The sequence below is a fragment of the Passer domesticus genome, chromosome 3, assembly GCF_036417665.1.
Source record: "Passer domesticus isolate bPasDom1 chromosome 3, bPasDom1.hap1, whole genome shotgun sequence".
In the NCBI taxonomy this organism is placed as follows: Eukaryota; Metazoa; Chordata; class Aves; order Passeriformes; family Passeridae; genus Passer; species Passer domesticus.
Genome location: NC_087476.1, coordinates 99,407,929 through 100,484,056, shown reverse-complemented (window position 1 = coordinate 100,484,056; position 1,076,128 = coordinate 99,407,929). Strand labels below are relative to the sequence as shown.

The 1,076,128-nt window shown below is 39.8% G+C and overlaps 8 protein-coding genes and 8 long non-coding RNA genes across 64 annotated transcripts; 7 read left to right on the top strand and 9 right to left on the bottom strand.

Moving 5' to 3' along the window:
* Positions 1 to 109,523: 109,523 nt before the first annotated feature.
* Positions 109,524 to 117,169, bottom strand: ZBTB18 (zinc finger and BTB domain containing 18). Of its 5 annotated transcripts, XM_064414686.1 has the most exons (3): positions 116,881 to 117,138; positions 115,470 to 115,553; positions 109,524 to 113,361 (listed from the first exon to the last, which is right to left on the bottom strand). In XM_064414686.1, exons 2-3 carry the CDS (start codon positions 115,480 to 115,482, stop codon positions 111,779 to 111,781), a joined length of 1,596 nt encoding a protein of 531 aa, XP_064270756.1. In that variant the 5' UTR covers positions 115,483 to 115,553; positions 116,881 to 117,138; the 3' UTR covers positions 109,524 to 111,778. The 5 variants fall into 5 exon arrangements, with proteins under 5 accessions (XP_064270756.1, XP_064270757.1, XP_064270755.1 ...); XM_064414687.1 differs by lacking the exon at positions 115,470 to 115,553 and having other exon boundaries at positions 116,881 to 117,169; XM_064414685.1 differs by lacking the exon at positions 116,881 to 117,138 and having other exon boundaries at positions 115,470 to 116,233.
* A 25,216-nt stretch (positions 117,170 to 142,385) lies between these two features.
* LOC135298210 (uncharacterized) lies at positions 142,386 to 144,858 on the bottom strand. The gene is made up of 3 exons (XR_010360223.1): positions 144,785 to 144,858; positions 143,734 to 143,789; positions 142,386 to 142,536 (listed from the first exon to the last, which is right to left on the bottom strand). It is a non-coding gene; the product is annotated as an uncharacterized LOC135298210 (long non-coding RNA).
* Positions 144,859 to 189,256: 44,398 nt separating this feature from the next.
* LOC135297284 (serine/arginine repetitive matrix protein 1-like) lies at positions 189,257 to 192,709 on the bottom strand. The gene is made up of 2 exons (XM_064414684.1): positions 192,175 to 192,709; positions 189,257 to 191,864 (listed from the first exon to the last, which is right to left on the bottom strand). Exons 1-2 carry the CDS (start codon positions 192,513 to 192,515, stop codon positions 191,678 to 191,680), a joined length of 528 nt encoding a protein of 175 aa, XP_064270754.1. The 5' UTR covers positions 192,516 to 192,709; the 3' UTR covers positions 189,257 to 191,677.
* On the top strand, positions 192,263 to 344,643 carry AKT3 (AKT serine/threonine kinase 3). Of its 4 annotated transcripts, none has more exons than XM_064414681.1 (14): positions 192,263 to 192,399; positions 204,742 to 204,896; positions 270,521 to 270,646; positions 282,568 to 282,679; positions 284,090 to 284,234; positions 290,730 to 290,861; positions 295,498 to 295,563; positions 297,185 to 297,253; positions 304,172 to 304,294; positions 306,092 to 306,220; positions 323,250 to 323,464; positions 326,119 to 326,206; positions 335,236 to 335,338; positions 337,296 to 344,643. In XM_064414681.1, exons 2-14 carry the CDS (start codon positions 204,851 to 204,853, stop codon positions 337,379 to 337,381), a joined length of 1,440 nt encoding a protein of 479 aa, XP_064270751.1. In that variant the 5' UTR covers positions 192,263 to 192,399; positions 204,742 to 204,850; the 3' UTR covers positions 337,382 to 344,643. The 4 variants fall into 4 exon arrangements, with proteins under 4 accessions (XP_064270751.1, XP_064270750.1, XP_064270752.1 ...); XM_064414680.1 differs by lacking the exon at positions 192,263 to 192,399 and adding an exon at positions 192,573 to 192,714; XM_064414682.1 differs by lacking the exon at positions 192,263 to 192,399 and adding an exon at positions 202,440 to 202,831.
* On the top strand, positions 223,256 to 227,509 carry LOC135298209 (uncharacterized). Its single transcript, XR_010360222.1, has 4 exons — positions 223,256 to 223,387; positions 224,488 to 224,545; positions 225,884 to 225,935; positions 226,523 to 227,509. It is a non-coding gene; the product is annotated as an uncharacterized LOC135298209 (long non-coding RNA).
* Positions 343,631 to 447,590, bottom strand: SDCCAG8 (SHH signaling and ciliogenesis regulator SDCCAG8). 11 transcript variants are annotated; one of them, XM_064414673.1, is made up of 19 exons: positions 447,491 to 447,590; positions 440,613 to 440,774; positions 440,423 to 440,505; positions 436,883 to 436,996; positions 436,354 to 436,479; positions 435,921 to 436,061; positions 434,503 to 434,567; positions 432,588 to 432,776; positions 430,368 to 430,506; positions 427,564 to 427,716; positions 425,210 to 425,344; positions 422,064 to 422,180; positions 410,166 to 410,308; positions 390,643 to 390,770; positions 388,441 to 388,549; positions 381,580 to 381,711; positions 350,004 to 350,130; positions 347,849 to 347,930; positions 343,631 to 343,972 (listed from the first exon to the last, which is right to left on the bottom strand). In XM_064414673.1, the coding sequence occupies exons 1-18, from the start codon at positions 447,498 to 447,500 to the stop codon at positions 347,865 to 347,867; spliced, it is 2,139 nt and encodes a 712-aa protein (XP_064270743.1). In that variant the 5' UTR covers positions 447,501 to 447,590; the 3' UTR covers positions 343,631 to 343,972; positions 347,849 to 347,864. The 11 variants fall into 11 exon arrangements, with proteins under 11 accessions (XP_064270743.1, XP_064270741.1, XP_064270744.1 ...); XM_064414671.1 differs by having other exon boundaries at positions 436,883 to 437,078; positions 440,613 to 440,726; positions 447,491 to 447,534; XM_064414674.1 differs by having other exon boundaries at positions 440,613 to 440,726; positions 447,491 to 447,534.
* Positions 447,382 to 539,875, top strand: CEP170 (centrosomal protein 170). Of its 12 annotated transcripts, none has more exons than XM_064414661.1 (20): positions 447,382 to 447,774; positions 471,948 to 472,093; positions 476,922 to 477,011; positions 480,852 to 480,933; positions 481,506 to 481,561; positions 481,671 to 481,833; positions 484,477 to 484,611; positions 492,563 to 493,039; positions 495,690 to 496,333; positions 509,265 to 509,414; positions 515,254 to 515,380; positions 518,215 to 520,023; positions 524,009 to 524,059; positions 525,794 to 525,920; positions 530,448 to 530,625; positions 532,060 to 532,227; positions 532,511 to 532,599; positions 533,692 to 533,785; positions 536,571 to 536,622; positions 537,508 to 539,875. In XM_064414661.1, the coding sequence occupies exons 2-20, from the start codon at positions 471,989 to 471,991 to the stop codon at positions 537,789 to 537,791; spliced, it is 4,881 nt and encodes a 1,626-aa protein (XP_064270731.1). In that variant the 5' UTR covers positions 447,382 to 447,774; positions 471,948 to 471,988; the 3' UTR covers positions 537,792 to 539,875. The 12 variants fall into 12 exon arrangements, with proteins under 12 accessions (XP_064270731.1, XP_064270730.1, XP_064270726.1 ...); XM_064414660.1 differs by having other exon boundaries at positions 525,686 to 525,920; positions 530,448 to 530,544; XM_064414656.1 differs by having other exon boundaries at positions 525,686 to 525,920; positions 530,448 to 530,595.
* A 7,800-nt stretch (positions 539,876 to 547,675) lies between these two features.
* On the top strand, positions 547,676 to 881,894 carry PLD5 (phospholipase D family member 5). 14 transcript variants are annotated; one of them, XM_064414640.1, is made up of 20 exons: positions 549,063 to 550,576; positions 571,841 to 571,985; positions 575,376 to 575,596; positions 584,006 to 584,416; positions 584,762 to 584,859; positions 609,984 to 610,099; positions 660,750 to 660,836; positions 671,819 to 673,017; positions 674,990 to 675,140; positions 675,662 to 675,750; positions 682,915 to 683,023; positions 773,567 to 773,703; positions 811,613 to 811,781; positions 819,767 to 819,881; positions 841,727 to 841,854; positions 860,565 to 860,762; positions 863,873 to 864,012; positions 865,728 to 865,893; positions 869,361 to 869,475; positions 870,749 to 881,894. In XM_064414640.1, exons 12-20 carry the CDS (start codon positions 773,651 to 773,653, stop codon positions 870,982 to 870,984), a joined length of 1,320 nt encoding a protein of 439 aa, XP_064270710.1. In that variant the 5' UTR covers positions 549,063 to 550,576; positions 571,841 to 571,985; positions 575,376 to 575,596; positions 584,006 to 584,416; positions 584,762 to 584,859; positions 609,984 to 610,099; positions 660,750 to 660,836; positions 671,819 to 673,017; positions 674,990 to 675,140; positions 675,662 to 675,750; positions 682,915 to 683,023; positions 773,567 to 773,650; the 3' UTR covers positions 870,985 to 881,894. The 14 variants fall into 14 exon arrangements, with proteins under 14 accessions (XP_064270711.1, XP_064270715.1, XP_064270712.1 ...); XM_064414641.1 differs by lacking the exons at positions 549,063 to 550,576; positions 571,841 to 571,985; positions 575,376 to 575,596 and adding an exon at positions 547,676 to 547,788; XM_064414642.1 differs by lacking the exons at positions 549,063 to 550,576; positions 571,841 to 571,985; positions 575,376 to 575,596; positions 584,006 to 584,416 and adding an exon at positions 547,713 to 547,788.
* LOC135298208 (uncharacterized) lies at positions 651,100 to 652,889 on the bottom strand. Its single transcript, XR_010360221.1, has 3 exons — positions 652,759 to 652,889; positions 652,053 to 652,110; positions 651,100 to 651,239 (listed from the first exon to the last, which is right to left on the bottom strand). It is a non-coding gene; the product is annotated as an uncharacterized LOC135298208 (long non-coding RNA).
* LOC135297279 (uncharacterized) lies at positions 723,212 to 725,851 on the top strand. Of its 2 annotated transcripts, XR_010359328.1 has the most exons (4): positions 723,212 to 723,341; positions 723,894 to 724,038; positions 724,376 to 724,489; positions 724,592 to 725,851. It is a non-coding gene; the product is annotated as an uncharacterized LOC135297279 (long non-coding RNA). The 2 variants fall into 2 exon arrangements; XR_010359327.1 differs by lacking the exon at positions 723,894 to 724,038 and having other exon boundaries at positions 723,221 to 723,341.
* On the bottom strand, positions 865,625 to 867,622 carry LOC135297280 (uncharacterized). The gene is made up of 3 exons (XR_010359329.1): positions 867,481 to 867,622; positions 866,092 to 866,219; positions 865,625 to 865,730 (listed from the first exon to the last, which is right to left on the bottom strand). It is a non-coding gene; the product is annotated as an uncharacterized LOC135297280 (long non-coding RNA).
* Positions 881,895 to 888,241: 6,347 nt separating the features above from the next.
* LOC135297278 (uncharacterized) lies at positions 888,242 to 894,182 on the bottom strand. Of its 2 annotated transcripts, XR_010359326.1 has the most exons (4): positions 894,031 to 894,182; positions 893,356 to 893,496; positions 889,463 to 889,580; positions 888,242 to 889,301 (listed from the first exon to the last, which is right to left on the bottom strand). It is a non-coding gene; the product is annotated as an uncharacterized LOC135297278 (long non-coding RNA). The 2 variants fall into 2 exon arrangements; XR_010359325.1 differs by lacking the exons at positions 888,242 to 889,301; positions 889,463 to 889,580 and adding an exon at positions 893,015 to 893,265.
* Positions 894,183 to 922,503: 28,321 nt separating this feature from the next.
* On the top strand, positions 922,504 to 941,000 carry RSPH9 (radial spoke head component 9). Of its 5 annotated transcripts, none has more exons than XM_064414633.1 (7): positions 922,504 to 922,767; positions 922,936 to 923,098; positions 923,780 to 923,909; positions 924,477 to 924,623; positions 938,828 to 938,852; positions 938,956 to 939,060; positions 939,174 to 940,729. In XM_064414633.1, the coding sequence occupies exons 1-7, from the start codon at positions 922,541 to 922,543 to the stop codon at positions 939,190 to 939,192; spliced, it is 816 nt and encodes a 271-aa protein (XP_064270703.1). In that variant the 5' UTR covers positions 922,504 to 922,540; the 3' UTR covers positions 939,193 to 940,729. The 5 variants fall into 5 exon arrangements, with proteins under 5 accessions (XP_064270703.1, XP_064270702.1, XP_064270700.1 ...); XM_064414632.1 differs by having other exon boundaries at positions 938,825 to 938,852; XM_064414630.1 differs by lacking the exons at positions 938,828 to 938,852; positions 938,956 to 939,060; positions 939,174 to 940,729 and adding an exon at positions 940,740 to 941,000 and having other exon boundaries at positions 922,505 to 922,767; positions 924,477 to 924,629.
* Positions 941,001 to 942,263: 1,263 nt separating this feature from the next.
* Positions 942,264 to 964,465, bottom strand: MRPS18A (mitochondrial ribosomal protein S18A). Its single transcript, XM_064414635.1, has 6 exons — positions 964,318 to 964,465; positions 964,114 to 964,145; positions 960,511 to 960,615; positions 952,501 to 952,624; positions 951,652 to 951,718; positions 942,264 to 943,066 (listed from the first exon to the last, which is right to left on the bottom strand). The coding sequence occupies exons 1-6, from the start codon at positions 964,415 to 964,417 to the stop codon at positions 942,922 to 942,924; spliced, it is 573 nt and encodes a 190-aa protein (XP_064270705.1). The 5' UTR covers positions 964,418 to 964,465; the 3' UTR covers positions 942,264 to 942,921.
* A 42,325-nt stretch (positions 964,466 to 1,006,790) lies between these two features.
* On the top strand, positions 1,006,791 to 1,020,042 carry LOC135297274 (uncharacterized). Its single transcript, XR_010359324.1, has 2 exons — positions 1,006,791 to 1,006,972; positions 1,012,966 to 1,020,042. It is a non-coding gene; the product is annotated as an uncharacterized LOC135297274 (long non-coding RNA).
* LOC135297273 (uncharacterized) lies at positions 1,017,243 to 1,029,166 on the bottom strand. 2 transcript variants are annotated; one of them, XR_010359322.1, is made up of 5 exons: positions 1,028,997 to 1,029,166; positions 1,024,476 to 1,024,630; positions 1,023,075 to 1,023,132; positions 1,022,087 to 1,022,217; positions 1,017,243 to 1,017,504 (listed from the first exon to the last, which is right to left on the bottom strand). It is a non-coding gene; the product is annotated as an uncharacterized LOC135297273 (long non-coding RNA). The 2 variants fall into 2 exon arrangements; XR_010359323.1 differs by lacking the exon at positions 1,023,075 to 1,023,132.
* Between the last annotated feature and the right edge of the window lie 46,962 nt (positions 1,029,167 to 1,076,128).

Sequence of the window (1,076,128 nt, the reverse complement as noted above, 5' to 3'; positions counted from 1 at the left end):
GAGACAGGAGGGTTGAAGGATAGAACTACTGATTTTTAAGGAACATTTTCTATTTAATTGCTTGCATGTGACAGTTACTGGGGTCTGAAAGTTGTGTAATGTGAGGAAAGAGTGAACACCACAGAATGCTAGAAAATTGGCAAATACAGTGAGAAACCTTTGTATCAGCATTGCATGCGAAGTTCATTCTTATCAGCATTGAAAAGCAAGCAACATTTTTTTTTTTCCTGGAGAAGATGAAGCTCTAGTTTTGCTGTCAGCCTTGCAGTTCAGGAGAGAACCATGCCATCCCTCCCTAGCTAAAGGACATCTTGAATTGAAAATATTTTCCTGGTTCCCAGATGGAGAGAAGGAGGGCTAGAACTGTGTGAAATGTAAATTCCAGTGTTTGTTTAGAAGGCAAAAGGTGACTTTTTTATAGGCAGTAGAGGGAATTGATGTTGCAATGTGAACAATAGGTAATAATTACTAAGTATTCTTGTTCCCTTATAGCTGTAGGAGGCACCAAGGCAATTTGTACTGTCAGTGAAACTACCAGCCAAAGACTGTGGGCCTAGCTGGTTCAAAAAGGGAATAAATAAATAAATGAGGGCACTTTTCCTTCTACAGTCAGTGAATAAATAAAACACATCTATGGAGCTGTGTTTCACTTCTGCCAAGCAGAGACCTTCAAGGTTTCAGTTTTTCCACTGGTGCAACCCCGCTGTACAAACTACCATTGTTTTTCAGTGAAGGAATTCATATTCCCAGATGCAGCAGTATTTCTGGGCAATACAGCAGTAGTCTAAAATGATACAAAGTATTTGTGCAGTATTTTGAAAGAAACAAAATAGAATTGCCTTGGATGCAATACTGATCTATATGATTTTGCTGTCTTTTAAATTCAGCTGAGATATTTCTTTGAGTTTTCCATTCAAGGGCAGGCCTGGAAAGTTGAGAACATTCTCCTACCAGTACTGGTCCAGGATATATGTGGTCTAGGATCTGTTGGTGCATTTACTGTTGGTATTTACTCTCATGACCTGGAACAAAGAATTTCTTAGTTTCAGGTGGTTAAACTTGGCATCTGTAAAGTGTTTTATGTTGTCCCTGCATGCTAGTTTTGCCGAAGTTTTCCATGAGTGAATTCTTAGACTGATGCACACTCTCCTGTTGTCAAAGAACGGTTACATTCAACCAAATTTCCTCCTCCAGTGCTACCTTTTCTCCCCCTTAATTCACTTGAACAGATGGGGAAATAGATGGGATGTTGTCACCAACCTGAGTATGGTGGGAACAAAATACTCTTAAGTTACAGGGATTTTTTCAAACTTCATGTTCAACTGTGGAAGCAAGAAGGAAGAAGAGAGCAGCAGCCTAATACTTCACCTTCAGCTCTGTGTCCAGCAGGAGCAAAGGTAAATGGCTTTGAAGACATACATAGCTTTTTATCTCTAGGTGAAAATCTGTCTTCTGCCTCCCCCCATATTCATTAGTCAAGAAAGGAATTGAACTAATTCTCAAAGGAATTGCCCCACTCATTGGAAAAAGGCTTTTTGTTATCTGTCACAGGCTAGTAATAAGCTGTGGTAAAAAGAAAAACCTTCATACTTTGACAAGTGTCTATTTCTGGGTCCCTTCCTCTGTGCTCTCTCTGAAGGCTCTTCAGTCACTGCCATGTAAGGGGAGAGGATGGCAGCATAGGATAGTAGCTGAAATTGATTCTCCTCCAAGTGTCCCCTCCTGCTAATGGGATGTTTACAGGAGGCACAGATACCTGTTAGACCAGACAAGGCTGATGACAGACAAGGTATTTTGATCTCACTCTGTTCTTGCTGCCACTGAAATATTTATGAGTCTCAATCTCCCAGGCTTGTGCTATACTGCAGCATTTAATAGCCCTTATGTCCCTACAGATTAGTGAGCCCCCTTCACTAACTAAATAAGGGAAAGTGGGGGATACTTCTGCTGCTTAGCCTTTCCATTTGTGTTCCACATGTAATTGGGTTTTGACATGCAGCTAATTGACAAAACCTTCAGATGAAGGGGCAATGTGATGTTGATGTCACTGTGCTTTCGTCTGCATCATGCTGGAAATCTGCTTTCTAATAAAAGATGATAGTTTCCTTTTGCGGTCATAGCCAGCTCTCTTACTGAAACATAATCAAAGGTGTGACTGGTTTAGAAAAAGTAAAGGGTAAAATAGCTTGGAAGGAAAGACAATGCAATCAGGTGAGTTTTTTCTCCTGCTCATACTGTTCGTAGTCTCTGAAACAGTGAAACTTAACAAACCTGGTGGTACAGCAATCAAACACATTTACTTTTGGTGTTTGACAGCTTTACATACTGAAGCTAAGGTACAGACTGCTGTGCATGCCTGTGTACACACAGCTGATGCATTATTGACTTAAAATTTTAGACCATTTTTTGTTGATCACAGTTTAACAATTCATTTGACATGTCATCTTTAAAGTACTTTGTAATAGATAAACATTGAAATATCTTCCATTCAGCTTTAGACAGATAACACTGTGATAAATCCCTTCACTGCCACTTTGGAACCACTAGTCAAGTGTATCAAAGCAATGTATTTTCGTGTACTCCATTAGATTTTTTCACTGATTAATCTATTTGTACATGTGTCGAGGTACTTACTCTTTAGCTCTTGTGATGCACACTGCTGAAATTACCAATACCAATTTGAGTAACTATTTTTACATAACAATTGCCCAAGTACAGATGGTTTTGTGGTTGACAGTTCTTGTGTGGTGGTTACAGAAGATGGTCTGGTTCTTACAGAAGGAACTGGGGTACCTGAGTGTTGGTAGTTGGCACGCCTTTGGGGGGCAACTCTTTTCTCCAGAACATGAAATGACTATTCACTTTTTTTCCCTGCATGCAGCTCAAGACTAGCTTGTTAATAGCAAAGCACACCTCCCTAGTTCATCTGCTGTGTCCCTCTGATAGGAAAACCAGCATGGATCACTCAGTTGTGCTGAGAAAAGGGCGAGTCATTGTCGCTTTGAATGAAGTGTGATTGCACCAGTCACTGGTGATCTTTTCTTGAGAGCTGAATTGTCAGTCAGGATGGAATGGTGTTTCAGCTTTGTGGTTTACTACAAAGCCAGTTGCAGTGTACTGAAAGGTCTGGGCAAAAAGCATAAATCATTCTGTAATCTCATGCTGACATATGGTATGTAAATACCATGATCCACCCAAAGGGTAGCCAGAATTATAAATGTACTTTCTAATCTCCTGCTGAAATGAGCACTCAGTATAATGCAGCTGTAATCTAATAGATATTAACAGCCTGAGAATGTACAGTAAGACCTTAATAATTCAGTATTGTTCAATTGGCTCCATCTGACTTGTAATTAGCCTGATAAGGGTTGTGCCTCTTGCAGTCGAGCAACTGACTGCATTAGTTCAGTATCAAAAGAATTGTCAAAGCCTTGACTACCCAATATAAATGGCCTACAACATTTTACTTCTTTTTTTCTCATCAAACACTTTGAAGTCAATGTGCAATACAACAAATTTTCATAGGGGAGAAGAAAAATCCAGATTTTTTTACAGCAATTTCCATTCTGGATTCTCAAATATATGATAAATTCAGGCTATGCAGCACTCCTGGTATGGTCAAAAACTTTTGAATGTAGCTTTGGTTTCCTCTGCCTGGGTTTTCCTGTTCCTTTTGTAGATCGAAGTAATAAAAAATTCACTAGAAGTTGTTGCAGTGTTGACCACAATAGGCATAAAAGAGGGAAGGCTTATTGCACGGGTCTCATGGGTTTACTTTGATGCACAAACTTACCCTGGAGCTCCTCTGGATGCATGTGACTTGTGGAGCCATCCTAGCTCCCATGACAGAAACCAGACTTCCTTTCCAGGATGAGCAGCTGAGCTGATGAAGCAAGCAAACAGAGGATAGTGAGGTGAAGGTACAAGCAGCAGACTAGAGAGCAAGAAGCCCACACAAGCTGTGGTGAAAGGAGGTTTTTTTGTATAACAGTAATGGAAAAGAAATATTTTTGTCCCAGTACAGAGCCTACAAATGAATAAATGAATAAGGGGATGATATTGATAACAAGGCAGAATCTTGCCTCTGTTGAAAATATGTGAGTTTATACAGATTAATGGGGGTTTTTTTTCATATAAGAAATAAAAGCTGGGCAGACTTTATTTTTTTTTCTCAAAAAAGTACTGCTCTGAAATGCTGAGAATATTCAATAGATTTTTTTAATGCAGCTGACAGCCTGACCCGTGCAAATACTGTGTGCTCCGTGGTTTAGGAGGCTGGTGGCAAAATTGGTGCAGAATCTGCTAAACTCCTGTAGCTTTTGCAGAGTGTAACATACCAAATTCCTACAAGCATTGGTGTGAAATATTTGGGTGTTTTGTTTGCTTGTGCTTTTGTTAAAGAGCTGCTGCTGAATCTAAAATAATTTGCTTATGCAGCTTGAATGTATTAATCTCCGTTTTGATAGCAAAATTCACTGTGGGATGGCATGCCTGTTAGGAATCCCCCAGGAAGAAAAGAAACAGTGTCTGCCTATAATAGTAAAGGTTCTACAAAAGGTTAAATTGTGCAGAGCTACGGGAGTTTCTAGAATGAGTTGCACATTATTAGTGGCAGGTCTTAGAGTAGAAACTACTGCAGGAACCAGTTGACTTATTTAAAGAGTATTTTATTTCAGGACAAAAATGTGCTGTTCTGTGACTCAAGGCAGAATTCCTTCACAGGCTGATTCATTATATCCATGGTCTGATATGGTCTGCTTGTCACAATTAAGTAATAATTTATTCTACCTCCTGAGGAGTGAAATTTGGCTGCTGTGTGTAAAACACTGACTCACCAGTATTTGGAAAACAAAGTAGATGTTTTCTGTGTTTTGTTGCCCATCAAAGTCAGTGAATTATGTTTTGGCTAGTCCGTGGCAACTACTTCACTGGAGTGTGAATTAATATTGCAGCTCCAGGAGTTTGATGTTAAAATTGGTTCTCACCAGAGATCTTAAGTAGGAGTATTGTTTTGAATAGTATCATGACACAACCATCTTAGAAACTCCTTGAACACATCCACAGTTCAATTTTTTTTTCTGAAACTAAGACCACTGCATCTTCCACTTAGTTGCAGAGCACGATATAAAAACTCCTTATCCAATCCAGTCTACAAAAGAATGTATTTTCATGCTTTAGATAATTTCAGTCAATCTTGGAAAATGTAGCTATACAACATACAAAAGTGACAACTCCAACACTCACACACAATATGAGCTGTTGAGAATCACTGTTATATTTACCAACATTTCCATATCCCTGTCAGCCAGTTCTGCACAACTGTTGTCCTCATCATAGTCAGCAGCACCAACAGAGATTCCTCTCCTCTCCCCAGCTCGTCCCCGGGGGTGATTCTTCTCCAGTTTTACCCTGGCGTGGCTTCAGCGGGAAGCATTCCTCATCCCTCATCTTTGGGAAGAGGGGGAGGTTGCATCTTCCTTCCTCCAGCTGGAATCATGTATTCAGGTTGCCAGCCCAGCTACCTGAGAGGATGCCAGTAGATTGTGTCTACTACAGAATCTACAAGGTTTCTTCCAAACTTTGGGTGGCTTGCCTGTCTCCTGGTGTACAATTCAAGGGCTCTCATTTCAGAATTTATCTTCCACCCTGGATATACATCCAGAAATAGTTTTTAAATTTTGTATTAGAATGCTTGGGTAACATCTTTCTCTTGTAACTTTGCACATAAAACTTTAGTTACAAGTCTCAAAAGCTTTTCAAACGTGCTGGATTAAAAAATCTCATGCTGTGAGCAAGAGTGGCTCCAGTCTTAGCAGGGAGCCCCACTGGGAAGAGAGGAACCAGAGGCAGAAGTTAAATACTTCATGTAGGGACCTGCAGGGAGCATGTGCAGTCAAGGGGAAGCACTATGTCCAAATGCCACAGCCATACAATTAAAATTGCAGGACCATCTGTAATCTACTTGTTTTGCTAAATAATAATAAAGCACTAAAAAATAGCCTAATCTTGGTTTTGAACTTCAAAGGATCTAACACACTGAAAGAGAATTCTTTTTCCAGGATGAAGTCTGTACTGCTTTTGAGAACCAAGGAAGGCCATTCCAGTAAAGCTTTTTAACTAGGTGGTATTTCTGCTTACAGACTGGGCGAAGACCAAGGCTGCAATGTGAGTTTCTTTCCTGGTCCATGCAGTAGGTTACAGACTTAGATAAATTATGGAATGAAGATCAGGAAAGGCAAATCTTGCAGTACAGTCATGTGTGCCTTGCTAAGCTTCTGGGAGCAAGACCCTCTGCCTCACTTGGCTTTGTGATTGTTCCTCTTTTCCTTACTGCTTTTCAAGGGGCAAGGGGAGCAGTCTCACAGGTGCCAGCCTAGTGAGTGCATTTTGGAATGCTGTTTGAGCCAAGTTACGAGCAATGCTGCAGTTGATTACATACACAACAAAATGGAGTGGTGTCTTGGGAGACTAAGAACTGGACAGGGGAGAGGATCTGTCAACAAATCGCTTGGAAACTTGTGCTCCTGCACACCTGAGCCACCATCCTGAGTGCTGCTGCACTTTGCTAAATTAGACTGCAGTACCTGCTGGTCCTCAGGTTGCATTCTCCTCAAGTTACTCCTAGATCTGAGTGTAGGAGCATCTCCTAACTGGTAAAGTTTAAAGAAAATCAAAGGGTGAGAAAATAAAAAAGATCTGACATGGCAGGGAGCCCAGGGTTGGTTCTTAAAGGGTAAATCTTTTTCTGATGTCTTACTGGACATACTCTTCAGGGCATCTTCCTAGCTGTAGACAGAAAGTAAAGCTTTCTTTAACCTTTCTGGAATTAGAAGCATTGGTGTAATTTGAGTCTGGATTTTTTTATGCACCCTTCTGTCATATGAGCTACGACCTACATCTCAGCACTGGAATAGGAGACCTCAGGAAAAACAAGGTGGGGCAGGGAAGAAGGAAGAGCTTTGCTTTCTTCTGAGACACAGAGTCCTAGAGCCAGGAGAGACCATGAGGCTGTGGGATAGGAGGAGGATTTCTGCCTTTAGTGACAGAGACCCTTACTGAGACCTCATGGCCCAGTGTTAAACTGCTCCAGTATTTCACCCTTGGAGAATCTCTCCTACCAGCCATTTAGATTTCTCCTCAGCCAGTTCAGACTTTGCTGTTCTGTGGGCTGTTTGCTATGGATAGAGAGGACAGGTGATTGCCCTTTTTTCCCTGCAGCACTCTTGAGTATTTGCTGTGTCCCAGTTTTTAACTCAGCCTAATCAATTCTCTGAGGCTCTGCTTGGAGGTCACTTTTAGAGATGTCCAAGGCGGTTTAGTTTATTTTTTTTTGTCCCTAGGGACCTGAAAATGGTCACAGTTTGTCCACTGATGTTTGCATGTGAGTGTAAGGGATGGATGACATCAAGTATCTTGTATCAGGCAATCTAATTATGGATTGTGGTATGATGTTTTCCAACTTTTCAATGTCATAGCTTTGCTGATTCATATTCCAGTCCATTTTACATTTGCTTTATTGATTTATATTTTTTTTTTTGCTTACACGTAGAAACTTGCCCATAGCCCTAGTGCATTGTGGCCTATTTTTCTCAGATAATTTCTCTAATTTGTTAAAATAATTTTGAACTCTTACCCTGCATTCTAATGTATTTTTAGCTCCTTTCAGCTTTACATCACCTGCACATTTGCTAAGGACATTCTTTTTACCATTGGTGACTTCACTGATTAAAAATTTGAATTGCATGAAACAGGACCCATTCACTGAGTTGCTTGTTTGAAAGTGAATCACTTCCTAGGTGTGATTTGTTTGTTGCCTGACCAATTCTGCACCAACTCCAAAGCAGTTTCATCTAACCACATTCCTTTGCTGGCTTATGAAAACATCCTACAAGTCTGAATATGTCACTATTTGAGCTGATACCAACAGTTTTGCCAATGCTGTCAAAAAAATATCCTGATCTTTGCTTTGTGGTTGCTGAGCATTGTGCCAAACCAGTTTGCTTTGCTCCTCTAGAGGTGGTGCTTACTGCTTCCCATGAGGGGAAAGGTTGGGTTTGCCTGTTGGAGGAAGAATTGGGAGGCAAATAAACAATATTTTCATTAATTTCTAGCTAATCATAGCTAACTACTAGGGTGATCTTAGATAATTGGCTGTAGTTAGATGATTTTTTTCTTTTTGTGTTCAAGCACTCTGAACATACTTGCTCAGTTGACCACAGTTCATTAATTAATATGGATGACAGCTCTGTGTACTGAATCACTAAAAAGAAATTCCAAAAGGGACATACATCTCCTTGGCACCAAGCAGCCTCCAGAGCAGGAAGGAATGGGGTCTCTTCACACCCACTGCTTTGTTCCCTCCAGGCTCTGGCCATTCCTGCGGGAGCCCAGTTCAGCCCTCATCCAGAAACAGGTGATGATGGTCAGATTCAGCCCTGGCATTTAGCAACCCTTCCTGGTTTCTCCTTTCAGACAAAATTATATCAACGTGGTAGTCTTGGTGCAGGTGGAGTCTTGTCCGTGGAAGGGCAGCCTGCCAGCTGTGGGGCTGCACAGGATATCAGAGCCAGGGACAGAGGGCACGTGCTCGAGCTGGCCCTGCACTCCGCGAGTTAGAAGAACAATTCTCAAATTCAGCACAGTCAATAAGGAAGAAAAATAGACACAGTAAATAAAGAAGTAGGCAGAGGGGGGTTTTTTGTAGTCATTCTTGGGGGCAGAGCTGGAATTTAAAAGGTTGTGACAGCACTCGTACTGACAGCCGTGGTCTGTGCCCAGCAGCAGGGAGATTCCAGGAATCCAACCCCTTTCCATTATCCTTTTCTTAAAGAAAGAAAAAGAATTGAGAAAATTTGCCTCTCCTGCCGACCTACCCGCCCTGCCCTGAAGTTTCCCAGCAGCGTTCTTGCATTGGATGTCAGGCTCAACACCTCCTTCCTCCGCAAGGGCTGTCCGGGGCCGGAGCCCATCGGAGCGGGCACCGCGGCACCTGAGCCCGGCCCGGCCCGGCCCGGCCCGGCCCGCAGACAAAGGCAGCCGCATCTGAGCCCTGCTCGGGCTGCGCTTGCCGGAAGAAACCTAACAATTCTTATTTACCAAATTGACAAAATCCTATCATTGCAATTAAGGGGATATGTAATTAACTGTGTCTTAATTACAGCAGCTGCCACTTCATCTGAATGCGGCAATTTGCGGAGAAACCGGGGGAGATGCTTTAAATTCGTGTGTGTAAACAGCGGGAGCGCAAACAGAGCGGCGTGCGCGGCTCCCGAGGGCGCGGTGCCGGTCCGGGGCACGGGCAGGGCAGGGGCTCCCCGGCTGCCAGCCTGCCTGGCCCTGCTGGCCTCTGGAAACCCTCGGCAGGCAGGCACAGAGCTCCAGGAAGCCCTGAAGCCGCAAACCCACCCCCGGGCTTGTACCCCGAGGTGCCGGGCTGAGCCCAGCGCCGCAATGCCCCCCGGCAGAGGAAGGCTTCGGGAGCCTCTCCTGACTCCCGGCCCCTGCGGGTGCTGAGTTTGCGCTTGGTCTCTGGCCCTGCACTTTGCTGGCTTCATCGCTGAGGGCCGGCAGCGGCACCTCTGCCAGCCTGTGTCCCCTCTGTCCCCGCTGGCTGCTCGGCCGGGCCGACCCCACCGGGCTCCGCAGGCCTGCGCCGTGTTTGAAAAGCCTCTGCACCCTTTGCTGCTGCAGCCTCCGTGGGTCACCTCCTGGGAGCTGCTCTGCGCTTCCAGCGTGGCAGAGTTTTCCCTGCTGAGGTACCCAGACGGTCAGAGGGGTTGGCAGCTTCACTCGGGTCTCACAAACCACTTGGGTTTTGCCACCTTTCCAGCCCACCTCAGTGGTTACCGGCTCCTGCTTCCTGCCTGTATCCAGAACTTGGTGACTGGCTGTGCTGGCTAGGGTGGTGAGCTGGGACAGAGTGGATGTGGGTTTGGATATGGTTTTCCATATGTGGAGACGCAGCATGGATTTCTCTGCACTTCCCAGGCAAGAGCCACAGGAGCTCAGGGGGTAGGAAGAGGGTGATGCCCTGCTGGAATCACTTCCCAGATGTGACTGCTCCTGGGGATCAGGAGGAGAGGCCATGTTATCCTTCCGTGCCTCAGTTTACTCCTGTCAGCACAGAGCATCTGTGCCTCAGGTACAGCTCACAAATACTGAGCTAAGCCCAGAAGAATTAATTGCTGAGCTACAGCTTGAAAAGAGCCTTCCTTGCACACCCCCCCACCACTGCTAATAAATGGGCTTGATGTGACAAAGGCTGAGGACTGCGCCTGTTCAAGCTGGCAGACATCATCGGGGCTTCATCATTCAGCTGCATTGGTTTGTCCTGTATATCTCACATGTGAAATACAGCTGCTCTCTCTGTGTGCTGTCAAGTCAGCACAGGAAGGATATCCTGCTTGGTGCTAGCAGCACTCCTCTGGTTTCCTAACTGAAACTTAAACTCTTTTCTTAGTGTTTCAGTAGTGGGCATCATCACAAAGACTGGATTGTTAACACATGTATCAAGAATTTGAAAACACAGGATGACATCCTGTCACTATTTAAATGATGGCACAACCTCCATGGCTGCTGGTGTAACCAGAATTTCAGTGGCTGGCACTACTCATCTCTCAGAAACTCTCTACACATCGCTATGGGGGCCTCTGTGCTGCAGCCAATGGCTCTTGGAGAAAAAGGCACAGTTAAATTTGTTAAAACTTGTCCATGTTAGTCTCTTAAAACACTTAGTCATTTTAGATTTCGATGCTGAAATCTACTAATGTTTGTGTCTCTGTGTTCTATGGGATGGAGCACATGCCCTGCACAGTGTTTACAATAGCAGTTACATTTGCATGGATACGCCGCCTTTGTTCCATCAATCTTCATGTTTTGCTGCCCACCTTTGGAAAGGTAAAAGAATATTTTCACTCAGTTATTTCCTTGGGACTTGTCTGTGGTGTAACAGGTTGTGACTTGGGTACAGCCTTAGCAGGAGAAGTTAAAAAAAAAAACCAGAAGAAAACAAAGCAGCCTTTCAATTTTTTTTAAAACAAAGGTGGAGTGCCTAGGCAGGAGTGATGTAATTTTCACAGTCGTAGACAACTTCAGCTTTCACTGATGTATTTTGTGGGCTCCAGTATGGGTGCCAGCAGTCTGGCTTTTGGTAACAGGGTTTGGAAATGCCACCCAATGTTATCCAAGTGACCTTAGCAATGATCACAAAAGTAATGCAGCAAACCAGAACCAGAAAAATATATTTTCTCCATGTTCTCTGTTTGATAAGTGCATGGTTTCATCCCACCCTGCTGACACTACCATCTTCATAAGATGCATAAATACTGTCAGCACAGGCACCTACTGAAGACTTCCCTCGACCCTGCCAGAGGCTAAGTGAATTATGTTCACTCTCCTGTGTGTCAACCTGGAGAGACAAACCTGTGGTTGGTCACACTTAGGCACTTCATATTTGAGTACCAGTCATGCTTAAAAAAAAAGTTAATAATGTTTTTTTTAGCATCAAGGTGCTTGACAACAGTGCATGTCCCATACCCAGGAAGTGGTGTGGCAACACTGCTGATCTGTGGAAGCCCTCCCTACCCCTGTCCCTGCTGCCTCAGTAGCTGAGATCCGTGGATCAGAGGGACTTGCTGGTTTTTGCTACTGCACCTGCCCCAACGCACAGCATCTCTGCTCCCCAAAGGCTGGTCTCTCTCTGCAGGAGGCAGGCAGGGGCTGCTGCCGCTATCAGATCACAGAGTGTGAACAAAGGACTGTGAGGAACTGGAATGAGATCACAAATCCATTTGATTTATTTGGGATTTGAGCCTAGGTCTTCTGGGTGAAAGTGAGTGCATTAACCCACTGTGGGAGTTAATTCCTTGCCTAGTCATTATTCAGGCATCATTAAAGTATGCATTGTGCTGGAGGTCAAATCAGATTACTCTAAAGAATTTGGAATGGGAAAAATGCTGGAGTTTTTTCATCAGCCTAAGTGTTTGGTTATCTCAGTGTTTAGCTATTTATATTGTGCCTGTCACTGTGGCATGTCACTCTATAAACAGAGGGATGCTACAAATCTCTTATTATTTTAATGCCATTAATGTTCCTCATCTGCGGAAAAAAATTAATTTCCCTCTGGAAGATAACAGAGTAAGTGAGTTAACACAAACAGTGGCTCTGGGAAAACTCAGGGGCTCACCCAGGCAGAACATCCCAGAGCTCTGCAGTGGGACAGTCACCCCGGCACACCTGGAGATGCTCTGGCTCCCCCCACAACGCCAGGGACAAGCACCCGCCACTGCAGGAAGGGCTGAGCTGAGCAGCAAAAGCGAAGGAGGGTGCCAGCCTGGCTCTGACCCCCCGAGAGGAAGAGGAGCAGCAGTGTGTGGCTCCCAGCTCTCGGGCAGGAGCGCAGCTTTGGCGCAGGGCTCTCCTCGGGAGGCGGGAGGTGGTGCCTCCTTCAAATCACACGCTCTGGCACCAGGGAGGAGAAGCAACACACGGGCTGGATCGAGGAGTGTTCTTTTCTTGGCGATTCCTAAAGATACAGCTTGGATCTTTGATCCAGATATGTAATCCAGACATATGCTGCCCTTATCACAGAACGGAAAGATGCTGGGATAGTGGCTCCCTGCTGGAGGGGGATCAGGGAGGCAGAAGCAAAAAAAGGGTGCAGAAGTCAGCTCCCACCCCAGAGAAACCTGCCTGGCTTTCTGGTTGTGGCAGCAAGGGGAAAGGACCCAGGAACTGGAAGCAACTTGAAAACCAGGTTGAACTGGTCTGTTACTGTAAAATAAGATGATGGTCCCCTTGGGGACACACAGTGGCTGGGAGGGAAGTCCAAACATTGGGACTATTTTAGTGCTGAGAGACATGGGCCATAGTCTCGGTGTCTGGCACACTTCTGTGAGGAGCAGAGGAAGGGTGAGAGCGCCAGCTGGCTGCATTGGGGATGACAGGAAAAGGATTCTTCTAAGGCTGAAAGAGGCTTCCATAAATTTGTATCTGTGGGGCTTTTCTTTAACCTTGTTTCATGTGGAAACAAGGCCAAGACAATCATCCTGTTAGTTCCCTCCACAGGAATCCCAAACTTTCTGCCCAGTTTGATGAAGGTGATGCTCTCAAAGATGTTCAGTCCCTGCAGCTTGGTTCCTTTGTCTGAATGGGTACCTGAGAAGAAAACAGAAACCCAGACCTGCAGGACCTCAGGAGCAGAGTTAGCAGGTGCCATGAAGGAAAGGAGATTTACAAGCACTGAAGCAGCAGATATCTGCCTTCTGCAGCACAAAATGGAGAAATTGCTGAAGGGAGCACATTAGACACGAGGTAACCCAGGAACAGGACATGCAGTTGCAGATCCAACCTGCAGAATCTCATCTGCCTAGCAGCATTTATTTGTAATTAGTTTCAAACTGAATCTGAAATTCCCATGAGTTTCTCCATTCAGGGACTGAAACGTGTTTGTGTACTTTGCAATTGACAGGATGGAGTTTAGGGGACATGAGGAGATGTCCTGAACTGCACTGAATGGCAGTGCCCAGTCAGCATGGGAGAGCAGGGTGGAAAGGTGTGCAAACCTGAAAGGAGGAGGCTTCTCCTGCCACCTTCACCTCTCTTCATGTGCAAGAGGCTCAGAGAGGCTGAAAATTCTCTTCAGGCACTTCCAGTCCCAGTGGCTATGAATCAGATACAGAGGTGAAACAGCATATATCCAAAATGTCTTGTTTCCTGGCCAGTAGCACTGGGAGAAGAATTCATTAAATGGCAGATGAGGACCCAAGCCATGTAATTCATATTTCAATCTAGCATGAATGAAGGCTTTGTTCATTAAAGGAGGGATACAAATTGCTGCTTCTCTTTCTAAATATCCTGGTGCAGGCCTTGACTTTGCCCTGCAGCAAGAGATTCTGGAAGCACACTGTAAGATCAGCTTGCTAAGGAGGAAATTACTTGGTGCATGGAGTCCCAGTGGTCAAAAGCACTTTGTGCCAGGTCAGGGATGGTCCTTCTCTTGCACGCTCTTGGATTTCAACCAAGGCAGATCTGTGCCCTCATTGGGAACAAGAACCATCTATCATCTGTGTATTTCTATATACTGAAACATGAAAACTGGGGACAAGTTTTAGTGCCAGCCATTCAGGTAGTGGGGCAATCTGGAAAAATGCCCCAATGGCTCCTTTTGCCTTCATCCTCATATATGAGGAGCCTGGATGAGTTCCTCATTGCCTACACCTTTACTGACCTGGCGGCCTTATAACTCCAGCACAACAGTTGCAGGATAATGGCTGGAGTCTCCAGACCTAGTAACTTCTTCCTTGTGGTATCTAATAGCATTTGGGACTGACCTTCCATAGGTGCTGGGACAGGAGGCTCGTGAGCCAATGTCCCTCTTTGGGGCAGGACCCCAACACACAAATACCTGCTGATCAGCACGGCTTTGTTCTTCCAGCAGCAAGGATCCATTTTGCAAGATAAACTGAGATGACTACACTCCTACATTGCTGGGCCTGCCTACTCCAGTCTGGCAGATTGGCAGGGGCCTGAATTTGGCAATAGTCAGCTTGTAGTGACTGTGGGAGGGTGGGAATGGGAGATGATGCCCCATCCTTCCATAGGGATGAGGCTGCCTGGGAGGGACCTAAATACACTTAGGAGAGTGACTGGGTGGACCAGTGGGTATGTGAAAACAGAAGCCTGCTGACAGTCTGCCCTGAACCACTGAACCATTGGACTGTTTTTGTTTTCAGTGTTGAAGAAATATTACAGAAATATTGCACTGGGGATTGGTAATTTAGCCCTTGAGGGAGCCCACTGAACACCTTGTTGGATGACCGTGATGTTTACTCTGGTTCTGCAGCGGTAGCAGTATCCTCTGATATCTTTTAAAAGACAACTGGGGCAGAAGTGATGCTCATGCTGTGAAATAGGTCAAACGTGATGCGACACCTTGTCTGTTTAGCTGTAATCCCCACCATTGCTCCTCAGCCTCCGTATTGATTATCTGGCGGGTTTAAAATGCTGCTGAAACCTCTGCCTGTCGCCTCATATCATTGCATCAAGGAGCAGGCATGGCCCTGTGTCCTTTCAGCTCAAAGGATCTAATTATTGTATCTCATTTCTGTAACCCAGGAGAAGAGAGAGGGCCATCTTAATGCACAGATGGCCTGAGATTTACGTCAGGAGCCATGGGATTAGGGACTGTCCCAGCAGAGAAAGCTCACTGGCCTTTCTTTTATTGAACTGTCTGCAAATGATGTGGAGTCAAAATCCCAGCCACCTGTGGCCATTAAACATCCAGTGGTGCTTTTTGCAGGACTAACACCCACGTCCTGAGCACATTCAAGCTGGGGGGTATGTGTGTGTGCAGGTGGAAATACACTCCAGCTTCCTAAATCCCACTTATTACATTGCAAGAAAGAGGTATTATCTCCTTCCTGCCCTGAGTTTTCCAATAATGTTACTAAACTGTAGGAAATCAACCAGTTTCTGCATGTTGTTCCAGAGCTGGGAATTTTTCCACTGCGAATTCAGAAGATCCAAACGTGTCATTCTGGTTTGTGAAGTGCCTGGGAATGGCGCTTACCACCTTGAGAAGAAATCCTTAGTTCAGCAGGCATTTTAATGAGGTTGTAAAATGTCCCAGAGTATGCTAAAAAAATATTAATGCATTTCTAGGTTTCACCTTAAATAATTTGATTCATATGAGAGACTAAAACATCCATGTAGAAGCTGAGCTGTTGGGGGAGGAGGCTTGGTTCTGACAATAGCAATGATGCAGCCGTGTCATGAGTAGGTGCTTCGTAGTACGGAGTGGAAATGTCTGGAAGAGATACCACACTCAGGCTTGTTCTTCCCCTAATTGCCTGACTTTTATTGAGGAATAGACAAAACGAGCACTTAAAATTAGACTCTGAGGGCTCTTGCTTAAATGAAGAGCGATGCTTGGGCTCACCCAGACGGTATCCGAGTACATGGCACTTGAATGGCTGAATACGTGGAGCACTCTCTTCCCTCTCTCTGTTTAATGAAAAACAAAACGGGGAGAGCCTGATTTTGTTTTTCAGGTTCATTGTGTTCATATTTTTTCCAGATTCTCACCAACTTGGTCTTAACTTCTCAGAAGCTACTTCAAACAGCAGACTTGGCACAATGGTATGCACAGGACTAACACTATATGAAACACAAAACTAAAGGGGGGGAAAAGACTCTTTCCCCCCCCTAAATGCTGTAAGTTTCTGCTTCTCTAATCTCCTGTTTTCTCTGGATTGTCAGATGAAATACTCAGAGCAGACATTGACTGGTTCTGGAAGCAGAGCGGGAGTGCATTGCCTGAAGGCTGAATTGAATTGTAACACAGCGTGATCTTGCCAGGATGGCTAGGTAAAGCATCCCACACAACACCCTCGTTTCTTGAACTTTTATCACTAAGAAATCATAATTTTGAAGCTGATGGGCATTTACATCCCAGGTGGCTGGCATCTCTTTGTGAATTTTTTATTTTACTTTGCTAGAATTACAAAGGTATCTCTTTGTGAATTTTTTATTTTACTTTGCTAGAATATCAAGAGCCTGGTCTGGAGCAATTTCATGCTTCTCAGGTAGGGCCAGACTCTGTAGAATCTGTATTGTTACAAGCTCAAAGCATCCACAGTGAAAGCTTCTGCCCTCTAATCTTTGTGTGCTCAAAGCATTTCTCATCCATCCCTGACCTCTGATCTTGTATCTCTGCCTTTTGCAGGCAGTCAGTTGTCCTCCCTGGCAAAGCCTTCCCTGTCTCTGTCTCCCAGTGACGTGGGGCTGATTCCCACAGCAGGGGATAGAAAGTCTTGTGTGTCTGTTTCCCTGCCCACTGCATCTGTCACCCTGCATGGGCGTTGTTGGGTCCCTGTGCTGGGAGCAGCACGGGCGTGGTTCATGCAACAGCACTTCCCACCTCTTCCATCTAGACCTACATTTAATAAATATCTTGCAAGCCTCTGAGTACTTTATAAAGAAGGCTGAATGTTTTTATCTTCCCTCTACAGCTCACACGCTTGCTAAAAGCCCCATCACATGAGGACCCAATTTTCTATTTTCCTGAACTGATGTCCTGGCCATGGCACCATGAGGCAGTCACCAGTTAGACCCCCATTTCTTCCACAGCAGGTCCCTGAAAGTGAGAAGATGTTCTCCATCCTGGGAGTACTTGCTGACCTATCCCTGAGGTCAGGGCATATAATTCCAACCCTGATTTCCTGGAACAAACCATCCATAAAAGCAGAAGTATCTGACAAATTTGGTCTGGCACAGGCTGTTCATTGCAAATCTTAATGCAAATAAGAGAAATGTCAGTGCTAAAAGAAAAAGAGTATTTAGGAAAAAAAATCTTGTGCTGTTTTGTGGCATTTGTGCACAAAATAATGAGGCCAAATATATCACCATTGGATTTGAGCCAGATAAGTTCATAACGTCTAATCCAGCTGGTGGATCATGACTCCCTTCATTATTTAAAGCAATGCTGTGGGAAAAGACACACAGCAAAGCTAACAAGATGGTGCTTGAGCTGCCATATTCCTGGCAGCCGAACAAATGCAGCGTGCGTTTTCTCACACCAGCAGGGAGAGGAAAGGAAAACGTGGAGCTAACAAGGAGCCCAGCATTCCCTCACGACGCAGGCTGAGCCTCACCCACTGCTATCTCCCCTGCAGTCTGGCTCTGTTCACCTCCAGTGATGGCATTTCCCTGCTCCTCCTTGACCACGGTGCTGGCCCTTGTGAGGTGCAGTGCTGCCCAGGCAGGAGCAGGCTGTGCTGGAGCAGAGTGGTCTCTCCAGCCTGTCCCTCCAATACCAGCAGACATGTGGCAAGCACCTGCCTTGCAATGCTTCCTCTGTGCCCACTGCTTGGCAGCACAAGGATGGAGCCACAGTTAGTAACTTTGCATGGATCAGCCCTTCAGTGACTTATTTTCTTCTCCTGATTCACCCAGTCTCCCACGCAAACTTTCTGGGTCATGTGTCGGTGTGGAGATCATGTCATGGCTGCATTCTCTGGTCTGCAGTACCCTCAGCCATCTCCTCCTCTCCTGGATTCCATGCCCCTCCTGCATTTGTCTCAGCCTATCCTCCCAGACTGGCAGTTTTTGGCACTGCTGATTTGGGAATGGTCTATAGCACAGGCTTGTCCCTGCACATGGTCCCTCTGCTTGCCTGCTGCTGGTCCTGAGGGGCCACCTGGCAGGAACTGGTGGGCGCTGCCTCAGGATGGTTGACAGGTCCCTGTCCCCAGAGAGCCTCCAGCAAGTTTCAGCCCCAGAAGGTGTCTTGCTGCCTTGTGTTTAAGATGATGTTTTTCAGGCCATGAGCACAGCTTCCACAGCAGGGAGGACACAAGGGCTCTGCATAACTCAGGACGTACTTGGCTCAGCGGCAGCCACGTGTGTGTGTCTGCATCGTTCTGTGTAATTGTGGGAAGCTTGCTCAGGATGCCATGGCATTGGCATGCACAATTCTGCTTCTCCTCCTCCTCCTCCTCCTCCTCCATACTTTGGTCTTTCAGCTCTTCTTTCCCTGTTTTGGAGGCAGCTTTCTGTGGAAAACAATAAAAGCTCACCCTTGCTTCATTGCTTATGATATATGACCACAAGAGCAAAGCATTTTTTAATTTTTCTAGATAAAATTTAAAAAGGTATCCCAGTCACAACATTTGTTTTCCTTTTGAGGTTCATTTTCCAGGAACATTGATTCTTGTCTTGGAAAGCTCATTGGGCATCTCAGAGGGCATGGCACTTGTCACTGTGGTCCTTAATTGATGCATCAATAGAGCTGCCATGTACCTTCAGCAACTCCCAAATATATGAGATATGCAGATATAAACAAAAGTTCAAGGCACAATGAAAAGTACAAAAATATGATTAAGTAACTTCCCTGCAAATCAATTTTCACCTGATTTTTTCCTCTTCTGTCTCAATTTGACAAACTCTGTCATCCATTCAGACTTCCAAGAAAAAACGCAGGGCAAGGCAGACATTACCTTGCATAGTGGAAAAACAGACCTCATTGTAGGTAATTTTCCCAGTTCTCTTTCACATAAAAAAAGGAATACAATATTGTTGTGTATTTGTACATCAGCATCTGAGTGGACTCAAACAAGAGGATACACAGAGCAGGAATCAGAAATAGCTTTATCGTAGAGCTGGATGTTTCAGCAGAGGAAGGACAAAAGAGGTAAAAGAGCTCATAAACACCCAGAAATAGGTGTGGTGATTTCACAGTGTACACTACAGCTGCTTGGGCATGACTTCCTTGGAGGGCAAACATTGCCTGCAGGCTGAGATCAGCAGGCAATCATTTTGGGCAAAGAGATTCTAGGCAAAGGGAACAGGGGCTGGGTCTGGGCTGTAGGGAGAATGGAAGGGGCAGAGATACGGAGTGGCAGAGCCCAGAGGCTCAGCATGCTGAACACCTGCCTGTGCACCAGCTCTGGCACTGCATTTGCTGCTGGTTCTGCAGCTCTGCTGGATATTTTGAGAAACCACTGGGGACTCTTGCCAGGCTGCTGCTTTCCTCAGGCTCCCAAATCTCAAGATGCACACACTTTGAGGTCCTTCAAGACAACCACCAAATCCCTTTGCTCACTTGTTCAGGAACCATCCATGGATATGTGGGTGCCCAACCACTGCTCCTGATCCTTGTCCAAGGCAGGGAAACCTCTGCAAAGAGCACCTGCACGTTTGCTCCCCAGGTCTTGTTTAAAAGCCCTTTCCCAGAAAAAGGGTGAGCACAGTAAATGCCTGCTTGCTCAGCCAAGAAGCAGCACCCCTCTGGGTGACACTCTCCCTGCCGACGTCTGTGAGTGCCACTTCCCTCTCTGCTTCCAGCCAGCGTGAAAAGCTGCCTCTGTCTTTCCTCATTACCATGTCCTCCCTCTATCTCCTCATTTCTGGAGCGAAGAAATGCAAAGCCTTGACCCTTCCTGACAAGTGCTGGCTGCTCGCTGGTGAAGGCTCAGTGGGAAGTGGTGTCAATTCCCCACACCAAGGCTGGCTGTGGCTGAGTGTTGGGCTGTGCTTTTGTAAAAGTGAGGTGCTTTTCCTGCATGGTGGGGTGATGAAGGTGCCAGAGAGAGGGAAAGGGATGGTTCCCACAGCATCACCTCAGCAGTTCGTGTGCATAGTTATACAAATGCAACTTTCTACTCTTTAAGGACACTTTTGGGTTTTCCTTGAGGGAAACCCATCAGGTTTTGCTCTTCTGCTGCTTTGCACATAGCCCTGTGGGCATGGGATGAGGCCAGGGAGGGGGATGCAGCAGGGAGCAGGGGCAGGGGCAGGCAAAGGGCCAGGGAAGACCACAAGCACCCAAGATGTTATTGAACTGCAGAGGGAAAAAGCCAAGAGGCCTCCAAACCTGTCCCCATACCAAAGTATATTTTATATTTATGTAAAATATTTATTTATAATATATATTTATTTGTACGTACACATTCAATAGTATGTTTTGTATTTTTGGACACGGGCTGAACGTTAAAAAGTTTTGCAAAGTGACAGCAGCTGCCCGAACACCAGCTCTCCTGCTGCCCCTGAAGAGAAAAGCACGGAAAGCACCCTGACAAAGCACCCTGCACCCTGAAAAGCACACAAGCTCGGGCATCCCTACGCCTTCCACGCCCCCGGGAAAGAGCTGGGTGCGGGGGTCAACCCAGGCTGCCCTTGCGCGAGTGGGGCTCGAAAGGTTCGGTTCTGTGAGAAAAGAAGAGAAGCCCTGGGCTCCCGACTGCCGTGCCAGACCCCTCGGGAGCGCTGGGCGCTGGCGGGGCTCGGCCAAGCCGGCCACACATCCCCGGGGGCTGCACTCACTGCTTGCTTCTGTCTGTCCTTTCCCGCCCGAGGCGAGGGAACAGCTGGAGGGGCGACCCCGCAGCCCGTCCCAGGGACGCGAGGGCTGCTCCCCGCCTCCCGGGGCACGGGGGCAGCGCGGCCGTGCCGTGCCGTGCCGTGCCGGGCCGTGCCGTGCCGTGCCGTGCCGTGCCGGGCCGTGCCGGGCGGGGCGGGCGGAGCGGCGCGGCCGCCAGGGGTCCCTCGCCGCTCACGGTTGCGGCGGCGGCGGCGGGACCGCGCCGGGCGGGAGCGGGCGGGGGCCGAGGGACGGCAGCGCCGGGGCCCCGCCGCCGCCTTCCCCTTCCCCGCCGCCCCCGGGGCAGAGCCTCCGCTCCGCCGCCCGCCGGTGCCCGGCGCCGCCCGCTCCGAGCGCTGCGCCCGGAGCCTCCGCCGGAGCGGGGCAGCGGGCACCGCGCGGAGGGAGCGGGGCTGAACGGGGCTCTCGGAGCGAGTCAGCGCCCCGGGCGTTAGCGCGCCTTGGTGGTTTTATTTCTTGTTCCTTTCTGCCGCGTTGTGCGGGTGATCCCGCCGGCGCGCCGTGCCGAGCGGGACGCCGGGCAGCGCGGCGGCCGTGCCGGGACGCGGGGCCCGCGGAGCGGCCGCACCGCCCCCGCTCCCGCTCCCGCTCCCGCTCCCGCTCCCGCTCCCGCTCCCGCTCCCGCCGGCCCCGGGCCCGCTCGGCCCTTTGTCAGCGCCGCGCCCCCCTGCCCGCGCTGCCCGGGGCTCGCAGCTCCCAAGGGAAAAAGAATTAAAGCCATGGCCGGATCAAAAGGGGGCTTCGGCGGGCGATTTTAGGGCTGCGACGAGACCAAACTGTAAAACCCGACTGAGAACTGAACCACAATCGAAAGTGCTGGAGGTGGAATTTTTTTTTTTTTTCCTTCCCGCAGAGACTCTGGGTTTTGTTTCAGAAACTTCATAGGCGTAGGAGCTGGCTGCAAAGGTTGAACCAGATCTATTCCAAGTTTTATCTGCCTCACAAAAGTCATTTTGGCAGCCAAGGAACCGACAAGACCTGAATCCAAAACCAAGCAGAAGTTCCCTGTTAGAAACTTTAGAGCAGGAAAATGTCTAGCACTTCAAAACAATGTAGGCTTTCATGTGAAGCTCTTTGCAAACTTACAAAACAGCAAGAAGTTCTTGGATAAAACCCTGTTTATTTGTGCTGCGCACCAACAGCAAGTCCAGGTTCGTGTCCCCAAGGTGAAGGGCCTGCAAGAGTGTGCAAAAATTGGCTCTAAATGCATAGTTGTGTATGGCTCCAACACAAAAAAGCTGTGACAAGCAACTGAATGAAGTAAATGCTTTTCCTACCAGAGTAGTGCAGCGAGTGCATCTGAGGCCATTCCTCTTCTCCTTCCTAGTTTGACATTTTCCTGGCCTCGTATGCTAATGGAAACCGTCCTAAACTAGCAGGTATCACCTGCCCCTGCAGGGAAGCAGCATCTCCCTCTCATAGTACTTGCCACAAGTGAAAATTTCTGGAAACAAGTGAGAAAGCTGAGTTACAAGGCTTTATCTTGCACATGTAACACTGCTGCTGAACGCGACACAGACCGTCGAGAATCTGAGCCTGTTACAAAACTGCCATCCAGCACAGAGGCGAGTTTCTTGAGCATCACAGTGTCCCCACATTGCCCTTCTGAGGTCCTCAACATGAGGTCTTCCTCCTGGTGAAGACTTCACAGATGGGGCAGCAATTGCTGGGGGAATAAATTGCAGCCAAGGAAAGTGGAATTAGGCATCGTGCAGCCAGGGCTTGTGTGTCACTGTTTCCCCTTGAAAAATTTACTCATTTTACTTGTGATTTGAATTGCAGCTGCAGTTTGAATTGCAGGACCCTCTGCGCTGTGCCATGCACAACTGCATAATTACAGGACGGCGTGTTCTCCACTTGATTGCGATCTGAGCAGGGTGCTTCCTCCCACCCCGCCAAAATGGCCCCCAGCCAGAGCCCATCAGCCTGCCTGGGGGAGGGAAACTGGCCCTGCTGGGACTGGAGGGCACAGTTCGCAGGGAGAAGAGCAGGAAGGAGTGCTCCCAGTTTGTGGAAAACTGAAAGGTATCGCAGAGAGCTGCAGAACCAAAAAGGCAGTTGGGTAATGCTGCAGAGAGCAGGAGTGGAAGGGGCTGGCTCTGTGTTGCCTCTGTGCAGCCTCACAGACTGAGGGTGTGTGGGAGCCGTCAGCAAGATGACTCTGGCTGTGTTGGGACATCAGGACTTTGGGGGGTGACACCTGGAAGCTATTAGGCTTCATGCAAACACTTCTCCAAGCTGCTCCAGGAAGACAGATGATAAAAAACAACATTAACCTTCAGCACACATACTCCATGACTGTCTGGACATGGCAGCTTTTAGAAGAGCATTCTTGAGCTTAACATCTTTTACCTGGGGAATCAAAACATCCTAATGCGTGACCTCATGGCGTGTGGGATAGCAGGGGGTTCGTGCAAGCAGGGGTCCCAGCTCTGTGCCCGAGCAAGTCACATTCCAGTGTTTTTTCTAATGATGTATTTACCTTCTTGTGTGTGCTGGGTGAATGCACTGAGACATTTTAATCAGCATTGTCAGGAGATGTTTCTTTTCTTGGCTTCAGAAGCCTTGTCTGCATCCTGTTTCACTGTCCAACTCTTCCTGTCTAATAGTTGTTATGCTACAGAATTTAGATTTGGAAGCAGGAAAACTGCATGGACAGATGACCCAGAAACTTTCTGGAAGCACGATCAAGGCAGACACATAACTTCTTTAATTACTTTTTATATTTAAGTGCTTTCCTCCTCTGCTTTATTTCTGGGTTCACGTCAACAGAGCTTTCTTCTTTATCTACTTCAAACATGATGTCTCCTACCAGGGCTGCTATTTTATTATTTTCCTGTAATACGCATCTGGAAGCATTGTAGATGCTTTCCTCTGTATTACAGTGCATGTGATTTGTTTTCTTGCTATCCAGCTGGATCATGCTTTTTTATAGATGAAGATTTACTGAAGTGAGAATCTTTTCTCCAATTAAATATTCTCAGTTTAAGAAATCATTCTCATTTTATGTGCAAAGGGATCTTGAAGCCCATCCAGGCAACACAAGGTAATTGATGTTTCCTCCTTTGCGAGGTGTTTTTTTCTCAAGTTGTTTATGTGGTATCAGGGAGAGCCCTGCGTAGGTTATTCATAAATAATGAGCTCACAGAAGTCTTGTCCCTCAGCTGAAGGGGAAATGGAGAGAGAGCAAACCCACAGCTCCTCCTGAGGCCAGGTGTCACCACCAACATCTGCCCCAAAGTACTGGCACTCACGATGGATTTGCCCTTTCCAGGAAAGGTCCTGGCTGTGGCGAGTCTGGACACACGTGGAGTGATGCTCTGACCACCGCAAAAGGCAGAGCTCAGTTTTAAGGTGAGAAATCCCTTTAGTGCAGCCATCTGGGGAAATGTCACAAATATATGGGTGCTGGAGCCACTCTGTATCATTTGACGATTTTCTTTGAGACCTCTACCTGGACAGCATGTGTTGTAGATGAAATGTCAACTCAATCATTCTTCAGTAAGGTGTTGTTGCATTTTTTTTTCCTAAAGATACATTTAAAGGGCAACTCATTTGCATAAGATTTTCATATCCTTGGTCTTAAAAAGGCTTAAGGAGCCAGGACTGTGATCTGAAATCTAATATTCTTACCTTTTGCAGTGGCAGAGGACAGGGGGAGTTGTCATTAAAAAATGATTTTGTTCTCTTTGTAAAGGAGAATTGTATAAACTGTGAAAGATATGGTTAAAACAGTAAATAGTGTTACAGTTTTGGATTTTTATTGCTTTACCCCAGGCATTTACTGTGGGTTCTCTATGTAAAATGTGATGGAATTATTGTGAAGATGTATTGTTTAAATATTAAACATTAATGTTCTTCTTTTGAAGGTGAAGCCAGTATTAAACTGTTAATTTTTCATTAAAGCACCTAAAGCCAAATTGTTTAAACTCTCAGTTTGCTGCCATCTTCATAATAGAAAACACCAAGTAAAAGACACACAGACGTGAAAATAAATAGGAGTGAAATGTGGGAGCCAGCTCCAGGCTTCCTCACAAGGTGGAGGGGAAGAGAGAAGCAGCAGGAGGAGAAGGAAGAAGAAAAGCAGCTCAGGGAAGAGAGGATGAGGGAGGAGAACATAAGAATCTACAGAGCAACAGCAAAAGGGCTTGTAAGTATGAAACACACAGTATGGGAAAGGGCTGATCCGTGGGAAGCAACTCCCACTTGGCAAAAGGCAGAAGGGGGTGTAGGGCTGGAGACAGGTCAGTGCTGGGGGATGGCACATGCCACTGCGGGATGGGGCCTTTCTGAGCCCCAGCCAGCCCCGCACAGCATTCCCAGCAGGAACTGAAGGCAGGGATACTTCACGGCCGAGTTTGGCCCCAGGTGCTTTATTTGATCTCGGTGTGACGTGAGAAGTGTGAGCCAGCTCCTGCTCGCCATTCCTAACATCAAGGGCTGCACCTGTAAAATTACATCCAGATGGGAGCGTGTGCCATCTCTGTTGTTTTGTGATCGCCAGCAAGAAAAATAACTTGCAGGAGGTGTTTGTGTGTGATCCTTTTGAGCATAAATGATTTTAAGCTGTGGTTGGCGGGTACGGTAGTGGCTGGGCAGGGAGATGGAGTAGGAAGCGCTGGATGAGGCTGCATTTGCCAAGCAAGGAGAAGGATTTTACAGTAATTGAGATGTGAAATGCTGAGAGTCTTGACAAGAGTTTTAGCTGTACAGATGGGTAAGGAAGGCCATATCTCAGAGATGTTATGCAGAAAGAATCTGCAAGCAGCAGAGAGGGAGTTTGGATGTGAGCCCGGGGGAGGCACCCACAGGAGTCGCTGCCCAGGTGACTCTGTGGAGAGGCAGTGAGGAGTGACGGATGGAAGCATGAATGGAGGGAGAGATGGAGGGGTGGGTGGGTGTCTGGGGGAAGGGATGGGGCTCTGCAGAGCTCTCAGGAACAGGGATCCATCTGCAAAAGGGTGAGGCAAAAGACGGGAAGCTGTGTTTTACCCTTGCTGTGTGCAAGCTGATTTCTGCTTGTCCACATAAAGATGAGACTTCAGATTTTCATCTGGATAGGAGACAAGTCTCCAGTAATGCACTAGAACTAGGAAAAAAAATATATTCATGGCTAACAAAGGATTAACACCTTCCCTTTTATCCACTGAGATTTCCAGTTATAAAGACCAAAAAGAAACACAACAATACTTAATATAAGCTATTTTATTAGAAATAATAGGGGAAGAAGACCCATATTTAACTTTGGTTATTAGACTCTTTTTTTTAAACACCACTTTTCTGTTGTTTTAACCAATCCAATTAACCCTGTTAGAAAAGTCCCATCCTATTTAATGAGGATAATATTGACAAGGACTTATAGACATGCTATAGAATGACTGCAAAATATGAGGGGCCCAGATACACGAAAGGCCTAAACTGAGCTGTTGGCACACGAGCACTGAAGGAAGCAGTGTGGTCAGGGATGCAGAGGCAGTGGGATATGGTCCAGCCAACTCACAAGGCAGCAAGCAAGCAAGCAAGCAGCATAGTGTTCCATTGGATTGTGCAGAGCAGCCCAAAAACCTTCATCACTGCTGCTGGTCATATTTTTCATGTGAATTATTTACGCTCTTTTCTGGAAGGGCAGTCTCTGTGTATTCCTATCCTTTACTCTGTCCTTCTCTTTCTCCTTGTTTTTCTTCCCTCTCTGCCTTATGTGACCAGCTCATTTGCAACGTTTCTGCTGCAATCCTGCCGAGATTCATTTTCACTTTTTTATTGAAAAATCAAAATCTTTGGAATTAAAAGCTCCCAATATTGAATTTTCAATACAGGTGAAAATTATGCTCTGCATGACAATGAGGAGAAGGATGCACTGAGCTGGGAACATGATGACGTAGGAACCAGTGAGTTCATGTTTGACCCACACAAGACAACTGGGGCAAGTATTTAAAGAAAAGCAAGAAAGCAAAAGGCATTTGGGAAGTGCAGCAGTGAACATGGGGGAAGGAACTTTTCCATTCAGGGCAGGGGTGGTAGGAGGAGGAATTTTCCTGCCTTTTGATTGCAAAGAAAAGCAGGAGCAGGATGCAGAATTTTTGGGTGGTGGCGGCTGAGTTTGTGGAAAAGCACTTGAGGATTCCCATCAGGGGAGAAGCAGGTTCTTAAGAGCTGCTCTGGCTGCTCCCATCTGTCCATTCCAGGGACCTCGTGCCTGCAAACGCCTCGCTGTGCCCCAGCGTGTGGTGAGCGATGGGAGGGCGGGTCATGGCAGTGAGGGGTGAACCCCTCTGTGAGGAAGGCGAGGGTGTTTTCTTTGTTAAATCTTCCACTGAACTGCTGCAGATCAGCAGCAACATCACCAGCTTCACTGGCACCCAGAATCCCTTTAATTACCATCCAGCCTCGCTCCAAGAGGGGTTAAGCAAGGCCACGGTGACACTGCCAGTACACGCTGTGACTGCTTGCCTGGCTCGCACCAAGTTATCCACATCTTGCACTTTTCTGGAGTATCCTCTTTTCTATGCTGGGCCCTTTGTAGCTGCCTGGACATGTGCCCAAGTGAGAGGTGCACATTCAGAGAGTGGCCACCCCGGGAGGCACATGCCAAGAGAGAGGCCTTGTGCATGCCAGGTGGTGGGTCAGAGACCCTCAGTGCAGTCACAAAAAACTTTTCCATCAAATCTCCAAGAGCCCACTACTGCTCAAGCACTGTTTCATTTCCTGCGAGTCTTTGAAGATGAGGAAAATCATGTAGGTCTCAGTTTCCAGTGAATGTGAGATTCCAAAATTAATTCAAAGCAGTGGTCTGCTTCTCCTGCGCTGCCCACCCTGAGTCCTGGGCCCACAGCTGGTCCTTGCAAAGTCAGGGGAAGTTTTGCTGCTGGCCTTGACTGTCCTGGGCATAAAGCAGGGCAAGGCAGAGAAAACAAAACACACAGTGAATCCCTGGAGTGCCTGAGCCATGCAAAGTGTTGGGTAGCTGCACCAGGGATCTCAGCCACATTATCTATTTGGGAAACCCTTGCTGACCTGGAAGGAGCCACCAGGAATGTTCCACGACACAGCCCCAGGCCCTGGAGGGAGCAGCCAGCACCCCCTGGCCCCATTTGGCTCGGCACCCTCGGGTCACAATAGCTGTGAGTCCTGCCCCGTGCAAGGAGACAACAGGAGGAAATCAATCTGGAGGCAAAGCACTGTTATAAAATTTCACTGTCGCTCCCTCCCTGCCACCAACCCCGTCTCCCTTCCCAGCTGGCCCCAGGGAAAGGAACTGGCAGCAGCACGTGAGAAGTGCTGCAGATGGATGGTGTGTCACGGGCACAGCTGGACAGATCTGGCACACAGGTGTCGGTGCGGTGCCTGCCAGCTGCCCAGCAGCCCCCAGATACTTGTGGCCGAGGGATTAAAGGGGAGAGGAGTCTCCCTCCTCACAGCGAGGGAAGCAGCCTTGCTGGGGGAGTTGTGGAAGGCAGCAAACCTTTCCCACCAAGATCCTCAGGGACAGATTACTCTGCCAGGGAGGGCATGGAGGGCCCGAGGGCTGGACATGGTGGCTGCTGCCTTGCAAACCAGGTGAGTGCTGGAAGCCCCACAGACACTGCTGAACTGGCATGGCCACAGCTGAGCATGACTGAGAGCAGGGGAAGCCTCTGCAGGTCCTCTCCTACAGTGCCTGTGGTGGAGATGGGCAGTCTGGGCACGGGAAGAGACCATCTCCTAAGTCAGGTGGCCCTGCTGCTCCCAGAGGGGTTCTCCACTGGATGCCATCTTGAGAGACGGAGAAATGAATAATGGAAATAAAAGTTGGCAGTTGGTTAAGTACCAGATAATCATGACCTCATTTTTTTGGTGCAAAAAGAAAAGTTAAAACCCAGTACTAATTAGGGACATTTGGTGCTTACATTGATAGAGATTATGGGCTGAATAACCTGGCAGAGAAAACAAGAAAAATGTTAATTGTTATTGCTGAAAGATATTTTCTTAAATGCCCAAATCCCTAAACTCAAAGGATTGAGAGGCTATGCCCAACCCAATTAGAAAGGAATAAAACTGAAGTTGTGTGTACATATTTCTAAAGAAATATGTTTATGAGGGTTATGTGTGAATTGTGCACATATATGCATATGAATGTTTGCACACACACATAAATGAAGATGGGAACCAGCTTATAAGGGACAAGGTGCTGTGGAGTCTTCCCTGAACACTGGATGTCAGCATGAGTGGCCTTCAGGAATGGCCAGCAGAAGAGCTGGGTGTCATGGTTTCCTTCCCACTTTAATGACTCCCACATTGATCATGATATGTCTGGGAATCTCAGTGTTTGTGTTACATGGACTTACATACATCAGCAGAAGAATGGGAAGTGGGTTGCAATGAATGTTGCCAAGAGGCAAAAAACAGCACAGAATTGGTAAAATAAAAAAGAATGGATCAAAATTATACAAAGTTATAGTTAAAGACAATTAATGTGGGGTTTTTAAAGCATATTAGTAGCACAGGCAATCTGAATAACACTGTATCACTCAATGGGAATTATAAACTGTCAATCAAACATTATACAAAAAGGGCTTTGCAACCAGTAAATATTCCTTTTGTGCATTTGGGAATGAACATACGCGATATTTGCATCCCAAGAAGATGACAATGATGAGGATGTCTGATTTTCCAGCTCCATGTTGGCTCCATCTCTGCAGGGCTCCAGGGTGCTGCAGAGCTCCACAGGGTGATGAGGGCTTTGGCCAAAGACCTCCCTGGCAGCTGCTGCTGTGATCACACAGTCTCCAGGCCTATTCACTGTGATGGCCTTCCACAGACATGCACTCCCCATCCTGCTTTGTGTATTTTGTCAAGCCAGGCTTGCACAGTCCTGCTGGAGGGGTCCCTGGTGACAGCAGAGGGTCTGTGCTTTGCGAGGCTGTCCATCCTGCTCCCCTCCACATCTTGCCTGGACAAAACCCACCAGAGCTTCCACAATGGGACAGATTTCCCTAGGCCAGCTGACCCCGCAGAAGGTGAGGCTGCCCTCACCAGCCTGGGGCTGCACATCATTTAGAGGCTGTCCTTTGAGAGCCTTTTTTACCATGAGTCATTGTATTCATGGGACTCCGAGTGCAGTGGGTTTTTTTTCAAGTGCAGCTTGTGTAATAAACAGTTACGACAGAGATTTCAATAGCTACAGACTCAACTTCAACCAACATCTGGGAGAATCTCTCAAGATGAAGTTTATTATCTGTTTTCTGCTCAAGACGATGCTCAATTGGCTTCCACTGAGTCAGCAAGCAAAAGCATATTTTTCTAGACTGGTCTAATTTGTAATTTTATTGGTTACTCCTTCTCTTTTTAAAGAGGCTGTTGGAGATTTTTGATTTATCATAAGCCATTAATGGAAATTCTAAGGGAACTTTTAAGTTTAGTTAGCTGCCTTCTAACCATTAGATGAAATTAACTTGCTTTATCTGAACTCCCTGCACCTTCTGCAGGATGGCCATGCTCTGTTGACAACCTGCATACTGTGGCCTTTCAGCCTGGATACACAGGAAGATTCTGAGCCAAGCACTTACACATTGTCTTTCCATCACTCTGCCCAGCCTGTGCTGTTCGTGTGTTATCCATTCCCATCACAGCACCTCCTGCACTTCAGAAAGTTTGGAGATGTATTGGACCAGATAGCCGGCAATTAAGGGTTCAACCAGGCTGTGTAGTGATAGTGCTTTGCCCTTCCTGAAGGATGCATACTGCCTTCCTTCAAAAGGGCTGTGTGACTCATTCAAATTTCTTTTGTTTGTTTTTCTTTATGAAGCAAGTCTTTTTAATCGCTAAGCCTCCCTTTCTGTCCCACTGGAAGCTGGACTAAGGCAAGTTACTACAGAGTTTAGGCTCAGAGGTGCTGTTCTGTTTAGGTCATAGATTTACTGCTGATTATCAAAGTGAAATAAGACAATAAAGAATCATTTTCTTGTCTTGCCTGGCCTCCCCAGAAAGAGCAGGACAGACATGGGTAGTCCAGGAATACTGACTCCCACAGTAAGTGCAAGCTGGGGACATTAAGCTGTGATCTTTGAAGTGACTCTGCAGAAAAGCAGGCAGGCTTTCCCAGTGTCGTGGTAAGAGCAGCAAGGTTGGAGGGAGACCCTGCAGTGGATATTTGGGGCAGGGGTTCCCTCACTGTCCTTGGCATCCCAGTGGAGGGGAGCCCTCTCTGCTCTGTCTGGGGACAGGGTGGAAGTTGGCACGCTGGCACCAGCACCCTGGCAGGCAGTGAGGTCAATCTCAGGCCACGTGTGCAGGGGTAAAGGGGTGCAGCATCACTTCATTTGCAGCACAGCTTCCCATTTTAGCAGCATGCTTTGCCCTGAAAAAGCTGATCTGCTTGGCCTGGAATCTGGTCCGAAGACAAAGCAATGCAAGCTCTCTATGGGGAGCTACTGTGGCACCATACTGGTATTTTTTGGTGCTGAATATGCTAAAAGCCCGGCCTGGATTACCAGCTTCAAACACACATCTGTCCCTTTGAAGTGAGACTTGACAGATAAGCTGCTGAACTGACCTGGAGGCCTATGACTGGCAGCCAGCTTCTTTAGGCTATAGAAGTCCAGTCTACTTTCACAGAAGTTAGCTTTTTCCACATCCTTTTCTTGAAGTGGGATGTGTGGAGTTTCTCCCATGGGTTTTGGGACACCTCTTCGTGGTTCTTTCTTAGGGATTGAGAGAAAGAGGAAGAAGTACCCCACAAAGAGAAGTGTGGTGAGATACATCAACCTCAATTTAATGTTTCTATTGCTAGATTTAATATAATTGTTTAATATAGTGCACTATACCATTTATGTTATACTACAGTTGCCTAGCTTTTATACTATGTAGTAAGTAATTCTAATTAAGATCTTTGGACTGTACATTTGTCTTGATAAATGACTCATCATTTATAAATACATCTGATTTGCCATCACTAAAACTTGTGGGGCAAAGTTATAAAGTTTAAACCATTGATAGTCTGAGGCTAAAATCAGATCTAGCTGTCCCTAAACTCTTCTCTCTGAGAATGAGTTTAGAAAGCAGGGAGGTCCTCTCAGCTCCTTGTGGCTTCTTTAAGTAAATTTTGTCTGGAGCTCCCACTCCACCTGTGACACCCATGGACTGTCTAAAACATTGGGACACATGCTAACAGGCAGGCCCATGGAGCACAGATGTGGCCAAAGCCACCGCTTCACGTGTAGCTGGGGAATTGTGGTGATGGTGCTAGAACAAAACAGATGCTTTGCTGAGGGGAGGTGGGGATCACATCAAATGGAAAAGGCAGATTTTACCCCTGCTAGGACAGAGAGGCTGAACTCATCTCCTGCCCTACCAGAGGGTAGGGAAGCCATCAATGCCTTGGAGCAGCCTCAAGCCAACTCCAACCCCCATGGTCAGATCAGCAGCACTCTGGTCTTAAAATTTTAAACATCTGTGGATGCAGGTGGGCACAGTCTGCTCTGAGATAATACCTCCTTTGCACAAGGAGTCCTTTCCTCTGTAAATCACTCACATGGGCTCTTTCCATCCTGCTCAAGGTCAAGGGCTTTGATGGCGCAGAGGGGTCACTTCTGTGGGGGCTCCTCCCCAGCTCCTGGAGCTGCAGTGATGTAGCCCAGATGTGGGCTGTCCCCATGCAAGGTTGGAGCTACTGTAGCACTGTGGCACCCATGGCAGGCCCTTTGCCTCCCTGTGTTGGGGTGACAGAAAGCCCACGCTTTCTTTCCCACTCCATAGGCAAGAGCCTGTTGTGCCTTGCACAAAGCACCAGGCTCAGACCATTCTGCAAGAATAAGCAGGAGGGCCAAGTGCCTTGGACCCTGTTTTGCTGTTGAATGAGTTTGGGATGCAGTGAGAGGTTGTTGCCTCCCTTCCCTCAGGAATTTCTTTGGGATGGCAGCCAGGGTGTGGGGACAGCATCCAGAACTTAGTTACTGCAGTTGCAAAATTCACACTTTGCAAAATGCAGTTCAATGCCAGTGTTGAATGGGGTTAAAAATGAAAACCTACACAATTACAGCAATTGCACAACCACGGCATTGGAGCCCCCACGGCTATGAAGGCTGAGCCCCAGGGAAGACTGGCCTCAGCTGTGGACTGGAGGCTGGGGGTGCTCCCTCTGTGGGTGGCTGGGAGCTGTGGTCCCCCTCACTCCTGCCCTGAGTGAGAGCTTTCCTGGGCCCTGACTGCCTCTGCCGAAGGGAAGGGGCAGCTGCCTCTTGTGCTTGAGCCAGGTGCAGGTGAAGAAGAGGAGAGGGGCCCAGGTGCTGTGGGGCCACCTGGTTGTGCAGAGCTTCTGACCTGCTCCTGTTGGGAATGCTGGGATGACACTCCTCACTGGCTGCATCCACTTTGACACTGCCCACGGGGCGGCTGGGCATAGGGCGTGACCTGTGTCTCCTATGAGCTCTCACCATGTAGGCAGGCTGTTTGGGGAGAAACTGCAAACTAAAGATGGCATGAGAAGTTAGGCTTCACTGTGCCATCCTTTCTTTCCCTAGTGAGAGAGTGAGCGCTGAGCTGCCCAGCTCTGGATCCAGGGGCAAGTGGATTTCCTGCTTGTTTGTAATGTCACTGCTATGTTGATAGGGGCAATTTGTTAGGGTTAATAAATAGGGCTTCTTCATGAAGCTTGCTGGGAAAGGGTTCTCTGCAGAGAGGACTCTCCCCTCCCTCCCCAGCTCTGAAGGGTGTCCCTGCTGGATCTGGGAGAGGCAGATACTAGGGGATTAGCGTGCGCTGGAAGGGCTGCAGCCGGAGGGAAGGCTTGGCACCGCCGCCTGGATGAGAGCTCGCAACAATGGCGAGCTGCAGCCTGCCAAATCTCAACACAGCAGGCAAGGCTAGGCTCAGCTCTAGCTAAACGGGAGCCGTGTAGGACCCTCCATTTTGGAAGAGCGCTAGCAAGGTCTGGCACTTGGAATTCTTGGCATCCACAAGTGTCTTCGCTCTTTCTTATCCCCTCCTGTTCCCAGTAGATTTTGCATCCTTTACAATGGATAAATTATACATGCAGAGTTTACTCTCCTACCCGAGCTTCGAGAATACCCCAGTGCCAGCCAAGGGAGCTGGTGCATGGGGGAATAGCCAGGAATGTTTAAAATAGTCTGGCCATGTGACTTTGAGGATTGGAAAAGGAAAAAAAAAAAAAGAAAGAAAAAAATCCTTTCCCCCAACACTTCAAATGCAAACCAACTTTTTTTTCATGGGAGAGAGTCATGAACTGGTGATCTGTGCGCCAGTCACGAGCCAGCAGCTCTGGTTTCCCTCCTGGATGCAGAAGTGGCTGTCTGGGCCCTGGGGCGAGGCGCTCGGAGCCAGAGCCTGCACGGTGGGTGGCTGGATCCAACCAGGGCCGAGGTGGAGGCGGCTGCCATAGGGAGAGCGGGAAGGTGGCAGAGCCTTCCTGTCCCTCCCACTTTGGCTGGCGCTGAATGATTAAAACTAAGGGCGGGTGTACCTGCACTTGTACATGCAGCTTGTTCTGTGTCAGCTCTTTGTAGGGAGAAAAACCAGCCATGAAAAGGGAGACTCAGGCGATATGGATCCCAGTTTGGACATGGAGCCATCTGGGAAAAGTGGGGTGCTCAGCCCCACATAATCCTCCCTGTTCAGCTGCCCACACACACCCTGTTCTTCTGTCTCTGCATCTCCCTGCCTGTGGTGGCACCCACTGCATCCATCTCCCTCTGACTGGTCACAGGAACACCCCCGTACCCCCAGGGATAGTGACAGGGAGAGTGTTCCCCAATATTCCAGCACTGCCTCATGCCCAGAGTTGACTGCTGCTGCTCACCCCACTGCTGGGGAGCAGAGGGGCAGCAGAATTAATGAAGATTTTAATGATGGCTACTGGCTTGTACTACAGGCATCTGAGTCTCATTTGAATTCAGGCAACTTTAAGCTCTTTTGGCAGTATAAAAGGGCCTGAAAGTGGATTCCAGTCACATGTGCATTTGCTTTTAGACTCCAGTGCAGTGCCAGCGTGATGTAAAGGGGCCTCCACGAGCCGGAGAATCAGGCCCTGCATATTTTACACTCTTTTATAGCTTACTGTGACTCTGCTTATCTCTAACAGTTAAAAAACGAGTGCCAATGGTCTACACGCTGGATACGTATCATGCAAAACCAAATATAGCACGGCTCAAGAACACTCTTTGCATAATGTACATATGTATTTCATTTATTTTTGTAAAAATTCTGCTTAAGCATATGGAAGGGAAGGAGTGATAACACTGCCTAGAGGCAGATATAATGTGGTCAGGCAATGTGCAAGCTTCCTCACACAGCTCGAGGAATGTGCCTGAGTTTGAAGTTGTTACATGAGTCCTGGACAATTCCTTAGCGGCGAGAAGCAAGTAGGTCATACAGATGACTTTGTGACAGGGGTCTTCATTCACATCAGATGGCAGAGATCCTCCAAATCCTCCTTCACCTGGGGCTTATGTTTTCTAACCCAGAACTATGGATGTGCAAGACTCTGGCTGAAAATAACCATGTAGATCCATATTTAGGAGCCTGCATGCATGAATTTTTCTTCAAACTTTTGGCTTGCCACATCAACGCTGTCCTACCAGTAATTCTACAAACCCTCTGGCTTATATTGCATAGCATAACCACAAATGCCAGTTGCAAAAAAAAAATTAAAAAAGAAAAGGTAAGCCAAGAAAAAAAAATAATTAACCATATTTAATAAAATTTAAAGCTCCTTGTCCTTCCCTGGCAGGGACAGCCAGACAGGACTGACTCCAATGTCTGGGCTCTTGCCAGTGCTCCAAACAAGAACTCTGCTTTGTTCATCCTAAAGTGTGCCTCTGTTCATGCTGCTTTTTCCTACTTTCCTTGTATGAAGACAAAATTATATTTTTAAAAATCAGAATGGCTTCTGCTTGGGGTAAACCACATGTCAGCTTTAACTTGGGCATTCATTATCTTTCAGCCACAGTGGGAGTCACTGGGGCCTGTCTGACACTGCATCACACATACCAGCTCCTGGACACTTGGCCAAGCCAGCTCTGGTTCTTCTGGGGCCCTTGGCCAAACCTGGTGGCCTTGCTGTGCTGAGGGGATCTCCCAGTCCTGCTGCAGCTCCCAGTAAGCAGGGAAGCTGGGAGCACTGAACTGGCCAGCATCTCACTTCCCATTGATAATCTCTCCTGGATTTACCCCTGGCTTTTACAGGTGCAAATGACAGGCAAACTAAATACTTTATCACTGGTTGGTGTTTGCAGATCCAGCAGTGTGTGAGGTACTTTGAAGCTGCCATGCAGAAGGCAGCTGCCTGTACTGGGGTGCACAAAATTTAAAGGCTGATCTTCCAAAGAGCTTGCACCTTGGGTGGGGAAGATTCTCAGTCATAAGCTTGATTTCATGTTTAAGTTCATTTTGTTCAGGAAAACACCAAAGCATGTATTTATCTGTAAGTGGATAATTTAGAGTAATTCTGGATAATTTAGCTCATCAAAAAGGGGTGCTTTGCTAAACAGGGGCTGTAAGAACACACATAAGCTAAACTGAAGTCAATGGGCTTTATTTCTGAGTATCATGACCTGGTGTCTGAAGCATTGGGATCAAGATCTAAAGGGCTTGATGGAGAAGGAAAGGATAAAGAAATAGAGATTACAGTGACATTAATGTGGTTACTCATGGACACAAGCAGGACATGCATTTTACCAATGGATTTGTGTAGATTTTGGCTAACAGGCTTTGTTTTAGGAATTGGGGGATACGTGGTCACAGAGTTTTCTTACTGGCTTGCAAACACTTTCTGCTGAGAGGCTGTTGTCCAGAAGGAATTAGACTGGTCTGAAGAGACAAGGTTGGAGCAGAGTTGTTTTAACAGGACAAAGCTATCAGGGTATGGACATAACAGAGGCAGTGACATCCAAGAAGATACCTTTTTCTGTCTCATGCTCTCCCTTTCTACTCTGAGCCAAAGCTTAATCTAATTTTTTTAACTGGTATAAAGTGGTTTGCTTAATATAGTCTTATGCAGCTGTAACTGAGAATAAAATTAGATCTTGGTGTGCTAATTGGGGCCCTGACCCAGAGGAGCAGTTAAACATACGCTTAGCATGAAGCAGGAGAGCCACTCCACCTGAGTCAGTAAGGGTACGCCTGAGCTTAGGGTTAAGCATCGTTTCAAGTATTTGGAGCACACAGTTCACAAGAGCTGGTTTCCAACCTCCTCCCATTTCTGCCTGGATACCTCAAAGGTCCAAACATTTTCATCTTAAAATAGTGAGTGTTTCACAGGGAACTATTATAATTTTCCTACCTTCCTTGGAGGAAAATTGCCCTCCAAATTAAGGGGTGAATTTCATTTTAGGAGAACTGCAAGACTAGAGACAAAGGCATCTCTCCTTTACTGACCTTCATTTTGCTAGCAGTGGGAGTTCCTGGTTGCTCCTTCGGTGGAGGAATTAGAAGGAGGTGTTTGTAGAAAAGTCTGTGGTTCACTGGCTTGCAGACTGCAGAAGACAGGAGGATTGGGTTTTAATTTAAACTATTAATTGGAGGGAAGCAATAAAACATATCAGATTTATTTGCCTACAAACCTCCAAAATGTCTTCTATTTTTAGAATTCTCAGCAAATGCTTTTCATGCAAATGTACACTCACGTATACATACGTATGTATATCTCTGTTATGTAAATCAACTCTTGATTTCTTATTCACTGTGTTAAGGAGCTTCAGAAAGGCTTTGGCATTTCTTTTACTGTGATGGGATTCTTATTTTTAAAGAAATAGTTAAACCTGCATACCATGAAGGTACTTTTAAAGCAGCCTGATTCTGATAGTTGGGTCTGATAGATCTGGGTGTGCCAGTGCCCTGAAGTACTTCCCTGAATACTGTCAAACATTTAATTGCTTGCTTAAAGCTGATGCTGAAGTATCTGGCTGAACTGAGTCTTTTCCATTGATCCAGGGTGTTTGCTCAGCACCTGGAGAGCCAGGCACTTGAGGTGGGACAGATGAAGTACAAGGAGTTGGCTCAACCTCCCTGGCCTGCCAAAAAAAACACGTATGAAGCCCATGGCGCCATGGAAAGCCTTTACCTGCAATGCAGGGTCACACTGAGTCTTGTGTCCTTGGTATGTCTGGTTCTCCACCCACCTGTCCAGTGATGGCACTGGGCAGGCAGATCTGGGTGTGTATCTCCTGGAATTAAAACTTCTATTCTTTAAGCCATCATGAGTCTCCATCCTGCTGGCAGTGACTCAGGAGTTGACTACCACAGACCCCTTCAGTGCAACACCACCTTTTATAAAGTCATCAAAATCCAGAGAGAAGCCAAGAATTCCTGAGGCTGGATTGCATTGCAGTGTGCCCAGTAAGCAAAGATGTACATTACATGTATGCCTAAAATGGAAACACGAGCTGGTGCTTGCTTCAAAGGCAGCAGCCAGCAAATTCTCTCTGGAGCCCAAATGCTCGTCCCAGCAGACAGCTCTACTGGCTGAGAACAAAGGTGAGAGGCAGGCCCCAGCCTGCAGGTGCTGCAGAGCAGCAGCCAGATCTGCTGCAGGATACCTGCAAATAAAGTGGTTGTATCCCCCCACATCTGTAAGAGGACTAAAACATTCAGCAATCAGAAAACATCTTGGCAAATATTTTTTTTTCCCCTGTAAGTAGAAGGATGTTTCCTAGTAGCAGCTTCTGCCTGTGCCCGCTGTCAGCTGCTTTGTGTGACTTCCCTTTTCACTTTAAGCTGTCTGTACCGAACACCAAAGGAAATGATGTGGGATTATTTTACATCCACGTTGTATATTCCATAAAAAAGGGAGCACCCTGCTGTGGCAAGCAATGGCTTCCGTACAGTGGCAATGCATAGAAAACAGACACTGACTTTGAAAAGTAAAACACTCCAGGGAGTCACTGCTCTCCCTGAGGAAATAACATTTATGGTGCACCAGCTCCATTTGTTCCAGGGATGTTTCTAACCTGTTGTCTGGATTTTAATGCAGTTCAGGCTGTCACATCACACCAAGTTATGAGATGCCTTTAGTGAAGAAGAACAATGGGCTCAAAGGATTGGGTTTTGTTGGCTGTAAATATTGTTTATTGATGAAGATTAATGAAGGAAGAGCCAGTGTGGAGCAAACAGGTAATGAAGGCAAAGCAGTGATGTCCGTTTGCCACTGATTGCCCCCCTAGGGCAGGAGGACCAACTGCCCCTCAGTCTTGATTTCCACTGGGGTCTCAGTGCTGAGCTCCAGCCAGAGAGGCGAAACCGAGCAATTTCCATATTGCCTGCATTCCCTGAATATTCATTCCTCTTACTCAAAAGGGAAAAGAAAAAAAATGAAGGTAAGAAGAAAGCAAGCCTCACATTTTCTGTGGCATCTCAAGCTGGGGGGAAAGGCCAAGATAAATGGATACTTTCAAGGTCATTAGCTTGTGGAGCTCACAGTTTGTATTGCCCTGCCAGATCCTGGCTTGGAGAGGTTATAAATGCTTTTCGTCTGGAGCAGGGAGCTCATTGTTGGAGTTTGGATCCTCTGCTTGGCTGACAGTGAAAAATCCAAACTCTGGTGGAGCAGGGCCCCCCTCTCTGCCCAGGAGGTCTTTTGTCTATTCATCTGTAGCAGAACACTCAGGGAATTAGATGTGAGTTTGAAGATACTGCAATGCCTCACCGCTATGGTTGCCACCACCAAAATGTTGCTGGGCAGCTGACCTTCCTGGCAGCCCACCAAGAGAGGAACAAGGTCAAGTGCTGCTTGCTCTCCAAGAAAATTACATCGAAATGATGTCCAGTCTGCTCCAGCCTCACCAGCCATCAGCCCCATGGTCTGTGGAGAAGAGACAGGGGAAGGGACAGAGTCAGATAACAAGGGTGTGGGGCAAAGCACCATCTGCTGGTTGCCTATTTTGGGGGTACCCTGAGCCAAAGCAGTGATGTGCCTTTTGCAGCTGCAGCAAGTGCAGCAGTGCAGCAGCTGAGCCCACCCGCTGACACGCAGGTGTCTTCTCCTCACTGCTGCTCCCAGGCCTGCCCAGAGGCACTGCTTTTGTTTGTCTGAGTAAATAACCCCTGCACCTGGCTCCCTTCCATATGCTCGGGGCCCCTGAGAGGTTTGGAGGGGCAGGGGCACAGCCACAGTGGCAGTGAAACCCAGCCTCTGAGGGGGAACTGGTGTCACTCTGCCTGGCCATCTACACCTCTCCTGCCTTTTCCCATTGCTTTGCCACCCCCCAGGGACGCAGTGTGGAAGGGTGTGTGCAAGGGCAGACATCCTTCAATCTCACTGCCCTGCCTTGAAGGCTGCTGCATTATGCTAGGTAATACTGGAGTTATTCCTTCAAAATCAGGTTTCTCCATTCTCCCAGGCGTGGACTGGGTTTGCTCAATGGATCAAGCTTCCCAAGCATCTCAGTCCCCACGGCTTCCAGGGGACTCATAAATGGTGCAAATAAATTGTTGTTTGGGGTCAATGCCACTAACTGAAATGGCTAGAAAACTCCAGCTATTTGGTGCACAGTCAGGCCAGATGTTTTATAGCCTCTGGTGGAATATCAGTAGAAATATTTCACACTGGTAAAGGTCAAAGATGGACTCTAAAATAAGCAGAGACAGAATTTTTGATGGCTCTCCAATTAGAGGAATATTTATAGGCAGATAATTTCTCCAGAACAAAAACTTCTCACTCAGAAACAAGAGAAGACTTTTAGCAGCAGCCTCTGAGAGCCACCCGGCCTCCCAGACCTCATGTTGGCACAGGGGATCTACAAGGATTTTGTTGTCTTCTTCCAGGCCATGAAAGCCCCTGATAGATGGAGTCAAGCCCCTCTGCCTCCTGACTGTGCACTGCTGAAGAAGCTCCCTTGGTGGTTAGCCACAGGGATTTCTGTTCATCAATTCCAGGTCTTGACGCTGAAGCAACGTTTGGCATCTCCATTGCTTTTCCTTCCCTTGCCCCACCAAGCCCATGGGTCTGGCTTGCCTGCTACCTGCACTGGTTGAGGAGCAGTGGGAGACGTTTTTCCAAGCCCTTTCTCTTCACTGCCTCCAAAAAAACTGCCTCGGCACAGGACAATAAAGATTTTTTTCCCACTTAGCTGCAGCAGGATCTGCAGGACAGATGGACTGAGCTGAGATTTAAGTGCCAGGTGCAAGTCCATTTTCCTACTGAATTTGTGCCCAAGATAATATTCAGTGGAAGTTTTAGTTTATATAAAGATCCATCCCCAAGCATATATAAACTAGAGTCTGAAATAATACAATTTGAAAGTAGGTAGGGCATGAATTAGCAGCACTCTTCCAAAGATATTTCTGAAATGGCACACAGAAATACTGAGAGCAGATGTTAGATTGCTTTTGGAGGACAAAAATGGGTCAGACCTTATAGCAGAGTTTCTAACCACCGTGTAGTCTCTGTTGTCCTATATTTCTCAGGATGAGAGTGAGGAACACTAACACTCCTGCTCCAGGTGTCCCAAACTGCTGGAACTGAGGAAATGCTGGTATGTGTGAGAGGAAGGTCTACCTTTCTGTCTGTCATCTTCAGAAAAATAAGCTCTCTCCACATCTGAATCAGGCAGAAGCAGAATGGTCAGCCTAGATGTTGCTGTCCTAGGAATGAGGGTCTGGGGAGCAGACAGATCCCAGGAAGCACGGGATGAAGCCCAAGCAGCTGCAAGTGCTCTGGCTGTGGTGTTACCCTGTGGCCAGGGGCTGGAAGGCAAGGAGGAAGACTCATGAGACCTGTTCTGCACCAGGATCTGGAGCACAGAGCTGGCAGCTGGGGCAGGAGCCATGCTGGGGCTGGAAACCAGGGACCAAAAGTGGCAGGTGTGCCTGCAGCCTGGGCAGGGCTGACCTTGGCTGAGGTGGAACGGATGGATAGCCACGAGGCACTGGCAGGACCTCCCTGACAGACAGACCAGCCTGAAACATGAGGCCTCTGGATGGGAGCCAAATAATTTGCCTTCACCTTGTCAGTGTCCTGGCATGACCTGGACACTGAACCACTTCAGGCTGATTTTAGTGGCTGGAGAGCCTGTGGCTCCTGGGACAAACAGCTTACCATCACCTTCACCTGTTTGGTTTTGCGAGCAGAAAGGCAGCAAACAATTCTGTGATTTTAGTGGTTTTTTTTTTTTAAGGTTTGGTCTTTTTTCAAGTTGTGATTTCCTGTTATTGAAGATCTTCCTGAAGAATTGCCTTCAAGTAATCTGATGCTTGTTGGAAAGGGAGGCTTCCCTGTGCAGCAGTGGTTAAAAGACAGAGTCATGTTCCCTGTGTATTGCTAAGGTCTGTATCACTCTGTACTGGCTGCAGGCAGCAGCAAGTCAGCACCTGTAGCAGCAGGAGAGTTACAGGAGGGGGGAAAAAGTAAGCACAGGCAGTGTACCTGTGATTCCTGCTAGCTGGTGCCCAGGATAGCAGAAAGCAGGCAGTGCCACTTTAACTCCGCTGAAAACACCAGCAAAAGTCCCCCTGCCTCCCTACACAGCCCAGGCTTTGGCTTCAGTATTCCTGTCACAAAAGCAACTGGGACAGGAGGGCTGTGCTTTGCAGGCATGGCAGAAATCCCAGATAAGGTCTATGAGAAAGGACACCCATTTCCCTGAGTGCCTGCAAGGCTGGGACAGGGCTGCGGGAATGGCCGGACCTGGCGGGGCTCTGCCAGGCTCTGGGGTCACAGCCCGATGGCTCCCGGCAGCGTTGCAGACTAGCAAGGACGAGCCTGAGGGACCAGCATCTCCAGAGCAACGAGGGGGACAATGGCAGGAACGCTCCCTGGCCCTCAGCAAGTAGACTGTAAGTCAAAACAGGCTATCACACCCAAAATCATGTCAGGGGATTTGTTAGTGCCAGGGGAAGGCTTACTGGGTTTCATCCTTTAAATATATGGACCTAAAATATCCTAGCAGGATACCAGTCAGAAAAATGCCAAAAACTAGCCAAAATCTTACCAAGGCATCCATTAATGCAAAATAATTCAGCCATTCAAAACCATTTGTTTTTCACATCAGTCCTTGATTAATAGGCACTTAAGTTTTTTTTTTTTGTTTGTTTGTTTGTTTTTTCTTCTGGGATTAGCTGTTTCACTTTGAAAGAAAACAAGCGCCTCAAAAGATAAATGGAGGTGACATGCTGCAAATGTTCAGCCAGCCTCCACTTTTTTTTTAAGGGCTTAGATAACTTCTGACCCTCCTTCTGGGTTTCAACCTGCCCAAGATGTGAAACAGGAACGTGGTGGGTGTGCAAGCTGGCAATGGGTCACAGCTGTGCTGGACTGCAGTGAGGGCATTGGCATAGCTGGGCTTTGGTGACTCAGAATGGAGCAGGAGGAGATTTTGGGTTTTCCCCTTATCCTAAGACAACATCCCAGAGAGGTGACACCAGGTTCTGAGGGGTCTGGTGGAACAAAGGTTGGATGTGCTGCCCAACAGCAGAGGAACAGAAATTAGACTTCATGAACTTGAACAAAAGACTAATTTCTGTGAGGAGAGAGGGGAGGGACAGAGAGAGGAACTGCAGACAATTAGTACTCTACAGGCTCTCACACAGTCATTAATGAGGGATAATATCCAATTAAGGAGGAGGATGGGAAATCTGGGGAATGCCTGTATATATTCCAGTAAATTGCTCATGGCTCCTCCCGATTCGCCTCCCCAACTCTGATGATTGTCTAAACAGGAAAGAAATGTTCAAGTGAAATATAGTTCATGGAAATATTTAGAGCCCACAGGTAGGTGGCTTGCTGCCCAGATGTCCTGGGAGCGCGTCTCTGCTCACATGCCTCATCAGAGATGCACACATTGAAGTGTGTGCGAGAGGGAGCCTAAAAGGTTCTGGCAATGATTTAACTCAATTAAAGTCTGTGGGAGGGTTCAGCTTCACATCATGAAGCAAACACAGGATGAGTAACTGATATAAAACTGAAAGGCACTTTACTTGTGTCTTTTGTCTTTAGGATGGCAGAAGAGGGATAATATTCCTCCACTGACATGGTAAGGCTGGAGCTGGGCAGACTATTGTAAAGCACTGTGAATTTTTTTTTGTTGTTGTTGTCAAAAAGGTCATCAACAGCAGAAATGCAGATTTCCTTCCAGCAGGAAGTATTTTTTTTAAAAAAGCCCAACTTTCTATCCATCTCAGCATTTCTTTAAATGGAACTGTTAGTCCTGTTGATGTGACCTAAATCAGCAATGTCCTGCATAAGAAAGAGAAATAACTCACAGTCCCCAGTGCCTCAGAAACACCTGACTAGATTGACAGAGTGAGAGGCTGTTTCCAGAGAGTCTCCCATAAAAATAGCTGGTAGTAGTTTTCAGAAGTTTGAATTGTCTGGGTTTGGGGGATTTTGTTGGGTCTTTGTAGGGTATGGGATTTTGGAATAATTTTATTTTTAAGGCAAACCCATCCAAACATTAATTGGGCCAGCAGTGTTTTAGCACCTCCCTTAAAGTGATTCCCAAAGTAGTCTGAGGAGTAAAGCTTAATTTATTTAAGTCTTTGCATGTGCTGAATAGGGTGAGAGCGGGAAGAACTCCTAAGACTTTTCCAGACCTTTGGACCTATTTTGAAAACAAGTGAGTTGCTTGTCTGCTCAAGCTTTATGACTAAATTCTCTCCCCAAGGTTACTGCAAGGAACAGAGACCTTAACACGTCTGCATTTGCAGATGGGTTCTGAACAGCATAAGCTTTGAAGAATGGGACTTCGCTTGCTCTTGCTGTCGCTCCTTTTCTCCATAAATATATATATACACACAATTATATATAAAATCCCTCTCAGCCCCATTGTATGCAATCAGTGGCTATTGCATCAGTGAGTGTTACAGATCCCATTTTTCCCAGGGCAGGGAGGGCCCTCAGTGTGCACAAAGGCACAATGCAGGGAAGATTAATATCAGCTTCTGCTTTGCCATTCCAAGCCCCTGCTAACTGTAAATAATATTCTAGCAAAGATCTTGATGCATCATGATCTATTGTGTTGCAGCGATGATGCTGCTTGTTATGTCTTTAGCAGTGATTTATCATCCTCTGCAATGACACAAATCATGGATGGCTCATGACACTCCAGGATGTATGATCTCTTAGTGGTGGCAGTGATGAATCCTGTGCTTAGATCATAACATTTTGAAACCTGGGATGTGGAGCTGATCCTTTGCTTTTACTTCTAGAAGCTACCTAAAGCAATGAAAACCTCTCTTTGTTAGCAATATGTCAAGTAACGCATCTCCCCTTTTCACAACATCTCGATACGGTTAATTCTGGCTAAGGCTCCAAGGGTTATCAGGCAACTCCGAATTACTCACTCCTTTTGCTTTTCCCCTACTACCTCCTAACCTTTAATGTCCTCCTCCTGCATTCTGGTCCCAGGGACATATTTTGAAATTCTGCTGCATGTATAATGAGTATAAAATGTTCCTCTAGGAGCTGGAGAAAGCTCAGATGTTTGGGTACAGTAGGCCCATTCCGACACAACAAGCCTACGCTCAAGCTGTGATCCCAACAGAGAAGAAAGCGTTTCAGGTCTGAGCTGCTCTCATCCAGTGAGCTACTGCCATATCAGCTCTGCTCCGAGGAAGTGGAAGTACTTGCTTTTATTTATTTTTATCCTGTGGCATCAAAACGCCCCTGGGTAAGAGAGGACAGAATGGGGAGGGGGCATGATGAAGGTTCTTACTCTTCACTGCTGGGTTCCTGCTCTGAGACAATGTGCATTTCTTTTAGGTAACATGTAGATTATTGTGAGAATACAGGTTTACTGGTTGGTAAAATAGACATGAATGTCAAAGGAGAAAAAAAAAAAAAAAAGAAGAGAAGAAGGAAAAAAAAAAAAGAAAAAAGAAAATTCCGAACAGATGACAGAAGGCCAAATGCTGCCCTTAGTGATGAGCACCTTAAGCACCTGACAAGCTGCTCTGGCTGTAGTAGAGGGGCCTGCAGGCTGCTTTCACCGTGGATACATCTGGAAAGGTGGGGTCTAGGATCACCCCAGCAGCCAACACTCCCCGCTGGGCTCAGACTGAAGTGAAGGGGCCCTTCCTGCCCTCGGCTCCTGTCGCTCTCCTCACCCCAGAAGCGACAAAGAAATCAGCACGCCAGCCCAGGAGAGCTGGGCCCGGCAGCTGGTCAGAGGGAAAGCCGGGGCTGCGGGGCAGCGATGCTGTCCGGCAGGCAGGGAGGTGCAGGAGCCCTGAGCCGCCGTTCTCCCTGGGGTGACGGTGCACAGCGGGGCTGTGTGCGCTCCCGGCACCCCGGTACCCAGGGAGAGCAGGGGCATCTGCTTTGAGGGCTGCAGGAAACTCCAGCAGGGCGGCTGAGGCACCCTGTGGCCCTCGGCTTCACTCTCAAAGCCTGGAGGCTCCAAGATGGCTCGTCACCACTGGATGGAGCAAAAGAGGTGGGCGAAGACAGCCGAGGAAGCCTCCCGGGATGCTGGGCTGGCTGGCTGCCTGCCCTGGCCGCGGCCCCGGCTCGGCTTCCAGGGAAGCTGTTAATAACTCGGAGCCTGCTCTCCCCTCTGCTCGCGGGGCCGGGGCCCCTCGGGTGCCCCCCGCCGCTCGCTGCCCGGCCTGCTGGCTCGCCAGCCCCGCTCCGCCACAGCTGCTGCCGCCGGCCGCCAGCTCTCCAGGTGCTCCACCGGCTGGAGACACCGCCACGGCCAAGAAGGCCTCGGCGGAGGGAGCAGCGCCGGCGCCCGGCATGCTCGCTGTGCCCAGGCTGCAGACCGTCTCAGGGAGGGCTGGGGAGCGGCTCCGCAGCCTGCACCACCGCCCCGCTCCTTGGGGTGCGGGAGCGGGCAGGGTGCTCCCTGAGCCCCGGGCACCACAGCCCCGTGCCCCGGGCCGGGCAGCTGGAGGAGCGCAGGGGAGCTCGTCGTGAAGGCCGCGTTTGACCGTGCAGGCGCAGCACCCAGGAAAGGTGTTTTCCTGTGGTTTCAGTGCAGTGCTGAAGCCTGGGGAGGCGAGTCCCGCTCTCCAAGCTGGGAAGGGCAGGTGCTGCAAAGGCGAGGGAGTGGGCGTAGGGACAGCACCCCAGAGCGAGGCCTGTGCACAGGATTTCGGGGCTCTGCCACTCTGTCTCTGCGGGGCAAAACCAACCTGATTGCTTCTTCAAAGCTGTAACATGGCATTTTGCTGGTGCACCATGTTGGGATCAAACCTCAGAGTGCTGACATTTTCTCCTGTTTCTTCCATCAAAGAAGTCGTAAGCTAGTCAATTAAAGTAAAACTCATTTCACAGGAGAACAGGGCCCTATTTAAGAAAGGAGCTTTTTTTTTTTTTTTTTTTTGGTAAAACTTAGCAAAACAAGAGCTGTAATTATCAGCCTGAGACAGCCAAGCATCATGGAAAATTTTACCTCAAATGGTGAATGTTCAGCCAAGTCAGAGTATAACAAAGGAAGATTTTAGAATAGAAAATCTCGGGCAATGCTGCTTACAGTCTTCAGTACTCATTAGTGCCTGTGTTTTCTGTAATGCTGTAATTCATTCTATAATACCATACCATGATTATGATACTGCTTCAGTAGGCAGTGCTGTCCCCTAAGAAGACAGTTATACTCAGCATGAAACAAGTGTGTCATAAGACTTTTTAGGCCACATACACAGGTATAAAATCATGTAGCAGCCTTTTAAACCAAAGCCTTTCTTATTACTAGTCTAAAAATTTATCTTGCTCCAGAAAAGGAAACATTTCCCAGTGGTGTGCAAAGGTGAGAGAAAGCATTTGAGATGCACCTTGTCATGGTAGCACATTTCTTCAGTTCCCAGTGTATAAACATGGATGGCAGTGAAATTTGTAACAGCTGGGATTCTACACATAAAATAAATTTATCACATATAATGCTCTGTAAATATAAATATGTATTTGGAACTTAGATGCACCATGAATAACCTTATATTTTTTAGTATGTAACACTTTACTATATATTTCTCACTGTCTTAAATTCTTTGTTGCAATAATCATATTTCCATACTTCATATTTCACCATATTTTTAACTTAACCTGTTGAAAATGTTGTAAGAAGGTTTGTGCATCTGTTGAATGTTTTTATTTAATGTGTTTTTTGAAAGTATGAATAATTGGATTTGATAAAGAATTAAAATTAGTTAGACTGAACCAAAACAGACAAGAATTTAAAAAATAGATCTAAAAGTGGAATGAATGAGGTAAAGAAAATGACACATCTTCCTAAGCTAAAACAATCACAATAAAAGGATTTCAATTAAAAATATTAATTAAAAGTAAGGGATGTAAAAGATGGGAAGACAGAATGGGAGAGAAGCGAGCCAGTATCACAGCAGCCAGAACAGTTTTGTTAACGTGGAGGACTCATGTTTAATATCCAATATTTTCCCATGCCCAGAAAAGATGTGAAGCTGCATCACAGCCCTGCTCAGACAACACCCCGATGTGGGAAATGTGAAACTCTACAGGTTTCACTGAAACTGAGTCTCCTTGTCCTCAGTGACAGCTCTATTGAATGAAGGGGGATCCCTTCTCCTTGATTTTGTAGGAAGCCTCCTCTTTTTTTAATAGGTGGCAGAATCTTTTGACTCTGCTAAACCAGCTAACAATCAAAATTATGGGACTAGTTTGTCTACCATGTTATGATGCATTTCTTTCAGCTGAAAGTCTCTGGCAAAAACGACTTGAATTTGTAAATATGTTTCAGCTGCCCTGAAACATCATTTGTGGAAGCACCTGCTATTTTCCAAAATATGATTTGATGATGATGATAAGAGTAATGATAACAGCTGTTATTGTTCAGGTAACTATGAGTATTTTGTTATTTCTTCTTTTACATCACTTCTATACTGCTTCATATTTCTTTGCCTATCTGCAGCATATTATTTTACATATATTTTCTTATTTATTTTGTTTCCTTTTCTGCACTGGAATTTTTGATGGTGCTCTCATGGGCTTATATATCCTCAGGTGCACAGCCACACAACTCATGACTTCTTTTTATATTGCCTGGGCCAAATCTACTCCAGTTTTCCTCAGGTGTGATGCCAATGAAATCAAGTTACATCAACAGACTTGTGCAACTAAAGAAAAAGCAGAGCCCTTATCAGTATAGTGCCTCAATATATCTTTTCTTTCATAATGTCTTTCTCATCACATATCTTTATTTACAGTTTCCTTTATTATTTCTCTACACCTCATTTTACAATCCTGGCTTCTTTACATTCAGTAGCCATCACTGTAGTCTATCTGATCTAGACAGCTGTGCCGAGACAGGGGATTTTGGAATATTACTGTAAAAAACTGGAAGCTTTTTGCCACACTTGTATTCATTTTAGTGGTTATCACTGTAACAGTTAACAAAAGACACAAAGACATCCATACCCAAAACAGCATATGAAGATTTAATTTTTTTTTTAAATGGCACATACATTTAAATAGCTCCTACTTTTCCCATTTGGCAAGGCCATTGTTGTGGCTAATGTATGTATTTCTGAAAACAATGATACATTTCCAGTAGTATCTTCCACAATTTTTTTTCAATGAGCAATAAAGGAGGTTGAGGTGGGATGTGTTTTATCCCACCACATTATATCATTCCTCTTTTTCCTCTTTGTTGGATGGCAATCAGGAACCCTCATGCCAAGCTTGGGAAGCAACAGCATCTGGTTCCTTGGCAGATTCTGCAGGCGGTCTTGTTGCCAGCCTTTAAGCTGTGTCTGGGTCTGCTGCATGGTTTGGCTGCAGATGGGCTCTCTGGGTTGCCTTGTGCTTATGGGTGCCAGTTTTGGCTTACCTTTGATTCTGAGGACTTTACTCATTTTTATTCATTTGTGAATAAGGACCCATCCAAATGCTTCATGAAACCAATATCAGAGTGTACCAATATTTAAAATGAAAAGGGAAGGAGGCTGTTTCCCTTCCCCCTCCCCTCCCCAGGATGAAACATTATAATAGCATCTGCAAATGGATCTGGATCTATCAGTATTTCCATTATAAATCAGAGGCTTAGAGCTTAGCCATGAATATTCCTCCCAAAATGAAATGCAATGCGGCCACTTGTATCAAAACAACACTGAACATTTTTTCAGACCATCTAGGCATTCCCACACTCACTTCCCCTTCCTTCCAGAGGGATAATTTTGAAGACACAACAGTCTTACATCAAGCATATGTCCAAAACCTCTGTATGGAGAAAAACCCCCACTTCTTGTTGTTTCTGGGTGCTGAGGTTCAATGTACAAGAGCAGTGGCTAGGCCTGAAAAAAAAAGCCTTGAAATCAGAGCTGGGTGGACACCAAGAGAGCTTTGGCTACAAACACAGCCCTCCTGCCTCTCTGACCCACAGATCCCTGAAGCCTGGGAGGGTGCAGTAGGAAAGTGATGTATCTGCCTCCTGTATTTGCTATCAGCTCCTGCCGTGACCCTGTCTGGCCACCCTTTGGCCTGGATTTGGGCACCCAAACACCCTCTTGGCAAGAGCTGCCTCTCCTGGAGAGTATGGGGGGCTAGCAGGGTGTGGGGAGGCTGTGCTCCCTAATCGGAGGTGTAAGGCTGTTGTCAGGGGGGAGCCAAGTGCCTCTGCCCAGCCAGGGAGTGCAGATACTGCTCAGCACAGATGGCCAGGGGGGTATGCCCAATTACCAAATTAAGCCTTCAAAACATGATGTGACTCCTAGCATTTTAGAAGGAGCCTTCCAGGACCCTGGACTTCAGTGCCTGTACCTCCACATGCAGAGGTGGTAGTCATCTTGGGATGAGTGCATTTGGGGCAGCTTGACTCTCTGGGGAAGCAACAATTCCATAGAGTGAGGGGATATGCAGGGACCAGCATCCCAGAGAAGTGGGTGGGATGGGGTTGGAGGGAGCAGGGGAGCTTGTTGGCACCCTATCAGAGTGTACATAGGTAATACAGGTGACAGTGCCTGGGGAAGAGAGCATTTTCCCCACCTACAACGGGGCCCTCTTGATGATGCCAGATACTGGGCGATGCTGGGTCACAGCTGTCCGTGCTGATTCCCAACATGACCTTGTTTCCCTGCTGAGTGCTTCGAAGCAAGCTCTGAGCAGCCAGCCAGGCACTGGGGACAATGCACAGCAAAACCTCTCTAATTACAACAGGATCCACAGGCAGAAGTTGCAGTATTGATAACAACAAAAGAAAATTAAAGTAAAAAAAAAAGCAACACTTTTCCAAAAGGATATTCCTATTTTTCTCTTTGCTATTTGCAGTGTAAAATATGAGTGCACAAAATTTTATGCCTATGAATATATGCTAAAGGAGTCATGTCAGTGACACATAGTGCTACACGAAATCCAGCTAAACGTAACACAGCATTCAAAGCAGCAGTGTTTCTGGTGTCCCTTGCTTCCATTTTTAAACCTGTCTTTTCTGTACTTAGGAAGAAGGATTCTTGCCTTTCCATGTTACCCTGCAGCCTATAGACAGTTTCTGCACATGATTTACAGCAGTCTTTCTTGTGAAGTCTCTTCCAAGATTCATCTTTTCACAATCCTTTGTAACAATTTTATGTTCTTGCAGTCTTTCTTAAATGGATCAAGGCAGAATGTAAAAAAGTTAAATCACAACAAAATTGTTACAGATTCTCTTTTGCAGGTTATTTGAAGAAGGGAAGTGATTCACCTTTAAAATGAGTGATACTCCCAGTCTGGTGAAAGGCTTAAGCATCTCTGCAGTTCCAAATATGGGAGGAAGCTACCTGCATTTGATGAAATAACTTACCTTTTAAATTAAAGTGCTTAATAAGTTTCAAATGTCAGGTCTCATTCTACCTACATGTAGGTCTTGCCCTTGTCTGAAGTTAATTTCTATTTTAGGCTGTTAAAAGCATGTATTACAGATCAAAATAATAACCAAATAATCAGTCTCCTTAATGGGAACCTCTCCCCTCTTCTGCATGAGTAGTAATAAAATTCTTAAGGAAATTGCCCACTAGCATTAAAAATACAAGCTAACATTTTCCCCAAGAAAGACTCCAACATGACCAAAGACAGAGGGTCCAAATAACAGAGCACGTTAAGTGCTGAAAAACAGGACAGGTGAATATTTGCTTAAATGCTATTTGAATTCTCATTCCTTGCTGTGTTTTCTGGGTGTTTCCTTAAGGAAGTGAGCGTTGACTATTGTCAGAGTGGTTGGTTGCTCTTTGTAATGTTCTTATTGACATAAAACCCACAAATGTTTATGTGTTTGTGGTATTTCCTTGTTTACTGTTCTCTTTGACAAGTTTTACTTACCCAGAGGGAAACAGACAAGGTACTGTGTGGTTTAGGTGATCAGCTCAGTACTGTGAGGAGTGAGTAGAAAATAGGAGACTGTCAACCCAAACAGTTCATAAATAAGGCACAGGATGAAAATCATGAGTCTAAACCATTGACAGCCAAAAGTAAAAATATACCAAAAGCTTAATGAATATGCTCAGTGCAATTCCAGCTTGTCCATCAATCATCCACCAACAGAAGTGCTACAACCATGGCAAATAATATTTAGACAATAGTATTACTATTGCTAGCTCTGTTGGGCAGGACTGCTGTCTCACAGAGGAGGGTCAGGCAGGCGTGTCCTGCCTTGACTTTAGAGCATATCAGAGATGCTCCACAGAGATGTGTGTCCACAGCCACCTCTCCCATCTCAGGTCTTTGCTATATAAGCAAAAAAGCAGAGGATTCAGTTATTGCTGCTGGTGGCTTGCTGTGGATCCAGGCACAGCGGCTGAGCAAGGCATCTTTATTGCTGTCTCACTGTCCAGTTTCTAGTGGGCCAAAGAGCACAGTACAAAAGCTGTCATCCCACTTGGCTCTCATTGCTTTCATTTTTGGAACCAGTAGCTGAGGCCAAGGGCTGAATGAGCACAGGGGATGAATCCTGCTTTGAAAGCTTGCAGATCAGAACTGAGCCATGTTGGAAGAGCAACATGAGATGCCTGCACACTTCTTTCTTGCATGCTCCTATTCTCTAGCTAACAAAGGAAATTATGATCCTGTAGGGCTAAGAGGACTCTTCTAACATTCTGGCATTCTTGCTAATGGTTTGAGAAAGTGGTCAGGTATAAAAACTGTACTCCAGGAAGAGGAACTTCTGGAGGAGATTGGTCTATCCATTTGATTTCTTGTCCATGGACAGTTTTTTGTTTGGAAAGATTTGCAGAAAACCCATGTCAGGTATTTTATTCTTTAGTTTGGCTTGCAAGCCATGCTTTGCTGTGCTTTGAAGACATCTATAGAGCATTTAAACCCCTCCTTACATTTATAGCCTATCTTATTCATTTCCCTTCTGTGGCATTTCACCTGCAAACTTAAGGCTCTTGCCATTTGCCGAGAAACATCCTCAACTCCTCCCTGGGCAACAACACATGCACACATGAGCAGCAGCTGCTCCTTTATGTGCCTGGAACAAGCAAAGCTTGGAAAGTCAGGAGAGCCGTGTAGTGCAGGCCGATGTATGCAGAACGGGGGTATTTGCTGCACAGCAAGCCAGCCATGTACACGTTGGCCCTGCAGAATGGCAGAAGCCCTACGTGCCTTCTACGCCTGCCCACTTTACTCTGCTCTCCAGCTAGGGCAAGGCAGCCCAGCACGTGTCAGGTCTCTGCTGTGCCCCTGGCCATCCTGCCTGAAGAAAGGAGGGAGGCAGGGCACAAATCCTCTGCTCTGGCCCTGGTTCCTGAAGCAGAGGAGCCACCAGCCAAGAGCACAAGTAAAACAATTGAAGTAAATCTTAAGGTTTCACTAGTTTGTTTGTGTTTTTTGTTGTTTTCTTTTCCCCTTTTCTACTGTGTAAGCTGTCTCTTGTTTTTGTTTTTCACAGGTTTGGCAAGCATTTTGCTTTTACAGCTCAAGCTTTGCCCAGTCACAGAACTGCATATAGGCTTTGCTTAGCTTTTGTCTTGCATATTAAACAAGAATTAGGAAATAAAAGAGATATTATTAGGGTTTGGACTTTCTGATTTTGGACTCAATAGGAGCTTTGTTCTGCACTTCTGGCAGAGGAGAGGGGAGAGCAGACTGCCTCCTGTTAACATTGTAACCCAGGGAGTTTGCTCTTGAACCCCAAACCAGGTATGTGCCGCCCATCTGACCTCTTCCACAACCCTGCTTTCAGTCCCTGGCAAGAAAAACCTTTCTGTTAGGTCCACAGAAGCAGGATAAGGTCCAGGATGTTTAAATCCTCAATACTTTCTGTTATTTCCTGACAATACCCAATTCATTGGTCCAACATTTGAATACACATCTTCCTCGCACCATTTCACAAAAGGCTTGGACCCCAAGAATAGAAGAAACCACTGCAATACAACAAGGACATATAAATATGAATGTCAAACTGCCCCGTCAATGAAATGCTTTAAAATGCAGGGAGTGCCATGGTGCAGTGGGCCACAGAAACACAATGAAATGATAATGAGGACAAACGGAGATGAAGACCACCCACCAGTAGTTTTATGACTGTGACTTGGAACGACAGTTCTCAGCGGGGCCATTGCCACTGGACGCCATTGTCATTTTTAGCACATGCTAAAGTAGCAATTGTGCACGGACATTTCAACTGTTGCCTCTGACAAACAGCAGCCAGACTATTTATGAACAGCTCCCAACCCCATTCTTGTGCGTTTGGCTGTGTCTGTAGGTAGGAGAGAGTGGAAGACTGCTACTTTGTTCTGACAGGTTTTCCCATAGTCACTGTCTGCTACTCCTTGCATATGCTTAATTTTCTGAGGATTTATGCTGGCCCCTTTCTAGACAGCTTTCCAGCATTAATCTTCCTTACCCAAGCTTTTACACCACTTATGCTGTAGTCTCCTTCATGCTGTATTGTGTTTGCCCTCCTTTCCTAGAGAAAAAAACAACATTCAGAATTAGGGTATCAGCGCAAACTTTTCTAGGGCTTGGTTGTGCATGTAAGACAAAACTTGGGTTTTGAAGGAATGAAGAAGACAAGGGAAAGACAAGGCATGAGTCTGTTCCTGATATGTTTGTTCACCCTGCCAGGGAGGTGCATGTGCTGGATCAGAGCACCTCCCAGGTGTCCTGGCGTAGGTTTCTGCCTCTCTATCCCCAAATGCTGCCACTCATTTTCTTGGCAACTCTCACCAACACCTCATCTCCAGCACAGGGCACAGGGGGTGCAAACAGGGTGCAGGAGAATTTTCTCCCACCCAACTTCCATGCCAGAAACAGTTTGGCTCAAGATTTAGGTAAGCAACAAGTCTTCAAAACAATGATCCAAATGCAAATCTTTTCTGTTTTGTAACTCTGCTAGAAAATTACCAAATCACATTCAAGAAATGCAGCCTTTTAGGTTTGTTCACTGTTTCATAAATATCTGTAGATTACACAGCACTCTACCAGATTGCCTTCAAATTTTATTGTATTAAGAAACTCATCCGAAAAGCAGTTGATATCTAATATATTCTTAATCCGTCACTCTTCAGATCCTGTCATAAAATGTGCAACTGAGAGAAGCTGTTCACATTACCACCATATCAGGTCATCACTCCCAAAGCGTTCATTATGGGATGTTGCTGAAAGGTGCCATCTTCACAGCCAAGATATGCCCAATTTATCCATTAGGCATTCCTTCAGTAGTCATTTAAAGTGAGCATGATTGGGTTTTTTTAACTGTATATGCCTTACCAAGAAGACAGCTATAGCATGGCTCAGAAAATAAGCACTCATGTTATTCTCGATGGGCTGTGCAGAAAAAAGTGTTTAATTTGCATGCACATGATGGTAGAGGAAGCTGACTCAGAACAAGCTGTTGGTGCTTCTCGATGGTCAGAATTGAGGGACTATAGGAACAGTGAGAGGTCTCCAGCACGGACCAGGGAACACTGTGTGTGTGGGTGTGGTTCTATGTGTTGTATAGCCCTTAAAAATGTGGAGTTATGTATTCATCCCTCAAGGAAGGGATGAAAAGAAAAGGAGCTAGAAAGGAAGCAGGGGAAGAGCAATCCACAGCATACAGAAATACATAACTGAAGGTGCATAGAGACAAAGCACAGCATCTCCAGCTTATTAACCACTCTGGGGAGCATTGCATATTGAGATCTGCTTTTATCTTACCAAAGCTTTGGGAGGAGGCCTGAGACACCTCACTGAGACACCTCACTGAGACACACCTTAGGTAAGTCACGAAGGCAATGGACAGATAGACTGGAGGTCAGCAATTTCATAAGACAGTTCAATAAGTCTCAGATAAGAGAGTTTCCTGGAGCTATCTATCACTTTCTGTCCAGCTTGAAAAGTGGAGTCCGTCACTGTCACACAGATATGCCTGCAGACAGGCAACTTCCCTGGGTCAGAAAGCTTCCTATCAAAATCTTCACAAGATGGAATCACAAAATACATAGTAGGAGCTGAGTGGAGCAAGAGCTCCTTGATCATATCATAGGCAGGTAGTGACTATGGTTCTGAAGGTGGGGTGTGCTCTGACTCTGTGATTCCTCTGCACATGTCCTGTGCTGGGCCAACAGCTCAGGACTGGCAGCAGAGCACTTGAGCCAGAAGACTGTCTGTGTAATCCAGACTTCTGCTTCCAGAAGTAAGAGAGCCAGAAAGGCCTGCACAATAGAGCTATAAGGACTGACTGTATGCCCAATGCAATCCCATCCCCTTAGGGATCAGAGGGGTCCCTGGACAGCAAATTTGTCTTCTGTCTGGGCACTTCATTCTTATCTCAGCTTTCCAATGAACAAGGTAGGAAGGTAGTGTCCAGTGATTCTCTGCCATGAACAAAATTCTAGTTTATAGATACTGGGTAGGAAACTCAGCCTTTCAGTGCAACACAACTGTCCAGCTATAAAGCCACTGGATCTACAATGTCTGTAGGAGTGATTGAGAATAGTACAGGAAACTATTCCCTTGAACTCACTCCTTGCACTATCCCATGACTTCTCTGAAATTTTAGTCAGTGAGTACTTCAGTTTGCAGTGGAAATCTGGTGCAGGTAAAGAGCAGTCATCTTTCATACCTCATGAGATGTTTGCTGTTGTGTAGAAACAAGGGTCACCTTACAGAAAGTTGAGCAGGATAGGCTTGGCAATATCCCTGACATTCTTTGCCAGGCATGAATCCTCAGATTGATGTTTCCAGACGTCAGAGACTCCACTTCCTTTTCAGCCTGGTTAGTTAAAAGCTTCTCTGTGGTGATAGCCCAAGTGGGATCTCAGAAACTCTCAAATATGCATCAAGACACCCAGCAAGACCTCATAGTGTGGGCTGTCAGGTTTCATAATTTGACAGATTTCCCAACTGAGGCACATGTTGGTGAAGTGGCATATCCAACATTGTGCAGGAAAATTTCTGGCAGAAAGGAAGTTAGCTTATAGTTCTCTGCTGTAACCTTCACTCCTTCCCCTTCATCCCTGCTCCCTGAATCCCCATTCTTCTTAATGCCTCAACACAGAGATTAAATAGGCCTTATGACAAAGAGGACACATGGTTGGAAAACACTCTATGTTTTAAATTCAGCATTGCTGTGAGAACAGGCAACAAGAAATGGGATTGCAAACAGTCAAGCAAGTTCACACATGTTAGTTATGTCCAAAGAGAGTTGCTCTCCTTTGTTGCAGTGTGCTTCACTCATCTGTGCAGCTGTGCATCTGGCCTTTTGTTTCTCCACCTATTCTCATAGGTGACTGTTGTAATGAGGAATGACAGAGACAGGGACCTGACAGGCAGAAATGTCCCGGACTGGGTGAAGCATGGGACTCACATGAATAAGACACTTCAAGCAAAGGAATCTGGAAAAGATATTCAAATATATACAAACCCATAAATACTACGAGCAATGTATTATGTCAGTTTTGCTTTCCAGCAGACCTCTGTATGCATTCAGCCTCACACTGGACTCTCTAGAAAATCTCTCCTGTTTATTCTGTCTGTGTTCAGATGCTGTGGTGGAGACTACACAGTTGCTCTGTTGAAGCACCTGATCACGAGTGTATAGCTGGTCCCTCCTCTGGACTGTGCCGAGCTTCTCCGACTGAGTCTAGCACAGCTTATTCACTGTGCCAAACACAGACCAAGTCACCTAGAGCAGCATTTGTCAAACTCTGCCTCTGATTTTTAAATGGTGGGTTTGGTACTTTGTAGGGGAGATTGATGCCTGGCTGCCAAGAAATGTTTATTCTTGTGTTCTTGCCTAATCATTGTCACAGATGATTCAGCAAGAGCAGAACTGCCACTCTGCCTGAAAAAAAAAAAAATCTGCTGGGGCTTGTTCTTGGTTCATTTTGGAGCAGAAATTAACAAAAATACATAAAAAGCCATCCTTGTGTTCCCAGAAGGTAGTTTTTTTGCATTTTGAGGAAGGAATATTGGGCTAAAATTAGAGAAACTTCACAGGTAGAAACATTATTAACATAATTAATGGCTTATGTAAACCAGGAAGAATGTTTTCTGGGGGATGTTTTGCTGTCTGCAAAAACCCAGAGACCTAATATTGTTTAGGCAATTTTCCCCTGTCATGAGGAGGTCAACAGCCATGTACCCTCTGTGTTGGACACTGTCAAGCCTTGTTTACTGCCATTAGAAGGTCCCAGGAGAAAGCTGGTGAGTTTTTGGCAGTTTGTGGCAGAACAGAGAGCTACAGCTGCAGAGCAGTTGTTGTCATAACACCTATTCATCATTATCCCTCCCATCATGAATCACCTACTGATAACCAACCTCTCTTTGTTTACATTTATCACATCTAGAAAGCCTGTGCTTGCTACCAGAAACCACATCTCTACCTGGGAAAACTGGCTGCTTTTGTGCCAGTATTTCTCCCCCAAACCCAGAAAATTCTCGAAATCTCCCTGCTGAGAGAACAGGGACAGCTTTTCAAATGTTTTGTTCACTTCCACTTAAAATTCAACCGGAGTATCTAAATTAGGAATGCTGCTACATTCCAGCTCAGAGAGCTGCAGTGCTCTGTTACAAAGAGGGGCTCCGTCTCCTCCTCGTCATCCAGAACCCTGTCTTTCTGGACAGGCTGGTCCATTTGCCTAGGTAGAAAACTCAGTAGGAGGCCCATGTTGTACCCTTCCTTCTGTGTCTGGTACAGCATGGAGCACCATGTCAGCGATGCACTAATACACAAGAATAATCAGCTCATCAAATCAGCTTCATTAGTTGGAGCTCAAGAGCACAGCTCTGCTGCCCAGCCCTGCAGACACGCAGCCTGCCTCACCACTCCATCTGCTGCAGCCGAGCAGGAGGGGTCTGCCCATTCGGCTGTTCACGCAGAAGTGCAAAAGCCCGGGACACTGGGGGTACTCTGAGCATGTGCCATGTTCCTGCCTGACACATGTCACCAGGGGACCAATGCTCCTCCCCTGTCTCTCATATGGAGACCAAATCCAGCTCCAGAGTGCCAGCAATCAAGCCGCTAGAGCGAGGTTTTAGGCCACTAATGATTTTCCTGGGTTTTGGGGGGAGGGGAGTGGAGTCTGGTCCAAGAGGTCTGCCTCCCATCCTTATTGCAACGTGGACTCCTGGAGGCCACTGCATGCTGCTGGTGGGTGGCTGGGCACTGGGGACCCTCTCTGTGTGACAGGAGAGGCGAGAGGTGGCAGTGCAGAGGCTGCTGGAAGGTGGCTCATCTCCACAGCAGGCTCAGGGCTCTGCGGTCCCTGTATGTCGCTAGCAGAGGAGCAGAGCATCAGCAGGTCACGAGTTTCACAGATTTGTTCACTGCTTGGAATTTCTGAGTGAGAGTATTTATGGATAGCTCTGGAGTTATTTTTACGGGAATGGCTCTGTAACTAAGCACTTCAGAAAAAAAAAATCAGGCCACCATGTAGATGAAAAGGCAGGTGAAGGGGGCTTCACTTGAGTGCATCCAGCTTGGAAAGGGATGGGTGTTAGCCCCTAGCAGGCCCTTGCTATGAAAACCCCTAGGGCTGGTTCTCTTCGCAAACGCTCTTCCTCAAACAATGATGAATAATAAACATGTGTGTAAATTTCTCTGTCTTTGGAATTGCCAAGGGTCTGTGCAGAAGTATCTGTTGCTTACACTGAAGTTCTCTCTCTCTTTCTCTCTGTGTATTTTTAGCATGGATGGAGATATAGTCTCAGAAAATGTAATGACATGTGACATGCAGGATTCATATGTATCTAGGCAGTATGGGAATGTACCATGTAGGAGGAGATGTAACATACTGCTTGGCTTCTAATACCCATTACTTAAGCACAATAAGGCGCCTTATGGAAGCAGATAAGGGGGCTCCCCATGGAGCCTAGCATTAGAAGACATATGTTTATCCCATACCTGTATTCTCTCTTTGCTTTATGTCATTACATTTAAGTTACTTCATGCAATATTGGCTGACGGTTTTTACAACTTGTCAGAAATGCTCTGGGCGTTCACCTTTAGAAAATGATCAGTTTTCAAAAGAAAACAACTATCAACTCTATTCCACCTTTCTCATGTCATTAACAAATATCTGCTAATGAGTCCAACCTGATACCAATGGCAAATCATCTAAAGTTCAAGAGAATTTCTCTGCTGATTTTAAGACAGTCAAAAGGCAATGTTCTGTCCTGGAGTTACCTCTTTAACTTTAACAGGATGAGACAGTGAAGTTTTGCCTTGTAAGTGGTTCAAACAAAATTGTTTGGTTTTTTTTTTCTTTCCAAAAAATAGCATGTTTAAGGAAGCATTTAATGTCCACAGTATCTCTGCCACTGAGAGGAAGTGTCTCAAACAGAAGGGATCAGCCTCTTGCCTCCCTTGTTTTCACATTGCAACCTAGTTTTAACAGGAGCTGTATCCTGCAAATGGATACAGAAAAGGACTGCTAAAGGATCTTAATATCATAGTTCAAAGAGAACTGCCTATTTTCCTAACTAAGGTTTGAATTGCATTGTAAAGATAGACACTGGAACGGTTGACAGCTTTAACAAGAAAACTGTGACTGCAATCCTAGTGCAAACCATACATCTTGTGGAATGCTCTGTACAGATGCCAAAAGGAGCTGAATGTTTAAAGCCTGAAGTTTTTTTATTAGTAGTTAATGGTGTATATTTAGCACTGAAAAGATCATTTGACTGCACATCAGTCTAACCAGATACATGAGTAAAAGGAAACTCAAAAACCCCACATTTGTGTGGGGTCTTTTTCGTCTGAAATTTTAGGAGGAAACAACCTACCAACTGCGAACTCTGCTGAACTAGATGGAAAGACTGCCATTGATTTCCATGGACTTTAGATCAACCAGAAGGAGGGAAAGCAAAATGCATGCTAGGATGTTTCCTTGGTTATTTGCCTGTCCTTTTAAATGCTATATGTGACATTTTAAAGTTCAGGTGTTAAAAAAGGAATGATAGCTTCATGAAGGGTTTGTCAGTGAACTGCAGAGTTTAGAAGGCTGTTAAAAATATGAATATAAATGTCTCTGTGCATATACACTACAGGGACAGAATTTAATTTAGCTGGAGCTGGTGGTACCTGACACTTTCTGCTATGAGAGCCTGTTTTCAGTTTTCTATAACTTTGCCAAGTTTTAACCATTCAGTGTCTACCTCACACTGAATATTTTGCATCTCTTGATTCCACCAGCAAGGTGATGAAAAGCTACCCAGTACTGCAGAACGGAGAAGGCAATCAGGGGATCTGGCCACAAGGGAGAGAAAGTAAGTGACAGCAGGAGAAGCATGCAAATGGACAAAGGAGGGGACAAAGTGAAGTGGAAGGTAAATCAGATGGGGGCAGCCAGACATAAGAGAGAGTGATGGGATGGGGTTAAGGGCTAAGCCAGCAGGAGAGGCAGCCTGGGAGAGAAACACAGGAAAGGTTGAGGAATAAAAGACCCCCAAAGCAATCTGAGCAGTAAATCCTTGAATCATGCATTCATCTTCTTTAGGTTTTTGGTTTTTTTTTTTCTTTTTCCCCCAGGCTAAAGAAAATGATTTATGCAGCACCAAGCATAAGGGGGCCCCATTCTCCACTGGCTGGTAAGCATTGCTGTGAGGAACACAACGGCAGCAACAGCAAAGGCAGGAGATGTCTGTTGTCATTTCAAAAGCCCTGAGAATGACTCACTGGTCAGACTGCTCCCAAGAAGAAGAGTTACTTACTGCAACTGTTTGCTTTCTTTTCCTGTTGAGATTGCAGTTTTATATTCATTTTCCAAGCACTAGGAAGAGGCTCTGGGACTACAAAAGTAGGCAGAAAAGCTGAGAAAGAGAGAGCAAGGGCAGAAAGTTATGAACAAAGGCATACAGTGAGGAGGGAGACAAAGCCCAGATGAGGAATGAGAGTAAATGAGGAGATGCAGAGAGGGGAAGAACCAAAAGACAAAAAGTCACATAACAAAATCTCTCAACATTTCTAACTCTTCCCCAATGTATGTGTATGATCTTTGTGCAAACATTTCTTTCCAGAGGTGCTTCATCTTCTGGGCACAGGAATGGATGCAGAGTCAGTAGGAAGGACAGCTGGAGAAGAAGATGATTAGACATTGGTATGTCAAAAGATGTTCTCTGGTACACCACATCAGTATAAATGCTTGAAGAAAGTCCCAGCTCCTGTGTTCTCTCTCACTTCTAGGTTTAAAGCTTGATGTCCAGAAAGGCAGCACACATTTCCTTGTCCTCTGACCCTGGGACCAGAAGCCAGCCCCACCTGAGGCAAGATTAAAGCTTCCCATGATCCCATGGCACATTGCACATAATTTCTGTGGAGTTGTTTACATGAGGTCCTGCTAACATGCACTCTCATTCTTGAGCAGCCTGTGCCTTTGTGTGTCCCTGATCCACGGATTAATGGTAAGATTATGCTTGTGGTAGCTGCCAGGCTGCACTGCTGCCGGGAGACTGTGTGTAGGCAAGGAGGTGTCCCTCTTGCTCCAACTGCATGTACCCATTGCAGGCATTTCTGTAAGGGAGGTTATTTTGGAAGTGCAAGGAATCACATGATTCCAGAACAAATGTCTCCAGGAGATGTTGCTCTTCCCACATCTCTTCCAAAGGGGAAAAAAAATAAGGAGAAGGTAGAGGGAGGCTTCCAGTCAGCCCCACTAGCCTTTTCAATTGAATTTTGTTAAGAAATGAAGCCTTCTCACAGCATTAATTTTGCACACAGGTTACACCAGGTTTTTGGGCATGCCCCTGTTCACAGCTGCCTGGCAAGGAATTTGGGAAAAAAAGAGAAACATGTGAAAATGCTACCCTGGACCTGACACTAAATGGGTTATTTGGAGTTTTGGCTAATCAGTTTCTGTGATGGATGTCACCCAGTCTTAATGACATTGTGCATGACACAGTATAGAAAAAAATTGTTTTGTTATATTTTTTCCTGTTTCACACATATCCCCTAAACATCTGATGGGTCTTGGAGTGTGAGGGTTTTTCAAATGGCTGCAGAAGCCTTTCTGAGGCTAATTTATCCCTGTGAATATTTGCTTCCTATAAATGTCCCCATCCCACTGAAGGATGCAATCATCTGTGGCAGTCAGGCTGATTTGCAGGACAGGACCCTAAGTGATGACCGAGAGGAGAACACAAGGATGCATGAGTGGAGTGTGGCAAGGGAGCCAAGGCAAGCCAAGCAGGCTGACTGCTGTGGTTTAAACACCCCCCAGTAGTGAAGAGGTTATGGCTTCTCCTGTTGTCTCATTCTTCCTTTCACAGACAGTCTGGTGACTACCACCACCACCACCTTGGGAAGTAAATAAGGTCCAAAACACCAGCAGAGGGAATCAGTAGTTTTTATTGACTAAAGTATGTGTTGCTTAAAAAAAGAAAAAAGAAAAAAAAAAGGCAAAAAAAAAGCTGTAGTCACACAGCTGTAGTCTGGTCTCCCACGTTTCAGCTGTTCCCTCTGTCCACAGGCAGAAGTAATGCGTCACTTTCTGAATTGTTTCTTTAAAGAAAAAACAACAACCCAAATCAGTTAATCAACAGCAGCAGTGCTGCCGACTGGGAACGGTGGGCTGTGCTCCAGCCAGGAGGCACAGCCCGGCCCCTAGGAACGGCCGCAGGTAGGAGCTGAGAAGCTCAGGGCTGTTCGGAGCACGGCAGCCGCGGAGGGAGGGTCTGTCCTGCCCAGCCAGCTCCCGGCTCAGGCTGCCCTGCTGCATTCGGGAGAGGCTCGGAGCCCGGCAAGTTCGAGCAGGCTGCGCAGCCCCGGCGCCACAGCCCGGCCACGGACGGGGCAGGAAAATGCTGCGTTCCCCGGCAAGACGCACAGGATTTCCTGCAGCGGGTCAAGAAAACATACCTTCCCATTGTCCCCGCCGTGTCACGGGGAGTCCTTGTGCTCCGCTGGGGACAATGTCAACTCCTACCCTGGCAACCAAGGAAAACAAGGACGGTTGTTTGGCATTTTACGCGAAGCTGCCGCCCGCCTCCCTCAGCAGACAGGCCTGGCACGGGCAGGGACGGCCGCCCTCATGGCCACTAATGAGCCTGCCTCCCTGGCCGTTGGTTGGCCCCGGAGGTGGAAAATCTGTGGCAACCCCGGGGAAAAAATCTCAGCTTAAGACAAACAACTGTTTGTGGGGGAGGCGGCGAGGAGCGGCCGCCATCCAGCCCTTCTGAGCCATCCAGCCCTTCCGAGCTGGGCTGGGCAGCCAGCGAGAGCCTGGGCAGTGTTTTGGCCGGGGCTGTGCCCAGAGCGGTGTCCAGTCGGGAAGGGCTGTCCCAGAGGCACAGGGCTGGCGCAGGAGGCCATGTCACACCCTGCAGCATGCCCGGAGTGGCCTCAGTGCCCGCTCCTCTACCAGCCCCGGTAAACTGCAGGGTGAGCTTCCTACTGCCCTGCCCTGGTGCTCAGTGTGTTCACTGTTACTCCTTTTGCCTGCTCTAAAAATCACTTTGTTCAAATACCAGCCACGGAGAGGAAACGGCAGTCTTATGTCCATGCAAAGCCCAGGACTCAGTCTTCTCATGGGCGCTGAACGCACAGAAACGCGAGGTGCCACGCTGGGCACCCGGGTGGTGGCACAGCCCTGGCCAGCACACGTGCCCTGGGCACTCCGAGTCCTGGCCCTGTCACTGCAGCCTGGCTCCTGGCCGCCTCCGAGCCCCGTGAACAGAGGTCAGGGAAGGCTCAACTTTGATACTGCTGGGCTGGCACAGCTCCAGGATTAAAGGCACTATTTGCTTCCTATAATGCCTTCATGAACCTGCGTTTGCTTTTTGTCATAACACCGAGCCAGCAAGTGCAGGATGAGACAGAGCGCCCTGGAAGGCAGTGACAAGGATTGTAATAAACTGAGCGTTTTATAGGAACTTAAAGGAAAGAAATTGCCACTCTGACCCTTTAAAATAAGGTAATCTTAAATACACATGGAAAACATGTAAATCAGCTTAGTGTTAACAGCAACATGACTACACACAACCCGGTATGTAGGACTTTACCTCTGGGCTCAAGACAGTATTTCAGTTTCTGTCAAAATACAGATTTTCCCTCTCTTTCCAAAAAGTCAGACTGTCCTGTGGTTCATTGCCCCCTAGAATTAGTTGTTTGACTAATACCAGTTATTTGCTTGGGTAAGGATTATTAATGAACTCCAGCATAACAGAAAGGTGAAAATACTTAAAATAAAGCCCTAGAGATAGAAGCACATATAAGCCAGTGTCCTAGGCTTCAGAAGTGCCCCTGCCACTAAGACAGGTGCAGACCCAAAGTGCCATGGAATAGAGCTGTGTCCCGAGCCAGTGTTACTCTTTGGCAAGATCCACAGAGGGTATCACATCGAAGGCTGACTGTTCAAAGAAGGAGAAAGACATATGTAAAGAGATTTTACTGTTAGATTAAAAAACCCCCCAACAGCTGAAAAGTGTTTGTCCAGGAAGGGGGAACATGTGTCTTTAAATTTATCATAGATAACTGGGCAGAGGGAATAGCAGCCAAGATTTCCTTGTCTGAAAGGCTGAAGCTAATACTGTCATCTGTGGTTAAGACCCATTTGTCAAACAGAGTATGCTGAGAATAAGGAAAATCAAGTCTGCCTTCCCTTTTTAATTTGACTTAATTAGCCATAATTCCCCTTACTGAAATAAAGGCATTTTCAATTGCAGGACACATTTCTGTGTCCCTACTTTTACTAACGCAAATACATAGCTCTGCATGCAGGGAAAGCAAAAGCCAGACAAATGTGCTGCAAAAACAAGATGCTCCACTACACTCACCTCCTTCCTTGGGAGAGGAGGACAGAACAAACAACACGTGGCAGATGTTAGCCACACAGTTCAGTGCCCTACTGGGAGGCATGCAGATACTATCGTGATACACAGGCCGGGAGAAGCTACATAGGGGAAAACAGGGCACTTGTTGTATGTGTGTCAGATTTGCCCCTCCATAGCTAGGAGGAGGCATGCACTCATAGCACGGCACAGAGTACATAATGCAATTATAATTGGGTGCAATATGTTCACAGCGCTTAAAAAAAACGCTGTCTTAAAAAACTGAGTGCCACGTTCAGATGGCTTAAATTCCCCAAGAGCCCCTGTGCCTACTGCTTCCTACTGGCTGCTTCTGGTCCTTCAGTGGTGCCCAGCCAAGAGGAAACTTCAGGGCACAGATGGAGTTCAGGCTAGACAGTCCATAACCTTCACTGGATCCCGCTGGCATCCTGTGGTGCGAAACCTGCATCCCAGAATTACTTGGAGCAGTTGTCCTCCCGAACCCGATGAGCACACTTGCTTAAAATAGGCACTTGCAAAGGTGTGGCAGGGCCAGCCTTAGGGCTCGCAGAATTGCTGAGGGGGACTGTGAGCCTCAGAATATCCTTGTAATTCATCTGTAATGTTAAACTTTAAATAACTGTCTTCCTCTTTCATTCCTTTCTACCTCGGCTAAGAAATGCGACACGCACTGTGTAAAGGGACTGTCACCAGCTGTTAATAAGAAAGCAGCTTTAGCTTCTCTCCGCTTCTCTTGTTCACACGTAGACAGTGTTGGAAATCAGTGAAAACGGGTGTAGCCCCTCTGCTACCGCCACCACCACCTCCCACAAAGAGAGCAAGTGAGAAAGGGAAGAGGAAAGGTTGAAGAAACGGGCTGACCTACTTAGGTACTGCGAAGGACGAGCATGCAGGCTCTGAGTGCTGGGATGGCTGCGCGCGTTTGTTCTGGGCACCTACTGTTACCCTGGCATTCCTCCAAACAAATGGCTTTACACCCAATTCCAAAACAGCTCCTTCCTCCTCCTCTTCAAAATATGCCCTCCCCACCGTGCATGCTCTCCCTGTGATCCTTGCTGCCTTGGTTTTAAAACGGCCGCTTCCCTGAGCAGGCAGCCAGCCCCTGTCTTCTCACCCACCTGTTAATACCTGGCCTCCTGTTTGTCACATGGCAGCTCTGGGCTCTGGACCAGGAACCCCCCCTTGCTCCTGTGCCGCAGCCACTGCTTCCGGCATGGGCCACCTGTCCCTCCTGTCTCAGCTGAGAAAGGACAGGACCTAACTGCAGGGTAGGTGGCTGTCAGCGAGCGGACCCGGCTTGCGAGGAGTGGTTTCCAGAAGCAGGAAGGAGAGAGGAGGCAGGTCTCCTTGCTCTCAGGAGCCCTGACTCAGACCCCTTCCCGTGTGTTGCATGCCGCCCCCTCTGCTCCGCTGGCTCTGAGCCCCTGAGTGGCATCACTCGAACCCTGCGAGTTAGCCAGCCTGAAAATTATACCCGCTGGGATCTGGCCAGTTTGCAAAGCCTAATATCAGTGATTGCAAGGTGGGATCAACACATTCAGGCAACTCAAAGATTGCATTATAAACCCTTTTGGATTTAGATGGCGAATGATCCTTTTGCTCTTCAGACAGTATTTCTGGCAATTCAGAGCAGTCACAATTGCTTGTCAGAACAACCAAAAGTGCTTCCCTGGCAGCACGGCATATCTTACTGAGAGACTGGAAGAACCTTCTTTGGTTTCTATATAAAACACACTTATGACTCATATAGGGCTCAGAAATTGTCTTAGTTAGAGATAAATGGGAAGATACACTGCAGATCTGGAGAATGATGCTTGAGTCACAAAGCTAGAACCGTGATCAGAAGGCAAAATTCCCCAAAGTTTGGGGTCTTAGGGAGACAAAAAGGGGTTTGTTTGCAACACGCAAACAAAAAATTTGACATTTCTTCTTTTTCTTTTCCTTCCCACTTTCTTACTGAATGTGTTCTGGAGTATTAGAGGTCTCGCAGTTCTTTTTGTCTACTCCTGCTACCACCCTGTCTTTCTTCACATCAGTGATGTCTCAGAAGCAATTAAAAGCAGTTCCACTGAGTTCCACAATGCCACATCAGCTTCAGTCCTTTACCAAAGAGTACAAAGAGTACCAAAGAGTGTAATGACATTATACAAACCACAGTGAAAGATCATTACTAGGGTGACAAAATCAACACTGAGAAATGAGAAAAAGCCACTACTAAGCTGGCTTGTGGAGTTGCAGTTTGACCCCTCTGTGCTTACACATGTTGCAGCAGTCTTCAATTACATGAGCATGATCCTGCACCGTTTGTCCCACAAACCCCTGCCTCATTCCAGCTCGTGGAGTGGGCGGTGCTCAATTAACAAGCAGCTGTTTATACTGGGTCTGTGCTCAGTGCAACACCCCATGCCTTGTTCACTGAACGCTGTTCAGACCCCCGTGAGATGGAGCAATTCAGTTTCCTGAAGGCTCTGCTATCCTATGAAGGCAGGCTGAGAGAGTTGGGTCTGCTCAGCCTGGAGAAGAGAAGGTCTAGCAGACCTTATAACATCCTTTCAGTACCTACAAGAAAGTTGGAGAGGAACTTTTTTACAAGGGCATGTAGTGATAGGACAAAGGAGAATGGCTTTAAACTGAAAGACAGTAGGTTTAGATCAGATATTAGGAAGAAAATCTTTACTCTGAGGGTAATGAGGCACTGAAACAAGTTGCCCTGAGAGATTGTGGATGCCCCCCACCTTGGAAGTGTTCAAGGCCAGGTTGGACAGGGCTTTGAGCAACATGGTCCAGTGGAAGGTGTCCCTGCCAATGGCAGAGGGGTTGGAACTAAGGGATCCTTAAGGTTCTTTCCAACCCAAGCCATTCTGTGATTCTAGTGTACTTACCAATGTTGTGTGAATAGGCTTCATTTCAATAACACCTTTTGGAGATGAGGAAGTGCAATTATTCCCATTTATAGATGGTGGATTACACAAGGGGATTAGAGGGTTCCAGTTCTTCAAGTGACCCCTGTGGGGTTCCTGGACTTTCTGTGCTTCACACACAGGCTCCCACCTGCATCTGAAAGCTTGGTACTTCTACACAAAAGACTGTAGTAGGCACTTTTATCATCTATTCACTGTGGAAAATTTGCTTTCAATGATTTGCCTTACATAATGTAGGATGTTCTGGAGCTTTCTGGGATTTCCTTCATATACAAATATTTGCCAAAAATAGTAGTGACAAAGAGATTCTCTCAGCAAAATTTTTAAACTCTTGCATTATAGTTTCCAAAACAGCTGTTTTTAAAATATTAATCTCTTTAGGAGTCATTTAATATACCCTTCAGTTATTTGTACATTGAAAAGACCTTTCATATCTTCATTTGATACTGATATGATGCTGTACTCTTCCAAAGTAGAATGAAAATATTAATTGTTTCTGCATTATTAACAAGGTTGGCATCCCCCCCTCTTCCCCAATAATAGGCTAATGCAAATTTCTTTAACTTTTACTATATTAAATAAACTATTCTTGACCTGATTCTGCTGTTTCCCCTGCTCTTTGAATCTACTTTGTTTTATTTTTTAATTTGGTAGGTTATAATGGTGCTTGTTTGGTGTCTCTTGCCCTTCCATTTGCATTTTTTTCCCCTAGGAGATTATTCCTCTCTATCTTGCAAACAGAGTGAGTTGTCAGGCAAATCTGCCTTCTTTTTCTTAATTGTGAATGCTTGACCACTTGACCATATAATGACCTCTGTATTCTTACACACCCTTCTTGGTGTCTTTGCAAATTTTTACTCCTAGCTTTCCTCACGTTTCTTATCACCCTGAGGTATTAGCCCTTCTCAAATGTCAAGCACACGTATTACTGGAGATACTGTCTCTGGTGTAGAGAGTGCATTCAGGTCATGAAAAATTTCCCTAAGCACCACCAACTTCCAGTCCATTAATCTGCCCACACCATAAGGAAGTCCAAACTGGAATTCCCTCATGCTGACTGCCATGTCTCTCATGCTGAGAAAGCCCCATTGGCAGTGCTCTCGTGAGAACACAGTTCTCCAAAATGGAATCCATTTGGATTCCCCATAAAAATACAGTTCTTTTCAGATGCTGTGAGAAAGTCACTAAGAAGTGCCCTTTGCTGATTGTTGGTTGGTCTGCACATTCCTCTTCATGCTTTGGCCTGTTTGGTCTCCTGTCCTCGAAAGATTTATGTCCCAATCTCTCTGCTCCCTATCCCTTCTAGGCTTTAAGTTTATTTAGCTCCTCACCTCACTAGATCCAGTCCCTCCCTGACAGCTTGCTGTGTGTTTTATGGTCTACACCTTTTTTCTCATACTGGCCAACAAGCCTGAGTTAAGCATTCCTGAGCTTTCTGTCCAGTTCTGATGCTCTTATCCACCTCCACTTTGGCCCTTTTAGTTCTTGTTCCCAGACCATCCTCTGTAATCACTTTACCAAATTTGTCTTCCTTCCCTGGTTGTGTTCTCCACTTCCATTGGTTTCACCATTTCTTAAGACCCAGCCTTCCTTGTGCCTCAGCAACACAGCTGATCCCAGTCTGTCTGCAGTTTGTCTCCAGTCCTGGCTCACTTCAGGACTCTGTTCCTTCCTGCCCCTGGCTCCTGCTCCCAGCCTACTTGTGCATCTAATCCCAGCCCTGGTTTTCTTGCTCTCCTGGCTCTCAAGGTCAACAGATCCCTTGTTTCAGTTTTTCCATCACTTTTGCCATGTTCATTCCACTTGCTATCTCGTCTGCAGTTGAAGCCTCCTACTTAAACAAAACCTTCCATGAGTGTCACTGAGGCAATAAATTAACTAAGCAAAAAGTGCTCAAGTTTTTGTCATTTGTAGTCCCAATTCCCCAGTTAACTGCATCAGAGACCTTGGCAGAGCCTCTGCCCACCCCTCTGGAAGCCAGTTGAGTGGTAACCTGATGAATGCTCATCCACCTACAAGAAGTTGCACATATTTGCCAGTCCACCAGCTTAAGGTGTTACATGGATAAAGTTCTGTACACTACAGATATGGCCCCTCTTCTCAGTGCTGGCTCTAACTCAGCCTAGAGGAGTTATTACAGGAGAAAACTGGCTTCTGTTCCTGTGCTACTGGCCTCAGACATGCTCTGCTGTTTCATGGAGAGGTACATGTTCAGCCTCTATTGTCTCTTGGAGATAACGATGAGATGGAACATGCACCATGACAGTGGCATTCTTGAGGTCTTTATCTGTTTAACATTTAGAGGGTATCCACTGAGCAGCTATGAAGTGAGATTTCTGGTTTTCTCTCAAAAGCATGTGGCCAAATTAGGTGGATTTTTCAGAAATGTGATACAAGGCATATCCTGAAGTCAAGGCCAAACCCCTGCCAGATTTCAAGCCTGCTTCAAAGCATGGGAATGGTGCAATGGTTCCAAGAAAAAGTTGCCAGAACATTTAAATTTGGGCAAAACAACATATTTTCCCAAACCTTGTTCTTGGAAAAGCCAAAGCTGACGGATCAGAAATTTTCCCAAAAAAATAAATCAATCAACCTGAACAGTATGGCAAATTTAACTTCGAATCATTAATGTTTGGCACAGCTGTAACATGCCAAACCCATGATTTTGTAATGCAAAGATGTGAGCAGTTTTTATAATAAAAAGGAGGCCAAAATCACTTGCAGTCATTATTATCCTCTCTTTAATTTTTAGTATGCTTCTGACTTCCACTGTTGTTTACAAGTTAAAGCAGATTTTCATGCATCCTAAAAGATCTTTTAAGGTCAACACTTCACATTAAAATATGCAAAAAAAAAAATTAGAAACTGTGCTTTTGCTTTCAAAAATAAAAATCAAAATTACAAAACAAAAAATAAGGCTGGGAATTTGCTGGTTTTTTTTATTCCACAAACACACCTCACAAATGTCAGATTTCTTTGCTGTGCAATCAATAAGTGAGGTGTAGAAAATCACTAAATATTTTTCATCCTGTTCTGAGTAAAAATACAAAAAGTGGCTTATTTTCATGGAAATGCATGGGAATGTCTCTTTGGCTCCAAAATTATTTGCCACATCCACACCAGCTAAAATTGTAAACATTTGAATATGGAAAAGTTCTGTGGGAATCAGTTTTGTACAGACAACTGAGGGTCCGTTACCACTCAAAAGTCTCTAGCTGAAAGTGTCCAGTTGCTAACATTAGATTCTGTCATCACTGATGACAGCATTACAACTGTGTGGCAGCATCTTTTCTTAAAGGATACACTATGTTATTGCTTGGTGCCTTGCTGCAGATACTGTTTAGCCAAAACTTCACTGACTTGAAAGTGCCTTTTTCTGTGCAGAGAACAGAATTTTTATTTCTGATTTACTAGCTGCAGTTTTTTTTTTTTGCTCTTGTCTCATTGACCTTGTTTCCTCAGTACAAAGTGTGGATTCAGGTGTCTTTTAGAAGTTGTGTCCTCTGTTTCCCCAAGACAGCAGAACCACTTCTTTCCCTTCACAAGACATCTGAGTTCCATTTATTAATGTAACTTACTAAATCCATTATTAAATAGTTTTATAATCAACATGAAATAATGTAGAAGTCATCTGTGGAAAATTGCAAAGTGTGGAAACGATGTCATCATATATTAGCAATGCTCAAAAATAAAATAAATAGCTCCACAGGGCTTTTCCAATATTTGTGGAGTGGCACACCTCCAAAGCACACTCAGAGAGGACAGGGTGCTTTTGGAAAGCTTATTTGCATGCACCCAGGCATGTAAGTGCACACAAACACACACACACACACACACACGTGGACTGCAGGCACAAAGCTATTCTATTTTGCTGGCTGGGAAGAAGTCAAGTGTTGGAGGACACTAGTCAGTGCTGCCTGCTGCCAGGATGAATAGGGTTTCTCTGTTTTTCTGTTCTGGGAGTGCACCACGATTGGGAAGAGCAGTCCTGCCCTGCCACTCCCCAGCAGGGCAAGAATGGGCAGGACTGGCATCCCCTGTGGAGAACAATGCACAGGAAGGGGCCACTGCGGGTTGTGCTCGCCTCCAGGAGGGGAGAGTGGCAGCTGGCATGAACCCCAGGCCAAAACTGGTTGGGGAGGACTTTAATCAAAGGATAATATTCACAAAAATTCGGAAAGCTGGGTATCATACCTAGCAGAGGCATCCCTACATTTTGAGGCACAGTGCTTACTAATGACAATCTCCATATTTAAATCTGGTGTGCCCTGCTCTCATTAAGCATATTAGACCTTCATGAGGAAGGTTGCTGTTGTAGCCAGCTTGTTACTCATTTTCTCTTTGTCCCTCTTAGCACAAGTAATGAGCATGCTGAGGCTCTGAAACAGATAGACAAAAGATGATAGCACTTCCTGAGATTCACATGGCACATAAATATTTAACATTTGATTTATGCTGTGTTGTTGGTATTCATCAATTGCTTTATTAAGACCTAGAAACTTTGAGAGAACTTTGTAGATGGGAGAAAGGAAAGTCATCCCTCTGATGCTAGAAATATGGAAGTGTCAGAGGTCTACATGTTGTGGGAAGAGGGAACTGCTCTGTTGTGTCTGATCACTGTGGAAACTGCTGCTTTGCTTTTGGGTTCACAGCCTGAGGGAACAGCAAGGACCTGCTCCTTTCAATAGGCAGATAGAGCTGTATTAAACCCCTCCACATAAAACTGTGTAGATCAGGAGTTGCGCTTCATTTTCCTCCCCCGTCCCCAATTTAGAGACAACATAGCTGTGAGGACATTGATGTGCCAGTGAAGGCAAGGGTGAGCTCAGTTGTGCATCATTTGCCAAATGCGTGAGAGTGTGTGTGTGCATGGGGCTGAGTCAGGGCGAGGGCATCTTCTGCCAGGTCCTGGGGGGACAGAGGAGAGAGACCAGCAAGACTGTAGCCCCAGAAACTTTGTGCTGGTTTTGTAGTCAGTAGCCACTGCACCAGTCATCTCTGCATATTTTAAAAATGACAGGCAGTTTGGGCATCTGCTTACATCAATATTCTGTAAATACAAGGATAAATTGGTAGCCCAAAACAGTGAGAAAGCTTTGCATAGGTTCTGTTTTGAATGCTATTTATTACACAGCATGATATACACAGCACTCTTATTCATGTCAGTGGGAGTTTTATGCAAACATGGAAAGCAGAATGTGGCTCAAAATTGTAACTTGATTTGCTGTAGACAGGCCTTTCTGCATGCAAAGCTGTGAAGGCAAGTTCTCCTGTTCACACAAAAAAGGTGCAAACCCAGTGCAATACAGAGTCTGTGGTAAAGTGCAGAAAGGTCCTGCTGCCTGGTGTGGTTTTACACCAAGTCTTCCATCACCAGGAATGAAGAGAAAAAGAGAAGGGAGCAATCCTGGGAAATATGCATATATTAAATATTTCCTTACAGCATTTGGTTATACTCAAATTTACAACTGATTGTTTTTAAGGAATAAGCGTACTTCTAGAGATGGGACATTATTATGGGGAGCTGGTAAAGTCTCTGTAGATAACAATGTACTTAAATTGCTGGGAAAAAAGCAGTATCTATCATCCTAGCATCATCTACGCTTAAATGACTGACCTTAATAATGATAGGCTTATGAATGTATAGATTTACTCTTTTGATAGAAATTTTGCTTTATTTTTAGAAAATGTGTTGAAAAGATCTGCCTTCCCCACAACAGGCAGGTTTAAAAAGTAAAGATTTTTTCCCCCCTCATACTTATGTAAGTTTTTCTTGCCCTAAGAGTTAGAAGTGTTCTTATAGAACAGGCATATCTTAAGGCATAGTGGCCTTAGCACTCTGATTTTGGGTGGTACTGTAGTGACACTGAAATTTTAAATTTCAGGGAAGTGTATACCTTAAGTATGCCTTAAAGTCACCAAATTTTATTGCATATTGAAACAAGTGGCCACAGGCTATGTGTAATTTGGAGTTCACAGATGAAGAAACACCACCCATGGGAAAATCCAGATGCTTTGACAATAGAGCATTATTACTGTGTAGCATTACAGCACTGATAAAGATCTGCCACTGAAGGCTTGGACATATTTATCACCCAGAACTCCTTCTGTGACTGTTACTGCCACAAATAAACTCCTGCAGAGCACATAAGCTTTTCACAGAACAGACTTTTTCCCCCTTATTTTTTTGCTTAGAATAAAGATGATCTCCCTTCACAAGCAAGATTTACCCAAGACCATTTTGAAGAAAATGTAGTGGAAGGAATCCCTAAAAAATTGTATATCAAAAGCTTAATTAACACACTTAGGCTGTAAATGCAGATATGTACTACAAGATAAAAAATAGTCTCCTATGTTGAGTCTATTTCATATTCAGTTTGGAAATTCTAAACTGAGACAAAGTTTTCAAGATATTTCAAAATATGCTTGAAAGATTTGGTCTTAGAGTTCTGTGAACCTTAACTGTGACCACTACAGATGGCAGAGTGCCCTGTGTATCACTACAGAGAGCAGTGTGCCCTGCATATCTACTGCTGAGGGCATTACTTAGTCATGGTGTCACAGCACATTATGATGGAGAAAACCCTTCTAAACACAGCAAACTGCCTCCTAGAGTTGCTAACATTCCATGTGTTTCATACATGGGCCCACTGGCTGGACAGCAGCTTTGCAGGAAAGGACCTGGGGCACCTGATGGATTCCCAGTTCAACAGTAGCGGGTCCCTGTGGCAGAGGTGGATGGCAGTATCCTGGGCTGCACTGGGAGGAGTGCTGCCATGAGCCTGGGAAAGTGATCCTTCCTCTCTTCAGTGCTGGTGAGACCTCAGCTGGAGTTGTGTGTCCAGGTCTGTGCTCCCCAGTGTAACAGAAAGATGGAGTTACCAAAGATGATGAAGTCAAGAGCCATAAAGATGATTAAGGGTCTGGAGAAAAAGCTGAAAAAGCTGTGACAGTTCAGTCCAGAGAAGAGACGGCTCAGAGGAAGTTCTCATCAATATATACAAATATGTGAGGGGAGGGTGTAAAGAAGATGGAGCCAGGCTATTTCCAGTGGTATCTAGTTACAAGACCATGAGAAATGGGCACAAAGTGGAACACAGGAGGTTTTATCTGAACATCAGGAACTTCTTTACTGTGCAGTTGACTGAGCACTGGCAGAGGTTCCCCAGAGAGGTGGTAGAATCTCCATCCTTGGAGATACTCAAAAACCAACTGGACGTGGTCCTGGGAAATTAGCTCTAGATGACCCTGCTTGAAAAGGGGGATTGGATAAGGTGATCTCCAGAGGTCCTTTCAACCTCACCCATATGGTGATTTTGTGATACTACTAAACATGTTAAGCAGGAAATCTAGCCTATTGACTAGAGGTGTCTTTTCCACAGAGTCCTTCCTCAGGTCTATCCAGAAACATCTGGGCAACAAAAAGCAACTTCTCTCTTGAATATGGTACCTTGCAATCAAAGCATTGACCTGGTTTTAACCTTTAAATAAGTACTGACCAAGCAGTCTAGCATTTGTAAACCTCCAAAGCAATTAGAAAGATTTTGGGCTTTCATAATTCAAAGAGTGTGTGTGCAGGCTACAAGGACACCTCTCGTAACACCCTTGATGGAATCAGCTTTGATCACAGAGATGTCTTTTATTATAGTAGAATATAGGGGGAAAGTTAGTGTGTGTAGGCTCATCCATTTTTAAAATTGTCTACTGCTTGCTTTTTTAAAACCTTTACTTTCCATTTCAGAATCTCGACTTGAAAAAAAAGTCCTAATTTAAAATGTCAGGATGTTTTTTTTTTTCTGTATTTGATTTGGTTTTGCTAATTCGTCTTCATTTTCTGACCAGAAATAACTAATTTAACTAGTACTGCTATTTATTTTAGTAACTGATTTAGAACTGGTACAACCTGGTGGGGCTGCTTGTGCCAACGGCATGACGGTTACGTCTGCAGCAGAAAACCTGGCATCATTGCTTGTCCTGAGGAGTAAGGAATCCAGTTTGGAAATCATAGCTTTTCTAACCTCCACCCACAAATCCAGCTTCGTGCACATGTTAAATCCTATCTGTTTGAGATATGACCTGGATGAGTGCCAGTCCTGTCCCTGCAGCACCATGTGTACCAGCAGTTCTGACCTGCAGAAGAATTTGCTGGGGAAGCATTGAGTCGCTGCTGAGAAGAGAGCAAGGGGAAACCAGGATGCAACGAGCATTCCAAGGATGGGGGAAAAGGGTCATGAGTGGGGCACTGTGAAGAGGGGAAGCTCCCTCTGTGCACAGGCCAAGATTTCACCTTTGCGTGCATGTGTCCTGTAAGTGATATTTGGTGCACGTAGCATTCCTCGTTCAAATCCCTCACTGAGGCAAGTCATTGCCAAAAAGACCGCCCCCCCCACCCCCCAGGAGACTTCAGTCCTTCCTCACATCATATATTAGCACCTCAGATCTCCTGCATTACTGCTCAGACTAAATGTGCATTTAAAAAGAAAGGAAAAAAAACCCCACACATTGCAATCTTCCTGTGAAAAAGAATTACAAACATGAGGATAACACCCCAGTCCCGGCTGTTGGGAAACAGTCTCTGTTTGGGGGGGTTTGCTAACTCGTCCTCTCCGTGGTGGCCAAGCCACCTCAGTGCACAGGCAGTGTAGCGTGTGGAGCCCACGGAGGAGCACGTCCCTTCTCCTGGGGTCGTCACTACCATAAACATCTCGTTAAATAGCTGCAGCAGTGGAGGTACATGGAGTGCTTGGTGACCCTCATAATTTCTCATTTCCTCCCTCAGATGAAATGGTCGGCAAGTTGTGCTTATGGTGGTAGTCTGAAAAATGTAGGAGCTCTTGGATGATCTCTGCAAGATGTGCTTTCACTTATCCATGTGCATCTCTTTGTTTCTGAATTTAAAATGTGGTACATCTGAGTGAAGAAAACTAGGTTTCTATGCAGGCTGCCTCTTTTCCAGCTCAGAAGTAAAAGATGTCAAAATATGCTTTTTGAACAAACCTGCTTGGAGGCAGAAGGCTTTCTCTATTGATCAGAAAAGCTCAGAGTGACCAAACTGAAGTGAAAATCTCAGAATGATGTGGAGGAGGGTATTATTATTTTTTGCAGATGGCATGTCTGAGCAGCATTTGGCTTTGGTTTCTGCACTAATGCAGCATATCCTTGCTGCCGGTAAATGCAGTCTACTAGACATGTGGGTGCTGCAAGATGTTCCTAAAGGCTCCCCAAGATCCTTGCACCCCTGTCTCACTTGTCACCTTTGGTCCCTTTCTCCATCTTCAGATCTGCAAGTGCCAAAGTTAATAGAAAATGTCAAAGGGAGAATGGAAGAAAATTTGAAAGCCTTTCTGTGGGAATGCTGAGCAGGAATCCCAGAAGTGTACAAAAGAATTTTTAGTCTGAGCCCCTGTGTCACTTAGGCACCACTGAAAGTTCTATCTGCAGCTTTCCTGACCAAGGGATGGTCCCTGGCAATGCAGTTGCTAGCTTAATTTTTTTTTTTTTTGAGGTATTTGTATGCCTTCCTCTCTTGAGGATTTCCCACTGCAAATATCTAGTGGTATGTGTAGCCCAGGGCATGTGAACAGAAAGAGCTCTGCATATTTTGTGGTTTTGTTGAGTGGCAGTGCAACCCAGGTGATGTAAGAGTGCCTCTAATTTCCAACTCTGGTACTTCTTTCTTGGAGAAACCACTAACCTTCACAGACCCATGGTTTTTGGTCTGCATGCTGACGATGGTGCTACGTACTTGTGGTCCTCTGTAAAGGGACCCCAGCAGAGTTGGGGAAAGTTTCAAAATCAGCAAACTTTTTCATCATCTTGGAGCTGCACAAAGAGGAGCAGAGAGTTTGTGGGTGCTCAGTATGTCTGTCACAGCTTGCTTTTCTCTCCAGATAGCAGCTATAGAGTACTGGAAGCTCAAATGACTCAGAAGGGGAAGGGGAACCTGTGAAGTCAATGCTACCAAACCCAACAACTAAGTGGTGAGGGAGAGACTCCCTCACTTTTGTGTCTGTGAGTAGGACAAAACATTCCTGGTGCCAGCCTGGAGCCAAGTAACCCACAGCAAGCTGTTCTGTGGGCAGTGCCAGCGACGAGTGAGCTGAAGTACTGCAGCCAGGTAAACAGCCACGCACGCTTCTCCACAGACCCAGACTGCTCATTTGGTTGCTGTCTAGACGGCACTGCCCTGGCACCTCCTACCCTGTGCCTTCTTGCCCTTCTTGCACACATTTGCTTGTGGGCTTCCCCATTGCACAGGTCTGCAGTGCTGCTCACCGCTTGCCTGCTGCCCATGTAGGCAGCCAGGCTTCCTTTGCCCCTGAGGACACCAGCTCAAACATCAGCTGGAGGGAGGAACTCGACATGAGGAGAGAAAATGAGCAGCTTCTTCAGACACCCCTTAAAGACAGTTTCAGCAGTTTTTATGTGCCGCCTGGTGAAATGCAAGTTAGCTGTTAGGTTGGCAAGGGAAACTTTTATGGACTGTTCACGCCCTTTGGGCACGACCCCGGCCCCGTGTCTAAGCTCTCTCACACATGTGGGAAGCAGAAGTGCTATAGCAGGCAGCACAGTCACACACGCCGAAGTGAGATGAGAACCAGGCTCGCCTTTTTAGTAGCCTCTAAATGCTGCTGTATCCAAATGAACCTTTTCATTGGATGGGTGTGCAGAAATCCGGGTGGCAAACACACAAAATTGACTCGTAAGGCAGAGGTTGAGCCATCACAGAGAAGAAATTATGTATTGGTGTAGGCGTCAGGCACCCCAAATATCCACTGGAAATGTTCTCTTGGAAAATGTGAGCTCTAAAATTCCAGGTCAGTGTCTTGTGGAAGGGACTTTTCCCCCCCTGCCCCGGCTGCGCCCCCCCCCACCTCCAGCTCAGCAGTTTCCATTTCATTTTTTGAATTATTAAAAGATCAAATGTTGGAATGCTGGATAGCCTGAATTCATTTGTCAGATCACGAAGTACTCATAACATTTCTCAGCCTTAATAACACATCTGCTCTTAAAATGTGGTCTCTTGATAATAGCTGGCTGAAAGTGTCTGAATTTAGGGATTATTTGAGACAACAGATTTCCTTCTATTTGGAATTGAATGAGGCATCTGCTCCCTCACCGTCAGCTTTGTGGGATATTCTCAAGGCAATCATAAAAGGGCAGATCATTTTGTACATTATGAGAAGGAAAAAAGACCTCTGTTGGCAATTACAAGACTTGGAAGGGTGAATTAGAGACCCGCAAAGGTACCACTTCATGTCTAAAAATTCTAGCTACTCCATCCATTCTCCTCTCTGTCTAGGGTGGGACACAGATTTATCTGATGAGTGGAGAGGGAGGGGGCAATTCTCCCATCAAAGGCAATGTTGGCAAAAAGGAAAGAGAAAGAAAATTAATCAGGAAAGGATATGCGCACTCCATCTTGGATAACTGACCCAACAACATATTAGAGAGATTAGGACTCAGGATGGAGAGCAAGGCATAGATCCCTTGGAGGATTAAAGGAAATTTTGCCAATATTTATGCCAGTTTGGTACATCAGAAAACCAGGACAAAAAAATGAATGCTTGCAAATTATTTAACACATATTCATCATCAGAATCTTCTCCCACATATAAGCGGAAGATGATTAATAAAGAAGTAAAAACAAAAGCAACTGGAGCTGAGAGAAGGCACTGCTTTGCACTTTGCAGGTATATAATTCATTTCTGGATGTGACACATGACAGGCAGGGCCCAGATGATGCCATTTGCAATGGTAGGACAGGATGTGTGCTCTGGACCACCTGTCCTGGCCAGCACACAGGTGAAGGCAGACAAAGAAGTAAGGCAGACAAATAAATATGTGCATAAATACACACAACTGCATACGTGTAGATCTGTATGTATCCATATATAGCGTATGTATATACTCACATGCGTGCCCACATCTATACATATAGATGTATAGATAAGTATATTTAGCTTTTTAGTCAAGTGACGCAAACTGCTGCAGCTGGAAATAACACTGTCTGCTCATGAAAAGACAGGCGTGTACTTAGACTTATTTATGTGGTAGAAAATGTGTTCAAGGGATGTGAGCTGCCTCAAAGCCTTTGTCAGAGGAGAGGGGAGCAACCTGTGAGACACCTTGGATGCATTTGCATCTGGGAATAATTATTTACTGTAAGACTGATCCAACACGCAATCCCTGGAGGAGGACCTCCTGCTGCAGGATGGGATTCCTGCAGGTGGGAAGGTGTGCCCTATGGCCTCACTGTGATGCACAGGAGTCCCCAGTGTGTGGTGGGGAAGACTTTTCTGGTTGTTGGGAAGAGAGCTGCTCTGTTTGACCTGAGATGGGCAGAAGAAGGCACCTGATGCTGGATGTTGGCATGCAGGCATATGTATGAAAGTATGTAGCCTGAGTTTGGAAAGACCACTGAACCTTAAGGGAGTTGTTAATTATTTTGTGTTTTCTAATACCTGTCTAGGGCCCAAAGACCAAGGTAGGAGCCTTTTGTGAAGGTCCTTTTCTGAAAATTATGACCCTTCATTTTGAATGACTGAAACCACAGAAAAAAGTCTAGGATCTCACAGCTCTTCAACTCTGCTTCAGCTCTGCACCAGTGCCATAGGCATTGCGAGTGCCTCTGTGAAGTGGGATGAGGCAGAGGATGGATTGTGCTTTGCCACCACAGAGAGTTTGGTACCTCGCACAGTGCAGTGTACATAGGACCACCACAGAGTGGGAGTGGCAGTGGCTGAGCTTTCTGCCCTGGGCAGGTGGCTTTGCTATTGGATCAGGGCAGGTATTTGGCTCACAGCTGACTCGGGGAGAAGGAGCAAATGCAAATGCTCTGCATAATACATAATATACCCACAGGTCAGTGAGCATCGCACGCCCTGCTCTGCGCTGCGCTGCCGACTAGGAGTCTGCTCTTGTTCTCAGCCCAAGAGACCTGCTCTTTAGCGAAAGCTGTGGGGGCTTATGCTGAGAAGGTCTGTGGTGCAATCGCCGGCCTTGGCGGGCACGCTTGGCAGCACCGACACCACCCCGAGCGGCTCGGAGCGCTCCGCAGCTGCCGGCGGGAGCCCGGCCAGGGGCCGGCGGTGGATCCCTGTGCAGGGCTCCCACCGGAGCTGGGCTTTCCTGCGCTAATCCTCGCGGTGAGGGCAGCCTCTCTAGCTACAGGGTTTTCATTCGGGGATGGCTTGGTTTCAAAGGCAGCTTTTTAGCACTTTGATCGAGGCTCACATCAATTCTTCATGTTTTATATTAGGTATTGCACTTTATATTACGAGAGGTGTTTGAAGTTTCTGATTTTCCCCTCGGCCACCTTTAAATCTAATTTCTAATACCTTAGCCACTCTAATGAAGTTCTCAGTAGTTTACATTGTTATTAAACCTCTGTTTGGGGAATATAGCTTTAATCCTCATTATGTACCAAATATAGGTATCGAATATTCATTGTGTAATTGCAATTAAAAAATATAACCCCCAAAGGATCTTTTATATTAATTTAAATTATCCTGCACTTATATTATGGTTTGAAATAACCTATACTGCTACATTGTCTTTATTGAAGACATTTCAATGTCTGTAGTTATACTTAGAACTCATCCTTTTTTCAGTTAAATCCTGTTCTATGGCACTGTAGTCATGTAGATATAGACTTACAGCAGTATTATATTGGAACCTTTTTTTTTTCACCCTCTTTGTATTTTAGAGAAACAGTTGAAATCACTAATTTTGCATTCAGTGTTAGCAAAAGTAGAGTAATTAATCCAGGCAGCTTTTTCATGCATTTGACAAAGCTTCATGTCACATGAGCTGTTTTCTCTTTATAAGCAGAGACAGATTCTTTACTCCTTGCAAGTATCAAGAAAGTCATCAAGATAAATCCCCAAATAACACATTGAAGGACTTTAAAATGCAAAATTTACCATTTACAACTTAAATATGAAAAAAAGCAATTTATAATCTTCTGCATATAGATAGCATGGTTTGGGATACATTTGCAGTGGATTTCAATAAAGTAAATCACTAGCAATTTACAAGATTATTCTTTTAAGCTAATGTTTGTAGATAATAATACAAACTTATCTTTAATGTATCTCTCTTGATTCTTACACTGAACATCCTTTACAAGAAAATAAAAAAGGGCTTTTGAAGTCTTTAGATGACAAATGTTATATTTACAGATGATGGTCTCTGTGTTTGAAAGCTGCGTTAACTGGCATCATCTCCAAGGGGAAAGATTCAGGTAGAGCCAAGCTTACTGCTGTGTAGCAGCTCAGTTAAAAAGAAGGGACTCCAGCTGTGGCCTCTGGGAGTCACTGCTTGGAGCAGACACAGCAAGACCCATCACTGGCTTGCAGTCTGCATAGATATGATTAAATATTTTTATTGTGGGAGAAAGCCTAAAAGGTCACATTTCTGCCTGCCACACAGCCCTTTTTGTTTTTACAGCCATAGTAAGTATTAAATGGAGAAGCTCTCAGGCCAAAATAGAATTAGCATTAAAAAAATTCTGAAATCCAGAGAAATTTGTTGAAAATCCGTATAATTCTGATGTCCACCCTCACTTTTTTTTTTTTGAACTGACAAACCCAAATGGGAGGGCCGGGGGCAAGTTTCATATTTGCTTCCCTGTTTTAAGCATGATCCCCAAACGTGAGGGATGGGAAAGGGGACAGGAATGAGAAGCTTTGGCACAGTGGAGGAACTGGTGCATTCCTCACTCTTTCTGTGTAATAGCCTGCTGCTTGTGGTCGCTCAGGAGAGGAAGGTATCCCAGCAGTGCCTCCAGAGAACACAAGCACTCAGGATGCTTAGATGTTGTGAGCTAATGGCTTTTGGAGGCTGAGTACTCTCCCCAAGAAGATATAACAGGGGGCTCTTTGGAGTGGCAGCTGCTACCAAAAATGGTGGGATTATTTGAACAACAGTGGGAGACACTTTCTTCTGTTGCAGTTGAAGGAAGCAGGAGAAGGAAGGAAAGTTAAAAGGAGTTCTGACATGAAAGCCATGTCCATGGCTCCTTGTTCCTTGTTCAGTGTAAGAATCAAAGACTGATGGCAGCAGTCCAGCTAAAAAGAAGTTTCAAGCCTCTTGTGATCCTCTGAACTTTCTGGACATCATCTGTGTTAGAACTGGGCCCTCCCAGTCTTGTGGTTGAACCTGTCACAGCACATGGACAGCAGGGACTCCACTCCAATGCTTCATGTCCAGGAAATCTTACTGCCCTTCCTGTTTCATCTCCTGTCTTTCTACTGTGTGCAGCCTGTGCATCACCTGTCCTTAACACACAACTTGATTCTGGCCACCCACACGGCAGCTGGAGCCAGGGCACTCCTCCTTTTCCTGGAGTCTTAGTAAGCAAAGCCAGGTGGTGCAGAGGAGTGAAACCCAACTGTTGCAGGTAGGATGAGGGCTATCAAGCTCCCCACCTGTGTGGTGATTCTCATCAAGATTACCAGGAAGGAAAGACATCAGTGCTGGATACTCTTGGCCCATTCCATTGCTGCCAGAGGACTGGGGGCAGCTTGCAGGTACAAGTAGCCCCTCTAACTGAGGATGGGGAGGAGGTTGTTGGCCTCTCTACTCTTTATGTGGATCAAGACTATAAGTGGCAATTCACACATCACTGTGATTGCAATGGGATTAGTCAAAGCTTTTGATAAGACGAGACTTCACCTTGCCTATGCCTCCCTGTCCTTCCACAGCCCTGACTGAAGATGGAACCACAGTGGTTCTGGTGCCAATGACCCCACATGACTAGCAATTTAATGTTGAGGTTGTCCCTGGGTGTTCTCTTGCCAGGCTGGTTTCTGTGGGCTCCCTGTCTGCAGGAGTTACTCCATGGAGGTTAGGCAGGGCTGGGTTTATGGCAACAGTCCTGAGCCATTTTTCCAGGGAGATCAGGGGTGTGGGAATGTTTTTCATTTCAAGCTTGGCATCACTTCCTCAGGGGCTGGGTCTCAGCCTTTAAGTAATAAGCACTGCAGGTTCACTGTCCAAAATTGTACCCACATTTCTTTTACCTGCAGTTATCTTATCTCCATCCCCATCACTGAATCCATGCATAGACAAGCATTGTTAGTACTGTAAGAATTAATCACATACTGTTTGAAAAAAAAAATTGACATTTGCATTTCAAAACTCTTACCAATTCTAAACATTTATTCTACAAAACTTGGAAAGATTGTAGTTCTGTTTCAAATTATTCCAGCACCGTGGGCATTGCCACAGAATGTAAAATTACAGAACATATGAGACTGAAACCTGACACCCGTTCTTCCCTGTTGTGAAGTGTCGTTGATGAAAAATACACTAGTTTGAAGAAAAAAAATTATGTAGGAGCATGACCTATTCCCAAAGCAGCCAGCCAAATTCACTCATGTTTCAGAGACATCTGCATATGCAAATAGAATAGGGGACACTTCTTCAAATACAATCAAATTGGTTTAAAATAGTAAGAAAACATGAAATATCTCCTACAGAATAATCTCCTGATGCTACTGCAAGGAAGTTTAAAGTGTTAGCAGAGGAAAGAAAGGACATGATACTGTTTGCAAATGTATATTTTCTGCAATCAAAACAACACAGAATTTAGTGAAATCAGTCTTTATTGCTATTAAAATTCTTCCTTTAAACATTTTTGCAACTAGACATTTTTAAGTTTTGTACTTAAAGAAATGACTTTTGCATGAAATGAATAATCTGCTCAGACATTTTAGTATTTTAAAATGATCTAGAAAAAATGGTGAGACATAGGTTGAAAGGAGCATTTATGTGGACGTGACATGAGTGAAACTGGAATTGAATATAAATACAATTGTATTAAATATAAGTATAAATATAAATATGCAATACATGTAATTAAATAATTCCCCTCATCTGTATATTTTCACATATATGTGTGTATGGTTTGCTGCACACACACACACACACACACACACACACACACACACACACATGCTGATGTATCTATGCAACGCTTTCATTTGAAGACTCCAAAATGCTTCAGAAAGCGGAGTATTGTGCTTAGCTGCTCTCCTTTTACAGATGGGGATGTTAAAGTGCAGAGAGGTTACATGTGCAAAGCACATTGCTTTCTTGGATGCAATAACCAGTAAATGAGTTCCCAGCAAGCAGAGGAACTGCCTCTGCCACCTTCAGCAAGCCACCTGTTGCTTTTGAATGGAGAATTAGCCATTTTGGTTCAAGCATTTCATCTTCCCATTCCAGCTGCTAGTTTTCACTCTACCTGAAGAAAGCAAAAGCCACAAAGAAGTTCTGACATGTTTCAAACAGAGTAGCCCATTCTTTAAAAAACAAGCCTAACCTCACATAGTACACACCATTAATTTCCTAGATCTGGGCCTGCTTCTCACCCATGCAGCATTTAATTCCCTTTCTTAATCTCTTCTTTATCCATAAGTAAGTAGGAGTGTTGTTTGAGTAAGGAATGAGCAAGAGCTGTAGGCTTTAGCCTTTGAGTTACAGAGATGAAATAGTTTACACTCACAATATGTTGTATTATTTGAAACAGGCAAATAATATTTTTCAGTGAAAATTATATTTAAAACATATGTCGACGATCATCCACATCTTTCACAAAATATTGCATGTTCCTGAAGGTCCTTATTTCACAAAGGTTGGACAATTTTCACTTGATTCCCTGAGCTGTTCATTTACTCTTCTTTTTCTGATTTGTTTTGCCTCTTGTTCTCTTTTATCAAATCACCTGGAGAGATAAAAATGAACTGTCCCATGTAGATGGCCAGTTCTGGAGCACACATGTAGCAAGAAGCCCTCCAAAATCCCAGGGCTGCAGAGGTGGCATTCCCTCCCACCCCAGCTTTTATACTGATCTGCTCAGTGGTCCACCAAGGAGTCCAATTTTAAGACATAAGTTTGCACATTCTCTGCCAGCAGTGTCTGGGAAACAGCAATAAAGGAAAATCTCTCCAGTACCCATATGGGCTGCCTTTGCTGTAGAACATGAAACCCTGGCAGACCCCCCCCCCCCCACCCCATCTTCTTCTTCCTCTTTCACACCAAAAATGCTCTTGGAGAAATTTAATTTTAACTGTTTCTTCATCACATTGTAAAGCAAGCATTGCTACAGATTTCTGTGATGGATGATCTACTGCTCACAGCAGTCCAGCTTCACTTCCCTCCCATTTGGGGAGGCTGGGGCAGAGCAGAGGCACACACTGAGGTCTGTGGTGGACCTTGAGGTCTGCTGAGGACCAAACAAAAGTCTCAGTTCCCCTGACCCCTATAGCCCTCGACCCTGTTCCTCTCTCTGGTGTTTGCTTCTAGGGGCTTCAACCTGAGCTGCTCACCCCATAGCCTCCTGTTAACCCCAGTCCTCCACCACTTTTTCTTCACTGCTGCCCATTCTTACTTTCCAGACTCCTTCTCCCAGTCAGCCCTGCTTCCTTCTGGCTCCCAGCCAACTGTCTTGAGCTGTGTCCACATCTGGGATGAACATGGTTGGGGCCTTGGAAATAAAGAACAGCCAGAGGGGCCTGCCTTATGGGTAAGTGGGAGAAAATCTTCCAAGGGCTGGGTGGTAGTGGGGTCAGGGGGAATAGAAAAGAGGTATGAACCTCATCTCAAATCTGATGGCAATCAGAAGGACCTTGATACTAGAGGTCAAGAATCAAACTGTGGCAAGATTAAGGTTTTAATAATTCTCACTCTCAGTATTTAAGGTGGTGGATCTGCAACAAATGCTGCATTAATTCCAAATCTATTTGTAAAACACTTTTGGTTTCATCCCCTTTATAATAGTTGCACTGGGATTTTGCTGAATAGTGTGCTCCTCAGTAGTGTCTGATTCAGAGCCAGATTTATAAAGACATTTAGGTGCTCCTTCCCACTGATTAAGGAAGTAAAAGCCTAAATTGGTTTAAAAATCTGCCCTTGAGAGCTGCCATGTGTGTTTGGGCACCCAGAGCACTTTAAGATTTATGGCATATAAAGAACCCAACGAAGATCAGAGAAATTCTTTGCCAAACACAAATGGCAATGAGACATACTTTGAACCATCAGCACTGCCTTTAATTTTCCTCTCTAAAGATCAGTGTCAATGAAGAATATACTGAGTCTGGGTGTGGGGGGCAGTTCTGCAAAATGGGTCTGATATTGCTGACATGAGACTAACTGTTGGCCCCAGCAGAAGCCAGACCAGATCTAAACAACTTACTCAGTGAGTGACACACTGCAGTGTGACTTATTTGACACAGATCTTCTCTGGTTTCCTTGGGCTCAGGGGAGAAGTGAAACCTCATGCCCACAGAGCAGCAGAGAGCTGGATTGCAGCTGGACTGCAAGCACTGTGTGCCAGTCAGTGTGCTCACCAGCACTTCTTCAGCTCTTGGCTGTAACTGGAAACTTGGGTTTCTCATGCCTAGATGGTAATGCCTGGCTCTCTGAGATACACCCATTTATCTATATCAAATGGGAAGGTGGAAACAAAAGATGCTTTAAAATACCTGAATGATTTTTTCTGTTTGATCTGATTAAACATATTATATTCTAAAAATATTAGAATATATTACAAGCAAAAAATGGCCTTTTCAGATGCATTCAATTTCTTTGAGTCCCTTAGGCTTACAAGAATAAATAAAACCTCTCTTATTGCTTCATAATATCAATAATACCCCTGAAATCATTCTGCACTTAATGAGCAATTTAAGAGCATTAAATGCTGTGAACAATCAATTTGCTGGGTATTATTGTGCTTCTGTTTATAAATGTCTAATTATATAGGTCAGACTTGCTTGTAGCCCATTACCTTTGGTAGCCAACTGCAGACCTCTGACTCAGCACAGTGAAAAACAATTCCTTTATAAACCTCTCCCAGAAACAACAGCAAGACCAGAGTACTCATACAACTCTAGCTTTTTTTGCTTTGCCACCAGCATGGGGCCCCCATTTGTGTCCCCACTGCCCCGTCCCTGTGCACAGCAGCCCCTCCACAGGCAGGTAATGAGGAAGGCAGAGCTGTGCTGGAGAGGGGAGCACCACACGCCTTGGCAAAGGTTTCCCATAAAGATCTGTCCTCTAGCTGCGGATGCAAACTCAAGCTGGTCGTGCACACAACTCCAGCATGCCGAGCCCACTACCCCTCGGCACAGCCAAATGTTTCAGCAGCTGCCCTTTTGTCCTGTTTCTTAAATAAACAAAGAACAGATACAAATTAATGACCTAAATTTATGGCAAAACACACTGCCTTCCCAGAGCAAATAGCCTTAAAAGAACAGATGTTAAAATAGCATTTTGTACTCAGAGAGAGAAAACGGCTACCGTGCAAATGGAAAAGCTCAGGATGTGTAGAAAAGAGAAGCTAAAGCATCTAATTGTGCCACGCCGCCTCCCGCTACACCACAAACCCTGTAACCTTCTGATGGTGCCTTGCACAGAATAATTATCTTCCCTGGGGCATTCCCTATCCCTTCTTGCCTCCTCTTACAATCCCAGTAAACTTTCTCCTTTTATTCCTTTATATTCCTTTTGGAGATGAAAAGAGCAAAATGATCATTTTGCCAGCACATTAAACAGCGACTGGCAATCCGGTGCTGTAATCCTCAATGTAATTTAGCCCAGAAGAATTGTGCTCCCGCAACGCACCATCTCAACAAACCATTCCTTTGAATTACCTCTTTGTTTTACCCCAAAGGGTGCATTCATCATGCAGGAGAGATTATTTCTCACTAATTTTTTTGCTGAGACTTATCTTGCCAATGCCTATATTTAAGCATTGTTAATGATATCCATGCACCAAAAAAAAAAAAGTAATTAAGATGGATAGAGGCTTTGCAGAGCGGGTAGTTATTTTGTTATTTATTTATTATTTTTGCACAAAAGCAGAGGGAGCACAATCATGCACAGGAGGTGAACGTGCCTTTCGGGCGGAAAGCAGGCTCTGCCATCCAGTGCCGGCAAAGGCAGGAGCAAGCGGCACCGGGTCATGGCGAGAGGAATTAGAAGGCATCTCTGTTTTCCTGCCCAGTAAGTGCATTCTGTTTATACTACACCACATTGTATTTCTAGTCTTACTCAACATTTTAATATACATTTTCTTGTCAGGCGTCTTGGCAATCGGGTACACGACTTGCAAGATGGACTGAGAATTCCACAGGTGGACTGATTAGTGGGTGGCATTTCTGAGCTCCAGCAAGCTGTTAGCATTATGTCTGTTTGCTTTAGGTACAGATGTGAAATGATTTGACAGTCAATCTCAAAGTGTGTGTGAGTACTTGGGCTTTTTTATGCTTTTTTTTTTTTTTTTCCCTTCTTGGTATGTCAAACTCTTCTTATAATACAATCCTCATCCGTCTGGTTGTCCATTGAAAAAGCATCCCCCCCGTACCCCCCTCCTGTAGCCAATCTGGATGAGTCATGCATTATTCAGGAGATATAATTTGTAAGTGTCAGAAGTGGCTTTGGTTTTTTTTCCTGTTCGCTCATTTGAGGACCACAGCTGTCACGACCAAGAGTCCTTGCCGGGCACGAGGGTTATCCCACCGCAAAGGCGAATCGTTTCCTTCGGGTAACTTGTCCGAATGCAAGTTCCCTTAACAAAGCCGTAGTCGTAAGCAAATGGTGTTTGACAAGTGGAATTTTCTGTTGACTTGCTCATTTCATTTCCTTCTTTTGGCAGAAACACTTGGAACTTGATTTTCTTGCAGTTACTATGAGCCCAGAATAATAACTCCTAAATCAACACTGAGGAGGTGGAAAGGTACAACAACACAAACACTCAGTAACAGTCAGGACAGCGACATGGAAATATGAGTTGACATGCAGAATAACCACAAGTGGTGCATAATTTATTGATTGCACCTTGTCATGGGAATGATGAGCTCTCAGCTAGAGGAATTATATTTTATATATTTCACAACTTTGGGGAAAAATATAAATATTATATATACAAACTGCATATACACTAACTAATGGATAGAGCAAGATTCCTATTTCCAGTTAGTGAAAAAATTATGTGCATCACAAGGCAATGTTTCTGGAGCTGGGTAAGCCCGGGAGAGGGGATGCAGGAGGGTGGTGAAGGGGGATACAGTTCTGTAGCATTACTTGGGTGTTCAGGTGGACATGGTAAAGGTTAGAGCCACTCCACTTCAATCTTAAATTTTCCTTAATGCTGGAAACCAGCTGTATTGTATTGGAAACACTAAGTTTAAAATTGCTTTAGATTTCAATACAGTATTTCAGTTGTGAAGTGTTATATACAGGAACTTGTAAGAAAAGTGCAGCATGAACCTGTGTGTGGAGACCAGCAAACTACCCTAGAAAAGCAGGGTAAAAGGTCTGAGAAATGTCTATTTCTTATCAACTTTCAAGCTTTCAACCAGGCAGGTACTCGAGCCTCCCTGGCTAGGTACAACCCAACGGCTCCTTTCTCCTCTGCACTTTCTATTTGTTTTCAGCACCAGGAAAGCTGCTTTGCTCCCAGGCTGGGGCTGCCCCCCTTTCAAAGCTGTTGCTGTTTCCTCCCTGTTTTACTCACTGGGTAAGCAGGGCACCAACTGAAGCAGACTGTTCCCAGTCTCTGGCAATCACACAGCCAGAAGAGGAGGCACAGACGCAGCACTGTTTGCTGAAGGACGGTGGCTCAGTCTCAGGGTGGGCAGTCCACAAGCACACACATGAGGACCAGTGGCTGCTCCACCAGCAGTACCGACTCGACTGAACGGTCGAAGCCCACAAATAAATGTTCACCCCACATAGGTTTCTTCCAACAGGTTAACCAACTGAAAAATCAGCTTCCACTACTTAAAATAAATTGATTTTTCCTCTATCTACATTGGAGAAAACTGTAAGTGCTTTGATTTCTGCTGATTACCTCCTACAGCACTTGAGTTACAACCCTGGAGTCAAAGCTTTCTCCAAGTAGAAAAGCTGTTTCTCCAAGTGCTTCTTTTTCAGTGCTATGAAGAAACATGTCAGAGGAGACATGGCATGCACTCCAAATGAGAAGCAGGGGCTCAGCTCAGTACTTGCTGGTATCAGCAACAGATTTGTCTATATCACCTTCTGCAGCTAGGAAAGTTGCTGCCGTGCATTTGCCATTTAAGTTGTGAGCTGGTTTCGTGCTGCTTAAGGAACAGCTTAAGTTGGAATAAAAGCAGCTTCATGGGAAGAAAGCAGTAACAAAGCCTTGGGTACCACAAAATCACAGCAGAAAGGTGTTCCTCAGTGTAGCTAAAACGAAAGAGCCTTCAGCAGAAAGCTGGTGGTCCTGCTCTAGAGAACAGCAGCTGCTGCCTGGGTGACATGCACCTTGGTTTAAATGTGCTCAGGGTCCACACAGACTGTGACACACATTTTGCTTTATTTTCTCCCTTCAGACCCAGAAATATGTTTATCACCCTGCTCCAGACAATATATATCTCACAATTTCCCATGATTTACAATTAAATCTTGTGTCACAAGTAGAAATAATTTCTGAACTGTTTATAATGCGAATGTGATGGAGAGCTATGACTAAATATCTCGTTTATTATTTTGCATTAGTCTTCTGACTTTTTATGAGGTCTCTCCATGTTAAAAATAGAGAGCGCTTCTGTTAAACATATATTTCGGGTGACCTTCTCAGAATAAGAAATTACCAGGCTGAATGCACCCAGATGTGAATCACAATGAGTTTGCAGAGGGCTGCAAGAACAAGCAAAGGGCAGCGTGCAGATGCCGCTGAGGGCTGCAGGGAGGGAAGCAGAGTGGGAGGACACAGCTCTCCCCCCTCTGCGGCCGCTTCAGAGGCACCCGACGAGCAGCCAGCAGCAGCTGACTCACCTCGGCGGCTGCCAGGGGTCTCTCTGGCAGAGATAAATTCCCTGTGAATTTAACCGGGTCTGCCTCCCTTAAAGCAGAATTATTGAGTTGCTGGGTAGGGAGGTGCATTGAGTGCGTCCCCAGGAAGGCAGGTAGAAGGCAGCAGGGCTTTGTTAAATGCCCAGGCTTCGCCCCGCTGAGCCCGTGGCGTCCCTGGCGTGTGGCTGGAGCCCAGCTCCCTCTGCTCAGCGCAGTTGTCTCTTGCTGTGCTGCTTATTCACACATCCCAGCTCGCTCCGTCTAGCTGCCTGGGTACCGATGCCAGGGAAGCTGAAACACCACAGGCTCTGCAAGCCCACCCAGACCATAGGCTCCAAAGTGCATACTGCTGCCTCTCCCTCTGAAATTAATATCTCAGTTCGCTAAATTAAAGCAAGCAGGGTTTCACCCAGGCATGTTGTGATCACACCTCCAACTTGCAATAAAGATTTACCATGTAAACTGCTAAGCAAGGTACAGTGCTCTCCCAGCAGGAGAAGACAATGTCTGCCTGCAAGGAAAAGGGTGGGAGAGCCAGGATGCAGAGCCCTTCTCCAAACAGCTCCAGGGCACCTGTCCACACCAGCACAGGAGACCTGGTACACAGAGAGGAGGCTACATGAAGAAAGATGTTTCTCACGTGAAGAGCACTAAAATTGGAGGCATAGAACAGGTTTTATAAAGAAGGCAGAAGCCACCACAGCTGAAGAAGGTGAGGCACGGAGATTGAGCACAGAGCAGGCCACTGCCAGGGCTGAGCCTTGACTTGCAAGCCCACTGCTGCAGAGGACAGTGTCCCAGTATATCCCAGCTAGTGGAGTATTTTAGGAATTTTGCGCATCTGTGCAGAGCTCAGTGTTTGCAGGTGGGTCATTTCTTCTGCCCAGCCCCTTGCTGTGCCTCTGCTGAGTGCTCTTCAGCGCAGCTTTGTCTGCACCCAACGCACTGCTGAAGCTGTTGGGTTTTTATTCTTTGCTTTTAAATCAGTAGACTTGTTACCATCTTTTAAAAGTGTGAATAGCTGCAACAGAAGCCATCAATTAGCACAAGCAAACAGGGCCAAAGTCCTTCCTTCCTCCTCCCCCACAGCATATTGTGAGGAGAGCTGTGCTCTTCTACTTGGGAGGCTGCTGGAGAGGCTCTGAAGTTGAGCGGTCCCAGTGCCGCCTTTGCATCTGCTCTAGGACGGACAGTACGCGCCGTGCGAGGGAGGCAGGATGGGCTTTCGGCACTGGCACCACGACAACGGGAGCGAGACCAGCTCAACAGCAGCAGCAAAGGAAGGCAATTTTTTTCCTCTTTCTGTTCCAGAGAGCCTTCCAGGGCTGAGGGAGGTTGCCAGAGGTTGCCTGGGTATTTTCAGTGCCATTCCCCCTTCCCAGTATTCAAGAAGCTACGGGGGGAAGCCCCTCCAGCAGCTTTGCTTAATTACTCTGATCTATGGAGAGGCTAGAAAAACCTCTCTGCTGAATAGTTTGCAAACTGGACCGTGCATGCCAGAAGATTTCTGTTGATTAGATGATGCAGAGTATTAATTAGAATATAGATTATATGCAGGGGCTTTACCATAAGTTTCCTGCCATTTGGTCTGGGCATGTACATTTCTTGCCACATTGCTTTTTCTCTCAGAAAAGCAGTCTCATGGAGCAAGCCTGGCTCCTAGCACAGTTCCCATCCAGAAAGGAGGAGGCTGATTGCATTCTTGGTTGTGAGTGAGAGTGCTGTTGTGTATCAGCCTCGTGAAGGATGCAAAAAATTACTATAACATTGACCAAACCCCGCGGAAATGCATAGCTTGTGGGTGAGCCCTACCCCGCCTGCCTGGCCCCTCAGCCAGTGCCACCATGCCACAGTCAAATGAGTCCCCAGCCAGTTTTCCAGAGATGGGAAGCACAGTCAAGTGGCCACCAATTTGAGTGCCAGCATACACTTGGCACGGGCTGCCCCGAGTGCCTTTTCAAGCCACACCAAATCCAACCTCCAGGGCAGGAGGGTTATTCCAGCCACTCATTACTTAGTGTTTGCTAGGCCCTGGGATTTGCTTTTCCAGTTCCCTTGGGCCACATTTGGAGTGGCTCTTCCCAAGTGCAGAAAGACATCTGGGATGCAGTAACTACTGAAAAAAATGCCGTAATTTTTCAGAGCACAGGGCATATCAATGACCTGTCTCACCTGCTGCTTGTGCTGACAGCCACCTTGAGAGCAAGGTACAAGAATTCCATTTGGGGCATTTTTGAGAAATATGTGGCTCACAGGGGACATTTTTTCCTAAGCTTTAGTTGGCTTACTTACTAAAGCATGATTTATAGGTTATTATCTATATAAATACTTTTTTTTTCTAGATTCTGTAACCTTTATATGCTCTTCCAAGAACAGGGACCCTGTGGCACAGTGGTATTACCTGTGCTTGGTGAAAATTTTCTAGTGCTTATGTGTCAGTAAATAGAAATGACAGTCTCATAGAGAGTGGACAGAAGCTCTGGCTTATCTCTGCTGTGCTATTCACTGCCTTATATACCTCTAATGTGCCCCTCTTCCTTATCCTATTTCTAAATTAAACAGTCATTCTGTTTTTTACATCTCTCATTATATATAGAGGTCTTTCCATATGTCTAACATTTGTTTGAGTCTCAATACATCAGACCATGTAACATGCTGATTCACAGAAATCTCACATTCTGTAATGACCCAGCCTTTGAAATCTGCCTGCATTTTAAAAAATCTGGATCAGATTTTGACTTATCAAATTTTATCTGACCACCTCTTAATCAGAGATTGCTAGGATTGCTTTCAAGTAAGGTTTGACCTCAAGCTTTCTCATTTGATTAAAACTCAAGTTTATTAAAACCAGCAACTTTGTTCAGCTCTTTAAAAGGAAGATCAACACTGACGCGTTTGCAACTTGGAAATGTCTTGCCATTTCCCTTGATCATAGCTCATTTAAAAGCAGGCAAACTGGCCACTGCCCCCTCCAAAATACCACCTTCATATCCAAGAGCTACTTTGCCTTCAAATGTTTCCCAAGCTGCTTCAGCCTCACAGACCTCACACTTCTTCAGTGCAAAGTAGTTGCCTTGTGGTGTTAGACGAGCCCTTGGTAGCCCCTTGCTGGATAGCATGGAAGATGTCAAGGTGGGCAGCTGTGGTGTCCCTGCTGGTACTGGGTCCATTGACTCCGTGTCCAGTGTAGTTGCAGGTAAGGCATTTCTGGTCCCCTGCACAAACACAGCTCTCTGGGAAACTGGCCATGCAAAATGGCATCTGTCTGGCTTGGTGTTTGCAACTCAAAAGCCATCTGGACCTGGTTCTGGGCAGATTGCTCTGGGGAGCCCTGCTTGAGCAGGGTGTTGGACCAGCTGAATTCCAGAGGCCCCCTCCAACTTCAACCCTTCTGCAATCTCTGACACCGTGATAACACATCAGCACCCCCTCCTTGGCTGGTCACAGCAACCTAAATCATCAACCAGCACTGTGGAGCCATGGGTGCTGCAGAGCCAGTGTGGGTCTGCAGTACAGGTTCCCTGCAGGGAGGAGAGCTGTGGCCTGTGTCCTGCTGTAGGCTCCAGGCTCTGCCCCAGCTGGAGCACCTCTGGCCCTTCAGAATTTCCTGCATGTCAGCACATCTGGGCCAGAAACAGCGCATCCGTCTCATCCTCAGCTGAAAATCAGCTATTGCTGAACGTGATGCATTTCAGAGTTACACACAGGTGAACAAGTTGAACTGCTGTAGGTGTAGCTTTGCCTGTGTCCACACATAATGCGGTGCCATGGTCAGACATTGATCGTACTGGGGCCACAGAGGCATTTCAGTGACACATTCCTGCTCAAGAGTGTCTCATTCAGGGTGTTGGAGTTGTAGAGGGCACTGACTCACAGGCCACTCCCATCTTTTTCATCGTGCAATTCATTGAAAAATGTTACATCTCACTATCTTTGCCTATAACATTAACTGTGAGGGATTGTTCCTTCCCTGCATGGAGGTCCCTGCACATTCATCACCCTCTGTTTGTTCTCTGTGATCCCAGTGTTCAGATCTGCATATGACAAAAAATATCCAAATCTAGGAGGTTTCCTATGTGCTATCTTCCAGCTACTCTACAGTGCAACCCACCTTGACTCCTTGCTGCTTTGATGTAAAATGTGCCTTGGATCATTCCATCCTCATTCCTCCTCAAGAACCTGTTGGTTCTTTTTACATTTCACACACCTGTGGATTTATTTCCCACTTGTCTTGGCCCAACATCCTACTCATACCCATTATTTCAGTCTTCCTCACACACCAGTTCTCCAGCCCCATCATAGAAACCCAGTTGCTCTTTTAGAAAAAAGAATCCTCCATTAACTGAAATAAATTACTTTCACTTTTACTGGCCACAGACTGCCACAGTAACTGGCTTAGGTTCATCTCTATGTTCAGACAACAGATTTGTATGGTATTGAAAGGTTTTGATCTCTTTTCTGGGGGGCTGATCACTGAGCTCTAACACAAAGCTCTGGTTCAACACCATTCCTTTACTGTTTTTAAACAGAGCTAGGACTAGAGACAGGACGGTGCAGTGCTTGGGACACCGAGAGGCAATGCAAGGGACTGTGCTGCAATCTCTTTTCTGGCACTGGCTTCCTGCAAGGCTTGGAATGATCACTTGATCTCTTTGGCTCTGAGTGCCCCAGCGAGGGCTCGCCAGCACAGTTCCACCCCCCAAACACAGTCACAGCCCACTGCAGCAGGCAGCGGCTTTTTCTCGGACACCCTTAAAAAACACCCTGCTTCCCGAGTGCAATGATCTAACCCAAGGCAGGAATGTTATATCCCTCTAAATGCAGCCCCCATTATGCTGCGATCAGCAGAGGTACCGTGACAAGGGACACAAACTATTCCAAACCTTTCCTGCTGCTGTGGCTTGCCAGGTTTGCACGGAGAAGTTTTGCTGGCGTAGCCTGGGCCAATGCATCTCCGAACCTTATGTACGGGGGACAATAGGCAATCCAGGCCTCACAGACTATTTAAGAATAAACTCCAGACTGTGAGCTGCTCAGACATCTTGGTTGTCGACTGCATATAGGTGCCATCCTAAAACTGTGAAACTGAATACCCTTAATTTAAAAATTCATGCCCAGATCTGTGCTTTGCCCTTCATCCTTGCATTTACAGAAGGCTAAATTGAGATCCCAGATTTTACATCCAAACGCCGAAATGTTCACAATTCAGGCTCCTGCGAAGGCTTACAGACAAGCACATTTTAGAACTGCATCGTGTAAACTGTTTATGTGCTGAAAGAAAGCCAGGGATTTTGCTAATGACAAAGAAATTGTTCTCTCCTCTGATAGCTGAAAGAATTCCTCTAATGACAATAAACCCCCTCTTTTGCAAATTTGCTTTGGGTAGATGGCAAGATTAAAGAACAACCAGCCCAGCTATGATTTTTCAGATTGCATAAGTACCTTAAAAAGATGTTCATTATCTAAAGTGACGCCTCTTCCCTAATTGCAATGCCACTATTATGTGAGATTAATTTTTTTTTTTTTCCCAAACCCTCGTAGACAGTAAAACCATGTTTTAGCCTCAGGAGTGAGCCTTGCTTGGAGAGGTAGTGCTTGCTAGCAGAGATGGGGGCAGGTGTGGGTCCCCCCCGACGGCTGCCTGAGCTGTGCTGCGAGGACCGCTCTGCTCCTGTCCTCACCTCACCCCGTCACATCCAATCTGCTGCCCCAAATCGCAAATGGGAATAAAAAGAAGTGCAAAACCCTCGACTGGGAGGCGGTTGCAGAAAAAGCTGAGGCTGACACTGAAAACCAACATCTCCGACAACTTGCACACACCAAGAAATATTTGTTTGTTTGCTTCGGCTCCCGCTCCTCCTGTTCATTCAGCCCCTGGTGTCGTGCCAGGGCCTGGCCACATGTCCCATCCCGGTGGGACAGGGCACCCCGCCGGAGGGGAGCAGCCGTGGCTCCTGCCAGGCGCTGCGATGGGTCACGGGCTGGGAAAAACCGGGAGCTTTGCCGTCACCGTGAGGAGTTCGGCACAAGGGAGGCTGACAGCATCCCTGCCCAGGCACCGCGGTAGGCAGAGCAGCAGCCTGCCTGCGCTGAGGCTTTTCTTCCTGTACGGATAAAGGTGGAGACAAAGCGTCTTTCATGCCCGGGTGCATCAGGCGGAATTATTGCCGGGGCCAAAAGGGCGCCCATCAAATCGCTGCGAGCGGGGTGCCCGCAGCAGCCCAGGGCCGCTCCCGTCTCCGGGGGCACTACACGGCACAGGCGAAGTTTGCACCGAGCCCCCGGCAGCGTTTGTGCCTGCCCTTCCCCAGGCCCCCGGCTGCCAGCACCACCAGAAAATCGGCTCTTGGGTGCCCCACAGCTCACCCACACTTGCAAGTGTGTCTCAGCGCACAAAAGGGGCTCTGCAACCCCCTCCTATCAGCTTTCAGAGAATCGGTGTTACTGGGGCAGTAATCTATTAAGGTTTCTGTTTCTCTTTGAAATACCAAAGTATAACATATGCATTCATACGTACACTTGAAATTGCTGGGAACTCTGTAAACCTTGTCATTTTAATCCTGTTAGATGGTTTATATTTAATTGGTTGCTAGTGAGATATGAAAATTTCACAGATCTCTTAAAGGAATGAATATTGTTAACCAGCTCATTTAGCAAGGGAGAGGGATACACGTCCGCTCACTAAACCAGCATTTCACAGCGCCGCACAGGTTCCAGTTACTGCAGGAGTCAGCTACCCCTCAAAAAAAAAAAAAAAAAGTTGAAAATTAATCCAAAGCTAAATCAGTGACATGATTGTATTCCCATTACATTCCACTTAAATGCATATGTTTACAATATCTTTTAATAATAATAATTATTAAACATAGTAAAATACTTCCAAACTTGGCTGATGGCATCGTTGTACTTCTAGTGGAAAAAAAATTATCTGAAGCCCTGTCAATATGCCACTTCCTCCTCCCCCATCTTTTAACAGAAGCAGCCTCCAGTGAAATAATCCAAGCTGTGTTCAAGAAGTTGGCAAGTGGGTCCAATTAAATGTGGTTTTAGTGTATTCTGGCATTTGCATATCTAGTTTGCCAAGAAGTAATGTTTTAGAAAAAAAAAAAACACACCATAAAAAAACCACACAAAAAACCCCTGCGTTGGTCCAGACAGAGAGTGGATGATGTGATGCATCAATGAACTTTGTCCCATGAATCACAGTGGTTTAAATGAATAAATAAATAAATAATTTTTGTCTCATCTATTGCCCCTTTTTGGCTAACAGGCTTTACAATAATCTGAATGTCCTGTAAAAGAAAACACACAGAGGGAATATTAGAAAATTAATGCAGCAGAAGAAAAACCAGCTTTAATATTTAGTGAGTCATTAAAAAACTTAAATCACAATGACCTTTATTTAACGGAAATATTTAATGCCTTAGCAGAGCCGTTCTCCAGATAAACAGTGATTAAATAAAGCAGTCCATCAAAACAGCGCCTGTTCTCCAGGACTCAGAACTGAGAAGTCAATCGTCGTTCGCGAACGATCGCTCACCGCTGCTGCGAGCGGCTCCTCGTTTTTTGTGGCTCCTTGTCCTCCCCTCACGAGAACAACTGCAATCACCTCCCTGGGACCCCAGCCCCTCTCTTCCCCTCTGTCGGTGGGTTATGTGCAGACCCCTGGGCGTGGGAGTTCCAACGTGCCAGTGCCCCCAGGCCACACCTTTGCCATCATTGTGGGATGCCATCGAGAGGCCACAGATGCAATCCCTCACCTTTTTCGTCGCTACAACCCAGAGAAAAACCTCAGCAGAGGAAGGATATTTGGAAAACAAAAACCCCACCCCAAACCCCTCACAAACCCTAATTCTCCACAAGGCTAAGCGTAAAATGATGTTTAATGTATACTGGCCATTCCTTTCACTCGTTTATTCCATAGCCAGGACAACCTTGCTACAAAGCAAGGAGAGTTAATTAATAAAACGAGGCAGCGTGGGGTTATATGGAATCTTTAAAGCCTTTATCAGTTTGCCAGTCCATTAGCGGGGCTGCATTCTCCGCAAACTCCCTGCTCCAATATGTGCAGCAGAGCAGTTAATTTCTTTTGGACTCAGTCTATGGCACCAAGCTGCTTTTTTTTTTTTTCCATCTTTATCCAAACAAACTATTAAATAATCAACAAATAAGAATATTTAACCCAAAATAATGAGAGGAATGATCGCTCGCCTAAAAACTATAAATTAAAGCTATCCAGTCACAAAAGAAAGTTGAGTCATCCATTAAGCAACAAAGGAGAAGGAAAAAATAGATCTCACTCGGATGTTTTTGTGGCATTGGTTGGCTTGCAAATGTGCCCAAGCCGAGGCCCCAGGAGGATGGACGGCTGGAGACTGAAATTGCTCCGAGACCATCATCAGGCAAGAGTTTCCAAAATATTAGAGTATGTCCCAAAAACCAAGTTAAGAAAAGGATGAAGGCCACTGTGTCCCTCACTCTGACCAAAGTGTAGGGTAGGACCCGTCATTTGGAGCTGGCTGTGGACAGGGAGCCTTCATCCAGGAGCAGCACACGGCCCGGAGAAACGCACTGTGTGGCTGTGATATGGCAAAGCCCAGGTGCACTGAGGGGTCAGGCCACCCTGCACTGGTCCCGCAGCATCCTCACCCTTCACCAAAAGGCTGGGGAGGGGGTGATGAAGGGACCTCCTTGCGTGGCTGCCACGCCATGGGGCCAGGAGTGCTTCCCTCTCCTTCCCCATGAGGAGAGCAACAGGGCCGTGACCTGCCAGCTGCCTGTCACTGCTGACCTCGCTGCCCTGTGTGGCTGCTGTGAGCTCAGGCAGCAGCACTTTCCAAGGGACTGCGATGGAAAGTAAACCCCAATTTTAGGAACAAACTCCCCTCCCTGTTCCCTCCTTCTCCTCACCACCCCCCACCAGTCGTGCGCAAGAGCTGTGTTTAAAAATGGGGGGGGGGGGGATTTTGCAGTGATTTCCAACCCCCCAGCTGTATTTCTCAGAGTAGTTTTCTTGTGGATGCTGTGCTAACAAGATGCTTGACAGGCACCAGGCTGCGCGCTCACAGCCGCGCTGCCGACTGCCGAAATTCACAGCCCGCTTCCACACGGCACAACGGGAGAAAGCCTCCTTCACGGCATGTGCCCGGGATGGTAAAACGGTCTCCCAGGGAAAATGAGGCTGGGGAGCTGGAAAGGAAATGGGGCAGTCGCAGGAGCGTGCACATAACCTGGAAAAATGCTACAGCTGAAGTCATTAGCCCTTCCTTATTTTTCTAAATAAATAGCATGGTAAGAAACCAGGGGTTGCAGCAAGTGCCCACTGAAGATCAGCAAGTACCTCAGAAGGATCTGTGATGGAACAAACACTTCCATAATTAGCTTAATTTCTGCCCAGAACCCAGGGATGAACTTCTATTTAACCATACTCCTCCGGTGTTCTCCAGAGGACTTGAAAATTGTTTTCTCTTAGCAACAAATAACTCTGGGAGAACGCGTTCAAATCGGATCTGCCGACAGCAGAAAGGCGCGGAGCCAAGCCTAACATCAGGCATCAAACATGGTGCACAAAGGGGCTGGAGAGGTAGCACAGAAGATGTGATGAAAACACTGAAATATCAAACCTTGCATCCAGCCTCAGGAAAAACATGACTTTCACTGATGACTTTCATTCTCTCTCTTTTTTTTTTTTTTTCATCCTTCTTCAATACATTCAGTGGCTTTGAATTAGCTACATCATTTTACCAGGCGACACTGGCCACAGACTTCCCACTCCCAATGCCTCATTCAGCAGGAGAGCAGGAGGAAGCCAGGGATCTCTGCTCCAGGGATGGGGTCTTGCACTGCCCCAACAATGAAACTTCAAGTGTGGGCTTCACAACCATGATTCTGACATCTGTAAAGTTATGAGGAGGAGATTTGTCTTTCTTTGTTCAAAGTTAAAAAAAAAAGAAGAAGCCTTTGAGATGAATTAAAAATGTTTCATCCTCCAGGACTGCACCAGGATTGAGGCTCCCAACCTTGCCGTGGTATATTGCTTCCTTCCTAAGAGCCAGAATAAAAAAAAAAAAAAAGGGAAAAAACCTCATAATGCTTTTGTCCTTAATAAGAATCAAAGTGGTGTAGAAAACACTCTTTATACCTCCCATTCCCATAGCCTGATTAATGTGCTCTGTCTTTCAACATGTGCTTTCCCTTAAACCTCATTTTTCTGTAATTTCCTTCATTCTTTTAACAATGTGCTTATCCCTCTTCTAAAAAAAAAAGAAAAAGCCATTCTTTACAGATGTTGCCTCTCTTCTCACCACAGTCCAAATCACAGGCTCATCCTCCTTCTTCTAAATAAAAGGAGATGAAGTTGTTTCAAAAGGTGAGCATTAATATTAAATTTTAGCAATACATGCTAAACGGATGTTTTTGTAAATAATTTTTCCTGCCCTCGACATATTCCTACCCTATTCTGGAAGTAACAATAGCTACTCAAAGTAGCCGGGTATTTCCAAAAGCGGAATTTTGCCTGCCATTAATGCAAGCAGTTTGGGGCTGAAAGGATCTGGCTCAGCTATGGACAGCTGTAGGACCTATCAAAGGCTCTTGATAAAAAAAAAATCCTAAACCACTAAATGGTCGTGCTTTCATGTGGGGGAGCCCTGAAACTGAAGAGCATCAACCTAAAATAGAAGGCTAACATTAGGACAGTGCTAGTCATCTACTCACTGTCTTGAAGGTGACTCATATGTAGCTCACAGTCAGGTAGGTCCCAAATCTTAACACCTCCGCTCGCCCTCAGGCTCACATTCCATGAAGAAGGTTTGGGAGACCAGACCCTCACATTTGTCATACTTCTTTTTAAATAGCATTGCAGTACCCAGGTATCCAGCTCCAGACCATCCAGCAGCATTCCTAGTTCAGAGTACAACACTTTAAAATCAGATTATACCATCAAGTACTTCTGAGAATTGCACATCCATGGGCCCAGGGCAGGCAGGGAGCGCTCCCATCTCCATTCTCTGCTGAGAAAGCGTGAGCACAGTTGCTTTAATGCCTTGTTTGAATCCACGTTATCCAGCGTCTTCCCAGAGGCAACGCTTCAGGCATTTTCGCTCCCTCCGGCAGAAGCGTGCCCACAAACCTGCTGGCGTTTGGGGATGAAGGCTCCGTTTGCCACAAGATGCTGACCCCTGGCCATCCTGCTGGCGGGAGCAGGGAACCGTCTGGCTCAGCCCCACAAACCACCCCAGTGTCTGCCTCCTGCCCTCACCCCGACACAACACCCCCAGGCTGCAAGGTGAACACGGCTCTGCTGTACTTTCTCTGCTCAGCAGGAATCCCACCTTTTCTTTCACACTGCAAACTTCATGTTATAGATTAGAGAGAATAATAGAGCACATTAAAATTAGCAGTCTTGAAGAAAAAAAAAGAAAAAGAAAAAAGCTCGATCTACTCTCATTTTTAACTACTGGCTACGGGCGTAAAAGGTTTCTTCACTGAGATTTTAAAATGCATGGGTTTCTCGATCCAAATTTAGCCAAAGAATAACAATTTTCCTGAGTGAAATACTGTTATACACCATTTGTTTCCTCACTTTTTTTAAAGTTTCGTTATTGTGAGACTTTTCCAGTCATTAATGAAAAATAAAATAATTTATGTTTATCACAATAAATTGGGCAAAACACAACTTCGGGTTCATCTTGTGCTTCAGGAGACTTTCCTGTTAAGTATTGAGTAGCAGTCTTGAGAAAACCTCAGAAGTATGTTGCAATGAGTTATCCAACACTTGCAGAGGTACATTGGTCTGTCTGTCAACAGGGACCCCAGTGTTCCTGTGCTCATTAAATTATATCCTCATAATTAATACAGAGATTAGCAACTCTTCATTTCTCCAAAAATTAAGAATTGCCTAGTTAGTCTCAGCTTGTTAAACCACAGATTTTTCTTAAAAGTCACTCAGTCATTTGAAAATAACGAAATACTGGTATTTATAGTGTTTTCAAGCTGTCATGTATTGAAGCCTGAAAATCATCTATGAACAGAAATCATATTTTGGATGTATGGTGCCAGTCAAACTACTTTAAAAAAGAGAGAATAAGCTACAGAAAATTAAGACCTGGTGGCTATAGCCTATGAAGACAGAATATATTTCATTAAGACTTTAACTATATTTTTTATCTTGGTATGAATTTCCAAAATTATCTCAACATGAATCCTCACTAAGTGTGAATACATGGCAAATGTAGTTGAAAATAAATTATATCTTGTATGATAAACCTCTATCAGTTTCAAGGAGTTTTATTTATAGATAAAGTACATTTTTAAAACGGTAAAAAAAAATTGTAAAATGTATATTGGGAACACATCCAAAAGTTTAAAAAAAGTAGCTTTAATGCTAAAATTGAAGACTATTTGACAAAAGCATAAAATACAGCATCGAGACTAGTTTTTATTTTCTTAATAGATATAAATAAAACTTAACAAAACTGTATTTTGGGAAGGTTGTGAAAGAAATATTTAAATCCCTATCTAGATTTACATCCAGATACAGTGTATACCATGCCGTGGAGCTGTTTTGAGACAGTTAAGCCTTTTAATATACCTCCTGTAGTACTGAGGCAGTAACATATTGCTTTACCAGTTAAATCCTTTCGGAAGTCATGATGTACATGTAACTTGCTCTTTAAATATTTTACTAATTTAAAGCTGGGTTTCATGCACTAGGTTGTTATGGCTGGGGATGTGCTGTGTAAATCCCTATCTGGCATGTTCTGGACGTGGCATAAAAAAATCCTTCTTGATGCTCAGATTAGCACTGATAACTGCAGGAATCACAAGCAAGGTTGCACAAGACCTCATTGTGTTGGCTGCTACGTATGAGCACTAAACATGTCTTCTAAAGATCTTTAAGGAATTACTCAGGCTATGATTTTGATGCACACCTAAATAAAAATTAGCAAGTTATTTTTAACTACTTCCTCACATGCACAAACATATGTTCATACACAATATGCATTTTAAAGCACAACAGAGTTTAAGAACGGTGCACATTAAAATGTCCTACAAAATATTCACCAGCTGTATTTTGCATTCAAACATTTACTTGTTTCCTGCAATCCCTAAAGTACACAATCACACATTAATTTCAGTTCCGAGGCTAGACTGCATACCTTCCTTCTCCTTTGCAGCCCCAAGCAAAACCTTGCTAAAGCCAGGCTGTAATGTCTCAAAAAGAAAAGAAAATTTGGCCCCCCGGTAACAGCTGTAGTACAGGAGAGGCACAAAGTCTGTCCCAGGGAGGGGACAGTTTTACACAGGATTGAGGACTTGTGTCCCCCTGCCACAAATTGTTGATGTTAAGGAGTTATCAAGAATGAAAGCTGTATCCATTCTGCAGAAGAGGATGGTGTATTAGTGGAACAACTGTCTTCTAAGGAAAACAAGCCTGAAAGCAAGAAACTGAATTAAAGCAAAATGAACCTGAGGATAATAAGCAGACAACTTAAACGAGTTCAGTTAGTGGGAAAAACTGAATAACCCAAGAAGGTCCCATGTAAGAGAAACACTCCAGCTCAAACATGGGTTATTTTTGAAAACAAGAAATATGTTTGTTTTTTTTTTTTTTGTTTTTTGCAAGCATCTCTGTAGCTGGAAACCTCTGCAGCATTTGCCATCCCTGCCAGAGTTCAGCCTGTAGCACCTTTGGCTTTCCTGCTGCCTGGCTGAGCAGAAGGCTCGCCCCTCTCCTGCTCCGGCAGCGCCGCGTAAGCTGCCGATAATTTGCACCAAGAGCATTTCACTTTGACAATTGATTGAAAGTAATACTTCCTTTTTTAGCCTATGAAAACAAAATGGATAACCTTTCTAAAAAGGACCATTTCTATTTGGTAAGACCCACTCACAAGTTCAGTTGAATTTTATCATGCTAGCAGGAGCTGCTGACTGTAGATTTCAAGAAGCAGGACTCTTCTGTCTGTCCACATTTGCCAGCAAAAGGGAACCTTTATCTTCAGTTCAAAAACACTCATACAAATAAAGCACCGACTCCTCTCTCACCACGTAGAAAATATTTTTTATGACCAAAATCACTACATTAATGACACAATTAAAATCTGAATGAAGAGTTACAAAATTTTCACAGGACTCCTGAAGTAGAATATTTTGGAAGAGCCCAAAAGATTTATGCATTGTTTCTTCCTCCCTTTAAAAATATAAAGACAATTCTGTTAAAATTCACATTTACTGTGCCAGTAAGAAAACCTTAATGCTTTGGTTAGCTTTCTTTAATAAAAGCCCATACTCTGGATATATTTCAGTTTGGAAATCACATGGACAAAGAGCGTTAATAATGTATAAGTTTGAGAATCTGGCCTCAGAGAATTATATGACAACATTTTAACATCAATTTTCTAATTTTGGGGTATTTTTGCAGGATTGAAACATATTTAACCTTCATTCCAAAGGAATTTGCATTGCTTCAAAGTGAGGGGAGGGAGCCGGTAGAAATTTTCTCCCCTTCCAAGTTTGCCTCAGCCACAAATTGCTGCACCATCGCTGATCATAAAACAGTGGGCTCAGAGTTTCATTTTTGAGTAGGCTAGAAAAATGTATTTTTGAAGTTTCTTATGCTTATTAGGAATCAATTAAAACGTTAGAGCATTTGATTATTGCAGGTTCAGCTGGGCGAGGCAGGAGGCATTCAGTCCACTGCCATATCACTTGCTCCATTATCTGTAGTAGGAAAGCAGAGTTATGCTGTCACAGGGAGAGAGAACAGCAGTGCCCGGCCCGAACAGGTGAACCAGCACAGGGCAAAAGGGAATCTGTAGCTTTGCAAATTAATTAAAAAATTTTGTTGAGGCTTCGAACAAGGCAGTGCAAGTTTTGAGGGAATATACTAGCTTCATTGAGGGTCAACAGAAGTACATGCAATTGTTTGGCACTCATTTTTACCCTAAGGCAGGAGAGCAGGAAAAACAATGAGGAGCCCTTCCCTTCCTTGGCCAGAAAGTTTTGTTTTAAACTCCTACCAAGTTTTTCAAATTGCACCTAATGCACACAGATCTCAGTAAGTAGATGGTCTGCAGAACGCTGTGCCTGGTTCAAAAGTCTCTGTCCCACCAAACGCCTAAGCTTCAGTTTAGAGGAAGCACTCATAACTAAAAGAATATTAAGCTGTTATGGGCAGTGATGCAGTGATTTAAAAAAACCCCAGCCAAATTATATATTTAGTATTTTCCCTGTGAGTCAGTCTAGGAGTACTCACATTTAAAAAGTGATGACTATCACTGGTCAGAGAAAGTTGTCTGAACCCGCGAAGTTTAGAGCGCAGCTTCCATTCCCGTGCCTGGCCTTCAACCATCATGGCAACACAAACGGTGAGGATTTTGTTACCACAATATCCTCAAGCCAAAGAAAATGCTTATTCATGCTCCATGATCTAGGGACTGTATTAAAAAAAAAAAAAAAAAAAAAGAGGAAAGAAGAAAAATGCTACAGCTATTTAGGTAAGTCAGTACATTAAATGCTGTGGAGAGAAGCAACACACGGGAGTATGTTTCATCTTTTCATTGAAGAAACAGTTTGACGGCCACAAGTGTGTGCTGCACACATACAAACCATCTCTAGATAAACCACAAAAGTATAAAGAATATTTTCAATTATTTGTGCCACTAACAGCTAATTTTTGTTTTCTGTTCCCTTCTGAAGAAGGACTCCTTCTAAGTCTAGTTTTATTTGGGAATCTACAATCCTTGAAAATCTTAATGTTGGAGAACAAATGGTGAATCTGCCTGGAGCCACAGCCAAAGCTCATCAGCTGCACAGATTTCAGCACTGCAATATTAGCTGTCTTTCAGTCTTGACGATACTTAAACCCATCTTAACTACACATAATATTGTACCTTCTGAAAGCCTACAGAAAAGGTCTGCTGCTAGAAAACAAGGAATTCTATGCAACCGGAGATGCTAATTGACAGAAGGAAATGTTTTCAAAATATCTCTAATAACACAAAAAACCCACACCACTAACACAGCAAAGGGTGATTGAAAATTGTCGTAAAGAATAAAACAGCAAAAAAGATAATTTTGGCTACATACAAATTACCGCTGATGCAGGAAGACAAGCAGAATAGCTTAGGCGCCGAGATTCACTTGGTCACTGCACGGCTTGAGTTGTACCTAGGCAGATGATAATTGTAATGAAATGTTTAAATTAAGGTATTTTTCCCCCATCAAAGTGGCCCTGCTGTCTCTGTTCCAGCCTCCTGATTTAGCCCTACTTTCGTATTCCCATTGGGCTCCACAGTGCTGGTCTCATTCCTAGGATAGAGCAGCCTCAAACAAGAATTCTGGGTATATCCTGCAACAAGCATCTAAACCAGGTCTTTTTCAAAGGTTTAGCTAAGCTTGTATATTTTTATTTTTAGAGAAACATATAGTCTGTAAGAGAAATACCCAGAAGATTTAGGATTATTTCCATTTTTCTCTGTAGTCCAGACAGCTTTGATGTGTTACCAGTACTTTGGACATTTTGACTGCCTACTGTAACACTGACAGCCAGTCAGCACCCGGCCAATGCTTCAGATTAAGTTGTTGCCTTCTGCTCTGCTGTTCTCATAGAGACTGATATATCAAGAAAGTGAGCCCAAGAGAGCTCCTTGGAGTGAAATTAAGCCGACAAAGGGAATTGTGTGCCTGCACAGATATTTGCATGGCAACAAAATTTCTGGAATTCAATAGACTGCTTCTGCAAAAGTCTTTGGGGAAGTAAAAAATAATTATTATTAAAAAATACCTCTATAGAATGATCAAGAGCTGCACACAGAGAAATGCTTTCAAAACACAAGCATTTAATTTTTTAAAATGTTAAGTGAGATGTAAATATGCATGGTAGCAACAAAGTGCCCAAAAGCATACTGAAAACATATTCCATACACAGTTAGCAATAGAAGTCTGTACAAAAGTAATAAAGTTACACAATATAAAAAATACTCCATAACTATAATTTAAAAGAGGGAAAAAAGACAAGGGAATTGATTTCTCAGTTCATATAATTTATTGCAGTTAGCACACAGTTTAAAAATTCACCAACACACCAATAGTACAAAACTAAACAGCATTATAAGTTATTCCCTCCTCAGGAAAATAAAACATACTATGATTGTCAAAGCTAGATGTCAGTCTAAGTTTTAGAACAAAAGAAGAATGTGAAACTAAGGAAAGGAAAAAGCAATCACTCACGAGGACCACAAAAAAATCCAAGAGAAAGTCCATTTTCCTCAGACACTGATTGTCTTTTCTAACTTAAGAAAAGAATGTAGTTTTAAACCTAGAAACTATTCAAGTAACTAAAGATAACGCTCCAAGGCCATTTTCACAGCTTTTTTTTTGTTTTAAATGCCATTACAGCCAAATTAACACACATTTGACCAAATATTTCCAAAACAGTCCAGCAATACACAATGGAGTTTTCCATTCAGTATCTTAAGCACAAAAATAGGCTATGTTTACAGTAGTTAAGGCGATCAAATTTTAAACAAAAGCAGAGAAAAAAAAAAAGGAAAAAAAAAAAAGGAAAAAACAGCAAACGTTTTCCATGCTACTCCCATAGACCTTATTTGTAAGTGCAAGACAGGAAAACAAACACTGTGCAAAATGCTTTTGACCTGCGTGTTGGTCATTAAAACCACACGTCAGGCTGCAGTCTCTGCTGCTTGGATACGCATAGTCCTTCCCCGGCCCCCCCGGCCCCCCCTGTCACTCAGGCCTGCCCAGGCCTTTCAGCCCGGGGCTTTTTTTGCTTTTTTTTTTCAGTCCACAGCCTCTTTTCAACGGGGGGGAAAAAAAAAAGAACGACCTATTGTGGTGGAGTGGTGCAGCAGGAATCCTACAAATGCTCATCTGGGGAAATGGACGCACCTCAGTTGGAGCTGGCGTGGGGTCTGTGCAATTAGAAGGGGTCTGGGGTTAGTAAATGCACACCGCACATGCAAATCTCGAAGCCTGGTTGTAAACATTCAATTTTTTTCTCCTTGTTAACGTAGCTAAATCGGCAACTCGTAGCTTAAGTTCTTCTCAACTTAAAGACAGTGGGAAAGTAAATTTAAATTAGATAAAATAAAAACAGTGCATTTCTCGTCTTTATAACACTGGCATTTTCAACGGTGTCAGGTTTTTTTCCTAAGGAAATTAAATAATTTTCAACTCACTCGTTAAAGTTATACAATGCAAACAAAGACAAAAATATACTGAAAATCATGCATTTCTGTAGCGTTAATATTTACTTTTCAAGACTCAACTAAGAGCATCAACACAACCTGCCAAGTTCTTTGATACCTCCCCCCGGCCCATGTAATCAATTACAGTATACAATAACAGTAATTCACATTTTTTAAACACACAGTTCATCACTGCTGAAGCTGCAATATCCTTTTTCATCCCAAGCAAACCTTCACGTAAGACAGAGTCCCAGTGATCCCAGTGTACTCTCAGGGTTTTTGTTTTATGTTTTTGTGTTGGTTTTTTTGTGTTTTTTTTTTTTTTTCCAGTGGGAACTGTCAGAAATCCAGAAGTTGCCATAATAAGTTTTAAGTCAACCGCTTGTTTAAAAATAGATAATCCAGCATTTCAGAAATTTTCCATTTGGGTCTAAAAGCATTCAGGTTTCCAACAGCTAGAAAGGACTCATGCAATTATAGAAATGTAAAGGAACTGACAAAATTGGGAGAGGATTTCTACATTCAGATTTTAAGAGGGAAAAAGATCAAGAGTTTAAAAGAACGCAGTGTTTTGGGGAGAATAAAGCCACGTCCAAATTTTTGAATTGGAGATTCCTTAGAAGTAAAGTATCCGCTGGCTTCTATTCCGAAAAGGGGGAAAAATACGCTCCGCAATTAGTTACTTTGTCGGATTACCTCTACAATTCATTTTTATTGGAGTGCTAAATTAGTGAAATATTCATGCTGCCTTAAAGTGCAAAAACAAGCTAATAGCCAAACTTTCAGTTCAAGGAAACAAGATTGCTTTTAGACTGTACCACAACTATATAGATTTATATATATATTATTTATATATATAAAAATTTTATTTCCAAAGTTCTTGTGAGCTATCTTCTAAGGTCCAGTCTCTGACAGTAGGTAAGCTCAGTGCTTCGCTTTTGACAGACAATGAGTTCACCAACTCACAGTGAAACTTCCGAATGTGTCTGTAAAGGTCTCCGGACTGTGTGAACCTGCGTTCACACCACTTACAAGCATGAGGCTTCTCCCGCGTGTGAACCACTGCGTGGCGGCTCAGGTTGTGGGAGTACTGGAAGCTCTTCCCACACTGGGTGCAAGTGTAGGGCTTTTCACCTGAATGAGTCCTCTCATGACGTTTCAAGGTGTACATGCAAGAAAAAGTCTTACCACACAACGAGCAGGTCGGGACATTGACATCGGTAGCAGGCTTGCTGCGGATCCCGTCCTGCTCTCGAAAGTGCGTGCTTAAATGAATTTGCAGGATGTGGGGGCTAGGAAAGACCTTGTTGCAGAGAGGACACATGAAAATTTGGCCAGCAGGGCTAAGTATGTTTGACACGTAAGGGAGCAAGCTGCTGTCCATGTTTCCTTCCACCTGGACTCTCTCATTCTCTGGAGTTATCATTTCATCATCGCTTGCCTTGTCCTCTCTATCTAGCTCCCTCAAGACCGAATCTTCCCTCATCGGAGCCAGGTGGGCCGGCTCGTACTGTACCCTGTTATTAGTGCTCACACTTTCTTTCACAGTGCTATGTTCCATATCATAGTCATTAGTGCCAACATCACTCTCATCACAGGAAGCCTCTTTTTCCACCTTCACCTGAACCAGGCTGTTTCTAAGCATGTCCTGCGAAGAGAAATAAGAACTGTTCAAATTTTCAACTCCTGAAAGGCTGGACTTGACAGACAGGTCCAGCACGCAGTCAACATCTGCTGAATCCCTCACGGAGGTGACAGACCTCTGGGACAAAGACTCTGTTGAGCTGCAGGGGCTGGCTACTGTTTTTCCAGCTGCTGCTGTGTGCGTCTCTGCCTCTCCGCCAGTCTGGGGAATGCCTGCTGAGTCTGAGGGCAATCTCATCCACATGTTCCCAGGCTCAGCCGCCAAGTCCCTTTTGCTAGGCAGGATGTTCAATTTTTCATCTTCTCCGTCATCTTCATCGCTGGGCAAGTCTCCTGGCATGTGGCTGCTGCCGTCGGAGAGGCTCTCCACTTTGTCTGAACAACTTGAGGCGTCTTCCTCCTTTTTTGTACTGTCTGCCTCCGTGGTTGCTTTCTCTTTCAGCTTCTTTTTGCAGACTTTGACAATGTCATACATGTGGAGATAACTGGCAGCTGCTAGCACGTCTTCAATGGGCAAGTCTTTGAACTGGAGCTTTCCTTCGTACATGAATTCAAGCAGGAGAGCGAAAGCTGGGGCTGTAACAATGTCGCTGTTCAGATGAACAATGTCCCTTTTGTCCAGCTGGTCCTTGTAAAAGAGGTGGAAATACATGCTGCATGAAGCCAGTACAGCTCTGTGCGCTCGGAACTGGGCATCTCCTACCAGAACAGTGCAATCACAAAGAAAACCCTGATGTCTCTGCTCACTCAGACACTGTAGCAAATGTCTACTGTGGTCAGGAAACTCCATACTGTCTTCATAACCTACAAGCAACAAAATTTTTAAAAATTAAATGTAGGTCAGAATCACAGAACTTATAAATCCAAGCAATTCCACTCTAAAAACCTGGTATCTGTATTGCCGAAATTCTGGTGCTGACACCACGCAAAGATTATTTAACACAAATGTACGATGGCAACTCTTTCCCCGACTGACCACTACAGTCATGATTTCCTTTCTGTGGTAAATAAGCCAGTCTATTGAGCGCATGGGTACATCTGCAATTTTTTTTTAAAGTATCACTGCTGTTCATAAAATCTGTTAAACAGTTTGGTTTTTTTTTTTAGAGAACTTCCTCCAGATTGAGTCCCTAGGAGGGCAAGCCCCCCCACCACCACAAAAAAAAAAAAAATTTTTTTTAAGCACAAAGTTTGAGAGATCACAGAAGCAGCAGAAAAAATGTACCAGATCATCTACCTTCTTTTTAAAGTCAAATTGTAGTAACAGGAGAGGTTCTCACATGAAAAAATATTAGTATACCCAAATCTGTATACCCAAGTCTAACGTTCATAAACTACAAAAATTATTTACATGTGTCAATTTATATCAACAGCAAAAATGGACATTTTTACAAATTTAGTTCATGTGGCTTTCTTCTCTGTAAGTACAGGTTTTTTTTAAGGTTTTAAACCTTTTCCACACTGTACAATAGAACATGAACATTTTTTGCCAACATGCAGAATATACAAAAGAAAGCTAACAACCAAAACGCCAACGAGCACCACTTCCCCAGTGCAGAAGGACAGAAATTTCCCTCCCCTCCCACACCAGGCAGAGTTTGCAGTACTAAGCTTTAAAAAAAAAAAAAAAGTCATTCAACCATTCAACGTGAGCGTGTGTCCACGTTTAGAAAGAGTATCCCAAGTACTGTTCTTACCCAAGTGTATTTTATTTGCCTTCCTTGATGATAAAGACAAAATAAACTTAAAAAGAAGTAAAGAAGTCAAAAATCAAATGGAAAGTAAAATCTTTTAAAAACCTATGTTAATCTATTCTTCTGTGATTGATAGCAATGGTCTCCCAAACCATCTAAGCAGATCGTGACTCTCCAGGCTGGCAGATATTATTGAAAAACCTTCATCCTTTGCAAACCAAGATGTACTAAAACTTACAACACAAGCCCTACTATATTCTGTAAAATACCATTGCTAGAGTAAACCATGAAGATTTACAATACAATCACTTTAAGTGCCCCACAGCCAACATCAATCCTAATCCTTAAGAGGGCTAAAAATAAAGATTGGAGGGCAGCTCACAAGGTAGCTGTGATCAAATTAGGAGGCTGAAAGGACAGAGAGGGACGAAGAAGGAAGCTTATAAACATCTGATCCAGCTGACTGTGGCCATATGGCAGCTGCTGCCCAGATAAAGAGATTAAGAATAGAGGAGTGCGATTACAGCTGTCTGGCCAATTCAGGCAGCTCAAATCTACAAGTTCTAAATTAGTCGCAAATACAAAAACTCCTTCAAATAATTATTGTTGCACTAAATAAAAGATTTCAAATGCTACATGCAAGGAAGAAAAGAGGAAACCAGTCAAGTCATTCTCCCGGGTACAAAAGTTTTTAAACACATAACTGATTTCTATCTTTCAGAAGCACTACAGCTGTATGCTACCACATTTCTGAGCTACTGGATATTTAACCATGTAACGAAAGACTTCCCTACAAACACATTTTAGCCAGGAAGGTCCTTTTGTAAAAACCCACACTCTTGTATATTTCATTAAAACCCCTGTAAAGTAATTTAAAAGATGCAAGACAAGAACATAAAGCAAAACTCTCTTTAGGCTTGCCACTAAATCCATTGCAGTTTTGGTCTCAGAAATTCAGGATGAACTTGCTCTCTCCTTCTTCCAAACCAAGACATTCCCACAATATGCATTAAAGTTAATGCTAACAATGTGCCCAAGAACTGATACTGTCCAACTGTAGTCCAAGCCTTTTGACTAAGTCCACTTATCTATTTAATACTCAATTTCATATATTACCTCTAAACTTGGTTAGAAAAGTAATGTGATTTTTTTTCTAAAATTCAATAAACAACACACCAAAACAGAAATATGCTGTATCTAATCTATTGCTACTCCTACCTTTAGTACACATAAACCTGATTAAGTCCTTTCCTCTGAGTCTTGCTGGCTCCAGGTCTGTTAGATCGGTGGAAAAAAAGCAGACTAGGAGAGACAGATGCAAAGTGGAGATGATGTTAGAGAGGAATGAGATACCTTCTCCACACACAGATCTGCACACACTAACTCCCTGTCTGTGTGTTAGAATAAAAGGCTGAGGGATGGCAGGCTGTCAGCTGCTCTGACATCATGTTCAGATGGAAATGCTACCTCCAGCTGTGCTCCTTTTAATGCCATATGCTACTCCTCTACACTCCTGCCACCAGCTTTTTCTTAGGAGAACTTTTCTCTTCTGTTAGTATAAACAAAATACTTCAAAGTCTCTTTTTTTCAAACTTTCTAACAGGGAGGAAAAAAAAAAAAAGAAAATCCTAAACATATGGGGCTTTACTGTATGTGCAGCATAGCAACACTTCTGCCTTAACTTGGAGGTCCGCTTTAAGCGCTGACAGCGTACCCCAGCCACGGGGTTACCCCAGAAAGCCACACCGGCTCGGGGCTTTACTGAGCCCAGGGGTTCATTTAAAAGCTGAAATTAACCGGACCTATTTACCACCTCACAGCTCCCCGCTCCGCCGCCGGTCCTTTCAGTTCCAGCGTTTAAGGCAGCGCAAGTGACACCGAGCACCAACTCCGGCTCCTTTCGAGCCGCCGAGCAGCTCCCCTGGCCGGGGCACTGCACTGCGAGCGCTCCGCTCGGCTCCCCCCCGGCTCCTGCCCGCGGGGGCCGGGGCTGCCCAGCTATGTGACCGCGGCGGCGCCGGGACGCGGGTCCCGGCCCCGCGGGCTCCGAGCGGCCCCCCCGCCCGAGCGGGAGCCCCGAGCCGCGCCGGCCCCCCCGGCGACACTCACGCGTGTCCCCAGCGGGGCGGGTCACCTGCCCGCCGCCGGGCGGGGACAGCCCGCCGCCCCCCGGGACGGACGGGACGGGACGGGACGGGCGGGGAGCCGGCGGCGCGCAGCAAGTTCCCGGCGGGCCCGGCCCCGCCAGCCCCGCCGGGCGGCGGCAACTTTTGGCCGGGGCTGTGCGTGTCCCCCCCGGCCCTTCGCTCCCGTCCGGGGCCCTGGTCCCGCGGGCAGCGCCGCCCCCGCCCGCGGCCGGGCCGTGGCCGGGCGCGCCGGCAGCCGCCCCGCGGGGAAGGAAGCAGCTGCCCGGCGCGCAGGAAAAGCCGCCCCCGGGTCACGGCGGCAACAAAAGAAAAGTAACCGGGAGCGCAGCCGGGGCGGCCGGTCCCACCGCCCGGGGAGCGCTGCCCCCGCCCCTCCGCCCACCCCCGGCCGGACCCGCCGCCAACTCCGCCCGCCCCGCGGGGCCGCAGCGGCCCCGGCCCCGGCGCGGCGGGTGTGTGGGGATGGGGGCAGCGGGACTCACACTGCGCGGCGGCCCGAAGTCCCCGCGCTCCCGCCGCCGCCCGCCGGCTCCTCTTCGCTCACTTGCCGCTCCGGGATCGCGCCTCGCCCCCCGCCCGCCCCCCGCGCCCGCTGGCCGCCGCCCCCCCCGGGCTCCCCCCTGCCGGCGGCTGAGGAGCGAGCGGGGCAGCCGGCGGAGCGAAGCGGGCCCCGCGCTCAGCGGCTCCCCATGGCACCGGCGGGGCGCGGGGGCGGGCGGGGGCCGGGGGCGGGCGGGGGCGCGGGGCGCTCGCGCGGCGGCGGCGGCGGCACAGCCGGGCCCGGCTGCGGCAGACAGATGTTCGCCCCCTCCCTCCCCGCTCCCCACTTCGGACTCCGCTCCCTGACTGACAGCGCGGCCCGCCCGCGCCGCCGCCGCCGCCAACCGCCGCGGCGCCCCGCCGCTGACTGACGGGCCGCGGCGGCCGCCGATTGGAGCGGGGCGGCCCGGGAAGGCCGGCGGCGCCGCCAATCGCGGCGCGCGGACGGGCAGCGGGGGCGTGACCCGGCGGGGAGCCGAGGCGGAAGGGGGCGGGGCCGCGCGCGGGCAGGGCGGGGCGAGCGGCGCGGGGCGGGGCCGGCGGGGCGGGGCGCGGCGGCGGCGCGGGGCATGGCGGGACGGCGGCAGGTGCGGCGCGGCCCGGGCCGGGCGGGAGCGGTGCCCGCGGTGCTCCCGCTCCATCGGGGGCTCCCGCTCCATCGGGGGCTCCCGCAGCCCCGTCCCGGGCCGGCGGCGTGGGAAGCATGCCGTAGAGTGCTGAGACCCTGCGGTCATTAGGGGCCGGAGCGTTATTGGTGTGCTGGGGATGTGTGTATGTGCGGTCCGTATTGCAGTGCTGTCTCACGATCCAAGAGGCGTCGTCTGCCCCTACTAAGAACACACAGGAAACTTTTTGCCAAAATTCACCAAGGGATCCGTATCTGAAAGAGAAGCTCGAGTTGCTGATGCTCGGTAACTTTGCAGAAGTTGAATGCAGGAGCATCTGGATTAGCATAAATCAAAAGGATGCTAATGCATGCTGCTGCAAGATGTACGGAAATAGAGTAGCTTTGCCCTGCCACATTTATGATTGGATAATTAGAAGTAAGCACCAGTGGGTAATTAGGTGATTCATATCATACCATTGTGTAAAACTCCTAAAGCAAAATCTCAGGGGTGTGCCCAGTTTGGCTGGGGCACTTTAGATGCAAGAATAAATATTTATGTTTGTAATTCTGTGGTTTGTGTCCTAGCCTCTCTCCTTGACTGGCACCAGCCAGCTGTGAGTCTATAGCAAGAGTGCAAGTGCCTTGGCTCCTCTCTTCCGAGGGAGAGCTCTGCCCTGGGCTCCCAGCTCAGCATTGAGCACTGTGGGTGCCTGCTGTGCTTCCCGCCGTGGTGGATAACTCCCAAGCAGGTTGGCACCGTTTGGGAAGTGCCCGTGCCCAGGTGTGTGCGCTGCTGGGCAGGCTGGAGCTGAGGGCAGCGAGCTCTCCAGCCAGACCCCGTCACCGTTCACAGGCAGATTGAGGCCAGCGGCTTTGGAGGGCACCACAGCTTAAGGGTAGGGCAGTGGAGGCCAGGCCTGAAGGGCTAAGGTCTTCCTTAGCAAGGACTAATCCAAGGAGATTTGGGTATTTCCCCATCTCCCCTTTGGTCTCAGGTGAAGAGGTAATGTAGGGAAGTATTTTAAAGAGAACGAGGATCAGAGACTTGGAGTTTAAAGAGAAAGAACTCAGTTATGTATTAATAACCAAAACTGATTGAGTAGCTATAAAAGCTGAAAACCATGTATTTCATCTCCAGTAATATGAAACTGTTACGAAGAAACAGACTGAATTCTAGCTGTGCCTAATTGCTTTGACAGCACTGCTCTGTATATAACACAGCAGCTAGCATCTAGGTGTCCATATGCTTCAAGCATTACATACATACGTGAAAATATAAAATATATATGTGCACAAAAGAAAACACTTTTCACTTCATCCTTCAGTGAACTGCTTGCTCACACTAGGTGTGGAATTTTAAAATTATTAACTTTCCGTCTCTTAGACGCTGATACAATGCCATCATTAAGAATTTGGGTATTTTTTGCACTGGCACCCTGTTCCCTATTTCATTATAGCTGGAACTTGATAAGATTTTGTCCTTGTCCAGGATACAGCAGCTAAGATGCTGACTCTTCATGTTTCCTGATTGTTTCCTCAGTGCTAATAATCACTTCATCTGAGAAAAATCAGTACTGTATTCCCTGCTGCCTGTCATTTCTTGAACATCTTCCCTAGAGCTACTAAACTGCTTTTTCTTTTGATTGCAAAAATAAGTGTTGAAAGTACTTTAACCGGAAATACTTCGGAAAATTGTTCTAAAGTTTAGTTTGTTTAGTTTTTTTTAATGTTAAATATACAAATAACTTATGCAGTTATATATATTTGAACTGTCAGTGACTGTGCCTGAAATGATTACATTAACTGTGTTGTCCTAGATCTCTGCACTTCATGCTGCCTCTTGCTTCCTCAAGTAAGCTATCTCACCAGCTGCTCCGGGTTGGTTAGTAAGACCTCAGTTTGTGAATATTTACTTATGCAAGTACAGCTTTACTGAGAGAGGTAATTTAGGCATTTTCATAATACAAAACTCTTTGAAAAATGAACCTGCTTGATGTGAAAAAAATTAAAGAATTTATTTGCTAAAGAGGACATTTAGCAAGTGGACTTTCTCACATCTGTCCAGACTTTTACAGGACCTGAAATGTAAAAATAAAAGTTAAATAAAATTTAATTTAATTTAATTTGTTTGTACTTTCTGTTAATTTATTATTTCCTCCTCATATACAAGAACTTGCCTCCTTATGTTTTAAGATGTACTGAGAAAAAAAATTTACTGTCCCTCATCTAGTATTTACAATGCTGACTTCTAATTAAATCAGGTTGCACTCTCTTTTCCATTCTGTCATTTGGTTGTATGACCTCCAGCAAATTGCTTTGTCTGTTTTGTGTAGCCTGGTTCATCTTGGGGCTACAGGTTATTTCTCACTACAGTTATAGTTAAGAGAATGGTCTGCAATTACCATTTATAGAGCTGTTATAATAAAACACGGGTTTTTTTAACGATTTCTAAATAGGAGATGGAGAGAAACAGAAAAAGTGAGTGTAGGTAACACTTTAAGATTAAAAATCTTTTTTGGCAGTGAGTAAGGCTTTATTGATTTAAACCTGGAACTGTTGACATTTGTCTGGTATTTTTTTTAATGTGAAAGGAACTCTAATTTTTTTAAAAGTACTTAGAGAGGTTTAAAGACTTAGCATTATGATAAATATAGAAACAAGATGATAGAGAGTGAATTAAGGAGAAAAACTTTCAGAGGGAAAACTTATGAATACCCAATAGTTCAGTTGATCCTCTATTAGAAAAAATAATATAAGACATACATTCCATTGGAAGGGATGATGAAACCTTGTTGTAAAGGGACATAAACATCTGGCAGTACACCTGGTATCTACACATATTTATAAATCACCTCAGGCATCCCAAGGTACTGTAAAGTACACACACAAGAAAATTGAACAAAGAACATTCATAAGCCAAGGAAAATAAAAAATTATCTCAATATAGCATGGAAAGAAATGAGTCTCATTTACTTCACGAGCACAGTTTGGAAAGACATGATGCAATTTTGCACTTCTTGCACCTTTTCACTTGCTGACTTTCATTTATATCCTCCAGGCAACAAGGAGGCCTGAAGGCCTTTGGCTCATCACCAACGCTGACGCTGCAGCGTGGAGCTACGGGAGCGCCTGCAGCTCGGGCAGAGCCTCCCGGCTTTTGCCTCTGATCTGAGAACATCGAGGTTTCCTGGCGTCCTTTCTAACACACTTTGTGTGGTGAATCTCCCCGTCTTGTTTGTTGCTGCTCAAGATTCATTAATACGTGGTGAGCTGCTCTGCAGATGCCAGCTTCGCCTGCTAGCCTTAGCAGTGTTGGTCACATTTGTTTCCAGAGCTTGAATGGAGCTGTGTGCTCTTGGAAACTCTTCTGAGCACAGTCCAGCAGAAGAGCCTGAGCTGACAAGGGTCAAAGTGCCTGTGTGACATTTGGATCCAGAGCAATAGATATAGGTGCTAACACAACACAGTTATACTGCAGAACCAGATGAAAATCCGGTCCTTAATACTTCTACTGACTGCAACACAGTTTGCTACATTTCCTTCAAACTGTAGAGTAGTGCTATACTAATTACTGTGCATTCCATTAATTTTTTTTTCAATGGCAAAAAAGAAATTGACAATGGAAACTGCTTATCTGCCACCAAATATCCCAAGTTTATGCCCTACAGGTTATTTCAAAATGTATACTGTCATCCTTTTGCATTGCTAATGTTTTCATTCATAGGACAATAAAAAGTGGTACCCTCTTGGTAAATTAAAACTCTCCCGGAAATTCTTGATAAATAGGACTGAAGACAAAGCAGAAAAAATATCTACAGTATTATGTATCCCAGAGAAGGAAAATTTAGGATTTATGATCATGGCACACTAAGGGGTTTTTTTTCTTTTTTTTTTTTTTTTTTTAACTGTAGTGTAACAATTGATGGCAGTCTGGTTTTCAGAAAAATTAAAAATTAAGTAGTTTTTGAGGCTTTCATCACACTTGAGGTTCAGCTGATGTCACTGTGGAACAGAGTTTTCTCTCTGGGGAACCAGTGCTGAGGAAGTGCCAAGATAATATAATACAGCATTTGCATGAATTGGCTAAATGTGCATGTTGTTGTGCCAGAGGCTGACTGGATCAGTAATTCTTATCTGTCTAACTATGCTGGATAAGCATCAGGATGTACTCATCTAAGAGCTTTTCTTACCATGTGGGCCAAAACCTCTTCTCTCATCTCAAATGCTCTCACATGTAGGAGAAGGAGTGCCCTGCACTGAGGTTTATCACCAAGGTGGCTTCTAACATTCACACTACAAACTGAGGACAGACACCACTGATAAACTTCCTTTGTGTCCAGATGTCTTTTTCTGGAACATAGGTTTGTCTAATTTTAAGCTACAGCTTCTGCTTCACGTGTGGATTATTAATGAGGGCAAGGATTTCTTCGTGATGTCCCAAAACAATTTCAAGGCTCTGCATAAAAATTTGATGGTAAAAGACGGAATTTGTCTTGTGGGTGAAGACATGAACTGGAATTGAGTTGGATTTGTTTGTTGACTGTTAATGATATGCACGCCATCACCGGAAGCAGAACTGAAATGTTTTCTCTCTAAAAATCTCTTCTTTTGGATACAAAGGCTTCAGATTTCCAACCTAGGAACACCTGGCTGCTGGAGTCCAGTCTCTCTCAACCACAACCAACCACAAACAGATGCTTGGTTCAGAACAGAACTACACCAGGAGCCGCTGTGTGCTCATGAGAACACGTAGGTATTATCCCAAAGATACACAACAAACACAAAACCTCAAGTTAAAACAGAAGAGAGACAAGTCGTGATACCCCAAAAGGAAGAGGATGGGAGCGGTGGTTGATTTGTGCTCTGAGCCCCTGCAGTGGCAGAGGTGTACTGGGTGGGACTGCTTAGAAGGCATCCAGATGTCTTCCTTTCACAGAACCTCCTGTGGTTCCTGCTGAGGCCGTGTGGGTGTGACTGGTTATTGTAGTTGGAGTAATTCTGAGAAAGTTAGAAGGTGTGAAGCCATTTCAGCTAGCGTGGTGGCTCACACCAGTTCTGTAGGTCTGCCTCGTTCAGAAGTTAATAAATAAAATGGGCACCTTAGTTTTACAAAACCATTGGTTTAATTTATGTCTCTTTATGTGCTGAGTGTAGGTGTATGCTTCTGTGTATATTTGTGGGGTGCCCCTTCTACAAGGACATGCTGTAGAAACAAAACTAGTAATAGCCGCTACACTATTGTTTCACTATATTTAAAGCAGACCTGAAAAATACAATGTTTAGCCAAAACTCTGTTAAATTTTCTGATGCTTTTTCTGTAATTTCTTTCCTATCATTACAGATTACAAAGACATTTATGCCTAAACAGAAGCTGTCTTCTTCCAATCAGCCTGCTCTTTCTGCTCAGTTCATTCACTAAATCATTTAATCACCCAAGGCCATATGTTACCATCTTGTGTAAAACGGGTGGAAGAGGAAAAAAAAATATGCAAAAATCTCTGCACAAGAGTGGGTGTCAGCATCCAGCATAGCTCCCACTAGGAAGCACAAAATATAAAATGTTATCACCAGTGAATGTGACTATGAAAATAAACCGAGACAGACAAAAGAAAGAGACAAGCCATTGCAAAGGTGAAAAAGACAGACTCTGAATATCAATTCTGGGTGGAAAAGTTATGGACTAAATGTTGCATGTTAGTCCATGTGCTCTTATTCTCAATATCCTGCCATTAATATAATGCTCTGCTGTAATTAACTTGAAAGCACATTAACTCTTGCTTACAGTCCCATTTTTCTCATGGCATGAGTAAGTCCCTGACCTGGTTCCATCTTTTTCTCGCTCTCTCTCTCTCTGTGTACTGGTGCACATTTTGTCCCAGGTATTTTTATGTGGAGTCTTGTGCTTTTGCCACTTGGCTTCAGCTGCTGTTCATTGTCACGATTCCTTTGCATGGCTTTCTCTCTTGGCACATTTGCTGGGTGACAGACCCTCAGCAAACACATGACTCCGAGCAAGTTGTGGGGTGTGTGCTCCTGTCAGGGAATGAGGAGGCTTGAAAGAAATTAGAGGTGGCAAATCTTTTCTTTTAAAAGCAAGGGGAATTTTGTTTTATAAAATGACCAGTTTCTTCATCTCTAGAGGAAGCTGTTATGTTTTTCCTTGCCTTTGAGCTTGTGACTGCTGCAGTTGGAGATGGGAGAGCAGCTGATCAGAAAGCTACTCCACATGTAAAGACTCACAGGACAGGAACATAAATTACAGACTTCAAAAGAAACTCGTTCTCTAAAACTGCACATACCAGTTTATCCTAAGACTATGAAAGCATAAAAGATTATATCTTCATTTACATGGTTTGCTGGTTTTTATTTGGCAGCTACAATAACAACAGGCTACAGTGAGCCCATAAAACAAAGTGAGAACAGCAGCTCATTTTTGTGGCAGAATGTAATGGCTATGGCTAAAGGGCTCGCATAATTCATCTTAAACCCTTATGCCTCTATTTATTGACTTTTAAATGAAAATTAAACTCTTAGAGCCATAAGGAGGCTTCTGGTATCTGAAACGGGATTTTGATGATGATATTTTTATCTGATCCTACCAGCTGAAAGCTGCCATCAGGAAGTGTTTGGTTGGGAAGCCCCATGGCTGGGCAGGGCTGGGTCTCCCCTCCCCAGCCTGCTCTTGGTGTAGCACCAAGGCCTTTGGAGGGCCAAGGTGGAGGGATTGACTGGCTGTACCTGGGAGTCTGACCTGAGAGGTGGCAACCATAGGTTGTGTTTTCATGATGGGAGGATGGTCACTGAGGCAACTGGCAAGACAATATTTACCATCATGACAGAGTGAAAAGATGAAGAAAACCTGAGGTATCTGATTTTCTGAATAGCAGCTTATGGTAATATTGGGTGTGATGCCTTTCCTGATACAAGAAGACAAAAGATTCAGCTAACCATTCTGTTAGGGCAGACAAAACATTTTTGCTTCCCAGAAGCTTTTAGAAGGTTATTTTGTTTGTTTCTCAGATTATTCTGTGATGTATCATTTCCCCCTCTTCTTTATTCTCCTGAAGATAGAGCAGACTCAGGAAGTGAATTGCTGCTTAGGGAAGTGTCCTGCCTCCAAGCTGACTTAGATAGTAGGACATATGGCATAAGTTATATTTGGACAGATGTGAACAAGTAGTCAGTAGATTTGATAAGATTCTTTATTTAAACTAACTTGCACAGTGTCACTGTTCTACCGTCTTTCTCTACTTCTTCAATCTGATCTTTTGCTGGTTTCAAGAATTTTAAATATACATTACAGCCAACTAGTCTGTAAGGCTTTAAATGCATTTAAGAGCATTCAGTCATGACAATAATGTCAGATTTTCTCCCCACTATGATTGGCAAATATCTGCTTTTCATGATAAAACAGTCACAGATGATACATTGTATAAGCTGCGAGCTCCAAGTGATTAATCAGACAGCCAAACTCAATGCAAATGATTCTCGTTGATTTGTTTAATTTGGCCACTAATGCTCCTGTTTCACTGGTGTGGAGTTGAGGCACAAAATAGTTCTGTAGATCCTAAGGGTAATATAGAAATAAAATCTAGAAAAAAATAGAATTGAATGAATTTCAGGAGGTCATGTAGTTAATCTCCCTGCCTGGAGCACTGTCAGAATCATCTGTATCTGTTTCTGGCTGATGCTGGTCCATCCTGTTTTTGGAAATCTCCAGTGGAGGAGACCCCACGACCCACTCAGGGAGTTGTTCCCACTTCCCCATTAGCCTTTCCAGAGATAATATTTTTTCTGGTGTCTCCTTGTATGTATTGTTCTAAGAAGCTTCTTGCTTCCATCCAACCCAGAGTGGTCATGCAGAAGAGTTTATTTCCTTTGCACATTAATAGCTCACCTGCTGGAGGCCAGCCATCCTACCTTGTCCAGCCTTGTGTTCCCTAGGTTAAACAGCCCTACATGTTCCTTTTGTAGGTCATGTTTCTCATGTTGTATTTATTATTTTTCAGCTTCTAGTTGGTCCGCATCCTTCGTGGCCATGCCCTAGCTATGGATCCTGTATTTGCACAATTTATTATTCCTTCCAAAGCAGAACATTCTGCTTTCATCCTATTTGCCATGCACCCAGCTCTTTTGTCCATTTTCCAGTATGCTGGGACCATTTTGAACGCTTCTTTCCTCCAGCGTGCTTACAGCTCATTCCAAGATGGTTCATCTGCAAATTTAAGAGTTGTATTTTTAAGCTGTTTATCTGTATCATTAATGAAAAAAAATGAATTGTATCAAATCTAGGTCAGCTATCTAGAGAACCAGACTCAATATAGCCCTTCAGTCTGGCAGTGAATTTTTGGTAATGATCCGTTGTGTGTGGCTTTTCAGCCACTCTTGCCACCACTGATTGGTTCTGGCTTGAGCATGTTCCCTGGTTTAGTCACAAGTGCACCAAGCAGGGCCAGGCAAACAGTCTGGCTGAAGGTGAGAGACAGTGCTGATTACCTCCCCTTCTTTCCAGACCTCTTAACCAGTTTCAGAGAGGAATTGGTTTTGTCTAACATGCTTCATTCATGATTAATCAATGTGAACTGACACTCATCTCCTTGTGGTTTTCTAGGTGGTTTTAATATGTTTAATTATTAAGTTTGGTAATTGGCCCATAATTCTGTTTTCATCCTCTTTTAAGGAAAAAATACCCCACTTGTCCTCCATAAGTTGTCAAAAATGGCTCCTACTGATCAGGATATTACTTCAACCAGCCCTGTGCCATCAAGAGGATGAAGGATAAGTAGAATAGAAACTAGGAAATTATGAGCACCTTATCAATGACTTAATAGAAACTCTTTGGTGGTGCAAAGGAGGGGTTGCAGTGCAGCCTTTTATCCCAACACATCACTTTCTCACCAGCCTGAGCAGAGCCCACTCCCTCACGTTAGCTCTTAAACCTCAGCTCTGCAAAATTAAACTTTCCTAGTGTGTTATAACTCTCAAAAGATAGCGTGGGTGGGTGAAAGATGCATTCCTCTAGGCTTGAAAATAGATGTAAGTGGATATTTGGCATAAAGCTAACAAAAGAAAAGCCATGGAAATGTATTAATTGCTACGAAAATGGGGTTTAACTGCCAGTGGTGGTTCAGCCCGTGGGTCGATAACTCGACCTAATGCTCACCTTTTAGGTACAGGCATGTGCTGCATAAGCATATGTGCCATTTTAATTTCCAACCCCACTTTTTAATGGTTAAAAGCTAATTAAAACATACAGTGGCATTTTGAATCAATATAGCGTATGGACTGCTGCAAATTCTCTCATCAGGCGTGTTGCCCTCAGGAAGCAACATTAACTTCAACAGCAAAATAGGGCTGTGAGCTCATTAATCATCACGCTCACAGACAGTCTGGGAGGCAGTGGCAGCAGCTCTGCATCTTTCTGGTGGTGAAGCTTAGATACAATGGTTAGACATGCGAAGTGTTGCACAAACATTAACCATTACAGCCAACTGTCTTTGAAATTGGCATTTATCCCCTCAGCTTTTCAGATTAAAAAGCAGAAATGGGACCATGAGGTGGATTTTTTTTTTCAGGCGGTGAATAAGTCAGGCTGCTATAAGAACTCAGCAACCTGGTGTCCTAACTCTAAGTCCTCTTATTTGCCTGTAACAAAAAAAGAACAAAAAAGAAAACCCCCAAACATGGTCCTCCATAGCTACTTACAAATATATGGGTAAGAAAAAAAGTAAGATAAAGGAGGAAAGTGGAAAGATAGTTGAGAAGAAAGAAAAGGAAAATGGGAGTCAGAGGTAAACCTAAGATTAGAAGAAATTAAGCAGTAAAGGGGAGGAAATTGCTTTATGTGTATAAATGTAGTCTTCAGTGCCTCTGAGAAGCTTTGAGATAACCTTCAGAGCTCTCTGCTTTTGTACAAGATGCCCACTGAAACTGAAAACATGTCCTTACAGCCCTGTGGCCCTGCTCTCCAGTCACATCAGCACTGGTGGGTGAGGTAGGGCTCACAAGAACAGAGCAGAAAAGGGTTCTCACAGACTCCTCTGTCCTAATCTTGCTGGTCAGCAAGCTGGTCAGTGGAAGCCACCTGAAGCAAAGGTTCACAGACTCTTTTGTGCTAAAACCTCCTAAGCTGAGGCAGGTTTGTCCTTACTGCAACCACTTTTGTGTAGAGTCTGATGGGCAACTTCGGAGACATACGGGTAACACTGGTAGTGTGACCCAGCACAGTGACTTGTACCTGGTTTTCCTGGGATGTGTTGAAGACCAGAAAGAACCTGAATGTTGGCTCTTAGCTTTGAATAGGATTGAGTCACACAAGTTCCAGCACAAACTCTCATTATTGGGACTTTGTGCTTAGAAGCATTCAAATTTTTCTTTCCATCGAGTTATTTTTTAATCTTTAGGGCTTTTTGCTGGGTGCGTACACTGTAAAAGAAGTGAGTCCCCTTCTGAGTCAGTATGGATTGAGGATGGACAGTGAAACTGAGGTCATAGCAGTGCTCTTCATTGTCCTCCTGCACTCCCTCCCTGTGGTCCATCAGACCCCTCTCCTGCCCTGTTCAGGAGGAGGAGGAGGAGAGCACTTTGTGCTGGCTCCCGCTGTGTGAGCTGGCCTGTGCGTGTAACTTCTTCTGGGGGCACCATGGTGTGATTGGGGACCCATCTTCATAAAATCTGGAGACAGCATGCAGAAGCATTAGTGATTGACGAGGACTGAAAAAGTGCCAGGGAAGAGAGAGGCTTCCAAATAAAGCGAAGTGCTAAAGGAGTGCAGGCTGCACATGTCTGACACTGCTGCTGCTTCACGGGGCAGGGGCGTTCCCTCTGGTCATGCAGGAGGAAATATCTGCACAGTCCACAGCACGGTGCAGCTTCTACTCCTCAGCTGCTGGCATCACACCCACCGTGTTCTCCTTCATCTCTGCCCCACACAGCTCCATCGGTCCCCCTTCCCTGCACACTGGAGTTTATTTTTGTGCCAGGCAGCCAGTTTCATACTTCCTACTTTCACCTCTAGAGCCACAGAGCTTCTAAGAGCCCTTGAGAGGTTTCTCCTTTTTTGAGGTGCTAGGGGCCTCACTTCCGTGGTCCTTTTTCTTTTTTAAGCAATTTTAAATCAGACCACGGAAGAAAGATCTCGGCAGAGAGGTGGGTGCAGAGCTAGGAAAGGGGGATGCCCGTGGGCACAGTGAATCAAAGGCTCCTTTCCTCAGACTGCTTCAACAGGTTATTGGCTTGTGCTGGGGGTCAGATGTGGCCTGAGGGCAGCTGCTCGAAGAGGTCTGTCCTGCTGTGGGGAGGCTTCAATATTAACCCTAAATTAAACTGAGCGGGTGTTCACAGGACCATCCAGGCAGGAGAGGAAAATAAGATAGTGTAACATAAGAGGGCACAGGAGAAGGATTTTGCTCTGTAATGGCAAATTACCCACTCAAAAATAACAAAAAAAAGGGAGGAAAAAATTAACGAATAAAGTCTGCACATTATTTTAAATCACAGAAGTGTCAAAAATGGTAATGCCTATATCAAGGCTGCCCTAATGTAGCTTTAATTTGCATGCCATTGGCATTGATTTGATGTGAATATTTACTCTCCTATTCAATTAAGAAAATCCATAACTGCCACCATATTTTAATGTTAATGTATTTTTACACAGCTCTGTGTTTACCTTATTTTCTCTTCTATAACATTAACACTTTTTTTTGTTAAAAATGTGTGAAAGATTAATTTGTAGAATGACGGGATATGTGGGTGTGTAGCACAGGCCAGATGGAAGGGGTGTAACATGACAGTTTTCTTCTGTGGCTTCGTTTTGTTTTTATTGTTGTAAGCGAGCAAAGTATAACTAAAATTATCATTTCTTCTCTGGGCAAAAAGAACTAAGTGGTAAGTTCCTCTTTTATTCCCCATGGCTCTCAGTGCTCCCCTGCAGCTGCAACCCTGATCAGAATGGCTGACAGGTTGATAAATATTTGTCTAAACTTCAGTTTATATATTTGAAAATCACAGTGATTTAAAGACGGGAATTTGTACTCAGACTCCATAATTCCACATCTATGGAATGGATCTGGATTCAAATTTATTCATAAACAAGGGCAATTTTGTCATACTTATTAGTCTTCTCTTGGCTGGTAGGGGTGAAAACAGGGCACCCTTAATACTGAAAAAAGAAAGAAAAAGGAAAAATAAATCTATCAAAGACAAAGCCTTTTTAATCTATAAAGCTATCCATTCAAGAAAGCTTTTTAATTGTTGAAAGAGGACTGTTCCAAGGCCAAATTCTAATTTACACATAAGTATTGTAGGAGTTTGGTATAGTAAATGTCCTTATTGAAGAATAAAGCAATTAGCACAGTAACTTGCTGTCATCTGGCACGTAAAGGCATTCCAAGAAAAAGTTAAGTGTTGAGGAAAGGAGAGAAATTCAGGACAGCATGTGGGAGAGGAATATGGAGGCTCCTTTTTATGCCACTCAGGAGAAAAGGAGGGGAGAGAAAACCCACTGCAGACTTAATCTGTTCCCTTACCTCATACGAATTGACCCAAGTTTCTTCCCTTCTTTCAAGGGAAGGGGGGGAAAAAATGCAGCCATACCTAAGGTCTTTCTTAGAGGCTAAAATCCTGAAACCATAAGCAATGGCTGTATGTTTTACATCCTGATCCACAAATGCTTATTCTGCCCTGTAAATTTGCCTGTGAACACACATGTGCTTCATGAGCTTTGCTGACTCTCCAGTCTTCTGTGTCAGTGCTACCCACTCTCTCATGTATGGGAAATCATCCCCTTAAAATGGTCATTCCTTTTTTTCCCCTCAGTATATCCACACAAATCTCCTGGCTCTGCTTTAGTGTCTTGCAAGTGCACCTGATGAAACATCTGCGTTCTTAACAGGCACCCAACACTCTCTTCTGTCTAAGAGACGCACCCCACCAAAAATGCTGCTTTGCTTGCACATCAGAAGACATTTTTGCTTGTCATTTTGACCTCTTTTGGCGTGGGTGCAGTTATATGTGTACCAGCGAAAGTGCCTATTCTCCTCCAGTTCTTTTGACTGACAAAAAGGAAGGTTTGCTGAGGTTTCAGACAAACAAGTTGTTTTGGTTTAGCAGTCATCACAGGTTTCAATCCAGAGCAGAAGTTTCTGAGAAGTAAAAAGTAGTGGAAATGGAGTATTATTGTTCAAATAATTTAACAATAATTCAGTTTGTTTTTCAACTATTTGAGTAATGAAATAGAGCTGTATTCAATCCTCCCAACCCTCTTACTGCAGATGGAGGATTACTCCATTTTGAGTGCTTTGTCCACTGTAAGTTGCTGGATCTTTGTTGGGTGATTTCATAAGTAAAAATAACAAGGAGTTTGTCAATTTTTCTGTGAAAATACTGCTTTCTGTTAGGGTCATAACACTAGTCTGGGGCTTGCTGAATCAAGAGTCCCTTTTCTTTTTTCTCTTACCCATATATCTTTTCAAACGTTAGCAGGTTTATGTCCTAAATTTAATTGACTGATAGGAGTTTTATACTTTTCTCTTTAGTATTTCCTCCAAAATTAAGCTTTCCAAGCCTGTTAGCAATTTTAACTTCTTCTCTGGCTTATGAGCTCTTTGCTGTTTAGCCTCAATTGTGTACATAGGGTTACAGGAACTTACTGCAGAGCCACCAGCAGTTTATCTGCTCTGTTCTGGGCTTGGTGTCACTGGGATGTTTTGCTCCTGTGTCACAATATGAAGTCATACCTAACACTGAGGAAGTAATGCAACTGCAAGAAACGGGTGCTTTCAGGCAAATGTGGGAGCAGACTGTGGTTGCTGGAGTTGCACATCGCCCTTTACACAACACCAGTTCAAAACTGGGTTTGTAGAGGTGCAGAGGCTTTTGGCCACTGTTTTTGCAGCTCCTCCCCAGAGCTGAGGGGTGAAGTGCAAAAGCATCTAGTGCTGTAGTCACCAGACTCCCAATAGGCAGGTAAGATTCACTCAAATGCAGTTTATATGGCTGCTCATGCTAGCCCTGTGTCTTGTGAGCCCAATCCATTCACATGCAGTGAGAAATGATCATCACAGCATCACAGAATGGCTTGGGTTGGAATGGGCCCTAAAGATCACCTGGCTCCAGTCACTCTGCCATGGACAGGGACACATGCACTAGACCAGGTTCCTTAGAGCCCATCCAACCTGGCCTTGAAGACTTCCTCTTAGGATGGAAGAGGTGAGCGTAGTGAATGCCAGCAGAGAGGAGCAAGTGAAGCCTCAGTTGGAGACAGGGAGAAAACCAGAGACTGAGAGGAGGTGGCAACCCACTGTGCTTGCACTTCCTCTACAAAGGTCCCTTGCTGCTTTGGGTGTGTGTCAGGAGCTGGTCAGTGTTACTTAAGTCCACACAGCAATGAGCAGTAGCAAGAATAACTATGAGGAAGCAAAGGCTGCCTCTTTCCAGACAACTCTGTGCATCCTGGCTCTGAAGGAGGTGCTGAGCTGCTTCCTCTGTGCCCACTGGCTTCCACCCACTGCTGAGGATACAGCAGGTGTTGGATGAGGAGATAACCAAGCAGGAACAAACCACATCAGCAGGCAGGAAGGTATGTTTGCCTGGGGAGACCTTTTGCAATTAAAACTAGGTAAAACAAGCAAAACCCCATAACAAACAAAAGCTTCCTCAGCCCAGGGGGGTTGACATTTTCCCTGTGTCCAGGCAGGGAGCCAAGCTGCCCCACAGACATTCTTCTCACATCTTCCCAGTCACTTTCACTTCACCCTCCTCCATCCCTTTGAGGAAGAAGAAAAGCTGGAGTTGACTCCCTGTTTAATAAAGCCATCTTATGCCATGCAATGCAGCATATGCTTTGCAGGTACACCTTATTCTTTCACTTGGCTGTTTTGGAGTAATAATTATTTTTAAAATAATTTTAAATATTTTAATATTTAATATGTTTAAAATAATTTTAAAAATTCTTTTTAATAGCACTTTTTTTGAGATACTCTAGCTTGGTTCCTATTTAAAGGGGTTTGAAACCTAGGTGGTGGGCCACAGGTTTAAAAACTAGCCCTGTCTACACTATTTATGTCAGTCATTGACTGCATAATTGTCTGACTTCATATGGATAAGTAGGTTTTAGTTATGGACTGATAATATTAACAAAAGGGATTGTCTTTTTCCTTCTTAAAAATTTCCAAGAAAACCCACATTTCATTGTCAAAAACTCATTGCTGGGTTGGGGTTTTTTTCTGAATTTGTTTTTGTTTTGGGTTTGTGTTTTTTCTTTTTTTTTTTTTTGAGATAAAGAGAAGAACCTGAAGTGAGAAATCTGTTTTCAAAGCTGTTAAGACAGTCACAGTGAGGCTTTGAGGATGAACAGGTACAGGGGGGATTCAGAAGAAAAAATATGCATTTTGTTGCTGTAAAAATATAAACAAACTCTGCCAAAAGCCGGAGTACTGGAGGAAAGCAAGCAGACTATCAAGCTGCATAACCTTATCCACTGCCATCTTCATACCTGATGTACTGGATTTAAATTCAGTACTGACAATATTGGTTACACAGCACATTTTCAAATGCTGACTTATTGGGTGGGGTATTTTTTCCCCTCATTTTTGTTTTGTATGTTTACTGCAGCTGCCACAGGGCTGTCCTTGCTCCATAGATGCACTGAGGATGCAGAGGGATGTCTGAATGCTGCCCTGCTCTGAGTCCTGAGGGTCGTGGAAAAGGGCACAATATGCCTGATCAGCCACAGCCTCGCCTGGGCCACTCTCAGGAGATGGGGCCACTTGCAGCCCCCAAGTACAGCAGGGCCCAGCTGCCCAAGTGGCACATTTACCTTTTTCTCTCTTTGTTTGCTCTCCTCAGACACTGGCACTGTCCTGGGCTTAGTCACCTGGCTCCAGGACAGGTGGGGACATCTTCCAGGTCCCCTGTATGACCAGGGGCTCATGTCCATCAGGGCAGCTCTTAGTGGAGAGGCTGGACTGTGGCCCAGAGCCAGGACAAAATGCTTGATTTTAGTACTTTGTGCATATTTGTGTGGTTGCTTTTCGTTGCTAGATTGTATTTTCTTGCTAACAAAAATTATTTTCGCCTTTTTTCCACTGGCTGGTCTTATTTTGTCTCCAGTCATCATAAAATGCTAGAAATACCATGATGCAGAGGTTTCTTGTGTGTCAGTCCTTACTAGCAGCCAGCTTTACAAGAAATTACATCCTTTTTCCAAGCACAAAAGTCAATTTGACTGATTTTAGCAAGAAGCTGAAAAAACATTGAGCACATCTCTAAAAATTATTCCTTGCCCCAACCCAATGAACAATCATTTCTCAAGGCTGAGCAATAGTGTCCTGCATTCAAGATATTCTCTGCCAAGAGTTTTGTTCTCCTGATGATGGACAAAGACCTCTGGGAACTGATCACAGCCAGAACTTTCCCAGTTTGCCAAGAACATGGGGCTACTAATAATTTCAGTGAAAGGAATAAACAAAGAGACTCTACTGAAATCAGCTCTAAAGAAACAGAGAATTTACCTCTGTTCCTTTATTAAAAAAACTGGAACATTGCTGTTTCTTTCTTCAAGACCTTACTCAGCCAGGGTGGGGACTGCAGCCTCACCCTGCCACCTGCCAGCCCTCACTGGGGTGGGAGCCAGGAAGCAAGACCTAGCCCAGCCACCTCACTTCTGGAGAAACAATGATTCCTGTCCTGCTGGACAGAGCTCATGTGGAATGTGATGATTTTTTTATGTGCTCCATAGAAGCTGACACTCTCAGACAGCATTCTCTGTGTTCAGACTGGGTTTTGTGGCACTGGCAGGATGAGCTGCAAGGAAATGACCTGGGAGGTACTCTGCTTCAATGTGTGCAAAGAGGAAGGGCATGATGGACAGCATTAAGTCTGCATTACCTGCCACCAGCTCACCAGGAAACCTGTGTGTTCTTCAGTGCCATGGGTGTTTCCCTGTAGGAACCTCAAGAAGAAAGATCCAGTCATGGGCTAGGACTCAGGATGTGGTTTAGGCTCTGCCCTCAGCAGACACCCTGTAGCATCCCTGACCTCGGTAAAAGAGGCTCCATTTACCAATGCTGTGCTCTGCAGAGCTGCTTGGGAGGTTCTCAGATCAGACAGCAATGAGCTCCACAGAAAAGCTTATAAATATATTTAATTTATGAACATTTACTGTACGCTGCACACTGAAATCTGCCAACACTAATCCAAAAGAATTACACATTTTAGACCTGAACATAACATACTGTATGCAGTAACTCACATCAGAGCAACCCATATGCTACTGTTAATGTGCCAACTGACACATGTTAAGCCACAAACATAAGAAAGGATTGGATTTCAACTGCATTTTTTGTATTTCAGTTATTCCTCGGGTCCATTATTTTTATTTACCATTATTTTCTCTCCTGTCTCCAGACAGACTGCTCTCCCTAACACATCTTCCACTGCCCTGCCAGATTTCCTGCTAGGTAGAGACTGCCCCAGAGACAAAGGGACTAACATAAGCACACAGGCCGGGAAGCACAGAAATAGCACCCCCCGCAATAATCTAGGTCACTTAATAGCCTACTTTCAGGGTTCTCGGTGAACCCTGTACCCACTCCTGCTAGGCAAAGAGAAACCCTGAGAAGAAGTGGGTGGATGAGTAGACAGCCAGCCATCCCAAGTGTCAGATCTGACTCCTCGGGAGAGATGCGTCGAGGATGCTCTGACAGAATGTGTCTGAGCTGGAGGCAAATGTTTCTGTATTACATTCATGACACAAGAGTTCTGCCACCTTGCAATATGTGCACGCTGTTGCTGCTTGATGGTAATAACTGGATTTTTCCAGGGAGTCGGTGAAAGCACCCCAATGCTGTTACAATAATTAGGTCTCAAGATTTCTTGAGCTAGGGTAATCCCCCAGAAATCAGTAAGTTTTACATAAGGCAAATCAGGAGCAACTGTGGGAGTCTTGGAGCACAAATGTGCCCCATGTAATAGGGGAGAATCTGCTTCTCACCTTCCAGGTTTGTCAAGGTGTGATACCAGCAATCAGAACGTACGACAAAGGACCAAACTGCCACCAGCTTCAGTTCTCCTCCCCAGCAAGCCAAACCCATAGATTTGCATGGGGTTAGTACCAAAAATTGTGTGAAGGATGCAATTTCATTATGTAAGCAGAAGGGTTTAAAATAGGAAAACCAAAAAGAAGACAAGAGCACATGTCATCATGCAGATTTAGACCACAAACTTTCAGTTACCTTATCAGATAAATACTACTTAGAGAAGCAACTAATGTATTTTATGTAGGGCAGCTACTGAAGAGGATCTGACAGAGAATTAAGTGACAGATTCCTCAAGTATTTGGCAACGCATCAATAACGTACTGGAGAAATCAGACTCCTGAGTATCTTCTTGATTAAAGGAAAGCAGCTGCTGGAATCTCAGAACTTGAAAAAGTGGCTAAATGTGACATGTGAGAAACCAGAATTTATCTCCCTGCTAGAGCTGACCTAGTGTGAATTGTGAAATGAAGGAAAGAATAGCTGGCCTGTGTTTAAGGTGGGAGGTGAGACCACACAGTAAAAATGTCTTCCAGTGCATGGGTAGAGAGACCGTGATGCACATAACCCCTGCCTTTACATCAACATATTCCTATGGATTATTTGCATCCTCTTCCTTTCTTTCTTTCTCTGTCCTTTCGGCCTGTGTGGGAAATGCTGTGTAACTCACAGCGGCATGTGCTGCGAAAGCTAATAATACCCTGGAGATGATGGAAATAGCATCCTTGAGGTAAGAGCTTGCACTTTAATTTCAGCACAGAGAAATCTTATGGGATTCCCTTATTCAGAGTTATATACCTCACTCCTTTCTAGAAACTTCAAAGTCTTTTATGTTAAAGAACCCTTTCATCATGTCCTCAGACTGGCTTAATTAAATTTAGGAGACTACTGCATTTTTATAAAATAAGCAGAAAACTGCCTGCCATTTAAGCGGAGTCCTATATATAATTTTATTTTTAATATTACTCCAACTTCTTTAATGTCAAAAATACAGATAAGATTTGGATGTGATTGCAGGGCCCAAACCCAAGGAGATTAGGCATGTTGATAGCCCTGCTTATGAAAGTCTGCAGGATCCAGGCATTTAGAGCAGTTACAAATATAAGACAGAGGGCTATCCATTAAGACTAATTTTAATTTGACAAAAATATCTCCCCAAATTTTCTAATCAGTAAAGAGGGGGGTACTCCCCTTAAACCTCTTTATTAGACCTGTTGTCCACAGCCCAGCTTGGGTTCCAGGACAGGACATCCCATCTTGCCATTTCCATAAGGGAAACGAAGCAGGGAATAGCTGCTGGGCAACGTAGATCTTGCAGAAGTATTTGGAATAGGCTGGCATGAATCCTCTCCACAGTATGTTCAACACAATGCCTGGTTTTTATGCCTAAAGTGTGTGTCTGGGGAGCTGGGACAGGAGTCACTACAAACAGGAAATGTTTGAAGTTCAGTAGTGTAAGTTCAGTGGTTGACAGAGGCTGTGATGGACATGACAAGAGCCGTGCTGTGTCAGATCAAGTGTCCATCTCAGTAAATACTCTGCACTGAGCAGTGACCAAAATTTGTTGTGGGAAGACTGTAAGAGCAAGAGAAGCAGGTAGTGAGACATCCCCCTGTAAAAGTCACCCAGCCTCCAGCAATTTGCAGCTCAATGATCTGAGCCAAAGGTGGTATCTTGGAGTCTTCAGTGGCTTTTTTTGCTCTAGGATTTCATCCAGTTTCTACTTAAGCCTGCATAAACTTTCAGCCTCCTGAGGCAGACCATCTCTAGCTAAACCACATGCTATGTGTCAAGGTGGAGAATCTTCTTTCATAAAATTTTGACCTGCCATGTAACACTGTAGTTTCATAAGAGACTTTAAACAATCCATCCATATTCACCCTGTTTATACCATTGTTTCTTTTTCTTCAGTCTTGTAATCTCCCTTTCTTTTCCAGGCAGAAGGGTCCTATTCTACTTTGTCGTTCCTGATATGAAGTGCATAAATCTACAAGTTAGATGAAAAATAAATTTTTTGTTCAAGGAATGCTAGAATGGGTATATGGACAGAAATGCTCAAGCACTACTAGGAGCACACAGGGAACCAAGAAAATTGTTAGGCATCAGCAGATGTGTTACTTCCAGCTCTAGCCTATGGATGTCCCAGGCTAAGGCATAGCTCTTACCTGAGTCCCTCTGGTAATTCTTTTGGTCTGTTCACATCCCTCCAGCATTTATTATAAAAGGTAAACCCTCATGTTTTCCACTCACCCTATTTTCCCTTCAGAGCTGTAGTAAACCGGGTAAGAAGAGACATCCTTCGTGCTCTAGTAGCTGTAATGGGAAACCCTTCCTTCTCCTAAACCACGGCTTCTTCCTGACTTCTTTTGTACAGGACATAAACTGGGAAATTTCTTGCAAATTACCCTGCCCCTCCCAAAGGCTTTAACTGGTCAGGGAAGAACTCTTGCTCTTACAGGAGGTTATTGTTAGGGCAGTGAATGTGAGTATAGTGCCTTTGAGTTCGCACACTTGCGCTGGTCTTGTGGCACTGCTTCCATCTGTGAGGAAGGCTGGGAGAGACAGGCACACCAGGACACTGCTGGCACATCTGTTTGCTTGGTTAGTACTCTCAGGGAAGATATAGCTGCTGGGAGGCTAGGTCTTTATGACAGAATCACAGAATCACTGAGATTGGTAAAGGACCCTTAAGATCAACGAGACCAAACAGCTCAGCACTGCCAGCTCCACCATTAAACCATGTCCCCAGATGCCATAGCTACACATATTTTAAACACCTCCAGGGATGGTGATCCAACCACTTCCCTGAGCAGCCCCTTCCAATGCATGACAGCCCTGGAGGACTCCTCCTGAAAGTGATGTTGGCTAGACAGTATCACAATCATTGCATACATGAATGTCATCATGATGCCTGAAACCCCATCCTGTCGTACCACTTTTTCAGCTTGCACTAAAATTAATAAAGAGAGAAGTATAATGACTGAATTTAAAGTCTTATCTTTGAAGTGGCTTTAAAGCTTAATGCTGCCTTATCACACTTGTGGGCATTACAGGTGGAGTAATGTGGGGACCAGCATACTGAAGTGCTAGTGTTTCCTTAAAAACAGATTGCATTCCTGGTAAACTTTCACTGCCCCATGTTATCTGGAACCGAAGTTGAATGAGCAAGTCAGAGATTTCACTTGCATGACTTGAAGCAGTAGAACTGAGATGTTCGCTCTTGTCCTCCCCCCATTCAAGTACAAATGCAGTCTTTGCAAAGCACTTCTTTCATTTAGCTATACCCAGTTGGTACTTGTTGCCAAATGGATTGTGGATTTGCCTCAGAGAAGATCACTCATGACTAATGAAATGGCAATTAGTTTATGCAACTTATTAGCATTAGTATTTATTTTACTTTACAATATTACCTAAAAGCATCTCCAAGATATTTAAACTGCAGCATTATCTGTTCAATGCTGTCTTTTAAATAAATAGTCCTACTAACTATAAAAAGCTGGCATTTGTACTGCATGCACCTATGTTATCATCGTCGCAAAGCAGATGCAGAATGTAAGGCGACTTGAACAATCAGCACTGTAATTTGCACAGTAACATTGTTTTAGATCTAATTAGTGCTTATGCAGATCCCTTACAAAAATGTGAAAACCGCACCAGGATGTAATTGTTAATGAATTTAGTGCAAAGCACATCTGCATAAATTCCATTTCAGCAAGAAAAAAACCCCAACCTCTAAGTTCAACTGCTATTTGCTCAAGAGCCAAAACACTGTGAATTGTGCCCACTATGTTTTAGCCTTGCTCTGCTGGCTTTGATATTTCAAATAAATACTACGAAGTTAAAGCCTCCAGCTGCAGACCAACCCATCTGTAGATGTTTGTTATATTTGGCAGTATTCAAAGATGATTTGCCTTCCTGCTGAAAAATAAAATAAAAAAAAGAGGTTCTCTCAGCAAAAAACCAAAATTGAAATACTTATCAGCCAAAAACTAAAGTTTAAAAATATTCTGTGTGGGTCAAGTGACAAAACTTTTGGAACAGCAGGCATGCATGTATACTGTGCCTATAGTTTGAACTCTGTACCTTGCTGCATGTGTATGCATAAGTCCATCTGTAGTAACTTCTTTCTAAACTGCAGAACATATCCATGGTAACAAGGAGTGCCACTAAAGGGTGCAGGTAATTGAGCTTAAACATCATGACACACCTACCTTAGAAACCGCTCATCTGACCTTCAAGAATAGCATCAAGATCTATTCCACCACCTTTGTTTCTTCAGAGATGCTTACTGAGGTTTAGGCAGGAGGGCTCTGGAGGTGGTCTTCCAACAAAGAGCTAGGCTCATGAGCTTTTTGCACCAGCATTAGAAATCTCACTCAGGAGTTTGAAGTTTGTCAGGAGTGAGTTTCAAGATGAGAATATTTTTTGCTGAGTCTTGGCTTTACGTGTGGCCTTTAAATACAAATATAACTCAAGGTGCACCTCCCAGGTACCAAGCCTTCAGTAAACTCTTGTATGGGCATTTTCATGGAAGCCTTAGATACATGGTTTTCCTTCCGAAATAGAGCAAGGATGATTTTTACAGGACCACAATTGTTCTGAAAGGCACTAGCCCGTAAGGAGGTTAGGAGAACATCAGAGCAGGAGTCAGGAACACCCAAAACAGCAACCCTGCCTGCCTTCCTGCCCTGGCCTACCAAAAAAGTATCTTCTTACAAGCTCAGGTCACTCAGAATGAGTGAGTGACCCAAATCAGAAGCTACAGTGTGTGATAGTGGTGAGGTCTTACATACCAGCACACTGATACCTATAGACACAACAGACACATACTTGGAAAATATTATGGATTTTTTTTTAATGTTGGTTTTTACTCCAAATATGACACTCATAGTTAGGCTCAGACCCTTTCCCCTTTGTTATCATTATCTGAAACACTTCATCTCTGTACTTTTTTTTTTTTTAAGTATAATTTTATTTTTACTTCCATGAAATTTGGCTGTGCCTTTTTTCTAAGAAGTCAGAATGGATTCATGAAAGAGGTGACAGAGCAATTCAGAGAGCTGTCTCTTACTTCAAGCCCTGTCAGAACCTTCCTATGGGTGATTAAATCAGGCAACAAATTTAACCTTCTGCACTTAATTCTCCATTTCTGAACAGGAGAAATGATAGCACCAGTTATGTCATTGAGGCATTCATGATGAATGACTGTGTTAAAAGATGCTGAGTCATTAGGATATCATCTGATGCAGCTACATAAAAATCTTAATGTAATCGAGATTCTTGCATTAAAATGGATAGCTTCACAAGTTAATAGATGAATCTAGTGAAAACCTCCACAAGATTGCTATCCATAAATTTGTTAAAAGGAGATTAGTAAGACAGATCCTGGCCAGCAGGCTTCAGGTTTCCTTTGGCCAGCAAGAACATGTCCTCAGTGCCCACAGCCCCTTAAATGTCCCACGGCAGTGGCAGCTGCCGTGTCAGCCCACAGAGCCTGAACCAGTGCTCCCAGGCTGCTGGCTGTGGGTGTTCATGGGTGCTGCAGCTTCCACAGCTCCAGGGAGCAACAGGAGAGGAACAAGAGAGGACCACAGCAGACCTACATGTGATGGAACTACAGGAGGACACCTAGCAGACAGTGAGGCCCCAGCAACACAGTGGCTTGGCTGCATTTCTCCATAAAGTTATGCACCATTTTTTAAACAAAACTCCTGTCTGAGCTCTGGACAAAGAGCTCAAAGAGAAGATCTCCTAGTGTGTGTTTTTCAGTTTGAACCAACAAACTACCATTTTAAACCATGCTTTCCATCTCCCCCTCTTTCCCCCTATTCTCTAGTAGAACTCAACATTTCTGTGACCAAAATGTCCCTTTCTATCAAGAGGTTACTAGTGAGGTTTTCAAAATTACAGGTTAGGTGGCACTGGTTTGTTTTGGGCTTCTTTTTGACATGATATTCACAAACATGGGGATTCACAGTCCCTTAGGGGACTGAGGGAAAGGGAAAGACTGGTAGACTAGAATGTGATTGATGGCAGAAGTGGAGATGAGGATGTTGAACAGAAGGAGGTGAGAGGGAGGTGTGGAGGACAGAGAGAACTAGGTGTCATTAAAAGGAAATGAGGAGACAAAGAAAAGAGTAGACACGTGTGAACTGCACAGTAAGCTTCCTTTCCAAGAGCTCAAATCTCAGCAGTTATTTTAGTTTTCTATTTTGTGAGGAAAACTGACACTACACAAAGATGAGGGACAGTAATTCATGGAATGCAACTGCTTTGTACCCAGTTATGGTAGCACTGAGTTTGGGTCATTAGGAAACAGTTTCCATTCAGAAAGTGGAAAAATAAATGTTGTGGACACCCAATATAAAATTTCTCTCATGGCTGCTAAAATTAATATTTTCTGGTTTTTTAATAGATCTTCAAGTAATTCGCAGTTGCCAGCATCCAAAGCTTTTTTTTACATGCTGAGAAATGAGAAGGCGCATTACTAGCTGGAGTAATGGGAGTCAGCAATGAAACCAGTTCCTCTTCTCATCTGCTTTCCCATCACTGGCCTGACCCTTGGACATGCCAACAGAAAGAGATTTACCCACTTAAGCAGCAATTAATGCAACTGTCTTTTGTTTGTTTGTTGGTTGTTTTTTGTTTGTTTGTTTGTTTTGTTGTGGTTTTTGTTGTTGTTGTTGTTTGGGTTTTTGCTTTGTTTTGCTTTTTATTTTTTCTTTTTTTTTTGTTTTGCTTTTGATTTTTTCTTTTTTTTGTTTGTTTTTTTGCTTTGAATATTTTTTTTAATGTGTCAGTCATTTTTATGTTTATGTTTCAGGCATTTCTCTATGATCTTCATCTGTTGCTGGAGATGATCATGTGTATCTGCCTTTTTTGAGAATTAGTCCTCCAAGCAGTTGCTCATGGAACTTGAACAGCCATGGGAACTGCAGCTTGCTGCTGGTTTGGACCTAGGAGAAGCCAAAATGGGAGTCCTGAGTAATCCCAGGAGAGGGAAAGTGTCTCCTCCATCAGCACATCGGCTGAAGCCTGGCATATGGGCAGGACAAGCAGACGTTTTCTCCCTTGCTCTGAGAGCCCTTTTCATGTAAACTGTGCAGAACAGAAAATTCAGCTGTTCCCTTTTCCCACAGGTTAGCATGGATAATAAAGACACGTCACTCTTTGCTTTCAGATATTTTTCTAAACTATTTTGATCCTTGAAACATTTATACTAACAAAGAAATTCCACTGCCTCCTTGTCTCCCTCCCTCCCACCCCCACCCCAATAACTTGCTCTGTCTTGAAACTCTGACTTGATTTTTGGCATATATTTGCATACATTAGAAACGGAGAGAGGATTAAAGTTTAAGAGGAAATTGTGGCTAGTGTGAAAGGGGAACAAAAGGACATCTGTGAAGTAGCCCACAACTGGCAAGGAAAGCTATTCCACCTCCAGCACCAGCTGCAGGGGAAGTGGTGCCCACTGCCCCAACAAGACTTTCTTTGTTTTGCTGCAAAAACTGGGAGTGGTGGCTTTTAAAGTGACACAATTTGAGGTGAGGAGCTTCCTTTTTCCCTGCTCTATTCTGATATCATATGGCAACAGATGTTTTCTAAGCAAATAATTTCTCCCAAGATTACTCCAACAAAATCTTCCAGATCCAGAGGGAGTACAGATTTATGGTGCTGGGTCTCTCTGCACCCACAGGCAGGCATGCAGGAGTTGCTGCTGTAAATTTCTCCAGAGCTCACTAGCCCTCCTAAACTTGCCACTTCCTCCCAAGGCAGAGGAGGACTTTTCCAGCACTGCTTGGTCCCACAGCAGCAGAAGAAGCTGGGGACTATGTGGAGGATGTGGCAGATGGGGGAAAGTGATGTGGGACAGGAAACAAGCTGGAGCTGAAGGGAAAGCTTGAGAGTAATAGAAGAGGAGGACAAAAAGATGCAAACGGGAAGAAAAAAATGTGTGCAAAACTGGCTTTCAGTAAGATAAGAGGGAACTGAGCTTCTGAGGAGGAGGAAAGTAAGAGAGGAAAGAGATGGGGAAACACAGTAATGTGAACATGATTCCACCCTGCTGGGGGAGACACTTTTCAATTCTGAAATGGTGGAAGCACTCTGGATGCATTAGAAATATCCTTTTAATACTCCAAAACCTTGCTTACCTTCTGCTCCCAGATCCCCTGAAAGGTGTAATGTGTTCATCCTCTTGCTGGGGACACTAAAGAGAGAGGTGTCTGGAATCAGACTGGTCAAATCTCTCTCCTAACATTTAGTTTTCTCAAGGGTTTAGAGCCCTGCAGACAGTCCTCCATAAATATTCCCTGAAAATATGGATTTTTTGCCATGAATCTGCAAGGTATTGATATCTGAATCTTATGTGTTTCCTTCTTGGGTGCACAAACTTGGACTGCTTGGCTCCATTTCCCCCTCTGCCTCAGCCACTTTGCTGTTCTCTTCTCCCATGCCTACATTCCTGCTTGGGGGCCACTGAAGACTGTAAGGTCAAAAGGAGTCCTGGGGTTTTTCCCCATGTGAGATTAATGTTCACATAGTGGTGACAACCTCCCTGTGTGTGCCGAGCCCACGCAGTTTGTATGCTGTGATGACTGTGTCCCAGACAGACTCATCCACACCACTTTTGTCAGGCTGGCAGAGTCCTCCCTGCTTTCCACCATCATTAAGCTTTAATTAAAACATAAAAGTGGCTCAAACCACCAGCTTTAAATGACTTTCATGAAAAAACCAATCAGCCAAACACCAAAATATCCTGCATGGGCTTTCTTTGGAACACATGAAACTAAAAGTCTCTGGGAATTCTCATGTGTGATTTGAATTTTCTGTAAATCACTCTGTTACTGCCAGGTCCCTTCTTTCCTTGTGTGCACTTGGATGATGATGAGGAGATCTAAGTTTACAGTATGCCCAGGAGTGGTAGAGCTGAGCTTTTTAAAAGGTTTGGGGTTTTTTGTTACTTAGTTTTTCAATTTGTTCCATTTAAAGAGGGTGGGATTTCTTCATAAAGATAAGAATTATGTTGGAAGTACTGACTAATACGAGTACTAACTGCTCAGCTCAAGGTCAGGTAGTTTTTAGATTACATGTAATAAGGAGACATGGGGAAGGTTTAGAAAAAAAACATAACTTTTGCACATGATTTTGAAGGGAAATTATTTAAATTTAAATTGTAAGTTAATTTTTGCAGTTGTTGGCAACCTGTCTTTAGTTGGATACATTTCTAATTGGGAAAGTCCTGATTCCTAGTCTGTGAGGTGAATATTGAGTGCTGAGTGCCACTGAGAGGTTTACATCTCTCCCTTGTGACATCATCAGTGTCCTCATAAGCTGCTACATGGAATCTTCTGATGAAACCTGACTAATAGCATGGATATAAAAAAACTTTTATAGTCATCCCTACTGGTAAAGCTTACCTGATAACATTAAAAAGGTGATCTTACTGTGAGCAGTCTGAAAAATAGCCTAGAATATGAAAGAAGACATCATCTTTTCTCCTGCCTCTCAGTAGATGAAATAAGCTGACTTTCTATTTTGGCCTCTTCTGGCTCCCATGTTTTTGTGGATACCACCAATCAGGCAGACCAAATCTCCTTGCTTCTCCCTGTGTTGGCTTCCAGGCACTGTGGAACAGGCTGTGTGTATTTCACAGTCAGAACTGGGCATCACATGTAGAGTTTGAGGGTTAGTGGTGCCATGGCTGATGCACAAAAGGGAAAACCACCTGGGTTCATGAAAGCTGTCACTCTTCAGAACCTGATCCTACAAAAACCAGGAAAAATATGTTCATTGCTAATATGGTAGCACAGCTATATCACCAAAAGAAACAGAACTCAAGTACAAGAGGGTGCCATTTTTTCCTAGCAGTTTCAAGGCAAAGCTGTCCTAAAAGATGGTATGGACAGCAGCCAAACAGTGCTGAACTGAGGGACTCATTCTGGAGTTCAGAGGAGACACTTGGTCTGAGAGGAGCTTCATCTCAGACTGGCTGGACCTGAGTCACAGAAGAACAAAGTGACTTGTAACAGAATAGCATCACATTAGCATAGCATAGCACAGCATAGCATAGCATAGCATAGCATAGAATAGCATAGCATAGCATAGCATAGCATAGCATAGCATAGAATAGAATAGAATAGAATAGAATAGAATAGAATAGAATAGAACAGAACATTTCCGTCAGAAAGGATCTACAACAATCATCCAGTCCAACTCCCTGGTCAATTCAGGGCAAGTGAATGAGTTGTTAATGTATTTTTAATTTTTTTTCTTATTTTCTTTTTTTTTTGTCACACACTTATATAGCTGTTAGATATTAGCACATTTTCTTCATCATGACACAAAGATTTTGCCTTTATGCTTACTGTCTGATTGGAAAAGGAGATAATAATAAAAATGAAAGTATACATTTCAAATTAAAAATATTGTAACTTTTTCTCTATTTTCACAAGAATGAGGTCTACAGTAAGCACATTTCCATGTGGCTGTTCACTGTTCCAGCATTTTTCTGTGACCTTTTTTGAAAGTACACAATCTAGTGCTGATTCAGGACAACATTTCGTGCCATGTCAGCCCATCATTGGCAGGAGAAAGAAAAGAAAGGATCCAACCCAGATGTTTCTCAGAATGTTCTGATAAACTCAAGATTTTAATGGCATTTGCTACAATAGAAAAATAATTAAAAGAGGGAGAGAAAAAGGCGAGTGGGAATGCTGGGCAGTCATGCAGAGGTGATCACTAAATGTCCTTTATGTACCCAATTTGTTCTTGATACTTAAGGACACTGTGGTGCTTGTACATGAACTGGAGCCACTTGTCACTAGAAAGGCTGCCAGGATTAAATCAGTAAGAAATTGTTTATTCAGCCTGTTCAAACAAAAAATGAATTGTTTTGATGAATGAGATTTTTTTTAATGAATTAGCACGTCATGCCAGTAGTTTTTAAATGTAAAGCACTGAGGCGGGTTTTTTCCTTTCATTCTGACATAACTGCCCTAAAATAACTGAAGTACCAAGGCTCCAACAGCGGCACATTACATTATGTATTGCAAAGGAAATAGTTGCCACTGTAGGAGACAAACACTACTTTAAAAATCCCAAACAAACAAAAAAAAATACCCCAAAACAAAACAAAACAAATCAGAGAAAAAAAACTCCTCCCCCTTCATGCGTATATTCTGTAGCAGCTTTGATAAAATTGTCTTCATTTTCTACAACAAAAACCATTCAGTGTTTCAGTTAAATGTGCTTTCAGTGATGATGGATATTTCTAAGTCTCTGTAGAAGGATTATATCCTTTGGGCAAAACTCTTCAGCATCTTTTGAGAGAGATCTTAGTAATGGTGATAATTTGCATGTATTGGACTAAGCACTAACCTTCCCTACAGTTTTCAGAAGGGAACTAACCTTCCCTTTGTGGAAAGCTGTGTGCCTCATCTGAAGTTGAGCTTACCAAAGTGGGGGTATGACAGCCACACATCCACCTTGCCAAGGGTCAGAAGTATCACCAGTCCTTGCTGGTTGCTTCTATCATCTGTGAGGGGTAAGTTAAACTACACTTTTTGAGTAACAAAACTCAAAATCATACATAGGTTCACTCACATATTGTCTATGTGAGTACAATATTTCAGCTTCAGTTATTACTTTTAAGAATGCAATGACTCATAATTATTACGTTGATACATTTCCCCTGTTAGAACTTCCATGTCATTGGCATAAACTAGTTTATGCACTGCTCACAATCAGGAATGTAAAGGTTCACCTTGGAAGAAATGTGTGGCATCAGCCAAGATGAGGTCATGCCCATTGAAACTGTGACTTTGTACCCATTCTGGCTGGAAGGGGCACAGTGTCTAGATAATCCCTCGGTTATAATTAGCAAATTAGACTTGCTCCATGCTCAAGGCAGAGAATCTGGCATCGAAGAGCTCCAAAAGCTTTTTCAACTCGTTCCAAATTGGCCACTGTGGTAACAGAATTAAGACAATAAGGGTGTTATATTTGGAAATGTTGCTAAAAATAAGTTACCTTATTTAAGGAGCACCTCCTCATCTGGTAACTTTTGGAAATAACTCTGGCTGAAGGAGGGGAGAATTCACTGATATACTTGGAAAACAAGTAGCCAAAATCTAAATGATGGTTCAGAAACCATGCTGCTAAGTCCATTATATTTCAAGGTCTTTCTTGACCCCTTGGTCTTAAGAATAAACATGAAAGAAATAAATTATATATATATAAGAAACAACAAATAGAGAAATATATACTGGTTGTCTCTCCTGCTGTGTTGATTCCATTCTGTTGAAGCTATTATTTGATGAAGCAGAACATTTACAACCTGCTTTGATCAAATGCCATGACGTGCAGGAGTGCTTCCAGAGTACCCAACTTCCTCATCTGGTTCCCTGAAGTAACATGCCCTTCCATAACTGGTGGCTGTTCCTGGAAAGGCCTTCCTGCATATTACTGCTCAACAGTCTTGTTAATTAAGACAGCAAACTGAATGTCCACATTTTAGCCATATTTAGAAAATCTCAGGAAATTTTGCATAATCTCCACACCTTGACAGATTTGTCCCTGTTAGCATTTGGATTACATTTCTTTGGTTAATCTTTAAAGACAGTAATAATTAATATATTCAGAGCTTTCACATGAGGACTTGGGTTTACCTTACAGTCTTCATGTGTTTGTTACATCTTGTGCCTACAGGCAGAGCAGATGGCCCAGTATTGATTTGACTTTACTGGTGGTGGAATGGGTACAGAAAAGGTTTAGAAAATATAACCAAACTCAGGATGCAAATCAGTTACAACACTGGTACAGGAACAATTCTCCAAACAGCAGCCCCAAAAGATGAACAGTACTCTTGTAAAGCTGTCCTCCTGCGTTCTTAAAACATTAAGGGCAAGAAAGTATTCTGACATAGGAATGAATAAATGGTAATGCTGACCTCCTGGTGTGCTGGTTTCTGGTACCCTGAGTCACTTGTAATAAGTGTGTGGTCAGTGAATTGGTCTCAGGGGAGTTATTCACAGAGAGAGTACTAATAGGAGGGAGGGGATCTGAAGGTTGTTGTGCAAGCAATGTGGTTTTGCCACCTAGATTATTCAGGTTTAGCAGTTCTTATCTGTCCCCACTGCATCCCCATCCCCATCTCTCTCAGTTTCTAACTGCTTGAAATTGAAGCTCATGGATTTGGCAAGGCATTAAGTCTGCTCCCTAGCACCTTCGTGACAACCATTTTCTTCCTTTGCCTGCAGCTGAGGCTACTTTTTATATATGGCCAATTTATGCTCCTTACCCCACTTTTTAAACAGAGAAGTATCTGTGCTCTTATCACAAAGACAGTTGGCCCATCCCTACCAGAACATCGCAGCCTTTAGTGAAACCTTTCTGAGCTTTATTTCCCTTATACACGGTACTATGCACGATGTTGGCCCTGCTGAAGTCAAACCCAGAGTGGTGGCACACCAAGAAAGGCCATGCACTGTGGCAGAGGAGACACAGGGTACCTACATAGTGGCCCTCAGTGAAGGAAGTTTTCCCGGCTGTCCTTGAGCTCACAGTGATAGGGCAAGCCTGAAAAGCAGCAGTCCGGAGAAAGCTACAAGACCCTGTACAAAATAATGTCCAGTTGTTCTATTTTCCATCGTACAACAATTAACATTCTCACCTTGATAGTGTTACACTGATAATGAATACTTGCTGTCATTCTTGTTTTTAATGACACTGCTCTCTTAAAGCTTTGGTAATGTACGTACACACACACATATCTGTCTCTTACAATAGTTTCTGCTAAGATTCCCCATCAGCTAAAAAATGTTAGAGCCACCACCAACTGTACCAATGAATCAAAATGTACAATGGGGTTTTTGCAGATTTTGGAGCACACCTTCATAAGTGATGTGAATAAGTAGCTGACAGCATTAGGGGCAGGGTAGGTGTAATTAAAAAAAGGGTCTTTTTGAGTGTCAAGTGAAGGTTGAAGAACCATATAAGTCTAGAGAAAAATAAGTAATTACTGAAAATTTTAACGACAAAAGGAAATAAGCAAAGCTGAGGAGCAGATGGGATGAGGAAAAGAGGAAGAAGGGGGTTATAATACTGCACTGTAATTTAATTCTTCTTCCCAAGAGTTGCACATCTTGTATTCTCTGTGAGCTGAACTTTGTGAGTGTCACCTAAAAATGTAACCCTTTCTCCCACCCCTTCCTTGTGTCATTTAAACAGCCAAACTAAAATCTTTCCCCTAACAGTTCTACTTCTGTTTGATCTAAAAACTCTACATTATTCTTAGGGTAATCCCTGGAGGAGTATTTAAAACAGCAGCAGCTTGGGGCAGTCTCCAAGAAGATGGAAGGAACCTTAGCATTTCCATTAAGCGGATACCTTGCCTCCTCACTGTTTTCCATTGTGGATTTTTCTGGATTTCATGCTGTGAATACTGGCTTTCATAACACTTCCTTACATGTATAACAAATATCAGTTTACCTTTGCATAAACCAATCTCATATAGACTGACTTATCGTCCACTTAGCTTTGTTTTACATTTTTTGACCCTCGGATTTCAGGTCTTCCTACTGACCTTGCTAAGGTGGTTTAAAGATGACTGGTAACATGCAGGGCTGACGAGGTATTGAGCAACAACTCTGCTTTCACGGCTTTGTCAAAGTGGAGTGACCAAGTAGAGTGAACTGCCTTTTACCAGGGAGCAGCCCCAGTTCAAGGTGACAGGGTTCAGCTCCTGTGAGCATTACCTCATTTCTTCCCATCTGTCCAACTACAGACAGAATACCTAATAATACCTAAAATAAATAATTCCTGAGTAACAAAACTCCATGTAGACAGAGGCATCCCTACAGACAGAAAAGGTTGGGGTGGAATGGAGGGGATGCCCACTTCTCTGCTCTTCTTCTTCTTCATCAGTGTGTTCTGAAGCCAGCGAGATTCCTCCAGCTTTGAACCAGTATATCTAAGAACCAAATCTGGTTCTGCACTTGGCAGAAGCACAGATACAGAAACATGATGCTCAGCCAGATCTGCAAATAAAGATCTGCTAGATTAAAGGGCAGATATACAGTAGATGTTTTGCTTTCCTGGTAGCCTGGAGAGAACCACCCAGACTTCTAACTTGTGTACGTATACTTTCAAAAGGGCAAAAATGTTGCTTTCATAAATTAATTTCACACACTTTGCAGAGATAAAAATAATCACTGTGACATTTTGTTTGTCTTCCTTTTTTCCTGTATGCAAGCAGCCAACTCTCAATTACTTACAGCCCTAAATTCGTTCCGCTCAATTGTGAAAAGCCCCCGCAATATTCAACAGGAGGAGAAGAATTCTGATCTGTGGAAAGTCATCATGTTTGCAGAGAAAGCAAATTTCCTCCTCTCCTGATATGCTGTATATATCAGCCAAAACAAGACTCTTATACCGAGTGCCAACTGGTATGAATTCCAACCATTTTATGTATTATATATTAATGTTATAAAAATATGCACCCCGATTTTTATAACAAGAGAATTTGTTATGGCAATATCTGACACCACTTCTGAACTGACGTAGATGTGACAGCCTAATAAAACTTGCCTGCCAGCATGATAGCATTGGTTGTGGATTCTGAATTGCCTCGACAATTCATGGGGTTCTGTACTGGCTTTTCTTCGGTAACAGCCATATCAGACTTGCTGAGCTTTTCTTTAGCTACTTACTACACTCTAAGCTCAACCAGGGCTAAAGAAGATTAAAGTTTGATTATGTTTCTTCTTATATATTACATGTAGCACAAACTGTGCAGACAGTAGTTTGGTTTTTTTGGGTTTTTTTTTTGCTGATGCCTGAGGTGTGACTGCTCTGGGTGCTTCAGCTGGTTCAGAGAAGACTCTTTCTTTTCTCTGTGAAATCTCATTGACATTTTCCTCCATGAGGGCAGATGTCCCATAGGAGACATCTTTTGTGGTTTCAGCATGTGATGAAGGAAAGCATTACATAAACTCAGTGAGGGCTCTGGAGATCCTGTGTGTGCATCTGTGGAATATACACAGACTCCAATGAAAATCTGGGATCAGCACACAGGTTTTTGTCAGGTTTGATGAATAGAGAGCCAGGGCAGTAGATGTGATCACCTGCAGTATCTGGGAAGGAAGCTCCTGTTCTGTGAAAGCAGGCAGGGACAACAGGAGAGCACAAGTGCCTCTTTGGTGCCATCCTTGCCTCCTGGTGTCTAAGTATGTAAGAACATAGCAGAAACTTTGGCTGATAAGGTATTTGAAGATATAAAATCACATGATTATGTATTTTTGCATGCTAATTCAGTGGGTCCTGCCTTATGGTGGTGCAAATCAAGACTGCTGCCTAGACAGTGGATGTAATTTTTTGTCCTGCGCCACAAAAAACTGATGCACCACCGGCATGACCAGAAGAATGAGACACTTGCATGATGAGTGGAGCCTTGTCCTTCCAGTCCCACAAATTGTATCTCCAAGACTGGCACACATAGTGGGTGGCTATGACAGAGGTAAGTTGGATGGTCGATTTATGTAATTACCAAAAGGTATCACAAAGCTAAATCCTACTGTCTCTGCTCGTAGTGAAAGCTGGTAGGAATAGCTCAGCTGGACAGGGAAAGTTTGCAGGGTCTCAGACTGCAGGAGCAAATTTTTCCTTGGGTCCACTGGAAGGGTCACAAATGCCTTTTAAATTTCCCGGTCAGCAGCAGCAGGGAGCCCTGAGTGCAGCAAGGCATCCCCGGGGCCGGGGCGACGCGGGCGGCCAGCTGCCGGCGGGGATTAGGAGGGTCTGCCCCTGCCAGGTGCGGCTGCCGTGCTCCTTAACCAAACATTTTTATGTGCTGATCGCCTCCCACGAAGGAGACAGCTGTTCCTTCTCCTTCTTCTCCAAATGCTTGCTTCCCTTTAACCTCTGGTTTCTTAAGCTGCCAGCTTCTGGGTCATGGTCCTGTGAAGTAGATAGCTGTCTCCTTGATTGGTCAATCTCATTGACTTCAAAGGGTAACCCTGCAAAAACTGGCCCAAAACACATTTTTTGTTAGCAAGCTTCTTCTTCTGGTTTTGCTTTTTCATTTTTCTCTTCCTTTCTGTTTCCTTCTTCCTTTTACTGCCCTCTCTCCTCTTGTCCTCCCTCGAAACAGGGTCGATTTCCAGCTGTTTTGTCTCAGAGCAGGGAAATCTTCCTTCTAGACTCTCCTGTTAGATTTGAGATCACCTGAGGGCCCCCTTTTTTTACCCTCTGCCTTCCAGAAAATCTACCATTTAATGCTGGTTACAAAATCATCACATCTGCAGGAAACGAGTGGTACCATTTTCTAATACTGACAGAGTGTGGAACTCATTTCCCCTTTAGCAGCATTCTTTCAGTATGGCAGTTAGTATTGTTAATAGTAACTGTGAAACACACGTTGCAGAAATATTTGACCCTGAATCAGCACCCCACTTTTAAGCTTGAATTGCTTAAAAGTGCATGAACACTTGAACACATAATTTACAAGCAACTCTGCAGCAGGATGGATTAAAAAATGCTTCAAGGAGATGATTCTAATAATTTACAGACTGACCGAACAACAGCTGCTTTTCAAGAAGCATTGCAGATGAAACAACAAAGAATAGAGAAACCTACTGGAAGGCAGTGAAGCCTGATGTGTAGTGCTTCAGTGCTGAGGTTTTGTGGCTGAAGAGCTGAATCAAACATAATTCAGCGATACCAGTGCCAGAAATCTCAATAAATTGTGCTTCATCCAAAATCCTGGTGTGCTGGGTACCAGAAAGTGAAGAAAACAATATCCCAGTGAGACAAAACAAGCATCATCAGTTTTTATTGTGATCTGCATTGCCATTTATACCAGCAAGAGCATTTTCTCATTGGAGAAGGTTCTTCTTCAGGGGCCAGGGAAGAGAGGCTGTGTAAACCCTGCCGAGGCTAATCAGCTGAGATGAAATACAGAGCTATGCCTGGTATCTGAAGAGAGTGAGAGAGTGCTGTAGATGGCTTTGCAGCTTCACAAGTTCGTATTCTTTGGCTACAAGTGAAAAGTGGAGGCTGGTCACATAAGTTTAAGATGACAAAGATGATCCAAAGCTGAGACAAAAATGAAGTTATTTTTCCTAAAGTGATTACATCTACTGTAGAGACATAGTTAAACCTCTGAAGAGCCTGGACATGCAGTTACTCTGGGTACATGGATAGATCCAATAGTAAAATTTCATATTTGGCTGGGAAAAGAAGGTCCAGTCTAGTGTGGAAAATATACTGTATGCTTCTTGAGTGTGCAAAGCCCAGTAAATCCCAAAGACAGAACCTGCAGAGACATTTGTCCTCTCTCAGCCACAAATGCATCAGAAAACCTGCGGCAGCCAAGAAAAAGCAGACAATGTAGTGAGATGACTCTCACCCAGCCCTATATATCATTGCTTATTTTATCTTCCAAGGCAAATGTACAGGTATTGGGATCTAGTCCAGGAAAGCACTTAGGGCTGTATTCTGATAGCATGCAGAAGAACAGTACTTTACTCAGCAAACAGCACCAGTGAAGACTTTGAGGCAAATTATGACATTAAATTTGCGCAGTGTAAAGGCACTGGCATTTGTTTCCTGGGCATTTGCGTAGTGCTAACTCCAGTGCTGCATCTCCCTGCTGCTGCAGGTTATTCACTTGTGCAGGTGCTCTGCTAATAGACCTGACCAGGGCAAGGAAAGAGGAGGCAGACCTGCCTCTGATTCCCCCTTGAAGAAAACAATCTGCAAGGGACCTCCAGAATTTGAAAATTTTCTGCAAAAACATGCTTGTCCTGTGGGTCAAGAGTGATCTTTGGGGCACAGGCTATTAATTCCAGCTATTTAATTCCATAAACTCTTTATAGAGGAATCCAGATATACCTCTGGATGAAAGTTCAAATAATCTTCATTAATTTTGGACCAAGAGAAGTGAGTCACCTTCCTCTTTCCAGGCTCCCAAGAAGATCTCCAGTATGCAGGTGAAACACCTTGATGAGTCTTCATTACCTGAGCAGCAGCTAATGTTGAAAATTTCCTGATTCAGAGCCCAAGGAGGGACTTCCATTGACCTAACTGAGGTTTGGATCAGAAACTGCAAGAACATGGTCCAGATCTGAATTTAATATATACATAAAACGCTGCAGAAAAAAACCCAAACCTTGGACTATTTCCTGGTATAGCAAAGAAGTTATACTGCTATATGAAATAGTGCACATCATTTCAGTGAGGAGAAATCAGGTTAAAGGATCATTTAGAAAGTTGGATTAGCTCCATCAACATAGGAATTGATTGAAGGTAAGGTATGGAATTGCAGCAAAAGCTAGTGCTACTCTGTTCATAAATGATCAGTCAGTGACTCTTACAGTGACTGTAGTGGCTCCCAGGCTCTGGACACTTCAAGGGTGGTAAATGAGCTCAGTACTCCATTTTATCCTGGGGGTTGGGCTTAGTATGGAAAAGGTCTGGGGAAGCAATAGAAGTAGTAAGATGACAATGAAGACGCAGGGCTATTTCAATGGTCTAATAAAAGCTATGACTGGGTTTTTTCATAAATTGGAAAGCCTGTCTCCCTGGCTGTTGAGGCAAGCAGGGTCAACCACTTGGCCAGGGCACACCATGGCTCCTTGGGGCTGCTATGCCCAGATTTCTGCTTTGCAGTGGTGCAGCAAAGACAAGAGCATGAGCGGGTATTGGTGTCCTGTCCAAGTGAGATGGGATACCCAGCCAGACCCAGAAATCTGGAAGTTTCCTCAGATTGTCTTCATAGGGCTACAAAACTCGTGCTCCAAGTTAGACAAGAGGTCTGTAGTAAGGCAGACTTCTTGATCCTAAACCAGTACCCAGACAATCAGCTTGACATGATACTGGGAGAGCATGCCAGGCACAGAGGGCAGAATCTGGATTGGCTGAAGGAAGCAACCGTCAAGGGTAATGCTGAGCAGACAAAGGGCCATTTACTAACTCAATTTCCAACCTGTAAATGCTGTCACAACAGCATGTGCTTTAATCATATTAGAAAAATTGCACTTCTGCTTCCAAAATCAATTTCATGGAGATGTTGCCTCCATAATATACAGGGCTAGATCCTCAATAAGGTAATCAGCAGAGTTGTGTTGACTTTGGAGAAGATGTAATGATTCATATTTGCTGGGGAGCTGATCTTCAATCACAAAATGTTGAGACAAGAGAAAACGTTGAGCTGCGATGACTGAGCAGCATCTTGACCATGATTAACAGGCTTATTTTCTGGGGAGTTGGGTGAAATATGGTCTTTGTGCAGAGAGGTGGCATCTGTCATAGACAGTAATTAAATCCCATGTGACCTTTATTTTGCAGGTTTAAATGGAATAAAAATGGTGCATAGAAGTTAATTTTATGAGTAAGATTTGGTATCTTTAGAACACGGTGGGCTCAAATCATGAATGTGTAAAGACTAAATAAAAATGAAACACCTATTGCAAGAGTAAAAGGTCTGGTCTTTCTGTATCATAAAGGGACACCTACTGCACATACAGAGCAGAGGGAAGAAAAGACGGCCATCATTACCTTTTTTCCATTAACAAATAGCTGCATTTTACTGTAGGTCTTGGCTAGGAGCAGGAAGCTCATCCCAAGGTGAAGAGAAATTTTCTTCAGGGTGCATCTGCTGGTGTAGAGAGAGGGGAATAGCTGCTGCCCTCTCTGCCCCCCCCCAGTTCCAGTTGCCACCCCAGCTGGGATATCACAGCCTGGCTGTGGTTCTCCAGGGACAGCAGTGAGCCAGCATGTGCAGCAACTGTTTGAAGGGGGGATTAAAGCACATCGTAAAAGTTTGCAGTCAGAAGCCAGAGAGGAATGTTTTCATGAGACATCCATAGGTTATGAAGCACTGGGTGTGCTGGCAGCTATTAAATAAAAGGCAGAGAGCAAAGCACTCACAAAACACAGGAAACCAAGTTTATTTCTTCTTGATAGGCCCAGCAAGCAGTGAGGCAGCAGCCCAGGTGAAATCCTCGTGTCCCTTCCCTCATGTCAAACATCCAGGTTGGTTCCTGCTGTAGGTCCACCATTCCTGGGTGACAGATAATGACAAGGCAGTGGTGGCTGACAGCTTTGAAGGGATGGCTGTGTGACCAGCTGCAGGAGTTGCTCCTGGTCCCCACTGGGAGCTGGTGTTAGTGCTGGCTGCATGGCCATATCCAGGAAACCAAGAGAGCTATTGTAGTAATATGGCTATTACTTGAACTTGGCTTGAAGGAAACAGAGCTGGTTTAAACTGCTAGGGTCAGCTCATCAGCTTGACAACTTAGAAAAGAAAATTTACTGTAGCTGTGCAGTATATTTATATAATATAAAGGACGTACTCCTGATTTTATGAACATTTATAGGCTGGGTTTTGTAGCAGTCTGTAGCTTAGACCAATAGCTGTCTGTGCTTGACATAAGGGTACAGGAAAATTGGGTCTTGATTTTAATATCACTGTTCCTTGTGCTATAGCTGGGAGTACAGCTAAGCAACACAGCTTTAACTCGCTCTGCTCCAAACTATTCCTTTTTTGTTTCATGAGGGTTTAGATTGTAGTCATCATTTCATAGAAAGTGTGTCTGACTAACTAGTGCTTTTGTACTATACAGCACAAGGTAGGGGAGCACATGACTAAACAGAGGACAAAGAATTGCTCAAAATGGCTGAGTACTAAAAACCTCTCCAACCGTGACAGTACGTACTCATTTGAGGTTTTTCAAGCTGTTAAATATTTTTAAGTTCAGTATTTTTATTGGTTTGTCCTGAGTCTTGTCTATTTTTTTAAAAATCCTCTTTCCTGTAAATTCTCTTTACTAAAAATACCGGCCAACGGTCTCTTTGTGCAGTGAAATCAGGTTGGTGAAAACTGATTTTGTACAAGCAGCATGATAAAAGGTGCATTCAGAAATATATCCAACAAGTAAGCTCTGCAGGGTGTAAGTCTTCTGAAAAGAGAAGCTGAATCCTCCAAGCCCTTCCACTGCAGGCTTGTGCTGCTATTGAAGACAGCCGTGAATAAGGTTTTGCAGGATCAGGCCCCAGAGTTCAGCAAAATTTGCTTCCTGCCTGCTCTCTATAGCATTTAACAGCTGAAATAAAAGAAGGAAATAATTTCTGTTTTAAATTCTTGGCAAGCAACTTCATCTTGTTGCTTATCTTTTCACGGGAATCAAAGGATACTGCCTTGTTACAGCTACTCGCAGAGCAGAGGCTTGAGGGAGAGCAAGGTATTTGCTTTCTCAGATGAAAATCAGACTCTAACTAGTGGTATTTCAATAATGTTTAACAAAGCTGCATTGCTAAAGAATAGGCAATATTGTGGTTTCTCAATTTTTTTCATTCTTTCCCTAAGTATGGTTCATTTTTCAGCCAAAGAATTAACTATTTCCATGGTGCTCACCCCGCGCCCTGCTCTTCCCAGTGGCTTCTGTCAAACTCATTGTGAAGCGTTGCACTTTTGGAAAATATAGCCCACCAATTTGGTGGTAAACAAGCCTTGGCTTTAAGACAAAGCTTGTTTTAATCTCCATGATCAGGCTACAGATCTGACCATGTTTTTTAACAAACCTCTTATGAAGAAATCCTATTCATGATTATTATCTATATGAGAATAAAAATGTCTAATTACCTTATATTAAATCTGTATTTATCAATTGTGGTTTTCTCTGGGAAATTATAATTTGCTGAAATGCTCCACATTCCAGGCTGTAACAGTTGGAGGTGGATGTCCTTAAGGATGGAAAAAAAGTTCTTTTTTAAATGGCACATTTACTAATTATAAAATGCTCTTATCTCTCTGCAGCCAAAGCCAAAATGAACATGTGCCTTGCACTAAGAAATCCCAGGATTGTCACAACTTGTGCCAGCTGTTGAGGTTATGACACCTGTGCCAGCATCGCCAGCTCTGCCCACTGTCATCTGTTCCAACTGTTCCATCTGCACTGTTTGTACCAATTCTCCCATTTCTGCATCTGTACCTTCTGCAGAAACGAGTCCAACAATGCCAGCTGTGTCATTGGTGCCAAATATGCCAGATGTTCTATTTGTCCACCCTGGGCCAAATCAATGTAGTTTTGTGCTCATTAGTTTTAGCTGGTAGATTCTATTTCACAATTTTTTGAGATGCACTTAGATCGAATCAATTCTAAATCACCACTACAACTGCTTTACATCTATCTCACCATAAACAGAACTTTGTTTGTCATCCAGTGTTTGGTCAAAATTATTTTAACCTTATTAAGTTGCATGTGATGATTTGAGCTCTGTCTTAATGGCGAGATTTTTTTTTTTTTTCTTGTAGAGGATGTAGCTGTGGAGAGATGAATAGAAAAAGATAAGGGTCATGGTGTCCAGGCTGTAAATAATTCCCATGGTTACAGTAAAAATTGTCCACACATTGATGTACTGACTGAGAAATCCCTGGTCCTGATCCCTTATTCCAGCACTGCAGATGAGGAGAAGATCATCTGATGCCAGTTTATTTGCACTGAGTACCTTAAGCTGTGAGAGGCAGAGGAAAATGAAGCCCTGGGTTTGTACTGACCACGGGCAGGTTTAACAAGGCCTGTGCTAAAGGTCTGTTCTCTTCATGGCTGTCCTGCTCAGGAGAGAGGGAGCCACTGTGCTGCCAACGCCCCCCTTACAACTACCCTGTGGCTGCACCCGGCCGCAATAGCTTTGCTGCTGGAAATTGTCACCTGTATTGATTTGGATGACAAGTGATCTGCCTTGTCTGTGCTTCACTAATTACATAATATTGGAAAGCCAAATTCGTGAGTCACTGCTTTTTCTGATTCACCGTTTACGCACAGGACCATCCCAGTTTGCATCCTTGGCCACATCCAGGAAGGTCACACTGTATCCATTGAAGGTGGTGGGGCTTTAGCGTGTGTCATACCCTCTGGAATTTAGCTCTTCGTGTCAGTAAAGAAAGTCAAAATTTGCTGCTGTCAGGTGCCTCAGAATAGAGCTAATTCCTGCATAAGCGAACCAGCCCAGGTTTTGCATCCCTGTCTAACACTGCTCAAAATAGCTTTCACAGTGAAGTGTATGTAGGACATCGCTGGTGTGCTGTGCTGGCCCGGGCTCTGCAGCTGCCTGGGCGCTCCCTCAGCACCAGTGACAATCCCAGACTCGATCCCTGCGGGTTTCGGCTCTGACCCCGTGGCACCGACAGGGGCTCCTGGCTGCTCCAGCCTGCAAGTTGCTGCTGAGGAGGATCCAGGCCCTGCCATCCCTTCCAGCCCTGCGTGGGTGGGAGCCATAGGGCCCGCGGGGCTGGACGTGTCGCCTGTGGTCCCATCCGTGTCCCCCCCATCCCCTGCCGTGGCAGAATTACTCATGCCCGCCACAGACAGCAGCGTGGCACCGGAGAGAAGCAGCTCTGCCGTGTGGGGAGCCAGAAAACAGGTTTGCATACACTCAGTCTGCCACTCCGAGGTACCGAGATGCGCGGAGCTGACAGCTCCTCGTCAAAGGAAGGTACAGATTAAAAAATAGCAAGTGAGTTAATTTAGGAAAAGGCACTGAGGATGAGGGAAAAGAGGCGTTTAATGGAGGGGAAGGCCGTAGGTGCAGAAGGAGTCTGGAAGTCCAGCAGAGCCTTGGGGATGTGCATGACAGGGATCTCTCCCTCTGGTAGGGGGAACCCGTGAGGAAGAGGATTCCAGTGAGGCTGCAGACCACTTTGATCCTGTCCTGCAGCTGTCACAACACATCTAAACTTAAAAAATCCTTGACCTTGAGAAGTTTGCTGTATGCAAAGGTTCCAAAGTGCAGTCCCATTTGATATGTTTGTCTCTTTCTCCCACAGGACTGAGAAACAGAGAGAAAACTGAGAGGCAAAAAAAAAAAAAAAAAAAAGAAATGGTTTTTTGTGTCTGGCTTGTGTAACTGAATTGGCAGTCAATGAGAGGGACAGATTTCTAATTAAGAAATAGCTCCTGTAGTTTCTCAGGCAAAACTCTGGCTGAAATCTGTGATTCATTACTTTAAAAATTCCTTGGATTTCCAAATTGTGCAGCTGGAAGACACCCCATGCCCCAGCCAGTGAGCTCTGCCACTGTGGTCAGCAGCCACCTGCCAGGCATTGTCCTTACTCATATGGCAAATGCCTTAAGTTGGGAAATGTTTATTTCTGTGGTGTTTGCAGCAGTAGGTCCCTGGTCTTCACTCTGCTGAATACAGGGCTTGAGATTAATAACAAATGATCCTTTCTTTGCTCCATCCACAGCACTGCTGGGAAGCAATGGATGGGCTACAGCTCACCCCTCTCTCCTTAGCAGGGCTTATGGAGGGGTCCTTGGAAAACATTTCTGAGGCTGCCTTCCTCAGCAGCTGAGCTGAAAACATTCAGTCCTGAGCGTCAAAAGGAACTAATTCTCCAAGGCGAGTTGGCTAGAAAATTTGGGGATTTTTTTCCTCTTTCTATCACACTTTCTTCTTCCTGCAGCTGTCCAGGAGATTTGCTTGTAGCTAGAAATTCCAACAGCTCATCTCCCACTGTGTTGGCCTGCTGCTGGATTTTGGGTGGTTCCTGCAGGTCCTGGATTTGTTATAGGGCAGTGGGCTGCATTTGGTGATCGCTGCTGTGTGCTGGCAGGAGCTGGGTAATCCCTTACTGGCTCCTGTGGCTGGAGCCACCGGCACAGGTGGTCCCAGCCAGCAGCACCATCCCCTGGCTCTGACACCTTCACTGGCCCCTGTCACCTGTGGGAACAGGGAAGGGCAATGAAGAGGACTCATCAGGCCCCCATTGTTTCCAGAATCCTGATGTGTCTTCCAGATTCTTTCCTTATTTCACTGTAAAAGAAGAAATTTTGGAGGCCAGGGACATGGAGAACCAGTCTTTCCTTTAAGAGAAAGCATTGTGGCAGAGTCCTGGGGTTATTCTCAGCCTTCAGTTTTGTCCTGAAGAGATTTATAATTTTTTTCCCTGAAGGCCGTTGCTTCCTCCCTTTTTAAGTTTTCTTGAATTACATGGATCTCCCCCTCCTTGTCCCAAGGAGCACAGCTGACCCTTTAATCACTGTTTGCCACCTAGTTAGCAAATGTAGGTCACTTTTATTTATATAAAATAAAATAAAATAAAATAAAATAAAATAAAATAAAATAAAATAAAATAAAATAAAATAAAATAAAATAAAATAAAATAAAATAAAACAATACAAGACTGGGAATGCAGAGCAACTCCCAGTTCGGTCTGTATGCTTAAAACAGAAAAAAAAACGTGGCTGAGAAGGCTGTGCGTTAAAACCTGGCATTGGGGAGCACTAGCTAATTAGAATTACTCACTTTGACCCTTACCACCACTACAAATAAGTCAGACATCAATGTACACACGTTCACATACCCCCAGATGACTGTGTCTTTACTACCTTTTTTGTAGGTAGCACAGGCCAGTTCCCATTAAAGTCCAACTCTTGAATTCATGGGGCATAAAGTACATTCAGGATACATGTTTTTAATAGTATTTTATAAATTTTAAAAAAGTTAGAAGTATGATGAATAGAAAATATTTTATTTTCCATTCTTTCAACAGGGACGGCTTGACTTAGAGGGAGGCTTTGCACACAGGGCAAAAGCAGTGTGTTCTATCTCAATTAGCTTCTCTGGCTGGCCTGATCTTGGGACTGGCCAAAGGTCAGAAACACACCTCATCCCACATCCACTCTTGGCAGCTCACCCTATGGAGAGAGATGCTTCATCAAGAGGCTCTCCTATTCTGGCTACCCCTACAGGGAAAAGCTTCAGTTAGCAGAATGCACCATAGTGGAAAATGAAATGTGTAGAAGAATTTTGTAGGATTCCTGTTCTTTCTCAGCCTTTTTGCACCTTTCTGGTTTCATCTGGATGATGGCAACAAAGACAGAGACATCCTCTTTAAAATCTTCCAGAAGAATTTCTAAAAAAAAATTAATTTCCACCGCAAACTCTGCATATGAACAGCCCAAAGGGTGTGACTGAAAAGGATCTTTTCTTGCAGCAGCAAACACCCAGGCATTCAAAAAGAATGAACCCACTTGAGTATTTTTAGGTTTTATTGCGTTCATTTAGTGAATGTCATTACTTGCAGCTTATAAAATGACAGCGAGCTTGTGTGAGCTCTCCTGATACTTTTTTGCATTATCCTGGTGGGCAACAGAAATAGGCAGGGGAGAGAGGAGTGAAGCAGCTGAAGGGTGCCAAAACCCAGTGAATATCTAGGCAGCAAAAAACGTTGAGGTGGTACTGAAAAATTTGCGGCGTTGAGCAGTGGTATTGGACCGCCTGTAGAAACTTTTTTAAAAATATGAGAATAGCCCATTTGTTGGGTTTAAAAAAAATACCAAATTTCACACTGGGATGCTATGAAGGGTGGAAATTTTCTTGAAAAATTGTCATTTTATACAACTCTAATTAGCAAACTGTTCATATAAACCCGCAAGCTGTGCAGCAGATTTCACTTCCAACATCTCTACAGACAAGACAGAATTTCACCTACTTATTTACTGATCATGTCGCAGCATCCTTTTCCTACTCACTGATGACTGTTCAGTGGCTTATGTAAAATGTGCTGGTGATTTCACAGCATTTCCATTGGACGAGTGTCCACGTGCTAAAGCAAATCACCATCACTGGCATGCTCCTGTTGGCAGTCTCGTTAGGCAGGAGCCAAGGAGCAAAAGATCAAATTATCTTTTCAACCCAAGACATGGTGCAACCAAAAGTAATTGTAAAATGTGGATGGCGCTGTTTGGGCACTGCACTTTCCCTCTTGGTATACCTATCAGTAGCATGAATATTTATGACTATACTTTGTCTTGTTACAGACAAAATAAGAGAAGCCCAAGGGGATTCAGTCAGTGCAAATAAAAGCAATGTTTGCAAGCATGAGTAAATCTCAGTCACAGTACTTGGCATTTTATGTCAAATACAGCTAAAGCGCAAAATTGCAAGAGATAGAAATGATTTCAGGACAGAACTGTTGTTGGGAGGTCACTGGAAAGAAGTGGAGCCTTGAGCGATGAGTCTTCCCTCTTTCAGGCCAAGGGTCAGGCAGGGTTGCTGTGTTTTGTATAGAGTCACTTGAGGATTCTTTATTTTAACTGAATCCCCTGTTTAATGAGGTGGTAAAATCACAAATACTGGTTGGATCTTTAATTCCTCTTACAGCCAAGTTGTAGCTTCTGCTAGTTTCTTATATGTTTAAAAATGCACCTACCTAAAATTTTTTCACTATGTTAAAAATGCTTCAAAATCACACTTGTTGTACACCATGGCAGAGGTCAATGAGGAAAGATAACACCTGATTAAAATCAAGTAAATTTATTTCATTCTTACTTTATTTGTAGCCCTTCAGTAATGAAAACCAAAAATATTGTGCAAGAAGGCTCATACTCTGCAAGCATCTGCTCAGTATTTGAAATGAAAGATTTGTCTTTCTCCTCTAATTATCTTATTTGATGTCATGAGGAACAAAAAACTCTGTCTATTCACTTAATTCTACCACTTTTGCCAGTACTTAGAGATAATATACTGGTAATTTGTATTTTCCTTTGCATTGCCCCAGTAGACAAAAGCCAAGCAAAATCTCTTTGTGCTCTTCACATGTGTCTGTAAACTTAAAGCATTCTTAGACATGGCTTCTTGGATTTCAAGAGGTAGCAAATATATAATGATATGACTGTTCATTTTTCCTATAGTCATTGTAACTTCCAGTTTAAACTACTCTGAAAAATAAAATTAAACCTATATTTGCTATATTTTATATCTTTCATGTTGTATTTATCTGTGCATGTCTTATTTATTTGTCTATGTGTATATACATTTATTTGTAGATTGTGTCCACCTCCAAGTAGTTTTTTTCAGATGCTCTATTTTCCGATCTTAGACTTTGGTATTTGCAATTTGTAGAAGGTTTATAAACCACTTTAAAGCTTTTATGGTGGATAGTTATAATTTGGCTTAAATATAGAACATGTACAAATCTAGGGTTTTTAAAATCTTTTTAAGTACTCAATAACTGCTAATCCAATAGCTTTTTTTTTGTTTAATATATACTTATGAGGGCTTGGATTTTCTAAGATGTGTAAGATATAGTCCCCCTCAGGACTCACCAGCTCCCTTTGGACAACCAATTTATTTTAAATCCCAAGTTTCTTTTAAATAGCAGTATAACTCAATTTATGAGCGTAACTCAAATAATGGGCATGACATGTCCTTTTAAACTCATAAACATTTATTTATTTTGCTATACTTTTCATTTATTGAAGCTGCTATAAACTGAAATAAAAAAACAATAAGTAAGTGTAAAACCAACGGTTCTCTTTGAAACATAATAGCTGCGGGTTTTCATTATTTAAAGCTCTGTGAAGCATGATCACAGGTGTATTGAATTCACAGTTCTTTTCTGGCATGGCTTTGAGTCTGTACTTTTATAAATTGGTGAGAAAAATTTTACTGTCTTTGCCAGATTATTAATCTGCCTTGCCTGGTTATTCCTCTTCCTTGCAAAGCACTACAGCTGTTTTGTGTGAAAATAAGGACTTGCATCCCCCTGGCTCACTTTTCTTTCTGTTTGACTTTACAATAAAGAGTCATAATGATGAACCAGTGACTCTTCAATCTTATCATCTTAGCAATGTAAAATTAGAAGTACAGATTCACTTCATAATGAAATAGAAAGAAATAATGGTTTGGGGAATGCTCTTCTCAAAGACAATTATTTTAGAAGCTATGTAACAGGCCAGCAGTACAAAAATTTAAATGTCTGTATTTGTTTTGACCCAGTGGTTTTTCACTCACATTTGTTTCTGTATAGTTCCTGTCAGCACTAAGGGGGTCCAGCTTGAGTAATGTTGATCGTGGTGTTTTGCTCTTTAACCTGTTGTCTGATACACTGTGGGGCTCTGGTACATGATATGGTGTTTGGTCAAGACTCCTCTCTCTTGCCATTGCTCATGGTGAGCTGCCTGGGTGCAAAGCCAAGGTGTCTTTTGGCAGGAAATCCCTTTGCAGTGAGAGCACTTTTATCTTCTCTGTTTCCAGTCATTCCGGGGTAAACGCCCAGGCCGGTACTCAGGGTGAGCAATGATTTTCTGACTTGATGGGATTTAAAAGGGAGGATGGAGCAGCACTTAGTGCACATTGCTGAATACAGTAACAGAGAAGAAAGAGACTATTTGCACATTAGATTTGCTGTCCTACTTGAGATGCTTAGTATCTCTAGACTTGTGCTGTCACTGATGCGGTGACATTATTTAGACATCCACTGAAGTCAAAGCTGAGAGAAGGTGATAATAGAGGAAAAGCGTGGTGGTGAGAGGAGAAGACTGCCAACATTTAAAGCACTAATTTGCAGACACATCTAAATTACTCCTTCTAACATATTTCAACAGTAGGGATGGGCATCTCTAAGGGCAGAAATATGAAATGAGTTTAAATCCTTCAGTCAGATATAAGTAAGGTAAGGTACATGGCAACACACATTCAGTGCTAGTGCTGGATCTTCTCCATTTAAGCAGAGAATTAAAGTTATGATTGCTTAATAAGGGCATAACCAGAGGCATTTATTGAATTCCTTAATCCATTCAAAGACATGCTTTTGTACAGATCTAGAGAAGAGACTTTATCTCTTGATTTAAATGTCGTCTTTGTAACGGCAAAACTCGTGAAAGATCAAGAAAAATTCTGACATCAAAACTATTCATCACCAAAGAAATTTCTAAAGGCTGAAACACCGAAGCTGTGTATAATTATGCACTGTCACAGAAAGCTATCCCAATGCAGAAGACCTGCACAAGTCAAATGCAGTTTAAAGTCCTTAATCGTTTTATCAGTGGGGTTGTCATGGTACATAGGACTCATGCTGTTCATCTTACACAGGGATGATTTTTTTATTGTAAATGAAAGAGATATTGGGTCAGAAGTACATATTTATGACTATATTTCATATGACATTTTTCAAAAAACACATAGATTTTGTTCTATTCTCATAATAAGTTTTAAAAATACTGCATTACTTCCTTCAGTTTTCCACTGTTTTTTAAAATATTTTTAATATGCAAGCACCAACTTTAATAAACTTGTAACATGAACAGCAATTAGAGGAAAACAAGTTGCAGCAACTCTTTGGAAGCCAGGCTGTCACATGATTTTTACAAGAGTTTCCTTGAAATGTTGCTTCAAAAATACCATTCTGCTTACTATGAGGTGACAGTGACATTGTCATTTACCAATAATCACGATCCTCTTTGAAGCTGAACATAAATGTTCACTAACATAAGATATATCCTTAATTCCTGTTGAATGCTCCTTCTTCCCTCACAGGGAAGAAGAACTGTTCAAAAACCTCAAATCAGAAGTGATATCTAATCGAATTGCCTTTGAGAAAAGGAGAGCCCGGGTGGTCTGGGATGGCAAGAAAGAAAATAAAGTAAAAGTATAGTATGGAGAAATGCTGGCAGAAGGTTTGGACCTTTAGGGGCTCAAAATATGACCAGGAAAGTTCACAGCTTGTCATCTGATGACAGGGTAAAGAGAATATGAAAGAGTCAAGGAAGGGCCATAAGAAATTGAGTTTCACAGGACTGACTGTATCAATGAACTGGAGGTATGTCCCCATTTCTACACAGGGAAATTGGAAGGGTCTTAGATTTAATGACATGATCACAGGTACCACGTTATTATTTATATAGAGGACAGCTTGGTTTATCATTTGACTTCCCTTTGCTGATATTCTGCTCCCACACCACTTGCTGTGGTGAAGACTGCCCCTCTGGTGCAAGGGATGGGTTGTCTGTAGCAGGAGATGTTACGAAGCACAGGTGCAGGAGAGGGGGTAATGACACAAGCCCTTCTTTTTTAGTAGCTCCAAGTTTGGAACAAATTTGCTAGAAATTTTCCAGATGCCTAATGCATATAATCTGTCTTTGCATAGCTCTGATAGAGGAAAAGTACTTTCACAGTTACATCCATGAAAACAATAGGTTTATGTAAAGTGCAGCAATTTCTTGACCTTGGTATTGATCATTTCCCTTACTGTCTGTGCTGTATGGTTTCAAGGAAAGCTGGCAGCAAGCAAATTAGACTATGATTTTCTTATGTCTGGTTTTTGTGGTGCTGCCTGGAGGCCAAACAGACCATACCCAAATCTAAAATACCTCAGCACCTCCCAGGCTGTGCCCACTTTACACTGAGGAAAACCTCATGCCTTGCTCTGCCATGGTTCTCTGTGCACAACCAGGCTCCATCAGCTAACCTGGAAGGAGGATGAGGTCTGCTGGAGGCAGAATTGGGTCCAGGGGCCTTCAGTCCACACCAGTGTCAGGTGCTGATCCTGAGTGTGCCTTTATTTTTGAGAGGATCCTTAGTCCAGTACTTCAGGCACAGTGTAGAAGCATCCAGTATTTTGTATCTTATATTAGTCATAAATCCTACATCCTGCAAGCCTGCACTAATGTTTCAGTGGCTTGTGCAGCCAGTGAGTGTTGGATGGCATTGCATTGGCCAGCAGGGCTTTCCTCAGGTTCAGATCAACTGGCATTCCGTGTTCCAGATTGCTCTCTACTCAGCTCCAGCTTTGAACACACAGGATGGATGGCAAAATTTTGGGGAATTCCAAGAATGTTCTCTATCTTTGAAAACAAGAGCTGAATGTTTTACACTGAGAGCCGAAAACAAATGATGTAGGCCACCTATAAACCCAACACCAACATAATCACCTCTAAACTGTGTCCTAAAGTGCCATATCCAGATTCTTCTTGAGCACTTCCAGGAATAGTGACTCCACCACCCTCCTGAGCAACTTGCTTCAATGCCTAACGATTCTTTCAGTGAAAAAAATAAAATTCTAATATCTAATCTGAACATCCCCTGGTGCAAATGAAGGCCATTTCCTCTTATTCTTTCACTTGAGACATGACAGAAGAGATCTACCTGCAGCTCATTACAACCTCCTTTGAGTAGCTTCATGAGCAGTGGTACAGTTCCTCCTTCCCAACTGTGATTATCTGAATTTTCAGCTACAACATGCCTTAAAATGCCACCACTGATTTCAGCAGAGTGGCACTGACTTCTGTTTGCTGAAGGTTTAACCCATTATAATCTCTTGGATAAACACGATTTATTGTAACAGGGGCTTGACCATCAAGGTCTCAAAAACTCATTTTCCTTCCTTTTTCCTAGGAACTTAAGTAGAAATCTTAAAGGGAAAACAAACATCCAGGATGGATCACTGAGTGTTTTGTGTGAGTAAATAGAGCTGTAAATAGAACTCAGGGTGATGGCAAGCTATCATACTGAGACATCTATTGTCTCTAAGGTCAAAGAATAATTTATCGAAGAAATATAGAACACCATGACTTGGTGTGCCAGTGATTAAAATGAGCACCGTCCACCATAAGAGAAACACCTGTTGCTGTACTTTCTCTGTATATTTAACAGTGTCTCTTTAAACTTCAGAGATTTATCTCCTCCCCTTTAATCAAGGAAATTACATGAATTTTTACCACTTCAGCCTGAGTGTTGCAGGCAGAAAAACCCCAGAGTGGAGTCCTCAGCACATTGGTAGGCTGGAGACATTGCCTCACATGACAGAAGGGTCTTAAAGGCCTAAAACAAAGAGATTTGGTGAACTTCCAGAAGGTGGTTGAGCCAGGAGAGGGATTGTCTGGGCCTTTGCTTGCAAGGGCCACTCCAGGCTGCTGTTCAGTGAGAGGCTTAGCAGGCAGCAGGTGTGGGATGCCTGGGGCTGCTGTGGTCAATGAAGCCTGGCAGGGGTTGTGAGGGTGCGTGATCATATTTTGAGCTTCTTCAAAGGAATGAAAGGAATGAACAGAGGTTACTGTAGTGCATTATCAACAGAATAACCCCCATTCTCCACTTAAAGTAATAATCCTCTCTTTGTGAGCACCAGTAATCTGCAGCCAGCATGCACAAAGTAATTCATAATTTGCTTTCAGTTCTGCACAACCTGCAGCAGCAAAACACAAACTATACCCAAAATAACTTGGCAAGCCATTTGCTTATGTGTAAAGCAACAGAAATGAGCAGGATTGCACTAAAAAACATTGTCAAGCCTGAACTTTGCTCAGTGAGCTTGTGGCAGTCTCATGGCATTGCATGAGTTTCTTACTTGTTAACAGATCCTACATATTTCTTTCTTCCTAAAACTTTGTTTTAGTATATTAAAATGGTATCCATGAGCTGTCACCAGAGGTAAACCATGTTGCATTTTCTTGGGCTAAATGTAAACTTGTAAATTACACTTTGCTGAGCCCCTCTAGTGAAGAATAAATTGAAGAGAATGAGGCTCGCAGTTTCAAGCTACTTGCGCAGAAGAAGTTGTATTGGAGCTTGTCAAAATTATGAACAATAATGTACAAAGTTGAAAGCTTGTACCACAAAGCAAAGGAGCAGCAATTTCTTTTGGCTTTTGATGAAAAAGTGGAAGTAAAAAACAACAATGGTTTTATGAATGTGTTAACAAGTAAACAGAAACAAGAAATTAATTGTTTTTAAAACCTTGAGAAAATCTTTAAAAAATAATTTAAAATCTGCTATTAACTCCCTAGTCTCATAAAAATTATTTTGGCGTTATCTTTCTTTTTTAATAGACAGTATTCTTGATTTTTCACCTCCATAAAATATGATGATCTGTAGTGTCTTATATTCCTAAATTCAGTACATTATTATAAATTGTTGGCTTGAAAGAACAGGAAAAACACAGTTGATACGTGAACTTAGAATTTCTCCAAATACACAACTATTAACAGCTGAAGACCAGAAATATTAGCCTTCTTACTAATGTGATGAGCAATGGCCATCTGTCTTCATGAAAGATTCCCAGCCAAAAATGATTACCTCAGTCCCAGTAAACTCTTGAACTTTTCAGCAGAGCAATAAAAGGCTTCATGAAGGGGGTACAGAGCAAAGGCCTAGACCCTCAAAGGTCTAGTTAGGTGGTTTAGGTGGTTTACTCTTATAGAAACTCCCTCTTTCATGAAAATATCTACTACAAAACACATGAAACAATATACATTTTATGATAGGAACATATACAATAAAAAAAAGTCTGTGGAACAATTTTCTGCAAATGCCTTGGAGAATCTAGTTCAACTTCTCTCATTTTAACTCCCTGAAATCTCAGTTACCCTATTAGCAGTTAAATTGGGCTTTCTCTGGCAGAAAACAGAAAATAAGAAAAAAACCCTCATAATAAATGTTTTTTTTTTTGAATTTGAAATGGATAATGTAAGTTGTATCAGAGCTAACTTGCTGCTTGTACATCTCTCACAATGCTGTGTCAATGTCTGCTGTCCAGAATGTTCTGACTGATACAGTGTGAAACAAACCCACAACCCTGAGACTAACAAGAAGGTATCTGTCAGTAAAACAAGTCTTTTATTGTAGTGGCAAGCAAAACCCCATCTCCACAATGTACTGACACAGGATGGATTGTGTGTATCTAAACTGTGCAGAATTACAGAACATGGTCATAAAATGGGGATAGCAAGATCAGTATCAGAAAATAATTGCAGCCAGATTAAGGCAAACATCTGCAGGTGGAAACACATGTGGATATTTGCATCCACACAATCCAAAGGAAACCTAAAAGCCCTACCCAGGATAATGGAACCTGCCACATGGATCCATTTCCTCCATAAAAACCATAAATTATTAGAAGTAGGTGTTGTATAATCCAAACAAGGCCAAAACAGTCATTACACTTCCAAAGGTAAGGACAGACCCTGTTATCCTTGAGAGAATAAACCAGCACAAGTGGACATGAGCTGTAAATCAGTACTGGCAGGGATGGAAAACAGGCTGACTTCAAATATTAAATAGCAGGAATTGCACGTAAAAAAATTGCAAGTTATTACTATTTGGGATATACATGGTATTTTTATATTCATAGATCCCAAAGTATTATAATGGATTAAACTTCCTCCTCTTGTTGTAACTAGAGTAAGTAGGGTGTAGAGGAATTGCAGTGACCTTGCTAACATTTGTCCCACAGTGCTCCCATAACTACCATCATGGGGAAAAAATCCTAAGGGCTGTATTTGATAAAGGTAGTAGGTACTGAACTTATAAAGGGAGAAACAAAGAAAACATTTTAAACTAAGGAAATTAGGGAAAAAAGAATGAAGACGGGAAATAAATAAGAAACGAGTGAATGGAAATGAAAAAGAAAATCTCTGAGATATTAAAAGGAGGGGGTTTGTAAAAGCCTGTAAATATAAACACTTTCACTGCAGATACACGGAGACTTTTATAGCACTTGTAATTTTTAATAGGGGTATCTTGGCATCAGGCTCCTGCCGTGGACACAGATTAAGAATCACCTGAGCTCTGTGCACAGGGCTGTGGCAGGAGGCCCCTCCGAGACTGGGCTGGAAGTCGCCCCATTAGCATCACCTTGAAAAGTGTCATCCTGAACGGTGAGGTGGGCCTTTCTGCTGACAAGGGTGCAATCAGCTGAATTGCTAAATAGTTTGGCTTCTAGATGAAAATCTTGCAAGTTAACCTGCATTAGGAGAATTTTCTCCCTCAATTTTTTTAATTGTTAAAAAATCTGTGAGCACAGAATTTTCTTATCAAGAAAAAGAGCACATTTTAAAGTCAGTATAAAAATTAGCAATTCTCAAGAAATTTTAAGCCAATGAAGAGAGTCTGGAAAAAAAATGTTTCTAATTATGAAAGTACAATGATGCACAGTAGTAGCTTTTTGCTCAGCAGTTCTTAGTTTCACACATCTGTTTGCATAAAATACAATGACTTTAGTGTTGTTTGCTTATGTTTGAATTACAGCAATGCCGTATCTCATCAATAGGTCAGTTTCCTCAGTTTTAGTGGATTATATATGTGCCAGTTCTTCAGAATTCTTCCTTTTGTGGCTTGATCTGAATCCTGCTGAAATACCTTCTTTTCATCCACTTTGTGTGATTTGGCTAAGACTTGTGAAGATTGTATGTGCACAGATATTTCTGAGAGCCTGAATTTTACATTTCAAACCCTGTGTGGAGTGAAAAGGACCTCATGCCCAATACCAAGGTGTCATGTTGATTTTTTATAGTTATATTATAGACAGTCTATTTTTGTAACTTATAAAGGAAGCAGAACACAAAAAAAATCAGAAAAAATGCGTAAAATTTTTGTAAGTTCATTCTTTGGATATTTATAATTGATTTCCCATAACAAGTTTTCTTTTATAACTTTTATTTCTTCATTTCTTCTGTATTTTTTCTCTATCTTACTGTATTTTTAAAGTTATTTTTCTCTTTGTTATTGTTTTCTTCAGCTATTGTGAAAATGAACAGTATAAGAGCATTAAGTAGTTAAGAAAGTGAAAAACATGGAAATAATCAAAGTCTCATACAGATTAAAGAGCCAATGAGAAGTGAGGAAAAAAAATCAGTGTTTAAAATACACATCATCAAAGCATAACAAATGCCTTTTTTATTCAAAAGGTGTGAAATTTATTTCCAAGTGGGACTACTCATTAAAAAATGGGACAGAGGACAAAATTGCTGAAAATGCTTAGATATGTATTTGAGCATCTGTGCATTTTGCACTGCTGCAAGCTAGCCCCTGAAAGCCATGGGAACTGGCCAGGTTCAGCCCAAAAGAGCATTCTTCACATTTCTGAAAGTTGTGATTGGCCAACAGGAATACATGTTTGCTGCTGCTCAGGCTGTGCTGCAGCAGTCCCAGAAGAGGGTTTGGATCAGGTGTCTTGAGCAGACCTCCTCCTAGATGGCAAACTTAGGAGATGTAAACATTTCTTCTGCATCTTAAGGGAAGGCAGAGCTGACAAATGAAAGAGAGTGTAGGTAACAACATCATTCACACAGCACATAGGCTCAACTTGCATCCCAGTTTTTACCTACTGGAAGGCATTTTTGTTTGTCATTGGATGACTTTTACAATGTTTGATAAGATTTCTTAAATTTTCCATCTGAGGAAGGGTTAAGACCACAGTGAACAAGTAACAGATTATGAGGACTTCAGTGTACCAATTCACAAGCTTTGTTAATCCAAGCATGCTTTTTATTTACCTTTTATGATAATTGTTTACAACTCGGCATGGTTATTTTGAAGGAGTATTTCTTGTACCAGCAAGGATGGTGTCAAAGTTCCTACTTTGCCTGAGGCTGTAGAACTTCTAGAGGTAATGTGGAGGAATTTCCAAGCAATATGAAGTATGTATGCCTAGGTGGGCTCCTTCAGGCCTTTTATATACCCGCTGACTCTTGGTATAAGAGTCTCACTGGAAACAAAATATTGAATAAGCCATTATAGCAGGGAAAAAATTGTCAGGATCTCTGACTTGATAACTCCTGCAAGAAAAAAAAAAGCAGAAAAAATAATCTAGGGGATTTCTAAGTCGTGTACCAATTACTGCATTGTGAGACTGACTCTTAGGTATGCCAGGACCACCAAGCAAACCAAGCACATCCCTCTCTTGGTGGAAGCTGTGGAAAACCGTATAGATGTGTTACTGTTGTTGCTTCAAATAAATAGGGTTTGAAGTATGGAATATTCTCCCCTGAAGAATGGAATATTTGAGAGGCAAATGGTCTGGATATTTGATTTATCTAATAAATGTATCTAACTAGATATGATATATTATTTATCTAATTATATTTATCTAATTGCAGCCATTCAAATTCTTTTCTTAAGGATAATGATTTACATGTGTCTGGATAGGAAAGGGTTGACACAATTCAAAGGGTGAGATATAGCAGCAGGAGGGTGATTTAGGGCAAAGGGAGGAGGATGAGGAGGGTCAATGGCTGAGGCACAGAACTGGTCACCAGGAGAGATGCCCTGCACCCCTCACCAATCTGGTTCTGCTATTCAGCAAGGTTGGAGCAAGTCTGGAGACAATGACCAAATTCAGGCTAAGGCCAGTGACTGCCAGGCAAGCCCTGGGCACTGGGGCAGGCTGGGTGAAGCCAGAGGAGAGTCAGATTGTCACTCTGGGTGTCTCTGGCTCCCTGGGGTGCAGGGCCAAGGGACTGCCTCCACCTCAGGGGAAGTGAACACTCTGCAGGGCTGTGCCTGTACTGGCAGATAAACATTCTACAGACAGTGTTTGTGAATGAAGGATGGTGCTCTTAATGCGCATCCCTACACAAGTGAATTGGAAGGGATGAGCTTTATTTGAGTAACGCTAAGAGCTGTGAGTCTTCAGACATAGGAAAAGCAGTGAATGTGAGTGTTTTTCACCTTCCTTATACTCAGGTATAAACAGGTAAGTTTAAAGAAACTTTAAACAGATACATATGAGTTATGAGATCCATTTGAAATTCATAAATGTTCACAGAGGAGTTTGTATTGAAATTCAGTTACATTAAAGGATGCCAGTCAAAAAGCAAGGTGTATATTAAAGGCAAAACTAAAGGTTTCCTTTCACAGATTAGCTTTAAAGGCATGCTGGGTTTCTCCCTCAACCTGTTTTTTTCTAAACTGAAGCTGAATGTGTCAGTTCCTTCTCAGTTTTCTGTTATAACTCCACAATAGGACTGTCATAAAACATACCTTATATTTTGTCAACAGCCGTAGGTGTAGGGCTTTATGAAGATTTCAGCTGCCCTGTTCTATCTATCCCCTGATAACTCAAATGTATCAGCATATCGATGTACATACATGCACATCATTTACATCATTTTGCACGCTGCTTTATACCCTGGGTCACTTTTGTGTAAGATTTTAAGGTTATTTTTAAAAACATACAAATGCATAATGTATATGTTAGCTGTGAAGCTGTTCATATTAATAAATAGGAGGGGTTTTTTTGTTCCAAACAGATAGAGAAGTACATACAGTAAAAGAAAATGTGTACAAATAAGTAGTGCACATTGAATTAACATAAAAGGTGAAGAAAAGAAATGCATAATGGGAAGGCCACAAGAGAAATCCATACATATTACACTGTGAAAGAAAGACTGATATTTAAACATTAAGAGAAACATGGGATAAAATCTGTGTACTTACTTTTGACTATGTTCCCTTGGATTAGAGGGAAATGGGAAGGGTGACATTTAAGACCAGTGGGTACTGACTAAGAGACTCATCTCATTACTTTGGGCAGAATAATAATAACTAACAGATAGACAATGAGATTGATACAGATAGATAGATTAACAGATAGATAATGAGGCAGAATATTAATAATGAACATATAGGCACAGAAGTTTCTTTAGGTATCTTTGCTTGTTTTTTTCTAGTACACCTTTAATTGAAAAATCATCACACAAAGAATTCCAAGTGTAGTTTCAGAGAACCAAAAGGCTCTCAGAGCCTCTACATTTGATGAATTTTGGATTCCAACAAATATACTTTTATTTCTTTTCCATGGGATGTAACTGACTTGAGTTTTGTGCTTTGTGAGGAATAGCAATAGTGCTTTTATAAATACATTCTTTCATCAGCTTACTATTTTAAGGTTAGCCTTATGTAATTTTAATTTAAGGTGGAAGTTGTGAAAATCCCCTAAGTTTGGTTGAAAGTAAGCAGACTTTTGTCTATCTTTTTTTTTTTTCTGATTGGTGATAATTCTTTCACCATAGTTCTGCAGTTCCATGTGTTTCTGAAGCATCCTCCTCTGATTAAGGTTAAGAGAAATAGCCTGAGGATCTTTAAATTTCATTATATTTATCATCCTTCAGAAAATTTTCTTACACGTAGTATCAGTGTATGATGCCAAACATCTACATACACATGTTTAAAGGCTGGACTCAAACCAGTGCAGAAAGTTGTAGTGAGTCATTGGCCAACTGATGATGAATCATCCCCCCAGCACCTGGGACTGATTCATCCTTCCAGCAGGCAGCTATTGGCCACTGCCTTTACAGACATAAACACTGTCTCATAGATAGCTGTTGTCTGCATTAGGATTTTTCTTGGCTTGTTACTGCAACCATTAATTGAACAGAAAAAAGATTGCTAAAAAAGATCAGTTCCAGTCTGAAAGTCTTACACCCCACTTTCTCTGTTCTTTGACTGTTCTTGTGTTCTTGGAGGACATATCCTAACACTTTCTCTTTCCAAGAGAAACACTTGAAAATTTTGTCACCAATTTCATGTGAGGTGCAGATGTTGTTTACAAGGCTCTAATCTATACAAGTTCCCAAGTCAGAGAGTATCCAGAACTGTATTTCAGATCATCAGCTTTATTACTTACAGCCTTCTTTGGACATTGATATTGGTTTCTCTCTGACTATAGTATCACATGACTGACAATTTCCCTGTTGTGACTTACTGATCTTTGCTTCATGGCCTTGGATCTCAAGCTTTCTGATAAAGCTGTTTGAACCTGGATTGATCTCTGATTCTGGTCTGCCCATGACCATGAGTTTATCATCCAGGTATTGGACAAAACCCAGACAATTTCCCACTATCTCAGGAAAAAACAAAAACCTAGGCATTCATGTGTAAATGTAAATGTCAGTAAAGTATCAGTAAAGGCATTATAGTTAAATTACTTTTACCTCAATAGAGAACAAAAAAACCCAAAAAACCAACCAACCAACCAACAAAAATAAAAGGTGGTTTGGGATTGTAATCTTCTAAGGTGACAGAAATCAAGTGAAAGAAACAGGCACTCATTCCAAGATGTGGGTCATGATGGTTTATCTGCTATAGCTGCAATTATTTAAATAAACACATTATTTACTGTTACAAAGTACAATGTCCACAAACCATAAAAATTTCTAAACACCACATTTTCAGAGTAACACCGATTCCTGGTTGTGTACAACTGCTTACTCCACTTCCCCTTTTATTTCTGCAGAAGAGCATCTATTTGCCATGAACCTTAAAGGGTGGTGTTCACATACCACAGGTACTGGTGCCATTTTAGGTGTCCCTGGTATGCTTGCCACTCTGGAAAGGTCAAGATCTTCTACAGGTTCCATCTGTACATCTACATCTACTTTAGAAACACTAATGGATCTTAAATGGTGCTAGAGTGCCAGATACCTAGAGACTACAAGTAGAGACATCCTTCATTCAGCTTACTATCAAATCAAGCTCCTTTACCTTTCTGCCGTAGAATGAATGCTGCTACTTCTCCCACTGTCAGCCTACTATCAGTCTGAAACAAGCAACAAACAGAAAAGTCTAGACTGCAGTGAATGTCTTCTGAAAATTTCCCTGTTGTTCATTTAGAAAAGTGGTTGTTGCAAGAGAATGAAAAGACAGACTGCTATGGATGTAATATAATGTGCATATACAAATACGGATGTCTTCTTGGCCATTTTTAAAATGAAGGCCAAATTAGTCCAGATCCGCCTCAACAGGTAAAGCTATTGCTTAATTTCTGCTGAATTTATTTTCTTTATTAAAGCAGAACATTCCTGTAAATTCTATCCAGTGATTTTATCAAAATAAGGTTTATCCATATTACTTTTGGACAAAATCACATCCAGAACCAAATCAAACTGAAAAACATCAATAAATTCGTACTAGGATAAAATTATTTTGAATTTCTTCAAACTGACCAAACAGGCAGAGCCAGCAAACAACCCAAAACATGCAGAACATGATTTCATATGCAATATTTTCAATGTAATTTAACAGTTTTTCTTTCAGAAGATGGATCTTGTAGTGTTTCAAGACTCCAGGCATTATTACCAATCTCATTAAGGCACAATCACTTTGCTGTTGTCTTCTTCTCCTAGTCTGGGGCTTTCTTTGATGCCTGTCCCTTTGAGCACATGGTGGAACCACGGGCGCTCTCCGAGGTCCTGAAACATGGGACTGGACTTGGGATCATTTTGTTGCTAATTTTAAGTATTCACATTTTAAATTAACATCTTCAATTAACTGTGGGTGAAAAAGACATTTATTTGAATTTATTTATTTAAATTCAAGACTAATAGAATCAGTCTTGGAAAAGAAAACTTATGTTTAAACACATAGTTGTATTTAGATCACATTTAGATGCTACAGAGTACAAATGAGAAAGCAAGCAAATTAGGGTTAGGCTACCTTGGATATGTAAATCATCATCCTCATCATTTAAAATACTTGGGAAGTATTTTTCATGGATGTTGAATTGCTGGAAAACAAAGCTGCTGAGATTTGCCAGGGAAGCTGAATAATGTAAACTTCTTGCTGAGCTCTGAGTTATCGGTACACTCATTATTAATAAATATTGTTGTTCTTTCTTTACAAATATGCTTCAGTATTTTTTATCTTGGTAGTGGCCTTTTTTACTCAGAAAAAATGTAACAGAAGAAATGTCATCAGCATTTGTTCAGAAAAGAGAGGCACTGCACTTATGTTCCATTCCCTTGTAGTACCAGCTATTTATATGAAAGAATGGTGTAGTGAACTATTTTCTTTTTGGATTTATTGTCTGAAGCTGTTGCATGACATAGGGATACCAGAGGTTGCTCATATATTTCTGTAAAACAGTTCTCAGCTGCCAAACTGATAATGTGAAAAAACAGTTCAAGCTTTGAAAAAACCATCCAAGTTACTCCACATAAAACGTGTATTTTCTGTAAATTATGGTGCTCTCTTTGTGGAAATATGCATCTAAACATGTAACCAGCTTGCAATCTTGCAGTCTTAATGGAGAATCTAAGAAATGAATGTTAACCTTGACTGAGCTATCTGTCTGTAATTCCATGCCACTCTCTGTACCACAGCTCAGGAGAAAAATGTCCATGTTGCTCAGAAAAGCTTACTCTGCTGGTCCACTGATGTCTTTTTCATGGTTAAATAAATGACATTCTTTTTAACCTACCTTTAATTTGAATTTTCTTGTCCACTAACCTAATTAAAATGAACAACATGGTATAAATTAAACTTGCACTATACAACTCCAGTGCCTCAAATTTCAGGGACAATTTATTAGTAAAGTCTTCCTACCACAAACCCTGAGAGGTAATTTATTTAGAATGCCTTCTTCAATTTTTACTGTGTTTTCGAAATTATATTAAGATCACATATGCACAGAGAAGGAATAGTTCTTGAACAAGTGAAAATCAAGACTATTGAAGACAATGCAGTATGTCAGCATTAAAATGTTGGGAAATATTTTAAATAACAAAATAATATGAAAATACTTCTAATGGAATTGTAGTTTAAGAAAGATATAACAAACAGACAGAAAACTCCCAAAATGGTGATAGAGTTGTCACAGAAAGGAATTATTTTACAGGAGAAAAAAATTACAAAAATTATTTATTCGAGTCTTTCTCATTTAATTACTGTTTTGGACACCTTATTCAAAAGACTGTATAAAGGAGGAATTAATTTAATCAACAAGAAATTCTGTAGGTGCTTCATCAAGAAGAGCAGTTAACACAGTAGAAAGACATTTCTGGACTGGAAGACACAAGAGTTCATTATGAAAGTAAGCATAATCAGGCCAAAGTGCAATTAAAAGAACATTCATTATAATTGGAAACACAGAAAGCAAAAATTACATGATTTTTGAAAAGCAGTGAAACAAACTTATACCATCTATTTAAAAAAAGACTTCCTAAATATAGAGTTTAAATTAAAATACTAATAATAACTACTTGCAGGCCTGCCTAAAGCAAGCACAGGATCTTGAAACTGAACCTTAAGAATATTCTTCTTATTGATTTTAGCTGTTCCAAAGAATTTTACTGCCCTTGTGAGTAGTTCTTGGGTCACCTTCTCTATGTGTTGACCGACTTCAGTGATCACTGACTTCAGTGATCTTTACAAGATCTTTATGAATTGGTACCACACTACAAATAAAAAGTAGTTTTGCAAATGTATGGAGGTTCAAAAAGCAGTGGGAGCTTCAAAAATGTGAAGAAAATAAAACCCTATGGTCCCTCTTTGGGGATATCTGTAGCTTCAGGAACATACCTCATGGAGAGGAAATTAATCCACCATTGAAAAAGAATTGGTCCCTCTCAGCCAGAGACTACTTTCCCAGTATTTTAGGAAAATTTAGAAAAGGGAGACTGGCAACCAGCAAGTTCATCAACCACTTAACTGTGAAAGGGAGATAAGCAATAAAAAATTGCAAAATCTCCACAGAGGTGTTGAAATTCTGTAGAAGATTTATTCATTTGATATGTCAATGAATCTCCTTCCTAGCTGATGGACTTAAGTAAAGACTTGGACTTTTTGTTTGAGAAATACTGCACACAGATTATGCTGAGATGATACAATTCAGTCTCCTGGGTAGCAGGGTAAAGATTTAAGTCAGTATTATTTGAAATTAATAAAACAAAGCTCAGGTGTTTGTACCTTTTTTTGTGCCAGCAGCAAGAGCCGTACCTGGATCTACTTGTTTTGTTGTTTTCTGAAGAAATCTCTTAGGTTATGACATATTTCCTTGTTTATAAAATAAACCAGATTTCTACTAGAAGATAAAAAGACACTGAATGTTACTCATAAAGCTTGTGCTGCTCTACTCCTAAGAAATTAAAAATAATGTTACCAGATGTTCTGTGTGGTCCCTTGTGCTGAAGCTGGGGAAACTTATGTTTACATTTCATTTACTGTGAGAAGTAAGATGCAGAGAAGACATTGTTATTTAAAGTATGAAATGGCACTCTGAAGAGCTCTGCTACTCCACTGCCCTCTAAAGTTGAGGGCAAAATTTCTCAGGTTTTAGCCAGGTTTCATAAGAGTATAAAGCTGTCTTATTCTGTCAGTGTATCTTCACCTTGCAATCCTTCCTAATAGCTTTTGAATTCATTATCCAATTCCTGTCAAATATTACAAGGATCAAGAAATCTCAAAAGAATTGTTTCTATAAATATTGTGAAAATCTATTGTTAGACAGCATGGAGAAACAAAAATAAAGCTTCTGCATCCTCCTCAGGGGAAAAAACCCAACACTTCAGTATTGAATATACTAATTATCTGTCCCATTCTGTTTCTGAGCTGAAAATATCAACTTTATAGTTTGCACAACCTCATCTAAAGATCCATTTAGTTCAAGTCTATAAAAATCTGCATTTTCCTGTGTACCTGTGCAAACATTGTTTATCATTCTCTCCAGTTTTCTGACTTACTTCCATTCAATTGCTGCAAGATTTGAATTTCTTTGGAGCACATTTATCAAACATTTGTGAAGCATCTCACACACAGTGGGAAAAACTGAAAGGGATTAAGAATAGAGGATTTATCATTTTTTCTGACCAAGAGTGACAGTGGTTTTTTGTTAGGATAGGGCACTTCTCTAAAAATCAACTTTTTTTCTTCACCCTAAAAGAAACAAGGGACATTTATTTTGGTTTGATGTAATCTAAGACACAAATCAAGATGGTGATTAGCACAGCACTAAAACATTCTTTCCTTCTATACCAGCAGAAAGATCAAATTATTCCATAAAAATTAAAGAAATTGCAGTGGAATTGACAAGTACAAGTAAGACAATATTCACCTTGGGTAAATTTAGACACCCAAACTTAATTTTTGAATTAAAAAGCAAATCTGCTGAGACCACCACAAAGTGAATGAAGACAGGCAGGTTCTCCTAGAAGGTGTTTCAGGGCAAGACACCATTAACAACACAGAAAAACTCAGGGAATTCAACTTCTAACTAATATCACAACTTCAACTTCTAAATGTGCAGTTGGAAGTTTAATCAAATGTGGAGATCTGAAATCTATTTTCATCTTATTCCCATGATTATCTGTAACCCTATAGCCAGGCTCAAGGTTTATTATAGTAATACTTACTTGCAACCCTTTCACAAAAAAACAAACTTGCAAGGACAGGGACAGTGAAAAAACAATGAATTTTCACCTGTACCCTATGCAAAACTAAGCCCAGGACTTTTGTAGAATTTGGAAAGCTTTCTAACTTTGTCACAACTGGAAAGTAGGAAATAAGAAACTGGTGGAGTGGCAGGCTGACTTGCCTGGAATTGATTTGCACACATAAAGGATAGTGAGGAATAAATAAACTGAAGACAACACAAAAGATAACAATTATATGAAGATAGGACAGTGCTAAGTATCAGTATTCTTCTGATTTAAGACGAGCATAATATTCTAAAGCAGCACTATACAGTAAAAACCATGAGTAATCTAAACATTTCTGTAGGATTTTAAACATTCTGATGAATCATTTATAATTAGCTATGATTAAAAAGTCACTGACAAATAGATAACCCAATGAAATACATGGGTTATCATGTATACATGAGTGCTTTCTCAACTCGTATTATCTTTCTTTTTTGTGTGTTAAAAAGTAAAAAGATTTTACTATAATTACAGTCCCATACCAATGATTCATAAGGAGATATTATATTTGGAGTGCCTACTGATAGCCATCCATATTGGCTAGTAAAAGGAATTAAATGTTTCATGTTCATTTGAAATTTCAGCTTAATGCCAAAAATGTTTTGGTTTTTTTGCAGATCAAAAAGGGACAAAAGTGAAAAGACTTCCAGAAATAAATGCTATGTAATAGAAAAATATCAACCATATGTGCATTTCAGATTTGTAGATCAAGTTACAAGGTTGGCAATCAGATTTCGACTCCCTAAATATTCTCAGAGTTCTAAATATAATCTTCTTCTGTTCTTCTCCCCCTGCCACTTCCTTCCCAAACTGTTGTGTAGCATTTCTATGTGCAGTAAAGCGACCTGTCTTGTACAATTTGGAGAACACTGGATTTGTTTTGTGAGTAACAGGACACTTATTCCTTGGGTACTGTCCTGTACTAGTGTAAAGCAAAGGGTAGAAGCATAGGTTCTTTTCTGGACTTGACATGTATTGAAGCAGTCTCAGCCTCTTGAATTTTCATTAAAATTTGTGATAAGTCAAGTAGATACATAAGGACAATTCTTCTGCTCATTTTCAGCATGGTAACTAAGTGAATCCCTGCACTTTCCTTATGCTCATCTGCCTTTCTGCTTGTCCTTTCTCTTCCACTAACTTTTTGTCCATATAGCCTCTTCCAAAAAAGTTTCAAGGAGACATGAAGATCTCAGAGAGAGCGAATTAATAAAATTCTCATTAAAACTTGTCATTGTGTGAAAGAGCTCTCTATTGTAAGGGTTTTCCATATGACAAAGTTTAAAATATTAACTGGAGCAATCACTGTGGTCTTGGGCATATAAGGAGAACCTAATGTATTCTTGAGAAGGTGAGATTTTAGGTATCTGCAAGACAGCTGGTGTCAAGAAGTGTAATGATGTGGAAATAGGGCAGAATTAATCAATAAAGAATCCCTCTTCTTCAGTTCCACTACTCATGGGACACCTTAATTTTTATTTGTACTTATCTATGCTTAACAGCCAACATTTGTCTCCAGTTCACAATACTGGGTTTCAAAGGCAGAAACCCAAACTGTTCACAAGCTTGGGGTTTGTGACCAGAAAAATCTTACTGTGATCATCAATCTGGACTACCAAGTTAATGCAGACCTCAAGATTTTCCTGATTTCTTTAGCAGGTGAGCTGAACAAGAATATTTAATTGTGGTCTAAAGTAGCAGAGAATCTAGCATTCATTGCTTAAATTATTCCAATTTAATAATATTACAGAATTTAATATTTCTTGTTGCTAAAGCTATGCTTACACTTTTAGTTTGTCAGCTCTGTTTTCATTCATCAGTTCTTCCAAAAGACATTTACCTTTATACGTTGAATTACCACATTACAGGGTAAAAATATTATTTTTTTCCTTTCTAAAAGAGATCAGACTCTTTCAATATAATCTTTTAATACAAAGCCAGATTTCAACAACATGTCATTAATTTTCAAATTCTTTAAAATTTTCTTGGAAGTTTTTAAATGCTGAGCTTTGCTTGGACATGGTATTCTGGTACTTGTTTGACTGATGTGGTAATAAACCACCTATTTAAAATTATTGAAATTAAAAATGCAATTTTACTAGCATTAATTCACCCTCAATTGCTTATTATGTTACTTTCATTTCAATTCATATGTCATGTAAACAAATATGTTGTATTCTCAGCAGCCTCAGTGTAGATACCCTGTTAAGGATATATTAAAACTATTTCAAAATTCCTTGCAGTTATTCTGGATAAAAATGTTACTTTTTGAAAAGAGCTGAAAACTGATTTTATGAAGATGGCATACTGACAGCTTACTAAAAGGTTCAGCCTTGAATCATCTGTAATAATAGCTTTTTCTTGGTTTACAAGATGGATAGATTATAGAACGAGGCAAGCTATGAATTCCTTACAATAGTAATAAGAATTCTTATCTGCTGTTCTGAAAGGAGAATTGCCAAGAGTTTTTAACATAACAAACAACCAATAATGTTTCTGACAGAAGGAAGAGTTACAGAGATAACATAAATATCTGCATTCTCACCAGTAAATCCAAACCCCTACCTGAAGGAAGATATCACAAAAGACATGCAAGCTCACAGGTAACAGAATAGGACACGAAAATCAGATGCAGAATTTCACAGCATCTCCTGTGTCAAAGCAAGACCATGTCAGAGGAGCTCCTTTTAAGCCATCATGAACCATCTGGAGAGACCTTCTCAGAGTCCACTCACAAATTTTGAAGTCCATCAATACTGGCATGGGTTACCCTTTCCAAGCAACACATGCATCTTCAAAATTTGTGCCTTAGCTTTAGCAAGTGGAGATTTTTTTCCCCCAAGTGTTTTTTTTTTTTCCTATTTTCTACTTTGTAAAATATTATTTCATTCTAATATTTTTTCTTGATTATTTTTTTTTCCATTTCCGTGCTATAAATTCTGTAATTCCTATTGAGGGGAGTTCTTCTGTTATCAAATTGGCATCAGTTTATAAAGCTGCTATAAAAATGAAATCTAAAATAAGTTAATTATTTGCCCACTGCCTAAATCTAATAGAAAGCCAGCTACTCTACAACACTGCATTTTAATAAATTTAATGAGAATTCATCATTTTAATGTTTAACTGAAATAAATTACTACATGAAATCCTGGCTGTTTAGAATAACAATGACTATAAAAACAACAAAGGAGATATTACAGTTTTTACATTTTGCATGATAATGGGCTTAAAAACAATTCAGGGGGAAAGGACAATTTTGCTACAAAAAATTAAACCCTTCCATTATTGTATGTATACCATTCTCACAGAAGTCAAGGACATAATCTTGACCCAAGAATGTCAACAGGAAGTCAGAGGATTAATTAACTAGGAAAACAAAAGCAATTCTTTTAAGAAGAAAATTTCAGAGATAGCAGTGTTAAGGATACCACTTAGGACATTTAGATAATTAACACTTTTTCTAGAAAATGCACAGCATTCTTGTTACAGAAATTAGAATCTTAACCACCATTTTGTAACATTTACCTAAAGTTTATTTTAAGAGAAGCTTTGTTTTTAACAATCATCTTAAATCCTAGTAAACTGAAGAATTAATTAGCAAGCACGGAGGATCAGCAAACTAATGCTTTAGTCTGTTAAACCATCTGCTCAGGAGCACCCTGTTCAAATCTTGGCATTAGGAGAGGATGGATGAATACTTTTGTCTCTTGCACTTAGTCACAACTTGCCATTCTTTGCTTATGCACATTTTTTTTTCTTTCAGCTCATGGTAAATAAAGTCATAAAGAGGTCAGTAATTGATCAGATTTCTGTTACCATGAAGTTTTGCATAACAGATTGCTAACAAATTTGGCTGAAAAACCTTACTGTAGCCATCCATCCCTCTTTTTTCATACCACATTCAATAGGTATGTAGGAAGGGACAGATTCAGCATTATCTTTTGTTTTCTTTGCCTAATACAAAGCAGACCTATATCCAATTAAATCAGGCAAAATGGTGTAAAGTAAGTGAAGTCTTCAAGGCAATCTGTCCTTCATTTCTGACGACTATTAATGAATGTTCCATTAATATTTTAATACCTCATTCTTTTTCATTATTAACAAGAACATACTTATCAGATCTGTGGAGGTCCTTGTTATTGCAACCCCAATCTGTCTTCATGTTCTAAACTTTCCTGCTAATTCTTTGATTTCATGTCACAGCTTTGTTTCCAGAAAATGCAGGTACATTGTGACACATAATGGATCAAGGGTGGTGTTTGGGAATGAGGGTAGCCCACAGTCTAGTCTAATGGAATACTTTTTTGTTGACACTGAAATGATTTCCTTGTACTTCAGCCACTCTTTTACAGATTGAAAAGATGGAGGGCTGTCAGCTCCAAACGAGGTGATTGATACAGTAGGGAAGCCGTCCAGCAAATCACACTGTGAAGTCTGCATGGTAGCAAGGGGCAGAGAAAAGTGCTCCAAGGAACACACTAAAAGAGGAAGGGGCTCTGCACCACACTAATCAATTTGCCAAAGACAGAGCAATGTTCCAAGTAAAGGCAAAGATCTGGACTAAACCTGGCAATAGATGGCTTCCTCTCCATCAACAGCCAGCTTTCTCCTCAACTGTTTCTTCCTGACTCTTTGGGCAGACGTGCTGCTGTGATCCTCTCAGGGCCACGTGGGGAAAAATGTTCCTAGTCACAAAACCTCTGAAGAGGAGACATTTGTTTAAAATTCTGTTCCTCTGTCCATTAAGCTTTGTGCTCCTTGATTTTGCTCACGCATTACAGACTTGATCCTCCTAACTAGCTTCAACTGCCATTTTCTCATTGACTTCAATTAAGTGAGACCAGGACACAGATAAGGTTCTGTATGAGAAATCACTGCATGGTAGTAATTGCAGAATTTTATTCAAAGACATATTTTATCTGTGTTGATGAAATTAAAATAGGATAGGAAAGAGGGAAGAAAAAGCTCAGGCGGAAGGGCTGGCATTTTAATTTTTCCAAGTTGCTTCTGTAGTAGATTGACCTCCCTCAGATAAATCTGTGCACCATGGAAACTATTTTCTCACTGAGAAAAAATTTCCAAGTTCGGCTGAATGCCTATACATCAAGTTAAGCGTATAGCTAAGCTGTGCAACTGTGTAATCTTACTGCCCTCTTCCCATCCTTCTCTCCTGTTGTTTGTTATCCTTACTGTCATATCTGGTTTCAAAGCAGGTTAAGGTCACTGGGGCAGGGCATGTGCCTTTCACACTGTTTGTAGACCTCCAGTGTGTGGGAGTATGGGAAAGAAGGGGAAGGAAAACACTTTTTAAAATCTTCAGAGGATAAATAATAAAGCAAGAATAACATGCTGCAAAATAAATGCAATCAACTGATATTTACACAGCATTATATCCAGTCTCTACTGTGTTCAGCATAATTACATTACTGCTAGCCATATATAGGTGGACAGAATGATTTTTTTATTGCTATCTTGCTTTACTGTGTATTCACAACAGCCTACAACCTGTAGGTCTACATTAATAATACTAGTATGAAAATACTATTAATAATCATAGTGGGATTATATATCTACATGAGTTCATAAGGGCTTAACTTCTGTAAGCACTGATGAACTGTGACCATCTGAGCAAAGGAGAACTTTCTGTATCCAGAAAATTTTGTGTAGGAGCCAAACAGCAACAAAAGCCAGCCCAGCCATCCACTGATATTGGAGCAGAAGCAGTTTCATGGAACTGGTGACTTGTGTAGCAAAACAGTGTGCAGACACAAAATCCAGAGTCCAGGTTGAGGGCTTTTTTCTCAACTGTTTTTATACGAAAAATAAATAAATTTCTCTCTAATTTTTTAACCTCATTGTGTCACAGGTATCTGGGGACATGGAATGGAATATTGCCCTCCAAGGCAGCTGCAGAAGCAGAAATAACAAAATTAAATAAATAAATGCCAAGAGACTACAGACAAAGAAGCAAGAGATTAAAGCAATAAAGTTACTCAGGAATGAATGCAACAGAAAGGGTAAATATATGAACTGTAAAATACAACTGACCACAAGTTCTGTTTCCCCCTCGTATCTAGCAGATTCCAACATCCGCTGCCAATATTTTTCCTACATGTCTTTTCTGAATTGTACAGCTTTACCATGAGTTCTTTCTTGTTCTTAGAAATTCAATTGCCGTGAGATGACTACAATGGCAGTGGTTAAAGTCCTGAAGTGTCTCAGTGCACACAGCAGCACAGAGAATGCAGAGTCAGAGCTCAACATAAACTGAACAGGTTCACCCCTTGAAGTAGCTGAACTTCGCTAATAGAGGCGTTTCAGGTTTTTAAGAGATACACACATAAGTGAAAAATAAGCCATAACGTTTGCAAGCAAGACTTTAACTGCACTATAAAGAAATGCATAACATATATTTTAAGCATAATTTTCCATAGAGTAAATTTCATTGCTCTCCTGTTAGTTTCCACTGACATTTGTGTGTGCTTTTCAAACAATAACAAGGCACAGTAATAGGGAGTTTAACACCAGAGATTGTAATTGGACCCATTGTCCATTTTTTATTCTTCTTATTTTTATGAAACTTCTACACTTCAAGTTGTTTCATTTGTCTTGATTTGTATTGTTTTGTTTTGTTTTTCTTTATGCATTCTTACATGGAAGCAAGCTTATTAGCTGACAAGAGAAACAAGAAACTAAATTAAACTGAAGGCAATGCTACCCGTAGAGGCAGAGAGAACTGATTCTGCAGGCAGAATCTTCTCTACTATTTAACTATTTGTTTTCGGGACGTAAATCTCTGTAATCTTAGTTCCTACCACTCTGCCACTGATAATAGTTAATATGAACATGTTAAGGGAAACAAGAGATACACCCTTTTTTGACTTGGAATGGACAGGTTTATATTGAGATTATCTGTAGGTTTTCCTTTTGGTTTCAGTTGAAATAATGATTACAAGTGATCATATAAAAGTTTATCAAGCTTCTTGATGGTGCCAGATAGATGACAATGGATGGGTTTTATTTGTTTGGTTTCAGGACTGTAATTGGAACATGTCACATCAGAGGCTCCCATTTTTTCCTGAAATTACATGCAGCCTTATTCTCCTTCTCATGTGAACTCAATACTTTCTTCATTAGCATATGCTGTTAATATGTTCATTAAATTCATGTCACATTGTAATTAATCTGAAAATTATGTCATTTCTGCAGAACCTACAACCTCATTATGTTCACAGTATGTACATCACAGCCATTTTATTTCTGAAAGAGGTATACCTCTGTTTGGTTATTAATCAAGGGGTCATTTCTGCCCAATTTACAGTGATTAACTCCTTACAAGAAATCATTTTGAAGCCTTGAGGTATGATACTAAGGAATAAAATTATTATATGTTCTATAGAGAGAAAAAATCATTGCACAGCAGCACTTATTTTTATACTATATTTAATAATCCACACAAAAAGTATCAGTTCAGATTCAGCACACTGAGGTCAATATATGAGGCTGAGCAGGATCAAAACCTTAAGAGTAACTAGAAACCATGAATTTCAAAAACAGAGTACTGATATTTGATTTATAAGGGGTAAGATAGTGAATCTGATTTCAAAGTCATACTGAATAAATTTTTTAACCTGTGAATAGTTGTCTGTATCTCATAGATATAACAAAATTTTGCTAATCAGGTTTTGCTGAAAAATATATGTTTAAGCTCCAGATCAACATGACAGAGTTCATCCTACTGTTTCATTTTCAACAATTAGTAACAAAATAAAAGTGCAGAAGACTAACTCTCCTTGTAGGTAAATGTTATTTTTTTTTCTTTGCATGGTGCAAGGGTTTTTTTTCTTTTTAAAAGTATATAAACGTAAATGTGCTTTTAGGTGATTTACACCAAGTATCTATAAATGTAAGCAAACTCACTGTTGTCATAAGGGAAGTATTTCATAGCTGCCTTTTGAAGATTTAGAGGCATCAATTAGGATGACCAACCATACACACATACTTTATTAATAAGAAATTTGCAGCTGTGAGTGGCAGGGATTAACAGAGAGCAGGAATAACCTGAGTGATACCAAATACCAGGACTTTCTGTGGGCCCGGATTTCACACTCAGCGTTTGGCACCTGAACAGTTGATTGGCAGTCTATCAGCTACTGCCCATGCAGATTTCATGCTGCCTTAGGTTCTGAGCCCTTCGGAGGAACTGCAGCAAACAGAAAGCAAGTTGCAAGACCTACACCTTCCGTTTTTCAGGAGCAGCATAGTAGCAATGATCAAAGGAGACATTAGGGACTAAACACATTTTAATAATTGATACTATGGTTCTCTGTGAATATTGATGGTTAATAAGATGCTCACTTTACTGAAGTGTTTCTGAGAAGGAGGAAGACCGAACGGTAAATTCTGGGAAAGGAAGTAATGCTTGGCAAGGTCCTTTTTAACTAATTTTTCAAAAAGATGCATTAATCAAATACAGTTGAAATTTTGTTTTTCTTCAGAGTTAGGGGGACATAGAGCTTAGGTTGTAGCCTGCTAGTGAGCACAGTGCAGAAAACAAACTTCATAGTTCTAAGAGGAAACTCAGCATATTTATGAATGGGATTATTAGTGTGGTTGCTTGCCGCAGCAGGGAAAGGATTCAGTGCCCCCGGAGGCAAATTTCCAGTCCTGTGCCAACTCATATGATTATTTAGATTCTCAAAAAATCTCTCTGAAGCCCTGTAGTGGTACAGATAATAGGAAGTCTGATGTTTCAAAGAGTTGTAAACGATGGCATATGAGAGGAAGAAAAACTTAGAAATTAAAGGTGAAATTCATGCTAGAGAAATATTTTTTCTTTTTAATGTAATTTCCATGAACGTACATTTTTTACAAAAAAATCTGCACTGATGAAACAGAGCAAATAGTTGTATTTCAAGCAATCCAAAATACCTATTTATCCTCTGCAGTAACAGGTTCTGACACAGGCCAGCGTGAACTGCGTTATAAATAGATGCATTTCTAAAGAAAATTAATTTGTGTGTATTACTGCACCCATAAACAATAGAAGACATCTTTACTGCACTAAACTCCTGCAAGCACCCACATACAGCCGCTTAGCCGTGGAACACAGCGTCGAGGGCACCGTAGCTATGAAGCCCAGGCACTGCTTGGGGTGCAGGACCAGGCTCGGCGGCGGCGGCGGGCGCACCAGGCCGGGCATCCCCGGCCTGCCAGCCCGGAGGCAGCTCCGCCGAGCCGGGAGAGCTCAGCACCCTGCAGCGCGGCTGCTCCGCTGTCACCGGCTCCGCTTGTGGCAACGGGAAGAGCCAGAGGCTCGGGAGCGCCGGTGCACGCTTTCTCTAGGCGTTTATTTACCCGGCGAAGCCTGCGGACAATTTAGCAACACTGAGGCTGGCGCATCCACTGAACACTTCAGCGAGGGATGAATTACGGCTTCCTGCGGCGTAACTGGTAGTTCTGTTCCTGGAGGAGTTTGCAGAGCCGAGGGGACCACTCCGGGTACCAGGGCCAGCTCGGGGCGGGGGGCTGTGTAACTGCAGGGTGCGAGAACAAAGGGAACTAACGCCGGGACGCGCACACGGGGCTGCCGAGGGGCCGCGATGCCGAAAGGAAGGACCCGGGCGCGGCGCGCCGCAGCGCCGGCAAACGCCGCTGCCCGCATCCATCCATCCTCCCGCTCCCAGCCGCGGCCCGGCGGCGGGACGGGACACGCCGCTCCGCTCGGCTCCCGCCCCTGCCTGCCAGCCGGGCGGGCGGGCTGCCTCGCCTCCCCCGTCCTCCCTCCTCCCTCCGCCGCTCCCTCCTCCTCCTCCTCCCTCGCTGCCGCCGCCCCCCCACCCTCACCTCAGCCGCCCCCCTCTGTCTGGCTCCCCCCGCGCTGTCTGGCGGCCCCCCCGTCCCCGCCGCGCTTCTCGCGAGAGCCGGGGATGCCGCCGCCGCCGCCGCCACCGCCGCGGAGGGGGAGACACTCGGGGGGAGCCGGTGACGTCGGGAGTTTTCCTGAAAGTCAATAACGAGCCCGGCGGAGGCGGCGGGAGGAGCCGAGAGCGGGGCCCGGGCGGCTCCGGGGTGAGTGCGCCGGGGGGGAGCCGCCGCCGCCGCCGCCCTCCTGACCCCGCGCATCGATGTTGCGGCCGCGCTGCCCGCCCGGGCGCCTCCCTGCGTAGCGGGGCGCGCAGCTCCATGTAGCCGCCGCCGCCAGCGCCCTGGGGCCGGAGCCGCCTCCTCCCGCCCCCGCGGAGACACCGGCCGCCAGGGACCGCCGAGCCCGGCGGGGGGACAGGGGAGGAGGCAGCGGCGCCCTCCCTCCCCTTCTCCCCCCCGAAGCCGCCGCCGCCGCCCTCGGGCTCCGCAGCAGCGCCCGCGGCGCCGCCGCCTCTGCAGGTACGGGGCGGGAGGGGCCGGGCGGCGGCGGGGGCGCTCGGGCGGCGGCGGGGGCGCTCGGGGAGGGGATGCGGGGCGGCGGCGCGGCGGGGCCGGGGCGGCGGGGAGCGCGGGGCGGGGGCGCCCGTGGCCTAGCGCCGGCGGCGGGGCGGGAGCGCGGCGGAGGGGCGGGGGTCGCCCCGCCGGGGTGCGGGGCCGGGGTGGGGAAGGGCGGGGCGGGGGCGTTTCGGCGGGGAGAGTTATGTAACGGGGGAGGGGGGGCGGCAGGGGCAGGGCAGGGCGCCCCGGGGGCGCGGGGCCGGCGGTTCCCACGCGGCGGCGGCCCCTCCCCGCCTCCCCTCCCCGCGTCCGTGCGGCGGGCGCCGGTGCCGGGACTAGCGCGGGATTTTATCCGCTGGGAACTTCTGTGCGCGCGCGCGGGTGCCCGCGCAGCGCCGCGCTAAGAATAGCTCCGCGCCCCGCGGGCCGCCGGTGGCAGCGCCTCGCGCAGGGGATGGGGATGATGATGATGATGCTGCCGCCGCCGCCGGCGGTTCTGGCTGCAAGTAAACAAACCGGCCCCCCCGCCCGCCCCGGCCATCATGGAGGCCGCGGCCCACATGCAAAAGTTGATGCGCAGCCCGCTGCCCCGGGCGGCCCGCGGCTGCCCCGGGCCGGGCCTGCGGCGGGGCTGCCCGGGCCGGGTCCCGGCAGGTGCTGCCGCGGGGCGGGGCAGGCCGGGCGGAGCCCCCGGCACGGTGCGAGCGGCCGGGGCTCCGCCTGGCAGGGGGTCAGCGCGGCGCCCCTCGGCAGCCCGATCGCAGCGCTATATATTGTAGTTTAAATGCAAATGATCGTGATGTAACGAGCGCTACCGGGCTTATAGGCTGCGGGGCTGCTTTGTATGGGCACCGCTTCTTAGTTTACTTCTGGATGGGAATCCAAGAGGCGTGAAATAGCCAGGACTGTTTCACGTTCTCCCATGATACGTTGATTAAACGTTAAAAAAAAGAGAAATCTTATTTTCCTGTGGGTGGAAAGGATAAACAATTTAATCTCTCTTGACCTTTATTCTAGTTTTGCTTTTTTCTTTAATTAGTTGACTGGCTCCTTGCATATATCTACATCATCTTGTAAATTTTATGAAAACGTGTCCCAGTTTCTGTTTAAGGGTTTTATTTCAAAAATTATGTGTCTGATACCTGCACTGCCAACTTTTTCAGTACTGAAGAAACATAGAGCAGTCTCTTCTGCAAATGTTTGTTTACATCTTACTAAAACTTTGCTAAACATGTTTCCCTGCATTTTGCACATAGAGGGCTTTACTTCTCAAGGCAAGAAGCATGCAGATAAGTAGACCTTAACTTATGACAAGTAACATTTTGAGCATGATCTCCTGCCAGCTTATAGGCAAGATCTGCTTGTTTACAGGAATACAGAAAGAGAGTACATGAGGTAGAAAAGGAAGCTTATTTTGGCTTTTAAAGTAAGTGTACTACTTAAGTTTCTAGGACTATATGGTTTTGATGTTTTGAATTTTTTTTAAATTTTAGTAGGAGCCTATAAGTGAACCCCAATATCTTTAATTGCATTGGATTACTAATTATAGTCCACGTGGATATATTTTGGTTGGATGAAACCAGTAAGTCAAGTTCAAATAAGGGCCAAAGAAAAACTTCAGAGATAAGATGCCTCTGTTTCCTAGAAGGCTACGTGTATTGTTTGAATAACTCTTTTTTTTTTTTCAGTCTGATGTGAGTGCATGGTGTGTGTGTAAACACAGATAATATTAACAAGACTGTCTTGTTTTAGACAGTTTATTCTGTGCTGCATTGCTCTGACTAGTTTTGAAAGGATTCAGTAATCTCCTTAGTTTCATAAATAGGTTCACAGGTAGTATTTCAGTATTCTACTCCCTCATTTGTTCTGCATTTTGGGGGCAGATCATGTGTTTTTGAGCAAAATGCTGCTATTCTAGTGGAGGTAGATGAGAATTCAGACAGGTACTACTTTTAACTTTGCCCCAGTTCAAGTTGATACAGTTATAAGGATTGGATAGCATTGATATGTAATGGAAATTGTTGACTGTTTGACATTAGAACAAATGCTTTGTGAAAGGAAAACACTCTGATGTGTTTTTTAAAGTTTGCCTCAAAACCGCTCACTAGAGCCTTGCAGTTGTTTGTAATCCAAGCTTCTGTGTGCCATACACTGACCACAAACCGTGTCTTGACTTCCTACTGCATTTTGCAACAGCATGTATCTGAAGTTTCTATTATAGCAAAATGATCCCTCAGAGTACTTGATATTTGCCTAACTCCTAGTGGTTGTGTGTTCTTTCACTTTCTGGGTGCAGGTTTTCCCAGTTTAAAGAGAACTTCTGAATAACAATTTCTATGCCCAAGAAGTATTATTTGCTGGATAACTTCGAAGTACTCACTAGTTTTGTAAATGATGAACCATTACTAAAGTGGATTGTGTTAAAATGCATTTGAAGCTTCCACGCTGTTCTGAGTATGAAAATGATACAGTTTCTTGTAACTGTGTGCTTACAGTTTCATTTTGTGCTGTTAATGCAACAGGTGATGTGGACTTGGCAACATGGTAGCCTAGCTTTCCTTCAGTTTTGAAACAGAGACCCAATATTAGGCAGCTTTCATGGCTTGGACATGCTGCTTACTGTAGTCCACACTGGAGGGTGAAAGAGCGTGGACATGCACTGACTGAACACTTCATGTGCCATACTTTCATTTTGACATGGATAATGCATAAATGAATTGATTTCCTGAAAGTAACACACTTGTGTGAAATTGTGTGAAAGTAACACACCATGCTATAGCTGCGTGTTTTGTAGGGGGTTTGGTCGTGTATGTAACAAAAGTCTTCTGTTCGCTTATTTCCAACTAATAAAATAAACATTCTGTTCAAAATGTGCAGTACTCCCCTTGTGAACTACAGTAGCCATTCAAAAAGAGGGAATAGTTAAATGTATGCATCTATGAGCTTTAAGTTAAAAGGTTGCTTTTATTTTCAGTATTTGTATGAACTTTACAACTTGCTTCTTCTTGAAGTACTGTCTTTTATAAGAAAAGATTGCCCACTTATGTGCCCTTTCAAATTATTCTGGAATATTAGATCAATTTGTGCTATCCAGGATTGTCATTCTGTTAGGATAGGCCCAATAAGAATACCATGGAAGAAGCAGAAAGTGCTTTCTAGCACAACATGTAGTTCAGGAAGTTTTGCATTGCTTGTGAGGAAAGGTGTGGTTTCAGTGAGAAAATTGCTTGCCGACCAATGTGTTTTCTTTTTGCTGTACGGAAGAGACTTCCCCAGGATCACAGGGTCTTCTTGGTAAATAAATGTGTTGCACAAGTTACTCTTCTTGGCAACAAGTTGTTGTGGTATAGAAAAGATTACTTTCTAAAGATAAGTTACACAATAGCTGGAAAAGCTGATTCAAGCTGTTTAGAAATTAAAGACTGAGAAACAACAACAAAAAACCCCAAAATAAACCCCAAAAGCCTCCCAAAATCCCAACCCAACCCAAAACCTACCAGCAAATACTAAAACATTGAATGTGAAAGTTAACTTTTTGGTTTGTTTTTTTTTCTTAGCATAAAAATTAATTTTTAAAGTTTTGGTTTATACATTTATCTTGGGTACTTTTATGAACAACATTCTGGACTCCTTATAAGAGTTTATAAGTGAAACTTGTTTAGGCAAATCACTAGTATGTACTAATAGAAAAACTGCAAAAAAAATTCAAGGGTAATAGTAGGTGATATTTGGTGTTTTATCCTTGTTCCATGGCTCTACATCAATAAGTATGGGCATTTATGATACATACCAAGGATTTAAAACAGATTGTTTTTTCCTTTATTATTTAAAGATGTTATTCAGATGTAGTAGGAAGATGTAGCAAAGTTAATAACTTCTAAAAAATTCCCCCAAAATTTAATAACATTAAATGTTACAGTCAAGGAGAGTAAGCATATTTGGCTTTTGTATGTGAAGGTGCTTACGTTTGCTCAATTTAAATGTTTATTTGATTTTTGATACTGTTTGTGACAACACTTATTATGCTTAGGATAAATAATATATGTTGAAGCCATCCTGACCAATCTTCTTCTTCCACATATTTCTATGTGAGTCTCTAAGTGTGAGTCATACTGATCAAAAATAGCATTAAGAACACATTGTTGCCCTGTGATTTTTTTTTTCCTCTGTAATATCCTGACTAAATAACTGTAGTGATTTTAAAATTCTCTTAAGAATGCAACTGGGACCTTAATATTTCATGTGCATGTCTGAATGACTTGACAGCATGGTTTGCCAAACTTCCCTGCATTGTCCACGTGACAAAGTTGTTTGAGTGTCTCCTCTGCAGGAGCAGAGATGAAGACCTTGCTTCAGCTTTAGGCCAATGAAGGTCTCTCCACTGCCTTTTTGTAGGTGTGGAATGTCAGTGCCCAACAGTCAACAGCTTCTTGTACAGCTAGTATAACACCTCAGAATTAATGCAGTGGTTGTTGGTTGAGTCTCAGCAATCCTGCAAAAAGTTTCTACTAACACACGTTTATTTTTTCTCCTAAGTATTCATTGTGTTTCTTGAGATATGTAATTGTTGCAGCTTGCCTCATGAGCTTTCATTGAAATTTTTATATCCTTCTCTAAATGTGTTGATACACTTTGAGACAGAGAATTAAGGTTGTACACATGAGTTTCATGTAACATTTTTCAAATAACATTTGCCAAAGACCTTCACCTAGTGAGCTCTGCAGCTGTGTGTAAGTTAGGGTTGTAGAGAACTCCTTCTGTCCTCGGGAAATCCAGGTCTCAGGTTGATGAGAATAATGCATTTTGAGTGTGAACAGGAAGAGCCAAAGGTTTTAGGTTAGAAGTTGATTATGTTCTAGTCATGTTGCAGTGTCAGGATTTGTCAGTAGCTTCAGCTCTGTAGAAAGGAATCACAAAGTTCATTCCTATTATAAGACAATTCAGAATTTAGACATAATAAATAAATGTAGACATAATAAATAAAACCGACTATGTAAAAGTTTAAAGGAAAGCTATTTGGTAGGCATGTCACTGGACTTTTCTCATCTTTTATATTAATAGTTTGAGAACACTTTTTTTTCTCAGTACTTTCTTGTTGCTCATGAGTAGTTTGTGTATTTCTGGTTTTTATTCAGTGGTGTGCTTGGTCTTTTATGGACAATACAGAGTTGAGCTGCATAAAAGTTACCATCACATAAATAATTTAATACATGAGTTTAATGAAACTTTGATTTGTCCCTCTTGAAAGGAATCTTTTAAAATTTCTGATAGAATAACTAGGGATTTCCAGATTTTTTTAACTTTTGAAAATTAGGCTAGGTTTTTTTTTCCTGAGTCTGCTAGACACAGAAAAGTAATTTTAGTTTGTTTTAAAAATCTGGAAGTTATGTTTATTTTTTTCTTCATTGTTTGAGTATTTTCTAAACTATATTTTTAAAGAGCAAAGGAACTTTGTCTATAAATGGCAAGGATTAGTATTCCTACATTAATCCATGGCAAATTAAACTTATTACATGTGTTTTGAAGGGTTGAGTGAAGTAACATTGTCATAGTTGTGATACTCAGCCTAGCTAATCCTTGATTTGACTTTCTCTGAGTCTCAAAAGTCTCCCAAGATCATTGCCTCAGTAACTTTTTTTATGCATAATTTTAGCCCTCCCTTCATCTTTTCTACTTGAAATGTATTATTTGGTTACATTTCAGATATGCACTCTAGTAAGTTTTATCTCTGCTTCTGTCTGCTTTTCAGTTATTGTTTTATGTGATTTGAGGGGGACAAAAAGGATGAAAAGCATTTTTGTCAATAAACACGAGGCAAAACAATGGGTTGTTAATGTTTCACATGGGATTCTAAAGAAACAATTTAGTTACATTTAGAAACTTCCTTTATACCTTGGTAAACAAAGGCAAGGGTGGCTTTGTTCACCTTGCTTTAATTATACCTTTGTCCCTTAAAATAACTTGCTTTGTCATTGTAATAGGAAATAAAATACAGAATGATGGTTTCTTTCCTGATAAACTTAATCAGAAGTTGCAGAATCTAAATAAAACATCTAACTTGTATGTTAATATTTCAGTGTGCCTGCATTCTCTTAACTAGCCTTATCTGAGCATATATTAGTTATGTAAAGCTTCTTGACATACTGAAAGTGAAAACAGAACACTGCAAATATTAAGTATACACATAAGCATGCATTAGAATGAGCTGTTTATGTTTTCCAAAGTATGTTGGTTTTTCTTACCATGAGGTGTAGGCAATGCCAGTTTCCTATTGTGTCCCTCATTATTCCAAATCAAAACTTACAAAGTAAAGTTGTTACAAGTAAATTTCTAATGCCAGTTTTCTTAAAGTTCATTGAGGCTTTAGAATGAAATGTAGTTTAAAGAGTCTTTGGCATGACTGTTGTGGAGATATCTTTGGATTTTTTTTTTTAGTTTTCAAAACTGTAATTTTTTTAAAAAAACCTGTCAACTTACAAAGTATTTAAGGTACCTTTCAGAATTTTAATAATATGTACATGAAGTTTACCATTTTATGAATTTAGGATCTATTTTCTTTAAATAATAAATTTTTGTTAATTTGTCTTGTCAAATCAGTTTCTGTTTTGTGTTGGTTTGATATTGTGGGGTTTTTTTTTGTATTTCTTTTTTCAATTTTTGATTGACATAATAAGTTGGACAAATATTATGTGCCTAGAGGTTCCTTTTTCCTCTGTCTACATTGTGATAGTATTTAAATGAGTCAGTATAACCAGAATTCCAGAATAGGTAGTTTATAAAAGCCTGTATAAATACTTCATACTTTTTAGATAAAGCACTCGCCTGAATGTGATTCTTCCATTAACAATATAGTTTCATTTAATTTAGCAAGTTTTGTAGCAATCTTTGTTCTGTCACATAGTCTTTTGCGTAGTTTTTGATGATGTGCAATATATCCTCTAATTGTTTGGCCAGCTTTGCTAGGGAAGGAGGATATGCATGTGTTTTTCATATAAATAAAGCCTGGGTTTCAGCTTCCATTCCTAAAGATAACTATGGTTTTAGTTTAGAGCCTTGACATTTTGAATTCCTTGCTCTGGGAGTGCAACCTGCTTTGGAAACAGCCTGCTCAGATGTTTGAGAGGAGTGAAACTCAAATTTGAGAACTCCCTAGTAGCTTGATCTGCTACAAAGAAGAAAAAAGCCCCCAAAGCAAGGAAACAAATGTGTGTGATGAAAGCCACTGAGAACTGCTTTTTTGGTAATGTGTGTATTGTGTGCATGCACAAAATAATTTAGTTACTTTTCTGAAAAATAAGGAGATAGAGGTGATGAAATTTGGCTCTGCTTACATGGGGGACCAAAGAATCTCCAAGTCAGACAAGGCGAATCAGAAAGGTTCACTTACTGCTCTTTTCTCCCCTATCATTTTACTAAACTTGTAAAAAGGGAAAATGGTAGTACTCATTATTTATTATAAGAACAAGGTTGGTTCACTGAGTTGGTAATGGTAGAAGTTATGGCGATCATTTCTGGAAGCACTGAACTTGATTCTCCTGGTATTCTGTCTTGTAACTTGAGTTGGTAAATGTGAGAGTTTCTGTTTTTTTCTCAGCTCCAAAATTGTTGAAAGTAGAAGCCTGTGTTTATGAAAGTTCTTACAACAGAGAACTGAATCATGCAATTTGTGCTGAATTTATGGGTGCTGTCTTCTTTACTCAGCTGTCTCTTGTCATGGGGAGAATGGGAAGATGCCCAGATTTCAAAGTAGTCTTGTCTGTTCTTATGACTCTCAACGATAATTCACTTGTATGTAGTGGTTGTTATGTGTAGACCTGAAACACAGTTTTCAGTTCTTCTGCTTGGAAGGGATTTTTCTCCTTTTCAGTATTCACCAGGTCTCTGTAGGTAGCTGACTGCTGTGATGGGCATGAGAGCCTCCTTTAATTTAAAAACAGGAGCTGGGGAAAAGCTGGCTTTCTCCTGAATGGTCCATTGCTCATTTTAGGTGTTGATCTTACAGTTCCCATATGGTACCATAATGAAGTAAGATGGTTCTTCTCTATATTGCTGATATTCTTAAAGTTCAAGATGAAAGTTGAGAAGGTGTTGGCTAGTTTTTACCACGGCTCAGGGAAACTATGAACCTTGGCACAGGGATCTAGAGCTCTGTTGGTTGTAGTAGTCTCTGGTTGATCTTTGGTCAGAAAGTTGCCTTTGAAACCTTTACAGCTAGGAGCTTAAAAGTATAATACTAGATAATTGTTTTATCTTACACTACAAAAGTGGTTTAATAACTTCCTTAAGAAAAAAGGAAAAGTTGTGCATTTTTAGTGAGATAAAACCCACCAGCAGATGTTTGCATAGAGTCATAGAATCATTTAGGCTGGAAAAGATCTTTCCAACTGCTAACCTAATACAGCCAAGTGTACCACTAAACCATGTCCCTAAATTCTTCACATCACCGATTGTAATGGAGTAAATTTTTACACCTGTGTCGTAAAGTATGCTGACAGTGGGTGCTTGTATGTATTGTGCATACACATGACTATCTGATACTGTCTGCAGAATGCACACAATATATTATTGAAAAATATCGTCCAAGTTTGATCAGATACAAAAAATGTGTGGGGGAAAAATTCTGATATGTTCTCTAGTTGCTAGAAAATATATAAGAAGAAGTCAAGTTCTTCCCTGTAGGCAGCAGCTGTAATACAAAACATTGTCAAATTCAGTTTTAACATATTTTTCTCCTGTTTCTGTGGGTTCATCCTATATAGCAGTAAGGTATACTGTAAAAATTACTGCATACCGGCTGCTGAAACTTCAAGTGCATTGGGAGAGTGGAGTTGATTGCTAACAAGTATTTAAATTCTATTCCAGATGTGCAGAGTAAACATTTCTGTAGCTTTTCTTGAGGTAGATAGATGAAATGCTGTTTTAGTGAGGGAGTTTGTGTTCTATGTGTTTTAGACAACTCCTTTACATCTATACACAATTCTTTATTACATCTTTAGAAAAGGCTTTTGTGTGACTATTTTTCACTATAAGGCCAGTTTTGGTCACAATAAGAAGTAATTATCAAAATTCTGCTCTTCTGGAGCATTGCTGAATGACTTCTAGAGTAAAGGAGTACAGCTTTTAGAAAGGCTCAAAGACATTTAATAAGGGATAATATTACAGATGCTTACAAGTGGCTTCTTGAAAGTGTAGTGTGCACATATAACCTTTATTTTCATTAGATTTTTAATGCTTTGATTTATCTCCTTCAGCTTCTTATGTAATTCAGTTTGACTTTTAATTACCCAGTAATGGAGTAATCAATACAACCATAGAACTGTTGGTAATTTTAAAGTTGTTTCTGGTAATACTGTGAAGCTAAACTGGGGATTGTGCAGTTAATTTTATAACCATATTTATGTGATTTTTGTATTTTGGAGATTTTGTTCAGATTTTAATAAAGCAGTACATGTGATGGGTGGGATGCAAGCCTACAGACATACACTTGAGTTTGTTTCAGGCACTGTCTGACATGTAAGTTGGTCATAGATCAGATTTTGATTGTGTAACACTAACTTATTTGTAATCAGTGAGTAAATAGGGAGCTTCAAGCATGAATTCATTCATAAATCATGGGCTGATGGATCAGTCTGTGGGCAGTCAAGATTATTGCTACTTAGTAAAGCATTTCTTATAGCTATGTCTTTATCAATAAGAATAAATCATTGCACTGTTCGCAAGTGCACACCAAAAATGGAAAGTACATTAAATTTGCCAAAAGGGTAAAATGTATTCCAGAATATGCAAGCCCAAGGTAAACACTGAGTGTTCCATTGCTTCTTGTGTCTTTATATCTGGGAAAAAAAAATAAATTAACTGTGATTACTTTCAAAGAGTGAAATGAAAGTCTTGTAGAAAACTGAACTTAAGTTGGGTATTTGGAAATTGACGTGCTTACACTTTCTTCCCAGAACAGCTGCTCTTAGGTCACAGTTGTTTGACACCCACCTCTGGGCTTTGTAAAGATTTATGTGTTTGTAATAAGAGCTGATGCTGTGCTGCAGTGATCCAGAACGGCGGAACAGCAGCCTGCTTTCAGGCACGTGTCTTAATCTGTCAGATCTCTTTTCATGCACAGCTGATAGACTTGCTTATCTCGTTTAAAGCATGCAAACAAAAGTTCTGAAAATGTCTGACCCAGAAATTAGCTCTCACATTAGTAAGGTGCAGGATGTGGAAATGCCTGCTTGGGTTATTTCTGCTGTACTGGCTTGCGTATAATATGATGCCTAAGCAGCTAATGTTAGATCAATTAACATCAGTAAAGCATTCTCATATCCTTCCAAAATAACATAACATTTTCTTTTAGCTCTTATGAAAGCTTAAACAGGGTGTGTTTCTATAGCCACAGGTGTGTGTTGTCCTGCTGCACAGCACAGGGTGTGATGCCAATGCCAAAGGTTGTGTGTCACCTGTGCAGGTCTCACTGCCATATCTGCCAGTGCCCTGGGGATGTCTCAGACACAGCAGTGAATATTACCTCAACTTAGCAGTATTAATGAGTTTAATATTGTGATTTTAACCTTTATGCAGCTGAAATACTGAGTGTTTTTGAAAAAAATAGTTTAGCAAAAGCAAGACTTAAATGAGCACACTAGAGTGTTTCTGTAAAATCGGGTTGTGCTGTATTTTTGTTGCATACCATCTGAAAAAATACTAATGCCAAGTTTTTAGAAGTAACTTTCCATCTAGCTGCTGTGTCATGCAAATACACATATTTCAAATGATAAATAAGAAATAACCTGTATGTCTGTAATGGTTCCATTTTTGGTTTGTACTTGATTGTGTTAAAAAAAAACAACCTGATTTCCCAGTGCTTTCTTCTTTCTTTTGTTGCACAGATTGCTTCTAGCCCAGTCATATATTTTTTTTTCCTGTCAATATTTGTTGGTCAGTCAACTAAATGGATAGATATGGGCTGCATTTGATAGCACTAAACTTGTCTGTGGCACAGAACTTTGTGCGCTCCTGTGTAGAGCTGTGGAAGGGTGTTCCTCCACCATCAAGAAATCCCATTTCTTGGCTTCCCACGCTTTTCTGGATGGGCATTATTTGAATACTTCTTTTTATTTTGGAGGTTGGAGGGGAAAGGCAGTTTGCTGGCAAAAGGAAACATCTCCTGGCCTCTGGCTTCTCTTCTTACTTAATCGTAGTGCTATTTATCTCCTCTTCACAGCTGTTAGGTACTTTGGTAGTGAGGTGGTTGTGGCTTCTGAGAGTGGTATGTCCTGTTCCAGGAGTAATTTCCCTTCTGTGCCCTGCAGGCTGAGGTTTGTGGGGAAAAGAGCACTCTTGTCACTGCCTGGCTTAAAGCTTTGAGAGAACATGCACTCCTTCTTTTTGTAAACTGGACATTTGGCTGTGTTTTTGGCCAATGTGTGCTTCTAAGAAGTTGTTTTTTCTGTTTGTGTACTTGGAGATGATGCTGTTTTTGAGAAACTCTTGTATGTTCAGGATTTGTATTGGCTATAATAAAATTATAGTGGAAGTGGCAAGAATGTAACTTTTCATTCCATTTTCTCACACCCTTAATATGTTTGTAGATAGCCATAATAGAGGGAGCCCTTGTCCATTGCATGGCTTCTGACAACTGTGGGAACAGGGAAAGCTCCTGCGTGTTCAGAGTTGGGTCTTTGAGGCAGGGCCAGCAGCCTTTCATTTAACAGCATCCTGTGCATTAGTACAAGAGAATTCTGGTGTGTGCCTTTTATAAAAAAGTGCCATATGACTTAAATTTTAACACATTCTGCTGCTTTTTAGTATTGTAGTGTTCATGGAAAATGTGCTCTAAGACTAGAAACATGATTGTGTTACACAGTTAATTAAAAATAAAGGCAGATTTTTAATATGAGCTCAGTCAGTGAAATACATCAACAAAGACTTTTTTGTTGGCTGTCAAGTGAGAAAAACAGAAAAGACTCAAATTCTTTCTCTAATATTTCCTTCTAGTCTGACTCATCAGTAGAAATTGTGAAGAGCTGCAGAAGAGAGGCCAAACAGACAAGCTGATAACTCAAAGAAATACTCTTTTGAGTTTGGGGTTCAGAGTGGAGTCATCATGAGCGATGTTACCATTGTGAAGGAAGGCTGGGTACAGAAGAGGGGTAAGTTCTACCTTTGCATGGAAAGTGTTTTCTGATGTCTCCTACACCACGTGCAATGGTGTTACATGGTTACACAGATGAATGTTCTTGATTTATCTTCTGGTCTGCAGCAAGCTAATCTGACCATTTGGTCAGATTCGGGCCTTTCTGGTATTGATATGTAACCCTGCACTGCCCCTGTTTGTGGGGGAGCTGGCAGTGCAGAGCAAGCTGGACTCAGCAATTCCCACTTCACCTTGGACGTTGTTGCTGCAGCTGCTGTTACCTGTGCACCAGGAGAAGTGCCTGTGGTGGCAGCTGGAAGAGGCAGTAATGGAGGTGTGCACTCAAAGGTTGCCTGGAGGCTGCTGCAGATGTGATACTTTGTGGGGAATTTCCTAGGTGCCAAAATCATTCAGTGTGGCTCAGCTTGTATTACAGATACCAGCAGTCCCAGTAAAATCAACATAATACTTGCATAATGCTCAGCATACACCTAATTACTTAGCAGACCTGGAAGCCATATGATTAAAGAATATGTTCCTCACTATAAGCCAGTATAAAGTATAATTTTCTGTTATATTTGAATTCCTGTGAATTCTTGAGGTGTCTCTTTAAAATGTTTCACCATGTGATTTGCAAATTTGGGGAGGTTGCTGTATGTTCAGCTTTGGATGTGAAACCTCTAGAAATATCTGGCATTCATATCATGTGACAAACTTTGGATGAAATCTTCTGTGCTTTGTGCTGCTCTGCTTTAGGTTGTAGTTGCACACATGATTATTTTCAAAAGAGTATAACCTCTCTCACAGAGAGGGGGTAATCTGGATTTTAGGGTGATTTATGCCATGAGTTTCTGTGATCCTAGCCCAGAACGATTAGACTGAAATAGTGAGAACAAAATTACCCTTTAATTTACAAAGAAATGCTTTGCTTCAATAGCAGTGTGTGAAGACAAAGATCATTATTAACTTTGTTATTGCAGATTGACATTAAATGTCAAGGAAGGCAAGATAATGAGAGAAAAAGTTTATTATTCTTTATTATTCCTGCATAAATTGTATTTCAGGATGCATTATGGGTATTGTAAATGAAAATGAGCTAAATCATGTTAAGCCGAAGTCCTACTTCCTATTTTGAAGTATATACCTGTATTTATAACAAACTATATTTTACATGACAGGAACTATTTAAAATTTTAAATTATTTTCCTTGTTGTTGATTACTCAATTTGGAGACCTGATTTTGTTTTTTGATTATTTAATATAAATTTCTTTCAAATGTCTTTGAATGGTTAGGATGCTCTAAATAATTTTCTTCTACATGACATCAGTTCCTTCAGGTAATTATGCTATCAACTCTGTGAGCACTGGATATGCATATATTAATTACTGGGATCCAGAAATGGACACTGAAATTCAATGTCTTACTTAATATTTGAAATTCTGAAATGTTTAAATAAAGGTTTTTCTTCTTACCCTGTTTTACTATCAATTAATTGAAGAAAAGCCCACCAAGCTGACATTTTGAGGTCAGTTTTGTTAGTAATTGTTTTCTTTTCCAATTAAAGACATTTCATGGCATGCATTTTTCCTTATAATGAATAACTTTGAATTTATGGGTTTTTTTCTTCTTGGTATACTTAACTGCGTAGGTTTTAGTTGAAATTTTAAAAATTGCATCTAATATTGTCCTTAATTTCCTTTGTCAGACTTGTTCTGGTTATTGGTGGGTTAAAGTGTTTCTGTTGTTTGTTTTTGAAAAAAAAAAAAAAAAAGGAAAAGCATGGTTGTGTTTCACAATGCTAAGAATTTCTAAGCATTTTATTCAATGGTCATACATTTCATGTAATTGGGACTTTGACCTTGCTCTGGAGCAAGAAAATCAAAGTTGCTAAGTGCATTTGTTAAATTTTGCCAAGAAAAAGTATCCAACTTTAATCTATATTCTGAGAATATGCTCAGAAAAGACTTATTTTGGCAGCTAAATATTCTCTGTCTGCGTAAAGAAGCATTGTGGGATTGGGTAAAGCTGTCTTGCTTCCACAAGCAATCATTCTGTTACAGTTTTAAAGTGAATTCTTTGAACATCAACCCTTGATACTCATTGGCTCAGTTCACAGGCTGGTTTTGGCAGGTTCAAGCCATGTTCACCTGGAGAAGGGTGAGTGTGGGATCTCTTCTCCCGCCAGACACTGAGTGAATTCCAGCCCCACTGACCAGTCCTTTGGACAGCTCCAAGCCCAAGTGTATGGTGCAGCATAAATTTCTGAGACTCCAGACTTAATTTATTTAGAAATAAAAGTTGTGAACCCTTCCTGCTGGGAACATAGGGGTTTGGGCTGCTTCAGTTGACTGATCTGTTTCTGTTGTGGTGAATTACTTGGTCATGTCACTATAGCCCTGGACCTCTTGAAATTGTCCCCTTCAGCAGTCAGTATGGTTTGTGATAAAAGCAAAGGGAAAAAAAAATCCAACTTCTTTTTGTGATTCACAGACCAGTCAGGAGTATAAGAGTGACTTGAAGGTATTGGGATGAAAAATGGTTTTGAGGAGCTATCTAATGAGATGGGCCATTACAAAGGCAAGTTAGGTGAACTCAATGTAGAAATGAGAGGGGAGGACTAAAAATAGAGCTGGGGATCGCTCTCTGAGTTGAGACTTTGCTAGAGAGAAGCTAGGGAAGACAGGGTATGTTAGGGCACTGTGAATGGCTGTGAAATGCAATGAAAAGATGTTTGCTTTATTATTATTCTTTGTGCTGTATCCATGTCAGTAATAGAGGGCTGAGGGCTGTATGTTTGTGAGGTTTTAAACCTCTGCTGTTGAGAACTGAAGAATCAGATGTGAGGCTACACAGCTTCAAAGACCTATTTTTCTGTGTCTGCTTAAATGAGGCACCCATTAGAGTATTCATGTTTTATTCAAAGTTAAGAAATGTCAGAATTAAGTTTTTTTGAGACTGATCATACTTGGGCTTTGAGTAGTCTTTGGGAGAAGCAGTTTCAGTGCGTTGGGAGTAGATGATACTGTGGAAGAGTAAGCTGTTGCATATGAAAGGTCAAACGAGCAGAGATGACAGGCTGCAGTGAGAACTTTGGACAACAGAAGACACAAGACCCAGGGAGAAGCAGTGCCTGAGAAGCTTGGGGAACCTTGGGTCCCAGGTGAAAGGAGACCCTGAAGCACAGAGACTTGGTGTGCCTGAACAAGTAACGCAGCCCAGCAAGAGCAGATTCAGAGTGAAGTAATTGCTGATGGGGACTGGATACCTATCTACACTTAGTGCATTTGTAAAGGGAAGTGGGTGCTAATTTGGCCTGGCTTCCGTCTGCTTCTGTGCCCCTTTGGCAGTGGTAGTGCTCCTGGAGAACATCGTGTGGCTTTTAGTTTCATCTGAAAGGGACCAGGTTTGTGCACTGTGGGACTGCTTCAAGCAGCAGATGAAAGTGCATTAACTAGGGTGGTGGGAGGATTTGCTGCACAAGCACTTTCCTTATCTGAACTAAAGTACTGATTCAGATCCCTGTGAGACATCAGACCCTGAACAAGTGGAGAGCCAGCAGAACAGTCTCCTTAGAGTGGAGTCTCTGCTCAGGCGAGAGAGGAGTGGGAATGTGTTTTGTAAGAATGGCTTTACTGTCTTAGATCCAGTGACAAGAACCAAGCAGCTCATGGCCTGTGTGCACGTGTGGCTGCAAAGATATTTGTGCAATTCACTGGCTCAGTGAGGATAATTTTCCTTTCTTTCAGTGTTCTCCAGTTATACCTGTAGCCAGATGAGGAGAGAGAGATACATTGTCTTCCTTTATGAATTTACTTTTTCCACGACACTGACATTTTTCCTTGTAATGCATACAGATGAAAGGGAAGCAGTTTTGATTAAGAACCTTAAATAGAGTGACCTGAACCTTGTTGCTGATACACAGAAATGAAATATTTGACATTATTGCAGTTAATATAAGCGCTCTGCAGTAATTGCTGAAATTACTTTTACATTTTGGATTTGCAGAGGACAGTGTTTTGCAGAGTATCTTTAAATTTTTGTAAAAGTTAGTATCCTTAATTTTACTTAACATGCTTTTACTGTGTTTACTAAATTAAATTTAATAATTTGCAGAGGGATATGTTTTTAATTTATCAGTTTGGAAACAGATGTTTATTTACATTATGAACATGCCTCATGTGATTAAGGCTGTATCATTACAAAAGTGAGTTTTACACATATAATTCATGTGGTATTTTTTCTTTAAAGCCAAAGTTTTCTGAATTGTAGGCTTGACCTTGTCTGTGGTCTATAATAGTCACAACAATTAGATTTAAGAATCTTTCATAACTATGCTTAATTGCAACCTAATTTCTTTATATATAACCTGTGCACAGAATTTCAATTAATTTAAACATATGAAAGGAGTTAAGAGTTTCTGTTACCATGTTATTGAAAGATCATTAGGGACAAAGGAAGAATTGACACAGATGCTAACTTTTTAAAGGACCCAGTTTTAAAATTAACATGTCAGCTAACTTTGTCTTTAATTGAAAGAGTAAGGTTTTGGTTTTGCTGAGGATATACCTAGTGTGTGAGGCACAACATGATGGCTAAATCATTGTTTAAAGACAAAGCAATATATTGTCAGATTAATTTACTGCTTGTGTTGCCACACTTGGATGCCTTCCTTACCTCTGCTGGGGCTTTGCTGTTCTGGCGTGGTGCGTTAGGTGACGCAGCTTGCTGTGCCAGTCTCCACATGGCTCACGTGGTACATGGACCAGCATTCCAATTTTGTAGAGAGGGAACCAAAGTCCAAAATTGTTGTGGCTTAACTGTAATAACTTAAGAAGTTTGATGTAATGAGATGGTGGTAAAAAAACAGATGTCATGAAGCTTTCCTGTAATGAGATTGTCCTGTGAATTTCAGTACCATTGCAATACTGTAATAAGATTTTTAACTCAATGTTATACTTTTTTTTTCCTTCTTTTTAAAAATATCTTTAATAACTTCTTAGTATCTAAAATTGAATTAGTGTTGGTATTTCTAAACTCATACAGTTCATAGAACGTGTTTGATTTACTGTGATGAGATTCACTCAACTCTGCTCTGTTTTCATTTTTGAAATTCAGGACATGATGCAGGTACCATGGGATTTTGAGAAATAACTGTGTGGAAAATATTTACTATTGTTATATCTTCTATCAAGAAGAATAAATAGTGTAATGGAATATCTATTGTTCCAAATAGTAATAGAATTGTTGTTTAAAGTACAAATTATTTATAGTCTTAGGGTAACATGTCTTCTCCCTCTTCCCTCTGGCTCAAATCCAGAAAAAGAGCTGTATTATTTCATGTAGTGGACATTGGGTTTTACAGTTGAACCAAGACCAAACAGATGTTAATTTTGGAAATACACTCTGGAGAATGAGTTCATGTCGTATGCTTGAGGTTTTATTTTTTTTCCTCCTTTGGTTTTGTTTGGGTTTTTCTTTTTGGTAGTTGTTTTTGTATTGGGGCATAAATGCCTTGATTGGAAAATTAATCTCAGAAGTTATGGTATTAATTGAGTGTTATTCGCAACCTGTCAGAAATCTTGTTTGCAGATTGTCTGAATTATTTGAGCAATTTAACACACCTCTAACAAAGACAAATTTAAATAGACTATGTTGAACATCTGCTACACAAAGTAGAAGAAATCTAAATTATTTTTTTTCTAATTGTCTTAGCAAATAGTAGTTTAAGGTTAAGTCTTGATTGATAACTTGAAACTAAATAATCCTTTCATATTGTAGTTGTTCTACTGTAATTCTAGCTAATTAATGCAAAATGTGAAGTTCCAACAAAATATATGAATTTAAAAGAAGCAGTTCCATGTGGACCAAAGGGAGGAAAAATGGCAGTGTGATGTTTCTTATATCCTTATATGGTAGCTAGATTTTTTTTTTTTTTTTAATTCCTAGATAGTTAAGAGATTGCTGTATCTTGCACTCAGTGTAGAAATGGATTTAGGTAAATCTGTAAAGTTGCTTGCAGTCAGCACTCTTCAGGGGTTTTTGTTTGTTTGTATGTTTTTGTTGTTATTGTTGGGTTTTTTGTTTTTGTTTGTTTGGGTGGTTTTTTTTTGTTTTTTTTTTTTGTTTTTTTTTTTCCCCCACATACACTAATGATGGATGTATTTGGATGCTATTTTCCTACAACTACTCCACTGGGAAAGGAGGCCTCTGAGCCCTTTCTCTGTCCCACTCACTTTGTAGTTGACTACCCAGATCTTCCTTTTGGAAAATTATAACCTTTTTATCCATACTTTTCCTTGAGGAAGATCAGAACCATATGAAAATCGTAAACTTGATGTAACTAGGATAAGGCGCTCTCTTTGATAAATAACTTTGTCCCAGATACTTTTTAGGTAGTGCATAGGTGAGTGTAATTTTTGCAGCTCTCCACCTTGTACTATGACTAGTTTCTGTTCTTAAAGGCAGCTTGCAATAGAAATTGAAGCATGAAATACAAAGTATTTTAAACAGCCTCAAGATTAGCCTTGTTGAATGCCACTTTAGATAAATGTGCATTGTTGATTATTTTAAAAATTTTTAATTGTTTTTGTTTTATTGTAACTACAATAGAGACTGTTATCAGTTTTTAAATGGTTGTACAGTTTTGATTCTCATCAGTAAAAATGAAGCTCTCATACGTGGAGCTGTATTGATGATAGTGGATGTAGATGATAGTGGCTAAAATTCTGTTTTTTTGTTTTCCCTGCAGTTGCTTGTAAGGCATGCTTATCACTTTGAGCATAAAACTTTTGCATATTCTGAGTTTTATGATAGAAAAGTGACTTTGCTATTCCTGACAGCAGCAGGTTGCTTGTTCCACAGGAAGATACCTGGGCAATGGGTGTTTTGGAGTATTCTGGACCCAGTGGCCTTACACCTTCTTGTATGTCTGTTCCATTTCCTTTGTATTGGATACTGCTTGGTTGCTCACATTCTGAAGGTTTTCTCCATTCATGCTGGTTTCTCTTAATCACACTACTTAGTTACCCATGAAGCAAGATTAAACATTTTCTGTTGCAGGGATTAGGGAAGCAAGACGTTAACAATTCATTGCCCTTTTCCTGCTCACAACCCTTTTGGCCTGGCAGTACTACTCGGCCAGCAAATGTCCAAGGGATGCTGTTGGGGAAGAATTTGAGAAACCATTTGGCAAATACATGTTTTCTGTTTATTAAAACCTCTACGTTTTACTTGGAGCTTAAATAGTCATGCTGTATAATACCTTTGGCATGCTGTAATACGTTACACTTGAAATTCCTTTGTGTTTGTCTTACTTTTAGATTTTTTTGTAAGGATAATATACTTTTGCAATATCTGAACTTCTGATACCATGTAAAAAATCATCCTCTCTCAATATGCCTGCCTGCCAGTCTCCAACAAATCTCCCAAGTCCTTGTGATTTATTTTATTTCAGAAGCAGTCTGTGTACCTGTTCTTCTCACCTCAGCTAGGTCAATCAGCTTATGCCTCTGTGAGAACCACTTCTTTAATGCTGCCCCTGCTGTAATCCTCAAAAACATTATTGAGGTCAGCAGCTGTGACTCGAAACTAGGTTCTGAAAAAATTTTAGGACTGGACTAAGAACTCAGAATTTTAGGGCATGAGACAAACGAGACTGCAGATTGAGATATTGAAAAGATTTTTTTTTTTTTTTTTCAATAAAGAAACTTTAGAGAGAAGACCAGGGAAGAAGGTTTCATAACCACTCAGTTATACTCAAGCTCTCTTGCTTGTCTTTTGTTTTCTGAGAGGAACTCTTGACCCTTTATGAGCATCTCTACAAATTGTAGACAAAGTGAGAAGCTTTTTTCCATTAAAACATGGAAAGGTGCTGGTAGTGAGTGGGTTTTATTCAATCTCCAAGTTCTTGAGAGCAGTTTAATCTAAATTGCAGGCAGAGTGTTGTTGCTTAGTTCCAACAGTACAGACCTTAATTTGCTCTGTGGGGAATTCCTGCTTCCAGGGTAGGCATCATAGAGGCAAATACATTGAGACATGCTGAAATTTTGGTTCAAGCTACAGGTGAATGTTCCCAGAGCTTTGGTTTGGATGCACTGTCATGTCTATTCCTGGGGACTTGAGAGCCTGTTGACAGTGGGAATGGGTGAGTGGTGGTCACAGTGTAAGCTGAAACTTGTAGTAGTTGTTAATTGGGAGATTGCTTCAGATACTCCTTATCTGCAATGTTGGTGTACCTCCAGACTAATTTTTTCCAGAGCTCTTTAATGCCATTTCTTACTGGTACTACTTACCCCGTCTCTCAGCTAGTCTATGTTGTTATTGGTTCCTTCCCTTGCAACTCGGGGCTTTGTTAGCTTACTTTATATAAACCTAAGTAAATTTCTTTGTAATCTGATTATTGCAACTCATGTCTCATTTACTGTAAATTCTTAGTTCACAGTTTGCTTTCTAACCAAGTGCTTTCTTAAAAACTGATAGGAAGATAGGAAATGAATGTGTAGATGCCAGAACACTGATAAGAAAACATATTGTCTTTTTCTAGATCTTAAGAAAATCATTTACACACTGATGGCTGTCTTGACTTCGGGAATAGTCTTCCCAAAAAATACTGATTTACAATAGGGTAGCATATTTACTGTGTAAAATGAGAAAGTTTCCAGTTTCATTAGTTGTTATCATTTTTGCATTGACATTCCAAATTGCGTAATCCTCAGTTATTTACATCTGAACAGTTGAAATGCAAAAAAAATTTACTGGGCACAGCTTCCTGATAGTCTTCTATCAACATTGCCACAATAAGAAAGTTACTGTAACCAGAGCAGTCTTCACAAACAGCTGCTAATTGGGCCGAGGTACTGAGAACCACACCACCAGCAAGAGATTTGAGGGCTACGGGATACAAATGCTCTGTGATTCTGGTTGTGATAAATTTATGGACAACCTAGTTCATAGTGAAGGAAGGCATGTAAGATGGTAAATGATATAAAGAACTGGGCCAATAGTACCTTAAATTTGGCACTCAGTGTTGTGGAAAACTGAATTTGTCCAAGTCACAGTTTCCCTCAGATAAAACTGAAATAGTATTGTTACTTCGCCTCAGAGACTTCCTGAATGTGAGTTTGTTTATCTTTGTGAAACTCCTAATCGCCTTACATTACAATATTCAGGCTTTTAAAAATATAATTTTATGTAATTGAAATAGAATTTTTGTATAGGAAGCAAAATCAATCTAATAACTGAAATTTAGTCTGAATGAGAAGAAGTGGATTTTTTTGTCTTTGTTTATCCTGACACATTGCAGAGGAAGAGGTAAAATCTGTTAGGTCATACAAAGAGACAACTTGTTAAAGAAAATGAAAAAATCTTAAGGTTAGTTCTTTCGTTAGGCATCTTCCAGAGAGACTGGAGGAAACCCTTGAACAACAATCCTTGGGAGAGTGTAATCTGTAGGAACATGACAGCATCTCTGCCTATGCTTGCACACTTTTGATCTCATGAAACTGCAGATGGATTAATGGTATAACTTTTGCACGCATAAAAATTCCTTCAAAGTAGTGTGATTCTATATAGCGTCTTTTTCTTTACTTTGAGGCTGGTATTCACTCTATTTTGAACTGTGTTGGCTTTTTTAATATCATGCCAGTTTATGCATGCTGACTAATACATTGGAAACTTTTCTGAATAACTTTATTCTTATCTTGAGAAACAGCAGCAGCTACTATATTTTAATTAGAAGCTTGCGAACTTGCCCCTGATGCTCTTCCATGTTTACTTGAAACTTAAGTGGAAGCTGTTGATGAAATGGGGGAAGTGTCATGTCCCCCCCCTAGCTTGGTTGTGTTGGCACTTGTGCTCATAATGGTGACATGGTGAATCATGCCAGGAAATTTATCTGGCTGAAAATGAATCTATTTTTATTGTCCTAGCTAACTTTCAGATGGATCATTTCCCTGCCCTGACTCACCGTGTAGCTGCACAAACAGCAGAGCTGGCAAACACAGCAATGGGAGAGCGGCCGCGTGGAGGGGCAGGACAGCTCCCTGCTAGGGGCAGCCCCACCTTTGCAAGAGGGAATTGGCTACACAACTGTGCCCAGAACTTATATTGTCACTACCACAGGACAATGGCACAACTAGTTTGTATTTCAAGGTGGTTTTCTTTGAAATTAATGTTTAGAAAAGGACCGTTGATTTATTCTGTGCTAGTCCTAAATGTGGTTGAATTAAAAAAATGCCACCAGGAGAGTTAGCTAATTCCTATTCTTGTGTGTTTATAGTTTTTAAACAAACAGAAACTTTTCACACAAGAGTGCCTTGGCTAATGTCTGGAACATTACGTGATTCCTTAATCTAAATAATAGAGTAGCTTTGTAATCCTCTTGGGTTAGTCAGACACTCTTCTGAGGTTAGTGAGTTGTTGGTTTCTAGGTATTAGTCCGGATTAAAATGATACTTGATGGTTTTCAGAGTTCAGAATATTCATAGTGTGTTGGTGGACAATCAGTGAAATTTCAGGTAATGTTAATTTGTGAGTCTTGAGTTTTCTTGTAGGTTTTCTGCTACATTAGGTTGAATTCTTATAAAGTAGATTTTGTCTGAATGTCATTCTTTGCAATGAGTACCCTGTTTCTGGGTTTGCTTGGTTATATAACAAAGTTTGGAGAAGGATCACGTTCTTTGATTTCAACTTACACACAGATATTTTAAATGGATTTTTGTTGTAAACATTGTCTTTAAAATCCCTTTGGATGGTTTTCAATCTGAGGATCTTTTCATTTCTAGCATGTGCATAGGATTTTATGTGGAGCTGCTGTTGGCACAGAGAGGCTTATGTAGAGATGATGAACATTTCCCTTTCCAGCTATCCTTGCTCCAGAGGTGACAGGGACTTGCTGCTATTTGCAGCTCTGTGAATAACCATGCTGATATTAGATGAAATAGAAAACTTTCTTGGCAAATGAAACAAACGAAGATTCAAAACCCCAAATGACACCAAACCAGCTGGTTTTAGGGATTCTTTCAAATACCTTGTGTTCCCCTACATCCTCTCCAGGATGAAGATTCAAGAAGTTAGCTGCAGATATTACTTAGTCTACAAATGGACAGCTGGGGAAACGGTTATAGCATGTTGTTTGTGGTGTATAATGGTTGTGTAATAGTTACTAATGTATTTGTCTGAGGTATGTTTTTGTGCCAGCTTCCTCTGTATCCATATAGTCATTAATAGATAATCACACATATGTTGAGTGCATTGGTGGTGAGGCTTAAAGAATCTGCTGTAGATAGGTAGCAATAATAATAACAATACCACCAATAATAGCATTAATACATTATTACTGTTTTTATTACTATAGTTATCCACTTCCTTCAATAATAAAAACTTGACCCACTGAAATAAGGTAACATTCCAAAAAGTTCTAACATTCATAGGTTTTTTGTGTCTTTTTGAGGAACATACTACAATAATTTAACTTATTCTTGCATAAGAATATAAAATCCAAATTTGTGTTGGTTTCTTGTAATGAATTTTCCTGTAAAAAAGGTAACAAGTTGGCACTCTAGACCAGAACAAAATAAATAGAGACAAAAAAGCTCTTTATTGGGAGGTGACATGAGTGCAGAAGCATCATTGTGTAGTCATCCAGAGTGTGTCTGACCTTTCCTTACAAAAGGAAAGTATCTCTATGAGTTTTGGTAGACAGAAAAAACCAGGTCATTGTATTCAGTGAAATAATTGTCACTGGTAAATTACCTCACAGTAAGCATTTGTATTTTTGTAGTAAACACAATCCTCCATTATAGCTTCAGCATATTAATAGCTTTTCCTTTCTCGCAATCCACTATATTCCTTAAAAGCCATCTGTGGTTCGTGAGCTGTTGATGTCAATATATTTGTAGCTTTAGCATAGAGGAAAGTTTTATATTGATTACATGCATGGTTTATGAAAAGGGTGGCTTACTATGATCTCTTGTCTTTTGCTAATTAACATATTTAAAAATGCTCTAAATAACTTGTCATCTTTAGACTTCCTAAAAATCTGCTTGTATTTCTTCACTTAGAGTGTGATATTTATTTTTTAATGCACAAAGCAAGAAATTAATCTATTTTAATCTTTCCTTGGCATAGAAAAATATTAGGAATTACTCTCTACTGAGAAATTCCGTGCATCATGATTTAACCAATGTCTGAGGAACAGAGTATTGCTGTTTAGAGCACACCCAATAGGAAGAGAATGGAGTTTGAAAATGTGCCATCTGAAACACAAAAGGTTTCAGTGTGCATAAAGCCTTGCAGAGATTTAGACTCGGGAAGATAGAACTCAATAAAGCACGTGAAGTTTACTTAAGTCCTCACTGTGAGAAAAGCAGTGTCTTTTTGTAAACCGTACCTGCATTTATGTTTCTTTTAAACTATGGAATGGTGTGAGCTGCTGTGGAGTCTGGGGTATCGAGCAGGTACCAAGAGCAGTGAAGATCAGGAGAACTTTCTCAGAGTCTGTTTTAAGGACAGTCTCCAAGGAAGTTGCCTTTTATGCTCATGCTGCACAGAGCAGCATTCTTTTTTCTGAAAGAAAAATGTGCATTGATGGTTTCAACTTCTGTTGTAATTATAGATTCTGTTCCTAGTTTGAAATTGTAAAAATGGAAGAATCGGTAATGTTTTGAAGATTTTTTTCTTTTGGTTCATACTGTAACTCTTACTGGATATTTCTGGCTTAAAAATCTGTCATTAGTTTTGCTACACATTTCCCTTGGCCACACTTGTTTTCTGGTCTTATTTGAAAGAGTCACTGGTAAATGCTACAATATTTGCAAGACTCTAAGCAGCTGATGAGCCTGTTGAGATTGGTAAAATGGGAAGGATACAGAGATTGGAGAAATTTAAAAGATGGGTTAGATGGGCTAGGAAAGTGGGCAAGTTTGGTATGGAAGTGAGGTGCCTGTATTGCTACATACAACATGAAGGAATTATAAAATGGAGAAAGTTTAATTTGGGGTAGGGTTTCAGAAAAAAATACTGAAAGCTTGCATTGCAGGGACTGGTAATTTTTAATTACTTAAGAAAGCATGAAGTGTCTGAAACAAACAAGAATTCCATGGTAATTGCAGTAATTTCTGTAATGCATCCTTGTCTTTCAGTGTTTAGAAGATAAAGTTAAAACCATTATTTTTTGTTTGTTTGGGGTTTTTTGGGTATTTGTTTATAATACTATTATATAATTATAAGGAAAAAATGCAGGCAAATAAAAATTTCCCCTGGAAACTCCCAGCTCAAAGTCTGCACTGGAAAGTAAAAGAGTACAAGAAAGGAATAAATTTATATGTCTTGGTAGTAAGGTGCCTGTCATCTGGGGATTTCAGTAAGGAGCTAGCATTACAAATTGGCAAGGCAACAGTTTCATTTACCAACTAAATAAGATACGGTCATAAAAATCCATGTTTTAAAGACCAGGGTGTGAAACTTCAACTCAGATTTTGCTTTCCATCACAACATATGGATGTGAAAGCTGGAAATCCAACAAAGGTACAGACATCTAAATGCCTTTGAAAGCAAATGCCTTAGAAAAATACTATGTATTAAATGGAATGAATTTATAACAGATGCCAAGATTCATTAGACAGCTCAAAAACCCCTTGGCTCTAAAGTTATCCAGAAAAGAAGATGGAATTATCATCTGGAACATATGTTAAGAATGAAGCCAGAGCATCTGTCATGGAAAACATGCCACTGGGCAGCTGGAGGAGCACACAAAAAGCACCAGCTGAAAGAGTCTCTCCACTGAATGACACCAAAGGTAAAAAAGTTGTGGGACATCACACTGGATGTGTGAGGAGTGTTTCAGAGCACACAAAAACTGCACAGGGCTTTTTGGCTCTTTATGGTGTTTTTTTTTTTTTTTTTTTTTTTTTTTTAGTATTATAAACTGAAGTTTTGGGTTGTTTTAATATTGCAGATAGCAAGGAGTGATTAAAAGTAGAAGGTCAGAAGTAAAAAGTACAGGTTATTAGGTAGAGTATTTAATTATAATGTATTCTAATTTGTTTTAGAATTTGTATATAATTTCAGCCCTGAAAAGAGAAAGAAGATTGTGTAATTAAGCAAATCTTCAAATGCATTCCTACTGATTAGCTTAATGTATAATAGAGCATTCAGGATTATTTCAATAAAAATCCAGGCTTATTTTATCCAAGTAGCCTACAGTTGATGACAGTACATGGATTACCTTTTCTCTGAGAGCACTTGCTCTTATATTTTTCTACTTTTTTCACTTCATAGGAGTTCTGGAATTTCCAAACCAGTGTCTCTTTGCAATATAGTGTTTTATAACTTGCCCTACTATGAGCCTAATGTTACAAAGGTTTGTGTTGGAAACAGCAGAATTTAAATTTTATGAAAGACTTTTAGATGAAATGGAAGCTTTCAAATCTGTTATCTCAATCTGTCTCTTGCTCACGTGTTATGCAAAACATTTTATTAAATATAACGATCCCAACAAAGTTTGTCCAAAGTAAGCATTCAGTAATGTCTTAGAATTGATAAATGGAATTGGTTTGTTATTTTCCCCTTGTGATATTTGACAGGGGAAAAAAATCTCCCAAACAGGGGTGTGGGTGGGTGTGTTAAGTTTTTTGGGTTTTTTTTGTTTGTTTTCTTGGTTTCTTGGGGAGTGTTCTTTTTTTTTGTTTTGTCTTGTTTTGTTTGTTTGTTTTTGTTAATTCAGGTTGTTTGTTTCCCCCCCCTCCCCCTCACTGAATCATCTCTCTGATCCCAGCCTAGCACATGGGAATGAGTGTATCCTGTGAGAAATTTGAACAGCTCACTCACCTTCTAGATGCATCTTGTGATTCTAAGTAGTGAGCTGAGACTGTTAGTTCCACTTAGCAGGATAACAAGTTTAGGCAAAATGAGTAACTCTTTAAACGTTTCCAAAGTTTATTGATAGCTGCAGCTTTTCTGCTTCTTCCTCTTACAGTAGGATGAGTGTTACGGTGATTATTTATTAATGCCTCATAAAGGAGAGAAAGGCTTTCAAATGCAGTTCAGCTGCACTTACAGTGTTAAGGAAACAAAATTTGGTTTTATTTTTGTTCTTATATATTTACAGATAGTATTTTTATCCCATTTACACATTTGGTGTTGATGGAGCTCAATTCAGATGCCTTCCTCTCATGCACTGGAGGTAAGGCATCTATCTTTAGTCTGTCCTGCAGAGCCTGCACAGTCACGATTTTCTATGTCGACAGATTCTGCATCTGATTTATGTGTAATTTATGTGTAATTAGGTCCAGGTAGGATTGTAGTTAAACCAAACAAATTTTGTCAGAAGTTGTCAAATTCAGAGCAGATTTCAGTTATGTTATATGAAAAAATTAATCCAGCACACTCCAGAATGTCTCTTCTCCTTTTGTTTCCATGGCCATTTGCACTTTTGTGTGCATGACAACTGAAATTTCTGTGTATCCAGATTGTAGTAATGTATTTCTGGTGGTATTGAAGGCAAACTTAGAAATAATGTCTCTGGCAATAAAATAAGTGAAAAGACATTGTGTAATATACTATTTCAAGTTATGTGTTGCCTAAAAGTTTGAAATGTAGTTGTCCTGTGCTCACTGCTAAAGATTTTTGCTCAAGAGTACATAACAATAAAAAATCTTCAAGAGCTAAAAATACAGGATTACTGTATTCTTTGACCTGTGGTCAGAGAGTTGGCAGGAGTTGCCTTGTATTGTTTGTTCAAGGTTTGTTTGAAGAGAACAATTATAGGATGATCATTAAAAATATTGACATATTTTTCAGGAGCAGAGGATTAAAAACACATCTTTAAGAAAGAGGTTTTTTAAGTATTAAGGTGGATTGCATTAAAGAAAGTAGGAACAAAAAGAAAACATTGTTTAAATCTTAATTTGAATTCCAGTTGTTAAGGAAGTGGTTGTTTGTTGAAATTGTGCATATTTCTGTGCACTTTCATTGTAGTGTTTTGATACAATACACTACCAAATCTAATTTAACATGGTCTCTTAAAAAAAGATAGGCAACCCCTCCATGTAGAAGATCTCCAGTAGGATGAGAGGAGTCCTTCCTTGGTGGATTTTTATCAAAGACTGTATGAAGACTTCATCCCCCCATTTTGATGCACAGTCAAAATCAATCTAGACATACAGGGTGATAGTTCATGACTAAGAGGGTTTACCAGGTTGATAGCCTTGAGTGAGTGATTCTCTGGTATTGAATTCTGGTTTGCACAGATGAGAGTATGTGGGTTCCCACAGTACAGCTCCGCTGAGTTTATGCCAGGTTTTTTGCTAAATTACTTCTGTAATAAAATTGGAATGTTTCAGTCTTTGTCTTTCTGCTGTGTAGGGTCAGCATGCCTGCGTTGTTTTGTCCTTGTCCCTGACTGAACTTTATTCCTTTCATAGCTGGTTTGAGATGTTGTTTTGGGAATTGCCTGTGAAGGAGGACTGGCATTTCCCTCCATTTTCCCTTTGGATGTGCTGCTGGGTGTAGTCACTCATGCTCCTCCCAGAAACAGTTTAAAGCAAAATAAAATTTCCCCTCGGACACACTTTTCTTAAAACCTAGGTAATAATTAATTTTATGATGTTTATAATATCTGATAAGGTGACTGTTATCAATGTTGTACCTATGATGACGAAAGTGTGCTTCCTGTGTATAAAAACTGTTTATTAAACAAATGGAGAGTTGCAGTGTAGATAGACTTAATAAGATAATGGAGAAATGTATCACTTTCTCATAAACCTCACTAAGTTGGGAGTCCTAGTACAGTTGTCCTTATGTTGTAAACTACCTACTAAAATAACTAGATAAGTGCAAAAATACTGGCCTGTGTTTCCAGCAAGGCTGCCAATTGAGATTGTGTGTTAATACATTTTTATTTGAATTAAAAATGTAACACTGGAAGAATTTTGAGTGTTAAAATTGTGTCCCCCCATTTTGATGTGGACTCAAAACCAGAATAAGTCCATGCATGGTCTTTGTCTTGGGCATTCTTGATAACTTCAATGACTATTAAATACAAAGTAGTCCTGCAACTTAAACTTTATTTGGACCAACTTTCTAACAACATGTAGTCTAAATTTCCCTGCTGATCGTTTTTTGTACTGCCATCTGTAGATGTGAAGCACAATTAATCACTGTCCTCCTTATGAGACTCGCATATTTTAAGATTATTATATTCTGCCTTCCTCTTACTCCCTACCATATTCTCTGTTCTAGGATAAGCCTTGTTATTTTTAGTGTACTTCAAATTTGGTATTTTTTTAAAAATAAAAAAAAAACCCTATACAGTCTGGTTATCTCAGGACCTTTAACAATTTAGTGTCCCCTCTCTTAATTTGTTAGTCCTCAAAATTTGTAAATTTCAGAGCTTTTATCTTTGCTGGATAAAAAGAATAAATTCTTATTTTAGTTCTTTTGTCCTTGATTTGTGTACAAAATTTTTGTTAATGCATAGCACAATGATATTTATCTCTTACGTTATTTGTCTTTTTGTAACATCATTGCATTGCTTGTTCTTCACAGATTTTTCTAAGACAATCCAATTCCTAAATCTGGACTATTGTAAAGAACTCTTGCTGTCTCGCCTCTCAATATGTGACTGACTTGTAACTGGATGATATTTTTTTTTAATCTTTAGAATGTTTATCTTGCTCTTTATTATTCTGTATCTGATTTGCTAAGAGCATCCTTATTCCAAAGGTGTTTTTATTAAGATGTACGGATCTGTTTTGTGGGAGTTTTATTTTTTGTTGGCAAATAGCTTTTTTTATTATACCCAAATAAATTATCTCTTCAGAGTGCCTGTGACTGTCAGCTCACCGATCAGCTAAAAACAGAATTCAGAGAGTGATAAGTGGAGAATTGTTCTTCAGTCATTTAATATGTTAGAAAAAAAAAATCTAAAGCTTTTAATGGGTGGTGATATCAGAGTGATCAAGGATATTTTGATTGTTCTGGGAAACTGGGTGAATAACCTTCATATACTTTTAAAAATCTGTTGATTTCCATCAACTGTCATAGTGTTATTTTAATCTTATGTTTTAATAACACATCCATTATATTTAAATTTCCCCATGACTTTTTTGTGCAAAGGATTTTTAGTTTGTTTGCTGTTGTATGTATTATAAAGAAAGCTGAAAATAGTACATGACTGTGGGTTTTTTAATATTTTAATATTTGTTTCTATTTTGGGTGTTTTAGTAATTGTTAGTCTTCTCCGAAGAGACAGAGGACCTTTTAAAATCAAAATAATTTATTTTTGTGATGTTTTATTCTCTGAGAAAATAAAATAATTTTCTGTTTGCATATGCAAAGCTTACTGTGATATTCTGAACTGTCACAGGTGGTGAAGGTACCCTGAGCAATGATCTACAAAATCTTTGAGCAGTGATCACGGCAGAAATCTTGCTTTGATAAAAGATTAGGTGGTCTTTACTTGTGACCCCTACTGTCTGTTGTGGGAGGATTACAAAGTCTCTTTAAAAGTGAGTCTGTGCTTAGGTGGGATGGTTATTTCTGTGCATTTGCTTCTCTTTGAGAAATTTGCTTTCTGGTTTGTGCTAGTGTTAATCTTGAAGAGAAAATATGATATGTATTCCATGTTTGTTTTTTCTTTGTGTGGGGATGTGTGTGGTTTTTCTGGGTTTGGTTTGGTTTGGGTTTTTTTGGTGTTGTTTTTCGTTTTTCTTATTCTTGCTTCCCTGTTCCCTCCCACATTTGTTAGCAAGAAGGGGCTCTCTGCTGTAGTAGGTTTGGGCGTGGAGTTGGTCCAGCAGAACTTTTCTGCTGCTGTGGTCTCCTTGGCCATTCCTTTTGTTCCAGCAGGTTAGAAGTGTGATTATATAGGAAATAAACTTCTGAAGCATTTCCCCCCTTCCCTTTCCCTTGTCTCTAGCAGAACAGACCATTGGTGTTCCTAAGCTGTGGGGTGCGAAAGGTTTCCTGCATATGTCCTGGTCATGCAGGAGATGCACCTTGTTTTTTTGGGAAACTTTCAGGCAGTCTTCTGGCTGACATCTCTGCCAGCTACCTCAGATTTTAGAGCTTGGGCAAGGTAATTCCTGGGAGAGCAGTCACACGTGACTGGCTTCTGTAGCACAGGAGTTCACCTTGCTCCATTTAGCAGCCAGCGACAGACAGACTGCAGCACCTGAGGCGACTGGAGAGGAGATAATCTTCTTACAACCCAGAACAAATCCCCCGGTGCAGGAGGATTCCTCCAGGTTCTGCCCTGTTACAAGGTGGGGATTTCCTGCAATGGGTAGGCTTTGCTCTGACAAGACACCTACATTAGCAGGAATTTGCACAGCAGTTGAGACCTAAATGCAGACATGTGGAGAGGTTTTTTTTTAAAAAAAAAAAAAAAAAAAGGTTTTCCCCATAAAGCAGTAATTTTTGACATTAAGTTCACAGCTTCAGACTTTGGGTATCTACAGAAATGTTTGGGATCCCAGCCCCCAAGCCAGACTAGTCAGGTTTAACTTGCTGATCACAGGTGCCCAATAGATGGGTGCCTAGGAACGTGCGGCCAGCAGTAAGCTCTGTGTCTGATAGATGTTCTGATTTCCCTTCTTGCTTCTCTCAGTCCCAGTCCCCAGCTTTGCCTGATCTCCATCACCTGGGACTTCAGACGGGATACATTGGTAAGCATGTACTTTTGAGGGCTTGGATTATTTTGGAGGTGGCAAGTGCCATGTAGTGCTAAACTGGAGATAAGAAACTTGGTATGGTTTTTCTAGGAAGTTACTGTACATTTCCATGTAGATTTCTACTTAAATTCAGTGCACTCTGTCTTGTGATACAGTTTTTGTTGTAGCATGGGATTTCACACTCCTTTTGTAGTTTTAGACTCACATTCCCTACTTATTAAGCAAATTGGGTGTTTTAATGTGGTCCTACAAGTGCTCATTAAAGCTATTTTTCCAACAGCTGATCATTATTTCTCCCTTTTTTTATTTTTTAAATTTCCTTTTTTTTTAAATTTGAGAAAGCTAGCCAGCAGAGATTTTATTTCATTTGTTCTGTGTAAAGTAGTAATTTCCTTTTCCATTCTTTGTTCTTACAGCCCTTAAACGCTTAGAAATTTGTTTTCAGTTGCTGCAAGTAGCCTAAAAAAGTTTCTGTCTGTTTTATTCTTACCTATGGATGCTGGATGCTTTGTTTATAGTGCCAGACACAATAAGGACTCCATCATCAGCTAATGCTTTTCCAGATGAGTCAAGTGTTTTGGGAGTGTGAATCAGCTTTGAGACCTATTTCTCAATTTTGAAGTCACTCATCTGAGAAGCATAAAACACAGGAAAGGAGAAGCAAGACTGCAAACTTTGCTAATAATGTATTTTTAAATTTTCATAAACTCACTTCAAAATCAAATTGTTTTTATTGAATATGAGTGTCCAGTGGCCCAGTTGGCATTGATTTCAGCAATCTAGATGATACTTCTCTTTAATTGTGTTTTGACTGCATGCTGCATAAATGGCTTTCCTGGATGAAAAGCCCTTACATGAACAGTCTTTTCACAGTTTAACGTTATAGATTTTTTTTTCTACAGAACATAAGCACACTGATATATGAACCACCACTGAAGTAGTGTAAAATGGTGATACTGGAGAAATCTGGAATCCTGACCTAATTCACTTTAACTTTGCGGTAGCAAATTTTTCCTTTTCTGCTTTTAGAACTCATTTTGATAGAAATAATTTCTTCAGAAAACATATACAGGAACATATACATTTTTTATTCCCTTCTACAAAGTAATATTTACTTAATGGCATATGAGGATTGTGTTTATGAATTAGTACACTTTCACAAAGTACAAATTAGAAATTAATTATATTTTCAAACATTCAGTTGTTTTATCATATCTGAAAGGTTCTTTGCAGTTTGATACAAATGTTGGCACTATGAATATGATCCTTGTATGGAGAAATATTTTCACAGTTAGGCTGTAGTACCTTAATTTTTTGCTTTGTTGCCATTAGATTTGGCTGACTTGAAACCTGTCGGAAGTGTGGTGATAGACACAGATAGGAGGTAAAATGCTTACTATTCTAGTTGTCGATATTTGGGGTGGAGAGGAGGGATCTGGGTAAAGACTTGTGAGTAAAAACATTTCAGGTTGCATCAAAATTGCAAGTTGTGCCTTATATTTCATTAAGGGAGTGGAAGGGAAACTGATAATAACTATTAAATACTTAATATATCTGTAATGATAAAAAAATTGCTAGTAAATACATTAAATCTGAAGCTCAGTTCATTACTGAGCTTCAGATTTAAAATGATGTTTCTAATACCAGACAGGAAATATGTTTAAATACCTGAGACCTCCCCTAGAAATTTGTAGTACTGTTGTATGTGAAACTGTGAGCATATCATAACATTTTCCATGTACAGGGAAAGACTGCATAGATAAAAGTCCCAAAGCCTGTAGCAGTTGAATCAGTGTGTGATGTTCTCAGTACTGTAATTGAATGCCTGTGTTCCACGGGAGGGTTTGCCTGCGAAGGTCTCCGGTGTCTGTGCCGAGCCCGGTGGAGATGGATTTGAATCACTGCCAGTGCATTTCTCTGGCGTGTTACAGCCTCACTTCTTACAGTGGTACTTTTGCCTTAAAATTACAGATTTCCAGATGATACAACACTGCATTTTAAATACACATTCTTTTGGAATTTGAGGGTGGAAGATAATAGCAGAAAACAGAACAAAGGCCTGGACCTCACAAACGAGCTCATCCTCTGCCTTCCACCTGGTGCTGGGTTCCTTGGGGCTTCTCGTGGATGAAGAGTCACGTAGCTCCCTTCATCTCAGCAGAGTTTTGCTTGAATTCAGTCCTTGTGATTTCCTGCTCAGAGAACTTTAAAAATGAGATAAATGTGGTAGATCAGGCATAGCTGTTTTCACCAGTCTTCTGCTGTTATTGAACCCAAATGAGTAAAATCTTCATTAGTAATGCATTTTGTGTTCTCTCTCTCTTTTTTTCCCTTCTCTCTCTAGTCACCAGGATGTTGAAACATCAGTACCAGAATTTTACATCCCTAAGGGTAGGGGTCCCTGTTTTTCTGAAGATACTGCCTCCCTGCTGAATGTATTAATTTTTTTGGAGTCTGTGATGTTTACACCTTGGAATGTCTCTTAACTGTTCAGGTGCTTGAGTAAAGAGTTATGGTCTGCCCTCAAATAATATGGAATTATGCTTATGTAGCTTACAAAATTACAAGGTTATGTAATTTTTCATGTGCATAATTCCTTTAATGTTAAAAAGGGAAATTTTAAAGTCTACTGTTCACATAATTGCAAACTCATAGAGTACAGAAGACAAAATCATAAAACATTTTTAAAAATGTGAAGAGGACAATTTATTGCTTACTTAGATGTGTGAAGGAATCTCATTGTATATTGGTGGTGTGTTTTCTAGAAATACTGTTACTCTAATTCAACCCACCTTGAGAACTGGTAAAAATCTTGATGTGAAACACACTTTTGCAGCAGAAGAGTGCAGGTGCAAAATGGAAAAGCAAGCATTTTTTCAAGTGGCATTGATTGTTTTCTGTGCAACATGTAGGAACACCAGAATATTTTTAGATGAAAAAGATTAAAAAATTATCCATTGCATTTGTGATAGCCTATATGTTTGGGTTAGTTATTTATCATTTGCAATATCCATAAAGCTATCTTAAGCATCCTAATTAGGTTTCAGCTTTTCAGAGGGAGGCTGGGAGGCTCTTGTGCAGTTGTGGCATGGTGGTGGGGTGTGTGCAGCACAGCTGCTTTCTGATGTCAGTCGCTATTTCAATTACACGAAAGTGGGAGAGGAAGAGCGTGAAAAAGGCAGACAGTTTTTAAGAAAAAAAAGTGTCATCAGTAAGCAAATTATTTTTGCCTGTTTTGTTTTGATTAGGATATGAACTAACAAATAAAGTCTGATTGCTACAAAAGAAATTACATCTGGAGAGTTTAACTGGGGCACTTTCAGAAACTTCTTGGTGAAATGTGTCTTTTTTTGCCCCCATGCTGAGAAAAGTCTGAATTGTCTTTGGCAAAAATCTTGGTAATGCACATAATTCACCTGGCTTGCAAGCAGAGCAGAATCCTTTCCTCTCAGTGCTCTCAGTTTGGATTTCAGTTTGTGCTGTGTTCAGGGACACTGGAAGAGTGATGGCTTTCCTGTGGAAAATGGGAGTAGCTACACGGATCCATGTGTAAGGTGCTAAGTTCTTGATGAGCAGGGTGAACATTCCTGGGTTTATTTCCTCCCTCTTTAGGCATCCCTTGGCTGTACTGATGATAGTATGGTATCCTTTGGGTTTTTCTTTGGGTTTTATTGAATTTTGTAGATACAAGTTGAAAGAAACACAAAAAATTTCTACTGATGTTTGATCTCAAAATTGTGAGGTGAAAATTGTTTCTTGAAAATCTTTCTTAGGATGAACTGACTTTGGGTACAACCACTCTGGAACATGAGTTGTGGAAGGGCAGGAAAAGTGAATACGTGGGCATTGGTAGTGAAGGAGTTTTCTGGATTTTGTTTGTTCTCTTTTCCAAAGCAAATCAGGGAATTGTGAAAATTTATATATTAAAAATGTGGTTAATTAAAATTATGAAATAGGTCTTTGGCCACTAAAAATCTGGACAATGTTTATTAATGGTTGTCGTAAGATCATGGATTTGGAAGTGGAATGATTGTTGCTAAAGAATACCAGAACAAATTTTGTGCTACTATTTAAAGGCTGGTTTGCTCGCTGACTTTGGTTTGTTTATTCATACACTTAGAGCAGTCTGAATCACAGTTGGTTTTCTATGGCTTTTTATTGCATCTCTGTTTGACTGACCTCAGAAAAAGGGAACTAGATGATGATGGTAAACATTAAAAGTTGCTTTAAAAATATATAGATATTACTAGCACACACCATTTCAGTTAAAAAATAAGTTTGTTAAGAGGATATATACACTTTTTTCAAGTAGCACAGCTATTTCTGTGTGTTATCTTCAAAGCACTCTTCAGGAAACAATAAATGCCTTTGTGAGGATTTCTTTTGAAGGTAGGTATGATTTCTATCTGAGTGTCATCTTCTTCAGAACATTCCTAAAGAGATCTGAATCAACACCTGCCCAATTGAGGGCAAGGAAGCAGCTTTTCTGTCTTTATACCTGTGCTCAAGTGTTTGGAGGCTGGTTATTAGAAAAAAATATTGTGAACTCCATTTTATATTTCAGGTAAAAGCACATAAAGGTGCATGGTTTTCAAACTTTTTTTTTCTTCTATATGGGAAACTTCATTTGCTTGCATCCTACATGTTGTGAAACATGTAGGATGAATACTTAAAAATTAGTAGTGCTGCCTGCAGATGGACCAGTTAGTTGAGGACAGTTCCCCTCAAAAAAAGAAAAATTACTTGGAATTATGAAATGGAATTGAGTGAGCTAAGGGGTGGGTGATATTGGTGGTTTGCTGCTTTTAGCAAGCTTGTCTAGACAGTATTTTTTTCTTTTAATTTTTAAATGTGATTTAAAAAAAATTATTTACAGCTGTACTAAAGAATTTTCACACAATAATTTTCTTTTTGTGTTGAACATATTTTCAATATTTACTTAAAAATAAATTTTCTACTCTCATGTTGCCTTGGAATGTTAGATGCTATAGAAATTATGTTTGAATTGGATCATGTTGTACTATAATTGGCCCATGATATTTTTTATACCAAACTATACAGAGGCAGATTTAACTAGAAATATTGCATAGTGACACATTGTACTTTAGAGTATAAACATTTATAGAGAAAAGTAGCAGATGATAGCAGAATTAAAGTTCAGCATCCTTTCCCCCCTTTCCCCACTCAAGTGTTTTTCTTTATAAAAATAACAAGGACTTTTTCTTCTCTTCTTTATTTGCCTTTCCTATTTCCTCCTTTCTTCCAATTAGTTTAAATTAGTTATGGTATCAATACACACAGTCAGGGTTTGTTAATCCAATTAATTTTTAAAAATTAATTTTTTGTGTATAATTTAAAAAAGGATGGGTTTATCCTAGGTTTTGGCTTAACCTTTATAATTGTTTAGTAAAATCTGTAGATAATCAAAGGAATAACTTAGGCATCTTCAGACTGTTGGAAAATGTATTCCATTTAATATTTCCTTATGTGTGTTCATGCATGTATAAACATGATTTATACTACCTATAATAAGTTGACAGTGATAGGTACCTTCCTCTGCGTTTTGAGGAGAAAATAATAAATTACTGAATTACTTGTTTTGCTGTTTATGGTGACACGTTATGTCATGCTACCTTTAGAAAAGGTTGGTTGAAATGTTGTTATTTCACCCTTTTTGTATTGGTTGTTCATTGAACCTTTAGTTGTTAATTCTCTGCAAAAATAATGGCTTTATAGTGTTGTAGGAAACAAGGAACTCTAAATACAAGCCTTCAGCAGTGATGCAACCCCTTTCTCTTCAAACGTTTGATTTTAGAGTGAAGTATAAATTTTCTTCAAGGACCTCTATACTGATGTACCTAATATTTTTAAGAATTGAGGAAGTATAGATTGCAAAATTAATTTTTTTTATTATTATTATTTTTTGTTGATACCAAGACTGAAACTTTAGTGTTTGGTGATAGAAACATTGAGAATGTTGATGTGCCTGTATTAAAACAACTTTATTTTTTCTTTCTTAGGTAGTGATTTATTGGGTAATTTTTTAGATTTAAGAAGTTGTTGGGATAAATTTTGCAGATTTTCTCTAGCTAACACAACAAAATAAGTCAGATTTGTGAATGACATCTACCCAGACTGTTATGGTTTGTTGTGAAGTAGGCTTGACCTTGTAGTTTACTCACTAAACCTGGCATTTTAGTGGGTACTGTTAGCTTAGGTTATATAACATTGTTTTTTGATGCCATATCCTTGCAACTTTCCCCTTATATTTTATGCAAATTGGCAATGACTCAATTCTCATCATGCCCATGTCAAGCTTAAACATATTTCTCACTGTTTTATTTGACCTGAGGTGACAACTGAAAGGTGAGCTCTTCTGTATTGATTCAGTATATTCAGATCAGCAGAGATCACTGATCTGCTCCAATTCTTTTTTGTAAATGGATCACACCATGTGGTTTTTTTTGTTGGAATTCATTCTCTTCAGGTTATTCCTCCTAATTAAGGTAACTGGTGTTTCTGGTGTGTCCATTCTTTGCTGTATAAATATTGTCTTCTTAGCATTTTTGTACTTGAAAAAGTAATATTAATTTAAAATTAATGGTCTTTTTTATTAATAACCACATATGCAAAAAAAAGGAACATCTGCCTTCCAAATGTTATTCAATGATTGTAATTAAAAGGTTAAATAAAAGCTGAGGCAAGCTTTGAATTTTGAAGCATTTGCAACAGCTAGTAGTCTGACTTACTGCAGACATTTTTGTCAAAGTTGAAAAAGTTAGAGCTAATTAATTTCTTGGGAGACATATGATGAAATTGTAGGTGTGATAACATATTTGAGTAACATATGGTCGTTATGGGGCACCTTTCTAATGACTGAGCACCAAGTTAAATATAGACTTTCCATTTTTTCACCACTTCTATTAGTGGTTCTTTGTTACTACAATTTAAACTCATCTTATTTTCTGTCGCATATGAAATAGAATTCTTTATATGTTCGTAGGAAATTTAGAAAATATTGCCACCACAGTGCTGCACCTTGGTGAAATTTACTGAGGAGGACAGTTCATCTGTGGCAGCCTTTTGATTTTTGTAGCATTAATTTTGACCTCTACTTGAAAAAATGTGAAACTTGCCTCAAAATGTTTAGATGTATGTCTCCAAAGTAGGACATAAAATATTTTTGAGAGATTGGTAGAAAATGTGTGTTGCTCCCCGTATGTGTAATATATTGAAATTTACTTTAATCAATTATTGTAATACATTATGTCATAAAAAGGAAGACAGAGGTGTTTTTGGAACACTTTCTGATTCAGTCTACATAGCCCTAATAAACTGTATTATGTTTCTTGAGAGGCAGTTTTGCTGTTCCTTAGGAGGCTGTAAATAAAAGTTGTCAGAGGGTAAACAAGTGTTGTATTTTGTAATTAAAGAAATCAGAAGTGTTACCTGGTTTTAAGTTTCATTTATTTATTATAATAATCTAGAGCAAATTTCAAGCTCTATTATTTCAGCGTCTACAAGCAGAATGAGAAATTCAGGACAGAATAATTTACTGGTGGCGACACATGAATGAAGAAGGAAATAAAAATGTTTCAGGTGAAAATGAGGAACAAAATGGAAGGAAAAAGGTGGGGTGGTTTTGGGCAAGGATGGGAAGTAATGGAGGCATGAGAAAGCTGCTGTTTGTGATGGGAGAAGATAAAGGATGCATATTGATGGAGGCTAAGTGGGAATTGTCTTCTGAGTTGAATAAGAATTGTTTTGCAAGTAATTTTTTCTTCTGTATTTCAGTATCAACTGACATGCAAGCTGTGGGTTGGCTTTTTCTTTCTTTTTTAATGAAAATGACAGTTAAGTTGATTCTAAAGGAACTTTATTGCTCATAAATTTTGCCTTGCTGGAGAGGATGCTGGATTATCACAGCATCTGACTTCAGAGTAGCTGCAGCTTCAGTGTCGAAGCTTTGTTATTCAGCCTTTCCTGTGGCTACAGAGCAAAGAAGGTGTTGAAGGATTTTAGCTCCTACTAGGAGCATGGTAGCAATTATTATTTGAATGTGGCCATCTATTTCTTACAGGAGAGTGAAAAAACTGTGCTGATACTTAGGGAAAATTTCATACTGCTGGGAAGGAGCAAATGGAAGGTTGTGTCTTGGAATCTGGGGTATTAGTGGAGAAAAGGAAAATGTCTGAGGAAGACAAGACTTCCTTGGTGCCGTGGATGTGCCCTGTTCACGCACCCAGCAGTATGCACAATGTCCTTTGGGCATTCCTTCCTACAGTGATTGCATTTCTCTTTTGGGTCATTTTTGTAAGAAGGAAGCTTTAATATGTATCTTGGTGTGTGGAGTTTTTTTTTTACTAACTAAAATGAACTTTGTGAATAAGTTCCTCTTTTGGTAGCAGGAAGTGATGAGTACCTGTTGACAGTACAGGTAGAGTGACGGGGTGGGGAGGCTGACATAACATTCATTCCGTTCACACTTAATGGTCAGTTTTGATATGCCTGATGTGCTGTGTACATGAGACAATTGTATGTTTTTATTTTAGCTGTTTCCTACAGGTGACATTTGTATGTTTTTATTTTAGCCTGTTTGCCTACAAGTAGGTGTGCTTAATTATGGAGTGCTCGTATCTGAAATCGTCAATATTATACTTCTGAGGCATGAATTGTGGGGCCAGATGTGATGAGATCAGGGCTTCAGCTATTCACATATTTCATTATTTATTGTTAAAAATCCCTGAAGCCCAGAATGGACTAGTGATCAGGGCAGAGGGTGAATGTTAAAAATCTAATTAAAAAAAAAGCATCTTGAGGCACATGATGAACTCTCACATCTAAGCATTTTTGGATGCTTTCATAGCCATCTGTAGAGGAAGGATCATTGATTATGCATCAGCCAGATAAAAGGGATCATTCTGATACATTGCTTTCTTCACCAGATATCATTTTACTGCAAAATACTATGGTATATTGATTGAATGATAAAACCAGGTTTTTTAATGGATGGCAATAAAATCATACTGTATAAAGAACACAATTTTATGCTACAGTAAAAGGTTGAGTTTCTCTTAGTGGTTACTGATAGGGGTATAAATCATAGGAGGAAGGAAAATATTGATGAATTAAATTTAAAATAAATCACCATCAGACCACCTCCCCGCTATTGGTGAGATTTTCTTCTGAGTTGAAGGACTATAAAAATAATATTGACAAACCACTTTCCTACTTAAACTTCGACTATTCAGTTGAGTATTGTTTAGTCTTAAGTTATGAAACTAATAATTAAAAAAAGAGGTGTACAGATTTGTTTGTTAAGATAGACAAATTTGCCTTCTGCATTTGTTTAGGAAGATAAAGTGTATTTTATTGAGAATGTACATCATACCAGTTAAATTCTATAACATGTGGAATGAGCATTAGCTTATGAAGACACCTGAAAGGTAGAGCTTCGTAGTTTCATATGGGAGATAAATACAACATAGAATAAATTCCTGTTCTGTTGCTGATCACTTTGTTAAAGGTATTAGATCACAGCATACACTTAATCTGCCTGATATGAGCCCCATAATGTTATTTTTAACGGGAATTCAGAAGAGCAGAAAGCAAGAAAGTATTATTATTAGTTTGTTTGTTTTCCTCTTTAAAACAGTCTTTCAGCTTTGAGTATTGAAATAATTCCAAGCATTCAAATGTTAAAATACCACATTTGGCATATGACATTTCTTATTGAGAAGCAGATCTGTGTTTGTAATTTTTCTGTGGTTTGGGGTTTTTCTTGGGGCTGGGGGTGAAATATGAATAATTTGCAAGCATTTTTTTCATTTTCAAGAAAAAAGGAATTTTTTATTCCAACTCTTTGTTACCCATTGAAAAAAATAAGCAATTGCACAAAATATGTAAGGGAAATTGCTCATTTTCTCTTTAGGTTTCCCTCAGCAGTCCAATACTATGAAAGATGCACTTATATATTTTTTAGTCTATATGAGCTGGGACTATTTCTCTCTTTACAGTTCTCAGTTTTTTGATACTGTGATTGAATACTGTTACTGCAGTTGCCATTGAGACTGGGGGTTTTCCTTGTGTCATTGTTGCTGTTGGATTTTTTGTTTCTTTGTTTGATTTTTATGGTGTGTTGTTTGTGGTTTTTTTTTTTCCTCTGGGGAGATCTCTAGACACAGAAATGCAAGAAAAATACAGTATGCCTACAGTTACTCTTTGAAATAGAAGGATGAATTAAAATGTAAGTAAATAAATCATGTAACAAGGAAAATTCATTGTCAAATGTATACACAGAATTAAGACTATTTAATATGCATATGCAGTAAACTTTCTGATAGGTAACTGTGTGTCAAAGTCCTTCAATTCAATGTATCTGCTGGAGAATTTGAATACACATTAAACATTATGAAGCAAAGTTGAGTCCAACTCTCAAATAAGAATAAAGGAAATACTGAGTATTTTTTGCTTACTATCAGGAGCAGAGTTCCCATGCTAATATGTATGTATCTGAAATTATACTTGTGTAGTCAGCTTTAGTTCTGGCATTTTTAAAACTTTTTGAATACTTTACTTGGTAACTACCTGGTCAGACTTTTAAAGGACTTTGCTTTGGATATGACTTCCTATTTAAAAGCCAGCTGAGAAGTAATTGTATTATGTGGAATTATCTGTCAGTTTGGGTTAGAACAGACATTTGCACTTGAAACATGTAACTGGTGTCTGTAAAAACCCCTTATCTGCCTTTCCTTCAAGATTCATGGTATCTTCTTTTGATTGTCCTGCTACTCTTCATTTGCATGTATGCAGTCCAAATCTGGTCCTCTTCTTTCTCTGTGTTTTCTCAGAAACTTGTGAGTCCCAGCTGTTACTCCATGCTTTCAGCTCATTCCTGAGACAATTTTGAATTTCTCTCAACTTCTAAATGTTCCAGCCATCCAAGTACCAAGTACCACTCTGGCCAGCTTGTTCTTTTTATCACCTGCCCCACTGCCTCATTCAGAATTCTGCCGTGCATTTGTCCTGGTGTGAATTATTCCATGTGCTTCCTTCATCTCTCTACTACCCAGACATCATTAAAGGCAATACTTGGTGTGCAAGGAAGAGCCCCTCTGCTCTCATTCTGTTGCAGAAAACTGATTGTCAGAAGGAGCAATTGCAGGAAATAACAATCAGTCTCTACATCAGGGGAGGGAAAGTAGCCTGTGTAACACACCTTTGGGGAACTGGGCTGCCATGCTCAACAAGTCTTATCTTAGCAGATGTGGAGTATATATATCTGTATATAAATATTAATATTAATAACGTCTGAATGTCTGTACCTACAGACATCTCTGACATCCAATGAATTCTCTGCGAAACAGCAAGTTCCAAGTCAAATTCCAGAGCCTAATGATTGTACATTTTTGACAGAAGATTTATTATGATGTCTTTATACAATAGCATGACCATGTAGCTTCCCCTAATTCCCTGAGAAATAACTGGCTTAACTTATTTCAACTTGTATTCAGCTTCAGATAAATTAGTGGAAAGGGTAGGTGATGTGGGAAGTGGCTCAGGCTGAGGTTACTGTTCAAGCAGGTGGTGTCAGCCACGCTTTGTGTGCTCCTTCATGTTTTGAATATGTCCTTCATGCTTTGAATATGGGGATGCTGCCCTTCTACAATTTCAGATTTTGTTCCAGAGATTGATAACTATTACATTGTGAAGAAGGAAGGTAAAAGGTTTGAACAATCTTGACATATTCTTCTCTGAAAAGTACAAGGTAATTTAAAGGAATTGATTTACGTGATAAGGAAAGGTTTCAAAATACAGACTTATAATTTAAGTGCATATAAGCTGAACATTAATATTCCATTTATTTGACAAAAACACAGTAGGTAAATCAATACAGAACTCAAACAGCTTTTAAAATGTAAATGTGTTTTAGAGTATCTGTAAAGTACATACACACAAATAATTATTTATTTTTTTGGAATAAAATTGCCTGAATTTTTATAGATCAAAGCCTTAAAATTGTTTAACACCAGGTGTAAGTTTTGAAAATTATTTCTAATATTAATTGTGCAAAGAAAATGCATAGTGGTAATTTCTTGATTGCTCCAGAAATCCAGACTTGTTGGTCTGTCAAAACAACAGTTTGGTGTGACTGTGTAGATAATCGGTGCACAGAGGAGTGTGTCCAGCATCTTGTTCAGCACTCTGGAAGTCTGCAGTCCAGATGACCAGAGAATGATGTTGACAGTCGATGACACTTGGGTTTTTTCTTTGCACAGGTGGTAAGAAAAGAGTTTGTACTCTTTGTCTTTGATGTCTGGCAAGGCTCTCTAGGTATGTGGTGGCAGAGTTGTTACTTCCTTTTCACAACAGGTTCTCTTAATGTAAGAAGTCTGAAAGAGTGTGATGTAATTTGCAAACTGCATTTTGAAGTGCATGTGGCTTGAGTGTGGCCAGCTCTTGCTGAAACAGTATGAAAGAGCTAAGATTCACACAGGAAAATTGCTTTTCTTCTCTCCATCCGGACTCGAAATCATGGTTACAGCGCTTGTGTCCAAAAGTTAAAATGCTCTGATTCTACTTTTTGAGAGGGTTTCCAAGGGTTTATAGTTCCACCTGTAGCTAGAGACCAGAGTTTGAGAAAGAATCTCTAAAATGTTTTGATTCGGAATAGAAGACTGCTGCCTAGAAGTATCATTCATGAGAAGCTGTTAGAAGCAAACAGAACCCATTTCACAATATCCATCTCCACAGCAGATCTCATGACAGTGCAAGTCCTGGAACATTCACCTAGGAGCTGATATTCACTTTGTTTGGTTTTGTCTACACAGGTGACCTGTTCTCCTGCAAATTAACAACAAACTAAGAATAGCACCAGTAGTTACTCTGATGCATGTCTTGTCTCTGATAGTGGCTAATATTTGATGTTAGAGAAGAGTGAGGAAAAAAAAAAGGAAAGATGTTAAGACCTTCTGCAGTTCTTCCCAGCTGGCTTTCCTCTTCATTAGCCAGGACAATTTTGTGTCATCATCGGCCTTGGCTTACTGTCCCTTACCTTCATTTACTGATCATCTCTGATATACTGGACCCAAGGGTAGGACACTGAAAGTTTCTAGTGATGACCTTCATTTTCATTGTGAAAACGGACTACTTACTCAGACATTTTATACCTGCTTTCTGACTGTTTAAAATTTGTTTTATTTATTTTTATTGTGAAGGTCATCCCTTTTGTCTGGTGGAGATTGAGGATTTTTATGTTAAGGACATTGTTCAGTGTTGTTTGGAAACCGAGGCAGTCTATATAAATTGGAATTCTTTTCTGATCTAAATGCTTGCTAACTCTTGAAAAAGAAACCTCAGATTTCTGAGATGTTATTTCCTTTTACAGAGGCTGTTTTGACAGTTTTTCCAAGCTTATTTGTCTGCCCACTAATTTTTTTCCAGAGAGTAGTTTATACTACTTTTCCTAATTCAAATGTCAAGTTTTTTGTTTTTCAGTTTTTCTAGATCTCCTTTGGAACACAAATAAGAATTTCTTTAAACCATATTAATATTGGAAGAGTGCAGAGGAAATCAGAATAGGTCAGAAAATTTGCTTAGGTAGCACTTCTTGAATTACCAGCACATCTAAAGAAATGCAAAGGTAGACCATCCTTTGTGAAGTACTAAAGGTTAGAAAGGATAGTGAAGAAAGCAGAGAGTATTTGCTTTGAAGGAGAGCTGTTACCTTTTACACTGCTTAACTCATTGGTCTTTTAGCAGGAAAAGACTTGATAAATCATTGATGTGATTTCTTGTATTAACATGTAAACGTAAAGAAGTTCATAGGCAGGATTTTCCAGCAGAGCCACTTGGGTGAAAATCCTCAAAAACATGATCAGACTTGTGTATCTGAAGTAATTAAAATCCTTTTAAAGTCAGAGTTGTCTGAAGAGGAGGCATGCATGGGTAGTGGCTGCTGTGGAAAGGTCAGAAGTTATTGAACTGGAGTGGTGATGATCAGCATGAGACATTTAAGGAATTTCTTGTGAAGTTGTGTAAGTTTTCACCTGGACTCAAAATCATGCAGTTGTTCAGCATGTTGAAACACATCTTTGGTCAATCTTTTTTTGTCAGAACTTCTCCTTTTTTACCCATTGTCATATGCAAAGTTCTTAGCAAAAGGTAGGGAATGTGATTCAGTTGTGAACCCAGCTTCTGTGCTTATACCTATGATATCTGTTGTGTCAAGGATAATCTCTTTCTTTGCAATTGCTTCTTACTGATTTCATGAGGTGGACTCCTTTGCATTGGAAGAAAATCTAGCACAGTGGCTTTTAATGTTGCAGAAAATTGTTCTACTAGGTCTCTTTATGTTTGTAGACTTGAATGAGCCTTGGGGGTTTGTTTTAGAGGCAATTCTTTAAATGTTGAAAGAACAGTATCTTTGTATTTACACAAAGTGAGTAAAAGGAAATTGAAAAATAGGATCAGGGGTAGAAACAAAATTACAGAATGACAAAGACTGGAGAAGAACTGAGGGAGAAAAAAAGGAGTTGGAGAAAATATGTTTTGTTTCTTAGTTCCTAAAAAGGTGAATCCAGATGAAATTACCTAGATAAGGTGGTTTACTTATATGATTTATGTTCCACATAGCAAACTGCTGCTCTGCTGTGCTCAATATATAAATATTCATCATAATAGGTATCCCAAATATATAAAAATCTGTTTGTTTTTTTTCCCCAAAGTAAAATGTGCTTTAACAGTGAGACTTTGTCCAACCTGCATGGCCTCTTTGTATTTCAGACATCAGCTGATACTCTGCTGGTTGACATCCTTTTGAAATTATGTGTTTGAACTGCTGCTGCGCAGTGCTGAGCACAATGATTTTGTCTGTTTGCGGATGTGGATGTTGTGGCCATGAATTCAAAGGGGTGTAAGTGATGTCAGTATGTAGGATAGTTGTGATGCTGCATGGACACTGGGAGAGAAGACAAAAGAGAGAAATCAAAGTAAGCAGTTAGTTTCATAATGTTATTTTTCTTAATAGTTTGCATTCAATATATTGCTTTTCCTGATGCTCACCAATAATCAGGAGGCTGATAAGATAAATTAGTAGTGCAGTTCTGGTCTAGCACAAAAGCTGCAGAGCTTTGAAAATACACTTTTCTTAAAACCATGGGGAATTCACCCCAGGACAAGAGCACTGGGGAACTGATTGCTTGAAATTGTGGAGGAAGCTTTGAATTTCTTCTTCAAGGAGTTTGCCTTCCAATGCTGTCAGTCAGTGATTTGTCCACTGACTGTGAACCTGAAGGTGTGTGTTGCTGTGGAAGGGTGTCAGGCATGTGCCTTTCAGCAGTACTGTGAGCATGGCTGAAGATTTTGAATATTCAGAGTAATAATCGGTGCAGGGTTTATTTATTTATTTATTTCCTCAGAAACTTGCTTCTGCTTTTTTTGAAGTTGTGAAATTAATCAGATAAAGGGTTATTTTCCCATGGTCATACAAGGCTGCCTTGATTATTTTGGAAGGTCATAATACGTATTTGGGGCAGAGAATGCCTCAATTTTATGTAATGGAAACTTGATGTTTTGGCCCTGAAGCACTGTTTATGTTAATGTTGATGCAATTTCTGTTACTGTTCTATGAGATCTGAGGGTTTTTTTTTTCAACACTGACTTAAGAAGCATTTTGCTTAGCACTTAGTTAAGAGGGAAGACTTCCACAAGACCTCAACAGCCTGTGAATGTGGAAGAGTGAACATGAGTTAAAGATGTGTCATATAAAAGCTAGAAGCTTCAGAGAGGAGCTCACTGATACGAGACGTGCATGCAGTGTTTTGTAGACATCTGTAGCAGAAGTGCTGGAATCCTGAGTTAAAAGCTGGGAGAAAGATTTGAGAATATTGTGTCTAAGTTTTGTGTAAGGATATATCTGTGCAATTCCTTTTCTGGTCAGAAATTAGGATTTACATTTTGAAATATGGGGAAAATTAAGATACTATAATGAAGAAGATGGACTGAAAAAAACCCCAAATTGATTAAATTGTTTCTGTATAAAGACAGCTCTATAACCTAGTTCTCATTTCAGAATTTTTAATGCAATTTTAAAAATACATCTATGTATTTATAAGTATCACACGGAATTTTGTTTTATCAATTACGTAAGTGTTACTCCATACCAGTTCTCCCTCTTGCTCACAGTAACATTCAGAATGAATGAATTACTGTAGGTAAAATAAAGGAAAAATGCAGCCTCCTCCTCAAGATTATATACCAAAAATATATCACAGTAAGTTCTTAATGTAGCTGTACAAGGAAGAGTTTGCAAGTTCAAACACATATCAGCAGCCTTTTTCAGTGGGAGATCTAGCCTTAATTTCAGTGAAAGTGTTCCTTTAAATATCTCTTTAATTTGTGGCATTATCTGACAAGTTAACAACCAATTTTGCATTTTTTAAATTAATTTTTGAACTGTAATGTCTAAAATTAAAATGCCTTGTAAAAATCAATATCCACACTCCAATTCTTCTTCATCTTATCTTACCCACTAATGTGGATTCTCTCTAGGCCTTCTTGGAAATGGTAGAGTGATACCTTGTGCAAAATTTAGTTGTCTTCATCATCCTGAAAAGCAAGGTATCATTTCCTTTGGGGGTTAATTAAAGATGCTCGTGTGTAAAAAATTCAGTGTTTAAACTGCAATTTCCCATGAGAAGAACTGAAGCTTAAAATGCCAATTACAATGGAAAGGTGGTAAAACAGGGAATGTAAATTATAGTTTATTAGATTAGATAATTGTCTCAGCTCATAGTTTTAGCTAAATATTTACAAAAAATCTGGCATTCACTGTAGAGCTCATAAGACAAAGATTTCACTGTTTACATGAAAAGCAATAGTAAGGAGGAAAATAACATTTGTGTAGCTACCAGATAATTGTCTCTGCCTCCAAAAGAAGAAACTATGTGAAAGAATGGAAAGGAAGTTACTCCTTCCTGATAAATCCTCATAGTGATAAATTAGAAATCCATTTCTATCTTAAAAGATCTCTTGAAAATGTCAAAAGAAAACTATTTCAAGGTGTTTATAACAAATCTAGGCAAACAGCATTTTGAGTGCATTTTGACCTTCACTGTTTCTCATGATTTGCAACAAAAAATACAAGCTTTGAGTAATATAGAATATAGGACTTCTTTGAACTGGGACTCATAGGAAAGCTGGAGAGTCAAATAGCTTAGAGCCTGTACAGTAGAGTTAGTATGCATATGCCAAACCAGAATTATTTTGTATTTCACTGTGAATTTTTGTTAATCTTGTTAATTGAATTTTGGATATTACAGAATCACAGAATTGTTAGGGACCTCTAGAGTTCATCCAGTCCAGCTCTCCAAGCCAAGGCAGGCTCACCTAGAGCAGGTTGCACAGGAGCATGCCCCAGTTGGTTTTGAGTATCTCCAGACAGGGACATTTCACCACCTCCCTGGGCAGACTGTTGTAGTGCTCTCAATGGCAGCCTCAGTGGCAGCAAGTTCTTCTTTGTACTGAGGTGGAATTCCTTGTGTTTTGGTCTATGGCCATTGCTCCTCGTCTTGTTGGTGGGCACCACTGAAAAGAGTCTGGCACCATCCTCTTGGCACCCATCTTTGGGATATTTATATGCATTAATGAGATCCTTCTCAGGCTTTTCTTCTCCAGACTGAATGAGCCCAGCTGTCCTCACAGGAGATGCTCCAGGCCCCACATTGTCTTTGTGGCATCCACTGGACCCTCTCCAGTAGCTCCTTGTCTTTCTTGTGCTGAGGAGCCCAGAAATGAGCACAGCATTCCAGAGGTGGCCTCACAATGGCTGAGTAGAGGGGCAGGATCATCTCCCTTGACCTGCTGGCCACCTGATGCACCCCAGGATGTTTATCTGATTGACTTCAAAGTACAAGTTGTTTAGTCTTCATCACTACCTGTCCACTAGGAGGTTGAATTTCACTGGTGATGCAGGGAATGAAAGTAAGACTTGAGAGCAAACTGAAATAAGACATGAATATTTTTATTTTTGCTTTAAATAAAGTGCAATTACAATTGTACATGAAATGGTCTTTGCCAAGTGTGACACTTAAAGGAAAGGACCATGTTGTTGGCTGTGTTTCTTAGTCTCTTAAGCACACAAAAGTAGCCCAGACAGTTTGCTGACCTCAGATGGACCTTTAAGTCTCTGACTTGTCAGACAAGAAGGGCAGCACTCTTAATTGGCATTCAGATCACAGGCAGGCACTGGGCTCAGCGCATAGCCAAGTACTGCTTTAGGATTTAGACAAAGCCACTCTGGCAAAACATCCCAGTTGTCAGGGTAGCTGGCTGTTTCCTAAAGAACTGTTACATAATGGAGAGACTGAGAAAAGCTTTAGGATGCAAATTTTTTTTAAAGTAAAAATTAAAAAAAAAAAGGGAATAAAGAAAGTGGCGGTAATTTGTGAAAAGAAACATCCCCCCTCTCCTCGGATGATCTCATTCATTGTTTCTTCCTTCTGTTTAACTTCTCAGGGTCATAAATGTAGTTTGCTGTTTAAAACCGTAATGATGTCACTGCAAAGGTATTTTGTGGAAGTGGGGAACGGAATTATCTGAAAGTATTTGGAAATCAACACTTAGAGATTTATTAGCCTTACTAGAGGTCAGCTATTTGCATTTCTTCTTCTTTGTGCTTAGTGTAATGTAAACTGGGAATTCAGCTATAGAGTGAGTGTTTACATTTGAGACATCCCGTGGAACAGAAGCGAACGTTGTGTTTATTGCTACAGCTGCCTTCTCCAGTGAAATCGTGATCTAAAGTCTCGCTGGTCCCAGGCCAGATTTCCAACCTGCCCCCTGTGCTGATCCCCTTCACAGTGCCAGGGTTTGACACTCCCTGGTACTGTTTCTCCCCGCAGCCTCCAGCATGACATCAGCTCCCAGGGCCACTCACAGCCCCTGCCCGTGCTGGGAACGGGAGGGAAGAGGAGGAACTGCTCTGTGTGCCGTGGGGCTGTGGCAGTGAGCACCACAAAGACAGAGGCTTAAAAAGGGTTGCTGTGGTTGGAGTGGTGCAGGGCACTCTGATCTCCATCACAATATGCTTACTTTGCCATGGGTGTTTGGTGTAAGCAAATTTCATATAGTCCACCTTAGCTGTAAATGTATTACGGTGTTTTAGTTATTACATGGCCCTGTTTAACAAAATACTTTTCAAAGTGTACTTATATAAAATATTTGGCAAGTAGTGCTCTCTTTGTTAAACAACAAAGCAGTTGATTGGAGTAGTCACCCAGTCCACTGAAGGAGGATTTCACAGAGTCTGTATGTTTTCTGTAAGCTTATGATCTTTTATGTTTTGGGGATTATTTTTTTCCAGGAAATTAGGAGGCATGTCACATATGGAGGCAGCCAGAGAACACAGCTTACAGCACATGTTCTTGTAGGGAGAATGTGTTCTTTCTAGAAGCTTGGTCTGTGAGGAAGGATGCTGTTAGGTGTTTCAGGGGTCTTTACAGAAACACTTAAATGTCACTAACTTAATTTCTTACCAAGACACTGAATTGCATTTGCTAGCTGGTCTGTAAACAACACCTTCCCCATTACAGCAAATAATTAAAAGGAGTGAAAGACAATGAAAGATCAGTTTGGGAACTCTGAACCAATGGTAATATCAATACAGAAGCAATAACCATGCACAAAACATGTTGGCAGTAGCCATAACTCAAATCTCCTGTGGTTATGAGGGCATGCCAAAGTAGCCTGCCACTATTCCTGTTCCTCTAGTGTTTCATGTGGTTTGTTGGTGCCCATGGGTAGGGTAGTTCACTGGTCCCGGTTGCCAGGGCTGTATGAACAGTTACAGCTTTAGTGGTCACCCTTATGCAGGCTTTGGTGCTCTGGAGTGTTTGATTTGAACACTGCATTGTCCACACCAGGTTGTTTCTGGCAGTGTTTTTAGTTGCTCCTTTGTTCACTGCTAGTTATTTCTGAACCTGGGGGTGTCTGACTGCTCCCGTTAGCTAGGTCTTTTAGCTTGCTCTGTCACCCAGTCCGTGAGCTGCAGCTCCTACCATAGCAGCCCTAAATGTCTGATTTTTGCAATAGACAATCATGTACACAGCCTGTACATGAGCCCTTGCCACAAAAGGGAGACTTTCTGAAAAAAGACTTTCCTATTCTTACCAACAATTAAATTCTGACCTCATTAAAACTTCTGGATAAAGTTTAGTCAACAAAGTTTACAGGCTATGACTGTAAACCATTCTCCAAATGAACTCCATTCATTTGGAGAATGTTGAATGCTATTAGATGCATTGTGCTTTCTTCAGCATACTGATAAATACCATAATTTCTCTGGCATTGTAAGTTAGTTCTCTTAAACAGGAGCACTTCAAAATAATATGAGAAATAGACACAAGGGCTGTGTAGGTGTGATTTTTTGGCTCATGCTAGTCACCTTTTCATTCCTGATGGATTACTCCTAGAATCCTGAAAGGAAGGGTTTATTGTCCCCTTCAGATTTCACCCTGCTTGCTTACATGAGCTTTTGTGGCTGGCTCTCCCTGCAGTTCCTCAGTCTTCCTGAGGAAATCCAGCAGTCAGATGTGACCTTCTCAGATCTAATGCATGTGTAACCACTATATACTCTTGTTCAGAGAGTGTAATCTTGAAATAATACTCTCGTATGATGCTTGTTAGTGATGTTAGCTGAGAACTTTAGCTTGATGCAAAAATATCTGTCTTTTTCATCTGTCCAACTCTTTCTAGGAAGATCTCAGCTTTCATCATCATACATGGAAAAAATGAAAAATCTGGATGCAACACTCATGGAAGAGGTTTTTTTAAGAGAAGAATGTAATGAAACAATAAACCAGAGAAAACTGTAGTATTGTAAGGCTAAGAATGATCTCCTGTTAAAATTATGTTTCTTTCTTTGGAACCCATGGTTGATTATTATTTTTATTTTTTCCTTGACTTAGCAATTTCAAAGCATTTGTTTAGAATGTTACCATATTGATCTCATATGCATGCTTAAATTTGTGTCCTCTATTTATTGAAGTAAATGTATACATAAACATGGATTTTCCAGGATGTTGATAGTTTGTAAACCTTTAATATTTTAACAAATAATGCACATTTCTTTGCAAATGCTGATAGTGACTTCTGTTACAGACTCTTCTTTAACTTTGTCTTATAACTTTACTTGAAACACAGGAACACTACAGGCTTGTGTAGGGAAATGGGAAACCAGGCTAACCTCCTCCTTATGTTGGAATTCAATACACTATTTCTCCTAATTAGTTGCCTTTGAGTCTCACAAAGAGTCTTAAACAAACAAACAAACAGAAAGCGGATGTGTCTGCATGTAACTTTGTGTGGTGATATGAATGAGTAGTGAACACCCTGACAGTCTTTGCTATTCAGCATATAGCTGAATTACTTGACAATAAAATAACGGAACCAGATTTGTCTCTCTGCTTGGAGCTGTTGAAGCATTTCACAGCTGTTTCTTCCCCCCTTGCAACCTCTTCTTGTAGTGACAGTAGAAGTTACTGTTCCCATCAGAAATTCTGTAACAAATTACTAACTCTTACCATGTTTTACTACAAAATCAGATTTAGCTTAAACTATTGCATACCAATTCATGTGATGAGATGGAGAGATTGGGATCCATTGAGATTAGCTAAGCTCATATCTGTCTCTCCCTAGGAGGGCAAAGAAGGGCCTGCTAAGTTCATGCAACCTTTACATGTGCATTTCAGCTACATCTTCTGGTGTAGGTGTGTACACCTAAGCAAGCAGTGTTGGTTCAGGGAATTAAACTGGCATAAAAGAGATACCCCTTACCAAAAAGATGTGTAACTGCTTTGATTTTACTGCAGGTGGGATGAATAGTGGTGTTGATGACATGCAGTGTTTGCATTTTTTTTAAGTGGCTGAGTGCTACTATAGTGTGAAATTTGATTTTGGATTATTACACAGTGAGAGCTAGGAACACAAATCACAAAGATGACCAATGCAAGACAATGTTAGAGCTATTAGTGTACATGAAAAGCTTAAAGTGACTGAATCTTGTGTTTCTTCATATTTGAATATGAAGAAACATATTTGAATATGAAAGAATAAACATATTTGAATGAAGAAACATATATTTGAATATACAGCCTGTATATACAATAATCCCTTTTTTGTTTTTATAACTTACCAGATTTGTCTGTTTGTTAAGAAAGAAGCAGCATAGAAAACAAATTGTTTGTGTCATTGTGAGGGTTGCTTGTACAATAGAAGTTGTTGGGCTCACTATGTACATCTTTGCCGTAAGAGCTCATACACTATAATGAGAGTACCTATTGGTTTGCTGTCCTCTGGGCTTTACAAAGGATGGTGTCTCTGGAAGAATCCCAAAAGTTAGCTTTTCCTGGAATGTTCTAGGCAATGCTTTCTGCCTTTTTAAAAAATTATTTAATTTTTTTTTATTTTGTAGTATTGCAACTCTTAATCTTTTTGGTCATTCTTTTGGCCTCTTAGGAAATAATTTCTATGAATACAGTGTGTATTGCTTGGCTGACCCAATACAATTGAAGAATTTTTATCATTTCCAGCTGAGCAGAAGCTGGTGGGAAGAAAGTAGTGGCAGTTAAGAATGTATAGAGCACTCTTAAACATCCAGACCCAGAAGTCTTCTGTTACAGATGGAAAAAGTATTATAAGGACCTCAGGTGCATTTTGATGTTAGTGGAGGATGTCAAATAAACTGGTCAAGAGTAGACTGTCTCCAGGTCTTGGAAAGGTGCTGTGCTTTAGATTTTCTTATGCTGTTCATAGATTTTCCTGCCTGTTTCATCAGCGATGAAGGAGTATCTTTCTTTCTGCTGCCTTTCCTTCTTTAGTACTGTAAACTGTAGCCCTTCCTCCCAGTAATGTTCTTACTCCCTTAGAAGTCCTAGTCTTAGCTTGTTGAGCTTTTCATTTGCAGGCAAAAAAAATCTTTCAGCAGGTGCTAAATGTGAAATTATTCAGTTCAGTGGTTAAAATCTGGCAAAGTACAAGGTAGGAGAGTTGGATTTTAGCTATCTGTAGGTGGCACTACCAGGCTTAGGAAATTAGTCCATTATGGTTTGACTTTGGACGAGGCCACTAGACTTGTTCATCTTGAACTCACCTATGGAAATCCATCACTGTGGTGGAATATTTGGAACTGCTGAAAACAAAGTTGTGTAGATGCCATGGAAGGCTGAGATAGGCTAGAAAAATGTTTAAACACATAATATTAATAAAATTTGAAAAGAAGTAGAGGTGCTTTGTATGTATTTTGTATTCATTAAACAGAAGGAAGCATGTTTTTAATTTTAAATAATAATAATTTTAAAAAAGCTTACTTGGAGCATATTAGAGTGAGTAGTTGTCTGCAAGCAACAATCTTTACTACCCATTGTCTGATAGGACTAGAAGTAAAATTCTTGCTATTAAAAATAAATATCTTGTGTTCCTAGGGACATTTCTGTAAAAAAGGGAAATCCTGAACATTGGAGGCTTGCTATTTTTATGGTACTATTTTGGTAATTGTCCTTGTTTTCCTATTCATGATGAGTGTTAGATGAGTGACCTGACAACTGTAGGGCTGTTAACTTATTTAATGCCAACATCGTCTTTTAACTGGTGGCACTTTAATGTATGAACTTAGCATAGGGCTTGCTGAACTGAGAGGATGGCAAACTTTGAGCAGGAGGCTAGAACCTTAGCTTCACTTTGGTTTACAGATTGCAGCCAACACAATACTGAACAGGTATAGGAAAAAAACCCACCAAAGTGTAGGAAAACAGCTAATTATAGTAATTGCAGCTGGTTTCAAAGTACTTCTAACAGTTTGTGCATAATGCTTACTTGAAAGCATCAAATGGGCGCTAGTTGTGAAATAGAACACCTGTTTGTTGTTGAGCATGTGTTTATGCAGATGATTTTTGTTGTCAAAGCACCTTGATGTAGAGTAGTCCTGTTTACATTTACATTCTCCCCAAAGGATTAACAGTGTTCTCTCAATAAATTTACAGTCTATTCTCCTCTCAAAGGCTGCTGTTTGGAGGGTGGTGTGAACAAGGCAACAAGTGCTTGCTAATCACTTGAATATACATAATTAGCGACAGTCTGGTGCACTGGAGTCTTTGTACAGCCACAGCAATACTGATTGGCAGCAGCAGATAACAATAGTCGTGGCAAGGTGGTATTTGTTGAATATTTGAAGGTGTTTTTCTTTTATATTTGCAGTAGGCATTTTGAGTTAATTACATCATTATTCTGGAACACACTTACTATGTTATTTTAATGTCAAAGTTAAAGACCAGTCATGTGGCCTGTTGTACACAAAGGAATAAGACCTCTAATAAATACTTTATTTTGTTTGAGACTAAGATGGTTTCTTCTTTTCTTCCTTCATAATTCTATGAGACTAAGATGGATTCATTTTTTTTCCTTCTAAGTTTTATATAACTCAAAGTCAAACTGGAAAGTATGACTGAAAATTTGGGAGATTAATGTATATGATGATACTCTTGTATTCAGCAGTGATTAGTTTTATAACTGGCTCTCTGACAGGTTCAGTACTTTGGAAAACAAACAAAATCATTGATGATAAAATTTATGGGTGACATAGACAGTAATTAATAAATAACATTGGGAAGATTATTTGGATTGCTTTTCATGTTTGTTATCTTCAAACAAAATATGTTTTAATATGGCTAAATGCTTAACATCAGTTTAACTAAAGGGAGAATACTACAACAAGTAGACTCTGAGCATCTAGAAAAACAGATGAGTCACTGTGTATTTGGCAAGGTTAATTTGTATGAAAGTCATCAAATTTCCTCTTATTGACAAGGTAGCAGTCTTTGTGTATAGGTTAGAGGCTTTGAATGTTGTGTCTTGGATTTATTCAGGCTTCTAATATTCTGTGAATTACATTTTCATAAGGAAAAAAGGATTCATGCATTAGATGAAACAAATGTGAGGTTTGTCTCTAAGAGCAAAACTGTTAGAAGACTGTTTTGGATAATTATTAAAGATTCCATATCAAAATAGAAGTAAATATGAAGCAGAATTTGTTAGGCTCTTTCCTGACTTCTGCCTAAACAGTACTTTCATTGACGTGGTGACTAATGGCAAAGAAAATGGTTCATAATATTTTGAGATGTCTCCAAAATGAAAAGGACTGCAGGTGTGCTGGAGGATGGGGTTGGAATTCTGAATGGTATTGCTAATGTGGAGATGTGGTTCTGTGAGGAGCTGGAAGCTGTTCAGGGGGATTAAGTTTGACATGCACTCTAGAATGATCTTTAAAAAGAAGTTAATGGAGTTCAATGAGTGGCTAGGTAAGAAGCTCTTTAGAAAAAAAGTCTGTTAGGTACCGTGGATGACAAACAGGGCATTAATTATATCTTGCTGTTGCGAAGAAGGCAAATCCATGAGTGCATGAACAGGGACAGAACCTGTAAGATGCATCTTTCTGCTCCATTGGGCACTTAAGGTCTTAGTTGTACAAATGCATCCATTTCTGGGTGCTGCAGTTCAAGATTACAAAGACTATTATACAGACATCAACAGTGAGAGAGATCAATGATTTGGGGACCTATGAGTATAGGTTGAATGAATTGCAATTACTGAGGTTAAATAAGAAAAGAGAAGTGATAATATGATGTGTCTTCATGTGCACACTGAGAAAATAAATTGTGGTTTTAAATTGTTGCAATGCAGTTTGAATTATAAACCGGGAAATCTTTTTTGAAGTAAGCACACCATGAGAAATAGCCAAGTGAATCGTACCAATGGCCCATCTGGCTCAGCATTCTGTCTGCTGTGGTGGCAGAGGATGTGCTGTTTAGAGAGAGCTTGCAAGTTTGGCCCATTTCTTGCTTCTTATTCCCCTTGTACTTTCCTAGTGTTCAGAATTGTTGCATTAGTAATGTTAGATGGCAAAGCTATGGATGTGTTTCACCAAGGACCCTGACTATTGCAATGTGGTGTTTGGTGAAGAGCACTTCTGCACTTTCCTGCTGCCTTCACAATTTTGTAAACTTCAACCTTTTCCTCTCCAAACTAAAGAGCTCTTGTCTTTTCATCCTATCTTAGAAAAGGTGGCTGTTCTAATGCCTGGATCACTTTGGTTCCTTTCTCTGTGATTTCTCATAATTCCACTACACTCTTCTTGAGATTTGGAGGCAAGACTGTGCAAGGTAATGAAGATGTGGGCACTGTTTTCTGGATCAGCGGAGCAAGATCCTGTCTCTTGCTCTCAGTATCCTTTCTGACATGCCCAATGTTTCATCAGGTTTTTTTTGACTGTTGTTTACATGCACTTACTATGTCATGGAGCAGTCAGTGATGAATCCAGGACTCAACTAAAGCATAATTTATGATTCTAAAGTAAACATTGTTAGGCATAGTTTGTATTGTTTCTTCCTAGATACATTACCTCACATTTATATATCCAATGTTAAGCTTTCATCTTTGCCCACTCAGTTTTGTGAGATTAAATCCTTCTGTTCTCCTAGCCATAGATGTGGCTATTGACTGTTGGGTACTGTGTAGTATCATGTGGAAGCTCTAAGATGTCTCAGGTCACACCTCAGTCCAGGTCACTGAGGAAGATGTCATATGGAAATCATGCCAACCTTGTCTGCTGGGGCACCTCCTGACTATTTCTTATGCTGACGTGTTTTATCATCTTTCATTTTCCTCCCTCTTTAGGTAGCTTTTCATGCTTCATACTGATGTTTTTCCCATAATCACTTTTTACTTTTCCGTTAAGACATTCAAGTGGACCTTGGCAGATGGGAAGGGGAGAGAGCTGGAAGGAAGAATTACTTTATTTTATTTCTTAGTTATGGCAGCCATTTTTTCTGGCCTCAATATTTTCATTAATATTCTGCTTCTTTGTAAGGTCTCTTGAGCTAGTTCTTTACCTTTTTAATAACTGTTTTTCTTATTTTTACCTATATTTTTCCTCTTAATGATGAATACTTGCATATCAGATTTAATTGGGCAGCTTTCTTCCACCCCAGTGCTAACCCCACTCATGAAGCTGGAAGAGGGAGAATCTTGAGAAGAAATATTATTTTAAAAACAATAATAGCTACAAGTAATAATAAAGCAGTTTTCATCCTGTTTGCAGATTCAGGGGGATCTGTGGACTACTTTGGAAGAGCATACAAAAGCTTACTGGATAAAAATGAACCAAATTGTTCAGAGTGTTGGACATAGCATTTCTTTTGATATTTAGGACACCGTGTTTCTGCTGGAAAATGGTAGAGTTTCATGAACTAAAAAAAATTGAAATCCATTGTATGAAATAAAATATTTGAGCTCTTAAATGCTTATAATTCCTGATAGCTCCTAGCCAAGTAATGCAGAAAATGGTTTCCTTGAAGCTTTTCAAGATGCATAGTAAGAACACTGAGAAGTAAATTAGCATAGGGAATGTGAATTCATGGTTCCATTCCAGTTTCTCTTTTAATATTTAATATTTAAATGAATATTTACATGCCAGAGAGAAGAAAATAGAGAAGAAAAATGGTAGTGTTTTCAGCATGGGAGAGGATGCCTCTAGAACTTGAGATTCTGAGAGCCTGTGTGGTTATTGAGGAATATGGGATTGCCTTGCTGTGAGAAAGAACCTCACTGCAGAAACATAAAGGAGCCCTTTTTTTTAGCAGCTGAAAAAGATCTATGGCTGAAAGTTGAATTCAGTTGTATTCAAAACCAAGATGAGGATGATTAAGAGAAATATTGAAAAATATTTAGAAGAATATTTTGATATCATCAAACCAGAGTGGATTTGGGTAGATAAGCATTAAAAAAAACAAATAGTTTTTTTGCGAGTACCTGCGTAATGGGAGAAAATTCTGTCACCTGTTTTTTTTTAAGAACTCCTGCTGAACTGATGAGATGTTCCTGTTCATCTTAAAATATATGATGCCATGAATAAAAATCATAAAATGTCCTATACAGATTTGCACATGAGATACTCAGATTAGCACTGAAATGTAAATTTGGTGAGAATTTGTCCAAGACTTGCTGAGAGTGTTATTTAAATGAAACAGTAAAAATCCAGTTGCTCTTTCCTGAAGTCCCTCCTGACATGCTATTTGAGAAACACTGCATCAGTATTAAAAGATAGAATTATCATAGTTTCTGGTGTGTTTCATGGTCTTTCTTAGCTGGGCACTGCTTTTGCCACCAGTTTGGCCCTTTCCTACAGAGTAATATGGAAAGTTAGAGCTGTCTTATTGACGTGGAGTGTCTGCATAGCTCAGTTGCTGTGGTTTTTTGTTTTCTCATTGTGTTGTTAAACCCATTAGATCCACATTTTTCAAAGTGAAGGTACTGATTCATGGTAATGAAGGAATTTCTTCATATTTTTTTTTCTGTATTAAGTAAATGGAGTTCTTTAAAGACACTGTAAAGGTACTTTCTGTAGTGTGCTTTGTGTTCTTGAGTTCAGAATACAAATGTTGTCTTTGTGGTGGCACAATTACAGATGTAGGGAGCTAAAGGTGTTGTGTATTTTTTTCCTGAAGTGATTAGTGTTACTATTTTTGCACTTTCACCTAAGGAGCAAACTTGCATGAAAGATGAAAAAGCAGGCAACAGGAGCATCCTTTTACAGAGAGAGGGGCAACAAGGTCTGCCTGGGTGTTTGTACAATCAGCAGTAGGAACAGACACAGCCCTCCCACTTGTTACTCACATAACCAGGTCCTTTGGGCAGATATCCATCCACTGTGTCATGGAGAGAGGGAAGTTTTGAAAACAGTATCTAAAGGATGATTTAATATTTATATCCAATCAGATCAAATGTTGCACTGCTGATGAAGGGGGAGGTTCAGGTAGACCCTGCCTGGGACACAGACCCCTTGATACCTTGTGATGAATTCAGAAAGAATATGATTTGCCAGCTGATGGTGTCAGTTTATCTGGTCTTGCAGGAAGCTGTTCTATTTCTGCCTTGCTCCACCTGCTCCATCCCCTGCTTTTTTTTTAACCTATTGGGCTAGTGAGCTGCTCAAGTGACAAATCAGACAAGGAAGACCACTGGGCAGCAGGACTGAAAGGAGGAGGAGGAGGAGGAAGAGTTTCTCCTCAGGTGGATCAGCTGAGGTGCTCTCACAGGAAGGAGTAGAAGGCTTAGACAAACTTCATTAGAGAAGCTCTTTCTTTGAGCTGGAGGTGCAGGCAGAACTCCCTTGTGTTTTTAAACTCTTTCACAGAAAGGGGTTTAAATTAAGGTAAATCCTTCCTTAGCCTCAGATATTGTCAGCAATTTAAATTTAAGGAATTATAGAGTGATTAAATTACTTTATCCTCCAGGTTTTAATAATGGCAAATCAGATATATTTATAAAAGATAAGCTATTTATTGTAACAAATGAACAGATAGAAGATCTTAATCAAAATTACTACACAGTATAAAAGCTAAAAAATACCAGTCAACTATAGTATAACATAAATGATGTAGTGCACTATATTAAAGAAATTATGTTATAGCAATTAACGCTAGTGAAAGAAACATTAAGTGGAGGTTTTGATGTATCTCACCACATTCCAGGCATGAGTACTTCTCTCTTTTTCTCTCAGTACCTGGGAAATAACTGTAGAGAGGTGTCCCAAACTCCACAGGAGAAACTCCAGACGTTTCAAGAAAGGGTTGTGGAAGAATCTAGCTTGTATGAAAGCAGACTGGACTTTTATAGCATAAAGAGGTTGACCTGCCAGTCATAGGCCTCCAGGTCAGTTCAGCAGCTTATCTGTCAAGTCTCACTTCAAAGGGACAGATGTGTGTTTGAAGCTGGTGAGCCAGGCCAGCCTTTTAGCATATTCAGCACCAAAAAATACCAGTATGGTGCCACAGTAGCTCCCCATAGAGAGCTTGCATTGCTTTGTCTTCGGACCAGATTCCAGGCCAAGCAGATCAGCTTTTTCAGGGCAAAGCATCCTTCTGCAGATTTAGGGGAAATTTCACCTGGAATACACTGAAGGGTTTTGTTGGAGCTAGGAGAATCTGAAAAATGAGGTTTGTTTCAGAATCTTGTAGTGGGCTGGAGTTTTTCTGTAGCTTACTGATCATTGATCCCTTGACACATGCCCTTCTTCTGCTGCTTACAAAAATGATAAGTACATTAGAGAACAGCCAGATCTCTGGGAAATGTTTCTCCCCTTAATCATGGACTGTCTGAAGAGAGGTTACTGTCTGTAAATGAATAATCGTATCACTAACTTTCAGTCATTTCCTATCAAACTGTTATCTGAATCTCTTATTCCCTACCAAGCTGTCACTGAAAACTCAATATTCTTAAATATTAAGACTAAATATGCCTAATGTACCTAAACTAAATAGTCAAGATATAAAATTTAACTGAATTAAACTGTAGACATTCAGAAGAAAAGGTTTTGTTAAAACTGTTTCAGCTGTGCTGCTGATGCCTGGCATTCTTGTGTGCACACTCAGTAAGCAGAAATGTGGAAGTCTCTTCGAGGAGATGAAAAATTTGTGTTGCTTCTCCTGCTGTGGAAGCTGTATTCCCTGGTGAACGTCAGCATGGAAAAATGCATCAGCATCATAAGGGGCGCTCATCTGCAGTACGACCCTCAAAGACAAAGCAGCGTTTTACCTCTCGGGATTAACAAACATGTGGCAGCTTTGGTACTGCTGGTTGGTAGTCAGGTGATAGACTGGCCATATGTCCTCATACCTCATTCTGGCATGAGGGGTTTTTTTTTTTTTTTCCCCTCTTTGAAATATGAAATAAAAGCATAGCTTTATTTGGTTGTTGTTTGTTCCAGTTCTTATGTCACAGACATGAAATTCTAAAAGATCTATTAAGAAGTTCTGTAACCAGGTTTTTATCACTCTTAAGTATTGGAAAGGACATAAAGAAATTATTATAGAATGTGGATGACTTGCATCCTAAGAAGCTTAGGCATCTAGTTAGGCTCCAAACAGAAAGATGGATGTTTAAGAGTTCTTTGGGCACCTACACAGCTCAGATCCCTTCCCATAGTAGAGCTTGGTCCTTCTGACAGCTCCATGCTCCAAAATTGCATAGGGAAAAAAGAGAGAAGGACAAGGTGTTCTTCAGACAATTAAAACTTCCATCTAGGTGATTAAGAGTCCCCATCTCTGTCTCTGAGGTTTGGACCAGTGATGTGAGGATTTGACAAAAGAAAGATAATTGTTTAACAGTGGTTTTTTTGCAGTGGGGAGAAATGGACGTATCAAAGGCTGGCTTCAAAGTATCATGATGTTAAAATATTGAATTTAAAAATAACTGCAAGCATGGAGAAGTTGTGTTTTCTGTGTTGTAGTACTTTATCACTGGCATTTCAGTACTCTCAGGAGATAATTTGTAGTTCATTTAAAGCAAATTAGAAAATATGAGTGTTACATCAGTGTAATGAAAACATCATTATTAAAGGCTGAAGGAAGCATAAAGTATGGATTTCTCCTCACTCTTACATGGTTATCCATTACAGATCAGGTCCTTGTATTTCAGCTATTTTGATTCTATCTAATTTGTTATTTTTAAGGAGAGTTTCAGCCATGATTCTTAAGGAATTCTCTAAGCCGTTAAAATTAAAGCAAAACACACGACTACCTTCAATAAATGCTTTAATTAAAATGGACATTTTTGAACCTTCTACAGACAATACCTGCTCAGATGTGACAGCATTTGTGACATCACCAGTACAGACTTGCACAAGGATTTTCAAGTCAGTGTTGTAAGTTTCCATTTCATTTTTGCTAATTAGAGAATTGTGCTGTTTATTTTCTAGAGGGAAAAAAGTCACTAAAAGCGTATCAGATTTGTTTACTTAATTCCATAGAAATGCAAATATATTTTTTTGAAAATTACAGTTCCTTATTGGTCCCTATTATTTTGGTGTCACAAATGTTAAATATTTGGTGCCAGTTAATTATTGTATGTATAATCAGAATTTCAGAAAAGCCAGATGTAGGAGGAGATTATCAGTGTTTTCTCATGTATGAAATTTCACTTCTGCATTGAATAAACTAATTGTAGAGTTTGCTGAGTAAGGTCATCCTATAAGTTGTTAGACCATTTTGGAGGCTAAGTCATTAAGCATTTTTCAGCAGTCAGATTAGGAAGAAATTTTATGCTAGTAGCACAGAAACCACAAGATTGGTCTGTTAGTGAAAAAAGAGTAACAAACTTCATCCTCAGCTTGGTGAGATAAATTTGTATGGTTTATCCAGGTCAGTCATCTTTCAGTTCCATCTTGTGGCTGGAATTTTGGGGGTCATATTTTATAGCTGTGTTTTAAAAGTTTCTAAAATGACTGAAAAGGATGCAAAAATTTTGTGCTAATAAAATGGCAGGGCTGAAAATTTTGCATTTTTGCTTCTCTTTCAAGCTTTCTTATAATTAAGAGGCTGGAAAAACTTGAAACAAAAGACTTCTTAACGCCTCATTTGCCTGAATATTTATTGCAATTGTAATGCAATAAAATAGTGCAAAATAAATCAATGTAAAACATGTTTATTAGAACTGAACTGTGTTATGGTTCTTTTGGGGGAGTTATGAACTGTTTTATTAAATTTAAGGCTGTGAAAGCTTTTAGAAATATATAGAATTCTGAGGTTATAAATGAATTGGGGATTTTTTTTTCTTCTTTAATTTTAATCTTAAATTTAAGAAACTACTGACCAAGTTGTTCTTATCTTCTTAGCAGTAGTGTTAGGATAGGACATATTTCACATCTAACTCAAAATTTCAATTTATATTGGGATCTCTAAGTTGCTAAGATTTTACAGTATTATGAAATTGTAGTAGCTATTTCAAAAATACATACAGAAGTATTGTATTTCTAGCTTTTCTAATTGTCCATTCTAAGTGATTTTTCAGTTATTTGTCAGAGTACAGAGATTTGTATAGTTTACACATTTTTAATTTATAATTTCTGTATATATGTGTAGAGTAAATGACAGACTATATTCTGACACATAGGTCAGGATATAATTTGGTTGTACAGAATGTGGAATTGTGTTAGGGAAGTTCATTTGTCAGAACCATCGTGGCCTCATCGCTTAGAGATGCAGTTGATCTTAGAAACTTGAATCACTTAAATCTGATTTTCTAGCTTGACTGGAAAACAAGAATTGCACTCACAAGGCAGAGCAGCAGTCTGATTAATTAGTAGTTAATCTTCCCTAAGTTCATGCTGAAGCCCCTTCTCCTTTGCATCGTTCTTGCCCCCAGCCAATTACTCCCATTTTTCCTTTGTGCTGATAGTGGCTGTACAGTGAGTGACCTGAAATTGTTTTGATCTGGTCCAAACCTTTTTTTGGGGGTGTGTGTGCTTTTTTTACACCTGTCTCAGCAGTGTGGGTGCAAGTGCTGATGTAGTGGAGAGGGACATGGGACACACTGCATGCTTCCTTTGCAGCTGCTCCTCCCTTCCCAAGTGGACTGCCCTGGTATTACTATTGTTACTGGATTTGAGGTGAACCAAAGTGGCCAAGGACTGGGACTTTCATTCACCATCAATACTCCTGGCTAGTACCTGATTTATGCTAGAGCAAAAGATGCATAGCAATTAAAGGAAGAACATGCCTGTGTTGAATGTTTACTCCAATTTCCTGATTGTGAGATTTTTGTTTTTTAAGAAAAAATGATCACACAAGTTTGGAAATGTATCACAGCATTCAAAGAGAGTTGGCTTTTCCTAAAGGTGCTGGTAGGGTTGGGTGCTGAATTGGTGGAAGAGTGGTGGCATTGCCATGGTGCAAACCACTGGTTTTGTGGTGAATTTATAGCATTCTAGGACTGGATACAGAATGTTTGAAAATCTTTTCCTGAACTCTTCTGAAAATGTGTTCCTGTTAAATGGCTAATACTCTGCTATTGGCCATTTGTGTTGTTAAACCCTTTTGTCGTAGTTCTTCCTTTGAAACTGAAGCTTAATCCAGTCTTTCTCTCCTCACTCTGCTTCTCTTGCCTCTCTCTAATGCTGGTTATTTCTCTGTATGTGTGTGTGTTTTATCTCTGAAGCTCTTCTGTTGTCTTGTAATTTTAAAAAAATGTAGTTCTCAAAACTGTAATTTATTTGTTTGCCTCGGAATAAGATTTACAGCGTTTGTAAAATTCTGTAATGTTACAAATGAGAATATTTTCCTTTCCTCTCAGTATTGCATACGTAAAAGAGGGTTATATTAATTGTTCTTTAGTGGTTAATCTAAAATTAAACAATGTGTGAGCATTTCAGGTTATTTCTGTAACTGTTTATTAGTTCAAGCAATTCTTCACTGTATTTCGTCTGGTGTTTCTCAGCTCACTGGCATAGAGTTGCCACTATGAAATTCTTTACATTCCTAATAAACTTGATAGTTTTACTGTCAGGTAGTGTATGCAGTGGTAACCCTAGATCATTGCATATATTGGCTGAAAGTGTTCCTAACAGAAAACTGTTGAGCTTCATGGATTGAAAATTGAACATTAGACTGTGTAATCCTACTTTGATCTCCTCATTTTACCCATTCACTTTCTCTGTTCTGTTCCACCACGTGGTTTTGGGTTTTTTTTTCCATTCACACGATTAATTTCTTTAAACTTATTAAAAGCTTTTCTTAAAAGATGAAATACATTGTGTCAGTCTCCATCCATTATATTTTCTTACATACTTAAAGATAGCCCATATGATGGGCATAATTTTTATACTCAAAAGCAGTGTTGTCTTGTTTATCTTATGTAAGTTTGTGTTATTGGTGTGATTAAAACTAGAATTTTAAAGAGTTTTCTTTGCCATTCAGCCAAGTGACTTGAAATTTTCAAGATTTTTTTAAACTTTTTTTTCTTTTTTTCCTTGGGGCTCTGGGTTATAATTCCCCATTTAGAATCCTTCAGTCGAACTGTTATCAGTGAAGGGATAGCTGTTTTCTGCCTGTAGCTTTCACCTCACTTACAATTTCCTAGTAACTGTGGATGTATTCTGCCTAGTTCTGGGACTCTTTAGTGCCTAACAGTCAGCTCCAATACCTCCTTTTTGATCTGGAGTGACTGGAAGTATTTTTGTGTTACCTGAAGTAGATTCTGTTGTTGTCTCCTGAGGTAAAAACCAATGGAAAGAAGACATTCTGGTTTTTTGCAAGTGTATTATGCTCAGCTGCAGACTTCATTTTCTGTCTGCTTAATTTTTCCCCAAATTTCCAACTCCTAATCTGTTCGAGTTTTTTTATTTCCTTTGCTTGGAAGTTTACTACATCTTATTTTCTGAAAGCAGCACTTTAAGATTGATTAATTTTATTATTTCACTACAGTTGTTTCTTTATGTAAAGAAACCTACATTTTCCCAGCTCCACTCAGCTGGTTCCCTATCTTGTGTGATTCCATGATGATTTGGTTGTAAGAATGGGGTGAAAAGCTCGAAGTATGTGCTAAGGAGCAAGCAAATCCTAAGGGCTGGATGGTATATTTTCCAAATTTTGCAGGTCCTTATGAATTAAGCATTTGGTTTATTAACAAAAATATTTCAAAGGATGATCCAGGAGGAAAATGGGGGTGGAGTAAAGGGAGTGCATTTGAAGTCTTTGTCTCCCTCCCGTGCCCTGTGTTGAAGTTCAGTTTCACCTTTAATTTACTGAGTAGTTGCTGTCCCAAATATGATGGAACTGAAATATTTTGTGATTAATCTTAAACAGTTCTTGGCTTAATTAAACGTTTCTTGACTTAATTCCTCTATACTGTGTGGATGAGAAGAAAAATACTTCCTGCTCATATGTTTTAGAGCTAACAGTATCAAGGAGTTTTAGTGTCAATAAATTACTTCTCTGAACTTTATCATGTGTGGTATTTAGCCACTTTGAGAGAAATAAAAAAAGTCCTTGAAGTGGACACTATTTAAATTCAGGGGCATGGGATTTTCCAATTAATTGGATTGCTATGGTAGGCCAATATATTAAGCACAGGCAGTTTTGCTGCTAATTACACACAACTTCTCTGGAGTATCGGATATTCAGATCCATTTTATGAATATGGTAGGGAGAATAACAACTGTAAAACAAAGCACTGTGCATGTAAGTGACTGTTAGCGTGTATTTCAGAAGGGATAAATGCTCACCATATGGTACAATTACTGTGTCCAAGTTTTCAAATTAGCTTCTCTCATCCTCCTTATTACTGTCTTTAAAAAGAGAGGAAAAAAACCCAACATGATTTATCTACTCTGCAGCAGAACTCTTGACGCAAAACAGCAGCCCAGTTCTGTCCAGTTTTTTTTTCCTAGCATAATAGAGGCTGTCGGACTTTTTTATACTAATTACTGTGTGAGCCTCAGATGAACCCCCTTCAATTCACAGGGCTTTGTTAAGGGAGGAGCTGTCAATGTGTCTGCCCGTTTGCAGCTGTGCTGTGGCTTTAGCTTGCTTAACATTATGCTGCTTTTTAGACTTGACAGAAGGGATTTTTTTTTTTTTTTTTATTAAGGCAAAGCAGCCTTGTAGCGAAATGGTTTAAGCAGCTGCATTGTGGGGAAGCACAAAGAAGTTATTATTGTGTCTGTTTAGGGGGGTTGGATGGAGGGGGGAGATATTCGGCTGCTGTTGATGCCGATTGTTGACTTGCCATCTGCCAGATAGGGAGAAGAAAAAAATGACAGCTCCAGCAGGGTGTTCAAGAGGTTGTTTGGAGAGACGCATAAACATGTGCAGATGTCGAACTGAATAATGGCAAGAACTTGAGACGGTTTATGATGCTGCTGTTGTGTGTGCATATACAGAATGAATGTATGTGGAGATTTGGTTAGGAGGAGGGTACATATTAATTATCATTGTCCCCCACCGCCTCCTTTACTTCTGTTAATTAGTTCAGGAGTTTAATATCTTCCCTCCCTCCGTTGTTTATTCCTAAAAAGAGCCTTTTCTTGCAACAGGGAAGAAAACTTCTGATTTCTCCATGTGGTGAGCTTAAAAAAAACCCAAAGCAACAACTTAACAAATTTGGTACTTGTGGACTTAGAAAGAGTAACGTAGTTATTTCAGTCTCAGACATTTGGGGGACAGGTGCTTTGCAAGTTCTTACATAGCTTTGTCTGTCTGCTGCAAGACTGGTACATTGCATACCCCTACTTCTGCATCCTGAGCTTTTCTTATGCAGAAAGTGCCAATTGGTGATTGTCTTGTATTATAGAGTATGCTAGGGGTTAGAATGAGATTAGCAACTAATTTTCTCTTTCGCTTGATCTTATTTTCAGTTTGTTCTCTGAAGGCAAGAAGCTGGTCAGGCATAACTTATATTTTCCTGTTTGACAGTTGCACATAAAATAAATTTGGATCGCTCCATAGGAATATAGTTTTCTTTTTTTCACTAAAATCCTTTATTATTTCTTGTTCAGTGATTATGGTGAGTTTCCAGGATACTGTGAAAGAAATGTGAGAAAGGATATAAGCATAGAGGGAAATTAAGTTAGCTCAGAAAGGCTAAATGAAAGCATTGTTATACAGGTGATCTCTTACTTAGAAGATAAAAGTGGAAACTTTAAAATAATGTATTTTCTTTTATATTACGTGACATTCAACATTCAGATATCTGCACTGAACTGAAAAATGGAAAAAGTGGTTGAGCTGCATTGGGGATGTGGATTGCAGACATGTCTTCATGTTATCAGTATGTATCAGGGGTTTTTGGTCATATACAGCATGACTTAAATATTATTGGAATGAACCTTTCCAGTGCTTTCCACCCAGCCCTTACCAAAAGTCAAGGAACTCCTTTTTATTATCGCTTCCATCTTAAATCTAATAAGCATCTGTAGGTCCTTGATAACAATAACTACTGATGGGAGCATTTGATGTGCCCTTCTGTCATCACTGTGGCAGAGTGGGAGATGTCACTTTTGGATTATGTCAGTTTTAACTGAAAATTCAGGTGTGGCTGCCTCCTGCCCAGATACTGATTTCTGCATCTGAGCCTAGACAGAGGTCACCACCACTGCAAATGGAGATTTGCTTTTTGCGTTTTTGTTGGGTTGTTGGTTCGTCTTCCCAGAATTGTGGGGTTTTATGTGTTCCATCACTACTGGTGGGAAGCTCAGTTACTCTGGGCAGTGCTGCAAGGCTGCATATCATGAAGCACTTCATGCGACCAAAGAGATCTCCTGATGTGTGCAGCAGTAATGGGGTGTTCCAGCTCAAGCACTTTGGGGAATGCTTGGGCTTATCTCATACTGATTTTTGCAAATGATAAGCCACAAAGGCTAAGCAGCAAAACAATAAGGCTGACTTCAGTGATGTGCCTTCAGGAAGAAATGTAGGTGAATGGTGTTGGTGCTGGCTTTTTGGCACCTAGCAAGGTTTGAGGCTAGCAGGAGCACAACTAGTGACAAGGAGAAAGTTCAGAGGAGCTACTTTAGAATTATTGCAATGTGCCAGTTTTAAAAGTGAGACAGTTTGCTTTGTGAAAACATGCTAGCAAGTGTACCAGTTTTAAGGGGCAAAAAGTCACATAATTTTTGACACTGCACATATCTGTTAATGAAACTCAGTTGAATGATAATGCTATTGTCAAACTTACCATATTCTTTTGCAAACAAAAGACAGTTGGAAATCTCTTGTGTAAACTGGTGTTAGCTGTTTTACAAGATGCTGTAAGTAGATAATATGAAGAAGATATTTAACTCAACTTGGCCACATTTAAAAAGCATTTGTATTTTAATTGTCTGACTTAATACATTTTTACCAAGTACATGAATTTAAATTCTGGCTGCTGTAACTGACTGACTTATTCACTGTAATTTATAGATTAATATTTATATACTTGTCCTAATGTTAAAATATTTTCAAAACCTGAAAAAGATCCTTTGGTCTACTAGCACTTAATAAAAAAAGCAGAAGAGAAAGTAGTATTTTTTCTGTTATACAAAGTACCATTTGATGCTGATAGTGCTATGTTAAAAATATATAAATATTAAAAAATATATATATTTAAAATATGTATTTATTTAGCTGAGAACATTAGCTATAAAAATATGTGAAACAATATTTAGAATGCTTGTATTTACACAAATACAGCTTAACACTATTAAAAATAAAAAACTGCTCTGAAAACCATTTAAATACTGCAGCATTTTTGGGCTTTTATCCTATATCGTCTTGTTCAAGAGAGATATTTAGAAAATGTGAGCAGCATTCCTAAATGTTTCCAGAATACAGACCTTGGTTTTCCATTCCTGAATAGCAAGCATATTTAGAAAATATTGATCACCTTTGTTGCTCAGAGATGCTGATGCAATACAGGACTCTGTTGTTCCAGACAGCATGTGCTAATAGCGACTGCTATTTAATTTATTTATTGTTCTAATTCTTATCCTTCAAGAATGAAGGGGAAGTGAGAGTGATGTTGAAACTGGCAAGTTTTTCTTCCTGCTGGCTCACAATGGGCATGGTAAAGGTCAATTCTCAATTTGTCAGGATGTCAGCTCACTCAGTATTTCTGGTATGATTTTTTAAAAGGACAAAATTGCATGCATATGAAAACGAACGTTTATTTTCCATGTGTTGCCAAAACACATTAGTAATTTTGAGTGGATATTGTAGTTGTCCAATTTCAAAACTGCATTTATGTGTGAATAATGGTGTGTCTGTCTCTCTGTTATTGAATACTTTCCTCTAGATATTTTTTCATGTTTTAGAGAAAAGATTATTAATGCAACAGGAAATCATTGAATAAATAGCAGGGGCTGAAGTGCTGCTGCATTTGTACAAGATAGGACAATGACTCACTCCACCAGTCATAATGAAAAAACCATGGTGGCTGGTGATGTGAATCCTAGAACCCTGGGATATATTTGTACGTTGCATTCACAGCCTGAGGGGAAGAAAACCCCCCAGTAAGAGCAGGGAGAATCTTTCCACTGGGGAGGTTGGTCCTCCCCATCTCTTCAGCTGCAGAGGTGCACCTGGAACCCTGGAGAGCTGCTCCGTGACTTCTCCCTGCCTGTGACTGCACCTCTGCTTGGAAGGAATCTGCTTTGCTAGGAGGAGCCCTTCTCCTTGGTCACTACTTAGAGCTGCTTCAGGAACAAAGAATCTCCTGTTTGCCAGCTCTTCAGTGCATCTGGGCTGGCATGGAGGACAGAGGGCTGTCCCTGCCTTCCTCCCCCCTTGCTCAGCTGAGGCACTTCTGGAGCTCACACCGAGGCTGCTCGCTGTATATTGTGCAGAATATTTACATCTGTGGGGTTTTCACTGGTTTTTGGCCAGATACCTGTAAATAGCTGCGCATAAATTGAGCAGTCTTCTATCTGAGCTGAATTATTGAGATGTTGTGGACAGCGAAAGGTTCTTGAACTTTCTCACCTAAACTTCCCAATTTGCAAGAAACTTAATGGAAGCCTAGCTGTGGTATAAGCTAATGGCCACATGTATCATGAAATGTTTCCTATTTCTCAGCTGGGACTGGAAAAATTCATTTGTCTAATTCAAGTACAAATGTGCTCAAAATGTCATTCAGCATTACTGGGAACCGTGGGAAAACAGTATAAATAAATAATCACCATCTCACAGTGTAAGAGAGAATCAGAAAGTGGTGGTACCAAATTCTGCTATTCTTTGAACTGCCAGCAAATATTTATGAGAGGGCATCTAATAAAATACCTTTTAAAATGCTAAGGCATGTTAGGAAAAAATCACAGTTTTATTTAAATTTTTACTATGCAATAAGATTTTGTAAAATACTTTGCTTAATATATTATTACATACTTACATTAGACCGAAGGACCTAAATTATGAGGATTGGGATATTTTTTAGTTATCTTAAACGTTCATATTTTACAAAAGCTTTGAACTGTGCTGCAAATTTCTTATAGTGAAATGAATAATAAGTAAATATTCTAAAAGAAGTGCTTGGCATTTACTTAGTGTCTACTGACTTAATCAAATAGTCTGCTGATGCTTCCAATCGTGTGTTAGGTAACACTGCCCTCAGAGGGCCAAGGTAAGGAAATTCAATCTCAAAACCACTGGCATTATTTCTGATCATTTTATTTGACCTGACATTAATTACAGTTGTTTCTTTTTTTTCTAAAAAAATGCATATAATTGTGTGATTTACTTTTATATAATGTTCTTAGATAAATTCAGTTTTTTTTCCCCCACTATTTATTAAATGTTATTGTAGGGAGTGTGATCTAACAAAAAAAAAGTGCCTTTCGAAAAAAAAAAAAGGGAGACAATGTTTGTGTGTTATTTCTATTAAGTCCATTTGAGTAAATTGGTGAAACAGATAAGAGGCAGAATTTTGATGTGTTCTCTTTTTGGAGGGTTTTTCCCCCTCCTCTTTTTTTTTTTCCCCTTAAATCTCACTTATGTCTGTGTGGCAGCTGTTGCTTCTTTTAAGGAAGCAAGTTTTTGAACTCAGGTTTCTGTTGCTTATCAGCACTGTATATTAAAGACATTTCCTTCACACCTCTGAAACCATTTACATATTGAAAACTGTAGATGTTTTGCCAAAGTGTTTTTTAAAAAATACATTTTAAAATAATAAGATTCATTTTAAATTACTGATTAATTTTTCAATAATTGCTAAATTTCCATGTGCTTAAGGATTACAAATGGTGAGACTAACAACAGCAACTGCCGAATCTGAGGTGAAATAAGTTTTTGAAGAGAGAGTTTGAGTTGTGAGGTAAAGTAAAAAAAATTGCAAACTTTTGGGTGATACATTTGTCTAACACAGATTTTTTTTTTTTACTACTCATACGATTTCTTAGAAAGCTCTCCTTTCTGAAGCTTCTCAACAGTAGGAAAACTACTAGCATTGCATCACTGGAATAAAGGTATTTTGTGAAATGTCCTGAAGGCAGGTTTCTTGTTACTAGCTGTCAAAGGCAAAAAAAGAAAAATCATTAAGGCTGCAGTACAGAGGCAAATAAAGAGGCAGCCACGAGGGTCATGTTCTAAACAAACCTTCATTAAGCACTCTTTGTTGCTGTTGTTAGCCAGTGTATTATTAAATACAACATTAATTAAAGAGTTGCATGTTATGAGGGTGCTTTTTGCATGAAGATCAGATTGAATTTTCATGTGTTTCATGAATATACTGCTGTCTTACTTAATCTTTTGGGTGTATGCTCTCAGTAGGTATTAAAAAAGCAGACCCCAACAGCATAAAATTTGTGTTTTGTTTGTATGTATTTATTGTCGGTATGTATCAGCAAGATGCATATTCTAGTGCTGCTTTCCTCAAGTAGCTTAAAAAACTTTGCCTAGAATTAAAATGATGTAGGAATTACTTGGCTTTTTTTGCTGCAGTAGTTGCAGTTAGAGACCTCTTCTTACTGTCTAATAAACAGATCCTAAAAGAATGTGGTTTTCAATTTAGAAGGGTGTAAATTTAGGCAAAACAATAATTTAACTTACATTAACTCAGTAGGAAGCAGAGTACAAACCGATTATTGCTCTATGGCAGATCCACTGCTTTTTTCAATACTGCAGCTCCGTTTTATTAAATTGTCAGGATATCTTGTGTTTTGGTTAGCCTGCCTGAACTTCTCTCTCACAGAATTACTTTTCACTTCATTTAAGGAATTCCCATGAGAATTTCCTCTAGTTTACTTGTGATGAGGTATTTAATAAACATACATTGTAAATATCTTTAAAGTGATTTAATATTGATTATACTGGGAAATACCCTTTTTTAAAATGCAGGGCTGTTAAGTTAGAAGACGTGGAAGTGTTTTTTCTTTTCAAATAACTCAGCTTTGCTTTAGCATTTTTGTGTGGTGAATTTATTTCAAGGGGTATCAGTAAGCATGTGTATTAAGAAGAATGGACTAAAGTGTTTTTCTATCTTTAGGCAGGTTATGTAAAAGGAATGCAGTTATGAGAGAGCACCTAGAGTGCATCTAGAGAGCCCTTAACCCACTTGAGCAGCCAAGTGAACTGTTCACTGATGCTACCATTTAGTCTTCAAAAGTGTTCACCCATTTGTTAATTAAATTACAAAATAAATATAGGGCAGATGATAAATATTCATATAGGCCTTGGAGAGGAATTAGAATATTGGTATTTTCAAGACAAAACCAAGGTTTTTGTGTGTGCGTGTTCGTATAGATGTTTTGAAAAAGTAGTCTGAGCATGACTCATGTTGGGAAACCACTTGGGAGAAACATTCTTCAAAGAAGTATGTCTGTGAAAGAAATAGATGGATCCTTACTTATGATGCCATAGTGTTTTACAATTGCTTTTATATTGCTTTTTCTGTGTCTTGCTCTAGTTTGTAGAGTGAAGACAGAGGTACAGCTATGCTCGTAGGTAAACTGGTACATACCTGTCCTATGATCAACTTTTATCCAGAGTTGCTAACTCTCTTCAGAGGAGCTTGAAAGTGCTGTTCTGCTCTTCTAATAGTTCTTCTCCAGGCATAGCATGAGCTGCATAACTCAGTAGGTGACTAATAATCTGTCCAGTTTTCTGATGAAGAGAATGTGTGTTTGGCTGCTCCTGGGTACTCAACCTGAAGTGTTGTCCTGAGCGTGAAGAGGGAGTAAGGATCAGAGGAGTGTGTGCTGGGTCTGTGAGGCCACCTGTTAGCATGGTCTCCTTTTCCAGCAGGTTTCATTCTGGAGAGTGTATGTAAGCAAACAAAGGCTGCCATTCTTCCCTGAGTGATTATTAAGTGTACTTATCCTATCAGCCCTGATCCCTAGAGCAGAATCTGCTTATCTCCCTCTCCAGTTTATTCCTTGCAGAAAGGAGGACTCTCTTTGAAACCTGAGCCCTAAAGCTGACCTGCTTTAGGTATGTTGATACTGTCTCCATGCTACCCTTGAATTCTTCAGCAGGTTTAGGTGCCTGCCTTCTAGGTAAGACTAAGATCTGGACAGATTGCAAACCCAGTAACAGGCACTTTCTCTCATTTTTACAATGAAATGATAAATAATTTCTTAGAAAAATACAGAAGATTCTCTTTTTCATCTCTTTAAGAAGGCAACCAGTGGGTTAATATTTTTAAAACTTATATTGAATGATCTGATACATAAGGGTTTGTTTTGGCTACAACTTTTGAGTCCATGCAGATTTCAGAAAATTTGTTGCAGAGCATATTTTAAATATTTTTAAAATATGACTCATTCCTTTACTTAGACCTGTGGTTATTTCATGTTCAAGTATTCAGCAAAACTTAATTTGTTGCTTTTCATGTAATGGTGATACAGTTTTTCACTGTTGTTGGTATTAAAGTTACACATTTGTTTTCCTACACTGCATTTGTGTTTCTTCTTCAGCTTACAAAGTATCTAGTACCTGTTTTGATTTGGTTTTTATTGCATGCTTTCATGTTAACTGGGATTTCCTGCTGTGAAATGAGCTCAGACTGGAAGTATCAGTAGGGATGTTCCAGGCGAACTACAACCAGAGGCCTGAGATAAAGCTCTGCATCAATCAACAGCTGCAAATGTTACTAGTGCTACATCTGCTCTATTCATTTAGTGGGGAAATTAAGTCACACTTGGACTTTTTCAATTCTTTCTACCTATGTGAAAATGTCTGTACAGCAAAGTCAAGCAAGTACCCTGCCATCTAGAAGCAGGACTGAATAGGATGAGTTTTGCTACATAAGCCAGCCTGAATAGTCCAGTGTTAATTGTTCTTTTCTCCATCCTGTATTCCATACTTGTCTTCTCTGCTTAAATACATGAAAATTGGACATGTTAGCAGCTGCTGTTGGATTTGTTAAGCAATAGGTATTGTCAAAATCCTTACAAGCTGTGCTCAAGTTCATCAAGGCCATGTCAGCAATTCCCATGTTGAACTTCAGTGACAATTAGTTGACTGCTGTCATGGAAAGTGAAGGTGCCATGAATGAATTTTTAGATTACTCTTTAATGGAGTAACCTCCATGTTAGATGGATATAAACCTCTTCCTGACTTTTGAATGGCCTAAAAGCTGTGTGGCTGTGGCTAAATGGTGCTGAGGTGGTAAGAGGCACTGCCAGGAGCAGTGCAGCCCCCAGGTTCATTCTGAGCATCTCACAAATGGTGAGCATCATCACAAATGACGTTGAAAATTTTGCATTGTTAATAAACTTTTTTTTTTCTGAAAACATTCACATGTATAATGGTGAAAGTAACTTTAAATAAAGCTTTAGTAATAGTTATTATTTACTCTGCAGAATTTATAGAAATCAAAGATGAGGGAAGTTGGGCAAATCTAAACTAACCTGTACTGAACTGAGTAATTGCACTCTAAAAATGAAATTGTGGCTGAATTCTGGTGTGACATTGTAATGTATAATAGTATTAAGGAAATTTTTTACCCTTAATAGCAAATAAGTGACATTAATTAAGGGGTTGTGTGTTCTGTATGTCTCTGATCCTGAATTCCTCACAGATTCAGAATGCAGAATCTTTTGTTCAGGCTGGGGTAGGGGAAAGGTGGCATGGTAGGTTTATTGGTGGACTTACCTCTTAGAAAGTAATTGGCTTCTACTTTTTCTTCTTTATTCCTTTTGCTTTCAGTTATATTTTTAAAGTATATTTTGTGTAGGTTACCCTCAATTTCCTGGTATTTTCTTGGTGTATGTTTTGAGAAAATGAATGACTTTTGGTTTGGGTCAGCAGGGTAATTGTTCTACCTTGTAGCAGTTTAGATTTCATTTGGTTATTAAAAGTCAAGCTGTAAAGTTTGTTTTTTTTTTCCCCTGAAAAAACTTATACAATAAGTTTTTTTTGTTTTTTTTTTTTTTTTAATATAATATTAGTATACCATACCTGTAGCTTCTTATTCCAGAGGCATTGTTGTACAGTCCAGGCTTACCATTGCAATTCAATTTTCCCTTCTTTTGGACAGAATAAAGTTTTCTCTGTAAATTGAAAACGTTTTGGTATAATTAATGTTTGGTGCTGATAATATGATATGTTTTTTAATATTCAAGTTTGGATTTTTTCTACAGTGTTAATGAACTTTTTTTTTCTTCTCCTTTAGGAGAATATATAAAAAACTGGCGGCCAAGATACTTCCTGCTGAAGACAGATGGCTCTTTCATAGGCTATAAGGAGAAGCCCCAGGATGTGGATCTGCCATATCCACTCAACAACTTTTCAGTGGCAAGTATGTATTTCCAGTATTTATTATTCTCTCAGCATATTGACAGATTATCTGCTACATATTGCTTCGTGTATAATTCAGAATTTATTGGTAACACTGCAAGTTTAGTGCCATGTGCCACACTAATGCACCACTAATCTTACATGCAGCTCTACAAGATGTATTTAGAGTAGCATGGAAGAACCATGCATTGGTTTCTAAATCTTTTTTGGTTGTCTAAGTTCTCATTTTTTGTGTGTGTATGTCTGACGTGTCTCTAAATAACAATGACATTTGACAAATGATTGCTGTAAGAAGAAAATTCCTGGAAAGTTTACCTTTATTTAGATCTCTGACCTCTTCTCTGTTTTTCATTAGTATCTCTGAATTCACTTGAAAACTCAAAATAATTAGAAAATTATCTAGACTTTCAAATGACACGAAATCATGCTAAGTTATTTTTCTCTTGGATAATCAGGTAATCAGCTCTCCAGCCTGGTTAATGAGTAATTTCAAGCAATCAGACAATTTGCATATATTAACAAAGCCACAAAGTGTATATCTGTTGGATAAAGTGAAGATTGCTCGTTTTCCAAGAACGTTTTTAAAAGACAAATTTGTAGGGTTTTTTGATCAGTCAGAGTGAGACTGGTGAGTGTTTCTGAACAGAAATTAAGGTATTTGAGGAGAAAATTAAGGGGGTAAAAAAATCTCTCTGAGTTGCAAATGCCACAGCTAGAAACCTTCAGAGGAACAGTAGAGAATTTATCATTTTTTTTTTTCAAAATTGTGTTAAATGTACTGCAATACAAAAAGTGGCAGAGTTTAGTTTTATGGAGGAGTATAGGAGCCACGACGAGTATTTGTACTTAGGGAAAGGGTTCCCTTCCTCTTCACTGCTGAAGATGGAACAAATACTACTGAGACTGAATTTTCCTATTTTCTTGATAAAATTATACTTGAGACTGACTCAGCCCTTGTGTATACAAAGTAATTTGTGCATTTTATTTGGTAAGAAAATAATCTTGTGCTCCAAGCCCATGTCTCATCTCACAGCTAGAAGAGGAAAACTTTGTGTATTCTGAATGCAATAGAAAATGATATTGATTGTGCAAACCATCTAATAGTAATAGAGGCTTGTTTTGCCTTGCTGGTATTCAGCATAAAAGCAGTGATGTCTTTAACTTCTTCATATGAGTAGAAATTGACTAAATCATAGGCCATTATTCATTCCTTAGTTATTGCATATTCTAGCTACTCTTTTTTTGCAGGTAATATTTTTCTAGATACTTTTTCCCTGGTTTGCAGCAGAACAACAATTTCTACAATTTTTTTCAGGGCTTTTTTATCCTGCTTTATCATTTTCATCATTGCATATTCTGTCTTCCCTTGCTGCAGCAACTAGAAGGGTGATACAAAAATTATTATAGCATAATTACCAGTGTGTTGGTACTGGTTTTGGTTGGGGTTTTTGTGGTTCCCAGAGGTTCTGTTATGTAATTCTGATATTAGAATGCTGCCCCTGAACTTTGCTGGATGGAAACTGAAAGATTTCACATTGTTTTCCAAAATGACACCATCACCACCTCCACCACACCCCCCACAAAAAAAAAAAAAAGCTTTCTGCAGCTAGCAAGTTTCATAGGTCTGATTCTTAGGTTGTGAAAGCTAAAGGAACAAGCATGCAATATTAATTGAAAAAATTCAGTTTTGATAAGCATGACTTTTTCTGGTTTTCTGACAGGAAAAGGTGTAATTTTATCAGAAATGTTGGCTGATCAGTGCAAGGATAGGGAGATGTAACACTCATCAAAAGAATATCATGAAATTAAGTGGAGTGCCTGTGTAGAATTCACAGGATGAAAAGCAAACCAGGATGGTATTGTGCTCTAAATTGCAAGGGACTGTAAGTTTTTTATCATCTATTTTATCTGTCTGAAGATGAGATCATCAGTAGGGCAAATAAACAAACAAAATTGCTGTATGAATGGATCACATCTCATGGGAAGTACCTGGTAAATGTCAAGAACTGGTCTCATGGCCTCTGATCCAAGAGTTCCTGAGCTGCTGCAGTAGGTTTGTGGCCACAAGCAGCGCAACATATTTTTCCTGTAATAGTGAAGTACGTTTTTCATAAATTACTAGCCAGGCAGATGGAGTGTGAGATCACTGTTAATACCATCTTGATTAGGTTGGCAGGGACTTAAAGATATGTCTTTACAGTCCTATCTTCATGTAATCTTTGTAGCTATCTGTAAAGTGAGAGTGTGGTCTCAGTCTACTTTTTGCTCTCCAAATGATAGACATCTTTGGCTCTTGCTTGCAATTTGTTATTTAAGCAGAAAAGGCCAAGGCTGTGGTATTATTTTCGTAGTACTGTTGGAGTTAAACATGGGAATGTTTGCACAGTTCTACTTTGTATGATACTTGTTGTGTAGTTTAAAAACTTTTGTAAGCAGCTCTCTCAAGCTAGTTACTTCCATCGTACAGATACTTTCCCACCAGTGTCCCCTGCTTTCCACTCCTGTGACATCAGCTTTACATTGCAAAAGTAAAGCTCTTTCCCAGGCATAGTATCATTTCCCCTAGTGTGGCTCCCTGATTCCTTCCAAGATAACTTTAAAGTTCCACACCTAAGCATTTCTCCTTCTTGGGTTTTTTGTCATCTGTGAACTCCATTGGGAATGAGGAGAAGGCTGGAGAGAATGAAGTTATTTTACAGACTGCTAAAAGTGCTTCCAGTGATAAATATGGCTTTGCTAATAGAGCCTTTCTCATTGAGGAATGTTTTCTCATAGAATGGAGTGTTCAGAGGCCTTTTTCTTGGGGTATTCTGGGAGGAAATATGGGGGGAAGGCATTTGGAAGTGTGTATGTAAACAGATGGACTCTACTTGGAGAGGGAGAGGCTGAGGCAGTACAGTCCATTGTGCTTCAGTCCATTGCCAGCCACCCAAAATGCAGGGGAACCATGGGGGCCTGAAATGGAGATGAGGGATCTCTCTTCTTTGGAGCACTAAAGATGAAACACTAAAGATGAGTGAAGGGTATGACAGAGTGGGGCTGGGTGGAGCTGAGCCCTGGGGAAGGACACAGGCTGGCCTTAGGTGTCCCGAATGGACATACTCTCCCAACTTTGGGTGCACAGGGAAGGAAGCCATGGGCACCCTGCACTGCATCTTGGAACTGCTGCAAGGTTGCAGGTTGAACAAATCAGCCAGATTTGGTGATACTGAATAGTGTGTAGGAATCACTGGCTCCTCTCCTGTGGAGCCAGCTTATTTTATACCTAACAAAACCACCTTCTTTTAAACGGGAGTTGTGAGAGCTGTGTGTTTGAAGTAGGCTGTTAGTCCCTTAGTGCTCATGCCTTGACACTGAGACTCACACAAAGCTCTGCTGTGGTATCTTACCGTGCACTTGAAGATAAACGAAGGCGGTGTAATTACATGGGTGGGAAGTTCATTGTGAAAACCTAAAACTGGGTGATACTGGTTTTCAGGGGTAAATTCAGAGGTGTGAGCTTACTGGAATTCTCTGGTTCAAAATCAGTTCAGCTCTTTTCAGGTAGAGAGGAGAAGTTGCAAGTAATCAAACTGCTGTAGCTTGTACAGATACTCTTGATTGACTGAGTCATGGTAACTGAGTGGGTGTGCATTCCTAGCCCACTTCAACTGCAAAATAAAATATGTTAATTTAAATTGCTTTTGCTTAGGCATTTATGCAGTCAGAACCAGTTTAAAAATAATTTTGGATTCAGTTGGTATGACTTCTCTGTACAGGCAAAGGCCTGGTAAAAATGTCCTGTCTTTTAAAAGGCCATTATGCTTCTTTGAGAACAAAACTAATACTCTGGGTAACAGGATGCATTTCCTCAATGCCTTCCCACCCCCTCAAAAAAATCCAACATGGCCTCATAATGCTGTTTTCAGCTAGCCCACTGCTGTATAAGTGGAATAAATGCTGCTTTATGTAAACCACTTTGGTCTTTGATTGTCATCATTATTTGGGAAAGGAGAGGGGGAAGAATTCTACTTCAGTTCTACTTGAGGAAGGTTTGTGACTTCACTGATTTAAAAAAAACCCAACTTCTCACATGCTCAGTGAGTGTGTAGGTAATCACACAGCACATTTGGGATAAAGTGTCTCTAAGAATTGGCCCTTTGCCTTCATTTTGATCTTTACATGGGGAATAATTGGGAAGAGCTGTATCCCTTCACAGTATCCTTTGAACCCTGGCCAAAAATGATGTCACCTGGAACTTTTTTCCTGTCTTGAAAGATAATGCTTTCTAAGCACTCTGGTACAGCTACCCTTTTTATTGTCCTTAAAAATAAAAACCAGTTTATTATTATATTATTACTATGAAAAGGTAACCTTTTATAAACTTTATTTTATTTTTATTTTCTCTGTGGCAGTGATTATCAAGAGCCTTGGTTATTCTAAATGGAAAATCTGTGCTACTATTCCCTAGTCTTAACTTTTCAGTGGACCAGAGACAAGATTTTTAGGATTTAAAAACCTTCAAAACAGGAAAATTGAAAAGTTTTGGGGGAATAATGTTAGGACTTAAAGAATTCTGAAGACATTCTTTAAAGAAATGAGTAGGGAAATATGTATATCTGTTATAAGTGAGATTAATTAATGTATCAAAATACTTCGGCATTAGACACAACCTTGTGTGCAACTCCAGAAATAACTTTTCAATGTGATTTCAGTCCATTCAAAAAAATTTGTTACAATACTGGGTTACATGAACCCAGAGATAAGCTATAACTGTACTTATAATTACAGTGTGAGTTTGATTCCAAAGTAATAGTAATAGAATTGAAAAAGTAATGTTCATTCAATATTGAAAAACTTGTGGAGAGAAAAAGTCAATGTATATGTTATATACTGCATTTGCAAATACATCTGTGGAAATTCAAACTCAAATCTATTCTGTATATGAAATATTTCCATCTCTGTTGGATGGAGAAATGTTTGGGAGCCTTTAAAATTGCTTTATGAATGCATTCTAGGTGGTATAGTTGGTATCCTGTCCTTTTGACTTAGAAGTTTGTAGCCAGGCCTGAAAGCTTTTATGCCAGTGTGGTATACCCAGCTGCTTAAATAAAACTGGGGTGTTTGCATGAAAGACAGAGAAGGATGAATAATTTTACTGTCTTCCATTGAAACAAAATAAAGCCCAGGCAAAACCAATGCAGAAATCTTCTATTTCCATTCTCCCTCTTTGTGTGAAGGGGCAAGTGACAAACTGGTTGTAGTGGCGCGAAGACATAGATGCTACTTTGGTACTTTTTAATGTATTGGAAATAAAAGACTTTGCAGCATGATTAGCTGCGCAAAGTTTGATCTTTTATGTCTTCAAGGAATATAATTAAGGAGATTTTTGTCATATTTTTTGTTTTATTATCAAAGCACATATAATTACTTGCCATGAGCCACGCCCCACAGAAGTGGGATTTTTACCCATACAGAACAAAAAGTCAGTCCCTGCTCCAAAATACTAAAATTCCAAATATAAAACAAGTGACAGCAGATGGATGCAAACAGATGGGGGGAGTATGAGAAAACTATGAGACAGTATTAGCCTGTAGTACAGGCAGTGGTCTCAGCACATCAACAACTAATCTATTGTCAAGGTTAGATTTTTATTCTCATCTCCCTTCTTTTCTTCCTCCCTCCTTCCCTCCCTCCTGATTTTAAAGGTGTGGTGAAGGCGAGTTTTAAGGAGGATGTTAAAGAGAACTAATATTACAAACAGAGAAATTAGAAATACTTTAGAGAACTGTTTATGAAATTGAAACAGTAAAGGGATGGGGGTGGCATTTTGATACTGAATAAAAAATGATAACAAGGATGAGAATAGGCTGTGGGGACAGCCTAATATTGAACAGCTACCTATATTTGATGTGGTAGAGCTGGGTAAGAAATGGGAAATGCCCAAAAAAGAATTATGTGATCAAGGGAACAATGGACAAAACTAATCTATTATGAACAGTTTTGGGAATAGCATTTTTAGGGTAAACCTGTATTTGTTTGGATAAAAGAAGAGATATTAAATTGTTCACTTAAATCTCTATGTGACCAAATTTAAGTTTAGGGTGATACTCCCCCTAGATAAGATGTAGTGAGAAGGAACAAAACCTTTTGGAAAGACTCAGAGAAGCAGATTTCCCTTTGGGAAACAAATGGGAGAATCAAAAGGGGACCAAGCTAAGGGTGTGTGTGGGTACACACATATGTTTGTTCCTATACGTAAAATTCATGGATTTTCATGTGTGTATGAGCAAAAATCTGTGTATCTGCCTCTGTGTTATGAAAATAATCTACTAGTTCTGCTAGTTGTCTACTATTTGTCTAACAAAAAAGGTCATCAGAGAAGTGTGGATTTCGAGTGCACAATGGCAGCAACAGAAAAAGGTGTTTTTAGAGGAGTGTGTTCATTACATTTTGATATGAGAAAGAAAAATTAGACTAGCAATTAAATGACAAAGGTTGGGACACCATTGTTTATCTTGTTTATCTCTTTATCTTGAAAGATCAAGAGAAAAATAAGAAATCAAGGTTAAATTATTATGCAGATAGATACATAGAGATACAGATCTGTGTAAAGACAACACTCTCCCTTTATGTTAAAAAGTGCAAACATTATAAATAATGCAAGCAGTGGCTTGATACTATTTTGTTAATACAATTTGATAATCACGGGAAGTTATCCTCTGTGCTAAAACTCAGTCTGTATTGTCTGTATTAGAAATAATTTCTCAGATATGCAACCTTCTGTTCATTTTTTAGTACAATTTTTTATGGCTGCTTGAATGTTTAGTATTCCTGTCTAGCCATATCAACACATTCTGCTGAAGTTGAAACCTTTCATATATGCAATAATAAAATGGTATTAGTGTTCTATTTTTTTTTAATGCTGAATGACTGCATTTAGGAGAAGAATGCTGGTGATTATACAGTTAAAGTTATAGAATTCAAACTTTAAACTTTTTAATAAAATCAGAACAGATGATCTGTGCTTTTTTTTTTTTTTTTTTTGGAACTGGCAGGTTTCAGGCCCTCTAATTGGCTTCCCAGCTTTGCAGAGTAATTACAGCTTCAAGCAAACTTTGTCATCTGTGGTTCAGAATGGTGTAAAGTAAACAGAACGTTTTGAAATACAGTTTGTAGTTAGAGTTGCTCAGGAGAGTTAACTAGCATAACTACTTAATTTAGACAGTAGCAGTTATTTGAAAAAGATAGTCTAGCATTTTAGAATTGTCAGGTTGGTTGTTGATATGAAGACAAAAGTTAACCTCTGGTATGTACCTGACTTTGTTTTGTTTTTTAAAAGGAAAATTTCAGTAATTGAGAAAGAACCATTGTATTTCTTTTTATTGTTTTGATTTAATTTTTTTTCCATTTTTGGTATACATCCAAAAATGGCCGAAGGAGTGCTATGCACTTGTTGGAACAGAGTTGTCATTCTCTGTTACTGTTTTGTATTTTGCTGCTTTGAACAAGTGTTCTCCCCCAAGGTATTTCCTCCCCTCTAATATTAAAGGAGAAGTTCTCATGACCGATGTTTCATCCCAGAAAGACAGAAAGCTTTAGGAATAAAATGTGTAATTCCAAGTTGTAGATGGCTAGAATACAAGAACACAAAGTTGAGTCTGTCTGTTTACTGGCTTACTCATCTTTTTGAATGATAATTTAGACTTCCAACTGTTTTGAGTTGAGATTCAGTCCTTTAATTACATATGTTTATGTATAGTAGCAAACTTGAAGACATTATGGTAGAATGTTCTCTACTCTTGGTAATGACCCAACTATCACTCGAGCATTCGGAGCCAGCTCTCGGTAGCCACTTTCGCTCTTTCTTCTGTGCTTTTGTATTTTCCAAACTATTCACTCAGTCTTAATCTACTGTGGTTTTTCCACTAATTAATAGAGAAATATTTTGGTAATTAGTAGTAACTGTGTATTACAGTACTTATTCATCTTAATAGATTTCTTTCCCCTAGTAGTAGGTGAAAGATATTCACAGACAAGTTTTTATTTATGTTGCAGTCAGAGCAGGAATACTGTTCATCCCATACCTTTGTATACAGCAGCACATGAAACATGTGGGGCTACTGAATATCAGCAGACTGAAGTTATTTTTACCTTCTTGAGAAGAATGGGTGATACATCTCTTTTGGGAATACACTGGTACTCCACTTCTTTCTGAAACCCTTTTTCCTTCATAAGGGATGGATATGAATGCATTCAATTTTAGCCTTCTATGAGAAAATCAAATATTTAGCCACTTGTAATAGAATATTACCAAAGCTAATTAAGTTTTGCTAAATTTTATTTTCCAATAATTTCCTCCAGTGGTAGTGAAATGGCATTTTTGGGGGTTATTTGTCTGGAGGTTTTTTTGTTTTCAGTAACAGTTTCAATTCTTAAGATTTTTTAGTACCTTTCATTGATTTAACTAATCATCTGTAATGAAAACAGAATAATATTTTTTGTAATAATGTTTTATTATTATTTATAATATTAATAAACATTTGTTCTTGTTAATAATGTGCATAATCACTTTGAGGGTTGACTGAAAAAATGCAATATAAGTAGTGAATTAGATACAGGTTTATTTAAAGTACATACCAATGTATATATTTATTATACTTTTATAGTATATTATATATATATGTCTACTATATACTATATACATTACATGTACTATACTATATATATTATATTTTATACATATATAGGTGAAAACCACATTATACATAGCATTTGGACATAAGCAGGTGTAATTCTATTAGTTCCATTTTTTTCATACATGAGTTGGAAAACTTAAATAATGCAATTTAAATGTGTGCATATTTGTGTATATATATATATACACACAATGTATGTATATATATACATACAATGTATATATATGTGTGTGTATATATATATATATATATACACAATGTATGTATATATATATAAAGAGAAAATAAATGGTAGAGTTCAAAATCTTCAGTTTCATCACAGGCATTGGAGAGGATGTGCTTTTTGATTGGTACAGATTTCTCTGCAGATTTGTCTCTGCACCTTTTTTCCTTCAGACTGTCCTAACACAGTCAGCTCATATTTCTCTCTGGCAGCTTTTTTCACCTTCCTTTCCCTAAACTAGGTTCTCTAGTTTGGCTATATTCTAGCTATCCCCATGCTTTTCTTTCTCATATAAGTTCCAGTCTTTTTCCTGTCCTATTGCCACTTTCCTCCCTTTATTCCCTAGTCTTTTGTTCATAACAGCTCTCCTGTAAATAACTTGCTGTATATCATATTTCTACATTGGATTTTGCCTCAGTGAGGTACTTTCTTTTTCATACTGGCTGAAGAAGAGGGTAAGGCATTATGAATATAAGTGAAATGCTTTCAATTTAGCATGTGGAGAGGCAGTAGATAGCTGTAGTCTCTGGATTATACTCAATGCCTTGACTTTCAATGATTTTATGCTTTAGTAATTGTTACTGTAATTTTTTACCCTCCTCCCACTGCACTCTTATCCCTCCCACATGTAGTGTGGCCAGATGCCTTACATTTTCACAGGAATACTAAAAGGATATCAAAGGTCTTGATTTGCCAAGTTTTAAGTCTCTTTTCCAAAAAAGCAGCATTTTCCAGCAGTGTGCAGCTTTAGGCAGACACCCAGTAAAGAAAATTTCAGCCTACATGATTGAAGTGTGATAGGATTAAAGATGAGAGGATGGTTTTGTCAAGAGTAAGATGAGATAATCTTAGAGCAGACAATGCTTCTAGTCTCTTCTGCTAGGAAGGTAACCCCACATGTTCCTTGGAACTTCAGCTGAGGAAGTTTAAAAAAAAGCCTGTTAACCCTCTCTTCACTGTCATTGTGATCACAGCTGGACTTCAACCATACCCCTGAACATGGGGATTTCTTTGACCTCATGAGTAATTGCACCACACTACAACCCTGGTTAGGTGCCCTAAGCAGCTCATCGTGCTTCTGTCTGCCTTGTTTCCCTTCCAGCTTTTGTGTTAAACTCTCTCTTCCTGTGTCCATCCTCCTGTAGATCTTTCTTCTACACGTTCAGGATGGTTCTCATTCCATCCAAGATCTAGCAGTGTTTGTGTAAGCAGTCAGGGTGAACTACTGTTTCTCTTTTTTAATTGAAATGTTTGTTAAATAGAATATCATCTCTGTTCCTGACAGTGAGCAGTCTGACTTACATAATAATTTATAGATGTATGGTGAACATATAAGTTTCTTCATCAAAGAATACACATGTGCACAGGACAATATTCACTCCTCTTTTATTTCTCATACCTGTGTCTGTCAGGCTTCTGAGGTGTTCTGCTAAGCTGCAGAAAAAAATACTATTGATAGACATATCCACTTCCACACTTCTTTGTTTTTTCAAATAAAAAAATTGCAGTAGATGATAGTTGAGGTTTCAGGATCCTGAATTTGTCAAGAGAAAATATGTCAAGCCAAAATAATTTATTTCTGTGAAAGGAAAGCATGCCTTGTTAAGTGGTACATGTCATATGACTTCTGTAAAGCGTTGACATTAACTGGAATAAAGAATAGTAAGCTGCATAAGTAAAAGGTGTGGGTCAACTGGTAGGTGGTAGCTATATCAAAAAGAAGTTACAGCAGATTGTAGGTGAACAGGAATTCATTTACCATATCATTATTGATTGATTTGTGAACCTGATGAATCATTTTAGATCACACGCACATATTTGATCTGGATCAGCTTTGAACAAGTGATAATATTCCAGACATGAGATGTGATGGTTTGTGTCTACGTTGTGGTAGCTGCAGGAAAACAAGTAACACTTTTGACAAAGTAACTTTAGCTTCTCAAAAATGTTTAAATGTATTTGCATGAATAAGGAGTTTTAGTTTGTTAGAGTTTTGCAGCTGCAATGTTTGGTGCAGCATCGTAGAACTTATACACCGAACCATTGCCTGAATTGCCAGTGTTGTGGTCTTGTCACGTAGGAGAGTAATTGGTGGTCTGCAATATGTCTGGAATTGTGGAACAAGGAAGTTGTTGGATCTGAAAGCACAACTGGTGAGGGACACATCTCTTGAACTGACTTAAACAAGACTGAAGAGAGATAAAGCACTGTTCAAATGTCTAAAAGGGACGGCTGCTGGAAAGATGAAGTAATTTAGTCAAAAGGACAAGAAATAGTATGCTGAAATTATAGGAACATTGCATTAAATCCTAGGAAAAATCTTACAGCAATAAAAATAGTTAATTTCTTTATAGTTGGAGAGAATAATTTGCTTACAGGGGTTTTGAAATTAGTACTTTCTGGGGATTTTAGAAAGAGTGTAGAGAAATACTTACAAGAAATAGCATAGGTAGATCTGATTCTGCCCTAGGACACAGAGAGAATTAGATTATTTCCTGGAGCAGCCCCACTGGTGGTGTGTGTGGGGTTGTTCTATATTTAATAATCAGACTAATTTAAACATCTGAATTTTCTTAGGCTATTTTATAATAAACCTTACCCTGAAGTGACAGTACTATCAGTAATTGTGACATGGTTACCATTGAAGGGAAAATGTCATATTCCTCCTGCTGGGTGCAGATGGAAAAATATGCCAGTGGCTACTGCTGTTTCCTTGGCATGCTATAGCAATCCAGGATCTAATACTCTTCCTAGCCTCATAACACAGACCAAGTTAGCAAATGGAGATGGCACTTTTTTATATGGACAATGATACAAGTTCGATCCATCTGCCTGCTTTCTTTTCCTGCTTTATTGTTACCTACTACCTGTAGTTGAATTGCTGTTCTGTATTTCCTTGTGTGCTGGATAGATCCTGAATGGGGATACACAAGCTGAATGAATTTCATCTAAGTGATTTTATTTGTTTTTCACGCATTAACTGGCAATGTATAAAAGAGGCAATGTCATGTATTTGTCTAGAATGTCAGCTAATGAAAACAGAGCGACCAAAGCCGAACACATTCATTATCAGATGTCTTCAGTGGACCACTGTCATAGAGAGGACGTTCCATGTAGACACTCCAGAGGAACGGTGAGGATTTTATACTTGTTTTCCTTTTCACAATCCTTGTGCAGAAGCCTCAGCAGAATCTCTGCTGGGCCTGCACAGCAATCAGCACTTGGAACTATGACATTCCGAGCAGTTAGTTAAAGATTTTTAAGTCAGCTTCTGTAAAATATTATCTGCGCTCATAACTAGAGTAAGAGTTGCCTGCGAGTAGGTGGGATGAGTGTGTTCAAATAAGCCAAAACTGTGTCATGATATGTCTCTGAAGTGTTAAATTTTGAACATTCAAAGCCTGGATTGAAATATTTCCAGCCTTGCTGTCTTACTCCTCCTAATGTGCTCCTTTCTTTTGGCACAGAATGCAGCATGCTTATTATAATTTCTTTTATGTTGGCTTATTGGTTTTTCTTGTTTCGGTAAACATTCACAAACACTTAAGAATTAACTTTTTTAATGCACCAAAAAGTTTTTTAATGCATGTAGGGAATATGGGATAACACACTCAAATTTTCCATACTCTGTCTATGATTAGATGCACTGAATCTTCCTGCTGCTGTCCTTTGAGACCAGTACTATCATCTGGCTATCATTTTTTGTATCAGTAAATAACCAACAACTTTGCTTTTTTGTTGTTTCACTTAGAGGTTTTTTTATTCTACCTTGTTACTGTGTCTCCACCCTGCCTTTTTTCTGTGCAGTGTAGTAGCTCACACTGCATTCAATAATAAATACCATGATAATATCCCATATCCCTTTCTGGCTGAGCAAAAGGCAGCAGGTAGCGTGCTTGGTGTGGGGCTGTGACCTCCACAAGGGCTGCCTGGTGTGTCTGTGCTGCTCTGCTGGCTCTGCTTGCCCCTCCACAGGAACCATCACCTGGGCATGCCCCTCAGTGCAGCCAGGGTTTTAGGATGCTCGTAGGAATTTAGTATCTCTGAGCACCTTTTTTGAGGGAAATTTATGAAAAAGCCTGTAAATTGAGTTTCAAGAGGAGACAGACAAAGACTTGAACATATGATATGGTTTAATAAATCATATTTTCTTTTCCGGTGAAAATTTCTTGAAGGCAGGGGGAATACAACTCTCTTAAAATAGCAAGTTATTATTATGAGATGCTATTGCATAAGAGATGACATCCTATGCTCACAGGTGTATTATACCTGGAACAAGTGTTTTCAAGTTTCCACCAGTAAAGTACTTACAGAATCAGAAGCTGCTAATTCTTGAAGTGATATAGTGGTCCTTTCTGGTCAACTTCACCCCCTTTAAGAAAATGCAGGCTTTAGAAGGAAATTTAAGTGATTGATTAATATGAGTCTTCTGCTGTGTAATATAAGAATTGAACAATGAAGCAATGTAGCATGTGAAAAACTTTATGAACTATGCAGTATATTTTATGAGTTTCTAATAGAGATGTTGGCTTGTTCATGATAGGGAAGAATGGACAGAAGCAATCCAGGCTGTAGCAGACAGACTTCAGAGGCAAGAAGAGGAGAGGATGAACTGTAGTCCAACTTCTCAGATAGACAATATAGGAGAAGAAGAGATGGATGCTTCAACAACCCATCATAAAAGAAAGGTAATGACCTTAAAAAAAAAATTTGAGAATGGTCTAGTTGGGTAAAGCAATATGCAGGGAGTAGTATTTCAACATAAATTTCAGTGTATTATAAGAACAAAGTACTTATTTATTTCAATAAAGCTGAAGTGCTCTAGTTTTTATTGGTTAAGCTGATATGGCAGCTTCTGAAAAACAAAGTTCAACCATTCAGGCACATGCTAACATTCTTCTTATTGTTTGACTATTATTTCATTCTTTTGTTTGTTTGCTATTTTAGAAGTATGGTAATAAAATATTTTCTTTAGACAAGTACTTTTGGCCCTTTTCTCATGCAAATAATACCCAGTACAAATTAGGTAATTTGCATGAGAAAAGCTAGCAGGATCTAGCTTTTAATGACCTTGGTTTTTTGCTAACTTGGGAAATAACTTTGCTTTAGTTTTCAATGAAGTAAGAAAAAACAGCATTTTGTTTTTCTGCTGTCTTTTACAGCTTTTGGTTTAAGTAGGAATATCAACATTGTTTGTTATAACATACTTGTGGTTGCATTTCCAGAGTGAACAGGTTAAACACAACCAAGAGCATGTTTTAAAGATCTGATACCACTCAAAGTTTACTGTGTGTCTCCATTTTGTCCTGTATGGATTACTCAAACTCATGTCCCTCATTTGCTATACGGAGTTGACATGACTCAAGAAATTCACCGAAATTGCATGAAAAAATAATAACCAGTTTACATAGGACTGATTTTACTTTTTCTAGCTAGAAGTGAAATCTGTAGAAAACTAAGTATAAATCTGCTGACAGAGCAAAACAGTCTTATGGCTCACATAACTGAATGCCTTTGAGTGATGAACAATACAAGAAATTGTGAACATTTCCCTATTTACTAATAGAGCATGTTTTGTTTGTTGTGCTACATGAAGCAAGAACTGTAGAAAAGTCAGAGCTGAGAGCTATACCCTTCAGAATATAAAAAGATATAAAAGGTAACTTTAGTTCTATCATGTCCTAATTTTTAAGAGCTTGAGTTTGCAGTCCAAACAGAGTTCTTTTATGCAGTTTCATTGTATGCAAATTTCTAACCTTTGTCTGCTATAGAAAAATGTAAAATTAATTATATAGAGCTGTAACAATACTCTGAATATGTATTGTCAGGCTGACTTTAAACCTTTATCCTGATGGCATGGATATTTAATGACTGTGCTCCAGGGTAAAATAGAAGTGGCAGCGAGACAGAGGCAGTGTTTAAGATGTATCAGCCTTGTGAGAGGCAGTGTGATTATGTGGAGGGGATTTGGGTCTGCTCTCTTAAAGATCTGAGCGCTGTTCCAAGCCTGTGTATCCTCTTAGTGGAGTACAAAACCACTGCATAACAACACTCATTTTCCAGGTGTCAAAATTAATGCTGTCTGATACAGGTAGTTTATCTGGAATGTGCTCTCCTTGTTCACAGTGCAGTGTGTTTTCCCATACAACAAAAAGAGTTATGGGAACAGGGGTGAGAGGATCAGTTTTGTTTCTGTCTTGCCACTTGTGCTTTAAGAAATGCTGAAATAATATGCTGGGACAGTGTATGGGCAGTGCTACGGAATATTTAATGGCTTTGGCAACCAAAAGCAAATATTTAATGGCTTTGGCAGCCAAAAGCAAACTCTACAAAACAAAGGTGAAACGAAGAATGTTGATATTCAACATTTAATAACAGAACAAAATAACAGAACTAGAAAAAAAAAGATAAATAAAAAGGTAATAAAGGAAAAAAAAAAAAATTAGAAACAATAGAGCTAAAACTCAGAATCCCACGGCAGATTTCTATCTGTTGGAAGATGTTAGTGGAAGATGCTCAGAAGTTTTTTTGAATAAAAAATACTAAGTGACCATTATGACAGGGCATTACCACTGCCTCCAACTTAATTGAAATTGTGAAAAACAGGTCTTTTAAAAAGTGGCTTTGTTTTGGAGAAATGTCTCTGAAAAGCTATTGTTTAAGCTTTCATAGTTGTTAATGTAATCAGAACCATTTCAGTTATAATGACTTAATGCATTTTTATTGATTTTTTTTTTTTTTTTTTGTAATGGATTTCTTTCCTTTCAGGGATTTTTACACAATGTGTCCTTTTTTGACAAAAGCTTGTTTTGTCACCTGATTTTACATCTAAGCCCAGTGAATTTTGCTTGTGCATGCACCAGATGGTATACATATGAGTAGAAGAGCATAATCAGATTAAGAGACAAGACAGAGAGGAGTTGGGCCTGTTCTTCTCTGAAAAGGTAGCGAAAAGGAAACAGCCTTTAGGATGTGCAACTTGATTTGAATAAACATGACAGCTACATCCCTGCTTAGATTAGCTGGAAGAACCAGAAGCACCTCTTCCCTAATTTTTTAAAATGATGTCAATGTGCAATTCAAGTTTTACACTTCACTACAATTTGTAATACTCAAAATTCTTAGCAAACTACTTTTATTTCTTGCTGTACTATTACTTCTTAGTAGAGATTTTCCATGATGAAATCAGATCAAAACTCCACATGATCTAATAATTGTGCACGTCAGGAATTAAAAAAAAAAAAAAGCTAAGTTTCTTTAGTAGGAATTTCTAACACCTACATTAGGGTGTATTTTTTTGAACAGATCATCCATAGGGGATGATGTGTTTAGATGGTCAACAGATATTTCCTTAGGGGAACAAAAAGGTTTTATAGAAAGCTGAACTTCATGTTTTTGTGGTTAGTGCAGTCTCCTGTGGCTTCATTGCTTTTTCTTTGTTTACAAATTTGATTTGCAGGATGCAGATGAATAAAGAACAGATTTTGCAGAGGAAGCCTAAAAGTAATGCAATGAAGAAAAATATTCAAGCCTTGGAGTACAGTAGAATTGAAAAACTAGGGAAAATAATGAAGGACAAAGACTCCAGTCTTACAGGAGCCTCCAAAGTTACCATCTTCCTTCAGGTTTAGGAAGTATTCCCATTTTTCCACCAGTTTTCAGTACACCCCTAGCTATGGCATCTGTGTTTTTATCTCCCAAGGTCTTGTGTTCTTTGGCAGACTTTTTGAGTTACCCTGCACTTCGTATCATCTCTAAGCCTTCTGCTAAGCTTCTAAGGAATGAGAGCATCAGGAGACTTTATTCTTAGAACTAACACTACTGCTATAATGTGCTGTTAAGCCATGGCTCAAAATCTTGCAAACCTATTACCTTTCTCTTATAAATATACATATATTTTTAACTTGTTTTCACTGAGCTTGCATCTAGATTCATGACTGCTTTGCTGAACATTATGTAAGCAAATTTTGGGCAAATCAGTCTTTGCAGTCTTTTTGGGCAAATTTGACTGACTTGCTGCCCTTAGCGTCAAATCCATGTCTGCGATCAGTTGAGCCAAGATCCTCCTTCTGTGTATGGGCAGCTTTGCTGACCTGGTTTTATTCAGACTCTGATGGTCACTCTCTAATTCCAGTATCTTAGAGAAAATCAGAAATGTTAGAGAAGTTACTCCTCAAAGGCTGCATGTGATCTCATAAATTTGTGACTGTTAAAGGCATAGGTTGTCACAGTCACTAGCTCGGTATTTTTTATCAATAAAGCTGTCAGCCGTTGTTTGTCAGGGAGCATGAGAGCTTATGACTGAATTACTCATTTTCTGCCTGAATTGTATTTTGAATGCATTTTTAATTTTTCATGGGTTTTTGTCAATATTCACTGCTTTTGCTCAAAAGCAATTGTTTTCTCCTTGATGGTTGTCACAGAACCATGGAGTAGATAACCTGACTTTCCAAAGTGCTGAACTGAAAATGATAATTGAGAAGTCTTACCTTTAGGTGATTGAAAACGAGGAGCCACACTCATTGTTGTGAACCAGCTTTACATACTACATTATGCACTGCAAATTATCACACATTAGAGTAGGTTTTGGAGAAGTTGACTCTGCAAGGATTTGTCTGTAGTAATTAACTTTACACTCAGTTGTGTAAAGTGAGTTTGCTTTAGGTAAAAGTTATACTGAGCCTTTGAAATCTCTGTTACTCATATTTCTTGCTGGGATAAATGCAGTTTTGTTCCTCCTGATGTGAGGTGGTTTGGGCAGCAAAGCAAGATTTGTCACTGCAAACTGTTTGTGTGAGCATCAAGATTAGTTTGCTTAGAAGCTACCAATCAGCAGTTAGATGAGAAAAAGATTTAATTCCTATTGATATAGCTAGAAAATTTATGTATGGGAAGCATCTTCTTAATGAAGCTTTGAAACACCCAGGTATCCAGGTTAAACGGAGTGTTGAAGAACTTTTGCATATTGGAAGTTGCAGGTTGAACACTTAAAATCTGCATTGATGTGGTTGATGGAACTTCAGTTTAACCTTGTATGTGAGCACATTGCAAACCGATTCTGAGTGAACAACTGCATAAATTACTTTCAGAGTTTGTCAACAGCAAATTCAGATCCACAATGATAGTATCATGCACTTGCGCTTAAAGGAATAAATAATTTCAGAAGGTAATTTTGCCCTTTTTTCTCTCACACAAGTGAATATATTTTGCTGCCGCTATGGTCGCACACCAGGGATGTGCCCAATGCCTCCACACCTGGAATGTGTGTGAAATAAGTAGGCAGTGTTAAGGGGTATTTCTGGTAGAAATAAGGAAAGTACTAATTTTCTTGGGAAAATACAAGTAGAAGTTTATCCAGAACAGCAGTATTCAACACAATTGCCTGAGGCCTTGACTAGTAATAGAAAGAGACACTGAGAAGATGAAAGATAAGGGATGATATTTTTCTCTCACAAAAAAGGATTAAGTACATTTAACTTATCAACACTGAGACTCAGAGTATAATTACTCTTTAAAAATGTTTTGAGGTGTGCTTTTCACAAAGGAAGAAAGGCCATTGATACTGCAGGACAGTGCTATAACAAGAATAGGTGAGTGTATTTCCTTTCAGAATTTGTAGCTGCTTTTCTCCAGTTGCAAAACTCGATGTTTTTGTGGCGCTGCAACCAAGCCACTAACACAGCACAATGAAAGATGTGCTGTAGAAGCACACAGTGATTGGCCAAGTAAATTCTGCTGTCAATTCAGGGCAGCCCTGTACAGTCACCGTGTTCTCAGTATTGTTCTGTTTTTTCTCTACATCCTCATCTTTGCATCTAATGCATAGACCATGGAGCTGATGCTTCTGAACTGGCTGTGAAATGAACTTGTAAGAGGATTATTGACTAAAACTTTGGGCTCCAGAAAGTGGCTATAGTGCTTTGAGATCTGAGATCATCTGGTCATACTCTTACCATGTGTGACATGCCAGTTGAGCTGATAAATCTACTAGACTCAATTTGTTTGTTGGTGGAACCAGCTCTTGGATGTACTGTGTTTAACCTGCAAAACTAGGGCAGTAACAGAGTCACAGGAAAGATGAAAACTTGCCACCTTCTCCTTTTCAGAGACAGATTGATTAGTGTAAATACCATGTAATTGTAATCTGTACTGAAATTTTTAAGAGTCTAATTCTAATGGAAAAGCTGCTGTAAAGTCTTACAGGTACAACATTTCAGTTAGGATTGTTTATGTTTCAAAAAAGCCACCAGTGCAGTGATTGGTGTTAGGCAAAACCTGTACACCATGTTTGTGTGTCCCTGGTAATGCAGGTGTTGATGAGCTTTCTTAAATGTGGTGCATTCTTGAAACTTTGCTTCAGGCTAAGGCTTTGTCCTGTGTGTGCTTTATAAAATAAAAGTGTGTGCAGTACTTGGATTTTGAGCTTTATATTAATACTACTGAATGATTTATCCTGGTGGTTTCATGATAGCAGCTAGCTGCCCTCTTTGCCTTGGTGAAAAGCAGCAAGAGCAGTGTTGTCTGGGCATTCAGCCCCTCCCCAAACTGGGAGAGGGAGGGGAAGCAGGATGAAACCCCCATAATCCAAGGGGAAAGATTCAGTGATCTGATCCATGCTGTAGTGTGTCCAGAAAGGGGCAACGGAGCTGGTGAAATGTCTAGGGCAGAGTCTTATGAGGAGCAGCTGAGGGAGCTGGGGATGTTTATCCTTGAGAAAAAGTCTCAGGGGGGACCTTATTGTTCTCTACTATTGCCTGAAGGGAGGGTATAGCAAGAGGAGGGGAATTGATCTCTTCTCCCAAGTAAGAAGTGATGGAATGAAAGAAAGTAGCTTCAAGTTACTCCAGGAGAGGTTTAGAGTGGATATTAGGAAAACTTTCTTCATTCAAAGAGTTGTCAAGCATTGAAAGAGGCTGTCCAAGGAAGTGGCAGAGTCACCATCCCTGTAGCTATTTAGAAGACATGTAGATGTGGCATTTAGGGACCTGGTTTAGTGTCAGACTTGGTAGTGTTGGGTTAACAGCAGGACTTGATCTTAAAGGTCTTTCTCAACATAAACAATTCTGTCACAGAATTGGGCCTATTTTTGTAAACTGTTCTTATTTTATTGGTAATAGGGTTTGGTTATATGTTGGAACTGGATAACCTAAGTCTTGCTAATCCTTGTTCTTTGTTCCTTATAGACAATGAATGATTTTGACTACTTAAAACTACTGGGCAAAGGCACATTTGGCAAAGTTATCCTGGTCCGAGAGAAGGCTAGTGGCAAATACTATGCTATGAAGATTTTGAAAAAAGAAGTAATTATTGCAAAGGTAAGAAAGATTACATTTTTAGTATTGGGTCATTTTAAAGAATGGAATAATAAATATTTAATACATAAAGTGTATTGATTTTTGAGGCTAAATTAGTTTGATAGAAATGTGTATCTTCAGAAAACAAGAATGCAAAAAAAAAATTATAACCATTTTGCATGCCTTTTCCCTATTTTATTATCTAGAATGTGCTAAAACACTGAGACAGTTTACTGGGCAGCAAGAAATGCAATCTGAGTTTATACAACAAAAAGTGCATTGTGGGGCATATTGGATACTTCACATTTTTTCTAAGTCAGTTGCAGGTTTATTCAGATAAACACATATAATTGAATGGGCCTGTGCTCTGTTCCTGCTATGTTGTATAAAATTGCTATTCATGGGGCTAACGATTCCCTTTTTTCAGTTTTTGAGAAATAGGAAAAGTCTGAAGCTGATGGCTGAAGTTGTGGTTTAATCACTTAAACTCGATTAGTGTCACTGGCTCTTGTGCCTGGTCATAATATCACTCAAGCTTAAATTTAGATCATCTACTCTGAGCTTTGTTTCTAGCAAATCTGAAGTTTTGATTCCCACTTCCTCAGAAGAAGTTGAAAACAAGAAACCTACATACACTTATCAACACGAGACACAATTAAAAATAATCCCAATTATTAAATGACATGTTTTGAGGGATGTGGGTCTGAGTGATATTTTTGAATGCTTGAGGCTAACAATATCAGTATCCATAAAAACTGAATGTGAATGTGAATCTATTTTACATAGATTAAATATTAAAATATCCTTCAGATTTGTATGATTTTCCTATTGACCTATGAAAACAGGGCTTACAGGGGTCTTGCAGTTTATGTTCATTATCTGCCACTCACTTTCTGATAGCTTTAGAATGTGTAGATCAGTTGCAATTAAATTTGGCAGAGGAGTGGAGGCCTCAAAGACAATTATATTTCCTTAAGTATCATTATAAGTAGCCCTGTTACAGCAGGAGAAACTTAAATGTGTGTCTTCAGCAGTGAAGAGACTGACCTATGAGTTCCACGTGCCCTCAGCAGCTGTCTTGTGTGCCCTGGCAGCCTGGTCAGCGTGTGCATGGTTTGGGCTAACAGCAGCAAAGATGCCCTTTTCTTCTTCAGAGTCAGGAGGTACAGGAAGAACAGAGGCTGTTGCTGCTGCACTCCCCTGGTTCTGCATGTGAAGGAGCCCTCAGTGGCCCTCCTTGTAAGACCTGGCAGCAATCTCTGGGTTTGCCCTGTGGGTCTCAGAGCCTGTCTGGTTGCTGTGTGCTGAGCCTCAGTCTCCAGCCTGACATCCTGGACCAGTGTTCTGCTCACCCCTGGCATCTGGGGATCCTCAGGAGGTCTTGTGAGCTCCTTTTCTGCAGCTGCTGGCTTGTATCCTTCCAGCCTTCAGAGGCCTTCAGCTTGTTTCTTTGTACCAATAACATACCAAACAGATTTTTAAATTTTAGGGTTTTTTAATTCCTTTGTTGCCTGCTACAATATCACTGACTTTTTAGAATTTGTTAAAAGCTGATTATTGGGAAACTTTGTCTGAGGTGAGCAAAAAAATCTTGTTCATAGAGGTATGTATAAAGGTAGAGAAATTTTGAAGAAATCAGAGATGGAACTGTTTAAGTTTGAATTTAGCCCAGTCAGGCTGTGAGCATGCTGTGGGGGTTTAATAGCATTTAGCTCTGGAGGTCAGTGCTAAGGATAGGGTCACTAGGTAGAATAGATCTGCAGTCCCAATTCAGCATGTAAGTGATATAATATACACTCTAGAATCACAGAATGGCTTTGGTTGGAAGGCACCTAAAAGATCATCTTGTTCCAATCCCCCTGCTGTGGGCAGGGACACATTCCACTAGACCAGATTGCAGAAAGCCCCATCCAGCCTGGCCTTGAACACCTTCAGGGATGGGAAATCGAGTTTCTCTGAGCAACCTGTTCCCAGTGTCTGACCACTCTCTCAGTAAAGAATTTCTCCTTAGCATTTAATCTAAATCTCTCTCCTTTTAGTTTGACTATTCCCTCTTGTCCTACTGCTACCTGCCAGTGCAAAAGAAGCCCTATAAAAGCCCTAAGCATAGTATGAAGCAGAAAAGTGATGCATTGACAGCTGTATAGCATCTGCCCAGTTTGGGCTAAATCTGTTTATCCTGTTTACATGGCATTAATACTACATTTACAAGAAATTACTACCAGTATTACAGACTCCTGAAGCAATTCCAGAAAAACTGGCCATTGCTAGCTTTTTATGCCATATATCTGGTGAACTACAGAGGTTTAAAAACAAATAGATAAACAAACCTTTTGTGCTTGTTTTTCTCCTTGAAGTGTGGTTTTTTTAGTGTTTCCCCCTGTATATTGTTGTAGTGTACTCAGTGTTGCACTATTCAGCTAAATGGCATCATAATTTGTTACCACTGACTATGTTGTTGTTGTTCAACTTCCTATTTTGACAATTTTTAAAGTCTAATTTCAAACTCCTGACATCTGTGTTTACTTTCCAGTTTAATAATACCTTATCTTCAGAGCATAGTCTGATAAGCATGTGTGTCGTACAGTAATATTATATTGGTATTATTTGTGGCAATAATAGCGTGTACTCTGACTAAATATATTTACTTCTGTGGGTTTCCAGTAGACGTTTGAGTCACACCAGGGTAGTTTTTAGTTCAGTGTAACATAAAGCTCAGTGGTTACTCAAGGCTACAGAAAATGGCTGCACCCTCCCAGTGGCTCCTGGGTGTTTCAGGCCTGGCCCCTGGCAGCCTGGGGTGGGGGATTCACAGCATGTGTTACATGCAGAATTGTATAAAATGGCTGTGTGTTCATTCTGTGAACCCCCTACGAGCTGGACTTTTGTCCCAAACCCTCAGGAGCTGCTCCTGTTGTAGCTCAGGGTGAGCCCTCTGCCCGCCGCCCGCGTCCCCTCACCCTGCCCAGCTGCGCTCCCTGCCCAGCCCAGCTGTGCTCTCTGCCCTGCCCTGCCCTGCCCAGCTGTGCTCCCTGCCCTGCCCAGCTGTGCTCCCTGCCCTGCCCAGATGTGCTCCCTGCCCTGCCCAGCTGCGCTCCCTGCCCTGCCCAGCTGTGCTCCCTGCCCTGCCCTGCCCAGCTGTGCTCCCTGCCCTGCCCAGCTGTGCTCTCTGCCCTGCCCAGCTGTGCTCCCTGCCCTGCCCAGCTGTGCTCTCTGCCCTGCCCTGCCCAGCTGCGCTCCCTGCCCTGCCCAGCTGTGCTCCCTGCCCTGCCCAGCTGCGCTCCCTGCCCTGCCCAGCTGTGCTCCCTGCCCTGCCCTGCCCAGCTGTGCTCCCTGCCCTGCCCAGCTGTGCTCCCTGCCCTGCCCAGCTGTGCTCCCTGCCCTGCCCTGCCCAGCTGCGCTCCCTGCCCTGCCCAGCTGTGCTCCCTGCCCTGCCCAGCTGCGCTCCCTGCCCTGCCCAGCTGTGCTCCCTGCCCTGCCCTGCCCAGCTGCACTCCCTGCCCTGCCCAGCTGCACTCCCTGCCCTGCCCAGCTGTGCTCCCTGCCCTGCCCTGCCCAGCTGCACTCCCTGCCCTGCCCAGCTGCGCTCCCTGCCCTGCCCAGCTGTGCTCCCTGCCCTGCCCTGCCCAGCTGCACTCCCTGCCCTGCCCAGCTGCGCTCCCTGCCCTGCCCAGCTGTGCTCTCTGCCCTGCCCTGCCCAGCTGTGCTCCCTGCCCTGCCCAGCTGTGCTCCCTGCCCTGCCCTGCCCAGCTGCGCTCCCTGCCCTGCCCAGCTGTGCTCTCTGCACAGCTGGTGCTGTCACAGCCGTGCCCTGGGGCCTCACTGGCACCCCAGGCTCCTTCTTTGCCCCCTACATGGTGCCCACCCTGGGGGTTGGTGAGAGGGCCCGTGGAGGGAACAGGGAGCAAACATGGATGAGCTTGCCAGGAAGCAAAGATCCACAGCAACTGCTCAGTGTCCTTGTCTCACTTTGGTACAGAGCTTGTTTTTATCTTTCCTGCTCAGGATCACAGACAGGAGAGTGTCACTGTCTTTCCCCAAAGTGCCTCTTTTCCAAACTGTGGCTGGAAATGAGTTGGGGGTTGTGTGGACATCTCCCATTGCCAAGGATGAGGCCAGTGTCCTTAGGGATGCTCAGCATGGTCAGAGGAGCACTGCTCACTGCTGGCTCCTAAGAACAGCTTGGGTGGATAAAAACAAAACCAAAAACAAACCAAGTGGAAGTTTAAAACCAGAAAACCTGACTTGACTTAACACTTGGCTAGATGAGACTGGGTTTTATATTTGCCTGTCACTTACTCCGTGTGTACATGTCTCGCACATTGATTTAGTCTCTCTGTAGATACATTGTTCAGGTGATTCATACCAGAGCTGTGAAGCTGTGATGACTATGTTTTTTAGCTATCAAATCCAATATTATAATTTCTTTCTTTGAATTGAGTGTAAAGACTTCATTTAAAAACAAGAAAATAAGAAAACCAAATAAAATATGTTAAATCAGATTTTTGTAAAATATTTCCTCAAAAATGTGGAAATTTATTCATTTTTCAAAACTGTACCATAGCTGTCTCTTTTTGAAAGCATTGACCTTTTCCTTATAATTAATTAAATAACAATTTTATACCTTAATTCAGACCTACTTCTCTTTATTTCACAGGATGAAGTGGCTCACACTCTTACAGAAAGCAGAGTATTGAAAAACACCAGACACCCTTTTTTAACAGTAAGTATTGGGAGCTAGTTTGAAGTACATTAGCAGGCAATATTTAACATCCATTACGAAAATATTTTACAAACTTTAAATTCTTTCTCATAATGATTTGTAAACAATCAGTAGCTATCTGGTGCTTATGATATCCTTTAGCAGGATAAAGAATAAGAATTAATTAAGAATTCAGAAATATTAAGAATTAATAATACTTAATGCAATTAAGAATTCAGAAATAAAATTTCTATTCAATTTGTAAAGCTTTACTGTACCGAAAATAAATTTAATTGTAGAAATGTGTAATTGTTGTGCAATTTTTTTGCAGTTTTTGTATATTAACACTTCCGAAATAAAAATTATCAATTTCACAGAAATGTATGCATTTTTTACTAAGCAAATGTAGTTAAAAATTCAATAAAATAATAAAAATAACTATTTCATTTGTTCAAAATAAGTAGCTTACAGAGGTGCAAAACAACCCCCACTACCTTTGTCTTCATATGGTTAATATTTAATAAAAGGGAAAGACTGAAAAGACGAAGATTTTGAGACTCATAGCAAATGGCAGTTAATTGATTTAACTTTACAGGTGACTTTCTTCTGTAGAAGCAATTCTGATTCCTCTTCTTTGAGAATATATTAAAAAATACTTCCCTATGTTTCAAAATATAATGAACATGCTTTCTGAGCCAGGGGATTTTTTTTTTTTTTGCTTTGAAATTTCAAAGTATAGTATGGAAGCTTTCCTATTTAGAAAAACTTAACTTTTTTTGGAAAGCAGAGGATTGCATTTACATTGGTGGGCCAAAATATCCTTGGAAATTCAGTAAATATGAAAGAGGTCCTGCAATGTTTCTTGAATTAGAGTATAATGGTAAGCAGGAGAAGGAGTACCTCCCATCAAAAAATGCAATGGTACTGCAGTTGTATCTTCTTATCTTTCTGTTACTCTTCAGCAAGTTTTGTATTGAGATATGCAGTTTAGTCACATGTAGTTCTACTGCATTTAATTTCTTTTAGACCAAGTCTTCATCTGGAGGTTTTCTGTACTATCATTGATAAGTCAACATTGATAAATCAAAATTTTTAATTAAGATTATAACATCTCTTGCAATTTTAAAATTATATGGAAATTAATATATTAATTTGGCACTTAGCATCCTTAACATTCCATAATATGAAACTAGAAAGTCCTTGCTTTTGAAATGAAAGCATGCTGGATGTTAAGATGACTTTTAAAATTTCATTTGGGAGAAATGAAAAAGAATATGATAATCTTTCTCTTCATGGGCACTGTGGAAGTGGACATCATAAGTGATTGGAATATTATCAGTGAATGGAAATAACTGGTACTGTGTGAAGTTGTGTGTTTTAGTACCCATTTAATACTTTCTTGTAATAAGCATGATGTTTTCATACCAGTGGACATGTAGCAAAGATGAAGAAACACTTGAAAGTTTTTGTGTTAATTCATCTCAAGCTCCAGATAAAAAGTTACACTTTTCATTAGTCATAAAGTTCTTGCCAAGATCAGAATTTTCTGCTTAAAAAGATAAAATTTTTTTACAGTTTAAGTGCAAGACATTGGGTTAATATAAGATGGTAATTGGTTTGATTTTGCTGTTTTCTTTGCAAGTCCTTGAAATATTCCTTCCAGACAAAGGATCGTTTGTGTTTTGTGATGGAGTATGTTAACGGAGGAGAGGTAAGTTTAAGAAAGATGTTCTGCACTTGTAACAGTAAGGCTGTCTTTGGATTACACTTTTAATGTTATATTTTTTCCTTGCCTTTGTGCTCTCTGGTATCATTAAAAAAAATGGAACCGTTTTATTTTTTTAAAAAAGTTGACATATTCTTATACTTTTCTGTCAAAACTAGTTCCTCTTCTGAAAAAATTAGCCTTCTGTATAGTGAGAGATAATTTAATGCTAGAGAAATAATTACATATACTTGCTTATTGTTCTTTTTATTTAAGCATATTATAGCATGTTCTGGCATGAAATAGTCATAATCCAGTGTAAACAAGCAAAACCAATGTTGATTAGGGTTACTTTTGTCCTAATACAAAATATGTGCTCTCGTTTCTGTAACTGTTACAAATATCTGTTGGAAATGAGTGGAGCATTCATGTTTTTCATTGCTTGTCTCCACTTCTCTTGCTGGGTACTCTGGAACTTTCAACTAAAGCACTGAACTTCTTAGAGTGTTATTAGCTTTGAAGCCATTGCTGTCCTCCAGCTGCTTACTAAAGAATGAAATATCAAAAATGATACCCAGCAAATGGAATTAGAGAACTGCAATCAAAGAAGAGGGCTTTTATCTGCCTTTTAGATGCTGTTTGCTATTCAGACTGTGTCTTGTTACAACATGAACTGAGGGATTTTCCTTATTTTTTCAACTATATGCTTCATGATAATGTTAAAGGACTAAGTGTTTCCACTAGGAGGTTTTTTTTTTAATTAAAAGATTCTTTCTTCATTCAGGAATTGCTGTGGCATGATATGTAATGTTTTGCATTATGTTTTAGCTGTCTTGTGCAATAAAACTGCTTGGCTATAATCCCAGTGCTTGCAGTCCATTGGATCCCAACTTGTCCTTGGCCATCCTCTACCAGCCATGCCTAAATATGGTGCTATAGGGTTCTCATATGGGAGGATGGCTTGTTTACCTCAATGTTTAAACCCAATTCTGCACATCACAGGTGTTGAACCAGACACAAAAATCTCCCTTGGCAGTAAAGGGATAACAGCCCTCTCTTGGACACTCAGCTGGCTTATTTGACATTGAATTTACATCACCAGTATTAAGTCAGTGCTGTCTGCAATGAATTTTAAGTATTGTCTTATAAGCTAGCTCATTCTTCATGGTTTTCCTCTGTGTAGCATCTTACTGCATTTCTGTAATCTCTGGGGAGACAGTTTGAAAGTTGAATTTAGCTATTTGTCTTTTTCCCATCATGTTTGAATGCAGAGCAGAGCCCACAGAAGATGTTTTCAACTCCTTTCTTATGATTGAGGCTGTATTTTGGTCAATTGTAGTTTGGTCAATGCATTTCTCTGCATTGGGTGGTGCAACCTGCAAGTGTCATGTGTTTGTGGGTGGCAGCCTGCCATTGCTCTGGGAATTGCAATTGCAATGTACTCGTGCCAGGATTGGGTTACTTTCTTCCAGTGCTGCTGTTTGTCAGTGTTGCTCGTGTACTTTGCTGATGGTTCTCTAATTCAATGAAGCTGACTCTGAAGTTTTGCCTCAGTGGGAAAAAATGGCCTTTTGGGAGCAGGCAGTATTCTTTGAGGGAACTCTCTTGATTTGCCCACGTGCTTCTCTTTCACTAGAGATCTGGAATCTTAAGTTGGACAAACTGTCTTTTTTAATAGGAAAATCTTTAATCTTACAAAATTTTCTTGTGCATTTCAGACTTTGGTCAATGTCTTCCAAAAAATATAGAGGATTTCATATTTGTAAAAATAGCCTTTCTATTAACTCAGAGTCACTGCAAGTAAGTTGCTCAAAGTTTAGCCAGCATTTTAGCTTATATGATAGACTTTTTCTTTTGCTGCTTCTATTTTCTGTTCTGTATTCCAAGGAAGTTACATTTCCCTATGTATTCTGAGTGTTGAAGGTGTTGAAATCTCATCTTTTAATTATGTCCTTCCAGTGGGAAATTGACTGTAGATGTGCCATGTTGCTTTTGATTCTCTTCAGTGCTGTTCTACCTTCAGTGTGGTTCTGTTTAAAATTCATTTAGATTACATATTTCTTTTTAGGTAACCTGTTGTGCCTGAATCAATTTGTTGGGAATTTTCATGGATCATGTCTTTCAGGAGTACTATTACCCAAACAGTTCTCCTCGTGAAGGAGTTCTTGAAGTTTGTATACATATTCTTGTCTCCTGCCCAGGTGAAAGCAAGAAAATGTCACCATTTAGGCTTCTGCCCTAGTACAGTAATAAAAACTGTGGTCAGTTGTAGGAGTCTTTGCTTCCAATTTCTATGGCTAGAAAGGAAAAAAGTCAAGGAAAGGGGCACAGAACTTCCTACTGGAGGAGTAGTTGTGTTAAATGACTGTAAGCAAGAATCTTTTATATCTATTAAAAATCTAGATGCACAGTGAGGTTTATATTCCTCTGCAATAGTAATAATTTTTCTTTGCCTTAACTTGCCTATGTAACTTCTAAGTTGGCTGGGCTTAGTTAATAAGAGAACATGTTACAATGCAAATGCAACTGCATCAGTTTTACTGGTCTGTATGTGTGTGCTGTTTTACAGTGTACAAAACATTACAGTCAAATCCTTTGGATTCCATCAAAAAACCCCAGCATATTTGTACTTTAATTTACTAAAGAAAATAATTTGAGGATTTTTTTTTCCAAACAGATTATTCAGATGGAGATACTGAATATGTTTTCCTTATACTGAGAAAGTTTTTCTGCTGCCGAATGCACAATCTTGAAATAATTGTTGTGGGCCAAAAGCTTAATTTTGTCTTCATTTGGTTTTCTTTTAGACTCCATGGGTGAAATGTTTACCAATGTCTATTGATCATGGCCTATGTTGCAGTGTATAGCTAGAGGGATGCATCTGCCGCTGTAATTACTTTTCAATACCTTTGTTGTACTGAAGGAATTATGTTAAAGTAGCATTAAGAAATTGAAATTACATTTTAAGAAAACAAATATTCATCTGGCTTGATGATGAAGCTGAGTTGACCAAATGGCTCTTTATTTTTGGGGAATACTTTTGGAGTCTATGTTTCCCAGTTTTTATTTCCAGTATTTTGCTATAAAGTTTGAAAATGTTTTAGAAATTGAATCTATTACATACATTACTCTCCAGAGTACCCTGATTCAGCTGACTAATAAGTTGATTAACTTCCTCACTCTGCATTTAAGGATAATTCCAAATTTTGTACTTTGTAACCAGTTTAATTGGTAATTGTGTGTATAATAAAATTAGACCCTAAAATTTGTTCAGATCCTTCTCCACAGAAGAATTCTGAATTTCTGTTCCTCTTGGCATTTTTGTTGCACAGCTCTTACTTCAATTTATTAGGCAGAAAAGAAGTAAATTGCTTGTTGTAATTGAAGTGCTATTACTGCCTAGAAAAAAAAAAAAGAAAAAGAGGATTTACAACCTACTTAACAAAACAAAAAAGTAAACAAGAGAATCTTTCTTAACCTTAAATTATTTTGATAGTCCATGATAAGAGTGCTATATTTCTTTGGGTATAGAATGTACCAAGAAGCAGAACAAAGTCTGAAACAATAAATCAATTATTTGAAATTTCAAGGTTGCTACTGCAAGTGCTTTGCAAAATCAACACTCAAATATAAAATGCAGAGCTGAACAAACTCAGTACACAACAGCAAGAGCCAGACATTCAACTTTCAACATGCTAAGTAGGTCACTAGTGTGTGTACAACTTTAACCTATCCATTGATAAAAGGTTGTGGCTTTTATATATTGGGCATGCTTGGATTTGCAGCTGAATATACTTCTATGTTTGATCTTTGTTTAAATTTTTCCATTAAATTTTTTTATTAGGAAAAACCCCATGACAGCATTGTTGTTCAGTTTTTAAAGGCATACCAGGAAATTTGTAGCTCCAGTCCTCACTGTAACAATAGCACCCTCGTGTATGCCATCAAAAATGTCATGTGCAAAATGGCTTTCTTTGTGCCAAAGCTATTTCTGTTGTAATTCCTGTGATTTTATGGCACATATTTAATAACTGTAAATCAAGAAATAGTGAAAATGTTGGAAACCTTTTTTTTAAACCTTGCATCACATTTCTTCTTTTCCTTCTTTGATTTAATAAATATAATCTTCCTTTTCTGACAATTGTAAATAGAACACAGTGGCAGAATTATTCTGAAATAGTGAACCAGCTAATTAATTAGCTGAAAATTATGCTGTAATCCCCCTGTAATCTCCCTACTTTCCCTATTATAATTTTAGAATCTGCTTAATATCTTTAGCATATATTTGAGTGTACGAATGTGCTTTAAATGTGCATTTTTATATCTAAATGTACATTCTTCATTCAAAACTAGCAAGTATGGTTTGGTGACAGCTCTGTTAGGTGCTATAATAATGTGAGGAAGAGTGACTGTGGTGTCACATATACATTAAAATAAGCTGATTCAGAAGCTCACAGTTTCTTTGACAAACACAACTGCTGTTAGTTGTTTCTAGCTGGTCATTTATCTTTGAAGTTGGTGTTTTTAATTAATACCAATAATCTTGTTGGAAATAAACACTAAAGAAGGTAATTTTTTTTGTATGTTAATTGTCAGGCAATGAACTTTTAGATTCAGATTTGGGACATTTTGAATGGAAACTAAAACAAAAATGTTGGTTACAAGTATCCTGAAGTTTGAGAGTTTTCTAAGGCTGCTGTTCAGCTACTGGATTAGTCTCCTTCAAACAGAAAATTGCAATAGTCCTTTGGAATAGATATGAAATGTAGGACTAACTGGGAGTTACAAATTTTCAGAGTGTGTTGATCTGTATTTTTAATTACTTTTAATCCACTGAAACAAAAAACACTCTTAAAAATGAGTAGCACTAGCTTATTATTTATGAGAGATTACAAAACAGACATAAAGGCATAAATTGTGTAAATTTTATATTTTACTTTATGTGAATGAAATTATACTTAGCAGTATTTGTTTTCTATTTAAATACTACAGAAATGTGTGGAAAGGACCACACAAATTGGGAGATATTCTTGTTCTTTTCCCAGTTTGGTAATGCCTGAGGCATTTCATGGAGTCAGACTTGGTTGCTTAGTGTGGGTGGGTCTTGTGATTGCTGTGACCACTGGGCAGCCATCAGTGCAGAGAGCAAGTCACTCAGAGAGGGCTCCTGCCCACCAGGGGTTGGTGCCTGAGCAGGGGAGCAACAGGAGCAACAGACACACCTGCAAAATAAAGATCCTCCTTGCCATGCAGGTTTGCCTTTTTTACACAGGGTGTCTTGAGCACTGGAAAAGAAGTTAAAAGGGGAATCCAGATACAATGAACAAAATTTTAAATATTTTCTTTAAATCATAGTGCAGTTTCTGTATCCTGGGAAGTCTCTGCTTATACAGATATATGCTGCCAAAAGGCTCAGTTTACTGGGAATTTTGTTTAGGCTGAGACAAAAGTGATTCACCTATCATGAATGACAGTTCTCAGGAAAGAAGTTGACTTCTAGTCCATAGCAGTGACTTTTTTGAAAAGTCACAGAATTGTCAAGGTTTGAAGCCACCTTGAAGATTATTTAGTCCAACCATCAACCAAGCACCACCAAAACCAACCTTAAACCCTATCCCCAAGTGCCACATCCAGAAGCCCCCCCACTGAAAATAGCTGCAGTAATTCCTACACTGTTCTGTGCCTTGTGGATAGTGTAGATTTTCTAAAGCCATAAAGTAGGATGTGATAAAGACAGATTAAGCACATCATTGGCTTTTTTTTCCTGGTTAGCTTTTGGGTAATTTTTAATCTACCTTGTCATTTCACAGTTCTCATCTACTTGATACTTTAAACAGTGAAAAAAAAAACCACCCAAGCCTGCATGCATAGCTGTTGTGGATTTCACTGTCTATGTTTAATTTATAAATGATAACATTTTTTATTTCTGTTTTGTTGATTGTTAGCTCCTGTGGTGAAGCCAAAAACGTTGTAACATGGCTGATCTGGTCTTATAGAGAATTCAGAAATATATACTCACTAATCTTTGTTTGAAGAATTATCCAAACTTGCTTTAAACAGTAATTAAAACTCACCACTTTAGAAAACATTTGAATTGAATAGCTAAAATGTGCTTTTTTAGATGTTGTTCCAGGTACTGAGGGTGATGTTTTAGCCATTAAGATACTGACAACCTTACAGAGATTTATCTTACACTTTTTCATTGCAGCTGAAATTACTGGCAATACATAATGACTATTATTTTTTGCTGAAAGACTTTCAAGTGCCTGCAAAGTGCTGTTACTTCAAAAGTATTAAAGAAGAGACAAAACACCCAAACCAGTGTTTACACTGTAGCAAAGAAATACTCTAAATACACAGATTTGTTTTTATAAGCCCTAAGCATTGTTGATTTGCTTTTTCTAGGGACTACTACTGCTAGCAGTGTGAATGTGTGCTTTGGAAAATGCCAGTTCCCTGCTCAGTCTGAGTCTATTGAAGAACTAAACCTTTTCCAGTTCAAAGAAAAGTTACTAAAGCAGTGAAAAACATGAGGCAGAACCAAAATCTGTACATTTTAGTGATATTTCTCAGTGGCTTAAAGCAAAAATCTGAGGAAGTAGCAGAGGGAGAAGTACAGAATGATGCTGTTGAGTACTTTTTCTTTTTTTTTTTTTCCTCTGGTAACTGAAGGTTAAATGAGTAGCAAGCAGAATGCCTTAAACAAGATTGGTATATTGATTAAAACGCTGATTTAACAGCTCGCTTTCTCCCTTTGGAAACCTGGAAAAGATAAGCCAGCTGCTGTCTAAGAGTGCTGAGTGTCCACTGAGAGTACACTATCTATCATCACAATATGGTGATGAGAGGTGTTTTATGTTTGTGTTAATTTCCCCCACTAAATCAGTAATTATTACAATCCTGTCCCTGCTGTTTACCCTGCAGCTGTTTTTCCATTTGTCGAGAGAGCGCGTGTTCTCAGAGGACCGCACACGCTTCTATGGTGCAGAAATTGTCTCTGCCCTGGACTATCTGCATTCTGGGAAGATTGTGTACCGTGATCTCAAGGTAAAAAAAGAAAGGAAAAAAAAGTAATCAAATTTTTGTTTTTGCAGAGACTACGGGGACAAACACAAAGTAATTATAAAGTTGCACTATTCAGAGTTAATAGGGAAAAAAAAAATCTGTGTTCAGTTTTAAGTTCTGTGTGTGCTGGAGGAAGTTGTTTGATATAGTAATCTCTAGATGGGTACATTCCCTGACTTTAATTTGATAATAAATTGAAACAGGGTACCGTACTAGCAACACTTGAAGGAGATTTAAACTTCTGATCCTCATTCTCCCACCCCCTGCCCTGTTACTCATAACTTAACTTAGATTTTAGCACAAATCTCAAATACAATTCTCAATGTCCTGAAACAAGGGAGATGGTGAATTGGGACAATGTGACTGCATTCTTTTTATCTCAGCAATGAGGTGTTTCTGTATGCACTGGAAACATTTAAAAAAATTCAGAATACTTCAACAGAAAAAGAATTTATTTCAGCATTGATTAAAAATTATTTTGTCTTTTGTGTTTTGGGAAAGCTGCCTTTTACTGGAATGTAGTTTGTTTTAGATTTGCCAGCATATACAGTTGCCAGGTACCCTGTTACACACTATGACCATGTTATATGGAAAAATAACCTCTGTTTTCAACAGGAATATTTTCTAACTTGCGTAGGAGGAACCTCTAAATTCCATGATGAGACAAATTTATTTCTGTGACAAGCCTTTAATTTAATGTACAGGAAATTGTGCTTTCCTGTTCTACATGCACAGTAGTGGAATTCATTCATGGAATCCTTTGTACAGAAACCCAGAAGAAGGAGGAATTGGTAGGCAAGTTCTGCTCAGGAAGGCAATCAGAAAAAAAAAAATACTGGGCTACCTGTTTGTAGCAGAATCTGTTGTAATAATGTGAAATGCTGTGAAATATAGAATTGTCTTGTCAAGGAATGATAGGTGATGGTTTTTTATTTACATTCTAAATTATAAAGAAAGAGGAGTTTGACATCATTAATCTTCTATTTTTCGTGTTGTCTCTTTGAATTTTCTTTGCAACACACTGAGACTCAACAGGAAATCTATACTTTTGATTGTGTTTCAGGCTTTATGCAGACTTAGAATGACAAGGCTATGATTGTTCTATATTGGTATTTTCACCACATGCCTTATAATTAGTTAAAAACCAAACCATTTTCTGTTGAGAAAAGTTGTTCAGACTGTTTTCCTTGGTTTCAGTTCTAGCTGTATTTTAAGTATAGCTAATTGAAACCCTTTGGGAAAGTGATATTAGCCATTATTCTGAATGCTTTCACATTTCAAAGCAAGGATCATATGTTTAAAAAGCATACAGAGGTATAAATTCACAATTTAAGAAGTGCCCTTTGCAAGTAGACAAGGAGGAATTTACCTCAGGGGTGTTTTTATCAGTAGCTGCCCTATCCCAAATTCTGTCTATTATTGAAAAGGTTCTGGAAGTTGGAGGTATTTTAAGCATTTATGGATACAGTCTGTTTCATGACAGTATAGAAAGTAAAAGGTATCTTGATCAGTGACTATCATGTTAGACCAAAGGAAACCTCTGAAGTCATTGACCTGAGATTTACTATTGTAAACTGTATTTAAGTATTAACTCATTATGTAACTTGTGTGGCAGTAAACACTGTTAAATGCTGTAATATTTCGATGCTGTATTTTTTTTAATTACAAAAGAATTACATTCTTTTGCAAGGAACAGCTCTTTTTTTACAAAATTGATGTAATACATCGATCTGTCCTGTTAAGAAATACTAAGGGAATATTTTTCTCCCCAACACACAGTTAGAAAATCTAATGTTGGATAAAGATGGACACATAAAAATTACAGATTTTGGACTTTGCAAAGAAGGAATCACAGATGCAGCAACTATGAAAACATTCTGTGGTACTCCAGAATACCTGGCACCTGAGGTATGATTTAGAATATTTTCTTATAATACTGTATAAAATGTTTCTTTTGCATTTAATTTTAGACTGACAGTCTGTCTGATTAATACTCTATAGCTGGTATTCAGAATGGAATGTGCTGCTATTCTTTGTGGTGATTGTATATATATTGATGTTCTGCTTTTCTTAGTGTTTAAAAAGGCCTCTAACGTGCATTTTCCTTCTTATGTTTGCCTTCCACTCTTAAAGTTTTTATCTTCCAATGATTTCTTCAAAAATAAGCTTCCATCTGTCTGTCACTTGGAACATATGATCCTGCTTAACTGAGCTGTATAACTAGCATTTATATAGCCTCAGTGGAGGCGAGGGGGAATAGGAAGGTACCGAGTTTGATGGGTTTTATCTGAATTCCCTGGTTACAGGGAGAGGGAGTTGAAATTTTAGATATTTCTGCTAAAAGCAGTTGAGTGTGTCAACCTCAAAACTGGTTGAGGTGGGCACCAAAACTGTCTGTTTCCTAGTTTGTGAGCAGAAGTGACTGCCACCCAGAGTATGCCACCCCATCTTTCCAGTTAGCTGGCACTCAGAGTGCCAGGCATCACCCTCCTTAAGGATTGATAAAAAGATGGACATCAAGACATTGCTTTGGTTCCTCTTGCAGGAACTTTGATTGGAGCTCTGGTTTGGCACTTGAGAATCTGTTGTGGAAGCTCAAGTCATCCAAGTGATCTGCTCCATTATTATTACTGCTGACAGCTCTGCCACTGGTGCCTGCTGAGAAAAGGCAAGGGAGGCACCACCAAGATTGTGTTTTGGCCCTGCCTGGCTTCAGTCAACAGTACTGATTGTGGTGCTCAGAAATGTCACTCTGCCTCTCCTCAGGGGCTGCCAAATACAACTCCAGCAGCGATATGAAAGACAGCCTATTTTTTACTTAATGCTAAGGATTCTGTGGATGCTGAATTAGCTCTTGTTTCCACTCTTGTCAGCATTCAAGATTTCTAATTGACACAGTGCATGCCTCATACTGAGATAACTTTCTAGTCAAGCCAAAAGGCTTTAAAAGGCCCTTCAGTCCTACCATTTCATTGAAGAAAGTTTTAAAGAGTTTTCAGAGGTATTTCCCACCTCTTGCAGCAACTCTGCACTACAATAAGTCTTGTTACTACGTATTGCCTTTGAAGAACAACCTGCCTTAATTTGAAGGGAGACACTGATTAGACACAGGTCTTCCTTCTCTTACTTTCAGCAGCACTGAACCCTGAATAGCAGCCACAAGCCTGGAGCCTGTTTCAACACACAATTTTGATTGCATTTTGTTTTTTAGTCTAAACCTTGAAATTAAGGAATGTCAAACAAACAGGTACACATCACCTTCTGGATAGTGCTGGCTGGCAATTAAGATTTTAGGATGGCTAGGTATGTGGCTATAAGTCAATATGATAGGTAGAGTTACTGAATCCATTTTGGATGATAGCAAGATATTTTGATATGTTCTTTCTCCAGCAGTAAAGGAAACATCAGTATTTTTAGGAGCCACTAACTTTCTCTTCATACATCTGGTACTATCATCCTTGACTCATTTGAAAACATGTTAGCTCTCTTTCATCAAACTTGGTTTTAGACACCCAGCACAAGTTACTTGATCCAGTTTGCTTTTCTGTTCTCTAGAAGCCCCACTTCTCTGATCTACCTCCCATTATGAGTGATTTTGGAGACCTGCCCTGTAAAAATGTGTCTTGAAGGAAATTGATTCTTCATTAACCTTGGGAACAAGGAAACTCATTCCCTTTTCCCTCAGAGATAAAGGGTTTTGAGCAAGGCAACCTAGACAGGTTATTGATATGGCATGAGAAGACTCAACACCTTTAGGAGGATAGCTGCTCACCTGAGACAATTGTACCTATTTTTGTCAGGGCAACTGACTGAAAAAGGGACCATCAAGAGCCTGGGTCCTCCAGTCTGTTTGTGAACATGCTTCACAGAACCAATGCTCAAAAATAACTTCTCTTTGCAGTTCAGGCCACAGAAATTATTTTCAGGTGCCAAAGATTTACTGCCTTGTGGCAAACTTCAGAGCATGAGAGCCTGATGTTACAACTGAGCTTTAATCTTGTTACCACACTGAATTCCTGCCTGTCTATCCCAAGACAAATGGCAGCATGTACTTATGTCTTGCCTGGTCATGGTGAGTTTAAAGGCAGATACCTTTCAGTCTTTCTTTAGTGGCAAGATATTCATTCTCCAGTTACATGGAGAAATCTATCCATCATCTGTCCTTTTAATAATATCTTTGCATCCTTTCTTTTTTGTCTGTGTCAGCTGTGATGGATGCATCCCTTCTTCAGGTTTTTAGCTCAGTTTCCCATGTACTTCCTGGCTGCTGATAGAGAGCACTAGAACAGTGACTTGTTTAACACACAGGGGCAGCCTGGGACTGCTGCCTACCACCCCAGGAACATTGCACTGATGGGAATCTATACCCAGCCTCAAAACTGACTTAATATTTCCTTTTGTAGTAATTGTGGTTTCAGTTCCAAACTTGGGTTCCCCAATGCCTTTTGCACCATTGCTTGACATATAGAGTCCTGCTCACTATTCCATCTTTTTGCAAAAAGTAGGTTGCAGATGCTTCCAACAGTAAGAGAGGAAAGTAGCTAAGATAGATTAAGGTATATTTCCTCCTTTCATGACAGCCTCTGATGTGAAGGTATCTTTGTGGATTGATACAGAATTATTACCCAGGGCAATTTCAGAATTACTCTTGATCAGTAAATAAGCCTACCTGTTGCTGCATTTTCCTCACAGACCTTCTGTTTCTGGGATCAAAATAGTCCTTCTGACCCTCTGTTGAAAAGACTTTTTCATCTCACATTGATGAGGCCTGACCTCTCATACAGGACCTGACACTGACTGTGTAGATAATTAGGCGATCCAGAAGAATGCTCCTGTCCATGCAGAGTTCAAATGGATGATGTGGCTCAGAAAAAAAAACCAACAAAACTGTAATGAACTTGCCAAGTTAGAGTCAATTTGCATCTGTGGAGTTAGAATTCTGGACCATCACTGATTTACCATTTGTGGAACCCATATGGAAGTTAATGAGTACCCTCACCACACACTGAGCTGCTCAGGGTATGCAGGGTTTCTGGCTAAGTGGTCCATAGGTGCATCCCCTTTCTATTCTCCTTTCCTAGCCCTTCTCTCTTATCCAACACCAGTTTTCTGTGGTCTAAAGAAAATTAAAATAGCATGGACTGTGTTCATCTTGCATCACTGTGTGCTGAGGATAAAATACAGTAGGGGTATGAACACATCCTCTAGGAAGAAAGTAGTTGCCACTGCCAAATAGCAAGGCTTATATTTGTTAGCAGTACAGATGTACATTTGTCACACTTATTGAAAAATGAGCAAGTAACTTTTTGTTTGTGAAATTATATAGTTTTTTGAGAATATTTTGGTTGTATAATAGTGAACTTACCCTTATCATCTGCTGTAGAACTAACCCAAGCCTAATTTTTCTGTGTATGTTTAAGTGTAGTGGTAATAATAAATAATTCTCTCAGCTGTGACATTCCCCATTTGAAAGGTATAAAATATGTTACAATTTCTCACTTTGCAGTTTTTCAGGACAAAGAGACTATTTCTTAAAAGTCTGTTTCTATTGTTATTCTTCAAGGTAAGCTGTCACATTAGGGATCATTGTGGTGTCAGAAAATATTCATAGATCCAATGAGAAAAAGATGAATTGTGATCCCATTTAGGTAATGCAGATGTATGCTTGATTTTTTTTTTCCCCAAACAATGCTTCTTTTGCTGTTTTGGAGTGCCAAAGACAGGACAGGACCACATGTCTTTTACAGGCAGTATCACTTGCTTAAAAAACAAAGAATAAAACTGATGAGAGTATTTGTAAATATACCTGTGAGTCTTTTAAAAGCAGTTTGGATTTTGATAGTTTTCAGTTGACTGTCAAGGATGAGACCTGCTAAGAAAGATACAGACTGGTACAGACTCTCTTTAACAGAACATTCAGGAAATGAAGCTACTTGGGCAGAGAAGTGAAATTTCTTTGGGGTCTGATAATTTACAAGGATGTTTCCTTGGATGAGGTAACAGTTTCTGGATCTCTGTATTTCAGTTCAAGTTCCTAGGACTAAGTGCATAGTCTTTGTTACAGGAGAGCAGTCAAATGTGGTACTAAGTTTTGGTGTCACGGGAGAGACAAGCTTTAAATACCAGAAATTACTTTTGAAGTTTTAAATCTTTTTGGTAACAGAAGTTGTTTGAACAAGTCTGGAAGGGACTTCATGGATGTCATTCAAATGACTCTTAAATGATGTAGGTGATTAATGATGTATAGGTCTATTCTAATAACAGGGAAAATGGAAGGATATAATTATATTTTATTGGCATAAAAATACAGATCAGGTGGATAAATATGTATAAAATGGTTCATATCTACAGATTAGATTAATGCATTCCTATAAGAACAGTTTCATTTTATTTTAAAAAAGCAAACTATTTCTATATAGTTTATGCAGTTACAGTCACTCAAGGGTATGTGACAATGAACAGGAAAGGAGCAGATTCATAGATTCATAGCCTTTACCCCTAGACAGAAGATGTGCATGTCCTGTAACTTATTTTAAAGTAAGACCAGTGAGGAGATTAATTATACAATGCTTATTTGGCCAGATTTTTTTATTTTAGTGATTGTTCTTCTAAAAATGGGAGTGAGAGAGATCATGTGTAATCAATTACTTCTATTTCCTGAGTTTTATCTCAGAGGAGTGAACGCTAGAACTCTTATCAAGAGGCAGCTGCTGTCTCTCCTCACACTGCACGTAATTTCTTACTTACAGCTGTTTCTCTTGGGAAAGATATGGCTTTGGTATGCTCTAGAACCTGGCCATCGAAGTTCTGTGGCTGAATTTCAGCAAGGGAAAGCAGGCATGCTTATAACAAGAAAACCCAAACTTTTCCATGTTTTCAGGAATTGAAGTGAATTTTCTAAGAGTGTTGTGTTATATACAGATTACAAGAAGCTGACAATAGAGTCAGGAAAAGCATTTTGTCACTTGTGCAGCTATACATTTATTTTTGTTCTTTTAACACCTGCTTGGATCGGATCAGGATATTTGCCAAAGGCAGTCTGATAATCTTTTGGAGTGAGACTACGATGATCTACCACATAACTTGTCTGATACAACTTGAAACTAAGTGCTGTGTGTGTGGGCAGAGAGGGAGCGACTGAAATGCACCGAGGCAGGCTGACAGGGGGGACGGGTGCTTCCAGGTTTTGCAGGCATCATGACAAAGCATTGTTCTTAACAGGGATTTTAATGCAGATAGGAGTTGCAATAACGGCAGTGTTAAAGAAGAGCTCCTTGAAGTGCTGAGAGAAGCAGGAAGGCACTTGTTTGCAAACAGGTTGATGAAAGCAGTCAGCACAGTGGGTAAACTGAGGCAGGCCAGTTGAGAGAGATCAGCTAAGGTGAGGGTGTTAAAACTTCAGCTCACTCTGCTACAGAGAAAATGAAGTTGCATGGGTAGTGCAGTTTAAACCTCTTTCCCCTCTTTCCCTTCTTTCACCTTTTTCCCTTTTTTTCCCTCTCCCCTTTTTCCCTTTTCTTATGGGGTGGAGAAAAGAATTTGAGCACACTGAAGGAGGATAGTAAGGGAAGCTAACAGGAGGGAAAGAAAATGAACGTAATGATGTCACAGGTAGAGTGATAGATCAGAAAACACAGATTAGAGATTAGAAATTTTGTAACGAGGAAAAATATTATTTTGGGCGGGAAAGAGAGTTTGGACTAAAGATGATTATGTTACTTTGTTTATCTTTCCTAAGTAGGAACTGATAAGGTGTGTTGCAGGGAGACACAAATGGCAGGAGGAATTGATGAGCAACTTGAAACTGAAGAGAAGTTTACTGAAGAGTTGTTTGGTTAGAAATGTAGAGGAACTGAAGGACAGAATAATTTTTGTCGTAACTTATGCAATTTCCTTTTAATCTCCTTATCTGTTAAATTTCATTTGAATTTGAAGATAATTGAGGCATCAAAGTAATGTGCTTTTTGAAGTTCTATGTAACTTTTTATAAATATGTGCCATTATTTTCCACCTCTAGAAGTAGTGGATGGAAAAGGGAATTTGTGATAATGGCATAAATTAAGAGAAGGCTGTTGTAAAGGTGTTGCAACATGGATATGCATTCACAAGGTTTTAAGACATGTGTGAACTCCTAAGACTTGAAGAAAAAGAGACAGTGGAAGAGAAGCTTTATGTTGAGCTCAGTTTCCCATTGTTCTCTAGAGGGCAAGTTCTCACTCATATTTTGTTACTGCTGGTAAGCACTAATGGAAGATTGATTGTTAGGGTTTATGTAGGGGAAGGGGCAGTTTTTGTTTTTTATTGTGCTTCTTTTTATTTTGTTCACTTTCTTTAATGTAAACTCCTTCTTTAGAGGAAGGATAATGAGACACACTACCAAATTGTCTGCATTGATAAAAACATACTGGTGTTCTGGTTCATATGGTTTTGTTGAAGACCTGATAGGCATGTAGTGGTGCTACTCTAAAAAAATTTAGAAGATTTCTGTATGAAATTCTTATAAAGTGAGGGCAATGCATTTTTAGAGGACTGGAGGTAAGTTTGTTTCTCCAGCTTTAGTCTTGTTTTGTTTTTTTCCTGCGAAAACTGTATTGGGAAGTGCATTTACAAGCAGAAATGCTTTGTCATAGCACGATAGAGTCCTGGAAACAGACACCTCTGTCATTGAGCTTTGTGCCGTGATGGCATTTCCCAATTACCCTTCAGCTAAAGCTGGAAGCAGTGTCTGCTGCATAGTTAAGGAATTGTATGTCTATGCATTTCTACCCTTGGCTTAGTGTCTTTGCTTCTCCAGTCATTTTCTGTGAGATTTCTTACACCCTTGTAAATATGAGAGTCCTTTATCCTTGTCCTGTGGTAGTTTGGAGAGAAGACTCAGGCTGTGCCTGTCCAGAAGTAGGCTGCTTGCAGCATCTTATCCTGTGCCTCAGGCAACATTGTGCAGACAGACTCAGTCAAGAGGGATGTGTGAACTCGTGTGGATATATTTCTGGGTTTTGTTCCTCCCTTTCAATACAATCTTTTTAGTGCTGAGCTAATTATGTAGTCTCAGTTTTACTGTTGAGTTAGAGTACCTGATCAACTTTCCAACTGTAAAACAGTTTGAAAATCAAATGTAGCTTACATGCAAGACCCAACAAAATTAGAAGTGTTAAGTACGTTTTGGCAGTTCACTTTTATTATGCCCAGTCCTCAAATGTACCAGCAGACAATCATCTGAATGTTAGTTATTTTTCACATGCTTATGTGATCACACAAAAAGTACATGCTAAAAAGAAGCAGATGGTGACAGATGGGGAAGGTTGAATAAGGTGGTTTTGGAAACCTAGAAAAATGCACTTCTGTAATAGTGTAAAAATAAAAATTCTTTGATCGCCAAGTTAGAATGAACAAAATAGAGTGCCCTCCCCACCACCCCCCTGAGAAAAAAACTCAATCCAAAACTTTACTGATAAAAAGAAATGGAACCTGTGAGTGTTCAATATATATTTAGCAGAGTATGTTGTATAGTGTTGTTTTGTCCAAGGATAGAACATTAATTTTTATCAGCCAGAGACTTAGAAAGGTGGTAGTTTTATTCTTTCTTTCTTTTAAAATGATGAATTCAAATCAATTGTGTTCCATGCTCAAAGAATGCTGTCAAAAAGGTCATTCTTTATAATAATACATTGGCAGTATTGCAGGTTATGATAATATTTTTCTTCTGATGTCACAAAAAGCTTTTAACCCACTTATTGTAATGGTAAATAAATTACATGTGTAATGAGGATATCTGTAGGACCAGAGCTAATTTGTAACAGGCAGCATTACCTCTTTCTCATGCAAGCAAATGTAAAGCTAAGTAAATAGAGAAGGTCAAATCAACAACAAAAAAATCATCTTTTGTGTGGACCCCATCTAAGGACGTGCCTTACTATGAGGGTTCAAGGTTTGCTTATTCATTTGCATTAATTTAATGAAATCTCAACATTTGTTCATATTAAAAAAATTCTTCTAAAAAATTTCAATGACGAGATCTATTTTATTCCATAAAGTAATAAAGTATCTAACCTGATGAATATTAATTGCCAAGTCTTCTACCAACACTGATGAGATAATTTTTTTTTTCTTTTTGTGTTTCAGTAGGTGTTTGTCTTAACTTACAGTATGAGGTGTTACTGTTTCCTGGTGGGGCAGAATGCTCTGCTTAAAAACCAAAAAGCCTCAACTTCTGATAACTTGTTCTGATTTTCTTGGAAGTATAGTTAGTTTGCTCAGTACCTGAACAGTGTAGTTATGCTGTTGTGTTTTGCTTAACTGATTTTTCTTTTGGCTTCAGAAGGATGGTTGAAATTTATTTTCTCTGTGTTTACCTAGATGCTTCATGCATAATCTGATTCTTAGCAAAGGCACAATAGAATTTGTTTTACCTGTGGAAGGGTGGTTTAGTGTTGGCTTGTGCTCTTGAACAGCTGTCTGTTGTGTATTTGGCAACATTTTGTTCCTGGGTGAGGACCAGTGAAGGGGGGGTGAGGAGGAATAGCATCTATGCCTGAAAATATTTTCCCTTCTGATTTATGGGAGATTCACAATATGGAATTTTCTCTCTACACTAGAGTTACAAGCCGCAGATTATTTTTTTTTTCATTGTGAGGAAATGAAAATGCAAGAAGTTGTTTTACCTTGAAGTGCTCGGAGCTCATGAAAATTCAAATTTGGTCTTTTTTTCGGTTTGGTTATCACTTATCATGTTTTAGTGTCCCACATTCTGTCATCTTATGATCCTAAGTCATCAAAAATTCTGGTGACTTGAATTTCAGCATTTTTCTCAGCTTGGTATTGCCAGTGGAAATGATGAAAGGTAGACAAGGCAGGGTATCCAGAGCAGAACATCATTTATTGGCACTAACTGTTACCAAGATCAAAACCTGGGGAGCATTTAGATGAGGGTAGGAAAGCACTGCTTTGTTACAAAGACAGAAGAATTGCTGCAACATCAGATAAATTAGCACAAAAATTAGACTTTCTCCTGGAAGCAGATAACCAATAATGTAATAAGAATTTGCATTTTCACACTACCTGAGTAATCTCACCAGTCACAACAATCAGTTGTTGTCCACATGCAGTATCAGACTTCTCAAGGGAAAAGATGTAAAAATATGCAAAAATAATGAAACAAACAGTAGTTCAACACTGCCTGTAAACAAACTTTTGTATTCAAGCCAGAACTTTAAAGCAGAGAGCAATTTTCTAATAAAATTCTTTTTTTGTAAAAAAAGTAAAGACTGTCTCAATAACATTGCTTAAAACTTAATTTTCATTTAATCAATAGAAACATTATATGCATCTCAGCAAAAGCCTTTAGTTTTTCTGAGAGTAATGAAGCATAAAGAGAAGCTGAACAAATGCTTTTTAACATCAGTAAATATTCAAAATAATTTCAGGAAGAAAGAGCAACTAGAAAGACGTATTACAGTATTATCATTATTTATTACTTCTTACATGTCTTGCATCCTATGGCAGTGTATGTTTTAGAGACTACTGCTAGTGCAGTGACAATTAATACAGATATGAGCTGGTCTGCAGAATGGCAGAGCAGGTAGAGTTGTGAGAGACAAATGCCATCTCTTTGTAGACTGAAATGATATTTTCCTTTATTTGCTGACCTCCTATGAAAGGTGTCTTTTGAGGGATCTTTTTAATATGATGTGGTTGTTTTCTGGGCTTTTTTTTTCCCCAGTGTTACCATTGGTTTCTTACAGCCCTTGTTAGAATATTTCTTTTCATGTGCAGTAACTTAACTACTCCTTTTCTTTTCTTTTCTTTTCTTTTCTTTTCTTTTCTTTTCTTTTCTTTTCTTTTCTTTTCTTTTCTTTTCTTTTCTTTTCTTTTCTTTTCTTTTCTTTTCTTTTCTTTTCTTTTCTTTTCTTTTCTTTTCTTTTCTTTTCTTTTCTTTTCTTTTTTTTTCTTTTTTCTTTTTTTTCTTTTTTTCTTTTCTTTTCGTTTGAATTCTACTGAAATCTGTCTCTTCTAGGAGGTTAAGTGCATTAAGGATTGCATGCTCTTTACCAACTAGGAAGCTTTGCTTAATTCACATTTATACCAGAATACACTATTTCTAATACAGCAAACAAACAAACAAACAAATTGGTTTGCTATGTCTTTTTTAGGGTTACATAACAAAAAGCTAGGTGAGATGGGCAAAATCTCAAATGGAAAAATGTAAGAGGAAGATAATTTACATTAGGGCAAGAAGTAAAAAAAGTGTAAGGGCAAGTAAAAAAAAATGTGCAAACTAGATACAAAATGGAGAAAAACTACCTGCAAAAATTAGAGCAGTGGAAAATCTCAGCTGTCTGTTTCCCAGGGTATCTATAACCTTGACATTTTGTCTTTTCAGCTGTGTATAATAAAACCAGTAAACATTCATTTAAGTGGTTTTTTTCACTATTGATGCAGCAACACTTCACTTTTCATACCAAGATACAGTTATAGTAATGGAATTGTGTAATTCTTGGTGAACAAACCCTTCTGCAGGATGGATTTTCATGCATGTGGGTAAAAGTCTGTGTCTATAAAGAACAGTACTTTACCTTTGTAATGGTAAATTGTAAAAAAAATGTAGATTGTAAACTTTCTCATTGTTTTAGCTGCTACCACAATTGATAGAAAGTTCCAGCAAAAACACTTTCTAACTTCTGTTGAAGAATATGTGGGTGAGTGCTTGTTAAGAGACCAACAACTAAAGCAATAAAAATGTGTGAAGGGTTACCAGGAATGCTTAAGGAACATACACTCCACCTGAACTGTAAGGTTAATTGAAAACAATTTTCCCCCCCTTAAATTAACAGTACATTGGTGTATCCAAGTTCTCAGTTTTCTTTCACAACATAGGTGTGCAGACAATTTGTTTGGATGTTTAAATATTTTCCCATCTGTTCTGTCAAAATTATTGATTAAGCAACAAGTTACTTGTAATGTCCTATCTAAAGGTCTGTATCTAATGGATTAGCAGAAGCATTAACAGGTCAAAAATGTAATGGCTTTTCTAGTAAGTTGCCTTGATTACTTAGCACAAAGTATGAGTTCAATGTTTTGATATTGTTCTTCTAGAGGTAAAACCCAATGCTGACTACTCTTTGTATGGGATTGACAGTGAATTTTACAAAGGCTGTCATGCTCAAGGTGACTGCTTGATTTGTCTGTGTTTGCAGAGTCCAGAAATTACAGCAACTAATTACCATTTAGAGGTGTGTGGGAAATACAGCTCTGGATGCTGTGAATTTCTTCTGTATAACCAAAAATCTTCCAGACACTGCTCCTCAGGGATGTTGTATTTCAAGAAAATGCAATAAAGACAGGATTAAGGGATTTTCTACATTGAGCTCAGTTTGTCTGAGGTAGTCACACCTGGCTCAGTGTTCTGTCATAGTGAAGTATAGGAGAATTCTAGTTTCCACCCAGGTCAAGTGGAAGTACATGACTGACTTACAATGGTCCTGGACTTCACCTGTTATACTGCTGGCTCACCTCCTAAAAAATTTATTTTCACAGAAGCTTGTAAAAGCATTGTGTATGTATCAACTTCTATTCGGCATTCAGCTGTCTGCTTCCTGTATCTCTGCCCCAAGCCCTTGTAAACAGGAGTTTGCAGATGTGTCTCAAGCTGTTGCTTCCAAAATAACTTTCACCTCTTAGCTACTGAAGCAATAAAGATAATAAAATATATATTTTCACTGGTTTTCACCATAAAATTAAATGGACATCAAATTCTATGGACTGTATGTGGCTCTTAAAAGAGTGAGATGAGTAAAGCAAAGGACCTGGAGATGTATTGGCTAATAAACCTAAAGATTAAAATCTACAGCCACTGGTGAAATAAAGGAAGAAGTCATTTCTGTGGGTTTTGTTTTCTAAGAAAGAGAAAACTTCCAGTGGTAGTAACAATCTTTTTTTCAAGTAAAAGACAGTGGGCTTCTCAGCATTGGGGAATAGATAAGATAATGCATTTTTTGGTCAATAAATGTTAATACAAGAGCATTTTTCATCATTGATCTGTAATTACTTGCAAAAAAAAAGAGAATTATTATGTGTAAGGGAAAAACATTATTGAATTACTGTGATCTTAGCAGTCCTGCAGTGTTTGTGTTGTCTTAATCATCACAAAGGTAAAGATTGGTCTGTGAACGGAATTGTTTATTTTGTACGTGGGCTTTACAGACTGCTCTGTGTACAAAGCACTGTCCCATTATATACTTGGTCACTGCCAGTAATACTCTCCAGAAACCCCAAGGTGTGCAGAGACAGTGGAATCACTACAGAATACTTTGTTTTCCCTTGTTTACTGCTCTCTCAGTAAACTGAAAAAAATTAAATTTGTATTGTGGTGTTTTGAGCACAATACAAATGAAAATTTAAAGGTAAAAGAAATAGCTCTCCCTTAGCTGAAGCACTAATGTTGTCCAAATCCTCTAAAAGATCCATAAAAACACTGAAGTACCTGCAAATGCCTGGCAGCAGATGCCTGGCTAATGTTTCTTGCTTGTTAGAAAGTGTGTGTGTTACTTAACCTTTTGCATATTTATATAAGAAGAGAACACACAAACTTCAGTGGCACCTCTGCAGCTGTTTTTAAAAGCACCTGTATAAACCCAGGCTGTGTCCTTGCACTGCAGGCATAGGTGTGAGATAGAGGAGCTACAATGCCTGTAAAAACTGTACTGGTTTCAGTGCAGCAATGAGTTTATGTCCTCTTTGGAACCCTGTTATACTGCTAGAGTGCTTTAGAGAAATGTGGCTTGGGAAGAGAAGCAGGGCCTCAATCTTCACCCTAAGTGAGCACAGCTGTTACAGCTGTCTGTGTGTGCAGGAAGAACTGGCAGAGGCAGTGCAACTTCTGTGTCAGTGTGACTTTGGGGCAGAGATTGGCAAGCAGCTCTTTCTGCAGCAATGCCACACCTGATGCTGCCCATGTTCTCACTTGTGCTACTGCAACTGTTCACATGGCAATTGAGTGGCTTGAGTCACAAAACTTGATTCAGGTGAAAAATAATTTAGGGTGAAAATTTTTTCCCCATTTTTTTTCTATGTCTGATGTAGTGTGTTGCATAGTTTTGACAAGGTAAGGGAAGCTGTGGTGAGAGAACAGAAACAAGAGCCTGGATTAGGCTGGCACTGCCTCTGAAAGAACCAGTTGTTGAATGAAGTAGAGCCCTGAAAACAAGTGGAATAAGATTTCCCCAAGTTGTAAAAAGGATGGTAGTTTTGAGTTTTATTTCCCATGATCTGTGGTATCATCCAGACTGAACTGCAGTCAGTCCACCTGCTTTGCTCAGTGATTGGAAGTCACTTGGGTACAGTGATCATGTCAGGGGTGGATGACTGTAAATGTTATCCACCCACTGATGTCACATTGTGCTGGAGCTCTTGTCTGCTAAGACCTCACCTAGATCTTGGCTTGGGTTTTGGCACTGTGTGTATGTGAAGAGGACAAAGGAAGGGAAAACATAAATTTGAATGATGTGACTATTTAATCTTATTTTGTGGAAGAAAACAAGTAAATGCATTTTTACTGTGTGGAAACACACCCAGCTTGAGTGTGTAGTCAGAGTAGGTGCTCTTTCTGAGCTCCTGAGTTCTGTGTGATCCTTGTGTTGTACTGCCAGGAAATATCAATTGCTTTAGAGCAGATACAGAGTGGTTGACCTTGCACCCTCCACAATGGTTTTGCTGGGCCTGCTGCGGGTTCTGCTGTGACCATGAAGGGATTGGGATGTTAGTGCAGGGCATTTGAGGGTCCCTGTAGCAAGGGACAAGCACTGGCTACTGGTGGAGGCAGCTCTTAAGGGCAGCACACAGAGTCCAAGATCAAACTTTCCACGGTGTCGGTGTCTGGCCGGGTGCTTAGAGTGGTACCCCACACGTACAAGGAGCTACTGGAGAGACAGGAGAGTCACTCCTCACAACCAAAGGAGGCTTTTCTAAAAGCAGGTATCTACTTCATGGTGGGCAAAAATTGACTTATTTGTAGGTACAAAGCCTGCAGCTACATGTCATGTTCATTTTAGCACTGAGTTGAAGCTTTCTTGACCTATGTTCAGTGTAATTAAAACCAAATCCCTCAAATCCAAGGGCTATTTGGAAAGGATTCTGTAATGCTAGGGCAGTGTGTACAGACATGTTCTCATGCCTGCCCTAACTGCATAGATTTGCTTGTAGGAGCTGCTGGACTCCAGCACTTCACTTCCGTTGATTTGACACAGTCTACAAATCCTGGAGATTCTAAACACCATGAAGATTTGAAATTACTTAAAGGAAATAATTGTGTACCTTCACTGTGAATGCATTGTGCATAATTTTATTACATTTATATTAAAATAAGTTGAGATGTATTTTGCTTTATTTACCCTATTTTCAGGCTGTTTTCCTTTTGCCTAAATGAAACCATTTTGATGGTCTTGCTTGTCTGGCTGGCTGTAAACCAGGTATTTAAACAAAAATAAAGAGTTGCCAGTTTTGCCAGCTGGGGATGAGAACCCGGCTGGTGATATGCGGGTTTGGGAGGCAGTTAATCCAGCTTTTATGCTTTTTTATGATTTTATGTAAAAAGAGGTTAAAAATCACATTTGGCTCTTTCTTTGTACCACTGCTTTGTTGCTGTTGTGGGAATGCAGCAAAAGGTTGTTCATACTTTTTATTATTATTAGGTAAAGTCCTGCATAAATTACCTAAAGCTGCAAATACAATTTGCTCCAGCTATTGGCCATGTGATTTGCCTGGTTCAGAGAAGGATATGTTTTATTTTCCTGTTGCCTTCTTTTATAAACCACACCTCAGCTTACTCATGAAAAGAATCTACCACTGTCTCACAATTTTTTGTGTTTTGCTAGCTTCCAAAGAAAAGACTAACTGTACAGATGAGAAAAACAGTAACAGTGCTAATAGCTATAGCAGAAAAATATATAATGCTTTTATTCTGTGGCAGAAGAAGTGGTGATTTAAAGAAAAGAGTCACAGATTTCATATACAGTTTTTCGGCAAATAGCTTGCAATATGCTCCAGCTCATAAAACATTTAATTAATTTTAAAATGCAAGAGTTATTTTAGTTAATTTTGTCATATGTACTTATTCAGATAATTTGTTGTATTTTACACTTTCCAAAATTTCACTCTCTATTTGGAAATATCAATGATGTAATGAGTCTGTTTGTTTTGGTACAGTTGTAAATCATATGTGTTAATGTGTTAATATTTATGATTTTTTAATCTTATATACACAAGAAGGATTTTTAATATACTTCTTCTCATCATGTTTCTGCTACTAATCCTTAAGGACAGTGTAAAGTAGCAGTAGGAATGCATTAATTATTGTGGGATTTCCAAAATTGCCATAGTGGATCAGGCTGCACGTTGCTTCTGCTAACAGCCATCCCAGGTACTTGAGAGCAGGCTTTGGGAGAGCAAGAGGAGAGGCAAATAAATGAGCTCAATACCCCTCTATTACCCATTTTAGACAATTGCAAGATAATCTACTTATGGATAAAGTTATTTCTGATCTTGTAGATGTTTCCTTATTCATTAAAGACTGAAAGATTTACTTTCACTACCAGGTATCTCAATGACTGTTCCTGTAAGTCTGCTTACACTTTGAATCTGGAGGAGCTCTTTGTGATGGTGATTGCATGTGCCTGTGTGTTGTAAAAAGTATTTTGTTTTCTGGGGATTAGTTTGTTGTTGGTTTGTTCTTTTTTTAAAAATCAGTCATAGGGTGCTGCCTTTCAGAATCTGCCTTCTGTGATACAGTAACATTTCTCTCTAAAGAATAATTTACATTCTTTACAAATGTATTTCTACTCTATTAGTTGCATTTCTTTGATTTTTCTGTTTATTATTGTTTTAAGATTTTTTGTTTTCTTGTTTTAAAGCTTTTTGATAGCTCTTCTGCAGAAAATATTGGCTGTTTGACAAACACAGTTGTAGTGCCTCCTGTTTTAAGATTTCTTGACTTCAGTTTCATCTTTTTTGTATGAAGAAGCATGATCTACTAGAAATTAATAGAAATTGGAATGATATATTCAGTAACCATCAATTTCCTTATTGCTTATAATTTCTATGGGTGAATGCTGCTATGTTGTCTCCATGTCTGCAAATTAATATGAAGGTGTGTTAAGGTCAAGACAGGCTGCTTAAATTTCTTATTCCAGTTCTCTGGCACTGCTGGGAGAAGGGCTGTGGAATAAGTTGTTTTCAGGTACATAACATTGGTGACATTATGTTAACAAATTGTATAAACTTGACCAGTTTCTGTGTTTATATAATGCCCTATAAGCATTGTTTCGTGGTAAACATAGTACTGTATAAACACTGCCATGTCTTTTTGCATTGGCACTGTTCAGCTGTTAGGACTATTTAATGGAATGAAATTAAACTGGTGGGAGAAAGGCAGGAGAAAGGAGAGAGGTTCTGATGTAAACAAAGATCATAGAGAAACTAAACTTGTCTTAATAAGATTAAGGTGGTTCTAAATTGGAGGCTTTAGACAGATGGGGTAAAAGAGCAGGGAAGTGACTGAGCAAACAGATGCTTCACACTTCTAACTGAGGCATTAGTGCCCATGTAGCACCTGTAGAGAGTGTCTCTTCCTAAAGCTGTGAATGGTATAAATGGCCTGGTAGAGGACATAGGCAAAGGGTAAAAAGAAGTCATGGTTGCTTGGAGCAAGTTATTATCAAATTTTAATTTTGCTTTTAGCAGTGCAGTGCCTGGTAAGCCTGGAATTTCACTGAGCTCAGGTGTGTGTGAGTCACTGCTGCACTTCTGAGTCAGGTTCTGAGTCCTTGTAGAATACTGTGAAAATAAAGTCTCAGAAACACATTCATACAGAGATGCATCAAACAGACTGAAATGGTGGTGTATGAAATAGTTTATATCTTAAAGATGCTTTTGGTTTCTGTCTCAGGTGTTAGAAGATAATGACTATGGCCGTGCAGTGGACTGGTGGGGATTAGGAGTTGTCATGTATGAAATGATGTGTGGAAGATTACCCTTCTACAACCAAGATCATGAGAAACTATTTGAACTGATATTAATGGAGGACATAAAATTTCCTCGAACTCTGTCTGCAGATGCAAAATCATTACTATCAGGTCTACTGATAAAGGATCCAAATAAACGGTAAGTGAAATTAATTGGCTATACAGGCATAATAAATGCTCTAATTGTGCTGGATAATGTAAAAATTGGTCTGTGGTGCCTGGTCTTCCTGGCTGAAAGAGCTGACAGTCACAGGACAGGGTTGTACATAGCCCTACAGGCTCAAATTTCCAATTTTTCAGTCCAGCAGCGATTTACAACATGAAATTAACCAGCAAAAGGAAGAAAACCTTGTGGAAGACAAACTTTTAAATCATTCACAGCAGACACAGGGATCTCTTCAGGTTAAGAATGTGCATTGGAACAAAGGGAAAGATCTCAATTGTTTTTCCCAGTATAACTTAACCCTGAGTTCACTGCAGTGTTCATGGGAACTGTAGCACTTGTTTCTGGTTATGGTGATGGCAGGAGAGGTGCATAGGCATAGGCAGGAGAGGCACATAAATAAATCACATATTGGACCATTAAACTAGTAATTTGTTAAAGAATACAACCGGAGTGAAATTTAAAGAGAGCAGTTTGAAAGCAAGTGTCATCCAGCTGCTGTCTGTGCCCTTTTGTGGTGGACAAACTGGGAGAGTTGCCCAGTTTCCAGTGGCTCCAGTACTGGGCCAGCAGTGTCCAGTCTTCCATGGCTCTAAAATCTCTGACTTTGTAAATCAGTGGGATTTGTCTGTAGGGATCTTTTTTCTCCCCCAATATCTTTGTCTTTCTTGTGAGACTCTTGGCATGTTTTTGGGGCAGCAGATTTTTTCTGCCTCTCTTCTCTAGTCCTCTTTCAGCCGCTGCTTGTTCTCAAGAAGTTTTGGGTAGTGAGCATTGCCTGCAGGCACTCAGGGCAGGACTGGGTGTGTTTCTCCAAGGGATTTGCCTGGATGCAGCCAAGTGCAGCAGGCAGGACAGAACAAGTGGTCAGCTTGTCTGCTCCAGCTCAACTTACTGTATACAGGAAAAGCAAACTGTGACCAGCCAGCCAAATACAGGCAGAGTAGAGTAAAACTGTGTTTCTGTAGCAACTCCTAATGCTTTTTAACCTCCAAACAATCTGACCCATCAAATATATTAACCTTTAGAATTGGAAAGATGCTTCCTTGTAATTAATCTTTGCAGACAGTAGTGTTTATTACAAACTTATATTTAGAAGCTTATTTCTATTCAAGTTATTGTGCTAGCTAATGCTAAATAGGGGAGGAACACTGAGATTAACACAACTCAGCCTTTTTGTGAGCAGCTAGAAGATATTGAGAGAAGTCTGGAGACTGAAGGCTAAACTGCCATGTTTTGCCAAGATGTAGAGAATTTTACAATGAGTAGTTGAGAAATAAGGAGGCATACAGCTTGAAAATTAGAATAACTTGACACTTAGTTATTGCAAGACTGACGTAGTAGTCCAGAATATTTTTGAAATTTGGCAGCAGGGTAATACCAAAACAGACTTTTTTCTTGGTTGTGGAAATTATTCCTCCGTACAATAAATGCTTTAGAAATGAATTTATCTTACTTAAATGCTTGCCTTTAGAATTTGTCTTTATATCTTCAGCAGTTCTTTTTAATGAAACACTGTTTTTGTCACTCTTCTTGTTAACATTTAGCATGTATGGTCTGCTTATTTAGTTAAGAGTAGCTTTTTCTCTGCTGCATCTTCCTTCTGTTAGGGCAGTAGGATCCCCAGTCTCAGGGAGAATTCAGATGAGAGCTGAGCAGTCCTGAAAGTCAATGTGCTGTTGAGAAGGACAGAGGTTCCCATCCCTGGATGTGGGGTTATTTCTCAACCAACAACAGCAGCTCATGGGAGCTCACTCAGCTTGTCAAGTCGAAGTGGACTTGCTAATGCAATAAAAAATGGCCAGTTCTCTCTTCTATTGTCATGCCAGGGTTAGTTTATCTCCAGGTTAGAGAGCTGATTCTGCTCACAGTCATCAAGTGGAATGATGCTGTAGAGACAAGTGAGAGAAGAGAGGTATGGGCAGGACACTCCTCTTTTGGCAGCAGTGACCACTTCTGTGAGCTCAGACCACCTGGGGCAAGTTCACCCAAAGCAGGTGAAATCCACTTCCTAAGATGATTTACCAGACAGAGTCTGGCTTTGGCAAGCTATGGGCCACAGTGAGTAGTGTGGTTATTTACAATGGCCTTTAAATAACCTTCTCAGCAGGCCTACAATTTATTAATTTATACTAATTGACTCAGATTGAGACTATTTTATGGTAATTGGTTAATTGTTACAGCACCCAGATGCAACAGCAGTGAACACTGTATAAAAATGATGCACAAGCCATTACTGATTCAGTGCCCGGCACGTCTTTGGCAAAATTTTATATCAGCATTAGTGGGTTGGTTTGAGTTTTTAATAGTGCCAGGACATTAGCTGAGCTTTCAGGCAAACTAAACTTAAGTATGTTTTTAAAATTAATGAATTACTAAAAAGGCTTGTCATGGACAGTGACAAACACTGTAGATGGAATAATCAAAAAGAACAAACTACAGGTACTTGCATTATCACGAATTCTCTCGAGATCACCAGAATTCATATTAAACAGGTGAAATTTTCGTATTAATTGGGTGAGAATTGTTCCCAGATAGTCAAAAAGAAATGGTCACTTTTCCAACCATAGCAATAACTTGATCTCCTTATAAAAGTTTAATATGTGGCTTTTTCCCCCCACTGTCTTTAGACTTGGTGGAGGCCCAGATGATGCCAAGGAAATCATGCGTCACAGTTTCTTTGCTGGAGTAAACTGGCAAGATGTATATGATAAAAAGGTATGTCTTTATATGGCATTGAATAATCTGGCTTCTGCAAGGTGGTTGCAATGACAGTCATAGACTGCTATTCTCTGGAGATAGTAATGCTTTTCTTTGCAACTTTTTGTGTTAATACAAATGAATAATTATTCTGAACAAGGTGTACTTACCTAATCTTTGTGTTTTCAGTAATAATTTGTCAGTTCACCAGAAGTAAATTTTGCAAACCAACCTAAACCTTTTGTTATGTAAATGTCCAAATTTTTTCCTTTTCTTTTTAATTCCTGGGCTTTCAAGAGAAAAGTATATGTATGACTCAAGATAATGTGAAAAATGAAATATAGTTTATCTTGAATTGTCATTTTATTTCTGCTTGCTAGTGAAAAGTTGTTTTATGAAAATGGAAATTAAGTGATTGTAAGGAACTCGGAGCAAAAGTCTACTTTATGATTGTTTGTGTATAAGTAGAAACCTTTTTCAAACTTAAAGAGATATCTAAGAAAATTAAAATAGTGTTAAATCACTAAACCAAAACAGCTTGTGGAGAAAGCAAGTGCTGGGAATTAAGATGGAAAACTTTTCTCCAAACCCAGTCCTGTTCCTGTATTGATCAACACTTTGAGAATGATTTTAGAAAATGAATTTATCTTACTTGGGAACGAAACTCAATTCAACTTTAGTTGTTTTATATACAGAAACTGATTTTATCTCAGTATTTCTGTAAGAATTTACTTGTTGCTATAAACCCTTTCTATTTTGATAAAGACTTTTCTTTTTTCCCCAACTGTTTTACATTGTTAATCTGCCAGTTGAGCTGCGTAATTTTAAAATATAGTTTTTTCTCCTTTTTTGTGCTTTGTTCAAATAAAAGGAAAATGGAAGACATACGACTGAGCAGAATATGTTTATGCTACAATGTCAATGATACAAACTGTCTTTTCAGTTGTTGTTGAACGGGAATTTTAAAAATGTGTGGTTGTTGGTGTGGTAACTTCTCTGACAAATACCGGAATTGAAATGAAAGCCTGTATATGATGATACAAAATATGGTACTCTGAAATTATTTGATACAAGTGTGATTTTTCCCTGGCAGTATCACAAGGTTTCAAGAAACTCTACAATAAATAATCAGAGCAAGTATATTAATCAGGTTACTTTATGAGCTCAACCACTGGTTGGTTATGTAAGGACATTGTAGAGAAGCACTGTGAGGATAAAATCTAAAAATATGAGCTGAGGACCCTTCTGGAGTAAAAGCAAAAACCCACTAAAATTAATAAGATTGCAACGTGCTAGGAGTGGGTGAAGAAAAAAACAACCTGTTACATTATTCTTGCACCCTTGAAAAACATTTCTTAATTATCTTGCATTCGAAATAGAACTTTCAATTCCACACTGTGTTCAGCATCTTATTTAGTTAAGAATATATAGATACTGCTAATTGCTTGTGCTTTGATTCATTCCAAATGAGCATGGCAAATGTGTTTCAGTCAAGATCTTTTTCTGAGCTATTAAAATAAAAGGAAGTATTTTTCAGATTAAAAAAAAATATATATAATCATATAAAAATATATAAATGCCAACACTTTGCTTTTATGCTCATGGAGTTGGATATGGCTTATTGGAGTATTATAACTACAGAAACTGAATTCATTCCTTGTTTACTGTGGACACTGTTGCTTTGAGAAACTAAATTTGCTGGTGAAATATCAACTGAATGTCCTAAGTTGAACAGTTCACTTCAAGGATCATAGGAATTGCTTTTGTGCAATGCACACAGTGTGTCCTTTATGGAAAAACAAGTCATGAAAATGACTTTTGACAGTGTGCTTTTCTGTTTAATTAAAAATACTTTTGTTCCTATTTGTTCCTTACAAAGCTGTTTGCCTGGTTGAAATATCCAGTTGTTCCTTCTGCACACACAGCCTTACACTCTGCAGACTTCAGAGCTGTGCTCTGAAATATAATCCTCAAACATAATAATAAGGTTAATGAACTTTCATCAAATATGTTCATTAGAATGCTTACATGAATATTTTTGAGATATTTTGGTATTCTAAAATAACTTGGCGAGTCAAATAAATTTGTTTTTTAAGTAGGTTTATGCTTGCTTCTGTTGCTGTTTGTTGTTTGATGTAGAGTCTTCAGCAGTAGGGTCACTTGATCAAATTGATAGTGGATATAATTATCTGCATAGTACAAATATTTCACAGTAATTTTGCCTGAGTTTTAAGCACCATGGCACTGTAATTTTCTGGCTGCATTTCAGGAGCGTGTTTCTGTTAGAAATGAAAGAACTGAAGTTCACTCTCAGAGTAATGGAAACCAAAAATTCATGTGTATTCTGAGTAGTTGCTGGGTGGCAGTTTTGTACATGTGCACACTGTGCTCCTGTGCCTCTAATTTTATCTTTTCACTAGGTTATCACTTTCCTGGTGTGATTAGAAACAGAATTACATATCTCTAAACTATTTCATGTGTTTCATGGGACAGACCACAACTCTGTCAGGTCAAATGGGTCCAAATGGTCAAATGGAATTATTAGGTTTCTATATTGCTAACTAGTTAATCTAATTTGGCACTACATAATGATGAAAAAATATTGTATGGCACACTGGAGCAGAGAAGGTCGTTGCCTTTAAATGAAAAATGTATAGTAGTTAGCATTTGTGATCTGATGTATTTATTTTTGGCAGAAAAATCATGAGGGCATATGAAAGAGAGCAGCCTCTGCCAGGTTCTTCCTGTGATCATCTCAGCCTTGATGAGTTTTTATCTCTCTGCCTGAGTATGAGAAATTGAATAGTTTGGCAAACTCGGAAGACTTCAAAAGCCCATGTACTAAATAAAATACTTGTTTTATTTTTAGGTAGAATCAGGAAGCTGTTAGAAATTTCTCTGTTTCTCATGTAAGAATTGCTTTGGCATATTTTTCTTTGGGTAGCAGACATACACTAAAGTTGTCACATATTCTGTTTAGGGTCTTTCACTGAACAAAAAGCACATGGGCATTATTTAAAAGGTCAAAATTTGAGTATGTGTTCAGGCTTGCAGCTTGAAGCACTCTGTAGCTTCATGGCAAAGGAGGTCCAGACCCTTTAGTCAAGCCTGGTTTTCCTTCTGCATATAATATGGATGAAAGATGAGGGAAACCATGTGGAAATTTAGGTTGAGATACATGTTCTGATTTGTGATAATACCTCTAATTGTCTCTGAAGAAAATTCGTAAGTGCCAGCAAAGGAATCTGTTGGTGCTGTGAAGGGAGCAGGGACAGGTGGCAGCAGTGGTTGAAGCAGGAGGCCTGGCTTTGATGCAGGAGGTGCTTTTGGAGGCGCCTATCCTGCTGTGAAGGCAGTGGCTTTCAGCAGGAAGTCTGAGAGCTGCAAGAAGCTGTTCCTCACCCTCCAGCTGTGGCTGCCTTGGTTTACTCAAGACACGAACCCAGCAAATGATGAAATCCCATGATCCAAGTCCTGGGTTTAGGCCTGGCAAAATCTGTAGTGTAACTATGGTCTAAAATGCACATTTAGGTACTTCTGTGCATCAGATTGTGAAGAGAAAGGGTGGGAGGTAAATAGGAAAGTACCACCATTTGGTTTTAGGTTGTTGCTATTTGAATCATACTATTTTCATACAATAGTCTGCACTGCCATAAAACCTGCAGAAGTTACCCTCTTTGGTTACTTTTGTGTTGTTGCCATTCGAAGTTGTAAAAAGATCAGACAAATCTAACCAGTCTGATACTTTCATTGTGTTTCCACTGATACCTTAAACTGTATGGGCAGACTTAGATGTTGATTGCCACCCTTTTCCCAGCTGCTTGAATTTGCAGGGAGGAAAGTATATAAAAGTGTGTCTGATTCTGAAATTTGTGTTGCTGAGGGTTTGTGGTTTCCCTCTGTCCATGGTAACAGCATTCTATCACTTAGGAAACAGTTTATCCATGGGTAAACCTCCCTGCTGAAGCCAGTTTTCCTGTGGACTTATGTCCTTCCACCACTGAAATTCCAGCTTCTCCTCCTCCCCCTGCCCAGGACCACCACATGCAGGGTCCATGGGATATTCCCAATTTCCAGCTGTGCTGTGGCTGCTGGCTGTGCAGCAAACTGCCTTTGGGGTCAGGTATGAGGAGGAACCAGTCCCTCCAGGAATGCTACTGACTGTCTTGGAGCTCAGCTCAAATTACCTTCTTTTCCCCAGGTAGAAACTCCAGTCTGGGGGGCATGGACAGATATCCCTTCTCCCATCTATTCAGCATAACTCAGCTGCAGTCTGTTGCTTGATGGGATTCTTACAGTAGTGGAATGCCTGAAGTGGTGTCAGTGGAGGTTTAGGGTGGATATTAGGAAAAGGTTCTGCACCCAGAAGGTGGTTGGGCACTGGAACAGCTTCCAGGGACATTGCTACAGCACCAGCCTGACAGAGCTCAGGAAATGTTTGGACTTTCAGGCACATGATGTGACTCTAGGGTATGGTGTGGTGCAGGGCTGGGACTTGTACATGATGATCTTTGTGGGTCCCTTCCAACTCAGCATATTCTGCAATTCTCTGAAAATTCCCTTTAAATTAAAAGGAGAAGAAAGATCAGACTGATGTTCTTAGCATCATGCTTTTCATTTGACAGATTGAGTGTATCATGGTTACTTTGAGGTAGATTCAGCCACTTCATATATAACTCTAAGTCAAGTGATTCTTGGTAGACTATCTTTGAGCAAGTGGTGTTACATATTTTCTCTCATACTGAAGTATTTAGGTAGTTGTTCACTAAGTGTGAGAAAGTTCAAGGTGTACAATCAAGCCTGTACGTTTCAGTGTACCTGCAACAGTCAAATACTGTGCCTGCCCCTTTCCTTCCTCAAGGAGATGGGTGTCAAATTTTCCAGGACTTGAACTGTGGAAAAACCGTGGTGTTTCTCACACACTGCTCTTGATGGATGCCAAATGGAAATGCCATTCACTGGAGATAATGAAGACGCTAAGAATTTGATATTGCTTCTGCTGTCATTTCTAACATCAAGCCTTTGAAATGGCCAGGGCAGATTCAACTTGACAGATGGATATGAAATTGGATTTTTGTCTTGAACACAAACTCTTAAAGTCACTTAACTCACACTGAGTTTAGGCTTTTATTTCTTTATTTGTACAGACACATGCATATCTATGCATATGTGTGTGTAATGCATAAAACCAGAAAATCTGTATTTCTGCTCCATAGAGTGGATTGTCAGGAGATGCAGTTCCCTGGTTGTAGCATTTTTCTGAAATGAGGCCACTAAAGAAAATTATCCCATACTAAAGTTTGGCAGCCAGGACAAAGAATTCTGCAATTCTCTTGCAGACTGACAAGGCCTGTGCTTAACAAAAGCTTATCTTACTCCTTTTGGACACAGGTTACTGGATGTGCCTTCTGGTGCTCACATCCCTCTTGGACTTCTGATTCCTCATGCCAGAAATGAGGAATAGCTATGGCAATAGCATGTGGATACTATTTTCTTGTGCACCAAATGTGAAATGTTGCTGGCTCTGGAGTGGCATCTTCATGTTGTGGTCATCAGAGCAGTTGTTGATGTTGGGTGTTTTAATCTTTATCATTAAACCTCAGCTTCAGTCTTCCTTGGGATGTATGTGGAAGCTTCTGGAGTGTCACTCTAAGTGTTTATCTCTGCAGCATTTGCACCTTGTCTTTCTAATGGTTTCAGCTGAAATTTGTGGACATTTTGCTTTCTTGTTTTTAAATGAAGTTTGACAACTAATGGACGACGGAGATACCCTTGCAGAAAGATGATTGGCAAGAATTTACTTGGGGAAGGGGAAGTGTGCCTTTGGTATCAGCTCAGGAGTCTGGAGTGGGGTGTCCACAAGACTTTAGCCCCATTTGGTTTGGTGTAGGTGAGGTAGAACTGATGGAATGGAGCAATCCCCAGTTCTCTGTCCACACAGCTGTGTGGGAGGTGGAGGTGATGCTGTGAGGGAAGGAGGCAAAGTGTATGGAAAGACTGAAGAAACCTTTCTGCTACTTCTGTTCTGCTGTATCTGTGCTTCTTAACCTCAGATGCTGCCTCCCCTTTTCCAAAGGTTTTAGGGGATGGTTGTGTACATAAAGGCACAGCCTGGATAAAACCCAGTGTATGCTGTTGTGGAGAGCCGCATGCTGGACAGTTTGGTTCTGCAGTCAGTGAAGTTTCCAAATACCTTTAACGTGCAGGATATGAAAGATACTGCTGTAAAATAGATGAATCCTAAAACACCATTGGCATAGATTTGCATCAGGTTCCTCCCTTTTAGTTACAGCCTGGAATTTCATGTCTTACACTTGTTTCACTTCCCCAGACAGTTGATCTTCTGCCATCACTGCAATTTTCATCAGCTGACTTATTGAGTGTTATTGATGCAGAGTTTTCTAGTAAGCCTAGCTGCTGAGCATTGAATCGGAGCACCAGCTTAATGAATTTTGTTGTAACAGGGCTTTTCATACCTGATTAAAATTATTGTAATTGTTCCTTAAGAGCCACTTAGTGCTGTGCTTCTCTTCATAAAATAATGTTTTCAAAGTATTTTCCATAACCATTACTATTTCAGGTACATGGAGAGAACAAGGGAATGATTTAAAGTCGTAGTGAGGCTTGTTCATCTCAGTGGATGAAAAAAAAAGTAACAAATCCCTGGATAAGCCAGTAGTTAGCCTGTAAGTTTTTGTCATCTAATGCATTTTGCTCTTCCTCTCCAGCAGCACTCCATACATATATGACTACCTATAATGATCTTACCTTGCCATACCTTTTGTGTTTCATTAACTACTTCAACCTGACTCACAGTTGTTATAGACAACTCTAGTGGGGGTTCACTCCTTCTCCTTGCAAAGCAGTTGTAGCATGAAAGGTCTCAGGTGTACTTCACAGCAGTAGTAGTTTGTTCTACTGGAAATGTGTGCTGCACCATTGAAAACACATTGCTTCTTGTCCTTGACTTGAGAAAAAAGAAAATATTTCCTTGGCTTGTATTTTCATTATTTTAAAATGAAAAGTTTTATTTTTCTATGAAATGTTATTTTCTGTTTCTGACCAGTAAAAAGCATTCCAATCAGTGAAGTAGTAAAATTGTTATAAGCTGGTTATCTTATAAATTTTTTTTCATACTGAATTTATTGCTGAGATCTGTGAAAGCATACTTTTAAAAGAATGTGATGGACACTTGGCCTTGACTAGAATGCATTACTTGGTTTCCTGTAATCTTGTGTAGGCTTGTTTGTTTGTTTTTTCCTGTGTGGTTTTTTTTTCTGTGTTTTTTTTGTTTTGGTTGGGTTTTTTTTCTTGTTTTTTTTTTTTGTTTGTTTGTTTTTCATTGGAGTTTTATGGAGTTTTTTGAAGGTTCTTTTCTCAGAAAGAAAAATGAGAATAAAATGGCAATGCAGGATGTTGCACTGGAATAAGTCTGTTATTAGGAATTGTGTGGCTGCGTTGCTGGAGAGATGTCCAGCTTTCGAAATCTGCTTAAATAGTGCAGAATTGTTTGGGATAGCCTGGCTGCACATAGGAATACTTTTTAAAACGTGAAGGAATCTGTGCAATAAAATAGAATACTTTATTTATAAACATTGAATGTAACTTGATTTATACCTGGAAAATTCTTCTGATGTTGTGTTGATATGTGTTAGGTCCTTAAGGATTTATTCTACAGTACCCTGAACTTTTACTTCGAAATATCTCTCTGCTGCTGTATGTTTTCCATACAGGACAATGTAAAGGAAAGCTGAGCTTAGTTTTGTAAAAGTATTAATCAGATTTATTGTACTCTGTTAAATCTATGAAGTGATAGATTTGGTTTTGCTTAATAACTGCTTGCACTGTTACTGAAGACCTGGATCAGATGAAATCAGTCTCAGTATGTACAGATCACCTCTGCATCTAGTGCATAGAACTTGGGAAAAGGAGGGAGGCAGTCAGCAGCAGTTCCTCCTTCTTTGCTGTAGGGCAAATGAGCAAGTAAATTGTTTGGTGTTGGTGTTCTGGAACTGAGGAGAGAGAGAACGTGAAACTGGTGAAAACCCCATGCAAGGTGATAATATCAGTGAGCCAGGATATAAGCTGTTGTATTGAAAGGAAAATCAATTACACTTATTCTCAGGGTGTGTTTTACATTGCATATGAGGAGAGAGCACCAAAGGGCTCTTAGGTACAAACAAGAACATTGTCACATCAGACACACACACACACACACACACACACACACACACAATTTGCAGTGTCATACATACAAAACTGCTGCACTGTTTTTGGACTGGCAGCATGCAGTGTGATATTCCATTCTCAGTGTGCCTTTTGTAAAAAGGCAAAAAAAGCGTAAAAATTGTAAAAGTGTAAAAATTGATTGGCAGTTCTTTTGGTAGAGAAGGTGGAGAGTGAAGCTGGTTCAAAAGAGGAGCAAGGGAGTCCTGCCTGCAGGCTGAGAGTGGCTACCAGTGATTTGCTGTTGGGAAATCCCACTCTGTGCTGTGAAAGCACTAGGCAGGTTTAGATACAGCAACTCCCTTAAGCCTGAACTGGCCTTTTTTCAAATGTAAAATTTATTTTCATATCATGTAATATGATAATGATAAGTTCACATGAAGGCCTTCCCACTGAAAATAAAACCTCCAAACGGTGCTCATTATGCTCTCTGTGTAGTCTTTTTCTTCTTAGCTGTTTACACCACCCAGTTGTGGTGAAGTATCTTGAGATGCCTTTGCCTGACAGCTACACGGGTAATTAAATTGGCCTGAAGGGTTTCTAGGTAATTATCTTTATGCAGCTCAATTTCTCTGCAAGTCATGTGAGAGTGATACTTGGAATTTAGCTTTCTTGTGCCATTGATTGGATTCTGAACTGGTATTTTTGGGATTGACTCAAATGGGTTTTATGTCTTACTGGAAGTTAGAGACTCAGCTGCCTCTCCACAGACCTACTTGTTTGATTTGGGGTGTAGTGAAAAAGAACTTGCTTGTTTTCCTGACAGTAATTTGGCTGCTTTGAGATTTAGTAATGTTGTATTTCTTCTTGCTGCCTTTCAGCTTGTACCTCCTTTTAAACCTCAAGTGACATCTGAGACAGACACCAGGTATTTTGATGAAGAATTTACAGCTCAGACTATTACAATAACACCGCCTGAAAAATGTAAGTCAGAAATGATGCATAAGCATGATGTAACAATAATGTTTCTAATAAAGTAGTGTGTCAGTGTGTTTGAATAGAAAAGCTGTTCTCAGTGTTACTAATGAAAGTCTTCATATGGAAGTGTGTGTAAGAGTAACTCTCGATGACAGCTTTATTTTGAAGATGAAATAATTACAAAGCTTAGACTATTAGATCATTCTGAGTTGGGTCTTGGGGGTATTTTTGGTGTGGGCATTTTTGTGTTGATTTTGTTTGGAGTTTTTTTTCCATTTGGTTATTGATTTGCGGGTTTGTTTGTTTTTAAATAAAGAAGGACACTGGCTTCAAGTGGTAGTCAGGGACCCAGTTCAGCAAAGTAATTAGAACATGGACAGTTCTTTAAGCATGTGGACAGTGCTGGTATTTTCAGTGGGCTGTTGTAACTTTAGTAAGATGGACACATTTTTAAATATTTCGAAGACAATGACTTGAAGAAAATCAATTACGTGAAAATTAAATATCCTATCAAGTCCTGTGCTTCAACAGAGCTCTTAAAGAAGGTGTTAATGTGGATGTAACCATGGCATTGGACTTTGCAAAGTTTCTTTATTGGAGTGAATGTGATTTCACCATGGTTTGTGTTTTTGTCATGTTGTGTTACACACAAGACTCATGATCTGATCAGCCTGGCCAGGGCTTTAGAGTTACTTATCAAGCCAGAGCAGTTAAAATCTTTCTCCTAAGTTCTTAAAGAATTTTCTTTTTAAATGGGGATATTTGAGGGTTTTGTTTATTTCTTTATATTGGAGGCTGAGAAAGGAGGATCACAAAAGTAAAGGCTTAGTTATGGTTGCTTAACCTTTCATAAAGCAATTTTATTTCCTCATGTTTTAGGACTCTCAGGTTAGCTGCAGTTTTCTGTTCATATATAGATCTAGAGTATGTTTTTGATTTTGCATTTTTAGTGTCTGAACATAATCACAGAAACATAGAGTGGTTTGAATTGGAAGTACCTTAAAGTTCATCTGCTTCCAATCCTCCTGCCTTGGGGCACCTTCCACTAGACCATGTTGCTCACAGTCCATAATTTAAGTGATTTTAAGTCTTTCTGCTGTGAAAAAAGAACCCTTTCTTCTCCTCTCTATCTTGATAAGAATTTGTCTTCGTAACTTGAACAAATTTTACTAATATTTGGATTAACTTGGGTTCTGTTGATTGGATATTAGATCAGGATTAACTCTGGTTTTTATGTGTAGAATATAGAACACAAAATTCTGAAAGGCTGCATGTAAATACATTGTTAAAATAACAGTCTCAGCAGGAGTCTTTAAGAATAAGCACTGTTAAAAAGCCATATGAGAATGTACATCCAAATTCTCAGAGTTAGGTAACATCTGGTGCCTTCTTTCCATTGGCACTGGAGGAATTATGTAAATAAAAATATTTATGAATTTGGCTTATTCTGTATTTCTTCTGATCCCAGTAAATACTATAAAAATAAATAGTTTACTAAAAATAATAGCTAAGAATTGAAACACATAGAACCTGTGTGAATTGTTAATTTTGTAGCTGTTTTTCCTTTTAATTCCATTTGAAATGGAGGAATATTTAAGTATATCTACACTAAGACTATAATTTCCTGAGCTCAGCTCAAGAAATGATGGAAACTGGCTGACTCAATTGGCACTCTGCTTCTGCACTGCCAGAGGCTGGGTGTGCTGGCATGTTTGGATTAGCCTACAAGGGGTAGTTGTGATTGAAGTTCTCAGGTGACAGTCAGAATAAAATGAACCAAAAAATCAACCTGAAATAAATAGTGACTTCTGGGCATGCAGTCCTTTCAGTGAGTATCGTCCTGCTGTGTGAACTAACTGAAGTCTTACTTAGCATTGAACCCCGAAAGATGTACTGCATATCAGGTGAAGAATAACATTTTATTGCAAATGTACTGATGTTTTGAACTTCTTCCTTAACACAGATGACGAGGATGGTATGGACTGCATGGACAATGAGAGGCGGCCGCATTTCCCCCAGTTTTCCTACTCTGCAAGTGGACGAGAGTAACTTTTTTGTTCTGCTGCTTCACTGTCATCTTAAGTTTATCAGTGAAAATGATTCCTGAACATCACCACCAGTACTAGATACTACTAAGATAGCAGGGGCACTTTCAGAGACCATTCCAAATTGAACAAGTTTCTTTCCCAAACCTACCTAAAATCCATTCTGGTTTTGCATGACATACGAGATTCTCTCTACTCCGCTCTCCTGCTGTTGCTGCTGCCCACAGCCTCAGTATAATAGCAACGTCAAGAAGTTACTAACAGTTTCTTTGAAGGTAAATGACTTGACTTCAGCATTGTACACTTTGTGAACAAGTAGTCATCTATTTTTCCTCACAGTGGAGGCTAAACAAAAGCCCTGTCGGTCCAGCTTATCTTCTTCCAGAAGATGAATCAAAATTGTAATTAGTCTAAACAGACTAGGCGATAACATTTTCTTGCATCTGTTTGTGCTGGTTAGAATGAGGAAACGTAGAGGTGGTGATGTACATATGCAAGGTTTCTGTTAGGCATATCATTACTTGAAGCAGGTCTCTGTCATTAACATCTGGCTGGAATTTGTTTGGGAAATGTTTGAGAGAAGGACTTAAATTGTTGATATATATAAATATATATATATATATATTATTTTTTAATTACTGTTGGATACTACAGAAGAAGCAGAAGGGCTGGGCTCACCCAGCCTGCCACTTAGAACTTCCAGGTTCATGTGCAATCATGGAGAATCGGACATTATACATGCAAGAAATGAAGGCATAAAAGCAGCAGTTGAAGTTGTTCAAGGGGTTTTATAATTTGCACCAGATAACATCTTTTTCATGCTTTTCTCTTTCATGATATGCATCACCTCTGATGGCTGAAGAATGTAGACAGGCATAATGGTATTGCTTTTCACCAAAATGTGTGCACCAAGGTAAACAGGTGTTTGCCTTACTTGTTTTTGATTTTGTGAATTAGCTTCCTCTCCAGGTGTTTAACTCCAATTTTTTTTTTTTTTTTGTTATACTGCGGTAGTATTTATTTTTAGAGATAAGGTTTGTATATGTCATGTTTGCAAATGCTGCTACATCTTAGAACAGGCTTATAGCAGTTAATTTTATAATATATGGAAGGACTGTACAAGCTGAAGGGAATAATGCACTTTTCTCCCATGTGGAAATTTTAACAAGGCTCTGAAATTGTACATACTGCTTAGAACCAGATTTTTGTGAATGAAATACTGTCTTTTAACAGTTTGGCTGTGGAGGTGGGGATTTCCAACCTCACGTGTCAAAAGGTTAAAAGTGAGCAGACAAAAAAGCTACATCTTGTGCTCCATTTAGGATAAACATAATCTAAGAGCCTGACAGCACAAGAGAAAATGTCTGTTCTATATGAAGGAATTGCATTTGAACAACAAGACCACAGTGATTACAAGAAAAGCACTTTATTTTAACAATTAAAATAGTAAATTTCTGGGATCAGCTGTTCTCAAGGAAGATTTGCCCTCAACCAAAAGAGTCCTGAAACCCAGGAGGTTATGTATAACCGTGGTACCTGATTGACTGAATTTCAAACATCACAACAAACGCTCCACTGGTAGGGAAACGTCTTTCCATTTCCGAAGATCTGTATCTAACAGAATATGTGCATAAACTTTAGCTTTGATCTTCAGCAATGATAATCTTAATAATAAACCCTTTGGTGCTAGGAGTGGGGGTGTGACGCGGCGCAGCGACAGAGCGCGCGCGCCCTTGCAGGCGACATCGGGAACCCCCGACTCCGTGGGATTATCATTGGAAGTATCTCTGCGTTCAGCTCTTGTTAGCTCCCACAAAGACTGTGATATTGCAGAGTATTCCTGGTTGCGTTGTGTGAGTGAGTAGATGAGTCTGAGAGATGTTCCTACACAGATGCCTTAGCCTCTTGATGTGGAAAGTTGAGTGCCCAAGCATGAAGCCCACTGCTGGCAGTGCATGTGCTGGGATGGTCAAGGGGTAGCTGGGCATTTTAGCAAGGCAGCTAAAGACGCAGAGTAATTTAGACAATTTTTCATGTTTCATGTTTTATCTTTAGTAATGGATGGATAATCAGTTAGAAATATATCATGATGTATACTCTAACTGCATAGGATTTCATTATGTCACCCTGTAACACTAAAGACGTGTAGATGTTGTCCCTGTGCGGAGAGAGAGGAGAGCAGCAAATGCGTTGCAGGTCTGCCCTGGACTGGTGGTGTAGAGCTGTCTATACTGACACAGTGAGTGAGTGACTGAAATAACCAAGTACTTAACAGACGGGCATTAATTAGTTCTCTGCAAAGGTCTTGTTCTCACAGACTGAAACTATGGTGATTCAAAATCTGTGTTACATGTCTGTGTTTTCTCCCCTATGTTTTCAGCTTGTAATAGCAATAAGTTTCTTGGCACAAGCCACCTCCAGCCAGTGGCCAACTGGCTGTGTGTGGCACTGTCCATCAGCTCCTCGTGTCAGTGACACCTTGTGCTTTTCTCTGCGTTGTGTGGCCACGTAGTGTGTGGTTTGCAGGAGGGGCCTGGCAGTGAACTATTTGTAAACCTTTTAAGACATCACTTTGCATTGTCTGGCTTCTGAAACGTCAGAGATCCAGTTTATGATGCAGAGTCAGCAGCCACCTTGTGCTGCCCAGGCCTAGGGGGATTCTGTCTTACCAGTGTTAGAAACAGATGACAGAGAAGTGGACAAGCAGTGCTGAGAGAAACTTTTGAAACTCTTCTTTTGCTGTCTGCGGTTGTGGTTGAATTTGGACAGGAGGTGGTGGCTGGTTGTCTTGGTGAGCCTTTTGAGCACAGTACATTTCAGACCTTTACTCCAGCTTGTACTGACTTCCATGACATACAGTATGCCCTCTTGTACTGCAGCCATCTCAGAGGAAATAGGTCAGTTCTGTTTGGATTTTGGCAGTTTTGCACACAGCTTCGCTTTCCACACTAATCCATCTTCCAGTACATTCCTGTTGCTTAAAGAACATTTATTCCAGTATTGTTTCACCTTTTTTTTCCATCTTTACTTGCGGCTTCTTAAAGCTGACTGTTCTTGCAGGGGCCATGTGCTTCTCCTAGAGTACAAAAGTAAGGTCATTCCTTACTAACTGCAGGGTCTATATATTACACCTCAATGTACACACTTTGCTGCTACTGTTTGTACTGTCTACAGTAGAATTTCCTTATCTTGCTCCTGGTAGTGCATTACAGGCAAGCATGAAATGTAAAGTATTTATTTAAATAAAAACCTCTAAATTGGTAATTGAATTACCTCCCTGTAGCTTTAGAGTTTGTGACATTTCTTGACCTTGCTAGTTCTTTCATTAGATCCATGCAAGATCTAGTCATATGGTTAAGGATATTAAGCAGACACGACTACGAACCCAAGAAACCGTATTACTGTTGGTCATACTTAAACTGTTTATTTCCTTAAGTATATGACCCACAAGGATGTGAAATAACTACAAGAAACTGTTTTTGTACACTGTACATCCTTAGTATTTTTACACGTATATGATAGGGATGCACATTATTTTCCTTCGTACAGACAGCTTAAATAAAGCACTATGTCAATCTGCTACTTCTGTGTTTTTTAATGCTAATTTGTTCTGGAGGATTGTAAATATATATATATATATGTTCAAGCTTGCCACAGAGGACGTATTTTTTTATATCTGCACATTACTATTAAATATCTTAGAGAATAAAATTCTTAAGTTGTCCTGTGTCAGAAAAAGAAAAATGGAAATGAGAAGGCTATATTGCAGATTACAAAAGATTTCTCAAGTTTTGGGTTAAATATTTACTTCATATTTTAAAGTAATTTTATATAGGTTAGATGTTTCAATCCTGAAATGCACAAAGAATTTACTTAATTTCTTCTTACAAGAAAATGTACATCATTATTTTTTTATCACTGTATATATAATGATCTGTGCATGTTTAGTTGCAAGTTTTATTTGCTGTGAAGTCCTAGTGATAACTGTAACTCGCTGTGACATATTTCAGATACTGGGTGAACAGTTTCAGCTTGTAAATGATTAAGTTACAGTATTGTCAAAAAAAAAGTTTTTATGACTAAGCAAAATGTATCTGTGCTTTGGACCGAGGCTGTTTCCATACAGGTGGTTCCTGTTAACTCTTTGAGATGTATGTCACTTATAAAAGTAAATTTGGGTTATACTTTTGAAGATATGCTCCTATCAGAACATCCACCATTTAACTGATTTTCAGCTGATGAAATTCTTGGCCTCATACCCCACAGCTAGACGATGTTTGGGGAAGGAGACAGAAGAAAGGGAAGGTGGGATTTGCAGGGCACTGCAGAATGGGACTCTTTGAAGCCCACGGGCTGGTCCGGGGCTGTTTGAACCAGCCAGTCTGGAGGGCTGAGTGTCCCTAAAGCAGTGGGTCTGACGGGTTTTCTGTTCTCTGATGTGAATGCTTCTCAGGAATAGAGGTGCTTCATCCAGGTCTCAGGTTATTTCCTTTCTTTTTTCCCTCCTTTTTTTTCCTCCCCCACCTTGTAATAGGAAAGAGCATCAGGGAAACAGCCATGGATTAGTTCAGTGATATCAGGATGTCAGTGACCAGGACAAAACTGCAGCAGTGACAGGACTCTCTGGTCAGGCTGCATCCCGTGTTGTGGAATCACGCTCTGTGTGCTGACCTGGATTTGATCATCGGGTCTGATACTTGTAGAATTTCTAAAACCAAGCTTATAGTGCTTAAGCAGAAGCAGGGGAAGGTGGGGAGGGAATATAAGACAGGTAGGCTTGGTGCTGTAATGACTTATTAATTGCTACAAGGTAGAGTAACTGCTGCAGGAGAAGTTATTCCTGGTGGACTCCTAGCAACACAATAATTGCACCTATGCCTGGGATGCGTATGAAAAACCTGCTATGAGCTATGTATACTGGCAGCCCAGGACCCTTTGTTGAAATCAGACTCGTACATGCACGTGGGTGGCTGGCAGTGGGGCCCTGCATGTGGCCACCAGAAGCTGCCTGGTAGGTGAGGCAAGTCCAGAAAGGTTGAGGGTCCCGGTGTGCTCCAGGGTCTCAGTGAAGCCTAAGTGTCAGGAATAGGTGCCCGAGTTGCTTTGCACATGTAGCCTATAGGCACTGTCTCCTATTAAAACACAGATTTATGCTGTGGAATAATAAAAAATAAAGTTTGCATTCCTACATTTATAAACGTATATTCTTAACTGTGTAACCATCTATAAAGTAGTGACACTTAAAAAGCTGTCAGCCTGACTACTGTGAAAAATCCTGAGTTTTGACTAGAGAGGGCTTTCCTTCAGCAGCCTTTCGTCTCCCTAAAGACCTGAGGCCTCTCTCAGCATGCTCAGTGCCATATCTGTGAAGCTGTTCAGGGAGGTGATCAGATGTGTTTGGCAGTTTTATATGGCAGGAAATTGAAATAGGGAGGAAAAATCACTTTGATGTTAGGGCTGTACCACTAATAATTCTTAAAATATAAGGGAAGGAAGGATTGTGTTCCACACCCAATGGTAATTTATTGCATGTGTTGTTACTATTATTTTTGTTATGTTTTCTGTGTTCATGCTGGCTGAAGTAGCTTTATTGCTGGGGAACTGTTCTTTGCGCTTTTTTCACCCCCTTTACCAACTACATTGAAAAAAATAGATGTAGAAAATTTTCTCTTGTGTGTGTAGCTTATCCTACACTAGATAGCAAAATATTCAGATAAATTCTTTCTAAAACAGTTGGGTATTTGAAAAGTAACCTTGAAAAACATGAGTGCACAGTTAACCAGAAAAAAAGCCCTCCACCTGTACCCTCCAAGTATTCTGAGTTCAATAATTTGAAGCCAAGTTCAGCTGGTGCCCTGAATATGTGCTGGTGCAAAAATCCAGTTTCACCACTTCCGTGTGGAGCCCGTCACCTCCTGTAATGGCTCCTCTGTAATAATCAAGGGCTCTTTTCTCTTAAAGGCCTTGTTCAGTGAATGTTTTAAAGGGGAACCTGACCCATAGAAATTCCTCCACATTCGGTGGACTATTTCTCGATCTTCTTACCCTTTTCTGATTAATAAGTAATTGTCAGGACTCACTTTTTATATAGAAGTGACAAATATCCTGTTGAATAAAGTTCCCAAGTATATACTGGTACTGAGTTTGTAAAAAGGAGGGCAGTGTACACGTGCAGCACTTGCAAATAGCCCCCTTCTCCTTCCTCCCCCTGCACATGCTTTCCCTTGAATTCAGAAGGACAGAACAAGGAACCTAGAGAACCTATTAGGTTTATTGATATTTCAGTCTGTAAATAATATAGACATGTATGTTCAATTATGAAAATAGATAAAAACATTTTATAAACATTGTACAAATTATTGACATCCACACCACATAATAGCTGTTAAAACTGGCTTGCAAGCCTGGTCTTTTCAGAAAAGTCTCAGCTGTCGTCCTAGAAAGTTTGGTAGGCTGGTAAGGCTTCAAAATATTTGTGATTCTGTAGTTAAAACCAAATAGAAACCAGCTGAAATTAGCTAGCAAGTGTGCCTGTTTGCTGCAGAGGTGTCTTTGGGTGAGCCTCAGACAAGTTTCAGCCAGGTGCAGAGCAGACCTGAAAGATAAAAGGAAGAGATGGGTAGTCTGTATAGCAGTGCCTGTGTTTCTCATTTGTGTCACGTCAGCCTGCAGGCAAGTTCTTAGAAGAGAAATAAAAACTGGTTAAGACTGCAGTAAGGCAGAGTAAACAAGTACAGTTTCAAAGCCTGCACTTCCTGTGGGCTTGCTGTCCTCACCTCTTTCTAAGCTCAGAAGTCTTACAGGTAGCAAGAACAAGAGATATCTGATTTCTGAAAAACAGGATCCCCATGAGCTTTTGACATGGCTCCTGTTTAGCAGTAAATAAGTAAGCTCTTGTTTTGGGGCACGTCTAAGATCCTGCCCCTTCTCCCTTCCAAGAAGAAGATGGCAGGGTTTTGCCGGAGGGTGTTTACTGTGCAGTGTCTGGGGTGGGCAGCTGTAGCAAAACAGGAAACTGTTGCCTTGGTGCCAGTAGGAAACCTCTGGTGGGAAGGCTAATTCGCAGTTTTGAAGCTCTTGCATAGCTGTTGTTTGTGCTTCCTTGGTAGCACTTAAGGACTGAATTGAGCAAGACATCAAACTATTGGAGCTGGGGGAGCTACCTCGAATTAAGCCACTGCAGTACTAAAAATTGAATTTAAGAGATGTACATGACCTCAGAAATAAAAATAAACTTTCTACTTTGGCTGGTTTTGCATTAGAAGACTGAAGGGTTTTGTTTTTTTTTCCTTCCCCCCTTGGGTTGGTTAGGCTGAATTAAAGAAAATTCATGAAGCTGCAGTTCATTAAAGAATGAAAAACAGTAACATGGTGGTTTTTTCCCCCAAAATACATACACCAACATCAACTGCTACAGTTGTGTTTGCAGCCAGTGGAAGGAACTATGGCAATGGAAAGCCTTGGGCCTTAAATGCCATGTCAGTGCCTGGGTACTGACAACCAGCAGAAACATACTCTGTGCTGCAGTGACCCTCAGCATTAGAGTATGGGCAGAAGCTTAAAAGGATCCCAAAACCTCAATTCCTGAAGAAGTTGAACTTCTGGACATTTCTGTTGTGGTTGTCCTTCCACACCACAATTGCCCAGTGCTAATGCTTTGTGAGATCAAGAACTTCAGCTTGATTGGTAAAGTGGGCAAATCTCCTGACTCAGCCTGGCCTGAACCTCTTCACAAAGCAAGCACCAATCCTGTCATAGTCCCTGTACCCCAAAGTCCCAGGGCCCAAGTATTAAAGCTGTCATTGAAGGTGTGCTGTTCTCTAACAAAATGGGCACAACTGTTACATTCAGGTAATTGGTAAACAAGTTGGTTACTGGACAGTCAGGACCTTTCCAGTCTTAGTTTCTCCTCAGCCCAAGAATATTTTGGTTTTCAGTGCACAGAACACTGCAGCACACAGTGCCCAGGTTCCTCTGGACACTCCCTCCTTACCTCAGTGGCATCTGCTTTAACGGGCTGGTTGGGTATTGGATGTACAAGTTGGAAGGGTTTGTAGGAGGGGAACCACAGATGCCTGACTGGTTTATTTTATTGCTGCCAGCTATACTGGGAGGAGGGAAGAGCAACTGACTTCCTGTTTGATTAGAAAGCACTCAGGTGGCTTCAGTGCCTCAATCCTCCACTGTATGGCTGTAAAACCCAAGGTGGAACTCCCAGGAGGGCCAGGCTCAACTCCTCAGCTGGTGCCCAGCTTTGTCCAGTAGCCAGACACGGGACAGGATGTACAGGACTCCCACAGCTGCAGATGCACAAACACTGAGGAGCTGAATACTTGAAGCCTCATGTCAGGGCAGTCAGACATCAAACAGAGGTCTATCTTTATCTCTTCCTGTCATGGTTTAACTTGCATCACTTCTGATTAAACTCCATCCAAGCAGAAGTGAAGATTTTCATCTGGTTAAAAAACCCCACAACATCATCCACCAACCTCATCTGTGGACTGTCACTGGCTGTTACAAACACCTGGCAGAGGCACCATCTTTGTGCAGTAAGACTACACTAAAACAAAAGCTCTCTCCTAATAACCAAAGCAATCTTCAGGTCTCCTAAGGTTGAGGGCCATGTAAGGATCAGCTTGAATCACTTTTGACAGCAGAGATGGATGACCTACCTGTTTGCTAGAAATAAGGCTCCCCCTTCTGTAATACGTAATAAAAAATAAAAAGCAAACAGGGCACTTGGGAACACTGCTGCATTAACCACTGGGACCTCACTGAAAATTCCTGCTGACACAAGAAAGGAAAGAAAACCCCTGCTTCAGAACAGCTGTGATTCTGACAGTGCCTCCTGCTGAGCGACTGGGAACACAGGCACGGGTGAGTGTACTTTAACTTCCTTTTAGAAGAAGGGTGATCAGCTCACAGACACGCTCACTGTGACAAAGACATCTGTAAGGAGGGAGGAGAGAGCTTTAGTGGCTCAGCCATACGGAGAGCACAGGGAGAGTGCAGCTTGCAGGAGGAGATCTTCATGGGGAAGTCAGAGCAGCAGCACAGGACGACAGCCCTCGCTGGAAGTAATCCTCAAGGTCCAAATCCTACCCGTCTGTGCTCTCCCTGGCTCAGCTGGCCAGCAACCCCTTCTGGCAGCCGGGGGCTGTGAGGGGATTATCCACCGGGACAAATACTTATTTCTGTCAGACTGATGGACACCAAGGCAGATCCTGCAAGAGAGAGGCATCCCAGCTCTCACAAATACACTCCTGCCTGGTGGGGGTTGCTGAGGTTTCCAGCAATCTCTGTTTAGATGTTTGTTTGCTTTCTGTGCACACTTACTTAGTATTCTGTATTTCATAGCTATGTAGGAGGGCAATTAAGTATCTCTTATCCTCCTGCCTTAGGTGAGTTCCACTATACTAGAGACTTTCAAAGGTAGAAATTCCAAACCTGAGTGTTCCAAAAACTTTCAAAATGAGAGGTGTAAATCGCATAATTAAAATTTGATTATCTTTACAAGGTCTTGAATATGCTCATGTAGCCTGTAAATGAATGCAGCTTTACAGCAGGATCAGGTACTTCTTTTATGATTTCTTTTCCTTAAAACCCTTGAATTTTCCTTACAGTATCAAATGAGTTTTCCAAGAAAAACAGGCTCTCAACACACCAGAATGTAGCTGAATTTAAAGACTTTTTTTTTCTTTCTGCTGTCTTTTCCCCCATACAACAAACATATAACACTAGAAATAAAAACTAGAGTGGAAGTAACCTGACTTTTGAAAACAAATCCTATCAAGGCTCAGGGCTTGTAAGGTTTGTTGAGTAGGGTCAGCTAGATTCAAGTAAATGATGCAATTTTAACTTCTTCAAACTTCAAAAGTTTAGTAACTCTTACAAGACAGTAGGAACACCTATAGCTATGTTGGACTACTGTAACATGGACAGCACTGCTCCAAATGTAAATATCTAGATAATGTTTCTTTCAATGTGACACTTAACTGTTATGATTTATTACAAAACCAATTGCAGCCTTTCTGAAGAGATTTTCCTCAGACAGAAAATAGTGGAAGCAACAAAACTAAGCATTCCAAATCAAAAGGCAAACACCTAGTGACAATCCAGACAAAAAGTACCTAGGTTAAATCTGAGATCTTCCAGAAGTTCCCACCTCACTAAGAGTTGTACATCCCCCTTTCCTTTCAACTTACATATTTAGGATTTTTTTTTTAATTCTTTTAGGTAAACTTGTCTTTGCTATTGAGTGCTTGTCCTTAATTTTTTAAATGCTTAAAGAGAAAAAATCAAAGCACAAAAAGCTTCAACAGTTTCAAACCCAAAAATGTTTCAAACACTTCCTTCCTTTTGTCTTTAAGTGTTTGCCAGATTCAACTCACATCTGCAAATAGTTTTAGTCGTGCTCTCCTTTCTTCTCCCCCCCACTCTATATATAGGATATAGAAAAAAAAATACCTACTTCTGCTCATTTCATTTTAGCCTTCCAGGTTTTTACTTCGTTCCATCTGTGTCCTGTTTGAGATCTGCATCCCATTTTTTCCCTGAAATATGCAACTGCACTTACTAGATGCTTATGTTTCAAGATACAAAGCACATTTAGGTTAGCGTATTTTACATCTTTAAAAGATTTGGTAATGGTTGATTGCTTCCATTGGCCCCCCCCCACCCCCCCCCCCCCACCAAAAGAACCTCCAAAAACTTGGTTAAGGATAAAGGACAACTGTTGCACAATACAGTAAAATGTGGTATATGAGGTCACTTTCCCCTTTGATCAACACTGCTATGCAATTGTTTGGTTTCAGTATTTCTATACTAACTACAGGCATCCTTCTGCAAAGAGCTTCCATTTATGGTGAACTGTTCTTCAGTTTCCTTAAAACAATTGTCTGATATTCCAAGCAGATCTTTTGGGCTGAATTCCAGTTCCCAGAGAACCACCATTGCTTTAAATATCTGCACATAGATTTTTAGGGCTCATTCTGTAATAATTTTTTCTATCATTCTTCTTTTCTGAGTGTTCTCAACTTAAAAAGTATCCTCTGGAGCACAATTAACTTGTAATGAACATAAAGAAGGCAGCTTTTGCCAGTCAAGTATTGATGGAAATTTAATATTTGAATTATTTTTTCCTCTTGTATGATTTTTGTACTTCTGCCCAACTCCATAAAAACAAAATCACTTCCAGATAAAATAGATTATCAATAACAAAATCCCTGTGGACCATGTAAAGGCTGTTCACATTACCAAGAGTGTTTTTCTTAAGGCAGAAATTTTAATTTATTTTGGGAACAACCACCTCCTTAACCTCTCTTATACAGAGAACACTATGGTTGCCCTAAAATTTGCCAGTAGTTACTACATGCTGATAACCTTACACTGTCATAAGCCACCGAGTTTGCCTACTAGAACAGGAAGTGCTGTAAAACCAAACACATGGACATGATTAGGGGCTTAACAAAGTATGGATTTTATTCTCCTAGGTTAAACATTTACGGACTTCTACAGATAAAAAGCCCACAAAAATAGCATGATTTAAGTACTTTCAAGTTCTAAGCCAATTCATGTTCTATGTACTGCTAGGTGTGCTACTAGACTAAATTTTCTAAACTGAATGTCCTTTGTTACCATGTTAAGAAAACTCCAGCTATCCTGGGCAAAGTCACAAGCCTGAAAGTTAGAAAGCATTGTAATTTGCTTTGTGGCTGAGTAAATAGACTAAATCAATGTTCAGTTTGATTATCTGATAAGTTTTACTGAAAACATCATTCTGTGCTTGTTAGTTCTCTTCCTTTATCTGAAAAAAAAGTGAAAGAAAGAAAAAGAAGAAACCCAGCCCCACAGTCTTCTCCCTTATTTCCAAAGCACTTACTGGCCAGAGAACAGTAGCCAAAACAAAAAAAAGCCAGAACAGCCCATAAAAAGCCACAGTTTCCTAGGGACCACTGGAAGCAACATTCAGAACTGCTGGAGAAGCAGTGCTGTGATTAGTGCTTAGGCAAGATTGATTGTATATTCACCATCTCACATTTGGGTGCATGAATCACAGAATATCTTGAGTTGAATGAGACCCATTGGGATCATCAAAGCTCAATTAGTGGCTCTGCACAGGACAATCCCAAGAGTCTCACCATGAGTGGTCACCGAGCAGCAAAAAAAAAAAAAAAAAAAAAAAAAAAAAAAAAAAAAAAAAAAAAAATCACTTGTAAAAATAGAAATAAAAAAATCATGAAGTGATAGAAGGACTTTAGTCTAACAAATGGCAGCAAAACCTCTAAGCAATTATCACTATCGAGTAACTGTTTAAACATTAATGATGTTAAAGAACATTTCCCTTTTCTCTGAAAAAGCAACACAAAAATCTTTAGACAAGAATCTAAGAACTGTCATTGAGAATAACTTCTGCTTTTGTATTGTCACTTCAAAACACTTTTTTTCATTTAGTTTTGATTTAAATGAGAGTCAGGTTCAGCTACCTTTCCAACTGCATGAATTTTTATTTTATTTTTTATAAGGTAATGTTGTGTTTAAAAGAACCACAGTAACAAAATCCAGCAGTTGAAATCAGACTGCTGCAGAATATTCCCCTCAGACTTTCTTTTCTTTTGGCACAGTACCTGTGTTCGCAGAAACTGCACCTCTTCTGTAAGCAGGTGCTTCTCTTTGAAGAGCTGATTCTGTTTGTTGAGCAACTCCACTAACTGCTGGGCAGTGGCCTGGCAGTGCTTGTCAAGCTGCTGTAACCTGGAAAAGAAATAGATAAAAGAGTTGCAGAGCATCTGAAGTTGGAGTTCATGGCAGAAGCTTTGATCTTTGCACTGGTAGTGGCAGCGCCCAGCGTTCAGGCTGGTGGTTGGGCTGAGACTAAAGTATTACTCCTAGGATGGGCATTAAATGTATTTTCACACTTTAAATTAGCACTTTAAAGGTTTGCACTTTTAATTTAGAAGCTTTATGAGGACATGACAGCAAATCTGCTTTGCTGTGACATCACTAAAGACTGGGGGAGTGCATCCCAACACCTGTAGCTAAGCAAGCTGCACACTCTGTAGCTGCTTCAGTCACTGTCTTCTTGAAACACATGCAGTAGCCCAGATAATAAAAGCAAATACCCAAATTCCCTGACAAACTGGACCTGAAGTGACAAAAACTTCTGTTTTCTGTCCACTGCTCTTTGCAAGCTGGTCAATGTCCAAAACTCATTACAGAACATAGCACTTATTTCAAGTAAGCTTAGTGTTAATTAAGCATGTCAACATAGATCCTTTAACAGTCTAACAGGGATTCCTGAGGAAAGATGTAAAGAGCCCATCATTCCAAAGGCCCTCCTCATCAGGGGCTGCAAAACAGAGGGAAAAAGCTGGCAGGTATCAGAAGAAACATGCAGAGGCTTTCTGCTTACACTGGAAGAACAAGTTCCTGAGTTGGGACAACAGTGCTCTAAGACAGGTCAACTGCACATTTATTTCTTTAATCACAAAAGCAGGTATCACTTTTTATTTCTCCAGTGACTGTTTATTACTTCTGGACTGAGATCCAGTCAGAAGTAATTTCTAACTAATGTGAATTTTACATCAGATCAATATTTTTTAGTAGATAATCACAGGTAGCCCATGCAAATTTCCAAAATATTACTGGACACAAGCCCTAGGGTGCTCTATTGCGAAGCTCTATGTAATCTCAAATAAACCGCTGTAAATGGAAAACTCTTTAATTAGGGAAATAATCAATTACACTTTTCTGCTTGTAACTTCACCACCCAGTGTTACATTTAGACTGTCTTCTTGAGCAGAGGGAGAAAGATGACACAGGTACTGAGCTGGGTTTGACCAGCAGGTCCCAACTTTACCTTTATCATCTGTATCTCCAGTGCTAGACTACAGGTTTAATAACATACTGATCTACAGCTCTGGGCCACAGTGGATGAAAAGGGTGCAGTTCTAGTCAGTGCAGATCTGGATCTGTGAATTCCCAAATTCTGTCTGCCAGTCTGCTCTCCCAAAACTGCTGCCAAGCTGGCCCTTGGTCCACACACTGGGACTCCCAGCCTGCTCTGCTGTGTTTAGCTCCTGAGGACAGGCTCTGGGCCCTCTCACAGTATCTGCTATTACGTGTGACATGTGCAGCACAGCCACACATTCCCATATGCATTGTATCTGGCCTGCCTGCTGATCTCGTAAATGATTCAAGATGAGAAATGAACAGCTCCACCCACATTCACTGTACTTCCCATATGTTACAACTGCACATCGATGCCTGCCATCATTTTTACAACTGGGTGACAGAACCTTCTGCACATTTTGCTAATACGAGTGAGGGAGGTTGCACGGTCGCCACGTTCACTTTGGCAACAGCACCTACCAGGCAAATGTACTGTGTCCTGAGCACCTGAGTGACCACTGTGTTCCTCCTGTCTAAATGAGATAATTTTTCCACCAAAGTGGCAAGATCTGTCCAGTTGGGATGGCATGCAGCTGCTCCCCCTTGGCCTGGCCGTGTTGGAGGACAGGGACTGACTCCATGCTCTGTCACCTTACTTCAAGGCACAAGGTGAAAATGTAGCTCTTGAACCATGTTATCATGTTTGGACTACGCACAGGACAGCCTGGCACATAGGAGAAAGCTCCCAGTCAGTAGTAATAACAATACCCTTCAAATAACTTCCAATTAACCATTTCAAACCAAAATCCCTATTTCTATTTGGAGGCAAGAAAGAGACAGTTCCATGAGATGACTGGTTCCACAGAAAGAGAACACAACCGGGGCATCACAAGCTGCAGTGAAAGCTTCAAGGTAAACATTTTGCTCTGATTCTCAGTACTTGGAACTCATAGGCAGCTTTATGTTAGAATGGCTCCAACCTACCTTGCTTTTTTCTGCAATTACAACATACAGAAGACTTCACATGGCAGTGAAATTTGGATCTGAGACTACACTATACCCCAGGCTGTCCAGAAATGAAGTGAAAAGTGATAGATAGGGTTTTGTTACATTTTGACAGCTATGGCTAGACAATCACTGCAAAGACCCTGCAGAAATGAGGTGAAACATCAAACACAAAGCAGAGCTTTGGCACCAAGGTGAATTCTACCTGCAGAATAAACTTCCATTGCATCCATCACCACAAAGCTATACTAGCACCCACCATGTTACACTTCCCTTCATTTGTGGCCTACAGATAAAAGCAAAAGCTGCTTTCTTTTCTATAACAGCACACAGCTAAACTGGGGGCACCCTGGACTCAGGCTGCAAGCTCCCTGCCCTGGGAGACTCAGACCCATTAATCCACAGGCAATCCACAATGAAGGTAAAAGATGACATAACCTGTCAGCCCTCCTCTGGGTTTTAATGTTGATTTGAAGGAAATCAATATGCAAGGATCTGTGGGCAGTGCCCATTCACCCTGCAGTGGGTATCAGTCAGTCCTTGACATAGTAGAGGCATTAAAAGGTTATTTACTCTTTCAGCATAGTCAGGTTACTGATGTAAAACGTTTTCACTTTACTCCACGGAGCTGGATTTGCTGAAATGGCGTGATTGGATTGCAGCAACCTGCAGCAGCTAAATCACCAAATCCAATAATCATGCTGCATTTACTGGCACACATCTTAATTAGGTTTTAATACAAGTAATCTGATAACTACTTCTGGCCAGCCAGAGCGGAGCTGTCAGTGCTGAAAGGGCTGTTGTTGAGCAGCTCGGCCAGCGCGCTGCCTCGGCTGCCTCCCCGCTGCCCCTGCTGAAGCCCCCATCTGCCAGTTGCCATGGTAACACAGGCCAGCCCATCACCCCAGCAGTGGGTGCCACAACCCTCAGGCACCCCATGGCAAGGGCGGGGGGATCAGCCACACAGGGACCACCAGCCACACAGGGGGGCCACCAGCACCAGGGCCACATCTCTGTGGGTGAGGGGGCGCTGGTCCTGGCTCCTGCTGCCCCCCAAAGTGACCAAACCCCAACACCATAAGCATATGTCACTGTGCAGCAAACTGCCTTTGAAATGCATTTGTCCTGTCAGGGCAAGAGTGTCAACTATGAGTTTCTAAGGTTGCTCCTGCATTGCTCCTTTGCCTGATGATCAGGAGTGGTTCCTGGTTCTGAGTGGGAAAACCAAAGACCATGTTGGAAACCCCTGCCATGCTGCAGAGATGCAGCTGAAGGGCGATCACTATGGTGAGTCTATGAATTCAGAAAGGCAGACAAACGGTAAATTAAACCCTGATGTTTCACTAGTGTCCTAAATTACTGTTTACTTAATATCTTGACCCATAGATCAGTGCCTTGAAACAACCTTAAGTGATGAGCATCTCAGAGAAGCCTCCACATGCTCCCAAAATTTAAACAGGAATATCTATACACACAACCTATTCTTTAACTGAACTGCATTCTCCCACCTGGCTTCAAAATCAAAATACTATGATGCACCTTTTACATGTTAATAAAAAAATTTAAAAAAAATAAGAGGAGAAACACACAGACCAAAAAGCCACCCTGTAACAGCGAGTAGGAACTAAAGGTAGTGATGAAGCCTCCTCCTTTTTGTCACGCTGGAAGTCCTGATTTCTAACAGGACACAGGGAGACAGTTCAGGGCATATTAAAAAAGTTTCCATGGAATCTCCCACCCTCTGGAATCCCTATCAGACTTCTGTTGCCACAAAAAGGACAAGACTGTCATTTGCTCAGGCGGAGCAGATCTATACCACTTCTAGATAAGCACTTGCCCATGCTACAGGCAGAACCAACTGATGTTAAGAGATGGTAACTAGAAGTTAATATCCCTTGCACAGTTTGGAATTGGACACCTAAGAAGCAAATGTCCACATTTCACCATGAACCCTTTGACCCAGATGGCTTTGCATCACTCAATCTTCTTCCTATTTATTTATTTTTATATCTATTGGATAATATTTAAATTTCCCTTTACTAAAGACACTGTCAGTTTTTCCACATACTTTTGAAGTATCTATAGCATATAATTTCTAATAAGATAACAATGTTTGCATGCCACAACAACACTTGCAAATAGGGTTTAATTAAAAGTTTACATAGGAGCTTCCCATTTGTTTCAGATGTCACCACTGACTATTAGAATATGTCCTCGCTTCCACAGCTGGCCCATCAGGTTAAACAAACAGATCATGTAGGAAACCTGAGCCTGGATCTATTCCTGGGCTTCTAACAGCTCATGTCTAACATGCTGAAGAGAACATTATCAGCCTGCTCTTCAGTAGGGGGGTGTAGCAGCTGGGCTTCGCTGCTGTGATGACCACTTTTGGCCCTACTGGGTTTTGACAGGAAGGAAGCAATGAAAGAGAGTGTACAGCAGGCTGGAAAAGATATGGGTGAAAGCTTCACTAATGTCTATTTGTATCCGAATCTCCTGACTAAAGATGAGGCTTTTCCTCCTTTAAAGGAATACAAAGTGGTAAGACCTTTGATAGGAATATGAACTCTGGATCAGGTTTGCTCTAGAGAAGAAATAGTTCAGGTTACTATTTTATACTTTTAGTTGACATGTATAAAGTAAAACAATTCTCTAGATCATCCAGCTAGTAATTTAGAATGCTGTAAAATACCATAGGGAGGAAAAAAAACCACCAAACAAACAAACAAAAAAAGAGGCTGGGCTCAAAGGAGACAATATTACAGGAATATATTGAATTGTATAGTCAGACTCTACATTTTTTTGTTTTTTTTTTAAAGATGTTCACCTCTCTGATTTTGTTATGTGCCAGACAGAACAGATTTTGCACAATTTCTCAGTCATAATGGTAGGAGACACATATCCCACTAATGTTTCAAAAGTGGTCTCCCCATGTTTATAAGATATGTATTTGTATTACTGAAAAAATTTTCCTCAGCTTGTGGCACTAGTTAGAACAATTTCTGTGGCTGGTTTACTTTTTATAAACATGTGCTTGATTTCCCCTACTGCTTACTCCAATTCCTCTTATTTTGTTTATTACCAGACAAACCTGAACCTGTACAAACTGCTAGCTGGTGTCCACATAAAGCAATCACTGCATTCAAGCTGGAGACACTGAGAATTTTTAATGCCCAATCTGAACTCTTTCCTTCACAAATACTTTGCCTTTAAAAAGAAATTCCCAGCATGAACCTCATCAGAAGCGACATGTAACAGACAGTACATGTGGTGTCTGGGCAGGCAGCAGAGAATTGAAAAACAAGTCTTCACTTTTTCTATCCCATGGCATGTGCAGAATGTACATGTGGCCCAAGCTGACATCAGGCATTTGAAGCAAAAAACCTGCTAAAAGCATCAGCTTCTGTTAATTCACTTTGTCAGATATTGTCTTAATTAAAAAAAAAAAAAAACAACCTACTGCTAGAAAGGGCAGTGCAGCTGAGCTACAACTGCTTCAGTTGTTCTGACAGTCACAATTGCAGGCGAACAGAACAGCTTTGGGTTCATCCCTGCTGTCCTCACTGAGCCCAAATCCTGGCTGCAACCAGCAAGGGCTGCAGGCACTGAAGTACTGAGCAGAAAGCTTCTGTTCATCTCTCTGCCTATCAGTACCTGTGTTTGAAAAGTAAAATGTTTCTCACTAGTGACCTTGCAGATGAGAGGCCAATAGTGCTGGATACAGTCCTTCTCATTTGGTTATCTGCAAGGAAGTCTTTCCAAGTTTAAGGATTACATATCACAGTCCTTCAAAACTTCTGAAGCACAACCCCAAGGCTGCTATACTGCATAGTTTGACTACTTTGAAAATAAACTCTAAAAATATCAAACACAAAGTGTTAAATATCTATGGAGGTGTCACTTGTTAGTTTTGTTGCTTTTCCCCCATTACCCTTATTTTTCACTCTAGAGGAGCCCCTCCTCATTTTCAAACAAATGATTTTGCCTTTAAGCTCTGACAGGCAACACACATTTGCTTATTTTTCCAGGTTCATGGAGGGTTATTGTGGTTTGCATAAATTACACTCCAACTAATGATAGTTGTAGGATTTGTACAGAGTTTAGTTTTATACTTGTGACACAGAAAAGGAGGAATATGACTTATATTGGTGACAATTTTTTCTATGCAGCACATTCAGATAGCTGTCTCATATACGAGGGCTCGTTGCTCTCCATCCGCACAGAGCAGACTGCTTCCATTTGAGAGCTTAGCCCAAGCTCGGCCTACTCCCCCTTCTATTACAGTTCTAATTTCCAAAGTTCCTCTTCCTAGGAAACAAAAGGGAAAATAGGGGCACCTACAGAGTAAGGATCTAAGGAATGGCTGCGAAGGAGGTCAAGGTGGGCAGAGGAGCCTAGGGTGTGCATGAGAGGTAAGAAAGATCAGTGCTCAAGATACGCATGGGTACACCCATGGGACCTGACGAGTGTTTGGCCTCTGTTTACGCTGGCTGCACAAGCAAGCTCCCACCTCAGAGGGAGCTGCTGCTGGCATGCAACACAGCACTCTGGAGCGGGGCTGTGCCACCTGGGGCCAGCCCCATCTCCCCATGTCCCCCAGTACACCCATAAACCAGTTCTGCTGAGACTGAAGGGAGTCACAGCATCAAAGAAACACCATGGCGGGTGCAACACAGAAGACTAAAGATAGGGAAAATGGTAAGGTAATTTTGCACTGGAAAGGGCTGAGAGTAAAGCAGTTTCATCCTGAGAAACCACAAGTTTTTTTAGAAAAATGAGAAGAGCTGAAGAATCTGACCAGTATTGTCAGCCCACCCTCATGAAGCTCAGCTCTTGTGAACAGAGAGTCCACTTGGTGTTTTGTTTTGGACTATATTTTAAAACTGCATATGAAGTTAGTGAAACCTGCAATTGCTTAGCAACACTGAAGGGAAGCATTTCACAGAAAATACGTCTTAAAAATGCATTAGTACATTATAGACAGTATTACACTCTCTGTAAGAGAGTGGCTATTTTGTAATTTATATGTGCATTAGTCCAACTGTGCTTTAATTTACTGCAAGGTGAACTTATTCATTGCTATGAAATAAGGGAATTTTATTGCTGTTTTAGAGGCAAATATCAGTACAGTTATCTTCAGGAAAACCATTAACCCCTCCACAATAAAGAATATGACTGCAACCAAGCAGTTTGGAGATGAGTATCAACACACCCAGATCACAGCTGGTGCAAAGGGTCAATTATGCCTTTCTGGTGAGAGCTGCTTAGCTTGTGGATGAGAATAGCAGCTCTAGAGTCCCTGCAATAGCAGCACAGGGCTGTCAGCAAAATGAGTTGACCACACAAAATGAGCACAAAGGTGGCTCCAGCCTGGCTCTCCCATGTCACAGCACATAAGTCAGCAGTCACTGGACCCTGCACTGACATCCCAGCTTGGTAAGATCACCAGCACCTTCCAGCAGAAGGATTCCTCCTGTCCCAGTTTTGCATGTGCACACACAGACTCTTCTGTTGCCACCATGTTTTAATTATAGTGAAAAATTCTAGCAAAACGATCAGCTTTTTCTTTGCTACAAATTGAGATAAATGTTAATAGCTTTCTTGACACATTTAATGTGACTATACGAGAAGAATACTTTTTCCCCTGGATTACAGCAAAAGGCCTTGCTTAGTTTTGCTAGGTAAATTATGTTTTTCTCATACTACTTCCCCATGTTCTCATCTTTCAGTGGTTAGCAGTGGTAACTTTTATGAACCAAACATTTAAACAAGCAAGCTTAGAAGTCTTGATATGCTTTCGGAAACTGAACATTCCCACATAAATGAAAATTAACTGCCTTAAATCACTAGTAGTAAATTAAGAAAACAAAACTGTGGCTCTTTGTTCAAAAACAAACCATGGGGTTTGTTCTTTTAAGTAGGGACAGAGAAGACAAACACATGCAATTTGAGAACAAGAGATCCACCTGCCATCAGTCAATTACTGTCTCTGTAGACATGGCAACCTCCAATACCGTTGCTGCAGCACAAACACATCATTACTTAAAATTTCTTATATGGGAAGCCCAGAGAAAATGCACATTTCTCTGTTGGGGAACTCACACATGAACATGGGGCACAAAGCAGTCGGGGTTTCTGACAGGCAGCAAAAGCTCAGCAGGTGCCCCAAGAGAGCCCGAGGTCCCTGCTGGGGCTCACTGGTCCGACTCTGCTCCTCCCCAGCAAGAGCCTTCCAGGGAGATGCTGGTGGTCTTGGCACCACTCCTGGTGGACAACTGTCCACCTCACACCTGGCTCAGCCTTGGCGGAGGCGAGGTAATGAACAGGCCGACAAAATGAACCCAAGCCTCCCTCCCGAGGGAGGCTACTTTTGATCAGTGTTGAGCAACATATGCAGGCTTGAGCAGGGGGGCATGCAGGCAGCTCAGGAAAAAGCGTGTGCTGCTGTAACTAAACTGCAGATTAAACTGAACACTGCTGTTTCCTAAGCTCCAGATAAGGAGCCTTCTGGAGAGTATGAAAAAAAATAAAGCAAAAAAAGAACGGTAATTGTAATTTTACTTTTAAATTATTGTGAATCTAGGCTGCACTAGAGCAGCATTTGTCCCAGTTTAAGACAGTGTATTTTTCAGCAGACTCTTATAGGGAAGATGCTTCTCTAGTTAATGGTTTGTTTCTAATGTCTCTGAAACCATAACATTACCTGCTCAGCAAGTATTTACCAACAAATGAATGTTTGGGTGTCTCTCACGTATCTCCTTACATAAAAATAATGATATTATGATCATAATGTACTTAAAATCTTTTCAAATAAAATAATCCCAATTATTGAACTTCTGTACTTCAGCATCAGGGTTTAATTTCCTTAGAAACAAATGTTATCAAGGAGAAAAAACTGCATTTGCAGGTCTACTAAGATTTCAGGCCTGATTTCATTGAAACATACAGAGGAATTTAGAGTTCTATTCTGTGACAGTAGAGAAATGCCTAAAATCAATTTCTGTTACAGATCTGGATACAATAGCTTTCATCCTGATCTAGAATAACTCCTATGAGCTGTAATGTGAACTACAGACTCCTGTAAAGCACACAAAACCCCATGAAATGCCCAATCCTCTGTTGCTAAAAACTAAAGGAGTTCTGCCTTTAATAGCAGCAGGCCCCTTGTTTGCATAAAGAGCACCTTGTCAAACAGAATACAAATGCCAAGCTGGTACATTATAGCCACAAGCACAATAGCCCCACTCTTTTTAACTAAGCAAATCCTAGAGAGAGCAGTTTTGCCCCAAAATCTTGGCATCAGATACAAATTCAGTGAACTGATGTCTCAAAGTGTTCACGAAAGATGCGGGAAATTTGCAGAGGGGCATGAGCTTTTCATTTTGAAGAGAAGGGAACTGCATGTTTTCATTATAAAAAATGAGAGTGTGAAAAAATCCTAAGCACACAATAGCTCTCTTTCAAGTATAAAGTTCAGAATTACATCTCCCAAGTTTCCTGTACGTTAAAAGAAGAGCACATAATAATGATCTAAAAATCCTTCACAAAAAACCAACAAGCAAGGATGAAGCAGTACTCGCCTGGGGGCCAATTGCCTCTCCAGCAGCGGTAAGGCTGTTACTAGGCTTGCAGTACCATTTGTTCCATTACACAATCTCCTGAAGCCTTTTACAGAGAGCTAAAACAACTGCCTGTACCAACACGACACATGGCTTTCCATCCCGACTCTTTGCTAATCCAGACGCTCCAACCATCTTTCTTTAAGATGCCATATGGTTGGCAGAAGCCTGTAGATCTAGCAGCACATCTGCTTGTATGTTACTTCTCCCCTCCAACTCCCCCCTCCACACCACAAAAGAGAGAGCAAATAATTATTTTACATGTAACCAATTAAACTGCATTTAAAGAGGACAGGGATTATTTAGCTCTAGATATTTTAAAAATATAGATTGTCGCAGAAGATCATTTGTCTCTCAGTGATTCGGGAAATACAGTGAAACAAAACAAAGAAATGAAAGGCACATGGGCAAAAATGATCCCTGCATTTGAATTATTTAAATGACTGCCATTCAGACCTTATGCCCGAAGATTTATTTCCCACATTAGTGTGCCACTGAAGAAGGGATTGAATTTGCTCTCTGTTTTTGTCAGAGGTGAATCCGACAAGCAGACTAGGAAACTGTAATACACCAAACCATGCTTTGTTAAGCAAGCAGAGTGAGTCTGTATGCTAATTACTCTGCAGGAATACACTGACACACTGATTTTTTAGGTGTGATGAGCAAAGATTATTCACACCATAAAAATCCTGGTTGCACTGGCATGCAGGCATCCAGGTTATCTCTTTAGAATCCAGACGCCAAGGAAGACAGGCTGCAAAAATAATTTTGTTTGTGATGAGTTATCATTTGTCCATTTATGACATAATGGACTATAACAGCAAAGAAAATATACACTTTGGAGCTTGAAATTAAAAAAAAAATAGAACCTAGAAATTATAAATAAATGTTCCTATAAAACTCCCACTGACCACTCTGTGATGAATAATCATCTTAGTTAATGAAGGGCAGGCAGAGATAGAAATATTAATTTAAGGACAGACTGCACAATTTTGCAGTTCTGTCTGCTGACCATTTGCAGGACCTTTTGTTCAGAAACACTATTTCCTCAAACTTTTCCTGCATCACTAAAATAAGAGATCAAAGAGATAAAAGATAACATTTCTACCTCAAATGCTGCTCACATGTATTGTTCATGCAGTTATCCGTGAGGCACTGTGGAGCATAGGGACATGCAGCACATGTGTCTGTTCTAGCAAGAACATCTTCTTTTCCAGAAGAACAGAAACTAAACATGTATTTGCTCCAAACAGTCTCCCTGCACCAAGTCTCCATTGCAATGTGCACAGAACGTTCTTTTGCCTTCACAAAAACAGTTTTCCCTACAATATGGGATTGCTTGTGTTCAACTACACAGTGAACAAATTGTTTTTCCCCTCAGCTATTTAGGAGTTAGAGTTCCTACACAAATGATGGCGTCCTATCCTCACAAAAAGAGTCGACCAGTGTTGAAGGTTTGGTTGAAACCAGCATTTTTGAGGACAATACTAGGTTTCCAAGCTGTTTGTTTAAGGCTAGTGTTTCCTTTCCCCTAGTACTCTCTGTCTCAAGGCTATTTAAAATTTCATCAACATTGCTTTGAACAGTTTTATACAAAACCAAAATTAAAAAGACACTTTCTCCACCAATAATTACATTTTTTCTTTCTTTTTCTCAAGAAAAAGATGACAGAAGTTCAAAACACACTTGTATTTCAAAATTTAAAATGTGGCAATGTATTCAATGACGTAGCAATTTAGCTCAGTTTAAATTTGATAAGGCTTGATTTTCCAGTTATAATAAAAAAGTCTATAAAGGGTATTTACAGTAACAAGAAATATTTATACTACAAATTAGGATTTCAGTTAGTTCTATGCACAATATTCAGAACTTAAAAACTATGAAATGAAGCCAAAATATATATAATAAAATCAACAAAACCCTTCTCCCGCCTCTTAGGTGAATCTCTTCAGACCTGCTATGTTTCACACATATTTCTGATCATTAGCCAATTTTCATTTCAGGTATTAATGCCCAGGCTTGGCCCACTTGCCCCAGTACAAGAGGACTGTGGGAGATGAAAAAGAAAATTATTTTCAATTGTCTGATTGCACATATTCACTTCCTTTATTTTCCTGGATGAGGAGTGTCTGTGTGCGTCCTTGCATTTTCCTGGAAGATTCTTAATAACAGTATTCCTTAGGGTTGAAAAATGGCTATTCTATCCACTGTGTTGATCTGGATAGCAAATCAATAACCAACACAGCAGGATGTCTCCTGAACATATCGGATCAAAACCAACTGTCTGTGACCACATCTGGTATGTCTGTGCACATCAGCTGTGTCTGAAGTTCCAGAGGAAGGTGTGCTTGGAGAGCTGTCCCACAGACTCCCTTGCCCCATTCCCAATCCCTCAGCAGCAGCATCCAGTGCTACCCTCCTTTCAGTAAGAGTCCATACAAACATCAGAAACAGAATTTCAGAAATAGAAAGCATGGCCAGCAGAAGTCCTTAGTACATGCGAAACATGCATTTGATTAGGCACTTCAGAATTGCAATTTACTTTTTGGGCAAGAAGTATGGTTTTAGATTAAGATACGAGAAAGAAAATTAACTTTGTATATGTGCTATGACTTCTTGTCCAAGAACAGGTGAATAAAGAAACCATGAGTCTTCACCAAGACTTGCTGTAAACTCAGTGCTGTAGAAATAATGAAAGTGCTGCACGTGTTCTTATTGCTTGCATGCTAAGAAATAAAAAAAAAGAAATATATAGTTTATTCTCTTGACAAGCAAGGGAAAATCATGAAGGTGCAGTGTATGTCAAAAGCTTCTCCCGTGAAGGCAGAGTGTAACAGAACAGCTACTTATCCATGGCCACCATTAATGGTTTCCAGTAGAAAGTGCCAATAGGTTCACTGGATTGCAGTCTGGAATGCTTAAGAAACAGGCTGGGTCTGATGAAGACTCTGCTGCCATATCTTATCAGATCTTTTTGAGTTTGTTTGGGAGGGCTTTTTGGAATGTGGGGCATAAAGTGAGGTTTTTTTAAAGTTTGTAAAGAAATGACAGTTCTTATTATATGGAATAATAATGATTATAAAAATAGGTTTAAAGCTTCCTGTATTCATGTCCTAGATATACCTGAAATGTTTGATATAATAATTGTAAATAATTCACCCAGTTTTATTGGGCACTTCATTTGTAAGTTGTAAAAGCAACAGAATTTCTACAGTGATTTGTAGAAATGACAGAACTCTTTTCCTCTTTTGAGACAAAGAGAAACGGGGAATTGAATGCAAAACCACTTCAATTTGAAAAGGACTACATGGGGAAGGGAGGATATTAGCAAGGGAATGGATTTCTTCATGAAATAACCACATGAACACCCTTAGACATCCATTATCAAAACAGAAAACATAGAATCACTACACTGCTTACATTACTTCATACTGGCATTTTCAATTTTGTGGCTCCTGTTTTAGTATCATTTCTAGTTCTTGATGGTGACTTCATGCATTTAATTTTAAGAATAAAATAAGAAAATCACTTTAAAGGGAAAATAAGATCAACCAGGTGTCTGAAAGACTTCAATTAGCATTTTGACAAATTTCATGGTATGCAAACTACTCTAATGTAATCAGTTTTTATTAATTTAACTCCTTGAATACAAGAAAGCAAATAAATTACAAAAATGTCCAAGACACTCTGCAGTACTTAAGTTCCAAATTTCTACAAGTGCCAGTTCTGGAAACATTTTTTTGGCTCTTAAACTTTGCCCTCCTCATCTCACACACACAGATCCTGGAAGTATTCAGCCTCCACACTGCAGTTTGTAACACACCAAGTGCACATAAACAATACATGCCCTGATGAATTATTTCTTATTCAATAATGACACGTATTTTACCATATACAACTATTGTGACCTATTACTGCAAGTTGCACTTGCCTTTATTTCTAGAGCTTTGTAGGGTTTTGATTTCTGAAATTTTACTTGCAATCTGATGTCTCTGCCACCACAGCATTGTTATAATCAAAATTAATAGGCCAAGACAGTCTTCTAAAATTAAATTCTGGTCTGAAAGGTACATTTGATCATTTGGGGATCTCTCTTCAGATGCTGACAGGGAGACAAGTGAGCGGATGTAGAGAGAATCTGGATATATGGTTCACATATGGGCCTAACAAGAGCAATCTCTTCATATAAAGACACTATTTCTCATGCTAGGTCTACCTTGTTTTCTAATCTCAGCTGAAAGGAATGTTGGAATCTGGGGCAGTTTTCTGCATCAGAGTCTGTTATTTAACTGTCTGCTGTCAGAATTATTGTGTTTTCACAGAACCTCTGTAGTTTGGGGTTGTTGTTTTACTGTATTTTGCGGGTGGATTGTTTAAGACTACCAATGCTACAGCCTCTTAGGAAATCTTATTCTTCTTGGTTATTTTTTCACCCAAAGCACCCTGAAATTCAGGCACCCTGACTAACAAAGGATTGTAAATTTTTGGGGTTTTTTTCAGTGTTATATTATAACTATGAGATTACCCCTGACTCAGGAAACCTGGTATTTGGTATTGCCAAGTACAGGATGTTTTTAAGCTCAAGTCCTTCATCTGAGTCTAGATCCAAAGATAGGAGTCCCAAGCACAATGCTACACTAGTTGTCATCTAGGGCTTCCTTTTGTACAGCACAGAATCCAGTATGTCAGCACAAGACACAAGTGCTGAGCAAGAAGAAGAAAACAAATCTCGGTTGCTAAGTTAGCCTATCACATAGTAAATATTTGTGTGAAGCCACACACCATATGACCCAAAGGCTCAGAAAGCTACAGCTAGGTTTAAAAAAAAAGAGAACAGGACAAAGGAAATCCAGTGCAAATATGCAGAAGGTAGGATGTGGACCATTGCTAATTATGGGGAAATCTTTTACTTTGATCAACATACAGCTGTACCTGAGGCACCGGAGGTATAAAACTTTGCTCAAACAGGTTTGGAATAAAAATGCCAACATTCATTGATGCTTATAGCTTGTAACAAACAATCATTTCACAGCTCTATCTTAGAAGATGTTAGACAAGATTAGTGCAGTACTAAATCCACAGAGCACACAGGTGCCCTGAATCCAGCAATGTCAGGATCTGTAGCACAGCATGGGTAAAATTGAAACACAATGCTTGGAGGAAAACAGCCATAGTTCCCAACAAAGTGCTGAGAAGTCTCTGTCAGCTGCCACAGCTCAAAGCATTCGTAGGATCGGGAAATTACCAGAACTCATGTTTAATGGATTTAAATAACTGAGTAAAACCAAACACAGCAGCACCTCCAAGCTGTGCAATCTCAAGCAACAACTTCAAGAAAAAAAGCACTGGAACACAGAACAGAACATGTGAATGTGTGAGGTATTGTGTAAGCTTACCTCAATTTAAGGGAAGTCCTCAAACAAGGAGGTTAAAGGCAAAAGTTGCCCCTTAAGGCTGTGAAATAATTTTGCAGCTAAGTCATTACAGCAACAAAGGGGCTTGAAGTCTTGCAGGTACCTGAAAGTCACAAAGTTCACAGACCGTTCTTCATTTAGTCCTCCATGACAAAAAAAAAAGAAAAATTCTTTTTAATTCAGGGTCCTAGTTAGGAAGATAATTGGAAAACATTCCAAATCATCACACTTGACAAAAAGAACCTATGTGTTTACACCCAGACTCTTTTGTAGCGTATTGTCAGGAGAAAACTAACTAAACTGAACAATGTACCCTACCTCACCTAGCCAGGGTCTGAACTTGATTCCAAGTTTTGAAGGAGTCCAAGCCTTTTGAGGGAACTCAGCCAGCAATTCAGGCAAAGATTTCTTCAAAGGAAAAAAGAGGCTTGATTTTTACCCCCTTTTTCTTTGTCCTCCTCTTTTCTTTTCAAATAAAAGCAACAGCTCCGATTTCTGAGCACAGTTTTGAAAGGAAGGGAGAAAACGCCATTACAAATAGCAAGAAAAGCTTTCAGTTTATGAATCTACTAATTCATCCATGAAATATCCAGGTTGCCTTCATCATAATTTCCAAAATGCCATATTATATAAGGTAACAATGGAATACTAGGTTGGTCTGTTTCCCATATTTTTAGTTGGCTCAGCTGGAAAGTGAATACAGGCTATTGCCCCAGGATGAGTGAATAATTTAACTCAAATGCAATTTTGCACAAAATTACTTTCACAACTGGAAAAAAAAAAAAAAAAAAAAAAAAAAGAAAAAATCGTGGCTAGTCAGACTCCTTGTTAAACATAAGAAATTGAGTTTCCTCTTCCCTTCCCAGCTAAACTAGTATAATTCACAAAGTTTACTTCACAGTGTTGGTGTTAAATCAGGGAGGTATAAATCTTGACAACAAAACACCAAGATTTTCTGTGCTAGAGAGGAAATTGCCCATACACAAAGTGTCAAGTACAAAACTTAGGCATCGCATCTCAGGCAGTTCTGCACTGTCCTGGTTGAAATCTCTGCTCAGGAGTAAAATTTATGCTGAAATAGATGCAAGACAAAATCCCCAAACTGTAGACCGATAATTTAGAAGAGGTCTGTTGCATGTGGAAATGGTTTTGATCTTCAGATCATAAACTCCTGGAGGCACAGATCTTCTTTAATTACATGACTACAAAGCACCATGTGTTTCCATTATGCTATTTAAATAATAGATTTAATTTGAATTTACATTTGTTGATGTAAACATTACTGACTGTAACATTACCCTGCAATCTGATGCAGAAAGTCACTGAAGTATTAGAAAAAAATTCCTTCCCAAAAAGATTACAAAGGAAAGAATCCCCAACTGTGCTATTTAAAAATATGAATAGAAATTAGCTAAATAGAACAGAATAAATTTTAGTAGAACAGAAATTTTAGGATGATATTTTCACACAAACAACACTAACATCTCAAGTAATTCTAATTTTTAATTCTGCTCCACTGTTATCTATTGTGTTTATGAGAGCAAATGAATTCAGATGCTTCCAGAAACCAAAGTTCCACTGATTATTAAAAGGAAAGAAAGTAGCATGGGAAGGATCACTCACTTATCTTGCAACACTGCTTTAACCAAAGTGCATCTGGGGGACTCTGCTAATGAATTTAACTATCAGGATGCTAATCAGTTATGTTTTTTACTGAAATTAATTTAACCTCTGTTTTTGCATAAATAGTCTCTGTTTTTTAAAACTTTGGGGCTGCTTCTGTACATTTGGGGCAAGCATTTTCCTTGCACTATTAATAGGAAAAAACACAAACCAAAACATCCTACCCAAAAACCAGAGCTCACTATCATGGTATAAAAAGGATTTTAGTTTTGTATAAATGACCTGCAAACACTTCTAACAGATGCTACAATTGTTAATTAAGAGAACCAAGGCTAAATGATGGAAAACACCTATGTACCATAAAGATGGTACTGGTCAGTTTATGCCATGATGCTATAAAAAAATACTTATGAATTGTTGAACTTGCAGATTATATCTAATCATAATATCATCATTAATTATAACAACATCTAAGTCAAAATTTGCCAAAACAGAGGCAGTTGAAAGTGGGAGCAGACTAGAGAAAAAGTAATAATGTTCTGTAGAGATTGTACTGGCTTTCAGTTCTGAATATATAACTCACAAGACAACTGAGCAGACAAGTAAATCGCATGAAAAATTTTTAACAAGCAGAAGATTTTGTTCACTCTGTACATCCACAAAATATATTTTTTCAGAAGATCCAGAAATCTTCAGAACTTTTCCAGAAAAGATTCCCTCCACATATACTGTTGGAATACCTAAAATTATATTCACCATAAGAAAAATATAAAATAGTAAAGGGAAAAGAATACAAAACACTGTAAGAATACTTTTTTGTATTTTGTCTTTGAAGTTTTTATCTTTTTCCATGTTACTTGTTGTTTGGTTTTTTTTTTGCCTGGTAGTATGTGAACCCTCTAAGCCACTCTCTTTTCCTTTTGTCCTTACACTAACCTGCAGAAGCAATGAATGTAAATATAAGGCCTTCTGTTTGATCTCAAAACTCAAACAGAAAAAAAAAAAAGTCCTGAATGTAAGTAAATAGATGATGGGCAGACAAAAACCAAATAAGTATTTAAGTGCTATGTTTGAAAAAAGACCCCTTATTAGATCCAGATCACCATAAACAGTCCCAGCAGTGGGGGAACACTCAACACTGTAGATGAAGGATCAACAGGAATTCACATAATCTTGGGGTTTTGATCACATCTCTAACAAATGCACGTACTTATGGCAAGGTACTTTGGAATGCAAAAATTTAATTTAACAAATATGAGAAAAGCATAATATTGACAACTTTCTTAATACTTTGCACATTGCAAAGACAGTCACTATAACTTGTTTTTCTCTTGATGTTGTTCACTTCTCCATCACCAAATCTCAGCTGTGCAACAACCGGGTAAAACTCTTTGTAACAATCAGATTTTCTTAACCTACTTGCAGTTTTCAAATCATGTTCAGAAAAAATTCAGTGAATCTATCAAAATTGTTATTCATGAGGGTAACAGGCCTCCCACTTCAACTTACAGCAAGCAGCTACCTTAATGATTTTAACAGGAACAGACCATTTCCAATATGTAACAGGTAAATCTCTCCTTTTGGAGAGTGGGAAAAAAATATCTGAAGTTTCTTGAAAAACTACTTTGGTAAACATATATGTTCCATCAGATCTATGCTATAAAAACTGGATGACCAGCCATAGACACTATTTTTAAAATATCAAATCAGATATTAATAGGACTTTAAGGAATTACCACAATATATTTACCATTAAAGCAATTCTTCTAAGACCTAGTAGCTGGCTGTTTACTGCAAAGCTTTGGTGACCTCAGAGAAGTCAATACAACAACTTTTTCAGTCAGAGGGCGAGGTGCCACTACATTTGATAGAGTCCTTGAAGAACTGGTCTTCCATTAAAAAGTAATGGAGCCCTTCATTTAAACCGACACATGAAGGTACCAGTTCTGGTGCAGTGGTGTCTTATCAGCTCCTGGATTAGTTACAGGAGTAACTATCAACATTCAGTCTCACAGATTATAACATCATTATTTATGCTTATATTATAGAACAAAACCAAAAATAGTATTTTGAAATCTTTGAATATTTCACTTCAGTGTCTGTAGAGAAATTCTTACATTCCCATTAACATGGAGGTATAATGCTTTGATCCTTGCCACAGACTATTGATTTTACACATATTTAAATGAAAACTACTGTGTGAGCTTTTGGTGTTGCAGTAGCTTTCTTAGTAACAATAAAAAAGACTTTGTTTCTTTTGATACAGTTTAAAAACAGTCCCGTAAATACAGAAGCAGCTAGTGACTTAATATCCTTTTTTGTCCTTTCTGTACCTCAGTACAGAACACTGAAATCAGTATTTCAGTAGTAGTGAATTCCAAAAAGCACTTTTCCTCAAAGGAACTTTATGCTCATAATATTTAGATCAATATTGAGATAATATTTAGATAATTTTATTGTCCACTACCATTAAGTTGATCATCCGCTTCTTTCTTTGTCAACAAGAGCATCTTCTAGGTTAGGACAAACATGGCTTTGTTCACCTTTGCCTAAGGCAACACAGATTTGGAAGCACAAGCCTTCAAGAATTAACTTCCACAGCACATGTAACTATCCCAAATACACATCAGGGGTAACCTAGAAACTACTTCCAAGATTCTCCTACAACAGACTTACAAGCACTTACCAGTCATAATCTTTCTCTAAGATGGACCACACAGAACACAGAGAAAAGAAAATATTTCCAGGAAGTAGTGATCAAAGCCCTTCTCCTCCTAGAGGTGTCATAGGACTTCTAACACCTCAGTAGAATACAGGATTTTTTTCAAAAGGGTTTTGCCTGAAAGACTCTCAAATATTGTAGATTGGACTGTATTCATTTTCTCTGAGTCAAGCAGACCTTATTGTCACTTGGATCTTCTCTTTCAGGAAACCTGGAATTTCAAACACAATCCTTGGACAACTGACCATCAATCCATTTTAGAACAACAAACTCAATGAAGATATCTGTACTCAGCTGTAATATATATTTTTCCATGTCAATCACAACTGCAAAGAGTAAGAGGTGCAATGACTGTTGCCTCATTGTGATTATTATGGTGTCCTTTTGTGTTCAGAGACAATGCCACATATAGAAATGGTGGATTTAATTTCCAAGTCGTATTATAATTATCTACTCCTTACAAAACGAGCAAAGAACTATGCCTTGGTCAGAGAGTTCAACAGGACACTATCACAAATAATTGCTTGCTATGATCTGCACCCAGCAATGTCAAGAGGTCAACAATTAAATTAATTCAGAATACACCGTGAACGTAAGAGTGACCCTATATTATATCTTCATTTTTTCCCTTTGATCATCCCTTTATTTGACTGCATTTCAGTAAATTATCCATGTAGTTTTTATTTTGACAGCTCTCTTTACAGCAGTAAAACAAAATGTGTGCATTGCAAATGGCAAAGATTCAAATTTCAGCTATGTTTATCCAAAATAGCACTGAACTGCTTCTGTACTTATGCTATACTGCCTACAGCCTTACGGAAGGGGAGACAGATGGGATGAATTTAGCAGGGAAACAGCTGTGGCTTGAAGAAGAGACAAGCAAAAGTTTTGCTATCAGGCTTCATTATGTATCAAGGTACCAGTAAAATGTGTATCCGTAAGGCAGCCAAAAAAGTGTTTTTCATTTGACTAGTGATAATTACCTTTTCTCAACAGCTGACAATGTTCTAAGCACCATTAAATAGGTATAATAATTAAGCAATAAGATAAGACAGGCAGTGCCTTGCTGGGGATTATTGCTTGCCTCGGGTGTGTTGTGAGGCACAAGGCTGAAGGGTGAGTGACTTCAGCCACCCGAGAAATGTAATAATCCCTCAGAAATGCACTGCCTAGAGTGTCTTCTTGCTATTAAAAATGGAAATTTAAAAAGGACAAAATGCTAGACACATTTCCTGTGGATTTTATTGACATGGGTTAACATTACAGGAAGTCAATGCAGAAACTCCATTACTGGCTAGCCTATGAAAGTCCTTTCCCAAGGACACATATGTCTCTGCTCAGCTTGTTCGTGCATTTTATTCATAATACTTATTTGAGAAGCACAAGTATTTGCATCATCTAACACATGCGTGACAAGGCACAAAAGATTGTAACAGCCTTCACAACAGTAAAAGTTAAAGTGTTCTTAAGTCATGTGCTCCCAAACATTTATTCTGTACAATTGTCTATGTTTGGTATAAATTCACAGACAATTTTTTTTTTTAGTTCTGAAATTGTGTATATCTATATACACACATATGTATTTTTTTAATGTACATATAAAAGGTCAGCCACTCAAATGATCAAAGCATTAAGGAAAAAAGCCAAACAAAACAACCCAAAACCCCCCAAAACCCTTTTCTGACTATATGCAAGTCACATAGCTAAAACTAAGGCTATATCTCTGGTAGTGTGGGAAGTGCTAGTGCAGCACTCAAAAAAATTACACCGCTTTACATAAGCCGAGAAAGTTTACTGTCATTTCAGCCGTGCCACTGAGACAACATTTTGAAACTGGAGACCTGAAACTATTTAGCAACCTTGACTTGAATCAAATCGGAATTCTAAAGGCCATTCAGGATTAGGCCCCAAGTAATGTGATATGTTTGGGACAAGGATCCACTTCTATTTGTATAACTGAAGGCAGAATCAGGGGCTCTGAGGCTAAAAAGAACTTTTAAAAAGTTTAAAATGTCTTTTCCCTTTTCTTCCCCTCCATACATGACTTTACAGTTCACAAAGAACAAGTTAAACAAACACATAATAATCTTATTATCCTTTTCCATTTCTTTCATATTTTCCCTCATCACTACTTTTACCCAGAACCAGCCTGAGAAGCCCTGCTGAGAAGCACACACAACACTGTCTGGAGTACCCTGAAATACAGATGCTAAGTAGGTCTTATCATACTGTCCTTCCTTTTAGACACTTCCATAATCTCTATTTCACTAAAACTTTTTCTAGTAGCAGTTGAGGGATAACATATTTAAGTCCATATTTCTAGAAGCTAGCCCAGTGCCTGTTGCTATTTGACTTCTACCAATTAGCACTATCACAAGGCATTTAATTTCTTGTAGGATGGCAATTTTTTTAGAGTGCACTCAGAATCTGATAATGAATATGACTGGAGCTCTGAAGGTTTAAGTCAGAAAAGAAATAGGCAAATAAAGTTCTATCTGTGTTTCATTTGACAAAAACACTGAAAAAAGTTGGTCCCTGGTCTCATAATGCATAAACTAAGCACTTAGTGAAAGATGGAAACAAACCGCATGATAAGAAAATATCACACCTTCAAGTGTAACATTGGCATGGAGCTAGTGGCACAAGACACATCAAGGCTAAACAGATTTTAGAACTAAAGGCTAAACAGATTTAAGAACAGGTTACATTTATATATGGAAAATGAGAGTATCCACAGTTAGATACTCTTCCAGAGGAACAGTATTGGATCCTGCAGAAGCAATCAAAACATTGAAGTTATTGGGAAAAAGCAGTCTTCCAGTAACCTTGCAAAACTCCATCACTTATGATATTAAAACATAAATTATCATTAGTTTGTGTCTCCCTCTCTTACAATAACCTTGAAAGGAGGCAGGTGAATAGATTTTGTTACAGAGCTGGTAAATTTTCATGACACACTTGCAAAGCTCTTTAAATGTTACTCATCTGTCTTCATTTTCAGTTCCCCACTATATCGGAACGGAGGGTTTTAAATAGCCTTTGTCTGAAAATCTCAGAATCATACACAGTGATCAAAACTAGAAAGAAATCTGCTACCACTTAAAGTAATTTGCCTCATGGGTTAATAGTTAAATTTTACTATAATTGTGCATTCACTGAAGGCTTAATAGGAAAACACCAATTACAGTCAAATATCCTGGCTAGGTATTTGCTGCTGAACTACTGCTTAGTGGTAGTGTCAGAGTGGTTATTTGAAAAGGGTTTGGGTGGGTTTTTTTGTTTGGTTGTTTTTTTATGATTTTTCTGACACATCACAAGAATATCACAAAAATACAGGACAGAAAATGAACTTTAAAAATGCAGATGGAAAACAATATGGAAGAAAGAAAAGAAGGTGATTATAACAGTCAGGGACTTCAAGTTAATTTTTTAGATGGTTAAAAACATTAAAACTTATTAAAGATTGTTAAATGTTTGGGAGGAACATGGATAGTTAGGGCTGTCCTCCAGAGTTTACACTACATTGGAAAGGCTATTACTCTTTTCGAAAGGTAGAAAACTTTATTCTGTAATTCTGGGTACATTTGAGCAGGTAACTTAAACAAACTCAAGCTAATTTGAATGAACAAGACAGATATACTTTTTGGTACTTTGTCTTGCCATTAAACAGCTATGTTTTTATGCTCAAGACAGCAAAGTAGCACATTGACCCAGCCTGCTCACTTCTTATTTCACGTCTCTGGGGAAAGTGGTGAGGAAGCTGGTCCATAACTACCACCTTGGACCAGAGGTGTTACTACCAGGCACTAAGGGCAAAGTGTTTCAAAGAAGATATACTGGTGGTGAAGGGATAAACTGGTGTATTAACACAATCATGTACGACCACCAGAAGCAACCCACATTCAAAATTAAAATTCTTGCAGGTCTGTAGCAAATATAGGAGAATAAAATGGGGTTCCCTGGAAAACAATGGGCGCATTTCTGTCCAGTTATGCACATCTTTTTCAGTGTCAGTTATGATCTGCATAGCGACAAGCATTTCTAGATCTTGCCGAATCAAGGAGAGTCTGGGCTGAGCTGTCAAAGACATCACCTTTATCCACCTCCATTTTAGAGGAATCAAGAATGCTTCGTTAATGCTAAATTAACATTTAAATTTGAAAACCAACAACTGTGCTGACAACAGAAAGTAACAAGAACAGCCTGGAACCTTATGTTGTGCTGTTTTATATCACACATATTTCAGGGCTTTTTACATTCCTAGTAGACAAGAACACAAGCTTACTATTAGTGAGCTGTAGGCTTTGACTCAGTTCATGATGGTATGAATATGAACTATCCTTCTTCTGTTTTGGAGAAAGCAGAATACATTAAAGTAGTAGGGCAGAAGATACTCTCAGAAGTGGACAATTACTAGACTCTTGCAGAGGGGGTGTAACCCAGAGAGTTGGTAGCTGTTGAACACAGAAACAAACAAACCTGGCTATTTTTCCACCTAGCTATTCTTTGAGACATGGAATGATACAACTTTCCCAGATATCATCTTCCAGTTCCTCAAACAATAAAATTGTGGTGGCCAGCAGTCTTGATGTGCAAAGTGAACAGAGACATTGTGACTTCCCCTCTACACCTTCTTCCTCATATTGACTGTATTGCTATGCAATTAAATCAAGTGCAGCATTAACCAATCCTTAAAGAAGGTAATTCAGATAATTATCAGCCCATTAACATGACATCAAATACAAAAGAAGGCTGCAACAAATTCAGAAATGAATGGACATGGAGAGGTAATTGGAACATGAGAAACTGAAACATAAGCTAGATCAAGCAGTTTTGATGACATGAACCCTAAACTCTTTGACAGTTCATTTTTTGATAAAGGAAATGCAATAAATCTTACCAACATTAACTTAAGCAAAACATTAAATATCATACCCATCAGCAATTGTTAACTAAGTTGTTGACAAGTATCTGACTAAAACAAAGAGCACAGCCAACAGGAACAATTGAAAGTAAAGAATTCTCAGAGAATTTCTTCACATTTAAACAGATTTTTGAATATTTTGAATTATGACTCAGCACAAAAAAAGGAGGAGTGGGCTGATAAATTTAAGAGATGTTATCAGCTTTGAGAAAGTCTGCGATACTGCACAGAAAGAAATAGATGACTCAGAAGATTGAAACAGCAGACATGGGATGAAAGTCTTACACTATATATTCAATGTGTTCTCAGTTCATAGTAAATGTCTCTGCTGAAAACTTGAATTTACTTGGGAGAAAGAGGTCCTGGATGCACTTCTTAGTGTAGCTGTCAAAAGGCAAACGTGACTGTAGGGTTCATCCGCCAATGAATTTCTAGTAAATATATCAATTCTATATATACAAATATATTTCAATGTCCCCATCCAAGACCCAAGACAGTTTTGACTGCCTATATTTAAAAAAGATCAACAATCAGGACACCAAGGTGATGAAGAGTTTATTGCAAAAAGAAGAACAAGGAGGAAGACTTTATCTATAAGGAGAGGCAGGACTGAATAGACACATCCATTGTCTACAATTATTTGCACTACCAGAGCAGATTCTTTTGAAGAACTGCTTGTCCTAATTTTGGCTCAAAGACTAGTAGGTACAAACAAAGCAGAGATTAATTCAGACCAAAAATAAGAAGGATCCCAATGAAAAGATTAGTGGAATAAGTTGTCCAAATTGGAACGGTGAGGCCTACAGAGGAGCTCAATACATTCTCGAAGAAATATATATGTGTATAAACTATATATATAGGTACATATATTTTAGATACACACACTTGGAAACAGATGAACACAGTACTCTGTGACCTAGAATACATTGTACAGAACATTATTAAGTTCCCTAAATATCTCTCTGGAAATTGGCTAGGATATTCCCCTCTGCTTCTTATTTGCTTCTTAAAGGTGAGAACTTACTTGTACACAATTTTGCAGCATTTTATGAAAATCCTGTATTTCACTCTTTGTATACTTCAATTTTTCTAACAACTACAAAAATTTTTGCTTTGTATGTTTACTGTTTAGGTAGTTGGGAGAATAAATCTTTAAAAACAGTGTTTGGGGTCTTATAAAGTTACACAACTTATTAACTACTTTGAATGGGAATATTATACATATAAAAGCATAAATAATAGATGTATTTATACCACACTATATATAGACACTGAGAAAGGGAAAAAATAGTTATAAAGAGATATAGTAAATAGACAAATGGTTAACAACCCAGGAATAGGGAGGGAGAGATTCTGAACATACAATTTCTATTCCAGAGAAATTGAACTGTGAGCAAACACCCCAGTATTAAACAAAAGCCAAATACACATTCAGACTCTTGCAGAATTTGCAACTTATATATGTGTGTAAGTGTATACACACTATCCATTAATTATTCCCTAGTAGCAGGTCTCTGGAATATACATTTCTCAATCTAAAATATGAGTCTATTAAATAGTAATAAAATAATTAAGTAATAGTGAAAACCCCAAGGTCTGGACAGAGCTGAGGGTTTTATCTGTCTGCACTGCAGTGCTGACATACGGTGACCACAAAGCTTTTTACAAACCCCTCGCATAAAGGGCTGCACAAACAATTATGTATCTCCAATTGCTACGGCCATCCTGCTACAGCAAAACCACGCCAAAGAGATGTGGGCGTGAGTGAAGATGCTCAGGAAAAAGTGCAGCACACTGCTCTTTAGACATTGAGACAGTGTGAGCATATCTACATCTTTAATATCAAAGGTTCTATGGACACTACCTACATTAATCTCTATTTTCAATTTAAAAATTAATGCACTTTAAACTAAAAAACTGCAATATAGTGCATTTTTAATCCATGATTGCATTGCTAAACAGATGATTGGTCTAATAAAATACAGAAACAATTACCTCACTGTCACTTTAAAAAAATATACTAATCTATCGGTAGAATAAGGAAGACAATGTATTTAACTGAGAATGAACTGGACTGGAAGAAAATAAAGGTCTTTCAGGTAATGACATAACCTAAATTCATCCATCCATCATTGTTTCTTGTAAGCACACATACACACAAAAAAGTACTTCAGTTTTAAGGAGAAAATGTAAAATTTCAAATGCAACTTGATTGCTCCAGTTAACAAGAAATAATTTTAATTAGTAGTTCTACTGAAGATTTGCCAAGAAATCCAAAATTTCTATTCAGTAGTGTAATAGTGACAGCAAACTAGCTATTGTGATTTTACATAGCAGATATTTGAAAATGCTGGTGTATTCTCTCTAGATATGTCTCAATTCCCACAGATAACGTGCTCTCTTAAGCATACATGATCTTGCATACAATACCACTTAGCAACAAAACAAACAAACAAAAAATTAATGGTGGAAAATAGCCTTTAAAATCCTTGTCAATCTGAGTATCACATTTTCACTTGAGTGGTGTCTTTAAAGGTCCGTTTTAGGTACCCTTCCAGATAAGCTTATCCATAAGAATCATACATTTGCCATAGGTAGAAAACAAATATAATTTGTCACATGTTGTGCTATACAGACATTTCTGCACAGTTGCTGCACCACACTAGAATGTCTGAAGGGGAAGACACCCCAGGTAGTTGGCTGCAGACACATATCAGCAACATGGCACATAGTTCCAATTTGACACATAGAGTCTTTATAAATCCAATGTCTATGAAGTCAAACAAATCTCCTTCTTATTTATAGTAACAGGCGAGAGCAGATCTCTGCCGTCTTGTTACACAGATGGTTGTAACATTTTTATAGTTAACTTACAACCACTGATGCCTAAGGAATAGACACACATCTGCCCCAAACTGCCAGTCCTGTAGGCTCTTCTTTTTAACTTTAGCTAGCAAAAATACAGTCAAAATACGTCAAACAGTGTCACCTCCAAAAAGCTACCACAACAAAAAGCCCCACACAGATTTGCATTAAATGTATTGTTATTATTAATGTTATACAGATTGGACATTGATCACACACATTACAGCAAAAATTACATTAATATGAACTGCAGCCACAAGATCTGAGAGAAAATTCATAGCCTCAAATTCCATATGCTGAACTTTAGAAAAACGTTTGGGAAGAAACTCATTGAGGCTTCTAAATTTATGTTTTATTAAAAAGAATTTAAAAGAGTCTTATATTTCATATAAACTACTGTCCAATTTTTTTTTTTCTTTAACTGTTTGATAAAAAGTAAAGGCATGTCTGGCTCATCTTGAAAAAAGGAAAGAAATTGCCTAGGATTTTCTTCTCCTGCTTGAAGATCTTCAGCAGTAAATGTACACAGAAAAGAGCTAAGCTATGTTTCATTAAATGCCTCCTATTATAGACACTGGCTGTCCACAGAAGCAATCCTCTAAATAGATGAGTTACAATCAAATACTTGTTTTACAAGAAGAACAGATGCAGAGAAGTAAAGCCATAATGGAACCTTGTAACTACAAGAGTTGTCAATTAAGTTCAGTGAAAGCTCGAACAACTCGATGAAATCCTGACCCATGGCAGCTTGGGCAAATAATACTTCTTCATATATATGTTCAAACAATAATAGATATAGGGAGGTTCTTGTCTTTTTCTTCTTCCTCTTCAAATTGGAAGAGAAAAGAGCTTGTGAGAAAGTGGATCTGCATTTACAGAACTGGTCTAACTGCAGAGGTGAAAATGCACACCTGAGAATTCAGTTTGAAAAGAGATTAAGGAAGGAATGAACCAACTTTATACATACAGTTGCCCAATTCAGTTGGCTTTGAATTTTCCTTCATGTGCAATCTATTCAAATTATGTGGAGTGAAGCACCAAAAAAAAAAAAAAACCAAACTAAAACCGAAACCTTTTAGGTTTGCTTCATATTCTTCTTATTGTTGGCTAGTTTCTACCTTTACAGCTGCCTTATAAGAAATTCTGTACTATCTGCTATCTCCTAATTTCTACCATGAACACAAATCTACAGAATGGGAATTTGAAGAATTTAATAAGACAGTTTGCTTTGAGGTAAAAAATTTATAAAAATGGACTCTGCAACATAACAGACAAGAATTTATGCAAGATTCATATTCATGAAGCTATACATGATGACCAACTCCACTTGGACTCATGTCACCTTAGCCCTGCAAATTGTACGTATTTCAATTAAAGTTTGCATCAGTAGCATGCAACAATTACATGATTTAGGATGGACATCTACTTCTTTTAATACCATATTTCACTGAGTAAAAAAACCAAAAGGGCTGGGTATTTCCCCTGCACTGCAAGGGCTGATTCCATATCCTGTTTAATGACTGGCACTTAAAGTAATCTCTTTCTTTGAAATTTGTTATTTAATTTTGGACTATGCTCATTTGCAGCACAAATTCAGGAATGCAACTATTATGAATGCCAAAACATTTTTGCTCCAAAAGAAATTCCGACTGATCATTTAGGTATTGTTTCTTCCACAAAATAGTTACATCAGGGACTTTCATGCTGTCCCTGGATAAAACAAGTATGGAAAATTATATCTTCTCAAACAAATATCATAATACCTCATTATTAAAATGCAAATGTTAGGTTCCAAGTTTAGCCAAAATCATTGCAATACAAGAATTTTTCTGAAGATCCAGAATAACAGCAGCTAGAAAATTGGGTCAGAATGCACTTTGTGGGACTGTGCTGCAAAATGACCACTGCTATTTGTAGCTGCATACAAAGGAGACACAAATGTGTTGAGAAGTAGACATCATCAACAGTATTTTCCTGAGATTATTAGTGTCTAAGTGATGGATGAAAATCTGAGGCAAAATACATATTATTATTTCTTTTTCTGCTTTTACTAAATAGTACTGTCAGATCTCTATTTTCAAAATCAGAGGAGAAAAATTACTATTTTTATTTAGTGAAAATCCTTCAACATAAATATACGCAACTGGGGGATTTATTTGTTGGAGTAGTTATTCCTTCTGCTTTCTTCACCTAGATTTGTAAACTTCATGACAAATTTACAGCATTTGGGAATTAATCCTGAAAATCTACTACAGTTTTCACAAACAAAATTAAAATGAGATTACACTGATTTTTTTTAAAGCAGTGTAGAGTATCAGCCTTGTCACTTATTAGTTGGAATTTAAATTCATAGAGTGCAAGATGACAATTAAAAATATGTTAAAAGAGCCATCTCTTAAAATGCTGGTAAAGTATATTGTTCATGTTTAGAACACCTAATAATCTCTGCCATATTTACATATTCTAAAATATTAAGTAAGACAAATGCTATTACTGCCCTGTTTTCTCTGTTGTCTGCAAAACAGCAGCAGAAGGTAAGGCATTGCCTGCAGCATGACCACTCTGCTTTCAAACCACTTTTGTGTTCTGGATTAATGCTTTCAGTCTTTTCTAGTGTATAATCATTGCTGCTGCAGCAGAGAATGAGCAACATTTTCCAGTAGATCTATCTTATTTATAAAAATAGATAGAAGAACGGTTACCATAAAAACTTGCAAAGCACTTTTAAATTTTACTAGATACTCATAATTCTACAGAAGAGCAGCTAAGAATAAAAAGAGGGGGAAATTTTTCTCCTGAAAGTAACCTCGAATTCTCAGTCCTGCATATGATAAGAATCCACCATAACTAAAGAAATCAAAAGGGAGTGAGATAAATGGAAAGATTGTGTGGTTACACAGATTAGGGACGCAGTTGCAGTGTTCTGAATTTCTTTGTTCTCTGAGCTATAAATGATGATGACAATCCAAGGTTACAGAAGAACAGGATGAGGTACAGACAGAAATCTGAAAGGGAAGAGGAAAGAAGTGGTTCTGGACAACTGAAAAGAGCACATGAAGTGCTTGCAAGAAAGAAAATTATAGACAGAGAATAAAGAGATGGCAGTAAAATAAAAAAAAAAATCAATACTTTAAAGAAAGGAGCATACAGGACTGGCTGCTTTAATACTTGCAAGCTCTGCTCCTCTCAGGTGGTCAAGGATGAAAAAAAGCAAAAAGAATTTTTCCCAGTAAGGGCTGCCTAGTCCAAATAAAGTTAAACTGCATTTTGCCTTTGACTACTGACAAGATGTAGCTTGGATGACTGGATTTGCAGAGTTACCTCTCAGCCTCCTCTTTACTTCATCCTCTACCTCCACAAGCATGTCAAACTCCCTCCAGTGCCTGTTACACTTAATGTGGAGTGGAAAGCAGAACAAGAAAGCATAGATGAACTTTCTGGAGCCAAAAGGAAAATACTCCACAGTGATCTTTGAGGAAGTCTAATCCATATCACAGCACAAGCCATTATCAGTCTGGATACTCTGGCCAGAACAGTCAATTGATATTGGTGAAAATATTTCACACTAGCCTTGCTGCAGCTGCTCCCAGCTCATCCTGAGGAAGTCACTGCTTCTCTGCAAGGCTAGTGGTGCCTGGAAATGGTCAGTACTTCTCTGGTTACTAGGATTTTCAGTAAGATTTGTCTGTTTATACAAGTTAAATGATGGTAAACCTCAAAAAATACAACTATTACATGGCATAATGGAACACACATCTGTACTCTACATTCACATCACTGAATAACCTCCTCTGTCCTTACTCCCCAGCTCCCCCCTCCCCTTTTTTTTTATAAATGGTAAGACTATTCATACAAGTTAGAGCAGAGAACAGCCGAAGCAGCCCACACACATATGTACTAGGTTTAAATTCTTTGGAAGACTATGTTGTTCAAGCTTTCCTTTTATTTATCCAAAATGGCACAAGCAAAATATGTTAAAAAAAAACCAACTTGACAGAATGGTTGGGGAGGGGGAAGGAGTGGTCATTTCATAAGGAAAGAATATTACTTTCACACAACCTCATGTCATTTTTATGTTTACACAACACGACTGGTACAGTTGAGCATATCACATACTGACAGATTAACAGGACCTCCTACCTTGACTTCATTCTCTCATGCATTCTCCCAAGCTGGATACATTGTTGGTCCAATTCATCATTCCGTTTCTGCATCTTCTCCAATCTGCCATGAAGATATTCTTTTTCCTGACTAAGCTGGTTGACTTCAGATCTACAGAAGTAAAACAAAGCGATGATGGATGTTGTCAGATTTCATCCTGCAGTGTGCCATCAATATGTGGCTTCAGCATTTATAAAATTTCATACATTTATATGTAATGCATAAACAAGCTATTACTAGAACTTACAGAAACAAAATGCTGTTTCAGATAATCTAAAGACAAAAGAATATGTTACTGGTGGTTATCTTCTAAATATGCCACTGGCAATCACTCAATTATAGGTTGGCTATGCTAATTTCAGCCTAATTTAAACAGGCATGCCATTTGGCATTATGCATCGATGTTAAATAAGATCAATAAATGTAAATTCATACTTGTTAAGCAAGAATTTGGCTAACATTTTGAAAATTATGAGCAAAAGCTAACATTTAGTTTAAAAAAACAGCTACTAAAACCTTGTTCAACCTTTACTCCGTTTTATAGGTTGAACTCTCAACAGTTCACAGGTTGAACTCTCAATAGTGGTACTGTTTTAGAAACTTTAGTAACCTCCTATGTCTAAAATAACATTGCACAGATTAAAAAGACATCAACAACAAAACCCCCATAAACCCCTCCCCCACAAAAAATACTCACACCCAGCCAAAAACCCAAAGCCTCACTAAGAGGAAAATTAACTAAACTTTCAAAAATAACGGACAAATCATACAGGGACACACTAATCTACATAAAACTCAGCACAGCCTTTAAGAATATTAGTCACTTCTAAGCAATTCTTATTCTTCACGGGTGAGCAGAGACACCAGATCCATGAATGACCTGGGACTGCTACTTGCTACATCTCTAACCATCAGCCCATGGAGAAACAGGCATGAGCTGTTTCTTAATATCAGGAAAAGACCTCAGATTAAATAGTGATAAAATATACATTATGCACTTGTACAATTTTAACTCTTTGGAAAAGGTTAATGAGAACATGTCAGAATCTGCTATACCATCAGAAAGTACGAATCAAAAGCAAGCAAATTTGATTTATGGCATCTGCCACTCCATATCTCAGGGTTAAAAAGCTTCAGATATATCTTTAAATCATGAACTTAAATATGCTGCAATTACAGCAGAAAGATACTTTACCTTCCTGGCTGTTACAGAATGCAACAACAACTGACATTCTGAAAAATACAACAAAGTGCAGGGAGGAAGGAATACTCCTCCTTCAAAAACATGTTACATTGACAAGTCAAATCTAGAAATGACAACATGATCTTTTCATGTTTAAATAGAGAACAATGCATGGTATCATCTGTGAATCTAAAAGAACTTAGCAAAGGAAACTTTGGACTGAGACTGTGTGTAATTTAATTTAGATTGAGAGTTACAGCTCTATTAAGGAAGATAAACACAAATACATCAGAATTGTGCTGATAGATTTGTACATCAAACTTCCATGCACAAGAGTTTCTTGGATGGGTACATAATAGTGGGCAGCATGTTATAGGAAGGTAGCAGAAACTGAATTTTTCCACCGACCATTTTACAGAAATACTAGTAACTTAAATGTCAGCATTAACAAAGCATTGCCAGCTGGACCAACTGTTATCACACAATGTGAATGCAGTCTGTACTTGATACTGATACTGTAAGAAAGACAACCAGCGGATAAAAGCAAAGGGTCACTGCAGAGCAGCTCAAAGAGACCTGACATGGGACCATATTCAATTCTACGTTCCCTTTTTGCCAGCAAAATTCAGCAACAGCATCTGCCATGTAGGAATACAGCAAATTATCACATTTGTTGGGTTTCCCAACTGGGAGATCCTGTTTTGTTTTTTTTTTTCTGTATTTATATGTGACTGTCTCATTCATGGAAACAGCAGAAGCAACTTTCAAGGTGACAAAATTCTCCAAGTTTTTACAAGGACTTATTCATCTCCATTACACTGGAAGGTGCCCAAAGTCTTTCTGGAAAGATCAAGTAATGCAAGTCAACCAAAATCAAAACACTACTGAAATCACAATTAATGAAACAAAAGTAAGTAATGAATTAATTAAAACCACAAGTATCATAATGTCCAGTCTCTAAAACAGAGCTCTAGATGCCTGATGCTTTGAAGCACATTATGAGTGTTGTCTTCTCCTAAAACATCTTTTGTAATTACAGGTAAAGACAGAAAAAAAAATTTCTAATTATGACTTTACTTACACAATGTCCCTTCCATGTAACTAAGAGTCTGACCACCAAGACTCAAATATTTAATGACACTAAAGTTTTGAAGGACAGCACATATGAAGGACAGAATGGTTAGGTTCATGTTAAAAGGTTCACGAGTGTTGGCATTAAAGAGAGAACACCAGTCCAATACAATATTGCCTACCAAGAGTGTTCCATCTTCACTTGTCAACTATTCCCTCTGCATCTTTAAACACACCTTTCATTCACCTCAGTTTCCAAATATTAAGACAGCTAATTCCATGTGATATTTTAGTAACTGCACTCATAGTTGGGTTAAAAACCCCAAACCCACCATAATTGTACTAAACCTGTTAACTGTACTGAATGCTATAGCATATTTATACAGGAGTAGGAATTCTACTCAGCCAGAGGCAGGACCAGTCCTGCGTAAATGCTTCTAAACCACTCTGCTCCCAAGGTATTATAGCAGGAAAAGAGAGGTGGGGAAGTGTCAAAGCACACACTGCTGAACTTCAGAGACAGTACACTCATAATGCCGGGGACAGAGGCAAATTAGAGAAATCTGTGCAGTAATCATTGTGTCTGATGGATCCTGCACAACTGAAGGACACAGCATGGATGTGCTGATGTTGCTCCACCAGAGCTACTCTGGTTCCAACAGTCTGAGCAATAAGCTGTGGTGGACTCAGTAGAAACTGAAGCATGCAGGCATTTGGAGTGCTGCCACTGGAGCTGAACTCAGCAGGAAGGGGCACTTCTGCAGACTCAGGCTGGCCCCACAAGTCAGGCTGTCACGGATCTGTGTGTGCTTCTGAGATCTGATACACTCAAATGACCTGTATGAAATCACTGTTATTTTGAAACTGCACAGAACAAAGCTACAACAACACATGAAAATGTAAAATGCATGCTTGTAATTGGATGCATAATAGATTTTGCCAAGTCTCATTTACTTGTTACTATATCAAATATAATTGATGGGGGCAGAAGCAACAACAGAAACAAAAACCCCTCTATACTTCAGGATCCATTTAACTACCTCAACTTCTATTTAAAAACCACTTTAAGGTTTTATCTACTATCTTTGCTGGAAGAGTCATGGAAAAAACCCCAATCAGGTTAGCCTCCAAACCATTTAAGTACTAAAGGAAAAAAAAAAAGATAAAAAGTTAAATAGTCAAAATTAAAAGTCAGACTCAGGATATCTTTAGGATGAGCTGATTTTTGAACACTAAAGTGGCAATGCTGCCCTTACTCCTCTGAACTAGCTTTTTCATTTCAGTGCTTTTTAAACATTGCCTTTTCCTGCTCTTGAAACCAATTGTGTACTTGCACAGAAATTAAACACACGCTCTAAAATATTTTCTGCTGATGCAGTATTGTTGCATCTAATTTTAATGACAGAATCTTCAGACAGACTGTTCCCCATCTTCATACAGCTACCTTCAACAAACATTTCACTCCTGGTATTGAATGCAATGACTGCAGTCAACCAAACATGCAGAAAAATAGTTCAGCCGGGTATGTGTTCTTTACTTCAATTAAACTCACACAGTTGGATGCCTACTGTTGCCAAACCAGTAATATAATTTATACATTATAGTCCAAACAGTAAAACTACACTAAAAGTCATTTAACAATATTTATAACACCATAAAATACAGTGTTAAAATATATGAACTGCAATATGTACCAAAATTATAAAATTTGTTTCTCATCATCAGTGATTAAAACCAGGATCATTGCTCTAGCTTCAATACTCACAACCCTGGTGACAGATTAGAATTCAAATCTTAATGATCAATTTACAATTAACAAGATAGAAGTGAAACAAATTAAACCAACCATTATATATAACGAGACCCAATGGACTCCCATTGTTCCCCTTAATTACAAAACGCAAATCACAAATACACAGTGGGTAGTGTTAAGCATTAATCTACAACCTAGAAACTCAGACAGTGACAATCAGAGGGAAAAAGGAACAAAACAAGACAGAAACAGAGAAGAAATCAACAGAGGACTATATTTTTAAACATGCCTATGCATACGAAAACCTTCACAGACACTATCTTGTTTCTGCACAGCTTGAGGGGTTTATAATTCGTCTGACATTGTCTTTCTGACACCTCTCTGTGTAGGGACTAGCTCAAAAAATGGTTCCAGCTTACATATAAACACAAAAACTTCAGTTTAGATTTCTCAGAAAACCTGAATTAAATATAAAAATATATATTTTTATATTTATTCAGATCATTCAACTGATACTGCAGAAATATGTCATTGTCACAGATAAATTTGAAATGTCTTTTATTACAAATGAGTACTTCCTATCAAACCAATAAAATTACTGTTGCATCTGTTATTAAAATAGCTCAAGTGTTCTACCAATTAAATAATGGTATTGGTATCACACAGTAATTTCTTAAGCCCATGGAAAATAAGGCACAAAGGTTCTAGAAGTACAGCAAGAAAATACACACCCAGATCCAAAATTATGGTAAGGTCAAAAATATAGAAAAAATGGAAAAGTATTTTCTGTGAAAAGAGGGCATGCTGTTGCTCTGTGATCTGCCTTTATTAATGTACAAAAGCACTAAGTTATAAAATCTTCCCCAAATTATTGGTTTTTTTCCAGAAGACAAAACTACAGTATTCTATCCCAGAATGTGGTTTTACACTGCATTCAGGGACAATGAGCTGAAGACTGCCATTCAGAGAGGTGCTCCTGAGGGATACCTGCCCATCATGTATTTAGAACTTGGCTAAAATAATTTCCTGCATCTGATCTCCTGATCACATCACTTTGTGAAGCATCTATATTAGTCTGTCGTTTTCCACCACCTCCAGTTCCACCTTGCTGTTCTCATTTTTACCTTCTATTTTTTTGTCTCTACCTATTTCTCTATCCCTGCAACTGAATGCAGCAGTTCCCACTCCAATGAAGGCAAGCTCAAGCTATTTTAGGACCACTTCTCAGAACCACATTCATGCATTCTTCCTTACAGTTTCTTGTGTAAAAAATACCACTTCCTGGAGATGCAAGAGGGCTCCTTTTCCCATTTTCAGGTCCTTGACATAGTCAGCTAATGCTGCTAGGTGGAGAAACACTTGGCAATCTCTAGTATTTATTTTCAGAGAATAATGTGTTTTCACAGTATGTTTTCTGTCTTTCCTTTATCCTTTACAGTTACTAGTCTGTGACTGTGAGCTCTAGCAACAAAGTCTGTGTGCTTTTTTATTGCTGGAATAATAATATGATTTGAATCCATTTAGATTTTGCATTACTTTAGCAGAAGAGCTCTGCTTTTTCAGAGGAAAAAATTTCTTTGCTTCTCTCTCAACTACCCCTTACAACACTTGCATGGAAATATTGCTTACAGTCCCTCAAGTTTCTCATTTCTTCCCCAAACACTCTGGATGGAATTCATCTCCCAACTTCAGCCACTTAACAGCTAGTCAACACTTTATATTCAGTGGGAAGTAGGATGGGCAGTGGAGGCAGTACCCATGGGAAATTAATATATTTTATATATTACAGACATTATTTATATTTATTACATACATGTGTGCATGTGTGTGTGTGTGTGTCTGTGATTGACTTAAATTCTCCTTTGACCATTCCTGGGAAGAGGGTACTCGGGTAAATGAGCTCTCTCCCTGAGTGAATTTTGTCTCTTCTACATTACCTCAAGAGGATGATTAAATCCACCCAGCAGAAAAATCCTGTCTTGAAAACCAATTTTATCTTTGCTGGGTGTTTTCCTTAATTTCCATCAGCCATCAGATGAATGCTAGCCTTAATTACCAAATTCACTTTGCATGTCATTTACAGAAGCTGCAGAATGCCAACTCTCCATTGAAGTCCAGTTTACCACTCTAAAATATGAACCCCAAAAAAAGTTTCAACAGATACTATTTTCATACTTAAAAATGTAAAATCAAATTATTTGCTGCTAAAGAACTACAAAATTCCTGTTTTCTTTAGAAGATAATTCTATCTTCCAGAACTTTTGAATAGATACCTCCATAGCTTTGTATATCTTTAAATTATTATTACTTCCAGGTGTTGCTCTCTTCCTCAGTTTTTAATGGCTTTGAACTTAGATCTGCTATTGGTTGATAAAAAGCAGCAGCAAAATCAGAGCATCAATGACAAGCAATTTTGATGACAATTATTTTATAGACAATATCCAGTGTGTAGTGTAGTACTGTGAAAAGAGTACTAGAGTAAATAAATAAAATTATAACAGTTTTGACATCATTGAATCTTTAGCATTTTTCATATAACTTCAGATAAACTTGAATTGTAGCTTTTTAAACAATTTTCTATCTTTCATATTAAGAATATGAACACAAGGAAGAAAATTCTATGCAATTTTTACATTGGAATTGTCCAAGAAATTTGAATTGTCAGAAACATAATCTTAAGGGACATATATTATACCAAATTCTTAAGGGGCATATATTACATTGATATGATATATAATACCCGAGACAAAATGAAAAATATTAAAATACAAATAAAAAGATAAAGAAACGTGTCCTAGTAATGAAAGAGTCAGGTTAACACAAACATACTAACCTGTATTTTTCTGACATTTGTTCCAACTTTTTTGCGAACACAAAACATTCATCCTTTAATTTTGCTATGAACGTATTCTGGGAGGTCAGCAATGAATCCAGTTCTTCTACTAGAAACCATAAAATTATGATACTATAAAATTACAATTATATAAATTTATAGATAACATAGAAACAATTTTATATATTCTTAATTTCTTTCTTCTAGTTCATTCTACTTTGAAATGTTTTTTAAACTTCAGCTACTTGGACATCATCACTTACCAAATTAAGGCTCTATGTCAGAATTAGCTGAAGTGTTAAAGAAATGTTGCCACCGAATCTGGTCTTGTAAGAGAAGAATCACTGTGAAGACTAGATATCTAATCTGGTGGGCTTGCTTTTTAGCTAGAAGTTCACTGACATTTCTAGGAGGAATAAAATTGGCAAGCCATGCTTTAGCAGACTTTTGCTTGCTCAACTGGTGCAGAGGATACACCAGCAACCCAAATGCTCACACTGTAGACTCATTTCAGTATCTCCTTAAAACAGCAGTTCTTTTATTTACTGTGTCCTGAGCTTACCATGAATAATGTAATTTTCTATTCTTAAATGAAAAGATTTAGACTTCCTGCCCAATGACAATTGAAATGAAACCATTTTCTAAAGTAATTTTCAGTTACTATCAGTTTGGACTACACCTAAACTCATGACCTAGAATCCAGATATCTTTATTCTTTCAGAAGGGAGATACTGCAAAATGATCTTTCTTGATTTCTGTTTTTAAAATCAGTGAAAGCATGACCACTCTTGCCCAAATTCCTTGTATGTGTGTAAGGTTATGATAAAAAAGGTTTTCTTCATACACATTATAAATGACTATAATTTTCAACTCCCTCTAATTCTACTAAAGATACATAAAATCAGACCCAGACATAATATTGTTTCATTTTTGTATACAGGGACAATTAATGCACCAGGAAGGTAAATTACATTTCTCTTGTGCAAAATCACACATGGTCATATGCAGATGTGCTGGCTAAAAGAGGAAAAAAATTATTCTGAGAGCTTCTTTTCTTCTCCTACAGTGTAGGCAGCAGCCATAATGTAGCTGTTTGCATTCCCTGAACACATGGAAAGGTTCTCTAGTACTGTGATAATACTAAAAAAAGGCAGAAAATTAAATAGCATGCCTACTACCTTATGTATTATCCAACACTCCTTATAATTAATATATGTTGTATAGTTTTCCTGAAAGTATTGCATGACTGGTGGGTAAATATGGTATTTTGTTAAACACATAAATATATCGTGTTCTTTAACAGCTGAAACTCCTCCTCCCTTCCATGCTTGTGGGTTACAGATTTCATCTCTCAAAAATGCCTTTTTTTTGTTTATTTATAATATGCACCTCTATTAATGTTGCTGGCATAGTACTTCATAATACAAAAAGCTCTTTTTTGTTTGTTTGGAAAACCCATTTTACTTCCAGATTAAAGTTAGATGTTATTGATGGGCTAAGTCAATGCAATGAAGTCTCCTATTATGAGAACCTGAAGTATGTAAGGGATTAAACATCTTTCTTCTAGACTGAGGATGTGGGGGAGGCACATGGTAATGCTAAAAATGTTTGAGGCTGCAAAGATTAAATAAAGGAACATATCAATTTGGAGCCAGTGAATTACATCCAGCTGCGACAGTGAATTAAGAACCGATTAATGGCTAAAGCTTTTCTCCAGTTTGGATGCCGAAGCAAACTCATTAAGCTTTTAGAGTAGCTATAATGTGTGTACTGTGGGAACTGTTCAATGCTATTCAGGAGACTTTAACTGTAAGCTCGGAGCATTTCCCGCAGAGCTTCTGATGCTATTTTCTTTATATAACATGTGTGCCTGAAAATCCAGCCAAAAACAAGCCCTTTGTTTTTCTACTTTGTTGTGGTCTCTCTCAGCTTTACGTTTCTTGAACACAGGTAAATAAACTCATAATCCAGATGGTGCAGCAGATGTGAGAGCAGCACTCTGAAATCAACAGACAGTGGGCAATACTTTCCATTTTCTCTTTTAAACGCTAACTAATATGTAATTCGGAATCTCCGGTGTAGTTAGCATCTGCTCCCTTCGGCCAGCCAAAGGTTACAGGTGTTCCTGATGTCATTTCACAGTAAGGCGTGGGCCTGGCTTGTGAGTGAGTGCCCAGGCTCTAATCTTTCCCTACCACCTACCAGTTTTCTCATGCTGGGCCTCCATTTGCTGCATCTTCTGTGTCAGCTCCTGCTCTCTTTGCTGGGCCTGAAGGGCTCGGGCCTTTGCTTCATTGCTAATGCTGTGCTGAATGTTCTCTTTCTCCAATCTACAAAAAAAAACCAAAGAGGAAATAAAGAAAAATAAAAATCATATAGTGAAGAGGATAAATTAAAAGGGCAAAGCAGAACATTCAAATAATAATAATAATAATAAAAAAAAATCTGGCCAAGCTTTTCACATTAAACACTCTCCTCCCACTTCAGGTTATAGAAACTGACCTTTCTCTTACAATGTCAAACATTCTCCAGTGACTAGCAGAAAATGGATAAAAAGTATGATCTATTTCCTGAGAGAAAATTGGCCCTGCAGACAAAAATAGGATTTTATTTTTAAAAATTTTAATCACGACCTCTTTTTTATAAGGAAGCTTACCAACATTCACCCTGAACTGCACATATTATTTGCATTTTCTTTTAAATGCTATTTGTTTAATTCTGCAATGAAGCTTAGGGACCTGACCCTGAGATGGACTGGTTCCCAGTGAATCAGCAGGAGATAAGTCAGTGGGAGCGATTGCCACAGTGCTCGTGATACAGCTACTCTGAAAGCTTAATGAGTTTTCTTGAGCAACCAAACAAGTTTTAACTATTAATTTATGTAAATAGGAGATGAATGCATCCATGACAATAGAGTAGACTGCTAGCACCACACAGGCCCAGCCCCTTGTGGTTCTGCTCACTGGGGGGTTGTACAGGAAGGTCTAAAGCCCAGTACTATTATTGAAGTATGCAGGCAAGAGAGCAATTTACTTGACCAGATACGCAAGATGGGGCAATCCACTCCTGAGGCAAAACAAATGCTAGACTACCACACTCCATTGAAGCATTTTATTTAATGTAAGCCAAGCAAAAAGAGCATGGAAAATAAAACCCCAAAAAGATATATGCATGTAAATTAGAAAAGATCCTGAACTGTAAATTCAGATCTAGACTTTCCCAAAGGTCGTGAATATTTATCTGGTGCACATTGGGATCCACATTTAAAACGTCAGTGAGTTCACACATACAAGGATTGATTTCTAGATTTCAAATTATGTGAGCGAACACCTTTCTACTGAAATGACATTTAAAAGCTTGGGATAGGCTTCAAAAAGTCTTATAAACATGTTTTATTCTAGGGATATTACCTATTTCAGAGGACTACAAAACAGAACACGGGCACAGATCATGTAAGGATAAAGCCACATCTCATGTGGTTGCTGCACTTAACCTTTGGATTGGTGCCTAATAACCCATCCGAGATATTGCAATATCTCAGCATGACACACACAATGTTAAATCTTCTCTCTCAAATTTACCCCAAAGCAATACAAATGGTGGGTCACATTACACTAATTCCTGGTCCTGATGTTTCAAGCCCTACCTTAGGCAAAACTCCCTTGGAAATCACAGGCAGTTTCTTCTGAGGGAAGACAGCAAATACGTTTAGATAGCAAAAATATTAGAGAGTTAAGGAAACAAAGCACATTTTTAAAGGAAATTTCATATATTGAATAGCACTTTATCACATCACTCTCAGAATTGCTTTGTAATCATATTGGGGCTATCATAAGGAGTGATGCTCCCATCATTTTTTCAGTGTAAGCTCCAAATATGGAAAGCATTACTAAGAATATTTTTCCCACATTTGTTGGAAACCAGTCTGTGCAAACCCCTTTATTTTACAAATGTTTTTTATCTTCAGAAAGTTGTTATAGCACTGGATTGCTAAAAAAACTAAAGGAAAAAGAAGCCACCAGCACCTCTCACATTCCTCTGATGCTTCCAGCTCAAGAAAGCGTCAGTAGCACAGTATTTTCTTGAATAGTTCTCATGTGAGATGGCTGTGTGCAGGTGGGTGCTGTGCAGTCATCTGGCACACAGCTGGCTGGCTGGCCTTCTGCTGGGGGTAACCTTCAGCGTGCAGCAAGCTGCACAGCTCAAGCTACCAAGGCAAACCTGCGAAGGTCCATTCCTCACTGTTAGGGCCCCCCAATGAACTCATGCTAACCAGCAAGTTCAATATAAATGGAGAATCTACTGCCCCCAAAAACACTCTCCTGTGTAGGGGACCCATCCAAAAAAAGCCACTCCCCTGTGTCACTTACTGCATAGAGCTCAGAAACCATGGATGTGTGGTGAGTGCCCTGCGGCTGAAGTGTGTATGGGGTGGTTGAAGATGAATTTATACAGTGGATAAAAGCTCAGTTGTAAAACTAGGACAACAGGTAATTCTTAACACAGAAGAGCAGCTTCTTAGGACTTAAAAGTTTGGAATTAAAACACATCCAATGCCACACAGAACAATATCTGAGGTGCTTAGAACAGCTCAGAAGCAAAAATATATCCTGGAGCCAAATCTGTCTAAACAGAGTGGCATGTCCTTTATCTACACCTTGACATGAACCCGCTCTCTAAGTTCAATCTCTCTGCCCTCCACATGAAAATTTCCCCAGCACATACAGGGAGAAAAAAAAAAGTATAAAACATGCAGAAGGCAGCCCAAGAGATTTTAGAATCTATTGGTAACCTTCCTGCTACAACCAACAAATACTGGAGGAGTTCTAGAAGCTCTGACATTGTCTATCCAATTGCAATTTCTTAAATCAATTCTTTCACAATTTAGAGTAAAAGAAAATCTATGGACTGTATATAGAAGGAAACAGTCCTTTGTCCCTCCAGCATTAGTGCAAAGACATCAGAGGCCTCCTTCTAAAAAAACTTCAGAATTTCTTATATTCACTAATAGAAAGCACAGAGACAATGAAAGGCACAGCTACGACTGACTAATTTTGATGACACAGGTAATATCTGAATCAGAAACAACAGCTAAAGATTAATTGTTTCAGAGCTTTTAAAAACTTAATCTATAGAGGTCAAATATAGGAGATGAGTGGTTAAAGTGCACCAGCCTGTTCTCTACTCAAATTCAAACACTAGCTCTATTAAGTGCAAAACACTGAACACACTAAAATGCACATGTGATTGGTCACAACACTGATCAGTTTTACCAAAGCAGACACGCTGAACTCATGAAGACTTCCCACTTTTCTGTGGGACAAAGTCAGAAGCAACCAAAGACTCAATTGTGGAGAAAGCTCAAGCTCTTCTTAAGCCTCATTCTGAAGCACAGGTTTTCCACAGTGATTTTAGTTCTAAACCCCTGTTTCAAGCCTGCATTGTCGCTGTCAAGTGCCATAGTTAACTCAATTAACTGGTTTGCATATCTCAATGAACTTGATATTGGCTTGTAGTGCATGAAAGTTATGCATTTCATATGTTCTTGACAAAACAAAAGGCACTGTGAACTGTAGCTTATAGCACAGGAAAAGAAAATTGCCATCTCTGGCAAACTTTAAAAAAAACCTTGCTGCAACTGAAAGTGAAAAATTCAAAGTGAAAATTCACTTTGATCTCAAAGCTAACATGAAGGTATGCTGACTGAATTTGAGCCATTAAACTTAATTTAAAAAACCCAAATAAAACCCCAAACCAAAATAATCCCCCAAATCAAAACACCTTTCTCATCACTAACAAAGAAAAATTGGATCACAGATCCATTTACAAGAGAAGTCCACTCTTTGCCAAAGGGTTTTGCAGTAAAGAAAAAGGAAGTATGTAAAGTGACATAAAAGTCATATTTGATATAACTAAAAGCTCATCTATTTTTGACTAGAATAAAACAGAACTTAGATTGATAAAAGTTTGCATTTCAGTACAGTAAAATAGTATGTATTTCACTACAGTTAAATGGTTTGGATTTCACTACATTTCAATAGTATGTATTTCTGAAGGAGTCTTTTCAGTTTGGTAACAGTATAAGTAAAAAAATTTAAAAAGCAGATTAATTCTTAATATAGAATTAGGCCTCTGACTGGAGGTTGCCAGTATTTCTTCTGGCAAAGCAACTACAATTTGAAGCAACCATGTTTCCTATATTGACTATTTGATTTTTCCATGAGATCAACATGTTGCATTTTTAAAAAAGCTAATGGTCCATTAGTAAGGACTAAGAACTTAATTGGACAAATTAAAATACTCTAGCAATTATCTCAGTTCAGTGATACACAAGAGGTTATTATACCATTATTTTTGACATCTTCATTTCATATTAATTACAAATTAATTATGATATCAAAATATAACTATAAAGCATTTTAGCTTTCCTATAGATTTGTTTTAACCTGAACTTCGTAAATCATTAAGGAGTAGCCAGCATTTAGTGTTCCAAATGCTTGAGCTATCCAAACTAACAAGACTTGTCTAAATGATGACCAGTCCTGGAACTCTGCACCCACACTCAGACTTGGGCAGCAGGAGGACCAGTCAAGCCTAACACTGATGCTTTTACCACATGCCTCAGTGGTCCAGAACAGACCTCATTCCTAGGTAAGATGTGGCCAGGTGGGCCAGCACTGTGAGCCACTGCACAACAAATTACCTCAGAAAAGAGAAAGGACTCAGCTGAAGGCTCCCGTAGCTCTTTCAGAGGAAATGAGCTTTCTCACCCAGTATTTTTGAAAATAAATGTATAGCAGAAGATTCTCTACCAAACTGGAAAAGTTCTGAGGAGTTACCCAAGTATTTTACTCCCAGTATCTTTAGTAAAACCTTGCATAAAGTCACTCAAATAAATTGAAACTCTTGAAAGACTACATGTATTAGAAGCCCTAAAGACCAAATAACTTTGGGTACAAAAATTTAGCAGTGTTTTATGCAGTCTACTTTGAAAACTTTCAACAATACAAGTCAAGTGGACTGTCCATTACTAGTAGCTTTCTGAATCACCTTCTCATAGGCTATTTTATCTTATTTCAGCTGCAAGTGTCAAAGGAAGAATGGAAAATTAGAGTATATCCTTGCTCTTCTCTCAGGCTATAGGAAGAGAAAAACACAACCAAACAAACCACACATTCATGATAAAAAGGAAAAAAAAGTATAAAAGCTGAAACAAGATGTCACAATACCTGAGTTATTCTCTAAGGGGACACATAAGAAAATTTTTTGCTATCTCTAACTTTATTACCAGACACTGTTCAAAACTCACAATGATAAAGGTCATAAGAGAAGGTATACAGAATAAGATCACACTTCAAAAACTTCTTTCCCCTGTATTTTTTATGTATCTTTGTATGTATGTCATACACAGAAGAACAAGGGCCCATTTTTTATTTTTTCAGGTTAGCAGACAAGTCTAAAGGCTGGCCTACAACCATGGAAAAAAAACCCCAATTTACCAAGAAGTCATGCTCCCCAGGAACAGTATTAAATAATTCTCTGTATTAATGTAAAACTTCTATAACTCCTTTCAGACCAGCCTTTCAATTTAACAGCTCTGCAGTACCCCATTCAGCTATTTACAAAAGAGAATGTGTTTACTGAGTTTTATCATATGCTATCCAATCTTAGTATTTTCAAACATTTAAGTAAGAAAATGCAACACAGTAAGACCTGTAATTCTGCAGGTAAACAGGCACATGTTGATTTTAAATGTAGCTGCGATTCAAAATTATTGCTTTCCACACCTTCTAAATTAACAGAATTCTAGAGCGTGCACCTTGCTCATATGTTTGGATCAACTCAGTAAGAAGGCTCAGGGTCACAAGATTTCTCCCTTTCCTTTAAATCAGGCTTCTAGGAACCTTTGTTTAGCACTGACTGTTTCGGTTTTCTTTTGAAAGGCCTATGAATTTTCACCTAACAGGACCTTGTTAATACCTGTGGTTGCTCTGAATGAGGACTTAGCTGGACAGTGTTTAATTGCTTCCTCTTATTAAACACTGTAGATTTTTTTTCCATCTGAATTTTTGTAATAAAGGTTTTGATTTTTTCAGTGCTTGTGTGGATTGGATTTTATGACTCTTGGTGCTTTTACAAGGCAAAAGAAAGGCATGAAATTAATGTTATTATGGCAAAAAAAAATATAAAACAGACATATGAGTTCATGCTTTCTCAAGAAATATGTAGAAGTATCTTTTAAAAGCATCATGATCAGGTCATTTCTTTAAACCTTTCCAAGGAGCTGAAAAATTGCCCTTCCTGTATCCCATTGAGGGAATTACCCACTGAGTTGCTCTTTTTGTCAGTTTCTGGGAGCTGACTGGATGCTGATTCTGGAGTTGGCTGCCAGGTCTTCTCAGCAGAAAGCTCAAGTTTCTGGAAACTGCCCCAGCCAGCACACTGTGTTTGGTGAGCTTCAGTAAAATCTATATTTGCATGGTCAAATTTTGAAGAAACCCAACTATTAAATTAATTGGTGGATTTGAAGGACTGCATCATTTCTCAGGATACATGTGGGCAATTCATGAGAACTGAGGCTCAAAAAAACATAATGAAACAAAAAAACCCTTAAATATTGTTTCTTGTATTATTTGAGAAATACAGAGTTTCCTAAAATAATGAAATGTCAGAGCTTTTTTCTCATAACAACGAGAAGCAATGAGAACCATGAGAAGCATTACAAGCAATTAGAAAAGTTATGTAAAGGTCAAGGGGAAAAAAATTCAGCATTCAAATTGATCCAGCTCTTTAAATATAGATCTAGGAAGTTAGAAGATGCTACAGAAATAACTTGAAAGTAGAAATTCATTTAAAGTATGTTAATGAAACCAAATGAAACTTCACTACCCTACTTGAGATGAAAGGCTGGAAAAAACAACTCTTCCAGTCTGCTACTACTATTTCAAAAAACCACTTCAAATAATAAGAAATACTTTTGGGGGGCAAAAAAAAGAAAATATTAAGCTCTGTACAGATTCCCAACCTCACCAAGAGACTAACTACAATTAATTGACAAATTAGCTTGAAACAATTTTCCCCAAAATGCAGGTAACTCATCACCTATATCCCCATTCCCAGAATTCAAGTAATGTCAACTTGTTATACTATTTTCTGTTTTTTTCTAAGAATTTAAATTTTGCTGGAACAGAAGTCAGTGCATATAACTTTCATGTACCCACTGATTTTTTTTCCATATCCCTCTATTTAGGTTGCAGTCACAATACTGAAACTGCTTTATAATGTCTGTATTTATTTCCACTTTATATAATAACAAGAAGTCTACAGAAACAATGAAACACTTCAGTCCAAAACTTCCACTTTGCCCTTTCAGCCATACTGAGGCACCAGGAGAAACTACATTAATGACTGCATGTGAAAAGAATTCCTACTCCTACTTGCCATACTTGAAATCTACTTAGAAATTATTTCAACTAACTGGAGATATTAGTGGGCATGAGACAGATGAAAATCTGTAGGACCATAGGAACAGACATACAGTAACACAGAGTGTTGCTCCTATGGAAGTTTCTATGAATTAAGGAACCTTAACACAGTTAAGTTCTACATCTCTACTTCTATCTGTGAGGTCAGTTAACAAAATGAAAAGACCGCATTTCTTACTTTACATTCAGCGTAACAGTAAGAATTTGCAAACACCTAGCCTATAGCATGATTTTATTCTTTTGGCATTATTGCCATCAAGATATATCCAGAAAACCACCAGTTCCTCAATAACTTCTCTTCAATATCAATAGTCCTCTGTATATCAAGTCACAACCAAATATTATCAATGGCTTCCCTCTATTTTGATGTTAGAGAAGAAAAAAGCACCTCTAACAGTAATTAGCATCTCATATTAGGTCAAATATACTGACATAGAATCACAATCTGAATTTTCTGTCACATTTATAAGCTTTGTCATCAAGATATGTAGCTTGTAAGTAAACGTCAATTCTCTCATGACTATTACCATCAGATTGTGAACTATTTGGCTCCTAAGTCCCTATAGAAACACACAATTAAATACAGCATGGGGAGAGGTGATCTTTGTGAAGTCTTAGTACATAGCCTGAGCACTTTCAATATTGCACACTTCTCTAGAATATTCTTTGTTCTACAAGCCACTTTTACAAATGACTGTATATTAAAATAATTGCTTAACATAGAAGATTTTTACATGTATGTGTTTTGCATACACAAATTTACACAAATTATTTTCCCTCTATTTAAAATAAAGGAGTCATTTTCTTGATTTATAGTGATTCTTGAATTTGGCACCAGCAGCCTCTTACAATGCAGCTTCAGGACCCATTTAAGGCAGACAATGTCAATATAACAGGTGTGGTCCTTCTTTTCATCCTCTTACAATGAGCACTCACACAACCCATTCTTCAAGAAATTATTATTTTTCCATCCGAATAACTCCTTGAATACTCTGATCACACAGGTGCCTGTCTTCCAGTGTCAGCAGAAGCAAGGCCCTTGCAAATGTGGCTAAACATAGCCATATATTGCCACTCTAGGGACTTGCTTTTCAGCAACTGCATAGGCTCAGACCAGGTTCAAATAACTGTGACTCTGTACTCCAAGGCTCAGCTTGTTAATACAGTAAATCCAACCATCAGGCTCCTACCATTGAATCAAAAAATGATGCAGCTAAATGATGCAGAGACCTGATCTGCTCTGAACTCACTCTGCCAATTTAAATTTGTTCAAAAACCCAATGTTTTTGGTACGTTAACTTTGTACCAGCAAGCTTTATGCTGAATCAGGTATCATCTGTCCTTCCTGCAGCTGGCATAAAGTCAGCATAAACACGGCGTTGCATGCTCTAGCTAATTAAAAAGGAAAGTGCCTGTGTGCTCACACCTGATCCGGATCAGCTCAGCACAGCTGAACGATCCAGTAGATCACAGATGCACTGTGAGCGACTGCTCAACACTTACCTGCATTTTTCACATGTTAGGTACAGACACAGACACACAACCTGCGCTTAATTTGCCACAGGCCCAATATGTGGAAGTTGATAATGATCCCCAACTATTGCTGAAATCAATAAGAAGTTGAAGAATGATTTTTTCCCTGCCTGCAAAGGACCAAGCCTCACAAGAACAGCTTGGGAAGAAGCAGAATCTTTTGACAGAACAAAGCATTTCTTCAGGATGACAATTTGAAAGACAATATTTGATTTTCAGGGAATTTGATCTAGGGTAAGCTAGATTTCTACCCCATCCTACAGCAAGCTACCACTTGCACATTCCAGCAAACTGACAGACTTATGACCAAAAGCAAAAAAGATGAGAAATACTGTGCTAACATTACACTGTACTTGACAATTGTCAATTTGCTCTAGATCTTACAAAAAGATCCTAATGAAAACAATGCTCATCTGCCCACAGGTCACAAGAGCTAGATACAAACAGGTGAGTTAAAAAAAAAAATCCAGCCTTACATGCCTTTTATTAATTTCTTCAGCTGTGGCATAATTTTTATATTATTCTGATTGTAACTGCCTGCAGTATTAGTAATAATGGACAGGCAGCATAACATTTGAAGTTTTTGGTGGTGGTTTTGTTAGGGTTTTTTTTTTTCCTTTTGGACAGGTTATAAATCTCTTCTTTATGCTGTCAAGAGTAAGGGAGAAACATATTTCAATAGCAACTTTAAAACGAAACTCACAAATTACTACCATTATGCTAAGTGCTAGATATCCCACTGTGCAGTTTTGCTTTGTGAATTTTTACCTTCTTCCATGCACACTTTTAGCCACTGATCGCACAGCCTTTCAGTGTTTTCTGCCTTTTCCTTTAAATAAACTGGCTCTGGCTCCTTCCATCTGGTTCCCCTTCCGTCAGCAACCCTGCACCTGTTCACACCTCCTCTCCTGTTGGATTCCACTGAACATTTCCTCCTCTGCCAGGGCTATTCTGGCACTTGCAACCTTTCTGTCATTCAATCCATCTGTCAGAAGTGAACTTTGTTTACCGCAAGCTTCTGCTTTCTTCTTCAAGAAGCAAAGCCCCTCAAGGTCATTGTCAAATGAACTGTCGGTGTAGATTTAAATCCACTTCTGCTAACCAGCAGCAGATGAAGTTCTTTACAGTCCTGTATTTGTGAAGATCAGTTTGGGGTATAGGAGAAATAGTAAGAAGCAAAAGAATAGCTTTTAATCATTATTTGTTAACTCCAACAACTAACGTGTTTTTCTTCAAATACATGAATCTGCTCCTTCTTGCTAGGGCTAGCACAATCTGAGAAAGACTTTGCAAGAGCTATGTGAAGAAGTGGAAAAGGCTAATAAAAATATTATAAATAAAATAATAAATGAAGACTTTTGACTCTGACTCTATGTAACAGAGATATTGACTAAAAATACAAAGAGAAAATGGGAACAATTGAATGAGTAAGTTTACAGTAAAATCTTAAAGAGGTCAAGAGCACTCATTTAAAATTATTTAATCTGCAGGTTTTTTTTTTTGCCCTACCTGCTGATGTTTCAAATGCAACACTATTTAAAGAAAAAAATCCATAATATTTTTTTTTCTTGTTTTCAAGGCTTCTAAAACACACATATGCAACTCTTTGTTAGAATACTGTCTTCCACATTGAGGCAAATTGTAAAGAGAGGCTGAAACTAAATTCTTATTGTTAGCAGGATACATTATTTTTAGCAATTCCTGTGTCCATATTTCTTTTTAGGAATAGACTCTAATAACCAAAAGTTCCTGAATTATTAACTAACCTCCTTGAGAGTCTCATTCTTCTAAAACAAGAAATACCTTCAATTTCACAGCACACCTTGGTATTCTTAAAAAAAAAAAAAAAAGATAACCTTTCACAAGATAAATACAATACCAAAAAAATAAAATACATATTTGAAGTTTTGTACGCAATTATAATAAACCACCCATTTTATTACCTCTTTACCAAAAATGAATTTAAAGTAAAGTTTTCTGGATCAAATCCAGGAAGTAATCCAATCTCATTAGCAGAATTGTATTTATACTTACATTAGGTCTGAATTTGACTTTAATGAAAATTGCATTGACAAATACTGCCTAAATTTAGCTGAATAAAAACTTAATACTGATCTATCACTTTTGTAGGGATTAGTCCCTGCATTTGCAAGGAAGTATTTTCTTATACTATGGTCTTCTTCCATGGGAAACCAGATACAGGTGAACAAATGCACTGGAAATAGAAGAGGAACCCTGGTACAAAAAGAGGATGCAGCAATGTCCCACCTGACTAGAGAGACTCTTTAATTCCCCAGTGATTTAAGTCCTGTAGAAGCCAACAAGGAGAAGCTAATCACGAAAAGTTGCTCCTATTTCTACAGAACTATAGTCTGACATGCAAACCACCAAACCCACAGGGGCAACCCAGAGCAGCACACTTATTAACCCTGCCAGGCTGCCAGCACAGGCAGGGCGAGGAGCTGAGCCCTGTCGAGCAGCCGGCAGCAGCTCATCTGCTCACTCAGGATGGGCATCTCCCGGCCCAGCCGCTCCCGACCAGCCACCGGCACCAGGGCGCTGCCCAAGGGCTGAGGAGCGAGGGCAGCCGGGCGGCCAAGCCTGCATGCCCAGGTGATTTGTTTTCCTTCCGCCCTCCATCCACCAGCCACTTGCTCCCAGCAGTGACAACCTACAGGCTGATGCTCTTCGACCTGAAGTTGGATAAAGTCTCCAGCTGACGACCTTTTGGGTTTTCTGTTGGATTTTTTTTCTAGGCAAGAACTTAAGGAGCAGAATTTTGCACAGCAAAGGAAAAACACCCACAAATCAACAACCGCTGTGACTGCACAAAACAAACAACTTTGAATATACTTCTGAAAGCACAAGACAGCTTTTAAAATTGTTGAAGTTCACAAATACCAAGTGCTGACACAAAAAGTGCATTTTAGCTTATTGTAAAGACAGGCTTTCGATGCACTTGAGAGAAAAGCCTTAGAACAAGTCAGAAATAATGATAAAAATCAGAACCATTTTTTCCAGTAGCAAATTCAGCAAAAAATCCAGCAGCCTTGAATACAAGTATCTGAAAGACTTCTTTGGTTCAAAAAAAAAAAAAAATCATTATCCTGTTGTCATTAGTCACAGAAATAAAAAACCTAATTTGAATGAGACCAAAGTAAATATTTGATACACACTCATAAACTTATTACTGTTAGTGCTGAATAATAACTGCTCAACACAAAGACCTTATAAAGATGTTTGTTTTCTACAGCAGTTAGTCTCTTCAGTGTTTCATCTGAATTCACCACTCGCTCCAAAGCGCTTTAAGTATTGTCACTGCTCCTGAACCACACTCTACATGCAGCAGCAATTTGGCTGCCTCAACAACCTGATGTGATCATTGATGTGACCAGTTGCAGTTTAAATGCCGTGAAAAAAAATTTAGATTAATCTAATACTAAAATCTGAACATTATTGTCTTTTTCTTAAGAAATATTTATTGTAGGAGAATAAATACAATTGTTAATCATGTTAAAATTAATAATAATTTATAAACACTTTAATGTTAAAAATTAACATATGATTTTGTATTTGTTCTTTACTCCTTTACTTACCTTTTCTTTCCTTCCCTGATAAAATTTATCAATGGTCTTTATATGTTTGTACAATCACTTAAATATGTTTAAAATATTAAATAGGATGATATTTAAATAATTGTGTGTTATCTTGACACAAAGTGTATCAGCTTAGAAAATTTTACAACGCCCTGCCAGAAGACGACAGAACCGATTTATTTCAAATCACTCAGTATCAGTCTTCATAAAGCAGCATATGGTCTTATCGTGGCAGGTAAAATATTTTACCTCCTATAATAACGCAGAACAGCTAATTTATCTACATGCTGTATAATCAGATAAACAATTTCAGCTGCACTATGAAAACCTGTAGGCAAGGGAGAAATTTATCCCCCACCACTTTATTGATTGTTCCACATATGCATTCATATGATTGTTAACAATAGAGGCTATTCTTTCTTCCACCTCCATCTTCAATTCCCTTAAAGCAAGCCCTTCTTTTCAGTAGTGAAAATATTTGCAGTTTCTACAGCTGCAGGACAAAGAGCTCCGATTTTCACAGAGTTGCTCAGGGGAAAAGGAAGGGGGAACAAAAAAAAAGCTCTGCAAGATTCAGTTGCAAGTAAAGCAGAGTGAATGACAACTTTCAAAGCTACCACAATCATTTACTAATGTGCTGCTATAGCAAATAAGTCTAATTTTTTTTGACAGCACCAAATTAGATTTATTGCAGAAACTGCTGCATAAATAGCATATGGCTATATTATATTACCTATTTCAAATCCCTGTAATGTTTCCTCCCCTCCCTGCTCAAAATGGATAATTGAGCCAAACTATAAACCTTCTGCAGACAAGATACACACAAGTTCAAAAAGCAGATGCAGGATATGTTGCTGGTTATTTGTTAAAATTTTCTGAAAAAGTATCACATATCCTGATCAAACAAACCCAGGTAGTAATAGGTAAGATCTCCCTTGCTACACTTCAGGATTTTATTTCCCCCTTTCCTCGATAAAATTTTGTTTTCATTTCTCTTTCAAGCTGACAGTCATCAACACGGGACATGACCTAGTAATCCTCTCACACATGACTACCTCTTACTTGCACAAGAAATCCTATTATCTTTACTTCTTACGCGAGTCAAATTATTCATGTGACTCAGGATCAGAAGGCTCGGACCTTCATTCATCCCTCTCAAGCTCTCATTTATGAGTAGGGAAGTGCAAAAATAAAACATCAGAAAACTGGTTCCATTCTTGGAGGGGCCCAGCCCAGTGGGAAAGTGCCGACCTACGGCTCTCCCGCCTTTCAAGGGAGCAAAGTTTCCTTGTCGGTTTCCCGGAGCAGTCCCCGGGCCCACGTGCTTTCGCATTCCTGTCCCTCGCCACACTCTCCGTTCGCTACACCGCTACGGCAAGGCACGAAACCACGCCACCTCAGCACAGGGCAGGGCCGAGAGCGTTTGTGAGGAAGGCGGGGGCGCGATGCGGCCGGCGGGACGCGCGGAGGCCGCCGAGGCCCGCGGAGCCGGCCCGGGCCCGGGCCCGTCCCCGCCCGCCTCCCAACTCCGCGCGGCCGCGGCGGCGCCGCAAAGACCTTGGAAGGTCTCGCGTGCGGCCGGCGGGCACACCACTGCACACATCGCGCACGGCTGCGGCTACCCCGCCGCTCGCCTGGCGGTGGTCAGTCCTCCCAGCTGCCCTATCCGTTACTGTCTGATTAGCTCTGCGAAGGAGCCCCTCCCCGGCCAGCTTTCCCCGCCATCTGTTCCACACGCGATGGCTGCCGCCCAGCAGCCTCGCGCTGCCCTCCTACCTGGCACCCGGCTCCCGGCCTTACCCCAAAGTGCTAACACAGGTTCTCGCTGCTGGCAGAGTCAGGATTTCATTACTACTACTTTGACAAGTGCAGGGTTGTTTGTAATTTCTCTTTTATCCTGATTTTGATTGTACAACCACCTCCCACTGATTCAGTTTGCTTCAGTTTTGTTGCTCACAGATTTTACTCTCCACATTAATCTCCCTCTGGCATGTTACTGCATCTGTTCCCTTTTTTATTATTAATTTTCAAATTCCCACCATTTTTGACAAAAAGGAGGTAATCTACACTCTGCTTCTGCCCATTTCATTTTCTTTAATTTGGAAGATAAGTATGAAAGCGTGCCAAAGAAGTTAATTCTCCGTTAACAGTTTATTTTCTGGCATCCTGATGCCTTTGTATATGAAAACCAGATAGAAATAAATGTTGACTGAATCACAACAACATAGTCACAACCATCCCTAAATTTAATGAAAAGTAAACATATGAAGCAGAATCTAAAAAGTTTATTAGTTAGAGTTGTTTTGTGTTATCACTCATCCCTGCATTTTAAAATAATGCTTTTGCATATTGATTTTTTTTTCCAAAAAAATTAGAAATCAATCACTGGTTACACCTCATTTCTGCTTCTTCCCCCCACACCCCCAATTCTAGTGTTATTGGTGCTTTCATCAGTCAGTCAGTCTGAGTAGATTAAGCCTATCTCAGTCATTTAATATTAGTAACAATGTTTCTCCAAAACTGCTTCTCAGCATAGATGAGGGACTCTGAGGTGCTAAAATTGTTAGAAAAGACATGGTATTAAGCATGTTGCTAACTAATAGATACTACCAGAAAAAAACCCACAATAAATACTAAGTATTGTGCAACTCCCTGGAAGGCTGTGTATAACCACCAGGAATTTTGTTTTATCATGTAATAATATAGCTTAAATAGGGAGAACAATGAATGAGGCAGGCTGCAAATTCTAACAAGGAGCACTGGTGATGACATACAGCTCAACACCAGAGCTTCAGACATTAAATAATGCCACATGAACCTGGGAGGGTGCTCTACTTATTGTACATGTAATAGAAATTAGTCTTAATGGAGTCACTGAAACCAGCAAGAAGCATCAATGCACAGTAGGATGACTATAGCACTGCTGAAACCCAACTGGCATGTTCTTATATGTGCTGCTTTCTAGAGATCATATCATTGTCAAAAAGAGGGAAGAAATATCACATAATGGGGGAAAAAGAATAATCAAGAAAAACAACACCCACTGACTCACTGTAATATAAACTTCAGTGCCTCAAGAGAGTGACACAGGGATTTAGAGCAGCTTGGTGGCTCACCTGAACGTGAAAACACATGTTCATTTAGTAATTCTGCCCTACCTACAAGATGACCTTGAGAAGTTCTTAGTGTTTCATATAAACAAACAATAACAAATTTTAAACTAAACTAAATCTGCTTCTATTCTAGTTAATTATATTCCCTATCAGATTTCAGATGACATTTCAGTCAAAAATATCTTGAGCCATCTATCTATCTACCTATCTCTTCCTCCCTGAGAAAATGCATGATGACATAATAAAATTTTAGTTTTGAAATTTGATGATTGCCTCACTTCTTAGGATTTAACTTGTTTAATGTACATGAACAGGAACTACATCTGACTGCAACTGAAAAAAATAATATCTCCAGATCTGGTTTGAAAGAAAAGGAGGAATGTTTTTTAATGATGACTTTGATACACAAGAATAGTGAAAATTTTTTTTACATTAGATGGCACACTAAGATCTGGACAAGTTGTTAACATTTTGCATCTTTTATATGATCTTTTCCATGAGCATATTGACATGATTTTTAATGCCTATTTTTCATTATCTAAGAAAAACAGACCTGTATGTTTTCTACCCTCTGAAGAAGGGCTTCAGGTAAGCTTAATTAACAAGACCTAACCTTGCCAAAGTAAGAGCAATTTGACTTAAGAACTAATTTCATAAGATTCTACTACTACAGTAACCTCAAAGCTGAAACTAGCGCAAAAGAAACCCCTAAGAAAACTTTAAACAATCATGGTCAGTCTCATAGCATGGTGACATCTGCAAAGTTACATGACTGACAAGCAAAACTACACAGTGGAAGTTCTGCATTTCCCCTGTCTTTTGAAGACATACAAATTAGAATTACTAACTAGATTCAATAGCAGAAAGTGCATGTTAATAGCAAGTATTTCTAAGCAACATATTGCTCCAGGAAGAAAGGTGACAGGAAAAGGCAATTTTAAACTCTGTGGCAATGGTTTAGAATAGCTAATTGTAACCTTTTTTTCTTTCTTTTTAACAAGTACATTTTGTTAACTTAGAAGCTGTTTAGTTGGTAATCAATCAACAGTGTCTGAAAACTAGGATACAGCAAAGAAGTGGGACTCCTGGAGAAGAGTGCTGTTGTGCAGAGTATTTTCTTTTCTCATTATGACACAGACTGCATGTTTTTTCTTATTGATTCCTTTCATATACATTTATCTCATTTTATACATTAAAATCCAAAGTTCTTGTATTCATTTATAATCATATTTATTTACAATATTGAAACTTAGAATCAGTGGATTAGTGAAGCTTTTCTCCTCAGTAATACAATAATTCATACAAAACAAAGAATTTTCTGTATCTTCTCAGCTACCTCTTATTTCTGCCAGAAGAGCACAGACAGGTCATGCAAGGCAACAGAAAGACTATCCACAATGGTGTAACAGCAGTACAGGCCTCCCTCAACTCCAGCGTTGTGAGAAGACTTGGAGTGAACCAGCTGGTCCTCTCCTGAAAAGAAGAGAATCAGCAAGACGAGGCCAAGGCCAGAATACCCTAGAGATGCACTAAATCAGTGCAATTTCTGCAGCAACCTCCCACAGGCAGGACTCTAGAGCTTAAAATCTGTTTTCCTTGGCAAGCGCCACAGTGAATGAGTCTACAACCCCCATAGGATTGCTATTACCCCTACCCTTCAAGTATTTTCTCTGACACAGTTGCCATTTGAGGTGAAGGGAATAAATGAAAGAAGGCAAACTGTAAGTGTAAACCATAATTTACATGCAACAACTATGGATGTACCAATCAATGAAAAACATACTGAGTTCAAAATGTAAAACTAATGCCACTAGAGACATGTGACATTTATACCTTTACTAGCACAGAAAACCTGTTTTGCCAGGAGGTGAGCTGAGAGGAAAAAAGAGTACAGTCCTAAGGGCAAGTGTCATTTCAGTAGGGGATGTTTCCCTCTGCAAGGCAGGGAAAACAGGTGACACTATGAGAACATTTCAAACCCTGCCCTACTAATTTGAGTTCAAGGGGAAAACAGGTAAATAGATCAGAAGCAATGAATCACTCATCTCTTTTTCCCCCTTCTTCTTCAAGCAACACCACCTATCATATTCTGCAAAAGCAGATAGACACTCTAAGTGTACAGAGAACACAAAAATGTACAGTGTTATAGAATTTGGGAATGTCAAGAAAAAAAATTGAACCTATTTCCCATGCCTCATCATATTCATTTTTCCAATAAATACACATCAGCATAGAAAACATTTCAATTCTTGTAAGGAGATGCCAAATATGAACACAGAGTAATACAAAAAAAACCCCAACCCAGCCCAAAAAAATAAAACCCAACCAACCAAATCCCCCAAACCCACAAAAAAACCCCGAACAACCAAGAAAACCCCAAGGAAATCAGAAGCTTGCAGAAGAGTGCCTGCACTAGGTCAAAGGAGCCATGGCAGTTCAGCATCTGTCTCAAAAAGCTTGTCTGTGAAATTGTATGAGAACAGGGCCAGCACAGAGCATTGTCTGCCCAAAATACTGTTCCCAGCCTCTAATGATTTGCATCCCAGAAACTTACCGAGTCAGAGACTGTACATCAAAAAGCTACCTGAATCATCTCTGTGTCAGGTATCCAGCTTTAATTACTTTGCTATGTAAAAGCAGGCAGTAGTTCTCATTTTTACATTTTGAGTATTTTCACCAAAAAAAAAAATTAAATTATAGATTCGCTAGTGAGATTTACTCCAAGATATCCAGAGCTTTATTGCATAAAATCAGCCTTTGCTAAAAGGAGTGTGGTAAAGCCATTTGGTTAGCTATCACAACAAATCATTATTAATAAAGTTCTGCTAAATCCAAACTTTAGATATCTTAACAACTCACCCAAAACTTTTTTCAAGTTCATTAACCTCTAGCATATTTTTTTCTCTAAATACAGGCTGTTAGAGTGGTACTTTCTTCCATCTGTTAAACAACCGTGCTCTGAATTACACAGAAATTTAGCTGAATAAAAAAATGATTCATTGAATTTAATAGTTTAGACAAGGCTCTATTTTATTTCCATTTACTCAATGGCAGAATTCTCACAAAGCCCAAAAAGTACAAGACTTGGATAAACACACAGACTTCTGTTAAGTGATAAAAATCTAAGCTTTTTTTCCCCCCTATGAAAAATTTAAACTAACTTAACTTTTTCCCTTAAGTACTGAGTGAAAGCTGCCAGATTTGTTTATTGATGTTCATTCTTGGGGGGAGCAGGGCAATGGAACAAAAAACCACACACACAACCAAAATCCTGCAAACAGTTGGACAATAGCATTTTCCAAGGCAAAAGGAAGAAAAAGTTCTGCAGTTACCCAAAATCAAGTTGCAATGAATAATGGCATGTCAGCCTTCTGGAGTTTTCTAGAAATGTGTAATGAATAGTACAGCAAAAGACATTGGGATCTATACCCAAGGATGGAATAGGCTCAAGGGAAGTCTTTCATTACACAATGTATTGTACTGTATCTTCACTGAGCAAGAGACTGAAACACCCTCCTCACATACTTGAGCTTACTTCGTCCAGAAAATTATGTTCATTTGTGTATTTGTATACATATTCCTGGTCATTCTGCTGAAGAAATTTCAGGTTATTAATCTAAGAACTCTTATGGTCAAAGGTGCTGCTCTAGACTACAATCTCAAACAACATTTCAAATACATTTGTCCTACTAAGCACAGCAACAGAAAAAAAAGGGTAGCTGCAGCCTACCTTGCTCTTCTTCCTGCCTAAAACCATGCCACCTCACCACCAGAACTGAACATTGCCTTTTCTACACATTACTAATTCACTTTTATAAATTATAGTTCATAACTCACTTTGTAGTTCAGAACTCACTTATTCAAATCTCCACTTCTAACACAACTGAGGGCTGCCCGTGTAGGCAATGACTGCAAGTATCTACAACTGTGGGGAAGCCTGTGGCAAAAAATTAGCAGAATGAAATTGGTACTACAGCATGTAATAGGATAAGGGGTACCTGGTGAGGTGCAGTTGGTGCTCAGATTTACTCAGCAGTTCTGTCAGTTTTAGGCACTCCTCTCTGGCTTCTGTCACATCCTCCTGGGCTTGTTCCAAACGCTGTTTGTTCCCATTGAGCTCTAATCCCAGTTTTTCTATTTTCTTAGAAAATTATAGAACCAAAGAAAGTGTGTTTAAGAAATAGATAGAGATACATTTTAAGACAAAAAAAAAAGTGATCAAAGCACCTGAAAATAATGCACACTTCTGTTTTTGAATCAAAGTAGTTACTTGATAAAAACTGCAAAACAAGCAAATTAAAGTAGTTGAAATTACATTCTTAAAAAAAGCCAAAATGTGTTTCATATTTAAATACTCTAATATACAGTCAATGTTATTGTGTTCATGCAGCTTAAGAGTTACAGGCATTCAAGTATTTTCCATTTTTGTCATGTGAAGGCTCCATATCTGTGGCTTGAATTCACTGCGCTAGAGAGCCAGAAAGGCAGTAGAACAGTGGCCATCTTCAGAAGCTGCTTGACATAGGATAGCTCTCGTGGTAATTAATTTATTTTTTATTTTTTAATGCCTATTACATAACCAGTGACAAGGGGGAATTTAGCTTTGTCAACTAATACTACACAGGAGAATAAAGGTAATTTTTTTATTTTACCATTATTGAAAAGAAGTATTTATGACTTCTCTCTGAACCCAAAACATACATCCTATTATGTACCAGACTTATGTTATTCAAATCATATTGCAAGCAAAATGTAAACATTTTTCATAGAAATTCTCAGAAACAATATATTTCTCTTCAAGTCCATATACAACATACAAGTACCTGTAGGAATATATCTGTAAAACAATACTATACTTTATTCTAGGGATGCTTTTAAGAAGGCCAGTGGAGTACAGAATAAACTGACAGTATAGCTTTATCATGTAGTAACTGTTCTGCACTAACTCCCTACATAAATATTTATTTGTCATTGGGCTGGAGGGAACTTGCATATTTTTCAGTCAACTAAACTGTGAGAGGTCATTTGTAGTACAGAATAACATTGTTCACATAAGGAGTTCATGCTGAATAGCTTTTATACTTTAAACCCATATCATAGCTTATTTGTTATGGTTTCCTCATGTACACAAGATGCAATATCTTCTTTAGTTAATGAAATTATTCATTCAAACATCCCACAAGAACAAATTAATATAACCCCACTCCAATACAAACATTTGAATCACCTTCATAACAACATTTTCTCTTTACCTCCCATAAAAGTGTTAATCTAAACTACTTACAGTTATGATGTCAGAGAAATACAATCTCTTCATCCAGAAAAACACCACCATTTCAAGAGTGTTGGGGTTTTTAAAATTTTGCCAATTACTTAACTGTACACTTTTTTCCCCTCAAAGAACACTCAACAAAGGTTCATGAAGGAAATTTTGATTAGAATTTAAATGTCACCTTGCTTTATCACATGCACCTCCTACCAAATTGTATTGGGAATTCCAAGTCCAAATGCAAAGATAGTAAAACTATCTAAAAAATTATTAATACTCATCCCTTCTAAAGAATATAACAACCTGTTACACTGACAGACTATTTTAAAATTAGGTGCTCTAAGATATTCAGTTACAAATGCTTTGCATTTCCACTTTTCAGACTTTTGTGTATTTTAAATAGAAGTCTCAGTGAGTTCTCTATTCTTCTTAACAGTACCAGTTCATAGGTGTTATTTCTCCATTCATAGTAAACAGGGACATGAACTCTTCACTGTACTCACAAGTTAAGGATAGGGAAGTTCTGAAACGTTGCTAAAATCTGCTTTAAAAGTGCATCCATTCAGCACACCTTTAAGCAAACCCAAACCACAAATTAGTCCAAAAGCATCAGCTAAGTACTCAAAAAAAGCACAACCACAGCTGGGAATATAAATACACTCTAGATCGTTCCTTCAGGGAAAAGTTTCAAGGAACAGATGGGCTTTACACCATTGCCTCGAGTTAAACAGGCTCAGTCAGGTTTTGACACAGACCCACAGAAGGAAGCAAATTCCAAGTGCAAGAACCTCTGGTGAAAATGTTTCCTTTCCATCAGCCAGATGTTGAACCTTCAGGGCTGAACTCAAGAACACATCCATAGATTTTAGTTGTCATGAAAGTGCAGGGGGAAATCCTCAGATAGGGAAGTGTCACTTCATGACAGGCTCTTTAAACATTCACAGGTGTCTTATAATTTCTATTATAAAATATCAAGAAAATAAAAATGTGGCTTGAAGAACAATTTTACTTGTGCTACTTTCATCAGTAATGGCAAAATGCAGTATCAATTCCTTTATACTCATGCACACATATGTTTGTGCATGTGTTTAGGTATATACAGACATACATAAACATCTTAAAATACCAATGTTTGGAGGTGTTTGCAGCATGGCCTATATTCTAGAATTCTGGTAATGACTATGGCAGAAACAGCAGACAACCTCAAGAGAAAGGGATGGCAGAAAAATGCTACCCAATAAAACATGTTAATAGCAACTCGGAAACAGCCAATCCAGGTATATTTAGGCTTATCAACTAAATTGTTCTTTTTGAAACACCAAAAAAAGTTCATTCCAAATAATTTGGTAGGAGCCACACACCACAGCACATTTACAGGCTGAAAACAAATCATACTCTCAACACTATGGCATAATTCAGTTTAAAACCTCAGGTAATTGTTTGAAACATGAACCCTCAGAATCTGAGACATGTTAATATAATAGAAATCTGCAGTTAACAATAATATTCTCACAAATACACTCTGTCCCGAATTCTGCAACATGTCCAGTCTAGTCCATCATTAGGTCATCACAATGTAATTGGGATTTAATCTACAGAGAAATTATAGAATCAATGAATCTTCTTCACTGTCTTTGCAGGGAACCTTATCAGCAGCTTTTTCCCCCAACTTTTACTCAGAGTAATTTTTGTGTTCCTTCAGTTACCATTTCTTCTGTCAGGAAGCTGTAAGTAGTTCTGTAGCTGCTATCCAGGCCACAGTGTAATCGTAGGGACAGAAACAGAAACAAACCACCAACTAAAGCATTTTGCTGACAGCTCTGTTTCTCATGCAGTGTTAGTTTCATCCCTCAGTGCCTATCACCTGTGATACAGCTTTTTACCACATGATCAGAAAGTTATTTCTTCAAGGTACTTAACTTTTCAATGTATGTGAGAGACAAGAGATGGAGCACAGAACTGCAAAAAGACAGATGACAATCTTGCATTTAAGAAAATCTGAAACAGATTTTCAGTATAACAAGGAACAGAATTATCATAATGTATACGTACAACAAGACTACATTAAGGTTAGAACAGGCAACTTCTGGTGCTTAACTCTGCAACTTTAATGTTCTTATTACTTCTGCACATAATTTCAAAAGTACTATTTAATATGTCTTCTTCTGCAGTTGCCCAAACTCCCAGGAATATCAACAGGCACTTTGCCATGGAAAGATGGCAGGCTAAACCTCAGTAAGAGAAACACCATTACTCACCATAAGCTGAAAGACACTAACACCATCCTGCATCCATATTCAGCTCAGTTACACAAAAGAAGTTTTACTTAAACAAAAATGAAGCATTAGTGAAGTACCACTGCAGTAAAATTTTATTCTAAATAAATTATTCTTTTTCCAGCATTACCATCAACCACCTTTTAAGTTTTCTACTTCGAAGCACATAGGACCATTTTGTATCTTTTCTTGAAACAATTAAGTGTTTCACTTCTCATTCATTAGTTTGTGATTTATTTAAAAATTATCTTCAGATTTTTATAATGCATTTTTAGGGGAACACACAAGAGATGTTCGTTCAGTGATGTAAGTGCAACTTTCTGGAAAACATAAAAGATGATTTCTCAAACACTGAATTAATCCTCAAATATCCTTTTCATAACCTGACACTATCTTCAAATAACAATACTTATGCATATTGCAAAAATGCACTTTTTAATTAACTAGACATCTCTATCTGTATAAAATCTGATTAAATGAAAAAAATTCATCACAACAAGTCAAATTAAAAATTAAAATAATTATTTCTTTTCACAAAAATGCTGATTCTATTGTATGCAAAAATACAACTTTAAATTTCAAACTAGCAGATGCTTTTCACAGAATTTTACATAACAGCAAACTGACAGAAAAGACAAATACTTTTTTTTTAACAAATTAGAATGATTAAGTGGTGATAAAAAAACTTTTACTCTGAAGAAAATGCAAGAAACAACTTTAGAAGACTTTTAACAAAATGAAAAATAAACTAAAACCAAATTAATTCTTAAGTGATTTATGACATTCACTGTTGTCCCAGTATGTTCACACTTCAGGTGAAAAAATACACAGTATAACCTGAAAAGAAAATTCTGCACTGACTATGTCATTGCCCAAATTCTGCAGTAAAATAATTCTGGAGAGTGAAATATTAATGTGAATTTACACTACAATTTTTTTTTTTTTGTTTCATACTTCATTTGCCACCATTACTAAAAGATTGAAGGGGCATAAAATAGAACTAAATATAGAAGAAAAAAATATAGAATAATAAAAAGTGAAATATAAATCACGGTGGTGGTTGGTATTTGAATGTACATCCTCAAAAGGCAATCAATAAAAATATAAAATAAAAATGCTATTTATAAAAAATGTACACACTTGAAATTAATACACTTTAAAACAGGCCATTATGTTCATAAGCTTAGCTTAATTTACTAAAGTAGTCTTCAAAGCAGAGAGACCAGTGATGATACTCAGGACCAAGTCTTTCAAAGAGGTGCTCCCAATATGGCCTTGCATGTACATTTAAAAATACTGTGTGTACCACTGACAGGAAATTTTTGCACTCTTTCACACTGATCTCCATCTATGTTGCCTTCCATACCTAATAATATACTAATTAATCAGGGACAGAACTAACTGGATTTCTTTTAATTTAAAAAAGCTCAACAAAACAAGACTGGTTTTGTAGAAAGATTTCAAGTGTTTTACTTGGATTACTATCAGGCCATATGCAGCAGGGCTCATTTGCAGTCATTTCTATCCTAATCCTTATATCAATCAAGCAACTTTAGGTTCAGAGTGGTCTCTAAACCTCAGACCTCCCAGGCATGGCCATCTGACATAGCATATTGCACCTGAAGAACTGTCCAACTTTGTAAAGAGAGTTAGGGCCATCACAAGGTTAACCCCCATCACATCCCAGCAATGGCTTTCTCCCTTTTGCACTCCATTTGAATTACTGCTGCTTCCCATTCAAATCTGAATGAGGACACAAAGCACTCATGAAAGCTACGTGTGGTTTCAAAGGGGAAACCTCCATTTTGGAAATAGATTATTATAAACTGTGAGTGCATACATACACAGGGCTTAAGGAGTTCACAAAGACCACCTCTTTCTAAGAAGCTAATTCACAAAAACACACAGGACTACTGCAAATTCTACAATTAATTTAGCCTAAAACAGGAATCTGAAAACCTTTCCTGACAGGAAGGGCAAGTAACCTGAGCAGAAACATGAGAAGTAGCCCCAAGAAACACACGTGAGAAGTTTTTTCTGTATGGCTGGTTCAAATCAATTGACCTATAAAGACCAGAGGGACAAGAAAGATATAGCCTACCTAGATAAGCAAAGCAGGCTGTGATGGCTATCACCCTAACCTGCTCTGGTGGGATTGTTGAATTCCTCAAAGACAAGTAGTTTTGTGACCCCTTTGCCACTTTTACTGCAAAGTGTGATGGCACCTGGCAGTGCCACACACTTTGTGTGCTCCACTAAAAGGCAGAGCCTCAAGACAAGAGCCATCACCTAAGCAAAGGCCATCAGCCACAAATGGTCTGCTTCCAAACTGATGGAGAATGAACAGAGACAGGACCCTGCAGTTTCCTAGGAAGAGCAGGGGTGCTGGAGGAATTTTATGGGAATAGCATGGAGGGTGGATACATTTAAAGGAACACACTTTAAATCTCACTGAAGCAAACTTGCTACCTGTGGTTGTTAGCTGGGGAAAGAAAAAAATCATGTTGCATAGTACAGATTTATGAGTACACACACACAATATTTAATTAAAAAATAATCTTTAAGGTCTGTTCCTGTGCAAACTCTTCAAGAGCAATATGGTCCCTGTGGATAAATACCCTGGGAAATGACAAAAGTGAATGGCTGAAACATATTATACAAGGATTCTACTGCATCATTTCCATGAAAATATTTGCTTTTAATTTGCCAAAATATCTGACCTGCAATACTATTTCAGGAAGAAAACTTCCAATCCCATAGAGATTACTACAGTCACATTTTAACAGAGACATTTCTGTACTACAGATTAGTCAGCAGCCACCAGCAGAGATAAGAAAGTGATTTTGTTCACAGTGGAACAAGATGATTTTTTGTTAATGGATTGCAAAGGTGCGAGATGGGGGACAATGAGGTAGTGCAAAATATATGGTTCACTTGCTGATAAAAAATTCAGAAAAGGAAGGATGCATGTAGAAAGAAGGAAGGGGAAGATTACACCTACTTCATTACTGGAAAACAGGAGAGAACAAAACCTGTTCCTTTTATTCTTTCAGACACTATTTAAGACTACTCATTGGTTCTTACTTCCTGGACAGCATTCAAGGAATAGCTGAAAAGAAAACCTATGCAATTACAACTGACAACTGATAGGGACTTTTACACTCTTTTTCTTGTGATTGTTGACACAATAACTATTAATAAAACAACAATATTTTCTAGTCAGAGAAGAAGAAAAAACCAACAGAAACCATGTATTTATTTAAGTATGTAAACCCGCTATATCAAGAGATGTGCAATTCTTTTCCTACTTTGAATAATTTATAATGCACATAAACAATTTTCTCTTTCCATATACTGTGGATACATCACTGTGGATGACAGAACACGGGTCAAGGTTACATGGGCCAAACTACACCTATGAACAATAAAATCCTGATCCTGTGTTATTAGTTTCTCTTAGCAGGATAGATGCTCAGGGGGAAGCAGACCTGTACAGAAAATGAAGACAAGTGAGTAAAGAAAAGTCTACCACTGGGAATCCTAGCCCCAAGGATGTTTCTTAAGGAAAGAGGATTTAATGAAGGCTGCTCATACCACTGATGAGGTATCCATTGAGGAATGGATGGCTGACAGAGAAAAGTTATGCCATAGCAGAGCAGCAGCAGCCATATTATAATTTTTTATATATATTGCAGGGTTGTAGGTCAATGTCTTCCTCAAAAATCTTGAGATGAGCTAATAAGTTCAGCTATAAAGAAAATAATTTAAGTTCCTCCTGAGCAGGCCAGAAAATTTGCAAGGCTTAAAGTACTGCCATTTTACTCCTTATTTACTCATTGTCAAATTAATGCATTGAATGCCCAAAACACAACATGATTAATTAGGAAGAGTTCAGTTACAGTAAAGGTTATCAAATTTCCTTAATGCTTTCTTTTCCAAAAGCAGTTTGGGTTTACTATTTTTAAGATCATTATAATCAAGGTCAGACCAGGTGAGAAAGCTTGAAACTCTTAGCATGAAATTATCTTCTGAATTTTGGGTTTTTTTCCCCCATCAAATATTGCTCAAGTATATGTTTACTGATTTAATAGAATTTCTTTTCAAAACAGAATTTCCAGAGCATCTTTATAACTAATGAGAAAACAGGATATCAGATATAGATATAGACTATTACAAGAATACACTAACACATCATCCTAACCCATCTTCACCAGTTATTAAAACTTGCAAGTTTCAAACATCTGGTGATATGCTGAATGTCACAGCTGTTGAAAACTCTAGTATTTTAAAGCCTGAGTCATGAAAGCTTGATATCTGTTTGTAAAAAGACATTTCAGTGAACCAGGGTCTTTAAAAGGTGTTACTGGTCTTGATTTGGATACTCTGAAGCATTTCCAGGATATATACCCAAATTCTTGGCCTGAACTATTTTTGATGAAGACAGAGTCAGTAATCTCTCCTCTTATAGCATCTAAATTAGGTTACTATAAATCATGGATTTATGACAAATGAGATAAACATTCCCAAAATACCCTTTGGCAAAGTGCTTTTGGACTGCAATTTTGCCAGATTTTTATTTGTCTGTAAAATTGTCAGTCTGTAATGTACAGAGGCATCATTTAGGTTCTGTCATACTGCACAAAAATACTTTGGTGTGTAGCTCTTCCTATTTGTATAGGTTATGCATGTCAGTGAGTCTTGACTTCTTTTTATTTGGACTTATGAACTGCAATGCAGGCAACTCTTAAAAATCTGTGGGTTTTAGTACAGTGTTTCTGGAGCAGAATTCTGGTTACAGAATTCTGTAATCCCCCTTCAAACTGTACCTGCCTAAATTTAAAGACTTTTTTACAGGTTAAGATTACTAGCTTGGATTTATTTCTACACAAAGTATTTATCTGATTCCACAAAACATGAAAAAACAAAATTGAAGAGCTGCAGTTTGTTACTGGAGTTGAATTTAACATGTCCTATTACTTTACTGCAAGAACACCACAACTCCCAGTGGAGCCATGCTACTGGTAAAAACTGTCTAATAAGGAGAATGCCCAAACTGACTGCAAAACCCAAGTGAAAAACTGTTTTCACTTCTACATGCTGAAGCTTGCAAGATTTTAAGCCAAATATAAATTATTTCAGACAAACACAAAGCAAGTTATTAAAAATTAACTTCATTTTTATTTTTATAAGGCAAAGAAGAAAAGAGCAAGTGATGTTAATCTGAGAAACAATTTCATAGTGTGTCAGAAGTATGATTTCTGTTAGAAATGCATGAATTACTCCATGCAGTGCTTACAAATTAACAAAAAAAGTATTATAAAAGTGAAGCCCCGCTGTGTCAAATATGCCACACAATTTTTGTTCTAATAACAGCAATTTAGGTTAGGGCGTGACTCTTCTCTGATATAGCTGTGCTAGTACAACCCCTAGTGTGGACACAGTTTACTGCCATGAAGGCATTATATTCATATAATCTATAAAGCTTATTCCTAAGCAGTAGAAGTATTAAGTAATGCACTGTTATTTCAGCACAGCTACATCCACAATGCGAGAGCTGGCTGAGAGAGAAAAAGAGAGGGCAGTAGGTTATGCTACTTTACAGCATATCAGGCCAGATGAACAGATGTGGGTTTTGTGTAGAGAAAGTGTGTACTACACATCTTTCCCCCCAGCTCCCTCCATAATCCTGATGTTAATCAGGATCATGATGGATGATATTACAAAACACTTATTCAATTTAAATGGTAACATTGATCATTGCTTCTTAATTATTAAGAAATATTAATGTAAAATGCTAATAACAGAGAGTTAAAACATATTGACACGTGGGTGTTAGTCCTAACCAAAAAATAAACACAGGGAAAAAGATACCAGGGTAAAAGGGAGTAAAACCAAAGATATATACACTCTTTAAGTTTCCTAAATGATACAAGTTCAATTTTGAATAAGATTTATAAATACTAGTTTATGATAAATACCAACCTGTATTTATTTGACATACAGATATATGTACAATTTAGGATCATCAGATACATCTGAGGCTTTCTGCCTATTTTGACACACCTGAATAATTTTAATGCTTTTTTAAAAGTCACTCCATGTAAACGAAAAAATATCTTCAAAACTGACATTTATCCACATCATAATTAAAAATGCATTATACATCAAGAAACAGTAAACTCACTCTCAATATGTTAAAAGGCAATCCAAAACATGACCCTTTGTTTTTAAAAGAGAAAAACCACATCATTTAATACAGAATAGCATGAAAATATTCCTACATTATTGTCTCTCTACTTAAAAAAAAAATAAATATGTATTTATTATGAACAGATGGTGGCCAAGGAAGCTATCAGCTCTGTCTCTTAGCCAGAAGGTCAGGTCATGGCTGAGAGACCAAAGAACAATTATTATTTGCTATTCAGTGCCACATAAGATAAAACATTTCAGGTTTTCTTTAAATACAAAGATAGATGCGATTGAACTGTTTTCATTTTTTTTAAAACAAAATAATTTGCAATAACTTATTAACATTTGTTAAAATTTGATTTAAAAATCCTCAGCCAACAGGCAACAACAGAACAAAACACTCTTCTTGGGTTGCCTTTAATGTGTTAAATAATCCTAGGACCTATACAGAACTTTTTTGGTTACTGGAGCCACAGCTATTAAACAGCTGCTAGATATTGAGTCTGAGAATTACAAAATTGTTTGTTTTCCTTTTTTTTGAGGAACCAATAATCATATTTGAACAATAGAATAACATAATTACTGAGTATCTAATCTTTATCTAATTATCTAATAATTTTTGCTGATAGGAACTATCCCTCACACAATTTCACTTTATATCAAATTATAAATCACCACATTTCAGTGTATTCAGCTCCGCACTGATTAAAATACCAGTATGTCATCACATGAGGTTAAAATATTTTGTTAAATTTTGTAATTTGCTCAAAAGGCAATCCTCAAGCAAGTTGGAGAACAGGATTTAAAATCCAAGATACTTCTTCAAGTATCTTATTAAACACATCCTGTTTTATTTGTATGCCAAGATTATGCCAACTCTTTTATCTGTGATATCTGTCAAGACACAGACGACAAGCCTGTTTTTTGTTTTTCAGTGTCCTTAGGCCTAAAGGATGCAGGAGTGAAAAAAAAATCAAACCTTGAAAAAAAGAACACTTTAAGACCTCTCTTCTTCTGCGCTGTATCATTTTCTATACATGTTGAAGGGTTATTTCACTTAATAAGCTCCTCCTTTGCATTTTACATATATTTTCATTATAACTTGAATTAATATTGCTTCCTGACTAAGCTTGTACTATTAAGTTAATAAACTTAGTCTCCTACATGCAGCTTTTGAGGAACTGGTAATTAAAAATTTAATTTTTGAAATACTTCATTTTACCCCTACATATATTCTTATACAGGGAATGATCTGTTCAGTTATTTAAAAGAAAAAGAATGGTTCAAAATGTGTTGGATAGGCTGTTCAAATTACAAAAGGCATATTAAAAATATCATCCTCATGTGCATCTTATAAATCTGTGTGTTCAGAAGAATCTTATGTGCAAATCACAACTTAAGAAGGAATACTCAAAGTTTGAAGTCCTAGAGAAAAATGCATAGAACCTCAAGAAAAAGGGCACTTCAAAAGATGCAGATTACACCTGTTCAAGCTGTTTGCCAAGTATGTTGCAGGTTACTCTAATATTCTTTCTTACTGCATGGGATGTTTTCTCACAGACTACCTGTAAGGCATATACTGTTTTTTGTATTAATATAAATCCCAGTTTTAGATAAGCAACAGCTAATGCCAAGTGGATTTTTTTCTATAGTTATTTTTTTCTAGAAGGCTACTTTTGTTTTGGTTTTGTTTTTTTAAACTTTTCTATGAATCCCAGCATTCAGTAACATTGAATGTTTAAAGAAATTGGAAGAGAAATTATTTTCATTTTTGGCATCATTAGGCTATGCTTAGAGCCTTTAATGTTCTGTTAGACTGCATGTATAGGTAATTATGTGTGGATTTATTTGTGAGAAAAGGTGTATAAACACATGTATACAGTACATAGAATTTAAGTAGCTGGCATGAATAATATGATAGAGTAATTCTATATGAAATCATGGAATGAGTGACGCGCAAAACTGAACATACCAGGGCTGAAAACAAGATTAAGATAACCAAGAGGTATTTATTTAGCAGTAAAAGCTGGCTTTTTGCCATTAATTTAAACCATTTAACAGTAATAAATGACCACTATTAGAAAAATGAATCATTCCAGCTTCTGAAAAAACCCTACTTAGGCAACTAATAACTGCAAAGTTATAGCAGTATTATCTCTTACCTGGTCCTTAATTTCAAGCTCCCTTATAGTTTTTGTTCTGTACTCTCTGAGCTCCTTTTCTGCCTCATCCTTCTTCATTTTGGTTTGATTCAACTGATAGCGCATTTCTCCACACACCTGTTAGATTACACAGACAACATGATCTGTTAGCTTGAAGAGTCCATAGACCAGCCTTTGCAATTAGGTCTTTTGGTGCCCTCTACAGGTCATTGAAACGCAACATATTTTTAATTTACAGATATTTTAGGTCTACAAATGGTAAATGTTTTTATACAGAAAGGTGGATCTGAATTCTATATATAGTCATAAACTTTGACATATGCACTACCTTCTAGATTCAAATATATTTGGATCAAGATTTTGCTAAGTATAAATGCTGATGTTATAAATATCTATCTCTACAGTTAAATGACAGTTGCTGGTTTTTATACTCTTCTCTCATTCTCTGTAAAATCCCAAGAAAGTCTATGTCAACACTTTCAAAACTTAGAAGTAAAGCATCTATCATGCTCCTAATTAAAGGTGCATTTTAACTTGCCAATTTTACACTATTGAGAAAGAAATTGTTTAAAAGTTAAGCCAATAATTTTCAAAGTTTGATTGGAGCATTACAAGCTTACTGCAAACTGAAGATCAATTCTTTAAAAAAACCAGTCTAATTTAAATAGATACATGGTCCAGAAGAAATGGATCAAAGCAACATTTCAGGAAATCACTTCTACACAGGACAATTATTCTCTGCTGTTGGAGTGTTTGTTATATTACCCCCTCAATCCTTTCCATCTGGCATCAACTTCAGAGGAAATGTGAAGGGGTTAGGAGAAAGTGAAAGAAATAAAAAAACCAAAACAAAACCACAAGATCACTAATCCCTTTCACATAACTTTACTGCTGTGCAGGGTTGTTATTCTTCCAATTTTCAATCTAAGCTGTCCCCTTTTTGTTCTTACCCTGTGCCATCACCTCCAATTTGTGCCTGTTCATTTCACCTTAATTAACCAACCAAATACATGCACATTCCTTAGTGAGAATGCAAATGTGTTTACTCATAACTTCCTCTTAGTCAACTTGCTTTCCAACTTACTTTCCTGCCTTGCTTATATTCTCCCAGCATTTGCTCCTTAAATGTACACCCTTTTAATTTGCTGTTACAATCCTCTGGGCTTCTAAAAACATTCTCACACATTCTACAATCCAAATTAATTTATGTTTTTCAGTTTTATACCTCTTCTCATTTTCACTTTTTTTTTTCCTCCTTAAAAAAAGGTAGGGAAAATGTAAATATGGATACTGCAAATGAAATCACTCTAGGAAAAAACTAAACCAACTGTTATAACTTTCAAGAAGTAGCATCACTTATAAATTCAAAGGACAACTTGTGAATTTAGCCATTTCAAATAACGCAAAGCAGCAAATCCTCTGAAGAATGGCAAAGTTCTAAAGCGTTCTTTAAACACTAAAACATTATATGCAAGTAAGAAAAAAATATGGAGATGCAACTGTATAGCTTGCAAACCCTCGATTTCTACCTCCTCCTTCCTTTGTCTGAAGGATGTAATAAAATGCAATATGTCACTTCCTCCAAATGAAATTTAAAAAATACAGCAAGCCTCGCTTTCAGCTCTCCACACACTGTACAAAGGGAATAACACAGAAGAATCAGCAGATGGTGCTGTCCTAATAATGGATTTTTAGTCTCCTCAAGAATGAAGGGAATAGAGCCTCACTCCATATTTTCTTTTCCTGACTTCTGGTGCATGAAGAAAAACAGTATTTTGGATAAAACTCAAAACTAAAGTATTGTTATTTGATGTTTTTAATAATGGCAAACTGAGTCTGGAAACAAGGAGTCAGATTCACAAGCAAAGATGTCACGTAGCCAATGAAAATGTCAGGGTGATGCACACAGTTGTGTCAGCTCCGTGGTTGGGAGCTTCCTCTAGGATTTTCAAGATTTCTCAGTTTAGTACAGGGACAGAAATTAAGTTTTCCAATCTCTCAGTACAGTGCAATTAATAGGCTATTGCAGGGTGACCACCTATTCATCTTTGTATTAACATGAACTGAAGCGGGGAATAGAACCACATAATCATCTCCAGAGAGGTAACTTCAAATTGGCAGGGTACAAAATTGTTCTTTTCAGACCAATGAATATTTGTATCTACTGCCTCTTTCACCACTTCCTCACCCCTGTAAATGGTGCTAGTGATTTGTGAACCCAGCCTGAGAGACCAAAAGTGTGTTTCAGAATTGGTAGATTAAACCACTCTGACGTTTTTAATACACTCATTTGTTTTTCAGTTAAAATTAAAATAAAGTTTTAAGTTGGGATGACTTTTTGCTGCGAATTTTCTGCCATACTTTTGCCTCTTTCTATCAGCCAGGGTGGCAGGGAAAGAGAGGAGCTGTTGAAAAACCTCTCCTGAAATCTCTAGAGGCCCAAGGAATAAATTGCTCCTTAAATCCTTGCAGTTAACAACTAGAGAGGTAGGATGGACCCTGGGATCTTTGGTAAGGAAAATAGACATTTCAAGAGACTGGAGCAAATATTTTTTTCTGTCTCATCTTATGACCCCCATTTAGGCTCTAATCGATTGAGAAATGTGCAAAAGAAAGTACCCAAGAGTGATAGACCTACACAAGATGCATGTCAAACTGTAATTGTTAACTAGAAATGTCTTTGTAAGAGCTGTACTATCAATAGTCCTGAATTAAGCAGTATACTACATAAAAACTCTAAAGGAAAGAACTTGAAAAACAGTGATTTGCAACAGCTCCCTTTACTGTAGCACTGCAAGTCCCACAGGTAGCAATTAAGGACACTGTTGAAGTCTATGCTGTCTCCCTCAGACCAAACTCAGTTCTTTACTGAAACACTGGAATAGTGTTTTAAAAACTGAACCTCATAGGCTGCAAAATGGAAAAGTTAGCTTCTGCATGACAAGGTAACTTGGAAATGGAAAAAGTTATTTTTTTACTGCTGCCATTGGGACAGTTGTAGTGCCTCTGGGATGTTGACATGAAGTCTGCAGTTACCACACATTCCTTACCAGAACAGGGGAAAATGGACAAGGTAAAAGTTCTCTTCTTTCAGGTCACAATGATAAGGAGAAACAATTTCAATGCTCCTTTATATATGTGCTTACCTTATTCATCTCCATTTCATGAGATGCAAGCTGGCATTGTGATTCTTCTAACTGGTTAACTAGAGAATTCTTTTCCCTTGTAATTCTCTCTATTTGAGCCTCCAAAACAGCCACATCCTTAGACAAAGCTGTCACCTGAAAATGTCCAAGAACACTGTAATGATGCAATTTGACCAACTACAGGTCAAACTCTTGTGGAACTTTCTCCTCAAAAGTAACTGTATGTAGACAAAATACACAACATTAAAAATGAAATAAAAAATCAAGCATGTACAATAAAAATATAGCCTATGTTATTAATGATATAACAGAATATGGATACATTACTTTATTAATGGGTTCACTATTTTAAATTTATTTATCATGCAGTAGTTTATTTGAAACTTTTCATCAACTGCACTAGTCTCCAGGACTTGTTAATATGGACAAGCAGCTGGCTACATTAGTTATGCAAGACCTTCTTATCACCTATTTAACACCTTCTTATCCATCCTTGTGTAGATTGATTCAAACCAAATCATGTTCCCCTAGCTAAAGAAATCTGTTGTTGCAAGCCCAGATCTTAAATTAATTTTCAAGTTCAGAAAACATTTCAACACTATAGATCAAAGCATACTGTTGTGCAAAACTCATATAGAATTAGCATATTCAAAATTCTAATATAATTCAGATGAAATTTTGCTGGATGATTAAAAAATGTAACAATAAAACAGAGACAGTGAACCTTCAGCTATTTAGCCCTGAAGCTTACTAATATAAGTGGAAATAATGGTGTCTGACAGTTCTAGGTTAACTTTCAGAAATTCAAAGCCAAACCTAGTGGATTATATATTCATAACTATTTTTCACTCCTTATACATCTGCATGATTTATCTATCATGCCAATTCTCTCCTTCAAATAAACCACTTCATAAAGTAAGCAATAAAATATTGAGATGAATCTTGACTTGATCCACAGTGTACCATTTCTACCACCTCATAAAAGTAGTTAATCATATGTATGTGTAAATCATTAAGATCATCATTTTCTACAAAGCCATCCCATCTCTTTAATTACCAGGCATGACATCATCATAGTGTCACTATGTGTTGTTTAATGTATATGCAGGATTTAAAAAAAAAATAGTACAACTACTTAAAAGTGGGAATTGGTTCTGTTAAAACACATTTCAGTGGGGGATGAAATACAAACTAATGTGATGACACAGAGTGAAATATTCTACCAAAAAAAAGTATGAAATGCTTGTCTAATAGGCCATATTTTGGAGTGAATATACTGCTTTAAATCAACTCTAACAAAACAACTTCATAAAAGGGATAACTTCTAATAGATAGGAAGGAGTCAAACAAGGAATTGCTTAATAATGTCTCCAGTGGAAGATTATTTTTTAAATTTCAGTTTCCCTGGCAACAGATCTCTGACAATCAGTTCGCATACTTAAAGATCACTTAGTCCCTATCACTGTGCTTAATATGTGGTTTTGTATCTGGAATTGGAGTCAAAGAAGGTTTTTTTTATACACACTTAAATGGTTTATTTTGCTCAGTTTCTGATCTCCAGATTTTTAGAAATAATACATACAACTTATAAAAGAGTCCCAGAAAATAAGAAAAAGTCTTCAATCAGGAGAGAAATTGACTCTGTTGTTTTCACACCTCCATCATAAATGGCTGAAGATGTTGCAGATCAAACAAGCACGAAAACCACTAATTCATGAAGTATTTGTCTCTCTACATTTCTTCCCATTTCAATCACCTTAGAAACGCCTCCTCTACCACAAGCATACTGCTGTTAGCTTGAGCTTTTCTCTGTAGACTCCACTGGGCAGAAAACCCTCATGTTCTATACTCAAATTACAGCAGCATCTAGAAGCCTAAAAAAGGTTATCAAGACTATCATGATGGTTGTGGCATAAACGATGAGACAGATTCTGTCTCGGAGAGTTTATAAACATTAGTAAAAGTGAGAAAAGAGATTCCAACACATTTCTGCAGGTGGGAAAATTAAACATATGATAAGATCACTTTGAAATTATGATATTGTAACATTAATGTATATATAAGATCAAAGTAGCAAAGAATCCTAAATTTGACACGTGCTAACTTCTGAATGCTTGCCATGGCAAACTAAATAATATTTTTTATAAAAAAGCTAGGTACAAACCTTGCGTCACATATTACTTAACCCTTTCTTAATCTGACACAGTGCTTTAAAAACATTATGAAAACTAAGTTAAATGGTAGAAGTGACCGAGCTCTCACACTCAAAACCAAAAAAAAAGACAAGTGAATGACGTTTGAAGAGGATGATACACTCAATTGTAATACACAAACGAGAAAGAACCAACTCATACCATTGCTGCCAAGTCTTCCCTTTCCTTCTTCATTTCTCGCCGCAGTGCTTCTTTCTCATCAGCCCTCTTATTTAGCTGGGCAGCCAACTCCTTTTCAAGATAATTCTTCTGTCGTTCCATCTCACTTTTCAGTTGCTCACAGTGGACTAGAGCCTAAAAAACCCCAATTTGCTGAAGTGAAAGAAACCTAAAATTTTTAAACAAACATGGTATTTATCTAATGACTTCAAATAAACCACTTTGCTATTAGAAATGTCTTTTTTTTTTAAATGCACTTATTTTTTTATGATGTTCATACATATCCTGCTGTGTTAACATCTAGACTATGACTAAGAAAATGAAAACAGATGTATGTGTTTGTAGGCTTGTATGTTTTACATGCCTTACTGTAACTGAGAAATTTAATTGCTTTTAGGAATCATGGCAAAGATGGGAGCATTTTTCTGTGTGATTTTTCCAAATAAGTAGCTGTTCTTCCAAAACTATGACTATTTGCCTTAGATTTAAAATTTGAAATTCCTGAATGCACATCACTAGAATCAGCCTCCAGTATTTGATTCCTTGCAAATACTGCAAATTCCTTGCAATACAAAGTAGTTACTGTCTAACTGAAGAACTGAAGGAAAAATTAATAAAATGTATGCGCTTCCACTTAGTCTCCTCCTAAAGTGAATTACTGAGTGCAGAATGCTAAGAAACCTGAAAACAGTCAGTAAAAATACAAAAAAAAGTTTTACAAATAAATTTCAGGTTTGTCAAAAATTAATTCTACTAAATACCTCATAAAGTACTGCTTAATTTCAGGTGCTAAAACACAGGGTTATAGATGGGTTTTCTATCAAAAAAGAAGAAACATAAGTTCAAGAACACTCTCAAAACACTGCCTTCACTATCTTCTAAAAATGCTGGGGAAAAAAGATATTTATCTATTTATGCTGCTATATTTCTGCCATGTATAGAACTTGAGTGTTATGTCAGTTTAAATCAGAAACACACTACTCCATTACAAGTAAATCCAAGTAATCCAAAGCACCCTGAAGGGAGCTTTGCTAGTCTATGAGTAAACTGGATTTAATTTCAACATTCCACTGATATCCAGCATATTCTGTTTCAAAGAAGCCGGAGTAACCTCCCTTAAGGAATTCTAACTTATTACCCTTTATTTTCAAATTAATTTTTTTAAACTGCTTATTTTTCTTTCACTCAAAGCCAATCCCCTGTGTTCAGTTTTTTAGGCTTTGGACTGCTCATGATGGGAGCCATGTTTTTTAGAGAATGCTCTAACAGTCTCCATTAGTGTTATTGCAATTCTGTGGGACCACCTTCAGGGTCCCTTTCCTATCACAAGTCTACCGTGGTGAGAGAATCCCTCTGTTATGGCATTGAATACTTTTCTGTAGGAAAAATCAACTTCAGCAAGCAATTGCCTGCATAAAACTGCTGTAGCTTAGTAGACATCTAAACCAATGCACTCTAGAAGAAAATAGAAAATAGTTGCATTTCAAGAAGAAATGTGTATTTTGTTAGCCCCATTGTTCTGACTACACATTGAGCAGTTCAAACAATTATTATTTTATGACATTTGTGTCAAAAATAAATTCCTGATTTTGCTTCAACTATGTAAACTTAAACATAACATATATCTCCTTCCTGCTCTATGCAACAAGCTAGAGGCCAAAAACTACAGAGACAACCAAAAAACAAAATGAAATGGTGGGTTTAAATTATAAACACCTGAGGTTAGACTTTGGGACAACAGGCTGATGAAATTGCAATTTGAAAGTTTGATGTGTTAATTCTCATTTTTATTACCTGGACTGTTCTATGGGATTCCATGCTAGTTATCAAGAAAAACAGCATTTAAAAGTAGAATAGGACTGGGGAAAAAAAAAAAAGGATGGTTTGTACTTACCAAGAGGTATACTGGTACTTGCAAAAAGGCAAATTTAATGCAGTATAAGTAAAATTTTTTTTCCTGTTCCTTCCTATTAAAATAGTTTTGGGGCATGAAAAAAACCCAGCCTACTATTCATCCTTGAAGACAAACGGGTAGCAGTTCAACACAACCCTACAAGCACACACTCTTCTCTTACAGCACTGGATAAATAACACAAATTTTATCACTAGAACAATTATATCAATCTTGTTTGCATTCAATTACAAAAACCAAATCAAAGCAACCCTCTCCCAATTCCACAGTAATTCACTAATAGTACAGTAGATGTCACTAACTATCAAGGAAATAATTTAGGTAAATATAGGTCGATTGTGTACAGAACTAGGGCTAACACAAGCATTAGATCAGAACTGGTTTTATCATTATTATTTACATAACATCAGAAGCTTAGACAAGCTTAACATTATAGACAAGACTTCTCATCTTCAAAGAGCTCTGATAGTCAATCAGTTCTTGCACTGTTCTCTTCTGAGGCAAAAAAGAACTGTTTGTAAACATTTTAACAATTCTTTCCAGAGTAGGTCAGAAGTGTGATGTCAAAATTATCCTCTTACATATTATGAATGTCTTTGAAAATTCTACAACTTAATTTATGTCACCTACCTGTGAAAGTACATCAATTAAAAAAAAGGCAGCACTCCTCTTAGTATTGATGAGAATTTAAGAACTTGAATACAGAATTCACATTACTGCTCAGAAACAGTCGCATGGTGCAGTTGTTTTAAATCTACATTATATTAAAATATGACAAAGGTCATGTTCATGCATTCTCCCATTAGTATGAAAACTAATTAACATTTGCATTAGATCTGAACACTAAAAAGCTCCAATTTCATGATTGATTTACCTTTGTTTTTTCAAAATTGGCCTCTTCTGCCATTTGCACAGCATGTTCAACTTGCTTGCAAGCATTAGATTCTCTTTGCTGCATCTCTTTTATGCTTTGTCTCACTGAAACAAGTGCATCCATCAAGTCATCTCTTTCTCTGCATATTAAAAAAAAAAACAACAACAAACAACCCAGATACTTCTATTTCTTTTGTAAGAGAAAAAGAGAAAATACCAAACAACAGGTATGCCAAATATAAAATACATACAGTTGAAAGGCTTAAGCAAAGTGGTAAGCAAAGTGGTAAGCAAAGTGGTAAGCAAAGGAAGACTAAAAGTCAAGAGTGAAAGACAGCATACTGCAAGCTTGGCAAATACTGAAAGTATTATTTGCTGGACAACCAGTCCTTCATTTGAGAAGGATGGACCATTAGAGAAACCGCCAGTAAAGAGAGCAGATCTCAAGTCATTAATGTACAGAAACTGAGCACATTCTGTTGACATAACAAAATGGAGATCCATGCAAATAATAAAATAAAGGTAATATGGAATTAAACTCTCAGTAAATGTAAAAGAGGGGAAAAATAATAAAAAGGAAGGGGTAGGTTCAACAAGTAATCATTAAGTATATCAAATGACAATTTTTAAATCCATTTGCTGCCAACTGGAACTAAGCCAAACAATAGGACACTTGGATTCTACAACTCTACACTAGGACAATAAAATCTGTACTAAATGGTAAAGCAGAGTTGGTAAAATTGTAATACTTAACTTCACCTTTTCATTATTGTGATATGTTAAAAGCTTTTAAATTAAGGTTTTTCTGTGGTTTAGGTGCAGCTGAAGATTCTATCTGAAAATTGTTGTGCTCTTAATGTTGTGTAAAATGGTAACACATTTTTTTTATTTGCCAGAGACCTCGCAGTCATACTTTGAAATTTCATTTCATTTTTGAATTGGATAAAGTTCCTTTGAAAATTCCTACTGAACACTTGTTTTTAATAAACTGCACTACAAGTAGAGGTAGCTTTTAGATTTTTTCAAACCTCCAAATGAAATAATGGTTTAAGATAAATAAAGAGGTCAATTAGAATTTTTATTTCAAGCTCACCATAATATAAGAGGACAAGAACGTACTGATTTACAGTTTGTTCATATTTTCCAACATCTGTGACAAAGAATTACTTTTGTTACAAAAGCAGATTTTGAAACATGACTTCTCAGCAATAGAGCTCAGCCAGAAAATTTTTGGACTTGCTAATAGAAAAAAATACATAAATCCTGGCAATAACCATCTAGTGCAGAGGGATAGCACCCACTTGACTGAGTTCATGTATGTTCTCTGCCCCTTCAGTCTCCCTGCTTCTAATTGACCCACTATTCCATCTCAGGCTCATTCTAATACTTCAGAAATTCTAAGAAGCTTCAGATATTGACAATAAATAGATGGCTGTTTAACAAACTTTGAGAAAGTTGCAGTATTCTATCATTATGAATAGCAAGTAGAAAGGGAGAGTTTTTTTGAAGATGAATTGACTGGCAGAATTTCTTTAAAAAAAGAATTTAATGTTGGGATCCCTGAATTATATATATCCAGCCTATATAGCTGTGATTTTAAAAAAATATTTAAATAAAAGCTATAATTTTTTTAAAAGGGCGCAACAAATAATTTCATTTATTTTTGTTCGATGGCACTTCTTTTCCCTGTCTTATTGTAGTCAGGGAGGATCGACTACAGGTGTTTGCGGTAGGAAATGCGTCCTACCCCAAGCACATGACCTATTGTTGATGTATCTAAAAAGTTCCTCATAGGTAAAGAGAATAAAGTGGAGCCAGAAAAAACTTCCAACTACATAATTATAATGCACTTTTGCAAGAAATAATAAATCAAAATGCATGGACTTACGCAATATTTGTGCTGACAGAATGAAGGACTAGTTTGTACGAAAAGTACAGGAAACAGACTGTAAATTGTCTCATTATCTGGACAGCCCAAGGTATCATAATTACATTATAACAACTAAAATTCTTTCCCATTTGACATAAGTAGCAAAGGTATTATAGATTTTCAAGTGGTTGGGACCTATATTCACTGATTTCAGCATTATGACTCCAGCTTGGGAGTATATTTTTCCAAAAATGCACATCTCTCTACTAATGTAACCCGAGACACTGAGACTTAAAGGGTTTAAGGCAAGCAGCCATACTTCCAACACAAATACACAGCCCCACTACCTACCTCGTCAGCCTCTCGATGGTCTGCACGTGGACATTACAGTGAGTCTGTGCAAGAATGGCCTCGTGCTGGGCACAGTTCAGGCACAGACCACCAACCTGGCTAGAACTTCTGGCTGCAAACAGTGACTTCTGGTGTTTCAGCCTTCCTTCCAAATCTTTGCATGTCTTCTCAGATTCTGAAAGGTCTTTTCTAGAAAGAAGAAATTTGTGAAATTAGATATTTCTACAAGTCATATTCATATACAATATACAACTACAAATATAAACTAAAAGAAATGTAAGAATCCCTGCAATGAACATTATTTTACACATTTTCAAGAGGCTAAGGAAGACTTTAACACAGAAATAACAGTTGAACTGCCCAATCGAAATTATTAATAGACAAAACAATACTGTGTTAATTTGTTTCTTCCCCCATATTATCAGACAATATTGAAGTTAAACAGAAAGTTATTAGATAAAGAACCTGTAGGCTTACATTTTGCATGAACAGAGGATAATATTAATTGTTTAAAAAAATCAGCTGTATAAATATTTCAGTACTCTAAAAATTTTCTGTTGCTTTTATTAATAACATCACTAACTTCATATGTATTCTCTACTCCCTAGACAAGAATCAGCACAGTCACTAAGATCCAGCAATATACACAACCTGAGGTCAAACACATGTGCAGAAAAACAGGCTAAGTTTTTTACTTGTCTCCAAAATTTTTACCAGGTGCTCTGAAGACTTTTCCCCAGAATTTCCAAGCATGTGTCAGACTGGGGAGATCGCAAGCAATAGGAATGTTAACATCAGGAAGTTCCAGACAAACGCACACTGTGCATATATAGATCAATTTGACAAATTGTGCAATGAATCCAAAGCTTTGGGTTTGTTATGCAGGCCATCTGGGCAGCACACACTCAGGAAGTCTGACACATTCTGGCTGCATCGGATTTACTGTGCACATGATATATACACTGCGTGCATTCTTATTTCCATCTGGAAAATCTTCTGTGCACTTTTTCCAATTTTAGTACTTGGTCTATTACATATAATCCACTATAACCTGAACAGAATTTGCGCTGCATATATCCTTAGACAGTCGTGGTGCAACAAATCTATTGTTGGACAGTTTTGGACAGAAATCAGCAAGTCCTGTGTACATTCACCCTTCAAGTTAAAAGGGAAGATAGTCCCACAGAAAGCCATATAATTTCTCACTTCAATAAGACTGAGTTTTGCAGAACTTCCTGTTTGCAAGATCATGCCTCTTAGGAGAAATCAGAGACTGAATAATGTACTTGAGGAACTTCTGAGACAACCCCCAACAATTATTTCTGGGTAAATAGAACACTTGAGACCAAGGGGAAAAAAAAATTGGATTATACAGCTGAAATTAAAGATCCTCCTTTACCTTCACTAAGACAACTGGCTTTGCATGTTGCAGGTTTTACCAATGCAGAGAGCATTCTTTTAACTTGTCTCCCTACCACTAACTCTTTTTACTCACAGAACAGGCTAGCATTTTCAAATACTTGAAACCACAATTTATTTAGGGAAAAACATAATTAAACAGTAGTAGAAAGTAGTTAATTATGGAAGCTGTCACACAAGTTAAAATTGTAATTTCTCTTTCTTCTTTGAGTGGTCTACCTTACATGACCTTTCTTAGGGGAAAGAGAATAAAAAAAGAGATGTTTCATATTGCTACTGTTTCTATAAACTAGAAATTTCAATTTCTATTGAAATTCTATTCAATTTTGCTACATCTATATTTGAGAAAACTTAATAGAAAACCAGTTTTCAGGGACACTATTAGAAGACACAACATTCACGCATTCTCTTATTTAAAGTCATATTAAGAGTGGTTCATGCTGTTATGCAGTGAAAATTTATTCAGGATTATTTTAAGAAAAAAAATTCACTTTACCTTAGAGACTGTATTTGAGCATCAAGGATATTGACTTTTTCTTGATAAAGAAGTTTTAGATTCTCCTTTAAAAAAGATGGGAGAAGATATGTCTTGCTTTCCTCATAACAGTCTTTACAAACAAACCTAGACTTTACCCACATTCTTTTCCCCTGAGGACATAAACCTGTTGAAATACTAGTGGCAGAGAAACTTAAATATTTCAATTTTCTGGAAGTCTAAAAAGTGAACAACCCTCCCATTTTTTTGTTTCTAAATAAGATTTTTTTGCCAGATCCTCATATGGTAAATTGTTTCAATTCCAACTGCATTCCTCAGCTATCTACAATGATGCACAGAAACTGATAATCATGTCTCAAGTTTGCTCTTGGTCTCCCACAGGTCAGCAGATATTAACACATAATTATTAAGAGCTTCAAGTACACAGGCTATTTATTTATAACATAGTGAGCTACTCTTCATACACATGGTGAAGAACTAGGTTTATGAATCAACCTCACCATGTTAAATACAATGGTGATAACAAACCAGATAAAGCACTACAAATTTAGCTCACTATGACACTTCATAGATTAACATGATTCTCCTGATTTAAATTTGGCAGATGAAGAAAAAAGCAATTACTGTAAAAAACTGCTTCCAAACAACTGCAGGCATTAGTGAACACTGAGGTCTTCAGCTCTAAAATAATAGTAAAAAAACCCCCCAAACTATATATTTCTATGAAAAAACCCTCAAATCCCATTTAATTAAAGCATTTAAGTATTGTATAAATTCCACAGTACACAAATGCACATGGATAAAATATATCAAAACTTGTCAATTAGCCAAGTTTTTTTTCCAAAAGATAGCAAAACTACTTCAGAGTAAAGGGAAAATTAATATCCTCTGAAACTAAAAATAAAGGAGGAGACAACATTATCTCTAAATTACAAGGACTGCTCTGTATCTCTAAAAGCACAAGGTGTGTAATTCATCTAAGGGAAAGCAGATTGCACAAAACTACTTTTGTACTTTACTGAGCCTGTACTGCTCCAGGAGCAGAACAACTCATTAGGAGAAGAGCTTGTGTGGAGGGCTACATAAATTACACCAGCTAGTTCCCACCTGCTTGGGTGCTGTGTTACTCCTAAGAATCTCCAAAGTACAGTGAAGCCATCATCTTTAAACAAGAACTATCTCTGGGAAGTCATCATCTGCAGATCTGCAGACAACCTGCCATCTGTGTCTAGCTGCACAATAATATTAATTAGGGTATAATGAGAAGATGAAGTTTAAGAGAATAAAATTTGAGTTCAGATTAAGGTTCAGTCAACTAAAACTTCTCCTGTGCCTGTTAAAAGCTAATCACAACTGGAACAACAACAACACTGAACAGTTTGCAAAGGTAGGACTCTGTGAAGAAAGGTAATACCAACCAGTTCTACAGGCCATGTGGCTTTGTCTCCAGAAGCTGCTGCAACAAAAGCCTGATCTTTGTTATGTGCCAGTGAGGAGGTGGCAGGCTGGTGTGTGCTACAGTCTTTACCACCTACTGGCCAGGATCTCTGAGTATTTGCCTAAAATGAAAGTATTAATTCTTCAGTTATGGTTATGCAGGCTGGTTTTTTTAAACAAATTTACTTAAGTATTGAATCTTTTAATCTTCAGTAGAATATAAGAACCAATAAAAAAGTTAATTAGGTTAGCAACCTATGATAATGATGTTACCCAAGGAAATCCATATTTACAAATTCTCATTAAATTTTGACTAAAATTCTGTTTGCAGACAACCATTTGTACACCCTTCCATAAAAATAATCTGGCCAGATCCTTGAGAACTGATTAAAGCAACAAAAAATAAAAACTTACTGAGGCATCAAGAAGAGTTTGCTCTCTCAACATGTATTCTGCAGTTAAGAATTTCAGCTTCTGATGGAGTTCCTCATTTTCAAGCAAAACTGTCTGTTCTTGATCTTTCACCTCACACAACTCCTCCTACAGGATGAAGGAATTGCATTTAAATGGTTCCTTAAGATGGCTATCAATATTGAAATGCATCTTAAGACCAAGAGCCTAGACTATAATTTTCAAATATTTTAAACCTTTTAGAGAGACTAAGAATTCAAAAAAGAGAGATTTTGTATTTCTGCATCTTAAATTGCTATAAATGTTCTTTAAAAAAAAGCTTATTTGTATTTGTCACAGGATATAAAAATGTCTTTAAAGATCCTTAAATACTAGATACCAGGACACAAGGTAAGGGATCTACTGAACTGCATTTGGCTAAATTTTGGTCATTACAACAATCAATCTCAAGTCTAAATGTAAGCTGCTTTTAATGCAGTTCTTCACATTTGGGGGACCAGGGTTTTAGTAGGTCAAATGAATTGTGTGATACCTTGTAAAACTTCACTTCTGCTTCCAAATGTTTAATGTACTGTGACTGATCGGTGATTATAGGAACAAGATCAAAAAAGGCTGGTAAGTCTTCGGGCACAGCTTCTGGGGGCTTCTGAAGGAAGTAAAGAACAACATGTGCTATGTTCTGATTTTCCATTATTGCTGTAAGGTCTTGCTTGCACACAGAATACAACCTACAGTTTAAATGCACACAGAGTTGTTAATGGAGTTGTCTCCATTAACATTAGTTTATACTTCTGAAGGAAAACAAGTATCTTTATCCATATCCCTATTTTTGAAACTCACACAATTCTAACACCTATGATTTTGGGTCACAAACATGCCTTTTTGTGCAAAAATATTCAATTATATATTTCCTAAATATAATTGAAGTCTAAAAGAGATCAAAGATTCAGAAACCTACATCCTTGTTTTTAAATATTACTTTTCAAATATTCACCATTCCAAAAAAAAGCAAAACCAAAAAACCCCAAACCAAACCTGAACAAAAACACCCACAAAACCAAATTTTAAAAAGGCAAACCAAGCTACCAATGGCAGTAACATCTACTAGTTATCTTATCTACAGGTTCTGCCAACAATGCATTAAAATTCCCTGTCCAATCCTTATAAAGGTATAATCCTTAAATCAGGATGAGATGAAAGTTTCTAGCAAGAAAAACCTTACAGTCCAATTATGCCAAATATAAGTATTGGCTGTTTTAAAGAGGGGGACACTCTTGAGATATCTGTAACCAGGACAGCAGAGACAAATGGAGGATATCCAGAATTATCTGAAGAAACATCTGTTTAGAGAAAGAATTCCAAATTTGCCACATATTCTGCCTAGCTCAGTAGACATAAGCCCCATGTTCTATTGACTCAGAATTCATCTTGATTTAAATTCTTAATCCTAACTACATCAGAAGTTAAACCAAAAAAAGGAACCACACTTGTTAAAGTATATATAATATAGCCTTGATAATATTTCTAAGTCGTCTGTGTCTCTGGCTCCTATTCATCCATTCCTCTTCTCTGAAAATGTAAGGAATACCTTGCAGCTGAGACCTCCAGCTGCCTCCCTGACAAGATTACACCACAGCAGTGTTAGAAAATGTGGAAAAACTCCGTTTCTATTCAAATTATTTTTCACTGAAAAACAGTTCTAATGTTTAAACTGAGAAACATCATTGTAATGTAAACAATACTGCCAACGAATTTTTCACTAAAAAGAAAATAACAGGTAGCATATTTTCTCAACACAAAAAGAACAGAGGACCTCTGCGACTTTTTTAAACTGTTTTAATAACATAAATGTTATAAATTAATTATAAATTGATTTGGGATTTTTAAATTAATGTTCTCACAATATAACATGTAACAGGGTGAAAGAACAGAGGTCGGGAGAGGCATGAATTTAAATCTGACTAAATATTAAAATCCGAACTGAAAGACACATCTGATCAATATGAATTACCAAACAATTATGCCTGAGTCTTGGAAATACTCTTCACACTAAAATACTTAATTCTGAAAAGGATTTATAAAATGTAAATGCTTAGCAGCTCTAGAAGCCAGCATTCAACATGGTGACAAACAGTTTTGCCAACATCACAAACAATTTGGCCCACCTTGTACTTTTCCAGAATGTCTCAAATCTCAAGCATCTAAACCACAGAATCAGAGAAACTCTGCCACCTTAAAAACTGGCAGGAGACAAGAGGAATCCATCACATATAAAAGTGTCAGGAACAGAGGTTGGATGCAGCTAGGTTAGCCAAAACCCAGCTTGAAGACCTGCAGTTGTTATATGAAGCAATCTTGCTGGGCCTTGACCTCAGGTGATGAAGTGTAGAGCAAAAGGAAAATTTCTGCCCAACCATCTGGGTGTAATCAAAGAAATGATTTAATAATTTGATGTCTATTGCAACTTTAATCTATGGGAAAGAAAAGGGAATTTTGTGGCAACAATATTATTTATATGTATGAAGTGTGATAAAGGTTACTAAAGTGTATAGTTTTTGTGAAATGTTACATTTAGCTATAGATCCAGCAGTCATTTACTATTCAGCAGTCATCAGGTATTTCAGCGTCACTCAAAGCAAAAGGTTAAGGTTACTCATAATCTAAGTTTGCTTTCCTTGACCTTTGGGAAATTGGATTCTTCTTATACAAGAAATGTTTCTGCAGTGTCCAGTAAATCACTGGACAGGCTCATATTTTATGAGGGCTTGGGCTTATTTTTGGTGTGTGTGCACTTTTGTAGTTCAACATTTTTTTGAGCTTTACACGTGGTCTGCCTTCAGAACACTTTCATATCCTCAAGCAGATGGAGGACAGCTGCAAAGGACAGTAAAGCCACACTTCACAGAATATCTCTCACTGGAAACTTCAAGAGGAAGAAATGGGGCAATGCTGTACCAATACAGTAAATTCCAATTTTTTTCTCTGTTTATTCCTCCATCCTTTGACTCACTCCCTGAAAGCACTACCCCAAATTTCTTAGATAAAAGTATTCAATTTCTAAATTCTCCACTCTACTAAAACTTCCCAATGTAAGTAGAAAAGTTCACCAAAGATGGAATAAAAGATTCTTTCCCTTCCTTCCAAGGCTAAATACAAACTGATACCAATTTATGTCATGCTAAAGTCATCCAATGGTCCATCAATGCCTTGAGCTACAAAACACTAACTCTTTCCTATGCCATTATGAGGCAAAATACCTGGCAGGCCAACCATACTAAACTCGTTGGTCTTAGAACACTCAAAAAAGTTAACTTTAAATAAAATTCCTTAACGTCAGGAGAGCAGAGCTATGCTCATTACACAGGCTGAAAGCAACACAGCAGGAATACAGGTTTTAGATTATTCTGCTGCTAACTTTGACAGCAAAGAGCTGCTTGTCTTGCTTAGTATAAACCAAAAATATTCAGTGTAAGCCATCAAAAGATAAAACTGCAACAGTGCCTTTGAATTATTTTTCTGTGGAGCTTCTAGCAACTCTCAGCTGCTCTGTAACTGAAGGGTGCATCACATGTACTGTGGTGCAGTTCTGCTTCAATGAAGCAGCGTCTGAGAAGCCCTTGTAAGGGAGTAATCAAACTTTGACAGAGACCACTGCATTTAGGCAGAGAACTATAAACCCTGTTTTTGCATGAACATCTCTAACTCTTTCAAGAAAAAGCATAGTTAAAGCATAAGAAGGGTATTGAGAATCCTTAAGGTACAGTCAAAGGGAAAAAGAGGCTGCTTTTTCAGAAATTTTTCCTTGTTTAGCCCAAGTGTTTTCAAAACAAAAAGGAATGGACAACCACACTACATGGTCAACAAAAAGAAGAGAAAAGTATAAACCTTGTATTATAGATTCCTTTTTCTTCCATTATGGTCATAAGGATACCAAGTTCTGGTCATAGCCTCAGGAAGCTCCCATATTTAAGATTGTTAAAATTATTCAATGTTTCTTTCGTCTCTTTATACCATAAAATCAACATGCATGCTGTTTATTCAAACAACACAAATGAAACCAGAAGAAACATACATGGAATGAATTCTTCCTTCTTGAGGGAGACTCTTCACTTTCCATTCTTTCTTGGTGTTGCAACAAAATTTTAAGTTGGTTAACTAGGAAGAGATAAAAACCATTATAACCAATATATAATTACTTTTGAAATTGAAACGAGTGTAATTCCTAACAATGTTTAAACCATTTCCTTTCAGAGCAATCTTACCTGCATGACTGTGCTGCAGTTCCTGGCTGGCTGCAGTCTCACAGTCATCATTGGCCGTGTCTGCATTGTCACTGCTTTCATCCACAGAGGACTGGTCAAATCCAGTGCCATCACCTGTTGCCAAGGCATGTTTCAGTTGAGAGATGCTTTCACTGGCACGTTCTAAAAAAACCCAACCACATCATTACCCACAATAAACAACATAAAAGAAAGGATTTACTGACTGATATTTTAAATGGGAAAAAACATGAGATAACTACAAGCATTCAGCATGTGTCTAGCTTGACTACTTGACCTAAACTCAGCCACTGGAAGCAATTACCCAATGCAAACAACCAAAAAAACCCTACCATATTTGCAAAATATTTACTAAATACTAATTTTTCAGAGAAGAGCTATACATAGCATCTTAGCCCCTCAATACATTAGGACACTGGAGCAGCACAAGTAATAATATACTTGACCCTAAAATATTTCCTAGCATATGCACCTTCCATACTTTTCAATGAACCTAAATCTCATGCTACATTTTCTCCAATATGCAGGATTGGAAACCAAAAAAAATGTTTTTGCATTTTAGTGATGCCACCACACATTATTACAAAGCAACATGTCACAAAATGAAACAAATACCTGAGTAAATGAAATAATAACTCAGCAAACCATAAAGCCACCATAAAACAGTTATTTAATAAACACCAGTGATTTCTGAACAGTGTGAAAAATAAATAACAACATACACTATTCTAGAAAAAAGACTAAAAAAACACAGCAGAAAACCTTTATCCACATAAATACAAATATTTTCAAGAGCTGACTTGCTGACAGATGATACAGTAAAGGTCTTATCTAATGTTCAATATATTTTTTCCTTATATTCCTTCCTTAATCTTTTATTTGATTCAGCTGACTTCACAAAAATAATAAGCATATTTCAAACAGTCAAAATTTAGTAAAACAAACCCAAATAACATTTACAAGGCAATGACTCAGAAAAAGAAGGGTTTAGGTCAAATATTTCACTTTTGGCATACTTAGGCTCTTCTCTTTCTTGAGCATTCCAGATGCTTTGAGGGCAGAAGAGCTAATTGAGAAATGACAGAAGTATCTCACTGATGCAATGGCTTAGATATTTAGCAAACTATGTTGCAACCATTTGTTGCCAAGAAGTGTTCAATGTCATATAAATTGTCATGTGGTGTGCCTTAATCTGGTAGCATTAAACTTCCTTCATTTCCCCATTTCCTGTGGCTGTCTGCCAGAGAACCCCAAAGCATCAGTATTTGCTCCCTAGCCAAGGGACAAACAACAAACCAAACCACACCAGAACCAACCAAGCCCATATCTATTGGTTTTCCCAGAACTTCTCTCTGTCTGTAGTATCACAGCTTCTGAACTCCAAGCTATTACTTCATCCACAAAGATAACAGAGATCTTACACTCTGTTCTCTCTTCCCATAACCATACAGGCCAGTAGTAGTGAAACACATTAAAGCCAATATCAATGGCACAATTATGCCAATTTTTTTTTACTACACTTTCCTGCCTCTGAAATAATGTCACCACATTCTGGAAAGTGTCAGCAAGTATCTGCTTAAATTTCTTAAAAGCTTGCCTATTTCCAAATTACGAATGTTGCTGTCATAGGCAAAACACTCTCCACTGGGAAATTGGAAATTAGGATGTCCCAGTGGTGTGGCTTTACATTCACCAGATACAAGAGATCCAACACTTCAGTAAGAGTGGAACTGGATGTTTAAAAGGAAATAAATACATTACAGTATTTTTTATTTCCAAAGTAAGGAACATAATTTTGGGCATTAGGATAAAAGACAATATACCAAGGAGCAGAAAGACTATGTTTGTTGTTTCTTACAATGTAAAAATATTCTTTTTAAATATGAAAGAAATTTAAAAAAAATGCTGTGGATGCAAACTACAGGACAACAAAAAACATCTGCTGAAAGACAACATGATTAATTTTTTAATGAATTCAGAAGCAATTAATTTTTAAGTCTCCCCAATTCAATCTGTTTGAGTTAAGCTACTCCTGTAATAGTACATTTTATAGAAACACGGCCTCAGTGAAAATATACTGCAAAACCTGCTCACATGCAGCACTGTAATCTGCATATCAAAATCAATCAGCACCTGTCTTTTCGATGTCTTAACACGACTCTACAAATAAAATCCAAACACGTATTCCTGTTCTATGCTAAAACATCATTGAAGTGCTATTTCCTATTGGAACAGCTGACGATATAATTGAATTTGGACTCATGTGGATTGAAACTTCAAAAAAACCCCCGACTTACTATTAAGCCCTTTGGTTTTCAGTGTTCAAAGGATCTGAGATGATTATGAAAAATGACAAGCTAGCACCCAAATATGATGGATCAAATTCAATACATTAAAAAAAAAAATCAGTGTAAGAACAATTTGCCATTGAAGTCAAAACAGGAAAAAAACCCAGAAGGCATTGAACCAGTTTAGCATTGCCTAAACAAGAGATGTTTTCTCAGGCACTGCACAGAACTCTTTAAAAAGAGTACTCCTTTAAATGAAAGCACCAAAGCTACCTCATTCATGAACTCGGAAATGCCATAGAAAATACTCTGGGAGCAAAAGAATAAATCATTCAAAACAACAGAATTGCCTGAAAGACATGGAAAATAACTCCAGCTGGTAGAATCATTAAGCAGCATAAATTGAAGAAAACAAATGGCAACTCTATGAAAAAGTTGTTATAAGTCTGTCACCCAAACCTAACAGTCCGGTTCTAATAATGTCAACAAGAAGATGAAGTTACTGGCTATAAATTCAACAAACAGCATCACTTGCTGATATCTGATCACTCTGCTGATATTCCCAATAAGCAAACAGCCTTAGAAAATTAGAGAAGGAATTACACTGATTCCTTAGGTCTTAAAAAAACCCAAAGCAAATCACTGTAGAATTTTTGTGAAACAGTAACTGACAAAAAAGACAATTAGACACACTAGTGAAAGCAAAAAGACAATGGCCTTTTAAAGAAAACTTTCCTGTCCAAAATTAGATCAACATTTGCTTCCATTGACAGCTAAAAATCTAAAATATTATACCATATATCTTTTCAGTCAAGTAACTACTGAAAAATATTGAAACTGAGGATTTGGTTATAGGGGTTTTTGTGTTTATCACACCTTGGAACTTTACTTCCCATTCTGACATCCAGCTGTTCTTTCTTGGCTGCCAAACACACGTATGTTAGTGTGGAAGTAACACACTACATGGCCATTTTGAGCCTAAAAGTATCCTACCATCACTACCTGTGCTGCTAGGATTTTACATGCAGCAATGAGCAATATCATTAGTCAGGCCTCAAAAGATCCCAAGGTGTGTGAAATGCTCAGCTGTTCCAAAATAACAAATCCTTCTGATTTGGTTTCTTGCTCTCTTTTTATATGAGAAATAGGTAGTTTTCAGCATTACTTTTACCAAGCTATGATCTTTAAAAGCACAGTGCAGCAGTCATTGTCACAAGTTCCCATACCTGTGGCTCTTTCTGCAGAGCATAAAGCATTTGCCTAAATTCTAGAAATCCTCACATGTGAAAACCTCATTGCCAAGTTCCTTGTGGCAGATTCGCCACCTTTAAAAGAACATTTTGTGCTCAGAATAATACCTAGAAACACCTGCCAAATAAAAATAAAAAGCCTAGACAAAAAAAACAAACATTACAAATGTAATTCTAAGCTGCTTCAGTGTGACAGCTACGTTGAAGTGATGGAAACTGGGTCACATACTCACTTTTCCTAAGATGTCTTTGACTTCCTATATCTCCTGGTTTATTTTTGGAGCCACATAAAACAGCCACAAAATGAAACTTTATTCAGAAAATACTTATCTTGTCATCTGTTTCTCTTAGGGTTTGCATCTCCATTCTCTGAAATTATGTAGGACACTGCACTCAGCAATGCAGTGGAATACAGAATGTCATTTCCACAAGACAGACTTGAGGAAGACAAGTGTATCAGGCTCAGTACCTAAAAAGGATGGTTTGCTCCTCCTTTTCTCCTGCTCTTATACTGTCCCAGGTCCAACAGTGAGCCAGTGCTCTTTACTCAAGAGGCAGAAGACTCAACACAAAAATATAAGCTAATAGTTCTTTGTTCAAGAAACCAGAAATATGCTAGAAACAAAGAACTGGACTCTAAATAGTCTTCTCAATTTACTGCTGTTAGTAGAAAAGGGGAAAGTCACAGGAAGGCATCACACTCTCCTCTCAGCAGTGGTGTAGTAGAAGGCCCATTGGACATTCACATTATGCCTGTCAATTTTCACTTATTAATATGAATACAGCAGCTCACCACTCATTCTCATTTACAAAATACCTCTACTCCCTTGAGAAGAATCTTTTATTAGAAATACTATCTCCTAAATTTTTTAATATAATTGAGACCATTTCAAATGAACCTTAAAGTTTATGCAGTAACCTAACAACCCCAACTGTACAAATACCACCCTCCTAACTCAATATGACACATAGCATTAAAGACTTCCATTACACAAGGTCAGGAAAAGCTACATTATAGAACCTTTGTTATTATCAAAGCCTCTCTGTTGAGCTCTAAGACCAGTTAGGTCTTCATCGGGTTTTTTTGGCCCAGCTTTCTGCCCTCTGGCCACCAGACTCAGTTTACTGAACACTCAAGCTTCCTGTCTTCTGAGGGATTTCCCTTTGCAACAAAGGACACTGCCCAGAAATAATCAGTTGCTCTTTGAGAACTTAAGTACTCTTCCATCAAACTGAGTAAGGCTGTCAAGTGATTCTTCTGGTATCCAGTATGGGTGGTAAGAACCTGTTGCCATGAGCTCAGCCTGCATCCAGATAATGTCAAGCACTACAGGCAGGTTATGAATGCTGTATTTCAAACACATCAAATAATGCCCAAAGCACGCCACCTAAAATTGCTGAACCCGAATGACAGGGTCATCCCAATGGGAAGAAAAATCTCCAGCTGTATAACTATATAAGAGAAGTAGGTAAAGCATTAGATTTGCAACCTTGAGAGTAATGATAACCTGTTTATCCTACGGTGAATTCTTAACACTGGTAGTAATGATGTGGAAAATGCTGTACAGCTAAAAGGAGTTAAAAATTGTACATCACTGAGAAATAAAGAGGTTCTTTGAGAAACACAATAGAACTTAGGCTATATTGCCCTGTATTGGGGCTGTTTGTGCATAACCATATTGATTTGAGACATGCGAAGCATAGTAATTGATTGACATGAGAAGCATCCCCAGATGTATGAAATCAAAACTACCTTGGCATTGTATGAAAAGAAAATTCTTGTTTCCAGGAATGTAATGGGGAAAGGCTCACCAGAAATTCAGATTATGAAATTATTTATCAAATATAACAGATCCAGTGTAAGGGGATCCCGTCAGAAAAAGATTAAATGAAAATAAGTTGTATGAAGAGAATACATGCACCCAACATATGCATTAGAAATGGTCAGCTCTAACAGTCTCACACACAGTTAAACAGCCCTGATATTTGTTATCCTAATTGTTCTGCAATAACGGTTAACTGCAAGTGTCAAGTAGCATTACCATGCTCATTTCATCTACAGGAAAAGTAAATAGAAATTATTCCTCAAAGCTCTATCTTGTGGAAAAAAAGAAATCTATCGCTAATGTAAGGAACTGATGCTCCTTTGAGAACAAAGTAAAAAAATATTTGCTGGGAATCAAGTATCAAGTAGCTATTTGAAAATATTTCCATTGCAAAAAAGAAGAAAGAAACAAGGATAAAACAATGTTGTTTCCTATGGCACAGGAAACATCCCAACAGGCCATGTGGGGGTGCTGTGCTAAGAACACAACTTTCCGCACCAGTAGGTTCCGGTACCCACAAACTATCCAGTGGCTTTCTTCAGAACTCTGACATTTACTTTGCCCAGCCAGAGACAGTCTGAAGGCTCGTAAGGCCAGGCTGACAGATTCAGGTGCTCTTTGCCGGGCTATACCCCACGCCTCTTGGACAAAGCGGCAGGTATGAACACACTCGATGAGAGGGGAAACAACCACTCTCATAGGAACCCATTTGTACCCTCATCTTTTACCACGACTGGAATCCGCTCTTCCAGGATGGCCAAAACCGCGCCCGAAGCAGCAGCGGTCCTGCCCGAGCCGGGTCTCGGTGGGACGGGCGCCTGCGATGGGCTGTGGGCGCAGCTTCCCCGCTGCTCCCGTCCCGGCCCGGCCGGGGGCTCCGCGGGGCGGGGGCAGCCGCATTCCCGGCGGGCGGCTGGGGCGGCCCGCCCTCACCCCGCGCCCGTGCCGCTCACCTCGGAGGCGCCTCTGGTACCGCTCCAGGGACTCCTCCAGGGCGCGCTCCCCGCGGGGCGCCCGCATCAGGACGCCGCTGGCTGCCGGGGAGCAGCCGGCGCTATCCCCCGGTACCGGGGGCTGCCCGCGGCGGGGCTGGGGGACAGTAGTCGCACCCGTTCTCCCTTCCCGCGTTGGGCTCTCGGAGGAGCCACCTGCGGGGATCCCTCCGGCTCCTGGTGGCCGACCGTTGCCGTCGGCCGCCGCAGCTGAGACTAGCAACGCCAGGAATCCGTCGCGCTTTCCGACGGCGGGAATGTCGCCGCCAGGACTACAAGTCCCGGCATGCACCGCGCCACCGGAGGCAGAGTCCCCTCCCACCGCCCACCCCCGGCAACCGGGAAAGGGTGGTCGCCGCAACTCATCTCCCCTTTGTTGTGGATCGCGGCCGCAGTCGCGCCTGCGCACAGCACAGCCCGTCCGCCTACGCCCACGGGCCGGCAGCGGGCTCAGCGCCGGTCCCGCCACGGCCGGGGCGGATCGGGGCGGGAAGCGCCGTTTACCTCCCGCCATCGCCCGCGCGGGGAGCGCCCGCAGCCCGGGGAACGCTATTGTCTGCGGGCGGCGCAGGCGCAGCGCGGCCCCGCCGCCGCTGGGCCCCGGCGCGTGCGCAGTGCGGCGCGGTGCCGCGGTGCCGTTAGCCGCCGCTATGTGCAGGGAATAACGCCGGGGCCGTTGCCAGAGGGACACCGAGCGCTCCGCCCTCGCTCCGCATCCCGCGGGATGCCGGCTCGCTGAGCACCCGCTAGCGACGGCCCCTCCCCGGCGCGCGAGCCTCCTCGGAGGGGTGAGTGAGGATGATGATGCTGCCGCCGCCGCCGCCCTGGGCTGCGGGTCGGGCGGGAGCCGCGGCGGGGAGCGGGGCCGCGGTCCGCCCGGTGCCTATTGTGTCAGGAGGTAGCCGCCCGCCGGGACCCGGGCGGGCTGCGGCCGGCCGAGGGGGAGGCAGCACGGTGTGGGCGCAGCCCGCTCCCCCTCCCCCGTCGGGCCCGTAGCTCACTCCGCGCCCCCGCCTCCCTTTCCCCCCGTCGGCGCGGGGCGATCGCCGGTGCCAGCGGGCATCGCCGCAGGCGGGACGCGGCCGGCATCCCACACCGGGCATTTGGTGCTGCTGGGTCCCGCTGCCCGCGTCTCCCTGGCCCTGTCCGCCCGCGGGGCGCCCCGGCACACCCACCCAGCCCGCCGGCCCCGGGGCTGCGCAGCCTCCCGCCCGCGGGCGGATTTCCGCGGTTCCAGCGGAGACGCTTCCAGAGGTTTATTTTTTTTTTTGGGTGACCTTCTTTCACTGGCTGCCCGGGGCTGGAGGCAGCGTGTTTCTCCGGATTTAAAAATCAGCGACGCCCTTCGTCTGGGATGCGGCGTTTACCCCATCTTAAAATAATGTCTTCTGTGAAAGGGTGATGGAGAAAATCTGCGGTTTCGCCTTTTCTCGTATTGCGTATTTCCACCCGACGAGTCAGGTCCCCTGCTTCCGAAAATACCCTCCCGATGGCGTGAGCTTTTCCTTTTTCGAGGCGCTTCCCGGGAAAAAAAAACATGAAATCAGGGTTTTTGTCCCCGGTGGCGAGGAGCAGCCCACTTTGTGCGCCCGCCGTGGGGACGAACGGGTTACTGCGCTAACAAAAACCCGATGGCGATTTTCGAGCCGAAAGCGGCGTCGCGGCGAGCGGAGGAAGCGGGCGGGGCGGGGGCGCTCGCCGGGCCCCCCCGAGCCCCGAGCCGGCGGGCACGGCCGAGCGCTGCCCGCCCGCCCTGCCTGCCGTGCCCGGAGCGCTTCTTCGGCATCAGCTCGCAATTAGCCCATCAGTGCTCGCGGCTTGATGGGGGAAATAAAGAGATGTAGATGGTATGCTGATGTGTTGTGTGTACATGAGGATTGCGTTGTTGTGACAAGAGATTAGATAGCATCCACTGATCTGCACTTGGAGGAAATTATTTTCTTCCCTGTGAAAGCAAAGGTACTCATAAAATATTTAAGTACTTTGAAAGAATAAAGCCTGTTCTAGCACTGCGATGATCATCTTTTCTCCTTTGGAATGCCATTCAAGGGTTTGTGACAGCGTTCTTGGCCTTGGGCTTGCATCTGCAAAATGATATGTGGGATGGGACAGTTTTTGTAAACTGAACAGAGACATGATTACATATGCTGTGATTTTCTATGATTAATTTCCTCTGGGAAATGCTTTCTGTCCAGATGCTGAGAAGTCTGTCTTGCTAAACTCTACTGATATGGAAGCTCTTCAGCTTTCAATTTTATTTAACGGGTGAAAAGTTAAACGTAAGCACTGCAAAGAATCTCCCTTCACTCTTTGACTGTCACTTTTTAAAATGCTTTTTCACCTTCATGTAAATGTTCTGTTCTTGTTGGCTTTTTTTTTTTCCCTTTGTCTGATGGAGGTTTGGAAGGCTGGCTGAATAGAGAGTGTAATGCAGCTGGGGATACAAGGAATTTTGTCAAAAACTCAAGAATCTTGATGTTATTTGGAATGGATCAGATTAAAATGCTTTCTTTAATTCTTTTGAAGAGAAACCTTCTGGCTTATAAATTGTTACCAAACTTTGGCATCACAGTGCATTGTTTGGGGAGTGGTTTTGACATATGACTATTGCCCATATCTAATCTGACTTTTGAAAAAAACAAGGGGTTACTTCTATCTTGAGTTTCATCTGCTGTAATGGACTTGACAAGCAAAATTTCTTTAAAATTCTATTGATAACATACAAGCCAGAAGAGCTGCAGGTTATGAAAATGAATTGCAAAAGTCTATGTTCAGTTGTCGGTGAGAGCTCGGAAGCTTCCTCCAATGCCTGGAACGAAACCCAAGGCATGAGAAGTTGCAGAAGTGGATTTTGCAGTACCATTTCCAGTTCTTGGCATTGCAGGGAGAAGGTATTTAATGTATATTGATACCATAGTATCTCCTTGATTCTCCTAACAGGACAGTTTCCATGTTAGCACTGCTTTTCTTAGCTTTGCAGGCAGAATGGAACTGAGATACAACAGATTGTTTTTACTTTAGCTAGAAAGCAAAGAAAAGCTGTGAAATTCTGGTTTTCCTTTAGAGAAATTCTGAACTGAGGCATCAGATATGGAATGCATGCATATAGTAGGTTTTCTACAAGTAATTCTCTCTGCTTCTAGCACTTGTGAGATTGTAAAAGAACACAGTGGCATTTCCCCCTGTTTGAAGAATATGCACAATGGAGTAAAAATTCTGTTGTGACCAAGAGACTGCAAATTGAGAACAGGAAGTTGTTTGTGACTGAGGGATGGAGCTTCAAGTCTGCTAGCTGGGAGCTGGGGTTGGATGTGTGTATCTCCTCTAAGGTGCACATCTTCACTGTGCTGATTGAGCCTGCAGGGACCTTTCATTGTCTCTTAGGTTTGTAGTGCTCTCACCAAAGGCCTGCGTGCCTTCCGTTCTGGTATTGATCCTTGCATGTATCCATGCATTTTCGAGGGACTGTTCTCCTGAAAGCAGCTTCCTTCAATGCTCAGTGCTAATGTTTCCTTGGATCACATGGGGCAGGTGTCATGGGGAAAGTAGTGTGTGATTAGGTGACTTAAACTGTAACAGAATGCATGCAAATAAGGGTGGCAAGAGAGTTTAAACGACTTCATGTATGTCGGTTGTACAGGTATACATTCATTAAAATAATTAAAAATACTAAAATAAATTGCAAATGCCTAAATCTGTATTGTAGTTTAGTTTCTCTGACTATACCACCAAAAAGCTGGGAGGCGGTTTTTATTCTACAGATGCATTTGTGAGTAGAGTGATCTTTTTAAATTATAATTGTGTTTGACCTTCAAAAAACCCTTCTATTTAAAATCAGTATATATAATTTTTTATCATATGTCAAAACCAGCTTGTCCTAGAGGTTTCAAATAAAAGCCACAATTATATTTTAGTAGATTGCTGGTGTAATTAGATTTCAGGTGGGGAGACCTGTGTTTGGGAATGTACTCAGTGCTGCAGCTCTCAATTTGAAGTGTGTCTTGCTGGCCCTTAGATTTAGGGGGAGAAGTAAGGGAGTGGGGTGGATATTGAAGAGATTGACTAGTTGTTCTCCTATCTTAATGGCTCTGCATGGAGTATTCCCAGCTACTCCCTTCTCTTTGGGTTTGGTACAGCATGGCTGCACTGCTTTGTTGCAGTGACTCTTGTAGTTTACGAAGTACATGAGAAGTTAATTCACTCCACTAACCCAGGAGAACACTATTTCTTTTCTTTTTGTTTTGCTCTTTTTTTTCCCCCCCTTCCTCCCTTGGATTAGCAAATTGAATTATCTTATTGTGTGGTCAGATGAGTGCCAGAGCAAGTACACAGAACGGGGTCAGCAGTGTCAAGTTAGGAAGAGGGGAATACTCATTTTTCCAGTAGCAAAGATACATTTCATCCACTTTACTGTCCTATATGGCTGTCTCCTGCACCGCTGCAGACTACTGTGGTCAGACAGGAGGTGGGTTATGTATTAATCCAAGAAAACAAAAAATGGAGGTACTGGGTTTGTTCTGTTAGTCTTTATTTGAGGTCCTTGATATGTACAATGTCCACAGCCACAGACTAAATATTAAGAACCTATCACTGGAAGAAAAGAAAAAAATCTCTGGAAAGTAAATGTTAAAAGAGGGAGGATGAGTAGTTCTGTTAAGCATTGTGGCCTTTGTACCAGGATAAGCAGAATTTTTGGTCCAGGCTAATGTTGGTATCTTCTCCTTTATGGAATTTAGGGATGTAAATTTTTGAGGATTTTCATAGTTTTGTCTCTCCTATTTACTAGTTTTGAAGTCTCTCGGTTTTGTGAATTGTAGGAAGGTTCTAGTAGGTAGGGGTTTTGAGGAAGGGTGGGTTTTAAAATTCAAAACAGAGATTAAAGCATAGTTTTTATTTTTATTCCTTGAATAGAATGTGATAAATTTTTCACATGTGAGCCCAGCAAAGCCCATCTTTGATTCTCCTCTTTTTCTCCTCTGATAAACTGTTAGTGAAGAAATGGACTTCTCCTTAGCTAGGTGCTTTACAGAGCTTTGGTGTCATCCCCTGGTGGGTCTAGTGGGCTGACTCAGATCCAACAACTGCAGGTCTCTTTCTGTCTTGCTGCTTTGGCTGGTTTTGCTGCTTTTATTGCAAGGTTTGGTGTTCTTGTAATAGAGTCCTCTGTTTGCTTATTTCCATTCTTTTGACCTGAAATGTTTTATATTCTGATCTAGTCAGTGAAACTTAAGAGGGTGTTGTCCTTGACAAATAGCTGAGTCTTCTGAAGTCCGTGTGGTGCGTTTTCCAGACCTCATTTTGTACTTCATTCCAAATAAAATTCTGGTTCTGCTCATTTTGTTTCTTTCCAGGAAGAACTGCAATTATTGAGCTTTTCAGAGACATAATAACAGAAGTGGTGCCACTCCCTGGCATTTCCAAGATGTTTCTTTGTGCATGGGGAATTTTGTTAGTCTTCAGCTGTGGTATATGAAAAACTTGTAATCAATCCATTAGCAAGTCATTATGGTCTGAAAGTAGTAATAGACTCAGTGCATTTAATCAGATGTACTTGCAACTTTTCCTTCAAAATTACATGCCCAAATAATTTTGTTGATGATCTTTCTATTCATTTGCAAATATTTGCCCATCTAAATATGCATTCTATTCTGTGTTCAAAACCAAAGCCTTTTCAATTTTGTCTTATTTGTCTTCTCAAAGTGTATTGTACTTAAGAATTAGGAAGAAAAATGCAGGAAGTTAGAGGGTAATGATACCTTTTCAGTTTTCTCATGAACATACTTCCTGCTTTTATTAATCCTACCTTCTCTCTTCTCTACCCTGTAACCTAGCTGATTATTTAGCCCTATGGAACTGGATCATCACAGGAATCTTGATGTCAGGAATTATTCTACTTAACTTCACGATGTAATTTACTAAACCAAAAACACTTAGGGGGTGATATTGTAGTTTTACTTCTCTCTTTTATTTTCCCTTTGAAGTCTTCCTAAAAATGGCCACATAGATGGACATTTGTTCTGATTTTAGCCATTGTCTTTTCTTCACGAATAGGTATAATCTGGTGCCAAGGGAGAGTTGAAAAAGGTGCAAGCAATATTTCTTGCTTTCCTCTGAGGCATTTCTAGCCTCCCATCTATTTTCTGCTTCAAACTTTTGAGTCAAGTGTAGTTTCTGTTAAGGATTGTTCCTTCCACTTGGTCTTCATTTCTTCAACTGAGTCTTGAAAAGACAATTCAGCAAAAATGACCTAATTTTTTATTCATGTTCAGCAATATATCAGCTTAATTAAATAATTAAAATCTTGGTTTTCTACAAGTTTTTTTTTTTTTTACTGCAAAAAAGCTGTCCCAGTTCTGTGAGGTTAATGATGATTACTTTTCTGGCCATTCATCTCTTCTTTCTTTAAGTGTTCATGTTTTCTTTTTATTGTACTTGGTTTCCAGAGGAGATAGTCAGGTAAAATAAGGGTGAAACCCTTTTTGTAGGAATGACTTTCCAAGGTGATTCACTAGTCAAAAACACAAGCTTGAATTTTAGCTTCAAGTTAACTGTGACACTGGCTATTACAAATATTATTTTTAATTTTAGGTAGAAATTAGTCAGGAAGCCTTTAAGGGGCCACTGAGAACCCAGAACTTGTTGTTTAGCTTTTGCATTAGCAAAAAATTTTGAAGAACGACAGCAACTTGTTGACAAAACAATTATGGAACCTGTGGGGTTTTTTTTCATGTTACAGGCAATATTAGCCTTGGTGGTGATCATTTTGTATTTGTTTTACTTTTACAGTTCTTGTTAATAAACATAATAAAAGGTCTTTTTCAAAAATTGGTTTTTTTTTTAAATGTTACTCAGTCATCATCCTCTCATAGTCATTTAAACATCATGCTGATTATTTTATTGGACCAGATTGGTGATAATTGGGTAGAGCCTTTATTTTGATGAAGTCATTGTAGAACGTTGAACAGCCTTAGTGAAATTAATTAGTTCTAAGCATGCCATAATTCCTGCATCTTTGTTTAGATAAGTGTTTTTAGTTTCAACTCTTAGCATTTTGATCACAAATTCTGTAGCATATTTTTAATGAATCAAATCTTAATTTATCAGCTTTTAAATTCACCTTGTGATCTATTTTTAGACAAGCTCCAGTCCTAGTATATTACAAGGAATCCTCTGCCTAATTATTTGTGGCTGAGTGTTTCTCTGAGAGGTGCAACTGCATGTCCAGTGTCAGTCCTAGAGATACGTGTTACGTAGCATATCAGAAAGAGGCAAGAACTCACCAAGATCTGAAACGAAGATTGGAAGCATATGAGTGTTTTTCATGTGAAAACAGATTCCTGATGGAGAGAATTGTCTCCAGTTGTTTTATGGGGAGCTTCAATGAGGCTTCTGATGAACATGCTTTTTATTTTGCTGGTTTTTTTCTTCTTCTGTAGATAGTACTGTGTGGCTTTGTTCTCTTCAGTTTTTGTCATAGTTGGAGAGCAGTAAGAAAGATAATGTTGCTGGCACAGAACTGGAATTAGTGAAAAGGAATACTTGGATATAGTCAGTAGGAGTATTATGAAAAAGAGTAATTATTTCAAAGAAGAACACTACCCAAAACCAAAGCAAAACTAGAAAAAAAGAACACCAAGAATGAACAATGGAAAAATACATACATTCACACAAAGAAATGTCAGGTTGAACTTAAGCTTGGACATAAATTGAGTCAATCACTTCAAGGCCCAGAAATGTTGCAAACTTTTTTAAAATTCTTTTTTATGTTTGACAATAACAATAGTTGAAATAAGGTAGCCATTGCAGAAAATGTGTCATTTTTTCTGTAATCATAGTTTGCCACTTGTGCCGAATCTTTATACCCTGTTTGTTTTGTGGGCTCGTTTTCTCATTCCAAATTTTATTTTTTGCTTCCTTGAGCATGGGTAAGTTTCTGTCTGCCCCAGATCTTAGTGCAGTCAGTGGATCTTCATGTGCTGCAGATTACATCTGTGTATGGCAGGATCTGTTTTTACACAGCAACACAGAGCCCAATATAATTATGTTGCATTATATTCTTTAGCTTGCTGTAGGAAGTTTATTGCTTATCATTAACCAATATTTTCTTTTTTCATTTTCCTGAAAGAAATATTACTTTTCCTAGTATTTGAAACTTCTAAATGACATGTAATTGTCTTGCATACTGGATGTGTAATTTTTCTACCATCCCTTAAGCAAACACACTTTGCTGTTCTCCATTTTTGTGGCCTGATTGCATTTTCTTTCGCATACTTTATTGGCAACTTCAGCTGTCAAAGTTAAATGTGTTAGGTGTTGTGCTGCTGAAGCTGCAAATAGCAACAATCACCTTCCCCCTTAGGGCAGGCTGATACTCCAGAGTCTGGTTTGTATGGAACTCTTGGAGGATTGTCATTGCACAGGATCTGTTTCAAAATGCTGCCTGGTTACTGGCTTTGAGGAGGTCACTGTTTGTTACAGAACAAGGAACTAAGTTATGCAGCCTTTCAATCACCTTTCAATACCTACATGTAGTTGAAGTGTTTTAAAGGCGTTTTTTATTCATCAGGGCTTGCAATCTAATTTGTTAAGTGAGAAATTTTTTTTCTGACAGAGTTTATGATGTTGCTTTTGGTCTTAAATTTTACTTACCTCATTTATGTATAACTCACAATAACTATTTTCAGTTGGTTTGGCTAATATGGCCGGGTATTTACTTGAATGTCCAACAAAATGAATTCCTTTTGATGTTGTTTGGACAGACTATAGCATATAGTAAAGTCTTTTGCAATGTGGCAGTAAAAATAAAGGCTGAACCATCAAGATGTGAGAGTGAACCAGGAAGTAATTAATTATTTGTTGTCCAGTTGAGGCAAATGGAAACCTTTAATTTCATTTAAAAGTATGAATATTATCAAACATACTACTTTTTTGCATGGTTAATGAAATTAATTCAAACAGCACTGTGGGACAACACAAGTTTAGAGACGTTAAGATTCTTGAGTTCTTGGATTTTGTGAGTCTTTCCCTTTGTGCAGTTTCATTCCAAAACCAAGAAAAGCATTAAGCCTTGCTATTTTTATCTATTGTGGTTTTTGAGGGACAATGCCATTGATCTTAAAAAAAATATTTAATAATGTCTATGTATTGTTTTATTTTTATAGTTATTTCCATAGGAATTCTTCCTTTCTATTTATGATACTTATTCACATCAGGGGTGTCTGATCTAAAACAGATTTAGAAGACCAACTGCATTAGTGCATCATGAGATGAGAGACTAAAGATTTGACCATTGGGTGTGTTATAAAACATGGTTGAGCAAGTGAAAAAAGAATAAATTACACACTGAAACATTTTACAAAGTATATAGTTTTAATCTGTAATGGATATGAAAACCTACTTTATATTTGAATAGAAATTATGGTGAAGCACTGGAACAGGTTGCCCAGGGAAGTAAGTGGTGGATGTCCCGTCCTTGGAGATGTTCAAGGCGAGGTGGGCCATGGCGGGGGGATTGGAACTTGATAATCTTTGAGGTCCCTTCCAAACCAAGCCATTCCGTGATTCTGTATTAATAGTTCTTACAGTTCCTGTAGATTTGTCTAAATAGAAGAAGTCCGGTGAGGCTTAGGGGGATTTGGTGGAATTTTTGTGTTCTTGTAGCAGCCTAAATGGAGCTTGCTACTGGCTGTCCTGGTCCTGCCCTGTTCTTGCCTTTTCTCCCGCTCTCACCTGCACAGCCTCACCCCTTTTGCTTTGGTCCCGCCCTGGTGTGTAGCTTCTGGGCACCATTCATTTGTTTATGGGAATGGAGAAGAGCACAAGAGTTATTCTGTGGCAAGCTGAACATTGAAATAGCCCAGCTCGGCTGCACAGGCACGTGTGGCCTGCAGCCAGGGCAAAGGGAGAAGCCCTGACTTTGTGGTTGGGGTGGGGCGAGAGGGCTGGGATCCTGGCAGCAGAGAAGTGGCTTGAGCTAATGTGGAACTGCAGCTTCTTCGCTTTAGCATTTATTTGGTGAGGCTTAAAACTGCCCCTTTGCTTGTCCACTGAATCTTCAGCACTAGGGTTGAAAATAAGTCAGTGCTGTAAAGTTCTGGACATGCAAGCAACTTATGACAGTGTATCTTAATCTGTATATTAGTCTTGCAGGTATATATTAATTAGATAGTATATATTAATTTTGCCTAGTAACTCCGATGGCAGATGCAGGGAACACAAGGTACTTCACACAAAGTAGGCTCCTTGAGATTTGCTGCAATACAAGTGTGCGTGTAGGAGCTGCTAATAAGGAAGAGGTGCCATACTATAAATTTCACATCCCATACTATTCCTATATTTATATCTTTACATTTAATTAAGCTACCTTCCCCATTTCAGCTAGGAAAACTTAGGCACAGGCTGCTTCCCTCTCATAAATTCTGCATATACTGGAATTTTACCAAATATTAAAAGCTGTGCAGAATCTGAAAATGTGTTTTCTTTCTCCCTGGCCAAATCTGCAAAAATATCTGAAAAGCATTTTGAAGTTGAGGATAAATTTTGAATAAAAATCAGTCTTTGTAGCTTTGTTGTTCGTAGAGGGTTTTTTATCTACTTAGAATGAAAATACAGATAATAAAGACTAATTGTTTTGTCATGATTATTCAGTGTTCTTTTATTTTTTCAGCTGCTTTTCTGTCTGCAAAAGATTGCAAGTTGTTAGTTACTGGTAAATTGTAGACCAGCTGTTTTCTAACTGTATAGTTCAACTTCTGTGGATGTATTGATGGACACACTTGGACCATTATTAATGAAACATCTCTTTAATCCATTATGGTGCTTGTGTGTTTATCTTGCAATGCCATGAGAATTCACTCACTTCGTTAAAAATGGTTATGTGCCTGGATGGGGTGGCCCTTAACCTGCTCATCTTGGGGACCAAGTACAGGGAATATTTGTATTTTTTCTCTCTGTCCCTCTAGCGTGCAATAGTACATGGCTTGTGCAGACAAGGCTAAAGGGAAAAGAAACCCCACTTCTGAAATTCTGGCATCGCTGGGGAAGCACTTTGCCTTTGATTTGAGGCAAAGCAATCCTATTAGGATAAAATAGAAAAACATATGCAGGAGAACAAGTAATGTCTGGTTTCTTAGGGATGTGTCCTGTATCCCAGAGTATACTGAATCTCAACATGCACAAGAGCTCACTCTTGTCATGTGGGGAATATAACTTGTTCTGTTTCCCACAGTGTGCTGTGGGGAAAATAACTTGAGTGGCAAATGGCCTTCAAAGGCAGTGAGAGCACAAAGGAGCCATGTGAGCACCAGTCACTCAGCAGCCTGCGAGGAGCTGGGAACTGTTGAATTTGTAGCACAGTGCTTCTAGTGGGACAACAGACTTGTTCTTTTGAACTTGTTCTGCTCAGCTCTCCATTTTCCTGAAACTTTTAAGATTACTTTTCCTTTGTAACTATGAAATCTCCAGCTCTCTGAAGCTTGCTGTTAGGCGGAATGATTGGTGGAAACAAAATATTTGCTTAAGCCTTACTTTCTCAGGTAACTAAAAATGGTTTCAGTAAGAGTTTTAATTGCTAACTGTGTGGTAGAAGGAGAATGCATTTTTAAAAAACCCTGATGCACAGTAACTTCCCCCTGAACATGAGGAGGAAATTCCTGACTGTGCAGGCACTTCACACTGGAACAGATTGCCTGGGGAGGTTATGGAATCTCCATCACTGAAGGTACTCAAGAACTGTCTGGACAAAATCCTGTGCCATGTGCTCTAGGATGACCCTGCTTGAGCAGGGAGGTTCGATGACCCACTCTAAGTCCTTCCAACCTTACCCATTCCAAGATTCTATGAAACATAGGATAATTTAAAGAATACAGGATGTGAATTGTTCCAGCCTTTGACAATGGAACTCATAATGATCTGTCTTAATCAACTTCTTATGCTCTTGTCCATATTTAGCTCCATCTTAAAATGTTGTAAAATATTTTTGGTTAACCAGAAGATTATTTCTCTACTGCAGCAGCATGGTCAGTGTTGCTTAACACAGCAGCTGAACTTAGCAGAGTTTGAAGTCTAATCTTTTTGTTGGAGACATAAAATGAGTAACTTCCATATAAGTGTGGGTAGTTCTTAAACTAATCAAAGTCTAAGCCTTCAAACTTGTTCACTAAAGTGCAAACAAAAAACATGACTTGATCCCTTTTCGTGGATGGGGTTACAGAACCACTTCCTCTTGTTTGGTTTGGTGCTTGGAGAAGTATGTGTAGTTTGGAGTTCTTCCCATTTAGCCTTCCCTTTCTTATCTCTTCCTTTTTTTTATTTTTATTTTTTAAGGCGAAAAGTTATTGAACTTACAATAGAAAATCTATATGGATTTCCTCCCATAGATTCCTCCAGATTTCTGTCCATTGAAAGGCATGTATTCATTTAATAGCCTTTAAAAATATTTATAGCATGATACTAATAAAAGCATTTTCCAGTGGTCTTCAAGTATTCTGAAATTAATCAGATTTTTGTTGTAGCATTTTGCAAAATATATGCTAGTGTACTGAATCAAGTTTAAATCCCCAGTCATTGTTAAACCAGCTTATAAAGTCCACATGAAAATACTCTGCTTACTTAGCAGTGAGGACTTCTGATTGTGATTTAGTTGAGGGGTTGTAATATACCTGCTCAAACAAGTTCTTGCATCGAAATGTTGAGCTCTATATGCACTCTGTGTATTAATTCTGAAAGTTTATTTTGATAATTCACTTTTAACTATTTAATCACATATAGTAAATAATAGATAGTAGAAGAAACAGAGTTAAGACTTACCGTGCTAGTAGCTGCATTCCTGTTTGTTGGCTGCACACAGGAAAGAAGTGAGTAGGCATCACAAGCAGATGTGGAATAGCTTCTCCATAGGGGAGCTATTTACATTTTAAAATCTTTGCAATAAGTAGAATGGATCATTAAAACCATGGCTACTCCTAGCATTTGTGCAAATGCGTTACCCTGCTTTCTGTCTTGCTGAATTTCTAATACTGTCATTTTGACAGCTATTTTTATGTGAACATACATTGAGAAAGTGTTTGTTACATTTGGTACCTTTCAGTTTCGTTTCATGGGAAGGTGAGAGATAGGAGGACACAAACATTAAAGAAATGCCCTATTCAAAACTGCAGGATTAGATTTCTCTTGGACTATTTGGCTTCTGATTAAAGAACCAAACAAATAATTAAAATATAAGGCATTTTAAGCCTTGTTCTACTCAGTTTTTATATGAATCTCCAGGAAGAGGACTTGCCATCAGGACAAGATCTAAAAATGAAATGTCATGTTTTTGTCTGATACTGAAAAATGCTGAAAAAAAAAATCTGATCTCTTTACATCAGAGTTACCATGCTAAGTTTTAAATAATTTTGATTTTAAGCTTGTCCTGATGTTAATTACTTCACAGAGTACCCATGGAGCTCAACATAATTATGGCACAGAATTATTTTTATGCTTTGTGCATGCACACACACTCTTAACTCTCTTCAGACAGTGAAGATTGCCTAGAGCAAACATCTCTTGCAACTTTAAGGCTAAAGTGTGAGCTTTTGCTTGCTTTGTAAAAGAAGTTCATCCAACTTTTTTTTTCTTTTTTCTTTTTTTTTTTTAATGTAGGACTTATGTTACTGATCTTGGAACAAACAACTCAGTGTATTTCCAAGAAAAATACATCTGTGGACTTGGCTGTGGAGGGTAATTGTAAAAAGCTCCAAAGCATTCCATAAGGAGAGGATAGAATGTATCAAATATTTTGTGTGGAACATGATGAATGTTTTTCATGTTACAGTGGAGGTGTGGTGAAGAATAAGAATTGAATGCCTTTTTGGGGTTATGTATCTGTATTACTATGAATGGTAATTCATAGAGATTGAAGATTGGTAACTTTGATATCAAGAATTGTCCTCCATCACTTCCTCTTTTAAGTTCTGTGTACTCATGCATTGTGTCAAGAAGTAAATGGGAATTGAAAGGAGAAAGGTAGATATTAAAACTACTTCAGTACATGCTTTTCTTTGAAAAGTAATCTCTATACCCACAAAATAAATAATTCCTAGTATGAAGGAAGAAAATAATTGCATTGCCTTGAATGTAATTTAATCTTACTAAGTATCTTGAGTCATAAGCTAAACCCCATATATTTCACAATTTTGGGGAAAGTGAAATCACCACCCTTGGGAGATTAAGAGGTCCAGTTTTATTTGCAAAATGCTGTTTGTTTTTTCAGTAGTGCTCAGGGCTGTGGTCAGTACTTGGCCAATGCAAATAAAACCACCTCATCACACACAGCCTACAAAATCACTTGAAATATGCCACAATGAAGGCACTTTGAATAGGAAGAGGACGACTTGACTGCTTCTTTTAAGATTGCATTCTGCCTGAATGCCATGCTTGATTTGTATTTGTTTATTTATTTATTTTCCTGTTTGGTAATCTCAACAATACTGTAGTGTGATACAGAATAGAGGGAAAGGAAGGATTTCTGTGGCTTTCATCACAGGGAACTTTTTCTCAAAGTTGATTTGGTTATGAATTCTTTGGATGGCTTGCCACAATAGCTTCTAAAGGCTACTTATCAGATGTACTGTTTTATTAGCATACTTGGCATGCTAATCTCTCCAGAGATGACCTCTTTTGACCATGTGAAATAGGGAATAAATTAAAAAATAATTTATTTCATGCAATTCCTTAATCTGAATGAGAGTGATGGACAATAAATAAACACTTGATTATTTAAACATAAATTAAGCTACTCTTACAAGCAGTTATTAGCCTTTATTTTAGCTGTTTATTGAAAGCAGTGTTTGGAAAGTATTGCTGTTCAGTGTGGGGAGGCTGCAGAGAAGTACATCAAGAAATGATTTTTTGTTTATGACTTTAAAGATTAGGAATGCAAAATGACCTGTTTCTTTAATAAATGCAAAATGTAATTATTGTCTGGTATCAAAGAATAAAACAGGAGAATTCTTTCAAGTTTTAACAAATTTAGCCTAGTAGCCAATAACAAAGTTTTAATGTTTAGATAGGATAGCTTAAAAGGAAAAATTCAATCTTCAGGTACTTCTCATTACTATAAGAATAATATATGTATTAAAAGGCTTATGATTGTTGTGTAAGACTGTATTCATGTACAATACCAGTCCTAAGCAGAGTTTTCTAATCAGGCTAAGGATTTGCTTGTTTGCCAGTATTCTCTGTAAAGATAACCCAGTGGTTTATTTTTTTGTCAGGTTGGTGTAGGACTTTGTTTCAGTCTGCTGTTCTTAATACCATTTGATCTCTTAGTTTCTACTAGGGATTGTGGTATGTTGTTTCTTTTCCCCCTTAATAGCTTCACAATTTATTTTTCTTTTGGGGGTAGTGACTTAGCCACTTCACCTTGCAGTTCCCTCTGGACCTGTATGTCTCTCATCAATGGACTTGTGCACCTTCAGGTTCTTAAGGTGGTCTTGACCCTGATCTCTTACAGTGAATGGTTTTTCATTCTCCCAGTCCCTGCCTTTGTCTTCTTTGACTTGGGTAGTGTGGATGGAGCTTTTGCTGGTGAACAGCAGGGCAAAAAAAGTGGTTGAGTGCCTCAGCCTTCTTCATATCCCAGGTAACTAGGTCACTCTTTTCCTTTTGGAGAGGGCTCACATTTTCTCTAGTATTTCTTTTTTCTTGACATATCCAAAGAAACTTCTTGTTGCGCTTGGCATCACTGGCCAGATTATTCTATGAGGGCACTAGCTTTCCTCATCTGGTCCGTGGCTGTTCATACAGTATTTCTGCCATGCTCCTTATCCTTGCTTCCATCCTCTATGGGCTTCTTTTTTGAGTGAGTTTGAGTTTGTCCAGAAGCTGCTTTTCATCTATGCAGGCCTCCTGGCAAATCTGCCCAACTTCCTCTCTGTGATGCATCTCTTCTGACCTCAGAAGATGTGATCCTTGAATATTGATGAGCTTTCTTGAACCCTTCTTTTTTCCAGGGCTATATCCTGCTCTAAGGAAGAGACTGAAGATCTCTGAAGAGGCTGAAGTCTGCTTTCCTCAAGTCCTTAGGGCAGCAAGCTTTCTGTCCACCCCCCTTAGTGCCCTAAGGTTCTTAAACTCTTCCATGGAACCAAGGCTGTCCTTGAGCTTCATATTCCCCACCAGCCTCTCTTTGTTGGTGAGAGCAAGGTCCACCAGCCCCTTTTCGTTGGCTCCTGTAGCACTTGCAGAATGAAGTTATGCTCAATGCGTTCCAGGAACCCTGCCGTGTTATCCGTCCAACAGATACTGGGGTGGTTGAAGTCCTCTATGGGGACCTGGATTTGTGAATGTGAGGACACTCCTGTCTGTCCATTGAGGGTGCCTCATCTGCTCAGTCTTACAGGTTGAATGAAGCAGACACCCACTATACACACCTTTTATCTTTTATCTTGTCCTCCTTTTAATCCTGATCCATAAGCTCTCAGTCAGCTCCTCATCCATCCCCAGGTGGAACTCCGTGCTGGTTACTGATATGAAGGGTGATACCCCTTCCTTTCTGCCTTTCCTATAATTCCTAAAGGTCCTGTATCTTTCCATTCTAACACTTCAGTAACAGAACACTACCACGTCTCTTTGATGCCTTCCTGGCAACTGTAGTTCAAAGGCCTCTTCACCAGCTTGGCAAACCCGTGTCCAAAGATACTCTTCCCCCTCTCTGACAGATAAACCCCAGCAGTGCCCCAGCAGATGAGGTTTTTTAAAGTCTGGTCTAAGTAGCCAAAGCTGTGTGGTACAGTCCTGTAATCATTTATTGATTCTCCAGATTCAATTGGCCCTTTCCAGCCCTTCCCTTTAACTGGGAAGATTGATGTGAAAACTGCCTGTGTTCCAGAGTGCTTTATCAGTGCTCTGTAATCCTTGGTACTCCTCTGGTCACTCCTTGCTGTATCACTGGTACCCACATGAAATAATAGCAGCAGGTAATTGTCACTGGACCAGATCTTTTTGCATACTGTGACACTCAAATGACTGATACCCATCAGGTAGGCCTTATGTTTCATACATTCCTTTGCAGCATTTGTATGTTGATACTGGTGTAATAGCAAAGGGCATGATCTCAGGATTCTTTTTTTTTTTTGGTCATTATTATATAAAAAAAGAGAGTAGGATAAGATCTTTAAGCCATTGTCCCTCAAAATCAAAACCCTAAAGCAACTTTGACTGCAGCTGCACTGTTGGCAGAAAAAGTCTATTTCAGTTGCTGTTCTTACAACCCTTCCTGTGTGTCACAGCAGTAAAATAGACATGGATCTAATTCTGACCTGGACCAGAGGAGAGGATGCTTGTCCAGTTCCCGAGCTGCAGCAATGTTACAGCACAGATTTGCTGCCTGACAGAGGGCAACAGCCCCCTGAGCTGCTTTCTTGTCCTTATTCCATCAGATGCATGGGGTGACCTGCAGGGCAAGAAGAGTATCTTAGTCCCTTCTGAAGAGATCTCAAACTCCTGAAATGCAGGAGGAAAATCTCTCTTTGTGCTTATTGATATTCACAGCTGGAAGGCTTTTTTTTTTTTTTTAATATGAGAAAGAACTACTTCTTCTCTGAAATGCTGCTGAGGTGTCTGCCACTTATCTGTGCTAGGTCCAGTCTGTCCCTGCAGCGGGACCAACTTAAAACTAATGCACCCCTACATGTCCCCTCCTGTTGCTCAGCTGTAAAGCTGAAGGTGTGGCTGCCTGTCTCTTCTCCCCCACTTCCCCCTTCTTCCCTGCCCCCTTTTCCTTTCCCTAGTCACAAACGGCTTGAGAAATAGGCTGCTGCTGCTTTATAGATTTTACAACTCTGTAACTCTTGTTGTTTTAGTCTTTTGTGGTAGGCAGTGTAGGTAATGTTCATATCTACCTATGTAGGATTGTACTAATTAAAGAAGTAAGAGGCATGACTGAGCTTGAGGTCCTGATGCATTTTTTTGTTTCTCATCTGTTGGTTATATCTATTTTTTTTTTCTTCTTAAGTTTGAAATAGCTTTTAGAAAAATCTTTTTTTATAATAGTGGATGTAGCAGATCTTCTCTGTCTACAAACAAAAGTTCTGGGGATTTTTCAGACATAAGATTCAAGGAGATTTATGTATTCTTATTTTGCTTTCTTTTCTCCTCTATCTCTGCAGAAGAACATCAACTACAAGACTGAAAGCATGTAGGGCAAAGAAGGTAAAAGAGAATGTATTGCAGAGTAGTAATTAAGAAGGTTTCTTTGCTCTCAGTATTTCTTTTGTGCTGTAAAATTTTGTCGTGGCTACAGCTTTTAGTCCATACTGGAAATTACATCTTTTTGGCATAGTGTAAGGCTTCAGTATGATTTTTTCATATGTTTTTCAAGAAATTGTGGCCAAATTCAAATTTTTGAGCTGAGGTAGAACAGGTCAAATATTCCAGAAGCAGAACACTCAAGGGTATCATTCCAAGCCCTGTCAGTTACATCTTAGTGATTTTAGGAGAGAAGACAACATCTTTTTATGAGATGTTTTGGTTTAGTGATAAGGGCAGTTATCCTAAGCACAGTCCTGTTCCCCATTTGAGCAGGGAAGTTAAATTGAATGAATAAGTGTCTTTTCTTTCACTTGAGTTACCTGTTTTCTTTCACATTACCTATTTGTATGCTTTCCATCCAGTTCCACTCTTGTCCAGTAATTTAATAAAATTTTAATGAACTTTATAACTAATACAATTTTTTTTTTTATATCAGAATGGCAACACTCTCATGTTCAGAGCTGTATGTAGTATTTGAGTGTTTCTAGAGGGATGTGTTCAGGTGAATTTTCTGGTCAGTGGAATATATGAAAATAATAATACTAGTTTGTTCAATTTCTGAAAAACTAGAAATTTTTGATCATTTTTCCTAAGTCTGTGAGCTCTCATTCTCATTTTGATGAAGAATTTCAATGGTTTAAAGCATAAATTACCTTATTTATGCTTCCTTTGCCTTCTATTTTAACAGCCTTTTAAAGGAATATTTTGATTAACCTTTATGGCCAACACTTGTGAAGTACGCTTGAGTGCACAAAAGGTCATAAACACTTGAAAAAATATTTTTATAGATCATTAGCCTAAGCCATTTAAATTTAGATGGGTATTTATTTATTTAAAGGTTTTGAGGAGCAACATTATGTACTAGCGTGGCATGACATATGGCTTCTGTAGATTGAATTCCAGCTCTTAACAGAAGGTTCTGCAGTCCTGCAGCTTTCCTACTTTTTTGTGTGAGTTTGCTGTTTTGGTTGAGTTTTTTCCTGCACAAGATACCCTCTTTGCTAACAAAAGCCCTTGGTGTACTGGCCCTGGGAACTGTTGGGAATAGTTTCAGTAAGGAGGCTGTTGTCTGTGCAGCCCTCTGTCTTCCTTTCTGGGATGCCAGCAACGTGAGCAGTGAAGGCAGCAGAGAATTATGAAAGCACCAAGGATAGTTTCATGACCAAATGTTTAGAAGCCGTCCTAGAGCATGACTTATTTTCATGTTTTTATAGTTCTTTGATGGCAGATGAACCCTTCCCTTTACTTTGGAAAAGTGGCCTTCATTTTCTAGCTGCCCTACGTGTGGCTTTAAGCTTACCTTGCTAAAGAAATAGATGTTCAGAGATGTAACAGAAATAAATGAGACCATCTGAATACCAGTATATTGTGTGAAACATACTTTAAAATGAAATGCTGATGAGTTTGGAACTTAAATATTCAAGACTAAGATATTTCAGTGTTAAAAAAAGCTCTCTACAGTTTCCCATTTACATGAAACGTTTTCTACAACTACTTGTGGAGATTTTACTGTAAGTGTTAATGAATTTCTCATGTGGTGGTGTTGAGCACGGTAGATGAAGTCAGGAGGAAGTTAATAATTCAGGAAAGGTTTTTAGTGATGTGCAGTAAATAAGGCACAGGCTAATCAAATGATGAGGAGAGGAAAAAGAACACTGATTAACTGACTGTTAAGCTCTTTGTTTTAACCTGAGTACGGTAGAGTCCTGATTAAAATATGTGGTGATGTAGTTAAAGGTTGTTTTCTAATGCATGTATGTAAGTAGGTTAATTATGATCGGAACACTTGGTGTGTTACACTACCCCACTTCAGAGGGTTTGACAGAGTAGACAATATTACTGTTCTGTTAACCACTTACAGCTTCCTAGGTTTAAATCAATTATCTTTATTGATTAGTTTTTAATATCAATTATATGGATACAATAATTTCTCAGGGTTGAAGTTACCTTCAGTTGGTCTTTTCTTTCTTTGGCATACATTTCTCCATTCAGCAGTCAAAATTAGAACTGCTGGCACTGGTATTTTTTATTACATTGTATAGTCAATAAAGGAGTCATGGGAGGCAGTTTTTCAGTGAGTGTTGTTTGCTGACAGCATTTCTCTGTGATTTGGTTACCAGCTTCAACTTCAGGTCTTCTGCAGTCATTACTGGCCCCATCACTGCTCTCATTTCTGATTTCTTCTTTGTCTTGGCTTATTTCTGACATTTACCTTTCTTGAGTCCTGATTCCAAAATCTGTCTAGGTCTGGTTCAAGTGTCGTGTCCTTGTGTGTTGGTGTTCTCTCCTGTATCTCTACCTCTCTTGTTTGTTTCAACACAGGATAAGTTGAAAGTACCAGGAAAAAGATGCCTTATTTTTGTTCTGACTGGTACTATAATACTAAAACAGCATGCTCCACAAACTTATTTTACTACCTCTGTGTAGACACATGTGTTGAGAGAATTTATCTGTGTCCTTGTTGAATGAATATATACATGAAGAAGGTTTACAAAAGCCTCTTGCTTGTCTATGTCCATTTGGATGGGTCTGTAAAGAGCAATAATACAAGGTACAAACTGATACTCAGGCCTTCTGCCACATTTCAATACCAATTTGCACATATAAGGTACAGCTAATATTTTCTTAAATTGACATAGAATATTCTGCTCTAACATTGTTTTAGAAATATTTTAGTCATTTCTTCTTCAGAAATATCCCCAAATTTACTAGGCAGTTGTAAAGGAAAACTTAATTTTAGCAAATAGTTAATTAGGCCAGTTGAGAAGATAAACTTAATTTTGACAAATACTTTAGCAGCTGGAAACAGGAACTTAAAAGAGCAAATAATGGGCAACAAAGGGCTTATGACTTTGTCAGTACTGTGTCTCAGCTTGGTGCAGGGCTTTTTTTAATGTTGTTTTAAAATATTCATAAGTAGAATTTGTTGTACGGTAATAGGATAATTGTATGCCATTAAAATTACACTATTCTCAGTCTTAATGTAGAGGACTGAAGTGCTTAAAAGTTGGAATTTCCTTAGTATATTAGATTAAATTTAAATTTTAAACATAGCTTTTTGTTTCTCTGTAGGATTGTTGTCTCAGTGTTTACTAACTTTAGTTGGAGCTGTTTTCAATTACAGGCAAGTACAAAAATGTAGACTGTAAAATGTTTAAATTTGAGATTATTAAGGATTTTTATTTGCAATAACATGACTGTATCAAAACTAATCTTGGCAGTGTCTATTTAGACATTTGAAATTGGTTACACCCATCTTTTGGCTGCATAATACAGTATCTTAGTTCTTAGGAGTGAAGCATATTTACAGGGTTGATGCAGCCAATTTCTCTGTTGCTGCATCATCTGTTTCAAATGACTTATTACCCACATGTTCATTCCAACACGCTGGTTATAGCCTTTTGAAAGTCGTAGTCCTTCACCATAAAATGCTATTTCTTCTGCAGACAAGGAAATATTTTGCAGCTGCCATAGATGTCGCAGCCACTGACTTGCAGGCATCAGGAATGACGCTTTGAATGATCAAATCTTGATGAACTGTCTGCTAGTTTGGTTAAAGACTATGACACAATATTGCCATTTTAGGAAATACTAAAAAAAACCAAAGGCTTCAATAAAGCATTTAAACTTCTTTTTTTCTAGGTAGAAGTATTTTTGGTAAATACTGCATCTGAAAAGTGTAGTCTGTACTGGAGTAGGACAGGTCCGTTTGGGACAATATCCTGTCATGCATAAGGAAAGGCTGTGTAAGGATGAGAGGTTTTTGGGTAGGACAGTGAAACCTCACTAGAGCATCCTCCCAGCCCCTCAAAATGCACAGTGCATGCACTTTCTGAGCTGTAAGTGGTGTCAGTGCATGTAACAGGATTGATAATAAGCATTCATGAAAGAAAAGAATTGCTTTTTGAACCCTGTGTAACCATAGCATTTCATTGGAAGAATTATAATGACCTAAATTTACACTCTGTAAAGAGCCACTTCTTGTGATGACTTTGCATGTGTCACATAGTAATTTAATTTTCTATAGAAAAGGCAGTGAAGTGTCTTTCATCCTTGTATTGTTTAGAACGCTACAGCCAGAGTACTTGAGACAGCAGTTTATTCAAAATATTGCAAGCTTTCATGAACTTTTTGGGGTGCAATGTAATTGTCCACATACTGTCTATATGACTAATAAGTGTGCAGTTCCATATCAAATTTTTTATGCACTTTTTTTATTCTGATATTTAGCAACTGTTGCTGCTGGATCCTCTTTTCACCAGTTTTGCTATGCAGATTGCAGCATAGCTCTGATCAAAGGCATTGGTTCATTCTGAAGAATACTTTAAAATAAAATATGTATCTAGGTTGATGGTTTCTTGCAGTTGAGATACCAACTGTTTCAAAAGAACAACATTATTAAGTTTGATAGAACTGGTGATGGACTTTTAACTACAAATGCGCTGCCAAGCTGTGTGGCAGTGATTGCTTTGTATAATGCTTTTTAAAAATTATTTCACATAGCTTAATTTAATCTGTTTGTTGTCATGCTTTATCATTTGTAGGAAGTTTGGAGTGCTGGTTTATTTTTCTCTAGCTCTAGTTGCTGACCTACTTGTCTGTTTTGTAAATAAAAATAGTTTTCCTATTTTGCAGTCAGTCTACCTGTGTAAACTGCAACATAGTTTTACTAACAAATTTTCAATTTTCAAATATTTTCTATATAATCTTGGAGACTTTCATATGAATTTCAAATTAGAGCAGGAAGGCCAAATGGTGCAAATGTAATTAGGATAAACAGATGGGATATTTTAGAAGGTAGTAAAATATAAACAGAATGAGGAGTTCTGATACTGAACAGCATGCTTGCTGTCAAACATCCAGTTAATTTACTTGTTAAAAGCTGGAATGTAGGCTGGCTGTTTGTGATACTTCCTTTTCCTCTCTTAAAGGGAACTAAAAAATGTCATTTGATTGACCCAGTTTATCTTATCATTTTAAAGTAGATTAAATTTAAAATAAAAATACTAATTTCCTTTAAAGGTGCTGAATAATCCATTTTAATTGTTTAAACATGTATTTAGTAACTACATCACATTAAGTTTTATTTCAGAAAGTTCTTATTGTAGATTTAATGTTTTTAGTTTCTAGGAATAGAATATGTTAGAGATGCTGTATTACTTCAGTTGAGTCAGATAACATTAAGTGGACATATGGTTCACTTGAGTGTGTTGTGGAATGATAATTCTATTTTAAGTGTTATTATAGAACACTGCTGCAATGCATATTTACTTTATTATTCAGTAGCTCTTTAGCACATTAAGTCATTCTAGATTCTTCCATGTGAATTGCATTACTTTTTTCAATTGGATTGGCAGCTCTGCTGGTACATTTTACCACCTTTTGACTGTTTTGTAAAAATCTGCTTTGTCATGTCACATGCTGTTTTGACTTAGTTATCTTTACATGTTTTACTAATTTGTGATATCTCCTTGATTGTAGTTTGACTGATGACATAGTGCTTGCATTGTCATTTTATTCAGTGTTTCCATTTTAACCCTCATTTTGAGGACCTCAGCTATTAGTATTATTCAAGAGTATGCTCAAGTCCACTACAGACTTATGTCTACTTAGAGCACATTTGCTAACTTTGTAGAAATTCACTAATTGACATATAAATAGAAGAGAAATGCCAGCTATTTGGTATTGAGAGAAAAGCTGGCTGGTTGCTTTTCATTTTCTTTAGCTTCCCTTTCAATGAATACAGTGTGGTTATGAATGAATGAATGAATGAAATAATTGCTTTGGCTTGCATTTTCTTTAAGAGAGATTTAGAATACTCTTAAAGCTTTTTTCAACTGTTAGCCATTGAATTGCTCTGAAGAGAAATTTAATCATATTTTTGTCCAGTTTCAAGTTAATCATATTGTGTGAAGAAGTTTTCTGTAAAAGATTTTATCCATTTTATGACATTTTAAATAGCTATGGGTTTTCTCTTCTGTTTTATTGAATATATTGGATCTTTTATTGATAAATAATGGTAAAGTTTTGTAGGAATGCTTCTTTTGGATTTCATACTTACAGATAACTTCTAATTTGTTCGTTTTGCTCTGCTTTGTTTGCAATACTAAATGCACACTGTTAAATTTCCAAAATAGATGTTTTATTGTGACAAACTGAGATTAAATAATATGCAGAAGTTCCATTAATTTAAAGCTCCTTTGATTTGGTGCTGTACAGAGGACTTGAGCTTAAAATCACGTGAGGTAGTTCTTTTTCACAGGAAAAGGTAATGACACACGTGCAGGTTACTTGCTGTATTTTGTGAATGTTTGCTGCACTGTTTGTTGGTTGTGATAGTGAAGCATTATTGTAGCAATTATCTTGATAATCAGTGGTCAAATGCTAAAAGCTTTCTGACAACTTGACATACAACTTTGGCATTAGCTAGCTGTTTGTTCCTTTTGCAGAGGGTTACCAATTAAATCTGCCTAGTTGCATGAAGCAGAGCTTGAGAGTATGCAAATCTGAAGCCTCTGGCTTCCTGTGATTGCTGGATTCAGTACATGCTATTGAGAATGCTGTATTTTCAGAGGCTTTTTGTATTCTGCTCACAGTGTTTGCTGAGCAGAAACTGTGGCTAAAAATAACTAAAATGAATTTCTCTGTCTCTCTTTCTTTCTCACTGCAGGATGACGTAGCTTTGCCAAGGATTTATCAGCTAAGCAGAAAATGAGCTTAACATCCTGGTTTTTGGTGAGCAGTGGAGGCACCCGACATAGGCTGCCACGAGAAATGATTTTTGTTGGAAGAGATGACTGTGAGCTGATGTTACAGGTAATTGCTTCAGCCTTCCATGTGCAGCTGCTCAAATCATGAACTTAATGCACCAGCTCCATGCATTCCTTTTGAAAAAGAAATTCCCCAGATGTTAGGGAGCAATTGTTTTGAAGAATCTTTTGTGTCCTTAGAAAAAAAAAAAGTTTCAATGTATTGCCGTTAATCATGCAATTAGTGCTTAAGTACAGAGAATCACATTTTCTTCGTATAAATCAAATGCAGAATGCCAGGATAGAAGATGAAATACATTTTGCAATATGACCAGTAAAGTAAGTAGACTGTGTTCCATAAAATGTGATAATGTTAAGAGAGCTGGATGCTTTTGAAAGGAGCCTTCTTTTTTTGGCAGCTTGTAATCTAATTTAGTCACATGATTTGATGTAATTCTATGCCTATGCCCTGATTGTGTTGTACAAAGGAAAATGAAATTTGTAGAGAAGAGTATTTCTCAGTCTCTAAGGAAGTTGAATGACTCAATTTAAATAGAATTGAAAATACACAAGTCTAAATAGTTTGATCCTTCAGTAACTTCCTCAACTTTGAGGATCTCACAGTGTGTAGCTGTGTTGTTATGGAGCCATATTGCTTGCACTTTGCCCTGTCAAATCTGTAGTCCTCTGACCTGCCTTCTCCTATATTTTTTTTAATGACTGATGGTAGTACTTTGGGAGTTTCTTCTTAAATTTTTGTTGTAGAGTGTAGAGCTCTTAAGAAGATTGAGCTTGAAAACTAATATTCTCAACCCTTTCTACCATTCAATAAAATATTTTGTTTTGGAGTTTTTGTTCCCAAAAGTCGTGTATGCAGCCATTATTGGCCAAATTAGAGTATTACTTGCAAATGAAGTGCTTAGAGATGTTATCCTACATTTATTACTCAGAATGTAGTAGCTCTAGTAAATTGCATTTGGCTCTCAGCCTCAGAAGGCATTCAGATGTTTTATTGGTGATATTAGAGTACTCTTAATTTCTCTTTAAAAACAGATAGGATGTTGTCTTGGTAATTTAGGTGGGAGGTATTTAAAAAACCCAAAGAAACAAGTACACAGATAAATCCACCAACATCCAAAACAACAACAAAATAAAAGCAACCAAAAATCCGCACCCCACTGGTTCCTGCCCAGTAGGTCATAATCCAAAAGTATTTTTATTTAACTAGTAACTTGTTTTAGAAGACTGTTGTCTGTAAATAAGGGAGCATCTCCTTTCTTCTCTGCTATGCCATCCATAGTAGATCAGTCCTTAGAGTGAAGCATTTATTCTTTTGTGTTACAGAATTTCACCTTCAAAGGTAGCTCCCTCTTTGGTTAATACTGTGAATAGATTTGAGTTATTTACAAATGTTATTTGTTGTGTATTTGCTTCAGAGTTAGTGAAAAAAATCAAGGGGCCTGAGGATTTCAAGAACATTCTTTTTAGCCTGCTGCTATGTTAGGTCTGCATGCCAGCATGACTGTGACACCACATAGTGCTGCAGGGGGAGGAACCCACCAAGAGAGAAGCTAATAATGTGTTCTTGTTCTGTGTGTATAGCTCTTTGTGCAAGACCTTCCTTTCCACTCTTGACAACTTGGTTGATCTCTTACTGCAAAGCATGTGGGCAATGCATGATAAAGAAAGCAGAATTTAATGCTTTTATTCATAATTGCTTGACAGAAAATATATTTTAAAGGCTTTAATGAAAATCATTTTGACTCATGCTTGATAGACCTCAGATCTCTACCTTTAAACAGTGTTGTTTTAAAAGGTTTAGTTCACATCTGGTAATACAAATCTGCCTTTTTTTGTAAATATGTTCAAACATTCTGTGAAGTCTTCCTGTTTAGCTAACTGTTCCATTGCCTCAGTCTGCTTGTGGATAAATACTATATTTCCCCCTTATTTCACCTTTATGGGTAGAAATCTTTTTGAATGTTGTTGGAGAAATCATCTCCAAGAAAAAAAATAAATCATTATTCACAATATCAGAATTATTTGCAAAGAAGAATGCATTTATTTTCTGTATTCTAAATATTTTCTTAGTAGTCTGGATTGAATTGGAGAATATCTATCTGAAATAACAAGAGTTACAAATTTATTTTAGCTGAGGATGGATTTTTCCTCTTCATATTCTTATGGCTTTACTGCAGTTATTCTGTGGTTCTTATTTCTGCAGACATGTATAAATCTTTGTACTGGATCTGGCTGGATGGTAGGGGTTTTTTTAATAGAAACCATTATGGTACTGCTTTGGATTTGTGGCCAGAGCACTGTTGATAACAGACCACTCTTTTGGCTGTTGCTGAGCAGTGTGTGTGCAGTTTGAAGGCATTCTCTCTCACTCTGCTCCTCCTACACACACTTGACTGGGGGAGTGCACAAAATGTGGAGAAGGGGCACAAACAAGGACAGCTGACCCAAACTGACCGAAGGGATATTCTGTGACAAATCATGTGCTGTGCTTGGCAATGAAATATGAGGGAGGGGATTTGGGGAAGATACCCACTGCTCAAAGACTGTCTGGGTACTGACTGCTTGTGGGAGGTGGGAAGTGATTGCCTTCTCATCATCTGATTTGTTTTACTTCTTCTTCCTTCTTCCTCTTTGCTGCTGAAACTTGACCCATGAGCTCTTTCCTTCTGCTCTTCCTGTTGTATCCCACATCCCGCTGGGGCAGCAGAGAGTGAGTGAGCAGCTGTGTAGTATTGAGCTGCCAGCCAGGGCGCCATAGTCTTACAAGAGGGAATTTTAAAAGCCCTTACATTTGAATGGAAAGCTGCAATAACAAAGCCAAAGGAAAAAAGGCATTCGAAAGACTTGCACAGTCTTTGCACCTGTAAAGATCAGCTGAAATTAATAAAAAGTCCAATTATATGTAAGTGATCTGAACCTGAGGAGAACTGTGATGTTCTGCACAATTTCAAGTGTTTCTGTAAAAGCCACAGAATTGAGTAATCATTCTTAGCATTTCAGATGATGTGACACAGTATCATGAAGCTTTGAGGATTTTTTAATGTCCTTTCTGTTTTAACTTATTTTTAATAGGATGTAGCACATGAAGATAATTTAAAAAAATAATAGTAATACGGTATGTATTTGAATAACAACATTGAGAAAAGTTCAAAATTTTTTTTCAATAGCTTGGGTAAAAATACAGCAATTCTTGGTGCAGTGTTCCTCTTGAGTGTGGAAAAATGTAATGTGTGTTTGATATTGTAGGCTCAGCAGAACATGCACATCAATGAATTTCATTGTATTGAGATTGTTTTCACTTAAAAGGTTACGAAGTTAGCAGAAAATGAACTGTGTTGCTGTGTCTTCATCTGCCATTAAAAGCACTTAGCTGATGTAGTGTATTAGTGCAGCTTATATTGGCAGGAAACTTGTTCATTTGTCTGTCTCCTCCTTATTCTCCACTTTGATATCCTGCCCCCTCCCATTATACCCCTCAGAAATGCAGAACAAAATAAAAAGTCTAAACAGAAAATAGTAAGTATATAGAGAAGAACACTAATCTCACTTCTTTGGGGAGAAAGCAAAGAGGTCATAAGATTAAATGGACAGGAAGAATGAGAAAGTAGATTGAAAATAAGGAAAATAATAGTAGCAAGTCTCAAGAAATGGAAAAGGAGTCAGGTGATAACTATGGGATTACAATAAGAGAAAACATTTCCTTTGGAGTACTGGTTGTGTGTTCTGATGCCTTGCACTGGCCAGTGCACTTGATAAGGCAAGACTCCTAGAACTGACAGACCACAAATGCTGGTACACAGAAGTCATTGAAGTCTGAGACAGAAATGTACCATTCTCTGTGCAGTACAGTCTTGAAAAATGAGTTGAGTAGCAAGGATAGAAGATGCAAACCTGAAATTAGGAGCTATGCTGGTGGAAGGAATTTGCTGCTATGCAGTCATGTTGTGACAGTGCACTAGCAGAATTAAGAGTAAACATAAGATCAAGTGGGGGCTGATGGAGAGGATGAGCTGTGGTCTCCATTCTCTTGGGAGCTCTTGAAGATGTCCAGGTGCTGACCATATGCATGCATGAAGGAGACACATCCAGCCCCACCTCCCTTGCTTGCCATCAGCACCTCAGGCTGCAAACACTTGGCTGTGTAAGAGTAAGGAGTAAGTGCTGAAAGAGGGACTTGGCTGTTAGGGAGCTGCTGCTCTTGGATGAAATAGTAGCCAGGATTGCTCCTCATCTGTGTGGTGAAATAAAGAATTCATGAAATAAATAAATGGATAGTGAAATGCTTAAGGAAGGACTGAGAAAGTCAGAACTGATGGGAATAGTAATTCAGGAACTGCTCAGACATTTAGTGAAGAGGCTTTAGCTAATTGGTTCAGGAAATTGAGATCAAGGAGAAACACTTGGAATGCTTGTATGCTATGGTAATTATCCCAAATGTGTGACAGGAAATGGTGTGTTTGAGAGAGAACAGCAACACCCTGGAATCATAGTCATGTATTGAAAGATGCATGTAATTAAGGGGGGAGAGAGAGTAAGAAATAAAGTGCAGATGATAATATTAGATTAAACATCAGTGATCCTAGAGTGGATTGAAAAAAACCCAAAAACCTTTGGATGAGATCTATCTGGATCTGACTTATCATATTTAGGGAAACATTAAGAAAATAATTCTTTTGAATTAAATTTAGGATTCTGCTATGGGTACCTGGAGTTGGGTTAGAGATTATCCTTTTCATATGTGGAACTATCTTTTCTATATAATTTGAATAAATGCACTATGTAGAAAGAAAATAATCACACTGTTCTAGGAAGTAGCCATAACTGCCTCATGTGGTTTTCAACTACCTTTTTTTATTTTCTTTAATATGTTTTAGTCACGGAGTGTGGACAAGCAACATGCTGTACTCAACTATGATGCCTCTACAGATGAACACCTGGTGAAGGATTTGGGCAGCTTGAATGGGGTAAGTTAACATCAGAAATAGATAGCTCCCCACAGGGTTCTATATCTTTCTTTTGGGATTTCTTCAAGCCATTATTGATTGTACATTAATACCTTTTTAATGCAAGTCTGGAAATTTGGGAACATTCGAAAGGAAAGTGTAGTCTTTGCAGGGGTTTTCCACTGCATGTTTTATAAAGGGCTGCTGTTAATTCCCGTGATAAGAGGGCTTTGGCAATAGGAAAAGCTCAGAACAATAAAAAGGAGTGTGTTATACTTACGTATTTCAGAATTTAAAAAAAAAAATAATCTTGACTGTAATGTCTAAAAGCCCTGACATATTTCAGTCTCTAAAATGTGCTATTATGATATGGATTTTATTTCATATGCTATTCCTTTTTCTTTTCTTATAGTAGAGAAAAGAATGTTAAACTGTATTTCCACTGTACATATGTGGGGAAAATAATTATGCAATAACCATTTTGTATGAAAATTGATTTAACTAATGCTGTATTTGCATTTAGTTTTTCAGAATAATTTTTATTGAAAATCTCTATGAATAATTTGTGTCACTCAGCAAACTAATACAGGAAAAATCCAAGTTATGGGAAATGTAAGGTTTCAGATGGCATGTTATGTTCTAAGGCTTTTCTAGGAAGTGCATATTCAGAATTGTAGCTAAGCATCACTTTTTATAAAAGTTTTTTAATATATAGCAAATTATTAAAAACAGTAACTTTGTCATCATTTTGTAGCCCTTTAGATACTTCTTTATGACATTTTTATTTGCACTTGTTATGGCTGTTATTTTGTAACTTTAAATGTTTGGCTCGGTGGTGAATAAAATCATGAGTTCATCTGTGACTGCCTATTTGAAAAATACTTAGAAAGCTACTGATAGTGAATAGTTTTGTCAAGTGCTTAAATAAATAGAAGATGAACTCTTCAAGTTACTGCCTTTTGATCTTGAGATGCATTTTGAAATAAAATTCTGTCACTGTCTCTATTAGCTTTCCTGTATTTTAAGGTAACTAACTCAGCCTTCCCAAGAGTCAGTCTCAACTCCACGTGAAACCATTGAAGGGCTATATCCTTTGAACAGTTGTAGACATACAAGGACTTTAGTCCTTAAATATTTAATATACCTCCGTATTTTCAAAGTCAGTGTACTGTTTCAAGGCAATGATCAAAAATAAGTTCAGCACATAGAATTTTTTTGCTGATACATTTGATTTTATTCCCTAGTTGTGTAACTCCTGTAGTCAATGGGCATACCTTCAGATTTTTGTTGCTATGTCACAAAACTGGAATTGAATAGAAATATATGTTAAAAGGTCTTCATTCAGCTCCTTTTTTTGTCTCTGATAAAGAGCTTTCAGTGATTTGCTTCACTTGATCTAATTCATTCTCAAGTTTGAGGTGAGGCTTCAGTTGCTTTAGAGCTGTTTACTCAGAGACATCAAAGGAACTCTTTCTTCCCACTGTTTTGGGGCAAGGAATATTAAGTCTCAGGAGTTCAGTCCTTTCTCTTTGTCTTTACAGCGTTTTTCTTACTATCACTTTCCCACTGTGCTTTTCTTTCATAACTCTGCTTACCTGGTTTCAGGTTAATGAAGAAAAAGCATTATTTTTGTAACACCATACTTAATTGTGTGGCAGAACAATGGCTCAGTACCATATGGTGAACTAGGTAATAATTCTTCTAGTCTAGCTGCTGTTTCCACTGAGAACAACACCTCCCTAGCAGCCAAGTGCCTCTTCTAGTGCTTTAGCAGCTTCTCCCCTGTCTTATTTTGCATACTTCATCAAAATATTTATTTTGCATCTCTCCAGTTGGTCCCATCTCTTTTGAGAACAGATACATACTTTTCTTAGTATAAAGGATAACTCCATTCCTGGTATAATGCACTTTAAACACACATGATAATTCAGAGTGTGAGGGGAGGTGGCTAATGGCAATATTTTGATTTTGAGTGTTATGAGTGTTATAATTTCACCAACTGAACTGTGATTGCACCTGATGCCCTAATGCCTGAATATTCTTATATGTATGGTTGATTCACACTCAGTTCGGTGAAAAGGTTACAGGAGTCTTTTTTGTGGACTTCTAAATCTAGAAGTCTTTATTCTGGATGTCTAGATTTGGAAAAAAAAGGCAAAAATAAATTTTAATTGGTTTTACATTAAGTAAAATTGTATTTCTGATAGTTTGTTGTGACTCATTCTGGACACTCCTGTTTTTATTTGTTTTTCCATACAAAAAAAAAGATGAAGGAATTTCTCTTTTCTGAAGCAAATCTGTGCAGTTGCTAGTATGTAATTAGTATTTCCCTAGTATCAGTATAATTCAACTGTACTTTCTCCTTTGACTTGTGAACTCTAAAACATACTAGAAGAAGTATTAGCAATCCATGGCCCTGATCAGTTACGTTCTTCTCAGGAATATTTACAGGATAGCAAAGTCCTTTCACACTGATGTTTCAGGACTGGATTCTGAAAAGCTTAGCAAACTTTATGAAGGCTTAAAGACAGTTGACTCTCACTATTTAAAGAATAAACTTTATAAATCACATGAATTGAATGATTTAAAGAGGCAAAGGATTTTTTATTTACATAGTAACTAGTTTTTTCAAGCTAGCTTTGTCTGGCATCCCAAAGCATGTGATGAGATTTTAAAGCTCTGGTGGCAGAGTAACTAAGACTTGGTTGTTTCATGCTGTCACTTCAGTCCTGAACGTGAGGCTGTCAGTAGACTGCACACACAGCCTTTGGAGTTCTCTGCTTTGGGCATGCTGTGCATGCACATGAATTTCAGAACTCTGACCTGGGAGGAAAAATTCATACATATGTGTAGATGTAGATGTCTGCAAGGTGGCCTAAATTCTGTTGGTTCACTGAAATTCAGAGTGCCTTGAGGATAGTCTTCACAGAGGTTTATGCCCTGAACTCTGAAAATGTTAAAGTGAAATAAATATGCCTGAAACATTACTGAAAGCTTCATGCTTACAAACCAGTGAATAGTTGTACCCTTTGTTCTTATTTCCCATGGAAGATATTTTCTACGAAGTAGGCAAACAGTTTTTAAAATAATGAAATAAACATTATTTTTCTTTAGGAAAAGAAAATTAAATTGATGATTCTCTTATTGTTTTGGGGAAGGGGATTGTTTCTCTCTAATCACAGTTCATTCAATACTAAATTCATGAGCAAAACAGTAATTTAAATATTTGGATTTTTGACTTATTTAATTATTCAAGTGTTTCCAACTTCAGAGTGCTTTTAAAACAACATATTTCAACTGTTTCTTTCTTTAGAAACATGTACATGTTGTAAAAGTTTTAAGTTAGAAGTGATCCTGTAGCATTGCAATATACTGAATTCTTACCACAGATTTTTTAGTGTTACTCAGATGCACAAACTTGGTCCGTGTTTTCTTAAGTCCTTTGACAATGATTAGAAATAAGCTGCCTCAGTCCTTTCATATCCAATGCTCATCACAAATGTGATGATAAATCAATTCTGGCAGTTAATTTGGATTGAAAAAAGCAAATTACAAGAAAAATAGTAAGTGGAGGTGCTAATTCAAGGGAACATTAATCAACACTTCCATGAATATTCCTAACAAGATTAAATGTGCAAGGAATTTTTCAAGTCCAGTGTGCAACTTGTTAATCAATGGTGTTTTACCTTCCTTTTAATATGGTTTGTTAAACAGCTGGCAATTTGAGCTTATAGTTTCCTTGTGAATCACCAGTAGAAAATTTGTGGTGCTGAAGACTTTCTTATAAAAGTAGAAAAATTATTTAATTTTGTTGATTTGGAATTTAATGATATTCCTTTCTGTCCTCATTTGTTTCTGCAGACATTTGTGAATGATGTGAGGATTCCAGAACAGACATACATCACTCTGAAGTTAGAAGATAAATTGAGATTTGGATATGATATCCTTGCCATAAAAATGTAGTGTTGGGATGCACTTTACTTGTTAGAAGTATGGTTGTTTTAAGTGTTCTCATTGCTACAGAAATGCCTATATTTGAGAAAATCTCAGGGTTTACAATATTCTACCTTGGTCTGAACTACTGATAAAATACATTTCATTGTCTCTCACTGCCAGAAACCTCAACTTTCAATTATTATTTAGAATATGATGTGTATCTTCTGTGTTGCTAAAAAGTACTACTTTTCTTTGAGGCAAATACACAAATATTTGTATCATATGCAGTTGTATACCAGCAGATAAGACAGCAATTAATTATTCAGCAAACTACTGAATGAAAAAAAATACTTGTATTATTAAAACTCTAAGGTATCTACTCAGTGTTCTGTTTACATATAGTAAATAACTTAATTTTCTTTGATGAATATGATAGTGCACAGTATCCTAACATGACATATTTTGAAAGTTGTCACCATTCTAGTGGCATAATAATAGGCTGCACAATTGTTGCTTTTCTGTAAAATTCTCTTGTGTATTCAGAGTTCTTTCAGTATTTTCCTTATAATTTCCTACATACTAATCTTTTTACTGTGGTCAGGGGAGAGATGAGAGTCCCTGAAGAAGCACTTAAGGTAACATTGAGCAGTTTCTGGATGTTTTTTGTCATTGTACAGTTATTATAACATAGAGAGGTTTTTTTTCCCACTCTTTGTGTTTTATTCTCTGTTTATTGTCATATAGCATGAAAAATTCTCAAGCCAACTCCAATTATCCCAAAAATCTTCAGAGGCAGAAGGATCGAAACAAAGCAGCTCCAAAAGTTCAGAATCCAAGGTAACAGATTCCACAGCTGAAGTGCACCACAAAACTACTGAAGCACTGAAATCTGAAGAAAAATCAGTGGGTAAGGTTCATTTTTTTGTTACAGAAGCACAAAAACTTGGAAAGGATGTAATTTCCTTCAGTAGGATGATTGTGAAATTCTGTAGACAGTAAAAATTTCACATATATATTTATTTAACCATAGTTTAGGTGTAAATAATATTTTTGGCAGTTAATTTCTACCTTTTTTACAGTAACATCCACATGGTAAGAAAATTTTTAAACAGAGATTTGATTAACATTTGTAAGATTTTTGCCTGTCTCTTTGCACAAGTCACAAACTTGTAGCATTTGTGGCAGGAAATTGTTATTTTTTGCAGTTTCAGTGAAAGTATTTGTTCAGAAACAATTTGTACTTTTTACCATTACCAAGTGCATTGTTTTTCGTTTGGTTGGTTTGGGGTTTTTTCCCTTTTTATTGGGCAGGAGTTCTGTTTGGTTTTTTTTGCAGTTCCTAGCATTCTTTGTTTGATGTGTCAGGATATAACCTCAGTGTTCTATTGTGGTTTAAAGATTTCTAGGCACTATAGTTTCAGGCTTGTTTCTACACCATCATTCATATTTATTTAATGTGTTACGGTGGCTCTGCTGTGGTTGACTTAAATTTGTGTAAGTTGTGCTGCCCCCGGTGTGGGAAGGATTTGGACCTGTTGGAGTGAGGCCAGAGGAGAGCCAGAAAGATGAGCAGAGGGCTGGAGCAGACAGGCTGCAAGATGGAGTTGCTCAGCCTAGAGAAGGAAAGGCTCCAGGGAGACCTCATAGCAGCCTTTCAGTACCTAAAGGGAGCTGGTGAAAAAAGAGGGAGAGCATATTTTACACAGGCAGTTAGTGATAAAAGACTAGGTCTGATGGCTTTAAACTGAGAGAGGAGAGATTTTGGTTAGATGTTAGGAAGACATTTTTTACTATGAGAGTAATCAGCCACTGGAACAGGGGATCCAGAGAGTTTGTGGATGTCCCATCCCTGGAGGTGTTCCAGGCTTTGAGCAAGCTGGTCTGGCAAAACTCGTGGCAGGTCCCTTCCAACCCAAACCATTCTCTGATGAACTTCAGCACAAGGCTTGCTGAAGTGTAGTAGATATAACCAAAAGAATGAGAAAGGGATCAGGTATTGTTGTTTCCTTAATATGGAACTGTCTAGGTCTGATTTCTAACCAAATCAATGCTCACCAGGTTTGTTTAGGTTTCATCTGTTCTTCCAGGAGACTCACTTCAAATAATTCTCTTCCCTACATACAGGATTCTGTGGTATACTGAATTAACCTGTTTGTTTTGTTGTCTAATCCAGCATCTTGTTAAAGGTACCTAAAGTAGCACAGTGGGGGAGTTTTATCCTCACCCTCTGTTTTTCATTTCACTCTTCCAAAAATAACAGTCAACAATAGGGATTTATATTTGAGTGCAACTCTCAGAAGCTTTTTAGGGATTGATTCTCTCTGTTGCCATATAAATGCACATCTGCTCATTATTGCTAATGCAGTGCACAGGAACAGAACTATGGGGTGGTTTGGGTTGGAACAGAGTTTAGACATTACTTAGGTTGCACCCCATTGCCATGGCCAGGGACACCTTTCACCAGACCAGGTTCCTCAAAGCCTCATCCAGCATGTCCTGGAACTCTTCAGGGATGGAGCATCCACAAATTCTCTGTGTAACCATCAAGTTTTTCTTAAAAAAATTTAATATTGACTATGGCTTAATGCTGTGTAAAAAGAAAGTACTTAAGGTCTTAAAATCATGTTGAAACCTTTGCATGGCTATGAAATCATCTTTGGAGTGCAAGTGTATAAAATACGGAAAAAATTTTGATATTCCTAATCAGAAAAGTAACAGACAAGGTTCTAAGATAGACTTTAACATATGATGTTTTATTATATAAGGACTCTTTAAAATACATTCAGAACATCTGTATGACACTAGAATACCTAAATCTGTAGGGTGAGGTATTCTTCCAAAAGATCAGATCAAACCTAACTCAGCCAATTCGTCATCAGGTTAGAAATCTCAATTATATCAATGTTTTTTTTCTTACTTAATTTTTGCATTTAAATATATTTAACATGTGTATAGCACTTTTAGTTGTACTAAACTAAACTTAGTTAAATAATTTAACTGATGCCTTTAAAAAAATCCAACCTGTAAAATTGATTGTGCTTAGTAATGTTTTACACACAAGGTAACTTTCAGCACTCTGTAGTAGCTGTCAGCAATTTGGAACCTTGGCAACATTGCAAAATTTGATCAGTTTTTCGTGCAGTGAGTTCAGATTTCATTGAAAGGTCAGTGTGGGTAAGAATGAGAATCTTCTGACAGAAATAGCAGCAAACAGCTTCTAGGAATGTTCTGCTGTCTTGATGACTTCCAACTGAAAGAAGAAATAATATTTACAGACATATCAGGGTAACAATAAGAGATGGTGGCTGCCTTTGATAAACATTTGTGCCAGAAGTTTTGATCAGGTCATTAGTAAGCTTTTATATTTAGAACCCAGATCAGTTGTCTGGCCTCCAAGTTTGTTGTGTATTTAGGCAAATGCATGCAACCATTTCACTTCAGCTTCCAGGAGAGATGATCCAAGCAAATTACTTTCTCTTCCTGTGATTTTAACCTGAATATCACAGCTAAACAGAAAAGTTATTTCCTCTGCTTTGGGCTGACTTTATAGATATTTCTGCCATGCCTCGTGGGACACCTTTGTACGGACAGCCAGCCTGGTGGGGTGAAGATGAAGCAGATGAAAAAGGTGGTTGTAAGCCAGATAGCAAGCATGAAGAAAAAATGCCTGAGACAGGGGCTTCAGGTAAGTGTTTTGTCGTATTTTTGTTATTTTTTTCCCTTTACTGAACTGCTTATATTCTGAAATGGGGAACTAAATGGATGTTTGGAAGTTGCACAGTTTGCATAAATAATAGCCTATTAAAAGGTGAGGTAGTTGAAGAATATATTTTTGTGAGAAACTATGTATTTAGAGAGATCAGTTTCACATATAATGTGTCAGTTTTCTAACATAAAACATAATTTTCTATCAGTAAGTATAGCAAATAACATTGCCTGAACCAGTGTGTCTTTTTTTTTTTTTCAGTTTTATCCATATCTGTCATTTTATATGCATAGGAGTATTTTACTGAAAAAATTTCTGAAAATTGTGGTTTTTATATTTGTGTGACTTTTAGCTATATAAGGTTATCTGTACTACCATTCTCTTCTGTAATTCAGTAAAGCTGTATTAGTGGGAATTGCATGTCATAGTTCTTGAAGTAAAGATTTGTGTAGTCTAAAGTTAAACTGGTAATGTTTATTCCCTTGTAATACAGACCTTTTTATTAGTTAGCTTGTCTAGACACAGTATGTATTGCCAGAACTTCAATCTCAGTACCTATAATTAGGCTTTTATATCTATCATCAGGCATATAAATAAAGTGACTGCTATTCTAATAAAGACAGTAACTTAAAACTTACTCAAGTTAGGACAAAATTCAACCATGTTTATTTAGCAGTTTAGGCGTTCATTTAAGGTCCAACAGTTTTAAGTTTGCAGTTTTTTAAAGTACATTAATTGAGGTCAGAATTTCTCTTTTCCTGTCATAGTACTTCCCTTGGTTAACATGAATCACATTTTGTAAGAGTTGGAGTGAAGTCTGAAAAAGTATAAATCAAACTAAATGAACATTTCAGTGTAGTGAAGACAATATCTTTGGAATTAACTTTTTACCATAGAGCTCTTTTTAATGAGCTCTTTCATATTATTTTAAAGTTGTCATCATTCAGGCAGTAGAGTAAGTCTATTAAGATTTAGACTATTATAAATTATATATTATAAAGAAACCAGATAAAAACATTTAAATTAGTTTTCCCTCATTAAATATAAGATTATTGAAAATTGATATGCTGAAGTCTGTGTTTTTGATGCAATGCCATGCCATCAACAAGGTGACACAAGATTTATATTTCGTGTAGTGTGCCTTTTTTTTTCATAATTTTAAGTTGCTTTTTCAGAAGCATCAAATTGCATCAAACGATTTACATGCTGTTGTATTTATTTTATCAAGAGATTTTTCAGCAAGTGATCAGTGCTTCTATCTTAGCTCCTGAGCTCCAAGAAAAACAAGATTCCAACTTTCACTCAAACTAATCATGGAGATGCCATCTGTTTCAGTAGTAGACAAAAATAAGTTTATTCTAGACTGAACTTCAGTAATGGGGGTATTTTTGACATGATTTGCTTGGTGAAGTCATCATAAGGTAAATGATGAATAGAGAAAATAGATTAGTATTTTCTAAATTATTTAAATTTTTTGTTTGTTTTCCATATATATACACTATACAAAAACTAAATTTAGGCCCAAAGCCTTCTTGGCAAATACACCATTTTGTCCGTTTTTAAAAGAAAATATTAGAAATCCCTTTTATTTGTGTTGTTGATTTTGTTTAGCCATGAATGTATCTCCTATGAATAGTATTGATCTAAGAAGAGTGTAAGAATAGCTTTTATTTCGTCAAACTGAAAGACTCAAAGATCTGCAGGAATGGAATTCAGTTTGAAAAAGTACAAACTAAACAAAAGCCTGTGTGAAAGGAAGACACTGCAGAGAAACCTGACATTTTTGCAAAACCATTTAATTTGTGAGGATGTGGAATTAAAATCCTGTGTGTACACAGATTATTTATTTATTGTGATCACCTAATCTTTGAGCAGACATTAATTGTATGTTCTGCTAGTCTGTTTTTTGAATATTGTAGATAATTTTTAGTAGTGTTGGCAGAGAGTCTGAGGAGACATATAAGAGTTGACATTTGCTTCTGTGGATACTTTGCAGTCTCAGAACACTGTGTCTGTGTAGATGTGTGCAAAACACACTCTGAATGTTTTCATGCAATTATAAAATCATAAGATTTTTGGGTCACTTAGGTTTTATAATATAAAATTAATATAATTTTAGAAAATCAATACAAATACACACATGTATGAAATAAAATTGGAAACTTCAGAAGATTATCATGCTTGGGTTTTTTAAAAATATAAGCAAGCTATTGAAGATGTTCAAGATTGGTGCAGCTAATTATTCTTCCGTGGGTAGATTGTATTATGTGTTTAAAACACTGATCTGGGACATGCTATTTTATATAAACTGCCTAAAAGTAAATACATTACAGGTGAATTCTTAAACTAAATCAAATTGGTAAGTCAGATAACATTTTAACAAAGTAATCCTATTAAATATCTGTGTCATGCTTTAATGATTTATTACATGATTGTTTACTGAATAGAAAAGAAGACTTGAATTCTAAGAGAGGAGGTAAGGTTTAATGAGGAGATTGAAGTGGGAGATTTATTTCTGTTAAGCCAACTATAGACAATTACTCTTTACAGTCTCAAGTTAATAAGATTATTTCAATGTTACTGCATTTCTATTACAACAGAAATTCACTAATGAAAATTATTTACAAACAGAGCAGAATAGCCTGGAAAACTTGGAAAAGAAGCATGCTTAAAACATTTTTCAGACATATGTAATGCTCTAATTCAATGATCCATAGATCTACTAGTCTGTATTAAAATGAGCAGTTGTGTGTACACCTCTGGCATGACTTTGTGCTGCAGCTGTTAAATGTCCATGTTATTGGCAGGTTTATTGGGTGTGTAATTATTATTACTGCCATATGTTACACTCTCACTTCCTGGGATAATGAAAACTGTGTTCTCTGCTGATCTTGCTTGTAGTTGTAGAATTTTATGTCATTAATGCCTTTACCAGAAATCTAAGAAAAGACAGAAATAAGTTTTTAAGAAGACTTCAGGAATCTGAAATAATTCTTTCCACTTGGCATGAATCTTAATTCCAGCATTGCATAAGAATATGTCAGATTAAACATTCCTTGCACTTCAGAAACAGTGTCATTTTCAGGTGAAGCAGGCTGACAGTTATTTGAGAAATACCAGTGTAATCAGTGTGTGTAAGAGTTTGCACACATTGTAACGTGTGATGCTTAACCAGCAGTATTAGCAGTTAAGTTCCTAGAAGTTTTGTTCTAGAATTTTGATGAGTTTTGTCATTAAATCTGTACAAGTGCTGCATATAAGGCTTGCTTTGCAAAGCTCTAGCAGCAAATGTGCACAGTATGTCATGCAGAGCTTACAGAACTCTGAAGACCCATCACAGCAATACATTTAAATAAGATTAGTTTTGTCCTTTTTTTTCACTTAAACTCCTTTAAAGCAGGTAGTTAAATTATTTATTATGAGAGATGGGGATTTATATACAGTTCTGGTTTGTATTTCTATTTTGAAATCATGAGACTGGTTATGAAAGCATTAAAGGACAAAAATCTTCATATGCAATACTAGGTGAATCAAATGTATTTCTTGAAATCTTGCCTTTAAATAAAAAATTAAAAGTTTACTTCAGCTGCAAAGCAAAAAACTCCCAAAAAATGAAAATGTAAGTGGGAAATAAAAAATAGGAATATGAAGAGAAAGAGGAGGGGAAAAAAAGAAATTCTGTTAAGTATTTGAAAACACAAAATTCAGCTTCTTTTATTACACATACCATTGCACAGTGCCAAATATAAAGCTAACATAAAAAATATTTTGGGATATTGTGTAAACATGGTATTTTGGCTGGAGTATACCTACTCCAAATAAATATATTGGTTCAGGTTTACAGAATATTATTACAGGAAGTGCTTTGTAAATTCCAGATCATTTTCTTTTGCAAGTTTTATTCTTAAAATTTATTTTTAAGGTGGAAAGAAAAGAGCATTACTAAAAATCTGAAGATTGTACAAAATATTATCTAAAATTTCCTGTCATTGCAGATGATAATATATTAATATACAGAGGCAGTTTTTTGCACATCTGAATAGCACCGACAACTACGATTTTTCTTGTCCAGGTTAGCAAGTAAATGTTAAAATTCTGACTACTTGTGTGTGTAACTTGAAAAATAAGACTTAAAAAAACTTAGCCCTAGAAAGTGTAATTGATTCTGCTAATGTCTCAAAGTGAATGTATGGTCATCTCTGAATAGAATAGAATAGAAATCACTGAGATTGGAAGATACATTCAAGATAATCCACCCAGCACTGTCACCCCTAAACCATCACCCAGTGCCCCATCCAGATGCCTCCTGCACAGCTCCGGGATGGTGACTACACCATATCCCTGGACAATCTATTCCAATGCCTGACCACCCTGACATTGAAAATAATTTTTTCCAGTGTCTAATCTGAATCTCCCTTGTCTCAATTTAAGGGCATTTCCTCTCTGGTCCTCTCGCTGCAGGCGCTGTAGAAGAAACCAGCCCCACCTCACTACAGCCTCCTTTCAGGTGGTTGTAGTGATGAGATCTCACCTGAGCTTCTCCTCCAGACTAAGCAAACCCAGCTCCTACAGTCATTCCTTACAAAACATGTACCCTAGTAAAGAATCTCTCTGAATCTCCCTTTGGTTAAGGCTGTGGTTTCCCAAATATTCCATCGTTTCCCTGCTAGCCTCTCCTAGACTCATTTCAATCATAGTGTCACTGCACCTGGGTGGCAGCTGCCAATTATTGCTTCCTGGCTTGCCTTGTAAAAACAGTTGCTCAGTTATCTTTTGTCACTCAGGACCTTTGAAGAGTAAGAACTCCCTTTTTGCAGATAATCCTGCTACTTTTTCTGCCCCTTTCCTTTTAGTCTTGCCAGTTATGAAATCCCTTCAGTGCCTGAAGAGATTGACGTTCACAACCTACCTGTGCCATTATTTTCCTGAAACTCACTTGCAATTGCTTTTCTTGCTATACATATACTATGCTTGCTCTGGTTTAAAAATTATAGAGCAGTGACAACTACTATCTTCAGTATTTGCTTGAAGGTTTTCTCTTAAAAGAGATTAGTGTCTGTATTTAGTCTGATATATAATTTCCTTCATTTTAGCAGATGAATTTTATAGTAGGATTTCAAAGGTAAGGCTGTTTTATAGATCACTTTTTGTAATATTTAGAAAGCTGTAAGGACTTGCATTTAGAGTCTGCGAGAAAAATATTGAAGGGTGGTTCAGATCTGTATTAATTTTTTGCTTCATCATTTACTATTTCTTATTCTAATCAATTCTGATTATTTAACTTCCCTAAAAATGTGCTTCTGTGTACTAAAAAAGTACTTCTGTAGTTTTAAACTGTGTTTTTAGAACACTTCTGTATTCTAAAAAATACTTCTGACTAAAAATAGGATTTTTGTGTAACTAAAATTAACTTGGAAATTTTTTATTTTTATAGTTTTTATAGTTTATCAAAATTTACTATTCAGTTGTAGTTCAGTTTCTTGCTTTTTTGATTAAACTCTGTCTTAATTTAGATTCAAACTATATGCTAGCATCTGCTTAATGAAAAATATTGGAATCAAATACTGTGCATATTATTATAGTATGAAGAGTTGATTTGAAATGTTAAATTTGGTGTAGAAAAGTTTCAAACATTTTTTTTATGAAGTCCTTCATCAATGCTGGCAAAGCAGTGTGAGAGATCCTCTCATTGCTGTACATCTGATGCAATTTGCTTACTGTCTTACTATTTTCAAAAGATGGTAATAAACCACATATTTCATAATTACTTAAAAATACTATGTTTCGTGTGACCAGCAGAATGCTCCTGCCTTGCCCAAAATTAGAAATATTTCTCAAAACAGTATTTGCCAGTTATCTTCTTTGAACAAGCGTTGAACACAATATCTGGCTTAATTATTGTCTGCAGGAATTGCATGATGTTGTCAACTTGAAGTTCTCAGCAGAACCATGTGGGGGAAAATGAGTTGTCTATGAATTGTCTGAGTGGTGGATTGCTCTCTCTTTTTCAATGACCATGTTTCAGTATTGTAAGAATCCAAGCTCTAGATTTGATCCTGCCAGAGCTTGGTCCATTCCAGCATGTTAGCTACATGAAACAAATGGAGAGTTTACCTAAAGTCTAAGACCTGCAAACTGTGGATTTTATTTATTTTTGTACATTTTCTATATGAGTAGAGAAGATTTTTAGTAACCTTTGCATCAGTGAAATAGATTCATTCTGTGATGTGTGTCTGCTGGGGTAAGTGTTTTCAGGAATCGTATTAAAAAGGCATTCCCAGGGAGAGGAGAAGTGAGATGCTGTTGTAGTACCTAAAAACTCCCTCACAGACATAAGGTAGCTGGTAGTGCAAAAAGCTGAAAAGCATTAGCTGGGGGATTCTTGGAATCCAGCAGCACAACAGAAAAACGTGTCTGAATTCTGGACATGTTTTGTGTTTGTAGTAGCTACTGGTAGAAAAAAAAATTAATACTGCTTTGTTACCTGCATTGGAGTAATTTTATCCAATGGATATCCAAACATTGCGATAATAAAGAATCTGTACTGTTCTTGTTTTCCTTCAGTGACTCTTTTTTTTTTTTTTTTAACGTTTCCAGGTATTATTCTTTCCCTTAGTGTATTTCTCTGTATCACACTACTTTTTTTTTTTTTTTAATTTTAACCCTTTCATAAATCCTCACAAGAGACATGTGTTTGTGAGGAGCAGCACAGGTGCATTATTCCATCCTGCATCCTTTACCCCTTAAATTCCTGACTTCAGTATAAATGGTTCTATTGCTGTCTTATTGCATAATAGTTTCCTACACAAATAACTTCCTCATCTGATGTAGGGTGGCTTTTTTCAGTACCTAATATCAATTAGTTGCAGTCTCAATTCTTTACTTGGCAACCTGAAATGATATCTTAAACATCTTAATGTGGTCCATGATAAATTGCTTCGGAACTATTCAGAATTCTTTTGCTGGAATCTAAGTTGCCATTGCTGCTAAGGTCTCCAGCTTCTGTTTCTTTTAGCACATCTCTGCACCAGGTATTTTTGGCTGACTTAGTAGTTCCTAAAATACAATCAGAAGGTTTGTTTTCTTAAAGGCATGTTGGTACATTTGCTGTGACCACAGGAAGCTTTAGCCTTCATTTAGGCCATATAGTGGAACTTGGAATTACTACCCTGTGCTTTTTATACTTTCTGCTTTTTTTAGCCAGTGAGGGCATGGCTTGCTAACCTTCAGCATGCTTCCAGCTATTGTTCCTTTTTCTGTTCATCTATATGCTATGGCAACAAGTAAAATAAGAAAATAAGAGGACATGACAATAGGATTTAGCTTGATTCTTTGGTTTTATTTTTTGTAGAAACATCAAGTGTTTGAATTCCAAAACACTTTCCAGTGCTTAGCAATGTTTAACTTTTCAAGCCAGAATTAATGTTTATCTTGCATTAATATGTGAATTGTTTTTCTGAAGAATTTGGCCAAACAAAATTATGCTTTCTATCCACTGAGGAGATGGAAGATCATTAGCACTTGTTTTGGGAGCACCCTGATTTGATGTTTTTTTCCAGTAGATTGGAATTGTGATTGTGATCATCTCAACAACTTTGCCATTGTGGTTTACCTGTTCTCCATTTTCAAGTAACTCATCTGACATTTACATCTTCTAAAAGTATTTTGCATGCACTTTGACAAATTCTAAATGAACTTTTTGCCACTTTAAACTTCTCACAGATGAAGTTCAAACTGCCTTCTCATTAATACATTTTATATATTATTCTGGAACTATTTTTCCAGAACTATAGTGCTCAATCTATTCCACAGTCTTACTGTTCATTCCAGAAATTACTCAAGTGGCCTTTACAGAATTTCAGAAACTTCTTGAAGAGCCTGAAATTCCCAAGTATTGTGAAATCTGTTTTTTTTTTATTTTTCCTAATAGGATGCAACACAGATGCCAAGAAATCTGAAGAGCAATCTGCATCTGCAAATGAAGAACTTTATCCTTTCTGCAGGGAGCCCAGTTATTTTGAAATCCCTACTAAAGAATGCCAGCAAGCTTCACAGGTGGCAGAGAGCACTATTCATGAAATTCCCACAAAAGATACCCAAAGCTCCCACGCAGCAGCTTCAGGGCACGCTTCCTTTACCATTGAATTTGATGACAACACTCCAGGAAAAGTAAAGATCAAAGATCATGTGACAAAATTCACGTCGGAGCAGCGTCACAAGTCAAAGAAACCTTCTTCCTCCGGCGGTCAGGACCTGCCGGGGCTCCAGACGGTGATGATGGCTGCTGAGAGCAAAGTGGCAGATTGGCTTGCGCAGAACAATCCTCCGAGAATGATATGGGAGCCAACGGAGGAGGACTCCAAAAGTATTAAGAGTGATGTTCCAGTGTACTTGAAGAGGCTGAAAGGTAAAGTGAATATTTGCAGCTATGCTTAGTTCTGAAAGCAGCGATTCCTGGCCAGCATGCAGAGGATCCCTGAGCCCGTGTGGAGTTCAGATCAAATCACAGATACTCCACATGGGTGCAAGGATCTCAGCTGGGAAATTTTGTTGCTGAATTAAGAGCATAAGAAACCAAATGCTGAATCACTTTACAATCAATATGCTAATTGGAGATGTTCTAGTGTTAATTGGAGATGTTCTAATGTGGCTGAAAACATCAGGTATTTAAACAATGATCTTGAAAAAGAAAAGGAAGAAACCCAAAATTTAGTTAAATTTTATATATCTCACTTTTTCTCATGAAGTACTTTAAAAACATGAATTACTTTTTAGACTCAAAGCTCTGAAGTTCATTTATTTATGCTTTTAGCAATAGCATAAATTTTCAATAGCATATCTTCTGTGATTATTTGTGTGTTCTAAGAAAATAATTTATGGCAAAGAATGCATCATATATTCATTCTGCTTATATGGATCATGTTTGGTGGAGTCAAGTTTGAGTCAGGAATCTGACATAAAGGAGGAACTTCAATTTTTATACTCAGCTTGTGGACTATTGTATTCAAATGAATGCTGCTGATGAATGGAGTTCCAGGTGATAATACATGTTAATTTATTGCAGACAGTTACATTTCAAATGAATTTAAATAAAATATAACACATGACAAGTGTACTTGCTCTTGAGTGTCACTTAACGGAATAGAGATGCAGATAGTTTTGATGTTCAGGTGAAGATTCCAGTACCATTCAAACTTTCATACTGAAAACTTCTGATGAACTTTTTCAAGTCTTTCTTATTTTCCACTTTTAATTTCAGCTGGTTAACCCTACAATTCTCATTTTCCTTGGCTCTGGAACATTATCATGTCTAGTTCATAAACCAGCTGGGACTGGGTACAACAGTCTGCCTTATTGATGAAAAGTCTGCTTTTTGAGGCTGATCCTTTCAAATTTAACTAAAAATAAAATTCTGAAAGCAGAATTAGATTAATGTGCCGTCATAAAGATAATGGTATATTATTTCTTCCAGTGTAAATCACATTCATGTAAACATATTATATTCATGAACATTCTTTAACATACTAGCTGTGACACTTTGATAAATACAAGGGGCTTTGTTTATAAACCTTTTCCTGACAGAAACTTCTCAAAGTCTGATTAATTTTCATCTGAAAGAGGTGTAAATTATGGGATGCATATGGCCATAATAACTATCTGAATTTTGTAATCTTCTTTGGCCTGTTTGTATTCTCATTCATTGGTTTTATTTTTAGATAGTAAATATACCTATGTGCTTTTAAAGTTTTTTTTTTTTGACTCAAAGCTTTTTTTCTCCTCAACTTTTTCTTATAGTATTCTGTACTGAAGTCCCACTGCTAATATTAGACTATATGACTTTCACTGTGATGTTGATACTGCTTTATTATTATTTGGAAATATATGAATCATCACAGAATTTTTGTAGGCACTATTTTAACAAGTAGAAAACAGGAATGTAAGTTGGGATTTCAGCTGTGGTTTCAGTGGTGTTAGTCTAATAAGTAAGATCAGCCGATGTGTAATTACTTACTCTTTAACTGAATAGTAGCTGCATATCCTATTTAAATGAGAAAACCTTAAAAAACCTATTGAGAATCAAAAATACAGAAATTGGACATTATATAAATATATTTAAAATATATATATATATATATATATATATAAAAGTAAATAAATATATATATATATATATAAGCAGAATTTGATCTAGAGGAGTTCAGAGAGGATGAGAGTGTTCCTTCCCAGGTACTGAGCTAACACTTAGGAACATTGATACTTTCATTGTACATGAGGTTACTCTGTGTTAAATACACTTACTATGTGTAAGTATCCAGCCTTTGTACATTTTCAGGTATCATTGCAAAGTACATCTTTAGTTGTATGTGTGATTTATGAAATATGTAATCCTTATTCATAGATCTCAGAGTAGTTCATGGAATGAATAAGTAATAACAACCATTTTACTTGCACACATCAGATGCTGAGCAGAGTGAATTATGGAAAAACTCATTGCTCTTCTTGGAAAGAGTAATAAAGAATTCAATCCAAGTTTAAGTAGACATTTCTCATGATAAACTGTTGTAAATGTGAGAGGAATCCAGCAATATGAACTGTGGCTCTCTTTCCACTGTCGGAAGGACTTTATTAAGGTTTTCTTTTTCCTCTTAACCCTGCCTGGAATGTGTCAGTAGTCATTTATAATGAACTGGCTCTGTAACAAAATTGATATAATTAAAAAACATACTATAGTACAGCTGGTAAAATACTGGCTTTTGTATGTCACTGATAAGTATTCACAGATGAGAATATTGGGGAAAGGATACTTCAAATGCACTGCTGTTACTGATCAGCTTTGAAAATGTTTCATTGTTTGACTTGTAGCAAGTTGATTGCATTTCCAGGAACTGTACCAAATTTGCAGAGCCAGGTACTGGAAGCTGTTGGAGTTTAAACAGAAATCCACTTTGAAATAATTTCCTTCCTAGTTTGCTGTTTGGCTTTTTTTGTGGATGTAATGTTGTGGTCTTTCTTTGTTTCACAGTGCTGTATCTTGTTTTGCTTTGCTTTGCTTGTAGGGAATAAGCATGATGATGGCACACAAAGTGATTCAGAAAATATTGGTGCACACCGGCACTACAGTAAACGGGCAGCACTGGAAGAGCACTTAAGGCACCATCATACAGAGCTGAAAAAGTCACACCAGAAAGTCCATTCCACAGAAAAGCAGCAAGAGCAAGCTGGTTTGAGTCAGACTGCCTTTATGATTGAGTTTTTTGATGAAGACCATCCTCGCAAGAGACGTTCTTACTCTTTTTCTCAGAATGTAGGAGCTCTATGCCCAGAATCTCCATCTCCAACATCTCATGCACGAGCTGAAAGAGTGAAACCTGCATCAGGAGAGAAAGTCCCTTCACCTGTGCAAGCTAGCTCCTCACATCACAGAGCAGTACATGGTGTTCATGCCAAACTTCTAAGCCAGAAATCAGAAGAATCCTCTGCTGCGTTGCCTGCCTTACAAGCTGCATTGTTAAGGAGTTCAGGAAGCCTTGGCCATAGGCCTAATCAGAACCAGGAGATGGACAAAAAGTTGAAGAGCCAACATATTTCTGCTGCTAGTGAAAAGGACAATGAGGATGACCAGAGTGACAAAGGTACTTACACTATTGAGTTGGAAAATCCCAATCCTGAAGAAGTGGAAGCCCGCAAAATGATTGACAAGGTGAGAAACCTGAAGTGCATTCTGATGTTACGAGTGTTATGGGATGTGTGGGCAGCTCTCTACCCCTTCAGTTCTGCTTATTGAAGCTACTGCAATAACACAAGTTTTTAAACCAGTCTATAATGTTGAAATATGAAATGTTATAAGAGTAGCAGCAGGCATTTGGCTAAACATTATTCCTTTTTGCATACTGCTGTTGTCTTAAAGTTTGGTAGTTTTAATGTGTTTCCAAAAGATTTCAGTACCAGGCACCAAAAATCATTTAACCATAAAAAATACCAGGCACCAAAAAATCATTTAACTGGTATTATGAGGGTGGGTCTTGTGGAAATACTCAATTGTTCTTGAAAGCCTATCATCTCTAGTTTTCATTACATAAATTGGTTCCATCCAAATTATCATATAGATATAGATTGCAAATTATTTCTATACTTATTTAAAAAGTATATTCCGTAACAATAACTTAAATTTCAGTGTCAGCTATAAAGAGTAAGTATGAAAATGCTTTGATTTTCCAAATGTGTTTATATGATAGCAATGCAAATTTCCTAGTTTGCTTATGGGTAACAATAGAAGTATCAATAACAATAAAAATTGTATTTGCAGTTTAAAAACTGTATTGAATAACTGTTCTTTGGATTCAACAGGAAGATATGGATAGCAAAAGCTATGTTTAATCATGTTACTTAACATGAATTGAAATAGATTTTTTTCTGGTTTTCTTGTGTTTTCCTAGGTAATCTGTCATGGTAGAATGCCTGCGTCTGATTCTAGGCTAGGGTTTTGCTAATTTAACAGTAAATTTATCACTTACTTGTTTTAGAATTATCTAAGGATTTATTTGCTTGTCTAAAACTTTCCAGAGCTGAACAAATACATTAATAATTTAGAATTAATTTTGGCCAGTGTTGAAAACTGTGTTTTGCATGACAAGCTAGCTTCACTTATTTGATTTTGTAAAAAAATCATGAAGTAGCGGGGAAAAGGGACATTTATTATAGATGGTTTCCTTCTAAAAAAGGTGTTTATGGAGCATTTGGAGACAGGGATTAAAGTAAAGGGTGTCACCTTCAATAAAACAATAAAGATAGTAGTTTCACCTCTTATGGATTCTGAAACGGAAGTTTTTGACTTCTTTGAATCAATGTTTAAAAAACAAATGGGAATGAAAAGCATTCCAAATGAAGCAAGTAAAAATGACAAATTTCTACATTTATTTTTAAATTCTAAAACTTCAACTAAATTGCATCAGAAAATTTGTAAGTCGATTTTTAGCTAAATATAGTAGTTCAACAGGATTTTTGGAAACTACACCAAGTAATGACTATTTTCTATTTGAAAGTAGATAATTTATGTACTTGATAAAAATGTTAATTCTGTCTAATATTTATAATCATAGAGTATGCTGAGTTGGAAGGGACCCATTAAGATCATTGAGTCAAACTCTCAGCCCTACACAGCGCATTCCAGGAATCACACCACGTGCCTGAGAGTGTTAATAAAACTTCAGCTTTTTTGTGGCCTTCAGTACCCATTCAGATTATCTAAAGTCAGTTTTTTGTTCGAAGCAAATCTCTCCTGTTACAGGAGATATTCAGGAACAGGAAGTGAGTGGAAGCCTTAAGAATGATAGTAAAGTACTGTTTAATAATCTTAGTGTTATATAAAAGCTTTTGGGTGTCATAAATTTCCCTTACTGCTAACTTTAAAGGTGTCACCACTAGGTATTAAAGATTTACTATGAAGCAAAGCAGAGATGTTTTTTCTTCAAGGTCTTCTGTATCATTTCACTTCGTATCTGTGTTGAAATCTTATGAACGCTATATTTTACACCCAGTTCAAAGAGCCCTGCTATGCAATTCTTATTTGATTTGATAATATGAAGTAGCATATTACTATTTTTATGAAGTGCAGAAAAACAGCCCATGAAGAAAATCTAAACCAAATGGAAGCCAAAATTTTGTCCTCCAGCTGAGCTCAGCTTTGCTTCCCTCCTATTATAAATTGCTAATGCTTTGGATAATCTTTGCCAAAGGGGGATAAGTGAGGTATAAGACAAGGACTTCGTTAGCCTGTTGACTCCTGTGCTTCTTTGTTGAGGATTTAAGAGAATTATTGGTATACATCTTAAGAATTATTTCTGTATAACCACTCTTTCATTGTTGGCAAGTCATTCCTTTTTCTGAGTAGTTACTATGCCTGCCCAATTGAGTAATTTAAGGGTGTCCCTTGAGTCCAAAGTTTAATTGAAATTCAAGAGTTTAATTTGCTAGGATTGGGATAAAAATGCACTACAAATAGCAAGGATCACTCTCTAAAGCATTTGCACAAATAATGCATTCTTCTGAGTAGCAATTTACATTAGAATGGTGCTAAAATCTGTGTGTGGTCTACCTGAAAAATTTTAAATGGAATAAAGTACTTCTGGATTTGGATATTTTCTCCCTTTTGTTGGAGGAAAGGATGAGAATGACCAAAATATCCAAAGATTATTCCCAAGTGTGACTCATTCTTAGCCTTTGCCTTAATTTTCTCTGAAAAAGAACATAAGAGCAAACCACAAATGCAAGAGTAGTATTAACTTGTAAAAAAATCAATATGAGATTATTAATGCTTCTTTACATTAAGAATCCAAGAGAAACATGCAGGAAGTCAAAGTTAAAATGCTCAGAAAAAAATAAATTAAAATACCCATGTCTCTGTGTAATTCTAAGAAAAGGGGAGTAAAAATCTTAATGTTGAGCTGTATTACTTCCTTCAAAACTAGTATTTTTGCTTAGTGTAGACTTTTGCTAAAGGGTCAAGGAAATAGTCTCAAGAAGAATAGATGCTTGTGTGAAATTATTTTTAAAAGTCAGAAACTATGCTGTCCTGCTTATTCAGCATCTTTATTTCATTTAGATTGCTAAGGATACAGTTCTTCCTCTGGTGCTCTTTCAGCCTCTAATTAAAAAATATTGTCACTATAGCAGAAAAGGAGTGGAATAGCAAATGACAGAACCTTTATTTCTCAACCATTTTAAAGCCTGACTTTTGAGAAGAAAATGTGAGAAAAATGTTTTATCAGAAAGAAAGAAAGAGGAAAACATTTCATAAGTAACAGACAAAAGCTTTTTAATTTTGATTCTTTTCCCTAACAGAGAGGGTAATCACATATCTGCAGTCATGACTGTCTTGGGGTGAATGTCTTCTACTTACCTAAAATGCAAGTTTTCAAGTACATTATCACCTGTGTCTTATACAACTTTCAAAGATTAAAAAAAAAAATTAAGATTAAGAAGTACAGTACATATGCACATAGTTGTCAATTGTAAATGTTAAAAGATGATGCAAGTTGAAATTTATGGTTGTGTCTTTATGTTCTTTATGAATAGAGAATACTTGAAAAATAACACTAAATTTTGCTTCCTAAAGTCCTTTCTGTAGTCAATCATATTTCTGCATCCAGGTGTTCAAGTGTCACTTAAATTCCTAGAGAAGTATGAATTTGTTAGTAGGCTAAGGTTTATAAAATAAATATATTAATAACATGAGAAGAAAAACAGATGATGGATCTCTTTTTATACTTGTAGAGCTCTTTTTAAAATTGCCACTGAGAGAAATTTTATCAACATGGTAAGAAAGCAAGCTGCTGTTGTATACCACAAGGCCCACCTTGAACATATGTGTCATAAAATATCCTCTACTCAAATAGCATCAGAAAGACACAACTTTTTCTAGCAGAATAATGGTCTCATTCTTGCAGCTAACAGCCTAGTACAAAATGAAAGAAATTCAGGATCTTGATTTAATTTAGAACATGTTTTCAGTGTTAAGTTTACCATACAAAATACAAGAGTAAATGGGGCACAGTTGTAGGATTTGTTTTTCCTCCACATCCAGCCTTTATGCTCTTTAGATTGATTCAATGCTTTCTTCTATTAACACTTAGCAATTGCTTTCTTTTTATCTCTGAGTTGTAAATTTTCTATCCATTTAATGTTTCTTAAATAAATCAATCTAATAGAACAAAGTTGTTCTCAGCAGTCATATCACATTAAAAAATCTTCATAGGCCACAGAAAAGGTAAGTCTGTCAGTGGATGAAAGAATTTTAAATGATGCTTCTGCAGTTCATCTTCCTTTTTTGTAGATATAAAGAGACCAAATTATCATGCTAATGACTTTCCTTTTTCAATAAAGCAAAGTACTGCCAGTAATAAATATTAATAAATGAATGTGCAAATAATTCTCCATGTGTTTGGAATATTAAATACTTTGGGGCTATTGCAGTAAATAAAAAGCGACTCAATGGGTTTTTTGCAAGTTCTTTGGGGGGTTTTCTTCAGGGCTCACTTTCTGTTTTGTTTTGTGTAGGGTTTTTCATTGTCTTTCTTCTTCAGCCAGTTTCATTATTTAAAATGAGGGTATTTAAAAATTGAAATATTTTGTAAAACTTACTATAGCAGATGTAAGCTCTTCTATACATGTGTGGGAAGGGATGGAATAGAACTGAGGCTATATGGGTGTTTCAAGTCCTGTCAGATAACCAGGAAATCCAGAACATTATAGCAGTTCATATGCATATGGAAACATTTGGCTGAAAATTTTCTTTGGTTCCCAAATTTTTTACTTGATTTATGTTATTTTCATTTACATTTCTTAAAAGATAATTGATTTTTTTCATCAGCAAAGTAAATTTAGATCGCAAATTCAACTGATTCATACGGATTCCAATTAGAAGACTTGAAAAAAATGTATCAAAATCAAGCCTCAATCCATCCTGACACCTTCAGAAAGACTTACTGTGACCATGTAATGCTTTTGTTTTCAGTGCAAGCTCCATATTCTAGATGTTTTAAAGTCTTTATTTATGTAGATAGACAGGCCCTAACCGTAATGATCTAGTTTTTAATGTGCAGTCTATCACCTTGAATTTTATTGGATTACATACTGTTCAATAAGTATACATAAAATCTTACTCTATTGACACAATCCTGAGAGAGAATCTTCTTTCCTCTTTAAAATTTTGGAATAGTAATTATGGAGGCAAAACAGTATCAGTGTTCACAGTAGACAGTGCATTTTCCAATTTTATTTTCTTGATCTTTCTGTTCATGATGATACTTATTTGTTTGGTTTGACTTCTTTTTTTTTTTCTTTTGAGAATGGATATGAATGGGAATCTATTCTGAAAGATGATTTTTATTAAATGAAATCTTCTTATTCTTTTTACTCCCAGGATATATCTGTTCATGCCACATTGTAATATTGGCTAATGTGTTTTTGAAGGAGTGTTTACTTTTGAATTATTTATTGTTGTGTCTTCAAGTGTTTATAAAGTTTGTATAGCGGATCTTGTCTTCTCTGTTGCAAACGTTAAAAATTTATCAATAACCTTGCAGATTGTTATTGTTATAATTCCTCTGGTTATGGAGTTAACATACATATTATGGACTGCACTCAGCAATTTTTTCAGTATTATAAATGAAAAATATACCTGGAAAGAATTGATGGGTAGGGAGTAAGTTAAGAGAAAAAAAATCTCAGTATATTTCAATGACTCTTTAAGGAACCAAGGTAGATGTATGTATTTTTAGAAAATCACTTTCAGGTCTCCTGTCCTTTCACACTCTCTGGGTTTAATTGCTTTTACCATTGCTTCAGCAGTTTCTTTGAGAGAAATGCCCTGAGCTCTAGAGTGTCTTGTTTGCAGAATGACTATTTTATGAGTACAGTGCTGAAAAAGCAGTAGACCACTTGAAGCCGGTCCAATCATCTGAGCTTATAAATTTTGTCGAGTTCAGAGGATGTTTGTAACCTTTGTTCTTCCAAGGAAAGGAGTTTTACAGCCTCTAAACTGTTGTTGCCTTTTTAATTTGGAATCCTAAAGAAAATTAATTCTTCACAGTAGCAAACAGGGACAAAAAGTGTATTCATGTAAATATGTAACTGCTGTCTGGTAAGAGGAAGCTCTTAGTCTTGGCATGTTGATCCTTTTCATTTGCTTATGTGGCTTTTTTTATACCACAGCATCTTGCATCTGATCCTATAACTTGGATATAGAGTTAAAATGACATAAAAAGCTTCTGTGAAAATCCATGGCTATTCATGAGACATTCCCTGCACAGAGCACAGACTGTTTGCCTGGGATGGCCCAGACAACTGCCAAGAACAAGCAAAAACTATTAAAATGAAACTCCTCAGAAGCAGCTTGGTTAAACACCATTCATGTAGTAACTAAACACAAAGTGAGCTGAGGCCTTGTACTCTTATCTCACTTTGTGAAAGATGAGAAAAAACGTTTGCCTTTTGTCTTTTCTCTGTGATCACTAACTGACTTTGAAGGACCAATTCACTGTGTATTATGAATGCCTGAACTACCTTCTGTGGAAAAATTGTCAGGAGCTCAGTCTGGGCACCAATTGCAGCCTTACCGAGATGATCTGCCGAGAAAATCTGAAGCCTCTTCCTTTTCCTTGCTCTCTGGAGTCCTCTTTTGCCATCAATCAGTCATATTCTGAGTGTGGTTTATTTACGCTTTCTTCATCCTTAGTACCCTCCAAACTGTGCTCAGATCCTGAAATCCTGCTTCTATTTCCAAAATCATACTTACTCCCTTTTTTTATGTATTTGATTTTTGCTGATCTGACTCTATCAGTTTGCAGCTCAGTTTCTGAAACATACTTTTGACTTCTGTGACAAACAAATATGCTTATCATCTTCCTTTCTCCTAAAAGGTTATGAAACACAATTGGTATCATAGTTTACATTCCCATCACTTTGCAATGACAAATACCTTATTTCAAATTAAATCATTTGTTCCTTGTTAATTTTGCCATGATCCTTCTTTAATGCCCTGTACAGTGTAGCCCCCTTTGCTCATTGCTCTGCTTTGATTTTGTTTTTTCTTAACTGGTCATCTTTGAATTCCCTTGTGTCTTTCTTGTCATTGGGTTTCATTCTGTTCCTTTTATACAGATTGCCTACACTGAAATTAATAGCATTCAAATAATGATATTTTTAAAATTTGTTTCTAGATTACGTCCCTGACAGTTGTTGGGATCTAAAAGAATAGCAAAAGAAATAATTTAAATAATTTATTGAAATAATTTTTATTTTCAAATACCATCATTAATGAATAGGAATTCTTAATATATATTTCTTGGTTTTCTGTTAATTGATGGTATGGTTAATTACTGTATATCCTTTTCATTAAGACTTCAGCAGTAAGATTAGTGGAGAAACTTTGTAAACTAAAAATTTTAAAACTAGATAAGATTCTTCAGAATTTCCCATTGTAATATACATAATTTGCTGTGAAACTGAGTGAACATATCTATTAGAAGGCTTGATTTACAGTTTTTTTTCCATTTATATCAGTATCCTAAATAATTATTTGGATGAGCAACTAGCTCTGTGGTCATTAAGTACTGAATAATTATGGTATTGTAGAACTGCAGTGTGATTTTCTTACACCATGAAACAGTTTAAAGGTAAAGCAAGTATGAAGTCCAGATATTATGAACTTGGAAAAGCATCTAAACGAGATACAACTGGGAAAAGTTTATTTTCTTAGTCAAGAGCTTTCAAGTTAATAAAAAGCACATAGGAAGAACATCAGGTAAGGTTTGTGGGTATGGAGGAGGGGGTTAGCAAACAATTGTCTTCCTTCTTATTCAGAAAAAAGATTCCTGTTGCCTTTTTTTTTTGCGACCAGTTTTATTTTTATTTCTTGGAAGTATTGCACCTACTGAGAAAGAAAATTGACTTCTATGATTTTAAAGAATCATCTTGATAGTTAATTCTAAAGTCATTATGTTCACCTCTAGTATAGTTCATCTGTGCTACAAAAAATATTAATTCATTTACTTTGGGACAGAAGGGAGAGTGAACAAGACCAATTCCTGATCAATAAAGCTAGATGTGTTAGAGCTGTGTTGCACCTGTGGTGATGAGCAGGTGAACTCTGAGTGATGAGCTGTTGTCACAGGGAAGTGCATATGACCTGCCAAAAAAGAGTACTCTGCTTTCTGCAAAATTATCCCTTGCCAGAGAGACCAGGGCGTGGTTCAGACTTGGTCCTGTAACTCACACTGTCTCTGAAAATATGCCAGTACCTTTTGCAAGATTTGCATCTTGCTTTTATTGTGTTAGATAGATGTTGTTATTTCTTGGATTGGGTTGGATAAAGAATTTTAACAATTGCTGGATAATATAGATAAAGTTGTATTCTCAGAATATTGGAAAAACTTGTTGCAGCTATAAAGTGATGAAATTATGAATATCCTCATTAGGTTACAGTTGGTTTGCCATTAGTTGGTCCAGATGTTCCTTCTGTATTTTTTCAGGGCAAGTTTGCCTTCCAGCAAGTAACAAGATAGTGCTTTTAGAGTTGCTATAGTTTTAGCCTGCTGTTTTGGCCCTTTGTTACTGCAGAATGTAAATGGATTATCATAGGGGATCTTTGGAGGACTTACTTCACTGCTTTGAAATGGAAAAATATGTAGTAGGAGCTCACCTTTTCCCTGCTGCTCTGAGATACCTGGGGCTTTCTCAAAACTTTGCACTAGGAAACCTGAGATGCTCAGTTATTATGTAAGATTGCTGTTATTATGGAGCATAGATTCACATAAGTTGGAAAGGACCTGAAAAGGAGATGTCTAGTCCAACCCCCTGCTCAAACATGCTTTGAGGTCTGCCAGGTTGCCCAGGACTTCATCCACTTAGGTCTTCATGCCCTACATGGGCAGAGACTAGGCAAGCTTGCTTGACTGTCCTCAGAGTGAAAAAACTTTTCTTCATACCCTGTCTCCTCATTACTCCTCATTCCCCAGACTCTCTCTCAAAAAAAAAAAAAAAAGAAAAATCAGAGTCTTGTGAAAGTCCCTGTTGTTGACATGAGTTGTCCCTTGTCCCCCTGCAGTGTAGCAGCACTGTGAAGAGCCTGGCTGTCATCTTGGTGCGCTCCCCATTGCACTTGGGGAGCTGCTGTTAGGCAACCCCAAAGCCTTCCCAGCTCCAGAGTGATCAAATCCAGCTTCCCCAGACTCTCCCCACAGGTGAAATGCTCTGGTCTTTGCCATCTTGGTGGCCCCTGCAGAGCTACCAAGTTAGACAATGTCTATCCTGTATCACCTGTTAATCCATTTGCTTAAGGGGCCAGCTGGAACCCAGGTTAGACAAAATTACCTCAAGAACATTTCATAGATGGGTCTTGACTTCCTACAGCATGTCTTCATTCCCATGCCGTTTAAAATGTCCTGATTCACAATGGAAATTGTTTCATGCTTCATAACAATAAAGTAGTTATTTTTAAACACCACCACCACAGTTTATACACAATGTTTGTGTCTGTTCTACATTACAGCCATGTGACAACCCTGCAAGAACATGAAATAGTGCAGATTGATGGCATGTCTAGATTTTTGTCTGTCAGTCAACTTCCATGGTTTCTGTGAAAATTTTCATCCTGGTTTTTGTTCTGTAACTTCATGAAACTTGAAACAACCAGGATGGAACAATGTAATCTTCCTGCAAAAATATAATTTCAGAAAAGTAAACAACTGGACAGAGCAGGGCAAAAAACTTTTAGCTTTCCAGAATGATTGCTTGTAGGAAGCAGGTATCTTAGAAATACCTTTCTCTGGTAGTTTCAGTTTTAAATTACACCTGTTAAAAATGCATTAGTATAATTGTTTTCTAATATTTCTAGGAATTGTTCTTTGTATTTATTTATTCTTTTTACATTACTCCTCATTCCCCAGATTCTCTCAAAAAAAAAAAAAAGAAGAAAGAAAAATCAGAGTGTTGTGAATGTCCCTGTTGTTTACAGTGCTATTTAAAAAGGGTAAATTAATTAGGAAACCTTTTTTGCATTGACAGCTGTGTGGTGGATATGTATGATTTGTGATGGTTAGTCACATACACAGAATACATAGGATTATTTTACCTCCTTTATCAAAAAGTCTTGCTTCTCATTTTTCAAACAGCCTGATGTGTCCAAATCTGTATAGTATCTGTATTGATTGAGGAACCTGGCTTCGTCCTTTTCTTCCCTGTAACACAGTTAATCAAAATGTATTTCAGAGTGGCTTCTGACAAATACAAGCTTTACAGAAAAGAAATTTCAGTCTTTTTGTCTAAATAGATGAGAGATGCAGCAATATGTGTCATCAGCATTTCCTTAGAATTCTCTTGGCTTTGTTATCTTTTAGACCTCCCTTAAATGACTTTGCACTCATGAAGGTATTTAAAGAACAGAAACCTCTAAAGAATTGGAAGCCTTGAAAAATGTAATCTAGTCTTTGTAGGAAGATACAAGTCTCTATCCATTCAGGTTTCAGTCACAACAGCCCACTGTTTGCACACATGCCATATTTTATCAGCCCAGAAAGTACAAATTGCATTTTCTAGATGGTAGAGAGATGATTTTCAGCAGAAACATTCAGGTTATTCCATGGCTGTTTCTGTTGAGGATATATTCTCATTATTTGATAAATGGAGTAAGTGGATTGATTAATCCTGAAATTCTGATATTGAAATTGCTTTTCTGCAGGTATATGACAGATCTGTAAGTAATGATCTACATTTTTATCAAATACTTGAGTTGTTTTATTTTGTGAATAGTTTTAGTACTTAAATTCTTAATTATGTGTTAGTAACAATATTTCAAAGGTTTTTTTTATATAGCACAAATCTGAAATTTAATCTTTGGGCTGCACGACACTTACGTGCATCTTTCCTTTCTTCCAAGAAGAGGAGCTTTGCAGTTGTATAGCAGTGGAACTTAGGGCAGACGCATGCACAAAACAAATATAGAATGACATTGTAGTACAAAAATATACTTTTATTGAAGAAAATGTTTTGCTCTTCTTTCCAATAATGCTGTCCCAAAATATTTTGCTTATCTGTTCTATAACCAGAATATCCCCAAATATTCTGCTTCTCCCCACTGTATAGAGAGAAAGAACATTAGGAGTGCTACTACTTGGGTCTTAGTGATATTCATATTACCTTTCACAGAAAAAATTAGGCAATATTCAAATTTCGTTTTGCAGTAATTTCAGTAATAGAAGAAGAATAACAAAATTTGATTGAACATGAGTTTCGTACTAGAAAAGGTAAGACTGAAAGAAGCGTTACTTCTGATAAAAGTGAAGAAATTTGACATGGTAAATGAATGTGCTGTCAGATAAAAGGAAGCAATTTATAGGCAGCAATTTGCTGCTGTAGTCCCAATTGGATATGGAAGTGTGGAATTCATATTTTCCTTCTGGTGCTTCTGTGATAATACCAGAATTTATTTTCATTTAAGAGTACATATAAAATTCTGTAATCAATGAAACTATGATGCACAAAGAAAAAAGTCTTTGCAGAATAGTGATATAGTCAAAGAAAGGTGTCAGTGGACGGTAACTGGTTTCTATCTTCAGAAACTGCTACAACTGTACAAATCAAAAGTATATCATGAAAGCAAAAATTTAAGTTTTAGCACTCTATTTCTATAAAAAGAAAACAAATGTTTTGTAAATACTGTTAAGCAACTTCTGATCCAGAGACTATAGAAATTATTTATGTGTAAATTGAAAATTTGGGGAGCGCTGCCTGAATTTTAAGATGTCAGGAAAGTAGGCTTTTCTCATGAGAGCAAAAAAACAAATCCAGTGCATCTGAGAAAATTTCCTCAGGTTTAAATGTAGTAATGCTGTAGCAAGGTCTTCCCTTACAGTTAGCACAAAGAGTTAAATAGCAGGGTGCTTAACTATTGTTTTTTCCTTTGTCTGCTTCTTGGAAGCTGACAACATTAGGCTTTGCGGCCATCTAGTGGTGAATCCATTTTGAAGACACTAACCTTGTTCAGAATTGTAATAAACCAGTCCTCTAACTTTGCTGTGCAAAACTGAATTACAGCACACTTTTGGAGAAAAAATAATTCTCTACACCTTTTCCTATTCTGCACTGGTAGTGTTTGTTACAGCAAAATAACATCTGTGAAGATGACAAAACAATTTTTGATGTTAACTGTTAATTTTTGGCAACCAGTTTTAATGTGAGAGTGTAATTTTATTCGGTATTTTTTAAATGTCTAAACCTTTAGTATTAATGTTGTGAATTTATTTCTTAGGCAGAAATTTGCAAATTTTATGTTACTAGATACAGATATTTTCTAAAATGTCTTTGATTATACATCAATTCTGAAAACAATTCATATTCCCTGGTTTCTGTGACTCATGAGAAATTTTACAAACACTATGGTTTTCTCCTGCTAAAGTTCTTATTATTAATTGCCTTAGTAGTGTTTTTCTAGTATTTTTTTTCTGTGCAATGTTTTTAAAATGTCATGGAAAAATAATTCTGGCTTAAGCAGAAGAGATTAATATAAGCATCATTAGGAAATGGAGTAGTAAAAGAACTATGCCAAGTCACATCTTGGATGAGATGAGTCTACATGATTCATGAGACCTGGTGGACTTCTAATATCTGCCAAGTCTAACAGCTGAAGTTTTGTTTGTATCAGAGAAATAATTCAATAAGCATAGTAATAGCAAATGCAAGAATTTGTATTTCTTATTCTCATTAGATAATAGTAAAAATCTGAAAATTTGGTGATTCTAGTTACTGGGTTTTTCCCTTAATTGTTAAAATGGGTTCTGCAATGATTTTGCTTTTATCTTTTGTTCCTTTCATAAAGTGTCATTTTTTCATATCTGACCATTACCACTAGCAATTCTTTGAATTTTCACAATGTTGACATAGACTTCCACTTTTTTTTTAATTGTTGAAGATTTTTTTCTATTAATCTGTAGATTGCACTAAGGTGACAGATAAGCATAATACAATAGAACCTATTTATACTCACTATCCAGCATGCCACCATCCATCCATTAACATTGAACATTGTATCAGGATGGTATTGGGTTAATGAATGTAATGGTTTGTTTCATTTTCAGGTATTTGGAGTGGATGGCAGCCAGGATTATAATAGGCCTGTTATCAACGAGAACCAGAAAGATTTAGTAAAAGATTGGGCTATAAATTCTGCTACAGTAGTGCTGGAAGAAAAAAGACCACTGAGTACAACTGGATTTCTTGACACAGAGGTAGAATTTAATTTTTGACGGTCTTCTTTTTTCTTCCACTAAAAGAGAGCACTAAGAACTGACCAGTAAGTGTTAAACAGGAAACAAAATCTTGCCTGGAAAAGATTTACTTGGATCTATAAGTATTTCATTTCTCCTAGGCCATATTGCATTATCAAAGCTTCTCTGTCTGAGACAGACATAATTCATTGCAGAGGTGTTTTAAAACTTGGCTACCTTTCTGTGTGCACTGACACCAGTGTATTGGAAATGTAGCAGAAGTTTCCTTGCCACAACATGGCTTTGCACACTGTATACGTCTTGTAAGTTCTTCAGCAGAACTGAGGCAAAACTGGTTATGTTTTATAGCCCAAAGCAAGTAAGGATATTAAAATTCAGAAACAAAATGTGTGCACTTAATAAATGATACAAAGTCATCTAGAAAAAAATGGTGGATAATACTTCTCAGATTTTTTCTCAGAAGCCAGAGGACTCAGGTTTTTACATTCGTGGTTTAAGTTGTCCAGCAAGGTGCCACTCATGACAAGTCACTTACGGTAGTTGATTCAGACACAGTATAACTTAATCAGTTGGTGGAAGATGAAACAGAGGAAAATGTCTGTCTTTATATATGACTTAGAATATGCATACAAACTAGATATTGATCATATTTCATATTAAAATCTTGGGAGGCATTCTGATATCATTGTTAAGGAGAAAGTAGCTTGAAATGTGTCTGGAACAGAACACAGAGCAGAGTCAACTGGCAACAGTAATGAAGCACATAACACTTAGGTCTACATCCCTTGGCAAGCTGTTTCTGATGTATGGTCCTGTAATTTAACAAACTCTATAGATAAGCAATTTTTTTGGAAGATATAAAGAGCTTAAAGTATTACTTAATGTGCCTGCCATGCAAATACATTGATTTTAGAATCTGTTTCTCATAGAGGTGTGTTTTCTCATGGTTGTATTTTAGCTACTGTGAAGCCTTGAGACCCTGAATATGTCACTGTGTCTAGATTAGTACCTTTGCCTAGTTTCTCTAAGCCACTCCAAGTGAAGTATTGCCACACAGCACAGGCATATCCCATGGAAGGTTTTTCACCTTGCTTCTTTGCACAAACCTATAACCATATTCTTTCTCTCTTTTTTTATGCCTTTTGCAGCACTCTGATCTTTTGTGTCTTGTCAGTTTTAAAGAGTATTGATATTTTTTCATTTTTATAATTCCATAAGCAGAAGAAGAATGTATGATTTATTTTATTAACATAATTGGTCTTTTCAGGTGTCAACTTCGCAAATAAAAGGTATTGTTTTTAGAAGACTGAGACTATTTCTGCAATCATACAGCAGATTTAAGAAACCTTCTGGCAGTGATGTAATGAAACACTTTGATTTAGGTGGAAATTACAAGAATTGTGCTGTTTTATCACTGTGACTGCTTTGCTGCATTAAAAGGTCTTTATATAGTGGGAGAGAATAGGTTATTAGCATAATTTAAAATATTACAAGGCAGGATGATAGGTGAAAAAATGAAAATTATTCAGTAAGTCAAGGAGCAAAACTGACATAAGCAATGTGGATAGGACAAGGATTAGTGTAAGAAGAGTTGAGGACAGATGAAAGTGGAAGAAAGCTTACTAGAGGAAGTTAAAAGTAGAAGTTGGTTGATAGATATGTAGAAGTAAAAAAGAAGCTAATTAGAAAATTACTGGTGTCTTTTATAGGGAAATAATGGGAAAACAACAATGAGGATAACTACTGAGAGAGGATTGTTACATTTAGAGTCTCATTACCAAAACTTGCACTCAGTTTAGTCAGTAGGAAAGAGGCAAATGTGTTTGATTTGTAAAGTATGTGGGTTATGTTCTCATATACAAACTTTTCTGCTTGTAGGTTTTGGAAGACTTACTGCATAACTGAGCTGCAGATCATAAGTTTATAAACCTTATTGATGATCTTGGCTAAATAGTCAGGTAACATCAGGGTAGCTCAGTGTTCCAGTTTTGCATCCACTCAGATTGCAGGTGGAACTTACTCCAGCCGTCCACCACAGTTATCTTGTACATGATTAGCAGAATGAGGTGAATTCAAAACATGATTGGCATAGAAAAAGCAAAGAATAAAAATCTAAGATATTTCTATTCCAGAAAACGGAAAAGATAGCCTGGGAAATTATAAAGATTTTGTAGAAATAGTTTACAGAATCACAGAATAGTTATGGTTGGAAGACTTCTGGAGACCATGTAGTCCAACCCTGCTGCCAAGGCAGGATAGGGTCATCTGGAGTCACTTCAGGGGTTGAAAGCTTATTCTGAACTTAAATATCTTAGCTTTACAGGGCTTTTGAAGTGTCATTAATAAAATGCTTAGAAATGCTTTTCTTGTTAAAGAAGTTTTCAGCTTTTTCTTTGATACAACAGTCTTTAAATACTTCGGAGGAGCGTGTGTCATAAATAAAATAAAATGCAGAGTGAGTGTCTTGACACAGTTGGACTGAGCATGAATAAAGTGGTTCTTGCCTTTTCAGTGATTACATATAGGCAATGAAAATATTAAATCCATCTATTTAAAATATTTAAATGTTTTTATTTTCTATATTATAAGCTGCCACTTGCCAACCAAGGTAAGTGTGATTAAAGGAGAAAAATTAAGTAAATAGAGAACAAAGAGAATATTATTGTTGTTGTTGTTATTATTTGTTCTTACCCTATGCGTTTGTTTAATAAAAATACTGCAGGCATCTGGGCTATAATCTATCCCTCCAACTTCCATTTAATTTTTAGTGGTCAGTTGTCTGTGCTAAACACAGTCCTTAAATAAGGGTCTATCTACATTGTGTTTAATATGCTTCAGTTTTTTGTTAGTTTGGGGTTTTGTTTGCTTGGTTGGGGTTTTTTAAAATAAGATTAAAGCTCAGTTAGAAACCTGGTTCTTCATCTGTGGGGTCATTAATGCCATTGATGTTTTGCTGTTTTGAATGTCTACTTTGTCTTTTCTACTGAAGATCTGATAAATAATTCTATTGACATTCTGAATATTGAATTTCATCCATGTAAATACTTGCTATATTCCTTCTTAAAAGTGGAGTATTAGAAGCTGTATTTCCAAATTACTCCAATTTTCTGTCCTGTAGAACAATCCATTTAGTTTGAAATTTGGTACTTACTTTTTGTTTGAGCTTAGATGCTATACTGAAATGTAGGCTGATGTATCACCAGTATCACAGGGCTGTGAAAAGGCAGAGGACCCTTGGACAGCCAGGAAATGCATTACCAGCAGAAAAGGGCAGTGTTATCTCCACGGCGAAGCTTCCCCTGTAATAATAGCACTACAGTTGTTAATATTGGTCAAGAAGGGTGAATACAAGTCTAAAGAAGATACAAAGTCTACTCAAATTGTTACAGGAATGGAGATTTACCTTACAAAAACAGATCAGTGCTGTTCAATTAGTCTGGCAAAGTAACAGCTGAGATGGATGCAATTGCTGGGTTTTCATGGTAAATGGAGTAACTGTAATAGAAGAGAAAAAATAACTGTTAAAGATAGGTGTCAGTGTTGTTCCAGAAATAACTTGAAGACATTGGCTGTAAATAAATCATGTATGGAAATCTGTAAAAAGATCATCACCCCAGAAGCATATGGTTCTGAAGCAGGCACAGTGACGAGGGAAGTACTGCTTTCAAGGCAGCAATCTATGAAAATATGAAATAATATGATTCTTACAACTTGAACTGTCTAGAGTTATGTGTCTGAAAAGACATTTAATTTTTTACTTAATTTTATTCACCTTGTTGAAATTTATTTAAAAAAAAAAAGTTAGTCTGCTCTGAAATGCCAAGAGCTGGACATGATTTCAGGTATAATGTCTGCACTGTGGGTTTTTTTCAGATGTGGAAGCTGAAGCCCTAAATCTTCAGGCTGAGTAATAAGTCCACAGAAATCCATTGTTACATTTTTGAAAGATTTCTTACTACTGTTAACTTTATATGTGAGATAAGCGTAAAAGAAAGCAGATTTAACATGAAGGTAAAAGGCTGCTATCTCATAGATAAACCCAGCTTTTCTGAAATACTAGGAAATTGCTTTTGGTGTTCAAGAGAAGATTTGGAGGATTGCATACTTGAGAGCCTGTAAGATGCCAATTGATATGGATTATAGGAATAACATTAGGATATCTGAAGGTGACTTTTTAGATACATGTTTTATAAACCTTACACCTTCTGGATGTGCTTAAACTACTATGAAAAGAAATGGCATATTTTTGTTGTTGTCATTTCTGTTTGTATACACTAGAACTCGCAAAGCACACCTTTATATTCACTGCTATGTAGAAACCATTTTTTGGCAGTGTAATTTCAAGAGAAAATAATCTATCATGTTGTTTTGCTGCAGTTAATCTGCAAAATCCTAGTGTGTTTCTCCATTGTGAAATAGAATTCAGATTTCTGACACATATCTGTATCTTGAAAATTGGTTAGGTGGTACAGAAGGAACTAGTTGAAATTTTCTGTTGCAAAGGTGATTGGGACATCTATCATGTTTGGATTTGGCTATAATTAGTTGTTTCATTAGGTAGAAGTTCACTGGTACAGACAGGAGAAGAAAGATGAGTGATAGGAAAGAAAAATGAGGTTTCAGTAGTTGTCAGTGCATAAATGCTGTGATTTTTTGGTAATGTTCTTACTAGCATCTCACACTGTCTGCAGAAATGCCCATAAATAACAAAAACATTGAATTGCCTTCCTTTGCTGTTGTTGGACTTTAATAACATTTTGATTTTGAAAAATTAATCCAAAATATGGTAATTTGTGTAATAGTTAAAAAAATTACCTGCTGCATCTCTGATTCATGATATTTTGGAACAGATTCATGATGTTGCACTCACTTGCATTAATCAGGAGAAATTCAAGATCGTAAATTCAAGCTTTTCGCATGTCTGAGTAACTTTTAACTTCAAAGTCTTTGTCATATAATAGGTGACATTGTTCACCATTCTAGTTCTGCTAAATAAATTTTATAGAACATATAGTGTTGTTTCTTGATAAAAGACTAGAATCCAAAAGTAGTCAAGGCATTAGGCAAAAAACAACATTTTGAATAGAAGTGTGAAGATTTGAAGGGCTGGTGATGTTTATTGGAGATGTAAGGAAGAGAGACTGTAAGATATTTGGTAGGACAGTAACATTGTACTATCATTAGAAATCAAGTGAAACCAAATTAATTTCCTTTCTGGTTTAGGTGCAAAATAAATGTAAAATACTGATGACATTGACTTCACTGTTACGCAGTAGGATGGTCTAAAACTAATCTTTGCTTCTTTTTTTGCTTAGGCCAAACAAATAATCTGAGCTTCCTTTCCTTTTCATCATAAGTTATTACACTTTCAGTCCTTTAGGTAGTCTTTCTGTAATGAAGTAATTACAATATTTCACCTGGACCAGAGGGTCTTCTAAACCGGTAAAATGTCACTTTCTTGTCTTCCTGAAGCACATTTTAAATTTTTTTAACGCACCCCCACACCCCATGTACTTTTTCTGCACTTCTGAGCTGAGGACTGAAATAACCTGATCTTAGAACTAGCACATGTTCTGATACATTTTATATAGGTTCTGGTGTTTAAAAGTTCACTGCACTAGGAATTGTAGTTTATTTGGTACTGATTCAGCAGCTGTATTGATTTTGTTTGTTTGCCATTCTAGAGGTGGGGACTCTAAAATTTATTGAGGTAAACTATTTTTTCAACTTCCTCCAGGAAAATAGTGTCTGACCTATCTATTCAGGAAAAGCCTGGAAAGATGGCATGCTTTTCATCAAAGAGTTATAATTTTTCTTCTGCTGTTTTTTTCTCTCTTAGGAAGGTTCTGCTAACCCTGGAAGTAAACGTTGGATATCGCAGTGGGCCAGTTTGGCTGCTAATCACACACGTCATGACCAAGATGACCTGAGATTGGAGTCCTCTGTGCCTGCTCCTTTAGAAAATGGTATTAAAAACTGTTCTTATTGTCATAATTTATCTTGAAAAACCTGTGAAAGGGAGAAAAGAATGATTATGTACTGTACTTAGTCAGCTTTTTTACTTCTAATGCCTCAATTTCACGTGAAATTCTTCTGTTTCATTCAGCAGAAACAGTGTAAAAACAAGCTCAGCAGTAGTGGTGTCTGCCTGGCAGTTGAGTGCCAGAATTACACTGAATGTTACTAAAGCAGGAGTGTTTATAAACTGTTTAATATTAGAGAAACTTTCACTTAAATACAGTTTGGGTAGCATAGTAATAGTATAGTATGCATAGTATATTTCCTTACATTTTTCTTAGTCTAAATTGGACTTCAGTGTAATGATTATTAAGCAATCCAACCTGAGAGACTTCAGCTGAAGCATAGCATCCTTCTTTATCTTGGAAATGCAGAAGACCTTTGATATTTCTTGAAAAACCCAGAAACTTTCTGTTCAGCAATGAACAACCTTATCTCCCTTCCTTGTGAGTGCCAGATGTTCAGGACATGTCTCTCCATAGTTCAGTTTTTCACATTTGTGATTTTGAAGTGGTTTACTCTTTAATATCCACTGTCTTGACTATAAACTTCTCTTCTGCTTTTTTCTTCCTGTAAATCTCATTTTAGAAGTTGTGATTATCTTTGGGAGAAGTTGTACAAAGAAGTTTTGCTTTTGATGTTGCATAATGCATATATCTGTACCAATGCAGGAAAAAATTCTTATCAGTGGCTGCTGCTTCTGTTGTAGCTTTTTGTTCCCTCATAAGCATTGAACTTTGCCTAGGATACTAAAAATCAAAGGAGATGGAAAGGGGAAAAATTAAATAATCTGATACACACACAGAATATTGGAAATCAAGAGCAAATTTTGCACTATTTGAAAGGATTGGGTGTGTACATACAGGACACTTAAAATCACTGCTATTGAGGCTGATCCTTTGGGTGCTTAATCAGGAGCTTTGGTGGTCTTTTGTTTTCTGTAGTGTTTTAAATGGTCACTTTTATGATCTTCTTTGGAGAGGTAAAGGCTTTTTTTACCACTATGAGAACTAAGATAAGAGATAAAGTGAAGCAACTACTGTGTAGTACATACCCATACTGCAAGAATTCTAAAATACTAAAAGGGGAAATAGAGCATTCATAGCACCAAAATACCAAAATAACAAAGGTGTAATAAAAATAAAATTAAGTAGGTACATCTAAAAACCAATTCAGAAAACATGTCTTCTTGACTTAGATGCCTATATCTTCTTCAGAAATCTTAGTATTTAAACTTCACATAACACATATTTAGCCAACTATGATGCTAAACAACTCCATGCCTTTTTTTTCACTAAAGGCTGATTGAAATTCACCAAGAAGCTAGTTACATGCTTATATATGTATAAAATATTTGATCTAGTAGGCATGTCTGAGAAAGGTCAATTTTCACAGATGGCAATCATATTGATTTTTATTAACCCTTCAATTTGTTTCATAATTTTCAAGAAAAAAAAAACAGTCCTGGAATTAGAAAACCTTGCTTAGATTACAGAGGTACTTACTGTTTCTCAAATCTATGTCTTAACATAGATTATAGGAAAAAAAAAACCTGTGAGTTCTTTTGCATTTTTCATCAAAGGTTTGACACTGCAAAGGGAAAGGATAGATTGAAGAGCATGAGTAGGAAGTAGCAGGTATACATACAGAATGATTGTTGGTCTTCAATTAATTGCTTAGAGGATTCTTTCAGAGAGAGAAACCCTATATTCCAGTTCTTACTCCTGGAGCAACCAATGTTGGTGACAAACCATGATAGGAAAGTCCCAACAGGGTATGCGGAGCAGTTGCTTATATATCTCTCCTGGCAAGAAAGGGAATTGACAGATGTGTGTTACTAAATGTGTCACATTATATTGCAACAGCAGACAAATGAACTGGAAAAATAATTTTTTCTATCTGAATATTCAAAGTCAGAAGAATTCATAGAGCAATTTATATCACCTTTGAGTAATAAAGGCTTTTTTCTGACAACACAAATGTTGTGTTTGTTGAATGGGCGAGGAGGGCACAGTCATCATCACTGTGGAAAAATAAATGTTGGTTACTAAAAAAGTTATTCCTTGCAACAGTCCATGGGATGGCCATGCTTTTCTGCCAAAGGAGCATTCATTCTGTGTGCACTGAGAATTCAGTGAAAGTGCTTTAGCACTAATGCTGCATTCTTTTGATGCTTTGTATACAAAGTGTTGTTGATTTTCCATATGTTTTTATACTACAGTGTCTTGTTTGGGATAAAAACATTACTTTTGCTTTCTCAGCGATAGTAATTTCTTTGTTCATGAGTGGGGCTTTTCAGTATTGCTGAGAAGTGTCTCCCAGCACTGCAGATTCTTGCCTGAGCGAGGCAAGGCCTCGCAGGGAGAGGCAGTAGTCTGTCCATGAGACGGACCTCAGGAACAGGCAGGTAGGGAGGAGGATCTTACTCTTTTTGGTAGTTTTGAAATCTGGTCCTAAAGGTGTTTAGGAATGCAAGATTTCCTTTCCACTTCCTGTTGTAATGGTGTGCTAATTGATATAACAGTGATTTCTTACCTATTTTGACCTACTGTGAGATCATAAAAACTTTGTATGATTCAGCTGGCTAAAAGAGTTCATTAAATGTTTTTTCTACATGTCTAAATATAACTGATCTTGTCGTCATAGAAGAGGAGGATGGACTGATGAGTTTTTCACTTTTGTTTTATGTTGTATTAGCCTTATGCAGTCTTAAACATTTAATCTTTCTATTTGCCTTGCTGTTGAATGTCTTCTCAAATATTTTTTTCTCTTTCATTTTTAGATACAGACATCAGTGAGTCTGGTATTTCTGTTAGAAGTGCTGGTTCAGCTACTTCTATGACCAGCCAAGGTGAGCGAAAGAGGAGGACACTTCCACAGCTTCCCATAGAAGAGAAAGTAAATGAAAGTTTAAAACCAAAAACTGTATCTCATCAGAGGTCAGAAATAGGTGAAAAGCAAGACACTGAACTTCAGGAGAAAGAAACTCCAGCTCGTGCTTCAGATGCTAAGTCAAGCAGAACAATGAATGGTCTTTCACCCAAAGCTACTGGAGAAAAAGTGTTTTCTTTTCCCAGCTCTTCTAGTAAAGAGAGGGTTGAAACTGGCAGAGAAATTTCTGTGGTGAAACAAGCTTTAGCAAAAATTCAGCAACAAGAAAGAAAGGAGCAAGGACACTGGACACCCTCAAAATTATCCTCTACAAAATCTGCTGCAAACCAGGTTGAGAAAGGTCGGGAGGAGATTGTTATGTCCCCCAAAACTTTGGATAATCAAGAAAATGCTCCTGGACATGTTACAGATAAATCAGAAATTAAATTGGCACAGATTGAGGGAAAAAGAAGAAAAAATGACGAAGTGATTAGAGGACAAAGTCCTAAAGTACTTGGAGGAGACAAAAAGGAATCTTCAAAACCCTTAGTGAGGCAAGGTAGCTTTACTATAGATAAGCCTAGCACAAATATACCTATAGAACTTATTCCTCACATTAATAAGCAGAGTGGTTCTGCTGCCCCTTTAGTATCTGCAAACAGGTTACGTGACAGAAGTGATTCAATGGACACTGATTCCAGTATAGATACAACACTCATTTTAAAAGACACAGAAGCTGTAATGGCTTTCCTTGAAGCTAAATTGCGTGAAGAAAATAAAACTGATGAAGGTCCCGATACACCTAGTTATAACAGAGATAATTCCATATCACCAGAATCAGATGTCGATACAGCCAGCACAATCAGTCTAGTTACTGGTGACACTGAAAGAAAATCCACACAGAAGCGGAAGAGCTTTACAAACTTATATAAAGATAGATGTTCCACTGGTTCCCCTTCAAAGGATGTTTTAAAATCTTCTACAAGTGCTAGAGAAAAGATTGAAAAGAAAACTAAGAGTCGATCTTCAGATGGTGGGTCTAGAGCTGAGGCTCGCAAAACTGTGCAATCCAGTGGAAGAATGAGGCAACCGTCAGTAGATTTAACAGATGATGACCAAACATCCAGTGTACCTCATTCTGCAATTTCCGATATCCTATCATCTGACCAGGAAACCTACTCTGGCAAATCACATGGAAGAGTTCCTTTTGCCTCAGCAGATGAACTTGTACATTCCAAGATGGAAGGAAAGTCAGCTAAATCAAAAACCTCTCCTGTTGGACTTGGGCAGTCCAGTAAATCTACCACTCTTCCAAGACCTCGTCCCACAAGGACTTCTCTCTTGCGCAGAGCGCGCCTTGGTGAAGTCTCAGACAGTGAGCTTGCTGATGCTGATAAGGCTTCAGTCGCTTCCGAAGTGTCCACTACAAGTTCTACGTCAAAACCTCCATCGGGGAGGAGAAACATTTCCAGAATAGACTTACTCGCTCAACCTCGCAGGAATCGGCTTGGCTCTCTATCGGCACGTAGCGATTCTGAAGCAACAATAACCAGGAGCACTGCCTCGTCGCGTACCCCAGAAGCAATCATCAGAAGTGGTTCAAGGCTGCTCTCAGGAGGAGATAGCGCTAAAGTTTCTGCTAGAACTCGAGCCAATAGCATTTCTCGACTTTCGGATTCAAAATCCAAATCCTTGGCTTCGGCTCATAATTCTCCCTCAGGTATGTGAGATTATTTGAAATAATTTTGTACAATACTAGATCTTTTTAACATGTGGATTTTTTAAAGAAATTGTTTAAGAAAGAGGTCTTATGAAACTGTTTAGTTTTAGTTGATGCAGTCTTTTTCTTTGAAGTATAGGCTTCCATGGCAGGTCTTGTGGAAGTTTCTCATTTAAAATCATAAAGCCAAGAAATTGTAATCCTTTAATTCTTTGGATATCTTTTCATCTTGAAACCAGTAAGACAGAACTGAATTGGGACAGTCAAATGCATCAACAATCATTTATTTCAGTGCAAAAAGAGACCCAAGATCTCTTGGGTCAAATTATGGTAGTTCAGAAGGTCAGCAATACTATTTAGTACATAGAAGATATAATACTTATTTATAAGGTAGGCTTGTAAATAGGCAATCAGAGATTTTTTAATAAGAATAATAACCTTGAAGTAACTAATTGAAAAACTATGTACTACCTAACTATATATCATAAAGGAATTTCTTTTGAAGGGTTTGCCTCATCTTGGATTATTTCATTGTATTCCAAATCATGGTGATTTATGATTTCATCATGATTTCCAGATCATGTTGATCTGTTTTTGGTGTGATGGTTACTCTACCTTGTCTTACATTTGGAAGGAAAAATCTGCACAGTCTATGAATTTTAACCTACTATTCTGTTAGAAGTTAACATAGCTTTCTTAATGCAAGCAGTGTGAAAGCTGATAGGTTTTTTCAACAGCAATATTAAATATATAAAAATAAAATCTGTTAATTTTTAAAAAGTGAATTTTCTTGTGAAATGAGTATTTAAAATAAATGTCAGCTTCCTTTTAGAATTGTCATGCTACCAGCTTTACCATATTTGCAGTCAATCCACAGTCTCGGAATGAAATTAATAGAGTAGCTTCCAGCGTTGTAGTGCACTGAAATTTTGCTACATCCCATTCGGTCTTGATACAAGCCACTGTGATAGTTAATTTCCCACATTCCTGCTGTCCTTCTGTTGCTTATATATCATAAGTGGACCATGTCAGAATTCATAGCATTGTATATTCCCCAGGTAGTTAGTTTTCCTGTGTCATTTATTGAGTTAATAGAAATTTCTGCTGAGATACATTGCTGAACTGTAGAGTCGACTCTGTGATTCTATGGCAGGTGGCTACAAAGGTACCCAAAAGAGGTGACGCTTCAAATAAAAATTCAGTCTTTCTTGTAAGATATAATTGGGAAAGCGGCATGTTTTCAATTTTAATCAAAATTTTGAATTGATGATGTAGCCTGAAAGATGGCAACTCTAGGGTAGGGAAGTGTCAGTTAAGACCCTTTATGAACCAGTGAATACTAGTTCACATTATGATAATGCTGATTTTTTAAAAAGTAAAGGCCAGATATTTTTTGTCACTTACCTGCTTTTGTTTTTCACAAAACTCTGAATTAATTTTGGGTTTTGTGTCCATGTGAAGTATTGCAGGCTTCCTAAACTTTTCCCAGGTTGCTGCATTGAAGTGGTTTGCTGCTGTTGTTAAGGGAAGCGAGTGTATCTTTCTCTTCTCACTCTATTAGTCTATCACGTTGTTGTCTTTGATAAAATGTTCATTTCCCCATGTCCCACAGTCAAAGTTTACTGTAGCTTGTATAAAACACTGTTTTCAAGAGAGAAAAGATGCCATCTTCTCATGGATACACCAACATAATAATCTAGGTCATTTTAAAAGACCATTGTTAGAAAAATATACAGTAGTAATAGCTTCTTTCTTATAAAACTGTATCAGTTAATATATATCAATGGAGAAACCTATCAATGTAAAGGCCAGAATCTGAAAGAAATTAATGAAGCAGTCAGATACTTTCAAAACAAAATCATCGCTAAATAAACTAATTAAGTTTTGTTGCTATATAAGTAAAATATATTATTACTGCTGTTTAGGATTTAGAGTTCGGAATTTGGTCTGTATCAGTAACATTATTGTATAATTTTTTTACTGATTTATTTAGATTATACTTCAGGAAAATCTGAATTGTTTTGAAAGTGGTGTAATTTTCTAGTGTGTTTAGGAGTATATGTCTTAATGCATCTCCAGCTACATATAGACCACTTTTAATTCCTCAATTTAATTTTGTTTCTAGAAAAGTCAACAATTAATTTTAGCACTTGTGGAAAGTACTAATGAAGTGCTTGACTAAAGCACCTCAACTGTTTGAATATGTTTTACTTCAGGCACATTTAATCAGGGGGTAACAAGAATGGATTTTCTTTTCTCCCTGGATGTAGAAAGACTGGAAAATGAATGATTTTTACCAGTATTGGGTTTGGGGTTTTGTTTCCTTTACCAGAGGACTAGCTGCTCTCAAAATGTTAAATGTGTTCCATGGGTTATCTCATCAGAGGTCAGTTAATACTACCACAATGAACATCAGTAAACATTGGCAGCCTCTTAAATCCAGCTCACAAAGAGAAAGTTATTTCCGCACTTTCCAAATCAATGTTCAGGCACATATACCTGTAAAAAGAGAGTAAGAATAAGATGTAGTTTCTTGGTATTTTTTATTGTCTTGTACTTCATGTGGATGAATTGCAACATGATAGGGTTAAAATTGTCAGAGCTAGCAGCAAGTCTGTAGTTTCAAGAATCATTTCTAATCCTTGATGCAGTGAAGTATTGGTTACTTTTAAGTGAAAGGGCAAACAGATAAATGGAACATTAGAGTGAGAACTGTTAGCATTGAAGTCATTACCAGAGTTTTTCTGTGGTAGGAAGCTTGATAACTGAGAACATTGTGAAGACACATGAAGCAAAATTAGTCACTTTCTAGGACAAACAGTGAAAGGTCTGATGAAGACACTGCATCATCAAACAGTAGAGTGTGATCAATAAAAACAGAGGAGACCAAAGACCTATTTTCACAGCAAGAGAGGGAAATTGAAGATGATGTTACAGAAGGAGCTGCATATCAGGAATACAAACGGCAGGATCAGATCTCGTGCAAAGCTGCAACTGTAACTTTAGGCATTGAGTCAGAGCAGAGAGACCCTGAGCAGCAAGCTGTGTTTGGCAGCTCTGCTGCCTGGCTGACCTCGCTGTCATTGCAGATAGCTGGCAGAGAGGTTGATCAAAGCTGCTGAGGTAACTGTGGGGGAAAAGAAATTGATAATGGAGAAAAAACAGCCCTTACTAAGTTAATTTTAGTAGTAGGAGCTTGGAAATAGATGCACCTTGAGAAGTCAATGCCTCAAGAAGAGTAGAATATATTCTAATTAGCATAAGGAATATATTCAATAAAATTTAGTCTCAGATCTTTGAAGTGAGAGTATGTTGTCCAAATCACCAAACTTGCTGGTTAATGGTTGTCAGGAAATTGTACTTCTCACAGAGTAGTTACTAAATTAGGTTTGAATGCTGATTATTTTAGCCAGGGTTTTTTAGGATTTTCAGGTTAGTGGTACTGATATTCACAGTCTTTGGTGTCTGAGATAGGCAACTGTACAACAACTTTCAGAAATGTACATAAACTCCAATGACATTTTGGGCCTGCATAATATACAGATAGTATTAAAACCATATATATGCAATGTATAGCTACCTCACTGGGAAACATGCTTGGATATGCTTGTAATGAATTTCATAACTTTGAGGTTTTTACCACTAGGCCTACAGTAATTTTGTCCTCATATTAAAGAGAAACACATTGATAATATGTAACACCCCAACATTTCGAGGCCTTAAAATTTAATGATCTTAAAAACAGGGATTTTATGATACTATGTAATGTTGCATATGTTTGTTATTGATGTCATTTCAGTTAGTATCTCTGAAATGTTTAAGCCTTTACAAAATTCAGTATTTTTGATTGAAATATAATCTTTTCCTAAAAACGTGTGGGTGGAAAAGAGGACCTAAGACTAATCTCATATTTTATTTAAGCAAATGCTTATAATCTGAATGTTTTAAATCGAATTAACATGATAAAACACTATTTTGTACACAGAGAAATCCAAGCTTCTCCCAGACCCAGACCCTGATGTTGAAACTTACAGTGGTAGAGTACTAGAAATCAAATCTGTTTCTGATATTTCACTTCTCATTCAGTTTTTAGTTTTTAAATATATTATTGCATATGCTCATTGTACAGTGCTGAGTTGCTGAACTATCTCACTTGAGAGATTTTAAGATTAATTTTATAATTATTTTGAAGACTATAATTTGAACTGGGACTAATAATTTAAAGAAAAATGGATGAAAAAATGTGGGCCCAACTCATAAATCTCTTTGGACTTTGGTCACACATTGCTTGCATGCTGTTGGTGGACAAATGTACTTTTTCTGCTCATGTTTTACTTCCCTAAGATCAAACAACTTTGAAACCTCCAAAAAGAGATCAGAAAGTGATTGCGGAGACATTGTTACTTTCTACAATAAAGTTAGAAAATTTTTTAAAATGGTAGAACTGGACACAATTTGAAACCCGCATTTAAACCTGAAAAAAATTGCACAAGCATACATTTGTTTTCAGCAATTGAAAATTCATTATTGGTGTGAGGGAAGGGATGTAAGCTTATACACCAATGTCATAGTCTACATACCATAATCTTTGCATAACACAAAAATTTCTTCCATTATTTTTTACTTAAATTCATATTGGTGTATACTTCATTTGTAATGTTTGTTTTTTAACGTATCAGGAGAAACTATTATTAATTCTTGCATTTTTTAATACTAAAAAACAATTTACATCATTTGGTTCTGTTGTTTTTCAATGACCAATAGGTGGTCACACACTTATTTCATTTTCTGCAGTAGTTACAGAGCCTCATGAATGTCAGTGAATTTGAGGTATTAAATCCCCTGCAACAATTTAGCAGGTTGTGGTGATGGGAATTTCTTTAAAGGTGGTATCTCTTCCTGCTGGAAATGTCTGAGGACAGCACATCTGAAATCCCTTTTCTAGACTTCAGTAATTCATAAGGGGATAAGAGCCTCCTACTTAGTTCCAGTTCTCCTGTACTCCAGGCTGTCCTCAGCAACATGGCTGTAAAATGCTTTATGTGCTGCATGTCAGAATATATATACTTCTTTCTCTGAGGCTGCTTTTCTTACGGATGTGCTGCAGATTTGCATAACTGAATATTAATTTTACATATTCTTTTTCTGTACTAAACTCATAGAATCATTAAGGTTGGAAAAGACCTACACATCATCTAGGAATTTTATGCTTTCCTTATGTAAGTGTACATTCCAGGCTTGGTGCCAGCTCCATCCCTCCTTCATATCTCTTCATTTTCTTTTTTGTGTATCACATAAACCTTGAATGGAATTTGGGAAAAAAATCTGCAGAAAAAGTGCAATCTGACTATATACTTAAATGTTAATGAATTGGGCCCTTGTTTTGTAATACAGTTTGTCTGAGCTCATATACTGGCTTTTACATCTTACTTTACTTATCACTCTACAAAGAGCATTAGTTTTATGTTTTTATTAATCAATATTTTTTATTTAACACAAATTCTGTAGCTTTCTTTTAAAGACGTAGTAAATAAACCTTTTTTGAGGTACCTGGGGATGGATAATAAATAGCCGTGTATTTTTGTGATGTTACTGAAATAATGCTGTTTTTTCTTATTAAAGATGCCATAATAATTCTTTTTTAATAATTAAACTAATTTAGTAAGTGCAAGATGGAGGCGCTTTCCTACAGATTATGCTTCCACCTCAGAAGATGAATTCGGATCAAACCGTAATTCCCCTAAACATGCCCGTCTGCGTACCTCTCCAGCCCTGAAAACCGCGCGACTGCAGAGCGCTGGGACAGCAGCTCAAAGCAGCAACACCTTCAAGCACAGGATAAAGGAGCAGGAAGACTACATTCGTGACTGGACTGCCCACCGGGAAGAGATAGCAAGGTGGGTTTGAAAGGAGTGCTCCTAAAATAACAGAGTTTGTACCCAGCCACTTGTACTGAGGCTCATAGAGGACAAAGAGAGCTGATGAATTTTCTCTATCACTCCTTACTGCTTTCCTTCACTAACTGAATGGGTTACTTAAAATTCTTCTTATGGGACTGGCAGACAGAACACTCACATCACCAGCACATCTCTTTTTAGTGGAAAATGATAGTAGCTTCTGATTTATGATAGCCAAATCCCAGAAGATGAACTTTCAGTTGCATTACTCGGACTTGTGGAGGTACTTTGTGTATATCCTGAGGCTGAAGGGTATGTGATTTCTTACTACCTTTACATATTGAGATAAAATTTCAGATCAATCACAGGTGACAGGGAGAGAAAAAAGCAAGCTTTGGAATGTGAGAGACCATGTTCTCATTTTTATTTTTGATTTATCAAGACATTATTTCGTGTTAGGTACTTTCTGATTTAAGTAGTGCATATTCACCAAAAAGGAATTTATTTTTTTTTTGTTACAAGTCCATGAGATTAGTATACCAATACCTCTGTTATTGCTGGCACTACTCTGCTTCAAGTGTACCAGGGAAAAAGTTAGTTGCGCATTCTGGTAACCAGTTATTGCCGTACCATGCAATACCCAGGCAGTGAAATCTTCAGAGAGCTTGCACAAGCATGTAAGTGTTATTTAATACTTAGAAGTCAGTGTTCAGGTTCCAAAGATTCTCACAGAACCTAATTGGGAAGCCTAAACAAGAAATAAGTTTTCCTTTTAAGATTAATTTTAATAGTGTGGAGTATTTTCTTACTACTGTGGGAGTGTTTTGCTTAGTGTGATTAATTATTTTTTGTTTCCTGATTTTGGTAATATTTTTCAACATTTGTTTTTCTGTTGTGATCTGTGCAAAAGGAAGATGTAGAGACCTAAGAGACACACAGAAGATACCTAAGGGAATCTCATAGTATCTGGACAAACAATGAAATGAAAATATTCTTCCTAGAACATCTCTTCATTTTCAGAAGTCTAAAGTTAGAGATGGTTATAGGAAGGACTGTGTGTATATGGGAAAAATAATTGATAGCCATAGCATATTAGTTTCTCCTGATAAATAGTACTGCTGAACCTCTACTTCAGTGAAACTTTTTGGTATGTTTTGTCCATCTAAGAGAGATTGACATAATTGATGATTCAGTCTAAATTCATTTGGTGTTTAGGCTAGCAGGTTTTTCCTCTCCCTTGGGATTCTTACCCTTTCCTACACTGATGTATTGGCTTTAAAATTTGTTTTAGGGCTGTGCTTCAGCTTTATTTTCAGTTGAAGTGCTGAGAGGCTCAAATCAGTACTGCCAAATTTTTAGGTTTATATAGAGATTTTATACAACTTGCATTAAATTACCTTATTTAAAGTAAAGAAAAGTAGCATTTAGCATCTGAGAAATTCCAGATTACTGTCATCTGTTGTCACTGCTTCCAATACCAGTTTTAGCCTCTGTTAAGAGCATTTGCTGTAGGTCACTAATTCATCCTTTCTGTGTCTCCATATCTTTGTAGTGATTCACATTTTTGCTCCCTGGCTTTAATTTTAACTTCTATCCTCCATAAGATACTTTTTGTCTCTGTTCCTATTTCCTTGCTAACCACAGGCTCTATTATTGCCTACCCTGTTTTTTTTTTTTTTCCATCCCAGCCATCAGTCCAGCCTCTGTGTTCAGGATCCCTTCAACTCTATTTAGAGTTTAAAAAAATTAAGATGGCTATATGCTCTCATTAAAATGAGTTAATTTATTTTTGCTGTTGTTGAGTAGCTGATTGTAAGGATAAGCCTTTCATAAAATACATGTGTAGCAGAAAGTAGTGTAGAAACTGTATAGCAAACATTTCATTGCATCTGTTACCATCATACTGTGTTTTAATAACTCCATGACTGACCCAGTTTGCACAATTTACAGATGTTAATAAAACTGAAAATTTGAAAGAGGTGTTTAGAGAAAGTTCCTGGAATAATTAAATTTGATTTGAAGCCACATTGATATGGAGGGAATTTACACCCTTTTAATAATGGGAACCTCACAAATATTTTATCTGAGGATGTTAAAGTATTGTTACAAAATCCACTGACTCAGTATAGGAAGTGAAACATAGTAGACTAAGCATAAAAATAGTCCAGTAGTTCAGCACTATTACAGATATCATAGAAGTATTCCTATTTCCTTGTGTTTTTTTCTAACACTGGGCATTCTTTCACTGCAGATGAATAAGAACTAGAGTTCCAGGCTTTTGAAAAAAGTGGTCATGCTCTCTCCATCCCAAGCCCTGTATTCTCACCTTATCCTATGTGTTGGAAACTGAGTCTGTTCCCTGTGTAGCTGCCTGAATCTGCTCACCAAGTGAATCTAAAGCAGTATTTCCTGGAGTGGGTTGGGGGATTTAGGGAATTTGAGGTTTATTAGTTTTGCCTCTGTGAACTGATTTGCCTTGTATGCTTGCTAGGTCTGATGCAGGAAGCAGTAGAGATCTGCAAGGCACCCTGCAGTTGTAGTAGAGTAAATAGGGTGCACCTAGAGCCTAAGTCTCTTGTCCCTGATTGCACAAAACATACTCCTTATACTTAAGCAAAAATTTCTGCTTCCGAAAGTTAATGTAGAATTACTTGAAAAGTTCATAAGTCAGGCTCAGCTTACAGCTGATTTCTAATAGTCTTTCTAATATTCTTTTTCACAGTGCTTCTCATTTACTGCTCTATATTGTTTCTATACAGGAATGTAATTGGGTACTGGACTATAGCTTACTTTCACATAGAAAATTATTCCAGATTTTGTTCACATGACTGATATTTGACTGTGGTAATTATCTGTTGCTTGCCATCTGCACTGTTAGAGTTGTTTGTCCTGATACTTCTAGGATTCATTTGAATTAATTTTTATATAGAGATCTGACACTTTATGCAATTTTGATTTCTTGGTAAGAACACAAATGAAGTGGTTGTGTCATGTTGAAGCATTGCTGATTTCTGTGAAGAGTTAAGTCTTCATTAGTTGATGCTACTTTTAGTTATGGTTTAGTTATGGTACATTTTTCTTCTGAAAAATTTTCTGAAAATTGAAATCCTGGTTTTATTTTCTTGACAACTACTCATTAAATACCAGAATTTGTCCCAGAAAATCAAATGTGAATAGTAGCAACTTCTCTATTTATGGAAAAAGTTAGATGATTGTATGACACAAAGGAAGTAGCTGTTTTAGTGTATCTACTTCTAAGAATATTAGACATTGAAGGGCATGCGTAAATTGCCACATATTTGTCTACAGTCTTCTTCCAGTTATGTAAGCTGCACAAAGTTGTACTTCCTTGTGGATTGCTGATGATCAGCCACAAAATCCAGTGTTGGAATTTGGCTGGAAATTTCTTTAGTTATGTTTGCCTTTCTAGTTGGAATTCTCTTTCACTTAGTCTTAAGCTATCTCTAGGCCAGTGGTATCCATTGTTTTTGACTTGAAGACATAATGAAAATTAAGAGCAGAAGGAACACCTTGAACAATCTCTCACTGTGGAGCCCAGGGTGTGTCACTGTCACGTGGCTGTGCACCTCCTTCCACTTGAGTGGTGGGTGCTGTGTGTCACCGAGTCCTCGGTGGCACAGAAGTGGCACTGTCAGCTCCTGTGCCTTCAGTGCTGTCAGGCAGAAGTGTGAAAGGGGATCACTTGGCAGTCTGCTCTTCTCTGTGATCCAAGCTGGAGGTTGAGGGTGCCATAGTTAATAATGGCTTTTAGCTTTTGCTTTGTGGAGGTTTTTGTTTTGTTCCCTTCTTCTTTTGGGGTGTCCTGGGGAGGAGTGGCACAAGCAGAGCCAGCCAGAGCAAAGCTGATTTTTTGATGCCGTGAATCAGAAGCAAATAAAAGGACTCTTTGGCTGAGAATTCAGCTGTATATTTGTAATGCTATCATATCCAGGGTTTTAAAGGTATGTTGTATTTTTGCCACTGAAAAATTTGTCTTGATTACATTTGGGGATTTAGGGTATTGATGTGGAATTTGAGACCCATAAGCAGCTTGATCTGAGCAAGGTATGGAGCTGCCAGAAAATCAGAAGTCGTGAAAACATTTTTTTCAGTTAGGCAAACTAAGGTACAAATTAAATGGTTTCTGAACATTTCAGATTTACTGCCATGTCAGACATACTGCCAGTTATACATCTGTGCAGTATTTTCAGCATATTTCCTATGCATCTTCTGTGTTGGATATACTGCACGTTGCACACATCTGCCTGAATCCTAGGAAGAAAACAAGGATATTTTGTCTTTTGAGATCACCTTTCACCTTCTTCCTCTAGAAAGGCATGCTATTAAAAGCTTCAGTCAAAATTTGCTTTTATGGTTCTACAAATAATCTTTCTGTTTAAAAAGGCATGCAGGTTTTCATAGCGCGGTTATCAGGAACTAGAACTTTCAACCTCAAAGGCTGCAGATTGGGCTCTACTGGCCCAAAGATATTTGTAGGAGTGAATGTAACACTCTCTTTATTATTAGGATCAGTCAAGATCTGGCTCTCATCGCACGGGAAATCAACGATGTAGCAGGAGAGATAGATTCAGTGACTTCATCAGGCACTGCCCCCAGTACCACAGTAAGCACTGCTGCCACCACCCCTGGCTCTGCCATAGACACTAGAGAAGAGGTAGGAGATCTTCATGGAGAAATGCATAAGGTTCTTCCTTTTCTTTATTTCTTTTGCTTTTAGCATTTTGCATAGCCTTTTTAGTTATTTCCACTCAAACCCTGTGCATGATCTCAACATTTTTTTTTAATTTGAAATTCCTTTACATTTCAACCAACAACCCAGAAGTCATTTTGTGAACACAGCTTGTCAAAAGGATGCATACTATCTGTCTGTCTCTTTTTTTCCACAAAACTTAGGATAAGATAGGTATTTGTTTTTTCTTGTCTGTAGCCTTAGATATACCATTGGATGGTATCTAAGTGCATTTAAAGATACTAGTGTGTATGCACAACTATATATAAATGTATATATTTAATTCTTTGCTTAGCTATTAAAAACAAAAAAGTCCCTCTTTTCACAGGTAACAAAAAACTTCCATCTTCTGAACACTGAAATACTTAGGTACCCATAAGTTAACTTCAGATTTTCTTTCTTAATAACATTGTCAAAAACTGCCTTGAAATAAGTTTGCTTTATGCTTCTAATAATTCCTATTTCCTTTGCCTACCTCTGGTGTGCTGTTCTAAGAATATATTGACTAACGTGTTCTAGTAACCATCATAGGTCTAATGCTGGTAAAGATGTTAATCTGAATTTAAATCATCACTTTCTACCATGTTACAGTTCACCATAATAATGTGTTGTAAATGTTTAATGCATTTTTTCTTCATAGTATTCCTTTCAAAATATGTTTTATTCATTTTTGTGTGCATAAATTTTGGTTAATACACGAGTTTACTGTGGTTAGTTTAATATTGTCTTTTTCTGTGGAAAAAAAGATATAAACAGCAATAAGAAATCTGTGAGCTGGGTACTCAGAAAAATTATAAATGCACTCACATAGATTTTGGGTTTAATTCTCCTAGACTGTGGCTAAACTTTAAAGATGTAAAATGCTCTTTTTATCAGATCCAATTCGACCACTCAAATTTTTTTTAATCATTAAATAATTATTTTCTTCTTCAAAAAATGCGATGCATTGTGTACATACTGCAGGTGGCAGTATCTCCTTTAGGTAGTGTAGGTCTTTCTGTAACACTATAACTTATTTGGAAAAAAAACCCCTAAATCTCAGAGTACTCTTCTCAATTCCACAGATATGTTCCATTAATCAAAGGAATTAATTATTCAGTACCAGTTTATAGGTAGCAATTATGTTACCTGTCCAGAAGCAAAATTTCAGTGGGGTAATCTAAATTTGCCATGTATGTCTAGTATTTAGGAAAAAAAACCCCAAATCTTGTTCATTTGTACAAGATATTTTTACATAAGAGATGCATCATTTTATACTATAGAAGACAACAGAATGATTATTATTTGATAAGCATCTTAGAAACTGTTTCAGGAGAAAAAACCCCAGTAATCTGATTATTGGATGTATCCAGTAGATTTCATGAACTTCATTTTTCTTTTATCCTGCAGTTGGTGGACCGAGTATTTGATGAAAGTCTCAATTTTAGAAAAATCCCTCCAATAGTGCATGCGAAAGCCCCGGAAGGGAATGGTCGGCCTAGTGATGCCAGACCTCAGCTGACAGAGGCCCTCGATCCCCCAACAATTACCCGCAGAAGGACTTGGAGCAGAGATGAAGTGAGCACACAACAGGATTCTCTCTAAGAATGTGTCAATTTTAAGCTTTTACAATTATCTCCCCACTTAATATTCTAGATATTATCCTGTCTCTCCTACCTCTAGCAGGTGGCATTAATATTTGAAAAAATATGTATTATTTTTTTGGCAAAATGTTCAAATATCATTGTATACGATACTATCTAAAACAAAAGTAAGATTTTTTTATAGTTAAAGATACCAAAATATATGGAGTTGTTACTATTAAACTAATAATACCTTTTTTATTAAAAACTTATTGCAGGTTATGGGGGACAGTTTGCTGTTGTCCTCAGTCTTCCAGTTTTCTCGCAAGATAAGACAATCCATAGACAAAACAGCTGGCAAAATCAGGTAGGTTGTTAAAAATTGCTGTTATTGCTGAAAAATGTCTGTTCCCATCAACATTCCCAGCAGTAAAAAAAGATAAATATAATATTCACAGAGGAAATGAATGTAGTAGAAACTTGTCTTTTAAAAAAGCACTGTTACCCATGGCATTTTTAGCATTCAGAAGGATTTGGAATGAATACTTTTTGCATTATTCCTTCTGTTTATTTCACTTTATGTGAAGAGAAGTGTCAGGAAAGTTTACATGGACAGAACAGCATCCAGCAGAGGAGCTCTTCCAACATAAGCTCTTCCAGATTTGCAATTCTGTGAAAAATCTACACAACCTCTGTGCAAGTCTTGTAAAACTTCCTTCCTTAAAAGTTAAGATTAAAATATTGCTGAACTCTAAAATTGGTCCCTGCAGGTTTGCCAAGTTTGTTTTAGAGATTTTGCATTTTAGGAAGAAAAAACAAATTGGACAGAGGAGAGCAGGGAAGCAATACATGAAAAATGAGCATCTGCCAGTATGCTTTGGGCTTTTACAAGTAGAAGTGACTTCTTTAAACATATGAGTAATACTCATAGTACTAGAACATATATATATATAAAATGTACATATTGAGACTTTTCAATGAAAACTTTTTCTATAAAATGCATTTTTAATATTTCCTAAAATGTTTTCTTTTTTATTAATATGAAATTCAAATGTAAAAGTTGAATTTCTTTGTCTTATATTTGGGTGTTTTTTATTATTGTAAAATGCAGTATTAATGGGGAATTTTCTCACTACAGTAAAATAGTTGGCTTTTTAGAAATGTGTCAGTGTTGAAGGAAAGAACCAGCTGTGTCTGTATATCTACCATAAGCAGTATTTAGCTACAGAACTGCCATCTTAATCTCAATAATAATGATTTTGCTGAAAAACTTGAAACCTGTATGCTTCCCTGAACATTTAAACAGTGTGGTTAGATACCATCAGGTTTCAGTTTATTATATTTTATTTTCACGTAGCACTCCTTATCCTGTTTTCCCTATCGAGTTTTCTCATCTTTCAGATTATTTTGTGGGGTTCTTTCCCTAGTTTAAACATACTATTGCATTTCTTTCTTCTAGAATATTATTTAAGGACAAAGACAGAAATTGGGAAGAAATTGAAAACAAGTTACGAGCTGAAAGTGAAGTTCCTATTGTGAAAACATCAAGCATGGTATGAATAGTTACCTTTCCTGGGACTGGTTATGCTGCTCATCTCATGGCTAAGTAATCAGTAGAGGAATGTGGTGTTTTCAGTGACATAAGGGCAAACATCTTAAAAAACCCTTATTTAGACACTAAGTATATTTCAAGAATAAACCTAATCTTCAGTAATGACTATTTTTTTTTATAATTACTAAGATTTACTGTCTTAGTAATTACTTTTTACTGTATCATTAAGAAACAAGTAATTGTTCAGGGGAAATTTTCAGATAAAAAATGCAGTAAAAGGGATTCAAACTATATATAGACCATCAGTATGTTTGTTAAACAAAAGGTAACAATTATTGTCTGGAATGTTAGATTGCTTTTGAATAAACTTGGTTTACAGTCTAAAAACTATTCTACCTACTAATCATTAATACTTAATATGTAATACTTAACACTAGTAATACTGATTATTTATATTTAGAGAAATTGTTGTGTTTTAATGTAAGTGATGAAAATAATCCATAGACACATTGCAATAAAAGGATTTTTCAGTGAAAAATAATCCTGTTGGTTTTGCCTGGAAGTGGTAACAATAGGTTGCCCACTAGCACTCCAGCTGTTTTATGTAATAGCCTAATTGCATAAATCAGCTCTGGTTTATGGCCTAATTCAGGCCATTTCAAGACCAGACTGTGTGACAGTGTGAGGGAACAGACCACATGTTGTGTCTCAGTCCACTTCTCCTCTGCTTCTAAACACAGAGCATAGGGTTTGAAAAACATTCTTGCATGAGACAGCAGGCACAGCCCAGCTACATTATCCATCTGCAGAGTCTGCTGTTAAAAATATCTGTTTAGAGAGGCAGGGTTTTTTGTGGGAGAGAAACCTGCTCAAATGTGAATACATTTCTTCTGGCGTTGAACAGGCTAGAACTTCTCTGCTAGCTCATTATCAGTTAGTAAACTCCTCCAGACTGATTTTTCCTGGAAGTATAAAAAACTTGGCCTGTAATTTTTGCAGAATGGTGTATTTATCAAAAGCAATCATTAGTAAATCAGTATTATAATTTAATAGATTTGCTGATAGTTTGTTAGGTTTTTTCAAAAAGTTAATGAAGTTTCTCTTGGAAGTTTCTAATTTTATAAATATTATAATACAAGGAGTTTCTCTTATCCCTCTCCAGAACAAGATCCAAATTTAGTGTTTTATATTCTAAATGCCCTAAATATGGGAGGTTAAGGTACTCTTAAAAAAGAAAAAGGTTTCTTGTACATTTATTCCTCAGTTCACCATTTTACTGAATTTTTTCCTATCTATTAAAGCATCTCACACTGATTGAAAGTTTATAGGTTGTTCAGTGTTTTTTTGTATATGCACTGATTTTTAAGTTTCTGCTTAGTTTTCAGAGCAATATGTTGTTCAAATGCAGTGCCTTTATTTACCACAGAATACTAAAAGTTAAGAAAGGACAGTTGTAAGTGATGTTTGTTTTGTCCTTGGAACATTTATGTCCAGCTCAGATGTGAAATCTGCTTAAAGATAATGACTGCATAAAGATAATCAATCTCTTTGCCACCCATGAAAATCACACTACTTAGTACAGAACAGCTTTCTGAAATGCATTAATGGTTTTCTGAAATCAGTGCCTTTGAAAATTCTCAGCTTTAGAATACCACTGACAGCTCTTCTCAGCAGCTGGGTTAACTCTATTCTTCCATGTAGGATCCTTCAATTGTAGGATTTACATATTTATACTAACATAAATATGCTAATTCTACCAGGGAAATTACTCAGGGAAGTGGTCGCAGCACTCAGCCTGCCAGAGTTCAAGGACCCTTGGGAAAATGCTCTCAGGCACTTGGTGTGATTCTTGGGGTGTCCTGTGCAGGGCCAGGAGTTGGACTCAATGATCCTTGTGGGTCCCTTCCAGCTCAGATTATTCTGTGATCCTGCAGCTTTAGATGTGGTACATTCAATGATTTCTGTGTTTCTGAGTGCATTGCTGTGGCTGTGTTAGCTAGTGCAGCACAGTGGAGCAAAATCTGAAAGGCAGAGTGCTGGGGCCCCAGCACTGGGGTGCTGTGCAGGGTCTCAAGGGACAGAACCTTGATGCAGACATCTCACTGTCTGACTCACATCTCTACAACATTATAAATGACTCTGTTCCATTTAATACTGAGTTTATCCTGTAACTTCTCTTTCAAGGTCTGCTGTTAATTTGCCTGTTCTCCACAGAGCTGTGGTGTCTGTGCTTGAGCAGAGGTGGCACAGGCAGATGAGCAAGGGTCAGAATGAGGCCGTGGGGATGGTAGCAGGCAGTCAGTGCAGAGGGCTCTGGCCTTCTGAGTGGGACATGGCTCTCCAGCACTGCCACCCATGGCTGGGCCACCACCAGCACAGATGTTCTTGATGGCAGGAAGGACAATCCAAATAGCATAATGCAGTTGGACAGGTTTGAGAGAGGGATTGTTCACTCCTGAGAGGTAGTTTAAATCTCTTTTTCCTTAATGGAAATTTCCTTTATTTTTCCATCATGGCCTTAAGCTGGGATAGGGAAGATTCAGATTAGATATTAGAAAAATATTTTCACTGTTAGAGTGGTCTCCTGAACAGGTCACCTAGGGGAGTGGTGGAGTTGCCATCCCTGGAGGTGTTTAGGAGGTACCTGGATCTGGCACTGGGTGGTGGTTTAGTGGTATAAGAGCTGTAGTGGCAGTGCTGCAGTAACAGCTGAACTTAAAAGCTTAAGGGTCTCTTCCGACTTTTTCCGATTCTATGATAATGAAACATGGTTGTTTATTTTCTAGGAAATATCATCAATCTTACAGGAACTGAAACGAGTTGAGAAGCAGCTGCAAGGTAAAAATCTTTTTTCACTTTTCTGTGGTTCCTTGCTTCAATTTTTTTAATAGATATCTATATGTGTGTATGTATAACATGAAAAAATTACTGTGATTTATCAAAATATATTCACAGTATCATTTATGTGCATTGTTATCATATAACTGCTGATACATTTGATAAACAAACATGGCTGTTTTTTTAAAAGCAGAAGAGTGGTCATATCTTTTTATATGGGATTAGTGGCCCATGCTTATCATCATTATGTTAGTTGTAAATTTCCTATATTTGTTATTTTTAGTATTCAGATCTAATCTGAGAGCAAATCGTGTTTTTGAAAATAATTTTTCAAGAGAAGTTATAAACCACCTTTAGAGACAAATCAGTAATAAATGTTAGTACATATTTGGAAATAAAAAGAGAAGTTCTGTTAAATGTGACACATATATAAATAGTATAAGAAAATGAAATGTTACTAGGTACTTCAGTTTGCCCTCACTGTGTGGATAAATGACTGCTCTTTTATACAAATTTCATTCAATCATGGAATCAGCATCGATGGCTATTTTCTGGGGGTGGGGTGGAACAAAGCATAATATAACAGTAACATCAGGGGGAAAAGCCACTTAAATGAAAACCATCCTTCTGTCCCTATAACCTAATTGTAGATGGTTTATCATCTGTTTCCTGTTTTAGTATATGTAACTGCTTTTGAACACATGTATCAGTTTACATCTGTGTTGGATACACCATTTCTTTGTCGTGGGCAGCACACATAAAAACTCACATCTGTCATCATAAAAATAAAAGTGTGAATAAGGATTTCCATATTTTTATAGTAACAGATAATTGGTTTTTTTATGGCTTTTTCCCTGTCCTTCTCATCTCTTCTTGACTGCTTAGCAATTAATGCCATGATTGACCCTGATGGTACCCTGGATGCTCTGAGCAACTTGGGATTCGCCAGCCCCATCTTACCAGCTCAGCCGAAGCCGAAGTCCAGCCCTGTTTCCCAAGGCCCCCGCCCGGCAGCACAGCCAAACTGCCAGCCCGAGGCCCGGGCTCGTCCTGCCGCCGGCCCTGTGGCAGCTGAATTGGAAAATGCTGAATCCGAGGCAGATTTCAGCATACATTTCAATAGGTTTAACCCAGATGGGGAAGAAGAAGATGCCACCCTGCGTGAGTGACATCTCAGTGTTTGATACAAAAACCTTTCATGTGGAATGTTTAGAAATCAAGGAAAACTTGTAATGTTTGTTTTTATAATTAAAAAAAAAAGGCTTGGTCAAGCAGCAGTTGTTTTATTAAACCAGTTTTCTTTAATTGTGATGCTTTGATTGTCACACAAATCTTTTTCAAATCATAAAGATATGCATAGATACCAATGTAGGAAAGCAGATTGTGGCAGGTTTGCCCTTTGTGGTTGTGTGCTTTGCAAAAGAATTATTATATCAGCAGTTTTCCCTTAATAGATTTATTTCTTTTCAAAAGCCATGTAAGCAGTCTAACATTTACTGAAAACCCCAAATCTCTTTGCCAAGCTGCTCTGATGAACAGACTTCCTCCTCTAAAGCTTGTACAGAACTGTTGAACAGTTATGTTTGATTCTGAATTAGATGATTTATATAGGAAACATTATCTTTGACTACAATGACACATTACTGCAAAAGTAAGACAGATTTCAGAAAGCATTCATTCTCATGTACTGGAAAATCTCAAACAGTTCTGTGGTTTATGTAACCTTGTTGCTGCGTAAATTGTCTTGGGGTTTACAAATAAGTTCACATATTATGTTTGCACTAAGATTTGCTGGGAGTGGTAGGTGAACATATCGATATCGTTGAACAGCAAGCAGTGTTTTGGTGTACATAGAAAACTGATAATACTGTCCTTGTATTATCATTACAGTGTTTTAATCCACTTTCTGAAAAGACTATTTGGCACTTTTTGATCTTCTTCAAAAGTCTTTTTGATGTTAATGAAAGTAGAAGTATTTCATATCTCATTTCTGTCCAAATCTTTGTTGAAACTAACTAGGAAATAAATTTGAACGTACAGCAATGTGGGACATCTTAAAGCATATTGAGGCAAATGGGCTCTCACCAATCCAAATGCAACGTAAACTTACAGAAGAAATTATTGTTTATTTGGAATGATCATGAGATGTAAAATTTTCTTTAGGGAACTTGGAAATAGAGTTGTCATGATTTGCTTGATCGATAGATGCACTCCCAAGCAAGTGATTTTATTTGTTTCTGTATATTTTCCTGTAGTCTTGCTAGTAAAGCTGTCCCTGTCTTACATATTTAAAAGGATTCTGGACAACGACTGCTAACATGGACATTTTGCTTATACCACTGAAAAGCAAGTCTATTTAAAGTTTCCTATATAAGCCTATTTTCCTTATCAGTTGTCCCAGTAACTTAACATTTGGAAATAATGAAAAAAATTAAAGTAAATTACTTTGTATTTCCAGAACACTGTAATTTGGAGGAATGTTTTTTCTGTTAAATGTAACTAATAGACTGGAATTTTCTTATGTTTGCATCAGTCTCTATATATTAAGGTTAAAGATACAGTTTTGCAGCTTTTATGAAATGGTCTTTAATATTTCAGCAATAATCCTATATGAGATTTGTTTTTAAAAAACCTACTTTCTGTACGCTTTTAAATTGTACAGGCTTTCAGAAATCAGTAAAAGTTGGACCAGTTAATAAAGATGCAAAAAGTTTTTTTGTAGAGATGTAAAAACAAAACCACTAATCTGTTGTATAATGGATTTCATATTTTCTTTAAAAAAAATTAAAAGCAAACAGTCTTCATGTATGACTCAATATGCTCTACTCCAGCTAACTGTGGGAGCCTGGATGACACTAGTTTACAGAGGCTACAGGAAAACTTCTTGAAGGTGTAGAAGGGCAAAAATAGATGGAAACTAGAGCTAAGTGTTGAAAACTGAGTGTACCAAACCACCACCATAATTCCTTCTTTTGTTTAATGCTTGGGAACATAATTTTTCTGCAGATTCAAGTGGAAAGTAGGAAATGGCTAGGAAGGATTAAAGGTGCAGGCTCTTCATACAAAATTCTGTTTGTGTTATTTCAGGCGTTTTTACCTTTATGTTGTGTAATAAGCATTTTGCATTACTATGTTATTATTTTGTATGGACATGTTCTCTTTATTTATTTTTGTTACATTTATTATGTATGTTATTTTGTTATATGCATTTACAACTCCATTTTTAAATAAAGTGTTTCTGGAACTTTACAAATGTGTGAATATATAATTGAGGAGCTGGGAAGTTCACACAATCTTTCTGCAGATTAACTCGCCTTTACTGAAATAGGAAATTACATTTTTTTCATAAATATCTTGTCTCCAGAAAAAGTTCTGTTACTGCCACCACTACGTCATTTATTCTGTGCTGACAGTATTGGCTCGCTTTCCCGTACTCAGGTTCTTTTCCACACTTCAATTGATTTTGTGTGCAAAGCTAGAGGCAAAAATAATCCAGTATGCCAGTCACTAAACAGTGGCTCTGTTTCCCTTTGTAGAATGAAAGTGAGTTTTAATGCACCTGCCAGCTGCAACAGTAGATGGTTATCAGACTGTTTTCCCTCTGTTTCACATACTGGAAAACTTTACTGAATATTCTGATTTGGCTCCACGCTGGTGCCTTTTTTTCTTCTGTCCCAGGTTTGACTTTATGCGTGCTTTTTCTGCAAGACATTAAATTGCCTTTTCTTAGCTGGCTTCATGCAGGAACAAAACCTTGAATTTAGTTAAAGCTCCAAGAATTTCTTCCCAGGTTAAGCATTTCGGTGTTGCTGAGCTTTGCTGTGACTCAGCATCAGCTGCTCTGGTCTTGCTTCTGTGTGTGTATTTTTGCTTTATATCCCAACCTGCTGGCATTAAGACAGCACTAGTGGCACACAGTAACATTCACTAGCCCTCAGCTCCGCAGGGGCAGGAGATTTCTACTGCTCTTCAGAGATGCCAGTTTGGTACAGTCAAAATTGTGACAAAGTTACAAGGGCTTTCCACTTTGACAGGACTTCTTCATTATCTGCTATCATTTCCTCACTTGTAACCAGCATCCCTCTGTCTTTCAGAGGGTAGAGGAATGCACTTCTGGGCTGTATTCTCATGTGCAGACTCCCTGATGTTTATGCAGAAATATAACTCTTCTCATACAGATTTTTATAGGACCAGTGTACTTGGAGCCAAGGTTTTACAGGGCTGTTACTCAGTAGTATTTAGGAAATCCAGCCAGATGGCTCAGTCGTGTGCTCCCTTCAGACAGCAGCAAGTGGTGCTGACACACCAGGACACAGGGAAAGCAGAATTCACTGGTGGCTCCTCCCCTGGCTACATGCACTGCTTGAATTCTACACCCAACAGCTCCTTGTAATGGCACTGACATCTAGCTGTAGCATACAGAAATAAACCTAAGGGCATAATTTGTGTGCCTGACCTGGTAACAGCAAGGTGGTGTTTCACTGCAGCATATACTTTGTACCAAAGCAACTGGTACTGCAATCTTAGAAGAGAACCCTGCCTCTTACCAAAAACTGACTTCCAGTCAATGCCTGTTGGAAGGCCTTTGAATTTTGAACTGGGAAGATTTTAAGCATAGGAAAGATCTACAATTACTGCTTCGGCATGGAGCCATGGAAAGCAAGGGTGTTCCTTCATGCAGGAATGCATGAAGCAGTCATGACATCGTAAAAGGAGGCCCCTTGCTGCCTGCCAAGGAGATTTTCTATCACCAAGTCTTTTGTATCTGAAAAGAATTACAAAGAAGAAGCTTGGCCACTCACCATGCAAGTTGCTTAGCTTCATCGTGGTGAATAATCAGAGTTTTTCAAGTGTGAGAATGTCACCTCTGAGTTCAAATAGAGCTAGATCTGTAAATGCTGACAGGGTTACAATCTTGGTAGTTCAACCATGATTGCCAAATATTAAAGACATCCAACAACGTGTGTCTTGGCAATATTGTCTAAGGACAGCTGCCTAGTGCTGAAGAGCATTTCCAGCTGCACTAGCTCAGTAATCTTTTAACAACAATTTTTGTTTTCAACTTGGTAAGCCTTAGCCTTAGCCAGTGCTGTTCCTGCCAGTGACAGCCAACAGAGCACTGGTTGGGGAACAAGGTATTTCCTTTCAGATTCTTTCCTCACTACTCACATATTTGGGGAGGAAAAATGCATTTAGCAAACAAGTGAGATAATGCATTCCTGGAAATTCTTCAAAACAGGACAAGAGAACTAGACGCCTACTGTCAAAGATCTTTGTGGTCTCTCCCTCCAATGAGACCACAGTTAACAGTGAAAACTAAACTCAGTGCTCGCCTTGTCTTGCTGGCAGTTTCATGAGCAGTTATTTTTTGAAACAGTTGTTACCTCTGGGGAGAGCTCTTAAAATTAGAGGGTGTTAGAAAATGCACTCCCTGAGGAGTCTGTATTAAAACATGTGTTTGTAGTAATTTAATACCCTTATGGCAATATAGGGCAACATTTTCAAGTAATACTTGCCAAAATTATTCAAACACGAAGGCCTTAGGGGGTAGAGTGAAGGGATATAGAGATTTGTTCATTTCAAGAGTAGTCCCTACATTTCCACATACCAGTAAACATATGCTTGCTAAGTTTGCTGCTCTTGTCTGTCAGTTCCTTAGGACTAGCATTTTTACACCTATTTCAGTAGATTACTAGATGTGTTGAGGCTTTATTTTATTATAGAATAGCTAAAAGTATCAGAAATCTAAAGATTTATATATATTTTTATAATTTTTTTAAAATAAAAAAATAACAGCTTAGAAGCAGTAGTAATTATCTTTGAACAAAACTGTGATCTTAAGAGAAAATTTTATTATTAAAATTACTTAATATTTTAAACAAAAATGGGCAACATGGGATTTCTAAGTTCTGTATGGAGACGTGGACCTGTGTGAAGCCAAGCACAATGAACAATGATTATATACAAACTTTAAAAACTTAGCAGGTGACTTCACATTTCATTTTCAGAATCACTTCTGGGGTAATGTGATTTATTAGTTGAGACAAATTCATTGAGGAAAGAAACCAGATGTGGATGTGAGTTGTGGTTTGGGTTATCCATGACTGATTTTGTTGAGAGATGAGGGAAATTACTGAGGATAATTCAGGAGGTTTTAAAAGTATTTAGAAATTAAATACCTTAATAAAGTTGTTAAAAAAATGTCATTAATAGTATTTCCCAATATAGCAACTGATTAGTAAGTGATCACGCAGGATATGATATTCTCAGCAGACATTACTGGATTAGGAGACTCAATGAAGAAGTTAAGCAAACTTTTAAAAAGAGCTTTTGAAAGAAATCAAATGACAGAGATGAACAGAAGTGAAGGGAAATGGGGCAGGAACACACTGTCCCCAGCCATGGCAGTAGGTGTCACACAACCATGCAGGTGGTTCAAGGCAGCTTTAGCACAAAGGAGAACTGTAAGATGCAGGAGGTTCATAAGAGTTTCCCTGCAAGAATGGTACTTCCAGAGCTGGTAAGAAACTGGGCAGGAAAACATCTTTCCTACTTCAAGATGTGCCTCAGGTGCAAGAGAGACTACAGCCCTGCTGCTCCTTGGCAGGGGATGGCAGCTGGAAGTACGTGGGAGTTACTGCTTGCATCAATCGTTTAATTTTTCACTCTGCAGAATAGCTGGAGATTATTTCTCAAATAAACTGACTGAACCAATAGACAGTGCTTTCCATACAATGAAATAAAACCCTCCAGACAAATTCATATCCTCTAGTTTTATGTTTTCCTGAAATCATTTTTGGACTTCACTGACAAAATTTCAGTAACTGACTAAAGATGCAGGTGTATAATATTGTAATCTCATTACCGCACACTCGGGTACTCAAGTGCTAACAAAAAATTTGCTGCACACTCGTGTTCATTCTTTTGTTTTCATACATGGAAGGAATATGCACAAACCAGGCTCCTCATGTGATTGTCAGTATGATGGGCAACTGAGCAGATGGTTGTTTGAAAAATCCACTTTTTAAAATGCAATTTATGCAGTATTCTGAACACCTAATAAGTTGCTTTCTTCCCCATACAAATCTGAGGTAAAAGTGTTGCTTTGCTAATTTCTTGAGTCGATTTCCTAAGTGTACAAGCTCCTCAAATTTAGATCCTCTTCAACACCTTTGCAAGTTTAAAAATGGTGTGTTATATTGAAAATCACATCTGAGGCTTCACTGAAGTTATTACTCCAGGGGCAGCAGAAGTTCAAGTACAAAATTGAAAACACAGCTTAGTGGCTTATCTCAGCCCTAGCATGAGCCCCAGGCACACAGACCTTTGGAGCCACATTTCAAGCTGCATGAGCAGTGTTTGCTGTTTGGTGCAACCAACATTTGTTGCTTGTAGTTTTGAGAATGTGTTTTTAGCCTTCCAAGCTGTTTGAGTATCTGTATTCCTAACTTTGGCCAATTTAAGTATTTTACCACAGAATCATAGAATAACAGAATGGCTTGCATTGGGAGGGACCTTAAAGATCTGGTTTCAATGGGCAGGGGATCTGCTACCAGACCAGGCTGCTCAAAGCCCCATCCAACCTGACCTTGAACACTTCCAGGGATGGGGCACTTACAGTCTCTCTGTGCAACTTGTTGCAGTACATCCCCACCATCACAGTAAAGATGTTTTTTCTGTTTAATCTTAAACTACTTCCTTCAGGTTGAAGCTGCTTCCCCTTGTCCTATCACCATAGGTCCTTGTAAAATGTCTCTCTCCATCTTTCTTGCAGTCTCACTTTAGGTACTGAAAGGCTGCTATGAGGTTACCCTGAAACCTACTCTCCTCCAGGGTGAACAATCCCAATTCTCTTAGCCTTTCCTTGTAGGAGAGTAAAAAGCATTTTCAGAGTTAAAAGTGACATGAATAAAGACATCCATCATTTCCCTTTTAATGGTGAAATGATTTGCTTTGGAAAATACATGGATTATGTCACTGGAAGAAAACTGTCCATTAAATTATGCACTTGTCCCTTAATGCTCCAGCAGTAAATTACAAGTTAAGCAGAGCTGGTCTTCATCAAGTCAGTGGAAAAGTTTATGCAGCCAGAGTTTTGTACTTGCTTAGTTGAGTGCAAACCCAGATCACTACATTTTGGTTTTCATTTGTATGCAGTTATGTAAAATTCAGAAATGCTGTCCCCAGCACAAGTGTTTTTAAATGAGTTGGTTATAAGTTTTAGCCTGACATTGTAAAAGCAATGATTTTAAAATTTGTAGGGAAAAATTAATCCTGACTGACATCAATGATTTCTTTTAATTGATATTTAAATTTGCCCAGATAAGGAAACACACTGGAACTTGTCTTACTGCTTAAAATGCAATGAGTGAAAAAATGGCAGGCATAGGATAGTAGAAAAAAAATCCATAGAATAATAGGTATGATTAAAAAGCGTATCTGACTGGAATTTCTAATTAAGGATTTTCTCCAGGGAGACATAGTGAAAAGCTTGATGCTAAATTAGTTTTGGAGAATCACTGCAGATCTATGAACTGGTCTTAGCACTTTCTGGAGCCTCCCAGATGGCCGTGCTGAGGACAAGCACAGATAATTTTACAAACATCAATATTCCTTGCAGCCTTTCACTGCAGGATTGAAGCCAAAGAAACAGTAACAAGATTTTACCTTCCAGTGGTACTTTTCTTCTGAAATCTTTCAAGCCCTGCCCAAACATTCATTCTGTTATGAAATTTATATGAGGAAATATTTCATCCTGGTCTTACAGATGCGAAAAGGGACTCAGAAAAATCTTGTTTCCTCCCTACAAAGTGCTGAGACAAGTCTTTGCCATCACCAAAATCTCGGTTAAGTGGCAAAACACAGCCTGGTGGTGCTAATAATGTGCCACTTGATCTGACAATGCCAATACTTAATATCAAAGTTATCCCCAACTTCTGAGTCGCTGTGACAGAGACAGAGACCTGTGTCTTTCCAGTCAGGTCAGTTTTGCTCACTTCCCTTTCCCCAGTGCACCTTGCTGGCATCTTTGGCGCTGCTGAGTGTGGGTACCTATCCCAGCGAGCTGCATTAGCTGGTCTTGGCAGCCTCCCCAGCAGCTGGTAGCAGCAGGAGGCTAATTTGGCATGTTGGGATAGCTGTCATACACGTAACCCTCAGTACTGTGCTGAGAATATCTCAGAAATATCTCTGAATTTCCACGTCTCCTGAAAATTCCTTTTTTCATGCTAATCCCTGTTTCTTTACAACACTGGATGCAATGATGTGTATCAGTTTTATTTAAATTCATATAGTCTGCCTGTGCTTGAAGTGTTCTAATTCTCCATGCAAATTGTCTTGGTTTATGTGCATATGTTTAAAAATATCTGATTGTTTTAATTCTCAAAATTTAATGGACTGACAGAGATCATATCAGCTTCTGCAGAGCTACTTTTGCAGCGCTGCAAAGCACTGATGTAGCCATTTATTTTTGTTTTCTAATGCATGGATTCCATTTCTAAATGTTTCCAGAAGGCAAGCGTGAAAGGCATCTACTCAAGTGTTTTTTGTTCAATTGTCCAAAAAGTATCAGCAGTATCTGAGAGATAGTCACAAAGCAGTTTCCCTGAAGGACACAGCTGCAGATCCCAGGTGTTTCTAGAGGCTTCTATAGAAACTCTAGAGGTCTAGATGCTCAGTTATTGAGTGTACATGTTTTCTTCTTATATGTTGAATGGCCTAGCTACATATCAGAAAAAAAGGAAAAATATGGTGATGTGCCTTGTTGAGCACATGGATATATCTGGAAGGAAAAAAAAAACAAAACTAAAGCCTCTAAATTTTGCTAGTTAAGCTGCCATTTTACCAAGCATTTAAGTGTTAGTTCTTGAGAAAGGCCACATGGCCCATTAGATCTGCCTTTCTTTGAGAAGTTTTCTAATTTCTTTGTCAGAGCTACCACTAAACTTTACAAAGTTAGTGTTTAAAGGATTGCAAGCTTGCATTTTCTCAGGGATCCGGAAAAGACAGAGCTAAGTGGATAATCCCACATTCTGTACAAGTTTTTTGGCAAAGGAGAAACTAGGGGTGGGAGAGACAGTGGTTATTTCAAGACAGTCAAGTTCTCCCTGGCCAATTCTGACTGGCATCCTGTGAGATAATTTCACCATGGGATACGCTAGATTTATCTTACTGATTTTCTCTCTGATAGAAAGCAGTGCACTGGCCTGACAGGTGGATAACAAAGACAAAGCAGTGCTGATGTTTGTAGCAGCAGAACTTCTAAGGAAAACTGATAGTCCAGCTGAACCAAGCTGCAACAAATAGTGCCCTGGACTCAAAAGCTTGTCAACGTACATTTCCATCAGGACCAGAAATTCCCCAAATACATAAAATGAAGGTGAATAAAAGTCCCATACAACTTTTTTTTTTTTTTTTTTTTTTTAAAGAGTTTAGGTTTCACAGAAAGAATGGAGGAAAATAAAGCTTTGATTGGACCAACCTCTATCAAATTTTCAGGGACACCTGCACATCAGCAACAACTTTCCCCATCTGGGTTTCAAAAACTAATCAGTCATACTGCAAAGAAATTCAAGGTGTCAGAGATTTCTCAGAAGTTGATTGTCTGAATGGAAAATCAGGCTGTCCAGAGGAGAGCCTCTCCTTACCCAGGAGGACTTGGGTAAGAGGCCGTGTTAAGATCTGAGTATTAAAAATTTTAGAGAGAGGCCTTTGCCTGAATTAAGGTGCAAACTGACCATGTGCCAAAGTCAGTGGTATAAATTTTAAATGGTGGTGGGGGGGGGGGGGGGGGGGCATAGCTAGGAGAGAGGGAGAAAGGGGAGGGAGAGAGAGTGGCAGAGACAGATTTTGTGGAAAATATCCCTACTCCATGGCTACCAATGATATCCCATTGATCGTCTTCTTCTGGTCTTCTTGGTGGTGAGGGTCCCACAAAATATAGAGTTCAGTGGGTTAACCTACACTCAGGCCAGGTGGGAATGAATGCCCAGATATCTTCCCTGGGGGAGAGAATGTGGTGCAAGTTTGACAGTCTCTTGTAAGAGACTCTGGATCAGTTCCATCGCTTGGGTCATGTGCAGCGCTCTGGGGCAAGACCTCAGCAATGAGTCTGGGAGCGCTTTGGGCGTCTTTGATGGATTATGACACCCCTCAGCTGCCTCTCACGTGAGTGTGGCCTTCCCGGGGTGGGGACAGGTTTACAACTGAGGCACTTTGTGTGAGGGAGGGTGGGTGTTCACTCCCTGTGAGCAGAGGCTGCCCACACACCGACACTCTCCTCCTGCCCGTGGTTGTGGGGCAGTGTGTGCAAAGCTGCCCTCAGCAGATGGATCTGTGGGCTTTGGCCTCCTCCAGCCCGAACCGAGACAGAGATGAATTTCAGCACAGCTGCTGGGTCTGGCTTTCTCATAGATATTTTCTTTTCCTACAGCCTTGTTTACTTCTCCCTAGACCTGAGATAATTGCATGGTAGTGTCACCTTTTCTGATCTCAAGTACCCTTAGGGGGCTCAACTCACAGCTCGAAGTTCCCCTCAGGAGGCCTGTTCAGGGAGGAGCGGCCTTCGGTGGTCACAGTTTCTTTGTACAGTTCTGCCATAATGGGCCAAAAGTCCTTCAAAGTAATGTTCAAGCCTTTAACCATAACATTTCCATCTCTCAGGGTGCACTGTCCTGGTTTTGGTTGGGTTTTGCTAACTCATTAATTGCCTAACTCGGGAACAGCGAGGCCGGCAGGAGCTGGCGCTGCCGCTCATCAGGGTATGGGCAGCGAGGGCAGCCAGAGCTGCTGGGGCTGGGTCACTGGTGGGAATGGGACAGCCCTTCCAGCCTTCCCAGGAGACACAAAAGGAGAGGGAAATGTCAGAGAGGGCTCTGGAAAGCAAGACTTCTTCTATGTCTAATACATAAGGTAAAAAGAGTCTGCTGATCTTGTTCATTACATTTTAAACACCTTTGAAGGCTTGAGTAAATGCTTACCCTGCCTCTTAGGATAAGTGAAACATAGATGGGATTGCTTGAAGCAACAAAAGAAATGCCTCAGGGGCTTTATGAAATCCCTCAAACTACTTCAAAAACATGTGAGAGGAAAGGGCCATTGCTACACTGAGATGCCAGAACCAGTCGGGTGTGCTAAAGCTTGAATGTTTAAGTGAATAGATCACTTGATCAAAATCAAGAAGAGCAGGGGAAGGGCTCAAACAGAGTTCTTTGCCCTGATGTACATACAATAAATACTAAGAAATGGAGAAACCAAATGCAATTTCTTGGGGTCAAAAATAGAAGAGAACTGGGAAGTTGAGATTTGATTTTTAACCCAATGCCCATCCCCTCAGCCCCCCCCCCCCACACACACACATTTACTGTTAAATAAAAGCCAGACTCTGAACTTTGGGCAACAAAGCTTATTAACTGAGCTGGTAGTGTGCTAACAATCAGTTGGAATGTAATTATGGGAAGTAATTAGAGAAAAATTAATGGAAAGGTACCTTCCATTAATCTTCAGAAATATTCCCTTTCTGAAGATTGCCTTTTATATGTAGTCCAGGCAAAAATAAATTTATTCCCCAAATTTGAAATCTTTCTGCATTTCAAAGTTTCTCAAATTTTTTTGAATTTGTTTTTTTAAGTGAAATTTTTATGTCAGAACTATAACTTGAATTATTCTGGCTAAACTTAAACATTTACTAGATTGTCATTTCTATATCTGAATCTGTCTTTGACTTTCTGAGAACCTGGATAACTGGAACATTTTTATCCCTTCCATGTCAGCACGTTGCTTACACATGTATAACAAAGAGAATAACTTTGACCATTGCTTATTTTTTGTGAGTACCTTTTATTTTGGCCTGCTGACAGATATTCAGGAGAAAATTGGGTGACGTATGAATGAACAGTTTCCAACTTTTACCACATGGAAAGACTTCTGTACAAACTATTACAAATGCAGATTGAAAATTGCCTGCTCACTTAGTGACATAACAGGCATGCTGTAGCATTTTTAGGGACAAAAGCTCCTATTGTAGCTCCCTCGACTGTCCTCATTCTCCAGCTGAGTTTGTGAAGATAACAGATGTGAAGAGATTTGGAGAGCCACCACCACTGCAGTGTTACACTAAAAGCCAGTGGGACCACCTCAACAGTGACATGTTTCTGGAACTGCTTGCATGATTGATAGTTTCTCATCACTTCCATGTGGTTTTGGCTGCCCTTGGTCTGGCCAGCAAGATTAAACACAGAGGAAATAAGTAGAATCTTCTATTATTTCCACCAGAAAATGGGATTATAGAAAGATCCTGTGCTTTGCAGAGAATTCAAGTCAAAATAAAGCTGAGAATCTGGCTATTGAATCCCTAATATTAACACTACAACTGAGCAAAGAAACTTTTCCACTGCCTACACAAAACTGGATTAGATTGATTGGTCTCTATCCCTCACAGGATTATTCAAAAAACTGTGGGTCATGCCTGGTTAACCATGTCATTCCAGCTCTGAATATCACTGTACTGAAAGGATTTTCAGCATATTGAGACCTGTTCAAAAACAACTTTATGGTCCTTTCAGTGCTCTCACAGTCTCATCACAGTGTCCATCCCTCTTGGGAGATCCATGTGCTTATCAGAGGATTTCCAAATTCCAAAACCCCTGCCATGAGCAGAGACATGTCTGCCCATGCTCTGCACTCTGCTGCTTTAGTTCCAAACACTCTTAATAATTTTGCAAAGAGGTGAGCACACACTGAGTACACAACATTACCCCTAAAGGCAGTAGAGGAGGAGAGCAATGTGCTGGGTGTGTGGAGCACAGTACCAGGAGCTAGTTCAGGTGCGGACACAGTTTCTCTGTAGAGGAGATACTTTCAAGAGGCAGATGGGAAGGAATATCAAGCAGCTGCTCTCTTATGCCAAAGCACAACAGCTGAAGGATGAGTGCACAGTGAAGTGCTGCATTGCAAGGTACGCCAGAAAATTTTCCTATTTTTATTACAATGAACTTAAAAGAGTTTGACTAGATTTTCACTGATAGCTGAATTTCTATCTTTCTCAGACTAATATATATTTTACCTAGGTCTACCACAATTAGTAATTCTTGTGTTTTATAATGGGAGGAACTCATGACTAAAAGCAAAATCTGTCTTAAAAGGTTCATAAGAACTTTTCTTGGCTGTTTATGTTGTTTAAAAACATATCTTAGACTAACGCAGATTAGTATTTTATTTTTGTTTTACTATCAAACAGCTTTCTGAAGAACAAAGCAGGATCATGTATTTCCATCTATTTTTTCTAATAGCATAGTCCAAGATAAATCCATTCGTATCCACAGACTAGGGGTGGGTTTAACTTAATTCTGCAGTCCTCAAATCCTGGATGCATCTGACAACTCCGTGGTGATCCCTGAGTTTTTCTGGGGCATCAGAAAAGTAGCTCCTCTTGTCAAGAATAAGCATCTTGGAATTGTTTAACAAGTAAAGAATTCTTGTATTCTGTACAATGAATCCTCTAAGTTCACTGCCTCTCAAATTTCAGTCAAATGATGACAGCTCAGAGTGTACTTGCCAGGCTGGCCTCTACATTTAAAGTAAAAATGAATGAATTGAACTATTTTTTGTTCCTAAATACACACTAAATACACAAATGACAGAGACATCTCAAGAGGTTGAACAACCCACTGGTCTTGATTGCATTCACAGAGAAACAGAACAGAAGCCACAAAGTGTGAGACCTCCTGAAGAAGGTCAGGAAAGGCCATTGGAGTGTCATGTTCATTAGACACCCCCTTCTGTATCTTCTATCACTTGACATGACAAAAAAAAGTCTAATTTTTTACTGTTCTGTTGTGAGTCTGAGAACAATTATGAGCATTCAGGGTTTTCCCTTTTGTCATCTGCTGTGTGAGCAAATCTTGTTATGGATTTGACCACCATGAGCCTCACTTATTTGACACATTTCATCTGTTTGTGGGTTATCTCTGTGTGATATATTTGCCAGCAGCTCAGGCTCTGTGCTTTCTTGCAATTTAATATCCCTTTTTCTCCCTGACTCTCTGGTTGTTGGCAGCTTCTCCAGTCAGTTACTTTTAAGAAATTCCACAACAAAACTCCTCAGGATAAGTATTTCTGCTTCTCAAACCATTTCCTCTCTCACAGCATCCATTACATTTGTACAGTCAGAGAAACACCATCCCATGGACAAACACACAAGAAGCAAAAGCAGTATTTCAGCTTGATGTGTTTATGCCTGTACTTATTCCCTAATTCTCTGTGTTTTCCAGGCGAAATCACATATCAGCTGAGCAGTGCAGCTAAATGCTTGTGTTGGGAAGCTAAGCCTTTTCTGCCAAATGCATTTGGTACTTATTGTGGTTTCCAGATTTTTCATGCTCTCAGTAGCATGTATAATTATTTACATCAAAAAGAAAATCAATGACCTGTAACTGAGCTTTCGAAAATTATAAGTTATCTTATTTGACTGCCTCCAGGAGTTTGAGTTACCTAAGCAGTGATGAAAAAAACAAGCTATTGGACAAGGAATGACCAAGCAGAATTAATTTAAATAAGCTTGAGATAGCTTTAATAAACTGCTATAGATAAGTGGTTTGTGCTATGTAATCTCAGGAGTGAAACACAGCAAGAGATTGTGCATCAACTGCTTAAATAATGATGTTATTGATATTGCAACTGCCAGATGCTTACAAGGGCTGAGCAACAAACTCTTTTTAGTTTCAGTGCAGCTGTGGGCAGCCAGCTCCTGTAAACAACCAGCTAGTGAGAGCTAAAGCAAGTCTGGCTCACTCAGGGAGGAATAGCTGTAGCAAAGGTCAGGTCTTGCCATGGGCAGGAGGAAGGCTGGCCAGCACGAACCAGGTCACATAACAAAACTCCTGGTGCTGCAGGTTGCCATGCTTTTGTGCACTCCAGAGAGGTGGAGGAGGGGAAATTTGAACTGGAAAGTCTTGACAGAAGTCTGCTGCAGGCAGGATACTTATTGTCCATGAAATGAGAAGGGAAAACATGTGAAGCAACAACATCTGAAAAGAAAGCACTAACACTGAAAGAAGCACCATCATTTACTATTGGCTTTTTGTCTCTGCTTCCACCATTTTCTTTTGAAGTGAAGATCCTGGTTTTTCTTTCACCTTTCAACTCATATAGATGGTCCTAGGTATGTGGTGGCCAGTCAGCAGGACTATCTGGTCTAATGGTCTGAGAATGAGAGATGCCATTTTATATGAGAAGAAGAGGATACTGGGTCAGTCTCCTAGTCTGGCTTTTCTTCACCTTGAAGGGAACCCCTTGCCCTTGAGAAATGAAACCAAGACAGTTACCTCTTTCTCTTATTTGCCACTTAATGTTATAATCTTGATAGTAGTGGCCTTTGATTTCTGCTATTCACATTTACACTTCAGAACAGTGTGACACAATGAAGTTCCACATCTGGTTTTGAGTGCTATGCTGTCATCCCCTACAGGGTACCTTTCTCATTGTCTCATCTGTCTCATAACATTTTCCTGAACTTGGAGAAAAGAATGTGATTAAAGTGGTTTGTAAGAAAGCTGTGGGGTTTTTTCATTATAACTCTTTAGACATTTTCCATCTCACAACTGAAGGATTCGATCTGCCTTTGTAACATTTACATTTCCCATGCACATCTGAGGAATGACACAGAGTCTAACGTGTCCTTTGGTCATTAGGGAGTAAAGCTTGAGGCCATGAGAAACAGCCCTTAGTATTTCAGAATTACCATGGTGTACAGTTAATGATATCAAATTAAAGTTCAAACTACAGCATGGCTTTTCTCAAGTGACATTAAAACCACCTCCTGATTTGTAGTGCAATATGCAGTAACCCCTGCTAAATTTCAACCCTCCTGTCTCAACTGCACAACAAAATACAGCAGTTCAGACACAGGCAATTAATGCTGAGGGAGACTGTGTAAATGGCTGACTTAAAAAATAACTGGTGTTTGGCTGCAAAAGTTGTGCATGCAAGGTGAATTGACAAAACATTACTTTGTTTTGTATTTAATCCTACTTCCCATATACACTGAATTTCTGCCAGTTTCTTCAGTTTGTGAAAATAAGGATTGATGTCTTAAGGAATGGGGAACCTCTCTCAAACCACTCTCATCTTTCATCCTGTTTCTTTTTTATGCTGTATATAGCTATTTGCTTTATCTTTATGAACTTTTTTCAATAATAGGAGGGATTCATAGTGAAAATCTTGCAACAGCTAGGTAATATTTTGCAAGAATCTTCTAGTAAGCGATTCCCTGCACCTATGCCAGTGAGCTTTGATGATCATTTGGAATGTGAGATAGGATTGCAAGCCATATATACATATGTATCTTTGGTACTAAGGAAGGAGCTAAGACTTCTGTCAGCTGTGAAAAGAAATTGAACATATCAAACTCATTTCACACATGACTGACATCTGGAGAATAAATGCATTTACCACATTTCTGCTGAGCACACTTTGGTGATTTAAAGCTTTAGATTTTTATTCCATAGGCATTTGAATTATGGCATATGTGGTTAAGAGAAAATGTGTGAAATCATGTCTAAAATCATTATTTCAACTATGATATGAAATCACCATTTTAGTTGTTTCAGATCCAAAGAACTTGGAATTTTCTCATTTTCTTGCTTCATTTTTTTGTTTTCCCTTTAACTCCTGTGCATCTCTGGAGGCTATGCTGTGGCTCAAAGCTGAAGTGCAAAGTGATTAGGAAGATTTGTATTATATTGATTTACCTTCTAGTACTTAAACCAAGGGTTCACAGTGCTGCATTTAGCTGTTTACCCTTCACTGACACTCACTCCATTACCAGGCATACAGGTAATAAGAACTGATGAAAATCAGATCAATTAGTGTAGAATGAGTGCCTGCACTATGCTCTCTCAAGCCAAAATGTTACCTGTGTCAGCCCACATCCACACTGAGGCTTTTCTAAACATTTGTAAGGTTATCCTGGCTATTTGCCATAGATGGACTCTGACAAGGGTTATTGGGATTCCTGGCACAGATACTTTGCTTCTCATGCTTCTCCATCATTCCCAGCCCAGCAAGAGGGAAAGCCTTAGAAAAGAAGTACAGATGCTCAGGTTTCCTGTTCCTATGCCACCTATTACTAATGTTCAGTAGCTATTTCTTCTAGAAAGTTCTCTGCCTCAGTTCCAAATAAGTCACTCTTCTGCTCACCCTCCACACATCACCAGGTAATAAACTGTGATGCTATTGTCTTGGGAAAGACTACACAGATAGACAAGATACATTAATACATGTACATTGATGGAAGGATTTCTATACTCACTTATCTTGCAACACAAACATGTCCAGAACTTAAACACTCATTGTAGCTAAAATGAAGGAGACAGCCCTCATTTTAGCTACAGTGTCCCCTCTGTCCCTGTCCCCTCCACTCTTCAGTACAGGCTATTTCTTCTCACCAAAGAGCTCAAAAAAAGCCAGCACACCAATCTTACACACATCAAATACACTAGCTCTGCTGCTGAGTGAACATCTGGGAGGTGCTGAAATCTCACATTGTTGAAGAAAATAGAAAAGAAAACAAACTAGGAAAGACTGTGGAGATTTTATGTCCTCACACTGATGTTTCTTCTCGTCTCCCCATCTCTCCTTTGTGCTCCTTCTTTCTTTAACAAACGCTACACCTGCCAGCTTGCCAATCAGTCAGTGTATGACACAAGCCATCCAGCTGTGTGGCAGATGGCTGAACTGTGCTTTGTCCTATATACATCCATGCAGAATTATTTATAAATACCAAACCTGATGCAGTGACTCAGCCTGGTTTTGTAATTGGCAGCTGGATAGTTCTGTGCTTTTTAAAACTGCAAAATTGCCTTGCTTGACTCAAATAGACATCAAAATTCTTAAAAATGGGTCTTGGATTTAAAAGATATTGAAGCTGCTGTTCATGTAGCACATGCTCTAAAACTCCAGTGTTGTCTTCTTCAGGGATTCTCAAATCCTGTGTGATTTAGTGGATCTAGGATCCTCCATGTATGATGTTTCGTCATCCTTACTAACGCACTTGCCCTGACTCACTTTAGCCATTATTATTATATTTTGCTGCCATTAGGGAGCTACCCCAAATCCATCAGAAATGCAAATAACTCCAAATGTTTTCATTGGACTCCAGCTGAACTCACTGGGGTGTCTGCTCATCCTTCTTTACAGCAGTGGTAGTCTCATAGGTTTGGGTAAGAGAAATCATGGGAGAGAACCTGAGTGGGATCTGACTAACCTCCTGCAGTCTGATCCAGGATGCCCTTGGTGTCTTGGGACACTTCTTGGAGTGCATTACTTCAGCTTGTGGAGCATTGTAAACTTAAGGACTACAAATCAAACCACAGCTTTATGGGAATGCAAATGTTACAACCATAATAACATAATGTTCCTACCTGAACCTATGCTATTGAAAAAGGTGTTTCCCAAAGGGAAACAGAAATAATTGATGCAAATCTGACCTTCTCTATTGTCTATCTGCATAAAAATGCATGGCAGGTTGTAAAGCTTTTCACTGTTATATCTGCTTCTTGCTGCAGTGATGTCTGAAATTCCTCTGCAGCTGTCCATTTTCACAGGTCAAATTCCTTTCCAGGAGAGATACCAACTATAATGAGGTATTTCCACCTGTATGATGCTCACATCAGGGTTAATAACTTGCTGTTATCACTCAGTTCCATTCTATTACACCTTGAGATGAGGTGAAGTAGATGAGAGGAGGAGGTTGGTCCATCATTGTGTCTGAGTCCCAGCAAAAGTCCTGGCTGACACCATGAACCCTGGCTGGCTGTCCTAGACTGTCCCAGAGCAGGAAGAGAGGATTTCATGCTGATCTGGACTTTCACAGCCCTACAAGAAATCATGGTATGACACATATTTGTTAAAGAGTGTGCTACCATGACCATTTCTACCTGTTTTTCTGCCATGGCTCTGGAGTAAGTGAATTTCTGTGGGCCTGTCTGTAAAGCTCTGCATTCTTTGACTGAAATATGTAGTCTGAAGTATTTGGACTAGAGACTGAGTCAATACAGTGCTCCAAGTCTTGCTTGGAAGAGAAAACTGGGCCCCTATAGACTATAAATATACTTCTATGTCTTCACTGCTAAACATCCTTCACCTAGAAACTTCAGCTCAGAAGATGAAACAGTATTTATTCTTTTATGGATGTTATACTCAAGAAAGCTTGTGAGAGAGCAGTTTTGCTTCTGAGCTACTGCTTGTTTAACTGCAGGCTTGGAACTGGTATCACTTGTCACCCCAAACAGCACTCTGCTCCTTGGGTTTTTTCAAGTTTGATGGTATCAACTGAGAAATGACAGCAAAAGACAGCACACAAACCCAGTTGCTCTGGCCCATGATGTTTTTCTTAGATACACACCAATTCATCAGGTTCATTTTTAAAGGCTACAGTTTATTTTTGTTTTAGAATTACTTGTGGATTTGCAAATTCTCTTGCTGGTTGTACTGGACACATGACTAAAAGGATAATGTGCTTTAAAAGATGTGTTTTTTGTGTATTCAAAAATTGGATTGTTGCAAAAACTGGTGTATTAAATAGAGTTGATTAGTATGTTGCCCTCTAACAAAAAAAATCCAAAAAACCAAAAAAAACCCCGAATAACAAAACCAAAATGCTATGTAGATCTATGGTGAAATTTTCAAAAAATGACAAAGCTAAGCTCATCCTGTAAAGTCGAGTCTTTGGATGCCAAAGTTAGAGGTAAAAAAAGTCACTGGTCACTTCAAAGTGACAGTAGAAACAATTTGCCTTTGTGGCAGTAGAAACAATGACAATGATCACTTCTTTATACATCTTTGCTTTAGATCATGATTTTGATATTAACTGAGATTTTGCCTAAATTGCCTAAAGAATTTATTCTTTAGGCAAAACAACACCTAGAAAGACAGCTTCATTTCTGCGATAGCGGACATTTCTATTACCAGCGCAGAATGGTAATTGTTTTTCTGTTGTTTCTCTAATTAATTGTTTCTTTTTTGAGTTTCTCAAGTACTTTCCAGCTTGGATCAGCTCTTCTGATCGTGTTCTTCTTTAGTAGCAGCTGAGTGAAAAACTTCAATTTCAAAAAGTTTGAATAGTGATGATCCTCTTATGATTGAGAACAACTGATTTCTTTTCTTGACTTTTATCCATGCTTAAGTGACTTTTAGTCAGTTCCTCTGTTGATAGACTGTTCAGTGTGGTATCATCCCAGTTCTGATCTACATGAGCTGTCATGTAGATATTTGATGATACTTACCTGGTACTGGTATGATCTGCCTCTCTCTCTTGCATTTACCACTAGAAACATCCAGTCAAGAATTCACGTGAGTCATTCATCTTTATTTAGACATTAATTAATTTGACAGATATCTATTTTTAAACACAAACACACACACACAAAGACGTTACATGGATGTGTATACATATATATGTTGACATGTATTTAACATAAACAGAACCCATATAAAACTACGTTGATCAATATTTTATTTAAAACAAAGGCCCATGCAAGTAATGATAATAAAAAAAAAAGCTAAATTAAACTCATGAACTTCTGTCAGCTTCCTGGTATCTTTTCACTGGCCTTCAGATAAGGTTTCAGTGCAGATGATGGTATTACTCTGCTGAATGATCACCTCTTGCTAATATTTAAATTAAGAACATTTTTCAGAATAAAATGTTAATCTCTCTTTCATCATCTGCTTTCCCTGCACCGATTTCCTGGCAATTGGGCATTTTCAAATATAAATGAACACCATTATAAACTAATCAAGATGTTCTAAGTGCAGACAGGAAAAGGAGAAGAGAAGGAAAGGACTAATATAAAATCATAAAGTCACAGAATCATAGAATGACTAAGGCTGGAAGGGACCTTAAAGATCATCTTGTTCCAATACTTCTGCCATGGGACCCCAGGGACAGCGTCCACCAAGCTTGCTTGCTCAAAGCCCCATCCAGCCTGACCTTGAACACTTCCAGGGATGGAACATGCATAACTTCTTTGGGCAACCTGTTCCAGTGCTTCACCTCTCTCATACTGAAGAATTTCTTCCTAATACCTAATTTAAATTTACCCTCCTTCATCTTAAGACCACTCTCCTGTCAGTACATGCCAATGCAAAAGTCTCTTTCCTATTCTCCTTTTGGACCCCTTTAGGTACTGGAAGGCTGCAGTAAGGTCTCCCTGGAGCCTTCTTTTCTCTAGGCTGGAAAATACCAATTCTCTCAGCCTTTCCTCATGTAAGAGGTGCTCCATCTCTCTAATTATTTTGCTGGTGCTTCTCTGGACTGCTCCATCAGTTCCATGTCCTCCCTGTGCTGAAAACCTCAGAGATGGGTGTAGCACTCCAGGTTGGATATCACCAGAGCAGAGTGGCAGAATCCTCTTCCTTGACCTGCTGGCCACACTGCTTTGGATGCAACCCAGGGTGTGGTTGGCTTTCTGGGCTGCAAGAATGCAACCTTCATCCTGCACATCTGACATACCCTCATGAATACCTGTGAGATTCATGGATGGCTATAAAGCAGGATTTTCGAAGGATGTGGGTATTTTACAGAACTTGAAAAGCTGTAAATAGGAGTTACAGAGTTTTCTGTTGCAGGCTAAACATTGTTTCAAAACAAACAAGTTTGTATGGAAATTCATGACTACAGAGTCCAAGTAAAATCTAGAAAACACAAACTTCTTCCAAGGAGAATTGGGCTCCTGTGACAGAAAGCAATGATTTCTAGTTCAGATAAAATGGTAGAATCTGGGTTTGGTTTTCAAAATTACCTGCATTGTCACTAGATGGCATATTGGTCTAAAGTTTCAGCTCATAGTTAGAGCAAATGGACAAACAGCAAGTTATAGGTGGGAATCAGCTAGTAATTACATACTTAATTGCTCTGTGTGTGCATGTGTGTGTGTACGCTTGCCAGTGTGTACAAATTCCACGTATGACATATAACATTAGAGTTGTGTGGATGCTTTTTCTTAGATTCTTTCTCTGTGCATAATAGAGTTACATTAGATACAGATACTTGATGTTTATGTACTGGTATTCAAGGCAGGGATAGGGAGAGAAAAACATCAAGATATGTGTCTGACTACCATCTGTATGTTTTTATCTGTTTTGTGCTTGAAGCAGACGAAGGTCAGGCCAGACTGTACAGTTTAGTGCCTCTTTGAATAAGCTTTTGTTATCTAGGACCTCATATTTAAAAGAACGTGAAATGTACCTTAGGAACACTACTCTTAAATGACTAAAAAAGTGGTCTGTGCAGAACAGATAGCAAGGATTTTAGTTTGCAGGTAGAGAGGGGTAGACTTCCTCCAATATCTCAGTAAGGTACTTTCAAATTTTATTTTAGATGTCTTTTCCTGAAATTTGAAAAAAGGCAATGAATCAGAGCCCAGAACACTCTTTTGTGTGTTGTGCTGTATATTTATTGTCTTTATTTTAAGCTATGAATAGCTGCCTCACATTCCTAACTACTGCCATTTCCCCATGCCCTGTCCCTTCTGCCATTCTTTATGACTAAACCATTTTCTGGCTGAGAAACTCACTGCAGCTTAGAGAAATGGGTAACTTGCACAAAAATTTCTGCAATGCACTGTGACTAGCAACATGCTTCAGAGATTTGTTTTCTCATTTGTGGGAAGCACCTCCTTTTTCAACAGTTTTCAGTGCATTCACTTTCTTTTCCAGGATTTTTATGCCTTCTTGAGGAAGACACATGCAGAGATTACCTTACATGTTCTCTTTTGCTCATGGCTATCTTGCCTTTTACCTGTTTTCTGCTGTTGTTTACCACATGAGTCTGGTATTTGTATACTGAGAAAGAGCTGTGTTTGGGGATTTCAAACTGCTAGGAACTTTGATTATCAGAAGTAATTTCAAGGTCTGAATTGAAGGCAGAATGCTAATATATATTAAAAACACAGAATTGAAGTCTATCTATGGAGTAGGTGTTGCATTTCTTTTATTAATAGCATAAGCACTCAATTTACCCTAACTTCTCATCTCACTGGAAAAAGCCAGGCGTGTTGAGAAGCTTACAGAAGTATAGAAATAATTTTTGTTCTTGGTAAAGCTGTTCTCTACTGGAGCAGGAAAATAATGGGAGACTCAGCACACCAGGTTAATTTTGAATTCTACTGTGCAGTAAAACTGATCTTGATCTTAGACAAATTAAGTGGCTTTCCATCCCTCCCCATTACTTTTATTCTGTATGTATTATGCATTTTTGTCCTGATATGTGGTACTGGACCTTTATAATAGCATATATTAAGTGGAAATTCAGATTCAGATAAAATCCAGGGAAAAAAGGTTATTAATTCAACAACTGTTCTTTTCCTTTCACATTACAGAAATTGATTTTGGTAAAAGACCTTTACAGTTGGTGAAGTTTTAAAATTAGAGGCTCATCTCTGCAGTTGGATTAATTCTTACCTTAATTCTGAAATATGACTTGATTTTACCAAGTCTGGGATAGTCTTGAATTTTTAACCTTCAGGAATTAGCTAACAGTTCTGCTGTGATCTTTGGCTAGGAACTAAAAGGACTGTCCCAGTTCTTGAAGCAGGGAAAAGCTGTAGGGATAGCCATCACTGGTAGTGTCTTTTTACCAGAGATTTTTTTAAAGATGGACTTAATCTTCCTGAGGGTGATTCTCTCATTTTGTATACTCATAAGAAAAGGAAAACAGATGGAGGTGACCACATGGTACAGATTGTGGTAAACAGAGGCGTGTGTCAATATTCCTTTTTTGGATCAGTGGAGAGTTTATCCTTTGTCCTCTGGAAGGAAAAGCCAAAGACGAATCTTGCTTTTCATCTTATCTGACCATGGGAAGGAGTCAAGATTTGGGTTTGTGTTTTACAGGCTGCTCCTACATGGGATGAAGAACATGTATGTCTTAGAAAAATGAGACTTCTTGTTTTGTTCAGCAGGATAAAATCAGCCAGAAAGAAAAGTAATTTGTGAGTAGCCTACAAGGAGCCCTGACAACATGGAGATAATCAGTCTTTTCAGGACTGTTCACCCATTTTTCGTATATTCCTCAAAATTCCTCTGAAGCCAGTGGAAGAGTTGGTCAAGGAATTTAGGATCAGATCTTAGCTCCCTTCTAAGAGACACTAATCTGATCCCTTTTCAGGAGTTTGAGAAATGGCATACTTATGATTTTGCTCTGATTAGTTATTGATAATAGATATTTTCACTCTGGTGAAATAATAAAAATCGACACCTTTATCATTAAAGAAAAATCATAGAAGATAATAAGAAGACCCAGACAGATGAAAATCACAGTGAAGAAAGATTCTGTGCACTAAAGGTTTAGGGGCTTCTTTAGCTTCTATAGGCAACTTAAAATACAGGCAACTTAAACCTTCCTCATAGGTGATAAATCATGTCAACCAAAATCCTTTCCAAAACTATTATTTTGGAATTAGCTATCAAATATATCAATAATTTCACTCCAGTATCTTTCATTACTGCAAAGTTAATGGAAAAAATATTGATTGCTAGTTCAAGCCATGCAAATTAACTTTGTGCTACAGTAACAGGCAGAGTTTAACAACCCGTGAGGAAGCACTTCACTGGTATGGACATTCCTGTTTCAGGTAACACAGCCACAGCGCTATCTTTCACACACTGTGTCATTCTACAGTGTAGGCTTTGTTGACAACATTCCTTATTTAATTTATGATCCATGAAATGATTGGACTGGTATGGACTATTTTCTATGAGGAAAACATTTGCTATCTCTGTCCCGAAGCTGTGACCCAAATGCCTCCAAGAAGGTTCAAACAGGGAGGAAAAGATGGCTTATTCTGATGCCAGACTTGCTTGATGCAACACTTTTGCTCATTCTCTTTGCTATCTGCAACTCATGGAAGCTCTGTGTGGCTTGGGCAGTAGCTTGTAACAAGGTGCTGCTGTAACTCATTTCTAGGCAGAAGCCCAGCTTAGTAAGTGCCCCATCACATGAGTCTGATGCATTTTATTATGTTTATTCCTTGATGGTTGCATCTGTATAAATTAGGAGCCCTGGAAACAAACCGACATTTCTTAGATTTTTAAGATGGTTTTCTAAAATCTTAATATCAGTCAAATCACCAAAAATATTTCCTTTTGTACCTAAAAAATTTTGTTTCCAACAAAATGAATTCAAATATGTTAGCTGAAGTTTAGACAAGGAGGAAAGTGAAATAATGGCCAATGCAGGGTTTTAGAATCATAAATGTTCTTCAGTTGCATCCACTACTTTTTCCCTAGTCCAATTCCTGGGGAAACTATAACTGTGAAATCATGTGAAATATGTTTTCCTGTTCCCTGTTACTTAGGAAAAAGCCCCATGCTAATATTCTGTATCAACATGCTTATCCCATGTAAACTGTCATATAAGCAATGAGGATCTTTTTTGCTTTTGAGGAATGCCCAGTGTCTGAGCTGTCATCTAGAGAGAAAAAACTTCAGCACAGGTCCACTAGCAGACCACCTACATGTCAACATAAGAAAGAAATCCTCAGAAGGCCAGTTCCAGTTTAACAATGGAGCATACTTATCACTTGATCCTCTTTTGAGCAAAACATCTACTTCATAATATCACATGGATTATGTGACATTTTAGGTGACAGTTGATTTAGAAACACAGCTGCTCAGGCAAATTTATCTGCTGCTGTTTGGCTGCAATATTAATTTTGTCTTTACTTTGAGCTGTTTATTACAAGTTGGTCATTAATCACAGATAATGACTGATACCCTGAAAGTTAATGCTTGAATGCATTCTTATAAAATTTAAAATTATTTCTGTTTTGAAGCGTATTCCACTGCTATGCAAGTTAAAATTAAACAAATGTTGTGATTCTGATATAAGGGTACTGTTGATATATGTCTAATTAACGTACTCCAGATGTCAGCATTATTAAAATCTGCCTGTGATCTGCATAATGGGTAATTTGTTACACCAAGCAAAATACCTGGTTTTCAGATAACCATATTTTAAAACACAAAACCGATATATTCTCATCCCAGAGCATAATGAATACCCCAGAAGAGTCATACTGTCAGTAAGATTCATTCCTCTGGGGAAAGTTAGTGGTGTTCTATCATTTACATCAAGAAATACCTGATTTGTGTTTCAACACTGTAAAGCCTGTCATTAACTCTCTCCTTGCTACCTGTAATCTTCCAAACACTTGTTTTTAACAAATATCACCACCAATAAAATATTCATGTTTCATAGCAGCAATAATTCATTACTCCTCACCAAATAAATGCAGTTAAACCATCAGCTGAAGGCTCTCATGCCCCTAGGGACACTTTAACGTAAGCTTTATTAGGATGTCTTGGTATATGTGCAGTGCTGTTTGGTGATATCGTGGCCATGTTTCAAGCCTCTAACAAGGCAACTCACATCAGGAGAGCACAGTGGAGGGATTGTCAGGCTGCCTCCTGCAGCATCTCTTTACAGACTGTCATGGTATAACCCATTTGCAGACACTGAATGCTCTGGGACATAACCGTGCTTGTCTTCTTTCTGCTGACAGTACTACAAGCTCCAGAGCTTCTGGAAGAATCTGGCTGATTATCTCTCAGCTATGAGAATATAAAAATACGATGAAAAGTAACTTTCAGATCTGTTCTCATGCCATAGACTTGGAAAAAAAAAACTAAATTAGCATAGTATATCTAAACTTGTCACACACAATGAGGAATAAACAAGGAACTTCAAAGAAAAGCGAGAGGAGTATCTTTAAATAGCTGACAGGTGGGTAAAGTAAACATCTGCTGATTAAATACTGAGGTCATTAATAAAAGAAGGTTCTTGAATTAGTCATCCCCTTTCTGTCTGTGGGATATTAAACAGTTGCAAAGCACAAACGTAGGCACAGCAACTGAGGATCAACTCTGAGTCAAGGTCCTCTCAACAGTGTGAGACACAGAGCATAACTGTACTCTTGCTCTTCCTCACAGTAGTTTTGTAGTGGTGCAACCCCATTGAAATTTTACCTTTCCTTGGTCCCAAACCAACAAGTTAATCTCACAAATGAAAATTAGGGGTCTGATGCTCTTCCTGTACAGAGTTGGCTCCTGATATTAGACTGGGTGTGGGATGGAGACATGCCCTGCTTTTAAGTAAAGTGAATTGATTCCAACTGTATTTCATGGAACTGTGGATTAAATAACATTCACCAAATCAGAAGGGAATTCAAATTCTTTAACACAAAGAGAACAATGAACATTTGCATATCAAAGGGATTAGTGTTCTTCTCTTTAAAAACAATAAATTTACTGCATGCATTGCTTCACCTATTCAAGCTAAGGAGACCAAAAACCTGGGAGCCACTATAGTTATCCCTCTGCAGAATTTATCTGTAAAATTGTATGAGGTGATTTTTCTCCTCAAAGTCACTTCTCACAGGAGCAACCTGGTTTTCACTTAAATTATGCCAATAATGTAGCAATGATGTTTCAGGCTCTGTACTGAGGCGTTTTCCACAAGGCTGAAGTACATGCCAGTCTCTCACTTCTGCACACATTCAGCTTGCAATAAGACAGTCCAGAAGATGAAAGTGACTGCCTCAAGGACAGACAACTCCAGTCCTTATTATCCCTACAGATTCTTGGTTCTGTGTCTTCTGACTACTTTGTCCCTCTTCTTACTGGAAGATGGATGCCATTTTAGAAAGCCTTATTCAGCATTAAAGCCCCATTTTTTTCCTACAGAGTACCAGCAAGGACCTGCTGATTTCTGGTGTCCAGGTAATACCCATTATAGAAAGCTAAGGCTGTGTTCCTATGCAGATAATTGCTCAGAAAGGGATACTTTGTCTCTGGTGAACAGAAGAGAATAGGCCAAGCACCATAATTTTGGCTTCAGTAACAAAACAATCCGTCTTCATAATGTAATCTCACTAAGCTGGGCTTTCATAGGTTTGGGTAACAGAGCCAAATGAACAATCATGAAAGACAAAAGACATTAGCCTGCAGTCCAACAAAGCCTCCTATTTGTGCAATTTGAAGATGTGATTGACAGCTCCCAGCATCTGATCTTCAGCAACAATTCCCAACTGGCCTACGGTGCATTAAGGCTGCTGCTACATTTATAAAGTAGCAGTACATTTAGTGCTTGTATTGTGTTTTTTCCAGTTTCTCTTACCATGGGGAGTGACCACCTTGGGGTGGGCAGTGCTGGAAATACAGTGTTGGGATAGAGATGCAGAATAATTAAGCCAAACACACCTGGCAAAACACAAAATTTCCCCTTCCACTGAATTCATTACTGATCTACCAGGAAATCCTTCTCTCTTTCTACCAAAGATGCCTTCATATTAATTTTTGAGTTACAAGTTGAAGCTTGTTTAGTGAATGAAGTACATTTATATGTCATCAAGATTTTCCTAAGTTACCATGTTCAGGCACATGTTCTCAGTGCTTGAAATGCAAGAAAGGGGAAGCCCCTGATCTGCAAAGTTTTTATTAAAATGTGCAGACACACACAAAAGCTCACACAATTTACATGAACCAATTAAAAGGCACACTGTGCCTCTAATAAGCAAGGTTGAAGATAAAATTAAATGATATTTTATTTGCTAAATGAATTGACCTTTACCAACACAATCTATAAAATCAATTTAGCATACTGTAACCCTTGCAGATTGGCAGTCCTTTCACACCAGGAGTCTAAAATAAGTGCAACAGGCATTTCAGTACCCAGTAACATATCATTAAAACATGTCCCAAGGCATTTCACAACCCATAAACAGTACAAGCATTAGCAATCAATTGCTCATTATAACCACCACATGGCCTAGATGTTATCTTGCACAGCATCTTAATTTTCCTTGACCCTAGCTCCATGTTTCTTGGGAGAGGCCCCTTATGTGAACTGGTGAAAAATTCCTTCAGCAGAGAACTTTAACATGCTAAATATTTCTTGTTAGTTTTGGAGACATGGTATCTTGGTGTGAACTTGTAGTTCTGTAATATTTAAATGTGTTTGTAATATTTAAATTTTGTGTTTCTGAATCAAGTGCCATATTTCCTTCAACCTCTCAAAGAGCACTAAGTGCTGAAAGCATATTTGAATTTCTTTGCAGTTGTATGGTTTGTAGATAGGCTTTTGCTAACAGGCGGGAAAGAAAAGAAAGTCACAAAACAAAGGCAATCAAAAGCAGCTCTATGATTGCTTCATCACTGACAAAATCAAAGAATATAAATGCCAGATGTTCTGACAATCCTGTGCTGCAACTTGGCAGTGCTCTGCAGCAATGTTCATGTGGTTTCCCAAATCCACAACACAGTATTCTTGATTGACAAGACTCTTGGCTTTTGTCTGAGCCCAAACTACATGCATCTGACTTATGCTACAGTGGGAAAGCTACTTAATCTGAAAACCATAATTAATTTCAGGTACATTCCTAAAATAAGAGTTGCCAGTTGGCAATAGCAATGTAACTCTTCATCCCTAATGATGAAAGAGCTGCTTGCCAGTGGTTCATTAGCTATGCAGCTGTAGTACAGTGTAGTGCTCTGGGAAAGCTATATCTCAGATGGCAAGAGAAATGCACATTTGTGTGCTGGGGTGCAAAAGGTCTTTTCCAGACCCCATGGCTTTGTCTCTGGTGCAAAACCAATCTGGGTTAAGACATGAGATTGAGTAAGGTATCATTTATCCTTCCCACTGTGTAGCTCCTGACATAATTTTGATTTGTGACAACTAGCATTCTCTGAGACAAAGCCTAGGAACAGTCCAGGGAAAAGCATGTGCCAGAGGTCATTTTCAATACATTATGTCAACAACACTGCTTTATATTTACTTTCTTTTTCCCTTCACTCTCCTTCAGCACTGCCCAGCAAGCTTTGTCAGATGCTCCTACCTCAGAGTGGCAGAAAGAGACAAATTTTGTCTCATCTTCCAAAAACACCTCTCTGAAGTGGGACAGCATGGCCTCTGAGAACTGAAAATTGAACTCCTCATAGAAGCCAGAGGTGAATGTTGGTCAGATATTAGTCAGTGTGAATGTAGCCCAAGCTGCTAGAATTCTGAGCCAATGAACCATTCACTGTCGTTTTATTTACAAGAATAGAGAATAGCCTTCCCATCTACTTTCTTGGAAGCAGCAGCTGCTCTTGGCCAAGCTCTGTCTACATGAGCGTGATTCTACTGTGCGGCAGTTGTTCAGTGAAAAGATAGATTGACAGGACAGAGACTAGCACATAATATTTTTCAGCAAAGAATTCTAATGACCACTGTGTCCATTTTGTTTCTATTTTCTAATATTATAGATTCTTCTTTTATTTTTCTGACTGATTACTCTCACAAACAGAAATATTAAGACTGTGTTTATGCAGACTATCACCAAAACACACCTGGTTTTGCCAAAGAAATATCTTCAGTGTATTAAGCCAAAAAAGCTACACACAGTAGACTAAAACAAATCTGGCTCTCAGGGTTGTTCAGGAGAAAAACTATGCATGCTCATTTCTTGAAAAGCACTATTCTGGGTTTTTCTGGGAAGGAGATTTTTTTTTTCAGAGCAGCCTATTTGGTACTGTATTTTAAATGGTTGACTAAAAACAGTATTTTAGCTATTGCTGAACATTTTTTATAAAGTGCCAAAGTCTTCTCTGTTTCTCACTTTGTGATCCCAGTGGAGAAGGCTAAAGGTGAACAAGAGGTTGGGAATGGACACAGCCCCAGGACAGCTGACCTAGACCATATAGTATCATGCTAAGCAGCAAAATGTAGTTATTTTTCCAAAATAACTATTTCTCAGTGACTATCTGGGCATTGGTGTGCTGGTGGTGAGTGATTGCTTTTGTATTACTTGGGTTGTTTTCTGTTTTAGTATTTTTTGTGTTTGTTTGCTTGGTTTTTTTTTCCCATTTCCTTTACTTATTACATTGCCCTTATCTTGACCTTTGTGGGTTTTGATCTCACTTCTGTCTTTTTTTATTGTCTCCCCCAGTCCTCTGGGGGAAGTTAAAAAGTGACTGGGTGGGGGCTTAGGGTCAGTGGGAATCAACTCACCACAGATATAATTATCTGTCAGTCTGTCCATCCCTTCAAACCATTCAGGTTTGAATCCTGACACCAGAAAATACCCACAGGCACAGAACAGAACAGGTGTTTGTGGCTTGGCTACACTACAAAAGACAGCAAGGATGAAAGAATAGCAGTTTGCCCTCTCTGAATTTGCAGACCACACACCTGAGTATGCAAACATTCGTTCCTGAAAATTGTGGTTCCATTTGGTGTTTGAGTTCAGAAATACCTACCTGCAAAAAGAAAACCTAGTCTGTATTAGTGAAAAGAATGCAGGTATAACAAGGTCATTTAGAGAGACAGAGGGTAAACTTACCATTCACAGTCTGCAAGAAGTGAACTCCACAGAGAACAGTCAACAACCTCTGCACACTCATAAAGCGAGATAGCTACAAAAATGCCAGGGAATGGAATTTTGTAACATATCCTGTGGCTGTTTTCCAGGTTGGACAAGTATTATGCTGTGAAAAATTACCCACATCTCAGTAAGGGACAGTCAGAGCTATTCTATGCTTACAAATATTGGCTTGTGGAATTGAAAATGATGAATTGCTTAAATTTGGTTCCACTCATTCTTAACCATACTTAATAGTGCTTTTAATCAAAGAAGCTTGTTATAAAAACTGTGTAAATTCAAGACAAAAAATCTTTAGAGAGTAGAAAAATTATTTATTAAAGAAAATTCTGGGCATAGTGCCAAAATCTATTAAACTGATCAATATCTTTTTGGGGGAAGTAACAGGGGATATAATTTTGTCATCCATACAAATGTTGGGAAGGCTGCCATGTTGATGACAGTAGAAAACATGAAAATATATAAGTGCTAGAACTTTCAGACCTCTAGACTGAAGTCAACAAAGTTACTCAGACTTACACTTCAAAAATGTTATTGGAATTTGATGCAATTCTACAAGACAGTATATGGAGAGAAAATATTTAATTTTTAGAGATATCAGATATTTCAGATTGTAGAGTTGAATTATCTTCCCCAGACTGAGGGACTTGTGTTCACCATACAGCCAACCAATATTTAGAAAACCATTTCTACCTTTACATGGGAAGCATTAAATATCACAAAATCATAAAAAGATTTCAAAATGCAAAATCTTCTATTTCTTCTTTGGTTTTCCAAAACCATGTATCTCATAGAAGGGTTAAAGTAAATCATGCTAGAGCAGTACCACAATTTAGAGTAAAATAATACAGCACTTTTTTCCCAGGTTTGCAGATAAGAGTTATAAATACTGAGTTTCCAAGTTCCAGAGTTTTTCTAATGCTGATAAGATTTCCCTCTGAGTGAATACTCCATTAATATCTTCCTTTACATGACTCTATACAAACAACTAAGGACATGAAGAAAAAGTGAGGGTGACAACACACAGCTGCATGTCACACAAAAAAGTACAAGCCAAACAAACAAAATAAACAAAAACAACAGACTTTGATTTTAGCTTTTACTTCCACCACAGATCTGATTCACCGAGAGGGTTTTGAGGGAAGGTAGTTTTGCCATCTCCAGCCATGTGTGCTGGCTGCTCCGTGGCATCCCGGGGAACTGGGAGCTGCAGGGGCTTCCTGGGCTGGCAGGGCAGGGCAGGAAGGCATGGCCAGCCAGAGCCTGTCCCACTGCTCCAGCAGGACAGCCTGGCTGGGCCTTCAGCTCATGGATGAGGGCAAAGCTCAGGTCTGGGGAAGGCAGTCAGTCGGAGACAGGCTCGGGGTGTTGACAGGGTCAGGATGAGGCTGGGTCAGGAAATCAATCCATGGGATATAGCCTGAATGAATGGGCTTCATGGCCAGCCACACACATGGCTTTAGGTGAGGAGATACGACGAAAGCCAATATACTGAGATCAATAGCTGTCATCCTATGGAGAGTGAAAGTACATGTCCCTACCAAGAGACTGTTTCTAATCAGTGTTTTAGCACCTGTATAGAAAATAAATTAAACTCATGGTTAACCTACAAATACAATTGGCATGAAGGACTGACATTAATTTGTTGGTCTTTATGAGCTTTGAAGTTGTCTGTGATACACAGTAGTGATAGGAAGAAATTAGATGCATTCACAGCTTGAGACACACACAAATGACATATTTCTATTTACAAGATGATAGCAAACAGATATATTTTAAGTAAGAATACATACTGATACATTTTCTATAGTAACTTGAAAATTTACATAAATCTACATTCTCATGTCTATGGTAGGCAAATTTAAAAATATTATTCAATAAGAACATTGTCATCTACTTCACCTTGCATTGAGGTAGACAAGTACAACTTTTAAAAGGTGATAGAATCATTTATGTTGGAAAAGACCTTTAAGATCATTAAGTGAAACTATAAACCTAACCCTGCCAAGTCCACCGCTAGACCATGTCCCTATGTGCCACATCTATATATCTTTTAAATGCCTCCAGAGACGGTGACTCAACCACTTCCCTGATGACATATTAAGTTTGTGAATTTATCACCAGCCTGTCTGTCAGTCCCAGCCACGCATGATGGATGCTGAAGGAAGCAAATGAGATGAAAAAATGGCAAGAATTTGGAGGAACTGTCACAACAGTGTCTGGTTTTGTTAAAGAACATTAATCAAGAGAGGTTGTAGTTGGGAATTAGAGCTTTTTATTTACTGACCATGGATTCAAGCATTTGGATTACCCATTTTGTGTGGTTATAGTTGCAGGATTCCTAGGCTAAGTAATTTGCTTTAAAAGATCTCACTTTCTAAAATGATAACCAAATTTACACTGAGGTTTTGAGATAGGTTGTTGACTTTTTACCTTTCTTTCTGGCTTTACTCAGATATATAGCCAAAGGCTAAATCAGTAATCTAATTCTTACTGAGACCCTTGATATTAGGTGGATTTAGCTGGACCACTTTAAATCAGTGTGATATTTACTTCATTCGTCTTATTTTACACAGATTTTGTCTAATTGTTTCATCGCTGTGGTTCTTTCTTTTGTTAACCTCAAAGGTATAATGCTGGATTACTGTAGCATTTTTAATAGGGCTGTTCACTGTTTTCTGCTCAAAAGAACTTCCTGTGCTTGTGTCATCTACAGTTCGAATGCCTGATGCCTCAAAAAACATTGTAAAAGACATAAACTTGCATGGTTCTACTGCAATATCATTTTTTGTTATCTGCAGCTTCTTCCACATTTGTTATACTAAAGAAATTTAGCATCTAAGGGATCATCTTATTAGCATTCAGCAAATCCTCATGACTATATTCTCCCCGAAGTCACGACCTGAGCATTGCTACAGCAATTGAAACAGAAACAAAAAAATACAGGTAAGTAGTAGTTTGAGACAAATTCATGAGAGGTTGCTGAAGTTTAAAGCTATGAACAATTTAGAGACACTAAATGTCAGGACTTTCACTGTATAATTAGGAATATTTTCATTCCGAAGGGGAAAAGAAAGTTGTAATTCAAAGCATACAGTCTGAAATATGTGCATTGAATTAGTAAGATGAGCCAAAGGGGCTCTCTGTGATAACTGAAAAAGCTATCTGCATATATTATGTTTCTGCTGCACAAAGTTCTTTTGCTGTGTGAGTCATCAGCCACTGGGAGGTCTTAAGAAGCAGTTTTTTTCTTGAGAGAATGGGCTGGAGAATTAGAGAAACATAAAACCTAATTAAATGTATTTGATGCTGTACTTAAGCAAGTTCCAGCATTCAACTAGACTTTACTGGATTGAAAGATACAGTTAGCTCAGAGATATGATGACATTTTCGCCCCATGTAAAGCAGAGAGTTCATCCCTTTTTTGGTAGCAGTTGAAAGTTCTCCATTGTAAGAAACATTTGCCACGTCTTAGTTATCCTTATGATTTATTTTCTCTAAATCTTCTGTTCTTTCTCTTCTACTCTTCTAGCTGTTAGAGCTAGACACATGATCCCAGTGGCATTAACACTGATACAAAAAGTAGTAATGTTTTAACCTACACAGTCAGAGCTCCAGGCTCTTACAGGGCTCTTTCCTTATTGGTCTGGGACAGTTTCACAGTGTGCTTATATTGATGTGACCATACAGTGCAGGACAGAGTCTTAAGAGATGACATACAGCCTCCTGTCTTGTAAGCAAAATGTCCCATACTTTCTTGCTGAGTGTGGGTTGTTGATTTGATTGTTTACTTTTTTTCCTCACTTATGGACTGTTTACCCATTAACTTGGTATGACATTTGTCAGTAATCTGTCCTATTAATTAGTATCTAGCTCTCCAATCTCACATATCTCTGTATATCTTATTAGTAGTTTTATGTGTTATTTTTTTGTTCAGATTGAGGGATGAAAACCTGAATGAATTAATTATAAATGCTATAAATGTATCCTGGCTTAAAAATAAAAGTTCTATAACAGTAATTTAAATTTCGTCAAAATTGTTTGGGTTTTCTAATTATTATTAAAATGTCACAAAGCAATTTGTTACATAATTTTTTTTTTAGAGTGGAGTGTGTGTATTTGCATCCCAAAATATAATGCCATTAAACAATTAAGTTAAAGAAAATATCCACTGTTTGCACCCATAATGCTTATCTGTTATGTCACTATCATATTTAATTCCTCACTTTTCAACTCTTTGCCAGCCATTCTAGTATCTTGGCCAAGACTGATATTTTCTAATAGGTGTTTTTAATATTGTCATAGCATAAATTTTCTTCTATTATCTAGAATTTTGCCAATGTTCCAAGAATTAACAAGCACCAGCATTAATGATTCAGAGCACTCATAATCAGATCACAAAATCACAGAAGAGCTGAGTTGGAAGGGACCTCTGCATTGTCCAATCCCTCTGCAAAGACACCAAGAGAAGTCTGCCCAGGACAGTGTCCAGACAGCTTTTGAGTATCTCCAAGGATGGAGATTCTACCACCTCTCTGGGCAACCTGTGCCAGTGCTCAAGCAAATGCACAGTAAAGTTCCTGATGTTCAGACAAAGCCTCCTGTGTTCCAGTTTGTGCCCACTGACTCTTGGTCTGTCACTGGATGCTACTAAGAGCCTGGATCCATATTCTCTATATCCTCCCTTCAGATATTTGATTCAGATATTTACATTGATTCTTCACAGTTTCTTCCTGAACTTTCTCTTTCCAGCCTTTCCTCATAGGAGAGGTTCCCCAGTCTCTTAACCATCTTCATTGGCCTCTACTTAATTTTCTTCCAGTAGCTCCATACTTCTGTTGTACTGGGAAGCACAGAATTGGACACAGCACTGCAGCTGTGGCCTCACCACTCCATAGTCAAGGATCACCTCCATCAGTCTGCTGGCAGTGCTCCTTCTAAAGTAACCCAGGATAAGTCTTCTTTGCCACAAGGGCATATTGCTGGCTTATGTTCCACTTGGAACACCAGCACCTGCAGGTCTTTTTCTGTAAAGCAGCTTCCCTCTACTGACTGCTGGAACTCACAGAATTCTCAGCTGGGCCATCAACCAGATAAGAGAAAAAAGACCCCCTACCTTTAGTACTTACAGTTGATTATTTGTCTGGATTATTTACTTATGGAATTAAAATTATTTCATTATTATTTAAAAGATACTTATATTGAAGTTCAAATATCACTAAAGCACATCTTTAAGTACCACATCTATACTCCTTTTAAATACCTTCAAGGATGGTGACTCAATTATTTCCTGGGCAGCGTGTTGCAATGCTTGATAACTCTTTCAGTGAAGAAATTTTTCCTAATCTAAAATTTTTTCCAATCTCAAACTCCCCTGACACATCTTGAGGTCGTAGTCTCTCATCCTGACACTTGTTAATTGGGAAAAGAGATCAACACCCATCTTGCCATAATGTCAGGTAGTTGTAGAGAACAGTACAATCTCCTCTGATTCTCCTTTTCACTAGATTAAACAATTCCAGCTCCCTCAGCTACTCCTCATAAGACTTGTACTCTAGACCATTTACCAGTTCTGATATTCTATACACTTAGTAATTGGGATAGCTAAAAATGTGTGGTGCCTATGAAATATTTGAATCTTTCCTCAATACGTATATTGAGGAAATGAATGTAGAAGAATGTAGTAAACAGAAAGTGCTTCTTTACTAACAGACATTTTCATTATGAAATCTCTCAAGGATCACATGTCTATTAGTCCCAGGCAACATCTATATGCTTCCAGTAAAGGAAATAGGTGACATGACCTTGAGCATCATCAGTAAGCAAATGTCTCCTTGCTGTTTCCTGTTTTAAGGCACATTTATACACACTGTCTTTATTGGCAAGGCTCATTGTTTGAAAAAGTCTGTCTTTGTAGGATAAATATTGCAAATACCTTATTGCAAATCTGAGCAAAAGAGAGGTGATAATGAAGCTTTTAGGGATCCATTTGGGAGAAGCTGCAATGTAGGCTGCTGTGGTTAAAAATCTACACCCACACTTTAGTAATTTAGATTTTTCACTTATGAGAGTCCCAGTAAATGCCTAAAACTCTGAGTAGTGGTGAGTAACACTTCCTGGGAATTCTTGTGGGCTAGGAGACTTACCTCACCTTGAAGTAATAACCTGAATTCAGTTATTCATGTCTTTGATACATCTTCTGAAGTGTAATGAGATTATAAATGAGCAAGAAACCTTAAGTACTCTGGAAAATTTTTCTTTTGCAGCATGATGCACTATTTATCTTCAGCAATACATCTTGCCACAAACTCTTCATATCTGCTGTTCATTTCACAGACTTTTCTCCAAGAGAAAAACCCAAGGTCAGATTCTTATCTTCAAGTGTTTGCTAACTAGAGAACAGGAAATCTGAGACATCTACTAGCAATGACATAAACAAGACTAAGTTTACTCCCTGATGCAATGCAGCTGTCTTCAAAAAGCTAACACATATTTTTTTTGTGCTCTGTGAGGAGTGATTTCCCCATGATTTTTGAAAGGACATTGTAATAAACCAGGTAAGTCTAAGATGAGCTGCTCATAACTAACTCCTGGAGCTGCCATATCTCACCTGTGCTGAGTTTTTAGCTTTCACTCATACCTCTATCAGCCTTACTGGGAACTTTCACTAGCGTGAAAGGACAATTAGGTGCATTGACATTCAAATCTCTTTCAAACCTTGCAACCTAATTATCAAAGGGAAAGTTGTGAGTCTCCACTTAAGAGTAATTGCTGCAACAGATCCAATTATGTTTTGCAAGGCAGAACTTATCTTACAAAAATCCTAAACTTGCCCTCTAGCTTGATTTTGGTGTCAATAGCAAGAATCAGAAATATACTAAATTTCTCTACCCAGTGTTGCTTTTAACACTGAGATGGTGTCAAATCCAAGCAGTCCATTTTCTTTGTTTTATTGTACTGTCATGTCCAATCTCTTTTGTTGTTTATCTTATTTTTGCTGAATGTGCTCATATTTATTCACAGTACCTAGAGACTTTAATTTAAGACCTGACATTGTCGGGCTTGTGATGTACAAACACACAGTAAAAGCTCTTGTCTCTCAAGGACTGCTATCTAACCTCTCACAACAGGCACAATATTTTTAAGGGAATGAAAGGCACAAGGTGTGGGCTCTCCAAAGTCATATAGGAGATTTGTGTGAGAGGTTGGAACAGAATTCAGTTTTGCAATGTCCCTGTTTTGTTTTCTATTCTCTGGATACATATGCCTCTCAACACAGGTCAAAAACTGAGAAGAGAAAATTTGTTTTTTTTACCATGATCTCAGTGGGTGTTGCTCTATGTCAAACACACAAATTCCATTTGCCCAAGGCAGAGTATCCATTATTCTTTTTATTTCAACTTAATAGTGGAAATGGACTAGAAATCTCTAGCAGGATATGGATCTTTTTTAAGTCTCATGCCTAAATTAACTAGAAAAATCTTGTTGCTTAGAACATTTTTGTTTTCCATTGCCCTGTAGAGTGGTTTTATTCCTTATATGTTCAGTTTTGATATCTTTGTTATCTTAGATGGAACATGTTTTGACTGAACACAATTTTTGAAGAAAATCTTTTAGATTTATTAACAGTATGGCTTTTATTAGCCTTTCCTGCTATGTACATCTGAATAATTTTTTTTGTCAGATACAATATTCTAAGTGCTAGACAGACTTATTCTTCATCCTTTCAATTCTGAAATAAAAGAAACCTAATTTAAGTCACTTATTCTGCTAATGGAAGAATAGTATATATAAACAGATCTAATAATTTGCTTGTTCCTTTGCAATAAATTAATATATAATGATCAAATTCTTACTGTCTGTTGCTGATAAAACATTTTTATATTCATTACTCACATAACCTCAATCACTGATAGGAAATAGATGATCTCTTTACAGTTGAAGTGTATCTTCACATTTCTTTGATTAAAAACTCTTATGATTATTATATAGAGTCTCCTATAAAACAAAGCAAAGTTCTAAGCAAATATTGCATCTCATTTCAGTAGATTAATTTCAACTGCTTATTATCATAAATGAAAAAAGTACAGATATTTGTAGAATCAAAGTCTCTGTATTTATCTTCTGAAAAACCCTTATTGAGAGAAATACATTTGTGTCCACTCAAAGTTTATACTGGATTTTTTTAACCTGACATCAGGAGCACAGTAGTATATTTTGCTCTTAAATATATGCATTAGCAACATGGAAATTGCCATAACAATTTCAAATATTTTGCTGCTAAACTGTGAAGCCTGTAACTTTCCTCAGTTACATTCTAATCTGTCTTATGTATTTCCCTTTTATTTGCATGAGGAGAAACAAATGTATGAAAATTAATGGCTTTCCCTGACTTTGGTGTTGCAGTCATTTTTCCATGTTGGTCTCTTAAACAGTACAGAAACTACTCAAACATTGTCTTCAATATGACTAATGTGCACAATCCTAAGCCTTATTATAATGTTTATAGTATCCAGGCCACAAGTCTCAAAGCTCCTGTTGATGGACAAGAAAAAGACATGCAGGAAGTCATTAATTTTTGGTTTGTTGGTTGTTTTTGTTTTTTTTTTTTCCTCAGTTCTTTCAGTGTTTTTATTAACTTGACTTGTTATTTAGAAAGCAAAGATCGTGAACATGGAAAATATTTGAGTATGGTACCTGATTTTCACACACAATTCAAACCAAAGACTTCAGTTGTTCTTCTAGAATTAAAAAACAGACTCCAATGTCTGGTGTAGTCTCTGGTCTAATCTTGTTCACTTGCAGAAAGTCATGTTTCTCTACACACAGTGTGAAACTGCTTATTTTAGAATCGACACATCTCTTGTATCCTCTACAACTTGGGTCTGTGCTCTCAATTAGTCACTCTTGCAACTGCTGCTTCTGGCTTTCTCCTTCAAGCTGCACAGGTTTCAATCAGTTACCCAGAACCTTTGCAAATGCAATCAGTACAGACTGATGCAAAGGTTCTTCCCTGCACTGGTTATGCAACTAATTGTATTTGGGTTTTAGTTCCCAAGAGTTAATATAAGCCATACTGGTTATGAAGCTAGAAAACTGTCTTTAGAAATTATGCTTGATCAAAACATGTTCTATCAAAGTGATAATGAAGGTGTCAAAACAAAATTTGTTTTTCTTGCTAGAGAATGGAACTGGATTGCTCCAGCTGAGCCAGAAAGTACTAACAGCAACCACCAGCTTCAGTGAGGCTTGTAACTCACTTTGGATCCCAAACCATACCTGTTCTCCTCCTCAGTCTTGCCAGAATTTTACAGGATAACTTACAAACATCACCCTGTCTGATCAATTCTCCATGGTACATTTCATTGAAAATCTACTAATATTTGTTAGACATACCACTACCAGTGCTATTAGTAAAGAAAGATGTGTACTGGCTTCTTTTAAGAGTAGGAGGGAGCATTTTTTGCATGTCCGCTAACTTCACACTTTTCTTGATGAGGAGAAGATATGAGTCCTGGCATTTGTCCCAACAGCTCACATATTAAAAAGCTGCAGGATGAAATGCATGAATATTCTTTGAAGAAGGGACTGAAGCTGAGGTCTTTCTCCTTTGATCAATTCTTCTAATCCTAAGACCTCACTAGCAAAGCCATATGCACTATGTTTTCCAAGCTGTACTTCAATTAGTTTTAAAAACCAGAGCAGTTTCACTAGCGGATATTGGTTGTCCCTACTGCAGAAATCCACATACTGTGATAGATGAAGTGCTTTGGAGAAGATTTGCCAGGAAGCCAGAGAAGAATTTCATTCTTGCTGCTAAGCTACTATAAAATCTGAGTGTTATTGCAGTCTTATTTTGTTGCTGTGTTCAGGAGACCCATTTCTGCCCAAAAGATCTGGTGGTACTTAAGTCTGGAAGCAAGATAATGGCTTCACACTTCATGCTCAGAGGCACTGTCATGTACCTTAGATTTAGGTACCTCAATAATGTAGAAATAACCCTTTTATGGCCTGAAATTGCAGTCTCTAAGCGTGAAAATCTAACTTTACCCAGATCTTGTATTCCTATGTGATACTGCCTTGAACTCCCCTGTACAGAGTATAAATATATCCTAGTTAAATGCTGTAGTATTCAGAATGATAGCATTTCAGTCTGATGATAGCACTTTGTTTTAACCTGAATTCCATCTGTAAGACAACCCAAGGAGCACATGATTCTTATAGCATGAGTTGAACAAGTAGTTGAAGGCTAAATGTTCTTTGAAAGAATGTTGGTTCTCCAGCAGTGGTAATTCTGTATCTGCAGGTACAGAATTGTCCAAGGCTGAGGTTTGGGGGCACTGAAGAATTTATGATTATGGCTGAATACTGCAAGATATAAAGATGCTGAAGCAAGCAGAGCAATTCTTTCCTGATTTATTCTGAGGATAAGGTTAAGGCTAGTCATTAAATCCTGCAAGATAGATAGGAAAATGATGAGAAATGGTACTGTGATTTCATGGGATAAAACTTTCTGTTCTGAGGTCAGACTTTGTCTAAGAGAGGACAAAATGGAATAAGGTAGAGTAAGGGTTACGCTGGAGAACCTACCAGATCCTCCAGAGCAAAGGTACAACCCAAATCTGAAAACCATGTTTACAGCTGGGTTTTGTATAAAGAGTTCACTTATGGATGGAAGTAGGAGGTAATGAAGCTTTCGGTTGATTGACAGGTCATGTAAAATCCCCATCCTTAAGATAAGGATTGCCAAAATATTGGCAAGAGTTTTTCTGTTTTATTGCAGACTGGATCAGCATATAGATTTAGTTGTGGTGTAGGGTGGACATTCACAACAGTAGAGACCAGAAAGGTTGATCTTCTGGTGGAATCTGAAAAACACCCACGTGCTGCAATGAGGCAGTAGGTTATAGAATAAGTAAATAATGGTCCTATCAGTGAGTCTATGAATATATGCATCCATTACAACTGTGGCCTAAATGAACCCACTCCTAACAAATTGTGATGCACATCACTGTACTTCTGCAGTCTCCATTTTGTTTCAGAAGATGCAACAACTGTTTTGCCCTTCACTGCTTGTTACTCAAATTCTAGCTGTTAACCCATCATCCATCTTAGCCTAGTATGCTGTATTTTTTCCAGAAATATCCATGAAAAGTTGCCCAGCCGGTATAAGCCCCCATCTTTGTTGTCTTTGTTCACCTAATAATAAACTGAATCTTTATCATCTTTCTAGTAATCCCAAGTGCAATCTAAACTTGACTTGAATGGCAGCTCAGAAACAGCAATAAGTTATGTGGCTATCCAGATTGTCATGTTCATTTGAGCTGTTCTTAGGATGAGAAACATCCTAAAGATAAACCCTTTGTTTCTTCAGGGTATCCTATGGAATGAAGGCTAGCTATGAATTATTGCTGCCAGTGCATGCACATGCTGGTACCATTCATCAGGTTAGCTTTCTGTTGCAGGATCCAAATCCCAAAATTTCCTACTGAGAACTTTTTGGGAATTAGTCTTAATTCTTTTGATAAGATACACTGTCCTGCTATTCAGGCCTTTCAGGAACCAGAACTAATGCAAGATCCTTGATCTGTTGTGTCTTATTATTTGTAGTCCTATACCTAGTCCTGGATTTGGCCAACATGCAGTGCACTGTAACAGCTTGCAGGTAATCAGAAGCTATTTGTTTACATAATTTTTCTTCCTGCTGTTGAAGGCCAACAAAAAAGCCGAACTCCCAATCCTGTTTACGTTGGAACCCTTGGGCCCTTGCAAATAAATCTCAGATATAACTCAGAATCTGGGAACGGTGCAATTCCTACTTATAAAGTTCATGCCAAAGCTACTACCATCTAGCATCCCAGGCTGTGGATCTCATAATCAATTTACCAGCAATTCAGTTTACCAGTGTGGGTGCTATTACTGTAAAGGTAGGATAGACTATGTTAGGTTCTGCTGAGAAAAGCCCAGATGCAGGAATCAGAAAAAAACTGACTGAAATCTTCCATCATTTATCTAGTATGGGAATCCATAATGCAGTGGCAGTCTTGGGACTTTTTGGGCCCAAATTCACTGCTTATATAGTATAGAATTGGAAGAAAACATTTGGCTTGAAATGGCTATAATTCTAGAAGTTTAACTTTCTTATTTTCTATAACTGATGCTTCTAAAAGTGGAAGCTGCTGCAAAATGGACTGCCCATGTTGAAACTCAAGAGGATGAGAAACATCACAGCTGAAAAGACTATAATAAAAAAGATTCAATAAAGTAGATAGGTGTGCACCAAATATATTATGAATTTCTTGCAAATGAAAATTGAATAAAAGCTAAAACGTGAAAGTACTGAGTGCCTGATTCATGATAACTCACATAGTTCTAAGAAAATCTGCTTATATCCTACTGATTAAATATTTAAATAAAACCAATATAAAATCTTAATATTACAGAAAAGTGATTCAACCTGTTCATCTATCTAATCAATGAAATCCAGCTTACAGGCAGCTGAGAATTCACATTTCTTTTTCAGTTTGTAATTTGTTTAATTTAGTTTTTCACTGGTCAACTCATCAACAGCTTATTTCTCAAACAGCAGACTTACCTCTTGTAATGTTTTTCACACGTGCTCCAGCTTGACAAACTGGGGGAATCTAGGTCAGACATATTTTATTTGCATTCAAATTAAATGAAAATCTGCAAATGTTTTGCTTTTATTTTTATGCTTTACCTGTAGTGGGTTTGTGCAGATATAAAAAAAAATAAAAATCCACCTACTCCAAGCATAAGTCCAGAACTTGCTGTTGCATAAAGTCTCATTGTTTTCCATTAAATATGTACAAGATATATTATTTTTCCCTGTAATTGCAAATAAAACAACTTGTTTAAGTAAACCTGCATCAGTCAGGTCAGTGTAGATCCCTTTTGTGTCAGGAAGAACAGATAGCCTGTGCAAAGCACATCTGTGGGGTGGGGGGTGTTAACTGCATTTGCAACATCAGAATAAAATACAGTAGCACCATTTGCATTGCTACTGCTGGAAATTGTGTTTATTTTGACTTAGGTATCTAGGTTTCAGAACCATGCTCACCTTTATTTTTACATGCTTGAACTAGTCTGTAGGCCCATCAGATAAAATCTAGTGGAAATATTAATTGATTCAAAATTTTCTAATTTTACATATAAAACAATAGGCTCTGAGCTAACCTTTGCTCTGAATGACGTCTAGGAATTATGTTAGAGGGTTCCAAGACAATGCCAGATTAATGCTCTTATCAATCAAAAGAGGAAATCAAACACTAGGAATTTTTAGTAATGTGTCTCTGACATTGTGTACATCCATAGTATGCCTGCATCTCTAATCCTGTAAGGCATTTCCCTCTTTCCCCCATCCCAGAAACAATGCAATAGCAAGATTTACAAAGGGCATCAGGAAAAACACATGGAAGACCTACCTATTTGAAATTACTAAATAAAACAATGGTAAAATTATGCCCAGCATGTCAACATTATATAATTATGTATCACTTGTGTACAAAACTAAGGACATGGAAATAAACATGTTTCCAAGCATGAAAGGTGACCTTTTGTGCAGTGGGTATCTGAGCTGTTGAGCTAGATGTTACTTTGGGTCTAATGGTCTGTGTGGAGGAATCCTCTGCAGGAGGATTGGCCAAATGCATTTATTAATGGTTACTACAGGGGTATATGTAATCCTTGTGCTGAAAGTGCCTGGAGAGTGTAGAAACTCTGTTGAGATGTAACATTTTGGTTTGTCTTGTCCTGCTGCTCCTGAGTTCCCTACTCTTGGTCTCTGCTGGCGTTAGGCTTGGGTTTGTGTAGGTACACAGCTTGTGGTAATTGGGAGCGGGGCTGTGGCTGAGCCTCATCCCCAGTGGGTACAGCTGTGAAAAGCAGATGAGCAGCGTTGAAGGAATGAGCCATGGAGTGCCCAGAGGCAATGAGCAATCACCAAATGGAACAGAGGGCACACAGGTGCAGTGCATGAACATGAGGGGTATAAAAGGCTGGGCTAAAGAATGAGAAGAGCAGCTGCTTGCAGCCTTCTGAGGTGGGGTGGTGTTTTTCTGTATGGGTTGTAGCCTTCTGAAAATGTATGCGGCTACTCTGTGTATTGTGGCCAACTAAACTGTGACATATGCTGTGACAGGTTTGGTCTGACTGTGTAGTTATGTAGTCATTCTCTGAACCAACTCAAAAAATACCTACTCATATCTATGTCTATCTATTTTATGGAGCTGTAGAGTTAATGCTTTTATTAAGTGTGTTTAGAAAATATCACAGAAGTGGTTAGGTGGACCAAATACAGGATGGTTCCTCAGGACTATATAAATGGAATTTTGATTGCTTGCACTTTATGAGGAAAAATCAAGTAAATAGTGAGTGTCTAGTCTATAGAAAACATGCCTTAGCTACCTGAAGTAATTTGAAGGTATCATAAGCTTGTGGCAGATGGTGAGTTAGGGAGAAGAAATGTTCTTATTTATTTTTGTTCACTGGTAGGCTTTTCTGTAGCTCTATCAATTTAGTAACAGTGTGACTCATATGAAAACTAATGAACATAACCTGTCAACAACCTTCTGGGGTGAGTGAGTACCATAATTCGAAATCTGCAGATCTCTGAGGTACATCTTTACCTTCTATTGCCTGGAGATACAGGCATGGATTCACAACTAGAAGCATGGGTTAATTTTTGTGTTCCCAGAGAGAAAAGGCATAGGTCATGATGTGGGGGTTTTGTGGACCTTGCAGGTGAGGCTGTCTTCCTTCAGCTGCACATACCTGCAAAAAATTGATCCAGTTTTGAGGTGATCTGGACTTTTCCTTTAGGCTAATGACCTAGCACAGGAAATTACAAGACAGAGAGCTATAGTCAGAGAAATTTTGTTATTGTTATTGCAAATATTTTTCATCACCATCCCCTTCCTGACTTCTACTTGGTCTTACTCTTACAGTCCTTTCCACCAGGAAGCTGATAATTTGAAACCCTCGTACACAGACTTGGAATTAGCTGCAGTTGGTGGGCTGCAGAGTGGATATGACATCCTGTGAAGGCAGAGCCTTGAGGCGTCAAACCATGACGTTCCATGTAAAGCTGGATGCAGCTTGGAGGAAGGACCATAGTGACCCCTGTGTCCTGAGACCTGCAAGCCCCAGAACCCCCTAAATGTTCCACTGAAGGAGGAAACAGCAGCCACTAAAGGTGCTGTTCCAGCTGCTCTTCTAGGCTCCACCTTTGCTTCCAGCTGCTCACTCCTACTGTTTGGGATGGAAGGACCATTGAGTGAGGTCAAGGACCACAAATGCCTCTGCAGAAGTGCTCCCTCTGCCGTGGGACAGGACATAAGGCAAATGGGCAGCCTGAGGTCTGAACCTTCTTTTGCTGCTGATACACATCAGCCATTGTTAGAAGTCTGATAAACTGAAAACATAGGTGGTGTGTTAATGCCTGCCCCATCCAGAGGGAAAGTTTTGTGACTGAGCTTGCAAATTGTGCCTAAGGACAGAAACTTAGTTCAAAATTGTTTTGGCTTCCTGTGAACTGTGTAGGGAAGGGAAAATGCATGTTAGAAACATTGACAATTCTTGATTACAACATATAAAAGACTAATACATTTGGCATAAATTGCTTTGGGAAAGCTGAACATCACTATATTTTAAATAAATTGCTATCAACTTCATTTTAAGCAAATCTTCTTTGTCTAAAATAGCATAAGGATGACCATATCATATGAAGAAAAACTGCAACCAGAAAGTCAATCTTACAGCCTTTGGATGAATAGCAAGACTGTCAAGAATATTGGAATATGTAAGTAGATTCTGATATATGACCTCACCTCTTATTTAATTCTAAAATATAAAAAGGCATGCCAGACAATAACAAATTTGTGACATGCAAGTTTTTTTAAAAAGCAAAAGCAAACATAGAGCTAATTTAAATATAATTATTACTTCATACATTGTAGTGTCCGTATATACAGTGCCCCCAGGACCTGAAGAGAACATGAAAATGGCAAAATGTCTGGTACCACCATGTATTAAATATGTGCAGTTGTGCATTGTCAAGTACCGAAGTATTAAGTTATTTTTGTACAAAGTACAAAACTAAACAACTAAATAAAATTTTAGAAGTAAAGTGTTTGGTAAGTTTAGACATGATTGATATGAAGATGTGGACTTCAATGTGATTGCTTTAAACATTTGCTTTTGTCATGGTGGAAAAAGAAAATATATGTTTTTACTAAATGTGAATTACCATATAGAGAGTTGTGGTTCACTGAGTGTACAAAAGCCTTTCTTTTCTCTTTTTTTTGCTGGTACAAAATCATGACTGATGTAAAAAAAACCACAAAGCATTCATTAGAGGGCTGCTTTTCATTTTACCTTAAAAGAAAAAAGAATGGGAAAGAACAATGTGAACGGAGACAGATGAAGACAGGCAGTGCAAGTAACCCTTGCCCAACAAAATATATTCAAATATATTGTTAAATTCTGCTGGTTAAAAAGTTGAAGAAAATTTGTTCTTCAAGAATTTACTAGTCAGATTTTTTTTATGTAAGTGCATGCTCATTTGTTACAGAAAAAAGACCTAAATGTTAAAGAAACATAATTACAGTAATTTTTCCCAATGATTCCTTTAACAATTCTCATGATTTATTATTTCAGAAGTGGGACTACTTTTATGTTGTTGTTCTCTTAAAATTTTTTCCTTGTTTGGGTAAAAAATAAACTATGTTGATGTTTGGTAGTGCCTGGTCAAGAACTGAACGGGAATAGATTTTTATTTATCTATTGACCCTTCAGATTTGCTACTTCATTAAGTGCAAGGCATTGCAGAGGAGTTATTCCTTTTCATTATCAATACTGTACTTTTATGTTAATATACAAGGGGCTCTTTTTATCATTTGCAAGAGGCATGCTCTATGGGTCTGGATGAAAGGGTGTGATTCCCTGACTGCACATATAGACCTTTTTTAAAATTCTAGTGGCAATAAAAATGCAGAAACGAAAAAGGAGGTAATTGAATAATGCATAATTTGCATTTAATCTGAGAATGAATCTGTATTTGTGATGGACAGAAGGTGTGGGTTTCGGCAGTCTAAAGATACAGTAGGTGTTTTGATGTTGCAGATCAAGCACAATGCTAGACTACTGGAAGGATATCATCTGAGTATCTGATACTTGCAGAGCACATGCTCCACCAAATGCAAATAAATTTACCTGTCATGATCCATTATTTTGATGCTGAAAGTAATCTGTCAGCTTTATCTGCTTTTCTACTCTCCTTCCTCTCTCATTTTTCTTCTTTTGCCACTTCACCTATCTGCCTTCTATTTTCTGACTTTTGTTCCTCTGTATGCCTGGTGTTACACATCACCTTGCACTTAGCATGTGAGAAATGAGTAGGACTTCTGTCCAGCATTAACACTTCTCCTTGCTTTAGCTTGGATAATTGTTGCTATTGGTCACATTGCATTCAGATTCCCTTACACTAATTGGAGGTTTTATTAACCATTGGAGCAACTGTTCTCTATGTAATGTTATAAACTAAGTGCCATGTCCTGGTTCCAAAGAAGTTGTCTATTGTATGTTGACTTTAGGACTGAAATAATTTGAAATATTTGCTATAAGATGTACAGTAGGTGGAATAGAAGTGGAATGTTGTATGTTTTTACAGCAGTTATTCCAAGCATAAATCAGAGGTCTAAGGACTAACAAAAGGAACAATGGGAGAAAAATATAGAAGCAGCAGACCAAAGGGGAGAGGACAGAAACAAAAATAACTGGGAAATTATTAATAAGATCTTTTGTCTAAGGAGAAAATGAGAGGAGAAGTAATTTCCTCTGCTTTGTATGTTCAACATCTAGGTGTCTAACTTGATCCTCTGTAAATAAGCTTGATGCTCAGAGAGTTAGTCAGTCTCTTAATATCTAATCCTTTTAAAGTGTCTGAATTTGGCTGGCCAAGAAACTCAGAAGAAAAAGAGTTATTTGAAAACACTAGAATCTTTATTTTGAGACTGAGAAAAGCAATACTAGTAGTCTGTGCTAATGAACAATACTGGCCATGCATGTAATTTTTCTCCAACTTAACCCATGATGTAACAGATCCATTAAAAAATGGAGTCACAGGTTTAAAACAGGCTTGGGTTATTGTAATTGCTTCCAGTCAAACCATACAGATAGAGATAGGCACTGTAATGAATTGAGCACAAATACCTTCTTTGTGTTAGAGTAAAGACATTTTACTGCCTTAGGCTTATAACAAGTATTTATTATTTGTCTCAGTCATATCTTCTCAGATCTTCTCCAACACCTATAGTAATGCCAGGTTGTACCAATGCTCCCTATTGCATTTTATGTGTGGATTTGTTCACTAGGTAAAAAAAGAACATGTACAAAGACTGTCAAAATTTGATTATGTGCCTAAAAAGCCAAATCTTATACAGCCAACAAGAGCAGCTCTCTGCTGACAAGGAACTGGGGGGGAAAAAAAAGCTAATTTATCCATACCTTTCATTCAGAAAAGTTCTTTCTAATCAGTCACTTTTTCTTCAATCAATTAAAAATTTTTTTAGAGTTTCTCAGAACTGCCTTCTGAAAACTTTGTCCTTCTGTTGAAAATTTAGCCCATGGATTAAAAGGTTACCTGCAAGAGGAAAGCAACAAAAATATCCCATTTAATAAATGAGTAGACTAAAACTAGATTCAGCATCATATTTCAGGGGAAAAATGTGGATTAGTTAGTTCTTAGTTGATGCAGTGTCTTACAAAATCCACAAAATTATTAAAAATAAATAATTCAAAAGCACCAGGAGACCTGCATTCATGTAAAAAGGCTTCTAAAGACTAAGAAGTGACACTACGTTCTGCTGCTGAAAAGACTCAGTAAATAAATAAAATGAAAATGAATTGTCAAAGATCTAGTTTGCTTTTGCTTCCTTAGAATATGAACATACCCAAAGAGAAAATCCATTGATGACCTCAACACAAAACATGGAAAGGCTGTCCGCTTATTTTTCATGTTGATTTTTCATACATTCTTTTCAAGTTTCTTTTATTTATTCTTTTATTGAGAAGAGGACATAGAGTATTGGTGTGTATGTTAACATTGTCATTACAGGTTTCATGAAAATAACATCACATCTTATTAATTTGTGACAGTATCAGCAGTGTCTGCACATGTCTGGTACCAAACAGCCTTTGAAGAAATCAATCACATAACCAGCCTTGTCCTTACTTGTACTGCCTGAGATGAGATGCTGGGCATAAGGCTTGGTTAGTGCTTGCCCTGTTTTGCTTTTTCTCTCCTTTTACTCATAGTCATGCAATTATGGTTGCAAATGAAATGAAAAGAGTTCTTTGGTTTCTTACACTTTTTTTTTTAAGAGCTTAATAAGATTCTAATGGGGTGTTAATAAAGTGCAGTTTAAAGAAATCCTCTATGAGAAGTATAGTATAATTCTCAGAGAGCTAAGATGTGCACATTGCTTATCAATAAGCAATTCCAACTGAGTCATTAAGCCTCCAAATTTGTGCCAATTTTTCTAATAGAATATTTAAAAATAGCAGTTCAGGAAGATATCTCTGCAGCATAGAGAATCCCCAGGCTGTCTCACGCTTTTGAATGTATTTCTCCCCACCATGCTTTTATGGCACAGTAAAAAAGGTATCTTGCTGCTGAGACCACTTTCAGAATCAGCAGCATAATTTAAGCTACTTTGAGATTGCTTGAGTTCCACTGGGGACAAAAGCAGCATGAACCTATTTGAGACAGAGTAGTTATGGATACTTCCCTTTTGCAATAACTTTGCTTCAGCTCGTGGGGTAAAGGAATGAAACACCATGTCTGCCAGCTTCATCGAGCCACAATCTTGTTTTAGTTCCATATTTCTACTGCAAAGGTAAATCTAATTCAGGGAAGACGTGGAAGAAAAAATTAGAGTGGTCAGAAAAAGAGGTCATTGATAGTTTCCTTACTCCCTTTAGATTCAGCTCTGATCTGGATCCATTTTCTTAAATGCAATTAGATAACAATATAAAAATTACATGATTGGCATGATACAAGTATGAAATGTGCCTTCCCCTAATTAAAAGAGAAAAAAGGGTTAATTTCATCTCTAGAAAATTAGGCATTTTAAACTGTCCAGAATATAATACATTAGGAAGTATAGGAAAGAGTGACGCCTCTAATTGTACAACAATATCGCCCACTAATAAATCAAAGCCTTTCTCAAGAGCAGTTCATTATTAATGCCATTTGCTTACAGATGAAAATGAAAAATGGTTGAAAAACCAATTAGGACATTGATTTTTCACCATTGAAAAAATCTGGAAAGTAAAGATATTGAATGAGATCACCATTTAAAGAATCATTTGATTCTGCTTGTTTCTCAAGAGTTTCATAGCATAGATTGAGCCCTCCTTCCCTAGCTCACTGAGTGATGGATTTTATTTCTTTTCTCTGTAGAGAGCCTCTATAGGTGAAACTCTTCAGTGTGTGCTATGTTGGGTTTTAAGCATGTGAATCTGTGATACTACGATGTGCCCCAAACTAAACATGTGTTTTCAGTATTTTGTTCATTTTTATCCTAAATATTTATCCCCTCTTGAGAACATATTTTAAGTACAGTTGCTGACCATTTGGTACAGGAAGTTGAGGTAATGTCTGAGTTCTCCCCCTGCCTCTCTTGCTCATGACAATTTTAGTTCTGCTTTGAGAAGGGTCTTCATGTAGAACTGTTGAATTCAAGGTAGTCTTTTAGCTATGACAAGCCTCCAAAATTTTGTGCAGTATAATAGAGAAGGATATTAACCAGATACCAAATGGAAAAAATGAGCCATATTGGATTAGTTTACTAGAAGGCAGAGTTAGACATGTAGACCTCAGATATCCTGCACCTCTTAAGTTTCTGAATCCTTTTCCTAGCAATGTAGATGTCAGGAGGGAGAGATCTGATGGCTAAATCAGAAGAGGAAAGATGGATCTTATATTCACAAAAAAATGTGTTTGTTTTTCTCTCCACTGAGGTCACACTGTTGACCCAGTCAAGTGCTTTCATTTTGCAAACTAGACAAGCAACATTAGACATGAGACCTGCATCCTTGCTCAGATCCATGCTTCTGTATCTCTATAAACAGGTAGCATAGAAATACACAAACTAATACCCAAACATGTAGATCCTGCCTTATTAAGCTCTTTGACCATATATTTTTATTAGAACTGAAAAAAATCTACCTATTCCTATACTCTCTGATAGGCATGTCAATGGGCATGTTGGATATCTGCAGACTCTCCTCAGTTCTTGAGCAAAACCTTTATTTGAAACTGTTTATTTATTATTTTGCCCAGTGTACATATTCTAGGGTAATTTTATTTATTTGTTGGCAGTGAAAACTGACATGAATATATAATTTCTAATGGAATCTGAGTTTTCTTATCTGTAACAGAAATAAAAAACTCCCAACAAATTATGAAGCATCACAGGGTGCTTCATAAAGGTATTTTATATTTATAGTTCAGCCTGAATGCTGGAGTTCAGTGAAGTTCATCCATGCATTCTTTCAAGAAGAAATTAACTCCTGTCTCTGTATTAGTAAAACTTAGTTTTAAAAACTGGTATTAACATTCCTGTGGCATGCCAAATCTAAACCATTTAAACTATTTATAGCTGTGAAACCTTAATATTGAGCTGTAATTTACCTGTAGTTATAGTAAATACTACTAGATAGTAGTACAATTATTACTATAAGAAAGCAAACATCTTTTGAAAACCAGAGCCATTCTTTGCGTAACATTGCACATGTCACAGAGCAGTCAAACTGACTGCTTGCATTCATATTTCTTAGCTTTGGTATTGTTTCTGGGATTGTTTTTTCTTTTTATGGTACTAGAAAAATGTTATAATTTTTGCATGGTTATTTTTCACTTGGAAAAACATGATCTTTCAGGCTATTTGTTTTTTTAAAAAAACCTGCCAAATTCTGTCCTCCAAAATGAGGAGAAGAATACAAATAGATTTTAGGCACAAATATCTATAAGAAATTGCATATGAGATCTGGTAGCAGATTGCAAGTAAAGCAGCAGGAGAAAGCAGGATATGTGAAACAAAGGGCTTTGTCTCAGAGGAATGTGTTGTGCATCGCTGAGGTTTGGGAGTGGCACTTAAGAAGCTTTAATGTCAGAGCACGCACATATGGTACCTGGCACATTAAAGGGAAGGTGAACTGCATTGCAGCCACCCTGAATCTGAAGATGAAATACTGCTTATTTTAAATGTAAGAAATTGAGCCACTGTTGGTCAGAAGATGAAATATATGGCTAAATGGGGGTTTCATCCATGATCAAAGGAGGAGGGATAAAAGAGGTGCAGTGCAGCTGTAGTATTTCAAGCAGGTATCTTAATACAGGAGCAAGTGCTGTACTGGGCAGGGCTTATGAGAGTGAAACAAGCACCTGTTCCTGCTGGTAATTTCCTGCTTAGACTATATTCAATGCAAAGTAGCTGAGAGATTACAGATGGTAAATGATGTAGTTTATGTGCAATGAGCTAGGCACAACACTGTTGTATCTATAGATAGGAGGAGCCTGATTTATTTAATGTGCCAGTGCAGCATTAGTGTGTTTGGAGAGCATTTCTCAGCATGAGACAGCAGCCAAACAGCTGTGCAAGAACAGTGCAGCTTAATAGGTGGAATCTTTTAGGAGACCAAATGGAAGTGATGATGCTGCAGGTTACTCTGATAGACAACAGCATACACTGTGACAGTAAGGCTGTGTGTAATGTGGAGTCCTTGGACATGTTTTCAGGGTAAAAATATTGTTCTGAAAGGAGCTATCTCCTCATTCTATGACTGCTGAGAGATCAGTATTGTACTATTGTCAGCTGCAGCTCTTTATGCCTGAGCTGGTGCCGACATTAAACAATATCCAAAAGACTGCAGTGTGCCATAGATAAATTTGAGATGTCAGGGAATATTTAATTTGTTTTATAACTTGCTTATTTGATTTTTCTTGTACCCACATATGACTATGCTTCTTAGCATTAACTATTCCAAGGTTTGTAGATGTAATTTACTTTTCCTTCTCTGTCTTCATTTCCTCCCTCCATTTTGGGCAAGACTTACAAGAAGACTTGCTTGTGCAAATGTGCAAGTTACAATGCAACCTTATTAACTTTTCCCAAATGACTGATTTGACCATGTCTGAGTCAGACTTAGTGAACTGATCAGGATGTTTTGAGATTCAGATTTCACACGGTAGTCCTCTACCTTGCTGCTGTGTTGGTGCAGTGTTAGGCATCAGTTCTGGGATTAGATCTATCATCCTCTAAACAGGAAACCTGAGTTTCAATCTGAACAATGCACTGTCTTTTGCAAAAGAAGTAGAGAGAAATTTCCTTGGGTTTTGTTACAGACTACCTAAGATAATTTTGGGAACTATTTTCCTTTGTGAGGTTTTAGTCCTGTTCCACTAGGTTTTTTTCAAGCTTTACAGTCATACTTGGCATATCTGATTATATCCTTTATTCTACAAACAAAAGGGTGCTCAGGATCACCAGTTAAACTCAGAACAATTATTTGAGAACCTGTATCTCAACTGACTTTATTTCCTTCTTACATATACTGTAATGCCTTATCCAAATTTGTGAGTGAGGTATTGTGCAGTGTTTAATCACCACCACAGTTACATGCAGAGCTTGCATTGTTAAGTGTTTTCTCATTGCCCCAGGGATATCTGGAAATGGAAAGATACAATATTGAACATATTGTCTTCTTTGGTTCTATTTTATTTTTGAAAGGACTTTGGCAAAGAAGAAATGATGTGATATCTAGAGCTTTGAGCAAAATGGTCAGCTAGCTCATTTAAAGAGGCAGTGTATGTGAAATCAATTTAGTGAGGCTGCATAATAAAGAAAGGTAGCTGCTTGGAATCCAAATGAATTTGCAGTCACAGGTGAAATCTGTTCTAAACGCCAAAGAAAGATGCATGTCCTAATATAGATTTTTTCTCTTCTCAGTTCAAACCACTCATTTACTTTTTCATTTACCTATTCTGAAGCTGATGAAGGTATAATCTACAGGTTTTTTAATCTTATTTGGTAATTGAAATAATACTTTAAAAATAGTAAATAATATATGTCAATGATCTCTTAAAGTGCTCCACAATAATACAAGCACTCTTGACAGTTTCAAAAACAGGAAATCTGATTTATATTTTCCTCAAATGATATCATGAGTTCGTATCTCCAGAAATCTCCTTTGGGTGCAGATTCCTTTCTAAAAGGATAGATGAGTCTTAAAAGAACTGAAATCTGTTGTTACCCCTCTTATTAACACCCCAGAATGTTGCACGTAGTCATGACAGAGAGTCAGCCACACAACTTCTCCATCCAGCTTATAAGTGCTTTTGCTGGACTTATCCCCATGCTGTGTTACTAAGCATCACTGTTTTCATACTGAATGTGAAGCAGCAGCTATATGATTTCTGGTGAATAACTTGCATTTTCAAAGCAAACTGACAGAAATGAGAGAAAAATCCTTATTACCTGTATACTGAAACAGTTCAGTAACTTTGCAAGCTTCAGGCCTTAATGCAGAGATAGTTGTTACTTTGGAAGACTTTTTTTCAGTCAGGAGAAAAAGGCAGTACATCCACATTCTGGTGAATTTGGGGTGTTTGATGCTGTTCTGTGCCAGAACTCCTGGTTTATGCTCAGGAGCTAGTCAGATAACTGGGAAACTTGGAAAGATTTTGTTCTTCATCTTGTACGAGATAAGTTGAGTTTCCAGAAATTACTTCATAAGTGGGTATTGCTGTGAAGTAGAAAAAGACCAGTAGACTAAAAGAGTTGATGTTGAGGACTTCATATTTGGAGTCACGTTCAGGGGTTTGTTCAGGTTAATTCTGCTCTAGTCCTGCCCAATGACATATCTTCCATTTCAGGTCTGTGTTTGGAAGTTCTAGTTTCAGTGCGATTCATATTTAATTGTAAAAACATTCCTTTAATGATTTATATTACAATATTCCATTCAGACCTATTAGAATTATTTTGCGAACATGAAATCAATTTTTAAAAAAAGTTTTGTATCATTGTTCTTAATTGTTTCCCACTGTTGGGACTACTTGTCTTCTAAAAAACAAAAGTAGAAATGCCTATATCGGTGTTTATACGTCAAAATAGTTACAAAGTCCATTGACTTTTCGAACAACGTTCAGATTTCCTGCTGAGTACAGTGTAAATGCATTTACCGCCACTTCTGACCATTCCAGTGTTTCATCAACCATTACAGAAACTCATGGCTGTGAAAGTGAGCTGAAAGTGAACTACTTGTCTTGGATGGTGAAAAACACAAGGAGAGACTTGCAAGTTGCTGTCATTAGGACAAATTCATGCTAATATCATACAAGTACTTTTTTTGTGTGTGGTAGGGCGAGGGAAACAACTTGCAAATGTGATTGCATTGTTCTTTTGAATATTGCACATCTGTATCAGTGTACCCAGGGGCACTGCTTGATATCTTGACAAGGTTGGTCTTTGCTAAGACAGTCCTGCACCTCCTCTGTCACTCCTGTATACTCTTGCAATTTCTTTATTTACAATGGCTCTTGCTTGATCCTGTGATGGGTTAGTTCATGCAGCTAACATCATCCTGAAACAACTTATTTTGTTTATATCATAAAAATAAGAAAATTTAGCTCTACATTAAGTCTCCAATTTTGGATGCATGCAACCTGAAGTGCTTCAACTATGTAGCTATCTTCTACCATATACTTTTGTATGATGAGTAGATTTTAAACACGCTGAAATACAGTTTGCTTCCTCAGCCATTTCAGAATTTATTATTTGCGCATTAGGTCATAACATTCTCACTTTTTCTTTTATTCGTTTTTTAAAAACTATGCTGGTTCTGGCTGGGTAGACTTAATTTTCTTCACAGTGGCTGGTATGGGGATATGTTTTGGATTTGTGCTGAAACAAGATTGATAATATAGAGATGCGTTTGTTATTGCTGAGCAGGGCTTACACAGGCTTCTGTAGTTGCTTGCAAAACTATTTTAAATCCAATATATAGCCATTTTATATAGAATGTAGAAGAAGAGAATGTGAGAAAAGAGCAAAATATAGTTTGAGCTAGGAAATTCAGCATTCTATTTCAGAGCTCTGCTCTGAAACTCTGGAATTGCTTTATATGAAGAGATTTTAATCAAAATCAAATTACTCTTGATGTTTTCCCTTGTGGATTTATTCTTCATTTCCACCTGGCAGATCTCTTGCAGCCTTGATTGATAGAGCTGAATTCTGAGCTATAATCCAGATGGAATCTCTAATTTTTATTCTCACTCTGCTGCCTTTTTCTCAGCTGTGCTATCTGGGGCATTTCTGCAGACAATTCCAACTTCAGAATGGAGTTCTGTTCAAGGAGAACATAGAATCGGAACTCCACCAAGTGATTGACCTGCTTTCTCCACACAGTTTCCATATATAAGGAGGCACCTTTTTCACCAGTTGTAGTGCTCTAACTAAACTTAGGTGGAAACTTTTTCTAGAGGGAAAACATTTACACTGTTTAGCTCTAACATTCCAACTTAGTAACGTAATCTGGCTTTCAAGATACACAACTCTTTCCATTGCATTTTATCAAAAAAATTAGGCTCCTGCAGACCAGTTGTCTTGAATGTATCTTAGGTACATTCTTCAAGAAGACAAAGGTAAGAATGTGTGAGTTCCTGTGGGCCGTTTTGCCCACCTCTTGTGGCCTACTCTGGTAACTGGAAATTTTTTGTGCTTTCTGTATTATCACCTTTAGATGTCAAATTACGTTTCTGTATTTCAGAACACTCTCTAGATTGAGTTATTATTAGAGCTTTCTTAAAAGTGTCAGAGGAGTTATATCACAATACTAGCTAATTGTGGGACTTTGATATGTGGAATGCATTCGTTTTCTTGTGCAGATTAGGGTTTCCTTTATTATCCAGTATTGCTTCTACATGTCCTTGAAATAGACTTTTCCTGTAGCGAGTCTAGGTGTTTCTTAAAGCATTTTCTGCCTCCTCCTACTCAGGCTGGCTTTGAGACTGAAACTTCATTTTGTTGTTTCCTACATCACAGAATGTTGGCATATAGTATTTAATATATTGCTTATTTTTTCTCATGTCTGTCAGTATCTCACACATGTATCTCAGTGCTTAATAAAGCAATGAGAATGAAAAGAGACAATTGCCATAATACAGAATTGGAACACGGAAGACCTCAGAAATAATAAAAAGTTATTCTGTTAATACCTTTTATGAAATTAAACTCACAATTTGTGACCTATTTCAGTCAAATCCTTTGGCTCTTTATTAAGCAGTTTATTAGTATTTCCATGAATACCACATGAATATGTTGGCTTGAAAAATATCAGAAATCAACATTATCTTTGAGGCAAAGTCAAAACCATTTAATGGACAAAAAACTTCGCTGAAGTAGGTTGTCGATGACCTCATGTATTCCTTGCTGCATGAGCCAAATGGATTCAGAAAGTGAATTTATAAGGAACTTCTTTAACAATGGAATAAGACTACATTTCCAGAAGTCAAATTTAGGTTTTGAAGAAAAAACAGAGATAGTAATCACACAAAGAAACAGGAGCATAGAAACATACTAAACAATTGTCCCCTTTCTATAGAGAGGCCACATAACACCAGACCAAATTTAAATGAATTAAATAGATTCAAATTACAAATATTTGCTTTTAACTTAAAAAATATTTTTATGCAAGGATCTCATGTGTGGGAAATAGGGTGGCAGTACTACAGTCAACTTATACTACATCTATAAATAAAATTTGAGTGAAAAAATTCAGTATCACCAAAGCAGCTATAAGTCAATCACATTTTATTAGCCAAAATAATCTGTTACTGGTAGTTCTACCATTTTTTCCTATTGTCTGGTGAAAAACAAAGTAAGCATATTTAAATGTGTACTCTTATTTTTCATTGCTGTCTCTTTTTTCCTGCTTTAAACATCTAAGGCATTTTTTCAGTTCTGAAATCTATGTATCTCTGTTGATTCCATGATTTCTGGATGAACTAAAATTTGAAAGGACCTTTGTACAAGCATGACACTTTCAAACTGATTTCATAATTGGCATTGTTTTTTGAGATTTTACTGATGTTGCTTTTAATTGGGCAGCTTCTCCTGAATACAAACTTGTCTCAATTTATTCTTAAGTGATAAAATAATCATGATGGAGTACAGTCTTTGAGGGGGTCATAGACCTTATAAGGTTTTTGCAGAAGGATTAGATTTTACAATATATTTGTCCTAGGAAGTAGTGGATAAACTTGAAATCCTTCAGCTCATGGAAGAACGGATTTGGCCCAGTGACAAACTGATAAAATTTCTCATAAAGTGTGCTAGACCTTGGTTAAAGTGGAGATTTTGCTGTGATTGTTTTTGTTGTGACTGTTAAAGTGAAATCAGGCGCTGATTCTGAACTTAATATGTACAAACAGGATGTGCTGTAAAGAGCCTGAAATCTCAGCCAGCTTCTTCTTCTAAGTTGACACACACAGATTTTTATTCTTACAAAGCCGTTTAATTTAAATAATTGGCCTTAGGAGGAGCTTAGAAGCAGGTCCAGAAGAAACACCTGCAAGTCTTCAGTCAGTGAACAGATGCTGCTGTATTATTGAGCTTGTACTTGGAATCAGAATCCTGTTCTGCCATTCTACCTCATTCTAGTCTTGGAATTTTCCTGCTGGTACTGCATACAATAGTATTGAATTTTCAGTGTTGCAGTGTCTTCTGGATGATAAAGTAATTAAAGGCATTGGTAAAGTAGCCTATGATATTTACTGTGCTGAAAGGTGCTGATGAAATTGCAAAAAAAAAAAGTTAAGAATAAAGATTTTTAATTGTATCAAAGCCCATGAAAATATTTTTAAGTAGCTATTTTCACTTAAACAAAATTTGAAAAGCAAAGATGTACAGAATACAGCCACATTCAGAATATCATTCTTCTGAGATGTGGTGGAATTTTTTGTGTTAGTCAAGTGTAGTGCAGGTCTTATACCTTCTATGTTAGAACCTTCTTTATTAGTTGTAGTTAGTGCAACCTGGAGGCAAGAGGACACTAAGATAAATGGTAGTTTTGCCTTTATCTCTGAATTATTGTGAACTCAAAACCTCTTTTCCCCTTTTTTCCAGCAATTAACAAGGCTGGCAGTACTATTTATCTAGTCTGTAGGTACTACTTGATTTGTTGAGTAATAGTGCACTATATCTGTACTACAGATGTGTCTGTGTGTGTAGAGTCATAATAACATGCAAAAAGCTTGTGAAGGAAGCACAGGGGACAGACTGGAACTTGCTCCCAGAAAAGCTTGGATGTAATTGGAGAGACTTTGCCCTCCATTCTGGTAGGCAGGGAAAGAAAAGCTGAGCAATGGCAGAGGGTAGAAAACATGAAAGCTGTTGTAGGCAGGATTCTTTTCCCAGATTACAGAAACTTTAGCCAGCTAAAGTTAATGACAGCTTGCTGGAAGGCAACCGGTGGAGCACACCACTCTGCAAGGAAGTGTTCTTCCATAAGAGAACAAATTATAAGAGAACATGTCTCGTTACAGTAAATTTCCATTTGAGTTCTCTTTGGCCCTTTGGCAAAATATTTTATTATCACAGCCCATCTCATGCAAGTGCTGAGTATTCTGGGATTTCTGAGTGAAAGCTGGTGTCAGTGTATTTGCATGATGTTGGTGATGATGCTGCTTCAATTTTAAAAATCCAGTATTTCACATGAACTTGGGTCAAGCCAGTATTTATGGTAGCCTGAGGAAAGGCATCAATAGGAAAGAAAATACTTCCTAGACATGCTTCAGTAATTTTCCTTTCTTTTACCTGTGCTGTGATTTGACAACACAGAGTTGACATGTCATTTAACATAGAATCATAACTGTGGTTTTTATTGTAGTATTGAGGGATGATCTGTTGTGTGTGTCCAGTATTAGTCACCCATTTGAGATAAAGTCCTAATATAAATGAAACGACTGCAGCAGCTCTGCTGCCAGAACATGAGACAAGAATACACACCATATATTCTTTTAAGAAAAAAAAAAGCTGTGATAGGACTCCTTTGTCCTTGACTCAAATCCCTCCAGAGTGTTTGACAAAGCATAGAAGGGGGGGGGGGTCCTGTCTTGGAGAAACTACCAACTTCTTAGGCTGAAAGGCACAGGGGACAAAAACAAAATGGGTAAAATGAGCAGTTTTGTTACTGCAGTTTTGTGAATGGGAGGATGGGGGATGGGGAGACTGAGGTGAATGTGGAACAAAAGTGAAGATTATTGGGATGCAAATGTGTAGTAATCACATATCCTCTGAACAGAGAGAGACCTAGCTCTCCCAGGATTTTCCTGGGAAGCTGTGAGAAAGCTCAGAGAAAGAATTAAAAGAATTATTATCTCAATCTCTACACCTGGCAGGCAATCTCTGCTTGTCAAAGATGTTTACAAGAAGAAGTTGCCCCTTCTTAACCAATAGGTGAGAGAAGATTCCTAAAGGCCAGTCAAGCCTTAAGTCCACCATTGTTTGTATAAGAACAGTAGATTTCTAATAAAAAAGTGCCTTTTGTTGATGATAGTCTCTGTATCACCTTTATCTGTCCCCAGTACCCTGTCAGTGATTCAAATGTAATGGATGTACTGTCAAGAAAGGAAGTACAGGCTAGAACTGGGTCAGTGAAACCTAAAGGCAGCCATATCCAGTCTGAGAATCCTGCTTCAGGCTGGTTCCTGTAGGATGCCTGATTGACCTGTTTTTAACTTGAATAGTTTCTTTTACTTCCTAAAATGTGTTACATTTTGATTCAGCTTTTTGAGGATACAAAGGGACTCTTTGTTTACAGTTATTTAAGCCTGCAGATTTTAAACCCATTTAAAGCTGATGACAAAGAGTTATAGATATTTCTGCTCCTGTCAAAGGGAAAGATACTCTCACATGGTTTCTTCTCTCTAATTGCACATTTCCACACATGCTTCTAAGTTTGTAGGGAAGTTTTTCTGCACAACTGACAGAGCTTACTTTCAACATGCATAAAAATGTAATAGGTTTTAAGGACACATGTTCTTTTGTACTTCTATAAACAAAAAGGCTATTATAATGGTAGCTTCAATTGTTCAGCTCACTAAGTATTGAATCAACAGTTGTTTTTTCAGCTTTGTGTAATTTTAAATATTCTTCTTGTAGTGGTTACTTTGCAATAGGTAATACAATTGAACAGCTGAAATCTGTAGCAGAAATTTTTATCCTCACAAGATATTACAGTTGTTGTATGCATGCAGTTTCAAATTGAGAAATGAAAACATTTTTGCTTTTCAGTTGAAATTGTAAAAAAAAAGCGCTTTTATCATTAGTGTTGGGTTCTCTGAAAATTAGAGCACAATCACAGACTATCCTGTGTTGGAAGGGACCCATAAGGATCATCCAAGTCCAACCCCTGGCCCTATGCAGGAGGAGTCATACCCCAAGAGTCATACCCTGTGCCTGAGATTGTTGTCCAAACACTTCTTGAAGTCTGCTGGGTTTGGTGCTGTGACCACTGGCCTGGGGAGCCTGTTCCAGTGCCCAACCAACCTATGGGTGACCAATCTTCTGATATCCAAGCTCCCCTGACTCAGCTCCTTATCATTCCCTCAGGTCCTGTCACTGGTCATGAGAGAGAAAAGCTCAGTGCCTGCTGCTCCTCTTCCCCTCACAAGGAAGTTGGGCATTATGATGAGGTCTCCCTGCAGCCTCCTCCAGGCTGAACAGACCAAGTGCCCTCAGCTGCCCCTTGTATGGCTGTTGAATGTTTGGCTTTGTTATACTGCTGAGACAGTGAACACTGTGTCTACAGCTATATGCTTTGATGCTGTTACCTAGAACAGAGCTCAGATTTGAGAGAAGGTTTTAAAATTTGCTTTTAATGGTTAAACACAGGGTTCCTGTGTATACCAGCCTCTTTAAATGAAATAACTTGTTCTATGAATATGGAAGTTATTCCCTTAAGGAAAAATTCCAAGTGTTTAAAATTTCAGTAATTTTAAAGACATTTTATTCTGATGGCAAACACCTCGTAGTAGTTATGAGGTAACAACATACTTTAGCTGAAATTTTTTATATGCACCTAATCAAAAACAAAACAGTTTCAGGCTGTACATTGGCTGTAACCTGGAGTTCCCATGTTAACATGTTTAAATTTGTACCCTTCTAGCTTCAAAGAAAGGATCAACAGTACTGGGGATTTCAGATTTAGAAATATAAAGTAAAACCTGGCAGTTTACATAGCAGACTTGGTCCTTGTCATGAAACAGCCCTGTAGATTGCTGTACAAGGTCAGTTTCCCTTCAGGGCCTTGGAACTGTTGTTTTCTTCCCATTTCTCAGGAGGCTCTCTGCACAGGACCTCACCAGACCTTTGTTCTTACTGTCAGTTTCCATTGCACAAATATTCCTTGCTCACTGCAGGAGATTTACAGACCATGCCAGCAGTCAATTTTCAAGTATGCTGATATTTGAGACTTCTGAAAGAATCACATTCAGAATAGTTTGAAAGCTGTAAAGAATTTAAACTATCTCTGCCTATTTCAATTTTCAGTTAGATAGATAGTTACAAATACTTCAGGTAACCTTGGTTTTTGAGGTTTTTTTTTTTAATGAGAGACCAGCACTATTCATTTGCCTCAAGAGGGTACCGAATGCAGAGCAGAAAAAAACCAAATCCTGAAACAACAGAGCCTTCACCTTCAAAAGAATATAACTATGTGGAATTTTACCAGCTGGTTTTGCAGCTGGCTATGAATTGCAGGCTGTTTGTTTGCTTCCAGCACAATGTCTCCAGTCAGTGAACAGAAACAGCAATCTTCTCTGGGGATTCTATATCCAAAACAGATTCAGAGTACTTGTTCAATGATGATTGAAGGCACAGATTTGTCTGCTGTCATCCGAGATGCGTGAAGAGTGCAAGCATTTCTGCACAGAGTATTCTTTGCACGTCTTGCTACTCTAATCTATTTTTTTAGAAAAATAGTTATATACAGTCATTGTTTTCCCTCTGAGAATTACTCTTTCAGTGTTGCCCTTCACTCAGTCCTTGGAAAATGTCTCCTATTCAGCAGCAGACTTCTACATGCAAAGCTTATTGGGAGTGTCCCTACAAAATATGTTTGAGAGTCTTGGACATGCTAATTGAGTGGAAAACCAGTTATCCATTAAGATCATATAAGTTACCATACTGAGAAAAATGTGAAACCTGCTGTGTATCAATATGTCACCCAGAATAGAAAGAATGCTCGTATTAAGGAATACCAATATTAAGGAATATTGTAGCAGTAAGAGAACTTTCCAGCAGGGGAGGGGGAGGAGGAAATGCTGCTGTTCTGTCAAGTTACTCTACATGCAGGCAGGCTCCTACTATGTGAATATAAAACTTAGTGACACTATTGTACGACAGTAGCAGAAAGAGGTATCCAACATATATGAAGTAATAACCCTGAATCAACCACCAACCAAAACCCCAAACATTAACAGTAGATTTAACAACAGCAAGAAAACTGAAAAGACCATCAGGCAAGCATGCTGTAACCATTGCAGTAACTTTAATGTGTCAGGGTATTGTCTTTTTTTGGGTACAAAGACTCCCTGGTTCCATTTCCTCCTCTAACTGTTCATTTGCAGAGTAAAATTGGTGCTGCCAACTACTTCTGCATTCACCTAAAACTGTACCACTTTGAAGACACATTGTAAAGGATTTTAAGCACATTGCTTAATCTGTTTTGGAAGTGAGATGAGATACTGCAGCTATCATCCTGCAGAGTCATATGGAGTAGCCTTGCTTCACCACTTGTTTTATCCATCTGGTGGTAGGTCACAAACGTGACCTCTCTTCAGTGTTAGAGCTGTTAGAGTATGCTTGGCTACAGCTGACATTCAAAAATTAACAAAAGGCAGCTATTTGATTTAAAAAAGCATGTTTTTTCCTATTGTTTCTTGTATAAAAGGAAAATATTTAAAATTGCAGTGGGAAACAAACAGTATCCCATGAGTTTCAGCAGTGATTCAGGACCAGAGCCTGTAATTTGGTGTCTCATTCTTGCTGATTTCCCACCTCCTTGATTCTGTTGGATGTAGGAGGTTAGTCTGTAGGAAGAAAAGATATTCAGAAGTACAAGAATCCTTATCTTAAATAAGCTAGGAATATTCTGCCTCATATTTTAGAAGTGTTCTTTAAAGTTATTTCTTGTATCTTCCTGCTACTAAATATCTGCTAGAAAAACTCAATCAAATGGAAGAGAAATATCTTCTACAAAAATAACATATTAACCCCTAGCAGTTTTGACAAGTGCTAGTGTAAGCAGGGATGGATTAGACATTTTCAGCACCGTAATAGACAGTGACTATCTCAGTTTTTTCAAAGCAGAATATAAACAATTGCCTTAATAACTGTTTTTCACTTTCTCAGTTGTCAAAGAGACACTTCAATATAAACTATGAGCCCATCAAAGAACTTATTTGCTTCTTTGTTTCAGGATTCAAAAATGTGTGTGATCAAGTGGATATACCAAAAATATTGTACAAATTTCTCATAGTTACCTTGATTTGAATAATGAACTTGAAAAAAAGAGTGGGAAAAAACCCAAACCCAAGTGAGATTTTTAGATCTGTTTTAAATGAGTCTGGGAAGAAGCTGCCTGCTCATCACCATTTAGAGTCATTATTATATATTTATAAATCGATCTTTTGATCTGTAGAAAGATTAATAATTTGATTATATAGATTATCAACCAAGTTTATAGTCAGTTCTTGTACAACGTTCATGCCAATACTTACGATATCTTTTTGAAAATAGTCTGCATTCTTAAACATTTAATGAAAAAAAATAGTACTTGGGGAAGTTAGCTTATTGCATTTGTCCTTCTAAAACTTATGCTCTCTGAAACCTACAAGTAAGGAGGCTAATAAAAAACAATTGTACTTTCTGATTTATTTTTCTTTTTAGTGAGAATGCTTGTCCTCTGGCGTTTGAACTGAGAAAAACTTATTTTCTGTAGGTCATTGGACAGGGAGAACCCATTGGCCTCCTGTTAAAAGCCTCCATATCTCATGACTAATCCTCTTAGCCATTCTGTCTAAGTTTATCTGCTGACAGCAGCCAGAAAAAAAACCAAAAACAGCTGGAGATCAGAATAGGTAATATTAATAGCAACAGAAGCATATGTGGTTTTGCTACATGTAAAGGAAACCTACTATAGAAAAAGGCTTGGCTAATCATTAGATTTTTCTGTGAATACCTGGAAGTAAAATCAAACTCCTTTAGTCCTGCTTAAGATAGATTTAATGCAAGATGCAACAGAAATACGGTGTGCTATGCCTAGAAGTGCTTAGGATGACATAGGAATCTAGGATTTGGAACACCACCAGTTAGTAATGGGAAGCTATGTGTGCATCTTGAGTTACACTCCTAATTCTCTTTGTGTTAGCTAAGCAAGTAATGAAATAATAGTGTTCCATGGCAAGCTGCCTCTCATATTTGTCTTAACTGTATTATATAATTAAATGAAATTTTACAGTAAATATTTCCATTCTGGGTAGCTACCCACAAGTCAGAAACACTTTTGTAAAAGGAGCATTTTAGTTAATTAGCCTTCTGTAGGTGAATCTGCTATCTCATGACTCCTGAATAATAAAATTTATGAGTAATGGAATGCATAAAATAATTATTATAATGGCTGTTTCTTTCAATAGATGTATAAATATGGGGTAATTAAGTGAAAAATTTACATGGATCATTATATAAAAATTAACTGTAATCTGGGGTGCAGTTGTTATTAATCTTTCACATATGTGAGTATGAGGGGATACATTTTTCTGTTAATTTAATTATGAGAATGAAATTCACTGGAAAGATTTCCAAAGGACTTTTATATTGATGTGAGGCTGTCTGTACCTAGATAGGCAAAATTGAATGACATGATATGTGGATGCTCATGCCACACAGCTATCATAGCAATGAAAGTCTAGTTAGGATTTGAAGAAATGAAGTAAATAGAACCTTAAATCACTCCATTTAACTGAGGTAATATTCTTTGAAGTGAGTTTGGGTAAGACTAGAAAAGACAGCCCACAGCAACTTTTGATGTTGTAAGGAGGGGTTTTCTTACTTTGTGAAGTTGCTTTATGAACCTTCAGACTCACTATGTAGAAAAATAACTAAAGCTTATGGCTAACCCACTAACTCAAGCTGAGGTCTCACACCAGAAAATTTGGTATCATGTCAATATCCACTGCATTGCTTCTTAAAACTGTGGAGGATTTTTTTCCTCCAGAGCTTAAAGTTGCCATAAGCCAGTGCTTGAAGCAGAGTTATTTTATTACAACTGGTGATAACAAGTAAACTACATAACCAGTCCAACAAAAGACTGGTGAGTTAAAAAGCCACACGTGAGCGTATTTATTCAATGATTAGGAAGAAAATGGAGCATAAATTATTCTTAAAGTCTGAGTGCCTGAAATGCATACTAAAGATAGTGTCACCTATCACATTTGTTGTTTACTTTTTAAGGTACTCTACCCTCTACTCACAGATCAGAATGACAAATGTAGAGCTGAGCATTCAGCTGGTGTGCCCTTGGTGCTTTTGTGCTAAAAGCCCACCCAACAACCATCTGAGTGCTTTTAGTGAAGCCATAGGGAAAATGCTGAGAAAAGATCTGTTATATTTGCAGCTCTCCACTGGTGAGAGAAATGTTGCTGTATCTCTACGGCACCTCAGTGTCTAGGAACAGCCATAGCAAGGAGCTGTGCCTAGGGCAGAGTATCCCACTATGAGAGGTTTGCTTCTGCTTCCCATTCACTATTATTTTGCTGTCTTTCACTGTAAGAGATTCTGCACTTTAGATCTGTAAGTAATTTAATACCCTTACTCAATGAAGAGAAAAAATGATTTTGCTGTATCTGCAGGATGTGTTCTGCAAAAAGATATAAATGCTACTGTAGCAGTCATTACCCTAAGGAGGTAGCAAAAATAGAGTAGATATGCTAGTTTATCTTGAAAGACCATTTAAAAATTAATTTGATATTCTAGCTAAAAGACTCATGCAGAGAAACTCTACTCCTTCCTTTGGGAGACTGCCTAAGAGGGCTGAACATTAGAAATCTGTTTCTGACATGAATGCTTAAATATTCTTTAGCTTATTTAATCCTTGTACTCCTAGACACATTTTTCTTTATGCCACACTGATAATTTTCCTCTTTTATATAATCTTCATAATAATTTTTAGAAATAGTCATTATGGTGCTTTTAATTATTCGTTTAATGTAAACATTCTTGGTTTTTTTGGTATTTTGTCATATCTAGGCTTCAGATTAGCAATCATTTCAGCTGTGTGTTGCTGAATTCCTTCTATTAAACAGTGTCATGTTCTTTTCATTCCCTATCTCCTCGCATTTTTCTATCTGCAGTTGTAAGAGATCCATAATAGCAAAAAACAAGGGACTTCTTATTGAGACTGGTTTCAGTATGAGATCAGAGTGTTCATATATTCTTGCCTGCTTGTGTCTAATTTGCTGTCAGCTTTGTCTGAAGACTCCTGCTGTATAACCTGTTTAATTCTTGCTGCATGGGGTTTTTTCCTCCCCTTTCAGTGTCAGGGTCTCAAATTATTTTCCTTGTAGTTGTGCTTGTGAGCATTTCCCAACTGTATTTTATTTTAAGAGTGCACATGAAGTAGCAATCTATGGCTTACAGAATGTGGATTCTATTTCTAGCTCTCCCACTGGCCTGCTGTGTGATGTGAGACCTGTGAGCCTATTTTCCTCTGTAAAACCAGAGTATGGTCCACCTTTCTCCTGGAATCATAGATCTCTGTTGACATTACAGGGAAAAAAAATGAAAACAAAGGGTTCACAGAATCAGAGTGCTATGGAAAATTCAACCGACTAAAACCAAGAAGTTAAAAAAGTAAGATTGAAACAGTTGCAAACTCGTATTTTTCTTATATTACTGTAAGAACTGATTTGAACTAACTAAACATTTTAATAATCCTACATTTTCTTCTCACTTTTCTAGATATTTAATGGCTTTTGTGAGCAAAAAAAAAAAATATAATCCTTTAACTAATCATATCTCTTAATTACTTTCTTGAGGTGTGTATTAAGCCTGTGAATAGTAGTCAATATTGTATACCTTTGACTTGATCCATATCTCCATAGATCAGACCTTTTTTTCAGAAAATTATTGCATTTTTTATTATTATTATATTCTTTATTAGCTAACATTCTACTAGATAAAAGTTCTAAAGCAAGTATAGGCAACAGCAGGTAGTAAACCCAGAAAACATGTGGTTTATTTTTTCTTCCTCTAGAGCTACTACAAAATGCCACTCTGAGTACTGGAGTCTGTTTAAGAATACAAACACCTTTAGTACTACACATTTATACCATTAAAAGTATTGCTTTAACACCTCCTCACTTAGATGGAAGGCTCCAATATGAAATCAGTTACACACACCCACTTTATATGACTGAGAAATCCCAGCATGATTTTTTTATTGTTGTCATTGATTTTATTTTCCTTCCTTAGCCAACTCCCTTGGAAGTCAGAACACAAATGCATACTGATATCACCTGAACCAGAGGCAGGCATAACCACTCAAAACTTAATTTCTTTAAGCCTTGGGAAGCTAGGGAACATATATGCATTCACTGGATAGAGGGCTACCATACACAGCATCATGAAGTGCACTGAGGCCTGCTATTCATGTTCACATAAACAAGACAGAAAACAGGCAAACAAAAACTCTTTGGTACATTTTTCTTTTAACCTCTATGAAATATTTGCTGATTTAACTTTCAATGGAGAAATTAAGACAGTAATCCTAATTTTTTGTCTGTTTTGGCATGGAGGCTCAAAGAAAAAAGAGCAAGTGGCTCTCCTAAGTATGTGCTTGGGCACATTGCTTTTGATTAAATTAGAAGTTAGTTCACACAGGTCAAGGCTTGTTTTGATGTCTGGAAAGGTCTTGACATTCCACTGATTATAAGGTTGTGCCAGATTACCTAAACTCTCATTTGGCTAAGTTTTGCTTTAGATTTTCTTTCCTTCTGAGCAATAATTGGTTTAAAAATTTTTTGGTCACATAAAGATTTAGCACTGCTGATGGACAGTGTTTTCAATTTGAATTGGTCACAGATATATCTAAAACAAGGTGATGCTTCACATCTCTGAAACAATAGTATTATTTCTGCAGTATGGTAAGAACTCCAAGTAGAGACAGAAAATTGCTACTTCAGCTGTGCTTATGTAACCCAAGAAATTTTAGAGCACCTTCTGCTCTTCTTTCAACAAGAAAGTGCTCACTTTTAAGTGTTCAGGTGTTTTAAAAATAAGGTCCTTTGTGTTGAGCAAAGTTACACAGAAAATTTGGGATAAAACAGCTTGCAGGCTAGTGCAGCAGTCACAGGACCATCCTTTCTTAAAATGTAAGACTGCAAAGGATCTGGGCTTTCAATGCAACCTTCCACAGCAGATTATCTCATTATGTAATCTCTTTCACAAAATGATTTGCCTTCATCTTGACACTGGTCACTTCTCTTCCCTTTCCAAGTTCCTCTCTCATTTCCACAGAACACCCGGGGTAGCAGATGTGCTCTGATCTCCTTTCTCTGATTGTTAGCACCATGCTGATTTGTGGTCTAGGTCTTAACTAATACCCATCTGAATTTTTTTCTTGTACACTTCATCCTAAAATTTTCTATATTGATCCTTGTTCTCTGTGAGTATACACAGATAATACGACAGCTAACCAAATTCCCAAGCCCTTTATACTTTTACTTATAGTGTAGAATTACAATTCCTTTGGTTTCAACTAATGAATTTCTTCTGGGCCACTTTTATTTAGATTTCATCTGCTTTGAATAAGGGTGAACAGAATTTTGCTATAATCTGCTTAAGACTGTACCTTACACCGTATACCATTCATACCTTAGGTCTTTAATGAAAACACCTTGCCAGAGACAGCCTGTGTCTCTGGCGCATCTTTTAAAAAGTTTCAACATATTTTTTGTGTGCAGCTCATGCTGTGGTTAGCTATGACAGCCAAATTTTTCTCCTTCACTCTCATTGCTGACTAACAAGTTCTTCAAGACAGGTGTATTTATTAATCCCGAATAATGAGATACTGTATGTATTACATATTTCCAGCTGTAATTGTACTTACAGTGCAGTATTTGTATTTGTTTAAGAAAGTTTGGGATTTGTTATATATTGAATGCTTAACCGTGATTAATTTTAAACTTGGTTCATTTCCTAGACTTTAGATTTTAGATTCCTAAATTGCAAGTGTATGAGCCCAATTATAAAACCCATATTTGGGATTTTCAGAATCCAAACATGTTTTGTACAGTCATTCCATGAAGTACAATTCTCCATTTCTGCCTGCTTAAAGATGATTAATGATAAGCACAGCACTGGGTCTCCTGGGTTGCATGTATTTATTGTAATGTAAATCATGATTTTTGGATTCTCCTCTTTTTTTTTTTTTCTTTTTTTTTTTGGTAAGGACAATTATATAAGGTAAAAAGGAGACTGTCAAAACTTTTAATCTAAATATCTGTTAAACAATACATTTAGAAGTCTATTGGGAATCTGGACTACTGTGTGCATTCATTTGTTCCTTATTTTATTGCCTTTTTAAATTCAATGTAATAGGTCTATTTTATTCATTCCCAAACAGAGAATCTAAGATGTTCATCCTGGGAGTAGGTAGAAAAACTAATAGAATAAAACATCTGCCATATCAGAAATCTGGGCTCTATTTCCAACTGCGCTAGAACAGACCTTGTCCAAACTCAGTGCTCCAAACACTCGTTACCTCATAATTGAAGGGGCTGTCTCTTGTCTACCATTTCAGATGAAGTCAGGAGATTTTGCTGAGAGATGGAAACAGAACCTATTAAATACTGGAAGAGATGACAGATATCAAGCAAACACATACTTCAACCAAGTACTAAGGATACTTTAACATATGTGAGTACAAAAAAAGCAGAAATGACAATATGTGTAAATTTTTTCTTGTATTTTTCCCTTCTATTCTTATTTATTTTAACAATGGTCTTGATTCCTTAGGCTCTTATACCTAATGGAGACATGGAGACATTCTCTAGAACTAAACACATTCTTAAGTACCTCACCAAACATTGCCTATGCACTTAGTAGATCTCATTTTCAACTTTGGCTGGGTTTTCAGTGTCAGTTTTGGATACCACATTCAGTGGCACACAGGAATGTTTTTGCCCTAGCCAGGGGGACTTCAGAAATTATGGAGTTCAATTGCATGGCACCCAGAATCCCCTGAGGATGCAGCAATGCTTCAGGTTCTTACAAATGTCTGAAGAGATCTGAAAAAGCAAAAGTGGTAAGAATCAGTGTCACCCTTCTAAAGACAAGCTGAACTGATATATGAAGAGGTTACACTTCTCTGTTCTACAGAATGAGGTAGAAACAGGCAGAAGAGCCTTTTCAATCATCAGGGCTGTAAGAAATATACCAGTAGTGTGTGTCATTTTCCTTTATAATAAAACTGATTTACTGAAAGAATTTTACAGTTAAATTTACAAGTGAAAATAGCAAATTTCTGCCTTTCAATGCTGCCTTCTATCATCTGCAGAATAACTGCTCATTACAGGATGTTCATTTGTATCTTAAAATTTTAAGGACAGTTAGGCAATAAAACAAGAGCCCAAGGGAAACTGCTGAACTATTCCTTTCTAGAACACATACACACTAACTAAAATTTAGTTAGGTTAAAGAAATCTGTTTTGGCAAAATAGGAAGAATGGTCTTCATTTTCTCAATAATTCTGTACATATGGCTGAGTGAGGATCATGACATCTTGTTTATGTGGTGTTTGATCTGATTTACAATAGCACAGAAATATTTAGGGTGCAAAGTGTTAGGGTTACATGGTGTAACTAATTTTTCATGGGTATGCAGCAGGTCGTACTCAATCTTTGATCAAGCAGCATGTGTGATCATAAAGTAACTCACTGAATCTCTTATTCAAGTTTCCCCAGTTGCTTATTTGCAGAAGAAGGAGGCTATTTATTGTGTACCAACTGTTACAGCAGTTACATGTTTATTGGAGTGGGCAGAGGGATTTAGAAAGCTGTAGCCCAATCATATTTTCTGTTAGTGCCATCTGGAGCTGCATGTGTTCTTCACCACATGGTGCAAGAGAAAAGGTAAGCATCCCTTCTTTGTCAGCATCCTGGCTGTATCCACTCTTTTTCAGTGGAGCAGTCTTTAACAGAAGCAAAGAAAGCACAAACCCCAGTAATAACAGCATAATGGAAGGCACAGAAAACTTTTTTGATTATGAAAGAGAGGTGAGGTGATGATCTCTATGACTTCTTCTGTTATACTCCATTTCTTATTACAAACACCACTCTGAAGCTTTTTAACCAGATCTTCCTTAAAGAGAAAATTTTGCAGTGTGAAATGCTCTGTTGTCTGTCTAAGTATGAAACACTGTGAAACTGTGATTCTGAAAGGATCTATGAATTCCGAAGGAACAAACCAGTCAGAGACCCCCCATATGCTCCAGTGTCAAATGACCTGATACACAGAGGTAGAGAAAATAAGAAGGAAATTATCTTGCTTCTGTGCATGGCTTTGGTGATAGAAAACTTCATCTGGTTCTCTTTTCCAAATTTGAATATGGATTTTTTTTTTTAAATAGAGTGGAATACAGTAATAAATCCTATGTGTTCTTAGGATCATAGAAATTGTTTCATAGTGAATTTCTACCTTTGTCTGCTTAGTTTATCAAAAGAAATAAATTTTCTGGATTTAGGCTTTGCAAGAACTTGTGCAGAGATAAAATAACAGGTGCAGGAGAGGTGGTCCAACACCATGTCAAAGCGAACAGCTAGAAGTTAGATTAAGCAGAAAATAAATGTACGTTTCAGCTAGGTGGATTTGATGATGGAATATAATTGTTCCTTCTTGATGTTAGGATATATATAACCCTAAAGGAAATAATAAGCTGAGGAGGAAGCAAATTTATACCATTTTTGCTACTTATGTATATGTATGACATAGGGCATCACGCTCAATATGTAAAGTTGAGGGAAGAAAGAGGAAGAGGGTGGCATTCACAGTGATGGTGTCTGTTTTCCCAAGTCACCTTCATGCCATGCCTTCTTCCTTGTTTTTCTTTGCTTGTGTGTGTGGCTTTTGCTGTCTCTGTTGAACTGTCTTTATCTCAACCCGTGAGGTCTCCAGATTTCACCCTTCCAATTCTCTCCCTAGTCCCATAGTGAGGACATGAGTGAATGGCTTCCTGTGGCTTGGTTGGTGTCTGGAGCTGAACCACAACAATAGTATAATTAAATATTGATCTTCTAGATCATAAAATATTATGTGGAATGTGGGAAACCACAAGATGAATAACAAGCTTGCCATACAATGACTGAAGTGTTCTACATCGAGTTACAGAATTGTCTTAGTACTTTTCATCTTAATTAGATGTTTCTGGTATATTTATTGTACAGTGTTTTCATCAGATCATAGATATCATCTCTATGATTGATCATCTATGTAACTTTAGATCTGGAATTTATGCCTTTAGTATAGCATATTCTAGATCCAGAAGAATATTTAAATAAAAATCTGAAATGTTACTTATCCATTGACGCTCTCTGTGATCTGTGGCACAGATACTTCAACTTTGAATGCGCAACATTTTGGAATTATCAAAAAATATGGTGACAGTAAAGGTCTTTCAGTGGCATAATTGGTGCCTAACAAGGAAATTATTCCCTACACCTTCATTAATAATACATTGAAAATCCTTATTAAAGAAAAAAATTGAAATAGGAAATAGTTCAAACTGGACCACTGAGACTGTGTTCATTATGGCTGCCAAATGACAGACTAATGCTGCTTATTCTGAGTGGTTTATGAAAACCTCTTTTAGAAGGATAGAGGGAAAAAAAAAGTGCAATAATTGTCATCTTTATCTATGATGGAGAGGCTCTTGTCCTTATGTGATTAACTAATGGACTGTCAGATAAACCTGAACTTACAAGAATCAGTTTAAATCAAAGTTTAAAAGATATCAGACTGAAGGGTATACCCAGGAAAGTTGTAGGAAAGCTGCAAAGGTGAAAATTTTCACTCTTCTACCAAAGTGTTCCTTGACACCAGCACATGTACTGGAATTTCTGACATTAACAGTGATTTTGTTTTATATTGTGTGGTGGACTAGGTGATGTTAGGGTAATGATTGGACTGAAGAATCTTAAAGGCCCTTTCCAGCCTTAACTCTGTGATTCTATTCTATAAATAAGATTTGTTCTTGTTATTTTTAATGTATTAACACCTTTCTTTTTCTTTTCTCTGCTTCAAATAATTGGCAAATCAACTTTGTAATTGCTATTGTACACATTGGTGTCCCGTTAGGAAAAGGTTTGTGAAACTGAAACAGAATGCACATTATGGAGATGCAGCAGCAGTATCTCAAAATCCTCTAGCTTTTGGATGAGATGATAAGCAATGTGGTGGCAAGTAAGCTCTTTGGTTATGCATTCCTGGATGTTCTGTTCTACTGAAATTAATCTTGATTTTACTTTAAAGTGTAAAAGGACACAGAATCTGTTTCCTTCAGCTCATTGCTTGAATTGTGCATTTTTAAGTTTCTCAGTAACAGATGTGCAATAGCAAGTGTGCTAAGCACATCTACTCTACTAGTACTGCTAGCACCGTAACTAAGCTATATTTAATTTGCAGTAAGGAATGATCTCAGACATCTTACTGTGTGGCTGAGACATATGTTTCAAGTGCATTTTGTTTATAAATATGCTTTGATAATGTGCCATCTACTTACAAGTGGTGATTACTGCTTACACTTTAAGCTATGATAGTCACAGCAACCGGAAGGGAAGAAGATGCAGAACACAGACTTAAAAAAAAAATAAAGTTTGATAGAGTGTTTTAAAAACTATTTGGGATGTTTTTTGACTAAAGGACACAAGGGTAGAATTATAACAGATTTATTTCAAGATCATGAGATGCCCCCTGCTACCACCATATGGGAATGATGGTATTTCTAGGAATTTTTTGAGGCGTTTATACATGGATGAAATATTAAACATGATTAACCAATAGTACACAGACATCCTTTAGTCCTCTCCAATCACATTTGCTTCCTGTGAAGTGTTCTTAGGCAACCTGGTGCAGTCTGACCTTCTGAGGTCCAGATGTTTCCCTTCACTTACCAAAAATAAGGAGTTGGGGTTTTCTTTGTCTGCTATGGGTTTCCTGCTTATCTCACTTCTCAGGTTTGCTATTCAGTTAAGCTCAGCAGTTAACTCTTTTGTCACATACATTATCTGAAACTTGCCCAGTGTTTCAGATAAGTAAGTTTATTTATGGGCTTGTAGGTTTCTTTAATTTTACAGAAGGGTCACAGGAAATATTTAAGAAAAATGAGTGAGTCTGTACATACCATTCTGTAGTGTACAATATGTGCGAGAAATTCCTAAAAAATATTTTTCATTTTTTGTGGATGGATAAATTGTACTTATTTGCAAACAACTATAAGTGAACCCATTTTTTGAAGGTATTCTTTACTAGCAAAAGGCAGTGTCTTGCACAAAGAGCTCCCTGAGCACATTATTCTGCTACCAGGTGGCAATCAATAGTAGTTTGGTCCAGCTGTGTGGTGTAGTATTCACAGTCTCTAAACTTCATACGTACAGAGATGTCCTTCTGCACAGGCAGCCCAGTGAATCTCAGATCACAGATCTGCTTTATCCCTGTGGGACTTTCACAGACAAATTTGAGGTTACATTTGCTGAGTTTCATTATTGCAGGAAAAATCCAAACCAACGTAGTGACTCTGCCATGCCATTAGAAGATGAAGAGGGAGTTTTTGTAGGTGGTAATCAGAATTTTTCAACCATCTCAGTAATTTCTTTTACTTGAAAGTTTCTATTACTGTTAACCAGATGTGGAAATACAGACCTATTGATATTCACATTCTATCAAAGGGTGAAATATTTAGCTAATCCTCCAGTATTTTTTGTATGAAAACTATACAGCAGATATGATTCTGTGTGAGTCTGGATAGACTGAACTGTGAGCAAAATTAGATTGAACAAATGATTGCAGTCAGAGACAGTCTGATTAGCAGGAACAAAGAACAGCTGTACTGCTTTAACTAACATCAGAACACAGAGCAAATAATTAAATATACTTTTTCCCTTGGCTATGCTTCCATGGGATTGCCTTTTTATTAAAAAACAAAAAAACAACCAAAAGCAAACAAAAAAACACCAACAAAAAACCCCAAAACAAAACAAAAAAACCCCAAACCTCTTTTTGTTCTTTTTTCAAAGTGATTTTATAAAGTGGTAAGATATACATATCATGCTTTCCATTTGTCAGTTTCTCAGTCTCTATCTCAGATCTTCTGAAATTGATGGAAAATTTATCCCAAATATAACAGTAGTGGATTTTTTAAAGAGACTTCAATTTTTAACATGTTATTAGGATAGGTTACTGGATAGAGGAAACCAGTAAGTGTATTCATGACAGAAAAATATACAGTATGAGGTGTTAACCTGGATTTTATAACAAAGCCCCTAGCCATAGAGATTTTTTAAATTTTTCTGCTACAAGGAGAGTTTCATTTGGATCTCGCTTATTTTGTTCTGACCTTTCCTTTTATTCTTCTTTGCTGACTGTATCTGTTAATCATACTGTCTTTGGAATATGCATGTTGCTGTCACCTCATTTTGCCAGGTGATACATTATGAAGTTTTATTATTGTCCCTTTAACATTGCTAAATTAACAGCAAACTCCCTTCTTCGGGACTGACTGCTTTCTGTAGTTTTTGTGGCTGTACTTTGTCTTCTTTTTGTTTTTTTGGGTTTTTTTTGTGTGAGTAGATCCTGAATTTATTATAAGATTTGAAGGACATATCTGTTCCAAATGTCATACACAGATGCCTCCTATGAACTTTGTCTCTTGTTATGCTAAGAGCATTAATGTAATCTAAGGAGCCATACTGATGATATTGATATTGCAGCATCTACTGTCCACCATTATTCTTCTGTTTGCTGTGATTAATTCTGCAGGCTTGCATATTGCTTGCTCAGTCAGGTGAAGTCTCTGCTGTTGTTGGTGGTTTTCTGGTTTAAGCAAATCTGTCGTAATTAGCACACACATCTGTCAGCAACATTTCCTTTGTTGTTGAGAAAACACATCATCTTCTAAAAGAATAAAAGGGTTCATTAGAAGCACTGTGCTTTGAAGTAATAATGCTCAATGATACATTCTGTTATGAACCATAACATTAAACAAAGCATAGTTGAAGATGCATATTTCTTGTGAAAATTTATAGCACCCCAAACACCACTTACAAATTTCTTGACCTGATTATTTGGCTGACTTTGTCATGGATGATCAATTTTTTTCTTCAAGAACATATCTTGCAATCAAGAAACAAAATCAGCAAAAATGCTGAATACTTCATTTTTTTTTCTAATTAGGAAACAGAGGAAAATTAAGATTTGTAAGGAAGGTGTATAAGCAGAATTTGTCTACCTCTGCTGCTGAGCTCAGTCAGCCTGCAGTATGAATGAGACAAAAAATGGATTCACAGATGCCTGTTATGCAAATTTAATCATAAACCCCTCTGATGGTCAGTTTGTGCTTTTCAGTATTTGAAGGTGGTTTTTGACAATGGTATTTTATAGATTCTTACCTATAGGTTATCCTCTTCCAACATCCTCCCTAATTTTTAACTGTGTATTCACAGATTTTATTTGGAATTCAATTCTCCATCAATAGAATTTGAAGGCACTTAGCATGATTTGCCATGCTGTTGTTGAGAGATAGGCAGTAAATGCAACAAACCTTTAGTACTACATTTTCTTCAGTTTCCACTGCTTTCAAATACAAAACCAAGACTTGCAGATGAAGTATTAAAGGTAGCTTTTTAATCCCTTTGGATAGTCTTGTAAACTGTGCAGATTACATTAGGTGAAAATTCATATTGGACATCTGAAATGTTTGTAGGATCAGAACAACAAATTGCCAGTCATGAATTTATTTGTAAAAACTAATTGCTTGCTTACCATGAGAGAGTAAGAAGAGAAATTGTCAAAAGGAATCATCTCTCTTTTACCCTCTCAGCTGGATAATTTTCTATAATGTTTGCTAAACAGAAGGAATATTCTTCAAACGCTGAGTTCCACTCAGAGTTTCCACTGAGACTCTGACCTCATTTATTCCCCTAGGACAGGAACAAGAGAGAGAACTGGGATGCTTCACCTTGAGAATAACACTTGTGCCTCTGGCATCAAAAGTCTAAGAATGGACTCAAAAGAACAGTAATCTCCCAAAAGGAAAGAAAAATGGGGAGAAATGTGTCCAAAATACACAACCTATGTATTAATTTAAGAGAACCTACATGCTGTTCTGAAAGCATCTTATGAAACTACTCTGACCTTCCTTCTGTGGGGATGTCAGAGTGAGAACAGCCATGTTAGTGTAACAGTGTTTCTCCTCCCAAGATGTGCTTTGTTTCAGTTTCTTTTTTTAATTTTAGGTAATGTCTTGTGATCTTCAAAAGATCAAATAGTGATTTCCTAACGCTCAGGGAAAAAAAGGTTGATGGTGTGGTGTACAAAACCAGTCCTTTTGTTGCATTCAGTTTTGTCATACAAGCTCAGTATGTTCATGCCTGTACCAAAGGTTGAGGTAGAATCCACCATTCTTGCTACTCATTCTCTTTTCAGTCCTATTGATTCATACAGGTACCTGCAATGATGAGTGTGAAGAAACAAATTTTAACAATGATTTTGACAGCAATGCCAACAATTTGTCGCTACTGTTTATCTGATCACATTGTTCTGTCCTACTGATACCATCTCTTGGGCAAATAGTTCTAGATAGGTTGCTAGAAATCAATAAGACTTATAAGGGAAGAATATGAACAAGAAGAGATATTCCTTGCCATTTCTTGTCTTTCAGCTCCAATTCTGCCTGTTAGAATTGCTCATCTCCAAATCCTGTTCAAAACAATGTTTGGTGGGTGTTCTTGCACATAACACTGTGAGAATAAGAGCAATTTTTTCTATTGGGGCACTTTCATTTGGTTAGAAAATAGGGGTTTTTTTCAGTACTCTGAACTGATGATTTGTTATTTAACCCCTAAGTACAACAGCAACAAACCCAAACGAACTAAATGACATTATTCTTATTTTTTAATGTAGGTGTGTACAAGTAGGGCACAGTGGAACATAAATGTTAGTGATTGCCATTACCAAGGTCTTACAAGGATCAGCAGACTGAGTTTTGTGAGTTTTTCCCCATGCTGAAGTTATCACCATCATTAGGTATAGTCAGGTCTTCTGGAAATTCCCTTGCTGTCCAGGTCTATTTTGAATTAAGGTTGTATACGATTTTTTTTTTATTCTTGCATATATTATTAATGCTGTTATTTATTTCTTCTTCTCTTGCTGTTTTTTGTGACTAAACAAGCCTTTCTCGTTGTGCTGGTTCCAGATTTGGAGGTAAAATGGAACAGATGGAATAAGCCAAAGGTCGGTGCAGCAGAAAATCACTGCTTCATGTTATGGTAGTGAATAAAAAGGTTTGTGGTTTATGGTTGACGCTTCTTGTGTGTTTTGTAGTAGCAAGGTTGTAGGAAACATGCTGTAATCTGTACAAGCTTTTGAGTCAGAGCTCATGGAAGTTGAGAGGAATCTTCCCAATGACTTAAATATTTTTGTAGGAAGCCTTACATTTAAGTTAGTCATTATGCAAATGTTTTACAAACATTTAACCTAACTTACATACGTAAACATATTTTTATCCCTAATTGTTCTTTTTACATCCACTGTCCTACAGGATAAGGAATGTATGTGCTCTGTTGCAAGAAACCCTTCTGTTACATTCAACTACTCCATAGAGTTGTACCAAGCAATGCATTATCCATAAATAAAATGCTGTGCACCTTTTAATTTAGTCACTACCAAAATTCCCAATGGACTTTTTTTTTGGTGAAGCATTATTTGTCTCTAATGTTTTTATGCCAGTATGCATTTTGTTTTAAAAGATTAGTATCTTGGTCTGAGGAAATAGCTCAGAACAGCTCAGCTGCACATAAAGTTAATCACAAAACTTTTCTTTAAGTTCCATTGTCAATTCATAACAGAGTTCAAGCTATCAATTAAAATTATTTTCATATGTGTACAGATGGTTATGAGAAGTTCCATACCTGTCTTTAGTGCACCTATTAATATTCCAGCATATAATTAGAACTCTGCTGTGTCTTGGAGCTGACAGAAGCTAGTCAACATACTTCTTGCATTCTGACATTTTCACCAGCTCTTAGAAAACATACTTATCTAATTATAAAAATACCAATTGTGTGCAGTTGCAGATATGAACATTAAGGGAAGGACTAGTGCAAACTACTTATTCCAGTTCTGTAATAATGAGCAGAAAGACTGGCTTGATTAATCAGTTCACTTGATTTCCTGAATTTGTTGTGTCTTCTGGTCTTTTGTTTTGGAGCAAACAGCAAGAAATAATGACAATTTTTCCTCTAAATGTTGCATTAGGATGTTTTAAAGGAGGCTAAACAATCCCAAATTTATTTAGTGTTTCATGCTTAAAAGAAAGCTGTGAAATCTAATAGCACTGCTTTGCCATTTATAGCCAAAGATGGTATATCAGGTTCAGGTATGTTAAGAGCTGCGCTTTTTCCCAACTTTTTTTCTTTTACTGAATTTGGTCACTGGTAAAGATATACTTGTTTTCCCCAGTTCTCTGGAATGAAAACAGTTATTTAAACTCTCCTATGCTCTTTGCAATTCAGGACTCAACAGCAAGTCTGAAACAAGGTTCTGCTGCTGCTCCAAAAAGCTTGGCCTGAGTCTCTCTTTGCAATCATTTAAAATTATTTGGAAGTGCTATGGAGTCAGAATGATAGCAATAGCACCTCACGTTGCAGTGGAAAACTACTCAACACACACATTTTAGATAAGGACTGAGGCAGTTTTTTTTATTAGATATCTAGTTAATGAAAGATCAGTGAACTGCATCTTCAGGATCAGAATTAGTAATGCAATAGATAAACCACAATTTAAAGTAATATTGTACAGGTACAATTTTCAAAACACCTTTCTATACTGAATCCTGGAAAGCTCTAACCCTGCCCCGTGTCAACCCCGCTGTCGTGCAGCTTCCCCTATTTACACGACTCCAGTTGGAGATGTTGGTATTCCAGCTTCCTGTGAACCTTAGTCACTTCCCACAATCCCTTGGCACAGGCATTGGTGAAAGCTCAGCACAGGTGCTCTTGTGTACCCCTGGCCTGTGTGTCTCTACCACTTCTACTCTGTAGCCTGCCCGTTATCTGAGAGCAGGCTGCTCACAGCACCCTGCGGCAATGATTCTGCCACACCCCGGTGGAGAGAACAATATAGATATTTTCTGACACAAAACCCAATTTTGACTTTGTTCATGTGTTGCAAACATTCGTGCTGCTTTTATAACTATCTACACTTACACTCTTACCTTGCCAGACATTGTTATCCAGCCCATATTACTGAAGAATTCTAGGACCGGACTCTACAGATTCACCCACAACTTGATTTGGAATATGTGGTAGGAATTTAATGTGTTGGCAGCTATAGAAGAACCTGCTGCTCAAATGTTTTTGTCAGAGCCCAATTGTAGGACCAAGGACACTATGTATTCAGTTGAGAATAAGGTTATATACCTGTTGGTTGCTAATTTTTTAACAACTCCAGTTGCACAATTTTGAGTGCATTCGCACTGGCACGTTCAGATTTCCTTTTGGGCTTGTTGCCCTCCTTCATTTTGTACCTTCTTCTGCTGATTTTATTGAGTTGTAATTCTGTTCCTACCAAGTCAGAAATCAGGTCACTGTACTACACAAAGGTGTTATTTCTAGCAGCATAATATACTTAGGACCATGCTGAGTTGTTAATCCTGCTGCTTACTTGTAGTCAGTGGTAATAGTGTCACATAACAAATCATTAGCATGAAACATTCTCAGAATTTTTCATCCAGATTTCAGCATCACCTGTCAATCTCAGGTGTCTCAAAAGTAGTTGAACATTTTACAGTCCAGTTACTTTTTCACCATCCTTATCCTAGGTGTGACATTTCTCTGTTGGAGTGATAATCTTGTTTGCATTTATCTCATTAGTAGTATATTGTACAAGCATTCATACCCACTTCTAGCCCTTGTAGTGCCTACAGGCACCTATTCATATTTTATTTCTTTCCTGTGAAGTATGCATAGTATAAAATGTCATGGTGCAGCTCTAAATCCTCCAACTCCTTTCAGTCTTCTGGATAATTTTAAACATGTCTTCTGTGTCTTATGCGGGTAATGGTGTACTCTTCCACGTGTTTTGTCCTATTATTTCTTATTTAGGGAAGTTTTATACTTATTGCTGTTTACTTCAGGTGGGAAGTTGTTATTTTTTATTACTTTTTATTTTAAAAAAGTTCTTTTGATTCTGTATTTTCCCTGGAGCTGGCAAAATCCAAGGTGGGCTCTTCAATCATCATGAACCACAGGCACTCTTCCTAGAAATTATGGAACTCAGTGCATGGTCTAGGATAAGTCACAAGAAGATGACATAACATGAGGCTTAGGGACTTGTCAAATAAAAGATCTTTTTTGTTCTAGGATAAAGGAGGCTTATCTTATACTGCTTTGTTGGATGATTTTAGAGTGCACCCTGACCTTTTCTGGCAGAAAAGTACATGGCAATTTTCTGTGAATTTGGCACCCAAACTTCTTATTGTTAAACTGACTCCTTGACCTGTAGCAACAGTGCAAACTACAGATTTACATGGCCACCTAGGAATCAGCCCATTCACTCTTGAAGATCTTTCTTGTGGAATTCTGATCTAATGACACATCTGTGTTAGGGTTGAGCTGCTTTCTTTTGGACTTCTCCATGAATGGAGAGAACAGTCTGAAATTCTGTAGCTGTGTTTAGGGAGGGTGAGAGGTTATAACATTGCTAGAACTGCCCTCCATCATATAATTGCAGAAGAACATGAATAATCTGAATCTCACATGGAATTGGATAAACACCAAGCATTCCTATCCTGATCAATGAGGTGAGTGCTACAAGACATGCAGAGTGATACAGGACTGCCTACATCTAGAGAAATGGCAGATTCCTTCAAAAATTCAAGAGACACTTCATTCCCTGACTTTACAATCCATGCTGTTAGGAAGAAGCATGTGATTGGTTCTGTAAAGAAAAGAGATGACCTAATCATTCAGGTGCCATATTTAATAAAAAATAATGGAGACTGGGAATGTAGATCTCAGCCATTCATCAAGTGTAAGCTAGAACCAATTTATAGATATGAATCTAGATATACAAATACATGGAAAAATTTTCCCATTCAGTTTTATCAACTAAAGTTTGTCAAAACCAGTAATTATGCAATAACCTAAACTTTGTAAGGAAAGGATACACTGTGGGGTTTTGTTGCTGCTGTTGTGTGTGGTGTGGACGTTTTTTTTGGTTGGTTGGTCTTTTTTTTTTTTCCTTTAGGTATGTGCTTTTACAATTGCTACCAAGCAGAATCCTTAAATGAATGCTTGAAAGAATAGAACTCTTGTATGTTCAGCTGTGGAGATGCTTACTGAGAGGGGAACAGTCCTGGCCCGTTCTTAGTCTTATCAGTAAGGTTGTTCATGCAATAAAACTGTCTCAGCTGTTTTATGTTTATACATAAAAACTGCCAGACAATATAATATTTGTCTGGAAGACTAGAACTATGAATGTGCAGAAAATTTTTATTGCTCTAGGAACATATGCATTTTAGAGTGGGAGTGATAGTTTTCTATCCCTCTAAGCCCCAAATGGATCTCTACAAGCTCAATTAAACTTCAGCAGAATTGCTGAAAAGATGCTTCCTCTTGACTTTGTTGAGATTTGGTTCATGTTCAAAGGATGAAATGGACATATATTTCAGTTTTACTGGAATTTCTGTTTATGGAGGGCAAATTGGGACTCCAAAAATACACTTAGTAAACATACATTTGTATGCCTGTGTTAATTGCAAAAATAAATATTTACTTAAGGTTGAATTTTCTATGTACTTATGTGGAATAAATCACACTGGAGAATAACATTTATTGCATGGAAGAATATTTTGCTTGATATATTTTGGAATGGAAAAGAAAAGCCAGTTCTCCTTCTTTTTCTCATGTATTTAAGAACTTGTTAAAATTGTTGTTCAAAGCCAATTTTTGTTGGCTGATGTTTCATGTTTGAACTTAAAGAAGAGATTAAGCTACTGTGAAGAGAAAAGTTGTGTATAGTATCACTAATGTACTTCATGGCATTCTAAAATTTTTCCATTTATTTATTTACATAAAAAAATGACAGAAAGAAAATCTCTTCAGTTATTAATCCAGCGCAGTAATGAGTGTTGTACCCGAAGGAGTGTTGGGCATTGGGAAGTTAAACTTGAAAGAAACTATATGGCCATTAATAGAGAAATCTGCCTGTAAAAGTGAACCAAAGTCAGGCTGACAGTGTGAATAAACAAAGGCAAACTGGATGCATATTATTCTATGCTTCATTCATTACTCTAGACAGTTCAATTACAATCTGAAAGACATATGGAGTAGTTACCGCAGTTGTTGTCCACTGACTTTGGAGATATATGCAAAATGCCTCTTTTGTTGATAAACATGCTTTGTTGATAAACCATCTTTAATACTTTAAGAATTTGGGTGAAAGTAATTTCACCACCTCCAGAAGAGAGACACCATACATATATCTGTACTTTCATTTGGTTCTTTATGTAATTATATCTCCTGGATATAAAATATAATTTCACTTGTCCAGCAAGATTAATGCTCTTAGTTTGTGGAAATATGATTTTTAATGCTTATATGCAAATGGAGAATTTGATTTCAAATATTCTTCTATCCTTTCGATAGTCCCTGTTTTTGAAATGCCCATACTTTAGTCTTAAGTTATAATTCGTCCAGAAAAGAGTAGATCTTCTCCGTTTTATGCATTTTGCATGAAATTCACTTTCAGATACATCAGAGCATTCCTGCTGTAGTGTCATCAACTTCTCTCCTTGCCAAGGCAGGGCTCTGCACTAGTTCTCCAGGAACTCAGCTTCTTGATGCTACTGATAGATTCAGTCAGGTCTCACCCAGGGTAGAGGGAATGTTTCTTTATGAAGGCTGCAAAGAGGCAGTGTTATACTCTTCACATTTCACCCTTGAGCCACAGTGACATCCCACTGCTTGGCCTGCTTCTCAGAAACACTCTAAGTTCCTGATCAGAAAACAATTCTTTTGCCTTGTCTTTTTCCTTCTCCACCCATGACCACATGATTCATTGTGCACCAAATAAAAAGTAATTCAGTGTTCTGCAGATAACTGCAGTTAGTGAAATTCCCCTTCGTCTTTACTGATAAAGGCAGGTTACATATATGGACTAAATAAATAATAAAAGAAAATTTATTTGGAACGTGGATTGTTCCGGGTTTTTTTTTTTTTTAATATAGACTAGTTTTTTGTCATGGTAGATCAATAATCCTATTTCCAGTTAGATCTAAAATCCTGAGAAAATTACAGTGACTGAAGTCAGAGAGTTGCTTTTAAATACAGAAAATGTCTGATAAAGGTTTAAAGAACTTCCATGATTAATAGGTGCATTTAGTATAAGAACTCATCTCTCAAAGTGAATTAGTCTGAAAAATGATGATGATGAAACAGTCTTCTCATATAACTATACTATTTTTGTAACAGCTTTAATTCCTTATTCACCAATAACTGTTCCAGAACTAAATACCCAACTAGCTCTTGGCAAATAAAAATGCATTAGCATTTGAAATTAATCTTAGATTAATTTAACACTGGAGAGTTATAACTAACTATACTATATGCATTGAGCATCTTGGTAGCTGGATTAGAGTGATCAGTATTCAGCTTCTGAGATAATCTCTTGGGTGTCTTGTTTCTCATAGAATATACCTTATTTTAATTTTGGAGTTGCACATATATTCTCATGAGGTTTCAATGCCTGAAAAGGCGCAATCTGAAAGAAACTTTGTCCACATCAGGCTATGGGAATGAATGGTGAATTGCAATAAACAGTTTTCTTTGTTTCTTGATTTTTAGTTTTTGCTAGGAATTTTCCTTTTCTTCTGTACCTTGTGAAACCAGGCCACTTTAAAGTAAAGTTTTATTTTAATAGTTTATCTTTTGACATGATTTTGACTTGTTTTCAATGAGACTGAGAGCCAGCTTTGTAGAGGTTATGGGTCTTGGAGGTACCAACAGACATTTTGCAGAACTAATGTCTAGTAGGACACTTGCAGCTCAAATCATCTATCTGCAATTTCAATGTTTCATGATTTTCTAAATAAGCTATGATTTATTCTCATTCTCCACAGAACGTAGTATGGGCAAGTCAATATGGTGGAAATCCACAGAGTTAGCTACCCTAAGTCTGTTGATAATTTTTGTGGGATGTTCAAGGACCATGAGTGACTGAAATCCTCAGTGAAGTAGTTGCATAATAATTTTATTATGTTTGGAATAATGGGCAGCTATTATCATTGTTAGGTTCATTTCAAAGAAGAGATCTCTTCCCTTGAGGCAGGTAGAAAATTAGATTTTATCTCAGCAGCAGGATTCAGCTTTTCTATCACAATGTTATGCTAATTTCAGTAGGTAAAAAAAAAATAAAAATTTGCAAAGCAGATCTTCAGAACATCTCTTTGTTTGAGTTCTTTTCCCTAGTGGACAATAGTTGCCATAGCTGACCTTTTAAAAACTAAAGGCAATCTATTTTGGGTTTTTTAATATTTTTCATGACAAATCTCTAGCTGAATATCTTTGTGTACATTATAAGCAAACAAAACAAAGTGTTCCTTACCTAGCTTAATTTATGATAGCTATTATTTGCTACTCTAAAATATGGTGTATCTTACACTGCTTTCATAATAGGTGCTCATATTCCATTAATTATGTTTTGTTTGTTTCAGGAAAATGTAAGAAATGGAGGTAAACTTAAACCTCAGACAGAAAAAGATTTATACGAAAAGAAATAGAAAAACAAATAACTCTTTCTGACTTTGCTGTAACATGTTTCTATCCTAATTCACAAATTGAAATAACAAGGATAATATTTCAGCCCTCTTAACATCATCATGAGAGGTAAATGTTGAAAATAAACAGGAAAAAATCAGTAATCTGTGACTGCACATTGTTAGTATTTCTGGGACACTAGGAAAAACACTTATTCCCTGAGATGTAGAAGATTTTAAAAGTAAAACTTTTAAGTCTCTAGGATATTTATCATGAGGATTTCTCCAGTCTTAATACAAGCTTTTTTTTTTTTTTAAACCGAAGATGTATTCTGAATTTTATATTGCAAAATACTTACCTGTAGTATATTTTTCATATACACGATTACAGAAGCCAATTTTTTTTTTTTTTCTGTTTTAACGTATCAGTTGTGTTGCAGCTCAAGTCCCAGGCTGAACTCTTACAAACTTGGATGAAAAATTTGGATACAAACCAAGACATAGAAGTTAGTGGCATTGATGAATTATTTGTTCCTTTCAGTGTTCTGTAGGCAGATATTCTCACTCATAAATCCTGAGAACCACTGCGGCCCTGACCATGAAACAGTTTTCTCATATTTGAGAGAAATGGAAAGAGTCTAGGATTGAGTAAAGTGACTCATTCTGCAAAGAAGAGTAGCCAGAAAGCCAGGAAGTGATGGGAAACCAGACCCCAACTTAGATTAGAATCCTGGTGTCTTTAATCTTTTCAATAGCACTTCTATTCTTCAGGTAAACAGTGCAGATGATAAGGCTCAGGTGCCAGAATTGCACATATGATATTCATTTCTACCATGTTTGCTTTGTCAATACTTCATTGGCTGAGGCCTGCACTTAAAAAGATTTGCTTCTTGGCGAACAATGGTAGGGTGAAGTACTTAAAATTCTGAAGTCACAGCACAGTCTTCTTTGTTTGAAGGCACATATCTAGAGAGTAGTTCATATTTTAAGAGAGCTTATGGGTATCTTCCTGATCTGAACTCTCACAGAGACAAAATTGTCTGTGGGGTGTTTTAGAGTCACCATGCTGCTTTGTAGCTTGCTCTCTGTTGATGAACAATGGATACATTTACCATCGGAATTTTTTTTCCCTAGCTGTTGGACAAGTATTGTGATATGGCTCTTTGTGCTCTGCTTGTCAGGGGTTCCTGACTTGTATTCTGGTCCTGAAGCAGGCCCCTAAGTGTGAGTGAATTCTGTGTTTTTTCTGATGGCATGAGGTCAGAAACAGCAGCTGTTTCTGTCATCTCTGGTTTCCCATGGATTTCCAAAAAAAACTTTCTCTCCTTCTTCAAATTAGTACCTGATTTTGTGATGATAGCATCTAGCGATAATTTATTTCTACCTTTGTACCCTTGACTACCCTGGACGTTCCCACTGACTGGAAAAAAGGAAACATAACTGCTGTTTTAAAAAAGTGAAATATGGAAGACCTGAGGAACTGCTGGTCAATTAGTTTCACCTCAGTGCCTTGAAAAATCAATGTCTTGATCATCCTAGAAGCTATGCAAAGACACATGGAAAATATGGAAGTGATTGGTGACAGTCAACATGACTTTGCTGTGGGCAAATAGTGCCTGACAAACTCTGTGGCCTTTTATGGTGGGGTTACAGCATCAGTAAGAAGGAAGAGTGACTAATGTTATCTGCCTGGGCTTGTGCAAAGCATGCGGGTGTCCTGTACAACATGCTTGTCTCTGAGATGCAAATGGATCACTGGGTGGATGAGGAATTGGCTGAATGGTTGCACTCAGAGTTGTGGTCAACAGTTTGATGCCTAAGTAAATAATAGTGATGGGTGGTGTTCCTTGGGGGCCAGTGCTGGGACCAGTACTGTTTAACATCTTTGTCAGCGACATGGACAGTGGATCAAGGGCACCTCTCAGCAAACTGGCCAGTGACATCCAGCTGTGTAGAGCAGTCAGCACACTGGAAGGAAGGAATGCCATCTACAGAGACTCTCACAGCTTGAGGGGTGGGTCTATGTGAACCTCCTATAGTTCAAAAAGGCCAAGTGCAAGGTCCTGCATCTCAGTCAGCACAAACACAGGCTGGGCAGAGAATGGATTGAGACTAGACCTGGAGTAAAGGACTTGGGGGTGTTGGTAGAGGAGAATCTCAATGTGACCCAAAAATGCATGCTCACAGCCCAGAAAGGCAACTGCATCCTGGGCTGCATCAAAAGTAGCAAAGCCAGCTGGTCAAGGGAGGGGATTCTCCACCTGTGCTCTGCTCTCATGAGATTCCATCTGGAGTATTTTGTTCTCTTCTGGAGCTCCCAATATAAGAAGGGTATTGTCCTGTTGTGGTGAGTTCAGAGGATGGGGCGTTGAGCAACCTGATCTAGTGGAAGGTGTCCCTGCCATGTCTGGGGATTTGGAACTAGATGGTCTTTAAGGTCCCTTACAACTCAGAACATTCTAGGATTCTATGTCTATTTTTGCAGCAAGGATAGAACTGCAGGTGTAAAAAATTACCTCTCTGAAAGACAGAATTGAAGAAAGAGTTGTCCCATGACTGGAATGAAATCCCTTCTGGGAAATGAAATTAAAAACCGTCTCATTAACTTCGGCCCAAGTTTAAAGATGTTACTTTGATATAGTCTTCTCTAAAGACAAGAAACTATCATATCTCTGGAGATAAATACTAACATTTCTAGCAAAGAATTTTCTTGCAAAGAATTCTCTAGCAAAATGCTATCACAGTGCTACAGTGTTAAATTTTCCCTAAAAAAGGTTTACTTTGTTACATGGTACCAGGGATTACAATGCACCCTAAATATGTACATTAGCAGATGCTGTATGAAATAGTATCTCTCTTTCCTTCTCTTTTCTTTCTTCTGAATTTCTCTTCCTGTCAGCAGATAAGTCTTGAAATCAGACCAGATGTGACATTCCTTGTTGGGCTTTTTTTCTGAACTTACTGATTCCAAGAATTTATTCACTCTTTTTTTTTTCCCTCCCTCTTATCATAGACTCAGTGGAAGTATTGGAAAGGAAATAAAAGAAATCCATACTGTAGGCCAAGGCAAGACTGAATTAATTGCTAATGTCTTGCCTTCAAAGGAAGCCAGATAAAAGCTATTTTCCTCATGATAGCGTGTTTTGAATTTGGATGTGAACCTTTCCACGTTTGTAGGAGCAAATACTTGCTTTTGCGAGGTCACTGTGTCGGCGTAGTCAGCTTGCCTGGAAGTGGCAGGCAGTGCAACCACAGTGTGAATGATGCTGAGGATTTTGTAGTCAGCTACTCTGATATGGGGTCCCTCTAAAAAGAGTCCATTTTGGGTTTTGCCCTTTTTTTGGTCTCAAGTGCAGTTCCAGATATGCTCCTAGCTGTCCATTGTGGGTTTGTTATGAGCACTATTATGCAATAGTGTTTCCCTTTGCTGCTAATATTTCTACACAGTTATATTGCCAGTTACCTCATGCATTACTGGCCGTTTGGTCACATAAAGTTTAAAGAGAAAATAAATGGCCAGAGAAAGTTTAAAGAGAATATAAGAACATTTCAGTTGTTACATTTAACAGTCAAGTCCAATAATTACTTCCAATTTTTTATATTTGACCAATCTTTTATTTGTAGGTATTTTTACAGGCTTCCTCAAATTCTCTTTGTTGTGAAATCTGTCCTTTTCTCCACTTTCTCACCGTAATTCTTTTCCTATAACACCTCTATTACCATGAATGTCCCTTGATTTTTTGTCAAACTTTTTCAGCCCAAAGTTTTTTGCTTATGTAAACTGGACCAAATATAAAATAAGTATTTTTGTAATACTGAACATTATTGTCATCTTTACAGCTCAGAATAAAATACTGGAAAAATGCTATAAGATTAACTACAGTTTATGAATTGCTACAAAAATTTGAGGGAAATTCCATCCCCTATCTTGAAGATAAGGACATAAGAATGGAGCTGTGTGTCTTGATTCACTGGAGTCATCAGTGTAAATTGTTAGTGGTCTACTAATTTCCAAAACTGGTGTAAACTTTATTCATTTTCTCAATAAGATTGTTTTTCAGTTTGAAATAACCAGTCAATTAAATTTAAAATCAATATGAATACAAAATATAACTGTACACTTTTGCCATTGTCAACACACAAATTTATCCTGCTTACATAAAGATAATTCATTATTTCTACTCAAATAGACTTTTCCATGTTATTAGTAGTAATATTAGGATTATAATGTTGTTTCAAATAGGAGATAAACAACTATATCCAGGGAACGAAAGAACTTATGATCAACTAATTCATTGATGGAATTTTTAGGCTATACAATGAGTCTGGCTACCTAAGTCATAAAGCTCGATTGTTCTACACTTCAGTGGTTTATAGTTGATAAAGTTCAGGCCTAAGATGAGTCTTAAAGTAGACTGAATTAAATAATTTTTTAATTATAGAGCTACATGTAACATACATATAGATTTGAATCTCCCTTAAACTGGCATGGGACATGTATAAAAAATTCCCTAATTTTGTATTGTTAGAGTCTAAATGTGTAAGAATATAGAGTCTACATAAAACATGCAAAAAAATGAAAGTGAGACCACATTATTATTATTCAGTTCTAAAGGTGGGGTGTGCTGATCTAAACTGATCTGCTCTCAAAGTCCATAGCAGAGCTGAGAACGAGAATTTCAGCTCTGGTTTGGTGTAGTTACTACACATGGCCATGATTTTATGTCATTATTCAACAGGAGAAAATACTTCTAGTATTCCAAACAACTTTATTGGGAGGATATGGGAGAAAGAAACCTTCATATTATTATCTTATAAACCTTTAGTGTGAACAAATGTTGGGGACAGTAGAAATAACAGTGTTTAGCCAGGAATAAAGGTAAAGTCTATCAGGAGTTATGCCATTGGAAAGAGTATTTTACTCTGCTAGGGCTCTGAAATTAGTAGAGGTAGATTAGTAATTGAAGAAATTAAAAAAAAAAAATTATGCATTCAATTTTTATATCCTTTTAATTACTTATAATGCAATTTCATGGATTTTCTTGGTTTTCCTGTTTCATTATCTGATATTTGATTAATCATTAAATGAAGTTTCTTTAATTTAAATTTTGCTTGGGGAAGGATAATGATGAAATTTTCTGTTTAAAATACAAAAACATTTTAAAATTCAAACAGATAATTATATAGCTTGGTTTTAAACTATCACATATTTCTGGCAATATGCAGACCATCCTGTATTGCAAGCCAAGGTTGAAATTAATTTGCAAAAGCAAATTAATCTGTTGGTTAAATTGCTTTATTATGATGGAATCTTTACATTTTACTGGCAATATTAGCACATTGCTTTCTATGGCTTACACTTTTGCTATTGTATATTTCACAAACACGAAGAAGCTCTTTTTCTGGGAACCTTGACCTTTTGGAGAGCTGGAAACTAATGCACTTTTTCTTTTTTTAACGCACCTGAAACTATAAAGAGCTTCTGGTACAATACTTTCTTTTGATTACATGGCTGATAAGGGGACTGGCCATACATTTTATTCTTGTACAGTGAGGTAGAAGATATAGTATAGATTTTCCTTGGACTTCATCCAGGAATTATTAAAAAGCTTTAGTGACTGTGATAATAATGAGAACCATATTACCATGTTTGCTGTATCTTTAAAAATTGAGATAATACATTTATTTTTCTAGCACAATTCAGATACTTTATTTAACTGTTAAAGAGTATGAACTGCAAATATTTTTGTTCTTTTTTATTCTCTGAATAGAAAAGCACTCCATGTATTACACCTCTGATTTATCTGAGGGGACAGATCTAAGTAATACATGTGAAAACAAAAACCCAGCACCCTCATAAACACATATCTGACCAATGTAGCCATCTAATTGGGTACTCTGCTGTTGTCAAATACGTGGTTTTTATCTTCTGCTTCAGCTTATCATCACTATGGAAAACACTTAGTTTCTCTAGGCACCTATCCAAATTCAGACTGCAACTGTGGAACGTGAGATAAAATGTTAGGTGTGCTTCTGGGCAGCTCTGAATATATATTCTGCTCTTAACACTGTAAATGTGCTAGGACCAAATTATTTTCTTTGGTCTCTAACAGAGACACTTATCTGTAATGTGTTTTGTGAAGGAAAATAGAAAACAAAGAGTCTTCGTTCATAAGATTTATCACTCTTATGTTTCTTTTTTTTTTTTTAATTTGTGGGCTAAACCAAATTGATTTGTTGAGAAGCTGTAATGTTAAATATGGCCCACAGTACAGAAAAATTATACTGTGTTTGATATATTGATAATTTCTGGTCATTTGAGGGATTATATCACAATCTTTGTGATGTTTGTGTCTTGTGGGCAGTATTTTATTGCTGGAAGAAGACATTACATAAACACAGTAATATTATTTATTGTTCATTGAGCCACAGAAGTTAGGGAAAGAAAATGACCTATTAGATCATGCAGTTTATCTCTCCACAAAGCAAAGGACATCTCTGCAAGTGCGACTTGATGACAGCCAGATATATAATAATGGCAAGAGTCCTATGACTCTTGCAAGAAAGGCAAATATGCAGTCTCAATTAATTTTTCTAAAGCATGCAAATTTTTACAAGTGGATGCACTGGATTGACCAATACAATCACATATATATGATCTCAAAAAGTATTACAAATGTTGAAATTTATCTTATTTTTGGCATCATTTCAAAACATACGATTTAATTTTATACTTAACTGATAACCAACTGAAGAGAAACTGATAAATCCTTCATCTGGAATGTGCTTTCCTGGGAAAAACTCAGAGCAGATAAGCAACAATTTTTGCTGTAAGGTCTGAACCAAAATCTATCTACTTTCCCTTAGTAATGAAGTTTATTCTCAGGAATGAGGATTATAAAAAGTATTAATCCATACTTCTAGTTTAAGATGCAACCAGTATTTATTGCAGGGGAATTGTGTACTCTTGTTAAATTTTCCATAAATAAATAAATAATTGCTTCTGTGCAATAGGCAAAATTAAAATGTTAACACAAGTCCTGATAGAAGAGGATAGATTTGCACTAATATAATCAGGATGGATGTCAGTCTTGAGAATATCTGAAAACTCTCCACAAAATGGTGATGACAAACAAAAAACATTTTTCAAGTATGATAATGGATAGCCCTCTGTCTTTCAGAAAGATATCTGCTACCCTTTTCCAAACTGTAGACACAGCAAGCCAGAGATGCTGCATTTGCCCTATTTTCAACAGGGAATAGGCTAGGTCAAAAATTACTAATTAAAGTGTGCTTAAGGGAGATTGTCATACAGAGGAAAAAAGCCCAAAATCTAAAAGACAGAAGTTTCAAAGTAATCATGTAGTGATGATACATGCAAGTAAAAATGCTTTGCTGTTTATAACTGCAAGAATATGTGTGTTCCTATCAGTAAGTGAATTCTGATATGAATAATACATTTTTCGGTCTGAACAGCCAAAGACATTATTTGTAAGATAATCCTGTCATGGCTTCTATTATTTATACTGACTTTTTCTGTTTATTTAGGGAATCACTCAAGAATTTCACTCATTTTGAATCATACCTTTATCTGTAAAAGAATTAGTTCATATTACTAGGACAGTATGCACAGTAAATTATGCCTCAGCATCTGTGGGGTTGACAGAATCATTACCTCATTAAGCACAATGCATAATTACTGCAGCACTTCTTGTGCTCTTACTTTATTATTGGATACTAACTAGAAGTAAGTAGCTACTATTAACTGTGATGTCAAAAATAAGATTTTCAGAAAATCATTTTCTTAAGAAATTATTATCTGCAATTTTTTCTCTTTATTTCTGTCTGATGCAAAAAAAAAAATGCACCTGACAATTTTTTCTTTGTTTCTTTTATGTTTTTTTCAAAATTGAAATTAAATATAAATAAACTATATTAAAAATTTCTGCTATATAAAAAACAATCTAATCAAATCTATGAGTTTAGCTAGGTCTTTTCCTTACTTATTTCTGAAGAAAGCTCCTAGCACAAGAGCAAGTGGGAGCATAACTGGGGTTTTGTATGCAGGATAAACTGGAAGCTCATACCTTGGCTGGGGTTTCTTCCATTAAGCTTAATGAATTGAATTTGAATAGCAGTCTTGAGAGTTCCCCCTGCTCATCTGTCAGCCTAAAACACATTTGTCAACTCCATCCAGGAGCTTGCAGCCTTCTTTGTCCAGCCATTGTTTTTCAACAGTAGCATACTTCTACCAAAGGATCGGGGTAAATAATACAAAATAAATGCTCCAAATTTTACTTGAAAAGTTATATTGAGCTGCTTCTCCTCCTCTCTCTCTCCCTCTCACAAAAATATATGACTGATACCTTCATCTATAGTTGGAATTTGAGAGACAGCATTAAATATTTGTTAAATTTTTTATGCAGAGGATTTTGAATTCTTAGAAAAGTTGAACCATTTCTAATGGGAGTTACACATTCCTTCACAATGAGAGGTTGTCTCCTTCTATAGATCTTATTTAAGATAGCAACTACAGAAACAATCTAATTCAATTAAATTGTTCTTCAGCAGAGCTTGAAGAAATCATCTTTCATGAAAAATTGTGATTTTTCCACCTTACTTTGGTAGAAATTAACTATAGGTTGTTAGGATTTGTAGGTTAATCATGCACAAACCCTAAAAAGTAGCAAGGTATGAAGTTTAAGTGTACCCAACCAACGGCAGTAGTTGGCTTGATATTCCTGAATTTGTACTAAGGAAGGATTGTAGTATCTGCTTTGAGATACTGTAGGGGAGAAAGAAAAGGTTACTTGATATTTACTGTCATGATCCTGTATTTTCGAAGGTTTTTCCACAATTCTGTTGCAACAATTGGTGGCTTGTACAGCTTGTGGCATGGACCCTTATATCACCTTGTCCTACTAATGCAACTGTTACAAAACTGCACTTAAAATAAAGATGAAAGGGAATATTCCATATGCACAAGGTGCTTGTTGTTGTCTTAGTCAGTTTGTAAATGTATGCATCTCTTGTTGTAGATCAGAAGGTAAATAACTCCTAATTTTAGCTGTGTTTCCCAGTGAGCCCCATAGGGAGGGAAAGCACAGAAAAAATTCTAGCGTGCATATATGAGTTTGCTTTATAGCACATCTGCCCTTGGTAGTTAACTGGGAAATGCACATATACTTAGCCTCATCCTTTATCACCCTTTAAAACCACTTGTTTGAAAAATCAGACATGGTCAGGAGCACCTAAATCAGACTCTAGCAAGGTGTTCACAAAACCCCTGTCTAGTGGTTGGGGAATCTTCTAATGTTTAGGCAACAGGCACCTCAATCTGTACCAGCAACCTGTAGTTTTGCTCTTGCAGGTTGCCCACTTGGACTGCCATCCTGGTGAATCGCTCATCAGGAAACTCCTGTGAAATTCTGGCATTAATCTCCCAGAGAGCTGCGGTTTTCAATCTTAATCTTGTTGTTTTAATGCCAGCTTTCAGATGTGTAATTTCCAGTCTAAACAAACAAACATGCAAAACTGGGCTGAGTCATTTGAAACAGAATCATGTTAACAACTACAATCAGCAGGGCTGAAACCTTTTCAGGCTGACAGCTGCTACTTTAGCTAATGAAGTATTAAGAACAACAGCTGGGTGTTGTCTTTCATGTAGAGTAGAGTGGGAAGTGGTATAGGACGTGCTTTGGCATGGTATCTGATTGTTGCAGGTCAGAATTAGAAAACTTTTGTTTAATGTAATTAAAGTACTGTGGCTGCACTTCACATAATTTGTTCAGATTTTATATGTTTTAGCTTCTTTATTTCCTAATTTTTGAGCCCAAATTTACTATTCCAACCCCAATATTCCATTCCACCTCCTTGGAAAAAACAATTTCCCCTTCTCAGCCACTAACTGTTGGTGCCAGTCTTTCTGTCTAGTAATCATCCTCCCAACATGGCATATATTTCTTAGATGTGACAGCTATAACCATCTTGAGGTGTGTTATACAGGTGACAGAATTCAACTTGTACTCTCCTCTCTAGAGAAAGAGCAAGAAATCTTCAGACGATAATTAAGAAAATGTAGTAATACTTGTAGATCTTGGACTGTACAAAGAATCTGTAGCAATTGTATTCCTAGATGGATCAGTATGTGTGATTAGGAGGGTCAAATTCTGGCTATAGGCCATATTTACGCTATTGCTTCTCAGTACACTGTTCTGTTCCTCATGCTTCTTTGATCTGAACAACTGAACAGATTCATTGCAATAAACCTTACAGGATAAGCATCCTTGCTGTTCTGCTGGTTCAACAACCTGGCCTGAAGTGAACTCTCAAGGGCAAGAAAAATCCTTATGTTTCTATAGGCTTGGCTCCAAACCCAACTGTTACAAGAACAAAGCTTCTTAGTTTAGTGAAAAATAGGCCTGTAGAAAACAGTAGGCTTGTCTATAAGTGCAATAATGATCTTTACTTCCCTGGGATCAGTGCAAGAAAACAAACCTAATTCATGCAAGCTAGAATTACTGGCAGGAGGCTTTAGATTAAAAACCATGATCAAGACAGCACTTTTTAGTAGGTAAGGCTTCCAGTACAACACAAATAAAAATATATCGAATATTCAAATAATTAAAACAATGAAAGGAAGATGAACTCTTAAAAATTTAATTGAAAATCTGTGCTGAAAGCACCTTAGCACATGTTCTGAGCATTATGTAAATCTAGTTGCCTAATTGCTGAATTTTTATGTGACTTAAAACTTGTGGGAGGCCCTATTTAAATACACACATAAATTTTTATTATCCTTGTAAGTGACAAGAACCTATGCAAAGCCATAGGAAGTAATAAATACACTACTGTATTACATTTCCCAATATGTATACACATATATCATCCAGGGATACGACCACAGCATGCCCTTCATGATTTTACTTCTAGCTACTGTCATAAATATTCCTGCTGGGTGCTAACAGCAGAGAAAGCTGAGCATGATTCATTGCATATTCCCAGTCACATAGGAATTTCCAAATTACAGCGGATCCAATTAGTATCTTAAAACCTCTGATGTATTTACTCCAGATACTGTAATCTCTGCACAGCTTTAAACACCAGCTGTGTTCTGTCAGCAGTGAAGCCTGTTGGTTGCAGGCTTTAAATGTATGAGGATATTTTGAGGTTTAGTAAAATGTTGTAACCATTTTGTGACATTTACTGCTAGTCTGTAGGTCTAAGACTTCACTGGCAATAAGCAATGCTCTATTATTGGTCCAGTCTTGGAGGAAATTATTTGGTTTCCTGAACAGTGCTTTCTTCTATAGTATTATGACTGTTTAAACAGGAAATGGCAAAATCAAATCCTAGAAGTCCGAGATCCTTGGGCAGAACAGTCTAAAGCTACTACCATAACGATGTTACTGGCTCTGGGATTTATGACTTCTATTACACAAATAAAACAGATATAACTTTTATAAATCTGTAAGAAGAATGTTGCCGTGGCACATCAGAAACAAAGATTTGGCTGAAAATATGAATCTTGTGTTAGCTTTATAGATCAAACTCCCAATTCCAAAAATTAAGACTGCACACGGAAATCACCCAGCCTCCAGCCCCAGAACCTGCACACAAGCAGTAGCAGAAGGACTCTCCTACCTGATGTCAGCTGTTGCATTGTGACAGGCAGTGCTTTCTATTGTCACACAGGAAAAACATGCTTACCTAAAATTCACTGCTGGTTTATGTGGAAAAAAGTGATCTTTAACTTATAGAAGGATGCATCAAATTTATCCCCAGGAGCCAGGGGATAAAGATGTTCCACCTGCTATTTTTTAGACTTCAGCGGTGGCACATTCTGCATAATTAACTCATGCAAGTCATCTCTGAAGGAAAATCTGCCTAACCCGTGTGTTTAATTATAACATCTGTAGTTCCTATGCAACACTGCTTCAGGAACTGGAATTTGAAATTAAGGTTTTTGTTTCCCTGTATTCTGCATCTGCATAAGAATGAATAGGCTTATACTAACACAAATAAATCTGCACTTATGTGCCTGTAGATGTTGGTCAGTAAAAAGACAGTAAGTCTTGCTTTACTGAGAATGATTTTGTAGCAGCACAGGACAGAAATGTTAAAGTTAGACAGGACTTCATATTTACCTGGATTATTTTTAGTTCTTGGAGAACTCTCTGATTTTAATATTGAAGAGAAAGAAACAATAGCATTAAGACTTTTCTTTCTATCTAGGAGAAATTAGGGTATTCTGTGATCGTGAACCAAGCAGAGAATGTGCCTCTCATATTTTAGCCAAGACCAAGAGGTGTGACAGATAAGGATATGTTTCAAATATTGACAGGAGAATATGCTGTCTTCTTTGCTGCTAGAAGTGGGAGCCTCTTCTTTCCTTGATTAAGAAAAAATTCCATTATTTTCAAGATTGATATTTTGCCATTGTGTTTATAGAGGACTGAAGTCTTGTTTAACAATGTTGCCATAATATATGCAGTGAAAAATAGCATAAATTTAGAAATGTATCACAGTATGAAAAATAACGAGAGAAAAATTGCCAATATCTTTACAGATTTATGCTGATATATGCCTGAAGAATTTAATTGTTTAAATAATACTGCCTTAGAAACAGTAGCAGGCTTACTTGAATATCCATAAGGAATTATATTTTTATTCATAGATTTGTTAGTTGGTAGATGTTAGTTGGCAAGGTATAAAATATTTTTTTCACACCAAAAGGATGATGTATTTTTCTTTAAAGTAAAAAAAGTTTAACAAAGAAATTGCTGCTGCATTTGTCTAATAGTACTGAAGTGTACAAGATGGGAAAAATACACACAACAAGGCTGATTCTTTCACTGTGTCACTTTTAATCTGAATACCTGCATTAAAATCAATATCAATAAGAATACTTGGCTTCAGGATGCCAGTATACCTTATTGTTTATATTCATTAAGTAAGGAAGAAATTAGGTAACCTTGCAAAAACCTTTGAAATGATGAAAAAATCTGTTTGATCATCACACTTAGTCTCCCTCTTCAGGAGGTTTTAGAGAAAATATACATTTATTTCAAACTAAGAAAAAAAAGGCAAAACATGAAAACTCTTTATTCATGACCACACTTCTTCCTCCATGACATTTAAGGATGAAGTTCTGCCTGCAAAATAGTTATATCTGTCTGCAGCTTCCACTTTCCTACTATACAGGTCGAGCAAATAATTCCATTCTTAGGATTATCAAGTTTTTCATTAGCATTTTCATTTTTTCTGGTTCTCATTCTATTTTGTTATGATACTTTCTCACTCTGTCCATTATATAAGCCTGGTTTTTATAGGCCTTGCTTTTAAACATCTTTGCTTGGTTTAGAGAAAAGTCTTACTACCAGTGATCACTTCACAGTCACCATATGGTGCAACACTCCAATACTTAAATTTTGGTTTTCTAAGTGAGGTTGCTTGTCAAATTCAGAGCTGACACAATGCCCTTGAATTGCACCTAGTATAAATATGGATCACTTGTTTCATCATTCAATATTAATATAGATACTCTTTAAAAATCTTAATGTATCTTATCACTTTTGGGTCATAGATATAAGATGTCTACATTTTTGTATACTTGGTTCAAGATATGTTCATTCTCATTCTCCAGTGACATTGAAATCTGAAACTCTAGTGAAAATCCAAAAGATTTCTGTCCATAGGAGTCTTAACCTGGATATTCTATAACTGCACTGCTAAATATCTTACAAGTTTTTGAAAGTTTGGATCCTAACATTCAGGTTTTCACTTGTGTTGAAAGTTTGGTACAAAGCGGTGGGCTCATAGTATAAGCAATGTAAGGAATAGGAGTCAACCTGGAACAAGTAAACCCTAAAACAATAGAAACTCTGCTCCTTGCTCTGTGTCACATTAAACTGACACAGAAAACATAATGGAAAAAGCTATCTAGGTCACTTAGGAGATATTTATTTGCCTACACCTGTAATTTCATTAGAATTCTGAAACCTCCAACTGAAGGTTACAAAGTTAGTCTATTATGGCAATTTGTTCTGAAGTAAAAAAAAAAAGACTTTGATGATAATAGTTTACCCTTAGCAGTCTGGTTTCTCTCTCAAGAAAGCCTTTAAGTTTTTTAGTTAAAAAAATAAGACAATGAAGATGATGTACATGAATGAAACAGCAAGAAAAAACAACCAATGGTTCCTTTGTTGCAGTATCAAGTGGAGGATCCATTAAACTACAGCTATTATTAGGTGACCATAGCTCCTCAGCCTCCTGGTATCGTTGAAGCAGAAAATTAAACATCTTAGCTGTATTTTGTTCTCATTCTGGCACCTAGAACTGTATCTGAGCATGGAATGTTTTCTCCATACTTTGTTTTGACAGCTTTCTGATCTGCTTAACAATCTGAGAGAGAAGGATTTATGCAGACCTTCTGGTGCTTACAGACTTAGAAGGAAATTTTCAAGATGTCTTTGGAATTTCCTACAAATATTTTAAAGAACAATGTTACAGGTACCTTCAAAGAGGAAAGCATTAATAAATCCTTAGATAGATAGATAGATAGATAGATAGATAGATAGATAGATAGATAGATAGATAGCTGTTAGTAGGAAAGATTATGTCAATTTGATTATGAGAGGGTATGTAGTTTTCACTACTCAGGTCAGCAAAATTGCTCAGAAATTTCTGCTGGTTGCTAAATAGTCTCAGTGTTTAAACACAACTAAGAGACTAAAATGGAAGGTATTTATATGAAATGTAAAAACTTTTAGTACAGGATATAAAGAAGCTGTATTCTAGATAGGCAAATACACTTTGGTACTCCACTTATTAGGAAAATCTTTCCATTGCAAAATCTTAGGTAAATTATAGGAATGTCTCTCTCTTTAAAAGCATAGACCAAACCCTTTCTGAACATCTCGTATGCTATGATTCTTTCCCTGCACCTTTCTGGTATTGGAAATCATTGCCAAAGCATATGTGCTTCTTAAAATGATAAATTTTGCCTTCAGGACCTTTCCACATAGGAACAAAGTAGAGTTGCTACTTCTTACTCTACTCCTTGGGAAGTATTAATGAAAATAATAAAACCAAAAGGTCTATGCCTTTAATACAAGTATTGTTTCAGGTATGTTTCATTGCTTCTTGGATATTATTTAACCTAGAATTATAAACTCTATTTCTAACTGGACATAACTGGTGAATGTGCCACTGCCTTGTCAACTCAGAAAGGTTATATCTTCAATCAAACAGCATGTATTGTAGGGTTATGTTACCCTAGCATAAGAAATCCTATTTGCACAGTACTTCCTTGGGTCTAGAGCATCAACTTGAGTCCGTGTTGAAAACAACTTTAAAAAATTTGGTTTAGATTTGAAAGTAACATGACAAATTAGTGCCATTATAAGTCACTAACAATATTTTAACTATCACAATTTACCATTAAGGCTCAAGTTATTTGTCTAGAGGTCCCAAAATGAACTTGGAGCATTTTCTGTAGCTGTTACATGTTGTCACAAAATTGTTCCTGTTCTTTCTGCAAGTACTGGAAATGAGATGACTTTTTGCTTTAGGATTAAATTCAGTCTGGATGAAAAATTACGGCCAGTTAGGTACTACTCAAGTTTTAGATTGTTCTACAGTCCTACCTGAAGTATGTAAGTCCAGATCTGTGATGTAAATATCCCAGCCATATATTCATGCTTAAAGGATGAATTTATCTTCAGGCAGAGGATTTATATAAGTAGGTATTGAGTCAAAAGAAAGGTTCAATCAGGTACCTGGTAAGCCAAATCTATAGTATGACTTCTGCTTGGATCAAAGGTGGGAGGAAGAAAAGTTTTTTTTCGCTACGTATTGTCAGAAATCAAGGACCTCATCTTTGCCTTTGGCCTATTTGAGACTTATCTATTTTAATTTGTGATGTTTTAGTCTTTACTGGAATGTGACCTGCATAACAGAAAGTGATGTTGCAGTAAGAGTTGTAACAGCTCTAGATCACGGCAAGACTGTCTGGGACTGGAACAGCAGCAAAGAGCAAATCAGAGTGGCTTTAGGCTAGTATAAACACATGGTTTTGAAAAAAAAAAGTAATAAGTTTACCTTTAAAAGCCTGCAAATTTGTGTGTCTTATTGACTGAAAAAACCTGACAAATTTGAACAGACAAATCCTGATTCTAGATATAGATGAATATCATCCCTGCATATATAATTTGTCTGGGGAAAGAAGTACCCTGCAGAGGAGAGTAGTAGTGTAGTTAACATGAATGGACAAAATCTTTATTTATGTGGGAGTTAGATTAATATCCAGAGCTTTAAGTTCACAGAAAATTCATTCCCATGATAAAATAACACTAAACATTTTCTTACAAAAATGTAACCGACTACTTTAAAATGTTTATGATAATGTTAGAGGAAATAGGAAGATTTCTTCAAAGTGTGATTCCAGGGAGGAAAATGAGATATTGAAACTAGAGCACATTCTTAGTACTAGAAAAACTAAGCATTAAATAGTCATGAGTACACTTCATGAGAGTTGGGGACAGCTTCCCAATAATGATTAGTGTAGTGGTAGAAAGCACTCAGTACTTCTAAGTGGTGTGTCATCACCTCATGAAAAACACTGCATGATGTAATTGCTTGTGAAAGCAGACCCTATGAACTTGGCAGTTCCCTCAAGCCCCAAGGCCATTTATACTTTCTTTTAACATTTGATCCTTTCTTCTAACATTTGATCCTTTCTTTTAAGTCGACATAATTTTTTAGAGAAGGTACCATGTATCACTCCATCATATTGTAGACTAATTAGAAGCAAAGGGAACACAGTATTAGGTATTGCCTCAGGTTGTGTTAGACAATGTGAAAATGCTCCATATTTTATTAATCAGCCATGTTTTGTCACAGTGTCTGTAGGAATGGATGAACAAGGTTTGCTATGATTAAACTTAATTTAATGCTGGATTATGGTAATCATCTCTTGCTATAGGACACGGAACAACACGACATGGACACACTGCTGCTCTCAAGGTAGAAAAAGGGAAGTTTATTTTCTGATTCTAACATTTATAGATTTCTAAAGGTGACAGTGGATTGGAGGGTGAAAGTTCCACCTCTCCAATGACACTGGACAAACCTATCAAATTTCTCCTCTTACATAAAAGAATGCAAAACAATAAGTTGTTTACAGAAAGTGTTTGAGAAAGTTTGCTATAAGAATACAAACATCAGAAGGCTTAGAAAATCTTTCAAAATCAGGGCAGCAATCATCCCACATTTGGGGAAACAGAATTTGTTTTATTAGCTGTGAATGTTGTTGCTACCTAGAGGAATATTTGCAGATTGTTTCAGTTTAGAAAGGCTGATGTTTTAGCTGTATAAAAGTTCATTCAGCTGAGGAACAAGGAATTACTGACTTTATTTATCCAATATGTTACAAGTTTTAAATATGTTATCAATACTGTATTCAAACACAAACTAAACATGAAAAAAAAAGTGATAGATTCTGAAGAATCTGGAAATAAGAGAAAAAAAACCCCCAGTATCTTATAAATTAGTCCTTCCGCTCTCAAAGTAAAAGAAATGGCTCGTATCTCCAAGAGCCAGCTTATTTGGTAAACCTCTATACATCACCAGGACTTGACAAAGGAATGGATTGGAATTTTCTGTCAGTACAGACTTAGTATTAAGTGACCAGAGAGGTCCTGCAGTACAGCAAAGCTCCTTGCTATTCTCCTCTTGTTTCAGTCTTCTGTTTTCTTACTCTCTTCAATGTTGCAGTGCAAAATTATTCAGCAGTTTGGCTGAGAATGAGAAAGAAACTTCACTGCATAATGACTAGTTTCACATAAACTACAACTTATCCCTGGGGCATTTTTTTCTAGAAAGCTGATTTTCCTTAATTTTCACAATATATACTCAGGCTTCAAATGAAGAATCTGCATCATTGACAATGAGAAGATACTATAGACGACAATTATGATTATTTTAAAAAGAATGTGCTTTCTGTTATATCATACAAAGCTCTAGCAAGCCTTTTGATCAACTTATCCAGTACTCTTGCCCAGTTCTGTGACAAAAATAATTTTTCTTTACTAGTTCTTCCAAATTGTAGTGACATTTGTCATTCTGTTCTTCTTCGTGCACTGTAAAGAGATAAAATAATGAAAGAACTTCTGTCTGTCAAATACACTTCTTCTATTCTCTGTTGATAAAAGTCCCAGTAATGCCAGTGAGATTTACACCTTGTGACGGTGGGAAGCAAGAAGACATTTTAATTCATATTTCCGTATTTAGCAGAGTATGGCTTAGAGGTCCTCATCTGCTTCCAGCTATGATAACTGAAGGGAGTGAGACTTAGTGAATTTAGTAAAAATTAAATAGATAATTATTGAAATGTTTTTAGAAACACTAACCTTATAAAAATTGTATAAAAGTTGAAGCCCTGGGGTGCCTGATAAATGTGTCAATAAGCCATCCGTGCTCCCTTCCTAAAGTGAATGGCTCAGTGAGCCCAATTTTGCCTTCTGAATAAAGCAGTCTGGTTTCCCGCTGTTGACACAAACGACCCCTTCTACTGTTGCACCCTTCTCTGTTGAGTCCACTATCTCTTACCAGTAGCTCCATCCCCTCCTGCAGTGAGGAGGAGATTATCCCATTCCGTCCATCTTAATGTTTCCCTGCGGGCCTGGAGCTAAGCATGCACTAGCTTGCTTTTCCCCAGCAAGTATAAAGCATTAATGGCAGATAAGTCACCCATCAGACATTTGCTCCATGCTCACTTTCATTTAGTTTCCCAATACCTTGAAAAGATAGATAGCACTCATCTGAAACAGGCTGGTAGGTGGAAAGGTTGACACAGTTGCTACTGCCTTTTCATCTTTTGGAGTATTATAGTAGTGGATTAGATGATATCAATCATATAATGTTATGTACAATATATGGTGTTTTCTATTTTATGCTTTGAAGTAGAAAACCCAGAAGGTCTGTTTTATAAGCTCAATGTACAGTCATATGTACATGGTACCTCATGAGAATAGTTGTTAGCAGTATGGAGATTTAATTAGCTGTGACATAAGAGCTTGGAAATATCTATTCTGGAAGCTATTGATTTTGTCTGAATTGTGCAACTTAGTTTTTAAAATTTACATAGATTTCTACAGCTGCACTGATTAAATTTTCCATTTGCATGACAAGGTTAGGTACTTCATAAAATGCATTTTATACTATGCAAGCAGCAAAATGAAGCATCTCTCTCTGTATGATTTTATTGTTAGATTCTTAAAGTCTTTATATGTAAAGGTACATCCTTCTTAGAGGCAAATTATTATACTGTAAATTGAATTCTTTTGGAAGTCCACTGGATGCTCACACTCTCACAATGCTATTTTAATGTGGGATACATTCATCAAATTCTAGTGACTTTAGATGGTGATATTGTGTTTTGTTTCCCCAGTGACCCAAATGGAGAGAAATAATTGTTTTAACATATAGGAGGTATTTTACTGGAAGACCTACTGCCTACTTTGCACAGCTTCTTGCACATTTACTCTCCTCGCATAAACATGAAAGCCCACAAAAGGTGTTGTGATTTAGGCAAGTGGTTACTGCTGACTAGACTCCTTCCCTAAGACATTCCAAGCAATGAGCAGCATGGATCTGTGCTAGCTCTGTGCAGGACTGGTGTCAGAGCTCTGCATGTTCCCCTGCTCCCAAGCAGAGATACCAAAATACCCTGGACACAATCAGATGCATCACAATGGGGTTGTTATTCCTGTTTCAGTACCAGTGTGGCTACAGCTGAGAGAATAGAGGAAGAGGTGGTAGGAGGAGGTCAGAAGCATAGTTGAGGAAATTGGGACAGAAATTCTGAGGCTTAGATAGACTCAGGAAGGATTGGTAGATTCCAGGGAGGGGGTCGGGGACTAGGCAGACCTGGATTCACCTGACAATATTTTGAGCGGAAGCTTGGCTATCAAAAGGATGAGAAACCCTGAATGAGGAAATCTAGGAGTGTGAAAAGATAAATCACGTACAGGCTAATTTTCCCTGTCAGTTTCTCCAGATATAAAATTATTACAGTAATTTTTAGGGATGTATAGGCACATTTAAAAGTGTGCATCAAATGTTTGTACATCCTATATTTCTTTAGAATATGCTTTCCAAAAGGAGATTGCTTATTTCCCTAATTTTTCCCCTACTGATGGGGAAACAGAACTGAATATTAATATTTATTTTTTAAAATAAAATTTGCAGCTAGCTAAGAATCTGGGCACCTCAGTTGTGTCATAAAATTGTTTGTCTATAAAACCAGATATGACATATCTCAGTGTTTGGAAGGCCTCTCTCTCCTGCATCACTTAAAGTATTCATTGAGATTTCCTTTAAATTATTCAGTGGGAAGAGACTTGTAGAACACTGATAATTATGGGGAGAATCAGCTATGAAAGGATTGCTCTAAAATGCATACTGCAGAATATATTTCTGTGCATCTGTGTGTGCCAGAACCCTCACCTGAGAAAAAACAAATTAATCCATATTTGCACTGAAGAAATTGCTTTCAGACCAAAGTAGTGGATTTATCAGGATTCACCCACCTCATCCAAATTCAGAGACCTCTACAAGAGTTCCTCCTCTATTCTTGTGCAGTTCTTAGAAGAAGAAAGCCTGGATAAATGATAGCCACAGAAAAGTGAAACCAGTGTGTAATGGGAGCTATAAAAAGCAGCTGATATCAGAACTTCTAAAACCTGCACCCAGTGAGGAGCTCACATTCAGAGTCCAGTCCTCCAGATGTTACTTTTCTGAGGGTGATCTGCATTACTTAAAAGTTCGTTAGGTAATTGTGAATGCTCAAACACATATTTTTATACAAGCTAACAGCAGACTGGCAGAAAATACATCTAATACAATAGTCATGGTAAATTACTGTAGCAGTTTAACATAGCCCATAGAGTTTTTTTCTATTCCAGTTTTAATGACCATATCTCACAGTGAAGCTAAAAATGCTCAAGGAAGTATGAAAGAAGGAGCAGCATGAGTGCAGTGGTAAAGGGAGGGCAGAATCCCCATCAAGGAAATTTTAACAAAAAGTCTAGTCTTGGACAAACTCAGAAAGACTAGTAGATGACAGAGGAAGGGACCAGGACAAAGCAGACCTGTATTCCTGAATCATGGGACAGTGGTGGTTTTTTCAGCCTCTTATCTGAGCTGAAACAGATAATTTTAATGCTTTAGGGGTTTGGTTATTCTTTTTCCTGAATAATGTCTTGCTACTTCTCTCTCCTATTTTTAGCTAAGCTCCTAACCAAGAAGATAAAGCTAATCAACCCACAGAATAAATATGGAATTCCTCTGAGTAAAATCCAAATTGTAGCACGAATTTAATTAATCTTTTTTTTTTTCTCTCTCGCTAATATTTGGTAACTAGCTAATCCAATATGATATTTAAAAATAAAGGCAGAGCATATAAACAAGCAGTGATGAAGAGTGTCATCCTATTCGACAAAGCGTGGTTAATCTGTATGGTCTTAAGACTCTTAGAGATTTCCAAACCAGATGATATGTTGGGAACAGTGCTTCTTTTGAATTGCCCAGTGGTGTTCACCTGTTCATTTCAGACCTAACTTAAAGGTTTTAGTGAGCCTTAAGTTCCAGCTGTTAGTTAGTTGTGGTGCTGCTTCATTTACAATGAATTGTGCAGTTCCTAGTTGTCCTCCTTATTGCTTGGGCAAACAGCATGGGATTCTGCAAATGAAAAACAGGGAATATGTAAAAAGAAAAAACAGCAATGAAAAGAATCATGCCTAGACACATGCAACTTCAGTGTTCAGGTTTTCATGGAGGCAAAACCCATCCCTTTGAATGGATGAGTGTGTGTATGTATGCTGTGGAGCTAGAGTTTTACTCCTGTAGCTAAGCTTGAACAGTGATCTCTTTGGAGATCAAGGTTCCCATCTTTTGTTACATGTGAAGAAAATAATGTGTTACTGCATAAAACTGCTGCAAACTTCACTTTCGCTTAGTATAATTTTGATTTTACAAGGAAGACTGTTCATTAGATTTACATTTCTTTTTAAAGTAGATTCTTGAAGAAACGTAACATATTTTGACAGGGCTTTTATTATTCCAATTTATTTCATTAGAAATATTCAGGCACCTTGAATCTTCTAAATAATTTACATTCAGTGGAGTAACTGTCTGTGTTGATAATTCCTGGTTGGGTTTTTTCCCCCCTAATTGCTGGTCTATTTTTACCAATATTCCTAACTAAAGGTACATTATGCAATGAAACAGATAACAATCTTTTTTCCACAGTTTTATTATTCTTTGAAGATCAAGCTTCAGTCAGCCATTTTATTGCTTAGCCATTGCTGTACTTCTCCCCTTGGTTAAATACCTTACATATGTATCAACTCAACTGAAGTGCTTAGAAGCACAAAAAATTCACAACCTTTCTCCCTTTGAGCCATGAGGTTGTTATGAGATATGGTGCAAGAAATAATGTTTGCAGTGTGCACTAGTGGACTGGCCAAATTAGCATGTATTTTGCATTTGATTCACTTGCTTAAAATCTATATTTCTATTTATTTCCAGAAGTTAATGTAGAAGGATTTGGAAATGCTTACACTGGGGGGATATTTACTCTAGGAAATATAGCTATTTTGGAGTGCCATTAAATATTTGCAAGAAAGTAGAGGAATGGCTGCTCCAACAGAAATTACTGTGAGGTGGAGTCAAACAGGCAAACAGTAAGTGGTCCAGTCAAGGCAATTTTTAAGTACTTGAGAAAAAAGGCCACACATGATTGAAACTTGACTTGGACTAGACTGACAGGACATTGGAGATATAGTTACAGAGTTATGAGACAGAATCAGATTGCACTGAAAATGTGAGACCATCTCAGGTCATCCTGGTTTTCACCATGCAGAGTATAGGCATGAAGTGGTGATGTAGAAACCTAAGGTGAAAATTGCATGACAGTCCAATCCCACCATAAAGATGCAGTCCTGAAAAAAAGTGGGTGGGAATTAGATACATAAGGGGAATACCTAGCTAGGAATTTCCAAGTATGATGAGAATTATTAAATGCACTCTTTAGGAGTTCTGTATAATTTTCATGTTTTTGTAGTACTAGTTTATGGTACCAGATGCTCCCTCAAATCATGTACCATTGACCATGTTGGAAAGCTTTGTAGAAGTTCATGGATTAAATACTAAAGTTTGGAACTTTGATATAAGTTGATTCCGTTTCTGTTCTCATACAGCAATGATCTTACTATTCAGAAATTTTTTTTTTACCTTATTTGTTCGTTAGTAAAGATAAAACCCTCTTAATTTAAAGCAGGGTTTTTTGATTGTGAAAGATGTCAAAGGTTTATAGATATTGATTAAGAAGTTAGGTTGTAAAAATAAGTAAAATGGTAGTAAATTTGTTGTAAGTTTTTTGACAATGATATACAAATGCATTTTAATGCATTAGTTAATATGGTTCAGAACTATTTACATTTCTATCCAGTTCAGACCAAATAAAACGCAAAGGGCAGAACTGAGTGCGCCTTGCTGTGTGTGATGGTTAAGAGTGAAGTAACTCCCCATGTTCTAGTAATCTGGTAAGACGAACAGGTATTAATTAGGCATTACAAATATATTGTTTTTTTTCTAAAGATATTCCTTATAAAACAGTTTGTGCCTGACTTTTCCACCAGTGGGAAGAGGCCAGCTCTGTCTTTTCTGCATTGTGACTTTAAGTAGATGAAGTGAGAATTAAAGCCTCTACATCTTTTTTGACTCAACAAAGAGTTTTCTCAACCTCTTTTCACAAGAACCATTTTATAGAATGCTGCTTTTTGTGAGAGAACCAGGGAAATTGTTTGGGGTTTTTTTGTACCTTACCAAATATCACTTGCAAGAGTTTTCTGCCTTTTTCAGATGGCTTTAGGTAAACCAGATGCAATGCCAATCAAGTGTCAGAGCAAGGTTTCATGAACACAGTCTCATGCATTTCTAGTTTATGTTTAAGCATACTTGTGATTTCTGTAGAAATTCAATTCTTGGTACCATGTGAAGTTATCTTGACAAAATCCATTATAACAACCTTCACCTGCATCCAAACTGAATCTCACTCTAAACCATGCCACCTCTGAGACAGCTAACAGAATATATCTTTAATCTATGACTTATTTTTGTTCTATTTAGTTACTGTGAACATGACTATGAGAAAGAGACCTTAAATTGTGCAAGTCATGATGCTTACTCCCCATACGTAAGAGAGTAAGAACAGAAATGGTGGCTGTATTTTTCTTTGAGTGGTAGATTTTCAGTGGAATTCAGGTTAGAAGAACTGGTCATGAGGCAGTGGTGTTTCATTACTACAGATATCTGGAGGCTCTCATCATCTTACAAGCATACAGAGAGAATTATTCTGTATTCTAAAATATTTTTATTTTGAAATTCAAAATAAATCATAGAATGGTTTGGATAGGAGGACCTTTAAAGGATGTGTAGTCCAACACCCCTGCAATGAGCAGGGTTTCTTCAATGGGAGTGGGCTGAGCATACAGCATGACCTTGGATGTTTCCAGAGATAGGGGCATCTACCACCACTGGGCAATCTGTTAGTGTTTCAATACCCACATTGTAAAAAACTTCTTCTTTATATCTTAGCTAAACCCACCCTCTTTTAGTTTTAGTTTTTACCTCTTGTCCTGTCTCCACAGACCTTGCTAAAAAGTCTGTCCCCACCTTTCTATAAGCTCACTTTATTTATTGAAAGGCTGCAATACAGTTTCCCTGAAGATTTATATATATCAGCATACAGAGCAGGGATCAATGGCACCTATTAGTCTCTAGCCTCACCAATTTCACAAAGAAGAATACAAGCATCATACCTGAGCCCTTGAGAATCCATGAAATGTAGTATTATGGGCTGCTGCACCTTAGTAAGTAAGAAGTTGTTTGGAAATCTTATTCACATGATGATGGATTGCCATTGCCTTCTTGCCATCTATGTAGGGTTTATTTTGTGAATTCCTTACCCTGTGATTTCAGGAGTAAGCAAATGACAGATGCACCAACGTTTCAATTGGATGTGTCATGATGAATTCTCCATCTGTCCATTGCTGCTCTAGTGAATTATGATTTTCTCTATAAATAATGGCTTTTGAAAAATAAAATACTTTAATTTCTCCCGCCTGTTACCTTACAAGCAAGTAGACAAATGTTTTAGAATATATCCTTAACAGAAGGTCATTTTAAGAACAGTGCTTTTGTTCCAGTAGCTGTACTTCAAGGGATGAAGAAATGTTCACTTTAGAGATTTGCGGCTTCACAATAACCTCAGGGTGCTTCAGGAACTTTAGCAGTTTTCTATTTTTTTTGCCTTAGAGGAGAATAATACCAAAGAGATTGTTCTAGAATCAGTTAGTGTTTTAATATGTCCAATTCACTTCATAAGTGTTGGCTATATATTTATCATTGCAAAAGTTAAAGATACTTAATCCAGTACTTCTTACTTGACATCTTTCTATGAATTTTGAGATGGCTAATGCTAAAAATGAAAGGCACAAGGGCTAAATCTAATTTGAGATATGCATCGTTTTCACTGATCTATTTATGTACATGGTCTTATATCTGGAGGGGTTTGATACATTAACACTCTCTTCTCAACTCAAGTCACAAAACAGACACACACTTTTGGATTTAATTCAATTACAAGAAGTCATATTTTCTGTGAAGAGCCAGATAAATTTTTCTAAAGGGATAGTGGCATTATAATGAGAAGTACTAGCATTTGCTATAGAGCACATTAATACCCACATCCTTGAAAGCCATTTGGTAAATGAAACTTACCAAGAAGTTGCAACTTCTTTGTTAGCTAGAGATCTGCTCACATGAAGAAGAATGCATTCTAGAAGAAAAATACAAAAAATTTAGCTAGAAAGTGTGCTAAAAAGTTAGCACAACTTGTTATATCTTGATGCCTAACTGAAGGCACCAAAATCCATGTTTGGGAGCTGAAATATAGAATCTAAATGTCAGAGGTGTGGTCTTATATGTAGGTAAATATGAAGGCAGGTGTTTGATTCCTATCTTAATGTTGTACATTTGAAAATTTCTTCCAACACCTGCAGTCAACTATTCAACCAGTTCTGTATGTGACACTGGATATTTTACTGCCAATAAAATCATGAAGGTCAGCCAAAATACAGGCTTGAGAAGTATCTACACAATTAATCATGGCAATTTACTTAATTCAGTTCTGCCTTATGCATTTAAGCACTTTGGGAAATTAATAGCTTTACTGATTAGTGTAATAGAAACTGAAAAAATAGGTGTCTATTTTATCTTTGATATGTCTCTGCTAACACTCATTATAGTGCTTAAAGTCTCTAGATATTTAAATGTTACAGCAGTAAATAGCCTTTTCTCACATGCATACTATTTTGCTTATGCTGTCTGCAAACAGTTATTGAGAATAAATTATGGAATTGAGATTAATTTCTATCAGATCATGTAATTGTATTAGGAAAATATGTTTATATATATATATATATACTCAGGAATTCTTGTCAGACACAATTCTATACAGATGTATTCTTCTAAAAGACAAGATGTTTGCAGGGTTCAAAAAATGCATGTTAACACTGTAAGAAAACTTCTTTCTCAATTAGGTGACCTCACATGCTTACTGCTTCAGTGCTGCAATCAGAGTGTTATCAGGAATTAATTAGATAAACAAGAGGTGTGACTATTACTTCTCAACCCCAAGCAAAAAGCTGACACACACTTGTGTTTAATTACCAGTCAGGTTGCACTTTTCAGGACTGCCATCCCTGTTGGTACATAACTCATCTTGCAGTTCCACCTGTGTTCAATTAGTTTTGACTGTCCTTGAAGGTTCCTGATACCAAAGCCTCCAGACTTGCAGGGATAAATCAGCTCCTAAAAACATTACCTTTCTGTGCTGAGTAATGCTTGGTTAATAGTGAAAAAGCAGACAGAGAACTGAAAAATCACTGTCTTGACTGTGAGAAGGGCAGTGACTGCCAATAAATATTAGCACTGTAACTCAACTTTAAGGTAATGTCTACAGTCTGTTCTTCAAAACAATAATTGATGAAAGCTGGTAATTTGTTTTTGGAAGAGTTTTGACTAGATGTACTTCCAAACTGAATTTCTTAGTTCATGGAATTTTCCTGTCTAAAGGTACATACAATTTCTGTACATTCTTTGGTGTCTTTTGCCTGATAAAAAGAAGGATATTTTTAAAATAAAGTAAGTTTAGGGAACTTTGATGCTGTTCTATAAAGGAGGAGAGTGATTGCATGGAATAAGTTATAATCCGCATTAGGACAAATTGAATGCTGAATACTAATGAAAAAGAAAGGTTGATTTTTATGTTCACTTAAACTTTTAGATTTTCTGAGATTTCAGAGAATAGCTTAGTAGCTCCTTATTGTTGAAAAATTGCATTTTAACAGTAGCTTGAATCTCTCAATTATTTGCTTGTAAGCACTGGTTGTTATTCTGCCTTTCTCACTCTTGAATATTCTAGTTTTTGGAGTTTTATTCCCTTTGTAGATTCCGTTCTATAGTTATGTCAGTTCTTACTAAAAATTGTATATACACTGACTGGACAACGTTGCGGTTGTAAGTCTGGAACAGGCTTCCAGTCAGTTTTTCACTAGTGCAAAGACACAAAACTACAGAAAACCATCCCAATGAATTGTAAACATGTGTAGTCATAGTGAAAAACTAACCTTTTAATGTTTTCCACAGTTAGCTTCTTTTGCCATTTTATCCACTGTTTGATAGTCTTGGATATTACTGTTTCCAAGTGTGCTTTTGAACACCCACATCTCAATATAAATTGGGCAGTTCCCACAGGCTTCTTCTCTACTCCTGATATCCACAGAAAGGAAAGGGGGCATGTAGGACTCATGGGGGTGTCAGCAAACCCGAAACAGGTGAAAGATATGGATCTTCACCTCACATGTCATGTTTGCTTCCCAAGGAAAAGCAACACATCCAGCTTGTTCTGTTGTTTTCTTGACAGATGGTACAAATACTATCAGCTGAAAACTGCTAGCCAATGTAGTATTTTGAAACTGGAGATTCCTTTTTCTGCCACACAGCTCCACTTCACAGTCAAGCTGGATCAATCTACTAATCTGAACCTAATAAAACTTCGGAAATGTAGTAGGTACTGTGAGGAAATGAAGCTAAATGTGGAAAGTCTTGGTTCAAAACCTAAGCAGCCATATGCTCCCTTATGACTGCAGGATCAAAGTAATAGTTTTGCAAAGTTTGCAAAATCAGCATAGAAACCTAAGAGGATCAGATATTGAGGACAATGCACTTCGCAAAAGTGAAGGCCCTGAATTGGCCAGTTTATGTTGTGATATCAACATGACAATTAGTGTCTGCTAAGGATGTTAGAGGGTGAATAGGATCAAGCACCTCTTTTAAAAGTAATATTTATGTGACTGAAGTGTTCCCTTTATAATCTATACTCCTTTTTACATAGCTCTACAATCTATCTTATCACCAATTAAAATATATTATTCTCATGTTTTATCCGCTCTGAAATAAAGCAGCATGACAAAACCTATGAATTTAATAATTTTATGAACTTACCTTCCTTCTTAAAATGTATGCACACACAACTTAGTATCAGGAGATCATACTGTGTCATCTTACTTTCAGTAGAACTTCTGTTTGGAATCATCAGGAAGAGTACTTAATTGCTGGTGGCATAATGTCACTCAGTAAAACTAGTAAAATATTAGACCTGCCCATGATATGTGAGCAGGATTAGTTATGTTAGTATTTGCAGTTATCAGATGTATTGTGGCAGGAATATTAACAATAAAACAGATTATTTGAATTTCACAAGTATATTTTGAAAAACAACTGTGAAATTGCTATCTCATGCCATGATTTTAAAACTTATAAAGTGCACTAATCTGACAAAAGCCAAGAACTGAGCCTGGGGTTTTGCAGTGTTATCACTGTATTCATGCTTTTGCTCTTTTTTTCTTCAAATAAGAAAGGTCTTTCTTGGAAATGTGAATAAGCAATATGTAGTTGTACATATGTGAACATATTTATTCATTGAATAATATAAATAAGATTGGAAGAGTATCAATATATTATCACACCAATCCTCACCAGCCTGCCATAATTCCTGAATTATTATACAACCATTTCCAAAATGATAGTGCTTCCTTCAGGCAACTGTTTAGCCCTTGGTTCTCCTACTGCAAGATGTTTTCTAACGTCTATTAGAAACATTTGCCATAATTCAAACGTTATTGTAAATCATATTCAGAGAACACTTGCAAAAGTTTTGTGCTTTTATTTTCTAAAATACTAAGTCTTTGATAATTTTTTAATATTTGCTCTTTTTTCTCTCCGTAGAACAAACAGATTCCATTTTCTTTGCACTATAGTTTGTAGATCATGTGGGGATGGTGTTTTATTCTCTGCAGTCTTTTCAGTTGTTGCATATCTTGTATGCATGACAATGGTTAGCAGTCAGCTTCATAACCCAGGTGGGGCTCTACCAGTACTGAGCAGAGTGAAGCAATTTCCTTAAGAGTGTTACCTGGTAATAGCTGTAAGCAATAATTTCTTTTTCATGGCATCACATTGCTGTTGATATTTGTTCAGTTTCTGCACTGCCTTATGCTTCACATCCTTTTTCAGGGGAATGCTGTTTATGTGGTTTTCCTTTTTCAGAACTTTTGGAATAACATTCAGCTGTATAGTGAAGGAGGAAATTGGTGGATTGTGTTACCTCAGTTCACAATGTATTTTAATTTCTGCATTGATAACATACGGAAGAAATACTTTACTGAAGGTTAGGGTTTCCATATCTTTGGATGTCTTTTGAGTATTGGCTTCTGACCTTCACTTCCTGTCCCTCTTTCTCCCCTCTTCTCAATGCTTGTTTTTTACTTTAAAGAATTTCTAGCAGTCTAGTTTTGACTGTAATACATAATTTTATTGCTGGAAATTTACCTTAAGGCCTCAGGCAGAACTTTAATAAAGAAGACTTTGAATTGACAGAAAAAAAGATGACTTTATACTCATAGAAAAGTTACTGTTTGTTTTAGTTATTTTCCCTGGGGAGGTTTCTAAACTACTGGCTGATATGGAAACTGTGGTGTCCTTAAAGGAGAGCAAAGCACTCTCAGGAAAGTGTTTGGATCAGAATATTCCTTACTGATTTACTCAAGGCAAACTCATGCAAACTGTAAATAAAATCAATTATGCCTTGCATACAGATCTAAATTAGCACTATATTTACTACCATTGCAAGTGCTGATTGTTCCTAAACTACAAATATTTTGGAAAAATAAGTATATATGATGTATGTTGGGAAGCAATAATTTAGCTGGAAAACATTGCAGGCTTTCTCTTGGTTTAATTAACTAGAAAAAAAAAAAAGGAAAAAAAAGTACATCTTTGAAATAAATCCAGATATGTCATGCTAAATTGTAATCAGCTGAGACAAATACTTCTGTGGTTCTGAATTTGCGAACAAGAAAACACATTTCATTTAGAATTTAAAAAGAAAAATAAATCACTTGCTACTGAGGAAAATAACATAGATTATATTATACACACAAACTATGCAAAATTAGATACAAAATCAAGTTTTTGTGAGTCAGGAATACTAGAGTACATATTGCCTGGCCTTGTGAACAGAGAACTTGATTTCCAAGCTTTATTCCAGAAAATTTCATGGCACTTTCATCTGTCTGACCTTGACACTTGTCTGACTTTGCTAATAGTGATACAATAGCTATATCTTAATATTCAGACTTAACAGAGAGTAGCAGGTCTTTCTACTTTCTGACTTGCTGATTTTCTTCCTTATCATGAAATTTCATAAGTCCACTTATGATTTCCTGAAATGGAGGCAGTAAGAATATTGATATCACAGTAAGAATATTGCATATCACTCTCTCCTGCAGTGACACCTGTTTACTTTTCCATCCCTGCTGGCACTGTTCTTTCCACTTTTAGACGTTATTAAGTCAGCACTCTGTACCAAACCATTTTGTGGACTGAACTGGCTCCTCTGCTTTACCTGGCAGATCTTCCCTGGTGTAAAGTTTAGACCAAAACAGTGTTTTTCAACTGAGCAGAGAGTGAGCTGAGAAGTTTTTATTGTCCCTTATTTAGTATGCTGCATATCTATTCCCAGCAAAGTGATGAGCTCTATGTAATTGAAGTGTGTTAGCTGAAGAAGATGTTGTCGGCTTGCTGAGAAGACTTTAGGGAACTCAGAACTGGAATAAATTCACTAGGAATGCATAAACAAGTACTGAAGGGAAGAAAAACCTATCAGATCTTCAAAAAACAAAAGTAAATCTTTAAGATTAATTTTGAATATGATTAATGGCTTTTTAACTTATGGTCTTCTAATGTTCAAAGTAATTTGGAAATAAGTTTTCAATTAATCTTTTTTCTTGATTGTTTCCTCCTTGAGGATGTGTTTTTTGTGCTCATGAGTCCTACATGTTCATAACAGTGCCTATATTGTGTGGCTGAGCAAACATACGTGGGCAGTCTTAAGGATGCCTTGTGATTTCCTTGACTGTCTAAAGAAAAATAGTTAGAAATTCCTATTGTACTATCATTACATTCCATAGTGCTGCTGTCTCCAAAGCACTGTCACCTGCACAGCAGGTATAAACCACTTTCTAGCAGCATCAAAAACAAGTGGAAGAATTACTAGATACAGAAATGTAATTTTCTTATCTCTAAAACTGATGGATGATGGCACAGATATATCCACAGCGTGGAGCAAGAAAATGTTACTTTCATATGGATCCATGATACTTCTCTATCAAGAGTATCCATTTCCTTTGTACTCATTGACCTGCAGATTTATTTGACATTATTCTATCTGTCTGATAGAGTTTCTGCTTGAAAATGTACAGACAAAATCACTCTGTTGGCATTCATTCTAGGAGCATTATTCTCTGTTATTAGTGTGTCAGGAATGCACTTTATAATTTGAATAGTACCATGAATAAAATGAACTTTAAAGTCACATAGACTTATGAAATTTCTGGTGACATTCTGAATATGAATTCTATATATATGTATGCTCATGTTATTAACTACTATTTGCTGATCTGTTTCATGTTTTTTCAGTTATTATGGTCTCCCCTTACAGTTTTTGTAATGAACTCAGAGCTACCCTGACTGATGCAGACATTGCAGATTTATTTAATAAGATTCCAAGCACTTCACTGGGATGAAGAGAGCTTTTGAGCCATAGATTGATATGTTCGCATGCCTCCATTTCACAAAAACTTGAAATCAGTGAGTGTCTGTGGTGGAACTCAGATGTATAACAAATGCATCACTTTTGAATTACTACTTCAAATTATTTCAGTACTGTTAATATGAAATTGCTGATATAAAATGTAAGACATTTTTAAAATAAATATATTTAGAATTATGTTAGAACATCAGTGAAAATTTTGGGTTCTGTTAAAGATATTTTCTTCCAGTCAGAGAGGCATTGCAAATGTTCTGAAGTGAAATTTGGATTAATCTCAGTTCTCCTAGCTTTTTCCAGGTCATCTTTTCTGTTCCCTAAGACTCTACCTTTTTTTATCTCTCATATTCTCATAGTGGTTTTGGCCCTATGGTAAATGTTTTCAGCAGTGGCCCTTTCCCAGAGACACATTATTGAAGTCCTGTCTTCCTTGAAGAACTTGGGAAATTTTATTACAGATTTTGATAGAGATTGGCTGTTATCTCTTCAACATTTATTGAAGGGATAAAAATTATGTCAAATTCAATATTACTAAATGCTACATAAATGTTAGATTTTACAGTGAAAGGATTATACATTGCTGCATTATTAATCAATTTTCAGAAGAGCGTGGGTATCTCATGGCTCCTGTTTGACTATTTTATTATAATTATTTCCTGTATCAGTAAATGTAACTACCTAACAATGTCTGCTTTCAATTATGGCAGGGAAATTTCTGAAGATTTTTAAAGTGAAATATTTTCTGAAATTTTCATATATGTGAGCAATATTGTTTATGCTAAGCTGCTGTTGTAAATGGGTGGACTAAGATGATTTTTGAAAGTATGCTTTCTTTCAAACATGCAGTTACCAACATCTTGTCACTATACCATCTGTCTAAATATTTTCAGAAACATGATTACAAATAGTTCCTATGTTACCTTTTTTGTTTGGCAAATGGCTGCAAGAAACAATGGCTGAATCGTACTGTCAGTTTTGCCATTTTTTACAGTGAGACAAGAATAGTAAGTTTCTCACAGGAAAAAAATCACTGAAAGACTTCTTCCCCAGTTCTTTTCCACAGCACGTGGTGTTTCTTTTGTAAATATCAACTTGAATGATATATACCCTGCCATTTGGAGATCTCGCTGGAGTGTGAATAACAATGATGATATACTCACTATAATGAATGAGCTGCTTGAAACAAGTGCAAGGTTTTACATCATAATATTGAACTTGGTTCAATTTCTTGTCCTCAGAAAGCCAGAAGTAATTGAAATGCTGTTTAGTTCTTTAATTACGTGGATTGGTGACAAACTCATTAATATTTAAGTGGACAATCTACAAATTCTAATGCACAGAATAAAAAATTTCCAGGCTAAATAGATTTAGGCTAGGAGTTTTGTCCTTAAAGCTGACTAAGTTAGATAGCACAATGCAACTTTTGAAGATATAAAATTAATTGATCATGGAAACAGGAAGGCCAAGGAATATGTTCTCTTAAGACCAAAACTCTCTTAAGAAATTTCTCTTAAGACCAAAACTGTTCTTTGGACATATGACATAATGCCTTTGCATTACTTAATTCATTACAATTAAAAGTGTGTTCATCTCATAGCATGAAACAGAATTTTTGTTCTACATTTTTAGTTGGTGCACTTTTTTCTGCTTTTCCTAACTTCCCCATTCAGGCTGACTATGGGGTTTGAGTGCTTTTGTGTTGGTTAGAGAGGAATCTCTTATTCCTTGTGTAAAAAATGTTACTATTTTCAAGTTAAAACCATCCTTTAAATATTAACAATATTAAATATTTTAAGATGAAAGGTAGCCCTATGATGAAGAACTATTTAAACTATGGTTTATGGTCTACTTGTCATAAAAAATTCTTTACCATTACAAATGTGTTCCTGTGTTATGAAGTAAAAACTATTCACCAAGGATTTCCCACCTACGTGCTGTTAATATTTTAAGTAAACCTTTTTTCTTAAAATACAGTTCCTTTTGAGTTTAATTTCATCTAGTGATTTTGAAAGTAATTTTATCTACAACCACTGGAAGCTCAATAATTTTGAAAATAATTTTATCAACAATCACTGACGGCCTCTCTGAGTATTTCTGTGACTATCTGTGAGGGATCCTCTTCTGTTATGTATTTTTAAGTTAGTAAGAGAGGGTCTTAATCTTCGGAAATAATAAGTCTTGCGTAAGAGAAACCATTTTTCATCCTGCTAAAACTGCATCTGTTTTCTTTTTGATGCGAGAAAAAGTATTCTGTGGAACAACTACCTGCAAAAGAAGAGCTACACGGAATGTTTAATGCAGCTGCTATAGAGAACTCACGCTGGAGAATAATAGTGAGTGAAATTAATCCTCTTTCAGTGTTTCCTGTACTGCAAAGTGTAAGTTGCAGCCATTTGGCTATTCTTTATTCATCATTGCATTAAACTGAGGAATAAATAATTAATGTGTTTTTCTCCTTAGCATGAAACAGGGTGATTACAAAGGGAAAAGGAACTCAAAGATGTAGAAAGATGATTTGAAATGCTAATGAATTTTGCAGAAATGATTTGTCAGGAAAAAAAGCAGTGTCACAGTAGATGCATATTGCTTGAAGAAAAATGCGAGGCTCTCAGTGAAAAGATCTTAAAAAGGACATGAAGAAAAGTGACGGAGTGGCACTGTACAGTCTTGTGTTTCTGTAGTTCCTAGAGAGATGGGCACAGATAATTCAGAAAAAATAGACCATATGACTCAGCTCACTTTTAGAAACCGATGGGGCTGGATTTTACTGCTACAAAAGCCAGTAACAACCATTGTGTAACAGACTAACACAGAATTTTGCTAACTCAAAGAACAAGATATTATAAAAAATTCTGTGTGACAGAAGTTGCTTATTTGATTATGCTCATATTATTTTAGATGATGCTGCACTGCAGCAACTGTATAAGACAAACACATTAAACATGTTTACAACATATATATAATGACAGGTGTATGTTCTCTCTGTCTCTCTCTCTATATATAGATACATACAGAGATATATATATATATATATATACACCCACCTGTGTATATCTACCTGTACATCATGATTGTCTATAGTGTTTCTTCAGTGAGCCAACTCTGTGGTTAAATGCTATGGTTTAACAGGCAAAAACTGAATTATGTTCTATGCCTATTGATGCTATTGCTAATGCATATTATTTTTTATTTTTTATTTAAATCTTGGTTGGTCAAATGATGGACATTGAGGTCATCAAGTGATAGATTTTCCATTGAAGTCGTTATTTTCATTTCAGCACCTCAGTGTAAACAGCTATATTTTTTTAAATTAGTATGACCCAATTTAAATTCCCTTTTAATAATAATATTAACCTATGAACAGAAGGGATCTGAGTTTATTTTCAGAATAAAACCATGTTTTTAATTTCATAGTAGGGTGGCATCAGTGCATTCAATGAAGAGTACATGGACTATTTTTTCTTTTTAAATCTATAGTAAATGTAAGCATATAAAAGTGTGAATAAATGCAAATGAACAGCACTACTGGAAATGTTTGGCTTTGTCCTAATAAACTGACTGAATTACAGAAAATACAAAATTTTTAGTTTCAGGTTGTTAGCCTATTCACTATCTCTTCTTAGTGGCTGATCAATTCTTCATCCTTCAGGTTATTTAGACTTGCCCAGTAGTCTTCACGTCTTGGAAGCAGAGCATTTGAAGCTGAACACTGTCAGTTATAGGCTGAATCAATATTTTATCAGCTCAGTAGATGTTCTTATGTATAAAAACATGTCAGAGGATGTTTTGTTTTCTAGAACACTGAGCGTTAGTGCAAAACCACAATTTTTTCCCCCAAAACTATTTTTAGATAAACTGTGCTTTGGATTTTGATGTAGTAAAAAATAAACTGAGCTTTATCCATGAAGCAATTTGTCTCTGACCCAGTTTTCATAGGAAATTAAATTAATTTTTCATGCTGAAATGACAGAGAGCTTGTGATTACATAGCTGTATGCATTTGTAGTACCTTTTGACCTTGCCTTTCATTAATGCAGCTATTTCACTTGTACTTTGACATTCAGAAACTCTGAAGTTATTCTAAATACTATTTAGAGACTTTCTTGGAAGGGACTTTGGAGGACATGATAAACCTGTGCTGTCAGAGCAGCTTTGGGACTTGTACACAGGAATTTTGAGTCCATTGGCAGGAATTCTACAACTTATTTGGGCAGCTGGGTACAGTGTTTAAGCAAACTCCTTTAGGGGAATTTTTTTCTTCTCTTTGGAATTTCCCTTTCTGCAGCTTGTGAGTGTTGCCTCTACTCCTTTTGCTATGCACTTTCAAGAAGACACTGGCCTTTTCCCATGTATTTTCTCTATAGCCATTTACTTGGTAATTGAAAACTATGATTTTATAGCTCTTTAACCTCCCTCAGACTGAACAGTTGCACTTCCCTTCACTTCTTCCCATATTTCATACCGACATGCACTTAAGCCCCTTAGCCACCAGGATACCGATCCACTGGATTCTTTCAGCTGTTTGCATTCAAGTTTTCCTCCCAAACCAAATGGTTCAAAATTTCTGGTAAAAAAATTAAGTTCACTGAGAAAAATACTTCTCACAACTGTCTTTTAAACAGGAAAACATTTCTAGGTTCACTTTAATTTTTTAGCTTTACCTGAAATATACATTGTCTCTGCAAAATTATGAATTATATTAATAATTTGTCATGGTTTTTGCATTTTGATTCCCTTTTGGACTTAAAAGCATGGTGCCTTTCCTTATTTTAGTTCATTAGCAGTAGGGAGGGGTCCCATGGAACTGAGGTTTGTGAGATAAAGCAATGTCAAACTGTCCTGTTACAGTGGTTGGGATTTCAAACACTGAGTTGCTGATAAGCAGCTCTGAATTTGTACCAGGTTGAATCAGGCTGCTTAACAAATGAATCTCTGTAGCTGGCAATTTATGATTTTGCTATACCAATATCACTTTATATTTTATATCTTCCACATTGAAGCAAATTTCTGTCACTCTTACTTTTTCCTATCAGAAACTGCTATAGCAAAACTTAGCCTAGTAAAGAGACCTCATTTCACCTTGCCTCAAAGCCCAGTGCTGCAATTAACAGTACAGAAATAGGTGTATAATAGAAAGGCAGTGATATAAAAAAGTGTACATTTGTCAGCAGATATAGTCAAAGACCTTCCTTATTCAGGGCCCACCTTCTAAGCATGTGAAAATTAACATCAAGGAGGCCACAATCCTTCTGTGTATCAACTTTTAAATTCCTTCTGCCATTTTTCTCATCTGGTATCAGTGCTTCTCTACAACCAAAGGTTGCTTGGAACAGTGCTTCCTTCTATGGGTAGAAAATGGTCACCACTTTCACACACTTCTCTTTTTTTGCTCTTTTTTAGGGTATCTGAAGACCTATAGATAGCAAGAAAAAAGCTATGTCTAATTTTTTAACAGTTCTCTTTCCAAACCTATGAGTGAGGCTGGAGTGAGTAACTGCAGAGACCCTCTGTGGTACTGCCAAGCTGTCCTCACCAGAGTTCCCACAGCCCACATATCTGCAGAGATTTCTCAAAGAGTCTTCACAAGCTTAGCTGTTACAGTGGCTGTTCCAATGGAAAGTTGCAGCCAACATCAAAAGATGGATTCCCAATGGGTTGGATCCCAGTAGGTGGAGTAGACCTCAGGGTTTTTCAGATGGGATCAGCTAAAGAATTTAGAGAATTTGAAGAAAGGATTGAGTAAGATTCAATTTCTACCTCATCTGTACATTGTTTCTATACATGAAAAAGGTAGTATGGAGCATTTTTTGTACTTGCTTCTGACGTTGAAAAGTCCTTCTTCTAGGACAGAATTTCCCCAGATGTGGGGTTTATAGGGAATATTCAATAAGCATGGTTGCATTACCTGCTAGAGCAATATTGGACTGTATGGAATTGTTTGACTGTCAGCTAGAAGTTTCTAGAGGGTAGGTTATGTTCACCTGTAGCATTAATGACTGCTTTTTTGGCAGACTCAGCAAAGGATGAAATATTTCTTAGGTATGGAACTTAACATGACATCTCATTCCTGCACAGAGCATCAGAGCATGGAGCTTACAGGAGAAATTTGTGTCATTGCTGTGTTTTCTCTCTCCCATGGATAAACAGCTTCAGCCCAAACCTGGTGGTTTTTGAACACAGCATTTCCCTGACAATAGGTGGTTAATGAAGAGGATATTGATAACTAAGCTCCCTGCTGTGAACTTAGAAGTACCTTTTGGAAGAAATCAGGCATGCCATTAGCTCAGAAAGTCTCAAAATATTTACAATAAGAAAAAGAACAAAAGGAAACAAACAATAAAAAGCATAAACTTAGTCCGCAGCATGAAAACCACATATAATTAGAGATAAATTTAGGGTTTTTTGTATTTTTCATTTTGCTACTTATTCACATTTCCACAAACTAATAGCATATGTGAAAAAGTCAGATTAAAGATAGTATGTGATCTATGTGGTTTAGATAGTCACTGCTTCTTTTTTCTTGTCTGTGACATCTGAAATGTTGCCTAAGTGTATTGATTCACTAGCTACATTGATTTCTTTTAATCAATCAATCAAATAATAATGCTGATAAAAATGATAGCTAATATGATAAATTCCTCACTTGCAGTGGATATTGTCAGTAGATTATTAAATTTCTTTGATTGTTACCTTTTTTTTTTTTTACTTTCCTTTGATTCTTACAGCCTGTTTTGAATTACATCACCTGAAGTGAAATACACATCTCTTGCTCAGACACCATCTCAAGGGTTGTTGACAATCCGTCCTTCAACACAGTAGCTATTGAGAAGGAATTCTTCACTCCTTAAATCAAACTCATCTCCTGGGAGATGAGAGATAACATAACATTTGTGTGTCAGAGGGAAAAAACCCACAGTTCAACAACCTCCAGTCTGTAAAAGTCTTTGCTCTCCTTTTGACAGCACAAAATTTGTGTATTGACTTACTGCTGTCCTGACAAGGCACTTGAAAATTATGTGTGGTTGTACTGTGGACCAAAGGTGCAAGAGATTAGCTACCAACTGCCCAGGTTTGATAAAAGAGAAACTGTCTTGAACCTGACCTCTGGTTCTCCTGAAAAAACATTCCTTCCTTATCACATTAAGCTAAAATGCAATGAAATTGATCTAAATGTGGGGGTTGACAAGCACACCTCAGATAAAAAGTAAGTAGCTATCAAAAACTTTCAGATCTGTTTGGAAGTAATGGCTCAGCTGGATTTTATTTTGTGTGAGGAGAGATTGCTACGCTCCTTTTCTTTGAACCAAGGTACCATGAGTCGTATTTATATCCCCTGCTGCATCAAATTAAGCAGAAACAAAGAAAATGTGCTCTACTTCATCAAACCTCTTTGTCTGCACTTTCTCTTCAAAACTTATCACTGTCATGTCCCCTGACAGCACACCTCACACTAACAGCACTTTATCAGATTTTTTAATACCATTCAAAGGAAAGCTGGATTTACTTAAAGGGGCCAATTTAAAATTGCCGATTTTAAAATTGATGTATTTCATTAATTTGTAAAATTGCTCTTTGTTACAAACAGTGTCTATTATTGTTTCATATGCTGTATGTTTTATTTTGGGTTTGCCAGATTCTTGCATCTTCTAAATGGTACTGGAGCCCACACAAGAAAGGACCCACACTCTTCCCACACTCTTGAAAGGGAAGATAGGGAAGTAGGCCCTTTTTAGAAAAGTGAGTACAGGAATATCTTCATGGTGAACTGAGAAAAAAGAGTATAGGCAGGAGTACAAAGGCTGAGGTAAAGAAGTAAATTAAGATACTGGGAGTAAATGAGTTGGGATCAAGGAACTTATAGTGAGAGAAAAGGGTAAAGACTAGAAGAAGAGAGAAAGAGTAACTGTAATAAGGATGAAGGTATAACTTTGGTCCCTGTCCTGCATATGTGGTGGGAATTATGGGGATGGGTTTTGTCCTTATAAGAGTATTTGAACCTCTCCAAGATCCACATAGAAATTGGGATCTGGGGATGTGTGGCCTTTAGGAAAATTTGAGCCTTTCCCTGTGCAGGGTAGCTATTGAAATTACCTTCACCATAATTAGGAGAATGGGTAGGCAAAAGGAATACTCAGCCTCATCTCTGTGTGCCCAGGAAGACAGTCAAACTCTAACGTGGCTCTCATGTCAAACCATTACAGTTTTCACAGGGGTTTTTTTGCACATCATAGAGGAGTAAGGTTTCCTGGTGCCACTGTACTTTCTCATAACTCTGACTGGCTGCTGTTTCCAGTGTGAAACAGCATGATATGAATTCTAAATTATTACTTTCTGTGAGTACGGCATATTCTTCCATTTGAATATATGCCAGAATATTGCTAAAATATAAAGCAAAATTTTAAGAAGGTAGAATTTTAAGGAAAGGATACTTAAGTAACCTGAATTTATTTTCCCTGTTAGCCAACTTCATTGTGCATTAACATTTCAGAGGTCCTGGTTTCCTCAGATGAGTCAAGTTGTTCAAAGCCTTGAAGAACAAAAGAGTAATTAGATTAGTCAGGTCTAAATATCAGTTGAGAAGAAAAGGTAGATAAATTGTCAATATAATAAAAGATTAAATTAATTGCTGACAAATCCATAATAATGCATGTTAGATGCTATTTGTAGGCACTGTTGAATTCTAAATGATGATATACTGAAGTATAAAGATGGGAATTATTGTTTCCAAATCACAACAGGCCTCTAGCCCTAGACCTTACTAAGGCAAAGATAAATATTATGAATGAAAGGGAAATAATCTTGACGTTAATTAATCAATAACTCTTTAATAAGTTGTACATGATTTCATTGGACTATTGTATGAAATTTTGATAAATAGACAAAATATAATAGAAGTTTCCTTTTTGCACTTGAATATACAAGGAATTCTTTAGAGTGGAAAAATTGCTAACAAATTAAATGTATTTTAGGAATTTAAAATAGACAACATTGTAAAACACTATTTCATAGATGGGAAGTGACATTTTTCATCATTTTAATGAACTTCAACAGTAAGGAAAATTAAACTTAAAGTAGGAAATAAGATTGGTTATGAGAAATGCATGATACTGCTGCATAGCATGTAGAAGTGAGAAGTGAGTAAATGGATATGGAAAAGAGCTGTGGCTTGGATTCCTTTTCAAGCTGCTGTCAGTTGGACATCACAGAGCACTGTTTTGGCACTAGTATTTTATGTTTCACTTGGTAATTTTCGAAGGAGCCTGAGACCAAGCTAGTATCTGACTTCATAGAAAATTCTAATAAGGAAGAGATGTCCTCAGCTGGGCAAGAACACAAACTCTGAGGCAGTCACTGAGAATCCTGACACATACACGTCAGTGCTGCAACAGTCAGTGGTGAGTCAGGGGAGCAGGTTGTAGAGGAGAGAGGAGTAGAAGCAGAGGCAGATAATCAATGGGGAAAACAACTAGAACAAACAGCCACAAATTTTTGTGGAAAATACAGCAAGTGTCATCTTCTTCTGGATGTGAGAAAGAGCCAATTTCGTGGTGCATGAACATACCTGCTTTGTTATAATGCCTTTCATGTACCCGGTATCATCGAACAGATAAATTCTTTCTGCCGTCCTTCACAAGTGCTCAAATTACTCCATAACAGTATAAAATCATGTATGAATTTTCCCCCTCCCAGTCTGAGTAGTTCTCAGAGAGAAAACAATTTCTAGTGGTGTATTGTCATTTGCCAAGGAAGGAATCAAAGATTAATTTTTGTACTATTGCTAAGTATGTGTTCCCCACTTTGCCCTTTCCTGTGTCACAACCCATCTTGTGCATTCCCTCATTTTTCAATCAGTTTGTGCTGCTTGCCTGTTACTGAGAGCTGCCCCTCAGTATCTTCTGCTTTTAATCTCTCCCATCCTTCCTTGTGTACTGTGGTCACTTCACCTCAGTTGTATATCTGCAAATCAAAGCAATTGGGTATGCCACCAAAACAAAAGGCCTGTTTTCATGCATGCACACAGCACTGTGAATGCCACAGAGAGCTCATGGCTCCCTCACCCTACAAGCACAGTTCTTAGGACTGCATTAGGTCACAGTTGATATAAAGAGATTAAATTCATGCTCAATATCACTCAATGGCCTTTCAAGAGCATCATACACATCAGCTGACTGAACCTTACTGCCCTACCAAAGCAGTTTAACTCTTCTGCTATAATAGAGGAACAAAACAGATTTGCTGCCAGCCACAGTACATCAGTAGCACAGCTGAGCTCAGAACTGTAATGTTTTATCAACAGCTGACTGTAACCACCAAGTTATATTCTCTCCTGTATGCAAGCCTAGACTCCAGGGCCTCAGCTGAGACCACACTCATCCAGCCTAAGCACAGATCCTGCACTACAGAAAAAGCTCCCTCCCTTTCCACATATTCACCACACTTTGCAAACATTAACTAATTAGTTAATCTGAGGTCCCACTTAGAAATGAGATACTTTTTTTTAGCATCTGATTTAAAGATAATTAATTAAGATACATTTTTGGCTTATTAAGCTCATCATAATAAGGACGTTATTTTGATTAGTCTAACACTGCACTCTCTCTCTTAATTTTTTTACTCTAAATTCATATCATGCTTGATGAAAGAGTAAAAATTGCTTATTGACAATTTCACAGTGAATAAGAACAGCAGGGGACAAGTTTACACTTATAAAAGCAATTGTGTTTTCCCATACTTTATCCAGATATCCAGAATGCTTTTGTTTGGTAGTAACTACAGAGGGCCACTTGTCCCCTTATTTACATCCAACACTGCATCCAGTTCAATGGAATTTCAAAGCCCTCTGGAACATTCTCTCTAGGAAGACAGTGTTTCTCTATATTTCTCTCCTCAAAAGCACAGAATTACATCACAAACAATACTTGAATGGAAACTCACAACAAATGTATCAATCCTCAGTTCTGGTGAGGAGAGAACAGCAAGGACAGACCTGCTTATCTGTTCCCAGAAAGCTTAAATCTTAGATGCTACTGAAAACCAAGCCCACTAAATGCCTATTTTTTAAATTTTTTTTTAGGTCCAGTTCAATTCACTGTCCATCAGGCTTTTACATTCCTGTACTACTGATACGATAAGGTACTCACTCTGACCTGCCTTAGAATAAACAATTAAAAAACCAAGTAAACAAGTAATGACCTCCAGAAAACAATAGAGTGCTAAAAGCAGATTTTTCAATGTTATCTTATTGACTAGTAAGGAAGAAAAAGATTTTTTGCAGCACATTTCTACTAGTCTGCATCTACATTTAAATAGACAACTTTTAAGTAAACTTTGACAAAACTTCTGATGTCAATAAATTAATTAACTTTCTCCTTTTTTCTCATTGCCTCTTGTAAGAATGGGTGCATTTTTTAAGTCATATGCTGTTTCTTGTTAGAAGGAAGTAATTAATGAGTGCCTGGGAGAATTTCTTTTCTTAAATGTAGCTCTTCACTTTTCAAAGTCCCAGACTTACCATTAGACTATCTTTATTATCAAGATTCATTTATAGAGCTAGAGTTTGGCTATCTCATCTTTTCTCTTCTAACTTCCTTTTTATTATTTTGTCCCCTCTGTGAAGACATAGAGCAGGAGCTAAGGCTTCCTTCCCTTTGCTACTGTTCTCCCCTCTTTCTTCACCTTCCTTCATATTTCTTTACATATTATTTGTCACCCTTTGAATGTGCAGTAAACTTCATCTACCGCTTATCCAGCAGGGTATTCAACATACATGCATCTTAGATGTGTAACTTGCACATATTCAAGCAAGACTTGCAAATACAGTTGCTGGAAGAGCTGTTACTATTAGCAGAACATTCAGAAAACAATCATTACGTCTTGGACTTTAAGGAAAACTTTCAAATTGTGATTAAAAGACAAGCCTAAGAATTGAAGCTCATAACTTTAATCCACAAAAAAAAAAATACAATGAGATCAAGACTTTAGGATTTCTCTTGTGCCAAACATCACTCCTACCTCATTGCTGCATAAGAGATAATTATTTCTTTTTCTGTATTCTCACAGGAGCTACTGAACTTCTCTCCTCCTCCCTTTGCTAACATATCACCCTATCTTACAACTACTAACTCCTACCTCTTCTTTTTTCAGGCTGATGACTGATGATAATTAAACTGAGACCAATTTTCATAAGCTGTTTGAAGTGTTTTGTTTCTGTTTTCTTACCTGAAAAATGTCTGTGCAAAAAAGCTTGCATATTTTTTCCATCTGTATCAACTGCTCTAAAAAAATACACTTTTCCATTCAAACTATGATCACCACATGTTTTCTACTAATGGGGAGGCTTTCACTGATTTTGGTAGCAATGAGATGACATTTTTTACCTTCATCTAGTTATGACCATATAAACCAGGACTGTTCAGTAGGATGCCAGCAACATTAATTCCACTTGGTCTCTCTTTTTCCATTAATACTTGGCATAACCTCTAATGATTTGTTTGCCATCTGATCAATGAGTAAGCTATCAGAATGCAAACTGGATGCCAGGTTGTAATAAACTGGGAAGTCCTGCAATACTCAGTGGATCTCAGAGAAAGACCATGACCTGAAAAAAGGAGAGATGCTTCATACCTTGTGGGCACAGTTACGAAGCAGCAGCATCCAGTCATTTCTGCTTTCAGGTGCAGAAAAAAGCCTCAAAGGAAATTGGGCTCCTGGAAAATTCAGCACTTCTTTCACCCATAGGTTACACATGTATGTGTAAGCATGAACGTAGCATGGACTAACTTGACAGAAGAATTGTTGAATGAAAGAATGAAATGTCTATCTTGAGATCAGTTTTAGCTTTGAGGAGCCATAAGTGTGAGATGGTATCATCATGGTGGATTAGATTATCTCTGTAAAGTACTGTGAGTCATGTGAGCTCATTCCATAGGAGAACAAATCATAAAAACAATAATAAAACATATCTATACAGTGAAATTAAAAAAAATCAGAATAATATCCCTGTCCCTAAATCTAATTTGTGTCCATGTGCCTATGCCTATGTTGCTTATGGCTGGTTTCTTCTACAGCAGGGAAGCTGTTTACCACATGGCTTACATGTTATCCTATAGCCCTAAAACACAATTACTTTTATGTTCAAAGTGCTTGAAATATTGTGAGGAATGTTCTACATTCCACCAAAATGTTTTCATCACCTGGCACTGACATTGTTTATGACAGGCCCTAGGATTCTTTGGTTGTAAAGGACAGGGTGGTAAACAATTTTACAGGGTGGGGAGAGCTGACAGTGTTGCAGTCTTATGATCACTCTTTTTCAGTTTAATCCCTGATGTGAATCATCCCCAGAAGAAGTGAGGGTGCTTTGGAGAAAACTGGTATGAACCATTCAGGCAAAGCCTGGGGGAGAAGGAACAACTGAACATTGCACTCAGCCAGGGGTCAAGCACTCAGGTTTGATTCTTTCATGTTACCATTACATACATCCTTGAGGTTTCACCGCTAAGCAATTTTTCAGACTAACACTTTTGAAAACAAAAGGTCACTGTGAAAAAAATCTATTATAGTAAGGTTTTGCAAAAGACGACAGGAAAAGGGCTGTATTAGAAGGAAAAAAGAAGAATATTTGGAGCACAGGAAAGAGAGCCCTATTCCTTTTGAAAAAGTGTAAATAGAAGGCAGGAGGAAGAGAGCCAAAAAGAGAGACAAAGGTAAAGAGAGGACAAGGCCAAATAGATTGTATAAGAGAGACTTGCAAATAAAAGCACAGAAGTCAGGAAACTGGGCAAAATTAATCAAGCTGGGAGCAAAGTGGAAGCTAGCTGTAAAAGGTCACAGCAAGGTGTGCTCATGGGATTGAATCAGGTTTTAAAGGAGGCAGGTGAGTCAACCTGCAAAAAAAGTTGAAGACAGCTTCAGGAAGATGAGAATTTAATCCACAGGAGAACTGGGATAGAGGGAAAGCAGCATGTAGAGGTAGCTCCGGTGTTATTTTTTTCATGACAATTAATAAAGGTATTTTAGGTAGGCAAAGTGAAAATGTTGGTAGTTAGCTGTAAGTAGCTATTGGCCTCATTTGGTCTCAGTACTAACCAGATGTACCTGCTACATATTCTGATGGCTTCCTTCCTCCTTAAAAATTTTACTTTGTCTATGGAGTTCAAGTAATAGATGATGTATGAGCTCAGGCACAGCTGCACAGGGCCTGCTCTCAGTAGGATCTCTCTTCAGGGAGTGCCTGAAACCCAAGCTGAGGCCACTGAAAGAGCAAGGGTAGACACAAATCTTTAATTTTAAGCATCAAGCTTCAAGCTGCAGATGAGCTCGTCAGAGTCCTCTAATTCAACCTGGAGATCTCCACCGCTTAGATATCTCTGCTGCTCCCCAGAACCAACATCTAATCAGTCCAGCTCACCCTGCAGAATTTGCTAACATCCTTGAAACTAGTCCAAAGCCTCGTATGACTGTTCAAGCAAATGGAAAGAAAACAAAGTTTCTACTAAAAAGAACTTCCAAGAAGGTGAGGGCAGCAGGATGGATGGATGACTCAGTGTAAACACACCACCCTCAGAAATAATGCTGAAATCCCGAGCTCATTGTAATCTTAGAGAAACACTGTTCAGCACAGGAAATTAACAGTGCAACAGAAGAGGTTTGGATTAGTCATTAAGTGGCTAGACAGATATATAACTTGATGACAATCTCCTCAGTCAGAGCACAAAACATATGGTCACTTCATTCTCTTTATTTCAACATGTCAATCACAATTGTGAAAGATCCCCATCTTCCACTCTTCTTCAAAATTAGTATTGGGAATAAGCATAGACACTGTGGGTTTTTTTGGTCATATAGGAGATCACCACCCCAATTCTATTATTACTTCTTCATTTTGAGGACTATTATTAAAACGTAAAAGGAAGGTGAACTAAGCTATGTATAAGGAGAGGACAGACATGTGGAAGTATTCCCAGGTAATAATAGGATTCACCCTGCCCACTCTATGACTGATACAATGCAAATATTGCATGTTTTGCTCCTCATATGCATTTGTCACACTAAATTGGATGACAGATCTGTTGCTATCTCACAATATACTCCAAACAGCCTTGTCTCCAACTCCTGTGTCAAGAGGCTGCATTCTTCATCACATCCTTTTTTTTAAAAATTAATTCAGCTATGTGTCCAACGACACATTGAAATTGAAGGAAATGGATTATTTTGGCAAGCAAGAGATAACATCTGGCTTGTTGCTGGTTGCATACAACTACAGGTATTAGCAAGAAGTGCAGTCCAATGAAAGCTGGTGTGTAGGGATAAGCAGTTGATGCAGGTGATGCAATGACCAGTGCTGGGGTGCATTGGAGGGCATCTTTCAGCTCAGATTCACACAGGAATTGTCTTGTACATAAAACAGCTGCTCTGTGGTGTGAACCAACCCATGATACATAGACCATGAAGAGGGGAGTTATTTCAAAAGCACACTCTTGAGCCAAACTCAGATGTGAATGTAAACAGGCCCAATGTGTGCTGAGTGACTTCACAATGCCAATGAATTTACAGGACACAAGAATAAATGTGAAAATAGGATATAGGTAATTGATGACAGGAAGAAGAGAGCAAGCAGTTGTAATTGAGACAAGGAAGCACAAAAATTCTTAAAGAGCAGATGTCTGATACATGATAGAAAACTTTGCCAATGGCAACAGTTATTCCTGTTCTTATACTGCTGTTATTTTTTTTCTTCTGAATCTTGTGAATATATATTGTAAGCAGAGAGGAGGATCTCTGAATCTATAACATACATTGAACCATTGCCTAGAATAAAAGAATCCATGCAGTGCTGGGATAAAAATTGTATCTGGTAAGATGCCAAAGAGGAAATGGTCTATATTCTCTTTTCAAACACTTTTGCACAACTGTGAATGCCTTGACTATGATGGAGTTTCTCCTGGCTTTCATTGTTTTAAGAAACAGAATATCCAAAATTGTCTTCATGTTAATGTCAACCAAATGAACACCTACTTTCTGTCTGTGTTTTTTTAGTTATGAGATATTCTAAAGCAACATCTTATTTTATTTATAGTATAAACAAACATTGTATGGAAAATTGATTTAATTTTTAAAATAATTTGAATGTGTTTCTGGCTTTTAAAATCAACTTTCCGAATTTAATAATGCACAGATTTTATGCAAAAACAAATTCTTCAGCCTACTTAGAATCTGAGAATGTAATTCATTAAGAAGGTGCCATATAGGCCAGAAGTAATTATTGGGAGTTAGCTAAAATATAATTTATTTATTTAAAATACCATTTATGACAGAAATCACAATCATTCATGGTTTCATTGAACTTTTCTATTGCTTAAGAATTTGTTTAACTCCCTTTACCATTTAATTTTACATGTGTCAAAATACTGAACACTTAGAGTTCTACACATAGATGACAATACCAGCTAAATTCAAATTGCTTTTTTTGGTGTATTCTCTTTCAGAGATTACAATCTTTCTTCTATATTTACATTACATACAGAGGGCACCCCAATCAATTGTGAAAATATATGGAATTTATACAAATTTTATGGCCAGAAGAAACAATTACACTGTTTTTATGACCAGAAGAAACAGTTGCACCACTATCCTTTGGTAAGCTATTTAATACAGAGGATATTACTTACTCATTGCCTTTTTAAATACCAAAGCACAATTTTGTGTGCTGCTGAGTAATACATAGTAGGAACATTAACAGTCAACTTTCCAGAGCTGTCGTGAAACCTCTTTTATGTAACTGTAATATAATTTTGCAATTTTAATTTATTTTTGCTTTGAAGAGCAAGTATCCATGTGACTGTACTTCATCTGAAGTCTTTAATGCCTGCTTTTAGGTAAAATATCACATAGGAGAGACAAAACTGTTCTTCCCAAGTACCTACTTTATTTGGTCATTCTTATTTCTCATCTTCATTAATCTGAGGTTAGAGTTTTTAACCAAATATATTGGTTACTTTTTGGTAATAAAAAAAACACACTAACTAGTATAAATAATGTTAAAATAAAATTTAATTCAATTTTATTGATGTCAACTTTTTATAATGAATTTCATTTCAATAGCATTGGTGATTTTCAGATTTCTTCTGAAAAAGATTTTTTTCTGGCTTGTTTGGCAGGTCAAAAATTCTTCGTATGAGATCAGTATTATGCCAGAAGAATTCTGACAGGACTGTGTTGAATTGGCAGGAGGCTGTAACAGTGTGCTGTAAGTTTTATTAATCTTCAATACCTTCTAAGAGTTTTCTAATATCAAAAGGCCCATTCTAGATTATTGAAATGAAAAGTTAGCTAATGTTTGTTAGAGGCAAGTAATCCTTCTGCAAGCTTTACTCTTCTGAGCAAACCTACAATGCTGTCTTTGCAATGCTCAGATTGAATTTTCTAAGCCATGAACTGCTGATGATTATCAGTACATTCAGGGTACTAGTAACAGTACTGCTGAATGGATAAGTTATTTAATATCCAAGACAATTCTCACAGAGAGGTCAAAAATCATCTTAATCAAGGTACTTTTCCCAGATATTAGAGAGAGCAGTAAAATGAACTGATAGGATAATTGAATCTTCTACATGTTTTAGCTAGCCTGATTACCTCTAAGTTAAAACCTAGCATTCTGTTGGTGTTGGCTTTTGAGCTGTTAGTTCATTTATTTCCCTTTATCACCCTTATTACTCAGCTCTGAGAATAAATTAATATTAGACATTCTCCATTAATAGGTGATAATTCCTTCTATTTAAGTCAGAATTCTTGCTTTTCTTTTTTGTTTATCTCACGTATGTGTAACTAAATACTCCAGATCTCCTGGCAGTAGCTTTCCCAGTTTTCCAGCAGATACTTTGGAATCCAGCTAAAGCAGCATTTTGTTTTATAGAGCAAAGCATAATGAGTGCACTTGAAGTCCAAAAGGTGACTTGGGTGCACAGTGGCTACATGGTGCTCTCTGCTGACTGAGAGCGTGGTATTGGAGCATGATGAGGCTGATGGAGCTCATTAACTGTCGTAGCAGAAATGTAATAAAACAAAAAATAATCTGCCCCAACAATAACAAGCACTCAGTTAAATGATAAAAACCTCAAATGCTCAGTGACTTGTTTTGTTCTTTATGTTAACTATTTTGACAGAATAGGTCAAAATAGTTAGGATAACTTAAGGTAGCAAATAAATCAATGCTTACCGTTTTTGAAAACTTGAGATCTACTGTTATTCTTAAACAAAACAACTTTCCAAATATTTTCCTGAGTAATAAATGTATAATTTTCAACATATAACATAGATCCATGTGTTCTGAGGAGCTTAGGCTTGCTTATAATTGCCTAGAATCACACTAGTAATATTGATGTGTTGACTTACCTATAAAATCGAATGAAATTATTTTCCAACAGTATTTGTATTATTGACTGTATTTTTTCACCATCAAATATGTACTACCCGTATGAAATAAAGATCATACATAGAAAAAATTCACCTATTTTTGACTAGATACTCTGGTTTCTTCTAGTTCCATCCTTCTGTAATTGCAAAGCAGGAGTCTCTTCTGCTTTTAGAGATAGAAGTTGCATGCACAGTGTCATCTGATACTCACTTTAGTTCTACTCAAAGTTTTTTCATTGGTTACATTTTTTTGCACCACCCATGATAAAAATTCTGCTCTCTTTGTAGTAAACTGATGATATAAAATTTCTAGGATTTCATTAATGTGGATGAATTATTAAAGCAAATTTAAGTGTGCGGAGTTTTTTACTTTTTTTCTCAAATATTTATAACCATATTTTACAAATACAGGGATTTACATTATACATGTTCATATTTGTGCAGTATTTAATATTTAAAAATCTAAACCTATCTGGACTACACATTTTATCACATATCTGGTGATTGTTCCCAACAGTGCTATCTCTCTTCACAGCAGATCATAAATTTGTGCAGTCATTGTGTTCCTCATCATTCTGTGGTGAAATAAATCTCTCTCTTGCATTACCCATCTTCTCCAAAAGTAAGAAAAGATCCACTGGGGAGCCAGAGAACTGCTTAAAGTATGACTCACACATAAAGATAGGTCAGTGTTTGGTCTGACTTTGGAGGAGAGTTAGAAAAGTGAAAGAGTTGGGAATTACACTTACTTTCATTTGCAGACGTCTGCTTTTAAAAAAATAAGAAATACTGATGTGAAACAGACTATCACTGTTTCAAGTTATTCCAGGAATTTTCAAATGAAAATAATTTTAGGATTTACTTTTATAGTAAAAATAAAAGCACAAAAGTAATGTACTCGGTCTTATAATTAATTAAATATGATTGGTCTATGTGTGCTCACATATTAGTATTTATATGCTTATATATATAACTGTGGAAAACTATAGAAAGGATATAATTAAGTGTTCATTTCGTAAGGTCAATATTGTTGTACTAGGGCATGTGGAGCAGGGGAAAATCAAAGACTGCTCAGATCAATTTTTTTACTTGGTTGAGTTTGACTCCTGCAATATGGTTTTGGTTAGCTGTGGGCTTGTTTCTGGATGATGATATTATGCTTTGACAGGCATCTTTAAAGACTGGACAGCACAAGTTAAATCCTTGATGCAAAGTATCTAAATTTGATGTTGGTTTTTCTGAAAATATGCCAAATAAATAATTATCCTTTATTTTTCCTGACTGCAAAGAATGTAATTCTAGGAAACTGGAAGTCTCAATCACTTCTTTGTGTCTTCAAGTTGTATTATTAGAAATTAATCATTGATTTGCAATGAAATACCACAGCTGTGGGCTTGGAATTTTTCCACATTCTTCTTTAGCTTTTATCTCCCATGGACAGAATTGTATTCTGCTCTGAAGACAGTGAAGAAATTCCTTAAGTGTTTCTTTGCCTTAGAAAATTAGTTAATTTTCTAGTTAGAAAATTAGAAAATTTCTAAGTTCCACTCATGAAGTAAATATTCTGAACTCTCTCTCAGCTTTCTGATTCAGCACCCTTTGCATGTCTTCACAATTTTTTGTCCTCTCTTCTGTATTTCAATGGTTCCACATTCAACATATTAATTTCTACATAATACATATTAATTTCTACATCAGATATATTAATGTGAACCCTAAACCATAAATTCTGAAGGAGCTCCAACCATTACTTATTTTGACTATTGAAAAGAAGTAATTTTGTGCTTAATGTTATCCAGCTTTACCTTCCAGTCTTTGAATACTCTTATTCTTTCATCTGCTAGGTTAATGATGTTTTTCAGAAATATAGTTATGCATTGCATAATCATGTCATATTTTGATTGAAAATGTCAAATGCTTAAAATCCCTCAGTGTCTCTGGTGCCTGCTGACTTTTTTATCCAGGTTTGCACTGCACTTCAAAACCTACTACTGGGTTGCAATTTATTTAGCATATCTTTATGTCCCACTTTACATAGTTTATGTCTCACTTTTTTTGTGAGACCAGGAAATCAAGATGCTTCCTTTTTTTTTCCTTTTGTCCTCTACAGCTTAAACTATACACAAACAAGCTCTAGTTCTGTCTGAGATAATTATTGGAGCACTGAATAACCAATTAAAACACATTCTCTATGAACACTGGTAAATATAAAGGAGATTGAGAGATTATATTATCACATAGTCCATGTCTTCACAGAGATTTAGGACATTTTTATTTCCTTAAAAATGAAAATAAAAGATAAAAAATATAATTTCAGATATGTGTGCAAGTTTTTCACATCTTACATGGTCTAAAAAACCAACTTTTTCATTGTTCTCCTTACATACACAGAGAAGCATCTTGTTTGGGTGAAGCATCATGATTATGGGTGATACAAAATAAACATTAAAGCAACCAAGATCATATATACATTAACTCTGGAGAGCATCATCTTTCAATGTTATGACATTTTAATGAATTACTTAAGATAATTGATGCAATTAAAACATTTCAGCTTGATCTTTTCTGTTCAAGTAATTTTCAGTTTAAAAATGCCTAATGCAATTATAATTTTTGATGAAGGGAAAATGTTGGATTCTGCCAGCACTTTGAGGTTAATCAGATGACCAAGCTTTCCTCAAAAGAGAAACACAAGTCTTGATAATTTTTTTAAACAGAAGGATTCTAGGCATTTTCTTCTACAGATCATAGAATCATGAAAACACAGAATGTCTTGTTTTGGAAGAGATCTTAAAGATCTTCTAATACCAAAACCCCTGCCATTGGTGCAGGCTGCTCAGATGCTACAAAGGAGTCAGAATTTCATTTATACCATGTTTCTATATTTTGGAAGCTGGGTGCAGATAAAATGCCTCTTCTCAGGCTTCTGTGAAATATGCTCAACCCTTTACATTATCAGGTCCTTTGATGCAATTAATTAGTCTCAAAGTCCTGTCTAATTTTTTTCTCTTTTGAGGATGTAAATACAGCCTGGTTTACATAAAATACTGCAACACGTAAAGATGTTGATATAAATGACAGAGATTAGTTTTATCCAAACTCCAAGGCTCTGTGTTTTTGGACTTTTTTTTATTAAATGTACATCTCATGTTTTAATTAACAGTATTGAACAACAAAACTGTTAATTGAAATATGTAAATTCCCACTGGTGCCAGAAAAGATGTGGTAGTCCTGTGAATTACATTGCTATGTTGTATTTTAAAAACAAAACACTAATATTCTGGTAAGTTTATTCTTTTCTTCACCATTCTAACAGTTATTTTTCACTGTGCAATTATGGTTTAATTACTTTTTAACACTTTAATCTATCAGTCCTTTGTAAGGGTTTGAATTTAGCATGGAGGAGGTACAGCTGTTTATACATTCATGGCCAGTTTCAGGGAGATCATTACTTTACAAGAATAGCCTCTAATCATCTCTAAGCACTAAGTTCTCCTGGGTGTGCATGGACTGCAGCTGCATTTTTAAATCCCTTGCTACACTTCTCAAGGAACTTGCAAGCAGCATTGCATTAGATTTTGCAAAAAATATTATTGTCCCTCAAATATTATAGTTACAGAATCTTTGGAAATTTTTACTCTAAAACTGTAGTTCTTCAATATAGATCAACAAGCCTTTCATGAAGAATAAGACTTTCAAACACTAAACTAGAACTGTAAGTGCTGAATAGCTTCTAACAGGTTTGTTGCCAAAATCCCCTTTGTTTCTACAAGAACAATGGGACAAATTTAGCCAGAGTATAGTCTAAACTTCACAAACTTCAGAATTCAGACATTTTACAGTAGGGTTGAATGTTGGTCAAAGTGGTATTTTGAGTACCTCTTCTAAGATGTTAGTTTCGAAAATGCAAAGAGAAAGTTGTGCTGAAGCTGTTCAAGCCCTACAGGAGTTTAAGCAGGATGAAATGGCAGGTTAGCAAAGTTCACAATATAAGCCACATCCTGGTTTCAGAAGTAAGCAGCACAAACTTCATTATGACACCTGAAGTTATGAAATTTGTAAAATATACATGAACGTTTTTTCAGCATTCAAAGTCAAAATAAAAACCTTAAAAACTAGAAGGATCTAGCTTTCTTGTCAGACATATTTTGTTTAAAATTTAGATTTATTTTATCCATATTTAGACATTTTTAACTATTGTCAATGTTTTTGTTTTAGCAAATTATGCCAATATTTTGGTGTTAAATACCTTGATAGACTAAAGATTGTAAAAAAAAACCAAGTTCCATGCTTAGAGTCAGCAAAAATCAAAGTCATTGCTTTTGCCATCTTTCTGTGCTCATTGATATTGCAAAGCTCAAGGAAAAGTAGGTGACAAAAAAACCCAACAAACTCTCAAAGTACCGACCTCCACACTGCAGTATGCACTTTTCTTTATGAATGTTTTATAGGGGAGATGTTCAGCAGCATGGCTGCTTCATTAGCCCTGGGTTGTGCAATCCCCAAGTATAAAGTTGGCCTCATTTTCATAGGTGCTTACAGCTCATTATCAAGTCTGTGTAATCTTACATTTGCTGTACTGCTCTGTAAATCAGGCCAGCATCTTTCAGTAGGGGTAGTAATTAAAAAGGAGACGTAATGTTCAACTTGTATGATAAATAAAACTGAATGTAAGTACAACTTATTTATCACACACAGTAGGGTATATTCATGTTGTTGAATGGTTCTAACAAGTGTTGACAAACCTAGTAAAAGAAAATTATATTCTGTAGAAAACTTAAGAAAAAATATATTCATGTATGTACACAAATACACATATATATCCTCTAGTCCCAGTGTAGACTCTGCCTGTTAATCCACCATCCCAGCATATTATCTTCTCTCTCTTTAACCATTTTCCTCCAAGTTTCTTCTCCATAGTCCACAGTCCCTGATAATTCCGTCTTTCTATTGTCCGTCTCTGATTTCCTTCCCCTAAATAAGACCTGCACCTCAAGTCCTTCAGCTACTTAAGGCCCATGATATCTCTACAGTCCTGTGGTGTGTACATCACCATTACTCCCTTTCTGTGTCTTGAAGTAAGGCATCCTCTGAGCTGCTTATATTCCTGCAGAAGCAACACTACTAGCTCTTCAAAAGATGTGGCCCAAAGCCACAGCTGCAATTTATCACTGTGTTCACAAACAGTTTTAGAATTTCCCTCCCTTACAATGACTCCAGTTCTCACGTCATCCTGGCAGAATATTTCTTAATCAGTGAAAGAAGCACTGACTGCAAGTTTGACTTACCCAGTCAATGAGATGTGGGTTATTAATGGGTGGGAGCTTGGTATGCAAAGTGGCTTCAGTTTTGCAGCCCTTCCTGCTCCTCAGGAAGTGCTTTGCTGCCACTTATCCACAGGGTTTTCATTGCCAGTGCCACCAGAAGAGGCACCATGGTGCCTGAGTGGATTGCGCTCCCCCTGCTTGGAGAGCTCTGGTATGATGGCAGTGAAGTAGCAGTAGTAGAAGTCACACTTTTATTTTCCACTTTCACAGACAAAAAGAGTGTGTCTTGCTTCTAAGTGTGCTGTTAGTGCTTCAGGAAATATTTCCTTCAGACAGATGAAGAGTTTGTTTGTAACTGCCATTATTCTATTTGTGTGTCATTTGCTTATGTAAAATCCTAATCGAGAAAAGCTCACATTATTTTAGAAACACTGATGAATTAAGAGTCATATGTATATATTTTGAGTACAGTCTTGTTTTTGAAGAGGCAGTTCTCTTAACAAGAAAATATTCTCATGATTTCTAGAGCATTATAAATAGTTGAAAAAAAGAAAAATATATCAGTGAACAATTTGATAATAATTATTGCCAAACAGGAGCCACCATAAGTTGCATTGATAAACAGTGACCTCTTATTTGTAAAATTTCTTTGAAAATGTTAGAAGTAAATTAAGTGTATAAGAAAAATAGGTAGCTTGCATTTATTCAAACTTTGATTTTATTTTGTTCAGTTTGCTGATGTCCCAGCTATGCAAGGAGATTCAAGCCAAAATTTAGAGATTCTGAGCTGAGACAGAAACTCTACAAGGAAAGGATGACACATTCTCTCCTAATGTCCAGGTCAGACACCTCTCTCCTTCTGGTTCTATTTTGTTCAACACCACAAGTGTCTGGGGGATCATCCAATTTCATAAATTACTGTGAAAAACTCTCTGCCTGCCATCTCAGCCAATGTCTCTAAGGATCTCTCTTGTTTCCAGGCAAAGCAATGTATAATCACAGCAGTTACAGATCTTTTATGAACTAGAATTTTCCTGTTGCATCCAAAAATTTGTCCAGTATCCCAGAGCCGAGTGTTCAGAGAGAACAAATGATCCTGCTGAGGGCTGGGCTCATAGGGGCCTCACAAAAGGAGGTGGCTTTGCCCACTTGACATTGCAAATTAAAGATTTACAAAATGAATCTGGATGTCTGTCTGAAGTGAATATGGAGTGGGGGCTACAGGCCCGGAAGGAGAAGGTGGGGAGAGTTTGGGGGTCAACTGTATCTGCTAAACTCTTTTTGCTGCCTGAAAACTAAACATGAATGGGGAAATAACAAAATAGTACACTTTTCAATACTTGAAAAGAAAGTTTAATTATTGGATGGCCTGGAGCTATGCATGAAGTTGCTACCTAAATTTAATAACCTAAATTAGAAGGTTAGTGTGGAATTCATTGCACCAACTTCTGGCATTTACAACATAAGATGAAGGCATATGCACTTAAGAAAGTAATTTGAGTCTTCTTTTTAAGGTCAATGGGAGAAGCACAAAGTGATTCATTAGACCTATTACAGACATGCAGTTTAAAGAAGATTTACTCCCTATTTTTCCCTCTGACCTTGATAAGAAACCTTAAGTGACCAGCACAACTCTTCAAATCTGCATTTGCTCAGACAAATCTCATTTTTAGGCTCCTTACATAGGCAACTTCCAGTAAAAGAAATGAAGGAGAAGCCATCTTTAAGTACTTTGAACTGTCATCTTGCTCAATACTGACCACAAAAGAAAACAAAAGAGAACTAGATTTAGCATTGCAGTTACATATTTATAAATCACACATCAACAATTCCTCTGCCCTCATTTTTCACTGTTTATTTTTGCCATTGGTGACACTCTGGGAAGTCAGAATATATTACATATTAATTAAGTTGGTTGAAGATGTAGATGCTGTTTACATTACTTTCAGCTAGAAAGGACAGGATTCAAAAATATTTTAAAAAATACACAAATTGGTAATGTGTCAAGCAGAATACAAGAAGCAGGAACTCTGGAGAGTTTAAACATTAACATAATTAAATATAGACTTTATTACAGGTATTAATAACTTTATTACAGGTATTAATAACTTTGAAAAGAGCAGAATGTACAGAATGGCACAAACTCCCTGTGTAACCTGTGCCATCTGCCTGTCTTTGAGGTCAGCTGAAGCTGAGCACAGCTGCCTTAGTAAGAAAAGCACAGGATTGGGGTTTTTTTGTAAGGATGCAAAGATTTAGGTAGAAAGGTACTCATTAGAATGTAATCTTGGTATTTAAGGATAGGTGAACTTTTAAAAGAAATTTCCTAATATGAGAGAAGTGGTTAGCTTCTCTTTATGTGAAAAGGAATTGTATAAGGAGTGGAAAAGTGAAATCTAAGCCTATGGTGAGTACAGCAGAAAATTCTTGTAAGCTTCTCTGCTTATATATATGAACATGTGCCCATGGCAAAGACACCAATTTCTGTGAATTTAGAGGTGCTCTAAAGGTCAAAGTCACCTCCTGAACTTGAACCTGTCAAAGGAGATAAAAGTTCTCCAATCCATAATGAGATTGAAACTTTGATGGATGCCTGTCCTTTGGGAATGGCTCACAGGAATCATGATTTTACAATGCTGTAGAATAATCTTTGTTGCTGTCAGACAAAGGGATGATAAAACAGGGTTATGCTCATATTTAGTGTATTTTCTTGATGCTTCGAATTGCCTTTGTGTACTACAGGCTGTAGCGTCATGCAGACTAAACAAGTTGCATAAATGAGAATATAAGGAAGGACAGAGTTTTCTCCTTATGAAAAGGTCTTTGGACTGAATCAGGCTAAATCTAGGTCAGTGCCTGAAAAGAATCTGTCAGCACTCCACATACTTCTAATAGTTATCAGCAGAAAGTGTAAAAGCTTGGCCTACAAAACCACAGCCCAGCTTCCAGCTGTGACCACAGTGAAAGCACTTAGAGGTTGAAGCTTTTTTTTTTTAATAGACCTATTTTGATCACATCCTCCAGATGGAGAATGTAATGTATGTGCTGCTTTTTCCTGAAGCTTGATCCAAAGTGTTTTTTAAGGATCCTTACACCTCAGCAGGTGGCTTTTGTGACTTGCCTCATCTGAACCGTTCACCTGTCCCTCAGCATTTTCAAGTGAGGAGATGGCTTGAACTGATGTAATTTCATAAATTAATTTCCAACTATCTCTGCTGTTCTCTATCCAAATTATAAAACAGATTATCAGACACTTTCTTTTATAACCATAGATCACGTTTACTGCAATTCTTATTTGTATAGAGATTTTTAGCCTAAATATACATATTTTAAAATATTAATTACAATTATGCAATATAATTAATTATCTATTTTTTTGTTTTCTTTTCAGAGGTAAGTATAAAACAAAAATCTTTAGAGCAGAAGTTGATTTCATCTTTTACTCACTCATAAATGTCCTGTTACCTGAGTTAGATTTTTCTGCTATTTATATTAATAATATTAATAGAATTCAAAGTCAGAGAAATATTTTAAATGTCTGTTTGAATTCTTAGATAATATTAATATTGAATTGCTGAGAGTCATTGTTACATCTGACCTTCAAAATCCTCATTTGAGTGAATCTTTCAGAAGGATATCAATCCAACTGAAGGTGATGAAGAATTCGTCATGTTCTGTGATATACACCCTCACTGTCTCACTACTAAATATGACATAATTTTTACAGTTTGAAGTCTGCTAACTTCTTTCACTTGCTGGTTCAAATTCTGTTTATCTCTAAAATCCCTTAATCCTTTTCTTGACATCATGACCTTGACACTTTTTAGGTGAGAGAGCAGTTGAGGGTAGCAAAAGGCCACTGAAATCTATTTGTATCTAACCGGTAATTTCATCCTAAGCATCCCTCTTTTGACTCCTGGTCTCAGTCTAAAATGAAGCTTCCTTCCCCTCATGTGAAAATAGTAACAGCAGTGTTTTTAAGTCACTGTTTTGGCTAATCCAACTTTCTGTTCCCTCCGGGTATTTATTTTTTAAGTTTTTTGACGCCATGGAAAATCATTAATCCCATTGCCATTTAATTGTTCTCATGGGACTAGACAAAATACAGATTGAAATTCATTCTCTGCCATGAAAATATTGTTTAATAGAATAAGACTAACAAAAATAGTGACAAATTCTCATGTGGGTGTACAACTATTCAAAATCAGATCCTAAAGTGCACACTACAGATCACTAATAATTTTTTACATCGAAACTCCATTCAAAAATAGTATCAAAGAATTTTCCATTTATGTTCACATACTCAGTGTGTGGGAGATGAAAGTTTATTTCAGTATTTTAAAGTATTTTAAGCCAGTCTGTTAAAAAAACACCAACCACACAAAATCAATACAAAACCCAAAAGAATAGCAATTATATTCTACTATTCAAAAAGGTTCCAGTTACACCACATGCACATTTCATCATTTGCTACAGGCCATATGATAGCAACTTTCTGTTTACTGTAATAACACAGAAGGCTGATAGTTTGCTGATGAGTGTTTGTCCAACTCCTAAATTCTTTGGGAAAACCCCATGAATATAGAAAGAAACTGCCTCATCTAAAATCCACTATTGTTGTACGTCTACATTTTTTCTCTTCTTTCTCACTAAGATCTTATGTACCATTTACATACACATACAAATTTCACATGTTCTTATTTTTTTAGCTAAAAGACTAATTCAAAGAAACAATTTTCAATGAAAATGGCACACCAATATGTGATTTTCAGAACTGCCTTCCAGTGTGTGACAAAAACAAGTTCATACATATATTTTATAATTTCTTTCTAGTTTTCTCTTCATAAAAGTAAATGCAACAGGGCTGCTACAGGATGGAAATAAAAGAAATTGTAGACACCAACCTGAAAAACAAGAGAGCCTCAGGCCCTAAGAGGGGAAGTGGTCTCACGATACAGTGTCAGATAGTACTCTGATTCTGTACCTGAACATAACCAAAACCAATAAGCCAATATGCATAATATATTTTGAGCATGTGCTAATGTAGTAATAAGAGAATCTTAATACTCAGCTTTCTACTTCCTGTCTCTGTTTTTCAACACTGCCTTCAAATTTACATCTGCTTCTACACTCTCTGGAGTACCCTTTTACACTTTGATTTTCCTTGTACTCTCTAAGAGCAATGAGAAGAAGAGAAGATGCTCTTTCAATTCTTTTTTTTTTTTGAAAAAGCTGCAGATATATACTTCATTTCTTCTTTTCAGCCTTCTGGCCATGCTCAAATTTGCAGCTGCAATATTGAATAGATCTCTTTTGAGGATTAGATACTACTGCTGAGGTGACTTCTCAGATTAAGCTGCCTCTTCCTTCCCTGACAACTTTGGTCTTTGAAATAAATTGTAATATTTGGGTTTGCTCCAGTTGACATTCCATTTGTGTTATCACATCCCAGATTACCACATACTCAGAAGTTATTGCTAGGAAGGGACTTGTGACTGATAAGAAATGAAACACACTGATTGTAAATGCAATTAATGCCAATATAACATTAAGGAGCAAAAGGATTTTTAAGTCCAGTTCTGGTGGTCATCTTAGAAGGGTATGCAAAGCAAATTCAGATTGTTAGCCATATAAAAGAGAGAGAAATACATTAATAAAATATATCTGTTGTCAGAGTTGACTGGATTATGTTGAGTCAGGATACTTCTACTTATTCTTATGTATGCTTACAAGATACTGGGCAAACAATCAAAATCTATTACTTATGGAGCATTTTTAATCATGGTAGAGAATATTTAATCAGTTTTAGGCAAGGAAAAATATATTAACAATACTCTGTAAGATATTTATTTATGATAGCAGCATAGATTTGCAGCTTAAATAACAGTGAATATATTTTTGCATCAATTCCAAAGTACTGACATGGATATGCTATGGATAAAAACTGATGTAATATGTTTTTGCCTTTATTTCTGAGACTAATTTTAACATTAACTTTAAATAGCATCAATCTGTTGGAACTCACATTGGTTGTTGTGATTAATATAAATTCTTTCAAGCCATTTCTCCTGACCTTAAGATCATAGAGCAATTCAAAGTAGCAATAAGAAATGTTTTTACTGGATTTGTGTTGTTTTACATGTTTCCTGAGTGAATCTTCAAAGAAGTCTAATGTTTTTATTTATTTTGCTGATAATAGTAGCAATCTCAAAGTCTGTATTATAACAAATGTGGTAAAAATTTGTTTGGCTACACAAGGACAAAGAACTACCCAGGAAGCTTGCAAGCTTTTTGCAAGTGCCAAAATTTCTCTCTCATCTATGAAGCCTGTTGGTTTTCCTGACTTTCTTTGACAAAACAGATTTCAGGAAGGCAGAGAATAATCTTGAATGATTTCTGCATTTATGCTCTGATGGTACCTGCAGTCCAGATTAAGCAATTAATTGACTTGAGAATTACTAAGCCCCTTATTTCCCTTGTGTAGAGGGAGGATATAGAGATTGTCTTGCATGAATGCAAAATCCACCCGATTACAGAATTTAACAAATTAGCAACTTCCACAGAAACAGCAAGAAACTTCCCATGTAATCCCCAATCAGATTCTATTATCTACCTTTTTGCTCTGTATGGCATTTCTAGATTGATGTGGCTGCTGGCATTAGTATAAACAGAAGCTTGGAATTTTTTCTGAATTTTCTCCATTATGACTTAATCCAGTATGATACAGAATTTGTATCTCTGCAGACTTTGGAAAGGTTACTAAGTTACTAAACAGAGATGAAACAGCAGCAAGGGGAGATGAATTGAAGGACCAGAACCCTGGTGTTTATTAATTTCTATTGTTTAAATTAGGTTTCGGGTACTGAAAGAGAGCTTTCTGTCCTAACTGTTGTGATGAATAAGTGCCAATGTTGTGGCTACCACTCATCACCAAGGAGAAAACCCAGCACTATCAGATAACAATTATATACTCTACCTTCTCTGGATAAAATTTTGAAATGCTTTTGAAAATGTATTTCACACTATTGCTGAAACGTCGGTGTCAGTCTCTTGCTGATGCTTTTGTATTCTACAGCTTGCATGCTTTCCCTGACAAGGGCACAGTTTTTCTCATGGTAGTGTTTTCCATTGTGTTGTCTGGTTTTGCAGCCAGCAGTAGAAAAGTTGGGCTGTTCTTAGTAAAGAGTGCAATTTAGGGCATTGATTTAGTACTGTCTTGTACAACTACAGTTCTTACAGGCTTGTTCTTACAAGCCAGAAAGCTTGTGATAATGCCCTAAGGCTTGACTGGTGATGAAAATAACATAAGGCTTTGGAAAAATGAAGGTAACATTACAATATGTACCGAGATGCTTTATAAACAAGGATGAGCCTCGGAACAGGAACACTGCTGTAATTGACCATACAGGACAGAAGTAGTGAGGAAACTGGCATGTTGCCTCAATGTTCTGGGCATGGTTTGTTTATTTGTTTTGCATTCATTTTTGTTGCTCAAAATAATAATCAGAACAGCAGTGTCAGAAAAAAAATCATGCATTGCTATTTTTGTTCAGTTGTAAACAAATTAGCTCTCCTGTAGCAAAAAATATAGAAGCATTTGCATACATAACTATCAGAAAAGAAGAAGAGAAAAAGTTTTCACTGGTAAAACCTCTCTTCACCTCATTGTTGTTGATTTCATTTTAAAAAATGAAAATCTGGTTTTGCATATTTTGAAACATGCTCTTTCCTCTTGGTCAAGAGAAACAAGGGGTTAATTTTACTGTGAAAGATATTTATGTGTTGATTGTGTCTAGCAGGCAAAGAACTTTAAGAAAGGCTAACAAAAAATGCATAGTTAAACGGCTCAGTTCAGCGTTTTATGTAAAATCTGTCCAAGTAAAAATGTGATATATCTTTAGAGTTTCCTTTTTTCCCTTCCTTTTTTTCTTAGATGTGAACCTAAAAATGTGATTCAGTACTGGTGGTGTTTCTGAGTGTCATAGAAACCCATAGACAATAAAACTGAGAATTGGTTTTCTGAAGCATCTATAAGGGTTGCTTTTCAGCTTATGTAGATACTGTGCTCTCAGGTATGCAAAGCCAATCAAGGAGAAATTAGTGAAAATACCATAGAATTATCCATGATCTTTACAATGTAGCACTTCTATGGACTTAGTGAAACCAACATGCTCTTTGAGCAAGTTTTTGTAAAGTTTCATAACAATCATTCATGGGAAAGGATAAAATATCTCGTATCTAGCTCCAGAGGTACATGGAAAATACTCTGAGCTTAATTTCTAATATACAAAAATTTATAAAGTAACAGTTCACTAAAGTGGAGCATCAATAACACGTGCAAGTTATTATATCATGTCATAAGAATTCCATTTTCTTCTCCTTTTTTGTTGTTAATTTCTCTTAAGTCTCACAAGCCAGCAATGACATCATGTTTATTACAAACTGGTGGTAGAGTGCAAGCCAGTAAATAAATTGTTAAAGAATCTCAGTGCTGTCAGCATCCTAAATTAACTACTATACCTCTTTAGCTACCTTTTTTTCATCCATCAGGAAAAATGCATAAAACCCCATTGAGATATGGTATACTATGCATGAAAGAAATATCAACAACACATTAATTGGCCTTTTAATTCAACCATGTTTATGAGGCTAGTATTACTCAATGTTGCACTTGAATGTAGCTTAGTAATATTGTTTCAGCTAGTTGGATATTGTGCTTTACCAGTCCCATATAGAACTGGAAAAACTAGAACCACCTTTGCAATTTACTTTTAGACAATCACTTCAGTTATGGGTTGGGTTGTTTGGATTTTTTTTACTGGGGAACTAAACTGTTATCCTTGCAATATTAACTACCATTCCAAAATACATATTGTGATGATGATGGAGGGGGAACATAAGGGGCATCAACTTTTCAGTGACACATGACCAGAATCATATGAGACAATGATAATGTGGAGGCTATGGACATGTCAGCAATCCCTGCCTCCATCACTTTTTCAGCACAACTTGTGTTAAGTGGGAGAAATATTTTAATTCTTTTTGTGGACTTAGAAATCATTGTGAGTTAGAATTATTTTTTGCCCATCATAAGAGGTGATGGAACAATTGCAGTTTTGATAGTTCCCTGAAAACCACTATTCTTTGGAAAATGTCAGGAAGAAAAAAAGGGGAGATTTAACTTTGTATGTTCCTTGTTGATTAATCTTGGGAGAGACAGATTTTTTTTTTGGTATCTGTCTTTGGAATTGTATGGATTAAATCAGGATGCTGCCCAGTGATTCAAAGAAAATATTCATATTCATATTCTTTCAGAAAATGACAAAATGTGGTTAGCAGAATGCAAAATAGTTCAGAAAATGTTCAGCTACCTTCAGTTTAAATGATGAATAGTTCTTTTGATTTTTATTGTGTATGATACTTTTTGATGATATAAAAAATAATTGACATTCAAAAATCACATCTTCAGAGACTTTGAAGATAATACAGAAAGGCAGTAAATACCTGTTTGTACCGATCTCCATAAAAATAGGATCATGCTTCATTCTGTATAGGAATTCTTTCTCTTGTGAACTGGGAGAGAATACTATTAATCAAATATGAGAAAAAAAGTCTGGTGTTTGATGCTAAATAAATTGTACAATTTTCTCCCATTTTTTTCCATCCAGCATAATGTATAGTCCTGTGAAATCTCAGTGAAAGAAGGTTAAGAAAATTTGGAGTTGAAATCTCAACTGCTCTGAGTTGTGGAAAACGTAATTTTCATTTTTATATCATGAACCAAGAGTAGACCCAGAAAAACAGACTGCTTAGGACTTAATAATTCCGACTAACATGCAATTTCCTGTTTGCATTTTAAAACTACCTAGGCATTTCTTGAAATATAGTGTAGTGTTCATAAGTCATTGATCATCAATACTAGTTATAAAGCACCTGTTTAAAGTAATTTTTGTGGAATTTATTAAGCATGAAAAGAATAAGATTTCTAACAGAAAGTTACTGAAGAAAACTGCAAAGACACATAATCACCATATTTATTTAATTTTACTTAAAAAATTCATTTTAAATATGTTTATAGAGATTTCATTTACTTCAGTACAGTAATGATCACTTAGAGCATTACAAGCTCTGACTGTTTAAGAAGTGTACAGAAGCTCAACTTCTGCGGAAAAACATTTCCCATTTCTGATTGTAAACAGAATGAAAATGAATGAAGAGAGAAAGGGGAAACTGTTGCCTTACTTTTCAAGTTTGTCAACAATCTATTGTTTCTGTAGAAAATTCTCACTTACTTTGAGCTTTTGCCTTCTTTTGTCCTGTGAAGCTATGTCCTACTTCCTCTTGTGAGTCTTCAGGTCACCAAAAGGCACCAAAAATGAGACAGGATCTTGGTATACAGTAAGACCAGTGTGTTAAAATTAATGGGATTCACAGAGAGGAAAAGTGCCACAGGCAGCAATGGGAATAAAAGGCCATTTGCTTTCCTTTTGCAGGAAGAAAAGCCCTGCAGCCTAAAAAATGTGCTGCTGCTGCTTTTCTTTATATCCTTTTTTTTTTTTTCTTTTTTTCTTTGTCCTTCTCCTCTGTGGGAGGCCAAGTGGACACAAGGTGGAATGTTGCTCCAAAGTACAGGAGTCATGCCGGGAGTTCAAGGAGAATTCTTAGTCCATAGTCGTGAGACCATCCATATTACTGCTTCGCACTGGGAGTAGGTAGAAAGGTAGACAGAACTACAGTATATAGATTTATTTTGAGACAAGCACACACTTCAGTGTCTGCTCCTATCCTCTAGGCTATTGATTAATCCACTCTGTTCATGTCTAGAAATACAGAAGAGTCCAATGAACACCTGCATTCTTACCCTCCCTTCTTTCCCCTCTTTCCCCTTCCCTTCCCTTGCCTTGCCTTGCCTTCCCTGCCCTGTTGTACAGAATTAACTGTACGATATGGAAGCATAGAAAATAACGAAGTTATTGCTGTCCCAGACAGCAGTTTGTATCAATATCCTAACTTCCAAGCTTTTCTGCCTGGTTTCTTCTCTATTTTCATGCTCTTTCTGTTTGCTTTTTCAATGTGTTGTTTTTCCTCTCTGATACCAAATGTCCAGCAATGCCAAGCAGAAGACTGGCAAATGTTTCAGCTTTTAAGGCAGGCTCTGTAACAAGCTATTAGCTGTTCTTACCCCACGATACAAAACTACAGAATCTATAGTTATGTACTGTAGCCACAAATATTGTAGCTGATTTCTAAGCCCTAATGATAAGCCAAGCCATGAATTACAAAAGTACCAGCATTGTTCCTCACTCCTAAAACAGTCTGAGAAATCACAAATCACCTCAGGAACTGCTGTCAATGGCCTAATTAGTACAAAAGCAAGCAACCAAAGTCTGTAAGGTTTCTGTAAGGAAAAAAACTCCTAGTATAACATTATTGACAAATTCAATAATTTAAAGAGAATGAAACATGATATATCCCCAAATGCAAAAATCGTTTGCAAAATTGATCTTTTGTATCTGCCTCCTGTTTCTCTAAAACCGTGAGGTGCAACTGGGTCACAATTTCAGAATTTCTTCTATAAACCTAGTTACTCCCCTCCCCCAAATATTCCACATGCAAAATTCTCTCTTCTTTGTAGAACATATTTTGAACTGGATTCTTTGCTTGGTTGTTCTTTTTTAACTGAATATTTTGAATAGCATTAGATGGTCTTCCAAATTACCATGGGTCAACCAGCTATTTGATGATAACCTCTTTAGGCTGAGTAATAAAGACATGACATGGCTATGGGATATGCTTGTATGAGATACTGTGGTCCCTGTAGTGTGTTCTGGGGATTAAGGACAAGCCTTTCCTTTTTTTTAAAATTAATTTTGAAATGTTTATATTTGAGTTTCAACAGTGCATAGTGAATGATGGTTCTAAATAAGAGGGCTGGGTAGAGCAGCTGTTCACAAGGTAAGGAGACTGCATTCTGCAGTTCAGGTTGAGTAGTTCTGCATTAGGTCTTGGTATTTCTGCATAGTTTGGCCTGAAGGTAATGGAGGATGTTCCAGATTTTCCTAATTTTTTAACTGGTACCAGGGTTATTTTACCTTGAATGTGAGCATCCTCTCTGCCAAAACTTACCCACATCAATGTTTCTTCTTTTGTTTGTGAAAATATCTGGAGGCACATCCCACTGCTCTTTCAGATGAGCTACATCAGATGTCTTTCCCAGCCAGTTATTTCAGTTCTTTAAAAGATATTTTTGGGAAGAACACTGGAGGAATATCAGCTCACAGTGAGTGTATCTTTGCTCATGAGCTGTATGTCAGGTGGCTAGTGTTTAGGGTACAAAGAGTAATTTTTACCTTTTTTATTATGCTTTTCTTGTTTCCATTTTGAACTGCTTTACACCTTGTATTACAAGAAGAAATTTTATGGGTTTACTGCTTTATTAGATTTGGAAGACACAGTTATTGCTATTAATAACCTAATTTTTGAAAAAACATTATGTAAAGAATTGTTCAAAATTGATTACCTTAACATATTAATAAATATTAACGTTTTCTTCTGTACATTGCTAGTAGAGAAAAGTGAATATAAAACTTTTACAGAATTTAGTTCTTTTTGAGATGATACTGCTAAAATGTATTAGAAGAATGTTGAAGGACATTTCAAAATCAGCTGTAAGTAGTGATATTCTTATCTTGAGTTGGGAATGCCTCATAGCGGACTAAAACCTTTAATTATAGTTTGAATAAAGAAACTCTGCTTAGGGAGATTGTTACATCACAGGCGCACCACTACATGCTAAACTGTTTTCCCCAGCCTCTCTGTTCACTCCTTAGTCCATTTTTCTCGGAATCCAGCTACCAGGTTCTATGATGTTGCTCAATTCTCTTCAGGCTAGTCCATCCTCTTTGTTTGCCATGCTCAGACTGGGCCTCCTGTCATTAACAGACTTGATGATGACTGCAGGCTCACTTCTGTTAAGACACACCCTCAAGGCAGGCAGCAAAGGAGGAAGTGCTGATCTCCTCACTCTGGTGACCAGCATTAAGACACAAAGAAATGGAATGAAGCTGCATCAGGGTAAATTCTAACTGGACATTGGAAAAATGTCTCACCCTCCCTGTGAGAGGGTGAATCACCAGCCTTCCCAGGGAAGTGGTGACAACATGAATCCTGCCAGGGTTCAAGGTGCAACTGGATGACTCTTAGCCATACTGTTTGCTTCTAGGTAGTCCTGCAAAGAGCAGGGATTTGGACTTGATGAACCTAATGGGTCCCTTCCAACTCAAGATATTCTAAGATTCTATATAATACTGAGATTAGTATATTGATTTTGACGTGGTGCTAGCCAGTCAGTACCACATTTGTCTAAAGTTAGAGTTACAGGGAAAGCTCTTGAAGAAGTAGCCATGGAACCAACAGAAGGAACTTATGTTTGATCAATACTTTGATGGATGTAGCATTTATGGGATAGCTTCAAAACGGTATGTACTGGATTGCAGAAAGACAAACCTGAGTCATCTCTAAAAGCAAACTCTTGTCTCTTGTGGTGAAAATCCCATGGCTGCCTTCATTCCTAGAAAGCCACTCCTAATTAACTCCCACTTTGCAGTTCCCATTATCAGAAATAATATTCCATTTCTAAACTTCCTTTTCTTTTTGAATGGACTCTTCTGTCTTTTATGCCTTGCTGTTAAGACAGAGGTTCAAGTAGAGAAAATTGTTGGGAAGAGGTTCCCAACCCCTCAGAAGAAATACAGAGAGAAGAAACCTGTGAAAACTCTGCTTGGTATGTGGCATTAAGGTATTCTTTACCAATATAGTTGCTTAGAATTTCATGTGAGCTCTGAGAAGTACATGATGAGCAAACTGTGTGAATGGGAAGTACAACATGGTCAGTTGTGGATGGATTTTTACAAGGAAGGAGGAAGCACATTCCTGGTACAAAATCAATCCCTTGTAAATTCTACTTCTCTACCAAAGCATGGAGGATATTAAAGCTCTTAAAAGAGGATCCCTTAAGTGGCCTTACTTTGATTTCTTATAACGTTTCAAGAATTTGAATTTGTAATTCTAGAACACCTGACAAATTTGGTTGATGGGTTTAAGCATTTATGTAACTGCTTCAGGTTTTTCAGCTTCTAACTTTCATTACATAAGGGTAATTAAATACTTTATAGAAGGGAAGTCGAGTACTGCAAATTAACTGGAAAACAAACAGCAACAAACCAGTATACCTACTAAATAATGAGATACCTTACACTGCATCAATTTTTTCTACCTTTTCCTCAGGACTGTCACAATTGCAAATGTTTTCTGCGTGAAAAAAGTCTTAGTGACGCATCTAGGGAGGATTATCTGAATCCTTCTTGTGCAGTATAAAAAGGGATCATATGCACCACAACAATTTTCATGAAAGGGTAATACATACTTCAACATTTAATAGCTGGAACACTTACAGTAATTTCCAGGCTTTACAGATGATCAAAATTCAACTTTAAAAAAAGTTCTAATTATTTTTAATTTCAAGTACCCTAGGGATTTTTTTTCTTTCTAGAGCAGAGTACACAAACTGTGGTGATTGCAGTCCATCCTTTGCCAGTTTTCCAACTTCACAGGGATTTTAATATTTCATTTCAAGATGATTTGGTTTAAGCTATCGAGAGTGTTTATGAGGGAAATGAACTCTTCCCTTAGAATACATTTCCTGTGGATTTTATTAGAATGAAACACATTTTGTACCAGAAGTCAACAAAGTTCAGCAGGAACATGTCTTACATGTGGCTGTGATAGGTTGGAGGTATGGCAATTCTGCCTGGCTCTGCATACAAGGGTCTAACCATAGGATACAATGGAGGAAGCATATCCATGATCCCTCACTCAGCTTTTGTCTTTCAGTAAAATCTCCCAGTGAGGGTACAGCAAAGTGAGAATGAGTTAAGAGTGTTTCTTTGAAGCTGTGGCTCTAAAGGCAAATGTATTGTGTCTATTTATGCTAGTCTGATCCCAGAAGTTCATGGAAAGTAAGACTATCCTATATCCCAAGGATCTCAGACAAATTCAGCCCCTTCCAAACCATAGTCATAAATGATTCAGCAAAGTGTTGGTCACTTTGATCACATCAGTACAACTGCATGATCAGTGCATATTCAGATGGATAGAATTAAGTATGAACCAAGAGATTTTATGCCCAGCTCCACCATGTCCCCTTTTGAATATGTTAAATGTAGCAGAAATATGTATATGAGGAAGAAAATTAGTTTTAGGGCACAGAAGAAGACATCATTCATCCTTCCCCATTTTTCTCAAATGTGACACACTATACACATATATGTTTCAATCTTCAAACCAACTACTGCTTCTTGAGGTGAAAAAGTTTTTCAGAGCCAGAATATTGGCAGCTTTGACTCATGTCCCCAGTAAAATCAAGAAGCAAAGCTGAGCCAGATGAGGAGATCTATTCCAATTAAAAACCTAGCCCATACTGTTGGTATTTGCATTTGTTGCCTCCTTTGAACTAATTTATTTTGGTAGAAAACCCCTCTAGCTGTACATCTTTTTGTGCTAGGAATCCACTTAATTTTTGTTGTCAAGGTAGATGCACTTTCCTGAGAAATTTTATTTTTGCATTGTATTGTTATAATCCACAAACTAGTACACATTGCTTGCTTTTTATCACCATCTTATTACAAGTAGGTTTTTTCCTGTTAGCACTTGGCACCAATAGTTATTCATTTCCACCTCCTTCAAATAACAGTTGACATATTCTGCATATTTGTTTTTCTGTACCTTAATTCTCCTTCACTCTGAGTTATTTTGTGAAATAGCATCAGGGTTGAAAAGTAATCAGGAGTTTGTAATGCAGCTGTCAACATCACATAATGAATTTGCCAAGTCCTGTTGAGGCTATACCTGTTTGACAACACATCTATGGTATTTTCAACACCCTTGCTGGTACTTATGTTAGTAAAGCCCTAGTAGAGAAACATACTGAAAACCTTTACTGCATAACCACTGGGCTGAAATTTCCTCTGTATTGTGTAATCATTAGCACAAAACTATGGTGCATTTTTTGGCTAAAGAGTGGAATGAATTCCAGGAGATCTTATCTCAATCTTTAGGTCTTTTACAGACTACTTAATAAATTTTGGCATGTCTTCTTTGTATCTCAGATTTTATCTGCTAAAATGGAATAACTGCTTCCTTTCTTTCTCTGATCTCTGACTTGTTTATTCAGACAGAAAGCTCAAGAGGCAGAGTGTATCACTTATATTATACCTATGCAAAACCTTGTACAAAGAATCCCAAGATCTCTGTCACAGCAAATGTGAATGAGACAGTGTCTGTGATTTTTTTATATTGTACCTGAGCCAGAATGTATGCTAGGCACTGATTAATAATAACCTTTAGAAAACTTGTCCTGAAATGTTAATCATATAGGCAATCTTCTGTGTCAGTCAAGCTTTATATAAAATACACTTATTTGTAAGGACATAATTCTCTGTAAGTCAAACCACTCTAAATCCAGGCTGCCACAGTCAATTCTTCTTCTCTCTTGCACCAACCACATGAGAACATCGTCCACCAAATCTGCTCTTCTGTGTGTAGCTGGTCTGATTCAAACACAACAACCCCAAATGCTGTCAGATCAGTTGGGCCATAGAACAAGGATAAGCTTGTAGTCAAAGAATATGTATCATATTACCTCATGGGTCTTTTATCTTATTTTAGGTGCTGTCACACCAATAAACATATTTCTGGTCACACAAGGAGGTCTGATGTCCGATGCAACACAACATAACTCTTGTGGGGGAAAAATGTCTTTTGTGACATAACTTTCTGCTTTCTCTCTGAAAAATATTTCAGTAAATAATGACCCTTTTACCTGTATTTCTATATAAGCCACCATCCAAATTCTTATAAACACTTCAGTGGAAAACGTTTTAAATCAACTGTATCTACAGTAGACAGGATGGCACAAATGCACATGAATAATTTTTTCTTCTAAATTTTATTGCAGTTAGAAAGCATGTTGTGTTAAAGTTTCTGATAGCGTAGCTTGCAGTTTGACATTATTTAGAAAGTTCAGAGCTAATTTCCAAAAGGCAATTATAATTTAGGCAATTTTCTTAAGTTCAGAGTAATGTCTTTAAAAATTAGGCAGAATATATTGAAAATTAAACTTCCGTGTTAAAAAAGTTAGGATTATTTGAAAGTATAATTTTTTTATGGTAGAAAAATATTTTGTAAGTAAAAAATGTCTTATATGTCTTTGGATAGTTCCTGTTTTAATACCTTTTGTGCTGAAAATTTTGTTGAGTAAATGCAAACATACACTGCAGAGCTACTCTGCTATTAAAAAAAAAGAAAAAGTCTTTGTGCCATTTTGTTCTTTTTGAAATACATTTCTTTCTTTGCACCATATTAATTCTTGTGAAAATATACTTACAGGACATTTCAGAGTCCTTATGTTAGAGCCTGTTCTTTCCTTACACTGCCCTACCAATCCATTCTCAAAAGAATATTCACTAATGTTTCCTTCTCTTTGTTTTACTTCCCCCATACCCTAATTGAAGTTTCTTTATTTTCTGTACATTCTTTTTTTTTGTTTGTTTGTTTATGTAGTAGCATTCAGGCATTGGGACAGACTGCTCAGGGAAGTGGCAGGATCACCATACCTGGAAGTATTCAAAAGGTGTATGGATGGGACACTTGGTGATATAGTTAATTGGTGAACAAAGTGTTAAAGGTTTGATTCAATTATCTTAGAGATCTTTTCTAGCCTTAATGATTCTATGATTCTAAGGTTGTTCCATTTTTTCTCTCCTGTTCCTCTCTATACCTCAAATTGTGCAGATGTAGAGAATATATCCCTTGTTATCAACAAAAAATTATGTATGTGTTGAAAATACAAGTGAAAAAGCATTCCTCTATCCCTGAACAATTGTTAAAGACATTGTCCTTTACAGCGTTTTTTGTCTGCTGACTGCCACTTCTCTGGAACAATTTCAACAACTCACTTCAGAGCAAGACTCCTCGAGAGCTCCGATCTTGTCAGAAGTCTGCTTATTGCACTTAGGTGCACCAACCAGATAAATTCAGCATGAAAAACCCAAGCTGAGATAGATGTGAACCTGCCCAGTAAACAGACAAAAAAAAAAAAAAAAAAAAAAAAGCCAGGACCCTTCACACAAATGTAAAGAGTCTCATTCTCACTGTAGGTGCACACCTATTATTTGCTGCAGATTTATTTTAAAGAAATGTGGGCCAAATTTTGCCCCTTGGTCACAGGTTCATTACACAATTATTTTTGTTTCATGACTCCGGTGGGGACATAGAGGTGGAATAGAGGACAGAATTTGGCCCAATTAGTAAGTATAACACTAATTAATATTATTTTAAGGTGCAAAATGAAATCTTGTCTGGACAAGATTATTGAGGCCCAGAACTGAAAGTGTTCTTCAGCAATGTTATGGATGGGTGGGGGGGAAGGGATGAAGAAGAGTGGAAAGGGCAAAGGCAGAATTTGGTTTGAGATGGAAGATATCATATATTATCTCACAATATCCCTGGTGAAAGCAAGAGTGTCCCAGTCCATCCTGGTATCCATGCAGCTCATGACAGATCCAAGGGACCAGTTTAGCACCCTCTTAGGTTAGATGCAGATGAAAGGAGGACACAGGAGAAACATTCTAGGCCTGGACTTCTAGGTGAAGTGGATATTTTGATGATACTTACAGAATAACATTTTGTTTCAAATGGAAGATGGACTAGTTGATGTCTCAGGTATTTTTTATTTGGTTTCTAAAGGAAACAAAGTTTATGTAATTATACTATCTGTCTGTCAATCCCAGACTGTATTCTGGGACATGCCTTATTTCAACCAAATCTGACAGACAAAGATGTCTCAAGACTAATGATGTTCCTAACCCATGTTTGTTCTGTGTTAGGGTTTGTTATGTTTGTGTGGTTGTTTTGTTTTTTTTTGGGGGGGGGGGGGTTGTGTTTTGTTTGGGGTTTGGGATCTTTTTGTTTGTTGCTGATTTTTGTTTATTTTGAATCAGAGATCATGAAAAGAAGAAAGAGTTTGAGGTTAAAACTTCATGCAAGAGACACAGAAGAGTTTGGTTAATAGTTGAATTCAGAAAGGGAGGACTAAAGCAGGGAACATTATCAGTACTGGATGATGTTTCCATGTTATTTCTGAGGTAGGTGTCTGATATGTTCATAACCTGAAATCTGAAGCACCTCCAACTCCAAAATTTCCCCTCAACTTTAGATTTGACCCTCCCATTTCATACTTCTGACTGCAATTCTTGTGCAAAAACTGAAGATACAGGTATAAAGGTTTCATATTGTGCTGCATAAGATTTGACAAAGAAACAATGCACAAATTATTTATAAATCTCCATGTAGCAGTCTAGCTTTTTTCTTATTTTTTTCCTACTGCACATCTAGTGACTTTTACTATTCTGACTTTGTGCTTGGCTCTGTAGGACATTGCGCTATAGGGGGAAAAAAATCTCTATTTTCTTTCTTTTATTTTCCCCTCTCCGGTCCTTCCCTATTGCAAAGCCATGTTTCAATGATTGGCAGCTGCTTCCAGGATGTAGTAGCAGATAGGCTTGGAGACATGGCCAGCATATCAGCATAGAGGAAACAGCCTGCTGCAATGGGTTTTTTCTTTGTAGGCTGATGAATTAGGGGAGCTAGGAAGGAGCTGGTGTTTTGGTAATTCTAAAAACTGTTTGAAAGACGATTAATTTAATCTGGAACAGGCCAGTGTTATTGGGAGGTTAAAAAGATCTGCCCATTTGAGTGTTTTGTCAATTCCTAGATGAGAAAGCAAGTTAGGCTGAGCTGGGTAGGCAGGTGACAGTTCCCTTCCCACCCGGCTGCCAGACCCAGCACTGCTTCTGGAGCTGGTGTAAGTCACAGTGCTCTGACTGGACAGCAGCTGAAACCTGCAAGGCAATTGCTGCCTGCTGTTTTGGTCAGGTGTGGTACATTCTAAAAAGTGGGTCAGTGCTTGTGTGCAGCCCAGCTCTGCATTAGAAATTAGTACTTTGTATGGAGGCTTTGAATCTATTACAGGTGCATGCATGCAAGTATTGCTATGCAACCAAAATAAAGTTTTGCTATAGGAGTTTTTATAGTTTTAGGTATATGTCATTTGCTGATAAAAGGTCTAAGGTTCTTGTACATATGTTGAATCGCTAGAACCCCTTCATTTAAAAAAATGTGTTTAGAAAGCTGGAGCACAGGGAGGAGGTCCTTTAAAACTTATCGAGATAAGATTTTTGGAAGAAATAGAAGCTGTCTTTTTAAAAAAAGTAAATCTGTTGAAGCCCTACCTACATGTTTCCACTTATATCCTAATTTTCTTTGTATTGGCCTGAGTTAACTCTGCCCCCTACAGCATTCATCCTGTTGGTATAGAAAATGGAAAATTCTGTAGATTGCTTTAAAGGAGTTCCTCTGAATCTTGATAAGATGGGCAGCGAATTGAAGAAAATTGTAGCCTGAACCATGGTAAGGTAAAATCATATAATGAATGATATGCATGACTTGCATCTATTGCTAATTATATAAGTGTGATGTTTGTAATTTCACTCATCCTTGCTGCTATAGTCATCTGGGTTTGGAAGCAAAGGGCCTTGACAGGAGCAGGTGTTTGGGTAATTCTGAAAATTGCGTAGAAGAGAAAGACAGCAGTTTAATCCAGCTCATACAGCCAACTGAAATTGCTTATCTACTACAGAACTGATTGAATTTTAATGAGTTGAATTATCTTTGAATTAAGTTGGTTGATATGCTTGTGGTTGTTTGAACAAAACTAGGGTGGGGTTTGCATAGATCTAACCTGGAAATAAACTGGAACACAAAATCTGGAAAACAGCTCTTTACTCTTTTCAAATTAGATTAATAACCATGTATTCACTAGGGACTGACATTGTATCCTTAGCTTATTACTTTGCCTGAGTAAAATTTTTATGAAAACACAATAATTTATAGTCATTAGATTACATTTTCCCACTAGAAATCTTTTCAGCTTGGGGTCAGCAAGCAAGAAAGGCTTAGCAAGCATAGCTTGTTCGCATGATTTTAACAGACTTTTTCCAGGCTTCTTTTTTTGCCTTTTCTCTCTCATTCCTAGTGAGAGTAGGACTGGGATAATAATAATGTTGGCAGTAGTAGTAGTAGAAAGCAGCACACCTACATGTCAAAGAGGGCGTTTGGAAAGAGAAGCAAACTCTCTCTTTATAGCCTAGAGGCTAAAAGCAACTTTAGGACTCCATTATCTGGCTGTCCTGGAAAGGCAGAAAGACGTTCCTCTGGCAGTGGAGAAGGTCTGCTGGTAGTTTAGCTAGGGAAGGTAGGATAAATTAACCCTAACCAACAGCTAACTAAAAAGCCTTAATGAAGTACATATGGGGGAATGAGACAATGCCTTGTACTCAAGTAAAGTGGCACATTGATTCTGTTACAGTATTTAGGGATGGGGAGCAAAGCAGGTGGCAACTGCAAAGTGACACTAACTTTTCTTTATGAATAGCTGCAAGCAGCAAAACCAAGAAAGATCAGAAGGATAAAGAAAAGGTTGAAGTGCTTCAGGTACTGCTAGAGAAATAATGTGAAAATTCTTGTGCAAAAGCAGCATAAAGCAGGCTCTCCTGATTTATAGCACATGCAGTTTTTCTAAGAACGCTATATTTATATGTATGTATATGTACACCTGTTGGGATATTATATATTTGAAGAAACACAGAGGCTCTTTTGTTTTCCCTTCTTTTCCTTTCTTCTGACTGAATGTATGCATTTATTCCAGTCCTTTGGGAATAGGTGCATGTATGAGCATATAGAATTCCTAAATGGGCGTCTGCAGCTCAAGATCAGTTCAGCAGATCTCTAATCAAGTTATTCTGTGTGAGCTTAAAGCTGCTGCAGCTGAGATGTGCCATACATTAAATCTCAGTGCCTTCCAGTGTGTCCTGCATGCAGCAGGATCACATAGGTCTCATTCTTGATCCAGGTGTTTTGAGGCTTTATTGACAATCCTGAAATACCTACATTTCCTAACTGAAGAAACTAGAAAGTTATTAGAAAGAAAACTACGAGTCCTTTATATTGGTGAGTTAAAAGTATATAATATTGATGGTTCTGGTTGTTAGCATTTTGTTACACTCGTTTTTGTAGTAGTATTTAGGAAAGGATTTTGAAATTGTGTTTCTAGTTTTAAAGGAAGATGCTGTAATTTATGTTCCTATCAAACCTCCGCTACTGTTCAGTTTATTTTTCCAGTATTTCACAAATATACTAGTATTATCTATTATAAATACCCATCATAACTCACGTATGAGTTATGATGTGAGTTTTGCCTTATCTTTACAATTTTGACAGGAAAAAAATAATTATCTGTCTGGTTTCTGGCCGTTATTTTACAGTAATAAACCTTAAATCCAATCATAAGGCTATTTTAAATTTGCCTTTTCATCAGATGGAAGTAGTGCTCACTGTAGATCAAGTGATTAGCCGAGGGCTTCTCTGTAATTTTCGCAGAAATTTGTCTGGTTGAACTTCTTTACCATTCAAAGGCTATTATCAGTTAACTGCATTCGAGTGTAGACCTGTAGTTCAGCATCCCTTTATCAGAATAGCGACATCAGTGTAGTTGTGTAGCAGGGGAAAAAAAAAAATCTGCAGATGCTGATGTATCAATCATACATACTCAGAGTCACCTATTTCCAAAGGACTGGAATATATACGAACACTTGCCTGATGACAAATATTGACCAGGAAACTGAAATGTTGTTCTGAGCTCCAGTAAATATTTCTTGATGCACAGTGTGAGAAAGTTTTCTTGTCTATGCCTAATATAGCTTTACAGAGTGTGTGGGCAATTAGCGAGGTGGCTTTTCATAGTGTGAAAAAGGAAAGTCCTTTTTTCTGCTGAAACACGTTTGAGCTAAATAGCAACACACATCAACTTCTACTAAAAGAGGTGGCAGCGGACTATAGAAACCACCCTAGAAGGTCTTTTTATTTTATGAGAGAAATCTTAGATGCAAGGGATCTACGAATGTGGACATCCCAGCGACCCTGTCCATCGGGACCACAGAAGAGGTTCGGTTCCTGAGGTCTGGTGCCGGCTGAGCCGCTGCGGCGGCGGGGGCTTCCAGGCGGGACTCGGAGCCGAGCCGGGGCTTTCTCCTCCTGGTCAGGCGAGGTGCGCTCGTGGCTGCCCCGGCGAAAGGGCCGGCAGCTCGGTCTGGCTACGCCCGAGAGAGCCGTGAGCCCCTGCCCAGGGAGGAGGGGACGCGGTGACGGCGAGGTGCTGCGGGAGAGAGAGGCGGGCGCGGTGCCCCGGCGGCCGCAGCCCCGCAGCCCCCGCCGGCCGCGGCGGGGCCGGGCGGCGTGAGGGGCACTGCCCACCCCGGGATGCGCTGGGCAGGGCAGCGGGCGGCGGCCCCGGCAGCTCCGCCGAGGGGAGATCGGACAAAGGCTTCCAGGAGAGGGAGTGGCAAGCGGCCGCCCAGCCCTCGGCGGGCTGCGGGCGGGTCGGTGCCGCCGGGACGAGGGCAGAGCAGACGAGACAACTTCCCCAGGGGTACGGGGGGCCCCAGGAGGGCGGCGGCGGCAGCTCCTGTCAAAAGGAAGGGGCTCTCCCGTGCCGCTGGCTGCTCCCCCGAAGGTGGCTGCGGGGAGGGGAGGCGGGGGAGGAGCCGGGCTCATCCCCAGGCGGGCGGCGGCCCCTCCACTGCGCCAACCTGCAGGCGGGCTGGAGGCGGCAGCCCCGCCCGGCCTCGGCTGCCGGGGCCGCGCCGCCCCTCGCCTCCGTCCCGGGCAGAGCCGCAGGCTGCCGCTTCCCGCTGCGTCGCTCCTGGACTGCAGCTTCCTGGCGGCCAGGGCAACAAGCAGCGGCATCTTGGAGCGTCTTCTTTCCCGAGTGCCCCTTCATCTCTCCCAGCCCGCTCCTCTCTCGTACCTGCAGCCTTCCTTTCTTTCTCTCTCCACTCCTACCTTATCTCTGCTTGTCTCCCCCTTCTCTTACCATTTTCTGGTTTTAAGGGATTTTTTGATTTCCTTTTCTTTCTTCTTCTCTCATTCTGTCCCTTTTTGGACCATCTTCGTTTAGTACCTCTTAATTTCTTGATTTCTTCTGATTTTTTTCCCTTGGACTTTGCCTTGTCATGTCAAGATGGAAGTCAGGCATGACTGGCTCTCCTCATCCCCCCATGAGGGCTTCGAGCAGATGAGGCTGAAGAGCAGACCCAGGGAGCCTTCCCCAAGCCTCACCAGAGTAGGTGCGAACTTCTACAGCACTGTCAAGCAGCAGGACTACAGTGCCAGTGTCTGGCTGAGGAGGAAAGACAAACTGGAGCACGTAAGCCAGCTTCTTTGTCCCCCCCACTTTTTTTTTTCTTTTTTTTTTTTCTTTTTTTTAATTTCTAGGTACTCTGTTAGGCTGTCAGCTGGGACTCCAGAAGAAAAGTGTTGCTCCAGTAGTTGGGCATGGCATTTCCCAAATGATAGAGAAAGGAGCTATTTAGAGGTCCCATAGTGGTCAGATCTGAGATAAATGGGATGTCAGTACTGTTCCAAACTACATGCAAGTCTCCTTCTAATTGGAAATATTTTTTAACATTCTTGGCTGATTCCTTCTTCTACTCCAGCAAATTCAGCACTGATGTGGGAGGAGAAAGATTGGGATGGTGCAGATGGAGGTTAGAACATTTATCTCATGGTGATTATAATGTAGTTCTAGAATAGCTAAAAGAACTGGTGGTTGGTTTTTTGTTTATTTGTTTTGTTTTTAATTTTAGATGTGATTTTCATCTTCCCCCTCCCCCATCTTTTCCTTCTCCGTGCATGGGACTTTGAACATGCTCTACCTATGTGGGGTACGGATTTCCTTCAAGACTTTTCTTGCTGCAGCAGTAGTACATGACTTAACTGTGTTTGAGGCCACAATAGGACTGATACTTTGGATAGCTCTAGTGAATATTTTATGAGAATTTAAGGTGCTTCAAAGTGTTCCTGTCTCAGATGATGTTTGAAAGCATTCTTCATGTTACTTGTAACAGCAAGGAAATGGATTGAGATGACCTGCATGCTATGTAAGTTTCCTGAATAGCTTATTAGGTGAAACCCATTGTTAGAGTGTACAGTACAATCAAGACAGGAAAGTAGCTGCATTTACAGGGATGCAAAAGAATGTGGATGGGCTTGCATAATGCAACAGTCTGCTGTTCTTTACATTAGTAATTTGCAATCACAGTCACATTGACTTCAAGAGGCACAGGAAAATATTTCTTCTGGTACAGCCACCTCAACTCTCTTTGAATAGAAATGGTCTGATAAGAAGGATAAATTGTCTTTATTACATGAAAATCCTAGATGGCATAGTAGAGTCCTTTAAAGAGGAAACCTGAAAGAAGGTTCTTTACCAAGTAGTTCATAGACTGTAACCCTCTCTTCCCCCTAACCTGCAGAGAGTATTTTATCCCTCTTAGTGAAATCTCAAACTTGAGTTGTTTATACTTCCAGGGAAATGACAAGAACTGATGATCTTTTGGAAAGATCACATTTCAAATGTTGAGGAAGGTACTGAATTCTGTCTGCCTTTTAACACAATTTTGTGATTCTTGGCACTGACAAGGCTTCTGTAGTAAGCTTGTGGTTGAAGTATTCTCCCATTGTCAATCAAGAATAAAGGTCAGTGCCTTGTCTTTGTACAGCTAAAACATCAAAAGCACAGAAATCTGAGCTGTGCCTTTTGTAACAGATTTTGCTACATGTTGATATCTGTGATCAAATTAATAATTATTAATTGCAGGGGGGATTAATCTGTCAACAGTTTGATATCTGGTAGCTGAATGGTCAGGTACCTGTATATTTAATCTTATCACAGTATTAGCAGGAAGAAAGAAAATAGCCTTTAACTTGCCTGAAGATTGAAAGTGCAAAACCTTTATTTTGTGAGTGGTTTTGTTGCATTTTTTTTAGTTGTTGTTGTTCCTGGGGGTTATTATTATTTTTATTAAGTCAGTATTTTGTCACAAGAGTAGTCCCTGCAGCATTTGTGTGAAAAGCTGTTTCTGTAATCTGTAATGCATGTTCTTCTGGGGGTTTCCCTCTCATTTGATCCAGTTATTTTTACTCCCACAGCCTATTTAAACAATGCAAAGAGAAACAAATTGGAGCACTGATATCGCTTGCTTCCAATAAAATATTTATTTAATTTACATTTATTGTGACTACCCCAAAGTACACTGATATGCTAACAGTAGATACATGAAAATACTTTTTTATTGTTTAAGGCAACTGTATTACTCATGAGTGTTTAACAGATAGGCTATTGCATGAATATAAATAAAATGTCTATTTAATTATAAATTATATTTTGCTTATACAGTTTTAGAGCAAGGTTGTTATTTTTTGTATTCAGATGAATTTTTGAGGGTTTTGAGTGTTCTCTTGCAAGAGAAGTTATTTCCTACACTCCACTCTTCCATTCCAGGAGACAAACCAATTACTTTGAGATGCATCATTTTGAATGGATAGTCTTTGACATATGATCGCTTATGGCCAATAATGAAGATATTCATATCCTCCATCCACCTCACAAAGTTTGCATGACATTTCATTACAGCTCCCTCTGAGATAATCATGTTACTTGAAACCTACAAAGAAAATCAAAATCCAGGAAGTGAGCATTCATGGAGGCACTGAATTTAAAAGTGTATAATCACAGACTTGATGCTGTACAATGACAGGTTAGGCAGAAGAGGGGTATATAGTGAGTGCAAGTCAAGGTACACATGAACAGATTTTGAAGTTTCATATGTACTCTTTCAGTATTGTGGAGAGGATTGAGTTTTGCTTCATTGAAACGATTTCTTAAATTGATTTCTGTTGTAACAGGGATGAAATTGGGCCAGCATCTTTTGTTCATTACTTACAGTAAGACCTTGTAGGCCACAGTAGGTATTTTATACTGACTTTTTGTCGAAGTGAATAGCCTAACTTAATCATGTGCAACACTTAGTAATCCACATCCAGTTCGATGAGTTAAAAAACATCTTCTGATGCCAATTTGTATCAAATTGTTTATGTAAAAAGATTCTCAAATATAGAAACAGTTTGTTTCTAGATCTGAAAACTGTAGCAAAGTTGTGGGGTTTGGTGTTTTGGTTTTTGGTTTGTTTTAGGCTTTTTCTTATACAGATGTCAAGTTAAGGACTGTGATAAAGAGGTTCAGGAGCATGGTAAAGAGGTTCAAAATTCAACTGTTTTATCTCTTCTGAAAGCACAGGACAAGTTCAGATGAACAAATATGATCTGGTTTCTTTAAAACTGATCAATATTTAATTATTGACTGACCACAGAGGAAGTAAAAATCTGTAACATCCTACTGGTGTCTTCCTAATTAATTGTTCAAATGGATCTTAATATAGTGTGGCTCATTGGCTTGCTGTTTTGTAGGGTTTTCTTTTTCCAAGTGGCAGCAACACAGCTTGTACTATAAAAGATTTGAACACAACCCACCTCTGTTCTTTTGTGAACTCAGATGCTGTATTTAAGATTAAGTGAATTTGTTGCAACCTGTTTGAAGGCCCAATGAGGAGTTTTTGCTGAAGTGAGGCCTCAGGGTACATGCATGCTGTACCCTGTGTGCTGAAGAGCCATTCTGTTAATGGAGGAATTTACAAGAGATGTGGGGAACTCCAACTGTAGATGTGGCCACAGTGATGTTTGCCTGAAATTCCTGCAGAGCTGAAATTGTTCTGATTCCATGTATTTGCTTCAACTAGTTCCTTGTGCTTCTTAGTGAAATTGTTTGCCTGGTATTGGAAGTGTTGGAGAGAAAACGGATTAGTGAAATATTCTTAAATTCTTCTTTGCATAGTATTTTTTTTTTTTAATTTGTTTGTTTCTTTCTCTTTGTCTGGAGCCTTTTAAAATTAATTGTGAATTCATTAAGAGTAAAAGGAGGCGGTAGGGATTGGGAAAAAGTAGCTAACGTGGTAAGCTTTGGCTGATAGGAGTTATTGGGTCTGGTTTAATTTGCAGCAGCTCTCCATCATGTCCCTGCATCCCACAGTAATGACAGTTATTGAATAGCTGCTTTCCTGGTACCTCAGCAAAGAATTCTAGAGAACTTAATTTTAGATAATAAAAGGTTCAAACTGGACAGATTTCTTTCTGAGGTACAAGAGAAATGCTTCAAGCATATATTTGTTTTTGACAAATACAGGTATTCATTCTTAAGGATGTAGTGATAGTCTTTCTCTAATAATGTCTAAATTTAATTAATTGCTTAATTATGCTAAAGGATTTTAAAAATTTTCTTTTAAGAAACTGGTTCAAAACTAACTTCTGGGGAGACCTGACATTAGGACAGTGTTATTTCCTGGCAATCCTCAGTCTGTTATTTTTGAAGAATCATAATTAGGAGAAGTTATTGACAATTACTGTATCATTTTTTTGGGTTTTTTTTAATTGAAGATCTGATCAGCAGCAAGGGCAATGTTGGATTTTCCAATTCTAAGTGCTCTTGCTGTTATTTGACCAGTTGATGTTGTTGCTCAGCACACTGTTATGCCTTTGACAGCATTGCTGCCCAGGGAGAAAAGTGGCCATGAGGTACAGGGATAGCAGTGTCACTTGGCAGCAGAGGCAGATAACTAATATGTAACTGTTAGGCTTAAGAGAGTTTACAAAAGTGCCTGACAAGCGTAGCCAGAATATTTCTCAGAGATGCATGAGCAAATAATAAATAAAATACAGCTTTAATTCACCTGTCATAATACCTTTATAAAAGTTGAAATTCCAAATCCCATTTTGCCAGTTCATTTTTATTATTCAAAAATTAGTAAGTCTGTTAGGCAGCTTTTGGTTTTCTCTTCTTTTCTTATGATATTGGAAATCCTTAACAAAAGCTTTGTTGGACAGTTTCCAAGTGCATTTCTGCTCTTACATTAAAATTAACACTAATGTTAAAAGTCAGAAGACAGATTTGTAATCTCTAGAAGGATGCAGAAGACATGATGTGCATAGCTATAATTTGCAATACCTAAACAAAGAAGGTGGACATAGTTTGATGTGACGCACAGCAGGAGTACAACCCAGTGAAGCCAAATCAGTTGCTGGACAGTGGCAATGGCTTCAGTTTAAGGAAGAATAATGCAAGGATATAAATCAGATTTCAAAAAACATTCCCATATTCCCAAAACGGCCCTAGTCTTGAAATAGATGCAAACACATGTCTTCCTTTGAGTTCAATGAGTTCATAGAATCACAGGCTATCCTGATGTGGAAATGATTCACAGGAATCATGTACAAGTCCAACTCCTGGTCCAGCACAGGGCACCCCAAGGTTCACACCAAGTACCTGAGAGCATTGTCCAAATGCTTCTAGAACGCTGTCAGGCTGGTGCTGTGACCACTTCCCTGGGAAGCCTGTTCCAGCCCAACCACCCTCTGGGAGAAGAGCCTTTATCTAATATCTAACCTAAACCTCCCCTGACACAACTTCCAGCCATTCCCTCAGGTCCTGTTGCTGGTCACCAGAGAAAAGAGCTTGCTCCTCTCTGTCATGAGGAAGTTGTAGATGACTGTGGGGTCTCCACTCAATCTTCTCCAGGCTGAACAATCCAAATGACCTCAGCCACTTCTTTTATGGCTTTCCCTCCAGGCTTTTCACCATGTTCATTCCCTCCTTTGACTCACTTTCGGAGCTTTATATCTTTCTTATATTGTGGCACCCAGAGCTGCACACAGCACTCGAGGTCAGGCTGCAGCAGAGCAGAGCAGGACAATCCCCTGCCTTCCCTGACAAGCGATGCTGTGCTTGGTGCAGTTGTCAGATCTTTTGCACTACGCAGGTATAAATAATTTGTCATCTGCAATAATGTTAGATACCAAAGTGCATGGCTTGTGCCATGTAGGAAGATACATAGATGGGGACAATTCAGAGGGTTCTACAGAGTTAGTTTCCAATATTTGAAGCTTTTTGATGGTGTGGTTGCAGATTATAATTTCAAATATCTGTCTAGTCCTGGAGATAGATATCTATATTTAGGTTTTGTCATTAAAACCAAAGGAACAAACTCAATTAAGTTAGAGGGATTTGGGCTTTTTCTCAGCAGGAGACTGGTATGTGGATTGCCTGCCTGGAGCAGTGGTACTTAGCATGAGTTGTGACTCTTGCTGAAGTAGTAGCATGCAGTTTGCTTCACTGCTGACAGACTGTGTGTGGAGGGGAATTTTTATGTTGAAATGCTGATTTCCTTGCAGGTGTCTTTCTTCAGGAATGTTTTGTAGACAAACATAATTAGAGAAAATAAATGTTCAGAAAAGTGGAAAAAGGGGACCAAAATAATTGAGTAGTGTTGGGAGATACTGAATAACATTTTAGAGCAAAAAAATATAAAATGCTTTCTTTTGAAAGTAGTATGGAGGATTTCAAATCCTGAGTAATTTATTACTGTAGTTGCCACACACAAAAGTAATTTTGTATTGCAAATCAGTGAAAATACAATACCTAATAGTTTGGTTTTTTTCTCTTTTTAGTCACAGTGGGTTAGCCTTGGTTTTCTGCCAGCTTCCCACCAAGCCACTCTCTCCCCCTCCTCAACAGGACAGGGGGAGAACATGAGATAAAAAATCTTGTAGCTAGAGATAAAGATGGAGAGATGACCAATTACTGTCACAGGCAAAACAGACTCAACTTGGGGAACATTAATTTCATCTCTTTCCAATTAAATATAGGATAGTGAGAAACAAGGACAAGACTAAAATCACCTTCTCTCCTCCCCCAATTTTTCCAGGCTCAGCTTCAGTCCTTTGTTCCTGAATCGTCGACCTCTTTCCCCTCAATGCCCCAAGCGGCGCAGGGTATTGGGAAATGGGGCCTGCAGTCAGTTCATAACACTCTGTCACTCTGTCTTCTTCTCCCTGATGTGGTGTGGGATCCCTGCCATGGGATATAGTCCCTCTCAAATGATTCCAATGTGGGTCCTCCACAGAAGCTGTAGCTCTTCAAAAGCTACCAGTATGGGTCCTCTCTATGGGGTGCACTCCAGGAATGGACTGCTCCAGCTTGGGCTGCACTTCCTGCTCCTTTGTGGGCTCTCCACAGGCTACAGCTTCCTTCAGAGTGCATCCACCTGCTCTGGCATGGGCTGCAGTGGATTGCTGCTCTACCTGCTCTGGTGTGGCTCTCCATGGGCTGCAGGGGGACAACCTGCTCTCTATGTGGGCAGCAGCAGAATCTCTGCTGCAGCACCTGGTGTGCCTCCTTGCTGTTCTCCTTCACTGACCTTGGTGTCTGCAGGGCTGTTTCTCTCACATTTTTCTTGCTCCTCTCCCATAGCTCCTGGACAGCAGGTTTTTTTATCTTTATATATGTTGTCAACAGAGGCACCAGCCTGTCCTGTTGGTGGGTCCAGCTTTGGCAAAGAGCAGGCTTGTCATGGAGCCAGCTGGAACTGGCAGTGGCCAGCATGGGGCAGCCAATGGTCTCACAGAGGCCACCTCTGCAGTGTCCCCTCGCCCCCCAATACCTAGCCATGTAAACCAAATACACTAATCCTAGGAGCAGCTCTTCTTTTTCTGGTATATGAGAAAATAATTCAACATTGTATTAATTTAACACATCAGTTCTGATGATTTCAACATCAGTCACTTTCAAAGTCCAAATCTCTAAAGCTAAATTTAAAATATTTGAGAGGCATATTCGCTGTAACATGCTTAATTTGTAGTGTCTGACTATGTTGTTGCACAGGAATACAAAATAAAGTTTCAAAGTTGCTCTTAAAATTAATTTCTATATGCATGTAGAAATTAATTTATAATTCAGTTCAGCCCATTCAAGACTTCTTAGAAATGAAGATTTCTGATTTCTGAAAAAAACCCATATATCTTAGTCTACAGTTCTTCCAGATATTAACTTCAGTGTATGTATAGGAAAGGTGCTTTCCCCTACTTTGCTTGTCCTAATGCTACCAGCATTAAGGAAAATCCAAATTAGTTTGTTGCTACTGTCATCATTTATTTTAACAGCATTTACCATCCTTGTTTAAGCATTTTAAAAAAGGAGCTGCAGAAACTTGCAACTTAATCTCCTTGTCTGTTACACAACCAAATACTCTGCAGTCTTCAGTGATTTGGTCTTGTAGCTGACCATTGACTGTAACACACCTAAGGGTAGTGGCAGTATTTATAACACTGGGAAGATTATGCTTCATGAATATCTCCTCACAGATGCTATCAGTTCACTGTCTGTGGATGATGCCCAAAGAAGCTACGTGCTATGATTGGTTATGTGTTTAGCTTAAGCCTTCTTCCATTCCTTAAGCAGGAATGCTAAAATACTGAAGGTAAAATAACTTTACCAGACTATCAAAAGGATGGAAACAACTGGCCAGCACATGCCAATGATTAATAAACCCTGCTTTATTGCTGTTCACAATGGGAAATCATAGACTCCTCATTGCTCCTGAAAAAGTCCTGTGCTGGCAGTAGACTCTCTAGATCTGTTTCCCCTGATGGAATGTTTTCTTGAGGCACAAGAGGTGGGTTTCTAACAGCCCACCTCTTGCTTTGCTTTTTTTGTAACACTATTTCAGGTCTGATTTCCATGCCTTTTTATAGTTTCATTACTGAGAGGAAAAAAAAAATAGGCACCCTGCTAATGTCTTACAAGGTCCATATATCCATATATACCAAATAGCTCCTTTGCTGTATTTCAGAGTCTGAAAAGAGGTTTCTTAAAATGAAATTTGGATGCAATTTTTAAAGATTTTGCACTCCTAGGTGACAGCTGGTAGAGTGAAAAAGTGTAACATTCATTTTCCCATGCAGTGACACTCCTCTGATGTCAGTAAGATTGTGTAGTCTGAATGGACAACCAAGTTCTTTTCAACTTGCCCCTCACAGTTTCTGGGAACAAAAGTAGATTGCCTGAGGATTTATCTCTGCTAGGCAATAAGTGTCTGCTGGGATCCATATTCCCAGAGCAGCCAAATCCAGCACGTGTGCTGCTGCTTGCTTGAGATCTGCCTGCCCACGTGGCAGAGGTGAGCTGGGTGTGTACCTAGGTGCTCCCTTGCCTGGTGGGGCTGCAGTTGATCCATTCATTGAGAAATGAGGACTCACAGATTCTGTGGTCATTTGTTTCAAGGGAAGGCAGTTAACCCACTGTCACCTCAAGTGACAAACTTCTTGCGGTTGCCTGTGGGCAGAGTGGCCACTCAGCTAAAGAAATGTGTGCAGAGAGAAGCTCAGAAATTCAGGAGGGGGAAGAGAGGAAATGAATGATACATTGGTGCCTCTTAAGTGAACTGATTTAATCAGAAAATATTTTTTATTAGATTAGAAACTTATTCCTAGGGTTTGTTTTAGTGCTTATCCATCAAAAGTTAGTTTAATTTTTTTTCTTAATAGGATTTTCTCCTCAGAATTCTTTAACTTTTATAAAGGCTTTCCAAATATAACATAGGATTTGAATATTTTTATAGGGATTTGTCTTCTTTTGTTTTGATCAATGCACTGTGAATTTGACTGTGTAGATAGCATCTAGCCCTGGACAAAGAAATATCAGAGTGGTATTTTTAGTAATACTACTTTGGCTTGTCTCTGAAGATGAAAAAAATTTCCCTATTTTTCCCCACTTTTGCGCAGCAGGTAAAATCCTCTATGTGCAGTATTTGTAGGTGAATTTTATTAATTTCTCATTTTAAAACCAAGATTTTGAGAGAGCTTCGTAAGTCTCATTTTTGGCTGCATGATGTCAACATAATCAGCAGCTTATTTTGTGACTGATAAAGTTGTTGCAGCTCATAAATACCAGTCATTCTATTTTTATTTTTGTTGCTATTCATGTATGTTTATTTACAGTTGTAATTAAATGTTTAATGGAATAAAAAAGCGCATTTATTTGAGAATTGCTGCTAATAAAACAAATAGGGATTTAGATAATTCCTGGCATTCTGATACATTAAATAGGCTGGATTTCCCCGAGGCATTTTTTAACTGTTTGGGGCAGTAATGTGGAGCAGTGACAAAATAGTGATACTGACCAGCTTAAAATTTGTGATCCTGTTGTTACTGCAGGAAAGGCATATGTACTTGGGGTTGTACTCTAACTTAGTTTTCTAAAAGCCAGTTTATGCTCTAAAAAGCCTGCTATAATGAGCAGATTTGTATTTGTTTTGAAACACAGGAATGTGTAATAGTCAATAAGGTCTTCAGCAGTTCCAGCCACAATAAACATGCCTTACTCTGCTTTTCATGTTACAGAAATTCTGCTGCTGTCCATTAACTTTCATGACTGTTCTTTTCTAGGCAGGGTTTTATTTTGTTAAGGGAATATGCTTTATGGGCTGAACAAACTTCAGGCGTTACCTCAGCTGAGGCTATTTGCTTCTGAGAATGGTGTTTAAGGTGACACTATTTCCTAAATGCAGCTTGTGCACTTCTGTTTGATTTTGTTCCAAAACCATGATCCATTGACTTCATTACTGTGTACTCAAGTTGCATATGAGCTCCTTGAGAGAAGACTGTAAAGACTACATCAGCTCGGCTGTCATGGATTTGGAGCTAAAAAACAAGTTCAGTATCTCATGCTAAGCAGCTGGAGGAAAAATCTGTCTTGGAATCTTCACTTTTTCTTGAGATTTAAGTCTCAGGATCATCAGGCTGATTGCTGTATAAATTATTTGAGAACACTTTGCAGTTACCACAGGGCCATCAGAAGAACAGAAGAATCCTAATAGAACAGAAGGGATGTAAAAACCAGAAATATCTATGTAAATATGAAAACAAATATAGATTTAAGCAAATTTTAAGGTGTTTCAGAAGGGAGAATATACAAGGAAGTCAGATGGGTACAGGGTGCATTTGAAACTGCAATTATGTGCCAAGAGTAATGAATGGATATCTTAAGACAACTCAGCAAAACAAAGCTACCTGTGAAATTATTTCTTTGTTCCCCAGTAGAATACTTCTGTACTTCTGTAGAAAGTGTAAGTGAAAAACAGTGCTGATCATGCTAAAAAGCAAATCAAACCTAAACTGGAATATAATTTCAGATTAATGATAGCAGGTATAATCTGTTTTCATGTTTTGTGTTAAGTAGAAATGTGCACCTACTTTAATGGGGGGGGGGGGGGGGGGGGGAAAGACAGATAACCAAAACACCCTGTTGACTCTTGTGAAAAATTAGGTGAGGAAATAGAAAAATGTCCATTGGAATGGCTACAATAAAGATGGGGACTCAGGTTCTGCTATTTCCCCATAGTTATTTGTTAGAAAGCACCCATGAACATCTAGGCTTGTATTCCTGGAATGTTAAAAAGAAACACAAGTGGTATGGGATCTTATAGAAATTATTGTGGCTTTCTGGCAGCTGCTGCCAGAAGTTGGCCTGTTTAGTCCCTTCCTGGGCTGTGATAAAATAGCCAGCATAGAAAAGGTTGGGAAGATGAGTGAAATGCACTAAGTTAGAGCTAATGCTCTGCTCTAGAGTGGGAATAGCTCTAACAGCCTTTGCAGTACAGTGGGTGGGGATTTCTGTCTTCTGAAACAGAAGCTGATGTGCATTTGTAACCCTGTGCTGCCCATTTGCGATTACCTTATGGAACAAAGTGTTTCAAAGGTTCCAAGCCAATGGGTTGGCAGAGAGTGCACTGTTTTCTTTCTTCCTCTGAATCAGTACATTTCATAACTTCTTCCTGCTTATTAAAGAATTATCTTAGGCCTGCAACTGTGTGTTTAGCCCTATATGCTCTAATACTGAAGGCAGCTTTCTACTTACTTTTGTGATCTTGGATGCCTTGTGGAAAAGTAGTTTCCCTGAGTTTTCAACAGGATACATAGTGCTAAATTCGGGTAGGATAGTGATACTCTTTGCATCATTTAGATGTGGCTTCAGTCATGGTTTGAAGTGTTTGCTAAACTGTACAAGTTCTCTCCATATCTTTTCTTGGAAAACCAGTGAGGTAGTGTGACATCTGACTTTTGCTATTGTCTAGGTAAAGAGTTGCTCTGAGTCATGCATGCAATCCTGTACATAAGTGCTACTTAAAACAATATGGGATGAAGTATATTCAATTCTGCTTCTCTGTTGGAACTGTGCTTTTTTGATCCTTGAGAAGATGCATCTTTTGAGTAACTCCTGTTACATCAAAAAAGACTACATATTTCCCCTGGTTAGTGCAATGGATGAGATGGTTATAAGAAAAGATGACTTGAAAATTAATTACTTAAAACATGCAGACACAAAGATCATTGATAAATGAAAGCCAAACAATTTTGAAATTATTTGCAATTTTAAACTATTTTTTGAGTGACTTATTTGTAGAATGTGAACCAAATCTATGATGCTGAAGACTGATTGGTGCTTATTTGGAATGTTGTGAGCATCAAAATACATCAATACACCAAATGCTGTTTTCAGGCTTTTACAGTGTAAACAATTTATTGTTTGAATAACAATTCCTTTGTGTCTAGTGTGAAACAAAACCCTTAAGTGTTTTGGACAAAGTTACCCTTTTGAACAATGCAATTTCCTTTGCCAGCGTGAGCTGCTGGCCCTGCAGACTTTTCTTTCAATTCCCCCTTGGGCTTGTGGCGGGCAGCTAACCCCTTCTGTGTTACTTTATCCCATTTTCTGCGATATTGTTCTCTTTAAGCCTTTTTGTCATGGCTTAGCTGCATCAGACTCCTGCTGTGGAAAGCTGGAATGTGCCACACTGTATTCTCTGGCTCTGTGTATATGATCTTAATGCACATCAGCCTAGATCAGTTTGTTTCTGCTACCATATGACCACTGAGACCTTAGTCTGCTGGAAATTTCAATTTTTAAAAAATACTTTTTTTTTCAGTTTATGCACTTTCTTCCTCTAGTGTGTGTCTGTGCTAGGGCTCTTTCAGGCATTCTGTTTGTCTTTAAATTACTGTTACTCATATCCATTTTTTACAAGACACTGTGTTGCACAACTGTTTCCATTTTTACTTCTCCAAGGTTGGGTTTACCTACCCAAGGCCCTTGGTTTTTATTTTTTTTCCTATTTATATAATCTCATTAATTCTTTCATGATGCTTATTTTTAAATTATTTTTCTTTATTCCCTTGTCCCCATGCTCTTGCTCTGTCATCTCAAACTCCTCTAACAAATCCAAAGCCTTGTTTTGATATTGCATGCCATATTCTGCAATGCACCTTGTGTGAAACACCCAGGGAAAATATGGTGAGCAAAATATATGTAGAATTTGCAAGAATGAACTTCTCTTACAATATTTATACATAATTTTTGTGCTGGCAGGGCAACACTTTCTGAAGTTCATAAGTGATTTAAACTCATAAATCCCAAATATGCACTTCTGAAAACCCTGAAGTTGCGAGGAAGATGGAAGTTTGAGTTGTGAGTGTGAGCTGGCTGACTGCCTTACAAGTGTGGTCTATGGATCTGGTAATATAAAGGGCAATGATTACCTGAAGAGCAATAAAACTTTTCACCACCAGTGTGACTTCATCGTGTCAGCCAACAGCATGTTCTTTCAGAACGTCTTTTCTTTTAAGTAAATAAGAAATCTGAATTTTTTTTTTTTTGCAGAGAAATACAAGCAATTGTACCATTGTGTCTTGAAAGGGATGAAAAAGCTGTTTCTTTTTCTTATGGAATCTGTTTTTCAAGTGATTGTACATTTATTTCTGTCTTTCAGGAACAGAAAACTGAGAATGCATCTTTTCAAGTTAGTTTGTGCAGGTAGTAAATAGGATTTTCTCTGATCAAGTGAGAAATTTGTAGCAGATGTAGAAATACCTGTTTATTATGGAAGTACCATGATATAGTAATACCTTCTGATTTACAGGCCACAGTACCTAAGACACACATGAAGTACTTGAAATTTTTGTATGTTTTAGCTCTCAGATTACCACTGTATGTTGTATTTTTGTTGTTTTGGGCTTTTTTAATATATTGCTTAATAAGGTGGGGTGAGCGGTGTAGTTTTTTTGAAAGGCTGCAAGATCCCTTCCTGTTTGGACTAAATCTGCTTGGTGTATTTGAGCTGATGCTCTCTATGATTTCTTTTTTGCTAAAAGTCTCTCCCTAATAGCTGTTTGCATTTTGGGTTTTTTAAATATGTGTTTCTCCAGTATTTGCAAGATTAAAAATATTTTTTGAGAACCTTTGGGAATACTTGTTGCTTTGTTTATTTACTTTATGATTCTGTGTGGCATCAGATGTTCTCGTTTTATTTCTGGGCATTATTAATTTTTGATAACATATCTGGCTAATTTATTCAGGCTCATAATGTGGAATTCCTGACTTGAGTAGAACAGCTTGATGAAGAACCAGTTACTGATGGGTGTTCAATTGTTCCCACCATGAAGGAAACACCTTCCCAAAACACCATTCTAGATAATAATTGCAAGTCTAATTTGAGATATGATGATGGCAATGTAGTCTGAAAACAACAAAACTGCTGGCAGTGCCCTCTCTTCTGTGAGTTACTTTGGTTTTACAGTAGCTTGTTCTAGCTCTACTTAATTAAATTTAATTTCTATATATGTGCATATCTTTAATTATTGAATATGATATTGTAACAGTTAGCTTTGTTTAGTTGTATTTATTGCAAATTTACTCTTCATTGTGTTGCTTTCTTCTTTTAAAAACAAAACAAAACCGATGGCTTGGCAGCAGAAGAGGGGTTCTCTTGTTATATTGTCCTGGCTGCTCTGCTGTGAAGGGAGAGATGAGTGTTTTTTTGAAAGCAACTGAGCCATGAGGCTCAGAGAAGCTTTTAAGGTGGAGGTGGGGCAGGCAGAGAGGGAGAGGAACAATGAAGCTTGAAAAAACCAAGGGAAACCATAGGCTGGAAGATTGCTGAAAGGAGCGGAGAACTTGCTTGTAGGAGTACACAGAAAAATGCTACTCCCAGCTCTCTTAGGGTTCTGGAGTAGAAAACATGATTGCTCAACTCAGCCTTTGAAAGTTTTGACTTGGATAGCCAAATCAGAGGAAAAGACCTGCTGTGCAAGATGAGAAGGCCAAAATCTGGATTTTTCCAGATTTTTCCATGCAGTAGATTTGAGTTCTGGATTCTGTTTTAGGTTAATACATTTGGGGAAGCAATTAGAAATAGAATTGTGTAGGTTTGGTTTTTGGTTTTTTTTTCTTCTTGCTGTTTGGTTTTGTCTGCTCTTTTGCTATACTCACGGTGGCAGACTCACTGATTTCCCCTGAAGGCTCTGCCTGAAACTCCACCATTAATCTCCACATACAAACTGGCCAAATATTGCAACAAGACAAGAACAGCAAAAGCAATTTTTGTGGTTGACTCCTTGGAATAGTGGGCTCTAAAAACATACATGGATGTTGATGTAGAGATTGATTTTCTTTTTTCAATGTATTAGTATAATGGACACTAGTATTTTCCTGAGACATGTGGAGTCATTGGTTCATTGAACCAACTTCTGTTGCATACTTTTAAGTGAAGGATATGGAAGCTACAGGAACCACCAAAAAAGGGGAATATTAAGTACTTAGAGTGAATAGGGGTCACTCTTACTTTCTACAAGCTGGGGATATTCTAATTGTGAGTTAATTTTATCAAAGTCATAATGCATTTGACAAGTTCTTTAGGATTTTCTGATGGTTTAAATTATTTATTTGCAGTTTTATGCGTATGACTGGACACAAATAATGCTGTCTTTGCCTTGCTCTCTATTTTTTTATATTTTCTGTTTGCAGAGAAGGCACATGAGTAATTTCTAGATGGCCATATGAACGCTTTAGACATGTCTTTGCAAATGTACATTTGCACAAACATTTCTGAAGTGAGGTCTTTTATCAGCCCTAAAAAGTTTGTATGTATGGATGTCACCTGAAAACAGAGGTAAAACATAATGGTGTCACCTGATTTATTTAAACATACTTATTCTGAGATACAGGGTTTTTGGTTTCTTGCTGTGGTCTTTATGTCAGGCAAGTTGTCATTTATTTATGTAAAGATTCAATCAGTTTTCATACCACTTTGCAGTGGTAAGTCTAATTTAATCCTACATTAAAAGTAGAATTTCTTCCTGAGGACTCTATAGCAAAGATTACGGAAATGAAATAGTAATTTTTTCCTTGTTATTGTCTACCATGTAGTCTGTAAGGTTGTTGTTCTACTTGAAGCATGTAGGGCGAACAATGCAGTCACTTCAGTCATGATTTTTTAAATGTCAATAACCCATTACATGCTATGACTAGTCTCCTTTTGTCATTTGAGTGACAACATTGTCTTTCTGAGAACTGAAATGCCTTCCTTTCTATGGTGTTTCATGAGGACTTAAACTTGATAAGGGAAACAGGAGTTGATGCTGATATTTCAGATAATCAGGAAGCGTTTATTTTCTTCCTTCCTCTCCTTTATGTTGTTGGACAGGAAGATATAAAGAGTACAGATAAGAACATCAGGCTGATGGGGGAAATGTGTTTTATGACCTAGAGTTGCGCCCAAATACAGTATCAATGCCACATATATCAATATGTGCATATGTCAATAGCAAGGGTTTCAATTCTTATATTGCTTTCACAAAGTTTGCATTTTAAATAAAATTAATTGTTGGTTGCAGATAAAAAGCATTGTAGTTCTTTCATTTCCTTTCAATCCCAAATTCCTGACTGTGTATGCATCCTAATGGACTAATTTCAGAGGGAGGGGAAGGTATTATTTAAAGTCCAACCTGTTTGCAAAAAGTTCTTCAACACTCTTAGGAAGCTGTGTTCTCCCCTCTGTAATAAGGTTTGAGGGAATAAAGGTGTGCATTTCAAATTGGCCTTTTCCTTTTATCTTGTCTTTAGGGATCTTAAACATAGGACTAGTTTATTTTCTTTCCTATTCCAGAGGCAGACTATCTTATTCTTGCAGACCTCAAGTTATCTACCACTTGAAAAACCTCTTCCTGAGATTTTTTAAAGTTTTGTTATCTGATTTAATTTGGTGTGCCTTTTAGAGTCTATGGTGTTGTTACACCGCTGCAACTTTTTATACTTGTTGGATTGTATGGGAGACTGCCAGAAGCCTTGCCAATGTCCAGCAATGCAATAAGATTGCTTTCCTTTTGGCCATGGAGTTCACAGTCATATCACACAGAGGGCATTCAGGTTAGTTGAATACAATTTGCTCTTGGTAAATCCAGGTGATGTCCACATCATCTTCCTCATTTGTTACCTTCCCTTTTCAAGTGTGAAAACTCTGGCCTCTCAGTCTGACCAATTCAGTCTGGCCAATTCCTGAGCTTGACTTCACTTTGAATGTGGGCAATGTTTGCTATTTCCAACTCTAATAAAGAAGTGGGTGTAATTCCTCCCCTGCACCTGCTCTTAAGTGCACCTGGCTATTATCTTTCTGAGATTACTCCCAAGGCAAGCTGCCTGCAGTTAGGCTGACTGTAACTTTGCTTGAGAGATTTCAGAACATTTTTGTGACTAATTCTTTTTGTAGTAGAGAAAAGAGTATCTAATAGTAGAAGTACTTATTTGAGAATCAAAATGCTGACCCAGTTTCCTCATATGCCAGAAGTTTCTTCTGTTGCAAAGTTAGCTTTGCTTAGCTTCCCTGAATTTACCAGGAAAATGGCTAGTCTTTGAAAGAGCGATGGAAATGAGCAGGGAAAGTATTACTCAATTTTCACTTCATTATGCTTTTATATTCAGTTTCTAGATTCAGTCTCTTGAAGTTGGCCTAGTGTAAAGAAATGTTTTGGGCATGGAATAAAATCTCAAGACAGTATCTCAGGACTACTCCTTTTAAAGATAGAGTGGAAACAAGTTTTGTGTTTGTCTTGTGACCATGGACAAGGTACCACACTCTTACTGCAACTTGTTTCTCTCTATATAATGGACTATTACCATTACTCAGCTTTCTATAAGGGTTCTGGGGATGTATCCAGTAAAGATGATAAAATATACACATAGACAAGTTGTAAAACATGTGAATAATTACCAGCTCACCACAATAGATGGTACATTGGAAATTTTAGATGCAATTCTAAGCATGTCTCCTCCGTGGGTTGATAGTGAAATGGGGTTGGCCACATTCCTTGTGTTGCTGCTGGTGATCTTGTGACCAACTTGCTGACTTTTATCAAAAGTTTAATTCATTTTCTTGCCAAATGGAATTGCTTACTTTTTTTCAGATGGGTGAAATGATGTAGCATTCATGTTGCTGAAGAGTGAGCAAATTTGATGAAAAGGAGGAAGCAGGAATGTGAGAATAGAAGAGGACCTGATCAAAAACCTCCCTTTTGATGGTTGGTTGAAATGCAAAGCAATTTGGCATCTTTAGAGATATGTTTGACTTCATCTTGGCCTCACACAGAGTATGCTTTTTGGTCTCTTTTTTTTTTTTTCAGAGTAGGAACCTGGATGGATGCCTGTGGCAGGCTGTTGCAGTACACAATGATATTTGAGGACAAATTACTTCAATTACTTGTTTGTTCCATGTCAATATGAACATTAGCCATTAAGCAGTTAGCTTTCATAAAGTGAAATTTGACTTACCCTAATCCAAAGCATAAAAGGTAAAATATTTCTCAAAGTGACAGGACTAGGTTATTTTTGTAGATGTGCCTACTGACTTTTGAGGTAGGGCTCTGATGTGCTTGGGACTTCTTGAATTTACAAGATGTGTCCTCACTGCATTGCAGGACTTGGGGCTAAGAGCAAATTGAAGCACATAATTATGTTCTGACAGGTGGAATCTTAAATGCTATCATAGTACATTTTAGCATTTTGCTAGGGCTCCTTCTTAGGCTTATTTATCTGAGCAAGGGCTTTTGTTTGGCTTCAGGGTAAAGGACAGTCTAGCTCTTAGTTTTGAAAGGCAATATTAATATGAACAATTCTTAATAACAGCTGCTTCAGAGAGCCTTAATATGATGTTATGCAAGTTTAAATTTCTTGTCTTCTAGCATACTGATTTAGCTATTGTTTCCTTTAAAGAAGGGTGAAACTTTGAGGCATGTGTTATTAGACTTTTTTGATTAAACTTGCATTGCTAGTACAAATTCATAATATTACTTACCAGTCACTTCATTTCCCACATAAAGTACTTCTTATCTGTCTCCTTTGAGGAGTGCACTTATTAAAACAGGCACACAGGACACACACGCTCCAATAACTTTGATAGCATTTATTAGTATTGCATATTCTGTGTGGCCATAGCTTCACACAGGTAGGACAGCTTATCTTCAAATACTTGGATAAACTGTGCAAGATGTCACTGGACACCTCTGATAAGTGTCCATTGTCTTTACATCTGCTTCTCTTCAGACATTTTTACAAACTGATAAATTCCCTTAACTGTCTTCTTCATAGCTCTTTGCTTGACTCTCTGCAGCAGCCCCATATTTCTGGGGAGCCCAGGATTGGACACAGCACTGCAGCTGTGGCCTCACCAGGGCTGAGGAGAGGGGGAAGGATCCCCTCTCTTGATCTGGCAGCAATGCTTCTGATGTAGCCCAGGATACTGGTGGTCCTGTTAGCCACAAGGGCATCTTGGTGTCTATCAGCATCCCCAGGGCCTCTTCTGCAAAGCAGCTTTCCAGCTGCCTGCCCCCAGCACATACTGACACAGGAACTCCTGAGGTTGTCCCTCTTCAGGCACTGGAATTTGCAGTTCCTTTTGTTGAACTTCTTGAGGTTCCTCCAGGCTGTCAGTGTTCCTCTGGATGGCAGCACAACCCTCCAGCATATCAGCCACTCCTCCCAGTTCTATATCACCTGCAGACTTGCTGAGGCATACTCTGCTCTGTTATCCACCACCACTCTCTGGGCCTGACCCTTCAGCCACTTTTCAGTCCTCACTGTCTGCTCATCCAGCCCATATTTAATCAGATTCCCTCTGAGAATCTTGCAGGAGACTGTGAAAGATCAAGCACCAAACCATGTTTACTCTTGAACAGATCTGTAAAATGGAAACAAATTACCAGCTCATTTAATTTTTCTCAAGTCATTGGAGCAATTTAAATCAACAGGTGGTCTTTAAGAGATAGTTTTTAAAATATTTAGTAAATTGTAACTTACATATCCAAACAATGTGGCACAGAAACCTATTAACTATTAAGCTGTTGCACTGATAAAAGATCCGTGCAACAGCTGATCAAACTCAACAAAAATACATGTAGTAGGTGTATTTTCTGAGAATATAAAGGTTGCTTTGCTGGGAAATGGAAAAGAAGAAAAATTGCATAATAAGATAATGTATATACTTTCTGTCAACTTTTACAGTCATGTATGTTTTATAATTGGATTGCTGGAAGCATGCCCATGAAATATGTCCCTCTTTTAAGTAAATCATAAAAAACAAGACTGAAAGGAAGATTGGCAGTCACAAAGTTCATGCTTATACCTCTGGAATACATTAGCTATAACTAAGTGTAATACTGAATGATGGATAAGATTATATTATATCATCAGTGTAAAGACTTAATCATCAAGTTAAAGACTTAAAATAGTAGTTTCCTGTAAAAAATATTTAGAACTTAGTATTCTTGCATTTTTGCCGGAGTTATGACTAATGTATCTAATCTTTTTCGTTACAGTTCATATAAAAATGGTGATATTTTGTTCTTTGCTTACAAAATTACCAAGTCCCTGTAGGTTATAATACATTTATTATTACTTTTTATGTTTGGTTTTATTGTTTTATCTTGAAATAAGCTGGAGATCTTCAGTTCAAAGAAACTGCTGCCTCTTGCACGCAAATGTAGCCTGCAGTATAATTGTATTAGGATTTTGAAATAAAGCAGGTGTGCAAATTGTTTCTCAGGAAATAAAGTAAGCTCATTCTTGCTGTTAATGTGTTTTTCTGCTACCTTGTCTTATATTCCAGTCTACCTGTGCCTGCTTATTTCTCTAGGACATAATCCAAAGCCATTGAAAACTGCTAATTCCAATGAACTTGAGATCAAGGCCTTAAAATTATCCATTTTAGACGCTTTGGGAAGAAATGTTGATGGCTTACATGGTGCTGATTACTGTGGAGCCCTTGTCTTGATGGCTTTAGGCTGTGTTTCATTTCCAAGTTTATATTCAGCACAGACACTGACTTGGTCTTTAATTTGTCATAGTTTGAAATGGAGTCCTTCTCTTTGTAAGTGTGTTGCATTACATTTATGGGTTGGGGCTTTGGTGGTGGTGTGCTTTTTGCATTTGTTTGTTGGTTTCTTTTCTTGCCATTTGAACATGAATGAGTAACCCTGTTCTTAAAGTATACCTTTCCCCCCTCTCTTAAAACACTTTAATAATAACAGCCACAGAAACACTTTAATAATAGCAGAAAGCCATGTTTTATGTGAGGCTGTTAACCAGAAGCCTGACATAATTACCATTTTTTCAGAAAATGAATGTTACCTTTATTTCATTTTAAAAAATGGTGCAAGTAGGGCATACAGTTTTCATTACTTTTACATGTCTATGAGTCTGTGTGCTAAAGCAAGCAAGTACTAGTTTGTGATTTTAAAAAATAAAATTTAAAAATATAACAAGATTACTTGTCCTGCCTGCCTAACACCAACCTTGAGCTCTTCAGGTGAGTTATAACCTGTTCACATTCTGCAGTGTTTGCCATCTGGAGTCCCAGTGTTTCCCGTTCCTATAGGTTTGGAGTACTGCAGCGTAGGGGGTCATAGTGCAGTAGGTGAGGGACTGTATAAATCAGGCAGTATTCAAAGAACCTTTATGGTGGCTGCACTCCTATTCTTCAGAGAGATAATTCTGTTTATTTATTTTTTCAGAAAACTGAATCATTCAGTCATTTTTTAGTAAGGTGGAATTTGAAAAAGCAGCTTGGTAAAAATGTATTGTTATCAATCAGCAATTGTAGTTTTTGTCTAAGTAAAAAAAGGTAGAGACTAGGTAAAAATGCATGAGTACAGTAATTCAAAGAATGATTGACTGTCTTGAGTTACAGGCTACAACAAATATGCTTTGCTTACAAAGTATATCAGACAACACGTGTTTTATGTTCATTCTTATCAAACTTCTATTACAGAAAGGGTGTTTTTTCACTTTGGTTGTTGGGATTTTTTTCATTGAAAAATAGTGATTTGATTTGTTGTACACCTCTGTGCAGGCACATATGCCAGTTAAAACAAAAAACAACCATTCTTGTCTCATTTGATAATGCTGTCAGACTACTTCAGGTTGCTGACTTCCTTATTTCCTATTTTTAAGGCTATATTTTCACTTTTTTTTTTGAATACCTGTTAAAGATACCTGTGCAGTAGCACAGAGTTTGACAGTTTTTTACATTGCTACAGATTTGTCCATGTTGTGGTAGATGTCCAAAGGATCATGTTACAAATAAAGGCAGAAAAGTATGAAAACCATGCCTTTATTTTGGATAGAAGGAGAACCTGAACAATTTCAGATGATTCACTTTATCTTCACATTAAGAAAAGCCCCATAGCTCAGGAGACTGTGATAGCCACTTAATATAATATTTAGTATGTATTCAGGGTTGGAAAATGTGAAGGTTACCATTGAAGCATCTGTCTATTCTGTGAAATTGTTTTCTGGTTTTTATTCAACTGCAAAAGTTGCTTTGGTTCGAACTGAGTAGTAAACCTGCATTTAACTCTACGAATTTGAAGATATGCAGACATCTATCATCAATTTTGCAGTTCTAGTAGCAGTGAAGATGGAGGGACTTGACTCTGGGTTACCTTTAGAACACATTCAGAGATTTGGACTGGCTTCACAGGTCATAGCAACAAAGTTGGACAGGTTCCATGCTCACTGTATGACACAATCTTAATTTATGAACGTATGTATCCTAATCTCACAGAAATTGAACTGTTTAAAAGCATGTAGAGAAAGTTGGAGGTCACCTTTATGTTTTTAACAGCACATTGTATAATGTGGATCAGTATTCTCTACCAAGATTAGGGCCTTTTATGCAGCATGCTGTGCAAACGCTGTGAGAGGCCTTGTCAGGAAGGCTGAGGAGGTGAAATAAAGGCAGGGAATGGCAATTTGTCTCAGTTTGTTTGGTTTGGATTTAAATTAGCTCTCTAACTCCTAGATTAATGTCCTAGCCACTATATTTCACTTTTGGGCTTGTCTTTCTTTATTGCGTCTGTAAGAAGAGGCACACTGCCCTCACTTTTCATCTGGCCCTGGCACTTGCACAGACTTATGTCTACAATCACAAATAGTACGAAGCAATATAAAATTCTAATTAAGGTACACTCATCATTTAGCTAGAAATAAACTCTTCAGGAAAACAAAGGGTGCATTTTTATAACATACATTACAATTTCAGCTCATGGGATTGAAGCTCTGGTCCTTGGATTGGGGAGGACATGGTTTTGGTTTTTTCCCACAGAAATAGATTCTGTTTTCTTCTTCGGTCAAGACTGAGTTAGCTGGAGATTCTCCTGTGTTCAGAGAGCTCAATAAAGTTTTGAAAGCAGCCTACTGAAAAGTGGGCAGAAGAGATTTCCAATGGGAATATGTTGAAGTATAACTTTCTTCCCTGAGAGACTGGTTTTCATGAAGTAATGAACTACCTTGTTTTGAGAGAAAGAGATAGAATATAAAACTGGTGTCAACAATTCCCTTCAGGTTATAAGAGATTAGAATATAATCCAAATGTAGTTAGTTTAATTGTAAAGATACAGCAAAGAAAAAAATCAAATATTTAGATCTGTGGGAAGAAATGTATAACTCAGACTAGTCTGATTTGTGGGTTTTAATAGTTCCTGTAACATGTGTTCATGCTGTGGCTTTTTCTCCAATTAGTGGTCAAATTATTTATAGCAGATTCAAAGGCTGATACTGTCTTAAGGAAATTCATATATACAGGAAGCTTTATTTTGTTGACTACATAAACATTACATGTAACTCTTGTAAATAATGAAAATTATTACATTTCCCTCTCTCCTGCCCAAAAAAGACTTACCAAGACAGGAAGTATTATATATATACTACAGAAGATTTTAATTAATTTTAAAATTAAGTCTGAGCATTGGATCTTTGAAGTTCTTTATTCAAGAAGATGCCTTTAGAGACAGGCTTTTCTCTGCTGTAAAACAATGTGTGCAGGAACCAGGTGCAATGTGGATGTGTTTCCAAGCATGTTTTTACTATTATGATGTCTGACTTGTTGGTTCTTCAACCCCTTGTGTGAGGTATTGTGTCTGTCCCATTGAAGCTTATCCAGTAGAAGCTGAAAAGACAACATGAAACAAATGTAATATAGAGAGCACTGCTGGATGCTACTTTAGTGTGCTGTTAAATTTAGTAGTCATAGTTTTTGCATGTCATCAGGGCAGAATCTTCCAATACTTTGGAAGTAGTGGTGGCATTGCTCTTGCAATGTGTGGCATTCTCTCTGTATATTTCTCAGTCCTTAGTTTTTCAAAGATTATTTTTGTTTTCCTGGCAGGTCACTCTCAATCTCACCACACCATATTTTCCAGCTGTGTAAACAATTGGAACATAGCAACAAGTAAAACACAGTAGAAACTCCTGAGACTGTATATGCCCTGTGGCAGGAAAGAATTCGGCCAGGAAGAATACCTAGGCCTTAATTACCTCTGGATGCCTTAAAATCATTAGATGATTAAGCTATTAATGAACTTAAGCTGTGCCTTTGGTTCAGCTTGACCAGTAATAAGTTCATTAAGTTACTCATCACCCGACATTAAATTTCAGCTACACTGCTAAAAAGTGGGTATTAATTTAAATTACTATAAATGCATATTATTCCTTTATTCCTCTGCCAGTACAGTGTAATGACTGTATGCACCAGGCACAGTATATTCTTGTTTTTGTATATTCTTTATTTGTCTCATGCTGCACTGCAAAATTTTTTTTACTTTGCTACTCAACCACTATTCCACGGTCCAGTCACTTCCTGCTAGCCTGAAAAGCATGGCCTTAGAAGCAGTGATCACTTTTCATCTGAAAGATACGTCCAGAGAAGTTAAGCAGCCTTGATTTTGGCTTTGGGTTTTTGCTGCCTTATTGATCACTTTTCTTTCTCACTTTTCTTTCCTAACTGAAGCTCTTATGTCATCCCACCAGCTGACTCCAGAGAAGCACTAGACACATTTCATTTGAGAAGTAAGCAATGCTTTGGCGACAAACAGCAAGTCTGAGAATGTTCACGTATTAAGTTATATCTGATTTAATAATTTATTTCTCTATAGAGTCTTTTGAGTTCAACACCAACTCATCTATGGTGGCTTCAGGCAGATTGCAGCATTCTCTCTTTGTTAAGACCTGTCTAACATGAAGTTCTGCATATTACCCAGATTGCTCTTTTTTTCTGGTTGCCTGTCCTGACAATCAGCTTTCTTACAAAATAGTTGTATTGTGTCCATCTGGGATGTAATTAATTTTTTTTCACAGTGCTGTGTGTTACTGTGTTTTGGATATATAGCTAAAACAGTGCTGATAATGTACTAATTGGCTATTGCTGAAGAGTGTTTGCACAGCACAGAGGTCTTTGTTTCTTCATCTCCCCTAAAAATCAGTAGGAAAGTAGGTGGGGAGGAGGCTGGCATGGGATACAGCTAAGACTGCTTACTTGGCAATAGAAACTGGGGGTAAAAGAAGGAGGGTGTGGGGGTGTGTGAGTGTTTTCCATGGTGGTTGTTGCTTGAACGGTGTCCACACTTGTGGGAGGTAGTGAGTGACTTCCAGTCACTTGCTGCTTTGGAGGTGGTGTGTCCCCTCTTTCCTTAACCTGTCAAGCTGTCTTTATTTGATCCACAAGTTGCCTTGCTTTGTTCTTCGTTTTGTCTCCTGTGTGCCACAGAGATGGGGGAAGTGAGCGAAGAGTGAAGAGTATGGGTGTTGATCTTGGGACCAGTGTCATCCCCCCACAATAGTTTATGTAAGCATAAACCATTTGCAGACCTGTGGTTGGAGCAGTCTTGCTCCCCAGGCGCCTGTCTCTTGTGACTGTTAGGCCAAGAGTATCTGTGTGTAAGCAGATGGTCACTCTTATTTGTGTGGGTCTGTACTTTGAAGCTCTTGGCTGTTAGACTGGCAGCTCGGTGCATCAGCCTCCAGAGTGAGATAACCTGTTCTTTCTCAGCAGCTTCTTTTGTTTTAAAAACATAGATTTACAGAGTTCATTGTAAGACTATTGACTTCATTTTTTCATAGGTCAGAGTCTCTTACCTCTCAGGACATGGAATAATCCATCTTGTGATCCTGTGTGAAATGGACAGGTTTTAAGCTGGGTCAAATGACTGAAAGAATTGGTCTGTTGATCTCAACTGTATTTGGTCTTAATTAGTTTAGGGTAAAGCCATAATAACTCACTGTTCCTCTATCTTTTAAGCCAGCGGTCCATCCCTTAAATGCTTTCTCCTTTTTTGCAACATGGATAATATTTTGGTGAAAGAATTTAGTTCAGAAGCTTGTGCAGTGTTCTTAGAATCTTTTCAAAGACCTTGCGACTAAAATCAGCTCTTCCCTATTCTTCCTTCTTGTATTCTTAGCACAAGTGGGCCAGATTGTCATCCACCGCTATGATCAGTTTTTCAAATGATCTGTCATTTCCAGAGCTTGTTTCTGTTCAGCTGTCTGGCTACTTGCTGTGTCTTTTCACAAAATGCTATCAGGTAAGGGGGATATTGAGCTTGCATATGTCTTTCAGCACTGTGCAGGTCCATTTTTTGCTCAGCCTGTGCTGGAGATGCATATTGTGTACACCTACACTTCTCAAGTTTTCACAAATCTGTAGCAGTCATTTGCCTGCTTGATTTCTTGCTCATGACTCTTCATTTGGAAGTGGGTTTAAATCAGCATCACCTGCTTCATAGTGTCTGGTACCTGAGCAAGTGCTGGTGCTGTTTCCATTTCTTTCTTAAGACTGGTTCCTTCCCTGAGAACCACTTATTCAGACTCACGTGTTGCTTTTCAAAGTAGGTTATATCTGTTACTGAGCTTTTTGCACTGGAATAGTTTGGCACTCTCCTGGCCCTGTTGCTTGGGATTTGCCATGTCTGACAGGCACTGTGTCACACAGGAATAGAATATGAGCCTTAGACATCCAGTTCCTTTCTGAGCATTTTCTCGTCCATGTGACTTTGCTGTAGTACTCTGCTGTGCCTCCCATTCCATCAGAAGTTTTCCAGAGCCATCCATCTCTAGCATGTGTGTCAGGCATTTGCTTTCTTGGGACAATTTTGGAGAGGTGCCATGGTCAAGGAAGTCCAACAGATATAGGTCACCTTTATCTATAGTAACCCTGAGGTCACAGAAAGCCCTGAAAATCTCCTTGGAGGCTAATCCATTTTCTCCACTTCTGTATTTGACTATTTTCAACTTAGTGGTAGCGCCTTTTCTCTTTCTGTCATTTCGTCCCTCTTCCACCAAAGTTTGAGACTGGCATTAGGCAGAGTATTGCAGCAGAATGAAATGTCTTTTATGATCCAGTAAAATCATATTAACTTTAATTTCACATGGAAACAAAAGGTAATTACATCAGCACAGCTAATGTTGTTACACGGGAGGCCAAATACTAATTGGCTATTTTTAGTGTCTGCATTACGTAGGCTCTTTCCATAAAACCGCTGCCTTATTAAGTACTCGCGACAGCGCGGTGTGGCGATGGCGATGGCGATGGCTGCTGCCCGGGCTGCGGGAGCGGCTCCGGTGCCGCCGGCGGCAGCGCGCCCGCGGTGCTGCACCGCCCCCCGGCGGCCGCGGGCCCGCGAGAGCGCGTCCGCTCCTCCGCTGCCCGCCCGCAATTCGGACGCGGCTCCTGCGGCCTTGGACGCTTGTAAGGGAAACGCTGTCCTGGCAAACTTATTTCTCTGTGACCGAGATGGATTGTTTGCTGAGTTACGCTGGTTGTACTCTCAGTATTTAAAGGCTGTGTCCGATCTTCACTGATGATGGGAAAAAAGCAAATTTTTGCTTCCTTTTGCGTAAAATAATAGGATCATGCTCTTTGTACTTGGCTTTTTTTGTAGAAATGTCTCTTGAGCTACTTTGTGATGGAAGGATTGCTGCAAACTTGCAAATTAGTGATTTCTGATTAGTGCTCAAAATACCATAAACTTCTTTAAATGGAACTCCTTCAACATCTGCTTTTGGCTTTAAAAGATCATTAGTGTGTGCTAATTTCAGTGGTTAGATCAAGAAATGCTGTGCTGCTCTGAGTAGTTTGGCTGCAGCCTGCAGAGAAACAGTAGCATCGCCTCTGTTGACACTGATGACAGAAAGTGGAAGCTGCTCAGAGCAGCTCTGCATCTTGCTCTGTGCCCCATGTCCCCCAGCCGTCTCCCTGGAGGGATGTGGCTCTTGGAGCCCACCTGGCTGCTCCAGGGGCAGGAGTGCTAGGAGACTGAGTCTCTGTGCAGCATTCTCAGGACCTGTGCAGAGACGGGGGTCTATTAACTCTGTTTTCCTTTATGAGATTTTGAGGGCAGGGATTCATGTGCATATGAGAGAAAGAGATCAATTCAGCTCTGTTTTGAAGCTGATACCTGTTTCTGCTGTTTAGGCAATACACAGGCCCAAATCTATATGAAACTTGAGCTGGGGTGGTGTGACCCCTCAGAACAGTGGCAGAAAGAGATTGTAATTATTGTTTCTTGTCCCTTGGAGATTTCCTTGGCCATTGAATCACTGTAAAAATAGAAAGACTTTTTCCAGGCAGCTGGACTCTGGGAGGCAGCACTCATATGTTTTTTCAGCTGCATCAGTTAGATTAGGAGGCTTTCTATTTCTCTGTCTCCTTTTTTGTCTTTTTTTTTTTTTTAATGCAATGTAAAATGTTATTTTACAACTGTTCTTACCTTTAACTCACACCTTCAGCTCCTCAAAAATAAAGGGAAAATATTTTTTTGAAACATGTAAGCATTGTTTGTGCTTGATGGCAATGACAGCTCATCATCCTCTGTGTATTGATACTGCTCATTTAAGTAGCTGCCACCTGCTCCAATTGTGATCTGTGAGCTGGCACATCATTTTAGGGCTGGGCAATGTTAAGCATCCAGGGCCATGTTTTAGTCTTTGGTTACTGCTTGAGCAGAGTTGAATTGGTAAGGAGCCTCTTCTGTTCTGTAGATGCTGTACCAATTTCATAAGATCTGAATGTATTCCTGCTGTGTGAGGTCCAAATCTCTACAAGCAGAATTTTGCATGAAAGTTTTCTTTCCTGCAAGGCCAGTTGAGCATCTTAATCTTTTTTCTGCTTCAGAACATTATTTGAAGTATTTGCGGCTGTGCTTTTATAGGTTCTCTTGAAGAGCAGGATTTTACCACTGGAAAGCTTCATTGATATTCATATATGAATTGTGAGCGAGTGATTTCAGGATGTAGCTTATATCTGAGATTTTGGTAAAGCTTGTTGCAAGATGAAATACTGCTGTGTTTGTGGAAGAGTAACAGACTAGGTTGGGATATCAGTCTTTGATTTTTAGTGTTGTTGGTTGTTTTTTGAGCTAGCTATTTATTTGTAGGTCTACCAAGTCTTGAAAATGGACCAGACTGAGATACTGTGAAGTTAGGCCCCTCTATGCACCCTACCCTGCCCCTGCCAACTCTTTTCTTCTGTCTTTCTGCTTTCTCTCTCTTTCTTTCCTACAACCTTTTTTCCTGCAAATCCTGTTGCTTTTCGATGTTGCTAATGAAACTGATAAACAATGAAGAGCTGATAATGGCATTTATCATTGTATCATTTGATTTTGGAGTTCTTGTTCTAGTTAGATTTTTGGAGACATGGAGAACGTTTGTGTTCGGTTGACTTTTTTAGCCCATAGAATTACAGCATTTTACCAATTTACACTCAGAGTGCACTTTGGACATATTTATTCACAGCAAAAAAAAGTCATCAAAGTCTTTTATTGATAAATTTCAGGTTTTGTCTAGCTGTCTTTGAAGTTTTGTATCTGTTTTGGTTTGCTGACTTTTAGAATTCCTGCAGACATAGATAGTCTTGTTTGTTTTCATTCTGTGATGCTAAATAATATTGCATGGTTTTTGTCTTATTACTTATCAAGCTGTGGTTTATTTTTATCTATTTACAACAAATTGTTTATAGATACTTTCATTATTTTTTACAACTTAAGGGGAGAGAAAATGCTTCATAACTCTAGGGACAATTTGGACAGACTTACAGAGTGCCCCAAGAGAGCCATAACTGTATGTCCCTGAGGCATTGTGGCATCTCAAGCAAATCCAAAACAACTCAACAATTATGCATTTTAATTTATGAGGATTTTTCATTTAATGAAAGACTGAATTTTTTAAAACTATTCTCTCCAGACAACAATCAAATGCCAAAATAAAAGAAATTCTATCAGGACAAAAATTCAGTTCTTTGATCAGTTGCTTTGTGTTTGGTACCAGTTAGTACAACCATTCAGTTGTTGCAGATTGAGGGCTGCAGTCTGAGTGATGACGTGTTGCAAAGAACACTTGTGAAATAACTTATATTGCCATATCTAACCTATTTTCATCACAAAAGATAGATTACTTTTAATCTAACTTAAGTTTTTTTCAGCTTTGTAATGTATTCCTTGATCATTTAGAGCATTCAAGGGCATCCTTATGTCATCTATATAAGTGTTTAAATTATGTGGCCTGCTAACCACATTTCTACAGGGACCTAAAGAATGTATCAGATGCCTTTGAGAGCTTTATTTTTATTTTTGAAATAGCCTCCAAAGCAAGGAGCTCATGTTGGCAGTTAATATGGTGAGAGGGGTGAAGTCTGGCAATAGGGTTGTAACCAGTCAGCAGGGATTAAAGTTTTAAGTGTTTTAACTCAAACTTGGGAAGGAGTTGGTTTCCTCATAAAAAGGAGAAATTCTGAACCTCTCTGGAAAATTTAAGCTCCCATTGCTTGTGAATCTTTCAAGAATTGAAGGGAGAGAAAAAAAATTAATCTTTAAGACTCATAGGTGTAGAAGTGGGAGTTCACATTGAAACTTTTGCAGTTATATCAGTACATAACTCTTTCCCTTGGTGGTGACTTCTTTTTCTGTGTTAGGAGTTCAAAGTAAATGGAAAAGGTGGCTTTGTTTTGAAGCAGGTGTGCTAATGCTGAAGTTAGTCGACTTGAATTTTTTTCTGCCTGTATAGGTGCATGACAGTATTTTTTCTGTATAGAAATATCTTTTAGTTGAATTCAGGAGGTGATATTTGTGCTTGAATTTGGGAGGTGCATGTTTTAATTGTGAGAAGACTGGCAGAATTCATTCTGAAATTTGTATGCATTCAATAATTAAATTTTGTCTGATGCAAAATTAAAATTTTTCATAAAAAATGGAAGTATTCTGACTTCATTGACTGAAAGGCAGAGTTGTTGCATGTGTGCATAGGGCCATGCTACCCTGTCCCATACACATTTTATGTAGAAACATGCAGGAGCACTAATTGGCTGCATGTATTCATCTGCATCTGATCTCTAACCCAGCAGATATCTTTGTGACCATAAGGGTTTCATAAATTTCAGGGATTACAGGAAAGGTTTGTGTAGACTCATAAGATGACTGAAAACTTTCTGATGGAAAAGTTTTCACTTCTGTGGCCAGATTGACTGCAATCAAATTGTTTCACAGAATTCCCTGTTGGGTCTCAGTGAGTTGTTTATGGACACTGCCCGAGTTCTGGTGTGGCACTGGACACTGACCAGTCCATGCATCTTCTGCTCCTTCCATGCTGCTGACACTGCTCAGGACAAGGTATCTGTAGACAGCTTTCTGGTCAAACAATGAAACTAGGGCTGTCTACTGATTTTCTTTGTCCTGTAACCTACCTTGTATACTGCTGTTCATTTTTCTTCCTGAAATTTTGTCTCTTGGTTTCGTAGAACCTGGTTTCCTTGTTTTTTTACCCTTCTATCTTCTTAATCAGCCTTTCAGTACCTCTTTCCACTTCATCTTGCTATTTTTCTTAGGGATTGGACTGTGGTCCTTTTATTTGCATCAGACAAGTTAATCTGTAAATACAAGTCAAATTCATCTTTGCCATGATGCCTTGCAAATGAATTTTTTTAGCTCTGGCTGAAGAAGAAGGGCCTGGAATAAAGAGAGCTTCTTGTGGCTGTTCAACTGGATGTCAACAGCTCAACATGGATAAAACAGGCCTCCTGCAGACTCCCCTCCTGCTGCTTCCTTGTCACTCTAGAAAACAACCTAATCTTGCCATGGTGTTCATAACACATGTCATTTATTACTTTGTTCTTTCTCTAAGTGCAGAAACTACACTGTCAGTGTTATTGATGATTAAATATTATTTTTAATGTATTTTCTTGAAGTAAGTTCATTGCTGTTTCAACAAACATTTGAATATTCCATCCAGCTCTTCTTCACCTATTAAACAGGCTTGCCAATTAGTCCAGCATCCTTTTCCTGGCATTCTTCAGGTCAGTCCTGCACTTTCATGCCCATTCAGATTCAGTGAAAATCATTATTGTTTCCTTTTCCAAATAGAATAGAAAAAACCCACAGACATCTCTTCTGAATTTATTTTCCCTCCTTGCACAGAACATGGTCTTTACTTTTCTAGACCTTTATAAACTCTCAGTTGTTGAAGAACCTTCACTCCATCCTCTTTCATTATTCATTAAAATTTCAGGCTCAGTTTTACACTCTCTTAGTACAATAATATGCTTTCTTCTTGAGAGCATCTCCAAGGTAGTCTCCATAGCCTTTTGATAATCCTTTCTTTAAAATGCCTTTATTGTGAGGCCCAAAAAGCTTGGGAATTATTCTAAGTACTTGTTAAACTACCCAGTAATCTGACTTGGTTTCCTTTGCCTCCCTCTTTATCACATCTTACTGTGAGGTGTTATTTGATAACACCATGGAGTCAGGACTGCCTACTTAGTTAGCTTTTGGGCTTGTGGGTTTTTGTGTTGTTTTTTTTTTTTTGTTTGTTTGTTTGCTTTGGTTTTGTTTGGACTTTTTCAAATTTTAATTTATTATACAAAACACAGAAGCATCCTGAGCTACCATTGAGAACATTAAGATGGGTATAATGTTAACTGAATAATTAATCATAGTAGTAGCATTGCAGGGAAATATGCTGTGAAATATGCTGTGTGAAATTTGTTCTTGAGAGGAGTGGCAGTAGAAGTGCCAGTTGATCGTTTCATCCCTTTGGAACTCACCACCTTATCTTTCCTAGGGAAAAAAGTGTTTAAAAAAAAAAGAAAGAAAAGCCAACAAAGAGCAACCACATTGCAAATAAAAGATGCTCTTAGCTAATCTGAAGGGGCATTTGGCTGCCTCACAAAAACACTGTGTATTTTGGCAGTTAGGAGCTTTGGCTTAGGAAGATCCATGTTTGGAATAACAGGGTGTGTTGCAAGTCAAAATTCAGGTATCTTGGCTGAGATGTATGCGTAATCTGGCACGATGCCTTTCTGCACTGTGCCTGGCTATAGCAAATGCCAAAGTCCCTTGTGAACAATATATGAATCTCATTTTAGGGGAAAAAAAAGAGAAGGAGGGAAAAGGGAGCCAGGATTTATTTTAATATTTAGTGGATATAAAAAAACAAGTATCAAGAAGCAAAACATTTCCATGAAGCATTCACTGTGGAAATTCTGCAACTTCTTGTTGCAAACCTCTTTATCACTTGGATTGGCTGATTTCCAGAGCATCAAGGCTAGGAATTGAGGGACTGAAATATAATCAGTGGTGATACATTTTAACCACATAAAACATTCTCTGCTTCCAAAGCCTCCAGTGTCTCTAGTAAGCAGTGCAACAGCAACAGCTCCTTGCTGCTGAACTCCAGAGACGTGGAAAATACTGGATCAGGATGGTAAGAAGCTCTTTACTTTTTCACCAGATCAAGGTTATTACTCTGTAAAAAATGTTTAAAATATGATGAAATTAGTAAGGGTCAGTATTTAAAACAAAAAACCCAGTATGTAGATGCAAAGGAAATATGATTTTTTTCTGCAAGAGAACAGCAATGCAAGTTGGTGACAAATATATCTGGCACTGAACATGTTGTGCAGCTTATATAAAATCTTTTAAAACTGGGAAAGATTGCTGATGAGTATTTGATGTAAATTGTAAGTCTGTCAACTTGGTTTATTTCAGAAGGACAGCTGTATGAGCTTTAAAAATCATTTTGGATTAATAATCTCTGACAAAGACTTTATGCATAAAAATATAAATAAACCTATGCAAATCACTCATGCAGGCTGTATGTTTATATGGTTTCTTTTGTAGGGGTTTTGGGGTTTTGTTTTTTATAAAGAAGCAGATCTGCTCAGTACATGTCTTTGACTATTAAAGAGCTATGAAGTTTTTATTTTTCTGGGTTTTCAATCCATGAAAACCTGTGATTTACATTGTTTCTCTAGTGCATTTATTTGGTGGGAAAAATAACCAGGGAAAAGTTTTTAGAATAATGATTGTATTATTTATACCAATTTAAATATTCTGATCTAAGCATTGAAACAGTAGAAGTAGAATATAAAGAACATAAATATGGGATCTAAATATAGTGTAAATTGATACCAGTGCTGTCAATGGTTTAAAAAAATGCCTGAGAATAGAATAAAAATATGCATATTAGCATTTTTCTACGTATTGAAGGATTGGAGGGAGCAAACATATCTTGGGAGTGTTTACTTCCAAGACTCATTGTCAAGACTGTTTTGTTGGGGTTTTTTGGGGGTTGGGGGTGGATGTTGACTGAAATAAACATCAAGCCCAGTCTCCTGTATGGAAACTCAGCTGTTCATTTTAGGGGCATACTAAGTCCAGGAATTTATTGATTAGTGCATTACAGTACATCATAGTGAAAGGTAAACAAATTACTAATAAGTCTGAAGAGCACTGAAATACATTTACTTGACAGTCCAGTTTGATGTGTAGGGAATTATTCTCTTTGTGATTCAAATGGAAGAGAAGATTTTTACCAGAATAACTACGAGAGTTTGAAAAGTGTACAGCAAATGTGAAACAACATTAGATTTATATTTTCTATCTTTGTTGTGTATTTTGTTCTTTCTCAGCAGTACAAAAATTAAAAAATCCTAAAACTATCACTAAATTCTTTCTGATCTTTTCCTTTTCTAAGTGGTTTCACTGAAATAAAGTCATTAAGCCAATCATGTTATCGTAGCCTATATGTTTCATGTTAGACATTGCACTTTGATGTGTTAAAAATTTATGGCTTTCCTCCTCAGAATGCAGAATAGATTGCAAAATCAATAATTGAATGGCAAGCAGGCTGTAAGGTTCTTGGAAAGATGTTTAGTGTGAATCTACATGTGGTGGTTGTTATTAATACTGGTTGTTGTTATTGTTAATATTATTATTGCTTTTTTTTGGACAAAAATCTCCTATGTTGAGTAACCATTAAACAGTATTGTTGTACTGAAGAGACTTGAATATATTGTTGTTTCTTGTCAGAGAAGACTGTGCCCATAGTTACTTCTATCTTGCATCTAAATTTTCTTACAGGAAAATGCTGGAGGCAAGAGTTCAGGCTTAATTTGCCTATTGTGATCACAGAACATAATTAATAACAAATGATGTTACATATATTTCCACTTTTGTGGTTTTCTAGTTCCTACATAAGTCAAATGCAGATTATGCTTCTGTACCAGCAAGTTAATAAAAACATTTCTTCTAGAAAAATAACATTCATGTACTGCCACATACTTGCTGTTAATAAAGTTTTAGCCAATGTAAACTTACATTGTGTCTTGCTTGACATGGATTAGTTGAGTAACTAAAGCAGTGACTTCACAAGGGATCTATTTCTTTCAATTTGGATGGCCTGGGCAAGGATCTTGCATAAGTTACTGAAGGAAAAAAAAGTAAAAAAAGAAAATAAACCTACACCACACACATCTCCCAAAGGTGTACCCTTAATAGTAGTCAGCAATGTAATAAATTACATTACTAGTTCAGAGGGAACAGCCTCTCACTTAAAATTTTTAGATGATATGATGTCTTGTAGAATGTAAATAGTAAATGGTCTTCAAAAAGCCCAAATTGCAAGCTGTCAAATGCATTAGATATCAGGTTTAATTATTCAAAGTGTTTTTTCTAGTTAGTCTAAAGAACAAAAGTAAAATTATAAATAATGTATTGGCTTTACCGGAAAAACTAAAAAGTTGTAGACATGACTATCACAGTGCTAAATTCTAACAAAGTATAATTAGTGAAAGAGATATGTTTGGTATGGCAAAGTTCATTTGCAGTGTCTTTCTGGTGCAGAATTTAAAAAAGCTTATTCAACAATTGGATGTATTATTCCTCCAGATGAATTTAGGCTAAACATTTTTTTTTCATTTCAGTAACTAAACTGCAGTCTGATAATCTGGTTGAAAATGTAATCCCTATTTAAAGAGGTATATTATAAATATGTAAGATGTGGACTTTATATGTAATATAAAATATGTTTAAGGAAAGGAAATATAGCTTTGCATCTGCTATGAACTTTATTCAAGACTTAATAATATTCTCAGATTTTGTTCTTTTATGTTATTCTGCCAGTTTTCTGCTAAAAAATAAGTTTGTTCATTCAGAAGTACTCATGCTGACAGTAGTCAGAAGGAATCTGCTGCAGTATAACTTTGTGCATGTGTTTGGTATTAACTACCATGTCCCAAGTAACTGTTGGCACAGTTTGGTTTAGGTTAAAAAACTGTATGTCAGGCTATTTACCATGCCAGTAAGTCTGGCATCCTTCTAGAGTGAAATACACTCTTGCATACTCCATAAATATTGTTTGTGAAAGATGAAAATAAACCATATTGAACTTTTATTGAAATATAATGTTGAAATATCTCCAGATATACCTATGTATTATCCCAGCATCCGTGTTTATGGGACATGAATACTTTCAGTGAATAAAATATATCAGCAGGCAAGGTTTATGCAAGAAGAGTATTTTTTTTGGTGATGGGGGATTATGTTTTTAAGCCATTTGCCTTTTGATTCTACAATCAACCTACTATGCAGATCAGGTTTTGCTCACTGAAATCCATCTTTTAAGCTGTGCCATTACACTGGTAGCATAACTTAAAATGAGTTGCTCTCAGGAAGTTATAAATTATTTGCTGTGTTTTGCATTATGTATTGGCATGCCTGCTGCATCTATGTTCAAGACAGGGTTTTATTCCTTCAGCCATGGGATATATGAAAAACTGTTTAAAATGGATGCTTTTAGCATTAGTCTGTCCTTTTGGCTTTGAGCTGGTTGTGCCATCAGAAATGAAATTGATGAAAATGAAGGCAGGGGAAAAGGTCATTCTGGTCTCTAGGTGAAATAATTGATGGGAGCAGCTTCCAGAGGAATACAGCTTTAGTGAGAAGGTGGCTGGATAATACATATTTTTCTGCATCTGCTTAATGTTTGCATTGTGGTGTTTGCAGTGTTTTGAAATATCAGGACAGAATTATGTTTCCCATATATCTTAGGACCCTCATAGCAACATGGTGTTTTGCCTCACATAATTGTTCTTGTACTTCATGACTATACTAAGAACACTGAAAACAATTAAGGTTGAGACTTACCATGGACCTTTTATGTAAAAGTCTAGAGAAGATAAAAAGGTACTGACAACTTTATACCCACCTGATACTGTACAGATGCAAGAAGAGCAAGTTATGGAGTTGTGCCCTGAAGGATATGTTTCCAGTGCTTGTGTAAGGAGTGTGCTCTAAGCAGAGCTGAGGATGGGTAATATGTAGTGGTGGGAGACATGGTGCAGTTTGGGTAGATTTTCTGGTTTGCTTCCCTGCACAGAGTGCTGATGAGAAGCTGTCATTTCTAAAGGAATTCTCTAGATGTTGTACTAGAGTTTTCAGTCTACTCTAAATCTGTTGTTATGAATATTTCATTTAGATGTTTTTCAGTGTTGTGGTGTGACCTGGGGATACACAGCCCATAGGCAGCGCTATTGTATCTTTTGATTATGAAGTTTCAGCTTGGAGGTGAGAGCTGTCTACTCCCCTGGCCCTGTGCTGGGGCACCACTTCACTCTTCTCACCAATATACACCTTGCATATCTGACTAGAGGTTTTGGATTCATTAAGATTTTTGGAACCCGCAGCAGAAGGTTGGTAATCTCTGGTGTTGATCCTCAGTCAGAGGTGGTAGATAAACCTGGTGGTGAAATCCTCAACACTTCTGACTCTATTACCATAATAGGGTCCTTTTTTTAATAGCCATGGCTTTAACTTCATAGTGCTAACTTTTTTAATAACTCAGAGAATTTGAGATCTTCTGTTGCAGCCTTTTTTCCCCTTATGTGATGTGGCTTTCATGACAGGACTTCTGTGATAATTTTCCCTGTCATAGGATAGGAGGGTGGTGCATGTGTTTTAGGCTACCAGACTAAAGGCTCTAGAGGCTGCTGACATGTTCTTCCTGTTAACTGGACATACACTTGTCTAGTAACAGGGAGAGCTCTGTCTTAGCCATATAATGGGGATTTATTTGGTCAGGTAATGACTAATACTACATAGTCATTTGGAAGAAATGGCAAGTAAGAAGATGTTATAAGACTACACCTCTGATTTAGCTTCTTTTCCTGTAAATACCTACTTTTAGCAGGTTTTGTTGTGGTTCTTCCTTTTCAGAAAGAAAAAAAATCTATCTAATGTGGTAGAGATTTTACCGGCAGTAATTCTAGATTAAGTTTTGAAAAAAAATATATACTTGATTTGGGACAAACATGCTGTCTGGGCCATTTGGTCTTCAGTAACTAAAGAGGTACTGCAGACCTCTAAATCATTCACATAAAAATGATCTTCCAAGAACTCAAACTGGCCTACAAAATTTATGTCAGAAAAAGAAATGAGTCTCATGTATTTTTTTCTTTTCATTGAAGAAATAGAAGGGACTAATTTTAGAGAGCACTTGATAACTTAAAAAAGGTCTTTTAAGTCAAATAAACTTTTAGATTCTCTTCTGACTAAACTTGTTGTATTCACTACTGTTAATTTTCTTATTTTTCTCTTTGAAGGATTGTCAAAAGTATTAGGCATGTTTAAAAAACTTTTTTTTTTGGTCCTGCTCCTCATTCCACTATTACAGAAGATCAATCACAAAATCAGCATTTGCATCTAATAATTCCTCTAGTATGGCACAGATAGAAGAAAAATGGTTTCCTTGTACATGCAAAACATGAAAAAGTGATTTCTATGTGAAGGATGAATACAGCACACTAGGGATGTTTTAGGCAGAATATGTGAAGGTCTCTAGAACATTTGTTTGCTGCAGAGATTGTAATGAAATGATGCTTGTAGCTGGCTGTTACCTCTTTGTGCACCAGGTCTGCTCGTGGACTGCATTTCCTCTGCCCATCAATGCTGCTGTGGTCCTGTAGTCAGCAAGTGGAGTTCCCTTTTCTCCAGCTGTGCTTTTTGTTTACAAGGTCATTCATGTATTCATCATCCAAAGCCAACTGCTTAGTTTGGTCTTCTAGGAAGTTGAAGAAGAGCTTGAAAGACTGAGTCCCAAAAGAGTTTTCTGTCTTAGTGATCCTGATGGGTTTGACAGGTTTGAGATTGACAGGTAATTGCCATGTTGCTAGGTTCCGAGAAAGGACCCAGTCATAATTCTGGGTTTAAGTGTGTTAAAACAAACCAGAAACTACTAGGAAACTTTTATTGTCGATATAGTTTTGTATGGTGTGGATTGAGAACACATGCTGTAGGGTGGCAGCAGTTTAATCTTTGGTTCTTGCACTTAACAGCATTTGTTGTGTGCCATAGAACAAACATGTTGAGTGTACTTTCCTTTTGAGGAAAATAAAAACAAAACACCTCCATGAGTTTAATATTTGTAACTTTCACCAAATGTGTATTTATGTATTTTACTTCGGATAGGAAGTAGTTCCACAGCCTAATAAGACACATTAATTTAGAGTGACTTGCTTGGCAAAACATAAACAGATTTAAGAGTGTACAACCATAAACATGAATCCTTCTATGGCATCATTTTCAGAACTCTTTGAAGTCATGGCAAATGCAAGACAAATGAATAAAACAGTTTTAATATAGTGCATCATAACACAGAACATGCAATTTATAAACTGTTATAGAAAGAAGTTTATTATACAATATTTTAAAATTTTATATAACTTTGTGAAACATTCGTTTTTGTAGCAGGTTTTGGGTTGTCAGCATATCACCAGTCCCCAAAATGCTACACCTCTTTTATAAATTTACTAATGGAGTTGGCTTCACTGTTGATTAAGTCTCTTTTTAGTAAAAAGAAATGTAAAAATATTTGTGGGAGAATCTAAAAGGTGAAAAAAGGCTAAAATACTTTAAATTCTTATTAATGTAGAGTGACCTTAATAGTTTTACTGGTTGTTTCAGCCTCATGGATTTTCTAGTCCAGGTTCATGGAAGTCATGCATTTGCTGTGGATCATTTTAATGCTCCAGTGAAAAATTCTCTCTGATCTGTGTCAGTGGGGGCAGGGAAGCACATAAAATATATGCTTCCAGTCAGTGATGAGAGAGTAGGAGGATTTTTCATGAACAATATAATTAAATTCATGCATGTAAAAGATACCTGCAAGATGCTGCTTGAGAAAGTACTTTATAGCAATAGATAATTATAGGGAAAAAATGCTTTCCTAGAATGATAGTACATAATACTAATTTATCAGTGGTATAAAGGTTTTCTAAGTAGTTTTTTTCCCATCTGTAACACAACTTTTTTTTTTTTTTCTAATAATCATTGTCTTCAGCAAAAGAATTTTTGATCAAAATTTTTGTTGAACATATTACACTGGAATTTTAATACAGCCCTAATATAGGCCACTGTTGTAAACATTTGTTTCATGGCTTAGAAGTGTTTTGCTCTTCCAGAAGTATGAGAACATGGAAATTCTCCACAGTCTAGATTTTCCTGTATGTTTAATACAGTTTTAATTACATGCATATTTGCCACTGCTGTGGATCATACCCATGTTTGTTTAAAGGTATCCAGAAGAGGTGACGATGTTAATTCACCTGCTGATAAATACTCTCCTACTTAGAAAGTAACTCAGCAGTGACTCAGACTTAAGAAATGAAAACAGAGTCAGTTGCTTAGGGCAAGTGCTCACTGCTGGACATGATGTGTTGAGAGGTTCCTGGGATTAATTGCATCCTAAGCCAACAAAAAAATGTGTTCAGTTCTCCTCCTCCTCCCCACTACTTCTTCATTTTCTGTGGGAAGAAAAAGGCTTCAGTAGATTTTAACTGTCTCCAAACAAAGCTGTAGGTAAGAGATGTAGGTAACCACAGTGTGTGTGGTAACATTTGTTTGTAAGAATGGGCATTCTCTGGACCTGGAAATTCTTGGTCAAAAATACATGTTGTGGGCTGTGCTCTTAGTATTGCCCAAAGAAATCCTTGTTGTGAGAAGCTGGAGTCTCCTGGGGGTGCTCTGTGATGCACTGACCCTCAGCTAGGAGCTCTGACAGGAGATGAGGGGCCAAGGCTGCCACTCTCTGCCCTGACCTCCTGGGCCCATGGCTGGGGCATCTTCACTGTGGAACATTTTGGTTCTAGGCGTGATTGAAGTGCTGTGGAGAGTATATGGTGAAAAGTAATTAGCACAGCAGTTAATCTTTGGGGAAGGTTCATTGAAAGATGTTACTTTGAGTCAGCATTAATTTCAAGGAGGAATCCTGACCAAAACGATGAAGCTCATTTTTTTCAGGAATTAAGAGGCCATCTCACCTTAAAAAAGTCAATGCTGTTAGTTTTAATGGTCAAAGTGAGACCCACAGCTGAATATGGCAAATTTGCAGAATCTCTTCTGTTTTCAGTAGTGACATGTATATTTTCTCCTGAGTCTCTGATCTCAGACAACGTTGTGTAAATGCAAATGTATTTTTTTAAAGTCAAAAGCACAATTTCTGAATGGACAGTGTAGTCTAAGGAAATAGATATAGCAGAAGACCATGCTTAGCTTAAGTTTTTTACTATCTTTAGGGCCTGGCACTCACTAGGCTGCAGTGAGAAGCATATTATTTTTTGTCATAAACACCCTTCTATGTTAAATTCTAAAATAGTTGTTTCCTGGAGGAGGTTTGGAATAGAAACTGATGTACCTGATAGTTAATTAAAATTCAGTGTTGTTTGTTCTTGCTTAAATTAGTGAAAAAACCCCAAACCTTGCAGGAAACACCACAGAGAATAACATTCTGACATTTCAAATTATTTTTAAAGATGAGAAATTCCCATGGCTCAATTCTTTGAAGAATTCAACATAATTCAAATTCTTCTTTGCCACCTGCCACTTTTTTTTTTCATTTTTTTCATTTTTAGCATGTGTATTTTCTCTCATAGAGAAATAAAGGGAATGAACACCTCATTTCCCTTTTTACACAGGTTTTTCTGAATCCTAGTTATTGAACTACTTGCACACATCACTTCTATTATAAGACTGTAAACCACCTGCACAAATGCATACCTAGCAGGAGACCAATTGTTTCATTAAGTTACATCAGAATCTGGCTGGTGTTGTTGTACAAACCAGAGAAAACCATGTGTAACTGGTTTTGTTTGTAATGCGAAGTTACTGATTAGCCAGCTAATATTTTCTTTCCCATGCTCACAGCCTCCCACACACAGAAAGATGCGAAAAACTAGTATAAAAATAAGGTTTTAAGCTATGACAATGAGATCTCCAGATGTCTGATTCCTTGGTTTAGAAAACTGCACAAGAGCTTATCTATTCTTGAAATAAAGATGATTTAGATAGTCCAAACCGTCTTTCACAATCTCCCATCTGCTAGGGTGTGCATTTCATTTTCATGTAAATAAAGTTTCTAAGTAATTCTTCAAATCCTTGCTGCACAGTTCATTACAGAGATCTCATGCTTGCTAATACTTACCGCCAGAAGGCAAAAGGTCTGATAAACTGTGTGGAGCACTCATTGGAGGCTTGCAAGGCAGGAACTCTCTCATGAAGAGGGGAATATTACAGTGAATTTATGTCCAGCATTAACCACTTCACCTGTATTATTTCCCTGTTGTCCCTTTCAAGAAATGCAGATACCTAGTGAGTGGGATGGTAAAGGAAATTTTCCAGGCTTCATTTTTGGATTTCTGCCATGAATTTCACTGCTAAGTCAGACAACTGGATTTTAGGCTGTCCTTTCATGTCATGTACTCTCTCACAGTGGACTGGATTCATACCTGTGTTTAGGTAGGCAGACCTCTAGTCTTAATGCTTAAATTGAGAGTCTTATATTGTGATCTTTGCTTTCACTTCAGTCTGACAGTTTATGAGACATGTTGGGAAATCAAGCTCTTTTTGTATTTTATACCAAAGTCAAAACTGGAGAAGAGGAAGACTCATACTGACTTACATTTCCAAAACTGGACTGATTTGCTCTACTTTGATAGAGGTGCAGTTAATCAAAACAGCTGCAACTCAGAACACCTGGATGTTGTGCAACTCTCAAATGTCTAAATGTAGATTTTAAGAATCTAATTTTAAGCAGGCAGATTTGATCAGTTTGCCCCATCGTTACCCAGGAAACCACTTAATTACTATGCCTTTGCTTCAGCCCTCTGCATGTAGCTTTTAAAACATTTTGTTATATTTTTTCTTTTCTTTTGTCTTAAGCTAGTGTTTGTAGAAAGGGCTGGCTTGACAGCTCTGGCAAATGAAATAGTCTGCCTGCCCACGGAATATATGCTCCCTAGACAGTGGCAGTCCAAAATTCCACATGCTGTTTTTTCAGTGTGCCACAACTTTTCTTGGGGGAGTGGAGACAGGAGGGAGGAAGTAGGGTCCTTTTGCATTCAGATCTTTGCCACCAAAATGTGCAAGTGTCGTCAGGAAAAATGTCCTCTATTTTCCTTCTAGCACAGAAAACAGGCAGCTCAAAAATGGATGAGCTCAAGCTTTGGAAAACCCATAAGTAGTCTGTAAGCTATCGTCAAGATCACAAATTCAATCCTGCTGTGTTGCAGTTAAGCACTGATGACAGATGATCTTGTGAACTGAACAGTTTTCCTTGCTCAGTGCCAAGACAAAAGGATTTTTTGAAGAGTTCTGAGTTCTGCTGAGCCTTCAACAAAAACTCCAGGAGTGATATTTGCATGGATGTGGGAAATAGAGGAATTTAAAATATTAAGACTGCATCTTCTTGTGTTTCCCTTTAAGAATGCTAATCTTAGCACGTACAGTTCATTACTTCAATTTGTCTTGGTGATGACTTTTTTTGAGATACATGTATTAGATGAACTATGATAGCTGCAAATCACCTAGTGTTCCTAGAAATATCACCCAAGAGACAGTCAGTCTTTTCAGCACAGGACTGTGTATTTGATTTCCAAGTGGTTTACAGGCCTCCTGGTTCATTTAGCTAGTAGCCTGAAAATCATGGAAGATCACTGAGAGAATCATATGGATGTTCTTAGTGATCAATGTGAATTCACAAATGTTTCAACAAAACTAGCAAGGCAGTACAAATTTAACATATCCATGACATCTTTCAATTTCAGAAATCTTTGCTCTGCTATGACTGAAAATGGAAATACAGGACCATTTACATCATCCAAAATAAAGCATCTGGCTTAAATAGCTACAATACTTCATAATCATGGTTGTTCTCTGTAGTTACACAAGAGGTTATCCAGGAATTTGTCAAGACCACCTCTACTCAAAGCAGCTGAAATGATTCAGTCCCGGCTCATGTTGCTGCCATGCCCCAGGCCATGCCACACCATCCTTTTGTCCAGTCAATGCCATCGCTTGTAATGAACTAATTCCAGGAGTTGCTTGCTTTTAAACTAACCATGAGGTCTGGACTTTTGAGGAGAAAGACATTGTCTGCTGCGAGGGAGAGTTTTGCAGACTTTGATTTGGCAAGGAATCTGCAATTGGGCTTGTAAAGGCGAAAGTATTGCTAAGCAGAAATGAAAATGACAGTATGTTAAGACTGTGAAAGCACAAAAGAAATGGAATTTACTCTCTGGTCATGAAAGTCACTTGGGGTACTTTCATTCTCTGAATGCTGTTTTGACTTAGAGAATAATTTCTCATAGCTTTTTGTGTCAGACTATGCTAGCAGTCTGAGAAACAGATGGAAATTCTAATGGTTTTCCTTCTGCAGACTGTAAAACAAAGATGCTTAAATTACTGGTGCTCTGAACTAATGAACCTTTTCAGCATCTAAGTCCAAGATTCATTGCTGCTTTTAATGTTACTTTGAGAAATTCATGGTTCATTTATATAACTCTAACTGTGCTATCAGCATTGGTCTCGTACATGCTGCTCTCCTTTAAATGAAGAGAAGTAGGGACAGTGCATAGGAGAAAATGGAACACATCTCACTCATCGTCTGGATTATATAATTCCTACCTGAAGAATGAATATTTTAGAAAGCAAACAGCATTATGTTTTGCTGTCTTGATGCCTACGTATTGTTCTTAAGTTTTAGAAAGCAGTAATCCGGAAAAGATCTACAGAATGAGTTTGCATTTGAAGGTATAAAGAATATGGTTCTGTTGTGGATATGTTAGAATGTAATTATAAATTAGAATTGATATCCTTCTTCATAACACTAACATTTTTCATTTTTCAAACCTAATAAACCCTTTTGTGTGTGTCTGTAACTAATTTGTTACTTTTCTCCTGTTTAAATAGCTTCATTTTTTACTGGCTCTCTGATTCTAAAATTGTGGCTAGATAAACTCTGAATTATTCACAGAATTGATGTAGATTGTATGTTTTTACTGCTGAGTGGTTTGTCTACTGTAAGTACCCCTCATATCTGAAATAGCAAGGAGGAGACTAGATTTAGAGCATGGGAGTGCTGAAAAAATGCAGAATAGTCTAGAATATCTTCTTTGCTTTGTTGAGATTGGCTTAAGAAATAGCCAGAAATTGCCCAGCTGCAAAGGATTGCCTGTATTTATTTCTTCTCTGTGTTGGTCAACCATCAGCAGATGCATTTTACGGAGCCATAAGATGGTGATGACAGTTTTCTTCTCTAGGCAGTTTATTAGTTGCTAATTCTGTTTAGTAGGAACTTGGATCAATTACAGCCTTGTCAGGTTTCCAGTGGGACTAGCAGACCTTTTTCATTCACTTTAATGATATTGACATAGTGAATTTTGTGCCAGTTCCATTAATTTCTGTGAAACTTGCTTTGCCCACTGACATTGAGTGTATGTTTTGTCCTATTTGCTGAGACATTTACAAGCCTTTCATAATTATACCAACTTAACGAGCTTGAAACATATCCTTTTAACTGTTCTTTCCCAGTAGAGATGAGTATCTCTTCCTTTTGTTGTAATCAGAATCTATTCAAAATGAGCAAAAACTGAGTTTGTGTTATAGGCAAAATAGAGATAATAGAGACTTCTCAGGTGGCTGTGGAGTACTGCCAAAATTAGTTAATCTTGTGTTATTATTTGGGAAAGAAGAGCAGGCCATATAGCCAAAGTACACAGTACCTTTGTGTGTGCAGTTATTGAGACTCATTTGCATTGCTGCTTGTGTTTATATGAAAGGTTTCTATAAATCACATAAACCCATAGATGTAAGAGCTCTTCTTATAGTGGACAAGTTCTACTTTTTCTAGATAAACCTAATTCTTAAAGTAGAAAGCAAGGAGAAAATCAGTCTGCTGTCTTTATGAATCTAATGTATTTGCTAGCTGGAAGCTGAGTTTTGGCACAGAACACGTGGCAGTGTGTGGCACTGGGGAGCTCCAAGGTCTTGTACAATAATAAAGAAAAAGTGTCCTCTGAAGGCTAGGACTAATACATTAGTAGCTGGATTTAGATTTCTTCTTTGATAGATACTATCAGCTGTTGTTTGCATTACATCAGACAGTGTTAACTCTAGTTTTATTTTTTAACATATGAGCCAGTTTGTTGAATGTTGGTGCTGTTTGTATGTAGTTGTAATTGCTGTTGTTTTTACTGAAGTCATAAACTTTAATGAACCCATATAACTTGTCATAAATTAAATACAAATGGTTTTAAATTTTGACAGATTTATGTAAAGGAGTTTCTCTGTCTTTCTTCTCTTCCTATGTCACAAATAAAATCTACTGATCAGCTCTAAGTTTTAATTTTTTATGCAAGTATTACTTCTCCTTTGTAATGGTGACTGGATAAAGCTGACAAGTTAATGTTCACTGTACTATGATGTGCAGGAAGAAAGTAATCTTGAAAATGTTCTTCAGAGTAGTTATGCTGGAGGGTAGGAGAAGGTATTTCCATGAAAGCCTCCTGGACAGTGAGACTTCAGGCTCACTAAAAGCTTAACACACTGATCCCTAATGACCCTCTGAAATTGTGAGAAATGCAAGACAATTCAGCTAAACATTTTTTACCATTTTTTGCAATCTTAGGGCATAGAAAGAGTGTGACTTCATTGATGTGTTTAAGGTAAATTAAATTGTATGGTCATTCTTCATGTAAAACCTTAGGGCAGCTTACATGTCATCACTCAGCAGTGAGATCTCTGGATCCCTAAAGCAGGAGCAGCTGAGGCCTCGCTGTCACCCATCACAGCCTGTGTGCAGTGCAGTACCTCTCCCTTGTGCCTGTCCTCTGGTGCAGATTTTGAGGGATCAATGCCTGCATTGCCTTGCTGTGGGAGGTGTAGGCTGCTTTGTGCAGTGGGCCCCACTGGCCAGAGTGCCACATGTGCCAGGGGCACCCCTGGGAAGGAGAGTCCAGCAGGAATGGGGCTGTTACTGGTGGGGGTCTGTCAGGGCAGGGCCTGATGACCAGGCCCCCTCTCACCAGCCCAGCCAGGGAGGAGGGGGCAGCTCCATGTTGTGCTGCAGGCAGCCCTGGCTCAGCAGTGCCAGGGCAGGGCAGGGCTGTAGGGAGCTGGAGCCCAGCCCTGTTGGGGCAAGGACTGCCATCTCTGGTAGCTGACATGGGCTCCTGGAATGTGGGCTGGTAGGAGGAGACGTGGGGTCTGGTTGGGACCTGTAATATTCTGTTACATTCTTTGAAGCTCTTGAATGCAAATTCTAGAAAATCCTGTGTTTGGATTTTTTGCCATAAGTGACTGTGTTACTAATACTGAGTGAGCAGTGTGTCTTACAACAATATTGCCCTGAAATACAGTCTTGGAGTGTTTAGCCAGAGTTGTTCTGCAGGAAAGGACTACCCAGGACCTCAAGAGTAGCTGTATTGTTCTGGCTAAACATCTGGCCAGCCTTGTATCCTATCTTTGACAAAACCCTGGCAAAGTGGGGAGAATATAGACCCAATAATGTAATTTCCAGTTTCTAGAGTTGGCATTTCTCTTTACTACCTCCCAGGGCTTTTCTTTCCATGAAAAAACCCAAAGATACTTTCAAATCTATGTAAGCTTCTCTCACCTGTGTGTCTCATGGCATAGTGTTCTACAGCTTAACAATGCCTTGAGTACCCTTTTTTTGTTTGTTCATTCAAGCTTGCCAACAAAATTAATTTAATGCCCTCTAATGTGTTTATTGGAAGAGACAGTGAATAACTGTTTCATAGTCATCCTTTCCATGCTGCTTATGAATTTGTAGTTCTGTCACATTCCTCTCTTAGTCATGTCTTTTTCCAAGCTGAAGATTACCAGTTTATTTAATCTTTCTTTATATAGAAACATTGTATGCTTTGATTGTCCTTTTTACCTATTTCTATACCTCTTCCAGTTGTTCTGTGGTTTTTGAAACGAGTGAACCAGAACTTTGTGACTTTCAGGGTTTAGGTCCACAAATGTGTAAAAATTCACAATGTGAAGAAATTTTCTTTGGTGTTCTGCTCCCTTTCTAGTAAATTCAGCTTGCCTTTTTTACCTCTAGACACTAAGTTGATGTTTCCATAAGTTTACATGCTAAATCTGTCATCTTGCTCATAGATGGTTATAGTTTAAAAATAATTTAGAGGCAAATAAAATCAGAAATGTTATGTGCGTTTTTCTGCACTATAAGTAGCATTCGATGCTGGACTGGTATTTTGGAATTAGGTGTCACTGCTGCATAGGTTTTTGTATATTATTATAGATGGAATAAGTTGTAAGAGTCATAAGAGCTGTAGTCATGGACTGGGACATGCTGAAACTATTGGAAGTTTCCAGGTGTTTATTGAAAATGACAATCTAAAATGGTAGATGGAAATTGCTTATGCTACTCCTCCTGTTTTGGCACTGTCCTGTATTCTTAGGGGACTTTGATGTTGTTTTCTGACACTTCTGACAGCAGTCAAAAAATTTTTGTAGAACATACTGAAGCCTTCCAGGCTATTTGAGTGAAAGTGTTGAGGCATGCTACAAAGCCTCAATGCATCTTTATTCTCCTGTGCAAATATATCTGTTCAGAGATGAGACAGGGAACTTGCTGGAATTGAGGGAGAATCAGTGAGTGGTAGCAAAAAGATAATAACATTGCAGAAGAAATAGCAAAATTTACTGTGATTGTTATATGAAAATATTGGAATTTATTCCTTGGTTGTGCCAGACACTTACAAAAGGATACCTTCTGAAGATATATTAATAGAGGTATACCAGACACAGATAAACAGGGGAAAATAGATAAAAGAAATTTGTGCATAGCTTCTTTGTGGAAGAATTCTTTGAATATCAGATGCACCATGACAGGATTTTTTTTTCCTTCATTATGCTCTATGCTCCAACATCAAGGCCATGGAGAGTGAGCATGGTTACAGTAGTTCCTGTGATAGTGCTGAAGCCCTCATCCTGGGCATCCTTGGGGATACAAGCATGTGGCTTTAGATCTTTTGCTAGATTTGCCTGAAAGTCAGTATATCATTTTCAGGGAAATTCAGCAACAAATATAAAGTAATATTTTTGTAGTGTTCATCTTTTCACTTTTCTAAAAGTAGTTCTTTAAATTTACTTGTCTTAACACTATAGTTAGTGATATGCATATAACAATCCAACTTTTGTCTTCCTTTTCTTTTCTCTTCAATCCCATACACCTGCCTCATTCTAATCCACAGAGCAATGTTCTGTCAGAGAGGCTGAAAAGGATGGGTTGTAACCTGTAATATTACATACGGGAACCACATTCTTAATTTCTCTGTGTGTACCTTGGAGAAATAAATAATAAAGATTTTTCAAATTTTTTTTCTTAGCATCACTGGTTGTTACAGACCCGCTACCTCCCATCTCAGTTTTAATCACCTCATAGAATAAGCCAAGATTACTGTTCAGAAAGATGGCCTTAAATGACTTCATTATTCTAAACTGCCTTTGGAATGCCATCATCCTAGTGAACATTAATTCACTTTGATGGCTTTTTGGTGTTGTCCTAAAGACATTCCAGCTCTTTGAATAATGATTAGGCAGGGCTCTTCTCTTCCCCTGTCTTACCACAGCAGAGTGGCTTGGTTTATCTACACATTAGGTGCCCTCCCTGAAGTAGCCCTATGAGCTTTATGACAGCTCAGCATAGAGGCTGGAGAGGAGACAGGGCTTGCTTTTCAGAAAGAGTGCCGTCCAAATAATTAGTTACATTTTTAAACAACTGTTGGACCACATGCTGTGTTCAGTCCTGTGATTAACTAAAGTAAGATGACTGCAACTTTTTCAAACTGTTTCTTGTTTTTGTATTTTTTTAAATTCTGTTGAATGTTTTTTTAACCTTCAGAAAGTTTCTTTTCTCTCTCAAACGTGTAGATCTTCATTGCAGTTGAGAAGGTTACCTGGGTGCTTTCTTTCAGCTTGTGATTCTTCAGAGTCTAACAGAGAACAGAGTACTGGAAAATTCTTGCATCAAGCCAAAAAACCTGAGATGCTTTTAGTCAAGTAATCATTTACAGTCTCTGAGCCCATTCTTACATAGCAAAGAGATAAATTGCCAATCTTGCCATCTACAAAGCAATTTGCACAGCTACAAAACATCAGAAAGGGAATATATTAATTTCTGCAGATATAGCAAATAGATGCAATGTCCTTGGAGGGATCTCTGGGTAAGCATGAGCATATTTATTGAATTTATAAATTGCTAGGTAATTTCCTTTAGTTTGAATTATTGTGGCTTTGATGGAAACTAATTATTTTTTCCCCTCATGTTTAATAAAATAGTTTATATACTTCACAGGCAGGACTGCTAAGCTTTATAATAACCTTTTGCAAACTAGTTCAGTTTATTAGTAATATGTAGTTGAGATAGCAAGCTTAGTTAGCTTCCAGTTTACCCTTTTTTAATGTAAGAATTGAGCTGAAAGCCATGCAAGAAGCAGATAGATCAGAATGGCATGTATTTAAATGTTTTCATCTTTACTAAATAACTGTATAGAAGTTGCAGCCATGAAGGAGCTAAGAAGAACAAGGGCTGAAATCTGTTCATGTTTATATTAGCACAAGTTTTGAAGAAAGTCCATGAACTTTGTAAGGTTATTATGGCAGTACCTATATGATAGCAGTACACAGTTGCAAACAGAAAAAGAAGTTACTGTAACATTTTATTGTTCAGGTTGTTCACTTAGTAACTCAGCAGCTGAGTGCAAAGCTAATGTTTAGAAATTGAACCGTGCAGTCCTAGCAGACAAAGGGAGTCGTTTTGCCATTTGGTGTTTCCCCAAGAGAAGCAAAGTTGTCATAAGAAAAACATATCTAGAACTTTTGCATGTTGTGGAAAGTTTCCTAAAGAGTATAGAGAAGAAAGGGACAAAGAAAACTATAAACCTGTTAAAAAGTCTTAGCAGCAAAGGAAAATGAAATTGCAGTCTATTCATGGTAATATGTCATAGGGTAAATATGTAATTGGGTAGTATCTAAATATTCCAGAAATATGAAATGCCAGATGCTTTGAAGCATCAATTAAATTTTGATCAAGTCTTTTGTATTCAAAGTATAAATCAAGCTGATGACTGTATGCCATATCTTTATATATTTAGTGTAATCTCAAAATGGGATCAAGAGGTTTGTCTAGCAGAGAGCCATGTCAAACAGAAGTGCTTGAGCTATGAGTGTGCCACCTGCCTGTACAGTATGAATGTGGCAAAATGAATGTGGTAGATCATAGCCACAATTTCATGTCCTTGGAAAAATCTGAATTTGAGCTCAGTGACATGGATGAGTTTTAGCTTGGGCATATATCTAATTGTACACTTAGGGCCATAGGGAAAACTGGAGTTTTCTTCAAGAAAACTGGAAAACTGTTCCTAGACAGGTAGAACAGACAGGAGAAAAGGCAAAGAATTTAAACAATGAATTGCATATTACCCCTGAAAAGGTTGTTTTGAATGAGTGACTTTTATGTGATCATAGTCTGCATTTTAATGCCCCTGAAAAAGAAAGGCCACAGTTTTATTATTTGAAGGAAATTTATCACATTTTTATAGTGTATTTATGGCTTTTGCAATATAAATCCAACTGTATTCTTTCTGAAGGTTGAGCTTAGCCTTGTTCCTTTTAAAGACAGTGGCAAAATTCTTATAACACACAGAGGCTTTTTCAAAGCCAATAGCAAATTCAATACAAAAGAAAGGTGGTAGCCAAGAAAGGCAGGAGCAGATGGGCAGTTTGCCATCAGTATAACAATGGGGAATGTGAGAAATGTCATAGATCATGGCTCATACTGTGAATTAAATCTGCCTTGGGGGAGTGCTAGCAAGCGTGGTGGCTGTTTAGTAGGTAAAGACAGCCTTTCAGAGCAACCCTCTCCCCAGTGACTCCTTACTGAATGCAACCAGTGTGGTGAGCTTAGAGCAAAGCAAGTGTCATTTTTAGTGATAGAATATTTTGGTGCATTTGTGGACATTTCTGTCTGTAATGCATGCACATGCACATTTTTAGGTCAGAGCTGCTACAAGATTTTGTCCTTTGCTTTATATTTAGAATACATGTTCCAAGCATCTCTGCTGTATGTTTGCAGAGTTAGGTTGTAATGAGGTCTGTGCATCTTCCCCATATCTCTCCATAGATAGAAGAAAAGGGAATTTTGACCCTAGATCATTAAGCTCTCTCTGTGAAATTTGTTTGGATGTAGTCTGGACTTCACTGATGACTTAAAAAAGCTATGGTAAGTGATCTGTAGCTGACCCCCTGAACTGTGTTAAATATTACTTCTTACTTGACTTTCATTGCAATTACAATTTTTTGATAAAAAAATAGTTGTGGGTTTCCACTGTAGCTCTTGATATTTGGCAAGGTTTCGGTGACCAAGAAAGTTTGGGAACTATTACATGCTTTTGATATACAATGACATTTTTCCAGAAATAAACACTGTAGGAAATATATGATATGTGTACACATACGTAAATGCCAGCAGATATCTGTTGATTTGCATGGCTACCAGGAGTTCAGTGCATGTCGGTCCACAAAATGAAACTTTTTTTAGTTTATGTTCCACGGCTCTCTGTGTAACTGTTTTTGTGGAAATCTCTTAATAGATTAATATGGGAATAAATTCCTATAATTAAAAAGTAATCTCTGCATAGACATGGACATGGAGTATCCATCAGCTGATAATATGAGCACATGTGGCCTTTCATATAGCTTCTGCCCCTGTTCAAATGTTGTCTATTATCTCAGAAAAAAAATAATAGTTTATTTTCAATGTGCTGTGGAAGAACCACATACCTAGTGTGTCTATACCACTGGAGATTTTATTATTTTTTATAAATAGCTAGGAAACTAAGAAAAGCAATTAGACTTACATTTCCTATACTGAGGGAATCTGGATGTGAAGAATTATGGGAATCACTGTTGTCTCAACAAGTGTGTACCAGGACACATGGTGACACAGAGTAATCTGGAAATGTTACCAGTTTATACTGAGTTTGCTATTTTTGAGAAGCAGAGTATCTATGTACATTGCTTAAAATTATACTTGTTAAAATATTACATATTCAGAAAACAAATATGGACCAAATTTTACTTGAATTTCATAGGTTATTTTAGCAGAATACACAGTAAACACTGTATTGATTTTTATTCATATGGAATATATTTAAGCTATAAGCAACATGTGCAAAAATTATTAGGACTAAGCATTTTTTTGTAAGTACAAGGTGCATGTGTTACACAGCTATTGCTTTCAGGAAATAATTTAAAATGCAAATTAATATGACAGTTTAAGATCTGCATATCTCCAAATATTTCCAAAATGCTAGGAATTTGTTTGCATTTTGCTGCTTTCTGAGAAGTGAGGAAACTTCCATATTTTGAGACCTCTTTGAACATTATTTTATGAACATTTCTGATAGTGTGGGAAAATAAATGCAGATGTCCGTGTAAATTTTATAGAACTTAGCAAATTGGATGCTTTCTTCAGTGAGAGCGTCTAATAAATTGTTGCTACTACTTCTAGATTGGGAATGAGTCTGTCACCCTGAGACTGAAATTTCACAGATAAATCTCTTCATCTTTCTCTGGGTGCTTTGCAGTGTTACGGCTTGATACTGTATTGAAAACTTAAGCTGCACTTTATATTTCATTTTAGAAAGGGCTTGTACGGTATTTTAAGACAAACCTGTGCCCATAACCATTTGCATCAGTTGATAGCCTGCCATAATAGGCTTTTGTTCCAAAAAATTTAGTTTCTTTTCCTCCTAATAAAGTATTCTTGAAGAAAGTCTGTTGTCAAAAAAAAAAAAAAAGGAGAGGGAAAAAAAATACCTGCACCAGAAAAACACTGGACTTCAGAGTAGGATGAAAGGTGATAATGGTTAGTGGCACTCTTTGGCATGCAGTCACTCTTTTCTGGAACTCTGTCTGGTCCATCATCATCTCTGTTGGTGAGGTGCAATACACCTCCTCTGCTTTCAGGAACATTGAATCTTCACTGAGGTATTTGTACCACCACCATGTCAAATTGCAGTGTTGCTGTTTTATATTCAAGGTTCATCTTCAACTCTCTCACTATTTTTACTTTTTTGGGATTCTCTGCTACAGAACTGAGAATAAAAAGACAGAATTTCACTGTACCTTCATTCCATGTTGTATTTTACAGAATAATTAAAATTCCAAATTGGCAATCATTAAAAAATCTGTAGTGATTGCCTACTTTAAAACAATAATAAAACTAGACACACATTCAGCTAGGCCAGAATGTTTTATGGTTTTCATGGAAACAGCCATGTCCCTGGACAGATATTTTAATTAATTTATTTTTAATCAGTAATGTATACTGGACATCGTATTTAATCTCTAAGATTGTCTTCCTATTGAACTGAGACTTTTGTGGTCATGGTTGCACACATAAATATGTGTATTCATGTGAATTTATAGTTTTCCTTCTGAATAGCTTCCAAATTCATAGGTTGACTTAAATGTTATGTAATACAAAGGAGGAGTCCTTCCATTTTCAAGTCAGATATCATGATATTTGAAAGTGAGATCAGGGAAAGATATTCTCTGCCACCTAGTAATGGGAAATGTTTATATAACTGGGCTCTGTTTTATCTAGATTTTTGATTATTTGACTGCAAAAACCATTGAAGGACAAATAGAAAATATAGGAAGCCAAGTTAACATTTTTTTATGTCTGCCCAGTCAGTTATAATATTGATAGATTGCCCTTATATATCTTGTTGAGAAGATTTCTATTTTTAAAAAATATTTTATTTATCCTATAAACAGACTAAGAAAATAAAAATAAATATTTTGTCTCAGTAGTAATAAGCCCAATTCAGTAGAATGCTATAGTAATATATTAAACAAAGAAAAGAGTAGGACAAAGACTTTTCCACAAAGGTAGCAAATGAGAAAAACAAGCTGTGAAATCAAACCTGACAAAATGCCGTAAATCAGGACACCTTGATATCTCAACACATCAGAAGGAGTCTGACCTTATTAATATGGAAATAAGGCAGCACAGGAAGGGCAAACAGCAGGGAGCATTGCTGCTGGTAGAAAAGGTATCTGGTAATTCCAGTGAGAGGTGAAAAGTTAATCAGAGTCCAGTAGTTTTCACTCTACTGCTGCAGGAACCTGGTTGCAGCTCTCTCTAGAAAAATAATCTCTTTGATCCTTCAAAACTAGGTCCTGCTGGTGCTGATTTTTTTTTCTCCCCTCAAGATATCCATTATCTTCTGCTGGTTCTGAAACCTGGTGTTGATGTTGTGCAGCTTTTGTCTGCACTGTATGAAGGCAGAAACGTGTGAGATGGCAGAATAGAGTGGGGGTGGTTAGCTGGCGTGAGACAATGGCAGCAATGAATTGTTTTTTGCTGTTTGGTGAAACAGGGAAAGGGGAAAGGATTAATATAGTTGAAATAGTGAAAAAAGAAAACCTCCAGGAACAACCTACTTTGCCCAGTTAACTTGATTATCTTACCTTTATCTCTTCCACTCATAACAGTGTGTGTTTACTCCACTAGAGTAGAAAAAATACTTCTACAACAATGAGGACAAATGGAACAAATAAGAGACTATGGTAGAGGGAAGTAGAAGATGGAGGTCTTAAATGCCTGCTGCTGTTTTTTTCTTGTCTTTGTTTCTCTTGGTGCTCTTTTTTGCTTGCTTGGTATATATTTGTGTGTGCTTATGAATTTATTGTATTTATAAATATTCAAATATTTGTTCATTACTTGTGATTCAGGGAAGCTGAAGTCAATATGGCAGTCCCATCTTTACTCATAATATTACATATTACTCAGCCAGTAAAGAATTTTCAGTCAAGTAGAATTACTTTAAATATAGTATGAACACTGTCATTTAATTCAAATACAGAATTCTGTAGGATAAAAACCATGGTACCTAAATTACCTCTTGAGTCTTTCACAGGAAAGAAACCATAGATCGGATACACTTAATCACTATAATTAACTAGTTTACCTTTATATCTCTGATTAGCTGCAGATCATAAGCCTCTGTTTTCCTTTATCTCTCTTTACAGTAGAATATAATTCCTATTGTGAATGTCACATTGGTTGTGCTCTCTGTGACAATGGAATTAACTTCTTGGCCAGATGGCAAATCTATTAGTTCAACATGTACTTGCAGTGTAATTAAAAATTCAGAATGAGCTAAAATTAAATGCTTTCTATATGAGATAATTTCTTTTCCTGAACTTGTGTTAATTTATGACAGAGTTAATAAAACTTTTTCTTTAAGTGTGTCTTGTCAGAATGAGTGAAAGCAAACTTTTAAAAAAATTAATTTGAAATATTCTCAATTTGCTGTTTACACTTTTGAAAGAGAAACCAGTAATTTGTGATTTATATGCCAAAATTTGTTAGTGTGTCCAGGTTCAGTTGCACCACCTGCCTTTGACTTACTGCTAAAGAATTATTGCTTTATAGGAACTTAATGTGATAATGCTGTAATTGATGGTAGATGCATTCTTAGCCTGTTCCAGTCACAGGATTAAATGCTAAAATCTCATTGCAAAGCTTTAATGTAATGTATTTTGCCCTGCTAATTTGGATAAGAAGACACATGCTCCAGGTAGAGTGATGAATTTGTAATTCTACAGAACTGCACTTGAGCTCAAATTTGTGTCTAACAGCCTCCCTGATGGAGTCTATGTGCCAGTAGCCACAACTTTTTATTTTTAGTCTTTTTTTTTTTTTTTGGTCTTGTCTCATTTTGAAAGTATCTTAGCAAAACAAAGCTGTATGCATGAAGCTTGAGCAGACTGTACATATGATCATTTAATGTGCCAAAAAGGACGTATGCAAATACTGTGAATAAACTTTCTTCATTGCTTTAAAATCGCACTTAGTTTCTCTTAAAGCTTTATTAGCAGCACTGTTATATAAAACACTTTTCTTGAAAGAAAGTGACTTGTAGTTGAAGCTGTGCTGTTGGCGTCTTGCATTACTTGAGTACATTACTAGAATTTTTTTCTATAGTTACTAATCATACAAAAGTAAATTATAGTCAATTTTGAGCATAACAGAGGCATTGCCATTTGTAAATTGGAGTATTGTAATGTAATGTAATTGTAATGTAAATTAGTGTAAATCAGTGTATTCATCTGTATAGAGTCTGGTCTGCCTTCATGCTGCTACTTCGCACTGCCTACTTCTAATTTGTCTTTGTGGCTTAGAGACAGATTTGTGTTGGATGTTTATGGTCATTATTACAAGTCTGTTTGTGTGTATAAATATACATATTTAAGAATATAGATATATACACAGACACACAGAGATTAATAACTGTTCTGCAACAAGAATGCTCACTGATTTCAGGAACCATGGCACACATTAGGGTAAGACATACACAGATATTTTGGTGCTTTTTGGATGTGTCAGTGATGTGGAGTGATCTGTCACAGACATGCTTCCACTGATACTGTTAGGTTTACTGTATTTTCTTTTAAAAAGGTCCTTAGCACATTCAAATTTATTTATCCTGTGCTCAGAAAATAGCTGCCCAACATTTTGCTGATCTCCTTTGTCAGGGAGTCTGAAAGTCTTTGATGTTGCAATGGTAGATACCATAGCTTGCCAGAGTACACCCTGTCCTCTGTTCCCAAATGCTTCCTGTCCTGTATTCAGCCTGTTAAAATATACTGAATATCTGGATGTTGCCATCTAAATAGACTGCCTTTAGTCTGGAATGTGCCTTAATAGCATGGCAGGGTTATCATTAAAATTTAGAACATTTATAGCTGTTATATATTGCTCCTTTAGGAGCCTTATCTGAAAACCTAAAGCGGTCTTAGTTATTGCATTCCTGCCTAGTTTGGTGCAGAATTCTGCTGCCAGAACAACATGTATTAAACTGATCCAGGGGAACAGGGATGAAATCCCTCTGGAGTCATTGTAGCCAATGGACACTTCTATGTTCTAGCTCACTTTTGTATTCAAAAGCAACCAGATGAAAATAAAAGCTGAAATAAAACTTGAAATAAAAGCATGACTTCAAGTACTTCAAATGTGGGATGTCCTCACTTTTTTGATGAGACATTTAAAATTACTCTGAAATATCTAAGAGGAAAAGTTTTGAGCCTGTTTAACCGGCAACTAAGAAAAAATTACAATTTTCCCCTTCTTTTTAACTTAAAACATTCAATTTAAATTTCATAAAAATATAATTAATCTTTAGATTAAAAATTGAACATATACAATAAACAATTAATTGCACAAGAGATTTAAGAAATTCTTGAGTCAGGGGTAGTACAAAAATGTGATTTTGATGAATGCAAGCAAAGTATGGAAAAGTGACTATTACTGTAGGCTTTTTTTTTTTTTTTTGCCTGTTGACGTTGAAAACAAAAGAATTTTTGGCTAGGGACAGATGCAATATGGCAAGTTACTGCAACTCCTTGTTTTATGTCCATGGAAGATTCTAATTTTTAGAGATTCTGATATTCCTGTCTAGTTTTTCGTCAGGAATTAAGACTTTCAGCATCAAAATTAAACTGAGTGTTGAAAGAAGTAGGCCTATAATTCAGAGTAGGGCTTTTTAACTGCTTGGTTTGCATGCTGTAGACTCCAGAAAGATACACAATGGGTGTGAAATTTCAAAGAGCATTTTCTGCTAGAAAATGGACTTCTACAGGCCAGCCTTTTTATCATCTGCTATATACCCCCCAGTCAGTTGTCCTCTGATGATTATAATTTATTTTAAATGGACTGTTCTGCAATATATTAATGGTTTGCTTCTTCACGTAGTTATTAATCTCATTCTTTCTCAAAATACTGTCTTATGGGATCCACATCTTGATGGCAAATAATAGACCAAATGTTTATTTGCTCAGTTATTAGTTGCTGTGTTTCACCTGAAGAGTTCAGTTTTTAATTGTGTTTGTGAAATAAAGTTGTACAGAGAAAGTCTGTCTGTAAAAGATGTAATATATTAAAGTACTGTATGTGGAACACAATTTTTTGGTGCTTTTTTTGTTTGATTTTGTCCTGGTGAAGTAATGGCTGTAATGCTAGCTGTGGTAGGAGTCTTTACTTAGAGGGTCCAGGTTTAAAGATGCACAGAGATATTGGAATATAGAAATCTTACTTGCACTGTTTTTTCATACTAATGAAGTATTAATATTCTTCTGAATTGACTGTTCAGGCCAGGTTCAGATTGTTCAATACCTTATTTATTTTTCTCTTTTCAGGAGACAATAGATTTGAGTAGAATGTTATTTTTAGGGTAGACAATGGCCTTTTTTTAATGTTGCCAAATTATAATACTGCCTTACATTATGCTGAAGGCTGAGTCGATATATCATGATGAGAAGTCAGGGCTCAATTTCGGGAAAATGGCACATGAACACTTAAAGGCTTTTCACCCCTTCTCTTATTCCAGTTTTGGTTGACAAATTGTATCAGAGGTTAGTTGGTTATGTGCTGGAAACCTTTTTTTCTTACAGACATCACGTTCTGAATGTTAATGTCTTTCTGCAGTATAGAACCCTGTGTGGAGGAGGTCCAGATAAGTAACCTCTGAAGTCTTAGATTTTTTCCAAAGTAGTTTATTGGTTTTCTATTTATAGCCTGTCCATGTGTTATGTGCCTGAGCTGTTGGATCAAAGGTTTGTTCAGAGAGCAGTGAAGCTAAAGCAGCTGCCTCGCTGAGTGTGTGCTCAGGGACCACAGCCCCCACCCAGGACAGGGATTCTTCCTGCCCCTGTTCCACAAGGCTGCTTGCTGCTGAGCCCCAGCTATGGGGGAAGGCAAAACTTTGGGCTGTCTTTCCCTTGGTAGAGGCATTTATTTGTGTCTTTCTCATTCAAGTCTGCCTGCATATGTATCTTCAAAAATTTCTGAGATAATTATATTGTTTTAATCCTTCAATATGAATCCGATTCAAAAGAAACTGGGCAGACAGGGAATCTGCTGGACAGTGTTATCTTCTTGTTTGTTTGGAAAACACATTAAAGGATGTGTTGTTTGAAGAATTAGTTGGTGATTCTCTTTTTTAAGTGGGTAACTATAGGACTAAATATTTACTGTTGACTCTGCTTTGGCATTCAGTCTTGAAAGGTAAACAAAATATGCCAACTTGAAGTAGAGGCTAAGGATTAGTTTTGCCTTGCATGCAGTTCAGGCATTATAGCAGGATATAGAAATTGAAGTCAATAGAATGTGACATGATGTGACATGATCAGGTTGTTCTCTGCTATAATTCTTGATTCCTTCTACAGAAAAATATAACTATTTAAGAATGTAGAAAATATATTCTGCAGCTCGCACTCACAGTGTGTCTAGTCCTGTACTGTGTGCCTACCAGTGGGCAATGGCATGTTTCCCATCATCTCTAGCAGAGGGCACATCCCAGCCTGTTTTCTCTAGCATCTGATGAGGATGTATTTTTGAAAGCTTTGTCTAATCTCTTTTTAAACCTCCTGCTGCTGTTTGCTTTCATGGCCTCCCGTGGCAACAAATTCCAGATGCTTAATATCATCTTCATAAAAAAGTACTTTATCTTTTTGAAACTTAATTCCTGAAGTTTGAATAAACATCCACTATTTCTGGAATTGTATTACTTGGTGGATAATTCTGCCTTCACTATACCTGATGTTCATGTGTAAATATTGTACCCTTTGGTCATATTTCTTCTTCTCTCCAAACTATGAACTCCTACCCTTTTTTGGCCTGTCTTCCTAAAACATCTGTTCCAGCCTGTTAATAATTTTGGTTATTCTTTTTCCTAGTGGTTTCTCAGTTCCTGTATATATGCAACTGCTTTATCCTACCTGCTTCTAGCTCTTTTCCTTCATTGAAATGTGTCATATTTTTGTTGACATACTCTCTAAAGAGTCAAGAAAATTTTAACCTTCTAACCTGGTCTTCAATTTGTACTGCTTTGGTTTCAATTGAAAACTTAATAAGCACTTTCCATTTCTATTCCAGAATTTAGATTGTTCATGGAGACATGAGCAAAACCAGATACAAAGCAGAATCCTCTGAATCCATTCTAAATGCAGAATCCATTCTAAAATGTCCTCCCATTTTTTCAATGAGCTTGATTTTTCAACCAGCTTTATACCTCTCCTGTGATAATCTGGAAATAGTTGCACTGATTTGTAAGAAAGTTTTTAATAAAGGTGAGTGTATACATTATTTTCAGCTTCTCCAGCAGGACAATAGGGCTTGTGACTAGGAAAGATAGAAATAAGACTTGATCAATGTGACTTTTGCATGACAAAGCTTCTTACCTGCTAGATATCTCTAGATATTTTCTAGAGACTGAAGATAGAATAACTATTGTTTCCCAACCTCTACTCTCTGATCAGCATTTTTTCCTGAATATGGGTAACACTTTTGCTTTTTCCAGACTTCTGATACTTCACTCAGGCTTGTGAGTTTTCAGAGGTGAGTCCTAAAGGTTATGTTAGTTTCAGCCACTACCTTAAATATCCAAGGATGAAACTAACTAGGCATAGCCAGTTTTAAAATATTTAATTTACCTTAGCAATCTGTTCCTTTTAAAGAGGATTTTAAGTGTTGATTGGCATTAATCATACTAGCTGGGAGAATCAAGGCTGAAATGAAGATTTTTAATGTGTGCAGATTCCAGATTAAGGGGAAATAGTATTTATAGTAATGTTAATAGTAATACTGTTAAAATGGTAATAATGTTATAGTAATCTTATTAATAGTAATAGTAATGTTTTTCTCTAATAAACGCACATGACCAAGGGTAATCAGGAATGATTGCTAATTCTTCAAGTCCAGTTCCTTGCTATCTTTGGCAGGTGTATTGCATCACCCCATAGAACCTGACTCATAAACACCTCTTTGAGGTCTGTCAAACAGTCATGGGTGTTGCAGATGAGTGCTTTTGTTGTTGCATTTTTGCTCACGTGTGTTGCAGGAAGGAGCAGACTAATGAAATGACCAAAGATGTGAAAGCCTGCCTCTTAGAGCCTGTATTAGTGTGGTGTATAAGTATTGCTTCTTCAGTCTGTAAATAGGTCTAAAAAAATGAAGCATAAGTTCAAAGCCATGATATGTTCTGTTATATAGTCAGTTTTATCAGTAGACGGAGCATTGCAATTTCATGGTTCCTTTTTTTGGGAGAAGACATTCTTGTACTGCATTGGAGGAAGAATAAATTCCTGATTAAAATCCCAGTCTCAAAGAAATGCCTGTTGTTTGTGAAGAAGCTGAAAGCTTCAGGAGCCAGTGTAGTGTTCTTAACAGCTTTTGAGCAACCTGTGTACAGTAAAGATGGAGACCTTTTTCTTGCTCTTATTCTCAATTCTGCATGGGTATCACAGGCTCTGATAAGCTTAATTGACATAGGCTATCCTTTCTCATAATAATAAACAACCAGGTCCTTCACAGATTAAACTTTAGTCTGAATAGTACTGTACTGAATAACCATTGTGCAGCTTTTGGCTTTTCTTCTCACTCTCTCCGTAGAGCTATAACAGCATGAAAAAATCCCTATGCTTTGTTTTAGAAATCAGTGTTTCAGTGGATTTATTTTAACTTCGGTATTGTTTAAGCTAGTTGAGTCAGGTGAAAGAAACACATTTTACTGACAGTATTTTTGATAGTCTTTGTTCCTGTAGGAGTTTTTTCCCAATCTTCCTTAAGCCCCGAACAAATTTTTCTTTCATGCAACAGAATTTCTGTCCATCAGTATAGTCAAACTTGTAGGGGGTCTGGACCCAGGCCTCTTAGCATCTATAGCAGCCTTTAAATATGTAAGAGAGAATGAAATGCTCTCTTCACTGTTTTCGATGAGTACAGGAACGAAAAAAAGGATTGTTGCAGCATAAGAGACTTAAGTTACGCATCAGTCAAGTGCTTAGATATGGGATGGGGTTGCCTGAAAAGACTACAGGATCTCTTTCAACTCTAGATTTTTTAGGACAGGCTAAATAAATATCTGTTGGAATTAATATTTGTACAAATTAATTATATATATGGACAGAGGGATGGCATAAGTTTTAGAGATCCCTATATTCTGTAATTAAGGGTTGAAGACTGAAGGCTTGAATGCTGGGTCATTTACTGGAGGAAGCAGAAGGATAGATGTCATAAGCTCAGAGGGATCCCAATTGCCAAGGGGATGTGCAACAAGACAGCATCAAACAGTCTGCCCAAGCCCACTGACACAGGGGTCTGAGGAGCAGCCTAGTGGGTCCCTTCTACTCTGTCAGTGGTGTGAGCACTTTGATTTTGGATTCTTTCATGATGCCTGCTATTCCTTGCGCATAGATGCACACAGAGGCATGCATGGATGGTATAATAGATCAGGGATATGGTCTACCCTCATCTGTTTCGATTAGAATAAGGTTATTTGAAAATGGTCAGCATTATGGCAAAGTGTGTGAAAATAAAGACTTATTACCGTTGCGAAAAGATAGGCTCAGAAGACTGATTTGATGCAAGTAGCTGTTTTTTATTCTTTCTTTTCTAGTATAAATATGAATTTTAGTATAAACAATTTCCAAACATTAATTTGTAATGTAGTATATGCAATGACAAACCCATCACTCAGCAGGAGTAAGTTCAACATGAACATGAACTGTGAAACTTTTTAAAATCTTCTTTACTCTCTTTACATTTTTTTTACTTGCTTTTACTTAACCCTTCAGACCTGTGGCTGAAAATGTAGAGTTAGGAGGATCACAAACATGGAATCTTTGCTTTATGTTATTTACTGTTTTGCACTGTCTTGAGTTCAAAGAAAAACTACTGTCATCACAGGGGTTTTTTTGAATTTTGATTTAAAAGGTTCCCTATGCTATTTGTAACCATACAGTTAAGCTGGTACTTAGGAAGAAGTGAGATAATTAATTCATTACACTTGTCAAAGACAACTGCATAATATAAAGGATCTGTGAAATAAGAGCAGTAAAATAGGTTTGTGTGGTTCTGTCTTTATTTTAGTGCTGGTAGAATAGCAGTGTTCTTACTAATGGTACTAAGCTTGTGCTGCTTGCAGTGAGCAGTACTCACAAAATGCAGATCTTGACAAGCTGTATCCATGAAAAGACAAGGATTTAAACTTCATACAATTTTCAGCTATGATACAGAAGTCAAGAAACCTTGAATACATTTCCCAAAATTATGTGGAATGGAAATTAAAGTTAGATTAGGAGGATCCATTCAGAATTATTTTGACTTCCCCTTTCCATAGTGCTTTACCATGAGCACCTAGAAATTGCTGCCGTACGTTTTCCTGGTATTTAACTTTAAGCATCTGTTGCAGATGCCCTTTTTCCCCCACACCCTCTCCTCCTTGTGATACCATGTTATTGTTGGTTCTCTGTAGGTTTTATATTGATTGGGCCTTCAAGCCTTAAGCAGGCTGAGAGGTTTCTAGAGGTGTGTTGTGACTTACAACACGGTGGCCACCTTTCAGTGAAACATCTCCTGCTGTCTCTGTGAGTACTGGCCAGCCTCGGAGGCTGATGCGGTCCCTGCTGGTCCACTACTCTCTGTGGTTTTTGTGCAGCTTGCATAGCAGTGTAACAAGATGGGAATTACTCCCTGGAGCAATAGCATGAAGTCTTTCTTTCACACAGTGTGGCAGCTAGGATGCTCGTGCTACAGATTTATCCAGAGTAACTCAAAATTAGTCCCAGTGTGTAGAATGGCGGCATTTAGCCTGATGTGGGAGGAAAAAGAGCCCTATGGTTGTGAGCCCTGCTGGGTCACATCCCCTGATCCTAGGGACTAGAAAACAAGCCCAGGCTCTTTTTGGTTTGCCGGTTATGGGAGTAGCTTTGCTGTCTTGCTGCCAAGACATACCTTCAGCATGTGGAGGAACCTGCATCAAAGAATTTCCGTGAATGCACTTGCAGTACTGCAGAAATCTGCATGAGACAATAGTCATCCTAACAGCAGTCTGAAGTGTCCTGGTGAAGAAATGGCATACAGCCGTGTCCCAGACCTGAATACCTGCTTTTCTTCGGCACTTCTTAGTTTTTCTTGCTAGTAGTATGAAGCAATGAGAGTGTTTAACAGCTTTCTCCTAAGTCCCACTGTGCAGCCTTAGTTCTGGACACCCAGGTGCAGTAATTTACAACTCTTTTCCAATGTTGCCATGATTCTACTTAGCAGCAGGAAAAAAAAACTTTCCAAATTTTCTTTCATGAGTTGGCTTTGTTATGGCTGAAGAACATTTTTTTATGCTGTATTCTGGTAAGATTTTAGTTTATATAATAGAAATACAGATTTAAATATATATTTGAAATGTATAAAAGTGTCTAATATGTATTCCATTTAAAACACGCTTATAAACTGAACCACACATTTGGTATTACTGTTAAAAGCTACATTGGTCACTAAATTTTGGATGAGTTTTTCCTGTTTGTCTGAAGAAGTTGTTTGCTGTGTTTTGTATTTTCACAGATTAAAATAAAATCTTTATATCTTATTTATTCTGAAATGAAACATGAGCATGTTTCTCCTAAGAAGTGCACTAGCTAGGAAGTATTGGAAATTTTATTTAAAATAAAAGTTAGACTTTTCTTTAGGTGTATGGGAAAATATTCTTACTACTCTGAAACTTACTGCCTCTTAAACAAAAATAAGGAACAATGGAAATATTGTGAAATTGGTTATCAGCTGCTAGTGTAATTTTTTTTTCTTTCCCTTACATTTTTCATGCTTTCCTGCTTTCCCATTCCTTTATGAGGCCTTTTCCTCCATGTGACATTTTAATTATGGAGCAATAATGAAAATTAAGAAAATTCCTATTGCAACAGAAATTAGACATTGATGTTTTTTATATATGGGTGTGGTCTTGTTTAAATTTACTTCAGTAGGAAAATGCACAGTATATTTGTTTGAACATTTGGTTTCAGAACAGAATGTACTTTATGTTTATGCAGCTATGTAAATTGCATGTCAAGAGACTGTCTTTAGGAGGTTTCACATTTATTTAGGGCGCTACCAGGTGCATCTGATTTATTACTGCAAGATTTCATAAGGTAGTGCTATGCCATGTTTTAATATTTAATCTGAGATGTGGAAGGCATTGCCTATTGTACTGAGCAACAGCCTCCCATTGTTTCCTTGAATCCCATTTATAATCTGTGAATTTGTGTTCATTATATTATAGATATTGTGCGGCAAGGACTTCTCAGAGTGTCTGAGTGGCTGTGACAGTCATAGTGACAACGTCAGGTACTTTTTGTAGCAATAGGAAAAAAAAGACTTTGCTCTTCAGTCTTCTTGCAACGACATGTTTTATTTCAACCAAACACAACAAAATTTTAAGTGCCATCCCGAGTGTGTACTTTACCTGTGAGCCGCAATCAGAAAATACGTAGTTAATGTAGGAGTCATTATTTTAATGCGTAATGCTTTCCTTGTGGTACAAACAGAAAGCAGTTTAAATTATGAATATTATTTGTGATATGAATTATTAAACAGTGTCTGAGAGATTTAAAATACATCTCAAGGTGATACATGAAGGACAGTTTTGAGAGTGTTTTCATCTTGAGGTGTGTTTCATGTTGACAGCTATTGCAGTAAGGTCTTCAGAGAAATTTAGATCTTATGTAAAAGTTTCAGAGTCACAAGTCGTTGACTAGAATGTGCTCATGCCATTAAAACTTTTTTTTAATCTTAATCTCTTTCAGTCCCAGCAAAGATGCATTGTGATCTTTGCACTGGTATGCTGCTTTGCAATTCTGGTTGCACTGATATTTTCGGCAGTGGATATTATGGGAGAAGATGAGGATGGACTCTCAGAAAAGAACTGTCAAAATAACTGTCGGTAAGAGGTAACAAACAAAACTTCTCTTTTGGGGTGGAAAGGAACATATGTGTGTTATATAAGGGCATGAAGTAATTGCCATGGTCCTTTGGTGTTATTGGGAAGAGCACCTAACAGGAAGAAATGGTTTCTCATTTTGGAGGTTAGTTAAACAAAGCACACTTTTTGAAGTTATTTTTTGTGGTGTGTTTTGAGCAAGACCCTTATGTTAGATCAATTATTTTGAAATCCTAAGCCAAAGCACATTAAGTTTCAGTAATTGAGTACTGAGGTGGATCACATAGTTCCCAATTCTTTCATGTCTATTTCTCATAAAGACTGCCTCTTTCTTTCTTTCCCCAGAAAGGTCAGTGATGCCTTTTGACCTAAGATTGCTGTCCCTTCTGTGTAGGAGGAGCTTTAGCTTTTTATTTCCTTCTTGATGCATTCCTGTTATAGACACAGTGGCTTACCTACGAACTGTAGAGGAAACTAGTGATATTATCAGAAAGATGAGTATTGACAGTGTTCAATTAAGATTTGCCTCAGACACCTGCCATGGCTGTGTATATCTCTTAACTTTTGGTCCTGTTAGTTTTAAGTAGGTGATTAGTTTTTTGGGCCTTTCATTTCCTGACTGTGAATTTCATTTTGCTGCTCCTCACTGTCAGCTTCCTCCATTAATCTTTTCATTAGTGATGACCGGTGCTTTTCCTGGGTCATCTTCTTGGCCTCTTCTGTCCACCAGGCTGATGTAAAAATCATTTGTAGGCTTCATTCCCAGTTGTATTTTGTTTGGGATTTTATCAAAACTTTTAATTTCATACAGAGCACCCTCTCTGATCCACTGTGTGAAAAAACCCATCATTGTTAAATAATTTCACAAAAAATCCATTTTAATCTTATCATGGAATTGCTGGACTGGAGGATGCCTCTGGGCATCCTCCAGTCCATGATCCCACTCAGAACAGTCAGCTCCAGCAGGTTGCTCAGGCATGTGCATAGTCATGCCCTGTGTAGGTAGCTTCAAGGATGGACTCCACAGCCTTTCTGGACAGCCTGTTCCAGTGTTTCTGCAGAAGCTGCCTTCCAGTGGTTGAGTATACATTGGGTAGGAGCTAATTGACATTTGCATTTCAGAATAATTTAGTGAAAGATTAATGTTTCTTTGAGCTTTTGATCCTTATTTCTGTTATTCTTTGTTCATTTTGTGTGAAGACTCTTTTGGGACAGTACCTTTTTGTAATATGCTGCACCTGTTAAATTGCAGACAGCACTAATTCAGAATCCAGAAAATTTTGTAATGTCTTTTTAATTATAATGGGGTTTTAAAATATTATTTGCATGCTGCTTAAGAAAGAAAAAAACAAACCAAGAGGATTCTTTAAATCTGTATCTCCTTCCAAATGGAATATACTTGCAGCATCAGGTAGCTTTGTCCTGAAACCAACTGTCCATCTGGCACTTCTCGCCATAATTGTTTTTAGGTTTGGTTTTGTTCACTTCATGGTACTCCTACAGGTCTGGGCAGGCTTCTGATATCTTCTCTGAATTTTCTAGAGTTCAGCCAGCTTTCTTTTCTCCATCAAAGTCTTAAGTGTCTTTTACTGTGAGGTGTTGCCTTCCAAATTTTAGAAGATACTGCATGTGTCACCTCTACACCCACTGTCTCCATGTGTGAATCCTTGACAGAACTAGGTCAGATCAGGGGAAAGTCTTTCTGCTCATTGGCTTCAGTGTGCACACACGACTTCAACACAGTCAGAAATTACTGCACCATGCTTCCTTTTAGTTGTATCAACTAATGGTTCCCATTCTGTTCTGGGTAGCTGTGTAGGCCTAGCCAAGGAAAGACTTCATCTTCTTCACTTTTTATTCTTCAAAGGAGAAAAAAATCAGAGTAGAAGTAATACATAGTACTAAGAAAAATGGGGATATTAATTTTTTTCCATGTCAGAGGTTGATTTCTTCTGTCTGTTTGTGTGGGTTACAGCAACCTGCCTTTCCAAAGAATGCTTACCTTTGCTTAGTGTTCTGTTGGTTCACATGTGTCAGTCTTGTCCCCTCCTGGATTGTGTTAGAGGAGCCTGAGACTAAATTCAGCACCTTGACTTTAAACATAAGAGTCAATTAAACTGCTCTGTGTTTACAGGGCTAAAAGTGAACCCAGACCCCAGCTCTATTTTAAGGTGCCTTTCATTGAGTGATTCAAAAGTGTGATCTAGCTACTAATGCCTGAACAAGAAGGCGCATAAATGCTGTGCGTATAAACTGCCGAAACCAGTTCTAATGACAGTATTCAAGTGCTGGAAGCTGCTACCTGCTAACATTGAGTCCTTCTCTCCACGATGAAACTGGAGTCTTTTATGTGTTAAATACATCACAGAGTTAGCTGAAGTATCACAAATCAATTGCTGCCAGTGGCATATATTTAGTACTTGGGCTAAGCACTTTTAAGAGTTTCTTACATTTCGGCTGTGTGAGTACTTTCCCTGACATTCAGGAAGAGGTGCTTACATTTTCAGGATGTGCTGAGACTGAATGGTAATAGATGATTTCTTAACTTTTTTTGTAATGAAATGTTTGTCAAATATAAGTTTATATGCATGAGCCTATAACTCTTTTTTTGGTTTTAACTGATTGAATTTGTGAAGAATGTTGATGAGAAAGGATGCTGTGGATTTGAGAAGAACTTTGATGATAGTTTTTAATGGCTCTTTTCTTTGGAAAATTTAATTTCCATGTTTTTTATTTTAAAGGAAAATACACTTGAAATAGAACTGTGATCTAAAAAAGTTCTCTGGCTAGAAAGTTTTGGAGCTTGTGTGAAAGAATAGAATTTTAAGAGAAAGAAAGAGAATGTAAAAAGACTTTTTAGAATCTAAATTTTTGCAAGTGGTGTTTTCCAGTAAAGCTTACATCTCTCTTTGTTATTGTGATTGGATTGTTCAGGAACACAAATGCAGCTCTTCTGATCTGCTTGTAATTCATCATGAGGCTCCTCTTCTATAAACCATTTCTTAAGCTCTTATTACATGGGGAATACTTACTGCATATGTTCCCAGAATGACCTTACTCTTTATTGATGTATTTATTTCTCTTGGGGGCTTTGTAACAAAAATAAGTCAGGGAATGGGAAATCAAGCTTTTTTGCATATCTTCTCTGATTGCTGGAGAGACTGATGCTACCCATCCTATTAAAAGGAATGTCAACTGATTGAAATTAAAGGAAAAAAAAGTAGCAGTGACTGTGAAAAGTTGAGGTTTTGCAGTTTGTGCTCGGTATGTGATGGAAATTATTCTCTTGAGACATCCACAGCAATGCTGTTCGGCAGCTCTGATGGATGAGACTGGTTAAGAGGATATGCTTAGCAGTCTGGGAATGTTGCCTGTCTTGCTGTGGGTCCATTAGACACTGAATCTATAAAATTAGATTATTGTAATTTGAAAATAGTACATTTTAATGGCTGATCTATTGTGAATAAATCTTGGCTAGCCTCTGATGTAACTCTGTGCAGTAAGACTTACTTAACTTTCTTGGATTTGACCGATAAACTCTAAAAACAGCAATTTGGGAAACTGAAGAAAGTACAACTATTAAGAGATTGTCTCTGCTACCCAAACTATTTGAACCAAGGTTGTTTTGATTTATTAATGGTAACTTGAGCTGTTCAAGGCTCAACATGAGCCTCTTCTCCTGCTTGTTGATGCTGATAGCCATGCTAGGGATCCTACAGAGTTTTCACAATGCCCTTAGTTATCCTTGTCTCACTGGCTTTTCCAATATCTGTTGAAGCAGTGGTAGCAGCTGGCATAGCTCCTACCTCTGGCTGTGGGTTTGGCCCTGTCTCTTGAGAGGGACTACAGAACAAGGAAAAAAGGGAAGCAATGGTGGCTACTTTCCATACTTACCAAGCTAAAGCTAAAACTGTTGTAATGATATTTTTTTTCAATATTGCCTTTCTCTGATGATAATTGGAAGGATTTTCTTGCTTTCTGTTTTTGTATGTTTTCATGGCAGATTCTGTCTTGCATTCTGTTCCAGTGATCCTCTTTTGATCATTTCCCTTCTCCTCGGAGTCATATATAATGAAGGCACTTGCTCTTTTGTGTTTGGATTTGTGTTGGAAGAATTTGCTGTTGTTTATGACAGGAGTGGCAAAGCCTATTTAGTTCACTTCTTGATTGTAGGGAGGCTTTAACCAGTGCTGCCCTATAACAAGTATGTGATAATACCTGAGCAATATTTGTGATTTCTTTAGATATTGCTTGGATTGTTTTGAATAAGGATTGATATCCTGGGGAGGAGCTGAATATTCCTGTTGACATGCAAAGCTTTAGAATTCAACAGTACCCTACAACACTGAATTTTAGAGATTAAATCTAGTTGTATACAATAATTACTTATATTGAACAATTACTGTGTGTTGCATGCATTGCTTTCAATTTCATTAGGTGATTATTCTCTGGTTGTGAAAAAGGGCCCACAATTGATTTTCTTCTGTTGCTTTATAAATCTTTCTTTCAACTACTCTGCTATTTCACTAAGTAGGGTTTTGCAGCACTGTTAAATAAGCATACTGCAGCACAGGCTTACATTCATTTACCTCGGAAGTGCTTTGCCCCTGGCTTATTGTGGAGGAGATTTTCTCTGTGCTGCGTGGGTTCTGAACATAGCAAGGTTTATATTGACTGGTTTCTATTTAATAAACAAAGTATGACAAGCATAATAGTTAAATGTCTAAACAGAACAAGATGCTCAGATTTTGAAAAGCCTGTTAAAGAGCAACTGAAGATTTCTATTTACAAAACAACTACTCCACTTGGCATAAAAATGCTTTCTGTCAACATGATGGACTAGAGGATCAAGTCTACCGTCAGTCAGTTTGCAGACACGGTGATTTGAGCAGGAGTGTTGATCTTCTGGAGGCTCTGCAGAGGAATCTGGAGAGTCTGGATCAATGGGCCAAGGCCAAAGGTATGAAGTTCACTAAGGCAAAGTGCTGGGTCCTGCCCTTGGGTCACAACAACCCCTTGCAGCACCACAGGCTGGGGCAGAGTGGCTGGAAAGCTGCCCAGCAGCAAAGGACCTGGGATTGACAGCAGCTGGACATGAGCCAGTGTCTGCCCAGGGGACCAGGAAGGCTGATGGCATCCTGGCCTGGACCAGCAGTAGTGTGGCCAGCAGGAGCAGGACAGGGACTGTCCCCCTGTACTCGGCAGTGGTGAGGCCTCACCCTGAATCCAGTACTCAGTTCTGGGCCCCTCACTGCAAGAAGGACATTGAGGTGCTGGATATTGTCCAGAGGAGGGCTACAGGGCTGGTGAAGGGTCTGGAGTACCAGCTCTTGTGAGGAATGGCTGGGGTTGCTTAGTGTGGAGAACAGGCGGCTCAGGGCTGACCTTACTGCTCTCTTCAACCACCTGAAACAGGCTGCAGCCAGGTGAGGGTCAGTCCCTTCTCCCACATGGCAAGTGGTAGAGGAAATGGCTTCGGGTTGTGTTAGGGGAGGTTCAGGTGGGATATTAAAAACTATTTAGTCACCGAGAAGGTTATGAAGCATTGAAACAAGTTGCTCAGGAAAGTGGGAGAATCATCATCCCTGCAGGTATCTAAAAGAGATATAAATACGGGGCTCAGGGCTATGGTTTAGTGGTGAATAGGGTTAACAGTGGTGCTGGGTTAATGGTTGGACTTTGTGATTTTCTTCTTGGTTTTGGGTGATACAGAGAATGAGCTATAAAACCTCCTAATTTTTCAGATGATTTCTATTTGAGGTAATTTTTATTTTTGCATCCAAAGAAGGAATACTCTTTCAATTGAAGTTTCTTGGCTGGGCACTGCAAAGGCCTGGTGTACCTCCTGCAAGTCCATTCAACATCTGAAGCTGGGGAGGGAAATAAAAAATTTAACTTGCACAAGAAATTCTACTTATTCTACCTTTTATTTTTTTATTTTTTGAAATGCATTTCAATGGAAAAGAGAGTGTATTAACAGTACAGTAGCTGTACTAGTAGCTGTACAGAGTACAATTTTTTTCCTGTGTTTCAGCACAAAATACAAAAAAAAGGATTTTTTTGTTTTGTTTTGTTTTGCATTTACTTTCAGCTATAGAGAATGTCTTCACAGATAAAAAATGAGTGACAAAACTCATGATCTGTGTAGGTCGTTTTCTGTCTGCATTACTCCCAGTAGATAGTTCATGGTTAATTACATTGTGTCAAATAGGTCTGGGCTTCCACTCATTTTATTCAAACATACAAACCTATTATTTTTCCTACTCTTTGTTCCATTAAATCAAATTATTTTCTGTGGAGTTTAGGGCAGAGAGCTTTAAAGTCTCCTTAAGGCAGATTTTCCTGCCATGATACGTGTTTTTTAGGATGTAAGACAGAGATTAACATGTTTTGTGTTCTTGAAGTTGCCTTTTAAAGTATGTGCTTATTTCTCCTTTTATGACTTACAATTTGTGAATTGATACCACAGAGAATGTTCCGAGCACATAGAAATCAAATTCCTATTACTTTAAGGTTCCTAGATAATGCAGGTGGGATAAAGGAGCAATTCATGTGTTAGAGTAGCCTATCTCCTGTGTAGTTTGCTGGAGCTTCTCTGTGATTAAATCTTTTTATTTTCTCTTTTTTTCCCTCTCTTTCTCCCTTCTCAGCTTAATTTGTTCTTTTCTCTTTTCACGTTAATGTCTTCAGAAGACTGAAATTATTTCATCCAAGCAGAACTCAAAGATTTCTGAGGTCATTTTCTATACCAGATTGTAAGGCTATACTAAACAGAGTTATTAAATCTAAAGTTACTGGTCATTCTCATGATCTTGAAAACCAATTTATGACATTTCAGAGAGGTTTTTATTCTGCCTGGTGAGAATAGCCACACAGCTTAATAAAGCTCCCTGTTAAATCGTTCTTCCTTTTGCTTGTGGGAAAGACATTAAAAGTAGCTAAAAATTGTAGTAGAGTCTGTCTGAATTCATGCTCCATTTCAGGGTGACTTGTTCGTTCAGCCAGAGCTGACTTTGCATCAGATCCTAGCAAGCACCTGTTCCAGTGACACCATTTATTTTTAATTGCTTCTCCACCCTCACAGCAGTATATGAAATATACTGCTTATATACTTATTATCCTGTCAGGTTACATTAGATGTATTGGGTTCTGCAGCTAATCCCAGGGCAGCACTGTGAGTGTCCTCTGGCCTACCGTGGTTTGATACTCCTCAGAAGTGTATGGTGCTGGATGGTTTTTGTGACGTGCCGAGTAGGTGGCTGAGCCTGCCTTTCTGAGCACCGGGGCAGTGCTGTGTTCAAGAGGAAGCAGGTGTGGTGCCTGCTGAAGCCCAAAGCCCTGTGCAGAGCTGGTGGGCCTGGGGGCCTTGAGCTGACTCTGCTGTTCAGCCACGAGCAGCTCACTTCGCTGTGGGGCCCTGAGGTTGCACCCCAAGGGCAGCGGCTCCTGGCGTTAGTGCCCTGCTGGGAGGCATCAGGGAGAGCTGGTGGTTGCTGGCTTTTCTCAAAGCTCTTTACATGTACAGGAAGACAGCATTTGGGGAAATGTTTGGGGTTTTTCTTTGTTGTTCTGAAGATTTTCTTCCTGGTTTATTTTCCTCTGAACACGTGGGTGAAATCCAGGTGAAGCCAGAGTCACCTCTCAGTAGTCTCTGATATGGTGTCCATATGTCCGTGGCTCTCTAGTTAGTCAGAGCATCGTTGTGAGTAACAGTTCAGATACAGATTGCTCTCGCATGCTGGGCAAGATGTCAATTGCCTGTGTTAATCAGGAAGGTGTGAGTTTTCTTTCTTTATTCAACCTACCCACATCCAATTGTCTTGACCAAGGGTAAAAAATGCACTGGAGTAATGTTTCATTAGCATTATTATTTTTTTAATTTTACATTTTAAGGTTTGTTTTTTTTCTTTTTTTCCCCATAATTAATTTGCTTCCTGCCAACCAGACTGAAAGCAAAAAAAAATACTAATGTGCAAAAGCAGCTTTGGCATGTGCCAGATGCAGATCAGTCATTTGTTCTCTATTTAATGACCAGTCCTTTCCAAATAAGATTATTTCAAAATTATTATACAGCTGAGAGTTCTTATGACTGACAGCATCACAATGTGGTGAGTTTAAAGCTGATTTCTTTACATACTAAGTGTTGAAATGGCTCTTCTGAGAACCATCAGTGATTTGCATGCCTTCTGACATGAGGGGGAGGATTCATCTTGCCTCAGACTAAACTTTTAATGGATATTTGATAGCACATTGGAAGCGTTGGCTTTGACTTTTTACTCTAGATCTGATTGTACCTCTTGGAATAAGTAGGTGACATTCATATGTATGACCACATATGGTATCTGATATCTTCTGCCAGTTTGGCAGGTATAGAGTTAATTGATTTTCAGTAATTTATCAAAACATTTCTTTAAAGAACCTGTTGGGGAAATAAAGTGATTTTTTAAAATTTTCTTTGTTGTAATTTATGGAATAGCTCCTCAAGTTAGCTGGGCTTGAATAAGAATAATTTTTAGAACTCTTCTACTGGCTCAGTATTGGAGAAAAATGCACTTTTACCAGTAGTTTAGTAAAATATGAACATGCATAAGCTTCAATACTGATCATGACACTTTAAGGCAAGATGAATGTGTCACCAGCATCAGGCAGGCAGCCGTGATTTGGATTTTGTTCAAACACTGTCAGAAACCCTAGTCCTTTTCTCAGCCAGTTTTGGATCACTTATATCAGCTTGGCAGTGCATGTTTTACAGTTCATTGCAGATGCTGGTGGAGCGTATGGTTCAATAAATGCACTAGAGGATACTTGAGGTGATGTATTTGGGCCAGTGGAGATGGAAGTGCTGGACTAGTGGAAGTGTCTCCTCAAAGATGCAGCCAGTGCCAGTGGGACAGTGACAGACTGCAAGAGCTGTCCCATCTGCTGTGTTTCATAAATGCATGTGAGACACCTCAAAGATATCCCCATACACCTTCCAGTTTTGGGCCAAGACAGGCTGCCAAAACTGGAGGCAGTCCATCACTACAGCAGCTTTGGGGAACGGTGTGGGAAAGCAGTAGAGATGTAACCTCTGTAGGACAACAGACAATCTATTATTTTCCCTAGTGGTACATCTCTTTGCACGTGAAAAGACTTCTTCAGGACTGACTAGAGAGGAGACAACAATGAATTTTTCAATTTGATCTTGAGAAGAGTCACGCAAATACCTAAAATGGGCAGCCAACTGATCCTGTGTCAGAGGTACTGCTCTGGCCAGGTACACATGGCAGAATTTCCAAAGAAAAATGTGCTTCTCATATTTGAGGGGGGTTTTATGTTTTCAGACCTTCTTTGAGAATCCAGATTTTGCTATTAAAATGTATTCCCATAGAGTAAATACCAATAAGTCAGTTAATGCTTTCTATCAAGACCTAAAGAGGTGTTTGGTTTAGTTTGTTGTTTTGTTTTTTTTTCCCCTTTGGTGTTCTTAAAACACTGCTTTATCAATCTAGATAGCTTGTGTCTGTTAAGGGAAGAGGTTCCTGACTTTGTTCATCTTGGCCAGAAATGTACCCATCAATTTTCCTTTATCCCCTGCCCTGGTTTTGACTTGAATGCAACAAGTTTATAAAGATGCATTTTTAATCAGATGCAATTCTAGATGGACCTAACTTAATCACCATTTAAAAAAAACCCTAAAAACAAAGAAACCACACAACCAAAACCAAAATTAAATAAACAACAAAAAAAGAGAAATACAAATAGATACCACATAAAGCCATCTGACAGTAGTTAAACCTGTCTTAGTACTCCTAAAGTGTCCTGGAACCTTTCCATAGATTCTTGCCTCTGTAATTTGAGCACTGCAGTGTCCTTTGGGAATGGATACCTTAGGTACTTTATTCTTTTCATCTGTGGATTTTTATTACTGTTCCTACCTTGACTATATCTGCTGAATTTGCAGTGCTGATTTCAAATAGTTGCTGACTACAGTTTTTACCTTCAATTTTCCTTTGCTGTTTTGCAAAGCAGTTTTGTTTGTTCTTGCTGGACAGGAAGGGCATTAATTAAGTTTAGGGTATTGTTGGATTGTGTAAATGCCAACATCATAGAATATAATTTAATTTCTATTCTGGATAAGAGAGCTCTTACCTAGAAAATTCTCATTCAATTATTAACACCATAAAATCATGCTTATTTATGAGGAAAAAGAATATTTTGATTCTTGATTGGTTTCTATGACCATAAGCTAACACATTTATCCATTCCAAGTCACACCAAGATAATCAAAGCCTTTTAGAAAGATGCATGGGCCAAAAGAAAAATAGTAGCAATCAAATTCCTGCTTCTTGTGTATTGATATGTGATTATTCAGTCCAAATTAATGTTGCTCTTTGCAGTTACAAAATATGTGTATGAGAAGATCAGAGGTTGTGTGGAAGGAAATAAAAAAGCAACATAAATTCCGTTATTTAAAAAAAAAGGCCTAGTTTTGTCTGTAATAATTTGGCATTTTCAAGCCTTATAAAAAGTTTAATATGAACATAGACACAAACTAAATGTAAAAATAAAATAAAAATATCTGGTTAACTAATTAATGTATATGAGAGGGACTATTTATACAATACTTTTTGTTCTTCTGAGAAGCTTTTTAAAGTTGTTATGTTAGGATATTTTAGTGTATTTTACAGGTGGGTGAACAGTGAATGGGCTTCTGCTTAAAAGAGCTAAATAGGCATAACAGCTGATGAGGGGCTCATGCGGCTGCTATATGGCTTTGTACAGGACTGACTAAATACCTCGGCTGTTGAATTTTACACAATTTAAAAGTCATGGTAATGGTATTTACCCAAGATGTAAACATGGTACAAACAAAGGAATGAGGCTGATATTTTTTCCAGTGACTGAACAGGTACCGAGTGAGCACTTACTGTTGTGCTGGGAAGTCTCTGCTCCTGGTTCCTGACTGATGCACATGCAGGGTGTTTCCTGAAGTGTGCAGCTGGGTTTCCTTAGCCATTTCAGGGGCAAGGGTGGCTTCACCTAAGGAGGGCAGCGTTGCTGTCCTCATTTCTGTCAGGAAGAAAGCTGCATGCCATGGACTGGGGGCAGAGCTTCCCCAGCTGCTGTTTGGGTGCATTGCCTGGAGTCAGGAAACAGGCACTTCATATGGGCCAAACTGCTGTATGTTATGTATTTGAAAGACTTTTTCTATAACATTTGTAGATAGTGAATGTTGAAAACAGCTAAAATTAAGAATTTATGAACAAATAAGATGTTGAGAAAACAAACTTGGTAGTACGAGGGATTTTTTTTTTTGTGTAGAAACTGAGGATATGTTAGAACTGTGGCATGAAAATGAAGATATTTAGAAGTATAGGAATAAAACTAGTCCAGCCTTTCTATATTCCTAGTAAGGGGTCAGCAATCTAACAGGCAAAAAGATATTAAATAAAATGGAAATTGGCTTGTCCTTTCTCAAAACTAAGGAGAAAGTGGGAGGAGTAAAATAGTGTGCTTAGTAACTAAAACCAATGTTTAAAAAAAGTTTCTGTTCTGATGGTGTCCTTGTCCTTTTAATGTCTAAAGATTAAACATGAACTTTTGAAAGATGCAGACAACACAGTTGTGTGGGTTTTTTGATAAGCATATCCTGGAGATCTTCAATTACAGTATGGTAGTGAACAGAGAAGACTAAATGATATAGTGCCTCTTGGTTAATGGTATATATGGCATTCTAGATAATAAACAGACATGACAGATAGATTTCTTATTCTAAGTCCAACAGAATTGGGTCACTGTTTTTTGGGGGTTTTTTTAGTAGAAGTTTTGCAAAATGTACCTTATCTTTTTTCATTTCAATTTACCTCAGATCTTCAGCATCCTCATGTTTTTGCAGTTTATCCTTCAATGTAGCACCTAGCTGTCTACAATGTGATAATGTGAGCTACAGATCTGCTTTTTACAGGGGTAAGGTTTTAATTTTTTTTAAGCCCTGAGTGATGTAGCACCTTGATGTTATGAAGACAGAGGCACTGTGGCTGTCGCATAGGCAGGATACTGGCAAGCCTGAATGCAGGGAATACTCTTCCTCTCATTAACATCAAACCTGAGAGGCAAGCTGGATTTCAAGAACTTTCATGTGAGTGTGGATGTTTTGAATAATGAATGGTGGTGTGTTAAATTGTTAATGCTTTATCTACAAACTCTGACTTGAAATAGTTCATCTTACTGCTTGTGTGTACTTCATTTTTCGTGACTTACACACTGATTAAATCTTGCATGCAAAAAAGATGTTTCCTTATTGCTTTCTTACTTCTTGAGCTTTTTAAAATTTATTTTTCTTCCCCTTGACAGACATCTGTAACTTGTTTTCCTTCTCTCCTTCTTTACCTTGTCACTTGGGTTTGGCTTTGTGAGATTCTGGTGGTGTGCTCGCCCTTCCCTTGGGCTTTTCATTACAGGCCTGTTTGTGGTCTTTCCCTATCCCCAGTGATTTAGAAAGTGGCATAAACTCCTTTCCTTGGAATGTTTCCAGACTCCCTCCCACACACATGCGTGTTCCCTGCCTAGATGAGCTATCTCGAGTCTATATTTGGAGATTGAGAGTGTCTGGAGGATAAATCTGTGTTGGCCACAGTGCTGCAAATACCAAACAAATTCACAGCTTTAAGTACTATGTTAAGACAAGAATTTGGCTAATTAGTTTTGGTGTAATTATTAGAAGACTATGTCATAAGATAGCTAATCCAGTGCATATGCCTATGTGATGCCAGTTTTAATAGACTTGAAATCAAAATATATCAGCTCTTTTTACACCTGAGAAGGATTCTATTTCGTGACAGCAATTAGTAGGATTTAATAAGGTGTACTGACTGAAACAAGACAGATTCTTCATGGGTTGGCCAAGGGATGTCTTTTGGGGTGAAATGTGTAGGATTAGTGTTTAACTAAGAGATGTTGGGGAGAAGATGTGCTGTTCTGCTTTAAGCAGAGGGAATTGTGTTTAACCTGCTACTCAGACTTGGATTCCTGAACTTAATTCACACTTTGAAATTGGGCAACCAGATGCTGGGTAACTCCCCTGTGGAATGGCAGCTCCTGGTACTGCGATACTCTTCTGGCTCAGCATGAAGCTCTTCCAGAGAGATTCCATGTGCTGATTAGTTCCTGGTATTGCTGCCACCTCTCACTCTGCCCCTCACTTGTACCTTTAAGTAATGTCCTTTGAAGAAGCACCCTTAAGTCAGCCACGCTGCTGTCCCCATCCCCAGGAGAAACTTGGGACCCTGTGGTTCTCTGATTTTGCTCTTACTTGCAGTAGTTACTGGGATCTGTGACTTAAACCCCATGTACTAGGTGCAGCTTATGGGAGTTTTTGTTTTATCATGAGTTCTTACAGAAAGTTGCTTATTTTGTTAAGAGCAAGGGGAAAAAAAAGTAAGGATTTTAATGTTCCTTGCTACACAGAACCCATGGATCAGGAAAGGCCTTTGTTTGGGTACACTCATTGGAAGTGAAAGGTGCTGTTTGAATTTTCTGTGGAGTGTGAAGACTGGTCAGGTCAGCTGGTTTCTCCTGCCTCAGCAGCCTCAGGCACTTGTCTTTCAGCAGTCTGCAATAAGAATCCGCTGACCAGCTCTCAATTCTCCCCACAGCTGCAAAACCCATTAAAATGTTGTAGTGCTGACAGGCAGAAATGCTGTAAAAATGCAAATTTTCTTGTGCTGAAGGGCAAGATGCCAAGAAATGCTTTTCAAAATGTTTCACTGCTGCATAAGGATTCAGGGTAGTTGATACAGCTGTAATGCTAAGTTTTAAGAACTGGGAGGGAAGCTTTTACCATTAGTAAGTTCAATTGTATTTTGGATTTTCAGTCACCTGAGGACTTTGGTGCCAAGGGTTTGCTTTATGTCCTTTTTTTTTCAGTTTTATTTTTAAAGAGAAAATAACGGGCTAAAAGGTGATGTTCTGCTCTGCTGGTGCACAAAGGAAGGACTGCTTCCTAGGCTCACAAATGGCACTGAGGTCATCTGCCTACATGCAGTACTTAGAAGCTCTGTAGAAGAGCCCAGGATAGAAGGGTCTGCTGTATTTCAGCAGAAAATTTAGCTACTTGTACCCACTGATGCTCTGTAGAGCAGCGGCCAAGTCAAATGCACACAGTGGTGCCCATGACTCAGTCAGTAGAGTACTGAGCCAAGGAAATTGTTTTTTCTTTAAAAGCAAGATGCTTTAACTAAGATAATTGTGTCTTCTGTTGCAAAAGAAAGTAGTGGTGAGTGCTTCGTGCAGATTTTAAAAAAGGCAGTAACAGAACAGAAAATTTAAAAATTATTTTTACTTCATCTCTCATCTGAAATAATCAACAGCTGTGTAACAGTTGACTATCAAGACTGTTTCAAAGGATGCGGTTTTCTTCCCTTAACCACGGTTTAAAAAAAGGGAGGAGTGATGTTGCTGCTTTTTCCCGCTGTGGTAATGTACTTTCTATTGAAACAATACAATAATTTCCTCCTCTGCTACTCCTCCTTTGGCATGAATGAGCTGTTCAGGCATAATGTGCATGATAAATTTTCTCTGAAGTGCAGTCATCTGCATTGATGTGCTGTATCTCTGTTGCTGTATTTATGTTGCTGAATTTTGTCTTAGCTCTCAGTTTTACATTAGATGATGCATAACAAGGACAGGTAGGATTTGGAAAGGGCTAGTTTGCAGTTCAGCAAATTACTTTTCTGAAGATTGTCACTACTCAAGTTACTAAGAAAAATCTGGGTCGCATAGAGCTGTCTGCAGTGTTCCATGCACAGTGTGGAAGTCCCATTGATGTGAGCAAAACATGAAGAAGGTAGAAAAAATTTTACCCTCCCACAGGGGAATGAAACTGAAAAATGCTAAGTGTGGGATGTTTAACACTGTTTGAGAACCTCAGTGGTGTTGGCACACGTGTACCCTGAAGGCGTGCACTAATTACAAAAGAGTAGGTTGGATTTTTTTGCTCTCAGCAACCCCAGACTTGCTTATTTCTTTGTAATCCTTTGGTAATCAAAGACCTATCAGCTAGATAATCTGTTGCTATACCAAACTTGTTTATCCTTAAGCTTATCTGAGAATCCATATTGCAAGATAGAGGAGTTATCAGTGGGTCTGACTGAAGCTTAATTAGCTGTCTTATGGTCTTATGGTATTAAAGTTACATGCATTATTGTCACCCTCATATATTTGTGTAGTATTTGTGTGTTGCAATAAAAAAAAAATTAAAAAATTCTTTTAAGTTTTCCCTATTTATATTGACCTAGTATGCTATTAGATAAATAACATGTGTTATTCTAAGAAAGTGTTAGTTGTAGATTCTTTACAAAAAAACTTAGGTTTTATTTGTTTCTATGGTATCTTTCATCTGGAAGTAGAATGGAACAGCTGTGCCTAGAGCCTTAACTCACAAATTCTGACTTTACTGTTTTTAGTTATAACCAAGATGAGTTTATTTAACAGAAAATACTAAAGATAATAAAAGCATTTAGTCAAATTCAAAGACTTATCTACAAACAACAAATAGTTTGCTTTTAATTTCTTTGGGAGGCACATATGTGCAGTGTTTAAACAGTAACAAAATCAGAGTAAACATCCATTTTCTAAATGCAGCCTTTTATTTGGAACTAATTTATTACATGTGGAAAGTAAATTGTCCTCATAACAATCTTTGTTGTTGTTGCATCTTCTCTTTTCCTCTCCTTTGCTCTCCAGATCCAGCTATCCATCATGATGATGGTATGTACCTTTTTTTCCCTTCTTCCAGGTTTCAGGTAATTCCATTCTTTGAACTCATTCTGTGCTAATAATATGACAATGAAGAGGGACATTTGTTTGATATATTCAAGCTTAATGTACTTCCTATGTGTCTTGCCATCTAGCGAGGCAAGAACGCTGATTGGCCTTTTATTAATAATGACTCTAATGTGGGATACTCTTCCTACAGATAAGTGACAAGTTAGGAATACAAAGTAGCTGGAGTTAGAGTGGAAAAACAACTAACCTTTGGTTATTGTTCCTCAGTCCCCAGGAAATATTCTGTGTTAGGCTTTGTTCAAGGTCAAAAGCAGTGGCAAAGCATTGAGCTCTCCTATCCATCTCTCTTTTTTTGTAATGAGCTGTGTTGTAAATATCATTGTACAGTTTAGTGCCAATGTTTTAGAAAGCTAATACTAGAAGGTCATCACACTCCATGCACAGTGGCCAGCCTTGAAATTGTGCAGAATACCTGATTGCATGAAATGTAGCTAAATAAAAATTACCCATCTCTGTATCAGAAAGAGAAAAAGATAAAGAAAGGACATTTGCTTATTTTCTGAGAAACAAATTCCTAGCAGGGATTTTTTTACTATTATAATTAGTAAAGACTCTTTTTTACTGTTACATTAGAAGGCTCTTTTCTGTTGTGTAAACAGCTTAAGTTATGTGTTCTAAAAGCAAAGCACTGCTCACCTCACTCTGGCTTGGTGTGATGTTGGACCTATACTGGTATTGGATGAAAGTAGTTAGGATAGTAATCAATGGGAGCAGAGCACTGAGACGGAGAAACTGAATTCTCTAGCACATTGCTAATGTGGCAGTCATGGTTGTTTGTGTCCCTCTTGAACCTTTAAATGTTACTGCCAGGCATTTTGCTTCTTTGGGAAACTGTGGTCACCTCTTTCCTAAAGTACTTCTCACACCTCCCCTCCGTCAGATCCATGGGTAGGAAAGGATCGGGACTGTAGGAAAACGTTCTGTGACCACTGCTCACACCAGCAATGAGTTGGGGAACCTTGTCTCCATCTCCACCCTTTGGGTGCTTATTTCTTGTCTCTGAGTCTCTCTGCTGGAGTATTGCTAATTACCTGACTCTGGAATTACCATGTTTCAATGCAGTAATTCCTGAGCTGGAAGTTGAAAACACTGCTGCAAGTCTGTACTGGAGTAAAGAGTTTCTGCTTGGTCTCTCATTTGAAGAGAGGGTCCTCATCACAAACTACTTCCAAATTAGTCTAAGACACCTGTGTTACCAAGTGTTTTCATTGTTTGAAGAGTTAATCTCTTAAATTTTAATTTTTCCCCCCGCATCCCCAAATTTACCTTATTTTAAATACTTAGCTGCTGCCTTTTTTTTTAATTAATATGGGAGTGAAATGAATATTTCTAATAACAGCATTTTCTCATTAAGACCAAAAATCAGTTTAATTTAGTATTTATTTAATATGAAAAGCATTTCTAGTAAATTCAGCACTACTTGGAAGTCTGTATTTTGGCATGGCACTAAAGTAGTGCAACAATAACACAAATTTTCCTATTTCATTGATTATTCAATAGGTTTTTAAAAAACACATCCCATTTGCAGTGAAAAAGAAACAATTTGAGATAATAAAAGATAAAGCATTTTCAAGCTGCTGAAACTTTACTCTGCATTTGAAGAGAACAGTGGGAAAAGTGATATTCATTACAGATGCCATTATTTGTGTATGACTACTAACTAGCAGCAAAAAGCTTCTGCTAATGCTTACCAGTATCTTGCTGAAAAATTGCAGTAATTTTCTTTTATTCATGTGTGTTCATGATTTTGTTTCTTCTTGTACTACAGTAAAGTCCAAACTCCAGGTAGTTAATAATTCAGCTGTTGAGGTTTTGGGGTTTATACATGAAGGTGCTTAGTGTATGTGATTTCTGGATTTGAGTCTTGATAGTTTTTGATAGAAAAATGTCTTCTGATGTCTTCTACCTACAACTTTTTTTTTTTTAAATTACATCCTCATGGAATGCTTGGGAGCAAAGGCACCAAAAAACCCTAAGTCAGTCAATCAAGTGCAGCTCAAGTAGTCTTGATGTCTCACCAACACAGAATTAAACTATAAGACTGATAAAAGGTCCCCATTTTAATTTGTACAGAGCTTGTTGTTTTGAGGGGTGGTATGGGGGAGGGAGATGTTCAGCATAGATTATTATGTCAGCAAGGCTCCTTAGTTTTTTTTGTTGATGAGGCTCTTGTGTTTGTCTGTTTTTTTGCAATAAACAACTATTGTTCTAATCCTCATTTTAGTTGCTTTTTGTCTTTTAGTTATTTGACTTGTAGTAGCAAGCTTGCAATGGCAGAACGTGTTTGCTTTTCATACAGTCCCACCCTCATGGGACAGTCTGTTTATGTGCTGAGGAGAAGACAACAATGCTTATTTTTGGCTTTCATATGCTTTGAAGCTGAAGTAATTTCTTTTTCATGAGATCGTTCTGTTATGGCTCAGTGATACACTTCATAACAACAGTGTAATTATAAGTTATGTGGCTATTGCTTCTTGGTTTTAGTAGATGAAATGACAAAATATAATAATGAGTAAATTTTTCATGTTCCCATATTTTAACAAAGATGGATTTACACTTAGTAATGTGATTCTCATGTATTCCAGTTCAGACTCTCTAGGGCTGAAAACTTACTAAAACTTCCCTTTATACTATGCAAGATACATTGTTATTTTAATTAACTAACATATTACTTCTTTGACCAAAGCTCTCGAAATTACAATTGCAATGCTGTTATTAAATACAGAATTAAAATTTAGCAATAATGAAGGAGCTAAGGAAGAACTGTCTGGAAGATATATAGATTTAATAAATGTAAAATAGTTTTATGAGCTTCAGTTAATACTGAAAACTACTTTTCCATATCAGGAGCAGGGGAATAATACATTAAAATGTAAAAACAAATTACATTTTAAAAATCAAACTAAAATGCTTTATAATTTTACATTTAATTTGCCACAAACACTACACCTGAATTCTGTTACTTAATTTTTTCTAGATTAAATGTAATTTTTTTAAAAATCAAATAATAACCGACAATATTTGGAATTAATTTGATTAAAATATATAAAATCCTTCTTTGGTCTCATGCATGAGGCCTACAGAAAATCTTGCTAAGCATACTATGTTTTCTTTGAAACAAAGACTAGAATTACTGAGATTTCTTTTACATAGCAAAATTATTTTTAAACTGTCTCTTCAGTATTATATTCTGCCATTCTCAGGTTTGGTAGTATTATACTATATTCTTAAGTTTTGTGTTTGATACAGCATAGATGCATTCTTCCTTTTTGGGGTATCATTAGAGGTTTATTTATTGGAATTTGAGCAAGTTTAGGGACATTCAGTGTCTGTGCTAAGCTGTGCTCAGCTGTGTCTGAAAGACACATCACTTTCATGCTACTGAAGACCATTTCTATTTTTTTTTTTTACTGGAGTCTATTTGCTACTGAAAGAGTACTGCATTTTTAAAAGTATTTTTTTGACAAAATGTGCCCTGCTGTGTCATGCTGTTCACAGTGCTACTTTCTTGAGTCTGCATCTGATATTCCTCTGCTTTCATTGCCACTGCAGAGTGGAGAGGACAGGAATAAGCCAAATCCATTTCCAAGTGTCAGCACCTAAAAGGTCGGTCCTAAACTTGAAAGCTTGAATGTACCATGGCAACTGGGAGAGCACCTCTGGCTTCTTATGCATTCTGCCTGTGGGGTTTTTTGAGGGGGTGGAAGGGTGTTGACAGTGTTTGCTTCAGATCTGTCTGTTTGCCCTTTTTGTTTTAGTAACCTCCATTGGAATTTGTAATTTTGTAGTTTTCATTGATCTTATTGAAAAGACATACTTACATGGTGACCTTTTTTTGAGTTTCATACTTACTTTAACTTTGTTCTTCCAGAGATCATAGTAGTTTCCCAAAGATTTAGTTATTTTCCAGACATGCAATTTATAGACTGATAGCTATTTTACTGTGTGTGTTTGTAAGGTGTTAAAAAAGCCCTTTCTGTTATAAGTAGGCTTGTGGTAAAAATTGTATTTTTCTGTTTGTATTTGAGCTTGTGGCAAATAAAACAGTGATTTTATTAATCTAGTTATTCTTTGAAGCCAGATAGAAGGAAAAAAATATAGAGAGTATAAAATAAGAATCATTTAAATTGTTTATATCTGTTCTCTAAGTGACAGTAATGATTGTGTTATAATCCAAGTGCATTTTTTGTCCAAGATAGATTTCCAGAATAAACTTTCAAAACCTGGATAATCAAATAAAGCAGTGAGAATGTGCCACCATAAACTTCTGAAACTGAGTTGGTGACTTAATCTGTATTTGAGATTCTGTCAGCCAAGACCTGAAGGATTAAGGAAAATTGGTAAAGGAAGTTGTGTTACAACATACTTGGGGAGAAAAGGCAAAACCATTATTTGGCAAAGACATGTAACTTTATATTGAAAGAATTATTTTATTAATGCTTTGTAAGGTAAATAAAATATTGAGAGGCATTCATCATAAAAATTGTGATGAATTGAGTCAGAGTACAACTAATGGGAGAGGACAAATAAGATAGAAACTGTCCAGACAAAGGAGTATTGTAAGTTATTTCTTTATCATCTCTGCAGTACTCAGAACATGGACAACCCTAATGACCTAAGACTTGGTCATGATACTTTAAAACAAGTCAGTGGAATTTTGTTATAAATTTCCCCAGGCACAAGAGTAAGTCCTGTCCCAAACAACTCTTTCAGCTAAATTAGAATATATTCTTTTCAGTATTGTTTTTGAAGTTTTTACTCCTGTGGCCAATAAGTTTTTCACCATTTGATAATGCCAGAATGAGACCAGACACTATGCTGTGGTGGGTTGGCCTTGGCCGGATTCCAAGTGTCTACCAAGGCTTCTATCACTCCTCTCCTCAGCCGGGTGGGGGAGAGAGAATGAGAATGTAACACTCAAGGGTGAAGATAAGGGCAGAGAGAGATCACCCACTGATTACTGTCATGACCAAAACTGACTCTACTTGGAGGAATCAGTTCAATTTATCACCAATCAAATCAAAGTAAGATAATGAGAAATAAACCCAAAGTTTAAGAACACCTTTCCCCCACCCCTCCCTTCTTCTCAGGCTCATCTTCACTCCCAGGTTCTCTACCTCCTTCTCCCCATTGGTACTGGAGGGTGGGAAGGGACTGTGGCCGCGTTATCTCTGCCGTTCATTCTTCCTCAAGGGGAGGACTCGTCACTCTCTTCCCCTGCTCCAGTGTGGGTCCCGTGGGGTCACAAATCCTGGCAGCAAATCTGCTCCAGCATGGACCTCCTCTTTCCACAGTTCACAGGTCCTGCAAGGAGCCTGCTCCACAGGGTAACAGCCTCCTTCAGGCACATCCACCTGCTTTTCCCTGAGGTCCTCCATGGGCTGCAGGTGGATCTCTGCTCCCTTGTGGATCCCCATGGGCTGCAGGGGGGACAGCTGCCTCGTCATGGGCTGCAAGGAAATCTCACCTGTGTCGTCTGGAGCATCTCTTCCCACTTTGTCTCCACTGACACTGGTGTCTGCAGAGCTGTTTGTCTCACATATTCTCACTCCTCTCCCCATTCTGCAATCACTCTTGCACAATAGTTTTTGCCCCCCTTCTTAACTGTTACCCTGGAGGTATTACCACCATTGCCTTGGCTAGTGTTGAGTCCATCTTGAAGCTTGCTGGCACTGGTTCCACATCCCAAACTGCACCTTGTGTACTGAAATGCAGATTTTGCAGAAATTAGGAGCTGAAGCCCAGAGTATAATCTCTGTGGTTTTTTTGTTTGTTTGTTTGGTTGGTTTGGTTTTGTTTTTTGGTTTTTGGGGGGTTTTTTTGGTTTGGTTTGGTTTTCTGTTTTGGGGTTGGTTTTTTTTTTGGGGGGGGGTTTAATCTATTAAAAAATTGCTCTAATAAAAAATGTACCCCAACCAGGCGAGGTTTCTTGTACTCTGTATTTCTAACACCGCTGCCTTTTAGCAGATGTCTCCATCTTGTCCTTCAGCAAAATTGGGTTTCACAATTAAAATATTCCTCTGGGTAGTTACTGATCTGGGAGATACGCTCAGATAAAACCAAGCAGAGCTCACACCACTGAGCTCATGACCCTACCAGGTGAGGATGTGTGCCTGTCTTTAGAGAGTGAGCAGTAGATGGAAAGCAGATGAGCTGAGCTGTAAGCTTTTCTTTGCATGTCCCCTTTTGGATGGGTGTCTTAATCACCATATCAGGGGTGTAGCCAGGTGTGTGTGTGTGTTGTGGGGTGTTTCGTGCTGTCTGTGGAAACTGTGGGTAGGAAATAAGGCAGAGTTCACAGGACCCGTAGAATGAGCAGCTGTGTAAAGAGCAAGTGTGTGATTTATTAAATTTTGTGTGTTATGTGTGTGGGCCCACTGATGAGGCTGCTCCTAAGTGGATCCTGTTCCTTACAGCAGCTATTACACAGCCTCAAATGGCTTTTTTTCTACAATGCTTTTGATTATCAATAACCATTTAAACTAGATTGTTAAAAGCATTCACTTGCAACTTTAATTCCTTGCAAACTGAACATTTGTAATCCTTCTACATACTAATTATTTAGTCCTTTTTTTTGTATGCATAAAATCATGAGGTGCATAAAATTGCTGGGCAAGAATTAACTAAAGTTTATTATTAATGAGATCAAACAGGCAGTTAATGGATTTGAAAAGTGAACCTCTACAGAATTCTTCATGTATATTTCCTGGAGGTTATTTGAAATGAATAAGTTGGATCTAAGTTCTGTTCCAAATGAAGTGTTAGGCATTTTGTTATTCACTTTAGGGAGCCTAGATTTTAATTTGTTTTGCTTCATCACAATCTACCATCTGCCTCCTCAGGTGAGGGACACATGAGAGATCTGTGAACAGTTTCCATAAACAGTTGGCTTGCACCTGGGAGGGCTGGAGGAAACCTATCGCTTTTGTGAGAAGTTTTTTCTTGCCAATGGACAAATAGGAGAGACAAAGAGGTGATATTGTGTTACCATTTTTCTTTCTCCCATCACCATTACTATAACGTTTTAGAGTCTCTTGTTCTCTGTGGTTTTGTCTCCATTTCTATCTTTGGAGCATCACTAAGGAGGGCTTTGTTTTGAAGGTGCTGTGCAGTTTATCAGTAATTTGTGTTATTCATTGGTAGTCACTGAGACCAAGGGACAGAGACATACTTGGAGATGTTTTTCCTGCCAAAGCATCTCCATTGACTGGTGTAGTTTGATTAAAGAGAGTCATCAAAATTCTTCCTTCAGGACAGATATTATTAAAACACTTATAATCAGTTATAGCTGAAGTAGCAGCTCACAGAAACAAACTCCCCTGCTCCTTCTCAGCCCTGAGTTTTCTCTGGATTTGGGAACAGAGATGTGAAGTCTTTCCAAAACATCTTCTTCCATAGTGGTAGACTGGGGAAGTAGCTCCAAAAGATTGTGTGATAAGGTGGTAGGCACCTAATCTGAATTGTAGGTTTTTTGTTGAGGCTCCAGGTGTTTTTACCAGTAAGGCCTATGAACAATAAATTAGTCCATTTGTAACCTATTGTTTTTGTCTGTCCTTTCATCTATCTTTTCTATCTTGACATAGTCCTAAATCCACCATTGTCTATGGTGTGCAATGTATTCTTGTCCAGGATATGTTAGATACTGTACAAAACCAGGAATGACACTATCTATACCTGACAGAACTTAGTCTTGAACTTGTGAGAATGTTGGATGCAATAACCTTTCATTATATCTCTAAAATATACAGCAGAGGAATTATAGTGAATTCCTCTGGTGGATACTTAATAGCTAGAGTGAATAGAGCTCCTGAGAAGATTGGCATGGAGCTAGGCAATTTGTACCTCAAAATGTTGAATTTTCATCAGATGTTTCTATTTTACAGTGGAAAAGTAAAATTTCAGCAATGTAGACTTGTCAATCTTTATTCTTTGAGTAAGCCTGGATAAATTGTTTACTGTAAGATAGTACAGCACATAGCTTATGAGAAGTATTAGAGACAGAATAAGAGAATGAGTGGTAGTTTAGTCTATATGGGTACTGCAGGCAGTCCTGATGAACTTGCCTTGAGTTGTGTTAAATGAGAAACTTTAGGTCCACAAAATACCAGAAATGGCAAAATTAAATAATACTGAGGGTTTTTTATAGGAAAAGGATTAGCCTGAGTAATGAGTAACCAATAAATGTGGAGGTTTTTTCTCTTTTTGAATCAAAGTAGGATGGTTTCATTTCTAATCACTTTGTATTAGGCAAAATAATAGGACATTTTATGTTCCTCTGATCTTGAACCTATTTTTATATACAGATTTCTAGTTGTGAATATCCAAATTAATTTATAAACACAAATGCTGGACTAGAGTATGTTGGGGAATATTTCTGCTTTACTACTTAGTGTTCCTATTGAAGTTCCTTTGGAAGAAGCTTTATTTTTGCTTTTATATATCAACCTTTCTTGTCTTACAGTTGGTTTTGTTCTGTAATAATTTAATTAATCATCTTCATACCTCTCATTTGCTATCACAAGTGAATTTTCTACATCCCATCTGTATTGCTTTAATTTACTGATTATAATTTGCTCATTATAATTTATGATTAAGTCAAGAAAAATTCTTTCATCTGTTGTGATGAAAGTCTGGTCTCTTTGGAATAGGTTACTTGAAATTTTATGCTTCCCCAGGTAGTGTTTTTAAGTTAACATATCTTCTGCTTTAAAAAAAAAAACTCCAGCCTGTAAATTTTACTTCACTGTTACACAATACTTTAATGCAGATGTTGGAAAGAGGGATAAAAATTCCCTTTATTTTGTATGAGGTAGGTAATCAGTAAAACACTGATTATAAGTGCTTTAATAATACAGACATGTATTTCCAGTGATAAGGTAATTACTTTAGCAAGGTAAGGTACATGTACTGATGTACTCTGAATCAGGCTGAGCAAACATTTTGGTGGGTGAGAAATTGCCACAAGGGAGGCCAGCAACGGTACTGTAACATCCTGAGCAGGGAACGTACAGCAGGATTTTTTGAGAATCAGTGATGCTCACTGTTGCATATAGGTGAAGCCTTATGAAATTATAAAATAAGGGCCTTGTTACCCTTGTCAAATCATAACTCAGGCCTGCTGCTTTGGCTAAGTAGAAGAGGACTCTGGGAAAGTGACTCAGCTGGGTTAGAGGTAGAAAAACAAGTTATATAACCATTATGTGTTCACATCATGGTATGTAGTAGTTGGTTGGATTCTATTTGTTATGTTTAAAGCTATGTAACTGATAAAGGCCTAACTGCTTTAAAAGGCCTGGTTTTTGCAATAAAGCAGCTCACCTTTGCACTGCCTGGGGACTGTGCATTGCTCTGTGTCATGCAGCTCACTATCAATACTATTTCATATTCTAATGAGTGTATTTTGTGGTCAATGATTAGGATGAGAAATATTGTGACTGACTGGAAGAATTTGGGAGTTCAGGAAAATATAGAAGGCAAGACATGGTCTTATGGTCTGGAGTTACAGAAAAATCACTTATTACTGCAAATCACAAAATTATTCATTTGTAGATGAAAAGCAAGAACAGAGATGAGAACAAGACATCTTACTTTATTATTGACACAGGTTCTTTGACTTTTCATATTGGATTGAAATGAAGAGCCTTACTCAGTTTCTTGGGTTGCTGGAAATTGCTGTAAAACATTAGCCTTTATCACACAATCTTGTTCTTAAATTTAAATTTTTCTCCATTGTTAGAGTGCTAAATATCAAAACAGGCACCCAGAGAGGATTGTGTAATCTCCATCCTTGCAGATACCAAAAACTTTACTAGACAAAGTGATGAACAACCTGTTCTAAGAGGACCTGCATTGAGCAGGAGGTTAGACTGAATGACCTCCAGGGGTTTCATCTAACCTGAATTATTTAATAATACTGTCTGCCATTTTGTTTGCTGGATTGCCAGTTGGAGCTCATTATTCTCTTCTGCAGTAGTATTCTTCCTTATAGTCCTGTGAGCTTTTTGTGTGCATTCTTTGAGGAGTGTTTGCCTTCCCTACAGTTCAGTATGACAGAGGTGATTCTGGCAGTCGTTAATCTCCTGTTAAGGATTAATTCTGGATCTTTTCAGCACAATTTCTTAGTGGTTTGGGGTTTTTTTCCTTCAGATTCCATCATGTAATTTCTTATTGCATGGACTGAGTTAACACCTCAAAATTGTTCTTCACAGATTTTCTGTATTTTTACCTTCTTTTTGTTGTCCTTGTTTAACAACATGTCTCCCGTTTCATATTTTGTAGAGTTTATCAATCCTGAAGTTCTGAGGTCAGTCTGATCTTTAATTAGATGAAAATAATAATAAACATTCTTAGAAGCAACTTGGAGAAAAAGCTACTTCACATGTCAGCTGTTTCATTGGAACATGTTGCTTCCAGTTTTCAAACTGGGTTGTAGAAAGATTTTTCTCTTATGCCTGTTACACATCTCAGTATCATCTGGCTTTTAGTTGGTTTACTTCTTTAGTCTTGGTATCTTTTTACTTTATTTTTCTCTTTGAGCTTTACAAATTACAGCAGTCATGCAGAAGCAGGAAATGACAATAGTAGGGAATGGCAGCTGACTGTAGAACTTCCTAAAGATACATCGCCCTACAGAGATCATTAGAATTAAATTTGAACAACAAATAATTTTTTTATGAAGGCAGAAAATAATTGAATGATCAAAAAATGCCCTTTCCTCGTGCTGATTATAGAAAAATACTTTATTCAAACTGTTGATTTGAAAATATATATTTTGGTTTCTCATGGGAATATAAGTACTTCTTTGGTTTACAGTTCAATTTTTGTCACTCCCAAGCAGTAGTCCCACTGAAATTTTACTAGATTTTTTATCTTTCTGCTGTTTAAGGGAAACAATTCCTTAGGGAAACTGTAATAAAAGTAGATAGCATTGCTTAGAGATAGATGCAACACTATTAATATCTGGCAAGAAAAGTGCCAAGTATTTAATGCCATTTTGAAAGGCATCAATGATTTTAATCTGGAATATTGTGTGTAACTGACCATGGGTAATCAAGAAAGTTGAACTCATGCTTAGTAGGAGAAGGTTCTAGAAGTGAAAAGTTGCTTTAATAAGAAAGATGCTAAAAACACTTGGCTGTGTGGGGTGAAAGCTAAAAAGAGAAATTATTGTCATCCATGAAAATAGCACAGGAGAGAGAAATTGCAGGGTGGGATCTCAGTTATTGAGGATGAAAGCTAGAGCAGGTAAAAGGATACGAAATGAGGCAGATTTCTGCCTAGGAAAGCAGCAAGATAAAAATATTCCAGTATGACAAGTGGTGGTAAAAACTCTTGCTTGTCCTATTGTCTTTTCCTCATCTGGATGCCAAGGTCATGGATTCAATCCCTACAGAGGACGTTCACTTAAAGAGTTGGACTTTATGATCCTTGTGGGCCCCTAACAACTCAGAATATTCTGTGAGTTTATGATAATTTAAGAATAAAAGCATATGAAACATTGCCTGAAGTAGCAAGGAGAGAGACTTGATCACTCAGGAAACATTCTCCATTTGAGTTTGGAATACCTACTTAACGTCCTACACACTGTCCACAGGTTCCATTTTTAAAGCTATATATCTGGTTTTGTATTTGCTGCAGCTAAAGGAAAGTTGTAGGAAACTTCCAAAGAGTTATCATTAGAAATAGTAATTAGAAGTCTTAGTTGTTACTACTGTGTTTCTTGTAATTTGGAAGCTGCCAAGTTATCTCCAAACCCCGTTAAAAAAAAAAAGCAAAACAAAACAAAGAAAAAGCCATACACAAAAACCTGTCACCCAAAACAGTAAGCAAGATTAGACTTGCATGAGGCATTTTATGTAAAGAATTGAATGATGACAATTTAGGTAGCAGTATTAAAAGTATGTTGCTGGGTAATGTTTATTGTCAGCAGAGTTTTTCAGGAGCCTGTGCTGCTTCTTTCTAGTGTAGGCACTCCTAGAAATTTGCCAAAATTTGATCCTACTTTGTCACTACTGCTTGAGTAACAAGAAGTGCCACTAATAGGAGCTTTCAGTCTACCTGGACAAATCAGATGTGGTGGAGAATCAGAATAGGATGCACAGATGTGTCCTGCAGATTTAATAACAGTATTATGTTTGCTCATTTGGAAGAAATTTATTGAGAGGAAGACTAACTAGATGGAACAAAACAAAAGAGGTCATCTAGGCTTTAATACATAAAACAGGGAGGCAAGGGGAGAAGGAGCCATGAGAGTGGTAGAGTTCAAAACAGGATGCATCTAGAGCAAAAGATGGTGGGGAAAAAAAAAGATGGCACATGGTTGGAGCAGGCTTCTTTGATGCAGAGAATGCTCAGGAAAAAAATACAAGAGTAAGCCTATTGTCTTCAGAAAACCCAATGATCCCTACAAAAGGACTTTGCTGATTCCATTCTGGCTTCCTCCCAGCAGTTCTTTTCTCAAGAGCAAGAAGAAGGAAAATCTCATAAGAATGAACAGTTCATTCAAAGGGATGCATTTTGAGCATTTACCAACAAAGTTTATTTTTCATAGTATAAAACATCATCACAGTAAAGGATAACCATGACAGAAATTGCCTTCGCTCCCTCTCACAAAGTGCTCCACAAGGAGCAGGAATGAATAAGCATCTGGGGACAAAAATGAGAGAATTGTTGAGAAATATGGGAGTTGAAGAATGAAATAGTCATAGAGAAGCCAGTTAAGCTACTTGAAGTTTGACAGAGCAGATTTGAGCTCCTGAAGTGCTGTTGTGACCCCAGATAAATTTCCGTCATATGCAAACGTTGATATGACATCCTTTGTCAGGGATGAATTTTTTTAATAAGATCAAAATGCAAGCTGTTTTCCCTCTGTTGTTTTTAAACACTATTGTGAAATCACAGTCTGAAAGGAAGTTATTCTGGCACGTGATAAGGTGCTGAAGAGTTTTGTAGCACGTTTTAGACATGATGAGGACAGGGGTGTATCACAGACAGATTTTAGAGCTTCTTGTCATGATTCGTCATAGCCTAACAATAGCCTAATGGAAGTGTCTTACAGAAAGCCCAAATATATATGAGGAACAGATGGCAGTTTCTGTTCTTAGTCTGTGTCCATTAAATAGATTTCACACATATCCCCAAGGCTTATATCTGTTGTGCATAAAGAGAGCCATGAGCAGAACACTGCAGCGTTTGACCTCTGTATTGTGCCTTCTTGTATGTGAAATTCAGCTACAGCATGCTCTGAAATGGATGATGATTAGTGTCTAGAGATACTATTGCTTTCTTTGACATAAAAGTGCCTTGATGTTTCATTTGAAAAAAAAATTGAGTAATTCAAACAGGAGATTGTGAAATAAGATTTACTTGAACCTTATGAATCTTTTTCTGATGAAAATATAGGCATTATTCCATTTTAAAAGGGCGCAAATCAAAGCTCTGACAGCAACCAAAGAATTGCATGAATCTAGAAATATGGTGTATACTGTCTTTCCTATTGATTTGATGAATTTTGAAAGGTCAGCTTCCATCAAAACATGGGGAAAGTGTGATGATGGCTGTGCCAGTTTGCTTCAAATAATGTATTTTTGACATTTTTTGCGGCCTTATCAAACATTCCACTTTCCATTATGATGTTTAGTAAATGTACTTACCTTTGTGCTGAACTTTTAGGTAAAATATGAAAGTTGTGGTATGCTTCAGCACTGATTACTGATTAAATAGCACAGTGGGGTTTCAAGAACTGCCAACACAGGCTGGATTTAGATAGTAATGATCAAATGCTCATCAGTTCCTGCAAGATTTCACCTGAAGTTAAATGATTAGGTACAACACTGAATGTGTCCTAAAATGGAAATCCATTCTGTGTCTTGGAGATTCAAATGTCATTGTCACTGTTGCAGCCCTACTTGTCACTATACCAAGTAGTTCTTCCCTCATGGAATAAGGCACTGCCTCTCATAGATGAATATGGGAAAGCTGGGACAATAAGGCATAGTGTTGGAATAGTGTAGTGGTTTTCCAGTCAGACCAGCCTTAACTAAGTCTGTGGTTAATCTGTTGTTAATTTCAGGTATTAAGTGATTTTATTCTTCATTAATTTATACACAGAATTGAAATTAAGATCAACACTACATCTCTATTATGTAGGTTTTAGCTTTATTATATTTTTACACTTATGTTTATTAAATGTAGCTATGCTTGTTTCTGGTTTGATGGGTTGGATGCTGAGCTTCATAATTTTCCTTAGCTGGTGTCAAAAAAATTCTATCCAAGTCATAAACAATGCAATATTTATAATTAGTCCATAAAATATTTATATGTTCTGGCATACTTGGTCTTTATCTGTTTGACCTGTATATATCTAAATAGTTACAGAAGGTATAAAAAAAGAGGATAAATTGTTGCGAGATTTGTATGTTCAGAACCTGTGAAAAAAACTTCTTTTACTGAATTGGTGAGAAATGCCAGACTGAAGTCTAGAAGACTAAACTCTGCATCCTGTCATCTCAGTAAATTAAAAGTCAATTCAGTAAACTAAAGATTTCTTTGGTTCTCTGCATTCTTATGATGATAATTCTACCAGTTAGAGATTTCAGAGTCTCAGCTGTTGATACTTTTAGTGATTACTAGTTCTCAGATTTATTTTGCTTGTATATGTAGACTTTAACAATCAGACAAGTTAATTTTCTTTTGAAATAATTTTAAAATATCTAATATATTTAGGTATTCTTAGACAGGAATGCTAGTGCTATGGTTCAGGCATAACAGAGCTAGAAACCTGAAGCAAAGCCACACAGTATTTTATTACTAAATGGTCTTTATATGTATTTTTTCAATGCCTTTCAATTAGATTCTGATTTTTTTTCTTCTTCTATGAGGTTTTTTTATTGAGTCCTAATGATGTCAAATAGTTTTATACAATGGAAACAACAGTCAATTTCGACATCCTTGTCTCAACGTTTATAGAGCAAAGGACAGTTGGTAAGGATTATTTTGGTATGCACCTGGATATGTGAAAGTGTAGGGAAAAGATCAGTATTGAGTGGATTGTTCTGCGTAATTCACAAGAAATCCTAAGTCTGCACAAACCACATGAAAAGTCCTAAGGCTGCTTATGGCTCTGTGCTCATCGTACTTTATTTATGTTTTTTTGAACTGAGGCAAGTATCAGTCATGTAAGTAAAATAAATGAAGATCTTTAATGTTTGCTATTAATTCTTTCTTGTGCTCCTTTTTTATTTGATATTTTATATGACTGCTATCTAGGTTCCAGTATTAAAATGATCTTGGCAGGCTAGATTGAATTTCCAACTAAGGTTCAGATTTGCTTTGACTCCAGGGAAATACTGTTCCCAGTAGGGTGAAGTGACATTGTGAAACATCTGGTCAATTCTTTCCCTCTTTTGCATGCAGTTTTGCCTTTGGGAACTGAAAGCTGCATCTGAAATGCAACTGTGAAAACTTCATTTTATCACCTAAAATGTGTTTAATTAGAAATCATTCACAGGTTTAAGCCTTGGATGGCTGGTGAATTTGTATAGTGGATCCTTCTTTTAAAACTTTTGTGCTTATGGTGTGTTACAACACAGCTACTGCGTTATTCTTCACAGACAGAGTTTATTATTGGTGCATTCTTCTGGAGATGATGGTATCAGAGGGGAGGGTATCATCCTTTTCACACATCCATGGGACAGTCCAAAGAGAAGAGGTATTCTGGGAGTGTTTCTAGTTATTTGTTCTATAGAGCTACAGAACTGAGACTGATCTTTAAGTGGTAAAACCCAATATTGTTCCACTGACATAAGTGCTGACTGAAAATCTTATTTTCTATATTGTACCAACCGAGAATGTGGGACATAAAATCTGCCATGATTAATGGATGTGCTGTGCATGTCCGCATGCTATATTTGTCTTCCAGACATCATGATGAGTGGGCACAAAAACAATTATGTGGGCCCAGCAGCAACAAAGTGATCTTCAAGTTGATTACAAACAACATAAAAAGGCCTAAGTGGTGAGGAGTTAAAATATGTTTTGAAAAAGAAGCTAAGTGCAAAGAAGAGGCAGCTTTAGAAGGGGAAAGGTATAAGTTCTAATTACAGGAATCAACTGATGTGCTTACCACTGGACTTCAGTAAATACTTAAAGTTGGCAGGGCTTTTTCTTCTCACTCTTGTGCCACAGACACTTTCTGCAGCTGCATGTTTAAAAGGATCAAGCCACTCACTTGACTGAAGAGGTCTGTGTCTTCTGAGTCCAGTCCTGTTTGTGGTGTAAAGTTCTGGGACCCTTTCTTATGTCAGGGTGCCCTGGTGCCATGCTAGCACATGTGAGCAGTGTGAGTGAGGAGTCACTGGCTGGCTTCTGTGATGGAGAGCAGAAACCCAGGACCGGTGTGCCCTCTTTGGCTTAAGGCAGCACAGCCTTTCCTTTTAAACATCACTCTAGTCTGCTCTACCACATACTTGGAAATGTTCAAATGAGACTTTGTACCTTGCCTGTCTGCAGAAAAATATATTTAATATCATAAACCTGAATTTATCCTCATTCACCACAGATCTAATTCGAAGAATAATCTTGAACCAAGCAGTCATCATCCCAAGATTTTGTCTCTGGACATCATGGTCTTCATGACTAAAATTCAAAAAGCAGACAAGTAAATGCCATGAAAGAGCTTTCATATTGTGCATGTACTCAGGCACTTGCACACAATCAAACACACACACAAACACACACATACACACACATGCCTCACCAGTTGAGACTGTGAGAGCACTGTTACAGAACTTGTGATATGTTCTCAGATGCTAATAGTCCAGGTGCTTTTGAGCTCACAGCCATTTGTAAATTCTATCTTAGCTGCTTTGCATTTCACTTTTAGCTCTTGTGTTCTGCCTTGAATTCCTTATAATGAGTCAAAAGTATTTTATTTAAAATTGAAAATCATAACATAAATATGTGATAGCACATTTTGTAACTTCTCATACTGGAAGAATTAGATGTAATTATCCAAATATACTGGATACCTTTATGCTTCCTTTCTTATCTCAAAGCAGACTTATTGCACTTGATCTTCCAAATCATTACCATTGTCTTTCAGTAGATTATCCAAATACAGTTGTGCTATACTTTTCCTATTTTTTTTAGGATATTTTCTCTGTGAACCCAGAAAACAGATTTTGTTTTCCATGTTTTTGAAGTTGTAACTGTACCCTGTCTAGAAGGGCATTTCTTAATCTCCTTCAGAATCAAGAGCTGGGGCTGTGATTCAGTTGAGAACTGAAGAGAAGTTTCTCTTGCCCAGGATGACAGCTAATGATTAGATCTGAGGGGGAAGAGTAGTAGAAGGGATGTAATGAAGAAGGATGTAAAGGGTTTGAAAGAGACTTGATGAAAGCCTTAATTGAAAGCACTGATCTGAGAAAGATGGTAGATTTGGAATAAACATTAAGACTGGCGTTATAAGTGGAACTGGAACTCTGTGAATAGATGTGGTCCTTCAGGCCAGGGGATGGTGATTCCAGGGCTTCTGGGTTAAGAAACAAAGAAAAAGGGGTCACAAGAGGGTATCTTTAAATAGGACCATAGTGTAGGGACAGAACTCACGTGCCTTTCGCAATTATCTTCTTTTTTTTTCTGTCCCTTGTCTGAAATAGAGCAGCCTTATGTCAAAGTCTTTGTTCATCTTTTGTTTCTTTATTGTCTCATACAAATCATTGCAGTGTTTTCTTACTAAGTTTCTTCCCTTTAATGGTGAGTAAATTCAGATGATGTAGAGATGCTTAAGTGCATATGATTTGAGTTTTCTTTAGTGGATGACTGTGGATTGAGATAAACCAAAGGGAATAATGTTCCAGAGTTTATTGTTTTAATATGGTGTGAACCATCAAAAAATATTCCTTTTATACTAGTAGAATTGTCAGAGCTACATTTTCTGACAGAGCTATAAATTTCTGCCAATAACCCCAGATTTTTTCAAGAGACAGACATATAGCATCTGCCTATTTTCCCTGTCCTAGCCCTCTCTGCTTTAATTAACCCATGTGCTAAATTAAGAAGCCCTGTTTCCTTCGGAGGAACAAATGGGTGTGACATCAGAAACGAACCTTCTTGCTTTCTGACCAAAGAACTGTCAAAGATGAACAAGAATCCTTAACTGCATACAGAATTCACTTGGAAATGCTAAATTCAAGTCATAGCTGAGGTCAGAAGAGTCTTATTATTGAGGTCATGGTCTATTCTGTGGTAGGCATTAAATACCATTCTATTGCCCCATTTCTGTAAGCTGAGAGGAGCTTGGATCTCACTCTGACCCTTGTCTCTGTGTCTAACTTCACAGAAATTGTGTAACACTACTTTTTCAGTCTTTGTGAGGTAGTTTTGAGGATACTCAGCTGTAAAACTGAAGACACAAGCCTATGTTGGCATTATCACATGAAATAGAGCACCAGGAAATCAGTGAGGGGACGAACACCTTCATTCAGCAGGTGTAAGGTTATCTGCTAATGATTTTGAGGATAGGAAAAATCTGTTTTAATCACCATGGTACAGTTGTGTTTTGCTTCGTTAATATGCCATTTTTGCAGAATAAATTATGTCACTATGTCTAACTTTCCTCAAAGTCTGTGAGTGACCTTCTCTCCTGGAAGTTTTTGTAATACCACATTTGAAGAACACTTCTTTGTGGGTCATACTGGAACAAAAATGAAAGCTAAATTTAGCTTATATTGATGGAATTGGAGCTTGCAAACTCAAATTTTTGCACAGGAGTTTTAATTAAACTCATCTTGACTAAGCACTGGAACTTTGCTATTGTGCCAAACAAAAAGGGAATATTATAAAGGCAAAATCACTTAGTATAAAAACTTGGGGCTTGGCTTTTTGTTGTACTTCTGAGCTTGGTGTTGGGTTTTAACACTGGAATTTTATGGCAGAATCAATTCATTATTAAAGAGAAATCTACTGGTGCTGTGACCACTTCCCTGTACTTGCTATTTGGTAAAATGGAAAAGTAGGAAAAATATTTCCAGATAGTGTCTGTTTTGAATAACACTTTTGTAAACTGGAATTTGGCTTCTACTGGACAACCAAACCCAAATTATACAATGGGATGAGCTGTGCAGTCATGTGTGTTATTCAGTGCTGGTCCCACAGCCTGGTGAATGCTGGGCAGATTTAGAAGTTGGGAGATGCTCTCCCCATGAACAGCAAGTTCATTCCAATAGTCGAGACAAATTTTCTTGGAAAGAGGCACCTTGTCCTTGGCAAGGGCCCTTTTTATTAGAGGTTGAGTTTCTTATTGTCCAATAAATTTCCCTTGCTACTTTCTTTGAAAAAGTAAAAGGTTTTAACCCATGACAAATGAGAAAGAGCCCATCTTTTGTGCATATCTTGATCATATGTGTAACAAAATGTACGTGAACAGCAATGACCCACAACTCTTCCTGCATTATAGCTTAATGCACAGCTAAATTAACTTGTATGTGTTTGGCTGGGTCAGGTCTGTCATCTCAAATATGATGAATTTTGGGTTTGGAGATACTGGAGATACACAAAAACCTGACTGGATAGTGTCCTGATCAACCTGCTGGCATTGGCCCTCCTTTAACAAGGAGGGTTGAGCTACATGACCTCCAGATCATCTTAGCCCTTCTGTGGCAGGGTTAGGTTTTTGGCAGCTCTCAACTTGCCAGAGAAAGAGACAGGAGAAGTGGAAATTAAGCTAATGTTTTCCAGTGAGACACAAGTACAGCCCATAGGAAACACTACTAAAAGCCATTGGAAGTGACTGTGGCAGATTCATTAGTGTCAGTTATTTTCTGGGCTCCTGTGTAATTGTTTTGCATGGGTTCCACTAGAAAACACTGTGTACGTCAGGCAATATTCTAATGTTGGGAAATTTTGGTCACTACTTGTTCAAGGAAGTGATGCGCACTTTTAAATTCTAGATAGATCAGAACTGCATTTGACATTATTCTATTTTTGAAAAATTATTTGGTATTAAGAATGTATTTGAAGCATATTCAGAATAACTCTTTACTGTATCTAGATGTGATTGAGTTGGGGATGGAAGATTTCAGAAAGAGGTCCATTCATTTCTGATCTTTTCAACTGGATTATGAGGGGGGTTTCATGTCCTTGTAGAGATCACTTTATCTTCTGAGCTTCAATTTTCTGCTCTTTGAAGGTGGCCATCCTACAACTCTCCATAAAAAGTTCTAAAACATGGGCATGCTAAGAACTGCAATATGATTTGTAATTTTAACTATTGAAAAAGAACAAAACTTTCAAGGGATCTAATCAAAGTTTTATGAAGTTCTGTAACAGGATTATTGGCAAAAGTAAGCCTAAACATCTGAATATTAGAGTAAAATAGTTTATTTTTAAATATTTTTAAAAGGGCTCTCATTTTTTAGAGCACTAGTTATTTCAGAAAGTTTGTAAACAAGGTAGGTAGAATGTTTTAGAATAAAATATACTTTAAAGACATTTAAAAATCTAGTTGTGTTTTTTACATTTTACAGCTTATTTGATGATTTCCATCTCCATTACTGCAATGCAGCCAAGTTAAATGTTAATAAATAGAATAGTGTGTTCAAAGGAAGTTGAGGAGAGTGTCATTGGTAATTGCAGCTTGGTGACATTGTTTGACAGATTTGGGGGAATAAGAGAACATGCAGAAGGACCTGTGCCTGTTCTGGTTTGAGTGGAGGGATTTTTTGCCAGGCCAGGAGATTGAGTGTGATAATGACCACGGGTTTACTTTATCACAATTCTTGTTGGGTTTTCTTAACATTGTTTAAGAGTACCAACCTTCAGTCTTTTAATGGGTTCTCTTTACAAACATGTTTGATATTCTGAAATAGCTCTAAAAGTTTCCATGTGAACCCTCTAGGATGAACTGAATTAATAGTATATACTGCACTAATCTGTTTTTCTAAGAGTCAAAACATGTACAAATCCCTTTTACCCTGGAATTTTGTAATAATGATTTACTTAAAGTTTACAAATTATATTCATATTACTGGAGTTGATAATTAACGCTATTGACAAGTACAAAACCAGTGTGGAAATGCTTGATGTACTTGTACATAGTAGAGGAGTGTTTTCCGAGTTCCTATTACAGCTTTCCTACATCTGGTTTGTATCATTCACAGTAGAAGTGGCAGATGCTGGAGGCATTTATATGAAAATTTATTCTCTTTACTTAAAGACATAATTGAAGAACTTGTTTGACTTTATTTCATTTTAAAATTCCTCTACTGAGCGTAGAAAGAAGCTTTACCTGCTGCAATTTAAGGAAATCTAGCAGTGAGGTGCTGAATGAAACACATCATTTCCCTGAAGCAGAGGAGCATGTTTTGAGCTGACAGTTTGCTACAAGGATTGTTTGGCTTCCTGGGTGTGATTGTATCCAAATGAATTTGTGTACTCTAATGTGAAAATGTTTTGAAAACTGTAGACAGTAAGATCAAAGAGCTTTCCAAAAAGAGCAAGAAACTAAAAGGTCATAACTATTTTTTTAATCACTGGGTCCCAGTTAGAGCCTTACACAGATACACAAAAGCAGAAAAATTGGGTAGCTTAGAGCAGTTGGAAAGGGAGAATTCATATTAAGAGACGTCAGTGTAATAAAATGTCAGGTGTAAAAGCAGACCTAAGAGAATGCCAGGGAGTGTGCATCTTGCCACATTCCTTAGAGAGAAGAAAACATATTAAGAGATGAGAGTGGCAAAGCAAGAGGAGATTGTTTCATTCTTCCCAGGCTCACCTTAAGGACTAGTTCCCACTTGCTGTGCTGTAAGAAATAACCTTTTCTCTGTGTAAGCTAATTTTGCAGAGCTTTGAAAGCTTGATTGGCTTTGCTGCATTAGCAGTAGGTCACTTCTGCACTTCATTGTTCTGGGAAGTGTGGAGCATGACCGTCAGATGCTTCAGAGTTACAGGGTGGCAAACTGCTGAGAGCCTCTGGGAGCAGATGTTCAACCCCAGGCCCAAAATCTGAAGTTCTTTACAATTTGGAGCCTTCTAATAAAGAAAAGTACTTTTGTTAAGTGGTTATTTTTTCCTTATCTATTCTCAGGGTTGCTCTCGTGGAAAATATTCCTGAAGGGATCAACTATTCAGACAGTGCACCATCCCATTTGTCTCTTTTCCAAGGCTGGATGAATTTGCTTAATATGGCTGAAAAGTCTGTTGACATAGTATCTTCCCAGTGGGACCTCAATCACAGTCATCCATCAGCATGCCAGGTATGTTCTAGCCTAATGAAAGAGTGGGACTTAACAGACTGTTCTTGTTGTCAAACTTAATTTTACAGAACTAAAACCCTTCCCTGCAGCAGAACTATTTGTTTGGGTAGTCTAAAAATAATTTTCTTTTGGGGATTTTCCTGCCAATACAAAAGTTTCTAAGAGCAGTGGTGTACTTGGACTAGGTAACGTTCAACATATACTTATAGCACTTCCATCTTAGGAAAGAAAGACATTGAGTAACCTTAAGAAAGCTGTCAAATTGTATCTATGTTACCACATCTACCTGTTTGGTAACATTCATAAATCTATACAATTATTTTTTATTTGGTGCTATTGATGAAATAAAAAGGCAAGCATTTGGATTCATTCTCCAGCCAAATAGATGGATAGAATTACACTTACAAAGAACAATATTGTATCAGATGATTCATAGCTTTTCAAAGTTAGTCTTGGGAGGGAGCAGTGTTCAAGATTTCTGCAATTAAAAACAGCATGAAAAATCAATCATAGTGAATAAGGCAGACATGCATTGCAGTGATGCTGTGCCAACAAACACTTCATTCTTGAGAGCAATCCTCTTAGAAATATGGTCAGGAAAGGTTTCCATTTAGCATCACTTGTGAAACTAAAATACCAAAGTAGGGATAGGCTGAGAGTATCTTCTCTTTTCCACTAGATAGATTGTTTGCTGAAAGGAGCCACTCAGCTGACATGAAATGGTGCTAAAATGACAGCCAGGTAGCTGTAAGGAATCGATTCTGTTATACTGTGGCATAAATCTTGGCTTTCCTTACTAGTTCTGTTGATGCGGTGCTGTAAAAAAATGCCTTTTGGTAGATGATAGGCAAATCCTGGTATTCTCACCAACTATATTCTGCTTCTTTTGAAATAGACTCTAGCCTAGTTGAGCAGCATACACTAAATTTTCTTCAGAAAAAGTTTGCTGTATGTCCATTTAAAATACTGAAAATATAAGGTGAGCAGATGAATAGAAAATGTAATGCAAATCCTACATTTTAGCATGTTTATAAATATTGGAATGTGGTTTGTGAATAAATTTATGTGGAATATCAAAATATTGACTTTTTCACAATGTAATTGTGTGCAGCTAAGCTTTATTTAAATTTATTGCCTAAGTAGCTTCAAACCCATGTACTGTCATTCAAGCACATGAATTCAAGGAGATAGGGCCTTAGATATTTCTAGGATGTGCATGAATTGATATGTGCATGAATCTTTCAAAAATATTTTGTCTGAAAAAAATTCAGCATGTCATTTGCTTCAAAACTGGCAGAGCCTAACAAATCCCAAACAGAGGATATAAAATAGCAAAATTGAAATTGGGATTCCAGTAGTTAAGCATCAAATCCATTCCCTTTTCCACATCCGCATTGCAAAGCACAAACTGTAAGATACCATTCAGCTTGGAAAGGAAGAAGAGACGTCTAAGAAGTGGATTTGGTCTTTTGTCTTCAAATGCACAGTTGAAGCCAGAAAAACGAAACATTTTTCATCATACTCTATACTAGCTATCTTTTTCTGCCTGCTAGTAGTCTTACAAAATGAGTAATTACTTATGTTTAAAAGCAATTAATATTCCAGTCATTTTCTCATTTGTACAGCAGCGTGGGCTGAACAGCTGATAGATCTTTCTGTCAAGCCTGTCTATTCATGCTAAAACACTATATTGTTACTGGCCAGTCTGATTGCTAAAAAATTGCCAAGAGGCAGTGTTTCTTAGCAAATTGCTGCCCCAGAAAATGTACACAAAGCTCACTCTGTGAAAGAGAAGGGAGAAAACTTGTATCATTACATCTGCTTTCTCCACTCCGTGAAGTGGAACTGAAATTTCAGAGAAGCTTCAATAACTATAATCTAGTAATTGTTTGAAGAATAAGTCCAGTGCCCTCAAGTCTTTACAATCTGAGTTTGAGGAAATTTGCCCCAGCATAGCAGAAGCATTATGAAAGGTAAGGGGATGAAATACAAAACTCCCAGGTAGTAGAGTGCTTAGTGGATGAGTTCTAGTTGTTTCTTGAAGGAGTCTTGTTTTTTAGAAATTAAGGACATAACCATTTTCCATATGGACCCACATCCTGCTACATAATTAGCAATTTCCATTTTATGAATATTCAAGTCGTATTGGAGAGCAAGGTTCTCCACAAAAGCACTTGAATAGACATGGGTTTTTGAAGGAGAAAAGCTAGAGTTGGCTAGATTTCTTTTTCACAGTTAGTTACAATGTTTAATTACATTCTCTATATATGTCTGGGTAGTCCCATGAGTAGATGCATGAGTACATGCGCACACACATATTGGCAAGATACATATTGAATAAAAATATAGCAGGAAATTCTGCAACTTTGTATGTACACATACATATATATGCCCAATATATATTGGGCATATATTGTCATCTGTATGGATATATATTGTCTGTCTTGTCCAAATGTGTATTGGACATACATAGGTATGTATACACTTGCATATATAAAATTGCAGAACTTGCTGCTGTATTTTTGTGTATTTTTGTTTGTGGGTACATTACCTGGTGTCCTTGACTCTTGCTTGTCTGTGTTTTGTTGTTACAAATCTAAATAAACATTCATTGCCAACTGAGCTGTCCAGGTCACAACAGCCATGCTCAGTCATCTGAGTTGATGAGTTTTGCTAAATTGGATTCCCTAAAGACAGACACATGATGAGACAGTGTTTCTGTTCTTCAACAGATAAAGCAGTCAAATAAACAAATATTTACTTGGCAAAATAGTGAGTTCTCTCTATGATGCTTGTCTCATTCAGAAAAAAATCCACATATTTTGGCGAGTTTATATTGTCATATGTGTGTTTTCAAATTGCAGGGTGATTGTCATGTAGCAGCATTGAGGTTTTAGTGAAATGTGAGCATGTGACTCTTCCTGTGGTAATCTATGTTTAGAGATAGTAGAGGAAAATGGAAATTTTTTTTTTTGAGGGTAGCTTTTGATTAATTTTCAGTGCAAAGAGAGAGGTGAATGCAAGTTCACAATTTTCGCAGTTAATTTCCTCTGGGTCATCTTATGTTTTGAAACTTTAATTTAGAATGACCTTTTAGATTTCCAGCAAGTCCTTCGCAAACTTCAGTTTGTTTTTCACAAATCAGAATCAATGCCATCATGACTTATTGGTATTGCCATGTGTATGACCCAGTTGGCCCTGGATGGATATTTGGATAAACATAAGATGATCAAAGGTAGATCTGCATCTGATTTTTTACAAGTATCGCATAAAAAATACATACTTCTGATTTTATTCACCAACCTACTATGCAACTCCCATATGGCTTGATGGGAGAAGTCCCATCCATCTGATGCTCATGTGAGGCAGCTGTCCAGCTTTGTAATCTCTGGTGAGATGCCATGAGTCACTCACACATGCATTGCCCAAGGAGCTTAAGTGATTTGTTTGGTAGAACAAATGTTAGTGCAAGAGCTTAAGTTTCCTTCCTTAAAAATTATTAAAAAATGCAAATAAATACAAAAAAGTATGTCTCCAAATCTAGCAGCTCCCAGTGGAAATTGGATAGGATCAGCTACAGAGGTCTACAAGCTTATCTTTACATAAACATCCCTCCTCTTCAGCTGGTGGCGTTTCCCTGGTGCTTACTGAGGCATAGAAAATAAATTCAGTGAAAGGAGGGTTTTTAAAACTAAAGCATACTTCTTTCTTTTGCATTAGCAGTTTGGTTAGAAGATTTGAGGAAAGCATTAAAGTTTCTTTGTTCTCTATTAAATACCAGCTTTAAAAGTTAGGATTTCTTGATTTATTTGCTCTATTGGTTTCTGCCAGCATGCTATGGTTTTTAGTAGTGTTTTAGAAATATACCCAGAGGCTTGATTATGGGAATACTTGGGGACAATAGTAGAAATATATACATAAAACCAGAAGAAAAGTCTATGAGATAACCAGGCTTTTTGTGTGGGATTAAAAAGATAAATGTTTTCTAAACTGCAGGAATTTATGTTACTGAAGAATCCAATAATGCAATTTGAGTCCTTCAGTAAATACAGCAGTTTGTATCTCCCCATTTTATTTCTAATGAGGAACCTATGGTGACAGAGACAAAAGAAGACAAGGGAAATCAGCCAGGGTACAGTCAGCCTGTCTAGAGTCTGCCAATAAATTGCTTTGGGGGAAATTTCAGGACCTTTTGGTATTGACAGCTTTGGGGTTATTTTAATTCACCAGTTTTCTGTGGCAGGTACAGTTCTAACTGATGTTTGAGATTTATGTTGGTTTAAAGCCATGTAAAAGTAAATGTAAAAGGAAATGTGTTCATGTGATAAATACTTACTACATTCTATTTTGTCACTTTTGGTGTTTTTCAAACAGGCCAGCAAAAAGTGTAAGGGAATATTTTATCAGGATAAGCAGATTTCTGGTAGTATTGTTTGTTAAAATGCAGATTTTGCTACAAGGTAGCCACAGTTTCATAGCACTTGGCTGCTCCTATTCTCAGTCCTCCAAAGCTGGGTTTATAGCAGTGCTTCTGATCATTGTCACGTAGTGGTGCAGCAGCCTGGTATTGTCTCACAAAGGGAATGTGGTCTGAATGACAGCATAAGGGTTTTTATTCAACAGAAGCATTTCAAATGTTCTGACAGCAGTAACAAAACATTTCAGACCTTCTGTCCCATCTTTTTTCCTTTTCATAGAACAAACCAGTAAAATTGCAAGTAAACATGTCAGAAAGTGTAGAAACTGAGTTTCAAATTAATATTAATGGAGAAGTAGTCTAGGTTCTTCAGCAGTGTGGGAAGAATTTCTAGTAACCCTATTTACTGGAGTATGTACTTGCTTTTAAAAGCAAGTTGTGAATTTTTCATAGTTTGGTTCATCAAGCTTAAGCCTTGGGGGTATGAATGCCTGCTGAGGGATGATGAAGTGACAGGTGAGACAAAGGGAATTCTTTCCAATTTTGTAACAGGTGGTGGTTTTTATGTACCTGTATAAACACAAATATCTGTGGCAAGTGCACTCCTGGTTTTAACCATCATACTTAGAGATGCTTTAAATGTTGAATCAATCTGAGGTTTTACCATTCATAAACATGATTGGAAAAAAAATGCCATAATTGAATAGCTTGTGGTGTCCCTGATGGGAAAACAGATGCATTTCCAGAGGAGATGGTTTCATTGGAATGCAGGGCTGCACTCCAAGCAATCTATGAACCCATAGGATGGGCTGTTCAGAAGGCAGCATGGTCTGTAGGAGACAGCTGTGTTGGTTACATCAGGGAAAACTCAGGAGGTGCTGCCAAATTCTTTTTTGTCCAAACTGCAATTAATACAGAAAGTCCAGGCTTGTTTATCAAAGCTTTTATAAATCATACATGAATATAGTCTCCTGTAGAAGTGACAATAATATCCAAAAATAACTACTGTAGTTCCCTATATTAAATTAGGAGCCATCCCCTAAAGCAATTTATTTTATCAGTTTTAGACATTAACTTTCTAAGCATTTCTTTGTCAGAACAGTTAACCCATTTATTTTGTATTGATAATAATAATAATATTCCACTGAATTTATGAATGCATTTTCCATATTTATTTCTGTATGCCAGAGTTTCCTGCTGTTCTAGACAAAATCAGTTTTTACAGATAACCTAAACAAAAACGGTGTTTATCTGTCTATCTACTAAATGGAATCAACACAGAGAACCTGAGTACCTTTTCTACTTACATGTATATTAGTTAATGTGCATAATGCAAAAATGAATTTCCAAGCTGACTTTTGCAAAGATGTAGCTAATGAAAACCAAAGGTGCTGGACCCATAGGAAGCATATCCAAAGGCTGGCTGAGCTCTGACATGCCGGAGCCTGATGCTTCAGGGTAGCTGGGGGATGGGGCAAAGCAAGGACTGGGAATTTAGCAGACAGCAGGACAGCCATGGCTGTTCCCAGATTTTATTGGAGTCCAGCAGTGCCATACAGTAGCACTTGCATGAGAAACCCTTTTGGAGGGAGCAGGGCATGCAGGAACACCAGTCAGTGCACTTCTGCTCCTCCAGAGTCATGCTGGAGCAGCTGCATGACTCTATATGGAGCATCCATCTCCTCCACACTCTTATCCATCTCATTAATTCTTAAATTCTCTAGCATCTGCTCTTCTTCTTAAAAAGACCAAACACAATCTCTGGTGTAATAATTAAGGATTTTTTTTTTAGCTTGATGAGGTATGTGAGGGAAAGCCACTCATTAAACTAGAAGAGCAACTCAGGACACTTGTGTGTGTGAGTTAAAATCGTGGATGGTATTTCTTACGTATGGAACCACCTAGTCACCTTGAGAAATGCTGAATCGGAGTAAAAGAAGCATTTGGAACTTCATGCAAGGAATTTTGTTTGTTTTCTGTTCTGTTAGCTATTCTTTAATGCTTTCGCTATGGCAGCATTGTGTTCACTGCGAGGTTCTTGTGAGCCCTGTGATGAGAAGGGAGCTGTACTATGGATTTGAGTGAGCAAGCAGGCATACATTGCAAAACTAAAACAAGCAGCAGTTCTGTTTCCATTGCAGCCTCTGGCACATTGGCAATTTTGAGAAAGCTATATTTTAGGGGGATGGTATTTTTATTTTGCCACATATATTCAAAACAAATGAATATTAAAAAATAGGTCTGTACTTCAAACAGGGGAAGCATTACTTTCTGTGACTATGTAATGCTTAAAGCCCAGCAAAGCTCAAAGTATCCATCTGTCTAGGCAATTACAGGGCAAATTTCTAGGCTTTCCACTCTCTGCTGCTAATGGGTTTTCAGAGTGTGGGGAGGGCCTTTGTCTGAGGTTTTGTTGGTCCATGCTGCATCATATTATATCAGCCTGAACTGTTATGGTTTGGTCATTTTTGTTGAATGGAAGGATCATTTTAAGATTCTTAATTTGTACGGAGAATTATGTAACATGTTCTGTGAAGAGCTTTATCTTCTACCTGTTTGTTTGAAAGTTGATGTGTAGATTTGCTTTTTTGTTTTAGGTTTACCCTGGGGCAAACAATGCATTGAATCTAAAGTGAACTGTGTAGGTGGGGCAGGCATTTTGTCAGGTGCATAAGCCCAAAATTTTTCTGTATTAGACTGCTGATTGAACGTGGTGTCTGCAGTACTAGGTTAGAATAGCACCAAGGAGGTGAGCTCTGGTTCTAAGTGTAGTAACAGCACAGGAGTTTATTCTTCACATGGTCTAGTTGGATGTTATTAAAACTTTTAATTTAATTTAAAATATTCAACCTAAAATTTAAACATTTACAATGCAATCAGAGGTTTTACTTCTTGTTTTCTTCTTGGATATGGAAAAACATGGTGAATAAATTTTTTGTTTTATATGAAATTTCTGGTTTGACATGTATCCAGCTCAGTATAACCTTCCTTTTCTTGTCCTGTGTTAGAAATAGGGTTTAAATAGTAAAAGTTTACAGCAGCATAAAAATTAAATGCTCATAAAATACCTATAGATAATTATTTTCCTTCTTGGAATAACTCATCTGAAGACAAGCATGCAACTACTTGGGAATGTTGTACAGTGTTGTACTGTGTTTAGAACCACTTGCAAAAATATCACTCAATACAGAAAAAAATGTAATAAACTGTTTTCCTTGAGCTTTTAATACTAAGTCAACAGACTGTGATTATTTGGAAGAAAGTTAATGTCAAAATGTGCTTATGCAGCATAAAACCCCTGGACACTTCATTTTCTGCCTAACACCTGTCACCTTGTCAATATTGCACATTCTGGGAAAAGTAAGAAACTTTACTGGCCTTCAAGAACAGTATTTCTCCAAGAAAATGAAATTGAGTTGCAAAGCTTTAGGGTAGGTTTAATCATATCTAGGAACATAGTGTTGTTTATAATTTTTTTTTGTTTTAACATGCTATTTTAATATGTTGATATGCAGTTTGATCAATTATGTGTCTAAAAGCTTCTGCTTTCCTTTAATGTCCTTCCCAGGGTCAACGTCTTTTTGAAAAACTGCTTGAACTGGCGTCTCGAAATATTGAGATAAAACTAGTGAGCGATAAACTGCCCATGGAATCAAAGGTATTAAACGACTTGAAAACAAAGGGTAAGACCAAGGTCTTTATGTCGTTCTGCCATTGTCTGCTGCGTGATGCTCCTGTTATTTAAAATGCAGACTTGGTTGGTGCATAAAATGCACGGTACTGGTATTGCACTATGACCTTCCCCACACTCTGAAATCCTTCAGCTTTCTCTGGTTCACAGATGTCAGAAGTCTGAAACTGTTACTGTAGCTGATGTTTGCAGTTTGCAAGCAAATAAAAAGGCAGTGTGTTAGAGAGGTGTTTAAATTCCCTGTGGTCATTTCAACATAACAACATAACCTGAGAGTCTGGGCTAATACCTTGTGGGACAAGATGCTCTTCCTCTTTTGAGTTGTAACAAAGTAAATTAATAAAACAACATGTGTATGGTACTGATGAAGCACTGGAAAATAGACCATTGGTCAGATTTAAACAGCTGACAAGGTTCTTTGTGCTATATATATTTCTTTGGTCTCTACTTTCCTAATTGTTATTTTGAGGCTCAAAAATCCCTGTCCAAAGAGGGATTGCACATTGGCACTACATGAATGAACTTGCTTTATGTAAAACTGTGTGGAAAAATAGTAAAGAGAATTCAAGAGTTGCTGAAAGAAATTAGTCTCTCTTAGGTGTTCCAGCAATCTCATACACATTTCTCCTCTTAGTTATCTATATCTGAGAAAAGCATGATTTTAAGGGTGAGATATACTTTTCAAAGATCAAAAACAACGTGTTTTGATGGTGATCATTTTTGACAAGGATACCTGTATGGATCACAAAGGAAACTCTAAAAAATTTAATTAGGCAAAGGAGTTGATCTGTGTAGTAGCAGCCTAACATAGCATGACTGTTCATGATGAAGAATAAAGGGCACCCTCTTCCCACAAAACTCAATCTATATTTGTTTAAATTCCTTGTAATCTCCTCTCTGCACAAGTAAAAGAATATTACTAATGGAAGTCCTTACCTCTGAGGGAAATCAGCTTTTAATCAAGATTGACATGTTATTTAAATTTAATAAACTTAAATTTAATTAAATAATTAATAACTATAGATCCTCATCATTTCATTACACTATCTATTCCAGGGATTTGATGATTTCTGCCACATAACCAAAAGAGATATTGATCCTTTGATAACCAGTAAGAATATATCAAATACTTTGTCATATATATGTGGAATGTCTTTTTCTGATGTGTTCAAAAGGAAACAGGTATTTTAATATCAATGTCAGTGAAATTATCTTTTGAAAAGTTGTTTCTTTTCCCTGTGATTCTAATATCCCAATTTCCTGTGAGTCAGAGAATAGGGGAGGTAGGCCTATGCATTCATATCAATGTACTGGCAGCAGATATTTTAAGTATCATTTATTAAAAATACCCAATACCAAAAGTAATCATGTTTCCAAAAAAATGAAGAGAAATTTTTAGCTAGAAAAGGACGAGAAATATTTTAACACTTCCTTCTATTTATGCAGGAATTAATCTAACCTGTGAGCTTAAAAAAAACTCCAGAACACAGGCTTTTACAATTTTACTAGCTTCAGTTTCCCTTATGCCTTTTTTATATTTCTGAGACAGGAAATCCTACAGTATTTAAATGAAATGATGAATATATTTGTGCTCTAAGCTACAAAGGATTGGAGAAAGTTGCTAGTAATTCTTGTGAGTTTTGTTGTCATCATTTTCAAACTCTGGAATTGTATATATCATTGTGTACTATTGGTCTTTCTCAAACATCAATATTACAACTAGATTTTCCTACTATGATTTTTTTTTTCTCATTCCATGTTATGTTCTTCTAATTTCTGCACTGATATTTTTTATTAGAATGTCTTGGTTATGGCAAGGTGATTGCCAGCTCTGTTGCAATTCCTTCACTCATTTAGGTTTGCTGTTTGTTTTTTATCTCCATGGAAGTTAGATAAATCTTTCTTTGGTTTTGCATTCCTGAAAATACATAAATTAGTTTTAATTCAGTCAGATTTAGTTGTCTTAATTTTATGTTGAAATGAGTAGACCTTGTATGAGCATTTTATGGTATGTCCTGTTTGTGTTAAATAGAAGCTAAGTGTGAGGCTAACTTAAAAACAAACCTAGATAACATTAATCTTTGCTATGCTGTCCTGGAAAAGCTATCTACTAAAATTATTAATCTTTTAGTTTGTGAGGGGCTGGCCACCTGCATCCTCTGAAATCCGTCAGAACTGATCATTGGAAGGGAATTGTGCATTATCACTTGGACTTATATCCATGAAGACAACTATTTTTTTTTTCTGCAACTGGTCAGATTTGTCTTTAAAATATTCCATGCACCCTTTTTAACACCCTTAACCCTTCTCTTGGTGAAGAAAGCAATAAACAAATCAGTGGCTCAACCAAGCTGTGAAGCATCTCAGGATGGAGAACCAGAATATATTTGTCCGAGCAGACCCAAACCCTGACTTGTGGTGTCAGTCTGAATTAGGCAGCAGAGAGACCAAGCACTACTCTGTGGTTCCTCACCTGATAAATGACTCTGATTAATCCTAAGCAGCAAACATGCTTGGCACCCAAGCCATGGGCAGTATGGACAGAAAGCACATACACAGCCAGTGGGACTCTGGGAATTTCATGCCTGTCTGAGTCTGCCTTCACCTTGCTAGGTGGGCATAGGTTTGGCTCTTCTTTCCAAGGCAGATTGTATGCACAAGTCAGACTGTCTCCAAGCTGTTCTACTAAATATGAGAGAGAATTGCTATTGCATGAAGAGGGTGGAAGAGTTTTGCCTTTCTTTTCAGCAGGCTGAGTGATCAGAACCCCTGGGCTGTGCCCTCATGTGGTGCAGACTGGTTCCTAGGGCTGGGACGAGGGATAATTTGGCTGTTGGCCATGGATATACCTGTTAATATATTGCCCAGGAACCTTAAGGGAATCTTCAGGTAGCATGCCCTGGCTGTTTTAAACAGCCTCAGCAAAGCAGAATCAGTTTAAACACATGGGATTGCTTGAAGAGCAGTACTTTGTCATCCATATGTTTTCATGCAGTTTTGGCTTTTTTTTGTACAAGGAACCCTGGTAGGCTCCTGTACTGCTGCATCCTCACACAGGTCTTGAGACTATTTCTGCCAGACAGATTATTTCAGCACATCTTTCCTTTTTCTGGACAGTCATGCATTGAGTCCCCTTGCCTCTTCTCCCCATTTCTGAAGAACTGTAGAAAGGTGGTTTTATAGATCTTTTCCACCACAACGGTGCATCTTACCTGGAGTCCTCTCCACACATCCTTCCTCTGCAGCAGCTGTCCCTATTGATTAATAGAGGAGAAGGTTGAAATCTGACTTCAAATGTGGACTGGTGGGGTAAGATAAATTACTTATGTGGAGGGGGAGCAGAACTGAACTGATGTGGAGTGAAATAAAATTCACAGTTGCAATGCTAGTGCAGACATCTGAGCTAGCTGTGAACCTGCAGGTTTGTCATCACTCCAGTAACTTTTTTTGCCCTGTCTATGCTATCCTGACTTACTTGAGGTAGCTGTAAAGCAGGGGAGCTTGATTACGGGAGTCCAGTGGCTGCAGTGTGAAACATGGATTGATTTATTGTGCTAACACATACCACACTGTGTCAGCTGTGGTGGCAGGATTCTCTGACTGCTGAGATAATGTACATTTGCCAATAATTGCTGGACTGTGGGAGTGTTATTTAGTTGCAAAACTAAGCATGAAAAAATAAGGAAATACTAATCCCATATCATATATTTACTATAGACTTTAATTATGTTATCAGATTCTGTATTTTGCACAGAATACCTGGCTGGTACTTGTTGTAATATTACCATATTAATCAGAGGGTTTTCCCTTATATTGAATGAGAATACATCAAACATTTAATGCTTAAGGCAACTGATGTTCATTCAGGGGATATTATTTCTGCTGGTAATGGCTAGAATCTTTTTTTATCTTCATATTTAATGTATGTTTCTAGGCTTTCTTCATTGCACATCTGCCAGATCCTGCACTGAATGCAGAATGATTAATTTCCTTGTAGGCCGTTCTGTGCAGTTTCTCACTGTGGTATCTGAGTGCTCTGCAAATACAGTATTAATGAATTTCTTTTTACAACATCCCTGTTACGTGAGGTTTCTTGCTTTTTCTATCTCTTGGGGATAGAAACCAGTGATTATTAATGGCAACACAGGCACCAGAAGCCAGATCTGAGCATTTGTTTTCTATAGTCACAACTGAATTTTAAAGAAGCATATTAGTAATTAAAAACAAATAATCACATGTAAGTTCTCCCAGCTCACGTTTTCAAAATTATTACTAGACAGACTATAAACTGTGATGATATTTTTATAGGACATATGTGTATCCATTCTATGCATATCTGTATACGACTCTTGGGAAAGGTAGGTTTGTCTTTAGACAAAATTTGGCTCATTGTGTAAACAAACATGTTCTTCTTTATCCTCTTTGTACAGTGACAGTAGCTTATTAATGCTTGTTTTCATGGTTATTGTTTTAGCCTTTCCTCAGCTGGGGCTCAGTCTACTAGACTGAAGCATTGCTTGTAACCCTCCCCCTCCTTTCCCATAATTATGTACCAGTCTTTGTTCATCAGTAACATTTGAATAGCACTGTCTCCAATTAGCAGGTTGTTGTATTATTTCTCACGTGTATGGAATCTAAATCCCTTCCTAACTGTTATCTTATTTTAGCTGATAGTGTTCATGCTTTTTAAGACATACCAATGGTTTTTCCTGCTTCAATTTGCATTGCTTTCTTTCATTTCTATTATTTTTTTCTCCTGTGCTCCTTTTTCATTAAGCATGTTTCATATATCTGCAGGGAATATTTTGTCTTTTTTTAGTGGTGGCAGATAAGAAAATAGTCTGTCCACGTCACAGTGTGATTTTAGTAAAATATATCCTCTATGTCAACTAATCACTTTTGTTTATTAGCAAGAAAACCAGAGAATAATAGGGAGTCATTGTCATAGGGCAGGATCCAATCATTAGATCACATGTGCAGCTGTTATTCACTGAGCAGGTCATGCACATTTGCCTAGGATGACAGTCTTTCCTCATCAGATACAACCAAAACAAAGAAATTTTTAAAAATTACATTGCAGTTGCAGGGTAAAAATAATATGAGTAGATGGTAAAGCTCTAGAACAGATAGTAAATAAGTAAATAAACGAGTAGATAGTAAAGCTTTAGAAATTTTTTTCTGCATTAAAATGTGCCCTTTAGATTACAAATACTAGCAGATACCATTCCATGACAAATTAAATCAGATTATATCTGGGCAGCTGCACGATCCCAGCTTCCTCTTTTGCTCTCCCCACCATATGTTGTCTTTGCCTTCTCTCCTGCACCAGTGATCATGTGGTGAGATGGGGCTGTTCAGGGGGCTGATTTGGCTGCTTTTTTTTTTTACACACTGCTTTTTTTTTAGGCTAGCTTAATTGTCATTTACATTAGATTTCTGCATTACTCAGTGTGTGATCTCAGAGGGTGGGGGAAACACAGAGAAAGGAAAGACGTAGCTGGGGTGGACAAGGGAGGAAGGACCATGGGAACCTGGGTGCAACGAGTTCAATCTGCCATGGCACCAGAAAGCTCAAGCTCATGTAATGTCAAGGGACCTTGAGAAGTTTGAGTGTTTCCTGTACTTTCCCGTACAGTCTGAACATAAGTGTAGCACAATGGAAAACAATAGTAAATATGGTTTCTGTAAATAATGAAATGTGTTTAATTCCATATTCTGTCTGCTTCTGTTGGCACACTTAAGCTGCTGTATAGTGTTAGAGCTGGGATGCTTGTGGGGTGTGAGTTTTTACTGCTGGCCACAATCATATTCTCTTTCCCTCTCTTCTGGTGGAGGAAGGGAATATATAAATTTTATCATACTGTAGAAGAACTGAAAGACATTTGTTACGTCATAGAAAAGATGGAGATCGTCTGGGAATATCAGAACATTTTTTTCTTATTTTTTGAACTAGAGCCTTTGTATCCTGCAAGCCCTAGGAATGTGAAATTGACCATTCTGGAGAAACTGATATTTTTTCTGGAAAAGATAAAGCTGTAAGACTAAGAGGGAACATTTCCTGATTAGTTTCCTTGGGCCTAAAACTGTTTGGGGTCTGGGTGACTGATGTTTTTTGACAGTCGTTGCTAGGGTAAATCATGATGACATAGATTAATATAAAGCCTAAAATAATTGGTTTCAGTATTATTAAAAAAAATTCAAAATATGGGGGCAGTGGTCTGTAAAGACATTGGACGAGAACTATCACTGACAATTTTAAGAATAAAATAGACAAGCCTCTGTGAGGAATGGCCTCATAGATCTGGTGCATGGGAACAGTCTAGATTGATTTCAAAGCTGAGTTTAATCATTCTGTAATGATTTGGAAGGAGAACATAAACATATGTGCTTAAGGACATTTATTTCAAGATAAGATGGAATTTTTTTTCAGTAAGAACAATCATTCACTAGAACAACCTTCCTCAGGGACATGGTAGAGTCTCCATCACTGGAGGTTTCCAAGATGTTGTTGCTGGACAGGGTGCTGAATAATCTCATATAGGCTCCCTTTTTCCACAAAAATGGGCCAGATGATCTTCTGAGGGCCCTTTTAACCTGGGATTTTCTGATTCTAATTAAGTCTCTAGTTCCTCTTCATGTGAAGATAATGTTTGGAATCAGTGTAAATACTCTGCAAAGACTAAGAAGAAAATACATTCCTTTCATATAATGAGAAGCTGGAATCCTGAAGGTGGATCTCGAAGAGATTTGTGCCTGTCCAGAGGGCCGGTTTTTTGCACAATGTACCATAAGAATAATATTATCTGAAGCATGTTCCATTGGAGTGTAAAGAGTGCTCTTGACACCTGATGTTCAGTGGATGGTTTTGCAAAAGGCATTGAATGGATCTGTAGCTCCATTGCTTTCTTCATGCATTTCCTAGGCTGGATTCTCCAAGAGTGTGTATGAGGGAAGGATGTTAAGATGGAGGAAGTTCTTGCAGCAGTACCAAAGCCAGACTGGCTTTTCCCTATGATTTTTCATGAAGAAGTGAGCAGGATTTTTTGAGGGGTGAGTCTTCCTGAAGAAAGCAAGTAATTTGGATCTGAATTTCACAGAGTTAAATAAAGGTGAATGTGAACAGAGAGCAAGAAATCTCTTCCATTCCTTTCAAATCATAAATATTAACATTTTTCTAAAACTCCAAGTCACACTTGAAAATACGAGAGTGTACAAAAGGCAGCTAATGAAAATTCCACTGACAACACCTTTGACATCTGATTTTAAAGTTCTTTTTTTTTTTTTGTTCAGTGTTTATTATTAATTTAGACAACTTGGGTACAACAAAATAGTAGATGCATAATTTGATTTATTTTTATTAGTTGCTATTGGAGAATGTTTCCTGATATTTTCTCAGAAACTTTAAGCCTGTGACAAGCAATCTTAGAGCCACTTACCAGATGGAAGATCTCATAACATTCTTTGCCTCTTAAAATGCATATGTAACTTTGACAGAGCTCTGTGCAGTGAGAATTACCAAGCTGAATTTCCAAAGTTAGCTGCATCCCATCTTAAAGGAAAGAAGCGGGTACTAGTTTTGCATCAGAGATTCAAGCATTCATACCTAACATCTAGGCAATACTAGCATGCAGAAACTAGGTTTGTTTTTGGAGAAACATCTTCCTGTTTAGGTACCTAAACTGTCTTACCTCAGTTTATGTTGCACAGTGTGCACCCATCTTAATCACAAGGGAATGTTCAGTGCTGGTTTTATGCCTAAATCACATGAGAACTCATATGAACTTATATGTTTCTTATTTGTTTCAGCAGGGGAGCTGGGTCCTGCAATGTAAAATAAGCCACATCCAACTTTATGAAACATGATTGAAAAGTGCAGGTGGGACTATTTTTGTTACATCCATGTCAAAAACCAAACATCTTCAACACAGAACATCAAGCTGAGTTGCAGAAGATGATGTTGAAAATCTTGCTCTGTCTGAAAGTTTCTAAACTGCCAGTTTTTACCTTATAGCTGTCTGCTTTACCAGGCGCCTGACAGAAAGCAAATCACTTAAGCTAGTGTTGAACATCTTAAACTTCTCAAAACTGAGCTTGCAATCACAAGGATTTAGGAAGAGCAGAAGGTGTTTCGTAGTGTTGCTCCCTTGGTCCTTCCTGTTGAGTTCTAACAGTTTGTAGAAAATCTTTGCATTTTTGCATGTTTGCATTTAAAGATGGCTGTAGTAGTCACACATTCTTTTGGGCAGAAGAAACCTGGCTTCCAGCCCCTACTCTGCTTCTGCCCCTTCTATTGCCTCCAGACATATTTTGAAAGAAATGTCTTACCCTTAATAGTAACAGAATTATTTTAAGGTTCTGATTGTAGGACAGAATTTTAAAACTTCATTGGAGAATCCATCCTTCTGTGCAATTCCAAGTGAGGAACTGGCATAAATAACATACTTTCCATCAGCATTGCCTGCTGCCTAGTTTGGATGTCTTTTAGTTCAAAAAATACAATAAACTAGTGATAATCCAATTTTTATTATAAGTTTTACAGGAAACTAGATGCCTAATCTGGGAATTAAACTTCCCCTGGATACACAAATATTCTCATTTTAGGGACCATAATAGTTCATAATGTGAACAGCTTGCTTTCTCTTGTGAGCCTGAAGCACACTAATTTTAAAAAAAATTTAGGCATAGCCTGACACAGAATTTTCTAGCAGGAAAGCATTATCAGTATGAGGCTGTCACATCCACAGCCAATAGAGGGAGAAAAAAACCCAAAACAGACTTCACAATAATTTAAATTCTGAAGGCAGCCAGGACCTTGGGTTGTACTGGCTTGTTTTGCAAAGAGGAAGGGGGAAAAGGTTCACTTAAGCCAAAAATTCTGTCTTTTAGAGCCAGATATGAAAGCAATAAATCCTGATTCTAAGCTCTACAGCTTCTGTGTGTAGACTTAGAAATGTGTACCTTTGTTGAGAGAAATGGCTGTGTACCCAAAGACAGTACCATTGGTAATGTGTACTTTGGCATTATGAAATACCAGTCGTGCTTTCCAGTATCTGTAGTCTCCATTTCAAAGATGCATAGGTAAATAATAATACGTTCATTTAAATAATTTAAATAATTTTCTTCATTAATCAAAGACAGACGTGTACTCTGACGTGTATTTTTTAGGGACAGATGTAATATGAGGCATATTTAAGATGTTAGGTGTTCAGTAGAAACAATATCATAATTCTTCTGCTTTGAAATTTGTAATTGAAAAGGGCTTTCATGGTAGAGGATCAGTATTTTTGTACATAATTTCAATTTGCAAATACTGCACTCAAGTCTGGTACTAAGGTGTGTGTATTCATGGATTTAGCAGCAGTGGGAATTTTTGTATTTAATAAGCTCCAGCACAACTATGAGCATTTGCAATCAGGACATCTTGTGAAGAGCCAAAGTGCTCTTGTCAGCTAGGACCTAGTAAGGTGCAACAGAGGAGCTTGTGCCACAGGGATCATCTTCAAATCTTGCTTGGTGGTTCACATGCTGGAATGGATTCTTCCCTTATGGCACTAGCTGCTTTGAATTGCTGACACTCTTTAGCACAGAGGAACCAATAACGGATGGCATTAGCAGAAATTAGTTGTGACATTTTTAAAACATATGGATAGCATGCAAGTTCCTACCTACAGCTACTGAAAGAGTTGGTAAGAGCTGCCAGGGCCATCTGAGCTCAGAAATCATTTGTTAAGTAGCTGTGCTCCCTTTGCAGAAATTTTGGCATCCCATGCTTTCTCTTGTATGCAATAACACTAACATTATCCTGAAAAGACATGAAGGCTAATGGTCCTAAAAGGCATCCAAGGAAAACAATTTAATTTTGGCTTGTCCATTAATGTGATTTTCACGTACTTAATGTTCACTGGAAGCCTGTTTTCTTAGAACTGTACCTTGGTCAGTCAAAACTGTTGCTGGTGTGATTTGGTGTATTTTTGATTGCTACTGTTTTGCAAGCAGGCTCCAGCCTTCTCAGCAGGGCTGAGAGCTTTGTCTCTTGTCCCTTGTTCAAGTTTTGTATGTGATCTAGACTGAAGTGTAACTTCAAACCTGGGCAGCTCTGAAAAGACCATCATCTGAAGTGACATGACAGGGACACTTGTATTATGTTCTTTTAGCTTCGTTGCTGCTAGCTCAATTTCTGCTTCAAACCCAATTAAATACTGTGTGCTCAGTTATATAAGAAGCATTAACAAATGCCCAAACCCAGCTGGCACTCTGACCAACACCACTTGGTTTTCATTTGATGAACACTTTGGAAAGGCTACTCAGCTTGGGTTATTGTGTACAGCACAACTGTAGTATAAAGTAAACCCATATAACCAAATCTTGCTGGTTTATACAACATTAGTTGCCAAGCCTGATCTTTCTAACAAGGATTTGCCACTGCAATACTGATCTTTCTGGTAATCTCCTATAGCAGTTTTCAAGTTAACCTTTGTTTCTGCAACACTTTGGTGTGTTATGAATTTTTACACAGCCTAATAGTTGGAAAGCAATTTACATTAAGATCCTTCTGAAGTTATTCAACTGGAAGCAAAGTTCTCAGAGTGATATCTCTGTGTTACTCTCCGTCTTTTCCATCTCTTTCTGTATGTCCTTATGGAGCAATTGTCTCTAATATTTACCCTTGAGAACATGTTTATCCTTGATAACAGAGTGATTTCAGCCCCTTTTCCATCCTTTGGACAAAATATTAACTTTCTACAGTGTGCAAGTGTTAGTAATTATGTAGTACTGAAATTGACAGTCATTTCGGTGACTCAAAGCAAAATAGATCCCTGCACTTGAAGCTTTTAATCTCAATAGTCTTGTTAGCATTAAAGTGATGGACAAAAGTGCCAGCAGTTATAGGACTACATAATAACTATACTAGGCTTCAAAATCACTACAAAAGAGCATTGTGATGATTGCAATGAGAAGCTTTCAAAAATAACAGTTCCTAAGCAAAGGACCACAGAGCAGCTGTTCTCAGCCATAAGACAAAGGATTGTAACCAAGTCCATTATTTGATATTTGGACTTAAAGTGCCTGTGCTGCCTTCTGGTCTTGCTTTCATAGAGGTCCCAGGAGTCAACTGCAAGCAGTCCAGTTCCACAGCCCCTGTCCTGTACACTACTGCCATCCCAACTGAACTGGTCCATCTGTGTCTCTTATTGTCTTCAAGCTAATTCTGTCTGTTGTGTGTAGTTTGGAGTAGAAAAAGAAGTCCTACAGACCTGGTTATGCACCAGTTCAAAATGTCACAGGGGCGGTAATATATCTATATTCCTGTCCTTCACAGGAAGTTGTTGATGTTTACACCGGAGAAATGAAACAATATTTGTGGTCTAGTCCCTATGTGGTGCTAAAATCCTCTGTGATTTCATTATGCAGTTACTTTTATTGGCTGTATTATTGTGTGTCCTTCACTCAGATAATAAGATAGAATCTGTGGAGTTGTGGCTTCCTTTGTTTTGCTTTCTACATTTCAAATAGGCTGTTTGGAAGAAAGCCAATCCATGTTAAAAATCTGCTAACTGACAAGCTATTGATCTGTATCCCCTAGGTATTTCCTTAAATCAACACATTTTCCCCCATAAACCTTTTGTTTTTTATCAGTCCACTGTTTGGAGTTTTCTGATTTTGACATCGGGGCATGTCCATTTTTTCTCTTTAAAATGCCTCAACTTAAATAAATGAATGAAGGATCAAGCCAGAATAATGAAGCTCTCAAAAATGCATTTTACAACTAGTTAAAACAATAGTAAATCAAGTGTGAGACTCTTCAGTCTGCTACAGCAGAGCTGCAATGTCTCCTGTACGTGCTTACTTTGATAAAAGAAGAGGCTGTAGAAGTGTCTTGTTCTTTCAAGAACCTAAGATTCATGGTAATAAAAAGCTCAGCTTCAGTTATTGTTTGGACTAAGAAAGCAAGAAAAAAATCTCTGATTTCTAAATTGCAATAACTGTCAGAAATCTATGTTTATTTTGGCATGTATATAATGAGTTAATACCTGTAGAAGTCCTAGCACATGTAAATAAAGTAAAATTAGGACCAATCTGGGTATCCCAAAGCCATGGTTAGCCTTAGAACTTGTAAGTAAATGTATATTTTCCTTTCCACAGATTGATTTGTAAAGGCTTGAAGAATATACCATACTGCTTATGTAGTCACAAAATAAAATATGTTCCTCAAGTAACTGGAGCGAGAGGGACTGAAAGAATAACTGGATGAATATATAATATAAATAAAACTATGTAAGAGTAGGCAAGGGCAAGAGTGAAATTATTAACTGAGTATGAAATGGAAGAGAGTGAAGGAGAGGAAGGATGAATGATGTTGGGGGGAAATAGTGGGGAAAGTGAGATAAGAGGGAGGAATGAATCAGATAAAACCATAGGTCAGAAACTGAAAACTGGGTAATTAATTTAGGAAAAGATCAGAACAGAATGTTGTCAAAAGGTGAAGCATGTTATTGGTGGACTTGTGACAACATGGAGAAAAAAATAATTGCCATTGAAATAGGAATGACCTGAAAAAAACGTAGAAAAGTCACAGGCTGACTCAGCAAGATAACAAGATAGAATCAAAGGAAGGAGGTGGGGAAATTTGCTTAGAGACAAGGTAGAAGTAGTGAAAGGAAATGTCTGTGCCACTGGCAGGCCCAGATTACTTCTGGCTGTGCATCTGCTCTTCTTGTGTGGCAACCACCAGGTCAGCTGGTGCTCTTGGCTTTTGGTAACCTGCAGATAATACTCTAGTATCGCAGAGGCTGCTCAGAGAATCATCTAATAAAAGTTCAGGGAAACAAATAGATTCTGTTATGAAGGTATTGTAAAAATTAAAAGCAGTAGCCACTCAAGGAGACAAACTCTGCCCTCAGCTCTTCGCCTGCCCTGCAGTTTCTCACCTTCCAGAACTGAGATTTATTTCTCCTTCTGGAGAAGGAAACTGGCAGAACCCAAAGCAGAGCTCCAGATGTCTGAGGAGCACATTTTGAGAATAATGCACAAGTGTTGTTACTGCTAGTCAGCATATTTAGAAGAGACTGTTGCCAATACTGATGATTTTAGAATATATAAATATCAGAATGAAATCATGTTGCTAAGTTAAAAAGAGAGATAGGGATAAATAGTTACTGCATTTTTCTTGGTAAAGATTTAGCCTTGTTCATTCATAAAAGGTTGTGATCCTAATTCCTCATACATTAGGATGAAAAAATGTCATTGAATTCTTGGATGTTTCATCCAAGAAGTATATAAATAAATATAGTGGTTCATAATGCTAATCCAAGTAAAGAAAAGTCTTCATGAGGAAGTGGGATAAGCAGTGTGCAAGTTTACTAATCTCTCTATTATATTTAAAATGGCTTTCTTTTATAGTAAAAACATATGCAATTATACTTAGGCAAAGAAAGAAAGCCAGAATCCAGCTTTAATAATGCTTTTACTGATTGTATTATAGTCTTCCTTTAAGTGGTAATATGCTTTGTCGCCTGAATCAACTAAGTAAGAAAATTACTTTTCCCAATCTCCAAAGCAATCGCTTTGATAGCTTTGTCTAGTAAATGAGCAGTCTACTCTCCAATAATGAAGGGCAAAAAAAGATGTGGATTTTTTTTTAATATTCTAGCAAACTTTGTTGTATATGAGTTCTCTTACAGGCTCTACTGAATCATCAGACTCTCAGAAAAGATTTGTACTAAGAAAATGCTATTTAAAGGAATGCTGAGTTCTGCTAAGGGGAAAGAATTGAACTGATCATCAATTCTCTCATTATTCAAAATTTTATTCAAAATTGTATATGACTTGATATGAAATACTTCAAAGAGCTCAAAAAGAAGTAAAATTGATATAAAAATACTGATATCAGAGTCAAGGCAGTAAAAATGAGGATTTTGCTCAGGTTTCCTACATCAAGCAGCAGCACGTGTTAGAAGAGGCAGAAGTGTTTGCTACTTTTGATAAAATTACTAGATGGAAAGGAAAAACTGTTTGGAGCTTTTTAAATTACACTAAATTCTTCTGCACAGGCTCAATTCAATTTTTTTAAAGACAGACTAAAATGGGAGACCTTAGCTTTGGCCCAAACAGTAGGAGATTCTTTAGCAAATACAGTACAGAAATCCCTGGCTTCAGAGGCCACATCTACATTGGAAAGTGTAGAGTTGAGCATGTCCTTTCTTGTCGTGTTCTATGTAGTGAGCTATACTGTTGGCTGCTGGCATTTTCTACTGGGTGGCACCAAATGCCTCTCAAGGGCTTGCTGATGCCCTGGATTTCCATCATGGGAGAGCAGAGTTCAGTAGTTATATGAGCTTATTCCTTCTTTGCAGTCTAAAATTCTGTGTGTAGGTTAAGTAAACACGTCCATGCATGATTTATCAGCTCTGAGGGTGGTGAGGCATTGGAAAAGGTTGTCCAGAGAAGCTGTTGATGCTCCGTCACTGGAACTGTTCAATGCCAGTTTGGATAGTTTGGATAGAGGTTTGAGCAACCTGGTCTTCCATCTGCTGGAAGGTGTCCCTGCCCATGGTAGAGGGTTTGGAGCTAGATGACCTTTGAGTTCTCTTCCAGCCCAAGCCACTGTATGATTCTATTCATGGGGAAGGTCAAGTGTTCTCCTGCTGTGTTTATTCTGCAGGTAAAGAAGGGAGTATATCTCTGTGGTATTATATTTGTGATGGACCACTGGCTGTTTGCTGGTGAATCAGAAGTTAGGTGTAGCTGGGTGGGTAAGTAATACAAAGAAATACTGTCAGACCTCTCTTTTGTCTGACCAGTGAGATGGAATGGGAAGAACTTTGGTTATATTTCTGGGATTTTTCTGCTGAGTAAATCAGCAGAAAAGGGCCCAGCAGGCAGCACAAAATTCACGTGGGGGAGAGCTGTAACTCTCCCACGCTGAACTCTAGCTACAGCTGAGTACTTAGCTGAGAAATCAGTGTTTTGATTACTTGGGCCAGCAACAAAGGCCAACATTTGATTTCTTCAAAGCCAGTGTATGGGTATATTTAGATAAATGTTACTTTGGGAACTAACTAGCTTCCAAGATGCAGTTGAAGTTAATTGCAAGAAATTAATTCTGACCTTTCCTTTGTTCTCAAAAATCTGCCATCCTGTATCCAGTCAGCAAACTCTGCACACATGGTCCCTGATGGGTCTTTTCTTGATTTTCTGTGTCACTGTGGACCCCTGTGTAAGCACGTGAAGAATGCCAACCCAAGCAAATGCTAGCGTTGCCTTCTTAGCTGCTTTGCACAAGACAAATGATTATGCAAGATAAAAGGCAAATGAATTCTGGAGCTTGCCACCTGAAATTACTGAGGCCTGATTTTGAGAAGAACAGAGACTGAGACTATGTGGGTGTACCTTTAAATGGCAGCAGTGCCATAAGCAGTTCCTGCATCTTGTTGCATTCAGCCATAGCTGCTCATTCGACACTTGCTCTGTGCCTTCAGCTGTGTTTGAAAAAATTGTTTACTGCCATGTGGTGAGCTGGACTAGTGAATTGTTCTACATTTGAAATAACATTTTTATTTATGTTTAACCTGCATCCAATTTCTGATCCAACTGATTCCCTGAAAAAGCTCCTTCAGCACAGCTGAGGAGGCAGTGGAGCGATGGAGAAGGGTTGCTGAAGATGAACTCTGTTCATGCTAGTATTTTCTGGGGTAATTGGTGTTGGCTTTTTGGGGTTGGGGTTTTTTTTCCCTTTTTTAACATGCAATTTGTAATTTTCTAATACTTTGGTTTCAGTTACAGAGCTGGGTTTTGTAATGCTCATTTGTCACTATATTCCTTTTTCTTCCTGCTCTTTCCTGTCCACATTCTCAGCTCTCGACTTCCACAGCTGTCTGGCTGGAGCAATTTCTGGGGCTGTACCACCTCACAGAAATTATTTCAACCCCCTGACTGAGTAAAAAAACAAAGCAAAAAACCAATGGTGAGTGTAGAGGATATTTGCTCCCCTGATCATCCAGGGCAGAGCCCATCAGCATGTTGCAGTCTGCTGGGGAGGGAAAGGAGCCAGGAAGAAGCTGGCACAGGGCCTGGAGAGGGGGCTGGGAAGTCAGACGGCAGCAATGGAGACCTCTCTTCTCACGTCCTCAGCTCCACAGGGAGATCCTTGACTGCAGCCTGTCTGCTTAGGAGAGCTCTCTTGTAGCAGCCTTCCTTCCAAGCTCCAGCCAGACAGGGACACGTGAGCTGGCTGGGGAGTGTGCCAGTGGAGATGAACAGCAGCAGCACACAAGAGGCAGAGTGACTGCGTGTTGTCCCTGAACCACCCACGCTGCAGCCCCGAGCTGAGCCCATCCACTGCAATTCCAGTGAGTGCTGCAGGCACCTCTGTCTTTCCAGACAGAGAGCAGAGGGGCTCACGGAGCTTTGGTCACAAATTCCTCTCCTGGGCTTTGATTTCCTCAAAATTATCTTTGTGTCAGAGACCTCAGATGCTGTAAAATAAGATAGTAAGCATTACATTAAATATTTGTGAAAAATACCTACATCAGAAACAGTCCGGCTTTCCTAAAGGCAGTTTTGAGAAGCTACATGTGCACACAGCTTATGGCTGATTGTACATTGGGAGTAAGTGTTTCTCATGCAGGTAGGATTGAGTCTAAGACAGGCCAGGATGGCATGAATGTAAATATTATTGCAAAAGCTTTCTGGAGATTACTTGGACTTGTGCTAGAATGTAACTTCTTTGAGTAATTATGATTTCATTTTTTGCATGTGTGACAGTTGAATATAGAGCTGCTAGAGAAAAGACAGTGAGGTTTTGATTCTAGGCTGCTTCTTTTTTAAATTACTCTGTCTTTACATTGATGAATAGCACATAATCTTAGAGTGACAGGATTCAGTCCTGGTGGTTTTAAAAAGGACAGGGGGATGTGTGTTAGAGAGAGAGAAGCAGAGGACAATGTAAACAAAACAGCTGATTCAAAGTTAAGGTATTACCATCAGAGATTTCCCTAAAAGTCCTTGAGTGTTCTCTTTTAAAATAAATCTGAATCATTAATCTTTCTGGGCCAGGCAGACTTTTAAATTGAATTTCAAATCCAATATTCCGTAAAGAGCACAGAAATAGTAAATAGTCTAGTTTGTCTTTTAATCATTCAGAGACTTAGTAAAAATAACTTTGTTTTCAACTTGTGCATTCTTCTGCTTTTGTACTTGTCCTCTTCTGAGTGATGGCAGGTCACACTAATGGGGCTTCTGGAAGAAGTCCATACTTTTTACAATCGGTTGAGAAAATTGCTGGGGAGATGATCCTCCACCTGGATTACTTGTGTCTACCCAAAATGAGACAGCTACTCCATCACTTGTGACCAATTGTATTGAAAACTCTGAACTTTGTCTCAGTAGAATAAAAATTATATTTATTCATGGGGGTACTTTGTGCTAAAGGTTATTATCAAAAGCTAATAAATGAAGTTAAAGCATATATTGTAAAATATAGACAAAGAGACATTTATATCTATACAGACTTACCAGATAACTCTGGCTCTCCTTTTACTCCTAAAGTTCTTCCCCTTATTTTTCTTTCTCTCTGATTTCAAAAACACTATAGTTAAAGTAAGAAAGTTGTGAAGACAGAAGACCAGTTTTAGGCATGGTACAAGCAAATGCAGCTTCTGTTTCTTGGGCGTTATGTTTGCTAACTCCAGAGTGAGTTTAGCTTGTAAGTGGTACTGCTGAAAACTGTGGCAAGCAGAATTTGCATGTTTGCTTTCAAGGCAGCTGTGATAATAGCAGCCTAAATAGTTGCTCTTTCTGGGTCTTCCTTACAAAAATTATTTACTACCTCCACCAGTGAGGGGATTTGGCATAATGATGTTGCCTCAGTACAAGCACAATATCCTAAGCTGCTCACAGGTGTTGGATCCAAGGCCTGAAGAAAGTGAAGGCTTCAAAAGAAGGTGCACCTTCTCCAGACTATTGCATAAACTTGATGTGGAGGCCAAGTGGCAGCCCTGACTTGTGAGTTCTGACCTCCTGCCGTCTCTCCCCCAGAGAAGAATCTCCCAGTTTGTGTAGCTGTCTGGTGACATTGCTTGAGCAGCAGGAAAATCCACAGCCACAACACAGCTGCGCCAGGATTGCGTCTGACACAGGTTTTCATGATAGTGTGATGAGCTCTTGATCAAAGGGTCCTGCTTAGAGTTTAGTGCTTTGCCTCAAATATGTAAAAGATGTCTAGCTTTAGGTTCATAAAATCATTAAATGGCTTGGGTAGAAAGGGACCTTAAAGGTCACCTAGTTCCAGCCCCACTGCCATGGGCAGGGAGAGCTTCCAGTAGACCAGGTTGCTTAGAGCCCCATTAAATGTGGTGTTGAGCACTTCCAGGGACAGCACATCCACAACTTCTCTAAGCAACCTGTTCCACTGCCTCACCACCCTCACAGTAAGGAATTTCCTCCTAATATCTAATTTAAACTTACCCTCTTTCAGTTTGAATTCATTCCCCTTTGTCCTCTGTGCTTTCCAACATGCCCTTGGAAAAAGTCCATCTCCATCCTCTTGTAGGCTCCCTTCAGGCACTGGAAGGCCACAGTTAGGTCACCATGAAGCGTTCTCTCTGGGCTGAATAATCTCAATTCTCTTCAAGTTCCTATTCTTGAAGTCAAGCTTGCCCTGTAGCTTTCAGACATTGTTAGTGAAGTATCAGAGAGCAGGGAGCTAGACCAAACAGGAGGCTGCAAGGCTAGAAATTGTAAATGACATTTGCTTGGCCATCCGTCTTCTTTGGGATTACTTTGGGAATTGGATTTTTTTTATTTTTTTTAGTGGATGAAAAGTCAATCTTTCTTGCAATATTACTGATACTTTCTGTGTTCTTCCTCTGTTATGAGACAAAGCTAGAGGCTAAGTTGCTGTCTGGCACTTCCAGGGGCTATGTTCACATCACATGCAGAAGGTCCAGGCTCTCAATGGCAGGGTCCCCTCTATGCATCCCAACTGCATCAGTCATCTACCTTATACAGTGTGAAAAAATTCCCCACCCAGAAGACAAAGTACTCAGATAAATGTCTGTTACTTACAACATGCTTTGATCCCTACAGTGTCTCTTTTTTTGTGGGCTTTTTTACTGCAGAAAATCTGTAACCTGTCCCAGCCCTTAAAATGTACAATTTTAGGGAACAGACAAATCCACTTGAGTTTTAAGTGACAGCACTGGTTTTCTCTAAGTTCTCATCCTGAATTTTAATCTCCAGTGAAACAAAACAGTTAGATTTATTTGGCATGTTTATTAGCAATCAAGCCTACAAATGTGCCCTTCTGGTTGAACTCAGTAGACTCACAGCTTCGTGTAATTGAGACTGCAGCATGACAGAGAGTTCTGTTATGGCTTCACATATTGATCCATCCAATTTAATTTCCTCATGGGACCTGAACCATGCTAGGGATGGTGGATCGTGTTGAAGGCTTGATAAGCCTGTTTTAACAAAGCATCTCAAGGGCTTCTGGAACAGAGGCAATTATCAATACTGATACACGTTTCCTTTCTTCAAAAGGTAAGGGCTCATTAATAGTCAGCTCAACAGCTGCTGTTTGCAACAAATGACTTTTTTATTAATTAACTTGGAGATCCTGCTTCCTCACCTGTTCACTTACTAGTTGGCTGTTTCCAAAAGGAGAAGAAATTGGGTTCCAGATTTTGATCTTACTGGTATATGTGATAGCAGTATCTTCTGCACTGCTATATTCACTATTTTGGTAATTGAAGCCTAGATTATATCTTAGAGTAATAGTCCCATCCCACTGCTTCTGCCCATGTCTGAACAACCCACGCCAACAAATTCTGGTGGCTTACAACTTTTGAATTTTGTCTTAAGTTACTGATGATGTCTGCTATTTTTAATGTTAGTATTACTGGTTAAATAGTCTCCTGTTACAGCTTTGGCACTCAGCATTTTTGTCTGTCGCTAATATTTCAAAAATGGTTTTAAATTGTCGTGTTTTTTAGACTCTCAGTTATGGGTAGGAAGCTTATTGTTACTTCCTATTGTTTTATCTTTACTATGCAAAAATCCTAACATTTCATTTATAACCTGTTTGGTGTAGGTGTGTTGTGGGTGTTAAATTCATACTGCTCTTTAATGCTGCAAATTGGATGTATGGAAAGAAAACATCATCAAGACAAACTGCTTTGTTAAACCTGATTTTAACCACAGTTTTTGGATCACTAGCTGGAAGTTTAGTGCCTTACAGAATGGTCATCCGTAGCTAATAGAAGTTGCTTTTGTTTTGTTTATTCACCAGGAAACAATTTAAACCATTTAATAGCTGCTGTAGTGTTTTCTGTTTTCTTTTCCATTTCACACTCATTTTCTCAATAATTAGCACAGTTCTGCTTGTTAATGCATGAATTGAAACTAGCAGCAATACATTGCAAGGAAATTGGAAAAATCTTTGTTTCTAAGCATAGATGAGTGTGGGTGAGTGAAACATACAAAAAAATTGGAAAGGTAGCTGGGTTTCACCAAATGCAATTGACCAATGAGCCAAAGTCTGTAATGTGCTCAAAATGTAATTTTGCATGTTTGCTGCATCATGGTAAGTGGCACCATTTCTTTCTCTTCTTTTCTTGATGTCTGAACTTTTAGAATAATTTTTCCAAGGAAAGTTGCTGTTTTCATAGTAATAAAGAAATATTTAGCACTGGTAGCTGTTGCCTAAAATTGCAAGTCAAATGTCTCTTAGGACATCAAAAATAGGAAATTTGATGAAAAGAGATACATTTAGTTCTCTGTCTATCCTGGAATTCTTTTAAAATTGTGAGTCATATTCAACCATTACTGGAGTTCATGGTACTGGAGGCCCCAAGAGTGTTTAATAGGAGGTGGCTGCTACTATCACTGTCCCCCAGGCTGCTGTTTACTGTCAGTTCTCTTCCCTGGTTAGTCATGACTGAAATGTGAAGATGAGTGGGTTATTGTAAAATGCCTTCAGCAATGATTAATTCAGATTAATCACCTAATTTTGCAAACACCGGAGCACTGAAAGAACAGTAATGGTGTAAGAAATCCCCTAAACTTACCCAATATTAAATATATTCTGGATTTAGTTCTGCAAACATACAGATGGGGCCAATTCAGACATTCCTAGTGATGCAATGGAGCCAACAAGGAGCTCCTTTGATTTCAGTGGCCTATAGTCATTAATAAAACTGTGCCATTCAGAGTGGTAGGTTGAATGTCACAGATTAGCAGGATTAATAGCAGTTTCAACATAATTTATTTAAGCCTTTGCTTACTTCCTTAATTCTCTACCCATGTTGCGCTTGTTGGGGTCTGTTACATGCCACAACCACTGCAGATACCTGCTCAAACCATTGCACAGGGCAGGAGGAGCAGAGCAGAGTCTGCTTTTGAGGCAGGGGTTTTAATTGTGTTCATATTTTAAAGGTCATTACTGCAATATGTGGTTTGTGCTATGGAATAGAAATTTAGAAATGAACTATTTTTAGGAACATACAGTGCTGGAAAAAAAAATATTATTTGATTCTAAAGTGGAAGGAAATTATCTAAACATTATAACACATGTGAATGTTCCCTATACTTGGGACATGCATTGCATAAATATTTCTTCATATAACTGAAATAAATGTTAATTAAAGTAATAAATATTGGGACAGTAGCAATAGTTTATCGCTGTTTTTCGCTGCTTTTAACCTTAATGGTATGTTTCATTATGCCTCTCACTAATTTTGGAAAGTGAGGCCGTGAAATGTGAAGTCATTTCCTCTTTTAATAATGTAAATTATCTCATATTAAGTAATGACATTTCTTATTTTATCCTTAAATCTCTAGGTGCTGAAGTGTTGTATATGAACATGTCAGCATATAATGAAGGTCGGCTTCAGTCATCGTTCTGGATTGTTGATAAGCAACACGTATACATTGGAAGTGCCAGCCTGGACTGGAGATCACTGGGACAGGTAATTTAATTGAAAATCTAATCCTATAACCTTTGTGTATAATGAAAAAAAAAAGTAAGGTGTTGAGGACACTTGGATAGCTCTGTTTTCTGATAGTTTGCTGGCAAAAGTGCTTGCATCAAAAGCTGTACAGCCACAGTTCTGATGACTCTTCTGTATTGGCAACAATGTACTACTATAAATTTTGCTTCCTTTCGTTATAACAGCTGTCTTCCATGGTTATGCTTAAATTTTTAATATTTGATTGTTTTTATTGATTTCTGTTATGATCATTGATTGCTCCAGTTTACTTATCAAAAAAAAAAAAAAGGGGGAGCAAACCCATTGGTAAACAAACCACTATGGAAACTCTATAGTAATATCATGGCCAAGTTGTAGTCCCTCTGATCTGCCATTTAAAAAAGCAAACACCAAATTTGGAAAGACTTCCAAAAGGATAGTGGGTATTATACTGGAATACCCACTGCCTTTGGAGAGGGTCAGATATGTGGGTACAGAATGTCAAACAGCATAATGCTTTTGAAGGCTGAATGTATTAGAGAGAACTCCGCATTTTTATTCCTCATAAACATGACAGTTGAAGCAGTGCTAAGAACTCTGTGCAGTATGTGACCATTTTGAGGAATTCGTCAGTAACACAGCTTATTTGCCTTTTTGTAGGTATGTGTGCCTTTTTTATTTCTGCAGCAGTCTCAGGATTATTAGTGGCTGTCATGTTCATTTTTGCTATATACCACTGTCTGTGTGAGGCTGCTTTCAGCCACACCTATGGAGTGAAACCTGTACTTTGAGATCTCAGTAACTGTAAAGCACAACAGAGAGGGAAGAGCAGCAGTCCTAGGTAGTTATTAGTTGCTATAAAAAAGCTTACTTTCTAAATATGAGCAGAATCTCAGAAACACAGGAATAATTTTGAACATGATGATGTTCTAATGATTTTGTAAAGAAGAATGTGTGTCTTGGTTGTGCTGAATAATAATATTTGTTTTCAGCTAAGACTGGAAGTCTGACTAAAAGCAAATTAGCCAATTTAGTACAGAAAGTGAATAAATGCATTTTTGTTCTTCTTACTATATTAATTTACTTAAAAGGTATGTTTACAAAGGAATCTGGAACAGTGGTAGAAAAAACAATGTTGTTAGAGAAAGTCTTGGAAAAGAGAATGTTGTATTTTCAGTCAATGCAAGAAAATACAGTTTGGGCTTTTGGACAGTTCACAGAATGTTTTTACATTATCTCTGCCTCATGAGCTAAACTCTTCTGTCATAATAAAATAGCTCTTCATAGGATTTATTTGGTTTATAAATAGTTTGTCTTTGAAGCCTCTTCTATTTGGGGGATTGAGTACCAGTGAAAATAATAAATGTGGGGAAAAGAAGCACATTTACCACACAGATTATTATTTATATATTGCTTATATATTTATGATTTTCATCACAGATTATACGATTCCATATAGGTTTGCTCTTCTCATGCTGAAGTAAATCTTAAATCTTGTAACATGCCTGTGTTAAACTTTCATGCCAGTTACTTGTAGGCCAGTGTTTCAAAAGTGATTCCTTGATGTTAATTTCATCACTCGTTTCTGTGTGCATTTGGACTTGTTTTAATCTTATTGTCATATAACAGTATATTTTTATATGTAGGTGTAAGATGAAACTCCAAAGATTATTTGTACAAAGCAAAAAGAAATCTCTCTGCGTTATGGAATAAGAGAATCTGCTTTCAGTTAGTTGAGAAATGTGTGCTGCAGTTCCAGAAGAGCCAAAGGAAATTAGATGCTTGGCTCCTGTTGATGCCAGATATGAGTGTCTGATTCCCTTATCCCAGAGCTGCAGGTTAATAAATCAGGGCAACTGTCAAAGACATCTGATATGCTGTCCTAAAATAATAATCTGTCTTGAACTTTTTTTTTCACATAAGAAGCAAAATAAGCAAAAAACTCTGTAATTTTATTTTGAGTCCTTTCCTCAAGCAAAATGCTTTGCACATGTGTGGGACCTAATCTTAAAACCCACTGTGCGCTGAGTCCTCGCTGGGGAAATGTATCTCCCACGGGTTCTCATTATCAGAGTCTCAGTATAGCTGCAAATGAGGGATCAGCTCCCTCTCCAGCTCCCTCTCCTTCTCCCTCTCCCTTTCCTCTGTTGTCCCTTTGCCTGATGCTAAAAACAACCAAAAAGACAAACCAAGTCTCTTTAGCATCAGTTATCTCTTAGGAGGCTAAATCTAAAGCTGAAACAATAATTTAACTTTTAACAGCTTCTTGGAAAACATCATCAGGACTTAAGTGCTTTGGGTTTGCAGTATTTGTGGAGAATTCTGTGTTTATAAGCTGGATACCAGAAATCAATCACATAGGAAGCTTATTTAGTTTTGTTGCCATTTTCTCGACTTGCCAGCACTGACAAGAAGCAATAAGAGTATTTTCTTAAAAGTAAATTTTCTACATCAAGGAGAGATTTTCATATGCTGCAGACATTACTTAAGAATGGCCTTTAAAGTTGCAGATAATCCTGTGCCTCTGCTGGCTAAGTTTTAATAGTTGCCAGAGTCTCAGCTTTGAAATTATGAGCAAGGCTAAGAGCACATCATTATTTTTCAAGTAAAACTGTTTTTCAGTTCAGTTGAAAGTTTATCAAGACTAGTAGTTCTGGCTGAAATCATCTATGCCAGCTATCTGCTTTAGTCTGAAATCAATCCCCACAGGGAAATGCTAAGTACTGTTTAGAGTTCCTGAAGGTAGGATTTTACAAAAATGGGATTTTCTTTGTTCATAGTGGAATATTTTGAATTTTTCTTTGTACAAGTCTAGATTTTTTGCGTCTTTTTCTATTGTTATCAAAATATCCAAATATTACCCAGTTACATAACCCATTGAAAATTGATGATTATAAACAACCAGAGTTTTGCCACTTTCTTAGATATAGTAAGCTCTGTAAGATTTTACCAGTGAAATCATCTAGCTTCTTGCTGATAAATTTATACACACTGAGAAACAACTAAAAAATGAGTCATTCAAACATGCCTAAGAGTTTGCATTGATTAATTATTCCTCTGGCTTGAACTAATAGAAATCAAGATGGCCATGGTGCTGTATTTTAGTTTCTAGTCCTTGACCCAGTAGCATATTATTACTTTTTAAAAGAAAATGGTTATATAAAAATGGTTATAATCCATCAGCTAACAAAAATTATCATATATTTGTTTTATTCCATGACTCCCTCCAATAATTCCAGCAAAGCTTGAAAATGCATTTATCTCCTTAATTCTATTAGGGAGCATGAAGTTTGTAATACATATGAACATTTCTGGAGCTTTTTATACTAGCAATATTTTTGGAAAAGTTTTATTCACACATGAATAATTGAATCCATTGGGCAAACAACTGTAATGGATTAGTTGAACCACTTCAGAAAAATGCATTTATGTGCAATATATAATCAGCTCTTGGAAAATACTGTTACTGAAAATTCCTGAAACTAGTAAAATTAATCCTGTTGTCTTCACTGGAAGTGAAATCAGGCTAATATTAGCTAGTCTTGTTGGCAAAAAAAATCGTTTAAATAATGAATATTACCAATACCAGGTAGCTGAGTGTATGTGTGAAGGGTAGTGATCAAATTCGAGCCTTCAAGGTCTCAAGTAGAAGCTTGCTGTTTGCTCCCTGGAATTGTGGAGTCTGACTGAAAACATCTGGCCTGAAGGGAAGTGGCTTGTCTGGGGTGCCAGGAGGAAGTGGTCTTGACACTAAGGAGGGAGACCCAAAGGGAGAAAGGTGAAGTTCCTGACTGGAGGAAAAGTCCTTAAAATGGGAGATATCCTGGAGATTAGAGAGCTGTGGGTGAGATGGAAGCTGGGGGATGCACCAAAACCGCTGGCTGGTGTTGCCCGAGACAGGTGAGCAGCCATGCAGCAGGGATGGACCCAACTTTCTGCTCAGCATCTGGGGCCAGCAGCCCCTTCCCTGCAGGAACATGCATGCAGGAACAAGATATGGATGGAAAGTGTGAAATATAATCAAGTAGTTGCAAAAGCTCCCATCGTGTTGATTCTTAAACAAACCCCAGTATCCAGATCCACCTTAGGTAGTCATTAGCTTTCTCTTGCCTGACATGTCTTAAAAGCATTATCTCAAAAGTTCCTGCTTAAATTTTGGCTCAGCTGATGTTGAGACAAAGTTCCTAAGCATGATTTTTTAATCTTAGCTGTGTAAAACTGCTTGCAGAGGATTTTTGTTCCTAAGATGCCTTTTAATCCCATGTATTTTCTGGATTGTTCATTCTTCTGATCGTTTAAATTCAGATAAATTTAAGCTAAATGGCTGCTAGACTTAATTTTTTTTAAGTACCAAAAACAATCAGGCTGTAAAAATCATAGGATAAATCACAGGATTTCTTTATCCTTTCAAAGGATAAAAAAACCCAACCAAACTGGGAAACATACTTCTTTAAGGACAAAAAAAAAAACCATGTGATCTTTTTCTCATTTCTCATTTAATTTTGTATCTCTTTTGGATTATTTGTGTGATTTGTTTCACCAGTATAAGACTTCAGAAAGGCATTTGATTTTACTTAATCTTAAAAATCCATCAGGATTTCCTTGTCAGTCAGTTTCCTCTCCATCGTCCTCTTACAAACTGCTAATTTTATCTACATAATTTAAGGCAACTGGGAAATTAGATAAACTGTCCCAACAGTTTTTGTCAGATTAGAAACAGAGAGTTTAATCTGAGGAGTTAGGCTTTTATTTGAGGCACCTAACATGGTAAATAAATACCCAAGGGGGCAAAAGTACTGTAGAAGGTGAGATGTGACAGTGTGTGAATGAGAAACTCTGTGAACTGTTTTTTCCTTATGGTTATTAGTATTTAAAACATACTTGTCACATTAGTATTGAGTCCTACAGCTCATGAAAGCTGTAACAATTATGAATTTCTCAGTTACATTTGAAGGGTAAAGGAATAAGTTGCCCAGTTCATTTATTCTGTTAATAATTCAGTTGAATCAACAGTCAAACTAGCTGAGATGGAGATCTATGAGATTTATTCAGAAAAAGATCTATTAAGCGTCTGTAGATACAGTAGATAAATTAAGTTTTGTCTTTTATGATAAATATGAATAATCAAGTGCATACTTACAGCAAAAGTATATTGGATTCTAAAATTTGTGAAATCAATAAGCCTATACTCACTAGGAAAACAAACAAAAAGGCAGGGGGAAAAAAGGGAGGGAGTAAACCCCAAACTTAGGTTGGTCAAAAGATAGACATTTTCTGTGTGTCCATTTTTAGTAAAAATTGATGAGCCAATATTTAATTTGTTTTCTTATGAGTCTGGTTTTTGAACTAAGCTGTAGGAAGGCTTGCAGCAGGATGTCTCCAAGCGTGCTTGGAATGTGTCTGCTTCTCTTGCCTGTTATTACCAGACAGGACAGAACTGGTTTGAGAAATAATGGTGTTTCAGTTGAGTTGTTCAGGCTGTCCTTCCTGAAACATAGAAAAAGGAGACAAAAGCCGTAGTCTAAATTAATCTGTACCATCTTTTCCTCTAATCTTTTGTGACAAAAAGACTGATAAAGCCCAAACTCTTTCCCATCCTACTCTGAAATGACAAAAGTTGGTAAATGATGGTATTTCAGGTATTAATAGCTGCATCTGAAGGGGCATGTTTAGAGCTATTTATATTTCTGGGAGTCTCAGAGGAGCAACCCTTTCATTGATTGTGGTGGGTAAAATCAATTGGAAGCAATCCACATGGTTCCTTACTCAAAACTCTCATCCCAGTTATAATGATGATACTCATAAGGAGGAGATATAGGTCAAAGGCCACACTTACCAGGGACAAAACTCACCTCAGAATTATCTCTTCTCTTGGTCTTCATTTCTGGAGATATGGATTCTAATAAAAAACTTACCCAAAATTTAAGAATCTCTGGAATGCTTCCAGGAGCAAATGCAACCTGTGTTTCTTTTTATGTATCTCTCCTAGGAAAGGGGAATGATGATTTCCTCAAATTATATCATCAAAGACTGTATTTTCTATTTATTTGTGAGGAAAATATTGCCCTCCAATAAAACCAATATGTAATAAATACTGGATTTCTATATATCTCAAAAATACATTATTATGATCTTATTTGTTTCCATCTTCCCCAAAATCTTGCCATAGCAGAGCCACCTCTCGAAACTGATCACTGAGACAAGATCTGCACATTTGCAATTTCTATTGATGATCTTTACAGAGCTCATAGAGCAAAAGCAGTCTATAATCAGTCAGTGGTTTCTCTGAATTTTATCTGAGTCTCTTGAAGTTATGTAATGGTGCATCTGGTCCTTTTGAGATAAGAAATTTTGTCTGACAGTACAATTGCATCTTTTCAGTCAAGCCGGTTATATTGAGACTTTCCATCTGATACCATGTTGTGCTAGTATGAATTACAGATTTGTCCCAAAGTGCACATTAGTTATTCCCATCTTCTTCTAATAATTTGCTTAATTTTCATACTATCCCAGTGGTGTTCAGTATCATATTGCTATTAGTAAACTGAACACAGTCTCAAGTGTCCTATAACATGAAACGAGGCTCTTTCAACTTCCTTGTCCACTGAGGTTCAATCAAGCTCAGATGGGTAAATACTAGGCTGAAAGTACAGGCAAGATAATACTGGTGTGTTCCATCTAAATTTGTATTTCTGGGTTAATAAATATCTTATAAGACAGAGAATATCTCTTCTAAAAAGTTTTGATGTGCTGTTATCCATGTGATTCAATCCTTAAAAAAAATCTTCATGGGTTTTCTGTCTATGCAATCATTTCCTCGGCTAGCTAATATTTTAAAGATAACAGAAAAGTGCAGCCCAGATCTTCAAGCATAGGTAAATGAGGTAATATGGGTAGAAAGCAGGCACAGGGAAATATTACAGAGCTGTATTGACAATTGCTTTTTTAGTCATTTTTTACTTACACTATTTATTACTTTTTTCTATTTCCTGCTGCATAGAAGTCTAGTTGTATTGTCAGAATTTTGCTATGGTGCTATTGCAGCTTGTCCTTCAAAGGACAAATTGAAAATACTTCTATTATTTTCACTAAGAACTTTTGGCTAGGGTTTTTATCTTTGACCAAATCTCAAGCACTTTAGTGGCTGATACATATCTCCCAAATTGCAGCTTTTCTGTTTTCTTTTCTCCTTTTCTTTTTTTTTTCTCCTTGTCCCCCAAAAGTTAGGGGACTGGGAGGAGATACTCTTGTAAATGTGCAGATCTTACAGCATGCATTTATCATGGTGAAAAGTTTGCATTTTTGGAAGTAGAATGTTTTGTTTGATTCTTTAACTGAGACAGGCTGCCTTTTCTTGGTTACATCCAATAAATCAGGACAGTCAGTGTTGCCCATTATGCTTACTCTGCTTGAAATTTATTACTTATGCAACCAGTATTTACAAATAAATATCAGTGAAGCAAAAGGACTGTTTGTCTCTTGCTCACCATTGCTGTGCACTGCTCAGAGAGGGCTGGTTAAAACTGGACAGGAATGTGGTAATGTGGCTGCTCCAGTTGCACTGTGTACGTGCTTCATTGCTGCCTGGTAGTGCCATTAGTTTCTCCTTACTGCTGTGGCCTTCTGGTTTTGTGATTTGCTGACTGAAAACAGCGTGGGATCTGTATCTTCACCTTGCAGTTGGAGCCAGAAAGTCCTCTCAGCTTGGCTGGTTACTCTAGGTGGTGATTCTCAGCTCTGAGGAACTCGGAAGTTATTCTGTTTGTCATACTTCTCCCACTGTTGTGCTCCGTTCTCACATGCACCAGTGAATAATTTGCATTATATGTCTGTATTTAATGTAGGAGAGGGCAAAATACATCAACAGCTTGTTGCATGTTTTTATTTGATTTCTGTTGACTGTAGGAATATGCTCATCACTGTTTTGACCTTTGAAATTACAGATCTTGTCTTTTTAATTTTTTGTCAATTTTTGCAGTTGCTCTGAAAGTTCTGTGAAACAGGTTTATCTACTGTTGAAATAATCAATAATAAATTGTAAATCAGTAAGTAATAAACCTTCAGAGCAAAATGATGGACTATTTGGTTTGAACAGATAAACTGATTTCCTTCCAGAGCAGCATGGCATATTCAGGTAGCTGGGTACCTGAATATTGCTGAATACCAGGTTTAGTGTGAGTAGATTTCAATTGGATTTTAGGAAGAAATTCTGCACTGTGAGGGTAGCGAGGCACTGCAACAAGTTAGCCCAGAGAAATTGTGACTACTCCATCCCTGGAAATGCTTAAGGACAAGTTGGATGGGGCCCTGAGCAATCTGGTCTAGTGAATGGCATCCCTGCCTATAGCAAGAGGGTCGGAACAAGATTATCATTATGGACATTTTCAATGCAAATCATTCTATGATTATATTTTCTTTTCATCTTTTTTTTTTGTGCTGTGGAAGTCCTGTGAACAGGTTTACCTGCTGTTGAAGTAATCAAGAATAGAGTGTAAATCAATAAATAATAAGCCTGCAAAACAAAATTATGGTATATCCATTTTAAATTCATAGATTGACTTCTTTCCAAAGCAGCATGGCATATTCAGGTAGTTGGATCTCCAAAACCCAAAGGAAAATAGAAGGTTCTTTCTCCAGTAAAACTAACCTCATAATCATTTGCTTGCCTTTTAATGCATACCATTACTATGTCTTAATTAAGAGTCATGGATATTACAAAGAGAGAGTGATTGATTCTGGTTTATTACTGGTCCCTCAGATACTTGATAAATAATAACAGTTTACTAGTATTATCAGACTTGAGAATTTTAGATGGGTTCTAAAAGTGTTTAAGGAACTGGAGGCATGCAGGAATTTGCTGCCAGAACACAAACTGTACACCACTGCACACAGGATAGAAAATCATCCATAAAAGAGCATGCAAAAAAAGGAGACAGCTTTTAAAACTTCTTCTGCTATCTCAAAGTAACTACTGGTGAATAGACAGCACTGGTGAGGTGTGCTTGCATGGGTCTATAGTCTAGGGATAAGGCACAGTAGCCTAAGAGTTAAGCTGTTGAAATTTATCAAAACTGTTTAGGAGGATCTCCCAGAAACTGCATCACAAATAGCTCACCTGGATGTTGTCTTGCCTCTAAAAAAAATAAAAATAAAAAAGACATTGGTCACAGAGACGAAAATTGTTTCTAGGCATATCTCTGCAGTGATCCACCCAGGGGTAGTCTGAAATAACCAGTAAACTTACATGGGTATAAAAAAGGCAGTAAATCCAGCATTTTCCCAAAAATTTGATTTATGTTTGGCTAAAAGAAAACTTGTTTGTTTAACCCAAGCTGAATCTCTGATGGGGGAGCTAATGCACCACAATCTATTCTGTCATCTTCACAAGAATTTGCTGGCAGCTAGTCTTGGTCAGCAATGTTAACAAATGTAGACAGATTTCTCTCAGAGGGATTTAGTTATTAGCATACCCCATCAGATCAATCTTGTTCAACTAAACAATTAAAATAACAACATTAAAATAATCATGAAAGTGTATTCCCAATATGTGATTCCACCCACGCACACGCACTTTGATATTGCACAGATGACAGTTCCCCCCTAGAAAAATGTCTTCATTCAGAACTGCTTCAACTCCAAAAGGTTCCCAGATGGAGCCCAGTCACCTTCTGCTTGAAAGTTTGAATCCTTTCATGGAAAACTGGATTTTGTATTGTCCTGTGAAAAAGACACACAGTAAATCAGGCTGAAATACCATGGCATAAATATCCATGAGTCAGGGTAAGGAAGGACAATAATTTCAGTCATTTAAAAAAAGACAAATGATTCTGCAGTTCAGAATAAATTCTCATCTTTCTATACCCATAAGTCATCAAGCAGAAAAAAAATAGGTTCTGACAAAGCATTCCTTCCATATGAATGTGCAGCACTAATGTCATCACTAACCTTTTCAGATTTTTATACTGTCGTCATAAGCATCAAGGCCTGGTTTAGAAGTCATCATGCAGTCACCTTTCTTAACTTTTCTAAGTAAACAGCAGTCATCAAAAGAGTGAAGTCATTGATGTTTCCCTGGAACTGTTCAGTGGAAAACTATTAATCCCTGCATGAGGGAGGTGCATTGGGCAGGCAGCCCCTGCAAACAGAATTGCTAAGTGTGTTTTCAGAGAACTGTGGAAGTCATAGGAATTGTGATACTGGACAGGCAACTTTTTCAAATCAGTAAGATGAATTCCTAGGCATTTCTTTCAAATGTAGTGCTAGAGCACCTCACAAGAAATAGCTGAGGAAACTCACCCTATTTAGCCTGGTGAAGAGATGATTGAGAGAGGATTTCATCAATGTCTATAAGTATCTCAAGGGAGGGTGTTGAGGATGGAGCCAGGTTCTGTGTGATGGTGCCAAGTAATAGGACAAGAGGCAATGGCCAGAAACTGATGCACAGGAAGCTCCACCTGAATATGAGGAAGAACTTTACTGTGTGGGTGTCTGTGCAGTGGAACAGATTGTCCAGAGAGGTTGTGGTGTCTCCATCACTGGAGGCGTTCAAGAACTGTCTGGGTGCTGTCCTATGCAATATGCTCTAGGATGACCCTCCCTGGTAGGAGGGAGGCTAGACCAGATAACCTCCAGTGGATCCTTCCAGCCTTACACAGTCTGTCCTTCTGTGTTCCCAATTGTACTGTTAGAGTCAGGAGGCAGAAATATGATGTATTAATTTAACTACCAGTTTTCTTCCTAAGGGCCTTTATCGGGATTGTATCTTTACAAGAGAAATTGCTTCCATGTTGAAGCAGCAGAAACCTCACAAATATCTAAGATGGTTACTCAAGAAAAAAGGACAGAGAGCACAGTGGATTTCTAAAATAGATTTTCATATTGACTAGCCATTGTTCTGGGGCTGCCTGTGTACTATTTGGCTAAATTGCCTTATGTATCTAAACTGCTTGGATTTCTAGCTTACCTCAAGGTCCTGTACACTGAATTTAATCAAGGCTTGGTCAAAAATTAATTGGTGCCTTTGGCCCTCTGCTTACACCAAGAAAATAGGTTTCTTATTCTGATCAGGTAGTCTGGCAAAGCTCAACAGTTACAGCAATAATTCATATGCAATGTCATTGTCCCGGTTTGTGTCCCCAGCATGCCTGCTACCAATCTCTATTCAGTTTGCAAAAGGAAAACCCACTGTGTGTGTCAGTAATGCTATAAATAATGCATCCAATTAGTCAACTACATGCTGTTGCATTTCCCTGAAGGCCATGGATCTGAAAGCCCCAAAGAAACTTTGTGCTTTGAGAGAAATGTTTGGACATAAATACTGCCCATACTCTGAGATGAGCCCTTTGCACTGTCCTCTCTCTGTTGCACAGCAGAAGACGTGTGCAGGCTGCCCTTTGCAGCATTGCATAGGATGAGAACAAATGCTAAGGGCTCCTGCTGTGATTTCCTGCTGCGTGAAGAGACTGCGAGATAAGGGCTGACAGGACAGGCTCTGGTGCAGGGAAGATGGGAAGAGGCTTCAGGGAGGTACACACATGTGCCTGGTGAAGGAGAGTCCAGCCCGTTTCAGAAGCTAGGAGGGTCTTTCACTTCACCTGTTAGTTTTCTTGTGGTTCTGCTGGAGAAGGGAATTTTTAATGTCATGTGAATGACACCAAGACTGAAATGTAATGCAGCTTGCCAGCAGTGAGATGGGAGCCCAACACAACACAATCCTTTTCTTTCCAGCCTGCACTTTTCTTTGACAAAAGGAACAAAATTGTTTCAAAAGAGAAACAGAATCAAATTAGAATTCACATTAATTAGATTTCCTGCAGTAAAACAAGAAATAAATCAAACATGATCTTGGAAAAATGTTTTCTTGCAGTTGCAAGTTTCCATTTCCCCTAAAGAAGACACTTGTGCCTGCTTTGAGGGGGTAATGAAACTATAAACTGAAAATTCGTTTGAAAATTATAAATTAAGCTGTGATTATGCCAAGTGATATTAATTATGCTGATAGATTATATGGCAACGAATTTTTAACTGATTCTGTTCTGCCTTCTGGCTTGCTCTGACAATTGTGTCAGGCTTGGTTTGTTAGTGAGCTTAAACAACAGCAGTAAAAAGCCCAAACTTGCATTCACAATTCTGTGGTAGGGTCTATGTAAACATCATCCCAGAGTGGTCCATGGTTTAAACAAACTATACTTGATTTTTTTCTGCAAACAAATTTATTTTTGCTGAGTTTTTCGTACCAATAGAACAGATGGCTGAAAAAGAAAAATCATGATGGGGCTTCTTTCTAATGTGATGAAGACACGGGGGATTTCTGCTTTTCTGCTTTGAATATGCATTGCTACCTCTTCATCACAAAATTCTTTTTAAACCACACCATTTTAAAACAAGCTCTCTTCTGCCTGGGTGCCTAACTTGCTTTGTGTCTCAGCAGCAATACTTTTCAGCAGAAATGAAATGCTAAGCCTATCTTTTTTTTCTCAGCATGATTTCCTTTAGATCAGGGTGCAATGAAAAATAATGGTGCAGCTGATGTGAAGTGGAAATTAGTAGAGCATCACAATGCAGTTTTGTATTCTTTGCCTATGGACCACTGAAAAAAAGAAGGGAATACAAAAATTAGCAGCTCATCAAAGATCTTCTCTGCCTTATCATAGCAGCTTTTTGTTATTAGGTAATATTAGTAAAAATAACATATGAAGTTCTAACTTCTTGGCACTTCTATTCTGCATGATCTACAGCTCCAAATCTATCAAATGTACTTTCTAAAGGTGAGAATTAAAGACTGGTGGACTGCTGGTGGCTGACAATTCAAATTTATCAGCCTCAGTGGTACAGTCAGTCCACTTACACCACTTCCTTTCCTTTGGTGAAAACTTGTCATGGTTTTATAGTGATATTCAGTGCAAATGCTGGGTATACTCTCTATCAAAGGCATCACCTTTTCTTGGTCACGTGCTAACATTTATTTCCAGCACAGTGGCTTGAGTGACAGTTTTCCATTTTCAGTGATGAGATTGAGTTCCTGGCTCAGGTTGAAATTTCATTTTTTTGTCAAGTGGGAGGGCTTTTTTTCTTGTTCATCAGAAATTCTACCTGGCAATTATTTTTAAATTACTTAAAACCTGCATGATAGAAAATTAACCTTTAGCCTTAGATGACAGAAATGTAAAACCTACAAAACTGTAGTACATAGGCCAGGCACAAGAGAGATCCAAGTGCAATATTCACAAGGTAATTAATTTGAGAATGGTTGAGAGCTGAATGTAAGATTTTAAAAATACCATTTATTCAATGAAATTGTCTTTAGAAAACAGGAAAGTTGCACAATTAAACAATGAAATAGGTAGTCTCAAAATTTAATCTGTTTGAATTCTGTAAGTAATATTCAAAAGCAATTTGTGGCTGTCAAAATAACAGGGAATTCAAGTAAAAGCATTTTTTGTCCCCTAGATGATTTCTGACATCCAAAGATGCTGTTAATTTAGATTTATTCACTTTCTGATACTTAAAGCTAGACAGAGTTTTATTAACTTCCTAGGAAAATAGTGCTTTCCCATTTGTATTAATGTTTTCTGGTTAGTATTTTCCAATATCAATGTAGCTCCCATATTCTTAGCAAAGGAAAAGTGGAACTTGGAGCAGAAGCAGGACTGTGCTGGATTTGAATTTCACTGAATTACTTTTGATTTTACCATAACAAAGTGTGAAGTCTCTGTACTGTATTACTAGCCAACCACAGAAGGAGGATTTTTGTCTCAGGAATGTAAGGGTAGGTTTCAGTGTCTAGTGAAGTGGTAGCTGAGGCACATCCTTTTGCTGTTTTGGTGGACTATAATACCTGCCGAGGTTTTGTGAGAGAGGTGCTAAGCAGTGCTACAGTCTTCTCAGCCCGTTCAGCATCAGGTTGCACATTTGGTTTACATCAAAACGAGGTCTGCCTGAATGGCGTGGTTACACCAAGTGCATTTATCAGCCTCTTCCAGCAAAGTGTGCTACAGCAGTCACAACAAACAACTCTGCACAGAAAAACACTTCTTACCTTTCTCAAATCTCCGACTCTCTCTCTGTTGATGGTCACCCCCACCAGAATGCCACACTCCTCCTGCACTGCCGAGGCCACCCCTCGGCTGTCACCTGTGCCTGGCATGCGATGGGCATGCACATCTGCTCAGCAGATATGTTGGGATATGTTGGTAAAGAGAGATAAAGAATAGCTGCACAGAGGCAGCCTTCAGTGGTGCTATGTATGATTGGGGAATATTCACTCAGTATTAAAGGATACCACATGAAAACATAAGGGAGGTCAGCAGTAAGGATCAGGCAAGCCTGATAATGAAAAAGAAAGTGTGTTTGGAGTGCTGGGTAACTGGATAATTAGAGGATATTTTATAAAAAGATTAGTGTAAATATCTGTGATTTGTCTTAAGCTGGTAATGAATATACTGTATATTACTTTCCTTTAGAAGCTATTGAAATTGTAGGTTTTAGTAATTGATTTACCAGTATGGAGTGCTTTTTGTTATTCCATTAGTTTACCTTGTTGTGATTCTGGCTTTGCTCAGCCATTTATTTAGAAACTGGTCATTAAAAAAAATCAGAGCCTCAAATGTACAATTAAATACATTTTCAAACACAGGCAAATGACAGATGCATACACTACCCTGTATACCAAAGGTCTACTTCAGTAAATTTTGTGTGCAACAGGCTCCCTGTAGTTAATCCAGAGTTTCTGTAGCACAGGCAATGGATTCCTGGCGTCTGCCAGTGGCCAGAGCTTTTGGGTAAGAGGCAATTCCTTCCTGTTGTTTACAGGATCAGGTTTGGGTGTGAACAACTGCTAAAAACTTTTTCTTTAAGCAAGGGGTTTTCTAAAGCTTCCTGCTACATTTGCCACAGCTCAGATATTGCAAGCTGTGAACCAGATTGTGTCGCTCTTATGTAGGTCAAATAGTACCTTGCCTACACAGCGGGGTTGTCTCTCAGAGTGTAGCTCAAGGTAAATATAAAATGAGCTGTCTCGTCTGCACAGTGCAGGGTAAGGACACATCGAACACCCTCTCTGGCCCCTGACCCAAACAGACCAAAAAAGTCCTGCTAACTGTTTCTCAAGGTAGGAATCTTACAGCGCTCTGTGTTCATAGCCTGCATTGTTCAGGTTCTTTTCCCATGTTTTTTCTTCCTTTTGCATAGGATGCCTATGAATGCACATGGAAAAAGTATAAGTAAAAATTCCTCTTTGTGAAATGCTGCTTTTTGTCCAATTTAGCAAGGAATTCCTCCTCTTGTCATAAAAAATTACTATTTTTCTATCTAGGCCATATTTATTATTTTTCATAGCTTAACTGAGTTCTGTAGTTAAAGTGTCATTGTACAGTGGGAGGAAACTACATTTCTTAAGCCAAGTATGATTATTCACTCTTCTGATGCTTTAAGAAAGCCCTTATTGGCAGGGAAGTCAAACAGTAATTTGGTAGTCTTTAATAGTTGCTCTACACAAATGTAAATGGCATGGGGAAAAACAAGGAAAACAAGCTCCCATATTTTTCATTCTTTGATTGGAGTTCTTAACAAAGAGGAGAAGAATCCTGCTCAAGAGAGGACACAAAATTCTCTGTACAGATAGCCATTTCTTTCCCCAGTCCCTGGCACATGCCCTGGAAATATCACTCACAAGCAACTGTACAACTTTACCTTCCAAAAACTTTTGTTCCATTTTGAGGTAATCAATTTGTGACTCCATATTTTCATTTCACTTTTATCTTCCTTAGTTTCATTAAGCTTTTGATTTTTTAAGATCTTCTTCACTTTAATTTTTAGTGACATTTTCATTACTGTATTAATTGCTCTTAAAACGCAGGATGAAGAAATACTTCCCTTGCCTGAAGAGCTTCTGCCCTGAAGGGTTTTACCTTAACAGATACCTCAAATGATGCTTAGCTGAAGATTTCCATGATGACAAGTCAGGGAGCAACACTCAGATTTTGATTCTTACAATATAGATGTTTTTTTTCTGCTTCTCCTCGGAGACTACAAAAAAAAAGTCTGTAATGACAGCAGCTCTCAAACAGAAGAGAAAGACTTTTTCCTTATCTAGATGTCATACCACTTCATACTAAATCTATCACTACCTGATTCCTGCTGCCCCCTATGCCTCCAGGATTATAAGGTTTCATGATTAATAGGAAGAAGAGCATTTTCTTCTCACCTCAGAGTATGGGAGTAGCTCAATGTAGAAGATGCTTCTGAAACAGGGTTTTGGGGTTTTTTTTGTCTCCAAACGTACTGGGGCTGTTACACAAGAAAGGAGACAGGTGGGGTTTTACTACAGACATGTATTGTTTGCATTTCAAGGGGATGTATCACACCTAAGCTGAGAGGGTCACAAAGTGACAGGCTGACATCGAAACCGGTTTCTTACGGAAAATTTGGTTTGCGCAAGAAGCATCAGAGTTGCTGTTTGCCCTCTGCCTGTAGCTTTGAATCTACTGTTCAGGTTGAGTTAAATTTGAACTTAAGCTTATAAAAGCTTAATGAAAACAGGCAGCAGAGGATATCTGTGTTTCACTAGCGAGGGAGAGGAGCCCTGCCTCTATCACGTATTAGGGAATCCCCGTGGGGAAAAGCTTCAGAAACAAGAAAAGCTTTGATCAGTTCTTTGAGAAGCCAACTGCAAGACGCAACACCTTGGGAAGGCAGCGTTCATTACTGCGCTGTAACCACATCTCTGGGTGGCTCCATGGCAGCCCCCGGTCTGAGCCTATTCCCTGCGGGCGGCCGCGCCCCAGCCCGGCATTCCCTCGGGAGCGGGTCCTGGGGAGGGGCTGGCGCCAAGGCGTGCCTAATGCTTCGCTTGGCACTCCGGCTAGCTGGTGATCTGTGAAAGTGGCGTTTAACAAAATCCATTAGTGCCCCTGGCTTCCTCCCTATCTCTACATGAGGAACCACTTAGGCAGAAGGGCAGTCTCTCGATTCTCAGGGAGGGGACTGCAGGCACTCCTGTTGCGAGGAGAGTTGCTCATGCAGATGCAATCCTGGCAGCTTCTGGTGTGCAATGAGGACCCTTTCATCTTTACTTTTAATAGAATGGATAAAGTGGAATGGTAATAATGGGACTGATAAATGAAAGGAAAAGTGTAACCACATAATTATGTCAGAATCAACTAACAGCCATGAAAAGCCGATTAAACCACATTATGCAGATAGATGTAACAGAGTACTATTAGCAAGTCCTCTGCAATAGCATGCCTGGCAATTAAGAGAGCTGTATTGGCAGCACACAGTGAAAACAGTGCTAATGTATAGTTAAAAATATTTGGAGACAAATAGTGCCCAGACTATGGGGACAGCCTAGAGCTGAATACAGGAGCATCCTCGAAGATACCAGCACCCAGGAGAAAAATTAAAGATGTTATTTCAATAGATTCTTCAGCTAGGATGTTGGTCATATTTATATTTAGCATAAAAATTAATTTACTGGCTTATCCAGAAATGAAAGGCTGCAGTGCAGTTTGGCTGCTTTTTCTAATTCTCTGCAAATTTCAGGTTGTGCAGGCTAACAGATTAAAGAAGCTTGCAGAAATATTCTGATTTAGGTAGCAATAATATTAGGTCTTCTTCCTGTGGTTACAACTATTCGGCAAATATTTAGGAACGAGATAGCTCAGTGTTGTGTATTCTTAGGGATGTGGTATTTCCAGGTCGGGGACATGAAGAATGTGTCACCCATAGAATTTCCTTCTCACTGGATTATTGTGTTCACCCACCACAGAGGGAGTCAAGGTTCAGTTCTGTCCTTCGCTTTCTCTCTGCCCACTCCTGTAGAGTGGCTCACATCTGCAGTCAGGGAGAATTGCACTGGAACAAGCTCTGAGATATCATCAGTGTGGGGTTCAGAGTTCCCACAGGCTTTACAGAAAGATACGCTTTTACCAGAAACTCGTCCGTGTAACTGTGGAGATCTCATCTAAGGGAATAGCATCAGTGGGAATATTTTGGAGTGAAAGGGTAAGCATGCTGGAGAGTTCATATCACCCTTGTTTTCTTCATCATGCCAGGCAGACATCGCAGAGAGTTTGCCTGCAAAAAAAAGCATGGATCCTTTAAATATTTATTGTACAAATGGTTTTCCAACAGATACATGCGGATTTTCTTCTTGCTTTGTTTTAGAAGATGGCTGAACTATTTTTAAATACAGGTAATGAGAGGTCAATAGCATCCAGACCCACACCAGTCCTTTTTTGAGCTGTTCTAAAGCAAAGGAAGGGGAGAGAATGAGCATGTGGTTACATTTTGATTACAAAAGCCAGACAATACATTTGAAATTGAAATTCTGTCAACAACTTAGCTACTGGGGGTGTAAAATTAATGAAATCTCTGCCAAGACAAGATTTATGATGATCAGGAGACATGCCTTTACCTAAATGAGAAGTGGGATTGTGCCTGTTGAAGGCTAAAGAAGTTAATTGTACTCTGCTGTCTGTATTTACTTGGACTATTTTTCCTCATAATTTATATGTGAGAATGTTGATGCTTGTTATGCTTACAGAGTACTTTCTGTGAGAGAAAAGTATCATTATCTCCCTTTTAACATATGAAGAAACTGACACCCAGAAAGCTGGGGCACCCGAGGTGAGGTTTTTGTGTTCTTGCTGCATACTTCCACAGATCCATCAAGGAAAATATCACTAATGATCCAACTTTTAATTTCACAGATGAAGGAACTTGGCGTCATCGTATACAACTGTAGCTGCCTGGTCCTGGATTTACAAAGGATATTTGCCCTGTATAGCTCATTAAGGTATAAGAATAAAATACCTCCGAGTTGGTCTAAGAGACTCTATGGAGTGTACGATACTCAAAATAAACTGACACTGCAGCTGAACGAGACAAAATCAGAAGCTTTTGTGTCGGTAAGTTCTGAAATGAGTTCCAGGGTGTGGTGGGGGAGGATAGAGAAGAAATGTACTTAACCCACAAGAGTTTTGAAAGACCCAGAAATTCGAAAAATCACAATTTTTATTTTTTGTTTAGTTCTGGTTTCTATGATATGCAGTTTGTCAGGACTTTAGATGCTGCAGGATTTCATTTGCGTATTATTCAATTTCCTTTTCTTTGCAATGTTCAACACTTTTCCAGTCATGTTCAGAAAACAATACAGAGACCCTTCAAATTAAATTATTTTATTTATACTAATAGATAGAATGTGAATGACTTGGGAGTAAATGAACAATTAATCAGACATAGAAAATAATACAGAATAAGCAGAGTTTGCATTTTTATCAATGTAATTTATAAGAATTCACCTTATTGCAAAGCATTTGTACTTCTGTACAAGATCATCTATTTCAACTTTATTTTTAAATGACATTTTAAAACTTCTAAAATCCAAGCAGTGATCCTCATGGAAGCACTGTTTGTGCATGTCTTTTTAATGGAAAGAAACTGAATCCTCCATCTCATCAGTGATGTAGCAAAACTGGAAAAAAGTACCCAGTGAGATAGAGATGATGGAAGATGTGGAGTGTCATTTATTTTAGTGGTAATTATGTGAGTGTAAACTGCCCCTTCAAAGTCAGGAATATAGATAAAGTTGCTGAGAGTAATTTTCCATTCTCTATAAAACAAGGGCAAAACCACCATTGCTTTATAGCCACTTTTTAGTTGTACAGCCACTGGCATCAGACAGTGCAGATGAGTGGTTATACAGGGCAGGGTTCCCCTTCACCTGCTGGGCACCAGTGGACAGACAGAAAACTATTTTGGAGTGAAAATGTGGAAGTGCCTAGGACAGCCAGAATAAATAGTGGTTTGAAAAAAATGAACACTTCCATTGATTCTGGAGAATCTTAAGGACTAGCTTGAATGAGAGACAGAGTTTTGGACAGTTTGCTAATGCACCGTGAAATGAAAACCTACTCCTTTCTAAGAAATCTGTAAGAAATGGAGAAATCCTGCTGAAAGTCGATCCTGGAGGGGAACACGGAATTGAAAGCTGGTTAAGGCCCAGTTTAAGGAATCTGGGATCCTAGGCAAAGGCAGATGGAGAGAGACTACCTTTTTTTTCAGTTTGCAGAGTGTTCCCTTCCTCTGTGACTTTTTCCTTTCCTGTAGGCATGGAAGCCTCTTCTCTTGGTATTTCACTTCAGAAAACAAAAGGAAGGACTCAGTAATACTCAGGAGCTCAGATCACTGAAGTCCACCTCCAAGAGCTACCTAAATTTGTATCCACAGCCACTTGGGACTTGCCCTCTTAAGTGCAGTCCTAGAGTTGCTTGGGACTGACTCGGTGGACCAAATGTTAATGCTGCTGTGTGTTCTCCAGCTAATGATCAGAAGGAGTTTCCCAGGAGCCAGGCAGTTCCCTTGCTGCCGTGGCAGTCCTGCCTGGGGCAGAGACAGGCTGCTGCCTCCCCGTTGGTTTGGGATAGCACACCCCAGGAGCAGAGGCATGGAAAGGTGCTGTTCCCAGCCAGAATAAAGGCCTGTTCCTCGTAGGTGAAGAGGAGGAACAGGTGGGTGCTTGATCAGAACAGCAAGTGCTACACAACACGGAGATGAGTCCTAAGCCAGTCCATGGCTGTGGGGCAGGGATCAGCTGTGCCACAGAGTAACAAGTGGAATGCCAAACCACAGTGCTACAGTTAGAGTTTTTTAATGAGATTTTTCTCCTAATTATCTTCAGGAAGTCTTTCACTTTCAGATGTTTGTATTGAACACATCTGAAGAAGGCAAATGCATGACAATTTCTTTCTTCAGCTGTTCTGTAACTTTAAAGGTCAAGAAAATAATACAAGTGTTAAGAATAACATCTCGGAGCAATTACCCCCAAAAAGTGTCAGATAATTGAAATAAATTATATTTAATATTTTAACTATATTTAAATCATTTTACCCTTTTTTCTTGAGTTGAAATTAATTTTTTGAAAACTTACTTCAATGTTTGTGCTATATAAAACAAACGTAATATACAGTCATTGAATTTTTTTGTTATACTTGGGAATCGTAGCTTAGTGTTGCTTAGCAACAAACTCATCTTCCAGACTGGCTGATAAAGTGTAAAAGGTTTTGGTTTTTTAGTGTTCAGGAGTGGATCTGGAATATTGGTCTTGAAATCTTGCTACAGTTAATTTTCTAGTATTTTCTGTACTTAGTTGTAGTAAATCCTTAAGAACACTGTCAGTAATTAGAAAACACTGTGACAGGCAGTGTACTGAAATTAAGGAAGACTAATAAAACCATTGGGATCTTTCCCTAAAGGAAAGATGCTCATCTGGATGTCAGCTGCAACCCAAGCAAGTGACAAAGGTGAGAAGGTGCTACAGTGGCAGAAAAGCACATGTTCCATCTGGGTTAAAGTGCCTTCAACAACCTCTGTCCCAGAAATGAAGTCAATGCAACTTGAAAGGGGGATTCACTTTTCTCTCCCTGCTTGTGCAGCAGAGTAGAAAGTCCTGGGCACATCTGCCACAGATGAGCAATTTCCACTGGCTTCACCTTGCCTCTGACACCCCCAGAAGATTGCAGAAAAGCTGCAACCTGGGCTTCTACCAGCTCTGTACTGGGAAATTCATACCTGAAGCTTTGTTTTAAAGATAAGTTTCTTGCAAAACTGCAGTGTCTCCCTGCAACTGATATAAAACACTTAATTCCTGCTACCAAGTGAAGGATCACGCTCATGTGGCAAGAACATATGAACACTCCATCTAACAGAAACCAGTTCTGGGGCTCTTTGGACCAAAATTCCCTGAAATATAACTTCAATTACAGCTTCTTTCATTACAGTAGATGTTTTGAAGTCTGTGTCTTTTGCATTTTACCAACAGTTACACCTAAATGTTGAGGCTTTTGAGGGCCAAGTAAGCAAGTAGCTTGCCTTTGTAGCTTTGAGTATTCTAGCAGGAGCAGGACAGCTGAAGTTAATAATCTCTGCTAAAATAATGGATACTACTTCTCATCTCAAGACTGAGGGGGAGAGAAAATAAATAGTTTTTAATGCCATATTTCAACTTTTCATTTCACAGAACTCACCCAAACTCTTCTGCCCCAAGGACCGAGTCCTGGATATCGAAGCTATCTACAGTGTTATTGACGATGCCAAACAGTTTGTGTACATTGCTGTCATGGACTACTTGCCCATTGTCATCGACACCAACGCTAAACGGTGAGTGTCCAGCTCCAGCTGGTTCCCATAATGCCAGCAGGGTCTGCTGGAGAAAATTAACTCACAGGAGGTTAGTTACTACTGTGCACCAGTTTCTTGGGGCCCAATTCTGCTCTTATTGAAATCAGTGAGAGTCCTACCATTGACTTAAATGGGAGCAGAATTGGGACCTAAGAGGACATTTCCAGTTCAGGGTCCTAAGCTTTGGATCTGCCTGTTGAAGGAGACCAGAAATTGTCTAGTCTGACCATCTGCATGGGACTGGAACCCAGGAATATAAGTCTGCTTACACATTAATCCTATTTCTTGCACTATTATATTGACTATTCTGAGCCCACAACTACTGGCATATTATGAGTATCATGCAGATATTCAACATGACAGTGTGTTAAGAGAGAAATAATGTGTATACTGTGTGGGAAATGTCATTATCTTACTGGCATACACATATAAATGAAAACTCCCAGTTCAGAATAGATTACATTTGAATGATTTCACAGTTTGGTTAACTGAGAGGTGATAAAACCAAACAAAACTACATAATGTTCAAACAGCCAGTTTGTATGGACCATTAAAAAGCATTCATGGGTCCAACACTGGAGCCAGAGTGCATCAAAACCATCCAGCTCAGGAGGCAACTATCCACTGGTCCCTCCTACTCTTGATAATGTTCACAATGAATTCAGAACCTAGCAAAGCCTGCTGTTCCATCTTTGCATTTTATTTGAACACAGTTAAGCCAAACTAAGCATGTGGTTGTGTACTCTTTTCTATTTAGAGCTGTTCTGTTCAAAATTTTCAAAAAATAATTATCATGTGACTGATACCAAGCATAAACTCTTTTAAGATTATGAGAGAGTTTTTCCAATAAATTCATTATGTACAGCCTCCATCACAGGGAAAGAATCATGGGCAGTGCTTTAGGAACCACAGTCTCATGTTATGTATGCTTCCTACTTCTCCTTTATCTTGGAAAGCATCTTAGTATGTAGAACCACTACAGTGTTGTATGTTATCTCCTATACTCCTCCTTACTTTATTCTCATGGTGGAAGCATTCAGAAATCTACTGGGTTAGGGACATGCAGGGAAGCACCTGTGTGAATTTGTCAGCATTTTTCCTTCATCATGGATTTGTGTTTGAGGCACTGCCCCAGCATCTCTACGTTGCCAGCTTCCAGTTTGTGCTTCTAAGTTATTTTCTGGCATGGTAGAGCTCGGGTTTCATTAGCCCTGGTGTTTTGATGTTGTTGGAATGTAGAAAACGTGCATTTTTCTTTGTTTAATTCTCCCTACCCTGCCCTGCTCCCACCAAATGTCAGGAATACAAAGCTAACTGTCAATTGTGAGAATAGCACCGTGGAAGCCACCATCCCACGGCAGAATTTCTGCACTCCTATCACATAGCATCCTCCATAAGCATCCCATCTCATCTGCTGCTCCTGAAGGACACAGGCACTCTGCACAGCAGCTCTGTTTCCCAAGGAGAAATCACAGAAGGCATTCCAGTGCCCAGGCTGTGCTGTCCCGGTGCTTAGGGGTTGAACAAGGGATGCCAGCCAGGGAGATGCGGTGTTCCAGTTCCCTGACCTGTGTCAGCAGGGAAATGCTCTGTGGCCATGTCTGGGCTGGCCAGCAGCGCCCTCTGGCAGCGGCTCTCCCAAATGTTTTAAAGTTTTAAAAGTTCTCTGCAAATGTTGTCTTCTTTCTCCACAGGTACTGGCCGTATTTAGATGGGAAGATAAGAGAAGCATTAGTTTTACGAAGTATTAAAGTACGACTTCTCATAAGTTTCTCGAGAGACACAGATCCCCTTACTTTTAACTTTGTTTCATCTCTGAAAGCTATTTGCACCGAAGTTCCAAGCTGTAGTTTGAAAGTTGTAAGTATAATCCATATTACTTTAAAATATATGATAATCCCCACCCCCCAAAAAAGAATCAAGAAAATAAAACAACTGAGAATTTTTTCTGTTATTATCAAAGTCTTTAAATTCAATTAAATATCAGGAAATGTAAAATATTGAACAAATAATTTACTCCTAGTACTAACAGAATTCGAAATTAAGACAGAAAAATACCTTGGTGCCAAAACGCAGTCAGTGCTGTGGACAGCCTGTGCAAAACACCTCATGTGGTCTCTCACAGTGAAGCCAACAGAGGGAACTGTAGCCACTGGTCATGTTCATACTGTGAGATAAGAGTCAATCTGAGAGAACAAAAATATGATTTAGTCTGCATTCACGTAACCTTACTGTTAAGATGTGTAAGCATCTACTTTTTCTTCAGTCAAGTGAAAATTACAAGAAAAAATAATGAAGATTTTACATTAAATTCAGGCTGCAAACTCAAAAATGTGAAGACCAGAAACACCACTCTGGGGCCACATTAGCCATGCATGAAAAGTACAGGAAAGTGAGAAATAACATACAAAAGTATTAGAGAACACAATGCATATTAAGTGCTATTTCCAGTGTGACACACTTGACTTTTATGAAATGAGGCACACTGGAAATCAGCCACCTTGGATCTTTGCCAGGGAGGAGGTTGTGGGTTTATTTGGCTTTGTTTTTGTTTTTTTTTTCAGGTAAAAGTTCTAAATAATCTGCTGAATTATTTTGATTTCCTAACTTGATAATCCTGTAAATCCTTCTGGCGGTTTGAAAATTGACAAAAATTCTAAAAAGGAAGTACTATTTCTTATACACACAATAAGTGGTATTATGCATATCTAGAAATAGGGCTTTTTGTTATAATATATGTTGTTATTATAAGTTTCCTCAGTAAAAAAGCAGCATAAAGTGTGGTTTTAAGTAAAAAAACCCCATACATAGCTGACTCTGTTTAAGACACTTCAATTTTAAATAACTTCTAGCTTTTTCCATATTTATCATCAAAATTCTATTTATATATTCAGTTGTTTTTTTTTTTTTGCAAAGTGGTACCTAATACTTATATCCATTGCCATCTATTTACAGCAGATAAAATCTTTTGTACAGAATTTATCTTGTCAAGAACTAAATGGTAAAAGGAAAAAAAAAACCTGCTCCTAAACATCTGTTCTAAATAGTTCAGGTAGAGTCTCTGCAGTTAAAAAATACAAAAAACAAAAACAACTTCAGGAAAAAAATGAGCTGCAGGGAGTTGTAAAGGTACAACACTAAGTCAGTTACCTCTGTGTGTGCATCACGTTTCCCAGTCTGGGTGAACCACTGCCTTAAATAAACCTTGTTATGGGTAATAGCCCAAGGGTCAGAGTTTGCTGTTATCAATTTGATTTTGGCTGACAGCAGTGCCATAGGCTCCATCTCAATTCTCTTTTAATTTAAAAAGCATGTCAGGTGAGCAACTGCTTTTTAAAGATGCATTTCTTCTGTATTCATCCATTACAGCCAGGATCAAAGTGAAACAAAACTATGTGTGTTTATGGAGGAGAAAGAATAGGTTAAAAAAGTAAAAAACTAAATTACCTTTTGAACTATTGAAAACATTCCTTTTCCCTCTTGGTTCTGCTTTGGCTGTGAGAAAACAATAAACTAACCTCAGTACAAAAAATACTGTCTTGCAGACATGTATGGTGTGTGTTTATATACAAATACACTGAAATTTTAAGAGAAACCTGTTACAAATTCTGATTGAAATTGCACTTAAGGTTGCTAGGCTGCCACAATACCTCCATATGGTCCTGACCAAAATGCCACACACACCTACAGCACATGACCTCCTATCCCCATGTTGTCCTGTTCTTTTGGGGATCCTACAAAGCATACTCAGTAACTTCTTATTTTTCATTCAGCTTTTGATCCTTGTGATATGCCTTGTCTTGATTGTTTTCCTTTATTTTTTTTCCTTATCCCTATGGAAAGACCAGTTTGGCTTAAAAGTTTGCAGTGAGTGCTAATGGCTGGCTGCAGCTGCAGGGTGCACTGGTTTGCCAGTGGCCATCCTGGAGGAGGAGATGCAGATGTAATTTCTCTGTTGGATGAGAATCTCCTCCTGGTTTCTCCTGACCAGGCTATTGCAAATTCTGGTATTGCCTAACTGCAAGTACAGAGTTAGGGCACTGCAACCCTGTTACACCTGGCATTTGCAGCCTCTCTGAGTCCTATTCACAGAAGCATTAATGATTACTGGTTTCAACTGAAACTGTTTTGAGAATGCAAACTCAATACAAGTACTCTGAAGAAAATGACCACTGGAAGAACTTGCACCTAGAAAGCTTTGTTTGAGAGCTAACTAAATGCTATAAGCTCACAGCCATAGGGCAAGGAGTAACCTGCATATCAAACTGCTGCTGAAGCAGGGAGCTCTGTCCTGTGCACAAGTGGTCATGAAATTAAAGCTTGAATCAGAAAGGGCAGACTCAAGGTGAAGAGCTCATCACTGTGCTTCTTGGGACCTTAATTTCTGTATTCCTTACATTTTGTGTACTTGACCCTGTAAATGTATCCTGTGTGTGCGAATGCCTGCTCTAACTCTGAAAGGAGCAGCAGGAAGGGGCCAGCTCTGCTGGGTGCAGTGCTGAACAGAGGAAGGTGTGTGCTTTGAAAGGGCCTGCGAAGTTATGACCTAGAACAAAATTGTCTCTAGACAACTGGAAAACACAAAGGAGTGGCAAGAAGCATCTATCTACAGCCAAGTTATTCTTGAGCATCCATGTGAATCTATTTTTGAGTTATGTAGGTGTATTCTTGCTCACTTTTGTCTGTTACTGATCAGACTAAGAGTGCATATAGCTCTAAATTTATAAACAGATAAACAACCAAATAAATAAATAAATCTTGCTCATACTTCACTCTCCAGGGTAAAGCATTTTCCTCTTGTTGCCTGGAAAATTTGATCTCTTTATACCAAATTCAATCCTGAGAAGCTTCTAAATTTCTGAAATCATAAGTTTCCTATTGGAAGCTATGCAATGTGTGATTGCAGAGGTATTAATTCAGCTGTTGTTGTGCCACTGATCCCAATCCTGAAGCAGACTTCAAACCCCAGTGTCCCTTGAAAAATGAGGAAATCAGTTTAAAAAAGTTCCTGGCTCTTACATGGAGAACAGATTTTTTTTTTTATTTATTTTACAGCCTTTACTACCTGGCACTGTATTGCTTTTAGCATGCAGTAGCCATATACTTTATATAGTTCAGAATGCCAAGGCAGGAGTATCATAAACTATGAGAATTTAATTAGAAATGCAATGTGCAGCATTTTATTAAAGGTAATACTTGGCAGTAAAAACTCAAGCTGTTCTCTAGTACCAACTAATTTTCAATAAAGATTAGAGAACAGACTGTATTTTTTCACTCTCTTGTAGAGCAATTCTCATTAACCTGTGTTTCTTTCTATTTCATGGCAGAAATTCTTTGACCTTGAGGAAGAGAGTGCCTGCTTTCTTAAAGAACATAAGAACACTTCCCTTCCCAAACTGAATCGTAACAAATACATGGTGACTGATGGAGCTGCGTATATTGGTAAGTAACCACACCTCAAGAAATTCTAGTTTGTATCCAAAAGCGTGAAATAACAACCTTTTGTAGAGGAGCAATCTGCAGCTGATATGTTCTTTAAGTGAAGATAATAGTTCATTTATTTGGGTCCCTGGATGATGACTGAACTTTCTGATCTAAAACCTGTTCTTCCCCTCTGAATCAGTTTCTCAAGACCAGCATTCTGCTTTCAGTATCCTAAAACAGACTGAAAGCACAAATACAACACAATTTATGAAGCAGGTATAATTATTAGCATATTCTCTGGTTCTGCAATCCAATGAAGGTGGAGTGTTCTCCTTTCCCCATGTTATTACTAGAGCTATGATCAATTCTGGCAAATACTGTACAGATGCTCTTCATCCTCATCATCCAAAGCCTTACTCCATTTATTATAATGGCATTTCAGACACCCTCCAAGTACATACCTAACTGGTATTTTGGATTAGAAGTGTATTAAAAGTGTACTTAACTAAAATTTCTGTGTGGCGCCTCATAAAAGTTTGGGATTTTTTACTTTTACTTGAAAGCATAGGAAAAATTGTCCCTTGTGACGAGGTTTCAGTTTACCATCCCTGATGACTTTAGAATTCGTAACATTTCCTGCTGAAGTAACAGCCTTGTTTGTCCAAGGCTGTGTTTTAAGTGTATAATTTAAAATACAGTTATAGTGAAATAAAGAAAAAAAGTAGCTGAAGCACTTGATTTACCTGCTTTCCATTAGTCCAATTAACCTTTTTGCCCTGATATCTCCAGGATTCAAAGTGCTTACTTGTTACCTTTGATTTCCACAAAGATTGTAATAACGGGCATAAACCAGTAAAGTCTATTTTTCTTTCCTCAAATAGTATCTATCAATAGGTGAGTTGTAAAATATCTATTGGTTTGGAACTTTGAATTGTTTATACAGAAAAAAAAAATCATTTTTAGCATTGAAAAGGCCAGTGAGGAAAGTAAATGGAGTAATAATGTAATAGATGTAGAAAGAAGAGCAAATTAGTTTTGAATAAATAGAAGAACCTCTGTTCACTTCTGAAGGCTTAGAGCTGTTAAAACTTCCAGAAACAATCTTCACTACGCATGGTATGTATTGGAGCTTTTTTTCCTGCTGCTATTAAAAAAACCCCTAACTTATTTCCATCTCTACATTGGGAAAATGGTAGTGTTTCGTTCTGGATTGCCTTGAAGGAGATTGGTTTTTATTTGGTTCTTTTTTTACTGCTAGAAACTCACTGTCTATTCCTGCCTTTGCTTGCAGGTAATTTTGATTGGGTAGGAAATGCTTTTACGCAGAATGCTGGAGCTGGCCTTGTTATCAACCAAGCAGACGCGGGGAACAGCACAAGCATCATTAAGCAACTCAAGGCTGTTTTTGAAAGGGACTGGTATTCACATTATGCCAAAAGTTTACAACCAACAAAAATCCCAAACTGCTTTAACCACAAACTCAATAAAGGAACTTCAAATAAGACTTCCATGAGCAATGTGAATTAGAAAGACTATTTTACCGTTTAGTATGGCAATGAAGAATTATGTTGGGGTGTAGCCTTCTTTCATATTTACAGACAAAAGACTTAAAGAAAAAGCAAAAAAAAAAAAAGAAGTTTGGTTTGGGGGGGTGTTTTTAGGAAAAAGCACACTTATATTAAATCTGTCTAACCTATATTCTCTATATGGATTATTTAAGACTTTCAAATTTGTTACTTCTGACACTGAATGTCATTTCCACTTCCATGTAAATTTTAATGTTCCACATTTAAATTTATCAGCAATTTATGAGCATGTGTCAATGTTTCTGTTTTAGGACTTTCCCCAATTGCCAACCTGGTTAGAGCAAACCATGAGGCAAAATGAAGATTTGAGCTATGAAATGGCATTCTAAGATCAGTTATTATTGACATACAGATAAATGGTAGGTTTACTGTAATAGAAAATGTAAAGGAGTTAGCAAAGTTTCACCCATAAAATAATTCCTTTTGAATAACTACTCTGTCATAAAAATACTTACTGCTTTTGAGCGTTTACTTTGAGTATCACTATTCCATGTCTTCTAAATAGCCTTAAAATACATTGGAGTTACAGGACTGGTAATTCTTTCATCTCCTAACAGTATGAGAAATTTTTGAGGGGTTGGGGTTGGCCTCATCAAGTTTGTCATATTCCTTAAAGCCTCTCAGATTTTTTGTCAAAGTACTGTGGATTCCTTTCAACAGAATAGTTATTTCTAATTACATGCATTTCATCTAACAGTGAAAATCTCTGGGTTAATAGCTAAAACCTAGAAATGGTTTTTTTATGTTTTTGTAATCTGAAGAAAATTTCTTCCCCAAGTTAAATATTTGTCACGTGTGAGTCAGCAGATATGTGATGACTCATTATTGAGCCAATGCACATCTCAAAATTAAATACTGCTTTTTAGAAAGGCCAAGGGTTATGAAAAATCATGCAATAATTGTTGTTAAATAATCATACAGTAATGTTGTTGATTTTTACACCTGAAGAATTTGATTTCCTAGCTTCTACTTTGAAAAGAAATAAAAATTGTGAAGTGACATTTTTTGTAAAAATATCATCCATATAGTTAAATACACCTGCATGGACAGAAAGTGATGCCTTCATTTAGACCACAGTTTTAGTTGGTGTCAAAAGTGTGCCTCTACAATCACAACTAAGTTGCACCAAGAAGCAACTGATCTATAAAAGTGTGAATTTGCTCTTTAAAGAAATGCACAGAAATGTTTGATGACAGATTTTTCTCCAGTCAGAGCTGTAATAGCAGAGTTTCATAATAAAAATGTTTCACTACTATGCCTCTGCTTCCATTGAAGAAACACAGCCATGAAAGCAAACTGCATTCTGTGTTTTGTTAAATATTCACAGAACTTTTTCCAAAATGATGACTTTTCTTCTCATCTCCTGAAGGCACACTTCAAAAGCAGAGGGCAAATAGAGAAAGAAACCCAACCACTTTCCAATGTATTAATCTTACAAAGAAGTTAAAATGCATCTTGACTTTCAAAACATATCTTACACTTATAAGGTGAAAAAATTCAAATTTATTTCCACAGTGACCACAGCTTAGGAAATTCTAATAAATTAACACATGCACAACTTCAGATTGTCTGCTAGAGATACCCCACAAGACTAATTATGACCCCAAAAGGCACACTTTTGACAAAGATTTTTTGTTTATTTTGCAATTGCAAAGATTTACATCTTCTCACTGAAAATGATAAATCAAAAAAGATTGTCAGATTTTACAGAAAATATTTTGCACAACTCCAATAGTCAATAACATTTTCTGATATTCAGATAAACACATGGCATGTATTAGTCTCACACACACATAGAACAGCATATAATCTGTTATACTGATAAGAAACAAGTTTTTTAAAAGAAAAAGGTTTCCTGTGTTGCTATGAGGAAAGATCTTTGTGAGTAGAAATTTCTGGATTTTCTTCCTTCTGTATTTAATTTAGAGTATGTATAGCATGTATGGGAGAGAGATTCTAAGAACTTAACTTACTTGTTGGGGATTTTTTGTTTTGTTTAAGAAATGAGTATTAGTCCAGATTAATTACTAATGAAAATTTCAGCTGAGTTGTACCACCAATAACTTTAGTCTTGTGAGTCAAAAACCCACAAAATGAACAAACAAAAAGCCCACCACATTTTTAAAAGCTGGTTGAGATAGTTGTACAGTTTCGAGGTCCCTATGGATAGGTGACCTTAAAGTTTGAGATAAACTTAATACCATGACCTTACATAAAACACAAAATAATTCATGCAAACAAAAAAACCCCACTGCCTGTTATATGTAGCACCTAATGGCAATAATACACAATAATCAATCAATGTAGGGGTTTTTTCCCCCTCTAGTATTATAGATACTGCATAATTTTAAATGACATCTTGTATAAAAATTGGAGGATCTGCGTGGAACACAAATTTGTCAGACGATAAATCTAAGTTGGGTTTACAAAGCAGGGTTTATTGATGAAATCAAACTGACCATTGACTGATTTAGTATAACAAATGAATGGTAAAATAGCTTTACTGGACAGATCCTAGGAAAATGCAGATCATGAATACTAACAAGGTCTGCTGGTTTGCAAATATTTTATTATTGGCTAGATAAACAGATTCTTGGTGCTTCAACAACCCCCCTCAAAGAGCAGATACATAAAAGTACTTTTTAAAAGTGGTAGTATATTTTTGTTTTATGAATGGAAGAATTTAGGTGGTTTTGAACAACTTTCAACTCAAAATACTGGCCAGCCATCCTATAAATGGAATGGCAGACTCAAATTCCATTTGGTATAAAGTATGGATCAATACTGTAATAACTGTTTAGAATGGCGTCAGCTCCAAAGTAGTACATAAGACCTTGACCTATTACATTAGCCAAAAGACAAAGTGCATCCCTGAACTTCAGCAAATAGGAAATTTAAAATACCAGATTATTTTTTGAAAACGTATAAGGGGATTATTGCCAATTCTTTGGCCTGGGCCAGCGCTGTTACTGTTTAACTAGATTTGTTAAAACAGCCTCAGTTTTGGCTTCAGATCCTTCTACCACTGTAATAAATGGGAAGCAAATCCATTACAGTGATTTCACACTAGTTTAGCTGGGATCAGAATCTAAACCAGTTTCCTCTTGCTTCCAATCTCCTGAGTAGCACCACTGCACAGGCTATTTCCTAATGTAACAGGGATTTGCATTCAGGGGTTTCTTACAGACCTCACAGGCATAACCCAAAAGATGCACTTTCTCTAGGCCCTTCTAACTGGCATTGGTAACTCTGTCATATTAAAGGCAATTTCCTAAACAGAACGGTTTTATTCTTAAAGAATATAGACTGTAATTGTTGTTTGCTGCAAACATTTACTAGTGCCTTATTCATACAAGTTTTTGTTTAACTGTTCCTCACATGAAGTCCTGCTAAAGATCCTGTACCTTGTAATGAGGCATAGAGCAAACTTCCTAAGTAAGAAGACATTGTGATGTTTACAGTTTAGTACCTAAAACTAGAGTCACAAAAAGACAAAAAGTGGCTGCAAGATGTTGGTCCAAACCACAAGCACATCTAAACTGGAGCATTTTTATCCAATCCCTGTTCAAGAACTAAATTTCACAATTTACTCCTGGCTTCTTTATCCAGTTATCTACAACACAGTTGAATTAGTCTGTCCTGCCAAGGTATAAAATCTGAATTCCCCCAACATCTGGCTGCTATCAAAACCATAATCACAGAAATTTCTGTAAGCACAGGTTGAAGCCCAAATGTCACACAGTGGCTACTTTCCAGATCTTGCATGTTAAGTCTCAAGTTGTTGTGGGCCAGCTACTTTTTCTGCCTGAAGCATGAACTAGTATCCACAGCTACTCTCACCTCTTGTTTGAAGACCAGAAAGGCATGGATTGTGTGGTACAGCACAATGGCTATAGCTGTACCCTAACAGGAAAATATTTAGGCTTTACCCAATGTAGGGCCAGGTATTCCTCCCAGAAAATCCAGGCTGTGCTGGTGGTTCAGAAGAGAGCTTGAGAAACAAGTAGAAATGCTTCCAAATGCTATTTTTAACACCTACCCATTATTTGCTATACTACCAGCTGCCTAAATTCTACTACTTTGTTGAGATTTGCACACATAAAAGCTGAACAAATAAGTTCTGTTATCTGCCAGTTAACCCTAATCTAAGAAAAAATACAGAAAATTTATAGGGGTTTTTTGTGACTTTAGCATGTACTTACTGGAAAGAGTGATTAGAGTGCACTCTCATCAAGATGGTAAAGACATCAGCTGGCTCTTCCAGTTCTTCAGTCTGAAGTTCTAAATATCCCTGTCTCAGATGGTTATACACTTGACTCCTGAGAATGGCCTCATGGAGTACACTAAGTTATCTTCAAACCTTTCTGGTCTTCAAAATTAACTCATCATTGTAATACAAATATACTGACTAAATGTTTAGTATGTTTCCTGATGGTAATTTCTGGTGCTGTGTTTTTCTTCCACTCTTACCCTTTCTCTCTCTGCAGCTAAAATATATTCATGGTTTTTCAGTCATCATTATTCAAATGCAATCTGTATAAAGAAACCAGAATGAATCCTTGGTGTGTTTAAAATTCACAATGATGCCTCCCGAGTTAAAGGTACCACTTCTGACACTGCTCCACTTCTAACACTGCAAGGTATAGCAGCTCAACTGATACTGTAGGAGATTGCTTTTCTTAGCTGTAGTTTTTCACTTTAATTACTGCTGGATGTTATTTATTAATTTCTCAGTATTGAATCAGGTTGCTCTTGGATCATCACTTTGCACAAATGCCTTAGAAGCTTGCCAAACTAGCATGTAAAAGAGACCTCATTCAAAATAGTTTAGACAAGAAAAAAAGAACTCATGTGCTTTACACTCTGAAGGGTGCTGAAGTCAATGGATAAACTCTGGTCCTATAATAAAGTGGAGCTTTCTATTGTACCTCCGGTTTAGATTAATCCTGCATGGGCTTCCAGGAAAGTCTGTGAGAATTGTTTGTTTGAATTACCTTGTGATCAGGAATTTACAGAGAATCTGAAAATAATCCAGCTGTATTGAGTGGTTCAACACAGCAACAGAACTGGGTTCTCATGAAAACACATTTATATTCCATATCCATACAATTCAAACTGCATTAACATGCTAATGTCATGTTTTCCCTACAGTTCAAAAACATGTAGGACAAAAATCAAGCTACAGCAGCCTATTTCTGAAAACGTTATTAAAAACAGATTTTAAGAGCTTAATTCAACTCTGGCTGCAAATTATTCTGCTATACTAATGTAGTCAGCTCTATTTTGTTCACAACAAATTCTACGCTGAGATTTTACAGGAAGACTCAGTAACTTTTTAACTCTATAAAATAAGCATGATCATTCTCCCTTTAAGAACTGAAAGAAGGTTGATGGCCAATTCAGGCTACAGAACATAACAAAATATAATAAAATGGCTGGCAACTGCAGTATTCCAGAGGATAATTTTGTGTTATTTTGTGTTGCATGGCCACAACCATGAACAATATGAATTACATGTATCACAGTGGTGTTGCGTGAACACATGGTGGACATTGAATATCATACAGTAAAATCCATCCCTCTTGTAACAGCATAAAATGTAGAAAGATAGAGAGGAAGGGGCAAAAAGAGCCAGAGGCAAACTAACTTGGATCAGCTTGAGTTAATGGACTGGATGCTGACACAAAAGCTCTGGATTGCATTTTTATTTTGTTCCTTTCTCTGCAAAATCCTGTGTTTCTTATGCATCCTCCTTGCTTATCTTGATACGAGTGAAATCCCATGATTGTTTTCAGAATGAGGAAAGAACCTTTAACAACCACGAACTTATGCTGAATGGAAAGAAATCAGCACAAATAAAAGTCCATTGATTTCTCTTTAGCAGGTACCAAGTAGTAAAGCACTATTTGAAATGGGACTCCTCCTTGGACATTAGAAATTTCTAGTACAATATAAGCAAAAAATTGACAACATAGAAGGCACCTGCAAATTTCACATCGCACGCAGCATTTGCTTGTGGTTTGCTTGTTCTCTCAATGTACAAGTACAGTCATCAGACAGATACCATTCTGAACTATGGATAAACTGGTGAAAACTAAGCACAAGTATCAGGCGATCCAACTTGACACACTCAAATGAGGAAAAAGAATCCTCCCAGAAGAGCTAACTGTATAAAGTTTATAAGTCGCTTAGAAGCTAGAATTGTTTTCAAATGTAACTTTGAGGGACTTAATGTGGGTTTTAATGGGGAAGGAATCTTTATGTTAAAGATTAAAAGCATGCACTGTTATATGTAGTGTCTAAGCAAAACAGCATATAAAATGTAAAATGAGAAGCTCTTCAAATGGAAGTATGTAGACTAACTTTTTATGGACTGACCTGCTAACAAGTATTTTCTAGTAGATTTCAGTCTAGTAGATCTCAATGTTAAATTACTTCACAATAATCTCTTAAATTACTCTGCAAGTATTCCTTATTTGTGTTTTTTCAAGTTACACTGTACCTGTATTCAGTGTTTTACTTGAAACTTGACAAAAAAGCAGGATGCTTCTGGAAGTGATAGCTGTTTCTTTCTAAAGTTCAGAGGACTTCCTCTCTTCTAACTTGTCTCTTATTGTCTCTTACTTCTTCAGCAAGCCAGTCCAGACATTTGTCATGGCCTGAGTAGCAAAGAAAATGAAGTGTTTTTAGACAGCTGCTGTTTATGAAAACTGCTGGCTGTTCAACATGTTCTTGCCCTTTGAGAGATCCCTCACCTAATGAGATACTAGAAGTGTAATAAAGGGGGCCAAGCATATAATTCCAGGTGCCTCACATAATTCTTCACCTCGAAAGACACATATGCAGAATCTGGGATAAGAGATGGAAGGTGTGGGTGGGGAGAATGCTTGGCTGGCTTTAAATGAGGTAGATGGTCTTCTGATGACATAAATACCTCTTCTGGTGAGCTTGCTTTATTCTAGAATAAACCATTCTTTACCACACAGCCAGATTTGCAATGACTGAAATGTGTGGCTAACTTTAGCATGAAAAGGTGAAAGGTCAAATGCCCCTCATCTTTATGAATTGAACTAATTTCTTTACTATGTGAGAGGTAGAAGAAGCAGGTAACATTTGCTCTTCTGAGGGAACAGGCCAGGTTGCTACTAGAAATAGAGCTGATAAGGTTTCTAAAACAAGCAAAGATCTTACACATCTGACTTCTATTAATTCTCACGAGATGGTGCTTCTCTGTGGGAACTTGGGGCTCACAGCTTTTGTACCAATTTCTTTGTGGCAAACTGTCAGACTTCTCAGGAGAGCTCCTTTTCCTCCTTCTCACTATGCTCAAGACAGTTGTGACATCTACTTTTAACAATCTCCAGATTCTTCAAAGACATTTCTAAACTAGGCTATAAGAATTTTCCTTGTGAAAAGGAAAAATGAAGGGCAGGTTCAGTGAGGAATCCAAAGAACCTAGTACAAATATTAAAATACATAAGAATCAGGATCAAAACCACAAGGCATTCTCATTTTTGCCAGCAAATGAGACTTGGGAGGGTAAATGAAAGGCAAATGCAGTACGTCAGATTAATAGGACTGGAATTTATAAACCAAAATTCTTACTTCTATGGACAGTCCCCACATCTGAACTGCTGCTCTCAGTATGCAGAAATGCAGTGAAGAATCAGAGAACTGCTTTGATGTCCTGTATAAAGGTTTCAGCATTCAAAGTCTTATGTCCATTTCTCAGTGTATACAGCTTAGAAGGTAGGCTAAAAAATGGGATTCTGTGTATATTTATATAGATCTTACTGCCAAATAATCATTGAAAACCAGTCACTTCTCACAGCAGTTGTGTCTTCAGATGTCACCACAGAGATCTTATGGAACACGTCTGGAGAAAGAAAAGCAACATCTGTGGCAGCAAGTAAGCCAACCAAAAAAAGCTGCAAGCCCATTTCCAAGTGCTAGTTGATACAATAAAAGCATTCAAGTACCCCCATCCAGATCAGATTCCAAATGTCCTTGTATCAGATTCCAAATGCAGACTTGAGGCTCCTCACACACATACACTCAGAGACATATCCTCAAAGGAAAAATTAGTATCTTTGCTAGAAGAGCTTGGAACATCTCTAGCACAATTACTTGTTCCACTGCTGTCCTACTCTTAAATAAGGCTGACAGGAAATAGTACAGCTTTCTGGAAAGGGCCACATATCCTTTACTAGAAAATGCAAATATGCACACAAAGAGACTCAGAATAATGAGCTACCAAAGTGGACTCCTGGCTGCACACAGAGGGACATCAGTGTCACCATTTCTGATAGCACACACCAAAGCCATCTACTCACCTTGTCATTCCCACACTGCATGTGGGCCAAAGCTCACTTTAAAAAAAAAAAAACAAAGGGCAGTGTTTCTCTCTGAATGAAACATTCCGGAGAGGATTATACCGTTTTTTTCTTTTTATTTTAATAGAGAGAATAGCAATCACTGCCCCACTTTTCTTCCCTTTCCACACTCCACTTTGCAAATTAGCAAATGTTTCCACCATCTCTGCCTCATCTGTATTTTTCTTTTCCAAGCTATTTCCTGAATGCTCTTTCTGAATCCCTTGCTGCTCTTTGTACATGAGGATGAATTCCTGCAACTTACATTGTTGGTGCTGTAACATCCTACACGGTTACTTCCACTAGCTTTACCTGAAGTGCTCAGAAGAAGGAAGTGCCTGCACACACTGTTTAAAGATACACAAATTACTATGTACAAAGACGAGGGGAAGTCAGGGCAAAAGCAGAATGCAGGCACTACTGGAAAAATACCTGGACAGGGAAAGGGTCTAAAGTCATACTCTTCAGTCCAATTCCGCCTTGGCACACTCAAAACCTGTATCAGGATCTAGAGCTCGATTTTGCAAACCTTGCACAACTAACACAAGCCTTGCCTCCAGGTATTCTGTTTGCTGTTGGCCTGGAGTCACACTCCAGGTTAACCTGCCAAGCTAGGCAATAGCATAAGCGAGTCAAAACCACAGACAACTTCAAGCCACGTGACCTCACCTTTATCCTCCAGATGGCATTTGGCCACGGAGGGGGTCTAACCTGGGTACTTGTCATCTGGTGACAGTTAAGATGATCCAAGCTCACCATCATATATAGCACCACCACATTCAAAAGAGCAAATGAAGAAAGATATCTCTCTGCAAATGTATTTTAAATCTCTGAGTGTGACTTTAGCACTGCATTGTATTTTCCAACACAATCTAAAAGTATCAGGAGTCCTGTGTAGAGTTTGCAGAGCAAAAAGGATGTGTACTATATGTTTCCTACTATACCTCTTCTGATGGAATAAATATCAAATAGAAAAATCAGTCTAAACTTATTTTGAAAACTGCATGGCCAGCTTATGCAGTAGCTAGATATGTGGCAAGGTTACAGCATTACTCTCTAAGGAGAATACAATTAATATGCGTATATATTTTGTTCAATTCAAGCACTGTGTAGTCTCCAAGTTCTGCTATGAGAAGTATGGATCACTTCTCGTTATCCTTCCTATTCCAAACCACAGTATTTATCACAGATGTGTACAATGCAGCGGCATAGCTTAGGCCTGTTATATAGGTCAGTATCTGCAATGCACATGAGAACATAGTTTGCCACTGCAAAGGAGAGTGGCTGCAAAATCTATTTTGGATAATCCAATTTATATTTGAGGAAATCAATGTGTGGTCATTTCTAGAACTGTGAATATAAGGCAACTGCTGCATGCTTGTATATTTGATAAGTTTTATTATACTATATCCTTATATGAATGCCTATGCAGTGTAAATGCTTTAATATAAGATACTTAATGTTTTTTTTACACATTATTTTATAAACAATGTTACATTTTACTGCATGTTTATTCATCTTTTTGTGTTGGTACAATGTGCAAGCTGCAAGACACATGATTTTAATAACTTGCACAGCAGCTATTCAAATCCATTATAAAAACATGTTCTTATGTAAAGACTTAATTTGGCAAGAAATGTGCTTCCTTTAGACAATGGGCTTGGTTCACAGCAATACCTGCGTACTTAACATTTATTTATTAAAAAAAAAAAAATACAACATTATCCCTGAATCCATAAATGGGACCATTGAGTCTGCTGCGAACCACTGTGTTGGTATGCTTTTGTACCTTTGAAAATGTAAATCTGCATTTACTAGGAAAACAGATGACCTGTCCTGATTGCAAGGTGTAATTGAAAAAATCCAATCCTGAGCAGCCACTGTCTTTGGTGCTGCAGGATGACAATGTAGCAATCTTTTTTTTTCCTTTAAACAATACTTAAAGTTCATACTCATGACCTTAATTTAGATAGTTCATGTTACTTGATTGTGAACTGGGCCCACTGTTTACAGTATTACTATTCATAACCAAAGTTCAATGCAATTAACAAAATTGATCTAATTCATTTGCTTGGAAGAAAAAAGAGAAGAGGCTGCTTTTGCTGATGTTTTGGAGAGCTGGCTTGATACAGAGTGTTGCTTCTGTACCAATGCATTTTAAATGTAAGGAAATCACTGGCTGAAAGACTGATGGCTAAGACAGCATTGTCAGTGGTAATATACTGCTGGAAACTAAGTTACCAATGACATAACATAAATCAAGGTAGTAATTAATTAATTTAAAGATATGTAAATACTGATTTTAATGCTGCAGCATCATAGAGATCATTTTTCACTGCTTTGATATCCAAGGATTCCTAGTACTACACAAACGTATTTTATCTGCTCCATTTTTTAGGTTCGGTACTTTCATTCAAAGCAAAGTAACTCCCATTTCTTTGTACTGCACTGAAATAAAGAATCTTGTTTCAGTACATAATGCTTTTTTTATTCTCTCTGGTCTGTTTCTATGAGCACAAAATCTGACATATTAGCCCCTTCTGTCCAGCTCCCAGTCCTCTGTACAGCCCACCCCAAAGGCAGACCAGGTAACACGGACAGACCACCTGGTGCCTCCATGCAGGGCTCTGCAGAGCCTGAGCAGCGCTGGCATTGCTGCCAGACCACTGGGACTTCTGCAACAGAATCTTCTTTCCTAGTAGATTTGCATTAAAGTTCTGGTTGGAATCTGGGAAAGCAGGCACTACCCTGGATTTCTCATTTCTCAGGAGACACACGGAGTCATTGTGATTTTCTGTTGCCGGGACTGCTGTCACATTCTGTTAAGACTACAGGAGTGCTAACCAAATGAACATAAATTCCCCTCTGATTTGCATGTGAAAAGCTGCTACCAGGTTTAGAATTTACCAAATTCTAAATAATTCGCTCTATGGAGACTCATGTTCCAAGTAGTTTGGAAATGAGAACACTCAGCAGCAAACAACACTCAAACAAAAAGGTGAAGACTGATAGAGGATGGGAGGAAGCTGGATTTCCCAAGATAAACACAGGCCTCAGTAGCATGTGCTTTTGTAAGAGCTGTTTTATGTTGCAACAGGAAGGCAGATTTTGACCGCACAGGTCCCAGTGGGGTGACCAAGAGCTGCTGCCCTGTGACCCACAGAGTTTCAAATACAGCACCTGAACAGATTTCAGGTGCAGCAGGAGTGGTGAGGGCAGAACAAGGAGAAGGAATCAATTCCCAGAAGAGAAGCTTTACCTCAATTCCCAAACTACTTATATCCCGACTTGTTGGGGTTTTTTGACAATATCAGAGCACCTCACATTTTGTCTGCTTTTTGCACGACAGTTATTCTACTTGATTATTATTTTAGCACCCATTTTCATTAAAAATGAAGTATATGCTTAACAAAAATATGCATTTAGGAACTCAATATTTTTTTCCACAGATGCAGCTTCACAACAATCATATGAAGCAGGAAACAAAATATTAGTCCTGTTTACAGACAATTAGCAACTATAATTGCTTACTGTGCACTGTATCACTACAATTAGCCTGCAAAATACACAAAATTTACATTCAGCTGCTGACATCTATTTTCATGTTAAATTTCCTTTCCAAATATACATTTTCTCTGGAAATATGATTTGAAATGTTCAAATACATTCCATAAGAAGACAAAAAAATTTGAATCCCAGTAGCTGAAAAGAAATCAGCTGCAACGTCACAGCTACAGTGCAGGCCACTGCCACTGGACTGATTCACAGAGAAGGAAGGGATTTTATCCTACTCCCTGCCTTTGACCACAACAGGATTTGTGCTCCTGTGGAATGAGATGATCATGGTGAAATGATCAGGGTGGGTCCCCTCTCCATTCAGAATCACATGCACAAGAATAGAAAGGCCACCTTTCAAGTAAAGCAGACAATCCTTCTTTACAATACTATAATGTTTTTCTTAGGATACATCCTTTTCAGACTTGATATCCACCTCCAAGTTAGCACATACATTTTATCAATTAAAGTAGGGACTGATCCTGAAGATGTTGACATCTCCAAGAACTTCACAGTTTCCTACAAAAAAAAAGCCCTCCCCACCCCTGATTCTTTTTTGAGTACCAATACTCATTTCTCATGGAGTGCCACAGGTATTCAAGCAATGCTGCATGGAAAGCACCCAGCAAGTGGCAGCACCTGTACCCAGTAGGAACAACACCAAATCAGCTGTGCTATGCTCTTGGACTTGGCTAAGCCCTTTGGTACCAAGTGACAAAAAGTAGAAAAGCCATTTTCTTTCACATATGGGTTTCTTAGCAGTACTGCCATGGTTTAACCCCAGCCAGGAGCCAGGCCCCACCCAGCCCCTCACTCACTCCCCCACCAGTGGGGCCAGGGAGAGAATGGGAAGGGTAAAAGCTGGAGAACTCATGGATTGAGATAAAGAGAGTTTAATAGGGAAAGAAAAAGCCACACACACAGGCAAAGCAAGACAGGGAATTAATTCACCAGTTCCCATGGGCAGGCTGGTGTTCAGTCATCCCCAGGAGAGCAGGGCCCCATCACAGGTGCCAGTCACTTGGGAAGGCAAATTCCTTCACTGCAAATGTCCCCCTGCTTCCCTCCTCCTTCCCCCCAATTTACATCCTGAGCTGGAATATCCTTTTGGTCAGCTGGGGTCACCAGTCCCAGTTGTGTCTCCTCCCAACATCCCATGCACACCCAAATTCCTTGCCAGCCATGGCAGCACAGAAAGCAGAAAAAGCCTCAGCTCTGTGTAAGCTCTGCTCAACAATAACAAAAACATCTCTATGTTTTCAGCCCTGTGTTCAGCACAAATCCAAAACACAGCTCCTGGGAAGAAAATTAACCCTACCCCAGGCACAACCAGCACAAGCATGCTCTCTAAAGTAGCTGAAGTGCATAACACATTATTAGTGTGCTGAGACAGACTGTCCAGGTTAAATAACTCCTGAACATCCTATACTACTTGTCCCAGCACAAAACTCCAGCCCACTTAGAGAATTCTGCTAAATGTAACCCAGGTTTTGGAAATGTATTATAGACAGAAGAAAAATATTCAGAACAGGTGTTTGGCTCACTGCAAGAAATCTTGCAAATCACTTCATTCCTGTTGTCCCACAACCAATGGTGGAAAAGTGTCATCAAAATGCACAGGAAGTTTGAAATCAGAGGGCAGAGAAATCACTGAACAGCAATAACCCACTTTTCAGGCTCCCATGTCTCAGTTTTTATCTCTGAACCAAGTCCTGTTTTGAGACAGAGAAGGGATGTCTTTCTTCAAGCCTTGCACAGCCTTCTGCAGCCTGCAGTTTTAAACTCATTCATGATGCTAGAGAACACAAAAATGAAAGCACAAATCATGGCTCGGTACCAAAGAGTCATGTTCCAGTCCCTACCCTGTATCCTTTTTATGGATATAGCCACTAATGAACCAATATGGCAGTAAGCCCTTAGGTAGATTTTACTGGTGGTGTAACATAATATTCCCAAAGACTATGTTCAGCCTGCCAACAGCATGCCAACACATCCCCAAGCTCCCAGAAAGGTCATGTCTTCTATAGCAGAACCAGCTCAGTAAGCTCTGTTTTGAAGGCTTATTTAAAACCAAAGGATCAGCACAATCATTTTTGTTCATATTGATACAGAGTTTAGAGAGTTGAAAATACCGAGAAGCACTGGGATGGCCCTTTCAAAATGGGCCCTGGTTGTATTAGATTCACAGCAAATACTTTACAGATAACCAAAGCAGCAAAGTCTACATCCAGTGGTTTTCAGACCAGAAATACTCTCCTGAACCTGTGGCATCAGCTAAAAAAAAAAAAAAAAAAAAGGCAATATAGGCCTTTTTCATATAGGCAATGAAAATAGCATCCCAAGCTGTGCCTACCATCCTGGAAAGCTTGGTCCCCAGCTCTAAGTATCAAATTCTCAGCAGAATAATCTTTCAAAAATACCATGTTTTCAATCACCTGACTTGGAGAAAAAAGTTGTTCTAACTCAACACAGTGGATTCACCCATGTCATGGGACACCCAAAATAGACAGAGTGCTGCAGCCTGACCTCCTTAGGTCTGTACTCAGTGCTTGCAAGGAAATGGTGCAGAAGAGTCAAAGTCTGTACCTCATCACTGATCCATACTCTAACCTAAGTATACAGCAAAAGTCAGTTTTCACACTGAAGGGTGAAATTTATCTCAAGGCCTCCCATTTTTTGCTGTTACAATGCCTTGTCAGAATTAATGCCTGCACAATGGTTATGGTGTATGTGTGATGGAGGGAGCTACTGGACATGCAACCTTCCTTCTGGTGACTTGATAAAAGTCACTCACACACGTAAAAACCCTGCAGGTTACAGGGCAAGAAACATATTACACTGTAGTGAATGAGTAATCCAAGAAAATAAACTGAATTCTACACTGCACCATAGGTGCAAGGGGGATGGCAGGATAAGAAACAGGAAAGTGGGAAGTGTAACAAAATCCAAGGAAAAAGTTGAAAAACACTTCTAGGTATTCACTCTGCCATGAGGTTTCAGTCCCAACATGCTTGGAATCCTAAATCTTCTCCAGGTGTGAAAGCTCCTTAACTAAAACATTTTGTGGAACAAGCCAAGTAAGAAACAGGCATCCCTAGACAACTACTTTTCAAGTATAATCTTACATGCAATACAACAAAAGATAAAGTGGAGACTTAAAATTTTGATAAGGATATAACCCTTTGAAGATTTTGGCTTATCTACCTTTAAGGAGGCAAATGAAAAGTTCAGAACAGCTGCTAAATAGTATGTTTTACAGGAAAATGTTTTCAAATTATCTGTTTTTCCTGTGAACTTTAGGTTAAAATACCTTAGAATAATCTAAAAATAAAAGAACAAGGAACCAAATGGTAAGATTATGATCTTTAGTACTCAAAGTCTGTATTGTCAGGAATTCACATTGCTGCCTTTGGCACACAGTGGCCAGACACATCACATTAATGATAAATGCCAGGACTAGAAGTTCAAACAAATTGGAACTTGTTCCATTGCCATTTCTATAAGGAGGAAACAGAAAAGTTTATTCATATATCCTATAAAACTGCTTATTTGCAATTCCACTGAGTTTTGTTAGCCTGTTTTGCATTTCATTAGGTTAATAACATGGGAGAGGGGTTTACTATCATTATGGATTCTGGAATGTCTGCAGGAATTGAATATAAATTATATTAACAGCAAAGAAATTAATGAGAGAATCAGGAGCTCCAATCTGGAAGTGAGAAGCATTAATGTAAGCTACTACCCAAGTGATGCCTCTTGGTCTTCTGCCCACCTGGTTCTCTGCACCTGCTGTACACAAAAGTCTCCTTTAGAATAAAGCAGATTCTGTAACAAAACCAGTACTCTGAAGAAGAAAGTGCACAGATTCATCCTGACATAAGTCAGCATTCCCACAGGACCCGTATTAGTTTACAAGCAATGAAGGAAATTCTCTGCAAGGACCAGAAAGGTTTCACTTGCCAGAGTCAGGTATCACAGTTCAGTTTTGGATGGGTGCTCAAGAGTCCCCAGGTATGGTGGCAAAGGGCCCCAGGGGATCTGACTGCAGCCTGGCCAGTGGCCATTAGACCAGTTTGTGGTGCTGGATGCTCAGAGCCCCATCAGGCACATTTCTCTACAGGCAGAGGCCAGAAAATGCAGTCGGTAATGGCCTCTTCCAGAGGCAGAACCTTGTCCTCCTGCAGCAAAGGTGTCTGGTAGCAATTTGAAACAATTTATGTACTCCACATAAGCTTAATATCCCTCTCTTTATCTCCATTTGTGATATTTTCCTCAAAACTGCATGCAGGCTTCCTGACTCCACAGGCAATGTGCCCATAATTAGGCCTGTCTGATTTCATAGCTAGAAATCTGGGGCAAAAGAAACCATTTTAACATTTTAGCCTTACTCTGAGGTCAAGCCAAAGATCTTTGGAGAGCCTGTTGATCAAACTCAAGTCCCAGTTGCCCAATGACCTAAACACTGTGCACAGTAACTGCAAGCCCCAGTGAGACTGTGTATCATCCTGCTGGATTAGGAATTCTTTGCTCTTAAGAGTAACACTTGAGAGATTACCAAAGATTGGTTCTTTCATAGCTCAAAGAAACAGCAGCTTGCATGAGGAATTTGTATGTTGGTCTGCCATCACTAGAGTACTCAGTGACAAAAGTCTGAATAAATTCACTGCACATCCTTTAATTTATCTGGGTTATGGTAGGTCATAAAAAGCATGAGATTAAATCCCAGTCAAAAAATTACTACACCTTAGAGTACCAGTCATTAAAGGTGTGAGTGTAATTAGACAGAGGGAAACAGAGAGCAGGGTTTTACTGCTCATTTAGTCTCTGTCAAGAATACTTTGAGAAACTGTTTCTTCATTGAAATAACAAAAAGAAATGTTTGCACACTGTGAAAAGGGAATTATAAAATGGTATTATAAAATTGTAGAAAAATAAACAACTTTTGTTGTAGCAGCAGTGTGTGTAAAGAATTTCTAAGATGTCATGGCTGATAGTGACAGCTTTCTCTGGCATGCTGAAGTATTCAGGTACTTCCAGATGGCACAAAGATATTCTTAGGCATTTTTATTTGCCCTGGAACTAGATAAAGTGTTTTATCTCATTTCAATCTCTCCTCAACTTACCACAGCAGGGGATACCACTTTTCTGCCAGGTGTCCTAGACTTGTACATAGCTAGTAAAGCTCTTTTCCTTAAATTTGCTGGTGTTCGCAGATGAGCAATCCTACAGGTAACCAAAATTACTTTGTACTTACAGCATCATGGATGATGAGCAGACAAAGTGCAAAGCCAATAAATCTATGAAGTATAAATGACCTAATGTACCATGAAGTTCTTAACAGGTCTTTTTCTTGCCTCCGTGGCAGAGAACCACCTCACTTCTCACCAGAGCTTCAATTCAAATCCTACAAGATCTGCTAAGATACTTTCAGTTTCCAAACACACATTGTCCTGCTCCAATGCTTTCTCTCCCTGTAACAACAATGGAGAATTATGGGGAATTGATAAAAAAACCCTGCCAATTTGAGAAGGATTTCCTTCCCTGTCACAAGCTGGCAACATGTATTTTAATATTGCTTTGCTTTACACAAGGTCCAATCTTAAGCAAAGAAAAACATCTATTTGTCAGCATTGCATGCTGCTTTTCAGCTCACAACCCAGCACACCTCCACTGGCCTGCCTTAGGGGCTAGGGCCAGCATCAAAATGAACAATGTTAGTAAGTGCTGTTCCTCAACATTTTAAAACTCTTAGCTCCTGAGACAAAGAGAAGTACCAATAAAGACACAAAGGTGTGCTCTGACTCAAGATGTTTTCTAATTACAATTGCCACATAAGGGCACCAGACAGAATGTGCTTACAAATGAGAAAGGTCTGGAAGTCAGTTCATGTAGCATCATTCTCCTGAGCCTTTGTATGTCTCCTTGAAAGGGTGTTACTATTTCATTTGACTACAAACCCATTTAAAAACCAAATAAATCTTTAGAAGAGGGACCACACACAAAAGTCACAGCCCATGCTGGCATCCCACCATGCGTGGGTGCTGAAAGGGGGGCAGGTGAGTCCAGCAGCTTCTCAGGTATTTCCTGTCAAAAAATGCAGGTATAGTAGTTCGACAGAAGAAGAAGTAGTTCTCAAGCCAAATGAAAAACAAGGCAGGTGCCACCCTTCTGCCAAGCTGAAAAATGGCCCTCACAGCAGAGGCGTTGCGTGGAAAATGAATGATTCTCCCAGCACAGTTATTTGCTGTGCAGAAGAGCAGCCCATGCAGTTCACTGGCCTGGGTACACATCACTGTGACAAAGAAATCCATGCTGTGGGAAAGCTTGGTATCTGAAATGTAAAGAAAAGAGAAACCTACATAAAGGTGATCTTCCAAATGGCAGCAGTGCTTTCTGCTTGATGTCACGAGGGCCACGGTCACATTGCTCCTGTGCTCCTTCCGTGCCCAGGGGGGAACAGAGAGCAGGGCATGGTCACTTTGCCTTTCATACCTGAGTCTCTTGCAGTCTGGAGCTGCTGCCAGTCCTCTTGGAGAGGGACAGAATACTGTCATTTTTTGTGGAATAGGTTCCTTTGTTTCTGGCGAAGATATATTCATATTTCATTTCTCTGGGAATGAACAAAGACAGTTTCTCTGCAGGGTTTTAATTTTAGATCTTTTCAGTCCCCAGACTTGCTCAGGCTATTGCTCTGGGCAACAAACTAGTCTATTGAAAAGCGTACAATGAAAATCTGGCATTGGTGAGGTCTGTTACAACAAGCAGGAGGCTCTGGAGAAATTTAACAAACATGAACAAAGCACAGGAAAAACACTGAAGGGAAAAAATCCTTTGCTGGCCAAGCTGACACCATATGTCATTTGCCCTTAAAAACCTGTGGCCTGTGCAGACCTGAAGCCACAGGGGATAACATCACAGTAAGTCTGGAAGGCAATTCAATAAGTTATCTAGGGCATTCTTCTCCTTGGTAGTATTTAAAGTCCCTTTAAATCGCATGTGCCAGGTCAGCACTCACTACCCCTTCCTTTACCACAGCAGTGACCAAACAAGTCCCTGTTTATTCACACCCCTCAGTCTTGATTGAGACAATCTGAAAGATTGAAGAGAGACTGGAGTGAATTTGTTTCATTAAGTAATTGCAGAAAGTTCAAACCGAGTTTGCAAACCCCTTTAATGATGCTAATCACCTTCTTATTTCTGTCTGTGTTTACTTGTTTTGCTTATCATTTAAATGCACAGAGTGCCTTGCCCCTAGGTGAAGTTCAAGCCTGCACAGAGCATGCCTTAAACCAAAGAATGAGGCTGCAAAAATGATGAATCCTCACACATTGCTACTAACTAGGTGCAACCTTGCTGTGCATTCACTGCAGCTCTCTGGGGACAGTTAGAGGATAAGGGGCTCAGTGCCAGCTTTACTCTATGCAAGAAACTTCATGAAGCTAGATGCCCTTTCTGCTATCCAAAGAAGGAAGCCCAGAAGTCCTGAATGTTTTCCTTTCATGTATATGTTTTGTCCTGCCTTGAAAATAGCTAAGAGTTAGGGTATTTACAGAACTAACTTCAGATTGTGCCATTTTTAAATTTCAGAGCAAGATCACTCCAACTGACTGAGCTGACTCATATTTCATCGGCCTCAAGCATCTGAAATGGCTTTTCTATCTGGAATGTATGCATGTCCTACAAGGGGCAAAACAAAGGCTCCTGCCATTATGCAATTTTGGGTTGGAGTTAACACATTAAAAAGAAGAAAGCTGTCCATGAGATATAAGAGTTTTCCCTTGGCAGCAGATCTTTTCACTTAACCTTTTCTGCCTTTGTGCAGTGCTTCTGTTCACACACATGCAGGGAGACCCACAGATGGTCACAGTGCTGCTGTGATACAGACCATAGCCAGCAGAAAAATTAGCTCTCAGAGAGTGTTCACTGCAAACCTGTGCTGTGTTTTGTGTAACTCTCTGCAAATGACCCTTAATAGTCATGGAAATTAGTTCCATTTGGCATGAATCACAGAAGCTGCCAAGTGAGGGCCTCTAAAATGGGCCTGTTAGGAAAGAGAAATGCTGAGCTCTTGTACTCTTTTTTTAGCATTCATGAAGTGGGACAGCTGCTGTTTAACAGTTAACTGGAGGAAATAAATGCCAAAAGTCATAGATACTGCAGGTAAGGAAGGCTACCTGCCCTGTATCTGAGCAATTTCCATATCAGACCAGAACCACAATCAAAGGTTGGTATTTTTTGTAAACTATCTCTTAGTGACAGCTATCAGGTATGGCCATTACTACAAAGGTAGGAAATGCATCACATTAAAATCCTCAAAAGTTGTCGCTGAGAATTCCCAGCCAGGCATAGTAGTACTAAGGAAGCATGTTGTGTGCCATTTCAGATCCAATATAATCACCATGGCTGGAACCTCTGGAGTGAGAGCCCCTAAAGCATATGTGACATGCAGCTCATAATCCCCTACCATGCATTTCAAGGCCACAGGAAGCTTCTGCTGCAGTGGACAAACACTGCACCTTGCTGCTTTCACTGCAAATAGCTCTGAGTGCCGCTGGGGATTGCCTCCCTCACCTCCCTGGCAAATAATGAACAGAGAGCTGATTCATCAGATATCAGCTCACAAACCCTGCTACAGCTGAGAGGCAGGAGCTGTGATTTAAATCCTTGTGGGCCAGGGCAAGAACGAGAGCCAGATCTCAGCTGCTTATGCCCTGAACATCAGGGTCCTGGAGGCTCCATGTGCACATGGTGTGATCTGAGCATCCTTTCTAGATCAAACCTCTGAGGAGGAAGAGCACCTAGTTTGAGATGTTTGTAGGTGTGCAGTAATGACTAAGCTACTCCTCTCTAACAGACTCAGGCAGCTGAGGCAACAGGTTGCCTGAAACCATGCCTCCTCAGTAAAAAAAAAAATAAAAATAAAAAAAAATTTAAAAAAATTGAAAAATACAACAACATCTGCATTCAGAGGATTTTCTTCCAAGTGTGTTGTCATCAAACAAAATATATATATGAAGAAACCTCTCATGGGAACAGCTTGGGAAAGTTCCCAGTTCCTCATCTGTCCTCAGGTTACATGGCAGTTTTGTGTTAGGATAGGATTTGAACTCAGAGGAGTCTGGCATTAGCATCTTACACTTCTAATCATATAAGTGACCTCAACCCAACCAGCAAATGTGTATCACAAACCAACACGCTTCTGGGATCATACCTTTGGGAATTGTGGTGAGTAGGAAATCCTACCTGCTAGTCAGAACATCAATTTCATAGACAAGTCTATCCTATCACTGTCTATCCACTGCAGGAATGACAAATGCACTATTTAATGCACCCTGGACTTACACATGACACAGCAGTGAACCCAGAAAGTCTCAATTGCTCTTTAATGATACCACATCTTTGGTTTTCATCCCAGAGGGAAAAGCTTACAGCAGCAATAGCCAGTCTGAATGTAGCACAGGATGTATATACACTGTCATACTCCATGGCAATGTGTGAGGCAGTAAGGAATGAAAAATCTCCAAAACCTGCTTCTATTAAACCATATGTAGTAGCTAACTGCAAATGTAATCTCATTCAGTCTGTGCTGACATGGTGTGAGGCTGCAGGTGTTTTCTAGCTCTGCTGGACTTGCATCCCAAGTTCATTTGCACTGCCTCCTCTGCCAGAGCGAGGTCCAGAAGATGGCATTGTGTTACAAGGAAACATTACCCTGGTGCCAGTCGCCTTCCCCTCTGCTCTACAAGTTCAGAGGGGAAATCTCTTGGCTTGGGCATATCCCTGGCTGCTTCTTGCTCCCATTGTTTTGCCAAGCCTAGCATCGAGTTATGACATTTCAGCTGAATGTAAATACAGAGGAACAAATGCAGAAAAAGAGATAAGAAAGTTTTATGTGACGTTCACCTTCATTCTTTTAGCTCTGTTTCAAAATTGCTTCATGTCAGCCCCAGCACAGTATACAACAGGCTGATAATAACTGTTGTCTCTCTTGATATTCTGTAGTGTTTTCTAAGAGCCAAACATTAAGCAAGAGTAAATTCAATGCTGAAATGCCTCTGAATTCAAATGCCATTGAGACATAAAAGTTTAATCACAGGCAGGTACAGCAGCCCCTCAGAACTGGTGCAACTGCTAGCACTGGTACTCAGTTCATCCTCATCTGCCCTTGCCTCCATTTCACCAATTCCCTGCTGATCCAACTCTTGTTTGTCTTCAGGACTTCTGCATGGCTGGCTTTCTTCCTAACACTAGAAACCATCTCATGCAGATGGAGCAAAATGCTGCTGTGATTCAAGCTGCAGAGGTTACATCAGCTCAGTCCATGCTCCTGCCTGCTGCTGAGCCACACTGAGCTGGTGTGCCCAAGCACAAGCAGCTGGACTTACCATGATGAAAACCTGGTGGTAACTCCTGTGACCCAGCAGTTGTGCAGCACCACACAAAGACACAAGGGTCTGCCATGTGAGATATAATTCCCTCATCTTTATTACACAGCTGGTACCATGAAGGGTCAAACTCCCTAAGGACTGTAAAATCAGTGAGTAGAATGCTTCAACAAAGGATAGGACTAAACAGAATAATTTAAAAAGGAAGATATTTCAGTATAATCAATCTGCTCAACTGTGAAGATGCATGGAAGCAATGAGATCAGGTTAGTTCTCACTCACTAGATAGAGCTTCCTCAGCATCTACTTTGCTTAGTACCCTGCTAGGTTGCTGTAAGGCCCCCCAAAAATTTGCCCAATAAGGCACTCAAAAAGGCTTACATTTATGTATGTGCTCTGAGTTAGATGCACGGGAGAAATACTGACACCATCTTCTCAAGAGGTCAAAACAGCAAAAAACTTTACTGGCAACTTTAGAAAATCAGAGAACTTCAGCAAAAGGTTTAGAGAAGCATTCAATCAACATAAAACATTTCACAAAATATTAACGTAGTCCATTTAACTTAGTGAACTACAAGCCTGTCTGATTTTAAATTACTGAAAACTCGAAAAAGAAGGAATTAGAAGAAGAAAGAGAAAGATAGAAACACTATAGAAAAGAACAAGTATAGCTACCACTCCTAGTCCCAGCAGTGTTCAGCTCAGAGAAATTCCAAGAGAAGGTAGGGCCAAGACTGGTGCTTGCCTCACACCTCAGTTTCAGTGCCCTTTGGCTTTCCTGGGCTGTTCCCGCAGGTGGGACTTGCTGTCACCTGGCCATGCTGGGGCTAGGTGGGAGCTCCAGAGGCAGGTGAGGAGCATTGCCCGAGTGTGCCAGGGATTGGCAGCCACCAGAGCAAGGCCCCACCTGCCCCTTCCCTCACACCCACCCACCTGAGATGTTTTGAGCCAGCAATCTCCTCCAGCTGCATGCCCTGCTGAATTAATGCCTCAAGTTCAGATGCTTATCTGATACATATTAAAACCAATAATTGTAAAATGCTAAACAATCATAAGAACATAGTTGAATTTACAGTAGAAGGAAATATGAATTTTAAAATTCAGTCATGAGAGAAATTAACAAATTAACAAACTTTGAATTAACTGCTGCTTTTCCAGTGGTTATATTCTCCTAGGAACAGCTCACTTAACTTAGCACTACAGACTTGATTTTGTAGAAAGAAGACATACACGCTTGCATTACTTGCATGTCCATCACACAATTCTACTGCATTTTTTAGCTTTCCTAAATATTAAAGAATACAGTGAATTTTGCTTCCATAACTGAAGAAGTTCTACTACTTAACTTACAAAAAGAAATGTAATAAAGATGAGTTCAGTGACCCTCTGCTCAGGGTCATGAAAATTAAACTTTCAGAGTCCTTTTATCTAGCAAAAATAAATGAATTGAAAAATAAAATTATATTTCCTCCTCATGTGGGCTGTACCTTCTGCATTTATGATGCATACATCAAGATGTAATCACATAATTCAAAGACTTTAATCAGAAATAATTAGAAATAATTATATCAATTGTTGGCAAGTTATTTGAATAATTGATTGCACATATAGGAGTGAGGACTTCTATAGAAGCAGATTGTAAATCAAACTTTTTCTTTTGCTTTATCTGATGAGTGGGTGGGTTAGGTTTTCACTCCTAGTTTTATGGATTTTTGCTACATTTGGGTACATTTTTCATCTTCAATGTCTGTGACATGCAGTGTCACTGAAGTATTTCCTAACTGATTAGCAAGTTCCCAAATCAATGTGAAAAAGACAGAGAGAAGGTTAATATCAAAACCTTCTCTCCCTTTTCCAGGCTGTGAGCAGGTAAGAAACACAACCTTCCAGTTTGCAGCCTGCTTACCAGAAAGACAGTCACAGTAATTCAGTAGAGAAAACCCCGCTATTTCTATCCTCTCCCTTCTCCTCAAAGCAATTTTTTGGCAAAGTCATAAGGTCATGAGTGATTACAAGGGTACAGTTACCACATGCTGCAGGGGAGGAGAGTTGCACCAAGCTTACAAAGGTTGTAACAAAGTGGTTTTCAAAAATCCTCAACAATTCCCTGACATGGCCCCTTTTCTGATATATGACAGATTGGACTGAGCTTTGAGTAGCACCAAAGGACAAAATTCAGTGTTCCAGGATTTAAGAGGCAATGCTAAAGGAAGGGTATTAGTTAAAGGAATATGCAGCAGCTGAGAGGTAACAGAAGTTCTGGTACAGTGCAGGGACAAGCCACTTTCTTTGAGAAGGAATTGTGTACAGATCATTTTGTCCCACAATACATTCCTCCCTCCTACATACACACACACACTTGTACATGATTTGAACACCTGGCACCCAAACCACTACAGTCCTTTTTGGCAGTAGAATTTGGAGCAGTGTGTGGTTTGGTGTGGTGGTGCTGTGCATTGCAAGACCACAGGTGATGCTCTTCGGAGTCCCAGCCATTCCTCCTCAGCTGCCAGACCCTGGCCAGGAGTCCATGGCTACAGAAAGACAGCCAGGCATGGAGGAGGCTCCCCAGAGGGCTGGCCAGGCATCCCCTGGGGCAACTCCACAGCAGAGTGAGGCTGTGAGGGGTGGCAGGGCTCTGCAACAGGCTGCCAAGGGAGGTCAGGGGGCTCTCCCTCTCTGGAGATGTTTAGAACCCACCTGGATGATTCTCTAATCCTACCAGATTGCCTTGCCTTGCCTTGTGGGGCCAGCACAGGTGTGCCCAGGGTTCATTACTCACCTCTGCCACAGGGCTTGGCTTTGCCCTCACTCCTGACCAGTTGTTGCTGCACTTCCAGCCTGGCACCTGCACTCTGGCTCTTATGGCAACTAAACCTCACTGCTTTGTTCCATTCCCCCAGCCCACACCAGCTGGAGAGGCTGGGATTTGACCCCAAACCACGGACCTGAGGAAGGGTTCTGGCCCTGCATGGCCCTGTGGGCAGCGCTGAGGGGTGGGAGCTGCCAGGGAAGCAGGGGGTGTTACACAGCAGGGCCTGGTGCCAGCAGGAAATCCACCGAGAAATCCCTGCTGGTTGGGAGGGCCCTGTGCTTTTCCACTGTTGGAGACTGGGGATATCCAGGAATTTGCCACCATGGGCATGGCCTCTTCTCAAATTGTTCTTGAGCTTCCCTTCTGGCCACTGACAGAGGCAGGGACTGGGCTAGAAGGACCCATTTCATGTGATACATTTGCATCCAATACAAGGAAGCTTGAAACATGAACTTTAGCAATTTTGGTGGGTTCTCTTAGGACACTTTGCTGTCTCCATCTATGGAGAAGATAGGGCAATGGTGGGTCTCAGTCATAAAAATTAAATTGTGAGACTGCTTCAGATGGAAAAGATTTCTGTCCATGAACTCTAAGTAATAGGGAAATCTGTGTTGCCTTATTCCTAAGTCTGAGGTTCTGCTTTGCAGTCAGTGAGTTTTAAGGTGAAAGAAGAAAAATTGATTTATTACCGGGTTTTGGTTTTTTGGTTTTTTAAAGTGTGTAAATAAGGACATTTTAAGGCACGTAAATATAGTAATTCTTTTTTGCAGTTGAATTGGGACCTTGAGATCCATGACACAAGTGGTTGTCTCTCAAACTTGAGGACTGACAAAATTACACAATCAAGGCCACTGCTGTACATTAAGATGTGCACTGTAAGGTACAATTCAATACATTTATCATCAGTATGGCTTGTTGCTATTTACCATCCATAAAATCTTGGAATTGAGACTTTTGGGTTTTTCCAGTGCTGGTAAACAAGCTTGGTCTACTGGTGTTTGTGCATGGTAAAGAGTTAGGACTGAAGACATTATTCATTTTCAACCACATGATGATAAAGCTAAACATACTGGCATAAAATATATTAAAAAATAAGTAGCTTAAAATTGTGAAGTATTTTTTGAAGGTTTAAAATATTGTGCTGATAATCCTGTCCCCAAAATTCTGAGAAAAATTGCAGCCAGGAAAATGGAATTGTTGCAATGTCTTTGCTGTGCTTCAGTCGAGGAATAGTTGCCTTTTACTGCAGAGGACAGGATTCCTATCAGTGTGCAATGCCTGAAGTGGAGTCCCATCATCAGTGAGCTCTGTGATGATTAGGTCTTGTACTGTGAGTTCACATGCAGCCACTGTGCCATCCAAAAGAGCCATCAGCAAGAAAAGTTTGCAAATCCTTCACCTGGTTGAAGTTCAACTTATTGCTACATTATAGCTATTTTTGATCATGGCTACTCTTTGGACTACTTAGCTTTAACATTGTATTTCCCAAACAAAATTCAGCACTCTTGAGGCTTCTTGGAAGATGGTATCCCCGACTGCAGAGGTACTGAAGTTAGAAGACTTAGAGAATTATTAGCAACTAGAGGAAAGAATTACAGCCCATGTGGAAGGCAGCTGAGGACCCTGCAAGGTGCCAAGGTACAACAGGCTGTGATGTTTCCAGGGGACCACAGCAAAATTCTTACATTCATACAAGACCATTACAAAATTCTTACTCATCACCAGGAAAAAGCATAAAGGCTGGGGGAAGAAGGTCTGGCCTAAACATCTTAGAGTGAAATTATCTGTACAAGGAATGTGTGAAAAGAGCCAAAAGAGCTAGTTCATGCTGCAGAGAAAAGATACAGGTTGCTGCTCTCTCTCTCTAAAAGATTCTGAGAATCAGAAGACATTTTACTTCACATTTAAGGGATCACACTAAGGCCATTAATGCCCTGGGGCTAAAAGGCAACAAACTGATATTGATAAATGTGAAATAGCTGAGACATCAGGATCCCGTCTACGTACATGCAAGGAATGTGCAGGAATTTTGTGGGAGCTCTGGTGGACAAGGTCCTGGAAAAAATCCTGCTCTGGGATGCTGCTGCAGATTCTCTCGTGGAAAACAAGATTTTATTTCCCTCTCTCTTACAACCTCTAGTGGCCAAAATGCACAAATCCAGGCAAAAACTACTTGCTGGAGTCAGCAAGGCTGCCTTCTACTGGATTTGATTCATGTGACATAAGTGGAAAGGGGAATCCCACAGGAAAGGAACTGCACAAATGTCTCAGAGCATCTCCCTGTACTGGAGCAGGACTCCTTAGCGAAATATGTCTCAGCAAATATGTTTTTAAAAAGCCTCCTAGGAGCACTATGGGAAAGTTTTCTGCCTCTGTCACACTGCTGTGATTTCCTGGTGTAGCTGCTCTTCTGGAATGGGAAGACCCCCAACAATAACAAGAAAAAGAACAAAATAACCAGGAGAGAGAATAATATTTGATATACTGTATCTTATTATTGCAGCTCCATCTAAACTTTCAGTTGCTCAGTTGTTGCCATCCTGTAGTCTCTTTCCAACTGGTGTAATTTTATAAGGGGATTTAATATGTTTCCATTGCACAAGTCACATACTAACAGAGAGCTTGTTTCCTATGTTTTTGTATCACTCTTGTCACTGATCTGCAGGATCACCCCTGCAGCAATGACAAAAAATGTGCACATGGAACTGCATAAAGTATTTTTTCAGCTGGTTTAGCAGCTGGATATGAGCAGGAAGAGCCAAACACAACATAACCTGCCAGGTCTCCCAGGACCATTCACTGCTGCTGGAAAAAGCACTCAAAGGTCAAGCAGGAGTTCTGCAAAATGCTGGGTGCTCACTAGTGGGAGAGAGGAGTTCATAGTATACATAATTACTTTTTTTCTTTCTCTATTCATGCACTTTCTTTTTTTTTACTTTTCTTCTTTCTCATTTCCAGTTGCATATAATCATAATCCATAAAGCTCCATAAATACTATTAATACCAAAACCTGAGACAGAAGAAGGAAAGCTGGTTGTTTCTGGTTATGAAATGAGCTCAAAAACACGGGTAAGAGTGGACCACAAAAGCTTCAAGCACAGCTCTTTTATAACCTGAGATGCTGTTGCAACTCAGAAATTATTATTTTGACCTTTGAAGTCATTGCAATGCCCCCACCGCATGTTATGGCCCTGGCTGCAACGTGGTGGTCTTCATCTTACAGCTTGAACACTTGGCTGCATAATTTTCTTGTTTTATGCACAAAATCAAGTTCTCTGTCTTAAGTGACCAGGGAGCAGATGGTGCTTAGAACAGGGGACGTTTATGAATAGCAGAGATGAGCTCATCTTCTGAGTGGCCACTACCAGTGTCTGAAAATTTAAGATCACTCCTCTGCACCTCCAGGCTTCTGCAACCCTGCTTGCCTCATGATTTCACTCTGAACTTCACCTTCTTCCTTTGCTTTTAAGGAAGGTCCTTAAGGCTGACAAGGCTTTCCTTTGCTTCACTGGATGTTTGTTCCCACAGTCCAGAGATTCTGAATGATGCATTTCCCTGCATAACTTCTGAAGGGGAATGGTCCCCAAGGTCCAGTGAGTCCAAGCTGGGACTGTCCATACTCCCACAGAACTCTTCTCAATTGGTATTGTATGAAAAAGCCCTGCCCAGAAATGGAACTGCATGGGAAAAATCAGAGAGCTTAGCACATGTTGCTGTGTCCTGGGGATTAAGGAATAGCCCCAAGCACATCACCATACTGTCAATGGACGAGAAAAGTGTTCCCCCTCCTTGTAAGGTCACAGGACATTCAGCTGGTTCGTGGGAGACTTGTTTTGCACCCAAGTCTACTCCAGTGCTGAATGGCAGGCTCTGTCCTCAGCCTCAGTGATCACACCCTCAGAGGAAACACTGAGCTCCTAAGCACTTCCAAGCTGTTAATTCCTGAATCTTATTAACAAGAGCCAGCTCAAACATCTGAGAGCAGATTGCAGCAATGCCTCGCTCCTGTCTCCACCAGCAGCCAGCCCACGAGGCCTCTGTGTTTCTCCACGGTGTTTTACATAAAACTCAGGCTGCAGGAGCAATGGGCAACTCTCAATGGATAATCTCTCTCACTCCCTCCTCCCCTTCACAAATGTTCTTTTCTTGCCTAGAAAGTTCTCGTAATTTCTACAGGTACCTTCCCTCCAACAGTTTCTCTCCCGTCCTCTGTTCTGCACTGCAAGTTGAATAGAAGTTAATGTTTTCCCAGCTGGGAACGGCCCCTTCTCTGCATCCCTTATTGTCACGAGACCTCACAAATGTTTCACTGCTACCTCCAGGACTGGCCCCTTCTGTTGCTAATTAGGGGAGCCCAGAGGTTCCCCCAGGCACTTCCCAGTGAAACCGAGCCCATTAAATGAATGGGAGGCAACATCTCTGGGGGTGGGGAGCCGAGTTACACAACAGCTGTTTGGAAACAGCGTTCTGTTACGTGTGCTGGACTTAGAGACGTGGCATCATTAAAAACAAAGGCAACTTTCAAGTCCAAAGCAGTGTATTTAGGTCAGTGATACTGCAGGGATAATCTCAGGGGTATTGGTGATGGGAGGCGGGCAGCAGGCGCCGGGAGCGCAGGCTCAGAGCCGGGTGTGCAGAACGCCATGGTCCCAGCTGTGCAGGCAGCCATCACTGACAGCCGGGTGCGCAGCTCCTTCCTGTGCTCTGGGACACGGCTCCTGCTGCTCGGCACACAAAGAGTGCTAATCCTGGAGCATAGGGGGAGGCAGAACCCCCTTGGGCCTGGACACATTGCTGGCATTTTGGGAAGTGTGATGGAGGCTTGCGAGCTTGTGCACCGGCTAACCCTGGTGCACAGCAGCCTGGACACAAGGAATTGCTTAAATAGAAGGAAACTCCATCCTTAGAGAAACAAATTTAAACCCTAGGCAGTTTTGCCATTTTTATTATCTTACTGTCTTAGCAGGGCACAGTGCAACCCCTGCAACCATTGCTCCAAGCCATCTAAAAGTACCATCTTGCAAAGAAAGCAAAAATCATTAAAACACATAATGCAACTGGTCAAATGCACTTGAAGGAAGGGCTAATCCTAAGATCTGTGCAACAGTATAGCTATACATTTCTTATGGAAAAGAATATCCTGGGTGATTTTTCATTATTGTGACAGAAGTATTGGTGGCAGAAACAAAGGCCGTGTCTTCGACAAAGGGTTGCTGATCAATCAGTATGTATAGGGGGTCTATACTCAATCATTTATATAATTTACAAAATAAAATCCAAAAAAGCAATTATCATATTTGGCTGAGTCAAAAAGAAGCAGCAGAGAATGACTGCCACCCTTCTAAAAGGGAATTACTGCTGCTGAGGATCATTTAATAGTAACTGTTATCACTGGCCAGATCCCAAGTTCCTTTTCTCCATCCTGATCCTGGCAAACTCCAGGTGTGGCTTTTGGTGAGCATCAGTGGGATTTGTGGGATGTGAGGGATAGGTGCATTGCAGAAGAGAGGCAGGTTCTCCGTCCTGTTGCTGTGCCATAGCTCCTCATAGGCAGCTCCCAAAACTAGCCCTTACAAAGAAGGGCTTCGGAGAGGAAAGGAGATTTAAGCATGGTTTTGCAGAGGTATCAGCTGAGCATTAGGCACCCACAGAGCTCCCAAAATTGGTTTGGGAGGCAGTCAAGAGGCTGCTGGAGCGTGAGCTCCCTTTGCAGGCATGAGGAAATGCACAAGAGAAGATGTGTGTTTTGAGAAGTCGGTCTCATGATCTGTTCATTTCAATGGAAATTTTGGAGACTTTTCTGCTCTGGTTCTGTGCATTATTTCCTCCCCTTTTGGGAACTGCACTAGCTATCTGGAAATGCTTCTGTGGTCTTCTTTCTGAGTAATTATTTATTCTCTCTGTGGTAGCCCTGCTGCCCATTATTAGTTGTTATGCCAACATTGTATAACAACAACAACAACAGTAATCTGAAGAAACCCTTCAGGTCCAGAGGCATTAAGAAAATGAAGACTGAGTCAGCTGAACTTCTAACATAAGGATATGATTTTCCTTTTTCATTAAAAACAGCTAGTCTTGAAAACCAGGCATGTTTGAGTATAATGTAATAACAGCACTGCAGATATCTCACCTAAAGAAAATAGCACTATGGATCCTGAGGCCTATATGAGGACCCAAAATATAGCTGGGAAAATAGGTAGGGATTGTTTTTTAATGTATCTGTCTGTGTTTTTTAATGTACCTTTTTATTGTATTACTGAATAGAGTTAACAAGACCCAATCAACAAGTCCGTAAGCATATTTTTTCCCCCTTCATCTTTTCAGCATTCCTGCAAAGACTTAGCTAAGTCAAATCCCAGCATAAATAACTGGCCCTTCCAAAAAGGTACAAGGATAAAGCCCTTTGCAAGTGGCTCTTAAGAAAACTTGGCAACAACGGCTTGCAGGATGAATCCTTGCCAAAGATTAATAATCAGTTCCACAAGGAGCAGAACTAATGAAGCCTCATTTTCTACATGTATTTGCAAAATGCAGCTACTATTTGCAAACACAAAGACTTTTGTATTTTGCAAGTACAAACACAAAAACTTTGTGACAGAGTTGTTCTAAGACTTTGTTCTCTCTAGATGTGTATATAAAATTCCCTCTGCACCTCCCAAAACCATCAGTTTTCATGAAACATGTAGAAACATCTTTCAGAACTATTTTTGAAATCTCTGCTTGCTGAAGTTGTTGAAATTGGCAAACAGATCAAGACATTGCTAGGAGGACACACCTATAGACACACCAAGTTATTGTACAAGCATTGGTTCTGTGGGAAGTAAGGAACTAAAGTGAGGTTGTGAAAGAAAGAACAGAAGAAAGCATCCATTTCTCAGCACTTAGGGATTGATGGGATTTGCAAGACAGCTCTCATGATCAGGGCTGAGACACAGTAGCCAAGAGTGATCCAGTTCCTTTGGCTTCAAAGGCAAAATCTTTGGTGCCATTAGGGAGATTAAAGTTACTTTTGTGCCATATCCAAAGGATGAAGTGTTCAGTGAGGTGACCAAATCTATGTAATATAGGAATGATTGGTAAAACCTTCCCTAGGCTCTAGTAAATGCCACTCCTTTTAAACCAAGTGAGAGTTTTGGCATTTGCATTCAGTGGGAATGAACCAAAAGTTAGATAAGTGGGACAAAGTGATGGCAGATGGACGTTTCTGTGTGCCAGTATAAGTTAAGGGAAGCTGGAAAATTGTATTTCAGTTACCTAATATTTAAACGAAAAAATTGGGAGTTAGAGCTGATGTGCAGCAAAAGTTCTGGGCACCTCTGTGGAGAACAGTGCAGTGTGGAGAGAGGATGCTCAGTGCACAGCAAGATAAAACCAGAGCAGATTGTCAACTATTAATGAGTCAGGAATGTATACACTACCATAAGAACCTCTAAACAAATCAGCTGTGTTGAAATCAGTGATAGGCATGATCACTTCCCTAACAAAGGGGCAGAGAGGAATTGAAAAGGCTGGGAAAAAAATAATCAATACCATAATCAATGAGACAGTGGAGGCTGTGATGGGGGAAGAGAATGAGTGAGAATTATGGTTTAGCTTTGTGAAGAAATGGGTCAGGGAAGAGACAGCATGATTAGTTTCTAATTAGACTTTTAGCAAAGTCTCTTGTCACCTTCTGACACCTTCCATGACTTTATGTGAATTATAATCTAGGAATTACACAACACCTGGTGTAATAATGAAAGGAAATCTGATGTGATGATAAATAGAGCTTTGCGACAAAAAGAATTACTGAAAAGTCTCACCAAGACCAGAAGCTGTAGTGATAAAATTAGTATTAATAAAGCTATTGATGGTGAAAGTCTCTCAATTCTTGTGCCTCTTGTCTTAGGGTTCCCTTTCAGCTTTGTGTAGCTCACCAAAGCTGAGCTTCTTCCTGATGCTCTTTAAGCACAGCAACATCCACATTAGAAAATACATTTAAAATGCAGAGAACTGGATGAGGATCAGAAAAAGCCAGTGTAGTCCTGGTTTCTTTGCAAAGGCACCACTTCAGAGCACGGAGTTACCCTTTCCACAGATCCTGTGCTGTTACAAATCTGCCCTGAAATAGCAAAGGTTTTTTTTCAGGCTGCATTTTCTCTCTGGAGTAACCACCTGAGGGCAACATCACACACACAATGGGACATGCAGGGCTCCTGTGGCTGGAATATTGCACTCATTGGAACACTGGTCTCATTTTGAGGAATCCCATTTACCAGAAAAATCATGACAAATGAGAAGCAGATAAAAAAACAGCAACAAAGATGATTAGGAGGCTGGAGATCCTATGCAGAAAAACATTCCAAAAGCAAAATCTAGTTTGCCTAAGTCTAGTTTGATTAGTAGCAGAATCCTGGCCTCCAAGTATCTGGAGAGTGATGAGAAATTATCCAGCACACTATAGGAAGAGAGAACTGACTAATTGGTGGCAACAAAGCAAGGAAAATATGTGTGGTTTTTCTCTTGTACTTTGCCTTCATGTGAGATACGAGGCTGTGAATGGGAGGTATTCATATTCTGCTTCTCTAATGAAAGATCAAGGCTCTGTCAGAGTAAGCACAGCATGGGCCAGGAATAGCAAATCTTGGTCAAGAGGAGCAGCTCATAGTACACTTGACTGTCAGGAGGTGACGAGTGGGTAAAGCCAGGCTGTGACATAGTTCAGGGGGTTGCTTCTAGGCAACACTGATTTCACACGAGGGCTGCTTTTCCACTTTCCAGTGTTTGAGCCCTTGGTTGGAGCAGTCCGTGGGACACATCACCATTTGCTCTGACTCTGGAGAATTATTTTTCTGGTGAGGAGGGAAGCCGAGTTCCCTTCATGGATTTGGGATTCATTATCTTAAAAGTGTAGAGATATAAAATATTCATGGTGATCTGAGGCCACTGGAGAGCCCTGGAAAGCCTGTCTGGTGTGCAGAATGGCACATTATACCAGGACTTTGTGGAGGGATCCACAAGATATTCCTTTTTAAAGTGCAGTTAGAGAAGAGAATGGTGCACTGGCAGACTCATCTAACTCCAAGTAGTCCGGATGTCAACAGCAGTCAAGCTGCAGCAGTGTGGTCTAACAAGCTTGCTCAAGCCCCTGACTGGACTTGACAGGCCTCCCTGGACGTCTGTCTTGCTGTTACTTCATCCCTGTTGGAGTTTATATGCAGTTGCTATGCTGCAATTAAACACTGATGCTGGAGTAGGCATGCATTGTGTGTGACAGAGACTGAAAATTGGGGAAGCAAAGCAAACTTAAGTAACTAAATTGCCTCCAAACACAAAGAAATAGAAGACAGCAATGCCTCCTTCCCTTCTTAGACCCACATTTAAGAAAGGAAATCCTAATTCTTCTAACAGTACCATTATGGGCCTGAACTATATAAATGATCACAGGTCTTAAAAAAAAAAAGAAAAATAGAGGGAAAATCTATTGTCTTCTCTCAGAGAGATTATTTGCCAACAAAGCTAACCAAACACCTTTCCTACAGTCTGAAGCAATATTTTTTTCCCCTGAGATTGAGAAGTCAACACTCAAATACATCAGCCTGTATCTCAGATCCTGGAGGCACTAATGCACCATCTCTAGTACAGCATTATCCCCACAGTCCACTGTTTACAGGTTTCTGTTAAAGATTAATAATCAAAGAACAAACAGCTTTTGTTTTGACTCTAATACTGATTCAAGCCTTCTGTTTAAGCAAAAGCAAATCAAGTGAGGGTTCACTTGTTCTGAGAACCACTGATTCCCAGGAAAGAAGACAGATTTCTCTTTATGTCCTTTGGATAGCTGGTGTGGGCAGCTCTGTGCACAAAAGGCTTTCATACCTCCATGGCACAGGAGCCAGGACACAGAGCTAGTAAGTTCATATGACATGTCCCTAACCTGCACAGTCAGAAGCAATTGTTAGGAAAAAAAAAAAGGCAAAATTATTTTCCAATAGAGAGTACTAACCCATGTCCTTTCTGGTAAGTTAAAGCCCCATCTGTTCTTTATCAGCATCCTCTGCAGGTTCCCAAACTGGCTATCTCTCAGGGGAGAATGAGAAGCAGGAAGGAGCAACCAGTACTGAAGTGCTCATTGCTCTGTGTTTGTTTCTCCTAGTCTTACATTCTATTCTTGCAAAGCAACATCCAAAGGGTGTCTGGCATCCAAGTACCTGATCTGTGCAGAGACATGGAGTAGGAAATACAAGCTGTTCTGTTATGGAAGACATGGCAGAGGTCTCCCTAGATGGAGGGGAAGTCACTGCTAAGAGACTCTTGTTTTTCCTGGCAGTTCCTTCTGGCTTTGCAGGGTCCTAGCCCATAGGCTGTTTTCCTGGGAGGAGCAATCAGAGAGGTTCACTTGATGTCATCATATCCTGTTTTCACTGGCTTCTGGAAAATGAAGATATCATGAGCATGAAAGAAAAATCCAAGGGTTGAGCCCTTGAACACCACCCATGGAACAACAATAGCTACCATAACTGTGTGTGCTCCCCAGCCATCACAGCCTCCCTGCTGTGCAGATCCCATGGGAAGAGGCATGAGGAAGTCCAGCATCCTCTGCCCAGCACAGAGATGGGGACAGGAAAAGGTGCCCAAATATCCACTGGTGCATCATCAACAGGTCACAGCCACCACTGGCTCCTGCCTCTTGGATGTGTGAGCAGGTGTCATGGTTCAACTTCATGTAGGTAAGAAACCTTGTGGGTTGAGATGAAGGCAGTTTAATAGGGAAAGAAAAAGCCACACCCACACGCAAAAAAAACCAAGGAACTTATTCACTGTTTCCCATGGGCAGGCAGGTGCTCAGCCATCCCCAGGAAAGCAGGGCTCCATGTGCACAGTGGTGCCTTGGGAAGGTGAAACACAGCAACTCCAAATGTCCCCACTTCCTCCTTCTTCCCCCAGCTTTATACACTGAGCACGATGCTGCATGGTGGGGAATGCCCCTTTGGTCAGTTGGGGTCAGCTGTCCTGGCTGTGTCCCCATCCAACTTTGTGTGCACCCCCAGCCCCTGCTGGTGTCAGGGGGTTGAGGATCAGGAAGGACCTCGATGCTGTGCAAGCCCTCAGCAATAAAGAAAACATCCCAGTGTTATCAACACTGTTTCCATCACAAATCCAAAACACAGCCCCATACTAGTTACTATGAAGAAAATCAACTGTATTCCTGCCAAAACCAGCACAGCAGGGCAAGCAGCTCAGCTTTCCATGTCTTTTCTTGCTCCCTTTCCCCTTCTGACTTCAAGAGGAGAACACATCCACCCAAGCAGACATGCTGGGCTGAGTGATGTTGGTTTGGAAAATTTGGAAGCCAGCAATTCCCTCTGCTTCAGTCCTCATGCTTTATTTATCATTCCTTGCCCTGAGTTTTGGGACTATAGATCCAGCCAGTTTTGTCTTAGAGCTGGACATGGAAAAAGGTCATTTCACAATCCATTGGAGCTGGTCTAGGTTACTACCCTCCAATATCTGTCCCACTGTGTATTCCTGACATCCCTTTACCATCTGAACTGCCCTTCCACATGTGATACTGCCATCACTACTACTCCTGACTGCAATGTGCACTCATGCAGAAGCTGGTGCCTCACTACTTCAGCTAAGTTCAGTGCTGTGTATGTTTCTCTTGGTGGTGATTTCCTGGATAACAAACATTTGTAAGGATCCCACCCCTCATGTTTCAAAAGGCTCAGAGGTGGAAGGTGATTTGTATTATCCTTATGCTTCCCAACCTGGAGGAGTTGCAGGCACACCACCAAACACCAAGGCAGAAGGAAATTATCTGGAATTTCATATATTGCTTGGAGAGAAAAAGTCTCCCCTCCTAAAGTGTGTTTAAACCCTTTGTTCCACAAGCCATCACCCTCCAGGCTGCTGCCCTGGATGCTGCTTTGCGAGTTCCTTCAGGAAGGGGTTAAATGGAGAAATATGCCACAGAGTATCTGTGACCACTCTTCTCATCAAAAAACCATCTTTAGCTCCATTACCAGGGCCCCAGTAAACTTCCTGAAGCAATAGTGGAAGCTGAGAAAGTACAAGGCCTTTGTGGAAAATGAAAATGTACTGTTAGTACATTTTTTTCCCTTCCCATTCTTCCTAAAGCAACGGAGTGTGTTCAGTGGCACCCACATGAGGTGAAAAGCACCAGTGGCTCCAGGCGAGTGGACCCTGCAGGTGCTCTCCTTGCAGACACGGGGTAACAGAGTGTGCATGAAAGGAAGCCCTGAACACTGTCCTGACTTGCACCCCTTGTAATCAAAACAACTGGAAGCAGTGACATGAAGGGGAACCAACTTTCATGGTTCAGCCTCTTCCCGATGGGGTCTGGTGAGCCCTGGGAATCCTGCCAAGCCCAGGGGGCAGGAGGAGCTGGGCCATCAGAAACACGCTGGAGGCTGTAGCCTGCACCACCTCCTAACACATGCCAGCCTCTGAGCTCTGGCAGCACTGCCTGCCTGAAGAACCACCATCCAGGACAGTGGCTGGGGATGTGCCAGAGCATGCAACTAATTATGCACAAAGAACAACACCAAAACATAAAGGAACATAACTGATTAAAGGGGAACAGATGTTGGCTGATCTTGTCCACTCTGCTCCTGGGAGGCAGCCCAGTGCAGCTGCTGGCTGCCCCAGGCTCTGCTAGATCAGGACAGCAGGGCTGGGATCCTTGCAGCTTTGAATTGCTCCTTGAATGACAGTACTGAGTGTAGCCCTGCTGGTGCCCTTTTCTGGTATGGCAGCTCGTTTCACATCCTTTTTGTGAAAATGCATTTAAATGATCCCCCACCATCACTGTGGGATGCTGTGCCCCACTGAGGTGAAATGCCAAACCCATCATGGCAAAGGAAATCTGAGACTCTGGGTCACTAGTCCCATGCCACGTTAAACCAGGCATGAAGCAAAGCGTGGCATTAAAAAAGCCAGAAAATGCTACTGACACTGCTTGTCTGTATACACAGTTCTGCTGCCAAGACTCCTATTTCTCACTTAATGCATGAACTATTACTCCCCATTTTTGTATCATTTTCTCCTGTCTTCCTTTCATTGTTCATAGCTTTTCTTTCAATACTTGATCTATCGCTGCCTCCCTTATTTTACACTGTGCTCTTTCCATTCAGTGGTGAACTTGGCAGTGCTGGTTAACAGTTGGTCTCAGTAATCTTAGAGGTCTTTCCAACATAAATGATTCTATGATTCTATATAATGTCTTGACTCCCTGTCCTCATATCCTCCTTGCCGACTCTCATGTTTCCTAAATCCTCAGAGAAATGCTGCCACCAACACTGACATCTCTGAGGAATTTCTGAAGGTGTCTCAGCCAAATCTGGAAAACCTACTGTGCCATCTTGTCACTTAAACTGTACAAAAAGGCCCAGTTTTCAGTCATTTAAATTTCTTTCTCTATGGTCCTGATGGAGAAGGATGAAAAAAACCCTAACCTAGAAGAATCTCAAACTGAACAGTTTATCCTTTTCAGAATATTCTCCCTCAGTGTGTCTAAGCCTTTTCTACTGTTTAGTAATCCCTCCCTTCTGCCAGTCCCCACCACTGGGAGCTATTGTCCAGCTAATGCAGAGCAGACCCTGCCAGTAAGCTCCAGCCAAATTCAAACCATTAGTTGTAATGTGTCTACCACTAAAGTATCTGCAAATAGCTGTGAAATCCCAGAGAATTAAGCCTGAACATTAAACTTCAGAACCTGGCCTCTTGGTTTTTTTTTTGCATGTAATGGCTCACTCAAACACATCTGATAACTGAGGAACTGCAGCTGTAACTGTGCAGCAGAGCTCAGTGCCTTCCAGGCCCTGACAGCATCTTCCCCACAAGTGTGTCCTGCATCCCACCTTCCCTGTTCCCATTAGAAACAGGAGACGGGGTCAACCTTGGTGGTGCACCTCTTGCACTGTCATTTGCCCCCCAGTACTGCACTCACAGGGCTCTGCTGAAAGCCCAGTGACACAGCTACAGCTCTGAGGTGGCACTCTGCCTTCCCCATGAGAGCACCTTAACAGCTCACCAGGTACCCCTGCTCACAGCTGGGCCTTCCCCAGCACCCAACACCTCCAACAGCACCTTTCCTGTGTCCCTCCTGATACAGCATCAGAAGCTACCTGATCCTTGAAAAAAAGAACATCTTTCTCAGCAGGTGTCCTGAGCCCCCCAGGAAGTGTTTGCTGTTCTCTGTTTGCAGATCTCTTCCCATTTATCAGGCCAGCCTGGTCACTCATCACCTCTTGATGTTAATGCTGGAAGATAGGGCCACTGAGTGCAAGAGTGGCAAAGCTGTCATGCTCCAGCTGGGCAAAAGTGGAGCCTCACTCAGTAAATATTGACATGTCCGCAAGCAAACAGAAAGCAGCTTTCAGCAAGCAGCTCTCAGGCTCTCTGAGCTGATGCTGGACCAGAGATGCCTGATGCTTTGTGGTTATGAGCTGCTGTTTACAGAGGACAGGATACAGGAATGGATGTCCAGCAGCTGTGATGACAGTGGCAAATTGATGGACTCACAGGAGCCACCAGCTGCATGCCCACTGCCCACCTGCAACACAACAAGTGGCTGCAACCACTTCAGCTTCTGGAAAAACAAGCTGCCTTTTCCAACCCTCAGCAACTTCCAGACAGGCTTTCTTCATGAGGATATTCGAGACAGTCTTCATTAAAAAATAGGTAGCTCAAACCAGATTTTTGTTCCAAGAATTTAGTTCCCCCACTTTTCTGCCCTAAAACACTGCCATTGGTATTTAGGTGATTGCACATTCTGTAAATTGTCAGATTTAGGCAAGTCACAGGTGCAAGAGAGTATAATCTGAGTCCTTCTCATGGATCTATAGAATTGAGTAGCCGGTCATTAGTAGCATTAGCTCTTACCCCTTACAAAAACTACAATTTAATCTGCATCCTAAACTGGGAGGGTTATGCTCCCATTCAGACTATTGCCTGGTAGCCATATCACCACATTCCCTGCACAGGTGGAGCAGAGCCCTTATTTAAAGAAGAGATGGGATTGCAAGCAAAGGCTAGTGATGGATTGGGTTCATTTCCTGACCCACCCTCTCTATGACTTTGAGCAAGTTATTTGATCTCTTAATGCTCTAGTTCCCATACATGAAAAGGAAGTGATAATGCTTTCTTCTCTCCAAGGCTTTTTTAAAAATCCTCTTAGACTGAAAGAATTTTTTACTTTTTTTTTTTTGTGCTTCTGTGTTTTCTGTTTGTTTGTATTCCTGGAACAATTAGATTCTGATACACAGCACAAGTTCCCTAGTACAGCAGTAAATGCAAATAATTGTCTGTTCTCATTTGGAGTCTGTGGGCACCATGAACAGCCAATAAACAAATGGATGACGCAGATCCTTAACTGACGCTGTATGGATCTTAGATACAGGACTAAGGAGTGGAACAGTAAGTTCACAAGTAAATTCCAGAAGTCACCATGCATTTAATTCCTTTCAGCTTTCATGAATGTGCAAGTTAATTCTTCACACTACTTTTCCACTCCCTGGTTTGTTCCTACTACCTGCTGCTTGCCCGTGGAGCAACAACAGCTAATCCCCAGCTCCTTTCCCCTGCATGAAATAAACACTCCAGGCAGTGCTCTGGGGAGAGGGCAGGTGTCTGCCATGGAGCACATCTCTTCTCTTCTTCCTCCCATTAATCACTTCTAAATCAAGCTGACAATTTCTTAGAGGAAGGATGTTGTCTGTGTGAGGCATCAAGCACAGTGTATCTATAGCACTGCCATATGCTTGACAGGCCATTGGTGTGGCAGAGTTTCTCATTTAGTAATTACCTAGAATGTGTCAGTCACACAAAGTTTTCTGCCAGATAGCTCCTTCACTGAGCCAGGTGTTGGGTGACAACAAGTACCAAAAGCATGGAAGAGGTGGGTGGAAACCATAGCCTAAGGACAGTGGAAGGGAGACCAAGGGTTTGGTGCAGGACTGGATGTCTCACTGCTACAACAGCTGCAGCCCCAAGCAGGGCCAGAGGGCACCTAAGTTCTGCTTCATCAGCACTGCTCTTCTGCTCCAAACCTCAGCTTAGACAAAGAAACTTTTGGTAGCAAATCATTTCAGCTGTCCCTCTCCTTTGGTCATCCCTGCTCTGTGGGGCCTCTGCAGAGCCCTATAAGGAAACCCACAGCTCCAGGCTGGGGTCAGTTCTTTCGCCAAGATCACTGAAGATCACATCAAAGTCAGTGCCAAAACTTCTGTGTGCCTCCAGGCCTGGCAAGCCCAACAGTACAAATGAATTGCAGCGAACAAACATTACAAAGCATATTTCTGGAGAACCATGGGAAGGACAGAGAGAGAAGAGAAAAACACAGCAAAGGATGAACAGAAAAAGAAAGGGACATAGCAGACACAAAATGGACCTATGGGTTAATAGAAGCACAAACTGGTGATATTGACTTTTGTCAAATATTCATTGAAGAATGGTTTGCACAATCACAGCCAGAGGCAACATTAACAGCCGGCACTGACACACTGCTGGCAAGCTGCATTCTTCTTCTAAAAGCCACCCATCCCTACCACTGCAGAAGTATCAGCCGAGCTGTCAGTATATGCAATGCAGAAAATTATTCCAGGAATGTTTTCCCTACAAACTGCTTCCATTATACACAGGTAGAGAAAATACACCAGATGCCACCTATGCATTGAAGACAAAATGCACAATCCTGTTATTTAGTCACTGGTCTCTCCCCTCAACACCGTAAAAAGTGGGTCTGGACTGCACCTTTGCCTTCAGAAGAAGATGAGCAGTAAATAATTTATTTGGAGGCTTTTTCTGGCACAGACAGATGTGTATAGACAGAGAAGGGAAACACTGCTTGTGGAAAGGTCAGCAGATACTGATTATGAGCAGGGGAATGTTCTCACAGGAAACACTGAAGACTGTGCAGAAGTAAACATACCTCCAGTGTGGAGTGGTGTGGCGTGGTGATCCAGCTGAGTCCCCCTCTGGGGACTAGCTTCCCAAGGATGATGCACAAGGCCCTTGGGGTATTTACACAGCCTGTTTTCTAAAGACCAGCTGCCACTCAGCACAGTTTATCTTCTTTTCCTGATTATTCAATCTGTGTTTTCTTTGCTCCTTCTGGCTGCCTCCTCCTCCAGTTCCTGGAACTGTGAGCAGCTGAGGCCTCAGTAGCACCTGTGTGTGCGCCAGGCACGGCAGCTGCCGCATCCACGGATGTGCAGTCTGTCCACCACACACATTTCCACGCCACAGGGCAACAGGCTACTTTCAGATTCTTCCCATGCAGATTTGTTTCTAACTCAGAAACTTTGGAGTGTGAAAACTCTTAGCTTCTGGTACGTCTGCATTTTGTGTTTCTTTCAGTGAGGAGGGCTTCCAAAAAGACCCATCCTCTTGTTGCTACCAAAATTAGGAGAGGAGGGGCATTTCCAGCTTGTGACAAGCCTGGCTGAACTCTAGCAGAGGCAGAGAATGTAAAAAGCGAGGATCTCACTGGATCCTTGCATTTGGGTTCCTCAAATGCTCCAAACTCCAAGAACCTTTCAACAGAAAGAGCATTTGAAGCAAACACAGTTCTGGTGCTCCTACAGAGGGTCAAAGCCCCTCTTCTGCTGGCAAAGGCTTGTGTGTCCATGTCTGACAGATCTCCCTGCAGGGACACAAATGTCTAAGCTCAGATATTTGTTGCAGTCTCCGTTTTGGCCTGGAGGAGCTCTGATTTGCACAGCATTTCCAAACACACAAAGATTAAGGAGGAGGCCAAGTTGAACGGCTGGCATCCCTTCAACATAGTTCTCAGCTAGAATTTTGCTTATTTCTTGCAACAAGGTTCAGAGTGATGCACTCTTCTCTGTGGAACAAAGAGGGCACTGTGTACCAAGCTTTTGCTGGACAAATCAGTTCAGTGAAATTCCCATTTGCTGTTTGCCTGCTCCTAGGCTGCTCAAAAGGCCTGCTGTCTCCAGTACCTCCACTATTTTTTGATCCAACAACTGTAACAATAAAAGACGTCAAAAAGTTACCCATAGAACACAATTCACATCTGGTTTTGAACACAGTACCTGAGAGAGAGATAATTTTGCATTCACTCCAGATCTTTTCTAGCCATAACCTTGCAAAGAAAAAAATCCTTATAAAATATGATTTTAAAAGGAGTTTTAAAAAGCACTTACTAAATAAACAAACAAACAAAAGCTTCCCTTGCTACCTTCAGGTTGTATTAGCATTAAATTTTCTGTTTAAAAACAGTGGAGGGGAAGAGAAATAGTAATGTTACTTACTATTCATGATTGTTCAGACTACCCAGGGAGATGTTGTTTAAACTAAACAAAAAGAGATTTCTTTCATTCTGCCTTCTCCCAAACCACTTCCTATAGGGTAGGAATGACTGCTTGATGTTCCTACTACTGAGGAAGCAGGGGGCTGCTCTGGTGGGTGCAAAGCCTGTGAATATTTACCAGGTAGGATTTCTACAACATACAAGGGAGTTCATCATCAGCCAAGGTTACTTCTGGCTTAAGCAATCAGTTCAATGGACTTTAGTATTGTTATACAATTGTAACCAGAAGTCCTCTGGGAGTTTGAACCATGCTGTTGTGCTCTCACAAGTAATTTGTGAGGAATCTCTCCCCTTAGGAGTCTGCTTTAGTCAGTAATGGGAGACAGCTGTGAGTTTTCTTTGGGAGAGAGGATCTCTCAGAGGCCAGAGCCCAGGCCTTGCTCTAATCATCTCCCATGATGTTATCTTACAGCTTCTCTTCAGAACAAGTAGACACCTCAAAACCACTTTTAACTTTCTCATCAAGTTCATACTGTAGGTTTGTAATTTTGTTTCTCCATATGAAACATTGACCACAGCTGCTTTACTGCTCTTTCTGCAACTGCAGTTCCATTGACTCCACATTTGCACTTCCAGATGAGATGCTGATCCAGCAAAATCAATGAAAGCTTTGACATTGACTTCTGCTGGACCCAGGCTTCAACCAATAGTCTCTGGCTGTTGTTAAACCTGTATTTTGACCTACTCCTGATTTCAGGTTTTTTTCACAGCACTATTCTTCCAACCAGTCAGCAATGCACACGTCTAACACCATACCTGAGATCCTATTTCTCTTTACATCCAGTAGATGATGTTGAGAAAATGGCTGCAGCGTGGTCAAATGAAAAGGAAAGTTCAGTTGGTTTTGTATTTTAAAACTGATTAAGCATGTGCACACAGAGACCCACTCTGAAGTCCTAGAACTAGACAGATTGGTAAAAATTGACCCTAACAGCCCTCTCCCAAAACAATTATACCTTAGCTCATCCCTACTGGTAATGGTAGCTATAAAACAAAGAATGCTTGAGGACACCTCGTGGTGGTTGTCTGGGAAAGGAAATTTGGTTCAAAAGCACTACCACAGTCCCAGTCTGCAGGTCTCAGGTGCTCAGAAGCTGGCAACAGCCCATCCCACAGCGATTCTACCATGCCAGGTCAAGCTTTGCAATGTGTTTTTATTAGTCTGAGGTGAACTGTGTGAAATTCTGAGGCAGTCTAAACCAGGAGTCCACCACACCACCCACCCTCCTGCCCTCAATCCATTTTCTTTCCAATGGAAAGCTGGAAGCATGGGAGGGAGGAGAGGGAAGAGAGGGCAGACAGTTACACACCCGGGCTGCATCCTGACAAACAAGCACATGTGACTGCAGTGCACATCTGGGCCTCCAAGCTGGAAAACAGCCCCAGGCCTCACAGTTCAGATGCACCTCTACGCCTCTCAAGTTGTTTTAAGCAGGAAATTGCCCTGTGGCTGGCTATGAAGCCCAAATGACTGGCTGTGAGAGACCCACACCATCTTTCATGGGCATGCTCTGTGCTGCTGCATGGGCAAACTCACGGGGGGGACTTGGGCATGTGGCTTTTCTTATTGTCATACAGAAACTTCCTTGGCTCAGATCTGCAATGACCTCCAGACCTTGCTGGACAAGGTCACTCTGCTGCAGGAAATTCTGAGGTAGGGGCCGGTGGAAGCAAAGGCAAATGTAACAGTTAGTGCAGGAAAGCAAGCTGGTACTTATTACTGTGACACCACTTGTAATCCCATACAGACTAAAGGCCAGACTGGGAGGAGGATTCATTCTGCAAGGTGCCCAGCAAACCCAGAGTGACCTCCAGCCTTGCAGCTGTGAGCTGCGCTCAGGTAAAGGAAAACCTCCAAAGCTGCAGCATTTACTTGTTCACTTTTTTGGTTTTGCTATCAATTGTTTAAAGATCAAAGAACTGGAAAATAGATGAAGCCAAGAAAGGCAGGAGTCTGAAAAGAATGTGGCTCAGGCCTACAAATTATGATTTTATAGAGTAGATCAGATTTTGGGAGTGATGCCGACAATGACAAACAACTCTAGACAAGAAGGAGACAGGTAGGAAATAAATTTTAGGGGATTAGGACTCTGGATCAGGTTATTAAGAAGAGTCTTCAGGCATGCCCATGACATCAAAGATTGCATTCTCTCTTTAGACCAAATAGAAGCCTCTATGCAGACAAGAAGGAAAAATACCAGAGCTCTGTAAATAAAGAAACGTCAATAAAGGTTCAGTTGTTAAAAAAATTTCCCAATGCAGAGAACAAAATACTTTTTACATGGTGGTATATTACTTCTTTCAGTGACAACCCTATCCTCTCAGTTTAAAATTATTACTTAGCTTTTCAATAATAGCTATGTTGGAGGCACATATCCATTTAACATTTGGAATTTTTCACATGTAATTCCCTTACGAATGGGAAATGTGTGTTTAAGATTACTAAATGAATAGACACAAATTCTGCCCTTTGAAAATTTGATGTAAAGTATCTGCCCTAATATAGATTTACACTTGTAGTTAAATCGGAGTAAATGAGAATAAATTTTGGCCTCATGATATTCAGCACAGTGGTAGGAATGCAACACAAGAAAGGGTTACTTTCTAACTGCTTGCAGGATTTAAAGCAGATAAATAAATAATAAAATAAGCCTCTGTTTCTGAAAGGAGATATTCAGTCTACCCAAAGCACCATCCAAGTCATTAAAGGATTCCCAGGTGCCAGCATTTGGAAAGGGTATTATCTATTCAAACAGTTTAGGCAGAGGTCTCTGCTGCTCTCTCTCCTGGGTCATCTCAGATTTCCTCAATCTCTGCCCAGAGCTGAGTTGAGGCAGGAAAGAAAAGCTGGAAATTTCAGAGGAGTAACATTTTCTCCTGAATTAGACAGAACATATTTTTCAGTCTTGCAGTAAAAATGAGGAAACCCTTCCTTTGTTAGTGCAGCTGCAAGGCTGCCTGGGTGAGGGCCACACACTGCATGTGAAGGAACAGCCTCTGCAGCAGATGACGTGCAAAGAACCCTCTTTTCCTTCCCTTTTTCTGACATAATTTACCTGGCTCATCTCTATTACTGGGAATAGAAACCACATAAAAATGTCAGCACAATGCAACTGGGTTTTTGAAACAAAGTAATTCAGCAGCAGGTGGAAGAGTGAATCAACACAAAGGCAAAAGCCTTGCTGAGGAGATGGCTAAGCTTTGATGGCAAGAGTCAGCGCCCCAAAGATGGGGATGCAAACACCTCTCTGGATGTTTGAGGCTTGGAGGACACAGACAGTTATCTGAAGCTGCACACCCCACCTGAGCTAGTCTTAGGCTCCTGTACATTTTTAAAGGTTAAAAGACATAAGCAGGTGCCTCAGACTGAGTAGAAATTTCTTATTGGGAGGTATTTTCTGAGGGAAAAAAACCTGTTGAAAATGGCAATCACTATAGAAAGTGACACTGAGAAAAGGCCAGTGATCTCCGACTATCTGGCAAAGAGAGACACCCAGATGTCTCCAACAGGAATAAGCTCTGCCTGGATAAAAACCAAGACTGCTACAAGAAGAGTATTTTCTGGAAACCTTATCTTTAGTTAATGAGATCTGCCCAATCAATCGTTCTGATCCCAGAGCTCCCTGCATGCACTTCCTTACTTCTGCTCTGGGCTCTCAGGTGCTAGGCCAGAAACACCCATCCCATCATCAGCTTGCCACATGCATCAGGCATCACCTGAGTCTTCATTGCTTTTTTTGCTTAAACACTTTAGAAGGATTCTGCCTGGAACTACCTGAAAGCTTCAGACTTGTTGAGCTCTCTTCCAAGGACAAGTTGATTAAACCTTGTTACACCAAGACTGTAGTTACTGCTGGCTGCTGATTCATTACACTCCATGATGTGCAGTCTTGGTCATGGCTCTGAAAAGCCTAAATCAGTCAGATCCCTGCATTGTAAGGCATGCTCTTCTACCATTTTGATGTAGCAACTGCAGCTGGTAGAGTTGAGTGTCAGCCCTAAAAATTGAATTTACAAAGACCAGGGAATGTCATCAGCAGGTTGCTTCCAGGGAATCGCCAAGACAATTTAGCAGTATTCCATGCACAGCCCATCCTTGCAGGATGTGTGAAAACCCCTCTATTAGTTATTTGTAAATATATTAAATCCTAATGCCAAGACACTAAAATGATAGGTTGGATAATACCCATACTAATGTGGATAACACCTATACCAATGCATTAAATCCTCCTGAAGCCTAACCACAGTCAGAACTACACTGACAAAGCAATTTCTCCCTGTGCTGTTCTGTCTTTCCCAGGATTCCTCAACAGCACCTTCCTGCTCAGACTGTCAGCAGTCCGACTGGCAGCATGGTATGTGCAAAGTCACAGTGCTACATCTCACCCCTCTGGGTACCTGAAAAACAACCAAGACAGACATGTGTGCTCAGCTGTCACCTAGAAGCATCACAGCAACTCGAGTGATGCCCAGGCAGGATGATGTAATCAGCACATTGGTATTTCTTACCCCAGTAAACTCTCCCTGCCCTCTGTGCCAAGAGCAGTCAGTATGATAGATGCCGTTAGGGGAGTGATGAAAAGCAGGAAACAAACCTTAAAGACATAGAAAATTTCATGTCACAAAATGACAAAGCTCTTTGGCTCTCATGCTTGTCTTTTCCTGAGTAAGACAGGATAACCACTTTTTTTGGGCATATTGCCTGCCCAGGATTATGCCAAAGAGAATCTCCAGGGAATGCTTGTGACAGTCATCCTGCAGATTTTCTCTGTATCTCAGCACAGCTGCTCCCATCCTGACCTACTAGCCAAATTTCTTGCTGAGTTGTTACTGAGAGCTACTGCAGGCATTCCAGAAGTGGAGGAGTCCAGTTCATGGCACACACACTGTATTTTCACTCCCTCCTCTCTGTGTCTCCCATGACTGCACACAGCTAGCTCAGGTCCCACTAATGGAGAAAATGGCACTGGTCCTGGATAATCCAAAAGACCCACACTTTTTTCCTTTGAACAGTGTGCAGTCAAAATATTTCCAGCATTTTTCCCTGTTTAGTACAATCTCCAAGACAGAGGAAAGTGTCTGTACTATATCAGGTAGGGACACTCCTGATCCCTTCTGTTGCTGTTAAACCATCACTTGGCTCCAGTTCCTTACTTTTTATGCTCAGCATAGCTCAAGGCTTCACTTTGCAGTTCTTGAAGTTTGTTCAGCTGTTTGTTATCCACAGTCTCCTCCTCTTCTGACAAGCAGCCATCTATCTTTCTTCCTTATTGAGAAAAACCCCATACTTTTCTCTCTTGCTTACTATTTTTTACTATCCTTAGCAGTAATGACTTACAAGCAGGAAAATTATTCAAAGCTGAAATGTTTATGAAGTCAGAGACAGTCTGAACTTTTGAGATGATTTCAAGGAAAATGAGATTCTATATTCAACACACCTGGGAGGAATAACCCGTATCCATTTTTCTGCTGCATCAGAACCAACAGCAGATTTGTCCCCAGAACACAAAAAAGCAGGTGATGCATAGCACTATACCTTGTGATCAGTGTCAGCCCAATGGATGCCCAGGACAGTGCAAGACTTGTCCTGCAAGGGGGTTTTGAGGACAGCCTTATTAATTTGTACCAGCAGAAACAGAAGTGACATAGCTATTTTTTCTTTCTTTGGAGATGAGGTATACTAAAGGACATGTAGGAAGATGAGTTCACTTCACTACATCACTAAAAGTGTTTTCACATGTTTTGTGGAAGGTGTGCAAGCATCCAGGAGCCACTGTGCACACAGCAGCAGCTCACGTGTATTTCAAGGTACTCAGTTCTGTAAGCTTTGCTACCTTGCCTGGGATGAGTGGAAGGGAGCCTGAGACTGTTTTCTCTACTGAAAGGATGCCAGCTCTAAAGGATGGAGCTGGGAGAAGCACAAGCTGCTTGGCACACAGGTATGTGCATGTTCTGTGCCAAGGCAGGAGAACTCAGTCCTCTGATGGGAGCTGCTGGACTGTGGACCTTCCCTTGCTGAAGCAGGTGTCTCAGAAATGCCACCTAGCCAGCTTCCAGCTGAATGATGCCTGATGCCTCTCTTCTCTCCTGTCTGCCCGGTGCTGAGAAGCTCCTTGTTTCAGTCCGGGATGGCAAGGAATGGGAGAAACTGCTTTCGAACTGTTTAATAACAATGATGGTAACCTTTGACCTTACTGAATAGCAGTGCTTTTGACCTTTCATTTGTTAAATAATGCAACCACTTACTTCCCGATCCTTATCAGTGTTTAGTAATTGGGGTCAAGACAAAGGGGAGCAGAGTTACCCACCACACTTTACTGAACCAGGAAGAATTTCCTTAAGCTACAGATATTCTTTTTGATAATCTTCAGTCAGGGCAGGCAAAGACTAGAGACTAGGTGGCTTGGAAGATCCATAACAGGCTAAAGAGCCTCTCAGCTGTTAGCATCTGGTTTGAATCCAGCTGTGGTTGACAGTGGCAGAAATTCATTAGGATCTTGGGTTGCCTCTCTGACTCATGTGAAATGAATCTGGCTTGCAGTTCTGCTGTTCACTGGACAATCATAGCCCTAACATAAAATACTAACAATACTCCTAGAGAAATCAGTGATTAAATGAGTCTACAAAGCCTGGAAATTCCTATTTCACTGAACAAATCAGGCACAGGCAGGTGGCAGCGTGGACAAAAAGTCTGCAATCACTCCTGTGTGTCCTGCCTGATTCCCGTCAAAGAGAAGGTGGCTAATCTTCAGGAATCTGAGTTGCCTTTTGTACAGGGTAAGTAAAGCTAATGGGTCAGCTTGTGTGCTGTACAGCCCATTAAACATCTCACTTGACAAAAAATCAGGTGACAACTGTTACAGGCAGCGGTCCCAGAATCAGTGTTTTCCTTAGAAGTGAACAGGAAATGGATTAAAAAGAAAGAATTTATGACTTTACAATGGATTTAAATGTAAGTGCATGCACGTATTTATTTATATAACACACATATATAAAGGCTTAAATTTCCTGAAGACGTCAAACAGAAATTCTATTTGTCTAAGCAGCTGCAGAATCTCATTACTTATTTATTGTATTTTGTGTTAAGCTAGACGGCAAGATTTTTAGGGCAGGAGCTGTTTCCTGGATGTCTGTGATTCAGCAAAATAAGCTGCCAAAGAGCAATCCAAATGCTGTAATTTATAAATAACCCGTATATTTATAGAGGTACATGAGCTAGATAAGATCAAAGAATCATGGAATGTTAAGGATTGGAACGGACCTTAAAGCTCACCTAGTCCCAACACCCTCTCCTATGGGCAAGGGCACCTCCCACGAGACCAGGTTGCTCAAGGCCTTACCCAACCTTTTCCAATACTGCCAGGGGTGGGGGATCCACAGCCTCCCTGGGCAACCTGGTCCAGTGTCTCACCATGCTCACAGTAAAGAATTTCTTCCTAATATCTAACCCAAATTTCCTTTCTCTCCATTTGTACCTGACAGCCCTTATCCTATCACTACAGTTCCAGATGAAGAGTCCCTCTCTGGCTTCCCTGTTGGTAGTGGAAGGTTGCTATGAAGTCTCCATAAAACCTTCTCCTAGCTGAAGAGTCCAAACTTTCTCAGCCTTTTTCGGGGAGGTGCTTCAGTCCTCTTATAAATTTCGTGGCCCTCCTCAGGATGTGTAAGAGTGACATTGTAACCAGTCAAGCTGGTTGACTGAGTCAGTGAGCTTCAGAAGGGGCTTTTTTCCCTGTTTTCCGTGTAAGAAATAAAGCAAATGGAGCCCTTTGTGGCATGCCGGTGAAGGCGCAATGCCACTGTATGCCCGCCTGCGTTTTGGACTTGGCCTTGGATTTAGGCCTCGTGAAAGTGAGGAAGCCGGCGCAGGCAGACACCCGCAGCCGCACCCGCACCGAGCTGCGGTGTCCCGCCGGGGTGGGCCGAGCACGGCCCCTCCGGCGCCGCCCGCCGCGTCTGTCGCTGCTGCGGCGGAAGCGCGGCCTGACCCCGCCGGGCGGGCGGGCCGCGGTCTCCCGGCAACGCGGAGCGCGATGGAGGCGCTGTCGGTGCCCGCGGCGCTGGCGCTGGTGGCCGGCGGCGGCGCGGGGCTCAGCCCGGAGCTGCGGGCGGCGCTGGGCGCCTCGCTGCCGCTGGTGCAGCGCGACTACCGCTTCGAGCGGGTCTGGTTCTGGGGCTGCATCCAGGGCGTGCGCGGCTCCTACTACATCGCCCAGGGGCTGGGCCCCGACCGCGCCGCGCCCCGCAGCCGCCTGTACAGGTGCCCGGGGAGCAGGGACCCGCCGGGCCGCTCTGGGGCTGTGCGAGTCGGGGGTGCTGTCCGGATCTGGGGAGGGAGTCTCAGGGAATTCCCTCGGGGGCCTGGCGAAGGTGCCTCGAGCGCTGTTCTTTACCGGGCTGGGCCCTGAGTCGCGCTTGTCGTTGGCAGCTTGAACTGCTTGGACTGGAGCCTCCTGACGCCAGCCACCCAGGAGATGCTTGCACTGGCTGAGCAGGTGAAGGGCCGCTTTCAGGGGGATCCTTCTTTTGAGTACAGCTTGGCTGAGATAAACCCAGAAGCTGCTGCAAGACTGGTTGAAAGTGGTAAGGAGGTAAATACAGCAAAACGTTTTTGAACTCTACATTTGTGCCCCTCACGTTGCACAGGTGGTGGCTTCTCCCCGCTTGTAATGAGCAGCATGAGCGTGTGGTCAGGCAGAGGATACACAATTGGTTAGAGCACAAGGCTTGTAACACCAAGGTTGCAGTTTCAATCACTGTATGGGCTGTTCACTTAAGAGTTGAGTTTGATGATCCTTATAGGTCCCATCCAACTCAGAACATTCTGTAACTCTGTCTGTAATTCCTCGCTGTCATTGTGTAGCAAGAGCTGCTTGATTGAATTCTTACTTCAGTTTTTGCTGGAGTTCAACAGGCCTCAGAAATAGTAAATATGCTTTATTATGCACAACTGGTACAGATCCTCACTGTGGTTTCTGAAGTTTTAATAGTAACTTCAGGCAGCATTCTTTGTAAATGAATATGTAAGTCATAAGTACATGAATTGAGAGGGAGGAAAGAATAGATGAAGGGATGGATAGTTAGATCTCTGGTAAGTCTAAACTGTCTGCTCCTAACCATGTTTTCTCTCCTATGTTATGAAATGTCTTTTGAGGTCCTCTTAGTGCCATTGGACTCCAAGATGATAAGTCCATTGTGTCACCTCAAGTTTGTTTTCAGAAATGAAAACAAGGAAAGCCCTGCCTTTAAAACTTCCCTGTTTTTCTTTAAAGCCTGTGATCAAGGAGGAGGCCCGCCTCATAGCTACGATAGAGCACATAGACAGAGCAGTTGGTGTCGTCCCCCGGGGGGCATTTGTGAAGACTCCTCTTGGGTCTGTGCATGAAAACAGACTCTTTGAAGGTAAATTCTGATTGTCTTTATCAGGGTCAACTGTACTTTGATCGTAAAGGCTGTAAATTAGGATGACTTTCTCTAACTGATGTTTTGATTTCAGTTGTTTTTTTTTCCCCCTTGAATAAGATGCACAGGGAGGAGAGAATCCAGTGCCACTAATGTTCAGGTGTATGATTCAACTCTGGAAGGTGGGAAAAGAGTCATTAACAGTTCTGAGTCATTAAACTGAGTAATTTGTCTGTAGAAACTGTAGTTTATGGCAGTTTTAAACAATTGCAGAAGTAGTGAATTGTCCATTTAGATATAGGATATGGCCAAATGGGCACAGAAGGTTGTCCTCCAGTCGGTACCCATTGGTTATCTGGGGCTGCAGTCAGTGTGGTCTCCAATGCACAGCAGCAGGGAGTGCTGACACCTGTTTCTCACAAGGCTTCTGTGGACTCTATTGGAGAAAGATTGTGATTCTGTTCTGGGCTGTGGGCATTAGAGAAACAATGTTATACTCAACAGTATAATGAATGTTACCCTAGTTCATTCATGTATGTAGTAATGTTCACCAACGGCTGTTCACAGGTCTGTCTTTGGTGGAGGCAAAAAAGTTAAGTTCCTATTTCCATTTCACTGAGCCTGCTAACCTGAAGAATAAAACCCTGATGGAAAAGGCTGACCTGGACCCATCCACCGACTTTCTAGATTCTCTGGAGCATGATATCCCACGAGGTAAAGGTAGCAAAATCAACAGATGCAATGAGAGGGAAGGCAATAGGAAAGTTTGAGTAGCCTTGGAAACACTGAGGGGACTGGTGTGGGTTACTGTAGAGGTGGTATGAGAAACTTCTGTGGCTCGGTAAAGGAACTTTATCCTTTACTAAATATTGTAGTTACTTCCTGTTTTAAGCAATTCTAAATGCTTAAAATGGAAATAGGTAAGTGTACTACCAGGCCTGTCACATCCTCTCAGCAGGTCTGGTCACATTCTGCCTCAGTGCCATATTACCTCCTGACTTCTGTAAAGCCTGTGGCAACTGGTGACCCTATTGGGAGAGATAACTCCCTCAGTGATAGAGAGAATTTATGTCGTTTGAAGTATTTCACACCTCTTGATCCACCCAGTATTTCTCTTCTTTATCTAAATGGGCTCTCATTAACACCAAGCTGATATCTCCAAGAGGCTGAATTCAAATGTCCCTTGGATAAACTTTGTTGGAATAGTCTGCACTGTGGCAGGATTGTACACCGTGAAAGGAGAAAAAAATACAGGCATACTGGATTGTATCTTCAGTTTACATTTCTTCTTATGGACAACTGCAAATATATTTAAAGTCTCTTCCAAGGATCCCTCTAGCAAGATATTTCTCTAAAGAGATGGGAGTGGCTTCTTATTTGTTTCTATCTGGTTTTACTGATTTGCTGCAATTTTTTGGATTGGACCAAGTGTTTTCATGTCCTCTGTCTAGGGAGATTCCAGGGAAACAATTCAAACTTAGATTTTTTATTTTATTCCCATCAAGGACTAGTAGGATAGGATACTAGGTGACCTGTGTCAGATGGAATTGAATGGATGGACAGTGAACTGCCAGTGTTGAAAATAGCTTTTAAGATTCTCTCTCTCTTCTTTCCTCTCTCTTCTTACCCTCTCCTCCTGATCATCCCTTAGGCAAAAAAAGAACTGGGAATGTGAGCTCCTGCCTGAATTCTGAACATTTTTGACAGAGCATAAACCACTAAAATCTAAACCACTCTTCAACTTACTGGGAGTGTCCTTATGCAGTCATTTTCCAGAGGTGTAGTCTGGACAGACTGCACATTTTTACATACACTGGCTCATCGAGGTGGCCCTTTTGATTCAAAGCAGAATTGCAAGAGGGATTAGATGCTAGATAGCTCCTAAAGAAATTTAGCTGCAGTTTTGTATGGTAGTTCAGGTTTTGTTACTGTTTGCCTTCCCACTGCTCTCCCCTCTTTTTTCCTCCCTCCCTCATGGTGGGGAGACACACCTTGTGTTAGACATAAAGATGGTGGTTTTGTTAAAATCTTCAAATCAAATTCTATTGTAGCTGTATTTTACCTGGTAGCAGATAGAAAGTGGGGCTCAACTGTGCCACTGTCATGATTGTGTTCCTGTGGCAGATTGATGTCTGTGCAAGCAGGACCCTTTAGCCCCTTCCCAGGTGGATGTTGCTGTTAGTGTAGATTTCAGTATCCTTAAAAAGTTGCTTCTGAAAGACTACCTGAGTTAAAGTGCAGCTGAGTGCTTCTTAATGCAAGGGAAGAGTCTTCATGGTGCCTGTGCAGCTCTGCCTGCTCTGTCCTGAATTTGGAGATGAGGTGAAGGAGGTGGGGGAGGTAAGACAGGAATTGGTTACAGGATCAGCAAGGCATGTAGCCTCTCTAATTGTATTCTATCACATGCAGATAGGAGCTCTGACATTAAAGAAAGATCAACCCAGCCTCCTTTAACAAGCATTCAGTTTGCCTAAAAGTACTGGTTGCTAGTGAAAATGTGGGGGGTGTGGGGGGGAATCCAGGACAGATACAGGGTTTCTGCTGATTTTATCAGCATGGCTTTGCCAGATTCACTCCTGGTTGTGAGATACTCAAACTCTGGTTCTCAGATTACTTTCCTTGAGCTCTGGTGGTGCATGTTGGTCCTGACAGGGAAGAAAAAGTAGACAGTGCTTTTTCTATTTACTGACATATTGTTCATAGTTCTGTCAAATCCCCTCATTTTGACCTGAAGTTTTTCTTGCCTTTCTTGGTTAGAGCCTGTCTTGAACAGTTATTGTCAGAGTAGAAGCAGGAATTCTCAAATTTATTGAATCTAGAACTCTGATTGAAGCTAGAATTTTCTCTTTTCTCAATAAATACATAAGAAGTGATTTGGAGGTAAGTGACATTGGAGTGATGATGCTCCCAGCCTGCCTTGGCTAAATTCCCCTAGCATCTTAAAAGACCTAAAGAACAGAACTGAGAGAGATTAAGGGCTGATTTTAACCTGTCTAAAAGTAACAACTCTGTTAGAATAGTTTTCTCTATTAATTGGAGACTTAGCATTTGTGATGGCTGTCAAGGGGGTAACTGTCATAAGATATATGGTGTGTCATTATAGGAGAGCAGAGGTGTCTTACAGAATGGAAAGCTGGAGGCAGAGAGAACATTTTATATGACAGCTGAGAGGTGGGAAGAAAGGAAGTTAAAACTGGGTTGAATAAAGGCAACAATGGTAAAAGCAGGCTTCAGTGCAAAACTGGAAAACCTGGAGTTTTGTAACAAAGCTGACTGCCATTATTATCTTTACCAGTGATATCTGTGGTATTTGCAGGTTCCAGATTCTGTCTGTGTGTCTATCAGGTTATCTGTGCACTTTAAAAGTTCAGAATATGTTGCTGCTCCTCCTTTAATAATTCTGTCTGTTTTTCTCTTGGTATCTCAGCTCCCACAGACAAGTGACTGACTTAGCATTTTTTTTAAAAAATGCATTTTTAAAATGCATCTAGAGAAAAGTGGGAAATGAGAACCTTGTCTCGACAGCATGAACATGGAGGGGTTGAGATACAGATCTCCTGTCACCACAGTATCAGATCATGTAATGCTTCATCCTGATCCAAATGGCCAGCTGGCCAGAACGTTGCATGCTGGGATCTGTAGGTTTTGCTGGCCATATGTCTGCATTAAAGATAAGCTTGTTTGCTCTAGTCTAAGCAGACAATCTGCTCAACTTTATGCACAATTAGATGTGGCCTTTCAGCTGCTGGCACATTGCCAGCGTTGTCCTTTCTGCTGCATGGAGTTTGGAACCCTGGACGTAGTATTTCAGGAACTAGGGCTGTGGCAGTTTTACATCTGCTTGTAGATAATGGAATGGCAAAGCAAATAGCAGTAATTCCTAGCATGCCTACAGCATTTTCACTTGATGACTTAATGTTGTGAAGATATGAAATAATAGACACATTTCAGGCACTGATAATAATGGGGGAAGTGAAAATGGAGGGGCAAGGTTGATTTCACTGTGACCCTGGTATCAGATCAGACTGTGCCCCATTCTGCAAGGATAAAGAAAGGGGATGAGTGAAAGCCTGAGGTAGGAGTGTAGAATGGAAAGCTTGGAAGGAAGTGAGACAAGGGATAGAGAATTCAGGTCTTTGGAACTTTCAAACTGCAATTCAGAAAAGCAATAACTTGACTCTGAGGGTTTGTTACAGATTACTGAATCAGATCACTTTGATATGGAGATAAGAGACACCAACAAAACACTGCTAAAAACTGATGTAGGTGGGGAGGTATGTCTAGATAGGAAAAGATATGAGTGGAAATAGGACTTCTATGAGAAGACTTCTTCAAAAGTCATGACCCCCAGTCAGTAAATAGCTGCTTTTGGTTGAAAACCTACCACAGTTCACTTGTAGATTAAGAGTAGAAATTAGAATTAAAAAAAAAAAAAAAAAATAAAAGGAAATGCAGAAGGTTTGGAATGATTAATGATTGATACAAATTGGAATTTATAATGAGTAGAGAATGACAAAGGGAGTCAGAATAACTGGAGTAGTCTGTGACAACGTTTTTTTTAAACTATATTGAGAAGAAAAGAAAGCATAGTAAAGGTGTTGGAAACTGTCAGTAAATGGTGATGGTAAAAAGGCTGAAGAGCTCGATTTTTTTCCTGTTTTCTTTTTGGAAAGAATATTGTCTTTGCTTCAAGCAAAGACAATAAAGTACGGTTTCAGACAGTTTTCAGACTGTTTGCTAAGGGAGGGTAGAGTTAAACAACATTTACTGTGGATCAAAAACATTGAAATGGCAGAGTCAGATCAGTTACTTCTGAAATCATTATCTCAGGAGACTTGTGGCATAATAATCTTTAATAAATCCTGGCATTGCAGAATTATTCCTCTAAATTTAATCTTCCTCAGCAGCTGTGATTCAGAATTCAGTGAATTTGTGTATTTCTGGGAGAGGTCAGAAAGAGACCAGTGCCAATATGTATATCCTTCAACTTATTTATGAATGATCTAAAGTAAAGGGCTGGTGGAGAGACAAATAATGACAAGGCAGGATTGATACAGAGATCGGCAAAACTGGGCTTACTTAAATACAGTACATTTTGGTGTACATACCTGCAAAGCCAAATGAGGAAAGTAAGTCAGACTTTAGGAATTGTATTCTAGAAACTGTGGCTCTGAAAGGAAATCCAGGCACAACCCACTGAACATCAGCTCCCAGGCTGATCCTATGTCTTAAAAGGGTAACTTGATCTGCAGACACATAAACAAGGGCATAGCAACTAGGAACAGGGGGGTGACTTTACTTTTGCATATAGTGTTAGTGGAATCATAACTGGATTACTGCACATTGGAAGACTGGAGAGTTGCAGAAAAGACTCACAAAATTATTCAAGGGCTGGTGAGAGACATAAACAGTTCAATCTGTTTATCTTGAAGAAAAGCCTGTGAGAATGGTTGTATTACACTGTGTAAATACTCCGTGGAGTTTAAGTATTAGGTACTGAAGATCTATTTATTATAGCAGAGAAAGGCATAACAGGAATCAGCAGCTAAAAATTATATCCAGAACTAAAATGAAAATGTGATACAATTTCTAAGAGGGAAAAGATCACCAGTTAGCAAGGTTAATGGATGAGCCTATGTCTCTTGGTATCTTAACATCATGCTGGATGTCTTCCTGGGAATTGTGTTTCAGTCAAATGCAAATACAAGTTGATAGTCCCAGATATGCATAAGTGACTTCAGTTTAATGGGCAGTGGTATGTAGGAGTCCAGATTCCTGGTATGCCTGGCCATAAACTTGATGGCAGCCATGGAGGGTGATGTTCAGCTTGGACTTCTTCATTGTCAGTAACACAAAGGTGACAGTGGGTTCCAAGTGCAAGTCAGCTCATTTCAGCTGGCATTGCTTTCTGAACTATGATATGTGAGGGCTCTAAAGGGGGCTGAGGAGATTCCTGACTTACTGCCATTGTGGATCTTTATTGCTGGGAGAGATTTTATAGCATCAGTCCAGATGGGTATACAGTGGCAGGGTGAATCAGCGAGTCTTGTCTACTTGCCATTTCAAGATGAAGGTAGGGTAGAAGAAGTGCCTAGACAGAAGATCATTCCAGCTCCTTTACCATTTGACTGTGGAGAAAGTGACAGCCACTTGAATTGTAGCTTTTTCTTCACCCAAAAGTGCAGTGGTTTTGGAGCACTCCTTATACAGCATTACAGACAAAGGGATTTGTGGCCATTTCTTTGGCTGAAAACTTTGAGCATGAGTTTTTCTGTAAGCTTGCTGAACAGTAGCCTCGGTTAGAACACTAACCTCCTGTCATCTGAGGTTCATTAGCATGGTCTTTATCGGTTTAGCAAAAGCTGGTGCCTAATGGGTCCTTGAAGATGGAGGGGCTGCATTTCTAAGTGGAAGATAGTTTCCGTGGCTGCTCTCCAGGGCCATTTTGGTAGCCCCATCATGGCTGTCCCAAAAGTCAGGGTGCAGGAAGGAACAAGGCCAGGAGGCATGACCCTGCTTTATCTCCATACATTAACACAGCTAATTAACTTGCTTTCGATCCCACTCCCCCCTCCCTCCTCCCTTTAAGGCGATTAATCCCCTATCAGCCTCGGTCTCCAGCCATTTGAAGAGTCTGTGTCTGCAGAGGTATTTACAGCCCCCAGCCAGCCACCAGAGGCAAGGGCCCTTTATCAGGGCTCTAAGACAAATGGCTGCCTATCTCCCTAGTGGCCTTGCAAAATCCAGGGAAGTGCTATGCTGTGCTGGCCGCCTACTTTCACCCAGCCTCCCTTCTCCACTAACATTTCACAGATGTGACCTGAGCCCTCCCCTTTCATTGCTTAACAATAAGCAGCACCTCCCCAGCTCTGTGAAAGCCGAGAGCAAGAGCACTTTACTCCTTAGCCTGCCAAGAGCCACACGGGGACAAGGCTTTTCAAGCTGTCTCACTGAAATCCAAACTAAAAGACTCATAATAAATGAGAGGGCAGTACTTGATGTTTGCAAGGATAAAAAGAGGTAGCGAAAATGTAGACTAAAATACCTACCATGGCTCATAGCTGTCCTCATTCCTCATTAGGAGATGTGAACATTAGACTTGGTGAATGTGTGAAACTGAGCTACAGAATGCCATGGAGTTACCTGACATTAATACAAGTAGTTTCGACAAACAAGCTTTAAAATACGATGTTAGAGAAGGAGAAAACCAAGTAAGTGTTTATCACAACAGTAGGATTTCTGATCTGAAAATCGAACCCAGTAGCTAGATTAGTGGATTGGTAGTAAAAGCATTGGTATCTGAATTTCTCTGTTCCAACTGAAGTCGGCCATCCCTAAAATAATTCCAGGATGACTCTAGCTGCTGCCTTCCAGCAGGGTGCACTATGGTGCCAGCATTGTCAGTGCTGAGCACAGAAAAGGAAACCACGAAAAAGTAAAATGAGAAAGAAAATCACCAAGAGCAGTATCAAATCAAGGAAAAGATATGTCCTGAGTTTCCAGACTGTGTGTGGCATTCTGGCCTCCTGAACTGTAGGTATAGCAAAGATGTTCTCTGCCTTTCAAGCTTAGCCAATTTCTGAAATGGTCACTAAGCTTTTCAATGGCTTTCTCAGCATCCTTAGAGAGCGCATGCATGTGAATGGACGTACACAATATATAAGCATGTCCCCTACATTCTTCAAAAGTAGGGTCACTCTTAATTTTTACCAGTGATGTGTAGTGGCTGCTAAGGCCATTCCTGCAGTGACCCAAGAAAGTTGCCTGTGAGCAAGACAAGATGCTGTCCCTCCTAGGAGCTGGGGTGCTGCCAGCTCAGGAGTTCAAGATCAGACTGAACCTCTCTTGTGGCAGCACGGCAGGAGGACTCCTGGGCCAGCTAGTATTAGAGCTTCTGACAGGCTGATCATGGTCTGCTTTGATTCCTGGAAAGGAGCCTGTTTTCCTTGGGCTTTGTGTCTATGGGTAATAAAGCAGCATATTCACTGCTTTTGGGTCCTGGGTCTATATCACCTCAGGGCTTTGTTTAGTCAGACCTTGGATGAGTTTATACTGGAGCAGGGCTGCCCATCAGCTGAAAGCTGTGGTGGAGTCCTTCACCCTCCAGACTGCTTTAGGGAAAGAATGAGGACAGAAGCAGAGTTTTCACAGTAACTTTCCAGGGTTGAAAAGGGTTTTTTTTAAAAGTTTTTTTTTCTCCTCAGTGAAAGAAATCATGACCCACCCTGTCCTCATTTAAGCTCCTGGTTCCTTGGATATAATAAGGAGATTAATTTCTTGCTAAAATGATGGGAAATGCTGGTAAAGCCTTATAGAACCAGAAGCTGCAGGTTTATCACCACATCACTCTGCCTTGGCCTAATCTTTTCTCTAGGAAATTATGAAAAATTACTTGTGGGAGAAATCCTAGGACAGTTAGTGTGTCACTGAAGTCAGAACAAGGTCAGCTTTTGCTAGGAGTGATCTGTTTCTGAAGGGGCTCCAAGGAGTGGCAGCTCCTGCTTGTGCAGTCATTGGCATTGGTGCCAGCCCTGCATATAGCTTTGCTTTGTTGTTTGCTGCCCATTTGGCCACAGGGCTTTTGAAAGGAAGAAGACAGTTAGCATCATCTTGGTTTACTGTACACAAGTATGATATGGACTGAAAATCTGCATGCTGAAGGGGTGTGTGGGAGTGTGTAAAGGGAAAAGGACAAGGGACAGTTCATCTTTGGGTATATTTGTACAGCAGTTATGCTGAGCAGAAATAGCTAGGCTATCACAGGCATTAAAAGATGCTTAGCCTTTAGTGTTCAGATTTAGCACTGCACTGTGCTATGTTGAAATGCTCAGTGTGACATTATTCTCAGAAACTGGTAAACTCTTCGGGTAATTTGGTCCAGAATTCGTATCTAGTTTAGTACAAAAACATCAACAGTTTATAATCCGTGCCATCTGTTCCTCATCCCAAGCTCTTTTAACTAGCCTTGCTAATTTGATGATGAGGTAAGAACTACAACTGGGGGACTGACAGGGCTTGTGGACTTGCCCCTCCTGCAGGAGAGTGAACTGGATGTGCTCTAAGCATTTGGTGGGTTTTGAATCCCAGCATCGACTCCTTTGTGTTTTCTCAGAATTCAGAGATCAATGTGAGGTTCTTTGCCCCTAATCCAGCCCCTGTTCATCATTATCACCTCCTCAAAGTGGCCAGTGCTTTGTTACCAGGAGAGGAAAAATCTTACAAGGTGGCCATAATCTCCTCTGAGAGTCAGACAGATATTCTCCCGTGGGTAAGAAAGTGACAGTGACCAAAAGCTCTAGGGGAAGCAGGCTAGAACAAAGCTGCCCATTGCATCCTTTCATCAAACTGTTAATCTTTCTTTCAAAGACATCACATTTGTTTGGTGACAAAAGCCCCAAAGAAGCTGAATTGAGCCTGAAATCCTGTAGCAAGATTTAGAGGAAGCGTCTTTCATTCCGAGCAGGGAGGGGCGAGAGACTCCTTTTTCTTCCCACCAGCCAATGGGCTCAGAGAAACCCACGAAGGTGACGGATTAATGCAGGGGCTCCCCAGGTAGATGCTACGTGACTCCTGGCACGCTCCAAAAACGTTTCCACAGCGACCAGCTGAACAAGAAATATGGAGTGTGATGAGACCCAGCATAAACTTGTGCTTTGGAAGGAGGTGATTTGCCACTCTGAAAGATTTCTAAATTTACTACAGAAAACCCAAGATTCAGTGATCTGTACTGTAGTTGTCAGAATACAAATAGGATGGATTTAATCAGTTTTTCCTACTCCTTATAAGTTTTGATTGTATATGGTCTTGCCGTTTCCTCTAGTGCACAGCCCTATTCCAAGCCTTTATTCTAATCCTTTTTGTGCAGTCTACATCTTTCTCTTAATTAGAATCTTTTTGGTATATTTTGTTTTGTTTTGTTTTGTTTTATCAGGTGGATTTAGGACTAAAGGGCAAACTAACAGGGCTATAAGGAAGGCTCTAATTTGATATGTATTACTTCAGTGCTAGCTTTTTCAGTCCTTCCCATCCTCTGGTGCTCATTTATTTCTGTGTATTGTCCCTTCTTTTGTGTTGGCATTGCTGGCTGTGCAGCTGGAAAAATAATGTTATTTCTCTCTAGTATATTTTTCAGCCAGACTATTTCCCCTACCTGACTCACTAAGCAGTAAATAAACACTTTTATGGTCTCTGTGATGGAAGAATGATGAGGGTGAGAGTAAGGGTTTGAGGGCAGAGACTGCTTCAAATGGATTAAGCAGCACTGTTGTCAGAAGTCTAAACATGGCCTGAATTTCATTTTTACTTGGAGGTACCTGAATACCATGTATCTGGGACAGCACTGCAATCTCTGGGTGTTCCTTGTTAGCAGGAAGCAGGTTCTTCATGTGTAAATGGAAGGCCTGGGCCTGTCAAAGCAGAGCCATCCCCAGAGGGAGAAGATAAGCCTCTAAAGTATGACCATTTTACTTTGGGTTTTGGGCATGGTGGTACATGTGTGTCAAGGACATGGCAGGCATTAGGACCATGCAAGAGCCGCTTGGCAGCATCTGACTGTAAGCTGTGCTTTCTTGGCTCTGGAGGCTTTTAAAAATAGTACTGAACCTGCAACCAGTCTGTGTTTTTGTTTAATTATTATTAAATAGTTATATGGGGAATTGGAAATATTGACAGCAGTGTTAACATATGGGGTGCAGGTGGTGTGTCAAGCAAATGGAAGAGATTTAGTTTGCAGCCAGTAAGTGGCATGAAGGAGTTTGGGCCCCACATAGGACTGTTTGGATGTGTCCTTATGGCTGGTAGGCTGTGTGTGAAATGTCTGTGTGGCACAATTTATTGAGAGCCAAAGCACGGTGACCTTTCCTCACAGCTGCTCTGGTTTGCAATTTGTCTTTGTTCCCTACAGACAACAAATTAGAAGTAGGAAGCTCTTCCCCGTGTAGGATTTTCTGTTGGAGGGAAATGGCAGCTAAATCCCACGGGTGTAGTGAGGCTTTGTCAGCTCTAAGTGCTTGGGGTCATGCAGCCAAGCAGCGGCTGCTTTTGCAGAGGGAAATGGTTATGTTGCCCCTCTCGGGGTGTTAATATTTGTCCTGTGACTCCATACTTCACTCTCATTCAGGACTAACTGCAGCAAGAGATGTTGTAACCTGCTCTTGTGGCAGCATAATGTGTTAATGGTAAGTGCAACCATGCTGTGGCTGCTTTTCCCTTGAGACATTTTCTCCTTTGAAGAAGAATTGATAATGTCACTTTTATGACCCTATGTGAGCTTTTGCAATGTGGAGCCTCTCTATCAGGCTGTCTAGCTCTTAAAGCTGTTTCTTCTCAAGCTTGCCCTGAAATGAGGCACTGCTGAATCACCTCCAAAGCAGCAGTGTTATGAGAGGTCATCCTGCAAGTGGACCAGTTACAGCAGGAAAGTTCTTCCCTCTTGGAAGGGTTTTGTTTAAAAGCTCATGTCTCACGCACCCTATTGCTTCTGTGGATTACAAGATTCAGCTCATAGCTGAGGCAGACATGGGGGATGAGACAGGGATTTCTATTGGCGACTGGAAAGGAAGAAGAAGCTGAGAAGGAGGTTGACTTTTGAAATTCAGCCCTGGTGTTCTGGCAGCTGTTGAAGGGCCATAAAAAGGCAGTGGTTTAACATGGGGTGAGCATCAGGATCTTCAAAGGACTTTCTTGTTTGGGAAAGATGTAAGGAACTCCTCAGAATTCCTGCCTGTGTTTGGAGGGGTGGAGGCTGCAGCCTGATCCAAAGAGGGAATAGGAAGCTCCAGATCTTCATCCAGCGGATACTTTTCCCATGCTCTTTCCTCCCACACAGCAGCTCCCTCCCTTCCCTTCTGGAGCAGCAACAGGCAATAGTTTCAGCACAGAAAGCCTGCTTGGCTTTCTTAAGTTTGCTGGGTGCAGCTTAAATATTAACTTGCTCTTTTAAGAAATGTATTTTGAACTTTGGGAACCTCACCAGAGCAGTGTACTGGTAGGAATCTCTTGCGTGAGAGCAATGACCAGTTCCCTGCACCTTAGTGAATTTACATGATGTGTGCAGTTAACTCTGCTGCCTGATTTAGAGACAGCACACATGGAGATGCAAGTTAAAATTGGTATTTAAGTCTAGGAAATCCAACCTTAACTTGCTGTCTCTTAGTTTTAGTTGTATTCTCTCCAATGAAAATAATAATATTTTAAAGTCTTTTTTCTTGACAACTTTTATCTAGGAATCTTGGTGTACCTTACAGACTGATGCTTTGAGCTTCCCAGTCTCTCAGTTAGAGACATCTTGTCTGACACAGGGACTGCCATGGAATATTCTCAGCCAGTGATGGAAAGGATTTGGACCCACCAGCCCAATTCTACATTTTTACAGTAATACAGATCTGAAACTATTTATGTGATGGCTTTACCCCAACAACCATCTGTAATAGCACAGAAGTTTAAAAAAGAAGAGAGAAAAAAAAAAAAGGATTAAAGTAGCCTTTAATTTTCATAGTTCTCACTTCTTTTTATATTGCATTATTAAGTGCATTTCTAAGTCTTTCTCTTAAGGAAGAAAAGGTGGCATATTGGCATATTTGTTTTAAGCTATTATTGCCTACTGTCCATTAGTTACTGTTTAAAGTACTTCTAGAGTGATTTACGACATCAGTATTTCAAACTCCGGCAAGAAAGGTGGGCCTCCCAAAAAAAAAGCATATTGTTTGAGTATAGTGAGGTTTGAGCTGTGATAGCAGACAACCCAAGTATCTTGTATCTTTCTGGGAGAACAACTTTCTCCATGTCTCACAAGTTCAAATTTTGTTTTATGAGGCATTTCCTCAAATACAGCTGATGTGATGAGGTGTGGGGAAAAAAAAAAAAGATAATGGGTTCTAATTTTTTCCCTTTATAAAAAATTCCAAAGAACCCAGAGAGGTTCCAGAACTTTAATGTAATCACTTCTTAGAAGATACACCAGTGATGTGTATCAAATGCAGTTTCTGAATGGGTTTTGTGTGTTGCAAAAGTCAAGTCTGGAAAAGAATGTTGAAAAAAAATCACCTTTGATGATTAGGTTAGAAAAATGTCTCTAGGGATCCAGTTAGAAGGTGGAAGGTGACACTGTTGCTACTCTTTGGCTCTGCAGAATAAAGAACAGCTCTAGGATTAATCATCATTCTGGCTGAAAACAGGATGCCAGTGAAAATGACATTACAGTTCCAGACAGCTTCTTGTAATTTTTTCCTGTTCTCAACCTATGTTGTGCTGGTCCAGATGGGATTGCCCTTATGTAACCTGCTTGTTTTTGTACAGGCCCTCATTTCACAGGAAGGCTTATGCAGCATCAGCAAAAGTTTACTGTTCATATTTGTGTAGAACTATATACAGAATGAAGGGCTAGAGTTGGAAAATATATTAATATTCCCCAAAGGTCTCACATTTATGAAATGACAAATTTGAGCTCTTTGAGAGTTGTCAGCTTGGACAGGCAATAAGGAAATGAAGAAACTGCACATCACAGCCTTCAGAGATGTAGTGTGAAAGTGAATGGAGCCATTTTCAATTGCATCTGTCCATTTCTGCCAGGCGTGAAGGTGCATGGGAAGTTCCTTTGATCAGCGGAGTTAACTGCTCTGCTGAGATTGATAAACCTGTGTGTCACTGGGTAAATGTTCTGAGGAGATCATGGATCCATGTACTCTATTGCCCCAGAGCGCAGATATGAGAATTTAATTATGCTGAACTTGATTTACTCTACCTCCTCTGTGAATTTATCCAACAAAAAGATGTCTAAATCCAGATATAGTTCCTAAGAACATTGAAAACCCTGTTTTCCCTCTTACCTTTCCCAGTTGTCATGCTCCAGGCATTTCTTTTTGTTCTGTGTAAATGGTTTGGGGCAGAGGGTTCATCTGTGTAGGTGAACATATATAAACAAGCTATCACACGTACCCAGGTTGTTAGCTGCTTCCAGTACACTGAGAGGTATTAACAAATTAGATAATCCCTAAAGGTTTTCACCACCCAGCAAGGCAAGGCATAGTCCTATTCTTGACAGACTTGCTTCTCAGAGAACTGGTCCTAAATCAAAGACAATGAGAGTTCCTCATTGCATTATCTTTTCGTCAGAGAAACTTTATGAAAGTTTATGGCGTCATCATCCCCTTCCCCACAAACCAGTGTGTAAAGCTGCAGCAAGTACCACCAGTATTTGGAGGAAGACTTGTAGGTCATTTATACAAATTCAAGCTGACGAACTATGTGCTGGGAGCAGTCATTCAAAGGAGAAATTAAGAGTTACTTGTCACTATTACATTCAGATCTAGTTGCCTGCTACTTGTTGATCAATGCTCCTATACATGGTCATGCTACTATCACTAGCAAATGCTGGAAACTTTTAGAGACAAAGTTCAAGAAACTGAAAGCTTGTCCTTTGACAGCAAATGGCTGTAGCTTCAGTCACCACATGATCTGCCTTGTAGCAAAGGGTTCCTCATCAAGGTTTCCATGATATCCAAGTGATGGAATTTCTTAAGAACATGCAGATCCTCTCAGTCAGGATTTGCAATCCCAGTGGCTGAACCATAATAGGCATTTTTACTCCAGGTATGAAAAAGATCCGGGCCAGTTTGTGTCCATATGAGTGGCACTAGAGAGACTGAATGGGAGATTGGGGTTGCATTGTGTGTGAAACCACTGCTTATGAAGATATTAGCTCATGTTGGACCTAGGACTTGTGTAAAGAATGTCACAGTGCAAGGAAGGTGAAAAGATGGCACACACCTGTATTGACTGTCTGATATTAAGTAGTCCTCTGCTTTACTGCAACCCCAGTTGTTTGTATTTAGTGGAAATGTGGAGTAGAGTGAGTCAGAAGTTCTCCAAAGCAGAAATCTCCTGACTGTGAATGTCTGTTTTGTACTTCTGTCCAGCAGCTCGAGTCAGTCTGTCAGAAAGGAGGTAGGTATTCTTGCTGTTCACTGAGTTCCACATTTGCACATGACTGAAGAGGATAATTTGAAAGGTAGCAGATCAGAGATGACACAAGACTTGCATATTATAGTGTAACAAACATGTGGAACTTGCTACTGAAAGCGGCAGAGGAAACAGTGGTGTCCAAGAAACTTTTGAGAAGTACAGAAATACAAAGTGAGGAGTTAGGAAACAGGTGAGCAGCACAATTCAACACACCTGTTTTACAGGGTTTTGAATTGTATTGTTCCTTTCTGATTCTGTAGCCACCACATTAACATTTCCCCTCAACTTCCCTCCTTCCCTCAGCTACTATAGTTTGCCATGAACTGCACGTGAGACAACACCTACTGCAAGGGAGCACGCAAGAGCCCAAGGCTGCACGGATGCAGATTGCCCAGCTAGCTGCTGCTTTGTGGCTGCCAGGCAGGCCTGACAGCCTGTGCTTCCTTGCACCTGCTGGTAGACCACAGCTCCAGGAGCTGCAGTCAGCCCTTGGGCCACATCCCAGGGAGACCTGCTGTAGGAACCTGGGGTGTTAAAGCCCTTCAGCTCTTTGTCAGATGTGACTAAAATTGGCCAAGAGTCACGAGTGAGTGGGAGCGGGAGGACACGCAGCTGACAGCAATCACAGAAGCCCTTCCCCAGGCTAACCGTGACATGAGTAAGCATGAATCATAGCATAAATTGATGAGTCTAAAATTAATGAGCCTAAAATTATCTACAAAGATGAGTACTGCCTAAATAGCCCAACACATTATGTGCTTTCTGCTTATTCTGGAATTGGCAGATTTTGGCTTTGGGTACAGATAGGCTGACTGCTTGACTCTAGGCCAATGGTAGCCTGACAGTTCCAACCGCAGTTTTTTAATTTGGACCTACTCCTGTTTTTTTTAGATGGAGATTCAGGAAGACCCTTCTTCCCTATATTGTAGCCTCTAGGTATTACTGCTTTGGTGCTGAAGCTGGTATTTTCTTCTCCTGGCAGGTCCTTGCCCTCCAGCACTGAATCCAAGCTGATGCTTCAGCCTCCTCCCTCTGGCACAATTCCCAAGCTGTCATGTCAGATGCAAAATAAATACTCAGAGGCTCTGAGCTCCTTGTATCCAGAAGAAACTGCATTTTCACACTGGCTCTGAACCTCTTCTGTGGAGCCAAAACAAAATTAATGTGGAAACTAATCCCTTTGCCCCTACCACGCACATCCTCTTCAACGGTGGAGCCAAGAAAGACTGAAGAGAATTAGCCTTTTCCATATATTTCTCAGATAGGAAATACCCTGCTTTTCATTTTCTCATTTTTTTTCCAGTTGCTGAGAGAAACCAGTCTTCTCTGAAGGAGGAAAGCACCTTCTTTCTATTCCCACTACTAATGCTAGAAGTTTATTTTAAGGACAAATTTCATTCCTATGCAGGATTGCTATAGCTCATCTTGGCTCTCTATAGCTATTGGCTACACCAAGTAGGTGGCAGAACTTGTTGGAGTAACTGCTGCCCACTCAGACAGAGCCAAGAATAGCTGCAGCCTCTCCTGGGGATCAGCTATACCAGTCTGGAGCTTGAGGGTCCCTTCCTGTGACGCATATGACATTACCACCACAGCCATGGGAATATGCTACTATGTGAACCCAGACAGACATCTGGAAACCAGGGCAGCCTGCAGTGCTGAACTGACAAAAGGAAAACAGGGCATCAAGGTTTATGTTCTCCCCGACTTTCCTCCTTTCAGGTGTCACAAACTCCACTGCAGCCTTGCACACTGTTAACTGGTCAGGCAGAACCCCTGGCAGCCCTTCTCTCAGCATAGGTTAACTTGCTGCAGGAGCACTGCCTCTTTCTTTTTTCTAGTGATTCACTTGCACATCTTCTCACACAGGCTCCTGGAGTATCCAGGTGGAGAAGGGAGGCACTGTGGTGGTGCTGCGGAGCCTGCTGTGGCTGGGACTGACATTCTACCACGTCCCTATGACCAAGCAATTCGGCTACGTCTACTTTGGCACTGGTGAGAAGAATCTTGATCTGCCCTTCATGCTGTGACTCTTCTGTCTGGGAGAAGGATTCAAGAACTAGAAAAGATCTACATTTTATACTTAGGAAATTTTGTTTACTGCTTGTTCTAATAAAAATGTGAAACCTCTGCACTTTGAGCAGGATTTTTCTGTGCCTGGATGCTGGCCCTAATTCTTTTCCTAGGACTTCACTGTATGCAATCCTCCCTGAACTCCAGATGGAATTCAGAGAATCACAGAATATTCTGAGTTGGAAGGGACCCACAAGGCTTGTCAAGTCCAGCTCCTAAGTGAATGGCCCATATGGGGGTTGAACACAACCTTGGCGTTATTAGCACCAAGCTCTCCCTGTAATGTGTCACTGTGGATCTTTTAGATAGTAACAAATGGCATTTTCTTCCCTGACAGGCAAGCTCCAGGTCAGAAATCAAACCTAGGCCATCTGTGTGATTACAAAAGGACCTTGCTAAGAACTAATTTGGAAACATGAATGAATGCCTGCTGTCATCTATGAATGACAAACTCAGAGGGAGTCAGGGCAGAAAGCAGATGTATACTGTAAGAGATCTGTATTAAACCCTGAACTCTAAAAAAGCATACTGAAGAGAGTATTTTGCTTTTCAGATGTTAAGATTTCATCATAATTAGAGGGGTCTTTCCAGCTCATGTCACTAAAATGTAGGAAAAAAATAGCTGTAGGCATCACCTGGTCTTGAAAAATATGCTTTTTTAGGTTCATCTCAAGACAATGGTTTAATCCAGTGACCCTTCCTTTAGCAAGGCTCATTGAGCAGAGCTACCTGGGCTAGAAGACAGAGTAACTTCTGTATGTATGAGAATAAAGAAAAATATTTTCCTTTCTGAAGTGCTGTAGCTTTCAAAGCTTTATAAAACACATACAGTCAGCCAGAGATTTTATCTCAGTATGGTTAATGAAGTCTTGGCTCTGTCTCCCAAAGCAAAAGGTCTTGGCCAGCTCAAGGGGCTGAATTTAGGGCTTTTGTTTCACAAAATAAGGCTAAAAAGAACCATTTAAATATAATTTGATTTCCTGGATAATACAGGTTTATCCTTACCTTTTGTTCCTGTCCATGCTGATGGTATTAGCAGATTATTCCAATAAAAGCAATATAAGGTTAATTGGCATAGTAGTACATAAAAATTTTCTATTGATTTTTAGCCCCCAGATAAATACCAAAGAAATTGAGCCAAAACAATAATGACCATGATAAATTTAATGAGCCTTTCATACCAGGCCTGTAATTAGCAATGGTCAGTAGGTGGAAGATCTGTATGTGTACTACACAGGGAGAGAAATGGTGCCACCTTTTAGTTACAGGATAGATAATCAGTTCCAAACTATCCCAAGAAGCAACCATATCACTGACATGGAAGATTTAGGAAGAATTTATTTGCCAGGGGAAAAAAGAACCAGGCGGTCACCAAGGATGTCAACACTGTGTATTTACCAGATTCAGGAGTGAAGAAGAAGCCAGGAATTCTTAAGGGGACATGTAAGACACACACCTGGTTGCCACTGCCACAGGTGTTCTGCTGAAAATGATGGATAGTACAGATAATAATAATAAAAAAATAATTTCAGTAGTCAGTAACAATTTCTGTTACTGCTGAGAAAATCCAGTGCTGCAGAGAAATTTTTCTTCCATCTGTGTCACACGTACAAAAGCCCAAATGAGGCAGATCTGTGTTGAAACACACATTAATGGGGACACACCACTCACTGCTAGGAAGAGAAGGAAACATCCTTTTCCAAACCTGTTTGTGGAACATAAAGAAACAAAAGCCTACAGATCCTTTCTGGCTTTGAGGTAGAAGTCTTTGACCCTTGCTTTCCTCCAATCATCCTGCACACTGAACTTTTCTTTGATGGCTCTTGTATTCTCCTAGAGAAAAAGATCACAGCTGGACACAATATAGAGTACTAAAGATAATGTTGGAATAAGAAAATTTGAGATATTGACAAACTTGAAAAAAACCCCAGCAGAACAGTGGACAACATGTGCTTACTGACTATGCTAGTTCTGGCCACTAGTGGTTTAAACAGAGAGGCTTTTGTGTATATTTGATATTATCCTTCAGCAAAGGGTGTCCGACTGGAAAGGGCTTTTTGCACCACTTAGGGCCCCTTGTCCAAATGGGCTTTGCAGATCTGACGGGCCAGCGGGTCAGGTACCTGTCAAAACAACAAAAACACATTTCAGTTTGAGACTGATCACGGGGAAAATGTTCCAGCTGAAGCAGAAGCAAGGCACTATAGCCTTTGCCTCCTTAACATGCCTCTTTATAAAAGGAGTAACCATGAGCAGAGCTCCCTCAATTCAGAAGGGACCATTGGAAAGGAATTTTTGTTTGTTTTGGAATTTCTAAGCTCATCTCTCTACTGAACCCACCGGCACCTGCTTGACTTCCAGTTTCACAAAACAAATCAGGTGTAGTCTCCAGGCTCCTGGCAAGTTGTCCACCTGCAGCTAAACTGGAGTGCCAAATCCCTTCATTGCAACCAAGTCCAAGACTGAATGCATCTAGCCTCTAGGGGAGTGTTATTTCAACAGCTGGTCTCAATAAGGTAAACTAATTACAAAGGCTAAATTCTGTGAGAAAGCTTCTAAAAATGAATAAATTTACTTTGAGGGGATAATTAGTTATTACTTCTGCATGCACTGGGTTTCTGGCCTAGTCTCGTATTTTTACGTCCATATTTGCTCCAGTGTTCTCTGTACAGCACTATTACAGCTTGCTAGTGCAGGAAGTCAGCACCAACAGTGTAAGAGGTATTAAAATGGAATTATCATCACAACTACAAATCTCTGTGAAGAGCAGTGTCTGGCAAATATCCTCTGCTTTTTACCATTTGAAGTTTTAAACTTGGCTTTGCAAACAGGCAGGGGATTTCAGATCCAGAATCAGTTACTGGAAATCTTACCCTGTGGCTGGGTGGCCTGGAGTTTTGTTAGGCTTTAAATCTTTTGCTACCAGTAGAGAGGGGAATAGAGGTCCTTAGAGAAAGAGGAGTCTTTTCAGACAATAAAGATCCAAAGTAAAACCTTAGCATAATCTGCACAAACAATGCTCCAACAAATTAGAATTTGGAACAGACTGATAAACTTTGTCCAGCGATGTTTGCACGCCTCTGTTGAGTAATCCCATGGTCTTAATGTAACCTCACTCGCTCATCCTCCCCACAAAAAGCTTTGTTACCTTTTATTTGCATCGTGCAAATTTGAGATATTAAGAACTTTGGACAGAGACATTTGTTTGAAGGCATTTGGCACATTCCTGAGAACTATAAAGAAAGCCTGCTATGCCAGGCAGCTACAGACTGCAGAACAGCAGCCCATTTAGCACTTTTCTTACTCAGTACTCCCTAACAGCACAAACTGAAAAATGAATCGCATGTGGAGCTTTCTGCCTTTGAAATCAAGCCACTTTTAAAATGCTTTGCTTTGAGGAGTTTATGACAGTTAAAACACCTAGAAGCACCAGCAGAAGGGGTCTGGGTGACGACACATAGCAAGATGCAGCCACTTGTTTTCCTATACGTGCATTAAACTCATCCCTTCTGACCTGTAGTGCTATGCTAGTGCATTAGTGGAATCCCTTACATAACAGCATTGGGACAGGAAGTAGGAGAGACTTTCCTGTCTCTAATTTCACATGCAAGGGGAGTTCAGAGAGACCAAAGGGAGGCCCCCAGTTTGGAATCTGGCAAAGGACCATGCATGGCAAGGCAGCTCCTTTGAGAGAAGCTGTAGAGGTATTAGATGAGCACATGGGCTAGGTCCTCCTCCTTTTCATATTCCCCTTGCTGCAAGGGGGGTGCTGTAGCATAAATTTTGGTATTGCAAGACTACACTTACAGAAAAGGAGGGAAAAAATCCCAAATTGTTTTAATGCATCAGTGTGCCAAGTGCAATTCTGGTCACGTGTCCACACAATTACGGGAAAGTGCTCCTGTGATAATAAATGATCTCACTGGGAGAGTAGTGAATGTGTGAATGTGAGATACACATCAATGCCGTATGCAGGTTTAGACAGACAGTGGCTTTTTAAGAAATCCCTCTGTTTCTGTGTGGGGGCTGGAAGTGCACACCCCAATTCTGCATAGGAAGGAGGATTTAGTAATGGCCTGATTTTAAAGCTTTTGTTATTTCTCTTTTGAGCAGGTCTAATCCAGCCCTCTGGTCCAGGCTTTTGGCTTCCTTTGGGGACTGCAGGCTGGGGCTTTTCATTGTTAGCTGAAACAGACATTTGGACGCTTTCCCTTCCTGGAGCACATTTGCTTTTAGGGCTTTTAATACTTGCTTTGTCCCAAACTCAAACTTGTCCTATTTTGTTTGCTGCCTCTTTTTTTTTTTTTTTTTTTTTTTACCTTGATTCAGCAGTGCAAAAGCCTGATGCCTGGGAGCAGTCAGTCTACAAAGTTCCTTCTCCTCTTTGACTAACTCCATTTCCTACAGATTTCACAGATTTGGTTGGTTTTTTGGGGTTTTTTTTTGTGAGTAAAAACAATCCACAAAACTCACAGAGGAGAGCTTCAAAGCTCAGCACACAGGACTTTCCTACAAAGTCTGCCATCCCTGTAAGGTAGGGTACACCCTTTTCTCACCAAGTGCCCCTACTTTTCATTGAATCAAATAAGATTTGTCTTGGGGAGTTTTTATGATCACCTACAAACACACACTGGCAGAGTGTTTGAATTTTCTCGAGTAGCTGAAGGTTGTCAAGACAGACTCTTCAGGTGGAGAACAAACATGGCTGGTCTGCAGTGTCCTCACCTGTCACTTCAGCATGCAGAGCTCCCACTCTAGGCTAAGGGGACATAACTGCCAGTCTTGGGAATTGTGACTCACCTCAGGGCTCTGCTTGCCCCCTTAGCTATGGCAGGGTCCTGTGCAAGAACAAGAATTCCTAGACTCCAAGTGCACAAATGAGTAATTTACGCAAAAGAACCATGATAGGAACCCTGCTGGGATTTCCTTGATGGGAAATGGCAAGATACAATCAGGATGAAAACAACTGTGGTTAATTCACCTGCAGTCATTGTAATAGCCTAAAATCTCTGTAGCATGTGGAAGTCTGTTTTCATGGATTCTATTCAGTGGACAAGCCTTCCCACTTGGAGGCTGCCACTTTAGACCTAGGAGTAGGCACAAGGCTTTCATGTGCAGGGTAAGGGAAATGGGAAAACCACATACACAGCTCAAGCAAAGGCCATGCTGGTACAATTCAAGTCTGAACTTCTGAACCCTCACTGAATTTTTTCAATATGGCTTTTGTTTGGATTAAGAGCAGAAGGCAGAGGGCTACAGACTGCAGGAAGCACTCGATCAAAGTGCTGGCGAGACTGCCTCCTCCCTGCCACATCCCTTCCCATGACACCTCTTGGCTTTGCTCACCTGCAGCCCCTCTGGCTCTTTGCTTTTGAATACACATGCTATGCACAACACAGTTCCCATGCAGATGAGAGGAACCACATGCTGCTGGAGTGAAATGCTGATAGCAGAGAAACCAGATTCTGCTCCCAGGGACGAGAGATGTCCACAGAGCCTGAGAACTTTGTAATTCATGAGGAATTTGTAGGGAGCCTGCCTCTTGCTTAACACAGAACAACTCCTCCAATTCAGGTGATGGAGGTGGATACTATCTGTGCCAAGTTATGCTCTTCCAGTAGGAAGCTGGAAATGGAGTGGCAGCTGAGCACTCAAAATCAGGTACTCCATAATCTTACAGCACCTCTTGCTGACAGACCCCAGAGTCAGGGAACCTGTGATATCCCCTAGTCCTTTTGGATAGGGAACAACTTCATAGTGTTATGTTTTAACCAATACTTTGGAACTGCCAGAAGAACATGAGTGCTATACTCATATTAAAAGAGCATCTAGATGCTGGCTTGAATTCAGGGACTGTTCTGTGGACTGTTAGTCCACATTTTCCATGCAAAAACTTCCATGCTGAAAACTGCTGAGCTCTTCAGATTTCCATTACTAAAAGGAAGATGTTTGACCTACAGCTGAGCTTGACTGTTTCCCAAATGATTCTGGTGTGTGGTGGCCTGCACATACATGACTCTGGAGTATGGGAACAGTCTCTCACCCTACACAGCGCTGGTGAAATCACTTAGAACTTCCTCAGCTTCACAAGCTAGTGAAAATATTTTGTTGCTGCAGCACTTAACTGGAACATGCCAGGCTGGAGCATGAGCAAATGCAGAAAGTTTTGAAAGGGAGAATACAGGCTGAGGATGAGGGAACAATCCTTGGCTGCATGACAAATTTGCTTGTGGAACGATCCCCTGGAAAGAGTGAAAGCCCCAGACTGGGCCAAACATGAGGAAAATGAACTGCAGGGAGTAATTCTGCATTGACAGGGTAAGCTTCATTTGTTTCCAATGTCCAACTTCTGCAGACAAATGATACGTAAGAGAAGGTGAGGACATGAGACTCAAGAGTTCATGGATGATGTGGGTTACTCCCATGGCTATTTCTTCAAAAGAACCATAGCTAGTAAAGCAGTTAAGTGGTAACATTCATGAACTATCACTGTCAAAAACAAATCAGGCAGAAAGCAAAAGAACTGAATTTCAAGAAATGAGAAATAACATGGCAAGTCTCACCTGGACAGTGTTCCAACTGCAGGGGATAGAAGAGGGAGATTTGAAATGGTCCCCAGTTGAATTCTGACCACAAGGTGTTCTTATATATCTCCTACCACGCTCAGCTTAACTGACCACAAAGCTTAGCATTTCACTTTCATCTCATGCCTTCTTCTGCAGTTCCCAATCTCCTCCTCTGTGTTACATTACATCACGGATGAATGTTCCATACTATGCTAGACAGCTGTATAACCAAGTACAAGGCAGGATTTGCAGGTCAGATATTCTCAAAGCATTCTGCTCTTCTTGAATTCCAGTAGTGGAAACAGGATAAGCAGATGGAGTGGGTAGAGGAAGGCCAGCTGCCAAATGACCCAGCGCAAAGCAGGGAAATCCTTATCTCTTTGCAGAGAAATCTGGGGCATGTGGAAGGGAATGTCCAAAGTTCGTACAACTGAGATAGTACAACCAGTTCAGAAAACAGAGCAGGAATTCTGCTTTTTGGAAAAAAATCCTTCAATAAGCACTAGAAGAGCACCTTCCTGAGAGGCAGAGGGGTTCTGCATGATAAATCCACACTTCACAACACTAAATCAGTGGCATGTCAGCACCCCTGACCCTTGTTAAAACAAGGCAGTTTGCTGATAGTTCCATATGGTGGCATGATACCTTTTAATCCTAGCTAGGTGCTAGCCAGTGCATGCCAGACTCTTTGGATTTGAAGCAGACTCACTTTAATCAGGGTGACAGTGACATGGGCCAAACATTCTGGCCAAGACAGCCACAACTGCAGTAAAAATATAGCTGAGGAACAGCTTTTTTTTTTTTTTAGTTCTTTCAAAAGTATACATTAATGCAGCTCCTCAGCTCTTTATATATTTCCTTAGTACATTTGCCCAGGAGCTGTAGAGTTCTATGTAGCTGGCCTGTACATTGTCTAAGGGACACATCAGCTTTTCATCAGGCTCATTTATCCTTCTTTTGGCAACAAATGAAGCTGCTCTCAAAAAATAATGACACAGCCTCGGAAGAAGCCTGGCCACAGGGAGCACCAACTAGAACTTTGTAAGACAGGAAAAAAATGAGAGGGATTGCTCATCCAAATGAAGTAATCTGCCAGACTTCAGCCAGGCCAGAGTTGCTGCTCCAAGTCCACACGCAGTAATTCAATGCTCAGGTCTGTATCATGGCAGAGGCACTGGGCTCTGAGTTCCAACTGACACTGAAGTGATGAATCTCCTTCAGTCTCAGGTGGTGTGAGTGGAATCAGTCCCTAAGGCTATCTTGGGCTTTAGTCCTGTCATTCTAGCAGCTGATGGTGTAGTACGTCAAGAGTTCTACCAGAGCAAAACATTCTTCAGCTCCCTGTAAGATGACAGGCAGCTCCCAGACACTACAAATTCCCGCAGAAGTGTGTCAGGTAGTATCTGGAGTACACAGTGACTTCTGAGAAGCCCTTCCTTTACAAAAGTAAAAACTTCCTCCATTCAGAGCAAAGAGAGACATCAGATTGCTTACATTACCTGTGCTTCTGTCTTGGAAAAGCTTTAACAAGGGGCTCGAACACATTATGGGGCATCTCAGCTTCTCCCTTTTGACATTCCCAGGGCCATAGCAGCAGTGCAGAAAGGCACTACTACCTCTCATCTAAGCAGAGTGGTAAAGATGGCTAGAACAGCCAATACAGCGATCTCAAAAAGAGATGAAGCTCAAAGATTTGGAAAATACATCACTTAACTGTGTAATGCACTGCCTGCTATAACAGATCCTTTAGATCCTGTTCATCTCTTCTTGAACTGGCACTTAAAAATCCAGTAGACATAAACACAATGAAGGAACAAGCTAAAACAGGTGAATAGCCCTGATATTACATGTTTAGAGGATGATGCAGACATGTTCTGATGGCGTTGAACAAGGCAGCTTGTTTGACTCCAAAGTTCAAGCCACTTCTGTCCCTTTTCTCCCCTGTCACTTCACTTGCATTTGGCAGCACCACAGATTGAGTGCTTCCCAAGTTACTGCAGACTTACAGGAAGCTTTGGAAACAAGTACAGAGGCAAAGACAAGGTAAGCTTGGACAAGTCATTTATGTGGGAAACTTGTGATAAGAGCTCTGGCTTCATTCCCAAAATAAGTACCAGCTAAATGACTTCAGTCATTCAGCATGTGGGTGCACTTCAGGCTACAGGAAGGAAGCAATTTGTAACTCCTGCCTTATGCCATGCCAGCTACTGCTCCACAGAGCAACGAGGGAAGTACGGGTAGGGGCTCTCAAGGTCAAAATTCATACAGAATGGCCAAGATTTGCAAGGCTCCACCACACAGAGCTCTCCCCTTCCAAGAGGCCGATAAGACAGTATCATGAGGGACCAGGAGAACACTCCTGAAGTACTCCTGCGCTTTATCCTAGCTCTTGGGACTCATTTGTATAGTGTCAGCCCCACCACCAAAACTTTCAATCCCATTTCTTGATCTTATTCTCTTGTCTCCACTCAGACCTCAAAGTCTGCCTACTTCAATGCTACTCCACATCGTCAGCAAACAGCTCTGCACTCTTTTTCTAAACTGCTTCCACTGGGCCTGCTACATTCCCTCTTTGGGTAATGTAGGGAGGAGCTAGCAATGCAATAATCTCCAATTTAATTAATTTAGAGGTGCAGCATACCTACTTGCATGCAGAATGTATCCGGAGTTATTCATTCTTTGTTCTTACTAAAGATCTATAGAACAATTTGTAAGAGTCAGGGCATCAGATCTGGAGTCCTGGTGTGATTCCAGCAAGACACTGAATATGCCATTTCCAGTCTCAACCTGCTACTCAGCGTTGCAATGTGAATGCTAACAAGATAATATGCTCCACCCCACAGCTGCTAGATAAGACACAGATACTAAAGAATCCTCAAAACTTGTAAAACAGAAGGAAGAAGTTATTACAGTTGAAGTATCTGATGGCTACAGGGCTGCATCAAACATAGAGTCCTCTAATCTGACCCTCACTGATACTCATTATGCAGCCTGCCAGCATTTCCAGGAGCCTCTCTCAAATCTCCACTGTAGAGTCAGACCTGAAATGCAGGAGTCTCCAGCCATCCTCAGCCTTGCAGTCTAAGCTCTCCCAGCGACAGCCCCATGGCCTCTGGTAACCCCACGGTTTGCTAATGCGAGGCTCCTACACGCTCTGACATCCCCATGGAAACAAAGTGTGAGGTTATAAACAGGGGATTAGCACCTCCAAGCGCCCAGCACAGAGCAGGAGGTGGCTGCAGGCTTTCCCTTTGCCCACCAAAGGCCAGGGGCCATTCAGGTTGGGGAGGGGGAAGAGCAGGCAGAGGGCAAATCACTGACTGGAGGAAATTGAGATAGGGTGGAAGGTAACAGGCCTGTGATGGGCCCCTGCTGGCTGCTCAGCCTGCCCTCCTCACTGCTGGTATCACTGCCTGGGCACCCTCCTGCTGTTGGGGGCTAAAACGGCTAAGAGAGAAGGGACTGCTTAGCCTGGAGAAAAGAAGGTTCAGTGAGGTCTTACCAATGTTTGTAAGTACCTGAAGGGAGGGTGTAAAGAAGAGAGAGGCAGGCTCTCCTCTGTCACTGGTGCTCAGTGATAGGACAAGAGGCAGTGGGACAAATTAAAAAAGAAATTCTGTCTGAATATAAGAAACACTATCTTGTATGAGGCTGGTTCTCTGGAACAAGCTGCCCTCAGAAGAATTGGGGGAAGGTCTATCCTTGGATATACTCAAAACCTGGCTGGACATAGCTCTGAGTAAGCTGCTCCAGGTGACTCTGCTTAAGCAGGGAACTTGGACTAGATGATCTTCAGAGGCCTCTTCCAACCTCAGCTATCTGTGGTGCTGTGACTCCATCTGTGGCATCCTCCTGTGACTGCCTTACTGATAATTAGTGATGAGGAGGTGAGCACATCTGAGGAAGGGCAGGCAGACTCTAACATGTGTGGCAGTTTTAATCTTGTGTGAATAAATGGTTAATAGGAGATATGACTTGTCCTTAAATTCTGCCAAAGGAATATCGTGACAGATCTCCAAAGTGCCGAGTACTCTTTATGAACCCTGCTGCCTGAGGCATTTCTCACCCAGTTGTAAGCAACTGCTTTTCCCGTTTCAATTTATTCCTGAATAAGAGAAATGTGGAAAGACAAGACTATTCACCTGTTCAGCTTGGGTTTCTTGGGAACATGCCCTTCAGGAAGTGGAGGCCTGTGGTTTGGCAACAAACCTGAAACAGAAAAAGATGTGAGAATATTCTGTGGTGTCTCTGGTTCTACTGCATTCAGAATTCACATTACACCTCATAAGCCAGGCAACAGCACAACAAAAGCTCAAATATATTAGAAAGGGTATTTTATCTTCAGTCACTACTGAACCTTCACCCCAGCCAAAGAAGCTGGGAAATTGTCCTGGGTATAGGGAGGAAATGTACACCAAAGACACTGTCACTTGGGCTCATCACAGAGGCTTTTACAGAGGACACAGGGCACTGGTAACAGATTCCATCTCCAGGATGGAAAATCTGACTATTAAAATTTTCAGTCCATTTAACTTGGATACAACTCAGGTACCAGGCATAAAGATCAGCACAATACTCTTGACTGTGTCAACCTGGGTCCCACTCCCAGGGAAAAGTAAAAAAGTCATCACATGGCAGATGGCAGAGTTGCACATTACTAATGGAGTAGGTCAAGCTTAGGTAAATCAAGTAATTTCAGAAGCAGGTGTTTAATCATTAGTAACTGGAGACTGAGCCACTTCCTAGATCTTTCTGCAACGTTTGTCTCAACAGGGATAAATGTCGGCTGTCAAGGCAGGACTCAGGACACAGAGAAAGCAGAACAAGTAGACTCTGTTCCATCACCCTGTCCCAGCACTTGGGCTGTAACAATTTTGCTGGGTGACCAGACAACGTCATCTCACTGAGCCATACCAACTGGGCAGGAGACCCCTCTCCAGGAGTTCAGTAGGTATCCTACAGTCAGGGTTATCTCTGGCAGAGTTACGTACCTGCACGGTGAGCCATTTGCACACAGACAGCAATCTTCTTGTGCTCCTCCAAGCAGAGGCCTGTGACCCTTCGTGGTAGCATCCCTCCATCTGAACGGATAAACTGACTCAGCAGCAAGACATCCTGAGGGAGAGAGAAGGGCAAAACCATCAGCTACCTTAAGTGCTGTGACTGCAGGTGTTGGGCTGAGCCTTGCGTTGTGTACAGAACTCAAAACAATGTAAAACAAACAATTATTCCTCCCTACGCATTTTGTCTGAAGCTTGGCAGCAAGTGGCTTTTGCTTGCTGTCAGTGCCTGCCAGTTTAGCTTAGTAAGGTCACTCAGATGGTTTGAGTCTTCCCCTGACTTCACTAGTGTAAACACATGATGTCAGCTGCAATCCCTGCTCCTTCACTGTTTCACTACTTGCTCCAAGATTCTTGCTAAGATAATGTGTCCTAGGTACTCAAAATTACACAAGACCTACAGATGGATATTGTTTACACAACTTGAAATGCCATCACAGCTGTTGTCCTAAAGTTCACAGATATGTTAGATCACCTCTGACTCCTTCCTTGTTCCCTCAGAGCAGGACTGTTCTCTGCTATCTACTCCTCAAACTTTTATCTAGTTTCCCATGTTGGAGCTTCCCTCAGGTCTCTCCAGAGGGGTGGAGGGCAGGGAAATAGTCCAAGATGTTGCATGAAGAAACTTTATGTAAGAAAATAATACATTCTGATGAGAAAGGACTAATAGGATAGTCCTTCAACTGTGCGTGCGTTAGGTGGGCTGTGAAAGTCATGGTGGACAAAAGGAGCACTTGAAGCATGCTGAGGGCTTGTCTGTGATTCAAGAACAATTTAGACTACGCTGCTGTTGACCTTTATAATTAAAAACCCTAGAAATGTAAAGCAGTCTTTTTAATAAAAACAAAATTAAAGGGATCTCTAGGATCAGATAGTATCACAGGGCTGGAATGACAAATTTTTAAACACAGCAGCAGCAGCTGTTGCACAAGTGTCCCATTAACTGTACACAGTACAACAGCCCAGGATTCAGATCCACGCTCTCCATTTCCACACACACCACCAGTGCAAAGATACCCCTCAGGCCAATATAAGCAGGCATTATTGACATCCTGACATCAACATAAGTTGGCCCAAATGGCCTCCAGAGACTTCCCACTTGTTTTTTCCCCTTCAACAGACTTGCTGGTTGCGAGTTTACTTCTCCACGGCTGTTGTATGTTCCTAGCTGAGGCAGCAGGACCATGCAGAGGCTGCCTACAGGCTGAGGGATCAGCCAGCAAACATCTGGGCAGAGTGAGTTCCAACAAGGCATGGCAGAACTTTGCACCCCTCAGCCAGGGCAACAGGCAAGAAAAAAGAGTAATAGTTGCTTTTCATGTTGGGTGATACTGACTGCCAGTTCACAAATTTACAGACCCACTCCTAACCCCCCACCCTTGCAGTTCTACAAAGAGCTCCCTGGAGCATTCTTACCTTCATTTACTGACCTTGCAAAAGCAAATAATCATGAGTGAATATAAAGTGAGTATTCAGAAATCTAGCTAACTGGGAATTATTCACCCACCCCACTGCACAAGACCAGCTCAGCTGTCAAGGGGGCTGCTGGAATTTAGAACGCCCTTCTGGTAATGATGGATTCTGACAGATGCTGTCATAGAATCAGGTTTGGGTTCCAAGGGACCTTAAAATCATTGAGTTCATGCCCTTCCCTTGCCCTGCTGGGCACTCTTTGTTCAATGCACCTCAGAATAGAATTGGGTTTCTAGCTTGTGAGTGCATATCGCTGGGTCATGTCTAGCCTCTCATCCACCAGCACCTTCAAGTCATTCCCAGGGCTGCTCTCCATCTGTTTATTCCCCACCTGTCTCAATACCGGGGGCTGCACTGACCCAGGTGCAGCACTTTGCACATGTTCTTGTTAAACTGCATGAAATTCCCACAGGCCCACTTCTTGAACTTGTCCAGGTTCCTCTGGATGGCATCCCACCCCTCCGTTGTGACATCTGCAAACCTGATGAAGGTGCACCCAATCCCTTTGTCTATGTCATTAATGGAGGTACTAAATGGAACTGGTCCCAGTAAGGACCCCTGAGGTACACCACCTGTCACTGACATCTATCAGACTGAGCAGTTGACCACTGCTCTCTGGATGTGACTATCCAACCAATGCCTTATGCACCTAACAGTCCAGCCATTGACTCTATCTCCTGCCAATTTAGAAAGAATGATATTGTGGGGACCATGTCAAAGGCTTTACAGAAGTCCAGATAAAGGGCTTCAGATGCCCTTCCCTTGTTCACTGATGGAGTCACTCCATCACTGAAGGCCACTGGGTTGGTCAGGCAGGACTTGCCCTTGGTGAAGCCTTGGCTGTATCAAATCTTCTCCTTGTCATCCATGTGCCTTAGCACAGCTTCTAGAGGGACATTCCATAATCTTCCTACGCACAGAGGTGAGGCTGATAGGTCAGTTCAGTTCTCAGGTTCCTCCTTTCTACCCTTGTTAAAAATGGATTCCAGTCACCTGGGACAAAATGCTGGTTACAAGTGTTAGAGACAAAATGTTGAGGGTTTTTATTTGTTTGGGGGTTTTGTGGTTTGTTTTTGTCCTTCCCACCCCCCTTCAAGACCATCCTCACTAATACAATCATGACACGCAGTTTCCCTCTTCCTATAATTGGCTTGCTTTCTGTATCCACCTGTCTACAGTGAACACGTTCAGACTGATTTTCAGATCCAGCTCCTTTGAAAACATGGCATGTCACGTAGGCCCACTGATATTTAGACACTTGCTATAATATCTCATTGATACAGAATTACTTATCAGGGACCCTACACAAAGACGTTGTATCCAAGAACAAGAAAAGCCCAGCTGAGCAACTAGCAGTGGGCTCCTGGGAGGCCATCCATGGTTAAAGGGAAGCAGAATATCCCTCAGCCCAGCTAAACATGGCCCTGCCAAGGAGAATAGTAACCAGGGCATCACATGGTGCCAGCTGCACTAGTAGAAACTGGAGGGAGGCCAACCAAAATGTCCAAGGACACTGACTTTTGATCACTCCTAAAATACACTGGATTGGATTCAGAAAACCAGAGCAGGACTCCATCCCCCTTTTCTGTCTTCTTTAGCTGTCTGGATCTTCAAATCACCAACAGTTCAATCTGCCATTTAGCACATACCACTTCCCTAAGTGAAAAAAGGACTGTGCAGCTCTAAGTGCCTAAAAAGAGAAAAACTTGCAAGACTACGCTACTAGCCTGCTGCATTACTCTGTGGAGAAGAGGAAGAAGAGAGCTGATGGCAAATTTGAGGCAGTTTCAGTCTTTGCAGCCATGAAAGCCTAAGTAGGCCACACTTGTGAAGGGTGTGTGTGTGGTCCAAGTGATTTCTCATATTACCACCACACCTCATGGAGTCATAGGCTTGTTAGCAAGTGTTTCCATGCAAAGGGGGTGGTGGGAAGCAAATAGATATAATATTTTTCTTCTCCCTGTGGGAAAAAGAAAAAATCAAGAGAATCTGTTCTCTGTTATCATCTCTGATCAACAGTGTCACCAACTGACCAACACCCTGGTGTGGCAGTCATTTCTTGACTGAAATCATCAGTCATGTCCCAGCTGCTACAGCTCCAAATCACAGTCACGCTGCTTGGCTTAAAATGCTGCACACTTGACCAAAGGTTTGTCCATTTCTGAAGATTCCCCACAGTTAACAGGCCAGGTGCCTCTCCCAGAGTATTCACACAGATGTATCTTACCACTGGGACAAAGCAGACAGGTACAGCCAACTTCATAGGGCAGCTGTGGAGGGAAGTGAACAAGTACATGGAGCGGTCAAATTAAAAAATATGTCTGGCAAGTTCTCATGGTGCCGTCATGTTCCATGAAATTCACATTTTGTGCTAGTGGACAGCCAAGTCTGTAACCACTGATTTGCTTTAATCACTGGACAGCTCCCTTGAGGCTGGACCCAGATTCCCACCCCTGTAATCTGCAGCATTTGATGAAAACAACTTGGACTGAATTAATCTAGGGCTAATAGGCAAAGCCTGCAGTTTGATTTCCCCTAACTGTTGCCAAAGCAAGATGACATATTTACTGCCTACTCAAACTAATGATGTTTGAAGTGGCTAAGGGGGGGAAAACGAAAAAACAAGTTTAGCCTCCACTCCTAAAAGGGCTGGACAAACTTGGTAGATGGGGCACTATGTACCACGTATTCTTGTGAATAGATGGTAACCAAAATGCAGAGGCACCTGCACTTCAGTGTCTGCAGACACTTGGAAAAGCAGGATCCTTGACTGACATGTGATTCATTAAAACTTTCATTTACCACAAGAACAGTTCTATCTGTGCAGCCAAATTACTACTAGGCTGTATCAGACAGGTCTGCCAGTCATTATTTCCAGTTATACAAGAGTATAGTTTTTCCTTTCTCCCTCACTCCTGGGAGTTGTACACCATTCTCCACGCATTTTGTAAAAGAATTTCAGGTTTCAATCCAGCTGCATTATTAGAATAACCAAAATGATTTTTTTATCTCCGATGGATATGAAAAAAAATCAACTGAGATCTCAGTTTCACTGGACAGACAGACACATGCAGACCACAAACTGTAGGAATTTATATATTAAGCTCTGTTATCCTGAGCCACAGCAGAGGATCAGGATTGAACTGGGAAAGACAACTGCAGCCCTCTACACCACAGCTGAGGCAGGTTGGAATCATGACCTGCTAGTGCTCACAATGCCTGTTCAATTGATTAATGACTTAGGAGACACTGGTCCCCCAGTTCTCTGACAGCCAGAGTAACTCATTATGCCACTACTTTAGACTGTGCTAGCTGCACATGACAAAAGGAAAGTCCTGTGAGGTCATATTACTCAACTCCCTCAGGGGCTAATTCAACACTTCCCTTTTCATAGTGCCTCATTCAGTCCAATTACAAGCGTCCCAAGCAAAAAAGCTCACACTTTCCTTTCTGTGCAACAGACTGATCTCAGCTTATCAATCTCAAAGAAAACACCATCTATTCCAATCTTTCACCAAGCTCATCTTATAGGTTATGCTGTATGAGCTAGGCTATATCTTTAACAAAAATAGCTGCTCTCAATTTACAGATATTTAGGACAATTAACCATCACTGACAAAAATGTCCCACTGTTTAATTGCCCACAGAGTTAAATGCCTGCACTTCACTACTTAAGCATCTCAAGATTCTGTTGCTCACCACAGCTGCAGCAGAGAATAAAATAGCAAAAAGTACTTCAGTGCAGAAAAGGAAGATTTTTATTCACCTTTTTATTCACTTTAATGCAGAAAAGGGAGATTTTAACACTTGAAAATCCTGAAAATATGCAACTAGTACAAAACATTCAAAAACATAAAGGACAAGTAGAGAAGTGGTCTATTCCAGAATTAAAATCTCTCCTAGTTCTAAATCAGCCCCACAGAGGGATGCTTCCAAATATGAGGTAAGAAATGTCTGCAATTTCAAAATACCAGTTCACAGTGCTCTCTTTAGCTCTTTGTCCAGAAGGAGCACTGGATATATACACACTAGATGCACATGCATTCAAAATCTGTGTGACAGCCGAGATGGACACATTCATAGATTGTCTCTCAGGACCACAATTTCTTAGAAATTATCTTAGCAATTATTCTCAAGACTGGCTGCAGAATCTCTCTTCACATTTACTTTTCTCTTGCCTCCTTAATGCACAGAAGTCAGGATCTAAGAATCAAAGTGAAGTGTGGAAGAAAACTCATAACTTAGTTCACCCTACAAACACATGTAAAACTCATGTTTCACACTGTCTGGTGTGACCAATTTCTAATCCTGGAACTCAGACTCTACAGAATCACATTGTCAAAATGTCTTTGGTTCTTGATGGCATTATCTCTCCAGATACTCAGTGGAGTCTTCTACCACACATGGCAGCAGGAACTGAATTTATGTAAGTCTACACATAAGTTTTCAAGATGTAATCCACTGCTATAACTTATTTCATCCCTGAACATCACTTTATAGTTTCTCAAGGGTTGTTAATGTGTGACTCATGGAATGCTTTCTGTAAATCTCTAGAATTACTGAGTTTAATGATGCTGTTTACTTCTTGCATTTATAAGTCACATAAAATGATATGAACCTTAAAAAAGTATTTTCCAGAGTAAGTACTAAGTTGTTTTTCATCATTAACAATTCAGCAACCATGAAAAAAAATTACAAGGAATATCTGCATTCGAACATGGGCAACACAAAACAGACATGATCCAGTTTCGTAGCTTAGCTATTTGTCATTTCACCTAATTTATTATGATCTGCAAACTCACTGTATATCCAGGTTTCCCACATTGTTGAGAAACCAAGCCAGGAAACATTAGATACTCCCCTGCCCCCAACTTATTTCACTGTTGAATATTGCACCCAGCCTGAATAAGAATCACTGACAACAGTAGATTCTAAATGCCTCCATTTCTGCAACACAGGCTTTGAAAGACACTAAACATATTTCATTTACACCTCACATCTGTTGCTTCACCTGTCTGGAGTAACTGAAAGTATTTTGTCTGATACTATTGCCATATTCATTATTCAGGAGTCTTAATTAGTCCTATCCAACAGGTTATTTGCTTTTACTCCTAGCTGACACCTTTTGTTTGAAATTTGCAATGATTTATTTACCAATCAGCAATCATCAGCATCATTCTCCTTCCTCTCCTATCTACTTAGTATGTCACTTGCAGTTTTCAAATCATTTGGTGATTCCCTAGGATTTTTTTATGCTTTAAAAAATCCTGTGAGTGAAGTAATGTATTTGTTAGCTAATTCCTTCAAGACCTTGAGGCAACATGCAATACAGCCCTGCTGGTCTGTACCTAATTCAATGCTTAAGTTATTTCTGTATTTGTTTTTTCCTGTTGTTTTACATTTGCTGATTGCCATCAATATACAGATATTAAAACATAATTTTTCCTTTGCTTGTGTGCACTAGGACTACACACAAGCAGCACAGTCATTTTGCAACCAAAGTGGTTTTCGGTCCCCTTCTCCTCTCAATAATGGACTTTCTCACAAACATTTCTTTTTCTCCAACATATTTGTAACCCCCTCTCTAATCCTATTGACATTAGCTTATTCTGAGTTTTCTGTTGCCTTATCTTAGTAACAGCATGTTCCTGTCTGTTTTTCTTCTTTTCTAATTCCAGTGATGGGTTTTGAGCACGCAAGGGGGGAACTTAGTCCTTTTGTAAACTCTGTTTGAGTGACCTCTTGTAAAGTTGCATTCTGCATCTGCTATATCATGCTTCTTATTCTGAAGTGTTCGTGACTGTTGTGCTTTTGTTTTAAAGCACTACAAGATTTCCTTCCCACATTCTAAGTTTAGTGTTGTTAGTTATCCTCTCATTAGTTAACAAACTTCTCATTAGTTATTAAACTTCTCATTATTTGCTACAATTTGCTTGAATAAAACCTGTTTTTTCTCTTGTAGGTAAGTAAAAATGTAAGCTCCTTCATACTCATGAAGAGTTTTAAAAGCTGTATGAAACAGTTACTAACTTAGTGAACAATGACAAATAAGAAATTGTAGTGCTTGAAGTCATATAAGTGACCTAGTCAAGTTCTTCTGGCTTCTCTGGAGCTAGGCCTGCATCCACTGACTAAATGCTACATCCCACTTTGATTCTCTGGGAAGTGCAATGGTGAAAGGCAGCTGGGCACAGAAGAGCTATACAGCCTTTTCAGATCAGATGGCCACATGAGTGATTCCAAATCTCCTATTTGATACAAGCTCATCCTTTTACCCAGAACACCGTCAGGCAAGGCAATCAATTACTGTGTAGGAGGCTCTTGCTGCACCCAAGAGAAGCAGAGCTGGAGTTAAGCATCTTTACTACACATAGGAAAAAAAAAGGGGGGCAGTTTGTGGGGTACGTAGATCTGAGAGCAATACTTGTCTAATGATGAGGGCTGGGGGAACCCCCTCATTAAACTTACCACATAATCATACTTATGCTTCAGGTTCCAGCGACAGATGGGACACTGGCCAGAGGGGTTTGGAGGAGGTGGTGCTTCAGCTTCCTCTATAATTCTCCCTTCAATCTAGGAAACAATTCAGAGTATGTGATGATCAGGCACAGCTTACAGCTCTACCTGCACCCGTGACTCAAGGAATACTTTTCATCAAGTCCACAGTACACTGAACAGTTCTGTGAGGATGTAAGGTGAACAGTACCTGCATCATTCAACTTACTTTTACAGAGATATAACGAGCTCTTTGATATGCTTATGCCACAGACTATGGGGAGAAGGAAAAATTCAATGGGCATAGAAAACCCTTTGGCAAATTCTTGTGCATGTTTTTCTAAATGTAAACTAGCTGACAGTCAGTGTGCATTTCTCATATTCACCCGAATTCCACTGTTTGCAGTACTCTTTTGAACCACCATGCCTTGAAAGTGTAGAGGCCCTTTAGCCAAAAGCTTTAAAATAATTTTTGTTCTGGAAGTATGAGAATGTCACAGAATAGTAGATGCATGTTATAGCTGAAAATATATAGGGGCTTGCTGGATTATAAATCAGCAGAAGGGAAAATGCTGAGAAAAATTTAAATTTAAGAAAGGATAGTTAGGAAATGTCTGTGGGGCTTGTAGATTTATTTTATAATACTTATATTTTATCCCATTTAATTCTTTGAACAATTCTTCTACGAGATTATAAAATTATATTTTGTACATCTCTATAAAGTGGTGGCATCTAATACTCAAATTTTCCCACAAGTAACATGCAAAGAGATGTACGAGGTGTGTAAAGGAAGAACTTGACAAATTTGTTTCCTAATCATAAATGTGTTAAAAATACAAAGTCTATCTGCATGTGCACGTGTCTTTTTTTTTTCCTTTTTTGAGAACTTACTAATGGAAACAAGAGCTATTTCAAATTGCACCCAAATGAAGAGACAATAAAACTAAGCTATTTTTTCCTCCAAGATATTTTGGAGTTTCCTCTGGTCAAATTAAGATTAAAAGCCAATTATGAACTCCAACTGTCAGCCTCAAAGAGTGCAAGCACCAGAGTTTGAAAAGAAAACCTGGGCGGAATGAAGATTACTTTTAAGAAAACTTCAGGTTCTGTGACTGCAAACCTGGGAAGAGAAAAGCATGACCTTTCCTGTAAGTGTGCACTGCCAAGTGGCATCCAGCTGAACTCAAAGAACTATATCATATGCCAGATTTTTGTCTTTCTGATGATAAAACAGAAACAGGTAAGTTACTTGTAGTTAAAGCATCTCAGTACCTCACAGAGAATTGTGAATTTTTAAGTAAGATTCCTCCCCGCACAAGTACAACAGCCAATTTTACAAAAACACATACTTAACTATGAATATAAGATGTAGGCCAGTATCCAATTTTCTATTAATCAGTAACGTTATTTTCAGGGAAGCCGGTGTATTTAGTCTTGATTCTTGCCAGTCTGGCTTCAGAGTGTACTAGAACTGTAATTCCATCTTGGAAATGAAGGAAGATTCAGAATACTACATCAATATCAATTTTTCTTGAGATAAATTTCAGTGTACAAGTTTTGGCAATTACTTCCCAACTGCTGAGCACCTCTATAGTGTTAATTCACTCAGTTGCTATTTTTCTATTAAACATCTGAAACAGAGTGTAGGGGCTCTACATTCTCAGTATGCTGATGAAATCTGTATTTCTCTGTGATTTATTAACTGGTTCACATCACACACTTCCTTCAATACTGATTAAAAATAAGGACACAGAAAGATGAGTAGGGAAATATGGATTCAGGGAAGACTGATGTAGAATTGGTAGGATAAATGGAGTGACCAATGGATACACTGAGAAACATATCAGCCCTTTGGTTTGCCAATTTACACCATCTTGGACAACACTTCTCTCATCTAGGGGCACTGATGGATTCCAGACTGATGCTAGTATATTACAGCAAATACATTCAGATCTCCAGGAAGAGTTATTTTCATAAAGGGCTCTGCTAATTTAATGCTTACTTTTTCTACTTCAAGCCTCAGTTAATGTTTTGGACTTTTGAGAATATAATTTTCATCCCCTTTGAAAATGATTGAGTGCAAAATACAGCAATCCACTGAGTGTGTTTTGTTGGTGTGCACACTCCCCTCTTGTTTTGGTTAAAACAACCTCAGGTCACACATGCAAGCTCTTCTCTTCAGGTTTCTGGGCAAAGATTAGTACTTTGGCACTTGAAGGAAAGAAATAGATACTTTCCATCACACCTAATGTCACACCTTATTTTTTTTTGAGAGTCTTATAACATCTGGCTAAGTGCCATATATTTTAGATATGTAATATATCAAATAGAGTAACTAACCTGCTGCATGCAGGTTTCAGACATGACAATGTCTGCTAGCACAAATACAACAAAAGTTTAAACAAAATATATTTCTGACAAAAATACTTAAAGAGTTTCAAAGGCATAAACAAGCAGGTTTTTTCTGTTTCATTAGTAAGCAAAATGGTCCATCCCCTTCTTATTATTTAGTATATATAGATTAACATTTAAGTGCACTCTCTTCTAGCTATTCCCAAATTCCTTCTTAACTCTCATCTTATATATATATATATATATATATGTATAAATTAAAGTATCTGTGTTATCTCTCTCCAGACAAGGCATATAGTGCTACTGTCATATGCAATGTGAGCAGAATAATGCAATCTCCTTTCCCCTTCAGTAATTTCAGTGCTTCTAAAAAATGACAATTCTCTTGATAAAAGTATAGTACATTAAATGGTGCTAACTATGTAAAGCTCTAATTCTACTGCTTTAATCTTTTCCTTCCTGCCTTAAACTGTAGCTAAGAAGATGCTCTTCTTCACCAGTTACTTCAGACCTTCTGTTTCATTTTCAGGAGCAGTTTTCCTTTAGTATTTAAGGTCTTCCTTTGAAAACACCCCTTTCACTTTTTTTTTTTTTTTTTTTTTTTTTTTTTTTTTTTTTTTTTTTACTGTGTGTGTTACAAGATGGAAGCTTTGTATCACCTGAAGTCAGCATGGCACACACTGCAGATAACAAACAGAACACAGATCAAAGGCACGGTGTGTGTGGCATGTAGGCAGCACAGACACGTCCTGCAATGCCACATTGCACTGCCAGCGCAGGATGAAGTGACAAAGGCAGTGGCAATCCTCCCTAGTGCCTGTCCACGCTCAAGATGATGCCAAATGGCACCAGTTTAGGAAACAAAACCATCTAAGACTGGCCTCTAGTGTTTTAGATCCTGAATGCCTCTGGTCAGGGATTCCGACTTTAGCCGGGCTGCAGCGAGGGGTTTGGGGCTCACGAGTGGCTCTGACTGCAGGCACCTGTCACCAGCAGCAGGGTGATGATCCTGTCTCCTTCAGCAGCCAAACCCTCCACTGCTTACCTGCTCTCGCAGCAAATCCCTGCCCTGGCTCTGCATTCACACCCTGAGAGGTCTTTCAAGCAGAAAAACGTTCCCTTTTTTCCTTTACTTGCCGGGTAGGGCAAGGACACACACATGGCTGAAGGAAGGAGAAACCATGGCAGCAGCAGCTACCGAGGAAAAGAGGTGCAGGGACTTACTGTGGTCGTGTTGCCTTCAGTCACCTCCACGACTGCAAAGGAAAAAAAGAGACGGGAAGCCACAATGAGACCCATGCAGCATGAAAGAAGTAGCACTTGGCGGGGGCGGGAGGAGAGGGCAAATTACAGTGACCGCAACCATCTCTCAAGGACAGCGGGGAGGCAGGGGGGCGCGGGGCCGTGCAGAGCCCCCTGCGGACTCACCCTGGCGGAGGGCTCGGGCCGGGGGCGCGGCCCAGCCGCTCCCCAGCAGCCCGGAGAAGATCCGCCGCAGGCCCCCGCGCAGCAGGCTGGGCGCCGCCATCTTGCCGCGGCCGGCGCTGCCGTCACGCCGCTTCCGCCGGGGGGGGCGGCGCTGCCGCCGCCATTTCGGGGCACGTCCCGCCCGCCCCGGCGCCCGCCGGGCAGAGCCGGGGCGGAGAGCGGGAGTGTTTTACCATGTCCAGCGTGTTCTTGGCCGTGTGGTCCTCCTCATTGTTTTCTTTTGTTTATTTAAGTTTATTGTGGGCTTGGGTTTTCCCGTTTTTTTCCCCCCATTGTTTGTTTGTTTGGTTGGGTTTTTTGTTTGGGGGCTTGGATTTTCTGGCGGTCGTATCAGCTTGGGATCACAGCATCAGAGATTCAGCTAGGTTGGAAAAGACCTCTGAGGTGATCGAGTCCAGCCCGTGCCTGAACGCCACCATGGGCGCTGGACACCGGCAGTGCCACATCCAGTCTTTCCTTGAACGCCTCCGGGGATGGTGACTCCACCACCTCCCCGGGTAGCACATTCCAGTGTCCGATCATCCTTTCTGTAGAGGAATTCCTCGAGCTGTCCAACCTGAACCTCCCCTGCGCAGCCTGCGGTTGTGTCCTCTTGTCCTGGCACTGGTGGCTGGGGGAAAGAGGCCGATCCCCGCCTGGATATGACCTGGGAGTTGTGGAGAGCGATAAAGTCATCCCTGAGCCTCCTCTTCTCCAGCCCAAACACCCTCAGCTCCCTCAGCCATTCCTTATGGTGCTCCAGACCCTTCACCAGCCCCTTGTCTGGCCAGGCTCCAGCCCCTCAATGTCCTTCTTGCAGTGAGGGGCCGAGAAGTGGGCACAGCTCTCGAGGTGTGGCCTCACCAGTACAGGGGGACAATCCCTGCCCTGGTCCTGCTGGCCACACCATTGCTCATCCAGGCCAGGGTGCCATCAGCCACCTTGGCCCCCTTGGCACAGGCTGGCTCACGGTTAGGAGGATGGAGGTTTATCTAGTGGTAGCGATGCCTTTGTGTTGTGGAAGCCTGAGCTACACTCCTGCCACAGCTCCTGAGTCTCCTAGCTCTCCGGTGAGGGAAGGCTGGGAGGTGGTTTTACTGCAACTATATGGCTCCTCTGTTTGGATGGGCTCTGGAGTGCCTTCCGCATCAAGGAGGGTTTCAGGCCAGCTGTGGGATTTGGGGAAGGGGTTTGTTTCAAATCACCATTATCACATCTGTATGTTCTAGGGATCCTGAGGTTCATGCCTGTTCCTGCAGTGTTTTGTGCATTTCAGCAGGTGACAATTTGAAGCAGTGTGTTGCCTGGCTGTAAGTCTTGTAAACAGTCAGTCTAGTTTAAGCACTTTCCATTTTAGTTTGAATATCACTTGTCTTTGACAGTTTGAAGGCTGCTGAGAGATCACTTTTCCCGTCAGCTTTCTTAGCATACCTCATTGCTTGACTTCTCACACCTGCCTTTGGTGCAAGGTAGCCTAGAGGTGCTTGCTCATACTCACATAGTCCACTGGGATTTCAGATACCAACAAACAATTCGTCTTAGATGGTAATGCTGCATCTTCGTGAAGAGCGTACTTGAGTTGAACTGTACTTGAGAGCAAAGGTCATTCATGGAGTTTCTCCAAGTGCTTGTTTGTTTTCTGTCATTTCAACTCTTTTAAAAAAATCCAGAAAGTGAAAACTAACAGAGTAAATTAAAATCACTTGTGAGTCATGCACACTGATGGACATTCGTGCTATTCTGTTTCATCAGTGGTCAACAGTGCTCATCCAAGATGTTCTGTATGTTTTTCTGAGATTGTATCTAAAATGTGGTGCAAAATGTAAAGTGCAACATAAATGTAAAATTTATTGTAAAATATAATTTGATCTTCCTGTTACAGGAGGTCCTTCCATTTCCTTCGTCTTGTGTGTTACACTTCTTGTTACAGTCTACTTTGCAAATCTCTTTCAGTTGCAGGTCTAAGCTCTCAATTCTGGGACTTTCCAAAGAAGTGGGAATGAAGGCAGGGCTTCTGTCCAGACTCATGTGCTTTATGCCAAGCAGTGAAAGCAGGGCCGTCCCATTTATTCAGAGAACAAATTGAGTAAGAATACTTGCCGGAAGAGAGCTCTTCCTCTCTCGCAGCTTTATGCTATATAATGATTTCTAGAATCAGGGTGATCTTCAACTTGTCCAAAAGCTTAAACATAAGAGCCAAACAAAATATTTACTGCCATCCAGTCTGGGAATTATTTCCTTATGAGGAGAAGGAACATCGCTGGGCACAGTGGTGTAGTGAAGTCACAATTTATGAGTTGGTTGTTGTTATTTTTTCTTTATAAAGTGAGTTTTATCCTAGGGGAAGAAACAACCTAACAGAAGAGTTTATTCAATGGCTTAAAATAAATGCAGTTACTTCTGTCGACTTTGTTGCCTTTTGTGATTGGGGAAAACTTAATTTATGGGATGGAAATCAACAGTTAATAAGCACAGTGCTGGCTCACCATGGTAAAGTTATGTAGGCAGAGGATTAGAGGCTGTTAAAAAATTTCTCCATGTCATGGGACTTTTGAAGCAGATACTTAAGCAGTAGTGTGGCTTTTGGTCAAACAGAAAAAGACCAGCGATATGGTGGTAGTTCAAATGCAGTAAGTACTCCACTTGCTTGCCTCACCTTCAATCAAATGCTGTCTCTAAAAGAGTTTTAGTGACAAATAATTTAATGCAAAGAAGGAAGATCATTGCATTTTTAAAAACCTGCATGCTTGGGTTGAGCGATTTGTCTCTTCTCCTGAGAATTATTTTTTTTTTGTCTTGTGAATATTTCTACAACTGTTAGCAGTGCAGACCATCGAGTCCCAAGGAGAAAAACAAAGCATGTGCCAATTTGAGTTGAAGCCCATAATCTTTTTCCAAATTTGGAAATTTGACATATTTCTGATTTCTTGCAGATAATTTTTGAATGTGTTTATTTCATCAAGCCCTTGCGTTCAGAGAAGAAAAAATATAGCCCTGAATACGATGTCCCCGTACATGAGAGAAAATAAAGTGATTTTCTTTCTGTAAGCTGGTTCAGATGTAGTCTGTGATTTGTCAGCACTGTGGTGGGTCATCCAGTTTAGCAAGAACTGGACGTTTCCAAGGAGCAGAATAGGATGTCACTGGCAGTTGAAGAATTTGTCCTTTTCCTTTTGAATAAAAATTAAACCTGTGCTCCCAAATGTGGATCTGCTCAGGAGCAAGGAAGTACTGTATTTTAGTTGAGAAAACTAACTGCTCACAGCCTCCAGAGATTTTATGGGACCGTTCTCGAAGAAATTGTGTTCTCTTGTTTGAACTGCTTTGGGATTACATATTGTCTATGGTCTGTAAGGCTTCATTTTTCTTTTCATACTAATTTGTGTTCTGTTCTTGTCTGATGATGGACTATGTTTTGTTATTTTTCTTGTTTCTTGTAATGTATTAGTGTATCTGCTTCCATCTACAAAGGAACTTTTCTGGTCCTGTGAGCCTTTTCTGGTCCACTGGACATTAATGGATGACACATATATTTGCTCCAGAGCCTTACCCATGCAAATAGCTTCTGAAGGCTGAGGCTGTTCCAACCAAACATGATTAAAAGTCATAGGAATCAAGATGGAAAAAGCTATTAGGTCAAGTAGTTCCCACACGCACCCCCAGGACCAGTGCAGGTTTGTTTCCAATGGTACATTCTTGGTGCTTTCCAGAAGGGGTCAGTGCAGGTCAGCGCTCACTTTGCATCCAACAGCCCTTCCCCCTTCTTGAAAAATTAGGAAACCTGAATCTGGTTGCAAGTAGGTTGCAAAATGTCTAGCATTTATGTTAAAGTCTATAACTTGATGGTGGGTGATCAAAAGCCAAAGAAATGTGTTCAAATCCAACAATTGATCATCCAGGATTTTAAATCAGGAAAATTAGTAAGCTCTTCCAAATTACTTGTTAGGTATGTACATACATTAGATGTTACAGATCCTAAGAACCATTCTGGGGATGCTTGGCTGTAATGAGAGTGACACAGACGCACAGGCTTATCTTGGTGAGTTGTCCATACTTAGAAACTACATATTACTACAATATTTTATACATAGACAAAAGCCTGGATAATTCAAAATTCTGGTCATAAAAGACAAACGTGATGAAAACTCTCATAAGTCTAAATAAGGGAAGAGAATAAACATCATCCTGCACCACAATACAGTTCATCCTACTCAACCACGGAGATACAGGAATGTTCTTGAAGTTTGTCTAGTCTCACAATTGTCCTTGAAGATTGTCCAGTGCCCTTTTGGGCATGGAGGCTCCTGAAGGGTTCATCACACGTGAATCAGCTGTCTCATCAAGAGTGGCCAGATCTCATCAGCAGGAAAGGCTGGCCCATTCCACACCACAACAGTGTACCCCAAACACCTGTTTCCATGAAGAAGTGACAGCTAGCTTCTCAAACTGACTTTAGATGGTGGAGGAGAATGATATTGGGACAAAAATTAATAGTTGGAAGTGTGAAGGGAGATGAAAAGGTGGCTGGAGGTGGTAAGAAGGAAATGCTGCAAAGAGAGCAGAGAGAGATGGCACTGGGATAGAAGAACGAGTGACTCACTTGAATATAACTTGTTTATATTTTTAAGGTTTTCTTATTTTCCCAGTGGATATGGCTATTTTTCAAAGTAAAATAACCAAGGAATAATTTCATTACGTTTCCTTCCAAGATTTCAAGCTAAGTGTAAACAAGAAAAATCCACTGGGAAAATTAATCCGACTTCCTTTTGCGAGAGCATTTCAGTTCTGTTTCTCCCCCCACCACACTCCTTATACTTTTGCGCTGCTACTGTTAAACCCAGTATCTGTGGCATTGCTGACACCAGCTAAAATACCTCAGTGATGGCATTTATTAGAGGAAGAAGACTTTAGGATCACTCAAAATTACTTCTGATATAGAAATGATAAGTTCTGAGCTTCTCAGTGCTTAAAAAATACTGATGACTTTTGATGCTTTGGGATTGTTCCATACAGGCAAGTTAAAATGTTGGAAAACAACTGAACCACTTGCACTGGATTTGATCTCTGGCAATTAATATTTGGGCTTCATGGAAGAATCATAAGGAACAAAAGCTCTGTAACAATACCATGGCAATCAGACCGGCAAACTTCCAAAAGCTTTAATTTTTCCAGATGTTAAGTGCCTTAATTTTCCAACCCAGGTAAAGGAGGGACTTCAGAAAAACAGGCAATAAAAAACTATTAAATTTGTAATGGTTGGCTAGCATAAAGACCACTTCATTGCTGAGTGTTCAGATACCAATGTTCTGAAACACAAGCAGTCTTAATTTTCATTAAATTAAATCAGAGGCTTTATCTACGACATAAATCAAGATACATTTTATAAGTTTTAAAATACATTTGTATGTTTTTATAATAAAAATATTGCTTCCTCAGATGTTTCCAGGCTGCACTGTAACAAATGCTGCATCTGCCTTCTACAACAAACATGCTTGTAAATGGCCAGGGTGAGCAGGAGGAGAGCGGACTCCTCTGGTTCGTTCACATTAGGAGAGCACTGGGGTGGTCTTGCACTGGGGAGTCATGGAAGCCTGAAGACAGCTGTTGGTGTCAGTGTTCTGTGCTGTTGGCTGCAGCACGTAGAGCCTTGACTCAGTTTCTCTCTTGTTGCCACCAAAGCTTGAGATTTATTGGAGAGGCCTTGGCATAACATGCTTTGTGAAAAGAGTAGGGGCTATGTCATAAGGATGAACTTTTCAATCCTCTTCTTGCTCATCTTCCCATATTTCACTCCATGACATTGGAGCAGGGGAAGCCCGTGCTGTGCTCTGATGTTGGACCATGATGGGACGTGATGGGGAGATCTCCAGCAGGGTTTTACTCTTATGGCTCCTCCAGCCAGATGGCTTCAATCTACTGACCAATTCTCTGTGCTTTGTGTGAGGTCTGTATGCAATTTAAATGGAGCCTGTTCTCAGCTAGTTTTGCCTTTTCCTTGTCCCCCTCCCCCACATGCACATATATTCCCAACTGACCCCTTTCATGCTTCCCTCTTTCTTTAGCCATTCGGGGAAATTATGCTGGCACCATATTACAAATATATCAGCTGGATTCGCCTCAAAGTCCTTTACTTTTGGAGATTTTCAGTCATCTAACTCCTCCAAGTATTTCTGAGAAGCGTGCTCTCTTAGCCAACTGTGCTGTTGATATAGTTCTCAGAATGGTATTTCTTTGTGATGCTGCTGTTTTTCAGCTGGATAGGAACTTTAAAACATGGCACTTCTTATGTACGCCTATATGTGCTACTACTCTGAGTCTCAGCAGATTTGTCTAATCCACAGAGAACGCTTATCTGAATCTTGATTTACCTTTTCATTCTGTAACTCTGGAAAGAATGCATTTGCTTTCTAAGTTTTTGGTCTTTTGTTTTGTTTTGTTTTTTGATTTTAAAAAAATTTCTGGTATTGTTCAACATGAAAAGCCTCAAATATCACAACAAATAAAAGCAGGGAATGCTCTTCTCAATGCATTTTTAACACTTAGCATCAGAATTGCAGTGAGTAGTAAACAATAGGGGACAGTCTTATTAGACAGTCTTTTAAAGAGAAGACAATAGAAGAGTGATAACAGTGCAAGACAGTAGGACATCTCTGTTTTGTTTTGTTTCACTCATCATCAAGCTTGCTTCCTGGACTGGTATGTTGAAAGAAAGGTTATATGAGCTGAAGTGATTATTAGTGGTCCATTAAAATCAGTTTTACTTCATCTCTAGCTGTACGTGCTTTCTGCTTTGCAATCTGTTGCATTGCATTTTTAGTGAATTCTTTACTTTTATTAATCATCAACTTGGAAGAGACCTGGAGGCTGCTGGAAAACTGTAGTGATGTCCTCCTTGCCATCAGGTGAAAATGCAATACGATCTTGCATTTCCCTTCATCTTCTAGAGTGGATGGCTGGATGCCTGACCTGTTTAGAGACAGACAAGGGAAAAGAGAATTTCCGAAAGAGTCCTTTTATGACACTTTCCAAATCTCTTAATACATTGGACTGTAGGATCTACATAGGTCATGTTGTGCAGCTCAAAAAGCTGTTCCACTGCTGAGGATTACCAAAGTGTATTGCAGTGCTTTTCATTTAATGTCTGTCAGTTTGTTTTTGGGAAAAACATTCTGTGCCTGTTTGTGTGAGTGATAATGACAAACAATTCCCATTTTGACATCCAATACATGGAAATAAAATCCCCTCCTGGCCCCAAAGATACTTGTTTCTGGTACCCTGCAGATCTAGTATATAAACTAGGAATTTTGTTTGTGTGTGTCTGTGTGTGTGTGTGTTTTTCCCCAAACAACAAAACAAAACTATTAACTGAAATCTCACTGAGTGCATCAGAGAAGAATATGAGTTTGGCATGCAGAAAGAAAGCTGAGGCAGTGCTCGGCAAAGATGAAAGTGAGACACTGATGGCCATAGTTTAATTGGGTTTTCATAAAACATGCTGTTCTTCACAATTTGGCTAGCGCTTGATAGTTTATTTTTATGAGTCTGGCAAGACAATCAAACCATTTGCTTTGCAACTGGAAAAATGAACCAGAGATATATTCAGAAGAGCACTAGGACTCTTTGTCTCTTGTATTACGAAGAAGCAATTCAGCAGCAAGGGAATGAGAGCCTCCTGCAAACACACAAGCACAGTTTAGCAGTAAATCAGCTCAGCTGCACTCCTGACCACGTGATATTCTGTAGTTGCCACTGGGGGGAATTCTGCTCATCTCCAGACAAGATAGCCACTTGAGTTTAATATTTATTTCCGTTTTTACAGATGTGCTGTCCAGTGATGGATGGGGTGTGTTAACCTTCTACTTTTTCACACCTGGTCCACACTTGTTTGGGATCTCATTCTCTGTCCTACTGGGCAGCAGCTCTTGAACTTTGTTGGATCCTGGATCTCAGGCCAGTGGAGGGTGATGAACAGCTTTGAAACTCTTGGCCAGAAGGCTTTTTGTTTTTAAAGTCAGAGAGGTTGGTATGTTTTGTTTTGTTCTTGACTGAATATTCATTCTCCTGACAAAAACATTTCACAAAAAGCTGTTTCCATTTGACAGCTCTTTGGCAGTACGTGTGAAATAAGTTGTGGTTTTTGTAGTCCAGTTCCTAGTGAGCGAGAATATCCCTTTCTCTAAAAGACCTTGTCATTGACTGTTTAATCAAAAAAGTTGTGGACTAAATGTCACTCAGAGTCTAAACTCACTAGGGAGCATAGAAGTTGATTCTCCAGCACACTGTGAAGAATCTTGTCTTGCCTGTGCAGCTCCTTTTGAGTTTAGAAGGGGATTTTGGTCTCCAGGGCTGTGGATTCAATAGCATGAAATTCAATACCAAAATTTTAAAACAAAAACCAAATAGTATTGTTTTGAATCCTTTTATAGCATATTTTTTTCATTTGCACTGCGTGAGCTTTAAATATTACTGTGTGAGCACTAGCCAAATTTAGGTTGACTAAAACTAGAGAGGAGTTCAGAGAGACCCATCTAAAGTTACTGAAGAGAAGGCTCCATGGCAAAGAAGTTCCCTGTAGAATGCCAGGAGACAGTGCATGGTTTGAGAGAAAACTCATTTGTTCAGACATCTTGAATTGCTCTAATTTAATTCTATTAGTTTAGGAAAAGACCTGAGTAGCGCTACTCAGTGCACTTATAGTATTACTGTTTACTTGGTTGGGCAGCGTGTGAATGGCAAGTATGTGGAGAATCACTGTAGTTATTAACAACATAATTGAAAGCCAGAATAAACATGATGTTTCAGGCTTTTAAGCTTATGTCAATTCAAATTCAGATGGTAGACAGGCTACTAAGTGGATTTTAAACCCTCCCCTCTCCAGTCTGGTAGCTTTTTCAGGAAGAAAAATGCTGAACTATGGAGACATTCGGGCTGATACAGCAGAGGGACTCACATGTACCACATCTGCTGGTTTCTGTCTGTATGGACTAAAGAAGGTGGTGCAGTGGGACTGAAGTGCATGGAAGGAGCTGTGCTGTGAATGAGGGACGTTTGAGGGAAGAGAGGGAGGAGGAAAGAGAGACATGAGGGAAGAACAGTTGGGATGTCATAAGCAAAGGCCCAGGAGTGCAGCAGAGATGGGTTGTGGGATCCCAGAGCTGAGCTGTGATTGATTTTTGAGTAGACCAGCATGTCACTGCCACACTGGCTGTGGATCAAGGCTACAACACAACTACTGGGGAATATATTGTGGTCCCAGGGCTGAAACAGCAGGGAGAGCTGCGGGTCAGCAGAGATTTTGTGGGGACATCAGGGAAGAACAGAGAGAGGAGGGGAGTTGCTAGTCAGGAGTGAGAGATATTAGCAGAGCTCAGTATTTGGACTAACTGGTTACTGATGAGGTGCTTTCTTCTTCCTTGGATGCCATTATGTGTCAGTTTTTCCTGGTTTTTGGGGTTTTATTGTAATTTTCCTTTAAGAATCTAAATCTCCTTGAGCAGCAGGTGATCTTAAGTATATTATAGAGGAGTAAGCTTGGGAAAGTTTTGTTAAAAGAGAATGGGTTACAAAAACAACCATCTCTGCATGGCTTGAACCTGTCAGCGTGACGCTGCCGACGCTGCAGCTGGAGGGGAACGCGACAGGCTCCACAGCCCTGAAACAGAGCAGCCCACACAGCCTGCAGATGTTATGGGCCCGACGTGGGTTTGGGGGAGGTGTGCCTGCTTTGCCAGGTGGGCCATGCATGGAAGTCAGATGCTTAAGTAGCTGTAAGCCTGTAATTAAAGCAATAATTTTGAATCACAGTTCTGCCAAGAGTTTGAGAGGGGTGAGGAAAGCGCCTGAAAGTCCTGTTGGTCTCATCTACAAAGTACAGCATTCTTTTGAGTGTCTGGTTTGGGCCTAATCTTTTGACCCCTTGCTAGATGAAGGAACTCTTTGTAATGATGGTTCTCGCTGCAAATGGCTGCAGCATGCAGTTGTGCTAGTGTCCAGCCCTGAGGCAATCAAATAAAGCCTAGTAGGAAGGTGGCCAGAGGCTGGGAAGGTTTGTGTCTCTCTGGCATGGCCTGCTGGTCTGCCCAGGATGTCTTGGTGTCTGGTCAAATGCAGTAGCCCTAGAGTAGGGGTTACTGTGAACATTTTCATCCAGACAAATTGACTCTGTTTGTTCCTGTTGGCTTTGTTCCTCTCTCCTCTGTGTTCCAGAAAGGGAGAATTTACCCTCTGCGAATGCAAGGCTTACACACAATTTTCCTGGAGCTCAGTCAGTCAGCCAAATCAGCAGGAGCTTTTGGAAATGACAGGAGCCAACTGAGGTCAGTTTTGATCTGGTGGGAACTTTACTAAACCAGTATTGGTTAGGAGTCAGTTTCATTAGACCAAATCAGTAGGAACTGCAGAGAGCTGGTGGAAAAGGTGTAATTCCTGAGGAGCTCTTGGATGAAAATCACCTCCTAGATGGAGGAGTCAGGGCCATGCCCAGTTATTTGCTTCTAGGAGTGTCTTTATTCTTGACCAGCTGAGCTAGACTAGTCTCTTCAGGATTCTTTTTTCAGCTTTCCTCATTGTATACTAAGACCCTTTCCAAACAGGCAGCAATGGCTGTACAGCTGTTGTGTAAGGAGCATCAGAAGTTACTGTGCCCTTTGTGGGTGTCCAGAGGCCAGGCTGAAACCTTCTCTGCTCTCAGCTGCTGTCTCAGTCCCACTGTGTAGTCATCACTCTGGTTGTGTGGAGGCTTCTCTTGATCTTCAGGGATAGTGCAGGAGACTCTTTGCTCTCACTGTCCTCAGAGCTTTCCATTGGGAGAGGAGGTGTCATAGCCTGGCATGACATGCCAATGTAGGTATTGTTATCCTGTGGAATATTCAGCAAGCCATGTCTCTAGCCTTGCAGCACGGTGTGTAAGCATGCCCTGGAGTCTGTTTGTTGAGGTAGCTCATCCTTTCTCCCAGGATTATTTTGTGTTCTGTTTTCCGGATTGTTACAATCTAATGATGGCACAAATTTTCTCAGGGTGCTTCTAGGCTGTCCTGCTTCTCATGCCTCATTGATCCATGTTCTTAGGTGACTATATGGGGACACAGACCACCTGGCCTCAATTCTCTGCTTTTCTACACACTTTCTGTGACCTTGAAAAGTCATCAGGTGATTTTTCCAGCATGTTTTTCTTCTGAGCAGTTAAGGGACACATTTTTAGAAGTCAAAGTCAAACTCCAGGAGAATAGCAAGAATAAACTTTTGCATTCATGAAGAAGAGAATATCTACAAAAGTGTGGTTTTAGTGGAGGAATAATAAGTTAATTACTCTGTGATCAGAAGCATAACAACATTGGCTGAGCAACCTAGGGGGAATATGATCTTCATGTCTAGAAGCTGGACTGGGCATTATTTACTGCCTTCTTTTCCCAGCCTTGGGCCGTTTCCTTGTTTATCCAGTGACAAAAATTAGGACAGTATAGGGTTGCATCAGTTTGGAGATATCTGCATGAGAGGTTTTGCTGGCACAGTTACATCAGCAGCCCTCTGGCTGAATGACCTTTGAAGTGCAGGACAAGCCTTAGTCTTTTGAGTTCGTCAGGGACTTAATTATAATTGGGACATAAGTGTGCCCTCTCTCCTGTAGGTCTGTATAAAGATGAACACATTAAAATTAAGAGTTGCACAAACTGTAGCTGAAGGGACCATTGAAAAACTTGGATAGGTGCAGCATCATTTAACCAAGACTTCATAAAATGTACGATTCATAAGATGACTTGAAACGTGCACTTGATAAGTGGAAGTAAAAACAGGCAGAAGGTGGAAAGGTAGATCAGTAAAAATATTTCCCTAATTATAAATATACTTTGCTATGCTACTAAGACACTTATGTTTGTATAAAAAGAAGGAGAATGTAAAACAGAAGAGCATGAAGGTGATCTTTTTACTTCTGGCTACTCACCTGGCTTTCACATTGTTTTGGTTGTTGTCTTGTCTCTCAACCAGTAAAATCGTTGAATTGGGGATTATCAAGGGACAAGTGTGTATAATGACACTTTACTGCAAATTTGAGGCCTTTCAGCTAATCTTTATTAGTCTGTGCTACAGAGCTAGTAGTTCTGAGACTTAGTAAGCAATTAGGTTTCTTCCAAAATAAAATTGTGAAATGGATCCAGCTTTATGCTTGAAAGCTACTGCTGGAGGAAGTTCTGTGACCTGATCCATTTCTCCACAGACCAGACTCTGTTATAGGAGTTTTTTACAGCATGGTCTGTGTAAAAGCACCTCTTTCTCATTAGCCTAAAAACTCATGGTCCAATTGACGTACCACTTTTGGCTTCAGGGAAAGGGCCTGATCCCACTGGTTCAAAAAAACCCCCACCATTCCTTATGGCTGCTTCCTAAAGTCAGCATTTCACATCAGTGCATACTTGGCTTTTATATTTTCAAAGTTTTTTTGTTTTTTGTTTGTTTTTTTTTTCCCAGATACTTGGGAACAGGAGGTTCAGAATGTTTGGTGATGCAAGAGCAGGGTGATGCCAGGGGCTGTATTGCTGGCAGCATAAACACCCTTGATGTATAAGCTGCTGCCAAATGAAGTTCTTAGAAAGCCGCAGAAAGACTATCTGGAAAATCAACAAAGGTGTAACATGCAAATTAGCCACCTTCCTTTTTGTAGCTCTCAAAACAAATCCTTCTTGTGCAAGATGGTTTGGGCATTTTAGGGAGTGGTAAGTGAACCACACCTCTTCTTCCAAATTGTTCTCACTGACCCACCACTAGGCCTTAATTCTGCCAAGCAAAAGTCTTTTAAAGTTCAATGTCAACAGACAAGTGTTGTCTGTTCTCTGTAGGGACACCATGTATCTGAGTGATCTAAAAATAAAATTCAGTGTTGAGAACAAGAAAATCTGTGTTCTTTATAGGGACCCAAGTTACACGGAGTAAGTGAAATACAAAAATTATTAATTTGGTCCAATAATTAATTGCTGGTAGCATTTGAGGACGGTTTTCAGGAAAGACCAGTGTTAATTCTTGGTTTCCTGAACTGATATAATAGAACTGTCTGTCCACTTACCTGCCTACCTCTGCTGGACATGCATGAGATTATGGTGAAGAATACAAACCTGAGTTAGATTCTTTTCATGTCAGATATGCCATGGACAGATGACTGGGGGAGATCAGGAGGCCAAATGCAACTTTCTTGTCATATGGGACAATCACAGTGTGAGTGTGCTATGGGCAGTTCTCTCTTATACTACTGATAGTTAAATTCCATGGATTCTTATTCTGATGAAAAATCATGTAATAAAACAGAATCTGTGAAGACTTCTGCCCTGTTAAAGCATCTCTTCACTGTCCCTTTACACTCAGAGTCCTGACAATATGCATTGAGTTATGCAGAACGCCAGGGATGGAAAAAGACTGATGAGTGGTATGTACTTTCCAGGCAATTTATCCCAGCCCAGAAGTCTTTCCATCACACCTCACTCCCTATGTTTTTATAAATGGCAGTGAGGATCTGGACTGTAGCATAGAAGTCATGTTACTTTCTGTTGGTTTTTCTATCAGTATACATTGTACACTGAATTGTGACATAAACTGCAAATGTTCTGTAAAGGGCTTTTTTGCCCTTCAATACAAAGATTTCAGTCTGTGCCCCAGTACAGCTCTGCCTCTCTCTTTTAATGGGAGGCCTCAACACGGGGAAACACATCCTAAGAAAGCAGAACAACAGGGTGGGAATTAGTCGGGTGCAGTGGAGAGCGGCTCGATACTAATGGCCAAATAGGCTCTGACAGCCTCACACCAACGAGCCACTCTCTTCTATGGGGAGTTTACGAGGCCTTGGCTTGTGTGGCCACCTCCACTTATGAATTAAAATTAAAACCAGATTGATGCCCCCCTCCCAACAGCAGCTGCCTGTTTTTTTGCATAAATCATGCTCCCCGGCCCCTCTCCAGGGGAGCTCCATAAAATAAATGGATTCATTACATGCGGATTTCCTTTTCCTTCTTCTCTGGAGAAACAAAGAGCCTATTAGACACAATATGGAAATGCACATACGCATGCACACACGTGCAGACAACATGAAAATGTGCACGTGCACATGCACTGTAGAAGCTCCCTCCCATCTCCCTACATGGGCAGCATAAAAAACATGGGCAAAATCCCTTCTCCTTTATGTGCACAGCTCTGCCGAACACACAAGCCTGTATTCATTCATTCAGATCTGCAGCTTGAATTCTAAACTAACAAGGACAGGAAAGCCCAGGGCAAGTTGCCTCCTCCCAAAAGGTGAAGGACTGCGAGTAAGCTGAGTGGGGCTTGCTTCCTTTTGCCAAATCCTCCCCCCGTGCCCAGGAGCTGTGTTTTTACCAAGAGCATAAGGGCTCCGTCCTTCGCGGAGCAAGGCTTGCAACAGGCTGCACTCATGGGATACCGTAACCACAGAAGCTGGGAGGCTGCCAGCTCTCCCTCCAGCTGAAATAGAGGAGGATGCTTTGTGGCTGAGAAAAGGGAGAGGGATGGAGGTAAGGAAATGGCTGGGAGCCCTTCATTCCTCTCATCTCCAGGTGGCGGCAATACTGGCACAGAAAAGAGCTGGAAAACACACCTTTCCTGGAAAGCTGTGCCTGCGTGCAGCAGCCACAGATGCAATCTCACACACCTGGTACCGGGGTGAGGGAGGCACTGGAAACCCCTTGCTGAGCAGGTTACACGAATTTAGGAGATGTGTGCATTCACTTCCAAGATGCTGCTGTAAGATGTTGGCCCCAGGACAAGATTGTAGTATGTGGGCATGTTCACACTGTATGCTAAACCTGGGTTGGAGCCTGAGCTTGAGCATTAAATTGTTTCCTGTGCAAATTATGAATGCCCTAATCCCAGGTCCAACTCCAGTCAGAAAGCCTTTGGGGTTCCAAAAGCCCATCCCCAAAAGCGTGCTGTGCTATAGAAACAAGACCCGATTTACAACAGCAGTGGAAAACTGGTTATAACCTTTACCAGCTCTTTACCTCTGCTAATCTGACAGGGGAACCAGGAATGGAGGGGAGGAGAAAGAGGAGAGCTGCTTTTGCTGCCTGGCCAGGGGATGCTGTGCCCTGAGACAAGGGAGAGAGACACAGAGCTGAGCTGGATGCAGACACAACATTTGCTGGGACATTTGCTGGGACAAAGCTCAGGGCCACACTGAAGACATTACTAGTGTTTGACCTGGACTGAGTTTTGATGTTCAAGGGAACATCAGTCTCTCTCTTTTATCCAGAATACATACTGCTGTGGGGCAGTTTTTAGCCTTTTTAGGAAGCAGCGGTATAAATTTAGAATGGCAAATGGCATAGCAGCAGGCTGAAGGCAATAGAGACCCATTCAAATAGAAGGCTGGGGAGAGCAATGTTTCCAGCAGAAGGAGTTCAGATGCATGATCCAAGACCTGAATCTCTCAAATCATAAATGTCTCAGTGGTGTAAGAAGATACTGGTGCTTTTCTCAGGCCTTCAGTATTGGGCTTTTGGGTTACAGTAGGGCTCTGTTGCTAGCTTTTCCCGGCAGCTATAAGGAGTAGGAACTTTTCCTTATATGATGTAAGTTTTCACATAATTGAGTGAGTCTGAGAGCTGGAGCTTTAAGAAAAACAGTGACTTCAGCAAGATGTCTGATGAAATCTAGGAAGTCAGCAGCATGGGGGGAGGCAGACACTGGAGAGCAGGGCTTCTGAAGAACTGCTGAGCTGCTCTGTAACTGAGAGAAGTTAGAAAGAACTGAGATATGAGGGAGCTTACAGCAGGGTACATTGCCTTAAATTCATTTTAAGCTGGAGTGCAAAAATTTGTGATAACTGTAAAATAATGAACTTTGATAAAAGAATAAATGCAACATGTTATTTGTTTGCCTTGGTTTCTGAGCCTTACAGTTGCCTTTAAATAGCATTTTTTTCGTTTTTGTGCACAGTGAAGACTATGAGAAACTTTCTTGTATAGAAAATATGTTGCATTAGTATCACAATTTTCCATTTTCCTCACTCACAGACTAGAAACTTGTCTTATGCAGATAATGTGTTTCTCACCTAATCATCTGTCAGCAGGTTCTGGAGCTTTAAGGAAAAATGGGAACAGTATAATGAGATCCATGATCCATCACAAACACTGGCAATGCTACTTCAAATGTCTTCATTTCCTTGGTGTCTTGCAAGGACTTTGTATACACAAATATGGAGATTGCAATCTTGACCCTGAAACACTGGAACCTTGAAATGGTCAAACTGGGTGAACACCAAAATCCATTTATTTCCAGATCCTGTCACTGGTTATCTGATGCTTTCTCTGATGCCTTTGCCAGATGCTTCAGGGGAAAGTGCAAGAACATTGCAGTAGGCAGATGTAACATAATCTGTTCAACACTTAACATCACTTTCTCGTTGTTCTTTGTTGAGATGGGATTGGGACTGGGAGGATAAATTTTAGCATATTTTACAAAAATGTTGTTAGCTATCATTAGTGTGCTTTTTTGTTTCCTCTCATTCACATCATTATCCAATCTTTTTGTAAGGTTTGCTAATTCTTGTCTTCCGCATCTTCTTGTGTTTAAAATGGCTGGTTAGTCCAGATGAGTGAAGGAAATCAGTTACTTTGATGAAGTTTGGGCTGGTCGCTTCCTCATCTAATTGAGTATCTGTTTGCCCTTGTGTGTCCAAGGACAGCAGCAACACCCAGTTGCCTTTCTGTCTGTGAGTAGTTTGTACACTTTCATCAGGATGCCTTCTTGTTGCAAGAATAAATGGTGCTGGGGATTTGTGCCAGGGAATCTCTTTGCTCAAGTCTGCCATGTAATTTGCTTGCTTTCTTTTACAAACTCTGCTTCCCCTCAGAGTTTTTCTCTCCCTAGTTGTGTTACCCTATAGCTGAGCACTCAGGTTGGACTGAGACAGCCTCTGATGCTTCCTGCTGGGACCTTTTGCATCAACATCTGGTCCTCCTTAGTCTGTAAGCTCTGAGGCAGGGATGAGTTTCTGTTTTTGTGTCTCTGCCTGCACACCGTGATTTCCACTGGAGTCCCTCTGTTCTGCTGCAGTGCACACAGCAATTAGTAACAACTCACACCTAAATAAACCCTACTCTGCAGTTCACAGGGTTAAGTTGCAAGCTCCTTCTTTGTGACCTGATGTCCAGGCTGGGTAGTGGGGCTCATCCCTGGAGTACAAGGAGGCCAGTGTTTTGGAAGGGATGCACGATGCTCCTGATTATTTTTGGGAAAACAGAGGGCATGCTATTCTCTCTAGAAACTATCCTGCCTCTGGTCTCCCTCCTTTACCCCTTATCTCCAAGGAAACTTGTATGCAAATAGGGTCAAAAGCTCAAAGATGTGACACAGACTGAATATTCAAATGAGCAAAGAGGAAGAATAGAGGCAGGGGATCAATCCATAGCCCTTCTCTGACAGTCACCCTTCTTTCTTACACTTGGAAGGCACTTGCTGCCAATTCTGGAACCAATACCTCCCCTGTGAATGGAAAATCCAGCTGGAGATGTGCCTGTGATATCTGACACTTGTAATTCATGGTATGTTGGTTGGTTCTGCAAATTGGATTGGGAGCACAAACATCCCCTCATGACTTGCCATTCACGTGTGGAATTCAGCAGTCACACCGTGTGTGGGCTCCTTGGAGAGGAGAAACCTTCCCAAGCACCTGTGGTGAGGGCAATGGGTGGGAGGGGTGATCTGAGCAAAAGGGCAGGTGAGGGTTGATAACTTGCAGACTTGCTCAGGTCCTGGAGCTGGTGAGGATTTGGAGGTGAGGAGCTGAGCAGCTAGCAAAGGAGACAGTCTGATGGAAGGAGGATTGAAGATTTTGTCAGTGCTTGTGTAGGAATTTTTTGTCTTCCTTCTCACTGCAGTCTGCCTCTAGAATCTGGAACTGCAGCTGCCACCACAGTTCAGCCTGGGCCTCTTCTTGAAGAATAACTTGTGGCTTTGATCAACCATAGCCGTGTGCCTCCATCCCTGCCTGCTCCCTGAGCATGAAATTCAGCTGTTCAGACAAGCTTGGCTGGAGAGGGACATGGGCGCTGCTGCTGTGACAGCCCTGCCAGAGCCAGCACTTGCTCTCAGGACAAAGAGAAAGATGCTGGCTGGCCCAATTGCCTCTAGTGTTCAGCTTCAGTATATCAACTCTGTTGCCCAGACAAATCCCCACATAGGAGGAAAGGGCCAAAGGAGCCTTGGGGACATCAGTGTCCTGGTTCTTAAGGGAGACTGGGATGGTTTGTAGGGTGTGACAGAGACAAAAATGACCAAGGCAGCTGGAGGTGACCATGCTGTTTCTGCCAGCCTCTGTCTTCTAAGCCTGGCCTACTGAAGGCAGCAGAAGGCTCCTCTTGTGTGTATGCCATGTCTTGGCAATTTACCTGTGTGTAGTCATTCCTCCCTCAGCAGCTGGGGTGTGCAACAATAAAATCTGTCTGCATTTCAGACAGGGCTGTTTTCAGGTTCATCTATCCCTGTCCCAGCTGGTGATCCCTGGAGAAGAAGGATATAGTAATGATGGGATGTTTACAGTCTATGAAGGTCTTTCCCGCCCTTCACACCCATCACGTATACTATGCCGTGGCACATTGGAAACCACTTCAGGTTGGATTCTTTGGGCTGCAGTGATACTTGAGTGCTACTCAAATTATTGAAGGCCTGAAACCTCAAAATTTAGTGCTCTTACTGGCTCAGCCCACATCCAGACACAAAGCCACATCTATCCTCTGGTTTGCAGACAGGATGTTTTTTTCTCAGTAGTTTGAAGGTAGACTTAGGTCTGGCAGCCTGCACAGCCTATTAAAAAACAGCCTTATAAAATATGAGCTAGGAAGCAAAACTCAGCGCTGTAAGAGAAAGAGGAGGAAACCACCAATTAGGAACAGCTCCCGAGGGGATGTTTTCTTAGGAGCCAAGAGGCACTTTGCCAACAGGGCTTTTGGAATGGCATGGGGCTGGCTGGGGAGGGTAGAGCCAGGGGGTACCTGCCTTGAACAGAGCTTTACTGCACTCAGGAGGGCTGGTCCTGCAGCCCAGGAGCCACTGCCCCTGAAGCAAAGCAGCAAGGGATTGCACCTTGGCTGGGCAAGTACTAGCACCCAGGAGTGGGGAGGAAAAGCAGGAGGAACACCAGGAAGGTACAGCCCTTCTTAGCCTATGGCAACCAACTAGCAATGAGGAATTCCTTCTGCCAGAAAGCAGCTTTGCCAAGGTGCAGCTGGGAGCAGCTTTCAAAGCTCTCGTGATAGCCAAACTTCCCACACAATGGCAAACACATGCCTGACCACAGGGCGCCTGCAGGCAGGCAGAGGCTCTGTGGCCCTACAGTGAACAGAGAGGTCTCCTCACGAAAAATAAACCCACAGCTGATGCCCAGCTCCAGAGGAGGCCTCTTACACCACCAGGTATAGGTTGGTAGAGGCAAAGGACACGAGGTCTGAGCTTTGTAGTCAGTGCATTCTTCTGGTGGTTTGGTAAATGCTGGGGATTACTGTTAATGTCTTGGCCTGCAGGGCTGTGGTGGCTGTGGGAGTCAGGGTTGTTGTCTGTTGGTGGTGTCAGAGCATGGTTGGCTCTGGGGGCTGCACTCGCTGCACTTGTGTTGAGACACCAAGGGCTGAACAACCAGGATGTGGCTTGTGGACCGTGTGCTTTCTCATGGAGAGGAGTGGGTGTGCAGTGTGCTTTTATTTGCTCCAGTCTATCTTGTTCTTCAGTTTTTGTGGAGATGACAGCTGATTACCAGCTTAGGAACCTGCTTAGGCAATGGGGTCTGGGGGATGATGAAGTAAAATACTTGCTTGGGGCCACTGGGTGCTGCCTACAGGGACTGTCCATGGCCTGTGAGAAGAAGGGCCTCCGATGGGAAGCCTGAAGCACCTGAAATCCCGTCTGCTTTTTGGGGTGCTAGTGGAAGCCTTTCAGGAGATTTAGGCCCTATTGTTTTCTCAGCAATGAAGTGAAACAGTTTTTAATATCTGTGGTCATCATTCACTACCCTGTAGGAGTTCCGCACTTTGCTTCAACTCTTTTAACAATTGGTTATGTGCTTTGAGAGCAGCTCAGCCGTCCTTACTAATCCCCTGAGTGATGCATGAGCAGGGCTTCAGGTCAGACCTGCCAGGCACGGGTCACTGCAGTGGCCACCCAGAGCATTGTGGGCAATGTGGCACAAAGTATTTTGAAGATGCTGTGTGAGAGTGTTTAAATATTTGCTTGGATTGAAGCAGGGACTGAGATCTCAATCTTTAGTGTCCCAGACATTTTTCCCATCCTGCAAGTTTCTGTGTGGAAGTGGTCTCCCTCTTCCCAAGGAGCTGTTTCATGTTATGTAAGAGATTCACTATTCATTAGGTGAGGGATTTGAGTACTGGCCTCATCCTGGCAGAGGAACCACAGCAGCGTAATGAATCAGTCTCTCTGGTCCATTTGATGCAGACTGTGAATCTGGGTCTCCTGCATCCTTCTTGCAGACCCAGCCTTGACCCATGTGATCTGTCAGCCTTGATAAATTTCCACAAAGTTGTTAATGTCCAGTAAATTGATTTTTTTTCAATTAAAAATTGGCAAGAAAACTTGCTGAGAAATATCAGGTAAGATGCAGTCCAGACACATCAGTCTCCCACACAGAAAAGAATCTGTACCAGAAATCATCCTGCACCAGATGAATCTCATAGAGAAAATATGCGCTGCAAAGTTACTTAGTAAGCCTTTTGCCTACTACTACACACGCAAGTGAAATAAAAAACCCCAACAAAATGGATCTTTAGTTTGACACACCAGGTAACAGAAATCAGGCTGTGTAATATTTTCTGCCTGACTACCCTTATCTAATATGAACAGCATGGTGAAAAGGGAAACAAGAAATTGATAGAATTTAGAAATATGTCTTCTGAGTCACTGTGGAGTGAACAGGAAGTCCTGATGATTCAAGATTTGGCACTTTCCCTTGCTGAACCCAATGGCACATCCTAGGAGAAACTAGGGTGTAGGAAGTGCAATCTTTTGGCTGGAATAATAGACCTGTAATCTTCCTCTTCATCAGTAATGACTCCAGTGGTATTTTTCATAAGAAAATAAAGCCCTGTTCATAGTATCCTGACTAAGACTGTGTGTGTAAGTCTTCATCATCTCACTTTCCAAAATGTCATGAAATCTCTCCTCATTTCAAGCATATCTTGCTCTGTGATAATCTGCACATAGATCAATTTGTTGGTCTATTGGAGGAGCTAGTTATTTTGCTCATTACAACAGATTATGTTTATCTTCTTTATTTTGTTACATATAACTTTCATTTTGCTCTCTTTTTCAGGTGTTGAGGCGCAGAGCCACTCTCATTGGCTATTTGTAGACAACACCATTGTTTGGTGTGTGTATTTTGTTCCAGATAAAGTCAAATCTGTGCTCATTTTAACTTTCTTTTGGAAAGCAACATTACTGAGAGAAAGAGTCTTGTGGCCTCTTGTCTGCTTAATGGATTCTATGGACCAATGTGGGATGTGATAATGTTAATTTATAATGGCAACCCTTATTCTTTCTCTGCTGTTCATTTTTTGAGCAGTGCTCTGCTATTGTACTTATCCAGCTGTCTCTCCTCCTGCCTCTTTCTCCTTCTCCTCTTTTCCCTTTCTTCTCTACTCATCCCACTTGCCTACTGTCCAGGTACCTTTGGGGAAGCACAGATGTGTGTACATCCGAAATCCTGCTGTGAGTTGTTGGTAGTATTCCAGCAGTGGTGAAAACCTTATATTTCATAGCCAACTTAACAAAAAGAATGGGCTCTGCATGGATGACTCATTTCATTTCCCTTTGCCTATAGCAGAATCAGCTGAAGAATTTCCAGTTTGTTGCTCCTTTAGCCAGGCTGTCTTGCTGTACGTGTGTTGAAATTGCATACGTAGCAGCAGTCACAGTTATTGCACTGGTGAGCTAAAGAGGGCACTTGAGGCTTTTGAGCAGCAAAGATGGACTCCTGAGGAAGAACTAACGTGGAAAGCATGCTGACCATCCCCAGGCTGCTGGCTGGTCTGGGCCTCATCCCCATTGCCTCTGCCAAGCCCGCCCATAGCAATGATGTCAGTGAGTCGCTCTGTGGGGTTCTGGAGAGCAGTGAAATGCACCCAGTGAAGTCAGTGATGACATTTCCAGTCCTGGGGGTTACACAACCATGGGTTGCCCCTGTGCATGTTCTGTTGGATGCAGATCTGGCAGCAGGACCCCTCAGTTCCTTGAATACAACTCGCTATATCTGGGAACAGAGCCAAGGGGAATGAGGGAGACTTCAACTGGTGTCAATCCCAGCTCCATCTCTGCTTAGCAACACAGGTTTTTATAAAATACATTGTCCATGGCTTTGAAATCTCTGCTTATTTTTTTGCTGCAAGAAGAGGCCCATGTGGGAGCTGAGGCCACCCCTAGGACCACTGAGTCACTGTGGTCAAGAAAGTTTTGGAAATGCTAAATCTATCAGGCACTGAGCACTAGCAGCCATCTCCAGGTGCTGCTCCTCGTGGCTGAACAGCAGTGATTGCCATGGGTCCTGCAGCAAGAAGGACAGCAAGTCTCTGCTCATCTTCCTAAGCAGTCTGCTGCATTCTGGCTGCATCTGCTGCAGTGTGTAAATGCCAGATGGAAGAGACTTTAAGATCAGACAAATATTTGAGGAGAAAAAACCCCTTTATATTAGAGATAATGTTACTGTACTTTCAGTCTGGGTCAAAAACTCTTTGTCCACTCTTCTAGGATGGAAGTTCTGTACCTCAGATCCTGTTGGTGTCAAAGTGGACATGAGCTGAGGAGCCTGTGTCCATGTTTTGAAGGGGTCATGTATATGGACAAAGTTAGTGCCAGTTTTTGCTTTATCTCTAGGTGCCTCCACAGCCCTTGCAGGGTTCCATGGGTGGAACAGAAGCTCTTCCAAATACTAATGCCAAACAACCAGAGCAGGACTCCAGAGCTTCCCTTCCACCATTAGGAGATGAATTGACCTAAGAAGTGAAGCAGGACTGCTGAAATCATGTCCTAGCAGCAGGAAGGGTTGAGGTTGGCCAGGAGAGAGGATAAGGAGCCAGGATTCCTAGGCTACAGCCTAGGAAGCTTTACCCTTAATGAACAGTCTTTTTCTGCTTGTGGTGGCAGAGAACTTATGTTGGGACTGATCAGTATTATGGACAAGCCACCCAAAAGCTTTGTTTGCCTTTGATTCTTGTCTGGGTTCCTTCAGCTTTCGTCTGATGCCAGATCCGGTCCCACTCCTTTCCCTTTGAAATGGTTTTCCATTACTGGTGTAAAGGAGAAAAAAAATGACTCAATCATCTCGCTGAGTAAACAGTTCCCACTCCATCCTCTGAAAACAAAAGCTGAAGATTGATTTTCCTCAGGACCCACGGCAGATGAATCAAAAGGCTAGGCTTTTTGTGTGTGTGTCTGAGTGGGCTGACAAGAACAAGAGCCAAATGGGTATGGCAGAAATGGCATCAGGAGGTGGCACCTCTGTGCACTGAGAAAGCACCATGTGCTGGATGGGAACACAGCAGGAGGAGGGCCACTTCCAGCTCCTGGCCTCCAGATAGTTCAGCTGTCGAGGTGGAGGCTTTACAAAACAGCAAGGGAGCAAGGGTGAGCAACAAGCCAAGAGCATGAGTGTGCAAGAAAGACATTTCACCTCTGGCAGCAGGCCAAAGGAGCAGTCACTGCAGCCCTTGGAGACATGCTTGCACACACATGCTGGCTTGCACAAACACTCGCTCACACACACTACCACTAACAGCACAGGGAGGCTGCTCCCAGAGGCCAGCCCTGCTTCACACTGGTCCCTGTTAATGACCAACATCTGGTGAGGTAGCTGGGGTGGAGAGACAGCTGGGGCCCGGCGAGCCCTTTCGCTGGCAGGGAGTGAAGGGGAGGGCTGAGGGCTGGCTTGGGTGGGCTTCTCTTCTCTAAAAGCAGCCTGCAAACACTCACTTCTGCTTCCTCTGTGGAGAACAGAGGTTGAGCAGCTCTCTACTTTCATGTTTTGTGTGTTCAAGAGCTGCTGAAAGACAATCATGTGAAACCCCCAAACCAAGTGTCCCTAGCTGTGCCAAGCCATAATAGCCAGGGCAAGTTTTGCCAGGCCAGCCTGATTTTACCTGGTTTTAGCTTTGATGCACAGCACAGGAACAGATATCCTCAAAATATCCTTTTAGGAAGGATGAAATTCTTTTTCAAAATGAATGTGGTCTGTTTACAGATTTGGGTTTCTCTGACCTTACTGTTGGCAAAACTGGGAGGAGGCAGCATCTATCCCATGGCCCTGCAGCAGCCCTCCCCACAAAAAAGCAGTGGTGTTTTGGCAGCCAGGGGAGGATCCTTCGCTGGTGTGAGCTGGTGGGTGATGGTGATACTGCCAATGGGTCTGTGGGTTTGCCCTGCTGCTGCCTGTCCCGTGCCTTGTGTTTTCCCCAAGGTCTGACATTAACTGAGGTGGAGTAGGCAATGTACTGGTAGAGAGATATAGGAAAACTTTGCATTTTTTAAACTACAGCCATTCTTCATCTAGAAGGATTCCCCAGCCAAGCTGGGCGGTGGCCCCCTCCCTGCTCCTTAGCAGCTGCACCCCATCTCTCTCCTGGAATTTATCTGCAGGGGCCCAGTCTGCTCACACCTTGCCTAGTCTGGAGAATCCAAATCCTCCCCACCAGAGCTCCAGGCAGCAGAAACCCTCCCCCGTGTGTCAGCCTGCCTGAGAATGGACTGCAGCTTCCCCAAGACAGCACTTAGCAAACATACCAAAGGCTTTCTGGGCATCAGAGAGGTGATATTATCCAGCTCTGCTCTTATCATTGCCTCCTTCTTGGGAGTACAGGAGGGCTGTCAGAGGTGGGGAGAGAGAGATGGAGGGGATGGAAAGGCAAAGGGAAGAGAAAAGGTCTTCTAGGAGCAAATTTTGGGGGATTTCATCTCTACCTGTCCAGCATGGGACTCCTGAGGAATGAGGTCTCATATCCTGTAACTGAGCTTGCACTGGCTACACCTGCCCTGCCTGACATGCCACTGAACTGAGGCTCTGGGGAGAATGATGGGGGCACTTGGGACTGGGAATGGTGCACCCTGGGGACACGCACCACAGGATCTGGTGCTGGGCCTTGGGAGCTGAGCCTCACCAGCATCCTTCCCCCTCTCATCATCTCACCAATATTCACGGTGCCTGTAAGGCACTGGTTGGTAAGGGCTAAAATGAACACCAGAGTATCTTTTGGCCCAGCAATGTCCTCAAATTGGAAGTCTCTCCAACCTGGGGTCAACAAGGCCAGACTATGCCCTTGATCTGTGGCTTCCAGGTTGAGTGTGGGACCACAGAGGAAGGCTGAGGTTAGAGTTTGGCCACATATCTAATTACTCCCCCAGATGTGTGTACGCATGTCACAACATTACCAGACACAATCTGCACGTCCCCAGTTGCTCACCAGTGAGTCACGACAGACTGGAAAAATACAATCCCAGTCTGATGCTGCGACAGATCCGTGAGTGCTCTCTAGTAATACGTGAGTAGTGTATGTGAGCAGCCAGTCAGGACAGTCAGCATCTGACGTTGCTGGCTTGAAGAGTAGGATGTTTACTGTACGGCTATGTTGAGCTCAACAGGGAATGACTCAGGGCAGATCTCCAAGACATGCTTGAGGCTTTTTGGGGATGATGGTCATGAAGTTCTGAGGACACCAGCTTGACCTCTCTCCCCTTCCCTTCAAGCCCATCACACAAGCATTGGGCAATCAAAGCCCTAAATCACAGGTATTGAGGAAACAAGGGAAGTGCTGTTTTATCATGAGACGTTTCTGCTAAGAGGGAAGGAATTCATCCTGGTGGGTGTTTGGGGAGAAGCGCTTTCTGGGGTTTGACCTGTCTGGGGCACTGTGATGAGCTTGTGGGTGAGTTGGTGATCAGGAAAAAAGCAATGTCTCTCCACTGTCCTCCCTCCTAACTGGATATTCCTATGGAGTGGCATCCAAACACAAAGTCCTGCTGAGTGGGATTCTCCACAGAGGACCAGCCAGCTCCTGTCTCAACCCCTGCTGAGAGGGGTCACCAGCTCCTTGCTCAGAGTTAGAGGAACAGCCAATACAGCACACAGTCTGGCAATTTCTTTCACCTCAGGAGGCACTGGATGTTGCCAGTGCTGCCAGCTGTGCACAGCTGGGTTACAGATGTGCTATTGTGGGGCACACCCACAACATGCCCATGTCTTTGGTGGTGGGATTGGGAGAGAGCCCACAATTATTTGAAGTGCAGACAAGAAACTGAATATTCCTGGGCTCTGTGGCCTTTTCTTCAAAGGCCCATCTGTGGAAGGAGCCAGTGCTGACCCAGACATGGGATCAGCAGGAGTTTTCTTTAAGCCTTTACATGTCACCCCTTTGCACTTGCATACTTAAGGGCTTAGGAGTTGGACAGCAAGGGGAGGATGGTCTGTTCTCCTGACGAGTTGAACTTGGAGGACTAGAGAGGCAGAGCCTCTACCTGGTGAAGGCATGGATCCCAGCCGTGACCAGCTGGAGGGAAACTGTTCTATAGCCTGTGGCATTTATATGGAGTACTTAAGAGGCTGCAGAGTGTTGCTGGGGTACAGTGCTGTGACTGAGGTGGCTGCACCACTGTTCTCTCCCTTTGGCCTTCCCAGCAGAAGAGACAAGGTAGGACTTCAGTGAAGAGAAAGGGAAGGGAGCTAGGTGGACATTCTGACAAACCTTTGGTGGCACTGAGCTGCCATGCATTTGGGGCAATGAGGAGGAGTTGGTGCTGCTCTGTGTCCCATTGATATGGACTATTCTAACCCTCTGGCTCTGCATCTCTGACCAGCTTGACCACAAGTGCCAACTGTTTGCCTTCAACCAGCATATCCTACCAGCCCCTACTTCTTGCCACTGATTCCCATTTCTTATTTTTTGGATCCATCCACTGCCAAAAGCAGGTCATAGAATAATAGAATTATAGAGTCACAGAATGGTTTGGGTTGGAAGGAACCTTAAAGATTATCTAGTTCCAACCCCACTGCCATGGGCAGGGACACCTTGCTCAGAGCTCCATCCAGCCTGGCCTTGGACACTTCCGGGGATGGGATGCTGAGTCTGTGTGAGCTGCATTAAATCCAGAGGGAGTGAGCACCTCAGTATCAGGCCTAGAACAGACCTCCAGCTGGAAAGCACTGCAAACCAGACCCACATGATCAGTTTGGCATCTAAACTGCTTTTGAAAATAACTTGCTTCTCTCTGAGGTGGAGCTCTGTGGTATCTCATCTGCTCAGGTCTGCTGCTGGAGGACAAGTCTGGGTCTCTCCATTTGTTTCAGACAAATGATGGAAGACAAAATAATATAGGAAAGATTCTGAAGCTGACACAGAGTTCAGAGAAAGCTTAGAAGTACCTGGGTCCAAGAGTTGGCATCAAACTCAAAAACCCTACATGAAAGAGATCTTCCTGGGTCAGCTCCTGACTCTGCAGTTTTGGGTAAGGGCTTTCTATGACTTGACATGATGCTGAAGTGCTGAGCACTGGGCTGATGGCTCAAGGGTGAATTTTAGTATAGTCTCAATTTGTCAAGTGACTAGTGTAAAATGTCTCTCTTCCTCAAGGTTATGACACCTCATCTTGTGAGGCTGCAGTCACAATTTGAGGTTTGGTGGTTGTATAAGCCAATAGCAAGAATAAGCCCCCTGAGTGAGACCCAAATAGCTGCTGATGGGTATCCAGGGACTGACCTGACTGGTGTGCTTTGTCCTTTGATATCCTCACCACATGGACAGGGTGAGAAAAGAGGAACCTGGGAAATGGGAGAGAGGGGGGAAAAGGTCACTGGAAGCAGGGAGGCTTAGCTAGCCTGGCATTGGGGTGAACGAATAGCATCATGGATTATCCCTTAGCGGAAGTGAACAGAAGCTTGCAATGCTCAAATGTCTTCCTCCCACCATGGTGCCTCAGACTCGGAGCCAGAGGATGTGCTAGGACTGTTTCTAGCTTGGTTGTCTGCATCATGGATGAGTGTCCAGGTGCGTGACTGGGTAGGGGTGGATCAGGTTGCTGTGCCAGAGCAGTTGGTTTAATGCTCTCTCCACTGGCATTAGGTTGTTGCAGAGTCAAGGCGGCGTGTCAGGCTCTGGGAGCTTTGGTGAGACCACTTGTGGGGGCAGGGGGCTGCGTTTAACCCTGCGAGTGGCCAAGCGTGCTAAGAGGCTGCAGTCTGTGGAGACAGCCCAATTTCCAACTCCGAAACTGACTGCGGTTTTCTGCCAGCACGAATAGGACTGTGCATGCACGGGAAGGAAGGAAGGAGGAGGGAACTGCACGATGCTGTTCCTTACGCCTCCTAAGCGAAGGATGAGGCAGGCGGAGGTTCCCCCGCGTCTGTGACGCTGGCGCGTTCCCAGCCGAGGCTGACGCCGGGCTGGCGAAGCTGCTGCGGGTCGCGGGGTGTCTGCGCGCCGCTCCCGGGGCACGCAGCAGAGCCAGCCTCCGTCGGCGCTCGCACGTAAGCTGTCCCTGCGGCCACCTGCCTCTGAGTCACAGCGCTCGGGTCCTGGCCGAGAGCAGGGGGATTTCCCAGCGCCCAGCTCAAGGGTTTGCGTGCGGAGAAGCCTCCTCGCAGGCAGCTGGAAATCGTCTCCAAAGACACATTCCTGGACAAAGCCAGAGCTGAGAATGTCGCTGAGTGGGTGGAAGTCCCTGAGGACTTTGCTGTGTTTTATGGGTTCTGTCCCTGCAGTGAGCACAGGGACAGAAGGCGCTGGCCTTGCTGCCACCCCCTGGTGTGGTGCCTTTTCCCCCAGAGCATCCTTACATTTCCTGCAGCTCAAAGTATCTCCAAAGCCATCCGCCGCACGGAATGGACACAGTTACCTAGCTGAGTGGGGGCTTGAAAAAACCCTGGGTTGCTGGGGCTCTGTGGGGCTCTGGCACCCTGACAGTGGCCAGTGGAACCCCTCTGATAGGGGTTTGCTCTCGGTGTGGGCTGCAGGATAGCAGAGTGAGTGCAGGACAGCTTTGCTTGTTGTTCCCTGGCTTCCTGCCCACTCCTTCCAGTGCTGGGTACTCTCTTCCAGAGTTTCCCAGGGGAGAAACTGCTTTCATAGTTCATGTGCTTCCATAGCATGTAGCTGATGTGGGAGATGCCAGGGTTGCAGATAAGACATCGTGGCAGCAGGGACCTGTCTGAATGTGATTGTCTTGCTGTTTGAGTGGAGGGTGCCCACCGCATCCCCTGAGGTGCTTTTCACTCACTGCCTGTGGAAGAAAAGAATATTTTAGCATTAGGCAGGCATGGATGCCAAACAAGCAGCCAGCAAAAGCACAAATATTTGGCTACCCCAACACATCTGTTTAGAAGCAACTCAACCCCAATTTTAAACAAAATGGGAAAGAAAATACATTAATTGAAGCCATGTCCTTAGGAACGCAATCCCTTGGCGGGGGTCCAGCAATGGCAGCCTTGTTGGGAGATCATGTGTCACACAGCCAAGACAATCACCCCAGTTCTGTTGTGAGCCCCTTGTGCTGCTTTTGGGTGCCCTGCAGAAACTAAGGGAAGCTTACCTGGCTGTGTGAACACGTGGCACTCTTGCAGGAGTACATATTCTGGAAACATCACACCTCTTCATTGCCCTCCCCACAGCAGCATCTTGTTTCTTGGGAAGGACTCACTGTCAGGGGGAGCTGCTCCTGTTCTGCTTCATCTTTTGAGGGAAGGATCCAATCCTGGGAGATCCTAAAAAAAGATCAGCTATTTTCCCAGAAGCCCCTCACTTCGTGTGTGGGACTTGGATTATTAGATTGGGAACAGCTGATCCAAAGTCTGTTGACAAATCCATGAAGAGTCAGTGAAGCTTAGACACTACTCTCCTGATAGCCTCCTTTGGTTGACCCCAGACCTTGTTAATCTCCCAGAGGCAAGCCTGCAAAAACAGCTTAAGATGGGAAACTGGTGTGTGGAATGAAAAAGGGATATTCCTAAGCTTCTCATCTGCTTCTCTAGTCAGCTCTGCAGCCCTTCCTGAGCTCGGTGGTGTTGCAGGTATCTGGGATATTTAGACTGAGCTCACAGGTGAGGAATGCCTGCACTGTAGTTGCAGGCATGTGTCCAACCCCACTGCTAGAATGGTGTCTGCTATGTTACCCAGTGGCTCATGTGGCTCACAACACCGGTGTCCTTCTCCCCATCTCCTCCTTTACAGCAGAGGCAGCACAACCTGCCCAGCTGTCCCAGTTTGGCATATGGAGGTCTGTGGGAACTTCTGGAGGATGGCCAGGCCCCCAGACCATTGCAGTAGGGGCCTCTCCTCCCTCTCAGAGCAGAACAAAACACATGAGCTCAGGGGCTGCTGGGGAAGGAGGCCGGAGAAGCCCAATGTAGGGATAGGGAAGGAGCCAGCTGCACCACAGCCCATGGGATGCCCATACTGCAGCACTCAGCATTGGGTGAAGTCCTGAGGGATAGGCCCTGGCTTCCCAGCAGGGCTGTCCCAAAGACCCATTGGATGCCCCTTAGGCGGTGATGTTTGGTGATATCATTGGGTCTGTCCAGTTGTCAGCTAGGGTTTCATTCCTATGGGCTCCCTGTCCATGCTGGAATTGGCCATGCTCTGACATGGAGAAAGGCAATGGTTAACAGCTGTGCCATCATTATTCTTACACAACCTCCTCCGTAGTACGCAGCCAGCCTCCGGGATGTAACAAGTACTAATGTTGTCCTGGGCAGAAGCGATGGGGGCAGGGAGTGCCTCAGAGGAAACCCTTGGCTCGTGTCAATCAGCACAACTTTTTATTTTACAGATCACGCTGCAGAGCGCTTCCAAGTATGAACAAACCTAAATGAAGACAGCTGGCAGAGGCTCTTGTCATCTAATTCCTTCCAGATGTGTGGTCATATGCTGCATTTTCTGACTAATGACATCCCAGAGGAAAGCCCCGGGGATGCAGCAGCAATGGGGCGGGTGAGGGGCACGCCAGGAACCTGTTGGTGGGCCGGCAGCACTGACTCCCCAGGAGCTGCTGCCTGGAGACCCTGGGGAGGGGCCCTCTTCTCTCCCCTTCTTGCCCTCAAGATCAGCAGGGCTCAGTGGGTAGCACAGGGCTGCTTCTGCCACGCTTGGGCACACAGGCAGCTCTCCGCAAGTGGGTAAAGCAACATAATCCAAGAACTGTATCCAGCAGAGATAGCCACTTTATGACCTGGAAGCAAAAAAACCTCCACACGTGGTATGGTTGTGCTGGAGCAAATTAGTGATGTTTTCTGATAATGAATTGAGGTTGAAGCGTTTATGCTTCTTCCTGCTTGCGAGCCCATTCAGATCTCCCTGCAGGATGCCTCTGTCTGCCACAGAGATGTCTGAGAAATCAGTCTGGGTGGGAAGATTTGTAAATCCTGCTGCCTTCCTCTGAAATAGCTGCCCTGCATGTTCCTATTTTATGCTCATGCACAGCCTGGATCATATTAGAGATGTGCACAGTCTCCAGTGGGTTTAGTTTCCTCACACCCCTCTGGGGGAAACACTGCTAGTTTGATGACCTGGGGCTTGGGAGATGCTCAGTGGCTTGGAGATGGGTCAGGCACTGTGGGGGATGAGCCCTTCTGACCACAGGTGGGAGATCACGTCTTCCTAGAATACTGCCTCCTTCACACTGTCTCTCAGAAACTGCAGCCCCCCCGGGGCCAGGCTTGCTGCTTAGGAAGAGGAATCGTTTTGGATCTACCCGTGGTCCCTGTGCTCCCCTCTTCCTCTCCACACCTTTGCAATTAACCTCTGAACTCTGGCTAATCCCAGGATTAGCACTTCATGGACTATTGGTTATGTCTTCCACCACCCCTTCTGTGTCCTGACATCCCTGACAAACTTGCAGGGGGGTCCGGAAAGCCAGGTTGCCCCTGAGAAGGGAGGAGGTTTGTAATGAATGCACCATGTCAGGAGCCTGAAGGGTGATGAGAGATAATCCGGGAGAGTCACCTGTGACTGATAATGATCTCCTGAAGCCTGGGACCAGGGTGGAGGGGTACAAAGAGCCTGAGGGGCTGTGGCAGCCACTTCAGCCTCCCTACCTTGGCCCCTTCTGCCAGGCAGAGTGGACTGCAGAGGAAAGGAAAATCCTGGTGGGCTTTCAGTGAAGGTGTAAATATCTCCTCTGGCTGCAGGCAGGCCACAGGCAAAGGAGTATTTTGTGGCTTTTGGTGCAGAGTCTCCTCCTGGACCTACTTATGCATGTGTTTTCCCTTGTGAGGATGTCCTTGGGCAAAGGGAGAATTTGCTCCTGGGGTTTATTCAATATCAGTGCTTGAGATGCACTCCAGGTCTGTGGGTAAGCTTTCTGCTCCCTCTCAGCTCTCCCCTGCCTTGCTTATGCCTCCTTGGGGGTACTTCACAGCTCCCAGATGACTGATTTTCAAGGAGAGCCCCAGAGAGATTCTCATTTAACCTAACAGAGGCAGTGAAGTGACCTCTGTCACTTCTCCCTCAAGATGAAAACTCCCAGCCGTGATGAAGTATTAGGCAGTACAGTCAATTTAGCCATGAGAGCTGCTTTTTATGTCCAAGACATCCAGCTGTGTAATGGACCACACGGTGGAAATAACAGAGGTAGAAAGGGACTCATGCTGGGTTTGGCCCAAAGGAAAACAGAGACTGCAGGGGAAAGCCTCATAGATAGTGGTCAAGACATACTGAAGGGACCCTGGTGCCTCTTTCCCTTATCTGAGGGGCTTGTCTCAGGGTTTTCAGTGCCTGCTAACTCCTTGCCCTAAGTGCCTGTGCTCTCTCCTTCTCCTGTAACTCCATGACTTTCTCCAGGACTCTGGGCCAGGGGAGAGGTGTGACCCCGGATGATGGAGCAATTCCTTGCCACACTGGCAAGGTGCTGCGGGCTGAGCCTGGTAAATGCAGCCTGGAGGGGAGAAGATTCTTGGAAAAGTACCTGGATTTGCAGCAGCGTGGGCTGCAGGTTTCCTTTCTCCCTGGAGCAGAGGAGCAGCACTTTCTTCTGCTTCCACTGTGCCCCAAGGACAGAAAGGAGAGGGGAGCTGCTCCCTGGAGGCTGCCTGGGGAACAAGAGGTCGGCATGAGCTGGCATTTGGTAACACCTCTTGTTACATGCTGGGAGTGGGACTGAGGGCAGGTGCAGACATGCACAAGAGGAAATGGGCAATGAGCTCATGTCCCTGCCATAACATCATATGCTGTGTGTGTACAGGATGTTTGGTTTCCTATCAATCCCATCCAGAGATAGTTGGGACAGGAGATTCTGAGTCCATGGAACCTTATACCCAGGAAGGGCCTGGCTGCTCCCTGTTTGAATGGGTTTCAGTCATGCTTTGGCTCTCAGCTGGAGAATGAACTCGACGGAAATTGGTGGTACTTTCCCATCTTCTCACTCTTCCTAGCAGTGGTGGTGCAAGGAATACCAAGGAAGGAATTTAGGAAATACAGTTACAAGGTGCAAGTGTCTCGGAGGACGGCCAAACCTGCCCCATCTGATTTCTGTGACATTAAGAGGAGTGTACTCCAGGTGTGCACCCTGAGCCTGCGAGCAATACTTTGTTTGTAAACACTTGTTAAAAAAAAAACAACAAAAACCCAAAAACCAACAAACACCCCCCCCCAAAAAAAAAAAGAAAACCAAAAAAACCAAAAACCAAACCATTAAAAAATGAGAGGCTTTTGAGATTATCTTGGTCTTGCCACACCAGGTGCTGGAAGAGCTCTGGCTGCCCACAGAGCAGGACTTGGGTAAGCCTCAGGCATGCCACTGGGGATTCCCTGGCTTCAGTGGGGAAAACTTCTGGGAAGAAGCACCACCAGCTTCTGTGAAATGCTTTCATTCATTGCTGTCCAGGCGGGAACTGATCCTGGCAAAAAGTGGCGAGGGGATGTGTTTCATTCCCAGCAGGGGCTGGTTTTGATCAGAAATGATCTGGCACTGGACCTCGGCACAACTGATAACTGCAACCTGCTGTCCTGAGCACAGCTTGGCCCTGAGGAGGTTCGCTTGTGTTTGCATTTGGAAAGGCCTCCCATGCTCTCAGCTGCTCACAGTTGAACGGCTTCCAAGGCGGCTTACTTTTTCCTCTTTTTATCGCCATTATTATTTTTTAATAAAGTTCTCTGATTAGCTTCTGAGGCTTCGTGGTAAAGTGGCCTCAGATTTAATTTCCTCTCCTTGGCTACTCGCAGTGGTTTCCAAGCCAGCTCAGCACTGCTGTGAACTGAGACTAAGTGTGGTGGCTCCCAGCAGGCTGAGAGGAAGCCCAGGACAGTGACTCTGTCCTGATGCCACAGCGCTCTTTGGGAGATACCAGATGGGCCATGGGGTGAGGGAGAGCAACAGTGCAGGGGTGGAGTGTGGTGTGGGAAGTGCTGGTGTGGGATAGCCACCCAAGTTCATCTCCTTGACTTCATTCACCTCTGCATCTGCTGAAGGACTTTCCTCCACTCCTCAGAAAGCACTGTTTATTAATATCAACTGTGTTATTAGTAACAGTAATTAAAACATCGGCAGTAATACCAATGCACAGTGTTTGTAGCTATTTGCAGAACTGAGGACAGAAGGAACCAAGTCTGCAAAGAGAGGAGACTGCAGATACCATCAGCTCTTATCTTTTTACCAACTTCTCTGTCTTTTGCCCCTCTCCAAAGCCAAGAAAAAGCTTTTCCTGCTCTCCTTTAGGTGCTGGGGCTGCAGAAGGCCAGAGGTGTGGGGCCCCACAGCGAAGGCAGGTGGATTGTGGAAGCTCAGGCTGGGTTGCTCTTGAGTCCTGGCTTGGCAAACACCACAGTGACAAACAAAGCTGACCTGGGAGAGCACTTCCAGCATTCCTGGGACAATTTGCTCACTGCAGGAGGACAGGACAAGTTCAAGGCTCATTTCCCCAGAGTGCAAACTGAGTGCAGTAGAAACAGTGGCGTGAATGGATCAGAGAAGTGGAGAGGCATGAGGACAAGAAGTTTTGAGTTCCTTACTGACAAGCCTGAGGAAATCTCACTCATAGCCACTGGCAGACAGAGGGGACATCCTGGTTTAGGGTGAGCAACAGACAAGGAACTGAAAGAACAGGCATGCTCCTGGTCTCGTTGCCCTGTTGGGGCACACAGAGCATGGCTACATCCCTGCTGGCATTTTCCTTTGCACAGTGGTGAGGCAGAGGCAAGACAGGAAGGGAACATACCTTTACTGGAAAATATCAGGTATTAGGATTGAGTGCTGTAGTGACTGAGCTTCCCAGAGAGGGGGCCACTGATACTTGGAGGCACCACAGGGCTCTCATGTTTATGAACTTTAGTGATCAGCAAGCTCTTTGCAAACCTGCACTGCATGCAAACTGCTCTGGCCACCTGTTCTCTACTGGCTGTTAATTCTCACTAATTCACTTGCCTAGAGCCTGAAGGCTCCTACATACTCCTGATTACTGGGAGTCTGTGTGGAGGATGGAGATGCTTGCATCCTCATTCACCTTTTCCCCCTCTCTTCCTCTTCCTTCCCTACTGGAGTCCTTTGCTCTTTGGCTGTGTTTCTCCCTTACTGCAGCACCTCACCTCCCTGCCCAGCTTTGGTCTTTGGCTGGCCTGAGGGAAAGGCCATCCACTGCTAGGTTATATTGCTTTGTTTGCCTTCATTTCCTCAGGACCTTCTCTCCCAAGCTGACGTGCTGAAGATAATATATCTCTCCCTCCCTTTGCCTCACTTGCCTTTCCCCTTTACTGCATGTGTTTCTCTCTGTCTCCATTCCTGTGACCGAACCTTGGCAGGAAATTCAGATATGCTCAGTCATTAAAGTGACCAAGGAAAGGCCAGATCACAGCCTGAAGCAGCAGAGGGAGGGGAAATGGGCTCTCAGCTGATCCCCATCACTTCCACATCAGCTGGAAATGGGATCCCTCCTCCCTGTGCTAGCAACAGCCCCTGGCTGACCCCAGGAAAATGGCAATGCTGGCCTACCTGAGTGGGAAGTGGAATCTGCTGGGAAAAAAAGCATCTCCTTGATGCTCCTTGCCCTGACTTTGGGTTGGAAGATGAACAAGTGCTTTGGGTAGTCCCTGGGAGAGGGGATAACCAGGAAGTCCTGTCTAGGAGTTCAGGGGCAGATCCCTTGAGCTGTGCTCTGGAACCAGTGCACTGGTGTTGGGTGGTGGTGCTTGGGTCTGCGTGTGCATTGCTGCTGTGTTTGTGTGTGCCTGTTCACACAGTGGGATGCTGCTGAGGCCAAGCTGTGTGTACTCATCAGGTGTGCTTTCCATGGGCAGAGATTTTGTCTTTCCTTACAGCTCCATCATTCTCTATCTCTGTGCTGCATGGGCAGCTCTGACCCCCAAGATGACAGGACAGGAGGCAAAACAGGGAGCAATTTGCTGTAGCCAGTGCATGGCCTCAGACAAGGGAGCACTGTGGCCTGCCTAGTAGCTTGAAAAGGAAATAAGGGCAGTGCAATAGTGGAATAAATGTTGCAAGGAGATGTAGAGAGACTCTGGTGTGTCACAGCTTTCAGTTTCAGGTGAATGGGGCACAGGCTGAAATACAAAGGGGCCAAACTCCAGGCAGATAAAAGGGATGATTATGCAACCCGTGCAACCAGTGAAGAATTAAGCTCAGAACACATTAAATATTTTTAATGATCAAGAAGAGCATTAGCCAATTGCTTTATAAAGTGCCCCAGGTGGTGCTGTTTAGCCACTCGAGCCAGGATCTGGAGAGGCTTTGGCCAGGGTCAGGTTCTCAGGGCTGAGTGCCCAGCTGTGGCAATGGTAGATAGGTAGACACATGCAATCAGGAGAAAACCCAGAGAGGGCAAGGGGTGCTGTGGGGAGCAGAGGTTATGTTTTGCTGAAGCTGATGCTCTATGACCCTGCTACTGTTTTCCATTTGGGCCGGGAGGCAGGACACTATGATAGATGAGACCTCCTGTTTCTGTTTGGCAACAAGCAGGATAACAATCAGTGATGGCGTCTGGCATGGCAAAAGAGTGGTTTGTGGTAGCTGGCTGGACCATGCCTTCTTCAGCTTCACTTCACTTGGTGCAGCTCTGGTGGCATTCTTATGGCATGAAGTCACTGGATCTGGATGTGCAACAGCTCTGGGCAAGGCTGGCTTTGATGTGCTGTGGTTTTATTCTTGCAGCTTCCCCAAGAGATGTCTTTCAGACAACATCCCAGCTTCCCCACAGGACAGTGCAAATGCCAGACATCATTAGGTCTAGAGCAGATGTAAGGAGAAGCCACAGCTATTCCCTGCTAACATTGCCCTGTCTCGGGCTTGGTGGGAGTGAGGTGATGTGAGCAACCTGTCCAGAGCAGGTTGGGAGTTCCTAGTTGAATAAGGCAGATCTTGGAAATGACAGGAACTGGCAATCTTCATAAGCCATCCTGCTTTTTCTCTAAACACATGGATGCAGGCCAGACCATATGAGGTTGGCTCGTCAATATTCACGGTGTAGAAGTGCCTTGTGGGTTCTGCTAAGAGATCTCTCGTGTCCCCCACGTGGGATCTTGGTCAGCTTCAGCTCCCTCATGGAGTTCAGCCTACCACCAGCACGCTTTAAGGGAAGCCAGACTAGAGCACTAGCTGAGATGGCCCTTGGAAGTCACTGTCTCCCGAGCGGAAAGGAGCTTTATGAGCATTACTGGAAGCTGCTGTGGCTGAGTTACCAGAAATAAACCACTTCAATTTGGGGCTAAGAGCTCTCAGACCACTGAATTTCCCACTCTGGTAGCTGGGCCACCTTCCTAGTGCTTTTGCTTCTCAGCAGGGAGATATTCTGTAAATGCCACCCACTGCTGTTGCTGATTTGGGTGGGTGGCAATGAGGCAGGAAGACAAAGGTGGGTTCCTTCTTGCCGAAGGCTCCTGTTAACATGGATTATTTTCTTTCTTTTTTTTTTTTTTTCTCTTTTCTGGGAAACGAGTTTTAAAAGAAGTAGCAATAATAGCTCAGTTTCATTCACAGGCAATTGCAGGGCTGGGGGCAGCAGGCAGCTGGAAAGAGATGCTCTGCCCACAGTCCAGGAGCAGAGGATGTGTCCTTGGGGAGGCACAGATGCCTCGAATGGAGACTTTACACACATGGGGGTGGCAGGATAAGTGGCCCTTAGCCAACGCATCCCTGCTAGTCTCCTGCCTGTCTTTGATTTTAAATAAACTGCAAACATGACGCACAAGCTATGCGTTAACCTGCTTCCCATCAGGAAGCATGGGGGCTGATGCCTACACAGCCCTCAACAGATGAGATTTTTTTTCCCATCACCCCATGAAAAGGGGGCAGGGACTTGTCAGCCTTGGGTCCTGAAGGGGAGACTGAGGCAAGGAGGGGTTTGCCTGCTGCATGCGTGGGAGGGAGACCTGAGCCCAATGTTTAATCCCAAATTCATGTTTTCTCTTCTGGGAGAATATCTGGTGAAGAGGCAAAAGCCGAGAACAACAGGGATGTGCAAAGATTCTGTGTGGCTCAGGGCAAAAGTTGTGACTGGTACCACCTCTGTGTGAGGATGGAGCATCATCTGACAGTTCAGGTCTCCTGATAATTTCCCTTGCTGAGCCTTTGGGCTTTGTGAAGACAAAGAGCCTGCCAGCAGATCCTCTTGGCTAGTGCTGCAAGTTGCCGTCTCCACCAGGATCCTTCTTCAAGAGTTTTTTGGTGGAGTGTGGCAAGAGCCCTCTGGGGCTGAGGCTGGTGCCCTTTTAGCAGCATGTTCTCCCTGCTGCACTGTGAACAGCCAGCTCTGCCTGCAACATGGTCAGTGCACCAAATCTACCAACTTGGCCAATATCCTAAATCCAGATAACACAGTTGATTGCCAGGCAGTGCCTGGTTTTCTGCCCTGGAGTCAGGGAGAAAGAATGTGGGTGGCTCTGCGTGCTGAGGCTATCTATGCCATGGTAGTGGTTAGCCCTTCTTGGTGCTGATTTCCAGCCTCCCTGGGGGCTGGGAACCAGCAGGAACCCTTCCCCATGGTCGCATGTGGCCTGAGCTTGGATGCACGGGGCTATAATCTACATTGAGGCAGTCCAGTCCAGCTCTGCTGTGGGTGAGGGTGATGTTGGAGGGTATTACTGTGCCCCATTGTGTCTCATGCTTGGTATAACGTCGGGCAGCTCATTGTATGCATGGTGCTGCCTTACACTGTCATGTCACCCTGCAGAGCTGGGATTGCAGGCCACAGCCCAAAGTCTGCCAGACCATGTTCTCTGGCACAGGACCTGCTCCTTCTTATATCCCCTCTATTCTGAAGCCCTCAGAGGCCTGTGAGGAGCAGGTCGCAGACTCTGCAAACCGTTCCTGCTCTTTGCTATTCCCAAATTTTTCCTTGTGCTATGACTAGCAGTGTCTTCAGTGCATGATCAAAAGCCTGGTTTTCTCCATTGCCTGAAAAGGGCAATCCTTGTCACATGGTGGGCATGGCTATGGATGTCAGGATGGAGGTGGACTTCTTCCCACAGAGCAACGGAGCGGCCCTGCAAGGATGAATTTCCCTACCCTTGATCCAGTAGAAATCATCAGATGTTTTACCTACAACCCAAAATACCCTGAGAGAGACCCAGTTATCTCTCAGCAGAGGACGTAGCAACTTGTTGAAGGGGCACTATCCACTTAAAAATGCACTTCTCTCGCAGTTCTTTCCATCCCTTTGCTGAGCTGGGAAGTTCTGAAGAGCGGAGGAAAACGCTCATGCTCGGCTCCTGGCTGGGTCATGCGGTGCATGTGTCAGCACTTTGGGTGCAATCAGTCTTCCTTTGGTCAGTGAGTTTCTTCCGTTGTTTGGGTGGGCTTGCACAAACTTTGGGGGAGAGCGAAAACTTTTTTAGAAAGTGGAATATATGACTGTGAAACCACAAGAGTGTCAGAGGGTCTCTGGCGTGGGTAGGAGAGCCTAAATGGCTCCTGGATTTCAGGATGTTAGTCACCATCACTATCACTTTCCTGGCCTACTACTCCCTGCTACCCACCTTTTGTCAGCATCCTAATTCTCCATGAATCATGTAGGATTTTGGGAAGACCATTCTTTCCTCACCATCTGTACAATTCATAGTGCCTCATGGCTGCTACCGTGACATAAAAAAATGTTAGTAAAATAACCACAACACACTCATTTTGGAAACATATGAGAATTCAAATTGACAGTTTCCCTCTATACTTAGGAGTAAAACCACAGGTCCTGGAAAAGCTCCAGCTGGTATGAGGCTTAGCACGCATAAGCATCCAGGAATATTTGAGGTATGATACAGGGCAAAACTTTCCTACTGTCAGGCTGGTTAATGAAGAGGCAAACAATCTAAGGGTACAATGGGAGATGCTCCCTCTGATATTTCAGAGGGGCTTAGACTAGTTATCTCTCAGATAGTGCTGGTGATACCTGAGCAGGATCACTTTCATGCCTACACCTCTATAATCTATCCTACTTTCTCTCCTAGAAGACAAAGTCCTCTGTGATGGCTTGGGAGCATTCTGATGGGTTAAGCTGAGCCTAAGGAAGGGATTGCATCTATCTGTGGCCATCCTCTGGGAGAGATATGCCATGTCAGTGACTGAAAGGGCTCCCTGGGGGAGGGCTGCTGAACATAAAATAGGAGAGCAAGGTAAAAGTGAGAAAAATGTTGCTGAATTTTTGGTGCCATTGTATGCTGCAGGACAATATCAACCCCAGGTGCTGTGTCTGGTATGGAAAGGCACCGAGCCCAATTACACCTGGGCATGATGGAAAAGACACTGGACTGAGCTCCATGCCTGTGCATCCCATTACTTGGGTAGGTGTATCCAACATCTTACCAGGAGTCTGCGGTCAAAGAATCTGGTCTGGCATCCCAGACACCACTATGCTTCCAAAAGAAAACTACCTACTTAATGGTTTGTTTTTTGTTTTTTGTTGTTTATTTAAGACGCCAGGGGAAGGCATCTTAAACAAAAATCATGTACAGTACAAAAGCAAAGAGGGTTAGTCATTCATAGAACCACTGGATAAGCATCAGGATGCAGTGAGTGCTACAAATCTGTGACTCCTGTGACGATTAATCAGACACAAGGAGTAACAGTCCCTCAAGGATTCTTAGTTATGAAAGCAGTTTCTGTCTCAGGAAGTCCTGAGCTACAATCAGCCTGGAAGAGCATGCAGAGGTAATATCACTGTTGGCCTGCTCTTCTCTTCTTCTCCCTCAGGCATCTATCAGCCAGTATTGGAGACAGAGCACTTGGCTAGATTGATGCTCACTTTGACTCAGCACAGCTGTGCTTGTTCCTTATGTGTGGAACCACAGGGAGGCTGCTGTTGCACATAGAGTTTTGCCCATGACTCTCCCTGTCACATCAGATCATAAATATTTTGTAAGGGAAAGCTTCACAGAGCCAAAATGTCATCCTCTTCCCTTTTCCCTGTGAAAAAATGCATTGCCTTACATTCCCAGGCTGTGGATCTGTGCTGTCTCTGATCACTGATGCCAGGGTGTGTGCCTTGTCTGCTGTCTCTGAGGGCACCCAGACACGGAGTTTCATGGGGCTGGGTGAGATCTCGTCCTTTCGTGCAACAGTGTTTAGACATTTAGACCCTATCTCCACACAGTGGGAAGTGTGCCAAGAGAGGGGTGACCTCCAGGAGGTCAGAAGTGAGAGGACAGATGGCCCTTTGGTATCTTTAGCTGAGCACTGTATGATCTGTGCGCTGCAAATTCCCTTGGGAAGAAACAGCACAGAGCCCTGCCGGGAAAGGAGCTGGAGAGTGCATGCACAGGGCTGTGGGAAACCTTCTGGGTGCTGTGAGGGAGCTGGTGTTCACACCTTGTGAGGGATGAGGGGATTGCTGAAGTGAGGTCTGTGTTGCTTTGAGATTTGGTGAGAGGCACAGCTGATGCCAGCTCCCAGGCACTGCTGTGCAAAATCCAGGTGGCACAGGAAGATGTCTCCCACCTTGGTGCTGCTGTATGTACCAAGGCTGAGGAGCTTTCCAGAGAAGTCTGTCAGGGAGATGTGGGGCTTGGTGTGGAGAGGCAGGCACAATCCCTTGGTCTGGGATGCTGCCTTGGATAAACCCTCCCGAGTGGCTCAAGCCCTGCACACGGTGTGCTGGTCTGCTGGCAGATGGCCCCTGTCTAAGACTCCTGGAGGAACCTCTGCTTGTGGAAAGATTTGCAGGGCTCCTCCTGCTCCTTCCCTCCCTTTTGCCTGGTGCTCTCCATTGGGATCTGTGGCTGACACAGAGGATTTTTTGTTATGCTGTTTTCCTTTTTCCTCTCTGAAGGGCGGAAGAGGCCAGGATGGAGACGAGCAGCCCCGCTTTCACACCAGAAAAGATGGCTGCTTAAGGGGGAAGAGAGAGCCAGGCGCCAGCGGGTGGGGCACAGCCATGGGCCAGGCCCCGAGCAGGAAGCCGGGGCACCCCCTGCCATATTTGCACAGGGCTGAGGACTGCCCCCGTGCCCCCTGTTCCCAATCCCGTCCCCCTGTGACCCGCTCCCACCAAATGGCTGCCCCCCCGGCCCCGGCAGGGCTCTCCACACAACGGAGGGGCTGTGTGACCTGCCTGCTCCCAACTTGGTTGCTATAGGAAAGGGAAGAGGCTGGAGAGAATGTGTGGGGCCTATTCACACCCCCAGCCCCGATTCACGGTGCCCCTGAGGTAATGTTTGCCCGGCTCGCCGTGATCTTGCCTGATAAAGGGGCCTCCTAAAAGTCAGGGGGGACACACCAGACCAAAGAGTCTGGGAGAAATATTTGCCTTGAATGCCAGTAACATGTGGAAATGGGGAGGTTGAGTGGGGAGGGGGGGATGATAAGAAAGGACCCTTTGAAAAAGAAGGAGGTGGGGAAAAATGCATGCCTGGCTGGCCCCACAGGCTTGCCGCCTCTGCAGAGTGCAGCCATGCATGGGAATATTGGGGTTCCTCTTCACTGCAGCCAAATGGTGACGTTGCACAGGTACATGTGTATGAACACTTACAGTGATGATGTGACCTGTATCCAGGGTGGTTTTCTCCTGACACCAGGGATCCAAAAGAAGCAGCAGCTCTGCAGCAGCAGCAGGGGCTATACATCTTTCCAAAACCCACCTTTGTTACTTTCTGTTCAGCCATCTCACCCTGAATGCTCTCATGATTCGAGTTATTACTGTTAGTATAATATTTCTGCTTTTGTGCAGTCAGAATGTCCTGTGGGCCCATCTTTTTGTAGGTTGTAATAGTTTTGTTTCAGAAAAGCCCTTTGGCTGCATGTGAAACCTGGGAAAAAAAACCAAAATTCCCAATGCCTAAAAACAAGCAAAACATAACTCCAGTGATTGTGTAAATGTTTTTCTGTGCAGATTAAGAACAGGAATTTTGTTGCAGGGTAGGCAGTGACCACCTCTTAAATTTTGATAGCTGATTTCAGCAAATGTCCTGTTTGTATACTTGATATACTTAATTGATCTGATCAAAGCAATGAGATGAGTATGTCACTGCTGTCGGGGTACTTTGTGATGAAGACTGCATTCAAAATGCATTTTCAACATTGCTGATGAGGCTCAGAGGTTTCCTCTCTGGGACAGTGTTATCTCTGCTCCAAAGGAGGCGTGAGGAGGGCGGTGGGAACATCTGGACCCTGAGACACAGAGAAGCAAACCAATCTGGGGGAAGGTGCATGGCAAGGGACTGGTCAAAGCATTTGTTCAGAGGACTTTGTCTTAAATCAGCTGTAGTTGCTTGGCTGGGACGCTCAGTATCAGTGGGCATGGCTGGGTGGAAAGCTCTTCCCAGTGTGTCACTGGGGTCAAAAGGAAACAAAAACGGGAGTGGGGTGAAAGAGGGAAAAAAAGAAAAAACAGCAAATATTATAGTGGCATTTTCTCATGGGAAGGGAATATAGTCTCCAGCTCTGGTAAAAAAGAAACAGGGGGGTTGGGGCACTGCTCCTGAAAAAGGCTGGGAGCCTGGGAAAAGCACTTCTATGAGAGAAGGAAAAGATGAGGGTGATTTAGGATAAGAAATGTTGTCGTTGGCTTTGACTAGAGGGAGAGCAGGTCTGTTCCTCCTTTTAAGTGGCAGCTATCATTGTAAGAAGAAAACAGACTCCAAACAGACCATGAATATTGTTTATATAAACCTCTGCTTATACTGAGAAAGGGGCACCTAGAAATGGGTTTCTCAGCCTTTTCCTGTTTCAAGGAGTAAGCCCTCACTTTGAGAAAAGAGAAAAAAAAAGCCCTTGTGTGTGAGGGAAAAATAAAAGGAGCATCAAAATGCTTGACTGATGACTGGGAAGAGAAATGGTGTTCAGAGAGGTGACTTCTGGCCCTCTAAGGATAGCACTGGGAGAGAAGCAGAAAGAAGCAACATTGCTTTTATTTGTGATTAAATAACACTTTGGCGGCCTCACCCCCCTCCCTTGGCAGCCTTTCTGCAGACAGCAGCCTACCAGCTGGGGAGCACTGCCTCTCCAGCACTGGGCATACACAGCACAGCAAACAGGGAATCTGGGACTTACTGCAAGCTTTGTATTTCATTTCAGCAGCTTGATTGGGGTCTTGCCATAGGGTCAGTTGCTGTTAATCCTGTATTTGTATTTAGCAGATACACCTCTTGCTCTTTTTTTTTAATAGAATTCCCCTGGAGAAAGCTGTCATGGGTAATGGAGGCTGCATCTCACAGAGTTTAACTTTCATTTATCTGCAGAAGAAACAAGACTTATAATACTTTTGCTGCTGCTTAAGCTTAAAATCTCCCCTTCCCCCTATCTTAGGTTAAATATCATATCCATCAAAGGATGTTTTTACTTTTGGATGAAAGTTTTTCTTTAAAGCCTGTGTTGCAAGTGACCTGGTGAGGCTGAGCACAGTTTCTGAGCCCTCTGAGAGCTCCCATGGCTAGTGAGGATTAAAGGAACTAGGTCAGATTTCTAAACTATAGCATACACGATGCTGCTGTTCCAGCTGGACTATCTATAAAAGCTGGAAAAGAAAATCAGAGTCCTGGAAAGGTTTTCTTGGATGTGCACTTCCCAGAACTCCCCCAAAAAGTCATCCAACTGTGCAGGCAGGAGTGCAAAAACTTCAGAAGGTTTTTCCTAAATCAACCCAGCCAGCTGAAATCCACAGGAAGGCTTGTGGGAATTCTGCTAATGAGATGACAGATAATGCAAGCAAAAAATGGAAGAAAAAGCATTTTTCTACATGTTGTCACTTCCAGCTTTATTTAATGTGAACTAGTTCATAAATAATTGTGTTCCTCCTTCAGCCTTAAGTATAGGTAGGAGGACTTCATCACCAGTTCTTTCTGGGGTGGGACAGAAAGCTGTCCATGTGTACTGCAGAATGGCTTGGGATGTGCAAGGAAAAATAAGTTTTCAGCCCACTAAAACTCCCTCAGGGAAAGAGAGGGGTAGAACAGAGGGGCATGCTGTGGTCCATGGTCCATTGACCAGGCAGAGGAACTGTGCTGTCCATCTCATTAACTTTTTTGATCTCTGGCTTCTGTGAAAAGGGTGCTGGCCGCTCCAGCCAGGTTGGATCCTGGCCAAAACAACATCCTGAATCTGTGGCAAGTGCTCTGGGATCAGACCACATGTGATGAGTACCCCAGACTTCTGCTACATTGGGAAGAGACTATTGTCATGACCCCTGCTGCGCCCTGGGAAAGTCACTCGGCCATGGCTCACAGGAAGGAGAAAGCTGGCTTTTCCTGGATCCAGGATTTCCTCCTTCCCCCTTCTCCTCTCTCATGTGCTGCACCCACATCTTACTCCACTCCTGGCGTGCCAAGATCAAAAAGCAACATGGAAACGTTGTGTGGGCTGCCAGTGTTCCTGTGCCAACAAGAGGACTAGTGCACGGCTGTCTTGTCCCCAGTGACACAGGTGGCCTTGCTTCTGCCCCGTGGTGCCACTGCTGCCGCATGGCGCCGGCCTGCAAAGCTGCCCGCGGGACTGGGCAGCCCTGGCATGCACCGAGCTCGGCTGAGCAGACTTCCCCAGTGTGGGAAATTTCTAAAGAAGCAGCTTCCTTTAAACCACATTTTCATTTAACTCGTCTAAATATACTTCAGTTTCAAAACACACACTTAAAAATAACTTACAGAAATATTTATATGGACACTGAAAGGAACTTTCCAGCTTTGGGGATTCAGCCTGCAGCCCACTGCAAGAGCCCACAACTGCCTTCCTGCTCAGTCACTCTTTGCTTGTTATTGAGCCTCTTGTTTTGGGAGTGTTTGAGTCTCTTTTTCCTTAAGTTATCTTGCTTCACTCCACCCTGCCTCAGGGACTAAGAGGGTTTTGCTTCAGTGAGGTCAAGGCTGATATTGCAGGATAGTTTTTCTCTCAGTCACAATCATCATAACTCTCTCGATGGTACAAGTTTTGTTTCAGACCTGGAAAATTCAGCTCATCCTGTGGTGGGGCACAGCACGTATTTGGGAACTCCCTCTGTCATCACCTTGCCCCTCTCTATGCTCTTCATTCATTTGCCTGTCTCAGTTCATGTCTTGCTTGGAGCAGATCTCAGCTTTTGGCAAACGTATGTCAGCCTTGCACACTGGGCTTAAAGATGGGATTTGGAATCTTCTTGGTGGTTTTGCAACCCAAATGCAATAGTAAGGGTAATAACAAAACCTTCTCCCTAGTGGTTTTCACCATCCTTTATTCAGTGCTGTCAATATTTTCTTCAGTGACACTGTTAGTTATCTGGGGGTGTACCAATCACTTCCCCTTGTCTGTGTGGACAATCCCCTTTGCTAAAGAAAGGCTAGGCTCTTACTAAAGCATCACAATTAGGTCAAGTCCACAAGTCCATACTATACATCATGTGGGAGAGAAGCAGTTGGGACAAAGGTTGTCTGATAAGGATGTGTTGTGTCATTTGTCTGCGTGTCCTGGCTTTTCAAAAGACATCCCCGTAGCCCAGGAATGTCTTATAGGGGGTTTTAAATGTCTCAGTTTTTCATTTCACCAGGTTTTATTTTTAGATCATGATACAATGTTTGTTCAGTACATATTGCGGCACTGGTAAGAATCTGTCCTGTGTTTATCAGGAACAAACAGCCCAGAGGAAGGTGTGCTCGCTATGATGAAGAGTATTTGAATTATAAGAGAGGTCAGATGACTGCAAAATTCTGAATTTGTATGATCATTCAGTCCTATTTGGTGCTGCAGAAGTAATTGATCTTGAAATGTTTGATTACTGAAAAAGTTCTGCTACAATAAACATTTGTGTTGTTGTAGATGAGGTAATTTGCATAGGAAAAAGCACAAACCAAATCTAGTCCTGCAGTATCTTTTATGGGAATAACTTGTGACACTTTATTGTGTCACTACCAATAAGTTTCTGGTTTCTATTTTCAGAGTGAGGTTCAGCACCCTACTGGTTTGTTAACAATTTTGCCTCTCTCTCTCCCTCCATGTTTCCTTTTATATGTAAAGGTTGGAGAGGGGTTTGTGAGTGAATGTGCTTCAGTGTTTCTCATCAAACTGTAGTCTAAAACTTCATACAAGGCAGTGGGAACAGACTCTAAGTCACCAATTAAATGCAACTAGCTCTGAAATGTCACACAACATCCATTTAAAACAATCCAAACTCCAGGCTTGGATTAAGATCCAGGCATTCCTAAAAACACAGGATTAAACTGAAAGCTCAGATTTCCTTTAAAACAGAAAGCTTCCTGCTCTCTGCCTGCATAGGCAAGATCAAACCCCTGATCTAAAGAGAAGCAAAGCAACACCTCCTTCTGGGGTCCCAAAACCCCAAGGGTGCTGTTCAGAGCTGCAGTTTTCCTGGCAGCAAAAATGGCCAGAGGTTTCTGTCCCCTGTGCTGAGGTTGACTGTGCCTTTGGCTGTGCTACTGCTGTCATCTGCAAGCTGGATCACAGAGAGCGTTACAAAGGAGCACAAAGCTTGCTTTGATTTTAGAAGCCTTTTTTTTTTCTTTAGCCCAAACTGTTTCAATGAATGAGCAGTCTCTGTGGTCATGTACATTGATGTAGTGACACCACAGGTGATGAGGGAAAAGGGGAAGGACACATTGCTGTGCAGAGTCCAGAACATCAGGCTAGGGCAGGAGCTTCCTAAGCAACTTTGCTGCTGAGGAGAACTTGTCATCAATATGTCCCTGAGAAGGCAGAACATTGCAGCATGGATTCAGGAGCAAGCAGCCAGGCTTAGGAAAGGCCAGAAACTTTTAAATCTGCTTTGTTTTTGGAGAAAAAGGGATCAAGACTCAGACCCTGAGAATGCAGCTCTGAAAAGGGTGAGCTGTTCTGCTCGTTAGGGTGTCCTTTCCAAGGCTCATCTATAGCAGACAGAAGCAGGCACTTGTCATGGCCTCTCATGGTCACAGTTGCTCAGGGCATCTTTTGCATCCTCCACAAGAGGGTCCCTTCCATAGCATAGTGTGATGGCCACACTAGTGGCAGGATGGGGGAGGCCTGTGGTGGGACCCCACGAACCACCAGTCAACTTGGAGCAGGACACCATGGCCTCATGGAGCCTGCTGTCTCAAAGTGTCACTCCCTGACCCCATATCATTTTCTGGGGAGATCACAACTTAAACTTGGTATGCCCAGGGACGACAGAAGGATGTTGTCATGAGGATTGGGGCCAGTTTTCTTTCCAGAGGTGTTAAGGGTGTTGCATTCTGTCTACATCAGGTGTGAGAGCAAAGATATCTCTGGAGGAAGCAATCCCCAGGGACTGCAGTGTGGAAGCTCTGGAGAGCCTTGTCGCATGTGGACCAGCTCCCACCACATTCTGATGAACCAAGGCCAACTAGCACACCAATTTCAGACCAAGCCAGCAGAGGTCACAGTAGGTCCAACAAATTCTCCATGCCCTTGTCCAGCTCAGTGTGCCCTCAGAGTTCACCATTGACTGACTGGTATTAAACCCTCATCCTACTCAACAGGCTGAGCAAACCTGACAAAGCCAGGTTTTGGCTGCAGAGTACCTTCCTGGAGGGAGCAAATAGCTGCAGGAGACTTGGGCTGTGGCTTGGTTGTAACTTTCTTCCCCAGTGTGTGCTCCTGTTGCAGCTAGTGTGCAATATCTTGGTGTTAAAATCAGTCATGAGGGTGTGGACGTGTTCTCCTCCTGTCATTGCACAGAGGAAAATCACAAGACGTGCCAGCCTGTCAGGCTCCTTTATATTCCCAGACCTCTCACCTTCATACTCCCTGTGCCAAATTCATGCCCAGGCTGGAGGGTGTTCCTGCTACATGAAGGTGATCTGGTCTGCAGGGAAGCTGGGTCCACGTCTTCTTGTGCTGTGTTACCACCTTACCAGCAGCTGCTCTAGGAGTCTCCTGAGCATCTCCATGCCACAATCTGGGTGGATCCCTGTTGCATTGGGCTTTCCTGTGGTCTTCCACAAGAGCTGGGATGATCCCCGTGAAGATACATGTACTGCAGGGGCAGGTAGGGTTGCAAACAACCAGTCCATGTCCCTGCTCAACTACAGCTCCAAAAGGAAAATGCAGGCATGGCAAATGCAAGACCAAATGTATAGTTTTGTATACAGAGACACTGGGGATTTCCTCCTCCATTTCTAGCAACATCATCTTGGGCAGAGAAGAAGCAGAAGTAAAAAACTATTTTTTAAAAAGTAAATATAGGAGCCATGAAGGTCTGTATGCCTTTGCTGATGTCAAGATCTGCACAGGATCAGGGTCTGGTTAACTGAGGTCTCCCACAGTCTACTGGACCACACACGAGGACACCTTTCTTGCTGAAGACTTTACTGGTACAATGCCTTGGTGGCTTCAGAACCCACCATGGCTATGCCATGTGGCATTTCCCGATGGCGAAAATGCCCACGTTCTGCTATGGAAGGCGTGAGATAGCTGTGGCTGGTGAGCTGGCGAAGCGAAGCCTTATTCCTGTAGGTCTCTGCCACTGGAGGGGGACAGAGCACCTCGCTCAGGGGTAGGTGCCCCTACACCCCTCCCAGAAGAGATCCTCCCATGCTGCAGGGCTCTCATCCAGTTCATCCTGGTGGATGGGCCGCTGCTTGCAATGCCGCGCCCTGGAGTGGGTCATCGCGGGATTGCGCTTTTAGCAGAGGAGGGGCGCCGTTTGGCAAGAAGGCAGCATTTCACACAATAGCAGTGAATCCACTGAACATTGCTGAGCCTGCCAACATGGGTGGCCCAGCACATCCAGGGAGGGGTGTTGAGCAGGGGCTCTCTGGAGATAAATGCAAACTTCCTTTGAACTTCAAGTATGCTCCTGGTGGTCTGTGATTTCCAACTGCTTTCTTGTCACCTTTGGCCCTTGAAGAGCCATTCACCATCTTTCCCATTAGTCCATGGCTTGAATTGCTAGAGCAGGGCAGTGCTGCTGCTGTGCCCTATCCTTGGCTGATCTGCAGATGCATTCTGCAGATCCTGGAAGCAATGCTTAGAGCAGCAGCTACATCGGCTGGGTTCAGTGCTGGGCTGGGCTGACCAAGACCACCTGCAAGAGGTGCCACACTAATACACCATGGTGAGGTGGGTCCTGGGCTCTGAAATGGCAAATTTTGCCTGGTAGAGCTTCCCATGGAGCAGTGCATTGAGAGGATCTCACCAAAAAGACATGGTCTCAGTTTTGGTCAAGAGGAGGCCACCTGGACAGCTCATGCCTTGCTCACCTACTGGGCTCTAGTGCTGCTGTTGTGCCAAATACCACAGAGAACTGGGTGGCAACTCCCCTTGCACATTTTGGAAGGGTGTGGTGACCTGGGAGAGGCTTTCCCACACTGGGGTACCCTGAGGAGCAGACACCTCTCTCCTGACCAGCTTGCTGTGGCCGATGAGACCTGATCGATGAATGAAGGTGGCACGCTGCCATCAGGCTGCATTGTGCAACAGTGCGTGATGCAACTGAACTTTACATAACCTGATGCAACACTTAGAGCTGGAGTTTAAAGCTGCAGGTCCTGGGTCATTACTGGTGGATGTACCTCCCTGGTGTATACATGCATGAGGTCACCCAGTGTGTGGACAGTAGCACTGCTCCAGGCAGCTCCAGCTTTACTCTTGGGCTTGAAATTGCTTCAATCAACCAGCCAACCAACCATGGCTCCATGGAATCCATGAGGAAAACTAGACCAAGGGCAGAGGCAAGATCCACATTTATTGCAGACAGCAACTGTGGAAATGTCATCCATGCCGCTCAGCTTGTGCTCTCCATTCCTATCTGTGGCTCATTCCAGCCCAAAACATCTTTGCACACTCCTGCCCTTCAGCCTTTCCTGGTCCAGCCGTGGACCCCAGCTCTGCCTGTGTGCTGCAGCCTCCCAATGCCTGTGATAGCACAGTCCTCCTTTGCAGGCCCTCTCCCCCAGATACTTCTGAACAGCTTCCTCTTTTTGTGTGAAATCATGGCTTGGAGCTCCATGCTTTGTTAGACAGGCTGCCTTGAACTGAGCAGAGCTGATGCTTAGCCTGGTGCTTTTGGAAAGGTGGGAGTATTCCTCTCCTGAGGCAGGACACCAATGCTCTGCAAAACATGTAAGATAATTGCCTTAAAGAAAATTGGCTTAAACCTGACTTTCACTTTGTCCATACTGAGCTTCAGGCCAAAGTAATTTCTCATCTTTTCTTTGACATTTATCATATTTAAGTTAAAAGAAAACAGAGAGGAGTTACTGGCCTGTTGTTTTCTGTACAGCAATGAGAGTTTGCAGCTGTTCTGAGGTCTGTCGTGTGCGTGGTGTGTGAACAAGGCAGGGGGAGCAGGAACACGTCAAAGAGGAAGAAAAATCCCCACCAAATAAGCAGTCATGGCATTTAAATTCCTCTCTGAAACAGAGGAATCCTGTAATGCCCCTAATGACTGTTGCATGAGTCCAGCCTAGGTAGCATAACTGCATTAGCTTCCTTGGGCTTTTCTCTCTTCCTCTGCCCTCCCAGCCAGTCCCCGCTGAGTGATGTGGTTCTCATGCAGGCAAGAGAATGAAGCGGAGCCTGGGAAGAACCCAGTATTCTTTTTGTGTGAGGATCAGGCTAGCACAACTCCAAGTATCACCTGGCTTTCCCTTCCCCCCCTTAAAGGAAGCTAATCCTGGGCATCACCAGCTCTGCCAAGTTTACATGGAAAATACCACTAGCAGGACCAGCAACTCCTTCTGAAACTGGACTGGGAGGGGACAAGCTGGTATCCCCTTTCTGATGTGACTCTGCACCTGTGACTCATTGACATCTCAGTACCTTTCCAACAATGCTGTTGTGCCTGTAGTCAGTGCTTGGGTGCCTGGTGAAACTTCTTTCTTTTCAGCATTTTTTTGCCAGGCCCCAATGATGTAACACCCCAGGTGAATTGCCACAGCCCTGCCAGGATATGCTGTGGTGCCAGAAGGAAGGTGTGAAAAATGCCTTTCCCTTCCCGGGTGCCTGGTGTATTGATGCACTGTCCCCCCAGTTCTCTCTTTTCCCGAAGATGCATGGGCCCCCTTTCTCTGCTCCTAATTGTGCCCTCCACAGCTGATGCACATCAGACATTTTCTTGCCTGGGCATGAGCAGAGACAGTGCCTGAAGAGTAAACAAGCACCTCTGTTTATCATGAGGCACCTCTGCCTGGCACCTGTAGTGCCACAAGAGATCCCCCATGGCATAGGGAGGAATTACAGAGCATTCACTCGTAGCCATCCTGGCAGCTAACTGCTGCATTTGCAGTGCCTTACAGGAAGGCTGAGTCCCCATGGCTGCTGCATGGTGATGGTTTCTTTACCTCAGCTTCCCTATCAGCAAAGTGGGAAACAAAGGCACCACATTGTCCCTTATGGAGAAGAGAGAAGAAAAGAGGTCAGAAGCCTGAAGCTGTGAGCAGAGACGTGTGTTGGCAATGGTGTGAGCTATTTGTGTGCTGCGGTGAGGCCTCGGCACCGCTGACCACGTACATACAACAGCCTGGGTGTTTGAACTCCACCCCGGGAGGATTCACTGGTATGAGAGCAGCACCTGACATGGAGATCACCAGGTGCCCAAGATCAGTTCACAGATATTCTGGGAGAATATGTAATCAAACCTGTTCTTTACATCCCTAAACTAAACAGCCTCCAGGAAGCAAATAAATGGTTAAGAAGGCAGGCCAAAATGCTGAAGGAGAAAGCAACATTTACTCCATACTCGTGGCCAAGTTGTAGTGGGAGAGACTGCTGTGTATACTCACTAAGCGCTGATCCGTGACCATGTGGCTCTTTGTATTATGTCTAAGAAGGAAAGAAAAACAAGAAATGGTGACCAGAGTGGGATTATAATCCAGGAATACAGTGGCTGCTAAAAAGCTCAAGAGGAAACCACAGAATAGTGGCTTCTGTTAAACCAGTGGGTGAAATAGTTGCCTAGATGATGGGAATTATCTCAAATCCTCTCTCCATAAAGGCACTTGTGATGGTCTTGTGTTTAGGCTCCTGAAAAATGCAATTTAAAAAAAATAAAGAAAAAGGAAAATTAAACAATTTCTAAATGTGTGGGGAGGTGGGGAAGTGGGATGTTTAAGGAAATTACTAGTGTATTGCCAGTTTGGAGAGAGTTTACATACTGTGTCAAGGGAGCAGTTAGTGTGTGGTATGTAAAATGAAGCAATACAAAAACGGTTATTAACTGAGGCTGATTTGGCCTTAAAATGTGCTCTAGGAACTGCTGTGTCAAAGGATACAGCTACTCCAGAAGACAGGGAGTTGCAACAGCATCAAACAGCCTGAAACAAAACTTTTTTTGTTCCCTTTTTGGGGGACAGTCTCCCCTTGGAGGTGAAAGTCCTTAAGGGGAGTATCAATATTGAAAAAATTAATGAGAGAAAGCTTTGTTGAAAGAAAAACATTATTTTAATTCCACTGTGCTTCTGAGAACCCATCTGTGGGACAACCTGTGTAGAGGCAAAATGACAACGTGGGCAGGACCAGGGATCCTCTCCTCTCCCTCTGCTAAGGGAGGATGTCAGTGAGGATGGAGTTTTCCCTTTTGTGGTGGTTCCCTAGTTGCTGTGAACAAATTTGGATATTCTTGGCCTAGGTTTGACTAAGCAAAACTTATCAAGCCTATGGGAATGCTGGCTGATGGTAAAAAACCCCTGTGAATAACACACACAAGGTTTTATTCCAGCACAACAGGCCAACTCTAGGATAGTTTCCACACCCATGTTCTGATGGAGGGTCTTGGCCCTGCTATTGCAGAACATTTTTAACTTCAGAGCAATGCAGGCAGAGATTATTGGAAATGACAACAAGGGGTGTCTGCAGAGGTACTTGTGAGGCTGTCAAGAATGGCTGTGGAGCAAATAAGGGAAAAGTGATTATTCCAGAGTCTCAGCCATATGCTGTGGGTCTTGTAGATTATATTCATAAATCACACTGAGGCATGAGACTATCCTCAAGGCACCTCAACTACAAGATATGTCACAATTATCTTCCTTTCTGGGCAGAGGCAGTTATTACCAATGGGTCTTGCCCAACACATCAACACTATTACACTCCCTAAATAGACCAGTGCACAAAGGACAGAAGTAATGTTGATCCACATGATGTGCCAAGGCTCCAGATGAAGCAAACAACTTTGCATTTACAGAAAATGAAACTGCCTGCAGAATTAGCTTGCAGCACATCGCCATGTGCCTGAAACACTGATGCTGAAAGCCAGACATCAGGGTAAAATACTCAAAAGAGCCACACTTGGGGCTCGCTGGCATCTGTCTGTAGTGCTGTGCTCACACCCAGAGAAAAGACCCATGGGTCATCTTGGGAGGTCAGCGGTTTAACCACAGCTTATCTCAAGAGGAAACAATTTACTCCGGTTGTGAATGCTGAATACTGGCTTCAGTGTTAGCAGGAACAGCCTGGTTAGGAAGAAGGAAGGTTTTCTGGGGTATTTCCTGCTTGTGTGGTGTGGCAGGAATGCCTAGTGACTGGTACCACGAGCACCTGGAGAGCGGCAGGTATCTTAACACAATGTGAAAGAGAGAACATGCCGAGGGGACGGAGACATCTGATGATGAAAAGATGAGGAGATGGGCTTAGCACGCAGCCTCTTTGAGCCTTCTTGGCTGGGAAGAGAGTACTGAAATACACATCCAGGTTGCCTAACGTATGGCACCAGAGCACTTACTGTAATAAATCTCAGGTCTACTGTACTCCAAGAATTACATGATGGCCCTCTGGGAATGATAGCTATGAAAGCCCTGGCTGGAAATTTGGTTCAGTGGCCAGACACTGATACACAAATAGGAGGAATGGCAAAACAATGTTAAGGGTATTAATAAAGCTAGTTGGGAAATTTTCCATCAGAATAATTCTCCAATGGAAAATGCCATTTTCACTAACTCAGCAGTTTCTGTAACAAAATTGCAGATTTCCATTGGGAAAATCAAACTGAAGTATCCTTGGCTCTTTTTTTGCAAGAAGAAAATATAATTGCCAAGAGCATTGTAGGCAGGGACTAACAGAAATTTTCTTTCTGTGCAGATCTCAGACAGTCAGCCTTCCCTTCAGGTCCAGAAATCAGAGATGCAGCTGAGCAGTCAGAGATCCAAGAAGGCTGGGAGATGGGAAGTCACCCCCTTAGGTTTTGATAGCTCACCTGCTCCAGAAAGAAAATATATCCCTACCAGATGGACAGCCAGGAGGCCAGAAATTTTCATGGTTCTTGTAAAGCTTAATCTTTGCGGAACTCTAATGAAGACAGGGTTTTTGATTTTTCAGTTTAGTATTTTCCTTAAAAAGAAACTCAGCTACTCTTGTTTTCTTTCTTGCTGGAAGGGATTGCTATTTCCCATCGAACTCCGGGTATCAGCAAACACTACGCCTGCTTAGATATATTCTTCTTTGTATTCTCAGGAATGGCCAGCTGCTCTAGGAAAGCAAACTTAGAAATGGGCCATTTATGGGACATATGTTTTTGATTGCAGGAAATGCGCCTCATAAATGGCCCGAAGTGCTGCATATGAAAGCTACTAATTTAACACAGACTGGGAAAGTGTTAAGATTAGTATTTTCATGGTCAGGAATTCCTACTTGCATTGTAAGTGATGAAGGGTCACTTTTTTGATGTTCAAAAAGTTGTGTGCTTTTATCTTACAAAATAGTATCAGCCCTGTCAAATAAGGTTCTTGCTATCCTGCCATAAGAGGAGCAGTGGGAAGATTTGTTCAAACATCCGATTCAGTGATCCAAACCAGAAGTCTGGATAAAGTGAACTTACAATAAAAAAATATGAATTCTCTTTTAGCCTAGAAAGAGCATGTTAATACAGATCTCAACTACAGTCATCCATGGTCTTGGAACACAGATTTTTCTTGCTGGGACTTGCTAGCTCCTGATTTCCAGGGGGGGCGTTTGTTTGGTGATAGGATCAAATGGCCCCATATAGTCATGCATGAGTCTGCTGCATTCAGATTGAGAAGAAAAAAAATCTGTGCAAGAGGTAACTGTGAAAGCTCAGAGAAATTTTAAGCAAATTATTTGATGACCTTCTTCTCTGTTTTATCAGGTGGAAATGGCATTGGGAGCCTTGGAATTAGAAAAATGAGTAGTTGAATTATGCCTTCTTATCAAAAATAATAATTGTCAGCTTTATGGAAATGTTTGTGGTAATGGATGCTGAAGTAGGTCAGCTGGCAATTATTCAGGTAGCAACAGTTGGGACATGAAAAATCTTGGAAAGACTGAGACCATTTTTAACATGCCTGTAAATGCTTTTAGACATCTGATTTAAGGCTTCTTAAAAGAACATTTAGGAACATCAGCTGGAATCTCCTGGTAATTAAGTTTCCTGATTGGTAAAGTGGAAATGCCTTTTTTGCAAGGATGTAACATTTAATTGGTCCTTGTCATGAAGGACATCAGAGTTCTCTGGAATTCCCAATGGAGGTGTTCTGTGATGCAGATAAATGTTTGCTTCGTTCTTGTTCTACCGTATTTGTGTATTGTTTTATGGGGTTTTTTTTAAGTTCTTTTTCACTCTGGAGCACCTTGGCAGTCAGAATTCAAGAAGGAATGATTCTACATGTCCTTCAAGCAGGACATGTAGAAAAGACCCAATGACTTGGTGCTCCTCTGCAGAGCCTGGTAGCAAGGTCAGCTTCTCCAGTGCTGCTCCTATGTCTTCGTGGCAATGTTTGTCCTGCTTTATGGCATTGTTTCAGAACTCCCAGAACCTCTGTCTTTTGTTGTAATTTGGGATCTCCTTCAGCAGCTGGCCATAGCATGATGGTAATGACATTCAAAAAGTATCCCAAAGGAGCATGCTAGAGCTTGCTTTTTCTCACTGACTTTCAGTTTTCCTCTGTCCTGCTGCAATGCTCACAGTCTTGCTCCCCTCGGCCTGAGCTGCAGGAAAGCTTTTATCCATCAGGGCCAAACAATCCTTCATCCACCTCTCACCTCACTGAGCTTTCACCTTTTGCAAGTTCCCCTCAGACCCAGCTGTGGATAGATTAATCACATTTCCATCAGATAAAGACCAGCAGAGGCGTCACAGATGAGGCTGGGCTTGACTTCCTGGTGCGGGGTCAGCTAGTGTATGATCTCACCTCACACTCCAAAACACACCACTCTCCATCAGCTTCCTTTCTTTTGTTAGCAGACAGTAGTAGGACAGTGCTGGGTTAATGGTTTGCCTTGGTGACCTTTAAGGTCCTTTTCAGTCTGAGTGATTCTATGATTCTGTGACTTCTGGTGGTGGGTCACAGGCCTGAGTAAGTATAGCTGTTCCCTCTCAAGGGAGAAGGCCCCAGGGTGTCCAAGGAGGGATCATTTACACAAACTCAGAGGGCCCTGAGGACTTTGGTACAAGTACCTGCTACATCCAGTGCAATGCAGCCATCCTTGGCAGCAAATCCAAGGGAATTTACTTGCATAAATGTAGAGTGATACACTTGTATGTATTTCTGAGTCATGTCCTGTCGGTACTTCCCGCAGCAGTTACATCTGTGGGTTAGATAAATAGAAAAAAAAAATGGAAGCAGTGAAAAATGGAGTTTCATAGAAATCTCAAGGACCAAGACCTTAAAATAATACAAGTTCAAAAAATGGTCTTAATACAATACATAGATCAAATGCCTCTCACCCTTCTCCATGGCTCTTCTACATCTTAACTAGAAAAGCATAGGCACTTTGGGGAGTTCTGGCTCTTTTCCTGGGATGTGCTATAGGGCATGCTCTGTCTATGGAAAAAGCAATGTCTTACTTTTTGTCCCTCTTCCCATTCCTCATGATCTTGATCTTACTTGGGGATGGCAGCTGATGCTTAAGACTTAGGACAGCTGCATAATTCATGGGCAGGACTGCTGAGTTTATGGAGGGGATCGGATATCAGAATAACGGGGTTCTGGACCGGAGGGATTAAGCTTGCAATATTGAGATTTGGATGTTCCAGTTGGTGATATTGCCAAAAGGGACACGAAAAGTGATCTCATTTCAGTTTGGTGCAGCGCACTAATTAATTCTGGGGAATATACACAATTCTGCTAAATTAATCCTTATCTCAAGTTCCCATATAAACCCACTAACAAACTTTTTCCCCCCTTTTGATTCACTTAGAAAGCATGATGAAAAGAAATTTAAAAAGTATTTGTTTGGTTTTTTTTCCCCTTTGATGCACAAGTTACTGGCTTCTGCTAGATGTAAGATGTTGTGGGGTATCTTGGTGGTTTTAGTGGCACACAGAAACACCTCCAAGACCTGCCTGACATGTCTAATGCATGTGTTCAAGCTTTAAGGAAGGGGGAATGGGGATCAGAAAAGTATTTCCATCCAAATCAGATTGGCCAGAACAAATTTTCAACCTTCTGTAAAGCGTGGCATAGTCTGCTTCCCTTAGCCAGCAGGCAATGTTCTTGTGAACTGCAGAAGAGAAAAATGACACATTTAGTTATGTGAGTGATGGAGAAAATGGAGATGAATGTCCTTGATCTCTCTAGATCAGCTTGTAGTTGCCCACACTGGGACTGATGGCGGTGGTGGTCCTAACCAATCTAATAGTACTGTAGATGGCAAATAACTGCCTGCCTCTTCCTTGCCTGGTGTTTAAAGGATGCCTTGTGCTTTGCTTTCAAAGTTACCTGCATTGTATGCAAACATTTTGATCCCTCCACTATACAGAAATTCAAATATAATAGAAGTTCAGTATACAGCATCATCCCAGTTTCCTCCAGAAGCAATGCCTCTGGGTTTTGCACTTTGTGTCTCATCTGCTATGGGACACGCTCCCACCTCTGGGCCTGTGACAGCAGAAGTGATTAGCTCCCACATTCTGGGAGGGGACCCTGCCCATGTCAGTCACTGCTAACCCCGCAGCAGCACAGCCAACATGACATTGCCCTCAGCAAGGTGAAGGGTTTCCCTTCTGGGAAATGTTTTGGAAAGCGGCAGTGTCTCTGTCATGGCAGGCACAGCTCCTCCCTGGCCTCTCGCTAAAACAAGCCATTGTCCATGTGCCTATGAATCACCCCAAGCACACTCAGAAACACAAAGGTGTTGTGTCATGTGAATTGAGGGGTGCAAGAAGGGAAACGGGGGTTTCAAGGACTGTGGAAGTGGTCAGGAGCAAGATGGCTAATTATGGAGGCCTTGTCTGTGCAGAGTGCTCTATCACTGCACAGACCAGCTACACGGGGCATGCACTGAGGATTTCAGCAGTAATCCTCACCACAGGCCAGCATCTGCAGCATTCCCCTCTGCTCCCTGTGGAGGAAGTGGGAAGGATGGTTGGCAGGATCCACACAGCTGCCTCATGCCTCCTCCAGTTTGTCTCTGCACTCCCACTGTAGCTTTGTGCTGCCCCTTGAAGAAGTATCTTTATGGCTAAGTCACCCAGTGACCCCTAAGCTTGTGCATTAATTGCAGGTTTTTGTGATGTGAGGCTGCTTATGGGAGCCCTCATTTGAAGGACCTCCATGCTCCTTTGTTTTCTGTGTCAGAGAAACCTTGATATTTGAGCAATGGCTTGTGGCTGGGATGACTGCTGGTATGAACTAGAAAACCCTCCCCCTCTGTCTGTGAGGTTCTAGATCTTGCCCCTGCTCACAGCACATTTTATGGATGGAGCTTGTTTACCTTTTGATGCAACAAAGTTCCCCACCGTCTGCTCCCATGTAGGTTTATACAGTGGTTACTTCAAGACTGAAGCTCTTGGTAACTGTGCCAGGTTGAGAACACAGCTCAGGTAGGGTTTGCCTGCTTCTTACCTCATGCTAGCAAAATCCAAACGAGGATGAAGACAGAATTTTTCAATAGTGGAGGCAGCTCTTTGCTGGAGCACTCTGTTGTGGATGATAGCAGCTTCTTTATTTCTTGATGTCTTTGGATTGAAACTGGATGACCTTCTGGAAGGTATGCATGACTGGATGCAAATACTTGGGATCAGTAAAGGAAGAATTGAGATTCAATTTCACAGCTAGCTTTACATACGAGGTGCCAATCTGTTTTGGCCTGAACACACAAGTCTGGGCTTTGGCCCCATCTAAATACAACAGCATGTGGTGCTTTGGAGAGAGCTACTCTTTGCTCGGGCTGAGAAGTGATGACCATGCAGCAGCTCCTCAGACAGAAGGGATTTGCTCCGACGTAGGGTGAATGTTCATACTGGCTGCTGTGGGGACACGGCCAGCCTGGGGTACAGCTGAGCTGCACTTTGTTGTGTGGCTAAGAGGTGAGGTTGGCAGCATCTGCCTGTTCCAGTAACCCCACTAAACAGGCTGCTGCCATATCCTCCCAGGCTCTTCCTTAAATCTCTTTTGGAGCCCAGGTCTATAACAAGATGTGGCTTTTTGTGCAGGGATTCCCATGCAATACCAGCTCTGACAGCTGGGCAACAGCTGGTTGCAGATGATTGCCAGCATTAATAAAAGAGGCTATGTGATGGATTCCCTTCTGTAGGGGTAACTAAACAAACAGAGCTCGAGGAAACCTGGCCTTCTCCAGGAGCAAATGCGGCACAAAAACTCTTCTTGTTCTGACAGGCCAGCAGCGGGTCCTTCTCCACTGCGATTTGCAGCTAATCCCATGTACAACAGCTTCAGAAACTGATCTGGTGAGAGCAGCCCCTCTCTGCTTCCTTCACCAGCCTGCTAGTTGTAAGGGAAACATACATGTTGAAGAGCAGGATGATTCCTTTGTGGCCTCCTAAATGATTTTGCAGTGCCTTTGGGGGAACATGGGCAAACTGTGGCAAAGCTCCCATACATTATATACTTGTAGGCAGAGGTATGTGGATGTAGGGGATGGGAAAGATTGCCCAGGCCTCTCAGGATGATCTCAGATGTATGGTGATAACTTAAAAGGATCATGGGAGGGGCAACAGGGCACAGTTTCCACTTTTCTGCATCTGTGGGCAGTGCAATCCTCATACTGACTTCCAGCAGGGCCCTGTGCTCTTGAGGAAAATGTTTCCCATCTCCCTGGGACCAAGGTCTCCCTTGAACAGGCAGTTCCCACTGCTGTGGGGTCTGAAGGACAGCCTCCCTAAATGCACCAGTCACCCTCTCTTGAAAGGCAGGCCCCTTCTTGGCAGCTGCTGAGCCGCCTCAGCATGTGCCACTGTGCTACGGAGTCTTGTGGGTAAACTTAAGGCTACTGAGTATCTACAAGGCGGGAGGATCCTCTGTGGTCTGCCTTTTAAGCCCCCTTTCTTCATTCTTCCTGGGTCCCCTCCTCTTTGCTCTGGGTTTCCCTGATCCCTCACAGCCTCGGCAGGGCAGTGGAGGCTGGAGCTGGGCAGGGGGTTGAGAGGCAGATGGGAGTTGGCGGCTTCACTCTGCTGGAGTGAGGGAGGGCAAGTCACTGACCTCCCAGCAGGAGTGACACAGGAAACCTATAATTACATGCTTGTGACAGCAATGCTGGATCTTGTTAATCACGCTGCTGCCATGTCAGAGATGCTGCCTCTTGGGATTAAGGAAAACAAACAAGCTCAAGCAGCACTGGCAACAGTGGTGACTCTGTCCAGTGATTACCCAGCACCTCCCAGTGCAGTCCCCCCACAGCACTGGCTAGCCCAGCTGTGGGGAGAGTGTCATGGGAGACGAAGGCTCAGCAAACAACTTGTCCCAGTAGAGCCTAATGGATCCATCACTTGCAGTGGCAGATTGGAGTCCTCTCCCTTTTTCAGCAGCTCTCTAAACACATGACACCTTCACCTCCCCCTGGAAATCAGCCCACCTTTTTCCCCCTCTGTGTTTTGTAGGAGTAGGCTGGAGCACAAAGGAGATTTACACAGAGCCCTGCAGGGAGTCAGTGGTAAAAGTGGGCTTTAAGTGCGGCAATGCTGCTTCCACACCCTGTTTCCTCGACCCTTGCTCTGCTGCTCCAATGCTGCCTCTCAGCCCTTCTCCTCCTCTTTGGAGGGAAGCCCTGGTGTTCTGCCCTGCAGTAACCCTGTCCACTATGCTGGCTACTTTTTTTTTTATTTTTTTTTATTTTTTTTTGGTGATTGCTAAATATCTCCACTTTTGCAGTATGAACTTTGCTTGAGCAGTTTCCTGTCCTCATGAAGTGACTCCACCTCAGATCCCATCCCCACCTATTGGAAAAAGTCTTGGCAAAAACAGTCAGGGAATACAAGGTCTGAGCTAGTTCTCTCCTCCTTCATAAAGGTCTCTGCCTGGGGCAGCCCTAATGGCAGTCCCAAGGTGGAGAAGACACTGCTGCCTTACTCAGCTTTACCAGGTTGTGTTGTAATGGGCAAACTCATCCCACGTCCTTGTGAGGTCTCCTGTGCCCCAATAGCCAGAATCCGGAAAAGGGCATTGACACAGGACAGGACTTGCCTCAGGCCAGCATGGGAAACAGAGGGACTTGGGATAAGCAGGTCCTTGTTGCATCCCCAGAGAATGAGGGGAGCGAGCCTCAGACTGGGGGCTGCAGGCTTCAGCCAGCCCCTAATCCAGTGTGCAGCTGAGAGGATCAAGAGATAGAAAGGTTGCTCCCTGTAAATCCTTTTGAAGTCTGTTCCAACTGTTTTGCTGGGAACTTGCTGGCCTGTGTGCCAGAGGGGATGCTAAGCTGAGAAGCCATGAGGAGCAGGGGTGTGTGTCCCCTGTGGGGCCTTGGGCCCTGAAAAACCACCCACTTGCTCCAGGGCCCACTGCTGCCTGAGTGCCCCAACCTCAGCAACAAATGATGATGCTGGGGGGTGTGAAAACATCAGGATTGGTGAAGCCCCTCTGCTGTAACCCTGCAGGCCAACTGAGAGAGGGCAGGAGGGTTGCCAAGTGCCAGGACAGCACAGCTGAGGAGATGGCTGGTGTGGGAGCAGCTGGGTGGGCATGGCTCCAGCTCTGACCCTCTGTGGCTGCGGGTTGCAGGATGGCTTGCCGCTGGCTCTGCCTTTACATAAACACACTTTGCTTCTCTTGACTTTTCTCTTAATGAATTCCTCCTCTACCGGCTGTTGTTTTTGGCCTCCAGCTGATACTGTGGTTTTCCTTCTCCACACGTGATAAAAACACTCCTCACCCACTGCTTCCTCCAGGTGATGGACACCTGTAGCTGGCCTCCTGTCCCCATATGGGTCAGGGTTAGTGGCACCAGGACACTAAGTCATCGCCACACATGTACACTTGCTTTCTGGACTCTGCAGAACACAACATGACAATGTGTGGTTGTGTGAAAGGGGTCTGAATAAAGGAGCCAATGCTCCCTGAAGCAGAGGGGGACATTGGGGATGCAGGAGAGGGAAGTGAGATGGAAGCACTAGGCTTGCTGTGCGTCTGGACCCTTCCCAAGCAGCATGGGCCACAGAGCTGGAGCAGTGCTGCATTTTCCAGCAAGGAAGAGGTGACCAGAGAGCAGCCACTCTGCCTACTGTCTCTTAAATTTGCCAACTTGAAATGGACAACAAACTAATTAAGTAAAAATATCAGTAAAATATTTGTATTTAACAGCCTTTCCCCTCGTTCCCCACTTCCAACCACTTACCCTTAAAATTCCTCTTGGGACATGACTCTAAGCTTTTCTCTGAAACCACCAAGACTAGAAACTACCTGTCTTTTCTAGGCAAATCCTGAAAATTTTCTTCCCTCAATGAAAGCAGGGAAAACCCACATTATCACAAAACCTATCCTAATTTGTATGCCTCTGCCCCCTGACCACTCTCCTCTCCCTGTTGCATGGGGCAGGCCCCTCTTCGGATCTGTCCTTCGCAGCTGGTATCTGTCCCTGCTCCTGAGGCCAGTGCTCCCAAATCGTGGCCCGGCACTGTGCGGCTGTTGACCTCCGCCAGCGCTGCCCACAGCACCCCGTCTCCCTGGCCCATCTCCCCAGACTGCGTTTTTTATCCTCCCTCCTTTTCCATAAATATGTAAAACACACAATCCTGCTCCCTCTTCTCCCTGTGCTTTCTTCTCCTACAACTCAGCTCCCTTTGTCCTTCTTTCAGTGAGTTTCCCACAAAGGCAGGTTTTGCAGTCTCAGAGCAGATGCAGCAGAAATGCTGTGCATGAAGGAGCAGCGCTAACGGCTGCTAAATGGTATCACCCTCGAGAGACTCCCCTGAGATGGAGCAAGCAGACATAAGGTACAGCTTCTATTCCTGAAGGCACAGAGTAATTTTCCTGACTGGGTGACACTAAACACCTTGTTTAAAAATAGAGAGAGGAACCTGAATGAACAGGCACAGTGGATGTGAGGTAACAAAGGTAAAACTCCACTGTACCAGACACTGGGCACAGACAAAGGGCCACACCTGTGGTTTCACTAAACCATCTCACCTGATCTGGCACTGCTGGTTAGTGACTGATGATGGCAAATTCCAGTCCTGCAAATCCTACCAGGAATCCCTTCCTGCACATATCAGCAGTGCCCTTTGATCTGCCTGTGGACAGTGGCCAGGGCTCCTGGGCAACCCCTGCTTTCCCTCACGCCCTACAGCTGCCCATGCTGCAGGAGGGCTGCAAGAACTTATTGGTATGGGGTCTTCTGCAAGAGGAGCTTGGGCTTGGCGTTGACCTTGTCCCATTTATCTGAGTTATGTAAGATCTTCCCGTATGGGTTGCTGGCTACGTGACACCTAGCTATTTAGGCCAATGTATTCTGTGACAAATGTGACAGTCGGTTTGGGGGAGGGAAGTGGGTAGGCTGGCTTGTGCTGTCTCAGGCAGGAAGGGAAACAGCTGGACACCGTGAAGCAGGGTCACTCCTCAGCTGACACAAATTTCCCTGTCCTGCTGCCTGTGGGAGATGCCCAGTTTCAGCTGAGCTCAGCAGTTCTGCACCCAGGGCCTCTTTTCAGAACAAGAGATATGCTAATAAATCACCATGTTCCTTTTTGACCATCCTGTTCAGGGCAGGAGGGGAGAGAATATGAGAGGGTAACTCAGGGATCTGGGTCCTTTGCCTCTCCTTTGTGGGTTTTGAGTTGGGCTATTTCCTTGTGGTTCATTCAGAGATAGCACAGTTCTTGCTGGAACTTCAGTTTGCATTTAGGCCAAAAAGCAGGAGCTACTCCCTGGGCTTTGGGATACAAATTCCTGGCAGCTTTGGAGGCATGAGCTTGGGATGGGGTTGGAAGCAGATGGGAAACTGTAGCATATGGTTAGCACTGGGCTTGTTGGAATAAGAGCAGCATGAGGAGCTTGCAGGCACAGAGAGCTGTAGATCACAGTAGTGCTGCCACTGGCTTGCCTACAGAAACTGGTATTGGACTTCATCTATGTCCTTCTTGCTTGTCTTCCCCATCAAGGAGGTGTTCATCCCCCTTCTGGGCACTGTAATAGAAAAAAAAATTCCCAGACAAGTCAAGGGCTCTTCTGCCTCTCCCTGTTTTATGCTGAGGGTGCTTTGTGTGTGACTGTTCAGCACTTCCAGCAATGCAGTGGGTGACTTCCACGCAGAATGTCCTAGACTGTTGTGATCATGCTGTACTCAAACTTCAGAGGTGCTGGCAGACTTCCAGTTCTGGTTGAAGTGCAATGCACACCTTCTCTTCCCATCAAACAGCAGCAAAAATATTTGTTTGAGGAAGGCAAATGGAGAAAGCACCAATGACAGCAGGTATTAGTTGGCAACAAACTGAACCCCTTACAGGTGCCTGCAAATAGTGCCATGGCTGTGGTCTGGCATTGTTCCTGCCACCATTGTGCTTCATGACCGTGGGCATATTATTCTGTCAGGGGTCACAGCTGTGACCCCCAGTGCTGCAAGTACAGGAAGCCAGGGTGTGTGAGGTGCCATGCCTCTGCTACCAACCTGGGGAGCACTTTGGGGGATACAGGAAGCTTTCTGATAAGCGCAGATGCTGTGATAGCAGTAGATGGGATGGCTTCTAGAAGACCACTTATATTCTTAAGTGGTAGTATACATCTGGCTGATTTTGTCACCTCCCATAAAGCACTGTCTTCTGGGTACACCTCATCCAAGACATTGCTTTGAGGTTACCAAACATTGAGGGTCTCTGGCTTTCTTGGCTACCAGTGGGCAAACAGTCAATCTTGCACTCCCCAACCTGCCCATGCTTCATGTCCCTGTTGCAGTCATCTGCAAGTCCAATGCATGTGGGACAACTGACCAGATCACACAGAATTACACAGTTTTTAATGTCGGAAGGGACCTCTGGAGATCATCCAGTCCAACCCCCGGCCAAGGCAGAGGAATGAGTCCAGGTGGATTTTGAATGTCTTCACAGAGGAGGACCCCACAACCTTCCTGAGCAGCCTGTTCCAGCCTCCCACCTTCAATGGAAAAAATATTTATGTTGAGGTGGAACTTCTTGTGTTGTAGTTTATGGCTCCTCATCCTGTCGCTGGGCACCACTGAAAAGAGTCAGGCACCACCCTCTTGGCGCCCTCCTTTGAGAGGTTTAAATGCATTAATGAGATTCACTCTCAGTGTTCTCCAGACTGAACAGGCTCAGCTCCTGCAGTCTCTCCTCATAAGAGATGCTCCAGACTTCTCATCCTCTTTCTGGCCTCCAGTAGCTCCTTGTCTTTCTTGTGTTGAGGAGCCCAGAACTGGACACAGTATTCCAGAGGTGGCCTCACCAGGGTTGAATCATCTCCTCCAACCTGCTGGCCACTCTTCCCAATGCTCCCCGAGACACCATTGCCCCTCCTGGCCATAAGAGCACTGCTGGCTCATGGACAACTTGTCATCCACCAGGAACCCCAGATGCTTCTCCACAGAGCTGCTCTCCAGTAGGTCAGTGCCCAGTCTGTGCAAAAACTTGGGGTTTTCCTCCCCACGTGCAGCACCCTGCACTTGCCCTTATTGAATCTCACCCGGTTTCTCTCTGGCCAATTCTTCAGGCTATTGAGATCCTGCTGAGTGGCAGCAGAGCCTTCTGTTATATCAGCCACTCCCTCAGATCCTGGCCACTGCACAGAACATCCTTTGAGCACAAGAATTTCAGCCTGAATGGGCTAGAAGGGCTCACATCACTGTGAGGTGTTGGTGGATGTTCCTCCTGCATGGGATTTTTCTGCAAAGGGAGCTTGCTGCACTTTAAGAGTTTCTGTTCCATAACTTGGCATTAGTTTGGAGCTAGGTCTTCAACATCACTGTTTCTCCTTACCATCCCTGGGACAGCCCTTTACCCTGAGACAGTTTTGGTTAAGACAGGACCATGTCAGCCTTTCTGTTTTTAAATGGTGAAGTGCTCAGGGGAAGCCTATATGAAGCAGGAGATGTGATACTGTAAGAAGTTAATTTGTTAACATAACTTGAATTTGCATCAGTGTTACCTTTTTTTATACCTTGAAGCCTTCGATCTTCAAAGCTGCCTGTCAAACACCTTTCATCAGGATCAAATTATTGATTTGGAATTTGCCTCTGGACAGAATGAGAACCACTCCCAAATACCACTCGTCCAGAGTACACTCTGTGGCAGTGACACTGCTATTGAGGCTTTGTACAGGGTCTCTCACCTGTGATTCCCTGAAAGGATGTGCATGCCTCCTTCCTTGCTTTGCCTCCATGGCCCCCCTACAGCAAGTGTCCCTGGGAATTATTTTTGCCTCTCCTGGGCTTGCTGCTTGTAGGAGATGAGGAAGGAGCCTCCAAGCACCCCGTGATCAGGGCAGGCTGGGGCTTGCTGGCAGCACTTAAACAGGATCTCCTCGATCATCCAATTCATCTATGCCACAACTATATGCTGTTATTAGGTGATTATGTTTCACTATCTTCATTGTGTAATTGTTCATATGCTCATAAGCAATGTAAATAGCCTCTAATGAGTTGGTAAGTTAATCATTCAGTAATGACCTTGAATGTCAGGAACTGTTTGCACAGAAAAGCAGCTACTTTAAAGTTTTTTTTTTTAATGTGTGGCAAAACCAGCTAACATCTTTGTTCCTTCTTTTTCCTAACACTCTGCAAGCTATTCTGCTGATAAGGTATTTGAGTTGTGTGGATTTGCTCATCAATTATTCCATAAAATTTGGCTGCCCTATTTCACACTATTGATTATATTTTTAAAAAGCAAAAACAAAAGAAAAAAAAAACAAACGAAATCTATATCAAGTTTCTCTTCTTTTTCCTTATTTTAAAATTTTATTTTAGTGTTGATAGTCATGAATGGATCCTTGGCCCTATTCTTCCCTGACTTTGCTATTTTTGAAAGTGTTTTTCAGGGCAAATATTTAGGCCAAAGTCTGACTTAGGCAGGAGATGCTTTGCATGTAACAGCAAGGATTTCAAAGGGGCTGTGACAAAAAAAATCCTGAAATCAGTTTGATTTTTTCCTCCCCACATTTCCTGCACTTTTAAAAACAAATTTCCAGTCCAAAGAGTCATCAATAAAAGCTTGGGAGTATGAAGTCTGAACGCTTAAATGCTCTGTTGCCAATATAAAACTACAGCTTACCATGTTGGATTTAAATTTTTTTATTTTTAAACAAAGCTCGTGATTTTTTTTTAAATCTGATTTGTGAGTATGGGTGTCTGGAATTGTCATTACTGTGTTAGAATGATACTTTACTATCTTTCTGCTGTGTTTTTTAATCATGGAAGCTTCCTTTTGTGGTTGATATTCCAGACCCCTCCACCAGCTTCCCCCTCCAGCACTGCTCATGTCCTTGGCCTCTGGCATTTCCTCTCATAACACTGGAAAAGGAGCATTTGAGCACTTCTCAGAGCCTCAGCTTCCAACCATAGCCATGCTACCACTTCTGTGTAAAATCGACTGTGCAATTCTTTTCCAGATACATTCACGAATTGCTGATGCACATCCTTGTATTTTTGGACATATTTGTGTATTTCTGGAGTGAGACTGCCATAGTAGATAACCAGAGGAAAGCAGTTCTGTTTGGGAACAACTTCCAAAGCTTTCTAATTAGCTCTCAGTCTATGTTGGGACAAAGCCACAATATTTCAGCTATTCTGGCAGAGAGTGTGTTGTGTCAAATTTCTATTTTTTGTGTGTGAAATGTGCTTTTCAGACTGAAACTTACATTTTTCAGAGTTGAAATATGAGGGGTGCATGCTAGTGTTTGTACCTAGGGAGAAATGCCCAGATTCAAGTCTCTGCCCAATCTCATTTTGAGCAAAATATCTATCCCTGATCATGCACAACCAGCTATGGGACGGAGCCTGATCCAGTGTTCCCTCTGGCACTGACTGCTGGGAGTCTGCAGCTTCTTTCTGCCCCCACCAAGCAAAAAGTGTGTATTCACAGGGGAGGAACAGCTGTGCCATGTCACACCAAGGGCTCTCGGAGCCCAGCAGCCTGTCTCCAGCAGTGGCTGATAACACATGCAAAGAGCATTACTTGAAGGCAAATATATAGCAATACATCTCCCAAATGTCCCCCTGTGTCCCACAATTTGTAATTTGGTGGGACTTTCTGAGGCAGACCTAGTATCTTTGTTGCATTTTTTGTTCTTTTTCAACACATTATTTTTTGCTGGTTTTAAACCCTATCAACTTGTAGTATCCACAGCATCCTGTGGCAAGGACTTCCACAGTCTCACTACCTGTTGTGTGAACAGACACATCCTACTGTGTGCTTTGCTTGCTGCTTTCATTTTATGCCCCTGGTACTTGAAATGCTCTTTTACAATTTCCTTGGATGAATTTTCATTGGGGCCTTTCCTGTTGTGCTTTCGGTTGCAAAGAAATGCACTGCAGTATATTCTCACTGTAAGGAATGGAAGGATGTGTCTGTCCTCAGCAGGCAGAGGTGTGACTATGTCTCTCTTATGTGCCTTCTAGGCTGTTTCACAAAAGTCTGTGAGCAGGATGCAGCTCTTAGAGGTCGTAGGGCTTGTTTTGGTTTTTTCTGAAGAGTGTGACTAAAAATGTTTGGAGCCTCTACATGTGCTGGGGTAATTCTCTATTTCTGCACATTGATTTGCTATGTCTTCCATGTAGGCAGGAGAGCCCAGCAAAAGCCTATTCTCAGTAGGTGGCATTTTGCATTAAGACATCTTCTGCCAACAAAGCCTCTCCAGACACAGGCCCTGAGATTGCAATGGATATGATCTAGGACAGCACACATACATATGCTTAACCTTAATCCACACATGCTCAAGTGCCTTTTGAAAAGAGCTTTGCTCCACATTTGTTCCTAGATATCTGTTAAAAGACCAACAAAATCCAACTGCTGAGTTGCTACTATACATTCCCCTCCTTGGGCAGCAAAGCCAGCATGTATATTGCTTTTGGGTGTCCTCCACATGGCTGCTGACACCTAAGGCAAGAGTTGCTGGGATGATAACCAGCTTTATTAGCTGTTTTATATAAGCAACAGGCACCCTGTGTGGTGTCAGGTCTTGCCTGAGCTGCTCCACACTCATCCATCTTCTGGCCTTCTGCAGCAGGACTTCACAGTATCCCCCCCAGAAGATGCTCCTTGTCAGTCCCAAAAGGCACTCCGTGTTGCCGCATAAAGATGGTTGTAGCTCCCCATTGGCATATCACCGCACTGGGACGTGCTGGGGGTGGTGTGTTTTGGCAGCAGAGGACCAGAGCCATTCCTAGAATGCCAGTGATGCCTTGCTGTGAGTTGCTTGGCCCTACCTGGTGCTGTTTGCGTAATAGAAACTGTCTGTCTGTTATCACATCGGAGATATGAAGCTGTGATTATGAAAGTTGCAACAATGCGCAGCCTCCACACTCGGGTGCATTAGGCACACGGCATTTGTTCCTGTTCCCGTGCTGGGGACACACGGCCCTTACGAAATTCTAGTACACTGATCCATGAGATGCTCTGCCAGGGAGTGAGCTGTGCCTGCTTGTGCCTTGTGTCTGGAGCTCTGCAAAGCTGTAATGCAGTGCAGACTGGCACATCTTGCTGCTCTGGGCTCTTATAAAGGTGTGTAATAAATATAATGCATGGGGTATTGTTTTTTATGGCATCTGATGCACAGAGACATCCATGTCTGTGTCCCATCATGGCACTGACTTACCCTGCTTCTGTCACTAATGTGTTTCTTGTGACTCAGGCAAGTGAGAGGTTATTCACAACTTAATGCCTACCAGTGTTCCCGGCAGCTTAATTCCCTTGCAAAATTTTCCACTCCTTATGTGAAGCAGTTAAAATGGAAAGGGAGAGATGGCAGCACTCTCTGGGATAGGGAGCCAGCACAGCTCACTGATTTTGAAGCCTGCTGAGAGGTAAGGAGCCAACCAGAGCTGATTTTTCCCATTGCTTCTTGCTGTGGATGTTTTCCATCTGCTGCTGGGGGTGAGCTGCAGATAAGTGGGACTTTGGCAAGGGATAGGGCAGGAAGTGTGTATTGCACAGAGGACTTGACTAAGTGAAGGGGTTTGGAGTTGGCAGCTAGGGCCAGCTTGGTGAGATCTTGGCTAAGTTTCTGGTTCCACGTGGACCTGAGGAGTCATGACTGCAATCAAGTGAGTAACATTCCCAACCATGTATCTGGGGCACTTCAACCCTGGTCATGTTGTTAAGCAGCCCATGAGTTTATGATTGATTATTTGTCATTTCAAGTGATACATTTATGTCTTGCCTACAGATGAACTCTCAGAAGTTTGTTATTTACAAATCCCCAGTGCTTCACAATCAAAGTAAATGTAATTTTCTTTATCACCTCATTTATTGTCTTGGGTGTTGAATATCATGTATCTCATCTCACCTCTTGTTGCTGTCTTGGAGGATAAGCCTCACATTTGGAAGGAGGTATCTTCTAGAAACAGGGTTTCCCACAAAAAGCTAGCATTTTCTAGATTGCTAGATGCTATTCTTGAGGAGGTTCCCACAGTAAAATCCTTGGCTGGGGCAGAGTGTCAGAGCACAGCCAAAGTGAATTCCGACTTCCATTCAAGCGGAAACCTTCAAAGTATTTGGGCCTTTCTAAACAGGAGTATTCAATTCTTCCTTATTAAATCAGCAAGACAAGAGAATGCCTTGTGTGTTCTCCATGGGGATTCAGCCTCCTCTTGGCCTATTGTCTAAACTTGTATCAGCGACCTTTTAAAAGAGCAGCTGAAATCCAGTCAGACACAATTAATAGACACTTTGCTTATACTTGACAGACATGCAAGGTAAGAATGAGGATGTTAGCATGCCAGCCATGCGAATGAGAATGTTGTTACGCTAAAGTACTCTTGGCTGGTTCTAGTGGTGTCCTAAACCAAAGGACAAACCACAGCACAAACCCCCAGAAATGTTCTAATGTTTCATGAATGTTTTGAACACCTCCATCTCACAGGGGCTCCCATGCTCAGCACCACCACACAAGCCAAGTGGCAGATGTATACACAAAATCTTCTTCAGCAGGTAAGGGCTGTCAGTTGCTGAGTACTGGCACGCAGTGGTCCCTGGAGTGAGCCTCACCTGGCTGCATGGAATGTGTTGGACAGGCTTGTCTGTGTGGCACATGCCACTTATTGAGAGCAGTTTCCTATGTCCCATGCACATTGCCAGTACCAATGACCGTACCAAACACTTCCAAACATTTTCAAAATTATTTCTTTAAATGTATCAATTCCCACACCTTTTATTGGGTTCTTTATAGATGTGAATATTATACATATATATATATATATATATATATATATATATATATATATGTACTTACATATTAGGCATCTATTACATGTTGATGTAATCTTTTTGGATTTCAGTAAAGCTTTTTATCCCATCTCTCGTGGGATGCTTCTGGACAAAATGTCCAGCACACAACTAGATAAAAACATCATGTAATGGGTGAGCAACTGGTTCATGGGTTGGGCACAAAGAGTTACAGGGAATGGGCTGGCATCCAGCTGGAGACCTGGCACTAGTGGGTTCTGCAGGGCTCTATTTTAGACCCCATGCTCTTCAACAACTTCAAAAACAACTTGGACACAGGACTGGAAGGGATACTAAGCAGTTTGCAGACAGTACAAAACTGGGAGGAGCTGTTGACTCTCTTGAAGTCAGAGAGGCCCTGCAGAGAGATCTCAAGAAATGAGAGGGCTGGGCAATCACCAACCATGTGTAGTTCAACAAGGGAAAGTGCTGCATTCTGCACCTGGAATGGGTAAACCCTGGATGTAGGGACAGACTGGGAAATGAGATGCTGGAAAGCAGTGGCACAGAAAGGAACCTGGGGCTCCTGGTTGAGAGCAAGCTGAAGATGAGTCAGCGGTGCCCTGGCAGCCAGGGTAAGCATATCCTGGGAGCATCAGGCACAGCATTGCTGGCCAGAGCAGGCTGGGGATTGTCCAGCTCTGCTCTGCACTGACACAGCCTCAACTTCAATACTGTATGCAGTTTTGGATGACACAATATAAAAAGGAAATTAAGGTATTAGAGAATTTCCAAAAGAGGGCAACCAAGATGCTGAAGATCCTTGAGTGGAAGCTGTATTAAGAGCAGCTGAGGTCACTTGGTCTGTTCAGCCTGGAGAAAAATGAGGGGAGACTCCATTGCAGTTATAGCTTTCTCATGAGGGGAAGAGGAGGGGCAGGCACTGATCTCTTCTCTATGGTAGCCAGTGACAGGACGTGAGGAAATGGCTTGAAGTTGTGTCAGGAGAGGTTTAGGCTAAATATTAGGAAAAGGTTCTTCACCCAAAGCGGTTGGCCAAGGAACAGACTCCCCAGGGAAGTAAGTGGTCACAGCACCAGCCTGACAGAGTTCAAGAAGCAATTGGACAATACTCTGAGGCATACGGTGTGATTCTTGGGGCTGTCCTGGGCAGTGCCAGGAGTTGGCTTCTTAATTGGTCACTTCCAATTAGGAATATTCTGTTATACTTATTTCCTTGCAAATATTTTTCCAGGAATGAAGAGCTGCCAAGTGTGTGCTATTATTGTGTGCTATTAGTGTTGTACTGCCCTGTTGGTCAAGTTCATGGCCCCATGCTGGAAATGCTGGTCACTTCTTCACTGATGGCAGCCTCCTTCTCGAAGTGAAGGCACTTTATATAAAGCCGATGGACAAACTCTGAGAGAGAAAATACAAAAAGCAGTTGTTTCTCTAAGATAATGTGGAAGGTCCTAGAAAGAGCTGGGAAAGGGACTCAGATTTCCTGGCCCTCAGATCAGAGATTGATAAAGTTGTCTCTCCAAGTGATGCACCAAAATCTCCAGAGTTAACTTTCAACTTGGACTTGAAAAGCTTCAATAACGGCCCTTCAAAACAAATATTTGGCAGACAATTTCCATAATGCTTTATTTTGGGAACATTTTGATCCTCTTGTGGGCTGCCAGCAAAGCAGATGCAAGGTGGAGTTTTTGATTCATTCAGTCATGAGAGACTGAGTAGTCTGGTTCAGTAAGGATGGGCCAGGTCTCTCTGTCAGGGGTTAGGAGTGCTGGATGAAGGACATAACTTTTACTGAAAGCTGTCACAAAAGAAGAAAGTCTGGTATTCAGGTATTTTAAAAGCCCATTTTCCAAAGGAAACAATGCTTCTTTGGCTGTCCATCCTCCCTTTTCCCAGTAGCTTTGTAACATGTCAGTCAGCTTCAATCACATCTGAAAGAGCAGTAGAAGTTTCAAAACTAGTAATGTTGTAGCTGTCAGAATAGGTGAAATTATAGAAACTAGTGATTTCTGAAGGAAAGAGAGGGAGATCCCAACCATTAGACATCAGCTGGCCACACCGTCACCACATGTGAACACCACTTGCCTGCTGGCAGGTATCTAGCTCTAGGTTATGCACACTGCTATTGTCCCTTGCATGTTGTGGGACAAGAATTAATGCAGCAGGTGAGTAGAACATGTCTGGGGACAAAGGACATCCTTTTTTCACCAGGAACACCAGGCTTTGCTAGCCCTGTAGCTCAAAGGGCAAGTTATTTCTTTTACGTGTGGGCTGAGTAATCTTGGAATTTTGCCGTGAGCCTGAGAGTCCCAGCCTCCTGCAGGAGCCAGTGCCAGTACCCAGGGCCAGCTCCAAGGTATGCTGTGCGTCTCACACATGTTCCTCCCTCCACTGTTCGATGGTGGTCTCAGCCTGTCAGGACACCGTTGTCAGCAGTGGCCAAAGTGGACATGAGCATGTGAGAAAGACAGCTGGGAAGACAGCAAAAGTCTACCAGGAGAGTAAATGAATGATGGCCTCAACCACACAAATAATAACTGGCTATTTGAAATACCAACTGAAAGGAAAACAGGTTGGGCAAGCTTCTGGGAGCACTTGGGCCAACTATACATTGCTTAGGGCATGCTGAGCACACCACACACTGTCATTAAGTAAGCACTGGCCACTGGTGTGGTGGGAGAAGCCCTCAGTGCCAGGATGTTCACATCCAGCCCTTCTCACCACAGGAGCTGTCAGGCACCACTAAGTGAGGACACCCAAGGACTTTCTAGGCTAGAGTTACGTGACTGTGTGTCTGAGCCACAGGGACTTGTCAGACTGGCCTGGCTACTAGTCCATGAGAGTCTGGGAGTCTGGCTATTAATTTTGGGGACTGGGATCAGATCCATGGTTGAAAGCAGAAGCTCTCTACGATGAAGTGACTGCACCCTGGGGCTGACTTGTGCATGGCCTTTGCGCTCTTTGTGTTATCTGATAGTTCAGATAAAAGCCCAATTCCCCTTTAAACTTTTAAGCACTTTATAAATTATCAGAGAATTTAAATCTGTCTTTTCATGAGATAAGGGGCCTTCTAAGCCCCAAACTCTAATTGAATGGCTTTGGTTGTTTTGTTTTAAGCCCCTCTTTGGAGGAAAGCTGGTTCGTCATCCTGAGAAATTCCTTCCAATGTGATCTCAGCTGGAGTAGGGTTCAAATGGGCTGTTGGGGATAGGCTCAAGCAAATACTCTGGTTGGTTTGTGCTCATAGAGGAGAGCATATAAAAGGGATAGAGCAAACAGTGGATATGGATTTATCTACCTCTACACTCCTCTGCTTTAGCAAGGGCATGGAAACTGCACAAGCCTGCTGGAGAATCAGCTGTTGCTGGCCCTACTGTCCAATCTGCCCAGAAATGTTTGCATCTCTGATTAAATTGATCCATACCTATTAATTTATCTAACTGCTTTTGAATATTATGTTTCTGCCTTGAGTATTCACCGTTCTCCAAAAGGACACAAACATCAGACAGGAGAGACTGACCTCAGGAAACCAGTCCAGAGTTTGTCAGTATGTGGAAATATCTGCACCATCCAAAGGATTTGGTCATGACAAGGACAGAAGGACCCCATGGCACCTGTGCATCCATTCAGAGCTGCTGGTATTTCAAGCAGACTTTCACAGAGCTGTTCGTGAGTGAGCTGATGCTTGGGGGCCATCTGTGGAAACTTTCTGATGGATAGTTTCATAGAACAAACAGCAGAGATTGAAAGAGAGAGGAGGAGTCAGAAGAGGAGATCTGAAACAGGGCAAGATGCAGCAGGAAGAAAGTATTCTGCAAGGAATTACATGGTGGGGACTCGGTAAAGAATACCTGTTGTCCCCCAGGCTTTAGGGAAGGCTCTTCTGGTCCTGTGAGTGACCAAGACATGGACCCAGAACAGCAGGGAATCTGAATCATTTATTCAAAAGAAACTACCTAGTTTTGTACACTTTTTCAAGGCACAGTATTACCTTATATGGTAATTCTCACTACGTGACCCATGTTGCCACATCAGCAACAGGTGTTCTACATGTCCTTCTGTGGAGTGATCCTGCACTGTTCACCCACCTGTCAGCTGCTGGCAGGTTCCTCTACTGTAGGGGTCTGCTGTGTGATACCTCCTCCCCTTAGGGTCTGGCAGAGACAAGCCCCTCTGTGCTGCCATGTGCTCCTTTGTGTTGCCATGTGCTTCTGCAGGCACATCCCATTGCCCAGCTCTATCCCATCTCTTCCCACATGGTCCCACCTCTGTCGTCCTCAGAAATCTCTCCATGCTTTCTACACAGTCATCCAGATTTACAACATCTGCTGCAACAAAGTGTGGTCCCTGTGATGGAAGCTCTCAGCACTCATGGAAGGCTGAGGATGAGCGTGTGTTGGGATAACAATTTGTAATCCCTGCAGAGAAGCTGGACAGCTTGCACAGTGCAAGACCTCTGTTGCAGGGAGCTCTCAGTCCTATGCCCTTTCTGGTGGGGAGACATAGACCCAGAATAGCAGCCAACAAAAGACAAAGGGATGAAGTGCTGGGTGGTGCTAGCAATAAGTCAGGCTAGCAAGAAGCAGTCCATGCTGGGGATCTTACATGGCACAGCAAGGAATTTTCACTCTGAATTCAAACTCTGTTAGAACAACAGAGGATAAAATCATTAAGATGTCCCAAAGCCATCCCAGTGGCATGCAGAACGTGACACATGTCCTCCAGCATGCTCTGTGTCCTCAGGAAAACTAGTGAAGGACCAAAACACCCCTGCACCATGAAAGAACTTGCATTGCTATCAACGTGGCTAGACATAGCAATGGGTAAATACTTAGCAGAACAAGGAAGAAGTGTACACAAAAGTCTTGGCAAAAATTAAAGGGTGCAGCATTTCTATAAGGTGACAATGTATGTTGTTATTATTATCTGCATGTGACATTTGCTACTCCAGCTCACTGTCATGGTCAGAGCAGGATGAAAGGAGCCAAAACACTTGGGCTCCTCTCATAACTCTGCATATGGTTTACTTGTTGCCTATGGGTAATTCACCTCATATTCATTGTCTGTTTTCTACTCTGCAAAAGGAAAATTAATAATAATTATTGAATCTCTGGTCTGTTGGGAGGTGAAACTGATATAAAATGCTCAGCGGTCCTGCTATGAAAAGTACTATGTACGTCAATGCTGTGGTTTACTCTGCTTTCTGGACTGCTGATCTGAAAGCTCCATCTGGAAATCTGGACCTCCAAATACCCTAAAAGATGTAGCTCAGTAGCTCTTGTTGGAAAGGGCCACGACTTTCCTTCAGTCAGTTTTCCTCTCTGGAACTCTTCTTGGAGCAGACATCTGTGAGCTGTGCTCCCCACTGTGCAACATCTATCCAAAAGCATAATGCCTGAGAAAGGAGGCTTCAAAATTTCCCCCCAGTTCCTCCCCTGGAGGCAGGGTAAAAGAATCAGAGGTCTAAGTCTCAGAGTCAGGATCAACACTGCTTCGGACTAGCTCAGAAACTACAGAGATGAAAGAGTCTATGTAGCAATAGAGGTTAAAAATATTGTCAAAGTCCTCCAGTGAGGAAGTGGTGGAATTAAGGTTTTCTTTGCATCTAGGATTTAACTTCCTGGACATAAGGAGATCGGATACTACAGAAATACTATCAAGTTACATTTTTCCTCTCTGTTTTTTTCTGATTTACATTGGTTTTAGGATTGCTGAACATGAATTTGTCATCTCTAGGGAAGGAAAGTAGAGGTGTTTATGACACACAATCTTGGTTATGGCAGAAATCAAAAGGTGTGTCAAGTGAATGAAGTTAGGGTAGACCTGGCAAGTATTTTCAGTTTGGAATTGGTAATGTTTGGAAATTGGGACTGGAAGATTCAGCAAGATTTTACAAGGCAAATGTTTATGTACTTCATAGAAAGTAACATTTCCATCAACATGCCACACCCCACATACACTGACAGAGAGACATGCAGATGTTCTGGTCTAGGACCAGTTTGGTTTGATGCTTGAGAGTTCCATGTGGACATACAGCACACTCATTTGGGGCAGAAACTTTGCAGCAATGGAGCCACCAACTCTGCCAAATCTGTTCTACACGAGTATCGAGCTCATAACTGGATCAAAATTCAGCAATATTTTTCTTGGGGACAGCAGAGAGATATTCTTGGCACCTAGGCACTTCTCTTGCCTAATTTCAAGTTCTCGCTTTAAACTGCAAATTCTCAGTTAACAAGTTTTAAGTGTTGATTTTTTTTAGCATGGACAAAAGAACCCCTTTTCCTTCTGGTAGTCTGAGAATGGTCAAAATCCCTAAATGTGCGTGGGTCTTTTTTGTTGGGTTGTTTTCCTTTTTTTCTCCTCTTTTTTCTTGTAACAGGCTAAGGCAAATGCCTGGCCTGGAAAATGTCAGCCCAAGTGGCGAAAGAGAAAAGTTACAAGAAATTGAAACCAGAACTGGGAGAGACAAGTAAAATAGGTGCTAGTTCTTACATTCTCTAGGACAGAGCAGACCAGCTCAGAGCAAGACACAGTCATCACTGCTGGGTCCTGGGGAAAACCTTTGGCTGCTCCCCTTGCTGAAGACCTGTTTTCTGTCTCTGCTACAACATTGCCTGCATATCTCAATATTCACAGCTCCTTGCATGGCCAGTAACTTCAGGACTGCTGTTCCCTGGCAGGCCCTGGTGTAGACCCAGGGCTTTTTTACCATCTCGATGGAGTGCTTTTTCTTCCCACTCCTTTACTGAGTGAGCCTGGTCCCAGAGTGGGAAGCAGGGTGTTTCCCCCTGGTGCTGCATAAAACTAGCAGCCAGCTCTGGGTGATGGGCTGGTTTCTTTTTGCCAATCTCATCTCATTGGGAAGGGCCAGAGATGAGGCCTGAGGGAAGCTGTTATTCATTCCGTCCACAGCTTTTTTAATGAGACCATTCCCATTGTCTACGAGTGCTGGGTAGGAGAGCAGATCTGCATTGGAGGCTGTGCTTGGGCCCAGGATGAGAGGCTGTGTGTGTGCCTCTGCACTCTGGGGCTGGTAAGAGGGTTGGGTGTTACAATCTGGGGTACAGACCAGTGGTGCACTCTCATCTGGCCAGCTCTGAGCACTGAATAGCAGCAATGTTTATGCATGAGATTAAATGTTGCCACCCACCTCATTGCTGCCAGGAGGTGGGGAGTGGGCGGTGGGGCTGGGGCCTCCCCAGGGATGCAGTCTGGCAGCCATGGAGAGTGCAGAAGACAGGCCATTGCCTCTGTATTTCTGGGCAAGCAGCTCCTGTGGAGCAAGTTATTAAGTAACAGCTATGACTGCTGCTGACTGGTGTCAAAAAGGCTGATGTTCACGTCCACTTCAGAGTGATGTAGCAAGTCAGCAGAGCAGCAGGAAGCAGCTGGCAGGCAGGTGAGCATCTCTGTGCATTGTGATAAATGCATCACAGTTGCTTTTCCACCTAAGGCACCCCAGCACCAGGATGGCCAGATGTGTATAAATCCGTGAGAGAGCAGACCCTGAAATGCCAGTGGTGCCTGTGAGGGTGATAGCCCCTCTCTGCATTGGCAGTGTGCCACACATACTTCCTGGCATAGCACCAGGCTTTCACCTGCATGGTGCCCTGTCAGCAGTTCATCCATGTGCAGCCCTGACTTGGGCAATGTTACATCTGACAAGACAGAAGGGATACAAAGAGGGCCTCTGCTGTTTTCTGTCCAGCTGGATCTTGCATTCCCAACTCTCTTGTTTCCCCCTTGCTCTCAGTTCAGATGATACCCTTAGCTAGTTATAATACCTGTGTGGCAGTGTCCGGCATGAAACAGACACATACGTGCTTCCTTCTGACACATGCAGCAAAACCAGTATAAGGTGAAAAGAGTTTTGAATGAGAGAGCCTGATCTCATGGATCCTTTCCAGCCCTAGGAAGCACTTCCCTTTGGAGAGGTGTTTATAGTATTGCAAGGTCCAGGGGGTTATTACTGAGTGGGCAAATGAAAGATCAGAAGTCTCAACTCAGCATGCATGTGGATGTCCATACAGTGGATGTGCGTGTTCCCAGGCTGTCTTTTCTCTCTGTACACTTCCTTTTATACCCAGTCCTATTTACCAGCTCTGCACCTCTCTTTTTTTGTCAAGTCTTTCTCTTTGGACACTGATGGATATTTTTCGTTCCACTTCCACCCTCTCATCTCCACCACACCATCTGTACTCTCTAGCAACAAGAAGAAAACCTGTGTCCATCCTTCCTGATCCTCCTGATCCCCTCTTGGCACATAGACTCATCGCCCCCGCACTGCATACAAAACCCTCTGTCTCCCACACCACTCCCACTGAACAGCCCCTGCTTTCCTCTCCTAACCCCGTGCCACTTCCCAGGCATGCACACAGCCTTCCCTCCTCAGAGGCAATTAGAAAGTGGGCCAGAAGTCATGGATGTGTTTCAAAACCACTTGGTAACTCCTGGATCCTTTGAAGTATAGCAGGAGCTCCCAAGAGAGTCAGGTCTTTCTATTCTCATTAGGATTACATGCTTTCAGGCCAAACTTAGCACACAGTTAGCAGGCTGTCCAGAATGCTTGTCAGAATTGGGAGTTTGGAAGCAGAGTAAGACCTTAAAAAAAATAAAATATATATATATAAAAAAAATTTAAAAAGCAGCCTAGAGTGAATAACCCAGAGACTCTGCTTCTGACAGCTAATGTTACTGTATAGCTTTGCTATGGCAGGCTTTGCCATCTTGCTTATCACAGGCTCCTCTCCTCGTCACAGGAGCCAAACTGGATGGAGTAGTATAGTACTACTATAACTCCATTCCTTCCAGCCTGGGGTCTTCACAGTTTGCTCTGGCAGTGGTTTTTAGTTGGGCAGTCATGCATAAGTAGAGTCAGGGGATTTTTCTGATCCTTTTTCCTTCTGACACCCTATACCCTCCATCATACAGATGTGACTCTCCCTCTGTTTTTTGGTGGTGGGGTCCTTGACCCTGTATGTCCTATTCTAGGTTGCAAAGTGAATTAGTATGTGGCTCTCCTTGTTCTTGGCTTCCACTGACCACTGAGGAAAACTGCAGCCCCTTGATTTCTAGCCTGAGTGGCTTAGTTGGATATTGTTATAAGGGTCAAAATAATAAAATGAGACGAGGAGAACTAGAGAAGAAGATCCCTGCTCCCTGAGGTAATCTTGGAAGAGGTCAGTCCAGGTTTGGCTGTCAACCGTAAGCGCTTTTAGTCAGGCTGAGACAGCACACACTGTTCTACGTGCTCATCTGCATTGATCAGCTCCACGATTTCATGCTAGGAGGCAGTTGCACACCTTGAGGAGAGCCCAGCCTTCCCCATCCAACCTGGCTTGCAGCATGGAAAAGTCTCCAGCAACTGTTCCACTGCCGGCGTATGGGAGGAGGCGCAGGCGTGTGTATTTTGGAGAGGGAGAAGCATGGTGCCTCGGGGGCCGAGGAGCGTGCCCATGGCACAGACACCCTCCTCCATGAGCGGCACCAGGAGCGGGCACGTTGTGCACGCAACCACCAAAGCTGCCGCTGGGCGCAGGGCGGGATCACACCCAAAACTTCTTTGTTTTTGCAACACAAAGGTGGAGACGGAGCGTCAGGGAAGGGGAAGTCCTACTTGTTCTTCCCTCCCGGTGAGGCCTCCTGCATCCACACCGCTGCGTGTCTGGGGCTGCCGGCAGCGGCAGCACTGCGGGCCAGATTTTCAGCACCGCTTCTGCTGCCCCTCGGGGGATGGGATTCATTATTGCCCTCAGTGAGAGTCGAGCACTATTAAAAATGCAGCTATTTCAGGCTAAGCTGGCCTTCATTTTGTCAGTCTCACAATGAAATTGATACAAGCAGAGGTAGGGGGTGCTTTTTGAAAGCAACATTCCTATACTAGGAAGGATACCCACTGAAGGATGCACCAGTAATGAAATGTTAGTGCTAACTCATCCCAAACTGCCCAAGTGGCAAGGACAGCAGTTATTTAGGGCTGAGGATGTGTGTTCAATCCTGGGAGCCCACCAGGTTCCCCTGATGTCTTACCAGGTGCCAGCACCCAGAGACCAGTGTACAAAGTGCTTGGGAGCGCTGCAATGCAGGCAGGAGGCTTTTTTGAGCATATCCAACACACCTGAGTTTCCCACCTAACTGAAGTGAGCTGTAGGGGCAGACTGGGGCGTGAAGGGGGCTGTGAGCAGGGGGCAACATAGCCTGGATGTCCAGGAGGATGTGGGGAGGGGGCACTCTGAGCAGCTTGCTCTTGCTGCTGGAGGTGTTGGCAGTGGTTCTGGTCCCAGCCTGTGGAAACGGGCAAACCCCTCCTGGCAAGTGAGCTCCGTGCTAAAGAGAGGCACGGATGAGCACTTGCCTCAGTCGAGATGTGTGCATGAGAAGTGCCAGGCAAATGCGAACTTGTCCTCCTCTGCCAGGCAGTTACAGTGTATATCATCATGATCCTTTGCAAACAGGGGTGCAGCAGGATCGTGGGCAGAGCGCTCAGATCTAAGGGCTCATGCCAAACTCAGCAGATAAGTATCTGAATGAGGAATCATCCAGATGAGGAACCCTGCAACAGGAGAGCAGAAGAGTAGGAAGGAGACAGCATGCTTATGGATGCCTGTCCTGAGGAGCTTGCTTCCCTGTCAAGTCTGGGAGCAAAACCTTGATGTGTTTGACACAGGAAGTTTCACCAGTTTTTGACAGCACTACTTGAATATGAGGAAAACGTTTTCTGCTCTCTGCAAAGGTCAGGGAGTGATGCTTCTGGCTGTCAACGCTGTGCTGTCTCTGGTTGAGACCAGGCAGGGAAGTATGAGTGGCTGAGAGCAGCTGGGCTGAGAAAACAGAGGAGCCAGGTCTACTCTGGGCCTCAGCACAGTGCAGAAGACAGGTCTTCTCCCCTTCCCACCCCCGCCTCCTTTCTCTGATGAGCAGAACACTGGGAACCAGCATAAATCCTGAGTCAGCCCTGCCTTGATCTCCATGTGCACTCCACATCTCTTGTGACTTTGTCAACACAGCCGGCCAGACGCTGTCTCTGGCGACAGGGCTGCCTCCTGGGCAGCGAGCAGAACAGAGTGGAGGTGAGAAATTCCCTCCGGGAGAGATAAGCAGAACTCTCCTTCATGTCCCTTTCTCTGTTTGTCCCCTTCTGCAGCTGCTGATGCACAACAGGGAAGACCTCTAGGGACAAGTGTGGGAATGCTGAGGCAGGCAGGCAGGAAGGCAGGCAGGCAGGCAGGCAGGCAGGCAGGAAGGAAGACAGGAAGGAAGGAAGGAAGGCAGGAAGGCAGGAAGGCAGGAAGGAAGGCAGGAAGGAAGACAGGAAGGCAGGAAGGAAGGCAGGAAGGCAGGCAGGCAGGCAGGCAGGCAGGAAGGAAGGCAGGCAGGCAGGAAGGCAGGAAGGAAGGCAGGCAGGCAGGAAGGCAGGAAGGAAGGAAGGAAGGCAGGAAGGCAGGAAGGCAGGAAGGAAGGCAGGAAGGCAGGAAGGAAGGCAGGAAGGAAGGCAGGAAGGAAGGAAGGAAGGAAGGAAGGAAGGAAGGAAGGAAGGAAGGAAGGAAGGAAGGAAGGAAGGAAGGAAGGAAGGAAGGAAGGAAGGAAGGAAGGAAGGAAGGAAGGAAGGAAGGAAGGAAGGAAGGAAGGAAGGAAGGAAGGAAGGAAGGAAGGAAGGAAGGAAGGAAGGAAGGAAGGAAGGAAGGAAGGAAGGAAGGAAGGAAGGAAGGAAGGAAGGAAGGAAGGAAGGAAGGAAGGAAGGAAGGAAGGAAGGAAGGAAGGAAGGAAGGAAGGAAGGAAGGAAGGAAGGAAGGAAGGAAGGAAGGAAGGAAGGAAGGAAGTTTAAAGAGCAGCTGAACCTGCTTCTCTCACTGTGATGGAAGTTGCTTTTTACCTGAGGCAGTAGCTTGGGGCTAATGAGGGAATTTAGCACCTAACTAGTCAGAGAGCTTTGACCCCAAACAGCAAGGCATGAAAGCACTTCAGCACCTTGCTTTAGGCATTCCCCGTGTGAACTCTCTTTGCCCCAGTCCTACAGTGCCTGATGTCTTTCTACTGCAAAGCTTCTCATGTGGTCAAATCGGGACAGGGAATGAGATGGGGTCTCTGGAAACACCTTTCCCCAGTAGATACATGCTGGCGTAATGGTGAGGCTGCATTTGAGGCCATGCCTTGAGTCTTGCTCCTTTCCTGGAACAACTACTGCATAGAGTCCACTGTTCCTGTAAGCGATCCAAGTCCTCTTTGTGACAACATGATGGAGGTGCCAGCTGGGGAGTGTGGGCTTGAGCTCCAGCACTTCCAACATTTGCAGTACTGGTTTCAGTGCTTGGACATGCTGGTCAAGAGGGCATGCAAGGACTTTTGACAGCATGGCTTTTTAACAGCCTGAGGGAAGGAAAACACTGGCTTCTGGGAGCAGGGGAGCAGAATTCAAAGGGCAGTTTTCTGGGTGGGTCTAAATCTGCACTGCTCCATTTTGTCACCTGCTCTGGCCATCAGTGAGCCAGTGTGACCCAGCAGCATCCCATGGGTAGCAGCAATGAGATGAGTGTGAGTTCTACCCAGTTGGGGCACTGAAGCCCAGCGTGGGGAGATCATTCCTCGTTACCCCTGCGGATGTTACCTGCGTCACAAAGGACGTCAGCTCCAAAACTGCTGATAGGAACAGGGATATTTCTGCGTGGAGGAGTGTGCAGGGGGGAGATCTGGAAGAATATACAGACTCAGCAACCCTCCTACCCCCAGCTCCCAACCTGGAATCCTGGGCCTGTCCACAGAGATCAGGGAGCTTGTTTTACAGCACTCATTAACTGGAGATGGTAGAAACACAGTGGAAAAACACAGGAAGGGATGGCATGGGACTGTGGCCTTCCAAAATGGTGGGAGAGTGGGTGAGCTGCTTGGAGCACCACCTCCACACAGAGGCAAAGCCCTTCTATGTAGCTGGGACTGCTGGTTTGACCCTTGAGGATCTCACCTATCTCTAAGACTTATTTGCAGCTTCTGAACTGGTTGCACCTTTCCTAGAAGAGTGCAGGAGGACGACAGTATTTGTCACACTCAATGTGAACAATGCTAGTGACAACAATAAAACCATACTTAAGCATGGTCTCAATACCTTTTTAACTGCCTCCATGGCCACAGTTTATGTGGACTAGCCATGCAGTTAAAGACTTCTCTCCTACCAGCTAATTGATCTTCACTAGACCCTTGGGCAGTCTCTCACAGATGTTATATTAAATATGCAAACACAAGTGATCCCTATTGCATGCCACCTGAGGTCACTGAAATCGCAGCAAGGATGCCTTTGTGTGCTGTGTCCCCTGAGGGAAATTGGCCACATTGAGATTGCCCGCAATGGAAAGTGCCATCTTTTTAACTCCATCAAAGGGCAACGAGCCTGATGTTCAAGGCTTTGGTTTAGGTGTAACTGCCTCTATTTTGCAGGCAACCACGAAGGCTTCTGACTATTTTCTAATGAGGTCAGTTCCTTCAGGGGTGAAAGGAGACTGGGTGCCTTCCAAGTCAAGATGCTAATGGGAGTAAGCATATGGCGTATGCGTGTAAATTATAGCCCAGCTACGTGCTAACATGCCAGCACCTTCCTGGCCCTGTTTTCTGGAGTCTCCCTGCTGCCCCAGGGGTGAAGAGCTCCATTCATCCTGTAGGCCACCCAGCTCTCCAACTGAGAAACTCTGAATTTTTAAGTGATGGATTTAAAGCTATTGAAAGGAAGCAGGATTAGCAGGGTGAGAGACCTTTCAAACACTTATCTGTGCCTGCCCTGGATGCTGTGAATCACTGGTGCTCCCCAGGCACTTCCCTCTGTGCCCCACACAGGGAGCCCTGTTCTTCTCCACAGTCTGGAGCAGAACTGGTCTTACCTCCCCTCACCAGCCCTGGCTTCTGCTTCCCAGCCACCAACTATGGCAGGACAGGAGTAAGCCACAACACACAGAGTTTTCCTCTCCACTACACGCTGGTGCTGGAGAATGCCCTTCCTCAGACTGGATTTCCCCTTTCCCCTGCCTGAGAGCCCTACAGCTGGAGACTGTCATATCTGCCCTGGAGGTCATTGTGCTGGGGACTGGGGGGGTGCAGGAGCCCAGCACACAGAGGGCACGTTTCCCTCCCAAAGCCTCCCTCCTCTGGTCCCTTGGCCCCACTCCCAGGTTTCTCAGTCCTGCTGAGGACCTCTGTCTTCCCCGACCCTTCCGTGGCTGAACTCTGCCCCCGCACTTCTTTGTCCTCCATCCCAGTTGATCCCAATTCTTTGGCCTCTTGCAAAGCCCAGCAAGGTGTCAGCTCTGCCCCATGGTGGCACATTTTTTGGAGCCTGAGCCAAGAATGAGGCCTGCAGCAAGAAAGACACTCAGCTGCACCTCCTCTCCCATCACAGCATTGCTGGAGGGTGCAGATGCTCATTTGGAATATGATGGCACTGCTTGGGTGCTGAGGAAAAGGTGCTCCTGGGGGCTCAGAATGGCCCTCAGCAAGACAGGTCTTCTGGGACTCAGTATGACTCCATGGCCAAAGCTGGGAGGGGGTACCTTGGTACTGGAGCACAGTGTCAGCCTGTGGCTGTTTTGTTCCCCAAGTGTAAAGCTCCCAGCTTGTTTATTTTTCATTAAGCCTCTTCATTAAGGCTGTTCCTCATGTGACAAAGGGAAGAGGGGATGAGGGTGCAAGGGGGCGTCAGTGACAGCCCGCCCAGGTTAAGGCACCAGGTCTGCTGAGGCACAGGCTGAGCTGGACACTCAGGCTGCAGCCCCCAGGGCTGTCAGGAGCCAGGGCTGGGAGCGGGGAGGAGACCCCTGTGCCCCCTGCTGCCCCAGAGGAGATGGCTGGGCACCGCCAGCCAACCCGTGTGCCTGCAGGGTCTGGAGACTCCCAATGGAGCAGGGTCTGCCCCAGTGGGGCCCTTATCTCTGCTCACATCCCTCCTGTAGCTCCCACCGTGCTGAGTGGCGCTGATAAGGGTCTGGGGGAGAGCAGGGGCCAGGAGCGGCCTGATTTATGGCCCCTCAGCCCCCCCAGTGGCTCCAGTCACTGTGGCTCCTGCCAGCTCAGCCAGCCCCGTGTCTGTGGGGACAGGCTTTCCTGGGAGAGGGTGTTTGCATTGCAGGGGGTGCCTGCACCCTCGACAAGGGTCACATTGCTTTTTAATTTCTTGCTGGAAGAGCATCTGGAAAGTGTAGTCAATTACTGGATGGAAGACTCCCTCACAAGACCGTGGTATTTATGAGATCCCCCAGCCTGTGGGGGTGCTGACCGCAATTAGAGGAGATGAGGGAGTGAAAGTTGCCTGTGGTGAACTCCAGGACAGTGGAGCTGGAGAACAACTCTCTGGCCACTGCCGCAGGGCCAGTAACTCCTGGGGTGACCTGGGGATGGGTGACAGACCTGACAGCTGGAGGAAAGAAGGCAGTAGCAGTGAGTTTGCTATTGGGAGGAGATGAGGAAGATGGAGCAGGATAGGAACAGCATGTGGGGCTGGTGGGACAGAGATGGACTGGGGGTAATGTGGAGAAATGTAGTATTTAGACCATGTATGAAGTATGAAGACATGGGGTGCATGAGGACGATTGTGCACATGTATCCTGACTCCTTTGTTGTGCCCAAGACCCCAGTGTGTAATCTGATACAACAGATGTTAGGCCTGAAGATTTGTGCCCATGTGTAACCCTCTTGGGCCCCACAGAGGGGCCTCTAAACATGCTTCAGTGTCATACACCTCTTTTAAATGCTGTGTGCTGATGAGGCAGCATTAAGGGGTCATCAGCCTTGTCCATTCCCGAAAAATTTTTGCCTGCATAACCCCATTAATTAAGGGAAGGAAAAGTCATCCTGTCCCTCCCATCAATACAGTAATGCTGGCAAGTCTTTGGATAATGTGCTGCTCTGCTGGCAGAAAATTCATCCAAAATAAGCCACTCTGGCATGTGCAGACTTTTTGCCAGCTGAAGCTGAGTTGAAGTTGGGAGTGTTTTCCTTGCTGGTAATGAGAACGAGGTGCCCTGTGTGGTGGCAGGTGAAGAAGCTTGTGGTCAGCAACCTGTGAGTCAAGTGGTAGGAGAGGACCAACAGGAGGCCCACTTCATTTGTCCCCTTATCCCCACAGGTCTCCTGAGCGATCTTTTTCCTGAAGTGGCTCCCACCAAGCTGAGGGTTGGTTCTGGCTGGCCTTGCCCCACGCCTCGTGCACTGCGTTGGCTGCCTGAAGACACGCAGCCGTCCATGGAGCCTGCGGCCTGCCCTCAGCGGCTCTCGCCGCCAGCGTGAGAGGAGGCACATGCGTGCAGTAATTGAAGAGATCAAGGCTGAGTGCGCCCAACAGACCGACAAAGCCAATTACCCCTCAGGAATTTCTGCTCCTCAGGCTCGGATGGTGATTACAAAACCTTTGCCATTAAAAATTAGCCAAGAGAGAAACTTGTTGCCAGAGTCTGGCAGGAATTTCCCATGCCCATCTGATACACAAGAGAGACCACAAAATGTGCAGCAGCCAAACCATGGATATCAACTTTTCACAGGGCTGACGTTCCCCTCTACTTTAGGAGGTGGGGAGCATGACATACAAGTGCATGGATATCCACAGGAACAGTGCATGTGTCCACATTTGTTGGCACACAGAGCAAATAAACTGTAAAGCTGCAGTAAGAGGAGGTTGTGAAACCAACAGTGATTGCACTGACAGCTTCCATTTCTGGCTGTGTGCTCTGGGCCCAGCTGCAGGGTCTCAGGGTGGAGGTGGAGGAGGGATGAGTGGCTGCAATGCAGGCGGGGGGAAGGGGTCCTGCTGCTGAGATCTTGTGTCCTGGATGCTGGCAGGAAAACCATGTCCTGCCCTCACTTTGTGCAGTTGGCACAGTTGAGTTCACTGGGTGTATGAGGTGAAGGGAAAGAGTGGGAAGGCTACAACTGGACCAGTACTGCAAGCCTGACTGCCCTATTCCTCTTTAGGATTCATCCTGCCTCCCTGGCCTCTCTGCTTAGCGTGGGTGTTCACTGCAGAGTTAATGAGATTATAATTCCAGTGTTGCTGGTAACTTGTGTCTTATCCACACCCACATCCCTATAAATCGAAGATACTTTTCGAGCTGGCTGGAGAGCCAAGGAGATAGGCTAGAGTGCAACCCCAAGGCCGCTGACATAACTGCTCTGCAATGCGGGTGCAGCTACCCCCTCTCCCATACTGCCAAGTCCTCCAGGGGCTCTCTTCCCTCCTCTGGGTCAGACAGACATGTCCCCTCCCATTGCTCTGGGAAAGGGTTTGTAGAGCCATGCTTATCCCCCAGCACATGGGGCTGTGGGATAAGCCCCCAAAAGCATGGAGAGGAGCCAGTAAGGCACAGCTGCTCTTCTGCAAAGTCAGCTAATGGAGAGGGAGGCTGGACAGTAAACTACATGAGTGAACTCCATCATGTGGATGAACATTTGCTGGCATAAACCATGTGCATCTTAAAGGTTGGATCTTGCAGTAGAAGAACTGGGGGAAATCTCACAATATGCTGCTAGACCTATTATTTTTTATTTCTTCTCCCCTCTAAGGTTTGGTAGTGGAGCTAGGAAGTTTTCTATAGCAGTCTACTTTTTGTTTGTGGGAATTCTCTCCTATGCAAAGAAAAAACACTAGGCTGAAGTCTACTGAAATCTCACTTAGGCCCAAAGTATTCCATATGGATTCAAAGGCAGCTAAAATCTCAGTTAGGCTGGTATTAGCCCTTTGCACTACATGACTATCACTCTAGTATATTCCTCCTCCTTTTATTCTCTTTATACACCTCAGTTTTGGTAGGATATTGTCCCTAAAAACCTCTTAGTGATGGCTCTGTGAAAGCTTCCTGGGAATTCACTACTCCTTGTACCTGCAACCACAGGTCACTCTTACCACTCTGTCATGCTGCTGTTGCTGTTTCCTGATCTGTGAAGAAGGAAGGAGGAGGGATGTGATCAGGTCGCTTGGCCTTTGATTCTCCTGTCTGGGGGAATTAATAAGAATGATGAAGCTTTTTGGAAGTTTCACGCCTCTTCTCTTCCAGATCTTTTAAGCCTCACTAAAAGTCACTTCCCAAAACTGAATTTGCTGGTAAAACTCTGGCCCTGGTCCTGTAAGGAGCAGTTTATGAGTGCACAGCTGAGTTAACCCGATCACATCTGGAGCGAGAGGAGGGGACGGCACCTGTGAGAAACACACAGTAGAATCAGGGCTTGTGTTTGTAAACTTACAGCACTGTGACAGCAGAAACTACAAATAGAAATCCCTTCTTGATGTTGTATTGTTTCCTCTTATAGCTGCTGAAGATGAATGATGAATGATACAGCACCTTTACAAGATGGGAACTTCATACTCCAGCTCAGGAAGAAATAATCCAGTTACTTGGTTTCCTGGGCTCTGCTTCTTGTTTTACAAGTGCTCCATGTCTGTGCCTTGCAGCCCTTCTGTCTACTAAATCCCATCAGGAGTTTGCAGTGATTTGTTACGCTTTTTGTTTCTGCCTGCCAATGAAGAGCCCACACACACCACTTCCTTTGGGTTCCAGTCAGTCCTCAGTAAACTTCACTGCCTCAACTAGCTAAAGTCCTCCTGCATCTCATAGTGTAACTGTAATTTGCAGTCTCCCTGGCATGCTGCTGTTACAAATATGCCACAGAGCATTCTGGAAGCAGGATTGTTGGATTTAACAGAACAATTCTTTCATCCTACTTCTGTTAAACCATCTTTTGTCCCTGATATCTGAGCACTTTGAGAGACCTTGTTCTGGGACTGCCTTATTTAATGGAATCTTTGCTTCATTCTGTCTTGATTTAGAGAAAATCTGTGCAGGTCTGGCACACAAGAGCAGCATCAGATCTTGGTCTATTCCTGTCCCTCTTCCCACCCCTATTACACCCTGGTCTTTGGGGGCTGTGGTCCGATGTCCTACTGCGCTGGAAAGGGTCTATCCTTTGAGCACCATGTCATGAAGCCACCTGCTGCTGGCCACTACTCCCTTTTCTTGATGCAGAGAAAGCATGTAAGGTTGAAGTTCTCCTCACTCAGCCTTATGAACTCAGTCCAGTGTGTGCTATATGAGCCCACCTGCTCCAAGCCTCACTGGTGTTGCACAGGATCACACAATTCCAGCTTCAGGAGCTGCTGTGTGGGTGTGCCTGCACTCTACACTGGATGAAGCACAGAGAGTTCCTTGTAATAGCCCTTGTTTCAAGGCTCTGGGGAGATCTTAAGAACTTGTCCCTTCCCTTTGTCAGCTGTAGCTTCCTTTGCACGTCACTGGAACACACACATTGCGTGGGAGAGGTAATGACAGTGGAAGGAGAAAGTACTCACAATGCAAACAGTAAACACACTTTCACCTTGCACAGATATCAGAAGAGAGAGAGCCCAACAAATGACCCTGCAAGGAAAAGGATCTCCTCCCAGCCTGGTGTGTCTGCTAGGGGAAGGTTGCAGACACAGCCTGCACAGACACTGTGTTTTCTGCAGGGCAATCTGATGCTGAGAGGAACACTGTCTCTGTGGCTGCACTTGTTTACTGCAGTGTGATGTGGCTTTTGGAAATGCAGACAACAAATGTCCAATAAGTTTTATATACTTGGCACCCATCTCACAGAGCTGTGGCTTGTAAAACTCAGACTGGCCTATTTTTTCTTCCAAATATTCAAGAGAAATACTTGGAAATGTCATTTTGCAGAAAAATTTGGTTTCTGACTTTTTTCATTAATTTAGAGAGAAAACAGAGGTCCTGGAATTTCCCACAAAGCAGAATTTCTGTTTTTCCGCCAGCTTGACTCAGCAAGAATATTTCCCACAGGAATTTGACCATAAGCATTCATACTAGCTAGACAGTTTGTTTGAATCTCTGAACATGGTGAAAGCAAGAAAAAAAAAGTATGTAATAAATCCTCATGTAGTTTCTGCCTCATGACTTCATGTGAGCAGAGAAGATCATCTCACCTCTCTCTCTGTTCTCCTCTAGAGGTTTTCTCGGAACACCCTATGTAAATGGGTACCAAAACAGTGGTCTGTGGAAAGGGCCAAAGCTGACGGAGATGTGCTCTGTGAATTGTTCCTTATGGACAACTTCCCCCTTTGTTTCTCTTTATGAATGAGCTCAATTTTTACAACACAGCCTCTTGGTTGCAATTACATAGACAATTCAGCCTTTTTTATTAGTACGGGATAACTGACCTTCAAAAATGTTTTTTCAGGTGTCATTTTTGTGAGTTTACCAGTGGGCAAGGATGGGATGAAACAGTGCAGGCTTGAAGCAGACTGGGGACAGGAGGAAGTGTTCCAGAAATGACAGAATCACTGGCTTGAGAAGACTCATCCCAAGCCCTGTACTGAGACCCAGAAGAGCAACTGGAAATTATGTGGCCGTCCTTACCCAGATAGGGTATAAGGACTGGAGCGATGGAGATTGAACCATGGTTCTGTCTTTGTGTGGATTCTTCTTTCAAAGCTGCATTAGGAAAAAAAAACCCACCTAATAAGTATCTTACCTTCTTGGAGATCTTCCTGGGACTGCTAGCAGAGATTTGCTGAATGCAAGTGTAGCCCTTGAACTGCTGAAGTCTGTGGCCTGGAGGCAGCTATGAGGTTAGATGAGATGTTCTGGCTGGCCCTCTATGGCCTTAAGGGGCTGTGAACTTCAGCTAAAACTATGTTACCCTGAATCAAGTTCAAAGTCTATGAATTGAGAATTCAAGCCTGAGCCTAGTTCAGGGGAAAGGAACAAATTCCTGGTATTTGATGACAGTGCAAGAAGTTACTAGTAAGTTTCCCTCTGTATGCATAGCAAAAGCCAAATAACTGACTGTGTTCATGTCTAAAACATTTTTTTTTTAAATGGAGTGATAACAGAACCTGAAGTGTGATAAATAGCTTCTACATCTGCCTTCATCTCAGTGCTAGTGCAGGAGGACTGGTAATTTTAAAAGCTTGCTGGAAACCTGAGCTTTGATTGGTGCAATCAGGGTAGCTGCTGTCTTTCCCATGGTTTCATAAGGGATGTGCCCCCTAAATTTGTGCCTGAGCCTAAGCCTGCACTTGGAACTACTGGTGCACTTGGCTTTCCTCACCATGGTTGGTTTCAGTGATGGTGTGACCATGTGTGTGCTGCCTGGCAGGTGCTCTGCACTTTAGCACGTCCAAAGAAGGACAATGAAGCTGGTGAAGGGTCTGGAAAACAAGTCCTGTGACGAAGGGTTGAGAGAACTGGGGTTGTTTTGTCTGGAGAAAAGGAGGCTCAGGAGGACCTCAAGTACCTGAAAGAAGGCTGCAGTGAGGTGGGGGCTGATCTGTCTCTCCAGTGAAAGGATGAAAGGAAATGGCCTTATGTTGTGCCAGGAGAGGTTCAGATTAGATATTAGGGAAAAAAAATCACTGGAAGAGCAGCTCAGCATTGAAATAGGTTGCCAAGGGAGGTGGTGTAGTCAGCATCCCTGGAATGTTCAAGAGGTGTCTGGATGTTGTGCCTGGGGATATGGTTTAGAGGTGACAGTGGCAGTGATGGGTTGATGGTTGGACCAGATGATCTCGAGAGTATCCTCCAGCCTTAAAGATTTTGTGATTTGGTGATTCTGTGATAAGGGTGGGAATGTCTGTATGAAGGACTACTTGGGAAGCTTGCTGGGGTTTAGAGCACTTCCTAGCAGGTTCTCCCTTGAGCTGTGCAGGTGCAGAAACACTTCATCCAGGTGACCACAAACAGGTACTTTAGGTGATGGACATGAGAAATAGTAAATCCTCAATGGTTGCTCACACAATGAAGTCTGTCAGATAGCAGAGAGCTGATCATGGAAGTCTTATATCTTTTGTAGGCTAATAGTACAGTCAATGGTTGTCAGGACCTTCATATATTTTTGGTAGAATTTGTTGTTTTGCAATGATGGAAGAACAAAATACCTGAAGATGGCATGTTGCGATCTGGCTTTTTACAAGCATTAAAATTATACTTTATATTGCATTTTCAAATTTCAGGGCCAAAGCATGAGTTATTTCTTTTCTTTCTTGCAAGATGACAAAAAAGCCACTGTGACTTTTAAAAAAATTACTTCTGCATAGTAATGCCTCATTCTTCTTTCAAAGTCTCAGGCAATACCAAGGTGACAGCAGTAGTTCTGCTGAATGGCACAGGGAACATCAAGATTGCTTTGCTGAACGGTTTAGAGCTGTTCAGTGACAGATCCATTTCCACCTTGAAGCTGAACCCTTTGTTAGTGTTATAAGGCAGGAGTGAGATTTTGCAAAGGACTCATTGGTTCTTTAGAAAGTTGTTTAGGTTTTTTTCCCTGCTGCTGTGAAAGTATATTTTTGTTTTAACCCATGCTGAAATTCTGCATGCTTTTCCTGCCCAAGAAGAAAGTTATAACTGTGAGTGGTTAGATTTGATTCAAATCTTCTCTATGCTCAGGTGTAATTAACATGCCAACCTCAAGAAGCTGGCAAATGGCCAGCATGCTCCTCAGCACTGCTAACATCTGTCACCCCAGCTTGTCAGGAATCACAGTTTCTTCTGCCTCCAGAAGCAAAAGGGTTTTACTGATGTCAGGGCTCTGCACAGTCCAGGAGGCAGAAACAAGTCACCAAGATTGGTCATTACACTCACAAACATCATTTGGTGGGGTCTGCTTGACTTCCTGCTCTGTTCTTCTCTGCTGTTCTTCTGCTGTCATAGTGGGGCAGAGCAGAAAGGGCAGAAATGTTTCTCTTGTGTCTGTACTGGCAGAACTTTTGAAACTTGGGTGAGTGCCTAGATGGGATGGGCTCAGGATGATCCCATTCTGCATTATGATTCCAGGCAGGGCAGGGTATGTGCTCGCACTGCATGCTGGAATATGTGCAGTCATTGCTCGGAGGGCTGCAATAATGTTTTACAGATTGTCTGGTCTACTCATGTCTTTTTGGTCCCCATCACCACAATATCTGAGCAATGTCTCTGGTAAAGCAGGGGAGTTGCTAACAAGGGGACCCCTGGTTGTTAGTGGTGCTGACAGGTGGAGGCATTAGCATCCTTTTATGCTCACCTGGGGCCCAGACACACTTGTCTTGAAACTCCAGAGGGAAATACATCCTTTGCCAGGCTTTGCATGTTCCCTACACTGACCAGTTCCTGCTTGGTTTCCTTCAGAGAGCAGTGGTGAATGAGAGGGATGTGCAGGATGTGGTGCCTCCAAGGCTTCTCCAAGGTAAATAGGGCGGCTTCCTAGTTTCACAGAAGACACATCTGGGACCTCAGACAAATGTCCTGTGCCTCAGGAAACTGAATATTGCTCTCTAGTACCCTCTAGGGTTCAGAAGACACAGAACCTGGGAACTCATGGATGTGAGATGGAGTCCATAGGAGTAGAACCATGGGTTGGACAAGAGTGTGAAGGAGACACACTGGTCACCTCACAAGTACTCTAATCCAAAGGGCTCTGAAGCGCTGCTCTCCACAGGGGTGTAACTTGCCATTGGCTTGCAGGCCAGCCCAAGGCCCTCACATCACCTCTGTCCCACCTGCAGGGCTGACCCAAGCAGCAGATGGAAGGGAGTGACTCACCACCTCACAGCCAAGTCACTGAATCAGAGCATTTAGAGGCAGAGGCGTGGTAAGGATCCTTGGGTTAAATCCCGACACTAAAACAATGAGCCTAAGGGGTCTTTATTGTCCGTGACAATGTAGACAATAATATTTTTGTTACCAGAGCAATTGCTAGGGGGATGTGGAGGCAGAAAGTCCTCTACATACCACAAGGCACAAGAAAATATTGCTCAAAAGTTGTGTCATGTTTTGGATAGCTACTCTTGATTTATTGCTTCTCCCTGCCTCTGGGGATGCAGTGCTGAGGCAATCCAGGAGTAGGGATGCTGTATTTTTGGAGCACAGTCAGGGCTGGACCGTCAGCATTATTTGTAAACACAGTTTAGGTCTCTCACCAAGAATAAAAGCCATTTATCCTACAAATAAAGCTTGTTCAACTGCAGACCCCTAACACTGACACTTCGCTTTTCCCCTATTTCATAAGAATAAAATAAGCTTAAACATTTCCATATTTTAATGATAAGGTAGCTATCTTTTTAGTTCCTTCTTTACTTTTCATGCATTTGGACTTGTAGCCATAAGCCCAACTCTAGGCTTCTCTATATTAATTTCTTCCTAGAAAAAGCAGGCTGCAGGTGTTTCCAGGAAAATTCAGTCCCAGCCCAGGGCAATACAAGAGATTTCCCTGAGCTGTTTCTTTTCCTTTACAGAGTCTCCAGGAAGAATATCTGCCTCTGGTCTTGGGGGAGGATCTTCTGGGAAAGAGGCTTGAGCAGGGGGAAGAATGAGGGAGTGCTGAGGGGGAAAGTGGCAGGAGGTTTTGCTGCAGGCCAGTAGGGAGGGAGAGCACTGGAGTGGGTTGACCTCATCCCCTGCCAGAAGGACATCCTACATGCCACCAGCCTTAGATGCAGCCTTTAAAGGAATTAGAAAAGATGTCCTTGAAGAAATGGAGTTGCTCGTACTTTCAGCGAGGCTAAGAGAGTGAAATAACGGGACTCAATAAGCCTCCTGTCCTGGGGAAAGAAAGACAGAGGAGGGTTATAGCTTATCCTAGAGGTATCCCCATGGTCCAGAGCAGCCAAGGGAGACATGCAGCTAGATTTCAGTTTTATGAGGGTCAGCTTGAAGAGAAGGAGGAAGTTGCAGTGGGACACAGCAACCTGAAAACTCAGTGGAAGTTGGGATGCAACACATAGTAGAGCCTGCCCTGACATGAGCAGGAGCAGACTGCTGGCTTCCCTGCTATGTCTTAGTGAACAATTTGCCAAGGTGTGAAAGACCCTGCCTTGCCGCAGGAAGCAGAGCTGTGCCTGAGCCTCGAAACTGGAGATATTATCTGTGTAACAGGAGGGAAGCAACATCGAGAAAGAAAGAGCTTGAAACCATGGAAACGGGTCTCCCCCCTCCTTCATTTCACTCCCATCTGTATTTCCCAGAATAGACATTGAACTCTGCTTTCTTTTGATGAGACAGACTTGGGTCAGTGAAGTTGAGAGTGAAATGGCCATTGCCAGGCTAGGTGAAGCAAAAAACCAAAATGCTCTCTTCCACACTTCTCCTCCTGAAGCAGCCTCTTCATCTAGAGGCAAATTACCAATCCCTCTGTCAGTTCACAAAGTCAGAGGCCAGGATTAGTATGAAGGGCTTCTAGGCAAACAGCCTAACTTTCCTCATCTCCTCCTTATCTTGTTTGGTGCCAGTGATTCATTTTCTCAACTGCAGATCTATTGGCCTTTTGAGCAAAATCCTGACATTTTAGCTTGGCTCCAGAATTTCCCTCAAGGTTTTGTTTTTAAGTGCATACAGACCACACTGCCCATATTGCAGATCCAGTAAGATTTCAGCAGCCGCTCCACCCACTGCTGTTCGCACGCATGAGGAAAAAAATCTGTGCCCTAAACTTTTAAGTCTGGTAGGGCTGGGGAATGTAAGGATGCATGATGTGAGATGGCTAGAGAGTCTTCCAGGGTAAATTGAGATATGGAGAGTAACTGATGAGGGCAAGGACAGCTGAAAGCAAGGACAAGGGACAGAGTGAAATGGGGGAGGAGGAGGAGGAAAGTCTGATTATGAGTATGTGGAAACAGATGATGCAGCTGGAGATTACTGAGGCCGTCAAAACTTGTGTGTTCATTCATAACTGCTGAAAAGGATCAGTTACGCTCTGGTAATGTTTGAAGAAGAGGGCGGCACTGATGGGTGTTTCACTTGAAACTGTGCAAGGGGAACGTGGAACTCCTGGGAAGGGCCACCTGGAGGGGTTATGATGACTGTGCAGTGACAATACATCCTCCTTTATCTCTGGTTGGCTTACACTAGCCAACCACCAAGCAAAAAAATTGTTCTACCACAACCTCTCTCCTTCACTTTAAAAAAATAAACCATCCGTTCAGAACAGCCTCTTTGTACTGATGCACCAAGATAGGCATGCTGCTAACGAGACAGACACATAATCCATAAAAAAAATCTTTGTACTCATTCATCTCCATCTCCAAATATGAGATATCAAGAATAGGAATCTCTTTCTGGGATGGTGGAAGGATAAAATCAAAGACAAATGAAACAACCTGAAGATGAAACTGAGGATTAGTGAGAGATGTCTCCACAAGCAAAAATGAATATTCCTTCTGGAGATGATTGGATAGGCATATAGGGATATATGCTCTGGGACGAACCAGGTAGCAGACAAATGTCAAGAGGGGATAATTTCTAGCTATAAGACGTTTCAAACTGAGGCAAGCAGTGAGCAAGGGAGGAGAAGAGTCTCTTGCTTACCTCAAGGACTCTGGCACTCAAGAGAGGTAATGAGAACAAGGAGAGCTCCTGCATACGAAGACAAGCCATACTTCCTAAAACAGCGCCGAACACACTCTGTTCTTGGCAGTGCTGAGCTTCAGCTGTGTTGAGATCAGGCTCAGCTGTACCGCTTTGCAGTAATAGCTAGCACAGATATGCAGCATACGCAGCGCTGGGACTCCATGAGGAACACGGCCGCTTAGATGGATGCTCAGATTGCAGAACGCCACACTGAGCCCTCCCGTTGCCTCCAGGAAATTCAGCGTACAAAGCGTTTTCAAAAGCTTTCATCATGATGGACACTACAGGGGGCTGAGGAAGAAGCCTGTGGTCACACTAACCTGTGCAAGCTGGGGATCTGTGGAAAATATTATTTCTGGTATATGGAAAGGAAGCCTTCCTTTTTGCAGTGGTATTTCTGGCATGGTTACAACCCCAGAAGCAGTGGAGAGCTCCTGGCTGGAATGTTGTGGGCATCTTGATACTGGAGAGAGCAATAAAACTGGCTAGAAAGCTCTGTTTTGTGTAAGAGCAAGCTACAGGTGCCCTGCCAAGTGAAAATACAACTGGGTTTATGGTCTTGTTTGTTTGTTGACATTGTGTAATCAGGACAAGAAAGTAAAATGGGAAGAGAGAAAGGTTTCTGTTTCTCAGAAAGAAACAACAAAGTTTTTGATTTGGCATTTTCCTTGATTTTGATATATGTTTCAGAACCTACAGATGTCTCTTGTCTAAATTTACAGAGCGGTTGTTAACAAAGACACTATTCTTTTCCTATTTTTATTAGATGTCAATACTAAGAAAAATAAATTAGTTCTTCTACTTAAAAGTCAACATGCTTTTCTCTTTCTTATGATGTAGGAAGTGCCAATAGTTCTCACGCCATGTCTTGATGTTCAGGTTATAGGAGTCTGAGTATGAAAATTAAAAGAAGTCACTCCTTTTAAAATGCTGTGAAAACATTGTTAAACATCTACCTCTTAAAGTCTATAAATACAAACAAGTTTTCTTTGGAGGCAAAGTTTAAGACATTCTTAAAATATGATGCCGTAATTCTGAAATTTAGCAGAAGAATCACATTTAGACACAATCAGAGATTTTGAGCAATTGTTTTTCCTTGGTTTTGATTCCCATTATCCTTTCCTTGTTTCTTCATATCCTTTCTGCTCTGGTTTTTAATTCCTAGTGGAGGTCAGACATTTGAGGCATCCAAATCTGACTGATTGCCGTGGAAATAGCGATGAGGCAAAAGTGACAGCAGTGACATCATGGGAGAAACAGATGGCGAGAGCTGAGGAACTTCTAAGAAACAAAGACTTCTGCCAATAAGTGTTCCTAGAGAACAAGAAAAACAAAACTGAGAAAAACAATCCTAGCTCATAACACAAAGAGAGAGTGCAGGGAAATTACTCCTTAGCAGTAGACTGTCTGAAAGACAGAAGAACTAGAACTGTGGATAGCTTTTCGAACTCCACTAGGCGTTTGACACAAATTAAATTAAAGCAGTGTTGAATACTTGCAGAGCAGATCATTCAGGGTGCAAAATCTCCCTGACACTTCCACATTAATAGGAAGGCTGTTTGGAGCATGAAACTCACAAAAACCTTCCTCTTTGCTATGGCATTTTTGGAAAATTTGCTTTTGGGCAACAAGACTCCCCTCAACAATCCAGGGCTTTGCAGTTATGAAGCGATATTGGTGTCTTTAAAAGTCTAGTTGAGATGCTGGCGTTGTGTGAATGTAGCTAAATTTAGAAAGGAGAATGGATAAAGTGACAGGCAGCCCTGCTAATAAAGAAAGGAAAAAACAGGAATATGCACCAGTGCTTATCTGTTTTCTTGTATGAAAAATATGAAGAAACGGTTGATTTGGAGAGGAGGGTGTAAAGGCTTTTGAGCTTCATTCTACCACCTATCATAATATTGGCATTACAATTACTCTGGTGTCTAAATATGAGAGTATTTTGTGGTTACAAGTTGATTAAAAGCCTGCTATCTGGGGTTTCTGGTCTGCATCATCAGTGCAGGTAGGAATTGCAATGTCTACTCTTGGGGGAGTCTTTGTGGCCTCCTCTCATGAGATGGACAAACTGAGGTCCCACTGGCAATGAGGTGCATGCTGTGCTAATGAAGGCAGCTGAGTTGATACACCTTTTTGATATAAATTTAGAGACAATGAAGTATTTTGCCTCACATTACTCTGGGGACATATGAGCTGGCATTATAGAAGACTGCATCTGCTCAGTGATGCCAGACAAGCAGCTCTTCCCTTGAACGAAGTTTGCTGAAAAGTCATTCTTCCTCTTGCCGAGACAAGGAAATTTGGTTCCATTGATGGCAGCAGAAAAACTCAAACTGAAGTTGCTGGGTTTGAGGCTGAGGCTGAAGCCTGGCTGTCTTTAGGCATGTGAGCAGATACCTCAAAAAGGAATAAAGAGTTGTAATTCCTTCACAGAAAATACTCTTCCTTCTTTGCTGTTGCTATTTGATCACATAATGGAAAACACATAGATATTACTTCATGCACTACAAAGACCCAAAGCCCAGTGACTATTGAAGTGCCTTTCTATTAGGGACTTTGAGGATCATACACTTTCATCTCCCTTAACTTTTGATGTTTATGTTTGAGCTCCTGCTCCAGGCAATCTTTATAGCCAATGGAGAGAGATAGGCACTTCCAGGAGTTGGTTCATCTGAGCGCTTTTCAACATCTACCTTAAAATGAGATTACCCATGTCCCAGAATGCCTGTTTCTCTCTGCTGACTGTTAAAGTATGTCTAGACGTCTAGCTCTGATGTAAATGCCAACATCTGGACAGGTTTATCCACAAGCAAAATGTCCCCTGGTAAAATCCAGAGCAATTACTATGTTTTCTTGAAAGGACAAACACCCAAATGAGGGGTGAGTGCAGAGAAGAGTGAGTCTGAAGAGAAATCCAGGAAGAAAATGATAAAGTGATCAGATTTCCACACCACTTCAAGGCCAGTAAGGATCAAAATGGATGCAGAAGCCTGGCTCATCCCCTTATCTATGGATTTGGTGGGAAGAATTTATAAATTTCAGAGAGAGGAGCAAGTAGGATCTGAATGTTTTGATATGGTTTGTAGGAATGAGCTAAGAAGTACGTAAATGTATGTATGTAAATGAAGTTACATAGTCCTATTAGCCTAAATTCCATGATAGTGCTCTGTCTTTAAAACATGACCTGTTATATGCAAAGGGTCTAAACATTTTGGGGGAAAAAACAAAGAGAGGGGAAAAAAGTCTAAAAATGAAAAAAAATTAAGAGAAAATATAATGCTTCAATGTCCAAGAGGAACACAGAGCCACTGTGGCTCAGATTATTCAGTGACAACTGTACTGTTTTTCCACAATAGGAGTGAAAAAGCAATCCTAGGTGAAGTTTCACCAAAGACTGCTTTTTGTTTTTTGGTTTTTTTTTATCAGATCCCCCAGAACAAAGGACCCTACAGATAGCTGTTTTCTCACATACTCGAGAATACTTGACAATTTTAAAATTTCTTTCTTTTCTACCCCCACTCTTCCATCAAACCGATACATACTGAATTATATCTCTTTAAATTTGGTCCCTTAGATACTGCAGCTTTAGAGTAGCTGAACTTGCGCAAGCCAGCATAACACATTATTTTGTGTTCACTCATAGGTATAAGTGCATCTTTCTTTTTTTTTTTTTCCTTAAAATTTCCTTCTTGGAAATTTAAGATACATCTGTTCCTGTTGCTGCTTGTAAAGGCAATTACTATTTCGTGTGAGCAACGCCCTCTGTGTGACCACAGTATATATTTATGACTGAGTTTTCTGCTGTAATAGAGTCAGTTAAAATTCATTTAGTGCAAACAGTAAAATACCGGTGTGACTGGTGGAAAATAAACCAGCAACAAATGTCCTACATAGGTGTATTCATATATGACTTGTTATAAAATACAGCATAAAATATGAGAGGAAGAATGTTGCTATAATTAAAAACAAAGGACTGGAAGCAAGAATATCTGGTTTCTGCTTTTGGCTGTGTCACAGACGCTCTGTGTGCCTATGGAAGGATCACTTCTTTCTCCTGTGGGTTTCCCCATCTGGAAAATGGTCTAATGATACCTTCCAAAAAGGTGCTTGAGAAGCATGACTCATTAATATTTGTAAATATCCAGGGATCAAAGGGCCCGTAGATATACAATGTAACATATTATTATGCCGCTGTTCTTAGCCAATTTCCCTTCTCTGTAAGGATGAGCTCTTTGAATTTATTGCTTTTGACCCAGGAAAATGGCCCCACGGGACTCTGTGTTTTTATTGACTCCAGATGAAGTTTTCTCATGTTTACAAATAAAGTCATAACTTACTGACCTCTAATGCCCACCGCGCAAGCCCTCCCTTGGATCTGGTTCCCGGTTCTCCCTGGTGCACAGCAATAAGCAAAATGCCACATTTCTGGTGAGCAGAACCAGTTTTGTCTCTCATAACTGGATGGCTCCTGTGGGAATAGCACAGAGGGAACTGCTCTGGGTGGGAGCTTTGAGAGTAAGAAGCAAAAAGCAGGCACAGGCACCTCAGCTCTGACATAAGGAGTGGTCACAGCTACAGATATTTTGCAGACCATGACACAATGCTGTTCTAGTAATGATTAGTCCTGTTTTCCCTCCTCTGGGATGCAGAGAGTTTACAGGTCTTCTTAGGAGGAAAATCACTTCTGCAGCTGCTCTGCTGAACCGGAAGACCCAGAAAGCAATTTTGCAAATTATTTTCTGTAACTGAAGAGAATATATTACCAAACCAAAAAGGTCTTCAAAACATTTGAAAATAACACCAGAATTATAAACTTCCAGCTATTGGAGTTAGAGAGATAGTCTGAAAGTGCTCGGGCCCACTGAATAACATTTCCAGAGAGTGATTCTGCATATTTGCAGTCAAAGTGTGTCATCAGCCCTTAAAATTTACTCCAAAATTCATTTATTGCTATTTTGTTCTTCAGGGACATCTGAAAAAGTTTTCACTTTAGTAAGAAGAATGGGTAACTCTTACTTGCTGAATACTTATGTCTTTTGGAGGTGGATAGAAACTGTGTTTTGTTTGAAAATAAAATGGGTGAGCACTTCAGATATAGATTTCTCCAAATGCACTGTATGACCCACTAGAGAAGAAAAAAGTCTGATGGCCTAAAGCCAACACTGGCTAAATTAGGGACAGAAGTTTTACCCAGAGGAAAACTGTTTTAGTTTTGGGTAATTTTTAAACAAAATTATTACTCAAAAATGTTCGCTTCATGGGAACAGGAGGTTGCCAGGGCTGGCCACTTTGAGCAGGAAATTATTAACAATTCTTATCTTCTGGAATTTGAGTAGATTTGGTTGGTGATCTTTATAGAACAATATTTATCTTTCCCTGGTGGACTTTCTCTTTGTCTCCACCAGCTATCACAATTATAACCTGGCGTTCTGCTTCAGTGGTCTTGCAACTGTGAGCCAAGGGACCCAGGAGCAAAGACAATAGAATTACGGTTATAGTTGGCAAATTGTGAAGACTTTTTGTTTAAAGGTTAGATGGTAATTACTGGAGATTGGGGTTTGTGATTACTAATGGACCTTCAGTCCCCTCTCCCATGTGAGTCTTTGCCTGTACAGAGCTGCAAGTGATTGCATGGAGTGAGACATTTTTTAATATGCTGTAATGTGAATTAAGATTTCAGCATGGCTTTTTCCACTTCTCCTGTTCTGTGTTTATGGAGGAGAGGAGAAATACTAATATTCTTTGGAGATCATCTGATGTTCAAAACTTTCTCATTCAAATTCATGTCTTCCTCAACCTCTCAACTGCCTTAGGCAAAATTTCTCATTTTCTTTTCCTCCTACACCACTTTATCTGTCCTTCCTCACTCATAAATACCCCAGAATTGATATGTTTGTATGACTATTTTTTCTTACACTATCTTGAGCTATTCCTGCTGCATGTGCAATAGTAAACAATAACACAAACTGGTAGTGTTTTTTACTCTTTGTATATAAATGTGCCTAGTCCCAGTTGTTGCTCTTCACTTCCCTGCTTGAAAACTGGTAGTGTTTTATGGGTAAAGAATGTGAGAAATGTCGCACCACAGAGGAAATCAGTGCTGGATTCCCTATCAGATAGGCCAGAGATATACTAAAAGTTTAACCTATTGCTGGTGGGGCTGTTCTGTCCCTTTTACAGCAAGGTCTGTGCACCCTTACTGCTTTATCCAGAGTGGCTGTGTGGTGATGTGCAGCCCACAGACCACTCACACAGCGGCCTGTTGTGTTGGTAGGTATATCAGGGTCCTTTTGCGCCAAAGTCTGGGATGCATTTTTCCTCATGAGCCAAATTCTGAAAGAGAGAGTAGGGTGGGGTAGAGGGGAACTTCAGCAAGAGTTACATTCTTATTTTGGCAAAAAGATATTGCCAGAGAGATGGGGTTATCCCACGGGTTTCTTAAGCCTCAGCTTTCTCCAACTGGCGTAATAATCCTGTTTTTCATCTTTGGAGTTTAGCAGCCTTGCCACAAAGTTCTCTACACACAAAGAAAATGCTCAGAGTAGCTTCAGTGTGCTCAGGGTCAGGCCTTCTAATGGCCTGATGGGATCTGGGGGCCACAAGAAATATGAGGTGCAAGGCCAGTTGCATTTCACTCTGGAATTTTTCTATCTTCTTGCAGCTAGAATACATTCCCTGAAAAGCTCAACTAACATGCCCCTCCATTAGCTGCATGTTAATTATTACCAGCTATCTCAGAAACGGAAATCTTGACTCATTTTTCTCCTTAATCCCTATCTCCAGCAGAAAAGTCCTGTCTTCAGAGGATGGCTGTCAGGAGGGGACAGGCCATTCCTTTGAGTCCTCTATTTAGCTTTTTAGGAATAACAACAACAAGAATGCTAATAAGTTAATCTTTAGCAATCTCTTTCTGCTGGGGTTATGACCATCCCGTCAGAGGGCACAGGTAATGGGATTGCACTTCCAGCTCTGAGTGATGCAAGGTGTTAATGATATTCCTGTTCACACACCTGCCCAATGGGCCACCTTTGGTGCTGTCGAGTCTTTCCTATGGTGGCATTTGCAGGCAGAGACTTCCTTGGCTCAGGTGCCTGTGCTTTCACGGGCATTTTAAATTTGTAGCATCAGCTGAAAAGAGACACTCCTCATTGTTCCCCTCATCCAGGCTGAAACCCATGCCCCGTCGAAACACGTGGGTGAGAGATATTTAATCCCCCATCCCTCCAAGGCACTGGAGTAGATGCCACGGCGATCTTTTGCGCTCAGAACCCGGAGCAGAAGGCGCGGAGGGCGCGGGAGCCGGGGCGGGCTGCTGCGAGCGGCGGGCGCGCCGCGGCCAGCAGGGGGGAGTGTGGGCAGCGCCGAGAGCCCGCGCTGCGCTCCTCGGGGAGAGCCGGCCAGCCCACCAAAGATGCTGCCATGCCCGTGGGGTCTGCCCCGGCTCCCTTCCCCGCTCTCCCATAACGCTGGAGTATGAGGCGGGCAAGTTGAATTGAGTTGCTTTACCTGCTCAGAAGCCGCCTTTAGCCGCCCCAAAGTGCCCTTGACTCAAGTCTGAGGCAGCTCACAGCTGCTCGCTGGAGCTGAAGAGAGAGACACGGGCATCTTCCCAGGCGTCTGGAGGGTCTTCTGCCAGAGGCATCTCTCGGGACTGAACAGTAGGAGTAGGGCTGGAGGAATGTGGAGACTTGGGGACACCAGGGCAGGAATGGAGCGGTGGGGAGGCAGGAGTGGCCTGTGAGAGTTTGGACCCTGTGGAAAGCAAGAGGGAAGGAGATGAAGCGGACTGCTGCTTCTGGTGACAGCAGTGAAGAAGGAAAAGAGGCTGTGAGGAAGGGAATTGCTACTGGATGCAAAGAAACAGCACTGACTGACCAGCAGGTAGGTGTGAATCCCTACTGCAATCAGAGCAAGTACAACTTCCACAACAGATCAAGAAGCATAGGTCAGAAGGACTGCGGTGACCATCTCATCTGATTTGTATAACACCTGACAAAGAAACTTCCTGTCTTTGTCCCTATTTCACTTACAGAGGAGCAAGCTCTTTTCTAGAAAGCTGTCTAGAAAGATTTCCAGTTTTCCGAAAATCCACCAGAGCTTCTTGTAATTTTCCTCAGTTGTATTTTTGCCTCATTTCTAATCTCCAAGATTTCCTTGCATTGTCTCCTCCTATTGGCTCTTTCAATATTTTTAACTGCTAAACCAAGGGAAACCTTGTTGTTGCACTCCTGTCTCCAGTAGAAAACTCTTATATGCCATTACCAAATCACCCATGACCTTCTCTTTCATCCAAAAACAGCCTACATCATGGCAACCCTTCTCCATGACATCTTCTTCAGCGCTGCAGTCATCCTCTGGCTCTTCTCAGCACCCTCCTGACTCCTCCCTGCCCATGCAGTGATCCCAGCAGCAGTTTTCGTGGTGCTAAAGGCTGGCATAATGCAACCTCCCTTTTCCTGTTTAGTAGTTCCTGTTTTGCAGTCCAGGATCCTATTACCCTTGACACTGTATTTCACTCTGGCAGATACTTCCATGACCTCCAAGCCCTCTTCCAATTTCTGGCTTGCTTGGGTAGAAATCCCTTTCTGATAGGAAGACTCCTCCTTTCTGCTACAGCTGAGTCATTCATTTCTGCATTAAAATACATGTTTGCATGAGCCCATGCAATTTGTACTGTTCTGCACCGAAGACATCCTCTTCAACACTTAATAATTCCATCTTTGCACTATCTTCAGACTCCAATAGGAATAATTCTGTACACATTTTTGAGTTGGATTTGAATGAGCTGGGCCAAAAGTACCAACTATCAGTGACTCTTCTCTTAAGTATCACTTCCCAAGACCTACTAGTTATCCATTTTTAATCCTTTTAATAAGTTCCGTGCATATTTTCTATCATTCTGTGGCATGAACTAAAATGGTCTGAAGAAGTTAAATAAATTACATCAACCCTTTTACCTCTGTCAAGCAAACTTGTAATCTCACTGATAAAAGCTGTCATTATACCAAGTTGGTCCATTTTCTGTGTATCTAGACTCACCAATGCAAATTATACTATCCTCTTGAATCAGTTCTTCCTAATTGAAAAGCTCAGGAATGGAGGATTCACCAGGTCTCTGGGTATTTTGCTGTGGTGCCACCCAACATTTCTATTTTATTCATGGTAATGTTGGCACAGTGCCACCTTATTTCTAGGCATATGAAATCTGTTTTCCCAACCTTAGCAAAGCCTCTCAGAACCTTCTCCTAACACACTTTTAAGTGCTTTACAAACTGGGGGGGGGTTTGTGTTCAATCTAAATCAGTGCTTTCAGGTTTCTTTTGCTTCTGTTATGTTTGTAAAAAAAACTCCACAGTCTCTTTTGGGAAGAAAATATGTGTCATCACTGTCATATTTGTTGGAGCCATATTTGTTGGCTACAGCCGTTCCCTGTATCATTATAAGATAATTATTTCACCAGTAGTACCCCAGAGTAATTTTCTACAATAAGTTTTTTATATTCTTTAGTTTTACTCTGCTTAAAAAAAGCAGTCTTACTACCCTTATATCTCCTGTTCACAGATACCTTCATGTTCTTTTGCTCCCCACGTCAATTTTTTACAGTTGAAATCAATTAAATGACATTAGTTATTGCTACTAGTTTCTCTCTTCCCCCCCATATCTACATATACACAAAACCATACAGAGAGCAACATCTACATATTTAATTATTGGGGGTTTTTGCCTCCAAACCACCCTTCTTTCTCAATTATGATATTTCAGCACCAATAAAAAGATTCAGTTTCCTAACTATTCAATTTTTTTCAGTAGGTGTTTCTCTCCCATCTCATTTAGCTCAAAGCTGAACTGTTTTCCACTTTGAAAACTGGCCTTTTTAAACCTTCAGGTTTGTATATGAGCAGTTTGGACTTTATTCTGTTTGCCTGTAACAAATCACATTGAGTCACGCTCGTTTCAGTCTCAACTAATCAATAATTAATTTTCAGTTCTGTAGTTACTAGTTCTTGCTCTAGTGCAGAATACTAATAGGGAATGAATTTCCTCCAGAGGAAAGTATTTTGGAAGGTTCATCCTGCCCATTTCTACCCCACTCTGCCTCTGTTTTGCCAGCAGAGATGCGTGCAACTTTTGTGGGGTCACCTTCCATGTTAGCCTAGGCATGACCCGTGGTGGTCAGAGTAAAATATGTTACCATTTTTCTGGGATGCAGATGACTGTTTTGGTCTTAATCCTGCAGTGCTTTGGAGTTGGACATGCTTTGGTGCCTTCAGGACAGAAGCAGCCAGCAATAAACCACTCTGGATAGTTTTTTCCTGTTTGCCAGCAGGTGACTGTCCCTAAAGTGTCTACAATGACAGAGCACAGTCCATCTTCTGAAAGAAGACACAGAGGTGCTGTGCTGGCTGGCTCCAGCTGTGAGCTTGGGTGCCTCCATCTAACTGTTGTCCATCAGTGTTCAGGGACATCCATGTGGCCCACATCCTGATTCCTGTCTGGTTTCTGTTTCCTGGGGAGGAGATCACGCCTGCACTGGGAGCCTGCTTTAGTGATGACCCCATCAGAGGCCTTCATTCTCCCAGATGTCCAGATACAGAGGTGGGATGCCAGGAGAGCAGTGCCAGCATGACCCTCTCAGGCCTCCCCTTGCCCAAATGAGTCCTAGATGCAGGAGAACAAGTAGCTGACCCAACAGCTACTCTCTAAAGCACATGTGCACACTGTTGGAGAAAAATGGAGCCAGCCCAGACAACCTCAGCAGCTGCTTAATGAATTTTGACTCGTACTAATTTGCCAAACTTTTGACTGGATGAAATTGGCACTGGCTGATGCAGTTCTTTCATTTACACTGCTCAGTCTGGAACAAAATGAAAGGCAAGTGCTTTTGACTGAAACCTGGCATGAACCCCCAGCCACCAGCCTCAGCTCTCTGTCACACAGGATGCTGTCCAGCAGTGAGGCCAGTCTGCACATGGTCTGCACCTGGGTCAAGAATGCATGCTATTGAAGAAGGCAACTCCCTTGGCAACCACTTCATCCTTCAAGGTGGTAGCCCTTGGGCTTCTCAGTGTCTCCTGTTGCATCAAAGGTGCTGTCAAATAGTGAACTGAAAGGTTGTCCTCTTTGCATGGAATTCTCCAGGCACCATCTTCACCCTTGGGTGAAGAAGTACAGACCTTCTACCAGCACCTCCCCTAGCAAGCTCTGCATCATCCTCTCATCATGCACTCTGCCCAGCCCAGTCTTGTGTGCTCAGACCTCTCTTCAGCCCCAGAAAGGGCAGGAACGAGGGTACATGCACAGCGGGTATGTTCAACAGTGAAAGAACGGAAGTACAGAACAAGTAAGTTATTTCTCTTCTAGAATTCACCTCTTCCCCTCAAGGACTTTAAAGCCACCTTCCCCTTAAACAGAAAAGGCCCAAATGGTGCTTCAGTAGAGCTTTGCAGCTGGAGCTATTCACCACTGCAGGGTCCTTCTGCTGAGAACCACAAAAGATCAAAGCAAACTCCCCAAGTGAAATGCAGTGAAATGTGTCAGTGTGCAAAGAGGACAGTGAGCAGATGTGTCAGAGTCAGGACTGCTGGTCTCCAGAGCCAGGCTAGCTAGCTAGGCATGGCGCTTCATGAAACACACTTATTCTTGCACTGAGTTCCTGCCTGGCTTCGTTTGGTTAATTATTTGTTTTCACAGATAGCACTGGTTTGTGCAATCATTTTCTTTGAAAACGGAATTCAGCTAATGTTATTTCACCTAACTGGGCTGATGTTGAGTAAAGCAAAAGTTGTTTTGCTGACAGCCCTGGTCCCCAGCCAGTGACTGTACCTGGGACGTTGCCTCAGAGAACAGTTTTCTGTTCTGACACCCAGTGTCAGGTGTGTCCTGGGGCCCCAGAACAGCTTTGTGCGTGGCACTGGGAGACATAAAAATGAACCTTCCCAAAACTAATGGCACACAACTCCAGCTGTGGCATAAAGATATTTTGGATGGGCAGGATGGCTTTTTGCTACCCAAGCTTCAGGGTCATGAGCATTAAAAGGTAAAGTGGTTTAACTAAACATTTATTTGGTTCAGGGCAGAGAAGATGTTTTGGTGCTTTTGCAACTTTTGAGAGTGTAAATGAGAAAAGGAGATGGAAACAAATAGCATGGTGCTGTTTGTAAAGGGTAAGGGAAACTTCATTCTAACTGGCCTGCTTCTCTTGTATGGGCAAGCTGGTTGGCTTGGGACATGGGCTTTCCACATAGAAATGCATTCTTGTAAGAGGTGGTTTAGGAGTCACTTTCAGCAAAGACAAACTGTTAGGTGCTTCATAGCAAATGGTTTTGGAGCAAGGGCTATGGATTTTCCTTTGCTAGGGAAGTGGCTTGCTCTTTCATGACTGCTGCCGCCTCACCTTGCAATGACAAGAGAGCACTGCCCTGCGCAGGTTTGGAGCACTGGCCTGATGATCCTGTGCTCTCCTGCAACACAAGTACAGATGGATGCTTGTCCACCCATAACTCAACCTTTGTGAAATGTCCAGGAAGGGGAGGGGGTAAACCTGCACTGTGTTTTCAGCTACCAGGATAGAGACAAT

Bases quoted from the DNA above. Each gene is read 5' to 3' on its own strand.
- MRPS18A (XM_064414635.1), bottom strand. From the start codon at position 964,417: ATGGCGGCGCCCAGCCTGCTGCGCGGGGGCCTGCGGCGGATCTTCTCC. The intron at 964,146-964,317 runs GTGAGTCCGCAG...TTTCCTTTGCAG, and splicing joins GGCCCGAGCCCTCCGCCAGG to TCGTGGAGGTGACTGAAGGC. The intron at 960,616-964,113 runs GTAAGTCCCTGC...ATTGTTTCCTAG, and splicing joins CTGAAGGCAACACGACCACA to ATTGAAGGGAGAATTATAGA.
- LOC135297284 (XM_064414684.1), bottom strand. From the start codon at position 192,515: ATGGAGCTGCGCGCCCCGCTACGCAGGGAGGCGCCCGGGCGGGCAGCG. The intron at 191,865-192,174 runs GTGAGGGTGGGG...CGCACCCTGCAG, and splicing joins GACAGAGGGGGGCGGCTGAG to TTACACAGCCCCCCGCCCCG.
- PLD5 (XM_064414651.1), top strand. From the start codon at position 706,377: ATGGAAGTCAGGCATGACTGGCTCTCCTCATCCCCCCATGAGGGCTTC. The intron at 706,563-773,566 runs GTAAGCCAGCTT...AATCTCTTTCAG, and splicing joins GGAAAGACAAACTGGAGCAC to TCCCAGCAAAGATGCATTGT. The intron at 819,882-841,726 runs GTAAGACCAAGG...TTAAATCTCTAG, and splicing joins AAACGACTTGAAAACAAAGG to GTGCTGAAGTGTTGTATATG.
- RSPH9 (XM_064414630.1), top strand. From the start codon at position 922,541: ATGGAGGCGCTGTCGGTGCCCGCGGCGCTGGCGCTGGTGGCCGGCGGC. The intron at 922,768-922,935 runs GTGCCCGGGGAG...TGTCGTTGGCAG, and splicing joins CCCCGCAGCCGCCTGTACAG to CTTGAACTGCTTGGACTGGA. The intron at 923,910-924,476 runs GTAAATTCTGAT...GGCTGTTCACAG, and splicing joins TGAAAACAGACTCTTTGAAG to GTCTGTCTTTGGTGGAGGCA.
- AKT3 (XM_064414681.1), top strand. From the start codon at position 204,851: ATGAGCGATGTTACCATTGTGAAGGAAGGCTGGGTACAGAAGAGGG. The intron at 270,647-282,567 runs GTATGTATTTCC...GTATTTGTCTAG, and splicing joins CAACAACTTTTCAGTGGCAA to AATGTCAGCTAATGAAAACA. The intron at 295,564-297,184 runs GTAAGTATTGGG...TTTCTTTGCAAG, and splicing joins CCAGACACCCTTTTTTAACA to TCCTTGAAATATTCCTTCCA.
- SDCCAG8 (XM_064414668.1), bottom strand. From the start codon at position 447,014: ATGCGGGCGCCCCGCGGGGAGCGCGCCCTGGAGGAGTCCCTGGAGCGG. The intron at 430,507-432,587 runs GTAGGTAGTGGG...TTTAATATGCAG, and splicing joins ACCATCGAGAGGCTGACGAG to AGAAAGAGATGACTTGATGG. The intron at 381,712-388,440 runs GTTAGTATGTTT...TTACTTCTGTAG, and splicing joins CAAATGTCAGAAAAATACAG to ATCTGAAGTCAACCAGCTTA.
- CEP170 (XM_064414654.1), top strand. From the start codon at position 471,989: ATGAGCTTAACATCCTGGTTTTTGGTGAGCAGTGGAGGCACCCGACAT. The intron at 472,094-476,921 runs GTAATTGCTTCA...AATATGTTTTAG, and splicing joins ACTGTGAGCTGATGTTACAG to TCACGGAGTGTGGACAAGCA. The intron at 520,024-524,008 runs GTATGTGAGATT...TTTTGTACACAG, and splicing joins GGCTCATAATTCTCCCTCAG to AGAAATCCAAGCTTCTCCCA.